At 37.5% G+C, this 1153433-nt stretch overlaps 14 protein-coding genes and 7 long non-coding RNA genes across 25 annotated transcripts in view; 12 read left to right on the forward strand and 9 right to left on the reverse strand.

Annotated features, from left to right (window-relative positions):
* The window catches only part of LOC134676008 (uncharacterized), a 17752-nt gene extending 1 nt beyond the window's left edge, over positions 1-17751 (forward strand). The window contains exons 1-3 of the long non-coding RNA XR_010099863.1: positions 1-36; positions 15965-15994; positions 17716-17751. The exon at positions 1-36 is cut by the window's left edge and continues 1 nt beyond it. This is a non-coding gene — a long non-coding RNA (uncharacterized LOC134676008). The remainder of the gene's footprint in view (positions 37-15964; positions 15995-17715) is intronic.
* Positions 17752-26627: 8876 nt separating this feature from the next.
* Positions 26628-29896, reverse strand: LOC134675985 (uncharacterized). Its single transcript, XM_063534297.1, has 2 exons — positions 29756-29896; positions 26628-29675 (listed from the first exon to the last, which is right to left on the reverse strand). The coding sequence occupies exon 2, from the start codon at positions 29578-29580 to the stop codon at positions 28432-28434; it is 1149 nt and encodes a 382-aa protein (XP_063390367.1). The 5' UTR covers positions 29581-29675; positions 29756-29896; the 3' UTR covers positions 26628-28431.
* A 79070-nt stretch (positions 29897-108966) lies between these two features.
* LOC134675960 (uncharacterized) lies at positions 108967-117604 on the forward strand. Its single transcript, XR_010099832.1, has 4 exons — positions 108967-109011; positions 114024-114044; positions 114578-114640; positions 117436-117604. It is a non-coding gene; the product is annotated as an uncharacterized LOC134675960 (long non-coding RNA).
* A 23057-nt stretch (positions 117605-140661) lies between these two features.
* On the forward strand, positions 140662-146583 carry LOC134676025 (uncharacterized). Of its 2 annotated transcripts, none has more exons than XR_010099865.1 (3): positions 140662-140684; positions 141884-142049; positions 146508-146583. It is a non-coding gene; the product is annotated as an uncharacterized LOC134676025 (long non-coding RNA). The 2 variants fall into 2 exon arrangements; XR_010099866.1 differs by having other exon boundaries at positions 141884-142053; positions 146508-146570.
* A 17831-nt stretch (positions 146584-164414) lies between these two features.
* Positions 164415-169457, forward strand: LOC134675778 (uncharacterized). Its single transcript, XM_063534083.1, has one exon. The coding sequence runs from the start codon at positions 164415-164417 to the stop codon at positions 169455-169457; it is 5043 nt and encodes a 1680-aa protein (XP_063390153.1).
* A 41170-nt stretch (positions 169458-210627) lies between these two features.
* LOC134675963 (uncharacterized) lies at positions 210628-218815 on the forward strand. Its single transcript, XR_010099835.1, has 2 exons — positions 210628-210867; positions 218746-218815. It is a non-coding gene; the product is annotated as an uncharacterized LOC134675963 (long non-coding RNA).
* Positions 218816-238217: 19402 nt separating this feature from the next.
* Positions 238218-239169, forward strand: LOC134675708 (spherulin-2A-like). The gene has a single exon (XM_063534018.1). It carries the CDS (start codon positions 238230-238232, stop codon positions 239124-239126), a length of 897 nt encoding a protein of 298 aa, XP_063390088.1. The 5' UTR covers positions 238218-238229; the 3' UTR covers positions 239127-239169.
* A 5094-nt stretch (positions 239170-244263) lies between these two features.
* Positions 244264-249107, reverse strand: LOC134675709 (uncharacterized). The gene is made up of 6 exons (XR_010099784.1): positions 248995-249107; positions 248178-248252; positions 246313-246342; positions 245358-245390; positions 244702-244722; positions 244264-244305 (listed from the first exon to the last, which is right to left on the reverse strand). It is a non-coding gene; the product is annotated as an uncharacterized LOC134675709 (long non-coding RNA).
* A 17746-nt stretch (positions 249108-266853) lies between these two features.
* On the reverse strand, positions 266854-272112 carry LOC134675790 (uncharacterized). Its single transcript, XM_063534092.1, has 5 exons — positions 271897-272112; positions 271469-271483; positions 268467-268541; positions 267611-267640; positions 266854-267039 (listed from the first exon to the last, which is right to left on the reverse strand). The coding sequence occupies exons 1-5, from the start codon at positions 271972-271974 to the stop codon at positions 266878-266880; spliced, it is 360 nt and encodes a 119-aa protein (XP_063390162.1). The 5' UTR covers positions 271975-272112; the 3' UTR covers positions 266854-266877.
* A 5432-nt stretch (positions 272113-277544) lies between these two features.
* On the forward strand, positions 277545-278789 carry LOC134675791 (uncharacterized). Its single transcript, XR_010099793.1, has 2 exons — positions 277545-278176; positions 278299-278789. It is a non-coding gene; the product is annotated as an uncharacterized LOC134675791 (long non-coding RNA).
* Positions 278790-281328: 2539 nt separating this feature from the next.
* On the reverse strand, positions 281329-283123 carry LOC134675780 (uncharacterized). Its single transcript, XM_063534085.1, has 2 exons — positions 283094-283123; positions 281329-282380 (listed from the first exon to the last, which is right to left on the reverse strand). The coding sequence occupies exons 1-2, from the start codon at positions 283121-283123 to the stop codon at positions 281334-281336; spliced, it is 1077 nt and encodes a 358-aa protein (XP_063390155.1). The 3' UTR covers positions 281329-281333.
* Positions 283124-289020: 5897 nt separating this feature from the next.
* LOC134675865 (RNA polymerase-associated protein Rtf1) lies at positions 289021-313033 on the reverse strand. Of its 2 annotated transcripts, none has more exons than XM_063534185.1 (19): positions 312858-313033; positions 308279-308393; positions 307851-308057; positions 307055-307118; positions 306398-306517; positions 304731-304864; positions 304256-304363; positions 303124-303311; positions 301968-302079; positions 300511-300652; positions 299426-299531; positions 298921-299052; positions 296559-296687; positions 295416-295528; positions 293730-293898; positions 292752-292850; positions 291729-291827; positions 290842-290956; positions 289021-289556 (listed from the first exon to the last, which is right to left on the reverse strand). In XM_063534185.1, exons 1-19 carry the CDS (start codon positions 312921-312923, stop codon positions 289447-289449), a joined length of 2328 nt encoding a protein of 775 aa, XP_063390255.1. In that variant the 5' UTR covers positions 312924-313033; the 3' UTR covers positions 289021-289446. The 2 variants fall into 2 exon arrangements, with proteins under 2 accessions (XP_063390255.1, XP_063390254.1); XM_063534184.1 differs by having other exon boundaries at positions 289021-289559.
* Positions 313034-313211: 178 nt separating this feature from the next.
* LOC134676024 (transcription factor MafK) lies at positions 313212-316519 on the forward strand. Its single transcript, XM_063534338.1, has 5 exons — positions 313212-313371; positions 313982-314100; positions 314844-314946; positions 315578-316254; positions 316380-316519. Exons 1-4 carry the CDS (start codon positions 313324-313326, stop codon positions 315722-315724), a joined length of 417 nt encoding a protein of 138 aa, XP_063390408.1. The 5' UTR covers positions 313212-313323; the 3' UTR covers positions 315725-316254; positions 316380-316519.
* Positions 316520-364913: 48394 nt separating this feature from the next.
* On the reverse strand, positions 364914-877190 carry LOC134675968 (uncharacterized). Its single transcript, XR_010099839.1, has 3 exons — positions 877073-877190; positions 696611-696625; positions 364914-364951 (listed from the first exon to the last, which is right to left on the reverse strand). It is a non-coding gene; the product is annotated as an uncharacterized LOC134675968 (long non-coding RNA).
* Positions 456031-459974, forward strand: LOC134675727 (uncharacterized). Its single transcript, XM_063534037.1, has 7 exons — positions 456031-456084; positions 456497-457096; positions 457322-457480; positions 458248-458407; positions 458832-458905; positions 459245-459271; positions 459702-459974. The coding sequence occupies exons 1-7, from the start codon at positions 456031-456033 to the stop codon at positions 459972-459974; spliced, it is 1347 nt and encodes a 448-aa protein (XP_063390107.1).
* LOC134675728 (uncharacterized) lies at positions 488663-495689 on the forward strand. Its single transcript, XM_063534038.1, has 5 exons — positions 488663-488886; positions 490537-490731; positions 491171-491644; positions 492511-492637; positions 495207-495689. The coding sequence occupies exons 1-5, from the start codon at positions 488880-488882 to the stop codon at positions 495634-495636; spliced, it is 1233 nt and encodes a 410-aa protein (XP_063390108.1). The 5' UTR covers positions 488663-488879; the 3' UTR covers positions 495637-495689.
* On the forward strand, positions 519616-522584 carry LOC134675729 (uncharacterized). Its single transcript, XM_063534039.1, has 2 exons — positions 519616-522151; positions 522517-522584. The coding sequence occupies exons 1-2, from the start codon at positions 519919-519921 to the stop codon at positions 522582-522584; spliced, it is 2301 nt and encodes a 766-aa protein (XP_063390109.1). The 5' UTR covers positions 519616-519918.
* Positions 527410-530221, reverse strand: LOC134675730 (uncharacterized). Its single transcript, XM_063534040.1, has 5 exons — positions 529772-530221; positions 529178-529477; positions 528312-528494; positions 527909-527959; positions 527410-527414 (listed from the first exon to the last, which is right to left on the reverse strand). The coding sequence occupies exons 1-5, from the start codon at positions 530154-530156 to the stop codon at positions 527410-527412; spliced, it is 924 nt and encodes a 307-aa protein (XP_063390110.1). The 5' UTR covers positions 530157-530221.
* LOC134675844 (nephrin) lies at positions 606531-917924 on the forward strand. 3 transcript variants are annotated; one of them, XM_063534144.1, is made up of 28 exons: positions 606531-606680; positions 634257-634406; positions 638421-638600; positions 759008-759163; positions 781135-781210; positions 787432-787547; positions 805296-805449; positions 862832-862968; positions 868068-868235; positions 869181-869312; positions 894548-894684; positions 897873-898029; positions 899093-899230; positions 901146-901310; positions 902264-902422; positions 903001-903132; positions 903392-903472; positions 903942-904230; positions 904635-904870; positions 905299-905407; positions 905659-905828; positions 907784-907954; positions 909916-910112; positions 910618-910783; positions 911594-911715; positions 913197-913323; positions 914494-914600; positions 917501-917924. In XM_063534144.1, the coding sequence occupies exons 1-28, from the start codon at positions 606641-606643 to the stop codon at positions 917753-917755; spliced, it is 4227 nt and encodes a 1408-aa protein (XP_063390214.1). In that variant the 5' UTR covers positions 606531-606640; the 3' UTR covers positions 917756-917924. The 3 variants fall into 3 exon arrangements, with proteins under 3 accessions (XP_063390214.1, XP_063390215.1, XP_063390216.1); XM_063534145.1 differs by having other exon boundaries at positions 606531-606677; XM_063534146.1 differs by lacking the exons at positions 606531-606680; positions 634257-634406; positions 638421-638600 and adding an exon at positions 638756-638842.
* LOC134676027 (uncharacterized) lies at positions 615211-618978 on the reverse strand. The gene is made up of 3 exons (XM_063534341.1): positions 618713-618978; positions 617178-618081; positions 615211-615366 (listed from the first exon to the last, which is right to left on the reverse strand). The coding sequence occupies exons 1-2, from the start codon at positions 618768-618770 to the stop codon at positions 617183-617185; spliced, it is 957 nt and encodes a 318-aa protein (XP_063390411.1). The 5' UTR covers positions 618771-618978; the 3' UTR covers positions 615211-615366; positions 617178-617182.
* A 109666-nt stretch (positions 917925-1027590) lies between the features above and the next one.
* Positions 1027591-1073875, reverse strand: LOC134675798 (uncharacterized). The gene is made up of 15 exons (XM_063534096.1): positions 1073764-1073875; positions 1057481-1057593; positions 1053644-1053727; positions 1052594-1052608; positions 1052127-1052280; positions 1048351-1048544; positions 1040489-1040680; positions 1039506-1039658; positions 1038574-1038766; positions 1038075-1038244; positions 1037308-1037566; positions 1036755-1036906; positions 1036169-1036328; positions 1029783-1029886; positions 1027591-1027688 (listed from the first exon to the last, which is right to left on the reverse strand). Exons 1-15 carry the CDS (start codon positions 1073773-1073775, stop codon positions 1027616-1027618), a joined length of 2028 nt encoding a protein of 675 aa, XP_063390166.1. The 5' UTR covers positions 1073776-1073875; the 3' UTR covers positions 1027591-1027615.
* Between the last annotated feature and the right edge of the window lie 79558 nt (positions 1073876-1153433).

The following is a 1153433-nucleotide window of genomic DNA, read 5'->3' on the forward strand; positions in this document are numbered from 1 at the left end:
AAACCACAACTTTTGACAAGTTCGAAAAACGCAAAGGTAATGTAGCTAAAGGTATATTGAAATAAGTCGATGCAAAGGGAATAGAGTAGACGGAGTTACATAGATCTTTGGTCGATGCTTTCGGAAAGTGCTCAAATAATATTGTTGTCTTCTTGCCGTATGTAATTTTTTTTGTCATCCTTCCTTTGTCAGATAATACTTTAGTTTAGATGCTATTATAAATTAAAAAATAAATAAATAAATACTGGTGGTATGAACATGTAAAAAAATACGAGCCTTAATATTTTATGTCCGCAAAGTATGCGTTAATTGAAAAAAGTCCATAAGGTGTTTATGAAAACGTCTGATGGAATGCTATGAGCAAAGTTTCATTTATTATTTCATTATTGGTTATGGAAATCTGTTCGCGGCAGTGAACGGAAATAAAACATGGACGCCGCGTTTGAGAACATTACCGTTCAAATTCTCGGGACAGTTAGCGCACACACACAATAGGCTAGATGACAAATTTTCATTTACGATATCAATCGATCAGGTTTGTTTTTAGGATCAAATGTCTATATGGGAACTATTGCAATAAAGCAATACATAATTTTTAAGAAAAAAAAACCGACTTCCATGGGGGCCGATGAAAGATTATTGTAGATGGTACACTATGTAGAAAAGGAGGTAAAGCCACCCACTTTTCTACTAGCATTTCGCTTCTGTATAATGGCTCCTCTACATTATGGGCCAACGCCGCCCACTCCAAGGGACGCAGCCATGCGGTAGAATGAGATAGCAATATCACTTGCTCCCTCTAACGCATAAATGCGTCCCTTGGAGTGGCCGGCGTTGGCCCATCGTGAAGAGGAGCCATGAGGGTCGTAGTTCTAGCCTAACCTAACCCACTCCTCAGATAGCAGTTCGGTTCTGTGCGGATCGCAGTTCGAACCTAATCAAACCCACTTTTCAAGTAGCATTTCGTTTCTGTAAGGCTCGCAGTTCTAACCTAACCTAATCCTTGTTCGGTTCTGTGAGGATCGCAGTTCAAACCTAACCTAACCCACTTAATGGCGCATGCCGTACGGTGTACGGGGGTTTAAGCGGGAGGAGCTAGTAAGATTGGCATCATCGTACTTTATACCTACATTAATTTTATGGTAGGTAATCATAGTTGTTTATTTAGTTAAGGTATCATAGTGGTTTTCTGGGTCAAGGTCCGGGTCCGAGACCGGGTCCGAGTCCGGGTCCGAGTCCGGGTCCGAGTCCGGGTCCGAGTCCGGGTCCGAATCCGGGTCCGAGTCCGGGTCCGAGTCCGGGTCCGTGTCCGGGTCCGAGACCGGGTCCGAGTCCGGATCCGAGTCCGGGTCCGAGTCCGATTCCGAATCCGGGTCCGGATCCGAGTCCAGGACCGCGTCCAAACCGGATCCGGGTCCGAACCGGATCCGGGTCCGAACCGGATCCGGGTATGAGTCCGAGTCCGGGTCCCAGTCCAAGTCAAAATCGAAATTCGTAATCACCAAACGTGTACCATGCGTTATTGAAGAGTTCTGTTCTGGTCATCATCAGCAGTTCCACTTCATCAAATGCGACAGTTTTTAATGTAAATGCTTGATTTTATGATGAAAATACAAAAATCTCTATACGCATGCCTTTAAGATTTGAGGAGTTCCCTCGATTCCTTATGGATCCCATCATCAGAACTCGACCTTGACAAAAATGTGGCTTAAAAACTTAACTTGCTTAACAAACATAACGAAAAGGAAAAATCGCCAAACGTGAACTATGCGTCGTTTAAGAGTTCTGTTCTGATCATCATCAGCAGTTCCACTTCATCAAATGCAACAGTTTTTAATGAAAATGCTTGATTTTCTGATGTAAATACAAAAATCTCTATACGCATGCCTTTAAGAATTGAGGAGTTCCCTTGATTCCTCATGGATCCCATCATCAGAACTCGAGCTTGACAAAAATGTGGCTTAAAAACTTAACTTGCTTAACAAACATAACGACGAGGACAAATCGCCAACCGTGAACTATCCGTCGTTGAAGAGTTCTGTTCTGATCATCATCAGCAGTTCCACTTCATCCAATGCAACAGTTTTTAATGAAAATGCTTGATTTTCTGATGTAAATACAAAAATCTCTATACGCATGCCTTTAAGATTTGAGGAGTTCCCTTGATTCCTCATGGATCCCATCATCAGAACTCGAGCTTGACAAAAATGTGCATTAAAAACTGAACTTGCTTAACAAACATAACGAAGAGGACAAATCGCCAACCGTGAACTATGCGTCGTTGAGGAGTTCCGTTCTGATCATCATCAGCAGTTCCACTTCATCAAATGTCACTCTTTTGGATGTATATGCTTGATTTGATGATAAAAACCCAAAAATCACTATATGTATGCCTTTAAGATTTGAGGAGTTCCCTCGATTCCTCATGGAACCCATCATCAGAACTGGGTTTTGACAGAAACGGGACCAATCTGTATGCATATACATTCAATCAAAAAAAGAATTTTCAAAATCGGTCTAGTAATGACGGAGATATGGAGTAACAAACATAAAAAATAAATAAAATAAAAACGATAAAAAAAATAAAAAAAAATAAAATAAAAAACATACAACCGAATTGATAACCTCCTCCTTTGGGATTTGGAAGTCGGTTAAAAAGTCAGAAATGATAGTCAAAGTCTGACAATCGTACATCATTCGCGAAACGCCACTAACAAAACGATTGCGTTTTTGTCGGTGAAATATTGCGTTTATGTACATAGTTGCTATACATTCTTTTTTTGGGTAAAACTTACGGAATCGAATGGTATCCTTACTTATTTCCTTCTTGGAAGTTAAAAAATACTTAAATTTTGGAATTTTCAGGTCCTGTATTTTTGTATTATTTCCATATATTATTTTAACCCTTAAACAGGTTGTGTATCTATAGGTACCACATAACAAATGATTTTTTCTTGACGAGCAGAGTAAATACAACGACCGCAATATGTCATTGCCGTAAAGTCTATAAAGTGGGTGGTTTCCGAACGTAAAAAAATGGGAGGTGTCAATACAAATTTCTTTGAAATTTTAGTTATCAAATTCATATCGACCATAAATGGTAGTTCCCCTGCTATAAACGTTTAATACACCGAAAATAAATACTGTACGTATTTTGTGTTGTATTCAATTGGTAGATTATTAGATAATGTATGTGTAGTAGGTCATAATTTACCTTAGTTATTGTTTTCTGATAAAATATACGCTTTAAAAGTTTGTGGTTCGTATGAACCCTCTGCTCGTCTGGGGCACGTTCAAGTGGTTTCTATGTGACCACTGCCCTGGAGGGAGTTTACATGAAATTTAAGGGTAAGATTTATTAGTATGAATGAGCCCTCATAGTGCAAAAGTAATATATTTTCTTTTGGTTTTTAAATTAAATATTTATTCAACGGTCAATCTTAATGAGCCACGACATCCACGTGAGCCATGGAAGTGCTGACAGTTAGTGCATTTTGTAACGCAAGTGTAAATGTGATGTGATTTCTTATAAAGCTACATATTACCTACCCGAATCTCTAATCAAAAGTAAAAAATGCGTCAGGCCTGTTTAAGGGTTAATATCCACATTATTGTGATAAATTGCTCAATTGCTATCTATTTTACTAGGTTTTGTTATAAAATTCAACATGTGTCATCATCCCTATTACGCCTACATTTAAATAAGACGATACGTTTACAGAGCCTTAGTACAGTCATTATATCCAAAAAACCGACCCTACCCGTGATTAATTAGTTCTTGGATTTTTTTTTCGTAGGTCCCTCGGGGGGGTCACTGGGAGTGTAAATTCAAAAAGTAGGCTTAATCAGGCTCCTGCGTATATTCGAAAAATGGTTTTTTTCCAAAGAAACGGTTTTTCTTCAATAACTCGGCCATTTTTGATTTTATAGTAAAACCGTAAGGACAAAAACTGTAGGAAATTTGATTCTCTACAAGCTAGTCCAGTCATTATATCCAAAAAACCGACCTTTCCCATGAATAATCAGTTCTTGGATGTTTTTTTCGTACGTCCCTCGGGGGAATCACTGGGAGTGTAAATTCAAAAAGTAGACTGAATCAGGGTCCTGTGTATATTCGAAAAACGGTTTTTCTTGAATAACTCGGTCATTTTTGATTTTACAGTAAAACCGTGAGGACAAAAATTGTTCAGAATTTGATTCTCTACAACTTCGTTTCCCTTCATTTATGCCGTAAAGCGTGGAACATAGGAGATAATGATAATATTTTGAATTTGTCGCGTTTTTCAGGTTTAATTTCTAAAATATCGATTTTGGGGGAAAGAAGGTGGGAACCAAAATTGTTCAGAATTTGATTCTCTACAAGTTTAGTCCTCTTCATTTATGTCGTAAAGTTGAAAATAAAAGGGATGTTGAAAATATTTTGAATTTGTCGCTTTTTTCAAATTTTATTTCCAAACTATCGATCCTAGAAGAAAAATTGTGAGGACCCAACTTGTAGAGAATCAAATTTTCTAAAATTTTTGTCCTCGCGGTTTTACTGTAAAATCAAAAATGACCGAGTTATTCAAGAAAAACCGTTTTTGGAATATACACAGGACCCTGATTCAGTCTACTCTTTGAATTTACACTCCCAGTGATTCCCCCGAGGGACGTACAAAAAAAATCCAAGAACTGATTATTCACGGGAAGGGTCGGTTTTTTTGATATAATGACTGGACTAACTTGTAGAGAATCAAATTTCCTACAGTTTTTGTCCTCACGGTTTTACTTTAAAATCAAAAATGGCCGAGTTATTGAAGAAAAACCGTTTTTTTGGAAAAAAACCATTTTTTGAATATACGCAGGAGCCTGATTAAGCCTACTTTTTGAATTTACACTCCCAGTGACCCCCCCGAGGGACCTACGAAAAAAAAATCCAAGAACTAATTATTCACGGGTCAAAATCTATAATGACTGTACTACCTGTATGGTAAAGGAAATAACAGTCGTCTCTATTACACTAATGTACACCGCTAAGTGAAGACGAAATGCATATAATGTCAGTAACTACCAATCAGCAGCATTCATTTGCTAATAACCTTCTTGCTATACGTACTGGCCGCTGAGAGTTGGCGGTTTATATTTGATTTGAATATGACCTGGACAGGGATAGGTTTATGCCTTACATTGAAGAACCAGTCAAATAATCCACATACTAATTCCGTGCAGATTAAAAGATAACTAGTTAAAATGTTGTTATAAAATCACAGACTAACCCAACATAAGTACCTTAATATTCATTAATGTGTAGACATATTCCGCTACAATATGTAATTTAATATAATAAAAAAAAATATTACAGGACAATTTTACATAAATTGACTAAGCCCCACGGTAAGCTCAAGAAAGCTTGTGTTGTGGGTACTCAGACAACGATATATATAATATAGAAATACTTCAATACATAGAGAACAATCATGACTCAGGAACAAATATCTGTATCATCATACAAATAAATGGCCTTACCAGGATTCGTACCCGGGACAATCGGCTTCAGTAATAATAATATGTCTACATATATAGATGTTATTAAAAATCTGTATGGCAATGCGTATATTTTTCAAACTCGAAGGGTAGGAAGACACCTGTCAACGCCATATAATTAACAAATTCTGTAACATATGTTATTAGCATATAAATGTTGTTTCTCTTCCCAAGAAGAAGATCGAGAAACATTCGGTTGTAATTTTCACACGGCACCATTGATTCAACATATTTCTCTTACACTTGTTTTTGAAATATAAACTGTATTAAAACCTAAAAACGCAAAATCTCGCAAAACTGTATTGAACTGACAGGTATCATTAATAATCAAACGAACTTACCTGTGAAGTTTGATTACAATTATACGAGTATCCAAATCCAAGACAACAAATATAATTTACAAGCAGCAGTACATGGAATCATGCCGTCCTTGTCACACATTTTAGAGATATAATATTTAAAAAACAATTTCGCGCTGTTCCCCTACCTCACTACGCCATCGTCCCTCGCCATCCCACTCTAACCCCGCTCCTCAGATACCCGTCATTATTTCAGAGTGGATCTTTTTTGTGTTATGAACAGAGACTATTTTATTTTAATTTTCGGGGTTGGGGGGCGGGAATTTGTTGTCTTGGATTTGGATACTCGTATAATTGTAATCAAACTTCACAGGTAAGTTCGTTTGATTATTAATTATACTTCCTATCCAAATCCAAGACAACAAATATAATTTACAAGCAGATGTTCAGAGCCTTGTATCTAAATACAGGTGCGAAAATAAAATGAAATATCGATATGAAATCAGTAAGTTACGTATACCGTTACTGATATGACTGATTACAGCTGAAGAGATTTACCTGCAAATGTAATTTTATATAAGTATAGCATTGTATATTATAATGATAAGCGTCATTGATTAACGGGTAAAATTAGGTACCTTTTATATTCCTTTTTGGTGAAAGAAAAAAAAAATCATAAATAAATTAAACTTTCTTAGTTTTTATTGTAATAATATAACTATAACTTTAAAAAACAACTTCTTAAAATTATGGTTATAACTGTTGTATAATGTAATTTTGCCTTTGCTTATGTAGACCATTGAAAGGTGTGTTCAATCTTTAGTTATAGCTCTGAACCAATTTTTATAGCACTTTATACCCATTATATTATTCGAATTTCAATTTAAATTTAACTAAGATATACATTGTTTTAATTTTCAAGATTATAATTACTACAACGGTTTAGGTTGTTTTCTGCCAGACACTATACATAATAAATAAGCTGTTTTTTATCATTTAGATTTTACCTCTCACTGGATGTAATTATTTTTTGCGTTATGATTAATCTATGAATGTATGTCTTTTTAAGTATTGACAAGTAGAATAAAATATAACTTTATGACAGTTTGCAATGAAGATCCAATACAACAATAAATACCCTCTTCTATACAAAGCCTGTGGGTAAAGGAGATTTTTCTTCATTGTAAGGTTGTCATAGAAATCAAGTTTCTATACATTTAGACTAAGTCCGGACAATGACTAGTAGAAAAGCCTGTAGGTGCTGTATTGAAACTTATAATTTTTCAAATTTTCAATTATAATTCAGCTTCAAATTATAGATTTATATAGTTGGTCAAACCAATATGTCAGTCAGTAACAGGAAAACTATACTCATCCTTTCCTTTTGGGTGCTAGTACTGGTGTAAGACAAAGATAGTACGATTCTCTCTGTCTTTGATTGAAATGAGACAGTCACATTCTCAAACGATATGTAACTAGCTAAATAATGTATATAGATAGACTACCTTTATTAATAAATAACTCGTCTTTCTTTACGTATCTGACCGATGACGACTACACGTGATACAAGTGGCAAGTAAACTTTGGTAGATTGTAGTGTAGGTAGTTAGGTCTTAAATTATGATATATTTGTGTATAAGGCATTTACTTGAAATTTATCATTCAAGGAGTAACTTATAGTAACCTTTTTTAAAAATAACAATTATACTGTGCAGCGTGCACAGTATTCTTGTGATACACACAATCAACAATAATTATTTAAGCTTTCTAGTGTTACGTAGCATTCAATAGGGTATTATTACATAGGTACTATAAGTATTTAAATAAATCATTTTACACCATGCATAAAATACACAGATTAGAGTTATTGTTAAACACAAGTTCTATTTTATAAATTGGATAGAAATATAACAATACACTCTTTTTGTTTGGGCAGTCGTGTAAAAAGTAGGTGAGTTGACCGTGACGTCACGATCTAATGTTTCATATAAATTCCATGTTAGCAAATCGTTTTGACAGTTCTAAAAAGGTAACTGATTTGTAGTAGTAGTAGTAGTAGTAGTAGTAGTAGGAAAATACCCTATTATAACTGTACAGCAATATAATATGACAACCTAGAGCATTTAAATTAATGACAATATTTAATTTTATTATTGTTGATGGATATCAATCTTTTATTGCGATTGTCAATCTAGCTATTTAGCGATGGCGACTCATGTAACAGGTTACAGCATTTAACTCTGGTTGCATTGTTGTGCAATTGTGCATATTGGTTTTCAGCTAAGGATTCCAGCGTTGATTTCGCGTCGTGGGATATATGCATCAACCACGGTGCAGCCCTTGTTAGTTGCGGCGACGGTCCCCTGAAGTTTAGAGCTGAGATAACCAGTAAGCAAATCGTACCGGATTTGTTACGAGTAGGTAAATCGGGCTCGTTGAGATGCTATATATTTGACTGCAGGACAAATATGCTGTTTGAAGCTATTTGGAACACATAACTTCGTTATATGTATGTATAATAATGTGAATGTAAAACCGGTTAAAGGGTTATATCTCTTTCCATATATTGTTTACTCGTCATACAGCACTGTTGGTGTACTTAACAGGATTTTAGGCTGCATTAACACCAGTTAAATTGCTTCAACGTAACTAAAATCTCCTTTGTATTTCACATACGTAAAGTCACATCATCACTATTAAAGTGGAGGCAACATAAAGGTCTGGATGCAGACTATGACAAGTACATTACATTGGCATCAACACTGTTACAGTGGAGCACGGTTATATATCTTTGACTCATTTTATAACGATCAAAGCGTCTGCAGAACAAACATACCGAAGAGCGTAAAGACCGAAGACCGAAGTGACTGAAGAACGAAGTGATCGAAGAGCGAAGCGACTGAAGAGCGTATCATCAGAAGAGCGTAGCGACCGAAGAGCGTAGTATCCGAAGAGCGAAGCGACCGAAGAGCGTAGCATCCGAAGAGCGGAGAGACCGAAGAGCGTAGCATCCGAAGAGCGAAGCGGCCAAAGAGCAAAGCGACCGATAAACCAAATGACCGAAGCAATCGAAGAGCGAGTCAGCCATTATTATGTAGTTTTTGATATTATGCAATTATCATCATAAATCTTCAACACAGTAAATGTGGAGTAAGGATAACCTCTTTACTATTAATGAGGAGCAAATTCAACCTCGACGCTGTGAAAGCGGAGCTCTCGACACAATTACTGTGGAGTAAAAATAGCCTCATCACTATTAAAGTGGGGCAAACTTACCCTCAACGCTGTTAAAGCGGAGTTCTCGACACAATTAATGTGGAGTAAAGATAGCCTCTTCACTATTAAAGTGGGGCAAATTTAGCCTCAACGCTGTTAAAGCGGAGCCCTCGACACAATTGATGTGGAGTAATGATGGCCTCTTCACTATTAAAGTGGGGCAAATTTACCCTCAACGCTGTTAAAGCGGAGTTCTCGACACAATTAATGTGGAGTTAAGATAGCCTCTTCACTATTAAAGTGGGGCAAATATAACCTCAACGCTGTGAAGGCGGAGCTCTCGACACAATTAATGTGGAAAATTTTGCCTCGACTTCTCGTTTGTAACTAAATATTTATCCTATATGAATTTTAATTTATATGTGTTATTTAATGTGCAATATCATAAACTCTCCTTTTGTCATTGACTTTTATTTGGTAACACGGTTTATACCGAGTACTTACCTACCTGTTTGATGATCATCTCGTTGCATAGTATACCTAAGTTTCTAAGTACTCACTCTACGTAAACTACCAAATTCTGAATCCCAGTTGTCATTAGGAGGTTTACTTATATTTCCGATACGATTTACGCATGAGTTTACGATCCTCAACGCTATTGTACTAGCGGAGTATTATTATTTGACATAGTCCATAATATTACACAAATCAAGTCCCAATACTTTGATGCGAGTGTATAAAAAGAAATTGATGTTAGCACATTCATGAGGTTTACTTACTCGTACAAAGATACTTATACTGTTCACACTTGGTACGCCTCCGTTATACAGTACTGTTGTAGAAAGTAACTGGCTATGTGATGTTAAACATATAGCATTGGTACTTAATAGTGTCAATCAGTAATGTCTATTTATCACAAAGCAGGAGATCTGTTGAGCAAAAGGAGGCGACCACACCGACTGGACCCAAGACTCGACGATACTGCGATGTGCGATTAAAACCAGTACCTAATCCGTTTAAATCCTTACGATACATTCACTATGTCGGTATCGGAGCACGCATAGCGAGTGCTCGTCGTATACATCGATTACTGGCATTAAACACTTTAAACAGTCGGTCAAACTATTATTCAAGTATCTATTTAATGAAATTTTTTATGTACCTACATATAAAATGTAGGTATCTGTATACCTACAGGTATGAGGATACCTCCTCATAAGGTGCTAATTAAACTTATTGTTTAAGTAAAGAATAAGTCTATTTGCACAAAGACACATTTGCTACCGTGCATAGGCACTTAAATATTACCAATCGGCAAGGATTAATATTGTTACCTATCTTTTTTATTACACAGTAGGGTAGATCGGACATGGTAAGAGCCGTTTTCGTGAAACGATTACCTTTTTATTCAAAACATGAAATGTTAGTAATATCGTACATATTACTATAATCTTTGGATTTTGTATTAGTCATATAACTGGGTTAAAGATCATTTTGATCTATCTATTTATAGCTCCGTACTTATTTCACCCGTAATTATTTTATTCTAAAAAGGAGGTAGTTGTAACAAGTGATTTCATACGGAAGCAAAGATTACTTACATAGTTGATTTATTACGTAATGAGTTTATAACGCTAAATGAAAATACGATTTCAAATTAAAGATTACTAGCCATGTAAGGTATTGCAAACGAGACTAGACTTGCCGTGCCGAAAAACCATTCATTTTTTGCTCGGCCACGGCGGCCGGCGGTACAAGTAATGTTTTGATTATATAATTATCATTCAGCGCTTAATAGACATATTAAAATTACTCACCCTAACTTCATCAATCGACACACACAGACATTTTTAGAGGAACACTATTTTGGCGAAAATACGTGTGATTCGGACTAACACAAAAACATGTAATGACGGGTATCTGAGGAGCGGGGTTAGAGTGGGATGGCGAGGGACGATGGCGTAGTGAGGTAGGGGAACAGCGCGAAATTGTTTTTTAAATATTATATCTCTAAAATGTGTGACAAGGACGGCATGATTCCATGTACTGCTGCTTGTAAATTATATTTGTTGTCTTGGATTTGGATAGGAAGTATAATCCTACCCTTCGAGTTTGAAAAATATTATAGTCACGTTCAGATACAACCAGCAAAATATACATGGGTACACGAATCGGATCAAAAATATTTGAACAGGAGGAGTGACAATAAAACTCATCCCCAATTTCAGATCCAACGGAAATAATTTTGTTGTAAATGGTCACCATCTCTGTGTGCGCTGTGTAAATGCGAGACGGTGAAAAGATTTCTGGGCAACTGCAAATGAAAATGCACGGAAGAAAGATTTGTCAAAAAGTTTTAGCCATACAGGAATATAATACACCGTGAAATTTTAGTGGTTGTTTTCCCGCGGCAGGGCGATTTGCTGTCGGTAGTACTTTCGAATTATGATAGACAAACTTATAAATAAACTGTTTTCCAAAAATAAAAATTATAAAAAATAACCTAAACTCGAACAAGCGAAAAACAATAGTAACACACTAAAACTGCAAGTCGACGACAGTTCCCGATATTGTAAATAGATAAACAAATAAACAAGCACATGTTACTTTTTTAAACTGTGTAACAGGCTAGAGTGCTTTACTGTTTGACAACTGAAATTAAAATTTACTTAGACTGTTCCTTCACGATTAACAGTTGAAATAAAACCTTTTTATTAGTTTGATGATTGCCATTACGTTGTGTCAACTTTGGTAAATCGAATAATTACATCCTCTTCGCTTATTAAACTAATGTGATAACAGATCCTGTCAATGTCATCACTGCTATTTCTAGTAAAATGGATCGACATTACGAATATTCTAATTTAGAGTACGTCGCGATGGTGCAGCTATACGCTAGGGCTAACTACGACTCCCACGCCGCCCGGCGACTTTACGCGGAACCGGACCATTTACAGTCGCTGCGTCTTCGGGGGATTTTAAACCCCCAAGTTCCACACGGACGAACAATTGTCGCCGCAACACAGCGGCTGCTTAACCACGGGCAATTTCAAACGCCAGCAAATGCACAGGGCAGAGGTGATTGTGTATTGAACGTGGCGGATGGCAGTTCGAACAATTATTGCGGTATCGGGAAGTTTAAGTGTTTGTTTAAGTTTTTGATCATTAAAAGCTTGATCTTAACTTGTTATAGGTACTTTTAAGGATCTGCAAACTAACTGCAAGTAAAATGCGTGAAGGAAAAATAAATGGAACTACTTTTTAGGTTATTTTGTTTCATTCACTCAAAAGAATTAGGTAGGTACTACTGCAGTGCTACTACTGGTGTTAGGTCACTTTCGAGTTTCGTTCGACACATTTATAAATCTGGCATTTCTTAACATTATTTAAAAAAAGATTACACATCGACTGTATATCGATAGCAGAATCATTTCATTGCGGGAAAACAACCACTAAAATTTCACGGTGTATATTTAATTAAATAATTAATAAAAAAAAAACTGTGACATATCAATGTCATTTCGAACATCGATCGACCGAGATTGTACTTAAGTTTAGTAGCAAATGTATGAACTCATTCTAAACACTAATCAATATGTAAACCGGCCCTAAGGCAAGTGTACACGCTTGTAGAGGCCTTATAGGAAAAAAAAAATATTGATTATTTCCGAAATGGACTTAATTAGAATATCGATGTCTTTGAGAAAGTTACATAATGTAAGCTCAGGAATGCACCCTTGAAATTATCGGAAATCAAAAAAAAACACGGTGTATATACAGGGTGAAATTTAAATCACTGGCCATATTCATTCTCGGCACTAGGCTACACTTAAGGACTCTATTTAGCGAAAAAAGAGTACATTTTTTTAAATTCACATTTTGAAATTTTTAAATATTTTCCACGAGTCGTGGTCACCCTATCACCACAAATGTAAACAAACCTAATAGTAGGTTTTAACAACAACATCAGCAAAACCCTTATCTGACTTTCACTAAACCTTATAATCGTTGCAATAGGGTCCACCCAGTTAGTGTTGGCGATGGTAGGCAGGTTTATCAATTTCGAGGGTAGTCTAAACCATTCCGCGTTAGCGGTAAACATAACGGTAAGCATAAATGATTAGACACTCGTCACTCGCCAACCTTAAAATAATAATCGCGCGCGTACTAAGGTTTAAAAAAATGTTTTCGAACCGGGAATATTACGAAATGGTACTTACAATTACGGTGTTATTTATTAAGTGGTGAGTGTTTACGTGGTGCACAAAGATTATACGAAATGGAATCAGTTCCACGCCTTCGCAAACAAGGATTGAATCCAAGAGTACCATCTCGTGGGACTTTCGTTAATTGCGTCGATTTTTAATCAAATGTACGTAAGTTGATTAAATTTTTTAAATACGCCTGAATGCAAAGATTCCTGACCTAGTTTTTATTCATTGTTTTTCAAAGCCACGGACGTTTTGTTAATAATCATTAGTCAGAAATAACATTTTACATTAAAAATGGGTTGCCTTTGCATTTTGACGGTTCTAAGCCCGTTAAAGTATGAAGGAAAAATTAGCAACTTATATAGGTAAGCATCTTATCTCGCTGCAATAGGGTTCATAATTGGTGACTGCAAACAGCGGGAGGGGCGGGGTGTCAATGACCTTAACTGATAAGAGAGAAGCGGGTGTAGTGGGTAGTTGTCGGTTCACCATAACGTACGAAGTTTTTAGGACAACTTGATGATGAGTTATTTCGAAAAAAATGTACTGAGCGGTATTAAAAGAAAAAAACACGTGTTTAATATTTTTTCGAGTTCTTTCGGGTGTTTCAATTTGGCCAGTGAATTAAATTTCGCCCTGTATATAATATGTATATGTGACAGTAGAGGGTGGATTTTTTCAGTTAATGTGTGTATTTGTTAAACTGGAAGACTGTTAAACTGAAAGAGTGACCGAAAAAACATATCTACATGTAGGAGACCGGGTATGGTTAATTTATTATCTTACGGGTTATCACTTCAATGGGACTATATATTCTAAATCTCTTGCCAGGCATCGAATCAATTTCATGTCTCTCAAATTGGACAGCTTTTTCCATAGTTTGCGAATAGTATCTTGTGGGAATCTGAATGGAAAGTATAACAAATACTACAATGTAAAATACAAAAAATTGATTATTCATTTGAATTAACTACTAACTAGGCAGTTTTTATAGCTCCATCCCATGAAGAAAACAGGAAAATACAAATCTGTAAAAAGGAATTTTATTACAACATAATATCAAAAATCGTAATTTAATAAATCGTATGTTGTTATGAAAGTCGTATGCAGTTGTTACGTTTTAGCTTACCGTGCTACGGTAATATTGAAAAAATGTGAACTTTCACTGGGCATATAATAATGTAATTTGGCTCTGCATTAATATTTTAGCACCAATAAATTTATATTAGCCTCAAATTTAACCATCATATTATTAAAAAACTGGCAGCAAAATCAAGCCACCCAAAAAAATTATAGGAAACTTGAATTGATAGGTTGGCGTCTAAAATAATAATTTGGCACCTAATATTGTAAAGCAATCTAACAATTTGGTTGTTTATATATTTTGTACATAAACAGAATACCTAAGATACCTATAAACATAAGCTTTAAATACTCAATTTTTAAATAATTTAAATTTAGACATATGCATACCTAGTACTTTAAATTGTCAAATTTCCTAATCCACAAAACACCATAAATTTATTTTGCGTATAATACCCTATTATACTTATAAACCATTAAACCATTAGGTCTTTAAATTTTTAATTACTAATTTCAATAGTTACCAGGTTCTGCCAGAGTCAAAAGATAGGTGCGACGACGAGCGAAGCGAGGAGGAGCGTGTTAGGTTGACCGTGTAGTGACAAAACAAAATATTTTAAGTAAATTTATTTTTAAGTTAATACATAGCTGTTTTCTTTTTAAAATGTGCTTCATTAATAGTCTCCAATATAATAATTCAGTTTCCAAATAAATAGTTGGTACCTGCCTAAAAATAAACAAAAGCTGTAACGGCATTAAAATACAACTCATATTGATATATTTTAAGGCTCCGTTTTAGTTGCCAAACTATTAATAAAATTTTGGTACCCATTTCTATTATTTTAAACTACCCAAATTCGATTAATTAACTAGTTGACCGGTTAAATACTTGCCTATATATAATACTGAAGTTATCTGTTTACTTACACGTGAAAAGTGATGCTCTGTCCTTGGTATGAGCAAAATAGTAATTCAAAATGAAATGGTAAATGAAAGCCGTTTTTATATTATTATAATTACGTTGTTTTTGTAAACCGACTTAGCCACCGTCACAGACTGTCGTCTCGGTCGAACTGAGGTGGCCAATTGGGTAGTTTGTAAGTACCGCCCACCTTAGGGTACCTAGTTGGCGTTGGGCTATAATCGAGCGGACAGAATGCTTCCATCTTTTATTTCCGTTCACTGGTTCGCGGTCTATAATAAAATGAGTGATGGAATGAAAATCGCAATCGCGCAAATTTAATGCGGCGGGAACGTTACTCATTTTATCATGGAAATTGACTGATACAGCGGTGGTAAAAACTACATCTACAGTAATGCAGATTTCTTACAGATGACGAGAAGATACTTAATTATCTTCAGCAGATGCTGTAGACTTTCGATTAATAACTGTGACTACGCAACATTCAACTCCTTATTATTACCCAATCAAACCCCCATTAGTGTTACTTCACGAGTGTTGCTACCACCACCACCACCACGAGAACGTAACTTACTTTCTAAGCGTCTGGCTCGTACTCGCATATTAGAGCTAGCGAGATGTATATAGAGAGTAAAAACTTTTGACACTGTTAGTGACTCATGGTACGGATACAGAGATTTATAATAGTGTCATTGCACTTCTATTTCTAGACTATGCGAGAAGCAAAAAATCTTGCACTGGTACGTATTGAAGCACGCGATTTAAAATCGGTTCAGTGTTTAATTCGAGGCGGCGGCATTCGTGATCTCGTTCTCTAAGCTCCTCATAAAGGTAAGTACGGCTACCATCAGTTTGGCATTGACATAAACGCTATCGCTTATATTTCTTTCGCACTAATATGTCAGTACGAGCGAGATGCATAGAAAGTAAATTACGTTTACGATAGCGTTTATGTCAATGCCAAACTGATGGTAGCTGTGCAGATCCATCCAATCTATAGTACTTCTACGGCGCCCAACTTCAATTAACCTCTGATAACTAGTAAGATAACATACTCAAGAGTGTTCAACCATAAGAGTAGGTAACCGCTAAACCCATGTTTGCTCTCTTCTTCCCTAGTTAGTCTGGTGCTTATGTTCAATAATTAAGAGCTATTAGTTAATCTCAAGTTAATCTTAAGCCCTTAAGGCTCCCGGGTTAATAAAAATGTCTTTTTAAATAAAAGTCTGTAACTACAGTGTCTTGTTTTCTTCATAAAAATATTCTATTATAGGACCTTAAAAAAAGTTGTAACAACATAAAAGACGATTGGTACTAAGGTTCACAACGTATTCATTCCACTAGATGATCATATGGCAAAATTAATCTATTTTTCTTAATTATTTAATAATCCTGGTCAAGTTTTATCAAAGTAGTTTAGTTAGTAGAGGGTTAAGGTACCTACATTTTGACCTATCCTCGAGTAGATGGCGATTGATATTTAACAAATTTAACAAATATCAGTGAAAAAATAGGGTCAAAATCAAATGGCTTTCTAAAAGTGTTAATCATTAGTTGGTGTCGAAATATACTGAGTGTACTGACTACATAATTTACTTTGACAATATTCCTCTAGTCTAAATTTTCTTTGCTTACTTTCTGTGCTTCTTGCTCGTACTCGCATATTAGTGCGAGCGAGATGTATAGAATGTAACTTACGCAGTCGTTAGCGAATGTCAGTTAGACACTGATAAGGCAGTCATGGTAAGGTTACTTGATTTCTAAAGCCACGTTTTCACTTTAGTGCAAATATTTGCTTACCATTTACCATTTGAGAAAGTGTTTCCATATTCTAAACGAACTAATTTTGCTCGCCCAGAACAGAGTGGCTACCACCAGTTTGGCACGTATACCGGGTGTGGCCTGTAATATAAGCAAAAATTTAACTGTAGGCTGTACTCCTTATACTGACCAACATTTGTTCAGCGACTTTTAAAAATACCTTGTAGTTTGATTTTTAATACACTTTAAAGTTTATTCCAAGACGCAATGTATTGCGAATTTTGTTATGTTTAAGGCGTGACAAGTAACGTCAATCACAATAATATGGCGTCCATTGAAAATAATATTTATTTTGTATGAAAAATAGGGAGTCTAAATACTTCATAATTTTTTAAAGTTGTTGAACAAAAGTGTCACCGTTTGAGGAGTCCAATCTATGTTTTCATTATTTGCTCGTGTTACAGGCCACACCCGGTATAAACGCTATCGAGAACGTAACTTACTTTCTATGCATCTTGCTCGTACACGCATATTAGTTCGATTATTATGCGTACTATGTCAGTTTTGCCACTATCCATGAGTCATGGTACGGATACTGTTTAGAATATAACACTTAATCAGAAATGCTGATTAATATTTAAAAAAAACAACGCTATTGAACTTCATTTATTTAACTTTTAATTTTTGTTTTGTTTTTCAGTCGGCCAAAAAACTTTTCGCCAAAACTAAAAAAAAGGTAGTTACCTACTAAGCCGATCATTATTTATATACAGGGCGTCCCACGGCGATGCCACATGGAGGGAAAGTACCTTAAATATCATAGATAGCATATTTTGCTGAAAGAAGACTTCATTTTATTTTTAAAACTTAGTTAAATTGCATTCATACTTTTTTAATTTTTTTTGAAAAAAAATGTATGGATAAAAATGATCGCGTCATTGGAGGAAACGTACCTTCTTCTTCTTCCTCGCGTTATCCCGGCATTTCGCCACGGCTCATGAGAGCCTGGGGTCCGCTTGTCAACTAATCCCATGATTTGACGTAGGCAACTAGTTTTTACGAAAGCGACTGCCATCTGACCTTCCAACCCAGAGGGTAAACTAGGCCTTATTGGGACTAGTCCGGTTTCCTCACGATGTTTTCCTTCACCGAAAAGCGACTGGTAAATATCAAATGATATTTCGTACATAAGTTCCGAAAAACTCATTGGTACGAGCCGGGGTTTGAACCCGCGACCTCCAGATTGCAAGTCGCACGCTCTCACCGCTAGGCCACCAGCGCTTCGGAGGAAACGTACCTTAATTATTGTAAATGAACATCTTACTGAAAGAAGACATTATTTCGATTTAAAAAAACAAGTTGAATTGCATTTTAAATAATTTCATGGTTAAACCGGGAATCGAACCCGCTACACGAGAAAAAAAAATACCTTGTAGCTTTGTCATACCGATCGAAAGGCTTCAATGTTAGAATTATTTTTTTGCTACAAGGTATTTTTTTTTCTCGTGTAGCGGGTTCGATTCCCGGTTAAACCATGAAATTATTTAAAATGCAATTCAACTTGTTTTTTTAAATCGAAATAATGTCTTCTTTCAGTAAGATGTTCATCTATCTATACATATAATAAAGCTGTAGACGGTCGAAAGTCTGTACATGGAAGATATTTGAAAAAAAGTTGGCTGGGGATACTTAGAATCGATAACAGAACACATTCCATCAGTTTTTAGAATTTTTGTCTGTTTGTCTGTTTATCTGTTTATCTGTTTGTCTGTTTATTTGAACGCGCATCACGTGAAAACGGCTGAACGGATTTTGATGAAAACTTTACTAATCTGTCGAGAAAATCTCCGGCCAGGTTATAGGCTATAAAAATTCAGCCCATATAAGGGGGGGTAGCCACAATACTCGCTTGATTTAAGTTTGCCCCTGAATCTTATGGCGCTACTTAGGAAGGAGGGGCAAACTTTTTCGCGCCTGGTTGGAACTAAAAGTAAAAAAACCGGGCAAGTGCGAGTCGGACTCGCGCACGAAGGGTTCCGTACCATAATGCAAAAACAGGCAAAAATAAAACGGTCCCCCATCCAAGTACTTGACCCCGCCCGACGTTGCTTAACTACGGTCTAAAATCACGTTTGTTGTATGGGAGCTCCACTTAAATCTTTATTTTATTCAGTTTTTAGTATTTGTTGTTATAGCGGCAACAGACATACATCATCTGTGAAAATTTCTACTGTCTAGCTATCACGGTTCGTGAGATACAGCCTGGTGACAGACGGACGGACGGACAGCGAAGTATTAGTAATAGGGTCCCGTTTTACCTTTTGGGTACGGAAAACCCTAAAAGTGTACAACTGTCTATCAAATGGCGTTTTTTATATCGAAAAATTTTCGCGCTCGCTTCGCTCGCATTTTCACCATTCTATGATATGATAAAGGTGATATTCGGTTGGCAACTGCAGCAGCATTACTCTGTTGCAACGTTACTGTCAACTTTCGTCATAAAATGATGTGACTGATTTCCATACTAAAAGTAAGAGAGTGAGGGTACGTATGAAAATTTCCAACGTAGGCATTCGATTTGACCTTACGCGGACGCCCTTAAATTCATGGAAAGAATCTTGCTTGCGGGCTTGCGGCCAGCCGATTTTTTCGACATAGGTTACCGATTTTATAGCGAATTTTGCTCTCTTGCACGGCAGATTTGTCGGCCAAGGCGAGCGAGGCGAGCTTCTAACACTTTACAAAGCTCAAGTCCGGTCGTGTATGGAGTATTGCAGCCACCTGTGGGATGGCTCAGCTAAATACCAACTCGCCGCTTTGGACTCAGTGGAGCGCAGAGCCAGGAGGATGATTGGCGACAAGAAGCTAACGGCTAAGCTTCAGACTTTGGCCCATCGGCGGAAAGTCGCCAGCCTGTCGGTATTCTACAGGTTGCACTTCGGGGAGTGTGCCCAAGAGCTACACGAGCTCATTCCACCGTCCCCATTTTACCATCGGACTTTTAGACGCACGGCCGGTTTCCATCCTTACTTGGTAGATATTCCGCCAATTCGCACGAAGCGCTTTGCTTCTACTTTCCTTATGCGCACTGCCAAGGAGTGGAATTCCTTGCCGGCGTCTATATTTCCGTGCTCTTATAACCCGGCAACCTTCAAATCAAGAGTGAACAGGCACCTTCTGGGCGAGCTCGCTCCATCGTAGGCCACGTCTACGCCTCGGCTAGTCTGTGGCCATGAGTAAACCCATGCATAATAAAAAAAAAAAAGTTGCTACTTAGCCGCAAGCCACTCTTTTGCAGTTCGGCGTCAGGTCTTATGCAAGGCATTCTCCCTTACGGCAAAGTTGATCTTCTGCCTTAATTACACTTGGGCGTGGATGCAAATCCAATCTTTCCTCTTTCGCAGCTGGGCCTTCTGCCTTGCTCACATTTCGCCAATACAATTCACTTGGTCAATTCCAGGCTCTGCTTTCTTGCATCTTTTCTGTATGAAAACAACGTCGCTGAGACCCTTAAATATCGAGCCCTATGCCAAGCTAGGCTGATAGAAAACTGTCACATCAATTCCCTGTATGAAATCCTGGATTCGCGCCTGGTTGGGACTAAAAGTAAAAATGTGCAACTGTCTATCAAATTGCGTTTTTTACATCGAAAATAGTACTCTGTTGCAACGTTACTGCTGCAGTACTGTCAATTTTCGTGATAAAAATATGATGTGTCTGATTTCTATACTAAAAGTAAAAATGTACAACTGTCTATCAAATTGCGTTTTTATATCGAAAAATTTTCGCGCTCGCTTCGCTCGCGTTTTCAATCATATTCTTAGATATGTATTCGGGTGGCAACTGCAGCAGCATTACTGTGTTGTAACGTTACTGTTGCAGCACTGTCAATTTTTCTGCAAAAAGGATGTGACTGATTTCCATACTAAAAGTAAAAATGACCAACTGTCTATTAAATTGCGTATTTATTTATATCGAAAAATTTTCGCGCTCGCTTCGCTCGCGTTTTCAGGACTGTCAATTTTCGTGATAAAATGATGTGACTGATTTCCATATCCAGCTCTAATGCGGCAATGAACGTCACTCAATTGACCAAAAAAAAATTCAATATAATCTTGACGACCCTAGGGAGGGGGGCACCATGGTCTAGAAATGCTTAGGGCATCAAAATATCTTAATCCGGCATTGGTCGTTTGCGAAGTCAAACGATTTGGGACTCGAATTTTATACGCATTACCATGCCTTCCCCAAAAAAATCGGATGATTCGCGAAAGTCTCGCAACGCATTGAGGTTACAAAGGGCACGTGGTTTTCCTCAGGAGTCTGAAGAAGACCACGGTGAGTGGCGCTTTAGCCAGGCAAGCCGCTTCGCTTTTGCTCGCGCGCGTATACTTTACTGTATCGTCCGATATACACCTACTACTCTGTCGTTTAAATCACGTGTAAAATTTGTATAAGGGCGCAAAAACCTATTGATTTTGGAGTGTAGTTTTATTTAGTGGTACCTAATTGTTAAATATTTTATCTGGACTACAGTCCTCTAGCATATCCATCTGTCAACTTTACTTCAAGTTCCGCCTCCAGGGGAGAGGGAGAGAAATAGAACAGACCGAATTCCACGCGGGCGGAGCCGCGGGCACAGCTATCTATACATATAATAAAGCTGTAGACGGTCGAAAGTCTGTACATGGAAGATATTTGAAAAAAAGTTGGCTGGGGATACTTAGAATCGATAACAGAACACATTCCATCAGTTTTTAGAATTTTTGTCTGTTTGTCTGTTTATCTGTTTGTCTGTTTATTTGAACGCGCATCACGTGAAAACGGCTGAACGGATTTTGATGAAAACTTTACTAATCTGTCGAGAAAATCTCCGGCCAGGTTATAGGCTATAAAAATTCAGCCCATATAAGGGGGGGTAGCCACAATACTCGCTTGATTTAAGTTTGCCCCTGAATCTTATGGCGCTACTTAGGAAGGAGGGGCAAACTTTTTCGCGCCTGGTTGGAACTAAAAGTAAAAAACCGGGCAAGTGCGAGTCGGACTCGCGCACGAAGGGTTCCGTACCATAATGCAAAAACAGGCAAAAATAAAACGGTCCCCCATCCAAGTACTTGACCCCGCCCGACGTTGCTTAACTACGGTCTAAAATCACGTTTGTTGTATGGGAGCCCCACTTAAATCTTTATTTTATTCAGTTTTTAGTATTTGTTGTTATAGCGGCAACAGACATACATCATCTGTGAAAATTTCTACTGTCTAGCTATCACGGTTCGTGAGATACAGCCTGGTGACAGACGGACGGACGGACAGCGAAGTATTAGTAATAGGGTCCCGTTTTACCTTTTGGGTACGGAAAACCCTAAAAGTGTACAACTGTCTATCAAATGGCGTTTTTTATATCGAAAAATTTTCGCGCTCGCTTCGCTCGCATTTTCACCATTCTATGATATGATAAAGGTGATATTCGGTTGGCAACTGCAGCAGCATTACTCTGTTGCAACGTTACTGTCAACTTTCGTCATAAAATGATGTGACTGATTTCCATACTAAAAGTAAGAGAGTGAGGGTACGTATGAAAATTTCCAACGTAGGCATTCGATTTGACCTTACGCGGACGCCCTTAAATTCATGGAAAGAATCTTGCTTGCGGGCTTGCGGCCAGCCGATTTTTTCGACATAGGTTACCGATTTTATAGCGAATTTTGCTCTCTTGCACGGCAGATTTGTCGGCCAAGGCGAGCGAGGCGAGCTTCTAACACTTTACAAAGCTCAAGTCCGGTCGTGTATGGAGTATTGCAGCCACCTGTGGGATGGCTCAGCTAAATACCAACTCGCCGCTTTGGACTCAGTGGAGCGCAGAGCCAGGAGGATGATTGGCGACAAGAAGCTAACGGCTAAGCTTCAGACTTTGGCCCATCGGCGGAAAGTCGCCAGCCTGTCGGTATTCTACAGGTTGCACTTCGGGGAGTGTGCCCAAGAGCTACACGAGCTCATTCCACCGTCCCCATTTTACCATCGGACTTTTAGACGCACGGCCGGTTTCCATCCTTACTTGGTAGATATTCCGCCAATTCGCACGAAGCGCTTTGCTTCTACTTTCCTTATGCGCACTGCCAAGGAGTGGAATTCCTTGCCGGCGTCTATATTTCCGTGCTCTTATAACCCGGCAACCTTCAAATCAAGAGTGAACAGGCACCTTCTGGGCGAGCTCGCTCCATCGTAGGCCACGTCTACGCCTCGGCTAGTCTGTGGCCATGAGTAAACCCATGCATAATAAAAAAAAAAAAAAAAAAAAGTTGCTACTTAGCCGCAAGCCACTCTTTTGCAGTTCGGCGTCAGGTCTTATGCAAGGCATTCTCCCTTACGGCAAAGTTGATCTTCTGCCTTAATTACACTTGGGCGTGGATGCAAATCCAATCTTTCCTCTTTCGCAGCTGGGCCTTCTGCCTTGCTCACATTTCGCCAATACAATTCACTTGGTCAATTCCAGGCTCTGCTTTCTTGCATCTTTTCTGTATGAAAACAACGTCGCTGAGACCCTTAAATATCGAGCCCTATGCCAAGCTAGGCTGATAGAAAACTGTCACATCAATTCCCTGTATGAAATCCTGGATTCGCGCCTGGTTGGGACTAAAAGTAAAAATGTGCAACTGTCTATCAAATTGCGTTTTTTACATCGAAAATAGTACTCTGTTGCAACGTTACTGCTGCAGTACTGTCAATTTTCGTGATAAAAATATGATGTGTCTGATTTCTATACTAAAAGTAAAAATGTACAACTGTCTATCAAATTGCGTTTTTATATCGAAAAATTTTCGCGCTCGCTTCGCTCGCGTTTTCAATCATATTCTTAGATATGTATTCGGGTGGCAACTGCAGCAGCATTACTGTGTTGTAACGTTACTGTTGCAGCACTGTCAATTTTTCTGCAAAAAGGATGTGACTGATTTCCATACTAAAAGTAAAAATGACCAACTGTCTATTAAATTGCGTATTTATTTATATCGAAAAATTTTCGCGCTCGCTTCGCTCGCGTTTTCAGGACTGTCAATTTTCGTGATAAAATGATGTGACTGATTTCCATATCCAGCTCTAATGCGGCAATGAACGTCACTCAATTGACCAAAAAAAAATTCAATATAATCTTGACGACCCTAGGGAGGGGGGCACCATGGTCTAGAAATGCTTAGGGCATCAAAATATCTTAATCCGGCATTGGTCGTTTGCGAAGTCAAACGATTTGGGACTCGAATTTTATACGCATTACCATGCCTTCCCCAAAAAAATCGGATGATTCGCGAAAGTCTCGCAACGCATTGAGGTTACAAAGGGCACGTGGTTTTCCTCAGGAGTCTGAAGAAGACCACGGTGAGTGGCGCTTTAGCCAGGCAAGCCGCTTCGCTTTTGCTCGCGCGCGTATACTTTACTGTATCGTCCGATATACACCTACTACTCTGTCGTTTAAATCACGTGTAAAATTTGTATAAGGGCGCAAAAACCTATTGATTTTGGAGTGTAGTTTTATTTAGTGGTACCTAATTGTTAAATATTTTATCTGGACTACAGTCCTCTAGCATATCCATCTGTCAACTTTACTTCAAGTTCCGCCTCCAGGGGAGAGGGAGAGAAATAGAACAGACCGAATTCCACGCGGGCGGAGCCGCGGGCACAGCTAGTTTACAATAATTAACGTACTTTTCCTCCAATGACGCAATAATTTTTTTCCATACATTTAAAAAAAAAAAAATTAAAAAAGTATGAATGCAATTTAACTAAGTTTTAAAAATAAAATGAAGTCTTCTTTCAGCAAAATATGCTATCTATGATATTTAAGGTACTTTCCCTCCATGTGGCATCGCCGTGGGACGCCCTGTATATATAAGTATATATATATATATATATATATATATATATATAAGATGATTTCACTTTTGTGGATATGAATTGGAAGGAAGAATAACTTCATGCGTTGCTCTGTAAACAAAGTTTTATTTTTAATACTACAAGGTTTAATGTTAACCTACACTGTATGTACTATTACTAACAATACCGACCTGTAAACAAAGAAACGACATTTAAAGTTTATTCCTGCTTTAGTCACTCCTTTCTCAATAACAAATAACAATTATAACGGCGAATATTTAAAGCGGCATTGCAATCTACATAACCTCACTTCCCACCTTTGACATGGCATTGACAGGTCAAAGCAAAGTGTGGCCACATTTAAAAAGGTAAACGATATCGTTTATTTTTTTACATCTCCCCCCCTGGAAGGAGAAAATTTTTTATATAAAATTTTCGCTACTAAATTACTCCTCTTCTTCTTGTATCCTATGACATGGAATTAGTTTTGTAATATGAAAGAAGTTGGATTCTGTTTTTCTGTGTCCTGTATCTATTTTAAATATAGAGTTTGAGATTTTTTCAATGATCACATATGGCCCAATTCTGAGTTCATCCAATTTTCTGCTGTTCAATTTATTTCCATTCTCAACATACACCATGTCACCTACACTCAATTCAAAGACTTTTCTATCTTTGTCAAATAACTTCTTATTGTAGTTATGTGATCTTCTTGTGTTTTCTAATGCTGTTTCCCTGTCCTTGATCCAGTCACTAAGAGATTTTACCTCCTTTAGTTCCTCTGGTAATAATGTGACATCTGTACCGTTTAGAAGATAACTAGGAGAGAAACGGGTCACTGAATGGTTGGTCTCATTATAGTTTTTTACACATTCGTGAGCTACTGTTGTCCAAGCTCTTTTGTTGCCTTTCTCATTCATTCTACACCTTATTTTATTCACCAACGTCTGATTCAGTCTCTCGTTCAATCCATTGGAAAAAGGTGAGTCTACTGCTGTAAATATCAAAGGTATATTGTTGCTTCTCAAAAAGTCTTTAAATTCCTTCGAATTGATTCCTGGATACTGGTCTGTAAGAATCATACCAATATCCTCTGTATCTGATATAGTTTTAATCAGCTTTATAAAATCATTTGCATTTTGGGTTTTTGAAGTCGAAATGAATGCGTATCTAGAGAAGTGGTCCACTAACAGGTGCAGATATTTCTTAGAAGATCTTGAACCACCAAAACCTCCAATGGTGTCTATAGACATGATTTCGACTGGTTTGGTAGCTGGGCCCAACTGTGACATAAATCCATATTTATTGTGTGCTCTCGACTTATTTTTAATGCAAACTTCGCAGTTGGTGCACACTGATTTTATGTTTTGTATCAAGTTTTTAGCTGTATAAAATGGGCTAATCGTCTTCTGCATTTGTCCTATTCCAATATGACCTAGGTCAGCATGTATAGATTTCATAAGTTTTATACTAAATTCCTCTGACAAAATTATTTCTTCTCTTCTTCTACCCATTTTTAAGTATACATTGTGTCTTTCAATTAATTTTCCTCTTTTATTCTGTACTTCTGGATTTTCCTTCTGATCCCTTACAATGTCGTTGAGACTTATCAAATTTACTATCTTCAATTGTTCCTCAGTATTTTCATTAGGTTCTAATACAGGATTTCTGCTTAAGCAGTCGGCTTCTAAATTTTCCTTTCCCGGAGAATATTTTATTTTAAAGTCATACTGTGACAGGTAATAAGTTAAATCACCTAGTTCCTCATCAGTTCTAGATTTCAAATTCATGTTTTCTAGTGGTTTGTGGTCTGAATATACTGTAAATGATTTACCTATTAACCAGTATTGCCAATATCGTACTGCTTCCTTTATGGCTAAACATTCTAAATATATTGCTTTTTTCTTCTTCTGAGCTTGATTTAGTTTCTTTGAAAAATAGGCTACGGGTTTTTCTTTACCATCAGGCTGTATTTGTTTTAAAATCGCACCGACGCCTTCTAATGAAGCATCTGTATAGATTTGTATCGGCAAATTTTCATCGAATATTTCCAAAACTGGTTGAGAACATAAGAGCTCCTTTATCTTTTCAAATGCATTTTGGCATTCAGCGGTCCATATGAATTTCTGGTTCTTTCTTAATAGATTATGCAATGGGTCTAGTATTATGGCACTCTTCGGAATATACTCATGGTAAAAAATAATTTTCCCTAGGAACTGTCTTATATTTTTCTGCGTTCTGGGAATAGGAAAATTCTTTATTGAGGTCAAGTTATCCTTCAATGGCTTAACTGAATTGTTTTGTATTATATGACCCAAATATTTTACTGAGTCCGATGCAAATGTGCATTTCGTAAATTTTAATCGGAAGCCCTCCGTCCTGATTGCTTCCAGCAACTTTGTTAAATGTTCAATGTGTTCGGTGAACGTTCTGGAAAATATAAGGATATCATCGATGTAATTAACTGCAAAGTCCGTAAGCTTATATTTCCTCAATATGTTGCTTAAAATTCTTTGGAAGATTGCTGGCGAGGTCTTCAATCCAAAAGGCAGGCAGGTCCATTGAAAGTGTCCATCCTGGGTTACAAAACCTGTTTTCTTTCTGTCCTCAATCCGTAAAGGAATGGACCAAAACGCTGAGTTGATATCAAGTGTCGAGAAAAATGTACAATTCCTAGTCTTCATCATAAGGTCTTCGATCAGTGGGAAGGGCTGAGCTTGTGGTACTACTATTTTATTCAAGTCCCTAAAGTCGATACACAATCTGGATTTTTTATTCTCCTCTCTTTTAAATGCCAATGTGACCGGTGCAGCAAATGGACTATAGGATTCCTCTATTAACTTATTATCGAGTAACTTCCCAATTTGCTCTTCTATCTCTTTTTTATCTTCCATGGTACATCTATATGGCCTCTTGCTGCAATATTTGTCCACCAACAAGTCTATTCTGGCTTCGTACCCATTGACAGTCCCAACATCATATTTATGCCTTGCAAACACTGAGTTATATTTATTGATCAATGTATTTATTTCAGACTGTTGCTCCTTGTTCAAATGATCAATCTTTATCTTAAAATCCTCCTCCTTTATATGCTCATTAAAATTAACATAATATTCTTTTGTTGTGTTCTCATCATTCCCAGGAACTTTTGATTGGTTATGATTTATTTCTTCATTTGAAACTTCCACTTTCTCATTATCTTTTATGTTTGTACCCAGTACCTGATGTATTTCTAAATTCTCATCTTGAGTTAATCGAAATATTTTTATAAGGTCCAAGCCAATCAGAAAATCATGCATGAAATATTGTTCATCAACAATGGATATATCAACATTCTCTTCTTTGTTAAATATCTTTATTTTTAGGTTGGTCAAACCGTCCGTTTTTTTAACACCACCAACTGTTACTAAATTCTCTTCATTCAATTCGTTTCCTCTCCCTTTTAGGCTTAAGAGCTTAGAATTTATAATGGAAACAACTGAGCCTGGGTCATAGACTGCATTTATCAGATGTTTATCATTAATTAGTATGTTGACCTTCATCAGTGGTGTTAGTATTCGTTTTTTGGAACTGATTCATTTAACTCCGCTTCTATCAATGCATTATTAACATGTTTAATGAAGTTTCTCTTCACTTTGTCATCTTCTTTTGTACGAAACCAACATGCAGTCTCAGCGTGATAGCGGGTGCCTTTGTTTAACCCCTCACAAATTTTGCATGGCTTTAGATCCTCATTCTTGAAATTTGTTCTTGAGGGTCCATACTTCTTCTTAAATATGTAGCTTTTTTTGGTAACCATATGCTCATACTTGCTTACTTCATTGAACAACTCAACTGTGTCCTTCAATGCTTCTCTATCAATTTTGTTTAATATGTACTCCGGCAAACCCACTGCGATAAGGTCCACCAATGTACCAGAATCAATTGACTTCCTCATATCGAGTAAAAGTTTTTCCTTTTTTATAGCATAATCCAACAGTGAGCCATCCTTATATTTATACAGTAATGCATATGTAACTGGGCTCCACCCTTTGTTGACAAATGATTCACAAATTTTTTTTCTCCACTCAGACCATTCTGCATTCATTGTCAGTTTTACAACCATGGAACTGTACCAATCTGCACAACTTTTATCCATAAAGAGCCTAAGAACTTCAATCTTTTTTTCATCCGATATCTGGTAACGCTCACATTCCTTTTCAAAAATGTCCATCCATTGAGCCGCATTTGAATGTTTGCTAGTAAACTTCTCGATTACAAACTTATCTGCAATATTCTTCAAGCTGTGTTGTTTACTTTCCTGTGTACTTTCTATTAACTTTTCTAACAATTTTTCTAAAGTATTGGTCTCTTTCGTGCCGGCAGCAGTGGGTGCAGTAGAAGCACATTGGTCCTGATTCAATTCTTCTAGGTATCTGTCCGCAAACTGCACATTGCCGTCCTCATCCATATAAATTTGCTCTAGGTCCTCGGTTAGCGAGATCCAAATTCTCCTTGTCTGGTACCTTTTTGATAAACTATTCTTTACTTTACTATATGCCGCTGTTTTTATCAATTCTTTATGATGACCAACTGACTGTAGTCCGTCCGGTAATGCATAACTCTTGTTGTCTTCGGTGGTTATTGAGGTTATACAACAGACATTTGTTTTTTCGTCACTTCCTGGTAGTATTGTGAATTCAAAACGAAGCTTCGTCATCTTTCTTTGAAACTCGTAACTAGAAATGTCGTTTTATAAGATGATTTCACTTTTGTGGATATGAATTGGAAGGAAGAATAACTTCATGCGTTGCTCTGTAAACAAAGTTTTATTTTTAATACTACAAGGTTTAATGTTAACCTACACTGTATGTACTATTACTAACAATACCGACCTGTAAACAAAGAAACGACATTTAAAGTTTATTCCTGCTTTAGTCACTCCTTTCTCAATAACAAATAACAATTATAACGGCGAATATTTAAAGCGGCATTGCAATCTACATAACCTCACTTCCCACCTTTGACATGGCATTGACAGGTCAAAGCAAAGTGTGGCCACATTTAAAAAGGTAAACGATATCGTTTATTTTTTTACATATATATATATATATATGGAATGCTTTAATTTATACGTAAGTTAAAGACGCTTTTTAGGGTTCCGTAGCCAAATGGCAAAAAACGGAACCCTTATGGATTCGTCATGTCTGTCTGTCTGTTTGTCCGTATGTCACAGCCGCCTTTTTCCTAAAATATAAGAACTATACTGTTGAAACTTGGCAAGTAGATGTATTCTGTGAACCGCATTAAGATTTTCACACAAAATAGAAAAAAGCAATAAATTCCAAGGGGGTTCCCCATACTTAGAACTGAAACTCATAATTTTTTTTCATCAAACCTATACGTGTGGAGGGAGTATCTATGGATAGGTAAAATGTGTGTGTGTGTCCCCTCCCCCCTGTAACTTCTAAAATAAGAGAATGATAAAACTAAAAAAAAATATATGATGTACATTACTTATTTTCTATTTTTTATTTATTGATATTTAGTACAACAACAGCCGTAAATAAAAGTTTTACATATGAATGCTTACATAACAGATGGCCAATAACAGTTATCCATTGATAACATTTCATCGTAAAATTGAATGAATAATGTTTGTTGTGGATAAAATATTCTATGCAAATTTGAACCATATTATAAAGAATTAACAAAAGGGCGGGGCTCGACAATATGTGCTCATTTAAAAAACAAAGGTGGTTAGAATAAAAAAAACTGTAGTGTCAATCCCATAGGCGTAAAGAAACAGTTTAAACCACACCCAAAAGTAGGTCAATTTGGACCTTATTTTAATTAGGAAATAAGGTGTCATTAGTGAAAGGATTGTACGAAATTATGAAATTCAGTATTGGTTATTAGGAATACCAATCAAGTTTAAGGAAGTGGGGTTTCAGGATCATAGTAGGGGTCCATAAAATCCCGTGGAGATCATTCTTGGTCGCCTTAAGCGAAGCCGTCGGACGTGTTTCTCTAGTTTAGGAGGTTAGGTCTATCTAGGTTACCTATGTTGTGTCCTAGTCTGAACTTTGCTAGTTTCTCATGATTCTGGTAGAGTTTGGATTGGAGCATAATATAGTGTAATTTATTGTGGGGTTTTACTTGAATAATTTTAGAGAAATAAATTTAAATTGTGTTAATTTTAGTGGGTTTAATTCTTTTTGTGTTGTTTATTGATTTGTGGTTCAGACAAGTGCTAGTATTTAATATTGTACTAGTAAAGTTTAAATTATAAATCAATAGACTTATTAATATTGTAAAGTTAATTTTGTTCATAGAGTTTTCTTAATTATTTATTGATTTGTGCTCAGACAAGCGCTAGTGTGTAATAATATACTAAGTGAAGTCTAAGTTATAAATCAATAGAGTCTTTAATATTGTAAAGACAAGTCTTGAGTTGTTTCGAGTGAAAATTAATTAGTTTGTGTTTTAATTGTGCTTAATATGTGTAGTGTTTTGGCCTGGTTTATTTTAGTGATATTTAGCACTAGAATGAACTTGGTTGAAATATTCTATATATTAATTTAAATTTAGTTTCGTGAGTTATTTCGTATCATACTTGTGGGATAGAGAGAACTAGTTCCGATCCAATATAGTGTTGGGGGGTTAGTGAATTGGACGGGTAACCTCACGGTGTCAACTATAGTCCAAATTACTAACTTGCGGTGTTTTGGATAAAAACCAGGTGGGGGCCTGGCAGTTCCTGCTTTAATTAAGACTGGTTCACCCCCTAGGATCTGGAAGATTTGGGTTGTCATCTAGACTTCTTAAAGAAGCCAGGTTCTAGTCCAATTATCCCGTATCTATATACTTATATATTCACTTTTATATTACCCCTTTCCGGCCTTACTTTCGCTGTCCCAATCCACTGTGTGAAAGTATGGCTAGCACACGGAGAAATAGGTTTTTTAGGTCTAAAACGAGGTGTCTCCACTCGTCTTAGTTAGCTATAGCATAGAAATTACTCATTGCATATCGAGTAATTGCACGAGTAGGTAAATTAAATGTGCATCCCGGGATGCTAGTTTGCAAATATTTCGGTAGAATAGTTGGATAGTATAGCTGTTAGGGCTAGGTTTTTATTTGTTTGGACTAGGGTTTTGTAGGATTGATCTAGATTTATAGTTTTAATATATCAAAGCCATTAGATATTTACAGAAGGTAGCTAGGTTCCCTTTCGATACATTTGTGGCTATTTTATTGCATTCGTTGTTCATTATTATGGGTTTATGGGTTAAATTCAGATTAGAAATAGCTAGGATGTAGTTTGGGGTTAGGGATTGTTAGGTGTGTTACATATACTTATTTATGACTTATTGACAAACTTGACTTACTTATGACATGACTGTATATATTTGTTCCCTTGCAACGCTACTGGTAGAAATATATTGTGGGAAATACTAAAGTTAATAACCACAATATAATGTAGTATAGTAGAATCAATTTGCTTACAAAGAAATATTTGTTTTGCCTGTCCCTTAGCAGTTTGTATGACGATTACATTCTGTTTTCTGCAGATTATCTGTGATTTTCACACTTGACCTTAAAAATACAGGGTCATATATTATTGAAATTATATCAATGAGTGATTTATCCAGGCTAGATCGAGGCAGATGCAAGATCCGTGGTTTATTTTGGTACGAAAGTGTGATTCAAAATGACAACAATTATATTTTGGTTAATATTACTTCATTGATTACTAAAATGTATTACAAAATTGCAGAGTTCTGGAGAATTAGAGTGGATCAAATACTGCTGCTCTACTACCAGTATTTTGTTATGTTAAATTTTCCCTTTGATATCCTCTCATTGTTGACGAAAAATGTCACAAAATAATGATATGGTCGAATTTTATATCAATGAGTGATTTATCCAGGCTAGATCGAGGCAGATGCAAGATCCGTGGTTTATTTTGGTCCGAAAGTGTGATTCAAAATGACAACAATTATATTTTGGTTAATATTACTTCATTGATTACTAAAATGTATTACAAAATTGCAGAGTTCTGGAGAATTAGAGTGGATCAAATACTGCTGCTCTACTACCAGTATTTTGTTATGTTAAATTTTCCCTTTGATATCCTCTCATTGTTGACGAAAAATGTCACAAAATAATGATGGTGATGGCCTGTCATTATTAAAAGATGTCCCTTCTGGACCACAATATAGTTCCTTCAGAACTGGGGCGGGGATTCTGACCTGCAACTGGATGATGATCACGGGTGTCGCGGAGGCGGGGTGACATCTATACCCCAAAAACAAAATATTGTGACATTTATTAGTAATTGTACTTTGACCAATTGACTATTACATTTGACGGACTTTACTTACATTGACATACTTTACTGACAATTTGACTATGACAACAAACTTACATAATTATAACATACTTACTATTGATTTATTGATTACATTTTATTACAGACTTAATTTAATTAAGTCTGACTTTACTATAACTTGCAATGATCTTTCTTAGAATTATGACATATTTTACTCTGACGTATTTCACGGTTTAATAATTATTTAACATTATTGGTATTTATAGGCATATTAATTATTCATAACTCTTTTCTATTATGCGAAAAGGATTTTGGTTACTATTAACGGTTGCGACGAAGGGTCCTACATAGACACTAAACGATCATTTGGTCAATCTACTGATCCAATTCAAGCCATTGACTCATTTAATTAGAATTTATTTAGGTTATTTGCATTATTTTATAATAACTAGTAGAGGTAATTACGGTTTACGGTATTTTAAAGGATTTTAGATTTTTAGATTTTCTTATTGGAATTTTTAGTATTTTAGGAAGGTTTAGGTCTAGCTAATTAGTGGTGGTGGTGGTGGGTTATTTTAAGGAGAGAGGGGGGGGGGGAATGTTACAATTGATGCCGTAGTGACCAGGATTAAGTTTATTACTTTATAATAATTCGTATATTTATTACACTACCACTGGTTTTGGTATGGTATGATAAATCTTTGTATCATATGTCCCGTTTTGAAAACAAAATGGCCTCATGACCTTGGCCAATTTTCTTATTTGTAAGTTTTAATAACAATTTTATTTTATAATGTTTTTATTATTTTATTTTACCATTTTTTTAATATACTAAGGATGTTGTTGGGTCTTTCCAGGTACTACAGCGCTTCTGGTGTGTTTGCGGATTCACAAATAAGTAGATGGTTTCCAGGCAATAGGGAATGTTACGCGAAATTCTACGCAGGGGGCGCTACTACATACCAATCTATCTAATCCATCACAACACAATCATATCCATAATATCCATCACAATCTGGGGGTCTGCCGCGAAACAAGAAAATCGATATTTCGTTATCTAACTAACCTCTCTATCACTCTGGCATGTTCGAGCGATAAAGAGGCAGATTACTAAAAAAAAAATGATTTTCGTTTTTCCCTTGTTAACAAACCGCCTTGATGCATCAATGTCATATTTTATTGTATGTGAAAACTTGTCATTAAAAAGTTTAGGGCACAGTATGTATAAGTTATTCTATGGTTTACTAGCTAGTTTAGTGCTGCACTCTAGCGGCAGAACATTGCAGTAATACCCCTATAATCCGGAAACGGACCGCTTTCATTATGCGCCGTGTAGGTATGTGAGAGCTCCAACAGCTTCCGCTTTGAGTCTGGTGGCAAACAGATTAGCTAGAAACTGGCATAGTCTTAATATTATTATCTAAAATAAAAATAAAAATTTGATAGTAGGTAATTATAAAATTACGCGCAGTCAAAAATAAATTAAAATGTCAAACTCAAATTAATTTTAACTCAAAATGCCTACCTACATTTTAAATTGCATTTTGAGTTAAACTTAATTTAAGTTTGACATTTTAATTTATTTTTGACTGCGCGTAATTTTATAATTACCTACTATCAAATTTTTATTTTTATTTTAGACTTATTTTCATCCATATTTAATCAATAATATGCTCAATCAATTATATTTTAATGTCTACATTTAATCGATTATAATTTTAGGTTTTTTTTATGTTATTATAAATGTATATACATTATACATATATGTAATTATGTATATACATATACTTAATATATACATATATGGATCAATGTTGTCTGCAATAAATGTTAGATAACTAAATAAATAAATGTAATGTGAAAAAATAGGCAGTTTGTTAGCACAAACGTCTGAGATTTAATATTTAATGGAGACTATAGAGATGACAACATTACTGTTGCTATTTTATATCCTAACCTACTGGCGCAATTAGAACGATCAATTATTATTGATGATATTGTATTGTAAAACATTGGAAAAGTAGACCTATAATTTAGGTACCACAGACATAATTATATAAGCAATGTATATTTATTGCAGCTACGTGTACGTATAATATAAAAGCTTTAAGCTTTATTTATCATATCTCGTCCAAATGTTGATTTTGAGCCAAAATTCTTTTCTTTGTCTCTTTTCTGACTACCCGGCCACGCCCACGCTTGTTTTTCTGTATTCTATGAAATAATAAAAAAAGACGTGTGCTATTGCTCGTCTTTCTAACTGTAGGTACAGTCATCAGCAATAGTATTTTTGCGGGCCCAGTTGTGTAAGATACTATTGCTGATGACTGTACTTACTTATAGTATATTTTTACATGAGAAAAATTAAAAGCTAAATGTCATCTCATACAAAAAGTTTTACTTCGTCACAAAAAATAAGACCACGATTATAATTTTGACCATTTTAACTAAAGGATGATGTTCCGCTCCCATACAAGTTTGTCCCAACACTCGCTAAGCATGGGTGGTATATTGTTAGTTTCCAAACATGAAATGAAAGTCCCGATAGTTTTTAGAAATTCACGGTCATAGAACATTATACACGATGACTTTTAATAGGTGATCAGGAACATTTTTTTTTACTCAGTAATTTGATGTAGATCACGTTGAAGTCGTAATTAGGTACACTGAAACAAACTTGTTTTTTTAAATCATAATTTTAATTTTGAGATTATTTTTATCCGGATGTATATACGGATCGGCATAGCCATCCAAAGGGGGAACGCAGCCAGCCTTATGGGAACCCTTCCACAGGGTTCGGACCTGGGTGATCTAGCCTAATATACATATACATATTCGGCTAGATCACCCACATCATGTTATATATATGTATATTTTTTTTAGGTATTAGTTTTAGTTTTGTAGGTAATTTTATCCTAAAATCCTTGTCACTCGACTAATCGGTATCAATGAGTTATAGCCTCTTTGCAAACTTAGTGGCAGTAACTGATAATTGATCGATCACCGATCGTAATTTTCCTTCAATTAATCAAAAACTTTATTATTTACTCAGCCATACCAATACTGCTCTGTCTAAGTCACCCATAACCAGCAAGTTACGACCCATGCCTAGCAGAGCGTCAATACTCAAAACCGTTCGGATTCAAACTTAAGTTGGGAGATTTTTAGATAGAGAAAATGATAATATATTTTCCACCAGAAAAAGGGATTTCGACTCCAACTGACTCTAATTGTTTCGTTGCAGGGGATTGGAATGGTGAGTGATCCTTGGGCTCTCCCAGTAGGGTGTGATCAGTACGGTAACACTGGTATCCCGGAAGATAAAAAATTACATTAGAAGACAATCTGGTTTCGCACAAGGCTACCATATCAGCACAGGTACATCACTTACCAATAAGTCGAGCAGCTCAGATCGCTTGCCACGCACGCCATCAGCGTTCCATGTAAGTAATAAAACGTAGTTTAGGTGTGTTATACATAATTGTCTACGTGATGAAGGCAAAATACTGTTAAATAACATAGACATAGTTAACAGATGGGTGTGGTATCTTGAGGGTTTATATGAAGGTGCAGATTTGAAGAGTTGACAGAACTTGATCTAAAGACGGAAGAACTAGTACTAGAAGACGATCTGGGTCCAGAAATACTTAGAGAGAAATTTGATAAGGCAATTGCGAGACTTCAAAATGGTAAAGCTGCAGGCGTTGTCAATATTTACATTGAATTGATAAAATTTTCAGTTTGTGATCCAGTCATTGATTAAATTTTCTTGCTAACGAAACAAATACATACCATACCACAGGCCAAATCCCAAAAGGTTTTAAACAAAGTAAAATTGTAGCTCTGCTCAAACCCAATCATAATTTTGTGAGGAGCACAGAACCCTTAGCTTAATTTCGCACTCAAGTAAAACACTTTTAAAAATAATTTCGAGTCAGACCCATATAAGAGAATTACTTAGGCCCCGACCAATATGGTTTCCGCGAAAGCAAAGGTACCAGAGATACTAGCTCTTAGATAAGTAGACAGAAGGCTAGATGTAGGACTCGACACTCATATCGCCTTCATAAATCTAGAGAAAGCCTTGGATAATGTTAACCGGAGAGTAATGATGAGCATCGTGAAAGAAGTAGGAGTAGACTATAGAGACAGAAGGATAATCTACCAATATTACAAGGAGCAGGAGGCGTTGCTGGAAGTGGGAGAGGAAATTGGGAATGCAAGGAGTGCGACAGGGGTGTCCACTTTCACCTTTAATATTGTAGATATATATGTATAGAATACGCTATACGAAAAATTGTTAAAACAGACATGGGAAGGATAAATTCAATGAGGAGAAAATACATTTTATATGACTTGTAGACGACATCGCAGCATTTGCAGAAATTTCAGCTTAACTAGAACATCTAATGTTAACAGTGGACACAGTGTTTAACAAATTAGGCTTAAAGAGACAAAGAAAAGTAAAACTCTTACAACTTTAAAACTAGTCATCCTCCAATAGTTTTCAACAATACCCCAATTCAGCAGGTTGAAAGTTTTAGATATTTAGGCAGATTAATTACCAGGGATTTCAGGTGCACACCAGACATCGTTGCGAGGATTGTTATTCCAAAAAAGCTTACAACTACAAGAAAAAACTATTGAAATCCCTTTTGTCATGTAGAAGCAAGAAGCTACTGATTAAGGTGTACATCTAGTTCTAGAGTATAGCCCTTTATGAAACGTGGACAATGACCCTAAGAGATAGAAAGAGAATGGACACATTCGAAATGTGTTTCTGGACTTGCTGGAGGCGTATGGAGTGCATTAGCTGGAGAGACGGGATAACGAATGAGGAGGTGCTAAGAAGAGTAAATGAAAGGAGAGCTATCCTGAATTTACACAGACACTTAATTAATACGACACGACCACTTCTTTAAAACTATCATGGAGGAGCGGACACGATGCAAGCGGGGAAGGGGAAATCGAAGCTTTTTGGTTCAAGTGTAAGAAAAAGTAGGGATCGTGTCGTGTCAAAAAGTCCAAGAGCTGGCGCAAGATAGGGAAAGCTGGCAGATACTCGACCGAGAAGAGAATAACTCTTAAGTTAATAATGATGATGGGGCATATTATACTTAATAACAAGATTTTAGTCTACACTCAGGATTAAAACATCTACAGCGGTGTTAAATTGAGACAGAGTTACTTGTTTGGAAATCATCGATATTACTGTTCCCACTTGTAAAATTCTGTGAGACTACAGTTAGGTTTATGTTATTTAATGGAATACGAGTATGTTACTATCTATATTTTTTTATTCCTTTTTAGGTTTCCGTACTCAAAGGGTAACAACGGGACCCTATTACTAAGACTCCACTGTCCGTCTGTCCGTCTCTCTGTCTGTCACCAGGCTCTATCTCATGAACTGTGATATCTAGAGTGTTTATTTTTGTTTACTTGTATATTAGGATCACGAACCGAAGATACAATTTACATGCTGCTATAATTATTATGAAGATGATGATGATGAAAAGGGCACATTTATTATTGATCCCCACTTAAAGGCAATCGCAGCATGCATTATTATTATTATTTAAAACATTAAATAAAATTATCACTAAAAAAAGACTAAGTATAAAATACTAATGAACAAAACACCTACTTAAAAGTTAGCCGAGCTAGCTGAGGTTGCCTGTCCTGAAACATATCCAAAAAGGGGACATTATTGGCATGCTAGTTTGTCAAAAGACTGTCATTTCAAACATAGACACAGAGAATCATACTATCTCTGTCTTACACTAGTACTAGCACCCAAAAGAAAAGGTAGAGTATAGTTTTTTTTGTTCTTATTTACTGACAATTTGGTTTGACCATCTATATAGGCGTAACAGTTGAAATGTTCACAGATGATGTATTTCTGTTGCCGCTATAACGGTTCGCGAGATACAGCCTGGTGACAGACGGACGGACGGACGGACGGACGGACAGCGAAGTCTTAGTAATAGGGTCCCGTTTTACCCTTTGGGTACGGAACCCTAATAATAATAATAATCGTCTGACCCTTTCGATGATTAGGTAATTAACATACTTGAAACTACACGTAGGTACATAAATGGTGTATGCATTTCCATAACCCGATTAAGTTACACAATGGAATATTTATTGTTGACACATACGAGTTGTAAAGGGTGGCTAAAAAACGCAAGATTTAAATCAAATTGAAAATACTTTTTTTTCGTTATGATATTATTTGTTATAAAATTATATAACACACTAAATAGGGGTACGTGTGGAAATAACATGTCGAGAAAATGGCCTCCACGGCTTTACTGGAACACGACATACGCACTCTATTCTCAAATTTTTCCGTGAATTTGCATAAATTCGGCTGCATTTTTACCTATGCGCGTCGAAATTCCTCCTTCATACCATGGGTGGTTGAGGGCTTGTTGGCATAGACAAGATACAAAGAAGACAATAACCCCCATAAAAAATTTTTAAAGGTGATAAATTGCAAGAACTAGAAGGCCAAATTGTTTCACGGGCTGAAAACGCGTTGCTCTTTCGTATAACCCGTAATCTTTACAAACCCTAAACATCCCGCAGTCAAATAGTTTTTTTTAGGGTTGACAGCACTATAACGCAAAAATGGAAGCAAATTCAAATCTTGCATTATTTTTGGGACCCCCGTTTTATTACTTATTTACTCGTAGTCTCTAAATTTATGACGTTATAGAAACATAAAAAATAGAGCATATATAAATTTAATTTAAATTTAATTTCAGGAATTCGATATACCAAAAACCTGGGACTATGTAAGTATTTTAGTGCACTGCCTTATGCGAATATAGTTCGGATTCGGAAACCGCTACCAACTTTTAGTATGTTGTTGGGCATGGTATTGGGTCTCCAAAACTGGCGGGAGATAGCGGCGCCGGCCATCTTCACCTTTCACTTCACCGGAATGACGTCATCAAAATGATTCCCGCCTCGTTACGAATATTGCATATTGTACCCAAACTATGCATATACACAGAGAATCATACTATCTCTGTCTTACACTAGTACTAGCACCCAAAAGAAAAGGTAGAGTTCGAAGTGGGGTATTGAATGAAAGCCAATTAAATATGCTATATTTAATTTATACAGTGGGTACAAAGATATACAGTAGTTTAAGAGCCATTTACAAAAGAATCAAAATGATGTAATAAAATATTCGATTATTTGGGTTTTACAACCAAACCAAAAGTCGGACGTTAAAGCAATGTACTTACTACAAAATTAAAGGCGACGTCTGAAGTCATACACTGATATCAATAAAATCAATATTGGACCAAATATGTGGAAATTATGCATCAAAATGTAAACATTTGCCAATAAAAATTCACATTTGTTATTGTTATAATTATATGGAGTGAATAACTTCACACTTACCTACACGAATAAATAGTACTATGGCTTACGGGAAACGGTCGAAGAGAATCTAGCACAGATCCGGAAACCACTACGAACTTTTAGTATGGCGTTGGGGGGTCAATTATTGAAGAGGGTGTTTTTTTACCCGACTACGGCAACGCAAAAGGAGGGTTATGATTTTGACCGGTATGTATGTGGGTATGTATGTATGTATGTATGTATGTATGTATGTATGTATGTTCATCTGTTCCCTCATAACTTCTAAAGTACTTATTATATTTTAACAAACGATGTGTCATTCGAATCGTCTTAATCGTCCGCTGGTTATAGGCTATATGGCGTCACAAAAAAATGAACAATGCGCCCTCTAGAGGTCATAAAGTCACGAACCAAAAAACTAAAATTAAGTAATGATGATGTGTTATACATCATTGGAAAGAGCTCAATTAGCACATTTCAAATATATAAATATTGTTAGCTTTTACACCCGGCTTTGCTTGCATGCGCCAGATAAAACATTAATTTATCGGTTAGGTGATTCGAACTATGAATCTACAAGCGCTCTGGATTCTATCCGCGTGTTACGCGACTACGGCGATACAAGAAGGTTTTTGCAAAAGAAATTTGTTTGGCTGCTATACATGGTGTTTTTTTAATGTCCTGCAGCATTTTATAACGTGAATAGGTATAGAAGTCCTGATCAGCCAAAATGTACGAGTATGAAACGGTCAATATTTTTACAAGATACGTACGCGTTCCAAAGCCGGGCGCCTTCGGCGCCCTCATACTAAACGTGTCGGGCGGAGCCCGACGTACGCGTTGCAAAGCCGGGCGCCTTCGGCGCCCTCATACTAAAAGTGTCGGGCGTAGCCCGACGTACGCGTTCGAAAGCCGGGCGCCTTCGGCGCCCTCATACTAAAAGAGTCGGGCGTAGCCCGATATACGCGTTCCTAAGCCGGGCGCCTTCGGCGCCCTCATATTAAAAGTGTCGGGCGTAGCCCGACGTACGCGTTCCAAAGCCGGGCGCCGAAGGCGCCCCCATACTAAAAGAGTCGGGCGTAGCCCGACAAACGCGTTCCAAAACCGGGCGCCTTCGGCGCCCTCATACTAAAAGAGTCGGGCGTAGCCCGACGTACGCGTTCCAAAGCCGGGCGCCTTCGGCGCCCTCATACTAAAAGAGTCGGGCGGAGCCCGACGTACGCGTTGCAAAGCCGGGCGGAGCCCGACGTACGCGTTGCAAAGCCGGGTGCCTTCGGCGCCCTCATACTAAAAGTGTCGGGCGTAGCCCGACGTACGCGTTCGAAAGCCGGGCGCCTTCGGCGCCCTCATACTAAAAGAGTCGGGCGTAGCCCGATATACGCGTTCCAAAGCCGGGCGCCTTCGGCGCCCTCATATTAAAAGTGTCGGGCGTAGCCCGACGTACGCGTTCCAAAGCCGGGCGCCTTCGGCGCCCCCATACTAAAAGAGTCGGGCGTAGCCCGACAAACGCGTTCGAAAACCGGGCGCCTTCGGCGCCCTCATACTAAAAGTGTCGGGCGTAGCCCGACGTACACGTTCCAAAGCCGGGCGCCTTCGGCGCCCTCATACTAAAAGAGTCGGGCGGAGCCCGACGTACGCGTTGCAAAGCCGGGCGCCTTCGGCGCCCTCGTACTAAAACAGTCGGGCGTAGCCCGATATACGCGTTCCAAAGCCGGGCGCTCATATTAAAAGTGTCGGGCGTAGCCCGACGTACGCGTTCCAAAGCCGGGCGCCTTCGGCGCCCCCATACTAAAAGAGTCGGGCGTAGCCCGACAAACGCGTTCCAAAACCGGGCGCCTTCGGCGCCCTCATACTAAAAGAGTCGGGCGTAGCCCGACGTACGCGTTCCAAAGCCGGGCGCCTTCGGCGCCCTCATACTAAAAGAGTCGGGCGGAGCCCGACGTACGCGTTGCAAAGCCGGGCGGAGCCCGACGTACGCGTTGCAAAGCCGGGCGGAGCCCGACGTACGCGTTGCAAAGCCGGGTGCCTTCGGCGCCCTCATACTAAAAGTGTCGGGCGTAGCCCGACGTACGCGTTCGAAAGCCGGGCGCCTTCGGCGCCCTCATACTAAAAGAGTCGGGCGTAGCCCGATATACGCGTTCCAAAGCCGGGCGCCTTCGGCGCCCTCATATTAAAAGTGTCGGGCGTAGCCCGACGTACGCGTTCCAAAGCCGGGCGCCTTCGGCGCCCCCATACTAAAAGAGTCGGGCGGAGCCCGACGTACGCGTTGCAAAGCCGGGCGCCTTCGGCGCCCTCGTACTAAAAGAGTCGGGCGTAGCCCGATATACGCGTTCCAAAGCCGGGCGCTCATATTAAAAGTGTCGGGCGTAGCCCGACGTACGCGTTCCAAAGCCGGGCGCCTTCGGCGCCCTCATACTAAAAGAGTCGGGCGGAGCCCGACGTACGCGTTGCAAAGCCGGGCGCCTTCGGCGCCCTCGTACTAAAAGAGTCGGGCGTAGCCCGATATACGCGTTCCAAAGCCGGGCGCTCATATTAAAAGTGTCGGGCGTAGCCCGACGTACGCGTTCCAAAGCCGGGCGCCTTCGGCGCCCCCATACTAAAAGAGTCGGGCGTAGCCCGACAAACGCGTTCCAAAACCGGGCGCCTTCGGCGCCCTCATACTAAAAGAGTCGGGCGTAGCCCGACGTACGCGTTCCAAAGCCGGGCGCCTTCGGCGCCCTCATACTAAAAGAGTCGGGCGGAGCCCGTCGTACGCGTTGCAAAGCCGGGCGGAGCCCGACGTACGCGTTGCAAAGCCGGGTGCCTTCGGCGCCCTCATACTAAAAGTGTCGGGCGTAGCCCGACGTACGCGTTCGAAAGCCGGGCGCCTTCGGCGCCCTCATACTAAAAGAGTCGGGCGTAGCCCGATATACGCGTTCCAAAGCCGGGCGCCTTCGGCGCCCTCATATTAAAAGTGTCGGGCGTAGCCCGACGTACGCGTTCCAAAGCCGGGCGCCTTCGGCGCCCCCATACTAAAAGAGTCGGGCGTAGCCCGACAAACGCGTTCAAAAACCGGGCGCCTTCGGCGCCCTTATACTAAAAGTGTCGGGCGTAGCCCGACGTACACGTTCCAAAGCCGGGCGCCTTCGGCGCCCTCATACTAAAAGAGTCGGGCGGAGCCCGACGTACGCGTTGCAAAGCCGGGCGCCTTCGGCGCCCTCGTACTAAAACAGTCGGGCGTAGCCCGATATACGCGTTCCAAAGCCGGGCGCTCATATTAAAAGTGTCGGGCGTAGCCCGACGTACGCGTTCCAAAGCCGCGCCTTCGGCGCCCCCATACTAAAAGAGTCGGGCGTAGCCCGACAAACGCGTTCCAAAACCGGGCGCCTTCGGCGCCCTCATACTAAAAGAGTCGGGCGTAGCCCGACGTACGCGTTCCAAAGCCGGGCGCCTTCGGCGCCCTCATACTAAAAGAGTCGGGCGGAGCCCGACGTACGCGTTGCAAAGCCGGGCGGAGCCCGACGTACGCGTTCGAAAGCCGGGCGCCTTCGGCGCCCTCATACTAAAAGAGTCGGGCGTAGCCCGATATACGCGTTCCAAAGCCGGGCGCCTTCGGCGCCCTCATATTAAAAGTGTCGGGCGTAGCCCGACGTACGCGTTCCAAAGCCGGGCGCCTTCGGCGCCCCCATACTAAAAGAGTCGGGCGTAGCCCGACAAACGCGTTCGAAAACCGGGCGCCTTCGGCGCCCTCATACTAAAAGAGTCGGGCGGAGCCCGACGTACGCGTTGCAAAGCCGGGCGCCTTCGGCGCCCTCGTACTAAAAGAGTCGGGCGTAGCCCGATATACGCGTTCCAAAGCCGGGCGCTCATATTAAAAGTGTCGGGCGTAGCCCGACGTACGCGTTCCAAAGCCGGGCGCCTTCGGCGCCCTCATACTAAAAGAGTCGGGCGGAGCCCGACGTACGCGTTGCAAAGCCGGGTGCCTTCGGCGCCCTCATACTAAAAGTGTCGGGCGTAGCCCGACGTACGCGTTCGAAAGCCGGGCGCCTTCGGCGCCCTCATACTAAAAGAGTCGGGCGTAGCCCGATATACGCGTTCCAAAGCCGGGCGCCTTCGGCGCCCTCATATTAAAAGTGTCGGGCGTAGCCCGACGTACGCGTTCCAAAGCCGGGCGCCTTCGGCGCCCCCATACTAAAAGAGTCGGGCGTAGCCCGACAAACGCGTTCGAAAACCGGGCGCCTTCGGCGCCCTCATACTAAAAGAGTCGGGCGGAGCGCGACGTACGCGTTGCAAAGCCGGGCGCCTTCGGCGCCCTCGTACTAAAAGAGTCGGGCGTAGCCCGATATACGCGTTCCAAAGCCGGGCGCTCATATTAAAAGTGTCGGGCGTAGCCCGACGTACGCGTTCCAAAGCCGGGCGCCTTCGGCGCCCCCATACTAAAAGAGTCGGGCGTAGTAGCCCGACGTACGCGTTCCAAAGCCGGGCGCCTTCGGCGCCCTCATAGGCACTAAAGGGCGTAGCCCGATATAGGCGGCGCTCTGCGTGCAAAAATACAACGTAATATAACTTACTGATTTTTTTATATATTTACAGAGATTCAGAGGATAGCCGTGGTCGTATGCCACATTACTTTTAAGTTTATAATCGTGGCATACGACCACGGCGATCCTCTGAATCTCTGTAAATATATAAAAATCAGTAAATTATATTACGTTGTATTTTTATATAAAAAAATGGTAACATTTATAATATTTCCTGCTTGATAATTTTAGATAAGAATTCTATCTTGTTTCATACTTTTTAGAGCGCGATTTGCAGTAGTCGTGTTTTAGTTTTTGAACTTATTTTTTATCGACATTTGTATGGCAATTTTTTATTTTTGAGAAATTTGATTTTTAATCAACTTTTTAGGAAGGGTTCTTAATAACAAAAAATATAATGTACGAGGCACCTCTGTAGTTTTTATAGTTAGCTAGATATGGACGTTTGAAGATCGACATTCGTATAGCACTATTTAGCCATTTGTAAGGCGCTTTTCACATGTATAAGGCATTTTTTCGACATTATATGGCAGTATCAACATGTATTTTTTGTTGCATTTATGAGACCCTGACGACATTTGTATGGCACCTTCTCGACATCTGTATGACACTATGTCGACATTTGTATGCCACAATCGACATTTTTACGGTCAAAATAGCCATATAAATGTCGCCATACAAATGTCGTGACATGTCGCCAATAATATTTTTAGCGATATTTCCTACAAAATACAACCGATTCGCACTTATATATTTTACTATATATTTTAACACTATATTTGCAACTATTATTATAAAATAAACATTTTTATTTCAACTGCGTACCAACGTATTAAGCGCCCATACAAATGTCATTGTAGTCGTACCAAAATATATCGAAAGATATTCTTATCTGTTTTTAAATAAATTGATCTGTTTCCGCGTCCACATTCGATGTCAATGGTTGCCGTCGGTGTGACGTACGCGGCTGGTGCCGGGCTAAGCGGGATCGTCTCATCAGTCGGCGTAGAGGTAGAGGGAATTTCGGATTGATCCGACCCCGTGCGAGTACTGTTAGGCAAGGGCATAGCTAGCGACCTACTCGTTGACGCGAAACATTCGGTATCTGGGCGGGTTACGGGTTGAGCCTCCTCAGCTGGTCGACGTGCCTATGAATGTGCTTGCCGGTCGTAATATCGGATACCGTATAGTCGCTTGTTCCAGTAGCGCTACTTATCTTACCCGGCAGCCACTTCTCCTCCTTAAGGTATTGGCGGAACCAAATATCTTGACCTACCGAGAAAGTCCTACCTCCTGATCTCTCACTACTAGGCGAATTGTTTAGGACTTTCAAGTTTAAGTCGGGCTTAAGAGCATCCAACTTCGTACGAAGGTGTCTTTTCTGCAAAACTGCAGAGGGAGATTCACCAGTACTACTAGCATGGTTAGTATTCCGTTCCTATAGTGTTCTAGGAAGGTATGTAAAGCCATGTCAACATCCTTGGATTCCGTCAAGCCTTTTTAATTACCCTCTTTAAAGTCTTTACTGCATTTTCCGCGGCCCCATTAGACGCAGGATGGTAAGGAGGTGTAAATACGTGCTCCACACGCTCGTTTTTGATAAAACTATCAAACTCTGTGCTCGTAAACGGAGGGCCGTTATCAGTAACGACTTGTCTAGGGTTCCCAAACCTACTGAAAAGCTCGCTAAGTTTATTAACAGTGAACTTGGCTGCCGTACTGGGGACCGGAAATCCCTCTAGCCACTTGGACGTCGCATCAACGGCTACTAAATACGTTTTCCCGGCTATACGGCCCATGAAATTTAAATGAAGCCTAGACCAAGCTTGTGCAGGGCACCCCCAGGGGCGTGGTGTAGCGCGGGGAGGGTCGTCCGCGTGCACAGCGCACACTGTGCATGCGAGGCACTTACGTTCTAAAGCTTCATCGATTCCAGGCCACCATACGTAACTCCGCGCTAGAGCTTTCGACTTTACTACACCCATGTGTGGCTAGTGAATAAGATCTAAAATTTGTTTACGACAGCCTTCAGGCACGACTAATCTATGGCCCCACATTACACAACCTAACTCCTCATATAATTCAGATTGCCGGTTAAAGTATGGCTTCATCGCGAGGACCTCACACGTCTCAGGCCAACCATCGCGGATAAAGGACAGCAACCTTTGCAACATGTTGTCTTCTGCTGTAAGCCGCTTTAGCTGACTGTAGTCTAATAAGAGCGCATCTTGCACAAAGTGTAGATACGTTTGTTCTGGAACTACTTCAGCCGCGCTAGCATGAGCGTCTGCGCCGGGTGGTAACCTTGACAGCCCGTCAGCACAGTTTTGGTTCGTTTTGATGTACTCAATCTCATAGTCATATGCTGACAAAATTACTGCCCAGCGCTGCATCCTGCTTGCTGTTATTGTCGGGATCCCGGCGTTAGGCCCAAAAATGGAAACAAGCGGCTTGTGGTCAGTGCGTAAGACAAATTTCCTGCCATATAGGTACTGATGAAAATTTTTCATGCAGTAGATAATCGATAAAGCTTCCCGGTGGATTTGCGAGTATTTTTTTTTCAGCAGATGTGAGCGTGACGCAAATGCCACGGGGCGCTCCCCGACCGGGCCAGGCTGCGCAAGCACGCCGCCCATGCCGCGAGCGCTAGCATCACAGGTCACAATCAGAACCTTTTTAGGGTCGTAATGAGCTAGGTCATCTGTGCTAGTCAAAGCCGTTTTGACTTCTGAAAATGAACGCTCACCATCGGCATCTCAAATCCACTCGACCCCCTTGCGTAGCAAATTATTTAACGGAACTAGCAGGTAACTAAAATTCCTTACGAACTTTGCAAAGAAATTGACCATTCCCAAAAAGGACCGTAACTCGTTTACGTTCCCCCGTCCGTTGAATTTTCAAAATAGCCTCTATTATTTTAGTTTTATCCGCCTTAATTCCATTTTTAGAAACGATATAACCTAAATATGAGACTTCATCGGCTAAAAAGACACATTTACTTTTCTTTAGTTTTAAACCATTCTCCACTAGACGTTTAAAAACCGCGTTAAGTGCAAGTAAATGCTCCGACTTGCTTTTCCCTCCTATAATTACGTCATCCAGAAAGACCTGCACATTAGGAATGTCGCAAAATAAATTTGTCATGATACGCTGGAAAATACCTACGCTGGATGACAAACCAAAAACTAGTCGGTTGTATCTAAACAGACCCCTGTGGGTATTAATCACAGTGAACATTTTCTTTGTGTGATTATACGCCTGAGAAAGATCTATTTTAGAAAAATATTGCGCACCGTTTAACCCGACAAGCACATCCTCTATCCTAGGGAGGGGGTAACGGTCTACCAACAGTACCGGATTTAAGGTTGCCTTATAATCCGCACAGATTCTCAGCGTACCGTCAGCCTTGTTGACCGGCACCAGCGGTGACGCCCACTCGGAGCAGTCGACGGGCTCGATAATGTTCTCCCGCAGCATGGCGTCGAGCTCCGCGTCGACCCGCTCCCGCAGCGCATAGGGCATTGGCCGCGCACGCCGGAACACTGGCGTTACACCTTCGCGTACGCGCAGAGTCGCCCTGCCGCCCAAGTACCGCCCCAGCCCGCCGCTAAGCACTTCACTGTACCTGTCGAGTATATTACAAATTTCCTTATCAATTTTAATTTGACAATTGTGAATGTGTTGGTCTACGCTAAAATCTGGCAACCCTATCTTTAATTCAGTTAACCACTGCCTCCCTACTAAGGATGTATTACACTCTTCGAAGATAAAAAGTTCTAGCTTCTTCTCTCGATCCAAATACCGTACTGTGGGCCTAACGAACCCTATGGGATTTATTTTAGAATTATTGTAAAATCGCTTACTTTAATTACTGCTCTGCCCTATTCTGCGCCATTTCGTGCCAGTTGGGTATTCCGAGGGCTTAGCCTTGTACAGTAGCAAAATTTTACTACGAGCGTAGCGACTGTAGTGAGTAATGCGAAAAGTGGAATCTTGAGTGGTGCAAGAGTTTCAAAGCTGAGCTGAAAAGGCTGGCAGAATTTTCCCTCTGATCCTCCGCAATACAATCTGGTCATTCGAAGCCTCCATAAGGTATCTTGCTTACTCATCGAGGCGACGCCCGTTAGGCCTGCTAACATCTACAGCCTGAGGGTTTCAATACTTTCAACGTTAGATCCCGAACCACGCCAGGCCATAATAGTAAATGTCTAATTATTGAATTTAAATTTGTTGCCCGACTTCGGCAGAATTTGCTATCTATGCGTGCATGTGTAGGTACTGTTTGCATGAAACTACTGAATTGATTTCGATAAATGAGGTGTCAATTTATTTATCTTTGTAGCCCAGGTCACAAAAGCCACATTTTAACCGACTTTCAAAAGAGATTAGGTACTTAAAGAAACAGTATTTCGCTTACTTATCAAGCAAATTATTTGTTTTATAAATTAGGCACTTGTCCCACCACAAGCGAGTAAGCTATTAACTATCGACAATTTTCTCGCCCAAGAAATGAACAAAAGATTAGGATCCTGTGTTAGTAAAAGAGACACATATATAAATAGTTCATCGCTGGCTGTTCACACAGCCGGCGAGAACACTCGCTCCACTAGTTTGTCGCCGCGATAAGATAAAACTAGCTCAGTACCGACTCGCTCGGCGATGCTCGCTTCGTAGTTAGAACTGAAGCTGCGAGACCAATCAGTCTGCGTGTTTGGCTACGATGCACCGCCCGAGCGAGTGACACGAGTAATAGTCCGTCGCACTCGAACACTCGCCTATAGCCGAGCGACAAAACTATTATTGGAGCTAACACTCGCTTCTCGCCGCTCGCCCACTCGTTTCTAGTTTATCGTTCTACTCGCTTATCGCTCATCGTCGGCGGTGGGACAAGTGCCTTAAGGTTCTATTCGAAAATTCGTTTTCATGTATTTTATGTAATACTCGATAATTGCAACTGTTCTTTGCATAATATGAGCGCATTAAGGTAGAATTGTTGGTGAGCTTTATTTTTTTTCCACAACTTCCACAGTTTTAAACCGAAATTTAAAATTTAAATTGTGATGTATAGCTAAATAACCGGTTTTCTAAATATTATACGCAACATTTTATTTACGATTTTAGTTTAGCTATAAAATTGATATACATGCACTTTTTCCATAAAAAGTGGTATTTCTTTGTTTCTAGCTCTTAAACCATACATTTCTTTTCAAACAATGTTTAGGAGAATTGTAATAAATTTAATAATCTTTCATTACACTTAACACACATGTATGTGTGACTCATAGTATAGCTATAATTTACATTCTACGAAATTCGGCAGTGATTATTTGTATGACGTCATTATTCGTCACTGTGTGACAAAAGAAATGGTCTCTCGGCAGTTTTAGAACCCAGGTCATATTTCTAATAACATACTAGAAACTTACGCGGATTCTCCTGAAAATGACCGATTTGGATTTTTTTTAACTTTAACGCATTTGTACTGGCCAATACCTATATTTTGATGCATAATTTCCACATATTAGGTCTAATTTTGATTTTATTGGTATCAGGCTTCAGACGTCGTCTTTAATTTTGTAGTACATTGCTTTTAACGTTCGACTTTTGGTTTGGTTATAAACTATTTTTTTACATCAAACATTGATTCTTTTGTAAATGGCTCTTAAACTACTGTATATTTTGGTACACTAAACACTGTGTAAATGGAATATGGTATATTTAATTGGCTTTCATTCAATACCCCACACGATTATGTGCTAGGCATAGTTTGGGTGCAATATGCAATATTCGCAATGAGGCGGGAGTCATTTTGATGACGTCAACCCGCTGAAGTAGACGGCCGGCGCCGCTGTCTCCCTGCAGTTTTGTAGATCCAATACCATTCCCAACAACATACTGAAAGTTGGTAGCGGTTTCCGGATCTGAACTATCTCTTCGACCGTTTCCCGTAAGGCATAGTACTATTTTATTCGTGTAGGTAAGTGTGAAGTTATTCACTGCATATATAAGCATATAACAATAACAAATGTGAAAAAATAATCATCAACGTCACGGCGATGATGATAGAAACATCATTCGGTAGTTGATAACATTTATTTCTAAAAAAAATAATGTTTCTGAAAGTAATCGCTTTGATAGTCCACAATACTGTACCGTCTCTATCTTTTGAACTGGGAGTTACAAAAGTTATGAAAACATTTAAGAAAAAAAAAAACCTAAATGAATTCCACGAAACACAATACATTTTAAACATGATAAAATGATTGCCATACTGAGTTTTAATTACAAAAACCTTACATAAGATATCGCAGCCAATGTCGGTCGGCCAGTGTCCTGGGGACTAGTGACATTAGTTTTCATTGGAAATTGATTATAAAATAGTACTTCGTACATAGTGCAACGTGGAGGGATAGTGAAATATTGCCTTATTTTGAAAGTACATCTTTTATTATTACCTATCTATAATTAGGGTTCCGTACTCACAGGGTTCTGTTCAATATTTACACGGAACACATTATGAGAATAGCTCTGGAAGAGTGGACAGACGGTATTCCTATTGGCGGCAAAAACATTTCAAATCTCCGATACGCCGATGATACTACATTAATAGCAACGAGTAAAGAGAACATTGCGGAACTATTAAACCATGTTGAACGCACCAGCCTCCAGTTTGGCCTTAAAATAAACCGGCAAAAAACAAAAATGATGATTGTCGATCGAAATCAAAACAATGTTCCAGAAATAACCGAGATTGCAAATTGTCAAAAGTCGTACAGTCTTACATTTACTTAGGATCACTTGTAACTAATTCTGGAGGCTCTGCGGATGAAAATAAAAGACGAATTGCTATTACAAGATCTGCCATGGAGAAGTTGAAGAGGATATGGCAGGACAGAAATATCACCAAAGTCACCAAAGTCCAATTAGTGCGGTCTCTCGTATTCCCTATATTACTGTATGGTGCTGAGACATGGACAGTGAAGGAGCGAGAGAGACAAAGAATCGACGCACTCGAAATGTGGTGTTGGAGACGAATGCTGCGAGTATCTTGGACACAACACCGTACAAACGTCTCCATACTTGAAGAACTAAAGGTGAAAGAGAGGCTCTCAGCTACGGTCAGAGCGCGTATCCTCAGATACTTCGGACATGTGACGCGACGTGGAGAGCAGGCCATGGAGAGACTTGTTGTCCAGGGACGTGTCAATGGCTGTAGGTCAAGAGGACGTTCCCCAATGCGTTGGACGGATCAGGATAAAAGCCCTTACCAACACCCCACTTAACACATGTGCCAGAGAAGCATCTGCCAGGGAGAACTGTCGTAGAATCGTTCGTCGTTCAACGTGACCACGACTGCTCTGTCAAGAGTAATTCGACGGAGAAGAAGAACCCAAAGGGTAAAACGGGACCCTATTACTAAGACTTCGCTGTCACGAATCGTGATAGCTAGACAGTTGAAATTTTCACAGATGATGTATTTCTGTTGCCGCTAAAACAACAAATACTAAAAACAGAATAAAATAAAGATTTAAATGGGGCTCCCATACAACAAACGTGATTTTTGACCAAAGTTAAGCAACGTCGGGAGTGGTCAGTACTTGGATGGGTGACCGTTTTGTTTTGTTTTTAGTGTTCCGTACAAAACTTTGTTTACGGAACACTTATGGGATCACTTCGGTCTTGCAAATCAGTTAAATACGTTTTTCTCAGAGACCGTTTGATATAGATACCTAAAATTTATACAGGAACAGTTATAGCAATTACCACCACTCATATTGTAAATAAGTCAAAACTGCTTATTTCTTATTAAAGGGGGAAATTTAGGGGGTTGAGAGGGGTAGGCTGAAACTTTTTTCATTTGTAAGAATCGTGTGGGGTACCATTAGAAAGCTTGCAAAAAATTGAGTCGATGGACTGATTTTGATTTCAATTTAGACTGCAATAGTTTCGTCAAAAAATGCATTTAAAGTTGCAAGTTTTCATACAAAAATTTTCACCTCTGTCCTGGCGATTTTCGCGAAAACTATAGCTAACAGGCAGCTGACCAGTCAATACCCAACTTAAAGAAGCATGGAGACGGCGGGAAAATTATCAGCTTTACTTTATCTTTATTAGTTTTTCAACTGCAGCTTGACCTTTGGTTGCTTAGGGCTAGCTAACTGATGCTTACACTGGTCAATTCATATTAGGCGAGAAACATCCTTAGTTAAAACTTTGGCATTGAAATTTATGACTTATGTCTTTGACACAAAGTTTAATTCTGCTTGCTTATTTTTGTGGGATATTTAATTTTATCTCAATAGCCTACTATAAGTATGAGAGAGATCTACAAAATACGACCTTATTATATTGCAAATAAGTTTCAATTTCGAACGGGCTTTCCAACCAATGGACTAGGCATATCAAAAATCTGAAAAATTCAAATTAAGAATTCCGTTCTTGACTGTCGTTGTGTTTTTTTTTTCACAATAGGACACATAGAGTTAGTAAGGCGTATAGAGATAATAAAGTCATTTAATATTTATGAACAGCTTTGGCCTCATGTATAGATTTTATTGAGAGTATCTGATTCGTCGAAACAATATACACAATATTCCTTTTCATTAAGTACCATTACATTTCTGTATTAATTGTATAATTATAATATCTATTAATTATATTCAGTACTTATGTATATTTTTGAACGGATCGGTGAGCAACAAGATTCAGGGCTATAACCGCGAAAATAGAAGTTCGCAAATTGCGAGCATTTTTCTCTGTCACTCTAATTACGCCTTCATTGGAGTAAAAGAGAAAGATCCCCGCAAATTGCGAATTTCGGTTTTCGCGGTAGCCCCTCAGTCCAGTTACGAGAAAATAATTTGAATTAATGGAAGACATTAATAGTATATGACAGTTAAATATCACATTTTTTAGAAACAAAGGTAAAATTTACGAAATATTTAAAGTAAGCCGATCTTTTTTTTAGCAGTTCTAAATAATATTAAAGTCTATATATATGGCATAGAACTAGAAACAAAATCAAACAAAAAATAATAATGAGTTCTAAATTAAAATTGAAGGAGTATACATTTAAGGTATTATAGGCCAAGCGCGCACCACGATATTAATTTTTGCGACACGATTTTAGAATCGCGCTGTAATATATCGCATATCGCAGAAAATTCACTGCGCGCACTGCGATGAAAAAGTCGACGATTTGTTCATTCTCAACATGGATTTCGTACCAGTCGCTTGTCATGAAACGTGTAATATACGATTGCTGTAAGTATGACTTTGAGCATTTATAACACAAAGGTGATCCCCGTCTATTTCCATTTATCATTTTGAGACTCCATTGGAGATGCAGGTGCCGAGATGTTGGGGTTTGGAGAGCGAAATGCCGACCGGGGTGCGATTTTATTATCATAGTGCACGCGGGGCCATACAACTCCGCATGCTGCAATCACATTGCGACAATCGCGTCGCGAACAATCGCGGAAAAATGTGACAAAAAACAATTTTAAAATCGCTGCGATTTTTTTATCGCATATGCGCGCACTAACATATAAACACATACGTTGCATTTCTGCGACAAAATTATCGCAGGACAAAAAATCGTGGTGCGCGCTTAGCCTTACTCTAAATTATTATAATACATCAAGCATTCGCGAGATGCTCGACTTCGGTATTCAAACACAAGTACAAGAATCTAACTAAATGCAAAGGCCGAAGGAGCGATTCGAAGATCCGAAGCGTCCGACAGACGCGCGCCTCCCGTAACTTTTCCAAGTATTTTTAAGTACAAGTGTCTAAGTCGCAAGATCCAAAGGCTGAAGTCGCATTGGGCCGAAAGCCCGAAGCATCCAGGAGGTCAGTTCTAAACACAGGTAATTAATACAAGTGTCTAAATGCGAAGGCCGGAGGCCGAGCTCCGCGTAGGGCCGAAGGCCCGAAGCCTGCAAGATGTCAGTGGTTAAACACAGAACTGACAGCCTGGACGCTTCGGGCCTTCGGCCCTACGCGGAGCTCGGCCTTCGGCCTTCGCATTTAGATACTTATACTATTGTTCTGTGTTTAAGTACTAACATCCTGGAGGCTTCGGGCCTTCGGCCCTACGCGGAGCTCGGCCTTCGGCTTTCGCATTTAGACACTTGTACTATTGTGCTGTGTTAAAGCACTGACATCCTGGACGCTTCGGGCCTTCGGGCTACGCGGAGGTCGGCCTTTGGCCTTCATATTTAGACACTTGTACTATTGCTCTGTGCTAAAGCGATGACATTTTGCTAAAGCTCGGCCTTCGGCCTTCGCACTTAGACACTTTGTACTGTTGTTCTGTGTGTGTAGTTGAATACGGTATCCTAAAAACAGGCAAACAACCCCTGTAAAATGTATCGATGCGAGCGGTACGGCTACCATCAGTTTGGTATTGACTTAAACGCTACCGTGGGCGTGAACGTAATTTACTTTCTATGCATCTCGCTCGTACTGACATATTAGTGCGAAAGAGATATACCTATAGGAAGTAAATTACGTTCACGATATCGTTTATGTCAATTGATGCCAAACTGATGGTAGCCGTACGGAACACTAAATGCCTCGAGCTATCTCGGACTTGGCCAAATTATTTTTTTTTGCATTATGGTACGGAACCCTTCGTGCGCGAGTCCGACTCGCACTTCCCCGGTTTTTTTTATTCCTTTTTAGGGTTCCGTATCCAAACGGCAAAAATGAGACCCTATTACTAAGACTCCATTTTCCGTCTGTCTATTGCCAGGCTTTATCTTATGAGCAGTGATAGCTAGATGGTCAGTCGCGGGGCGCGGGCGGTAAGACCAACAACATATGCGCTCACGTATTCAAATAAATATTACAATGTCATTAAAGGACAGTGATAGGATAGCAATATGTCAACTCACATTCTTGACTGTCTGTCTCCTCAAATCACTGATCCTATTATTGTTTAACGAGTGCACTAGCGCTGGCGTAGGTATACCCTGATGCTTTAAAACTAATAAAAGCGCAACCGATTGATAAGAGGAAAGGTCAATATGACTCACCCAAATCCTATCGCCTGATATCTCTGGTGCCTATCATTTCAAAAGATTTTGAACAGCTACTTAGCAAGAGACTGATGCAACATTTCATTTCAAACCGCTTGTCAAATATTCAACAATACGCATACCAACCGGGAAGGTCGACGACGGACGCTGCGGGAATGTTGTGTCACGGGTGCTGCGACACCTCGAGGACGCCCGACAGGTCGATGCCGTCTTCTGCGACCTGTCGCGCGCCTTCGAGTTGATTGATCATGTTCTCTTTTTTTTTTTTATGAATGGGCTTACTCATGGCCACAGACTAGCCGAGGCATAGACGTGGCCTACGATGGAGCGAGCTCGCCCAGAAAGTGCCTGTTCACTCTTGATTTGAAGGTTGCCGGGTTATAAGAACACGGAAATATAGACGCCGGCAGGGAATTCCATTCCTTGGCAGTGCGCATAAGGAAAGTGGAAGCAAAGCGCTTCGTGCGAATTGCTGGAATATCTACCATGTAAGGATGGAAACCGGCCGTGCATCTAAAAGTCCGATGGTAGAATGGGGACGGTGGAATAAGCTCGTGTAGCTCTTGGGCACACTCCCCGAAGTGCAGCCTGTAGAATACCGACAGGCTGGCGACTTTCCGCCGATGGGCCAAAGACTGAAGCTTAGCCGTTAGCTTCTTGTCGCCAATCATCCTCCTGGCTCTGCGCTCCACTGAGTCTAAAGCGGCGAGTTGGTATTTAGCTGAGCCATCCCACAGGTGGCTGCAATACTCCATACACGACCGGACTTGAGCTTTGTAAAGTGTTAGAAGCTGTCCAGTGTGAAGTATCGCTTCACCTTATTTAGGACGCCCAGCTTTCTGGCCGCAGTTTGTGCTTTAGACTCAATGAAGCTGCCGAAGCTGAGGACTGAACTCAGCTCCATGCCGAGGAGTTCCAGGCTGTCGGCAATAGGTACAGATGCACCCCGGAAAGAAGGAGTCAGGTCGAATGGACTCCGTTTTGCGGAAAATAGACACGACTGCGTTTTGGAGGCATTGAACGTGACCAGATTGTCATCACCCCACTGGGAAACGAGACTAAGGGTCAAGTTCATACGCTCAACCATTGCCTCTCTCTGTGAACGTATATCCTCCCTGCTGTCCCCTGCACTAGCCAAATATCTCTCAACAACAGTACTGTCATCTGCATAACCTACAATGCTGGGTTGCAGCATGTCGTTAATGTGGAGCAGGAAAAGGTTTGCGGAGAGAACAGACCCCTGAGGAACACCGGCGTCAATGGCCATGAGGTCCGAAGAGCAGCCATCAATAACTACTCTGATCGACCGTTCACTCAAGAAATCAGATAGCCAGCTACAAAAGTCAGCAGGGATGCCGTATGCAGGAAGCTTGCTAAGGAGACTTGCGTGCCAAACCCTGTCAAAGGCCTTCGAGATGTCCAGTGAAACAGCAAGCGCTTCACCGTTCCTCTCGATGGCCTCGCCGCAGCAGTGCGTGACATACGCTAAAAGATCCCCAGTAGACCGACCTCGGCGAAAGCCATATTGACGGTCACTGAGCAGATCATTTGCTTCGAGGTATGCCAGCAGCTTGCCGTTAAGTACCCTTTCCATGACTTTACAGAGCATGGAGGTAATGGCGATTGGTCGGTAATTGCAGGGATCAGCACGACTACCCTTCTTGGGTACTGGCTGCACGTTTGCAAGCTTCCAGGATTTCGGCACCGTTCTTGTTTGGAGAGAGAGGCGGTACAGGCCTGTCAGTACAGGAGACAACTCAGGCGCACACTGCTTTAGTACACGTGCAGGTATACCGTCTGGTCCATTGACCTTATTCACGTCAAGATTCTGCAGAGCTCGGCGTACCTCTTTTTGATGTATAGCAATTCTCTGCATAGAGGAACTGCATTGAGATAGCGTAGGTGGAAGTTTTGAGCCTGCATCTAGACGTGAATTGCTCGCAAACAGAGAAGCAAACAAGTTAGCTTTCTCTGTCGCGGAGTGGGCCAGTGTCCCATCAGGTTTCTGCAGAGGTGGCAATGTGGGTCGGCAGAAGTTGGATTCGACCGCTTTCGACAGGGACCAGAACCGCTTGCTACCAGGAGGGTAGGAGGCGAGTTTGGCCCCTATTCGACTGACGTGGTCGAATCGAGCCTTTTGAAGCACCCGTTTGCAGGACTTGGCAGCTGAGTTAAAGGCTTTTTTCCTCGCGCAAACCCTCTGTGCTCCAGCTTTGGTATCGCGGGCTAATACCCAAGCCTGGTATGCAGACTGCTTAAGGGCCTCGACTCGAGCACAGTCCGAATTGTACCATGCTCGGGTCTTGTGATAGAGCGATAGGTCGGAGAACGGAATGAAATATTCCATTCCCTGCCGAATCACATCCGCAACAGCCTCAGCAGAACACGAGGGGTCACCCGAAGAAAAAGAGACCTGCTGCCAGGGGAAAGACGCAAAGAAATGCCGCATCTCATCCCAGTCCGCTGACTCGTATCGCCATACTCTCCTCGTGTCCCTAGGGCAGAGATCAGGAGGAGAGTGGATCGACACGGATTTCACTAGACAGTGATCGGACGATCCTAGCGGAGCTGAGACCGAAACCGAGTGCCTGTCTGGATCAGTTGTCAGCAGAAGGTCAAGGCAATTGGGTGTATGGTCAGTAACATCCGGTATCCGCGTCGCAACATTTACCAGCTGGGTAAGGTTTAGGGATACAGCAAATTTGCGCGCTTCCCTCCCAGCGTGGCAGGTATTCTTGAACGGGAACAGCCACTCCTCGTGGTGGGCGTTAAAGTCCCCAAGGAATACGAGTTGAGCCGCAGGGTACCGCTGTTGGGCTTTATCTGCCATCTCAGTAAGGTGGTCAAAGAGCCTAGTTGTCTCCTGGTTTCCGCTGTGCGATCGGTAGACACAGGCATACAGAGTTTTCTCTGAGCCCGAGCCAACCATAATCCACAAAGTGGAAAACCCGGCAGCCTCAAAGCAACGGAGACGCTTGCAGCAAATGTCATCGCGGACGTACACACAGACCCCAGCACGTGCTCTGAACTTATGTTCCAGTGAGTAGCCTGGGTAGTTGAGGTACGACGCGTCCGCTGGGGTTTTGATTTGCGTCTCCGTCAAAAAGAATAGGTGCGGTTTTTCGGTTTCAAGATGGTGGTGGACCGGATCGATATTTGAGTGCAACCCCCTGATGTTGGTGAGGTGCACTTTCAATGGGAGGAAGTGCAGCCGGTGTTTAACCCTATTCTTTTTCCTTTTCGACTTCATGTTTGTGGAGTGTGGGATGGGTGAAAAAAATGCCTGTCGAGGTGTTGCGTTTACCAATTGGATCACTTGAGCTAATCCGGACAATGAGGAGCTCACTTGGAGACTGCGGGGACGTCCGAGCCCCCCTGAAATAACCCACCGGGTCCTCCCGTCCAGTCGCCATCTGGCACGGTGGAGCTATTCCAGGATTTTTCGCTAGGTGGCGGGGCAGCCTCTCGTACGTGGCTGTCGTACAATTGGGCCCCCAACTTCCTGCGGTCGGCCACCGGCAAGACCGTGCCTCGGATCCCGCTACCCTCCAGCGTGAGCCGCTCGGCCCGACGTCACTCAAGAATCCAAAAACCGGCATTATGCAACACAACTGACAGCCAATCATCCCCCAAAGGCACTGGTACTCCCGCACATAGACGAAACGCAGCAAGGCTGCTTGGCGCCTGACTCCGGCGGGAGGGTGGTAGCAAACCAGGCGGCCCCTTGCGGAACCTACCACCGCTGGTTTGGACGTAGTTTAAGGACATACCCGGGTCCTGTTAACTAAATTAGCTCAGTATGGGATTAGTGATGTATTTCACAAAACGATAGCATCCTTTCTAAATAACCTAAAACAATGCACGTATGTACATAACTCAAGGTCAAACCTAGAAGCAGTAGGTGACTGTTCAGTTCCTCAAGGATCAATTGCTGATCCTTATTTCTGATCCTCATAAATGACATCACGAGCGCTTGCCCTGATTTCGAATATACAGGGTGAAATTTAATTCACTGGCCAAATTGAAACAACCGAAAGAGCTCGAAAAAATATTAAACACGTGTTTTTTCTTTTAATACCGCTCAGTACATTTTTTTCGAAATAACTCATCATCAAGTTGTCCTAAAAACCTCGTACGTTATGGTGAACCGACAACTACCCACTACACTCGCTTTTATCTTATCAGTTAAGGTCATTGACACCCGCCCCTCCCGCTGTTTGCAATCGCGTCACCAATTATGAACCCTATTGCAGCGAGATTACCTACATAAGTTGCTAATTTTTCCTTTCATATTAACGGGCTTTTAATCTAAAATGTTATTTTTAATCTAAAATGTTATTTCTGACTAATGAATGATTATTAACAAAACGTCCGTGGCTTAAAAACAATGAGCAAAAACTAGGTCAGGAATCTTTGCATTCAGGCGTATTTAAAAAATTGAATAAACTTACGTACATTTGATTAACAATCGACGCAATTAACGAAAGTCCCACGAGATGGTACTCTTGGATTCAATCCTTGTCTGCGAAGGCGTGGAACGGATTCCATTTGTGCACCACGTAAACACTCAACACTTAATAAATAACACACCGTACCACTTCGTAATATTCCCGGTTCGAACATTTTTTTTAACCTTAGTACGCGCGCGATGTTTTAAGGTTGGCGAGTAACGAGTGACTAATCATTTATGCTTACCGTTATGTTTACCGCTAGCGCGGAATGGTTTAGTTTAGACTACCCTCGAAATTGATAAACCTGCCTACCATCGCCAACACTAACGGGGTGGACTCTATTGCAACGATTATAAGGTTTAGTGAAGGTCAGATAAGGGTTTTGCTGATGTTGTTGTTAAAACCTACTATTAGGTTTGTTTACATTTGTGGTAATAGGGTGACCACGACTCATGGAAAATATTTAAAAATTGAAAAATGAAAATTAAAAAAAAGTGTACTCTTTTTTTTCGCTAAATAGGTTCCTTAAGTGTAACCTAGTGCCGGGAATGAATTTGGCCAGTGAATTAAATTTCACCCTGTATCATGTTCGCTGATGATACTTGTGTGATTGTACATGCGGATGATTTTAAACCTTTAAAATATAAATTTAATTATGTAATAAACCATCTCGTCAAATGGTTTCATGCTAATGGCATGTTATTAAACTTGGATAAAACAAATATTGTCCACGTCCAGTTAAGAAACACAATTAAAACAAAATTAAATATTGTACTTAACAACACCCAAATCCCTCAGGTTGATACAGTTAGATATCTTGGTTTTGAAATAGATGCTGGGCTGACTTGGGGTCCCCATATCCAGTCGACCTGCGACAGACCGGCCTCAGCCTGCTATGCACTGCCCAGGTTAGCACTAGTCTAACTGCTGACAATCTCAAAACAGCGTATTAAGGATATTTCCATTCGATCCTTACACATGGCGTTGAGCTCTGGGCCACAGCCGCTGAACGTGATAGGGTGTTTCGGATGCAAAAACTTGCTGTCCGCATAATCGACGGTAAACCCCCTGACCACCCAGCACAAATGCTGTTTAAAAAGCATAAAATATTAACTTTACCTTGTATATTTGTCCTGTCAGCTTGTATGTACGTCAGAGCAAATATACTATATACTAATATATGTATAAAACTAATGCATCTATACGTACTTGTGACCGGCCGCCCCGCAGGTGTCCCCTACTGGTTGCTCCGAGTTGCCGACTCGCTAAGTCGCGACGGTCACTTAGTGTAATTGGACCAAAGCTGTACAATTCACTCCCGTCTACATTAAAGGACTCGAATAGTGACTAGATTTTCAAAAATAATCTTAAAATATTGCTTATTGAACACGCATGCTACTCAATTGATGAGTTTATGTGTATAACCTTAACCAAAGATCATTGACCCAACACTGTGAAACGAAAATTATGATTGTTTGTGTTATTTTATATTGAACTATAATGAAGAACAAAACCTCATTTATTGTAAAATAAGTGTTATAACCCTTTCCGACCGGTTCGATATAATACTGCAAACTACTTTTAAAAAATCCTGTCCGCAAGCAAATCGTCTTTTCGAGCTCAAACCTATTCCAATCTAAACTGCAGATATTAGAGACACGTTTGAGTACTAAATACCGCAGGTCAATGGCATCAGTCGGTCGCAAGACAGTGGTGAAGATGGTGGCGTATTTCGGTGTGAGTAGTGACACACGTAAGTTCATAATTTCGTATAATTTTGGTATCGAAGTTGCTATTTAATACTTAATTATTACAGTAAAAGAGTTAAATGAGTTTATTAAGCACAAATTAGAGCAAAAATATGTTATTTAGGGAAAACTACATGCTCGTAAAAAATAAGTGCACGAATTTGTGGGTTCGGCCGTAGCTCGTGAATCAATTGTCATAACTATTTGCAAGTTTGTGAGTATCCGGCTTTTGCGCAAAAACTTAAATCACAATAGATAGCATATGTTTGATCCTTTTATAATATATTCCGTTTCTTAGGTTTGTATTTTTTAAGACGTCCATTAGGAGCCAGACAAATTCTTTGAATTTTGTGTTATGGTGATATAGGTATCAAGAGATGAGAGAAAAAGATTCGCTCAAATCGTTGATGTAACAGCTCCAGAATTAGTTATAAACTTTATTAAACACATGTAAATACTTTCTTTTTACTTGTGAATGAATCAATATTCATTTTATGAAAACTTTTTCAAGGATTACCATATGACGTAGGTAGTTGAATTGAGATTACTTTATAATTGTTGATTATTGTTTTCAATCATTCTATAATCGTTTCGGTGTTGATTCTTAAAGAGAACTATGATGATTACGTAAAGTTAAAGACTTATTATTATACTAGTGTATTGTTGTGTAAAATGTTGCGTTTTTTTCATATCATTTTACAAATCCAAATGAATTTGCAAGTTCGTGCATTTACAGATAAATCCTGAACGTCACTTTCGTGCATGCGATTTTTTTTATGATGAAGGGTCGTTGGATTCTTTTTATCATTTTTTACGTGTATTTTATAACAAATGAAAACGGTTCACATGCATTTTTCATTAGTTTTTGCAAAATATTTTTCCCGGCCGTAAAGGGATAAATAGAGTACAAAACTAACATTATCTACAACTAAAAACTAACTTGATCTATAATCGTTTTATTACTTGTAAATATAAATGTACTTGTATTTTTACCAATAAAAATCTGTATTATGTATTCGGTATTCTGTTTATTTTTGTATATTTGTTTATCACCAAAATCCAAATTCAAAACTTGTATTCTTTTTCGGACAACCGTTGTTATATGTATTTACTATTTACTCGTTGTTTCAAATTATATAATAAAGAGCATATAATAAATTTAATTTCAGACATTCAACATGACAGGAACCTTGGCTGATGTAAGTATTTATTTGTGTAAGTGTGTGGTTATTCACTCCATACAAAATAATAACAAATGTGAAAAAATAATCATCAACGTCACGCCGATGTTGGTAGGAACATCATTCGGTACCGTAGAGTTTCGTATCTTTACCTGCGCTACCTATTTTCCTTCGAATTTTGATGTCTTACTTTCTGTAAATAAGGTTGATTTGATGTCAATCACGATAATATAACAACAATTTTGCAACAATTAAACAATTTGGTTAAAAATAATTATTTTTTAACTTATATAAACCATTACTCCCCTTTATTTGGCATGTTGGTTAATTTTTGGCAGCCCTAGCTTCATTATAGAAAATGTATGAAAACAACTACAGACTGTTACCAAACTTCGCCTACTACCCCGTTTTTTTAATATATGCCTAGTCTGGTGTAGTTAAGGTTCATAGTATATTAGCCCCTTCCAAGAACTTAACATGTGTAAGTCACAGAAAAGTAAGTATTAGCGGTGAGGCATGCCATAGGCGAAGATTGGGAAAAATACCCAAACATCGCCTATTGCCTTTGGGGCCATTTATTACCAACTTAACGAATGAAATTCAAAGTTTTAGTGGCGTATACTGATAGTTAGAAATACTAAAAAACGTTTTTTTTGCCTTAACGGATTAAAATGCTTTCAAATTTGAGAGATTTTTTGAGAAAAGTGTCAAAACCAAGGCGAAGATACGAAACTCTACGGTAGTTGATGATTCGATATTTTATAATTACTTTTAACAATTTCTAAAAAATGAACGCTTTTGAAAATAATCGCTTAGATAGTCCACAATGCAGCTAGTCCTCTCTAACTTTTGAACTGGGAGTTAAAAAAATTATGAAAGAAATGGAATAAAAAATTTGAAACAAAAAAAACTTAATGAATACTTTCCACGAAACATGTTTAAACATGATCAATTTAGCCATAATAAGTTTTGATACTTTTGATTTCAAAAACCTTATATAAAATATCGCAGCCAATGTTGGCCAGTGTCCTGGAGACTAGTGACATTATTAGATTTCGTCGGAAATTGATTATGAATATATATATTGTAGCGATGCTACATAATTTACTATTGCAAACACATACTTTCTCATAGAATATAACCTGTACAACATGAGTGTCGCATATTTCGACACCAGAGTGTGACAATATAAATTATACTTACATAATAAAAAAACAAATACCTAATAATTTCAGATACTCGGCTACATACCAAGAGACTTGGACAGAGTGAGTATTTATTCATTTAAGTGTGGTTATTCACTTTATACAAAGTAATAACAAAAGTGAAAAAATAATCATTAACGTAACGCCGATGTTAGTAGGTTTAGATGTGTCTAAAAAATAAATGCTTTTGAATTGCTTCGATAGTTCATAATAGGTACCAAAAAGAAATGGATAGTATAGAGGGGTCCTGTCATTGTTAATTTTGTAGTCACAGTAAATTTACTGCCATCTATCGACACACGACTAAAACACAAAATGAAAACGTATAAAATTATCAAAAATAATTACATATTATGATTATGGATCTTTTTTTTTTTATTATTATGAATGGGCTTACTCATGGCCACAGACTAGCCGAGGCGTAGACGTGGCCTACGATGGAGCGAGCTCGCCCAGAAGGTGCCTGTTCACTCTTGATTTGAAGGTTGCCGGGTTATAAGAACACGGAAATATAGACGCCGGCAAGGAATCAAAAAGGATCGGAAAGGATCAATGTTTTATTATTTTTATATAATTTTTATGCATGTTCATTCACTGATATCTATGTGTTAAAATTGTTAAATATGAAACGGTGTCACGCCATCTAGCCGAGAATAGGCTAAAGGTGTGTGCGGCATCTATCCGAGAATGACTTTTTCTTGATTTCCGAGGCACGTTTTTTCCTTAGACTTTATTCATCTTATACGAAGTTACATATGTTTTTGACAATAACGTACCGTCTCTAATTTTTGAACTGAGAGTTACAAATTTATGAAAAAAAAGAAAAAAAAAAACTTAATGAATACTTGCCACGAAACACATTTTAAACATGATCAATTTAGCCATAATGAGTTATGATAACAAAAACCTTATACATATATAATAATTAATATCGCAGCCAATGTCGGCCAGTGTCCTGGGGACAAGTGACATTAGGTTTCGTCCGAAATTGATTATGTACATAGATTTCGACTCACACTTGATCAGTTTTTTTAAGTTTGATTCTATTTAAAAAATAATCTTCAGCATCTGAGTCTTTCGATTATAAGTCATTAACTTACTCGATAAAATTAAATATGAAATATGATACTACACATCAGGGGAAGTTCCTATCCATATACGTACATAAATGTGCAAAGTGTTTTCAAATCCCAGTATGAACCAATTTTGCATATATAACTACTGGCCTTAAAATTTTATGATGGTTCATTATTTTGTAAGTGGGTAGTTTTTGCAGTGTAGTTTTTCTTCAGTCAGCCGTTGACCACGAACACTGTTGTATGTAAAGGGTCCGAAACGTCGGCATGTTAGTATGAATTCAATGTACGCGATATAATCCGTTTACATAGTTTTATTTCATGAGAAATTATCAAAATTAATTTCAGACATTCTACTATGCACCAACAAACAGGGAAAATGTAAGTATTTGTGACGTTCCATGGCAAAAGGTATCTTATGTCGGTTGGCGCTTACGCTATTATTAACTCCGCTCCAATATTATTGCGGCGCTTTGCGACGTAAGCGCCAGCCGCCATAAGGTACCTTTTGCCGTGGAACGTCACATTTATTTGTGTAAGTGTGGGTTATTCACTCCATACCAATTAATAACAAATGGAAGAAAAAAACATCAGCGTCACGGCGATGAATATGATATATGAATAATTTCTACGAAGCACATTTTAAACATCGGTAATCAATTTAGCCATAATGAGTTTTGATTACAAAAACCTTATATAAAGGAGGGTGGGCTAATTGGCCTATTGACCAATAAGGACAAGCGATATGTCACTGGATAGCTTATTGTTCTAAAACTTTTACTATGGCAGGTAGTCTCAAATCTATGTGTGAAAAATAAGTTCAAAAACTAAAACCCGACTACTGCAAATCGCGCTCTAAAAAGTATGAAACAAGATAGAATTCTTATCTAAAATTATCAAGCAGGAAATATTATAAATGTTACCATTTTTTTATATAAAAATACAACGTAATATAATTTACTGAATTATTCTATATATTTACAGAGATTCAGAGGATAGCCGTGGTCGTATGCCACATTACTTTTAAGTTTATAATCGTGGCATACGACCACGGCGATCCTCTGAATCTCTGTAATATATTTAAAAAAATAAATCTTGTTTCATACTTTTTAGAGCGCGATTTGCAGTAGTCGGGTTTTAGTTTTTGAACTTATTTTTTATTTAATTAATTTTGGGGTCATGATTTCGTTACTAACTTTTTAAAGTCACTTTATATTACTTTTGCGAGGGCGTCCTCAGTACAGAAATGCACGCAGAGCGCCGCCTATATCGGGCTACGCCCGACTCCTTTAGTGCCTATGAGGGCGCCGATGGCGGCCGTCTTTGGAACGCGTACGTTGGGCTACGCCCGACTCTTTTACTATGAGAGTGCCGAAGGCGCCCGGCTTTGGAACGCGTATGTTGGGCTACGCCCGACTTTTTTACTATGAGGGCGCCGAAGGCGCCCGGCCTTGGAACGCGTACGTCGGGCTACGCCCGACTCTTTTAGTATGAGGGCGCCGAAGGCGCCCGGCTTTGGAACGCGTACGTCGGGCTACGCCCGACTCTTTTAGTATGAGGGCGCCGAAGGCACCCGGGTTTGGAACGCGTACGTCGGGCTACGCCCGACTGTTTTAGTATGAGGGCGCCCGGATTTGGAACGCGTACGTCGGGATACAGCCGACACTTTTAGTATGAGGGCGCCGAAGGCGCCCGGCTTTGGAACGCGTATGTTGGGTTCCACCCGACTCTTTTAGTATGAGGGCGCCGAAGGTGCCCGGCTCTGGAACGCGTACGTCGGGCTACGCCCGACAATTTTAGTACGAGGGCGCCGAAGGCGCCCGGCTTCGGAACGCGTACGTATCTTGTAAAAGAATTGACTGTTGCATACATTTTGGCTGATCAGGACTTCTATACCTATTCACGTTATAAAATGTTGCAGGACATTAAAAAACACCATGTATAGCGGCCAAACAAATTTCTTTTGCAAAAACCTTCTTGTATCGCCGTAGTCGCGTAACACGCGGATAGAATCCAGAGCGCTTGTAGATTCATAGTTCGAATCACCTAACCGATAAATTAATGTTTTATCTGGCGCATGCAAGCAAAGCCTGGTGCAAAAGCTAACAATATTTATATGTCGCAAGGTGACGACAGTGGTGTCGCACGCGATAGATTTAAAAACTTGTAATTACGTCGGCGCCAGCGTTTACTGATTTTGTAACTTGTAACGCCATCTATTGGCAGTTCTCGGAAACGTCAAGCATTTTGCTTGGGTGCGGTCGGCGCAGAACTAGTAACGGTTGGTTGGCTAACTTCAAGGCAAACAAAAGTGACAGTTACGAACCTGATGACAAGACTTGGTGGCGAAAAGGAGGCATGGCCGCCATTCTTGATCGTGCCTTCAATCGTGACGGACGTTAAACTAGTTCTGCGACGAACACACCACGTTTCCAAAGTAGATTATTTTAAATCGATTTGTATCGAAGTAATCGTTTAACTTTTTGTTTTTATTGTGATTGTGATTTGAAAATACACATTTGAACTGCACGTATTGCATCTTATTTTGTGATTACAATCATGCACGAACCTACTGAAGACGGTACCCCAGACCAGGATTCGACATCGGAAGTGGAAACCGGACGCCAATCCCCACGACTACCAGCAAGACGGCGAAGCGATGAAAAATGGCGGCTTCTTTTGGAACAACAAAATAAAAAATTTATGGCTTTGTTGCAAACCCTAAACAAGCCGCAGCCATCCACGTCGAAAGAACTTCGATTACCTGATTTTGATCCAGATAAGCAAGATGTTGATGCACGAGCCTGGATTTCTACCGCGGACTTGTGTATTGATGACTCACACCGTCAAGGAACATCTTTAATGATTGCGTTAAGCCGCGCACTCAAGAATCGTGCTTCAACCTGGCTTTCTAGAGTAGCCTATGCCGGAATGAATTGGTGTGAATTTAAGGAGCTGTTCATAGCAAGGTACGATATCTCTGAGACTAGTGCTGCTTATCTCATAGACCTTAATTCTAAAAAGCCAGATGATAAAGAGTGCTTAGCTGATTATGCTTCCAGTTTAATGTCATCAATTATGTCAAGGTGGAATGGGTTGACTACGGAGCAAATTGCTATCGCTACAGTGTTAGCTCACATTTCTCGCTACGAGCCACGTGTTCAACGTCTATCATTTACAACTGACATTAAGACCCGAAGTCAATTGCAACAAGAGCTTAAAGCGGTGTCATATTTGAAGAGAAAAGCTCCGTCAAGCAACACTTACGACGAATCAGACACCAAGAAGCCCCGTATGGGAAGTGCTCAAGCAAACATTAAGTGTTTTTACTGTGGCAAACTTGGTCATAGGTCTCCAAAATGTTTTTTAAAAAGGGAAGCTAACCAACAAGATAACCGAACGAAGACCGACGCTACCATCAAGGAGCAAGCAACTGAGAAACCTGTCACCTGCTTCAATTGCCGGAAGCAGGGCCACTTTGCCTACAACTGTCCGAAGAGGAGCGGTCAAGATGGAAGTAGCAGCGAGACCAGCAGCTCGAAGCAAAAGCGCGTCGATGTCTGCGCCGTGGATTCCCCTACAGGACTTCTACGTCACAACGGTGAGCATTTGCCATTCTTTTATGATTCAGGAGCGGAGTGCTCGTTAGTTAAGGAATCAGTCTCATGTAAATTTAGTGGCAAGAGGATATATGATAATGTGACTATGACTGGTGTAGGAGGCTCTACCATTTCGACAGTTAAAATTTTGACCACTATAGAGATCGACGGCATTACATTAGAGATTCTCTTACACGAATTACCTGACCATTGTTTGCGGCATGGAATCATGATTGGACGCGAAGTGTTAGCTATGGGTTTGGCTATCCACATGACAGCAGATAAATTAAAATTTGGAAAAATCCGAGTTGTCGAATCATGTGACCTCATCGCGGATACTAAAATTGACCTTGACCAAATTAACACTGATTGTACCCCGGACATGAAGCCCAAATTGTTAGAGGTTTTGAAATGTTTTGAACATTGCTTTACAACTGCCATACCGACATCCGCTACCGATACCGAACCTATGACAATACGATTAAAAGACCCCCATAAAGCAGTTAACCGCCGTCCCTACCGATTGAGCCCCGATGAGCGACAAGTTGTAAGAAATAAAGTTGATAGTTTACTCAAAGCAGGTGTGATTCGCCCTAGTTCATCGCCTTTCGCAAGCCCAATACTTCTAGTCAAAAAGAAAGACGGTACGGACAGAATGTGCGTTGACTACCGTGAATTAAATGACAATACTGTGCTTGACCGATTTCCCTTGCCGCTCATCTCGGATCAAATAGCTCGATTGCATGGAGGGCATGTATTCTCGATTTTAGACTTAGCGTCAGGTTTTCACCAGATCGCAATAGAGCCAGAGTCCATTGAGAGGACAGCTTTTGTGACCCCTGAAGGTCATTTCGAATATCTTACAATGCCTTTTGGGCTCCGTAATGCGCCTTCGGTCTTTCAGCGCGCTCTTATTCATGCTCTCGGAGATCTGGTGAATACCTACGTTGTGGTGTACATGGATGATGTACTCATAGTAGCAAAAGACGCTGATGAGGCTCTGGAACGGCTGCAGGTGGTACTTGATATTCTCGCTAAAAAGGGTTTCTCGTTAAATCACAAAAAGTGCGCTTTCCTGAAGCGCAAAGTTGAGTATCTTGGATACGAGGTAAGTGAGGGGCAAATTCGCCCCAATAGCCGTAAGATCGAAGCTCTAACAGCCGTACCACCGCCAAAGACAGTGACGCAGCTACGCTCGTTCATTGGGTTGGCCACGTACTTTCGGCAGTTCGTGCCGAAGTTTTCACAGATTATGACTCCCTTGTATTCGCTGACTTCTGGGAACGGTAAGATAGACTGGAAACCGGAGCACGAGGCTGTTAGGCAACAGATAATTACGATTCTCACCAGTGAACCGGTACTTACAATTTATGACCCAACGCTTGCAATATATGTATGTTATTTCTAATATTTTTTATGTTATAATTTTATGTTAGTGCGACTATACTTTAAATTTTGCATGCTACACCAAGCAGGGTATGGTTGAACTAATTAATATGTTATTGTACACCTTTGTAAACCCATATTCAGCAAATAAATAAATACAAATACAAATACAATAGAACTGCATACTGACGCGAGTTCGATGGGCTACGGTGGTGTCTTAATGCAACTGAAAGATGGTAAGTCACACGTGATCGCGTATTACAGCAAGCGCACGACGGCCGCGGAGTCTAAATACCATTCTTATGAGTTAGAGACTTTCGCGGTTGTCAACGCCGTCAAGCATTTCCGGCAGTATCTACACGGGCGCAGATTTGTTGTGGTAACAGATTGTAGTTCTCTCCAATTCACCCGGAAAAAGTTAGACTTAACACCACGCGTTCATAGGTGGTGGGCGTTTCTACAAGGATTTGATTTCGACATTGTACACCGAAGCGGCAAGCGAATGCCCCATGCTGACTTCTTCTCGAGAAATCCATTGTCGACTAAGTGTGATAGCGTCATGACTGAGAAGGTAAAGTCCAAACAGGTGAACCTGACTAACTTGACTGATAATTGGTTGATGGCAGAACAGCAAAAGGATGAGGAGCTTTCGAAACTTATGACTGACTTAAAAGAAGAGAAGCTGCAAGCTGATACAGCCAAAACTTACGAAATTCGATCGGGCATCCTTCATCGTAAAATCCAGCGTTACGGTAAGACTCGTTGCTTGCCAATAGTTCCTCGATCCTTTCGTTGGTCTGTCATTAATAACGTTCACGAGAGCTTACTGCATTTAGGATGGGAAAAAACGTTAGAGAAGGTATATGATGTCTACTGGTTCGACAACATGGCAAAGTACGTGAAAAAGTTTGTCGAGAACTGCATCACATGCAAAATCTCCAAATCTCATTCAGGTAAAGTACAGGCGAATATGTATCCTATACCTAAGATAGCAATCCCATGGCACACTGTGCACGTCGACGCTACCGGGAAATTGAGCGGAAAAAATGACAAGAAGGAATACGTCTTTGTGCTGATCGACGCGTTTACTAAGTATGTATTGCTGCATCATACTCTCAATATAGACACGGCTAGCAGCATTAAGGCTGTCAAAGCTAGTGTGGCTTTATTTGGTGCGCCCACTCGCCTGATAGCTGATCAGGGTCGGTGCTTTGCCAGCAGAGACTTTAAAGACTATTGTGACTCGGTCAACGTCAAACTTCATCTAATAGCAACAGGTAGTTCACGAGCCAACGGTCAGGTAGAACGTACCATGAGTACCTTAAAAAATATGCTGACCGCAGTTGAAACCAGCAATCGATCTTGGCAAGATGCTCTACCTGACGTTCAGCTTGCTCTTAACTGCACTATGCACCGAGTCGCAAAGGCCAGCCCGTTGGAACTTCTAATTGGTAAGGTTGCACGAACTCTTGATATTATGTTTGCTGGCGATGAAGAACCGGAAGTTGATATCAATCAAGCTAGGATTCAGGCAGTGGAGTGTATGGAAAGAGCTTCTGCGAATGACAAAGTAAGATTTGATTCTACTAAAGCAAAGGTCAAACCCTTCTCCACAGGTGAATTTGTTCTGCTAAAGAACGAGGAGCGAAATCAAACAAAGCTTGACCCCAAATTCAAAGGCCCTTTCAAGGTTGTAGAAGTTCTAGATGGAGACCGGTATATTCTTCGAGCTCTTAATTCCAACCGCACTTACAAATACGCACACGACCGACTTCGAAAAATGCCTGACAGTAATTACGAAGACATTGATTTTGAAATTATTGACAATGAGGTTATCGACAGTGACGCAGATAATTGAAGTAAGGAGAAATAAGAAACGTATTATTTAATGTATCATGTTGTTTTTATTGTCAATCTCTCGTATTCGTTGATGCAATTTTATTCTGATGTGTTACTGGTCACGGTCAGTGGTGACTTTGGGCTGTCCTCAAGGGCTGTCCATGAGATTCGGTCGTCCTTGAGGATTAGTCAAGTGTGTTGGTCTTTCTTAGTGGCTGTCCATGGATTTCGGTCGCCCTTGAGAATTGTCCAGGTATATCGGTCGTCCTCCGGGGTTGTCCATGTAGTTCGGTCACCCTAGAGGATTGTCCAGGAATATCGGTCGTCTTCCAGGGTTGTCCATGTAGTTCGGTCACCCTAGAGGATTGTCCAGGAATATCGGTCGTCTTCAGGGGTTGTCCATGGAGTTCGGTCACCCTTGGAGATTGTCCAGGAAAGTCGGTCATCCTGGGGTTATCCTCGAAGTTACTTGGTTAAGGCAAGGTGGCTGTCGGTTACCCCAGGATTGTCCAGGAATATCGGTCATCCTCAGGAATTGTCCATGGATTTCGGTCGTTCTTGAGGATTGTCCATGAGAGTCGGACATCTTAACGCTCCCTACTCTGACATTGTCCAAGTAGTGTAAACGATACTTAAGCAGAGTTTGAGCGAAAAGTGACGTAATTGTGTATCATGTTATAGGTTAATAACTACCTATTGTCAGTTATGCTCATACAAATATTACTAAGACAGTACCTTGTGACACGGTCAACTTTTTTTTATTATTCATGTGGTCAGATTGGCCGAGCTTTAGAGCAAATACTGTTGCAAATTTATTTTACTTTTCAGATACGGCTCGCTCACACGAGGACGTGTGAGATGTCAAGATGGCCGTGTCGCAAGGTGACGACAGTGGTGTCGCACGCGATAGATTTAAAAACTTGTAATTACGTCGGCGCCAGCGTTTACTGATTTTGTAACTTGTAACGCCATCTATTGGCAGTTCTCGGAAACGTCAAGCATTTTGCTTGGGTGCGGTCGGCGCAGAACTAGTAACGGTTGGTTGGCTAACTTCAAGGTAAACAAAAGTGACAGTTACGAACCTGATGACAAGACTTGGTGGGGAAAACGAGGCATGGCCGCCATTCTTGATCGTGCCTTCAATCGTGACGGACGTTAAACTAGTTCTGCGACGAACACACCACGTTTCCAAAGTAGATTATTTTAAATCGATTTGTATCGAAGTAATCGTTTAACTTTTTGTTTTTATTGTGATTGTGATTTGAAAATACACATTTGAACTGCACGTATTGCATCTTATTTTGTGATTACAATCATGCACGAACCTACTGAAGACGGTACCCCAGACCAGGATTCGACATATATATTCGAAATGTGCTAATTGAGATCTTTCCAGTGATGTATCACATCATCATTACTTAATTTTAGTTTTTTGGTTCGTGACTTTATGACCTCTAGAGGGCGCAGTGCTCATTTTTTTTGTGACGCCATATAGCCTATAACCAGCGGACGATTAAGACGATTCGAAGGACACATCGTTTGTTAAATTATAATAAGTACTTTAGAAGTTATGAGGGAACAGATGAACATACATACATACATACATACATACCCACACACATACCGGTCAAAATCATAACCCTCCTTTTGCGTTGCCGTAGTCGGGTAAAAAAGTTATCACCGCAGAAAGTAGATTTGCTTATGTTTTTTTGTGTCATAATTTTTTTTAAACAGATTTGTCAAGTCTGGCCATACAAAAAATGGAGTATATAAAAAACCTTTCGAATGGTATGTCGCTTATTCTTACTGGTTGATAGGCCAGTGTCCGTACAAATCTGCCCATCCTCCTTTAATAGTTATCGCAGCCATTGTCGACCAGTGTCCTGAGATCTAGTGATATTAGGCTTCGTCGGAAATTGATTATGTATAACAGTAACTTGAAGTACAGAAAATACGTATTTTTAGGGTTCCGTACCCAAAGGGTAAAACGGGACCCTATTACTAAGACTTCGCTGTCCGTCCGTCCGTCCGTCCGTCCGTCCGTCTGTCACCAGGCTGTATCTCACGAACCGTGATAGCTAGACAGTTGAAATTTTCACAGATGATGTATTTCTGTTGTCGCTATAACAACAAATACTAAACATACATACCGGTCAAAATCATAACCCTCCTTTTGCGTTGCCGTAGTCGGGTAAAAACAGAATAAAATAAAGATTTAAATGGGGCTCCCATACAACAAACGTGATTTTTGACCAAAGTTAAGCAACGTCGGGAGGGGTCAGTACTTGGATGGGTGACCGTTTTCTTTTTGCTTTTTTTTGTTTTTTTTTTTGCATTATGGTACGGAACCCTTCGTGCGCGGGTCCGACTCGCACTTGCCCGGTTTTTTATTTACACAAACGGTACATGCTCACAAACAAAGTTTATACCTAATATCGCCAAACTGTAGGTAACCAATTTGTTGGCGAATGAAGTGCTCAATTAACTAATCGAATCATGCTCCTAAATAAAACTTGTAGCAGCTTAAACAATAATCCTTATACAGGGTGTGGCCTGTAATATGAGAAAAAAATTAAACTGTAGGCTGTACTCCTCATACTGACCAACATTTGTTCAGCGACTTTTAAAAATAACTTGTGGTTTGATTTTTAATACATTTTAAAGTTTATTCTTAGACGCAATGTATTGCGAATTTTGTTATGTTTAAGGCGTGACAAGCAACGTCAATCACAATGATATGGCGTGGCGATGGCGTCCATTGAAGATAATATTTATTTTGTATGAAAAATAGGGAGTCTAAATACTTCATAATTTTTAAAAGTTGCTGAACAAAAGTGTCACCTTTTGAGGAGTACAATCTATGTTTTAATTATTTGCTCGTGTTATAGGCCACTCCCGGTATATTATAAACACTAGCATGCGCTACTAAGTCTAATAAGCAATTATATTCCCATTATTTAATTTTCAAAAATAACGTTTTCAATCTCTTTTTAAAGGTTTATCCAGGTTGACTTCCTAACCACTATATTTCGTTAAACAGCCTAGGTAGAGGTACTACATATTTATTTGACCTTTTCCCGTTGTTCAGTGGTGAGGTGGATAGTGCCGGTTCAGTTGAGGCGGAGACAAATAAAGCCGTCTTGTACAGTCACAATAAATGTATTTAATATAAAAGCACAAGTTACATATTTGGGTATATAGTAATGTGAAGGATAAATTTTTCTCGTTCGCATGGTAATATAATTCAAGGATAGAGCAATACCATAGATAACTACAAAAAGGAATTACTCTTCTGTTGGACTTGCCAACACCCGTAATCGTTGACCGCGCGCCGGAGGCAGTATTAACTTCGGGTCTCTATTGTTTCCCAAATAGTTTTAAATCATAATGTATTGTTTGTCCGAATTTTCGTTAGTCATAATTGGTTTTTCTCGGAAACGCGTAAGTTTTCAGAATTGCCATAAAACAAACCTAACCTAACTTAACCTATCTATAGAATAACCTTACGAAAATCCTGAAAAGTTAACGGTTTCAGTTTTATGACAAACAATAGATTATGACTTAAGACTTTATGGGAAACAAAGGGACCCCATTAACTTCTCCTCGCGTACCCTCCTCGGGGTGTATTTATTAAGAGCCCATCAACGTGCACACAAGGGCCACTGCTAAATAATCGAGATTATTTAAATTTAACGAAAGGTATTAAAAAAAAAGGGGACCACTACGTACTGTATTTTGTTGTATTTAAGTACGTTTTGAATAATGAAGCGCGCTTAATAACGGGCTTGCTTCGCCCGACCCATAGTCTAATAAAACATGGTCTCTTCCCAGAGTGACACAGGCCTACGTCACACTAACATGGCCGCTATATATAGCGCTATCGCATATTATCATAAAGCGCTGTCGCATGATGACACTATAAAGTAGATTATACACGGATTGGCATAGTAGGACGTACTTATGTCTGTTTGCATAGGAATAAATTAGATTGTGAGTGTTCAGTTTTAGAATATGTTGACCGATGTAAATAAACACTTGGGACTGCTGGTGCACTAATACTTTAATTTTAAATTTCACATAGAATAACGGTTAAAGTGTATACGGCCGCACCTTCACTACTTATACAGGATGTTTGGTACATCGTTTGCCAAATTAAAACGGCAGATAGCTTGAGTCATTTGCTATCTTCTCATGCCTAGAAAAACAAAATTGGGCATGGTTTTTTTACTACTACGCAAGTAAAAATTTGAAATTTACAAAAAACAGCCATAGAAGTGAAATTTTTTTTTGCACCAAATTAATAATTTCTAGGCCTGAGAAGATAGCAAATGACTCAACCTATCTGCCGTTTTAATTTGGCAAACGATATACCAAACACCCTGTATAAAGGATGCAGAAAATAGTGCCTAGGCTGTTTAACGAAATAAGGTGTTTTTTTAAGCTGCTACAAGTTTTGTTTAGTTGCATGATTCGATTAATTAATTGAGCGCTTCATTCGCCAACAAACTGGTTACAGTTTTGCAAAAAATATGCATGTCACAGCAAATTCTCGGGATTTCTTTGTTCTTAATCATGAACTGACTTAAGAAATATAATTCATATATCCTGCTAACTGTAGGACTTGGTCAGTATAGGGTTCTAGATTCAATTACGGCACTGGGGATTATCGTACCGTGGGCATTGTAAACCCTAAACATTGATTAGAAAAAGCTTTCGGAACTGTAGGAATTGATGCAAGGAATTTCTTTTCTTCCCCGCCTATACATATTTTTTTGTTTGATTCTGTATAAAAAAATTATCATCTGAGTCTTTCGATTAATAGATTCTTGACCTACTTGATACTACACATCAGGCGAAGTTCCTGTCCATATACGTACATAAATGTTATGTGAGTTACAAAATGGAATATTTTTGTTGACATATACGAGTTATGCAGGGTGCTTCCTGTAACAGGAGCAATAAATTAAACTAAAAGCTGTACTCCTCAAAATGACCAACATTTGTTCAGCTTCTTCTTCTTCCTCGCGTTATCCCGGCATTTTGCCACGGCTCGCATAAGAGCCTGGGGGCCGCTTGACAACTAATCCCATGATTTGACGTAGGCACTAGTTTTTACGAAAGCGACTGCCATCTGACCTTCCAACCCAGAGGGGTTGCCTAAGCCTTATTGGGATTAGTCCGGTTTCCTCACGATGTTTTCCTTCACCGAAAAGCGACTAGTAAATATCAAATGATATTTCGTACATAAGTTCCGAAAAACTCATTGGTTTTTGTTCAGCACCCAACATTTGTTCAGCAACTTTTAAAAATTATGAGTCATTTAAACTTCCTCTTTTTCATACAAAATAAATATTGCCTTCAATGTACGCTGACATCAGTGTGTTTGACGTTGCTTGTCACGCTGTAAACATGACAAAATTTGCAAAACATTGCGTCTAAGAATAAACTTTAAAGTGTAATAAAAATCAAACCATGAATTATTTTTAAAAGTTGCTGAACAAATGTTGTTCAGTTTGAGGCGTACAGCCTACAGTTAAATTTATTGCTCCTGTTACAGAAAACACACTGTATATGTATTTACTCGTTGTTTCAAAAATTTTGACGTACTTAATATAAACATAATATAAAAATAGCAACTAGTCTAGATCGAGATCCTGAAAACGGTAAAAAATAAAGATAAAGCTCCTAAAAATACGTGTGATACCTCATTAGATTCGTCATGATGTCTAGAAAAATGTATTCGAAGTGTGTATTAGCACACAAGAAATATCAAGAGTTATAAGCAAAAAAAGGGAAAAAAAGTAAATATTTCTTATTTCCTCAATATCTCAAAAAGTATTCATATTTAAGAAACGAAAATTCACATTATTAACGAGGAGAATATTTCCAATAAAACATTTTATACTTGCAGAACTGTATCTCCATTATTTATACATTTTATAAAACACTGAACACAGCCCTCCGCGCCTCATTTTCGGGAAACGAGCGCAGCATGTAAAAGCGGTTACGTTGTAACATTAAATATAATTTTAAAAGTATTAAATCTTCTTTGAATTTAAAAAAAGATATGGTGTATTTATAACATACCAACAAACTCGTAGAAACCCCTCGTAGAAATTTATCTTAAAATTATTTTTTCTACAAGTTAGGCAATTGTTAATTAGCAAAATTTTCTCAAACTTCCTTCTTTATTGAAAACGACAAAAAATATATAAATAACTATCGTAAAATTTTGTTGCCTTCTAGTGCTCTTCTCATATACATGCTTAATAAGATTACGTTACAAAAGTTAAAAAAAAAATAAATAGTTTGGTAATAATGTTGTGTTAAGTTTTACAATTTCACTTTGATTTTTAGATTTTTGTCAATTTTCTAAAACTTATTTTAAGCAAAGTATTAACTTTATTAAAACTTTTATAATGTGATCTTATTAAGCATATATGTATATGAAAAGAGCTCTAGAAGGCGACAAAATTTTACGATAGTTATTTATACATTTTTATTTATATATATTTAATGTTACGTAACCGCCTTTTCACGTCGCGCGCGTTTCCCGAAAATGGAGCGTGGAGGGCTGTGTTCTGCGTTGAATAATAAAAGTATAAATAATGGAGATACAGCTCTGCAAGTATGAGATGTTTTATTGGAAATATCTTCCTCTTTAATAATATGAATTTTCGTTTCTTAAATATGAATGCTTTTTGAGATATTGGGGAAAAAAAAATTTACTTTTTTCTCCCTTTTTTTGCTTATTAGTTTTGATATTTTTTGTGTGCTAATACACGCTTCGAATACATTTTTCTAGACGTCATGACGAATCTAATGAGGTATCACACGTATTTTTAGGAGCTTTATCTTTATTTTTCACCGTTTCCAAGTTCTCTAACAGACTAAACTATCAAATTTAATTTCAGATATTGTACAACATGCCATCAGGAAACACGGACGATGTGAGTATTTTTTTAAGTAAGTGTGTGGTTATTCATTCCAAACAAAATAATAACAAATTAATGTGAAAATTTTATTTTAGAATAGTTTGTATTTAGTTTAATTTTAAGTTATTTTTATTTATTGTTTTTTGACTTGTTTTTGTACCATATATATGAATAAATTTTATCATATTATTAATATAGATACACATTATCAACGTCACGCCAATGTTGGTAGAGACATCATGCGGTAGGTAGTCGATATTTTAAGATAACTTTTCGGTGTTTCTAAAAAAATAAATGCTTTTGGTAATAATCGCTCCAATAGTTCAAAAACTGTAACTGAGAACTGGGAGTTACAAAAGTTATGACTAATGAATACTACTTTCTACGAAACACATTTTAATCAAAATCAATTTAGCCATAATGTGTTACCAGGTTAACGAATGGTGCAATTGGCCCTAAGGAGAGTATAGAAAACTTACAACGATTGATTACAATTGGATTTGCAAATTAGTTTTAAGCTTCCGTATCGTAGAAGGAAAATTTAGTTGTGACGGAATGACATTGACTCGTTGACGTAGAAACGTAGACGGGTAGTGGGCAACCAGTATTGTGGTGCGCCACAGGGCCCCCTGGGAGAATCAGAGTCCTGACTGAAAATGAGAAGGAAAGGTTAACTTCCGACCAGAGCGAGTGGTTCTCACCGGGACAACAGTTTGAGCAGGCCTAGCACTTGTGCCTGTAGGTGAAGCTGTGTTGCTCTGCATGTAAGCTGGTTTGACGCGGTCAATGGAGACTGTAGTAGTAGTAGTAAAACACTTTATTGTACAAAAATCAAAACAAAACAGGAAAAATAACATTCGTCATTAGTACAAAGGCGAACTTATCCCTTTAAGGGATCTCTTCCAGTTAACCTGTCACTGGCTGACTGTCACTGGTCCTCGTAGTAAGTCCAGTGGAACGGTCTTGTCCGTTCTATTAAGCACGCGATATGGGCCTGTGTATGGCGGTTCTAGTGATCCACGCAGTGCATCCTGGTTTACTAATGTGTTGCATAAAGATTTTTGACATATTTTTGTATTGCATAATATGTTACTTGGCAGAAATGTCGTTTGGCAGAATTACCTTTCCCATATATAATTTAGCATACAATCATTTCGCAGAGTTTTAAAATCCAGAACCATATTTTGGCATACTGTTGATGACCATAATAGTATTTTAAACAAGTATTAATTTCGCAGATAAATGTATTGCACAATATTTAGGTAGCATAAAGTTATCAAGATGCATTAAAGTTAATCAGATAACCTAACCTAACCTAACCCACTTTTCTGGTGGCCGTTCGTTTTGTATGAGGTCGCAGTTCTAACCTAAGTTAGGTTACCTAACCTAACCCACTTTTCTGGAGACCGTTCCTTTTAGTATGAGGTCGCAGTTCTAACCTAACCTAACCCACTTTTCTGGGAGCCGTTCGTTTTATATACAAGAGGCCGCAGTTACAACCTAACATAATCTTCTTATCTGGCACAGGTTCAATTTTGTTTGAGGGTCACAGTTCTTACTTAACGTAATCCACTTTTCTGCAAGTAGAAAAACATTATGCCATAATGAAAGTATGCTGAAGGATGATTATGGTACATAAAATTATGCTAAACCAAAGTCTGCAAAAGTAATCTTCTGCTAAATAATATGCTGCAAAATGTATTGTATGCTTAGTAATAATAATGCAAAGTAATATTTATGCCTAATTATCATTCTACTAAAAGTGTTTCTGCGATACATGTTATGCGAAGTGTATTTCTGACAAATAATATTATGCCAGAAGAGGGGAACCCCCCGGGTATCACAAACATAACGCAAGATTTGAAATAAAACCTATTTTTTATCGTTAGGTATTCATAATATTATTTTGTCAATATTTTCCGTGATTTCTCATAAATTCGGCTAAATTTTAACGATGCAGCGTCGATTTTCCTCCTTCAAAGCATGGGTGGTTGTGGGCTTGTTGACAAAAACTTATGACTTTAAATAACCCAATAAAAAGAAGTCTAAAGCCCACTTGCACCATTCCACTAACCCGGGGTTAACCGGTTAAACCTAGAGTTGCCATGGTTACCAGTACAATTTGACACTGGGATAACGGCTTAAACGCTTAACCCCTGATTAGTGGGATGGTGCAAGTGGGCCTAAAGGTGTTAAATCGCAAGATCTAGGGGGCCAATTCTGATCACCGACACGAGAGAGTACACGACTAGGACATATCTCATGCAGTAATTGCCAGAGCTCGGCAGGGGTGAGCCATTTTGACGTCACTTATGTCATGTGTAGATATTAATATAGATCTCTAACCTACACCTTAGAAAGAAATATTAAAATAAAACTTTATTGATTATAATTAAACTAAAATGACAATGCCTTATGTACAAATAAACTTTAATAGTAGCATATGGGTGGATATACATATTATTTGAAGAGGTTTACTAAAAAAGCTTGCTATAAAATTCATTTGTTTTAATAGCGACGTAAAGATCGTAGCGGAAAGGCAGCCTAAATAAAATAATTTATTTAGTTATTAAATTACACCACATATACCATCGAATGACAAGGCATGTCCATGTTGTGCAAACTCTAAAAACAGCTCACCCTCGCCGAGCTCTGGTAATTGCATTGTTTCTCGAGCTGAAAGCGCGTTGTTCTTTCGTATAACCCTCCATTTTTACAGACCCTAAACATTCAGCTGTATTTGACAGTTCAGTTTATTTTAGGGTTGCCAGCACTAAAATGCAAAAATGGCGGCAAATTCAAATCTTGCATACTTTTTGAGGCACCCGTTATAATGTATTTACTCGTTGTCTCAATTTTTTCGACCTAATAGAAACATAATAAAGAAAGCAAATTATAAAAATTAATTTCAGGCATTCTTCGCAACAGAAGACGGGACCGATGTAAGTATTTATTCGTGTAAGAGTGTGGTTATTCACTCCATATAAAAAAACCGGCTAAGTGAGAGTCGGACTCGCGTTCCAAGGGTTCCGTACATTACTAAATTTTTAACAATATTTTTTTTTATAATAGAACATCGCACCAGTCTCTAAATACTAAATTATAGACAGAAAAGTTAAACGCAGTATCCGAACCGACATCCGAAACCACAATACAGATTTAGTTACAGCAGCAATAGTTAATAAATAGGTCACTAAGAGCAGCAAAAAATGGAATAACAAAAGGAAAATCATGTATAACTAGTTTAAAAGTTGAAAACGGCAAGAAATGTGACGATAGAAATAAAATAATGAATATTTGCACGAAATTTTATTCTTCCTTTTACTCAGACCCACTTAACAGACATAGCACTCCAGAAATCTTCTGTGGTGAAACCATCTCTCCCATCACAGCTGATGAAGTGGCTAAAGCCTTGTCCACAATGAAGTTCGACAAAAGCCCTGGAGTTGATGGTATTACCACAGAAGCACTGATCTTCGGAAAAACAAGCCTACTAATTCCTCTTACAAAATTATTTAACAACATATTGACAAAAGAAAAAATACCCCAACAGCTGCTTCATTCAAATATTATACTTCTGTACAACAAAGGCGATAAGGCCGACATAGGCAACTATCGGCCAATCAGTCTTGTATCCCATGTATATAAAACATTTATTAAAATTATTGAGCGTCGCATTGCAGGGCAACTCGACCAACACCAACCGCCCAACCAAGCTAGCTTTCGTCCTGGGTTCTCCACCACCGATCACCTCCATACAATCAACCAGATCATAGAAAAGTTTACCGAATTCAAAATTCCCTTATACCTAGCATTTGTAGATTACACTAAAGCATTTGATAGCATCACCCATTCCGCCATAGTAACCGCTCTTCCAAACCAAAATATTCACCCTACCTACATCAGTTTAATTCAAAATATATACAGGAATAGTACAGCAGACATACAGCTTCAGCACTCCGGTCCGTCGTTCCCTATCCAACGAGGCGTCAAACAGGGTGATCCGCTGTCTCCAAAACTATTCACTAGCACCATTGAAGAAGTTTTCAAGAGCTTAATTGGCGGTTTCCTGGGAGACTAGAGGAGTAGTCGTCGGCGACAGAAGGTTATCGAACCTTCGTTTCGCCGACGACATTGTTCTCTTTGCTTCCTCTGAAGCCGAACTTCAGCAAATGCTCCAAGATCTGAGCAACGCAAGCCTTCAGGTTGGACTTCAAATGAATCGTGCAAAGACGCAAGTGATGACCAACAGCAAGAAACGTGGGGTCGCGGTAGACGGGCAGACTATACATTATGTCGACGACTATATTTACTTGGGCCAGCTAGTCTCTTTCAGCAACAGGCAAGACCAAGAGGTCGGACGCCGGGTCGATAACGCCTGGAAGAGCTACTGGTCCATGAAAGAACTAATGAAGGGAAATCTTCCACTGTCACTTAAGCGAAAACTCGTCGACATGTGTATGCCTGCCTGTCCTAACCTACGGTGCCCAAACATGGTCACTCACAGAAAATCAGAAGTCCAAACTGAAGGTCCAACCGCCAGGCTCAAATGAAACTGGGCTGGCCACGTCTATCGTATGCATCTGGATAGGTGGGCTAACATAGCCACCAAGTGGATGCTGACGAAGAAGCGTGTGTAGGTTTTCCTATCATCTATACGTAACCTACGGTGCCCAAACATGGTCACTCACAGAAAATCAGAAGTCCAAACTGAAGGTCCAACCGCCAGGCTCAAATGAAACTGGGCTGGCCACGTCTATCGTATGCATCTGGATAGGTGGGCTAACATAGCCACCAAGTGGATGCTGACGAAGAAGCGTGTGTAGGTTTTCCTATCATCTATACGTAAAGACCTATTTTATGTATTTTTTTCAAAATTTCAGACCCAGTTAGTTTCGGATATAAAGGGGGGAATGGTCATTTTTTGCCTATTTTCTTGAATTACTTCTAAATTGTTTATTCTAAAATTATAAAAAAATATGTTTGAGATTCTCACATTGAGCTTTTTCAATTGATATGTAACACGATATAGTTTGAAAAACTTTATTTTTTGATTTTCTCATTTACCCCCCAAAAGTGGCCCCCATGTTTAAAATTCATTTGGTTACGTTACATGTTCATCTTTGGGTCACAAACTTACATATGTGTACCAAATTTCAACTTAATTGGTCCAGTAGTTTCGGAGAAAATAGGCTGTGAAAGACGGACAGACAGACAGACAGACGCACGAGTGATCCTATAAGGGTTCCGTTTTTTTCCTTTTGAGGTACGGAACCCTAATAATAACAAATTCACTCCATATAAAATAAAAGCAGTTTATATTTTAAGGGGATTCCATGCCCCAATGACCTTCGATCTGAATACCTTAGTTTTCAAATGTTTTTAGGGTTCCGTTCCGTTACCCAAAGGGTAAAACGGGACCCTATTACTAAGACTTCGCTGTCCGTCCGTCCGTCCGTCGGTAACCAGGCTGTATCTCACGAACCATGATAGCTAGACAGTTGAAATTTTCACAGATGATGTATTTCTTTTGCCGCTATAACAAAAAATACTAAAAACAGAATTCAATAAAGATTTAAATGGGGCTCCCATACAACAAACGTGATTTTTGACCAAAATTAAGCAACGTCGGGAGTGGTCAGTACTTGGATGGGTGACCGTTTATTTTTGCTTTTTTTTTTCGTTTTTTTTTGCATTATGGTACGGAACCCTTCGTGCGCGAGTCCGACTCGCACTTGGCCGGGTTTTATTGTATCATATTAAGAAAAACGGCTTTAAGCAATATATTATGCCACATTTACTTCCAAGTTCACTGTCTTCGAGATATTTGGCATCAAGTTGGCAAAGTTGAACAATTTAAGCCAACAAAATGGTTTTCTGGCAATAACTTTAATGTTAATTAATTTAAAATTAAAACACTAGACACGTTTTTAGATGTTTATACGTTGTTATACAGAAAATTATTTATATAATAATGGAATCGCACATTTTTGTTACAATTAATTCTGTTTCTTCGATTATTCATTTCAAAGAAACATATTTTGTAACTTGATTAAAATTCAGAATATTCATTCAAAGATTTTTAAATAAAATAGAAGATTGACTGTCGAATTATTCATAATCATCATCATCATCTCAGCCATAAGACGTCCACTGCTGAACATAGGCCTCCCCCTTGGACCTCCATTCGTACCGGTTGGAAGCGACCCGCATCCAACGTCCTCCGGCGGCCTTAACAAGCTCGTCTGTCCATCTTGTGGATGGACGTCCTACGCTGCGCTTGCTAGTCCGTGGTCTCCACTTGAGCACTTTTCGACCCCATCGGTCATCTTCTCTGCGTGCAATGTAGCCTGCCCACCGCCACTTCAGCTTGCTAATCCGGTGGGCTATGACGGTGACTTTAGTTCGTCTACGGATCTCCCAGTGAACGCATATATCAGTATGGAAGTATTCTGTCCGCTCAATTATGACCCAACGTAAACTCCCTCAAGGTAGGCGGTACTAACAAACTATTCGATTGGCAACCTCAGTTCGACCGAGATGACAGTCAGTGACGGATGGCTAAATTGCTTTATAAAAACAACGTTTTTTTGTAATTAAAAATGTCTTCATGTGTCGTGAAGTGGTGCAGAAGTTATTTTAGTTCATACCAAGGACAGTGGAATCACTTTTCACTTATAGTAAACAGATAACTTCAGTAAAATTTGGAATAAACATGACGATTTGTTTTCAATACTACCGTGCTAAACTAAAACGTAACAACTGCAAACGACTTTCATAACAACATACGACTTTTTAAATTGCGAGGATAATAGGGATGGTGTTATGCCAAATGAAGTAGACTATTTTATTAACTTGTGTTTGGTTTCTAGGTATTTTCTATATAATTATAAAAGTAGTAATAAATTCCTACTTACAGATTTGTATTTTCCTTTTTTTATTTCATGAGAGGTAGCTATAAAAAAACTACCTACTTATTTCAAATTAATAATAAAATTTGGTATTGTCATTTTACATTACTTTCCATTCATATTCCCACAAGATGCTATTCGCAGATAACTATCGAAAGAAAAGCTGTCTAATTAGAGAGACATGAAATTGAGTGGATGCCTGGCAAGATATGTAGAATATGTTCTATTCATGAGATATAACCGTGAGATAATCATACCCGGTCTCCTATATGTAGATACATTTTTTCTATCACGCTTTCACTGAATTAATTTAACAAATACACACATTATCTGAAAATTTTGATCATTTGAATCCACCCTCTACTGTCACATATATGTAGGTTCTCTCTCAAGCCATTTCCGTCAGTAGGAAAGAGCGGCAAATTTAGAAAACGTAAGCGAGCGAACGGGTGTGGTCCTATACAAAATTTAAATTTTGCACCTTTTTCTACTGACAAACTTGCTTGACCGGCTATATACATGTAAAATATTGAAACTGAAAGTATGGATTTATTGTGACTCCGCCTGTTCAAATAATTTTGACCCGATTCGTGTACCCATGTCAATTTTGCAGACTGTATAGCCAGTCCGATTTCCAAGATCAAGTTCGCCATACATTTACTATGGCGTACTTGATCTTAGAAAAACGGACAGACTATACCTGAACGTGACTTCGCACTGCCATACAGATTGATAATAAAATATACAAAATACTTATTATAGCGGAATACATTTATACAACAATGATATATTTTACTTATGTTGAGTTAGTCTGTCATGTCATAACAACATTTCAACTAGTTATCTTTTAATCTGCATTAAATTATTATACGTGAATTATTTGACTGGTTCTTCACTGTATGGCATAAACCTATCCCTGTCCAAGTCATATTCTAATCAAATATGAACCGCGAACTCTCAGCGGCCAGTACGTACAGCAAGAAGGTTATTAGCGGATTAATGTCGCTGATTGGTAGTTATTGACATTATATGCATTTCATCTACACTTAGCTATGTACCATTAGTGTAATAAAGATGACTCTTATTTTGTTTACCAGCTTTGATTACAGGCTCTGTAAATGCGTCGTCTTATTTGAATGTAGGCGTAATTGTGTATGTGTGCTAATTTGGCCCGAGAATTTGGACGGTAATGTTCCTAAAGGCGGTATCCTGGTTATATATGATCGCAGGGATCTCCTCATTTCTGATTCAATCACGCAAAGAAACTCCGAGCATAGCCGTCTCCATAGCTCGTTCAGCGGCTTTGAGTTTTGAGATGAGGCCGATAATGAAATACTTTCGGAGCCGTAAGTCATCACTGGTAACACACATTGATTAAAGACTTTCGTCTTGAGGCACTGAGGTATGTCGGACGAAAAGACATTACGTAGTTTCCCGAACGCTGCCCAACCGAGTTGGATTCGGCGGTTGACCTCCTTCTCGAAGTTGGACCTACCTATAGTTCGTTTTTTTTAGCATTAGAAAGAACTTCACAGAAGTAAGCGTACAGTTTTTATCAGGCTCTTTTATTGTTAATAATTATTGAATTATCTAATGTAGCATGGTCAATACATATAATTTACTTCAAATTATTACCGCTGAAAGTGCCGGATTTGGAACCACAAGCTTACTTCTGCGAAGTTCTTTCTAATGCTAAAAAAAACGAACTATAATTGGACTACTTGTCCTAGGTAGATGTAAGAGTCAACAACTTCGAGTACGGAGTTCCCAACAGAGATTGAGATGGGCACAACATTGGCATTTGACATAAGTATCGTCTTGTCCATGTTCATTTTCAAGCCCACCCGTTGTGAAACTCGGATGAGATCATCGAGCATCATTCAGAGTTCCTCCATCGACTTTGCCATGACTACGATATCGTCGGCAAACCGAAGGTGAGTGATGTATTCGCCGTTGATGTTGATACCAAGAGTCCTTGCCATTCCAGGAGCTTGAAGGCGTCTTCCATTTCGGCAGTAAACAGTTTCGGAGAGATAACGTGTAGACGTAGCTGCCTTACGCCTCTTCGCAATGGAATCGCCTTCGTGCTCTGCTCCTGTACTCGGACCGACATGGTGGCGTTTCTATACAAACACGTCAACACTTCGATGTACCGATAGCCAATATGGCATCGCTGAAGAGACTCAAGCACCGCCCATGTTTCTACCGAATCGAAGGCTTTCTCATAGTCCACAAACGCTAAGCAAAATGGCAAGTTATACTCTTCGGTCTTATGTATAACTTACTATAGCCTTTTCGGAAACCGGATTGTTCGGGAGGCTGGAAGTCATCAAATCTGTGTTCGAGACGGTTCTTGAAAACAGCTTATAGACATGGCTCAGAAGCGTGATGGGTCTGTAGTTCTTCAAAAGGCTGTTATCACCTTTTTTGAAAACCAGCACCACCTCGCCTCTATTCCATGTTTCGGGCTTTTTGCCCTCGGACAAGACAGAATTAAAGAGCTTCTGGAATACTTTAAGTACCGGTGTTCCACCCGCTCTCAGAAGCTCTGAAGTGATTCCGTCTTTGCCCGGCGCCTTGTTGTTCTTAAGCTGCTTCAGGACCATCCTCATCTCGTACAGACTGATGTCCGGGATATCTTCGGTATAATGTCGGGACAGCTTGGCTCTTGGATCTCCTACCAAGCTGTCAACGGGGGGTGTGTAATGATAACAATAAATTATATATTTTCATTCGATATAACAATATATGGTATAATTTTGAAAGATATATCACTAAGGTAATATAGTCAATAATGTGTATACCAACAAGAGGAATAATTTTATAATGTATAGTTAAGGGTAGATATAAAATAAATTTAATTTAACGATTACCCAATATAAGTTATAAATGACATAATGTCTAGCTGTATAATACTTAATGTATGTATACATTAAATATTTCGTCTATAAAATTGAATTACCCAACATATATGAATTACTGAAAAAATTTACTTCATTATTTTATCGAGTGTGAAATTATATTAGGTTCAAAGTCAAAGTCAAAGTCAAAAATACTTTATTCATGTAGGCCTAGTAACAAGCACTTATGAACGTTTTACATAATAATATATTATCTTAAGCTAATTAGCAATTTATTGAAGGTAATATTATTTCATAGTAATATTGGATTATTAATATTATTATACAGATCAAATTTAATACTAAGAATTTCACAAAAAGATCGTCAAACATAAAAAAAATGTATAAAAAATACTAGTCTAGAATGTTTCTAGAATAAAATCTAAATGTCAATAACAAATGTCAATAAAACTTAACAAAGAAGTACATACATTGAATTATCTATTTCGAGTCACCATTAATCCCACGTTGTTTTATCACTCATGTAGTCTTGTGTGGTATAATAAGCTTTAGAAATAAGTTTACGCTTTACATAATTTTTAAATTTATTAATTGATAATTCAGTAATATGGTTTGGAAGTTTATTATAAAATCTTACACAGTTACCCATGCATGATTTTTTAATTTTATGGAGCCGTATGAAGGGCACTGCGAGCTTATGTTTATTTCTAGTATTAATATTATGAATGTCACAATTTTTCCTAAAATTAACAATATTTTTATGTACATACAGAATATTCTCATAAATATATTGACAGTGCACTGTCATTATGTCAATTTCCTTGAATTTATCTCTAAGTGAGTCTCTATGGTTCAATTTATATATTGCTCGAATAGCCCGCTTCTGCAGAACAAAAATGGTATTTATCTCTGAAGCACCGCCCCACAGTAAAATACCATATGCCATAATGCTATGGAAGTAACTAAAATATACTAAACGAGCTGTTTTCACATCAGTTAACTGACGGATTTTGCTCACTGCAAAAGCTGCAGAACTCAGTCTACTCGAAAGAGTAGCAATATGGGGACCCCACTGAAGTTTAGAATCTAAAGTTATACCAAGAAAAACTGTACTATCAACTAATACCAATTCCTCATCCTTCACAATGACACTTGTTTGCACATGCCTTACGTTACTACTAGTGACAAACTGAATACATTTAGTCTTTTTCTCATTTAACAATAAATTATTAACATTGAACCAATTTACTACCTTTGAAATAGCATCGTTTACATCATTGTACGCTTGTTGCTGTCGTTTGACTTTGAAAATAAGTGAGGTGTCATCTGCAAACAATACTATGTCATGGTGGGTCTTTACAAGGAATGGCAAGTCATTTATGTAGATAAGGAACAGGAAAGGCCCCAATATTGACCCTTGTGGTACACCCATAGAGACCAATGACCCCGGTGATCGCTGTCCACTCACATAGACCCTTTGTATTCTACCATTTAAGTAGGACTTAAGTAAATTCAGTGCCGATCCTCTAACTCCATAATAGTGTAGTTTCCTGATCAATGTTTCATGACAAACGCAGTCGAACGCCTTAGACAAATCACAGAAGACACCTAAAGCATCTCGTGACTCCTCACAGGCATCGAAAATATGCTTAATTAGCTCAACACCAGCATCGGTTGTTGAGCGACCCCGTGTGAAACCAAACTGCTTATTATGCATTAAATTATTGCCGTTAAAATGTCGTACTAATTGTGAAAGAACTAATTTTTCAAAAATCTTGCTGAATGTTGGTAGCACAGATATCGGTCTAAAGTTAGTGGGGTCAGAGCTGCTACCAGATTTAAACAAAGGAGTTATTTTACTATGTTTCATTAAATCAGGAAACTCGCCGCAATCGACACTGTTGTTAAATATAACTACCAAGTCAGGCGCTACAATTTCTACTAAGGATTTGACAGCATGGACAGAGACTCCCCAGAGGTCATTCGTTTTTTTGACATTAATTGATTTAAACGCCTTTATTACATCTGAGGTACAAACATGTTCAAAATGAAGGTCTCTACAACACTCTGGAGCGTTATCTTTTAATAATGTAACAGCAGATGAGGGTGATGAATTTAAATCCTTAGTTGTGGATACTGGTACCTCGGTGAAAAATTTTTCAAATTCAGTAGCTACTTCTAAATTGGAATCTATAATTTTTAACCGACTTCCAAATCTCAAAGAAGGAGGTTATCAATTCGGTTGTATGTTTATTTTTATTTTTTTTATTTTTATTTTTTTTTATGTTTGTTACTCCATAACTCCGTCATTACTGGACCGATTTTGAAAATTCTTTTTTTGATTGAATGTACATGCATACAGATTGGTGCCGTTTTTGTCAAAACTCAGTTCTGATGATGGGATCCATGAGGAATCGAGGGAACTCCTCAAATCTTAAAGGCATACACATAGTGATTTTTGGTTTTTTATCAACGAATCAAGCATATACATCCAAAAAAGTGACATTTGATGAAGTGGAACTGCTGATGATGATCAGAACGGAACTCTTCAACGACGCATAGTTCACGGTTGGCGATTCGTCCTCTTCGTTATGTTCGTTAAGCAAGTTAAGTTTTTAAGCCACACTTTTGTCAAGCTCGAGTTCTGATGATGGGATCCATAAGGAATCGAAGGAACTCCTCAAATCTTAAAGGCATAGGTACGTATAGAATTTTCTGTATTTTCATCATAAAATCAAGCATTTACATTAAAAACTGTCGCATTTGATGAAGTGGAACTGCTGATGATGACCAGAACAGAACTCTTCAACGACGCATGGTACACGTCTGGTGATTACGAATTCCGATTTTGACTTGGACTGGGACCCGGACTCGGACTCATACCCGGACCCGGACCTGAACTCGGATCCAGATTCGGACCCGGACTCGGACCCGGACTCGGATCCTGACTCGGACCCGGACTCGGATCCGGTCTGGGATCCGGACACGGACCCGGCCTCGGACCCGGACTCGGACCCAGACTCGGAGCCGGACTCGGACTCGGACCCGGACTCGGACTCGGACCCGGGCTCGGACCCGGACTCGGACCCGGACCTTGGCCCGGAAATCCACTATGATACCTTAACTAAATAAACCACTATGATTACCTACCATAAAATGTAGGTATAAAGTATGATGATGCCAATCTTACTAACCCCTCCCTCTTAAACCCCCGTACACCGCACCGCATGCGCCATTAAGTGGGCTAGGTTAGGTTTGAACTGCGATCCTCACAGAACCGAACAAGGGTTAGGTTAGGTTAGGTTAGGTTAGGTTAGGTTAGGTTAGGTTAGGTTAGGTTGAAACTGCGAGCCTTACAGAAACGGAATGCTACTTGAAAAGTGAGTTTGATTAGGTTCGAACTGCGATCCTCACAGAACCGAACTGCTATCTGAGAAGTGGGTTAGGTTAGGCTAGAACTACGACCCTTATGGCTCCTCTACACGATGGGCCAACGCCGGCCACTCCAAGGGACGCATTTATGCGTTAGAGGGAGCAAGTAATATTGCTATCTCTTTCTACCGCATGGCTGCGTCCCTTGGAGTGGCCGGCGTTGGCCCATCCTGTAGAGGAGCCATTACAGAAGCGAAATGCTAGTAGAAAAATGGGTGGTTTTACCTCCTTTTCTACATAGTGTACTATCTACTATAATCTTTCACCGGCCCCCATAGAAGTCGGTTTTTTTTTCTTAAAAATTATGTTATCAATATTTAGTTTCAGTTCTTTCATTGTGTGTTTCGAGCGACCAGTCTCCACATTAATAACTTTCCAAGTTGCTTTAATAATGTCCGGACTATTTTTAATTTTCTGACTTAGATAATTTCGCTTAGCTATATGACAATCTATTTTAAACTTCTTCGAATATTCCTTGACATGTTCTTTAAATTCATCACTCGTATTAAACCGCCGTTCCTCATACAAAGCATACAGTTCACGTCTCCGTTGATGTAAGTCCGCAGTAGCCCACTCACTAAAAACAGATGCACCATTTAGTTTCAGTTCTTTCATTGTGTGTTTCGAGCGACCAGTCTCCACATTAATAACTTTCCAAGTTGCTTTAATAATGTCCGGACTATTTTTAATTTTCTGACTTAGATAATTTCGCTTAGCTATATGACAATCTATTTTAAACTTCTTCGAATATTCCTTGACATGTTCTTTAAATTCATCACTCGTATTAAACCGCCGTTCCTCATACAAAGCATACAGTTCACGTCTCCGTTGATGTAAGTCCGCAGTAGCCTACTCACTAAAAACAGATGCACCACTAACTACGACCGATTTTGAAGTAAATATCGCGTTATAATGTTCCATAAAAGTGTGAAAGAATGAATTATACATACTTTTAGGACTCATATCGGAAGACAAAAAGGGTAGCGCCTGAACTAGACTTTGCTTCATTCTTTCCACGTGGTCCGAGGTTACTGGTACAAAAGTAATTTGTTTTCTCAATGTATTTTTCCTTAAGGCCTCAAATACCATTAATTGGCCTAAGTGGTCTGATTCTAAATTGCTGATAACTTTTTTAGTAATAGGAAAAATATCACTGAAAATATTATCTATACAGGTGGCACTAGTAGCAGTCACTCTAGTAGGCTCCATAAACATGTGGTTGAGATTACACGATTTGAAAAAGATTCAACAATCTACAAGACATTGTTGAATGTTCCAAAATATTTATATTAAAGTCGCCGCATATAAGTAATTTCTTACTAGAAGGTGATAGTTTAAGTAGGACAGATTCCATTGTTCTTTCAAATATGTATTTCAAAATTACTTAATGGCGGCCTATACACACAGACAACAATAAATCCAATCCAATTTCAATCCATAAAATAAAATTTATGCGGAGAGCTTTCATTTAGACATCATACTAATATAGGTTTTAACATAGCAAATATGACTGAGGGACACAAGATAACTAACGAACCTAACCTAACCCAACCTAAAACAGCGGTTGCACATGCTCTTCTTTGTTATGCGAGCCCGCCGTGCCGCCTTCTTTTTTAGATATGAGGATTCCTGTGTTTATTTTTTTAACCTATACCATACTTGATTCGACTCTCCAATATCAAATAATATGACTATGATACATAATAGCTAGTTAATGTTATACCGAACCTTATTATAAAGTATGTTCGTTATACTACCTTAGCATTAGGTTGAAAGATATTATAGCAAATACCTTTTATACTGTATGAGAGATATATCTGATAAAAATATGTCATTCGTATGTATATATCAAATAAATTACACCCGTTGATCGTTATATCGACCAATAATATATCCATAGTTGTTATATACAGTGAATGGCACCCGTCAACGGGCTTTGCGATCGAAGTGTATAGCTGTTCATAGAACCCCTCGATCTCGCCTCTAAAACCTCCGCTTTACTCGACGCTATGCTGCCATCTTCCCATTTCAGCTTTGTCAGCTAGCTTTGCCCAATAGACTTGTCCTTTGCGAACACTTTGAAGCCTTGGTTTCGCTCAATAGTCTCTTTAATACGGTTAGTATTAAATAGACGCAGATCATATCGCAAGGATTTAGATATACGTCTATTGAGCTGCCTAGGATATGACTTTGCGTCATCGGGAGACTGCAACTGTAGCGAGCGTCGTTCAGCCATGAGGTTTAAGGTTCGCTCGGTCAATTTCAGAGGTCTATCTTTACGGCTGGGTCTAAAAAACTTAGACCCTACTGTGTGGACAGTTTCCACTAGCCCGTCGTTGATTTCGTCCAATGAAGCCAAATTCTCTAGGCAAGCAAAGCGCTTAGAGAGCTCGAGTTGAAAGCTTTTGGGGTTTTGAACGAGTAGGTTGGAGTGTAGACTTCATCAGGCTGGACCTTACAAGTTTATTAATATTGATATTCAGTGAGCCTCTTACGATTCGGTGATCACTACCGGTCTTTACCCTGTTGATCACAGAGATTATGAAGTCTATCTCGTTTCTCGTGGCTAAATATTATTCATTGAATATTATTTGAGCGGGACTACAGTTCGCAGAATATTAATGTCAACAATTATTATTTTACTAATTTTTTTTTCACATTAGTATTCATTGAAATTGCTAAAAAAGGACTTTAGGTTAATTAGTTTAGAGCTGCAATCCCTAAGGAAACGAACCATTGCTGGAAAAGTGGGTTAGGTTAGGTTAGAACTGTGACCCCCAAGAAAATGAACTGTTGCCAGAAAAGTGGGTTACGTTATGTTAGAACTGCGACCCCCAAAACAACGAATATTTTCCATAAAAGTGGGTTAGGTTAGAACTGCGACCTCTAAGAAAACAAACTGTTGCCAGGAAAGTGGGTTAGGTTAGGTTAGAACTGCGACCCCCAAGAAAACAAAATGTTGCCAGGAAAGTGGGTTAGGTTAGAACGGCAACCCCTAAAAAACGAATTCCTTTCAGAGAAGCAATTAATAAAATTCAACTAAATGACTATTCTGTATATGAAATTTTGGTGAACCGACAAAATGAAATTACATCAATAAATAAAATTGTTCTTGAAACAAAACAAAACTTAAAAATAATGCGATAATAAATTAAATATTACAACACCAAAAAAAAAAAAAAAAACAAAACTAAAGTTTTAAATTTTTTGGTGAAATATAACTAAACCGAACTAAAATTATTTGAAGTGAATATTCTATGTAAAGATTATTTTGCGATTTAAGACTTTAGGTATTTACTTTAATTCTATTATTATTATTCTTTGGAAATATAAACAATACTTTTTATTTATTGATACTTTATCATACTGTAAAGTTTTTTCTGGCTGAGGAATTACCGCGGAGTCCACTACCTTTATTTACTACACTACTTATTTTGAAATTACTAAAAAAAAATTCTGTGAACGAATATCTGTAGAAAAATCGCCGGCAAAACAAAGGTAAACCATGTTAGATTTTCCACAGCAATCTAGGTACGAAAAAAGTGTTTTTTTTTTTTTATACAAAGTTTAAAAAATCATAAAATAATAAGTATTCATTTCGTTGAAATTTTTCGGAAGACACAAATGGACATAAAAGATTGAAGAACCGACAGCCGTTTGCCTTATAATTCTATCAGAAGTGCAAAAGTAGGAGATACGATTCAATACCTTGTAAAAAATCAATGGAAACCTCGGGTAGCCCCGTAAAATAAATTTTAAGTGTTTCTAAAAAAAATGCTTTTAAAAGTAATCGCTTTCATTGTCCACAATACGGTACTATTAGTTATTCTGTGGTACCATCATAACTTTTGAACTGAGAGTTACAAAAGTTATCAAAATATTTGAGAAAAAAAACTAAATGAATACTTTCCACGAAACACATTCTAAACATAATAAATTGATGTGTTTTGATTACAAAAACCTTACATAAAATATCGCAGCCAATGTCGGCCAGTGTCCTGGGGACTAGTGAAATTAGGTTTCGTCGGAAATTGATTATGAAACAGTACATTGCGCAACGTGGGGGCTAAGTGAAATATTGCCGAATTGTGAAAGTACATATTTATTATTACGAATCTGGGTGAATCAAATATTAAAACACTTATTGATTTCGTGTCCCTAGACTACCTAGAAAAGAAAACATTTTTTAAAACCATGTCGATTTTATTAGCTCCATTAGGGCATTATTAGATCCATACTTCCATAGTTATCTAATTAACACATTAAAATCAACCACTTGATCACATAAAAGTTACATTTTGTACGGTAACGCAGCAGAAAAATGTTTTTTTCCGATACAAAAATCAGAACATACGAGGATCGCGCCTCATCCAGTTCGCCTTTGGCCAAAATTTACAGATTGCCAACACATATTTCTACAAAAAACCCAATCGTAGATGGACTTGGATCTCCCCGAATTCTCTGTATAGAAACGAGATAGATTTTATTATTACATCCAATAGACAGACTCTGAAAAACATAGAAGCCATAAATAACATAAAGTTTAGCTCCGACCACAGACCCCTCCGTGCTAAATTAGTTTTTAACAATAGAATTTACCGCCAACAGTTAATAAGCAAGAACAGAATCCGAAATCACGATAAAAATACACTAATTATACATAAACAAGAATTTATAAAAGAACTTAATAAGTATTACACTGCCCTGGACACAGATACACAAAACAATATCAACGAACAATATAATCACATAAAGAATAGCATTAAAATAGCAAGCAACAAAATTAAAGCAGGTAAAAATAGACACAAAAAATTAACAGAAAAAACAATAAAACTAATAGAAACAAGGCAAACATTTATCCACCCAAAGAATAGTTCAGAATATAGAACAATAGATAAACTAGTAAAACGCAGTATACGTGCAGATGTCAGGAGTTACCAAACGAAACTAGTCGAAATAGCCCTTACCAAAAACAAGTCTCTGAAAACTGCTAAGGAAGGAGCATCAGCCGGCAAAAGTTGGATCACAAACTTAAGAGACCAATCTGGAGTAAAACATGGTAGTAGAGACAAGATTTTAGATATAGCCACAGATTACTACCGGACTCTTTACTCTAACCCCCTCCAGACACAAATAACTGATACAACCTCCGAAGAAATCCCACCCATAACAGAGCATGAAGTTTATCTTGCACTTCGTAAGATGAAATATAGCAGGAGCCCAGGAGAAGACGGTATCACTACCGAGGCTCTAAGGGTAGGAGAGCAGGAATTAATTCCCCACATCACTCGATTATTCAATGGTATAATCCAGACAAATACTTTTCCACATCAATTATGCCACTCTAATATCATATTACTGCACAAGAAGGGTGACAGGGCTGATATAGGCAATTATCGCCCTATCAGTCTTGTCTCTCATCTGTACAAAACCTTCATAAAAATAATAGAAGGCCGCATATCTGGATGCCTAGATCGCCACCAACCACCCGAGCAAGCAGGATTCAGACCAGGCCTTTCCACCACGGACCACCTACACACTTTAAACCAAATAATTGAAAAATGCCAAGAACACAAACTTCCACTTTACATCGCCTTCATAGATTATTCCAAAGCATTTGACAGTATCACCCATGACTCCATATTCACTGCCCTGGTAAACCAAGAAATAGATCCATGTTACATAAAAGTCCTGAACACCATTTATACAAATAGTACCGCTGCCCTCAAACTACAATCCTCTGGCCCGTCCTTCAAAATTGAGAGAGGAGTTAAGCAAGGAGACCCGCTGTCGCCGAAACTCTTTACCAGCACTCTGGAACATGTCTTCAGAAAACTTGCGCCAAGTTGGGGAGAGAAGGGGCTTGTCGTCGGGGATCGCAGATTAACCAATCTGCGGTTCGCAGACGACATTGTCGTTTTCTCCTCAACTGCTTCCGAGCTACAACAAATGCTTGTAGAGCTAAGCACCGCAAGCCTCGAGATTGGACTGAAGATGAATATGTCAAAGACCAAGCTTATGACGAACAGCACACCACGTAGGATAGAAATAAATGGAGAACAAGTTGCATATGTCCATGAGTACATTTATTTGGGCCAATTAGTCTCCTTCCAGGCGCGTCAGGAAAAAGAGGTCGAAAGACGGATTGAAAACGCCTGGAGGAGCTATTGGTCCATGAAACACCTGATGAAAGGTAATCTTCCGATGTCACTAAAACGGAAGCTCATGGACATGTGCATACTTCCAGTTCTAACCTATGGTGCACAGACTTGGTCTTTGACTAAAGCTCAGAAGTCCAAACTCGGGGTTTGCCAACGAGCTATGGAGCGTAGCATATTAGGTGTCAAATTGGTGGATCGAGTCCGAAACACCACGCTGCGCTCCAAAACACGAATCGTCGATGTAGCTCGGAAGGCGGCCAAGCTAAAATGGGATTGGGCTGGTCACGTCTGCCGAATGCCGAATGAGTTGTGGGGCAAAATTGCTACAGAGTGGGAGCCCGAAAACTCAAATCGGGGAGTTGGCAGACCCCGCCGGCGATGGCGGGATGAACTAGACTCCTTTTTAAAGGAGTGGCCAGACACAGGAGAGGAAAGAGATCTCTGGAGAAATTGGGGGGAGGCCTTTGCCCAGCAGTGGGACACGTAAGGCTCCAAATAATAATAATAATAACCCCGCGGGGGCAGCTTGTGGCGAGCTGACGGTGAGTGGCGACACCGCGGACCCCTATTCCAGAGGGCACTTTCATCTGGCCCTCGCCTCTGTGCTTGCCTTGACCGGCCGGCCAGAGTGGAGTCGCAAGAGCGGGACCTATGCTCCAGGTTGGAAGTGTAAAATGTCATAACGCCGGCGGCCTGCTGAACGGATTACCGGGATCTGGCACACCGCAGACTCACCTCTCGACAACTTTACAGCCACTCCAAAGTGTTGCCCTGTTGTCGCACTGTGCGTGCGGCCATTGCGGGGCCCACTCAATGAGTTGGCGAGTCACCACCTGTCTTTAACAATATTGAGACTGATTGTCACGGCAGGTGTCCGCTAGTCTCATCCCATAGCCCGATATCCAGTCCATCCAACATTCAAATCAATAGCCTATGACCTTAGTTCCCATCGCAGCACAAAAGTGCTGCACTGCAATAGTCTTTGCACCTGGCGGGGACCATCTCCGGATGTATCATATTGTGCGCTCGGGGATGGTATCCGCCACGTGTATCCCTTGCTTTTAGATTAAATTGTCTTAAAGGGCCTCTGCGCTGTTGGCTTCGGCCCCACGCATGCCTCCCAAAAGTCCGGGACCCCATGGTCCCGAGATCCGGAAAGGACAAACAAATAATAATAATAACAAAAATCAGGGAGGCACCATTTTTGCCTATTTTCTGCTGCGTTACCGTACAAAATTCAACTTTTATCTGGTCAAGTTGTTACATTTAATACTTTCCACAAAACACATTTTAAACATGATCAAATTTTAGCCATAATGAGTTTTGACTATAAAAACCATACATAAAATATCGCAGCCAATGTCGGTCGGCCAGTGTCCTGGGGACTAGTGAAATTAGGTTTCGTAGGAAATTGATTATGAAATAGTCAAATAGTACATTGTGCAACGTGGGGGGTTAGTGAAATATTGCCTAAGTTTGAAAGTACATATTTATTATAACGTATCTATAATTTTTTATTCCTTTTTAGGGTTCCGTACCCAAAGGGTAGAAACGGGATCCTGTACTAAGACTCGAATTTCCGTCTATCTGTCTGTCACCAGGCTGTATCTTATGAACTGTGATACCCAGATAGTTTATTTTTGTTTATTAAGATCACCAACAGAAGATACAATTTACATGCTATAATTTACAATATCTGGGAGACCGAGCTTTGCTCGAAAAAAATAAAAATGCGCGTTTTCCCTGAGATAAGACCTAGCTAGATCGAATTTTCGCCACCGAAAGCACGCAACGAATTCGCTCCCAAGTTCCATCCCAGTATGACAAGTACGCAGCGAAATCATTGCGCGCTCGCGGCAAGGTCGTTGCGCACTCGCGGCGACCTCGCTACGCACTCGCCTGGCATTCAACTCGCTCGCAAATCGCTAGCGTTTCCGCGCTCTAAGGTAAGTTAGCCCAGCTAGCTGTTTTATGTACCTATCTATTTTCATAACCCCCTTGAGTTACAAAATGGAATATTATTGTTGACACAAACGAGTTGTACATGTATTCACTCGTTGTTTCAAAAATGTTTACGTAATATAAACATAATAAAAAAGAGCAATTATCAAAATTAATTTCAGGTTCTCGTCGAAAACAACCAGGGCAATGTAAGTATTTATTCGTGTAATACAAAATAATAACAAATTTGAAAAAACGGTCTGACGCCTGGCATCGGAAACCGAACGGAACGGAAGCCGTTGCCGGGCGTCAGACCGTCAACATCTCCTGAAAATGCCTCGTAGATAGAGGCGAAACACGTGTGGAGTATTGTTCTTTTGGTAGTGTTTTGTTATATTTATTTGCGTATTTATTTTTGGGGTGGGAGGGTGGAAACATTAATTAAATGCAAAAAATACGCCAGTATAACGGAGTTAGCACTGATTGACATATATATAGCACGTTACTTTTCGCGGATTAGCAAAGTAATATTTTGCTTTAATTAATAAGGATGTCCGCAAAGTAACGCCTGATACTATTCACTAGCTAATTTGAAGCCTTGCCCGTTCACTAAACGCCGGCTTCAAATTAAATGGCTGATGAACAACCAGCCAAGTCCGTGATCGACTGATAGCAAAGTTTAACCGTATGGCTGAACGTCGTGTAACTAGTCATCTAGTTAAATTTATTTTTTTATTTATTTTATCATAAATTTCTTCATTATTTATTTATTTTATTACTTATTGTTACTTTATATTTCTTTAATTTTTTAAGTTACATTGAATCTTTTGGCTGAGTGAATCAGACGATTTAAAATGGCTGCATTTCAATACGTCAAGTTGTTAAACGTTGAGTGATTCTACCAATTAACTATCGGCCTAGGCATTAAATAGGATGCCGGCGTTTAACCAATAGCCTAGGCGACGAATAAGCTGGCTAATTTAACCAGATGGCACCGACATACACACGCTGGAAAAGAAAAAATAATGTCATGTAAGCGACATGTTTCGAGATATTTAATTGAGTTATATACCTAAACTAAGTATATGGATGGACTACTAGGTTTCATTCATTACTCATCTGGCGACTTTAGTGTCGCTTTTCCCATGTTCTTTTTTTAACAACTTTTTGATAAGTAAAAATTAGATGAAAAGTTAATTCATAGAGTTTTTTACTTATTTGTTACTAGCTGTGCCCGCGGCTCCGCCCGCGTGGAATTCGGTCTGTTCTATTTCTCTCCCTCTCCCCTGGAGGCGGAACTTGAAGTAAAGTTGACAGATGGATATGCTAGAGGACTGTAGTCCAGATAAAATATTTAACAATTAGGTACCACTAAATAAAACTACACTCCAAAATCAATAGCTTTTTGCGCCCTTATACAAATTTTACACGTGATTTAAACGACAGAGGACCCTAGTAGGTGTATATCGGACGATACAGTAAAGTATACGCGCGCGAGCAAAAGCGAAGCCGCTTGCCTTGCCTGCCTAAAGCGCCACTCACCGTGGTCTTCTTCAGACTCCTGAGGAAAACCACGTGCCCTTTGTAACCTCAATGCGTTGCGAGACTTTCGCGAATCATTCGATTTTTTTGGGGAAGGCATGGTAATGCGTATAAAATTCGAGTCCCAAATCGTTTGACTTCGCAAACGACCAATGCCGGATTAAGATATTTTGATGCCCTAAGCATTTCTAGACCATGGTGCCCCCCTCCCTAGGGTCGTCAAGATTATATTGAATTTTTTTTTGGTTAATTGAGTGACGTTCATTGCCGCATTAGAGCTGGATATGGAAATCAGTCACATCATTTTATCACGAAAATTGACAGTCCTGCAGCAATAACGTTGCAACAGAGTAATGCTGCTGCAGTCGCCACCTGAATATCACCTTTATCATATCTAATTTTTTTCGATATAAATACGCAATTTAATAGACAGTTGGTCATTTTTACTTTTAGTATGGAAATCAGTCACATCATTTTTGCACAAAAATTGACAGTGCTGCAACAGTAACGTTGCAACACAGTAATGCTGCTGCAGTTGCCACCCGAATACATATTTAAGAATATGATTGAAAACGCGAGCGAAGCGAGCGCGAAAATTTTTCGATATAAAAACGCAATTTGATAGACAGTTGTACGTTTTTACTTTTAGTATAGAAATCAGACACATCATTTTATCACAAAATTAACAGTACTGCAGCAGTAACGTTGCAACAGAGTACTATTTTCGATGTAAAAAACGCAATTTGATAGACAGTTGCACATTTTTACATTTAGTCCCAACCAGGCGCGAATCCAGGATTTCATACAGAGAATAAAATTGATGTGACAGTTTTCTATCAGCCTAGCTTGGCATAGGGCTCGATATTTAAGGGTCTTAGCGACGTTGTTTTCATACAGAAAAGATGCAAGAAAGCAGAGCCTGGAATTGACCAAGTGAATTGTATTGGCGAAATGTGAGCAAGGCAGAAGGCCCAGCTGCGAAAGAGGAAAGCTTGGATTTGCATCCACGCCCAAGTAGGATGCTTTTAGTTTTCGGCTTTCACGGGGCCCCTGAGACCTAACTGCCAAAGTGTTATCACTTTGACAGGATCGCGGCTAAGTAGCAACTCGCCTTGGCCGACAAATCTGCCGTGCAAGAGAGCAAAATTCGCTATAAAATCGGTAACCTATGTCGAAAAAATCGGCTGGCCGCAAGCCCGCAAGCAAGATTCTTTCCATGACTTTAAGGGCGTCCGCGTAAGGTCAAATCGAATGCCTACGTTGGAAATTTTCATACGTACCCTCACTCTCTTACTTTTAGTATGGAAATCAGTCACATCATTTTATGACGAAAATTGACAGTAACGTTGCAACAGAGTAATGCTGCTGCAGTTGCCAACCGAATATCACCTTTATCATATCATAGAATGGTGAAAACGATGCGACGTTGCTTAACTACGGTCTAAAATCACGTTTGTTGTATGGGAGCCCCACTTAAATCTTTATTTTATTCAGTTTTTAGTATTTGTTGTTATAGCGGCAACAGAAATACATCATCTGTGAAAATGTCAACTGTCTAGCTATCACGGTTCGTGAGATACAGCCTGGTGACAGACGGACGGACAGCGAAGTATTAGTAATAGGGTCCCGTTTTACCCTTTGGGTACGGAACCCTAAAAATGTACAACTGTCTATCAAATGGCGTTTTTTTTATCGAAAATTTTTCGCGCTCGCTTCGCTCGCGTTTTCAAAACCGTTCTATGATATGATAAAGGTGATATTCGGTTGGCAACTGCAGCAGCATTACTCTGTTGTAACGTTACTGTTCCGGCACTGTCAATTTTCGTCATAAAATGATGTAACTGATTTCCATACTAAAAGTAAGAGAGTGAGGGTACGTTTGAAAATTTCCAGCGTAGGCATTCGATTTGACCTTACGCGGACGCCCTTAAAGTCATGGAAAGATTCTTACTTTCGGGCTTGCGGCCAGCCGATTTTTTCGACATAGGTTACCGATTTTATAGCGAATTTTGCTCTCTTGCACGGCAGATTTGTCGGCCAAGGCGAGTTGCTACTTAGCCGCGATCCTGTCAAAGTGATAACACTTTGGCAGTTAGGTCTCAGGGGCCCCGTGAAAGCCGAAAACTAAAAGCATCCTATCAAGTAGCGCTTTCGAGTGAAGCCAAAGAGCGAGCAGTAGAAGAGTCGTGATTACATGCATAGATTCGATTTCAAGCCACTCTTTTGCAGGTCTTATGCAAGGCATTCTCCCTTACGGCAAAGTTGACCTTCTGCCTTAATTGCACTTGGACGTGGATGCAAATCCAAGCTTTTCTCTTTCGCAGCTGGGCCTTCTGCCTTGCTCACATTTCGCCAATACAATTCACTTGGTCAATTCCAAGCTCTGCTTTCTTGCATCTTTTCTGTATGAAAACAACCTCGCTGAGACCCTTAAATATCGAGCCCTATGCCAAGCTAGGCTGATAGAAAACTGTCACATCCTTTCTCTGTATGAAATCCTGGATTCGCGCCTGGTTGGGACTAAAAGTAAAAATGTACAACTGTCTATCAAATTGCGTTTTTTATATCGAAAATAGTACTCTGTTGGAACGTTACTGCTGCAGTACTGTCAATTTTCGTGATAAAATGATGTGTCTGATTTCTACACTAAAAGTAAAAACGTACAACTGTCTATCAAATTGCGTTTTTATATCGAAAAATTTTCGCGCTCGCTTCGCTCGCGTTTACAATAACATTCTTAAATGTGTATTCGGGTGGCAACTGCAGCAGCAATACAATACAATACAATACTCTTTATTGCACACCTCACATACACGGAGTTTACAATAAATGGACAATAACATAAACAAAGACATTAGAGGTAACAACAGGCGGTCTTATCGCTTAAGAGCGATCTCTTCCAGACAACCTTTGGGTATCGAAGACATAAGAATTAGAATATACGGTAGGTGGCGCAAAGAAAAAAATATGAAAAGTCGAATTGAATATAACTTAACAACACAAAATATTACTATAGATAAACATACTTAAATACGTATAACCATAAACATACATAGACATACATAAAAAGTATATATTAAATAGAAAAACAACAGTGTCAATATTATAAAAATGGAAAACTAAGGTAGGGAAAGGTAGTATTCCTTAAGGTTTGATTTGAAGGAGGTAATAGATTGAGAACGTCTTAACTCGACAGGGAGGGAGTTCCATAGTCGAATGGCCCGAAAAGTAAATGAGCAATTATAGAATTTGGAAGAGGAAGATGGCACAGATAGGAGCAAATTTTGAGAGGATCTAAGAGAATTTACATAAGGGAAACGTTCCTTGAGATAGCGGGGAGTTGCAGGATTAAAAAGTATAGAATAAAGAAAAGAAAGTATGTGAGTATTACTGTGTTGCAACGTTACTGTTGCAGCACTGTCAATTATTGTGCAAAAATGATGTGACTGATTTCCATACTGAAAGCAAAAAGAATAGATAGTATAGAGGGGTCCTGTCAAAGTAAATTTTGTAGTCACGGTACATTTACTGCCATCTATCGACACACGATTAAAACTTAACCCTTAATCAAACGGAACACTTTTTATGAGATTTTTGAAAACTAAGAATGGTTTTTAGGTAATTTGGGTGCGTAGATGAAGAAACAATATGTAAAAATAATTTTAGTGGGGGGAAAGGGGGGTTTTGCGGTGGGAAATAATTTCCCGTTATCCGTAACGGAATAGCAAAATTTTAATGAAGTGGGAAATAGTTTCCCATTGTCCGATACGGTTACGAACTTTTTACTAGTTAGTAGCTCCCCCCGGCTTTGCTTGGAATTCAAGTATGATCCTTTGACGTTATCTTCAAAAATCAGAGAAATAAATAAAAGAAAAAAGAAAACAAAAACAGGCACAGATTTTTTTGTGTAACAAGCAAACGGGCATGTATTTTTATTAATGAAAACCAATTAAAATTTAGGTGGAGAACAAACAATGGGAAATAATTTCCCACTTGATAAAACCTACCAATTTTTTTGTAAATCGTACGTTTCGGAACAAACAATGGGAAATAATTACCCACTTACTAAAACCTTAAAATCTTGGCTAAATCATATCGTTATCACAATTCTTTTCAAGCAAAACACAGGAAAAATAAGTCTAGTTTATGATAGTATTCAGTGTATGCACGTACAAGATTTTTTTTTTGCACTTAACCTCAAAATACTAGAAAAATTGTCGTTATTGCAAAAAAAATCATAACAACTGACATTGACTTTGACGTATGGTCACAAATGGCGGCCATTAGAAAAGTGTTGCCATTTTTCAAATTCAAAATGTTACTAAGATTTTAAATTTGTATGGTTGGTATCGCTGAGTGCTGCCTTTAGAAAGATAAAAAATATTTCGTAAATTAGAATGAAGTGGGAAATAATTTCCCGATATTTGATTAAGGGTTAAAATAAAATTGAAAATGTATAAATGAATTAAAATATGTTTACGGATTATTAATTTTTATTGTTCCACAATGACCCATGTTCTTTCACTGATACGTGTTAAAATTGTTAAATATCAAACGGTGTCGCCAACGCCATCTAACCGACAATAGGCCAAAGGTATATGGCGCCATCTATTCGAGAGTGACTTTTGCTTGACATCCGAGGCACGTTTTTTTCTTAGACTTTATTTATCTTATACGGAGTTATATATATCTCTGCTGAAAGTAAAAATGACCAACTGTCTATTAAATTGCGTTTTTATATTGAACAATTTTCGCGCTCGCTTCGCTCACGTTTTCAATGATATTCTAAGATATGATAAAGGTGATATTCAGGTGGCGACTGCAGCAGCATTACTCTGTTGCACAGGGCACGTGGTTTTCCTCAGGAGTCTGAAGAAGAGCACGGTGAGTGGCGCTTTAGCCAGGCAAGCCGCTTCGCTTTTGCTCGCGCGCGTATACCTTACTATATCGTCCGATATACACCTACTGCTCTGTCGTTTAAATCACGTGTAAAATTGGAATAAGGGCGCAAAAAGCTATTGATTTTGGAGTGTAGTTTTATTTAGTGGTACCTAATTGTAAAATATTTTATCTGGACTACAGTCCTCTAGCATATCCATCTGTCAACTTTACTTCAAGTTCCGCCTCCAGGGGAGAGGGAGAGAAATAGAACAGACCGAATTCCACGCGGGCGGAGCCGCGGGCACAGCTAGTAACACAAAACTAAAATTCATTCAGAACATAAATATTTGTGCCAAAAGGTCCTCACTCAGCTTCTTGTCACGTATCCTAGGACACACAACGTGACGCTGATTTTCAGTGAGGCCAGGGGGCCGATTTTTAAATTTCGACCACTCTATTTCGTGTATTTCGTTAAAAAATATCTCCACTCTAGGCATTTAAATTCTACTAATAGAATTGAAATCGAGTGGTCAATACCAATAGATTCCAAATTTCGATCGCTCGTGTTTAAAAAAATAGCATATCGCCGTTTTCCACCGATTTTCGAGTGACGAAATCGAGCGATCGAAATTCAAAAATCGGCCCCCTGGTAAAAGACTAAAGCTAAAATGAGTGGGTCAAATTGTGTTTTTTGAAAAATAAATTATAGCCAGCATTCAATAAATGTAGTATGTATGGTGCTTTGGGTATGGTGCTTTACGCACACTAGTAGTGTCTCATCTCCTCCCCCTGTTGCAACCTCCCCCCCCCCCCCCTTTTAGCATGAAATATGTCCCGGTTGACAGTTTTCTTTTATTTTTTGGGGAAAGTATACAATATAGGAAAAAAGTGTCAATGAAAGAAATAATCCCTATTAAATTCTTAACAAAAAGGTAATATTCATATTTTTATATGACGCACCATATTCATGTTATGGCTAGATGAATTTCGACAAAATTTTACCGTTTAAAAACATGTTGAAGTTCATTATAACATAGTACGTGAAAGTACTGAAAGAAATCTTACACGGAGAATAACCTTGCAAGCTTATTCTCCCTATAAGATTTCTTTCAGTACTATCACGTACTATGTTATATTGAAATTCAACAAGTTAATACATGAATATGGTGAGTCTAACCAAAATGTTGTATTTAACCTTTTTTGTTTAAAATTTATTAAGGATTATTTCTTACCTTGACACTTTATTCCTAACTCTAATACTTTTCTCAAAAATTAAAAAAAACCGTCTACCGGGACATATTACATTCTAAAAGGGGGGGTTGCGTCACGGGGAGGGGATGGGACGCTAGTGTGCGTAAAGCACCATTCCCAAAGGTAACATAATATACTACATTCATTGAATGCTGGCTATAATTTGTTTGTCTTCCCCATACATTAGAACACAACTTGACCGAATAAAACTAAAAAGGTGGCAGAACCAAAACATAAGAATTCATCAGTGAATAAAAGTGAAAACAAAAAAACCTAAAAAAACTGTATAAGTAAATTATAAAGTATAAGGCTATTTGATTTTATATATATTATGTATGATCTTTGTCGCGCGCGTATGTGTATGTGTGTGTGTGTATTTAATATAGCTAACCTAAGTATTATTCGTTCAATAATATTTTTTTTTACTTGTAGATTTTCATTAATACCAGGCTTAGTTCGATCACAAATAAACTTAATGTAAGTATTTTTCGTTTATTTTATTTTAGGGTGGACAGATACAATTGAAGTTATGTTTACAAAAACAACATAACTGACTACACTGGTTGGCACCTGAAACGATTAACAATGTTCTTAAAAAAGTGTCAACCGCTCTAAGCAGTTATGTTGTTTTTGTAAACATCCCTTCAATTTCAAATTACAAGGCTAAATTCAATAAAAACTTTTGCCAAAAAAAGAAAATCGACTTCAAAAAGGATGAAATAAAATATTATCCTTTTTTAAGTATATGCTTTACCAACTGATATGTTTGAAGTCGGTGCCAAGCCAAATTTTGAAGCATACCATGCTTTTGGTGAGATTCGATAAGGATGCGGCTATAAAAGTATGTACGTTGGATTGCCTTACACGACGACAATGAACGTACTTTCTGTAGGGACCTAATAAGTAAGAACACACCTCAGAACATACGATCGAACCAGGGATCGTAACCGGTTTTCAAAAATCATTTGATATCGCTCTTAAACCGTTATCTTTATTTTTTCCAATAGGTACCTATAATAGCATGCAAGTGTGGGATTGGGACGGGAGTTATATCCCGTTTCTGTCCCTTATCCAGAGGAACATATTTCAAAATGTAAAGTAATTCAAGGAATTTACCTTCATGCCAAATTTCACCTAAAACGCTTCAGTTGTTTAGCCGTGAAAATATGATAAAGGGGCAGACATAATTACTTTCACGTTTATAATATTAGTACAGTTGTATTGGGAGTTATACAACACACATAAACCTCAATACAACTTTACACAAATACCTACAAGTTTATTGGGACATGAAGCTAATTATTTTTGACTGGACTGGTATTGTTACTACTTGGCTTGGCACCGACTACAAACATATGAGTTGGTAACGCATATTATATAGCCATATACGTACTTAAAAAAGGACATTCAATTATCTATAATATTACTTATGTATATATAATGTTATTTTTAATACAGTTGCTCAAAAAGTGCTACTTTACGTAGCTGTTTAGCGTGCGGAAAATTGGTTATCTCGAACTAGTGCTTTTTACTTTTCCAATTTTTTAAAATTTATACTTGTTCCAATTCACGACTACTTATTGATGAGTGTTAATATTACTTTCCTTTAAACGTCGTAATCAGCATAAAAACCTACCGTTAATGTAAGAATACGAAAAATATTACATATTTCATATTTAATTACTTACCTCTTCATGATTATAACACGTTTATTTTTTAATATTCAATATTGAAAATTCCGTTCTTAATAAGTTGACTGGAATGGAACGGAATAGCTGCCAAACGCCCATAGATATAATATACTTAAAGACGACGTCTAACCGAGCTGTCACTGTTACCACTTTTGTTTAGTGTACGATTAACAATGTTTTTCTTATTTTTTCGCAACTGTATTAAAAAAAGTCGTTCGATACACGTGCGGAAATATCATTCTTCACTCGTCCCGAGTCTTGCCACTCGCCTGCGGCTCGTGGCAAGATCTCTCGGTACTCGTGAAGTAATGACATACCTTCCGCACTAGCATCGAAATGTACTATTATTATAGTTTAGTGTTTTTTTTCTTTCCAAATTTATTTTAACAGTATTCTAAGCCTGCTGCACCAACTAGATCTTTCGGTTTAGCCCATGGTTGACTGGAGAGAATGCATGATAGAGAATGCCTTCTGGCATTAAGTCCGCCATTTGTACTCTTCATTTATTCTGCAATAAAGTTTAAATAAAAATAAATAATAATTATTTTATTTCGTCTGTTTTGAAGTTGGTTTTCTTTTTTTAGGTTTCCGTACCCAAAGGGACTAAAACGGGACCCTATTACTAAGACTCCGCTGTCGGTCCGTCCGTCCGTCTATCTGTCACGAGGCTGTATCTCGTGATCTGTGATAGCTAGATAGCTGAAATTTTCACAGATGATGTATTTCTGTTGCCGCTATAACAACACAACAAAATAAAATAAAGATTTAAGTAGGGCTCACATACAACAAACGTGATTTTTGACCGAAGTTAAGCAACGCAAGGCAAGCTGGGGCCTCCGAGGTTAATTAGGACCATATACGTAGCGACCTTGGAACCAATACGCCGCAACCGTATGGGTCCCGGCCGCAAGAAAAATAAGCGTCCAGAAGCAGCTGGTAGCGGTGCAACGAGGGATAGCGCATAAACTGTGCCAATCAGAGAAGCGCGAGAAGAGAAGAGAGCAGCATGTACACACTCGTTCTCGGTCTGTCTCGGGGTCTCTCGACGAGAGGACAGCCCGCAAAAGGTTAAAATAAGATCAAAACCATAAATTGTGAAATCTGAATCAGTCTCTGAATCGTTGTCAGTCATTAACTATATTTCATTTGTCGGTTTCCATTAGGTATTTATAATTTAAGTTACACGGGTATGCTTACGCATGTGTCAGATATGTCCGATTTGATTACAGACAGACACCAGAATAAAACTATAACATTAAATCTTGTAAAATAACTTATGCGACGTAAACAATATATCAATATATGGAGGAGACAGTACATAAAAAATATTATGTAGGTATATTTTTATGTACTCGTATATAACTAATCTTATTGCTTAATCTCCAGACGGCCAAGTTAAACAAAGGGGAAAAAAAGGTATTTATTTAGAGTTATCAATTTACTAGTTGCGTAGCAACTATTATTTGTAGTATCGCTAGCAGGCGTATCTGCTTGATAAAATTTACTTTAGTATTAGTAAGCACCTTATTATTGGTGAAATCTCAATATAACTTGGGAAATCCAATCTGGTTGATATAGAAAATTCTTACAGTAGATGTCGCTATGCGTCTAATATAAGCTTCTGTAGCTCAGTTGATTAAGAGCGATCGGACTGAAGTGTCGAAATGTATTAAATTAAGTTTTTTTTTTCTCCATTTTAACTATCCACGGGTTTTCCACTTTAAGCTAGCTTGCTTTTCGAACTTTAATTTTTGCTTACTAACATTATATTAAAAGTTTGATAATCAGCATCAGGCTACGCAATTTCTGCAGCTTATTTTGATAACACAGTATGTGGAAGTGTGATCATAGACGTCAAACTACTATAAAATTATTTCGTTTAAAATACCTAACACTTGTACAGCCGGTGCTATCAAATATGTTGCCACAGAATAAAAAATAGTACTAAGTACAGAAGACTCACTCTCTAACAAAACGCGTCTGTTACGATCAGCATAGATATGGCCGCTAGATGGCGACAGCGCCACGCGCGGCTCATGGCAAACCCCAATTGGGGCCGAACTGATGTACTTTTAGCTACCTGTAGCAAAGCGACGAAATCGCGGAGTGAGACACGCCTGATGTTGCAGAGTTAGTGTAGCCTGACTCTAATTACTTAATTTTCTTCTTTATAGTTAAACTTTGCAAAATAATTTTTCGAAAGTAAAACGTCTAAACATACTTATTTTATTTCAGCTGGTACATATTTCACTTTTAATTATTAACAACATGGCCTTGTCAGGAATAGCAATTTATTACTATGGTGAATTTATTACTTTAGTTCCTTGGAGCTTGGGACGGATGCTGGTATGGGATGCTACCTGTGTAGACACGCTGGCACTGTCCCACCTCCAACAGACTATTGTAAAAGCGGGCGGGGCGGCGGAAAGCGCCGAAATTCTAAAACGTAACAAATATATAAAAGCCTCGGTAGAGAGTACCATTTTGTACCGTTTGGAGTTGAAACTCTAGGTCCATGGGGTCCCAGCGCGCATAAGTTGTTCGCAGAAATCGCGAAGCGTCTGGTTGACGTAACTGGTGACCGAAGAGCTGGCGGCTACCTCGCACAACGTATCAGTATTGCGATACAGAGGGGAAATGCCGCCAGCATCCTTGATACAATGTCTCAGGGGCCTATTTTAGATTTAAGCTAATTATTAATTTCGTTTAGTTGTACCACTGTATATATATTGTATGTAAATAAATGTTTTGAAGTTTATTTATTACTTACACTTCCACACTCTCTCACCGTGTAATAATTATGTATGTACCTACTTATGCAAAGTGTGCAAAGTAAGCTTGATCCCACTCATATGGTGTAAAAAAAAAAATAGCCCATTCATAAAAAAAAATTACACTAGAAAAAAAAACATTTTTATTTTTAATAAAATTTCAAAAAAATATTTCTTTGTTAAACAAACGCTTACCTATATCTAATAATACAGTAATTTTATACATTTGGCATTTGCGTCAAATCCGGTAGTTCTGATTTTTTGCAGACCTGTTTATGATGTTGAGCCAATGAATAATCCAAGTTTGAGATCCCGAGCGCCGAACGCAACTTTGTGGAATTACGAAAAATCGCGAAAATTTCAATTTTCTTTTCGATTTGGGCGATTAAAGGCTAAAAGCTAAAAAGCTAAGGCTAGTTTTTGATAGTACCTTCTCAAAGAGATTTTAAAGTGGACTAAATTTTCCCCTTCGGCCGCGTACGCAACCGGAGCTTCGTAACCAGTTGCGATCGAAGACTTTTTCCGTCTTCTACGAAACCAGTTGCGATCAAAAACTATTTTCTTCTCATACGTAACCAGTTACGATCAAATATTTTTTGTTTTTGTACGAAACCTCTTAGTCGTTCATAAAACCAGCAAAAACTTTCTTATTGTACATTTTAATGTACTAATTAATAATGTACACGTTTACAGGTAATTAAGTGTATTAATGTCCTATAGCTACTTTATAATGGCACTTTCTATTAGGTGCAGAATTCACTTAGAAGGACACTATTACTTTTTATATTTCATAAATGGACGTAGTTTAGCGTAAAAGATCCATCCTCTAAAATTTGTCATTTAAATGAATGACTTTTCCGTTTGAAAGAAAGTTCAAATTTCACTAACAAATTTTTGTGGATTGGATCTTTTACCCTAAACTACGTCCAAATATGGACCCAATGTCGCAAGTAGGTACCTACATATTATAATTATTTGTAATTTATTGTAATAGAAATATATTTATAATTTAATCTTTTTTCTATAGTTAAATAATCTGCTCCTCGAGGTATGTATAAAAAATAATACTACATTAGAAGAGTTATTGTTTGTAGTAAAGAAGAAAAGTCTAAAAAAAATGCCATACACTGCAACATAAGTTTTATGGACACGAATACAACATGCCAACTAATAGTAGCTAGGTCGGTACTCTTGTCCTACATTACATAATAGTAAACTAACTGCAAATTTCCTGCGTTAGTTAATTAATCGCGTGCGTAACAACCTACTGCAGTCGTTATCCGAATTATCACCTTTAATTGAAATGAAAATGAAAAAAGGTTTAATGAGGCAAACGAACATTTCACTAAAACAAATAGACAGTAGTCTCCAAACTAGGCCGAGCCTGTATCTTGAGGACCATAGAGAATTCCTAAGTATTTAAATTTAATGTAAAAAAAACAGTAAAAGATTTATTTTCCATCCTAAAACCAAATGTCTGGTGTTTGACGGACCTAGAATCACCTGCCTTTTTATTTGTAACTATCTAATTCTTACAATTAGAAACATTGTAAAAAGCGTATTTTACGTAAAACCTTTCAGGGAATTACAAATGAGGCACTGAAGTCGACGGGCGACTTCCAAGCGAAGTTGACGAAAATATTGGTAAGTTATAATGTATACAGGGTGAAATTTAAATCACTGGCCATATTCATTCCAGGCACTAGGTTACACTTAAGGAATCTATTTAGCGAAAAAAAAGAGTACATTTTTTTTTAATTTTCATTTTTCAATTTTTAAATACTTTCCACGAGTCGTGGTCACCCTATTACCACAAATGTAAACAAACCTAATAGTAGGTTTTAACAACAACATCAGCAAAACCCTTATCTGACCTTCACTAAACCTTATAATCGTTGCAATAGGGTCCACCTAGTTAGTGTTGGCGATGGTAGGCAGGTTTATCAATTTCGAGGGTAGTCTAAACCATTCCGCGCTAGCGGTAAACATAACGGTTAGCATAAATGATTAGTCACTCGTCACTCGCCAACCTTAAAATAATAATCGCGCGCGTACTAAGGTTTAAAAAAATGTTTTCGAACCGGGAATATTAGGAAATGGTACGGTGTTATTTATTAAGTGGTGAGTGTTTACGTGGTGCACAAAGATTATACGAAATGGAATCCGTTCCACGCCTTCGCAGACAAGGATTGAATCCAAGAGTACCATCTCGTGGGACTTTCGTTAATTGCGTCGATTTTTAATCAAATTTACGTAAGTTGATTCAATTTTTTAAATACGCCTGAATGCAAAGATTACTGACCTATAGTTTTTACTTATTGTTTTTAAGCCAAGGACGTTTTGCTAATAATCATTAGTCAGAAATAACATTTTAGATTAAAAATAGGTTGCCTTTGCATTTTGACGGTTCTAAGCCCGTTAATATGAAAGGAAAAATTAGCAACTTATGTAGGTAATCTCGCTGCAATAGGGTTCATAATCGTGACGCGATTGCAAACAGCGGGAGGGGCGGGGTGTCAATGACCTTAACTGATAAGAGAGAAACGGGTGTAGTGGGTAGTTGTCGGTTCACCATAACGTACGAGGTTTTTAGGACAACTTGATGATGAGTTATTTCGAAAAAAATGTATAAAAACACGTGTTTAATATTTTTTCAAGTCTTTCGGTTGTTTCAATTTGGCCAGTGAATTAAATTTCACCCTGTATACCGGGTGTGACCTGTAACATGAGCAAATAATGAAAACATAGATTGAACTGCTCAAACGATGACACTTTTGTTCAACAACTTCAAAAAATTATGAAGTATTTAGACTCCCTATTTTTCATACAAAATAAATATTTGTCGGAGCGTGACTCCAGGAGGATGTATTGCAGCGCTACAGTTCATAGTTAAAGACGCCTGTATAAAGTCGATTAGCAATGTTTGGCTACCTATTACTGGGTTGTAACGAAATTCATAATGTTGCGTAGAGAGTAACGCCATCTATTGGCGTGTTGTTGAACTAAGATGACAGGTGGCTTTGGAACGTCAAGAAGTCTCTCTTGGGTGCACGTAGGCACGAGTGGGCAGTTTTGTCGTTATGTTGGTGGACCGGTCGAGTAGGTGTGCCTGCTTGACTTAAAAGGCGGGAGCGGTGAGGCTCCGGAGGCAGTCTTGATTGAGCCGCGCTAGTGATCGGACATTAGCCAACCTCGTGCCTAATTCGCCACGTTCCTGAAGGCTCATACCTGAAGGATTATTCTGAAAGCTTATAGAATCCAACGTTCTTTAACCATTTAGCTAAGTGTTTTATTCCAAGTGTTATTTTGATTTCTTACGTGTGATTAAAAGCTTACCTTTGTAAAGAGAAGAAGTGTTGTTTTGAAAAGATGTGTCCCGCCGAGTTTGTTGCCGGTCCCATATTGGGATTACCCTTCTCCAATTGAGAAGGATTTAAATCTTCTCGGGTCAGAGGTGTACGGTTGGAGCCGGCCTAGTTTGACTTCAATAAAGACTTGAACGATTTCATGTGATCCTTTTATTAGTGCAATCCAAATACATCCGAATAGCGACTAGATATTTTAGTAGGCACTAGTATGGTTAACAAGTCCGAAAGTTTATTTCATGCACTGGTAGCATACTGAGTTAGCTGTGAAGTAATACATTGAGATACTACGCCCACCCGCCATCCTGTACACACCCCATGGTGGTCTGCCTCCGTCATATTATTTTCAATGGACGCCATTGCCACGCCATATCATTTTGATTGACGTTGCTTGTCACGCCTTAAACATTACAAAATTCGCAATACATTGCGTCTTGGAATAAACTTTAAAGTGTATTAAATATCAAACCACAAGTTACTTTGAAAAGTTGCTGAAGAAATGTTGGTCAGTATGAGGAGTACAGCCTACAGTTATATTTTTTGCTCATATTACAAGCCACACCCGGTATAAGTTTTTTTTTTTCAACTATTATTATAGTTCATTAGTAGGTCCTCGCTTTCAATACGGGCGGCCTATAACTATTATTACTTCGTTTCATTAGTTTTTATGGATGTAATATTATGCAGTTTATTTAGGTATATAAAATAATATAGATATAATTACCTATATAAGTACAGCGAGTTGCAAAATGTCATGATCACATTATGAATGAATTCATTCATAAATTAGTGTCCATGATTTTTTGCAGCTTTGAGACCTGGGAATTAAGGCCATAGAGAGAGCGAGCTGTGTCTCCTGTGTGTCTAAAATTTCATACATTTTGGCGGAATAAGTACAATTCACGTTTTTAGAATTTTAGAGTGACAAAAACACGTATTGTATACTTATTTGTATGTAAAGCTTCTACTCGATACTCTAATTCGCTTCATTTTAAATATTTGCATTACAATTTCTAGCAACAAACACCTAGATGTTTAACTATTTTATATATTACTTTATAATTCTTTTTTCAGGATAAAGAAAATGCTCCTATGCCAGCAAAAATGGTACGCTTATTATTAGTATCTTTATTTAAAAATATACTAAAAAGTAAATAATTACTAGTGGATATAACTAATAGTGCGCTCTAATATCATTCAGAAGGAACATTTCAAATATGAATTTCTATTAAAAGTTAGTTTAATTGAGGATATTCCTCCTCTTTCTTCTTTTAATATAGGTACCTACTATGATAATGAGGTGCTATATGTACACAATATATATTATTCATGAAAACTTTGTCTTCATTATAAAATAATCTTTTCACCTCAGCAGCTCGAACAAGGGTACTTTGCTTCTTAAAAACAGTGAGCAAAATGCGATTTTTCTCACTGAGTGAGACAAAATGAGTGAGCAAAATCGCATTTTGCTCACTGAGTGAGACAAAATGTCATTCGAGTGACCTTTATAGTCAAATGTCATTTCAACATGCGGGGTCTAATACAAGTTCGATATACTTGGGTTCTATTATCTCTGTCCCTCTAGGTATGTTCTTACTGCTTAGGGTGAAATTTTTTGTGTACTACACGAGATCAAAGTTATTTACATCTCGTGCGCTTTTGAATCCCTCTCTACACTCAAGAATCTTTCGCTTGCACGGGACTCAAAATAAGCACTCGAAGAAATATCAAACTTTGATCTCTTGTTGTACAAATAACTATTAGCGTGATTGAAAAGATGATACATAACAAAACAACACATTCGACTCGGTGCTGTCAAGTCAACCACCATAGATTACAAATGTTGTTTCAATCAATGGCGTTCAGCGTCCAAGTCGAGCTTAAGGCCCCGGCCCTGTTTGTTCAGGTTCTTCTCTCACTCTACTGACCGTAAGCGTGAGCGAGATGGCACATACTATCCGCTATCCTGGGCACTTACATGCCCAGGACAATATATAGTATGTTTTTGAATTTTAATTTATGTAAATAAAAAAAAGTACCTAATCGCTGAGTTAGATCAAACATAATATTAGGCATTTTTAGAAGCAAATTATTATTTTTTGCTTTTGTGCACAAATTGCTACCAATTTTTAATATACGAGTAAGGTGCGTTTGTTACCTTTGTTTTGGGAGCGAAAGTAAATATTTCAATTCGATGAAGTTATTCGAGAAAATCCTTAAGAATGCTAAACATTATTGGCAATCGTATTGTGATCTAAAATAGCGCTCCGATCATTCAAAAGCTGCTTGCTGAACCTACTGCACCTTAAACTCGGTCGGAGCGTGCGTTTCATAGCCGATGTGTTAAGGTTAAATAACCTTATATTTTCACGCTTTTATCAAAACGTTGTGCTAACGAATATATTTGTTTACAGCTGGTTTGTAGCTACTGATTAAAAATTAATTTAATATATTCTATTCTATTTTTATTTGTTTCTTTAGTCTGAAAAATCTTCTTAATCATATTAATGTATTCTAAAAAAACTGCTGTAGCTAGCTGGTATTATCATGCCGCGATCAGAAAGGGATTAGAAATAACAGATCTCCATACACTTACGTCAAAATCAATATGGATTGACAGCTATCTCAATCCCTTTTTAATTGCGATTCAGTAATAGTAGGTACAGAGTCAGATCGAAGGGAAAGGATCCAGAGGACGATCACACGACGCAACGTTATCGATCAATGTCACCAATGGATAGACATCGCAAGGGAAAGTTTGAAGTCCAACAATAAAACCGGAAATGAAGACCAGCCATGTGCGTCATTTAAAACGGCCACGACCGACAACAGTAAATGACTTCTAAAGAAGAAAAAAAAACGAAATTTGAGAATTTAAGATAAATATTCAAACTTATTAAGTAGGAATGAATCTACACAAAATTTCAAAGGCAACAATAACTTTTACGTAAAAACATGTTACAAATATAATAATATGTATATTTCTAAAATAAAAAGGAACGTGTTTAAAATAGATTCTAATTCATTTATTTTTGTTATCAATAGGTCGCGCAAATTATATCACAGGTATGACGTTCATATTATTGTAACACATTATTTTAGTTTTAGACCTGTACTGCACAAAATTGACAAAATAAAAAAACAATGCACATATGGCGGACTCAATGTTATTTTTTCTATTAGGTATAAGTATTTGTTCTAAAATAAACCTAAAAACCTAAAGATAAAACAAATTTAATTTAACACGTTCACTGCGGCAAGCCAAAACCTTTACCTAAAATGTAGTGCGTTACGAGGCCTAATCCGCCCCGTAGTGGTTTACACCTTGGTGCGTTACGGGTATAAAAGTGCCCCGTACACCCAAGTCTGTTAAAACTGCTGTAAAGTCCTGAAATATTTTATTGTAAATTTTTTTTTCTGTCTAACTTAAAGAGTATGAAATTACCTACGTCATGTTCCCTTCGCACGTAGATACGATAAATACATATGAAATTATATAGAAATGAAAAGACGGGGTTATTTACTCCCCGTGTCGCACTAAAATTGAAAAACTACGGGGCTTAGCAAACCCCGTAACGCACATACCTTATTTATGTCGATAAATTAATAGTGATGGGAAATAAAACAAACGATATTTTAGCGCTTACTATTGTAATAATTAGACATCGTTTTTCAGGTAGAAACCTAAAGTTTTAATATAAAAAAACGTCACTTTCGGACACACATATCTGGAACTGATTGGTGTAAAAATTGATTACTGAGCAGCCGTCAACAATACGTAACAATCAGTGATATGATATCTCGAGAAGTATATTTTTTGTTCTAAATTATACCAATTGTTAACTACATTGTTTTTGCAATAACACCATTCTAGCATGCGTCCCAAATGCATTATTTTTAATTTATCGATAAGAAGTCTTGCAATGCTGACTGCACTAGTGACTTTGTGGTCATAACCCCGTACGGGCCAGCCGAAATCTATACGGGGTTCATTGGAACCCGTATCGCACTAGAAGGCGAAATTTATTCCCTGGTCGGTACGGGGTTCCTGAGACCTCGTATATTTTGAATATACCACTTTGTTATACTTTTGACAAGAAATTCAAATGTATATTTGTCTTTATCATAGTCATAAAAATATCCATGATACAGCTTCCGCACCAGCGAGTAAACACGATTTTTTAGTCTCCGCACTGAATGATGACATCGTACGGGGCTTAAAAGCCCCCGTAACGCAGTGAACGTGTTAAATATAGCAGAAAATAAGTGACGCAATCAAGTCGGTAGTGTATTTGAGATATATTATTCATTATATAATTATTAAAGTGGGCCAAAATGGTTACCGAGTGGTGGCAGGCCGAAAAAGAGATGGTGGGACGACTTGAACGCATTTTATAAGCTGTTGGACACTAAGGGCGGGTTGCACCATGCCCATTTGATGTGCTGATCATAGCTAAAAATGGCACTAACGAACGCTAACTGCATATTTGGGTTGCACCATGCCTAATGTCTGTTAAAAAGTTACGCTGCCCTTAACCGGCCGTAGACGACTGGTTAACGATTTGATCGCCTGATAAAAATGGCGGCACTTTGTTGAACTTGTCCGTATTTCATGAATTTATATTTGATGTTTCCATAATTTTAGAAAATACGTTATTTAAATTATTAAAAAAATGTTGATAACAATAAAATGTGGAAGTTTCTAAACGTAAAAACGTGTGACAGTTGACATGAATGTGTGAGTTGCTCTAAAAGTCATTTTAATTGGGAAGACTCGTGTTTCATAAATACATTAATCGAACGAGCGAGCGAAGCAAACGAAGTTTTTACATTCGACTTGGGACACGCGGCTGGCTAGGGGCACGTCCCGGCATTTCGATGTTTTTAAGCTGAACTATCAGAGGATAGTTTGATACTCAAGAACTTAAGTAAGTTTGTTATAATTTAAATGAAATTGGGTAAACGTATAGTTGGGGGCATTATATTTTAGTCATTAAATTATGAACAGGCTCGATCAAGGGGTTATTGAGCTAGAAGAGCTTAGAAGGCTAAAAAGCTATTTTTGAGGGGTCTTGGTATTCTAGTCATCTTTTTGCAAGAAAGTATGGTCGAGTTTGGTATCAAATGATGGTGCTCGGCTTGCACTTTTATAATATAGTTTTTAAATTTACCATTTTGAAATAATTAGCAAGATAAAAATAAACATAATATAGGTATTTGACATTTGACAGGAAATATTTCGGCTTACCACAGATACAGTATCAGTTAAGGGCTCCACAGACCTTGTGCATGCATCCATGCGATTTTTGATCCATTGCCGCCTAAAGTGGGACATAGAATAGTAGAAATAAAATACAATGGAACTCTAAAATTTCCATACTATAGTCGGTCAAACAAGTTTGTCAGTAGAAAAAGGCGCGATATTAAAATTTTCTATGGGACGATAACCCTTCGCGCCTACATTTTTTAGCCGCTTTTTTCTACTAACGGAAATGGCTTGACAGACTAAAAATGTTGCCATGTGTAAGCATTTTACGTCAAAAATGTGACAGCTACGTAGAAAGTGGCGCCCTCATTTATTAACCGACTTCCAAATCTCAAAAGGAGGAGATTCGATTATGATTTTTTTTATGTTTGTTACTCCATATCTCCGTCATTACTGGACCGATTTTGAAAATTATTTTTTTGGTTGTATGTATATGCATACAGATTAGTCCGGTTTTTGTCAAAACCCAATTCTGATGATGAGATCCATGAGGAATCGAGGGAATTCCTCAAATCTTAAAGGCATACATATAGTGATTTATGTGTTTTATCAACAAATCAAACATATATGTACATTCAAAAAAGTGACATTTTATGAAGTGGAACTGCTGATGATGATCAGAACGGAACTCTTCAACAAAGCATAGTTCACGTTTGGCGATTTGTCCTCTTCTTTATGTTTGTTAAGCAAGTTAAGTTTTTAAGCCACATTTTTGTCAAGCTTGAAGTCTGATGGTGGTATCCACGAGGAATCGAGGGAACTCCTCAAATATTAAAGGCATGCGTATAGAGATTTGTGTATTTTCATCAGAAAATCAAGAATTTACATTAAAAACTGTCGCATTTGATGAAGTGGAACTACTGATGATGATCAGAACAGAACTCTTCAATGACTACACGTTTGGCGATTTCGAATTTCGATTTTGACGGAGCTGGCCCTGGAGCCAGACCCGACCCGAATCCGATCTCTTATCTGGACCTGAACTCGGACCTGGACCCGGACTTGGACCTGGACATGGACCTGGACCAAGACCTACACCTGGACCTCGACCTGGACCTGGTCTTGAACCCGGAATTGGACCCAGACCCGGACTCAGACCCGGACTCGGACCTTGACCCGGAAATCCACTGATACCTAAGCTACATAAACCACTATGATTACCTACCATAAAATGTAGGTATAAAGTATAATGACGCCAAACTTAAAAGAAGTATTTAAGAGTAACATGCCGGTCAGCTTGAAGACTAAAGTCATGAATACATGCTTATTACCTTGTCTGACATACGGCTGTCAGACGTGGAGGTTTACCCAAAGAGCTATGGAAAAGTTAAGGACTTGCCAGCGCGGAATGGAGCGGAGTATGCTGAACATCAAAAAAGTACAAAAGATTAACCATACAAAAATAAGACAACACACAAAGAGCTATCAGCTATGCCAAAAAACTTAAATGGAGGTGGGCAGGCCATGTATCACGTACCCAAGACAGGCGCTGGACAGTAAGGGTAACGTCATGGAAGCGACCTCTAGGAAAAAGAGGGAAAGGAAGATCCACTATGAGATGGCAAAATGATGTTACCAAAATTGCCGGGCCAAATTGGATACAAGTGGCCAAGGATCGAGATACATGGAGGGCTTTGGAGGAGGCCTTCACCTGTGAACACGGGGTTCTTGAATAACTATTTAAAAAATAAATAAAATAGGTATGTAAACAAATTTTAAAAATGTTTAAGAAATAAAAGGCTTTTTTTTATATTTTTTTTTTATAATTGTCATCTGATGCTTTAGATTGCGTTTAATTACCAATTTTTATTTTTATTAAAATTTTTCTTCTAAAAACTAGGTAACTATTTTGTCGAGGGATTGGCATTGTATCAAATATGATGCATATTATTTTCCGAAACTGGAAAATCCTGGATTTTTTCCCTTATTTTTCATTGTCTAGTATGCTCAATAGGCGACGAAAAACTAAAAAAATGTTTACCTATATTTAAGATATTTTGAGCCTTGCCAAGATAAGGGTTAAAATCAATTTAAAAGGCTTTTGCTTATTGCAATCAAGATAAAAATGATAAATCCTTTTGACAAATCTACCGAGGACGAACTATGATATGTATTCGAAAACAGCGAGATGGCAACTATATGCATCTACTGTAGTCTAGTAGTAGACTACTAGTCTGCCTCTGAAAATCGTAACCCGCTACAGTGTAACCGGCTAGCTAGAGCGGTAAAAGAAAACCAAGTTCTTTGCAATAAACAATATAATATGAAAATATGTACAATAAAATAAACTAATTTCTGTCAGTACTTGAATCTAAACCAATAAAATATCGTCACTGGCCTTAGCGTTCTTGAATCCCATTCTTTGTCGAACCGTACGATCAACTTTATGAGGCCGCGGTTGCGGGAGTCAGCTTTGGCAACGCAGGCTCAGCGAGGTCCGTGGGTAGAGAAAAGCTTCAGCAGCAAACGTCCAAATAATAAACAGCAACAGTAATAAATAGCTCTTCAATTTAAAGGTAGAAGAAAGGGCTGGAACAATCGTACGTTCTTAGACTTGTAGTCGAAACCTAACCCAAGCCTTATTCCGTTACAAGAACCAGTGACATGTATTATGTACAAATAAGACTTGGATTAGGTTTAATTTCAACATAAACCTAAACTTAATGCTATATATACAATTATACCAACTTTACCTGCATTAGTGGCAGCCCTAGTATTAAACTTTATCACTAATTATAACCATACAGTATTATTAAAATAATAATTACAGAATTGCAATCTCCAACAACATTTCCAAAGGAAAAATTTATGAATAAAAAACAAAAGACGGGCGAGACCCTTAGCTTTTTTATTTACAACCGGCCAGTGCGCGCGGTGACTGTAAATGCAGGTTTGCCATGTTACAACAGAAGTGAACTATGTTTAGAACTATAAACGTACATAAAACAAGATGCGAAATATAAAATCAAATATTTTAGTGTGAAGCAAATATAATAATAGGTATTGGCACAATTCCAAACTAGTTGGCATACCTAATAGGTTATAATAAAAGTGAGAAAAATGAGTAATGCAAAAGTGATTATAATATTACACTTCAACTCCTACTTATGATTCGGTCAAATTGTGTTTTTTGAAAAGCCTTTTATGAATGTAGTATGATACCTTTGGGTATGGTGCTTTACGCACGCTAGCTTCCTCTTTCCTTCCCCTACCGCAACCCCCCCTTTTTGCATGAAATATGTCCAGAACAACTAACTTGTTTTAAAGGAACTTATATATGCTTATCGGATGCAGAAAGGAACAATTCCCCTATTTGTCCTGGCATTTTGCCACGGCACGTGGGAGCCTGGGGTCCGCTTGGCAACTAACGCTTAGACCAAGCAGTTTTAAATTAAAGTACAAAAGTAACTCGAATGCCTGCTACTGACTAACAGTTAACAATATAATTGGATTTTTTTCCCTAACTATCGTCTTTGCTTCATAGTTGTAGATAGCGTAGTTAGCGCAAGTAATCACTTATGCATGCTTGTGCTTAGGGCTCTGAAAGAAAAGAACTGAAAGTAGGAAGCTATAAGTATTAAACTAATAAGATAACTTACCGGGCAATGTCGCTCTTTGTTTGATTCCGATTTCAGCTAGGCCATTCAACAATCGTAGTCAGACATTTCATTTAGACTGCCATGAAAATATTTACATTGCTTTTATTATATAACCAAAAATATATTCAGGAATTGCAGAAATTGTTGAATATTTAGATTTAAAAGCTGGAAGGAAAGTTTAGTTCGTGCCTACAAAAGCCTTTCTCGTTGTTGAGAATTTTGACAACTTTGACAAGTATGACTGGGTTGCTATATAAAAAATAATTCTACCATAAAAAAATCGTAGGATTGCGATCATAATACGGCAACACGATTAGCAATCAGTTATTTTAGCGTTCCGTTATTTTTTAGTTGGTGCAACGCATTTTATTTAGCAATCGTTAAGACCCCCACTTCAGCGTTAAAATTTAGCGATCCTTACGTTAGCAGGTGGTTTGGTGCAACCCGCCCTTAATAAGGCTAACAAATTTCCATTATTTCAGTTGGAAAGCCCAAAAGTGAAGAATTATTTTAGTCTAGTTTACAATAAATTTGGTTTCTGATTATAATCAAGAGCAATCGATATAGGTACGAAAGGATAGATCACTTTATTCTATTCCTATTGAGTGTCTTTTACTTTCTTGAAATGATTTAGTTTTCCTTCAAATAAATTTAATACAGGAGTGGCTTAAGCAAGCAAGAAAATTTCAATCATACCAAGGTCGTAGATGTATGGTATGTTGGATGTTTCAAATTGTCTTTCCAAATGCACGATAGTCCTTCTATAATGTTTTTTTACTCCTAACCTGCATAAATGGTTGTCCTTTACAGGGAATCATAAGAAGTGTAAATGAGGTAACACCACAAATAATTATCGATGGTACATGTAAAGGTTCTCGTTTGTATGGGTATTATAAATTTCTCAAACTGTAGCCAGAAGACACGCCACCCCCTTATTTTGTTACACTTATTATGTTGATAATAAACACCAAGTTATGTGATTTTACTTATTATGTTTTTTACTCCTAACTTGCATAAATGGTTGTCCTTTACAGGAACTCAGAAGAAGAATAACTGAGGTAACACCACAAATAATTATCGATGGTACATGTAAAGGTGGTTCGCGTTTGTATGGGAATAAATTTTTCAAACTGTAGCCAGAAAACACACCACCCCCTTATTTTGTTACACTTGCTATGTTGACAATAAACACCAAGTCATGTAATTTTACCTCTACTACAAAAGGGTACTCTAAGACTTTGAAAAAAATGTAATTTTGTATCAAACCCAAAATAATAATTTTTCAGATTTTCATTTTAGTCATTATTTTTACACTGTTCGAACATGTGATTTATAAGTTATGAAATCGAAACATTTTTGTTTCTATATTTTATAAGAGAAAGTGTCTAGAGAAAATTGATTGAGTTGTATGACGCATATTCACATACATTTAATACGCATATTCACATAATTTTAAGGACTGTCACTAAGCTGACGTATAAAATTTGTATGGATTTTATTTTATTTTTAATCAATATTCCTTTTGAAAAAAATAGTAGCTAAGTCCTCAAGCCCAAGCCTCAAGCCCTCTCGCGCATGAGAGGAGGCCTGTTCTCAGCAGTGGGACGTATATAGGCTGAAATGATGATAAATAATGATGATGAGTAGCTAAGTACACTTTTTCTAAAAACCTTACATACACATGCTATAGTCTCTGGTGTTCACTTAATTATACGGCAAATGATGATGATGGAATTTCCTTTTTCAGGGTTGCTACTTTTGACTCACAGATTGATTAGGGAAGGGGAGCCAATCCAATTTTTGATGCAAAATTTTGACCTAATTTTGCCCCCAAAATTTGTAAAAAAAATAAAGTTTTGCTATGTGGTCAAGTTTGGTATCATTTTCGTGTAACTCAAGGATGCTTAATTTGTTTCTGATATTTAATTTATACGGTTTCATATAAATAATTTAAAAAAATGAAAAATAAAAATTTGCTATTTTTTTTTTCGAATTATAGCCTATATTTTTCCTTTTTGTAATATGCACACAAAAAATAAAAATTTCTTGAAAAAGCCCCACTATTCTTCGTTATAAAAAGTATACATATGGCATATTTAATATACAAAATGAACAAAAAAAAATGAAATGTAGATCTACTTTCGACAACACATTGAACAAGATACAACGATGTGAGCTAAGTGATTTACGGCGTTTGATGATGATGAGATCCCTTTTTATTATACATTGTGAGCTCTTAGAACCCTTAGATCATTTTAGGAAGGAGAGCCACCTTGATTTTTGGTACGGTTGGGATGAAAGGTGGGGTAGATTTGTCCCATACAATCATAAATTTATGCGAGCACCTGTTTAGGTTTCTGCAATAAAGTTTGGTAACATTTTCGAGTAAATCAAAAGAAAGTAATCATGTAGATAATTAAATCTTCAAAATACAAATTAATATTGTAAATATTGACTAATATTTAAATAATTTTCCTCCGTATAGCTACGTCCTCGGTCGGATTACGTTGTGCACCAAGCATAAGCAATGTTAAAGAGTGTTTACAAATATAGTCGTCGATAATTTAAGAGTTAGACTCTTGTCGGTGTAGCTCTCTCCATTTGACTCTGTCCAGGGCCGCCTCCTTGAGTTCCTTATACGACATTACAGCTACCTTTTCTTTTATTTGTGTTATGTAGCTTATCCTCGGCCTTCCCCATCCTCTCTTGCCTGCAATCTTTCCTTCTATTATGTTATTTATAAAAGCGTCATGTCGTATCAGATGACCAATCATTTTCCCTCTCCTACTCTCTATTGTCCTCAACAGTTGCCTTTTCTCTCCTACTCTTTTTAACACTTCTTCATTTGTGATTTTTTCTGTCCATTTGATCTTTTCCATTCTCCACCAGCAATACAAATATATAGGTAGTAAAATCTTTAAAATACGAAATAATGTAATTATTAGTCCATTTTCCTTTTTTTTCTTTTAATTTACTCGATAATGACACCAAACTTAATGCAGAAACCTAAACAGATGCTTTCATAAATTTATGATTGTATGGGACAGATCATCCCCACCCTTTCATCTACACCGCACCAAAAATCAAAGGGGCTCCCGTTCCTAAAATGTTCTAAGGGTTCTCATCAAACGCGGTAATTCTCATAGCTGTTGTAACACGGGTGTTTTAAAAGGGGGTAAAATAAATGAATGGAAAGCTCCGGCTTGTCTAAAATGGAAACAGCCATGTTAACAAAATAAATTAAATCAAAATAAAATAAAATAAACTAAATGGAAACCTTGCTGTAGGAAAGCTAAGAGGAGAAACAATTAAACAAATTTATATCTAATAAACTTTATTCCCAACCAATTATTTCAAAAGCTCAGTGGCAAAGCTGGGTCGCTTCACAGGTTCAAGTTATGAAGGTTTACACCAATTAATTAAATACTAAAAAAAACTAAATTCCGAAATACCTAAGTTTTATGCACCAGAACTTTCAAAACTTTAAATTAAAAAAACTACTTCTCTTCAAATACATTTTAAATTTGTAGCTGAGCGCAGATGCCCTACAAAATTCAAGGATGCATTGGACCGACCTCAAAACAGCTGCTGGAACTGGAGCAGCGGGGAGTGACCTCTCCTATCCCCGGGAAGCTGACTGCTGACCTGGTTGGAGCCGGCCAGTGCAGATGGCGTGGGACAGATCCCACAGCATTTTAAAAGTTCCGAACATCTTCAAAATAAATTTCATAAGAAATCGAAAGCTCTTAAAACATCTTGAAACATCTAGAAGCATCGAAAGCTTCTAGAAACATCTAGAAACATTCTAGAAACATCCCGGCTCCGCACTGGAAGCTGTTAGGACTTCTGGCGGAGCGCTCCCTTCCCTCGAGCAGGAGTCAACTTCAGTGGAACACACCGAAGGACTCGAACTGCTTCCACCATTTTGACCACCATGTGGAATGTGTGGTCTTATCACAAAATAGGGCTCATGCGAGCGTGCGTCCCCGGAGGGGTCCACACATCAAAAGTGCATGTCACCTCAGAATCATCTCCTCATATGTTCAGAACAAAAGGCAAAAAACAAAAGTAGGGTGCCAATCCCTGAAGACACAAATCCTTCGAAAATTCTGAACTGATTTATCAAGGAACTCTTTCTTGAGCCTAAGAAATATATTTTATCATTAAATCTAATAATGTTTCATTCCAGAGCCACTTTGTCAGTCTGTAATTTCTATGTTTTGTTTTACATCAATATTATTTTTTATCTAAAAAAGTCATACCTAAATCATAGAAAGTTTTCCTGGAGTGACAACATAAATATCTCAAGTTTTAATTATTTTTACTTATATGACAACCCCGACAACAGATAAGCATCAAAAGGTGCATCTGAATGCAACAGATTATGCAAAGAAGTGCAATCAATCGAGTTAGTTTGGGATATTGTTAAAAACGTTGAAAGAAGAAAAAGAATTCAACCCAAAAATATTAATTTAAAATCCAAGAAAATGTCTACGTTACACTGTAACTCATAGTATCTTTGTATACTATTCAGTGAACTAGTGGTCAAAAGTAGGTCTGCATTTCATTTTTTTCTCGCTACATTTTTAGAATTAGCCATGTGTATACTTTTTATAACGAGAAATAGTAGAGCTATATTATGATTTTTTTATGTATAATAAAAAATGAGAAAAATTTAGGCATTTAGTCGAAAAAAAAAATGGAAAAAAAAATATTTTTCATATTATTTATATAAAACCGTATTAATTAAATATCAGAAATGAATTTAGCATCCTTGATTTACCCGAAAATTATACCAAACTTGAGCACATAGCAAAAGTTATTTTTTTACACATTTCGAGGGACACCCGGACCCTTAGATCAAAATATTGCATCTAAAATTCGATTGGCTCCCCTTCCTAAATCAATCTGAGTCAAAAGGAGCAACTCTGCAAAAGGAAATTCTATCATCATCAATTGCCGTAGATAGCACTTTTTTGTCGTGAGCGCCACGGACTACTATGCATTCACTGTTCGAGCCAATATAGTTTAATATCATAATTTCTTAAAAGATGGCGCTGTTACAAATATAAACTAGGTAGCGGTAGTTCATCATGGAATGTACATAATATATAATGTCAAATATGTGAATAAATGATTGGTAATTGGTATTGGTAACTTAGCAACTGATTCAAACAAAGTGGTCCTTCGAGTTGAGAAGTGAAGTGACTTAAGTGACATAGACAGTGCATTCAACAGTGTACTTTAATTACAGTACAATAGAATCTAAAATCGAACTTAGGTGTCAGTGACTTAGAACATTTAGAATTATTTCAAGAAGCCGTCAGTCAAAATTGTCATCAAAATTACAAAATTATAATTAAAGATTTCGGGAAGATAAGATAAATAAAATATATACATACATATTAAGACCTACGATTACACCCAGAAAATTCGCCGCTATAAATCAGTGCTATTTACAAAGATTAGAATTTATTAAGTTGGAAAAAACAAGATTTGAGAAACAGAAGAATAGAACACATCAAAATTTTTTCCATGTCAAACAAAACAATCATAATTTTAGTGTGAATTTTCATAGTTTCAAAGAATAGTTATCTCAAAAATCTCAAAATGTCTCAAGAATTACCTGGTTTATTAGCCGAGCAAGAAAATATTTGTGGACTAATTCTCAAAGCACAAGCGAACTTCAAGAAAACACCAAATTAAGCGAGATTAACAAGAGGATACATCAAGACAAGAAAAGAATCCATAGAATAATATTTTAGTCAGTTCGTAGAAAACAATCGAGCCTTGATAAAAATATCAACACCGTCAGACAAAGCGAAGTACGAATATTTCAAAGACGATGTATATTCAGCATGCGAGGACATGTTCCTAGATTTGAAAGCCGAGATGGCAGATATGCTTGAGGTTTCGACGACAGGTTGTACGAGCAGCACTAATCCAACACCAAGCACAAGCAGGGATGACGTGAAGCTACCTAAAATAGATATAGCGAAGTTTACCGGTAACTACCAAGACTGGACTTCGTTTTACGACATGTTTACGTCACTCATCCACAACAAAGAGAACTTGAGCAGCGTCCAAAAGATGCATTATTTAAAAAGCTACTTGTTTGGAGAACCTGCTCAACTGTTGGATCATCTAGCCGTCACTGAAACAAACTACGAATTGGCATGACTCACGCAGCATAACAGGTGTAACAACAAGAGAGTTATAGTTAATTCCATCTTAAGCAAGTTAATGAACCAAAAGAAAATTCACACGGGCACTGCTAAAGCGATTCGAGAGATATTAGATACAACTATGGAGTGCCTTAACAAGCTGAAAATACAAAATATTAATACAAGTTCATGGGATACATTTATTATACACAATCATTGTTGAAAAGTTAGACACCGAAATACATAAAGAGTGGGAGGAAGAAGCAAGTAACCTGAACCTCACAGAGTTACCTACAATGGTCATGTTCAAGAAGTTCTTAGAAAAGAGATTCCGAGTTTTAGAGATGATGCAACCTACCCAAACAACGAACATGAACATGAAAAGTACCTACCGAAGCACCCAGAGAGATCTTAACGTCACTGTCGAGTCTGTCATTTCACGTGTCACCAGCTATCAAGTGTCCTGGATGTAAATCTTCGCTTCCCAAAGGTGACAATAGCCAGACCCCTATTCGTGACCGAAACTCAATCTGTAGCATGAATGCTAGCTTGAACACTAGTTATACGGCAAAGGATACCATCACACAATTTCGAGGGTCCCGCTTTCCACAGGAGAAAAGCAACACTGAGGAGAAGAATACTGAGAAAATGGACATTTCAGCGTTGGTGCTGGAGGTCCGGGAACTGCGGAAAGAGGTATGCGTCCTTGCAAGCTTGCGTCACCAAATGGAAGAGCTTAAAGCACAAGTTACAGGAATGTCATACTTACAACATAAGATCAATGAATATGAGAAGAAAGTAGCAGAACAAAACAGAACAATCGAGGATCTTCAGAAGATGACGCTTACATCTAAAGCAAGTTCTAAAAGAAATAGGAGGCGGAAAGGAAAGAATCGGGAAAAGGCTGATAGTAGCACTGAAAATGATGAGCCCGCGGAGTCATCACCTACGAAGCAGGCAATCACTGAAACGGAAATGCCGGCATCATCAGCTCGCTTACAGCAGCCGAGAGCAGTATTGTCTGAGTCTAAAGATTCAACATACAGTCAAATAACACAAAGGATACCCCAGGGCAGCAAGCAGAAAGACGAAACCGCCAAACTTACAAATGACCTGCAAACAGCCCATGTGGCGAAGACTGGAAAACGTATCTCAGTGCGAGGAACTGCGGGCCCACAAATTACAGCACTCAGGGCGGTCGAGGAGCGAAAGTACCTGCACCTCTGGAACATGCAGTCTGGACCGGATGAAATTTTAGCTTACGTGAAAAGCCTTTGCGACGAGATGACTTGCTCGGTTGTGGAGTTGAAGACAAGAGGTGACTACCGTTCTTTCAAAATTGGAGTACCTGTTGCTTGTTTTACTAAATGTCTGTCTCCGGACGTGTGGCCAGTTAACGCTAGAGTCAAAGAGTGGTTTTTTCGTGGAGCCACAGGAGCGTACCGACAATAAATCAAGCAGCGAGAGAGCGCAACAGAGGAAATCTAAACCTGCCGTTCATGTTGTCTACCAAAATGTCAGAGGGCTGAACACCAAGCTGAGACACTTCCGACAATCTCTCGCTAGTTGTGAAAATGACATAGTTGCCGTTACAGAAAGCTTTTTAACGGATTCCGTGGAAGACGCGGAAGCTGTACATACTAATTGGAAACTACTACGTCGTGACCGGGCAACGGGTTCCCGCGGCGGAGGGGTTCTGCTAGCTTGCAGGCCCGGTGTCACTATGAGGAGACGTCAGGACCTAGAGACATCTGCAGGTGAAGATCTATGGGCAACCGTTACAACGGAGCAGTCTTCATTTCACATCTGTGTTGTGTATATCCATCCGAGAGCCACAGATGAAATGTACATGCAGTGGTTTAATAAAGTGGAGTCTATAGTGACGTCTCTAAAGCAAACTATAATTATAGTAGGTGACCTAAACATTAATCCAACATATGCTTCTCAAAATGTTCTTAACTACTATGCCTATTTCTTATCTGTTTGTGGTCTGAAAGAGATGAATGGTGTGTTGAATGCATATGGTGGTAAGCTAGATGTAGTGCTGGTGTCAGAACTTGTTAAGGCGTCCGTTTCTGAAGTTACAGGAAGCGGTCTTGTCCCTAATCGCGACGCGTACCATCCTCCTTTGAATATTTTAATTTCCATTGAGCGTAAATGTGGCGAAGCGAAGAGTAGTAACCCCAGTAATATTAAATCACAACATGATTATAATTTTGCGAAGGGTAATTACGAGTATCTTTACGAGTATTTAACCAAAGCGTCCTGGAATGAAGTGCTTCAAGCACAAGACGTAGACCTGGCTGTTGAGGCATTTTATAGAATCATTTACTATGCCTTTGACGTTGCGATCCCAAAAAAAGCACGTGCAAGCTCGATGTGTAGACAATATCCAGTATGGTTTAGTGCAGATATCATCAAGGATTTAAAACACAAAGCAAATCTGCATAGGGATTGGAAAAAAAGTAAAGACGTCTTTGTTTATAATTGTTATTCTTCCTTACGCGCTGATATAAAGGGCAGAATTTCTTGCGCTTATGATAATTATGTTAGTGGGCTAGAAGCAAGGATAAATGGCAATCCTCGTGCATTCTGGCAGCATATAGGCTCCTTAAAGGCAAAAGGCGGTTTTGAAGCTATTGTTCGGCACAACGGGAAGGACCACACTGGTCCGGAATCTGCAAATGCCTTTGCAGACTTTTTTGCTAGTGTGTTTCTGTCTGATGTGCCGCAACTTGACTATAAGGCTGTCAACAACCAAGACCAAAGTCGAACAGCTAATTATGTTCATATACCAGCAATCGAGCCGCGTGATGTAGATTCAGCCATCAAAAGACTAAAACCGCGAAGTTCGGTGGGTCCTGATAGCATCCCTGCCTACGTGATCAAAGGTTGTAAGGACTGTTTAATTCCTCCTATTTGTCACATTTTTAATCTGTCATTGTCAATTGGACGGTACCCTGACTGTTGGAAAATCACTCGCGTCAGCCCAATACCAAAATCTAGCGATGTATCTAATGTTGAGAACTACAGGCCTATTGCTATCCTATCAGTTTTAGCTAAACTATTTGAATCCGTCTTGCATAAATTGATAGTCTCGCAGCTCTCACCCTTTTTATGCAATTCTCAACATGGCTTCAGAGCAAATAGGTCAATTGAATCCAACCTCCTCACTTTAGTTGACATAATTTCGAGGCATTTGGATGAGGGTCAGCAGGTTGATGTCCTCTATCTAGACTTTAAAAAGGCGTTCGATCGCGTTGACAACGACGTTCTGCTACACAAACTATGCCGTATTGGTTTCTCACCTAAGCTCCTTAAGTTCTTTGCAAGTTACTTATGTGATAGGAAGCAATTTGTCAAACACGGAAGTTATGTGTCTAAGGAGTATTCAACGCGTTCGGGTGTTAGCCAAGGGTCGATCTTAGGTCCACTGCTGTTTGGCATTATGATCAACGATCTTGAGGAAACCGTTGAACATGCCAAATGTCTACTCTACGCGGACGACCTGAAACTAATACTTGGAGTCAGGAATTTGGCTGACTGTAAAAAATTACAGGACGACATCGATTCTATTTTTCAGTGGAGTACAACTAATGAGCTGCACTTCAATATATCCAAGTGTTCTGTCATGACGTTTAGTCGAGCAAGAAATCCAATACATGCTGACTACAAACTTGGGTCCGAGAGTATGTCTCGAGTCGTAACAGTCAAGGACTTAGGTGTTATCTTTGATGATCATTTGACTTTTCATGACCATATTAAGAAGTTAGCTGCTGAGTGTTTTAAAAGGCTTGGATTTGTTGTCAGGAGTGCACGTGACTTCCGAAATCCAAGCGTAATCAAGCTCCTGTACACATCACTGGTTCGTAGCAAACTCGAGTCTGCGGCAGTCGTTTGGAACCCTCATGAGATTACCTACGCACTGCTTCTGGAGAGAGTACAAAAAGCGTTTTTAAGGTTTCTATATAAAAAAATGCACGGGTACTATCCCTATCTATATCCTACTAAGTTCTTGCTTGGATCGCTTGGCTTTAACTCGCTGGAGGTAAGGCGTAATTACCAATTTTTGACATATATGTGTGGCATATTGAGGGGAAACAGCGACTGTCCCGACTTGGTGTCAAGACTTGTAAGACTTTCGGTACCGTTCGTGCCTAAGAACCTGCTCAGGCCGCGGTGCCCTAGCCTTTTATCTGTTCCTCTTACGCGTACAGTTTCCTGCAGAAACTCTCCAATAATCCGAGCACTTAGGACGATTAACACGTTCTTGTCATCAGCTCCTGACTGCGATGTATTTACCAGCAGATGGGTGAATGTGTGTCGTGAATGTCTGAAATACTGTGAGAGGATGGATGAATGATACTTTTTGATTTGATTTATTTTCTTTTCTATTGTTTAATATTGTATTGTTGTTTGACATGAAATTGTATATTACCTAGTAGCACTTTTTAAATCACTTGACATATTTTTAATTTTTATTATTATTTGCATGACTAAATTATAATTCAATAATTATTATGTACTATTTTTGCTACTTGCATGTATAATTTGCCAGCGCTTTGGTGCGAACTGTAATGCTGTGTAAATATATTGTAATAAATAAATAAAGTGTGGTTTTTGTAAGCCGAACCATCAGTTGAACCATTGCAAAGAGTTCCAAGAGCTAACACTAGAAAAGAAAACAGAGTTCATTCAAAACCAACAACTCTGCTTTAACTGTTTAATCCATGGTCATGCTGTCCGCTTCTGTAAGAGCAAGTTTTCATGTCAAAAGTGCGGAAAAAGACATCACACACTGTTGCACAACAATACGTACCAATCCAAAGAGAAAGAGCACAAAGAAGAAACAAAACAAGAGAGAGAAAGCATAGATTTCAAGCGAGAGAGAGATACTAAACAAGAACCCAAACAAGACATGAAAAATAGAGAGATAGTTGCCCATCTAACAACAGGAAGCATGACAGGATTTAACGTGACGAACCACTAAGGAAGAGAATTCGTACTAAGAGCCTTGTTAGACCCATGTTCTCAAGAGTCTTTCCTGAACGAGTCTGCAGCTCAAACTATGGGACTAAAGAGAAAACGTGTAAACGGAAACGTCTTGATCAGATGAGGACACCCATCCGATTTGCTACAGATATCGAGATTTCATCACGTCATAATCCTGAAAAGAAAATGAGTTTAACAACCTTCATAGTAAAGCGGGTAACAAACATCATGCTTTCAGAGAAAATTACCATCGATAACTGGGTACATCTAAGAGACTTACAACTAGCTGATCCGACTTACCACCAGCCAAGTTCTATAGATATTCTATTGGGAGTAGAAGTTTACAACGAGATGATACAGCCTGGTCTGATCAAAGGCATTCCAGGCTCTCCCATAGCTTTACAAACACATTTGGGTTGGATAATATCAGGGAAAGTCACAGTCTGAACAGAACAAGAGCGAGAAGAGAAACCATTCATTACTATGCAATTAAATGTCGAGTTGAACCATATGGTAAAGAGATTCTGGGATCTAGATCCCAGAATGTCTCTAGAGACAATAGATGAAGAGAAACACAAACTAACAGCAGAAGAGAACAAAATAAAACAAATATACGAGAAAACTACCACTAGAGACGAAGACGGACGTTACATAGTAGATCTGCCAATGAAACATGACCCACCAGCCTCTAACAGCCGAAAGATTGCACTGAAACACTACCATCTAACAGCCGAAAGATTGTACTGAAACGCTGGAGGTCTACTGAGATTGTTATGTGCGAGAGAAAACATAAAGTAAGACAAAGAGAGAGGAAGACTCGAAGTTCATTATACAATCCTCTAATGGTCATTAGACAATCCTCTAATAGCCTCCACAATTTGAGAATTTGTCTCTGGAAGCCCAGGCAAGCTGAGTTTCTAAATCAAGTAAAAGAAAGGTGGAAGTGAAGACAGTATACACACAAGCTAGGAAGGTGGAAGTGAAGACAGCATCCACAAGAGCTGTCGAAGAGAAGATTTTTTTGTTTTAGTAACTTTAGTGATGTTTATTTTATTAAGAAATGACGTTCCGTCATTTAGGCGGGAGTATGTTCGAGCCAATATAGTTTAATATCCTAATTTCCTAAAAGATGGCGCTGTTAAAAATATAAACTAGGTAACGGTAGTTCATCATGGAATGTCCAGATATAATGTCAAATATGTGAATAAATTATTGATAATTGGTATTGGTAACTTAGCAACTTATTCAAACATTCACAGTACCTATTCACACATGCGCTCGCACGCGTTTATAAGACGAAGTCACGCTGCCGCTTTTACATACAAGCGTATTTGTTGTCCTCTGTACTCTGGTTATTACTAGTAATAAGCATTATAGAAAATATTTTTGCGTAGTGTGATGCATAATATTAGCAACAGCTATGCCCTTAAATTTGTTTTTAGGGTAGCGTAGTCCCTACACTACCTACAAATCCTTATAGTTCCGATATGTCCGTCTGTCCGTCCGTGGCTTTGCTCCGTGATTGTTAGTACTAATTTGGCATGGATACATTAACCATGCATGGCGAATGAGTCGAATAAGGGTCTACAAAAAATATTTTGGGGTGATAACGTCTTATAAATCGATGAACACCGGTATGCACGAAAAAGTGTCACGTTGTGGACTGATATCCATGGTAATATTACGGCCAAAGTACCTGTGCAATTCTTCATCAATGTTTTTTTATGACGTTATCACGCAAAATTATCGTCCGTAAACTGACCTTACAGACAACCATATTTTTGTTGATAAAGTTATAATATTTTCGGAAATAATCGTTCCGAAAGAAAAAACATATATTGTGTCCCCTCTAACTATTGAACCATGGGTCCAAAAATATGAAAACAATCGTGTAACAAAAGCTTTTTAACTTTCAATTAATACTCGGGAACATGATCGGTCTAGCCGTATTTGAGTTATTTCAAAAAATCTTCTATTCTTAGTAAAAAGACGTACAAAGCGCTGCGAAGGTACCTACTGAAGGTACTCCCTTACTCCCTTGCTTGTAATGTACAATTGTACATGATACTATACTTAGTAATTGCCCCCGTTTGGCTTGTTCTGAGCATGACCCGACATGCTCTTGGCCGATTTTATTTCTTAAGTTTTTAACTACATAACAATTAGAAGCTTTTAAAAATGTGTATGAAATTCGTTTTTCTCGAAGCAATCCCCGTTAAATAGGTATAGGCCAATCAAATTAGATTTTTTCCAGGAATTTATTCCTAACAAGCTGAAATTCGTCTTAATACTCGTACCTTCATTTGGTTCTAAATTAATGTAATCCGAGTTTGCTCCATTCCAGGAGTTGTGGAAAATTTTTTGCTCTTTTTCATTTTTTTGCTTGTAGTTTTAAAAGGCACGTATTTAACCAGTCAACTAATTAATCGAATTTGGCTAGTTTAAAATAATAGCAGTGGGTACTAAAATTAATAGTGTGGCAACTAAAATGGAGCCTTAAAATATATCAATATGAGTTGTATTTTAATGCCGTTACAGCTTTTGTTTATATTTAGGCAGGTACCAAATATTTATTTGGCAGTTGAATTATTATATTGGAGACTATTTATGAAGCACATTAAAAAAAAAAACGGCTATCTATTAATTTAAAAATGAAGTTCTTTTAAAATATTTTGTTTGGTCACTACACGGTCAACCTAACACGGTCCTCCTCGCTTCGCTCGTCGTCGCACCTATCTTTTGTATCTGGAGGAACACAGTGGTAACTATTGATATTAGTAATTAAAAATTTAAAGACCTAATGGTATATTGGCCATTAGGTGTTTCATGATTAGGAATTTTGACTATAAGTACTTATAGTAAGTATAGTAGGGTATTATACGTAAATTTATTTGTGGTATTTTGTGGATTAGGAAATTCTCAATTTAAAGTACTAGGTATGTATGCATGTGTTTAAATTTAAATTATTTAAAAATGGAGTATTTAAAGCTTATGTATATAGGTATCTTAAGTATTATGTTTATTTACAAAATATATAAACAACCAAATTTGATGATCGCTTTACAATATTAGTTGCCAACTTATTATTTTAGAATCCGGGTATGTCCTTAAACTACGTCCAAGACCACCGGTGGACGGGCAGCAGCGTCCTTCAAATTCGGTGTACTCGACTGCGATCGCCAACCCGCCTGCCAAGCGTGGCGATTATGGCATTCACCCCCCCATAAGGGGGAGGCATAGGCATACATATAGGGAGAACATAGGTTCAGCAGTGGACGTCTTATGGCTGAGATGATGATGATGATATTATTTTAGAAGCCAACTTATCAATTCAAGTTCCCTATAATTTTTTTGGGTGGCTTGATTTTGCTGCCAGTTTTTTAATAATATGATGCTTAAATTTGAGGCTAATATAAATTTATTGCTGCTAAAATATTAATGCACAGCTAATTATATTATTATATGCCCAGTGAAAGTTCCTGTTTAATATTTTAGTTGCCCGGTTAATAATAAGCCGTTTTAAAACGGTACGACTGACGGAAAATTTCCTCTAATCATGATAAAAATTGACATCAGAGGATACGCACGATACCTTTACATGATTTCGTAGTCAAAGATTGTAAAAAATGGCCGCCACTTTGAATTTCTTTTTTTTTATATAATCTGATTTTTTTTTCACTCTAATCCACCACAATCTGGTAGTGACATTGCAACTGATGGTAGGTTCCTTCTATATCGAGTGGTTTTGTCACTTCAAGGTAAAATGTATCTCCTAAGGCTCCCAAAATTTATCCACACATGGAGCAAAGTCTGATTATACGCATTTAGAACCAAATGAAGGTATTAAAATGATTTCCAGCTTGCTGGAAATTTATTCCTCAAAACGATTTTTTTAAATCTAATTTGATTCCTAGTATACACGCGATAGAAAATGCAGAGCGAGGCCACATGTCTACGCAGCACCAAGGAGTCAAGCCGATCTGAGAATTATGCTGGCTAGCTTCAATATGAGTAGCTCTCCGTTGGATGCGTTCTTGAGAAAGAAGCTGGTACTGTGGTGTCCCTGCCCACAGATACAGCTAGTTACAATATAATATTATAAAAATAATAACGCATATACTGTACTAATGTATAACTATTTCTTATCACTTAATATTAGGGTCTCAGCGTTGACGACGATGGAGTATATCAGGTACATATCAATGCCTATCAATATTAGCACGAGAGGTTAAACAACAACTTTGCCCCCTTGTAAAACAAATAAATATTTTCACATTTTAGTTAGACGCAGACAGTGATCAGGTATTTGTCTTTACTTATTTATTTTTACGTCGTTAATTTTAAAAAATAAAACATATAATATTCATTTATAATCAGCTACTGTATTTTTTTTAAGCAGTTATTGGTTAAAATAAAAGTGTAAACCTTACAGATATACCCGTCGTATTATTATAATGTTAGGAATTGTATAGAAACCGCAATAAGTATATCATAGACATTAATTCAAATAATAGAATAAGTGCCACTTGCACCATCCCACTAACCGGGGTGAAAGCAGTTAAACCGTTAACTCAGTGTCAAATTGTACTGGTAACCATGATAACTCTAGGTTTAAGCGGTTAACCCCGAGTTAGTGGAATGGTGCAAGTGAGCCTAATAAAAGTAAATTTAAACCTAGAAATAAAATAAAAACACCAGCCATAAAATGTACCTACCTACCGTGATATTGAATTTAGTTAAAATATTCTTTATTCTTTCATAATTGCGTACATGTATACATACATACATGTTGCGTACATGTTGCATACGTAGGTAGTATTGTATAGTTATATGAACTCTGTTTTTATATGCACTTTTTGTTGCCTAATTTTTATTGACCGAAAGTCAAGTAACTTTATTTTCAAATTCCCAATTTTTATCCCAGCTAATACTTACTTACTAGTTTGGCGCAATGACTCAAAATTAATCTTGGCCTCCAACACAAAAGAACACCATTCTACCCGGTCCTGCGCAGATTCACGCCAGCTTTCACTGACGCCGAGCTCCCGGAGATCTGCCTCCACTCTATCCGCCCATCGACACTTAAATAGAATGACCTTCAGGACCCAATCGGTCGACACAAGTATGCCCTCTTTACAGCACGATCTTCACCCATTCTTTCGAGCTCTCTCTTCTTCTTAATCGCTCCCCTATTGCTGAGGATCGTGACTCCACTTGCGATTTATAAATTGCCTCCAACTGTTGCGGTCTGATACTTGATGGAGGGCGGTGGTAACAGGTAGCTCCAGCTGTTCGGAGATCTGATCCGACCATCTCTTTGGACTTCGTCCTCTAGGTCTTTTATCCTCGACCTTTCCCGTCACCACTAGTTTTTCTAAATTGTTGGCCCCTCTTCGTGCGATATGGCCAAAGTAGGTAACAACACGGTGTAGACATATAGAGGATTCTAATCGGAATTCTTTCGAGCTAATAACTAACAAATAACTCTTTCTTTCTCAAAGGGTGTTGATGGTGACAAGAGAACATTAATCGGCGATGCTGGTTCAGGAGCAAAGACAAAGGGAAAAGGATATGGAAATAGAAAGGGGTCCAAAAAGGTGCTGTGCATCTACGCCCCCGACAATCTACGGTACTGCGTTAGCCAGTTAAAGGAGCTATGAGTATAGAGTAAGTAAATATTCTCTATGACACCAAAAATAAGCTTTTACTAGCAATGTTTTTCAGTATAATATTTTAAACTTTCGCGTTTTGAATACATATTAACTCACATTATAGACGGGTCTAACGCGAATTATATTCAATTACCTTGATTTACCGACGTTTCGACACAGGTTTCACTGGTCGTGGTCGCAGCTGACTGATGTCCCAGCAAAATGTCAAAACAGAGATTTGTGCATCTACCTGACGAAAAGTGTATGGAAAAGTTTGGGGTAGACATCACATTTTCAAGGTAATTGAATATAATTCGCGTTAGACTCGTCTATAATGTGAGTTAATGTTTTTCAGGTTTAATTTGCAAGCTAAATTAGAAATAGAAATAGTTTATTCGTGCCAAAAGGATATAAAGAAATAACAGATAAAAAAGAGGAACAAAAATAAAACTTACACGACCGTTCTTTTTATTTTTTGCCAATTTTATATACTGTGACCTTTTTTACCACTTTTGTGTTATTTATTTTAGTCAGGACCGCGAGCCATTTTCTTCCTTATAGGAGAAAAAAAGTGTCCTAAAATTTCCATATATTTTTCAAACTTTCCTTTTTGTTCCGCCATACAAAGTATATGGGGAAATGGTAACACGATAGGAAAAAAACTCTGGGACATTTTTTTATCCCATTAGGATCGAAAGAGCTCGAGATTCTGAGTAGAAATAACACAAAAGTGGCAAAAATGGTGACTGTATATAAAAATGGCAAAAAATAAAAGAAACGCTCACACTTAACATTACAACACATATCATTACATAACATAACATGTAAATAGCTACGAAATGGTCCCGACTCAGCCTGGTGTTAGCCTGGATGGGCCAACGCTGGTCTTCCGTCGGGGCCATGGACGAGTGAAGCACGGAAAGTACACAACATTTAACAATGAACAATGACAATACAATAAACAAACAAATTGAAAAAAAAAAAAATAACAGTAATTCATTCATATTAGAATAATTTTTTTGGAAATAAAATAAAAAACTAAAAAGAAATAAAGGCGACCCACTCATTAGACCCACTTTTCATTATTCGACTGACAAGGAAGGGTACCCAACTGGTCAGCTCCGATTTGATTAATTTTTATATATGTTATAGAGTAGTCTAAAATAACGGACACGTATTTTTTTTAGCTGCCCATACTCAACTTCCTGGGAGACATTGGCCTCCAAAGTACTTAAAAGTGACAAAACGCTCTAACTTCTGTAGAGAGTTTTGTTCAAGCAAATTTCTAGTTAATTACTGGTTTGCATATATGTTAGAGAACATGAAAAAATAATGGACACGTGTTTTGTTATTTCGGCTCAAACTCATATTTTACATAAAAAACACACTTCAAAGTTTCATAATTCTCATCCTTTCACTCGAACTTCACGTTGGTTATCTTTTTCGTTTTTTTATCATGAAAACTAAAAACTTCCCGGTAGTTAAGAATATTGTCATGGTTGTAAACCGGTGTGGACATTAAGTCCTAGCATATTTTGAAACATCAAAGATCCTAAAAGTGTACATTTGAAATATTTGAATACCCTGTTACGCGCCTGGTATCGTGGTGAACGCGGAGCTGCAGGGTGCGCGGCAACGCGTTGGCAGCGCCGGGCGGGCGACGTGAACACCCGGTACTGAAGTTAAGCGTGTGAAACGATGACATGTATGAAATTTTGAAGTGTGTTTTTTTTTCATTCATTCATTTATTCTATTCTTAAACAATACAATCATTGTGTCAGAAATCACATTAAATACATTTTATAAACAACAACAATAAAACATTAATACTAATACTAAATAACAATTATAAATACCTTATGTTAGGACCTATCATATATTATATTTCCTCAATACTATAGGAGCATCTAGTCAATAAGAACGACTTCAACTTACTCTTAAATAAGACCAGTCCGTAATTACTTTCAGGTCAGTAGGGAGCTTATTAAATAGAGTGACTGCCTGGTATCTTGCACAATGTTTAGCTACCTGAAGCTTTGGAATGAAGCTGTGCTTTATGTTTTTTGTCCTTGTAACTAGGCGAGACTCCTGTTCTTCAACTGTACAAACTTTAGCAACGTCTTTCACAAACTGGGTAAGAAGAATGAGGACGTACAAGCTGGGACCCGTGAGAATACCCAGTTTTTGAAAAAACTCTCTACATGAACCCAGAATAGGAATGCGTACCATTGCTCGAATTGCTCTTTTCTGGGCAATCAAGGCTCCGTTTATATTATATAAAAAACTATTTCCCCAAAACCTTATACTGTACCGCAATCTTGACTCTACTAGGGCATAATAAACAATTTTGAGTTGATCTAGATCTAACACATCTCTGAGGCTTCTAAGGGCATAACAAGCAGAATGGATCGAATTCACTATAGCCTCCAACTCTCGCTTCCAATTTAGATTAGCGTCAATGTAAACTCCTAGAAATTTAACGTGATCAGCAGTATTCAAACTGACTTGGTTCATAGTAACATCAAGTTTGTCAGTTTTCTTGGCGTTTAGTTTGAATAGTGAAGCTTAGGTCTTGTCTGAATTCAGGCGTAAGTTATTAGACGTAAACCAATGGGTGAAGGCTGAAATAGCACTATTGGTAATACTATTGAGCTCGGCCATGCTATTCGCAGATATCACTGCGTTTATGTCATCAGCAAAGACAATCAAGGAGCAGCTCGGCACGACACGAGGCACATAATTGACTAGGTCATTAGCAAATAGGAGGAAAAGTATAGGGCCCAGTATGGAGCCCTGTGGTACCCCTCTGTTTACTCTAACTAACTTTGATTTAACAGGAATATCAACTCTACATTCACTACTAACTTCAAAATTATTTATTTCGACATATTGGTTCCTGTTTTGAAGATAGCTAAGAGATGATACGCATTACCCCTGATTCCATAAAATTTAAGCTTTTCCATTAGAATCACATGGTCGACCGTGTCAAATGCGGAACTCAGGTCAAGGAATAGTCCTACAACTCTTTTAGGATCATGTAATTTAGTGATCACATCATCGATGAGAGCATCTATGGCATCTGCTGTTCCCTTATTCTTCTGGAAACCGAATTGTCGCGGGTTAATTATATCATTCTCCTGGTGGTGTTTTAAAAGTCGCGTTTTAATCAGCTTTTCAAAGATTTTTGAGACCACTGGCAGAAGCGCTATAGGCCGGTAGTTTTTCGAGTCACTTTTTACACCTTTCTTGTAAACCGGGAGAACTGTAGCCACCTTTAGTTGGTCAGGGAAGACAGCACGATCGAAGCAATTGTTAAAGAAACATGCATGTGGCTTAGCTAATGCAATTTTTTTTAAATATGAATTTGAGCCGAAATAGCAAAACACGTGTCCATTATTTTTTCATGTTCTCCAACATATATTCAAACCAGTAATTAACTAGAAATTTGCTTGAACAAAACTCACTACAGAAGTTAGAGCATTTTGTCACTTTTCAGTACTTTGGAGGCCAATTTCTCCCAGGAACTTGAGTATGGGCAGCTAAAAAAATACGTGTCCTTTATTTTAGACTACTCTATAACATATATAAAAATTAATCAAATCGGAGCTGACCATTTGGGTACCCTTCCTTGTGAGCTGAATCTTCACGGTGATCTGATGACGGACACCGGAGGTGACCATAATAGGATCTGTGTGATAAAACAACGAACCTTAATTGTGTTCGGGTTTGTTATAATTGTCTCGATTAGTATCAATTAGTTGCCTGATGAATGAAAACCAAAGTCACCGATAAAAGCTTGTATCAAAAATAAAAATCAGATATACCTACTTAAGCAAATTTTTTAGGCCCGATCTATTAGCTAGGATACGATCATACGTACAACAGACGTTGTCTGTAAGATCTGTTAGAGTATATGGCGAGCATTAAAAGTCACACGAACCACCAACAAAACCGCTTCCATGCAATAGAAATAACAGAATAAAGTGCGTTTATTCGTGATCAAAAAAATAAAAAATAAATAAAACAACAAGTAACAAGTAACACATAATACGATCACGAAATGGTCCCGACAGCAGGTGCTAGCCTGGCTAGGCTAGCGCTGGTCTTCCATCGGGGCCATGACCTTTTACATTTAAATTATAAAAAAGAATACATTATGACTACAATAATCTTATACAATAAAAATTAAAAATTAAAGTAAGTGGCGGTTGTGGAAGAGACAAAAAGGCAGTAAGTACTTAGGTACGCGTCAGTAGTACTTAAATGTGGCTTGTCTCAAGTTTGAGGCACTCTTCGTTTAATTGGTGTTTGAGCATAATTTTTTTTAAAGTCGATTTAAAACTGTGAATGTGGAACATGACAGTTGACATTCGGGTTAAAGATATTTTTATTTGTCTCAAAAGATTAACACACAAATATACATATCTGTGTCTTAGCGAGTAGAAGCTTTAATACAAACAAAATTTTGTTTCAGTGCCTGATGACATCATCTGCATTTGGTCTAGCATCTAATTTTTAAACTACTTAATAAAATTGTTTGTGTCCATTTCGTTTTTTTGTATAAGATTTTTATCATTTACTTCCGAGAAATCCGTCCTCATCTCCGTATTCCTGGTTGCATCACTTGTATCCTAAAGAAGCCTGAACAAAATGATTCAAAAGGTAACGTTCGAATTTAAACTCCACCAGCATTAATAACTATGCAGTAATAGCAATCCCACCAAAAACATTTTCATGTAAAATGTTGCCAAGACGAAACCATAAAGCTCGTACTATGAAAAAGTTATCAGATCTCATGTAGAGCCAAGCTTCTCACTCTACAAGCCCTATCTTCACAAACTCTGTCCTTAGTCAAAATACGTGTCTGTGCCGTTTCGCTACAGTCACATGGGAGTAAGGTGAAAAATGTATTCACTATTCATTATTTTCTATTATAAAGTTCTTGTAGTAACGAAATCGGGGTTTTTTACGTATGAATAAAATTGAAAGCACAAGAGCTATGCAATTGAATTGCTTTATGCTTAGTCCACTATCGACATAATATCCCAAGAATTTTGTTTATCTGGTATAATCCAAACCCAAGTTATGGAATCGAAAAGGTAGATAGTGCCTGTTGGTAGGTCGTGATTATTGTTCATATTATTATGCATGTGGGTAAGAGTGTAACATATCCTCCCCTCTCTCCTTAAACTTAACCCTAATTTTTCCTACTTAGCTAAACCTAGATTTGCCTAAAATACTAAAAATTCCAATAAGAAAATCCCAAAATTCTAAAAAGCTTTAAAAATACCATAAACCGTAATTTCCTTTCTAGTTATTATAAAGTAATGTAACTAACCTAAATTAATTCTAACTAAATATGTTAATATCTTGAATTGGATCAGTAGATTGGCCAAATGATCGTTTAGTGTTTATGTAGGACCCTATGTCGTAACCGTTAATAGTAACCGAAATCCTTTTCGCATAATAGGAAAGAGTTATGAATAATACTGATGTAAATCCTAATAATGTCAAATAATTATTAAACCCTGAATAATGTCTGAGTAAAATATGTCAGAATTTTAAGAAAGATCATTGCAAGTTATAGTAATGTCTGACTTAATCAAATTAGGTGTGTAATAAAATGTAATCAATAAGTTAATAGTAAGTATGTCGTAATTAAATAAGTCTGTAGAATTTCATAGTTACATTGTCAGTAAAGTATGTCAATGTTAAAGTTTGTCAAATGTAATAGTCAGTTAGTCAAAGTACAATTACTAATAAATGTCACAATATTTTGTTTTTGGGGTATAGGTGTCGCCCCGCCTCCGCGACACCCGTGATCATCATCCAGTTGCAGGACAGAATCGCCGCCCCAGTTCTGAAGGAACTATATTGTGGTCCAGAAGGGACATCTTTTAATAATGACAGGCCATCACCATCATTCGACCATGTCATTATTTTGTGACATTTTTCGTCAACAATGAGAGGACATTCAAAGGGACAAATTAACATAACAAAATACTGGTAGTAGAGCAGCAGTATTTGATCCACTCCAATTCTCCAGAATACTGTAATTTTGTAATACATTTTAGTAATCAAAGAAGTAATATTAACCAAACTATAATTGTAGTCATTTTGTATCACCTATCGGATCAAAATGAACCACGATCTTGCATCTGCCTCGATCAAGTCTGGATAAATCACTCATTGACATATTTTCAATAATAAATGACCCTGTATTTTTAAGGTCAAATGTGAAAATCACAGATAATCTGTAGGAAAAACAGAATGTAATCGTCATACAAACTGCTAAGGGACTTAGTTGCAATGGTTCAGTAGCCCTGGTTCCATAATTTTTTTTAAATGATTGTCGTTATGAAGCACACAGCCATTATTATTACACGACTGCCCAAACAAAAAGAGTGTATTGTTTTAAGCGTTCATGTTTGTATGTATATTTTTATCTATGTGAGTTTCTTTATTTGTCATCTCACTTACAGAAAGTAAGTAGGTACAGAGTAGGTACATATAACACATTTCTAACCTGAATTGTCTGAGGTTTGCCTTCGGAGTCTTTTATTTGTAAATTCACATTGCCACACCCTTCCACTTTTAAAGTCTCCTTATCTGCCACCTTAATGCTACTTACTGTTGGCAAAGTAACATTGTACAGTCGACGTCAAAGATATGTTTACACTTTTGCACCTTACTCCTTTGTAATAAGGCGAAAAATGTAAACATATCTTTGACGTCGACTGTACATCCAGTTTCTGTCCCTACACATGTGGTAAGCACAGCCGGAATTGATATACCAGCGGTTCTCATCCATATTGTCTGCAACAGAAAAAGCGGCAAAATAACCATTATTTTGGGTATTTATTTCTTATTTCTTTATTTCAAGGCGAGGTAACAAAATGTAAATTGGATACATGTGTCTTATATTATGCTAAACTTATAGTACTAAATATACATTTAAATAACTACCAAGCACAACATTCATTAGAAATTACAATATTTAATACTTAACAATTCATTTATTAATCTTAAAATTAAGATGAGATCATGTACTTAACTAGGTATGTGATAATTATATTACACTGTTTCTAAATCTATTACAACTTAAATGAAAAATATCTACATCATTACAAATCTTATTGTAAGAAGTGCATATACGAGCCAGGGGACTATGTTGTGAAACATTATTTGAAGCATGTGGAACTAAAAACTGAGTTGGGTTACGGCATGGTTTAGGGTACACCCGGAATTGTATGTTACTAATAAGGTCAGAATCTATTTTATTGTGAATAATTTTATGCAGTAGTAATAATTCGTTAATATGTCTTTGATTTTGCAAACTATTAATTTTGAAATGGTGCAGTCTATTGTTATATGTGGGTAGTTTATTTTTAAGGCGCAATTTAAATACTAGATGGCGTAAAAATTTTCTTTGAACAGACTCAATGCGATCTATGTGGGTGTTGTAGTGCGGTGACCATACTGCGGAACAGTATTCTAAAGAGCTTCTAATTAGGGCGCGGTAAATTATTAAAATACTTTTGGCATTCTTAAAAGGTTTTATGGTTCTAAAAATAAATCCTAACAGTCTAAATGCTTTTTCGACTCTATAGTTGTAGTGAGCTGTAAAGGAGAGTTTTGCGTCGAACCAAACACCGAGGTCTTTTATAACTGAGACACGATTTAGAGATGTATGATCTATGGTGTAGTCGAACACAATTGGGGTTTTATTTTTAGTAAATGTAATAGCATTGCACTTTTTTACATTTAGTGTCATGTTATTTTCAGAGCACCACTCGTTCAACATAGAAATATCCTTTTGAAGTAATTGACAATCTTGAATTTGTTTTATTTTTCTTCTGGAAGTGACAGTTATTGCTAAAATGGCCATATTTATTGCAATTATAGCATCTAGGCCCTTCTTTTGATGATTTCCATGTGAACTTTTCTGAGACTTAGGTATATATATATATATATATATACATATATATTATAATGAATGGGCTGCACTCATGGCCACAAACATGGTATTTTAAGTTTTATTACGGTTTACATATAACGCTGCAGAATCTGAAGTTTACACCTCCTGGAGGAGCTTTGTTTTTACAAAATCAGCGGTAATGGACACACCTGAGCTCTCAATAGCCATAATCATCGGTTTGTAGACATCAGGAAGGCCAGCGAGCAGCAAAGTACCAAGCCCCTCGTCTTCGACTACAAATTTAATATTTCTAAGCTTATGACCCGTTGTCATTACTTTATTTACATACTCTTCAATACCAGAGCTGCCTTCCAACTTGGCTGAAATCAGATCTCGTAATAGACTTACTTTTCTACTGAGCCCTGGTGTCGTCAAACACTTCTCCTAATTTTGTCCATACCTGTTTCGCCGTGGTCGCCTCCTGTACATGGACATAGTTAATTAGATCAATCAGAAGTATTATCTTCGAATTTGCTTTTGTATAGGGTTTGCAATCCGGATCCGAAATGTATGAAATTATCCGGATCTGGATCCGGATCCGCGGATCTTCCCATACATTTCGGATCCGTCGTGCAAACCCTACTTTTGTATCTTTCTTGACGTTTGCCACATAACCGGCACTTGGTTCGATAGTGTCCCACAACCCACAAGTCTTCATGTTCCAAGTAATTTTTGACCGCAAACTTCCATATCGGGTAATTTTCCCTGCCAATCAACTTAATTTTTTTTTTGTGTCGTAGCTCGCAAATTACCTACGTAAATCATTATTTGCATTATTTTCATTGTCGCTGGAATGTTTCATTAAACTGTAAATTAATAAATTCCTAAACAATTGATTATTCGCGGAAAGAAATGACATGTTCAATTAAGATTTGAAATGTTTATAGTATAAAGGCAAGTGGCATTTTGTAGAAGTGATTATTGTTTTTTAACCGTCACCATGCAGTTCGTTTGGGTTTTGTGTCTATTGGTCGTTCTAACACAGACCCAAGCACAGAAAGTAAGTTATTTTTAAATGCAAAATTTTTTTCGCTTATAATTTTTAGTGTTCCGTACAAAACTTTGTTCACGGAACACTTATGGGATCACTTCGGTCTTGCAAATCAGTTAAAGCCGTTTTTCTCAGATACCGTTTTACCTAGATACCTAAAATTTGGAACAGTTATAGCAATTACCGCCACTCATATTGTAAATAAGTCAAAACTGCTTATTTCTTATTTAGGGGGGAAATTTAGGGGGTTGAGAGGGGTAGGCTGATTTTTTATTTTAATTTGTAAGAATTGTGTGGGGTACCATGAGAAAGCTTGCAAAAAATTGATTCGATGGACTGATTTTGACTTCATTTTAGACCGCAATAGTTTCGATAAAAAATGCATTTAAAGTTGCAAGTTTCCATACGAAATTTTCACTTCTGTCCTGGCGATTTTCGCGAAAACTATAGCTAATAAGCAGCTGACCACTCAATACCCAATTTAAAGTAGAATGGGGACGGCCGGAAAATTATCAGCTTAACTTTATCTTCATTAGTTTTTTAACTGCAGCCTGATCTTTGGTTACTTAGGGCTAGCTAACTGATGCTTACACTGGTCACTTCATATTAAGCAGTAGTTTTAGCGAGAAAGATCCTTAGTCAAAACTTTGTCATTGAAATTTATGACACAAAGTTTAATTCTGCTTGCTTATTTTTGAGGGATATTTTATTTTATTTGAATAGCGTACTATAAGTATGAGAGAGATCTACAAAATACAACCTTATTATATTGCAAATAAGTTTAAATTTCGAACGGGCTTCCCAACCAATGGACTAGGTATTACAAAAATCTGAAAAATTTAGAGAGGCTGTATCAGGGACACAGCCGCTATGGCTGCCGTGAAACGTGGTGTGGATCGCTAATGCGAAGGCCGAAGGCCCGAAGCGTCCAAGATGTCAGTGCTTAAACACATAACAATAGTACAAGTGTCTAATTGCGAAGGCCGAAGGCCGAGCTCCGCGTAGGGCCGAAGGCCCGAAGCGTCCAGGATGTTAGTGCTCTAACATGGAACAATAGTACAAGTGTCTAAAAGCGAAGGCCGAAGGCCGAGCTCCGCGTAGGGCCGAAGGCCCGAAGCGTCCTATGTAGGGTTTGCAATCCGGATCCGAAATGTATGAAATTATCCGGATCTGGATCCGGATCCGCGGATCTTCCCATACATTTCGGATCCGTCGTGCAAACCCTAGTCCTATGTAAAGGCTTATTATTAACCGGGCAACTAAAATATTAAACAGGAACTTTCATTGGGCATATAATAATATAATTTGGCTGTGCATTAATATTTTAGCGCCAAAAAATATATAAGCCTCAAATATAAGCATCATGTTATTAAAAAAACTGGCAGCAAAATCAAACCACCCAAAAAAATCATAGGGAACTTAAAGTGATAGGTTGGCGACTAAAATAATAAATTGGCAACTAATATTGTAAAGCGATCATAAAATTTTGTTGTCATCTAGTTGTTCACACCTTATAGTCATAACTGAGCATGTCGTTTCAGCTAAAATTAATTATCAAATAAATTCAAATTAATTTATCTATACGTAATGGTCAGTATACTTATAGTCGAAATTTCTAATCATGAAACGCCTAATGGCCATTATACCATTAGATCATTAAATTTTTAATTACTAATTTTTAATAGTTATCACTGTGTTCTGCTAGAGTCAAAAGATAGGTGCAACGACGAGCAAAGCGAGGAGGAGCGTGTTAGGTTGACCGTGTAATGACCAAACAAATATTTTAAAAGAACTTCATTTTTGAATTAATAGATAGCCGTTTTCTTTTTAAAATGTGCTTCATAAATAGTCTCCAATATAATAATTCAGTTGCCAAATAAATACTTGGTACCTGCCTAAAAATAATCAAAAGCTGTAACGGCATTAAATTACAACTCATATTGATATATTTTATGTTTTTGTTGCCAAACTATTAATTGTAGTACCCATTTATATTTTTTTAAACTAACCAATTTCCATTTATTAGTTGACCGGTTAAATACGTGCCTTATGTAAATACTCATGATAACGCCGCAGATATATTATTGTCTCGTGGTGTAGAGCCCCAATTATTGTAAAAATGTGACAAAGTTTTTTTCTGACCCTACTTACCATCATAAACCTGTAGAACATTAAAAATCTGATGTACCAGAGCTAAAGCCTACAGCTGACACCTGTCATACTTGTGTAGATGTAAGTTCTAGCTCGATTGACGCCTTAATACAGAAATATTCAAATACATATAAACAAATTGACAAGGATTGTAGGTTATCTCCTTAGATTTGTATTTAACTGCAAAAATGTAAATATTAACAAACGTCAGGGATATTTATCTCCCCAAGAATTAGTATCTGCGTTGCGCATGATAATCAAATGTGAGCAAAGAAAGTTCTTTTGTAATGATATTGAAGACTTAAATAATAAGTTGCCAATAAAGTCTGGTTTAAACAGTTTGCATCCTTTTCTTAATTCTGAGGGATTGTTACGTGTAGGTGGTAGATTGCAAAATGCAGAATTGTCCTATGACCAAAAGCACCTGATTATATTGCCCAAAGGTTCTCATGTAGCAAAAATAATAATTCATAATGAACACTTGAGGTTGAAACATGCTGGTGCCACTTTGTTACTGAGTACCCTAAATGAAAAATATTGGATTTTGAATGCCAACAGAGACCTAAAGTCCGTTTTGTATAAATGTATAAAATGTTTTAGACTTAAGGCAAAAAATGCTACTCAATTAATGGGTTCTCTACCACTTGATCGTGTAAATTATGACTCGTCCATTTCAAATAGTGGGCACGGACTATGCCGGTCCTTTCTATGTAAAGCAGACTAGAATTAGGAAACCTGTGATGACAAAGGCTTATGTTGTGATTTTTGTATGCTGTGTTACAAAAGCTATTCACTTTGTTTATACGACAACGGTTTCACTCACTTGAATTTTTAGTCGCTATTGGCGACATGTTTCGGGCCCGTCGGGGGTCCTTCCTCAGGCTCGAGTGCTCGCGGCGGCTGCAACTCGTGCACTGATCGCGCCGCTCGCCTCGTCGCTCGTTGCGCCCGCGCTGACAGAGCGGAGGCGGGGGGCGCGGTGCACTCCGCAGCCGGAGTGCCCGGAGTTGTCAGGTCAAGGTCTGGTAGGGCGGCTGCATCGACTGGCATCAAGCACACTGCACTCACTATGTCCACGCGATCGTCACAACGCACATCCCGCCTAATACCAGGTATTATAGGCTTCCATGCAGGTGGCAACATCCAGCCTCCGTCTCGATTGAAATTAGGGCGGCGTCCAATTTCAATCGCCTCGCGAATCTTACGCGGCACAAAACATTTCTCCCGTAGTAGTAATCTCGCTCTATCGAAACGAATGAAATGGGACGCGCCTATATCGTACGCGTGCTCTGCCACCGCTGAATTCCTGGTATCCATGTTCTTTACGCTGCGTATGTGTTCCGACAACCTCGTGGAGACATTCCTTCCAGTCTCACCCACATACGCCCTACCACAGTCACAAGGTATCTCGTATACCCCCGGGTTCCCCAGCGGGTCCTTGTCCTTTGGAGAGCGCAGCATCTGTCTGACCTTGGTATGGGGACGGAAGATTGTCCTAATGCTAAACCTCCGGCGTAATAGGCGTCCAATTCTATCCGTTACCCCCTTAATGAAAGGCAAGAAGACAGGTGCTCTGTCGACCGTTTGTGCTCGCCGTAATGTACCCATACTTGCCGCTCGCTGACTCTGTCTCCAATTGTACCCATTCCTTTCTAATACTTGCCTTACATGCTGCAGCTCACCTTGCACGTACTGCGGGTCACAGAGCCGTAAAGCCCTATTGATGGGCCCGAAACATGTCGCCAATAGCGACTAAAAATTCAAGTGAGTGAAACCGTTGTCGTATAAACAATTTAAAATATGTCTCACGAAAGTTTAATATCGATTAAAGCTATTCACATTGAATTGCATTTAATAATGACCTCCAACTCCTCAATCGTGATGATGCAAGGTTAGTGCCTGCCATAAGGTTGGAGAATGTGTAGAGTAAGATCTAAAAAGGTAAAAATATACAATGAAATGTGGAGCTGTCTAAGGTGGGTATGACGTAGGTAAATTGAGTTATAATGATTTCAAGTTATGTTTACTAATATTTATTTTCCAAATATAGGAATGTATTACCTATATTTCTAACGCCCCACGTTTATATTTTAGTCTCAGAAAAAAATCCGATTAATACTTAATCCACTGACATAGTGTCGAAAAGTGGCGTTTAGAATCAGACTCGAGAAAACTACATGTTGCTACACGTCTTGCATGATTACTGCCCAGAAAAGAAACATAGGTAGTACAAAATATAGAACTCCAATTAGTATAATAATTTTTATTTTCTAATTTTTGGTACACTTTCTGATTAAAATAAAACCGTTTAACTTAAAACTTTTTTACCTTAATTTTATATTGATTTTATTTTATGTCAGCCTTTATGTCACTTTCCTAGTCCGGGGTCCCTTTTGTTTGTCATATTATCATTAGTCCTAAAACTGAAACCGTTAACTTTTTAGGATTTTCGTAAGGTTACCCTATAGATATATTAAGTCAGGTTTGTTTTACAGCAATTCTGAAAAATTACGCGTTTCTGAACCAAACAAATTATTACTCACGAAAATGCGGACAAATAATACATTATGACTTAAAACTTCACGGGAAAAAATACAGACCCTACTAAGCTTCCTACTCTCCCAGGCAAGCTAACTTTTCTTTTTTTCTGACGGCCTAACAAATAAATTAATTTTCAAATAATCATTTTTTTTCAGGAAGTAAGTCATATTCTGTTTTAATATTTACGTATTTTTACCCGACTACGGCAACGCAAAAGGAGGGTTATGATTTTGACCGGTATGTATGTGGGTATGTATGTATGTATGTATGTTCATCTGTTCCCTCATAACTTCTAAAGTACTTATAATAATTTAACAAACGATATGTCATTCGAATCGTCTTAGTCGTCCGCTGGTTATAGGCTATATGGCGTCACAAAAAAATTAACACTGCGCCCTCTAGAGGTCATAAAGTCACGAACCAAAAAACTAAAATTAAGTAATGATGATGTGTTATACATCATTGGAAAGAGCTCGATAAGCACATTTCAAATACATATATAAATATTGTTAGCTTTTGCACCCGGCTTTGCTTGCATACGCCAGATAAAACAATAATTTTCGGTTAGGTGATTCGAACTATGAATCTACAAGCGCTCTGGATTATATCCGCGTGTTACGCGACTACGGCGATACAAGAAGGTTTTTGCAAAAGAAATTTGTTTGGCCGCTATACATGGTGTTTTTTTAATGACCTGCAATATTTTATTTATAACGTGAATAGGTATAGAAGTCTAGATCAGCTAAAAGGTATGAAACAGCCATACAAGAGACGGACGAGGCACGCTGTCCGTACGAAGCTGGCTGTACGCGTTCCAAAACCGGGTGCCTTCGGCGCCCTCATATTAAAAGAGTCGGGCGTAGCCCGACATACGCGTTCCAAAGCCGGGCGCCTTCGCCGCCCTCATACTAAAAGAGTCGGGCGGAGCCCGACGTACGCGTTACAAAGCCGGGCGCCTTCGGCGCTCTCATACTAAAAGTGTCGGGCGTAGCCCGACGTACGCGTTCCAAAGCCGGGCGTCTTCGGCGTCCTCATACTAAAAGAGTCGGGCGTAGCCCGACGTACGCGTTCCAAAGACGGCCGCCTTCGGCGCCCTCATACTAAAAGTCTCGGGCGGAGCTCGACGTACGCGTTCCAAAGCCGGGCGCCTTCGGCGCCCTCACAAAATGGTCGTGCCACGCTCTATTGGGATCGATCTATCATCACTGACAGGACTATTGTAGCCAATAAGCCTGACATCGTGTTGATAGATCGATCGCAGCGCCGGGCCGTGCTCGTCGACGTCACCATCCCCCATGATGAGAATCTCGTGAAGGCCGAGAAGGACAAGTCCAGTAAGTACCTAGACTTGGCTCACGAGATAACCGCCATGTGGGATGTTGATTCGACGATCATTGTCCCGATAGTCGTTTCAGTGAACGTTTTAATAGCGAAGAGTCTCGACCAACATCTCGAGAGACTCTCGCTAGGTGGTTGGATCAAGGGACAGATGCAGAAGGCGGTGATCTTGGACACGGCGCGGATAGTACGTCGGTTCCTCTCTCTGCAGCCCTGACCACCGGTAGCTTGGGCCTTGCCCCGCTGCTGGCGGCACCCTAGGTTAGGTTTTTTATAATGTGTTTATATGTATTTTTATTGTTTTGTAAGTGTTTTTATATTTTACTTTTATATTCATATTATAAAAATACCTAACCTAAGACGATAAATAAATAAAGAGATAATAATAATAATAAGCGGCGCACACCTCTCGACACCCCTGAGCCGCTCACACCGATGTTGCTCCTGGTCGTCTTTACGACGGCAGTTTCAGGGGCCCATCTAGTCAGCGGCAAGTCACCGCCTGCCTCGATGACGGTGTTAACATTGTTATGGCAGGTGTCCGGACCTCTTTACAATAGCCCAGTCTCATAGTCCACCTAAATTTCAATCCATAGACCGGTATACTGTTCTCTTTTTCTACAATAGTCCCAATGCCTGCTGAGACCGGTTCATGGGTGTCTATTGTTGCACCTGTGAACGGGTTCCAGCAGGCGTTCTACATGACATTAAAGCTCTCCAAAGGGCCTCTACGTGTTGGATCTATATCCCCACGCAAGCCTATCAAAAGACCGGGATTTACAGGCCCGTGATTCCAAAAAAGGAGATACAAATAATAATAGATGTAAAAACAAGAGCAAAAATAACGGATTTTTTTAGCACAGTGTCAATTATAGAGGTCTTAAGTTGCGATGTGACCTCAATTACAGAGGTAAAATTACGAAAAGCACTAAAATCGAAATTGCAATTATAGAGGTTCCAAAATTTCAATTATAGAGTCCTTTTTGGTCTCAAGGGACCGGGACCGGATTTTTGGTTGCAATTATTGAGGTTTTCCATTTATCCAGGTGCCAATTAACCAGGTTTCACTGTATAAACAAATTGACAAGGATTGTTGGTTATCTCCTTAGATTTGTATTTAACTGCAAAAATGTAAATATTAACAAACGTCAGGGATATTTATCTCCCCAAGAATTAGTATCTGCGTTGCGCATGATAATTAAATGTGAGCAAAGAAAGTTCTTTTGTAATGATATTGAAGACTTAAATAATAAGTTGCCAATAAAGTCTGGTTTAAACAGTTTGCATCCTTTTCTTGATTCTGAGGGATTGTTACGTGTAGGTGGTAGATTGCAAAATGCAGAATTGTCCTATGACCAAAAGCACCCGATTATATTGCCCAAAGGTTCTCATGTAGCAAAAATAATAATTCATAATGAACACTTGAGGTTGAAACATGCTGTGCCACTTTGTTACTGAGTACCCTAAATGAAAAATATTGGATTTTGAATGCCAACACAGACCTAAAGTCCGTTTTGTATAAATGTATAAAATGTTTTAGACTTAAGGCAAAAAATGCTACTCAATTAATGGGTTCTCTACCACTTGATCGTGTAAATTATGACTCGTCCATTTCAAATAGTGGGCACGGACTATGCCGATCCTTTCTATGTAAAGCAGACTAGAATTAGGAAACCTGTGATCACAAAGGCTTATGTTGTGATTTTTGTATGCTGTGTTACAAAAGCTATTCACTTTGTTTATACGACAACGGTTTCACTCACTTGAATTTTTAGTCGCTATTGGCGACATGTTTCGGGTCCGTCGGGGGTCCTTCCTCAGGCTCGAGTGCTCGCGGCGGCTGCAACTCGTGCACTGATCGCGCCGCTCGCCTCGTCGCTCGTTGCGCCCGCGCTGACAGAGCGGGGGCGGGGGGCGCGGTGCACTCCGCAGCCGGAGTGCCCGGAGTTGTCAGGTCAAGGTCTGGTAGGGCGGCTGCATCGACTGGCATCAAGCACACTGCACTCACTATGTCCACGCGATCGTCACAACGCACATCCCGCCTAATACCAGGTATTATAGGCTTCCATGCAGGTGGCAACATCCAGCCTCCGTCTCGATTGAAATTAGGGCGGCGTCCAATTTCAATCGCCTCGCGAATCTTACGCGGCACAAAACATTTCTCCCGTACTAGTAATCTCGCTCTATCGAAACGAATGAAATGGGACGCGCCTATATCGTACGCGTGCTCTGCCACCGCTGAATTCCTGGTATCCATGTTCTTTACGCTGCGTATGTGTTCCGACAACCTCGTGGAGACATTCCTTCCAGTCTCACCCACATACGCCCTACCACAGTCACAAGGTATCTCGTATACCCCCGGGTTCCCCAGCGGGTCCTTGTCCTTTGGAGAGCGCAGCATCTGTCTGACCTTGGTATGGGGACGGAAGATTGTCCTAATGCTAAACCTCCGGCGTAATAGGCGTCCAATTCTATCCGTTACCCCCTTAATGAAAGGCAAGAAGACAGGTGCTCTGTCGACCGTTTGTGCTCGCCGTAATGTACCCATACTTGCCGCTCGCTGACTCTGTCTCCAATTGTACCCATTCCTTTCTAATACTTGCCTTACATGCTGCAGCTCACCTTGCACGTACTGCGGGTCACAGAGCCGTAAAGCCCTATTGATGGGCCCGAAACATGTCGCCAATAGCGACTAAAAATTCAAGTGAGTGAAACCGTTGTCGTATAAACAATTTAAAATATGTCTCACGAAAGTTTAATATCGATTAAAGCTATTCACATTGAATTGCATTTAATAATGACCTCCAACTCCTCAATCGTGATGATGCAAGGTTAGTGCCTGCAATAAGGTTGGAGAATGTGTAGAGTAAGATCTAAAAAGGTAAAAATATACAATGAAATGTGGAGCTGTCTAAGGTGGGTATGACGTAGGTAAATTGAGTTATAATGATTTCAAGTTATGTTTACTAATATTTATTTTCCAAATATATGAATGTATTACCTATATTTCTAACGCCCCACGTTTATATTTTAGTCTCAGAAAAAAATCCGATTAATACTTAATCCACTGACATAGTGTCGAAAAGTGGCGTTTAGAATCAGACTCGAGAAAACTACATGTTGCTACACGTCTTGCATGATTACTGCCCAGAAAAGAAACATAGGTAGTACAAAATATAGAACTCCAATTAGTATAATAATTTTTATTTTCTAATTTTTGGTACACTTTCTGATTAAAATAAAACCGTTTAACTTAAAACTTTTTTACCTTAATTTTATATTGATTTTATTTTATGTCAGCCTTTATGTCACTTTCCTAGTCCGGGGTCCCTTTTGTTTGTCATATTATCATTAGTCCTAAAACTGAAACCGTTAACTTTTTAGGATTTTCGTAAGGTTACCCTATAGATATATTAAGTCAGGTTTGTTTTACAGCAATTCTGAAAAATTACGCGTTTCTGAACCAAACAAATTATTACTCACGAAAATGCGGACAAATAATACATTATGACTTAAAACTTCACGGGAAAAAATACAGACCCTACTAGGCTTCCTACTCTCCCAGGCAAGCTAACTTTTCTTTTTTTCTGACGGCCTAACAAATAAATTAATTTTCAAATAATCATTTTTTTTCAGGGAGTAAGTCATATTCTGTTTTAATATTTACGTATTTACGTATACAATATATTGTATGAAAAAAAAATTGATTGACTGATTGTTGTGTTTAGAATATAATTGGTAACTTTTCCGTCTCTTATATGAAATAAAAAACCGGGCAAGTGCGAGTCGGACTCGCGCACGAAGGGTTCCGTACCATAATGCAAAAAAAGGAGAAAAAGGTCACCCATCCAAGTACTGACCCCGCCCGACGTTGCTTAACTTCTGTCAAAAATCACGTTTGTTGTATAGGAACCTCACTTAAACCTTTATCTTTCTGTTTTTAGTATTTGTTGTTATAGCGGTACCTAACAGAAATACTCTGTGAAAATTTAAACTGTCTAGCTATCACGGTTCGTGAGATACAGCCTGGTGACAGACGGACGGACAGCAGAGTCTTAGTAATACGGTCCCGTTTAACCCTTTGGGTACGGAACCCTAAAAATCCATTGTTTTTAGAAAGTATTCATATCAAAAAATATACATATCTTCTAACAAGTATTATCGCCTGCCTACTTATATTTGTGTGGAATAAATGTATGGGCCCTTAAGGGAAAGTGCCTTAAATATTTAAGTTAGCTAGAAAACATTATCTTACTTTTAAAAAGAAACAACTGCATTCAATGATTTTTCAAATTCGCTTTGTCTCGCCCGGGAATCGAACCAACTAAAAATTTAAAGAAAAAACGCTCGCTCTTATATTGCACTTGTCAATATTTATTTTAATATCTGGGAATAATAAAAAAAAGATTAAAGTAAAACTTGCACCCATCTTAAACGCTTTATCGATGAGTGGATTTTTCAGAAGAAATATAATACCTACGACAATTTCTTATATGATTCAACCTAATCATAATATACAGAGAGAGAGCCACGTTTTATTAATTTAATTTTATGTCACTTTCCTAGACCAGGGCCCCTTCGTTACAGATAAAGATTTAAGTCATAATGTATTGTTTGTCATATTATCATTAGTCCTAAAACTGAAACTGTTAACTTTTCAGGATTTTCGTAATGTTACCCTATAGATAGGTTAAGTTAGGTTTGTTTTATGGCAATCCTGAAAAATTACGCGTTTCTGAACCAAACAAATTATTACTAATGAAAACGCGGACAAACAATACATTATGACTTAAAACTACATGGGAAAAAAATAGAGACCCTGCTAGGCAAGGGGTCCATACAAGTTTAGGTCATATCTTTGATGCGCATAACAACTTAAAATTATGACATAACTCATTTATGACAAAAACCCAGTTATGCTCAGGAATAATTCTGACTAAAGATTTTTATGACTTACAATTTTATGCATAAAGTGTTATGACAATTAAAAATATGACAAAAGTTGTTATGCGACCAGGCCCCAATTTCACATCGGTGACAGGTGCGACGAATTGTAAAATCACTGTTGCTGACGTCACAGGCATCTATGGGCAACGATTACCACTTACCATCGGGCGGGCCGTATTCCTGTTTGCCACCGTCATTGTATTATTTAAAAAAACTTTATTATATCGGAAAAAAACAGATATTTCTCCTGCGAAGTTTCTGACAATTGTCAAAGGTTTAGAAGAATTGTAGGTAATTCTTGACAGGTAATGAGTTATATGTCGGAATTTCGTGACAATTGTAGTGTTTCTTGTGACAATTGTCATAAACATAGCAAGAGAAATATCTGTTTTTTCCGATATCATAAAGTTTTTTTTAATAATACAATGATGGTGGCAAACAGGAATACGGCCCGCCCGATGGTAAGCGGTAACCGTAGCCCATGGATGCCTGTGACGTCAGCAGCAATGATTTTACAATTCGTCGCACCTGTCACGTTGGTGAAACAGGGGCCAGAGGGAGTCCCCTAGGCAAGCTAACTTTTCTTTTTTTTCTGAATGGCCTAACAAATATATTAATTTACAAATTATCATTTTTTTTAGGAGTGTGTAAGTCATTTTCTGTTTTAATATTTACGTATACAATATATTGTATGATAATAAAAATGTATTGATTGATTGTTATATTTAGAACATAATTGGTAACTTTTCCGTCTCTTATATGAAAAAAATCCATTGTTTTTAGAAAGTATTCATATCAAAAAATATGTATAATCATCTAACAACTATCGACTGCCTACTTATATTTTTGTGTGGAATATATGTATGTGCCCTTAAGGGAAACTGCCTTAAATACTTAAGTTAGCTAGGAAGCATTCTCTTATTTTGGAAAAGAATCAACTGCATTCAGAGATTTACAAATTCGCTTTGTCTCGCCCGGGAATCCAACCAACTATAAATTAAAAAATACTCTAGCTGTTTTATTACACTAGTCAAGATTTATTTTAATATCCGGTAATAAAAAAATAGGTTAATGTAAAACTTGCACCCACCTTAAACGCTTTATCGATAAGTGGATTTTTCAGAAGAAATAATGCAACGATTTCTTAATATGATTCGCCGTAATCATACACAGAGAGAGAGAGAGAGACACATTTTATTATTTTTATTTTATGTCAGCCTTTCTTTATGTCACTTTCCTAGACCGGGGTTTCTTCGTTTCAGATAAAGATTTACAGCCGTATTCATAAACATAGCCCGGGAAGTAGTGTCATAAGGTGCAAATTTTGGTATCGGCTGAATTCACTTAGCACAGATGTAATTACGTAAAGCTAAGCTAATTGAGCCCGGTAGACATCCGCCACCCCCTGGCAGGTAGGCAGGATGGCAGTCAAAAAAATTTGTAATGGATTCAAGCTTTGAACTCCTTTTTAACCCCCTTAGAGGATGAATTTAAAAAAAAGCTGAAATTACTTTTCTTGTATTCTAATAATATGAGCATATAAAAAGTTTCAAGCCCCACACTCGAAAAAAATGTTGATCTCCATACAAATTTTCAACCCCTATTTCACCACCTTAGGGGATAAATTTTCAAAAACGCTGTAATTAGTTTTCTTGTGTTTTAATAATATATCTTTTAACGAAGTTTGAAATTCCTAGCTTAAAATAAAACATGAACTCTGTACACGACGCGCGTCCCAGTCATCAAATGTAATTAGATAAGTAAATTCATTAAGAGATAATTTAGATTAAGATCCTAATTTGTGAATAATAAAATATTACCCTATTGTCTTTTCATTACGTAGCTCTGCTTAACGAGGGGGGCAAAGTGTGGGTCGCCGAGGACGACACACACTTTGCGCCTTTCCAATAAGTTTACTAAGATAGGCTAGGGCCTAATAAGAATAGATTAGGTAGGATAGCTTATAAGACTTGTAAGTTTAATAAAATGTATTTATAAAATAAATAAATAAGTGCCAGAGGGCCGAGGAAAGAGAGGTTCCCCAATTAGAAAGAGATAGGTAGATAGGTAACCTGCGCGCATGCGCCAATCTCTCACGATCCGCGCATGCGCGCCCCGCGGGGAGCGGGGGACGAGGCGCATAAAATAGGTGGTTATAAAAGCCGGTACATCGCCCCGCTCCGCGTCAGTCTAGAGCCAGCAGCCGACCAGGAAACAACTAAAAGAAGAAAAAGGAACCTCTCCAACCTCGACCCTCCTGCATCTGAATAAGCCAGCTGCGTGTTTCATTCCATCCTCTGCTACCTATGAGAATTCTACAGTCCACTCTCTCCCCTCCCCTGCGCACCCCCGCTGCGACACATGAAGATAGGGCCTAACACTCACATTGTTTGGTCCTCGTCGAAGCCGGATCTCTGAAGCAAGAAGACAGCAAGATGGCGAAAACAAGAAACAACCACAGCAAAGAAGATGAAGAATCGTCAGAAAAATCTCCGGGCTCCGGGGAAACAGGCACGACATCGGGCACCGGCGCTACAGGCACGACATCGGGCACCGGCGCCACCGACACTACGTCAGGCACCGGCACCACGTCGGGCACCGGCACCACGTCGGGCACCGGCACCACGTCGGGCACCGGCACCACGTCGGGCACCGGCACCACGTCGGGCACCGGCACCACGTCGGGCACCGGCACTACGTCGGGCACCGGCGCTACGTTGGGCTCAGCGGAGACGCTGGACACAGTTGCATCGTCGGGTACGGGCGCCATCAGGAAGACGCGTCCCAGACCAGAAAATCAACCCGGGCCGAGCAACGCCGTCCACCCCGCCGACACGTCGGGCATCAAAGCAACGCCTGCGGCCAGCCTAGCCAACACGATCGTCGAACGCAACCCCACCCAATTGATGCCACCACCGAGACAACCAGCGAAGCCCGCTCGGTCACACCGATCTAAGGCCTCCAGCAAGAGACTCCTCGCGGAGTTGGAGGCCAAGGAGAGGTTGGCCGAGCTAGAGGTGAAGCGTGTACAAGCAGAAGCCAAACTAGCAAGAATACGTCAAGAAAGAATAGAACTGGTGTCATCAAGAGAGGAGTCTGAAGAAGAGGAAGAGGACCTTGCGCCGCAGCGCATCGCCGACTGGTTCAATCGCCGACCACAACAAGCGACAGAGATAGAAGAGGCCGTCCATATAGAAGAAACGCAAGAGCCCGCCGCGCGCACTACTAGACGACGCGCGCGGCCGGATACATACGAAGACACTCGTGCGATGGACGTGTCGTCGCTAACCGCCGCCCTCACAGAAGCCATTCAAGCCAGCAAGTCCTACAAGAAGTACATACCCGACTTGCCGACCTTTAGTGGCCTGTGCACCGAGTGGCTACAATTTAAGGCCGCGTACAACGAGTCCGCGCCCAGTTTCTCTGCAAGTGAAAACGTCGCCCGTATAAGAAGAAGTCTGAAAGGTGTCGCCGCGGAGGCCGTCAGCGCCCTCCTAATCAGCCAGCCACATCCCGAGGACGTCATCCGAGCACTAGAAAGAAGATACGGAAGACCAGACGCTCTACTCATCAACGAACTGGAGAAGATTAAGGGACTGCCGCGCCTCACCGACAACCCGCGCGATCTGTGCATATTCGCCAGCCGGATCGCGAACACTGTGACGACTATCGAAATATTGAAGAAACCGCAGTACCTCTACAACCCAGAGCTACTGCGGTCGATAGTCGACAAATTATCGCCAATAATTCGCAACAAATGGTACGACTACGCGGCTACGAGAGAAGAGACGCCCGAGCTCAAGAAAGTTGCCGACTTTTTGAACAATGAAGCCGACAAGTGCACACCTTACGCTCCGCCTGAGAATACGACGGAGAATAAAGAAGTAAGAAGCGCAAGAAAGAAGCCCGAGCGAACGTACGCCGCCGCGGTCGAGACAAATAAGAAGCCAAAAGAAGAGAAGCCAGCGTGCCCGCTATGTGAACACGCTACGCATCAACTGCCGTCGTGCCCGCAATTTATGAAGATCGACACGAACGAGCGCTGGGAGGTGGCCAAGAAAAACAATATCTGCTACCGGTGCCTCGTCAGCAAACATCGACGCTTCGCCTGCCGAGCGAAGCCTTGCGGCCAGCAAGGCTGCCCCATGAGACATCATCGCCTACTACACCACGAGAAGTCGTCACCCGCGGCCACCGCTGCAGCCGCTGCCGAGCCACCCCCACCACACAAACCTGAAGAAGTCGTGGCCTCGGCAGTGAACCAGATCGCCTGCGCGACAGCACGAACAAGACGCGCCTACCTGAAGATAGTACCAGTCACACTACGCGGCCCGCGGGCGGAAGCAGACACATTCGCTCTACTCGACGAAGGCAGCACCGTGACAATTATCGACTCAGCGCTGGCGGACACACTCGGGCTCGACGGCCCCACCGAACCAATGTGGGTGCAGGGAGTAGGAGGAAAAGAGATGGAACACAATCAGAGCAGGAGGGTCGAGGTTTACATACGCAACAAGTACGGCGGGCAGGAGCAGCGCATATCAAACGCGCATACCGTCGGCAGTCTGGGCTTCACCACACAATCCATAGGTGTGAGCGAGATAGAAGGCTGCACACATCTCAGAGGACTCAAGCACAAGTTAACTTACCGCGGCGCAACCCCACAAATACTCATCGGTCAAGACAACTGGGAGCTAATCGTGTCGCGAGAAATAAGAAGAGGACGGCGCGATCAACTCGTCGCTTCAAGAACCCTACTAGGATGGGTACTCCACGGCTGTCGCATCACTAGAGCGGAGCCGATCGCGTACTGCTGTGCGCACCTCACGCGGGCCAAGTCAACTGAAGACATAGAAGAAACAATGAAGAAATATTTCGCTCTCGAGTCCCTAGCGATCGAGCCGAGGCGACCGAGCAGCGATCCCGAGCAACAAGCGCTTCGCATACTAGAGGAGAAGAGCCGCCGCTTACCCGACGGCAGGTTCGAAACGGGGCTACTGTGGCGCAATCAAGAAGAAACAATACCTAACAATCGCAACGACGCACTGAAGCGGCTACACACGCTCGAGAGGAAGCTGGATCGAGACGCCAACCTGAAACAACAATACAACGAGCGCGTCAACAACCTACTTACCTCAAGCTACGCCGAGCGCGCGACCACGCCACCTAGCGGAAGGACGTGGTACCTACCTCACTTCGCCGTCTGCAACCCAGAGAAGCCGAAGATAAGACTGGTCCATGATGCTGCGGCCACCTCACACGGCCGCAGCCTCAACGACATGCTACATACGGGCCCAGACTTTCTGCAATCGCTGCCCGGCGTCATTATGAAGTTTCGTCAACACGGCATCGCAGTCTCAGCTGATCTGAAAGAGATGTTTATGCAGATCAAAATACGCGAAGAGGACCGGGACGCGCTCCGCTTCCTGTGGAGGGGCGACCGCCGCGAGGGGGAGCCGGAAGAATACCGCATGACTTCAGTTATATTCGGCGCGTCGTCATCGCCGTGCACCGCTCTATACATCAAAAATAGAAACGCACGAGAACACGCAACACAGTATCCGGAGGCTGCGCGAGCGATAGAGCGCAACCACTACATGGACGACTATCTCCAGAGCTTCAACACAATAGAAGAGGCGAGACAAGTAGCAAGAGACGTCGATCATGTGCACAAACAAGCCAAGTTTCAACTGCGTGGGTGGGCTACAAACGAATATGAAGCAATAAGAGACGTCGTCGGCAGCGAAGAGCGAGAGGGAAACACAGTCCCTATCGGCGGGAGCGAGATAGAAAAAACACTCGGCCTGCTGTGGGACACGAACGAAGATAGCATCCGGTTTCGCCTCAACACAAGAAGAGCTCAGCCCGAAGTGATCAATGATCTCCGGTCACCGACGAAGAGAGAAGCCCTAAGCATCATCATGTCAATATTCGACCCGCTCGGCCTAATTTCACCTATCACGACGCCGGCCAAACGAATAATGCAAGACACGTGGCAACACAACACAGGCTGGGACGAAGCTATACCAGAAGAGCTGCGCGAGCGCTGGAGCGAGTGGCTACAACAACTGCGAGATCTAGGTACCCTAAAAATACCTAGATGCTACGACGCGACGCCTGCCACCGTACACGACCTGCACACCTTCGTCGACGCTAGTGAAGAAGCATATGCGGCCGCCGTATACTGGAGGATGACGAGGGCCGACGGGTCAGTGAAAATAGCCCTAGCCGCCGCCAAGAGCCGCGTCACACCGAGGAAGCCTATCTCCATACCTAGACTGGAGCTACAAGCGGCCGTCCTAGGCGTACGGCTAGCAAGAACAGTAATAGAAGAGCACGACTTCGAGATCGCTTCAAAAACATACTGGAGCGACTCTCGCACGGCGCTAGCATGGATACGCGCCGAGCCTCGCACATTCAAGACGTTCGTGGCCCACAGACTCGCCGAGATAGAAGATCACACTAAGAAAAACGAGTGGAGATGGGTACCGACAGCACACAACGTAGCCGACGACGCGACCCGCGCCACCCCAGCTGACTTCGATACGAGCCACAGATGGTTCGTAGGCCCGTCGTTCCTGTACAATGAAGAATCGACTTGGCCCCGTGAGAATAAAGTCGAAGTTCCCGTGACCGGAGAAGAAAAGGAGACGTGCGCCGCGACAGCTGCCGTGCCCCTAGATAAGCACGCAGCTATACCTAAGTTCGAGCGCTTCTCCAAGTGGACGCGACTACTACGAGCGACCGCGCGCGTGCTACAGTTCATCGACCTCGTGCGCCCTCGACCCCGTGAACCCGCCCGGCCCGCGACACAACTTGTCGCGGCGGCCAGGCGCAAACGAACGCGCGCAAACGAGTCACAAGACGGAGCCTGGAATAAGCGCGCCACTCACACACGCGTGCCAGCCAAGATCGCCGCCACACCGCCGCCAGAGGAGAAGAAGTACTTAGTGTTAGAAGCCAAATACCTAAGTGCCGCCGAGAAGCTGTTAATACGCGCCTCACAAGAAGATAGCTACGAGAAAGAGAGAGGGCGCATAGCGAGCGGCCGCGCGCCAGACAAGGACGACCGACTAGCCAAGCTGAGCGTATATATGGACGAAGACAACATTATACGTCTACGGGGCAGAATAGCGGCCGGCGACTTACAAGAAGAGACAGTGCGACCTATAGTGCTACACGGGAAACACCACTATACAAAGTTATATGTTTCACACGTCCACGAACAGTTACATCACGGCGGCACCGAAATAGTGGTCAACGATCTACGACAGCGCGTGCACATAGTGAAGATAAGGCCGACAGTGAAACAAGTGATCGCCCAGTGTCCACGGTGTCGACTGCGTCGTGCGAAGCCCGCGGCGCCATCTACGGGTGACCTGCCAGCGATCTATTTGGAATTGAATCCATTTCGCGCGCTTCGGCCGGTCGTTGACGCTCGCGCGCTCGGTGCGGCTCGCGTGATGTGTGATGTTTGAAGTACTGGTTGATTTCGCGGAGAGATAAGTAATGCCATATTACGCATTCGAGAGCTATCTCATTTGTGATATTACGAGCATTACTTCATCATCATCATCAGTATTTAAGAGCTATGCTCTTGTCGGTGGAGTAATCGCCATTCTTCTTTTTGCTAGGCCAGCCTTTTAACTCCCTCGTACGACACGACAGAAACTTTTTCTTTTATTTGGCTGAGATATGTGAGCCTGGGCCTTCCTCTGCCTCTTTTCCCCTCAATCTTGCCCTCCAGGATGTTTAAAAAGAATCTGTCGTGCCGCATCAAGTGGCCAATGCGTGTTTTCCCAGAGATAAGACCTAGTTAGATCGATTTATCGCCCCCGAAAACCCCCATATAGCAAATTTCATCGAAATCGTTAGAGCTGTTTCTGAGATCCCCGGATATATATAAATAAATAAACAAAAATTGCTCGTTTTTAAAGGTATTATTAGATACTCGGAGTAATTAACAATGGAGCCGCCATTAACAGGCGTTCCCCTCTGTCGAAAATAGGCGGCCAATGGTCAACCACATGTCGACCATATGTATGGACTGACGTTTATCTGACATGACGTACCTATACATTTGATGTGCCCCTCCCCCGCAAAAAACGGCAGACTATTTTGTACCGAAAATTTTAGACATGGCGTCTCCGTTGGTTATATCCTCCAAGATTAGATAGATTCTTCAAGCGGTAAAGATGTTATCTGCTTAAAATATTTTGATGTTCATTTTGCACAGGTAGAGGCAAAGTATAATTGTATATTTCTTATTAACTCGTAATGCATGTTAATGATAAGATGTAATGTTTTGAAAAAAATTGTCCCGGTGAATTTGTTGCCCGTCCCATATTGGGATACACTCCTCCATTTGAGGGGGGACTTAAATCTTCTCGAGGCAGAGGTGTATAGTCTGTCTCTTTAGGTATTTAAATAAAAGTAAACAAAGTCTACCCTCAAATGGCTCCTTAAGCCAATGAGGGTAGATGAAAACGTTACATGATCAAATAATGTAGGTTAAAGTCAGGTAGTTCATTGACTGTTCCACGCGGTTTTATATTTGGTTGGTTGACCAATAAATGTTATAACTACCCGAAAATGTACAAATTGTTTGTTTACTTTTATTTAAATACCTACAGATACAGAGTATATGTTAGGAGCCGGTATAGCATTATTTGACGTTCATAAGCACATTGTAATATGCCTACTTGAATAATAAACTATATTTATCTTATCTTTATCTTTAAAGTATAATAGTCCGGTGGCCGGCTGCATGAAACAAACCTCATCAAAAAATAGAATATACCTATCACTCTAAAAAATGAAGACCAACTAAGAGCAGTTTTCTCTTAGTTGACGTTAAGTTAATTACAACAATAACGATCTTATATAACTCAAAGAAAGCTGATTACTTAAAACAATAAGTGTATCTGTGATTGACCTAATAAAGTAGGTGTGTTATTAATCCTAACAATTGTATACTTTGCATCTATTATTAACTTGTTGGCATAATTATTATGTAACGTAGGTTAATTCAATCCTTAACAATTTAATTAAAACAGATAAATATGTTAATAGTTATGAACATTTTAATAGTTTATTTGATTATTTTGTCTTTGTTGATTTACATAAGATTTGCTAGTTGAATCAACTAAACATATAATATTTAGAACAACAAAGATAAAACACTCAATCCCATTATGATCAAGTTATTGTATTGATTACGAAACTAATATTCCATTCTACTAAGAATTATTTGTTAAATCGATTTTCTTAATAATTAAATTAAATAATCGGTTAATCCGATCAATCTAGAGATAAGTAGGAGGATCGCCTGTACACCCGCTCTCCGCCCCACCTGCGCCCCTCTCGTGGCGCGTGCGACCGAGCAGTCAGTCTCTGTAGCACGCAGTTGCGTTAAGCTCATTCAATTACTTATTCCTCTGGAAAAACCTGGTGTGTACAAAGTTGATTGCAGTTGTGGTAGTTCGTACAGTGGGCATACCAAACGCACTATTGCCTGCAGAATTAAAGACCACATCGCTGCGGTCAAGAACAACGACGCTCGCAAGTCAGCTATTGCTCAGTGTCACCTTGAGTCGGGTATAAGTCACTGGATCGAGCTGCATAGTCCCAAGGTCATTTCGACAGCACGCCACTATATACCAAGATTGGTAAGAGAAGCCTTAATTCACAAATACAACAATTTTAATCGTGAAAATGGGTTTTTAAACTGTCAAATGTGTGGAATCTTGTGATTTGTTTGACTAAAAAACAACCAGTGACATCCGAATCAAACTCGCGTAGTGACACTGTGAGTGTAGTGTGCTTGGATAGACCAACAAGTGTGAACGTGATTGGACCAACGAGTGTTAACCCCTCGTATGCTTAGACACGGATCCGTGCGTGTGAATTTAAATGCAAAACGTTTACTTTAAAAATGATTAAATGAATAAATAACATCTTATTATAATATTTTTTTGTTTTATTCATTTACCCCCTTTTTATAAAACTTTACGGGCTTGATTTAGTTTAATTATGTTTTATCCCTTTCTTTGTTGTTATATTTTATTCACTAGTTATTCGTTTAAATTTTATAAATTTAAACGAATAAGTAGTGACCACCAGCATTATTCAGCACGGCGCGTAAAAAACTAGAGATCTGAAATAAATATTTTAGTAAATGCGACAAAGTAAGTCATAGTACAATTGAACAAGAATGGTATTGTACTAAACAAGCTTCATAGTTGAAATGATTAAACAATTAAAATTCAAATTGAACAATATCTTAGTTCAGGCTAATAAGATGCATAAGTCGATGTAATCATGTTCTTAGTTGAACTTATTTAGGTCAAATAGTTAATACAGTAATTCTTCATGTTAACATTGATTTACATCTTAGTTGAAATGATTAAACAATTAAGATTCAAATTAACTAATATCTTAGTTCAGGCTAATACGTCATAAGTCGGTGTAATCATCTTCTTAGTTGAACTTATTTGGGTCAAATAGTTAATACAGTAATTCTTCATGTTAACATTGATTTACATCTTAGTTAAACTAACTTGTTTGTTTTCATTATCAAGCCCTTAGTTGATCTTACTAGGATCAATTAGTTAGCATAATTATTTTTCGTGTAAATATTGAACAAGATCTTAATTGGTTCAGTTACCTAACAATAGTAATAGCAATCAGAATTACCTTGTTTGATGTGTTTAAGTTCTTGTTAGGCTCGTATGGAATCAAGATGCTTGATTACGGCCATCAAGATATTGATAGGGCCAACCAAATTTTTTTTAGAGTGTACCCTGTAGAGGTACCTGACATTTAGTAGCTTCCAACGCACTTGGTCGGCCTGGGCTTAACCTGGCAGATTTTGTACAAATGGCAAAAACGTTGGACAAAAATTGATCAAACAAAACCTCATCGAAAAATAGAATGAAACTTGTATGGTAGGATACCTGACCTTGAGGACAGTAAAAAAAAGTGGTCGGCCTCACCTTAGCCTGGCAGTTTTTGCAGTCCGACCAGATTTATTGGGTCACGTGAGAGCTACAATTTACCTCATAGAAAAATAGAATGAAACAAACGGATTATAAAAGCTAAAATAAGCCTGTTGACGTATGTCTTGGTCGGCCTCACCTTAACCTGGCAGTTTTTGCAGTCCGACCAAATTTATAAAAAAATCATCAAAACAATTTTTTCGAAAAATCGTATGAAACTTGTATGGTACGATAGCTGCCTTGGAGGACAGTAAAAAAATAGTGGTCGGCCAAATCCTGTGTTGGCAGGTTCCTGTGTCCGACCAATTTTGTGGTACCACGTGAGAGCTACAATTTACCTCATCGAAAAATAGAATGAAACAAACGGATTATAATAGCTGAAATAAGCCTGTTGACGTATGTCTTGGTCGGCCTCACCTTAACCTGGCAGTTTTTGCAGTCCGACCAAATTTATAAAAAAATCACCAAAAATTGTTTATCGAAAAATCGTATGAAACTTGTATGGTACGATAGCTGCCTTTGAGGACAGTAAAAAAAAAGTGGTCGGCCAAATCCTGTGTTGGCAGGTTCCTGTGTCCGACCAATTTTGTGGTACCACGTGAGAGCTACAGTTTACCTCATCGAAAAATAGAATGAAACAAACGGATTATAATAGCTAAAATAAACCTGTTGACGTATGTCTTGGTCGGCCTCACCTTAACCTGGCAGTTTTTGCAGTCCGACCAAATTTATGAAAAAATCATCAAAAATTTTTTATCGAAGAATCGTATGAAACTTGTATGGTACGATAGCTGCCTTTGAGGACAGTAAAAAAAAAGTGGTCGGCCCAAATCCTGTGTTGGCAGGTTCCTGTATCCGACCAATTTTGTGGTACCACGTGAGAACTACAATTTACTTCATCGAAAAATAGAATGAAATAAACGGATTATAATAGCTAAAATAAGCCTGTTGACGTATGTCTTGGTCGGCCTCAACTTAACCTGGCAGTTTTTGCAGTCCGCCAAATTTATAAAAAAATCATCAAAATTTTTTATCGAAGAATCGTATGAAACCTTTATGTTACGATAGCTGCATTTGAGGACAGTAAAAAAAAAAGTGGTCGGCCAAATACTGTGTTGGCAGGTTCCTGTGTCCGACCAATTTTGTGGTACCACGTGAGAGCTACAATTTACCTCATCGAAAAATAGAATCAATACAAACGGATTATAATAGCTAAAATAAGCCTGTTGACGTATGTCTTGGTCGGCCTCACCTTAACCTGGCAGTTTTTGCAGTCAAATTTGATGCAAGTGGATTCTGCCGCACACTGCCACATTGAATTTATGAAAGCCGTCCGTAACAAGCCATACGTCAACAGGTTTATTTTAGCTATTATAGTCCGTTTGTTTCATTCTATTTTTCGATGAGGTACATTGTAGCTCTCACATGGTACCACAAAATTGGTCGAACACAGGAACCTGCCAACACAAGATTTGGCCGATCACTTTTTTTTACTGTCCTCAAAGGCAGCTATGGTACGATACAAGTTTCATACGATTTTTCGATAAAAAATTTTTGATGATTTTTTTTATAAATTTGGTCGGACTGAAAAAACTGCCAGGTTAAGGTGAGGCCGACCAAGACATACGTCAACAGGCTTATTTTAGCTATTATAATCCGTTTGTTTCATTCAATTTTTCGATGAAGTAAATTGTAGTTCTCACGTGGTACCAAAAACTTGGTCGGACACAGGAACCTGCCAACACAGGATTTGGGCCGACCACTTTTTTTTACTGTCCTCAAAGGCAGCTATCGTACCATACAAGTTTCATACGATTCTTCGATAAAAAATTTTTGATGATTTTTTCATAAATTTGGTCGGACTGCAAAAACTGCCAGGTTAAGGTGGGGCCGACCAAGACATACGTCAACAGGCTTATTTTAGCTATTATAATCCGTTTGTTTCATTCTATTTTTCGATGAGGTAAACTGTAGCTCTCACGTGGTACCACAAAATTGGTCGGACACAGGAACCTGCCAACACAGGATTTGGCCGACCACTTTTTTTTTACTGTCCTCAAAGGCAGCTATCGTACCATACAAGTTTCATACGATTTTTCGATAAACATTTTTTGGTGATTTTTTTATAAATTTGGTCGGACTGCAAAAACTGCCAGGTTAAGGTGAGGCCGACCAAGACATACGTCAACAGGCTTATTTTAGCTATTATAATCCGTTTGTTTCATTCTATTTTTCGATGAGGTAAATTGTAGCTCTCACGTGGTACCACAAAATTGGTCGGACACAGGAACCTGCCAACACAGGATTTGGCCGACCACTTTTTTTTTTACTGTCCTCCAAGGCAGGTATCGTACCATACAAGTTTCATACGATTTTTCGATAAAAATTTTTTGGTGATTTTTTTATAAATTTGGTCGGACTGCAAAAACTGCCAGGTTAAGGTGAGGCCGACCAAGACATACGTCAACAGGCTTATTTTAGCTATTACAATCCGTTTGTTTCATTCTATTTTTCGATGAGGTAAATTGTAGCTCTCACGTGGTACCACAAAATTGGTCGGACACAAGAACCTGCCAACACAGGATTTGGCCGACCACTTTTTTTACTGTCCTAAAAGGCAGCTATCGTACTAGACAAGTTTCATACGATTCTTCGATAAAAAATGTTTGATGATTTTTTCATAAATTTGGTCGGACTGCAAAAACTGCCAGGTTAAGGTGGGGCCGACCAAGACATACGTCAACAGGCTTATTTTAGCTATTATAATCCGTTTGTTTCATTCTATTTTTCGATGAGGTAAACTGTAGCTCTCACGTGGTACCACAAAATTGGTCGGACACAGGAACCTGCCAACACAGGATTTGGCCGACCACTTTTTTTTTACTGTCCTCAAAGGCAGCTATCGTACCATACAAGTTTCATACGATTTTTCGATAAAAATTTTTTGGTGATTTTTTTATAAATTTGGTCGGACTGCAAAAACTGCCAGGTTAAGGTGAGGCCGACCAAGACATACGTCAACAGGCTTATTTTAGCTATTATAATCCGTTTGTTTCATTCTATTTTTCGATGAGGTAAATTGTAGCTCTCACGTGGTACCACAAAATTGGTCGGACACAGGAACCTGCCAACACAGGATTTGGCCGACCACTTTTTTTTTTACTGTCCTCCAAGGCAGGTATCGTACCATACAAGTTTCATACGATTTTTCGATAAAAATTTTTTGGTGTTTTTTTTATAAATTTGGTCGGACTGCAAAAACTGCCAGGTTAAGGTGAGGCCGACCAAGACATACGTCAACAGGCTTATTTTAGCTATTACAATCCGTTTGTTTCATTCTATTTTTCGATGAGGTAAATTGTAGCTCTCACGTGGTACCACAAAATTGGTCGGACACAAGAACCTGCCAACACAGGATTTGGCCGACCACTTTTTTTACTGTCCTCAAAGGCAGCTATCGTACTAGACAAGTTTCATACGATTTTTCGATAAAAAAATTTTGATGATTTTTTTATAAATTTGGTCGGACTGCAAAAACTGCCAGGTTAAGGTGAGGCCGACCAAGACATACGTCAACAGGCTTAGTTTAGCTATTATAATCCGTTTGTTTCATTCTATTTTTCGATGAGGTAAATTGTAGCTCTCACGTGACCCAATAGAATAATCTGGTCGGACTGCAAAAACTGCCAGGCTAAGGTTAGGCCGACCACTTTTTTTTTTACTGTTCTCAATGTCAGGTATCCTACCATACAAGTTTTATTCTATTTTTCGATGAGGTTATTTTTGTCCAACGTTTTTGCCATTTGTACAAAATCTGCCAGGTTAAGCCTAGGCCGACCAAGTGCGTTGGAAGCTACTCAATGTCAGGTACCTCTACAGGGTAGGTATATTCTATTTTTTGATGAGGTTTGTTTCATGCAGCCGGCCACCGGACTATAACGTAAGTATACACGGTGTAACATGAGTAAACCGAATAATTTTTTAACAGCATATTCCTGATCATATTTAGAGACAAAAACGTCCTATAAACTTATTTTTTAAAACGCCTAGTTTCAGAGATAATATTAATTTAAAAATAAACAAGTTTTTGTTGTTACATAATGTAAAATGCCTTTTTGATAGTAATGTTGCTGCTATGGGACTTAGTCTAAATATCCTTATTGATTGATGTCAAAAAGTGATAAGTAACACTTTGCAAAAAGAAGGTTTTACGAAAAAAGATGTAAAAATCAATTTTAAGTAACAGTTTTACCACTAACATTTATTTTTTCTGTAAGTACAGATACATTCAAAAAATTTAAAAATCAAAACAAAAATATAATTTTTTTTTTTGGCGAAATTGACCTAATCTCATATTACATTTTTTCCTTCTTTTGACCTCAGAAATGCGTGGTTAAAATTATTCGGTTTCCTCATGTTACACCGTGTATAGGTAAAGAGAGCCCTCTTGAAGCATATTATGGAAACTCGTTTGAAAGCACCATCCCTGATTTGGTCCCGACACTAACTATGTATGTGTGCGTGCACATTTACATATGCATCCGTACGTGTACTTTTGTCTTACATAATATTAGGTCTACTTGGGCGATTTACAAGTCAATTTTTGTTTAATTTCTTGTAACTTATAAAAGTTTTTTGAGGTTTTTTCCTCACAAATCTCGAGGATACAACGTCCTTTGCAGTGCGTCCAGTGGAGCTGTGGAATGAGGTGCCTGTGTCGCTCAGGCAGGCACAATCGGTTGCGTCGTTCAAGAAGAGGTTAAAGAAGCTATGGTTATCTGATCTGACTGATTAATTTGTCTAATATCTATTGTATAGTTGCTTTATATCGTTTAATCTTTCCAATTTTTAGTGTATTTTCCCCATTCCTTTTTGTGTTTATCCTATAAATTTTGTATGTATTTATATCCTTTATCTTTCTGGTACCTTCTTGTACATTTTGCTGCATTTGTCACCCTCTTTTCACTCTCTCCTCTCATCTACTCAAAGGTTAACTGGAAGAGATCCCTCAAAGGGATAAGTTCGCCTTTGTACTTTTTACTAATTGTATGTTATTTTTAATATGTCTTTTTGTACAATAAAGAGTTTACTACTACTACTACTACAAGATATCAAACAAATAAAATGACTCGTAAACCGCCCAAGTAGACCTTATATTATGTAGAAAAGGTTTTAAAGAGTGGAATGAATATAACAAAAACATAATAGTAAAGTAACTCCCACTCCCACTTATCCGGTTGTTTAAAGTGTGATTCTATATCAAAGATAATCATTATCATCTGAGTCTTTCGATTAATAGGCAATTTACCTACTTGATACTACACAGTATCAGGTAAAGTTCTTGTCCATGTATACGACGACGATACGACGTACAATGTGTAGTCAGACGACGCTACGGAGCCACGCCGTTACGTCGTCGCCCAAATCTAGTTAATTTATTTTTTTATGTGTATTGTTTTTCTTTGTCTTTTCTTTTACTTTGTAGTTTCACAGTGCCTTGGTTTTATACTGTAATGCTGTGTTACTTATTTGATCAATAAAATAAAATAAAATAAATAAATACGTACATAAATGTTGTATGTATTTTCATAACCCCCTTGAGTTACAAAATGGAATATTATTATTGACACATACGACTTGTACATGTATTTACTCGTTTTTTTAAAAATCTTTACGTAATACAAACATAATAAAAAAGAACTAAAATCAAAATTAATTTCAGAAAATCGAAGTAGCAGTCAACTACGGTAGTGTAAGTCTGTGGTTGGTTATTCACTCCATACAAAATAATAACAAATGTGAAAAAAAAATCATCAACGTCACGCCGATGTTGGTAGGAACATCATTCGGTAGTTTAATATTATTTTAAAATAACTTTTTAGATGTTTCTAAAAATATAAATGCCTTTGAAAATAATCGCTTCGATAGTCCGTAATACTGTACCCCCTCCCTAACTTTTGAACTGGGAAAAGTACTAAACTTTCCACGAAACACATTTTAACATGATCAATTTAGCCATAATGAGTTTTGATACTTTTGATTACAAAAACCTTATATAAAATATCGCAGCCAATGTCGGCCAGTGTCCTGGGGACTAATAGTGACATTAGGTTTCGTCGGAAATTGATTATACATCGTGTTTTTTTGATTTCCGTTAATTTCAAGGGTGCATTCCTGAGATTAAATCAAGTAACTTTCTCAAAGACACCGGTATTCTAATTAACTCCATTTAGGAGATATTTAATCAATAATTAATTTTTTTCCTATAAGGCCTCTACAAGTGTGTACACTTGCCTTAGGGCCGGTTTACATATTGATTAGTGTTTAGAATGAGTTCATACATTTGCTACTAAACTTAAGTACAATCTCGGTCGATCGATGTAGGTACGAAATTACATTGATATTGTGACATATTGATTTCAATTGTTTGGTTGAGTTAAATGTAATGCCCATGTTACAACAACGGTATATGCTACATTTAATTACTTATTAGACTTAAATTTTTTTTCTAAAAGAAGTAAACTGTAAGTATTAGGTATTTAATTTTGCGTCTTGTGTAGTAGTATTACAGCTCCTTCCCCAGACACATTGTAGCATGGCAAACCTGCATGTACAGCCACCGCGCACACTGGCCGGTTGTAAAAGTAAAAAAATCTGTGTGGAACAAAGACGAACATATTAGACATCATTTACAACAAAAATACACAAGGAATCTGCCGTGATAGCCAAGAAAATCTTCGATTAACTTACCACTTCCTTTACCCGAGAGACAGACAGACAGACATGACGAATCCATAAGGGTTCCATTTTTTGCCATTTGGCTACGGAACCCTAAAAACCCGTAGGGGTCGGCACCCGACGGGTGCGCGCTTCCCGTAAATTCCCAGTAGCCACGTCAAATTAAGCCGAAATTGGGCAAGCTGCGGAAATAATTCGTGTAGTTTTGAAAATTGGTACAGGTATACCTTGTGGTGTCCAGATAAACATACTAAAAGTCCTCGGGGTAGGGGGTGTGCTGGGGGTGTAGAGGGGGGTTGAAGGTACCTTTTTTTCATATTTTTGCTCATACCTCGAATATCTGTACAAATAGCACTATAATTTCTTTGAACAAACGTTTTAACATAAAATTTACTACAAATTTGGTTATGTTTATTTTTAGTCTGCGATCAATACTTTAGGAGCTACAGGCTGTTAATGTTAAATAAGTGATAAAAAATAGACGGTTTAAGAAAATGTCATTTTTTTGTAATTGTTCATCATAAATAAAAAAAATTAGCTTAGAGTAAGCAAGCTAAGCGACCTGATCGGGCCATGCTCAGTGTAGGGTTCCGTAGTTACCCGTCTGTCATAATAGACTATTTGCCTAAACTCAAAAACAGCTGTACCGATTAGGTTCGCTACATTTTTTCTTGAAAGTCTTTACTAAGCTATATTTTCACGATTTTTTCATATTTTTTGGACCCATGGTACAAAAAAAATATTAAAGGGTAAAACACAACTTTTTTCTTTCAGATCGATTATTTCCGAAAATATTAAGTTGATCAAAAAATGGTTCGTGAAGATCCGTATTCGTTTTAAAAGACCTATCCAACGACACCCCACACTGTAGGGTGAAAGCGAAAAAAAAATTCATCCCCACTTTAATGTAGGGCAGCCACCATAAAAAATATTTGCAGCTCCTAAAGTATTGATCGCAGAGTAAAACTAACATAACCAAATTTGTAGTAAATTTTATGTTAAAAATGTTGTCCGAAGTAATTATAATGTTATTCGTACAGATATTCGAGATATGAGCAAAAATATATAAAAAGATACCTTCAACCCCCCTCTACACCCCCAGCACACCCCCAGCACACCTCCTACCCTCGAGGACTTTTAGTATGTTTATCTGGACACCACAAGGTATGCCTGTACCAATTTTCAAAACTACACGAATTATTTCCGCAGCTTGCCCAAATTCGGCTCTATTTGACGTGGCTACTGGGAATTTGCGGGAAGCGCGCACCCGTCGGGCGCTCCGAACGTTTGGCCCTACGTGGAGCTCGGCCTTCGGTCTTCGCATTTGGGCACTTGTACTATTGTTCTGTACCTATTAGATCTTTCTATCCGAGCTACCTATCTATAGTTAATTATTTTAAGCGGACCGTTTAGTACTATGAGTCCTAAACGGTCAGCTTAAAAAATCAACTATACACGGTGCTATACGCATACGGTAGCTACGAGGTAGCTGCTTACCGTGCATAAGGAATATTTTAAATACAGAACCCTTGACACGCGAGTCCGACTCCCTTTAGGGTGGAAGATTGCAAATAATCGTTACACAATTTAGTTCCATGAGAAAAAATAAACTTAATTTTTATCACTAAGTATTTTTCGTCGTCGTAATATACATTTTTTTACTTGTAGATTATTTATAATTATGGGAAGTTAACTTCGATCACAAATAAACTTGATGTAAGTATTTTTCTTTTTTTTAGGGTGGACAGATACAATTTCAAATTACAAGGCTAAGTTCATAGTCGAGAGTGTGGGTCCTAAAATACGGCGTTGGGTGAACAAATGGTTTCCGTTGGTAGGATTGGTCCTTAGCCAGTAGGACCCAAGGATGGATTTAAGAAGTGGAGCCACCAAGATTTTTGATGTAAATTTTTATCGGGCTCTCAACTTTATCTTGATAACTATATCATTTAAGCCATAGGCCAAGTTTGGTATTGTTTTCGTATAAATTGGGGCTCCGGAATTTATTTATGATATCAAATTACACCATTCCGAAGTACAAAACACATAAAATATGAAAAAAAAAATATTTAACTTCTCTTCACGCTTATACCGCTAAACCAATTTAGTTAAAATACCAAATTTTTGCAGAGCAGAGCTAGTTTCAGTCCCAGGGAAGAACATAATAGCATACGTGTAATCTCAAAAATCGTCCCTTAAGGTTGTGAAAATAGAGGTGGAAATTTGTATGGGGATTCAATAACCGCTGAACCGATTTAGATTTAATATTTGGCATACAGATATTTTGAGTCCCGGGGAACAACATAGGATAGTTTTTATTCCAAAAATATCTCTTAAAAGTGAAAAGGAAGGTGTTGGATTGTATGGGGAATCAAAAACGACTGAACCGATTTAGATAAAATCTATGTCGTATGTCTTTGATTTCGTTGAAAATGATACTAAATTTGATATATAACCTAAACTTAAACAATTATTAACCCCAGACTTCGCCGCCCCTAAAAACACAGATTTTTGATGCAAGTGCACCCCCCACCTGCATCAATAATCTGAGTGGCTCCACTTCTACCATACATTTGAGAAATACAAAAATTAATTCTGCCGAAGGAAATCTCTTAATCAGTGAACACCGTAGTTGACCTTTTTATGGCCTGAGCACACTCGACTATAAATAAAAACTTTTACCAAAAAAAAAGAAAATCGAATTAAAAAAGAACGACATAAAGTATTATCCTTTGTTTAGTATATGCGTTACCGACTGATATGTTTGAAGTCGGTTCCAAGCCAAATTTGAAGCATACCATGATTTTGTTGCGAATAGATATAGCTGGTTTGATAGTGCACGACACCTTGCACTTTGTGACTATGCGCTGAAACTTGGCACAGTTGATTCTTAGCTGGTCTTGAGCAGATACAGACCGGGAGCCGTCTAGAGCCACCGCTCATTTAGTGGGGGGAGGGCGGGTAGTTCGACGCTGCCACGCTTCACTTGGAGCAACATTTCTCTAAAATTATAGGTACCTATTAGGGCATGTAATATATCTTTTTCGGATAAATTAAGGATAAGGAATCTATTTTACAAGCTTTTATTTCGTTTCACCTGACCGTTGTCTGTCTTGTCGGTCTGTAATCAAATCTTGCAAGTTAAATTTGATCCACTTCCCGATTTCCGATTGAGCTGAAATTTTGCATGCATGGATAAATTGGATGACAATGCAATATTATGATACCCATCAAGCTGATCTGATGATGAAAACAGGAGCCGGCGATAGAAACTCTGTGATGAAACAAGGCAACCTAATTGTGTTAGGGGTTTTAGAATTGTCTCGATAAGTATTTAGTTGTCTGTCGTAAGAAAAGTACAGTCAGCGATAAAAGCTTGTACGTACCAAAAATGAAATTTTTGCCAAAAACTTATTTAGAACAAAAACAATGCACTTTCTAACAAATAAAAAAATATAGTAGAAAAGACTAAAAAACGTATTTTTGATTTTCTTATCACCGTTTTTTTAAGTGTGGTAGAAATCTGAAAACAAAAAAATATTATACTAATCTTTTGATAAATGGGAGATAAAAAATAATATTAAGCGTGTATAAGAGTGATCTCAATGCATGATCGTACGAGAAGTAGGGTTTTAAGGGCCCTTTTTATAGTTTGTCGTAAATAACTCTTAAACGGTGGCCCGTAGTAAAAAATGTACTATTACAAACGTAATCTACATAAAATTATATACAAAAAAGATACAGAACAATTTTTCGCTAGGATCAATTTCAAAATATATTAAGGTGAGAAAGTTACTTATAATTTGTTCTACAATCGTTTTTCTTTTTAGTTTTTCGTAAATAACTCGTAAACGGTAGCCCACAGCAAAACATTATCTGTTACGTAAATAATCTATTTCAGGTTTGTCATAAAATAAGTGCTACTTTTATCGTTAGGATCAATATAAAAAAATATATTTAAGGAAGAAAATAAGTTTTATGGTCCCCTTTTTTAGTCATTCGTAAATAACTCGTAAACGATGGCCAATATCAAAAAAGGTTATTCAAACTTTTTCGCTAGGATCAATATTAAAAACAATATTAAACGGTTGACCGTGTAGTGACCAAGCAAAATATTTTAAAAGATCTTCATTTTTAACTTAATAGATAGCCGTTTTCTTTTTAAAATGTGCTACATAAATAGTCTCCAATATAATAATTCAGTTGCCAAATAAATACTTGGTACCTGCCTAAAAATAAACAAAAGCTGTAACGGCATCAAAATACAACTCATATTAACATATTTTAAGGCTCCATTTTAGTTGCCAAACTATTAATTTTAGTACCCATTTCTATTATTTTAAACTACCAAAATTCGATTAATTAGTTGACCGGTTAAATACGTGCCAAATAAAAATGCTAGGTTACCATCGACGACAAGCTCACTTTAAAAAGTCTGTAAAAAGACAGTGGGTATCAACAAGCAGCTCTCCAGTTTGGCAAAGGCAAGCTGGGGACTTCACTCCGAGGTTAATGGGCCCCGGCCACAAGAAAAATAAGCGTCCTGAAGCAGCTGGCAGCGGTGCAACGAGGGATAGCGCAAAAACTTTGCAAAGCGTACCACACGGTCTCCCTTAACTCTGCGCTCATCCCAGCAGGGGTGAGGAGGGAGCCCTGTTGACCTCCAAATCTGTGAAGCGGCCTCGAGGTCAAGAGAGACGTGGTCTAGCCAGGTTTGGGCGACTGGGGGGTGGAGAGAATGGCGCCAGCAGCACAAATGCCTCATCCCGCGAAACGCGAAGAACTGAAACTGACATGCCTGGTAGACCAAAACGACCTAAACAATTACAGTAATTGCGAAGTGCAAATTTACACCGCCGGTAGTAAGAGCGGGAGCAGAGTTGGAGTCTCGTTGTCCATATGGCGGGGTGAAGCCGAGACAAATCCCGAAGACTGACACTACCCAAGTTTCTGGCAATTTGTGTGGCAACATGATAAGTTAAGAACAGCAAATCAAACACGTTTGAAGTCTACAGTGCCTCCATGGCAGCCCCTCCAGCAGTTGCCTCCACCCCTTAGCAGTCGAAGAGAGAGATAATATAAGAGCTGTATCCCACCACAAAACTATCGTTTTCCCTTTTAAAAGTTTTTACTAAAATAGTTATTTATTTATGATACAAGTGTGGAAATTAGGTTTTTCCCAACTCGTGTCAGCTTAAACACTTACTTCGTTCTTGTTTTAAACTCACCGTCACTCGTTGGGAGAGACCTAATTTCCATTGTAACCCACGCCACTCGCTTATTTTGACCCTTCATTATAAATGTTTTATTAATTATACTTAATTAGGATAAAAAATAAAATTCTCCGATTGTAGTTGTTAAAATATTACCTTGGTTTGGACAACACGATGCTATATTTGGTAACTTAAAAAGCTACTTTCCCTCACGCGTGTGGAAAAGTGGCTCTTTCTATGCCTATGTTGTCCCACATGCATTACCAGAAAGGTACGTGGCTTTTTGGTGCATCAACGTCACCAAAGTGAAAGATTGATAGTGAGTATTTGCCCCACGGTCACTCTTCTATATTCGAGGTCCACTGGGCATTCCGGAAACTATAAAACGTGACGAGTTTGACAGTTGTGTTTGTTCATTGTTTCATTATTTCGGCTACTGCTAAAAACGCCGTCATAAGTGAACGGGAACAATTTACAAACCAATTTTGCCATCCTATTTATATAGTTCTAATTTATGAGACAGTCCATTCGAAGATAACAATAATATTGTTATTTCAAAAAATAATGCTCCGTTGTTTTTGCCACCCCCGTTGCTGATGGGGTTTCGAATAAACTGTTATAAATTATACATAAATTTAAACCTTAACATTATCACGAAAGATGCTTTTAAATGACATTGTTGCTTTAACACGTGCAATTAAAACGGGAGCTGACTGCTCCGCATAAAAGAAACAAAGGCTTTTGTTTAACCAGAGCAAAAAAATAATTTCACCAAATGGATGTATGGATAATCATTCCACATCCTTCTGGAACGGTGTGAGGGGCCTCTTCCGCATTTCTGCTAAGGAGGCTGTGTCGCGCCCCACCTTGTGGGACGGTCCTCCGTCGTCTTCTGAACATACGACTATGTGATTTGGTGTGGGCCAGCTTTATGACTACCGACCGTTATTCAACCCACGACCCCTAGCCATTTGATCGGGCCCAGGTTTCGAGGCCGTGGTGAAGGCGACTGGTAGCTTAGGCTGGCGTGTGCATCGTGCTAATGTAAGCGTCATCTTCTTCTTCGTTGTGTAAGAGGACTTGGGGGGGATGCCATGCTAGTTCGGTGGTCGTATGTAGTGTGGTCCTACTTTAAGCGTCTTTAATGTCAGCTGTATACACACTCGTCGAGAGCCTCTTGCCGGGAGTATCGGCACCGTTCCGATCCAATCGGAGAAGCGCGAGAAGAGACAAGGAAGAGCGAGACGAGAAGGGAGCAGCATGTACTGTACACACTCGTTCTCGGTCTGTTTAGGGGCCTCGCGACGAGTGTGTACAGCCCGCATAAGGTTAAAATAAGATCGAAACCGTAAATGGTGAAATCCGAATCGGTCTCTAACTCGTTGTCAGTGATTAACTATATTCTGTCGGTTTCCATTACATTTATATCATTTAAGTTACATGGGTATGCGTAAGTCAGACATGTAGGATTTGATTACAGACAGGCACTAGAATAAAACTATAAAAGAAAATGTTGTAACAAAACTAATCTTATTGCTTAATCTCCAGACGGCCAATTTAACCAAAGGGGAGAAAAAGGTATTTATTTAGAGTTATCAATTTACTAGTTGTGTAGCAACAGTTATTTGTGAGGGGGCAGGTAAAGGGCCTCACAGGGATGATGGTAGGTAATCAAAGTCGGGATCCAGGGACGAGTGGGTATTTATTATTTAAATAAAAAGGCACAATATGTGCCTTGGTGATGATGTAGATATATATCTGGAAGCACCAGCAGTGTGCAGGGCCACTAGACGAGCACTATAGTACCCCAAACTTATGCACACAGCACAGCACTTTCACTAAATAAAATGATACTAGATAGGGTTTAGGCCATATTTTACGAAGTTATGAAGTACAGTCAGTTAGATTAAAATGATGTTCATCGATCAGAGTATATGTGATCGAACTCAAAATAAAAATCATTGAATGGAATTTGGAATTGGATTTGAAATTTCAAAAGGGAATTTAGAATTTGTATGGTGCCAGAATTAGTATGAAGGTTGATATTTTAACGTTTCGTTATACGCACCGTCACATTGTGTATTATCGCTAGCAGGTGTATCTGCTTGATAGAATTTACTTTAGTATCAGTAAGCATCTTATTATTGGTGAAATCTCAATAGGTATAACTTGGGAAATCCAATCTCGTTAAATATAGAAAATTCTTACAGTAGAATTCTGATGTCGCTATGCGTCTAATATAAGCTTTGTAGCTCAGTTGATTAAGAGCGATCGAACTGAAGTGTCGAAATGTATTAAATTAAGTTCTTTTTCTCCATTTTAACTCTCCACGGGTTTTCCACTTTAAAGTATGATAATCAGCATCAGGCTACGCAAACTCTGCAGCTTATTTGATAGCACAGAATGTGGAAGTATTGTCATAGACGTCAAACTACTATAAAATTACTTACTTCTTACTTCCGTTGGCGCTACAACCCTTTGTGGGTCTTGGCCTCCTCCACAATCTTCCTCCAGTAGTCGCGGTGCCTGGCGACCTTCTTCCAGTTGGTAAACTTTCCCATCTTCCTAAGATCTTCTTCTACACAATCTATCCAACGCTTCTTAGGCCTGCCTTTCGGTCTTTTTTGTTGCGGCGTCCACCTTGTCATGACTTTTGGTGCCCTCTTGTCCGGAAGCCTTTCAAGGTGACCCGCCCATCTCAGCCCTTACCTCTTCGTTAGTTTTGTTCTGAAAGTTAACCGTCGCTCCTAGATACTTGAAGATGCTCACACCTTTGATGTCCTGATTGCCGACAGAGATGTTTGTTGGCAGTCCAGTCTGCCTTGATATCGCAAGGTACTCAGTTTTGGATACGTTTACACGTAATCCAAACGTAGCGGCTTCTGTCTGCAGGTTTAGGCAGTGATCGGCCATTCTGTTTCTCGACCTACTGGTAATGACAATGTCATCGGCATACGCAGCAAGCTGAGTTGTGTTCTAGTCGATCAGCCCATTGATGTTTAATTTACGCGTTGCAGCCTCAAGTACCAGGTTGAAAACTATGAAAACAAAGCCCATTCATAATAATAATTAAAAAAAAAAAAGCGCATCTCCTTGCTTCACTCCTGAACGGATCTCAAAAGGCTCAGATAAATCGTTTTGTATCGCCGCAATGGATTTGAAGTGTTTTAAAGTGGCATCCACAAGTCTAACCAACTTGCTTGGCACACCCAAACACAGCATGCTGGAGAGTATTTGTGCTCGGTTAACACTGTCAAATGCCTGTTTGAAGTCCACAAACATGTGATGTAGGTCGATGTTATATTCGTATGCCTTTTCCAGTGTTTACCGCAGTAGGTGAATCTGGTCTACAGTAGAGAGGATAGGCCTGAATCCGCATTGATATTCTCCTAATATCTCTTCAGCATAGCCGCATAGGCGCCTATACACGACTCCTGATAAAACTTTATAAGCCGCAGACAAAACCGATATACCTCGGTAATTGCTACAGATGCTCTTGGTTCCTTTTTTGAAGATAGGCACAATAATACCTAGATTCCTATCTTCTGCCGTCTTTTCTTCTTCCGATATCATAGATACGAGTCTAAACATTCGCTCCTCAAGATTGCTGCCTCCTTTTTTGAGTAACTCTGAGGTAATAGTATCAAGCCCCGGTGCCTTGTTATTCTTCAGGCAACGCATGGCCCGCTGGACTTCTAACCGAGTAGGCGGTTGTAATCGTTCTTCAACGTCAAAGTAAATGGGCACTTTTTCCGTGTCTGTTTGCGGTATGTTCAGGAGATCGTTAAAGTGTTCTCTCCATCTCCTAAGCACATCTGCCTTTTCCGTGAGAAGACTTTCAGAGGTATTTTGGCATGCATTGGTTTTAGGCTGATATCCACTACGTAGGCTGTTTATTTCCTTGTAAAAAGGTCGTACGAAATGACGCACCCTCAAATCCTCCATTCTTCTAAACCTCTCCCTTTCCATATTTATCTTTTTGCGTCTCGCCATTTTGCTGCATTTGTTCCTCTCGTTCTTATAAAGTTCCTTGTTTTCTAAGCCATTGTTTTGGAGATATTTAAGCCGCATTTCATTCTTTTTATTGAGGGCTTCCTCGTATTCCTTATCGAACCATTCCATATTTTTTGAACGTTTTGCTTCTCCGATAGTGCTCTTAGCTGAACTTGTCACTGGTGTTTTTATACTCTGCCACTCTTCGTCAATATTGTTAGATGGGACACATCTGCTGAGCTGTCTTGTCACTTCTTGTTTATAGATCATTTCAGTCTTCTTCTTCTTTCTTCTTAGTCGGATACTCTTGTCAGAGCAGTCGTGGTCATTGAGGTCGTTGTACGGCCTTTTTTGTTGTTTCCCGCCATGCTTCTCTATTTATTGCATTCCGCACGCACATATTTAAAGGTGACCCGGTGAGAGTTTTAATTTGGTCGGTCCAGCGCATTGAAGGCCGCAATCTGGGTCTTGTTCCATCCACTCTGCCTTGAACTACCAGCCTCTCCATGGCGTCGTCTTCCCTGCGCGTAACGTGACCGAAGTAGCTAAGGATACGAGAGTGAACGATTGCCGAAAGTCTTTGTGTAACTTTGAGCTCCTGGAGAATGGATATATTAGTGCGACGCTGAGTCCATGATATTCGCAGCATCCTTCTCCAGCACCACATTTCCAAAGCATCTATGCGTTTTCGTTCACTCTCTCTCACTGTCCACGTTTCAGCACCGTAAAGCAACACTGGGAAAACGAGAGATCTTACGAGGCGAGTCTTCGTTGCCTTTGTGATGTTACGGTCTCTCCATATCTTGCAGAGTTTCTCCATTGCAGACCTAGTAATGGCTATGCGTCGCTTGATTTCATCTACGGAGCCTCCGCTGTCTGAGATCAATGACCCCAAGTATATGTACGATGATACAACTTCACAGTTTCCAATCGCTTTTGGTTTCTTTACGATGTTACGGTTCACAACCATCATCTTGGTTTTCAGTCGGTTGATCCTCAAACCGAATTCGAGACTGACTGTTTCAACGCGACGCAATAGTGCTGCTATAAGGTGTTCGCTTGTTGCTAGGAGTGTGGTATCGTCAGCGTAGCGCAGATTGGATATATTTTTCCCGCCTATTGGTATACCATCTGTCCAGCCTTCAAGAGCTATCCTCATTATGTGCTCAGTATATATGTTAAATAACAAGGGTGATAGTATACACCCTTGACGAACCCCAGCCGAAGGGTGAAGTGGTTTTGACATAGTATTGTCCACTTTTACTGACGCGGAGTTGTTTTCATAGAGCGCTCTTAATATGTGAACGAGATGTATTGGAGCGCCCATTCGTAAGAGAATTTTCCACAGCTGCGGCCATTTAACAGAGTCGAACGCCTTCTGAAAGTCAACAAAGCAGATGTATGTTGGTCTGTTGAACTCTTTAGCTTTCTCCACTATTTGGCGCAGTATGAGAATCTGCTCTCTAGTTCCTTTACCTCTCACAAATCCAGCTTGTTCTGGTGCGATTTCTTTGTTTATATATGCCTTCAGTCTCTCATTTAAGATGTGCAGTAAAATTTTACTGGAATGATTGATTAAAGCGATCAAGCGATAGTTACCGCACTTTTTTGTAGAGCCCTTTTTGTGAAGAGGAACAAAGATCGAATGGGTCCATTCTTGAGGCCAAGTGCCCGCTTTCCATATGTTGTTGCAGACTTTATGGAAAAGTTCTATACCATATTCTCCGCTGCATTTGACAATCTCAATAGGAATGTTATCATTTCCCAGCGCTTTTCCAGATTTAAGGTGTTTTATAGCGGCTGCAACTTCCTCTTTCAGGATATCCGGCTCTAGGTCCAGTTCACCAGGTTCAGGAGTCGAGAAGTTGTGCGCATTTGGATCCAGAAAAAGAGATTGGCAATAGACTTTCCATGTTTCCAGTACCTCTTCTAGGTTAGTTACCACATTGCCTTCAAGATTTTCAATAGCCCAAGCTTTGGATTCGCCCTTCTTAGTGATCAGACGTATTTTCATATAAAGGTCATCATTTCAGTAGAGGTGTCTTTAAGTTTGTTAATGTCCCATTTTATACGCTTTTCACCTCGAGCGTTCTGAATTTTACAAGTTTTGTCCTTTAAAGAAGCAACAACTAAGAAGTGATCAGAATCGCAGTTAGCACCTCTGTGGGCTCTCACATCTTGAACGTTAGGCAGTCTACGCTTGCTGAATAATACATGATCTATTTAGTTGTACTGAGCCCTACCTGGAACCTTCCACGTACCTTTGTGGATCTGCTTATGGGGGAATTTTAATACGAATAGATTGTTTGCTATTGCAAAGTTGCATAATAATTGTCCGTTGTCACTGGTGTCCTCGTGTAAAGAGTGCTTGCCTATAACGTCCGCATACACACTTTCTTTCCCCACTTTTGCATTGAACTTTTGCACTTTGCTGCATAGCTCCTGAAGGTCCTCGTAAAACTTTTCTTTAACATCGTCCGTTGCATCTTCCGTAGGGGAATATGCACAAACAAACATTGTATTGTAGAGCTTTCCTTTTATTCATAATTTGCATAGCCTGTCACTAGCTGGTTCGAAGCCTAGTACACTACTTCGGAGTTTCTTGCTGATGATGAAACTAGCCCTGACCCCTGATTGTCAGCACAGCTGTAATGCAGTGTGTACTTAGCTTTATCTAGAGAACCAGTTCCTTGCCATCTGATCTCTTGGAGAGCGATTAGGTCGAGTTTGTATTTTTCCAGTTCGCGACCAATTTCGTCCATCTTTCCAGCTTGTAACATGGTTTGCACATTCCATGTACCGATTCGTAGGCTAAATCGTTTTTCCTTAAAGGGACCCACTGATTAACAGTCCACCGGACGGTATTGGCCTGTCAGTTAAAACAAAATTTTGACAGTTCCGAACAACTGACAGGCCGATACCGTCCGGCGGACTGTTAATCAGTGGGCCCTTTAAGTCTTCGCCGAGGTCGTTAGTTATAAGGCAATCCGGATTCTTCTGTATTGGACTTCGGAATGTTTAGGTTTTTACCTTGTAGGGTTGTTGGCCCCACGAAGAACCCTCCTCCTTTACCCGGGCTTGGGACCGGCAGTGCGCGGGATGCAACACAGGCGGAGTTCTACTGCTATAAAATTATTTCGTTTAAAATACCTAACACTTGTACACCCGGTGCTATCAAATATGTTGCAAAGTTAGTGTAGCCTGACTCTAATTACTTAATTTTCTTCTTTTGATATAGTTAAACTCTGCAAAATAATTTTTCAAAAGTAAAACGTCTAAATATACTTATTTTATTTCAGCTGGTACATATTTCACTTTTATTTATTAACAACATGACCTTGTCAGGAATATCAATTTATTACTTACACTTCCACACTCGTCATAATTATGTATACCCTTATGCAAAATAAGCTTGACCCCACTCTTATGGTGCAAATCACACTAGAAAAAAAACCATTTTTTTTTAATAAAATTTCAAAATATTATTTATTTTCAAACCAATAATCCAAGTTTGAGACCTCGAGCGCCGAACGCAACTTTGTCAAAAAACGATAATACCGCGAAAATTTCGGTTTCCTTTTAGATTTGGGCGATTATAAGGATAAAAGTGTGTAAAATAAATGTGAGCACTATATATGTTTTTCTCAATTAATGTATTTTGCTCCATAAAAGTGAGATTAAGCTTATTTAGCATATATTACACGGTGTCAGAATGTGGTAGTTACCCTGACTACGAAGCCGATGGTCCCGGGTTCAACTCCTGGTGGGCATTTATTTATGCTGTGACGAACACGGATATTTTGTTCCTGAGTTATGGTGTTTTTGGGAGTCATAAAGCTTTTATAAATAGTTTTGTACAAGTATTATATCGTTGTCTAAGTACCCTCAATACAAGCCATATAGAGCTTATCTATATAAATCTATATATATATATATATATATATATATATATATATATATTCTATTAGGTCCAGATTTCACTTAGAAGGACACTATCACTTTTTATATTACAAAAATATGGACCTAATGTCGCAAGTAGGTACCTACATAATTATGAATATTTGTAATTAATAGAAATAGAAATATATTTATAATTTAACATTTTTTCTGTAGTTAAAAGATCTGCTCCTCGAGGTATGTATACAATAAAAAATAATACTACATTAGAATCATACACATATTATTTATAAGTTATAAGTAACTACAAAAAGATTAAAAACTAAAATTAAAAGCTACCTAAAATTAAAAACTACCTAAAATTAAAAACTACCTAAAAATTAAAAACTAAGCTAATCTAAATTAAAATAAATCTAAAAAAGGCCCCCGCGGCATTGTGCCAAAGATGCTGGCAGCATTCCCTCGCTGAATGGCAATACTAATGCGTTGCGAGAGAAAGCTACCAGCTCTCTGGTCACCGGTAGTATCGGCCAGCTTTTTCGACAGTTCTTTAAAAAGAACATGAGTGCTTGGACCCCACGGCCCCAGTGTCTCGACACAGAATGCCACAAAATGGTATTGGGGGCCGAGACCTTGATACTTTGAAAACTTTTTGTTTTCTTTTTAGAAGAGTTATTGTTTGTAGTAGAGAAGAATAGTCTTAGAAAAAAGTGCAACACAGTGCAACATAGGTTTTATGGACACGAATACATCATGCCAACTATGGTCTAAGATCCGAGATAATATATAAGGTCGACCTTCACCAATCTGTCAGACGAATGTAAAAAACTATGAAAATATGAAAGGAAATATGTTCCAGAACGTAAATAAATAGGGTTGCCTAAAGAAATATGGTCAAGGCAATTTTAATAATTTTGGAAAAAAAAATTTTTTTCTTCAAATTTCACCGCTTTTTTTTATTATTATTATGAATGGGCTTACTCATGGCCACAGACTAGCTGAGGCGTAGACGTGTGGCCTACGATGGAGCGAGCTCGCCCAGAAGGTGCCTGTTCACTCTTGATTTGAAGGTTGCCGGGTTATAAGAACACGGAAATATAGACGCCAGCAAGGAATTCCATTCCTTGGCAGTGCGCATAAGGAAAGTAGAAGCAAAGCGCTTCGTGCGAATTGGTGGAATATCTACCAAGTAAGCATGGAAACCGGCCGTGCGTCTAAAAGTCCGATGGTAGAATGGGGACGGTGGAATAAGCTCGTGTAGCTCTTGGGCACACTCCCCGAAGTGCAACCTGTAGAATACCGACAGGCTGGCGACTTTCCGCCGATGGGCCAAAGACTGAAGCTTAGCCGTTAGCTTCTTGTCGCCAATCATCCTCCTGGCTCTGCGCTCCACTGAGTCCAAAGCGGCGAGTTGGTATTTAGCCGAGCCATCCCACAGGTGACTGCAATACTCCATACACGACCGGACTTGAGCTTTGTAAAGTGTTAGAAGATGTCCAGGTGTGAAGTATCGCTTCACCTTATTTAGGACGCCCAGCTTTCTGGCCGCAGTTTGTGCTTTAGACTCAATGAAGCTGCCGAAGCTGAGGACTGAACTCAGCTCCATGCCGAGGAGTTCCAGGCTGTCGGTAATAGGTACAGACGCACCCCGGAAAGAAGGAGTCAGTTCGAATGGACTCCGTTTTGCGGAAAATAGACACGTCTGCGTTTTGGAGGCATTGAACGTGACCAGATTGTCATCACCCCACTGGGAAACGAGACTAAGGGTCAAGTTCATACGCTCAACCATGACCTCTCTCTGTGAACGTATATCCTCCCTGCTGTCCCCTGCACTAGCCAAATATCTCTCAACAACCGTACTGTCATCTGCATAACCCACAATGCTGGGTTGCAGCATGTCGTTAATGTGGAGCAGGAAAAGGGTTGCGGAGAGAACAGACCCCTGAGGAACACCGGCGTCAATGGCCATGAGGTCCGAAGAGCAGCCATCAATAACTACTCTGATCGACCGTTCACTCAAGAAATCTGATAGCCAGCTACAAAAGTCAGCAGGGATGCCGTATGCAGGAAGCTTGCTAAGGAGACTTGCGTGCCAGACCCTGTCAAAGGCCTTCCAGATGTCCAGTGAAATAGCAAGCGCTTCACCGTTCCTCTCGATGGCCTCGCTGCAGCAGTGCGTGACATACGCTAAAAGATCCCCAGTAGACCGACCTCGGCGAAAGCCATATTGACGGTCACTGAGCAGATCATTTGCTTCGAGGTATGCCAGCAGCTTACCGTTAAGTACCCTTTCCATGACTTTACAGAGCATGGAGGTAATGGCGATTGGTCGGTAATTGCAGGGATCAGCACGACTACCCTTCTTGGGTACTGGCTTCACGTTTGCAAGCTTCCAGGATTTCGGCACCGTTCTTGTTTGGAGAGAGAGGCGGTACAGGCGTGTCAGTACAGGAGACAACTCAGGCGCACACTGCTTTAGTACACGTGCAGGTATACCGTCTGGTCCATTGGCCTTATTCACGTCAAGATTCTGCAGAGCTCGGCGTACCTCTTTTTGATGTATAGCAATTCTCTGCATAGAGGAACTGCATTGAGGTAGCGTACGTGGAAGTTTTGAGCCTGCGTCTAGACGTGAATTGCTCGCAAACAGAGAAGCAAACAAGTTAGCTTTCTCTGTTGCGGAGTGGGCCAGTGTCCCATCAGGTTTATGCAGAGGTGGCAATGTGGGCCGGCAGAAGTTGGATTCGACCGCTTTCGACAGGGACCAGAACCGCTTGCTACCAGGAGGGTAGGAGGCGAGTTTGGCCCCTATTCGACTGACGTGGTCGAATCGAGCCTTTCGAAGCACCCGTTTGCAGGACTTAGCAGCTGAGTTAAAGGCTTTTTTCCTCGCGCGAACCCTCTGTGCTCCAGCTTTGGTATCGCGGGCTAATACCCAAGCCTGGTATGCAGACTGCTTAAGGGCCTCGGCTCGAGCACAGTCCGAATTGTACCATGCTCGGGTCTTGTGATCGAGCGATAGGTCGGAGAACGGAATGAAATATTCCATTCCCTGCCGAATCACATCCGCAACAGCCTCAGCAGAACACGAAGGGTCACCCGAAGAAAAACAAACCTGCTGCCAGGAGAAAGACGCAAAGAAATGCCGCATCTCATCCCAGTCCGCTGACTCGTATCGCCATACTCTCCTCGTGCCCCTAGGGCAGAGATCAGGGGGAGAGTGGATCGACACGGATTTCACTAGACAGTGATCGGACGATCCTAGCGGAGCTGAGACCGAAACCGAGTGCCTGTCTGGATCATTTGTCAGCAGAAGGTCAAGGCAATTGGGTGTATGGTCAGTAACATCCGGTATCCGCGTCTGACGATTTGTCTCGTCATCTCGTCTCGTCGATTTGTCTGACGAACGAAATAAGTTTCAATGGAAAGTATACAACTTGTACAACATGAATCAACTAGGTTGCCTATCTTTTTCCGGTCACTATTATGTGGTTGCCGTGTTTAAAGAGGTGATTTTATATCGATAATTTCACTCATCTGTCTGACGCTTAAAATATACATCAAAATGATGGTAATTTTATTGCAAATACAATGGTATAGGGTTGCCTGCGAAAATCCGGTCACAAATAAGGGTTGCCAAGCTTTTAAATAAAATAAGAAGGGAAGACTTTTAGCGATAACTCATAAACGGCTTAACTGATCAAGTTTGATTTAATTTTATTTGAATAAGTTTTTACTAAGCACTATTTTTGTGATATTTTTCATATTTTTTGCACCGATGATTCAAAAGTTAGAATTATTACTCATTTTTTTCTTTCTAAATGATTATTTCCGAAATGAGTCACTTTATCAAAAAATGTTGTTTATATAGTGTAGTAAACGAAGCAAGTTGTTAATATGGAGACCCTTGCATTAATTTCTCAGTCGATGAAATTTTGCTAGGTTTTTGTATAGTATGAGCCGAAACTAACATATAAATATAAAAAAAAACCGGCCAAGTGCGAGTCTGACTCGCGTTTCTAGGATTCGACGTATTTTAAACCTATGAATTTTAAAATTATAAAAAAAATATGTCCCATCTTTGGGTTACTAATTTACATATGTGTACCAAATTTCAACATAATTGGTTCAGTAGTTTCCGAGAAAATACGCTGTGATAAACAGACAAACAGACGCACGAGTGATCCTATAAGGGTTCCGTTTTTTCCTTTTGAGGCACGGAACCCTAAAAACACTCCTAAGTTAGGTATTTATACGTAAAAATACAAATCTGTTTATATATTTAACCGAGTAATTCCTCCGTCCATATTTTTTTTACCAAATAAGTTATTGGTATTTCTGCTGGGATATTTTTATTGATATTTCATATATTGTTGCAATTCGTTACATGAATATGTCCGGTGAAGACGAAAGTTTGAACGGAGCATTTTTCCGTAAAAAGATAATATTACCGATTTAAAGGCTTTAGGTATTTACTTAAATACTATTATTTTATACAATACTTTTTATTTGATAAAGTGAATATTTTAGTAAATAATCGCTTCGGAAGAAACAAAATGTATGTGAGGATTTTTTTTTCGTTTTCACCCCATAGTGTGGGCTGTCGTTGGATAGGTCTTTCAAAATGAATAGGGGTTTTAAGAAAACATTTTTATATAAAGTGAATATTTTCGGAAATAATCGGTTTGAAAGATACAAAATGTGTGTGACAATTTTTTTATCATTTCAACCCTATAGTGTGGGGTGTTGTTGGATAGGTCTTTCAAAATAAATAAGGGTCTATAAACAACATTTTTTGATAAAGGGATTCATTTCGGAAATAATTATATAGAAAGAAAAAAATAAGGTGTTTGCTTCTAACTTTTGAACCGTCAGTCCAAAAAATATGAAAAACATCACAAAAATAGTGCTAAAAAAATTATCTTATTTTATTTAAAAGCTTGGCAACCCTTATTTGTGACCGGATTTTCGCAGGCAACTTATACCATTGTATTTGCAATAAAATTATCATCATATTTATGTGTAATTCAAGCGTCAGACAGATTGTAACAGTTGAAATCAGCTCCACTGGTACTTCACCGGGTCGCAACATCGTAGGCATGAAACTGTTAATATTTAGAACCTCAGGGCGCCTTTACTGGGTTGTAATGTAAATGAAAAGAAGTAGAAATTCTGGAGAAAGTCTTTATTCACACTGGGTCCCACAGCTACACTTTTATTGTCCACTGACGTTGAGTTAAAGTTCAAATGAGGTTTTTAACTAACCTGGATTGTTCCTAAAGCACTTGCGAACACTCTTTATTTATTACACATACGGAATCCACCACGCAGACGCCGATACCTCCAGGAAGCAGGTCCAGGGTTAAGTGGTAACGTGGATGACCAGCTCGGACACCAGATGCCGGCCGGAGCTCATCCCTTGAAATCGTTGTCAGGTCAACCTAAGGACCCCTACAACAAGGCAAAACCCAGCTGTAGAACAAAAGAAATCTTGCAAAGCCAACGTGCTAGACATTTGAGGTTATATAACAGTACTTACAGTTTTGGGATTTTAAGTGTTCATGAATGCGACGACTCCTCCAGTTTTATAATTTATTTTACATACTGACTAACGTTGAGGTAACTTTAAATGCCAGGATTGCGGCCTACAAATATCTTTTGGCTTCATTTTGAATTTAACTCTCACAACGTCTTTCCAGTCACCTCGCCGTTCGTATCGAAAAAGGCAGCATCCTCTGTGATGCGCCCCTATCACGGTTGGGGATTACACCTGAACTAATTACTTATCTAATTCGCTAAATTCACTTGCGCACGAGTTAGGTTCATAGGTGGGCCTAACCGTTTTGTGAAGCACACAGAGAGGGCGTTCTTATCAATAACTAAATTTCTTTATATTCATTTAATTTATGTATTTATCTTAAAGATTGTAATATCAGTATTTATGTTACAAGATGAGCGAAATTATCGATATAAAATCACCGCTTTCAACACGGCAACCACATAATAGTGGCCGGAAAAAGATAGGCAGCCTAGTTGATTCATGTTGTACAAGTTGTATACTTTCAATTACAACTTATTTCGTTCGTCAGACAAATCGGTGAAATTTGACGAAAGAATTAATTAAATATAGCCATGACCATATTTCTTTAGGCAACTCTATTTATTTATGTTCTGGAACATTTTTCCTTTCATATTTTCATAGTTACATCCGTCAGACAGATTTGTGAAGGTCGACCATATATCTCGGATCTCCTACTAATAATAGTAGCCAGGAAAGTACTCTTGTCCTACACAGAGATATATACTGGGTGATTCATGAGACGTGAGCAGGACTAGTTAATCCTGCATACTCAGTAACTGATAATTGATCGATCACCGTCATATTTAGGCGAAACAACCACAGTTTTTCCTATTTTATAACTTTTTAGTGAGGACTAGTTTAATTCTCTACAATCATGGTCACCCTACTAAACCTAATCACTGAACATAAAAACTTTTTAACCGTAATGACAGCGTTATGATTACGAAGAAAATAACTGTCAAACTTGAGTGAGATACGAGTTTTCAAAAGTAACCAGACCGTGATGACAGTGAGGCATTAAATTTGACAAAGAGTATCGGTAGTTTACTATTGTAATTTTAGGGTGACCATGCATGTCGTAAATAAATCAATAACTTTTTTTTTCAACATGACTAGAAAATTAACTTTAATCTCACTAATACTGATACGAAACAGTTGCTTATAATTTACGAAATGCGCAGTGTTAGTCCTGCTCACGTCTCCTGAATCACCCTGTATAACTCGGTACCTATAAGATAAAAAAAGTCTAAGAAAAAAACGTACCTCGAACGGCCAAGAAAAAGTCATTCTCGAATAGATGGCGCCATTACCTTTGGCCTATTCTCGGCTAGATGGCGTTAACGACACCGTTTGGTATTTAACAATTTTGTTAACATATCAGTGAAAGAACATGGGTCAGTGTGGAACAATAAAAATTAAGAATCATTTATCCGTAAACATATTTTGATTAATTTATACATTTTCAATTTTATTTTAAGTTTTAATCGTGTGTCGATAGACGGCAGTAAATGTACCGTGACTACAAAATTGGCAATGACAGGACCCCTCTATACTATCCATTCTTTTTGTCCTACATTACAAAATAGTAAATTAACTGCAAAATCACCCGCGTTAACGCTACAACAGTAACAAGCTACTGCAGTCGTTATCCGAATTAATCACCTGCCTTTTTATTGGTAAATATCTAATTCTTACAATTAGAAACATTGCAAAAAAGCGTACTTTAGATACCTAATAAAAATAAAACATTTCAGGGAATTGTAAATGGGGCACTGAAGGCGATGGGCGATTTGCAAGCGAAGTTGATGAAAATATTGGTAAGTTATACATGTATAAAGTACAGCGAGTTGCAAAATGTCATGATCACATTATGAATGAATTCATTCATAAAGTGGCCATGATTTTTTGCATCTGGTTGCACAGGTTTTGGAGACCTGGGAATTATGGCCACGGAGAGAGCGAGCTTTGTCACCTGTGTGCACTATTTCTAAAATTGAACAACTTCAAAATCTAGTGAAAGGTCATTGGGCGTTTTTGACCCGCTTTATGAATTTTCGCGTACAGAGACCAAACTAGTTTTAAAAAGGAGAATTTAATCTCACTTTTCTAAATATGTAATTATTTTTTATGTATCACCCGGCAGAAAAAAGTTATTCAACAGTACAAGATAGCGTAATTAATGTTTTTACTTTCAACATTGTGCAAAAGTGTGGTCCGTGCAGCATGATAAACGTTTTATAGCACAATGGCAAATGAAATGTTGTCAATTGCGGCTGTTGCCGGGGTGGTCGCCTCTGCAGTTTTTGCAGGTGGCCTTCGAATTCTGGTCTACAGGTCGCGTGCATTGGCTGGCCCAGTGTGGTTCGGCGCAGCGAGCGCAAGCGAGCTGTGTGTGACATCCTTGTGATGAGTGCCGGAAGCCCTGGCAGCGGTGACATTGCGCGGGCCCCTTCTTTCCGCGCCATGCCTCCACCTTGACACTCCTCATGTGGAGAAGCTCCGACATCCCGTAGATGCCCATGTGCAGCCCCAGCCCCCTCTTGCGTCTATCCGTTTGGCGTATTTGGGGTGGCCCAGCTTCTTCAGGAGTTTCTTGATATCTTCAATCGGTGTGAAGGAGGGGAGACCCCTGCGGTACTCCGCCTCGGAGCGGGGCTCGAAGAGTATCCCAGCCCCCAGCGGTGTGGTGAATGGTGACTCCCCCTTTATTTCGCGCCTGCTGCCTTTTTAGACGAATTAACAATTTATTTTGATCAAGCAGAATAAAAATATTGTTTTTTTATAACTGGATTTTATTTTTGTTCCTCTTGATATTAAACAATATAACAACAGCAACGCAATATAACAGCAGCTATTCAAAGTATTTTTGATATAATTCCAATAGTTCTGACTTAATTCATTGCAAAAATGCCAAAAAATAAAAATGATAAGAAACCATTTTTATTTTTTTCTCAATTCTCCCATGGCTTGCAAGAATGCGACTCATACCACTGTGTAGCAGATACATTTACCTACATACCTAGCCCTATTTCGTTTGTGTACGCTGTGGGTCATATGTCCGAACAAAATGCCCAATGACCTTTGTTAATAAGTAAGACATACATACATTTTATAATAATATACACGTTTAAATAACTAAATTAACACGGAATAAATAAATTACACGTTTTTAGAATTTTAGAGTGACACGAACACGTATTCATACTTATTTGTATGTAAAACTTCTACTCGATACTCTAATTAATTCGCTTCATTTTAAATCTTTGCATTACAATTTCTAGCAACCCAAGCCTTGATGTTTAACAATTTTATATATTGCTTTATACTTCTTTTTTCAGGATAAAGAAAATGCTCCTATGACAGCAAAACAGGTACGCTTATATTATAAACTAGCTGTGCCCGCGGCTCCGCCCGCGTGGAATTCGGTCTGTTCTATTTCTCTCCCTCTCCCCTGGAGGCGGAACTTGAAGTAAAGTTGACAGATGGATATGCTAGAGGACTGTAGTCCAAATAAAATATTTAAAAATTAGGTACCACTAAATAAAACTACACTCCAAAATCAATAGCTTTTTGCGCCCTTATACAAATTTTACACGTGATTTAAACGACAGAGTAGTAGGTGTATATCGGACGATACAGTAAAGTATACGCGCGCGAGCAAAAGCGAAGCGGCTTGCCTGGCTAAAGCGCCACTCACCGTGGTCTTCTTCAGACTCCTGAGGAAAACCACGTGCCCTTTGTAACCTCAATGCGTTGCGAGACTTTCGCGAATCATTCGATTTTTTTGGGGAAGGCATGGTAATGCGTATAAAATTCGAGTCCCAAATCGTTTGACTTCGCAAACGACCAATGCCGGATTAAGATATTTTGATGCCCTAAGCATTTCTAGACCATGGTGACCCTAGGTCGTCAAGATTATATTGAATTTTTTTTGGTCAATTGAGTGACGTTCATTGCCGCATTAGAGCTGGATATGGAAATCAGTCACATCATTTTATCACGAAAATTGACAGTCCTGCAACAATAACGTTGCAACAGAGTAATGCTGCTGCAGTCGCCACCTGAATATCACCTTTATCATATCTAAGAATGTAATTGAAAACGCGAGCGAAGCGAGCGTCAAAATTTTTCGATATAAAAACGCAATTTAATAGACAGTTTGTAATTTTTACTTTTAGTATGGAAATCAGTCACATCATTTTTGCACAAAACTTGACAGTGCTGCAACAGTAACGTTGCAACACAGTAATGCTGCTGCAGTTGCCACCCGAATACATATCTAAGAATATGATTGAAAACGCGAGCGAAGCGAGCGCGAAAATTTTTCGATATAAAAACGCAATTTGATAGACAGTTGTACATTTTTACTTTTAGTATAGAAATCAGACACATCATTTTATCACCAAAATTGACAGTACTGCAGCAGTAACGTTGCAACAGAGTACTATTTTCGATGTAAAAAACGCAATTTGATAGACAGTTGCACATTTTTACTTTTAGTCCCAACCAGGCGCGAATCCAGGATTTCATACAGAGAATTGATGTGACAGTTTTCTATCAGCCGAGCTTGGCATAGGGCTCGATATTTAAGGGTCTCAGCGACGTTGTTTTCATACAGAAAAGATGCAAGAAAGCAGAGCCTGGAATTGACCAAGTGAATTGTATTGGCCAAATGTGAGCAAGGCAGAAGGCCCAGCTGCGAAAGAGGAAAGCTTGGATTTGCATCCACGCCCAAGTGTAATTAAGGCAGAAGATCAACTTTGCCGTAAGGGAGAATGCCTTGCATAAGACCTGACGCCGAACTGCAAAAGAGTGGCTTGAAATCGAATCTATGCATGTAATCACGACTCTTCTACTGCTCGCTCTTTGGCTTCACTCGAAAGCGCTACTTGATAGGATGCTTTTAGTTTTCGGCTTTCACGGGGCCCCTGAGACCTAACTGCCAAAGTGTTATCACTTTGACAGGATCGCGGCTAAGTAGCAACTCGCCTTGGCCGACAAATCTGCCGTGCAAGAGAGCAAAATTCGCTATAAAATCGGTAACCTATGTCGAAAAAATCGGCTGGCCGCAAGCCCGCAAGCAAGATTCTTTCCATGACTTTAAGGGCGTCCGCGTAAGGTCAAATCGAATGCCTACGTTGGAAATTTTTATACGTACCCTCACTCTCTTACTTTTAGTAGGTATGGAAATCAGTCACATCATTTTATGACGAAAATTGACAGTAACGTTGCAACAGAATAATGCTGCTGCAGTTGGCAACCGAATATCACCTTTATCATATCATAGAATGGTGAAAACGCGAGCGAAGCGAGCGCGAAAATTTTTCGATATAAAAAACGCCATTTGATAGACAGTTGTACACTTTTAGGGTTTTCCGTACCCAAAAGGTAAAACGGGACCCTATTACTAATACTTCGCTGTCCGTCCGTCCGTCTGTCACCAGGCTGTATCTCACGAACCGTGATAGCTAGACAGTAGAAATTTTCACAGATGATGTATGTCTGTTGCCGCTATAACAACAAATACTAAAAACTGAATAAAATAAAGATTTAAGTGGGGCTCCCATACAACAAACGTGATTTTAGACCGTAGTTAAGCAACGTCGGGCGGGGTCAAGTACTTGGATGGGGGACCGTTTTATTTTTGCCTGATTTTGCATTATGGTACGGAACCCTTCGTGCGCGAGTCCGACTCGCACTTGCCCGGTTTTTTTACTTTTAATTCCAACCAGGCGCGAAAAAGTTTGCCCCTCCTTCCTAAGTAGCGCCATAAGATTCAGGGGCAAACTTAAATCAAGCGAGTATTGTGGCTACCCCCCCCTTATATGGGTTAAATTTTTATAGCCTATAACCTGGCCGAAGATTTTCTCGACAGATTAGTAAAGTTTTTATCAAAATCCGTTCAGCCGTTTTCACGTGATGCGCGTTCAAATAAACAGACAAACAGATAAACAGATAAACAGACAAACAGACAAAAATTCTAAAAACTGTTGGAACGTGTTCTGTTATCGATTCTAAGTATCCCCAGCCAACTTTTTTTCAAATATCTTCCATGTACAGACTTTCGACCGTCTACAGCTTTATTATATGTATAGATAACTTTTGAAAAAATATACTAAAAAGTAATTAATTACTGGATATAACTAGTAGCGCTCTTTAATATCATACAGAAGGAATAGTTCAAATATGAATATCTATTATAAGTTCTCTTTCTTCTTTTAATATAGGTACCTACTAAGATAATGAGGTGCTATGTACACAATATATATTATTCATAAAAACGTTGTCTTCATTATTAAAATCTTTAGTGTGATTGAAAAAATGATGACAATAACAACATAGCAAGACAGCACATTCGACTCGGTACTGTATAGTCAACCATCGTCCACCATAGATTACAAATGTGAGGGAGATAACACATTTATTACATTATATAATACAATTTTTCACGGAGCTTAAGGGATGTTCTTTTTATGAAAGATTCATATTCCGTTCCGACAGCGCCATCACAGGAGACCACAAGGGGAGTGAATGAGGCTCTGAGATCTTCTGCATCCAGGTCGTATTTGCGATGTTTTTCGCGAGCGTGTATTTGGGCAATCGTGGGCCATGTGAGTAGACCATACGAGGCGGCGTCGGCATTTACAATGCGAACGTCGAAGAACGCCTTTCTCGCTGGCTCCCATACGCTTTCCAGTAGTCAGTCGCTTATTAGCCCTGGTTGATCTAAGGTTGTAGCTCGCATTATTGGCTCAGTAGTAGCCGAACCCCATGCTGGTTCAGCCCATTTTTTTTTTGATATCGTCTCTGTGTTGGTCGTGGCCTCTTATGAGCCTTCCCTTCTTGCAATTAAGTGCATGGTTTAGGTTGAAATTATTTTCGCCACAACTGTCGCAGGTTAGTGGCAGGCTAGAAGGTTCATGCCCGTATCTGATCGCAAGGCCGTCACGAAACTGAGTTGCTGTTAAGTCGGTATCATCAGCTTTGGTCGGTAGTATTGTTAGCCACTGTGATGATTTTTTTAAATTACCCTTTGGATGCATTTCTTTGTTTTTATTGTTAGCTTATCCATGATTGATTCTAGTTCATGTTGTTCATTATTTTCTCGCTTTTTTCTTTCTTCTTTTAAAGTTTCATATACATGTTTTTGATGGTCTTCTATGTTAATTTCTTCGCCGGTTCGAATTGTATCTATTAGTATTTTGTTGGCATTTAATGATATTGCATGTGAGGTTTTAGCTTGCTTTGTGGGATCATTCATTGCAAGGCCTCCGAGCCTCACTGGAAGAGCAAAGAGTTCATGTTCTTCTCTGCCTACTATGGAGGGTGTTAAATGAGTCTTGATTGCGTTCTTTAGGTCATTGTAGTCTTCGTCTGTTCCAGTAGTCACTCTTTGTAGGTATTGCCACTCACATTGTAGTGATTTGGTAAATGCGGTATGTACAGCTTGAGGATATTTTTCACAAGCTTTTGTTATTCTAATGATGCAATCAGGCCAATTTTTTGTTTTCGGTCGTATATTAGCCGGTTTTATCGTTTATGTCTCCAATAAAACTTCCTAAAAATCGTTGTGATTTTACAATTTTGATTCCTAATTTATCGAATTTTTGTTTGGCAATCTCTGTAAGGCCTTCTTTGACCATTAGATAGCTCTTTGTTGGCTCAGGGTAGTAGCCACATCAGGGTAGGAGTCCTTCTTTCATTAGCAGGTTAAACCATTCTAGTATTTCATCAAATTTGCCTAAGCATGCAGTCATCTGCATACTAGTTCTGAGTGTATTTATTCTTGTTTTTGCATGTTTTTATTAGTGGTAATATTCCAATCGCGTACATTTGCTCTCTCCTTGGGTCGTTCCTTCTTTACTTAATATGTATTTATTGGTATTTCTAAATGATATGACTGCGTGTCCTCTATAGGTATTAAAGAGGAATCTCGAGCATCTGGGCCATAGAAGTCTGGCTTTCCATAGTGCTAATGGACGATTGAGGGTATTAAATGCATTGGTAGCGTCAACGAGTAGTATACCTTCGGTGTTTTCTTCGTGGAAACTTTCTGACATTGCGTGTGCTGCACCTTCTATACCGGCTTTTATTCCATTACATAGTTGATTTGCTCCGCATGCTTCTTGTACATCAGTGCCAGTCGTCAGAGCCATAGCTTTTGCTATGACACGTTTAAGTACCTCCCCTATACCAATTGGGCGGACACCAGGTGATTTGTCAACGGCGATGCCTTTATTGCATCCCATTCTACTATTTCGTTTGCTAGTTTTCTTGTTAAAGCTGCTATTGATTCTCTTAATTTGAAGATGTGTGGGCCAAATCTTAAAAGTATCGTTTTCCACTGATCAGCATCGGTCCGCTTGGGCCTGCACCTCCCGAGATGCTTCTTGCTACTTTTTCAATATGGCTGGATGTTACGTCAACATCGACAAGGTTTGGAAGTTGTGTTGTTTGGTCGAAATCTGATATAATCGGTGTTGTTTGGTTTGGATGTTTTTCTTCCAGGATCTGAAATACATTTTTGTCTCCAATTTTGCCGTGAGGCTTTAATAATCCGCTACTATTACGTTGTGATACATCTGTTCGCTTGTCTTATTTTCCTTGTAGCATCAGTGTGTTACACACGCGTGACATATGATCGCAATCTTGTTGCTGTTTTTATAGCGGCTATTTTTTCTGTTACATCTCTCTGCTTCCTGTATTAATTCGTCAAATTGATTTTTTCGCCACATTTCTAGTCTTCTGTTTATTAGACGTCTGATGTCTGAACCTTTAGTTATTAAACTATCCCTTTGGAGGATTGTGCTGCAGTAGAATAATATTCGTTCAGAGAATCCATTCGTCTGTAATTCATTAACTAGATTATTGGTTTCGTTAGCTAGGAGGTCAATGAAATGACGACCGACGTTACCTTGTGGAAGGTTGTATTGTTTTCCCGTCAGTTTTATGCTTTTCTTCCAGCGGAGTCTCTATGTAGAGTCTTGGCCGCCTTCATTGTTTATCATTTTTGCACCAAAACCTAGTACTGCTAATAGGGTTTTCATTTTCTTGGTTGCTCATGTAGGTCTGTGAGTGTGACTTATCTATATGTATGTTTAGGCCACGTCTTTTGGATAGCTTGGAGCATATAGGGCAGGGCAGCAGTGTATTATCTTGGCTATTTTCAATGGTGCCTGGGGAAACATTGTTCATTGTTTCTGGTAATTTAATCACTACTTCTGGCTTTTTATTCACAGTTAATTTGTTTTGGTATATAAATTTGTATTATTTAACGTAAAAAAATGATTTAAAACGTATCGAAAACAATAATTCTCAAAATATTTTTCGTAGTGACAGTTGACACACCCTGGCATGTCGAAATTCAAATTCAAATGAGACAATAGATTACAAATTTTGTTTCAACCAATGGCGTTCAGCGTCAAAGTCGAGCTTAAGGCCGCGGCCCCGTTTGTTCAGGTTCTTCTCTCTCTTATTGAACATAAGCGAGATGGCACATACTATCCGCTGTCCTGGGCACGTACATACCCAGGACGACGGATAGTATGCTTTTGAATTTGAATTTTATGTAAATAGAAAATAGTAGGTAATCGATGAGTTCGATCAAAAATAAAATTGGGCATTTCTAGAAGCAAATTTCAAATTTTTGCTTTTGTGCATAAATTGCTACGAATTCTTTAATATAAGGTGCGTTTGTTACCTATGTTTGTTTTTTTGGGAGCGAAAGTAAGTACCTAAATATTTCGATTCGATGAAGTTGCGCACTGCCAAGGAATGGAATTCCTTGCCGGCGTCTATATTTCCGTGTTCTTATAACCCGGCAACCTTCAAATCAAGAGTGAACAGGCACCTTCTGGGCGAGCTCGCTCCATCGTAGGCCACGTCTACGCCTCGGCTAGTCTGTGGCCATGAGTAAGCCCATTCATAAAAAAAAAGAAATAGTTATTCGAGAAAATCCTTAACATTGCTAAACATTTTTGGCAATCGTATTGTAATCTTAAAACGCGCTCCGATTATAAGTATTCAAAAACTGCTTGCTGAACCTATACTGCACCTTAAACGCTCGGAGCGTGCGATTCATAGCCGATGTGTTAAGGTATTAACCTTAAATAAATTTCACGCTTTTATCACAACGTTGCGCTAACGAATATATATTTTTACAGCTGGTTTGTAACAACTGATTAAAAATTTATTCAATCTTCTATTTTTATATGTGTCTTTAGTCTGAAAAATCTTCTTCATCATATTAATGTGTTCTAAAAAAAACTGCTGTAGATGGCTGGCAGTAGGTACAGGGTCAGGTCGAAGGGAAAAGTTCCAGAGGACGATCTCCTACGCGATGGTCCGGCCTCTTAAAAATAGCGACGAAGTCATCCGTAGACGAGGGCACACGCAACGTTATCGATCAATGTCAGAAATGGAGAGACGTCGCAAGGGAAAGTTTGAAGTCCAACAACAAAACCGAAAATGAAGACCAGCCATGTGCGTCATCAAAACAGCCACGACCGACAACAGTAAACGACTTCTGAAGAAGGAAATCAAAAACGAATTTTGAGAATTAAAGATAAAATATTCAAACGTATTAAATTTATAAGTAGCAATGTATCTACTTACACAAACTTTCAAAGGTAAGTACTACAACTTTTACGTAAGAACATGTTTAAAATAGATTCTAATTTATTTATTTTTGTTATCATTAGGTCTCGCAACTTGTACCACAGGTATGACATTCATAGTTTTGGAACACATTATTTTAGTTGTTCTTTATTTTAGACCTTTACTGCACAAAATTGACAAAATACAGAAACAGTAATTTTGAGTTTATTTTTTTATTAAACTTGTTCTAAAATAAATCTATAAACCTAAAGATAAAACAATTTTATTTTAAACATTTCAGAAATTAAGTGACGCAATCAAGGCGGTAGTGTATTTGAGAAATATTATTTATGATATAATTATTAAAGTGGGCCAGAATGATTACCGAGAGGGCCGGCAGGCTGAAAAGAAGATGGCGGGACGACTTGAACGCATTTTATCCGGATTGGCGGGAAACTACAAACAATAGCATTGAGGACACGAAGGGTGGCCTTTGCCTAGCTGTTGGACACTAAATAAGGCTAACAAATTATTTTATTTTAGTGCATTGTCCACTTTGGAAAGCCCAAAAGTGAACAATTATTTTAGTCTAGTTTACAATTTTAGTTTCTGATTAATATTATAATCAAGAGCAATTGATATAGGTACGAAACGATAGACCACTTTATTCTATTGCTAATGAGTGCCTTATACTGTCTTAGTTTGTCTGTGATTTAGCTTTCCTTCAAATAAATTTAAAACAGGAGTGGCTTAAGCAAGCAAGAAATTTTGAAACAGGTTTGGTCGTAGGTGTGTGGCATGGTGGATGTTTGAAATTTTCTTTCCAAATGCACGATAGTCCTTCCAAAATGTTGTTTACTCCTAGTATTAACTCAGTATCTTTAGGTGTTTAAATAAATGTAAATAAATAATTTATACATTGTCGGGTATTTGTAACATTTATTGGTTAACCAACCAAATACAAAACCGCCTAGATCTGTAATTGAACGATCTGTCTTTAACCTACATTATTGGATCATGTAATGTTTTCATTTACCTACCCTCAACTAGATTAAGGAGTCATTTGGGGGTAAATTTTGTTTATTTTTATTTAAATACCTAAAGATACAGACTATAACCTGCATAAGAAATGGTTTACCTTTACAGGAAATGAGAAAAAAAGTAACTAAGGTAACACTATAATATATAATTATCGGTGGTATGTAAATGTAGTTCACGTTTGTACGGGAAAAAAATTTAATTGTCAAACTCTAAGAGCCAGAAGACACGCCACCCCCTAATTTTGTTACACTCATTATGTTGATACTCGTAACAAACACCAAGTTTTGTAATATTGATGATGATGATGATGATGATGATGATGTAATATTACCTCTCTACTACAACAAAAGGGTGCTCTAAGACTTGGAAAATGTTAATTATGCGTGAAAGTTAAAATAAAAAATTTTCAGAGTTTCATTTTAGTCATTATTGTGTCCAGAGAAAATTGACAGTTTTATAACGCATTTTCACATATATTTTTTAAGGCCTGTCAAAATTTTTATGGAAAACTGGGGATACTAGATTTTTTTATTTATTTTCAATCAATAGTCCTCATGAAAAAAATTGGTAGTAGTAGGTTAGTATTTACACTTTTCCAATCGGTCGACCCAATCTTTACAGCACGATCTTTACCCTTTCTTTCGAGTTAATAACTTTTTCTCTAAGGGTGTTGATGATGACAAGACAACATTAAACGACGATGCTGGTTCAAGAGCAAAGGCAAAGAGGAATGGAATTGTAAATAGAAAGAGGTCCAAAAAGGTGCTGTGCATCCACGCCCCCGACAATCTACGATACTGCGTTAGTCAGTTAAAGGAGCCATGAGTATTGAGTGAGTAAGTAAGTAGATATTTTCTATTACACCAATCATCACCAAAACACATACATAGACATATGATTGTTGCAGCGACAGTTTATTAACCCTTAAACAGGCCTGATGCATTTTTTACTTTTGGTTAGTGATTTCGGTAGATCATAATGTTAAAACTAATTTCTTGTTATTTTTTTTAGTTTCATTATTTCAATAAAAAAACCTGTGGATTTTATATGCCCACTGCCCGTTACAGATGGTGGCATGTAGTACATATACAGCCAATGCACTGCTAGCCATACAGAGTAGTTTTAAGGGTTAAGTCGCTTCTTTACATATTAATCGATGAAATAATAAAATCACAACGTAAATAAGAAAATACTGCCATTTATCCGTGTTTACATTAGTAAACAGCGAAATAAGGTCTAAAAGTAATAGTTACTAAAAAATAAATACCTGTTTAAAATAGTGAATATTGTACTAGAAGAGTTCATTAATAGTAATAATCCCACCTTTAAATGTCATGTAGACTCCCTGCAGGGCAGTGGTCACAATATATAGACCACTTGTACGTGCCCCAAACGAGCAGAGGTTACATATGGACCACAAACTTTAAGAGCAAATATTTTACTAAAAAACAAAAACTGATAATATATGATTGACTACACATACATTGTAATATCTGTGGTAACAGTATCCGAAACTATTTGTTATCAGTGTAGAGCGTTTCCGAACGCATCTTAAAAAAAATGTATGTCCAATGTCCAATGGGTGACCACACCCTCTTTGCCGAAAGCTTCTCTAACGATAAGTACTTACTTGCTGTAAAATAAAACTTAATATTAAAATAAAACAAGTGTTCCTTCAAACCTGCGTTTCACTAAACTCCAAATACTACATGGCGCAGTCGTACAAGAGCATAGCTCCAGTTAAAATAAGATAATAAGAATAAAATAAGAAAAAGAAGAAATCGAATCAAAGATGTCGGGCGTCGAGTACCGCATGCCGGCACCACTAAATCTTGAAGTAATTGAAGACCTTTATCCACAATGGCTTAGATTTAAGCAGGCGTTTAGAATATTTGTCTCAGCGGCTGGTTTGGAAAAAATCACGGAGGCCAGAAAAGCATCAGTTCTACTTAACTGTATCGGTCAACCGGCGCAAGAACTGTATTTTAATACTTTAAAGAAGGATAATACAGAAGACACTGCTAAATTAGAAGAGGTAATAACACTGTTTGAAGAATATTTTAAACCGAAATCAAGTGAAGTTATTAACACATGGCAGTTCAACAAAAGAATACAAGAAGATGGAGAAAGCTTTGATTCATATTACACAGAGCTTCGAAGAATAGCAAAAAATTGCAATTTCGACAAACAACTGGACCGGATGTTAAGGGACAGAATTGTAGTAGGCATCAGAGAGCAGCGAGTTCAACAAAAACTGCTGGAAATAAAAGATCTAACACTTGAAAGAGCAGTGGATGTCTGCAGATCGGCGGAGCTTTCCCGGGAACACGCGCGGGTCTTGGCAAAGCAGACCACGGCGGAGGTGGATGCAGTACAGAGGCGTGCACCAGCGCAGCACTCCAAGCCATCGCAGTCACCACCAAATACTCAAGCTAAGTATAACCTAAGCTCGCTTAATAATAAAAAATATAAATGTAAAAAATGTAACACAGAGCATGGCCCTCGGGCATGCCCGGCCTATGGCCAGCGATGCGAAAATTGTAACAGGTACAATCATTTTAAAGTTGGGTGCAAATTAATCAATCAGATTGAGTGTTTTGAGCAGGAAAATGAGGAAATGATCTGACTAGTTCGGGTGTGTCACTCAAGTAGCGAATGCAATTGTGAGTGGACAGAGTCTTTAAAAGTCAATAACAAGTCTGTAATTAATTTTAAGTGTGACACAGGGGCACAGGCAAATATTTTGTCATTAGAAGATCTTAAAAAAGTTGTCGATGATGAAAATAATATAAAACTGTCTGAGACAAGAAGTATTTTAGTGGCTTTTGGAGGATCACGCATTGTTCCTGAAGGAAAAATAACATTAACACTGACACTTAATGATGTTCAGTATAGTACACAGTTTATAATAGTAAAACAAAATGTAAAAGCCATTTTAGGCCTGTGTTCCCTGTTCAAGCTAAACTTCATTCCAAATAAAAATATAAATACAATTGATAAGTTTCAATGGGATAAAAATTCAATTTTTAAAAAATATGGTAAACTGTTTCAGGGTGTTGGAGAGTTTAATGAACCTCTGGTGCTCCACACTCAACCGGATGCAGAACCTGTGGTGCGGCCGCCGCGTCGGGTGCCTAACGCAATCAAACCCAGGCTTGCGGAGAAACTAAGATCGTTGGAAGAACGACAGATCATCACCAAGGTCGAACATCCTAAGAATTTTGTGAGTAATCTTGTGATTATTGAAAAGAAGGACAAATCACTAAGAATATGTCTAGATCCTAAGGATCTTAATAGTGTGCTAGTCAGGGAATACTATTTAATACCTACTCTTGAAGAGATTGTCCCCAGACTGTCTAATAAAAAATATTTTTCAGTGCTTGATCTATCAGAAGGATTTTATAACATAAAATTAGATGAAAAATCCAGTGATCTTTGTACTTTTAATAGCCCGTTTGGCTGCTACAAATTTAATCGGTTGCCCTTTGGGTTGTCTGTAGCACCTGAAATTTTTCAGAAATATAATGAAAGGGCATTTGGGGACATTCCTGGAGTAATCATTTATTGTGATGATTTACTAATATGTGCTGACAGTGAAGCAGAGCATGATGCAATTTTAACAAAGGTGTTTGAAAGAGCTATAAAACATAATGTGAGATTCAATAAAAATAAATTTCAATATAAAATGAATGAAGTCAAGTATTTTGGTCACATTTTCTCTCATGAAGGTATGAAAATTGACCCTGAAAGGATAAAAGCCATTAACAGTATTAAAAGTCCCAGTAATAAAAAAGAGCTACAAGTGTTTCTAGGAATGGTAAATTACCTAAGGAAATTCGTTCCTAACCTAGCTAAAATTGCATCACCACTCCAATTACTTCTTAAGAAAAATGTAGATTGGCTATGGACAGATGTACATGAAAATTCGTTTAATAAAATAAAATTGCATGTCACCGAGGCACCTGTTCTGCAAAACTTTGATGTAAAACAACCGGTGGTTATACAATGTGATGCCTCAAAGGATGGCCTTGGCTGTTGTTTACTCCAAAATGGAAAACCTGTTTGTTTTGCATCGAGGAGTTTAACAGCATCAGAGAGGAATTTCTCACAAATAGAAAAAGAACTTTTAAGTGTAGTCTGGTCAACTAGGAAATTCCATTACTATATTTACGGGCAAAAGTGCATTGTTCTTAATGATCACAAGCCACTGGAAACCTTACTTAAAAAATCTATACATGAGGTTCCATCGCCCAGACTTCAAAGATTAAAATTAAAATTACTCAAATATGACATTGAATATCAGTACCTTAAAGGTAAATTTATGTATATTGCTGATCTGCTGTCACGTGCTTTCATGTCCGGTAATGAAACTGATGAACCAGATATGTATGATGTCATTCACTGTGTCGGCCTAGCAAATAACTTGCAGTGCACTAATGAATTTAAAAAAGAATTAATTTCTGAAACTAATAAAGATGCAGAATTGTCAAATCTTAAAGAATTTACTAAAAATGGATGGCCAGATAAAAAACATATTCCTGATAACATGCAATATTATTTTAAATTCAAAAGTGATATTACTGTTGATGATAATTTGTTGTTTATGAATCATAGATTATTAATACCTAAATCTTTACGGACACACATAATGGAAAAATTGCATGAAGGCCATCTTGGTATGACTAAAATGAAAAATCTAGCTAGAAGTCTGTATTATTGGCCTAAAATTGATGAACATCTTGATAATTTTGTAAGACAGTGTTTTGTTTGTCAAACTTACCAAAATAACAACACAAAAGAGCCCCTATTATGTCATAACATCCCAGACTTACCTTTCTCAAAGCTAGGAACAGACATAATGGAATATAAAAATAAAAGCTATCTAGTGATATATGACTATTTTTCTAAATGGCTAGATGTAAAACCAATAAGTAATAAAAGTGCCAAGACTGTCATAAGTTGTCTTATAGATATTTTCTGTATATTTGGTGTACCAAGTGAGATAGTCTGTGATCATATTCCCTTTGACTCACGAGAATGTAAAAATTTTGCTAATATATGGGGATTTAAATTTACCTATACCAGCCCTAGGTACCCACAGTCAAATGGTATGGCGGAAAGAGCTGTACAAATTGCTAAAAAAATACTTATTAAATGCCAGGTGGACAACACAGACTATAGGGTAGCGCTTTTACAATATAGATCTTCTCCTGTTTGTGGCACTAAGTTTTCACCAGCTGAGTTGTTAATGAATAGAAAAATAAAAACTAAATTACCTGTAACATCTACATATTTAAGACCAAGACTGAATATTAATATTAAGAGTGAGTTTCATAAGACTGTATCTAGAAATGTAAATAACTATAATGCTAATACCAAAAGTAAAAATAATTTTGTTGTTGGCCAGAAAGTCTGGTTTAAAAAAGACTGTAATAGTAATAAGTGGCTACAAGGCCAAATTGTTGAAAACAATGGACTGAGGTCCTATGATATTATAGACAATAATAATGTTAGGTACACTAGGACTTCTTATCATGTTCGACCTGGGTGATTGGTAGTCTTCCGGCGCTCTGCTACTGGTTGAGTGTGGGGCTACATAGATTCTTATATTGTGTATGGTACTTACTATAGATACATTATTAATCATAAGGTAGTATGTAAGTAGAGTCACATACAGATTTTTTTTACTATGTGTAAAACTAAAACTAAATTTGTAGTGGTAAACTTAGACTTAGTATTTTCATCTGTAATGCAGCGTTGCTTAAAAAAAAAGGGGAAAGAGAATGTATAATTTTTTAAAAAAAGAAAGGGGAAGATGTAATATCTGTGGTAACAGTATCCGAAACTATTTGTTATCAGTGTAGAGCGTTTCCGAACGCATCTTAAAAAAAATGTATGTCCAATGTCCAATGGGTGACCACACCCTCTTTGCCGAAAGCTTCTCTAACGATAAGTACTTACTTGCTGTAAAATAAAACTTAATATTAAAATAAAACAAGTGTTCCTTCAAACCTGCGTTTCACTAAACTCCAAATACTACATACATTATCTAATATTCAACCAAAAAAATGCAACACAAACCACTTTCAGTATTTTTTATCGACATAACACACATTTATATCAGAAGGAACGTACAAAAACGGGCATTTATTGTCGATTTGAACTTGACAACTAAAATGTCAAAGAAATTTGTTTTGACACCTCCCATTTTTTTGCGTTCGGAAATCGCCCACCTTATAGACTTTACAGTAATGAAATTTTGTTAACGTTGTCTTTTCTCTGCTCGTCAAAAAAGAAATCATTTGCTATGTGGTAGCTATAGATACTTAACCTGTTTAAGGATTAGAAGAAGAAGAGGTCTGCCAAATTTTGCAAGCTATATAAATTAGACCCACTTCCCATTATTCGACTGAGCTGAAACTTCACGATGATCTGATGATGGACACAGGAGGTGGCCGTAATAGGATCTGCGTGATAAAACAACGAACCTTTGTTTTATGACACTGATCCTAATTGTGTTCGGGTTTCACGATTATTAAACATTATCAAACTGCACAACGGGACTTAATCGCGTATTTAAGTTTTAAGATTTATTTAAGTTTTAACGTCGGAGGTAAATCTTAAAACTTAAATACGCGATTAAGTCCCGTTGTGCAGTTTGATAGTGTTCGGGTTTGTTATAATTGTCTCAATTAGTATCAGTTAGTTGCCTGTTGAATGAAAAGCAAAGTCACCGATAAATGTTTGTATCTAAAATAAAAATCAGATACTTAAGCAAATTATTTAGGCCCGATCTATTAACTAGGGTACGTACATACGTACAAAAGACGTTTCTGTAAGAACTGTTAGAGTATATGGCGAGCATTAAGAGTCACACAAATCACCAAAAAACAGCTTCCATGCAATGGAAATTACATGAAATAACATAGAATAGAGTGCGATTATTCGTGACCAAAAAAAAAAAACAACAACAAGTAACACAATAACACGGTCACGAAATGGTCCCGACTCAGCAGGTGCTAGCCTAGCTAGCGCTGGTCTTCCGTCGGGCCAACATCTAATTTATAAAAATAACACATTATGACTACAATAATGTTATACAATAAAAATTAAAGATTAAAGTGAGTGGCGGTTGTGGAAGAGACAAAAAGGCAGTAAGTACTTAGGTATGCATCATATCGGAAGACATTGCTGTGCACGCTGGTGTTCGACAGGGCTGCCTTCTATCACCTCTCCTCTTCTTGTTAGCATTGGACGGAATCATGTGCCGCGTGTACAACAACGGTCGCCGCGGAATAGAGTGGGGGATCTCCAATGTCTTAGAAGACTTGGATTATGCCGATGACCTATGTCTGCTCAGCCATACACGCGGTCACATGCAAGCCAAGCTGGACGATCTCGGGGCAGAGGCGGCTAACACAGGCTTAAAAATCAACACCCGGAAAACCCAAGAGATGCGATCTGGAGTGAAGAACACAACACCGTTGCTGATTGGCACAGAGGATGTGGAACGCGTCCACAAGTTCACAGTACCGCAGGGTTCAATTCTGGGCCCAATATTATTCTTGATTTATGTCAATGACTTGCCTTCAAATATACCAGAATGGGCGCAGATCAGCCTTTTTGCAGATGACACACATATTGGAGTCAGACACAAAGATCAACTATCAATGGAAAGACACCTAAGATGTATCACAGACTTATTACACAAATGGTTTGAATGTAACGGCATTGTTTTAAATAAAAATAAAAGTACATTTGTAAGCTACAAGACACTTTCAAGAAAAACCAATGAAACAACCTTTGAGTACATTCACAATACATGTTTCTTAGGCTATGAAATTGACAGTCAACTAACACATAGCACGCATATTGACAAAGTTTGTAATAGATTAACATCGGCTAATTACGCATTGTTGAAACTAAAGCCCCTAGTTAACCTAAAAACATTAAAAACTGTATACTATGCTTATGTTCAAAGTGTACTGTCTTATGAGATTACTATCTGGGGAAATGCAGTAGATATATACCGGGTATTGGTTCAACAAAACGCTCAATTAGAATAAAATGCGGAGTTAATTGGCGCACATCCGCGAGGTCCTACTTTGTGAAGCTTGAAGTAACGACGGTCATATCATTGTTTATATACAACTCTGTGTTAGAAATTTACAAGAAAGCAAGCACTCTACTTAAGCGTTCGGATTGCCACAATTATAATACGAGAAACAATAGCAAACTAATACTTCCATCACTAAGTTTAAAAAAGTGTCAAAAACAGGGAATTTTCATAAAAATAAAGCTATTTAATAAACTGCCCACAAATGTCACGAATTTACCTTTTAATCTATTCAAAAATACAGTCAAGACTTTTTTCCAGAACCATGCCTTCTATTCGATTACTGAATATTTATCATTAAAAAATATATTAATTGACGCGAATTGTAAATAGATTTTTATTACTACTAAGCGTATTTACTTTGTAAATTCATACTCTTTAAGTTTAATATTGTCTCAAGTTTGAGGCACTCTTCGTTTAATTGGTGTTTGAGCATAAACTTTTTTAAAGTTGATTTAAAACTGTGAATGTGGAACATGACAGTTGACATTCGGGTTAAAGATATTTTTATTTGTCTCAAAAGATTAACACACAAATATACATATCTGTGTCTTAGCGAGCAGAATTTTTAATACAAACAAAATTTTGTTTCAGTGCCTGATAACATCATCTGCATTTGGTCGAGCATCTAATTTTTAAACTACTTAATAAAATCGTTTGTGTCTATTTCGTTTTTTTGTATAAGATTTTTATCATTTACTCCCGAGAAATCCGTCCTCATCTCCGTATTCTTGTTGCATCACTTGCATCCTAAAGAAGCCTGAACAAAATTATTCAAAAGGTGACGTTCGAATTTAAACTCCACCAGCATTAATAACTATGCAGTAATAGCAATCTTACCAAAAACATTTTCATGTAAAATGTTGCCAAGACGAAACCATAAAGCTCGTACTATGAAAAAGTTATCAGATCTCTTGTAGAGCCAAGCTTCTAATCTAACTCTACAAGCCCTATCTTCACAAACTCTGTCCTTAGTCAAAATATGTGACTGGGCCGTTTCGCTACCGTCACATGGGAGTAAGGTGACAAATGTATTCACTATTCATTATTTTTTATAGTACATTATTTCTTGTAGTAACGAAATCGGAGTTTTTAGATATTAATAAAATCTAAAGAATAAGAGCTATGCAATTGAAATTTTTTATGCTTAATAAGTCTACTATTGACATCATATCCCGAGAATTTAGTTTATCTGGTATAATCCAAACCCAAGTTATGAGGGTTCAAAAAAAAACGACGAAGCGCTTCGAGAAAAGGTAGGTAGTGCCTGAGGGTAGGTTGTGATTATTGTTAATATGCATGTGGGTAAGAGCTAGAAATATATAAGTTGGCCTTGATCTGAGCACGTAGTTTTATTGACGCATTAACATGGCGCAGCCGATTTAAAAGAACCGTTATTAAAAATCTTCTTTGAGTGTGTTTAGTGAGTTTATAGTGACTAAAAATAAAGTAAAATCAGAGACTGTTTGCAATGGAATCAATCTTGTCGCCGCCGCCGCCGCCTTTTATTTTCGATAATAACCTTGAGAATGTGGTCTCTGGCAATTTGTCAGTAGAATGACTAAGTGGAAGAAAGCGTTTAATATTTACTTAGACGCGTGTGAGTTATCGAAAAAGGAAGAAAAAGTGCAAATTAATATTTTGTTTCACGTTATTGGAGAACGGGCTCGTGAAGTGTACCACCAGTTTGAATCGGAATGCGTGACTTTGAAGAGTTTGATTGTGAGGTTTGATAAGTTTTTTTTGCCGAAAAAAAATTCAACTAGAGAGCGGCATAGGTTTTTTACACGTTGTCAGCATGATGGTGAGTCTATCGAGCAGTATGCTTTTGAGCTCAGGAAGCTGGCTGCTATACTTGTGAGTTTAGCACGCTAATGCAGGATTTGATAAGAGATAGGCTGATTTGCGGCATACTTAAAAGAGGACGCACTACGGGAACGATTGTTACGTGAGCCGGATCTGACGTTGAGTAAATTTGAGTCAATGATACCACATGAGATACCGGACAGGGCGTGGTCAAAAGTTGGGGTAGACGTATTTCACTTTAAGGAGATTTTTTTTATTGATAGTAGATTATTTCAGTAAGTTATTGGAAGTTCTAGTGTTCAGGCCAAATAGTCAAATATCCATAGCTCAATGTAATTAAAAATGGCAAGACTGAACGACGAATGGATAGTCATTCTATTCGATCTTCCATTCACCGTTGACCAGTATAATCACTGACTGGAATCAAGCCTGTTCGAATCCGAAGCTCGACGCAAGCGCACGCGCGCTGGGGCGCGCAGGTGGAAAGGGGTTGTGCACAAATCACGCGAGGTTCGATAGGGGGGGGGGGTCACGAAAAAAATCACAGTAGATCACTTTAGGGGAGGGGGGTATAAGGAAACCTCACGTGTATTTTTCTACAGTGAACGAAACTAAGAAAAAGAAACCTACCACATGAGTAGATATTCTTTCTCGGTTTCGTCAAACATAAATCTTCACTCTGCACTTCAAAGTTCAAAATAGCGAGTCTATTTAACGAAAATTGAAAAATAAACAAGATTTTCTATATACAATACTGTTTATCTTAAAATTAGGACGAAAGAAAAAAATTCAAAAAAATACACGTGAGGTTGTGTGGGGGGAGGGGGGGTAGCCAAAAACCTCACCAAATATCACCAAGGGGGAGGCGGGGTCAAAAAGTAGCCGAAAACACCTCGCGTGATTTGTGCACAACCCCAAAGCTGGTCGGTCACACCAGCTCCGCCATCTTTGTCAGTTTAGTAGTTATACGAGGTGGTGCTGTTTTTCAAAAAAGGCGATAACAGCCTATTGAAGAACTACAGACCCATCACGCTTCTGAGCCATGTCTATAAGCTGTTTTCAAGGGTCATCACGAACCGTCTCGAACACAGACTTGATGACTTCCAGCCACCCGAACAAGCCGGTTTCCGAAAAGGCTATAGTACCATAGACCACATCCATACGCTGCGGCAACTTATACAGAAGACCGAAGAGTATAACTTGCCATTATGCTTAGCGTTTGTGGACTATGAGAAAGCCTTCGATTCGGTGGAAACGTGGGCGGAATTGTGTCTCTTCAGCGATTCCATATGACTATCGGTACATCGAAGTGTTGAAGTGTTTGTATAGTAACGCCACCATGTCGGTCCGAGTACAGGAGCAGAGCACGAAGGCGTTTCCATTGCAAAGAGGCGTAAGTCAGGGAGACGTTATCTCTCCGAAACTGTTTACTGTCGTAATGGAAGACGCCTTCAAGCTCCTGGAATGGCAAGGACTTGGCATCAACATCAACGGCGAATACATCACTCACCTTCGGTTTGCCGACGATATCGTAGTCATGGCAAAGTCGATGGAGGAACTCAGCATGATGCTCGATGACCTCAACCGAGTTTCACAACGGGTGGGCTTGAAAATGAATATGGACAAGACGAAACTTATGTCAAATGCCAATGTTGTGCCCATCCCAGTCTCTGTCGGGAACTCGGTACTCGAAGTTGTTGACTCGTACATCTACCTAGGACAAGTAGTCCAATTAGGTAGATCCAACTTCGAGAAGGAGGTCAACCGCCGAATCCAACTCGGTTGGGCAGCGTTCGGGAAACTACGCAATATCTTTTCGTCCGACATACCTCAGTGCCTCAAGACGAAAGTCTTTAATCAGTGTGTGTTACTAGTGATGACTTACGGCTCCGAAACGTGGTCTTTCACTATCGGCCTCATCTCAAAATTCAAAGTCGCTCAACGAGCTATGGAGAGGGCTATGCTCGGAGTTTCTCTGCGTGATCGAATCAGAAATGAGGAGATCCGTAGACGAACTAAAGTCACCGACATAGCCTACCGGATTAGCAAGCTGAAGTGGCAATGGGCAGGCCACATTGCGCGCAGGGAAGAAGATAGATTTTTTGGTACAAATTTGTTGTTATTATTTTTCTTCCATACAAACTTATCTAGCAAATTTTATCGAAATCATTAGAGCCATTTCTGAGACCTGAGAGAGAATTGCTCGTTTAAAGGTATAAGATATACACCAAGTTTTGCAATTTTACGGTCTGTATGAAACTGAACAAATTTATTTTTGCGCTTTGGCGCATTAAACGAACTGTATCATTTAAAACTGCCTTATTAACCTATCACGGATACATTATGTCTACTTTACGATACGGCATAATTATGTGGGGTAACTCTGTTAACGCTGATCGCGCCTTTGTCGCTCAAAGAAAATGTATCCGAACCCTTTGTGGAGTGGATAGACTGGAGCCTTGCAAACCATTATTTATTAAACATAAGTTACTATCCTTCCCCTGTCTCTATATTTACGAGATATGTGTTTTTGTAAAACTCAATATTCAACTATTCACGTTTGTAGAAGATAAGGAAACAACACGGTCACATAGACGCTGTAGGTTAGCATTACAAACTAGTAACAAATTAGTACTTAGAAGAATAAGCGCTTTTAACATGTGCATTACTATATTTAATAAATTACCAGCCGACTTAAAGACATTGCCAATAAACCTGTTTAAAACAAAGCTGTATAACATATTGATCGATAAATGTTTTTATAGTATTAACGAATTTTTATTGTATACATTTTGAATAAATTTGACTTTAAATTTCTTAATTAAAAGACATGACTTATTCTTATTTTAATTGTAATTTCTTTTTTTTTCTTTTTTAATCTGATTACTATTACTTATTGACCTGTTACTAAATTAATTATCTACGATTATAAATATTTGCGAAAATTGTCATTAATCCTGTAAGTGTAGCTAATCTTAAATGACTGAGTGACTATATATCACTGACAAATGTTTTCACATGTCTATATTGACTGAATGTATAATGGGAAGCAATGTATTTAAATTAAGATCTTATTTTTACCATATGTTCATTGTGAATAAACGATTTCATTCATTCATTCATTCATTTACCTTTACTACAAAAGGGTGCTCAAAGACCATAATAATAAAATTATTATGTTTCTAATTTTTATTTAAGTTATTATTTTTACACTGAACATGTGATTTATATCAAAAACATTTTTATTCCTATTTTTTTGTAAGAAAAATGTCCGAAGATAATTGACAGTTTCATGATGCATTTTAACATAAATTTTTAAGGACTGTTTTTATTATTAATCAGTAGCCCTCATGAAAAATAGTAACTAGGTACCTAAATACTTTTTGCTGAAAACTTTATATACATGTTGCATGCATTCATACATGCGCGCGCACTTTTCGTTCAGTGTTTTTGAATACAAAATGTATGACATACAAGTAAAGGGCCAAAAAGAATGCACATCGAGCTTTAGAAAGAGGCAATCGGCTAATTTCGACTTCGTATAGCGATATCTGTGTCGCACACACCATGACGTTTGTTTTGTCAGTCATGGTTCAAATGCGAGAGAGTGCAGTCGCCTATCTAAGTCAATATATATATAGAGCTGCTAAAACCCCTATAAAATTAAATTTGTACTATGGCATCTATAGGGAAAAAAGGTAAGCCGTTACTCTACCAGTCACGCGAAATTATCCACAATGTTTGTTATTTTTTAACTGAAGCCAACCAATTTAAAAAACATGAGGATGTTAATGTAAGTAATTATTTTAAGAAGGTTCAACAGAGATTTGTCATTACAATATTACACTTTTTGTCGATCTTATATAAAATATATATTTATGAAGATTATTTTTCCCTAACAAGAATATAGCAATAATTAAAAATAGTTACATCGTGTTTTACAGCTCTATATATTTCACGTGAAATCAAAACAAAACAACAATAAAGTATTTAGTTCTAAATTCAAATTCTGATAAACGACTAACCTAATAATTGATGTACATGGAAATGAGCATTCGTTTGTATTCGGAAATGCGATGATTGCCGATGTGCATTCTTTTTGGCCCTTTACTGTACCTTTCTTGCTTTACTCCATTCAAGGGCCCGGACGACGGTCCTGACGCAGACGATGCGCAGGTAATAACAATGTGTTATTTTTAACTTTAAGACAAAAGGGGTAGAAAACACGTTACCGCCTCTCCAACTCTCCATACAAACGTATTTGTTGTCCTCTGAACAGAAAATATTAGCTACAGCTTTTTTTTATAAGAAGTTTTAATTATATTAGAGTTAGCAGTTTTTAAAAATTGGTATAGAATCTAGATACGCGGCACTCACCGCAGCGTGTCCAGCCAAGTTCAAAAAAAAACGAACTGGTGACGCAGCAACCGTGTGTATAATAATACAAGCAATATTATAATACAAGCTACTTTTGAACCTTTCACAACTTGAAACCTATATTTTATTTAAAAAATATAACATTTATAATATTTCCTGCCCTGTTTTCACCCTTCGTCGTGCTTCTTCACTCCCACGCATAGGTCTCAACGCCACTCGGATCTCATTGCAGCACGTTCCTCCCAGCCGCCGGTGCCAAAACACTCCATCGGCGCGATTCGAACTTTAAGATATAGACATTCACTAGATATGAAATAGTAAAGATATGTGACGTTCCACGGCAAAAGGTACCTTATGGCAGCTGGCGCTTACGCTTATTATTAACGCCGCTCCAATATTCAGTCGGGGTAATGGTACCTTTCGCCGTGGAACGTCACATATCTTTACTATATCTTATCTAGTGCATCTCTAATTCATTTCCCGAATCGCGCCGCATGTCGTACTTGCAGGCGTCCTTGAATCTTAGCATACACAACACCTTAACAAATTATACACCTAAACTTTCCTCAACAATCACTCTATTGATAGATGAAAACCGCATGAAAATCCGTTCACTAGTTTTTGAGTTTATTGCGAACATACAGACATACTCGTACAGACAGACAGACGCGGCTTTGTTTTATAATATGTAGTGATCGTGCTATCCCGTAGAATTCAAAAGATGTAAGCAAAATATGCGGTTTGCAGAAAAAACATGTATCAAGTACATTTTTGATAGTTATTTCTTTTAATTTACAGCCAGTTGAAGATGATCAGGTAAAAATAACCATCAAAAACATAAGTGTGAAATGAACGACCACATCCACCATATAAACATGTATCAAGTACATTTTTGATAGTTATTTCTTTTAATTTACAGCCAGTTGAAGATGATCAGGTAAAAATAACCATCAAAAACATAAGTGTGAAATGAACGACAACTTCAATATTAAGAATATAAACATGTATCAAGTACATTTTTGATAGTTATTTCTTTTAATTTACAGCCAGTTCAAGGTGGTCAGGTAAAAATAACCATCAAAAACATAAGTGTGAAATGAACGACAACTTCAATATTAAGAATATAGAATATTCGTCGTTATTGACTTCACCGGAAAAAGAATTGAGATCTATGATGATGATGAGATGGGTACCAAGTTCTAGTTTGCTTGGGATGTAATTAATGTTCAGGATTTTACTTGGCTAGTTTTTACGTACACGCCATATTATATTTGTCTATATTACCTACTTTTCTAAAATGTCTTAGTTTGTTGCTATAAAGACTAGCCAAGACAAATCCTAAACTTTAAATCCCAAGCAAAATATAACTTGGCAGCTTGGCACCCATATACATACTTAATTCTTCTTCTTCTTCCTCGCGTTATCCCGGCATTCTGCCACGGCTCATGGGAGCCTGGGGTCAGCTTGACAACTAATCCCATATATATGTATCTTAATTCTATTTCCGGCGAAGTTAACAAAGACGAATATTCTTTATTCTTCATAAAGAACTTGGCTCTCATTTCACATTTATGTTTTTGATGGGATATCATTACTTTTTGTAAGGAAATTATTAGTATTCATCATAAGTAGTTGATTTCGAAACTGAAATGTATTTTTGCTGTTACAAAATCGTAAGGCACTTAGTGTGTAAATAAAATTTGTTTTTTTGGTAAATAATAATACAAATCGCAACAAAATCACTGTTTCTTTATCTCAGTATTGTAACCACACAGTTGCCCATCTGAATGCCAAATTCCAACTTGTCATTTGAAAGTGGGTTTTTGATGATTCATATTTGAACTTAAACCTCTTCTTTTTAAATATGCAATTTTTGTTGGATAATTTGACTAAGTCAAATATTTAATTTCAAATGCTTACTTTTTTATCCTATCTAATAAGTAACTCTTTATTTCTCAAAGGGTAAGACAACATTAATCGGCGATGCTGGTTCAGGAGCAGAGACAATGAGCAAAGCATATGGAAATGGAAATGGGTCCAAAAAGGTGCTGTGCATCTACGCCCCCGACAATCTACGGTACTGCGTTAGCCAGTTAAAGGAGCTATAAGTATTGAGTAAGTAAATATTCTCTATGGCACCAAAAATAAGCTTTTACTACCAATGTTTTTCAGGTTCAATTTGCAAGCTAAATTAGACCCACTTCCCATTATTTGACTGAGCTGAAATTTCAGGATGATCTGATGATGGACACAGGAGGTGACCATAATAGGATCTGTGTGATAAAACCAGAGATGTGAAAAATACTTTATAGAAAGTATTTAAATACAAAATACAAATACTTCCTTGATAATACTATTTCAAATGCAAAATACAAAATAGTTTTTGAATTTGTATTGAAATACAAAATACGAAATAGGTATTTTCAAAATACTTTTTAAAATACAAATATTTTGCGATAAAAGGTACTCTGAGTAGTGAATACCTAGTCTGAATTAAAAAGTATTGGCGGAATTTCAGAGTTGAAAAGACTCTCTTTATTCTTTGAAATCAATCCTCTATCTAAAGTGCAAATTTCTAGTTATTTGCTCATATTAACCGGTAGGATGTAGGTATGGATGATAGTTTTTAACGGCCAAGTTTTAAAGCATTAATTTGTAACGTTTTACAGCTAGTATAATGCCTCTCGTTAGTGTGATGAAAACGTCTCGTTTGTGTTTCACCAGGGCAGAAAAGTTTGTTCTCCTCTCGTGCCTTGAAACCCTCGCAACACTCAAGATTCCACTTTCTTTCTCGCTACGCTTGTGGTCATGTGCGACGTTACTAAACAGATTCAACAGTTCCATGTTAAAAGAAGGAGAGAGTTGCCAGGATTGTAACATCAGAAGAGATTGTAACTCCTACCTACATTATCTACCTAGGTACTATAAAGTATTTTGTATTTTGAAAATGGAAAATAGGTCCCAAAAACTATTTCAAATAAAATACAAAATAGTTTTCTTCAAAAGGTATTTAAATACAAAATACAAAATAGGTATTTTGCATTTTGTATTTGCATTTTAAATACAAGTACATATTTCAAATAAGTCACATCTCTGGATAAAACAAGGAATCATAATTGTGTTCACTTTGTTACAATTGTCTCGATTGCTATAAATTAGTTGCCTGTTGAATGAAAAGTAAAGTCAGCGATAAAAAACTTGTACTTATCAAAAATGAAATTTTTGACATACATCTTTTTATATATTTTTTTTTATCTCCTAAATAATTTAAATCCAAACAATAAAGGGCCTGAAAATGAAAATAAGAAACTATAATTAATAACTAAACTCAAAAATTAACTATAAATAGAACTATTGGCCGCATGCCCAGAAGGCTTGCAGCATTGCCATGTTGTATGGCAATGCTGATCCGCTGCGTTAGATATGACCCAGCCTTCTGGTCACGCGTCACCGCCACTAACCTGCCGCTACATTTATATATAAAATAAAACTACGAATAAAATTAAAAGAAACTAATAATGTCTTCGACAACCGCGATAGTTCTCATGTAACTCATGAAACGCAGCTGTAAAGGGTTCAAAATGTCGGGATGTATTTTAAATACATTATACCTACGCTATATAAATCCGTTTCGATAGTTTTATTACAAAAATATAACTACGTAACACCAGGCGATATTATCGCACGAAGGTTATACCGGGTGTGGCCTGTAATACGAGCAAAACATTAAACTGTAGGCTGTACTCCTCATATAGACCAACATTTTGTTCAGCAGCTTTTTAAAAATAACTTGTGGTTTGATTTTTAATACACTTTAAAGTTTATTCTAAGACGCAATGTATTGCGAATTTTGTTATGTTTAAGGCGTGACAAGACTGACAAGCAACGTCAATCACAATGATATGGCATGGCGATGGCGTCCATTGAAAATAATATTTATTTTGTATGAAACATAGGGAGTCTAAATACTACATAATGTTTAAAAATTGTTGAACAAAAGTGTCACCGTTTGAGGAGTAGGTACAATCTATGTTTTAATTATTTGCTCGTGTTACAGGCCACACCCGGTATATTTTTAGTCTTTGTTGTTATAGCGGCAACATAAATACATCATCTGTGAAATTTTCAACTGCCTAGCTATCACGGTTCATGAGTTACAGCCTGGTGACAGACAGACGGACAGCGGAGTCTTAGTAAGTAATAGGGTCCCGTTTTTACCCTTTGGGTACGCAACCCTAAAAACGATCTTTTCTAGACAACGTTTGGGCGAATATGGATCAGCAGATATAAGCCCCGTGCATGAACTATAGGGAGCAGCATAGGAGCCCTCAGATTTTTGGCGCGAGACGGAAATGTCTATTAATTTATGCTTTCGATGTAGCCCACAAGATTACAGAACCTACCTACTATGTACAAGGAAACGTACCGACGAGAAAGATGGTAGCACTTGCTTTAGGAATGTACATGTGTACATATGCTTCCGATTCAGGCCACAAAATGGCAGACCCTCCAACGCGCATGGTCCTTTATCGATCTATTAGCTAGAGATATATATTAATACGTACAGACGTGTCTATAAAATCTGTTAGAACTGGTGTTTGGCGGGAATTACGACGAGTCACACGTCCACCACCAAAAACCGCTCCCATACAATAAAAGTTCTCGTTTTAAAATTACATTAACCGATAACATAAACATTCGTGTCTGAAACTAGTATAGTTTTGAGAGACATGTTGTATACAATAAAAACACTAAAAACTTATAAATAATAAAAAATTTGACCTAAATCGTAGTCGTTCGGTAGGGTGCCCAGAAGGCTGGCCGCATTTCCCCGCTGGGTGGCAAACTGATCCGTTTGGCAAAATATCGGCCAGCTCGCCGATCACCGGAAGCCTCTATGAGGCGCTTTGACAGCTCCTCATAGAGGCGACGCGCGCTAGGTCCCCACGGCCCCCGCGGCCCCAAGGTTTCCACTCCAAACGCCGCAACTATGTAGCTACTACCTAGTGTGACATATTGCCATCGACCCTGGCCGCGTAGCCAAGATGCCAATCGCTTACGCTCCGTAGCGATCGAAACGCAACTGTCACTGTCACGCTAATATGGAAGAGTGATAGAGAAACATAATGCTTTTCGTTGTCGAAGCGATAGGGATTGTAACCTTGGCTAGGCCGACTGGCCAGTGAAACGAGACAGATGACCTCTGTGCTCGTTCATCAAAGTTATGGGCATTTAGTTACATATAAAGATGTTTTTACATAGAAAGGAATTATTGGGAAAAATAAATTTATTCATAAAAATGTTCTCTGTCATCATTAAACTAATTAATTATAAGTTTGATTATATGTAGAGATGTTTTATATAAACTGTAAACATAAATAAATTGATAGAAAGATATATGGTTTACATAAGACATTGTAGACATCACTTATGGCTAAGTATGACAATATTAGTGTTCGCTTGATATAAAAAAAACTTAATTTTGTTAATCACTACAAAACTAGAGAACTGATATACATAATTTCATTGTAAAATGAGTCATTATATGTGTATGGTACATAGGAATTTAATAATTAGTCAATCCATTAAAATAAATATTTTCATTATACATATATGGAATAAGCAAATAAATTAAAAAATGAGAACCTGTTCTTGCTAATAATTGTTAAAACTATAGAAGCATATCATGATTCATTTATGTAGAATGTAATTAAGTAAGGCATTGAAATTTTATAATGTCTTAAAAGCTAAAATTTGCATATAATTTTTGAGTGTATTTATGTATGAATATAGACCAAGAAAATCTAATTTTGTATGCCATTGTGAGACCAGGGGGATTTGGAAGTATGAGAGTAGTGTATTCTAGTCAATTTATAAAGCATATTGTATATAAAAATGGAACATTTAATTAATAAAAGATCATGTCTTTACTAGTACTAATGGAATTTTTATAAGGAAAGTTCAGTTGTAAAAAAAAACATGAAAATAGTGTTTGTATTGTTAAATGATGCAATAGAAAATTAGATTATAAGCTTAAGAATTAGTTTTAGCCATAAATAAGAGTGGAAATACTAAAAAACTCCACATAAACATGCAAATAAAATGTTAGATTGTTTTTGTCCATTACTTCAAAAGTATAGAGTTTTGATGGAAGAAATTTATTGAAAATCGTAGATAAAAAATAAATACATCCAATTTTGCTTAAAAAATCAATTGAAAACTAGCAATTTTTGTAAAAAGTAAGAAAAACAATTCTCATAGGAAAATTTGCAGTATACGGGGTCATTGAAAAATGGACCTTAATTTCATATATATAAAGTTCAAATTTGCTTGCACGCCTTAGCTAAAAAAAATGCATGTTGTGGTTGTTAGAAGAGTACAAAGATATTTTAGGCGACGATGGTGACGATGGTGACGAAGTCGACGATTGTAACCATGGTTACGAACAAAACAAAATAATACCAAAATTTAGGGGGTATAAATAGACGGGCCAAAAGCCTAGGAGAGACATTCAGTCTACAGCAGCCAAACCAAGAAGAGCTCCAGGAGAAGAACCAAGAAGAAGGAAGAGATCCAGAGAAGCCCCAGGGACCGAAGCGGAGCCCTAGCGGAGCCTGCGCAGCCCGGGACGCCAGCCACAGCAGACAGAAGACCTTCAGCGGAGTGAAGTCGCCGAAGATCTACGGCGGTGCCTCTGGAGTCCAGAGGAGCCCTAGGACATCAGCTGAGCCCTAGCGGGCATTCTCCAAACAACTTCGGGCAACGGGAGCTGCTTGCAGAGCTACAAGGGCCAGGTAGCCGAGCATCAGAGCGGGGTCCAGGGAATCCTGAGCTACCCACTTCATAGAAGCCTTCAATTCTCCGGGTGAGTGTTTATAAATTCATAAAGTTGTGTTTTCTTTTAATTTGAAAAACTTAATACTGGTCTTTACTTTAGAATATTTTGGCAATGCGAATTTTATTGTAGTAGTAGTAGAAAAACACTTTATTGTACAAAAATCAAAACGAAACAGGAAAAATAACATTAATCATTTGTATAAAGGTGAACTTATCTCTTCCAAATAACTTTTGAGCAAATGAATTGTTTTCTATGATCTTCTTTAAAATAGAGTGATATTAAATAAAAAAGCTTCAACTATGGCAATATGAAATTATGTGCTATTGATATTAAACATGGAAATTTTGATTCTAAAGAGATTTGATACTGAAATAATGAAAAATAATGTGCTTTTGCTCAAGAAAAATTGAGTGATTTATAAAATGTGAATAAAATTAGAATGAAGCCTTGTAAGAAGAATAAGGCCTGGCGTAAAAAAGTATGCCAAAAACCTGTTCAGATTTCATGATATGGTGAACAACGGATAGCTGAGCGAAGCCGTAGGTCTGCGGGAGTAAGAGAACCTCTCCTGCATTCTGTGTTCAAAACCATTTATAAATAATGATTGAAACTTGAACAGTTTATAATTTATTTGTATGTATTTATGTATGGGCTTTAATCTGGTTTTGTTTGCGGGTAAAATTTGTAAAAGGAAGCATGTAAAACCTAGGCATTGTCTGTCAGAATACTACTGCTTAGATAATTTACAGGATCTATGCGGTCATGGAGCCTTCGCTTCTGCAAGCCTTCACGTCAAAGAAATTCAATTGAATTGATTCTGTTTATATTCATTTTTAGTAGGGACACCTATCTTTGCGAATTTTTGTACAATAGCTTTGAATTTATTCAGAGATTTTAGTCTTTTAGTATGAGATTTAGATTTTCGTTTCGTTTTTAAAAGCTAATCGCGTTGATAGGCATACTGGCTTAGTTTTCTTTCGTGATTTCTTTCTACCAGTAAAAGCAGGTTCCGAAATCATAGTAGAGTCTTTTTAGGATCAGTTTAGGCAGGTAGCTTCTTAGGGATTAAAACAAATAAACAAAAACAAAACCTCTCAAACAAAATAATATAAAATCAATTTTCAGTTAATAAATGCCTTAAAATCTATTCTGTTGTTTGCTTTAATAATATACCTCTCTCTCTCTAAAGAACCTGAGTTGCTACACTTCGCAGTGTAGAGTCCTACCACTTGATCACAAGCCTGGCCAAATTAGTTTGTAAGATAAGCCACACATGCATGGAGCCCTGGTCCTGATAAGGTTAGATTTAGGATCTTCAATTATGGTAAGTATTCAATTTAGGGAAACTTTCAAGTGTTTTATTTTAGGGGTGAATGTTGGGGTATTATTGGGCCGTCATCGTCTAGATAAGTAGAGTTCAGGATGGGGTTCATTTCACCAGACCGTTGGGCTCGAGGACCGCCGGTACCTTCGCACTGACAGGGGCCCTTCGGATGACGTCGTTGAGGCTGCATAGTTTTCGTTAATACAAAGAAATTAGAGCGAATAGAAATTTTAATACAAACATAATTTTGTTTCAGTGCCTGAAGACATCATCTACATGTCGACCATACAATTTTAAAACTACTTAATAAAATTTTTAGTGTTTATTTCGTTTTTATATACCATTTTTATCATTTACTTCCAAGGAATCCGTCCTCATCTCCGTATTCCTGGTTGCATCCTAAAGAAGCCTGAATCGAATGATTCAAAAGGTGACGTTTGAATTTAGACTGCACCAATATTACTGCTGCAGTAATGCGGTATGACATATACCGGGTGTGGCCTGTAACATGAGCAAATAATGAAAACATAGATTGGACTCCTCAAACGGTGACACTTTTGTTCAACAACTTTAAAAATGGACGTCATCGCCACGCCATATGATTAACGTTGCTTGTCACGCCTTAAACATAACAAAATTCGCAATAAACTGAAATAAATGTCATATACTAAGAAAAAATGACCAAGGCCTCCAGTGCCCCAGGCTGGAATCGAACCAGCGTCCTCTGCTATAAAGCTAGCAAAGCAAGCTAGAAAGGTTCGAACCATACTGTTCTACCTTAGAGATGGCTAGGGGGCGCCGCAAGCCTTCAGTAAAAAGTGCATATACTTACTTGGAAAATTTGACTAATGTCTCTGTGACCCGGTGGTTCAGGCACCTGCCGCGATAGCAGAGGACGCTGGTTCGATTCCAGCCTGGGGCACTGGAGGCCTTGGTCACCTTTTCTTAGTATATGACATTTATTTCAGTTTATAATTTATATAGTAGTGTTTCTACTTGATAAAAACAAATTAAAATATTTCATGGAAAATAATTTAATTTGTTCAAATACTTCATTGTAAAATTCGCAATTCATTGCGTCTTGGAATAAACTTTAAAGTGCATTAAAAATGTGTGCATTAACCACAAGTTATTTTTAAAAGTCGCTGAACAAATGTTAGTCAGTATGAGGAGTACAGCCTACAGTTAAATTTTTTGCTCATATTTCAGGCCATACCCGGTATATCGTGTACCTCCTTATCCCGGCATTTTCCCACGGGTCATGGGAGCCTGGGGTCCGCTTGACCGCTTACCAGTTTTTACAAAAGCTACTTTCTTTTTTCTTAATTTTTTTTTCTTTATTTTCCTCACAAGTGTGATGAAAAACATTGTGTGTATTACCACAAGCGGCACAGGAATTACGAACTCGTGTCAACTCACACTCGTTCGTAAATTCTTGTTCCCTTTATACACAATGTACCTTACAAATTGAGCTGAATTTAATAGGTACTGTGCCCAGCTGCAAAACTGCATGGCCACGTTATAAATTCATTCATTCATAATGTGTATGCTATAACTGAGAAATATTCACTGATAAATATAATATATTGGAGTAATCTAGCTGAATAAGATGGCGCTGCTATGTGCAGATTTCACTTGTGAAAATGTATCAGTATACTCTACGGACTGAGGATTGAACAATTTTTTTACACATTTTTTAGGCCTAAAAAGTACCATAGTTCGTTTTTTTAGCATTAGAAATAAGGTAAACAATCTTGATGTGTCTTTTAATTGAGTAACACATTTTAAAAACAAATTACGGCACATATGTAACACTTATGAATCTAATACGATCATTTATATTCTTCTGCTTTCATAAATAATAGTTTTTGATTTTTAAAAAGCGTTTTTCATTTAAAAGATATGTCAAGATCGCTTACCTTCTTGCAAGTTCTTTCTAATGCTAAAAAAAACAAACTATATTAGCACGTCTTCTCATCTTGCCTTTTAATAATGAGGTCGCGAGCGCGCGTCATATATGACGAGAAGGGGCAGATTATAATAATTCATCGAAAAATTATGGTTGTAAATGATGAAACTAGTTTCATCAATAGTTTCAAGAAATGTGTCGAATTACGTTGAAATTATATCGATTTTCAGCGACATTGTCACTAGTTTTAAAGTAATTTCTGAAGAAAAATGATTTCGTCTAACTTTCATTAACACTACAAAGTCATACTAACAAAAATATAGTCTATTAAAGGTGGAGTACAGGATATGTATAATACAAAATTACAATTGTTAGCAGTCCGAACTTTAAAAAATTTACATGTAAGATCGACAAAATCAGTACAGTACGCGCGTTTAAATACCTAAACGTCCAACCGAAAATAAACATTCCTAATTTAATGAGTCTGTTTAAAAAAAATAGATGTATTAAACGGCAAGATGAGAAGACGTGCTAATACTCGTAGAAACCTGTACTTGTTATTTCTATTACGTAACAAAAGGTGTACAATTTCATCGACTAAATTTATCAATTTACATTTCTGTGACTAAAATCGATACCGGCCTCATAATTAGTAATAAAATAAAACAGTTTTCAATTGAACACATCAAATAAAAAAACCGGGCAAGTGCGAGTCGGGCTCGCGCACGAAGGGTTCCGTACCATAATGCAAAAAAAAAAAACAAAAAAAAGCAAAAAAAACGGTCACCCATCCAAGTACTGACCCCTCCCGACGTTGCTTAACTTTGGTCAAAAATCACGTTTGTTGTATGGGAGCCCCATTTAAATCTTTATTTTATTCTGTTTTTAGTATTTTTTGTTATAGCGGCAACAGAAATACATCATCTGTGAAAATTTCAACTGTCTAGCTATCACGGTTCGTGAGATACAGCCTGGTGACAGACGGACGGACGGACGGACGGACGGACGGACGGACGGACGGACGGACAGCGAAGTCTTAGTAATAGGGTCCCGTTTTACCCTTTGGGTACGGAACCCTAAAAAACATTTGTCTCGAACAAAGTTCAACGTGTTAGTTTCATGTGTAATCCAGCACTGGGTTATAACCGCGAAAATCGAAGTTCGCAATTTGCAGGCATTTTTCTCTGTCACTCTAATTACGCCTTCATTGGAGTAAAAGAGAGAAATCCCCGCAATTTGCGAATTTCGGTTTTCGCGGTAGCCGTTCTGGATTGACGGTCTACATTATTCTAGTGGCGCTGGATTGGGCCAGCTTTATTTAATCAAAAGTAGACCATCATCCAATCACAGGACTTGCATGTTGACTGGAATGATTATATTCCAGTGCCGGTTCACATTATTCCATTAGCATTGGTGGTGGACTGGAATAAATGTAAACTGGGCAATGGGCATTAACCTTTTAAGGCACCTCTACACGATCACGGCCAACGCCGGCCACTCCAAGGGACGCATTTATGCGTTAGAGGGAGCAACTGATATTGCTATCTCATTCTACCACATGGCTGCGTCCCTTGGAGTGGCCGGCACTGGCCCATCGTGTACAGGAGCCATTACACAGGGTTATACTGTACTGTATAAACGGTTAACTCCGAATTAGTTGGCTAACCCTAGAACGCGCAAGTAGCCCATGGCCCATTAATAAAAGGTTACGTACGAAAATTAGGCTTTCGACACGGTTTAATTTATGATGTCCACAGGAAAGTCGTATAACCTTAACTCATACTAAAAAAATATACCAATATACCTATTATATTAAATATTAGAATAACATATCTTTCCAGTTTTGTAAGGCGAATAAAAATAATTAGTAATTACCAAATAGTCAGTGAACTTCGTCCATTTTGAGTCAGCGAAATTGCAAACATGTGTCGAGATTTCGTACGTAAGTTTGTTTAGATCATACGTAAGTATAAATTATATTATGCAGTAGCGATCATAAATAATGCTATTGTTCCAGTTAAAGCGATACTATGTTAAAATAAAACTAGTAGTTCGCCCCGAACTGAGAAACTGGCAGTTAACCAAAAATTATTATAGAGTCATTGTTTTTAGTATTTTAGTCTGCCTTCTTGGCATAGGCCTCCTCCAGTTCTCTCCACGTCTCTCTATCCTGTGCCGTCCTAATCCAGTTTACTCCCGCATGCTTCTTAATGTCATCTGACCACCTCATTAATGGTCTCCCTTCTCTCCTCTTTCTATCTCTAGGATACCATTCTGCTACCTCTCTATCCCACTTACTTTTACCTTCTCTTGCCATATGTCCAGCCCATTTCCATTTTAACATTAAAATATACACATTTTAACATTTAATATTAAATATATACATTTTAACATTTAATGACATTAAAATATATTTATAAAAAAAATTGATAGGAAACATATTGAAACTAATATAATGATAAATGAAATGTGAATTTATTTAAATGCAATATGTAATAATTCTATTTTGGTCAATAAAGGCTATTCTTATCTTATCTTATCTTTATTATAGAGCGATTGACTTTATTGCACCTACTTAGGTACTCGTATAGTGCGACATAAAATAGCAGAAAATAAATGAGGGCACCACTTTCTACGTACACGCACGCAGTTGTACGCAGTTGACGTTTTTGAGTTCCATTTTATTTATTTTCTACTATCTTTGCTTATCATGAACAGTGGTACAACTAAAAATGAAATGCTATTGCATTTAATATTCTATCTTTTACTGGTAAGATTTAAAGTCGAATGGCATTTCATTTTGTTTTGTCTCACTATTCATGATAAGCGTCGTTACGTCGCACTACAGGCGACAATGGATCAAAAATTGCCTGGATTTATTGCAAGGTCTGTGGAGCCCTTGACTGATAGATTTAAGCAAAGAGTAGTATGTAACCTAATTAATCGTATAACTATATGTAGGTACTTATTAATAGCATTAAGTTTTTATAGCATTCGATTGCTATCAATTTACTGGAGCGACGACTTAAGACTTGTCTGCAAACTTAGCAAAAATTGTCAGCGTTACCGTTTTAGCTAAAAATATATAGCAGCAAATTTATTTCAAGATGTCAAGACATTTGCTCTTTTCATGTGTCAGTATAAATATTCGTGAGAAATTCAAGTGATCATAGTTTAAGAAGTCACTAAGACGTCATCAGGTGTGTCTTGACTTCTTATTTATCGTATAATTTAATTTAAATTATATATATTATCCAGCATTTGAAATGTAAGTATTTTTGGCGTTTTTTTTTTTTTGTTAAATTTTAAGTCCTTTAATAATTGGTCTTGCACAATAATGTAGTTATAAAGAAAGAGTCGCTTAAGCCATTATTCGATTTGACTTTACAAATTCAATTATTTTTCTCTCAGAATTAAACAGAAACTTGTTTCTTTTTATTTATTGCCTTGTAAATTTCACAAGTATCTACTTTGCTAATATTTCTATTAGTTTAACGTCTTTCTGTACATATTATAAAGCATATTTTTTAATGTTCAAATGTAATATTGAACAATGATCACCCGGTTGCATCTAGAACAGGCCCACCATACAAAGTTTCCCAATTTTTAATTTGAACCTTGTTGTAACTTGATTACGGTAACTTTCGTTTATTTTGGAAAACAAAGATACAAACGAAATGCTACTTTATGTCATTTTCGAAAGGTTCGAATCAGTTGAAACAAAGTGTACAATTGTACATCGTAATGCACATTGGGCTTTACGAGGATAAAGTTTCTATTTCAAACCTTACCGTTATTTACCTATATTTCCTCTTTTCAGAGCCATGGCGTTCAGATATCTCCTCCTAGTCCTCCCTGCGCTGGTGCACGCCCGCATCAACGTAGAGGTCAGCGGCAAGTTCGAGAACGACAACTCCGACATGAAGGTCCACTTCTCCGGCAGCCAGATGGACACCATCTCCGACCAGGAGCGCGGCAGCTTCAGCTTAGGAGACAACAACCTCAAGAACGCCGTCAACGCCTACTTCGGCAGACGCCCTGATGACGCCTTCCTTAAAAGCCCTACTCCTTGGGGAGATCTGTATAGGACTTACAACTGGAACCAGGTTGCGAGGACCTTAGTGCCGAAGAGCGGCAAGGTTCTGAAGATCACTTCTCAGCCCCTGATCGTTATGCAGCAAGTTTTTGAGAACAACAGCACGAAGCCGGCCACCTTCAATGTTGGCATCTCACACTCCGTTGAGAACCGTGTTTCGTCTCACTGGACCAAGAGTGGCGAGCTTTCTGTAGAACAGGAGATCAGCTATGGGATTGATATTGAGTTGGCTAATCTGGGTGGATCTACTACCTTTAGATACACATCCGCTTGGGGTATTGGTGCCGAGAAATCCGAAGCTGTGACAATCGGAGCTACGTCATCCATGGAAGTCTTACTTCAGCCAGGACAATCTGTGACCACTGAGCTCCACGCTACTAAGGCCACGATTCAAATCGAGATGGAATACTTGGCCAGCCTTTCTGGAGCTGTGGCCGTGAACTACGATGATGTGTACAGGGGTCACCATTACTGGGCGCTGCCGGTGCAGGCTGTCATGTCTCACGGGGGTCTAAAGAACGAGATCATTTCTCGAGAGGTCATCGAGATCGGCTTCTACTCTCAGTCGAAGGTGGTGGTCCGCGACAGGAAAAACAGCACCAAAATTATGGAAGTTGATTTCTGAACTAGGTATTGATCAAGTGTAATAAAACTAATAAATGTTGTATGTATTTTTATATTATTTTTTATTTGATTACCTTTTCAATTGAAGATACGTGACATTTTCAACCAAAAGAGTAGGTACACTAGGTACTTATTGTCAGTTTTCTATAAGGCGCTTATTCCATATAGCTCCAATTTGAAATTAACCTTATCGACAATCGATAATGTTACCTTTTGGTTGAGAATGTCACATACAATTACTCACAGTCCGTCTAAACCAACTCTGCACCGAGTTTAATACAATACAATTTGGGTTGGGCATCTTATTATAAACTTCATATTTTCATAGAAATTTGATATTTATAGTGACATTCCCACAATCTATCATTACAAATGCCATGCAAAGTCAGCTGGTTCCGACTGTACCCTAATAAACACTTAAGTTATGGAAAGATGCCCTTAGTCACAAATCAAAAACAATTAGCAGGTACTTGATACTTATTCCATGAGAGCACTCTTTCATAATGCAAATTAGAAGATAATTATTATGGCAGGTACTTGGTTCACAACTCTTAAGAAATGTTATAATTGTGGGAGTAGGTACTTAAATAGGGAATTGCAATAAAAACCACATCCACACCATCATTATATTACGGTAGTTTATTTCATCAATAAAATCGATTTGTTTGTGTTGTGTACCTGGGTGGAAAAAAAATACTTAAATAATTCGTTTAATTTTATTCTCATATTTAAATTACACATAAAAATTAGGTACATATAATATAAAAAATATTACAACACATTACAATTAATACCAATGTCAAAAATACAATAATTCATAATAAAATTGCCTTAGATAGTATACTACTCCACATTTTTATAAGTATAATCTATTTGTTAACAATAGGTATTTAACTTCGACTATAGGTAATCTAGCATTACCTACATATACAAATATAATTAAATAATTAGGTAAAATGACATATACTTACACAAATATCCGCCACTCGTTACTGCAATATTTAAAAATAAATATAAAAGCTTAGGAAATTAAACGCTTTCAATCTAAACGCTTTAACAAAGCTATAATATATTATTTGTGTGAAAACAGTAAGTTACGTGAATGTTATGCTACCGCTGTTAGGTTCATTATAGGTCATAACAAAGACCGTATCCGTGACCCGATAAAAAAAAGCTTTAACCTATTGGGTTCACAAGTGTTATAGGTATCAGTGGCGGCGCGTCCATAAAAACCGATTCCCACCGGCTTGCTTGTCCTTGGACATTTGGGCAGAGTTGTAAAGGAAATATGTAAGCCAAGTTAGCCCCGGATTGCCTATGGATATGTTTGACGCGCCGCCACTGATAGGTATGTATGTAATTAGGTACATTTATAGGATTACCAATACATTTATGTATCGCTATAGCCTCCTGACGACCGGGTATCAAAATTTGCCAATTTAAATTTAACTCTATCACACTGACAAAGAGTTAAAAATATATTGGGGCCTATGTACCAAAAACTATAGTAAGTATATTAGGTACTATGTACCTACTACGTGTAGGACGCTGGAGGATAGATGTACATAATTATACCTAAGAGAAAGTGCTTGAGGCTTACCCCAACGCCATCTTCTTTAATTTTCTTTCCATCCTATAATAAAATTGCAATATAAAAATGACTAAATATTACTATTACTATATATAAGTACCTATTGACACAAACTATATGAAGATATTTTACCATAACTATCCCCAAAACATTAGCAATGATCTGAAATGATAAAATTAATCATAAATGACCCTTCTAAGTCTACTCGTCGTATCATAATAGTTATTTACGATACATGTGCGGAAAAGAGGAATTAAATCGACACGAGTTGCGAATTACCTATTCGCACGTGTACCGTAAAACGTATTACAGTAATATATAATATGGCCCTTTAAACTTTTAACATAGGTACGCACGAAAAGTGCTATTTCTCGCACTAGTGCGGAAAAATAGGACCATATGTACTGTAAAGAACATTATAATTATTATAAACTGACTAAAGGTGTCATATGGAATAAGTATTTGGATGTAAACTGCCATGTCAACAACAGAACTGCTGTTGCGCCATTAGGCCCCCCCACATCTGGCGTCTTTCGAGCGTCGGCGTCTACAATTCTATGGCCGACGTCGACGCAACGTCGACGCAGCGTCGACGCAACTGCGCAGCGACGTCATTTTCCATAGCGCTGGACCGACGCCGACAGACGCCGACGCTCGAAAGACGCCAGATGTGGGGGGGTACTTAGTAATCGCGGTAATATAATGCGGCGGCGAGCGTTGGTAACATTCCATTTCTAACCGCAGCTGCACTACCGGTACTGAACGCGTCGCTGTCTTTGTCAATTTCCATAGTAAAATTGACAGTAATGCAGCTGCGGTTAGAAATGGAATGTTACTCTAACTCATTTTATCAAGCAAATTTGACAGATACGAGTACAGCGCCCGCGACAAGGCAGTAATGTTGCAATAATGTCTAATTAATGCCTTCAAAATGTTTTTAAAAGGGTTGTTGCATTGCATAGGCACGCAGCGACGCAGCATATGACCTAGATCTCTATTGCTGACGCATAATTATAATGCTGTACCGCTCGCACAGCGTCATTGGCCGCCGGCATCATGGGCGGGACAGTAATAAAAAACGCGCGGGCGATAGAGATAGGAAGACGCGGGGCAATGTACGAAATTACCTGTGCTAAGCCTCCTTTTTTTAGACATTACGCCAGAGATGTATGTAGCTAATGCAGTAAGTACTTAACTATACCCAAGTAAATTAGTAAAGAATACTGTTAAGATGTAAGTTACCTCAGCCAGGGTAGCAATAGAATTGAAAAATGATAGTTTCTTTACAGCTCTGGGACTTGCCGACCTAACGCTGGTCTGAAACAAGAATTAGAATCACAAGTTACATTTACCCATTTGTAAGTAAAATAGTAATGCTTTTACTTTCAGTACTCAATACTGATTACGGCTGTCGCCGACGGTTGAAAACAGTATACCGGGTGTGGCCTGTAACATGAGCAAATAATTAAAACATAGATTGTACTCTTCAAACGGTGAGACTTTCGTTCAACAACTTAAAAAAAATGAAGTAATTAGACTCCCTATTTTACATACAAAATAAATATTATCTTCAATGGACGTCATCGCCACGCCATATCATTGTGATTGACGTTGCTTGTCACGCCTTAAACATAACAAAATTCGCAATACATTGCGTCTTAGAATAAACTTGAAAGTGTATTAAAAATCAAACCACAAGTTATTTTTAAAAGTTGCTGAACAAATGTTGGTCATTATGAGGAGTACAGCCTATAGTTTAATTTTTTGCTCGTATTACAGGCCACACCCGGTAAATACCCACTTCTATACTTCGTTTTTTTTAGCATTAGAAATTAGGTAAACAATCTTGACGTGTCTTTTAATTGAAAAACACATTTTAAAAATAAGTTACGGCAAATTTGTAACAATTATGAATCTAATACCATCATTTATATTCGTCTGCTTTCATAAGTAATAGTTATAGATTTTTAAAAAGCGTTTTTCAATTAAAAGACCTGTCAAGATCGCTTACCTTCTTGCAAGTTCTTTTTAATGCTAAAAAAAACGAACTATAGGTACTACATAGTCACACACCCGAAAGCATCAATTTTTTTTTTATTAAAATCACTTAGTTTAAAGTGAAATAAGACTCACCACGGTACCCGTTTGGTCATCATAATAATATGCCTGCACTATCACTACCACAAACAGACAGAGCAAGAACAGTACACGCATCGCGGTCTGCGTTTGCGCATGTTCTACCGTGGAAACGAAAATTTGTATAACAATCAATTTTCCCATTTCTACGTTTAGCTACGGTAAAAGCGACGTATCACGCTTAATCAACTCGCCGTGGTGGATTTCTTTTCTTATCCTCACCATACCACCTAGTACCTACCTACCTACTAGGTACTACTAGGTACCTACCTAGTCTTCAATTTCTATCGACTTAAGACATTATCACAACACAAATAATTTAATTAGTGACTTGTACGTGTACTGTTACTAATTGTATCTTCTTCTGTTGTTTCACTTTTCACTGATTGCAACAAAAAAAATTGTGGTTACTTAATATTTAGGAAAAACTTAAGACGAAACAGGAGCTGAGCTTTCAATATTTTAGGTAAAATATACCTACTCCTAAAACTCGTGCGATAAAGACAAGGCAAAAAATCCTGCGTAAAAATCTCAAAAATCGAGGTTTCGTACTCGACTGTTTCCTCCTCCAAAACTTAACCAATCGTAACCAAATTTGGAAATCTAAAAATGATAATGAAATTATCTGTGTCGGACCGTTTTGCTTTTTTGGCTAATTGATATCAGTTTTGAATACTACGCCTCTCATAGGCATAGTCAATGAGGCCATTTTTGCCATTTTTGAAGGGTTCTTGAGCCTTAAAAAACAAAAATATCAAAAAAGCAAAACGGTCCGACACAGATATTGACAATATTAATCTGTGTTGAACCATAATCATTGCTCTAGCCTCAAAACTCACGGAGGAAACAGTCTAGTACGTTTGTATGGAGAAATTACCACACAATGACAAATTTCTATGAAATTATGGCGTTTATAATGACAGCCTTACTTTTTTCATCGATTCAAATCTGTGCAAAATTAGCTTAGTTGGGCTCTTGTAAAGAACGAACGCTAACGCTTAGGTCCGATACAGACGGACTGTAAACTGCAACCCGACTGCAATTTGTATGGGCACTGGACGCCAGCTGCAACGTCGGCGTGCAATTCCCATACAAGTTGCAGTCGGGTTGCAGTTTGCAGTCCGTCTGTACCGGCAGGGCCCCCCCACATCTGGCGTCTTTCGAGCGTCGGCGTCTACAATTCTATGGCCGACGTCGACACAACGTCGACGCAGCGTCGACGCAACTGCGCAGCGACGTCATTTTCCATAGCGCTGGACCGACGCCGACAGACGCCGACGCTCGAAAGACGCCAGATGTGGGGGGGCCCATAGGCCGAAAGGGTTGGAGGCTGGAGATGTAGGTCACTCTGTTTCAGATTTAGCCTTTTTTTGCTGCTTTGCTGACGGTTAATGAAACGATGTTTTTGATTTGCACACTTTATTTTTATCAGAGAAGATTATGCAGTAGGTACCTGTTAAAAAAAACTTTTTATTATAATAATTTATTTTCTGTTGGTAGATACAACTAAAAGAAAAATAAACTAACTTATCTAAATATAAACTAACTATGGGACCAACCCTGTACTCGGAGAAAAAAATTTGGCGTTTCCATAGAAAACGTCGACATCTAATCAGCCAAAATGTATGAAAAATTAAAAAAAAAATTCGGATTTTGGGGTTGGTGCCATAATAAAAGTAGCTCAGTTTAGCGAGTAGAATCGAGCCCTGGATTTAAAGCCCCATGGTCAGACACACCCTGTATAACAACGTTAACGACAGAATGATTAAAATAACAATTTTTGCTTTTTGGAAATTGGGCACAATTATAATTCTATTTAACATCTTAGCAAAATTCAGGAAGTTCTTACCAGAATGCTCTCAATTTATTACTGTAACAATAAAGTATTGCCACACTGATATATTATTCTAAACAGATATATGTATGTATATATCTACAGTTCGCATTCAAAAATACCTATGTAGGTACCAGTTTAATTGTTGCACATATAGAGCCATAAGTATTTCTTCTTATTAAATTACTAGCGACCCGCCCCGGCTTCGCACGGATTAACAAATTATACATCCAACGGCGCGATTCGGGAAATAAATTAGACATTCACTAGATATGAAACAGTAAAGATATGTGACGTTCCACGGCAAAAGGTACTTTATGGCGGCTGCCGCTTACGCTATTATTAACGCCGCTTCACTATTCAGCCGGGGCAATGGTACCTTTTTCCGTGGAACGTCACATATCTTTATTATTTCATATCTAGTGAATGTCTAATTCATTTCCCGAATCGCGCCGTAAATCTTCCTTAAGAATCACTCTATTGATAAGTGAAAACCGCATGAAAATCCGTTCAGTAGTTCACACAAACAGACAGACGCGGTGGGGGACTTTGTTTTATAAGGTGTAATAGTGATTACAGAATGGTAGTTCTTGTGACGCGTAGTTTGATCCGCTACTTTTAATGCCGACTGTACACAGGTTGAAATTTCAACCTACTATGTACACACTTACCCCCGCTCCTTCTTCATGTATTTTCTTTCCGCTCTAGAATCACAAGATGCAAAAGCTTATACCTACCACCTTTATATTAAGTTTTTTTAGCATTAGAAAGAACTTGAAAAACGAACTATAGTTGCTATCATCGGATGCCTGTTAACTGGACATTCGTAAAGTTTCTAAAAGCCATGAGTCCCTTTATGGTCAATTAAGGGCCAGTTGCACCAACCACATTTAGCGGACTGATTGACTATTGATTAGTCAACTATATATTTTCCTTTTTTATTGTGTGACGTATCACATTAATGTAATCTATAAATTTATTGTAAATACAGAGGTTTTTCATTGTGATTGACATCTGTATTTACAATTTATAAACTATAGGTAACTTAAAGAAGCGCCTGGCGTCCGTTGGCTCGTTGATGGGTGGATAACATTCGGAAAATCGTGGGGCGCTTTTGGATGAGACTAGCCCAGGACCGGGATAAGTGGCGTACATGAAGAGAGGCCTATGCTCAGCAGTGGGCGATTGAAGGCTAGAATGATGATGATGATGATGATAGGTAACTTTATCAGCAGTAAATAAACTTCTCATTCTCACACCTACCATCCAATTTTGCAAGCGCTATAAAGGTGACCGACGGTTTGGTGCTACCGACCCTAACCTCGTGCCGCCCAATGTACATTAGGATGTACACTCAGTTTCGATGGAATGTCAACCTTAATTAAAAAGAAAGTAGGTAGCATTTCATCTGTCTCGTAAAAATTTCGAACAAATGAAAATGAACCCAATTGAAAATACAACAAGATTCTAATTTCCTTGGCTATAATTTTGTATGGTGGGCGGCACGAGGCTAAGAGTGTTGCTATTAGTAAGTACCAACAAGGTTCAAACGAATTGGCAATCAAATGCCACACTTCAGTTTTCTACAAGTAATTTAGGAATTTGAAAAATTAAACATTGCTATACCATTATGACGAGTAGAGCATTTTTTATGATCTGAAAAGACGTAATAATGTTTTACTTATTTTAAAAACTCTATCGATTTCAGCATCAACATACATGACACGAATATTATCAAAAAGTTTGAATGGTGCTTGGGCTGCTGGGCGTGACTAACAAATTATACCGGGTGTGGCCTGTAACATGAGCAAATAATTAAAACATAGATTGTACTCCTCAAACGGTGACACTTTTGTTCAGCAACTTTTAAAAATTATGAAGTATATAGACTCCCTATTTTTCATACAAAATAAATATTATCTTCAATGGACGCCATCACCATGCCATATCATTGCGATTGAAGTTGCTTGTCACGCCTTAAACATAACAAAATTCGCAATACATTGCGTCTTAGAATAAACTTTAAAGTGTATTAAAAATCAAACCACAAGTTATTTTTAAAAGTTGCTGAACAAATGTTGGTCAGTATGAGGAGTACAGCCAACAGTTAAATTTTTTGCTCATATTATAGGCCACACCCGGTATAAACATGCATTGTGAAACGTTACTCTCCTTTCATTGGCAGTTGGTAACGCTGGGTTAGCAATATTCAGAAGGATGGGTCATCACAGAGCGCAGCTTAGAATACTCTACTCTTGGTAGTTATGTTCTATACAAAATTAAACATAGTCGTAACAGTAATTCCCGGTTCTCGCCATGCAAACTCAATTGCTCAAGGGTTAACTGGAATAGATCCCTGAAAGGGATAAGTTCGCCTTTGTACTAATAATGTGTGCTTTTTCATGTTTTATGTTTCTTTTTGTACAATAAAGTATTTTACTACTACTACTACTAACTCAGTACTCGAAGCATTCCCTAGTACAGGTTTACGAGTACCTAAGGGGTTGAAATTAGCTCGCGGATGTGTTCGTCAAATATATCTGGTCAGAAAAACCGGTAAATGTATAGCGGGAATTAAGCACAGATGAATCTTGGAACAGATTTTTGGCAGTCACGCCATAGACGATTCCCGCCATATACAATTCAAATACTCTCTTAATAAAATAAAATAATATAGCAAGGAAATATGACTGTACACAAGTAGATTTCAGAGGTAAAAAACATATGACCGACTCGGACGCCAAACACCTGCCAGATTTAGTCGCGTAGCCAACATAACAATAGCTTACGCTCCGTAGCGATCGTAACGCAACTGTCACTCTTGCACTAATATGGAAGAGTGATAGAGACAAAGCATTTCGTTGTCGTAGCGATAGCGATTGTCACCTTGGCTAGGCCGGCTGGAATACTTCATACAATTCGTGTCGTTGCCTATGAGGTGATACATCGCTTAAAAATATATCACTGAGATGCTCTATAAGCCATTGTCTTCCCTATAGAGCAGCGGTCGGCAAATTGCGTCCCGCGGGCCGCACGTAGCTCGTGAAACTGTCACTTGCGGCCCGAGTGCCGCCTTGGCTATTTTGTATGTAATTAGTGACAAACGACAATGTCTCATAAAGTCATAAATATTAACAAAGTATACGGCCCGCGTCACCTCCGTTAACTACTGGCTACGTGGCTGCTAAAAGGTTGCCGAGCGCTGCTATAGAGCATCGTAGATAATTACCTATACCTACTTACTCAAACTCTATTTTCAAATAACTTCAAATTGTGTTATATTGTACCTACTTAATATACCTAGACCTAATTTGTAAGTACCTATAAAATTATTTAATAATTTAAAAAGCACGACTGCGAAAAGCAGTCGCCAAAAAGTGATTGATACTTGACTACACACTCAAACTAAATACAGTTTTGTAGAGCTTTGTTAAATTGTAATTTTTCCATTTGATTATAATAAATAAAATTAGTATATAATTATAACATACCGAGGCTAAGCTAAAAAAGGCGCTGGCCAAGGATAACTTTTTTACACCGTGGTTTGTTCGTGGGTTTACGTCATCCTGAAAATGTAAGTATAATATAGGTAATAATTTTAATAGCTACATTGGAACGAAGTAAATATCATAAATATGATTAAATGATGTAATTCAACCAAGTATCGATATATCGTATATATTACAAAGAAAATTAGAGAGACAATAGCATGAAAACTCCCTCCACCTTCTTTGTACTTATAACAATTAACAACATTTCATATTTTTAAGTGCTACTTTTTATTGTCTACATCGAAAAAACGCACTAATTTAAGGTACCCGTATTTTTTTATTTTGCGTAAGTCCTATATTTTGGTCATAAAATCTATTTATATTGTTACTTGAATCAAAAGGGCGTATGTAACAAACGTCATTTGTGAGAATCGTGACGTGACGTTAGTATGTAACAAAAACTAATACCAGACATACTGTGGCCCAAGTGAAAAAGGGTACAAGTCTCGCGCAGCTTAGGTGTAAAAGGGCATAAGTGTTACTTGGAACTTACGTCCTTTTACAACTGCGTTGTCCGATACTTGTACCCTTATTCACTAGGGTCACAGACTGTGTCCCTAGTGAAAAAAGGTACATGTCTCGGGCAGCGCGGTTGTAAAAGGGTATAAGTTCCAAGTAACACCTATGCCCTTTTACACCTAAGCTGCGTGAGACTTGTACCCTTTTTCACTGGGGCCACAGTATATTCATGCAAAGTTTCATGAAACTTAATATTGTATGGGGGCGGTTGGTTACTGGTTCCTAAGATTTAACTCACCGAAGAGCTAGAAGAACCAACGTGGTACGCCTGAATGCCAATAGCGAGAAGGCAGAGAAGCAGCCATACGCGCACGCGCATGGTGACCAGAAACTGCTTACGCCACAAATGAAGGTGATAATCGATTTATGCACGTGGTAAATGCTTAGAATCAATTATTTTTCCATTCCATTTCATTTTCAATTCATTATTTAATCTTTTTACACGACTGCCCAAACAAAAAGAGTGTATTGTTTTCAGCGTTCATGTTTTGTTTGTATGTATATATGTATGTGAGTTTCTTTATTCCACCATAACTTCTGAATGCCTTAACCGATTTAGATGTATGATACATCATTAGAATCCTTACGTCATCCCGACTAACATAGGCCATGTGACGTTATTATAAAACCAATATGGCGGACGTAATACACAAAATTGCGTCACGTTTAGAAAAAAAATCTTGCAATCCTATCGAGTGGGGTCTCAAAATGAAGAGCCTAGAAAGACGACTTAAAATATATATGCAGCATACGCGTTTAAGTCTTATTTTGGTTAAATAAGGATTTACAAAATGTGCTAAGAAAAATAAATCCTTCTATCTAATTTAGTGAGCTATCAAATGAAAGGGTATTGACTGCTGATCATAAAAATATATACAAATCATCCGTATGATCTGTATATATTTTTATAAGGTAAAAGAAACTAAATCGCCCTATTAAAATCTAAACCTGTGAACTTCGATTTAAGCGATAGGGTTTGAATAATTTATGGCTTATTGCATTCTTATATTTCTTGTGAATAAAATTGTACTTGACTACTAATTCAACCCGACTGTAAAAAAACAGATTTTGATTAAACACGTGCGTAGTAGTTTAACACGTACATACCAACCTCAATCATTTCTTCTTAACTTTAGTACTAAACTAATTTTCATAATAGTAAGAAGTATTTAAGTGACAATGATTATACATATTATGTCTTTATATACTTGTATAGGTCGACTGTAACAATAGAAGTGTATTGTCATTCTATGTCTGAACACCAAATTAAAGGCGCACCAAAGGTAAACTTCGCGTAGGACCGAAAGCCCGAAGTGTCCAAAAGAGGCGTACCTACCTTTAGTATAATATTGTACGCTTACCAAAGCCGAGTGTCTTCGGCGCCCTCACACTCAAAACGTTGGGCGTAGCCCGACGTACGTTGCGCGCTGTACGCTTACCAATCCCGGGCGCCTCCGGCACCCTCATACTAAGAGTGTCGGGCGTAGGTAGCCCGATGTACGTGGTGCACTGTATGCGTTCCATAACCGGGTGCCTTCGGTGCCCTCATATTTAAAGCGTCGGGCGTAGCCCGACGTACGTGGCGCGCTGTATGTGTACCAAAACCGGGCGCCTTCGGCGCCCTCATACTTAAAGCGTCGGGCGTAGCCCGACGTACGTGGCGCGCCGGACGCGTACCAAAACCGGGCGCCTTCGGCGCCCTCATACTAAGAGTGTCGGGCGTAGCCTGACGTACGTGGCGCGCTGTACGCGTTTCAAAACCGGGCGCCTTTGGCGCCCTCATGCTAAAAGAGTCGGGCGTAGCCCGACGTACAAGACACGCTGTACGCGTCCCAAAGCCGGATGCCTTTGGCGCCCTCATACTTAAATCGTCGGGCGTAGCCCGACCTACGTGGCGCGCCGTACGCGTTGCAAAACCGGGCGCCGAACATCCTAAGAGCGGGCGTAGATAGCCTGACGTACGTGGCGCGCTGCACGCGGTCCAAAATTATGAGTCTTTATTGTGGACCTTCAAATCCTCATGGCCATTATAATTAAAAATTTCTACTTCTTTCTAAGAAGTTATATTTAAAAATGTCGAATATCCCAAATTGTGAACATCATCATTCTCTTGCCCTTGTCCCATTCACTTGGGGTCGGCGCAGCATGTCTTTCTCTTCCACACCTCTCTGTCGCCCGTCATTTCATCATTCACTTGCATTCGTTTCATATCATCTCTCACACAGTCCATCCACCTTTTCCTCGGTTTTCCTTTCCTCGTGCTTCCCTCCACATTCATTCGTAATACCTTTCTCGTCACATGACTTTCATCCCTCCGCATCACATGCCCGTACCACGCCAGGCGATTTGCCCTTACTTTTTCTGTTATGGGTGCAACTTTCAGGCTTCCTCTTATATACTCATTCCTTATCCTATCCATTCTCGTCACGCCACACATCCATCTCAACATTCTCATCTCCGCTACATGCAATCTCTTTTCATCCGTCACCTTTAGGGCCCAACACTCTGATCCATACATGACGACAGGTCTTATGACTGATTTATAAATTTTACCCTTCAACCGAAGAGGCATTCGGGTGTCGCAAATGGTTCCCGTGACCTGTCGCCATTTCATCCATCCTGTGCTAATCCGGTTTTTCACGTCACGGTCAATATCGCCATCGCACTGTACGAGCGAACCGAGGTACTTAAAGTCGGAATTGTGCCAAATTGTGAACACATCCACATATTATCCACAGAAAAGAAGCCCGGACGTATTCCGGAACGGTGAGCTTAATTAAAAGGTCCCAGTTCCAGAAGCTAATATCCACATAAAAAAAACTTCGTGGACAAACTAAATGGCCGGGGGAAATCTATATAGGTACCTACCTTAAATCATAGTTTTATACTTAGGTTTTTTCACTAAAATGTTTAAAATAAAATAAATAATTAAAAAATTAAAAACACGACTGCTGCATTTTAAAGCGAACTGAAAAGCTAAAAATAATGGTCATATGTTAGTTACATAACTTTATGAATCTAAATTGGAATGTAAATATACACTCACGGTCATTCACAGTAAATACTAAGGGTTATGCTCATTTATGGCCGTGAATGTAGGTACGTGTACATTAAATTTCTATTGCAGTCGGGGGACCTTTTGAATGAGATGCACTTAGGCACACCAAGGTCCCCCGATTGTAATAGAATTTAAATGTACACGTACCTACATTCACGGTCATAAATGAGCATAACCCCTAGTATTTACTGTGAATGACCGTGAGTGTATATTTACATTCCAATTTAGATTCATAAAGTTATGTAACTAACATATGACCATTATTTTTAGCTTTTCAGTTCGCTTTAAAATGCAGCAGTCGTGTTTTTAATTTTTTAATTATTTATTTTATCTTATAATATGCCTATTGTTTTGTTTGTAGTTCTTTTATTTATTTTGTATACTGAATTCCTATCTGCAATCTATTCTTAGCGCCACTAACACCATCCTACTAACCCGGGGTTAACCGGTTGAACCTGTAGTGACCATGGTTACCAGTATTTGACACTGGGTTAACGGTTTAACCCGGGTTAATGGGATGGTGCAAGGGCCTTAGTATTTTTGTTTATACATTGTTTAACCTACATACAGTCAGTAGCAGAAATTGCTAAGCGGGCGAGGTGTTCAAAATGATCTTGACGCGACTTTATTGTTAAGAGAATAAGAGCGTGTCAAGGTAATTTTGAACACCTGGCCCGCTTAGCAACTTCTGCCGCTGACTGTACCTATTAATGTGGCTATTGTCTGAAGGGGGAACGAAAAATCAGCGCTGCGTGGTCATTATTGTTATAACCTCCTAAGGCCCAGCCATACAAATGAAAAATGCAATACTTGCCACAGAAATTTGAACCTTTAGTGTAGTAAATAGAGTTGATTTTACGTTGTTCGAAAACTAAACGAAACAAAGCAAAAGCAACTCTGTTCCAATCGAATATGAAATAAATTTCATTGAACTGAATAAGTACTATAGGTAGGACCTTGGGCCTTAGGAGGATAAAATGGCTGACGCAGTTTATGCTGAGCCCGTTCCTTTAATTTTGTCATGATTTATTTATATTTACATTAAAGATAGCGTTGAATAATAATTTTAATGTGGCAACATTAGCATTACCCTGATTAATACAGGGGTGGTTGGGAAAATAACATTATACTACTGGCAACACGGTAGGTAGTGGGGACACGGAACGGAGCCAGTTGGACAGGCTCGGGCAGTTCGTTCACTTGGGTGCAGGCGGTCAAAGAGGACAGACTGTGAAGGATTGGTCAGATCTGAGTAAACGCAAGTACCTCCATCCTTATATTATTAATAGCAGAGTAACCATACTAGAAGAACCACCACAAATCAGAAGTGTTAACGTACCACTAACCCACAATAGGATTTTAAGGTTTATTTTGAATTCTACGTTTTATGAAACGTAAGTTAGGTATAGAATTAAAAAGTATTTTATTTCATGAGTTTGGGACGATTACATGTTCCAGATATAAGTTTGGTGATTGCTTGTAAGTATATAACTATCTACATATTTATAAGAAATTTTCAAATAGTAGGCATGATGTAGTTGCAGGTAGTTTTAAAACTCTCGAGTAAATAATAGTCATTAAAAGTATCTCTTGCTTCTTTGTTAGCAACTGAATTTTAATTAGTTTGCATTTTTGCTATTTTGAGTAAGAAAAAATAACGACTATAGAGGCAACGTTGTGTGATGGACCCCATAGTCCCATACTGCCGTCCTAGTCTAAAAGGCAGTTTTTCGACAAAAGCTAGTTTCGAGATAATCGCAAAAAACCAACCCAAACATCTTTCTTGAATTTCTACGAAACGGTAAAACTTTTTCCATTTTTTCTTTTTGTATGTGGTAGGTATATATATGTACTTATTTTAGGTATTTATAGTATGTTTCTAAACAGCTCAGTTTTTTTTTATTTTATAAAAAACACTTTAAATTAGTATTAAGCTTAAAAATGAGTAGGTCGTACTAGTCAAGAAGGCGGTAAACATGCGTTATGCGGCGTTCTAACTTAGTTCCGCAGTAGAAACTAGGTAAAAACGCCGTATATGTCACATGCTGTCTTTTTGCTTAGTACCAATGAATAATTCGCATTTGAGATCCTAAGTTAAAAGACCCTATAGCAGCTATTCGGCCTTTTTGGTTAGTATACTAGGAAAAATTATGAATTTGACCAGATTTTCGACTAGCGTGCTAGTGTAAAAAAACGGATACCAACAAAAACACCGAATATACGGTTTTATAGATTAGTATTTATGGAAGAAATGGGAATAAAAAACAGTCACGTAGTTTAAATGTTTATTTATATACGAACAAAAAACGCCATACTAGTAGGCTATTATTAAAAAAACGAGATCCAGCAATTACTTTTTGGATTATAATCTCAATTAACATACAAAATTAACATATAAATTGGGTTATTCCCACTAGTTACGATCAAGTTGTTACCAGTGGTAACTAATGGGAGTAGTTACCACTACAATCTTGTTAGGGTTCAATAAAGCCTCTATATTTATAGTATTCTACTTATACTGTTTTTATTACTATTGAACTGTAACAAAATGTTGGTGGTAACTACTAGGAATAAAATCCAACCTTTTACCAGTGGTAACTACTGGGAAACAAATCTCATTAGTTACCACTGGTAACAACTTGATGGTAATCAGTGGGAAAAACCCGATCTATGTGTTAATTTTGTATGGTAATTAAGATTATAATCCAAAAAGTAATCGCTGGATCTTGTTTTTTTAATAATAGCCTGGTAGTATAGTGTTTTGTGTTCATATAATAAGCAAACATTTAAACTGTACTGTAAAAAATTGTTGGTGGTAACTACTAGGAAAAAATCCCACCTTTTACCAGTGGTAACTACTGGAAAAAGAAGTTCCCAGTAGTTACCACAAAACTGAGTTGGTGGTAGCTACTGGGAAGAAAAGTGGGATATAAAATCCCTGTAGTTACCACTGGTAACAACTTGGCGGTAGATACCTAACTAGTGGGAATAGCCCCATAATATGTAACAAATTTTTAGTGTACGGCCTTTCTGATTTTATTTGTATAATAGACTAGATTTACTCGACTCTACTAATGACATTACATATACTTCTAATGAGCATGAGCAACGAAACTTAACAGAGTCCGCAGTAAGCTCAGCCGAATTTTTACTTCCCATAAAAACGGAGATTCGTACTCATTTTAAAACAACGTGTTGGATTGTACTAAATTGCACATACAATGACATGAGGTATATCTATGCCAGTACCTAATTAGTTTATATTCCAACAAAACTAATGAAATGGAGGAAAAATAAGTTTTGTATGAAAAACTTATTTTCGCTGTATTTTTTTCCATGGTATCTGAAGCTACACATTAATTACAGGCATAGATATACCTTATCCTTTACTGAGTACAAAGTTTTAGAGCAATCTAGCTAATCGTTTTAAAATGAGAGCGTAACTACAGTTGTATGGAGAACCCAGCTTGCTGCTGACTTAAATCTTAGCAAACATTTATTATCTTTGTAGGTGACCAGTTTTTGCATACATGTAACTCAAAAAATACATAATGTTTTACCGAATTCGTGGCATCGCTAATATTTATTTTAGTTTGTTATCAATAGGCATGGAATTTCATCGCACGGTAATACGTTAGCGAATTATGTAGTCTACATTAGCAATAAAATTAATACGAATGTATTAATTCCTGCACATACTCTGTCATTTATTTAATTCTAAAACGCCTTTTAGCGGTTGTAATGAAAAATTAGATTCACAATAAAATTATTTTTCTATTAGATTACAAACTCATAGCTTTGACTATTTTAACATACAACTATTATCTAATACACAAACATACTAACCTATTTTAAGATACATATTGTTTTTTTATAAAACGTAATAGATAGTACTGTAATATATAAATACTATGATAAATAAAACGTAATATAATTTGCAGTAACTAAATTGCAGTAATATTTCTTATCGAAATCTATTGGTGCGTTTTATAGATGACTGTAAATAAGAAGGCACTGGATTTCGATGGTAAAACAAAATGTAATGTCAGTAATAAATAGACAAAAATAGTATCAAAAAAACATAGACAATAAAACGTAAAAAAAAGGTAAATTGGATATAAAAAGGTTGTGTGTTGCACATTCTCCCCTTTTTTAGAGAGAGACGAGGACCTTCGCTAGTTTTCTTAGAGGTCTGCGCAACACGCCAACGGCGGTAACAACATCCGCCACTCTTGTTATTCCGTCTCTACCAGGGTAAAGGGCGGTAACGCGACCCTTGGGCCACGAGCCTCTTGGTAGGTTAGGATCGCAAACTATTACGATATCGCCTACTGCGACATTAGGCGGCGACCCTCCCCCCGCACGTGGTGCCAAGTAGGGCAGGTATTCCTTTACCCAGCGCTGCCAGAAATGGTCAGCCAGTCTCACCGCCCTGCGCCACTTGCTTGGACTAAGGAGATCCGCCTCGGTCAGGGTAGCGGGTATGGGGCGGCCAGATGGAGATGTGAGTATGAAGTGGGCCGGTGTTAGAGCCTCATCAGCTTCGGGATCAAGCGACACATGCGTAAGCGGACGCGTATTTACCAGGGCTTCAGCCTCCGCCAATAGTGTGCTTAAAACTTCGTCTGAAGGAGCCTGTTCTCTGAGGGTCACTTTTAAAGCTTCTTTAACACTGAGCTTTACGGTAGAAGAACCAATTTTATAGATGACTGTAAATAAGAAGGCACTGGATTTCGATGGTAAAACAAAATGTAATGTCAGTAATAAATAGACAAAAATAGTATCAAAAAAACATAGACAATAAAACGTAAAAAAAAGGTAAATTGGATATAAAAAGGTTGTGTGTTGCACAGTGCGATATGAACTAGATAAAACCTACTTAAGTATTTCATTTAAGTAAAATATTATATATATATATATATATATATATATATATATATATATATGTATATAATATTATCTTTAATTCTCAGTTGGTTTTCGGATGGACCCAGGTTCCATACAAAGATGCCCATGGTCCTTTGTCCTGGTTATCTAAATACTTAGGCGGAAAATGTTATACTGCCCGTAAGAATTCTCATTAAATTTCCCTTTAAAACATTTTTCAATAAGATTTAAACTCTTCATAATGTCAAATACCTACTTGGCTTATAAGGAATTAAACCCGATACGATTAGCTGTAATATCAATTTGATTTTATTTAAATAAAAGCAGTCAAACCGTCCAATGAATAAATAAAACTTAAACAACGTTTGCTGTAGAAAAGTACGTATGAACAATTTTACCATCACAAACTACGCTAGAAAGACGTATTTGCTGTCGAGCGGAAGTATTTGCGAGGCATTTTTAAAGTATATACCTTGAAAAAAATGATAATACTCGAAGGTACTAATTGTAAACACTACATATTATTGATAACATATGATGGTAATGCAATAATAAAGTATTTTTTTAACCTTGGCGTTCGGTCAATATTTCGCGCACAAAAAGCCACCACCGCTCTCATTCCGGCAGCCACAAGCCTGCGCTTGCGGCTGACGGCTTTTACTTAGCGTAAAGGTGTTTTTCGGCGCGCGGGGAGCATGACGAAGGTTGGAGCATATACTGCGTTATAGACTAGTTGGACGCACTTTCAACCATTTTAAAAGTTTGTTTGCGTTTAATACGACGTCCATACAAAATAAGAAGAACGTATAATAGTTATACGTTTCTAAAGACTATTATGGTGACGTAAAAAAGTTAAGTGATACTAGTCTAAAATGGCGTATGAGACATTTAAACAAAAAAAAAATTATACGATTTTTTAGACTAGTATCAGATCTAAAATTTTGCTAAAGATCCTAATCTTAAAGTGCGTATAGCGTCTTTTACGTATTTTTAGCCTAGTTTTTGGCTTATACGCTATTTTAGGCTAGATATGGTGGATAAGATTTTACGCAAACCAGAGCGTAAAAAAACGTATAGCTGCATATACGTTGTTTTAGCCTGGCTTTGTCAAATAGTCGCTTTATAGACTAGGAACGAACGAAAATTAGTGCAAATACGGTCTTTTTACGATATTTTTCTCGAAAACTAAGCCACTTATCGGAAAACGGGCCGAAGCGGTCGATGCGTCTCGATCTCTACATTACGAATATCACAAAAAGTCCATTTTGGCAAAATGTCGAAAAACTGCCTTTTAGCTTAGGGCGGCAGCATAGTCCATCCGGTATCAGTATCAGTACCAATAGTGTGTTTAAAAAAAAGAGCGTTTTGTCGGTTACTAGATGATGCTATGATGAAGTTATTAGAAATACGATGCGATGCGGTTATTAGAGATGCGATGATGATGTTTTTAGATAGAAAGGTTCATGTGGATCTTCAAACGTTTAATTTAGAAAAGACAAGTGGTGATTATAACAATTATTAACTTACGAGTAAGTGACTACAGCGTAATGATAATACTTTAAAATGGTTCAAAAATAATGTATGAGCTTGTAAATCCCATTAAAGTTGCAAGCGCTTAAAGTAAGCTGCGGTGCCGGCTAACACGAGGCCGCCGCATTTTTGTATAGTAATAGTAGGTTGAAAATTCGTAATATTGAAAAAAAAAAATCGCTTTAGAGATGAATTGATATTTAAAGGTTGTGTATCATCGATTATTCTGACCATGAGTTTATGATAAATAAGTAAACGTTATATTTGATGACACTATAAGACCGATTTTATAGACAACCGATAAGATTGATTTTCGTTTGACGTGAGCGTACGTCGAGGTAGTTGAGAATTGGATGAAATTAATGTTTCTTTTTGACGTGAGTGTACGTCATTGAAATTGAGAATTATTTAATGCGAACATGCGACTACATTTTAAAGTGTCGTATGACTAGTAGTTTATAAGGACCTGATCTGACTATGCGAGGTCGCGACAACGCGATGGATGTTTGTTTACTCCCGAGAATGCGACCAATATTTTCTTTGAATTGTTCATATCTAATACGTATATCCTAACGTGATTGAACTTATAGTGGTCTTGTCGGGAATAAAAGAAAACGTACAAGTAGCTAAAAAGTAACACAGCGTTATAATTACAAGTTCGAAATTAATATTGATCTCTGTTGAGCTACATATATAATACAAACTATTAGGTAGGTAGATTTTTTTTTAATAAATGGTAAAATGGAAAGAGAGATATGTTATATGTATACCTAAAGAGAGCAGATATTGTATAATTCTGAGTATTGTTCGAAATTGTATGGTATTGTCGAAATAAATGTTATTTTCTTCATAACAATGATGTTTTGTCACGATTTGAGTATTTGTTTCAACTTAGACTTGAAATAATTATAATTTTTGTTTGAATTTTAGTTCTTGAGCCAGTTGAAGAAAGTAATGAACATCAATGCGTTTAATGCTTAAAAATTGATTAAGTTCTCTTGTGTTTGATAATAGGTATACCTAACGACCCTAAAACTATGACCTGCTCACGTCTGAAGCTTAAATTGACTTCCATAGCACGACATATTTTCGTACATTATTCAGTGTTAAATTATAAGCAATTTACACCGTCGTAAGCAATGATGTAGTAGTAAGTTCGCAAAGTGACAGAATTATAACTCAGATTAGTCTTCTTTTTCCTTCTGAGTAAAGATATATCCCCATGAGCAAAGAGAGAAAGGTTGAATACCTTTAAGCAGGTCATTGAAAATAGTACTTAGGTACATACTAAAGGTAAGCAGAAACCGCGGGTAGTCAGTGAGGTCAAATTATTCTAAAAGTGACTACAGAGAAATATTGTGAAATATAAACTTTTTGTTTTATTATGATCGACAATTATAACAGAAATTGATTGTCATTTGACGGGATAAAGATACTCGATAGATTAAAGCAGCTTAAGATTTAGAGGTGATCAAAATACATTATTAGACTATAATAGAAATATTTTATTGATAAATTACATACTGAACTTTTGATGAGCATGCAATATTACAGTTATTGCTATTTGATGTTTTAATTTATCAGCTAAAAGTTTACGATACTCGTAGTTTATGTTAATAAAAGTCATACAGTTGAAAGAGGATTAGCATAAAAATATAAGTAAAGACGGATACTTATTTCAAGTAAGTTAGTGCACAATAATGTGAACAAGCAGTTTGTTTACATAATATGAAGTTTTAATAACATGTATATCAGGTAATATTAAGAGTTTGGACTTGAGAGTATGTCGATTAATTGAGATAAATAAAATATCATCGTCATAATGTGAGCTTGCATTATGGTGAATTTACATGAGCGTGTGTAAATTAGATGACGAGAGGTTTTCATAATATGAGCGTGCATTATGGTGAATTTACATGAGCGTGTGTAAATTAGATGACGAGAGGTTTTCATAATATGAGCGTGCATTATGGTGAATTTACATGAGCGTGTGTAAATTAGATGACGAGAGGTTTTCATAATGTGAGCGTACATTATGGTGAATTTACATGAGCGTGTGTAAATTAGATGACGAGAGGTTTTCATAATGTGAGCGTGCATTATGGTGAATTTACATGAGCGTGTGTAAATTAGATGACGAGAGGTTTTCATAATGTGAGCGTACATTATGGTGAATTTACATGAGCGTGTGTAAATTAGATGACGAGAGGTTTTCATAATGTGAGCGTGCATTATGGTGAATTTACATGAGCGTGTGTAAATTAGATGATGAGAGGTTTTCATAATGTGAGCGTACATTATGGTGAATTTACATGAGCGTATGTAAATTAGATGATGATAAGATAAGATAAGATAATCTTTATTGGTACAATACAGGTACACGTCAGATACAATTTTGTACAATAATCATACAAATTCCACATTACAGAGTATTTCAATTGAAATATACACAATATGGTAATGTCAACAATTCAAAACATAAAAAAATAATAAATTAAAAAAAAGATGTTTTAATTTATAAAACATATTAAATTAGTCATTGGCAGTGCCATTATTTTATTAAAGGTGTAAAAGATTTTTGTGAGTAACCACGAATCTAAATTTCTTTTAAAGGATTGTTGAGTCTGGACATCTCTGATGATTGTACTTTATAATGTGAGTGTACATTATGGTGAATTTACATGAGTATATGTAAATAAGATGATGACAGTTAATCATAATGTAAGAGTACATTATGGTAAACTTACATGAGCGTATGTAAATTAGAGGATGATAGTTTGTCACGACGTTCAGAGTACGTTACTTATAAGTAAATTTACATAAGTGTATGTAAGAGACGATAATGATATAATTTAAATGGGTTAAATGACACTATTATGTAAGTGATAATGCATTTTGATATATTACACTTATACGAGCGTGTGTAAATTTAAATGCGCTGATTCTATATTGCTTAACTAGTATTTAATGACAATATAGAACTTTGAAAGAATTTATGATAAATTGTAAGTACATGAGTTTGTGTAAAATTACTATCCGATATGGTCATACTAAAGTATGATTCGTAGCTAACAATGTGAGAGAGCATTATGTTAGCTTAACATAAGTGAAGATAACATAAGAGCAGTTAACACAAGCTTTTGTATGACATAAATAAATTTATTTACATGAGAGCGAGTAATGGGAGTTTGTTTCATACAACTCTACAGAATTATTGTATTTTGTCAGTGCAAGATGAGAGCTTTGTTTGTTTGTTGTGTTAGTTTGCGAAAGAAATACTTATACATTTATAACGAATTTGTTTGTTATGAAAGTCATAAGAATTACATGATTTCTGAGATATTTGGTACTATTGAGAGTTTGAGGAGTTAAAAATAAAAATATGAATTCTTACCCGAAGTAATTGAAAGTAGACAAAAACAATAGAGAGGAATGTTGGATATTTCATAAGACACAGCTGTTTCATTATTACTATTTAGAGGAAGACTAAACGATATTTATGAATATAAAGACACATTCGAGTAAAAGGAACTATGCAGTCTGTGTTCTATCAAATACGTAAAAGAGATATCTTTCACAATTCACTGACTCAAGTTACTTGATGATCACGAGTTTATTAAAGGAAATGAAAGCTAAACCTAACTATTAGATTAAATATTATTTTAGATGGATAATTTACATAGCGCTATATGGATGTGAAAATAAACTGTTCAATTTAATCCATTTAGTACAACAGAGTTGACTATGTACGCAGTCATGATGAAAGATAAATGTATGAAAGTTGTAGCTTCTTTTTACTATTGAAGTTGATTACTACTAAGTTGAATTTGACAGTATTTCAAATAATTAAATGTAATTGTGATAACAGATTGATATCCCATATTGACTGAATCTTTTAGATTTTTATTGAGTGAGTACCTACTTTGAAGTCGCAACCTTTTGTGACAGTGGGTTTGACAAATTGATTAAACTTTTCTCAATCTATATGCTGTGTTGATGATGATCAGTATTCGAAAAAAATCCCTGTTATAGGCGAAATTTAAATAATTGTTAATTGTTATGTTATTATTAATCATGTTCATGTTCCGATGGATTATAAATTATTTGATCTTTTATTATCAAGAAATTGAAGAGTTTTAAGCATACCACGTTCTAACTACCATGAGTTTGCAATGAGCACATTCATTATTTTATTAGAAAGGTGTCAGATGTAGAAGTGCATTAAATAAAAGAATAGAGGTTAGTTATCATGGACTAAACACGATATTCCGTTAAGTAAAACAGAGAATTGCAACGTAAAGTGATTGAGTGCTAAAGAGATAGTACCTAAGGTACATTTAATTATGCCGATACCATAAAACACCTAGTATATGAAATGTTTACTGTACAACTTAAACATAGAACACGAATATAATGCAGAGTAGACTTTATAGACAGTAAAAAGGCATCTCTGGTAATAAATAAAATAAACCTACATAAGTATTGATGTGATGTATGTACAGAGTACAGTACAATAATAAATAAATTATCCATAATAAGCTTGGTTAAGTTAGTTACTTAGTCAGAGTCAGAATAAATAATTGTACTGCCGTACAGAAAGGAAACTTCCTACAAAATCGAAGTTTGACAGCGGTTCAGGGCCGAATCATGGTATCCCTTTCTATTAATATGGCATTATCCCTTTCGGATATTTAGGGTTGTCAAAATTCAAGTGAGTATCTGTGATCATGCACGCAAAAGGAAGTCAAGTAGTGCCAACCCTAATAATAGCTCTGAGCAATGCTGAGCCGAGCGGAACAGAGTTTGACCAAAGTCAGGAATTTCGCATCCTTGCTTTAATAAATATATACATGACGATCATCACCATTGCGCTCAAATACTAGACAAAGGTTTGACAGAATTTGATATGAATAGTGATTGTTTCTTTTAGAAAAGATATTATGGTTTGAAAGTTATATATAAAAAAGTTATATAGTTATAGGTATATTTTTAGAAAAGTAACAAATGTTGATGGACGTAAAAAAAAAAAGCTGACAAAGGTTTATGGTTCGAGAATCTTAATAAAATTTGGACTAAGAGTAATGAACCCAGTCATTCCGCCTCCTCGTCTCGCTATGTCATAGAAATAATACCTAGTTTTAGAGAAAGATTATAAAAAAATGATTTTATTGGACTTTATAACTAAAACTTGATTTGATTAAGCAGTTTCAATCATTGTTGCAATCAAATAAAGTTAAAACTTTAGTGATGACACTCTATATCTTATATTGACGTAAGGGCGTATCTGGCTGTGATTTAACTGTGTATTTTAAATGTTCATTACTAATTCAGACATCTTAAGTTTGGCGAATATTAAATAAATTATAATTTAAAAAAATTGTTGAAATGATTTGAAAAGAATATTAAGTCATTACTTTCGTGAGAATTAGTAGGTGCCCATTAACATCCTTTGAAATTACAAGACATAACATTTTGTATGTTATTATGTTAATATGGGTCTAAACACTAAACAGTGACATTACTTTGAAGAAATGACATTTTAGTGATAGTATAGGGATTGGCATGAAGGAATGACGGCAGTTAATGAATTTAGTTTAAACATCTTGCTTCAATGTTGGAGTTATTACAAGGTAATGACACTTACATTGAAATAACATTATTATATTGAGAGTGAATTGATGGAAATGATGGAATCAGAAATGACAGAAAGAATGACGGAAGATAAAGAAGTTATTAAACTAGTTTAGTTTTGAAGTAATGACAATGACAAAATAATTGGATTATACTGACAGTGAGTGGAGTCCATAAAGCAATTTAATATCGCTACATGTAGAGAGTTGTATAGGTATTGAATGATAATCAGCGAAAGTGATGTTATTCAAAGTGGCATTTGATTGATTACAAAATATCGTTTTTTTTTCTTTTTGTTTGTGAAAGAAATTTTCGTATGATATTGTAGTGCAAGTAACAATCATGAGATGAGAAGCAAAGTATTGCTAGCTATTAAATATCAGAGTAATTAGAGTAGGATTGTTAATGTCAAGTTGGGGTAATGTTATTTTTATACATTACGGATTCAGAGACATACATGGTAGATGTGTAAATTTGAAACTGAACGTAATAGTTTTGAGCTGAACACAAAACTGGTGGTCTTGAAAATTATAACGTAGACGCCTAATTTCAGGGGTGAAATATTATCTTCTAACTATAATGATTAATACGTGAATGTAGTAAAAGGAAGTCTACATTAATTCAATGTACCTAGTATAATATTGGGTCAAACAAGAAGTGAATATTAACATATGTAGAACTGGAAAACGTAGTTCTCGAACAATTTTAGTGTATAAAAAAAAAAAGAGTACTGAATTAAATAAAAGACACGTATACTTTAACGGACATAAGTAATGTTAAAGTTATGAGAAAACGAAACACAATATGCATAATAAAAACTGAGCTTTGTTATTTATATATATTTCATAGTTATTATACGAAAATTAACAACAGGTATTATGAAATTACATTGTCTAGTATAGATTGAATGTTACATACACAAAAAAGAAACGAGTGTTACACCTAAGTGAAAATTTTGGACTCACAGTATATAATAGTAATGAAAAACAGATTTGGAAATTAATTAGTTATGAATAAAGATAAACAGAGCAGAGGACCGAATGTCATGATATTAATTTCAAATGGATATACATCATAATTTTATTTAATCAATTGTGATACGTTACGTTTAAAACTTTGAAATAGAAACTAATTTGTTTTTTTTTTATGATTGGCGGAACATATAAAACGGACCTACCTTTTGGTGATAAGGTTCGTGCGCCGGAGTCATGCACGAAGTTGGATGGCCGAATGTCATGATTTATTTATATTTACATTAAAGATAGCGTTGAATAATAATTTTAATGTGGCAACATTAGCATTACCCTGATTAATACAGGGGTGGTTGGGAAAATAACATTATACTACTGGCAACACGGTAGGTAGTGGGGACACGGAACGGAGCCAGTTGGACAGGCTCGGGCAGTTCGTTCACTTGGGTGCAGGCGGTCAAAGAGGACAGACTGTGAAGGATTGGTCAGATCTGAGTAAACGCAAGTACCTCCATCCTTATATTATTAATAGCAGAGTAACCATACTAGAAGAACCACCACAATTTTGTATGTACGCTAATTGTTGATGTTCAGGTACTTCAATATTTTATAACTCGCACTGCGCATGTTTTTTGTGTGGCAATAAATAGTTTCTTATTATATTCATAAGCTAGCTATACCTAATAGCCTATCTAGACACAATATAAATTCAAATTCAATTTCTTTAATGTCAAAATAACACATGTCAAACAAAATCACAATAGAACTACAAAATATACAACTAACACTAAACACTCAACTATTACAAAACACTAACACTAAAATAAACACACATAACCAGATCAAGGAAAGAAGAAGAAATCATTAAAACTTATACATTACAAATGTCATTATTTACGAAATTATTTAATGTTAAATTTACTGTAGAATTCCTTAACCGTAAAAAATGCCTTATCAATTAAATAGGCTTTCAACTTCTCAACAAACAGGTCATAAGAAGCCGCCTCTTTAATCTCACGGCTCAGGCTGTTAAAGATTTTAATTCCAACTACCCCCAATGAGTTGGATGTTTTCGCAAGCCTGACAAAGACATACTTAATGTCCCTATCAGTTCTCTTTTGTTCAGGTCGACGCATCACATATTCACTTTTGTGTTTATACATGTACTTTACCACTTATAATATCCCTTATTAATTGTAACTATATTATAGTCCGTCTTAACTGCACTGTCTTACCAGCGGCAAAGTGTACTGTGCATCTTTAGTGAGCTAAAAAACCGAGATCATGAAGTAGGTAGGTAGATGCTTAATTAAAAAATAGCTGAAATAACTAAAAGTAATAAATAGAAATTAATTTTGATCAATATTGTAAAATCAATTCGTTGTTTGGAAAAATATGAGAGTGATAGAAACTTTACATAAGGTACAAAATATTAACCGAAGAGCAGGGTGTAAGTAGATACATTGAGCTGCAATATTGCAGGACCACATTATGAATGCGTTCATTCTTAAAGTATCTATGCAAGTTTGCAGCTGGGTGTTCAAAGATTTTTTAAATTCTCACGTTTTGTACAGATATGAACGGGTCCACGGCTAATTTCGGGTAGTTTAGTGTTGTTTTATTAGATTATAATCTCCGCTCGCATTTCTTTGGGATGGCAGTCTTTCCTTGACCACAGCTTGTGCTTAAACCACAGCAATGACATTATATCGCGGTAGACCCGTTTGTCATTAAATATATGTGTATCACCAAATCACTGAAGCCTTCCTTTTGGGGTTAATCGAGCACAAGAATGAATATATCGGCAAGGAATGGAATTCCTTGCCGGCGTCTATATTTCCGTGCTCTTATAACCCGGCAACCTTCAAATCAAGAGTGAACAGGCACCTTCTGGGCGAGCTCGCTCCATCGTAGGCCACGTCTACGCCTCGGCTAGTCTGTGGCCATGAGTAAACCCATGCATAACTAAAAAAAAAAAAAAAAATAACACAAGATGACTAAATTATAATACTGTTATATTTTTACAACATCTTAATTTTTTTTTCTACGCGTCTTCGTCCGTGTTTTCATCGACTAATTCTGCGTCTTCTTCCGTCTCTTGGTCCACTAGCTCCCCCTCCACTTCGTTTATTTGTTGTTTTACTTCGCTACCATGTTCGTGCTTTTTGGGCTTACCAGAATACCGATCCAATAACGTGGTTGTGACCTGAATAATACAAGAAAAATTAAAGGTGACATCCGAATGTCCACTGCAACTGTATAAAAGACATAATTTATTTTTGTTTTTGCTGTAATTGTTATCACCACTATTGTAGTTAATAAAAATAGGAAAAATATGCATTGCGACACTGCATTTCGTCGTGTTTGCATTTTTACATTGAAGTCGTTTTTTATTAATATAGTTTTTAGTATGGCAAGAAATTTATTGATCTAGCCACGATTTCAGTGACAACTGAGAGAAGCCTACTGCTAATACCGAAGTTCGCATATTGCGGGCATCTTTCTCTTTTATTACAACAAAGGCGTAGTTAGAGTAATAGAGAAAGATGCTCGCAATTTGCGAACTTCGGTGTTCACGATAGGCCTTCTTATAAGTAAATCCGAAACAATCATCGATTAAAGCGACAGTTTTATTATTTTAATTATAAATAGTGACATTGATTTTTATTGAAGGGACCAGAATTCGACGTGTGAGGTACCTATAAATAATATATTAATGATCATATGGATATCTTTGGTAGGTAAATATTTTACAAAAAAAATATTAAGAAACGTACATCAACGACTGATAGAAGAGAAGCAACATGCTGGAACAACACAAAAGGGAATGGGTAAAGATGAATATTTTTATTTATTTATTTAGGCAACAAACAGTCTTATACAAAAATAATGTAATAATATTATATGTGTTAATAGACCTTGAGTGCCTACCTTAATAAAATAATTTCTAATCTAAAGTAGCTAGTGCAGGAGCAGTAAGCGAAAGTTATCATTAAATAACAAAGTTATCAATGAGTGCATAAATTATACATATTAATTAATATTCTAAAAATATATACGTAACAATAGAAAACATACATTATCTATACAGTAGTAAGGGGCCCACCGATTAACAGTCCGCCGGGCGGTATCGGCCTGTCAGTTAGAACAAAATTTTGACAGTCCCGAACAACTGACAGGCCGATACCGTCCGGCGGAAACATCAATTTTCACATTTGCGACAGTAATGCAGTCGGCCGTAAAGTATAGAGGATGCAATCGGAATAAACACTTGAGACTCTTGAGAGATGAGACCAAGAAAAGTCTGCAGAGAATTTGACAGCACATGCAATGCAGGTGTTATTTTAAACATCAAACTTCTATGAAATTATACAATACAAGTCAAATAATTTTTATAACACACCTCACTAAAAGAAAACAATACAAAAGAAAACAGAAATACAAGCAGAGGTAAACAACAGACGGTCTTGTCGCTAAAAAGCGATCTCTTCCAGACAACCTTAATAACACTTAATTAATTATGATTAATTATGACGGATAAATAACACTTGCACTGCGTGTGCTGTCAAAACCTCTGCTTCTTTTCGTGGTCTGACTCTATATTGTACCCACATTTTTGTAGTCTGTCCTTACCGTAACTATTTTCATGACGCCTACAAGTGCGGGGCCGAGAAACAACTTCTTCTTTGGTTGCGGCTTCATGGTGTGCTAAAACACAACACTTAGGTAGGTATAGGCCAATTAGATTAGAACGTGACCCGACATCAAACCGTATTTTGAATCATACTTCATCGATCATAATTGCTGATTCGCTGATTTCGCTCTGACTTATTTTTATTTTTTTATTTGATGTCAGGTGCACGTTCGAATTGACCCGATAAACTATCCGTCATTAATATTTACAAATATTGATTGATTGTATTTAATATACGTGTAAGTCTATAACAAATGAAATTAATATCTTTATTTCAGGCAACTAATGACTTATTCATAAATACCTTAAAACTAGCATACATATTATAAAAATATATTTTAAAACTAAACACTACAAAACATATTATGGCTGCGATGCGTTACGCAATCCCGCAGTGTCAGGGAGCCGGCCGCGGAACCGCCGAAACTACAAAATAGCACTTTGACGAATTTGCCAACTTTACTAACGGAGGTAGACTCTGACCAGCTAACTTTGCACATACTTGGCAGTATGAATAAAGTATGATGTAGCTCTTGGTATGAAAACTTAGCGTGGTTCGGCTCTACCGATTCACGGCTCCGTATATTTAAAGTCTTTGACCGTACAATTACCTACCATGAAGTATCTCCTTCAGTGTACATATGTATGTATTGGTAGATTTAAAATACATACGAGTATTCAGTATGTACTTATTCCTATGTATGTATTATAGATGGTCGCTTGTCAGTAGAAAAAGGCGCGAAATTCCAATTTTCTATGAGACGATATCCCTTTTCGCCTACATTTTTCCAATTTGCCGCCTTTTTCTACTGATAAGATCTGCTTTACCAACTATAGTAGGTACCTACTATTTCTTTACATACACTGTTTTGGAAAAGTAGTAGATGATATTATTATTTAGAATGAACGAATGGGAGTGAAACCTAAAAGTAAATTTGGTTAAAATATAAAGCGTGAGCAGTAAAACTTTTTATTTCATACCTGGGCACTGGCCTATTTAATTGTGTAACGTTTCGGGAAGCCCTATAGTGGTATAAAAATAAAAAAATAAAGAAATTGGTATTAACAAGTATATTTACCATTCCGACAAGAAATTTAAGTGGTAATATTATAATAATAACTAGCTCAGTCGTAACTTAAATAAATAGGTATTAATTTTAGAGCACAGGGGGTGAGTCTGTGTTTCAATAGGCTGGAAGACCTTGGTAACTAGGGGTAAAAATATTTAAATATTGGGCGCCTTTATAAAATAATAAAAACCGTCTGACCTCCAGTTAGATAAGGAATGAGAAATGAGCCCTGCAGCTTCGTGGTGGTGAGCAACCACTCCGGTGCCGCAGCCGCCGCCTCCGAACGTCCATGCTAGTTAAGCCGCCAAGGAAGTACCAGCTTCGCGCGGCCTGGAGCACATCCTTGCCCATGCCGACGCCCTCGACTAACTGGGGTACTGAAGGGGTAAACGAAAACCTCATCTTGAAAGACCTCGTCTTGAAATACCTCATCTTAAAAGCCCTGCCTGAAGGCCTGCCTGAAGGCCCTGGAAATAATTTAAAAAACAATAAGTATGTGGCTTTGCCGATTCTCGACGAGAGTTAAAATTCACCAGAACGGTTGAGCAACTTACCCAATGCAGAAAAGAAGCCGGCTTGTAAGTCCGTGCTTTCATGTCGATGCATGGGGCCTTCAGAGGTTATGGTACGAGGAACATAATATTCTCTCTGAAAATAAGTAATAAAACAATAAGCACTGAACACGTCTCGAACAATTTGATACGTAGATCAAGGAAAATACCTACGATTAAGCGGTTTAAGCCGCGATTTAAAAACAATGTGGCTCACTGGCCTTTGAAGAAAACGAATCGAACTACACCATCTCATCCGAATTGAAAATGACAGCTGACAGATCAAACTGAAGATACTTCCACTGCTGCGCCGCGTTTCGTTGCGCGCACGATGTAAATACAGCTTCCAAAACTCGTTTCAATAAGAAAAGATACTTAATAATAATTTCCAAAAAGGAAAGAAGAAAGTTGTAAAATATTTAATAAGATTTTAATTTCTGTAAATTAATAAGAGTAAACATTTTATTGAAGAAAAATCCAATAGCGAGCTACTCACGCCCTCTGTTGATCAATGCAAGTATTAAAACCAGTATTACCAACGCTCAACCCTAGATGGCCTTTATATTAGAAACGAAATATATTAATGCCTATGAGGCTTTAAAAAAATGTTGTTACAATTGGATTACAAAATGACTTTATAGTAAAATATATGACAAGAAAACTCATTTATTGTTAAATAAATGTTATAAAATGAATACAAAACTAAAATTAACTGTAAGATCGGGTCGCCACTTTCCCGAATGAAGGTTGAGGGAGGCGATGGCTGAGATACGCGTCATACTCGTGAACGGGTGCTGTTTGCGGAGACTGGTCTGTTAAGCTAACACGAGCTATTATACTTAGTAACTTTTATTAATTAATTACACTGAGACGCCTCATTCTGTTCTCGTATGTTTCTTTTCTTTTAATGAATGTATTAATTATACAGGATATTGACTCTTGGAGACCTTATACATCTCTAAGGATAACTTGATAAACTATATAATCTTATAGTTCTGACACCTAGAGACATTTACACCTCTAAATATTATAGATTTTTTTTGTGTGTGTTTTTTTATCTGTATTTTGTATGTAATTCGACATTAAGAGACCACCATATACATCTCTTAGTAATTGTAATACGTTAGATTGAATTGTTAGTTTTATTTTATAAAATTGTTGATGTTATTATTTTTGCTTTTATGTAAATTCAACGTTGACGTGTAAAAGTGCCCTTGTGGCCTATTTGCTGAATAAATGTTGATGTTGATGTTGATATCTTATAATTAAGCTGTAAATACTTACTATTAACGAATAAAAATAGTGTATACTTATACTTACATTTTTTAACAGTCTCTGAAAACAGAATTGAATAATTTTTTATTATATTAAAAAAAATTGTTTACAACTTGAATTTATCAATTAAAGTTTAAACTGCTTATATCACAAGAGGTAAAATACTTGGGATCATTGTCTTAGCTCTTAAGCAAAAGTAACTCTTAAGTAAGTAGCATAGCAAGTACCTATAGTTCGTTTTTTTTAGCATTAGAAAGAACTCCGCAGAAGCAAGCGTGCAGTTTTTATCAGACTCATTAATTGTTAATAATTATTGAATTATCTAATGTAGCATGGTCAATACATATAATTTACTTCAAATTGTTACCGCTAAAAGTGTCAGATTTAGAACCACAAGCGAACTTCTGCGAAGTTCTTTCTAATGCTAAAAAAAACGGACTATAAGCCTAAGCTCAAAGTAAGTAACTCCTTACCATCCTATGACCAGTTCTTTGTGCTGCATAATGCGCGTAAATACCCAAAGAAAAACAAATTATGAGCAGAACACGCATGACTATCCCTTTAAATCGAATTATACTCGTTATTACTAATTTATTTTCTGCGTCGGGAAATTGTCAGCCGTCTTTATTTTTTCCCTGTTATTTAAAATTATGCCTGGTATATGAAATTTAATTTGTCTTATGGCTTCAATTATATGCTTTGTAACACTTTAGGGTAGGCACCCAGTGTTATAAACGTCTGAATGTTATTATAGATAGGCACTTTATAGGTTAGAAAAGTAGATGTTTGTTTGGTAAGAATTTGGTGGTTGATATACGTTCTACACGGGTATTAGAGTAGATAGGTCAAGGTCGGAGACCAGAAATGTTGTTTTTAATCTTCACATATACGCTTTTGGCTATATTTAGAGGATAAAACTTACCGGAATGGTAGGTCATCAATCATCTATAAATCGTCGCATTTAGCGCATCCATTATTCGTTCCTGCGTTGTGCTGGGACATAAATACCTTGTTTTCTTTGGATTTTACACATTTCACAATTGAAATACATTTGTACATGGTTACACTACATATAAATAGCTTTGACTTGGTAATACGGGTTGAATCGGTGTTGTTATTGTCGTAATAAACATTGACGTACGTCAATGACAGTTGGTTTGTTGTCTGTGGTGTGGCACAAACAATCAGTCATACATAAAGAGTATTTATGAATAAACATGTGGTATGTGTTCTTTTATATTGTGCAATTCGTAGTTATAAATAATGTCCTTATTTTTAGCTTTCGAAATTAGTAATTCTTTTTATTTTTGGTGACTTCGGTTTTCTGTAAATTGGATCCGGTCAGTTGCGATGTCATTGAATGGGAGGTTTTCCATTCACCACTTTGTCTGTGGCTTTTGCCATTTGATTTTTCGCTTGATCACTGGGATATTCCGTGACAAGATGTAAGACGTAATTTCGACATCAGGTCGGCAATTAATTCATGGGGTATGTATTTTATTTAAAGATTGTATTTCCTAAAACTCGGTTAAATTCGGTGTTCAATGTTTTAATCGTTGATATATTTTGTTCCAGCTTGGCCCAAAATATGATTAACCTGGCTTCCTATGCGCCGGTAATGGCGGCATAACCTTTTCACCTCTTTCAAACCAACTTGGTGAGTTGTCCACACTTTCTAAATATACGGAAGGAAAGGCGAAGTTGTTTATTGTCAATTGCAATTAGCTAATGTCGTGTTTTGGTGTGATTTTCCAGCAATCCCTTGACAAAGATGAGACATCATTTTGTTTCACCGCGTGCGCATACGTCGCCACGTCTGGTGTCTAATATAAGGGACTCGGCTTAGAAACCGGTAAGGATTTTTTTTAATCTCTTATTTCCGCAAGCTAAATCGCGCGTTGTCCCAATTAAATATAAATATAACTTTTTATAACATAACCTCTCTAAAACCTAGAACATTCTCTTTGTTTCTAGGGTCCTTTTGGCTAGGCCTGTCCTTTGGCTAGGCCTACTTCTTGGCTTGGCCTGTCCCTTGGCTTGCCTTCTTCATCTTCTTGGCCCTATGGCTTTTGGAAGATCTAGGGTGGTGTCGCACCATGCTAGAGGGGAAGCCGTCTTCTCCACTTAATTTTTGGACTCGAGGTGAAGTGTTTATTCGATAAAGCTGTGAGTTAAAAACTTATATTTACATTAGTGACTGTGTTCCTTTGCTGGAAAGGATAAACAATATTTAAGTCTGAATTTCTTTTTAACGTGAACTTTCTACATGGTAAATTCTATTATTAATATGAAACCTGCAATTCCTATGTAGGATTTTGTGTGTATTACAGGCCCAAATATGCCTGAGATGTACTTAAGTTAAATTTAATTAGTAATAGTTACGGTACGTAATTTAAATGTTAAGTCTCGAGGCCGCAGCAGGTCTTATTGTGATGTAAAGTGAATAAAAGTATTTAGTAAATAAATTTGTATTTTCATTTGGATATGTCATACGTTTGATGAGTATAGTATCCTGGCGTCCTACTTTAAATATTTGGATATCTATTCTCACTCCATAGTGGCAGAAACCACGACCCTATCTATGCTCGTAGTTAGCCGTAAGCATTTTTGAATTTTTAAGTAGGTAGATCTTGGGGGTTCTGGACCACTTACCCAGAGCTCACCCTCCCCTATTACAGTGGCGCCCAACGTGGGGCCTATGGAGTATGACATTTCCAAGTGAAACATTTTAGAAATATTTTAGTATTAAGGTTTTTATATGTAAAGGGAATTGCAAGTTGTTGTTTGAAGTTGTTGTTTGTGTTGGAGGTTAAACTTATAAATTTAACCAATTTATAAATAAAGCTATACTTTATACGCTAAATAATTAGCTATACTTAAAGAGATTTTCTCAATATTTTAAAATACTTTAAAAGGGTTAAAATCTAATAAAATTTTAACTTATCTTTAAAATATTATAACTCTGTACCTGAAACTGACTTACTTCTGATATTACATATCAATCTCGAAAAATGGATTTCATAAAAGCTGGTTGTAAAATCACCCATTTACATAAAGACGAAATGTCACATGAATTAGCGATTCGCAGACTTCCGGTTAATCCCATCTCACGTAGATCCAGTCTGTGTCAAGCTTTGAAACAGACTGCAGATTTAGCCAAAAAGGGTAGTTTAAAGTTCCCGGACTTGGTAATAAGTAATGAAGCTTCCGAATTAGAACTCTGTCAGCATAAGGTAGAGGAGATAGAGTTAGAAGCAAAAGGAGAATTATCAGCAGCGGCGATCGACAGGCTATCCTCGCGTTGCAAATATCTATTGTGTCGTATTTCACGGTTGCCTCAGGAGACCGAAGCGGTACTTCTGTTGAAAACGTTAATTACTTCTTTATTGGATCGGTTGAATGAGCAAGGCCCTTCTGCGTCGTCTGGTTCGGATGATGACTTTCAATCTCCTAACGAATCTCGTATTGTTAGGGAGATTATTTACAAAACGGATAGGACTTTTAATATTAAGTCAATTTAACTTTGAAATTATTCATCGGAAGGGCAAAGAACATGTCATACCTGACTGTCTTTCTCGTATTCAGGTCAGTTCTATAAATTCTGTTACTATTCAAGACCCTTGGTATCTTGATATATATAAAAAGGTATCTGAAAAACCTTCTCTCTTTCCAAACTTTAAAATTGAAAATGATAAACTTTTCCGTTACTCTAAGAATAAGTATCGTCTGACAGCTCAATTTGACTGGAAGCTGGTACTCCCTTATGAGCACCGAAATGAAATCTTAAATAAGTATCATGATGATCCTACTGCCGGTCATTTTGGCGTGGCTAAAACCCATTCCAAAATAGCGGACTTATATTATTGGCCTACGTTGTTTCAAGACGTGAAAGAATACGTCGATTCTTGTGAAATTTGTAAAACTTATAAACCTGTTAATTTAGCTCGTCCTGGCTTGATGGGTAATACCCGACGTATATCGTCACCAGGCGAAGCCATATCTTGTGATATTCTTGGTCCCTTTCCTCCGTCTTATTTGAGAAATCAGTATCTTTTTGTATGTGCTGATTATTTCAGTAAGTATGTGACTTTGTTTCCACTACGCAACATAACTGCGAAAGCTATAGTTAAGTGTATGGAAAAAGGGATATTTCTTATACATGGGGTTCCTAAATATATATTCTGCGACAATGGTGTTCAATTTACTTCAAAAGACTTTCGAGACTTAATGTCCAAATATAATGTCCCTCATATTTTCTATAACCCTAGATATCATCCTCAGACGAATCAAACGGAACGAGTGAACCGTGAACTTGTAAGAACTATTGCTTCATACGTGCGTTCTGATCACCGTAACTGGGATAAGAACATATCGGAAATACAATGTGCATTAAATACAGCTCGTCACGAAGTAACTAAAGATACACCGTATTTTCTAACACATGGTCGTCAGATGATTCTAGATGGTTCTCTTTATAATAGTGAAGGTCCTATAGATCAAAACGCGCTCGAATTAGATACCAGTGGTGCTTTTTCTGAAAAACTTAAAGAGCTCAAAACTATATTTCAAAAAGTGCGTAACTCGTTGATCGCCTCCCATGAACGTAATGCTAGGTATTACAACATGAGGAAGCGTCACGTAGAACTAGAAGAAGGGCAAATCGTTTATAAAAGATGTTTCCCATTGTCAAATGCAGCAAAACATTTCTCCGCTAAATTAGCGCCCCGTTATGACAAGTGTGTCATTCATAAAAAATTAAGTCCTCTTGTATACTCTTTAAAATCCTTAGAAGGAAAACTTCTAGGTAACTTTCATATAAAAGATATTGTACGTCCTGGTGAAGCCGAGCCGTCTTCGTAGCGGTACTCGTCTTTTCACTTGTTGGCTCAATATTTAAATTTGAAATATCCTATATGATACAAAATACTGAACTTACCTACTGAACTGAATGCAGCCTGGCGCAAGCTTGTTTTCATCAGACCGGGTAATTGTTCCATGTATTTGATTCTATATATATTGGTACCGGATGCATACGGACCAATCTTAATCTTTGATATGTCCTTATAAAGACATAAAACATCAAATAATCTGAATAAACTACAGAAACTTACTTAACTTATAAACCCTTAAGTGGGACTACTCTATAAAACATTATTAAATCGTGAAACGAGACTACGTTCTCAATAAACTCTGTACTATGACCAAACTTTTGTTTGTCGATTTAGGAATTGTGTATTGGCTAGATGATGCAGCTCTTTACTTAGTTCCACCTTTGTCGGTGATAGGCAATTTCTTTAATAAAGGGAAAGTTTTTTTTTCTCGGGTTGCCGTCTTTGACATCCTCTTCTAGATTTAGGTAAGTATTCACTAGTAATAAGTAGATCCGGTTCAAAATTAGTTGTTAGATTTCCTTGGTTGAATTGGCCATTCACCAAGTCATAGGTATAAGTTTTGTCATAAGGTGTTTTCTTTACAGATTATCTGTGTTCTCGTGGTTAAGTTTGGTAGGTTAAGGTGTAACTTCATATTAGACGTATAAGTTAAAAAAAAAAAACATTTTTTATAAAAAAAAATTTTTTTTTAACCCAACTAAAGATGAACTGTAACACTTTAGGGTAGGCACCCAGTGTTATAAACGTCTGAATGTTATTATAGATAGGCACTTTATAGGTTAGAAAAGTAGATGTTTGTTTGGTAAGAATTTGGTGGTTGATATACGTTCTACACGGGTATTAGAGTAGATAGGTCAAGGTCGGAGACCAGAAATGTTGTTTTTAATCTTCACATATACGCTTTTGGCTATATTTAGAGGATAAAACTTACCGGAATGGTAGGTCATCAATCATCTATAAATCGTCGCATTTAGCGCATCCATTATTCGTTCCTGCGTTGTGCTGGGACATAAATACCTTGTTTTCTTTGGATTTTACACATTTCACAATTGAAATACATTTGTACATGGTTACACTACATATAAATAGCTTTGACTTGGTAATACGGGTTGAATCGGTGTTGTTATTGTCGTAATAAACATTGACGTACGTCAATGACAGTTGGTTTGTTGTCTGTGGTGTGGCACAAACAATCAGTCATACATAAAGAGTATTTATGAATAAACATGTGGTATGTGTTCTTTTATATTGTGCAATTCGTAGTTATAAATAATGTCCTTATTTTTAGCTTTCGAAATTAGTAATTCTTTTTATTTTTGGTGACTTCGGTTTTCTGTAAATTGGATCCGGTCAGTTGCGATGTCATTGAATGGGAGGTTTTCCATTCACCACTTTGTCTGTGGCTTTTGCCATTTGATTTTTCGCTTGATCACTGGGATATTCCGTGACAAGATGTAAGACGTAATTTCGACATCAGGTCGGCAATTAATTCATGGGGTATGTATTTTATTTAAAGATTGTATTTCCTAAAACTCGGTTAAATTCGGTGTTCAATGTTTTAATCGTTGATATATTTTGTTCCAGCTTGGCCCAAAATATGATTAACCTGGCTTCCTATGCGCCGGTAATGGCGGCATAACCTTTTCACCTCTTTCAAACCAACTTGGTGAGTTGTCCACACTTTCTAAATATACGGAAGGAAAGGCGAAGTTGTTTATTGTCAATTGCAATTAGCTAATGTCGTGTTTTGGTGTGATTTTCCAGCAATCCCTTGACAAAGATGAGACATCATTTTGTTTCACCGCGTGCGCATACGTCGCCACGTCTGGTGTCTAATATAAGGGACTCGGCTTAGAAACCGGTAAGGATTTTTTTTAATCTCTTATTTCCGCAAGCTAAATCGCGCGTTGTCCCAATTAAATATAAATATAACTTTTTATAACATAACCTCTCTAAAACCTAGAACATTCTCTTTGTTTCTAGGGTCCTTTTGGCTAGGCCTGTCCTTTGGCTAGGCCTACTTCTTGGCTTGGCCTGTCCCTTGGCTTGCCTTCTTCATCTTCTTGGCCCTATGGCTTTTGGAAGATCTAGGGTGGTGTCGCACCATGCTAGAGGGGAAGCCGTCTTCTCCACTTAATTTTTGGACTCGAGGTGAAGTGTTTATTCGATAAAGCTGTGAGTTAAAAACTTATATTTACATTAGTGACTGTGTTCCTTTGCTGGAAAGGATAAACAATATTTAAGTCTGAATTTCTTTTTAACGTGAACTTTCTACATGGTAAATTCTATTATTAATATGAAACCTGCAATTCCTATGTAGGATTTTGTGTGTATTACAGGCCCAAATATGCCTGAGATGTACTTAAGTTAAATTTAATTAGTAATAGTTACGGTACGTAATTTAAATGTTAAGTCTCGAGGCCGCAGCAGGTCTTATTGTGATGTAAAGTGAATAAAAGTATTTAGTAAATAAATTTGTATTTTCATTTGGATATGTCATACGTTTGATGAGTATAGTATCCTGGCGTCCTACTTTAAATATTTGGATATCTATTCTCACTCCATAGTGGCAGAAACCACGACCCTATCTATGCTCGTAGTTAGCCGTAAGCATTTTTGAATTTTTAAGTAGGTAGATCTTGGGGGTTCTGGACCACTTACCCAGAGCTCACCCTCCCCTATTACAGCTTATAGCAGTAATAATTGTTCACTGTGTCGTGGCCAATGATACAATCAGAGTTTAATTAAAAAGTTCGTTAAAGATAAAATTTTGTCTGTTTCAGCCTTTAATCGATGTCCGTTATTCCATACCTACAAACGTCATTAAGTCCCCTCCACACTCGCGTTCGCGGCTTTGCGCCGCGATTCGCGCACGAGTGTGGAGCGGGCTTTACAGACGAAGAGAAGCTTTTTTAATGAAGCAATCAAGCAGGATTTTTTATTTATGTACATTTACTAAAAAAAGCAGCTGATGGCGCTTCACGAGCAAGTTAATGATAAAAATTATAAGGACGACGAAATACAAAACACTGTCATGGACTAAAATAGAGTAAATATTTTCGCGACGGAGAAGCGGAGTTGGTTTAAATAAATACATTCTTAGAAAGTTTGGTCCACTATCGTCTCTATCGTTTTATGATATGAATATTACGATTAAAACATTACAGCTAATACTTAATAAAAGTAAAAGAAAATACTGTTTATGTATATGATTCGCCGTTGCACTGTTGCCACGTCGTTGAGCCAAATTTTCTTGTTGAGTCGAGAAGTTATTGTTCGGCGGTGATTCTTCTTCTATATTGTTTCCTTGTGTTTTATAAGACAAATCTTCATGCCGTGCCGGCATATTATTGATAGCATATATGACTGTTGCTATTGTGGTATGTCTCATAAGATTAATTAAAAAGTTCGTTAAAGATAAAATTTTGTCTGTTTCAGCCTTTAATCGATGTCCGTTATTCCATACCTACAAACGTCATTAAGTCCCCTCCACACTCGCGTTCGCGGCTTTGCGCCGCGATTCGCGCACGAGTGTGGAGCGGGCTTTACAGACGAAGAGAAGCTTTTTTAATGAAGCAATCAAGCAGGATTTTTTATTTATGTACATTTACTAAAAAAAGCAGCTGATGGCGCTTCACGAGCAAGTTAATGATAAAAATTATAAGGACGACGAAATACAAAACACTGTCATGGACTAAAATAGAGTAAATATTTTCGCGACGGAGAAGCGGAGTTGGTTTAAATAAATACATTCTTAGAAAGTTTGGTCCACTATCGTCTCTATCGTTTTATGATATGAATATTACGATTAAAACATTACAGCTAATACTTAATAAAAGTAAAAGAAAATACTGTTTATGTATATGATTCGCCGTTGCACTGTTGCCACGTCGTTGAGCCAAATTTTCTTGTTGAGTCGAGAAGTTATTGTTCGGCGGTGATTCTTCTTCTATATTGTTTCCTTGTGTTTTATAAGACAAATCTTCATGCCGTGCCGGCATATTATTGATAGCATATATGACTGTTGCTATTGTGGTATGTCTCATAAGATAAATTATCTTCATGATAATCTGGATTGCTATACCTATGCCTTGACCTTTCTGCTCTTTCTAATGACGAATCATCTATAATATTTTTATTAGTCTAATTTTATTTTTTACATGATCCACAATTATTTCTTCCATCGTATTTGCAATTCCCTTTCCAATTTTTTTTTTGCCAAATGGACTTGTTTTTTCATTCCACTCTCACGTTTGTTTCTTGAGCTTATTTGTGGAGTATCATTTGGCAATAGATCTTTACACTTATTATTATACAGTGGAAATTGGATAAGTGGAATCGCAAGGGACCGGCTGTTTAGTTCCGCTTATCCAGGTTTTCCATTTATCCGGTTTTCCATTTATCCGGTTTTCCATTTATCCAGTTTTCCACTTAACCAGGTTCAAATAAAACGTTTTCTCACTTACAGAGGCTCTCGCTAGCAGAGGTAGTGGATGCTAGTAATGTCGCTTATAGAGGTCACGTATAGTATGGTCAAATAACAGACCAAGACTTAAAAATAATACACTGAGATTGAATCTTCTCCTTATCTTAAATTATTCTACAAAGCGTAGACTTAAGAAGCGTACACTGATATCTTCATGCGACTTCCCACTTTCATAGTCTGTTATAATTTTTAATGTATCCCGAAGAGATAAACACTTGATTTTGCGCTTAGGCATTGCTTGTCTAACAACACGGTTTTTAGCCGCACGACGGCTAAAAGAATCAAACTGAACGACGTGTAATCTCATAATCCACTAACCGTTAAAAAGTGCTGCTTCAAAATCCTCATTCATTTAAAAGATTTAATATATATATCATATGCACGAACAGATGTTTTCGTGATACGATACTTTACATACTTACCTAAACAATATGTTATTTTTTATTTTATTACCTACCTAACCTTGCTTGGCTCAACCCTTGTTGACAAATAAGAATTTCAGAGTGGGGTTTAAAAACTACACAAACAAATTTCAAAGTCTTTCTATTATCACAAATAACGAAACAAATAAAAGACTAATCCCCGAGTTCCTCATAGCCCTGTTTCCTTGTTGCTTTAACACTTTTGGAAGAGCTTTAGAAGTTAATTTCTTATGTTTCATCTTTCCTGTTCTCCAGTTAATATCTTCATCATCTGTTACATTTATAACAGTAAAGAAGCATTGATTTACACTATTCATAGCAAATACATTGTCTCCATACACTTTTATAGAGCAGTTAGTGTAAAATTCTATACTTATTTCTTCACTAAGTCTTACACTATATGGCATTCCAGCTTCATCCATAATCGTTTTTATATCATAATGCTCGTAGCCCCAAACGTAAGAACTATCGAATTTGGCCAAAACATTGCCGGTTAAAATCGCTAAGTAATCTATCTGTATTAAAACAGTAACTTTAGTTGCACCTAAAATCGCTGTAGCATCCTGTTTTGGACCTAAAGTTACAGCAAAAGATGCATTAGCAATAGGAATGCTTTGCGTTTCAGAAAAATCCCTTCCAAAATTAGATTGCATGCTCCAATTCTTATTTATGCCGTGTACGTCAATTATATGTATTATCTCCACGGGAAAAACGTCCTTCTGTTTATACACACACGTCACATTATCCTCTATATTTCCTGTTAGTGTAATTATTTGGGAATTTTCCGTTGCGTAATTATTGTACGTCTGTAACTTGTTCAAAATAACTTCCTCTTGTATAACGTTTATTTTAGTACCGTTTGGTTTTAGAACCGTTTTAACTGGTTCTAATTCATAATTCTTATATACATCGTTGTCGCTATCGAGGAAAACCTCAGTTTGTAGTCCAGTTAGTGTAAATAAGGCTTTCTGTAATAGTTCATCTGTAATATGGAATAGTTCTTTATGGTTTGCGTTTAGATCTCTTGTCTCTGATTGACCACTGGTTCGAACGGTGACTTCGTTAAAGTCTGAAACTTGGATATGAATCTGTATTTGTGCGAGTGTCATTGACAGGGCACACAGGATAACTGGTAGTAGTATACGCGCGATGGACATCTGAAATATACAAATAAAATATTAAATCATTAAAAAAGGAATGTGAATAATTATTGCCTGTGGTATTTATAGCGCAAAATACACTAATAGTGCACACAAAATTGTAATATAACTAGAACTTTGTCGTTGTGTTCTGAAAACGTCACAATGCAATCTTGGAAGCATAACACTCGGAGTAATCAACAATGGAGCCGCCATTAACAGGCGTTCCCCTCTGTCGAAAAAAGGCGGCCAATGGTCAACTACATGTCAACCATATGTATGGACTGACGTTTATCTGACATGACGTACCTATACATTTGATGTGCCCCTCCCCCGCAAAAAACGGCAGACTATTTTGTACCGAAAATTTTAGACATGGCGTCTCCGTTGGTTATATCCTCCAAGGCATAACACCTTGGCTATACTCTAAAGAGGTTTACAAATTGATTAACTATATAAATTCTGGACAGTTTCAAGAGGCTCTAAATATTTTAATATTGTCACTTCAAAGAACTTCCACAAAAATACGTCTTAAGTAGTAGTTAGTAGTGTTTAAAGTGTATTATCAAAAAAAAAACAGTAAATAATAATTAAAATACTAACCTTCTGGCCTTTTCTAACACTTAATACAACATAACACGTTTCACACCATAGTATAAATACAACTGATCATCTTTAAATCAATTTTAACGCAAAATGTATCTAAAACTTACATTAGAACCAAAACTCACTAGGAAATCTGTCACTATTTTTAGCAACATCGTATCTTGCAACTAAACCAATACGAAGATACGAGCTTTACTTTAAATGTAAATTTGTTACTTATCGAGTTTTAAATTGCTAAATGAAGTTTTATTTCCAATTGAATTTGAATCTTTATGTATGAAATATAAGGCTCGTTATTCGGTGACAGACGCAAAGGTTTTCGTCACTTGGCGTATAGAATAACATCATAACCAGTTTTAAAGTCAAGGTTGATCGTTCGGTAATGTTTATCTAATATGCTACAAGTTTTAGTAAATGCCAGACGGATAAAGTAAGACAGGGTCATATCTCGATGACGTATACCGTCTGCAATTGTTTTATGTTTTGATCGGCATTTGTCAACTTTATGTCATTCATTGCATTGGTTAGAGTTGAGTTGATAACAGCCACTCGCAATATCCCACTAACTCGGGTTAACCGGTTAAACCTGGAGTTACCATTGTTACTAGTACAATTTGACACTAGGTTACGGTTTAACCGCTTAACCCCGGGTTAGTGAGATGGTGCAAGTGGCGCTAACCGGACTAAGTGAAAAACAAATCTTAAAATCCTTGTCAACACATACCTAACCCTAATGTAACCTTTTGGACGCCAATGAGTCCAATGACCGATATATCCGCACCGCAGGTTCAACGCCAAAGACTGATTAATCGGTCAGACCACAGAGCAACACAGACCTACGTGCATATGCATAAAGTTCAATTTCAGTTCTGTCACTTCGGTGACGTGGCGTCCGCGTGACAGCACAGCTTTTGGCGTCGATAACGTTAATCAAGACTTAAAACTTTAAAAAACAGGGACTTTATCCCTGTATGGGCATGGGCGTCGCCAGGGCAGAGGGGAGAGGGATTCCCCCCCCCCCCCTCCGGCCCGCCCTCTAGACTAAAATTAGTAACATAATGTATGCCCGTCCCATCGGCCATCAGCAATTCTCGTAGCGTGTAGCTTGCGCTGGCAATGAATTCCATAATCTCATTTAAACATAACTTAAATACAAGGTAATAGGTAAAATGGTAAAACAACCAGATACATGTATAGATGCTTTTATTTTTATAACAATATTGCTTTCACATGTTCGTATAACAGATTTAGCGGGTACTTTTGATCGCAAAAAATAAAGGTACCATTTCTCTCAAGCGGTTGGTAAAGTTAAGCGGTGCTAGTCTGTGCGGAAAGAAGTCGTGAAATGTAGGAGTCAGTCCATACATTCTATGACTCTTCTCTTTCCGCACAGACTCAGAATAAATAATAGTACTAGGTACAGAAGACTCACTCTCTAACAAAACGCGTCTGTCACGATCAGAACAGATATGGCCGCTAGGTGCCGACAGCGCCACGCGCGGCTTATGGCAAACCCCAAAATTGGGGCCGAACGGATGTTCTTTTAGCTACCTGTAGCAAAGCGACGAAATCGCGGAGTGAGCCACGCCTGGCACAGATCCTATTCAGTATAGTCCAGCAAGAAATTGTAGAAAATTATTGAGGGCGCCACTTCCTACGTAACTGTCACATGTTTGACGTAAAACGCAAACATGGCAACAATTTAGTATGGATTTGTTTAGTTCCATTTTATTTATTTTCTACCATTTTAAGTTGCACTATAGAAGGTAGCTGAATTTTGGGACAGTAACTAGTTAACCCTTTTCTAGGGCGCAACAATGTACAAGATTTTCCGATATTATATGCCAATTATTCCAGAGGGCCTACCGCGTAGGTACCACGTTCGACGTGTTGCCTCTCTGTCGCACTTGTAAATTCGTACGTAAGTGTGACACGGAAGCAACACGTCGAACGTGGTTCGCGGTAGGCCCCCAGCTTTGATGATTCATTTTAAGAAAAGTCACATTTCCCGAAAGTGCGATCTAATCTGGACCTTAAATCGGAATGTTAAAGTTGAAATTCTATTGGCGCGTATGTGCTTGATAAGTCGTACTATGCCTGGTAAAATAATATATATCAGCAGACTATAACCACAGAATAAGTAATAGTATTATCATACAGAACGGACACGCACCGCCCCGCCCCGACTCGGATTACCTCGCCCCGCGACTGAGTTCTGACGGACTCCTGACGTACGCTCAGTTCGGCTAGCGACGCCGCGACGCGATGACGCAACGTTCAAAATGCCGGTGTATTGTGCGATGTACGGGTAGTACGGATACCTACTTATTGTAGAAATGAATAATAATATAGTTTTCCAAAGAGACGAAATATGTGTCAGTAAATAAGGCTATACTTTTGCGTAAAAATAATAATATCATATGAATTAAAACCCGTTCGTTGAATTTGTGAATGTTAAGCCAACATTTAATATTTAAAGTACCTAAGGTAACTAGACCTTCTACACAGATATTTCTCGTAAATGTTTTATTTTTAGTTTAACACTCTTTTCACAAAAAAGAACTTGTTGGTGGCGGGACATTCGCGTTTGATTTTTAATTAAATTTTAAGAATTTAAGAAATAATTTACATAATTATTTCTTAAATAGTTATATAAAATAATCAATAGGCATCAACAACAAGGTACATTTAATAATGGCGTGTTGAAAGTCCAAGTACGTGCAGGACTATAAACTGACAAAGCCAATTCAACAATTGGAGCGAAATAAAACATAAACCTATATTTTGTTTTTTTACGTATTTCGGTCGAATTATGCAACGCAGCGGGCCGCTCGTCGTGTCCTTCGGCCGGCCTCGGCAAGCCTCGGCTTCGCCTTCCCCGCGCGCCGCACGAGTCAGCCCTAAGCCACTTTAGGTCAGGAAATGAATGCTCAAAAAACGTTGTAGAGGGAAATGCTAGGAACACAATTTTTGACTCCGTAACTTTGTTTGGACTAGTTAGGAGGTGAACATATCAAAAGTCCCCGGCTGTAGCCCCGCTGCTGGGGGGTAGAGGGGGGTAAGAAGGTCGAATTTTTCGGTTTTTCATTGATATCTTGGAAACTTTGCGTCTTAGCGACATGACTACTAAGACAAACCGAAAGCTGATAAAATTAGTTACAAGTTTTATCCAGTCAAGTTTTTCGATATCATGAATAGTTTTTGAGATACCCGCTCTTGAAAGTTTATTTAGGGATTTTAATTTTATCTTGATATCTTGAGATCTTGGTACAGACGTGCCGTGCACACATATAAACGCAAATGATTTTCGATGTATGGCGTGTCCGCCCTGTGCTATAACTTCTTACCAACTGCCCGAGTTAAACGTTAGACCTATAGTTGTGTACAAATTGAGAACCCTTATTTGGAAGATTGATAGAATCTTTTGGTTAGGTGGGATACAATCGGTTTAGGGTCCACTTTTATACGGAAGGACACATCCCACGTTTAAAGCATAGTTGACAGCAAAAGTAGTTAAGAGTCCGTCTAGACTAACTTTGCAGCGACTTCAATATAACAAAGTGAGGAAGTGTCAATAATAAACGTAATTTTCATAGAATTTTGACACTAATTAATCTAATGATGCCATTGCCACACTTTGCCGCGTCGAATGTAAATGTAATGCAAAGTTAGATTGGTCCGACTCTATACTATTTTTTATTCAAAACAATATTACTAGTGTGTAGATAATTTTGCTCGAATTACTAATCACTTTTGCCGATAAAATTAGGTTGGTTTAAAACTACAAATCAAAGTTTCATCTAGCATTATAAATAATACAAAAAGAATTAAATAAATTTAAAGCTATTTATAACTACATTAATTACATCTAGTGGGTTTTTAAGGCGAGATACGCCCAGATCAAATTGTGGTATTCTCGGTCAAACAAGTTTAAATTTAAGTTTCGAATTTACCTAAATAATTTTACAAAATTGGGTGAATCAACTTTTTCTTTGTCACTAGTTGCCATGGTTACGGTCTCCTGGGTCACTCCTAAAATACTAGTTTTCTCGTATTTAAATGAACCAAACTTGAATTTGTTGGTATAGTTATAAGGCCTTTACATTATGGGACACCTACTAAGCACGTTTGTAGAACATGGTACAGCAGTTCTTCTAACAAACTATGCTACTATTGTCTCCTGGCTGATGGGACAGAATAACAACAAGAAATAGTTGATCGACCCAATTACATAAAGTTAATTCGATAGAAGATCTAATAGAAAACACCACGAATCGGTCTGGGTCTACCTCGCCTTAGATGTTGTTTTATCACTATCAGATTATTTTAATTTGTTTCATTCTGGCTGTACATTATGGTCTAGTAACAAAAAGAACTTTAACCTCCTAAGACCCACCGTATAAACTTTTCGATTATTTAATTTGAACCTTATTATACAAGTAAATTAGAACGAATTTCGTTTGTTTTAAAAAGCAATGAAACAAAAGAAATGCTACTTTATTTGGTTCATTTAAGGTTCAAATTAGGTTGCACGAATATGTACATTGTAATGTACATTTACCCCCTTATTCATAAACGTTTACTAAAGTTGACAAGCCGATAATAATCGTTTGTCCCTTTCCATTATACCAATACGTCGGAAAGGGACAAACGATTATTATCGGCTTGTCAACTTTAGTAAACGTTTATGATCAAGGGGTTAGTCTCAGGAGGTTAAGGCCACTTGTAATAAATCTTTCATTAGGGGTCATCCATTAATTACGTCACACGAATTTCTAGGTTTTTTGACCCCTCCCCCCTCTTGTCACATTTGGCAAACCCCTCCCCCCTAGTGTGACGTCACATTTTTTCTACGAAATCGCCAAATTGAATTAAGTAAGTACCTAAGTATTATTAATATTTTATCAAAATATTTTTGACGATATAAATATTAGTAATTTTATAACCCAAAACTGCTAAGGAAAGAAAATTAAAATAATAAAAACGATTATCGTTTTAAAAACTTGTTACTTAAATGTACAGCGAATAAAATAATTAAAAAAAAATTCGGTTACTGATGAAGTTAAAGTGACGTCACAAAGTTTGTGTCTCCCCCCTCCCCCATGTCACAATATGTCACATTTTCTTGACCCCCTCCCTCCCCCTAAACGTGTGACGTAATTAATGGATGACCCCTTAGGTAAATGATTCTTTTTAATGTAGCATTATTTCCTTTTATCTGGATATGTCGGACATTAAAAGAATAACTAAATGTATTTACGCAGAATAAATACATAAGCATAAAATTATGCTTGATTCGACATCTTTGTACATAAGTAAAAAGTTTAAAAACTTTATAATGATTAAAATTAGGATAGGACCTTCCAAGTTTACAATGTTTAGACGAGTCTCGAAACGGGTATACAGAGTAATGTCATTATTTGTACAGTAAGATGTAGAGCTGATTTAAACGGCTCGCGAACTCGCATGCGATTTTAGTTACATTGCAGACTGTTGTTGGTTACGTCCAGTTCAACCGACCGATCAAAAACCGCAATGTAATTTCATTTCATTTCATTTAATCATTTAATGAAACTCGCATGCGATTTTAGTTACATTGCGGACTGTTGTTGGTTACGTCCAGTTCAACCGACCGATCAAAAACCGCAATGTAATTTCATTTCATTTCATTTAATCATTTAATGAAACTCGCATGCGATTTTAGTTACATTGCGGACTGTTGTTGGTTACGTCCAGTTCAACCGACCGATCAAAAACCGCAATGTAATGAAACTCGCATGCGATTTTAGTTACATTGCGGACTGTTGGTTACGTCCAGTTCAACCGACCGATCAAATACCGCAATGTAATGAAACTCGCATGCGAGTTCTCGCATCGTCTAAATGAGCCCGTATTCGAGTTATTCCGAAAATGCACTTATATGATGACATTTTAATACCCTACTTTTTGAAGTACATATTCAGAATTATCTGAGCACTCCTTATATGGGGCATTATCTATGAAAAGCCTTATTGTCGATGGCGCTTACGCCGCATAAAGTCGCGCAGCATTGTATTTAAATCGGAGCATAAGTAATAATGGCGTAAGCGCCATCGACAATAAGGTCCCTTTTCATCGATAACGTCACATATAGGTAAATCAAAACTGGGATCAAGATAGTTTACCACGTTCGAAGGCCAAATGTTTGATCCCTATAGAGGATAAAAAATACCCATTTTTCAAAAAAAGAAAAAGCTGTTATTAACCTCTTGGGTGAAAAATTGTATTCCGATCGGCATGATCGTAGAAAACCTGTGCCGCTTTAACCGTTAAAACGATATTTTTCAAATTCTGTATGTTTTACAGATATTCTGTAATTACAAGCGTCCATATCCTACGCTTGCCAAGAATCCAGGCAAAATAAAACAATACGTCACCGTCACAACTCGCAACTTTTCACATTACTATACCTATGAAAGAGTCCCGCAATGATCACATACTATATGAGTCCGTGTCTTTTCTTGTATTCCTCGAGGTTGAGCGAACGTTTCGGACCGCTCTCTTTGACTTTCGCTGTGACCGCGGGTTTTGGTGTTACGTTTGAACTAACTTCTGGAACAAAACGGTTCATGTCAATATCTGATCTGAGGGCCTACCGCGTACCACGTTCGACGTGTTGCCTCTCTGTCGCACTTGTGAATTCGTACTTAAATGTGACAGGGAGGTAACACGTCAATCGGCGAGTTGGCTAGGCGCGGTAGGTCCTCTGATAAGATGTATCTTATTAGAATAGAATAGAATAGAAATGTTTATTTGCCAGAATACGTTACAATTAGGTTTTAATACAGTTTTAGTTTCAGTATTCAGTCGACATGAAGCCAACATGCAAAATGTATGTAAATTACATTTACTAGTAGGGTACATCATCAGGTACATGCATAAAATGTCAATAATCTTAATAAAACAATGTCAATTCATTACAAATAAAATTAAAAATAGAAATACTTAAAATTGCACATATAAAAATTAAAAATTAAAAAATAAGCTAAAATAAAATGGTTTGGTATGTCAGAGTTATGTCTTCCTTAAAACTATTCAGTAGCGTCGAGTAGCAGCCGCTAGTATGGAGTGGCCTTTAGATTTGTACTTGTAACGTTCCACGGCAAAAGGTACCTTATGGCAGCTGGCACTTACGTCGCATAGCGCCGCAATAACATTGGAGCAGCGTTAATAATAGCGTAAACGCCAACCGCCATAAGGTACCTTTATCCGTGGGACGTCACACAGTCCTTTTTCTTTCGTGTTGAGGTTCCCTTAAACCCCTTAAATAGTTGGTGTTGTGTTTTCTATCTGTTTGGGTGTTTAAATATTCTCAATCCAACGGAGCGGCAGCTGACATTTACGAGTGACAACGAACCAGAAGTGTACTTACTGCTACCGACGCCGACGGGGAGGTCCAAATCTATATTGATGTCGAAGGGCAGTGTCTAACTCTGTTTCTGTATGTACTTGCTATTGTTTCACAACCCACCAACGGAGCGGCGGCTGACGTTCACGGAGAACTTGGGCCATAAAAGTGTACTTACTCCTACCGACGCCGACGGGGAGGTCCAAATCTATATTGATGTCAAAGGATAGTGTGTAACTCGGTGTCCGTATGTACTTGCTATTGTTTCTCAACCCACCAACGGAGCGGCGGCTGACGTTCACGGGGAACTTGGGTCATAAAAGTGTACTTACTGCTACCGACGCCGACGGGGAGGTCCAAATCTATATTGATGTCAAAGGATAGTGTGTAACTCGGTGTCTGTATGTACTTGCTATTGTTTCTCAACCCACCAACGGAGCGGCGGCTGACGTTCACGGGGAACTTGAGTCATAAAAGTGTACTTACTGCTACCGACGCCGACGGGGAGGTCCAAATCTATATTGATGTCGAAGTCGTGTAGCGAATACAGACTCGCGTTGTCCGTAGATTGGGATTTCGGCCTTTCCGAGTCTGGATTGTGCTGAAAAGGAAATGTTTTAAATGATTTAATACTATGAACAAAGTCGTTAATCAAGAGAAAATATATCTAAATATGTCTAAAAAAAATCGTAGGTTGAGTTTGTCAGCTAAAATAGATGGCACTGTATTGTGTCATGTTTTATAGTAGCCGGATGGTCAAACGTCAATGTTTTACAATTAGTGTTAGCACTTATCACAACTGCGGCGGTAGCACGGTCGCATTTTTATCGCCTGTCACGTTCTAACAAGTATGTAAGTGCTAAAGTGACAGGCATAGTGACAAACGATAAAAATGTAACCATGCTACCACCGCTGTACAGCACAATCTATATTTCTGAATATTAAAGAAATGTATACTCGACATTTCTTTAAAGAGTAATTTTAAAATAATTTGAGGCGCAAAATCTTCAATGATAGGGTAATTCGCCAGGGTAATACTGGCTACTTTTAGTAACTGGCCGCCCGAACCTAAAAATGAATTCTATTCACCTATAAATAGAATTCATTTTGGTATAAGGTGGCCAGTTATTGAAACCTCATACTAAAATGAATTCTGTTTATAGGTGAATAGAATTCATTTTTAGTTTAGGGCGGCCAGTTACAAAAGTTGGCCAGTAACTGGCGAATTACCCTATTGTGTTTTCAGCAAAACAATTTAATTTATGTGGGGTAATTCGCCAGTAACTGGCCGCCCGAAACTAAAAATGTATTCTATTCACCTATAAATAGAATTCATTTTAGTATAAGTTGGAGAAAACCCTAATGAAACTTACTTCTAATCTCTCCCTCTCCTGTCTCTCTCTCGCCGCTTTCTCTTCCTCCTCTCTCTGTTTCATCTCTTCCGCCGCCGCTTCCTCGTTCCGCATTAGTTCCTTTAAATAAATATTTTGAAAATGTTGAAAAACGGAACGTAGTTTGACTGGTCGTAAATATTTTCGTGTACGGAATTTATTTATTATTTTCAGTTTCGCTTTAAAACTTTTTATTCTCATAAGAAACTAAGGGAACTTGAACCCTCAATTCATACATTTAGGGAATAAATTTCGAGGTAAAAATTAAGAGAAGTTTGTTACTTCGGCACGCAACAACGGCAGAACAAATTTCGATAAAATTTACACAAACACCTAATTTATTACTTATCTGAAAAGAAGATAGAACTTTGTATCCCCGAATTCATCCGCAAAGGGATTACAATCCAATACAGAGTTCTAAAGATAAGATATAAGGCCGTTAAAAGAATTATAGAAACCACATATACTGAAAATCGTAGTTCAAGACCAAAAAAACTACGACAGATACGCACGATCTTAGGCACTTTTGGGTTGGGTGAAGGTCGGAATGGGGCTGATAGTGTAAGTAGGATGGTACCTATATTAGTATTGCGAATGTGTTTAGATTTCCTGTTAGGACATTTATTTTAGGGTATCATGTAGATTATTAAATAGATTTTAAGATTGACTTAGAATGTTTGTGGCTTTGAAAATAAAGACTTTTGAGAGATTGACCACTTCACAAATTAATAATTTTGGTCACATATAAATCATAAATAAAATCATAAATCATTTATTTTTCGTGATAAACTTAGTGTACATACAAAAGTAACATATGGTTTATTATGGTACATATAGATGGTCAAGCTAATCTTGTCAGTAGAAAACGGCGCGAAATTCAAATTTTCTATGAGAAGATATTCCATCGCGCCTACATTTTTCAAATTTGCCGCCTTTTTCTACCGACAAGATCTGCTTGACCAACTTTATATTGGTAGCAACAAGCGAATTATTGTATAAATATACCTGTGCCCTGCCTCCCTGGTGAGATTTGAAGTTCATGACCGGCTTCGTATGCCGCCTGGTGAAAGGGTCATCTGTTTTCTTTCCCTTCATTGCTTTCACCTGTAAACATATAAAAAAATATGTCTTTAATGACTAAGGTCGCGGGAGTCCGCTGGATGCGGGTGGCGCAAGACCGGTCAATGTGGCACTCTTTGGGGGAGGCCTAAGACCAGCAGTGAACGTCCTCTGGCTGATATGATGATGATGATGACTTTTTGAAATCATTTAATATGGAAAATTCAAAACGCGTGGTTAGCACTTGAATTTTGTGTGATGTAATATATGGACGAAGCCAAACGCGAAAATCGAATTCTCTTTATCCGAACATGCATGAGGGTGATAGAGAGGTAGATAACTTATTCTTCTTCTTCCTCGCGTTGTCCCGGCATTTTGCCACGGCTCATGGGAGGCTGGGATCCGCTTGGCAACTAATCCCAAGAATTGGCGTAGGCACTAGTTTTTATGAACGCGACTGCCATCTCTGACCCTCCAACCCAGAGAGGAAACTAGGCCTTATTGGGATCAGTCCGGTCTCCCCACGATGTTTTCCTTCACCGAAAAGCGACTGGTAAATATCAAATGATACTTCGTACATAAGTTCCGAAAAACTTATTGGTACGAGCCGGGGTTTGAACCCGCGACCTCCGGATTGAAAGTCGTACGCTCTTGCCGCAAGGCCCCCAGCGCTTCATAGAGAGGTAAGGAAATTAAGGTTCAATAACGAAATTAAGGCTTTCTTGTTTCGCAAATTCTCAGATTGTGCTAGTGGCGCCCTCTTTTTTCGTGTAGTATTCCGTAAGTCCGTGTAAGAACCCGACTGTCGGGTACACTGTTCGTAGCGACTACGCGCTACATACGGCGAAACCGAGGCTACGCGCTACGAGCGTAACCCGTAGCACTTAGTGGTAATGAATGTGTTAATATATAAATAATACTAACCTCCTCCATAATGGCCTTCTCCGCTGATTCCACGTTCATCTTCCTGTTTCTATTATTGATGTACGATATGCTCTGTATAGAGGATGTTCTAGTTTTGTCGAGGTGGTTCGCCCGCTCTTCTAACTCTTGGATTTTGGCGTTTAAGTCGAATACTGTTTCGTCATCACCCCTATTAAAAAATAGAATGATAGATTTTTTCAATTTTTCTCATGAAAAAAAAAACCGGGCAAGTGCGAGTCGGACTCGCGCACGAAAGGTTCCGTACCATAATGCAAAAAAAAAAACAATAAAATAAAGCAAAAAAAAACGGCCACCCATCCAAGTACTGACCACTCCCGACGTTGCTTAACTTTGGTCAAAAATCACGTTTGTTGTATGGGAGCCCCATTTAAATCTTTATTTCATTCTGTTTTTAGTATTTGTTGTTATAGCGGCAACAGAAATACATCATCTGTGAAAATTTCAACTGTCTAGCTATCACGGTTCGTGAGATACAGCCTGGTGACAGACGGACGGACGGACGGACGGACGGACGGACGGACAGCGAAGTCTTAGTAATAGGGTCCCGTTTTACCCTTTGGGTACGGAACCCTAAAAAAACATGTTTCAGTAATTTAACTATGAAAAGATGACATTACAACTGCAATAACTCTAAGGCCCGGCACCATTGCACCATTTTATTAACCCGGGATTAAGCGGTTAAACCGTTAACCTAGTGTCAAATTGTACTGGTAACCATGGTAACGCCAGGTTTAACCAGTTAACCCCAGGTTAGTGGAAAGGTGCATGTGCGCCTAAACGGCTAGGGGAGACGTATGATGCATCGTGGACGTCAGCTGCCACTCTGTTATTAAGTTGAAGAATGGTTGAAGATCAAAGCAAGAAGAAACAGTCTCTATTTTCCCGATTTTGAAATTTATATTTTTTTCCATAATACATTTAAATGATCAGTAATTTGCTAAATTCTCAATCAGGAGGAAAATACTATATAGTTATTTATTTTTCAATCAATCAATCAATCAATCAATCAAAATATACTTTATTCATGTAGGCCTAGCAACAAGCTCTTATGAATCGTAATTAATCTTAATCTAATTATCAGAGCAATTCATTGAGGTTAATATTATTCCATAAGTTTTCCAAGGGGGCAAAGTTGTTGTTTAACCGCTCGTGCTAATATTGATACCCGAGCAAGTGAAAGATTATGGAATCTTGAGCGTTGCGAGGGTTTCAAAGCATGAGAGTTAAACAAAATTTGCCCCCGAGTGAAACACAAAATTTTTCACCACACTAACCTGAAGCAAATATTAAATTTAAAATATCAAACAAAATCAAATCCAAATGAATGTTATTAAATATTTATCATCCAAAGTCATAATTTAAAAGTCAATTCTACCAGCAAACATAAGAATACAACTCAAAATTTGCATTTGATTATTTTGCCTCACATGTGAATAAAATGCAACTTTGCTATCAGTTTTTGAAGTGCAAAGTAAGCCTTTCCGAGCTGGTGTGGTGAATTTTTTTTTCTAACCCACCAACGGAACGGTGCTGACTTTCACATGGCATTATCATACGTCCCCCTTTAGCACTTTAGGTACTATGTCACCTAACCAAGTAAAAAAAACCTTACATCTAACAATATAAGGTCGTATTTCTTTTAACGCAATCGTATCGTTGTCTCACCTTAATTGTGCGACGTCTCTTTCCTTCATTAGTTGCGTTTTCTTCATGGCGTAGTTTGTGGGATGTGATCTGAACCTTTCTTTTTCTTGTACTATTTTTTCTACGTCTTCTTCCTGAGAATGAAAAAAAAAATTGTAAGAAAATATATAATGTATAAATAACACTATTCTAACACAGTTAATTTTTTTTTTTGAGCATTCACTATATTTCTTTGATATTTTAGAATAGTATTTAGGTAAGGACAAAGTTAATTAATTAATAATATAAAGTTGAAGCAGGCAAGGGCAAAATGCATCAATTTCAATTTCGGTTTATCGGAACTAGGGAATGCTCGGTACTGAGTTCGTATGACGAGAACCGGGAATTCCCGGTTCCGGTTCTGTATTTGGTTCTAATCGGAACACAAAAGTAGAAAATAAAACGTTACGTTTATAAATGAAATATGAGGCATTAAGGTTATGACCACCTTGTTTATCCTAACTTGTCACTCATACGCCAACATCATTACAATAGAATCATACAAGAAAGCTCTTGAAATCACGAAAGTGTATTTGCCTAAAAAGTACATGATAAACTAACACCCCGTATTTGGCGTTCATAAGGTAAACTTAGCACATGTAGCACCCGAATAGTTATTTACGATACAAGTGCGAAAAAGAGGAAATTCGAAACGAGTGGCGATAAATTAAAACACGACCGAAGGGAGTGTTTTAAATCGACACGAGTTGCGAATTACCTATTCGCACGTGTATCGTACAACGTTTTACAGTACATATGGCCCTTTAAACTTTTGACATCGCACGAAAAGTGCTATTTTACGCACTAGTGCGGGAAAATAGGACCATATGTACTGTAATAGTTATTTACGATACAAGTGCGGAAAAGAGGAAATTCGAAACGAGTGGCGATAAATTAGAAAACAACTGATGGGAGTGTTATAAATCGACACGAGTTGCGAATTACCTATTCGCACGTGTATCGTTCAATGTTTTACAGTACATATGGCCCTTTCAACTTTTGAAATACGCACGAAAAATGCTGTTTCACGCACTAGTGCGGGAGAATAAGACCATAATGTACTGTACAAGTATTTTTTTACTAAAATATTTATTTTTCATCATTTTAAGAAGGCATATTCCTTACCTTAAATTCATACATAAGCGCTTCCTTAACTTCTAATATCTTGTTCCTCACAAAGTCCATGGTGGGGGGTTTTTTGTTCGCGTCCTTTATCGCTTTGTGCCATTTTTGGAACTCGCTGTCCGTGAACTCCTGCAAATTGAGCTTAGTTAGTGGAGAAATAAGGTTCTTTTTGGTTTGTGTTACAATCAGGCACTGATTGCAGTTACAAATGTGTCAGACTTATTGTTTAGTTTAAGAAAAAAAACCGGGCAAGTGCGAGTCGGACTCGCGCACGAAGGGTTCCGTACCATAATGCAAAAAAAGGCAAAAAAAAACGGTCACCCATCCAAGTACTGACTCCGCCCAACGTTGCTTAACTTCGGTCAAAAATCACGTTTGTTGTATGGGAGCCCCACTTAAATCTTTATTTTATTCTGTTTTTAGTATTTGTTTTTATAGCGGCAACAGGAATACATCATCTGTGAAAATTTCAACTGTCTAGTTATCACGGTTTGTGAGATACAGCCTGGTGACAGACGGACGGACGGACGGACAGCAGAGTCTTAGTAATAGGGTCCCGTTTTACCCTTTGGGTACGGAACCCTAAAAAACAAGGCTAGGTTCGTCCATGTAAGATTTTCCCCAAACATACCATCGCCCACACCAGCGGGGCGACACTATTCCTTTCGGGCATTCTCGGCTTCGTTCGGCTCAGCATTGCTCCGAGCAATTATTAGGGTTGGCACCACTTGACATGCCTTTGCGTGCACGACCACAGATAAGATAATGACTTGAATTTTGACAACCCTAAATAGCCGAAAGGGATAGTGCCATACATTATAGTTCGTTTTTTTAGCATTAGAAACAAGGTAAACAATCTTTGTGTCTTTTAATTGAAAAACACATTTTAAAAATAAGTTACGGCAAATATGTAACAATTATGAATGTAATACGATCATTTATATTCTTCTGCTTTCATAAGTAATCGTTTTTGATTTTTAAAAAGCGTTTTTCAATTAAAAGACATGTTAAGATCGCTTACCTTCTTGCAAGTTCTTTCTAATGCTAAAAAAACGAACTATAGAAATGGACAGCATGATTCGTCCTTGAAGCGCTGTCAAAGTTCGGTTTTGTAGGAAGTGTCCTTTTTGTACGGTAGTACTATTACTTATTTTGTGTCCACACTTCTTCCTCGCGTTATCCCGGCATTTTGCTACGGCTCACATAGGAGCCTGGGGCCCGCTAGATAACTAATCCCATGATTTGACGTAGGCACTAGCTTTTACGAAAGCGACTGCCATCTGACCTTCCAACCCAGAGGGGAAACTCGGCCTTGTTGGAATTAGTCCGGTTCCCTCACGATGTTTTTCTTCACCGAAAAGCGACTAGTAAATGTCAAATGATATTTCGTACATAAGTTCCGAAAAACTCATTGGGTACGAGCCGGGGTTTGAACCCGCGACCTCCGGATTGCAAGTCGCACGCTCTTACCGCTAGGCCACCAGCGCTTCTGCTATTCTGTGTCCACACCGTTAACTGTTAACTCGTCGTAAACCTTATTACAAAAGGCATAAGGTTCACCGATGGACAGGAGTGTTGCTGTTTGTACAAAATTGATATTTACCCATAGACTAGGAATACTCTAGACCGAGTTTAGAGCAATTATTTCATGCAACCGATGTTGCCAAAAATGCGGGGGTGCGCGGGACGAGGTGAGCGAAGTCCCGTGCCGTGATTGGTCCGTTCAAAGACACGGACGTCACACAAAGACACTTTCGACTCGAACATGGAGTAAAATTACCGTATGCGTGGCAGAGCTCAAAATATTTCAACTACAGATTTATAAAAACAACACCTCATACTACAATCCAGTGACAAGAATGTGTCGATTATACAACGAAACTGCGGCCGAGAATCCTTCCATAGACATATTCGAACGCAGCTTACCCAGTTTTAAAAATAAAATACTTAAGACTTTCTGTACCTAAGCTGCGCTCGCACTTATCTTATTAGTCTATTTTAAATATTTTACCTTGTTTAGTTTTAGACCTAGTTTAATTAGTCTTATCTTGCTTAGTTTTTAGACCTAGTTTAATTAATTAATTAGTAGATAACTCAATTAATGTGTAAATCTTACTACTGTTTATATAATTTTCTTAACATCTCATCCCTCTAGCGTTATATTTTAACTGAATGTCATATCCTTCTGTGCACACATGTTTGGAGTTATAGTCCAGTTCTAAACTATAAGCTTATTTATTAATGTAATTTCTGTAAATGTCTGTAACTTGTTTTGTGAGCCTAATAAATAAAATAAAATAAATAAAAAGAGGGGGTAGCGCGACTATGCTCAGTATGGAGGATGTTTTGTCTGTGTATTTACCTGATTACTGACGAACTCCAATCGGAAAACTCTATCCTGTGTCCCGTGGCGTAGTTTCAGTCCCTTGTTCGTTCGCGTGTTGCCCAGATTGTATACTTTCGCTGTCTCGTAAACGTCTATTATTTCTGCTACCTGGAATTTATATTTATACAAACCAAGTTCAATCATCAATCCATCATACAGGGTGTTACTGACGATGGGGCTTTAAATTCAGGGCTCGATTCTACTCGCTAAACTGAGCTACTTTTATTATGGCACCAACCCCGACCGCCCTAAATTTTTTTTTTACTTTTTCATATATTTTGGCCGATCAGGTGTCGACGTTTTCTATGGAAACGCTAAAATTTTTTCCCCGATTTTAGGGTTGGGCCCATAGTAAAAATAACTCAGTTTAGCGAGTAAAATCAAGCCCTGGAATTAAAGCCCTATGGTCAGACACATACTGTATACGAATTTAGATTAAAATTTTCTGATTTAGTAGTTTTGCATGCAGTTTATAACTCACCCTGTATACGGGATTCCCGTTGTTGTTGCCAATTCCGATCCGGACGAAACACCCTGTGACCACCCGGGCGAAGAACGGTAGGTGCACTAGTCTTTCTAATTTAAACCTGCCAACAATATGCAAACAAGTCATACAACATTTTTTAAATAATAGATAAATAATAAATAAATACTATAGGACATTCTTACACAGATTGACTAAGTCCCACAGTAAGCTCAAGAAGGCTTGTGTTGTGGGTACTCAGACAACGATATATATAATATACAAATACTTAAATACATAGATAACACCCATGAGCCCATGACTCAGGAACAAATATCTGTATCATCATACAAATAAATGCCCTTACTGGGATTCGAATCCAGGACCATCGGCTTCGCAGGCAGGGTCACTACCCTCTAGGCCAGACCGCTCGTCAATAATGGAACTTGAAAAAATAAACACCGCCTCGGGCGTGATTAGGCGGGGTCCACACACGAGCCGCCTCGCGATAAATTGCCCCCCGAGGCAAATCGGTCTGTGTAGACGTCCCTCGGCCGAGGCAATGCGGTTCGTTCTGTGTGGGCCCGCCTATTCGCACTCGAAGCTCTTTGACACCGGCCCACTGCTTTATACAACCATAATGCATCTCAAAACAATTACGATTAGCTCTAATACTGCTAGAAAACAGTGTTTTTGTACTCAATGTTGAGTAATTTCTAACACCTATTTGCGCGTTATAGTGTTAAAACGGGTGTCCTTCTGAATTCCTAACAACGTTTGTCCTAGTCACTTGCCCTAATGGGCACATGCCCTAACGATCAATTGTCATAACGATTATTTTCCATAATGTAATGGTTCTGAAAAATGGTTAGGTTAGAACTTGCTGCCACAAAAGTGGGTTAGGTTAGGTTAGAACTGCGATCCTTACAAAAAGAAAAATTTTGCCTTATAACATTAGGATAAGTAATCAATAATAGGGAAACCAAAATTAGGGTATACGAGTGTTAGGACAACTGATCATTATGACAAACAATATTAGGGAATGCAAAGATTAGAAGAGAAGGAGAAAAGACTAGGGTTTCAGATATAGATAAAACACAAACCTGCTTAGCCTAAGTTTGTTGATCTGATCCCTGCTGTCCGCGTACTTCACTTCTTTAACTTCTTCCCGTTCTCTCTTCTTCTCCGTTTCTTCTCCGCCGGTCGAGGAAGAACTTGAGGACGCGCTGGACCGACGACCGCGACCTAAATAACAATAGTATATTTACAGATGTCTCAGAATAAATAATAGTACTAGGTACAGAAGATTCACTTTCTAACAAAACGCGTCTATTACGATTAGGACAGATATGATCGCTAGGTGGCGACAGCGCCACGCGCGGCTTATGGGTAGCCACTAAAATTGGTGTGGAACGGATGTACTTGCAGCTACCTGATGCGAAGCGACGATCGCGGAGTGAGCCACGCCTGCAGATATGCCGGGGTCAAAAAAGGTAGGTAGAAAAGTTTTCAGAAATGTCAGGAAAATTTCATAGGATATTAAGGTAGACATTAAGGTGACTTATATTTTATAAACGGAAACTTTATCGAATGATGATGAATGATGGGGATCGCCCCATAAAAAAGTTAAGCGTTCGATAAATTTTAGTGTATGGGAAGTTTCATAGTCCACTGTTGTTGACAAGTTTCATAGTCCGTTCATTGCTTCGAGCAACACGGAAGGGAGGCGGCATTCGCACTATTTCCCCTCTGCCGAGGTACAAGATTAGCGCGTCAATATAATCTAGCGCGGGTAATAAAACTAGTTGCACTTGGATTTTTCACTAGACCGAGTCCAGACGCGCGCGTGAACACTGCTGCACAAAAATGCCTGTTCTGCTCGGTTTTTTGTTATAAAAAGAGGTCGGGGACATCAAATTTACAAAAAGAAAGTGTTACATTTCACATGTAATATTTTTTTTTACATATCATACGTTTAATTACATTTAAATACAATTATTATATTTTAGTCTCAAGTAATTGTTGGATTTATCGATTTTGCTCGCTCAGTACAAATTGCGGATCGGTCGAGCGACAAATCCGACTTCTCATCTCTCAGAATACAATGACATACTTCAACGAAAATGTGTTAGTGTGCGTGTTGTGACACTAGTCACTCGTCCGTACACAAAAAGAGATCGAGGTTTGCAAGATTTGTCTTTGACGTGTGTCATTTTCTATGTATTTGTGTCGTCATTACAGAGGGCCTACCGCAAACCACATTCGACGTGTTGCCTCCCTGTCACACTTACGTATGAATTTACAAGTGCCATAGAGAGGCAACACGTCGAACGTGGTTCGCGGTAGGGCCTTTGATTGGATTTTGTATGTAAGTGTGTGAGAAGTGCGACTGTGTGCACCTTCCCCCCGCGAAAAATGGCAGAATGATTTGTACGGTGAGATATCGCTTGGGCCCCTCCCTTCCGACGTGTCGGAAGCCGGTGTTGCTCGAAGGTTCATTGTGATTGGTACAACTGGCCCTTAATGTGCCAACAGGTTACAGCTAGGTATAGCTACTTACCTTGTGACTTGTTGTCATCTGAGTCAGATCCCGAGTCGTCAGAGTAGATGTCTGATGCTTTCAGTTTGACACTTTGTTTGCTCGAACCGCCTATCAGTTCTTCGTCTGCATCCTGTAATATTAATATTCAATCAATAATAATATATTACGGTACGGTCTGACGACCGGTCTGGCCTAGTGGGTAGTGACACTGCCTATGATGGTCCCGGGTTCGAATCCTGGTAAGGGAATTTATTTGTATGATGATACAGATATTTGTTTCTGAGTCATGGTTGTTTTCTATGTATTTCATTATTTATATATATTATATATATCGTTGTCTGAGTACCCACAACACAAGCTTTCTTGAGCTCACCGTGGGGCTTAGTCAATTTGTGTAAAAATGTCCTATAATATTTATTTATTTATTATATCGTAAAATGTGCATTACATGTTAATTAAATGTACACTATGTTAATTAAATGCACACACACACAATAAAATGAAAACGCTTTAAAAAAAGTTGTTTAAAGTTACACCAAGAAAAGTCTGCAGCTATTTTTATAGCCCACGCAGCGCAAGTGTTATGTATGTATACTCGTACGTCATAATTTCATAGAAGTTTGACGTTTGAAATGACACTTGCACTGCGTGGCTATCAAAATCGCTGCAGACTTTTCTTGGTCTAACGCTAGGTATATTTGATAGAATTAAATAAAGAAAACAGTTTAAATTGGTAATGTGAGTTTTATTTTATATAAGAATCGCCATTACACGTTACTCATATTAGCAAGAATTAGGCACGAGTGACATTAGACATAGAACGTCGGATACCGGAAGTAAGTTTTAAACTACATGTCATCGACACAAATAAAATAAACCACCACAAAGGTGCAATTACATTGCTATATTTCTAACAATATTACTTAGGAAAGCAAAATGATGTAAAATATTGTATATGATTTATAATTGTTACATATTTGCTGTCACTTATTTTTCAAAAATTGTCTTTAAAAAGTCACCTCAAAAACTAAATATAAGAGGCGTTCTGTATCTTAGAGAAAAACACAAAATATATTTCCCTTCTAAGTTTCATCTCCAGGAGCGAGGGTTTATATTGAATCTCAAGCGTAGCGAGGGTTTTTTGTCTGAATTATATTAGTTTTTTTGTACTTACATCATCATCATCCTTATCCTTGTCTTTTTGTTCCGCCTCCCTTCGTTTCCTCGCTAAATTGTCCCTTGTGACCTTCGCGTCGCGCTGGGCCCTCAGAGCGGCCATGGCGTTTTGCCGCCGGTCGTCCACGTTGCGTTTACGCTCCGTTTTCGCACCGAACAGGGGGGAGGCTGAGCGCTCTGACGGCTCTGAAATATTAAGACGAATGACGAATGTTGACGACCAGTCTGGCCTAGTGGGTAGTGACCCTGCCTGTGGAGCCGATGGTCCTGGGTTCGAATCCCAGTAAGAGCATTTATTTGTGTCATGACACAGATATTTGTTCCTGAGTCATGGTTGTTTTCTATGTATTTATGTACATATTTATATATTATATATATCGTTGTCTGAGTACCCACAACACAAGCCTTCTTGAGCTTACTGTGGGACTCATACAATCTGTGTAAGAATGTCCTATAATATTTAATTTTTATTTATTTATGTAGTTTTGACCCTTAACCTTTTAATAAATAAATATTATAGGACAATTTTGTAAAGATCGACCTACAGTCCCACAGTAAGCTCAATTAGGCTCGTGTTGTGGGTACTAGACGACGATATATATAATATACACATATATTTAAATACTAATATACATAGAAAAAATCCATAACTCAGGAACAAATATTTGTGATGAACACACAAATAAATGGCCTTAACAGGATACGAACCCGGGACCTCCTGCTCTGTAGGCAGGGTCACTACCGACTAGGCTAGGAGGCCGTTAAAGTGCTTTGGACGCCAATGACCGATATATCCGCACCGCAGGTCCAACGCCAAAGACCGATTAATCCGTCACAGACTACAGAGCAACATAGACCTACGTGCACATGCATAAAGTTCAATTACAGTTTTGACACTTGGGTGACGTGGCGTCCGAGTGACAGCTTTTGTGTTTGACACGGCGTCGAAAAGGTTAAATTGGCAACAGGACACAGGAGGACTTGACAATATTATTGCATTTTTTCCCAAATCGATTCATTAGACGGAGACTGCTTACCGTCAGGCGGGCCGTATGCTTGTTTGCCACCAACGTACTATAAAAAAAGGTCTCCTATTATTGTTTCCAGTAGGTATAATATTTTTTTCTTACCTGAGTCTTTGGGGTCGTCTAATATCTCTCCGGGGCTCGGCGGTGGTGCTTCTTTCTCCTTCTCTGGCTCTTTTTCCTTTTCTTCCGCTTCCGCTGCTGCGGCGGCGGCTGTCAAAACAGTTAAAAAATTATGGTTGTCTGTAAAGTCGATTTACGGACGATAATTTTGCGTGATAACGTCATATTAATTCATTACCATTACATTACGTAACGTTACCATGGAGATCTGTCCACAACGTGACACTTTTTTGTGCATGCTACCGGTGTTCGTCGATTTATAAGACGTTAATATCACGTCAAAAAAAACATTATTGCATGTTAATTTCCTCTATCTTCTAGCAATCACAAACCTGCTATTGCATATATTTAAGAGCGAGACACGTATTTCTTATAGCAAGTATTTCTAAGAACTTTCACCTTAGTGGGGGATTGAAAATGAATCATGAGCACAGTAAATGTGTCACAAGTCACATACCTTTAGCCTGTTTCTGCTCTTGTTTCTGTTTCCTCTGTCTCCTGGCGTCCCGTCTCCTGGCGATCTCGCCGGGCGACGACGAGCGCTCCGTGGCCGAGCGGCGGGCGAGGCGCAGTTTACGTTCTATCTCCCATCTAGAATATAATACAATTATATATGTTTTAAAATAAATAATATATAATTATATATGTGTTAATTGCGTGATCTCCATGCCGATAACTGGCGGGAGATGGCACAGGATCGAGACAACTGGCGTGTACTCGTGTCGGAGGCCAAGACTCATTTTGGGTCGTTGCGCCATTAAGTAAGTAACTATGTTTTAAAATATCTAAAACGTATAAAACTACATTTGAAAATTTCTTGTTCTCTCTCCTTCTCTGATATAGCGGCAGTCTTATCATCATCATAACTTAAGAGCATTGCTCTTGTCGGTGGAGTAATCGTCAATCATTTTTTTCTTGTGCCAGTCTTTTAATTTCCTCATACGACGCAATATTTTTTTCACCACACCAGCTCGGAAAGGCTTACTTTGCACTTCAAAAACTGATAGCAAAGTTACATTTTATTCACATGTGAGGCAAAGTAATCAAATGCAAATTTTGAGTTGTTTTCTTATGTTTGCTGGTAGAATTGACTTAATTAACTGACGATTTTGGATGATACATATTTAATAACATTCATTTGGATTTGATTTGGTTTGATTTTGTTTGATATTTTACAATTTATATTTGCTTCGGGTTGGTGTGGTGAAAAATGTTGTTTCACTCGGGGGCAAATTTTGTTTAACCCTCGTGCTTTGAAACCCTCGCAACGCTCAAGATTCCATTTTTCGAACCACTCGCTACGCTCGGGGCTCAATTTTGGAATCTTCGCTTGCTTGGGTATCAATATTAGCACGAGCGGTTAAACAACAACTTTGCCCCCTTGTAAAACAAGTAACTATTATTTGACTGAGATAAGTAATTCTAGGTCTCCTTTCTTCTCTTGTCTTTTCAATCCTGCCTTCCAGGATGTTTAAATATATTCAATGAAATGATTAAAGATACATACTTATAGTCTTCATAAGGTCTCTCCGCTCTATATGTTTGAAGATATGTTATCTCTCCTTCTCTGACATGGCGGCGAGGCGCGCTGTCCTCTTCTCCCATCAGATTTATACATAATGAACATACCTGGTCTTCATAAGGTCTCACCGCTCGATACGTTTGAAGATCGCCTGTTCTCTCTCCTTCTCTGACATGGCGGCTAGGCGCGCTGTCCTCTTCTCCCATCAGATTTATACATAATAAACATACCTGGTCTTCATAAGGTCTCTCCGCTCGATACGTTTGAAGATCTCCTGTTCTCTCTCCTTCTCTGACATGGCGGCGAGGCGCGCTCTGTCCTCTTCTCCCATCAGATTTATACATAATAAACATACCTGGTCTTCATAAGATCTCTCCGCTCGATACGTTTGAAGATCTCCTGTTCTCTCTCCTTCTCTGACATGGCGGCAAGGCGCGCTCTGTCCTCTTCTCCCATCAGATTTATACATAATAAACATACCTGGTCTTCATAAGGTCTCACCGCTCGATACGTTTGAAGATCTGTTCTGTCTCCTTCTCTGACATGGCGGCTAGGCGCGCTCTGTCCTCTTCTCCCATCAGATTTATACATAATAAACATACCTGGTCTTCATAAGGTCTCTCCGCTCTATACGTTTGAAGATCTCCTGTTCTCTCTCCTTCTCCGACATGGCGGCGAGGCGCGCTCTGTCCTCTTCATCCCCCATTAAGTTTTCGTCGTAACTGAGGAACACATTAAATTATAGATTGATCTTTTATAAACTTTATGTCAATGCCATAAGGTCTACAAATGGTGGCAAGACAATTTCAGTGCCAAGCACCTCATTTCCAATACAAAATTAACCCATCTGGCATGTTCTTGGTAATGAATGTTTTAAGTATTTTGCATTTAGTACATTACATAATTACTTAGGGTAGTAAAGTAAATTTATTAAAAAAAAAACAGTTTTTTTTTATACAATGAAATAAGCCATTACCAGTCGTCAAAACGATTTACATACTACTAAGGTCAATGTGGCAAATTCCGTCATAGGGTCTATTCCGTCCACGAGCGTTTATTTCTTTGATTTTGAATCGTAGGAAGAAAAGCCATTTGCTTTTGATTGCTGAACCTAAAAGCACTCGCTGCTTTGTTGATGAAATTATCAATTTTGTTGATTGTTCGCGAAAACGCCAGTGGACGGAATAGCCCCTCCCTATGACGGAATTAGCCACATTGACCTTATAGTTATGAATTTAGTACGATGTATTTTTACTTACCCATCATCAAATTCCTCTTCAGAGTCAACTGAATCATTGTCCGATGAGTGCGACGATACCTCACCTAGACAAGATAATCATTTCAGAAGACTTCCTCCTTTCAAAGTCTGACTATATCTATATATCATAAGCTCATTCATTTTGTTATTGTTAACTTCAAATTGAAACATGTGTGATTATAAAATACAAGGTCTGATAATCCGAGGTCTCTGTTCAGCCACTGTATAGTCAAGCAGGTATAGTAAGTAAGTAAGTAAGTAAGTAAATACTCTTTATTGCACCACAAAGAAAAATAAAATAACAGATTAGTATAGTTTATAGTAATAAACCAAAAATTAAGAATTATTTTTCCCGGCACTCTATACTTCGTTTTTTTTTTAGCATTAGAAATTAGGTAAACAATCTTGATATGTCTTTTAATTGAAAAAAATATTTTAAAAATATGTTACGGCAAATATGTACCAATTATGAATCTAATACGATCATTTATATTCTTCTGCTTTCATAAGTAATAGTTTTATATTTTTATACAGCGTTTTTCAATTAAAAGACATGTCAAGATCGTTTACCTTCTTGCAAGTTCTTTCTAATGCTAAAAAAAACGAACTATAAGGTAAATAAAATGATGTAATGCATCCATCAGTCTAGAAGCCAAGATAACAATATTTCGTTATATTTCATAAAGTCATTGTTTTATACAGGAATTACAGTCTAATTACTATGGAACGGATATCCTTCTGACTAGTTCTGACTTTCTATAATATGAATATTTCATAAGATTTCAACACATGCATACCTTCTTCTGGTTCACTATAAACATCCTTCTTCTTCCCCGACCCCGCGCTATCCGTACTCTTCCGGACCTCACTTTTCTTCGGCTCCGGCTTTTTCCGGTTGTCGTCCGAATGGTCCATGGAGGCTTTCCGAGAGTTCCGGCCTTTCTTTGATGAGGAGCTGTCTGCATCACTGTCCGAGTCTGAGCTGGATGATGATGATGATTTTGCTGAAAGGAAGATTTTTGTTATTATTTGTCAAACAAATAGCCCTACTAAATTTGAATCTAAATCTAAGCTGTGATACCTAAAATGACAGTGAGTGGCCAATTTGTACAAAAATTACAGATTGATCGGACAGATTGGGATAGATAATTTGTCATTTTAGGATATAAAAATGGTCTATGGTATGTCTGTTGAGGTGGTATGATAGGTCTTAAATGGTACTCACAGTTTCTTCTGCTGCCTCCCTCATTGTCAGATTCACTGTCCGAGGACTTGCTGTTAAACTTGGCAGGCGGGGATTCTCCTGGCTTCTTTTTCTTTTTTGCCAAGTTTAGGAATTGCTATTGGATAAATAAAAAAAATACTTTTACTTCTATTCTTTAAAATTACAATTCAAACTGTCCAGACTTTGGTGCAATTCAGGTCAACAGGTGGGTCTACACAGAAAGCGCCACCTTGCTCAGCAGAGCAGTTTGTTAAGAGGTGCCTCACCCGAGGCAGGCCTCGGGAGGCAAACACATATGCAGCCACAATGCCACAGGTTAAGGCACGCCTCCACAGCCTGAGCTGTTTTGTTTAAACCAGCTTATTAACCACAATTATAATCTAGCTACAGAGTTCCCATTTGGTCCTGATACGCTACAGCATACAGTAAAACCAAGCTACAGAGTTCCCATTTGGTTCTGATACGCTACAGCATACAGTAAAACCAAGTTTTGGCAAAAAACTGCACCAAATACTTAGTTTCCTCAATACCCAATAAACAATTCCGGGGACTCTTTGCACCATTTTCGTGCTGCCATCTAGCCTGATGACTTTTTTCTCGAGATTACCCGTCCCGGTATTAACCCATCAAACGCCCATTCAACAAATTGATGCAAAGCAATTTGACCCATATTGATCTGTAGTAACACACGCCTGATACTAAGTCGCTAAGACCTAATTTGAGTTAGTATCACACGTGTGATTAGAGATGGGCGGCGGGTAAATACCCGGGGTAGATATCGGGTATTTATCGGGTATTTACCCAATCTACCCGGTATTTACCTTTTCTACCCAAATAAGTGGGTATAAATAAAAGTTGGAAACGGAGTAATAAATTGAATTGAGATAATGTAAATAACAGTTTTTTTGATACTCATGTAGTTCTATAAAACGTATAATATTTGTATTGACTAAAAAAATTGACAAATGTTTAATATCTTAATACATACGTTCTACAATACGTGTGTTTATCACTCTACTCCTCCTAAACGGCTGGAACGATTAGGATGAGATTTTGTGTGTATATTTCAATGGGTTCCTAAAGGGTTGGGAAAAACAATTAAACCCGGTAGGTGGCGCGCTGCTATAGGTATATAGCCAAATTCGATTTACTGAAACCGATTAGGGTGAAATTTTGTGTATATGACTATTATATATAATTATGTATATTTCAACGGGTATCTGGATTGTTTAAAAAAACTATTGGACCCGGTAGGTGGCGCTGCTGTCGGTATATCACCTAATTTTATTTACTGAAACCGATTTGGATGAAATTTTGAGTATATATTTCAACCGGTACCTGGATTGTTTGAAAACTCTATTGGACCCGGTAGGTGGCGCTGCTGTCGGTTTATCACCTAATTTTATTTACTGAAACCGATTTGGATGAAATTTTGAGTATATATTTCAACCGGTACCTGGATTGTTTGAAAACTCTATTGGACCCGGTAGGTGTCGCTGCTGTCGGTTTATCACCTAATTTTATTTACTGAAACCGATTTGGATGAAATTTTGTGTAAGTATATTTCAACCGGTACCTGGATTGTTTAGAAACACTATTGGCTATATATATACCGATAGCAGTGCCACCTACTGGGTCATATTGTGTTTTCAAACAATCTCATCATCATCATCAGCCTACTCTCGTCCACTGTTGGACTGCAATATGGCGTGCAATAGGAGAGGCCTACGTCCCACGCAATGCGTGTGTGTTGCACGCAATGTGGCTCAATGGAGCACGATTTGCGGCAACTTTGATCCAGCTCTTGCCAGCCGCCTTGCGAAGACTGAGGGCGTCCTACTCTACGTTTGCCGATGCGCGGTCTCCATTCGAGAACTCGTCTACCCCAACGGTTATCGGTTCTACGGCTAATATGTCCGGCCCACTGCCACTTCAGCTTGCTAATCCGGTGGACTATGTCGACGACTTTAGTTCTCTGACGGATGACTTCATTTCGAATACGATCCCTCAGAGAAACTCCGAGCATAGCCCTTTCCATAGCTCGCCGAGTGACTTTGAATTTATGGACCGGTCCTACCGTGACTGTCCACGTTTCGGCTCCGTATGCCATCACGGGTAGGACGCACTGATTGAAGACTTTTGTCTTCAGACTCTGTGGGATTGACGACGTGAAGACTCGACGCAGCTTCCCATATGCTGCCCAGACCAACTGTATCCTTCTATTCAACTCTTTCTCGTAGTTGTTCCTTCCTAACTGCAGTATTTGCCCGAGGTAGACGTATTCCTGAACAACCTCGAGAACAGCCCCTTGTAGTGCAATAGGTTCCGGAGCAACACATTCGTTGAACATAACTTTCATGTTGTCCAAATTCATCCGGAGACCTATGCGTTGAGAAGAATCAGCTAGACCGGTCAGCATATGCTCTAAATCCTGCAACGTCTCAGCTATGAAAACGATGTCGTCCGCAAATCGCAAGTGTGAGATGTATTCGCCATTAATGTTAATACCATGTTCCTTCCAGTCGAGCGTTTTAAACATATCCTCCAATGCATTTGTGAACAATTTGGGGGAAACCACATCCCCTTCTCTCACACCACGATGCATGGGGATAGGCTTAGTCTGCTGGTTTTGGACTTGGACGGCTATGGTAGCTGCGTTGTACAGACATCTCAACACTTGGATATATCATGCCAGGATGCCAGTCGACTTGGCATCGCTGCAGGGAATCCAGAACAGCCCAGACTTCAATGGAGTCAAAGGCTTTCTCATAGTCCACAAATGCTAAGCACAGGGGCCGGTTATACTCTTCAGTCTTCTGTATAATCTGCCGCACTGTGAAGATGTGGTCTATGGTGCCGTATTCTCCTCGAAATCCGGCCTGCTCCGGTGGCTGAAATTCGCCGAGTCTTCGTGCTAGGCGGTTCGTTATGACCCTCGAAAACAGTTTGTAGATGTGGCTTAGGAGCGAAATGGGCCCGTAGTTCTTCAATAGGGCCTTATTTCCCTTTTTAAAGAACAGCACGACAACACTCCTACTCCACACCTCTGGAGATCGAAGAGAACGGCGTTAAAGATGTTCTGGAGCTCCTTTAGTGCAGGTTTGCCTCCCGCTTTCAGAAACTCAGTTGTAACGCCGTCCTCGCCTGGGGCTCTTCCATTTTTAAGCTGTCTGAGGGCCATCTCGATTTCGTCAGTGCTGATTTCTGGCAAGTTTTCGGTAAAGTGGTGGATTAATTTGGCTCTCGAATCCTCATTTTCGGGATCTGGTTGAGATCAAACAATCTAGATACACACAATATTTAATCCAAACTGTTTTCAGTAAATCAAATTTGGCCATATACCTAACGAAAAAATTACTGTATTAAACAATAAATAAAATAAAATGTAGAAATATCAAAACCAAAATATGACAACAATTAAAAAATAGTAGATAAAATGAAATAAAAATTAACGAAATAAATATATATATATACATATATATATATATATATATATATATATATATATATATATATATATATAAATAAATAAATAAATAAATATATGTATATGTATAAATATATATATATATATTTTATCTACATATATATATATGTAGATAAAATAGTTATACACAAAGTAACAAAGAATGTAAATACTACGGTATAAAATAGCTTAATTAAATTAATATTCCTACACCACAAATCAGTGAACAAAATGCACTCGTCGAAAAAAAAATATATTGTGCACAAAAAAGTTGTGAGATTGTGATTTGCATACTTTATTTTAACTTATTTTCATATTTATATGATAATAATATTGATATATCTTAGTTATATAATGAATTTCTTCAATTATACGAACAAATTTTAAATACCCAACAATTTGGGTAGATACGGGTAAATATCGGGTAGATTGGGTAGTTTTGGGTATTTTCCCGGTATTTACCCGCCGGCGCCCATCTCTACGTGTGATACTAGGGCGCTCTACGGGTTAAAACCCCTGATATAAATGAATTAGCACCATATTCTTAATTTATGTATTGATTCTGCAGAGGTATTAAAACACAAGTATTAGTCATAACCAATTTCTCAGTTGACAAAGAATATTTCAGACCGTCCATACTACAGCATCCACTATTTGCAAAAAGTGAAAGTTTCTTACATAATAGAAGAGTGCAAAATTCTCTTCATCAATGAAAATCGCATGTCACATAAAGAGTGCGAAAATTAGATATTTTTGTCATTTTCTCGCCCTCAATACGTGTTAAAGGACTTTTAGCAGAGGTTATACGTTGGTATGCGGCATTTTATAACAAACATCGAATGACTCATGCGATTTTGATTCCATTACAACCCGAACAAGACAAAAATAACGATGTTTTCCACGCCATAACACAACGTTGTTTTGATGCTTGTTTCTTCGTTAAAAGCCACAATCCAAGGTATTTTGTAAAAACTGCGCATTAGACAGATTTAGGCGCGCCAGACATTGATCTTGGCCTAAATACGCAGACAAATTATCAGAAGAAAGGCGTCAAATCGTGGATGCCAAGCGTGATCTTATAACCTACGTATTTGAAAGAAAAATATGACTTACAGAATCCATATCGGACTCGCTGCTGGCGTCCGAATCCAAGAAAGGTTTATTCTTCCTTTTAGCCATTGTGAAGCACTTAGCAGCTGTGTAATAAAATACTAGAGCACGTAAATTACGCTTTCTTTCTATATGCCAATTGCCAAGACTGGACTGAAGTTGTTTCGGACGAGCGGTTAGCTCGGGAACGCGAATGAATGAAATTACTCATAGACAACTAGAATGTCAGTAGAGTAAAATTGTTGCCATATAATAAATCTACATCATCGTAATACTTTACCAAGTCTATGACTTTACCGATTCAATGGCATATCTGTCCCAACACTATAAAAAAAGTTCAACTGTCAATAGAAATTGTCATTGACGTCATTGTGATTATTGTGGAGTTGAACTTTGTTGCACGAATTTCGTGAATTTATTTTGTCCAAACGACAAAAAAATACAGCCAAACGGTGTTTCCGAACTTATTATGCCTAATGATTTATTAAAACAGCTGGGCGGAAGGAAAGCAATCATGGTTTGTATCTATTCAGTCCTGCATTTAGGTTACGATTCTAGAAGTTCCGAGCATGACTTGCAAAAACTTTACAATGACGCTTATAAGAGGCTACGTAGCGTTCCCGAGCCCAGAAAAAGTCGATAAAGGCATGCCTGTTGTAGTACTTTATTGGCTTGTTGTTTGTACTTTGTTTACTTACGTTTAATTTGTTTGTAAACAAAGTTTATTACCTACTGTGTACTATTTACAATTTCTTCTATCCTCTCTCTAAACGACGCCAGAAGCAAAAGCTAGCCTAATTGAAACCCTTAGCCTAATGCTTAATATAAAATAAGGGGGATCTGCACACTTTCTATGGAAATAAGTGATTCTACACAATACTTTCCCTGCATGTGTTTGCATTAATTTCTCTATTTATCTATTATTATTATTATTTGTCTATTGGTTCTCTAGGCTTAATTGACACACACACACAAGATTTATATCAAATATTTCTATCGCTATTAAATTAGAGGTAAGCAAACAAAATAAAACACACACAGATGTGTAAATTTATGTTAAAACAAAAAAAACGTGCACAGATGTGTAAATTTATGTTAAAATAAAACGAATATGTGTACATTTACAGGCACCATTGTCCCCGACCCCCTGTGCGGAGATCAGCGATGATGAGCTGGTCTCCATCTCCGTGCGGGACCTGAACAGGCAGCTCAAGATGAGAGGGCTGACCAGGGATCAGATAGTCAGGTAGATACCTGGTTGCGTACTAAAGTAGTCAATGATTTGTTTTGCCAAAAATTGGTGCTAGCATTGGTTTTCCCAAAAATTACCACCTGACTTTTTTCTTATAAACTGATTGGCGATTGGCTCACAGTCACACCTGATGGAAAGTGAAGGCTAAGATGGAGCTCACCGGTTCCGTAATAGCCTATCCACTCTAGCTTTAAAGACACAGGTCATATTTCTCAGGGAATACAGAATACCTTCCAACCAGAGATTGTGTTTATTAGGATTAGGTCTAGGGTTTTCACAATTTTTCACTGGTAATGTAAATTATATTTTATACTTATGAAACTCATAGGGATTTGGATTGAGTTGTGGATTGAACCCGTGATTTTGGGATTGAAAGTCATACACCTTACTGATATTACGGCATGGTGGTAACATAGACTATAGGGGCCGTGTGTGTTGGAGGGTCTGCCATCTTGTAGCCTGAATCAGAAACATAAAATGTCCATTGACACTTCACGCCCAAAGCAAGTACTGCCCTCTACGGTTCTTACGTTTTCTTGTACACAGTAGGTTCTGCCATCTTGTGGGCTACATTGGAAGCTTAAGCTTGACATTTACAATAAAGGGGCTCCTGTGCTGCCCCCTACAGTTCAAGCACGTCCATGCACATAAATGGTATCTAACTACATATTTGAATGTCATTTTAAATGACTTTCTTCTTCTTCTATTTATTAATTACATTTTTTGTTGTATTTCAGAATGAAACAGCGGCGGCGGACGCTGAAAAACAGGGGCTACGCGGCGTCATGTCGCATCAAACGAATCGAGCAGAAGGATGAACTAGAAACTGAGAAAAGCCAGGTATTAAACATTACTAACTTTAATCGGAACAAAAGATGGGAAGATGACTTTCCTAAAGACTGGAGAAGACTCAAAAAATTGCAAGGAGTGGCGCCGCCTGAAGGAGGCCTATGTCAAAGACAGCCTGACAAAGCAAAATAAACAGAGAAGAAAAGAGTAAGAACTGAAAATGTGAAAGAAAATGTATGTCAGGAATAAAGGCTATTTCAATTTCAAAACTCGAAACGTAATAGTTAAAAATATCTATGAAGTTTCTGAAAATTTTCAAATATAAAGGATGCTTATATGCTTACCAAACTTGCCTTTTAAAATAAGTATTTAGATATGCTAAATCCGAAAAAAACATTAAACCATCAACAACAATCATAAACTAAATCCCAAACTTAAAACTTTTGTTGTGAGTGAGGTGGTATTTAGTTGAGGAACCATTATAATATTGTTGCGCATGACATGATCATAATCATAATACTTTATTGCGAATATAGTAATATAGATATTACGAATGTACGAATGGCGGACTAAATGCCAGAAGGCATTCTCTACCAGTCAACCATGGGCTAAACTGAAATGATCTGTAGGTTTTATCCATGTATTCACTCTATACATATTTTTTTGTGTTTTGTGTCCTCAGGAATGGCACGACATGGAGCTAATGCAGGAAGACAATAACCGCATCCGGGATGAGATAGAGGCTCTCCGGAGCAAATATGATGCCCTCAAACGGTTCGCTGTCATGAAGAACATACCTTTGCCGCCTGAGCTAGAATTACTGCCTTAAGTAAAATATAGAAATATATTATGGTAGAAGTACTAGTGCTCGACGTTGCACTAGTATTCGACATGGGCACTTTATGTCAAAGTAATGTGGGTCCCCGGGTATGTCCTTAAACTACGTCCAGGACCCGGATATGTCCTTAAACCACGTCCAAGACCACCGGTGGAGGGGCAGCAGCGTCCCTCAAATTCGGTGTACTCGACTGCGATCGCCAACCCGCCTGCCAAGCGTGGCGATTATAGCATTCACCCCCCAAAAAAGGGGGAGGCCTATGTTCAGCAGTGGACGTCTTATGGCTGAGATGATGATGATGAATGTGGGTCGGGCGAACACAGCTCAAAATACTTTAATAAAACAAGTGCCCATGTCGAATACTATTGCAGCGTCGAGCACTAGTACTTCTAATTTAGTGTAATAATTTTAGTGTATTGTATGTTTTAAAATTAATGATGGACAGTGATCGGATGACAATTTGAATTATTTCGTCATTCTCATGATGGTGAACTCGTTATTAATTAGTGTCTTTCCTTTAAGTAGCCCACTGATTAACAGTCCGCCGGACGGTATCGGCCTGTCTGTTGTTCGGAACTGTCAAAATTTTGTTCTAACTGACAGGCCGATACCGTCCTGCGGACTGTTAATCAGTGGGCTCCTTTAGATTTTCTTAAGATCAAAGTAGATGTTATGGTTTGTGATTATCGTGTATACCTACTTTTTACAATGGTTATATGTTAGTTTGTACGTTAGACTATGTTTATTTTATTTATTTGAGATTAAATATTAAGATCTAGTATAATATATTTTTGTTTTATTAAAAGTATGTACCTCAGTTTTTCCATTTTATAAAAAAACACAGGTACCTAAATACAGGTACAGATGTAGTGCATAATTGTTTTCCAGCGTATTTTCTCGGAAGCGTTCGTATTTGTCATGCTACTTCAGTCAACCTCAGTACTTTTTGTACCGAGACTGACTGAAATAGCAAGACACGTTCGTACGTTTCCGTGACAATACGATGGAAAATAATTATGCACTACTTACCTATTAAGTTGTTAAGTACCTAATATAGTGATTGACAGATGTACTTGTTCCATTTGATTTTATTTGTATACACACTGTACACAAATAAAACCGAAGTTGACACATGAAGCTAATGCAGAGGGGTCCCTTTGTTTCCCATAAAGTTTTAAGTAATAATTATTATTTATCGTTAGTCATATTATCATTAGTCCTAAAACTGAAACCAATAACTTTTCAGGATTTTCGTAAGGTTATCGTAGGTATAGGTTACGTTAGGTTTGTTTTATGGCAATCCTGAAAAGTGACGCGTTTCTGAATCAAACAAATTATGACTAAAGAAAACGCGGTAAACAATACAATAATTGTCTTGTATAATTAATTACCTACCTATTATGACTTAAAACTTTATGGGTGTCAATAGAGACCCAGCTAATGCAAGAAAACAACAACCTCATACGGAATGAAATACTTAAGACTAATGGTTAGTGGAATGCTGCAAGTGGGCCAGAGGCTCTCTGGGGGCCGATTTTTGAATTTCGATCGCTCGCCACTCGAAAATTGGCGGAAAACGGCGAAATGCTAATTTTTGAAATACGAGCGATCGAAATTTGGAATCTAGTGGTATTGACCACTCGATTTCAGTTCCATTAGTAGAATTTAAACGCCTAGTAGTGGAGATATCATTTAACGAAATACACGAAATCGAGTGGTCGAATTTCAATAATCGGCCCCCTGGTCTCCCGACACTAGCGTCTTTTGAGCGTCGGCGTCTAGTCAGCGCTATGGTAAATAGCGTCGCTGCGCAGTTGCACCAACGTTGCGTCGAGCAGCAGCCATAGAGTTGACTAGACGCCGGCCGACGCTAGTGTGGGGTGGCTCTTAAACTAAAAGCTTGCTAGTCTTGCTACCACAGACAAAACATCCTCCAGACTGAGCATAGTCGCGCTACCCCCTCTGCCATGCATACCTACGGTAATTTTACTCCATGTTCGAGTCGAAAGTGTCTTTGTGTGACGTCCGTGTCTTTGAACGGACCAATCACGGCACGGGACTTCGCTCACCTCGTCGTCCCGCGCACCCCCGCATTTAATTTTTGGCATCATCGGTTGCATGAAATAATTGCTCTAAACTCGGTCTAGAGGATTCCTAGTCTATGCTTGCTGCCAACGTGATAGGTATAAAACAATCTTTTCGTTCCCCGAAATAAAAAAAGTAAAAGAGTAGGTAACTAAAAAGGGTCCCTTGTAAATCAATTTAATTATAGTCCTCTTTCCTTAAAGGTCCTCTCTATGGAGCACTTTAGGCACTTGAATTAAATATTTATGTTATAATAGGTACCGATAGTAAGAGTAGGGAACTTTTTGAGATACCTTTTTAGTTTAGCTTTTAAATTTGCCACGACTTTATGCATTTTATTATTCTTTTTTAATCGCTGGTGGCCAAGCGGTAAGAGCGTGCGACTTTCAATCCGAAGGTCGCAACTCAAGCCCCGACTCGTACCAATAAGTTTTTGGAAACCCTACCTACTTACGAAATATCATGTGATAATTACCAGTTGCTTTTCGGTGAAGTAAAACATCGTGAAGAAACCGGACTAATCCCAATAAAGCCTAGTTCCCCTCTGGGTTGGAAGGTCAGATGGCAGTCGCTAGCTAAAAACTAGCGCCTACGTCAATTCTTGGGATTAGTTGTCAAGCGGACCCCAGGCTCCCATGAGCCGTGGCAAAATGCCGGGATAACGCGAGGAAGAAGAAGATTATTCTTTTTTATCCAAACATTAATTTTAACCGTCAAAAAGTACCTTCCGGTTAAAATACTTAAAATTGGGTCTAAATTAACGAAGCTCGAAACAAACGCAGTACATAATTCAGCCAAATAAACAAATGACACTTATAAACAAAAAATAACGAAAGCAGAAGGAGCCGTAATAAATAAATAGGGGGAAAGAAATAAGTAATTTGTCTTTGCTTGCTCCAGTGCTTGGAAAACGCGAAAACTGCGGAGTTAGGGTAAAACAACAGATGTCCTACCGCGAACCACGCCTGTTGCCTCTCTGTTGCACTTATAAATTCGTACATAAGTGTGGCAGGAAGGCAACACGTCGAACATGGTTCGCGGTTAGGCCCTCTGTTGTTGTAGGTTAGGTTGGTCAACGATGTTTTCTAGCATTGACACTGGCAAAACACGTATTAGCAAAGATGAATTCATGTCGTTCGTATGTTATTGACGTAACTAACTATACCACCGAGGTCCGTGGAAATTTATAGAATAAGAGTTGTGTTGTGTTCAGCTTTCGGTCAAATTGGTGCCCTACTTGGGCCAGGGCTCGTGGTGAGGCGCGACCGCTTTGTCACGCTATAGATCCGCTACTGGTGCCTAGAGTTAAGTAGGTACTTATTTTAACGGCGAACTTAAACTTGCGATACTTATTAATCTTATTACCTATCTTGTATGATGAATGAGGCACGCTAAAAACATCTGACATAATCTCGTAGAACCATTAAGCGTGCAAGTTGCGGAAATTTTCCAAAAAGTGACCCTGCCTGCGAAGCCGATGGTCCTGGGTTCGAATCCCAGTAAGGGCATTTATTTGTATGATGATACAGATATTTGTTCCTGAGTCATGGGTGTTTTCTATGTATTTAAGTATTTGTGTATTATATATATATCGTTGTCTGAGTACCCACAACACAAGCCTTCTTGAGCTTACTGTGGGACTTAGTCAATCTGTGTAAGAATGTCCTATAATATTTATTTTATTTATTTATTTACCTACCTACTTCTACAAATGTGTTTCCTAAGGCCACAGTCACAGTGCCCGCTGAATACAAGTAGGTAACAAATGACTCAAGGCAGCCATTGTGAAAATATTAATTAATTTTGCTAAAATTTAAGGCACACGTTTGTTTTGCATTAACTCCTGAAAGTCCTGAACTCACTGAATCATTACGTTACGGGGTTACTGTTTTAGAGTTGAAAGGAGTTTTTACACAATCTTATTTAGTTTCACCGCGTATATTTCTATACAACTTATATTTAATGACTTGTAAGTTAAATTTCAACCGCTACCCCGGTGTATGATTGAGGTACCTACCTACTTCCGTATTTCCGATGACAATGCAATAATATGTTAACATGGGGCTAATCTGATGAATCCGATTATAGTGATTATGCAGTCTTCATAGACATGCAAAGGAGCGAAAGTAAGGTCAGCAATAATTAAAATGTGTTTAAAGAAATATTATTGACGGTACCTAATAACTAGGCTAACTAGGCGGCCGTCATTCATAATCTAACATTAATATTTAATTATTATTTGAATTATTTCGACTGTTGAATGTCACAAACTACGCTGTTACATATTGCCAGGCCTTTCTCAGAATAATAATGCAGCTGGAACTCGTACCTGAAACCAAAATTTACAATAAATAACTTAAATATAGTCTGTCAAGCCATTTAAGTCAGTAGAAAAAAGTGGCATATTTAATAAGTGGCGCCAAGGGTTATATATAGTCCCATAGAAAATTAGAATTTCGCGCCTTTTTCTACTGACAATGTTGTTTGACAGACTAACAATTAACAACATACAGACCAACAAAAATAAATAACACAATTATTTTATTTTTATCTAAATTTTAAAACTGTTTGAAGAATATTATTATACACGGTGTAACATGAGTAAACCGAATAATTTTAACAGCGTATTCCTGATCATATTTAGAGACAAGAATGTCCTATAAACTTTTTTTTAAAACGCTTACTTTCAGAGATAATATTAATTTAAAAATAAACAAGTTTTTGTTGTTACATAATGTAAAAGGCCTTTTTGATGGTAATTTTGCTGCTATGGGTATTAGTTTAAATATCCTTATTGATAGATGTCAAAAAGTGACAAGTAACACTTTGCATAAAGAAGGTTTTACGAAAAAAAAATGTAAAAATCAATTTTAAGTAACAAGTTTACCAATAACGTTAATTTTTTATGTACAAATACATTAAAAAAATTGAAAAAACAAAAAAAAAAATTTTTTTTTGGCGGAATTTACCTAACTCATATTACATTTTTTCCTTCTTTTGACCTCAGAAATGCGTGGTTAAAATTATTCGGTTTCCTCATGTTACACCGTGTATAATGTATATATAATTGTATATTATATTACTTGCCTGCCAGATTCACCGACAGCCTTCGCAAGAATCCAGGAAAAGTCATTAGGGTTAATGTTTTCCGTTACATAATTACCCTGAAAATAATAATATTATCGCGCTCAATAGTATCAATGATTGTGTATAAGAAAAAAAAATACAAAAAGAGGGTAAAAGATTATGTCCTTGTCCAGTATTTAGGACGTTGCCGAATTAAGCTAAGCATGACCCTAGTTAGACCAGGCCGTGTCCGGGCCGGAGCTCCCGGCGCATCCTGTTATGTCATACGGCGCGATTCGGGAAATGAATTATAGAGAGTCACTAGATATGAAATAGTCAAGATATGTGACGTTCCACTGCAAAAGGTACCATTGCCCCGGCTGAATATTGGAGCGGCGTTAATAATAGCGTAAGCGCCAGCTGCCATAAGGTACCTTTTGCCATGGAACATCACATATCTAAAAAAGTAAGCGACGGAAGCTCCGTCAGGTTTCATGCAAATTTTTAACCTAACCTAACTGTTACATTGTTACAATAAAGTAAAATTAGAAAAATATCAAAAGCCGGATACTCATTAGCGAACCGTAACCGTAACCGTTGCATGTACTGTAACCAAAAAAACATAGTGTACGTGGTTCGCAAACCTGCGAACATAGTGTGTGCGTGCCTGCGTGGTTCGCAAACCTGCGAACGGTTAACCTGGTTACGGCTCGCTAATGAGTATCCGGCTAAACGGTCAGGGCATAGCATTACATCCAATTGGCTTAAAATAACTTTTACATAAGGGTGGAAAATGAGGACAACTTTGTATCGAGAATCGATCGTCCCCTATCCTCAGGGCCACTTGCACTATTCACTAACCCGGGGTTAAGCGGTTACACCTGGAGTTACCATAGTTTACCAGTACAAAATGACACTGGGTTAACGGGTTAACCCCGGGTTAGTCAGATGGTGCAAGTGGTGCTTGGGTGGTGGATGGTGCAAGGGTAAATGAAACTTTTTTCGATGTGGCGCGCACAGCTCTTGTGAGCAAGGACCCCGCTAAGGATACGAGCCTTGCTCATATGCATATCAGTCGCCAGTTTTCCCTTAGTCGCCTTAAACGACACCCACGGGACGAAATGGGGTCATCATCATAATTTAAGAGCATGGCTCTTGTCGGTGGAGTATGCGCCAGTTTTCGCGGTCCTCGGCCAGGTTCTTTAGGTCCCTGTAAGACACGACATTTGCTTTTGCTTTTAGTTGTTGTATATAGCTTGCTCGTGGTTTTCCTCTTCCTCACCTAGCTTCGATTTTGCCTTCTAATATAGTTTTAAAGAAAGTGTCGTGTCTTATCAAGTGAGTTGTGAAGTGAAGTGAGTGAGGGAGTGAAGTGAATGGGGTGGTGCTATTCTTTTCTGATGCCGGCACCACACGGCACGGTAAATGAAACTTATGTTTACATAGTTACTTACTGGCACAACCTTACAATCGTCGGTCAGTACCGTATTGATCAGCCTAACCAGCTGGTATGTGATGGGGTTGTGACAATCCACCTTCTCTACTTTGAATATCTCAATCCTGCGTGTACCCTTCAAGTGGATGATTTTTAAACTCATCTGAAAATGTTTTGACTGATTACCTACCTAGCCCTTATATTTTATACCTAAGAAATGATATAAAAAGTAATGAAATAAATGCATTTGTATTTTTGTGCTGCTTGGAAATCCACATTCATTAATTTTATTTAATGGCTCCTCTACACGATGGCCCAGCGCTGGAGCAGCTAGACGATCATACAATCGTTGGGAGTACGCATTATGGAATGGGCCACGTGTAGATGCACCATCGGTGGCCCTCTACCTTTGATGTCCGGACGAAAAACCAACACCGTGGCCATTGCATCGCCATCCCGCCGCGCCGCCCGTGTCATACGCCACCCGACACCACTACCCTCTATCTAAGGTGTGGGCCTGGGTCTGGGTCTGGGGGTCTGGGGTCTAAGCTGGTCAATATGATGGCCCATCGTGTACACGAGCCTTAAAAGATTCACGTTCTTTATCGTATTTTCGTATAAAATTATATAATAAAATATCGTATATAATAAAATTTATGGCTTATCTACACGATGGGCCAACGCCGGCCACTCCAAGGGACGCATTTATTATGGTTTGTGATTATCATGTGTACCTACTTTTTACAATGGTTATATGTTAGTTTGTAAGGTAGAATATGTTTGTTTTATTTATTTGAGATTAAATATTAAGATAGTATACTACATTTCTGCTTTATTAAAAGTATGTACCTCAGTTTTTCACCGTATTTTCACGGAAACGTTCGTATTTGTCATGCTACTTCAGTTAACCTCAGTACTTTTTGTACCGAGACTGACTGAAATAGCAAGACCCGTTCGTACGTTTCCGTGAAAATAGGTACGATGGAAAATAATTATGCACTACCTAATGGCTCTTCTACACGATGGGCCAACGCCGGCCACTCCAAGGGACGCATTTACGCGTTAGAGGGAGCAAGTGATATTGCTATCTCATTCTACCGCATGGTTGCGTCCCTTGGAGTGGCCGGCGTTTGCCCATCGTATAGAGGAGCCAGTCGCGAGATTTGGCTAGAATGTATACCTATATGTCGGCGGCCGATCGTAAGATCAGGCATATCGTGAAATTCCTAGGCATATCGTGAAACGTGAAAATCTTTGACTCGTTCCCCAAGTCGACGGAGCCCCGCCACGCGGGGCTTCTATTTCTGGGCAGTTTGCCCTTCTGACATCTGAAGCAACCTAACGGGCCTATCCTACCTATATATTGGTTTAATGTGACTATCGTCAAAACATTACACAGGAACATTACGATCTGCCTGATCTTACGATCGGCCGCCGACATATACATGAAAACAAATTCTCACTGATATGGGTCCCGCGGCGCGCAACACAGTGAAGTTGCTCCGGATGACTTTTGTATGTTTGTCTAAGGTCCTGATTCCGGTCTCGTAGGTCACTGCTGTTGTATCCATTTTTTCGTTGGACTCACAGTCGGTTGAAGATATAAGCTTTATTTTATATTTTTTCTAAAAAAGAATTATTTTGAGGGTTAGTGTTAATCGCTCAATATGTTTTTATCCTCTCAGAATAAATATATATTATTTTAACAATTATACTTGGTTGGAAAATCTTCGCTGGTCTCAGGTGTTGTAAAGGTGGTGAAATAATAATTGGACTGTAGTTTAACGCTGGTTTACTTCCAAAAATACGAGAAATACAAATTAGTAATTTCGAATTACGGATTCGTAGCTGCATTTTTCATTGTTTCAGATTATTAAAAATTACTTACCGCTTCAAGAAACCCAATTACTGAAATAAAAACAAACACAAAATAAAAATGGCGCATCATTGACATTCGACACACGAGATGCCTGATAAACGGTTGAGTGCGAAATGATTGGTCGCCTTATTGACACTAATCAGTAAATAATTATGATGTTCACTACAAAACATTTATGTAGATCACCTGTTAAATATACAACATTTTTCCAAATCATTAACGCTCAGTCTGACAATCTAATGCAGCGGTCGGCAACCTTTTAGCAGCCAAGGGCCACATAGCTGTTAACGAAGTGGACGCGGGCCGCAATTTGTTAATATTTATGACTTTATCAGACATTGTCATTTGTCAATAGTACATACAAAATAGCCAGGGAGACTCGCGGGCCGCAAGTGAGAGGTTCGCGGGCCTCATGCGGCCTGCGGCCGCTGGTTGCCGACCGCTGATCTAATGCCTTCATCTTCTAAATACCTAAACGTATACATACTGAACTTAGGAGTGTTTTTTTTGGATATTTATATGTTAGTTTCGGCTCATACTATACAATAACCAAGCCAAATTTCATCGACAGAGAAATTAATGCCTGATGGGTCTCCATACAACAACTTGCTTCATTTCCTGCACTATTCGGTATCATGCCACAGTGCAGGATAATTTTTAATGGAGCAAGCGCGAAGTGCGAGCGAAGCGCCTCCGTTTAAATTGGATAATAGTATTTTATACAATCGTGATATAATAGAGAGCTTTTCAGTCGAGTACCGTGTTTAGGCAACGAAGCTTGCTGAGTTGCCTAAGTTAGGTACGAGATTGAAAAGCTTGATTATATCACTATTGTATACAATACTTTATCTACGAGCCAAAAAAATAGTACTTTAAACTAGTAGAATCATACAAACAAATCAAACCAAAAGTATTCACAGCTAAGATACGCAAGCAGCCGCGATACCTTAATACTGGTACGCGCCCCCGGCGCTGCGCCCGGCGCGTTGGTCAACGACACCTTCTCGTAACTCATGAGGCCCTGGTACTTGCTCCACGCTAAATTCAATTTTTAGACAGTTGTTTTCTCGATTTTGGCCACCGTAGCCTATGGAGACTAACAAGCAACACTAAGTGGTTTTCGTAGTCTATGGATGTTGCTATTTTAAGGGTGTCACATGCTCGTTTCTGACTTATGAACCAATTGTTTCTACTATACAACCTAAAATAAATAATTAATTTGAGCTATATGAGCGCGGAGAGCTGTGATTGGTCAATTTCATTATAGTTGACTAAACTGTATCGTAATGAATATTATAGTTGAGTTGGGAGCCCACACATTAAAAGTACCCAATTGAAGTTTGGTATATGAAATCTTAATTCAAGAATTATAGTCGACGAGTAGATAAAAATGCTTTCGTGTCTCCAGCTGTTTTTTTGTACAGGTTTCTTAACCGAACTCGCGAAATTTTTTGAACAGGTTCAATCATTTTATGTTTTTTATTATTGTATCACTTTTACAATATTTTATCTATATATCCATGGGGGTTCGCAAGCATTTTCAAAGCAGAAATGGAGACCATGAATTGCAACTTTGCAAATATTATGTGACGGCTATCTGATCCAATTCTTGGAGTAACGAAACGGTCAAGCCACATATTTTGACTAAGGTGTAGAGTTTGTGAAGTTAGGGCTTGTAGAGTTAGAAGCTTGGCTCTACAAGGAGATCTGACAACTTTTTGTCAGTGCGAGCCTTATCGTTTCGTCTTGGTAACATTTTTCATGAAAATGTTTTTGGTGGGAAAGGTATTATTAGGAAACCAAAATTGTAAAGTTCTTTAATTTTTCATGTTTGGCTAGCCATAATCCATGTCTTATTGAAAAATAAAAATGTAGATACATCACTAGATCCAGAATTCTAGATCAAAGCCCTGATCTATTGATCAGTGCTGTAATCCGTCTGAGTTATGGCGGCAGCCGGCGTTTGAAGGTACCTACTAATGTTACTAGAACTAGAACTAATGTTACTCACTACTTTTACTACACAGTATTACTTAACCCATTAATATAACAATGATTCCGTGAGACATATAGACATATTAAATCTATTACAAAGGGTCACTCACGTATTTTAAGTCGAAATAATTATGTTTTTTACTTAGGTACTCACTAAAATTAGCAGGCCCCTGTTTCACCAACGTGACAGGTGCGACGAATTGTAAAATCACTGTTGCTGACGTCACAGGCATCCATGGGCTACGGTTACCGCTTACCATCGGGCGGGCCGTATTCCTGTTTGCCACCATCATTGAATTATTAAAAAAAACTTTATGATATCGGAAAAAAACAGGTATTTCTCTTGCTAAGTTTATGACAATTGACACAAGAAACACTACAATTGTCACGAAATTCCGACGTATAACTCATTACCTGTCAAGAATTACCTACAATTCTTCTAAATCTTTGACAATTGTCAGAAACTTCGCAGGAGAAATATCTGTTTTATTCCGATATAATAAAGTTCTTTTAAATAATACAACGATGGTGGCAAACAGGAATAGGGCCCGCCCGATGGTAAGTGGTAATCGTAGCCCATGGATGCCTGTGACGTCAGCAACAGTGATTTTACAATTCGTCGCACCTGTCACCGATGTGAAATTGGGGCCAGATACGAGCATACCTACTTAACTAGTAAAATTCAAGCTTAGCAAAAAATGTACGCTTCAATAAGCAGGTAATATTGACTCATTTGTTCGTACTGAGCAATAATGATTGACTAAGGAAATTAATCGTTACTGATAATAGTGACAATTTTCGACTGATGTAATAAATACATATCTACATTTTTATACCTAATACATTATGGAAATTAAGTACAATTTGCTTGACAAGAGTTTTAAAATAAGTAAATACAAAAATTAAAACATGACGTTATTCAAATAAAATTAAATGTTTTAAACTATGAATAAACTTACGTTGAGGTAAACAAAACAAATGAACGCAAAATACAGTCAAAAACAAACAAACACATCGTCAGTTACTTCATAATGCAAAAGAATTGCATGCCACTTAAAATGCAAGCCATAAAGTGAAGTGGGATCAAAATACGTATAGTGTATGTAAATTTAAACCAGACTAGTAAATAAAGAAGACTGACAAACATACACTAACTATTTTGGCTCAGCGATCCAAAAAGAAGCTTGGCCTCCGAAGCCACCTGTCCCGATCCTGCGCAACTTCCTGCCAGAGGGCCTACCGCGAACCACGTTCGACGTGTTGCTTCCCTGTCACACTTACGTACAAATTTACAAGTGCGGCAGAGAGACAACACGTCGAACGCGGTTCGCGGTGGGCCCTCAGTAACCTCAGTTACTGACGCGAAGCTGAAGCAGAGCCGCCATCACACTGTCGTCCCAACGATACCTGAGAGCCTACCGCGAACCACGTTCGACGTGTTGCCTCTCCGTCGCACTGGTAAATTCGTATGTAAGATTGACAGGAAGGACCGCTACCAGTTGAACAAACATACAACGCGGCAAAAAATGTTGTAAACGGATTGTTACCTTTTAGATACATATTTGCGAAAACCGTCACCCTTCCGCTATTTATGATTTTAAAACGAGAAGTTGTAAATGTAGAGAAACAACTAGATTTAAAGCATGATAAAGGATTTAAGGGATTTTTGTTTAATGTTCCCTAGTGTTAGCATTTTTTTTACTTTTTCTAAGACCTTCTCTATGGCGTCCCAATTATTTACATATTTATTTATTTTTTATCAAACAAGGTTATATTGCAGACAATAATCCTTCAATAAGAATATGCCTAAAATGCTTAGTTTTTATTTTGTGCATTTTACCTATTACTTTAGTGCTTATAGCAGCAGGCAAGATTTTACGTTTAACGCGGTGTGTTGTATGGAGTTTGTCCGTCTGAAATATTTACTAGTCTCTGATTTAGACGAAAAAATTACCGAAACAGAAATTATGCACAGTGGGACGAGACGGGATAAAAACACGCGCGGATTTAAATAAATTTTAATAAAGTACCAGTATTTTGTAAGAAATATTCTCATCGTGTATGACTCTGTAGTTTTAGACACAATTTATTTTATAAACTATTCTTAGGTATTACTCGTTCGTTTAGGTATTAAAAAAAATCTCATTAGGGGTCATCCATTAATTACGTCACACGTTTAGGGGGAGGGAGGGGGTCAAAAAAATGTGACATATTGTGACATGGGGGAGGGGGGAGACACAAACTTTGTGACGTCACTTTAACTTCATCAGTAACCGAAAATTTATTTAAATTATTTAGTTCGCTGTACATTTAAATAACAAGTTTTTAAAACGAAAATAGTTTTTAATCGTTTAATTTTCTTTCCTAAGCAGTTTTGGGTTATAAAATTATTAATATTTATATCGTCAAAAATATTTTGATAAAATATTAATAATACTTAGGTACTTACTTAATTCGATTTGGCGATTTCGTAGAAAAAATGTGACGTCACACTAGGGGGGGAGGGGTTTGCCAAATGTGACCAAGTGTGACAAGGGGGGGAGGGGTCAAAAAACCTAGAAATTGGTGTGACGTAATTAATGGATGACCCCTTAACAGTAAGTAAGGGTGGTTTGAGAAGTAACTTGGTTCGATAGAAATTTAGGATATGGTTTTAGCTGGCAGAAGAATAAAAGTACGCGAATTAGATCAAGCCATAAGCATCTCAACTAAGTGAGTTTTTCACATTTTTCATAAAGTACACAACATTCCTCAACACATTTGTTTTCAGGTCGAACCAAGTTACTTATTTATTAACCTCTAGCCGCCCAGAGACCTATAAAAAGGTCTCCTGTTCCATTCTAATTTGAACTTTGTGATGACAAAATAAAATTTCATTTTGCTTGGCAATGTTTGACGTATGGGCGACTAGAGGTTAAACCACCCTAGTATATTTACTATAGTCCAGTCACCTACAATAATATGTTACACAACTAAGGCCGCAAATATATCTGACACGATCTTCTTTGTTGGGCAATAAGAGCGTGTCACATATTTTTGTGGCCTTCAAAGAGTAACATATTATTACAGGTAACTGTACTACAACTGCGGTCCACAAGATCAATACGTAATTAAAATCAATACCAATGTTTTCGACTTTTTCTGAGTTTTTTTCTACCATTCATTCAAATATATTGCCTTGGATTTACGACATACAAATAATAGTCACGTCTGAACGAAGATGTTCGAGTTAATTTTGGACTATGGTCCACAATTTCTATAGTTGGGAGCTTTTGGACTATAGTTCGGTGGTTTTACGGAACTAGAAATTGAGCTTAACTTTAACTGTATTTCGTCGGGTGACAAGCAAAAGTCACTAACTAACATCATTGAAATTATTGCACAATAAACCGTGTTAAAAGTGTAATAAAGTGCATTGTTACTTTAATTTTTTGATAGTACTTAGTGAGTTTTGCTTGTCAGCCGACGATTTTTAAATTAAGTATCTCCAAGTCCCCGCCACCCTATAGCGCCAATTTATTTCCTTTTTTAATTCCATAATGGGTACTTAATTTTACAAGCTTTTATTCACTTTCACCTTCACCTGTCCCGTTGTCTGTCTTTAATCAAATCTTAGAAGTTAAATTTGATCCACTTCCTATTATTCGATTGAGCTGAAACTTAATAACAAAGTTTATATGTTTTTACTTTGGAATGGTGTCAATGTGATACCATAACTAAATTTGGTACTGCGAATTTATACGAAAACGATACCAAACATGGCCTCGTAGCTTGACTGTTGTAGAAGTCAAAATAAAATTGAGAGCCCTAAATTTTTATTACTTGGCCAAACTTGTGTAGAAGGAAAAGGAAAAATAAAAGTCTTCGGCAGGAATATAAGACACAAATATATTTTTTTTGCGTTACTATTTCAATCATCAAATATAAACATACCTTGATTATATTATTCTAGTGAGATTCTCATAGATAAACAAAAACATTTACTTAAAAAATTACAAGGTCGAAATATCACGGAACTTGTGAGAGTAATATGTGAAAAATAAAAACTTTTATGACAAAAAAATCTGGACACAATTTAAGAAGCATCCAATTGCGTCGGGGAATCATCTGTATTTTTGCTTGTTTTATTACCTCCTCGCTTCTTTTTTTGTCTTTTGTATTCTGTAGCAATTTGTTAGATCTGAAAATAAAGATAACTTGCGTCGTCACGGATGTCGATTTATAGGTTTTAGGGAGTGCAGAATTCGAAAACGATGATCATTTTATAATCCAAGATGGCGGCTACGTATTTTGTCACAAAAGTCGTCATGAATATCGTTTTATAGGTTTTAGGAAGTGCCGATTTCGAAAATGATGACCAGTTTGTAAGTAAGTAAATACAAAAATTAAAACATGACGTTATTCAAATAAAATTAAATGTTTTAAACTATGAATAAACTTACGTTGAGGTAAACAAAACAAATGAACGCAAAATACAGTCAAAAACAAACAAACACATCGTCAGTTACTTCATAATGCAAAAGAATTGCATGCCACTTAAAATGCAAGCCATAAAGTGAAGTGGGATCAAAATACGTATAGTGTATGTAAATTTAAACCAGACTAGTAAATAAAGAAGACTGACAAACATACACTAACTATTTTGGCTCAGCGATCCAAAAAGAAGCTTGGCCTCCGAAGCCACCTGTCCCGATCCTGCGCAACTTCCTGCCAGAGGGCCTACCGCGAACCACGTTCGACGTGTTGCTTCCCTGTCACACTTACGTACAAATTTACAAGTGCGGCAGAGAGACAACACGTCGAACGCGGTTCGCGGTGGGCCCTCAGTAACCTCAGTTACTGACGCGAAGCTGAAGCAGAGCCGCCATCACACTGTCGTCCCAACGATACCTGAGAGCCTACCGCGAACCACGTTCGACGTGTTGCCTCTCCGTCGCACTGGTAAATTCGTATGTAAGATTGACAGGAAGGACCGCTACCAGTTGAACAAACATACAACGCGGCAAAAAATGTTGTAAACGGATTGTTACCTTTTAGATACATATTTGCGAAAACCGTCACCCTTCCGCTATTTATGATTTTAAAACGAGAAGTTGTAAATGTAGAGAAACAACTAGATTTAAAGCATGATAAAGGATTTAAGGGATTTTTGTTTAATGTTCCCTAGTGTTAGCATTTTTTTTACTTTTTCTAAGACCTTCTCTATGGCGTCCCAATTATTTACATATTTATTTATTTTTTATCAAACAAGGTTATATTGCAGACAATAATCCTTCAATAAGAATATGCCTAAAATGCTTAGTTTTTATTTTGTGCATTTTACCTATTACTTTAGTGCTTATAGCAGCAGGCAAGATTTTACGTTTAACGCGGTGTGTTGTATGGAGTTTGTCCGTCTGAAATATTTACTAGTCTCTGATTTAGACGAAAAAATTACCGAAACAGAAATTATGCACAGTGGGACGAGACGGGATAAAAACACGCGCGGATTTAAATAAATTTTAATAAAGTACCAGTATTTTGTAAGAAATATTCTCATCGTGTATGACTCTGTAGTTTTAGACACAATTTATTTTATAAACTATTCTTAGGTATTACTCGTTCGTTTAGGTATTAAAAAAAATCTCATTAGGGGTCATCCATTAATTACGTCACACGTTTAGGGGGAGGGAGGGGGTCAAAAAAATGTGACATATTGTGACATGGGGGAGGGGGGAGACACAAACTTTGTGACGTCACTTTAACTTCATCAGTAACCGAAAATTTATTTAAATTATTTAGTTCGCTGTACATTTAAATAACAAGTTTTTAAAACGAAAATAGTTTTTAATCGTTTAATTTTCTTTCCTAAGCAGTTTTGGGTTATAAAATTATTAATATTTATATCGTCAAAAATATTTTGATAAAATATTAATAATACTTAGGTACTTACTTAATTCGGTTTGGCGATTTCGTAGAAAAAATGTGACGTCACACTAGGGGGGGAGGGGTTTGCCAAATGTGACCAAGTGTGACAAGGGGGGGAGGGGTCAAAAAACCTAGAAATTGGTGTGACGTAATTAATGGATGACCCCTTAACAGTAAGTAAGGGTGGTTTGAGAAGTAACTTGGTTCGATAGAAATTTAGGATATGGTTTTAGCTGGCAGAAGAATAAAAGTACGCGAATTAGATCAAGCCATAAGCATCTCAACTAAGTGAGTTTTTCACATTTTTCATAAAGTACACAACATTCCTCAACACATTTGTTTTCAGGTCGAACCAAGTTACTTATTTATTAACCTCTAGCCGCCCAGAGACCTATAAAAAGGTCTCCTGTTCCATTCTAATTTGAACTTTGTGATGACAAAATAAAATTTCATTTTGCTTGGCAATGTTTGACGTATGGGCGACTAGAGGTTAAACCACCCTAGTATATTTACTATAGTCCAGTCACCTACAATAATATGTTACACAACTAAGGCCGCAAATATATCTGACACGATCTTCTTTGTTGGGCAATAAGAGCGTGTCACATATTTTTGTGGCCTTCAAAGAGTAACATATTATTACAGGTAACTGTACTACAACTGCGGTCCACAAGATCAATACGTAATTAAAATCAATACCAATGTTTTCGACTTTTTCTGAGTTTTTTTCTACCATTCATTCAAATATATTGCCTTGGATTTACGACATACAAATAATAGTCACGTCTGAACGAAGATGTTCGAGTTAATTTTGGACTATGGTCCACAATTTCTATAGTTGGGAGCTTTTGGACTATAGTTCGGTGGTTTTACGGAACTAGAAATTGAGCTTAACTTTAACTGTATTTCGTCGGGTGACAAGCAAAAGTCACTAACTAACATCATTGAAATTATTGCACAATAAACCGTGTTAAAAGTGTAATAAAGTGCATTGTTACTTTAATTTTTTGATAGTACTTAGTGAGTTTTGCTTGTCAGCCGACGATTTTTAAATTAAGTATCTCCAAGTCCCCGCCACCCTATAGCGCCAATTTATTTCCTTTTTTAATTCCATAATGGGTACTTAATTTTACAAGCTTTTATTCACTTTCACCTTCACCTGTCCCGTTGTCTGTCTTTAATCAAATCTTAGAAGTTAAATTTGATCCACTTCCTATTATTCGATTGAGCTGAAACTTAATAACAAAGTTTATATGTTTTTACTTTGGAATGGTGTCAATGTGATACCATAACTAAATTTGGTACTGCGAATTTATACGAAAACGATACCAAACATGGCCTCGTAGCTTGACTGTTGTAGAAGTCAAAATAAAATTGAGAGCCCTAAATTTTTATTACTTGGCCAAACTTGTGTAGAAGGAAAAGGAAAAATAAAAGTCTTCGGCAGGAATATAAGACACAAATATATTTTTTTTGCGTTACTATTTCAATCATCAAATATAAACATACCTTGATTATATTATTCTAGTGAGATTCTCATAGATAAACAAAAACATTTACTTAAAAAATTACAAGGTCGAAATATCACGGAACTTGTGAGAGTAATATGTGAAAAATAAAAACTTTTATGACAAAAAAATCTGGACACAATTTAAGAAGCATCCAATTGCGTCGGGGAATCATCTGTATTTTTGCTTGTTTTATTACCTCCTCGCTTCTTTTTTTGTCTTTTGTATTCTGTAGCAATTTGTTAGATCTGAAAATAAAGATAACTTGCGTCGTCACGGATGTCGATTTATAGGTTTTAGGGAGTGCAGAATTCGAAAACGATGATCATTTTATAATCCAAGATGGCGGCTACGTATTTTGTCACAAAAGTCGTCATGAATATCGTTTTATAGGTTTTAGGAAGTGCCGATTTCGAAAATGATGACCAGTTTGGAATCCAAGATGTGTTCCGTGCACTTTGTCATAAAAGTCGTCATGGATATCGTTTTATAGGTTTTAGGAAGTGCCGATTTCGAAAATGATGACCAGTTTGGAATCCAAGATGTGTGCCGTGCACTTTGTCATAAAAGTCGTCATGGATATCGTTTTATAGGTTTTAGGGAGTGCAGAATTCGAAAATGATGACCATTTTGGATCCCAAGATGTCTGCCGTGCAAAGTGCATATTCATAGTCATATAAGCCGTCATAGATGTTGATTTATAGGTGTTAGGAAGAGCAGATTTCGAAAATGATGACCATGACCAATACATACATACAATACATGACCTTCACCAAGGAGGAGTTTTGGCCGAAGGGTGTCAAGTTCCGGCGGTTCCGCGGCCGGCTCCCTGACACTGCGGGGTTGCGAACTGCATCGCAGCCATAATTTTGTTTTTAGTTTTAAGATATATTTTGTATTAATATGTATGCTAGTTTTAAGGTATTTATCTATGGGCCAATAGTTGCCTGAAAATAAATGTTTTCATTCATTCAATACAACGACATCCATGTCGACTTTTAACATAGTGCATGGCCGCCATCTTGGATTCCAAAATAGTTATTATTTTCGAAATCTGCGCTCCCTAAAACCTATAAAACGACAGCCATGACGACTTTTATGACATATTGCATGGCCGCCATTTTGGATTCCAAAATGGTCATCATTTTCGAAATCAGGGCTCCCTGAAACCTATAAAACGACACCCATGACAACTTTTATGACATAGTGCATGGCCACCATCTTGGAATCCAAAATGGTCATCGTTTTCTAAATCTGCGCCCCCCAAAACCTATAAAATGACACCCATGACGACTTTTATGACATAGTGCATGGCCGCCATTTTGGATTTCAAAATGGTCATCATTTTCTAAATCAGGGCCCCCTAAAACCTATAAAACGACATCCATGACGACTTTTATGACATAGTGCATGGCCGCCATCTTGGAATCCAAAATGGTCATCGTTTTCGAAATCTGCACCCCCTAAAACCTATAAAACGACTCCCATGACGACTTTTATGACATAGTGCATGGCCACCATTTTGGCATCCAAAATGGTCATCATTTTCTAAATCTGCGCCCGCCAAAACCTATAAAACAACATCCATGACGACTCTTATGACATAGTGCATGGCCGCCATTTTGGAATCGACAATGGTTATCATTTTCGAAATCTGCGCCCCCCAAAACCTATAAAACGACACCCATGACGACTTTTATGACAAAGTGCATGGCCGCCATTCTGGATTACAAAATGGTCATCATTTTCGAAAGCGGGGCCCCCTAAAACCTATAAAACGACACCCATGACGACTTTTATGACATAGTGCATGGCCACCATTTTGGAATCCAAAATGGTCATCGTTTTCGAAATCTGCGTCCCCAAAAACCTATAAAACGACACCCATGACGACTTTTATGACATAGTGCATGGCCACCATTTTGGAATCCAAAATGGTCATCATTTTCTAAATCTGCGCCCCCCAAAACCTATAAAACGACATCCATGCCGACTCTTATGACATAGTGCATGGCCTCCATTTTGGAATCGAAAATGGTTATCATTTTCTAAATCTGCGCCCCCCAAAACCTATAAAACGACACCCATGACAACTTTTATGACATAGTGCATGGCCGCCATTCTGGATTCCAAAATGGTCATCATTTTCGAAAGTGGGGCCCCCTAAAACCTATAAAACGACATCCATACGACGTATTTTGTCACAAAAGTCGTCATGAATATCGTTTTATAGGTTTTAGGAAGTGCCGATTTCGAAAATGATGACCAGTTTGGAATCCAAGATGTGTTCCGTGCACTTTGTCATAAAAGTCGTCATGGATATCGTTTTATAGGTTTTAGGAAGTGCCGATTTCGAAAATGATGACCAGTTTGGAATCCAAGATGTGTGCCGTGCACTTTGTCATAAAAGTCGTCATGGATATCGTTTTATAGGTTTTAGGGAGTGCAGAATTCGAAAATGATGACCATTTTGGATCCCAAGATGTCTGCCGTGCAAAGTGCATATTCATAGTCATATAAGCCGTCATAGATGTTGATTTATAGGTGTTAGGAAGAGCAGATTTCGAAAATGATGACCATGACCAATACATACATACAATACATGACCTTCACCAAGGAGGAGTTTTGGCCGAAGGGTGTCAAGTTCCGGCGGTTCCGCGGCCGGCTCCCTGACACTGCGGGGTTGCGAACTGCATCGCAGCCATAATTTTGTTTTTAGTTTTAAGATATATTTTGTATTAATATGTATGCTAGTTTTAAGGTATTTATCTATGGGCCAATAGTTGCCTGAAAATAAATGTTTTCATTCATTCAATACAACGACATCCATGTCGACTTTTAACATAGTGCATGGCCGCCATCTTGGATTCCAAAATAGTTATTATTTTCGAAATCTGCGCTCCCTAAAACCTATAAAACGACAGCCATGACGACTTTTATGACATATTGCATGGCCGCCATTTTGGATTCCAAAATGGTCATCATTTTCGAAATCAGGGCTCCCTGAAACCTATAAAACGACACCCATGACAACTTTTATGACATAGTGCATGGCCACCATCTTGGAATCCAAAATGGTCATCGTTTTCTAAATCTGCGCCCCCCAAAACCTATAAAATGACACCCATGACGACTTTTATGACATAGTGCATGGCCGCCATTTTGGATTTCAAAATGGTCATCATTTTCTAAATCAGGGCCCCCTAAAACCTATAAAACGACATCCATGACGACTTTTATGACATAGTGCATGGCCGCCATCTTGGAATCCAAAATGGTCATCGTTTTCGAAATCTGCACCCCCTAAAACCTATAAAACGACTCCCATGACGACTTTTATGACATAGTGCATGGCCACCATTTTGGAATCCAAAATGGTCATCATTTTCTAAATCAGGGCCCCCTAAAACCTATAAAACGACATCCATGACGACTTTTATGACATAGTGCATGGCCGCCATCTTGGAATCCAAAATGGTCATCATTTTCTAAATCTGCGCCCCCCAAAACCTATAAAACGACATCCATGCCGACTCTTATGACATAGTGCATGGCCGCCATTTTGGAATCGAAAATGGTTATCATTTTCTAAATCTGCGCCCCCCAAAACCTATAAAACGACACCCATGACAACTTTTATGACATAGTGCATGGCCGCCATTCTGGATTCCAAAATGGTCATCATTTTCGAAAGTGGGGCCCCCTAAAACCTATAAAACGACATCCATGACGACTTTTATGACATAGTGCATGGCCGCCATCTTGGAATCCAAAATGGTCATCGTTTTCGAAATCTGCGCCCCCTAAAACCTATAAAACGACACCCATGACGACCTTTATGACATAGTGCATGGCCGCCATCTTGGAATCCAAAATGGTCATCATTTTTGAAATCTGCGCCTCCTAAAACCTATAAAACGACACCCATGACGACTTTTACGGCATAGTGCATGGCCGCCATTTTGGATTCCAAAATGGTCATCATTTTCAAAATTGGGGCCCCCTAAAACGTATAAAACGACATCCATGACGACTTTTATGACACAGTGCATGGCCGCCATTTTGAATTCCAAAATGGTCATCATTTTCGAAATCGGCACTCCCTAAAACCTATAAATCGACACCCATCTCGACTTTTATGACAAAGTGTTTGGCTACCATCTGCATGCAAGACATTTCTATTATTTTTACGTACAAAAATGGCCCCCTGTCAACTTCCAACCGAGATTTAATCGATAATTTATTCGATTAATAATCAGATTAATTCAATTTCAATCTATGTTAGGTCGACTAAAGTAATCGCGATTAAAATTTGAGGATTACCTTTTTTTATTCCATTAATTAGTCGAATAAACAGTTAATCTTTTAAGTCCCATCTCTGACCATGGCATTTTTACACTTTGAGAATATCTGAAAACAAATGAACACAAGGAGCCATTTTGCAAATCCAGTAACTTTGTTATTACTTTTGACAGCGCGTGTCATGTGTCTACACAGAGTCGACACAAAGTCGAAACATTTGCGACTACTTTGTGACTGCAATATTTCTCAGCCTTAAACCATATTTATACATCATAATTAACAAGTTTCGTAGTATGTAAAGCGTTATTTCTGTTATTTAAGTATAGTATACGCATCGAAGTACTAAAAATGCATCAAATAATATATTTATGAACACAGGCACTGAGAAGTAAACAATTTCATTTCCGGCTAAACTAAAACAATGTGGTGGCGCGTTGATTATATTACACTTAGTTTATCAAATCACTCGAGCAGTTTAATTCCCCATAATAATTTAAGTCCTATTGTAATATAAATGCAAACAATATATAATTACGTCTTGTAATCCGTTTTAGGGATGGCGTATTAATGTCACTTATTTTTACTTAAGTATTTTTCCATCTGACAGTTTCCATTTGACAGGAACAAAATGAACGAATGAACGAATGATTTTGGCATAAAGTAGTCGCAAACCCGAAACAATGTGTGCACACGGCGACCACACTTTATGTCACTTTGTGTCATGTGTCGACCCTTCCCCATTTCTGGTAACTGTGTCGACACGGCGACGACTCTGCGACTGGAATTGTGACCGAAACAGACGGTGTCGACACAAGATGTGTCTACACCGCGTCGTAACGGCGACTGGAAATGGTTGTATGGGAAACGTTACGTATGGTGGGTGACAATGCAATATTGATACCATCGAGCTGATCATGATGGACAGGATGTGGAAATGGAACCTCTGTGTTGAATAACGCAACCTACTTTTATTTGAGTTTGTTAGAAATGTTTTAATGAGTACTAAACTATATCTCAACGGTGAAACCGCCCACTAAGCACCATACTGGGCTGGCTGAGATGCAGGATCAGTATCGCTGTTATACGCGCCACCAGCATGTGCATCCGAGGCACACGCCACCGCTTTCAGTCCACTGTCAGGTGGCTTGGGTTCGACGACGGTGCCGCCCTTCCACACATTGATTGAAACCCCTTTTCTACCATACATATGTATTATCTACCCCTTTGCCTATGTATTATGATTGTTATGATTTTAATAGATATAAATTTAATGAGTACTAAGTACTAGGTACTAGGTAGTAGTTGGCCGTTGAAAATAAAACAACGGGTTGCACTCCGGGAGTGCCGGCAGAAGTGAAAACTCAATGACATTGTAACAGTTTTTCGATCAGGTCACGTGTCCGTCTTACGAATTTTCAATCTATCGAATCTTACGATCACGTGACCTGTTGCGAGTCTAACATTTTTTCCCCATCCCAAAAAGTACACAGCGCCGCTAAAGAAGTTTTCACTTAAAAAATAAATATTTTGTCATGAAACTTATTAAACTTAAATAGTAACAATGGTAATATCCCAATGGATGGCAGAAACTTCTCACTTTTAGCTCCCGGCGTCTCGACCGATTTATTTCGAAGTAATCATTTGTTATCGCAAATATCATATCATATTTCTAGCCTTGGAGTTTCTACAGACATTTTACTGTTAAAATTTTTACCGTTTAGTTTTTTCACTGCATTGCTATTTAGGTATAACTTGACCAATTTTTTTATATTTATTTTATTAATATTGTGAAATTCTGAATCTTCATTTTAATCTTTACAATAATACAGCGTAATTGCATTAAGAAGGGACATTAAGTCAGGAAATTATAAGGGAACAAAACATTGAGACGGCATATATGGTCGTCGCGCGGATTTTAATCTTTTATCTTAAAATTACTTTTAAAATACATATAATAGCCTTGTGTTAAAAATTTTGCTAGTCAGATACCTCGGCTACATCACTAGCTTTTTATACTAAAATTCAGAATCAGAAATTTATACGCAAAAGCAAATAAAAATCGCATCAAAATCGGTCCATCCATTTGAGGGCTACGATGCCACAGTCAGACATTGTCGTCAAACATAACACCCCTCTTTTGTAAGGGGCCTACAGAATTACAGATTACCAGTTCGCCGAACGATAATTATCAGTTGATATGTCAAATTTTGCGTTTAACTGACAGACTGATATCGTCCAGCGAACTGGTAATCAGTGGGCCCCTTTACGTCAGGGTTAATTACAATTTCGCGTCAGCCCCCCCCCCCCATTCAAGTTTATCCCAACTCTATGATTGGGCGCCACAGTGCGACTCACCTTTATTCCTTTGTTTAAACTTCTTTCATCTGGCAAGGGCTTCATTTCCTTCCCCGGTTCGTATTTAAGATGGTTTCCTGGGATCCACTGTTAATTTTTGTATTGTTTTAGACAACAATTTGGTAAACTTTTTGGTTCTTTAGTCGATAATTTCAGTGTTCAGTGTGGAAAAAATGAAAGAAAGAATGAGAATGCACTGTGCATTACGATGTAGCGCCTACTCTCATTTTATCAAGTAAATTGACAGACTTGGCGGCGATATCAACGCCGGATTTTGTATAGGTTATATTTTATAAAGCCTATATATGTATATACACGTAAAATTAAAATCTATAAAACAAAAAAGCGCTTGATTTCGCCTTGCATTGGAGCCAATTGTTTTTTATTGGCCGACAAAAAATCATGAATGCTGGCTTCCTGTCACACCGTATTTTCGAACGATCATATTAAAGGTCATAGCCGATATAATTAGTGATAATCTCATTTTAAAACGAAATCTTGAGACAACATGAAATTTTAATATAAATATTGCTCTCTCTGAATTCTTTATATTACTATTTTTGGCAATTTGACCTAATACCGGGCATAGATAATACAGATCAATTTGAATTTTAGTGATTCGATCCGTTTTCGATATAATACTGATCTGTCAAAAGTGACATTAAAACGTCACTTTGTAATAATAAAAAATAACCTATAGCAATAACCCACTAGCTTCCCAATGGGGTTTTTGCCAACTGATGTGGTGTACTGTGGGTAGCACATGACGTGATGAGTGTTACAGTCAACACGTCATGTGCATGTCGTTAAGAAATAGAAAATATATGTATATTATTTTATTAAAATGAACAATAATTATAATTACATTTATGTAAAGGTCATCTAAATGCTACTCACGTAGACCAATAGTAGGTATATAAGCCGATTTTACTTAATAAATATGTTCAGTATGTAGCAGACTTTCTTAGTGTTTATTACTACCCGGACGTCCCACATTTCAGTGGCTTTGGGTAATATCGAACCATGAACTGTTTATAAGACAACGGATTCACTCATTTGAATTTTTAGTCGCTATTGGCGACTGATAGGAACTGGTGGGAGACGGGTCAAGACAGGGTTACGTGAAAAGGGAGGAGGGAGGCCTTAGCCCAGCAGCAGTGGGACACTCTAGGCTCATATAAAAAAAAACCCCCGAAGGCTAAAAATTCAAGTGAGTGAAAAACCGCGTTGTCGTCTAACAGTTTAAAATATTTCTCACGAAAGTAATTTCGAAGACCTACTCATTGCTGGGTTTGAAAGTCACAAGTTATGAATGAATGTGTCACAACTGATGCTGTTATTCGATACTTATAAGTCTAGTGCTTAAGGCACCTTTTACTCATCTAGCCGCGGTCCCTAAAATACACAACGGTGTAATAGCGTCCGACTTAAAAGGTCCAATTTATCAAACACCGCGCACGATGAGAGATGCAAATTTAATGTCCGTCATACGTCAGAGCACGGACCAATGTACGCAAAAAACACGGCACTATATTACTCGCCCATCAAAAAAGGACTTAAACGCCTACAACTTTGAGTTCTTTTTCGATTTTTACGTGTTGAAGGAGAGATATTATGCGAAGCAAATCAAATTACACGAATATATGGACGGCAAATTGTTCTGTTCGCAGTTTGGTGACGGTGTGATGGAGGAAATGTAGTTTGCTAAAGTTTTTTTTTAAATGAAATATCGGTGGATTTTTACCGTGTTTTGAGTGGAAGTTAGAATAAAAGTGTAATTTTAATTGGAGCGATCAAAATTGAGGTGAAAGTTCTTACTGTACCTAAGGTTCGGTAGCTCAGTTAGTTAGCGATCGGACCGGTGTTCCCGAAGGTCACAAGTTCAAGTCTTGCCCGAAGCGGCGATAATTTCCATTTCTCATTTAATATAAAAATTCGTGTGTTTAATTTTTATGGTTCCATACCCAAAGGGTAAAATGGGACCCTATTACTAAGACTCCACTGTCAATCTCTATGTATCTGTCTGTCACAGTTGAAATTTTCACAGATGATGTATTTCTGTTGCCGCTATAACAACACATACTAGAAAGTACGGAACCCTCGGTAGGCGACCCCGGCTCACACTTAGCCAGTTTTTTAATATAGAGCCAATCCTACATTCTTATTATCAGGATGCAAATATTGCAGACACTGCGCTTCCCAATTGAATTGCAAACACAGTTAATTCCTAAGTTAAATGACTTGTTGCAAGCCTGAAAACCGATAAATTGCTAGACTTGTTAGTCTAAGTCTAAGTCTTGAGCGATATTACTACCTATCAATACAATTCAGGGATGATTTAAGTTAGCAGTTGGCAGTAGGAGATATTTGGGGAATACATAATAGGAATACATATGTGACGTTCCACGGCAAAAGGTACCTTATGGCGGCCGGCGCTTACGTCGCATAACGCCGCAATAATATTGGAGCGGCGTTAATAATAGCATAAGCGCCAACCGCCATAAGGTACCTTTACCCGTGGGACGTCACATATGGAAATTATCGATTACGATGTACACTTCAATGCCAAAGCCAAAGTAACTATATAAAATTAACTGTACATGCATGCATGGAACATGCATGGTCCAAACCAGAAACTGTAATAACGACAAGTAGCAATTAAAAGCATTGTATTATGTGTAGATTTAAGGTGACTCAGCTCAGGTAAAAAGCACATCAAATTGTATGAAAGCATCTCATAACAATCAGTCAGATTCATATAATATGTATTCTCATTTCTTTTATTGATTTTATTTCTTTTCCTTTTGTAAGAATTTGATATGTTTTCTGAAAGAGCTACGTATTTGTATAAAGTTATGTACTCACTGAGTATAATTGCATGAATTCTATAGTAATTTAAATTGTATTTTTATTAATTACTCGTAATGCATGTTAATTATAAGATGTAATAATGTTTTGAAAAGATGTGTCCCGCCGAGTTTGTTGCCGGTCCCATATTGGGATACTCTCCTCCAATTGAGGGGGGATTTAAATCTTCTCGGGGCAGAGGTGTACCTACGGTTGGAGCCGGTAAAGGTTTATTTGACGTTCATAAGCGCATTATAATATGCCTACTTGAATAAACAATTTTTTATCTTATCTTTATCTTATCTGTAGAAGATTAAAAAGAAAAAATTAAAACACAGCACAACGATGACTCACGCTAGAACGGTCCGGGCCCGGGAAGACGCTTCCGATACTTCTTTTTCTGTGACAGGTGATCGGTGATCAAGGAATGCTTTTTTAATAAATAAGTAAAGGTACTTTCTATAGAAAACTGAAGTGTCGGACGCTCTGGCTCGGACCCCACAGTTTGGGTGTTGCTATGGAAAATGTCAATAGGTATTCTCTGCTCTTTTATAAGGTTTCTTTAGGTTTTTACTAGCACGTATCAAATAAAACCGGGCAAGTGCGAGTCGGACTCGCGCACGAAGGGTTCCGTACCATAATGCAAAAAAAGCAAAAAAACGGTCATCCATCCAAGTACTGACCCCGCCCGACGTACCTAGCTTAACTTCGGTCAAAAATCACGTTTGTTGTATGGGAGCCCTACTTAAATCTTTATTTTATTCTGTTTTTAGTATTTGTTGTTATAGCGGCAACAGAAATACAAGTCATCGTCTGTGAAAATTTCAACTGTCTAGATATCACGGTTCGTGAGATACAGCTTGGTGACAGACGGACGGACGGACGGACGGACAGCAGAGTCTTAGTAATAGGGTCCCGTTTTACTCTTTGGGTACGGAACCCTAAACACGAATGAATTAATAATATGAACTTGAGATATTTAAAAACCAAAAGTTGTTTCCAACGTTGTTGTTGTTCTTAAATGCCGACAACGCACTTACAACCCCTCTGGTGTTGCGCATGCCCATGGGCAGCGATAATCGCTTACCATCAGGTAATCGGTCTGCTCGTTAGCCTCCTATTATCATAAACAATAACTTTTGGCCTGGGGTGTACCAACCATTGACCAGGCTCCTATCAAAATTTTAAAAATTAGTGCCCGTATGAAAAGTTCCAAGAAAGTCATGGATGAGAGATTTCCACTTTAAAGATAGTTGTCCTTTAGATTTGACTCCAGACTGCCAACGACCCGAAGGGGCATTCGGACTTTCAGTATCTCAACTTGATTTTATCTCAACCTGCTCGATAGTGATAACAATATTAAGTATTTCTTTTCCGACGATCGGGCTTTGTAACAAAAGCTTTTGTTTAGACAAAGGCCTCCTCTAAAGATTGCCATTTCTCCCTATCTCTTGCAAGTCTAATCCATCCTGGGCCAGCTACTTAATTAGTTAGTGCTTCTGGGCATTTTCCGGAAATCGACAACCATTGTGCCACAATGGGCCAGCCAATTTTATGAGGTTATCTTCCCACGGTTTCCATTGGCCACCCTGGGGGTGGCCAATAGAAAAGTTCTCTCTTAATACATTTAACTAAACAAAGCACTCAGACACTTGAAAGTCGACGGCCATTTTTAACGCTCACAATATTTCTAAATAAATGTCTCCAGGGAAATAATAAAAAACGACCAGACGATATTGCTGAGTTTCAGCAAAGATTCGCTTAAGGGGAAAGGGGATAACCGCAACTCAACACGAAAGCAGTCCCCATTTTCCTCTCTGAGTCATCCTTTAAGCGGGTCTATTTTAATTAAAACCAAAATATTGATTTGCTAATCCGCGAAAAGATAACATGCTAGTCCATCAGTACTAACCCGTTATACTTAGGTACTTGCATATTTTTTACTCCCACCGCAACAATAAAATCTCATATATTATGTTTGTCTATTTTAATATTATATACAAACATTCAGCAAAACTCAGCAATAAGTAGAAATAAAGCTAAAAAGCTAGTTATTTGAGCGCTCCGTCGCACAGTAGATGTAATATCATTGACTACAAAGTATACGATTGTTACCTATCGTATGAAACAGAAATAGTGGGGGAGGTATTGTGAAAATTATGATAAATTATTTTTATATGACACTTTTTAACCGACTTCAAAATTTCAAACGGAGTAGTTTCACTGCGGTTGTGCTTTTTATTGTTCGTTTATATGTACTTCAGAACTCTGTCGTTTCAGGGAACTCCTCAAATCTTATGAGCACACATATCTAAGTCAGTACCTACTTATTTATTTAATCGTATGGCAAGATTCGAGTCGCTAAAAGTATTATATCCAATGTCTTGGCCCATAGGGCTGCGTCTTCACTAGGAGCGAGCAAGTCTTCATGGTTGCTATGTGGTGGATAGTCTGCTTTGGAGCTCCGCAGTCACACTCTGGCGAGTCTCGCCACCCGCACTTGAACATATAATCGGCACAGCGTCCATGCTCAATTCGAAGTCGGTTGATCTGGCACCATTCCTTTCTGGGAGCCGAAAAACATACTTACTGGCTTTTTTGTAGGGCTGAAGTTCGATAGCGACTGTCTAGGCAGATCTGGCATGCAGTCCTTTCTCCATTCCTCATTTATATTGAACCTACATTCCCGCAGAATTTTTGCTGTTTCGTATGGTGGGTTCCGAGATTTTTGGGTGCTTTGGTGGGTGTAGGAACTCTTGATAGACCTACACCCACCTACCTACCTAGTACCTACTTGTATAGGTATTTGTGTATTTTCATCAACAAATCAAGCATTTAAGTACCTTAAAAAAATTCAGGAGAAGTGGAACTGCTGATGCAGACCGAGAACGGAACACCTCAATGTATTTTTGGCGATATGCATTCTTACGGAATTCCTCAAATTTTATAATGTAAACATACTGAATGGACACCGCAGATTAGCCGGGACAGAGGTAGACCAAAAAAGAGATGGCGGGATGACCTTGACGCTTTTTGCAGCGACTGGCGGGAACATGCACCTAACCGTGATGAGTGGCGGAAGAATGGGGAGGCCTTTGCCCAGCAGTGGGACACAAAATAGGTTATTAAAAAAACATATCTTTTTAATTTTCAAATAAAAGCAAGCATGTACATTTAAACGGTACTATTTAGTGAAAGGAACAACCGTTTTTATTCAGTATTTACCCATCAAATTACCTTAAAACATTAAAATATCACCCAATCCAAATCCAAAAATCTTAATTCGCAATAAATAAAATATCGCCAGCCACCAGAATAGGGTAAGGGCTCGATTTAAAGGCCCATAATGTTAAACCGCTCGAAAACGCGCAATCGCTCGGAATATCACTTAGCGATGCACTCGCCCAAGCTGTATTTACGAGGGACCCGTAGGTTTAGGTGTAATGATTTTAAATAGCTTTCTAGTAACCAAGACGAGGCCTTAATGATTTAAATATCGGAAATCGGAGAAAAAAATGCAGGAATGGTAGTTTTCCATTCAAAGTGGGAAAATGACAATGCTTATATGAAAAGGCGTTACAGAAACTACCAAAACAGGAGGGCTGTATCAGGGACGCAGCCGTAATGGAGTAAGTACGTGAATCGTTTTGTGGACATGTCAAAAGCTTCAGGAGATTGAGGCCCTACCGCGAAAAACGAAAATCGAAATTTAATTATCTCCGGCCTAGCCAAGGTGTCAATCGCTATACGAGTAGCTTCGACAACAAAACGTTTTGTGTCTCTCTATCACTCTATATAAGGGCGACAGTGACAGTTGCGTTTCGATCGCTGCGGAGCGAAAGCGATCAGCATGTTGGTTACGCGTCCTGGGTTGTTAGCTTTAATTGTATTGTCTACAGAAGAGACCTATTTCTAAAATCTGTTTGACCCAGCTTAGTTGATAGAGCGGTGAGCCGGTGTCTCATTCTACTAAGTCTAACACGAATCAACATAATATGAATTTGTCTATTCTGCAGAAACTCAAGATCCAGACTCGTCTTTCTGCCATTTGCCGTGAACCTGATAGCCTGGAAAAGGCTCTGCTAGTTGGGCCTGTTGAAGGTCATCGTAAACAGGGAGGGATACCCACACGCTGGTTCAAAGCCATTCAAGAGGTTACAGGCGAGGGGTTCCAGGGTTCATGGGCCATGATGGAGAGCACTACAGCACAGGGCGACACGACTAGAGATGCCCCGAATAGTGAATTTGGCCGAATACCGAATACCTAATATTCGGCCCCTCTCTCGAACCTTTTGAGTAACAATTATTATGAAAACTTTTCACCAACAAAGCACAACATTTTCTAAAGATACATAAGATAAACAGAATTAATGAATGTAGTTAGAGTCAATCAAATCAGTCCCATGATAAAAAGAAAATATTTTGTAATCAACAATAAATGCTCAAAAACGTGCCTTCGTATTTAACTTCTTTCCAAGAATACGTTTTAAATAAGAAATATACCTATTTTTTGGTTATTTTTTGAGTAGTTTTTCTTTTTAGGTAGGTGTAACAGATATTCGGTATTCGGCCGAATAGTAGGCAACATTCAGCCGAATACCGAATATTCGGCAAAGTGGCCGAATAGGCCGAATACTGAATAGTTGCCGAATATTCGTGGCATCTCTAGTCACGACCCTCAGACATGAGGATTCGACTAGGAAGAAGAACACGAATCTCGTGGATGTAAAATTTTCCATTTAACCTTTTCAATAAAGCACAATTTCATTGTTGAGAGCTCGGAAGTAACCTTTTCTCCACACGCTGTCTGCAGCGAACATAAATCCTCATAATCGGGCCGCTCTTTAAGACTACATCCTGTATACTGAGATAAACTAACTGGGCGTTGTATACTGCGAATGTGTAGGTATTTATTATATTTATTAATTTTATTATAAACTTAATGTACTTAGGTACATATGTTTGCAATAAGAAATCCGCAACGCAGGCTTCGTTACAAATGCAAATCAGCAACATGCCTCGTCCCAAACATACCAAGAATGATATTCGCAACAGGCTTCTTCATTATAAAATCTAAGAAGTTAACCAATATTTAACCGCCACCAATCGTACCTGTGGCTCAAATGTCCCCATTACGCTGGCAGCGTTACCGCGCGGAATGGCCAATGAGATCTGTTGGACCATTTACGATCCGGTACGAGGGTCGCACCCCCTGTCCCTCAGCCGCCGACCCAAATCCCTCACAAAGTCCCTAGCCTCCACAGCATACGGTCCTGTAGTCTCGACTGCAACTGGGACAAAGTCGTACATTGGTTCCAGGGCAGAGTATTTATTATGACACGTCACAAACGTCACGTCACGTCACGTTGTCACGTAGTGGCAAGTCACGTTCGAGCCCATGCACGTCAGAATTTACAGAATACCTGATTTGTCCGGGTGTCGCCGTCTACTTAGTTATATACGTCTGGGAGGACATCATTATCATCGTCTTCTTCTTCTGCCATGCCTTATCCCTTTATTTGGGGTCGGCCCTCCTCAAATGAGGACATCATCATCATCATCATCATTTATTATGAATAAGCATAGAGGTTGTTTTTAACTAACCTAACCCCTAGTTGTAAGTTGTAACCCCCTGTTGATTCTCCATACAGTAAAAATAGTTATTTCATTATCATTCAGGCCTTGTGCATCTTTGCAGATGATTTAAGCAGCATCTATGATCTAGCGACAGCGCCGCTAGTGGCTAATATACAATACATCCTTGAACAGAATAATCGCCCGCATTTGTGACAAGTAAAATGAGGCCCCGCACCGAGGCGCCTCATCGCCAATGTGTTTTATTACCCGTTTTCGGTCCAAATCTAAATAGTTAAGTTCCGAAAAACTCATCGGTACGACTGGTATGAGTCGGGGTTTGAACTAGATTAAAATTCGCATGCTCTTCTTCCTTGCGTTATCCCGGCATTTTGCCACGGCTCATGGGAGCCTGAGGTCCGCTTTACAACTAATCCCATATTTTGACGTAGGCACTAGTTTTTATGAAAGCGACTGCCATCTGACCTTCCAACCCAGATGGGAAACTAGGCCTTATTGGGATTAGTCCGGTTTCCTCACGATGTGTTTAGAAGTACCAGCGCTCTCTTTAGAAGTAGTAAAGTAAATCGAAAACTAAAAATTCCGCAACTAGACTGCAGTGTAGTCCACAGGTGCAGAAAGGCAAGTTGCCCTTTGTACACAATATCCGGCGCGACCGGAAGCTCAATCACCGCTCGCGGCCACTTCCGGTTCGTCTAACAGGTCGTGGGTTCAAACTTTGATGGTATTATTAACTAAACATTGTTCCTATCTACGATTAACTATTTAATTTAAAACTTTGTACATTTTTACCTACTACTAACTAACATTTTTCCTCAATATTGCACCATGCCAAACATTGCCAATCTAGTTCGCTTTTTACAAGCTCTGATTTGTCTAAGTTATTAAGCCTGTTAGGTAGTTATCGATAAAATAATGGTAGTTCCCAATTTCCGATTGAGCTGAGAATTTGTTTACGTGGAGCTGATCTGATGGAGACAGGAGGTGGCCATGGGAAGTCTGTGATAAAATAACGCAGAATAATTGTGTTTAGGGTTGTTAGAATAGTATCGATGAGTATTCCTTGCCTATGATTAGATATGATATAAATAAAAGCTTGTGCCAAAAATTAAAGCTTTGCCGAAAACTTAGGATTCCGTACCGAAAATGTAAATTGGAACCCTTTTAGTGCGACTCCGTCCGTCCGTCCGTCTGTCACATGGCTAAATCTCAAGAACTACAGGCGCATCGTGCCACGACGTCGCATCAGTTTCAATTTATTCTACACTAAGCATGGTCAGACACGCTCCCGGCCCTTTTTTACACGTCAAATAGAGACTGCTTAAACCTAAATTACGAAAACATTTCAACAGATAACTGTTTTAAGCAAAAAAATATATTAGCATAAGCCGTTCAACTCTAAAACGGCGTAAGCGCATAAAAATGTGCATGTTTTTGAGTCTATTCAAATAGTATTGAGTTAGAAGTGTGTTCCGAAACATAAGTACTGACTCACTAAGATTAGATTGGAAACGTATTGGATGGCGAGTTAAGGCGTGTCCAAATATGGACAATTTTTCGTCAATCTGATTAAATTGTCCGATCAAATCAGGCCGTGCGGATGCAAACGCCAATATGGCTCGCCGAATTCAATCGCCGATAATGACCGATATTACCGATAAAATGAGGTGCGGACGCAAGAATACCAATTTGTGACGCCAGTATTTTCCTTCTGGGGCATTTATTCAATTAAGAGGGCTTTAATATTACCATAAATCTAAAATTGGTGATTAAATTGGAGTTTAACACCAATTTCATTTCTGATCAAATCGGTCGATTTGATCAACCCATCTGGATACCGCTTTATGATTTACTAACATGGCTAAATTAAGCACGAAGAATTTCGTACATTGACCTGCCTGTTCCTATCTCTATCGCACGCACGTAGTTATATTGGTTGTCCCACTCATGATGCCGGGGGTCAATGCCACTGTGCAAGTGTGACAGCAATATTACTTTAAGTAGGTACTTACAGTCACCTGCAATAATATGTTACTCTTTGAAGGCCGTAAAAATATGTGACACGCTCTTATGGCTCTACAAATAAGATAGTGTCAGATATTTTTGCGGCCTTCGTTGTGTAATATAGTATTGCCGGTGACTGTACAGTAATTTTTCTCTCACGGATAATATTCATATTAGACTAGCATAATATTTTAGCGCTGAATGCAAGCCAGGGGGTAAAAAGTGTAAACCGCTGGGCGATATGAAGCGACGCACAAATGAGAATTTCATGACATGTCCGGACAAGCTGCGGCTATGGTGGTGTGGAAGCGGCTTTTCCCAATAACGGCATTTAATTTTAATACTTACTACAATTTGGAAACCATTTCGAAAATAAAAAAACCTTTTCCTTAGGTTTTTGCTGTCTCCAAATTAATTTTTACATCACCTATTCAGAAAAGTGCTTTTTCTTCCCTGCTTGGAGGTATCAATCAAAATGGCACTATTATTATTATTATTAATAATTCTTTATTTCAGATAAATTTTATCCATACAATTGTTACAATTGTTACAATTGTTGTACTATTATGTTCTAGGACATTTTATTGCCAGTATTAGTTATTTACGATACAAGTGCGGAAAAGAGGAAATTCGAAACGAGTGGCGATAAATTAAAACACGACCGAAGGGGGTTGATTTACCTATCAATCAAGTAGGACCATATATACTGTAAAAAATATTAACATAATGGAATTTGAAAATAGTATGCACATAATCGATTACAATTTCATCATAATCGATTAAAACGTGCGTACTATTTATTTTGAAACTAGGAACTATCTTTTTGAAAAGCAGTGTGTGTCTTCACCTACGCCAGGCGTGGCTCACTCCGTGATTTCGTCGCTTTGCTACAGGTAGCTAAAAGTCCATCCGTTCGACCCCAATTTTGGTGGCTAGCCATAAGCCGCGCGTGGCGCTGTCGCCACCTAGCGGCCATATCTGTGCTGCTCGTGACAGACGCGTTTTGTTAGAGAGTGAGTCTTCTGTACTTTGTACTATTATTTATTCTGTGCTACTAGAAAAATTAAATAAATTGTACTGTAGATTTTATTTATGTTTGACACTGTAATATTTATGCAAGAAATAAAAGCCTTTTTTATTTTTATTTTATTTATTTATTTTTTACTGGTGCTCGATGCGGTCCTAGTATATGCCATCTTGAAACTTAAGCCATTGTCAATAGAGGTGACAGCAAGCTGTCATCTATTGGGCGTGGGGCTTCGTTTACCTTACATATCCGTACGACGAGCGAGACGCACGGGCGATTACATCATTTAGATTTCACAATGGAAGCCGGCCTCATGTATACTTCATCATCATCATCATCTCAGCCATAAGACGTCCACTGCTGAACATAGGCCTCCCTATTTTGGGGGGTGTATGCCATAATCGCCACGCTTGGCAGGCGGGTTGGCGATCGCAGTCTAGTACACCGAATTTGAGGGACGCTGCTGCCCGTCCACCGGTGGTCTTGGACGTAGTTTAAGGACATACCCGGGTCCCGGGTCATGTATACTTAAGTGACTAAAAATACGACTTTTTAGTCACATAAAAGTAAATAAGAAAAGCCCGCTCCACACAACTTTACCTCCATATTTTCGCTGTGACCGCAGGAGCATTATTAAAACATTATTCCAGAAGAAAAATGTATTTTTGAGTGTCGGGGGATGTTTACCGCGCCTTAAGTCTTGGCTCGTGTAGTGGTGGCTTAAGACCGAGTGTGTAGCCGGCTTAAGGCTACGTGGCTTTAAAATCCTGGATTTGAGTGAGTTTATACTCGTATTGCGGGATTTATTGTTGTTTTAAAAGGTATCTTTATATATCGCTGTTTTAATGGAAAACTTGGTTACCTATGTTATTTTAAGTGTTATTTGGGGTATCGTCTTGGGTCGTCCCATTCGTTTTTCGTCAAGTTCTTAAATTAGTCCTATTCTGCTTTCGTTATTCATGCTACATTCGTCACAATCGTCGGTGGCTTTCAATGTAGAATGAGTGACGAAAGCAGAATAGGACTAATTTAAGAACTTGACGAAAAACGAATGAGACGACCCAAGACGATATCTTATTTGGTTGGAAGCATTATGGAGTAATAATATAAGTAAAGAATGAGTGGTAACTCCATACATCAGTTATCACAAAAACGCGCGTTATTTCATAGTCGAAATCTAGCGACATTAGCTCATATTAAAACATACATTATTTATTACACATCTGCCGTATGCCAAACGACTTGTGGGCCAAGAAAACTACCGAGTGGACACCAAACATAGTGCGGCGTCACGGCAGACCTAGAAGGAGGTGGCGGCACGATCTTCGGAAACATTGGCCTACTATTGCCATAGAACGAGACGCGTGGAAGAAAGAGAAGGAGGCCTTTGCCTAGCAGTGGGATATATTGGAGGTTGCATATGTACTGCACTGGCAGAATATATTATAAACCTATTACTGTCTAATGTAATGTCAATATTTGAATATGTTTGAATAGAAAATATATGGATTCTACCCAGAACTGGCGTTGACTATCTGTTCCACTTATTCTGCTGGAGACCAGGACCCTGGTTCTTCTAATAGGTTATGATTAGAGTAGTAGTTAGGTGTTTGATATTATAATGTGTTATATGTTTTTAAATATTTTGTGTTAGGTAATAGAATAATTTTCTAGTTTTCGCTTTTTATGCGATTTCATTTGTTGGCGGATTTTTATGTTTGTGTAAATCAGTCAGGCACGATAGTTTAGCATATAAATTTTATTTTATGTACCGAGTACAGACAAGTACAGAAGTAATTATGTATGTCCGTAATAGTTTAAGAGGGCGTATTGGAGGTTGCATATGTACTGCACTGGCAGAATATATTATAAACCTATTACTGTCTAATGTAATGTCAATATTTGAATATGTTTGAATAGAAAATATATGGATTCTACCCAGAACTGGCGTTGACTATCTGTTCCACTTATTCTGCTGGAGACCAGGACCCTGGTTCTTCTAATAGGATACACCAGGCTGTTATAAATAAATAATATTAATTTTATTTAATCGCGAGTCTTGTTCTAGTCGCTTTCCTTTACAAAGGGAGAAAACCTTGGGATCTGATATAGCGTAGCGCTACGAAGCGCTACGAAAACGTTGACAGAGTGAATTCGAACTTTAAGATACGTCAATTAATAGATATAGAAACGATATGGATTAGATATGTCAGTGTCAAAAGTGACGTTTTTGTTTGAAGAAACGTCACATTTGACACTGACATATCTAATCCACATCGTTTCTAGATCTACTAATTGACGTATCTTAAAGTTCGAATCGGGCCGTACAGTTCGACTTCAGATTATCAGACTGCGCCAGCATTACAGCAGTAGTATTGCAGCGCGACGTTACTGCCGTCATGTGTGTGAAAAACTAAATTGAATAACACAGGTTTTTAGGGTTTCGTAGTCAACTAAATAGGAACGTCTGTCTGTCCCCGTCTGTCCGAGGCTTTGCTCCGTGATTGTTAGTGGTGTAAATCTGCAATTTGGCATGGATACATAAATCATGCATTCCATACTTCTAGGTTTAATAAAAAACCGGGCAAGTGCGAGTCGGACTCGCGCACGAAGGGTTCCGTACCATAATGCAAAAAAAAAAAACAAAAAAAAAGCAAAAACAAAAACGGTCACCCATCCAAATACTGACCACTCCCGACGTTGCTTAACTTTGGTCAAAAATCACGTTTGTTGTATGGGAGCCCTCCCAAGTAACACACAAGCAGGATAATAGAGTAAAATTATCATCTTATCCAAATTAAGATTGCATAAATTTTGTGTATATGCGGTTGGAATTACTAAATTCGGAATAAGAAAATATGTGGGCCTAGTGGGGCCTTTATACCAATAAATGCTGAATAAATTTTGCATAGTATCGGTTTTGCATATTAAAGCTGAATAATACTTATTTCTTACACAGTTACTTAGACATTATTCAGCTTAAAGCATTTGTGGTTACTAAAAGCTGCATAATAGCAGCATTAGCAGCAATTAGCTGTATATATTCTGTGTTGTATGATTTTAAGCAGACAATATTAAGAAAAATGTGATAGTGGCTACTAAATGCTGAAAAGAAGCGTCGGTGAAGACTTTCAACTGTATAAAAGCGGTTACAGTTTCTGTTTTAACGCTAGTTTTTGAATAAAGGTGGATGCTATTACTGGAAGCTGTAATAAAATCCACATATTATTTGTTATTCAGTAGCTGCATATATGGGTTAATTATGGCTTTTATTGGCATAACGTCTGAATAATAAATACTAAAACAACACTTATACTTAAGTTATAGCGATTTTAGTACACATATACTATATTTTCTTGCTAAAAGCTGCAAAATGAACGCAATGAGAAGCGCTATTCAAACTACTGCTTAGTATCAACAAGTGCGCAGTGGAGAGGGTTCCGTAGCTTTATACACGGTCAACAGTGCTACTTGAGTCTGATTGCTTTGAGCTTGAGCGTGTTTTTATTTTATTTTGAACGCATCAAGAATAAATACGCATATTCTTTAATCCAACCATTATTTAAAAAATCGAGGTTTAGTTTTCTTAACAATTCTCTTCGATTGGTTATTTTACACAAGATGCATAGTCCTTTTAATTAGAGATGCACCGGATATCCGGTTACTATCCGGCCTATCCGGCCACTATTTTACTATCCGGTAGGATACCGGATAGTGACCTACTATTCGGCCGGATACCGGATAGTAACATTGCATGATTTCGGAGTAAACAAATTGGATTTAAGAAACAGACACGGTCATAATCGTACTTGTTTATTATTTTAAAACAATTTAATCATTCCACTGACTTGCACGCGCACTCATTTCGAACCTAGAAATGAGTCCGCGCGAACGTTTACTAGGAAACAGGTCAAACCTGCAGAATGCGCACCGGAAAAACCGAAATGTAGGTATAGTTCCGCCGGCCGAATATCCGGCGGCCGGATACCGGATATTCGGCCAGTATCCAGGCCGGATATCCGGAATCCGGCCAAACAACTATCCGTTGCATCTCTACTTTTAATGACGTAAAACAATTGCTAGTTACCATCGTAAACACTGTTAACTGACCATTTTCATACCTTATTGCAACGAGATAAAGTTTACCAATGGCCATTTAAGGTTGTTGTTAGTTGGCAAACAATGTGTCAAATGCTAGTTATTCATATTGTTGCATTAAAAAGTTGTAGACTGGACTGGGTATGAGAAAAATAAAATAATCACCCTCATAGCGAAATCGATTCTCCTGTCGATTTTGAACAGACTGTTTTTAGTTTTCAAGTGGGTCTACTCATACCCATCCCACACTGTACTCGTACTCATACCTAAACAATACTGCCCATATCAAACTATACTTAATTGTACTCATACCCGTGATACCCGCTACTAATATGAATGAATGAATGATATACCATCACCTTCGCACCTATACCATATTCATATTCATACCATACTCGTAACCATACCACTCATACTATACAGGGCGTCCCACGGCGATGCCACATGGAGGGAAAGTACCTTAAATATCATAGATAGCATATTTTGCTGAAAGAAGACTTCATTTTATTTTTAAAACTTAGTTAAATTGCATTCATACTTTTTTAAATTTTTTTTTTTAAATGTATGGAAAAAAATATCGCGTCATTGGAGGAAAAGTACCTTAATTATTGTAAATGAACATCTTACTGAAAGAAGACATTATTTCGATTTAAAAAAACAAGTTGCATTGCATTTTAAATAATTTCATGGTTAAACCGGGAATCGAACCCGCTACACGAGAAAAAAAATACCTTGTAGCTTTGTCATACCGATCGAAAGGCTACCGATAGAAATAATTCTCACATTGAAGCCTTTCGATCGATATGACAAAGCTACAGGGTATTTTTTTTTCTCGTGTAGCGGGTTCGATTCCCGGTTTAGCCATGAAATTATTTAAAATGCAATTCAACTTATTTTTTAAATCGAAATAATGTCTTCTTTCAGTAAGATGTTCATTTACAACAATTAAGGTACTTTTCCTTCAATGACGCGATATTTTTTTTCCATAAAATTTATAAAAAAAGAAGTATGAATGCAATTTAACTAAGTTTTAAAAATAAAATGAAGTCTTCTTTCAGCAAAATATGCTATCTATGATATTTAAGGTACTTTCCCTCCATGTGGCATCGCCGTGGGACGCCCTGTATACATCTTCGTACTCACGTCGTACATCTTTGCGTTACCTTTACCTACTATATATTTGTCGTAACTGATAACGGAACAAATAACTGTGTAAACTGCCGTGCCCCCAGATTTATCATATAACTTATATATTATATCGCGTTTATAATATTAGTGGGAAGTAGGATTGAATATTGCCCGTGTTACATACCTATAATTTTTTATCATCAAAGTAGTGAGGATCTATGTGGTTTTTACTATTTGTGTATAGAACCCTAATAGGCTTTAAGATTGAGAAAACAATTACTATTATACTGATGTTATTCAAAACTTGTTGTGTTAAGACCATTATTATCTAACATGTTGCTTAGTAACGCGAATAATGTGAATGCTTATTCAGAAATTAGCACAATAATAGCTGTGGCAGCAGCTTATATTCAGCACAGTCGGACGCCATTACGGTTGCTCACTTTCTAACCTCTACAATTATATAGGAATTGAAAATGAACTGAAAAACCCATTTTATTCATTTTTAATACTAGTTTTATCGTAGCATAACTTGTTAAAGTACATTTTCTATCACTAAAACATCTAAACACAGCAGAAAAATTACAAATTTAAATGTGGAGTAGTAAATTTTCTATATTTACTTTTGAAACGGTGCATTATTTACGCGGCGCTTTAAAATTTTAAATAAAATGCAAATATATATTAACAGTAAAGTCGCATGCGCAATGAAATTGAAGTTATGTAAACATCAAATAAATATATGGGTGATGTCCTCCTTATTTTGTAAGCTTTCACTGCAGAAACTACACTTTGACACGATTTCACAAATTAAAATGGAAGACAAATCATTGATTTAACACAAATATCTGAATATATTGTCTGTAAAAATGCACTTTGGAACCAAAAGCTTCATAACGTGTGAATAACTGATTCATTGTGTACAAAGCTGGATAACTTTGGTTTAAAAGCGGTATATAAGCTTTTGACAGCCTCTATACAAGTGTTATTCAGCGATTCAATGTGTGGGCATACACTTATATAGCTATTACATTACTGTTATTCAGAAATAAGCGGCGTGGGCACTGCCCACTTTGCGCCCAAACCTTCTGTATAACGTCTGTATAACGCTTATTCAGCTGTTATACAGCTACCTTATTCAGCATTAAGTACGGCATGCTCTATTATTCAAACAATATTCAGCTACGTTGTGTTACTTGGGCTATTTAAATCTTTATTTTATTCTGTTTTTAGTATTTGTTGTTATAGCGGCAACAGAAATACATCATCTGTGAAAATTTCAACTGTCTAGCTATCACGGTTCGTGAGATACAGCCTGGTGACAGACGGACGGACGGACGGACGGACGGACGGACGGACGGACGGACAGCGAAGTCTTAGTAATAGGGTCCCGTTTTAGCCTTTGGGTACGGAACCCTAAAAAAATGGAAGTTTATTTTTGTTTCTGCCTTCTAATTCCCATTTTGGTTTCACTTCATTTTTACAGCAATCAAAAACAATGCATAACAATAAAATTATCCTCCATAAAACATTAGGTACTGAACAAGAATTTCCTTTAAAAATAAGAATTCAACGATTTCAAGGGATTAGTTTGACAACTGGTAATCCTTTAAAAAGCGAACACGAATTCCAAATTTGAAATTCATGAACGCTGGCGCTGACGCGTTCAAAATGCAACGGTCGACTTTCTTGGTCTTACTAGTTATTCTGTGGTCTTACGTTGGGATATTTTTGAATCGTTTTGCGTTAACTTTTCAGTTTGTTTTTTGAAGCTAAAGTTTGGTGATTTTTGGGGGAATCATTGGTAGCATAATTGTTTTTCGCCGCAGACATTGTGAGTGTAATATAATAGCTTTTCTCCCATCAAAACGTTTTTTAAACGGTAAAATTTTATTTAAACAGAAGGAACAGAGCACTTTCGAATGACAATATTTATTGATTGACATATTCAAAACTATAGTTTCTTTTTTTTTAGCATTAGAAATTAGGTAAACAATCTTGATGTGTCTTTTAATTGAAAAACACATTTTAAAAATAAGTTACGGCAAATATGTAACAATTATGAATCTAATACAATCATTTATATTCTGCCGCTTTCATAAGTAATAGTTTTTGAATTTTATTAAGCGTTTTCAAATAAAAGACATGTCAAGATCGCTTACCTTCTTGCAAGTTCTTTCTAATGCTAAAAAAAACGAACTATAAGGCCTATGCCAGAGCAAGAGAAAAACACAAGTTTGATTTAAAAACCAATGTAAACATATATCACCTACTCCTTTCTACACTCCGACAGTCAAAGGCATATTTCACGTTGAATTTTGCGCTTTGCACTGTAGAAGTGGTGCGGTAATTTATTTTTAATTGGTCGCTTTTTGATCCCCGACATTTTAGAACCGTATACCTGCCTGCACGACCAGTATTAATATGTGCTAGAATCTAGCTAAACTAACTAGGCACCGACTTGAACGGAATAAGTTTTTGGCAAAAAAAAATTTTTGGTGCAAGCTTTTATCGCTGACTGTACTTTCTTTCAACAGACAACTAATCCTTATCGAGACAATTCTAAAATCCCAAACACAATTAGGTTGCGTTGTTTTATCAGAGAGTTCCTATGGCCACCTCCTGTCTCCATCATCAGATCAGCTCCATGGTACCATAATATTGCATTGTCACCCGACTTATGGTAACATTCCATTTCTAACCGCAGCTGCACTACCGGTACTGAACGCGTCGCTGTCATTGTCAATTTCCATAGTAAAATTGACAGTAATGCAGCTGCGGTTAGAAATGTAATGTTTCCCTTACACACGTCTGCAAATTTTTGAGCTTCATCGGAAACCGGAAAGTGGGTCTACATAGTTATACATAGTTATATATTATACTTTGCTGCAACATAGTTATAGTTATACAATGCATAATACTTTTGACATATTAAACATTGGTGATATCAATAAATATTTGTATTTGCTACCAAAACAAGGGAAAAATTTCTCACCAACTCTCCCCAAATAATCCCAATAAAACCAAATCGATTAAAAAAGACTACGAACGAACTTATCGACGATTTGAAACAGAGCCTCATTATGCGAAGTCGAAGTAGGCCGGCGAGTTACATTGAGACTCATTAAGTCAATGGCTGTGAGTGCTTTTAGGTGTTACGGCTTAAGATGCCGTTCGAATTGAGACTGCACCGCCATTACTGGCATTATATTTACAAACGGGTCTACCGCGATATAACTGCATAGTTTTTACCTTAAATTCCGACGTTTCAGCTGAGTTGCACCGGCTGCGGTGTGTGTTGAATTGGTCCAATAAAAACAATGAAATTATATCGCGGTAGACCCGTTTGTGTAATTGAATATCGGCCCTATTCTAACTTTAACACTAGAGATCATCTAGATTAGAATTAGATACGATATCGAGAAGATATAGTCATTTGTAAGTTAGATTATATGTCTGACGTTTCCGCGATTCTGGAGGTCCTCTTGAACGATTTCGACAAGTTATGACTTAGATATCCAAGTCACATCTAGTCGATATCTAATGTAAATCTAGTTGATCTCTATATCGTCTCTAGATCTTGTGATTATCTCGTTTCCCGAATACGCGTGTATGTGTACAAAACGCGAGAGTTCAAAGTGTTATATTGCACCGGCATTGTTTTATAGCAGTATTGAATGTTGTCCCTATCACACGCTGTGCATTGCTGCCAATTTAGGAGCAACATAATTGGGAATTAAAAACCGGCCAAGTGCGAGTCAGACTCGTGCTCTAAGGGTTCCGCACCACTATGCAAAATACGGCAAAAAATCAGGATTGTACCCCACTTAAATATTTATTATATGTTTTTAGTATTTGTTGTAGCGGCAACAGATATACATCATCTGTGAACATTTTAACTGTCTATAGCTATCACGGTTCATGAGATATAGCTTGGTGACGGACAGACAGACAGACGGACAGACGGACTGCGGAGTCTTAGTAATAGGGCCCCGTTTTTATTTTACCCTTTGGGTACGGAACCTTAAAAATGTTAAAGATTTTAAAAGTAAGTACCTACGTGAACACTACATTAAATAAGTCTGGTCGTCCAGAAATCTATTTTATTTTTGTTATAAATAAAATTTCGCGTAGGTTCAAACCTTTATGTATTATCCCTTTTAAGTCCAGACTTCAAGATACTTAAACCATGGCCGTCTTAAAAGCGACCGAGCATGACACAAAGAATGAGATTATCTAGGTCCCACACAGAGCTTAATCTTTACCTACAATAAGTAGTGTTTGCAATTTTTAAAAGTCTTTCAAAGAGGGAATTAATATTTATATTTATATTTTCCCTATAGATCCAGTTTCTAAGTGTCAACATACATTTTGGATCTGAGAAGAAAAACTTTTCCCACTAGATCAATTTTAGATCTATTGACTGGATCTTTTTTTTTTACTGGATCTAAAGAGAATGATTAGGATAAACCTATCTATTGCTGTAAGGTACCTGCACTAAAGAAGGCCCATCATATTTTTTTTTATATTTCTTTTTTTATGATATAGGAAGCACACGGGCAGACGAATAGCTTGATGGTAAGCGAAGCCATAGCCTATGGGCTAGCTCATATGTTTAACGTGAACTTGCAGTCTTTTCTATGGTACAAGCGAACATGGACGCAAAATGTGAGCCCATTTATACTTATAAATGTGGGAAATTTTGAAAGAATTCTAATGTTATAGAGTTAGACCAAGAAAAGTCTGCAGCGATTTTGTAGCCCACGCAGTGTTATTCTAAATGTCAACCTACTATGAAATTATGACGTATAAATAACACTAAGGTACACTGCGTGGAATATCAAAATCGCTGCATATTTTTCTTGGTCTTACTTTAAGTATGTTCCATCAACCATGGAGAAATAATATGTATTACTCTATGGTTCCAACGTAGGCATCGCATCGGGTAGACATTGTAAATATTAAAAACCCAAAATCACTAATAATAAAGCACAGTAAAGAGACCTGTGGCCTATTTTATAAAGCTAAAAGTTACAATTTACAAGCGGAAGTCTCTTTCTAACCCTATGTGTTAGAACGAGACTTCCGCTTGTAAATTGTAACTTGTAGCTTTATAAAATAGGCCACTGAAGGAACTATCATGCGATGTGAGAGGTTATAGGTTTACATTTAACATACTTTGTATTACCAAAATCGATTTTAATTAAATTACCTACCTAACCGTAATTTTCCTAGGGTAGTTTTATAAAACTCACATTCACTCGGCTTGAACAGGCCTTGTTAAACCAATGAACGGGTTCCGGTTTCAGGCGGTTTCAGTCACCGAGTTACAGGCGGAAAGCGGATACAAGGGTCACTGGGCTCATGGCCTTTCTTCGCCCTAAAAGGCTTGCTACACGGTCGCCGACAAGCCTTCAAACCGTCTGACCTTGGTCTGTCCTTGGTCAGTTTTGGTCAAATTTTGTTGGTAACAACTGTCTACACGGTCCGGGACCGGCCAAGGCCACGCGGTCTGGGGGCTTGTCGGCGACCGTGTAGCAAGCCTTTAAGCCCTGAGCTGGGTCTAGGAGAACAGTACCTATGCTTTTCTAACCTCTAAACAATAATAAAATTAGAATTTGACCTACTACTAGGGCCGATACAGACGAACTGCAACCCGATTGCAACTTCTATGGGAACTGCACGCTGACATTGCAGTTGGCGTGCAGTCGGCGTGCAGTTCCCATACAAATTGCAGTCGGTTTGCAGTCCGTCTGTATCGGCCCTTACAGGCGATTCAAAATTTAGATTTTGTCGGATATTTTTTATGGGTTTTGCCTAACCTGTTCCAAAATGTAGAGTTATCTACTTAGATAGAAACAATAGATGATCTCATTCATGCAGTTTGAACACTTTGAACAGCCGGCCAATACGAACGTACATTTGACATAAAAGGATAATATATCTAAATGATGTCATATAGGTAGGTTATCATTCGCGCGAGCGAGACGTCTAATGACATGAATTCTAGTGCATTTCGCTCGCACCAATCAGCGTGAGCTATCGTCATGGTCTTATCGAAACAAGATCAAAACCGCAACTAATTGTTAAATCAGAATTTCCGTCCTGGTTTGAGATTTATATTTATTTCAGCAAAATTTTAAAATCCGCCATAATCTATTGACTCGACCCGCCACCTGCCACACAGGGAGTGATTGAAATTGAAAATTTAATGCCTTTGTAGTGGGGGCCAATCACTTAGGGAATGCTTAGCTAACTGTTGAATCTTTGTATTTCAGCTTTTAGTTTAAATTTGGAAGGATATCTACTTATAACGAAATTTGTTTATGCTCTTTAGTTTGATGTCTATAAAAGGATTTATGAATAAGATTAATCAAATTTTGGACTCCATTTTGTTGTAGACTTCGAACACGCTAAGATTGCACTATTGCAAGTGGCGTACTAGAATGAAAACGCGCTTTCTCAAGTTAAAACTAATTTTCCGTAACGCCTCGGGGAAAACTAGTTTTAACTGGGATATTTTAATCAAAACTAGTTTCACCTTGGTGAAAACTAACACGGTACGTGAACACATCTTAGAATGCTTATCTTATAATATGTATAATAGAGCTTCATAAATCCACATTATTATTTTAATGCCTTTCATTATGAACCCGAAGCAGTGGCGGATTTGCCCTAGGCCCGGGCCTACTGGGCCTTAGGCGGCAAAAAATTAGAGGCGGCAAAAAAATTGGGGCGGCAAAATGTGATAAAAAAAATCGGTGACTTCGATGAAATAGCTTAAAATGTAGTCAATATGATGGTTGCCGCGAAAGGGGCGGCTATATAGGGCCTTGCTAGTACGGGGCAATATTGGGTATAGTAATATATATATAGTATTTCGTATACCCGGTTTTGGATAAATGGGGTGAAACCGGACAAAGTAGAGATTTAAAAGTTGATTGTTTTTTGCACGTGTGATAATAACAATAATGATCTGACTAATTAAATATGTAGTTAATTAAGTCAATTTAAAGAAAGACTAGTAATGTTCGTAGATTTTAATAAAACTAAGGTTTTATTTAACTTATATAATATTAACATCACGGTTCTACCCCTCTTTCCCCGATTATAATTGCATAACAGTTTGTAATAACATCAACAGGTAGATCTATACACAATGATATGGGTAAATTAGATCAAATTTAATACTGACGCAGATTCCAGGTATTGTTCTAGAGATCTGTCTAGAATAATCTAGGATTCTAGGCAGTCTGCGTCTACAATTTCTAGCTAATCCTGATTAATAGATTCCTATTCATATACCTACTAAGGATGATTTGAACGTTTTTAGGAGTCCGCAGTCATCAAGTTGAATAGGGATTTATAGGCTATTGGCATTTTGGCACATTTGATCCGGGAGACAATGAGAGTCGGTAATATTCTATTTGTTAAGTTAGTTTTACTGATTCTTAGGTTTATTTTAGTTTATAATTTGTATGTTTAATCAATTTTTTTGTATAGTTAAAGAATAAATAAACTAATTTCAGTCTGTTAATAGGATTTATAGGATAGCTTTGTCCATAGCTACATCTGACTGTATATTTGGCACAACTAACCAATTTGTAAAAATTGTAGCTTTGCAGATGAAATTTCGTAGTATATTATATGATACCTGGCTCTAATCGATGGGTAGGTATACAGAGTGGCCCAAAATAGTTAAAATATTATTAGAAATAAAACTAATAATTATCATACATACATAAACACGCCTATGAGTCATCCTTGAGGGTGATCTTGGCCTGGCCTTTCTTCAGGATTTCTCTGATCTGATCAGAGAAAGCCCGCCGAGGTGTAGTAGACCTCGAGACGAGTGAATGATAATAAAATGACATGTTTTAGATATCATTTTGATGCCAAAATATAATTTGCGTTTTAGACCTCTGTTCGTCATTATTATCTATCTGTTTAATCAGGCCTAGAATCGACGAAGTTACTAGAGAAAGGCCTTAAAAAGCGCTATGATTTTAAAAACATATAAAATGATTAAACAGAATACACCTCAGGGTTAGCATGTAAATTGGCCCGGGCTTGTCAAACAAGCAATAAAGGGTAGTGAGTGGTTAATATGATTACATGGACCCCATCGGCTGTTAGCCCGACTAGAGTGCTTAACTGCATATCATTGTGAGGGACATTTTTGAAATATTTGCTTGTGTTTGATAATTTTAATTACCGCTTCCAACCCTCGCTTTAAGCAATGTGCGACTCGTTCGGTCCAATACATGTACGGACAAGTACGAGCTAAATGGACTCACGAATGTTGCTAAATGACATAATTTAGGTATCATTTCCGTACACGGCGGGAAGAACTCGAGATATTGTACTGAACAAATTTGAACTTAAAATCAAATTGCATAAGGTTCAAATTTCTTCTATTATTGCCCGCCAGATATCAACTTCTTACCGCCGAGTACGGATTTAATTCAGAAATGAATTGGCCTCCAGAAGCGGTATCATGGTTGCATTCTTATCACCTGTCATGCCATGCGTCACTATCGCACTTACATATTTGTTAGAACGTGACAGGCATGGTGATTAAATGATAAAAAGCCGACTATGTTAGCCCTACGGGTTGAGAGCGGTGTTGACGAGATCAAAATTCAATCAATTTACCTAATCCAAATAAACTTTATCGTCTTAGGTACCTACAGTCGTCATCAGTTATATCGGAACGGCCAAGGCGCTCACAAATATCTGAACACGCCCCTATTGTCAAGGCGTTAGAGTGCGTGTTCAGATATTGTAAACACCTTGGCCGCTCCGATATATCTGATGGCGACTGTACCTACACGAGTCAATATCAACAGCAATTAATAATAACTAAGGCAAACGTTGTATCATCTGAGCTGAATAATTTATTTCCTCATTAGGCGTGTTGACTGTCGGCCCGATGCGAACTTTAACATATGTCAGTTAATAGATCTAGAAACGATATGGATTAGATGTGTCAGTGTCAAATGTGACGTTTCTTCAAACAAAAACGTCACTTTTGACAGTGACACATCTAATCTATATCATTTCTAGATCTATTAATTGACGTATCTTAAAGTTCGAATTAGGCGGATATTTTAAAGTTCAAATTAGGACTTCATGCGTTTAAACGATATTTTTAAATTAAATACTTACAAAGTTTAAAATTCCTCTGTCTGATTTTTGTATGTGATATATTCTAGTCGCCAGGTTTTCAAATAATAAAGGGACGTTAACATTATTCAAATCCAAAAAGCATAATGTATGGAGCAATAAATACGTAATAGGGGAAGGGTCAGGTGCTGAATTTTTTACCTTTTCAGGCCCTTGTTTCAGGGATAGTATGAGCTTTCAGATACCTGCAAATTTGTAAGAACTTATTCAGATTATGAAAATTCATGTAGGTGCGATATATTTATATAACTACGAGTAGGTTCGAGCAAAAAATGTAACTGTAGGCTGTACTCCTCATACAGGCCAACATTTATTGTTCAGCGACTTTTAAAAATAATTTGTGTTTGATTTTCTTTTCTATAATTTTAAATTATTAATTTAACTACACAAATAAATACATTTACTTATTTCATCTAAACGTTAGCGGTAAAAAGGTCTACTCAAACACGTGTAGTTATTTTTTTTAAATTGTTATGGAGGTTTGTGAAAATTTTCATTCTGTATTTCTGTTTTATTGGATTTATGGTGCGTTGTTGATTTTTTTACTTTAATATGAGTTCCGACGAAATAATGAAATTAATATTAATTGTAATCGTAGGTGTTGGAATTGGCAGCGTAAGCAGAATTGATTTTAAATAACTTGCTGCCTCTGCCGCCAAGTCAAAGACGAAGTATGTATATGGTTGCTTATGGCAATTTTATTATTTGAGAAACTAAGAAAAATGGTTTACAGTTTATTAGAAACAGTTTTGTGGCATATTTTAAATGAATGTAACTACAAAACTGTGGAAATTATACTTATTTACTCCATGCATAAAGCAACGATGTATGTGAAACATGATATCAACATGAAAGACTATGTAAACTTATGTGACGAAAACGACAGTCAGACGGATACAAGGCGAAAAAATCAAAGATACATGAAAATATACGGGTAGTAAAAATACACGACTCGTGTAAAACATACGCGTGATAAAGATGTGTTGGTTACATTTTCGGTGTAGTTTACTTTTAGTTTTTTCTATAAATAAAACTTGGGTGTCGTGGATTTTTTATTTTATTTATTTCATTGCATGTTTAAGAAAAGCACTATACATACCTCGGCGGGAAATGGGGTTGCCCGCCTCAGACCTATCCTTAGTCTATATGTCTTCGGCCGGCAACCCCTTTCGTCCCGGTCTCTGTAGTAATGTACTAAAATATATATGTCGCTTTAAAGTAGACCATTACTACTATGATGTTGTAACACTTAAATGAGACTGTGATAAAGCTTTTTTGCCTCATTGATGTCTCTTGTTTCATTGATTTCTCAAACAAACGAACTTCATCCATTGAGGTTGTGATATAGTCTCCATACATAAAAACCGAACAACGAACAATAATGGCGTTGGAGAACAATAATGGTAGAGACAAACTTCTACTTTGCTCCCCGATGGGTTAAACATAGGGATAAACTGAGCCCACGCAACGCAACGTAGGTATAATATAAGGTCCAGATTTAATTATACAATGCATTATTAAATCTGGACCCTGAAATTTGTGTGCTTAGAAACATATAGGTATTATACTTGTCATGCGTTGCGTTGCTTAGGTATATGACGAACTGTATTCGAACTTCAAGATATTCACAAGAGTACTAGATCCATTCTAGATACGTTATAGTTTAGATATCAACTAGTTCTCTTTTGCAGCGCAATTCGGGCAACCATAATGTCACTTTTACGTTAGATAGCATAAGGTATCTATTAGATGTGAGTTGGATCTCTAAGTAATATCCTGAGGAAATCGTTCAAGAGTATCTCCAGAATCGCGCAAATGTCAAATTTGACAGGTTAGATCTTAAACAGAAGACCAAGAATATGACGAATGAAGTGAGGAGAGTCTTTTTCTCTATGAACACCATACAAAAATAAGTCCTTTTGAAAAGAACTCCTCAAATATGTTTCAAAGCATACAAAATGCAGGGTCCAGATTTCGTAATGCGTTGCGTACGTGGGCTCACGATTGTCCCCACGTTTACCCAGTGGGGAGAAAAGTAGGCATTTTCCGATAATACCGTTTTATTGAAAAGTGTAACTACCCGTCTTGTCCCGTTATTGTGAATCAGAGGCAAATGGCGCGACTTACGGCCAATTTTCTTTGCTAATACTTTAGCTGCTGTAGCGTCAGCAGCGGAGCGCAACGAACGACACATTATTTCTACTTGTACTTCTTCAAATCAATCAAATCAAATCAAAAACGTCTTTATTGCAAGATTATGGTACATTTACAGTAGTAAAGATGTTACAATGTTTATCAGAACACATAATCTACCCGTCAGAGCATGCAATAGTTAGGTTCATCTCCTTCATCTCATCAGTACTGAATAATACCTATAATAATATCTAACATTTTTACATTTAGATTAACATTAATAAAATTATTACATGAGATCGTTAAAATTATAATCAAAATATTCATTTAAATTATAAAAACTTTCTTTTATGAGAATGTTCTTTAATGTAGTTTTAAATGTTGTTCCTGACATCATTTTGATGTAGTTTGGCAAATGATTGTATATTTTAATACTAGTGTAATACATCCCTTTACGTATCATTGTCAATTTTGAGTCAGGAACTTGTAAGTTGAGCAAACACTTATTTCTAACAGGCCTCTTTGTTTGTTTAACATGAAATTCTTCTTCTTCGTTACACTCTTGACAGAGTGGTCTTGGCCATTATGTAGACTTTTCAGCGATTCGTTTAACGACATATCGCCATTTCTCCCGTAGAGCTTCTTTCCGTGAGCATTCGCTAACTGTGGCGAACACACTGGCTTTGATTTGGTCGGTTCATCTCATTGGCTATCTTCTTCTAGCCCTGTCACCTCCCACTCTTCCTTTGTTTGATTATAGGCACATCGAAGGCCAAAAAGTATGGAAACAAGCTTAATATGGCAATAAAAAACTGATTTTCATGCGATGGACTTTTATAGGTACCTACTGCTCATTAATTAGTAAACTAAATAGTAAAACCTCGGGTGTTGCGGGACGTTCTACTATTTACCATGCCATGGCCATGGCGCCGGCATAATCACTTACCTCCTATATCATATAAAAATTAACAATTTTGAACACTGAAAACTGGCACCAGTCCTAAACACACATTGACATTGATGCAAATTTATAGTGTAATTTTTATCATGAAATAAAGAATTCTAAATCTAAATCTAAATTAATGTTACGTTAGTGTTCATGCCCAGTTTCATGTAATTTAAGCATGCTGTGTTAAAATAAGAGAGCAATTTCGATTGTACGAGAGCAGCATTCTGGCGGAGGGTTTGAGACTCTCAACTAATCATCGGTGACCCTTAATATGGTAACATTCCATTTCTGACCGCAGGTGCACTACTGGTACTGAACGCGTCGGTGTTATTGTCAATTTCCATAGTAAAATAAATAGTAGTGGTGCCTGTCGTTGGAAATGGACGGTCACCTTTATTCACAATACGGTTTACGAATGATCACTTGACATTTTGATATTTATTAACTTTACCAAAAACCTTCAACTTTCTCTGCTAACCCTCCATCCACGAATTATCTGGGGCTCAAGATATTTAGCCCATTAAAGCTCCTTCCCTTCCCCCCGCATTCCTTCCCGCCATTTTCGGAAAGGCCCTTAAAGATTAAACCGTGATACACTTAAATTATTTCAATTGGATGCCCTTTGGCTATTTTGTTTTGTGTGATCCATACTGAAAAGTTTGGTAAATGGGAACTAGATGGCGTTGAATCGAATACGGTGATTTGTACATCGCGCTATATATGTGATTTTGTTGCTTAATTGAAATTTTAACTCATATAATATGTCAAGGTACATAGGTATACATAATATTGTGTCCTTTACTCTCTAGCAGACTTGAGGCAGGCGTGTCTCACTCCGCGATTTCGTCGCTTTGCTACAGGTAGCTAAAAGTACATCCGTTCGGCCCCAATTTTGGGGTTTGCCATAAGCCGCGCGTGGCGCTGTCGCCACCTAGCGGCCATATCTGTGCTGATCGTAACAGACACGTTTTGTTAGAGAGTGAGTCTTAATTCTGTACTTAGTACTATTATTTATTCTGTGCTTGAGGATATATTGGTCACTTTGCAAAGTGGGAGGGTATACACGTATGACAAAATATCACGTCAAAAATAAAAAAAAGTTCGGCAACATACCGTTGTCACAAGTTTATAAAACAGCAAAGTTTTGCATGACATTTTACTCAAACGTAATTACTCGACAGGACAGGCGGACAACACTCGCTTTTTATTAATATACGAGAATACAGTGAACAATGGGACAGTAGGCTAGCTTGATCAAACGATGGCGGTAAAAAATGAAGAGTTTTAGGGAATCTCTCTATCACTGGTCTTCTTGACACTTGAAGAATAACAACAATACATATCTATCATTTGATATATCTTGATTCAAGATACCTTACTTATACACCGTTGACTCAGTGATCAAAAATGAGACTTGCCTTCCGACACACGACAGCGCCACTCTTCTCGGTCCTCGGACCTGACTCGGAGTTCGGAAAGATCTCACTAACGGTGCAAGAATTTTAAATTCTCAAAACTCAGGACAAAAAGTATTGGAAAAAGAATTTTATTACTTGGGTTAAGATACGATTTTTGATGTCAATTATTAGCTCAACTTTATCTTGAGGTATCATTTATTTTAAGCTTCTAGGTCAAGTTTGGTATCGTTTTCGTATAAATCCGGGATGCCGAATTCATTTATGGTACCTATCACATTGACACCATTCCTAAGTGTTAAATATATCAAATAGGTATGTATATAAAAAATATATTCCTCTTCACGCAGTTCATGCTGCCGCTAAACCGATTTAATTGTGGTAGAGATAGTTAAGACCACGTTACCCAGTTAAAAACCACGGATAAAAACCACGCCTACTGTATTTCCCATCCACTGCGCTGGGTACGTTTTTGTGGTACAACCCGACACGGGTCGCATAATTATGCCAATTACAACCGGACAAAATGGCGAATTGATAAAATCGTTATTAATGACCTATCCGGTGTCCGGATCCGGATGTACTGCATGTCCGGAGCGATATTAAAACGGTTTATTCGGCCAGAAGTCTTGCCGGAGTAGTAAATTTTACCATTTTTCCTTTAATATAAAAAAATTGTAGCAATTATCGCTCGCAGATGTTACTGCTTGATAACAAAATTGTTAAAGTATTAAAGTATTTATTAATTCTCAGAAAAAGTTTTAAGAACGCACACACAGTATAGTCAATTGCATAGTTTTGCACGCTGTGTACACATGTAGTGCATAATTATTTTCCATCGTATTTACTCGGAAACGTTCGTATTTGTCATGCTACTTCATTCAACGTCAGTACTTTTTGCACCGAGACTGACTGAAATAGCAAGACGCGTTCGTACGTTTCCGTGAAAATACGATGGAAAATAATTATGCACTACATCTGTATGCAGGTCTGGTTACAATTTGTTTTTATGATCAACGCATCACTAAAATGTACCTACCCTTAACTATTATATTGTCCATATCATACGCATATCATACATCCTATGAATTCTCAGAAGAGGCTTTTGTAAAGGCACACCATGTATAATGTGAATTGTATGCACACTGTATGCACAGCGCATAATAGGTCTCGTTACAATTTGTTTTTATTCGCCAGTTCGACGCGTTTAATTGTCACCAAGTCCGACGGCTTAGTGTGGATAAGACACATTTATTTTTACACATATTTAATGACACGAACGGGTCTACCGCGATATAATTTCATTGATGTTATCTTAAATACTCTGACCCGTTCGTGTATTTAAATATGTGTACAAAATGTGTGTGTATGTGTGTTTTACTTTTATTTTTCTCTTCAGGGATTGATAGTTAAAGAGGAAATGCCATGACCGCTTGTCCATACAAACTTAGTCCCATATTTCCTCGGTATTGACATAATAAAAAATTAATTTTGCCCAATTTAATATGTACCGTAACATCGGGGTACTTTAGCTCATGGGGGTTACTTTGTCCCAAAACGAAAAAAAGATTGATCTTCCCGTCACGCTGCACGTCAGGACCTATCGATGTATTTCGCGCTGTTCATCGATAGATGACCGTATGGGGCGGTGGGTAGAAACAGTTTCACGTTAACAACGCTGATTGGTCAGTTCATAATTTCGGTCACAAGTTGTTACCTATAAACTACGCGATTCTATAATGTGCAAACTTTTTCTCGAAACAAAGAAAGCAAATAAGTTTAAGTGTTTGATTGTTATTAATCGAACCAGATATGTATCTAGGATCCTAATGTGATATAAATCATAGAATTTAAGACATTATTGTAACAAGTATATGTTATTGAAAATCAAAGTATTCTTTGGCTATCGTTTTCGGGTTTCTTTGACCCATGGGAAAACATTTCCTTCAGAGAGAACAGCGACGCAGATAGTAGTCTCGCTTCATCTACTGAAGCTCTCATAACGGCACGAGATCAATCTGCTAACTAAGAAGACAATTTACTATTGACGCAGGTTATAAATCGCGATCTCAGGAACAGCAGCCAGTGGTTCGTCCTGTGCTGGAGCACTAGATGAACCACAGGCTCAGGTTTCAAAGACAGATTCTCTAGATTGTAATGGAATTAATGAAAACAAAGATAAAGAACATCTGCCGCATAAGTTTAATATCTTATAAAATGATTATCAATTTTTAAGACTGATTAGTTACAGTCGACTGTTAACTAGGTGCCTACCTAGTAAAATAATTCTATAGGAAAACTAATTTTTCATATGATAATTAATTATAGTTATACACGTTAACTATTTCTAATTATTATGATTATGATCGATAAGTTTAGAAGTTTTTTCTGATTGTTTTGGCAAAGTTTTTATTAAAAAATCATGTTTAATAGATTTATTACTTTGTGTTGATTAGTTTGCTTCTTTAGTGTAATAAAAACAAATGAATCTTACTACTATGTCCTTATTTGATATACATGTGTATTGTGTAATAAATTTAAACAGCTTTCTTTGCGCTTTTATTGAAAACCGTTACGTTGTACTCAATGAAAAATCGATGGCCAAAGAAACCCGCTTGAAAGCGCAACTTTGGCTCAAACTTTGCGAAAAATTAAAAAATATTTAGAGGTTGATTTATTAAGTTTTACGTATGTGCATGAGTTGATTATACCCACAATTAAATACCTATGAGTATAAAAGTGTCATAATGCGATTAAAATTGAAGTGCTCAAACGAAAAGTAAAAAGTATCTTGATTTTGGGACAAAGTACCCCGATGTTACGGTATTTCTTTTTTTATGCCAATTCGTTTGTTTATTTTTCGATATTTTATTATTATAAGAATAAGGAGGTTATAAAAATTTGTGTGTGGGTATTCAAAATTCAATTTATTTATTTAAATACAACAATGGCCCATAATGGTTAGTAACAATTAAGATTAAAACTAGGTGTCAGTAGAACAAAATCATAAAGCGACAAACAAACACAGACAGCAATAACAATAATACTAGTAGAGAATGCCGTGTAGCATTAAGTCCGCCTTTTGTCACTGTATAATTTTTACTGTGCAATAAAGTTTAAATAAATAAATAAATAAAATAAATAATAATCATTCATCATTGGCCGCAGCATCTTTGCAGATGACAGTTGCAGCGACTAAAGAAGGTATTTTGAGGAGGTAGTCTAGGTACATTTTTTTGCTCCAAACTCTTATAATAATAAAAAAAAAATAAAAAAAGCTGGAAGCTGTAGATAAAAAAAGAGAGAAATCAAGAACCTGCTCACAAATATTGGTGCTGGTTCCATAGTAAAAGTTTCACAGTAACTAAATTATCTAGCAGCCCAGAGGCCTATAAAAAGGCCACCTGGTCCAATCTATTTTGAATCTTTATTTTGACAATTCAAAACGCATTTGTCTTGAGAAGTTTTGACGTGTGTTTGGCCAAAAGATATACTCTAGTCGAAAAATTTGGCTAAGAGTTGGAAACCCGTATTATAGTTCTTTTTTTTAGCTTTAGAAATAAGGTAAACAATCTTGATGTGTCTTTTAATTGAATAACACATTTTAAAAGTAAGTTACAGCAGATATGTAACAATTATGAATCTAATACGATTTTTTATATTTTTGTGTTTTCATAAGTAATAGTTATTAATTTTCAAACAGCGTTTTTCAATTAAAATACATGTCAAGATCGCTTACCTTCTTACAAGTTCTTTCTAATGCTAAAAAAATGAACTATAATACCTATTAAAATACAAGGGTATGTCCATACTTACCTCACGCTCTGACATCACGACCTCACACCCGAAAACAATAGTCGCCCGAGCCGACTGATGACTCGCAATGCAGTTACCGAGCCCGCGCGAACATGGGCGGGAATAGCCGACAACAGGATAACAATAGGGCAGATTCTGTTTGTAAAATAAAAGGAAATACAATTAAATAATTTAGCCTATATAAGTCCCACTGCTCGGCACGCAAGTTTAGGCTATAGGCCTATAGACAAGTTTTTTTAATACCACTTCGGTGGCAAACAAGCATACGGCCCGCCTGACAAAACAAAAAATAAAGTTGGGGTAAATGTCGTCATGTCGTCTCGGTTGAGAAATGCGTCTTAAGATACTGATCGGATTCAGATTAGGTACAGTCAAGGAATTTAATAAATAAAAAAAAATAAATAAAAAAAGGAATTTAAATTTTCATCGACTTGGAGAAGGCTTTCGATAGAGTTCCCCGAAGGCTAGTATGGCAGGCGATGAGAGCCCAAAACATCCCAGAGAACTACATAACTATAGTCCAAGATATGTATAATAACACCAAAACGCAAGTCAAAAGCCCTGCCGGCCTCAGCGATCCGTTCTGCGTAGAAGTAGGGGTCCATCAAGGATCAGCTTTGAGCCCTCTACTGTTTAACGTGTGCATGGACTACATCACCAGAGATATACAAAAGTCAACACCGGAATGTATGCTTTACGCGGATGATATCGTCTTGCTATCGAAAACTGCAACAGACCTTCAGGAAATACTCTGTGAGTGGGTAACACGCATAGAAAGCCACGGGCTACGTATAAGCCGGAGTAAAACCGAATATTTAGAATGTAACTTTGGAGGCACTGAAGAAACTGGGTGCAATATTTATATAGACAATCAAGCACTACCCAAAGTGAACAGTTTCAAATATCTAGGGTCGGTACTTACTTCTGATGCAAAAGTTGATAAAGACGTAGATCACCGTATTAACATCGGATGGCTTAAATGGAGATCATTATCGAGTGTCCTCTGCGATCACAAAATGCCCATCAGAGTAAAAGGGAAAGTGTACAAAACGGTTGTTAGACCAGCCATGACATACGGTGCAGAGTGCTGGACCTATAAGAAAGTACACGAACAAAAACTCCACACAAGCGAGATGAAAATGCTCAGATGGGCGGGAGGAGTGACTCGATTGGACAGGGTCAGAAATGAACTTATTAGGGGATCGTTTAAGGTAGCACCAATAGTTGAAAAAGTAAAGGAAAGTCGATTGCGCTGGTATGGCCATATCCTTAGACGTGATGATGACCATTCTGTTAAAAAGGCCCTAAATATACCCAACCGATCCCGAGGAAGGGGAAGACCACCCAACACCTGGTGGTCAGACATGCAGAGAGAGATCCAGAAAGAGAACTTGAGTACGCAGACAAGCCAGAACAGAGCACTCGGGCGCAGACATACAAGGAGACCCGACCCCAGATAAACTGGGAAGAGGGACAGGCAAAGAAGAAGACAGTCAAGGAATTTAAATTCCGACCCATTTCGTACTTTGTCACAGTGACAACCGTATGAGGTCTCTAGCGGCTTTCATGTTGATTGTCACTGTGACAAAGTACGAAATGGGTCGGAATTTAAATTCCTTTTGCAATATTGCTGCAAATTTATCTTGCCGATTTTTTGACATTTGGGTCACGTCTGATCTTAACTCTGCACCAAATTTACGTCACGAAGAAGTGTGTCGATGTCACAATAAACGACATATCGCCGTGTGCCTGCTATACGGCCACAATTCAAAATTTTTAATTTTCTGGATTATTGCAGATTCGTATTCAAAATTGTTCAATTTACGACCTTATTTCGAGAGCCATAGTAGCCTTATGGATTTGACCATAAATTGTCAGACGATTGCCTGCAATACAGCCACTTACCAGTCTGCCGCCTGCTCCCGCGGCGTTCGCACATGAACTGAGGGACTACCGCGAACCGCGTTCGACGTGTTGCCTTCCTGTCACACTTACCTACGAATTTACAAGTACGACAAAGAGGCAACACGTCGAACGTGGTTCGCGGTAGGCCCTCAGACGGCCCTTTTGAGTTGTGGCTATATAGCACATGTTTTAAATGAAGCTTTTGAGTTGCGTCCTAGAATATAATAATTAGTTGAGTTACACATATTATCGCGTACAGTGATCTTGTTCCTATCAAAATTGATAAAATAAAGGGATTTTAACTATTTTGGTGTTTTTATTTATATTTGCATGGTAACCTTTATCCAATAATTTTGTGTTTAAATTTGGCCGCATCCCAAAATCTTTAAAAAACGTTTCTGCAATACGGCCACAACTCTAAATACGTGTCTTTCGGGCCTTGTGTCTTAAAAAATATACATTTCTTTTAAAAAGTGGCGTGGTCATAAGGAGGGTTATATCATTCCGAGTAAAAAAGCTAAATTTTAAATTCATAGACCTAAAACTAAAGGAGTAAGATCCTATTAAACACCCTGAACTATACTCTCACAACTTTGAGACGCGATTTCTCGAAAAAACGGTTTTTTGAGATGTGGCAGTGTAGCAGGCACACGGCGATATTTTCATAGAACTTCGATATCTGTGGTGACATTCACATACTTAGTCATTCTACTCGTAAAGTCTATGCAGAGCTAGTATAGCTTGGTCGGACTTGAGCCTTCTAAGTCTTCTAACTCCCAGAGTCATTTCTATAGTTTTGAATTCGGAACCTTCATTTTATTATAGTCCAAAATTCGATTTCATTTTGTACTTTTAAAAGGACATCGGGTTTAAGGAGGATAGAGGAGACTCAGTAGCAAAAACTATAATCTCACATAATACTCCATAAATAACAAAACCACACAAACACATAACCCATAACTCACGTTTTCGGGTAATCTCCCACGTTTTCATATTTGAGGAATAAAAGAATTCATACAAACAGAATGTAATAACAATATTTGTGAGACGTTCTACGGGATTGTGCGATTTGGACGCCTGACGACGCCGCTAGGGCTGTCATTTGCTTGAAATCCGAAATTTACATATAATTTTGCATATTTATATAAAAGTATCGCACAGTAAAGCAGAATATACCTATTACCTACCTTTATAAGTCGTGCGAAACTATTTTAATTAGTTTCTGTTTGAATATATTTAAACCTTTATGTATTAGCCACTCACACGAATACCATTGTTTCTGCTGATTGCTCTCTTACGGCCCGATACGAACTTTAAGATACGTCAATAATTTGCTAAAGATACGACATGGATCGGATATGTCAGTGTCAAAAGTGAAAAAGCAATCGGATAGGGACAATATCAACAGTTTATTAGATTTGACCAACGTTTATGAATAACGCCATATCTCTTAAAACTTTCTGTATGCTATATATATATATATATATATATATATATAATAAATAGTAGCTTTATATGCTTGTTAAATAATATGAAAAAAATAGTTTCCATCCATTTCCGACTGTCCATGCCCCGGTTTCAATCCTGACGGACCAAACTCGAAGGGTTTGCAATAAGTACAAGCTTTTAGATTTCATATTATACCCCTTTACACTCAGGTTGAAACAATCGTGAGTTATCGAAAAAAAACTTTGGAAATGACGAGTATAATATTAGTTAAAAATACAATAGGTACCCACAAACAAATACACTACATAATCTAAACATAAAACTAATTAAAAACTAAACTTAAATATAAATATAAGCAAAATAATAGACAAAAAAAAGAATTAAACTAATTAACTATAAGTACCTAAAAAGTTAAAAAAAATGTTCTGCGTATGTCAAACAGTTTTTGCGAACGAGAGAATGTCGAATTTAGGAGCAAATTTTGGAGCAAAGTAGGCACATTTTACGGGGCCTACAAACTTAATATTTTATTAAAGTGGCAACCTTACGCCGTAATATCAGGAATGAGCCCTCGCGCCTGATTAGGCGATCGAGAGCGATTGCGGCCGATTCATTCCAACCCGCTTTAACAAACTCGGTGATATCACCGTGATATTACAAGCGATGTTACTCGGTAATATCACCGTGACAAGCGATATGTCACTGTCAGCGTGTTCACCGTACCATTTATTTATTTAACCTTTATTGCACAAAAGAAAAGCTTACAGTACAAAAGGCGAACTTAAGGCCATGAAGCATTCTCTACCAGTCAACCTTTAGGCAAAGCAGTCATAATTATAATAAATAAATATTATAGGACACTTACACAAATTGACTAAGTCCCACGGTAAGCTCAAGAAGGCTTGTGTTGTGGGTACTCAGACAACGATATATATAATATATAAATACTTAAATGTGTAATATGTTACATAGAAAACAACCATGACTCGGGAACAAATATCTGTATTATCATACAAATAAATGCCCTTACCAGGATTCGCACCTGGGACCATCGGCTTCATAGGCAGGGTTACTACCCTCTAGGCCAGACCGGTCGTCGAAATATAGATAATTGTAATGTATTTTTTTATAAAAGCGAGATGTTACTCGGTAATTTCTTATTTTCTTTATTGGAGAAACAACAGAAGTAAGTACATAATAGTTAATGGTAAGTTATATAGTTCAAAAGATGTGCACCTACCTCCTAAAACGCTCTCACTTAGAACTATACATAATATAGGTAAAGGTATGCTACGGCAAACTTAACTAAGCTAACGCACACTAGCGACAAGATGCAATGAAACCAGCTAAATATACAAAGAAATTATGTTGTCTCAGCTAGAATTTAATAGAATTTGAAATTTTTTGATAGTTTTTTTGATAGAATTTGAGTATAAAACCTGCAATAATTTGTTACACAACGAGGGCCGCAAAAATATCTGACACGATCTTATTTGTAGAGCCATAAGAGCGTGTCACATATTTTTGCGGCCTTTGCAGAGTAGGTACTATTATAATATTGCAGGTGAGGTGGTTATTACTGGAGGTGGTCTATTAAAGAACAAGAATGAAAAAAAAACCGGCCAAGTACGAGTAGGACTCGCGCACGGAGGGTTCCGTGCCATTACGCAAAAAACGGCTAAAAATCACGTTTGTTCTATGGGAGCCCCACTTAATATTTATTTTATTTCGTTTTTAGTATTTGTTGTTATAGCGGCAATAGAAATAGGTCATCCGTGAAAATTTCAACTGTTAGACAGTTTCATTCATATCACGGCTCATGAGTTACAGCCTGGTGACAGACAGGCAGACGGACAGCGGAGTCTTAGTAATAGGGTCCAGTTTTTACCCTTTGGGTATGGAACCCTAAAATAACACACACGCCACTTACATCCCCGTATGGCAATACAAATCCAATCACCAAATGGATACTCTGTTTCACTCATTTTCTTTTTTTGCAATTTAATTAAAAAATGAACGCGCGCGGTGTTGACCCGACTGAAAAAAGATTTTGCAGGTTGTTCTTTGATGATACCTACTTTGTAGTTTTAAAGGATGTGATAAAATTTTTTTGGTAATATGCGAAGCGGGACTATACGTGACAACGCCGGTCGTGGCAGAAATGTGAAGATTTAAGGTGGTTCGCCTAGGTTACTCAAAACTTAACTCTCGCTAGATGGCACCACTTTTGCAAAATTTCAGATTTTATTTTTTTGTGAAATGGTCTTGGTATTTGTATACTTAAAAGTATGTTTCGCGCACTCTTTAAGTAAATATTGAACTATTAAAATAAACATTGAATACTTCATTGTGCAAAAACCACCTTTTTAATTCGACGGAGTGTTGCTGTCACGCTTTTTCCTACTATTACTCACACATGCAAACAGTGTTTCCGTGATCCTTATAGTAGACAATTTCACACAACGTAAGTATGTTGCAATAGCGTAACGGTATGTTCGTGGAAATACGTGCAAGAGGATTGGGGTTCAAGACTGGTGCGAGTAGGTAATTTCTTTTTGTTTCTCCTTTGTGTTATCTTACCTTTAAACGAGCAATTATTATATATATAATTATTTATTTATATATTTGGATGGTATCAGAAACGGCTCTAACGATTTCGATGAAATTTGCTATAAGGGGTTTGATCTCTTAGCTAGGTCTGATCTATGAGAAAACGCGCATTCTTGAGTTTTTATGTTTTGTAAGCTTTGGTCGGTCTCCCAGATATTCAATCTTCTTCCTCACGTGGGGTCCGCTTGGCAACTAATCCCAGAATTGGCATGCGCACTAGTTTTTACGAAAGCGACTGCCCTGACCTTCCAACCCAGAGAGTAAACTTATTTGGATTAGTCCGGTTTCCTCACATTGTATTCTTTCACCGAAAAATAGGTATCGGTATATAAATAGGTATCAAATGCTATTTCGTACAAAAGTTCGAAAAATCATTGGTACGAGCCGGGGTTGGAACCCGCGACCTCCGAATTGTTTTCCGCTAGGCCAGCAGCGCTTCCCCAGATATTCAGTGTTATCAGGTATTATCAATAAATTACTTTATCAACGTTTTCAAAAAAAATATTCAATACCTGATTTTCACAGATTAAGATCTTTTTGGGTTCTTCCAACTCAGAATCACTAGAATATTCTTGTTGAATCCTGATGCTAATATAAAAACTATGTCCCAAATATTTGTATACTGGTTTTAGATTCCGCCACGTCACGCAGGCTGGGAAACATTTTTGATACTAAAACCTGACGTGATGGAACCGACATTGTAGGATATCTTTTTATGCTAGTATGGAGAATACCTACTGACGATTCTTAGCGGAATGACCCCAAGGAAGTCCAGGTTTGTAAGTGTCAACTGATACCTGCAGGTATCAGTTTTTTTAAAGCGCTAATAGTTAATTCTACAAGTAAAGCAATCCCTTACTGCTCAACCTCTAATAAAGTAGTAGGTAATTGTAAAATAAAATGAAAACATTTATAGTAGTGGACCCTATAATGGACGTGGAACCAGTAATGGGACAAAACACCACAATTCCTCTAAAATAAGTATCTAAAAGTAGTTTATAAACACTGGATATATTTTTATCATAAATAAGAGTCCTAGAGCTGTTTATGTTTCAATTTTTATTAAATTCGGTTATCTTTTAAGAAATTGGCGTCAACCCAAAAGTTGTCGTGTCACTGAAAAAAAATACCACTACGAATTCTTAACAACTTCGCTAAGAGAGGTGAGTTAATTTATTAAATTTTAATGAAAACTAGAATGTGTTTTTTTAATTGCATTTATCATGAGATAAGGTATACAACACACTATGTTGTGACTCCACAGATGTAAAAAAATAGTGGTATTTGGCCCAATCCCATTATAGGAGCTGTAAAACTGCATACCTCCTATGATGGGACAATTGACATAATGATGCTTGCCATGCCATAATATCATGTTTTTAAACAATACAGAAGTAAAATATAGTTACGAAATATGTCAACCAGGAGGTATTCTCGGACTTCGGATAAATTAATATCGTTTTTCCAAACTTTTATTTAACTTGCCCTGTTAGTTAGGTGTAGGTCGAATCTTGGTAGCTGAATTTGATCCACTTTTCGATTTCCGATTCAGTTGAAATTTTGTGTAAGTACGTAATTAAGTATGCAAATCAGATGATAATGCAATATTATGATATCATGGACCTGATCTGATGATGGAGACAGGAGGTGGCCATGGGAACTTTATCGCAATAAACCCTAACTAATTTTGTTTGGGTCCATTAGAATTGTCTCGATGGATCTAATACAATAATAATTGGCTGTGGAAAGAAAAATACATTCAGCAATAAAAGCTTATACCAAAAAATGATTTTTTTGCCATAACTTATTCCCCATTTCAATATTTTATACTGATAGAGCAATGTCCATTATAGGGGGCCCATTACTGGATCCACGTCCATTACCGGGGGCCCATTACTGGAGCTTTGGTGTCCATGACTGGAGAAAAAAAACATAGTTTTAATTTGTTAAGTATGTGGAAACTCCTTGCAGTATCTTTGATACAACACGCCTAAAACATGAAAGACGGATAGGACTTTCATCTTTTAACACGCTAAGCGGTAGACCATTTACATTTATGAGGGAAATATCATAAATACTCCAAATTTCCTCTTAAATGTCCCATGACTGGTGCTGTTACTATATTTTAATTTTTTTTATTATGATTTCAAGTACAGTACATTTTTTAGGGTTCCGTACCCAAAGGGTAAAACGGGACCCTATTACTAAGACTTCGCTGTCGGTCCGTCCATCCATCCGTCCGTCCGTCCGTCTGTCTGTCACCAGGCTGTATCTCACGAGCCGTGATAGCTAGACAGTTGAAATTTTCACAGATGATGTATTTCTGTTGCCGCTATAACAACAAATACTAAAAACAGAATAAAATAAAGATTTAAGTGGGGCTCCCATACAGCAAACGTGATTTTTGACCAAAGTTAAGCAACGTCGGGCGTGGTCAGTACTTGGATGGGTGACCGTTTTCTTTTTGCATTTTTTTTTCGTTTTTTTTTTGCTTTATGGTACGGAACCCTTTGTGCGCGAGTCCGACTCGCACTTGCCCGGTTTTTTCATATTTGTTATCCGTACCTGAAGCCTGAAAGAAATTGTATTTATATCATGAATCATGATAGGAAAAAATCTCTAATGTAATAGAAAGAAAGATGATGCAACATTTGCAACAATATGGATTCTAATTAAGTTATAATAATCAAGTTATAATTTACTTATGTGGTTGTAACTATAGTTCGTTTTTTTTAGCATTAGAAAGAACTTGCAAGAAGGTATAAGCGATCTTGACATGTCTTTTAATTCAAAAACGCTTTTTAAAAATCAAAAACGATTACTTATGAAAGCAGAAGAATATAAATGATGGTATTAGATTTATAATTGTTACATATTTGCCGTAACTTATTTTTAAAATGTGTTTTTCAATTAAAAGACACGTCAAGATTGTTTACCTTATTTCTAATGCTAAAAAAAACAAACTATAGTAATAATTGTGTTTTTCATTCATAGACAAAATCCATTATTTTTAACCACAGGAAATTTTATACACTTCTTTTTTATTGCAGTGAGGATGTCCTGATTGTAAAAATCAGAGAGATTAGGTAGAGTATAATTTCTAATTATCTTTGTAAAAATAAAAGAATACGTGTAGCCCATATAGGCCAAGCAATAAGAAGTTATAGAGGGAAATGCTAGGAACACAATTTTTGACTACATAACTTTGTTTGGACTAGTTAGGAGGTGAACATATCAAAAGTCCCCGGCCGTAGCCTCGGTGCTGGGGGGTAGAGGGGGGAAAGAAGGTCTCATTTTTCGGTTTTTCACTTATATCTTGGAAATTTTGCGTCTTAGCGACATGACTACTAAGACAAACCAAAAGCTGATAAAATTTGTTACAAGTTTTATTCAGTCAAGTTTTTCGATATCTTGAATAGTTTTTGAGATATCCGCTCTTGAAAGTTTATTTAGGGCTTTCAATTTTATCTTGATATCTACATTAGTGACGCTGCTAGACCGTGTTTGGTATCATTTTCGTATAAATTGGGGGTGCTGAATTCAGTTTTGGTATCACATTGACACCATTCCTAAGAAAAAACATATAAACATTAAACAAATACCTTTTTTTTTAAATTACTCTTCACACTTAAACCGCTCAACCGATTTAATTGAAATTTGGTATACAGATATTTCGAGTCCCAAGACAGGACATAAGATACTTTTTATCTCAATAATCATCCTTTAAAGTTGTGAAATGGAGTATGGGGGGAATTCAACTTCGTCGACGAAACTGAATTCCTGAGGTTAATACTGCTCAAGGTAAGGTTTGAAGTCATGTTTGGTATCACTTTCATCTAAATCACAGATGTATTCCGTCCTAAATTTCATCTAAACCGGTTCAGCGGTTATTGACTCCCCATACAAACTTCCACCCCACTTTTCACAACCTCAAAAGATGCTTTTGGTTATAAAAACTATCCTATGTCGTGTGTCGAGATTTAAACTATTTCTATTCCAATTTCAACGAAATTGGTTCAGCGGTTTAAGCGTGAAGAGGGATTTAAAAAAATATTTATTTTTAAATTTTGGTTTTACTTCGAAATGGTGTCAATGTGATACCATAAATGAATTCAGCACCCCCGATTTATACGAAAATGATACCAAACATGGCCTAACAGCTTCACTGACGTAGATATCAAGATAAAATTAAAATCCCTAAATAAACTTTCAAGAGCGGGTATCTCAAAAACTATTCATGATATCGAAAAACTTGAAAGGATAAAACTTGTAACTAATTTTATCAGCTTTCGGTTTGTCTTAGTAGTCATGTCGCTAAGACGCAAAGTTTCCAAGATATCAATGAAAAACCGAAAAATTCGACCTTCTTACCCCCCTCTACCCCCCAGCAGCGGGGCTACAGCCGGGGACTTTTGATATGTTCACCTCCTAACTAGTCCAAACAAAGTTACGGAGTCAAAAATTGTGTTCCTAGCATTTCCCTCTACAACGTTTTTTGAGCATTCATTTCTTGACCATTTATGATAATAAGAAAAATTCAATAAGAATAAAAAAACAATACGAAATTTAGGTGTAACAAAAATACAAAAAGTTATGTTCCAGCATACAAAGACTGGGGATCGAACCGGGAATCTTCCGTTTGCAAGCAAAAAAGCGACTGTTTGCATAACACGCCATGATAGTTCTTTGCTAAGCTGACGAACTTCGGGTACTTATTCTCGCTTAGGTCAATTAACTACCTGTCAAATATCAGTGTCAACAAAATTGGACTAAACATGGCGGCACTCCAAATTCGAGCCGTGGTGAGCCCGGCAACGTCGGAAATGCTATGGCAACGTCGCAAATGTATCTGTACACGACATTTGTGACACACACATACGTAAAATTGATGAAAAGTTAACTATGATTTCTGCATGATTTCTGTATGAAACATTGTTTTCCTGTTAATTTCGCGCAAACGAATATTCGAAAGAAGATAAATGCGGAAATATTTATGTACTAATAGTGTGTAGTTACTTAATGAGCTTTGATTGAATTTTGTATGAAAAGCGAACCACCTTAAGTTAAATGACTACCTAATATAATGTGTCCCAAAAAAGACGTGTGGGACGGGTTAAGTCTCTAGGTATACTATTACAAATTTTATTTTAGTCGTTTTGACTTTATATATAAAATAAGCTTAGTTAATTCGATTTAAACATTTTTTTTCTTTGTCTGATAAGTAAAAATTATAAATAGAACGAATATAAAACTAATTCCTTGCACCTAACCAGGTCAAATAAAAAACTTATAATCCATGAAACGCCATAATAACGGGTTGGCTTAAAGTAATGAGAATTTTCGTTTGCGGAAATATTAAAAAAAAGACAATAGCTATGGGTTTTCGAAATTTTACAATGACAAACAAGAGCATATTTTAAATTACAAGAAAACATTATATATACAATAAACGTCTCCCACATCCGATTTCTCATAACGGTATTCAAACCCTCTGCGTCATGCTTTGGACAACGTTTTATTAACATTACATAACCGTTTTATTGCCGTTAATTTTAATTATTTCGGCATATTAGCTTGTTATCTATATCATGCCATCATTCACAATTGCTAACTGACTAAAAATTTTCATGAAATCTGCAATTGATTGATATTTTGAGAAAATTGTTTATGTATCATATTTTGGTAAAATGTATGCAATGACGTTTTTAACTGGTTTTAGGCTCTCGCGGAAAAACGACTTAACGTTTCCAACCCTAGAATATCCCCAAGACTTAAATCAATCGAAGAATTTTGCCAAATATTATATACTCTGATATGTATATTGCGATAGTAGGCAAAATATTATAGAATAAAATAAATTTTACCGTGTAATTACAAAACGATCAGTCAGAGAGTACTTGGTAGTTTGTCCAAAGTGAAAAGCAAACGGTCAGAAGCATGTTAAGTAAACTAACACAAGGGAGGCCAATTACTTCATTATTGAATTTGGTTCTAATGTTGGATATTGCATAGTTCTTCAATATAACATCCAGAAATCCATGGCCATTGTCTTTTTGTTTTTATGTCCGAAAACAAAAATTCTCATTACTTTAAGCCAACCCGTTAACACAAAAATATAATAAATAAAAAAATCTAGTCCAATAATTAAGAATAATGACACAACTTACAACAGTTTAGAGAAAGAATTGGTCATAAATAAAAAAGAAGATGGCGGCCGGTTTAAAAGTTAAGCAGTTAGGCATGCTTTAAAATTTATTATTAAAGCCGGGGCGCAGATTATGTAAGGCTTTCAGATACCCTTTCCCGAACCGTGCCGCTAGAGTCCGTATCTGCATGACGGCCCTATTCGAACTTAAAGATACGTCAAATATTTCGGCTACATACGATATGGATAGATATGGCAGTGTCAAATGTGACGTTTCTTCAAAGGAAAATGTCACTTTTGACACTGACATATCTAATCCATATCGTATCTAGCCGTAATATTTGACGTATCTTAAAGTTCGAATAGGGCAGTGATTTGGATGTTGTTACAGTTTTGATCTTATTTTGATACGACCTTGAAGATCGCTTAAGCTGATTGCATTGTGTGTGTTATTAGAAGACCAGTGGGTGCGTCTTAGGAAGATATTCACAAAAAAAAAAATCTTTACTACTACCTAATCACTATTAAAGGAAAAAATTGTCTTCTCTTTTATCATACTTCTTTTAACATTTGTGCATGGAGATTTTTTTCCCCCAAATCTTCATTTAAGGACGATTGAAATTATTAGACTTTACAATTTAGCGTGGTTACGAAAGTTAAGTCGACAACAATTTAATGTTCAACGTAACCTTGTTATTACTAAACTGGCGTATCTCACGTATTAAATAATCCGTGTCCCAACCCTCTCTCGCATGCAGGGTAAGTATGGAGCATCAGTTTTTGGATTCTTAAACATTCAGGGGTTCCTTCTAGTTTCAGGAGTTCTATAGAAATGGGAGTTTCTAACTGTAGTGTAATAGTGGCCTAATTTTCCGGTTGGCCACTTGACTGTTTTTGCGCACGCGTCGCCACTTGACTACTTTCCGCGTTTTCAATGACGCCACTTGAAGGCATAAAACTGTTTATATAAGAATTAAAACAAGCGTCAATAGAAAACGCCAATTTATTTATTTATCATATTATTAAAAAAAATACATCTCTTATCTCTAAAAAATCCTAAGAACACGGCCTAGCAGCTTCACTAATGTAGATATCAAGATAAAATTGAAAGCCCTAAATAAACTTTCAAGAGCGGATATCTCAAAAACTATTCAAGATATCGAAAAACTTGACTGAATAAAACTTGTAACAAATTTTATCAGCTTTTGGTTTGTCTTAGTAGCCATGTCGCTAAGATGCAAAGTTTCCAAGATATAAGTGAAAAACCGAAAAATGAGACCTTCTTTCCCCCCTCCACCCCCCAGCACCGGGGCTACGGCCGGGGACTTTTGATATGTTCACCTCCTAACTAGTCCAAACAAAGTTACGTAGTCAAAAATTGTGTTCCTAGCATTTCCCTCTATAACTTCTTATTGCTTGGCCTAATAACTACTGCTGGAGTTGCAGGCGTCCATTGGCTACGGTAACGCTTACCATCAGGCGGGCTGTGTGCTTGTATGCCACCGATGTGGTATAAAACTAACCTATAAAAACTAATCAAACAACCCACCCCAAAAAAGAAAAGGTGCCCATCTCGCTAGCTGCGTTTCCGCATTAAATCGTAAATGGACTACGAACTAAACTAATTAATTATGAACATTATTTTCTACACAGATATCCGCTCATCTAACCCCGGCTACACACGTAACTATAAATCGTATAGCGATTAAACTGTGCAGTCCGGTTTGCGCAGTTTTATCTACCGTGTGTATGACAAATCGTTACGATAATCGACAACGATTTGTCATACACACGGCAGATAAAACTGCGCAAATCGGACTGCACAGTTTTATCGCTGCGATTTATCGTTACGTATGTAGCCGGTATAATACAGCAGTGGAATGAGGCGAAGGTAACGCTATTCTGCCACTAAATGCAATCGATTAATCAATTATCGATTATGTCATAAATCGATTACATCTCGGTCTTATGGCTCCAGCCATTTACCTTTCTTTTAGATACGGATTCATGGGGTAGCTGCAGTATTTCCTGCTGCAAGGACTAGATCGCATCACTCTGCTGATTCAACCTTTGGGCTCGTGCACAAATCACGCGAGGTTCGATAGGTGGAGTCACTAAAAAACCGGGCAAGTGCGAGTCGGACTCGCGCACGAAGGGTTCCGTACCATAATGCAAAAAAAAAAACAAAAACAGAAGCAAAAAAAAGAACGGTCACCCATCCAAGTACTGACCACTCCCGACGTCGCTTAACTTTGGTCAAAAATCACGTTTGTTGTATGGGAGCCCCATTTAAATCTTTATTTTATTCTGTTTTTAGTATTTGTTGTTATAGCGGCAACAGAAATACATCATCTGTGAAAATTTCAACTGTCTAGCTATCACGGTTCGTGAGATACAGCCTGGTGACAGACGGACGGACGGACGGACGGACGAACGGAGAGCGAAGTCTTAGTAATAGGGTCCCGTTTTACCCTTTGGGTACGGAACCCTAAAAATCACGAGAGATCACGTTGGAGGGAGGGAGGGGGGTATAAGGAGAAGGGGATTTGTGCACAACCCCTTAGCTAGATGGACAATAGGTAAGTAATAATTTAAATAGTTGTTAAGCTCAATTAAAAATTTCCTAGAGACGGCTAACAAAGTACCTAAAGGAAGGTTTTATTTAATCCCAAAATAATTAAAAAAGTTTATAGATAAAAGCGCCATCTGTGTTCAAAAGCAGAGCCTAACTATATAAGATCAATGCAATATTACGCCGTTACACGGTGCGCCGACCTCCAAAGTAATGTAACAGTAGTTTAAGAGATGGCGCTGGTATCTTCTTCAGGCTTGGACTAGAGCTAAAATTAGACCAAATGTTTTTTTTTAATTATAGATAATATGATGTGTCGATATTTGATTAAAACAGCTTGTTGTGTTACGTAATAATTTGCAAAAACTGTTAAGATTATAGTGGATGACCACTACTTCTCCAATTCTCCATACAAACGTAGGTCCCTTTTTTTTCCTCTCTGAATACTGACATACCTAATAGGAAATATTTTTACAGAATTTGATGTAAATACTTACAATTTTAATTTTTTACCGTAGCTATTTCGATTTGACTTACCCAGAAGGTACCTATAGTAACAGCACCAGTCATGGGACATTTAAGAGGAAATTTGGAGTATTTATGATATTTCCCGTATACATGTAAATGATCTACCGCTTAGCGTGTTAAAAGATGAAAGTCCTATCCGTCTTTCATGTTTTAGGCGTGTTGTATCAAAGATACTGCAATTAGTTTCCATATAAGTATTTAACAAATTAAATCTATGCTTTTTTTCTCCAGTCATGGACACCAAAGCTCCAGTAATGGGCCCCCGGTAATGGATGTGGATCCAGTAATGGGCCCCCTATAATGGACATTGCTCTATCAGTATAAAATATTGAAATGGGGAATAAGTTACGGCAAAAAAATAAATTTTTGGTATAAGCTTTTATCGCTGAATGTATTTTTCTTTCCACAGCCAATTATTATTGTATTAGATCCATCGAGACAATTTTAATATACCCAAACACAATTAGTTAGGGTTTATTGCGATAAAGTTCCCATGGCCACCTCCTGTCTCCATCATCAGATCAGGCCGCGTAGCCAAGATGCCAATCGCTTACGCTCTGTAGCGATCGAAACGCAACTGTCACTGTCACACTAATAAGGAAGAGTGATAGAGAGACATAATGCTTTTCGTTGTCGAAGCGATAGCGATTGTAACCTTGGCTAGGCCGGCAGGTCCATGTTATCATAATATTGCATTATCATCCGATTTGCATACTTAATTACGTACTTACACAAAATTTCAACTAAATCGGAAATCGAAAAGTGGCTCGAATTCAGCTACCAAGATTGGACCCACACTAACTCATAGGGCAAGTTAAATAAAAGTTTGGAAAAACGATATTAATTTATCCGAAGTCCGAGAATACCTCCTGATTGACATATTTCGTAACTACACTTTACTTCTGTATTGTTTAAACATGAAATTATGGCATGGCAAGCATCATTCTGTCAATTGTCCCATCATAGGAGATACGCAGTTTTACAGCTCCTATAATGGGATTGGGCCAAATACCACTATTATTTTACATCTGTGGAGTCACGACATAGTGTGTTGTATACCTTATCTCATGGTAAATGCAATTAACAAAACACATTCTAGTTTTCATCAAGTATTAATTAATTAAAATTTAATAAATTAACTCACCTCTCTTAGCGAAGTTGTTAAGAATTCGTAGTGGTATTTTTTTTCAGTGACACGACAACTTTTGGGTTGACGCCAATTTCTTAAGAAACAACCAAATTTAATGAAACTTCAAACTGAAACAGCTCTAGGACTCTTATGTATGATAATATATAGCCGGTGTTTATAAACTAGTTTTAGATACTTATTTTAGAGGAATTATGTTTTTTTGTCCCATTACTGGTTCCACGTCCATTATAGGGTATACTACTATATTTCGATTTTTAAATTATTATAAGACTTAGAAGCGAAAAACAAATTATAGACACATTGTTAAAATGCTCCTATACAAAAAAAAGCTCTCGAAAAAACAAATGAAGGAACATATCTAAATGGGTCCCCATTCGTTTGTATGAAAAGGCGGTTTCACCCGATCGTCCTCTTTAGTCTTAATAAAAAAAAGAACGAGTTGTTTTCCATTCATACCCCGCACCGGCTATCCTAGATATACTCAAACAAAACTTAACCCATAAACACCAAATCCCACACTGAAACCCTAAGCCCAGCGGTGGGAATGTCCAAACCGGGACAAATAAAGGGTAACAATTAGGCCTGACCGCTTTATTCCATTTGACATTGTCACGGACTTGACTTGAGCACAGTAGAAATTAAACAGTAGGATCTAAAGAAAGAGTTGGTATCATACAGGGTGAAATTTTAATCACCAGCCGTACTCTGCGTAGTGACTTTATAGGCCATACTGAACAACTTTTATTATGGGACCAATGCCGAAATCCACCAGCCAACATGAGATACCATAAAAGTTACTTTACCACTCTTGAGGATATAATGCAACTTTTTCAACGGTTTTTGAATAAGAATATGCCTGATTCGAACTTTAAGATACGTCAATTAATAGATCTAGAAACGATATGGATTAGATATGTCAGTGTCAAATGTGACGTTTTTGTTTCAAAAATCGTTTCTAGATTCATTAATTGACGTATCTTAAAGTTCGTATCGGGCTGGAAGTGGCACAAAGCATGTTTGATAAAAATACCATACAATCAGCATTGAGGAGTTGTTTTTCACTTGGACTAACTGAACCATGGAAACGATTGATACACAAAAGTCGGTTCATCTAAATTACACCTACTTGTCATACTGTCGTAACTGCCACTGTGCCAAGACTCTTGGCACTCTTGGCCCAAGAGTTTGCAATGTCGACTCCACACTCCACTAAACTTAGGGTTGCGCATAATTAATAAAACTAAACCGACTACGCCATAACGTGGGCAGTTATGCGTTACACCATCATCTGGCTGTTTGTATCGGAAATATAGATGCCAGAAATGTCGGCAGAAACTTTGTAATGTAAGAATTGTTTGTATCTTATGAATCACTACACCTTATAAAACAATGTCCCCCGCCGCGTATGTCTGTTTGTGTGTTTGTTCGCGATAAACTCAAAAACCACTGAACGGATTTTCATGCGGTTTTCACCAAATGATAGAGTGATTCTTGAGGAAGGTTTAGGTGTATAATTCGTCAACCCGTGTGAAGCCGGGGCGGTTCGCTAGTATTTAGATTATTCCTATACTTTGCCGATCATTGCTCAAAAAATAATTATGGTCTGTTTAAGAATAGTTTAAAATTTTCTTTCAGAATCGCTTCATGGCTTGTGTTTCGTTAAGTTTGAGGTCATATCAGAAATACACGCATTTTTGATATATTTATTTGCCTCTACGTGTCTTCATTAAACATTTTAAAAATCAATTTAAGTTTTCAACTTTACAACATGCTGTATGTAATCCATGTTGTCTTTTCCAGTGACTTCACGCGCCCAAGTTCAGCAAACATGGCGACTTGTCCAACTTTAATTAATTACTCGAAACCAGTCGGGACATTTTAACTGGCACACCGTTTATATTTTTAATTCTCATGTATCTCTCTAAAGTGTTTTAAACACTAAACGCCACTTGCACCATCCCACTAACCCGGGGTTAACCGGTTAAACCGTTAAAGTGTTAAATTGTACTGGTAACCATGGGTACTCCAGGTTTAACCGGTTAACCCCGGGTTATTGTATGGTGCAAGTGGCCCTAAATGTCACAAAAACTCTTCTTCTTTGTCATTATAATCCTTGCAGAGTATCGAGGTCAAATGGTGACATCAGTTACAGATGTTGCTTGCCGTACGATTTCTCGCCATTTTCCGCGGTTGATCACAAAAACTAGTGGGCTGTAAATCTTGTGGGTCCCCAATGCTCCGCTATTTTGAATTTTCCATATATTAATCCAGGATAAAATGACCGAATCTGCGCACAAAAATCGGTTCATAAATGCAACCTGTTGAGCATAACAGCGCGCAGCAGGACAGTTGTAATACATAATTCCATTTGGCAAAAAAAAATTTTTTTTTAATTATTAGCCTAATATCTGTTACTTATGATGTATATCTTGATTCTATCAGACAACAGGCGAGTCAAGAGCAAGCTAATCCAGACAACCTTTTCTTTTGGGTAGTCTAAACATAATGAACAAACATTTAAAAAAATCGTAAAATGTGTAACCATGACATTGTCCGCAAGTGTTCAGTCGGCAATTTGAACGCCGAACTGTAAGGGTGTTGTCTTCACATACTTGCAGGGTAATTGTTGGTAACCCTAGGCCAGTAGGGTTGCCAACTAATAACAAACTCGGTTTGTTTGATAAAGACAATGCTGTGATTATAAATACTTATACGGCTCGATTCGGAAAATGAATTAGATATCTATTAGACATCAAGAAGTTACGATATGGATAATTTAAAGATATTTGTAAGATAGATATCTCAAATTTCACGTTTCCGCCATTCTGGACGTCCTCCTCTTGAACGATTTCCACAAGTTATGTCTTAGATATCCAAGTCACATCTAGTCTATATCTAATGATGTATATCCCAAAAATCTCTAGTTCCTCTCTAATCTTGCAATTATCTCGTTTCCCGAATACGCCTGATACACTTTATAATCAAAATCAATAAAGATTAATAAAAAAAAATACTACGTTTTTTGTGGCTTTGGCTTTAATATGCTACAAAAATGATCCATTGAACAACAATCTATAAGTATCATACATTTGTGGCTCGATTTTTTCTATTGTAGAGCAATTTATTTACAAACAAAAGATTTCAATGGGTCAAGTGTGGGTTGGTTCCATAGTAAAACTTACTCAGTAATATACATTTACCTCGCAAAATTGTACTTAGGGTTAAAAATATACACCGTATACGGGTAAATTTACTACTTCTTACAACTAATATGCAGGAACAGGAACATTATTTATAAACTACAGAAACGTGTCCTAATGGATTTCATACAGGGTGGCATTAATTTACTAACCTAATACAAACCGATATTCTATATAAGTAATATAACCATTAAGTAGGTAACTTTTCAAGTTACACCATTAATACCTTACACTGAATATACATAACATTAGTTTATAATGTTGTAATTAATAAAAACAACGACATCCGGCGGTACAAAAAATAAACAGTATAAATATGTCTGTCCGTCAATTTGTTACGTTTAAAAAAAGCATAATGTTACACCTTTATTATTGCCTGACTTATGAATGAATCTCACGGTGGGCGCTGTTACACCGAACATAAATATAATACGGTGTATGAATTAACTTTTAGAACACTGATTCCGTGTCCCAGACTCCCTAGCAAAAGAAAACGATTTTTCACAAACTATGTTGATTTTTTTTACTTTTTTGATCACACGGGCATTATTAGATCCATAATTATTAAATTAACACCTTAAAATGAATAACTTGATCAGATAAAAGTTACATTTTGTACGGTAACGCACCAGAAAAAAGTTTGCACTCATACAATTATTCCCTAAATAGAGGCATTTCGGATTTTCTTATTAAATTGGGTAGCTTATTATACAATTTGAGTGCCTTGTTACAAACACTTTTTGCACGCACGGCTGTTTTTGATTGCAGATATGATTCCAATGTCATATAATATATCAAATATGTATTGGTTTGATATCAGATACACGTTTAAATAGGCCTCACTGCCGTATTCGAACTTCAAGATATTATTCACAAGAGACGACACGTACTAGATCCATTCTAGATACGTTATAGGTTACATATCAACCAGTTCTCTTTTGCAGCGCAATTCGGGCAACCAATGTCACTTTTACGTTAGATAGAGTAAGATATCTATTGGATGTGAATTGGATCTCTAAGTCATATCCTGTGGAAATCGTTCAAGTACCTCCAGAATCGCGCAAATGTCAAATTTGACAGATTAGATTTAGATTAAACATATAGGTTTAAAGAAATTTTATTACTCATAAGAATATTACAATTCACTTACATGAGTTAAACATACTTATACTAAGAATTTATTATCTTGACGAGTACATATTTATATAATATTAAGTGCAAATTTATTGAATTACTGCAAAATTAACACAAAAAATAAATATGTAGGTAGGTATACATTTTTTATTTATTTATTTTGCCCGCAGCGACTTACACAAGTAAGTACGCGAGAACATTATACTAGTTGCTATGCGCGAGCGCAGGCGCGAGGTCTCAGGCCAACCAGAACTGCAGATCGCGGGATGCGTAGCGACTATGTGTAATTGGAGATCATGGTTAGTAAGCTAGCTCGGGCGCGCCTTTTAACTAGCCCGCGCTCGGCAGGCGATCAGAATAGTACATGGCGATAACAACTAGTCAGTAACACAGCTTATAAAACAGAGGATGTACTTATAACTAAACAAACATTTTGTATGTACGTTTATAAAAAATATATATAATTTCATATTTCAGTGTGAAATATTTAATACTTGAAATATGTTTACTGTACATAATTTATTACATTAAAAGAAGCTATTTTAGTTAATAGCTTGTTTCTATTTATTTATTTTAATATTGAGAGCTAATTCATAATCATATTATTAAGGCATGTTTTATTAATAATAATAATAATTCATAATCAACATGGAGTTTGGTGTCGATAAATGTGCGGTTATGCATGTACAGCGGGGGAGGGTTGTAAATTCAACAAATTTACAACTGTCTGAGACAATGTCTTTCAGATCCATCTCTGAATCAGAAACCTATAAATACCTTGGTATGTCACAGTCGTTGGGTATTGAGGACGAGGGTATTAGACGGTCGGTGAAGGAGCGCTTTTTCAGTCGGCTCACAAAAGTCCTTAACAGTCTTTTGTCAGGAGGCAACAAAGTGCGCGCCTTCAACGCCTGGGTAATGCCCCTACTCACATACTCCTTTGGCATACTAAGGTGGACTCAGACCGAGCTGGACGCCCTGGATCGGAGGGTCCGATCACTGCTCACCACACATCGCATGCTACACCCACGCTCGTCAGTTATGAGATTGTACATCCCACGGAAGTGTGGAGGCCGAGGCCTCCTAAACGCCAAGGATCTCCACAACCGCGAGGTGTACAATCTCAGGAACTATTTCCTTAACAACGAGTGTGGGATGCATCGTGATGTGGTGGCAGTAGATAGGAACCTCACGCCGCTTTCCTTGGCAAACGAGAACTGGCGCAAACCTGTGGTACTAAGTACTGCGGATCGCAAGGCGGCATGGGAGAGTAAGGTGCTACACGGGCGGTTCTACAAGGCCCTCACGGGACCCGATGTGGACCTGCTCGCGTCGGTGAACTGGTTACGATTCGGGGACCTCTTCGGAGAAACCGAGGGTTTTGCCTGTGCAATTGCAGACGAAGTGATGATGACGAACAACTATCGGAAATATATCCTGAAGGACGGTACGGTCGACATTTGTCGGGCATGCCGCCGTCCCGGAGAGTCACTCAGGCATATCATTTCCGGTTGTTCTCATCTTGCTAACGGCGAGTACTTGCACAGACATAATCTCGTAGCCAGGATTATTCACCAGCAACTTGCTCTTCTATATGGCCTTGTGGACTGCGAAGTACCGTACTACAAGTACTCACCTGCGCCTGTTCTCGAGAATGGTCGTGCCACGCTCTATTGGGATCGATCTATCATCACTGACAGGACTATTGTAGCCAATAAGCCTGATATTGTGATAATAGATCGATCGCAACGTCGGGCCATGCTCGTTGACATCACCATCCCCCATGATGAGAATCTCGTGAAGGCCGAGAAGGACAAGTCCAGTAAGTACCTAGACTTGGCTCACGAGATAACCGCCATGTGGGATGTTGATTCGACGATCATTGTCCCGATAGTCGTTTCAGTGAACGGTTTAATAGCGAAGAGTCTCGACCAACATCTCGAGAGACTCTCGCTAGGTGGTTGGATCAAGGGACAGATGCAGAAGGCGGTGATCTTGGACACGGCGCGGATAGTACGTCGGTTCCTCTCTCTGCAGCCCTGACCACCGGTAGCTTGGGCCTTGCCCCGCTGCTGGCGGCACCCTAGGTTAGGTTTTTTTATAATGTGTTTATATGTATTTTTATTGTTTTGTAAGTGTTTTTATGTTTTACTTTTATATTCATATTATAAAAATACCTAACCTAAGACGATAAATAAATAAAGAGAATAATAATTTTGTATTGTACTTGTAATGTATTATTTGTAAAATTGTTTACTTAAGTATTTTATGGTTTTTATGTAATCTATTTTTTAATACAATTCTAGTAGTTATATTATATTAATTATTTGTACTAAGGTTATTTAAAACATGTTGCTTAAGTAATTTTTTAAAAGTGGTATTCGATTTAGCATCTTTTATAGTATTTGGTAATTTGTTGTATAGATTACCACCTTCGTAGAGTAAGCTCTTTTTCCCGTAATTAGTGCGTGGGGTCCGGAGTATTAGGTTGTTAGCGTTTCTCAATTTCATTTTTTGTACATTGTGCTTTTCAGTGAAAGTTATCTGAATATGCAGGTCTTTTTGCATGATTTTACGGATTAGTAGACAGGTGTAATATATGTAGGTCTGGGTGATATTCATTATTTTAGTCTCTTTATAGATTTTCGATGTAGGTGTTAAATGGTTGTATTTGAATAGAACCTTTATTAACTTATTTTGTGACCTCTGTAAGCTGTTCATATGGGTAGCGGCAGCTGAACCCCATATTTCGATAAGATAGTCTAAATGCTGTTTTACCAATGAGTTGTAGATTGTATAGCAAATTTGTTTTGGAAGACATCGGGCTATACCACGTAAAGCTCCAGTGAGTGAAGTTATTTTAGCTCGAATTTTTTCTATGTGGGTTTTCCAAGTTGTTTATCAAGTATAAGGCCCAGGTATTTTTCATGGTCGACTCTATTTATACTTTGGTTATTTATTTTTAAGGTTTCGCTAAATTGAAGTTTCTTGTTTTTAGGAGCAAATATTATATAATTTGTTTTGTTAACGTTGATAGTTAGTAGGTTTCTTCGGAACCAGCTATCGTTATCGTATCTATATCTATATATCATATATTGTTATCGTATCTTGGTGATGTCTAAAATACCTATGTCTAATCGATGTCTATTTCAAAATCCAAATCGGGCCTTATGTCTATCGTAGAATGTGTACCGCTGACTTTACGTTCGGTGTGAGAGGCAGCCCGGTCCGCCCGTTTCCTCTCCATTCACAATTTCGTTCTCGTATCGACATCCAACCGGTTTCCAAGCGTCGTGGTACAAACCATAAGAACTCACAATAAAATCTCTTAATAGCTTTATTATTGCTAATAAAACAACTCTTTTAAGAGAGTTTAACAAGATGGAACGCAATATAAGAAATGAGAACATAATTTTAAGAAAAGGTGTATCTAAATTTTTTCAAATGGTCTACGGATTGGGCACTGCAAGGGAGTGTATTCAGTGTTGCCAACTCGGATTTTGAAAAAATGCTAGACTAATGTCTAGATTATGCCAAAATTATGCCAAAGGTTTTTGAAACACCTATGCTAAAAAAATGCTAAAATATCACTTTTCACAATTTGAAAAAAGTATGTGTTTTAAGTGTCTAATTTCACACTTAAAACACATACTTTTTTCAAATTTACCGCCTTTTTCTACTGACAAGATCTGCTTGACCAACTTGATATAGTCCGTTGACGTCCATCCGTCCACAAAAGTCAAAATTCATATGAAAATATGAACCAAATAAGGCGATTGGTGCAAACTTGGCTTAGACTAAATTATGCTAAAAAATATGCCAGATGCTAAATGAAAAATTTTGGTGCCAAAGCGAGTGAAAATATGCCAGATCTGGCATCATTTATGCCAAGTTGGCAACACTGAGTGTATTAGGGCCACTGTTGTTTATAATACATAAATAACCCCCTAACATGTAAATTATCCATTGATTTTATTCGTTGGTGATTTGCCTCTCTTTTGTTTAAGGTCATTTTATGTCCAAATGTCCAACAGACGCCAAATAGTCTATGGGGACCTTCACGGAACTTTTACGCTACGTCTTACGTAGGCGAAAAACGCGCGAACGCGGCGCGGCGCGGCGCGGCGAAAGCGGCCGCCGCCGCGCCGCGCCGCGCCGCGCCGCCTGACATTCGCGTGCAAATCGCGCCGCACCGCGTTCGCAACGAGATCGCTTACGTAGGACACTTCTATGGGCATCAAAGGATTGATTTCGCCGCGCCGCGCCGCGCCGCGTTCGCGCGTTGTTCGCCTACGTAAGACGTAGCGTTATAAGGCCGCATCTGTAGGGCTACCGCCAATACCGAAAATCGTCAATTGCGGGGATTTTTCTCTGTCACTCTAATTACGCCTTCATTGGAGTAAAAGAGAAAGATCCCCGCAATTTGCGAATTTCGGTTTTCGCGGTAGCCGCTCTGTTTTAAAATACATTAAATGGCCTTCTTAAACATGTAAAATATTCAACGATCGAACGTTGATTACTTATAGCGCGGAAATTATTATTAAGACCTTATCTATGGAATACCCAAGGGAGTGTTTTGGGGCCTCTTTTGTTTAGGGTCATTTATCAAGACAATTATATAATAACAAGACGCCAAACAGTATATGGAGTCCCCCAAGGGAGTGTTCTAGGCCTCTTTTGTTTCAATTATACATAAATAACTAAAGAATCAGATATTCTTTAGTCTCCTCAAGTTTAGTTCCCCAGCATACACGCTCCGTCCCGTGGCTCGGTCCGGTCTCGCAGACCGGTTCCGCTGTAATAAAACCGAGACCACTTCCGCGCAGATAGCCCGCTGCATAATAAATATACTGGCTTAAGCCACTTTGTTGATCGATTTGAGGTTTAAGCACGATGACCTATCTATAAAACATTCAAAACGGGTCACTATGCATGGATATTATTATAAACTTGCATCAATGTGTTGGGTACCAAAGAAGGCCCATCGCCATTTTAATTTTTTATATTTCTTAATCATGTTAATTACTAATTTGCAGTCTTGTCTATGGTACTAGCGAACATGCACGCAAAATTTAAACCCATTCACACTTATCAATATACAGGGTGTTACTGACCATGGGGCTTTAAATCCAGGGCTCGATTCTACTCGCTAAACTGAGCTACTTTTATTATGGCACCAACCCCGAAATCCCAAAAAAAAATTACTTTTTGATACATTTTGGCTGATCAGATGTCGACGTTTTCTATGGAAAAGCCATAAATTTTTCCCCGATTTTATGGTTGGTCCCATACTAAAAGTAGCTCAGTTTCGCGAGTAAAATCAAGCCCTGGAATTAAAGCCCGATGGTCAGACACATACTGTATTATGAAAATTTGAAAGTTGGCAAGCTTAAGAAACGGGTCTTCTTACCTACTGTACCATCGCCCTCACAGTTAATTGACAGTTCGTAAACCTTATTACAAAAGGCATAAGGTCCACTGATGGACAAGTTAAGAGTGCTGCTGTTTGTAACATCATTTTTTTTCATGTCTTGGACTTTTTTTATTCTTGTCAAAGTAACCATCGCGGTAACCGAGGACAATATTTTGGATTTTAAACTTTTGAAAACTAAAAGAAATAAATTTTCTTTGATCCGCAAGTTTCCCCGTAAATACGTAAGTATAATAAGATAATAACCGTTTTAATCGGAAAACTAATCAAATAAAACCAGGGATGCATTAAGGGATGAGAAGAAATACTTTCATCCCTTAATACGTGGGTGACCGAACAAGCTATGTTATACGTGCAAACCGTTGATGTTCTTCAAATTAAATCATAGAAGAAAGGTATATATAGATAAACGTAAATATTTTTTAAATACTATATAAATTGTAAGTATTCAGAATGGTGCCTTCTGAGCCCAAAATATTATTATATTATTAGAATATTTATGAGACTAAAATCATGGAACATAAATAAAGAAAAACAGGCCAAGTGCGAGTCGGACTCAAGTTTGTTGTATTTGAGGCCCACTTAAATATTTATTTTATTCTGTTCTTAGTATTTGTTGTTATATAGCGGCAACAGAAATACATCATCTGTGAAAATTTCTAATGCATAGCTACATGACTAGCTAGCGGTACATACGGACCGTCTGTCCAGCGGAGTCTTAGTAATAGGGTCCCGTTTTTACCCTTTGGGTCGTCGTCGTAAATTTAAGAGTTAGACTCTTGTCGGTGTAGCTCTCTCCATTTGACTCTATCCAGGGCCACCTCCTTGATTTCCTTATACGACATTACAGCTACCTTTCCTTTGGGTACGGAACCTTAAAAATGATAATCGTCTTAATTTTAAGAAATTGTTTTTATTTATTTGTTTATATAATTTATTTACGGCTTTCTCGCTCAACGTATTAGCTTAGCAATACAGCGAGGAAATGCTGCCAGCGTCCTCGGCACCATGCCAAAGGGGCCCAATTTCCTAGACATTTTTTAATTATATTTTATTTTATTTAGTTTTAGTTTTTAGTTTTAATTTAGGTTTATTTTATAGATAAGTTAGTTTATTTTTATTTTTAACGTTTGTATCTGCCTTATAAATAAATAAGTATATTTATTTAGAAGTATTTCACACTTTTACTAAGAGAAAGTGACGCTGTTATACCTATACCTACTTCTATACATACAGCTCCGCGGTTGGGATCCTTGCGGTCGCCATATATCGAGGCAAAGAGGCCACAGCTCGTATAGGTGTTTTGTTACGATCCTATTATTAGTCAGAGAGCTAAGCCCCAGGAAAATGCGCAATATATAGAGCAACGGAGCCTCTTACTTTGTCTCCAGAGACTAAATTATATTAAGCGAATAGGTCTGTGAGCTTATCTGGGTACCTAATTATTCTCCGAAAATCGGCGTAATTTTTCTCGGAATATCAATAGGGCACCGAGCTTATCTATATATTCATATTTTTGTGTCTGCGAGCGATACTACAATTTTTATGATAAAGAGAAAATGGAAGAATTCACCGCTTGGCATAGGCCAAAGGTATGGCGCCATCTTTTCGAGCGATGCCGCCAACCTTTGGCCTATTCTCGTGTAGATGGTAACACTTTTTGACATTTAACAAATTTAACACATATCATTGAAAGAGCAAGGATCAAAGTCAAAACCGTAGGAACTAAAAGTTTTAATCATGTGGAAAGATGGCAGTAAATTCACTGCGGCTATATACCAAATTTACTTTGACAATCCTCCTCTATACTAAATAAATTATCTTTGTCTATGATGATGTCTAATGTAGTTTATTATCATTGGGGGTTTGGTTTATTCTATAATTTGTATCTTTTTTCAGGTCTAACTCTTAGACTATAACAGTCTCATTACGTTGTTCATGGCTATTACGGAGCTAATATTTCGAGAATATAGTCGGTTAGTTTAATGCTCACTGTTTTATAAGTTATTTAGTGGGAAACGGGTTAACGAGAAAATAAAACTCTCATTAGTGTTGTTCCTGCTAATAAAATATACCTTTAGTTTTGTAGGAAAGAAGATATTATACTACGGTGGCAAACAAGTGTACGGGTGGTTTTGTAAGTGATTGCCGTAGTTTATGGACGCCTGCAAATCGGGAAATGTCACATAATCATAGCCGATTTTTTTAGAAACCTGTTCCTTTAGAATTTAATTTACCTAAGTACTTTAAGTAAATACCTACTTAGCTACTTACCTAAAAAATCGGGAGGCCCATTTAAATGATATCAGAGGCCAATTCGTACGGTGTACGACATCAGAATGACATTTGGATGTCATGTTGCGATTGTCTCGCGTGCATTTTGCTGGTATCTACTTACTTGACGCACGAGCGACTGACCTCATTTAAGTAGATAATTAGATATCATTTTGATATACCAACGTAAGTTGGAATTGACCTCCAACTTATATAACCTTTAATGACATAAGAAAGTCTAAAATAATTGACTACCGGACGCAGTGGGCGGAGGTCAAGTCGGCAACTTACTTCATGCTGAGTATAGAGATCGGCGCAACACGAATGTACAAATACTACCTACACAATCTTAAGAGGGAAAATAATACATACTACGAACAACTCGTCCGTACATGTATAGTACATGCATCACTGGCTCAGTGACCCAAAAAGGATCTTGGCCTTTGACACAAGAGAGCGCCACTCTGCCCAATTCTGCGCCACTTCACAAATATTTTTTCATACCACCTATTCGGAAAAAAGCTTTTTCTTCCCTGCTAGGAGGGATCAAAGTGGCACTTTTCCTCCCTGCTAGGAGGGATCAAAGTAACACTTTTCTGTTCTAGCACACTATTTTTTACATTTTTTGCACATTATTTTTTTAGCTTAAATAATCTGTTTAAGTCTCAGATTGTGTCAACACTAAGATTGTTTTATTTTCCTCATAATAGTTGATGTGAAAACCAGTTGTGTCACACGGCATCAAAATTATTTCGTCTTGGGCGTTAACACTTGAATCCCTCATTACGCTCAGGATTCTACTTTAGAATCCATCGTTTCAGTCAGAATTCAATGTACGCCCTTGACGGAAATACATATATCATTTTGATAACTCTACTGTAGCTGGTAGCTGCGCCCAACTACGCTCCCTACAGGTGTTCACGGAAGACCAGCGTCAGGTACTACTTCAGTAGGACCCGGCATTATGCTGAGTGTTCACCTTTTTCAGTGTAGGTATAGTTACAGTGTACAAGTTAGTTATAAGTGTTATTTTTTATTTTCCTTTCTTTCTGTGTATGCTTTGTTTATCTGTGTACTTATACTGAAATAAATGATATTCTATTCTATTCTATTCTATTCCTTGTAACACAAACTACTATTTCCACTTCTAAACATTTTCATTCACAAATAGTAGTGAGCAAAATGAATCTCTATTGTTTCCCATAAAGTCATAATGTATGTATTGTTTGTCCGCATTTTCGTTAGTCATAATTAGGTTTTTCTCAGAAAAGCGTAACTTTACAGGATTGCCATAAAACAAACCTAACCTAACTTATCTATAGCCTTAGCCTAGATAACCTTAAGAAAATCTTGAAAAGTTAACGGTTACAGTATTATGACTAATGATAATCTGACAATCATTACATTATCACTTTCAATAAATATGCAAACAAAGGTATCCGGAGCAGAATATGTAGGTAAATTTTATGGTACAATCACCTGCAATAATATGTAGTCAATGAAGGCAACAAAAATATCTGACACGATCTTCTTTGTATAAGAGCGCGTCACATATTTTTGCGGCCTTGGTTGTTTAACATATAACATATCATTGTGACAGTACCTAATTAGTAAAATATAGATCGCTATAATATTTAAAACCGAACCTACATGGCCATATGACTATTTCATTCACAAGTCACCAAAACTGGTTTTCAAATTTCACTTGCGACGTCATGCGTGGGAGGCGGCCGTTACACCCATTCATTTAAAGTTCATTCATAAAATCATCGACGAATGCGGCAAAGATGTAATACAGAATAGAATAGACAAGATGATTATTGATTACACCAATAACTTTAGTTTTCATTAAGATTGAGTAACGCTAGAACGGGCCGTGCCCGGACCAAGGCGTCCGACACATGTAATTTTCTATGACGTCTGATCGGTGATCACGTGGTGTTTTCCATAGAAAACTAAGCTCCGGAAGCTCCGGCTGGCCACATACCAATGGATGATTTCAAAATGGCGGAACCGTGTTGTTTCACGAAGTCTATGGGCCCGATTCGGATTTTGAAATAGACACCTAATAGATATCTCTTAGACATCACCAAGATGACGATATGTTTAAGATCTAACCTGTCAATTTTGACATTTGCGCGATTCTGGAGATACTCTTAAACGATATCATCAGGATATGACTTTGAGATCCAAGTCACATCTAATAGATATCTTACGCTATCTAACGTAAAAGTGACATTGGTTGCCCGAATTGCGCTGCAAAAGAGAACTAGTTGATATCTAAACTATAACGTAGAACTAGACTAGTAGTACTAGAATGGATCTAGTAGATGTCGTCACTTGTGAATATCTTGAATACGGCAGTAAAGCTCACTCGCACTAGTAGGTAAGTAGTTTCTACTAGGTGTACTAGGTACCTACTCCCATCTCAACACGACATGGTATAGTACGACAGCTAAAGCAGTGGCTAATACAGCATGTTATATACGATTTAAATGAGTATTTTTTATTTAAGATGTAATTTTAGATGTACTTATTATAAATTTAAGTGATCTGTATATAATATTGTAATTAAATATTGTATACCCGAACAGGGTAGCCGTTGTGACTATGTATTATTTTAACATCTTGTTTGACACGGTAAACAATACAATGAATTCTTATTCTTATTCTCAAATGCCGGCAACACATTTGCTACCCCTCTGGTGTTGCAGGTGTCCATGGGGGCCGGTAATTGCTTACAGGCGACTTGTCTGTTCATTTGCATCCTAAATATATCACTTATTATCATAAAAAATCTTTACGAGTACCTATGACTCTGTGAGACATTTTAAAATTTTGGATTGGCCTCCTGGTCTGAAATAAGTGCCGCATCTATACTTTGTATACATCTAATGTTAAATTATAAAAACAATAGTCTTAAGACTGAAGACTCTATATGTATAATCCTAATTCTAAGACACATAAGGACGGTTTTGTCATAATATTCCTAAAATAGCTACGGACGATACTTATGTGTATAATTTATGCAAATCTAAGATAAGGTTGAATGAACTGTGGTTTTATTGTCTTTATTAAAACATTAGACACCAGGTGGTCGCGAGAAACTATGAATTTTATATTTTATAGACTGATTTTGATAAGCGAATATAATAAATTGTATATTATACAGTTCTGATAACCCTTTATAACTCTTGGGGTACTTGTACTATCCCACTAACCCGGGGTTAATCGTTAAACCAGTGTCATACATGGTGCAAGTGGCGGTAATAGATACAGAACCACTACCACCAGTTTTGACATTGACAGATACGCTCGCGTCTAAGTAACTTACTTTCTATGCATCTCGCTCGTACTCGCATATTAGTGCAAGCAATGTCGAAACTGGCGGTAGCCGTACCGATCTCATCTCTCAACCAATTATTACGGCTCCCACGAGTTTGACATTTACATATTCGCTACCGTCTGCGTAACTTACTTTCTATGCATCTCACTCGGATCGTATCTCAGTTTGACACTGATAAGGCAGCTATATCGATTTAATTTTTGGTTTTTTGTCAAAATGGTGGAACCATGGTGCTTCACGAAGTCTACCTCACTCACACTAATAGTAGGTAAACAGTTTCTACTACTGACTCACAGTAAATAGATCCTGATAAGGGCCTACCGCGAACTATGTTCAACGTGTTGGCTCCCTGTCACATTTACGCATGAATTTACGAGTGCAACAGAGAGGCAACACATCGAACGTGGTTCGCGGTAGGCCCTGCTGCTCATGCGTTTGCAAATGCGATGGCATCAAACAAACGCGCAATGAGCACTACATCAACACACACGTTACGGCGCCATTAATTCACTGTTGTGCCAGGCCCCGTGTTTGTGTGCCTTTCAAATTCAAATACGGGTTTATTTTGGCATTTTCAGGTGCATCTGGGCATCGGGTGCCTATTAGGGCCCGATTCGGATTTTGAAATGACATCTATTAGATCTTTTAGGCCCACTTGCACAATTCCGCTAACCCGGGATTAAGCGGTTAAACTATTAACCTAGTGTCAAATTGTTTGGCTAACCATGGCAACTCCTGGTTTAACCGGTTAACCCCGGGTTAGTAGAATGGTGCAAGTGGGCCTTAGTCATCACCAAGATACGATAACAATATGTTTAAGATCTAACCTGTCAAATTTGACATTTGCGCGATTCTGGAGATACTCTTGAACGTTTTCCACAGGATATGACTTAGAGATCCAATTCACATCTAATAGATATCGTACTCTATCTAACGTAAAGTGACATTGGTTGTCCGAATTGCGCTGCAAAATAGAACTAGTTGATATCTAAACTACCTATAACGTATCTAGAATGGATCTACTACGTGTCGTCTCTTGTGAATATCTTGCAGTTCGAATACGGCAGTTAGAGTCTATGCGGAAAGGAAGAAGAAGGTTTGTGCCTTCACTAACTGGATGTCTAACCAGTCAAACAATAACAATATGGCAGACAAATGTTTGAAATGTCACGGTATTTAATTATTATTTCGCTTCGTAAGTGTGATGAAAAATATTGTGTGTAACTCCGGGGGAAAAATATTGCAAACTCGGGTCTTTAATTAGGTACCAAATAGAAATCCTCATCTCTCTGTTGTACAATGTACTATTTTATTTTCACAAATTTCACTTTGTACAATGTACTAATTTATTTTCACATATTTCACTTTGTACAATGTACTAATTTATTTTCACAAATTTCACTTTGTACAATGTACTATTTTATAATCCTAACAACTTTTACTGTATCTGTTTGTCTGTGTTGCATCTATAAAGAAAAATACTTACCTAAGCTCGAATCTGTATTTATTCATTGCTTACTTACCTACTCTATTTAACACATTTACTTTAATTTTATTCTGCTTATCAATTATCATAATTGCAATAAGCTTGCACCATAAAATTAACATTTAGCAAAAACGATGACACAGTTTACATTTTATGATTATTCCTTCCGCTGCTACATCAAAACTGGTTCAGCAAGATTTGAGATAATCCCACGCGAAACATGAATCAATATTCATTAACCTAGGCTACATTATAAATTCATAGTCAGCTTATCAGTTAGCTGAATATTTTTGCTATTAATTATTTTAACTACATAATTAATAATTCGTTAGAAAATTTCAACCCCATTTCCACCCCCTTTGGGAGTAAATTTAAAAAATGCTTTCTTTTTGGAGCTCTGTAATACATATTAAAAAAAAAACAGAGTTCAATTATTGTAGAAGAGTGCTCCTGTGAAATTCCTAAGAAAATTTTGATATTGAGCCTTCAATTGGGTAAAATGGGGTGGGTAAAAGCTTTTTATCGCACTTGCTCGTGAAAAATCTTATTAAAGTTTCTTTCATCACACTTGCTCGTGAAAGATACCGTGCTAAATAGGCGATGTGGTCCGTAAATCCTATCTTTTGACCTAGGGCCGTAATGTATTTTTTATCACACTTGATAGGCGATGCGGTCCGTAAATCCTATATTTCGATCTAGGGTGGTAATACACATACGAAATTAGGCAGAACTTTTATTTCCCTTTTCGCCTCACAAGTGTGATAAATACATTGCGTGTGCCAAGGGCGGTAGGTACAGGAATTACGAACTCATGTTAATGAAGTCCTCGCCTTCAGCTTCGGGCTTCAATTCACACTCCTTCATAACTTCTTGCTTACCGCGCTTAATCTTAATACACAATGTAATGATTATTAACAACTTCCACGTGGGCGAACGCCATGTTAAGGCACAATTCGTAAATTCTTCAATTCCATGTAAAAAGTCAATTTCATACACACCTGACTCGTAATATTACAAGACGTTGCCAAATCATATTACTTACATATACAGCTACCTCATTTCTACTGCCGCCAAAGCATTATAAACTCTAAACATATCACTATAAGGTTTACATTAGCATAGGCTGTTTTTGTATTGTTGCCATAGTAATATAAATTCTAAACGTATAGATATAAGGTTGTTATTCTGAATTGTCGTTGTATTGTATTGTTTTGGCACGAGTGCCGCCCACAATCGCCCACCACATGTAACGTTTTAATAATACCGTTAGAGGTTATGGAGCTATTACGTATCGTGTGTTACTATTGAAAGCAACTTAATATGTAGGTAGTTTTTTTTAAAACTTGAATTTGTCAAGAGTACCGATATATCATTATAATTATTGTGATAATTATGTGAAGACAAAATTAGAAATCTATATTTAGTGAGTTTTTCATACTATCCTCATTATTTCTGAATTTACTTCAGTTTGATTTAAGGTGGGCCTTATATGGCACACCTATCTTATAAAGAGTGCTAGGTATGCCAATTGCCAAGAGTCCAAATGCTTAAAGATAAAGTTTACTCAATTTCCACGCTGCTCTGTCGCCAAAAAAATGTTTTAATATCGTGCTTGGAAAAGTGGAAGGCGAAAGACCTCAGGGTACATCAACTAGATAGTATGACCAAGTTAAGAAAGCCACCTTAGCCAAACTCCCAATACACGGGAACAAGATGCATGTAACTGTGTCGAACTATCGGTAGCTCGAAAACAATACAAATAATTGAGTCATTCTATGTAATCAATGTATGGGAAAATGAAACAAATTAATATAGTTTTCAAACCTGTGTGACGTGATACATCTAGGTGTACTGTTTAAAATTCACCACTCTCCCCCCCCCCTCCACCTGACGCTCGACCCCCTCTCACCTTGAAATGTGTCCCCGTTGGTAGTTTTTTGGCATTCTCACGAAAACTATAATAGATATCAAAAAAGTGTCTAGGACAGAATTAATCCTCATTAAATTTAGAACAAAAATGGTCTTATGTGTTTTATTATAAGTTGGACGGTATTCAAGCTATAAGTACTTGTATAACCTTAAAATAACAAAATAACCATACTAGTATGACGAAATGCAGAATATCTTCAAAACGGCTAGACCGATTTTAATAAAATATACCTAAAAAATCACCGCAGTGAAGCCAGCTATCAAACAAAAGAAACTACATCAAAATCGGTTCATCCGTTTCGGCGTTACGAAGTCACAGGTAAACACAGAAATACAAATTTTTTTCAACTGCACCCAATAATTTTGTAAACCGATTAATTTTGATCAATTATTTTAATGAGATCATGTCCCTTGAAGTTTTAGCTTTACGAAAAGTTAAAAAACATGGAAAACGGCCCAGTATTTTTCAAATTATCGGCATTTTCCCGATTTGTGAGTGGTTTCGTGTTATCACGCGCACGAGTTGCCCTTGACCCCTATAAAACGGGGGGTAGGGGAGGGGTTGTTATCAGTCACTTATCAGAAGTTGACCGGTACACATATCCGCATATTTTCCCGTAAAGAAGACCTGTGAAAAATGGAAACCACTGAAGCTGAAGTCCGCCAAGTCGTCCAGCTCAGCTCCTGCAAGAGGGGCGTAGCCAACGTTCAGTAGCTGCCACGCTGAATTTAAGTCAATCTACAGTTTGCAGAGTTTACCAGAGGTTCCAACGGACTGGATCCTTTACTTCAAGACCAAGAAGCGGCCGCAAAAAGTGTACATCAGAGAGGGACGACCGCTTCATTGTCACAACATCTCTCCGAGATCGACACCTGACAAGCGTTGCCATCCAGCAGCGTCTGCGTGAGATACGAGGAGTGGCTGCCAGTGAGTGGACAGTAAGAAGAAGACTTAAGAAAGCGAACTTGACATCCAGGAGGCCTGCAACGGGGCCCAGATTGCTGGCGCGACACCGTACAGCCCGAAGAGAGTTTGCAGAAAATCATATGGACTGGACCATTGAGCAATGGACCGCAGTTCTCTTCTCGGACGTGTGCAGAATATGCTTGAATGGATGTGACCGAAGAGGAAGAGTCTACAGAAGGCCAGAAGAACGGTTCGCCCAATGTTGCTACTCCGAAAGGGTCGCCTATGGCGGTGGATCCGTGATGTTCTGGGACGACGTTTCCTACGACGCGCGAACAGAGCTGGTTTTCGTGCCTGGCGGGGGCCGTGGCGCGACTTTCGGAGAAGCAACATTGGGCGAACCGTTCTTCTGGCCTTCTGTAGACTCTTCCTCTTCGGTCACATCCATTCAAGCATATTCTGCACACGTCCGAGAAGAGAACTGCGGTCCATTGCTCAATGGTCCAGTCCATATGATTTTCTGAAAACTCTCTTCGGGCTGTACGGTGTCGCGCCAGCAATCTGGGCCCCGTTGCAGGCCTCCTGGATGTCAAGTTCGCTTTCTTAAGTCTTCTTCTTATTGTCCACTCACTGGCAGCCACTCCTCGTATCTCACGCAGACGCTGCTGGATGGCAACGCTTGTCAGGTGTCGATCTCGGAGAGATGTTGTGACAATGAAGCGGTCGTCCCTCTCTGATGTACACTTTTTGCGGCCGCTTCTTGGTCTTGAAGTAAAGGATCCAGTCCGTTGGAACCTCTGGTAAACTCTGCAAACTGTAGATTGACTTAAATTCAGCGTGGCAGCTACTGAACGTTGGCTACGCCCCTCTTGCAGGAGCTGAGCTGGACGACTTGGCGGACTTCAGCTTCAGTGGTTTCCATTTTTCACAGGTCTTCTTTACGGGAAAATATGCGGATATGTGTACCGGTCAACTTCTGATAAGTGACTGATAACAACCCCTCCCCTACCCCCCGTTTTATAGGGGTCAAGGGCAACTCGTGCGCGTGATAACACGAAACCACTCACAAATCGGGAAAATGCCGATAATTTGAAAAATACTGGGCCGTTTTCCATGTTTTTTAACTTTTCGTAAAGCTAAAACTTCAAGGGACATGATCTCATTAAAATAATTGGTCAAAATTAATCGGTTTACAAAATTATTGGGTGCAGTTGAAAAAAAATTGTATTTCTGTGTTTACCTGTGACTTCGTAACGCCGAAACGGATGAACCGATTTTGATGTAGTTTCTTTTGTTTGATAGCTGGCTTCACTGCGGTGATTTTTTAGGTATATTTTATTAAAATCGGTCTAGCCGTTTTGAAGATATTCTGCATTTCGTCATACTAGTATGGTTATTTTGTTATTTTAAGGTTATACAAGTACTTATAGCTTGAATACCGTCCAACTTATAATAAAACACATAAGACCATTTTTGTTCTAAATTTAATGAGGATTAATTCTGTCCTTGACACTTTTTTGATATCTATTATAGTTTTCGTGAGAATGCCAAAAAACTACCAACGGGGACACATTTCAAGGTGAGGGGGGGTCGAGCGTCAGGTGGAGGGGGGGGGAGAGTGGTGAATTTTAAACAGTACACCTAGACGTATCACGTCACACAGGTTTGAAAACTATATTAATTTGTTTGTCTCAAAACATATAATGACTGTATTAAAAAGGTAATCACGATTCATATCCCGGTCGATATGTCGGCGGCCGATCGTAAGATCAGGCATGTCGTGAAATTTCTAGGCCTAGAGAAGAGAGATTATATTGATGGCAATAGAAATATGTAATATAGCAATTTAACTCCGAGCTTGATTAAAGAGTCAAAAGTATGATCAGATGCTGCCATCTCACAATAAGGTCGGGATCGCCATTGTTACCTGGGCACTTGGGATTACTGATTAATATATATGTTGTAAGAAACAGATTATTTTTATGCTGATTGAAATTTGCGGTTTTTGAAAGCAACATAGGTACTTACAAGGTTTATGATATGTGCGTAAATAAGTAGGTAGGGGAGACCGAGGTGAGTTGTGACAGAGGAGAGTTGTGACATTGTCGATTTTTTGGAATCTAATAACTGTTAGTGAGCTCGCAACAAACGCGCGCTAAGTATTGCGACCTAGTTTTTAGTTAATAGATTCCAAAAAATCGACAATGTCACAACTCTCCTCTGCACAACTCACCTCGGTCTCCCCTAGTAGTCCAGAAAAACTATATGCAGTAGGGGAGCTAAGCTAATACTTTTGCTAAATGTATACCTACAATACATAAAGCAGGTACATACATACCTATACATAGATTATTCAGAACTGGTCTTACAAATCACACTGCCGTATTCGAACTTCAAGATATTCACAAGAGACGACACGTTGGTACTAGATCCATTCTAGATACGTTATAGTTTAGATATCAACTAGTTCTTCTCTTTTGCAGCGCAATTCGGGCAACCAATGTCACTTTTACGTTAGATAGAGTAAGATATCTATTAGAGGTGAATTGGATCTCTAAGTCATATCCTGTGGAAATCGTTCAAGAGTATCTCCAGAATCGCGCAAATGTCAAATTTGACAGATTAGGTCTTAAACACATCGTTATCGTATCTTGGTGATGTCTAAAAGATATATAATAGATGTCTATTTCAAAATCCGAATCGGGCCCACAGACTGTGGATCTCAAATCAACAAAATACAAATTCTAAGAAATATTTTCAACATTTAAAAAATGTGACCACCCATATTGTTTATATTAATATAATATTTTTTATCACGGCCTGTCAGTTAACGATGAAACAGACATACATGTGTGTTTATTTGTTTTTACAGGATTGGGGTAGGTTTATTATGCGCACATGTATCGTAAGGTGATGTAGAGTCAGTTCTAACGCCACATATTATTTTATTACTTAACCGACTTTGAAAGAAGTTAGAGTCAGACTCTAACTGACCAGCAATTTTTGGAAGCACAGTCTGTGCAAGTGTTATTTTAATCGTCATAATTTAATAGGTCTGTCTGTTTCACACTGTCCGGTCCGATATCGGATGTAGTATACGACTACAAAAAAGTAAAAAGTATTTATCATATTATAGAGTGTTTGCTGCTGCCTTAGAAAAAATATTGATAGTGGGTGGTGGGTGCAACGGTATACTTACAATTAGTAGGCCTTACAATTTTAGCCTGCTGTTTTTTACGAAACTCGACTTCGTCTCGTTTTGTTACTTTGGCCCTTAAATTTTAATAACCTAAATTACTTACCTATTGCACAAAATACTAACAGGGGTAGCTAAATAATCCTTATCTTGTGAAAAACCGTTAAAATTTCAAATAAAGATCCCATTGATATTCCAAATTCGAAAAAACACCGTTTAAACCAGAGACACTGCATTTACCCACGTTCGTTTTAATTCTCTTTTCAATTTTAGCGAATGCGTTCAATAAATCTAAACTGGTTTTCTGTGACCATAATCGCAACTCACTTTACTTTATCACTTTTACATTAAAAACAGGCTATTTTAAATCTTATATCAAAGGTACAAGATTTTTAAAGATGCACAGATAAGTTGGTAAATTAATAACGCCAAGTCTAAAAATGCAGGCTATTCTCACGGAGGAAAAAGATTAAAAAGTATCAAAGACATTTATGTAGTTGACTGTATTTATGTTTTAAGAGTACGTCTGCTGCTGGATTTGCTTTTTTAAAATTAGTTTTATAATATATATAAGCGGAAATGAGAAACATCATTAAGAGGATAGCCGGCGACTGCTTTTCTATATAAGCGTAGTCCCCATTTTCCTCCCAGAATATTGTTTTTTAAGATTTTTATAACGTACCTATAACCTATACTGCTTATACTATAAACAGAAAATATGTAAGTTGAACCGGGATTACCTGTCTCATATTACTGAACGACCTCTTAACTCTCGACTGTCTATATCATACTCAATCGGTATTCAAGCAACTAATGATTTTAGCATAACTAATATTCAAAACCATGCCACCCAGATCAAATAGGTATACAATAAAATTTATTTATTTTATTCCTAGAAACTATTTAACAAGAAAAACTTGATAAAACCAATACTTAGTTCACTAGGGGAAAGAAAAGCTATGAAATACGTGCTATTTTTCTAGGTCGAATATTTCAAAACTTCATTACACAACCGATAATTGATTAATAGTGAAAAACGTAATTTCACATATATTTTAATAATCTCAATAAGTACCTTAGGCATTTCTATATCTAAATGAATTTTGTATAAACAGTATTTATGTTAAACATACTTTGTAAAGTTTATAACTTTTAAGATCGATTTCACTAGATGGCGTTACGATACTAGAAAGTCTTAGCGCCATACAAAAAAATGTGTTTTTTAGCCGACTACGCGACACAAAGACGTGTAATGTGTTTACGTAGTAAAGATTTTTGAGAAATAATAATTATCATGCTAAAATCTGATATAAGTAGGTAAGTAATCTTATAAAGAAGCAAAGTCATATACATAGGTACATAAATTAGTTTTTTTGTAAATAAACCTAACAACATAATATTTTGTATGCATAGAGAGGTAATACTTACTTAATGAATGGTCCCTTTGCAATGTAACTCAAAACCCTAGCGTATTATTTGACTTTCATAAACTTTGTAACTAAAAATTAAATTAAAACGGTAAAACTATAATAAAGTTCTAGTTTGAACTGTAAACAGTCCGTTAATCAACACTAAGCATATAAACAAATTATTACAAACTTACATTTACCATCCCCAAAACGTGAGTCAAAAGAAAATCCCCTCCAAACTAAAACCGGTAGCGCTATAATAACTGCATAAATAACTTTGTAATCTACCCGTGCCGCGCACACGACTTACAAGTCACAAACTTAGAGTTTGCAGTTGGTATTGTCGCTACTGTTAAACAAGCAAGCGTATTTACTAAGGAAAATGTTAGTTGCCTTATTTCACCACTGACTTTGGTAAGTTTGTCGCGTTCTCTTCGTAATACTTCGGGAATCTTCGGCGGCACGCGACGCTTCGGATGCTATCGGGAGAGATCGGGATTGGTCGGGACAACCTGTTCTTTAATGTTATTCTTAAAGTCTTTGATGCGCTACGTTTCAGAGAACCAATATAAATTGCGATATTTGAGTAGGTACTAGTAGTTGTTAGGGTGAGGGGTCAGCTTATATTGGATGAGTGATTATTATAGAAACAGGGTCTTGTATGAATAAGGATGGTCCTTGACCTACGATGTTCGTGATTCAAATTGCACCGTTCAGCTTCTGTTTTGCTTTCATTCGGATATCGAAGCTGTATAAGTAGATTTTTTTTAACTGGAGGTGTTAAGGAATTTGAGAAAAAAGTAGGTAGTCTGCCAGTTTTTGAATCTTTATCAAAAGGGGGCTAGTCATTTTGGAAGGATTCTAGTACATAATAGTTTTATTATTCTTCTAAAGTATGTATGATTTAGCCTGGCAAGCCAATTCTATCGGTAGAGTTAGACCGAAAAAAGTCTGCAGCGATGTTGATAGCACACGCAGTGCAAGTGTTATTTCAATATTTTTAAGCGTCAAACTTCTATGAAATGATGACGGTTTACTCGGGTAATTCCGAATGTCAAAAACTGACGGATAATTCCGAAAGGAGACTTTTATTATGATGGAATTTAGGGTGATTTTCATCTGAATTTTGGAATTATCCGACATTCGGCATTACCCGAATACACATTATAGATAACACTTGCACTGCGTGTGCTATCAAAATCACTGCAGAGTTTTCTTGGTCTAATCACACACTATCGCAAATGTCATTATTCATTCAAAATGCCATTATACACGCTTCACCATCTCGCTAACAGCCCTTATCCCTTAAAATGGCACAGTTTAACTAACTCACGACCAATATTAACCAACTTCTGACCACATCCAAGTATCAACCGACTTCGGTATTAGCAGTTTGACCTAAATACACTGACATTTTGTACCGTGGACACATTTGTGACGTTCCACGGGTAAAGGTACCTTATGGCGGTTGGCGCTTACGCTATTATCAACGCCGCTCCAATACTGTTCCGGTGCTATACGACGTAAGCGCCAGCCGCCATAAAGTACCTTTTAACGTGGAAAGTCACATTTAACTTATTCGTGAGTGTTATTGAGGAGATGATAAGAGCTATCGATAGTTAGTTAAATATGTTGATGTAAGTACAGTCAGCTTCAAAAGTAGTGGATCATACTACGCGTACATTTTTTTAGCTGATTTTTATTTTATTGACGGATTTTCTCCGTTAGATTAGATGTGGATAAAACTTGGCTATTATGAAGAGCTTCTCATTCTGGGCGGAATAAATACTAAATTTCAAAATGGGACAAAAAAATGTACTTACTTTTCTATTAGGAAACTACCTAATTACTTACCATTATGTTTTCGTAATTAATTTTTAGGACATAAGGACAGAATAAATAATAGTACTAGGTACAGAAGACTCACTCTCTAACAAAACGCGTCTGTTACGATCAGCACAGATATGGCCGCTAGGTGGCGACAGCGCCACGCGCGGCTTATGGCAAACCCCAAAATTGGGGTCGAACGGATGCACTTTTAGCTACCTGTAGCAAAGCGTCGAAATCGCGGAGTGCGCCACGCCTGACATAAGTACCTACGGTGAAATTATGCTAATTATGTAGGTACAGCATTGGAAACCCTAGGATTAACGAAAGAAACAGCCATACGAAAAGAAAAAAAAAATCATTATGCCATATGCTAAGAAAAGTGACATGACAATTTTTCCATTTAAGTTTCGATTGGCGGTTTCTAATTTCGATCAACGATTGTCATCTTTGCTAGGCCCCTAGCGGTCAGAAAATCGTCAAAAACGAGTACGCCTCACACAATGAATGGACGCCTTCACTCGTTGCACAGAATAAGAAACGTTGTGTGTAGGCGACTTGTGTCATGAGATATACCTATCGAGAGATTCGCCTACTGCCTCCGACGAAAGTTTGAATTGTTTGACGATAGGTCTAGTCCCTATAAGCGATTGCGAACTTGGCTAGCCCCCCAGGTGGGGTCAGAAAATCGTCAAATACGCCTCACGAAATGAGTGGACGCCTTCACTCGTTGCACTCAGAATAATAAACAGTTTTGCGTAGGCGCCTTGCGTTGTGAGACATATCGACAGATCGCCCACTGGCTCTGTCGAAAGTTTGAACTGGTTGACGGGCCTTGTCCGTGTTTGTATTTAATAGTTTTTATTTGTAAAGACTTACTAAATTATACTTGTTGGGAGGGGGCGTATAGTAAAGCCAGGCAATGAGAGAAGCCGCGCCGCGGCGCGCTGCGCGAAACTTGTGGCAGAAGAAATGACCATTGCGTCGGTTTTAATTTTTAACATAATTACTCTGAAAATATACTTTGTTTGAAAAAATTGCTTGTCAGATCCCTTGTCAATATCACACATATTTTATACTCAAGTTTTATTGCTATGGTATGCATGGTAACAGTATAGAACTGAAAATTATATATACACGGACGCTAAAAATAGCTGCATTCCCGTTACCAGGTAAGGGAGGTTAATGGGATTGTACTGAGCAAGCTTTGAAGGTTTTGGTTACGGTCTGGTCTTGCTATATGTATAGTCTAGTTTTTATGTATTTTTATGATATTTATTTTGTCCTTGATTAAAATAAGTGGTTAAATTTTCCGTTGACCGATTTACGAAAATACCATACGTTTTCGTAACCCAGAGAAAAATTTTCTGGACAGCCTGGTGACAGACCGATGGACAGACAGACGGACAGACAGACAAACGGACAGCGGAGTCTTAGTAATAGGGTCCCGTTCTTACCCTTTGGGTACGGAACCCTAAAAATCGATCACAATATAATAATCGGCCCATTTATGATTGGTTTTCAATATCAATTCCAAAATCATCTATGTCGTCAAAGTCATATTAGCATCTCTTGTCATAAAGTCATTAGTGTGAACACCCATTTACAGACATTTGGCATTTAATCGGACGCCTTATTGGACTTTGGTCATAAAATGCTAATTTTAGGACGACATACATATATTGCTGGGACAAGGTACCTCAATGAGGTTAGGATTTGAATTAGATATAAGAAGCTTATACTACACGCCGGTGGGAAACAAGCATACGGCCCGCCTGATGGTAAGCAGTCACCGTAGCCTATGGACGCCTGCAACTCCAGGGATGTTACAGCTGTGACTTACCCTTTGAAAATCTGTACCTACACTCCTTTTTTGAAGAACCTAAGACTTTTAGCCAAGAGAAATCCTCGGCAGGGAACGAAAAATAAATAAATATTATAGTACATTTATACACAAATTGACTAATCCCCACGGTAAGTTCAAGAAGGCTTGTATTGTGGGTACTCAGACATCGATATATGTAATATATAAATACTTAAATATGTACATAAAAAACAACCATGACTCAGGAACAAATATCTGTGTCATCACACAAATAAATGTCCTTACTGGGATTCGAACCCAGGACCATCGGTTTCACAGCTTCATTATAACACTAAATTTAGTATTTATCGATCTAATGCGTGCATTCATAGCTCAAAGTGCTGTTTTCGTAACAATTCCCGACTCAAAACACCGTATCCATCCAATTTGGAACTAAAACCACCAAACCTATATAAAATAATCCCTTATAGCTTAAAGCCATTAATTCGCGACTAAATTGCAAATTAGCTGCGGTTTGAGCATTAACCCGTTTTAAAATGAGGTACCCACAGAGTATACAGACACCGCATTATGTGAACGGGTTAACGAAATATAGGAGGTATGAGCAACGCTAACTTGGCGCGGACACGTGCGACGGATTTGACCTAAGATAAAGTTACCAGCATAAGCAAGATATACTTAAGTTAAAAATTAATCAGGCAATTAGCTAAGTCTACCCATCTATGTTTTTAAGGGAGTTCCCTCTGCCAACAAACTGCCTTGCAGTTTGGCAGAAGAAAAAAAAACTGTAAAATAGGGTTTATTTCATCTGAATAAATGTTTTTATTTTATTTTTTTACCTACAATGGCACCCGCGTGCGTGCCCGCTCCGTGCAAACACCAGCAAGTACGAGCGGACGCCCTGAAGCGCTTACAAAAAGCACGAGGTGACCATATGCCACAGAAAAGACATCCAGACTGAGCATAGTAGCTCTACCCCTTCTGCCACAAATACGGTAGTTTTATTCCATTTTCGAGTCGAAAGTGTCTTTGTGTAACGTTCGTGTCTTTGAACGGAACGGACTAATCACGGCACGGGACCTCGCTCACCTCGTTCCCCGCACCCACGTATTTTTGGCAGCATCGGTTTTATGAAATAATTGCTCTAAACTCCGTCTAGAGGATTCCTAGTCTATGCCATATGCTCATCAATTTCACTTGTATAATTCGTGCAGCACAACCGAGTTGTATTTATACACAATTATTTGCTTTGCCTTCTTTTTTTAGTAGTTGAGGTAATCTGTACTACCTCAACGCATATTATGCTCATCAATTTCACTTGTATTTGTGCAGCACAATCGAGTTGTATTCTACACAATTATTTGCTTTGCCTTGTCTAGTAGTTGAGGTAATCTGTACTACCTCAACGCATATTAAGCTCATCAATTTCACTTGTATTTGTGCAGCACAATCGAGTTGTATTCTACACAATTATTTGCTTTGCCTTGTCTAGTTGTTGAGGTAATCTGCGCTACCTCAACGCATTGGCCTAATTTAAAGTACCTCAACGGCCCGCCCTAGCGGATCGCAAATGAATACAAATGGTGTCTAAATGTCGTAAAACATCGGTAATATGGCCGCCCATGTGGTACGTTCTGTGTGGAGTTTCGAAGATATGGATATACCTTAGAATAAAATACCTATTTATGTACTATTTAAAAAAAATATGGAAAACATACAGCTTACAACTGTAAGCTACTACAAGTAAAATAAAGCCGGAATGCTCGAAAGGAATTTATCGAAATACCTACGTTAGCCGCTATTGAATCTACTTATACAATTGTGTAGAGCTGTAGAGTTTTGAAAAAAGCAAATATGTTATATTTTTTTAATTATTTAGCATGGGAGCCCGGGGTCCACTTGGTAACTAATCCCAATTTGAAAGGTTCATTATAAGCAATCAAATGCCCTTTGATTAATCGGCTTCTATCTGTTTGTGTGTATGTATGTTGTTAGGAATAAACTCGAAAACTTCTGAACGGATTTTCATGCGGTTTTCACTGATCAATAGAGTGATTCTTGAGGAAGGTTTAGATGTATAATTAGTTAAGGTCTTGTGTAACCTGTGCGTAGCCGGATCGGGTTTCTAGTTAATAATATAACCGTAACGAGTAGTTCGTAGCTCCGACATCATCTTAGACAAAAGTATCAAGTAACGATTTAATAAGCGAGGAAAACTGAGACACGTGGTGGTTAACACTAGAGTTAACGCGTTGTCACTGTCATTATCTTCAGACTTGCGATATAATGAACATACTTCATTACAGTCAAACCTCGGTACTACGAGTTAAGTGACGCACTACGAATATGGGCCCGATTCGGATTTTGAAATAGACATCTATTAGATATCTTGTGGACATCACCAAGATACGATAACGATATGTTTAAGATCTAACCTGTCAAATTTGACATTTGCGCGGTTCTGGAGATACTCTTGAACGATTTCCACAGGATATGACTTAGAGATCTAATATATATCTTACTCTATCTAACGTAAAAGTGACATTGGTTGCCCGAATTCCGCTGCAAAAGAGAACTAGTTGATATCTAAACTATAACGTATCTAGAATGGATCTAGTACGTGTCGTCTCTTGTGAATATCTTGAAGTTCGAATACGGCTGTTTGTCTGATACAACCACGACAGACGGCGAAATAGTAGGTTTCTGTCCATTGGTCCCCGGATCTAAACACCGCGGTATACAGTCGTCGTCAAAGATATGTGACGTTCCACAGCAAAGGTACCTTATGGCGGCCGGCACTTACGTCGCATAGCACCGCAATAATATTGGAGCGGCGTTAATAATAGCGTAAGCGCTAACCGCCATAAGGTACCTTTACCCGTGGGACGTCACATATGTTTACACTTTTGCACCTTACCCCTTTGTAATAAGGTGAAAAATTCAAACATCTTTGTCGACTGTACCTACCTTTTCCGTAATTTAACATAAGTACAGTCACCATTAGATATATCTAAGCGGCCGAGGTGCTCAAAAATATCTGAACACGCACTCTAACGCCTTGACAATAGAGGTGTGTTCAGATATTTGAGAGCGCCTTGGCCGCTCGGATATATCTGTTGGCGACTGTACAACTACCCGTCCTCATTTCACCCCACGCTACCCTAAAGTCAATAAATTGACCTTTAGAGGGTTATTTAATCACCCAACATGTTTTTACTTCGGTTTGAGTTCCGCCCTCAAGTGGTTGACTTTAAACTAAGTTTTAGGTGTTCGGGTATAGTTAGTCTTTTAATGACATCTATCAAATTAGGTCAAATAAACAAGCACTTAGGGTCTCCCTAAATATATCGACGCGGAATCGGCAAAAGCCGATAGAAAAAACCTTTGTCTGTGTATTAAGAGCGATAAAGACGTCATTTGGCTCGGATCGCATCGGCCGACGCCTGCCGACGCGTCAACGCCTTTTTTCTATCGGCTTTTGCCGATTCCGCGTCAACATAATTATGTAGGTATATACCGGGTGTGGCCTGTAATATGTATAAGCAAAAAATTCTAGTCTAGTAGTTATTAGTCTGTGGCCATGAGTAAGCCCATTCATAATAATAAAAAAAAAAAAAAAATTAGCTGTAGGCTGTACTCCTCATACTGACCAACATTTGTTCAGCAACTTTTAAAAATAACTTGTGGCTTGATTTTTAATACACTTTAAAGTTTATTCTAAGACGCAATGTATTGCGAATTATGTTATGTTTAAGGCGTGACAAGCAACGTCAATTGCAATGATAATTATGGAGTGGCGATGGCGTCCATTGAAGATAATATTTATTTTGTATGAAAAATATGGAGTCTAAATACCTACTTAATAATTTTAAAAAGTTGTAGAACAAAAGTGTCACCGTTTGAGGAATACCTACAATCTGTGTTTTAATTATTTGCTCATGTTACAGGCCACACGCGGTATACCTACCCTTACACTTTAAATTCGATTATACCGTGTGTAGCCGACTGTACATGTGATTTAGTGGGCAGCTGTCGGCCTAAGCCGTGAGTCAGTTAGCTGTACCGGGAAGTGTTTATAGCCTTCATGGTGTACCAAATAGGATTGTTCCAATATTACCTAAATACCTGGCTCATCACTATACTTCATAAAACAAAGTCTCCTGCCATTATCTCTTTGTATGTTCGCGATTAACGCGTTTAGCTGTTTAGTTCGCGAGACTAACGCTCCGCTTCTATGGTTTGTTGCCAAAACAACATCAACTCATGGCGCAAAATACTAGTGCCCTGTGCCGGTTCTTTACTTTAGTAATAATATTTCAATGATTCTCGTTGGATAATTTTTGAGCTCCTAGGTACTTAAACTCACATAACTGGTAACGATCAATTAGCACACGCAGTTTACTCGCTAATTATCTATCCACTTGGATTCAGTTAGAATATCCGTTTGCGGAGAAATTAGCGGTAAACTTTACTACTTATTTAGGCTGTTGGAGTTTCTTTTTAGAAGATTTTTAAGTAGTGTTAGAAGGATTAAAGTCATTTGGGTCCTCTGCTTCAAGACTCGACCACAGAATAAATAATAGTACTAGGTACAGAAGACTCACCCTCTAACAAAACGCGTCTGTCACGATCAGCACAGATATGACCGCTACGTGGCGACAGCGCCACGCGCGGCTTATGGCAAACCCCAAAATTGGGGTCGAACGGATGTACTTTTAGCTACCTATAGCAAAGCGACGAAATCGCGGAGTGAGCCACGCCTGACTCGACTTAGTTTTTCAGACTCTTATAAAGGATGACTCACGCTAGACTGGGCCGTGCCCAGGCCGAGGCGTCCGACATGTCATCTTCTAAGCCAGCTGATCGGTGATCACGTGGTGCTTTCCATAGAAAACGAAGCCGGGGAAAACGGAGGAGGAGGCCGGAAGCTCCGGCCCGGTCCCGACCCGGTCTAGCGTGAATCATCCTTGTCTAAAGTCGAGTTATTTTCAACTTATTGGAGACCCGAGTCTGTTCAGAGTTGAGTCCTTTTCAAACTTACTTACTTGGTTGGCGCGGTGACCCAAAATGAGTCTTGGCCTCCAACACAAGAGCACGCCACTTTGATCGGTCCAGAGCGGTATCCCGCCAGCTTTCGCCTTTTCAAAGAACTCTAAATTTTTTTACAATAATTTCGAATAATTTGTGGATTCGGTCCACTCATACAATGACGCCTACTTTGAATTTTTCCTAATTTTTGTGCTTGGGTTTTAGAGATGCAACGGATAGTTGTTTGGCCGGATACCGAATACCGGATATCCGGCCTGGACACTGGCCGAATATCCGGTATCCGGCCGCCGGATATTCGGCCGGCGGAACTATACCTACATTTCGGTTTTTCCTACATCTGCTTCCTAGTAAACGTTCGCGCGGACTCATTTCTAGGTTCGAAATGACTGCGCGTGCAGATCAGTGGAATGATTAAATTGTTTTAAAATAATAAACAAGTACGATTATGACCCTGTCTGTTTCTTAAATCCAATTTGTTTACTCCGAAATCAAGCAATGTTACTATCCGGTATCCGGCCGGATAGAAAGTCACTATCCGGTATCCGGCCGGATAGAAAGTCACTATCCGGTATCCGGCCGGATATTAAAAATGGCCGGATAGGCCGGATACCGGATAGTAACCGGATATCCGGTGCATCTCTACTAAAAACTACGTTTAATCATTTCAAACCTCACCTCACCTAAACAATAAGCTAGTATTTATTCTCCTAGTTAATTACGGAGTGTTTGCGAAACGAGCCAAGTTGTGGAATTTAGCTCGCGCATTGCACCCGAATTATAAAGATTCCACAACGCTGGCAGTTCCGGGCCTGCTTCTAACAATAGGGTTGACATCTTGATCTTGCATGTTATTATTTGCATTATTTGACGACCGGTCTGGCCTAGTGGGTAGTGATCCTGCCCTAGTGCTCGACGCTGCACTAGTATTCGACATGGGCACTTTATGTCAAAGTGACAAGGATTAAATTTGAATACAGAAAAATCTTCGCCGTTCAAATTTAACCCATATTACTTTGACATAAAGTGCCCGGTCGAATACTAGTGCAGCGTCGAGCACTAGTACTTCTACTACCTTATGACATCTAATTATTTCAGTTTATAACCAAATGACATAATTCGAATATCATTCCGATGTCAGTGTACGTTCGAATTGGCTTACAAAACGAGAAAGGTGAATTTGGATGGCGTTTATCTTATGCCTTCGGGGATCTCGGAAACGACTCTAACGATTTCGATGATATTTGCTATATGGGGGTTTTCAGGAACGATAAATCGATATAGATAGGTCTTATGTCTATAAAAACGGGAATTTTGAGTTTTTATATGTTTTCCGAGCAAAGCTCGGTCTCCCAGATTTTTAACTATTAATCGTGTCTTAATGATCAGCCATTTTGACTTAAGTATTTATAAAAATAACTAATTGAGGCTTATAAAGAAAATCTCTTTATTTTGACTCTAGTTACATTATAATATGTGACGTCCCACGGGTAAAGGTACCTTATGACGGTTGGCGCTTACGCTATTATTAGCGTCGCTCCAATTTTATTGCGGCGCTATGCGACGTAAGCGCCAGCCGCCATAAGGTACCTTTTGCCATGGAACGTCACATATAATTCTGGTACTGGTGGTGGTTATAAAGTATTATACTTATATATGAGTATAGCTCATCAAATGACGTTACTGCAATTTAAAAAAAATATATAGCTATTATGAATAACTAACCCTTAGTTATTCTCTGCAAGTAGAGATGGGTAGTGAGTAAATACTCACAGGTAAATACCGAGTAAATACTCAGTATTTACTCAATATACCCGTATTTACTCGTTTATACCCAAATTGGTGGGTATAAACTATTTAGAGTGCTGAAAGGGGCATATAAATTTGAAATATAGGTGTATTTTGTAAGCCGCTACTGGATTAAGTACTCAAAATTGTAAGAAATGTATTTTTAAGAGGGGCACTCCATACATGTAACTAATTGTCACAAAAAAATATCTCAGAAACCACCAACGTGTTGCACGTCATTAAATGGGTCTTCAAAAATAACTGGAATGTTTCTAAGAACATTTTTGGATAAATTGAATATTTTTGGAAAAAAACCGTTTCGAAAGGCCAAAATAATGTTTATCTCTCTATAACTTTCGAACCAAAGTTCAGAAAAAATATGAAAACATATCGGGAGATTAGCCGTATAATAGAGTACAAAAAACAATATTTTGAACATCATCGGTTGAGCCATTTTTGAGTTTTCTTTAAAAAACCCTTAATAAAAGGTCGTAAGTGCCGCGTAAACACGCACTTTTGCGCGACATGCACTTATCTAGAACATCGATAGAATTTAAGTACTCATATTTTTTAAGTAAATACCTTCTTATTTAAAACAAAATTGTTATCACAATTTGCCTCTCACTAATAATTACCTATTTTTCCTAAATTAAGCGCCCTCTATGCTTTTTATTTTATAGATATTGTTAATACACGTTAGCACTCTTCAATAAAAGACAATTTTGTTCTTAAATCTCACTTTTTGAATATTTTATAAGCAATCGTTTTTACCCACCTAAATGAGTAAATACGGGTATTTATCGGGTGCTTTGAGTAAATACCGAGTAAATACTCAGTATTTACTCACCCCTACCCATCTCTATCTGCAAGTGTTGACACCCCTAAGACTTAACTCACACAGCGGACTGCGCACAGGTAAATACCATCGTAGCATAGTACAAACATATTCAATACTAGCTATGTATAGCAAAGATGTATTATTTAAGTAGGTACCTTTAAATGAGTCTACTTTGCTCACCACTGAGTAATTGTGCGCCAACATTTTTTATATATGACAATCACATTTATTTATTTTATTTATTTAATTACAATTGCTTACATTATATATCGGGTGTGGCAATGACAGATGGTTATTATAAAAAAGTAAGGTACCTACCTACATTTTAGGTATTTAACAGAACAACATGTTTTTATAGGTAAATAGTTCCAAGTAAAATATAATGTTTCTATTCTGTATGGTAAATGGTTATGAAATTTGCTGTCAAATAACACAGATTTCGCAACTCTAGCTTCTGAACTACATACAGGCCTATTCGGATTTCGAGATAATCACAAGATCTAGAGACGATTTAGAGATCAACTAGATCGACATTAGATTTCGACTAGATAACATAACTTGTCGAAATCGTTCAAGAGGACCTCCAGAATTGCGGAAACGTCAAATTTTACATATCTATCTTACAAATATCTTTAAATTATCCATATCGTAACTTGTTGAAGTCTAGTAGAAATCTAATTCATTTTTCGAATCGAGCCGCCAGTTATGACCAAAAAAGTAAAAAAATTGTTTTAACTCTTCTAGGCCTCTCCTACAGTCAACATCCTTATTGTGTCGTGGTTCAGTAGACCCCAGTCTATTATCTATATAATTTTTCAAGTATATGTTGAGATCCATAGCGAGGATTTTCAATTCTATTTTCCCAATTTCTCAATAATTTAATATTTCCCAGAAAAGTGATTTAAATATAAATAAAATACATATGTATACGCATTTTACTACTACGGAAAAAAATAAACATACAGTATTAATTGCAATAGCTTAACTGATGTTATAGCAAAGTTAGATAATAGCGAAACTTATAATGCAGACGTATGCATCTGTCAGAGGGATGTATAAGTTAGATTACCACTTATAAAACTTAAGAGAATAAACGGAACATAACTGCAGTCGTTGCACACTTAATTTTTGTTCTGCTTTTTGTTGTTCATACAGTTCATAAAATGTTTGTGATTGCCACGAATAGGTAGGTACAGTCAAGGAATTTAAATTCCGACCCATTTCGTACTTTGTCACAGTGACAATCAATATGAAAGCCGCTAGAGACCTCATACGGTGGTCACTGTGACAAAGTACGAAATGGGTCGGAATTTAAATTCCTTGACTGTATCTAAGTATATACAATATTTCTATTATTTTAGAAAAGTGTCAAAATTAAAAATGCATTAGTGTTAAGCCTTTATAAGGCAGAGGGAGTATATTTCCCACCTGATTATGAACTTTATTTCAAAGTGGTAAAGTTCAATTTTGCATAATTCCTGACACCCTTATGCCTTATAAAGGGTTAATGTAGTTATGGTGTTTTTGAAAATTCATCCCCTAAGGTGGTGAAAAAGGAGTAATTTTATTTAATAACATTTTTACAACTTTATAACAAATCACTAAAACTTATAAATAAAAAATTTGCCCTAAGTCATGGTCCGTAGGTAGGGTGCCCAGAAGGCTAGCCGCATTGCCCCGCTGGATAGCAATGCTGATCCTTTGGGCAAAATATAGGCCAGCCCTCTGGTCACCGGAGGCCTCTATGAGGCGCTTTGATAACTCCCCATAGAGGCGACGCGCGCTAGGTCCCCACGGCCCCAAGGTTTCCACACCAAACGCCGCAAATATATAGCTACTACCTAGTATGACATATTTGCGGCGTTATGGTGTTGATCTGAATTAAGAAATGTTTTGTTTTTGCCCCGTAAACATCATACCATATGTGGCTGAAACTGGAGATGAATATGCACTTAGTACCTACAGCGAGTAACAATTTATACCTACTCGGACAAAGACGCGGGTCAGGTAGAGTCGGACCAGGATAACCCTGCACGGCATTTGCAATTAATGACAAGGTGTGTGAATGTCATCATTAATGTCAAAGTCCTATGAAAATATGAGATAATGACACTCCCTCACTTTGCTCTCCCAATCGGTGCAAGAATAGCGTAGACGGGTTCTAGTACGCGTTTAATTTCCCTACAGAATATCTTATCCTTTATACGCCATTATTTACTAAATAGCTCACAACACTACTCACTTTGAGTTACTCCTATAGCGTAACAAGCAAAGACGAGTTATGAAAGAGACTGTCAATTTTATTCTTCACTCTAAGTCTTAACTTATTCCATGAGACTGAAGTGACCATAATTTAAGCGAAGTGCGTGTAGTTGAAATACCAGAGACAACAAAACAATGCACGGTGTAAAAAAAATGTGTACTTTCATGGGATATCATAATGTTTGACAGCTGTCAACTACCTGCTAACTTATGTATCCTATATCCAACAGGTCGACGCCACAGTTACGCGCAGAGTTTGTTATTAAATTTTTAATATACGGAGCGTCCATAAACTGTAGGGGGCACAGGAGACGCCAGATTTTCGGCGCGAGGCGTAAACGTGAAGTTTATGCTTCCTATGTAGCCCACAAGATAGCAGAACCTACACAACAAAACGCACGAGAACGGTAGATGGCAGCACTTGCTGTGGCATGTAGTGTCAATGTACATGTTTATGTTTCTGATTCAGGCCACAAAATGGCAGGCCCTCCAACGCGCAGGATATTTATAGAATAGAATAGAATATATTTTATTTGTATTAATTGTACATCGTCATATTCATAAATTATTTACAATTAGGGGAACAAACATATTATTATAATATTAAATGAATGTTACATTTATATACAAGTCAATTACGCTTCAATGCAAGTTAGATTAAATATAATGATTAATGAATTATACTAAACATAATTTGAACACAATTTCATTGAATAAAGATGACATGTCATGAAAGTTATAATTATACCTATACATACTATTCATTCATGGTTTCGACTCTCGACATATTTAGTCATTCATCCAAAAATTCTTTCACCGAGTAGTATGCTTTTGTTGTGCAAAACGTTTTGAGTTCACGTGTGAAGCGTCGTTCAGTACTCAATTCTTTTATTACCTCAGGTAATTTATTATATAGTTGGTCAAGCAAATCTTGTCAGTAGAAAATACGGCAAATTTGAAAAATGTAGGCACGAAGGGATATCGTCTAATAGAAAATTTGAATTTCGCGCCTTTTTCTACTGACAAGATTTGCTTGACCATCCATATAAGAGCAAACCGGGTTAAGCTAATTTTTACGGATACTCACGTGTTCATACTTAATCACTCGCGCAACATCCTTAATATACATTTTAGCATCAAATCCCAAATCACCAAAGTCTATATTATGACGAAAAAGACACTGACATGACACAACAATCTGTATTTATAACTCGTCTTTTCTTATACGTTATCTCGCTTAAAGCACTATTACAACTAACAGCCCTATTAAAAATACGCTCGGTGAAAAACGGTCCAAGTCGCTATTTTTGGTGCTATCAAGTCAAATAACTCTCGTCTAGGGTGTAATTAAAAGCTAGGTTTAGCTTTAAGGGGATAGTGGAAGACCTCTACTCCATAAAAAGAAAAGTAGTCCTCATTTTCCTATGGTTAGAGTGGATACAATACAAAAATCTTTATTGCACACCTCACATAGGATATCGACATTATGGAAAAAAACCGGACAAGGGCGAGCGAGTCGAACTCGCCCACCGAGGGTTCCGTACTTTTTGGTATTTGTTGTTATAGCGGCAGCAGAAATTCATCGTCTGTGAGAATTTCAAGTGTCTAGCTATCACGGTTCATGAGATACAGCCTGGTGACAGACATACATTTTGTATGGGAGTTTCCGAAATGTTCCGCTTGGCGCGCTGTTCAAATCCCATACAAAAATAGACATAACGCAAATGCGAACGTTCGTCACGCTATTGAATGAAATTTACACTTCTTCTTCAGTCGGTCCCTCAATACTGAGGATCGTGACATCATATCCTTCTGTTACTGTGTGTGTGTGTAACTGTGTTCTATTTTGTTGTGTTTGTTCTGTACGATATGCCAGGACCAAATGCTTTCATACTTCGGACACCTCTCACGTCGCTCTCCGGATAGCCTGCCGGCCTAGCCAAGGTTACAGTCGCTATCGCTTCGACAACGAAAAGCATCATGTCTCTCTATCACTCTTCCATATTAGCGTGACAGTGACAGTTGCGTTTCGATCGCTACGGAGCGTTAGTGATTGGATCCTTGGCTACGCGGCCTGGAAAGAGTAATAATGACGGGCAAAGTTGAAGGCACGAGACCTCAGGGCTCTCCTCCTGTTAGATGGTGTGCTCAAATTACGGCACCTATGCAATTAAAACTGCACGAGGTCATGCGCATGGCGGGGAATAGAACCCTATGGAGGAACCTGGTCTTCAACAGAAAGTTACACTAGGGGTTCAGCTATCCACTATCCTCTTAAGCACGACTCTCGCTTTTGTTTTGCTCAAAATTAATAGCTAGAAATAGTGAGTTTTAGCTTGTTTTAGAGACAGTTTCATTATTTGAGTATTACGTTGGATTTTGGGTGTTTAGAAGTTTTTGGGAGTTAAATGCATTTTATGTGAATGTAGAGAGGATTGTGTCATGATTAAAATTAGGTTCTGTTTTCATCTTTGTCTTATAGGTAGGTATCTATCTCGATAGAAAATTATCTATTGTTATTTAAAGGAACTTCCATTTTTGTGGAAAAATATCATTGAATGCTGCAGAGCAAAAACTGAGAAGAATAATAAAAACCGGCCAAGTGCGAGTCGTATTCGCGCACGTAGGGTTCCGTACCATTACGCAAAAACGGCAAAAATATCACGTTTTTTAATGGGAGCCCGACTTAAATATTTATTTTATAGTGTTTTTAGTATTTGTTGTTATAGCGGCAACAGAAATACACAATCTGTGAAGATTTCAACTGAACTGTGATAGCTAGCTATCACAGTTCATAACATAATAGCCTGGTGACAGACAGGCATACAGTGGAGTCTTAAAGTGACATTCCATTTCCAACTGCAGCTGCAATACTGTTCATTTTCTATGGAAATTGACAATGACAGCGACGCGTTTCCATAGTAAAATGAACAGTATTGCAGCTGCAGTTGGAAATGGAATGTCACTCTTAGTAATAGGGTCCCGTTTTTACCCTTTGGGTACGGAACCCCAATAAAAAGGTAATAAAGATGCAATGCATTGTAGTATACCATTGTAGTCACCTGGTTGAAAGCAGATTTTGACCCAAAGTATTTAAATATCTAACAAACATGATCTAAAGCTTGTAAAACCATATATGTTTGTTACCCGAATGCGAATGAGAATGCTGTATCAAAAATAAAAATGAAAGCCTCATTTTAGCGCGCAGCAAACCCTTAACGGATATTATTTACTCTCTATTTGTAAGATATACTAAATCTTATCTTATTTTCTGTGAAAACGTGTGTCAGCGAACAAAAACGAGTGTCATGTGCTAGGAGCAGGTAAATTACATTTCGTTACCAGAAATAAGATACATTGTGCTGATAATGTGGCTGGAATGGACGGGCTACACTGCTTACTTCATAATTTTCACTAGATTAATTTTGTATTGACGACCAGTCTGGCCTAGTGGGTAGTGACCCTGCCTGCGAAGCCGATGGTCCTGGGTTCGAATCCCAGTAAGGGCATTTATTTGTGTAATGACACAGATATTTGTTCCTGAGTCAGGGTTGTTTTCTATGTATTTAAGTATTTATATATTACATATGTCGTTGTCTGAGTAACCACAACACAAGCCTTCTTGAGCTTACTGTGGGACTTAGTCAATCTGTGTAAGAATGTCCTATAATATTTATTTATTTATTTATTGAGCAGAAACTGTCTGCGAACGAGCTTCTTCTTCTTCTTCAACCTAGCGTTTTCCCGGCCTAGCGCCAGGGTCCGCTTTCCTGTTCAGTCTTCTCCACTTTGCCCGGTCTTCGGCATCCTCAGGTGGAAGATTGTTCTCTTCCATGTCCGCTATACTATTAAAAATAAATTAAAAATAAAAATAAGTTTGGTGGAAATATTCAGTATTCTCGAGTCTCAATAGTTTGCCTCTTTTGTTTTGCAGTCTTTGAAAAATAAATCTCAAAATGGTGGAGCCACACATTTATCAATTTTTAAAAATTATGTTCACGAGCTCTACATCACACACAGCCACTAGTTATGTAGCAGTGTAGGGCACTACATAGTAATTGGCCTTTCCTAACAAATCAGAAAGAAACAAGCGAAAAGAAATATTGATAAGAGTGGCCAATAACTATGTATAGTGGCCAATAAGTATCCAGTCAGCCTATCTTACCGGTCAAAGACATGTAACTTCGTATAAGATGAATAAAGTCTAATGAAAAAACGTGCCTCGGAAATAAAAAAAAAGTCATTCTCGGATTTATGCCGCACACACCTTTAGGCTATCCTCGGCTAGATGGCGTGACGACACCGTTTCATATTTAATAATTTTAACACATAGATATTAGTGAATGAACATGGATCAAAATGATATAAAAATAATAAAATAATTTATCCATTATATATATATTTTTTTGATATTTTTATACGTTTTCATTTTGAGTTTTAGTCGTATGTCGATAGATGACAGTAAATGTACTGTGACTACAAAATTTACAATGACAGGACCCCTCTACACTATCTATTCTTTTTGTTACCGGTTTATTTTTAGTAATTGATGTGGTTCGACGATAGATGGCAGTGTACGTCCCCGCAGTAGTTAGAGCCCCAAACGACGACACGGCCGACTCGTTAATATAATGTTTCCCATTTTCTTCGTGATGCAGAGCTATGCACGCGTAGAGCTGGCAACGATCAGTTGGGAAATATACTGAAACAAACCCAACTTGTCAGTAGAAAAAGGCGCGAAATTAAAATTTTCAATGGGAAGTCAACTATTCTCTCTGCATTTTTTAAATTTGCCGCATTTCTATGGTGTTTTGTTTAAGCATCGACGTCTAGTCATATTACATTTAATGACGTAATAGAAATATAAATAATGCATGCATGCATGTTGTAATAGAAATATAAATAAGTAGGTACTTAACACACGGAAAAAATAAGCTCTAGGAAAGTACCAATTTGGCTTTGTTAAAATTTATTTAGTTTAGAATTTAGACTTTTTTAAATGCGGAATAAAGCTTTGTAATTGACAAACAAGCAATAATGCTATACGTTCTTGGTTGTTTTAACCAAGTACTAATTTGTTTTCATACGTCTTAGTCAATATAAACGCGTGTTATTTACTTTTAATAAATTTAATTGCATAATTTTACCAACTTACGTTAATTTAGTTTACGTCTTTGATTTTAACAACGAAATTTGGAGGCTCCCTCCGCTCCGAGGCAAGTCACTCGGTTGTAGACAGCAAAAACTTATTTATTTCTAGCCATTTAATTAGGCCCGATTCTGATTTTGAAATAGGCATCTATTAGTTATCTTTTAGACAACACCGAGATACGATAACGATATGTTTAAGATCTAACCTGTCAAATTTGACATTTGCGCGATTATGGAGATACTCTTTAACGATTTCCACAGGATATGACTTAGAGATCCAATTCACATCTAATAAATATCTTACTCTAACGTTTTACGTTTAGTGTTTACGTTTTTATCTTTATCTTAACGTAAAAGTGACATTGGTTGCCCGAATTTCGCTGCAAATGAGAACTAATTGATATCTAAACTATAACGTATCTAGTCCGTGTCGCCTCTTGTGAATATCTTGAAGTTCGAATACGGCAGATTGTCTCAGTGCAGCCACCTCTAACCGAGTTCTAAGTCTACATCCCCAAATGTGCCCAATCAGTAATGTTGTTTGATTCCCGAAGCGCAGAGCGAAAACACGACGATTCCACGCTTTGTTCGGGCTAAAGACGTTTTAGACGATTTAGTGTTCAATTTCAGTCGCTTTTTTACTGACGACCTGTCTGGCTTAGTCGGTAGGTAGTGACCCTGCCTATGAAGCCGATTGTCCTGGTGCAGTGTACAAAGTAACAGTGGACCGACGCCTTTGATGTTTACGTAAATGCCTAAGAACACAGTAATGTCACAGACTTTTACGCCACTGCCCAAAAATGTACATTTCAAATAAGACACGCTAGCCCTTTAAGTAGTTGGTACCGAGCTACTAACATTGACGATGTATGCAGTTCGGGTGCGCCCGTTGAAAGTTGTGTGGTGCGGAAAGAATATAGTAAAAAAATTTCCCTTTTTAGAAAAAACAAAAAAAAATCCATACGAAAACCTATTGAAAACTCAATTCACAACAAACTTGTAAAATCGTTAAGAAAATCGAACATAACTTCCTACTTAGCAGTTAAATGGGTCATAAAATGCACGTAAATCAATCAATGCCTGTGATTGTGAGTTTCCGCAATAAACGTTATCAGCTCCCGGCCTATGTTTGAGCGATGGAGTGTGACGGCGGCACTGGGTATAGGCCAGGAGCCGTGGTATAATAATATTTATTTATTTAGAAATTTAATTCAGGCAACAAGGCCCATATTACAAATACCTTAAAGACTAACATACATAATGTATTTTATAAACTTAAAACTAAACACTATTTAGTCGACAAAACTCCGCCTGGTACTCTCTTCCCGTCTTTTCTAGGTCACCTGACTGACACAAGCCTACGTCATCATGCGACAGCGCTATATGATAATATGCGATAGCGATATATATAGCGGCCATGTTATTGTGACGTAGGGTTGTGTCACTCTGGGAAGAGAAGACCATGTTTTATTAGACTATGGCCAGGATGCTCCAAAATTTGAAATTTAATTTAAATTTTAAACTTAATATTTTGTGGTAGGTAAGTTGATATTATAATTATGCCGATTTAAAGCAGACCGTTACATTAATACTATCATGTATCACTTAAATGAGGTTGTGAAATAGTTTTTGTACCTATATAAAATTGTTGGAGCACTAGCACCCACTGTGGAGCAAAGTAAGCAGATTTTACTATAGTTCCTTTAGTAGTTCGGGGCTTAATTATTGTTAGAATAGCATTTTTTTTTGTTTTAGTATTTTTTTTGACGGAGCATGTTGTGGATACTATTTTTGTGTGTAGCAAGTATGACGGTTCCTTTATCTGTAACGCTATAATACAAATAACATAATTTGGATATTTCTCTGATATCAGTTTACGGTTGAATTGGCTTGTTACGGCCCGATTCGAACTTTAAGATACGTCAAATATCAATGTCAAAAGTGACGTTTCTTCAAATAAAAACTTTTGACACTGACACATCTAATCCATATCGTTTCTAGACGTACGCAGACCTATTCGGATTTCGAGATAATCACAAGATCTAGAGACGATTTATAGATCAACTAGATCTACATTAGATATCGACTAGATGTGACTTGGATATTTAAGTCATAACTTGTCAAAATCGTTCAAGAGGACCTCCAGAATCGCGGAAATATCAAATTTGACATATCTATCTTACAAATATCTTTAAATTATTCGTATCGTAACTTGTTGAAGTCTAGTAGAAATCTAATTCATTTTCCGAATCGGGCCGGTAACATTTGACGCAAGTTCGAATCGGGCCATTAGTCTTAGGTATTCATTAAGTTAGGTCCTTTTTTCCGAAAAAAAAGGAATATTTAATCCTCCAGCTCCTGGCCTATAAAACACCATAAACTCCGTAATATCAACCATTGTTTACATTATCAATAATAAATACATTATAAAACTGTTTTTTATGTTTCTCATTGTTCCCTTTTAAATCCCTTAGAGTTTCAGTGGAGCAATTTGTTTAGAGAACAATTTTATTGACATCGCCTTGTGTTACTTGCAATATTTATAATTTATGAGTGCAATATTAGGTTAAACAATAAATATAATAAATATAGTAACTTTTTCAACACCATATTTGCAATATGAACATGCTCTAAATCAATACAAAAGGATATCTGTTTAGTTTGATATTCAAATTTCCTAAGAGATGGCGCTGTTGCAAACGCAAACTAGATAACAGTAGTCCATCATAGAAAATACATATATAATGTCAAATATGTCAATACATGATTGGTAATTGGTATTGGTAACTAAGCAACTTATTCAAACAATATCAACCCTCATAACATAACATTATGTATATTTATGTCGCCCTGTATGGGTAGATATGTTATGTACCTACATTTGGGTGAGCTGGGTGTTGTAGAGCTAATAGTATACTGGGTGTGGCCGGTAATATGAGCAAAAAATTTAACTGTAGGCTGTACTCCTCATACTGATCAACATTTGTTCAGCGACTTTTGAAAATAACTTGTAGTTTGATTTTTAATACACTTTAAAGGTTATTCAAAGACGTAATGTATTGCGAATTTCGTTATGTTAAAGGCTTGACAAGCAACGTCAATCACAATGATATGGCGTGGCGATGGCGTCCATTGAATATAATATTTATTTTGTATGAAAAATAGGGAGTCTAAATACTTCATAATTTTTAAAAGTTGTTGAACAAAAGTGTCACCGTTTGAGGAGTACAATCTATGTTTTAATTATTTGCTCATGTTACAGGCCACACCCGGTATAAACAGAAAAAACAAAAGAGAAACATTAGAATACCTAACCCTAATGGTAGAGAATGCCTTAAGGCATTAAGTCCGCCATTTGTACCTTCATGTATTGTGCAATAAAGAATGAAATAAATAAATAGACGTTAACATTATATGGCGTTCAAAAAGTCAACCTGTACATAGTATTTATTATGTAGTATTATATAATCTTATACATTTGATTATAGGTAACTATAGAAGAATCGTGACCCAATTCTCCCCAGATGGTACGCTATTCTGAATTGAATTGAATGTTCGTCATTTGTATGGATTCTCCAATAGATATGTTGCTCTACAATAAACGTGTAGGTGTTCTATTCGATACGCACGCAAATCAAAAATATACCTCCTCCTCAGTCGTTCACTCTTGACAGAGTGGTCGTAGTTGTATGATGAGAAGTATCTATTGTGGATAACGCAGCCCTCGCAATGTGCCTCCATTTGCCACGGTCTTCGGCGTTACGGGAACATTGGACTATGGTGCTTTGTGTCGCAGATTTTATCAGGTCTGTCCAGCGCGTAGGTGACCGACCTCGTGACCGCTTGCCTTCAACTCGTCCCTGGACAACGAGACGTTCCATGGAGTTTTGGTTTCGTGTAACGTGCCCGAAGTATTTAAGGATTCGTATTTGAACAGTTGACGATAATCTCTCCTTCACTTTGAGTTCTTCCAAGATCGAAACATTGGTCCGAAACGCAGTCCAAGGAATACGCAGTAGTCTCCGCCAGCACCACATTTCGAGTGCGTCAATTTTGCGTCGGTCTTTCAGACGCACCGTCCACGTTTCTGCGCCATAAAGAAATATTGGGAAGACTAAGCTTCTCATCAGGCGCACTTTCGTGGTTTTAGTGATGTTGCGGTTGCGCCAGACTCTGTTCAGCTTGTCAACGGCAGATCTTGTGATAGCACATTTCCTGCGGATCTCGTCCAAAAATATACATTTTGCTATAAATAAAATAATAATAATATAATAATAAGTGATCTTGGACACGGCGCCGATAGTCCGCCGGTTCCTCTCTGTGTGGCCCTGACTACCGATAGGCGATAGCTTGGGCCCTGACCCGCTGCCGGCGGCACCCTAAGTTAGGTTTTTTACAATGTGTTTAAGTATACTTATTTTTTATTGTTTTTATGTGTTTTTGTATTTTACTATTATATTCCTATTATAAAAACCCTAGCCTAAGAAGGATGATGAATGAATAATAATAATTGCCTGCTGTGACCTGTTCATGGGTATTTAATGTTTCACCTGTAAACGGTTTCCAGCAGGCGTTCTACATGACACTCTCCAAAGGGCCTCTACGTGTTGGATCTACATCCCCACGCCACACGAAAAAGACCGGAAATAGGCCCGTGAAATCCAAAATGGAGTTACAAATAGTAATAATATAAGTACGAAAGCAATTCTTGTGTCACGGCCGTATTCGAACAAATGCTTCTAAGAGATCACTGCGGTACGATAAAGATCTTAATTTTTGGGTATGTTAGAACTATCACGATGAGTATTAGTTGCCTGTTGAAAGAAAAGTACAGTCAGCGATAAAAGGTTGTATCAAAAATGAAATTTTTGACAACAAACTTTTCTTTTAACAATATACGACAAAACTTACGTGATTTGCGCATGTAATGAGGAGGTATGAATGCCATATAGGCAGTAGAATATTAGGGATGAATGTTGATGGACGGAGAGGGTATGGTAGACCCAAAAAACGACGGATGGATTGTGTGAAAAAGGATATGAGAAAGAAAGGAGTGAGTGCTGAGGGACGGAAGATAGAGGAGAATGAAGAGAAAAACATGTTGTGCCGACCCCACATAACGTGGGATAAGGACAGGGAAAAGAAGAGTAAAACAATAAGCAAACATCTGACCTTATAATTTGTCCATGTTCATTACAACCTTTAATTTACTATCTTTTAATCAGACGTATAAAACTGGTAATTAAAACATCTGGGGTCAGTTTCCCAGAGTCTGGGAACTGATGACCCCTCTATTGTGGGTCTTGGACCCTTGTGGGTAGTGGAAGATATAATATTAAGAGCTATATCCGTTGGGTTAACGTACATTAGGTTGAAAACTTTACCTACATACTCGTAGTAGCGTAGTCACTATAAGTGTAGTATAGTTTATAGTGCTGGTTATGACTCGAGTGACTCGAGTCCTTTCAGTCTGCTCTAAGACTCGACTCAGTTTTTCAGACTCTAATAATTAAGCCAAAACATCTGACTTGTTAGAGACTCGAATCATTCTAAAAGAAGTCTCAATTTCTTTTACAAACATTTTGAAAATTCATTGTCTTCTCTACTCAAGTATTATTCATGTTTCGATCCGTTTTTGAGGATCTTCAACTGGATCGTCTCTACTGATCAAGCGCGCGAGAAATATTCGATTTTATAGATATTTTGTACGACAGACGACGACGAACATTAACATTAACTGTATTGACAAATGGAATAAAATAGCGAGTGTTTTTTTTGGACCGTTCGTTTCCCGGGCAAGACAAGCTAATTTCAAAAAATCAAGTTATAATCAAGTCAAAATAAAGTTTCCTTCTTTTTAAAGTAAGTAAAAGGTTATAATGCACTTTACCTCCAGGGTCCTTATTTTTTTCCACACTGTATAACATATCGCATAGCGTTCGCTGTAGGTGTACACAAGCCTAACATAGATCCATTGTGATTCAACTTTCGTCCGTCATGGGAACTGTACAGAAAAGGCACATTTCCTTCTCTAAGAACAATATACTCTTTACATACGTATACTAACTACCGATTATTATTTATTATTGTTTGTATGGGATCTTTTTAATAGCTTCAGTCTATCAGATCATTTATATAACTATGTAGTTTTAATTACAAGTGAAAACTGGTACATAGGGGAAAGTATAATTGTTTTAATTCTGAAGGTTTGCAAACCTATAGGTCACAGTAAAAAATATAATTGACATATATAGCTGGTCAAGCAAATCTTGTCAGTAAAAAAAGGCGCGAAATTAAAATTTTCTATGGGAAGATATCCCATCGCGCCCACATTTTTCACATTTGCCGCCTTTTTCTACTGACAAGATCTGCTTGACCAAGTATAGGTACTCGTATTAGTTATACAATACAAACATTATTTATTGCTCACCAATATACCAAAACTTGGATTAATCTTATCGCTAAACAGAGATCTCTTCCAGACAACCTTTGGCTTCAAACATAATGATGATCAAAAAAAATTGAAACCACCAGTTGTTTTTTGTGAATTTAAAGTTGCTCGTTATAATTTACCTACAGATTTACAATCATGAATAAAAAAAATGACAATATAATTCCATTGCATGTCTTAGACAATATTATAACCACAATAACCAAAATTTAATAACAGACACTATTCGCACAATACAAGCAATATAACTTAACTACGCCCCAAACTTGGGTCAAACACAAACTTCACAAAGCTAACTTTGCCGCTATCAAAACGTTATGCTTAAGCCATGGCAAACTTTAATGTTGATAACAGCTGAAAACTTAAGTTTGCAAAAACGTTGAAATTATCCCTTTAACTCTACCACTTCCCATTCAAAATTAAACTCTAATCCTTTAGACTTTAAATAAGTATTTGCGTGTACACATTTTAAAGCACGCTTGCGTTGCTATGGTAAGCTTAAAATTGTAACTTCTCTTGAAGATATAAAGTTTATTTTTGCTTGATTTTGAGTGTATTTTTGCATACTTTTCCAAAGTGTCAGAGTCAAATCAACACTCCAAGTTGTCTGCGATATGGCTACTCGATTTTTGAGGGAACTTTTAAATTTGTTATAGTTTTCACTCCGAAGTTTTGAAAAGCTGTCGTTATGTTGGCATATTTACTTGACATTTTACTGTTTATCCGTATCGCTATAGAATTGAATACGGGAAAGTTTGAAGACTGTTTTACTTTGGTTTTGGTAAATATCTGTATTTCTTTCAAGCTGTTTAAATTTCTTAGAATTTTATGCCATAGTGTGCTTTCATTTTGCAACGGAGAATGTCATACTCACATTATGTACACACATGTCGGTTTTTTTGATATGATAACGTCTTATAAATTGATGAACATCGGTAGTATGCACGAAAAAGTGTCACGTTATGGACAAATCTCCATTGTAACGTTGTGGACGGATCTCCATGGTAACGTTACAGTACCTAATGTAATGGTATTGTTTTGTTATGACGTTATCACGCAAAATTATCGTCCGTAACCCGACTTTACAGAGAACCATATTTTTAGAGCACCGTACAAAACTTTGTTCACGGTGCTCTTATGGGATCACTTCGGTCTTGCAAATCGGTTAAATGCGTTTTTCTCAAAGACCGTTTGATGTAGGTACCTGAAATTTGGAATAGTTATGGCAAGTACCATCACTAACACTGTGAATAAATCGAAACTGCTTATTTCTGATTTTAGGGGGAAATTTAGGGGTTAAGAGGGGTAGGCTGAATTTTATTTTCAATTGTAAGAATCGTGTGAGGTACCATTAGAAAGCTTGCAAAAAATTGAGTCGATGGACTGATTTTGACTTCATTTTAGAATGCAATAGTTTCGATAAAAAATGCATTTAAAGTTGCAAGTTTTCATACAAAAATTTTCACCTCTGTCCTGGCGATTTTCGGGAAAACTAAAGCTAACAGGCAGCTGACCAGTCAATAACCAACTAAAACGAGTATGGAGACGGCGGGAAAATTATCAGGTTAACTCTAACTTTATTAGTTTTTAAACTGCAGCCTGATCTTTGGTTGCTTAGGGCTAGCTAACTGATGCTTACACTGGTCATTCATATTAAGAAGTAATTTAGTAAGAAAGATCCTTACTTAAAACTTTGACATGGAAATTTATGACTTATGTCTTTGATACAAAGTTTAATTCTACTTACTTACTTTTGTGAGATATTTCATTTTTTTTCTGAATAGCCTACTATAAGTATGAGAGAGTAAAAGATCTGCAAAATGCAACCTTATTATAAAGCACATAAGTTTAAATTTCGAACGGGCTTTCCAACCAATGGACTATCGCAGTGTGCTCAGTAAGAATCATATTTATTATTTGAGTTTATCAGTTCAAATTTAAATTAAGAATTCCGTTCTTCACTGTCGTTGTGTTTTTTTTTTTTTCACATTAGAGCACATAGAGTTAGTAAAGCGATAGAATAGAGATAATAAAGTCATTCAATATTTATTAACAGCTATGGCGTCATCTACCTATAGATTTTACTGAGAGTATCTGATTCGTCGAAACAGTACCTATTCCTTTTCATTAAGTACCATTACATTTATGTATTAATTGTATAAAGTATGTATATTTTTGAACCGATCGGTGAGAGCAGCAACTAGATACTGTTCTGTTACGAAAAAAAAATTAAAATTCACAATTCACAGTTTTTGGAAACAAAGGTAAAGTTGACGAAATATAAAGTAAGCCGATCTTGATCAAACTTGTTTGAGTGAAAAAAATGTCAGTTAATGGTACTCATGAATTCCAGTTCTAATAAAATATTTTTGCTTTTAAAAACTGATGTACAATAAGTCCAAAATTGTCCGGTAAGTTAGGTTTATATTCAAATTATACGCAATTCTTTGTAGCAACTCCGCCAAGTGGACGGAAATAGGTACTGGACGGCAACCTGACGCAGTTACCCTCATCATCATCAATTTAAGAGTATGACTCTTGTCGGTGGAGCAATTTCCATGTTTGGCGGTCCTCCGCCTTCTCTCTGACAGCCCGATACGACACGACGTTGATCTTTTCCTTTATTTGATCCATGTACGCTCTTCTTGGTCTTCCCCTCTTCCTGTTTGCTTCAACTTTCCCTTCTATGATATTTTTGATGAAATCGTCGTGTCGTATCAGGTGCCCAAGCATCCTTCCTCTTCTATTGTCTATAGTTCTTAACAAACTCCTCCTACTCAGTTACCCTACTTGTACTAAAACTTAGACATTTATTATTAGGTACTTATTTCTGTGACTTATATGAAACATGAGCAAATTGATTAATACTTTACGTTAATTATATTTTGAGTCAGAAACAAGCCTAACGTCAAAAACCGAGAAATGCCGAATCACAGACTTAATTGTAATATTATTCCTTTTTGAGTCGTGCCTGCCCAGTCTACAAGTTTAAAATACAACAAATGCAACTATAGTTGGTCAAACCAACTTGTCAGTTAATAAGAACCAGGAAAACTATATTCATCGTTTTTTTTTGGGTGCTAGTACTAGTGTAAGACAAACATAGTATGATTCTCTCTCTGTCTATGATTTAAATGAGACAAGACAAACTATAGTGCGTCAAGCAAATCTTGTCAGTAGCAATGTAAAGCAAACTAAAGTAGGGCAACACTCAAAGAGTAGTATTGCGCTAAGAAAAGCAGCAATGTACAATGTACATCGAACCAAAACTTTTTTTTCCGCTGAGCGCGCCTTGTCACGTACGTCAATTCAAATTGTCACTCGCGTATTCTCTATTGAAAATGTTTGAAATTGTTATTAATACGTATGGACGGACAATTTAAAAGCGGTGTGTGATGTTGATAAAAATGATTAACTAATTTGAAGATCTCAAAATAAAATTGTAAGTGGACTATGCCGTTAAACAAGAATGTATGAATAAAATCATTGCTTCAGCAGGTAGATGTCATACTGGATTTTCATATTTTATTAGATTTCTCAGTTGGCACTGTAGGCATTGTAGGCACCTTAGCTTTAATTAAGCACAGTCTTGTTTAATATATTGGTATTTAATGGTGACACAGCAGAAATATCTCTTGAAATAGAATCGATTCAGAATGTAAACATTGTAAACCATTTGTAAACAAACAAGATGATAGCTGTCATTCACGATCCACATTCCACAGATAAAACACAGATGACACGCGATTTTCGAATTATTCGAACACAGTGTTGCTAACCCGCGATTTTTCAAATTTGCCGCCGTTTGCTACTGACAAGATTTGCTTGACCCAGTATATATATCAAAGATTATGAGGTTGTATGTATACCCAGTATTTTTGACGGATTTAGTTTTTTATGCTCGAAGTTGCCTGTCAACTCTGACGTATATTAAATTGTCAACTATTTTGGTGTTTGAAAGAATCAATAATTGGCAAAGTGCCGTGGCAGAAAAAGCCATTCTCACAAAAAAGAATCAATAATAATGAAAATGTCCAGACAAGTGGAAGAATATCATACTTCAATATATTATGGATGCTAGTAAGATGTAAAAAACTTCGGGCACGTTACACGAAACCAAAACTTCATGGAACGTCTCGTTGTCCAAGGACGAGTTGAAGGCAAGCAGTCACGAGGTCGGTCACCTACGCGCTGGACAGACCTGATAAAATCTGCGACACAAACCACCATAGTCCAATGTTCCCGTAACGCCGAAGACCGTGGCAAATGGAGGCACATTGCGAGGGCTGCGTTATCCACAATAGATACGTCTCATCATACAACCACGACCACTCTGTCAAGAGTGAACGACTGAGGAGGAGGAGGAAGATGTAAAAACAACAGTTTAGCGGAATGTCAGTTTACGAAATGGTTTGTACAAATTACAGAGAAATTCATAATAATTTGTTTCTACTAGAAATGTGCCTTCACCAAACGTTTTAGATAAACGGTATTAGGCCTATATTATATAAACGTTCTTGATTTCGGTTGGCCGAAATGGGACTTACGATTTTTCCTCTTTTCACCTCCAAGATGAGGTTGATTGTTAGTGTTAGAAAGCTGTAATTTGGTATGGATATACAATCAACCCGACAAGGTGGTAAATAAAATCTTTAATCTCTAAAAAATATATCTAAGGTAGAAGCTTTGTAACTTCTACATTACCTATACTAGCCCAGAGGACTTTTAAAGTCCAAACTCCAAGGTCCCAGAGCTCCCAGATATTACCTTCTTATTTCCTAGTCAATAAAATGTACTTATGGGATAAATTAGTATTAGTATCCAAACTTAAAACCACCTAGGGATGTGTCGTACGGTGCTCTGAACACCGTAGTCTTGACTTCGTGCTTGGCCAATTATTTTCTAATGGGTTTGAAACTTTTACGGTACTCAGATAAAGTCTGTGGCGGAGCCTAGTATGATTATATATTTTTTTTTATTTTCATGTGTAACTTTTAAGGGGCCCACTGATTAACAGTCCGCCGGACGGTATCGGCCTGTCAGTTGTTCGGAACTGTCAAAATTTTGTTCTAAGTGACAGGCCGATACCGTCCGGCGGACTGTTAATCAGTGGGCTCCTTTATTCATGACTTATCTAAACACAACTAAGAATAATAGAATTAGACCAAGGAAAGTGTGCAATAATTTTGATAGGTAGCATACGCAGTGCAAGTGTTATTTAATACGCCATAATTTCATAGAAGGTTGAAGTTTAAAATGACACTCGGTCAGCGAGTGCTATCAAAATCGTTCCAGACTTATCTCGGTCCAATTTTATACAATTTAGACACACAAAAAGCCCTTACAAAAACATTTCAAGTACAATTTGTAATTTTTTCTCTTAGCAAAACTAAAATCTGGAGTAAATCCTAAGAAGCCCTCGACATAGATTGATGTACTTGGAGTTAATTAAAGTAAAAACAGTTCGGACGGAATCTTCTCGGCTGAAAATCTGTTTTACGCAAGGCAAGAAAAGTACAAAAATATCTAAAATTTATCCTAAGGTCGTCTGGAAGAGATCGCTTTTTAGCGATAAGACCGCCTGTTGTTTACCCCTGCTTGTATTTCTGTTTTCTTTTATTGAGGTGTGTAATAAAGTATTTGTATTGTATTAATAAACATTTTCGAGTGGCAATGTAATGCGTTCATATGATCACTTGAGGTACCTAGTTGTGATGCAGCGCCAGTAACTGTGACATTTTGAATAAAAACAAAGTAATTATAAATTGCAAAATTTATAATTACTTATTTATTTTAAAAGGAAAAATAAAAGTCGTTAAAAGTACGTAAAGGGCATGATGGTTCATTCATTTGGGCCTACCTATACTAACTAGCCTTAGATTAGAATATGTGGTCGTACAAAGAGCAACACTCTTAACTGTCCATAGGTGGACCTTATGCCTTTTGTAATAAGGTTTACCCATGGACAGTGGGCGATGGTACAGAAATACCTACACGTTGTAGGTACAGTAAAGGTAAGACAGACAGCCTTGAGGCTACCCATCCAAAGTTTCAGGTTTCAGAGTTGGTAACGCGTTTGAAAAGCTTGAGGCGTGTTTGGGAACTTAAATTGTGAAACATACGAGTACGAGCCCCGATGCATATGTTTTCGTCAGGTGACCCCATTTTTTGAGGTTCTCGCGTTTGTTCAAAAATAATGTTTTTGTTTAAAAATTACTAATATTTAATGCTTATACTAATGTAATTTAATTTTATATGGTAATACTCTGCAATAACTAAATCCAAATACAAGAAATACCGTTTGCACTGAAAGAAAAAAAACCGGGCTAGTGCGGTTCGGACTCGCGCACGAAGGGTTCCGTACCATAATGCAAAAAAAGGAAAAAAAAACGGTCACCCATCCAAGTACTGACCACTCCCGACGTTGCTTAACTTTGATCAAAAATCACCTTTGTTGTATGGGATCCCCATTTAAATCTTTATTTTATTCTGTTTTTAGTATTTGTTGTTATAGCGGCAACAGAAATACATCATCTGTGAAAATTTCAACTGTCTAGCTATCACGGTTCGTGAGATACAGCCTGGTGACAGACAGACGGACGGACGGACGGACGGACGGACGGACGGACGGACGGACGGACGGACGGACGGACAGCGAAGTCTTAGTAATAGGGTCCGTTTTACCCTTTGGGTACGGAACCCTAAAAAATAATGTTTTTTTTTTGACGGGTAGGATTACAACATATGTGAAAAGGGCTATTACCAGGGAAAGCAATAGGGCTCTGCCAATGTAAGTACTTTCAATTTTGTTTCGAGCCCATGCATGCAGCAGTGCTGTAAGAGAGGACAATATGATTTGGACAACGTTTTTGAAAAGTCCTTTTTTTCAGCAATAAAAGTCTCATGCAATTTTATTATACGATCAAAATAAACTACATTAAACATTGCTATTATGGTTCCCATTACTGGGTCATTATATGTTCATGTGTAAAATTTATTAAAATAAACAAAATTGTTGCGCGGAACTAGACGAAATCATTTGCATCGGGGCTCGTATATGTGAGGTGGCTGTGGGGGCCGATATTTTGGGTTTTCTCAGTCAATTAGAAGCCCTGATAGTTTCGCTATGTCTGTCTATCTGTCTGTCCGAGGCTTTGCTCCGTGATCGTTAGTGTTAGAAAGTTGCAATTTGGCATGGTTAATATAAACCAATAAATCTGACAAAGTCCGATAAAATGTAAAAAAGAAATATAGGATACCTCCTCTACACGTAAAGTGGGGGTGTAATTTTTTTTCGCTTGAACCCTACACTCTACAGTGTGGGTATCATTGGAAAGGTCTTACAAAACGAATAAGGGTCTTAAACAAACATTTTTTGATAAAGTTAATATTTTGGAAATAATCGCTCCGAAAGAAAACTTTTGAACCATGGGTCCAAAAATATGAAAACAAGTGCGAGTCGGACTCGCGCACGAAGGGTTCCGTACCATAAAGCAAAAAAAAAAAAAACGGAAAAAAATACAAAAAGAAACCGGTCACCCATCCAAGTACTGACCACGACCGACGTTGCTTAACTTTGGTCAAAAATCACGTTTGCTGTATGGGAAGCCCACTTAAATCTTTATTTTATTCTGTTTTTAGTATTTGTTGTTATAGTGGCAACAGAAATATATCATCTGTGAAAATTTTAACTGTCTAGCTATCACGGTTCGTGAGATACAGCCTGGTGACAGACAGACGGACGGACGGACGGATGGACGGACAGCGAAGTTTTAGTAATAGGGTCCCGTTTTACCCTTTGGGTACGGAACCCTAATAATAGGGTCTCGTTTTACCCTTTGGGTACGGAACCCTAAAAATCGTGAAAGAAAAGATTATTAAATACTTTCAATGAAAACTATAGCAAACATGATCGGTTCAATCGTTTTTGAGTTATTGCAAAAAATATAATTTTCTTAGTAAAAAGACGTAGGTACAAAGCGCTGCAAAGCCTTACTAATAGCCCCCGTTTGGCCTATTTCGGCAAAATGCTAACTACGAAACCCTACACTGAGCATGGCCTGACATGCTCTTGGCCGATTATTGAATTTTGAGCGCTCAATTTCTTGTGGCTCCCTTCAATATATCTCCACAACTTAGGCATTTAAATTCTACTATTTTAATAGGATTGTGTAAAACTAACTACAATAAAATGCTAAACTAAAGCTAAAAATAAAAAATCCCTATCAAAATTGTGTGCCCTTAGTAGGGTGCGCAACACGCAGAGTAAAGGGTTAAAATAAATAGTCCAAAGTAAACCATTGCCTCCGTAAACTCCCGATTTTTCTGCTGTTCCTGTTTCACTAAACTACCCAAAAACTTTGGAACAATTGTTAAAACAATACTGAAAAAGTTAGGCAAAACACAAACCTTATTTGAATAAGAACAGCGTTTTCTAATAAGAACGATATGGTGGTAAATACCTTCTTGATACGTGAGAGGGGTGGGAAAAATCGGATTCTTGGAAAAGTTGAGTTAACCGGGAAATACCTGGAGTTGGGGGGTATTTACGCGTAAACGGAGGGGGTGGAGGGGGTTGGCAGGGATGTATGGTGCTGGAAGGGGTAGTGACTTCAAAAGTACTTCAGGGTGTACCTACATAATTATCTTCATATGACTGAGAGATCCAATTCACATCTAATAGATATCTTACTCTATCTAACGTAAAAGTGACATTGGTTGCCCGAATTGCGCTGCAAAAGAGAATTAGTTGATATCTAAACTATAACCGAAATAATTTTTTAGCTTGTATATAAGATTTTACTATTGTATGTATGGGACCCGGGTATGTCCTTAAACTACGTCCAAGACCACCGGTGGACGGGCAGCAGCGTCCCTCAAATTCGGTGTACTCGACTGCGATCGCCAACCCGCCTGCCAAGCGTGGCGATTAGGGCATACACCCCCCATCATGCAGAATGGAGGTCCAAGGGGGGAGGCCTATGTTCAGCAGTGGACGTCGTATGGCTGAAATCAATCATGTATGTTAGTTTGTAAGGTATGTATCTATGTGCCTTAGTTGCCTGATAATAAATGATATTTGATTTGATTTGATTCGATAACGTATCTAGAATGGATCTAGTACGTGTCGTCTCTTGTGAATATCTTGAAGTTCGAATACGGCAGAAGGTGCCATTCGGTTGTCAACTCCAGCTGAATTACTGTCGCGTACAAATTTGGTGATTAAATAGGCATCAAAATTTTTTTTAATTTGATTTTTGTTCATAATATTAATCCACGTTTTTCCTCCTAACTCTTATAATAATGACAAAATCGAAAAAAGCCAAACGTAGATGCATAATGGTTATTGTTCATTAAACGTTTAAAAATATTTTCTATACCTAATGTAACTATCCAGGAGGAAAAATATTTGGAAAAGCGATCGTCCACGATCGTCTTAAGGCAATGAATATGTGTCTAATCTACGAGTATATTATTATATTTTCTACGAAAGATATATGCCATCTCCATGCACCGCTAAATCTGTGTGTAAAAGAGCGTTCCAATTTAAGAAAAGTTTTGAATACCGCGAACTTACATGCCGCTTTAATTACTTCAGCGTTCAAAAGATTTAGGTATGTACATGTACGTACATGTACGTACACCGGCGTACCTTTAGCTTAGTCGTTAATTGAGTCGCGAACCAATGGGCGTTGGGGCAAAAAGGTTCTTGACCAAGTACCTACTAGAGGCCGATGTGATGTGGGCAGCGGCATTTCACGCAATCCGTTCGCTACTGCTTTGACTAGGGCGACCGAGGTAAGTTAAAACAGAGGTAAGTTGAAACAACGTAATTTTTGAGAATATATATAACTGGTATCGTGGTGAAAAAAAAACCGATGTTTAGCCGCGTCGCGTCCCGCTGTGGTCCCTCAATATGCATCCTTGCCTCAAGGCGATTATAAATACCGCAAAATTCACGTTGTTTCAACTTACCTCTGTTTTAACTCACCTCGGTCTCCCCCGACAAAGAGAACGAGCTGCTGGTGCAACTCAGCTGAAACGTTGGAATTTAAGGAAAAAACAATGAAATTATGTCGCGGTAGACCCGTTTGTGTAATTAAATATAGGTACATTGAAGACAATATTTATTTTCTATGAATGTGTTTTAATTATTTTCTCGTACCTATTACAGGCCACACCCGGTATATTGGCGGAAGCAAGACGCACGGGGGAATGAGGACAAAACGACATCATTTTAATATCAAGTGTAACTTTGAATTGGCCTACCCTCCAAGAATATTGCATCCAACTCCGATACTTTGTTCGTATCAAGAGGAATTGCAATATACCGTAAGAATGCGAGCTTCGGCACGATTTTCATTTCGCTATAGTTTAATAATGTCTGCTTTCACTCGTAGCTTCCTTATTTTCGCTACTATAAAATAATTGCAAAATATCTATGAATTTTCATCCGTGCATTAAGCATGACTCACGCTAGACCGGGCCGGGGCCGGGCCGGAGCTTTCGGCGCTTCATTTTCTATGGAAAGCACCATGTGATCACCCATCAGCCGTCTTACTGCCGTATTCGAACTTCAAGATATTCATTCTAGATACGTTATAGTTTAGATATCAACTAGCTCTCTTTTGCAGCGCAATTCTGGCAACCAATGTCACTTTTAAGTTAGATAGAGTATGATATCTATTAGATGTGAATTGGATCTCTAAGTCATATCCTGTGGAAATCGTTCAAGAGTATCTCTAGAATCGCGCAAATGTCAAATTTGACAGGTTAGATCTTAACCACATCGTCATCGTATCTTGGTGATGCCTACAAGATGTCTATTTCATAATCCGAATCGGGCCCATAGTCACGAGGACATCCTCCGATAGAAAATGTCCTGTCGGACGAATGGGCCCGGGCACCCCGATCTAGCAAGTCTTCATGTTGCCGCGGCCGCTGCTGGAATGGCTCCTCTACACGATGGGCCAGCGCCGGCCACTCCAAGGGACGCATTTATGCGTTAGAGGGAGCAAGTGATATTGCTATCTCATTCTACCGCATGGCTGCGTCCCTTGGAGTGGCCGGCGCTGGCCCATCATGTAGAGGAGCCAGACACCATCGCGAGCGCGGACTTCTGGCTGAAGCATGTGGTGTTTCGGCAGTTCCGTGGGAATCTGCGACACAACTGAAAACCGCCGTGTCCCCGAAATAATTTATAGCTTGTAAGATTGTTACTATTGCACGTATGTTTGTAGGGTATGTATGGGCCTTAGTTACCTGCTAATAAATTATATATTTTTTATTTTTTAAGGTAGAGTGAAACCAAAGCAAAACTCTATTTCCATAGACGGTGGACTGGAGTGCCCAGTTGGGGACACAGCTTTACAGAGTCTTAACTAAACGGCGCATTAGAGAGCGGGTCGGGCTCCGTATGAAAATGCAAACACAAAGACGGAGGAATTGGTACTTTTCAACTTACTCCACCTGCGAGGAGGGGAGGACACTGAGAGATTTATAATAATTTTAAGAATAGTTATTTGTTTTACAAGGGGGCAAAGTTGTTGTTTAACCGCTCGTGCTAATATTGATACCCGAGGAAGCGAAAGATTCCAAAATTGAACCACGAGCGTAGCGAGTGGTTCGAAAAATTGAATCTTGAGCGTTGCGAGGGTTTCAAAGCACGAGGGTTAAACAAAATTTGCCCCCGAGTAAAACACAAAATTTTTCACCACACCAACCCGAAGCAAATATTAAATGTAAAATATCAAACAAAATCAAACAAAAGCAAATGCAAATGAATGTTATCAAATATTTTTCATCCAAAATCATCATTTAAAAGTAAATTCTACCAGCAAACATAAGAAAACAACTCAAAATTTGCATTTGATTACTTTGCCTCACATGTGAATAAAACGCAACTTTGCTATCAGTTTTTGAAGCGCAAAGTAAGGCTTTCCGAGTTGGTGTGGTGAAAATTATATTTTTTATGATAAAGGAGGCAACTATTAAGAAGTTATGCCTTCTTTTGTATGAAGCAATCACTGTCGCCCCAAAAAAAAACACCAGAATCCCTAGTGTACTAAGTTTTATTCTATAGCGTGACGAGCGTTCACGATTGCGTTATGTCTATCTTTGTATGGGATCTTGAACAGCGCACCAAGTGGCACGTTTTGAAACTCAAAATCCTATATAAAATGACACTAACGCAAACGCGTACGTCACGAAAAGCTATCCAATTAAATTTACATTAGGGGTACAGAGAAATTGTAAGTGCGTTGCCTTTTCTTGAAGATTTGAAGACTTTGAAGTTCGTATTTTTCTTGAAATACTGTATTAAGGATGACTTGCATTAGATCTTCCGGTGCTTCGTTTTCTATGGAAAGCATCACGTGATAACCTGTCATGTCATAGAAATGTAAGCGACAGACAGGGCCCGGTCTAACGTTAGTCATCCTTTATTTCGCTGGCCCAGTGTATCACCGTCCTTCTCGGAATAAGGATGAGAAGCAAACTCCTGAATTGAAACTCTTCATATTTGCTTTTACAACAATTTGCTCACTTCTGTGTTCCGTTTAAATTTAAAACGCCAAGTTTAACCTTTAGGTGGAATTTGCTTTAATTTTTTTAAGCTTGAAGCTGTTGCGAACTTTAAGTATTTAAGTAACATTATATTTTACAATGATAAAGGAATATTTTTTTATTCTTTTTTCCATTTCACTGTTTATAGAAATATGTTTCAAAACTTTGCTGTCAAAGTGTTGCAAAACTGTTTTTGAAGTAAATGTGTAAATACCTTTTTTCTCGCATTTAGTTCAAAAACAGTTTACCTTGTGTATTATTGAGATAAAAAAAATATTTTTAGATTTTTATGATAATCTTTCGCCTCGACTGAAAATACTGAAATACATAAGTAGGTAGTTGTCATATGTTAAAATAGTATTCCATTCAGTTAATACTTAATTCGCATAATAATATCATTTCTAAGATCTAATATACCTAATCCAGTTCTCTAACTAATCATTCTAGAACATTCTAGAAGCTGGCGACAAGCAAACTGAAACCAATCATAAAGTACAATAATGGCCTCAATAGAATGGACGGACTTATTTTAACAAACTGCTTTGTTATCTGCTTGGCGGTGGTATGAGTGACAAGACATAGCGATAATAGACTGCCGTATTCGAACTTCAAGATATTCATAAGAGACGACACGTACTAGATCCATTCTAGATACGTTATAGTTTAGATATCAACTATTTCTCCTTTGCAGCGCAATTCGGGCAACCAATGTCACTTTTACGTTAGATAGAGTAAGATATCTATTAGATGTGAATTAGATCTCTAAGTCATATCCTGTGGAAATCGTTCAAGAGTATCTCCAGAATCGCGCAAATGTCAAATTTGACAGGTTAGATCTTAAACATAATTTATAGTTATCGTATCTTGGTGATGTCTAAAAGATGTCTAATAGATGTCTATTACATAATCCGAATCGGGCCCATAGTTTGTTCGGAAAGAGAAGAGTCGTGGAATGTATTATTGGGCTCCATTTCCACATTCCATGACTCTTCTCTTTCCGCACAGACTATTAGTTATTTACGAAACAAGTGCAAAATTCGCAACGAGGGAGTAGCACAGGGTGTCCTATTGGAGCACCAGGTTTTTTTTTATGTTGTATCATTTGTGTGAGTCAATCGGTCCTCGCTTGTACACTACATTGCCCTCCTAAGCCGAATAGCGCTAACTCAAAACCAAATTATTTTGAAAACTGTGTGTGAAACTAAATAATTTTCTTTTGAAATAGCGCTATTGGCTTAGCAGGGCAGATTCTGTACCTAAAATGTATAATGCTGTGCCTTGCACCACACCCTCTGGAACTTTCTCGTTCCACACTACAGCTATTGTAGCCATTCGATCCTGTTTCCACATCTGAATGAAAAACTTTCCTCCATTCAGATATCTTTGCTACATAATTATGTTGAAACCTTTGAGGGTAACTAGGAAGGCTGGGATAAAAGAGTTTTTTATGAGCTAAATAATCTTCAGAGCAGATTCTGCTGCTGATGTCAATAAATTAAACAGTTTTATATTATACTAGCGACTCGCCCCGGCTTCGGACGGGTTAGCAAATTATATCTAAACCTTTCTCAAGAATCACTCTATTGATAGGTGAAAGCCGCATGAAAATCCGTTCAGTAGTTTTTGAGTTTATAGCGAACAACACACAAACAGACAGATGCGGCAGGGGACTTTGTTTTATAAGGTGTAGTGATAACAATAGGTAGGGTAGTATACTAACCAACATACCCGGGGTTTTGGGTGCGTAATGTTTTTTTCACGCACGGTACAGCGACATCTAGCGAGTAAATCGACAACTGAAATTACCTCCTTGAAAATAAAACTAAGAAATACATACAATCTGGAGAGAGACAATATCCTAAGCAAATTGTACAAGCAAAGTACCTATACAGTATGTGTCTGACCATGGGGCTTTAATTCCAGGGCTTGATTTTACTCGCAAAACTGCTACTTTTACTAATGGACCAACCCTAAAATCGGGGAAAAATTTTTGGGTTTTCCATAGAAAACGTCGACATCTGATCAGCCAAAATGTATGAAAAAGTAAAAAAATATTTCGGGGTTTCGGGGTTGGTGCCATAATAAAAGTAGCTCAGTTTAGCGAGTAGAATCGAGCCCTGGATTTAAAGCCCCATGGTCAGTAACACCCTGCATGTATACATATTGGCAATACGTTCGTTTGTAATCTCTAATTCGCATTTCAGTCATATTTATGACTCCCCAATCACCCATCAAGTGGCAGATTAGATATTTATGCGCCCCAGGGCTTCGGGCGATAGGCCTAAACAGATGGATCAAATGGGTAGTTGTTTGTTTATTCCTATATGTAGGTCTGGAATTTTAGTCATAAAACTGAAACCGTTAACTTTTCAGGATTTTCGTAAGGTTATTCTATAGATAGGTTAGGTTAGATTAGCGGCTCGATTCGGGAAATGAATTAGAAACTCACTAGATATGAAATAGTAAAGATATGTGACGTTCCACTGCAAAAGGTACCTTAAGGCGGATGACGCCGCGATTCGGGAAATGAATTAGAGTATTCACTAGATATGAAATAGTGAAGATATGTGACGTTCCACGGCAAAAGGTACCTTATGGCAGCCGGCGCGGCGCTTTAGTAAAATTGCGCCGCAATAATAAGTATTGGAGCGGCGTTAATAATAGTGTAAGCGCCAACCGCCATAAGGTACCTTTATCCGTGGGACGTCACATATCTTTACTTTATCGTATCTAGTTAATTCTCCTCCTGCAGCGCAGCGCAGTCCTGAAAAGTGACGCGTCTCTGAACAAAATAAATTATTAGTAACGAAAATGCGGGCAAACAATACATTATGACTTAAAACTTTTTGGGAAACAATAGAGACCCGTTTATATTTTAGATGGAAAATAAACAACCACATCGCACGAATTTAGTCCTTATTTTGATTGAAAGGTTACTGCCACTTTAAATAAATCTAACCCTTCATTACTACAATGAATCACGAATATTATTTATCTTGTAAGCACTGAGTAAACATAAATTCGACTTCAAAGATTTTCTCTTTTAAAAAACGTCGATCAAAAATCGATAAAATATTTTATTGCTTATGAACTGTTACGTATGAGTAACTTAATGTTTATTGGTTTAGGACGACACTCTGTAAAATGACTTTGAAACATATATGTACAGGTGTTTGTGTAGTTGTTATTATATTTTCGGTATGTATTTATTGTAGTGAAAGATCATTTGCATGCTAATAGTAATAAATATTAGTTTCTCTCTTTGACACCTACCGGAATAAATTAAAAATCAGCTTTATTTTTACCTAAGTATATTTTATAAATAATCAATTCAATTAAATAAGTTCTTCTCCATGTTTTTATTGGCTGATATTTCCAATTAATACTTTTAATATCCAATAAAAATACGACGGCCAGTTAATAATTCCTTTATTAGGTATATTAAAAGAAAAAATGGTAAAATTCCCCGCTTCCGGCAGGAGGTAAATTTTTCAATTTCTCCTTTAATATAAAATTGATAGTATCGCTCGCAGAAAAAAATAGATTACCGTAAAATAGGGTGAGTTTATATGTGTAATAATAGTGTAAGTAAAAAGCTTAAAATTTTAAGGTAGTCAATAGTTCAAGAGATAAGGAAGACATTTCACCGGACATCGCTCAAATCCAAGACAATGTATCAGCCGTCAAAAGTTTGATAAACAAAGTTATTAAAAACTATAATAAGTTGGATAAACTCGCTGCATCAGATGTAGAATATGATGATAACACTGATTCTGAGAAGAAACAACACATGGACGAGGGAAATAAAGGCAGAATAATATTTAGGGTCACAACTGATAATCACATTCTGATGTTAAACCGCAAGCCACCTTTATTGTTTTCGTTTTCTGGTAAATTAAAGAAAGGTGAAATCAAAGAGAAAAAAACTATAGAGATATCAAAAGAAAATGATAACTTTCGTAATTTAGAAACAGATTCCAAAGATACAACGGATACTCAAATAAAATTAAGAAATGTTGAAGATGACAACGATCATAAAGACGAACGCTCATCAGAATTCGAAGATAATCACTACAAAGAAAATTATAGTGGAGAACCATATTCTAAACAAAAAGTTTTAATCGTACACGTTGGAAAAGGAAAATCAAATCAGCGTGAAAATCCTACATCAACTGCAAGGCAAAAATATCTTTCTTCAAATATACCTAAGGTAATTTGATTTAAAACCTAAATTTAAGAGTCAATCCAAGTAGGATTTGATGGCATGCACTTGTAAGAGGGAGTGTCCGAGCCGTGGGCGTGGACTTCAATAAAATCAAGGTTTCTTTTAAGGTACTTCAGGTACATTCTGATTAGTTATTTATTATTTATTTTATTTCACAAAATTTTTATTTATTATAAATCCTTAACTTCAGAAAGTTGTTTTTGATTACAGAAAGATTTTACAAAAAAGATTACAAAATCAGAAGAAGTGATTCAAAATTCTCACTCTGAAGAGGACAAGGCGATGGAAAGTGAAATTAAGAAAGCTAACTATTTACGGCAGGCCTATGCCGATGCATGCCATCAAGTTGTAGTTCGGAAGTGTTTAAGGGTACATTTTTACTGTTACTTAGGATAAATTTCTTTCATAAAGCACTCAAAGAACACAATATAATGGTCGAACACTTTGCGGTTTATGAGGAATTTCCTCCCATGGACGGAATGGCTGTGGAATGGGCTACCGAGGTTTTCTCGAGGGCCACATTATGAGGTTCTTCCAAAACAGGAGTTTACAGGTTTATAAAGGGTCGGCAACGCGCATGTAGCACCCCTGTAGTTGCAGGCGTCCATAGGCTGCGGTATGCCACTGACGTGGTATAAGAAAAGAACAAAGAGAGTCCGTAATCGTTAAAAGCAAGAGCCATTTCTTTTACACCCGTAAAATTGTAACTTGTTCTTTGTTCTTCAATAAAATTGTGTTCTACAAAAGCAAAATCAGCAATAGGCTTCATTCTAAATAAACCAATTAGGCCATTTAGTTGCTACATTCCGCCTTGCATTAAATAAGGGTCGACCGTTTTTTTTTTTTATATTATGTTAATAGCAACAAAACGTTCTTGTTAAATTATCAAATAAGTACTTGACTCTTGAAATTTTCGTAACGTTTTTGATTATGACAATTAATTAAACTTATGTTACGACAAAAACCCTAAGATAAATTGTAAGCGGACTAAATGGAATTTTCCACCTTCCTTAACTTGGGAATTTCTTTTTATATTTATTCATTTTTAGTTTGTTTTTTTATTATGTTACTACCCATTTTTGGTTTGTTGAAAAAAAAAGTAGGAATGTTCATGAATTAAAATTAAATAATTTCAGGCATTACGGGCTGCGCTAAACGACGTATGTTCAAGAAGCAGGAAATGCACTTCAAAGTATAAAGAAGACTTTAGAGAATTCGGCCACGAGGGTTGCAACGAGCAGTTCGGTGATCAAAAATCTACCTGCAGAATGGGTCTCGATATTGATGAAGATACAGGTGCTTATTAAGTTTTTAATTTTTCATCAGCATCAATATATCGGCCTTTTATCGCCCACTGCCAATCAAAGCCCTCTCTTCGAGTACCTATACTTTTTGTTCTGAGCTTATTAGCTCAGAATAACAGGTATATGTGATATTATCACCCAGAAGTAACCCGCAATCTTCCGAATGTCGTCTACCCAACGAGCAAATGGAAGCCAGGCGCTCTTTACGCCCGTAAGCAGCGATCATTCCGTTAACAGGTCCGCCTGCCATCACTCTGCCTGGTTACATGTCCCGCCCTATCATGTGGCAATGTTTAATGCTTCATGTCTTTGTTTTTAGCTTTTTCAATATGAAAGTTCTCCGAATTCTTTTGGAATAATTTGGAAATTTTTCTTTCAATCATTATTATCTTGCAAATAATTTTCTTTTTTTCTAGAGTCTGAAAAACAAGAGAGAGCAAGACATTTGGACTCTAAAAAGCAAGAGAGACAAGAGACAGTAGTAGAAGAGGTAACAATTCAATATAACTAACGATATTATTAAGAAGGTGCATTATTTCCTACTAAATTGAACAAAAAAGAATTATTTGTAAGCATTTGGTTTTCAATTCTCAATCAATGCGTTTAAATTATTATGATACAGTGAAACCTGGTTAATTGGGACCTGCAAAATTAGGAAAACTCTAAATTTGCGACCAAAGATCCGGCACCATGTCACTTAAAATGGAAAGGCTTCTATAATTGAATTAATTGAACATCTTTAAATAAATAAATAAACTAGTCAATAATTAGATACTTACGAATTACTTAAGTACCTACTTATTAATTTATTTATTTACTAATTAATTAGGTTAACTGGAAGAGATCCATCAAAGGGGTAAGTCCACCTTTTGTACTTAACTTTTCCTAATTTAACGGCCTCGCGGCCTACTAGTCTGATCGTACCTGGAAGTGACCCAGCTCACGAAGCAGGAGGTCCCAGGTTTGATTCCTGTTTAATGTATTTGTGTGCTCACTACAAATATTTATTTTTGAGTTATAAATGTTTTCAACGTATATACGTGGGTATTTATCTATATCTATTTATTGTCTAGTTCTTAAACTCACAATGCAAGTCTTATTGAGCTTACCTTGGGATCTAGGTCAGTTTGTGTAAGATTTTCCAATAATATTTTTTTTTCCTAGCCTATTTGAGTGTCCCACTGCTGGGCAAAGGCCTCTCCCCTTAATTTCCACTCCCGATTTGCTGTTTCCTCTGGCCATCTTTCCTTTATTCATAATCCTTCTTATTAATTTATTGTTCTCAGAAAAAGACACCTGAACACGCCGAAATTCACGAAGTGAACATCCTCCGAGACAGGTTCGAGAAATTGTGCAAAAAGTCATCTTACACGAAATGCAGAGCGGCGTGCAAGCACGCTTCAGACAAAACTTGTGAGCAACACGAATGTGTTAGCGCTAAGAAGAAGGCGTTGAAGAAATCTTGCAAAACTCGGTGTCAAGAGACATATGCGTACAAAGGAGGGTCGGATGAGAGTGAAGATGAAGATAGGGATACGGATTCGGATGAGTCCGAATAGGCTATCGAATCTACTAGAATTAGTAGAAAAATAGGGTAGTACGAAGTCTTTTCTCCTATCTTTGCATTCCCTAATATTGTTTGTCATAATGATCAGTTGGCCTAACACTAAAAACCCTAATTTTGGTTTCCCTATTATTGAGCATATTTTATTTTTTGCGAGGGTCGCAGTTTTAACCCTAACCTAACCTACTTTTGTGGTAGCAAGTTCTAAAACCTAATTATTTTTCAGAACCTTACATTATGGAAAATGATCACTATGACAATTGATCGTTAGGGTATGTGCCCATTAGGACAAACCAGTTAGGGCAAGTGACTTTAGGGCAAACGTTGTTAGGGATTCAGAATGACACGCCCTGGTCACGACATTGCGCGACTGGCTTTGGCTAAGGCGAAAACCAAAGGAGGGAACGAAAAGGTCCGATCGCTATGTCTCGTTTCAACCTGTGGTTGTCGCCTTAACCGAAGCCAGTCGCGCAATGTCGTGGCCAGGCCGTTCGCCCTACTGAATGCACTTCTGGTGTCAGAAAAATACATTCGTATAAACGAAGTAATAATAGTTATAGGCCGCCCGTATTGAAAGCGAGGACCTACAACTATAATAATAGTTAAAAGAAAACCTGCTGGCGTGCCGATTGGCGGACGTGTGTGAATGCTTGCGATTTTGTGAAATGACGGATAAAAGGGAGTCTAGTTTTTAAAATGTCAAATCTTAGTTGTACCTAATATAAGTATTGTATCGTTTCACAGTGTATTAGTTATAAGACTAGCTGTTATGCAAATAATAAATAAACAAATTAAATAGAGTTTTACATGATTTTAATACTTTACGAGTATTATAATTTATATTAAAACTTAAAAGACCTGTCCCTTAGAATACCCAACTGGTGTGAAGTGGTGCCAAATAGGACACAGTGCTGCAGTGGTGAACACTCTTCTTGTGTACCAAGGCTCAGTTCCCCAAGAGACCCAGATCTTTTTTGGGTCACTGAGCCAAACGGTTCATAAACTGTGATTACCTTTTTTATTATTTTCGAGCTTCCGATATTTCAATGGAGTTACACGCATCTAGTTCACGGGTGAACAAACCTTGAAAGTATAGGTAACCGTGAATCATTCAAAACCGTTAATGTGGAATATTATGTTGTGTAAATAAATAATCTTTAATAGGTCTCTGGGGACAAAAGAGCTGGCAGCTTCCTTGCTCAAGGCATAAGCGTTGCGATCCAGCCAGGAAATGCTGCCAGCATTCTTGGCAGTATGCCCCAGGGGCCCTCTCTAGATATAGATTTTAAGGATTTTTTTTAGGTTTAGTTTTAGTTTTGTAGGTAGTTTTAATTTTAGGTTACTTTTGTATAGTAAGTTTGGTAAAGTCAATGTACCTACTTATATTAATAAAAAAAAATATTACCAAATTTCAACTAAATTGGTTCAGTAGTTTCGGAGAAAGTGTGTTTGATTTGATCCAGCTTTAAAGCTACTATCAATAAAATAATCTTTAATAATTCTAGGTTTAAATTGGATTAATCTTAATATTCACAGAGGTTAATATTTTTCCTTACTCTCCCATTGACAACGATCGCTGTAAAGGGTTCGAAAGGACGGAATGTATTTTAAAATTAGACGCCATTGGTATTCGAATCTTCTTCTTCCTTGCGTTATCCCGGCGTTTTGCCACGGCTCACGAGAGCCTGGGGTCCGCTTGACAACGAACGGAAGATAAATAAATATACTAAAACTTATTTAGTTATGAGTAGCAATGTACAAATTGCAGAACATTCCCAAAAAGCGGAAACGTTCTCGAGAATGTTCTCAGAACATTCCTGCAACATGGAAATTATTGTTTAAACAAGAGAATATACTTGAAATAAAGTTTAAATAGGCATAACTTTAAACTAAATGTTATTATGCATATATTATTGTCTATTACAGTTAGCTATTTTGTTGATGTGATAAATTTACCAATAAGTTGCTTAAATTCTCATTGTATATCAGAGAACATTTCGACTTTCGACAATTTTTGCCAAAAAATTTTTTTGTTTTATTAGAATCTAGAGGCCTCTATCTCCCGCCATGCCAAATCTCAGCGCGCTCGGACCAACATGAAAAAATAAAAAAAAAAAGTCGGCCATTTTGATTTTTTTTAATGCGGTTTGTTTTGTCTTGGGGCCCTCTATGACATTTGGTCGAGCACCTCTCCCACCTATCACGTACCGTTTAAAAGTTGCCATACAAAATAAAAGTGGCCAGTTTTCCCGCAATTGTAGCATTTTTCCAAAAAAAATGATTTTATAGGTATCTAGGGGACCCCGAGATTCCGTGACCAAAATTTCAGCGCGCTAGGACAAAATTAAAAAAGTTAAAAAAAAAGTCGGCCATATTGAAAAAAAATGGCAGCGTCAAAAACTGCCAGGGTCCCTCTATGACATTTGGTCGAGTACAGCCCACCTAAGTCTGACCGTTTGGCCGGGCCGTCATACATTTTTCTGACCGGAAGCGGACGACCAAAAGTCGGAATTTTCTGGGGGTAAGGCCTACACCTAAACTATCGCGAATATTCATGGTATAAACTACGATAAATAAATAAATTCTCGTTCTCGAGAACATTCTCAGAAGTTACCGAGAATTTCTCATGTGGAAAGTTTCGCAACTTTGGAAAGTTCTCGTGCGTGCATTGCTAGTTATGAGTCCTATAGTTTTACATTAATATTGTCTTTGTTGCTTCGTTTGCCTCCTATATCATAAGAAACATCCACCTGATAAAAATTCCACGGATCCCAAAACAAATCCGATGTTTCACTATACGGATGCCAATGTACATATGTGTACTAAACAGACGTACATCCTTAGTGAATGTGTGCACAAAGCATACCAAAGCTTTGTGTCCCGGCCTGTGCTTTGGTTAATTCATACGTACACGTTAGTTTGTGTCTAGTTTTAACATTACGAAGGTATATTCTAACGCAGATGAATTTTCATTGAAATTGATATTGTTGTACAATTGTGATAATGAATGGGGTCGGTTTTTATAGATGGCGCCAGCATAGGCTTCCCCTGCTTCTAGTTTTCTTTTGTTCTAGTTTTGTAGTATTGCAGCTCGACATTCACGGCTACCATCAGTTGACATAAACGCTATCGTGAACGTAATTTACTTACGATAGGTAATTTACCGTTTACTCGTACTAATTAAATAATAATTCTTGCTCTTTTTTTAGTATAGTTAGAAAGGAACAGTATCGTTTGGAGTGGAGTGAAGTTAGGCATATAATACCGTAAAGAAACGTAAAACGTGACATACGGCACGTTTATTCACTGAAAGTAAGTGAAAAATACTCTGCCAACTGATGGTAGAGGCTATTATATAATCTGTGGCTCGACGCTTGACGTGGATGTATGCACTTTTGCAGGCTTCCTCGCAATTTCTTCCTTCACCGAAAAGCTAGTGGTACCTAAATATCAAATGATATTCCGTACATATATTCCGAAAATGTCATTAGTATGAGCCAGGATTTGAACCTACCTCCGGATTGAAAGTCGGACGTCAGATCCACTTGGCCACCACCGCTTAGCACCAATTTGGTGACAAAAAATATTTCCTAACATTCAGAAAGGAAGTTGACAGTAATTTTAACACTTGACATTCTTTTAACGGTTTCCCTCCAAAAATGGCAGATTAAATTAGAACCTTAAAATTGGACTTAGCCCGGAACAAGTGTTACTACTCAAATAAATTGACAACCTCCTTTTTTGGAATCGGCTAAGTTCAAGTACCGCGTTTTAAAGGTGCTAATAAGACTGTTACAGAACTCGCAGGTATATGTTTTTTTTATATTGTCTTTGGTAAAAGCACTTATCTATAAGATATTAATAAGAAGTAAAATGTAGTTATTTATTGACCGAGCGTAAGCGAAGGTCCCCGTTTCAGTTTGAACAAAACTGTCATTTTGATGTTTCCTGCAGTAATGTCAAAATCAATGTTGCTGCCCGGAAATTAACATTTGCGGCAGCAATGCAGTTGGCAGTAATGTCACGCTGCAATACTGCAGCAGTAATACTGGTGCAGCCTGCATTCGAACGGCACCTTAATAGTGGTTTCTCCCCACCTTATTTTGAATCCGAGTGGAAGATTAATCTAACAGTCTTTATATAACTTACCCCTAGTGTAAATTTCATTCGATAGCGTGACGTGACGTACGCGTTTGCGTTAAGTATCATTTTGAATGGGATTTTGAGTTTACAAAACGTCCCGCTTGTCGCGCTGTTCAAAATCACATACAAAAAATAGACATAACGCAAACGCGAACGCTCGTCACGCTATCAAATAAAATTTACACTAGGGGTTCTGAGGAAGGCGAGGTGCCTTGAAAGTAGTACTGTCTAGGTACCAAACTTCTGTCTTAGATTTTCCACAACAGTCTATATACGAGTATAATGCTTAGGTACCAAACTTCTGTCTTAGATTTCCGCAAGAGTGTATATAGGACGATTATAATGTCTACGTAGGTACCAAACTTCGTGTCTCAGATTTTTCTCAAGACTCTATAGTACGATACGAGTATAATACCTAGGTACCAAATTTCTGTCTCAGATTTTCCACAAGAGTCTATAGATAGATAGCTAATATTTATTTGTTATTGAAAATTTACATGTTATTTTTCCAAAAAAACAGCAAAAATTCACAAAAAGATCGTCAAATTGTATACAAAAAATTATAGCAATAATAGTTTAAGCACAAAAATTCAATAAAATAGTCTTAAAATATAACAATGTTTGAATAAGTAATGCCAACGAAAAATAAAAATTGTAAAAAAATTAAATTCAAATTAAAATGTCATAAAACTTAACTATTAAATCTAAAATATTATGTTGTAGGTATATGTTATAATACTAGGGCTTCCCTAGGTAATGTACATTATGTCATTACGAGTATAATGCCTAGTTACCAAACTTTTGTCTCAAATTTTCCTCAAGACTCTATAATTATTATTATACCCGTATAGTTAGTATTATACGGGTATAATGCCTAGGTACCAATCTTCTGTCTCAGATTTTCCTCAAGACTCTATAATTATTATTATACCCGTATAGTTAGTATTATACGGGTATAATGCCTAGGTACCAAACTTCTGTCTCAGATTTTCCTCAAGACTACCCATTAATCCCATTAAACACCAACTAACCCATTATACCCGTATAATTAGTATTATACGGGTATAATGCCTAGGTACCAAACTTATATGTCAGATTTTCCTCAAGACTCCTCCTGAGTACGATACGAGTATAATGCCTAGGTACCAAACTTTTGTCTCAGATTTTCCTGAAAGCGCTGGATCGTATTAACCATATCGCAGCCAGATAAATAAGAGCAAACAATAAAGCCGTTTGTACGTCACAGTAAATTTTGTGGAAGCGGCTAACATGGGATAGCTCTCTCCTTAGGAGTTGGCGTTGGAAACATACGGGGGCGGGTTGCGACTAACGAGTCTAGACTGACAAAATGTACTTGATGAAATTTACATTTCGGGAGAAAACGGTTTCCATTAAATCTTAACAACTCACTTCGCTACGCTTTAAAAAAAATTAAAAATTAAAAAAAAGAAAATCTATACCTAAACCTAGACATTGTGTCAATAACGTACCTACTAAAAATCATGGAGAATGGAAAATATTTAGAAGTGGAAAAACATTTTCTCTCCCGTATTTTTCCCTCTTCAGATATTTATTAGGTATCTTCTGTCAATATCGAAATGACGATTAATATGCAGCATTTCTGCATAAATGTAAAAAATCTATAGCTGCAGGTCTAAATAATCTATAGTCAAGGTTACCATTCTCAATCGGGCTTTACCAAGTCGGAGGATGCGTTAATATTAGATTCTTAACCAAGGGATGACTTTTAAAACAATAATGACCCCCTTTCAGAGCATGAGATATGAAAATAATCTTTAATGCCAATATATACCTACTTTTCTCTAATGACTTACAATGCTAAACTAGAAATAAATTCAGTTCGCCACAATTTCCACCCATACGTCGCCCCATCTCCCGTGCCCGGATTAAATAATAGTAAAATCTTTGCCAACTCCAAATTCAAACAGCTCTTGCCAAGTGGCAAGCGTTACACGGTGACATAATTAATTTGGGAACCCACCCCCGACTGGATCCGAGGCTTTCCCCTTTGAGTTTGTGCGAAATTATAATCGGAAAAATACGCGGTTAATATTATTTGAGATGGAAAACGTAGTACGCAGTGCGTACCGGTATCATCATATTTGTAAGCTTTTATTTAAAAAGTCTTACAAAAAGAAAAGTGCAAGTGTAATATGGTAACATAATTAATTTGAGAACCCACCCCCGACTGGATACGAGGCTTTCCCCTTTGAGTTTGTTGGAAATTATAATTGGAAAAATACGCGGTTAATATTATGTATTTGAGTTGGGATATGTACCGGTATGATCATATTTGCAAGCTTTTGTATAAAAAGTCTTACCAAAAAAAAAACAAGTGTTGAAGTGTAATAATGTGTCATAATTAATTTGGGAACCCACCCCCGACTGGATCCGAGGCTTTCCCCTTTGAGTTTGTGCGAAATTATAATCGGAAAAATACGCGTTTAGTATTATTTGAGATGGAAAACGTAGTACATACCGGTATCATCATATTTGTAAGCTTTGATATAAAAAGTCTTACAAAAAGAAAAGTGCAAGTATAATAAGGTGACATAATTAATTTGGGAACCCACTCCCAACTGGATCCGAGGCCTTTCCCCTTTGAATTTGTGCGAAATTATAATCGGAAAAATACGCGGTTAATATTATTTGAGTTGGGATACGTACCGGTATCATCATATTTGTAAAAGCTTACAAATATGATGATATATAAAATCTTGCCAAGAATACGTACCGTTATTATCATACGAGTATTAGTAACCTTTTGAAAACTCGTACCAAAAAACAAGTGTAGGTTATACGTGTAATAAAAAGACCAATTCAAACATACATTTTGTCTTTAAAATGATGTCTTTTTGTTATCACCCGCCCGTCATGTATTGCTCGCGTCAATATATGTACGAGCAAAATATATGCGCAAATGATAACTAAATGACATCATTCAGATATCAGTTTAATGTTAAAAATTAATACCTATGAGAATCCACCCGCAAATAGGTCCAAAGATTATTTGTAGGATTTTATATAAAAAGTCTTAACAAAAGACAAATTGTACGAAGTGAAATAATGTAACATATTTACGAACCGAGCGGTGCAATATTTCAAATATTTGTATATACCGAAATGACTTTTTATAAGCTTATTCAGACTTCCATACGCGTTGCTCTCAAACTACTGGTACAAACACGTACCAAAACAAATACCATGCAAATACCGGTACAATTTACATCCCTACAGTGTTAATTAAAAACGTAATGCGTCAGAAACACCCCAAGGTACCGGTGCAATTGCAAAATACGAATTCGCGAACGAGGGTTTTCCTTATTCATTTTCCTTTTCCTGTTTTTCGCGGCTCGTGACATGATTATGTGTTGCGAATACGAAATTTTTGGGTTAATTAAAGTATGGCTGTAAGATATATTTATTTATGCGAATGAGATGACTCATTGTAAAAAATATTACTCCCAAACTATTTGTAGGGGGACAATCAAAATTCATTAGGGGGGCAATTCGTACTATTACGATCCGCGATTGTTGCACCATTTAGGGTCCGGTCCGGTCCAGACCGATGGTATGGTATGGTGGTGGGTATTGGCACAGAATAAATAATAGTACTAGGTACAGAAGACTCACTCTTTAACTTTTACGATCTGTTACGATCAGCACAGATATGGCCGCTAGGTGGCGACAGCGCCACGCGCGGCTTATGGCAAACACCAAAATTGGGGCCGAACGGATGTACTTTTAGCTACAATTTCCAATTTACCAGGAACCCTAAATGGCATAACAATCCCGTGTGATGACTGTACTCGTACGTGTACACCTGTATATCCGTACTTTATTCAAAATTTCAACTGGCGTTTTCTATCCATGGATATAAAAATTATTGGATACTAAAATGTTTGTCCATAGCACATAACGCGCTGGCGGGTCCTCTGCTCGTAGTCGCTTTCCTCTACAAAGCGGGAAAACGCTGAGATCGGCTACTAGCGTAGCGCTAAGAAAACGGCAGTGAATGCGTTAATCTAAAATAAGTAATGTAGATACTCAGTAAATAATGCGGTGCCATAAATGCTTGCTTGTTGGTAAGCGGTAACTGTAGCCTATGGATGCCTGCAACTCCAGGGAAGATACATGCGCGTTGCTGACCCTTTAAAAATGTGTACACTACAAGTATACATAACAAATAGTACCTAGGTACTGTAGACCCACGAAATAGCAATAACGACAGAAATAAAATATGTCTTGCACCAGTTGCACTGGAAATGCGAAGTGTTATCAAACAAATGTGTATTCCCGTATGGTTTCGTGTTTGTAAATGTCTGGAATGGCCACACTCGAGTGGCTGAGAGTTTTGTAGGGTGACCATGTCGCAATGTTTCTTGAGGATAAGATTTCAATGAAAACTTATATGATTCCAGGATGGTTTTTTTCATATGTGAGATCGCTTGTTCAAGTGGTTGATAATTATTACACGCGATTTAATCCCGTAAAAGTAAATAATAAGGTAAATGTAGGTCCCAGTACATGTCATCTTGAAACTTAAGTCATTGTCAATAGAGGTGACAGCAAGGTGTCATCTATTATTACATATTAGGTATATACTTATATCTACATCGTCATCTATTGGGCATTAGCATGGCGAGCCCTAGTACGTTTACCTTAATGTGTAAAAATGATAAAAAACGAACCAGAGTTTAGGTTGGTAACTAAACGTTAACCTCTACGATATGTTACCCTGAAAATATGACCTGATGCATAATATTGATTTGTTTTACAAGGGAGCAAACTTGTTTAACCGCTCGTGCTAATATTGATACCCGAGCAAGCGGAATATTCCTAAATTGAACCACGACACGAGCGTAAACACATTTTGCCCCCGACTCAAAACGCAATTTTCCGCCATATCAACGCGAGGAAAGTACTAGCTGTACCTAAAACATCAAATAAAATCTAATCCAAATGAACATTTTTGAATATTTTTCAAATTTATCACTTAAAAGTCAACATCTAAAAAACAACTAAAACTAGCCAACATCTAAAAAACAACTAAAATTTTGCATCAATTTACTTTGGGACACATGTGCAAGTGCAAGAGAGAGCAAGCAAGGCATAGTTTTAACGGTTTTATTTTAGGCGCGAAATGCAGCGTCGCACAGATGCCGCGAGACGGTCTCTGCCAATTACGGGCTTGTTATGACCGAACCTTCTCGCGGCTTCTGCCACGCAAAGGCATTTTAAAAAAAATGCCCGCGCCATTTCTCCTGCCGTTCAACCGCAGGTGCTGCCACCCGAAGGGTTAACAGTTTTTGAGAGTTTTTACAAGCTGGTGAGGTAATAAATATTGCTATAAAATGTGCATTGCCTTATCTGTAGGTTACATGGTCACCCTAGCACAAAGCAAACTTACGTGGAAGATGGAAAAATAACGCACTTTATGAAGTTGCTCCATTTTCTGAGCTCTGGCGTATTGCAGTTTACCTACTTCATTATTTTTAGTGATTATAAACTGAAATAGTTGTCATATAGTAAAGAAATAGTGACCGAACCCTCCGGTGGCCGAGGCCGGAATCAAACCGGCGTCTTCATAGACGGCCCGGCCACGGCCACCGTCCCAAATTCTCCAGTATAATTATTATGATACTCGTATCTTTGAAGGCTAAGCGTGTTTGTCAAATCAAATATTTTCATTTTTTCGTATGTCGGTATAATCATTTATTAACAAACAAGATATATACAGTGGTATTACTAAAATAAATTAATAACTGGCTTAAATCTAAAATAGGTTCTTCAGGCATTGTACCAAGGATGCTGGCGGCATTTCCTCGCTGTATCGCAATGCTGATACGTTGTGCGAGGTAGCCAGCTCTTCGGTCACCAGTTACGTCAACCAGACGCTTCGCGATTTCTGCGAACAACTTAAGCTGGAAACAAATTATCGGACGCGGCTGACGGACGCGGCTGACGGGCGCGACATAAAAGTGTGCACAGTGTTCGGGACGTGGCTTGCTGCTGACAGGAACATCCAGCGCGCCAGATTTCTGTCGGATGTCCGAAGGCTCAATTTGATTTTTATTTTTGATTGTAAATACCTATATTTTTAATGTTTCTGACACTTAGAGACCTTTACATCTCTAAGTCAACTTAGGCTAGTAATTATGTGAAGCTATACTGTCTTTTATGTAACATATGAGCACAAAATGCCGTGTCTTACAGCTACATGTTATTTCTATTTTAATATTAATATAGGCCGGTAGCTTGAACATGTCATGCTCGCTTAAAAGTCTTTGCTTACGGTGGCGTCGTTGATCGGGTCGCCACTTTCCCGAATGAAGGTTGAGGGAGGCGATGGCTGAGATACGCGTCATACTCGTGAACGGGTGCTGTTTGTGGAGACTGGTCTGTTTAAGCTAACACGAGCTATTATACTTAGTAACTTTATTTTTATTAATTAATTTCAGTGAGACGCCTCATTCTGCTCTCGTATGTTTCTTTTCTCTTAATGAATGTATAATTATACAGGATATTTACTCTTGGAGACCTTATACATCTCTAAGGATAACTTGATAAACTATAATCTTATAGTTCTGACACCTAGAGACTTTTACACCTCTAAATATTATAGTTTTTTTTTTGTGTTTTGTATCTGTATTTTGTATGTAATTCGACATTAAGAGACCATATACATCTCTTAGTAAATGTAATACGTTAGATTGAATTGTTAGTAATATTTTGTAAAATTGTTGATGTTATTATTTTTGCTTTTATGTAAATTCAATGTTGACGTGTAAAAGTGCCCTTGTGGCCTATTTGCTGAATAAATGTTGATGATGTTGATGATGATGTCAAGGTCAGCACAAGGTTACGTCCACGGCTTACCTCCGATAGTTTGCACAGTTCAGTGTATATTCATTATCTAGATACCTATAAGTCGCGGCTGTCAGCCGCGTCCGTCAGCCGCGTCCGATAATTTGTTTCCAGCTTTATGCGCGCTGGGACCCCATGGACCTAGAGTTTCAACTCCAAAAGTTACAAAATGGTACTCTCTACTAATAATAATTTGATTTTCATGACACCAGCTCGTAAAGGCTTTTATTTATTTATTTATATGAGCCTAGGGTGTCCCACTGCTGGGCAAAGACCTCCTCCCTTTCCAAGTATCCCGGTCTTGACCCGTCTCCCACCAGGTCCTGTCAAAGGCGTCGAGGTCATCTGGCCAACGTCGTCGAGTACGTACATACATCACTGGCTCAGTGACCCAAAGAGGATCTTGGCGCCACTTCACGCCAGTTGGGTATTCCGAGGGCGGACAGGTCTTTTTGGGCTTCGCCACTCCAGCGATATCACGGGCGTTTTCCCCCCGGATGCCCCACATAGTCCACATACGCTCTTCTCAAGGCTTTATTGATACCCAATTTAAAACCCAATTTTGAGAGAATTGGGGCAACGTTTGAGGGAGGGAGGTCATGACCCTCGTTCCGGGTCATTCCTGGTGCAGAGGCTGTCTATCGCGGTCCAGCGTGGCAACGCGGCGAGCGTGATGGGCACCTTTGCATCTGGAAGGGCGCGGGACGGGTTGTTTGATTGAGTTCTCGGTTGTGGCTTTATTTAGCTTAGTTTTAATTTAGTTTAATTTAGAGTTAATTTATTAATTTAGTTTAGTTTAGTTTTAGTTTAGTTTTTAAATCTTTAATTTATAGTTAGTTTTAATGATATTGTTAAGTATTAGTTTTTAATCGGAAATATGATTGGGACTTATCAATAAAATTATTCATTTAAAAACGGATGAGAAAGTTTCATTTTACCCACAAGAGTGGCTAAGTAACTAAATGAAAATTTTGAGTATTTGGCTACCTAATATCTACTTTTAAACATACATGTGACGTTCCATGGCAAAAGGTACCTTATGGCGGCTGGCGCTTACGTTGCATAGCGCCGCAATAATATTGGAGCGGCGTTAATAATAGCGTAAGCGCCCATTTTCATAAGGTACCTTTACCCATGGGACAAATACATAGTGGAAACTAAACTAAATAAATATAGCCAATAACAACAGTATGACAATACGGCCTCGATAAAGAGATGAATCAAAGTAATATAGGCCATAACTTATAAATATGCTTTCGCGGATTGTTATACGTTATGTTATATCGGATATATGGATATGTTTATGTTTTGCGGTTTTCTGAGATTTGTAGATGTTTTGCTATTAAATAAGGCTTGAATACCGGAATTATGGAATCCCGAAAAACCGGAATATCGCACCGAATTTTACGATATTATTTACAATAGGGAGCGTGCATGGACTATATCTTTATGTCTGTATCTTTAGGCATTTAAATAAAAGTAAACAAAATCTACCCTCAAATGTCTCCTTAAGCCAGTTGAGGGTAGACGAAAACATTACATGATCAAATAATATAGGTTAAAGGTCGTTCAGTGACAGATCCAGAAGTTTAGGTATTAGATTGGTTAATTAATAAATTATATCTTCTTCTTCCTGGCGTTATCCCGTGATTTGACGTAGGCACTAGTTTTTACGAAAGCGACTGCCATCTGACCTTCCAACCCAGAGGGGAAACTAGGCCTTATTGGGATTAGTCCGGTTTCCTCACGATGCTTTCCTTCACCGAAAAGCGACTGGCAAATATCAAATGATATTTCGTACATAAGTTCCGAAAAACTCATTGGTACGAGCCGGGGTTTGAACCCGCGACCTCCGGATTAAAAGTCGCACGCTCTTACCGCTAATATAACAACTCGAAAATGTACAAATTGTTTGTTTACTTTTATTTAAATACCTAAAGATACAGAGTATATTTACTAATGTACGAGCGGGTATCAGACATTCCAAAAGAAAACTCTTTCACAGAAGACAAGATACAGCCAGGCTGAGCCTGTCGGCTCGATTCGGGAAATGAATTAGAGATTAACTAGATACGATATAGTAAAGATATGTGACGTCCCATGGGTAAAGCTACACCTGATGGCAGTTGGTGCTTACGCTATTATTAACGCCGCTCCAATATTGTAGCGGCGCTATGCAACGTAAGCGCCAGCCGCCATAAGGTACCTTTTGGAACGTCACATATCTTTACTTCTTCTTCTTTTCGTGTCGAGGTTCCATTTTTAGTAGGCAGCGGTGTTGACAGCCCTGGCTGTCGCGTCCCTCAGATCCAGCTCCGAGCAGCGATGCGGGCATGCGGGGCACGCCAGTAGATGTGCCATGGTTTGCGTTGCTGTGTCGCAGGTACACTGAGTCGAGGGGCTACGGAGCATTCCCCATTTGGCCATGTTTTGCCTACAGCGACCAACTTGGGACCTGAGCCCGTTTAAGGACTTCCAAATTGGCCAAGGTTCTTTACTATTTCATATCTAGTCTCTACGTCATTTCCCGAATCGCAGCGCCAGCCGCCATAAGGTACCTTTTTCGTGGAACGTTACATATCTTTACTATAATTATCGTATCTCGTTAATCTCTAATTCATTTCCCGAATCGAGCCGTGTATCTTAGAAGTATGCGAGAGCGATTGACAACTATAATATAACAAGTAATAAAGCTACAAGGGCTACTTTTAGCCTACTCTTTCTTTCATATCAATCATTAATATGAAAGAAAAGGATAGTAGTTGGCGCGTGTCGAAGACAGGAATGCGAAGCAAAACTAATGATCGAAAGATTGCTATATAGTAGAAGAGCCGGCCGCAAATTTTCTAACCGACTTGATACCACGATGAAATACACAATGGGAAACCATAAAAGTGATGCTAAGTCCGAATTCGATAGTCTGCCACGGCGGAACTTGCCGAAAGTACGAAAAAGAAGGCCACTTCCGGTGCGAAAAAAGGGGGCTGATTTAACCCATCTGATACCGAAATAATAATTATGGCAGCAGTTAGAAATTTACATGTAGACACATAAAAGCGAAGTCTGCCAGTATTTTTTTAGCCGGAAGTGCTTGGCAGACGCTCTCAAAGGTGGCCAACGGGACCCCTAATTTAACCCATCTGATACCACCATGAAACCAATTCCAGTCGGTAGGTATGAACCCTCATGTCAGGAATATATAAGTCTGCCAAGGCTATTCCTGCCGAAACACCTTGGCAGACGAGATTATGTAAGCAAGGTCGGCATCGGTTACCCTACACTAACCCATCTGATACCACCATGAAACCAATTCCAGTCAGTAGGTACGAACCCCCATTTTAGGAATATATAAGTCTGCCAAGGTTTTTCCTGCCGAAACACCTTGGCAGACGAGATTATAAGCAAGATGACCATCGGTTACCGTACACTAACCCATCTGATACCGCCATGAAACTAATTCCAGTCGGTAGGTATGAACCCTCATTTCAGGAATATATAAGTCTGCCAAGGCTTTTCCTGCCGTAACACCGTGGCAGACGAGATTATGTAAGCAAGGTCGGCATCGGTTACCCTACACTAACCCATCTGATACCACCATGAAACCAATTCCAGTCGGTAGGTATGAACCCCCATTTTAGAAATATATAAGTCTGCCAAGGTTTTTCCTGCCGAAACACCTTGGCAGACGAGATTATAAGCAAGATGACCATCGGTTACCGTACACTAACCCATCTGATACCACCATGAAACCAATTCTAGTCGGTAGGTATGAACCCTCATTTCAGGAATTTATAAGTCTGCCAAGGCCTTTCCTGCCGAAACACCTTGACAGACGAGATTATGTAAGCAGCATCTGCATCCGAGGGATCCGTATTTTGGAATTATACAGATTACGGACATTATTAATAGCTGTAGGCTTATTTATTACTTTATGATTATACATATTAGTATATTATTATGTTATTAATAAAATATATTTATAATTTATTAAACCTAAACTTAATACATTGGGAATTCATTACCTGCTTACGGCAGTAGTAGGGATTAGTGGGTGAGTTCTGGCTCACTGAGCCAGGCCAACAGTCCCTCCCCCTTTTTTCCCTTGTTGAGGCCCTGCAACCTTGCCTTGAACCCAAACTAATGTCATTGTAGCTCGAATCTAACCTAATCTATTTTTATTGCTTTTAAAATATTTCAATTATCTACTTTTGCAAAGTTAAATGTTTAATCTCTATTTCGTAAAATGGAATTTTAATGTGACTTTAATGTATGTGCAGTCTACTTAGTAATTGAGTTTAAAGATCTAAAAACACACATTTTATTTCTTATCCTAAGTATCCTATCCTAAGTTTATTCAAATAATATTCTGAACATATATAGTAACATCATTACTTATTCTGTGTACAGTGGAGAAAACGAATGAAATCATGCAATTTGATTTTGCTATTTTTAAATAAAGAGTAACCAAACAGTATTTTCCACAGTTGTTGGTAATGATACCATCTCTTACAATTTCTCTTCATGAACATTTTATGATACCTAACCTTCCAGTTTTCGCCCGAATTAATCAAAAAATTCACCAACACCATTTACACCAACCAAATAGAAAACGGGTCCGTGTCCGAATTCGCGATCTCGAGTCCGGGTCCGCGTCCGGGTCCAGGTACAGGTAGAAGTCGAATTCAAAATCTTGCTTGTTTTGCCAGTGGGGTAACTTGCTTAACAATCAATTAGAAAAAGACAAGTCGTCGAGGAGTTCCGTTCTGATCACCATCAGCAATACCACTTCATCAAATGCCACTGTTCTTAATGTAAATCCTTGTTTGCCTGATGAAAATACAAAAGTCACTATACAATGCCATTCAGATTTGTAGAGTTCCCTCGATTCCTTATGTATCCCATCATTAGAACTTGAGCTTGACGAAAATGTGACTTAAAAACCTAACGTGCTTAACAAACATAACGAAGAGGACAAATCCCCAAACATGAGCTGTGCGTCGTTGAAGAGTTCCATTCTGATCATCATCAGCAGTTTCACTTCATCAAATGTCACAATTTTGAATGTAAAAGCTTGGTTTGTTTATAAAAACACCAGTATCACTATATGTTAGGGTGGTTCAAAAAACATTTTTTTTTCCTAAGGGGCCCTTATTTAGTTACACTTATTATGCTGATAAAATACACCAAGTTTCGTAATTTATCTCAACTACAAGGGGGTGCTTCACCACGTTCAAATTTTGTATGTTGTTTAAAACCCAAAAAAAAGAGTATTATTCAGAATTTTATTAAAAATATCTGGTTTCACACTATTTGCACATCATACAGGGTGTCCCAGAATTCGACGTCAAGCCGTAAACGGATGATAGACTAAGTCATAACAGTTATCATAAAAATACAAAAAAAAATCCAACTCATGTTCTTTAAAAATTATGGTCACTTTAAAAATTCACTTAAAAATCCACACCCTGTAATTATTCAAGATTACACAATAATAAAAAAATTAGAATAAATTATGGAATTTGTAGTAACAAGAGTTAAAGAACCATTACAGGGTGTGGATTTTTTAGTGAATTTTTAAAGTGACCATAATTTAAAAAAACATGAGTTGGATTTTTTTTTGTATTTTTATGATAACTGTTATGACTTGGTCTATTATCCGTTTACGGCTTGACGTCGATTTATGGGACACCCTGTATATATAAAATTGAAAAACCAGAACGTGATAAAAAACGAGAGAAGAAGCGAGATGGCACCTTACAAATTTCTAAAAATTTTTTGACACGTTTCTCGAATACGACGCACGTATGATAAGAAAAAACTGTTCCAATCTATTATCTAAATATGAGAATATAACTAGAACATAAAATTTATCGCTTTCGATGCGTATTTAATTTACAATAAGCAAATGAAATTTTCAAAATAACTTTATTCGGCCATCTCTCGGCAACTCTCGGTTGCTTTCGTTTGGCGGGCCTACAGATTAGACCAAAAAATCCGTAAGTTAAAGTAACCTAAATTATGTTTGTCATGTTGGTATACAGGTATTTCTGAGTTTTTTTACACGAAGTAAAATAAAAAGTGCTGCCAACCTCAACCTTAGACCATAGCCCATACGAGTGAATTATGTCATTTATGACATATCAATCAAAATAATATTATCGTATGATTATCGTGTTAATAATGTGTATTTTATTGTTTTAAATTTCTTTATGAGTTATTATTATTCACATTGATTTTCATGGCTTCGGCAAACATTGTCATTCGTCCTGGGAAAGAGCTGCCGAGATGAGCCAAAAATACAAAGTTATAGAATGGGAGACGAGCGTACTTGGGACAACAAAATGGGAGACGCCCGATGGCGAGAGCTATCGCAAGATCGCAAGAAACATGACGTGATCTGGTATCGGAGGCCAGGTGAGTCCTTTGGATCGTTGCGTCACCTTAGCCGTAGTAATGTTAAGATCCAGAAAGGGAAATGGGGACTACCTACGTTTGTATGAAAAGGCGATTTATGGGTGGTGGTCGTCCATATTCGTGGCTTAAAGCGGAAAATAAGTAATCTAATGAACGCTTTTGCAACTAGGCTTACAACAATAAGTAATAATTTTATGTTAAAACAAGTTTTAAATAAATACCTACGTACGTTATAAGAAATTTTCGAATTAAGTTATCCAAATAACGGCTACCTACTTGACAAATAAGAAATCCTTATCACAGTTATAAACCCTGGCAGGGTTGAATACATAATAATGTCGGTATTTAACTAAACATAAGACAAACTCTTTATTTCATTTACGCGAGCGGAGCTGCGGGCTCGTCTAGTGTGATATATAAGTTTTGAAGTAGAAAAACATTTTCTTTCAAAATAATATCTTTTAAATCACACTTTCAAATAATGTGAAAACTACTACTTACATAAAAATCTAAAAAATAGTAACTTATTTTTTTTTGGATTTCATACAATTTGAAAAATTTCTAAGTGTTTGAGCACCCCCTTGTAGTTAAGATAAGATTACAAACTTGGTGTATTTTGTCAACATAATAAATGTAACAAAATAAGGGGGTGCCGCTTCTTCTAGCTAGAGTTTGAATTTTTCCCATACAAACGTGAACCACCCTACTACTATATGCAGCACAACGTCCTGAGTGGCGCAGGCTGGTGCATGACAAAGTGCGCGATTTCGAGAAGCAACGTAAAGTTGACCTCGACACTAAACGCGATGATCTGAAAGCGCGCCAGCCTGCTTCCATTCACTACCACTATGTGGCTGGTGTTCTCACGTGCCCTCAATTTGCGCGGAGGTTCACCTCCAAGATCGGCTCTGTCAGCCATATTCGGGCGTACGAGCGCCGAGCTAACTAGGAGTCGAAGTGGTCGCCATGGTCGAAATCGGCCGGAAGGATCATCATCATCATTTCCTTCACCTAGAAGATTTGAAGAGTGCCCTCGATTCCTCATAAATCTCACCATCAGAAGGGGGTTTTGACAAAGACGGAACCAATCTGTATGTATAAACTTACAAGTTACAACTCAACTAAAAAAAGAATTTTCAAAATCGATCCCGAAATTACGGAGATATCAAACATTAAAAAAACCGAATTAATACCTCCTTTTTAGGGTTCCGTAGCCAAATGGCAAAAAACGGAACTCTTATAGATTCGTCATGTCTGTCTGTGCGTCTGTCCGTCCGTATGTCACAGCCACTTTTTTCCGAAACTATAAGAACTGTTGAAACTTGGTAAGTAGATGTATTCTGTGAAACGCATTAAGATTTTAACACAAAAATTGAAAAAAAAACAATAAATTTTGGGGGTCCCCCATACTTAGAACTGAAACTTAAAATTTCTTTTTCATTAAACCCATACGTGTGGGGTATCTATGGATAGGTCTTCAAAACAAAAATGATATTGAGGTTTGTATTATAATTTTTTTCTAAACTGAATAGTTTGCGCGAGAGACACTTCCAAAGTGGTAAATTGTGAGCACATCCCCCCCCCCCTTCACCTTCTAAAATAAGAGAATGACAAAACTAAAAAATATATATGATGTACATTATCATGCAAACTTCCACCGAAAATTGGTTTGAACGAGATCTAGTAGGTAGTTTTTTTTAATCGTCATAAATCGTAAACCGTAATTTTGTTATGTTACTTGATGCTACGGAACCCTTCATGGGCGAGTCCGACTCACACTTGGCCGCTTTTTGGGTTTGCTTTATTATTGTTTTTGTATTATTGAAGTGAAAACTTCTTTAGCGGCGCTGAGCACTTTTTAAGGTGGGGAAAAAATGATAAACTCGAGACAGCGTAACGCGTAACACACTGACGTCATGGGTGACGGACAATGTTCATCATCATCATCTCAGCCATAAGACGTCCGCTGCTGAACATAGGCCTCCCCCTTGGACCTCCATTCGTACCGGTTGGAAGGGACCCGCATCCAGCGTCTTCCGGCGGCCTTAACAAGGTCGTCCGTCCATCTTGTGGGTGGACGCCCTACGCTGCGCTTGCTAGTCCGTGGTATCCACTCGAGCACTTTTCGACCCCATCAGCCATCTTCTCTGCGCGCATTGTGGCCTGCCCATTGCCACTTCAGCTTGCTAATCCGGTGGGCTATGTCGGTAACTTTAGTTCGTCTACGGATCTCCTCATTTCTGATTCGATCACGCAGAGAAACTCCGAGCATAGCCCTCTCCATAGCTCGTTGAGCGACTTTGAATTTTGAGATGAGGCCGATAGTGAAAAACTACGTTTCGGAGCCGTAAGGCATCACTGATAACACACATTGATTAAAGACTTTCGTCTTGAGGCACTGAGGTATGTCGGACAAAAAGACATTACGTAGTTTCCCGAACGCTGCCCAACCGAGTTGGATTCGGCGGTTAACCTCCTTCTCGAAGTTGGACCTACCTAATTGGACTACTTGTCCTAGGTAGATGTACGAGTCAACAACTTCGAGTACCGAGTTCCCAACAGAGACTGGGATGGGCACAACATTGGCATTTGACATAAGTTTCGTCTTGTCCATGTTCATTTTCAAGCCCACCCGTTGTGAAACTCGGTTGAGGTCATCGACCATCATGCTGAGTTCCTCCATCGACTTTGCCATGACTACGATATCGTCGGCAAACCAAAGGTGAGTGATGTATTCGCCGTTGATGTTGATGCCAAGTCCTTGCCATTTCAGGTGCTTGAAGGCGTCTTCCATTACGGCAGTATACAGTTTCGGAGAGATAACGTCTCCCTGCCTTACAGCTCTTTGCAATAGAATCGCCTTCGCACTCTGCTCCTGACTCGGACCGACATGGTGGCGTAACTATACAAACACTTCAACACTTCGATGTACCGATAGTCAATATTGCATCGCTGAAGAGACTCAAGCAGTCTAGAGGCTAGTTTAGATCTCGTTCAAACCAATTTTCGGTGGAAGTTTGCATGATAATGTACATCATATATATTTTTTAGTTTTGTCATTCTCTTATTTTAGAAATTAAAGCGGGGGGGGTGCACACAATTTACCACTTTGGAAGTGTCTCTCGCGCAAACTATTCAGTTTAGAAAACAATTATATTAGAAACCTCAATATCATTTTTGAAGACCTATCCATAGATACCCCACACGTATGGGTTTAATGAAAAAGAAATTTTAAGTTTCAGTTCTAAGTATGGGGGACCCCCAAAATTTATTGTATTTATTTTCTATATTTGTGTTAAAATCTTAATGCGGTTCACAGAATACATCTACTTACCAAGTTTAAACAGTTCTTATAGTTTCGGAAAAAAGTGGCTGTGACATACGGACGGACAGACACACAGACAGACAGACAGACATGACGAATCTATAAGAGTTCCGTTTTTTACCATTTGACTACGAAACCCTAAAAAGGAGGTATTCGGTTTTTTTTAATGTTTGATATCTCCGTCATTTCGGGATCGATTTTGAAAATTCTTTTTTTAGTTGAGTTGTAACTTGTAAGTATATACATACAGATTGGTTCCGTCTTTGTCAAAACCCAGTTCTGAGGGTGAGATTAAGGAGGAATCGAGGGCACTCTTCAAATCTTGTAGGTATACATATAGTAGTAGGGTGGTTCACGTTTGTATGGGAAAAATTCAAACTCTAGCTAGAAGAAGCGGCACCCCCTTATTTTGTTACACTTATTATGTTGACAAAATACACCAAGTTTGTAATCTTATCTTAACTACAAGGGGGTGCTCAAACACTTAGAAATTTTCAAATTGTATGAAATCCAAACAAATTAAGTTACTATTTTTTAGATTTTTATGTAAGTAGTAGTTTTCACATTATTTGAAAGTGTGATTTAAAAGATATTATTTTGAAAGAAAATGTTTTTCTACTTCAAAACTTATACATCACATGTGCAAATAGTGTGAAACCAGATATTTAAATAAAATTCTGAATAATACTCTTTTTTTTTGGGTTTCAAACAACATACAAAATTTCAACGTGGTGAAGCACCCCCTTGTAGTTGAGATAAATTACGAAACTTGGTGTATTTTATCAACATAATAAGTGTAACTAAATAAGGGGGTGCCTCTTAGGAAAAAAAAATGTTTTTTGAACCACCCTAACATATAGTGAAACTGGTGTTTTTATAAACAAACCAAGCATTTACATTCAAAATTGTGACATTTGATGAAGTGAAACTGCTGATGATGATCAGAATGGAACTCTTCAACGACGCATAGCTCATGTTTGGGGATTTGTCCTCTTCGTTATGTTTGTTAAGCACGTTAGGTTTTTAAGTCACATTTTCGTCAAGCTCAAGTTCTAATGATGGGATACATAAGGAATCCAGGGAACTCTACAAATCTGAATGGCATTGTATAGTGACTTTTGTATTTTCATCAGGCAAACAAGGATTTACATTAAGAACAGTGGCATTTGATGAAGTGGTATTGCTGATGGTGATCAGAACGGAACTCCTCGACGACTTGTCTTTTTCTAATTGATTGTTAAGCAAGTTACCCCACTGGCAAAACAAGCAAGATTTTGAATTCGACTTCTACCTGAACCTGGACCCGGAGTCGAGATCGCGAATTCGGACACGGACCCGTTTTCTATTTGGTTGGTGTAAATGGTGTTGGTGAATTTTTTGATTAATTCGGGCGAAAACTGGAAGGGTAGGTATCATAAAATGTTCATAAAGAGAAATTGTAAGATATGGTATCATTACCAACAACTGTGGAAAATACTGTTTGATTACTCTTTATTTAAAAATAGCAAAATCAAATTGCATGATTTCATTCGTTTTCTCCACTGTACACAGAATAAGTAATGATGTTACTATATATGTTCAGAATATTATTTGAATAAACTTAGGATAGGATACTTAGGATAGGAAATAAAATGTGTGTTTTTATATCTTTAAACCCAATTACTAAGTAGACTGCACATACATTAAAGTCACATTAAAATTCCATTTTGCGAAATAGAGATTACAACATTTAACTCAGTGAGCCAGAACTCACCCACTAATCCCTACTACTGCCGTAAGCAGGTAATGAATTCCCAATGTATTAAGTTTAGGTTTAATAAATTATAAATATATTTTATTAATAACATAATAATATACTAATATGTATAATCATAAAGTAATAAATAAGCCTACAGCTATTAATAATGTCCGTAATCTGTATAATTCCAAAATACGGATCCCTCGGATGCGGATGCTGCTTACATAATCTCGTCTGTCAAGGTGTTTCGGCAGGAAAGGCCTTGGCAGACTTATAAATTCCTGAAATGAGGGTTCATACCTACCGACTAGAATTGGTTTCATGGTGGTATCAGATGGGTTAGTGTACGGTAACCGATGGTCATCTTGCTTATAATCTCGTCTGCCAAGGTGTTTCGGCAGGAAAAACCTTGGCAGACTTATATATTTCTAAAATGGGGGTTCATACCTACCGACTGGAATTGGTTTCATGGTGGTATCAGATGGGTTAGTGTAGGGTAACCGATGCCGACCTTGCTTACATAATCTCGTCTGCCACGGTGTTACGGCAGGAAAAGCCTTGGCAGACTTATATATTCCTGAAATGAGGGTTCATACCTACCGACTGGAATTGGTTTCATGGCGGTATCAGATGGGTTAGTGTACGGTAACCGATGGTCATCTTGCTTATAATCTCGTCTGCCAAGGTGTTTCGGCAGGAAAAACCTTGGCAGACTTATATATTCTTAAAATGGGGGTTCGTACCTACTGACTGGAATTGGTTTCATGGTGGTATCAGATGGGTTAGTGTAGGGTAACCGATGCCGACCTTGCTTACATAATCTCGTCTGCCAAGGTGTTTCGGCAGGAATAGCCTTGGCAGACTTATATATTCCTGACATGAGGGTTCATACCTACCGACTGGAATTGGTTTCATGGTGGTATCAGATGGGTTAAATTAGGGGTCCCGTTGGCCACCTTTGAGAGCGTCTGCCAAGCACTTCCGGCTAAAAAAATACTGGCAGACTTCGCTTTTATGTGTCTACATGTAAATTTCTAACTGCTGCCATAATTATTATTTCGGTATCAGATGGGTTAAATCAGCCCCCTTTTTTCGCACCGGAAGTGGCCTTCTTTTTCGTACTTTCGGCAAGTTCCGCCGTGGCAGACTATCGAATTCGGACTTAGCATCACTTTTATGGTTTCCCATTGTGTATTTCATCGTGGTATCAAGTCGGTTAGAAAATTTGCGGCCGGCTCTTCTACTAATATTTGCGCTTGCGCTTGGCCGATGAAGGTAGATAATGCGGTAAGGAATTTCGATTTATTTATTTTGTTTTTATCTGACTTATGTTTCCATTATATAGGGTTAAGTTTTTAGGGTTCCGTACCCAAAGGGTAAAACGGGAGCCTATTACTAAGACTTCGCTGTCCGTCCGTCCGTCCGTCCGTCTGTCACCAGGCTGTATCTCACGAACCGTGATAGCTAGACAGTTGAAATTTTCACAGATGATGTATTTCTGTTGCCGCTATAACAACAAATACTAAAAACAGAATAAAATAAAGATTTAAATGGGGCTCCCATACAACAAACGTGATTTTTGACCAAAGTTAAGCAACGTCGGGAGTGGTCAGTACTTGGATGGGTGACCGTTTTATTTTTTTGTTTCTTTTCGTTTTTTTTTTGCATTATGGTATGGAACCCTTCGTGCGCGAGTCCGACTCGCACTTGCCCGGTTTTTAATAATTGACTTTAACTTAAAAAAACTTGAAGGAAAAATAAACTTTTAAAGACACTGAAAACTAAATTAAAATAATCTAAATCATAGTAAGTACCTACCTATCTACATATGTGACGTACCACGGGTAAAGGTACCTTATGCTTACGCTATTATTAACGCTGCTCCAATATTATTGCGGCGCTATGCGACGTAAGCACCAGCCGCCATAAGGTACCTTTTGCCGTGGAACGTCACATATATATAATTGACTCTCCACAGCCGATTCGGCCACGGCGACTGCTATCAACGTTGCTGTCTCTGGTGTGTTCGCAAGTGGCTGACGTAGCGTATCTTGTTACTTAAAAGTACCTACATACCTGATGCGGCCCTTCAAGTCTTTGACATAGTTACGTAATGTGCTAATTATCGCACTAGTGCGGCAAAGTAGCACCATAATAAATATTATGTACATACTGTAAAAATACCGTCAAGAGACTACCCTAAAACAAACACATATTAATACGTATCAGTGATGTACCGACTATTGATTTGGCCGACTAGCCGACTAGCCGGCTAATCGGCGCTCGAATGGCCGATTAGTCGGCCGACTAGTCGGCTAGTCGGCCAGATCATTAGTTTCGTATAAGTTTAGGTGAAAAACAATAGTTTCGTTCCTTTTGTAGCGCTATTCATCATATTAGCTTGGCTAAAAGGTGTTCTCTACAGGTTCAAAGACCTATCACAAGAATCCTCGTTCAATTTCTGTCTTTAGTTCTTTTATTTTACGATCCTGAGCAGACCGTCAGTACAGCTTGTAGGAGGCATTTCCATGGCTCTATTTCCCGTATGAAGTCGCCAGTTAAGAACCTATCCCCTGTGGTCAGCGTCTTCACGAGCAACGTCTAGCCCTCATGAGCCCTGTCTAAGTCTCTAAATTTTGCAATAACATTAATAGTTCCTCATGGCCCTACCATTAAAAAAAAACAAAAACTGAATAACAATAAAAATAATTAACTGTCGAACTTGCACATGAAATTACACGAGAATCAGTTGAGATCGACCTGTAGAGGAAAACACCAGCCCAGCAACATACGATAACGATCAAATGGTCAATTATTTATATGAACAAAAGTTTTCGTATGCATCCTGAATAGGTATTTTAGTAAAATAAACATAAAACATATGATATTATTTCACTAATAAAGTGCCGACTAATCGGCCATTTTTGCCGACTAGTCGCCGACTAATCGCCGACTACAAATGTGGCCGGATAGTCGGCTTTCCCGACTAGTCGGCGACTAGTCGGTACATCCCTAACGTATTACGTATATTACATACCTACATATCATGGCGTCTGCACACAGACTGCATAGAGACACTAAACGGTTTCGTGCTAGGGGTGTGCAAAGCCGAATCTCGCTAAGCCGTGTAATTACGCACGTGCATTGTTCAACCCTAAACGCTTCATATTTTCGCTTGACAAGTGACAGGCGGTAAGGCTGTGGCTAAGGGTACACGGAGCGTTTACTTAAAGGGGCCCACAGATTACCAGTTCGCCGGACGATATCAGCCTGTCAGTTGATCGGAGCTATCAAATTTCGCTTTTGATGAAATGACAGGCCGATGTCGTCCGACGGAGTGGTAATCAGTGGGCCCCTTAAACGATGAAATTAAACTTGGAACTATTCAAAATATGGTATTGAAATGATCGTAGAGCCGATTTAATATAGGTTGAAAGTTTTTAAGAGTGGAAAACAAAATAGAGTGCGGAAAGGGTAGAGTCGTAGAATGAATTTGTTAATAATCCACGACTCTCTTTATGAACAGAATCTAGGAGATAAAACTCAATAATGTAGGTTCCAAAAAGGGGTCTTAGCCTCCAAAATACGAGCACAAAGTTTGTCCTCTTCCTGAGGGCCTACTGCGAACCGTCGTGTTGCATCTCTGTCGCACTTGTAAATTCGTACGTAAGTGTGACAGGGAGTGGATCCACTGCTAGACTCTCTACATGGAGAAGCTTATTTATGGGGTATGATTATTAGAAAATCTAAGAGATTAATAGAAAAATCTTAAGGAGACTACTGCTATTTTTAAGTTATAATGTCCTGTTTGTTAGAGATAATTACATACCTAGTGTTCGACATATATTAATATTTCTGACGCTTTGGCTTGTTAGCTATAAGTTACAGAGTATACTTAAAAAAATAAACAAATTATTTCGATCCGCTCAACGTAGTGACGTATCAGTAGCTCAAAGACAGAGAGAAGAACGGAATGGCGATTACTCCACCGACAAGAGCCAGGCTCTTAAAGGGGCCCACTGATTAACAATCCGCCGGATGGTATCGGCCTGTCAGTTGTTCGGAACTGTCAAAATTTTGTTCTAACTGACAGGCCGATACCGTCCGGCGGACTGTTAATGAGTGGGCCTCTTAAGAATTGTGATGATGAGTTCGATCCGCTGAAGGTCAGGCGTAGCCTTAGCTAGAACTATCGTCTGTCTGCACCGGAATTCCGGCGCGTCAGCCGGGTCGCACGGCCTTTTCAGAACTAGCGCCGCGCACTGCTAGATTGTTTCTACATGGAGAAGCTTATTTACTACATAGACTGATATGCAGTCAAAAAATATATTAACACTGTAACAGCCCACATTAATAAATTCACAAAATAATAGAGTAAGACTGCGTCAAGTCTTTTAATTTGCAGTGATTTGCATGCAGGGTTTACCTCAATTTTATTGTACACTAAGCTCTTAGTTATTAAGCATTTAATAAATGTATGTACGCATCGTGTAACAGTTACTTACTGACTGAAATAAATGTCATATACTGAGAAAAAGTGACCAAGGCCTCCAGTGCCCCAGGCTGGAATCGAACCAGCGTCCTCTGCTATCGCGGCAGGTGCCTGAACCACTCGGCCACCGGGCCACCGGGTCGGGTTTCAGGCACCTGCCGCGATAGCAGAGGACGCTGGTTCGATTCCAGCCTGGAGCACTGGCGGCCTTGGTCACTTTTTCTTAGTATATGACATTTATTTCAGTTTATAATTTATATAGTAGTGTTTCTACTTGATAAAGACAAATTAAAATATTTCCTGGAAAATAATTTAATTTGTTCAAATACTTCATTGTAGTTACCTACTGGTAAACCAATAAAATAAAATAGGTAAGTCTGCAACCGAACTGAACCGAACTAAAGTCACCGACATAGCCCACCGGATTAGCAAGCTGAAGTGGCAATGAGCGGGCGGCCCACATTGCACGCAGAGAAGATGGCCGATGGGGTCGAAAAGTGCTCGAGTGGAGTCGAGTTTTAAATGTCAAACTTCTGTGAAATTATTGGTCTAACTCTGAAAATTCTACATGAAAAAAAAATAAAAAAACGAAAAAACGAGTCTGACTCGCGCACGAAGGGTTCCGTACCATAAAGCAAAAAAAAAAAAAAAACAAAAAAAAGCAAAAAAAAAACGGTCACCCATCCAAGTACTGACCCCTCCCGACGTTGCTTAACTTTGGTCAAAAATCACGTTTGTTGTATGGGAGCCCCATTTAAATCTTTATTTTATTCTGTTTTTAGTATTTGTTGTTATAGCGGCAACAGAAATACATCATCTGTGAAAATTTCAACTGTCTAGCTATCACGGTTCGTGAGATACAGCCTGGTGACAGACGGACGGACGGACGGACGGACGGACAGCGAAGTCTTAGTAATAGGGTCCCGTTTTACCCTTTGGGTACGGAACCCTAAAAAGGTGGTGGTAAATTACTTACAGTTAAAATAATATTTCAAAAAAAATTTAATTAAAAATAATTATTAGGTTTTCTTAATGTTGCTATTAAGTACAGTAGAAAGTGATTCTAATTTTAATTTGTAACAAGCAGAAACGTCTGCGAACGATGCTATTAAGCTTAGAATAAATTTAAAAGTGGAAAAATTACTGTCTTGGGTGAGACTTGAACTCCAGAGGACGTGAGTTCAAGTCTCACCCAAGACAGTAATTTTTACACTTTTAAATTTATTCTAAGTTTAAAGTGATTCTAGTTTAGTAGGTACCTACTTAATTTAAGTACTACATATTTCCAAATGTATCCCGCTACCGAAGTTACCTCAATGCACCTTATTTCATAATCATACTGCAACTAGGTAAGTACTTAAATATTAACATAATAAAATACCCAGTTGTCGATGGCGCTTAAGTCACAACGAAGTCGCATTTCTATTAAAATATCAGTAATAATGGCGTAAGTGCCATCTATAAAATGATTCATAGATAACAGCATACATACATTTATAACACCATTTACTAACGCAGGTAGCTATTACAATAATTAATTAATGTAAGTAAATTACAATTAGCCAACACCAAAAAGCGAAATCAAAACGCAACATAATTATGTTTATGAATCATCAAAATTTTACGCGCCGCTGCCAAGCCGTGCGCCGTGCGACGTTGCCGTACCGCGCCCGGTCGCCCGGCCCCCGGCCCGGCTAGTGCCTTACCGTCGACCGACGCACCATTACGTTCTGTTTACATTCAAAAATCGCTTAAAATAAGCATATTTAGAGCAAAATCTTCGTAAAATAAACGTTTTAATTGTTGTAAGTGATTAATTTTGAGTTTAAAAGTGTTTTTGTCGTGTATTTGTGGGTACGGTAGCCATTTTGAAAACGGATGCGAACAAAGTCGGTTCGAGATGACTGGTATGTAGTATCTTTGACATTAAAGTTATTTGTAGGTCATTTTATTTAAGTATCTATTTGTACCGACTCATTATATTGAAATATAGGTAAAGTAATTGCGTTTAATCTAAAAATACATGTGAATTATGATATGGGGCATTATTTAGGAAAAGGGACCTTAATCTCGATGGCACTTACGCCACACAGCGTCACGCGGCACTGTATTTATATCGGAGAATCGTTAATAATGGCGTAAGCGCCATCGACAATAAGGTCCCTTTTCATAGATGACGTCACATATGAATAAAAGCGTCAATTGAAACTGCTTCCATTTAGAACTGTATTGCAAGGTGTTAAAGTTGAAATTAAATTGTATGCAGTATACACTTTACTTCAGGGATTCCCTTGACAATCAATAGTTATTATCAATTTTATTGCCACGTGTTACGGTTGTTATTTGAATGGTATTTTAATTGGATTGACACATTGCTTAGCTTTTAACGTAAATTGTTTCACTCAAAACAGTCTATTCGAATAATGACTGAAAATTATAAGATACTGAATGAATAATAACGTTTATTAATTTTATTAAGTTGATTTATTATTTTTACAATTGAAGATAATTATTAGGCACTCCAGAACGACAAATAAAACAAACCTTTGTGAAGTTAACAATAAGGTTTAATATAAAAAGTCAAGTGGTTATTATAGTTGTATGTCACAATAATGTCAATTAGTGTCATTACAACTCAACAGGTGGAGCTAGAAGGCCAATTCGACTTGTTTTTATGATGGCTCGTGACATGGCTGCAATATTGTGATTTTTCTGAGAATAGGAGCTAAACTGTGGAATTAACTATCGCCTGAGGTATTTCCGGACCGATATGACCTTTAATAAAAAGCGTACTCCCATCTTAAATTGCGGCAACGCACTTACAATCCCCCTGGTACTGCGGGTGTCCATGGACGACGGTAAACGCTTACCATTAGGCGGTTTGTCTTCAAATTTGCCTCTTATATCATAAAAAAAAGAAAATCAATTAAATAATAGACTGATGTTAGTGTACAGTTACCTGCAATAATATGTGACGTTCCACGGCAAAAGGTACCTTATGGCGGCTGGCGCTTACGTCACAACGCCGCTATAATATTGGAGGGGCGTTAATAATAGCGTAAGCGCCAACCGCCATAAGGTACCTTTATTCGTGGGACGTCACATATGTTACACAACGAAGGCCGCAAAAATATCTGACACAATTTTATTCGAAGAGCCAGCGTCCTTCGAAGGATGTATTATTGCTGACTGTACATTCAACTGTCAGTTAATTGTCTAGCTTTTATTTCAATTGTCATAATTGAGTTTAAAAACAAATATAAAAAACAATTAATTTACTTGTACATCAACAAAATACCTACGATTGTTTCGGATGTAAGCAATTTGAAATGAACCGTATTGTTATAGAAGTAAGGTTCAATTTGCAGTGAACGCGGATGGGCTATTATTATCAATGTTATGACTAAACCGTAATCGTGACGCATGATGATGTGATGATACGGATGTGACGTCAGGGTCACTATCGACTAGGCCAGCCAGACCGGTCATCAATTTACTTTCTTTATCAATTCTCGATGTATTGTTTTGATAAATTCATCTGTTTTTTCTTGTTTCAGACATCGAACCAATATCCTTCACATACAAGAACACAAAGCAGCTAATAGAACTAGTCCAAGCGCGCCCCTGTCTGTGGGACAGACAAGCCCCTGACTATAAGGACAGACTGGCTAGAGACAGGGCCTGGGCCCAGATATTTGAGGAGCTGGACCCGCAGTTTACGGAATACAGTGCTACCTCTAAACAAGACATAGGTATGTATCATCTTCATATCAGTATCTACTCTTACTATCTCTGTCCCACTCTAACTATATATCTATGGGACAGACAAGCCCCTGACTATAAGGACAGACTGGCTAGAGACAGGGCTTGGGCCCAGATATTTGAGGAGCTGGACCCGCAGTTTACGGAATATAGTGCTACCTCTAAACAAGACATAGGTATGTATCATCTTCATATCAGTATCTCTTACTATCTCTGTCCCACTCTAACTATATGTCTACGGGACAGACAAGCCCCTGACTATAAGGACAGATTGGCTAGAGACAGGGCCTGGGCCCAGATATTTGAGGACCTGGACCCGCAGTTTACGGAATACAGTGCTACCTCTAAACAAGACATAGGTATGTATCATCTTCATATCAGTATCTCTTACTATCTCTGTCCCACTCTAACTATATGTCTATGGGACAGACAAGCCCCTGACTATGGACAGATTGGCTAGAGACAGGGCCTGGGCCCAGATATTTGAGGAGCTGGACCCGCAGTTTACGGAATATAGTGCTACCTCTAAACAAGACAGTATGTATCATCTTCATATCAGTATCTCTTACTATCTCTGTCCCGCTCTAACTATATGTCTATGGGACAGACAAGCCCCTGACTATAAGGACAGATTGGCTAGAGACAGGGCCTGGGACCAGATATTTGAGGAGCTGGACCCGCAGTTTACGGAATATAGTGCTACCTCTAAACAAGACATAGGTATGTATCATCTTCATATCAGTATCTCTTACTATCTCTGTCGCACTCTAACTATATGTCTACGGGACAGACAAGCCCCTGACTATAAGGACAGATTGGCTAGAGACAGGGCCTGGGCCCAGATATTTGAGGAGCTGGACCCGCAGTTTACGGAATACAGTGCTACCTCTAAACAAGACATAGGTATGTATCATCGTCATATCAGTATCTCTTACTATCTCTGTCCCGCTCTAACTATATGTCTATGGGACAGACAAGCCCCTGACTATAAGGACAGACTGGCTAGAGACAGGGCCTGGGCCCAGATATTTGAGGAGCTGAACCCGCAGTTTACGGAATATAGTGCTACCTCTAAACAAGACATAGGTATGTATCATCGTCATATCAGTATCTCTTACTATCTCTGTCCCGCTCTAACTATATGTCTATGGGACAGACAAGCCCCTGACTATAAGGACAGACTGGCTAGAGACAGGGCCTGGGCCCAGATATTTAAAGAAGAAGAAGAAGAAAGTCATTTATTGTAAAATCCTTCTACATACAGCGCCACTTCAGTTACAAGAAAAAGAGAAGAACTTACTTACTAAAACACTTAAAGTGATACCTTGTATCTAGATACAGGGTAATTGTTACACAAAAATGCAAAGAGAAAAATAGTAGTAGCTAAAAGTAGGTACATCCGTTCCACACCAATTTTGGTGGTTAGCCATAAGCCGCGCGTGGCACTGTCGCCACCTAGCGGCCATATCTGTCCTGATCGTAACGCACGCGTTTTGTTAGAGAGTGAGTCTTCTGTACCTGGTACTATTATTTTATACTATGACTATGTTTATATGAGGGCCATAATTTTGCCGATGGTTCAGTTAATCCCGATTTACCCTCTTACACTTAGATTTTACATAATTGAACTAGCGAAGTTCTTATAAATATGAAATATACAAAAAGATTTTCAATAATAAAAAAGTGTGTAAAAAATTGGATAAGGAAAGAAGACGAACCCGTACTATCTATATGTATTTGTATTGAAGGCAATTATTTTTATGTAACAGGTACAACAATAACGAAGAAATGGTACAACATCAGAGACTCGTACGTGAAATCGTTGAAGCCGGACTACCTCGGGCGTCGGAACCGTCCGTACATACACGCGGAACTACTGCGGTTCTTAGACGATTGGTAATTAATACTCTCTCTGACTCAGTTACGTCTTTAGGCCACTCACGCGGGTCACTCACACTGTCACGCACATATACGCCTTGGGTCTCTCACACAGTCACACGCTTATAATTATTTACGCTTTGGGTCACCCACGTATTCACTAGCTTAGGTTTCTACTTCGGTCACTCACTTGGGCCACTCGCGCGGTCACTAGCTCAGGTCATTCACCCGACCCGATCACTTACGTGGGTCACTCACTCAAAAGTAATATATGCCTAGAAGACTGCTATGTGTTTAATGTATGACGGCGTCGGAACCGGCCTTACATACACGCGGAACTACTTCGGTTCTTGGGCGATTGATAGTTAATATTCTCCCTCTCTCACTGACTCAGTTACTTCTTTAGGCCACTCACGCGGGTCAGTCATGCTGTCACGCACGTATGTTACGCCTGGGGTTAGTCACGCAGTCACACGCTTATAATTATTACGCTTTAGGTCGCTCACGTATTCATTAGCTTAGGTTTCTACTTCGGTCACTCACTTGGGCCACTCGCGCGGTCACCAGCTCAGGTCATTCACCCGACCCGGTCACTCACTCAAAAGTAATATATGTCTAGAAGACTGCTGTGTGTTAATGTATGACGGCGTCGGAACCGGCCTTACATACACGCGGAACTACTTCGGTTCTTGGGCGATTGATAGTTAATATTCTCCCTCTCTCACTGACTCAGTTACTTCTTTAGGCCACTCACGCGGGTCAGTCATGCTGTCACGCACGTATGTTACGCCTGGGGTTAGTCACGCAGTCACACGCTTATAATTATTACGCTTTAGGTCGCTCACGTATTCATTAGGTTAGGTTTCTATTTCGGTCACTCACATGGGCCACTCGCGCGGTCACCAGCTCAGGTCATTCACCCGACCCGGTCACTCACTCAAAAGTAATATATGTCTAGAAGACTGCTGTGTGTTAATGTATGACGGCGTCGGAACCGGCCTTACATACACGCGGAACTACTTCGGTTCTTGGGCGATTGATAGTTAATATTCTCCCTCTCTCACTGACTCAGTTACTTCTTTAGGCCACTCACGCGGGTCAGTCATGCTGTCACGCACGTATGTTACGCCTGGGGTTAGTCACGCAGTCACACGCTTATAATTATTACGCTTTAGGTCGCTCACGTATTCATTAGCTTAGGTTTCTACTTCGGTCACTCACTTGGGCCACTCGCGCGGTCACCAGCTCAGGTCATTCACCCGACCCGGTCACTCACTCAAAAGTAATATATGTCTAGAAGACTGCTGTGTGTTTATGTATGACGGCGTCGGAACCGGCCTTACATACACGCGGAACTATTTCGATTCTTGCACGATTGGTAATTAATATTCTCCCTCTCACTGACTCAGTTACTTCTTTAGGCCACTCACGCGGGTCAGTCATGCTGTCACGCACGTATGTTACGCCTGGGGTTAGTCACGCAGTCACACGCTTATAATTATTACGCTTTAGGTCGCTCACGTATTCATTAGCTTAGGTTTCTACTTCGGTCACTCACTTGGGCCACTCGCGCGGTCACTAGCTCAGGTCATTCACCCGACCCGATCACTTACGTGGGTCACTCACTCAAAAGTAATATATGTCTAGAAGACTGCTATGTGTTTATGTATAACGGCGTCGGAACCGGCCTTACATACACGCGGAACTACTTCGATTCTTAGACGATTTACGTAATTAATATGAACGTACGTACGTACGTTACGTATTACGTGATTTATGGAATTCCTTGCCGGCGTCTATATTTCCGTGTTCTTATAACCCGGCAACCTTCAAATCAAGAGTGAACAGGCACCTTCTGGGCGAGCTCGCTCCATCGTAGGCCACGTCTACGCCTCGGCTAGTCTGTGGCCATGAGTAAGCCCATTCATAATAAAAAAAAAAAAAATTAATATTCTCACTCCGGTCGAATTGCATTCTGATAATTATATATGTGATGGGGCCCATTTCTCGAACGGTATTAGTCTAATATTATTAGTGTGTTGCCATGTAACCCATACGATTTAACAGTTCGTGGACTAATAATATTAGTCTAATATCGTTCGAGGAATGGGCCCCTCGGGTATATTTTAGTTAAATTTTACTAATAAATAATAGCCATTGACATAGATATCTAGGGACTGGCCTTACGGACAATAATAATGAGGCATGACAGGGGCCAGTACAGCGGTGTGACACCGGTACAACGCGATTGGTTGATGAGTTCGCATCACGCGCGCTATTGGTCGCAACTAGTTGCGTTAGACTGCACGATTGGCTCGAATTCGTGAGTCACACCGCTAAACTAGTACCATTTTTAGTGCCCGTAAGGCCAGTCCATACCTATATACGTTAATGATAATAGCGCTGTTCAATATTGCTTTGGTATAGAATCACTGTACCAAACAGCTGTTTACATAAAAAAAAAATGAGTGTAGGTTACAGAGTTTATAATAAAAGTTTTCTCTCCTGCGAATAGCTAATATCTACACAAATAATTTTGTGTAAAGATATAATTATTAATAAACTTATTATATGTTTTGCTCCACAGCTATACTGAAAAACTCAACCCCAGCTTTCTGACCAAACAAATAAGAAATCCAGAAGATTATGATGAATTAGAAACTGGAGATCAAGAAGCAGAAGATGCAGAACCTTGGGAACAGAAAGTATTCGTCACTTTAGAAGAAGAGCCAGCACAGAAGAGAGCAAGAACAGAATACAGTCCAGATCAAAGAGAAAAAACAAATGAAGAAGATATCATATCTGTCCTTTCTAGTCTAATACAAAAGGAAGAGGACGAAGATAGAGCGTTTTTCAAATCGATAACGCCTTCAGTTAAAAAGTTGTCTGAGAGTTCAAAATTAAAGTTTAGAATTGAAGTTCTGAAGTTGATAAAGAATTTAAGGGCCAAAGATAAGGATGAGAGCAAAACGGAGGAATCAGTTACCACTGATAGTGATATTAGTGATAGTGAATAAGTACTTAAGTGTTGATTGTTTTATGAATAATACTATGACCTGAAGGACTTCGAAAAAAGGATGGCACGGCCGTGCCTCTTCGTTTTGCTCGACTTGGCGACACTGCCGTGCCCCCAGATAATATATATTTGTCAATTCAACCGCTTTTTGGTTTTATTATCACACTTCGGTGTTTTAGAGAATGTTTTTGATTTTGACCACTAGATGGCAGTTACTTCAACACGGAAGAGAGTTGGGGGAACTGTGGTGGGCAACACCTGAGGGCCCCGCAAACCACGTTCGAAGTGTTGCCTTCCTGTCACACTTACGTACGAATTTACAAGTGGACAGAGAGGCAACACGTCGAAGGTGGTTCGCAGTAGGCCCTCTGCTTTGGCGTAAAGTTTTCGATGTCACGATTAAGTTTCCGATTGAGTGACAGACAGACAGACAGACGAACAGTGGAGTCTTAGTGATAGGGTCCCGTATTTACCCTTTGGGTGCGGAACCCTAAAAAGAAACCGATTTGATTTGTAGTCAAATATCCTATAAGCGTCTACCTATATAGTTATGGCTCCTCTATACGATGGGCCAGCGCCGGCCACTCCAAGGGACGCCATGCGGTAGAATGAGATTCGCACTTGCTCCGTCTAACTAACGCATAAATGCGTCTCTCTCGCCGGCGCTGGCCCATCGTGTAGAGGAACCATTAGACATCGTATAGAACCACAAGCCAGCCGGGATCCGTGTAAATGCTACACTTATTAGGTTTAAAAGGAAACCAAAGGACGGGAAAGCCAATAGCGAGCCTTAGAGAAAACTACGTTAGTTCAAATAGTTCACCACTTTCCGCCGCAGTAGATATATGATACTCAGTAACCGCAATGAGGTTATACACAATACAATACAATACAAATTCTCTTTATTGCACAACCTCAATAAAATATTTAGATAGAAAGCCAATAGTGAGACTTAAAGAAAACTACGTTAGTTCCCCACTTTTCACTGCACTATGTGTTCCTGCTGCAGTATTGCGGCGTGACATTGCTGCCGGCTGCCTTGCTGCCGACTGCATCGCTGCCGCAAATGTCAGAGTCAATGTTGCTGCTCGGATCTATTACTTTTGCGGCAACAATATCACGCCCAATACTGCAGCAGTAAAGAATGACTCACGCTAGACCGGGCCGCGTCCGACATGTCATTTTCTATTATGGGCCGGACACTATGATTAATAAGTAATGACATTACTTTGAAGGAATGACATTTTTAGTGATAGTGTAGGGACATAGACTAGGAATCCTCTAGACCGAGTTTAGAGCAATTATTTCATGAAACCGATGATGCCAAAAATACGGGGCTGCGTGGGACGAGGTGAGCGAAGTCCCGTGCCGTGATTGGTCCGTTCAAAGACACGGACGTCACACAAAGACACTTTCGATTCGAACATGGAGTAAATTTATTTACCGTATGCGTGGCAGAGGGGGTAGCGCGACTATGCTCAGTCTGGAGGATGTTTTGTCTGTGTGTAGGCATTAGCAATGAAGGAATGACGGCAAGAAGTAACGTTTTTTTAATTCCTTCAGTATTGGAGTTATATGAATGTAATGACACTAGAAATGACATTAAAACTGGCAGTGAATTGATTAGAATGATGGAATCAGAAATGACAGACAGAATGACAGTAGATAATGAAGTTATTAAATATGGCGGCTGATCGGTGAAAACGTGGTGCTTTCCATAGAAAACGAAGCGCCGGAAGCTCCGGCCCGGTTCAGCGTGAGTCATCCTTAACACTGCCTACAACAAGTACAGTCGTCTGTAATAATATGTAACTCTTCGAAGGCCGCAAAAATATGTGAGATGTGACACGCTCTTATGGCTCTACAAATAAGGTCGTGTCAGATATTTTTTCGGCCTTCGTTGTGTAACATAATATTGCAGTTGACTGTAGGTACTATAGTTGACTTCCTCCTCCTCTTTGAATCGTATTCCTCACAGCTGAGGGTCGTGACCTCTATAAATTACTTTTCGAACGATTGCTTTCCACGTGTTTCGATCTTCGGCAGTGTGAATGGCCTGGTGAACTTTCTTGCGGCAGTTGTCACTGATTTGATCAGTCCATCGCATAGGACTTCTTCCTCTTCGATATCCCTCTTTTTAGTCTTCATAGTTGACTTACTGCAGCTAAACTACCCTCCACCCCCACCAATCAATAACCCCCGCAACCAATCAAGGGGCGACAAATTGATATAATCACTTAACACATGTAGCTACTTCGGTAACTACTAACTTCGTAACTTAGTGTGGAGTTCACAAGTTTGAGAACCATTTCAGTTTTGTTTAAACTATGTTTGTTTGGGTGATAAATATTTAAAAAAATGTAAATTGGTACTTGTATGATACAAGTAATATATTTTATTTTATTTTTATTATTAAAACCACAAGAAGTTACAGTATACCAGTATACTGAAGGTACTTATTACGGCCCCGACACTATCATGGATACTGACATTACTTTGACGGAATGACGTTTTTAGTGATAGTGTAGGGAGTGTCATGAAGGAATGACGGCAAGTAATGAAGTTTATTTTAATAATTTCCGTCAGTATTGGATTTATGTCAAAGTAATGATACTAGAAATGACATTATACTGACAGTGAATTGATTAGAATGATGAAATCAGAAATGACAGAAAGAATGATGGACGATAATGAAGTTATTAAACATTTTTAATATTTTTGAAGAAATGTCAAAATAATGACATTATACTGATAGTGAGTGGAGCGCATATACAATTATATGAATAGTATAAAATGTAGGTACTAATGTAATGTACTATTACGATTCAAGTGCGGAAAAGAGGAAATTCGACAACGTTTTACAATACATGGCCCTTTAAACTTTCGACATACGCGCGGAAAGTGCTCTTTTCCGCACAAGTGCGGGAAAAAAGAGGACTTTGCCGGCCTAGGCCTGCAAGATTTGTATGAAATTCCATTAACGACCTCTTGTCCTAGCCGCACCTGAAACGTCATACTTCGCAGCCTATTATAAGGAACATAACATCAATATTTCATTGCATGTTTGAGAAAAAAATATTTCTAGAAATTTCGAACTAGGTGTACATATAGGTAGGTAAGGTATTAAAACTGGACCTAATGAACCTCCTCCAATCAACGCCATAACCGACACTAATTACTTCATACACCCGGAAGTGTGATGGCGGCGGCGGAAGTGCCCACTTCCGGTGGCCGTTCGTTAGCTAGTGGGGATTAATTGAAGATGGCGACAATTTCCGGTTCGGGGTTTGGGGGTTTAAGGCTTAGGAGGGTCGGATTAAGGTTCTTACTGTGGGTTTTTGGATTTGGGTTAGGTAAAGGGTTAAGTCAAAATACGGTGTTTATTCAGTTTTCTTTGATGTCTTACAGACCAATTCGAGTTTTAGTTTTTAGATATCATTCATTCATTCTTTTAAAATCAAATGGCTTCCGTCCAGTGGGAGTATTTCGCCAGTGTCCAGGACGTCGAGCAATTAAGAGATTTTTTAAATACGACTAAAATTGTACGGTTATGCGGAACGAAGACCTATGGCGTATATGCCGACAAACACCCATTGGCCAAGAAATCGCGACACGGAAATGGAGATGGATAGGACATACTATTCGAAGAGGGGAAACAAATAACGCAAACATCGCTTTTGGTTGGAAACCGCCGGACGGAAGCCGTGGCCTCGGGCGCCCTGTACACTCTTGGCAGCGGTCCGTCACAAGTGAGCTACGAGCGGTCGGGTTGAGCTGGAGCGAGGCCAGAGCGGTCGCTGAAGATAGGAACGTGTGGCGCGAGCTTGTGAAGGCCCTTTGCACCTCTGGGGTGCCTTAGGGCAACAACAACACAACATAGGGTACAAGACACTACGGTTATTTTATTAGCTTTTGTACCATCGCCGATACTGTTACTTGTACACCGGTGGACCTTATGCGTTTTGTAATAAGGTCCACCGATGTACAGTCAGGAGTGCTGCTGTTTGTACAAAAATTTTAGCGCTGACTAGACGCCGACACTCGACGGTATGTTATGGCTCCTGAGTGGCCGGCTTTGGCCCATCGTGTAGAGGAGCCAACAGAGAGTGCAGTGTGGCCAGTGGCTACCACCAGTTTGGCACTCACATAAACGCTAACGTGAACGTAACTTACTTTCTATGTCTCGCTCGTACTGACATATTAGTGCGAGCGAGATGTATAGAAAGTAAATTAAGACGTTGGCGTATATGTCAGTGTTGACAGTACACTGGCCCAATATTACAGGGTTCTATGTTTCACTTTTATCGAACTGAAATTTGAACATTGTCATAGTGACATTAAGTCGAATTTCAACTATCTTGAAAATGTAGCATAGAACCCTTTAATACTGGGCCAGCGAGTAGTGACTCGTGGTACGGGTACAGGCTCCGGTTTGCGTTTTGAGGTAAGTAAGGTGCTTATAAGAATGTAACATATTAAATAGCAGGTGTTTTCATGAATATTCAGAACTAAATACCACTAATATAGAACACAATTAAAGAACATCTGTCTCTTCAATATTGACAGCTGACAATGTTGTTATTGTTCACCTGTTGAACAATGTGATGATTATTTATAGAGTACTAGCGACCCGCCCCGGCTGCGCACGGGTTACTCAATATCTTAACGAATTATACACCTAAAGCTTCCTCAAGAATCACTCTATTGATAGGTGGAAACCGCAAGAGAATCTGTTCAGTAGTTTTAGAGTTTATGTTCATACATATACATAGGTACACACAGACAGACACGGCAGGGGACTTTGTTTTATAAGGTGTAGTGATTTACAAGCAATTAGCTACAACTAAGAGCACCCCATAACCACCGAACAATTTAGAACAGCTGTAGTACCACCGAACAATGTTTATAAGACGTCACACCGATACGATACTGATATGTCAGTGACAAAAGTCACTTTTGACACTGATAGTTCGGGTGTGACATCTTATAAGCATTGTTGGAATTGGGCCGTTAAGGTAAACGTTCGGATTCAAACTACACCAGCAGTAGCATTGCTAGCTAAATAGCAATAAAATCGGGTCACTTCGTATATACATACTACAGTCGCCATCAGATATATCGGATCGGTCAAGATGCTCATAAGTATCTGAACACGGCTCTATTGTCAAAACGCTAAAGTGCATGTTCAGATATTGTGAACACCTTGGCCGCTCCGATATATTGGCGACTGAACTATCGAGCAACGTGATGCTTAAATTGCTTAATCCACTGTCTACGTCTGCGTCATTGACATTACCTGATTTAAAAAGTATAATTATTATAACACTGTGAAAACTTTCTATGGTGGATCACAAATCAGTTTGTTCAATTGCACAAACATACTGACCCGTTTTAATTGCTCCCCAGTGTAATGCAGAAACTATGCGCGCTAAAGAGCAAAACCAATTAGTTAGTATGAGGACAGGGACGCAAATTTCCTGGCCTCCTTTTGTGCGGCGTAGCCACAGGCCGAGTGCCGGCTACCAGCGACGATTTTATTTTTCTCAAGTTTTTTAAATAAACCTAAAGCTTATTGCAGTATTAGGTACCTATTAAAAATATTCACATATGTATGAACACTATCGGCCAGATTTTAACTTTAAGATATAATACAGTAAAATTATACATGTTGCCTTTGCGTCAAATCCGGTAGTTCTGATTTTTTGCAGGCTTGTTTGCAGGGTTATAATCGCCCAAATCTAAAAAAAATTGCGGTTTATTCGGTTTTTGATAAAGTTGCGTTCGGCGCTCGAAGTCACAAACTTGGATTATTCATTGGGCCAACATCATAAACAAGTCTGCAAAAAATCAGATTTACCGGATTTGACGCAAAAGAGCCAGCCGGCCTAGCCAAGGTTACAATCGCTATCGCTTCGACAACGAAACGCTTTGTGTCTCTCTATCACTCTTCCATATTAGTGCGACAGAGAGAGTTGCGTTTCGATCGCTACGGAGCGTAAGCGATTGGCATTTTGGCTACGCGGCCTGGTTACAAAATTCGACAAAGTTACTGGATTAATACGTCAATTAATAGATTATTTGTTGAATTATTGATTGTACCAAAGGATATTACTTTAAAGATCTTTTATTCAGGGACCATACTTTTATATCCGCAACGCAGGCTTCGTCAGGTAATCAATAAATATCAATTAATAGATTTAGAAACGATATGGATTAGATATGTCAGTGTCAAATGTAATGTGTCATGCAATGTCAAATGCATAGACTAGGAATCCTCTAGACCGAGTTTAGAGCAATTATTTCATGCAACCGATGATGCCAAAAATGCGGGGGTGCGCGGGACGAGGTGAGTAAAGTCCCGTGCCGTGATTGGTCCGTTCAAAGACACACAAAGTCACACAAAGACACTTTCGACTCGAATATGGAGTAAAATTACCGTATGCGTGGCAGAGGGGGTAGCGCGACTATGCTCGGTCTAGAGGATTCCTAGTCTATGGTCAAATGTGACGTAACTAGATCTATTAATTGATGTATCTTAAACAAAATTCTTCTTGAAACAAAAAACGTCACTTTTGACACTGATACATTTAATCCATATCGTTTCTAGATTTATTAATCGACGTATCTTGAAGTTCGAATTGGGCAGTATTAGGCAAATTTCTATGCCTAGTGATCACTGTATTGTATCTTTTCGTGGTATGTTATTTTCGTGCAATTATTATATTTTGATTTTGATATTTTTGAATGTCACTCTTAATTTTACTTCTCGTAGTAACTCCTACAAGGCATTTTCATTGATTACCTAAGTTCGTCATAGTTTCATACAAACTTACTAGCTTCAAGCACAAAATTACTCTTATATTAGCACTATTACCGCCAAAACTAATTCCGCCAATAAACATCTATAATATGCAAATCGTATGCCTCATTACGCAATTCATGTGTGAAATGGTGGTGCAAGTTAAAGGCGGAGGCGGATTTCACTGATAATTATTACGGCATCCTAGCCTAATTGGTATAGTCACCTGCAATAATTTGTTGCTCTTCGAAGCCCGCAAAAACATGTGACACGCTCTTATGACTCTACAAATAAGATCGTGTCAGATATTTTTGCGGCCTTCGTTGTGTAACATATTATTGCAGGTGACTGTACTTAGTGACCCTGCTTACAAAGCAGGAGTAGTTATAGGTGTTTTGTATAATAAATATTTAAGTATATACATGTATATTATATTTAGTAGTGGTCTAATAAGTACTCATCGTATGTACCTAGTTGAATCCTACTGACTGCGCCATGTAATATTATGATTTAAAATAAATGACAACCATATCTAGTTTAGTCTAAGAATAATTTCATTCATCTGTTCAATCATAGCAAAAAAAAATAAAGTCAAGGACAAACTAAACATACTCTAGTCTATACACAACACAAGCCTTCTTGAACTTACTGTAGGACAAAGTCGACCTGAGTAAATTCCGGAACGGACCGTGTCCGGGCCGGAGTATCCGGCGCATCGGATTCTATAGAAAGCATCACATGATTACCTGTCATGTTATAGACATGGCCCGGTCTAAAGGTGGCCACTGACGAGCCTTCCAACAGTCCAAATAGCGTGGCTGCAATCCAATATCGGTCCGTGAATGTCAAAAACGTAAAATAATTAATATTAGAATGCCGTCCATTTGGATGAATCCATTGTAACGGCATCCATTTGGAAAGCTCGTCAGTAGCCTGTTTTACGTGTCATCTTTAAATTTTAAGCCGCGGATCTCTCGTAACTTATTACACCGGTACATAAGCCGTCAGCTCGAATCTGAACCTGATAATTTCTAACTATTCTAAATATGAATTAATCGACTCCATTGGAGAGCTTTGTGAGCGGCAGGCTATTAAACACAAATTGCGGTTTCCAGTTATGTGAACTGTGTGGTGATTAAGCTATTGTTATTATTATTTTATTCTGAAATCTACACAAAATAAAAGTCACAAACAAATGAAAGGTATAAGTACTATAATACCAAAACTACAGCTGTTTTTTTCGAATTAAATCATCATCTTCTTCCTCACGTTATTTTGGCAACATGCCACGACTCAAGGGAGCCTGGGGTTCGCTTGGAAACTAATCCCGAGAATCGGCGTAGGTACTAATTTTTACGAAAGCGACTGCCATCTAACCTTCCAACCCTGAGGGTAAACTAGACCTTATTGAGATTAGTCCGGTTTCCTCACGATGTTTTCCTTCACAGAAAAGCGACTGGTAAATATCAAATGGTATTTCGTAGGTACATAGTTCCGAAAAACTCATTGGTACGAGCCGGGGTTTAAACCCGCGACCTCCGGATTGAAAGTCGCAAACTCTTACTACCGCTAGTCTACCAGCGCATCTTCGAATCGATTTTTTTAAAATTAAATATACCTATTTATGATTTTAATTGTGGTATAACAATTATTGTTTCAATATAAAACAGATCTTTACAAATGAAAATAAGGCAAATAAATAAGTTTAAATTGACCTGCAGGGCTTTCTGTGAGGTTTTAGGGATATAATCTTTGTATAAATGTTAGCCCGGCTTCACACATGCCAAATGTCAAGCCGAGCGGATTACCAGAGCCGAATGTCAATATTGACGAGATTTGCAGCGGAAAGGCCGTTTGAAGGTAAATAAAACTAGCCAATAAGTTTATATGATTAGCTGTTGTAGAAGATAAACAAGGAAAAACAAGCCTGTAGCCGCCGTGCAGGTCAGGATCTCGACGACTCTAATAAAAAGCTTCGATTTGAAATAAACTATTATAATTTTCCAAAGTACTGGTTTACAAGGGTTCTTGAGTATACGGTTAGATGTAGAACTGGTGTGGTAATTGTATGGAGGCTGATGAAAGAGTGATTTGCATAATTTGAATAGATTTAGGTGCCTCTAATTGGCCGCGATACAGGGTATGTGGAGCGCTCCTATTGGTTCTTTAGAATAAGCTTCCAAATACTAGCCAAGACCTAGCTATTGCATTAAGCCCCATTTAGACGGTTCAAGAACTTGCATGCAATATTTGATACATTGCTAACTACAGAGTACAATGAATTCAGTCGATCGACCAAATACTGCAATGTAACGAAAATCGCATGCAAGTTCTTCAACCGTCTAAATGGGGCTTTAGGATTATAGATTGTATAGGGTAAGACCACCAGTGAATGAACACTTAAGCAATTATCCAAGTTTGAAAAATCATTGCTCAGCATTCATTAATAATTGGAATAATTAACTGCAATTTAATCAATCCTCATTTAATAAATAAGAAAGTAATTTCTGCGATTTTTAATTACTTTCATAGTTTTTGAGTTATATCAGTATTTACCAAAAACTACCCAAAAACCTAGTGAATGAACATAAAAACTAGTGAATGAACACCGAAAAACCCAGTGAATGAACATTATTTAACTCTTTTTAATTAGCATAATAAAATCATTTTTATCACATACACCGTTTCCGGCTCTATTTTAAGAGGTATAGCGATAGCGTTTATATCTTTTTATCCCTCCATATTGACTTCAAGTCGATTAGAATATAATAAAATGATGGTTATTCACTAATAACACAGAAACCCGTTACATATTAAAAGGAAAAAAATAAAATCAACCATTAAAACAAGAACCAACGTGCATATTTTGATGAAAAGGCGTCATGCTCACCAAATAATGCTTAAAATAATAAAATTGTCACTGCATTGTTCGTGGTTACACTGTTCATACATAGAATTAGTAGAAATCCAATAAATGAACAAGCCAAATTTTGTATTGTTCATACATAGGCATGACAAATCTAGTAAATGGACTATAGAAATTAGGTTTGTTCCAATACTGGCTAAATGAATCAGAATCGTTTTCTATGCAGAATCACAAAAAACAAGCTCAATACGATTGCGTTTACATATACATTTGGGAAAAAAATGAAATCTACGCGACACCAGTAAATGAACACAGTGTTCATTCACTAGTTTCAGAACATTTGATGAGCCAGTAATGGAACTATAAAAAATAAAGACTTAATCGCATAATACGCTGACAAAGTGTACATAAATAGAAGGTTTAACTCTTAATCTAACCAAATAACTAAAATTTGTACTGGTAAAGATTAAATAAGCACTTCATATGTTGCTCCAAACGTACACTGTTCTTATCTGGGATCTAATGTTTCCATACAAAACTTCAAATCCAGAAACACGTAAACTTCAAATGCCACTCACATCCTAACTGGTCGAAAATAAATTTATTACGGGTTGTCATTGCATAGGAAATAGAGTTATTAATAAGAAAAAAAATAAGACAAGTGGAAGAAATTGCTATATTTCTTATTTTAGACAAAAAACGTGATTTTGTTCATTCACTGGGGGGTGTTCATTCACTGGAGGGTTTACCCTACAAATAAAAGGTTGCGTTCGCAACAATGCTAAACATTTTTATTGCAGAACATAGAACTTACACTGAATCGTGTTATTTAGTTATAATGTATTTCGCTCGTACTCGTTCATAAGTGTTGGAGGTTTCATTCATTTGTAGAATAGTATGTACTCCTTGCTGTAATCCTGGCCGACATGTCATGCATTTAAAATATGTGATTGACGTTGTTATTGATTTCTGATTCTTGTTTTTACCCTTGTGCTGAATAAACTCTGCTTATATATATTTGATAATATATGTGTTTAAATTAATATTTACATTAGGTTATGGTCAGCGGAAAATAGTTTACCGTTGTTGTGAATATGTCGGAAAGTAACAATAATAATTTCTCGCACGAAAAATTACGTGGACGTGAAAATTTCGTCGAATGGAAATTTGTTATAAAAAATGCTTTGATACACGACAATTTATGGACCTGTGTGAGCGGCTACGCTGAAGGCGACACAACGTCGCCCGAGGTAAGAAATAGACGTGACGAAAAAGCAAAATCAAAGATTTGTTTGAGCGTCGAGAAGTCTTGTTTCGTACATTTGATGTCGGCAAACACCGCGAAAGACGCCTGGGATGCACTGGAACGTGCGTATGATGATAAAGGTCTCGGTTCTAGAGTGAGAACTCTCCAGAATTTGTGCGCTGTCAAACTTGAGAACTTCAATAGCATGGAAGCTTACGTCAAGGAGATTTTATCGCTAGCGCAGCAATTAGCGAATATGAACAAACCAGTTGATGACGAGTTTCTTGGTGCGCTGATGCTCAAAGGTTTACCAACGGACTACGAGCCCATGATCATGGCACTTGAGCATTCGGGAGTTGTCATTACGGCCGATCTTGTCAAATCCAAGCTGCTACAGGATCAACGGTGGACTGCTCGTGGAGATTCGAGTGAGTGCTTGTCTTCGATGAGAAAAGGCGCTACTACGAGTGACTCCTGGACGAGAAAAGCGCAACAGCACAAGACCGAGTCTAAAACGAAGGATGTTACTGGTCGTAAGAGAGAGCCGTGGTGCTGGAAATGCAAACAAAAAGGTCACCTCAAGAAAAACTGTCGCAACGATTTTGCTTGTTTAGGATACTGTGACTTGTCGGCATATAGCACTGAAGCGTCCTCTGAATCTTCGTGGTATGTGGACTCGGGAGCAACGAATAACATGACTAGCAGGCGCGATTTGATGACAAACTTTAGATCGCAGAGTGGATACATCACTGTTGCTAGTGGAGATAAACTAGAGTGCACAGGTATAGGTAATGTTAAGTTGTCGGATAATACGATGTTGACTAACGTGCTGTTTGTACCTAAACTCTCTGTTAATCTCATATCTGTTTCTCAAATGATTAAGAATGGTTGTATTGTACATTTTGATACTACTGGTTGTACAATTTCTAAGTCGAGCGATGTTTTGATTAAGGCAAATGACGTAGGAGGTGTGTACAAACTTCAGACCTGTAGTCTAAGGGCGAACGTGACTATTAGCTCTGCAACCTGGCATAAGCGTCTTGGCCACTTGAGTGGCAACAATATGAAGCTGTTGAGGCAGGGACTTGCTAATGATATTAGTTTTCAGGACGACCCTTGTGAAGATGTTGCATGTGAGGTTTGTTTGAAAGGAAAGCAAGCGCGATTTCCTTTTGTCAGCAATCCTGAGAAGTCTGTGGCTGCAAATCGGTTGGATTTAATTCACACGGATTTGTGCGGTCCGTTGCCGGTGAATTCGCTTGGAGGCAAGAGGTACATCCTGACATTCTTGGATGATCATACGAGGAAGGTGTTCGTGTATTTCCTGAAGCATAAAAGCGAGGTGAGTCAATACACGAAAGACTTTATTACTCTAGTTGAAACTCAAACTGGTGATAAAGTGAAAGCCCTGAGATCTGACAACGGGACCGAGTATGTGAACAGAGAACTTGACAACTTTTTGAAAGGTAAGGGGATAGTCCACCAGGTGACAGTGCCGTATAGTCCCCAAATGAACGGAGCCAGCGAGAGGCTCAACCGTACCCTTCTGGAAAAAGTAAGATGTCTGTTGTACTCGTCAAACTTAGATCACAAATTTTGGGCTGAAGCTGCTCGCACGGCAGCGTATTTGATAAACGTGTCTCCTTCAAAAAGGCTCTCGGGGAAGACTCCTGAGGAGGCCTGGACAGGGAGGAAGGTGAGCTTGAAACACTTACGTGTCTTCGGCTGCGAAGCTTATGCTCATGTTGATAAAATAAAGCGGAATAAGCTTGAGCCAAAGAGCAAACGTTGCATTTTTCTCGGTTATGAGAACATAGGATATAGGCTATACGATTTAACTAAAAATGAAGTTATTCGTAGTCGTGACGTTATCTTTAATGAAACAATTTTTCCAGGTGCCACCAGTAAACGGTCTCTGGAGATATTCTTCCCTATATCTGACGGCGGAGCTACCGTTGAGGAGAGTGATATGGAAAATCAGCCTGTGGTTGAGCTTGAGGCGGAGATGCCATTGCTACCAAATGTAGAGGTTCAGGTTGAGGCGGAGAGGCCAGCAGCACCTGAAGTTTGGTTCGAGGCGGACGCGCAGATACCGAGTTCATCTACTGATGCAGGCGGTGCTTCAAGGGAGCCGCATGGTGACGGACCAGCCTATAATTTACGGCCAAGATTACCGAGATGCAATGTTGCGTCGGCACTCGAGGTAGAGGCATATGAGCCGACAACTGTTAAAGAGGCTATGCAGTCGAGTGATAGCAAGCTGTGGCGACAAGCTATGCAGGATGAGATCGATTCATTTAATAAGCATGAGGCTTGGGAGCTTGTTGATAGACCGGCGGGCAAAAATATTGTGAAGAACCGGTGGCTATTCAAAATAAAACGCGACGCTAATGGGAAAATAGTGTGTTATAGAGCACGATTGGTTGCGAAAGGGTTTACCCAGAAGTTCGGAATCGACTATATGGATACGTACTCTCCTGTTGTTCGACATAGTTCGTTGAGAATGTTGTTGTCTCTTGCGGTCGAGTTAGATCTGAAAATTGATCACCTCGACGTTAAAACTGCCTTCCTGAATGGCAATTTGAGCGAAGAAATTTATATGTCACAGCCGGAAGGATTCATCAAACAAGGCAATGAGCATAAAGTCTATAGACTCAAGAAAGCTGTGTATGGATTAAAGCAGGCGTCCCGCGCCTGGTACGATAAGGTAAAGCAAGTTTTACTCGCAGAGAAGTTCACGCAGAGCAAGTACGAGAGCTGTATCTTCAGTCGTCGCGTGGGTAAGCGAACCATTATTATCGCACTTTATGTAGATGACTTTTTCGTTTTTTACGATTGTGACGAGCTTGCAAATAAGTTGAAAACGTCACTGAAGTCTCACTTCACTTTGAAAGATTTAGGTGAAGTTAAACATATGCTAGGCATTAAAGTAGATCGCACTAGTAGTGAGATGAAGCTGAGTCAGAAAAACTATATCGAAAAGATGCTCGAACGTTTCGGTATGAAAGACTGTAAAGTCGCAAAGACGCCCTTAGACTTAGGTCTGAAGTTTTCTGACAGTGTTACCCACGATAGTAATCTACCATATCAGGAGTTAATAGGTTGCCTGATGTACTTGTCTGTGACAACTAGACCTGACATTTCATTTGCTGCAAGTTTTCTTAGTCAGTTTAACAGCCGTTTCACAGCTGAACATTTTACTGCGGCCAAACGTGTATTACGTTATTTGAAAGGCACAATGAATTTAGGTCTTGTGTACAGGAAAAGTGATGTTAATGATAAATTTCATGTTTTTGGATTTACTGACGCTGATTGGGCTAACGGGGCGGATCGTAAATCATACACGGGATATATATTTAAGTTAGGTAGGAATGTCATTTCCTGGGGTTGTTACAAACAATCTTGTATCGCACAGTCGTCTACCGAGGCGGAGTATATAGCTTTGTCTGAAGCTGCGAAAGAGGCGGTATACGTCCGTGCGGTTCTTGCTGAGTTGTCAGGTTGTAGTAATACTGTTACTTTGTATAGTGATAACCAGTCTGCTGCTAAACTGGCCACCAATCCAGTATTCCACAAACGATCTAAACACGTGGACGTTAGATATCACTTATATTCGTGAGACTATTGAGAATAACGTCATTGAGTTGACTTACATGCCTACTGAGCAGATGACTGCTGATGTACTTACCAAGGCATTGCCATATTGTAAGCACGAGTCTTTTGTGCAGGACTTGATGGAAGTCGTCCAAGATTAAGAGGGCGTGTTGGAGGTTTCATTCATTTGTAGAATAGTATGTACTCCTTGCTGTAATCCTGGCCGACATGTCATGCATTTAAAATATGTGATTGACGTTGTTATTGATTTCTGATTCTTGTTTTTACCCTTGTGCTGAATAAACTCTGCTTATATATATTTGATAATATATGTGTTTAAATTAATATTTACATTAATAAGTATATTGGCGCGGTAGAGACGCACGATAGCTAAAGTTTCAAATATCAGAATGATGTCAGTGAACGTTCGAATTGGTTTGAGAGATACAAGAATAACAAGCCATACCCATTTCTTATTCAATGTTTTTGAAATATTAAGTACAAATACGTAATAGTAGGTGAATAATAACATTTATTTTAGTTTAGTTACAATAATTTACAGCTATTGCTCAAACTGCATTCACTGACTTCCATCAATTACTGGAAAATATAATTCCACTTGTGCGAATTCTGTAATCGAATACGAATCGAATCGATGTAACTATTAATTTACCTACCCGACCCGGGTATGTCTTTAAACTACGTCCAAGACCACCGGTGGACGGGCAGCAGCGTCCCTTAAATTTGGTGTACTCGACTGCGATCGCCAACCCGCCTGCCAAGCGTGGCGATTATGGCATTCACCCCCCATAAAGGGGGAGGCCTATGTTCAGCAGTGGACGTCTTATGGCTGAGATGATGATGATGATGATTAATTAACCTAGACCGCCTAGATGTAGAAGACTAACAGCCATATTCGAACTTTAAGATACGTCAAATAATAGATATGGAAACGATATAGATTAGATATGTCAGTGTCAAAAGTGACGTATTTTTTGAAGTAACGTCGCTTTTGATACTTGTTTCACACTGCCATATCTTTTCTAGATCTATTAACTGACGTATCTTAAAGTTCGAATTGGGCCGCTAGTGTACAGTCACCTACAATAATAATAATATGTTACACAACGAATATCTGACACAATCTTATTTGTAGAGCCATAAGAGCGTGTTACCTATATATTTTTGAAAACATACTATGATTGCACGTACAGTCTACAATAATTTACAGGGGCTATAATAATAATAAGGGATATAATATATGGTTAACTATATTTTTTTGACCGAGGGAAAGTGCGGGTCTCCGTTTCAGCTACGGCAACAATTATTTCGTACATATGTCCAGATGTTCTTCTTTAGATACAGGTCGCAATTCTCAACCCATTATCGTGAAATATTGTGAGCAGGTTTTTGTTGAAAACAGCGCCATCTATACGAACAAACTCGTACTAACTTTGCAAAATCGTCGCAGCGAGGCGGCATTTTCACAGAGCGCCAATTCAAAGTATTCAAAACGTTCGCAAAAAGCCAGCTTCGAATTCCAAACAATTAAAAAGTGATTCAGAATGAAAGCCGTTGCGGAATGCGTTACAGATTTGAATTTTATTGTTCTAGTGTTTTTTTAACGGTTAGGTTTAAGTTCTAGGAATTTGGCCGTTTGTATTTGTGTCTGAAATTCTGTTGTAGTTACCTAAAACAACATACTTACTACATACTTAGTAGAGTTGAAGGTTAAGAGTTCAATTCATTTAAGGTTATGTATCGTAGGTATAGGGAGTAGGGACCATACGCGTTGCAGGGCCTTCTCCTTCTTCTTCCTCGCGTTGTCCCAGCATTTTACCACGCCTCCTGGGATTCCAAGAATTAGCGTAGGCACTAGTTTTTACGAAAGCGACTGCCACATCTGACCTTCCGACCCAGAGGGTATAAACTAGGCCTTATTGGGATTAGTCCAGTTCCGTCACGATGTTTTCCTTCACCGATGAGCGACTGGTAAATATCAAATGATAAAGTACATAAGTTTCGAAAAACTCATAGGTACAGTCGCCATCAGATATATCGGAGCGGCCAAGGTGTTCACAAATATCTGAACACGCCTCTATTGTCAGGGCGTTAGAGTGCGTGTTCAGATATTGTGAACACCTTGGCCGGTCCGATATATCTGATGGCGACTGTACGAGCCGGGGTTTCAACCCTCGACCTCCGGATTGAAAGTCGCACGCTCTTACCGCTAGGCTACCAGGGCCTTGCAGGGTATGCTACCTTAATATATTATATGTACATATATGTGGCTTAAGAGGAAACGACCAGTTCTCCATTTACTGCAGTTTTACCTATTCTATAAAAAAAACTTTTTGTCAATACCAAGTCCCAACTTTTACATTAGCAATAACCTTCAGGCCGTACGTTTGTTTGCAACCATCGTATAAGCAGAAAGTTGAACGTGGCAAAGTTCGCTTGTAAACAAAATCGCGCTAGACACGCTTCTAAAAAGAACAATAAACTCCAATGCTGTTACCATCGCTTGAGAACAAGCAAATCGAGCGACAAACTAACAGGTATTCGGAAAACGAGATAATTGCAAGATTAGAGACGAACTAGAGACTAGATGTGACATGGATATCTAAGAGTGACATTCCATTTCCAACTGCAGCTGCAATACTGTTAATTTTACTATGGAGACGCGTCGCTGTCGTTGTCAATTTCCATAGAAAATGAACAGTATTGCAGCTGCAGTTGGAAATGGAATGTCACTTTAAGTCATAACTTGTGGAAATCGTTCAAGAGGGCGTTCCAGAATCGCAGAAACGTCAAATTTGACATTTCTACCTTACAAATATCTTTAAATTATCCATATCGTAACTTCTTGATGTCTAATAGAGATTCATTTTCCGAATCGAGCCGTAACGCATAAGTGGCGAGGTAGCCGCCAGCTCTTCGGACACCAGTTACGTCAACCAGACGCTTCGCGATTTCTGCGAACAACCTGTACGCGCTGGAACCCGATAGACCTAGAGTTTCAACTCCAAATGGCAGGTAAAATAAGTAGGTAATAAAATACTGTTACAATATATTTATTAAATCAAGCTCAACCAAAAGAGTCTTGAAGTAACTGTCGTAGGGACCATCATTCGAAACGGGAGATAAAAATTTGGAATAGCCTGGCTCGACTTTCTATTCGACTCGCTCTACCTCGGCCAGCAAGAATAATCTTTTTTTTAGTAGTTACGGAGTTGTGTTATCCGATATTTAGCTTAACGGGCAAGTTTGAGCCGCGGCACAACTTGTGTTGCAAAGCTTTTCTGTATCCGTAAGTTCTTTTAAAAGGCTCGCTGGTATTTGGTCAGGGGCTCTGTGTTTAAAATGTTTTTAGTACTTTTTAGGCGTAAAAATGGAGAACGAAACACGTTTTTAAAACTCACCCCCTTAGCCATAAAAATTAGCAAACTTCTGTTAAATTTTGTCCCTTTCTTAAACTCCAATGTCAAAATGATGGACACAAGGACAAACTTTTTCAAGTGACTTCAAGGGACTGAGGATTTCCGGTTAAACTTTAAAATGGCGAAGGCGTCTCGAATATTTTGTTTTTTGCTCATTAATGTTGTTTGAAGAATATTGATAGCTAATGAAGAATTAATATTTAACCATTCTTTAGTCAACACCCGGCAATCCATTTATTGATCTTTCAAACTTGACGCTGGCAATATTGTCCAACTGGACAGATGCCATTTTTTTTTAATACTTAAACTGAAACTGTTAGTGACAATCGTTTAAATATATCATAAATATTCGTAACAGCGTAAAGATTCGAACCTCAAACTCTGTTTTAGTTTAGACGTACCATTTTACCACCCAGCTAGTATGCTTCCACACAAAACACAAAAATACTTCCCGGATCAAAGCGTTCAACTTTAACAATTTTACGTGACAGTTCCACTATATCACCCCAACTACAAAAAAAAACCGGGCAAGTGCGAGTCGGACTCGCGCACGAAGGGTTCCGTACCATAATGCAAAAAAAAAAACAAAATAAAAACGGTCACCCATCCAAGTACTGACCACTCCCGACGTTGCTTAACTTTGGTCAAAAATGACGTTTGTTGTATGGGAGCCCCATTTAAATCTTTATTTTATTCTGTTTTTAGTATTTGTTGTTATAGCGGCAACAGAAATACATCATCTGTGAAAATTTCAACTCTCTAGCTATCACGGTTCGTGAGATACAGCCTGGTGACAGACGGACGGAGGGACGGACGGACGGACGGACGGACGGACGGACGGACGGACAGCGAAGTCTTAGTAATAGGGTCCCGTTTTACCCTTTGGGTACGGAACCCTAAAAAGCCATTTTTCCAACTGTACTACAAATAGTATAAAAGTTCCAGTTTTAGTCTGTAATTGAATTTCACTACCCTTTGTTTCGGTCCTTTTTTCAGCTTTAATTAAGAGTCTTGAGTGACAGTCCGGTCGGTACTTTTTTTGTGCTTTAAATAGGACGTTGGGATTTTAGGGGAAATCAAACGGAGCTAGTGGAATTAAATATCGGTTAGGTCTATTTTAAAAGCTTAGCTTGAGTTGAAGCTGATAGGTATTTTAGTAGGAACGAAATCCAGTTTAAATAAAATTAGCACGTTCGTTTTTTTTTGCATTAGAAATTAGGTAAACAATCTTGATGTGTCTTTTAATTGAAAAACACATTTTTAAAATAAGTTACGGCAAATATGTAACAATTATGAATCTAATACGATCATTTATATTATTCTGCTTTCATAAGTAATAGTAAAGCGTTTTTCAATTAAAAGACATGTCAAGATCGCTTACCTTCTTGTAAGTTCTTTCTAATGCTAAAAAAAACGAACTATAATTTTTACTTATGCATACTGAAAATTCCTTAGTCACTGTTTTACTTGTAAAATTTATGTTGAACTAATTAGGGTTCCGTACCCGTGTTACTAAGACTTCGCTGTCCCTCCGTCCGTCTGTCTGTCACCAGGCTGTATCTCACGAACCGTGATAGTTAGACAGTTGAAATTTTCACAGATGATGTATTTCTTTTGCCGCTATAACAACAAATACTAAAAACAGAATAAAATAAAGATTTAAGTGGGGCTCCCATACAACAAACGTGATTTTTGACCAAAGTTAAGCAACGTCGGGAGTGGTCAGTACTTGGATGGGTGACCGATTTTTTTTTTGCTTTTTTTTGTTTTTTTTTTGCATTATGGTACGGAACCCTTCGTGCGCGAGTCCGACTCGCACTTGCCCGGTTTTTTAATTTAATTTCCTTAAACTAAGCGTTTTTCAATTGAAAATCCCATACTGTACTGTAACATAAACTATTACTTGCGTATTATATCCTCTTAATCCACAGACTTATCTCCGAAATAGCTATCGTTCTTAAGATAGCGAGCTGCAGGTGGGTTAGCGGCAGGTGGCCGATATATCATACACCTGTTGATTTAATTGTTTCGCCATTATAGGGTTAAGGCGACACAATATTGTATGTTTGTGTTTTTTTTTAAGTATGGCCTGATGGTAAAAATTTACTGTCGCCCATGGACACCTGCAACAGAGGGGTTAATTGTTAGTGCGTTGTCGGCTTTAAGATGGTAGTACGTTCTTTCTTGAAGGTTTTCTTGAAAGCCGGCAACGCGCTTGCAACTCTTCTGGTGTTGCGGGTGTCCATGGGCGGCGGTAATCGCTTATCACCAGGTGATCCGTCTGCTCGTTTGCCTCCTATTTTATAAAAAAAAAAATAGCGGGCGCAGCTTTAACTACGTAGAATTTGTTATTAATTAGCTCCCTACTAAAATATTATGAATGCTAAGTAACTCAGTCTGTCAGTCTGTTACCTCGTCACGCTTAAACCGCTGAAACTATTTAAATAAAATGCGAAGCGGCGCGCAGCAGTACGCGATGCACGGCCGTCGTGAACGCTGCTCGCTCTGTTAGTGCTTGAGAAAGGAGACCTAGGCTCTCAGAATCATGTCGCGCGAATGACTAAAAATACGTAAGTTTAACCGTAAAACTAGTTTAACGAAAAAAATAATAATTAAACATAAATTTTACAAGTAAAACAGTGGCTAAACAAGCTTCAACACAGAACTCCGTAACTTCACCTTCTCTACTAACTACTAGCTACCCTTAACACTGCACCTGCTCGGCGCGTGCTATAGAAGATGAAGGGTTAATGCTTAGGAGGTAGCGGGAGCGATTTTCCACACTTGTGGCTTACGACGATGGTGGATAACCGCTTCTCCATTCAAACGTAGTGCCCATTTTACTCCCTGGATAGGTATTAATATTGAGGAAAATATTTTAATGCAATAAGTAACTAATCAGTCAATCGTTTATTGATAATAAGCGTTACAACTCATTTATAATTTCCTGTTCAGCGCACTTTATATACCAAGAAAGATTATTAAACTAATTTTGTAATTCCATAGTCTGCGAATGATGCTACTAATCTTAGAATTAATTTACTGTCTTGGGTGTGACTTGAACTCACGAACAGTGGATCATCAGTCCAGCGCCCTACCATCTCATCTAAGACCTCATCTTTGTACAGTCGCCATCAGATATATCGGAGCGGCTAAGGCGCTCACAAATAACTGAACACGCCTCTATTATCAGGGCGTTAAGAGTGCGTGTTCAGATATTGTGAACACCTTGGCCGCTCCTATATATCTGATGGCGACTGTACAGCAATAAGAAAAAGAAATATGTCATCATTCATTTAAAAACAACCCATAAACTCAAGCTTACCACTAAACTCGAAAAATGTCACAATCAAATAGGTACAATAATACTTTATTTATAATGCCAAGTTACATGTCTTGATGGTTTTCATATCATTAGGTTGGTAAAAATTCGATTTAATTGTTACATGGTTAACACTTTTTAATTGGTACATTTAATATAAGTATAGGCTTGGCACCCTGCCCCAAGGCACTGAATTGGAGTTTTTTATTTATAGGTTATTTTAGTTTAGTAGTTATTTTCGTTTTATGTAGTTTATATTTTAGTTTATAATTGTTTTTATTTTGTTTATATTACATGTATTTCTTGTTTGAATATAAATCATCTCAGTATAGGCTTTACAAAGGTGACTAGATTAGAATAAATAATATCTATATTATGGAGCTCGAGGAAGTAGTCTATGGAATAAAATGTATGGCTAAGAAGCCATAGTTTATCTTATGACTTAGACCACAACATAATAAGCAAAAACTTAATTAGCCACCAGCCCATCACCTGTCCACCATCTTGGAAATGCCAGCATCCCGATCCGCCATTACAGACGAGATGACCAAGTGCTATATTTAGGACGCGCGTGTCGGACACAAAGGGTATTATGGAGGGGACCACGGGGCAATATGGACCCTGATATTTTAAATCTCCTAAATAAGTTAAATTCCATTAAAAATCAAATACCATAAGTAGTAGGTGAAATTCCTTTGCGAAGGCATCATTGATAATTTTACCTTTTTATAGTTTTTTTTTACCGTGGATCTTTTAAGTCTTTTAGGATAATTATAATATTGTCATTACATGACAACTTCTTCTTCTTCCTCTCGTTATCCCGGCATTTTGCCACGGCTCATGGGAGCCTGGGGTCCGCTTGATAACTAATCCCATGATTTGACGTAGGCACTAGTTTTTACAAAAGCGACTGCCATCTGACCTTCCAACCCAAAGGTGGAACTAGGCCTTATTGGGATTAGTCCGGTTTCCTCACGATGGTTCATGACAACAACGAAAAATATTATACATATTAGATTTGAAAATCCGGTCGCGCATTATAGGATGACACGCTAGAACGGTCCTGAGGGCCTACTCGTACCGCGAACCACGTTCGACGTGTTGCCTCCTTATCACACTTACGTACGAATTTACAAGTGCGACAGAGAGGCAAGACTTCGAACGTGGTTCGCGATAGGCCCTCTGACCCGGGTTGAGGCTTCCGACGCTTCCTTTACTATGACGGGTGCTCGGTGACCATGTTCTAGCGTAAGTCATCCTTACATCCGTAGCCGTTTCAAATCTCACAATGCCTTCGGCGGTGAGGTTACAGGAGTAATGGCTCCTCTACACGATGGGCCAACGCTGCTCCAAGGGACGCATTTATGCGTTAGAGGGAGCAAGTGATATTGCTATCTCATTCCTCCAACGCATGGCTGCGTCCCTTGGAGTGGCCGGGGTTGGCCCATCGTGTAGATAAGGCCCGTTCCATATTTCCTCAGCTTCCCCTATATGACAAAATTCCTTTTATTGCATCGCAGGACGTCTATTTGACACGCATGTTTACGTCCGCAAAGGTCGCACTGCGTTGTTCGACACGCACGCGACATTTCGCACATACCTGTTGATTTGATGTGTCGCGCAATTAGTCTCGGTTCTTTATTTTTTACAAATGTCTGTGAATGGTTATTAATTTTTTATGGTTTTATTGCAGTTTTAATGGCGTTTTTTATATATTTTTATAGCTTCCTTGCTTCCTTTATATTACTTTTCATTAACATAACACCAATGTTAGTCAAAATCTGATGATGATCAAGTTTTTTGTCCATCTTTTGTTCCTACAAACATTTACATCTGACTGTAGTTTTTTTCAACAGGTAACTAACATCAAACATCAACATTTATTCAGCAAATAGGCCACAAGGGCACTTTTATTTACACGACGTCAATAATATTTATCGAGACAATTTTAACATACATTTCAAGTCAAAAAAAGCTTGTAAAAAATGTATTGTGATGACAGTGGTACAGTCAGCAGCAGATATACCTGAGCGGGCAAGGTGTCCAAGAAAACATTTACACTTCAATCGTCACAAAAATAAGGACATCAAAGATGTCATTTTCACGTAGGCTTTCAGTTCGTCACAAATACCTTAACTTCTGAGTTTTTCTTTAACACATACACCCTTATTTAATCACAATGACAATAACGGTTAAAAAGTCAGTGGTAACTAAGCAATCAAATTCAAGCTGCTGTCATTAATACCTACACGCACTACCAATCACGTACGTCAGCAGCCAGGGTGCCACCAGTTGCTAAGCAGTTGTTATTTCAATGGTAACTAAGCATCAACATTTTATCTGTTTAACTTTAACATAAATACTGTAGCTATCTACGAATTGACACCTCCTTTCTTAAAGAAGTATTTTATCGTTAAGTGTCAAACTTATACAATAAATAAGTAGGTTCTACTAGAATGATCGGTTTTTTTTTATTTTAACTGTCATATGCGGCTGTTCTTCCAAACCGTTGATCATATTATATACCTATGTTAATATATTTATTTAGCCCACTTATTGTAGTAAAATATACTATACAGGGTGGCCCATTTAGATCGGCCAGTATGGGAAAATCTGATACTATAAGATATACACCGATCTCTTCTTAGGAATCATGTCATCGATTTTAGTAACACGAAAAACTGCATTCACGAAAAACTGCAAAACAATGTTAAGTTTAGGGCGGCCGAGAGGAAAATACCGATTTTTATCTCAAATGTAAACAAAGATTGCCTTGAATCCGATATTATAAACTATGTCAAGGACAAAACACAGGAAAACATAATATTAGAAAAACTAAATATCCAAAAAAAATCCCATAATGCATTCAAGTTTTTCGTATTGGAAAGTAAAGAGTCACTTTTCCTGGATGCTAAAATATGGCCTACGGGCATAGTATTTAAGAGATTTGTGCATTTTAGGCAAAGCACGGCGAACAGAAAGACATCTGTTGACGGCACACATAATAGCATTCATAATGGAAAAAACAAATAACCAAAAATGTATAAATAGTGCCAATGGATTGGTACAGTTAGTAAGCTTTAATTGTAAGAACGTAAAGCGGTCAGTGGATTCTATACGGCAATTATGTCAGTCTTCGGATGTCATTGCCTTGCAAGAAACCTGGTTGCGGCCTGACGATATACATTACTTAGCTGAGATAGACACAAGGTTTGGATATACTGGAACCTCAGCGATGGACACCACGGTTGGCATGATTCGTGGAAGACCGTATGGCGGTGTCGCGCTGATGTGGAATAAGAGTGTGTTTCCCAACGTTTCTATTGTGCAGTGTGATAACGCGCGCGTAAGTGCCATAAAAATTAACCTCCCTCGAGAATCGTTACTTGTGTTCAGTGTTTACATGCCTACGGATAAAATTATGAACTTAGTGGAATTTACGGATTGCCTTAGCCTGGTGAGTGCTACTATTATTAATGAGGATGTCCGTTTAGCATATATATTAGGAGACTTTAACGCTCATCCGGGCGAATTATTTTATAACGAAATGATAAATTTTTGTTCCGAACAAAAGTGGACTTGTGCTGACATTGAAACGTTAGGATTGAGATCAAATACCTACAGTTTTATCAGCGAGGCTAACGGGTCTAGGCGGTGGCTAGACCACATTTTGACGACGGAATCTGCCACGAAAACAATTGTAAATGTTAGCTTTAATTATGATGTAATATGGTCAGACCACTATCCTCTCTGTATTAAATGTAACTTTGGTAATATTGGGTCCGAGTTATTATACGAAATAAAGCCTGTGACTAACAAGATTATTTGGGGGGAAAGAAAACCCGAACAAGTAGATCTGTATAACAAAATTTGTAATGAGCGGCTTGGCCGAATTAATTATTCTAATGACTTTAAATCTTGCGGTGACCGTTGTTGTGATGACGACACACACAAAAAACTTATAGATGCATTATATGTTAATATAATAGAGGTTTTGAGCGATGCGGCCACTAGTTGTTATTCTTTGAAACGTGCCTTTAAAAAGAAACCAGTAGTCATTGGATGGAACAAATATGTCCGTGCGGCGCATTTGGAGGCTAGGGAAAAATTTAAGTTATGGATTTTGTATGGAAAACCTAAAGCCGGACGTGTTTATGATGACATGCAAAGTAGTCGTAATGTTTTTAAACAGCGCTTGAAGTGGTGTCAAAATCACAGCGAACAAATAAAAATGGACATCTTGGCAAGTCATCATAGAAATCAAGACTTTCGTAGCTTTTGGAAATCAACTAAGAGGCTGAATGGCAAACCTAGTCTTCCGGCAAGTATTAATGGCATTAGCGATCATAACAGTATAGCCAGCATATTTAAATCTCATTTTACTGTATCGTCACCTTTGGTGGCATCGCCGTCAGAAGATGATGAATGGCCGCGAGGACAGGAAATTATAGCTAGATTTGATGCGAAAGACGTACATGCAGTAATTCAATCAATGGCTCGGGGAAAATCTCCTGGACACGACGGCCTAAGCATAGAACACCTTAAGTATGCTGGCTCTCACTTGCCTAGAGTACTGGCCTTATTATTTAACCTTTGCATGAGTCATTCTTACTTGCCGGATGCTCTAATGAAAACTGTAGTTGTGCCAATAGTTAAAAACAAAAATGCTGATATAAGTGATAAAAACAACTATAGGCCGATTTCATTGGCAACCGTGATCTCTAAGGTGCTTGACAGTCTGCTCAGCACTCAGCTTGACAAGTACCTAAATCTACATCACAACCAATTCGGTTTCAGACCGGGCCTGTCAACCGACACGGCTATCTTGAGTTTAAAGCAGACAGTCAGGTACTATACGGGTCGAAGCACGGCCGTGTATGCGTGTTTTCTTGACCTCTCTAAAGCGTTCGACCTGGTTAATTATGATGTATTATGGCAGAAACTAAAAAACATCAATATGCCTACTGAGCTTTACTGCCTTTTTAAGTTCTGGTATATTAACCAGGTCAACGTGGTGAGATGGTCAAACGCATATTCGGATCCATACAGGTTGGAGTGCGGGGTGAGGCAAGGGGGTATCTCCTCACCCAAGCTCTTCAACCTGTATGTAAATGCATTAATAGAGGAGCTCAGCAGCACTCATGTCGGCTGCCACATTGATGACGTATGTCTCAACAACTTAAGCTACGCTGACGACATGGTGCTGTTGAGTGCCTCTCCGTGTGGCCTTGGGCAGTTGCTTGGCATATGTGAGCAATATGCTAAAAGTCACGGTCTAATGTACAATATAAAAAAGAGCGAATGCATGGTCTTTCAAGTCAGAGGTAAAGATCTGCCACCTGTGCCGCCTATTCGATTATATGGTACTCCTTTGAATAGGGTAGAATCTTTTAAGTATCTTGGCCATGTGGTAACCTCTGACTTGAAAGATGATGCCGATATTGAGCGAGAACGGAGGGCGTTGTCTGTTAGGGCAAACATGGTGGCCCGCAGGTTCGCTCGTTGCTCTGCTGAAGTTAAGGTAACTCTCTTTAGAGCCTTTTGTACAACTTTTTACACGAGCAGCCTGTGGATCTCTTATACGCAGAAACAGTACAACGCCCTCCGTGTACAGTACAACAATGCCTTCAGGATGATGATGGGGCTGTCTCGCTACTGCAGCGCATCGGGGATGTTTGCTGAAGCTAGGGTAGACTGTTTCTACACCACAATGCGGAAGCGGTGCACATCCCTGTCGCGTAGGGTGCGGGACAGCTCTAACATTATCCTGAGGGCATTTGCGTCAAGGTTTGACTGTCAGTACATAAACCATTGTAATATGATACATGTACTGACAGGCAAGCCAATATACTGTATGTAGAAAGTCTGTGATGTCCTGTATATATACTAACCTTAGTTGTAGGAACATTAATTTAATGATTTCACACTGTTACTAACACATGTAATGTATTAATGTAATGTAATGTTATAATTTAATTTTAATTTTAATTTTAATTTTAATTTTAATTTTAATTTTAATTTTAATTTTAATTTTAATTTTGATTTTGATTTTAATGTTAATTTTGATTTTATTTATTTTAATTTTAATTTTATATGGACCTGGTCTGAAATAAAGAATATTCATTCATTCATTCATTCATACATTAAAAAAATGTGTACTCAGCTCGGGAATCGAACCCCGAACGTTTTGAAAAATAAAACTAAGACTATTTCTATTTAGATATCGATTGTGTAGGTCTTAAGCAATAAATGTTACTATGAAACATGATGTCTGAAATTAATAAAATGCATTGTTTTCATATCCCTTAATTTAATTTAGTCAGTTTTCGAAGAGACCAGCATTTTTAGGGTTCCGTACCCAAAGGGTAAAACGGGACCCTATTACTAAGACTCTGCTGTCCGTCCGTCTGTCCATCCAACCGTCCGTCCGTCCGTCTGTCACCAGGCTGTATCTCAGGAACCGTGATAGCTAGACAGTTGAAATTTTCACAAATGATGTATTTCTGTTGCCGCTATTATAAGTAACAAGAAATACTAAAAACAGAATAAAATAAAGATTTAAATGGGGCTCCCATACAACAAACGTGATTTTTGAGTAGTAAATATCAAATGGCATTCCGCACAGGAGTAATCTAAGTAACGCCCACTGCGGGTTCAAACCTACACCGTCCTGATAGAAAGTCGTGCATACGCTACATGTGACATTATCTTCAAAAATTATATAAACTAATGCGAAATTAACATAAAACCAGAAGACACAAATTAATAATAGAAATGAAACCCAAAAAAAAAAACAAAAAGCTGTAATCTCTAGGTGCCTACGACTGAGATTTGAACCCGCGGTCTCGGCTTTGAAAAGCAAACGCCTGTTACTGAGACCACGACGTGCCTTGACAATTGGCTCTAAATTCGGCTTCAGTTAGCTTTTGCTATGTGTCATTCGTCTTGACGATTCTGTTAAAAAAGAAATAGTTTGCAGTAAGTTGACCGAGAGGCTCCTGTCAAATGGTTGAAGGGCAAAACGTGAGATAGATGTATGTGATGACAAGACTGTACTGCTTTCGATGATTGTCAAAACGCTTTACCTGAAATTAGCATGGCTATCTTTTATTCAATATTCGACCATACTTGTATGCTTTAAAGTCTATTTTTCCATATTGTTCAGATATATTTGACACATTGATCGCTTAGATACCATTGGTTTTTTGACAGTTAAGGTATCAATGACTTGTTGTAAGTGTAGAAATTAATGAATAGCGACTGTTAACATATTTGTGACACGTTGAGCGCTCACAAGTAAATACTACCATGACAGTCAACAACTTTTTGACAGTTTAAACGTTTACCTCTCTTTGAGCACCTGGAGTGTATAACGACTTCTGCTGCTGACTGTACCGTAAAATGGGGTGAGTTGGGTGAAATTTGACTTTCAAACCTCGATAAAATTTTATTTTTCATGTGAAAACTGAATGGTGTATATAACAAGTGGTTCGGACGTTTGTATTTTATTTTGGGTAGTTCCATTTCATAACTTTGACGATAAAGAGGAAAACCCACCTCACCCCGTAGTGCCTCGTATTTGGGGTGAAAGGGTTTTTCATACAAAGGTGATTTTGGAAGATTGTTGGGTCGATTTTTTTTATTATGCGTATTACTATAGCCCCATTTTAAATTGGAATACATTATTTTTGTAGCAGTAGCCTTAAAATCCCTTCTCACCCCCCTCTCAAACCTTCTCTCCCCATTCATAACCCAACTCTCCCCGCGAAACCTACTCACCCCGTTTTACGGTAACGAAAAGTAACGTGATCATTAGCGTTTTCTATAGCAACTGATTCTCAGCACAACCCACATTTCAACCCCTGCAATGAGGATGAAAAAATAACAAGCTATTTTGGGGATAAATACTTGATTAATTAGGGATTAGGGTTTAAGTAGGATTTCGCTTGACTTTTCCTTTTTAGAAGTTGTATTGTGAGTATGTAGGAGGTAACTAAATGGATATTTCTCTCCAAAAATACGAGGAAAATAACATCACAAGATTCACAAGGCTACGCCTACAATGTTGTATGGAAATATATTTCCAGCTCTTGTGTCAGTTTATCGCGGTTATAAATAGGCAATTTAATTAAAGTTACCAGCAAACGGCCAAACGGACGGAATGCAAGAATTCTTCGCATTCTGCACAAGTTCGTAACTGGGTGTATCCGTTTATAACGGATTTTAACTTTTACACGCGACATAGAACACGAACCGTTTGAAAATGAAGGGATGTTTATGACTTTTTTTAGAATTCCGTACCCAAAGGGTAAAAACGAGACCCTAGTAAGACTCCGCTGTCCGTCCGTCCGTCTGTCTGTCACCAGGCTGTAACTCGAGAACCGTGATAGCTAGACAGTGATAGCTAGCACAGAATAAATAATAGTACTAGGTATAGAAGACTCACTCTCTAACAAAACGCGTCTGTTACGATCAGCACTGATATAGCCGCTAGGTGGCGACAGCGTCACGTGCGGCTTATGGCTTTCCCCAAAATTGGGGTTGAACGGATGTACTTTTAGCTACCTGTAGCAAAGCGACAAAATAGCGGAGTGAGCCACGCCTGTCGCCAGTTGCAATTTTCACAGATGATGTAGGTACCTAATTTCTGTTGCCAACAAATACTAAAACCTAATTATAGGTAAAATAAATATTTAAGTGAGGCTCCCATACAACGAACGTGATTTTTTTGCCGTTTTTGCGGTATGGTACGGAACCCTTCGTGCGCGAGTCCGACTCGCACTTGTCTGGTTTTTATTTATTCAGTGGGAGTTTCCACGAGTGATGGTGGTATGTTTCAATATTAAAGTCCATTTAAGAACGCTCGTCGTCGAAAAGCGCGGGATTTAACTTCCTATAATTACGACTAGCCGGGAAATCGCTACAAAGGTTAGGAATGTAATATCGTTAGGTTCCAGTGAATTGCGACAGTTATATAGAGCTAGCTATAGCTAGAGAGAGAAGGGTAGATAGGACAAATCTCTGAAAATAATAGTTACGGATTACTGCTGGTAATTTTCTTTTGTTGAGCAGACGAATTGTCTGATGGTACGCGGTTACCGTCGCCCATGGGTATTCGAGGGGTTGTATGTACATTGCCGGGATTTAAGATGGGAGTACCTACGCTTTTTTCTCGTAGGTTTGAAGGTTGAATCGGTCCGGAAATACCACACGCTTAGTCCACGTTTGTTTCTTTTAGTTCTACATTTATTGTGCGAGGCAGGAAGTTTAAGGGGCCCACTGATTAACAGTACGCCGGACGGTATCGGTCTGTCAGATGTTCGGAACTGTCAAAATTTTGTTCCAACTGACAGGCCGATACCGTCCGGCGGACTGTTAATCAGCGGGCCACTTAGGCTGATTTAGACGGCGCGCGAACTCGCATGCGATTTTAGCTACATTGCGGACTGTTCGGCTGCCCTAAGCAGAAAACAAGTATCTCGGAAATTTTCAAAAACGGGTTTTTTGGATTTTCGGAATCTACAATTTCAGGCGCATCTTTCACCAATAAAATAATTGTAAAAGCATGCGTAGTTTTTAAAATATTCATGTTTTTAAAATCCAAGTATCTTTTTTTGACCCTGTATTCTACGCTAAATTCAAGTATATGTCCCATTTCTACGCTAAATTCAAGTAACTAAACAGAGATACTTGTGAAGCGGTCTTGGCTTCAGTAGGTAGTAGAGCATGAGTGGACTGTATATTATTAAAGAATCTTTTAGGAAAAAATAGTTTATTTCAGAAACCACACAAAATATGCATTGTCACAGGAAAGAAAATTAAAGAAGTGCCGCTATGGCAACTAAATAACATTATTTTTGATATTTTAAATTTAGAACTTACAGTTCTTATTTCAATGTTGCTAACATTATTCCCCCACGAGAATTATATGAAATTAAATAAGTATGTTAATATGAGCAACATTTAACATACAGAAGTGAATACATCGACCAGAATTATTACAGTTAAATCAATATAACTTACATTCTAAAGAAAACAACTGATGATCTGGTAATCAACACAAATGTTAACATATATAAACAAAAGCTCTTTGTTTACAGAATTTAAGAATTAACCATTTGACATTCCTTTGTAGTCATTCTATTTTGAACCGTAATTCCTTTAATTATGATGGCAAGTATGTTGCCGCTACCTTTACAATAGGCAGTTTAAACACATTAAACTAAAGATATGACTAAGTTATTTTAAGTAATTATTGTTAAGTTATTGGGAGTACACATATTTTTGTAATAGACCTTTGTGAATATGACCGCTTTGCCAAGGGTCGCTCAACTGCGCGTACTATGCAGTTCTTCCCCGGGAACAAGTTATTTACCCTCGCCATGAGCCCGAGAGGAGGTGAATTGTCACTACGCATTACGATACTACGAATACCGAACTCGCACGACGCAGTGAACCGTGGTGTAGGCATGAAGCACATCAGCCGAGTTGTGTGTGGCAACGGCATTCAGTCTGAAACACATTACACATTTATGTATAACCTTTTTTACAGTGGTCTATTACACAGTGCCTTTGTCATGAATAACATAAGATTACATTTTGTCTTGCATCTAGTAAACATATATGCTCATTTCTTGCAAGCAAGTTTGTTATAGGTGACTGTTTTGGCAATATTGCCGGATGCTGTGCAGCATAAGGAAGCGACGCGTTTTGCAATCGACCACCAACTCGTATAATGCCTTCGCCATCAAGGAAGGGAGTTAGCGGATTTAAATTACCTTTAAGTTGCTTGTCAGATTGCAGCATCCTTAAATCTTCTGAAAGGAATTGAGCTTTTTCATGTTTGACTATAGTTAAGTCCTTAAGGTTCTGAGAAGTTGGTTTGACATTATTGCAAAACCTAAGGATATATGCAAGAACACGAGTCATTTTTGCTATAGTACAGAACTTTTTTATTATTTTAAAGAGATCAGGGTTGTGCACTGTGGTTGTAAGGCACAGAGTACTGGTATGATCAGCTTTCAGTTCAGGTAGCTCGGTGGGCAGAGGTGAATATTCTGAAAATATACAATGTTCATTATGCAGGATTAATTGCCCATGCCCATCATGATATTTTGTGAAAAGAGTTTGATTCTGTGGCACATGCAACCTCTTTTCTAGATTGAGAAATCTATTGAGTGCCAGGTGAGAAGTTTTTCCTAACTCAGAGTTGACTTCTTGCTCTAAAGGGAACTTATTGGGCTGTGAGACCTCGTATTTATTATTTGTAGATTCCCTAAAAGGTTTTTCGCAATAGTCTTGCTCTGGTATTTTATCTAGGAAAATTTCAGTCACCTTTTTAGTTTCCCCAAAAGCACTTGACAGGTCGCTTTGATATTCATTGCATTCCGTACAAAGCAAAGATATTACCTGCTTGGACTTTTTTCTTGCAGGTAGCTGCATTCGACCACCGATGATCACGCCAAATGATGTCTGCACTAGGGTCGGGCCTTGTGGCGTAGCGGCGCATGCTATTGAAGTACTCGAAGCTGCAGCACTCGAGGTTGTAAGGCTCGGTGCGGAAGTACTTGCAGTGCCCGCAGTCACGATAGGCTGTTTGGTTGCTTGGTCTCCATTAATCTTCGTCTGCGTCAGAAGAATCTGAAAGAAGACACCAGCATCTAGCAGCAAATCCACATCACCATGCTTATTAAAATTCTCATCGGCTAGTTTGCAGTTAGTAGGCAATGTAATGTGCAACTTGTTAATAGGAATCTGTGGTAACTTCGTTGTTATTTTATCAACAACCTTGCAATTGACATTTATTTTGAATGGATAAACAGCAGAATGCACATCAAGGTTTATACATTTGTCAATCGCATGCTTGGCATTATTGATACCAGTTATTTTAGAACTAGTATTTTGCATCGGTAATCCCAATTTATCCACAATCTTCTGTGTAATGAACGATGCCTGTGAGCAACCATCTAACAATGCCTTGCAATATATTACTCGCCCTGACTTAGTAATCAGCTTGACACGAGCAGAAGGCAAAACTATATTATGGGCCCTATTCCTTGTTGCAGACAAAGTTACAGAAGGAGTAGGCTTGTCTTGATGCAATAAGCTATTGTGCTGTAGCTTGCACACCTTACACCGAAAATGAAATTTGCATTTGCGCTTATGTTGCGACAAACAAATCTTACACAAGTTGTTTGTTGAAGCGAACTCCATGCGTTTATGAATGGAAGCTAAATTAAAACTCGGGCAATTATATAATCTGTGTGCACACTTACAGTATAAACATTGCCGCTGAGGCTGATGCGCTGACAGCTTTGCTTCTGCAGCCACAGGACGGCTGACAAAGCTCTGCGAAGGCCCCTTCTGGACGTCAGTGTTTTCAAATGCTAGGGCACGTTTTTCCACGTAACCTAGGAATTCTTTTACCGTGGGCGACACATTATTATCTCGCTCCAGTTGAAATGCTCTGTAGGTAGGCAGGTCAATCTTCTTAGATAGGATGCAAATGATTATGGCATCCCACTTATCTACCGGCTCACCCAGGTTTTGCAGAGCAGCAAGATGCTGTTTGACAACTGAAATGAAATTTCGTAAATTAGTGACATTAGATCGCGTGATTGTAGGCATATCTAGTAGTGCATTAACATGTTCTTGCGTAATTCGAACTTTATTATCGTATCGTTCCTTCAGTAAGCGCAGTGCTTCTGGGTAGCTGTTGTCTTCTAATGGCAGATTTTTTATTAAATCGAGCGGTTCATCACTTAAAAAACCTTTAAGATAATACAGCTTCTGCACCGCTGAAAAGGAAGTACACTTGTCGATCATAGCTGTGAACATGTTTGTAAATTCGTAATATTCTGTGTATTTACCTGTGAATGTTTTTATGACGACTCGAGGCAGCTTGAGGTTCTCCGACTTGACACTTACGCTAGGGCTCGCTTGAGGAGGGTTGTCTCTCAGGCGGATGACATTTATTATACTTTCTAGCTGTGCTAACAATAAAATGTAGTTGTCTTCAACCTCCTCGTCATCGGTGGCGAGAGTAGCTGGTGGGGAGGAAAAAAGCGAGGCAACCTTGCTAGTGAGGCGCTCATATTCACGAAAGGTCTCTAGAAGCCTAGTTTTCTTTGCTAGCACTAACTCTATCGGCGAATTTATGAGCGCTTCTCGGTCAAAGCTGTTTTTTAAACGTGTAATTGACCCTTTGGCGCGACCACGCGCGGCTATTGCCTCTTTCTGTTCGGTGTCTGACATTTTTACAATTCTGTATAAAATGCTTTAAACAATCACTACACTTTATAAGCACTAAACAATGCTACACTACTTTTATACATCAATACACGAGTCACAAGTAATTTACTAACACGGCAAATAAATTGAATTATTCAAACAAGAAACGGATTAATGGCGTCGTCGCTTTATCGCTGTGTTGAATCGCGGTGTTGCGTTTTCTCGGCGTTCACGTACGGCGCTGCGATTGGTCGAGGAACTCGAGGATTGCGCAATGCTGCCGCCCGCACGAGCACGAAGGGATGCGTTCAGGTTGCACGTTGACTACACGAGACGAATGTTTCTTGCACGCACTGAGAGCGCTAGTTGGTGCTTCATAGCGTTTTATATGAATCTTGCGTTTTTCTTCGTATTGCGCCGCTCGGCCTTGCAAGACGGCGAAAGAAAAAACGATAATTATTTCATTCTTCTGTTATTGCGCCGTTGGCGAGAAAAATGTAATATTGCATTCTTTATTATTTATAATGCGCCGCTCAGGACTTCAATAAGTCGGCGTGATAAAGAATGATTTCTGACCTTCAATGTTGTTTATTGCGTGATTCCATCTTCGGCGCTGATTTTCTCCCTCGAAGGACCATATGAAGCGGTCTTCGCCCTCACAATGCCTTCACATGATGTTGGAATTTGAAATTGGCGAAAATAAAATATTAAAATGTAAAAATCGAAATCACGCTACATTATCGTAGGAAAGAAAATTAGAGAAGTGCCGCTATGGCAACTAAATAACATTATTTTTGATATTTTAAATTTAGAACTTACAGTTCTTATTTCAATGTTGCTAACAACTTGTAATTCATATAGATGACCGAGATACTTGAGTTTAGCGTAGATGTTCGTAACTGCGAATCAGTTTATTACAATGGTAAAACAAGTATATCCCAACGGAATCTGCAATTTAGGTTAGAAATTAGTTACATAGTTATACAAAAGGTACCTTGTTTAAACATATACATAGAATACAAATTTGCTTAGCAATATTTGTGTCAACGGCTAACACGTGAAGATTCTGTGAGATTTAAGTATAAAGAAAAAGTGTTGCTAAAACAATTAAACCTATCTGTATTGTCTACAATAATGAAAACAAAAATCATAATCATGCCGTATCCATACCAAAGGTTTTGGAAAAAATAGAAACAAACAATAACTCAATGGATTCAATTGACCAAAAGGGAAATATTTAATCCAGAAATAATACCAACAATAAGCCACTAAAGAGAACCACCAATTACTTACCATATTAATAGGTAACATAGCCAAGAATCGATATTGCTTTATAAGAAATAGGTAAAACTGACTCGATGGATTTAATTAGATTTTTACTTTGTTACTTATGTAAAGTTAAATAGTAAATAAAGGAACTATGTACCTAAGTATTTATCTATGCAAGTATGTATATCGTCGCCTAGTACTCATAGTACAAACTTTGATTAATTTGGGGCTAGGTCAACCGGTGAAAGATTGTCCTCAAATATTGATTTGAATGGACTCACCAGCTCTCACCATGCCATGCACCAGGCTCATTCCTATTAAAGACATCTGTCAAATAGGACTACAAAAAATGCAACAAGTCGGACTCGCCCACCTTACAAATTTAAATTATTCCTTTTTTTGTACTTTATAGTTTTCAGATTATTTCCTCTACATATAGTGTAAGACAATATTACTTGCCAAATTTCATAGTTCTACCTACTTAGGTACCCTTTAAATTTTGATTCCCGTGAGAGTGTCGAATACCTACGTATTTTGGCATAAACGACCGTATCTTTTTTTACGTTAATTTAGAAGTTTAACACCACCCGTCCACGAAGACAGAAGGTTTGTTGAAGGAATGGGACATTGTATCACAAAATAATCGCTGGCAATAAATAAAATCGATGAAATAGGTACCAATAACCATGTGTCAGAAGGTCTGAGGATGGGAACATTCATTACTAATGAAAAAAGTATATTTTCCAAGAGAAAATGAGTTTTAAATATATATATAAAAAAAATATAATTTTTTCAAGCGTTTTATTATCTAACAGAAATTTTGAAGTCGACAAACCTGAAAGAAATAAAAATGGGTTTTCGGTAGCTTATGTCATTAGCTTTTATTTGATACCATTTCCTTCAGAATAACATGAAAATTTTAAAAGTTATTGAGCGGAGAGCCAAATATGTTTAGTATTTAACAAGCAAAAGTGCTTGCTATTTCAAAGCTAAACACAAGATACTTGAATTTGTGTAGAATGGTTCTGAGATTTTCGGGCAGTAAACTACACAGAAAACAATTTATGCCTGTACAAAGTTTTATATACAAGAATATAAAAAAATAAAGTCCGTATAAGCTTAATTTTATCGCCCTTAACATAATGGTATAAAAAAATGTTACATTTTAGACCAAATACCTAACAAAACAGACAAATTACGTTTTTTTGCTCTCCTCAAAAATTTGCCAAAACTGGGTTACTTGTTTTCTGCTTAGGGCAGCCGTGTTGGTTACGTCCAATTCAACCGACCGATCAAAACCCGCAATGTAATGAAACTCGCATGCGAGTTCTCACATCGTCTAAATGGGCCCTTTTATGTGGAAACGCACAGTTGAGGACTGATAACCATCTAAGTAGTGAAGATGCAAAATGTTGTCGCGTTACGTAGAGCGATGGCGGAAAGATGCGACAGGGGTTAATCCGAACGATTCCTCGGAGCACCTGTCTGTCCTATTTACTCTTTGGCCTACGAGCTTTCTCCCCGGTCTTTACTTGCAGTAATTAATTGCTATAACTAAATTCACTTTGCGTCTACTTCTGCATTTTTTATTTATTTACCTCAGATAAGGGTACATTACATAACCAAATGTACAAAACATTACTGTACATTTGCGAGAAATTTGGGGACTATAATAGTCAATAATTGAAAGGTAACATTTTTTAATGATTATGTTACGATATAATTAGATCAGCTAATTTGTACCGGGATTTGAACTCAGGACCACAGGCCATAGGCAGCGTCACTAGAGTTAGACTAAGAAAAGTCTGCAGCGATTTCGATAGCCCACGCAGAGCCAGTGTTTTTAAACGTCAAACTTCTATCAAATTATGACGTACCTATAAATAACACTTGCACAGCGTGCTGGGCTATCAAAATCGCTGCAGACTTTTCTTGGTCAACTCAACTCTACAGTCCGTTTTTTTTAGCATTAGAAAGAACTTCGTAGAAGTAAGCTTGTGGTTCCAAATCCGGCACTATTAGCGGTAATAATTTGAAGTAAATTATATGTATTGACCATGCTTCATTAGATAATTCAATAATTATTAACAATTAAAGAGCCTGATAAAAACTGCACACTTACTTCTGTGGAGTTCTTTCTAATGCAAAAAAAAACGAACTATAGTGTCACTACCTTCTAGCCCAGACCGGTGGTCAAAGCAATCTTTTAGGAAGTACTTAACCATTTCTGTCTTGGCACAATGTAATTGTGCCAATAGCAATTTGTGACGTTCCATGGCAAAAGGTACCTTATGGTGGCTGGCGCTTACGCTGCATAGCGCCGCAACAATATTGGAGCGGCGTTAATAATAGCGTAAGCGCCAACTGCCATAAGGTACCTTTACCCATGGGACGTCACATTTATAAATGTAACCTTTCATTTTTACACTCAAATTATTTCCCAACAATATAATATTCCTGGACGACACGTGTAACGCAACGTCCGTGATTCCGCAACACTTAGCCCCCGGGCCGGAAAGCGGTCGTTTCCCTAAACCTTTCATTGCAAACACATTCACGGAAAAGGTAAGCTGGAAACGTGGAAAAAGTAAATAAATATTGTGATTATCGGCCAGATTCGAACTTTAAGCACAGAATAAATAATAGTACTAGCTAGAGAAGACTCACTCTCTAACAAAACGCGTCTGTTACGATCAGGACAGATATGGCCGCTAGGTGGCGACAGCGCCATGCGCGGCTTATGGTTAGCCACCAAAATTGGTGTGGAACGGATGTACCTTTAGCTACCTGTAGCCACGCCTGCCTTAAGATCAAATCGTCTAGGTACGATATGGATTAGATATGTCATTGTCAAAAGTGACGTTTCTTCAAACAAAAACGTCACTTTTGACACTGACAACTAATCCGTCTCGTATCTATACGTATATAATATTTGACGTAACGTAAAGTTCGAATCGGATCGTATGTGAAAATTCAGTTCGTTACGGTTGCTTTTAACCAACGGTCCATTCTAAGAAATCCTCAATACAAGCCTCAAGCCATTTTTGAAAATTCTGGCTAAGGAAAAATTACAAAAAGATGACGTTATAAGGGTGGTAATTTTTAGGGTTCCGTACCCAAAGGGTAAAACGGGACCCTATTACTAAGACTTCGCTGTCCGTCCGTCCGTCCGTCCGTCCGTCTGTCACCAGGCTGTATCTCACGAACCGTGATAGCTACAGTCCGTTTTTTTTAGCATTAGAAAGAACTTAGTAGAAGTAAGCTTGTGGTTCCAAATCCGGCACTATTAGCGGTAATAATTTGAAGTAAATTATATGTATTGACCATGCTTCATTAGATAATTCAATAATTATTAACAATTAAAGAGCCTGATAAAAACTGCACACTTACTTCTGTGGAGTTCTTTCTAATGCTAAAAAAAACGAACTATAGACAGTTGAAATTTTCACAGATGATGTATTTCTATTGCCGCTATAACAACAAATACTAAAAACAGAATAAAATAAAGATTTAAATGGGGCTCCCATACAACAAACGTGATTTTTGACCAAAGTTAAGCAACGTCGGGAGGGGTCAGTACTTGGATGGGTGACCGTTTTCTTTTTGCTTTTTTTTTTTTTTGCCTTATGGGACGGAACCCTTCGTGCGCGAGTCCGACTCGCACTTGCCCGGTTTTTTTCTTTATAATATCTTATTATGTTATATAGAAAAGGTTGAAGTTACGTAGGTATCGTTCGGATTTTATTTCTTATAACTGCAGCAGTATTGCTGTGTAAGTTACTGGCGACTGCATTTTACAGCAAGAAACTTGTTTTAACAAAATAAAATCTTTATGCAGGTAATGGTAACATTCCATTTCTAACCGCAGCTGCACTACCTGTACTGAACGCGTCGCTGTCATTGTCAATTTCCATAGTAAAATGAACAGTAGTGCAGCTGTCGTTGGAAATGGACTGTCACCTTAATGCAGGTTGAAATTGGCGGTTTTTGAACGCACGATGCTGAGTGGGTTTATGATATGTTTGTAAAAAGGATGTTTCATAGAATTTTAATAAACTTTAATCGAAATGTAAAACTCGGAGCGAATATTTAAAGCTAAAAAACATTAACTCATATTCAAAAACATTTCAAACGTATGAAAGTTAGTTTTTTCGTGTTTATTTTTTGCAATTATTGAAGACTGACTTTCAATACGCAGGTTTATTTATTTTATTAAACTATTAGCATTTCAGTTTAAAAGGAAATGATGATTTAAACATTCACGACTTTTATGGCTCCTCTACACGATGGGCCAACGCCAACCACTCCAAGGGACGCAGCCATGCGGTAGAATGAGATAGCAATATCACTTGCTCCCTCTAACGCATAAATGCGTCCCTTGGAGTGGCCGGCGTTGGCCCATCGTGTAGAGGAGCCATTACACATTATTATTAACGTTGACATTGGTAAACAATTACAAGTGGGGGGTAGTTCGAAAAACTCGCGTAGCTGGGGAGTGGGGTTTTCAGAAAAAATGGTACTATTCACTGTTTTTCGAAAATCAACTTTTGAGTTATAACTCAGAATCCCGAGTAAGAATGAGACAAATAAAAAGGGTCCCAAGTTTTTTATACAAATTTTGGGTGACGGTTGGTTGTGACGGCTCGATTCTGAAAATGTAATAGATCTTTACTAGACCTCAACAAGTTACGATATGGATAATTTAAAGATATTTGTAAGATAGATATGTCAAATTTGACGTTTCCGCGATTCTGGAGGCCCTCTTGAACGATTTCGACAAGTTATGACTTAGATATCCAAGTCACATCTAGTCGATATCTAATGTAAATCTAGTTCATGTCTATATCGTTTCTAGATCTTGTGATTATCTCGTTTCCCGAATACGCGTGTGAGTGTTGTGACGATTCATGCAAAATATAAGTGTGTGAAAATGCGTCACAAAACTGTATTTTAATAGGACACATTTTTCTTTCTTTAAGTATATCGATAGTCCTCGTGGTTAGTAGAAATAACTCAAAAGTTATTGGATTTTCGACAAAAAAAGGAAATGGTGCACTTTTATGTGAAAATGCCCAGCTATAGAAGACGCTGTCAACTTTACTTTAGTCAGTCTTTCTTTGAGATCTCGGGGCATTGACCCCGAAACGTCGGAGGTAATTTTATACTGTATTATACACGACTAAGTCCCGTATTCGTAAATAATAAAATAGAGATTCCAAATATAGAAAAGAGAAGAAAATAAACTACCTAGAGATAATCTCTCCCGGAAAATTGCTTTTCCTTAAACATAAATCTGTGACTTGACATTTGCTCCAAACCCGTTTTACGATTACTTTGTATTATTTAGAATACCAACGCATTATAGTTCGTTATTTTAGCATTAGAAATTAGTTAAACAATCTTGATGTGTCTTTTAATTGAAAAACACATTTTAAAAATATGTTACGGCAAATATGCAAAAATTATGAATCTGATACAATCATTTATATTCTTCTGCTTTCATATGTAATAGTTTTTGTATTTTAAAAAGCGTTTTTCAATTAAAAGACATGTCAAGATCGCTTACCTTCTTGCAAGTTCTTTCTAATACTAAAAAAAACGAATTATAGAATTACTTACTTACTAGCTTTTGCCAGCAACTTCGTCTGCGTGGAATTAGTGATAGCAGCTAAAGTAGGTATAGCGCCTGGATAATGCTAATGGCAATCATTCAATTCGCGCATTGCTTACTTCAATTATTAGGCAACCCCCACCCGCCTTCTGTACTCTCGTCAGGGATGATTTCCGACATAAAAACTATCCTTTGTCCTTCCGCGGGACTGAAACTATCTCCATACCATATTTCAACTAAATCGGTTCAGCGGCTTAGGGCCCGATTCGGATTTTGAAATCTTTTAGACATCACCGAGATACGATAACGATATGTTTAAGATCTAACCTGTCAAATTTGACATTTGCGCGATTCTGGGGATACTCTTGAAAGATTTGCACAGATTATGACTTAGAGATCCAATTCACATCTAATAGATATCTTACTCTATCTAACGTAAAAGTGACATTGGTTGCCCGAATTGCGCTGCAAAAGAGAACTAGTTGATATCTAAACTATAACGTATCTAGAATGGACCTAGTACGTGTCGTTTCTTGTAAATATCTTGAAGTTCGAATACGGCAGTTAAGCGTGAAGAGGTAACAGACAGACAGACACACTTTCGCCTTTAAAATATTAGTATGGATTATGTATTTAATTAAAATTACAATTCATAAAGCGGTGGTGGCCGAGTGGATATGACGTCCGATTTTCAATCCGGAGGTCGCGGAGGTAGCCAGGATTTGATCCAACGAGTTTTTCAGAACGATACGGCTACCATCAGTTTGGCATTGACATAAACGCTATCGTAAACGTAGTTTACTTTCTATATATCTCTTTCGCACTAATATGTCAGTACGCGCGAGATGCATAGAAAGTAAATTACGTTCACGATAGCGTTTATGTCAATGCCAAAGTGATGGTAGCCGTAGTTACTTATGTACGAAATATCATTTAATACTTACCACTAGCTTTTCGTTGAAGGAAAATGTTGTGAGGAAACATGCATACATCTGGGAAGAAATTCAAAGATGTGAAATCCCCAATCCACATTGGGGTAGCGTGGGGAGGGGACTATAGCCCAAGCCCTCTCGTGAGAGGATGCCTATGCCCAACAATGGGACGTATATAGGCTGAATTATTATTATTTTATAATTACAAGAATGACTGAACTTCCTGACGACCGGCATATTTCAATTAGACGAAGTTAAATAGCTTTTTTTTTAATATTTTTGATACCCAGTAGTCAGGAGGTTAAAGCAAGATTTATATATTTTTTTATGATTCCACAATATTACAGTATATTACCAAGGCACCGCGAAACTACAGAATAAACGAAACATCATTACATATAATCCCTAACCCTTCAACTCGTTCTCGGAAATCCAGAATGGGAATTATTTCCACGTAATATAATATTCCCGTAAATACCTTCCAAGTACCATAAATTGTAGACACTCGACACCTCGGCCGGAAGTCACTCGTTTCCCGCCAAAAACGCGAGTAATTTTTTTCACCGACGCTTAAGCCGTTATGGCGGTAGTTCCGGTCACAGTATACAGAATTTATTGCGTGTGTGTGACACATGGTTTGATGTCGCACGCTCAAGAAGTTTTTGAGTCATACAGTCACCGGAAATATAAATACATAGAAATAAATAAATGAATATTATAGGATATACTTACACAAATTGACCAAGCCCCACAGTAAGCTCAAGAAAGCTTTTGGTGTGGGTACTCAGACAAAATATAATATACAAATACTTCAAAAACTAGTAAACACCCATGACCCAGGAAATCGGCCTTGAAGTAAACACAACATTAATTTGAGATGAGATTGTGTATGTGTGTGGGCACGTAATCCAGTAACTTTGTGATAACGTAAAAGCTAATATTCCTAAGGTCCCGTTTCATACAAAACTACTAAAGTAGTTACTTAGTTGATTATGATCGTAAATAAATGAGTCAAATCTTAACAAATGAGTTCTTTAAAGTTATAAGGAAACACATGAACATACATACCGGTCATAATCATAACCCTCCTTTTGCTTCGCCGTAGTGCAAAACATGTGGGGTTAGGATTACCTCCAGTCCGCTTCCAAATCTCGAGTGATCCATCATCAATGAGTGATTTTTATTCACTCTTTCATACTGCTATAATCTCCTACTGTGATTTCCTGTGCTCTGACGTCACGTGACGTTGCTTACGCGTGGCTTGTCAGAAGAGAACGGTCGTGGTATAAGGTTGTATCTTGAACTAGATTGACACATTAAGGTAAAAGTACGCTCCACCGAACGCTCAATATCCGTCCGTATCACCGAATTTCTTCTATTTTAGGCTATAAGTCGATTATTTACAGCTGATATTTACTTGCGTATTTTTTTTCCACGAGTTAAATACCTATCCCTTCAACTATGCCTCAGAGTCGGCCAATTTGTCCCGCAGTTGGGACGTGGCAACTGATCGAAACGGATCGTTGCTCCCGATTGCCACTTTGTATGGGCAACCTTAAAGAAATCGGTAAGAAGTTGCGTATATTTCTTAAGGTCATAAAACCTTTTAAATTTATTTCTGTGTTTCAAAGTATGGTTTTTCAGTGTGACTACTTAATTAGTTTGTGTATTTTAGTAAATTTAATTAATTTAGTGCAGTCATATTATCAGAAATTAAGCTTAATGTGAGTTCGGTGATGAGTACACCGACAATTTGATTGGAAGGTATTATCGAACAGCGTCCGAAATCAGGGAAAGCGTATGTTTTTGAAATTATTTTTTTAATGGTTGATTACGAACTATTTAGATTAACTACCTAATTTCACAAATAACTTAATGTATTTGTAATTTTATGAGCAATTGCCGAACAACAATAACCTATATAGATTATTATAAAACTGCGTTTGAAATGTTCATGTTTTACGACTTTTTGGCATCAAAATAAGGTTTTTGGCAAGACTATTATCAAACAATAATTTTAGATATTTTACGTCAGTATTAACAAGAACTTTATACATGTACGGTTTTGTAATGGATTCAAGTATTAAATTTAATGATAGATTTGTAGTTATACCACATTGATTACGATTAAAATACTATTTTCAAAATCCGTTCGCGAAATAGGTTCCACATATTTTCCATGTTTCGTTCACCGAACGGCCGTTCGGTGAATGGTACCCATGGTCTCTGCTACCGAACTCATGTTTGCGTTGGCCATGTTTCTATTCGACGTTCATGAGAATATCATCCTTATTACGATAACGGCTAGGTCGATATTTATATGTTTATTTTTTGTGACCATTATTTCAATGCCAGCGCTTTTCAAACTTTAGACATACTTATTGGACGCCTGATAATAGTCTTGGAACGTGGACAAAAAAACTGAATAGGATAATAAAAATAATGAAGCATGATGTTCAAAAATTTTTTTTAAATTCCTCTCGTCGTGGGCGATTGTGATTTTTTAAACTTTTATCTTTTGTTATGAAATTCCGGGGTTCACATACAGGGTGGCTAAAAATTAACTACATTCCCATTCCCAGGGAGGTTTTCGGATTATACTGAGCACCTTTTACTATGGGACCAACTCCGAAATCGTGAAAAAAAATTTACCCTTCCATAGAAAATGGATCAGCCAAAATTTATGAAACAGCCAAATTATTTTATACATATGCGTACATGTTTTATAATTGTTGCGTACCTTACTTACTGACTTATTTTTCAAAAGAATTATTTCAATAAAAAAGACACGTCAAGATCGCTTACCATCTTTATAATGCTAAAAAACGAAGCATAGTAGGGATTTAATAGTGAACTACTGAAGTTTGAGCACCACTCAACACCATATTTTCATACAATTATTTCCTAGTTCGGTAATGCGGGCTCCCTATTCGGTATAATGTGCAAATCACGTTTCTTAGTTCGGTAAACGGTACAAACAAGGAAATTGGAAGAAATGACTTTAAAAATGTTTTTAATACACGTCCAATCATTTCAGTAATTTATAGGGATGTTTAAATGAGGACAAATTTATCTATGTTTCTATTTTAGTATTGAACATATTCGTAAGAAAATATCAGAACGAATAAAAAAATTAAACGTAAGTCTAGGGCTTAAGCATTCGGTGAAGCGTACATTTACCTTAAGTGCCGTTACCCCGCTCGGTCGTGGTCGTTTTCCTAACAAAGCGAGAAAACGCTGGGATAGGCAACCAGCGTAGCGCTACGAAAACGTTGGCAACTTGGCAGTTGGCGGTGATAAACTAGCTGCCCGATTCGAAATTTAAGATACGTCAATTAATAGATCTAGAAACGATATGGATTAGATTTATGTCAGTGTCAAATGTGACGTTTCTTCAAACAAAAACGTCACTTTTGACACTGACACATCTAATAATCCATATCGTTTCTAGATCTATTAATTGACGTATCTTAAAGTTCGAATCGGGCCGAAAAGGGAGAATGAAAAAAAGACGTATGCCGGAGGCCCATTCTGACTTAATAATTTGTTATGTTTTCGCGATGTGAATTGAATATATAGATTTAAGGTCATACCTGCTGCGGAATCCTTACTATGGGACTAAATCCGAAATACTGCATCCCGAAATGGCTCTCCCATAAAAATCATCAATATCTGACCAGCCGAAGTGTACGAAACGAGCAAATTTTTTTCGTGATTTCGGGGTTAGTGCCATTGTAGAAATTGCTCAGTATGACCTAAATGTTAACCTATTCATATCGCAAAATATTGCCGGTAATTAAAATAAAACAGCTTTTGATTGTATGAAATGTATCTCTCACAAGACAAGAACAAATTCACAAGATACGAGCTATCATTTAAATCTAAATCGTACTTATAAACTTAAAGAGAGTAAAAATATTTTAACACAAAAAATACTAGGTATGTAAGTATGCCACATATTTTAATAAACTATTTCAAACACAAAGTACGATGCGAATATTAAGCTTAAAACAGTAAGCTTTATTCAAAAACATTCATAATGTACGCAGTTTAGTTTTTTCCTTTGTTCTGACTCTCGCAGCTTAACATTTCAACATATTTCTATACAGGCCGCATTTTGAAACAAAATACATATTAATACATTAAGCAGAGAATTTATAGTAGGTTAAAGTCCGGGAAATAGAACATTGCTGGCGCAGTGTGATATAAAGGGCCGAGCCATATGTGAGGCCGTTTTTGACCCTGGCTGATGTAGTAGTAGTAGTAGTAAACTCTTTATTGTACAAAAAGACATATTAAAAATAACATATGTCTTCACGGATTCAAATTATTATGGTGACAATAATAATGACTACAGACCTACTGACTACTACTACCTACGTTACACTTAGGTACCTACTAACATTACAGACTAACCTTAGACCTTAAAATAGGAAAATACCTGTAACTTGTGTGGCCGAAGGCCACTTTTTTGTACTCCGGAACGCGGCGTCCATGCGATAGTTAAAGGTAGAATTTCCTAACTTAGACCAGACAATAAACAATAAAGCGGCCGTTTTATGAACACAAGTCCCGTAACTTCTGGCCGAGGTATGTAGTAGTCTTTCTCAAACATACAACCAAAAATAACCTAAAAGTTCAAAGAACGTTGCGGCGTTATTTTGCCGGCCTAGGCCAGCGATGTTGTACGTAAATTCATTTCCAGCGTGCGCAACCATTTCGCAGCCTGTTATTATGATCGTAATAGCAATATTTCCACGCAAGATTGAGAAAAATCTGTCTAAGAATTAGTTACCTACTTCGGTCGGTACAGGGATTGCCTGCCTCATATTATTAAACAGCCTCGCTTAGACACGCGCGGCTCACATATGTCGAAGTCGCACGAGTTTCGTGCAGACGTGCAAAAATCAAACTACAGTATTCTCATAATTCCTTGGAAACTAAAAAAACTTCGAACAACAAAACTTATTAACACCCGCATTAGAGGATACTTGAAGGAGCTTAAATACCGCATTTAAAAAGTCTCACGTACTCTGCATTGAGGGGTTAAACTAGTGTTGTACGTACAGTCGCCTACAATAATATGTTGACCTCAAAAATATGTGACACACTGCCTCTACAAATAATAATTCGTGGTGTTCTTCTATATCTAATTATCGACTGTCTAGCTATCGTGGTTCATGTAATACAGCCTGGTGACAGACAGACAGACAGAAGTCAGTGGAGACTTAGTAATAAGGTCCCGTTTTTACCCTTTGGATACGGAACCCTAAAAACGATTTCAGCCAAGTTAAACACAGAAAAAAAAACTAATTTATCTATTTCCAAACAAAATCTTGTGTTTCACTTGGTAGCAAATTTTGTTTAACGCTCGTGTCATGAAACTCTCACATAATTATAATTATAAAACCACTCGCTACTCTAGTGGTTCAGTTTTAAAATCTTTCGCTTGCTCGGTTATCAATAACAGCACGAGGAGTTAAACAGCAACTTTGCCCCCTTGTGAAACAAATAGCTATTTTCTGCAAGTTTGTAATGTTACCGGTAGAGTAACATCACTAGCTCCAAACCGGATATCCGGCTCAGACGAGGGTAGTCTGGGGTAGTTGCAACTCTATACTGATATCTCTTGAAAACGTTTTGTAAGCTTTTTTGGAAATATCGTGAAATCTTTGTTTTATATAATGAAAGAAGAAATATTCTTTGTACATATAAGTCCACTTTGTACGTACGTTCTACATTTTTAACCTATTATGTGTAGGTTACAGCTTTGGACAAGTAGGTATGTATAAAATATGACGGGAAGGTACTTATGTATCATTTCCTTATATTGGTATGAAAACCGGACAAGTGCGAGTCGGACTTGCACACCGTTCCGTACTTTTTAGTATTTGTTGTTATAGCGGCAACAGAAATACATCATCTGTGAAAATTTCAACGGTTAATGAAATACAGCCTAGTGACAGACAGACGGCCAGTGGAGTCTTAGTTATAGGGACCCGTTTTTACCCTTTGGATACGGAACCCTAAAAACGATTTCACCCAAGTTAAACACAGAAAAAAAACGAATTTCTCCATTTCCAAACAAAAAAGTTAAACTAACTTTTCTATTGAACCTTAAAGTGTAAAACAATGTGTTTCCTGCCAGGCATCGAACTGGCGACCATTGTTGATTGGTCATGCTACTTGTCTTACGAATGGTACAAAGACCTTATGTTTCGTAACACTGGGGTTATACGTTGGTATGTTTATATAGCTTTTCTTTCGTAAGCTAAACCATAGATATATAGATGGTAAAGCAAATCTTGTCAGTATAAAAAGGCGCGAAATACAAATTTTCTATGAGACGATATCCCTTCGCGCCTACATTTTTCAAATTTGACGACTTTTTCTACTGACAAGATCTGCTTGACCAACTATAGTAAGAATAGAGTACTCACCCCATAGGTACATCATTTATTTTCGCAGTCGACATCTAGCATCGAGTAGTGGAATTATCAGTACCGCTAATTGATACTAGAATTCTCTAGTATCGCGACTCAGGAAAATTGTGTTGAACAACAATTTTTGGTTAATATTAAAAGCAGGAGTTGAAAATAGAGTTCAGGTTGATCCGGTTATCATATTAGCTGAAAATTGTTGAGCATTAGTAGGGTTTCTGCTCAAGAATTCTCGAGGCGAGAAATCTCGAGTTTGTTCTAAGTCGAGACGGGAAAAAAACATGAAAACGTGAGATAGAAAGACATTAGCGTTTCGTTAGCTACGGCGCAAACTATTCGGATCTTGGCTAGGCACCCAGAATATCCTTCAAAGGCATAATCATGTAACTAACGACTATGTAATAATTTCTTCGAATTGATTGCTTAGCATCATAACTGTTAATGAATAACAGGAATCATCTGAATAAGGAATGATATGATACCGTATCGGCCCGATTCGAACGAGGCATTATAAGAAGTCACAGCGGTACGATACCATAGAATAAATACATAATAGTACTAGGTACAGAAGAATCACTCTCTAACTAAGCGCGTCTGTTACGATCATAATCATAATATTTTTATTCAAAGTAGATTCTTACAGAACACTTTTTGAATGTCAAAAATTGTTGAGAATAAATAAAATTATTTACATATAATAAACAAGCCTATTAAAATTAAACTATATGCCACTCTTGACTGTAGATAAGGTATCCAACCATATCAGTTAAATAAGACGATACGAAGATAAGGACGGCGTGTACTCTATAATAGCCTTTCTTTATTAAAGTATCTTTTATTACAGATTTGAACTTGCGCAGATATGGACAGATATGGCCGCTAGGTGGTGACAGCGCCACGCGCTACTTATGGCTAGCCACCAAAATTGGTGTGGAACGAATGTACTTTTAGTTACCTGTAGCAAAGCGACGAAATCGCGGAGTGAGCCACGCCGACGATATCAATCGGTCAGTAAGTGACGTTTTTTAGAAGAAGAAAAGTCGCTTTTGACAGTGACGGATCGGCATCGTACCGCTGTGACTTCTAATAAGCATTGTTCGAATCGGGCCGTATGGTACCGTATGAAAATATCGGAACCATTATAAAAGGAAGTCCTTTGAGTTCCGAGGTACGTTTTACTTTTAAAGCTTTAAGCGTACGTATAATTAATATAATAATTATGTAGACATATAATTTGTAATGACCGTTATGATTGTAGGGGTAAACAAATACAAATATAAATAGAAAAGTATAGTACAGTGGTTGTTCTAAGTAAATATGTAGGTACTTTTATAAAACAGGCAATTAAAATATATGTATCTAATCTATAAAAAAATAGTAAGGTCTTAACTAAGAGGCCAATTCGATTCAATAATTTCTCAACTTTCTCATAATTACGTACTATATCTACCTATATCGCGCAACAAAATTATAGCCAATCAGTAAAGACCTCAATTAGGTACATATAATAAACCAAAGATACAATATCACTACAAGTACTTAAGTAATGCCACACTACCCTCAGGACAACAGTAATATCTGTATTTGCTGTATCCGATTGAGTAGAAAATCTGAAGTTGCTACAAAAATACATAACAGATCAACATTACCTAATAAACGCCGTCTACACGAGGAAACCGGGCACAGATCGCTACACACAAGATGGAGCATATGTAACGTTCTACGGGTAAAGGTACCTAATGGCGGTTGACACTTACCTACACACTCTATTATTGATGACGCTCCAATACGGGACTACGTGACGCAAGCGCCGACCGCCACAAGGTACCTTTTTACGTGGAAAGTCACATATATGGATGATTCCGTGCTTTCCGCGTATCCCATATTTTTTCGTTTTCTATTTGTGACCGTTGTTACGCTTGTATTTGTGTCTTTGACCAAATAAAAATAAAATAGAATGCTTTTGCATGTCTTTCTAACTGTAGCTTATCCCTTAATCAAATATCGGGAAATTATTTCCCACTTCATTCTAATTTACGATTTTTTTTTTATCTTTTTAAAGGCAGCACTTAGCGATACCAACCATACAGATTTAAAATCTTAGTAACATTTTGAATTTCAAAAATGGCAACAGTTTTCTAATGGCCGCCATTTGTGGCCATACGTCAAAGTCAATGTCAGTTGTTGTGATTTTTTTTGCAATAACGACTATTTTTTTAGTGTTTTCAGGTTAAGTGCGAAAAAAAATCTTGTAAGTGCATACACTCAATACTATCATAAACTAGACTTATTTTCCCTGTGTTTTGCTTGAAAAGAATTGCGATAACGATATGATTTAGCCAAGATTTTTAGGTTTTAGTAAGTGGGTAATTATTTCCCATTGTTTGTTCCTGAACGTACGATTTACAAAAAAAATGGTAGGTTTTATCAAGTGGGAAATTATTTCCCAGTGTTTGTTCTCCACCTAAATTTTAATTGGTTTCCATAAATAAAAAAAAATGCCCGTTTGCCTGTTACACAAAAAAAATTGTGCCTGTTTTTGTCTTCTTTTTTCTTTTATTTATTTCTTTGATTTTTGAAGATAACGTTAAAGGATCATACTTGAATTCCAAGCAAAGCCGGGGGGAGCTACTAACTAGTTAAAAGTTTGTAACCGTATCGGACAATGGGAAACTATTTCCCACTTCATTCAAAATTTTGATATTCCGTAACGGATAACGGGAAATTATTTCCCACCGCAAAACCCCCCTTTCCCCCCTACTAAAATTCTTTTTATATATTTTTTCGTAATCTAGGCACCCAAATTACCTAAAAACCAATCTTAGTTTTTAAAATACTCATAAAAAGTGTTCCGTTTGATTAAGGGTTAAGGTACCAAAATGAAAGAAATTCAAAAGTAAATTAAATCTCATAAAAAAAACCGGTCAAGTTCGAGTCGGACTCGCGTTCCAAGGGTCCCGTACCTACATAATTCCGACTCACGCTTGACAGCACATTTTTAATAGGTTTTCCTGTCATCTATAGGTAAAGTACTATTTTGTGTATTTTTTTTCAATATTCTGGACCCAGTAGTTTCAGATATAAAGGGAGAGGGGGATGGTCGGACAGACAGACAGACGCACGAGTGATCCAATAAGGGTTACGTTTTTACCTTTTGAAGTACGGAACCCTAAAAACAGCAAAAGCACTGACCTTTTTAATGCGGAATCTAATGGAAGTTATCTATGGCCAGGGGGTTAAGGACCCTTAACAAAGGGTTCGGGATACGTGAATTTCGGACCGGGTCCTTTCCACGTTTAATACGTAAGTAGCTTTTATTAGGAAGTGGACTAGAGATAGACCAAGAAAAGTCTGCAGCGATTTTGATAGCACACGCAGTGCAAGTGTTATTTTAAACGTAAAACTTCTATGAAATTATCATGTATGTATTAAGTAATGGCTCCTCTACACGATGGGCCTGCGCCGGCCGCTCCAAAGGACGCAGCCATGCGGTAGAATGAGATAGCAATATCACTTACTCCCTCTAACGCATAAATGCGTCCCTTGGAGTAGCCGGCGTTGGCCCATCGTGTAGGTCATAATATTTGCAGTGCGTGAGCTATCAAAATCGGTGCAGAATTTTCTTGGTCCAACTTTAACCTATTTTCATCATCATCATCATCTCAGCCATAAGACGTCCACTGCTGAACATACGCCTCCCACTTGAACATAGGCCTCCCCCTTATTTAACCTATTTTGAAGTCGGTTAAATACCTTCTTAGTTTAGGGCTCACGTACACTGGGGGCACGCGCCCCTTAATTAATGAAGTAATTACACGCACTCTTTTTACGTTTTACTTTAGTTAATATTGTAGGGACGGTGCGTTCGACCAATACAGGTGCGTCTTCTTGTTTCACCTTGTTGGTCATCCGAAAAGATTTTGGAAGAATTGCTTTTTAGGGTTCCGTACCTCAAAAGGAAAACAACGGAACCCTTATAGGATCACTCGTGCGTCTGTCTGTCTGTCCGTCTGTCACAGCCTATTTTCTCGGAAACTACTGGACCAATTAAGTTGAAATTTGGTAGACATATGTAAATTAATGACCCAAAGATGAACGTATATTTTTTATTTTATTTTAAAATAGAAAAATTCGAAGTTATTTAAGAATATAGCCAAAAAATGACCATTCCCCCCCTTTATCTCCGAAACTACTGGGTCTAAAATAAAAAATAAAATACGCAATATACATAGTTCTTTACCTATAGATAACAGGAAAACCTATGAGAAATGTCCAGTCAAGCGTGAGTCGGACTTATGTGCGGAACCCTAGAAACGCGAGTCCGACTTGCACTTGGCCGGTTTTTTTTTTTAATTAGATGGTTATTTATTGGATAGCATACTCGTGCGAGTTTCTTGTTTCGATAATCACACATTTCAATAGCCTTTTTAATAACCTTTTTTAGCCATTGGTTGCAACCTAAAAGTTCCGCTATTCGGAATAGGCACAATTTTTATACCTACGGAAAACAATACCTGATCCTGATCTTCTAACCCAGTGATACAATTTCATTGAATAAGTTTATGTTACTGGCAATGTTTTCACCGAAAGACGACTGGTAAATATCAGAATCTTACGGCCCGATTCGAACTTAGGGATACGCAAATACTACGGTTAGATACGATATAGATTAGATATGCGTGTGTCAAATATGACGTTTCTTCAAACAAAAACGTTACTTTTGACACTGACATATCTAATCTATATCGTATTTAGACGTAATAATTGACGTATCTTAAAGTTCGAATCGGGCAGTTAATCGCACCCGTCTTTAGTGAATGTTCCCAAGACTCCCTGTATTTATGGACACCATAAATACTACGCGCTTTTCCTTTTCCCATAAAATGTCCGCCTTCATTCCTCCAGCTATGCACCGCAATTATTCGGAGACTATGTCGTCAAATGTATATTATTATTTATTACACATTGTAAGAAGTTTCTGATGGAACTATATACATCATTAACTAAACACGTTAACATGTTATATCTATGAAACAGTCGTTAAAATGTGGACTTATTGTGTAATGTCATTATTTGTTGCTTTTCAGTGAAGTAAAAAATCGTGAGGAAACCGGACTAATCCCAATAAGATCCGTAATAAATAAATAATTTTGTTTTTCATTCATCGTTACTACTTTTATACCTCTACTATTGTTCTCTAACGTTAATTGGAATATATCCCATACAGAGATAAGTTCTTCTTTGTTGTATTTGATTAAATTTGTTACTGTGTTTCTCGCGTTTCTTATTCCATATATGATAAAGCATATATTATATGTACAGTCAAGTCACCTGCAATAATATGTTACACAACGAAGGTCTCAAAAATATCTGACACGATCATATTTGTAGAGTCATAAGAGCGTGTGACATGTTTTTGCGGCCCTCGAAGAGTAACATATTATTGCTATCACTTAAGTTCGGTGCGTCATCTGATGGTGAGCGCGCGCGTGTTTGCGATAAGTAGATACTTTAATAATGTAAATGAAATGGCGAGTACAGTGAAGTGTTCAGGTTGAAATATTGTTATAAACGAAGTATTATCGTTTATTCAAAATAAGCTTCAAGTTATGGATGATCCTAGCTTAATTCGAATATGTGAAACGGGTTTTTGTGAAAGTGACATTTTAAATGCGAAGTCGTTACAAAAAGATGATAAATCGCAAAAATGAAGGAAGGATACAGAGAAATTTAACGGATATAATAAATGTTTTTAGGGGAACTGCCAGCTCCTCGTTGATGGGAAATACATACATACCTACATAATTCTTCTTCCACAACTATCAATAAATTTCAAGGACATCATAAATATGTGATCGTGGGAACGGGACTATTTCGGTAGTAACCAGCATCGGCTGTCCGCAGATAATGAACTATAAACTAGATACAAGATACACTGATGTCACAAAACGAAAAAAACTGGCCCGGCCGCGTCCGGTGGACGGCGTGGACGGCGATTGCGGAAGGGAGCCATGAATATTTTGTTTATTTTTTAACCCGACGCAAGAAAAGGGGTTTATAATGTCTATTAGCATGTATGTCTGTCTGTTTGCGGCATCGTAGCTCTCCAACTGATGGACCATGCGCTTTTTACGTGATTTCGATGCGCTTTTTACGTGAAAACGAGTTTGCGGTGGTTCTTAGCTATGTTTGTATGAAATCGATTCAGATAGCTATAGATGGTCAAACTAATCTTGTCAGTAGAAAAAGGCGCGAAATTCAAATTTTCTATGAGACGATATCCCTTCGCGCCTACATTTTTCAAATTTGCCGCCTTTTTCTACTGACAAGATCTGCTTGACCAAGTATAATTGATCCTCTCTTTTTCAAAATTATGTAAGGCATTTTTTGCATGTACAAGTAGCGTAGGAGATTTTTAATGTTCAGGGCAACCCCACACTAGCGTCTCCCGAGCGTCGGTGTCTAGTCAACTCTATGGCTGCTGCTCGACGCAACGTTGACGCAACTGCGCAGCGACGCCATTTTCCATAGCGCTGATAGACGCCGATGCTCAAAAGACGCTAGTGTGGGATGCCTCTCGATGTCAATGAGAAAGTGGAAAGATCACCAGCTATTTTGTTCACCATCGATACAGGTCTGATGATAATGCTACCTAAATGTAATGTTTTTATTTTACTATTGTATCCACCCTGGTGAAATAAACCTGTATAATATTTATTATTCACGACGGGACTTAATTGCGTAAACATAAGTTTTAAAATTTACCCCCGACGTTTCGAGGGCGGCGTTGTCCCCGTGGTCTCGGAGAAGACTGGCTAAAGTTAACATAAACATCTTCTAGGCGCTCGAGTTTTTCATACCACCGCACTTGATCTTGTTTATTAACTTGAACGTTTTAAAACTTAATTTTACACAAACAAGTCCCGGTAATAATCGTGATTGTTTAAATCAGTGTAGGTACTTACTTACTTACTGCCGTGGCGCAGCGACCCAAAGTGGATCTTGGCCTCTGACACTAAGAAATGCCATGCTTTTCTGTCTAGCGCCGTTTCTGTCCAATCGACGGCACAGAGCTCGTTCAGATCTTTCACGACCTCATCGCACCAGCGATACATAGGAGCAGCAATTTGGGTAAGGTTTAAATCAGTGTGGTATACAATATTTATTTACCGAAGCGCACATCTCGCATAACACCATCCTACTTGAACCGGTTATATAAAAACGGTAACAGGTCGTCAGCCGCAGGTGCAGTCCGTCCGTCTGTCTGTATGTGTATGTGTATGTGTGTGTGTGTGTGTGTTTGTTTGTCCGGAACTGATTGATAATGATACGGGATCGATTATAATTACATTTACAACTAAATACTGTCATATTATTAATGTTTTTATTTTTATAATATAGGTACATAATATTTATGAACCACCGCTAGAAAACTTGCTTTTAAAATAAAACATCGCATCCGAATTGGTTTAGCAAACTTTTTGCGTCGGGGTCTCTTCTTTACCTACCCCAAACCACAATGCCTTATCAAATTACTCTATGAAAAAAACTAAGATAAGTTTAATAAGCGAGTCTCAAACTCTCTTCTTTTAAGCATGACTCACGCTGTAACGGTCCGGTCCCGGGCCGAGGAGTTTGACAATTCAGTTTTCTATAGAAACCATCACATGATCGCCAATCACTTGTTGTAGAAAAATAAGTGTCGGAAGCCTTGGCCTGGATCCGGACCGTTCTAGCCTAAGTAATCCTTAACCCGTGGAGTATGGAACTCCTATACTGACTACTATCACACGTGTGACAGTAGGACGCTCCATGGGTTAAAGCTTATACAAGATACACATAATTATCCATTCCATAAATAAATGTACATTCAGTATTGTAATAGTTAGGCTTGATTTAGAGCCTAACAACGCCTAGAATACCTAATTGTCCCAATTTCCCATAATGCCGTGATGATCTATTACACAATCAGTAGCTTATCGGGACAATCAGGCTCCGACGTGTTTATTATACATAATATACATGTTTACATAAAATATACATAATGCGGATTATGCGAACTGTACCAATATTAAGCCAATTCGAACCAACGTTTAGATGACAAAATTATGTAATTTAGCGCCACTTGCCCGAGGTTAACCGGTTAAACCGTTAACCCAGTGTCAAATTGTACTGGTAACCATGGTAACTCCAGGGCTAACCGGTTAACCCCGGGTTAGTGCGATGGTGCAAGTGACCCTTATTCATTCAAATTTTAACTCACGTCGTTCTATGTTTTAACAACTTGCCTCTAAAGTACTGATAGTTTAATATTTATTTTTCGTAACCTTAACAACGCTATTTCAATCTTCATTAAATCTAACTATACCTCAAACCTCAACTACTCATAACTGCCTTTTAGGCCTATGAAACTGCAAATATGCTCTCGATCAACCCAGCACCGCGCACCGAAACGCCTTAACTCGCTTAGATTTTAGTTAAGCGTTTGACATACTCGAGCAAAGGACTTTAGCCGCAATCTATATTAATTAGAACATATTTGCCGGAAAATTCGGATCCGGTCTATTTAGAGAGTTCGTTCACCTGTGTAATCGAAAGGGTTCGAGAGGACCTTTGACTAAATATATCAAGATTCGGGAATCAAAATTTATACCGATATGAGTTTTAAGCTTTGATTACGGTATAAAAATATAGATATTAGATAGGGAGGAGCGTACATTATATTTTCGGTAGCGTTATTGACATTTATTTATATCATTATTAAAATATTGTAATAACGAAGACACACATATAAGTAATTCCATTCAATTTAGATGTTTTTATTTTAGATCTTGCGTCCATATTGTAAAGACATTATTTGACAAAAGTCGCTACAGACTTTATTTATGTAGAGGTATATTCTGATTTTAATAACAGATTATGAATTAGATCAGCCCTATAACTAATCCAGATCTCATTCATAAGCCTTTATTATAATCGGAAATACGCTTGATAGTTAAAAAAACAGAGTACAGAATTAATCGAATTAAATAAAATTTAAAAATCAAATTCGCCTCGGTCCATTCAAAAGGATTATTCACCATACTACATCCGGTTATAGCTTACAGCGATGCCAATTGAATAGTCGATAATGACGCGAACACCGTCCGGTTATCCGCTGTAAATTACATTATTATCCGTGTAATGCTGTTATCCGGGTTACTGGCAGTCCCCTGGGCATGTTTATTACGCACTGAGAAAGTTACAGTAGAACCGATTTCGCTAAATGTTATATTTATTGTGGTCATTTCAGAAATGTGACGACAAAGGTATTACGGATGAATGTGGAGGGAAGTAACGGGAGAGGAAAACCGAGGAAAAGGTGGATGGACTGTTTGAGAGATGATATGAAACGAACGCAAGTGAATGATGAGATGACGGGCGAGAGAGAGGTACTATGGAAAAATAAGGCTGTGCCGACCCCAAATGAATGGGATAAGGGCAAGCGAATCATGATTACACAAATACATTTTCCATCGATTCGTAAAATTATAGATTAGTATAGGTTCGCTTAATAGGGGTGCGTATCGATGGCTATAAACATTTTTATTATAATATCAGTTGCAATAACGCTTATTTAGTATAATTAATAAATGATATAACAACACTTAATATATTTTCATATGATATAAATTATCATTTTATATAAAGATTAATTGATCTAATAACATTTAGCATAACATAAAATCAACAAAAATTTATTACATTAAAACAATCATAAGTACATAGGCAAAGGGTTAGGTAATACATATGTGGGTAGGGTAGAAAAGTGGTTTCAATCGATGTGTGGAAGGGCGGCACCGTCGTCGAACCCAAGCCACCTGGCGGTCGACTTAAAACGGTGGCGTGTGCCTCGGATACACATGCTGGTGGCGCGTATAACGGCGATACTGATCCTACATCTCAGCCAGCCCAGTATGGTGCTTAGAGAACGGTTCCACCGTTGAGATAGGGTTTCTGCCATATGTTTTATAAAGGAGGACATTTGGGGTGCATAGACGCTGTCAACAGATGTTACAAGTGGGGTGAACGTTGCATGTCGCATTTCACAGGCCGTGGAATATTTTCTCTGCTTTTCGTCTTCAGCTGATTTTAGTACAGATGTGACGGGTCGTGAGAGGTAAGAAGGAGCGTCAGTGTCGACGACACGGATATCAAACAACGCCTCCCTCTGCGCATCCCAAACGCCACGACAAGATAGATCTGCACGTAGGCCGCAGTCATTTTCCGAGATTATTGGTTCTTTTGTTACGTTGCCCCACGCGTGTTGACAAAGTTCACAGAATAAGTATCTAATCTCATTGTGCCGCCTTGTGATTAGGCCTCCAGTTTTACAGCAGAGCGCGTGGTCGATGTTGAAGCTGCCGTTGCCACAGCCGTCGCATGATTGCGGCATGGCGTTTGGTGTTCTATGGTAGCGTATTGACAGCGCATCTCTGAATTCGTATGGGGATAGATCGAAGTGATCTTTTTTTGTTGGAATAACCGAGAGCCAATTTGAGGCCTTCGTTTTCATCTTGGCTGCGATGGATCTCTCGATTGCTCGTTTTTTGTTAGGTGTAAATTTTGCTAGGGTAGATTCTAGAAGTTTATTATCAAGGTCTTCTTTTTCTTTGCGGCCATCTTTGCGGGCATCTTTTATGAATGTATAGTGATCTGAAAGAACAATCTCTTTATTTTCGATAAGGGCTTCCGTGAGAGCTGTGCAGCTTTTTTTCGAAATTTCATAATTTAAATTAGTAGCATTAAAAGGGTCGCTAATAGCCAAACCGCCTTTATTTATAGGTAGGGAGAATAGGTCGGCTTCAATAGGGGAGACGTCACTTCCAAAGAGCGTTGGGAGGAACATAGTGCGTAGGGCATGTGTTAGTGGTTCAAAGAATTCGTGGGAGTTTTTCAGGACACGTAGTAAGTATGACCATTTGAATTGAATTGCTTTGGTGAGGGCGGTGTAGGCAGCTTGCGGAGAATCCTTGCAGATAAGAGATATTTTTTCAACGGTGGAGACGAATTTATTTACATTATTTTTTATGAAATCCTCTTTTCCTTCACCAATGTAACTTCCCAGGAAGCGCGATCCGGTGACAATAGTTAGATTAGTACCCTTGAAGATCTGATGAGCTATTTGTTTGTCAGATTCAGATACTATGAGCAATGTCTTTTTGGCTTGCGGAAAGTAGCCAAAGGATGGTCCTGTCATATTTATATTGTTCCACCAAGTTCGTCGATTTTTTAGACTACCCTGTGCTGAGGAATCGTCTGCATACCAAGATTGTATGGTATTTTTATCTTTCATTTTGTTTATGATGGGCAGAGTTGCAAGGGCATACAGAGGCATGGCCAGTGGGTCTCCTTGAGTTACCCCTTCTCTGCTGTATAGTCTCATGTCGGAATCGCGAATAACCAGTTCCGCGTGACCATTGTATGTATTATACAGAAACCGGGCGCAGTGTGGCCAATATATTCTTGCTTTCCAAAGAGCCAGTTCTCTATTGACAGCATTAAATGCATTATTTGCATCAACAAGAAGCATTCCCCAGTTTGAGTTAGGTTGACAATTATTTTGAAAGATGTCATTCATTGCGTGTATTGCACCTTCAATGCCGCTACTGAGGCCACTACAGAGTTGTGACTGGCCACATGCTTCCGTTACTTCGGAGCCGGTAGCTAAGATCATACATTTTGATAAGCATAACATTCTTCAAGTATAATGCATATTTTCTATACTGAATTTATGATATAAAGTTATTTCATCTAAAGTAGAATTGCTGATGTAATAATTCCACATTCGTTATTACACACTAGAAAAAACGACTATTTCTACATATTACGAACTGCTATTTATAACTAGGTAGGTAATAAGGTTAAGAACTGCGACCCCTACACAAAACCAACCGCTACCAGAATACTAGGTTAGGTTAGGTTAAGAACTGCGACCCCTACACTAAACGAACCGCTACCAGAAAAGTAGGTTAGGTTAGGTTAGGTTTGCGTCCATTACACAAAACAAACCACTACCTAATCTGCGTTAAACATTTACATATGTCGTCATAAAAATACCTTTATTATATTATTATACCGAATAATGCTTATATGATAATACTTGTATAATAAATGAGCATTATATCACATGATCGTTATAATAAATGAGTGTTATATCAAAAGATAATTATACAAAATGATATGAAACTTTTTAGTAATATACCAAATGTATATTATACAAAATGAGTTATTATATTTTCTGAAATTATATTAAATGTTGTTATATCTACAGAAAATATATTAATTATTTTTATATCGATCATTACACACCCGCTTAATAGGTCATGTTTACTCAGAATTATGACTATAGGTAGTTATTATAAACATTCCATTCCCTACTTTAAGGGATTGGGGGTAAAAGTTCCAAGTTGTAGATTTTTTTATGATTTTTTTCTGATTACGCTTACATACCGCAGATTTTTTTCAAGTGACGAAATCAATTTTTTTAGATATCAATAAAATTATAAGTATAAGAGCTATGCAATTGAAATTTTACATGTTTAATAAGTCTACTATTGACATCATATCCCAAGAATTTTGTTTATTTGCTATAATCCAAACCCAAAATATGAAAGGTTAAAAAAAATGCACTTCGCTTCTTTGTATCTCTATAGTTCGTTTTTTTTTAGCATTAGAAAGAACTTGCAAGAAGGTAAGCGATCTTGACATATCTTTTAATTGAAAAACGCTTTTTAAAAATCAAAAACTATTACACTTAAAGCAGAAGAATATAAATGATCGTATTAGATTCATAATTGTTACATATTTGCCGTAACTTATTTTTAAAATGTGTTTTTCAATTAAAAGACACACCAAGATTGTTTACCTTATTTCTAATGCAAAAAAACGAACTATAGGTATTTAAATAAAAATAAACAAAATCTACCCTCCAATGGCTCTTTAAGCTAGTTGAGGGTAGATGAACACATTACAAGATCAAATAATGTAGGTTAAAGTCAGGTCGTTCGGTGAATGATCCAGGCGGATACAGACTATGGGGACACGACCGTGCTAGACGCGAACGAAAAGTCACACATTATTTAAGTTTTCTTCAGCGATTACTATTAACAAAAAGGATAGATAGTATAGAGGGGTCCTGTCATAGTAAATTTTGTAGTCACAGTAAATTTACTGCCATCTATCGACAACGACTAAAACTCAAAATGAAAACGTATTAAATTATCAAGAAAATGTATATACATGGATAAATGATTTTATTATTTTTATATCATTTTGATCCATGTTCATTAACTGATATCAATGTGTTAAAACTGTTAAATATGAAACGGTGTCGTCACGCCATCTAGCTGAGCATAGGCTAAGGGTGTGTGCGGCATCTATCCGAGAATGACTTTTTCTTGATTTCCGAGGTACGTTTTTTTCCTTAGACTTTACCTATTCATCTTATACGAAGTTACATAATTATGTCTTTGCTATATTAACAATTGTTACTTGACTAAAAGTAGCCCTACTGTCCCTTTCCCCGCTATTTATTTGCTAAACGATTCCCTATTGAACAGTTGTTCAATAGTTTTGGAGCTCAAATAATTGCTTGTATGATTTTAATTAATATTTCAATTAAGTACATAACTGCTAACATGTGTCTATCATTGTGAATTGAGCCGCTGTGATGAATTTTATGTTTATTTTGAAATTTGAACGTTTTATTTTAATTGTTGCTTGTTTTTCATTTAGGAACGAATATTTAATTTGAATAGTTTACTTAAAGACCTGGATTTTACTTGCAATATAAGCAAAATTAGACTGAGAAAGTATATATTATTAGGTACAAATGTAGTGCATAATTATTTTTCATCGTTTTTTCAGGGAAACGTACGAACGTGTCTTGCTATTTCAGTCAGTCTCGGTACAAAAAGTACTGACGTTGACTGAAGTAGCAATGATAAATACGAACGTTTCGTAGAAAATACGATGGACCACAGTTATTCATCTGTACATGGAAAAACGTACAATGAGCACACCAAGTAAACAAAATTATGGGCCTGATTCGGATTTTGAAGTAGACATCTATTAAATATCTTTTAGACATAACCAAGATACGATAACAATATGTTTAAGATCTAACCTGTCAAGTTTGACATTTGCGCAATTCTGGAGATACTCTTGAACGATTTCCACAGGATATGACTTAGAGATCCAATTCACATCTAATAGATATCTTACTCTATCTAACGTAAAAGTGACATTGGTTGCCCGAATTGCGCTGCAAAAGAGAACTAGTTGATATCTAAACTATAACGTATCTAGAATGGATCTAGTACGTGTCGTCTCTTGTGAATATCTTGAAGTTCGAATACGGCAGTATACTTCACCCAAGACAATAGAGCGTCACGTATTCTCCATTACTACGAAAAAAGATTCGCGAAATTAGTCATTAATACATTTATGAGGGTAGTTAGTACCTAATAAACTAATAAATTTATGACTACCCTCAACCACGGAACCATTTATAAGGTTAATTCACCCTAAATGGTGTTGAAATGAAGTATGGCTTGGTTAACTGTCTTAGAAAAATATGGTTCAATCATATTGTATCCCAATAAATATATCAAAATTAAAAGGGCCTTATGCATTGATAGGAAATAATTGATAGGAGAATAGGAAAATGCTTGAAAATCGTGGACGGACTTCCGCACCACCGTGTCCATACTCCATGAGCTCGGAATCACACAGCGTTTATCGACCGTAGTACAGTCGCGCATACTGCAGTACTTTGGCCATGTCTCTAGGCGAGATAACGACTCCGTAGAGCGACTGGTCGTACAAGGAAGAGTGGAGGGAACCAGATCGCGCGGCAGATCACCTATGCGCTGGACTGACCAAATAAAATCCGCAGTGGGAAACCACGTATCTGACTGTGACAGACAGTCTGCCAACATGGAGAGATGGCGGGAGATCGTGCGAAGAGCTGTGTCCGCCCCTCCTACCGATGCGGACGCCTCAACGTGACCACGACCGCTCTGTCAAGAGCGATACGTCAGAGAAGAAGAATGCATTGATAATTATTTATAAATAATAATTAAATGCACAAATAATTATCTGACTCAATAAAAATAAGGGCAGTTATACACGCGGCACAATATGAGCGCTGTAAATCATCTGCTAAGGGCGCGAGCACACGTAAGTGTAATGTCGGCCATTTTGTATTATAATGGCGGGATTTGGATGTTTGTTGATTAAATTATGAGATTTATGGGCTGTGGTGATGTAATCTTGGTAGTTTAAGGCGGGGTAAGAAATGTATTGAAATATTTACGTATATCAAAGTTTAAAATTGTAGATTGTTATTAATCAAGGGAGGAAAGGCAGTCATTTCAGTCTGAACAATTTATTTCAAGAAACTTTATTGATCGTGGGATTTTAAAATTAGAAATTGGACATTAAATAAACGGATCCCTTTGTTTTACATAATTATTAAAAGTCATAATTCATAATATAACGAACGTCAGATTATCATCAGTCATAATTCTGAAACCGTTAACTTTTCAGGATTTTCGTAAGGTTGTCCTATATTTACTATAGAATGGTTAGGTTTGTTTTATGATAATCCCGAAAAAATACGCGTTTCCGAGAAAAATCAAATTATGACTGACGAAAATGCGGACAAACAATACATCATGCCTTCAAACTTTATGGGAAACAATAGAGAACCTAAAAAATAAATTAATTAAACCCCCTCTTAATTTTATATACCTAGGTTTTAGTTAAACAGTGATCCAGTAGACCGTTAGTCCTTTACCTGCAATAGTAATTAATACCTGACTAGAAAAGTTAATTTTATTTTCTGAATCGTAATTTATTGGCCATACGCGACGCTACGGGCGTCAACATCCAGGGGGCAATACAGCTGGCCCAAGACAGGGGGGTTTGGAGAGCGGTGGTGAAGAACTGCACTCCTGATGCTCACGACCCTCGGCCTTGAGGAACCGACAAAGAAGAATTTATTGGAAGCTAAAATTGAAGCGGTCATTCTACCCCCGCCCTTATTACACTTGATGGCACGCAAAATGCTGAGCATATTTCACTGGCGACTAATTAATTTCGCCCCGAAATTTACGTTTTGTTTCCAGTTCCGTTACATTGTTTTTGGATATGCTCAGTAAACGGGGTTTAAAGGCAAAATGCGGGTTCGGCACTTCTTAGGGTCAAGTTAATAATATTTATGTATTTAATCCTAACTTCTCTCTAACCTCTTTCTCATTTATTTTCTTATCTTATATTTTTAAAGCCATTGCCAACAAAGCAGGGAGGTCATGGGTTCGAATCCTATTACGGGCATTTATTGTGTATTTATAACAGATATTTTTTTAAAGTTAATAATAATAGGCCTTTTCATCTGTGTCAGATGTTTTAAGCAGCAACTTCTACGAAATTATGACGTATAAATAACACTTGCACTGCGTGGGCTATCAAAATCGCTGCAGACTTTTCTTGGTCTAACTCTATTAAAGTATTTATAGATAACTATTTATTACGTATGTATGTCGAAATTAATTTGTCAAATTAGCCAGCTAATTATACGCCTAGGCCGTTCATTAAACGCCGGCATCTAATGGAGTCAGTGGCTGCAGTGTGTAGTGCTAGAGATCGCACCCGGTGGCGGTTTATGGGGGAAGACTTTGTCCAGCATTGGACGTCCATGGCTGATACTTAGGGGATACTGAAAATTCCTGGACTAGCCACTTAGAAAAAATAAGTTGTCTCATATATCAGAATCCTGAAACTTTCAGTCTGACCCACGGTATAGGTAGGTATCTAGGTACTTTAAAACATAAGGTAGCATCAAATATACGCTGTACAACTACCTGCAATAGTCCAAACAGTCGGCAGCTTGTGTCGCAGGTGCTGACAATGCCAACGGTCGTACACATCGGGACAACCGCAGGAATACACTGTATACGAAGACTTGTTACGCCTCTGCCTCACCACTTTTATATAACAATGGGTTTTACTTTAGATTAGACTCAAACGCAAATATTTATTCATCAATAAGGCCACAAGGACACTTTCAGGTATATGTCGAATTGTTATACAAGCAATAAAAATAAATCAATGTCAATTCAATGAAACAATTACATACTTGGAGATGTATACAGTCTCTTAATTTTAAATTAAACGAAACAACTATAGGTAATTATAAAATTTCAAACAAACAAGCAAATACCTACTAAAAATAAGTGTTCCGTGAACAAAGTTTTGTACGGAACACTAAAAACAACGGATTGCACTCCGAGAGTGCCGGCAGAAGTGAAAACATCGTAACTCAAAATATTAATGACAGCGCTATCTAGTGCAAAATGTCTGCAGCACTATGTATAATTGAGATTAACGCCATCTAGCGTTATTTCGTCGAATTACTTGAAACCCCTAAGCACATCACTGTGAGTACTAGAGTTATATTAATACCAGTTTGAGGGAAACTCACTAGATGGCAATTAAATCAAAAAGACAAACACACTGACATTGTAACAGTGTCAGTGTGTTTTTCTTTCGTCGCGCAACGTAACGCAAGCGCCTTGCGCCGCCTAAACGAAACAGCAGGCTCAGGAATACATTTACGGTCACGTGACACCTGTTACGAGCTTAATATTTTTTTCCCCATCACAAAAAGTGCTCACAATACAATACAATACAAGTGCTCAGCGCTGCTAAAGAAGTTTTTACTTCAAAATATTACTTAGAGATGTACAAGTCTCTAAGTGTCATTGTCAGAACTAAAATTAAAAACATTATATTATGATGTACAGGGTTATTAGGGTTTTCAATATTCTTCATTTCTACATCTTACAATAGGTATGGACTTATTATTTAGGTAAATTATATACATATTTTTCTTCCAAGCCTTTAGAAAAAAAAAGTAGGTAAGTACCTTATCTGATCATTATTTTTTTAATAAAACGGTACTTAAATGCTCAGTGGGCACTTAAATTGTCCCACACTGTAATCGCCACCTGTCCCATTGAAAGTGTATATTCTTCGATAAAACGTCTTATTTCGTTCGACCACAGCTTTCAAAGCCTATCGCTATGTACCACATACAATGCTGGTTCGATATGGATATATAAGATTGGTTTCAGATAGGCTCATATATTATGAGGAGCAATGTATATGTTTTTATACAAAAAATTGTTAGTGGATGAGAATTTAAATACAAGGTGCGGTTTTTGACGATTCCTTGGTTGTAAAAAAAACTTAATGACCGCCTTATGGCGAAGTTCATATTCAATTTAATGGCGAAAGGTAATTTTTATGTGGTGGGGATGACATAATATAGGGCTAAATTTACCCTTTTATGGAGGTTTTTTACTGTTCATTAATCGTAAACATTTTCTTTTTTTACATGTAATTCCTATGGTTAAAAAAACCATCAAGCGTAACACAAAAATAATATTTATATGAAAACCTCAACATTTATAAACTAATGGATCTGTGAGCTGCAGACTTCGCGGCTCCGCCATTATGAAAAAAAAAATCCAAATCTGAATCAACAAAAATGCTTCCACATGTATCTCCATGTAATTCTAATTCTATAACAAGTATTCGTATCGCATATTAAGCTTACTCGTCTTTAAAGCGTCTAGCCTCCGAAATCTCAAGCCACAAACTTCATAATTGACTTAATTTGAAGACATCAAAATTTTAACCCTTAATCAAATATCGGGAAATTATTTCCCACTTCATTCTCATTTACGAAATATTTTTTATCTTTTTAAAGGCAGCACTCAGCGATACCAACCATACAGATTTAAAATCTTAGTAACATTTTGAATTTGAAAAAAGGCAATACTTATCTATTGGCCGCCATTTGTGACCATACGTCAAAGTCAATGTCAGTTGTTGTGATTTTTTTTGCAATAACGACAATTTTTTTAGTGTTTTGAGGTTAAGTGCGAAAAAAAATCCTGTAAGTGCATACACTGAATACTATCATAAACTAGACTTATTTTCCCTGTGTTTTGCTTGAAAGGAATTGTGATAACGATATGATTTAGCCAAGATTTTAAGGTTTTAGTAAGTGGGTAATTATTTCCCATTGTTTGTTCCTGAACGTACGATTTACAAAAAAAATTGTAGGTTTTATCAAGTGGGAAATTATTTCCCAGTGTTTGTTCTCCACCTAAATTTTAATTGGTTTCCAAAACTAAAAATATATGCCCGTTTGCCTGTTGCACAAAAAAATCTGTGCCTGTTTTTGTTTTCTTTTTTCTTTTGTTTATTTCATTGATTTTTGAAGATAACGTTAAAGGCTCATACTTGAATTCCAAGCAAAGCCGGGGGGAGCTACTAACTAGTAAAAAGTTCGTAACCGTATCGGACAATGGAAAACTATTTCCCACTTCATTCAAAATTTTGCTATTCCGTAACGGATAACGGGAAATTATTTCCCACCGCAAAACCCCCCTTTCCCCCCCACTAAAATTCTTTTTATATATTTTTTCGTAATCTACGCACCCAAATTACCTAGAAACAATTCTTAGTTTTCAAAAACCTCATAAAAAGTGTTCCGTTTGATTAAGGGTTAATGGCGCCCATCTTAAAAATCAACCTAATCTCGTCTTACAGCTAAAAAAGGTTGCCCTACTCTGCCTAGAATAATTCAAACCAATTTCAACCAAATTGAAATAGATTTAAAGTTGTTTTTCGCTTGCGTAGAAATGTCAGTGATAGTAAACCTTTTGAACCGTCTGTACGCTGTTAAACTCCTTATAGTTGAGTAATTATTACTCTCCCACGACTCATGAATGGGATTTATTCATAGGTTCAAATCCAGAGGTAGTTAGAGTCTTGGCGTGTGTGTCTTTAAAAGCGTAGCGATACAGGGTGCCTCTGTTTCTGTGATAGATTAAATATATTTTTTTATTTGTTTCAAATTTGTTGCATGTATGTTAGTAAGCATATATTAAGGTATGTATCGGTCTTAGAATAGAATAGAATAAAATATGTATTACTATTTATTATTTAGCTGGTTTTTTTAATTAATGTAAATGCGTCGTTTCGCAGCGTAAGTTCTTTCGTAGCGTAAGTTCTTTTTTTAACTTTTTTGTCAAATTTTTAATTTATGAATAGATAATTTTAAACTTGATCTAAAATTTTATAAAGAAAATTAATTGCGGATTTTAGGGAACGATTGAAATTCAATATGCACAAAAATATAATTAGTGCTTTAAGCACTAATCCTATTATTAAAATAATAGTCAGACAATTCGATTATTAAAATAAACAGGAAGCAAAAGGCAGTAAATAATGCCAGAAATCTGCAGCACATTTATCATTTATGACGGCTCTATATCGGAGAGTTGTGTATTTTTAAACAGCAAATTTATAGTGAACCATGGAAGAAATATGGATTATTATCAAACTGAGTTTTATTTTAAACCGGAAATCCAAGCAAATTAACCCATTTATCAAATGACACGTTCTTCTTTAATACTTTACTATAATATTTATGTAAAACACTACAATATGCAAGAAAAAAACAAAAAAAAACTTTATGTAGGCTAGTCAATTTTTACATTACTCTTTTTGACAAAACATGGTTTCCAATGAATAGATTTTATTTTTATTCAATTAAATTTGTGCATACTACAGGTAACAATACTTTTAATAGGTAGGTATCTAAAGTTACATATATATATATATATATATATAGATACCTAATTAAAAACATAAGATCATTAAAATTAGTACTTTCTAGTAAAACGTTTATTTCTTTTAAATCTAATAAATTAACACCAACTGACGGTAATTGCCTACAATTAGACGATTCGTCTACACGTTTGCCTCCTATATTATCATTAAAAAAACCGGGCAAGTGCGAGTCGGACTCGCGCACGAAGGGTTCCGTACCATAATGCAAAAAAGACAAAAAAAACGGTCACCCATCCAAGTACTGACCACGCCCGACGTTGCTTAACTTTGGTCAAAAATCACGTTTGCTGTATGGCAGCCCCACTTAATCTTTATTTTATTCTGTTTTTAGTATTTGTTGTTATAGCGGCAACAGAAATACATCATCTGTGAAAATTTCAACTGTCTAGCTATCACGTCACGGTTCGTGAGATACAGCCTGGTGACAGATGGACGGACGGACAGCGAAGTCTTAGTAATAGGGTCCCGTTTTACCCTTTGGGTACGGAACCCTAAAAAGGCAGTGTCAAAAGTGACGTTTTTGTTTCTTTCGACACTGACATATCCGATCCACATCGTATCCTTACCTTTTAGACGTATCTCAAACTTGGTATCAGGCAGTCTGTTTACAACCACCCTGTATACAGTCATCGTCGCGTTATCTGAACCCCCGGTCACAGTGGCTGCGCCCTGTGTGACCGTCCCACGATAGAAACCGAACCTTAATAACTTTACTATATCTATATGGATCATTTTATTAGGCCAGTACGGATATGATGGTCGTATTTGTCTACGTGACAGCGTGATAAAACGGTGTCCGTCTCTTTCTATCCTGCAGAGTTAAAGAATGACAGTTGTTTTATCACGTGGATAAATGTTGGATAAAGCGATCCATAATAGGCTTGAAGCTTTCATAATAAGCATTATAACACTGTAAAAATGGCGCGATTAAAAATTAGTTGTTTTTGTCATTTTTAGGGTTCCGTAGCTTATGGGTGAAAACGGGACCCTATTACCTAAGACTCCACTGTTCGTCTGTTTGTCTGTCACCAGGCTGTATCTCATGAACCGTGATAGGTAGACAGTCGAAATTTTCACAGATGATGTATTTCTGTTGCCGCTATAACAACAAATACTAAAAACAGAATAAAATAAATATTAATAATTGTGGGCAGGGCAGCTTGTGGCGAGCTGTTGGGGAGTAACGACCGAGTGCTCCCGAGAGTCGGTCAGGGTCTCCGTCTCCGCGTGTCTTCGTCGGTCGGAGTGGACCCCAAGGGAACCCGCAGGACTCTCAGCTCTGGCTTGCCTTAATAGGCCGTCCAGAGAGGATTCGTTAGAGCTATATGCTCCAGGGGTGGAAGTGAAAGATGCATAAGACGCGAGTTGGCACAGTGGCTGGTAACAGCCACTGGGTAGAAAGCGGCGCACACCTCTCGACACCCCTGAGCCGCTCACACCGATGTTGCTCCTGGTCGTCTTCACGACGGCAGTTTCAGGGGCCCATCTAGTCAGCGGCATGTCACCACCTGCCTCGATAACGTGTTTTAGCATTGTTATGGCAGGTGTCCGGTGTTCTCTACAATAGCCCAGTCTCATTGTCCACCCAAACTTCAATCCATAGACCAGTATACTATTTACTTTTTCTACAATAGTCCCAATGCCTGCTGCGACCGGTTCATGAGTGTTTATTGTTGCGCCTGTGAACGGGTTCCAGCAGGCGTTCTTCATGACATTAAAGCTCTCCAAAGGGCCTCTACGTGTTGGATCTATATCCCCACGCAAGCCTATCAACAGACCGGGATTTGTAGGCCCGTGAATTCCAAAATGGAGACCCAAAAAATAATATTCTACAGATGTAGTGCATAATTACTTTCCGTCGTATTTTCACGGAAACTTACGAACTTGTTTTGCTATTTCAGTCAGTCTTGGTACAAAAAGTACACACATTGACTGAACTAGCATGACAAATACGAACATTTCCGAGAAAATACGATAGATTACAATTATGCACTACATCTGTATTTCTAGATACCTACTCGTCTCGTAGGTAGGTAGATACGCAAAAGGAAGCTTTAGCTAATAGATAGGTACTTATTTCTCGAGTTACTTAAACAACTAATGAATACACGACCAGGAAATGTTCAACAGACTGATCGTTATAGACATTACAGACATTCCTAGGATGACCACTCATGTAATTGTTCTACGGCCCGATTCGAACTTCAAGATACGTCCAATATTACGACTAGATACGATACGAGTCGTTACTGAGAGCCGTCGAACCACGTTCGACGTGTTGCCTCTCTGTCGCACTTGTAAATTCGTACGTCAGTCACGCGTATTCGGGAAACGAGATAATCACAAGATCTAGAGTCGATATAGAAATCAACTAGATTTACATTAGATATCGACTAAATGTGACTTGGATATTTAAGTCATAACTTGTCGAAATCGTTCAAGACGACCTCCATAATCGCGGAAACGTCAAATTTGACATATCTATCTTACAAATATCTTTAAATTATCCATATCGTAACTTGTTGAGGTCTAGTAGAGATCTAATTCATTTTCCGAATCGAGCCGAGTGTGACAGGGAGGCAACACGTCGACAGTGGTTCGCGGTAGGCCCTCTGGAATACCTACCACGGGTCAGCAGTTCGATTCCCGTGACAACTCATTGTACGGGAACGATTATGCAAAATATATCATTATATGTTGAAAGAGAAAATAGAACCCTTGACTTTTATAGAACCATGTCAAATTAACGTATAGTACGGGAACTCTTATGATTCGCTTTGCAAGATCACTTTGACAAGGTTCCATGGTAGCCCTTTGGTTTCCTAATAACAGCTTCCTTGAAAGATACGTAGGCGTATAAGGAAGGTATAAAACTGGATGCCATTACGTTGTAATAAGTACTTAGAGTAAAAGAAAATAAACATGAGCATGCAAAATGCAAATAGATAGGCATTAATAACAGATAATTAAAATTATATGACTTAATAACATTTTTATTACATAATATGAATGATGAAAAGGCTGGGAATTTATATACCAAATTAAATAGAAGGCGCTGTTACATGCGGGAACGGTTACTAAGTATATATATGTCGCAGTCGGATCGTATAATCCGCCGTATTACATTACGGCTAGCCGTTTCCAAAAACAGGGGCGTTTTGAAATGTGGCGGTTTAACGATTAGCCGTATTGAATGCGGCTGAATGAGAATCCGCCGGAATGTATTCGGCGCCATACGTTCTTCAACACGGCTAGCCGTAATGTAATACAGCGAGTCATTAGCCGCCGCTTTGACAGTTTTTAGTTCCGATTTTTAACACTCGTGGCGCTGCCTGACAAACGCTAGGGTGTCCATCAAATCTGGAGTTTGTCGGACTGTTTCTTTTCAAAAAAAAATTTCCTTCGCAACTTAACTAGACGTTCGCGGGGCTCCTATTTCTGAGCGGTTTGCCCTTCGGGCATCTGAAGCTACCTAACGAACCTAACCTACCTACCTATTGATTAAGTGAGACGTCCGTAAAAACATTACACTTTGGGGAAAAAAGCGTAGGTAGGTAATTAGGTTAGGTTCGTTAGGTAACTTCAGATGCCCGAAGGGCAAACCGCCCAGAAATAGGAGCCCCGCTTGCGGGGCTCCGTCTATTTAAGTTGTGAAGGAAATGTTTTGGAAAAGAAACACATGTAGTGCGGTGGGACCATGGTAGAAATAAATTAAATTGCAAACATTGTCAAACTCCGGTTACGTAGGCGACCGAAAGAACTGGTCACTCTACAATGTACGATGCGGCTAAACGTGGGCCGCCTTATTGAAGAACGTATCGCAGTGACAATCCGGCTAATCGTCGAACCGCCGCATTTCAAAACGCCCCTGTTTTTGAAAACGGCTAGCCGTAATGTAATACGGCGGATTATACGATCTGACTACGACATATACATCTGTTTTTATACAAGCTGACCAAAATAACGGCTCGATTCGGAAAATGAAATAGATCTCTACTAGACCTCAATAAGTTACGATATGGATAAGTTAAAGATATTTGTAAGATAGATATGTCAAATTTGACGTTTCCGCGATTCTGGAGGTCCTCTTGAACGATTTCGACAAGTTATGACTTAGATATCCAAGTCACATCTAGTCGATATCTAATGTAAATCTAGTTGATTTCTATATCGTTTCTAGATCTTGTGATTATCTCGTTTCCCGAATACGCGTGTAAGCGCATTGCCGTTGCCAGGGAGGTTTTGGGATTATACTGGGCAACTTTTACTATGGGACCAACCCCGAAACCACGAAAAAAAAAATTTGGCTGTTTAATAAATTTGGGCTGGTCCATTTTTTATGGGAGTGTAAATTCTTATTTCGCGATTTCGGGGCTGGTCCCTGGCAACGGGAATGCACTTATTTTTTGGCCACCGTGTATGTGCCTACTTGAATAATAAAACTATCTTTATCTTTTTTATCTGTATAAGGGTTTGGTTATTAGCTTCTAAATGACGACGACGAGGATGATGATGATGATTAATAATATTAGAGCTGTGCCCTGTTTATCAAAAGCTTGTAACTTGTAATACAAGCGGAAGTCCCTTTTTGACAGCTTTTGTTAGAAAGGGACTTCCACTTGTATTACAAGTTACAAGCTTTTGATAAACATGGCACAGGTATAGCCGGCACTGTACTGAATCCATCATGGTCGCACATCTAAAAATTAGCGGGAACGATAACTGTTTTGTAATAAAAAAATAACCAAAAAATAAAGGAACATCTCGAAACTGCAAAATATGTTTTTGTGGTAAAATCTAAAGGGGCCCACTGATTTGTCCGCCGGACGGTATCGGCCTGTCAGTTAGAACAAAATTTTGACAGTTCCGAACAACTGACAGGCCGATACCGTCCGGCGGACTGTTAATCAGTGGGCCCCTTAAATTTCAGCGCAAGCTCACTGAGTTTCGTTTTTTATTACTTAAGAAAAACTAAGGACTAATGAAAGAAAAACTGGCAGTGACAGTGACAGGCAATAAAAAAGGCTCCTATGCATAATTGTGGAATACAATTACATAAATTCCTTTTTCTTGCTCGATCGAAGTTTAATTAACTCCTGTATTACCATAGCTGTGAAATTGGTAGCGAGAAATTAGATATTCAATGAATTAATAATAGTCTTAAGTGCTGTCGCTATTACCCATGTATTTAAACTGCTATGTACAGTCGACGTCAAAGTTATGTTTACATTTTTCGCCTTAATACAAAGAAGTAAGGTGCAAAAGTGTAAACATATTTTTGACGTCTAATGTACGATAACGGAATTTCAGTCAAACGAAAATTATTATAGTCGGTATCAGGTATCAGTATGTTCGAATTTAAACTGTTGTGAGACATACTAATATTGAATAATTTTACCGTTTAGACTCACTTGTTTTTGTTGATTCGCACGAAACATGAACATGTCGCGCGAGTGACTTAAAACAAGTGAGTCTAAACCGTAAATTATTCAATATTTAGTATGTTGTTTTGTATGGTAGTAGAATCTCAAAACTGCCAAAAAGTAGGGATCATCCAATTTAAGTTTTGCTATCAAAATCCCTGCCAACTTAGCTTAGTCTAACTAACTCTATCAAAATTGTAATTTTTTGGAAAAAACACTTATTCTGTTCAGTCGACAGTTTCTTTCGCACAGCAAAACTCCTAACTGTACATCGGTGGACGTTATTACAAAAGGCATAAGGTCCACCGATGTACAGTTCACAGTGTAGGCGATGGGTACAGACGACCCTACATTTGTACTACACGCGAACAGCCTAAAATATCAGTGTCTTCACCTGCGCAAGCACCGTGCAATGAGTCACATCATTACCAACACCAAAACGTTCTATCCTATCATTCGTCACATACATCTTTACTGGACAACTCTTGCGTATACTCCAGAGGACTTTTAATCTTAACTCAAAGTCTTAAGGCTTCCTCAAGTGCAAATGATTTTCAAGCTTTGTAAATCGACATATGGCTTTTATACTGAGGAAGTTTGGCCACGGGTCAGTGCGCAGGCGACTCGTGGGATCCTTTTTTTATAGTCTTTTGTTCAAGGTTCGATCCCCGCAAGAAAGTGGGGTCCGGGTTTTGTCTCTAAAATTAGTGTGTAGGTTTGTGCTTTGATGAGTCGAAGTTTGATGTATCTAAAGACTTCCCCTAATAATAGTAGAACGTTAAAGGCTTTGGGTTAGTTCCGACTTTATGACGTCACAGTAACTATCCCCATCACTTTAACGCTTGTCATCTCATATATTTGGGTTCAGGGTATTACACTGAATGCATCGATACCATATTCACCCATATCCGAGACGACATGAGCGACAATCGATTTCTAAAAGAGTTTTCTTTCGTTTTACTTTACTATAAATTATATAGTGAGACATGATCAGATGTCAAAATGTTGTTTTGTTTTACTTTACAGTTTTTTTTAAGTATTTTGCAAGCTTTTATTTAACTTACCCTATTGCCGTGGGTCAAATCTTGAAAGCTAAATTTGACTCACTTCCCGATTTCCGATTGAGCTGAAATTTTGCATACTTATATATCCTCCTACGGCCCAAGGTCCTACCTATAGTACTTATTCAGTTCGATGAAATTTAAATCATATTCAATTGGAACAGAGTCGCATTTGTTTTGTTTCGTATAATTTTCAAACAAAACCAAAATCAACTCTATTCCATGCACTAAAGGTTCAAATTTCAGTGGCAAATTCTGGATTTTTCTTTTGTATGGCTGGGCCTTAGGAGGATATAGAAATCGGATGACACTGCAATAGGTATTATGGTGGGATATGTGGTGGGATTCGTAAGAACTATTGTATAATCTGTGACAGGGATACTTATTCGCTAGCGACTGTGAAGATACGACTATTTAAGTTAATTGTGGACCATAGTTATTATAGTTGAGAGATTTTGAACTAAGAGTATTAGTAGGTTGGTTGGTTTTTAGCACACAGTGCGCAGAGACGACGAAAGTTTGGAAAAACTGATTGTGATTGGACACACCGAAGGCAGGAGATCACGCGGTCGTTCACCAATAAGATGGGTCCATCAAGTTAAAGACTCGTCATCTTCTGCTTTCTACACGGTCGTTTGAGACGCGTTGGACAGAAACCGGTGGAGACAGATCTTCCGCTCCAGATGCAACCCTGATAACTGACCGCGATCCTCAGACATGAGGGACCGACCAAAGAGAGATTGGTTTTACGGTACTCAAAAATATTACCAGACGCGTTGGACAGAAACCGGTGGAGACAGATCATCCGCTCCAGATGCAACCCTGATACTAACCACGATCCTCAGACATGAGGGACCGACCAAAGAGAGGTTGGTTTTACGGTACTCAAAAATATTACCTTTAACTTACAGCGGATAAGAATTTATAAATACTGTGTGAGGATGACGATGCACTGCTATATAGGTAACTAACACTAGTGCGGTAAAACCGGTCGGTGCATTTAAAAAACAACAGGTGCAGAGGGGTGGCAAAAAACGGAAGCGCGTTCGGGATCTTAGACGTTTTGTGAAGGGTAAGGTGGATTAACGTTAACATTTATACTTTTTACAGTTTTTAAATCAATTTTAGCGCATTAGGTATGTCTTTGTGACAGCTTTGATGATTCTGTTCTGCCAAAAACATGGTTAGATATAACATACGACCCGATTTGAATTTTAAGATAAGTCAAATCATAATACGGTTAGAAGAATAGATTATGGATATGTCATTGCCAGTATCAAAAATGACGTTTTTGTTTAAAGAAAAGTCACTTTTGACACTGACACATCTAATCCATACCGTTTCTAGCCATAATATTTGACGTACCTATCTTAAAGTTCGAATTGGGCAGATATTACATATAGTATTTTTCAAACTGGAAGGGTACAATGATAAATGTCATCTCCATACAATTTATAACCTAAAAATGCCAAATGTCGCAAAATTGTATTGAACTGACATCTATCATTTCTATCATCAGTTTGAAATTGATTGTACGTGTATTGTATGAACTGATATGTCAAATAATGTGGCTAAAATATTTAAAGACATCGGCAAGGCACATATCTCTACAAATTACGAAAACTTATGCTGAGTGAAGCGAAAAGTTTATTATAGTTTCGTCTTAATTTAAATAAAATGTTTTTTTTAATCTATTATTATACATAAACAAGTAGGTGGAATTGATGACATAAGAAATTCTTCACAAGTCTCATATTGGAGCAAACCGTTTTTTAAAGTAGATGCGTCGAGAAAAGACGTAATTTCCTAACAGGAAAGGTCAGAGTCCTGATATAAAAATGTAACTTTTTAACACCAATCTCGTTTCCCAGAACTAATCTATTCCGCCTATTAGTGCTCATTTACAGCGCCCTCCATACATTTGCATGTCTCTTTGCATATCTTAAGCTTTTGTTGGAACTATCACACGTTTCTCGTGTGACGTAAGCTTTACGATTTGCATACCTGTTGAGGTTTTTGATTGTACTATCAGTGCCCTTGCCCGATTCGAAATTTAAGATGCGTCAATTAATCGATCTAAAAACGATATGGATTAGATGTGTCAGTGTCAAAAGTGACGTATTCATTTGAAGCTGCTTTGAAGAAATGTCACATTTGACACTGACATATCTAATCCATATCGTTTCTAGATCTATTAGTTGACGTATCTTAAAGTTAGAATCGCGCCGCTAGTGTGAATTTCATTCGATAGCGTCACGTGACTTACGCGAATGCATTAAGTGGATTTTGTATGGGATTTTGACCGAATTCTAAACCGAAAATCATCAATATTTAGATAAGTTTGCAAGCATACATGTGTACATACAAATTGTTATAATTATTATATACCTACCTATGACACGGACAAAATTAAATTAAATGCATCTACATAAATTGCCCAATATTTATTAGGGTTAGACCAAGAAAAATCTGCAACGATTTTGATAGCACATGCAGTGAAAGTGTTATTTTAAACGCCAACTTCCATTAAATTATGGCGTATAAATAATAACACTTGCACAGCGTATGCTATCATAATCGGTGCAGACTTTTCTTGGTCTAACTCTACGCAATTAAAATACGCAGTCTAGATAATAAATCTTACTACTTAATTTCAATATACCTACCTAAGTATAGAAAAACGAACAAAACTAAGCTAACCCATTCGGAGTCAAGAAAATGCATATTTATGGTAATATAACGTGCACACATGACCTTTAGGTAAAAAGTTATTCGAATAGTTCCAATGCATAGTCTTATGTAAATGTAGTTCACTTTGTATTTACAACCTAACCTTAAACTCTAAGTTGTATATTAATAAGAATTATAATACATGAAGAATTATAAACATTAATAAGTGCCAATGAGTTTAACGGAGTAATTATCATGTTCGATTTCTTTAAAAAGAATCGTTATCGAATGTTATACTTTTTTGCAGTTTTTAATGGCCAGCGATAGAATATGACAGGGAAATTACATGTTGGAATATAATCTAGTTGTAGTTAATGAAGTACCTACGTTAATGCAAAAAGTAATCATGAAGCTAAAAGTAGGTACTGAACTTTAAATAAACTTACAGGCCAATTCAAACGTGCATCTGATATCAAATTGATATTTGAATCATATTGGAATCATATTATTTTAGCTGTCATTCGCGCGGGCATCTCGCTCGCCCTAATTAATACAGTCATCTAGGTACAGACAAGTCAGAGCGAAATGAACGGAATTTGACCAGAACTTATACAGAATAACATCTGTTGTGTACATAATATAATATATAATGCATCATATATATTAATTGCCATCACGAATAAACGATTTCTATTATTTTTTTATTAATTTTAAAATTTTAATTAATTTTCGAACGTTAAAGCAAATAAAGCTTTGGTAATTTTGGTCACTGTTTAGCGATAAGTCCGCGTGGTGTTACCTACCAATTTATATCTTTTTCTCAATTCTGTATCATTTTTTAATCATATTTTTTCTACGGAATTCTTAATTCCCAAAACCTCACAACATTTTTCAAGGATTAACTTTACAAATCGCGTGTCAACACCACATAACCTAACTTTAAACAAGTATGGCTAATTGTACGACATCCTTTCTCAGGGGAATCGGATGTGACGACATTAAGGCTTTTTGTCGAGACCAAATTAGGGGCTTCAACTATCGATAACATGTCGATAGTGATGTGCCTACAAGTGAAGATATTGAGAAATCCTTAGATTTATCTTTTTAAGCCATAGAAGGTATCCTATAGAAGTGATATACGCGTGCCTCCATGAGGGACAAACAATGCGACACTATGATTGGTCGAATTTATTTGTTGCCCACCATAATCCATACTAAATTTACGGTGGGGAACAAAAAATATGTGAGACTGTGACAAGGACAAACAATGATAGCGCTTTCGCTGCTACTCCTACTGAAAGATACGTAAGACTATCCCGTTCTGTCAGTTATCCCCACCACTCATGCCCAATCCAGTTTAATACTTGATTCATGCTTTAACCTTTTGACCGTCTAAGACGTTAACTGATGACGCTCGCGGCTACAACCCAATTATTATTCCTGCATTTCGATAACGTTCACGATGATACGCGGCGCACGATAGACGTAGCGCTCAAAGGGTTAAATGTAGAACAGTTAGACTGTGGTAGGTACTTTTGAATGCCAACAGCAGAAATATTAGACCAAGAAAAGTCTGCAGGGATTTTGATAGCCCACGCAGTGCAAGTATCATTTTAAACGTCAAACGTCTATAAAATTATGACGTATAAATAAATAACACTTGCACTGCGTGGGCTATCAAAATCGCAATATTATTATGGCATATACTATTGGCATGTTCTACCTATTGGTGCTAACTGTAACTACATCAAACATCAACATCATCAAACATCAACATTTATTCAGCAAATGCCACAAGGGCACTTTTACACGTCAACATTGAATTTACATAAAAGCAAAAATAATGACATCAACAATTTTATAAAATAAAACTAACAATTCAATCTAACGTATTACAATTACTAAGAGATGTATATGGTCTCTTAATGTCGAATAACATACAAAATACAGATAAAAAAACACACACAAAAAAAAATCTACAGAGAAAAAGCCACTGATGGAACTCCATTTATTATTTTGACAAACTTTTAAATAAATTCATACAGAAATAGTCCCCTCAGTATATCTATAGACCAAGGGGCCGATTTTTGAATTTTGTTCACTCGATTTCGTCACTCGAAAATCGGTGGAAAACGACGAAATGCTAATTTTTGAAATACGAGCGATCGAAATTTGGAATCTAGTGGTATTGACCACTCGATTTCAATTCTATTAGTAGAATTTAAACGCCTAGTAGTGGAGATATCATTTAACGAAATACACGAAATCGAGTGGTCGAATTTCAAAAATCGGCCCCCTGGACTGACGTGAGTCAGTGCCGAAATGCCTCAATGCACCGGAAAGATAAAATAATACCTAATAAAAAGGTTAAAAAAATTCAATTCAATCCAAATCGTATTTTTTAGGATAATGCCAATAATTACTTAGATATAAAGAAAAATAAAATGAAATAATTTAATCCTTAATACTAAAGATATCGATGCCATGACCATCCCTAAAACCTTGCCAAATAAAAAAGAAAATGGCGTCACTTAATTTGTCTTCGCATCGGCGCGGGCGCCGCGTCAAAGACAGACATACAGCAAACCGCACGCCAGAAAGAGATCGACGATTCTCGTTTGCTACCGGATTCGAAAAAAGCTGAGACCTAGTTTTGAGTGAAGCCTCGGTTTATGAATGAACGCTATAGTAAGATGGTAATGTCTACATAATGTTTGTTTCTTACAGGCTTATTCTGATTTTAATAACAGGCTATGAATTAGATCTGGATTAGTTATGGATCTGATCTGTATGTGTCAAAAGTGACGTTTTTGGTTGAAAATGTCACTTTTGACGCCGTTCTCATTTTTATCTGTTCCAAAACTAATCCAGATCTAGTTCATAGCCTGTTATTAAAATCAGAATACGCCGTTAGTCTTGGCTGTAAACTCGATAGAACCATGTCAATTTGAAGAAAAATAAAGATTTCTTATGATTTTATAATAACGTCACTTTGACATGGTTGCATTTATTTCACTGAACATTTTATTCAGAAATCGTATCGTTACCCGTAGTATGGTATTAAATAAGGATCAGGAGTCATTTGTATGGCTGCATTGGAAAAGGACTTCCTTTAATAAAGTACCTAAGTACACTTACTCGTTATACGTTTTGAGACATACACAAAATAAAAGGTTATGCGTGGCCATACATAAAAAATAAAAATATACGCGTAGACTTGAGAACCTCCTCCGTTTTTTCGTCGGTTAAAACTTTAAAAAGAAACACAAAGAAGCAATTTTATATTTACTATAAAACTTTAAATTTATCCATATAATGTATATTTTTATTCATTTTCAATTTTAGCTTTAATCCTGTGTCGAAAAATGGCAGTAAATTTACTGTGACTACAAAATTTACCATAGAAATTTACTATGCCAGTAACCCATATTATAACCCCTACACTCTATTCTCTTTGATATTAACCTATTTAGGTACATGGTATTTGATTCATTAAAATCATTCATGAATATCCATGAATGATTTTGTTTCGCTAAAAGATACAAGATCGCCATTTTTGCACAAAAACATAATTAACATGGTATCAAGAAATGTGAAATTATCACATAATTGGTTATATTGTGTCTGTACGCCCACACCTAATCAAGAATAAAAATCTTTATAAAAACCATAGGAAAGTAAACCTTATACCGTTGAAATAAGGAGGATTGTCAACGTATTGACATATGATTCGAGATATAAAACTTGTTATTATAATTTATAATATTCGACTTATTCGAGTTGAGGATACATAAGTTATATTACTCGTAATCTTTTCTATTGTTAGATTGGAATACTTTTAGGTCAATTATTACCTAAGAATTTAGTAAAACTATTAAAATAAACCAGTCAAGTGCGAGTCGAACTCGCGTTCCAAGGGTTCCGTACATTAATCAATTTTAAACACTGTATTTTTTATGTGGAACGTGAATGAAATGTCTTTAAAAGCCCGTAGGGGTCGGATCAAAAACTAAGTAATTTAGGCCGACTTCCGCTTGACTGCACATTTCTAATAGGTTTTCCTCGCATCTATATGTAAAGAACTATTTTGTGTAGTTTTGGAGATAAAGGAGGGGGGGGGGGGATGCTCGGACAGACAGACGCACGAGTGATTCTATAAGGTTCCATTTTTCCTTTTGAGGTACGGAACCTTAAACAGGTCTCGAAATCAAGAAGTTATTGGAGTTAATTTTGTACAAAAAGTTGCGAGCTTACGCAAAAGTCCAAAAGCTCCCAACTATCTAATAAAAGTTTCCAGATATTGCACAAATTTTGAGAAACTTGCAACTACAACTTAAGGGGAACACTGATTAACAGGCCGCCGGACGATATCGGCCTGTCAGTTAAAACAAAATTTTGACAGTTCCGAACAACTGGCAGGCCGATACCGTCCGGCGGACTGTTAATCAGTGGGCCCCTTAATGTGCAAGTTATAGAATATTCTCAATATTTCTGCAATATGTACCTATCTAGAAACTTTCATGAGAAAATTATATACAAAATAACTAACATATCAATGAGCAGACGGCAAAAAGTAGGTAGTACAGACGTCAGTAGGCTGCAGCCCACTTTGGCAGGTGCGCACGCGCCGGCTGCGCTGACACCTTTACATGGTCAAGGTTAGGTTATACTAATTTGATGTAGACACGAGTAATATAGAGAATAGAAGATTAATATAAAAATTATTATAAAGTAATTTTATATTAAAAAAACACATTTACTTACAAATTGCAATAATATTGTCTTCTGTTACCGCGATATTTGAGTTAATTTTGCGACATTGCGACATTGCAATAATTTTACAGGATCCTCCTCTTACCTTCCTGCTAATAGTTCTTGGTTGTCACTTTCTTGGAGTTTTAAACGAACGTAAATATGGTTGTCATAGTGTACCTTACCTATTTTTTTTTTCATTGTTGATCCCTGAGGTTTCGCAGTAAAAAATAATAAAATTAACTGTATACAATTAATTTAGGTAGTTATAAACGGTTTTTAAATATTAATATTAACCCGACAACAGACAATTGTAATCATAAATAATTGTCATAATTGTTTTCCATCGTATTTTCACGGAAACGTACGAACGTGTTGCTATCAAAGTTAGTCTCGGTAGGTAAGTAAGTAGCATGACAAATACGAACGTTCCCGAGAAAATACGAAGGAAATTAATTATGCATTACCTACATCTGTACCAATTACAGTTTGACATTGGCATGTCTAAAACGGCAACACTGATTGACCAAAGCGACCTTTCCCATTGAATAAACGTCACTTGACACTGACAGATCCGATCCATATCGTATCGATATCTAATTTTTTAGGTTTATTAAAATTCAAGCCGTTATTCAAAAGTCAGCGACATATATCAATATGATCTACCAATAAATATGCAATCGTGACACCATCGAGTCCCACGCTTATGGACAAACGATTCGAGACCTTCGACAAATGTCGCCACTCTAATGTATTTGTTTGTTTTGTATGTCACCGTCACCACTCACTACAATCTCTTTACGATTGCCTATGCTACTTAGTTCTGTTTAATACCTAGGTTTTCGATGACCCATGTTCACGCACAACCATGGGCCTATTTCTCGAACGATATTAGTCTAATATTATTAGTGTGTTGCCATGGTAACTCATACGATTTGACAGTTCGTGGACTAATAATATTAGTCTAATAGCGTTCGAGAAATGAGCCGCAGGGCATGCGATAATAATTACGAATCCCCTATTTACGAGTACAATATTCGTACAAGTATTACCTATATTAATACTTAGTAAAAAGAACTTTAATTTTAAAAATCGTCATCGAAAAATTATCCACTCAGCTTCCATATTATCAGAATGTTACTTAATTTAGTTTTCATTCCTAGACACACATTCGAAAAGGTAACGAAAAAAAATTACTTTTAAAATAATATTTGTATGAACCTAATTTTATCAATAATCTTCCTACATAGATGGCCTATAAGAGTTATAATCTTTCAACAAAACGTGTCTAAACATATCAATGTCTGAATCAACAAATAAAATTGTTAATATAAACCAACCACAAGAGCATAAAAACGACGAAATTACTCAGTTTATTAAATCCACTGGCACGGAACATTCCATTGCTTTTTTCCCGTTTCCCGCCAAAGAAATGCCTCAAAAGAGACAAGGACTCGAACCAATAAAAGAGTACTGGCACACACCTGTGCCTCAATTAAAAAAAAAAAACACTCGAAATTCAAAACGACAGACGAATCTCGACTTTAAAATTTAAAAATCGAAGCTCCAATTTACTGGAGGGCAAAGAAAAAAACGGGTATCAAAAAAGTGAAACCTGTTTGGATGCGTGTGAACAAAAAATCGGAGCAAGATGCTACTTTATTTTTTTTTAGTCATAACGCTGTAATTTATCAGTAGTTTGGTAGTATAAACATCGGTATCTGGTTTTTTGGGATTGTTTTCGAGTTTTTAAAAGGGGTAAACGATTTTATGGCGTTTTCGGTTCACACGTGTTTTGTACCGGCATCTACATGTGCAAATGGGTTAAGTTTTTATAAGCAGAATTTAGCACGAAACTTGGTAGTAAAATAAAACTGTGACATATGTTTGAAAGTTACGTTTGCTGTATAAAAAATATATTGCAGCAATTTTGTTTTATAGCCGCATAAATATAAAATTTATTATTTACTTTAGGCAATAGTTTTTTAGTTCAACTTTGATGCTAACTTATTATATACGTATGTTGTTTTAAAAATGTTTGGCAACAATGGCCGCCTAATGTCAAAATGACAATAATATATTTATTTATTTATACTGATCTACTACTGGAGCAAAATTTAAAATTCAAATGTAGTATTCCTTAAATACTTTGCTACATAAATAAAAGAATTAAGACTTATAAATTGTCAACAACGTCGTAATAAGTATAAATGTCATCGTTTTAGGGTTCCGTACTCAAAGGGTAAAAAACGGGACCCTATTACTAAGACTCCGCTGTCCGTCTGTCCGTCCGTCCGTCTGTCTGTCACCAGGCTGTATCTTATAAACTGTGATAGCTAAACAGTTGAATTTTTTACAGATGATGTTTTTTGCGTAATGGTACGGAACCCTTCGTGCGCGAGTCCGATTCGCACTTGGCCAGTTTATTTTGGCTATCTTAATGGAGCAAAATACAAGCTTGATTTCTTTATTAAAGCACACTCAAATATCTATCGAATAATAATATTAAATAAGATTATAAACTAATTTGCAATACTTTTTGATAAGCTTCAAAGCATAATAACACGGAGATAGCTAATTCAAATTCAACAGTATTTTTATTAGTTTTTAATGGAATGATCTGATAGCTGTCAAAAGTGACATAATTTCTAGTTAAAGAAAAACCACGGATGATTGGGTTTAGCGAAGTCTACACCTACAGTTCACAGATTCACTATAGTCTGGCAAACACAACTTATCAGTCAGTAGAAAACAGGAAAATTATAATACTTATCCCTTTCTTTCGGGTGCTAGAGTACTAGCGTAAGACAAAGAGCATGATTCTCTGTGTTTGAAATGAGACAGTCCTGGGCCTTACTATAGTCATTATTAATTTAGACTTCGTCAGTACAAAACATGATACCTAGAATACTCACTTCGTTAGGCTGACCAAATGCCTGAATCTAGTGTGTGAACACAATCTAGGTCAAAGGGCTATCAACTATACCTACCTAAGCTAGAATATCTAGCAGCTTTGATCGAAATTGCCACATATTGAAGACCATCCATGGATACAAACAAATATAGTCTGTCCAGCCATTTTCGTCAGTAGAAAAAAGCGGCAAATTCAAAAAAATGTTGGCGCGCAGGGTTATCGTCCCATAGAATTTGAATTTGAATTTCGCGCATTTTTCTTCTGACAAAGCTGTTTGACCGGCTATAGTTAGGTACTTGTTTTACAAGGGGCAAATTTCTAGTTTAACCCCTTAGCATAGCAAGTAGTTCAAAAAGTGGAATCTTGAGAGTTGCGAGGGTTGCAAAACCAAAAATTTTTCACCACGCCATGGATAAAATGCAACTTTCCCAGGTTTTGTATAAAGAAAGCGTTTACGAGCTGGTGTGGTGAAATAGTTATTATAATATTCGTAGAAGTCACTTGGCACGGGTTCCAAATTGTGAAAACATATTAAATGGGGACATTCCATTTTTAGGGTTCCGCACCCAAAAGGTACCTAACAAACGGAACTTTTTTTTTTATTATGAATGGGCTTACTCATGGCCACAGACTAGCCGAGGCGTATTGTTTAACTTTTAAAGATTCTTTGATTATGATTATAGAGTTAAGCCCGATTCAGACGATGCCAGAACTCGCATGCGAGTTTCATACCATTGCGGGTTTTAATTGGTCGGTTGAATTGGACGTAATCCACAGTCCGCAGTGTAACTAAAATCGCATGCGAGTTCGCGCGCCGTCTAAATCAGCCCTTAAGAGCGAATATCAAGTTCCATACAAAAAAAATAAAGGGAGTAACTCTTGTAATAATTAAAAAAAATCAAATGAATCATTACTGTGGTTAATATTTATACATAAAATTGCGCAAAAATATGTTCTAAAATGTTAATATCTAGAGAGGAAAAAGGGAACTACGTTTGACTGACTAAGCGTTACTTTGTACTTCAGAAGAAAAAATGTTAAAGTCCGGAACCCTCAAAGTCAGAGTTCGACTCGCACTTGACCGATTTTTACACAAAGGCTGTCAAAAAATTCTTTCAGTCGCTGACATTGTCTAATTTGTCATGTTTCCGGTAGAGGGAATAATTTCAGGACAGGACGTCAACTGTCAAAAATGGCTTTTAAAATGTTTTGGGAGCGCTACGGCGATGGTGTTTTGTTTTAAAATTATGTTTCTTAATAACTTTGTCGAATTTTGTAACCTGGCTCTTTTGCGTCAAATCCGGTAGTTCTGATTTTTTGCAGGCATGTTTATGATGTTGGCCCAATGAATAATCCAAGTTTGTGACCTCGAGCGCCGAACGCAACTTTGTCAAAAATCGAATAAACCGCATTTTTTTTAGATTTGGGCGATTATAACCCTAAAGTACTAGTTTTTGATAGTAACTTCCTAGGGCGTTTTTAAAGTAGACTAAATTTGCTACATTAAGACACTAGAATTGTCTCTGTACATTTAATATTTTCCGAGATAAAGCCTTTCAAAATTTTATAATTTTACATCAGTTCTTAGGTATAATATAAGGGTTAGGTAGGTAATTTATATGGAATTCATCACCGCCACGTTCTACAAACTATTTATTTTCCATAAAAAAATGTATGATTGCCTATTTTGCTAAAATATTTTTTTTTTGCGGTTTATTCGCTTTTTGACAAAGTTGCGTTCGGCGCTCGAGGTCACAAACTTGGATTATTCATTGGGCCAACATCATAAACATGCCTGCAAAAAATCAGAAGTACCGGATTTGACGCAAAACAAAATGTATAATTTTACTGTATTAAGTTGGAAAAGTGGGAGTTTTTATTGTTTTAGGGTCATTCTCTGCGAATATGTCTCCGGTTGTGTCTAATTTCCACGACTCTTTTCATACATGTATGAGTCGCAAACATATTATCAGAGAATGACACTTTTATGTTCTAGTCAGACTTCTATTGTTTTTCTAGTTTTTTGTCTACACATTTATTATAAGTAGTTCGTTTTTTTAGCATTAGAAATAGACTACGCGATCTAGACTGTGTAAACACTGCAGACAAACTGTGTAAACAGTTTTGCAGGGAACTGAATTAGATCGTAAGGTTATTTCTTGTATTAATAATAGTAATAAAAAAAATTTTTTTAGTAAATAAATTAGTAATAAAAAAGACGCATCTTTTAAATGAAAAACACTTTTTTTTAATCAGTAACTATTACTTATAAAGGCAAAAAAATATAAATAATCGTATATGATTCATAATTGTTACGTATTTGCCGTCACTTATTTTTCAAAAGTGTTTTTCAATAAAAAGACACTTCAAGATTGTTTACCTTTTTTGTAATGCTAAAAAAAGCGATATATACGTGGGAACTAATATAACTTTTACTTCGTCCTTACAGATATTTTATAGGTTTGTTTTTTATTTTATGATAGTGATAATAATGTTCATAAAACGAAGGAAATTGTGTTTCTTTTATGACAAGTTAAAGTAAGTAAGATATTTATCTGAATGGCAATAATAAGCACTGACAATAATTGCACTTAACCTTTATTGCTCCATAGATTGACTGGACGATCACTTTTTAGCGGTAAGAATGGCTGCATGTTGTTACAGTATAATTATTATTATTCTGCATCATCGAGCTGCATCATAAAATACCTATACCTACTTTGCTTCAAAACTCGAAATTTAATTTAATTGTGTGTGTAAATGAACAAATGGGACTGCCGTATGACAATGTTCCCCGCCAAATATTTATGTGCCGATCTCCACAACATTCTCTTCTTCTTCGTCGAAACCTCATGACTGAGGGTCGTGACCGCCATAAGTCGCTTTAACTTGGATTGCTCTCTGGAACTTGACACGTGTGACTTCCTCAATGGCATCAAACCAGCGTGTATTCAGCCTCTGCCTCTTCTGCCCTTAACCTGGTCACCGATCAACACACAAGATTGACCTCACTGAAAATATTATAAGACTATAGTTCAACAATAACAAATAATAAAACGACTAAGCTATATCGTTAGTAAATAAAACAATATCGGTTACAGTAACGAAACCCCAGCATCTTGGTATCAAACGATCTTGTTATCTTCATAAAGTAGGTAGGTAACGGAATCGTTTTCTTTAAGTCTCGAGTCGGATTCTTTGGTGAACCAGTATATGAAGCAAGCGTCCATAGGCTAGGGTAACCGCATATAATCAAAGGTGTACTTGTTTCGTATAGTTGTTGTGGGTTTGAATTTTTCCAATGCCAATTGTATAAATAAAAATTATAAATAAGTACCTATAGCCATTATAGGACAATTTTACATAGATCGACTTAGTCCCATAGTAATCTCAGTCAGGCTTGTGTTGTGGATAATGATTTATAAGTATTTAGTCAAAACATAGTAACTCAACAACAAGTATTTGTGATGAACATAAATAAATGCAAGGGCAGGATTCGAACCCAGGACCTCATGCTTCGTAGACAGGGTAATCACTATCTACTAGGCTAGGAGGTCGTTGTGACATTAGACATTAGTTTGTTTATTTTTCCTATATTTTATGGTATCAATAATTTATCAACAAATTGAAATATAAAGGTAACAGTAAGTAAGAAAATGTTCTTTTTTTTTTGCACCAAAAAGTTAGAAAATTCATACAAAAATATATACGAGTACAAGTTTAAGACTCGGTTATTAGAGGCTGTCTTATCGTTAAAAAGCGATCTATTCCAGACAACATTTACGCATTAAGTAAAGCTGTTGGAATCGCCTACATCGAAAAAGCTTCATGAATGCAACCCCCTGTATAAGTCGCCTCAGGCCACCCCTTTATGCATCTGACGCTTAAATGAAACTGAAATACTTAAAGCGATTAAAATATACTAGAAACCAGAAAACAATGCCCAGCACTAGTTAATTTTAAAAATAGAATTTATGTTTTAATTCAGAATTGTAAAATAAACGAATCAAAATAGAGAGTTTTTGAAAGTAATTGGTGAATTTGAAAACCCAAGCTTTTCGACGAATTTGAGCTATTAAATTTTTTTTACAACTTGAGACAAGAATTTATTCTTCAAAAATGTAAAATTATAAAAAAAACAGAATGAGCAACAACAAAAAGATGGCGCTAGTGCAGAGTGCAAGTGGACGGGTTAAGTAGGGCTGCATTTACTTGTAAAATGTTTGACGATCAGTCTGGCCTAGTGCGTAGTGACCCTGCCTGTGAAACCGATGGTCCTGGGTTCGAATCCCAGTAAGGGCATTTATTTGTATGATGACACAGATATTTGTTCCTAAGTCATGGTTGTGTTCTATGTATTTAATTTAAGTACATATTTATATATTAGATATATCGTTGTCTGAGTACCCACAACACAAGCCTTCTTGAGCTTACTGTGGGACTTAGTCAATCTGTGTAAGAATGTCCTATAATATTTATTTATTTATTTATTATGTTGTTATCATTTTTAACCGCCTTCAAAAAAAGGAGGTTCTTTACTATTTTTAGGCGACTTCCAAATCTCAAAGAAGGTTATCAATTCGGTTGTATGTTTTTTCTTTTCATATTTTCACACCTAATATAAAAAAATTGTATAGTCATCATAATCTTGTTTCCATACTTTTGGCCTTTAAAAACCAGCAACGGCATTCGAAATTTCGAACCACCGCTTTTGAATTTGGAACGCTCAAACGCGTTCACCCCGCTCCGATCCAGGCGCGACCCTGCAGCTCACGCAGTCCGGGCATCTCTGCGCAGCCTCCCCCCCACCCCCACCCACCAAGCCTCCAGACCGCCAGCAGCGCCCGCGCGCGACGGACGTACCGTGGCGTCCTAAAACACCTGTGGCTCGAGAGAGACAGAAATTGTGTTCGATATTCGATTTTGTTTTTGGATTACAGTGTTTATAGTGAATGAATGAGTGTATGTGACCGGTAAGGATTTCCGTTCGATACCAGTTTGTGTGGGAACGTGTTTTCGTGAGTTTCTAATTGTTTATTTTGGATTTGTTTTAATTCGTTTGTTTCTCACGCTGTTTTTATATTCGATAGGTAATATTTTTAATCATCGGCATATGTTATTAATTAATTGATTTATATACATATGAATATATATACCTATACTATTGGTAGGCAGATCTTAGTAGTTGAGGTACGATTATGCCTATAATACCTAAAATAAACAATATATGTACAATCAAAACATGATACATGTTAAAAAAAAAATGGAAAATAATACATAAATGTGTAAAATTATGCAGTTAGTGTATGAAACATATGAACGCCAGACTTGGCAGTTTATTTTTTTCTCAGTGGGGGGTAGCTTGTACTAAGTGATTGTTACACAAATAAAAGACCCACATGTGATGTAGGTAACTACAATTTTATATAGTTTTTAAACACTTAGGTATTAGATTTAAAAGTGTGACATATACCTACCTAAGTAGGTGCCTATATTAATTAAGAATCAAATAAGTAGGTATGATTGAAAATTATCTAATAGGATAGGTAGTAAAATAAATAAAATGATGTTGTAGATAGGTACCCAAACTATTTATAGGTGTTGAGTTAGCAAAATAAAATAACATACACGCTGTAACATGAGGAAACCGAATAATTTTAACCACGCATTTCTGAGGTCAAAAGAAGTAAAAAATATAATATGCTTTTAGGTCAATTTCGCCAAAAAAAGTTTTTTTTTGTTTTGTTTTTTAAATTTTTTTAATGTATTTGTACATAAAAAATAAATGTATTGGTAAACTTTTTACATTTTTTTTTTCGTAAAACCTACTTTTTGCAAAGTTTTACTTGTCACTTTTTGACATCTATCAATAAGGATATTTAGACTACGTCCCATAGCAGCAACATCACCATCAAAAAGGCCTTTTACACTAATAACAATAAAAAATTGTTTTTTTTTATTAATAATATCGCTGAAACTAGGCGAATTTCAAAAATGTTTATAGGACATTTTTGTCTCTAAATATGATCAGGATTACGCTGTTAAAATTATTCGGTTTGCTCGTGTTACACCGTGTATAAGTGATATAAGTAAACAAATAATAATAAAATATGTAGGTGCATTAATCACATAATCTCTTGGCAACAAAACGTAAGTGCTTTGCTTGTTGTATTAAATGAAATAAAATATTTTTATTTCGAACATGAAGTCCATATAGATATAGGGTTAGGTATTACAATAACTTAGGTACATAATATATAGAGTTAGTATTTTAATTAAGACAAAACAAACAACAAACATTTATAACAAACAGTTATAACTTAAATACGAGAAGCAAACGAGCATACGTGAATTCTCTTCCAGTCAACCTTACTTAAGGCAAAGATTATGGGCCGACACAGTCATACCTCTGAATTGCTGCAAGCGTCCTTAGACTACGTCGTCGTGTCCACTTACTGTCAGCCTCCCATAATTTTCTATTACCTACTAAAACCTAGAGTTTAAATATAAAAACATGACTCACTTCTAAAACTATGCATGACATTAAATTTTAATGATTCATTGAACTATTTCAACTACCCGCAGGAAACGACTCTGAAAAAATGTAGCTTTCCATCTAAATTCATACCTCCGACATTCGTGAAATAACTTCAGAGTGAATGTTATTTTATCAAATTACAATTAGGTATTATTAAAAGAACCGAATAGTTGTTGAATAAAAACAAAACGAAAGTGGAGGAGCGAAATCGCCTGTTCATGTTCACACAAACGTATTTAGTCCTAATTTTCCTCTCCGGATATTAACCCTTTAACCGCCAGAGTCTGATATATAAGACATTTCATATCCAGCTCATTTCGCCACTGTCTGATAATTAAGACAAAGATCTGATTTGGTTTTTACAGCACATTTATAACTCCCGTAACTATGCCAACCTTACTCTGCGATGTACAATTACTGTCGGTGGCGACACGAGCACGCTCGATCAAAAATTGCTGGCGGGTAAAAGGTTAATATTGTTGAACTTGATATTATAACACACTTTATTGTATACAGGATGTTTGGTACATCGTTTGCCTAATTAAAATGGCAGACTCGGGCCTAGAAATTTTTAATTTGGTGCAAAAAAAAAAATTTAATTTCTATGACAGTTTTCCGTAAATTTCAAATTTTTACTTGCGTAGTAGTAAAAAAAAAACCAAGGCCAATTTTGTTTTTCTAGGCATGAGAAGATAGCAAATGACTCAAGCTATCTGCCGTTTTAATTTGGCAAACGATGTACCAAACACGCTGTATAAACCACAGCTACTTATTATGAAAATTGGGAGCTTTAAAAAAAAGACATCTGTATTTCGCACCAGACTTACAAAAATAAAAAAAATGTCAAATTACGTAGGGGCATAGCCATGGAATACTTACATCAAATTATGTAAAAATATTTTCCATTATGATAATATCCATAGAGGAAAATGGGAACTACCTACCTTTGTATGGAGAAACGGTCGTCTAAAGAGGAAAGGGGGTTATGGAAAATATGTTTACTTTGCTATTTGTCTTAACGGCGCAATTCGGGAAATGAATTAGAGATTCATTAGATATGAAATAGTGAAGATATGTGACGTTTTACGGCAAAAGGTACCATTGCTCCGGCTGAATATTGGAGCTGCGTTGATAATAGCGTAAGCGCCAGCCGCCATAATGTAGCTTTTTCCGTGGAACGTCACATATCTTTACTATTTCACATCTAGTGAATCTCTAATTCATTTCCCGAATCGCGCCGTTAATTATTACTAAAAAGCGGAGCGAAAAACAAATTCCATGCAAATAAAAGCTTTTAACTCTTAGGAGGCCTAAAAAAGGTTAAAAGGTTAAAATAAAGACTATATAGACTTTAACAATAGGAAATACTATTTGTCTGTTGATGAAAATGAGTCAATATCTCTGGACAATGCCGATTAAATTTGAACAATATTACATTACGCGTTTTATCGATAATTGTGGGCGTTTGTCTGTTCCATGTCACCATGATCCATCTGGTTTCGTATCAGTAATGTCATGAATAATAAGTCAAAATGATTTTTGATTTGAAATTTGGTAATAATGATGTGTTTTGGCGTTTTGCCTGTCATCAGGCTTTTAACGACTAGCTTAGTCGGTAGTGCCTATGAATTTAGGGGTCTTGGGTTCAAATCCTGGTAAGGGTATTTATTTATGATAAATATACTTACTCAAACTAGGTTGGCTAGGTAGGCTAGGTTGGTTAGGTGAGTTTTTCGGAACTTATGTACGAAATATCATTTGATATTTACCAGTTTTTCGGTGACGGAAAACATCGTGAGGAAACCGGCTAATCCCAATAAGGCCTAATAGTTTACCCTCTGGGTAGGAAGGTCAGATGGCGGTCGCTTTCGTAAAAACTAGTGCCTACGTCAAATCATGGGATTAGTTGTCAAGCGGACCCCAGGCTTTCATGAGCCGTGGCGAAATGCCGGGATAACGCGAGGAAGAAGAGATACTCAAACTAACTCTTCTATTAGAATTGTTGCCATTAGAAAGACAAAAATGGTAACTTTGTTTCAATAATAAACTTTTCACCACACCAGCTCGGAAAGACTTACTCTGCACTTCGAAAACTGATAGCAAAGTTGCATTTTATTCACATGTAAGACAAAGTAATCAAATGCAAATTTTGAGTTAGTTTCTTATGTTTGCTAGTAGAATTGACTTTTAAATGATGATTTTGAATGACAAATATTTAATAACATTGATTTGGATTTGTTTTGGTTTGATTTTGTTTGATATTTTACATTTAAAATTTGCTTCGGGTTGGTGTGGTGAAAAATTTTGTGTTTCACTCGGGGGCAAATTTTGTTTAACCCTCGTGCTTTGAAACCCTCGCAACGCTCAAGATTCCATTTTCGAACCACGAGCGTAGCGAGAATTTTGGAATCTTTCGCTTGCTCGGGTATCATTATTAGCACGAGCGGTTAAACAACAACTTTGCCCCCGAGTGAAACAAATAACTATTGTTTCAATTAAATTACCTACATACTTATTATGAACATAATATTAAATGAATATTGCAAAAACTAGGCGTTGCTAGACGAAAACGATTCTGGGTTATTTCGAAAATCATAAATTTTCGCTCAATACGAAGCACGTTAATGAAAAGCTTGCGTAATATATGCAATATGAAATTCAATTATTTTCATATACCATAAACAAGTAAGTCTCATGATAAGTAGACTATAAAATGCAACATAATATCTAAGTACTTTGGTATACCATAAATAAGACTGGCACAGTATAAAAGCTTCATATGGCATACTTATGGAACACTAACAGTATAGTATGGTTAGTGAAGTGTCGGTAAATCATAATTTAACTTTAGGCATAAAGTCCGTCTTATTTTTTTTGGATTTTGTGAAATAAAGTTTTAGACGTAGGTACCCTTACCTGAAGCATTTTATTTAAAGTTGTCCCCTACACTTTTTTTTCCAAATTGGGATTTTTTATGTTATTTCTACTCATCATGAGCTCTTTTGATCCTAATAGGAGAAAAAAGTGTCCCAAGATTCCCATATATTTTTCGATCTTTCCATTCCGAAACTGCCATACAAAGTGTATGAAAAAATGGTAACGGAATGGAAAAAAAACCCTGGGACACTTCTTTTCTCCTATTAGGATAGAAAGAGCTCGTGATTCTGAGTAGAAATAATAACATAACATAACATAAAAAATCCTAATTTTAGAAATAATAACATAACATAAAATAAAGTGTAGGGGACAACTTTAAATAAAATGGTCCACCTACCTACCGAGTACTAAATAAAATTTAAAACGACTATATGTTGTGCAATAAAACTAATTGTGAATGTAAATATTATGGTATTCTGGAAAAGAAATAATTTTCTGCATTTAATTGAGCGCTCAAAATGCGTTTGTCACAAAACCGCAACAAAAATGATATGATAGTTGTTATACAGATATAGTGCATAATTATTATTTTCCATCATATTTTCACGGAAACATACGACCTTACTCGTATTTTGCTATTTCAGTTATGTATAGTCTTGGTACAAAAAGTACTGAGGTTGACTGAAGTAGCATGACAATTACGAACATTTCAGAGAAAATACGATGGAAGACAAGGCACTACATCTGATCAATATGTGTTTATATAGTATTAAATCAAACGTAATTTGCTAGGTTATATAAATATAGGAATAATGGCAACATAGTAGCTAATTGCACTCAGTTGCCAGCCTATGAATAAAATGATAAAAAAAGCAAAACTACTTATCGTAAGTAAAAAGCTTACTGCTGCCACTTGTCATTTTTAATGGGCAGTAAGTATAAGAGGTTTAAAAGAATGCTGTAAGAAAAATACAAAAAAATACAAAAAAGGTACTTACCAACTCAGTCACTACTTAACTACATAGTAGGTATTGGTTAACTGAAATAACTAAGATAACTACCTAAGTAATACCTGACTTGCTAGCATGTGTTGCGTTCTCAGACCAAGAAAAGTCTTCACCGATTTTGATAGCCCACGCAGTGCAAGTGTTACTTATACATCATAATTTCGACGTTTGACGTTTAAAATAACACTTGCATTGCATGGGCTATTAAAATCGCTACAGACTTTTCTTGGTATAACTCTATAACTTCTAGCTATCCACAGATCAAAAGTTGCCAAGACAATACAGTAAATATGATTACACGAGTCCTTACTTGAAGTTGTGCAAGATGTATGGAGTCGCGCGCGGGAACGTAACTGATGCTAGCAAGTCAGGTATTACTTAGGTAGTTATCTTAGTTATCTCAGTCAACCAATAAGTAGGTAATTAGGTTTAAAAAGGAACTAATTTCAGAATGCGTTCTTATTCTATCGACATAAAATATAATGTACCTACCTTACTAAGTGTAACTAAGTAGAATTAATGGAAATTAGTAGCACTTACACTATGTCATATTCATTTGCATATCAAGTGAAATAACTAAGTAGTGAAACTAGCGAAGCAGAAGATAGTAGCCGATAATGGGCTGTATATTACATATAAGTTAACCTCTAGCCGCCCAGAGACCTACAAAAAGGTCTCCTGTTCCATTCTAATTTGAATTTTGTGTTGACAGAATAAAATTTCATTTTGCTTGGCAAGGTTTGACGTATGGGCGGCTAGAGGTTAATGAAAATTAAAATTTAACAAGAAACGAAGAAGAAAACCGTATAAAAATCTTGTATTCATCTTCTATGCGGTTGTCACATTTTATATCAATAAATATAACATATCCCATTATAAAGAAAATTCTTTATAAATCGAGTGAAATGATTTAGTTGCAAAATAATTATATAATAAAAAACAATGTACCATTTTTTCCGAGGGTGCTCCCATGTAAATTATGTACTAACTTCAAGTTCTGATAATTTGGGGGTCCATGTAGAATTACAAGATTTTTTTTTTGGTATATGTACAGTTGCATCTTGTCTACCTCTAATACTATGACAATGTTCAAATTTCAGTTCGATAAAAGTGAAACATAGGGGCTGTCCATAAATTACGTCATCGATTTTTGTCGATTTTGGACGCCCCCTAAAATCATCCCAACATCATGCTTCGAATGACCCCGTTTCCTCCTACGTCGTGCTACCGTCATCCGATGTCCAGACCCCTCCCCCTAATTTGAAATGACATAATTCATGAATAGCCCCATAGAGGTAGAACCCAGTAATATTGGGCCAGCGAAATTTCACAGTATTAAAAAATTATCTCCCTTGAAATAATACGGGTGTATATAATACGGGGGCAGAAATATTCCAAACTCGAGTCTATAATCCCATGTACACTTGCCAAAGTGATAAAGACACTTGGTAGCCATGGTCAACGGCCAAGCAGCCAGTATCTATATCGAGATGGACCGGTTAACCATCCGGTGCAAGGCTGGGAACGCAGGGATATGGTCGATTACCATGAAAGCCTGTTTTGTATAGTTTATTAAACTAGTAGGAATTGAAAAAGATATGGTTACAATTAAACTTGAGTAATAAAACTGTATAAACAAAATATCTGCAGAGAATGTTAGGTATGATTGAATGAAACTTATTTCTTGTTGAATTAGTTATAAATGTCAATAATCGAACTTTTATCTCCTTAAATGGGTCGCGATCTATGTCGAACTAACCTGTATTAATTAACCTCTAGCCGCCCAGAGACCTATAAAAAGGTCTCCTATTCCATTCTAATTTGAATTTTGTGTTGACAAAATAAAATTTCATTTTGCTTGGCATGTTTGACGTATGGGCGGCTAGAGGAGGTTAAACGTGTAATTACATAAAAAATAAAAGTAAAATTTTTGAAACTCAACTTAAAGTGAACGTATATTATTTGATCTAAAAAAACAGACACGCCTGGTTTCTTTTTAGTCAATAAGTAAAAAAAAAATTCGGTATTTTTGCTTCGAAATTGACTTTTTCATGGTTAATTTTTGTAATACAGCATGAATGATTATGATTAGACAAGAGAAGGTTAGCTCGGTGTTAAACATTGCTTCTGCAAAATAATAGGTATATCTACAATAAAGAATAATAAAAAAACACACATTAAGTGTTTACAAAGATTGTCTTTATTTTAGGGTTCCGTACCCAAAGGGTAAAAACGGGACCTTACTATTACTAAGACTCCGCCTGTCCGTCTGTCTTTCACTAGGCACTGGGCTGTATCTGATGAACCGTGACAGCTAGATAGTTGAAATTTTCACAGATGATGTGTTTCTGTTGCCGCTATAACAACAAATAGTAATAACAAAATAAAATAAATATTTAGGTGGGGCTCCCATACAAAAAACGTGATTTTTTTGCAGTTTCTTCCATAATGGTACGGAACTCTTCGTACGCGAGTCCGACTCGCACTTACCCGGTTTTTTTTAAAGTAACATCCAACAATATGAGTAAACAATCTTTTTTATCCGTTAAAAAACTCTCTAACAAATCACGCATTTTCGTCATTCATCTATAAATACTGGCGACTCTTGATCCCAGGGGGCGCACGTGCTCGCCCCATTTCGGAGTAACGCGTTGGTCCTCTTAAAATATTCACTGCCATTACGAATGTGTTATGCTCAACCGAAAACTTTATGTACGGTCAAGGAGATTTCAAGTCTCAATTTATAACCTCAAAAGTAGTGGTAACTTTTTGCTCCAAAATTCAATCTGTGTATAGGTATGCACTGGATTATAGTGTCGTTCACATATTATTGTAACGCAATATTAGATATCATAGGAACTTTTGAGGTTAGAAATATTGTAATCTTTAACCGCCGTAGACTGATATAAGACATACAAAATTAGGCTCATTTCGCTGCGGTCTGATAAATAAGACAAAAACGTGTACATAACTCCGTAGGTACCGCCGGCGACACGAGCACGTTCGATGAAAAATTATATGGCGATAAAAAGTGACAAAAACGAGCCAAGTGCGAGTCGGACTCGCGCACTAAGGATTCCGTACCATTACGCAAAAAACGACAAAAAACATGTTTGTTGTATGGTAGTCCCACTTAAATATTTATTATACTCGTATTCGGTTTTTGTTATAGCGGCAACAGAAATAAATCATCTGTGAAATTCTCAACTGTCTAGCTATCACTGTTCATGAGATACAGCCTGGTGACAGACAGACGGACGGACAGCGGAGTCTTAGTAAATAGGGTCCTGTTTTTACCCTTTGGATACGGAACCCCAAAAAAAGGACTGTAGGGAAGATTACAAACGTACATCGACAAACACCAAAAGTAAAAATCTATCGGAATCTATATTATATGCCACGAAAAGTCACATCAAGTCAAAGTCAGTATGGAAATGTTTTCGTGCCTAATTGTTTCAAAACAGATTCTCATTTAACAATAATTATAAGATCTAATTAACAAATTTATCCAAGCGCCGATGACAAAAAACGGGTAAAATCACTCCCGCTTCGCAACATCTGCTATCATATTCAACACTTTATTCCCTTGAAATAAAGTCTATTTTATTTCATACAAAATTTATAGGCCATGTCAGATCTGTCCTGTGTCAGGACAATTCGAGTTTAAGTTATTCGATCTGTTTCCGATATGATACTGATCTGAGTGTCAAAAGTGACATTTCTTCAATCAAAACCGTCGCTTTTGACACTGACAGGTCTGTATCATATCAGAAACTGATCGAATAATTAAAACTCGAATTGGCCTGATTGAAACGTCACTCTTGACTAGGGCTACCAGTTCCAAATTTGGAATTTCGTGACAAAAATCCTGATTTGTGAATATTTTTCCTGACGCTCATATCGGCGAAGCCTCGACCCGGCCGTAATACGGCCCCGACACTATCATGGATACTGACATTACTTTGACGGAATGACGTTTTTAGTGATAGTTTAGGGAGTGTCATGAAGGAATGACGGCAAGTAATGACGTTTATTTTAATAATTTCCGTCAGTATTGGAGTTATGTCAAAGTAATGATACTAGAAATGAGTTGACATTACTACTGACAGTGAATTGATTAGAATGATGGAATCAGAAATGACAGAAAGAATGATGAACGATAATGAAGTTATTAAACATTTTTAAAATTTTTGAAGAAATGTCAAAATAATGACATTATACTGATAGTGAGTGGAGCGCATAAGCGATATCTATGTATGCTTGATACATTGTATAAATCTGATCAGTATCATATCGGAAACACGCTTGGTAGGAAGACCGATCGGACGTCCCAGGTATCGCTGGGGCGATGAGGTTGAAGCGGACTTGCGCGATCTTCAAGCCGATAACTGGCTCAGATTGCGCTGGATCGAGACAACTGGCGTTTACTCGTGTCGGAGGCCAAACATTTTGGGTCGCTACGCTATTAAGGGCCACCCCACATTTAGCGTTTTTCGAGCGTCGGCGTCTACAACTCTGTGGCCGCTGCTCGACGCAACGTCGACGCAACTGCGCAGCGACGCCATTTTCCATAGCGCTGACCAGACGCCGACGCTCGAAAGACGCTAAGGGCCACCCCACATCTAGCGTCGCAGTTGCGTCGACGTTGCGTCGAGCAGCGGCCGTAGAGTTGTAGACGCCGACGCTCGAAAGACGCTAGATGTGGGGTGGAACTAAATGTGGGGTGGCCCTAAGTAGTAGTAGTATATCGGAAACAGATAATAAGTGTAACTCGAATTGGCCTGTGTATGTATTTAGGCGACATATGTTGCCCATATGGCTCGGCGGGAGAGTTCGGTCAGTGCGGTTAGGTTGAAATTGAGCTTCTACGTTAGTTTTAATGATATTGTATGAATATAGTTGTTTATTGGTTAATTTTATGTAATATATGTGTGGATTATTGTAGACAATTCAGAGATATAGTTCCAAGAAACATACAGTATGTTATTGTAAAGGGGCCCACTGATTATCAGTCCGCCGGACGGTATCGGCCTGTCAGTTGTTCGGAATTGTCAAAATTTTGTTCTAACTGACAGGCCGATACCGTCCGGCGGACTGTTAATCAGTGGGTCCCTTAAATATGTGTCATACATTTAAATTGATAAATAATATAAGTAAAAATGTCTTGTCATTTTGACTAATGTACAATGTAGGTACAAATAGCAACACTCCTAACTGCACTTAGGTGGTCCTTATTACAAAAGGCATAAGGTCCACCGATGTACAGTTAACAGTATAAGTACCATCGTACCTTTGAATAAAATTAAAAACCGAATCATCTTTTATACCGAATTCGACTTAGTAATTTTTCACCATTGGTCTCTTTATTCTTTAAAAACTGATAGGAATAAAGTTACATTTTATCCACGAGAGGGGCAAATTAATGTTTCACTCAGTAGCAAATTTTATCGTAAGCAAAGGCTTAAGATTCCAATTTTAAGGAAACGTAAGTATAAAACCGGGCAAGTGCGAGTCGGACTCGCGCACAAAGGGTTCCGCACCACAATGCAAAAAAAAAAAAAACAAAAAAAAGCAAAAAAAACGGTCACCCATCCAAGTACTGACCCCGCCCGACGTTGCTTAACTTTGGTCAAAAATCACGTTTGTTGTATGGGAGCCCCATTTAAATCTTTATTTTATTCTGTTTTTAGTATTTGTTGTTATAGCGGCAACAGAAATACATAATCTGTGAAAATTTCAACTGTCTAGCTGTCACAGTTCGTGAGATACAGCCTGGTGACGGACGGACGGACGGACGGACGGACAGCGAAGTCTTAGTAATAGGGTCCCGTTTTACCCTTTGGGTACGGAACCCTAAAAACTCAATATAGAAAATACAATTTTGCATTGGCCTATTACTGTACATATTAGTTTGCAGACTTCTACTTAGGTAAAAAAGACATTTATAAAATATAAACATTTACTCCTTTATATAACTCATTAGTTCGGATAATTTATCGCAAAAATAAATATGGAATGGAACACGATACAATTTTTTTAACAATTTGGAACTGTAGTTTTTGAGTATAATCTGGAAATTTTATAAAGATACTGTGTACATAATATGAGTTTAATAAATCTTGTCCTATTTTGAGATATACCTAAATGATTTTTGATGGTTTTGCGATGATTTGTCCGACCTCATTACTCGTAAAATCAACTCGTAAACCTTCCTTACTTCAGATAAATCGCTATAAATAAATACCTTCAGCAAAATAAACATCGTATCATTAAAGAGTTCTTTGATTCAGGGGTAAATATTACATTTGAATTTTCGATGTATTTTCATTAGTCTGATGTTTTTCAAGATGTGAACTTGTATTTTAAGCTTTTAGAATCAAAGTGAATACATTATTTTTAACCGAAAATGTATTTAAATCTATTCCTTTTAAGATATGGCGGAATTTGTACTATGTATCTTTCGGTATTTAAATAAAAGTAAACAAAATCTACCCTCACACGGCTCCTTAAGCCAGTTGAGTTAAATGAAAACATTACACGATCAAATAATGTAGGTTATAGTCAGGTCGTTCAGTGACAGGTCCAGGTGGTTTTGTATTTGGTTGGTTAACTAAGAAATGTAACTACCCGAAAATGTTCGAATTTTAGTTTCCTTTTATTTTAATACCTAGACTATACATACTACACTATATAAGATGTTATTTTATTAGTTGCAGATATTTTAACAGATTATACTTTACTTTAAAATAATTAAGTTTAAATAGAAATTGAGAATATTTAATTTTTTTGTTTTCATATACCGAACAAAGCCTGCCTGATCAATGAATCATGAGATACAGCCCGGTGACAGACATACTGACAGCGGAGTCTTAGTAATAGGGTCCCGTTTTTACCCTTTGGCCACGGAACTCTGAAAAGCAATCACAAAATAATTAAATAACGTTCCTAAGTGGACAGTTATTGCCAATATATCCCAGCTTATATACAAACATTACATTATATACCAGCCACTTAACATGATGTGCAACGCGTGGGAAAAGTCACATGTGTTACGCGAATGGCGGACGATTCCTTTTCTTTTTAGCTCCCGCTTCGGTAAATAAACATATTTTACGATGGCGCGATACTTTTGTACCGGTACTAAATGAAACGCTAGCGATACACGTGTTGAAAATACGAACAAATGACGGGCAAAGCTTAAAGACCTGTGCACACCGGATGCGTGTGCGTGACGTGTACGTGCGCGCGGTGTTGTAGAGATTCTTATGAGAGACGGCACACCGCTTGCGTGACGTGTGCGTGAGCGGCCCCAACATTTTAGCGCACGCACACGTGCACGTCACGCACACGCAAGCCGGTGTGCACAGGCCTTAACTCACAGGCCAATTCGAACGTACACTGACATCAAAATGACTTCAACATTTATTCAGCCACTTTTACACATCAACATTGAATTTACATACAAGTAAAAGAAAACAACCTTTATTCGGAAAAGATCGCATTATTTTTTTACTAAAATTTTTTGTTTATCAAATATAAAAAAAGTCTGTCAAAAAATCGGGTTTCATTGTTTTCTTGAATTTTATTTTACATAAAGAACTAGATAGATACTTTTATTTTACAAAGAGATAGATATATAGATATAAGTACTTCATAATAATAAAAAATGCTAGGTAACATTTTTATGTGTCTGTTTTTTTACTTTTCAAGTATTTCTTTTTTGGAAATCTACCATTAACAGCAACTCACATAACATTAGCTTTCATTTTACACTTATTACCCTAACATAATAATCGTCATGTTACATTAAATAATCTCGTGTAAAAACCTATCATTACATTTTAATAGCTTGCTAATTAAATAATTCCGAGGTGTGCACCGAAAATTCTCGTATGCATATTAAATTGCATTTACATAATTTTCAAATGGGGCGGGACAATAAAATCCCGTTTACGATACGCCGCTTAAAGCCAATATTCATAAAGGGTTTAAGCTTTTTGGGTTTTATTTATTTTTAATTATGGTTTTCCTTTTATTTTTGTAGAGGGAGAAATATTGTAGATTGAGTGCTAGTCATGCTACTGTGTATTTATTTTAAAGAACATGCGAAACGTTTTTAGTTAACACCCATAGTATGTATTTTGCTAAAAACGCTAAGAATTTCGAAGAAGTGCGACAGAGATAGAAACAGGCGGGTTCAACGTACGAAATTCTGTTTAACGTTCTTAGTTTAGGTATAATTCTGTTATTTTTTTTGTTATGTACATATACTATAGGTACATAATAATCATTAAAAAAAACATATAGACCAAAGGAGTTAATAAAAGATGTAAAATTTGATTGATCAATAAGCACTACTGAGTAACGAAATCAGGCGTTTTATTGCGATTTTTTTGCCATTCATTGCATGTAAAAATACGTAAAAGTAAGTAAATGGTTGGCATTGACTAGCACGTTATTATTTGGCTAAGTAATTTTTTAAAATAACATTGTTAATTAAAAACTAAGCTTTAGAACATCGTTGAGAGGTTTTCCTGTATCGTAATATGCTATTAAAACATACGTAAAGCTAATATAATTTAACGTACAGCTTATTATTATGAAATTTATGAAGCCACGTATCAAATATGTATTTCATTTCGCTTTATGTGCGTCGTAAATTACATACCACACAAAAGTTACGTTTATAAGCAGTATAATGTTTTATTAAGATACGAGTATAAAAATGATCATTATATTACACTTTTAGCGAAAAATTTAAGTTTTCACGGCAAGCAATAGCGGCACTATTTAATCTTTTGGCTTTTATGGAATATCATTTAATACTTTTTTTATTAACTATAATTTATTATGCAAGTAACTAATCAAATTTAAATTTATTACAAGAAAATGTAATAAATAAAATGCAATATAAATTGAATATGGACGCCCTGTGATAATAAAAGACGGTGAATTTTTTTGATGACGGAAATTTTAAATTTTTTCGTGCCAAAACAAATATTACCTGACGTTTGTTGGAAACAAACACATATAAACACGTTCGTTTTAAAATTACAATGTAAAAAATTCCGTTTCCAACGTGGAAATAAAACTAACAATTGGAAAATAAAATCAACAAAACTTCGCAAATAGAATATGAAAATTAACATTCGTTACTTTCGCCAGCTCTCATTCGCGTTCGTTCATAAAAAAAATCATTTTACGCCTTCCAATTAGGATTTATATTGCTTGAAAAAATTGAATTCTTGCGTGTTTTGGTGTATATTTCCGTATAAAATGAGATTTATCAGCGAATGGCGTTTAGGTTATTTTTGCCAAATGTCCGATACAACTGGGTCACATTTTGTCGTAAGTGCCAACGGACGTAAGGTACGTTTTGTGCAATAAAAAAAAATAACGTATGTAGTACCGTATTATGTAGGGTGTAGAGGCGTTTTTTGAACTAGCGTTGTTTGTGTACAACAAAAAGGTTTGATTTGACGCGACGGAAACAAAGGCTCGACAAACGCACGGACGGGCAGACAAAATAATTGCCTCTCACAAACATTTTGCCGCCTACATAGGGTTTGAGCCGGTGGGCCAAGTAACAAGCATTAAAGTCTGCTATACTTTACGTAATTAACGTAATACGTAATTATAAATATTGATGGTATTTATTCCACAGTACTGTGAAATAAAATAAAAACAACACTGTTCCACCTGTGCCATCCAACCTCACATCACATGTGAGGTAAATTTGTCGTAAACGAGCTTAAATACACAGTCCAATTGACGGTAAGTGGTTACTCTGCCATATGGACGCCTAGCAACGCCAATAACATAGTTGACAACTGTGGCACCTGGCCTATAACCGCTAAATCGAAGTTCCTAAATTTTGATTAACTATTTCTCTCATTATAATTAAGCCTAAATTGGTGTAGAAGAGAAAGATGCCCGAAATTTGCCAACTTCGGTGTTCGCGGTAGGCCCACTGTTCGTGTGGTTGTCCAGCTTCGTCGCTGTCGCCACCAAATCGCGGCACACGCGACACTAGAGCGTGGGTTAAAGAGTGTTGCAACCAACCAGTCTGTGAGCTTTTCGAAAAACACATAATGAGGCTGCGACCGGGCCACATTAATTAGGTTTTGTGTAGGTTTACGTGGTTTACTTTTAAATGCGGTTAGAAAAACAAGCAAAACGTGTTTTTTTCACTAACTTATAAAATTGCGTAGGTATTTAATTCTACTATGGTATATTTTTTGCCTTGAAGCAAGTCTTTTACTAACTAATACAAGTATTGCCTTCTCCTTTTACGTTTACGTGGGTTGGGTTTTAAATATGTCTTTGCACTCTCAATGTCTTTTAAAACATAAGTCTATATCTATCGTTACTCAAAATCGATTAAATGATTTATTCATATCAATTAAATTAATCTGAAGTCCACCTTTATAGGACATGACACAATTAATTTCGCTTTATTGTAACCAAAACCCTTTCTTACTCATAATATGAGTTTGTATTATATGATATTTTGCTGAAATACTAAACCTGTTTACCGTCTACCTGAAGGATAGAAAAGTAGTCAAAACAAAATACGTAAGTAACACCTACGATATAAGTAATATCGAATCTCGTTTTATGTATTTATCAAATAACAAGTAAAGGGTAAAAGGTCCTTTTTAGAGAAAGGTAAACAACTGTGATATAAATCATATGATATACTTACTAATATAAATACTGACCTGTATCGAATGCTTGATATATTGGAGTACAGCCAAGCTATACTCATGAATTAAAGATATAAATATGGACTTTTTTATGAATCATGGAACAGATAAGACAGATAACCCAGTTTGGTCTTTGTCTTATCGATAAAATATTTCTCGAAAGCTGGTAGCAAAAACATTTCAGTGTAAGCGAAAAAAAAAACAAAGGTCGGTTGAGGTCCTACGTTTTTGTCGTAAAGGACATTATGCTAAATTACATATAAACATATACTATTTATTAAATCATGGTTGGATCTTAAATATTATATGCACGTTTCTTAGTGACGCGTCATCATCTAGCCATTACAGTATGTGCTATATGATAAGCTAACAATATCTTGATTGCTCTAGGTCCGGGCCTAGAACTCAGGACTACAGGATGACTGGCGAATCAACAAAAATATCAATGCGTCACTTTCGAAACCTTAGGCCATGACTTAAAAACGTCCAATACGTCAATATCATTTTGACGTAAAGGACATTCGAAAACTAAACTATAATTTACCCCCGGAAAACATGTCCCCTGATTCTTCCACTCTAACAATTTCAATCCCAATCGGATCAGTCAGTGCGGTCCCCAGAAAAAATGGTAACAAAATCTGGTTTATTTATTTAGCCAGACGAAATTTTACGATGCCAGGGGGACCCTACATGTCGTGTTTTACAACTATATATATATAACCTAGAATATAATACTTTTTATCTACGAAATTAATATGTCGTTAAGTTTTTATGGGCAATAAAAGAAAAAATGTAAACGGTTTTTTTGGATGACGAGGGTTCCGCGATATTAGATTAACTGTATTTTTTGTGTAATTTAGATATTATTATTTTTGGTAAACAATTTGCAGTGATAAAAACAGAAATTACTAGTGTTTTTTCCATACGTTCGTTTAGTAAACCCTTTTTTTTACTATAAAGTTCAACTTAAAGTAAATCTGAGTACACCAAACTTCCGTTAATAGACTAATTTTCTGTTTGTTTATGTTATGTTATGATTATCTATATTTTGTGTGTTTAGGCTCCATCGATTAATCAAGCTGTAAAATGGTTTTAACACCCCTATTTACAAAGGCTTACCAAGGCTTGACTTATAAATTAAAATTTGATAGAGTGACGGTTTTATGATTATATTTATATTGTGTAATTATGTGATATCCCTTAAGAGTGGCAAGCCACCGCAAAGCGAGTCGATTATTTATTATTTATTTGTTAGCCTGTTGTGTCCCACTGCTGGGCAAAGGCCTCCCTCTCTTTCTTTAGTCGATTAAGTCACTTAAATGTGTGTTTTAATTAATTGAGAGAAAGATATTAATTGTGAATATCGTATTATCATATTTCGGGCGTCAATACTGTAGAAGCAAGCTTTCAAGCAATTTCTATCAATCAAAATCCATTTAAAAGTGCATCAAAATAAATCCAGCGTTTATTGCTTAACGCGTAAAGGGAGAAATAAAAGTTTATTTTATTAAGTCCAAATATTAACAAAATCGTTCCTTTTGATTTGTGCTCGGGGGAAAACTGCCATAACTCAAATTGAGACGTTTATGGGCATAATTTATGAGCGTTATTTGATTTAAAAATAATAGTGTCGTAATTTCTGAATTCATTTTAATGCTGTGGAAGAAAGTGTTTTAGGAGGTTTAAGATTATTCAAAGCTTAAGTTTTATTAGCAGTTTATAAAATTTTAGTTAGAAGCTATTTTTGGTAGGTGCCAACAAAATCTGGAATGCATTTCTGAAGCATATTTAAGTATGATTTTAAACAACGAAGTGGATTTATTTGGCATAAAGGTTGATTAGTCGAGATTACAGTGTGGAATTTTATTAAGTCTTCTAATTATGTCAATTAAATACATTTAACTTTTTTATATATCTAACTAAAATAAGTATGAAGTTTAGTACCTACAGTGTGTGTAAATTTTATAACAATAACATAATTTGTGATACCATAATACCCCGTACAATCATTTTACCATAACTTTCTATCCGCAAATTGCCAAAATGAACGCTTACATCATCCAAATCACACGGCACTAAAACTACAAGTTCTCGGGTTAAGTGGTTTTGCCATACCATGTGTTCGTAGAAAAAAGAACGTGTGGGTGATGCACGACATGCTTTTGGTGTTTTTACCGTAATGCTTGAATCTTGTTGATAGCTTTCGGACAACGTGCATACTACTTAAAACGTAAAATGATGTCAGGGACACGCTTAACTTGGGGACAACGTGCACTTGATGCGTAAAATGACGTAAGGGACATGATATGAAGTCTTCTTTTAATTGGTTTTCCTTATTTATTTACCGTATTGATATTACAGTTACTGGAATTAATTACGTATAAATATTAAGAGATTTGAGAGATTGATGTTTGCACTCATCACTTCCCTTGTTAATAATTGAAATTCTATGAAATCGAAATTCTCGGAAATTATTCATTGGTTTACCATAAAATGTATAAAACGTTATACTGTTAAAATATTCGTTTCAAAGAATTTGGGTTTATTTCTAGGACAAGTTGTTAACTCACACCAAATATTTTGCGAAAATATTTTAATTTTTAATATTCCATCGTATATACGTAATACTTATGACAGCAACGGAATTGATAGCAGTCGCCGTGGCCGAATCAGTCGTGGAGTTATTATATTATATTGAATATTGACCAGGTTCGAATCCTGAATCATACATAAGTATGATAGATAAAAAAAAATGAATGTCATTATTATTAAATCTAAAATCGACGCCATGGTTCCTAAGAACAGATTTTGCTATCTCTTATAGTTTCCGACTTCTACATGCTGACCCATTTGGATTGATCAGCCTGTATACATATATGTTTTTTTTTATTTAACTTAATTGTATGAATCAGGGATTTTGCGAACATCCTCATCTGCATCCGCGGAACATCCGCATCTGCATCCGCATCCACATAAAATCGATGCGGAGCATCCGCATGATGCGGATGTTGACCAAGTCGGTAACAGGAACGTATTAGCGGCGGCGCCGGCGGCGTAAGTGCTAGGTAATTTCGTCATTATATATAACGAAATCGTCTACATCCCGAAAAGTCGGCCAAGTTACTGTTTATTAAATAAAACGCACCTATATTCTTGCTCAAATACTAAACGTTTCTTTTTTTTTAAATACAAAATGCTGAAAATGTAATATTTGACGTTTTTTAAGTACCAAATCTTAACATCCGCATCCGCATCCGCGGATGTGTGGCTTTAAATATTCGCATCTGCATCCACATCCGCGGATGTCAAAAAATCTGCATCCGTAACATCCCTGGTATGAATGGATCATGTTAGGAAATAATTTATGTCATATTAAATACGAATTTGATGGACAAAAATGTATTTACAAATGTGTTTTTTTTTTACAGATATGCAGACATAAAACGCTCAAATAGTGACATAGTGTAGTGTTGTGTTAGTGACAATGTGCTAGACGTTTGACAGTAAGACAGTGTTTGACAGTGAGACTATGTGCAGTGTAGTTGGTGGTAGCCAAAATGTGTGCCACTACGAGGAATCTGGTAGCAGTATTGTGTGGTAAGTGTTTTATTATTTACTTCAAACGGTTGTATATGAATTAAATCCAAATGATGTTAAGTACCATATAATAGGCTACATCATGCATGTAGTTAATTATGATATAATAAGTAATATTTTAAAGACATTCTTTGGTACATTTTTGGTGGATTAGTTTTTATACGGGAGTTACGGGATTCGGTACCTTAGTACGAAGTCAATGCACTCTGCATCAGCTGACAATTTTTTTTTAAATATTCAACTCAAACCTGTTTCATGTGACAAGACCTTTATAAACCTGATACTTACCTGTCGTTTTTACTATTTACAAAGCGAGTAAATTCGTTGGCGGCTTATTATAATTTAAACAGAATTTCATATTACGTTCATACCTGAGTGATCTAAAGTTCAATTTTCTGCACGAGAGAGTATAAATTTATTTCGCGTACAAATATAACTTGGGAATGCTCAAATAAACTAAATATACTTTATTCAAAGAAAACGTATTGCCCAAAAAAGATAAGTGTAAATAAAAAAAATGTTAAGCTGGACTTGTGTTAGAAAAATGTTGTAAGGGACAATAAAAGAGAAATTTTAATCTCTTGAGTGCCATTCCGAAAACGTCGAGTGTTCTTTCTCTAGAAAAAGTAACATCGCATTAAAAATGTATACAAATTGCGTTTACATTAGTAATTACATCGCAATCTTGCAATAATTCGCACTTTTTTGTCGTTAATTCAAGAAATTAACTTTTAAAAGCAATGAAAAGTTTCTACACGATACTGTAATAAAGGATTAATTATAAATAAAAGCAATCAAGTTAAGTGGTCGCCATATTTTCTTTTGTCCGAGTTCAATACCTGATTATTCCCAATTTCTGCGTAGTAAACGTAGGAAAACTACTATAAAGTGACCTCTCTATACAAAATAAATTTAAATAATCGTAGGTCAATTCTATACTGGTTTGCTTGGTAAAAGGGAATAACACCCTGTTGGATATTAGCAAGCAATAGTTTGTAAACTAGGGGCTCGTAGGGCTGTGTGTTTGTACTGAATACTCATTTTCCAAATATTAATTTGCTCGTACGTTAGTGTGGTGCCAAATTAACGCACGGATAGGCTAGTATAAATATGAATTTGGTAAATGAGGTTTATATTTGAATAGATGTTACATGAAACGTGTATACACTGATAATTTTATTGTTAAATTCATATTTAAATTCGTTTGAAGTATCTTCTCAATTATAGCGAAAATCCTGTTTGAGTTATAAATGTTATAATTTAAGTGATGCGTACCATCAAGACGTAGGCTGCTTAAGCATCAATGTGTGGGTAGGTTGTAAAAAGCGTATGGACAAAAGATGTTGCTTCAGTCATTTAGTGGTACTAATGTCAATAAAAACCGGTCAAGTGCGACTCGGACTCGCGCACGGAGGGTTCCGTACTATTACGCAAAAAACGTAAATAAATCACGTTTCTCCCCCCACTGTTTGCTTAAATATTTATTAAACTTATTCTGTTTTTAGTGTTTGTTGTAATAGCGGCAACAGAAATACATCTGTAAAAATTTCAACAGCTATCACGGTTCATGAGATAGAGCCTGGTACAGACAGGCAGACTGACAGCGAAGTAATAGGGTCCCGTTTTTACCCTTTGGGTACGGAACCCTAAAAACCATATAGAAAATAATATCCCTGTTCGTTAAGAATAGTACATATTTGCATATGCTATTTTAATAAAGCATTATATAACTGTTAACTTCAAATCCTCTTTGAGTCTATGAGAATTAATAAATTCAACAAATATACGCCCTTTAACACTCAAGGTCCAAAATCCCAGCTCTGTCATCCGTAGGGTCAAGACAAATGTAACGGCACGTCGTTTATTAGAGCCCTCTAATCCGAAGCTCTATGAAAGAAAGAATACCGAGATACGCGTGAAGAATATATTGTCTGTTTTTGTGCTATATGTCGGCAATTTTTGTCTGAGTTTTATGTTTATGAAAATATACCTACGAAGAGAAGGTTCCATTTTTTATACACACATTTGAGAGCCTAATTTTACTATTAATTTACAAAAAAACCCTATAAATATATTTCTTCGAAAAAATTTAAGTTATCGCCGTGTCTGCGCAAGGCAAAGCAGTGCTTGCTTTGCTTTGCATGGTATCACGCCTATTGTCCACGTAATAAAGTGCAGTTTAGACTTATTCTTATTTTGGGAGCTACGATATAAGGAACTGTTATATATGTAATATGGGGTAGACTAAAGTTTACATGCGCCGACTAGGGGGTTGTGAAACATTTCTGTATGTTAGTTTGTCAGTTCGGAATTACAAACGATTGAGTTAGCTCGGTGTTTCATTGCTGCTCCTGGATATACCTGAAGGCCTTTTCTAGTTACATACATAATAGAAACAAACGTAGTGTAGGACGTCCTCCGACCAGGTGGGATGACGATCTGCGAAAGACTGCAGGCAGATGCTGGATGCGGCAAGCTGAAGACAGGGCGCTTTGGCGCTCTTTAGTCGTGCTATGTCCAATTGTCCACCAGTAAACCACCAGTTGGCCAGCAGTGAACTAATATAGCCTGGTGATGTGATGATGATATAAGAAACATTTAAGGCTCACTGGTAGGAAAATCGTATTAGTTTGTGTCTAGCCAACTTATTATATCTGTCGCTGAAATAATAATAGCACAATTACGCTACACGTGAAAAGTTGAAGCACATTATAACAACTATAGTCGAGTACATATAAACATTTGGATTTTTTTAATGAAAGTACAAGTATCTCTTTAATGACCTAAAACCTCCAGATACTTCCCCTTGACACCCATCAACATAATTCAAGTTTAATGTCTACATTCAAACAAAGAACGATCAAAGTACGAGCGTGAAGTAATTTCAAGTGACACATGGCCCCAAATTTAACTCAGAATCAAGTTTATAAACTTGATTCTGAGTTAAATTTGGGGCCCCAGTGTGCTCACAAAACGTTTCATCACGACGTGTCCTCTAACCCAGTATAGTATGACTTCAAATTTAGTATCAAGTGTGTATAATCAGAGGTCGTGCAAAATATCAGGATGGCCGTGTCGGAGAATGAATATCACTGCAGGGTGTTAATCTTTGTTAGAGTTTTCTGCGAGTTAGGTGGAGTATCTCAGAGTTAGTTTGGGCTTGTTGTTTAATTGCAAATATTTTAATTAAGTATAAACATAATGTAGTTATCTTTAGAAAGCCACGCTTGCTAATTAAGGAAATCATTACTTATATAAATCTCCTTTTCTTATGAAATTTGATTGATCTACTGATTTTGCATATTTTTGTTGCGGTGATTTGATTGTTAATTTTTTGCTAGAGTTAGACCAAGACAAGTCTGCAACGATTTTGATAGCACACGCAGTGCAATTGTTATTTGAAACGTCAATCTTCTATGAAATTATGACGTATAAATGACACTTGCCCTGCGTTTGCTATCAAAATCGATGCAGACTTCCCTTGGTCTAGCTTAATCTGATTGTGTGTGCGAAATGAACTTTAAATTTTATTAAAACACAAAAATAATTATTATATACGTTTTTTTGTATATATTTTAGTTTACTGCTTTTATTAAGTTACATAAAAATGCTAGAAAACGAAGTAAAATCCACATCTTTATTCCCAAACTCACCTTGGCACAGCCCTTATTTATTAGTCAAGGGTTTAATTAAACAAACAAACAAGACTTAAGTGTCAGTAAAAAGTTTATATTGTTTTATTTGAATCACAATGACTTTGGAGGCAGCTGCTAGCGGACATAGTGTGGGCCCTAGGGAGAAAAGCGTAAGGGGAAAGTGTATATGCTTCTGCTAGTTTGCGATAGTTAGAATTGAACACAAATGTAGTGCAATAAATAAAAGGTAAAATAAATATGGTTTGTACACATGAATTTTTGGCAAAAAAAGGAAAAAATGTAATAGAGAACCAAAAAAAGGAATAAATAAATAAACTGATTATTTTTATATAGAATTAAATTACAATTATAACTTAGCACTAATCTTATCTAACCAAACCAAATCATAATTTGGTATAACAGTGACAATGTGTAATATAAATATCTTTATATCTACAGCGGCTATACCTATTTACTGATTGCTAAACATATAATGTGCATATAATATGTACAAATATACATTTAGTCTCCATCCCAAAAGGGTAGACAAAAATAATTACCCCTCTTTTTTATGATTGTGTACAAAACTGATTAGTAATTAAAGTAAAAAAAAATAGTTTTGATTTTTTTATCTATATCAGCCATTAATTTTGTGAACGCTATATGAATATACGTGTCCCGTTTTAGAATTCCACTACTATCCCTAATCTCAACCTATTGTTTTCCAATAATAACCAGACTATAGTACGAAAGGCAAAACCCATTAAAATATAATAACAAGGTTTATTTCAGTCACGTCCAATGGCCCTTACGCCCAACAAACCTTTGAAGTTGAAATCAATTTCAAAAATCTGAGGCGAAGTCATCCACAAATTACTAAAATCGGGGTAAGGCAAGAAATTAATTGTATATTTTGGGCGTAAAAGGCTTATCTGGGATTTCGGGGGATGTAAGGATTATTTAAGTACTGTTAGGTTTTAGTAATTTATTTTTTGGGTATTTGTGTTAATTGTTAACTTTAAGGAAATGTAGGCCATTATTAATATGAGTACTTATTAAATATAATTAGAGTTAGACCAAGAAAAGTCTGTTCGTATAAAATATAGTAAATCAACCTTACTTTGCCACTAATTCAATATTAATACTTTCATACAAAATACCCACCCTAATAATCTCTGGTAAAAGGTATATTATCCGATTTTAAATCCTTTAATTGGTATCCTTTGCCTAAATAACATTAATTCATCATTTGCCTATTTGAAAGATTCTATTAATTATATTAAAAAATGAGAATCTGTAATGTTTACTATATACTTATTATTTTAACTTTTTTGTTTAATCACTTAATCAGAGTGAATAAATATAAAAATAGCCATCCTAAAACATCTTGGTAAAACCATACAGATCCCTTAACATTGTAATAAGATCTAGAAACTCGTAGATTCAACATTTCTATAATTGGTGCCGCAACAATACGTATTCGAGACACGGTACAGACTTAAATCGATGAAACATTTTCATGGCTTCAGCAACCGTCCCGTTCTACGTTTCTAAGTAATCTAAGCCAATTCTTAAAGCTACATGCAGCATCAATACGCGTCTAAATTATTTACCATTTTGGAATAGGTAGTTTATAAAACAGGGGTTATGCCTGCATGTGTGAAGATGTTTACAAGTGCGAACTGTAGTGTTAGAAAGTGGCACAAAGTGCATCCACTATTTTTTATCATATGCTGACTACCTACCACCACTGTATCGCGAATCATAAGACTATTAAGAAAACTTTTTAACTTTGTGCTTAAAATGCGGCGTATATCCAGTCCAGTGCATCTTACAAAAACGAATTCTGCCAATACGCTAACTCTACTTAGGAATAAATACTCGTGTACCAAACTGTCGCAAGTCACAATTATTTCTTATGCACTTACAACATTTTACCATGACAGAAGAAATTTTCGTCATGTCTACAAAAGGTTGTAAGGGACATTTTTGTCCATCGACTTACAGCGCTTTTCGATTAGGGAAAAAATATTTCTAACTCCACTTTTTCCCCTTAACTTTCCCTTGACTTAACGTCAGGAAAAAAGGAAAGTTTCCCAAGTTGGAATATCCTTACGGGCGAAGTTTTTGAGTATTTAGTCCATCGACAAGTTTGGTAAGTCAATTACGATGACATGGTACCAATATTGATTGTTTGGCGTCGAGGTGAAGCGGGAATCGGGTCAGGAATATTTTTATATAATATTGTTTTGTTTGTTCTTTATTCATTTCAGATTCTCAGTTTAGGTCTTTATAATATGAATGTTTAAGTAAAATACAAAATACATATCAACACAAATACAACAAAATAAATACACATCATAAAAAATCTAACTTAACCACCGGCAGCGGGACAGGGCCCAAGCTGCGGTCATTAGGGGCCCAGAGTGAGGAACCGACGTACTATACGCGCCGTCGCCAAGATTACCGCCTTCTACATCTGACCTTTGATAAAAATATACATGTAATTTGAGATCTTTCTGGCAGAGTAGCTCAGAGTTACATTACACCATTGTGCTTTGTTAATAATGTTTCAATACTTAAGCCATGTTTTTGATCACAATGTAAGCGCTAATTCGCGCACATTTTCCTTTAACTATTTTTTTTCAAAACCTTTATTTTGTACCCTAAACTGCGTATAATAAATAAAAAATAACTTTGGGTATTTATAAATTGGTAAAAATTAAATATAATTCTACTAACTGTGCTTAACCGAAAAAGTTAAAGCAGTTAGTCTTTTCTTTCTCCTTTCTATCTCATATCCTCTTTCACACAATCCATCCATCCGCTCTCCATCCATCAACATTCATCCCTTACATTCTTTTGGCTAGATGTCATTCACGAGTTTTTAATTTGTAGAATATATAACAGAGTATCTTTTCAAAAAGTTAAAACTGAACCAAATCCAGTTGTCTAATTCCAAAATCCAATCCCAAAACCCCCTTTCCGATCCGGCGGACCCCCAAAAGTGTTCGCGAGCCAAGGAATTGACGTTAATGAGAAATTTTATTGGCGCCTCTGCCATTGACAGACGGGAGTCATTTAATACCGAACATGGCGGTTATTTTGGCGAAAATTAATTTCGCGCAAATTGGCCCATTGTGCGGGGAGCGGCTGATTTTTCGGTCGCGAGCAAATAGTCGGTGGATAGAATATAGAGGGGCCCACAGATTACCAGTTCGTCGGACGATATCAGCCTGTCAGTTGTTCGGAACTGTCACCTTTTGGAATTAACTGACAGGCTGATATCATCCGGCGAACTGATAATGTGGGCCCCTTTAGACTAAGATAGGCAAGATAAGTGTGCGACAATTATGACAGCACAAGCAGTGAAAGTGTTATTTTATACGTCATAATTTCATAGAAGTTTCACGGTTAGAATAATACACGGTGTGTGCTGTCATAATCGTAGTAGACTTACCTTGGTCTAACTATATTCATTATTTACAAATATAAATATTAGAATGTAGAAGCTGAAAAAAGAACACTAAAACTTGATATTTTCGGGCATTCATATTTAATTGATTGATCAAAGGAACTTACCTGTAAGTGACCTTCGATCAAAATTATATGAAGTTGACGCCTCCTCTGTATAACTATGTAGTCATGTTTATGACGAGCCATACGACACGATAGTTTAAAGCACGAAGTGTGGAAATTTTAAACTATCCTCTGGTATCCCTGTTTACAGCTAGCAACACCGCGTGCCTATGTCCGCCATTATAGTTCAAAGTAGGTACTGAAATAATTAAAATTAGGCAAGCATTTTGGGAGGGATAAAGAGCAACTAAAAAAGGGGTAGGGTCTGGACAGAGGAGGCGTCAACTTCATATAATTTTGATCGAAGGTCACTTACAGGTAAGTTCCTTTGATCAATCAATTATATTCATTGACGCCTCCTCTGTATAACTATGTAGATGTTTAAAGACATGGTTGCTTTATTTTAATTATTTATTGATAACGGTCACATATGATCATATGCATTTCTAAAAAGTGAGTTAAATAATCAATTACAAACTGCTTAAAATGCTGGTTGAATAAACATTTTCATCTATTAAAGGTCTATTATAAAAATCAGCAAAACACCTAGATGATTCTGTCCACCCAGCTGTTTTTAAAATATATTCGATATTCACCCCATTCCTATATGCGTGGCTGGTCGACGCATGTCTTGTGCTATGAGCACTAAATATAGATATATCTATACCGGCTTCAGATAAAATATCTTTAACCCACCTTGCCAACGTTTGAGTTGAAGCTGGTGTGTGGGGTTTCCTAACTGTCAGAAATAATTGATCAGATTTTCTTAATGATTTCGTGACATCAATATAGTCTTTTAAAGCTGTAGCTGGACAAATGCTCAAATTCTCTTTATAATATGGAATTATAAGCAATGGCTGCAGCTTATTCCTTCCTGAAGTTTTAATTTTGTCGGTAATTTTAATTTTTATATTTTCATCTGCGATATTTATATTACTTAACTTTATGAGCGACATAGTTTGTAGTCTATGAGCAGTAACTAGAGTTAATAGAATTATTAACTTCTTAGACAAATTATGTAACGTGAGGTTTGTATTAGGATATAAGTTTGACACATAATTTAAAACTAAAACTGGGTTCCAGGTTTCATTATACTTTGGATTGTTTGGTCTCATTTTATAAATGCCGGTAAAAAATCTTTTAATATCTTTATGTGTACCTAAATCACTATCCATAAGCAGTGACAAAGCTGATCTAATAGAGTTAAGAGTTCCATAGGCAGAACCATTGTTAAATTTTTGGGTCAGAAAACTAAGAATATTTGGAACTGACATTATAAAAGGGTCAATTGCTTGAATACTACAATATTCCCACCATTGTTTTAAACATGAATTATATTGGTTTATTGTATTATCTGATAATGAATTTAAAATTATATTGATACTTTCACAGGTTAATCCTTTTCTTAAGTAGACTTTGCTGATAATACTGCGGCAATCAGTGTAAGGTTCTGGTGTAGTGGATGGTGGTCCCTGAAAGGAGATGATAACAATGACCTATTTGGGTAAAATTTCAATATGGGTGACTTTTTTAAAGACATAAATATAGGAAACCAAGCTTGAGACGGCCACAAGGGAACTACCACTATTCCTTCTGCTTTATCGATTTCAATCTTTTTTAAACATTTTAAAATGAGAGAAAATGGTGGGAAAGCATAAAATTTTAAATTTGTCCATGAAACTGTAAAAGCGTCTACTGCCCAGCAATTAGGTTCGATATGCCAAGAAATAAACCTTTTACATTTAGCATTTTCTCTTGATGCAAATAAATCAATTGCTGGGCATCCAAATTTTAATTTGATTTTGTTAAATGCGTCATTGCATAGCTGCCATTCAGTTTGTTCGTTAGTATTTCTCGACTCTCTATCTGCTATGTAATTATCTTTAGAAGCTATATAAGAAGCAAATATATATAATTTTCTTAATTCACAAAATTTCCATATTTGACGGGTAAGATCATTTAAATGTTTGTGCTGAATCCCTCCATATCGATTAATGTATGATATTGCAGTTGTGTTGTCACAACGCAATAAAATTTCACAATTTCTTAGATCTTTAGCAAAGCACTGTAGGCCAAAATATATAGCTTTTAATTCTAAATAATTTATGTGTGATTTCCTATCCTCTCTATTCCAAAAACCGTGTAACCTTTTAGAACCACATACAATACCCCAACCAGTTCGAGAAGAGTCTGTGAATATCTCAATTTTGTGAATACCTTCTCTAATAGGATTACTAGCCAAACAGACATGTTTTTTCCACCATTTTAAATCCTCTTTTACTTCATAAGTAAGTACCATTTTAGCCTCAAAATTATTGTCATTCTTTGTAAGATTAAGAAATTTATGGCGTTCCAATCGTTTTGTATACATTAGGCCATATGGAACAGCAGGGCAAATCGATATTAAAATACCAATTAGCGATGCAAAAGATCTTATAGTAGTATGTTTGAGACGGATGAATGATTTTATTTTATTATATATGTTGGTGCGTTTTTCGTTTGGTAATGATACGCAATACTTAGAACAATCTAAAACAAAACCTAAAAATTTACATTGCTTTGAGGGATGTATGTTACTTTTTTCTTTATTTATTATAAAACCCAATGATTCTATTAAGTTTTGGCTGGTTAAAATATTATGAGAGCATTCAATCTGTGAGTTCCCAATAAATAAAAAGTCATCCAAATAATTGACTGAAAGTAGACCTTGTTCCCTGAGGTAAGTTGTTATAGGTTTTATCAACTTGGTGAAGACATAAGGAGCAGAGGAGAGACCAAATGGAAGTACCTGAAATTCGTACATATTGTTGTCAAAAAGAAATCTTAAATATTTTTTGGAATTTGTGTGAATTCTTAAACAGAAGTAAGCATCCTGAAGATCCAGGGAGGCAAGGTAAGACTCCCTGTTGATTAATTTAATGGCAGTTCTAATATCTTCCATTTTGAAGTGTTGTGTAAGTACATGTTTATTAAAGGATTTTAGATTTAAGATAAATCGAGCTGTTCCATCTGGCTTTGGGACAAAAAATATTTTTGATAAATATTGATTATTTACAGGTTTACAGTACTTTACTGCCCCTATTTTCAATAATTTATTTAATGAGTCATGAATTATTTGTTTCTCTGTAGAAGTGAACTTTTCATTTTTTGGTATATGTTTCTGGTTAGGTGTTGATATTAAAGGTATTTCGTAACCTTTAAGAACCCATTCGAGGACTGTTTTGTTTTTAATAAATTTGGACCACTTGTCAAAGAAATATGTTAGTCGACCAGCCACACATACCTCGGCTATTTCTTGTGGTCTCGGCGATGAAGGTGGTGACGTCTGCCTCGAACTGGACGACGAGGTGACCACTGTCGTTGGGTTCTCCGGGGTTGACCGACTGCTGCTGCTGCTGCTGCTGCTGTGTTCCGGTAGTAATTTCTTTGATACATTCTTATTTTGCTTAGGTAATTTTTTCTTGGCCCGCCCTGCATTTGATTGTTGGTGGAGGACGGGCTCCAAAAGTTTAAACCTTTATTCTGTTGAATATCCTTGACAGACTTTTCCATTTCTTTACTTTTCTTAATGATTTTATGTAAATCATTTCCGAAGAGGACAGTAGTGGTTTGCGTTTTTTCTAATGTTTCCTTGAGTGCCTTGTTTAAGCCCGGTAGAATAACTGCCTTTCTGGTTTCGGTTTCTAGGTAGTGGAGGTCAGCTAATAGTCTTATAGAGTCGCCTAGCATTTCCACATGTTCTTTATCATTTTTATTAATTAGCTCTTTTAACATTTTATTTAAGTTAGCAATAACTAACCCAATTTGGTTCTGTTTTTCGCACAGTTTTTGATCTCTGGTTTTAGCATTTTTGTTTAGTGTTATTTCAATTTCCTCATTTAATGTCGGGGCTTGAACGAAGCAGTTCTCTATTGAGGGAATTTTTTCTTCCAATTTCTTTTTGCCTTCTTTATCCAATCCTTTCTGTATTATATTTTGCCACAGTTCCGCTAATTTTGGGTTAATGGAAATTACATTCTTTTTTATATCTGGCTCTCCAATTAATTGCAAGATGTTCTCTTTATTTTCATCAGCTTGTTCATCATCAGATTCTTCAATAGGCAAAATACGCTTCCGTTTCTTCTTAGGTGGTTCTTCATCCTCATCACTCGAACTTATTATTCGATTTTTTCGATCTGTTCGAGGGGCTGTGGACATACAACTCTATGTACAAAAATAGTATTTATAATTACTGAACTATTTATTGAACACACTCCATTGGACCGGGATAAACTTCCTAAATACCATCTCGTGTACTCGCTCGGTAGTACCGCGAGAGTACGCCTTTTGTAATAATTATAAAAGGAAGTTACCAAAGCCATGTATCTCGTGTACTCGCACAGTAGTACCGCAAGATTACATTTTTGCTTTGTATTGTGACAACAAACAGCATGTAGTACAAATACATCTCGTGTACCCGCCCGTGGCACCGCGAGAATATTTTCTGCTGTTGTGTATAAACAAAGAATTATCCAAAATAGAGTACAATCAGTTATTTAATGTATCGTTATAGAGGCAAATCAAGTAGGCATCAATGTGTGCAAACATAAGTTTTGCTCGTGCATCCGCTCGTGATACCGCAAGCATACCTCGATACATGTGTTTAATGTATATAGCCATGCTTATAATAAGAATAAATCCCATATTTAACAACGAAAAAACGTTGCATAGGTATTATTTCAATGATGCGCAATTGTAATTCACCAACAACAACAATGGCGTCTCTGCCGGTCTGCTTACAGAAAACGATCAGTTTTCTTGATATTTAGGAATAAATACCTTCATCCGAATCGTAATCGAGGATATCCAACAACTTCTTCAATTTTCTTCTGTTCATTTTATGTTCTTACACTAGATATTTTAATTACTTTTTAAGACACTAGTCGTAATCGTATCGCACGAAAAAACATAATGGCGGACATAGGCACGCGGTGTTGCTAGCTGTAAACAGGGATACCAGAGGATAGTTTAAAATTTCCACACTTCGTGCTTTAAACTATCGTGTCGTATGGCTCGTCATAAACATGACTACATAGTTATACAGAGGAGGCGTCAATGAATATAATTGGCCATTATAATTTTAACGAATGTTTGTTAGCCAAAATACAGATTTATAGAGACCGTCTAAGATAACTTTGCATCGACCTGCATAGCACAAAGTGAGGGAGGACAATGATCCTTCAATATAATGATATAGGTACGTCATATTTAGTTAGCTTGGTCCGGCTCTAGCCTTAAAGTTTTCTTTTAAACTATGAAAGCTGACCAAAAAAGTAACTTGATTAATATTTATCATTTTTTTTTAAATAACAACTGCCATTTCTAATTAAACTGCCTTTAACTTGTGCCTTTTTAAGACGTAACAAAAAAGCTTATAAAAGCATTAGGTACCTATTTTAAAGTTAATAAGATCTTGAGAACAAATTGCGTCTATCAAGGAAAAGGGACGTAAGTGACTTTGGCACTTACGACCTGAATTGCTTTATTTGTATTGTGGTATGGTTGATAATGCTGTAACAGCCAGTTGGTCTTAAGGCCCGTTTTCGCTTGGAAACAAAATGGCCACGACGCTTACGTCCGGGAAAACGGAACAATTAATGTGGAAAAATAACGTGACGCCATCAATTAGAGACAGACACTGGGGTTACTACAGAAACTCGCAGAATTCCCGAAAACACTCGCAGAAAGGAATTACAAGATAATTGGATTTATTTTATCCCAGAGCTAGTGATGAGCTTGTATTAGTAAGTGCGCATTAGGTCAGTATTTGCAAAGACAGCAAAGAGAATATCCCTCAAAATCTGAGGGTAGGTACCTGGAATTTCTAGTAAATACCTTAGAGATTGTTTCAAAAGTGATTGGTTTGTTCTGACAGTGTGTAAAAGATAAGGAGACAAGGCACGGTCACAAACAAGTATTCAGCTCTTTAAATGGCGACACACAGCTGTCAATTGTTTTAGCCCTAGAATCATCCTTACGCAATTGTTTTGTGCTTTAAAAACGGTATCTCTGATGGTTAAATTACCCCAATAGATAACGCCATAGCGTAAGGTAGAACCAACGCAACCGTGGTATGAAATGCTTATTCATCAATAGGCTCTGGAAGTCCATTTCGTGGACTTTATTCTTACTACGTTTTTTTTTACTTGTAATTTGTCTCGTTTATGTTTTTGAACAAAAATATTTCCATTTCTATTATCGAGTTGATTGTAATATTTCTTTTTTTTTCTACTTTTCGTAACTACATGGTAACGCATAGATCCGTCATCGTATTTTCGCCGGAGAGACCAACATTAATACAGGAATTAGGGTAAAGGCATGATAAATAGTACCCTGGAATCTGTAGCTCTATGATCGAGTGGTGCGTTTGACATCGTATCCGATACATCGAGCCGGAAAAGTTGTAAAGGACATTTGTCAATACGGCGTATGTGCTCTTTTGGTAGAAGTTGGGGGTAGGATTGGCATTATTGCCTTTTTGTTACAAATTAGGTTAGTATCATTCCATGTTGACCTTAATAACTTGCTACTATTGAGGTTAAAAAATGAGGCCTATATGCCAATTTGTTTGTTTTTTGTAGCCAGTAGTTAGGAAAATTCAACTAAATTAAAAACAGATTTAAGCACATCTGATGCCTCAGCGTTGCCAATTCACACGAAGTTGCCTAAACCCCTCTTAAATTTAAAGTTTGTCTAAATATAAATTATAATAATCAACCATTATAAAATTTTTCCTCTTTCTAACACACACAAATTTAAAATTGATATTAGAGGACAAATAAATCAAATAATTATCAATGGCTTGTTAGTGTTGACATACTTTTCTAATTTTCCATTAAATCAATTAATATATAAAATCTTCAAGATACACGCGACCTGTAATGATATATTAAATACACAACGAATGCCGCAAAAATATCTGACAGGATCTTATTTGTAGAGCCATAAGAGCGCGTCACATATTTTTGCGGCCTTCGAATGGTAACATATTGTTGCAGGTGACTGCACAATGTCTTTTCGTACACTTAAAAGTCAAAAGGTCTATACCCTCGTTTTACATTAGATGGCTTTTACGCTTAAATTACCCGTCACTTATTAAACATTTCAAATACTTTCTTGACTAAAGCTTGAGAGAAACGCTTTGTAAATATAAATAGTGTAATTATAGAAGTAATTTGAAAAAGTGTAAATATTTAATAAGAAAAACTACAAGAACATGATTTAAAAATACTGATATTTATATTTGTATTATATTGAACAATTTTTACAAAGCTACATCCATTGAGAAATTCTAAAATCACTGTAATAAAATTGGATTGGATATGAGACCCTTAACTTCAAACTTGGGTAAATCCATCTGTCAGATTGTGAGATTTTATAATTAAGAAAAGGTAATAGGGGTAGATATTTGCTGAGAGGGTCGAATGGATATAACCGAGTTTGAAGTTAAGCGACATGACATATCAGTATTGAGACTCCACAGTCAAACAAAATGTAGTTTTGTGGAGCATTGTCCGTAACAAATAAGTAGTAAATTCTTGTATACTTAATAAATCAAATAAATAATACTGACATTGACAGCATTTAACACTTAAGTATAGGCCAATCAAATTACATCCAAAAATAGAGTTTATAGATATTAATTACTAGCAAGCTGCAATTCGTTTTAATATGTACTTTCATTTGGTCCTAATGCGTGTAATCCGAGTTTGCTCCATCTGGGAACTAATTCTTCGATATAATCTAATTTGATTTGCCTGTCAGTTAATGTTAAATTTTATTTTTAATTGTCTAACTACTTATACAATTAAAAGTAACGGAAGTCGCTCGTTAGTAAGGTGTTAAAATGTGCTTATGCCATAACTGTTTCCTTTTTACACAGAATGGCACAAATGCATTAAATGGACGCAAATGTTTCTAATTGACAAGTACTTGAAAAGATGAACACTAACCAAGTGTCTCTTCAAAACACTTAGGTCTTGTGGCAGTTTCGCTTTGAATTTCAACCTTAAATCGTACCAACAAGATTGAGATTTGAAGAAAATTTTCAGTCGAAGTTAAAAAGATTTTTATTGCCACGTCTGACACAAAGAAAAATTGCACTTGCATTTATTAAAAGGCAGAGAAGTGTTTGTTTGAACTCGCCCTATTATTAATGCGAAAATAACAGTTTGTATTTTCCTCACATATGGTGTGAAAAAAATTGTGTTTAACTCGGTAACAATATTGCTTAGCTCTCGTTAAGTCTCGTATTTTGAAACCCTCGCTACGCTCGTGTATAATTCAATTTTGTATTATTTTGCCTACTCTACCAAAAGACGTAAGTACCACCAAGTACTACCAAGAGGCACTTAGCGTACAGTCACCCGCAATAATAAGTTACACAACGAAGGCTGCAAAAATATCTGACACGATCTTATTTTTACAGCCATAAGGGGCTGTCCATAAATTACGTCATCGATTTTTGACGATTTTTGACCCCCCCCCTATAATCATCCAAAAATCATGCTTCAAATGACCCCATTTCCTCCTACTTCATGCTACCGTCATCCGATGCCCAGACCCCCCCCTAAATTGAAATGACGTAATTTACGAATAGCCCCTAAGAGGTTGTCACATATTTTTGCGGCCTTCGAAGAGTGACATATTATTGCAGTAGGTACCTGTAAATAGTTTAATTGTAAATAAATCAATCGTTATATACCATTGAAGTACCGTAAATAATTTATATGTTCGTAAAAACGTATTTTACGAACCGCGGCCCTGTTTCCGTCTTACTCCAATCAATAAAGACAATAAACCCAACTCGATCCCGTCAGATGCGTTTTAAATCAGTGCGCGTGGAATCACCCCGGCAGGGGTCGTAAACCCGTTAGGGATCCTTCGTCAATTTTTGATCGTGACAATTTATGGCTTGTCGCTTGAGCAACGTTAGCTGGAAATAAATAATAGTTAGAGCGTTTTCAATATTGAATGATGAAATGTCGGACGACGTTTGGAGAAAAACAGCTGCTAGAAAATGCCATATGGCATCATCATCATCATCATCATCTCAGCCTATATACATCCCACTGCTGGGCACAGGCCTCCTCTCATGCGCGAGAGGGCTTGGGCTATAGTCCCCACGCTAGCCCAATGCGGATTGGGGACTTCACATACACCTTTGAATTTCTTCGCAGATGCATGCAGGTTTCCTCACAATGTTTTCCTTCACCGAAAAGCTAGTGGTAAATATCAAATGATATTTCGTACATAAGTTCCGAAAAACTCATTGGTACGAGCCAGGATTTGTACCCGCATATATGGCATAAAGTCCTTTTATTACAAGCTTTTTATTAACTTGCAATACCTTATGTCTCTGTATGTATATGAAACTATCGGCGCGATTCGGGAAATGAATTATAGATTCACTAGATATGAAATAGAATATAATATTCATATTCATTTCCCGAATCGCACCGTATGTTTGCACGGATCAAATCTTGCAAGATTAGTTAAATTTGACCCACTTCTCGACTTCCAATGAAGCTGAATATTTGCATAAATATGTAAGTCGGGTGACAATGCAATATTATGGTAGGTACCTACCACGGAGGTGATCTGATGATAGAGACAGAAGGCCATAGGAACTCTGTTTCGTTGTTTGTTTTAGAACGAAACCAAATTGTGTTTGGGTTTTTTAGAATTGTTTCGATGAGTATTAGTTGCACGTGGAAAGAAAAGTACAGACAGCGATAAAAGCGTGTAACAAAAATTTTATTATTGCCAAAATTTATTTTTGCATTAACATTGCGACGTCATGAGACACTTTTCTATTTCTATCTCTATTGATTTAATTTATAGGTATAGTCCGACAAGAAATTGTAGATAATTATTGAGGGCGCCATTTCCTACGTAATTGTAAAATTCTTGACGAATAATTCTTAAACATGGCAACAATTTAGTATGGAAATTGTTTAGTTCCATTTTATTTTATTTCTACTATTTTATGTGTCACTATAACGTCTGTTAGTTGCATAGCTTATTTCTCAAACTTAAAATATCTTTAAGAAATATATATGTGACATTCCACGGAAAAAAGGTACCTTATGGCGACTGGCGCTTACGTCGCATAGCGTCGCAATAATATTGGAGCGGCGTTAATCATAGCGTAAGCGCCAACCGCCATAAGGTACCGTTACCCGTGGCAAAAAGAATAGATAGTATAGAGGGATCCTGTCATTGTAAACTTTGTAGTCACAGTAAATTTACTGCCATCTATCGACACACGATTAAAACTCAACATGAAAACGAATAAAATTATCCAAAAAATGTACATATAAAGATAAATGATTTTATTATTTTTATATCATTTTGATCCATGATCATTCACTGATATCTATGTGTTAAAATTGTTAAATATGAAATGGTCACGCCATCTAGCCGAGCATAGGCTAAAGGTGTGTGCGGCATCTATCCGAGAATGACTTTTTCTTGAATTCCGGGGCACGTTTTTCCTTAGATTTTATTCGTCTTATACGAAGTTACATATGTCTTTGCCCGTGGGATGTCACATATATGCCACTGTCATCGTCTCTGCACTGTGACTGTGAGATGAAATGACAACAAAGACAAGACGTGCCATCATATGGGGCTTTGGAGGCTCAGGAAATAATTCGCTTGCTCTGTGAGATTTATTTCCTTCACATGTTCGTGTTTTCTGGAATTTCATAAAAATGTCACATTCAAAAGTGAATATACGTACAATTATATTTTTAAGACTGTTTTTACGCTGTTTTTGTATTATTTTTCTTAATTAACTAAATTATGTTACATTTTTAAGACCTAACAATTAACAACACTTATGTCTTTTAAGACAGCAGCATTTTTATTTCGGATTTTATAATAAGTAAATTTATTTCAAATATATGTTTAGAACCTCTGACATTTGTGGTAGTTTAGTCAATTGGGCAGGTGAATTGCAAACTTTACTGAATAGGTTTTTTACAAATGTGTTTATAGCTTTGAGCTGTAAATTATACCTAATATTGTATAATTACAAATATTATTTTAGTTAAATAATAACTCCTAATAATAAAATAAGTCAAATTTCACTTTAAATTGTAAGTTTAGCCACTAACGTGGGAAAATTTATTAATATTTTTTTCGTCTTAGTTTACGAGTATGATTTGTAATTTGAGTACCTACTTTCTATATCATTGATTTACCTTTCAACATACTCGTATATTATAAAGCTAGAGATAGAGCGAGAAAATCTGCAACGATTTTGATAGCCCACGCAATGCAAGTATACATCATAATTTCTTAGAAGTTTGACGTTTAAAATAACACTTGCATTGATTGGGCTATCAAAATCGCTGCAGACGTTTCTTGGTCTAACTCTAAATATATTTCTGATGTTCAAATAAACCCAATCCTTTTTACATTCCAAACTAAATGAAAACCTTTACAAAAACCGTAATAAGTACCAACACAACCCAACGAAACCACAAAAAGCACTGGCCACTGATAAAATTCCCTCTAACGTTCGAAATTTAAAAGTAATAATCCTGGCATTACAACCGCTTACCGATTATTCGCCTTTTATATCCAGTATACGTTGAACTTTGAATACGCATACTAGATAAAGATCTCGAGGCATGCCTAATACTGGTTATTTTCATGAGGCGATGGCTCGCTTATGTTAAAGTAAGGGAATAGTAATAATAATCCTGGATCTCGTTTTTGTATCGACACTTTCTCAGTAGCTTTTCAACATTTAAAAATGAACTTTATTTTGCTAATGAAAAGGTGGAATTTTGATATTAGATCGTTAAAGTATGCGTGAGATGTGACTTCTCGAGTCATTTTAAATTAAACTTTATTTTGTTAATAATATGGTTGAATTTTGTAAAAGGGTTAGGTTAAGTTGTGTGAGTGAGATGTAATATCTGGTCTTGTAATAATTATTGTCAAGTGTATAATAGGTGTACACTTGTACAGTTGGACTCGAAATATTCGTCGATGCATGCATTGATTTAAATATTTATATGTGGCATTTTGTTTCTGAGTATTTACGTGGCTTAACTTATGATCTATCAAAAAGACTTTTCAAACAAACTAATTCATATGAAGACGATTTCGTCGATACTTGCAATGATTTATAATTTCCTAAAATAAGACATTAGTTTTAGGAAATTATGAAAAATTATTTAAAAAGTACAGGCTGTAAATTGTGATATACAGAGTGTTTGGTACATCGTTTGCAAAAACAAAAATGGCCATGGTTGTTTTTACTACTACGCAAGTAAATGAATTTACGAAAAACTGGCATAAAAGTGAAAAAAAAATGTGCGCCAAATTAAAAATTTCTAAGCCTAAGAAGATAGCAAATGAATCAACCTATCTGCCGTTTTAATTTGGCAAACGATGTAACAAACAAACTGTATGACACTTTTTTGGTTTTTGCCATATAAATACAAATGAATATTAAACTTATATACAAAAACAACATCAAAACATACCTACTTACATAAATTCAAACCTGTTCTCCCAAACCTCCTGTCCTAACTTCCTACAACTAACCGCGACAGCTAGCGAACGCCTTCAAAAGTAGCATTTGAACTGAAGTCCGTTTTTTTAGCATTAGAAAGAACTTCGCAGAAGTAAGCTTGTGGTTCCAAATCAGGCACTTTTAGTGGTAATATTTTGAAGTAAATTATATGTATTGACCATGCTACATTAGATAATTCAATAATTATTAACAATTAAAGAGCCTGATAAAAACTGCACGCTTGCTTCTGTGGAGTTCTCTCTAAAACTAAAAGACTAACTATAAAGGCAGTAATAGGATTACACTCCAGCTTTACCTATAATCTTCAAAAAGCAAAAGCTCGATCTTTAGCAAAAGCTAATTACCTATAACCTTCAAAAAGCAAAACCTCGAACCTTAGCAAAAGAAAACAGAGAAAAATAAATTGCTAACATCATTTGTTAAAGCTCAAGACCCATCTCGTAGACAACACATTTTAAAATAACGTGCTACCAATATACAAAAAGAATGAAAGCTCTGCAACCAATATTTACATTTCAAATATTTTATCCTTAGTACATTTAGAATACAGTTTATTTTTCTCTGTATCCCCTTTCCAACTTTTTGTATCAACAGATAAAATGTAAACAACTGCAGAGCATACTTGTGAAAACGTCTACCAGTTGCAGAAAAATGGTCTCGATACGAAAAGGAACCTTAATGCATTGCTATAAAGTTAAATTTCATATTTTTAAAATGTGGTGAGGTGCCTTTTCCTAAACAATAACACAAATAGTCCAATAAGAGAGAAGAGTCTAGTTTATTTTGCGATATATGTGTGAGACAGACGGATAAAGTAGTACTATAAAGGCCCATTTACATGGTGCGAGAACTCGCATGTGTTTCATTACATTGCGGTATATGATTGGTCGGCTGAATTGGATGTAACGCGGGTTTGCAATCCGGATCCGAAATGTATGCAATTATCCGGATCTGGATCTGTCGCTGTGCGCGCTGTCTAAATCAGCCCTCTAAGGGCTTAAACCTTTTTGGTACGGAACCTTAAAAAGATTGCTTAGTCCAAATATTCAGACGCAAAAGTTGTTTTTCGCAATTTTAATATTTTTATTTCTTTGAAAATTAAGCTTTTTTGCAAATTAAAGTAATAAGAGCAGAGTTTAATCCAAATGGTATTTTAAATTCTCTAAGAAAACGTTTGCTTGTTAATTTGGAAATATAAACGTTATATTTCTTTAAGTGCTCTGCAAACTACTTTTAATGTGCCTACTTAGTTGTAAAAGCCATCTGGTTGGTAGATCAGTTACTATTTTTATTACAATTTTGTTAACAACTTCTTTAGTAAGATTGTATCAATATCTACTTAGGGGTCATCCATTAACTACGTCACACCAATTTCTAGGTTTTTTGACCCCTCCCCCCTTGTCACACTTGGTCACATTTGGCAAACCCCTCCCCCCCCTAGTGTGACGTCACATTTTTTCTACGAAATCGCCAAATCGAATTAAGTAAGTACCTAAGTATTATTAATATTTTATCAAAATATTTTTGACGCTATAAATATTAGTAATTTTATAACCCAAAACTGCTTAGGAAAGAAAATTAAACGATTAAAAACTATTTTCGTTTTAAAACTTGTTATTTAAATGTACAGCGAACTAAATAATTTAAATAAATTTTCGGTTACTGATGAAGTTAAAGTGACGTCATAAAGTTTGTGTCTCCCCCCTCCCCCATGTCACAATATGTCACATTTTCTTGACCCCCTCCCTCCCCCTAAACGTGTGACGTAATTAATGTATGACCCCTTATTTATGTATGAAGACATTACTTACAGTACACAATGTTATTATAATAGACTCTAATCCTCAGTGCTAACCCTAAAGTATCATTCTATGGAACTTGCTATAACTATGTAAACAAAAGTCACTAGTAAATTCATCATTCATAGACAATTTCAATATGGCGGTTTGTTTACATACCTACTCGTAGTTAGCAAGTTCCGTAGAATGACATATGCCCGATAAGATTTAAATAAAAACCGGGCAAGTGCGAGTCGGACTCGCGCACGAAGGGTTCCGTACCACCATGCAAAAAAAAACAAAAAAAAAGCAAAAAAAAAGCGGTCACCCATCCAAGTACTGACCACTCCCGACGTTGCTTAACTTTAGTCAGAAATCACGTTTGTTGTATGAGAGCCCCATTTAAATCTTTATTTTATTCTGTTTTTAGTATTTGTTGTTATAGCGGCAACAGAAATACATTATCTGTGAAAATTTCAACTGTCCAGCTATCACGGTTCGTGAGACGTTCGCCTGGTGACAGACGGACGGACGGACGGACAGCGAAGTCTTAGTAATCGGGTCCCGTTTTACCCTTTGGGTACGGAACCCTAAAAATCATTGAATTTAAACTGTTGTGAGACATACTGTTAGTGCTTGAGAAAGGAGACCTAGGCTCTCCGAAACATGTCGCGCGAGTGACTAAAAACAAGTGACTCTAAACCATACTTTTCAAGATTTAAATCGTTCCAAATTATTTGAGGAGGACAAATCTTAATATTTATACCTCAACTGACTGTACTAGGCCAGGTGCATCATCCTAATGACCGGTTTCTAGTTACTATCTACCGGTTATCGGTTTTTTCTCGACCGGTTTTTGTCGAGGAAATGGGACGGGAATGGGAGGGATGTGATCGAATGAAATATAGCTTGGACACTTCGTTAGGATGAGGAAGTTTATTTTTTATTAAAGTCACGTGGCAAATAATAAGAATAGTTATTAGAATTGATTATAGCATAACGTGTATAGGTTTTTTGTGATATTATAGAATAACTTTATTTCTAAATAAAATATAATAGGTAGGTACTCTCATGGACAAATTTAGTTTAATTATTTAACCTATTTTTGAGTTCCTCTAAATTTGTTTATGTATGAGTAGGTATATTTGAATTACTGTATTACGAATGTGCAGGAAGTCAAAACGTAGGTAAGGTATTCAAGGATTGTTGAAATTCGTTATTTTATAGTTTGCTTGTCGTCAACTAATGCTGTAAAAAAAGTATATTCAAATATTCGGACTTTCCAAATCGTTTAATTTTCATTTGTTGTCAGTTATAAACTTACTACTTCATTCGATAGCGTGACGAGCGTTCGCGTTTGCGTTAAATATTTTTGTATGGGATTTTGAACAGCGCACCAAGCGGTACATTGGAAACTCAAAATCCCATACAAAATGACGTCACGCTATCGAATGAAATTTACACTATGGTTACAGAACTTTATATTCGGTAAAAACAAGTTTTTCACTGAAATAAACAAAACAATTCATTTAAAAAGAACGAAAAATACTTTTCCAAGCAAAAAATGTAAAACACAAACCAAAGCTGAATACTCGCAAAACAAGTGCTTTCGTGTACACTTTCACACTTACGCGACTCGTTGTTCCAATGTTACACGAGACAGAAGCTTCACCGGACCAGTCTGTAGCCTTACCACGAGTTCCGATTCGAACTTTAGGATACTTCAAATATATCGGTTAGATACGATACGGATTGGATATGTCAGTGTCAAATGCGACGTTTCTTTAAACAAAAACGTCACTTTTCACACTGACATATCTAATCCATATCGTATCTAGCCGTAATATTTGAGGTATCTTAAAGTTCGAATCGGTCAACTAGTCACTGACATATTCGCTAGCATGTGCGTGACTTACTTTCTGTGCATCTCGCGTATTGACATATTAGTGTGAGCGAGATGCTTCTTCGTCGCGTTATCCCGGCATTTCGCCACGGCTCATGAGAGCCTGGGGTCCGCTTGACAACTAGTGTGAGCGAGATGCATTGTGTAGAAAGTATGTTACACAGACGTTAGGTGTCAGGTCAGTGACAAGCTCATGGTAGACGTACAGATGATAAATTTTTCAAAATCTGCAGATTTTAAAATACTGCCTTAACGGATAGTCTGTAGGTACAAACCCTGCAAAGGATTTTTTTTTATTAAAGGGAAACAAACAGCGAATATTACACATATTAACGAATCAGAATTTTTGGGTTGAATTCATCGTAAAGATATATACTTCCCTAGCTTTTGAGCTAAAACAGGTACACAAATTTTATGGTGCGTTTAGACATATACTGGAATCAGTTATGTAACGCTGCCATACATGACCCAAAAATTTTTTATTAAGCTATGAGCTTCATCACATCTGATATTTGAGTAATTCTAAGCATTTCTAGCCTGGGGTGGGGGGGAGGGTGGGGTACAAAGACGGCCGCCACCCGTCATCTTTAAAAAAAATCTATTCTGATCCTGGTGGGTACTTGGGCAAGTTTGGTATCATTTTCGTATAAACCAAAGACGTAGAATTCATTGCTGATATTTGTTTTTTTCAGTTTCATAGTAATTTTACAAGAAAAACGTAAAAAGGTGAAAAATTTGGTTGGAGATTTTTGCTACGCGGAGCCGAAACTACAAAAGATAGAAAGTTGAAATTTGCACACTAGATTACATGTATAAAGTGTACAAGAGATAAGAAGCGATTTTGGGAAATTCAACCCCTAAGGGGGTTAAAAAGGGGATGAAAGTTTGTATGGGGTTCAAGTTTTATTTTAAGCTAGGAATTTGAAACTTCGTAAAACGATATATTATAAACATACAAGAAAACTAATTTCAGCGTTTTTGAAAATTCATCCCCTAAGGTGGTGAAAAAGGGGTTGAAAGTTTGTATGAATATCAAAAAATTTTTCGAACGCGGGACTTGAATCTTTGTATTTGGGGATATTATTAAAAGACAGGAAAAGTAATTTCAGCGTTTTGTAAAATTCATTCCCTAACAGGGTTAAAAAGAGGTTGAAAGTTTGAATCCATTACAAATCCGAGTAGACACACATTTCTTATTGCCTCCCAGGCTTGAAATGCTTAGAATTACTCAAGGAACATATATGATTAAGCTCATGGCTTAATAAAAATTTTTTGGGTCAACTTTATAACTGCCTCCGCTAATAGGTCTAAAGGCCTGTGCACACCGGCTGCGTGTGTGTGACGTGCACGTGCGCGTGCGGCGTTGTAGATACAGATCCTTATGAGAGAGATGGCACACCGCTTGCGTGACGTGTGCGTGTGCGGCTCCAATATTTTAGCGCACGCACACGCGCACGTCACGCACACGCAAGCCGGTGTGGCTCAGCCTTAAATCGTTAGTGATTACCTAGTGATTTAACATAGGTTAGTGATTTTTTTCTATCGATCGAAAACTATTTAATCAGGTTCCGAATTGATAAATGTACTTTATTATTCCTATTATTTCGCAATCGCATTATGATCTAAAAAAACCCTACATTTTTTTTTAAATTTTGTTTGTTGAACCCACTGCATCTTAAATGTAGATTTACTATCACACATTTATAAGATGACTTACGTTAGACAGGGCCGTGTCCGGGCCGGAGCTTCCGGCGCATCGTTTTCTATGGAAAGCATCACGTGATCGCCTGGCATGTCATAGAAAAGTAAGCCCCGGAAGCTCGGTCCCGGACACGGCCCGGTGTAACGTGAATCATCCTTAATCCTAGATCTCTAGGTCATCTAACACTGGTTTTTAAGGGGGGCTTAGGAACGCGCCAGACAGCCTAAGAGCCTCTTCCAGTCAACTCGGTTAGTCTCCATACAAGCTAATATGAGGGCTCTTGAGTGGGCGGCGGGTGAACGAACTCACACAAGGCGACATGCTAAAGTCATACTAAATACATGAACACTGTTTTACAAGCTTTTATTTTGCCCTGTTTGTATGTAAGTTTTAGGTTTTTTTTTTAGTTAGTTTGGGGCACATCTTGGAATATAAATTTGGCCCACTTCCCGTTCCTATGAACTGAAAATTTGCATACAGGTGGTGGTACTCTAATGCTCGACATGCTAATGCCCAATAGATGACACCCTATCACCTCTATTTAATTGACAATGAATTATGATTATGATTATGACATTGCAATATGATACCATCGTGCTGATCTGATGATGGAGAAATAATGAAACCAAATTGTGAACGGGTTTTTAGAATTGTCCAGATGAGTATTACTTGCCTGTGGAAAGAAAAGTACAGTCAATGATAAAATATTGTAGCATTTTTTTTTGTCTTTTGCAAACATTTTTCCATATTGACATTACACCACACCCTAAGATTTATTTGTAATAAACGTGCTATTATTTGAGGCCACGAACTTAGGAAGGTTCTAGCGGTCTTAAGGGAATAATCTGTCCCGTGTTAACTGCCAGTAAGAATGAAACAGGAAAATAATTTCTCTGAAGGCAGAAAATGCACAGTTTCTTTCGCCTCTTCGGAATAAAAAATTTAGTAAGAAGCGCAGCTTTGAAACCAAAGGTTGCGGGCTTGAAACCTGGCTCGTATCAATATAAACTTGATGGAACTTGTGTACCGGGCGTCGAAATATCGGGAGCTCGAAAACAATACAACAGTTAATCACGGTTCATATCCCAGTCGATATAAGTCTACCGTAAAATGTGCCTTGCTCTCCACTGGTTAATAATGATCCAACAGATTTTATATGAAAACTATACGAAAACAATATGAAGGAACCATCCAAAATAACTAGTGAGAGGTAGGTTAATAGCTTTAGGTACATCTTTTAGTATAAAATCAATCCTGCTTTTAAACTCCTCGTAATGGTATGACTAATGCACTTAATTTAAGTGCAATGGCATTTGATTCTTATCTTAACTATCGGTTCTTTTTAATTATCTACATGCAGAATTTTTACTTCTACAAAAGGATTAAATTAGTTCGTTCTCCTCAAATTATTTCGTTTTAACAGCAAATTTTAACTTTCGGCATTTTCAAAGATGATACTTAAAATATTCGTAATGGTTTAAGTATGTTTATGGTAAATTTTATTATCTTTCTTTCATCAAGTCACTAAATATTTAAGTACCTATGATTGGAATGTACGTAAAAAGCAAAAATAAAGAAGAAATTATAAATTCCTTGCCGGCGTCTATATTTCCGTGTTCTTATAACCCGGCAACCTTCAAATCAAGAGTGAACAGGCACCTTCTGGGCGAGCTCGCTCCATCGTAGGCCACGTCTACGCCTCGGCTAGTCTGTGGCCATGAGTAAGCCCATTCATAATAATAAAAAAAAAAAATTAGGATTAAAAATAAATATAGTTACTAAGGTATGCCAGCCGCTAATAGCAGGCCAATTCGAACGTATAGGAATTGGTCGCGTAGCCAAGATGCCGTTCGCTTACGCTCCATAGCGATCGAAACGCAACTGTCACTGTCGCACCAATATGGAAGAGTGATAGAGAGACATAATGCTTTTCGTTGTCGAAGCGATAGCGATTGTAACCTTGGCTAGGCCGGCTGGCATCAGAATGACATCTACTTGTTTGCATTCAGTTATCGTGCCTTTCGCTCGTATTTTTCCGTACACGTAGGTAATGGCGCAGGACAGAGGCACGCTAACTAAATAACATATCTAATTCAAATATCATTCTAGATAATGTCAGTGTACGTTCGAATTGGCCTATTAAGCTGTCGCTATTTCATCATCATCATCATGTCAGCCGAAAGACGTCCACTGCTGGATATAGGCCTCCCCCAGAAGCCGGAGATTCTTAGCACCCTTGACTTCGCTTGTGCCCTTATCGCTACCATAGCCAGAGCACCGAGTGTCGCCGGAAACTCGGGGCCGCGGTTTGGTTATGCTTTTCATACTGGGTCGCTATTTGTATATTTTCATTTGAATATATCCTAACCATATTTTCTTCTTTCCAGCGTTGGCGTGTGTAGCTGGCTTCCAGCAGCAGTACTTCAGGATAGTCCCCCGAAGCCTGCGGGTTCACGAGGGTTCAGAGGCCGTCCTGGAATGTGCTGTCGCTAACCTGGCCGGACAGGTGCAGTGGGCGAAAGATGGATTTGCACTTGGTAAGACTCCTTCAATTTTATGTTTATTTTCATACTCATCATCATGATCAGGCTATAGTAGTCCACTGCTGGATATAGCCCTCCCCTAGAGAGCGCCATAGCGCCCGGTCCTCAGCTTGCCGCATCCAGCATCTGCCTGCAGTCTTTCGCAGATCGTCATCCCACCTGGTTGGAGGGCGTCCTACACTACGTTTGCCGAGTCGCGGTCTCCACTCAAGAACACGTTTACCTCAGGGGTTGTCGGTCTTCGTGCGATATGGCCAGCCCACTGCCGTTTCAGCTTGCTAATTCTTTGAGCTATGTCGATAACTTTGGTTCTCTGTCGGATGCATTCGTTGCGAATCCGATCCTTCAGAGAAACTCCGAGCATAGCTCCATAGCTCGCTGAGCGACTTTGAACTGATTTTCATACTCAATTACTTCATTTTGAAGTTCATTTTGTTCATTTTCATTATTATTTTCCTTTAAGTCTTTACTTCATTTTCGGCCAGATTAGATATGCTTTAGGAGTATTTTGCGGATGAGCTTTTTCCGTATACGGAACGGTTTTGATTTTAACAGTTACACACTTGGTAAGACCCTTTCATTTTTATACTCATTTACTTCATTTTCGAGTTCATTTTGATTTTCTTGTTCTTTTCGTTTTCATTTTCATTGTGATTTTTATTTTCGGCTAGATATGCTTCACACCTATCTGTATAAAAACTAGACTTAGATCCTCTCCAGCCAACGATGCCAACCAAACGCGATTCATTGATATTTAAAATAACGCACCTAATAAAGGATTTTAGATAGAATTCACGTTTACAAACGTTTCTGCTCTTCTGGTTGTTTCTGGACTTAATTAACTTAAATAAAATACTGTTAGGTAATTAATTACGCAGATAATTTCAAAACCTAAAAGGATATTCGCAATTCAAACAAAGAATATTGAATGGTTTAATTAATGTATTGATAGTGCTTCGGCAATTAAAATGATATCATAAATTATATTCGAATTGACAATCGCCACTCGTGAATTGTGTACTCATTTAAATTATGATAATTGGATATGAATTCCTCACACATTAAATAGAATAAAGAATTCATGAGTAAATTTAAAATACTTAATTATTTTGGGTACCTACAACTATTTATAAAATGTTTCATAATTATTCAAATTGACAAAGAGATAGGTAATTGCTTTTTTAATAAAACGAATTGGTTCAATTATATATAAATTAACTTAAATAACCTTAATTAACCTGTAACAAAAAATTGTTGAAAAACTTTTTAACTGTTTTTTTCGTCTGAAGTTATAGTTTATATTTTAACGTCTTAAACGCTAGGTGATTTAGCTCAGAAGAATCACGCCTGCAAGAAATTAAAATGGAGTTTTTTTACTTAATTTCACGACAACTGCAAATAAATATTTTCTTTGTTAATTACTTGAATATGGACTCATTACTGTTGGGAATTCAACACGCAAAAAGAACATTTCCATCTTTACCACTTGGATGGTTGGCAGTCCTCAACTGTGCGTTTCTCCAGAATCTTCCTGTCTCGCGCAGCTAAACTGTGGAATGAACTGTCGCCTGCGGTATTTCCGGACCGATACGACCTTCAAGAAAAAATTGTATCTTAAATTCTGGCGACACATTTACAACACCTCTGGTGTTGCGGTATCCATGGGCGACAGTAATCTCTTACCATCCGGCAATTCATCTGCTCGTTTGCCTTATCATCATCATTATAACTTAAGAGCTTTTCTCTTGTCGGTTGATTCATCGCCAATCATTTCTATCTTGTGCCAGTCTTTTAATTTCCTCATACGACGCATTATTTTTTATTTGGCTAAGTAATTCTAGGTTTCCCTTCTTCTCCTTCTTCTTCAACCTAGCGTTTTCCCGGCCTAGCGTCAGAGTCTGCTTTCCTGTTCAGTCTTCTCCACTTTGCCCGGTCTTCGGCAACCTCAGGTGGGAGATTGGTCTCTTACATGTCCGCTGTCACAAAATATCAAAAACGCTAGTTTCCATAACTTACGCCTAGTGCAATCAACCGAGCTGTGATTCGAAGCAGTGAATGTTGCATTGTCGTTGTCAACGTCGCGTGATTCCGAATGTATCTCTCTGGTTTGTAAGCATACAATTCTCATTGTTTTTAAAACATGACGAAGATGATGTAATGTTTTTTGGTTCTCGGTCCATGTTTCGTGTTGTTTTGACGGTTGCTTGTTAGTTTTTGTCTGAGGTGTTTTAGTTTTTTTCTAGTTATGGACTACAGTGGGAAAGCGGTCTGTAGAGTTTTTAGTTTCTCACACAAGAAGATAAACATAATGATTTTGTAGTGTGCTACTCTTTCTCTCACATACACCTCGTCTAGCTCTGTAAAAAATAAATATATTGTAATTAATTTCCGTTTTAAAATGGATTGCACTAAATAAAACTAAATGGTAATTAATTGCATAGTCTGTCTGTAATTCTGACATCTGTGGTGAGATATCGTATCGCCACATGTGATGACGTTGGTAGTTATCTGACACGTTATATGTATTGTTAATCCACAAACAAAACACTTACTGTGAATCAAACTTTAGGTCGTATTATTTTACGCAAGATTATTGAAGTTCAGGATTTCTCTTTTATTTATTTACCTATAAGACTCTAATATTAGTTAATTTAAAGTAATTTGCTTCGAAAGATTTTTGCTTTTTATATGTTAGCAAATTAACACTTAGGATATTGCATGAGGTGTTTCTGGTATTACACGCTACAAAACGCTTGGCTTGACTAACTTGGGCAGTAAATAATACAGACATCTTTAGCAGTCGTTAGCGTCATTGATCCGTGAATTGTCATAGCTTCGCGTCGCGCCAATAGCATAGTGGCCATATTGTAATCAGCTTCTGTTTATGAATTCTGTTACTCAATGTACAAGTAAGTATCTGTGCGCTGTGTTGTGTGTGTGTGTTCGACCAAATATAGCAATACGAGTATAATATTATGTTCCATCTCAGTAATCTCTTGCTATCAATAGCTAGCTTGCTGTCAGTTATGCCTGTATCATACATATAATGGGTGTCTTGTAAACGCTACCTCTTGTGACTTGCGCCCTAATAAAGCAGTCAACTAGCCGTCATCTCTAGCTGTCAATGGCTCCACTGATCCGTAATTTGTTGCGCCGCAATTGCGACTGTCAGTTATGCCTGTCTTAGTGTAAACTACACTTGTAAACGCTACCTCTTGTGACTTGTGCGATAATAAAGCAGTCAACCAGCCGTAATCTCGAGCTGTCAATGGCTCCACTGATCCGTAACTTGTTGCGCCGCAATTGCGACTGTCAGTTATGCCTGTCTTGATGTAAACTACACTTGTAAACGCTACCTCTTGTGACTTGGGCGATAATAAAGCAGTCAACCGGTCGTCATCTCGAGCTGTCAATGGCTCCACTGATCCGTGAGTTGTCGCGTCGCGCCAATTGCGATTGTCAGGCGTGTTTGATGCCTGTCTTACCGTTCGGCTATGCGGAGTTGATTGGACTGTTAGATATCTAGATTAACTAGATCGTGTAGCTTTTGAACTTTTTAGACGGCCTTTTAGATTAGTCAGGGGTGACCCTGTCTACGAAGCTGGTGGTTCCGGGTTCTTATCCCGGTAAGGGTATTTATTTGTGTGTTTGTTTATCACGAATATTTGTTTTTGTGTTAAGTATGGATCTTATCTCTGTATATCATCGCTTTAGCCATATTACAAGATCTGCTTATTCGATCTAGGTATACCCTATCGATCTAGATAATTATCTAAGTTTGTGCTCCAACAGTTTTTATATATGAAAACTATATAATATTACAATCTCATATAAGTAAGTGTGACAATAATTATGATAGTGAGGGTAAAAGAAAACTTCAGTATAATAATTTATAATTTTAATAAATTTCGAAATTTGGAGCAAAAGCACGGCTCATTGGTTCACGTTCGTATATTCCAAATGTTAGTTGAATTTCATGATTTTTAACATAACTATTTTCTTTCCCAGGCTTCTCGTCCGTCATCCCCGGCTACCCCCGCTACACGATGATCGGCGACCGACGCCACGGCGTTTACAACCTTAGGATAGTGAACTCTACGCTCGAAGACGAAGCGGAGTACCAGTGCCAAGTGGGGCCCGCGCAGATGCATAAGGTCATAAGGGCCAACGCGTCACTCACTGTTATAGGTAAGTGCGTTTACCTTAGGATAGTGAACGACGCTGGACGACGAAGCGGAGTACCAGTGCCAAGTGGGGCCCGCGCAGATGCATAAGGTCATACGGGCCAACGCGTCACTCACTGTCATAGGTAAGTGTGTTTACCTTAGGTCAGTGAACGACGCTGGAGGACGAAGCGGAGTACCAGTGCCAAGTGGGGCCCGCGCAGATGCATAAGGTCATAAAGGCCAACGCGTCCGTCACTGTTATAGGTAAGTGCGTTTATCTTAGGTTAGTGAACGACGCTGGAGGACGAAGCGGAGTACCAGTGCCAAGTGGGGCCCGCGCAGATGCATAAAGTCATAAGGGCCAACACCTCGCTCACTGTTATTACTATAATTTTTATTATAGGTTATACTTAACTAAAAAAAACTAAAGTAAAAGAATGATATAGGGTAATTCCGGCGTAGTTGGTCATAGTTTTTTTAGAACAAACAATAAGTTTGCGTACCTATACTTAAATACAAATCGAATCCGAAGAGAACAATCAAAAAAGAAAGAGATGATATTTTGAGATGATATACGCTTAATGAAATAAATAGTTGGATGTTGGACCATAACCTCATAATAAACAGTAGCAAAACCAAGTTAATTCAATTTCACCCTCGTCAGAGAACGCCTTTAAATATAGAGTTAGCCATGTATAATGAGAAAATAGAAGAAGTGGATAAATGTATGTTATTAGGTTTAACTTTAGACAGTTGTCTTAACTGGAAAGATCATATTGCAATAATTAATACTAAAATGGCAAAATTTCTTTTTGTATTAAATACTTTACGAAAAACAACAAGTTTTAAGACGGCTATGTCAGCCTACTACGCCTACGCGCATTCTTGTTTGCGCTACGGAATCATAATGTGGGGGAACAGCACTGATGCAAATGAACTGTTTCTTATGCAAAAAAAATGCATCCGTATACTGGCTAAAATTAGGTGCCCAGCCAGCTGTAGGCCATATTTCAAAGAATATGAAATCCTAACATTATCTGGCATGTACATTCTAGAACTAGCAACTTTCGTGCGCAAAAATTCACACATATTCAGACGAATTCAAAGTCGCCGAAGAGAACTTAATCTAGTAATACAAGCATCTAGTACCCAATTGTTTCGAAGCAGCCCAAATTATGCTGCGGCTACTTTATATAATAGAATCCCTGCCTATATTAAGTCCGAGGAAAGTATAATAATATTTATCAAGAAACTTAAAAAGTACCTAATAGAAAAATGTTTTTATTCTGTCGATGAATTTGTAGCGGATAGTTGTAGTTAAATTTAGTATAAGTTGTAAATATGTATATTTTATGTGTATAATGTTAGAATAAGTAATTAGTGTAAATATTGCAACACCCGAATCGGGTAGCATGTAAGATCCTAATATAATATTTAATATCTTTTGTACCTACTACATGTATGCAATTATGGAAGAATAAAGAATAAAGATGCAGTAGTGCTCTCTGTCACTGTAATATATAGAACTCGTTACCTTTCTAATTATGTATATCTCTCAAATTCTCTCGACAGTAACGAAAATGAGTCACTATGTTAAAAATTAGGGTTGGTATTAAAATATTCATACAAATAACCCGTTTTACTGTCCTCAAGTGTATTTAGCCTTTAAAACAATGCAAATATTACCGTTTCAGTCCCAAAACTGTACATTAAAAATATACAAAAGACATTTTCGCCATAACTATGTGTTATTAGAAAATTTACGAGCTTCCCGTGTGTTTGAGGAGATATAATAATATTTTTGCGATCGTCGTAAAATATACGGAAGATACGACGTAAAGAGAACAGCCTATTCGCTTTATGATAACTGCTGCGTTTACAGAAACCTTTTAGTGGGTGTTATCATACGTCATATCTCCATTCGGTTTTGGAGTAACATAAGCCGTTTTTGATTTTCAACAGGAATTTGCAACGGTGTAGTATCAGTATAGTAGTAGAATGACATAAGCCTTTTTATTAGGACAGCAATTGACAACTTTACTGTGAAGGCAGAGTGTACCTAAGAGGTCTACGTTTAAGGTTAATATTTACTTACGCCTTTATAACTTGGCAAGACAAGAACGCCAAATACATCAACTAATGGCTCCTCTACACGATGGCCCAGCGCCGGCCACTCCAAGGGACACAACCATGCGGTAGAATGAGATAGCAATATCACTTGCTCCCTCTAACGCATAAATGTGCCTCTTGGAGTGGCCGGCGTTGGCCCATCGTGTAGAGGAGCCATAAGGCATGCTGCTACAGACCAATATCAACCTTGCGAGAGAGAGAGTTTTTAATTTATACTTAAAAGTGAATGGTTCCGCCATTTTGAAAAAGATCCAAAAACTGAATCGACAAAAAAATCTATTTAATCATGGCACCTGCTCACAAAATTTCACAGAGATAGGTTTAAAATTGCGGCCTTTAGAAGAGAACATCTGGACATACTTACGAAAGCATTTTTGCCCAAGCTGAAAAAGAGATCTTCGCTAACGTTCGGTCAACTAAATAAGTGGGCTATTCCCACCACACCATTGTTGGCACAGTATAATTCCCTCCGGCCGTTTTGGCAACCAAGTTTCGCAACCAGTTGTTGAAAAATAAGAAATAATCTTGTTATACAACTAGTTGCCCAAAAAGAAATTCTATTCCTGATCCACAACTACCGTAGATGACAGTGGAGTTTCGCAACCAGTTGTCGGAAAGGAATTAAATGTCTTTGTTTACAACTGGTTACCAAATAAGACTTTCATATCTCATTTCACAGCTAGACATTACGTGACATCTAGAATATCCTAAAATCACCTGGAACGAGCGTTTGCAGTCAACATTGCGGAGTAGGGGAAAATGGGTGGACACAAGTATTTATATGCCCCAACAACCGCACCGATTTCGACGCCCGCCACGCACAGGATATTGCTGATCTGCTTAGGTTCTCGTTAGAGATGGTGAATTCCGTGGTGTCAAATATGTTAAGCAATGTTGTGGACTAAAATAAATTTTTATAAAATATTAACCTGTACGCGTTATTTTGTATTTTTTGTGAAATTTAGTAAATCGCAGCCATGGTATTTGTACTACCACTCAACTGGGGGGCTGTCCATAAATTACGTCATCGATTTTTGACGATTTTTGAACCCCCCCCCCCTAAAATCATCCAAAAATCATGCTTCGAATGGCCCCGTTTCCTCCTACGTCATGCTACCATCATCCGATGTCCAGACCCCACCACCCTAATTTGAAATGACGTAATTTATGAATAGCCCCTAGGTAAGCTTTATAGCTTATTTATCTGGCTTTCATTATTAAAGTCAGATATATAGCTATTTTTAGCTAAATTAGCTAAAAAATCATGGTTATTTTTATTTGACTAAGAATAACTTATTCCCATTAAATTTTCTCATCTACGAATTATTCCAGACAAAATTATTCCGGACGAATTATTCCAGAATAAAATCACCGTGATTTTATTCTTGCAAATTCTTATTCAAATAATGATTTTATTCTTGAATGCCCAACACTGTATGTAAGTACTTTTATATGTACATTTGTTTTTGAAGCCTTGGAAACTAGCCACATTTTCTCTTAGTGTCTGAGCTCTATTCTTCGTTGGCAACTGGATTTCAAACAGGAATAGAATTTCTTTTTAGGCAACTAGTTGCCTAACACGATGATATATTCTTTTTTGACAACTGGTTACGAAACTTGGTTGCCAAAACGGCCGGAGGGGTATAATTAAAGGACAGTACAGAACAAACATGCCTTGAGTTATGCGGGTAGCGCCTGTAATAGCTTCGTGATATACTGAGCGTTCTAAATTTGTGTAAACCTTGAGGGAAATTTTGGTCAAGAAATACGATGTTTTATGTACCTATATTGAGTGATACCTCTTAAATTAACTTTTAAATGTCAAATAATAATAGGGATAAATTTGTATTTTATTAAAAGATATGACGTAACACAGAAATAGAAAAGGAGGGAAGGAAAAAACAGAGACAGAAAATGATGCCTCCTTTAAATGCCCGTATTTCATTTTTAAAGTTCCGTACACAAAGGGTAAAAACGGGGGTTATTACTTAGACTCCAATGTCCGTCTTTCTGTCACCAGGCTGTATATCATAAACCGTGATAGCTAGACAATTGAAATTTTCACAGATGATGGTATTTCTGTTGCCGCTATTACAACAAATACTAAAAAGTTAACCCTCGGTGGGCGAGTCCGACTCGCACTTGTCCGGTTTTTTTTTCAGACAAACATTAACGAAATGCCATTCCACTTTAGTCAGGCGTGGCTCACTCCGCGATTTCGTCGCTTTGGTACAGGTAGCTAAATTTACATCCGTTCGACCCCAATTTTGGGGAAAGCCATTGCCGCGCGTGGCGCTGTGGCCACCTAGCGGCCATATCCTTGCTGATCGTAACATACGCGTTTTGTTAGAGAGTGAGTCTTCTGGACCTAGTACTATTATTTATTCTGTGCTTTAGTTACAAGTTAGTCTTAGCCCTTTCAGCTTGATTGCGTTAGTGCCTAGGCAATGTTTTAGCAATTTAGGTCAGACGGCGATTGGCCTGGATCCTGTAGGCAAATTAGGTCCAACAGGGACTGTAAAATGGATCACTTTATATGGTGGACGTTGGCAATTGATCGACATTTCGAGGAAGGAGGGATTATTATAACCTGTTTTTTGAGAATGTTGATACGAGCAAATAATTAAACTAGGCTAGGCTACTTTTTTTTACACTAGGCTTTTTTTTACTTTTTATTTTAAGTGTATTTAGTTTAGAGATAGTTTGTATTATTAGTTTTAAGCTAATTTAATGTTTTATACTTACTTAATTGTGTTGTAATAAATATTTTCTTTTTAAGGTCAAAAAAAATTTAACTATAGTATAATTGTATTCCTCAAACGATATGATTACGAATGTACGGGTACAATGCACCTTATACTCCTTTGTAATAAGTAAGGCGAAAAATGTACCGTAAAATGGGGTGAGTAGGGTCAAAACTGAAATTCAAACCTCGATAACATTTTATTTTTATGTATGTATTTAAATAAATGATTAAAAAAATATATTTTATTTTTAGATACGAAAACTGAATGGTGTATATAATAAGTGTTCCGGACGTTTGTATTTTAGTTTTTATTTTATTTTGGATAGTTCCGGCCATTTCATAACTTTGACGATAAAGAAGAAAACCCACCTCACCCCGTAGTGCCTCGTATTTGGGGTGAGGGGTTTTCATACAAAGGTGATTTTGGAAGATTGTTGGATCGATTTTTTTTATTATGCGTATTACTAGCTCCATTTTAAATTGGAATACATTATTTTTGTAGCAGTAGCCTTAAAATCCCTTCTCATCCCCCTCTCAAACCTTCTCTCCCCATTCATAACCCACATCTCCCCGCGAAACCTACTCACCCCGTTTTACGGTAATGTGTCTTGGACGTCGACTGTACAAGCGACTGTCTCAGCATCCTCAATAAATATTTGTAAGATAAACCAACTGCAAAAAACCGCAAAGAAAACTTCGCTCAACTAAATTCAAGACCTCAACTTTCAGACTTCATAAATATCTGACCGAAGAATTTGCGCCGTATAAAAGCATTCTTCAGGATTTCCAGTCTCAGTGAGATCTAGATCTTGTTCAGTTCCAATTTCAGTGCTTGTAAACAAAGGCACTTTTTCAGCTTTACAGCGCTTGAGCGCAGACATATTTTTAAATAGACACATCATGTACCGAAAATTATGTGAAAGCGTAGAAATGATCTGACATTTGTATATATTACTTTAATTTAGTGTAAGTTATGTTATGTATTCTTAATTTTATTTTGTATTGTATATATTTCAATGTGTTTTTAACAGAAAATATATTGAAATTGAAATGATTCGCTAACATATGTCAGCTTGACATTGATAATACAATTTATACAGTCGTGGTAGGGCTATAGTTTCCGAAAATTAAAGATACTGGAGTTTTCTGATTACGAATTATGTTTTGCAAAATCGCTCCCAATGTAGTTTTAAGGATGACTCACGCTAGACCGGGCCGTGCCCGGACCGGGACGCCTGACATGTCATTTTATATGACGGCTGATCGGTGATCAGGTGGTGGTCGGTGACAAAACGAAACCCCGGAAGCTCCGGCCCAGCCACGGCCCGGATTAACGTAAGTCAACCTTTATCCTGTTTTAAGATAATATTGGTTTGAGCAGCGTGATTCGTGAACAATAAACATAAATATTTTATTATGTAAAAACCTATTACTTTATGATCCCGTTCGCGTAGTCTATTCAAAAATATATCTCCAAAACTCTCTTTGAGTTATACCGTCCGCGGACGCAATCTCGCCCCGTATAAAATTTGCAAGATAGTATGAGAAAAGTTATGCTTACGCCTTAACCCTTCTTAAATATTGATATAACGATACCCATGTAGCTTCGCAATAAAAACGCGCGGGGTTCCGCAGGGGTCAGTGCTGGGGCCTTTTTTGTTTAAGGCCGAACTTTTTTACGATAGTGGAAAAGAAGCAAGTGGATGCCGTAGCCTAAAGGCACTTGCCTGGTTTTCTATACAGATACAGTACCGGGACCGGGAAATCCCGGTTCTCGCCATACAAACTCAGTACCAGGAGCATTCTCTGCTTTAGATAATAGACTGTAGAGTGAAATAATTACATAAATATTTTTTCGTTAAACTGCTTAAATATTTATCCCTTCGGGTGGCAGCACCTCCGGTTGAACGGCAGGAGAAATGGCGCGGCCATTTTTTTAGTGTTCCGTACAAAACTTTGTTTACGGAACACTTATGGGATCACTTCGGTCTTGCAAATCAGTTAATTTTAAATATGCCTTTGCGTGGCAGAGGCCGCGAGAAGGTTCGGTCATAACAAGCCCGTAATTGGCAGAGACCGTCTCGCGGCATCTGTGCGACGCTGCATTTCGCGCCTAAAATAAAACCGTTAAAACTATGCCTTGCTTGCTCATTATTGCAAGATGCATTCGTCAATAAACAAGGATAGTATTCCCTAACGGTCGAATTCCCGCGTAAAACAAAGTCACGCGCCAAATACGCGATAATCACCCGTTGAGGCCCCGCCACTTGACGTATATTTTTCCAAAATGGCTGCGCCACTCAACCGGCTTGTTATATCTGTCCGTCTCGCGGCCACTGCCACTTACCGTAGAGACCTCGAGGAGGACAATGCCACTCGAAGGGTTATGTATATATGTTTTTAGTACCATCGCCCACACTGTTATCTGTACATCGGTGGACCTTATGCCTTTTGTAATAAGGTCCACCTGTGGACAGTTAAGAGTGATGCTGTTTGTACAGTACAGGAGCCTTTAAATTTGATATTTTTTGATTTGACACGACTTTCACACGACTCGCTAATGGCTCCTCTACACGATGGGCCAACGCCGGCCACTCCAAGGGACGCATTTATGCGTTAGAGGGAGCAAGTGATATTGCTATCTCATTCTACCGCATGGCTGCGTCCCTTGGAGTGGCCGGCGCTGGCCCATCGTGTAGAGGAGCCATTTTGCATGCACCAATCAGTGTGTGCTATGATATCTTATCTGTATCAATATCGGAATAATTACCTAAGTATATGATACTAAAACCTTTTTAAAATTGGAACTTCTCTCCAGTTTGAAATCGTTTTATTATCATCATAATACCGTAAATAAAATAATTGAAAAGGGACCCCACAAAAAGCAAAGTATCGGAAATATTTCTAAAAAGTTATTGATAGCGGGTCAAACGGGGGCCAATAAAAACAGGGGTCGGAGGACACGGCGACCAACAGTTTACGATCCCTGATAGTAAATATTATTGAGTGGGGTCGGCAACATTTTATTGGATTATTAGCAAATATAAAATTATTAGTAGAGTTGAACTTTGGGTTGTAAATCATAGTGTAGGTACCTACGGTATAGCTTTTCTTTTGTACCTTGATGTGGATCATTTGTGTTTACTTGTAGTTTTTAGGGTTCCGTACCCAAAGGGTAAAAACGGGACCCATTACTAACACTCCGCTGTCCGTCCATCTGTCTGTCTGTCACCAGGCTGTAACTCATGAACCGTGAGAGCTAGACAGTTGTAATTTTCACAGATGATGTATTTCTGTTACCGCTATAACGACAAATACTAAAAACAAAATAAAATAAATATTTAAGTGAGGCTCCCATTCAACAAATGGCATTTTTTTTTGCCGGTTTTTGTGTAATGGTACGGAACCATTCCTGCGAGTGTCGGTTCATGAGTTACAGCCTGGTAACAGACAGACTGACAGACGGACGGCCAGCGGAGTCTTAGTAATAGAGTCCCGTTTTTACCCTTTGGGCACGGGACCCTAAAAAGCTCCATATTCCTCAGTCCCCAAAAGTATCTCCGTATTCTTTGACCCGTAGATATATTATCCGTAACTGACATTACTTTTAATGTCCATTGTTTACTTTAACGACGCACCTGAGCAGAAAGGATTGTCTGCAAAACCTTTATTTTTATGCCGAAACTAACTCTTTCCAAATGGGCAGAGATAGGCCCCTGTTTTGGGCACTTGGTTTATTTTACGGGTTTTGTTTTGAATGGGTAATGGTCTGTGAAAAATGTTTTTTTGCAAGATTTTAGTTACGGTCAGGTAAGGGAAACACACTTTATTTATCTCGGGATATGAAAAACCATATGAGGAAAGTCTTTCTACGTAAATATTTTAAAGTTAATTTTATTTATGAATTTGCTTTATTTTTAGGGTTCCGTACCCAAAGGGTAAAACGGGACCCTATTACTAAGACTTCGCTGTCCGTCCGTCCGTCCGTCCGTCTGTCACCAGGCTGTATCTCACGAACCGTGATAGCTAGACAGTTGACATTTTCACAGATGATGTATTTCTGTTGCCGCTATAACAACAAATACTAAAAACAGAATAAAATAAAGATTTAAATGGGGCTCCCATACAACAAACGTGATTTTTGACCAAAGTTAAGCAACGTCGGGAGGGGTCAGTACTTGGATGGGTGACCGTTTTTTTTTTGCTTTTTTTTTTTGCATTATGGTACGGAACCCTTCGTGCGCGAGTCCGACTCGCACTTGCCCGGTTTTTTTTAGTATTGTCATTTAATTTAGTTTTTAATATTTTTAAGTATCTCTAACTGTTTATTTTCCCTGCAAGTTTCCACCTTTTATCAAAATGTTGAATACCCCTGAAAGTTAATAGCTTAAACGAATAAAAATACTAAATTTGTTTATTATTAATTATTGTATCTAACTGAAACTAAAAATAAACATTTATTAATTCAGAAACTAATTTAGAAAGGCTAAGAATGATAAAATTAGAAATAAATATACTTTTTTACTCCTGTAGCCTTACCACGAGTTTGACATTGACATATTCGCTAACGTCTTCGTAACTAACTTTCTATACGTCTCGCTCGCACTAACATGCCGATACGAGCGAGATATTTATTATGTCAGTGTCAAACTCGTGGTGAGGCTACTGTTCCTTCTTGGTAACGAAGATAACGCTATCATAAATTCATAATTTATTTTTTTATCTAAAACAGATGTCGTTAGCTCAAGTTTTTTGCTGACGCCATTTTTAAAGTTAAGATAAGAATGATTCCAAGAAGGATTATTATATTATCATCAGTTGACGTAAAAAAATGGTTGGCAACTGATCGCACCCAGAATTTAAGTGCGTTTGGTAGTTTTTACATAAATAATGTGGCGGCGATTTTTTACAATCTTTAACCAAAGTGTCATTCTGTGGAACTTGCTAACTATGTAAACAAAGGTCACTAGTAAATTCATAATTCGGAGACAATTTCAATATGGCTGTTTGCTTACATAGTTAGCAAGTTCCATAGAATGACACTTTACTATTTTATATTAAGGTAACTTACGGATCCTCATAATTAAGTACATTTTTATCATGATTTGATCAAATTTTCTGTCAGACGTACCGTTTTTGAACTATAATAAAAAAAAAGCAAAATTTTTTCCACAACTCCTGGAATGTAGTAAACTCAGATTACACTAATTTAGAACCAAACGAATGTACTAAGACGATTTCCAGCTTGCTGGGAATTAATTCCTGTAAAAATCTAATTTTACTGTCCTATCATGCTCGAATGTTTACACAAGGGGTACAGAAAAAGTTTTAAAAGAAGTAACCGCAAAATTTATAATTACCAAGAAATTCTCTAATATGAACTCAACAAAGAAGCTTAATAAAGGTCGAAGATATCTTGAACACGATGTCACGAAATACCAGCTAAGAAGCAAAGTCTCCAAAATACTGAACTTCTAAAGTTTGTATTGTTAATGTTTTTAGCGTCCCTTTGTCTCTCGGGTATTGATCACTTGCTTATAGATGCGTATGATAGCGAGGCTTCGGACATATAAGGTAAACGTACTAGTGCTCGACATGCTAATGCCCAATAGATGACACCTTGCTGTCACCTCTATTGACAATGACTTAAGTTTCAAGATGACATGTACTGGGACCGCGAATATGGTGGCAATCTCGAAAATCTTTTTGTGACCGGCAAAGTGGATGGGAGAAAGCCTGGACGTGAACGCAGTCCAATACGTTGGTCAGACCAGGGTTATAACCGTGAAAATCGAAGTCGAAGGCATTTTCTTTGGAGTAAAAGAGAAAGATCCCCGCAATTTGCGAATTTCGGTTTTGGCGGTAGCCCCTCAGATCCGCACCGCTCTTGACTCCACAGCTCACATGGCTGTAAACACCGCCAGAGACAGAGACATGGAGAAAGATCGTAAGAGAGAAAGTGACACAAAAGGCAGGCAAGAAGGATGATAGCGAGGACAAATGGGAATACACCATTAATACTTACAAACATTCCAAACTAAAAACCTTCAATCTACTCCATAATCATAACCCTCATAACTCCCGCTTGTAAAAATCCCGCATAAAACTAAAAGGCCTTTCGACTTAACCCGTTATAATCAAAGGGATAGTTTTTATAAAGGGTTTAACCCTTCGCCGAGTTTATGGCCCGGTTCAAAGGTTGCAGATGATAGGGTAGTGATGGGGCGTATCGATTTTTTGCGACGTGTTTTCATTTTGCGGGGGAGAGGTTATCGTTGAGTGTTAGTGGAAAGTGGCAGGGAATTTTAGAGAAGCCGAAAAGTGTTGTTGGATAAAAACACGATTGATAAATACTAGTTCAGATTCGATGTACTACTACAGCAAATCACAAAGGAATTACTACACTTATACCTATATGAAGATACGATGTATTTGTTGTAACTGCTTTTAAAGGATTTTTGCTGTCAACGTAGGTACTTATTTATTTATTTAACCTTTATTGCCTTTACCCGCTAAGTAAGGTTCTCTTTTAACCTTACTTAGCGGGTAAAGGCATTTATTTGTGTAATGAACACAAATATTTGTTCCTGAGTCATGGTGTTTTCTATATTTATAATTCTGTATTTATTTATATAAGTATGTATATCGTCCAAGGCTGTACCTGAGGCCTATATTGACACTATCCGGGACATGTACCACGATTCTGATTCAATAGTCAGGACCGCTGTTAGTGACACCAACCCCTTCTCTGTCACTGTTGGAGTACATCAGGGCTCTGTGCTCAGCCCGTTTCTGTTTAGCGTGATATTAGACGCCCTGTCAGCCAGCATCCGAGACTACCATGAGCAGCCACCGTGGCTATTCATGTATGCTGATGATATCGCGCTGACAGACTCTGATAAGGGCCGACTTGTCCAGCGTGTGAACAGATGGAGGGGGTCGCTGGAGAACGGCGGTCTTAAACTAAATGTGGCGAAGACAGAGTACATGGCCTGCAATAGTACAGATCCTCTACCCGTCCGCATAGGCGTGGACATGGTCGAGCGCACGGATCAAGTTAAGTACCTAGGATCTGTACTTAGCACTACCGGGGACATCGACAGCGACGTCAAAGCCCGAATTTCCGCTGCTTGGGTCAAATGGCGGGAGATGACTGGGGTTATTTGTGACCTCAAAATGCCGATTAAGTTGAAGGGACAGGTCTATAAGACCATCATTAGACCTGCCCTTCTGTACGGCAGCGAGACTTGGCCTTTACTAGAGCGGCACAAGCAGGAACTGCGTGTCACGGAAATGAAGATGCTACGGTGGATGTGCGGAGTTTCACGCAAGGATCGCGTCCGAAACGCCCACATTCGGGGTAGTCTTGGCGCCCGTGACATCGCAGACAAACTGCAAGAGTGTCGCCTTCGTTGGTATGGCCACGTCTCGCGCAGACCGGCAAGTTACGTGGGTAACAAATGCCTGGCCATGCCGCCTCCTCCCGGTACGGGAAGAAGAGGCCGGCCCAAGAAGCGATGGCTTGATGTCGTCAAGGAGGACATGCGTGCCAACGGACTCACTACCAGGGATGCCGAAGATCGGGCAAAGTGGTCACGAAGGAGTCGGAAGGCGGACCCCGGGTCCTCGCGCCCCGCGCGGGGGCACAGCCGGGATTGACGCCAGGATGATGATGATGAAGTATGTATATCGTCGCCTAGCACCCATACTACAAGCTTTGCTTAGTTTGAGGCTAGGTTGATCTGTGTAAGATGTCCCCTAATATTTATTTATTTTATATTACTTAAGGTGTAAGAACAAAAATATTCAAAGTCGCTCAAACAGATATTTGTTTGGCCTCCTAACTGCCATGATGTCGGCAGGTAGCTAAGTTAATGATCAAGACAAATAAAACTATTATCCTTCAAAGAAAGTCATTCCCAAACTTTTAATCCATTATACCCATAACCCTCAAACTTGGACATAAAATAAATTCATAGACCCATTACCTTAAACTGAACCGCAATAAAAAATCTCATTCTCCTTATCGATAAATTTTATCGACTTTTCCCCTCACTCGCAATAATAGCTAGACTATTTTATAGTCGATAGCCTTTTATTCAAATATAGGCCGGATCCAATAAGCAATTGTGCCTTCTATATATCTTGGACCTCGTCTGACCTCCGAATAACCTTACTAACATTACCAAAGAAAAATCTACTTTATATCTTCACGAAAAGAGTCCAGAATAGAAGAACTGAATTCACGTCGCTTACGCGACAAAGTTTGGTCGTGACGTACTCAAATGTTTTTCGATTTTTAACCTTATTCTGAATTGCGTAGGGTTGGAATTATTTTAACCAGTTTATGTCACTTACCCACGGGAATACCGTAAGGAAATGTAGGAGTATTTTTAACTGCATGACTTTTACCGTAATATATAGATATCATAGTTTATTCAGGTACTAGAAACCTTTCCGTATAACAATATACGTTGAGCTTCGTTTATGGGAAATTATACAATAGTAGCCTTACCACGAAAGCGTCAAAAGAAAGAAGGCGTTCAAGAAGGCGTTCTTGGGACGACCGACTGGTAGCCGTCCAGTGGGTCGGCCCAGGTATCGCTGGGAAGACAGTGTGGCGGCGTATCTGCTTCAGCTTCGCGTCAGTAACTGGCAGGAAGTTGCGCAGGATCGGGACAGGTGGCACGCTCTCGTTTCGGAGGCCAAGATTCTCTTTGGATCGCTGAGCCAAAATAGTTAGTTAGTTACTTTTTTTTTTTTTAATCTTCGTATTTTAAAGGGAACCTTTATCAAACGGGACATGTCGGCTCCGTTGGGCCTCTACATTACCTACATCACATTACATTATCTAGTTTCAATAAATGTTATACTAGTTATCAAAAAAATGGTACACTAATTTTGCAGTTTTAGATAGGGGTTCCGCCAAAATCGACTGAAAAACCCCAACATCCATTTCTTTATAGCCCCCAGCTTCAAATAATTGTGCCCTCTTGTCTCGAGTCCGGACACATTCCATTAAGAAGTGTTGTACATCTTCGACGGAGCCGCAGATATCGCTATTGGGCGAATCTGCTTTCCCCATCAGATGAGCAAACTTATTTAATGGAATGTGACCGGATCGAAGCCTGTGGGCACGTACAATATTCGCCCGGTTTAAGTCAGCCACTTCCCACCAAGGTATCCGAGGAGGCTCACATTGAATGGTCTTGTACCAAATTCCTTTCTCTTGTGATCTTTCATCAAAGAACTCCTTCCAGCGACCATACATTTTACTTTTATACTTTGCGACTATTTCTGAGAAGTCTGGAGCGACATCGACTTCAGTTCCCTCAGAAGCAGCCGCTGCCGCCAAGCGGTCAGCCTCCTCGTTTCCTATCAAGCCGATATGTGACGGAACCCACTGTATTTTTAAACACCTTCCGCAATTTCGGAGCTTAAAAATTTGCATTAAGATTTTGTATGCCAGTGAAAAGCACCGTTCACCTGAGGCACATCGGCTCAAATGCTGAATGGAGCTTTTACTGTCTGTGAAAATTGCCACATTGGGATAATTTTGATTTTCAATAAACACTAAAGCCTGATAAATCGCACTGAGTTCCGCGGTCATTATAGAAACTCCAGTTGAAATTTTATATTGTGCTCTTGTGGCACTAAAAGGATCAAAAAAGGCAGCCCCTATTTTTTTATCACACTTTGACGCATCAGTAAATATTCTATAGAAATTGATATATTTTCTATTCAGTTCTTGAACCACATCGATACGCAGAGCATCGGCGTTGTGTTTGTGTTTTGCACCAACAACAGATTCTAAACCGCTGTACAAGACGTCATGTAATTCAATTTTTGACACCCAAACTTCTAATTGAAACATTGGTAATGGGAATGACGACTGAATATGCTCTTCAGAGGTTTCCTCATTTACGACAGCTAGCAAAGGCTTTTTCCTTATCTTAGTCCAGTACCCTCTTTGGCATGAGGCTCGCAACTCCAGAACCTCATCAACCGTGGCGCTATTTGAACAGGTCAGTGATTTTAAGCAAAACCTAGTGGCCAGGAACCATCTACGGAGATGCAGTGGCACAAGACATAGTTCACTTTGCATAACATGAATCGGTGTAGACCTGATAAAGCCTCCGATTACCCTTAGACCTTGGTTTTGAATTTTTTCAAGCTTATAGATATGTCTGTTGGCGCTATTGTGAAAAAGTGCACTCGCGTAATCCAGCCTACTTCTAATCAAGGAGATGTACAACCTCCGCAGGTGCTTAGGATGTATTCCCCAAGACGCGCCAGCTAAAGTTTTCAAAATGCTAAGGTATTTTTGGGTTTTTTCGACTACATAGTTAACATGCTCTCCCCATCGTAGATGTTGGTCTAGCAATACACCTAAGTATTTAATATATTTATCAGAGCAAAGCGGTTGTCCTCGAATTAATAGGTTTACTTGTTGTTTTTTATCACCTTTGCTGAAAATACAAAACTTTGACTTACTGGCTGAGACCTCAAGTCCTAAACTGTCCAAAATTTTTAACATTGAGTTTAAACTGTCTTGCATTAAGCGGGCACTGTCATGTAAATTCTTTTGCCTGACATACAGCACGAAGTCATCAGCATATTGGGAAATTGAGACATTGACTATGTCGTTACAAATCTGGTATGTAGCAATGTTAAATAGAAGAGGGGAGAGTGGATCCCCTTGAGCTAGGCCCTTGTCTGTCCACCGCACCATAGACAAACCGACATCAGGGTCTCGTAGCAGAAGATGCCTTTCGCTCAAGAAGGCCCATAAATATCTACAAAAATTGCCCCCAACTCCTAAGGTGTCTAGAATATCAACGACTTTAGAAACCGAAACATTGTTATATGCACCTTCGATGTCTAAAAAACAAGCTAGAGTGCAAGTGTTTTTGGCAAAACCCACTTGTATGTGGGATATTAGGCGAGCTAGGCAGTCCATACAGGATAGACCTTTCCTAAAGCCCGCGGTATTTCGTGATAGAATCTGGTTGTGTTCTATAAACCATTCCAGGCGTCTCGCAAGCATTGTGTGGAATATTTTAGATACACAGGACATCAAAGAAATCGGCCTTAGCTTCGAAGTGTTATCTTGGCTTGACTTAGGGATAGGTACGACCTGGATAACTCTCCACTGCCTGGGCACCTCGCCTGACACAAAAATTAAGTTATACAGCTTTAGTAGAAATAACAATGCTTGTGGTGGCAAATTGCATAACACAGCATACGTTATTCCGTCTAACCCTGGAGAAGATTTCTTATTTTTTAGACACCTTGTTAATTCTTCTAATGAAAATTCTACCTCTAGTTAGTTAGTTAGCCTTACCACGAGTTTGAAGGCGTCACGGCAGACCTCGTCGGAGATGGCGTCGGAGCTTGACGCGTTTGATAGGCTGGTGGGAGACTTTAGGGGATAGGGATACGTGGAGAAATAAGAGGGCTCCCCCTTTGCCCAGCAGTGGGACAATATAGGCTCATAATAATAATAAGTATGTTCGCGATAAACTGAAAAATTACTGAACGGGTTTTCATGAGGTTTTCACGTATCAATAGAATTTTTGAGGAAGGTTTAGGTATATAAATAAATAAATAAAAATTATAGGACATTTCTTACACAAATTCAGCCACACAGTAAGCTCAAGAAGGCTTGTGTTGTGTTGTGTTATTGTGTGTTGTGTATATAATTTGTTAACCCGTGCGAAGCCAGGGCAGGTCGCTAGTGAATTAAAAAAACTTTGTCTAAACAATGGAATATCTAGACACGAGTTACTGTAGTTTAATTTATGATACAAATTGTTAGAGCAAAAGCTAAAACAAATATAACTTTTAGATGGAAATTTGAAAACACCTACGTGCTCATGTTTTATCTTTATTAGTTTTTAGTAATATTTAGTTTTAAGTGCTTTTTAGCGGTTAGCATTATTTATTTATTTGAATAAGTATCAAGTAGGAAATCGTGCGAAATGAGTTAGAGACACTTTTAGGGTTCCGTACCCGAAGTGTTAAATCAGGACCCTAAAGCCGACCACTGACTAACAGGCCGCCGGGCGATATCGGCCTGTCAGTTAGAACAAAAATTTGACAGTTTCGAACAACCGACCGGCCGATATCGTCCGGCGGACTGTTAGTCAGTGGTCGGCTTAAGACTCTGCTGTCCGTCTGTCTGTCACCTAGCTGTATCTCATGAACCTCATGAACCGTGACAGATACACAATTGAAATTTTCACACATGATGTATAACTACAAATACGAAAAACAGAATATAATAAATATTTATGCGGGGTTCCCATAAAATAAACGTGATTTTTTGCCGTTTTTTTGCGTAATGGTCCGCAACCCTTAGTGCGCGAGTCCGACTCGCACTTATCCGTTTTTTTGTACTTTTTACATTATTTCACTAAATCAAGGTAAGTATAATGCTAAATATTTATGTCTATGACAGACTGTCGGCCCAACTTTTTGGCATCAAAGTTAACTGAAGCAAACTAAAATATGTATGAAAAGTCGCTTCGATTGTTCCGCCGTACGAAATGGGCAGAAACTGCAAAAATATTCAACGAATTTATAAACGGGCCAAATCGGAGCGCTTCGAGTGAAATAGGTAAATGTAACCAGTGAAAAATTGTATGAGATATCGAGAATTAGTAAAAAAAATACAGTACTTATAACCCCCTTAAGTGCCACTTGCACCATTCCACTAACCCGGGATTAACCCGTTAAACCTGGAGTTACCATGGTTACCAGTGTTAGGTTGGTAACTTGATAATACCATAACTAGTTAGGGGTCAGTTTCTATGCAGCTTACTTTACCAGAGAATAAATAATAGTACTAGGTACAGAAGACTCACTCTCTAACAAAACGCGTCTGTTACGATCAGGACAGATATGGCCGCTAGGTGGCGACAGCGCCACGCGCGGCTTATGGCAAACCCCAAAATTGGGGTAGAACGGATGTACCTTTTAGCTACCTGTAGCAAATCGACGAAATCGCGGAGTGAGCCACGCCTGGGCTATAACTGCGAAAATCGAAGTTCGCAAATTGCGGGGATTTTTCTCTGTCACTCTAATTACGCCTTCATTGGAGTAAAAGAGAAAGATCCCCGCAATTTGTGAATTTCGGTTTTCGCGGTAGCCGGTCAGACTGTACGTAAATAGAAAATTATTGTATCCTCCTCGTATCTTTTCTCTTAAGTATATAAAAGAGGATTGCAACGCGTTAAACAAATACGGTCAAATGAAAGCCTTCGCAAAGCAAACAGAGCTCAATGACAAGTCCTATAAAAACTATCGACAAAGCCTTAAACAGCCAATCCCTAGAGAACACGGACTATTTCAGAACGATCCCAGTGAATAGTGGCGACGTGGGGAAGTTTAGTGATGGGATCGATGCCGTTGTCGATAATAGAAAATTAAGTGCCGAAAATTTAGGGACTGATTTTTTGTCAAATATATACATTTATTTAATTTACATTTGTAAAACACATTACAAACTTATATTTTGATATTCTTCCGTGTGTCTCGATCGCTAATGTATGTATGTGTGTACAAGTATACGAAATGCACGGGACTCGTAGTAATGAGAATGACACATTTTTCGCACTTGCCATGAAATGTAGGTACTATTTTTGGCTGTTCAGATAAATTTATACATAAATTAAATCTTAAAATTAAGCTCAAAGCTAACAAGAAGGTCAAAATATGACAGTCAATTATTAATTGGGAAAGTGCTTTAATTAAGACAACTTTTACCTATAACAACACGAAAAAAAAGTCAATTAACAACAAATACAACAGTCTACTTAAAAATTTAATTAATATTTAATAAAACTATATTAAAACTAAATATGAAAAGAAAAAATATACATAAAGAATATTAAATTTGAAATTTGAAATATTTTTCGTTTCAAAGGTGGTAGAGCTGAGAAATAATTTTGGAACTTTATATGTTGGTGTCGAAAATAATAATACTGTAAAAAGTATTCAGGCCTTTCACGCAGATTCACGCTCACACATTACGACTAGATACACATTCACATACACACAAAACACACACACATAGATACACGCATTAATTTTGCAGCGTCTCTTGTGTTACTGGTTTCTATAGACGACGACGATAATTGATCAGGCGATCGTATTGCGAGTATTGCCTCCTAGGGTAATGAAGTCGCTTAAATAACTTCTAACTCGAGTAATACCACAGAATAAATAATAGTACTAGGTACAGAAGACTCACTCTAACAGAACGCGTCTGTTACGATCAGGACAGATATGGCCGCTAGGTGGCGACAGCGCCACGCGCGGCTTATGGCTAGCCACCTAAATGGGTGTGGAACGGATGTACTTTTAGCTACCTGTACTGCCCTGCTTATTGTATTTGCAGTACTTGCATGAAAATCATCGGTTAAATAACGAACTTAGCAAAGCGACGAAATCGCGGAGTGAGCCACGCCTGGTAATACATCTGTCAGATTATGCGATTTTGGTATTAGGAAAAGGTAATAAGGTAGATATTTGCTCAGAGGGTTTAATGGATTTACCCGAGTTTGGAGTTAAGCGACACTAATATTACCCGTTAGAATAGAAACAGCACATCACTAAACCCGTCTTTATCGTGGAAACTTCAGCAAAATAGCCCGCTGTTGGTTTAAACTCAGATACTTCATCTTTTTGTCTCCGGGTTTGTTAAAACTCCATTTTGATCGTAACTCCGTATGTCGTACTTTACGAGTATGTTAGGTTTAAACACGCCTTTTTATAGTATTTTCATAGCCGTGTTCTGTTCAGTTTTAATAAGGAATATTGTGTTTATTTTACTATTTGCAGAGAATCCTTCTTTGCTTTTTTTAAGTGTTTCCTTTTCATCTCTTGGGCCCGATTCGGATTATGAATTAGACATCTATTAGACATCTTTTAGACATCACTAAGATACGATATCGATATGTTTAAGATCTAACCTGTCAAATTTGACATTTGCGCGACTCTGGGGATACTCTTGAACTTAGAGATCTAATTCACATCTAATATATATCTTACTCTATCTAACGTAAAAGTGACATTGGTTGCCCGAATTGCGCTGCAAAAGAGAACTAATTGATATCTAAACTATAACGTATCTAGAATGGATCTAGTACGGTTACCTTTTTGCGGAAGGCCAGGATCTATTACTGTTTTTTTGAAATTTGTTTTTAAATTAATTACATACCTAGTTAAATCGTTTTGTACAACATTCACATTTAAAGCAGTGCGCTCGTCCAAGCCGTCCGGATTACAGGTATCACCCAATTAGCGAGCGTCCGGATTACAGAGGCTCTACCTGTAATATCAATACGCAATGCTCAAAACTCCCCCGGACTCGGGTATGTCCTTAAACTACGTCCAAGACCACCGGTGGACGGGCAGCAGCGTCCCTCCAATTCGGTGTACTTGACTGCGATCGCCAACCCGCCTGCCAAGCGTGGCGATTATGGCATTCACCCCTCATAAGGGGGAGGCCTATGAAGCCGTGGACGTCTTATGGCTGAGATGATGATGATGATGAATGCTCAAAACTCAATCAAGTTATCATCTCTATAGAATTACCTACGTTTGTCAAACTACATTCATATTACACTTGTCATTCAAAAGTAATTCTTATGTCATTAAGTTAAGGTGTTTGACACGTGCCATTATTATGGTGGTGTGAAAAAGGCACAGTTATGGGACACAATGGGTAACGGGCCATGGGAACTAAGTGCAGGGATATTGTCTACTGCTTTTAGCTTAATTGTAATGTTTCTGCAAAACCAGTTATGTTTGAGCTCTTGTTGCAAACTTTTTGTCAAAAAAAAAGGTTCATTGCCGGTGAGTTTGGCTGCGCAAAATTCGTCATTCCATTTTGAGAAAATCCTTTTTCGAATTCCAGAAAATCATTTTTCAGCTTGGAGATAAGCTGAGTTTCTTAATCTTAAGTTCCTTTAACGGTTTTTAGAGCAGTGTGTTATCAGTCTCTAAATTATGTCGGGAAAAAATTGTCGTGAAACTTTGAGATTTTTTTTTAAGATGAAATATAGGAAAATAAAATCCTAATTATGTGTAGGTATAATGGTCCATAGGTTCTACAAAAAAGCGTAGATGAAACTTATGTTTGCGAGAAATGTCAAAACAAAATCAAATTGAGATCTAATTTTAAACACCCATTAGGTATAATTAACAACGTTATGCGCTATAATAAAGATTAAAGAAATCGTTATTAAAAAATCGTTAATTTAGTCCGAATTTAATGCTCACATTTTATTACTTGTTTCTTCTCTTCTTCTTCAATTTAAGAGGTATCCTCTTGTCGGTGGAGTATTTTCCATTTCTCCTTCTCATAAGCCATAGCTTTGACCTCTTGATACTACACGACACCAGCTATTTCTTTTATTTGGTCTATATAGCTACGTCTTGGTCTGCCCCTGCCTCTCTTTCCTTCTATCTTGCCTTCTATGATGGTTTTAAAGAAGTTGTCGTGCCGTAACAAATGTCCAATCATTTTTCCCCGTCTGTTGTTGATGATTACTTGTTTGCTTGAAGCATAATGCTCGGTAAGCAGTTGTAATGATAGCCTAGTACAATAGTTCATTCAGTGTGGGATAGCTTTAATTGAGATGGGTTTCGTTGACCTATAAAGTACTTGGAAGAAGCGACGCGTTGTATCGTCACACCCTGTATAATAGATTTTTCAATCCTCAGCCATGTTTCAAACCCCGGCTCGAACCAATGAGTTTTTCGGAACTTATGTACGAAATACTTATGTACTTATGTATTTGTAGGCTGTAGACCACCTCCTCAAAATAATTTCTTCAGTCGCTGCAACTATCATCTGCAAAGATGCTGTGGCCAATGATGATGTACGAAATATCATTTGATATCTACCAGTCGCTTTTCGGTGAAGGAAAACATCGTGAGGAAACCGGACTAATCCCAATAAGGCCTAGTTTACCCTTTGAGTTGAAAGGTCAGATGACAATCGCTTTCGTAAAAACTAGTGTCTGAGGTAACGCAACATAGAGGAGAATGGAAGAGAAAAACATGTTATGCCGCTCCCACATAACGTGGGACACGGGCAGGCAGAAGAAGAATAAAAGTCTAGATAGACATACAGGTAGAGTTAAAATAAAAGCCTATTTAAAAATTACAGAGATTGCAACAGCAAAGGAAAATTTAATAAAAACTGCATCCGATGAAGCTAAACTCAAAAACTATCAATAGTCGCTCCAAAACAGACGAAACAAAATGAACGCAAAAAGGACGCAACCGTTTGCGAGCATGGTTGAGCGGCTGCACATACAAAGAGTAAATACATGAATTATACTTGATGCAGGTTTGGAAGGAATTTCATTGAACAGGGTATTTTAATTTTGTTGTTTAACATAGGTTATATATAAAAAAAATATAAGTACTCATTTTTAATGTCATTAAATATGTATCTACACAAACGGTACGCAGGGTAATAAATGAATTATATGTGACGTCGCACGGGTAAAGGTACCTTATGGCGGTTGGCGCTTACACTATTATTAACGCCGCTCCAATATTATTGCGGAGCTATGCGACGTAAGTGCCAGCCGCTATAAGATACCTTTTTCCATGGAACGTCACATAATGATGCAGGTTTTGGAAATAATTTCATTGAGCAGGGTATTTTAATTGTATAACATATTATGTAGGTAAAGTAAAGAAAAGTTAAGTAATCTTTTGCTTGCAGCCATCCGATATATCGGAGCGGCCGAGCTGTTCAAAAATATCTGACGCACTTTAGGATCTTCACAATAGATGCATGTGCAGAATGTTTTCTATAGTAAAAGCTAGTATACACAAAAACTAATACCATTTTAAAACAAATGCTGAACTAAAAACATCTGTATTTCCCCATGTTTTCGTTTGCGTGAATTTTACGTTCCAACAACCTTAAGAAAGTTAGATGTTGTAAACTGTTCAGTAAAAGACAGTTAACACATACTGTATTCCTGGGGGCCGATTTTGGTTTTACAATTTGATATAGTTTTCTCATTTTGATACGACCTCGAGTTGTGGCATCAGGCGTCTCACACGCACCAATACGTGGCGATTCCGTTTATGAGTTGGTCCTCCTTAAGCTGCGAAATTTAATGAATTAACATATTCATAACAGTAGGTATTCCAAAGCACTGTTAAACAAATATATTATTTCATACTCATAATACACATGTCAAAAGTAATATACCTACTTATCACAAAAGAAGGCCGTTCATTTATCGTCTTGCAGAACCTCAAGCATTCCGAACCTCACATACATCCAACCATACGCTATAAACATCACAGTTTGGTGCTTATTCTAGCCATAGACTAGGAATCCTCGAGACCGAGTTTAGAGCAATTATTTTATGCAACCGATGATGCCAAAAATGCGGGGGTGCGCGGGACGAGGTGAGAAAAGTCCCGTGCAGTGATTGGTCCGTTCAAAGACACGGATGTCACACAAAGACACTTTTGACTCGAACATGGAGTAAAATTACCGTATGCGTGGCAGAGGGGGTAGCGCGACTATGCTCAGCCTGGAGGATGTTTTGTCTGTGATTCGAGGAGAGCGATTTTCATTGTTATACTGTGTATTTCATATTGCGTATCAAAACAAAGATATAAACCGTATCAAATTGAAGAAACAGAATAGGCCCCACGTTATACTGCGCAGTAAAGGAAGACATTAAGACAGCGGGAAATTTCCCTGAAGATCTGGAATAAACGTGGCGAGTGTCAGCGGCATCTAGTGGGGGATCGGGGAAACTGGATGTCAAGTGCATGTGTTATGAGTATGACAATTGTAATAAGTAAGGTAAACGTACTCGTACTGGTGCTCGACGCGGTCCCAGTACATGCAATTTTGAAACTTAAGTCACTGTCAATAGAGGTGACAGTAAGATCTATTATTGGGCATTAGCATGTCGAGCACTAGTACGTTTACCTTATGTAATATACAGGGGTTACAAATAAATATTCTTCTATTAAAATAAATGAAAACAGGACGGAGTGTTGAAATATGACCGTATTTGTTTATAGCAATATAAAATTAATTTATCTGCCAAAATGACTGATATAATTAATACGTTGCTGTTAGGTGGTACCACTGTTGTACATACCTACACAGAGACAGACATACATTGAAAAAAAATCAAAAGAATTATAGTCAGTTGATATTATACAGGTAACAATAACATTTAATCATTCTTGCAAAATAGTACCGAAATATACATAATATACATATATCAAAGTAGCGAATTTTGTTGAATGAATAGCGTCTTTACATACGATAGGTACCTACACAGAGTACTGATGTTACAACTGATTACCTACGTTATTAGATAATACGCTCGGATTAATGTATTAATCATATTAATTTAATTAGCCACCGAATTGACATACCTACATGTCACATGTTCCGTATAAAAAGGGTACAGAGCTATTACTTACGCCATTATTTATTAAATATATTTATTTATTAACCTTTTAATCGCTTAACCGATTTTGTATATCTTATATATGAGTCTACAGCGGTTAAAAGGTTAATTATTTATTAGTACACGGCGTTATCACCAATCTTTCTAAAATTCCATATTTTCAATTTCTATTCTTGATAAAAAAAAATTAAATTCAGGTACAATGCTTAATGCTAAGTCTTATAAATAATTAATTATATGTGACGTTCCACGGCAAAAGGTACCTTATGGCGTCGCATAGGGCCGCAATAAAATTGGAGCGGCGTTAATAGTTAATAGCCTAAGCGACAACCGCCATAAGGTACCTTTACCCGTGGGACGTCACATATATCATATTTACATAATTAAGAGCGACACATGAAAATACGTTACAGCCTCTGAAAACCCATTTCCAGTATTCCAATAAGCTGTATTTTCCCCAAATACCGAAAATACCGATCTCCGTAGACCCGATACGTCAATTAGACTATTTATTACTAGAAAATGCGCTCCGCCGGGTATTCGGTATCTGAAATCTGTCAACAAGTTGAGAATTTAACAAAATATCGCTTTGATTATATCGAGTTTATATTTTAACGTTGGATTGATGTGACGAATATACGATTCGATTTTGTATCGTACTTAATATTATCATATAACCAGATAGATTTAGATTTATTTATTTCATAATATGAAATTACAATAAGTATAAGTTATTTTACACTAATCTAAACGAATTTATATTATGATCGTCAAGTAGGGAAAATATCAATTGATTATAATTATACAAATATCAAGTAATACACAATTTAAATACTTACACTTTACTTTATAGTATTATAATTATTTTTAATAAATAAACAAATATGCAGGGACAATCTTATGGCTTCTCTACACGATTGGGCCAACGCCGGCCGCTCCAAGGGACGCATTTATGCGTTAGAGGGAGCAAGTGATATTGCTATCTCATTCTACCGCATGGCTGCGTCCCTTGGAGTGGCCGGCGTTGGCCCATCGTGTAGAGGAGCCATTACACAGATCGACCTAGCCCCAAACCAAGCAAAGCTTGTACTATGGGTACTAGGCGACGATATACATACGTATAGATAAATACATACCCATATAATTTGTTAGCTGTACGTCCAATACGCAGTTCGTCCAAATGATTTTTCAATTTGCATTTCGGCCAACACGTATTTGGGCCAACAGCATTTCGTCCAACTCGTATTACGCCAACACGTATTTCGTCCAACACCATTTCGTCCAAGATGGATTTAGTCCAACACATATTTTGTCTAATAGGCATTCCGTCCTACTCGTGTATGTAGAAGTCTTGTCAAGCAAACTATCTAGTTACTCTTGCGGTGTTAAATCTTAAAATAATGTTAATATTTAGTTATTTGTGACTCTGCGAAAATGTTCCATTCTAAAACATCCATATTGTTTTAATGTCGCGAAGTCCGCAAAAACCTACTTTAGTTATCCGACTATAATACTCGTACGTACTATTAACATGCCCGTGCAGATTTCCCCAAAGATTCACGAAGGAACTGAACTGCTTAGTTTGTACATTCTTTACTAGCGACATCTGTGAGAGACGAGAGTAATGTTGAAATTTACGTTTATAGTGTGAGTTTTTCGGTGTGTTTGTATATTTGGGAAGTGTTGGTTTTTTATTTATTTATTGCATAAAACTAGTGGTACTATTGGCGAACTAAATGGCTTAATGCATTCTTTAGCATTTAACCAATGGGCTAAACCAGAGAGATTAAGCACAATAGATAAATATTAAGCTAAATTGTTAAACTTAGACATAATTTATACAAATAATTGGTATAATATGTGAAGTTCCACGGCAAAAGGTACCTTATGGCGGCTGGCGCTTACGTCGTATAGTGCCTGAATAATATTAGAGCGGCGTTAATAATAGCGTAAGCGCCAACCGCCATAAGGTACCTTTACCCGACGGACGTCACATATTTTTATGTGCCTTGTGTATAGGTATTTGACCAGGTGACTTAGTACACATATTTACTATATTTTTGAAATAGGCACAGAATATTGTACGCGTAATTAATTAATAGTGTAGGTATACTAATTCATGTTTTTGTTTTGTTACAGGTAAGTTAACTTCATAGTCAAAGATCGTCAATGTGTAAGTCACTTATGTAAAATATTATGAGGAAAACCTATATTTAAGATGCAATCATATACTCATGGACATCATGGGCAAAGGCCCGTCATCAATGTCATTTATTTAAAAAAAAATCTAAATTATTAAAAATAAAAACTAATAAAATACTATAAATTTACCACCATAAATGTTACCTCTTAGCAAAAACGTCAAACTCGCAACTAGTACTCCAAAACATCATTAACCTTTTTAGTCCCAGAACAACAAAGGAAACTTCAAAACGAAACAACGCAGATCCATCATAGGCAGCGAGCTAGCCTCGTAAAATAATTCATGATTTCCAGAGCAAAAAACTTGACAGTTCGTTTGCCATAATAAGTTGGCTCTGTGAGCTGCAAACCTCGGACTTCCATCCACCATGGTTACGCCATGTTTAAATAAAATAAAAATAAACTTTATCTAAAAAAATATAAATACAACACTAATAATAGACAAAACTAATCATTGAAAAAATATGTGTACAACACGGCAATAAGATATTGTCTTTACTTCTATTTAATATACATTTTAGCTGTTTGCACCTCCTAATTAGTTGAATTGCTGGGTGTCTGAAAGAGATCGCTCTATAGTGATAATGCCGCCTCTGTCTTAATTTTATTAATTATGTGTATTTACTTTTAAATTTATTTTGAAGTTGTGCAATAAAGAGGACTTGTATTGTTTAAAACAAATTTGTATTGTACAAAATTTGTACAAGGGTTGTAATATAAATGCCATTCGGCCCGATTCGAACTTTAAGATACTTCAAATAATTACGACTAGATACGATATAGATTAGATATGCCATTGACAAAAGTGGCGCTTTTGTTTGAAGGAACGTCACTTTTGACTCTGACATCTAATCTATATCGTATCTAGTTTTAATATTTGACGAATCGGGCAGATTTTCTGGGGCGAGCTCTTAGCCTACCAGCTCCATCACTCTCTGTTTATTCACAATCTCGATTTGTCTCCGCTCCGTCCGCCATTTTAGACATACGTTCGGATATCACATGCCGATTTTTAACCAAGGATACTCTTTTGTTTCTTTTTCGGAGCGTAACGGAATGCCTATCGGATTTACTAGACTTAACAATAAGAATGATAAGTTCGTTTTTTGGCTGAAAAAACCAAAAATGGTGAGTTAGCCCAAGATGAGTCTGCAACGATTTTACAAGTGTGAGTGTTGTTTTAAGCGTCAAACTTTTATGAAAATATGACTTATATATAACACTTGCACTGTGAGTGCTATAAAAATCGTGGCAGACTTATCTTGGTCTAAGTCAAAATTAATGCTAATCATAATTTTATTTTTATTCACTGTCTCAAAATGCGTATTTTTACACTTACACTTTTTTATTAGTACATTTTTACTCGGAATCACGAGATCATTGATATCAAGAAAAAAAAATTGAAAAAAGAAATAAAAAAATTAAAATTAAAATTGAAAAATTGAATTGAGAGATTGAAGATTGAAAGAGATTCTAATAGAAGAGTAAAACTAAAATCTAAGACTCATTCTTTTAACAATAAAGTTGCATGTCAAGGTATATATAATTTTGAACACCTCGCTCGCTTAGCAACTTTTGCCGTTGACTGTACATTCAAATACAGAACTTTCATATCCCACAACTCAAACTGAAAGTATAACATGAAATGGTCCGGATTCAGCTGAAACTTCACATGTATTCAAATAAATCAAAACTCAAATCCAAATTGTAACGGTCCCTTAACTTTGTGAAACATTTACAGGTATATGAAATATGTGTTTTTGTTATATGACTGTACGTTAAACACTTTAATGATTAATATGTTACATAAATGGAGCAAAAATGATGTAGTAGAAAGGGTAGGTACTTACCTACTTTTTAGGTTTCCGTACTCAAAGGGTAAAAACAGGACCCGGGACGTCTAGTCACCAGGTTGTATCTAGAAATGCACGCACGAGAACTTTCCAAAGTTGCGAAACTTTCCACATGAGAATTTCTCGGTAACTTCTGAGAATTTTTTCGAGAACGAGAATTTATTTATTTATTGTAGTTTATACCATGAATATTCACGATAGTTTAGGTGTTGTATCATTACCCCCAGAAAATTCCGACTTTTGGTCTACCGCTTCCGGTCAGAAAAATGTATGACGGCCCGGCCAAACGGTCAGACCTAGGTGGGGGGTGCTCGACCAAATGTCATAGAGGGACCCTGGCAGTTTTTGACGTGGCCATGTTTTTTTCAATATGGCCAACTTTTTTTGATTTTTTTCAAATTTGTCCTAGCGCGCTGAAATTTCGGTCACGGAATCTCGGGGTCCCCTAGATACGTATGAAAATTTTTTTTCGGAAAAATGCTACAATTGCGGGAAAACTGGCCACTTTTATTTTGTATGGCAACTTTTAAACGATGCGTGATAGGTGGGGGGTGCTCGACCAAATGTCATAGAGGGCCCCGAGACAAAACAAACTGCATTAAAAAAAATCAAAATGACCGACTTTTTTTTTAATTTTTTCAAGTTGGTCCGAGCGCGCTGAGATTTAGCATGGCGGGAGATAGAAACCTCTAGATTAATATGACAAAAAATTTTTTTTGAAAAAAATGCAAGATGGCGGTACAATAAATTTCCATGTTGCAGAATGTTCTGTGAACATTCTCGAGAACGAATATGAACGTTTCCGCTTTTTGGGAATGTTCTGCAATTTGTACATTGCTAGCTGTATCTCACGAACCGTGATGCGACAGTTGAAAGTTTCACATGTGATGTATTTCTGTTGCCGCTATAACAACAAATACTAAAAACAGAATAAAATAAAGATTTAAGTGGGGCTCCCATACAACAAACGTGATTTTTGACCAAAGTTAAGCAATGTCGGGAGTGGTCAGTACTTGGATGGGTGACCGTTTTTTTTTTGTTTTTTTTTTGCATTATGGTACGGAACCCTTCGTCAAAAAAATCACGTTTGTTGTATGGGATTACCAACTGCAATATTTATTTTATTCTGTTTCCGCTATAACAACTAATACTAAAAACAGAATAAAATAAATATTGCAGTTGGTAATCCCATACAACAAACGTGATTTTTTTGCCGTTTTTTGCGTAATGTTATGGAACCCTTTTTGCGCGAGGCCGACTCGCACTTGGCCGGTTTTTAGGGTTCCGTACCCAAAGGGTAAAACGGGAACCTATTACTGAGACTTCGCTGTCCGTCCGTCCGTCAGTCCGTCCGTCCGTCCGTCCGTCCGTCCGTCCGTCCGTCTGTCACCAGGCTGTATCTCACGAACCGTGATAGCTAGACAGTTGAAATTTTCACAGATGATGTATTTCTGTTGCCGCTATAACAACAAATACTAAAAACAGAATAAAATAAAGATTTAAGTGGGGCTCCCATACAACAAACGTGATTTTTGACCAAAGTTAAGCAATGTCGGGAGTGGTCAGTACTTGGATGGGTGACCGTTTTTTTTTTGTTTTTTTTTGCATTATGGTACGGAACCCTTCGTGCGCGAGTCAAACTCGCACTTGCCCGGTTTTATTTATTATATAGGAGGCAAACGAGCAGACAAATTGCCCGATGACAAGCAATTCAGTAACACTTTATTGGACGAAAAGAAAGTACGCAATTACATTTACAATCCCTCTGGTTTTGCGGGTTTCCATGGGTGACAGTAATTGCTTACCATCAAATAAACATATACCGGGTGTGGCCTGTAATATGAGCAAAAAATTTAGCTGTAGGCTGTACTCCTTATACTGACCTACATTTGTTCAGCGACTTGTAAAAATAACTTGTGGTTTGATTTTTAATACACTTTAAAGTTTATTCTAAGACGCAATGTATCGCGAATTTTGTTATGTATAAGGCGTGACAAGCAACTTCAATCACAATGATATGGCGTGGCGATGGCGTCCATTGAAGATAATATATATTTTGTATAAAAAATAGGGAGTCTAAATACTTCATAATTTTTAAAGTTGTTGAACAAAAGTGTCACCGTTTGAGGAGTACAATCTATGTTTAAATTATTTGCTCGTATTACAGGCCACACCCGGTATACTAAATTGGAAAAATATTTACTCAAAATGAGTTTTTTTCCACACGTGTTTACATCTAAGTAACCTTACGTAAGATCTCCGTATACGCTATCACATTCGAAGGTCCCCCCGAGATGGCAGCGCAAAATGCAGTAAGTCTGAAGACATTTATCACTGTCAAATGATAGTTATTTCGCTGTTTGCAGGGTTTTTCGGCCCTGGGGACACAATTAAATGTGGTGTTTGGTAATTACGTAGTACAAGTAAATATATATTTAAAGTCTGGTTTGTACGTTTAGGATGTTTAGGTAGCTATTCGATTTTAAGAATGGGCGTAAAGCCAGTAAAATATAATGGGAATGTAGTTATTTTTTAGCCATCCTGTATAACTGAACATTAATTAAAATTAGACATTGTTTTTTTGTATCTAATGAACTTGACTATTTAAAGGGGCCCTTAGATCAACAGTCGCTGGACGATATCGGCCTGTCAGTGAAAGGCAAAAGGTGACAGCTCCTAACAACTGACAGGCTGATATCGTCGGGCGAACTGGCAATCGGTGGGCCCCTTTAAGGTTTTGATTGGAGTCCGCCCTTGCAAATATGGACTCGTTTAGTCTAGTTCCCTCTGTCATTAATAAAATATCGGTAAAATTGCGGATAGTAATAATTTCCACATATTTTATTACGTATGTGTATATATGTATGTAAATCATACACTATGTAAAGAAACAAAATGCATATTTTTATAACATTTCCTAGCAATGTGTCTTTATCAAAATTTCATGCAATAGTATGCCTTTTGACTCTCATATCACTGAATCGCGCATAAACCGACCGTTAAGATGCAAAAGGATGTAACTGCAAAATTTAAAATATTTCACGGAAGATGCAATAGGGTAGTAACTGGGAAATTTAAAATATTTCAGAGCGCCCATTGAATTTTATCGTGCAGTAAAACGTGGCGGAACGAAATTTAACGAAACCTAACAATGTTTGCTTGTAAAAATATGGGAATGTTATTTATGCCAATGTTGTTTTATATTTATAAGGTTATGCTCATACATGGTTTTTAAAAAAACTTTCGTACCTACCTAATGTGTGGACAGACAGACAACAGCATTCTCAAGTTTATGTTTTTCAAAATATTTTAGAGCAAAATATTAATTTGATTCCTGAACAAATGCTTTTAACTTGAGTAATATTACCGTCAACTCAGATCAAACAAATCCGTCGGGAGCTAACAACGAATCCAATTCGTTTTATTAAAATCTTAAAGTAAAATGTAAGTCTGAATAATTGAAGGACATTTGCGTAACTATCTTTAAACCTACTTTTGACATTTGTGGTTCATTTTAGTTATTTAGTTTAGTTTATTTTTTTAGTTCTTTTGTTAGTACTTTACCGCTAAAATGATAGATATGCCAAGTTACTTCCTATTAGCGTTTTTACTTTACCTTTATTACTACTACTTTATTGTACACAATGGTTATATATTTCGTCACAATCAAGGTAAATTTAGAAAATAAACATTTCGCATTAAATAAAAACCTATCGTTACTAATTATTTTCATATTTAAAAAAGAAGCTTAATTATTTTAATGCAACATAGACATTTTTCCTTTGCAAATGCGTCTTAATTTCCCGCAAGTCTTTTGAGACGAACTATTTTTGCAACGTCTTTTACTTTTACCAATTAGTATTCAAACACTTTTGTATACTTTTAAAAATAATTTATTTAAATGAAGAAATTTAATACATCTTTTACGGGAGATTTTATTTTTACACATAAAAATGAAATTTTTGCGACATTTTCCTCGAGTTGCGGAGATTATTTAATTTTCAGTCCGTTTCAAGTCTTTCGCTTTATTTATTAAATTGTGCGGATAACTTGCCTTGCTCTGATTTAGTTTACTGTGATAGTGAACTAGAAACGGGTGGACAGAAAATTCCTGAAACATTTAAACCGTTTTCACTTTTTACTAGAATTTTCCATTGTTCGTAGATAAATAGCTACAGCTATAGTTCATTTATTTCTTATTGAATATTATCAATTTTATCATTATATTTTACATGTCAAAATTAGAGATGCAACGAATAGTTGTTTGGCCGGATACCGGATACCGGATATCCGGCCTGGACATAGGCCGAATATCCGGTATCCGGCCGCCGGATATTCCGCCGGCGGAACTATACCTACATTTCGGGTTTTCAGGTGCGCATTCTGCAGGTTTGACCTGTTTCCTAGTAAACTTTCGCGCGGACTCATTTCTAGGTTCGAAATGAGTGCGCGTGCAAGTCAGTGGAATGATTAAATTGTTTTAAAATAATAAACAAGTACGATTATGACCGTGTCTGTTTCTTAAATCCAATTTGTTTACTCCGAAATCAAGCAATGTTACTATCCGGTATCCGGCCGGATAGAAGGTCACTATCCGGTATCCGGCCGGATAGTAAAATAGTGGCCGGATAGGCCGGATACCGGATAGTAACCGGATATCCGGTGCATCTCTAGTCAAAATACGCGTCATTCACGAAAAGATCGTCACATTCTAATTTCAGAAACACAAAACAATAATGCATAAATAATCTTAACTAAAACAATGATCATTGAATTGATAACGACCATCATATCCGAACAGTTGAGTTAGTCGAATAATACACCTGAGGTCATTTTAGAGCTCTTGACCGACTATTATTCGAAATTATTATATTTTATTGGTTGACATCAACGATTCCAAGTAATTCTTATTTGGATGTGTAATTCATGCTGCACACTAAGTAGGAAACTGAAGTCCAGCGCTAGCCAAGCCAGGCTAGCATCATGCTAGGATAACAGTCCATTTCCAACGACAGCTGCACTACTGTCAATTTTACTATGGAAATTGACAATGACAGCGACGCGTTCAGTACCGGTAGTGCAGCTGCGGTTAGAAATGGAATGTTACCATAATCGGGACCATTTCGTGGCTTATACGTTAAGTTGTGTTTCGTGTTGTTTTCTTCTTTTAATTTGCCTCATTTTACTTGGACGCATTTCTCATCAACTGGACGGATACTGCAGTTAATCGGGAAGATTGGAAGTCTAGGGGGGAGGCCTTTGCCCAGCAGTGGGACACTATACAGGGTGTGGCCTGTAACACAAACAAATAATTAAAACATAGATTGTACTCCTCAAACGGTGACACTTTTGTTCAACAACTTTTAAATATTACGAAGTATTTAGACTTCTTATTTTTCATACAAAATAAATATTATCTTCAATGGACGCCATCGCCATGCCTTATCATTTGTGATTGACGTTGCTTGTCATGCCTTAAACATAACAAAATTCGCAATATATTGCGTCTTAGAATAAAATTTAAAGTGTAATAAAAATCAAACCACAAGTTATTTTTAAAAGTTGCTGAACAAATGTTGGTCAGTATGAGGAGTACAGCCTACATTAAATGTTGTGCTCGTATTACAGGCCACACCCGGTATCATCATCAGTATTTAAGAGCTATGCTCTTGTCGGTGGAGTAATCGCCACTCATCGTTTTGCTGGGCCAGCCCTTTAATTCCTTCGTACGACACGACAGAAACTTTTTCTTTTATTTGGCTGAGATATGTGAGCCTGGGCCTTCCTCTGCGTCTTTTCCCCTCAATCTTGCCCTCCAGGATGTTTAAAAAGAATCTGTCGTGCCGTATCAAGTGGCCAACCATCTTGCCCCTTCTGTTAGCTATTGTGTCTAACAGGCATCTCTTCTCTCCTGCCATGCTCAGGACCTCTTCGTTCGTCTTCCTTTCTGTCCAGCTAATCCTTAGCATCCTCCGCCAACACCACATTTCAAAGGCCTCCAATCGCTCTCTGTCCCGTTGTGTTTGCGTCCACGTCTCGCACGCATATAAAGCGATGCTCCAGATATACACCTTAACTAAGCGTTTTTTGACATTCTTCCAGATGTGTGCTTTGAGCAGGTGTTTTTTTGCTATTGAATGCTTTTTTAGCCATTGCAATCCTCTGCTTGATACACCCGGTATCATCATCATCATCATTAACTTAAGAGGTATTCTCTTGTCGGTGGAGTATCTTCCAGCTTTCCCTATCCTGCGCCAGCTCTTTGACTTTTTGGTACGACACGACCCCCACTTTTTCTTTCACTTGCTCCAAAAAGCTGCGTCTGGGTTTTCCTCGTCCCCGCTTGTGTCCTATCCGCCCCTCCAGGATAGTTTTAAAGAAGTGGTCGTGTCGTATTAAGTGTCCAATCATTTTTCCGCGTCTATTATCGATGGTGTTCAGGATAGCTCTCCTTTCATTCACTCTTCTTAGCACCTCCTCATTCGTTATCTTGTCTCTCCAACTAATGTCTTCCATACGCCTCCAGCACCACATTTCAAATGCTCCCCCGGTATAGGCTCTTTAAAATAAATTGCCTCGAATAAACCAGCTCTATTGTATTCTACTTTGAATACCTGTCATTACTCATCAATTACTCCCAATCTCCTCTCAAACATTCCAATAAAGTGATTACCTCCAAACCACTTAACGTCCTGACTGTAATGACTGCAAATCCTTTAAAAAGGAAATCCAAGATAGATAAACCTAATGTTCCTGAGTGCTGGGATCTCTGGGGAAAGGACGAATGAATTGAACAATCATGAAGGGACCTCGGTTTACGTTTTATGTTACTTTTCTGTTGTAAAAATTGATTTGGGTCAAGTAGATAAGCGCTGGGATGACGCGTCCCTACATACCTATCATTATTATTCTTACAGGAAAATGACTTGAATCTTTTATTATAATATTAATAATAACAACACTCTTATTAATATCAAAGATATTATGTAACTCAGTATAAGAAATATAAAGTCTAAGAAAAAAACGTACCTCGGAAATCAAGATGTGTTCGCTATCAATCAAGTTTTTTAAATGATAACATAAGCTATTTGCAAAATAGGCAAATCCTCTATGTATATATTTTTGCTTTGTAAAACATTGAGTAAAATGCAGTAACTATTACGGGATTTCCTTTGCCATGTCACCGACAAAAACGAATAACAGAAAAATATGCATCAAAGAACAAGTGCCCTATTTTCAATTCGCAGAAAAATGCACTGTTTCTAGGAACTGGCAAATTAGCCTCAAAGCGTTCTAAGAACACAAAACCACTGTGCAAAAAGAGCTCAACTGCACAAGCGTTACAATACTCTTCTGACGTACAATCGCACGGTGGTCCGTTGATACCGAAAGGTCGGAACAGCTTTCGTATTACAGGCGCATCATTCTTTTTACTGGATTATATGGATGTTGCCGGCGTAATATTTCATCGTTGGATGACGTGGCCATTTCCTGGTTGTCTTTTTTTACTGGAATTGAATTAAAATGTCCCTTTCAAGGCGTTTTGAGTTCCGTCAAGGAATCGTTGGTGAAATGATAATAAATTTCGAGAGCAGGATGTCGAAATTAAAATTTCAAGGCTTATTTCCCGAATTTTGTGAAGAATTTTAAAATAACCTTTTTAATATTTGATTAAGATGTTACTGTCAATCCCTTCATAATTATTAAGAATGTTATAACATTTGGATTCAAATTACCTACTGCAAAATTATTAATAATGAGAATTTGTGTAGAATTTGTTTTTAGAAATGCTTATTTGATTGTGTTTATGTAAATAAAAAAAATATATCAGAGACGCCTAATCTAACACTACAAATATCTGTTTAATATAAACATTATAAAAGAATCCAAATTGTGGTAACAGTAAAGATTATTTACCTTAATTATTATTATATACATTAATAAGTAAATAGAACTTTCTCATGTTAACATTTCTTTTCATAGGTAGGTACACAAATTTTTAATTTTCCAACTTTCAAAATTATCAGCCGTCTGAGCATATTGAAAGCGATTCTAACATTATATAAAACTTTTTAATCGAAAACTCTTCAAACTTATAAGACTTCTAAATGTTTGTATTACCATCCAGACTGCGTATTGATGTCAAGGTGCCCCACATCACCTTCCATTTACATGGGCAACCAATAAAGTGGAGGAAATTCGATTAAAGTTTATTTACGACTTCCGAACGTGTTTAGGTGGTTGGGGCGGGGTGAGAATGTCGGCGGAGAAAAAATATTTTTTGTCCAGAATTTTGGGAGGTGAGAACCAGTGGGAAATTTTATTTGAGGTGCGTGGGACGTGCTGTTTATACGTATGGAGGAATGTAAAATAAATGTTTTCGTGAATATTAATAAATGGGGTTTCCATTTGTACCTTGAATCTGAGAAATGTGTTTTGTTACGATGAAGATATTTTTAAGACCTTATTGTAAAACCTTATAAGCAAAAAAATACACAATGCAATGTGTATAAAAGTCTACAATAAACTTCCAAAGATAATTAGAGACGAAGAAAAAAATACTTTATTTAACAGAAAAAATACTAAATATTTATTAGACAGCTGTTTTTACTCAGTGCAAGAGTTTTTAGATAGTTAATTATAGTAATAGTATTTAATATAGTAGTTTAGAATTTAGATAGGTATCATAACCTAAAAATATTAGTAATCCTCGCCTCCCTCAACCTTCATTCGGGAAAGTGGCGACCCGATCAACAACGCCACCGTAAGCAAAGACTTTTAAGCAAGCATGACATGTTCAAGCTACCGGCCTATATTAATATTAAAATAGTAATAACATGTACAACAAACAACAACAAATCGTTTATTGACCAAATATTTTTACAATTGACATCACAGATTGAACTTAGCAGAAAATTTGATTTTACAATTAAACTTAATATCCATCGGCCCCAAACTAGGCGCAGCCTGTATCTCGGGAACCGGAAAAATAGAATTTACTGAGAGACTTTCACAAAACTGAATATGATGGCCGTTTTTAGGGTTCCGTAGCCAAATGGCAAAAAACGGAACCCTCATAGATTCGTCATGTCTGTCTGTCTGTCTGTCTGTCTGTCTGTCTGTCTGTCCGTCCGTATGTCACAGCCACTTTGTTCCGAAACTATAAGCACTATACTGTTGAAACTTGGTAAGTAGATGTATTCTGTGAACCGCATTAAGATTTTCATACAAAAATAGAAAAAAAACAATAAATTTTTAGGGTTCCCCATACATAGAACTGAAACTCAAAAATTTTTTTTTCGTCAAACCCATACGTGTGGGGTATCTATGGATAGGTCTTCAAAAATGATATTGAGGTTTCTAATATCATTTTCTTCTAAACTGAATAGTTTACGCGAGAGACACTTCCAAAGTGGTAAAATGTGTGTCCCCCCCCCTGTAACTTCTAAAATAAGAGTATGATAAAACTAAAAAAAATATATGATGTACATTACCATGCAAACTTCCACCGAAAATTGGTTTGAACAAGATTTGGTAAGTAGTTTTTTTTTTAATACGTCATAAACCGTAAACCGCAATTTTATTATGTTACTTGCTGTTACGGAACCCTTCATGGGCGAGTCCGACTCGCACTTGGCCGCTTTTTTTTTTTTAAGAACTATCTAATATAAATTTAATTTAAGTACAAAAAATGCATGCAGGAATATATACAAACAAAAAGCACAATCAAAAATAAACCATGCAGCGTAAGTGGATTTAAATTTAAGGAGTGAATTGTGTGTGTGTGTGTGTGTATACGCTACCTAAGTACGAATAATTTCTTCTGTCTGATCGTAAGACTGTGTAAGAAGCCATTTCTTAGTTTTCGATTTTAATACAGAGCAAGAGAAGTCATCAAATTTACATAATTTAGAAACCCTATTGTAGACTATGGGGTGCAGGAAGAATGGAAAGCGTTTGGCGAAAGCAGTGTTAATGTAGCTGTAAGACACGGCATTTTGTGCTCATATGTTACATAAAAAGACAGTAATATAGCTTCACATAATTACTAGCCTAAGTTGACTTAGAGATGTAAAGGTCTCTAAGTGTCAGAAACATTAAAAATATAGGTAAGTATGTACAATCAAAAATAAAAATCAAATAAATAAATATGTACTTAGAGATGTATAAGGTCTCCAAGTGTCCAAAACTAAAATTAAATTAAACAATATTATCAAGCGAGAACATCATTGTCTCATGACTCAATTCACTGGACACTCGCATATTTAATTCACAATGTAAAAAAAAAACAATATTTATTTAATTCTTATTATACTAATGAAATCAAGCTACCGGCTTAAAAGCATCTCTATCGTTTATAAAATCATTTACAGTGTATTTAAGCCATAGTTATTAAGTTAGATTTAAGTTATATTGCAGTACTCTACAGGATTTTATAGCTGAACCAATATAATGTACCAACCTGTTTAACCTATGAAAGCAATAAATTAGTTAAAATATTTACAAATTATGTGACGTCAGGCTTTGGGCACCTTAAATTATTTTTATTGCCTACTATTATTTCTCCACTACCTCAATGTTGTTTGGAAGAGCTCGCTCTTAAGCGATAAGACAGCCAAAGAAAAGAGAAAGAGAAGAGAGAGAGAGAGAGAGAGAGATAGCAATTTACTTCTGTCTTAATGTATTTTTTAAATGTGTTCTTTCTGAATGTTATAATAATTATGATGATGGATTTCAAGAATCCATTTTTCCTTTAATAAGGAAAGTCGTGATGTTTTACTTAAGCAAAAGGAAAATAACTAAATTATATTTTTAATAAGTACCACTATAAGAATAAAAACAGTCAAATATATAGAAAAAGAAAATAAGTGTGTAAAAGTATAAGGAAAATGTGAATAATTAAGTATATAATCAACATAATCATAATATAATCATGTGATGTGAATAGTAAGTAGTATGTTAAAAATGCCATTATCGATATATTTGCGTATAACAATGAAACGATGTAAAATTATATGAACGATGAAAGAAGAAAATTAGAATAAAAACATTTATTCGTGATAATTACAAACATGTGTGAACATATGCACTTGTGCAGACAACAATATGTAGAGAAAACAAAAATTAAGTGTGCATCAAGAAATGGACCCAACTAAGCCTGATGCTAGCTTGGAAACTAACGCAGCTTTTGAAATAGACATCTATTAGATATCTTTTAGACATCACCAAGATACGATAACGATATGTTTAAGATCTAACCTGTCAAATTTGACTTTGCGCGATTCTGGAGATACTCTTGAACGATTTCCACAGGATATGACTTAGAGATCCAATTCACATCTAATAGATATCTTACTCTAGCTAACGTAAAAGTGACATTGGTTGCCCGAATTGCGCTGCAAAAGAGAACTAGTTGATATCTAAACTATGACGTATCTAGAATGGGTCTAGTACGTGTCGTCTCTTGTGAATATCTTGAAGTTCGAATACGGCCTTCCATAGGGCTGTTGAGGTGGGATATTGGATTTTGTGTCTCTTTTGCTGTTTTATAAGTTTAAATTAATTCACCGCGTGAAATTTTGATAACACTGAAAGCAATTCAGGTTTATACATTTTTGTTGTTTTGTGCACTTAAAACCGTTATGAGTAGATTACTATATAAGTAGGTATTTATATTTCTTAAATAAAATGAATTTGACTATAAAATTCAACAAAAATTATACTCATTAACATAATACACTAGAAATATGTTAAAAAATATTAATTGTAAATACGCATTTTAGCAAAACTTCGCTGTAACAGACGATGTCACCCATATTGTATAATGCATTGTGCATCTTATCGTCGAACTAGCTTTGTAGCAATAGCAATATTCGTGCCGCGGGGACCATAAACAACATCTATTGTCGTGGTATCTGGGAATAAAATAAATATTGCAATACAATACTCTTTATGGTACACCGTAAAAAACAAACTTTACTTCATAGAGCTAAAAATACTGATGCTTTGTGCCGATGCCTAGTCATGGCATGGCATTTGATACTCAAATCTTTTTCTACATTATCAAACCGCCTACTACACATAGGTAATGTTAATTATTGTTAACTGTAATGTGGCAGTAATGTAATGTTAAAGAAACCCGTCAAAAAGCATAAAAAATAGTTATTTGTACAACAAGAGATCAAAGTTTGATATTTCTTCGAGTGCTTATTTTGAGTCCCGTGCAAGCGAAAGATTCTATAATAGATTCACGAGCGTAGCGAGTGAATTTAATTTAGAATCTTGAGCGTAGTAAGGGACTCAAAAGCGCACGAGATGTAAATAACTTTGATCTCGTGTAGTACACAAATTTTTTCACCCTAAGCAGTGAGAACATACCTAGAGGGACAGAGATAATAGAACCCAAGTATATCGAACTTGTATTAGACCCCGCATGTTGAAATGACATTTGACTATAAAGGTCACTTGAATGACATTTTGTCTCACTCAGTGAGCAAAATCGCGTTTTGCTCACTGAGTGAGTCAAAATGGCTCAGTGAGCAAAATCGCATTTTGCTCACTGTTTTTAAGAAGCAAAGTACCCTAGTTCGAGCTGATGAGGTGAAAAAAACATTAGAATTGAGCATTCACGCCAACCACTCTTAATCTCGATAAAGCCTGTCAAACTGCGAATCGGCACTTTAATCGCCTAAAAACACCACAGCTTCGCCGACGAAATGATAAACGTGTGAGCGATGACTGCGAAAAAAATATAAACAGACAGAACAGGTACTATGTAAATTTATTTTTACCCCTAAACAGTTTGAATAACGTCCCCATCCATCACGCACAGTGGGCCCGCACCACCGCGAACCAGACAAAAATGTCACGCGAAATTATCTCGGAGAAATTCTCAGTCGTCACTGGCACAGATGGGCTTATATTTTACATCGCGAAATAAAAAGAAAACGGTTACACGAGTAATATTTTACCTCTTTATTGTCTCCGGAACTCATATATGAAATTACACGGCGTATAAAAAAGGAATTTGGCCGATATTAAAAAAGGTAGGTTTAAACGGTTGCGGGGTAAGAGAGATTTAGGTATCGTGAGACGTAGTTCTGTATTCACGTCAGTGCCACCTGCGCCGTGTTTCTTTTAGAAATGCAGCGGGTTAAAATATTTTTCCCTCAGATTTATTTTTGAGTCGGGAATTTCAGCTGTTAAAATTGATTCGCTAAACTCGTATGTGTGGGTTATAGAACGAGTTTTCAAAGCCAATACGTGACCACACTCAATTAGCTTTTAACTTTTAGAAATATTAGTTTTTAACTTAGTTTGGTTCAAGTCAGAATTATATTTGATATAATCGTAATTGATTTATCTAATAGTAAATGTCAGATATAACTCAATCAATTTCTATCAGTTTCCAATTGTATAAATTGAGTAACAATTGATGTTTTAGCTTTAATAAAATTTGCTTCGTAATATTTGTAGTAGACTTGTGCTAGGTTTATGATAGATAATTATTAACAATCTGGTCTAGACGTTGCCCTTCTAACTTTATTGATTAAGGTCTGTCAATAGACCTAATTCGTGTTAGAACAAGTATTTGTCTCTCATTTGGCAGTTTGATATATAATTGACTAGGGTTGTCAAGACCCTATTGTTTCTTAAATGAGGGTCTGTAAATTGCGAAGCAATTAGGAATCAAGGAATAATTAAAATGCCAACTTTTTAGCAAATTATATCTAAATCAGTATATTAGAGTTTATTACTGTCTTTCAAAGTCAAGACAATAAATTTGTATCTTTTAATTCCAGATTTAACTAATTATATTTGTTGTTGGTTTTCAAAAGGCTTCTAATGCTATCATTATCAATTAATTAAGTATTAACACATGCAGACAATGTAAAGCAAATAATGTAATGACTGTGTTAAATCATACTGTAAGTAAATAAGTACTACCTACTAATAAATAACGTATCATAGTTTTCACACAAATGTAAATCATAATTCATTGTATTTATTCGAGATAAAATAATTTATTCTCTATTTCATAGAAACGTACAACAAGATAAAAATAAAGAAAATGTAACATAGTTTACAACATCAGTTCATCATCATCATCATCTCAGCCATGAGACGTCCACTGCTGAACATAGGCCTCCCCCTTTTTTGGGGGGTGAATGCCATAATCGCCACGCTTGGCAGGCGGGTTGGCGATCGCAGTCGAGTACACCGAATTTGAGGGACGCTGCTGCCCGTCCACCGGTGGTCATGGACGTGGTTTATGGACATACCCGGGTCCTGGACGTAGTTTAAGGACATACCCGGGTCCTCAACATCAGTTAAGTCAACCCAAAAGTCAGCGCTGATCTCCCCTATTAATCCAGATTAATATAAAGAAAATTAATATCATATTATGACACCACATAATTTCAAGTTTCAAATAAACTTCATCATCTTATGTAGTTGCCGCACTATGCCAACTCGAACATCGCAATCCTCCCAAGCCTTCCTTATTGATATTTATAACTGTTCCCTCACATTGTTCTCCAACGCCATCTTTTGTCCCTACGGTGTAATTAAAAATAGTTCCAACCAGTTCTAGTGTCTTTATTACTTAAAGCCTGGCTCCGGCCCAAATGGTCAAAATACAATCTGTGGAGACTGCGGGGAGCTCACGGACTTCTTAGAAGCCGATTCACTTAATGAGGTTTTGAAAAATTGTAGCGTTTTTTTTAGATAAAAAACGGTTGCCAAAAATATGAATAGCAGTTAGATGCCTTTCTCTAGGAACTTCATCGAATTTGGAACCTGATTAAACTTTTTCTTGACAGAAAACCACACACTTTTTTTAATATGTTGCACAAAAACTATTAACAAGTTTTTTTTTTTTTGATAGAACTCAACGATAACTTTTTTTGTTACAAATAACTAGAAATAAAAAAATATTACAATGACTGACCGCTCGGTACTTAGTGAGCTGCGCGACAAGGACCTGAACGCCTACCGCGAACCACGTTCGACGTGTTGCCTCTCTATCGCACTTGTAAATTCGTTCGTAAGTGTGACAGGTAGGCAACACGCCGACCGTGGTTCGCGGTAGGCCCTCTGAACTCACTACACCTTAACGATTTGATGTGGGTTTCATCTTGAGACAACCTTAAGTTGGCGTCACTGCACCAATCAGCATTAGCCTCTAACGCCGGTAGCTGCTCATGAAATAAAGGCATCATAAGGCATCTGGCTCGTTATTGGTCCACGTGACATCTGATATGCCCAATGAGACCCAAGCTCGTATCAAAATAAGATTTAAAAAAAATGCAAGAGCAGAATCGGCATTTTAGTACTTGCACTAACACTGGAAATATGATAACCAATTTTAAAAGGAGTGGCACTCGGTCCAAAATCAGATATGCGTGATTTAGAAATTGGTAATTGGAGTGCTGTCTTTATGGTTGAGTAGATTTGACTGGACCCTGTTTGTATGCAAAGTTTGACCTCATGACTTTAGTTTATACTCGATTTACGAAAAAATGTGGTATGTTTTTTCAAGATTCTTTGGCGTGTTTTGCAATTTACGTCTACATGACTGATAATTTCAACGATTGTTGTCGTTGGGTGATTTAGGTAATTTTTATGCAATTTGCACTAAGTAGAAAAGTGACTTTTCTCACATTTAATGTGATAATGTTAGAAAAAGAAAACTAAAAACACACGCTTCCTCGTTGCATTTTTACTCGCACTTAAGTACCAGTGTATTTGCTTAATAAATATTACTTGTCTTGTAATTAGACGCAAGTCTGTAGAACATTACGCTAATGGCGCTCATAAAAAGTAATTATGATTGCGAAATTGTATTAAAAGAGAAACTAAGTATTTTTTCAGTAATACAGACATGAAACCGAGTCCATTTACTTTTCGAGCTCCGCTAGACTTTTTATGGCACTCATTCCATTTTATAATATAAAATCTCATGCTTACTAACGACCTTATTTTCTAATATGGGTGTTCTTTCCTTAACACTTTTTTTTCCAATCATCAATTATGTCCGGAGCTTACCCCGTCAGCACCACTGTGCAGGGTAATGCGGAACATTTGTCAGACGTAGGTTCGGATAAGTGCGTTATCGCCGGGGTTACCACGGGGCATAGGTGTTCCGGATAAATTGTGCACAGTGGGTCGTGTTGCGGAGATATCGGACAAAACATAGGTTAAGACAGGGTTAGATACGGCGTAGGTTGTACTTTAAAGATTGTGTTCTCTATTGAGTGTGGTGTCTTTGTGAAAATATTTTTTGTAGATAGATTTTTTTAGGCTTATGTTTTTCAGTCAGTCTTTAAACATCCATTAAAGTTAAAAAGGTATGGAAAGAAGCTTTAACTTTATTATTTTAAACCTTACGTGCAACTTAGTAATCATGTATTTGACATCAAATAAATTTGCAGGTGCTATTGCTCGGACAGCACCGAAATTTCTACCTTTAATTAATGTAGACAAAAATGATAATTAACAATTCATATTTAAAAACACTTTCCGTAGGAAAACAAAGAAAAATGTTTTTTTTAGGGATACACCATCATAACCTTGACAACTTTAAAGTAAGCCAACCTATCCTGTCATTCATGACGCCCTGTATATACAGGGTGAATCGCTGAACGCTGAAAATGGTTACTCGTCTAACAACAGCATACCTACTTACAGCTGTATAAAAATTGACAACTTTAAAGTAAGCCAACCTGTCCTGTCATCCATGATAACCTGTATAATATACAGGGTGAATAACCTGTCCTGTCAAACATGACATCCTGTATATACAGGGTGAATCGCTGAACGGTGAAAACCTTGACTCGTCTAACGGTTGTTGTCGCACGCCGAATCACGTTCGGCAAACAGTGGCGTTTTTATTTTGGCACGCAAACACACCTAACCAAATAGCTGTTGTGTTATAATGTTACACGCGCACTGTGGGCCCGGTGAGTTAACTTTGGACAAAAATTTTGTCGTTTGTTAATTTTATGAGTTTTTTTTGATAAGTGATATTGTGATTATGATCTTTAGCGTGTTTGTAATTTAGACACATATTGCAAAAAAGTAATTTAACAAAAAATACATGTAATAAAAATGTTTTTGTTTGAACTTTAATAGCTGTCAATAGAGTTGAATATCATATCCGTCATTGGCTCCGTATGCGGTAAAGAGTTCATCGATTCTCACTGCGCAGCTGCAATTATGCGCTACTTCGTGGTTCTTATCGTATAAGTGAGATAGAGATAGGAACATGCGGGTCAATGTACGAAATTCTTCTTGTTTAGCGTCCTTACTATAAAAATATAAATTAAAATAAAATAAAACTTTTATTTCCCGTAACATTAATAATAATTAATAATTTGTTTTCTTAGATACTAACTAAAAAAGAAAAAATATATGTATTTAAATCTAGTAGTTTTTTTTGTATACAACTTTTCCTTAGGTATATCTTTTTGAGTTATGTCCTCTCTCTCAGTTTAATTTTTATTGGGATCCCTTTGGCAGGGTATAGGTCTTCTCCAATTTCTTCCACTTGTTTCTGTTGTGTGCCACTTTAAGCCAGTTGTTTCCTGCTATTGTTTTTACTATAACTGTATATAAATGATAAGATCTCATATATCATATATACACATGGTATAAGGTTAGTATAAGCCAGACACCGCGCTATAAAGTTGAATATGAAACTGGCTTTGTCGACGCGACACGCGACACTTATCGTTGACACGGAGTAAGTAAAATAGTGAAGGTGAATATTTATTAATAAAATAAATAAATAATAAGTAATTTACTGTCGCAAAGATAACAGCAATGGACAGAGAAAATTCCCTGAGAACACTCAGCAATTAGACTTATAAGTTTACCCTTTTTCCTTGCAACATGTCCCCCATATGTATTTTGAATTTGTTTCAAGCCGACCACTGACTAACAGCCAGCCGGACGATATCGGCCTGTCAGTTAGAACAAAAATTTGACAGTTCCGAACAACTGACCGGCCGATATCGTCCGGCGGACTGTTAGTCAGTGGTCGGCTTTAGGGTTTCCCCTACCTATACCGTAGGTGCACGCATGCGGGTGTCATTGTAGGTAAAATTCATTGCACGCGTCCGGGTTAAAAATAGTATGAGCGCCCGCTCCGTGCAACAGCGCTAGCTAGCGGACGCCCTTATTTCACAAAATTATGTTCCTGGCTTCTCCACTCTTTCTTCTACCCCGTGTCTATATCGACATTCCACGCACACAGAACGAAACAGTTCTAACAACTGCACACTTGCAACTTGAACTTTATAACTATGGACATAGAGTCGACTATTGATACTCTGTTTATGTTGAAACCTTATCGTAGTGTGAGAAGTGACCTTGTGCTTGTTCGGATCCCGATATATTCTTGTTGCGATGGTGATAGTTGTCACTAGGAAGCCTTTTGAGGGTAGCGCTGAAAGTTTTTGCAATATGACTGAAAACGTTTTAAAGGGGCGATAATTATTACGCAATTGTTTTTTAGGGTTCCGTACCCAAAGGGTAAAACGGGACCCTATTACTAAGACTTCACTGTCCGTCCGTCCGTCCGTCCGTCCGTCTGTCTGTCACCAGGCTGTATCTCACGAACCGTGATAGCTAGACAGTTGAAATTTTCACAGATGATGTATTTCTGTTGCCGCTATAACAACAAATACTAAAAACAGAATAAAATAAAGATTTAAGTGGGGCTCCCATACAGCAAACGTGATTTTTGACCAAAGTTAAGCAACGTCGGGCGTGGTCAGTACTTGGATGGGTGACCGTTTTCTTTTTGCATTTTTTTCAGTTTTTTTTTGCTTTATGGTACGGAACCCTCCGTGCGCGAGTCCGACTCGCACTTGCCCGGTTTTTTAGGGTTCCGTACCCAAAGGGTAAAAACGGGACCCTTTTAGTAAGACTCCGCTAAATATAAAGTACCTAGATATTTGGCTACTAACTAATTGTATGCGTCTGAGCGACCAAACGAGAATCCTAATGATAATTGCAATGGATCTGGGACCATTTTGTTAGATATTGCTATATTTCTTACTTAGATGTCAACATGCTAAATGTAGCTTAGAAAATGTAGTTGTGGCTAGCAATTAAGGTAAACGTACTAGTGCTCGATATAACATGATGAGACATGACACCTCTATTGACAATGACTAAAGTTTCAAGATGACGTGTACTGGAACCGCGTCGAGCACCAGTAAGTTTACCTTAATCTTAATCTAACACTTTAAACTCTCGCGTTTTGTACACATATTTATATCTCCGTTGACATTTGCTGGGACGTCAGTCTGTCCGTGACCACAGCTGGTGCAACTCAGCTGAAACATCGGAATTTAAGGTAGAAACAATGAAATTATATCACGGTAGACCCGTTTGTAATCAAATATCTCTTAATCTTTCGTCAGAATGTGACGTACCTACTCAGGAAGAGACCTAACTCGAATGTGACCTCATAAGAATGTGACATACTCCGCCTAAACCGAATCTTTCATGAAGATATTCTCATGAAAGTTTCCAGAAATTTTCCTAAATTTCGAAAATGTTCTGCAACTTGCACATTACTAATTCCAAGCAATATCTAAGACTATTCTAACCCCCCCGAACCCTATTAACCCCCCAATAGCCCATTATCTAATGAAACGGTATGAGCTACTAAATCAATTAACTTAATTAAAAAAGGTTCCTCTATAGAATTAGCTTAAGTTACGGAGTTTCGGGTAAACTGGGGCAAAGCTAAAGTAACTTTATGACGAGGTACTCGTAGGCTGAGGTAAAAATGTATTGTATTACTTTTAGGTCAATAAAACTTTTCTATGGAAAGACAAAAGGTTTCCAAATTAACTGCCTTATTCGAATTTTTAGATAAGTCAAACATGTGCTTAATACCTGGTGTGGCTTGTAACACGAGCAAAATATTAAAACATAGATTGTACTCCTCAAACGGTGACACTTTTGTTCAACAACTTTTAAAAATTATGAAGTATTTAGACTCCCTATTTTTCATACAAAATAAATATTATCTTCAATGAACGCCGTCGCCACGTCATATCATTATGATTGACGTTGCTTGTCACGCCTTAAACATAACAGAATTCGCAATACATTGCGTCTTAGAATAAACTTTAAAGTGTATTAAAAATCAAACCACAAGTTATTTTTAAAACTCGCTGAACAAATGTTGGTCAGTATGAGGAATACAGCCTACAGTTTAATTTTTTGCTCATGTTACAGGCCGTACCCGGTATACGATACCATTGAAGGCAGGGCCTTGAATTTTGAGACAATATTGTTTCTTCATGGATCTCAGCTCTTATAAGAAAGTAATTTTAGAAATTTAATCTCTAAGCACCACTTGTACCATCCCACTAACCCGGGGTTTAACCGGTTAAACTTGGAGTTACCATGATTACAAGTACAACTTAACACTGGGCTAACAGTTTAACCGGTTAACCCCAGGTTAGTGGGATGGTGCAAGAAGCGCTTAGGAGGTGAAATTTATAAATAACTTTCTATTGTTCCATATCAATATTTAGCAGGCATAATTTTATATTACACCAATTTGTATGTCGGAAAACACAAAATGCATACAATTATAGTGCTACGTGTAACTACGGCGTAGCGGTCGTAGCTTGCTCGTAGCTCTTTCGTAGCAGTCACTCGGGTTAGTCGGAAATAATTTGTTAAAATTACGTCTTTAATGGTTAATCTGCAAGGTCTAAATTCAAATGTCTGCTGTAAGAAGCTGCCATACTATTCACAATATATTTATTGCTATTGCGAGCTTGGTAATGTGCTAATGTGGTATATAATGTAGGTGTTCATTATTAGGGTTCCGTACCCAAAGGGTAAAACGGGACCCTATTACTAAGACTTCGCTGTCCGTCCGTCCGTCTGTCACCAGGCTGTATCTCACGAACCGTGATAGCTAGACAGTTGAAATTTTCACAGATGATGTATTTCTGTTGCCGCTATAACAACAAATACTAAAAACAGAATAAAATAATGATTTAAATGGGGCTCCCATACAACAAACGTGATTTTTTACCAAAGTTAAGCAACGTCGGGAGGGGTCAGTACTTGGATGGGTGACCGTTTTTTTTTGCTTTTTTTTTTTTTTTTTTGCATTATGGTACGGAACCCTTCGTGCGCGAGTCCAACTCGCACTTGCCCGGTTTTATATACTACATACCAACCTCGCAATTCATAGTATAGTAAGACGCTTTATAGTATAGTACGACGGCCAAAGATTTTAATTTCAGTACAATTTAGTACCTCACGTGACAGAAAGTATGACGACTTTCATATTGATTGAGGTAGGAAATTGTACTGAAATTCAATTCTTTGACTGTACCATTGGCAAATATTTACGTTACGTTACGTTTCCGGTATCTATTTACAGTAGAATAGAATAGAATATAATATATTCTATTTTTATTAATTGTACATCGTCATATTTCAAAATTATTTACAATTAGGGGAATAAACATTATTAGATTATTAAATTAATGTTACATTTATATACGCTTCAATGCAAGTTAATTAGAATCAATAAATATAATGGTTGATTAATTATTCTGAACATAATTTAAACACAATGACATTGAATTGAATTATAAAGATTAAAATGTCATGAAACAATTATATCAGACCGATAGCTTAGCTTATAATTATATAAAAATATGACATCCATTTTTTCCATGTAATATTATCAATTTTATGGATAAAATTACGCATATAAAACGGAATCTCATTTCTCATTCTAAAACCATCCATGCAACGAATGGCACCAAATTCTCAGCAATAGGACTATTACTCATATGTCATAAGCATATCACCTGCCTCAGAAAAAAGAGGGTTATGCTAAACCATATCCGAATATGAGGCGTTAAAATATTCACGAATACGCCTGGGGCGCATTCGGAACTGACTTATTGATATTAGATTGGATTTCTTTGAGTTTTCTTTTTTGGTTATTTGGTCTTTGAAAGTGCGACACGCTCGTGTTTTTATGTCATTATACTACATAATATAAGCAGGTACATAAATAAATACAATAGTACTTAGACGATTAATATATATGAAAATACAGAATTAATACTTAAAACTATTGAAACAAGAATCAGTTTTACACCCCATTATGGGGCAAAAAATAATAATAATCAAAAATAATTTATTGTCAGGCCCATTTTACCTTAAACAATAACATATAAATTAAATACCTACAATACGAATATATTCTTGAAAACTAAAAATCATTTTGGCGACATTTTCTTTCGAATGTTTCTCCAAATCGTCTGGTGCAAAATGCAGCTTGTATTGCAATACGATAAAAAACGTATACCTTTTTTCATTTAAATTTATTTAAAAAATAATGCTAAAAACGAATCCCACACACTACAAATACCTAACAGATGTCTGCTTTAAAAATTTCGTACATAGGTACCTAAATATCACAAAAAATACATAATTTAAAAATACCAGATTGGAATCATATTTCCTAGCGCCGAAAGCGGCCGCGAAATAAATCTTAGGGAATTTCCCGTAAAATATTAGCATTCGGAATGTGGGAAAAGGATTTCCACCTTTTATTTGTTCCAATCTGTTGTTTATGTTTTGTTTTGTGTTCTGGGAAATTGGGGGGTGATAATTATGGGCGCGGTGTTGAAAATTGTTACGTTTTTTTGAGGTTATTTGTGAGGAAATAGATATACTTATAAAATAAATTTATGTTTTATTTTTTCAATATAGAAATATAATATACTAATATTATATGCACCTATAAACAGAAATCATTTTAGTATAAGGTTTCAATGACTGGCCAGCTTTCAATAACTGGCCACGTTATAATGAAATGAATTCTGTTTGTAGGTGAATTGAACTAATTTTTAGTTTAGGGTGGCCACTTACTAACAGTGGCCAGTTACTGGCGAATCACACTATATCTTCGTTTGTCATAGTTTCCTTTTACGCCCAAATCGAACAATTTTTTCGTAGAAGTTTTAGAGAACAAAAAAATATTACTTAAGTACACAAAAACAATTGAGTTTTTTTTTTTAGTCTGAGAAACCTAATTAAACCTACTTTTGAATGCAGATCTATTTCTATTAAATTTGTATTTTAAGTAATAGTTTACGTGGTGATTATATACTTAATTATGTGTATCTACTTACATTTACTTAATACTTTTCGTCAGGCCGTACGTTTAGCTTTACATAAGTAAATAACTATTGACCTATTTAAAGGCATAAGGCAAACATCCATTTATACAGTTATATCATTTGTTCCATTTACTAAGCAACCAAACTAATAAACAGCTATATATATGTAAACCTTTGTCTCCCTTAGAACATTTCCTTATTATCAAATTTAATCTTCAATGGCGCCCCTAAGGATTCTCCCTTCATTACAAACACTACCTTAAGCCTATAGGCTTAAGGCACAAAACAAATTGTACCCGAAATCGGCTATAGTATGACGCCTAATGTCACACTGATAACAGTAGACGGAGACGAGAATATTGGAATGACACGGGAGTGACGGGGACAGATAAGGAGCGTTTCGAATTGTCGCCATCGCAATATTCGAGATTAAAAGTAACGGCTCGCTTGGCAAGGTAAGGAGGGTTGGCAGAAAAGGAAATGTTTGGTGTTAATATTTATTAAGATTTTTCTACGTATGACATACAACAGACGCTTTTAGGATAGCATTATTTTCTGACTATACAAAATAGCTAATCCTTGTTTTATAGGTAACTATAACACAACAATTTATTAACAATAAGTTTATCACTAACTACACATGCCAATCCTTAAGTTCTAACTTGCTAATATTTTTCGGTTAACATAGACCGAGTAAGGTGGTGATACTAGTGCTCGACGCGGTCCCAGTACATGTCATCTAGAAACTTAAGTCATTGTCAATAGAGGTGACGGCAGGTGAGCATTAGCATGTCAAGCACTAGTACCACCACCTTATTGCAGATTAGAAATGAAATGTAGAATAAATATATTAAATGATGAATTCGACTTTTGAGAATAAATCTTTTTGTACTCTATTTTGAGGGGCCCACTGATTAACAGTCCGCTGGACGGTATCGGCCTGTCAGTTAGAATAAAATTTTGACAGTTCCGAACAACTAACAGGCCGATACCGTCCGGCGGACTGTTAATCAGTGGGCCCTTACTAGATACCCAAACGATTCTTATATCGGGTGGGCCCTGTAAGAGGAGAAATAAATTAAACTGTAAGCTGTATTCCTCAAACTGACCAACATATGTTCACCGACATTTAAGAATAACATACCTACATTAGATAAATTATACAAGTCACTTTATGTTTTTTAAGTTCTTGAATTAACGTTCTATCATTTACGGAGTACAAAAATTTGTTTTTTTAATTATTTGCTCATGTTACTACAGGGCCCACCCGGTACAGTATTAAAAAAACTAATATACTTTCTTACGAGGAACATCATTTTTTGTATTCGCAATTTTTTTGCCAACCCTCCAAGCAATACGGCTGCCTTCTCTCACTTCGCGCACTATTTTTTACAAGAACCTGAATTTCTGTTGCACTACCCAGATATTTCCACACACCCCTACTTGTAATACTGAAGTCGGGTTTTAAAAAGTGGGGACGTACGGAATTGGCTCCAGGGTTGCTACTTCAAAAAATGTAATTGGATTTTTGATATCCAAGGTTTTTGCATTTGTTTAGGTACTGTTTTGTATTGATGTTCTTTTGTTATCGGGTATTGCAATATGGTACATATTTATTATTTTAGTTTTAGTTTGATAATAGGTTTTTTACCCGACTTTGGGATCGGTTGCACCAAACCGCCTGCCACCGTTAAAGCGTTCGCAAAACTTATTGTATGGGAAGTTTAATAGTTCTTTGTTGAGTGATGTTGAACAGTCTGTCAAATGTAGTTGGAGCAACTGGCCCTTAGTTACCTACAATACTGCCGTATGATTTGTATGTATCGGTTTCTACGTATGTTTGAAAGTAGCAGTAACGGAGAAGATGAGGAGTATAGTAGGTTAGCGTGGTATAGGCATGTAATGAGGAGGGATGAATGTCATATAGGCTAAACAATGATAGGGATGAATGTTGATGGACGGAGAGTGGGTGGTAGACCCAAAAAACAATGGATGGATTGTGTGAAAGAGGATATGAGAAAGAAAAAAGTGAGTGCTGAGGTGTACCTGTCAACAATAGGGCCAAACAGAAAAATGTAAAGGTGGGTGCCGTTTAGAAGTAAGCATTACGGAATACATAACTATACCCAAATATACAGCCACAAAAGGTTTCGTCACACCTACTATAAAGTCTTAATCTTTTATATACCTACAGGGTGATTCATGAGACGCGAGCAGGACTAATCCCGCACACTTAGTAACTGATAATTGATCGATCACCGTCGTATTTAGGTGATACAATCACACTTCCTATTTTTTAACTTTTTGGTGAGGGCAAATTTAATTCTCTACGATAATGGTCACGCTACAAGACCTAATTAATAAACACACGACCACTTTAACCTTAATGACAGCATTTTGATTACGAAGAAAATAAACTGTCAAACTTGAGTGAGATACCCAGACCGTGATGACAGCGATTACATTTAATTTGACACAGAATATCGGTACCTAGTTTAGTATTTTAATTTTAGGGTGACCATGCATGTCGTTAATTAATTAATAACTATTTTTTCAACTGGACTATAAAATTAACGTTAATCTCACTAATACTGATACGAAGCAGTTGCTTATAATTTACGAAATTCGCAGTGTTAGTCCTGCTCACGTCTCCTGAATCACCCTGTATTCGATACGTATGAGGTCGACGACGTCACACAGTAAAAATCAAAGCGAAAACTCTCTCAGGTCCTTTCAACCCTACCAAAACATGTATTCATTGTTTTTGAATTCAAAAGGTTCTGGCTAAAACTCCTATTTTCCAATATTGTTTAGTTTTTCGTTGTTTTTGATTCGGTTTTGCTTGTTCACAAGTGCTTTCAATATTTTTTCAAACAATTCACTGTGTTTGGAATTCTTTTTTTTTAATATGGGTGTGGAAAAACGGTTTTGGAAAAACAATACGTATGACAAAACACAACTATGTACGTCTAACCAAACTATTCTTTTTTTTTTTTTATTCTGGATACCAGACTGCCAAGGTGACAAACGCGTGTGCTACTACAACGAAAGGCTTTGTGTCTCTCTATCACTCTTCCATATTAGTGCGACAGTGACAGATGCGTTTCGTTCGCTACGGAGCGCAAACGATTTGCTTGTTGGCTACGCACCCAGTGAGTCACGCTATTGGTTCTATATTGACGTACCTACTTTAGGCCCACTTGCACCATCCCAATAACCCGAGGATAAGCGGTTAAACCGTTAACATAGTGTCAAATTGTACTGGTAACCATGGTAACTCCAGGCGTAACCCTTAACCTCGGGTTAGTAGAATGGTGCAAGTGGGCCTTAGTTATTTCTAGCGTGTTAACAGCCACTGTGCCAACTCGCGTTAATTTTATTACGATTGTATTGTATACTGATTCACGGAATGCCAAATTGTTATGCAAAAAACTAAACTAGAAACAAAGGGTTCATTCACCCGTAACCCGTCGAATTTCACAAATCGATATTTCAATTTACGCAAAGCGTGAAATCATAAAGTGACCGTCTCCCATCGATTCGCTGCGCTCGCGTTTCTTTTTTCGGCCTCGTGACGAATCGGACCATTGTAATCCGTTTTATTGTGTTAACAGTTATGTTTTTATTATTTGACTCGTGCCAGTTTTGTTTAAATTAAAGAAGTCATCACTACACCTTATAAAACAAAGTCAACCGCCGTGTCTGTCTACTCTGTTTGTGTGTATGTATATTCGCGATATACTGCCGTATTCGAACTTCAAGATATTCACAAGAGACGACACGCACTAGATCCATTCTAGATACGTTTATATATAGTTTAGATATCAACTAGTTCTCTTTTGCAGCGCAATTCGGGCAACCAAATGTCACTTTTACGTTAGATAGAGTAAGATATCTATTAGATGTGAATTGGATCTCTGTGGAAATCGTTCAAGAGTATCTCCAGAATCGCGCAAATGTCAAATTTCACAGGTTAGATCTTAAACATATCGTTATCGTATCTTGGTGATGTCTAAAAGATATCTAATAGATGTTTTTCAAAATCCGAATCGGGCCCATACTCAAAAACTATTAACCCTTTAACCGCCAGAGTCTGATATATAAGACATTACATATCCAGCTCATTTCGCCACAGTCTGATAAATAAGACAAAGATCTGATTTGGTTTTTACAGCACATTTATAACTCCCGTAACTATGCCAACCTTACTCTGCGTGGTACAATTACTGCCGGTGGCGACACGAGCACGCTCGATCAAAAATTGCTGGCGGTTAAAAGGCGGATTTCATGCGGTTTTCACCTATCAATAGAAACCTATCCTATCCTAACCTATCCTATTATATTGAGGAAGGTTTAGGTGTGGGTATAATTTGTTAAGATTCTACCGGCGGGTCGCTAAGTTATTAATATTATTAAGTCCCGACGGACATCTTTGAAAAACGAAGGAATTTTATTCGACTTCATTTCTAGTATCTGTCGAGATGAAATTTTATTTGAATAAAATGTCATTTGCAAACATTGGGATCAAATGCCATAATGGCGGTCGTAACTTGCGGTTACTGAACATATAATAAAGAGCTTTTAATATGTGTGTATCCATAATAACAAGTGTACGAGTGGAAAAAAAAACCGGCCAAGTGCGAGTCGGACTAGCGTTTCTAGGGTTCCGTACATAAGTCCGACTCACGCTTGACTGCACATTTCTAATAGGTTTTCCTGTCATCTATAGGTAAAGAACTATTTATATGTATTTTTTTCATAATTTTAGACCCAGTAGTTTCGGAGTTTAAGAGGGGGGATGGTATTTTTTTTGGCTATTTTCTTAAATAACTTCGAACCTATTTCATTCGTATTTCAAAATTATAAAAAAAATGTCCATCTTTGGGTCACTAATTTACATATGTGTACCAAATTTCAACTTAATTGGTCCAGTAGTTTCCGAGAAAATAGGCTGTGACAAACGGACAGACAGACGCACGAGTGATCCTATAATGGTTCCGTTTTTTCCTTTTGATGTACGGAACCCTAAAAAAGGGGGGAGGCCTTTGCCCAGCAGTGGGATACAGTGGGCTCTGAATAATAATATGTGTGCATGAAGTTAAATAGTGTATGCAACTGTACATAATTTCTCTTATGACACCCGCACTCGTACTAAAATGCTTTTCATTATATAACAGTCCCAGAAAAGCAATTTAAAAATAAAGTTTTTTTTTCATATTTTATGTGTATTTACTTCGGAATGGTGTCATTATGATGTGAGAAATGAAATGAATTCGGCACCCCCGATTTATACGAAAACGATACTAATCTTGGCCTAGTAGCTTAAATGATACGGATATCACAAATTCAAGTTGAGAGCCCCCCCCCCCCTAAAAATTTACATCAAAAATCTCGGTGGCTCCACTTCTTGAATCCATCCTTGGATCCTAAGGACCAATCCTGCCAAACGAAATCTCTTGTTCATACAACGCCGTATGTTAGTCCCAGCACCATCCGAACTACTTTTTGTTTTAAAAAATGTTAACATTGCTCATTATCACACTCAGCGATCCTCACGAGCCTGTTATTTTAAAAGCATAATATTAAAAACAGCGATCCCTTTAATACCCACATAAATCTTAGTCAGAAACACACATTAACACCAAACAGGGCCCATCCGTTTAATCGAGTCATTAAACGTAACAATGTTAGTCAATTGAAATGCATTGTGAGCAAGACATTGTATATAACATTCTTAGCAAAGGGAATTTAGACTAGACATAACTCCAATACTGACGTAAATTATTAAAATAAACTTCATTACTTGCCGTCATTCCTTCATGACACTCCCTACACTATCACTAAAAACGTCATTCCGTCAAAGTAATGTCAGTATCCATGATAGTGTCGGGGCCGTAAGAGGAACATATTTTTTAAGTAAATTATATGTAGCGTCATTCTGTGGAACTTGCTTAACAGTGGAACTTGTGAACAAAAGTCACTAGTAAATTCATAAAGAAAATTTCAATGATTGACACTTTTAGAACGCCATTTGACTTTAATCCTTATTTTTTCAGTAATATGTGTTTAATTGTAAAATGTCAAAAACTATCGCCATCTAGGTATAGTTCGTTTTTTTTAGCATTAGAAAGAACTTGGAAGAAGGTAAGCGATTTTGGCATGTCTTTTAATTGAAAAACGCTTTTAAAAAATCAGTAACTATCATTTATGAAAGCAGAAGAATATAAATGTGACGTCCCACGGCAAAAGGTACCTTATGGCGGCTGGCGCTTACGTCGCATAGCGCCGCAATAATATTGGAGCGGCGTTAATAATAGCGTAAGCACCAACCGCCATAAGGTACCTTTACCCGTGGGACGTCACAAATGATCGTATTAGATTCATAAATTGTTACATATTTGCCGTAACTTATTTTTAAAATGTGTTTTTCAATTAAAAGACACATCAAGATTGTTAACCTCATTTCTAATGCTAAAAAGAACGAACTATAGTCGACAGTATAGGCCCTAAGTATGGCGCCATTGCTCGAAAAGATGGCACTATACCTTTGGTCTTTGATTCTTAGTAAAGAAAGGACGAATGTCAGTGTGAAAAGTGACGTTTTTGGTTGAAGAAAATAAATGTCACTTTTAATACTGACGTATGAGGCGGCCTAGCCAATGTGCCAATCGTTTACGCTGCGTAGCGTATCGTAGTCATCTCTGTCTTTCACTCTTCCTCACTACTGCGACAGGTGACAGTTGCGTTTCGTTCGCTATGTACCGTTAACGATTGCACGTTGGCTACGCACCCAGTGTCGGTTGCGTTTCGTTCGCTACGGGGCGTTATCGATTGGCATATCGTCGGCCTAAGGCGCATACCTCGTACCTCCATTTCAAGGAAATTAGTAATTGCTACCTTGGACAACAATACTTAAAGTCGCAAACCTCATAACTCTCCCGGAGGAGTTACGAGGTTTGCGACTTAGGCCGACGATATATACCGGGTGTGGCCTGTAACATGAGCAAATAATTAAAACATAGATTGTACTCCTCAAACGGCGACACTTTGGTTCAATAACTTTTAAAAATAATGAAGTATTTAGACGCCCTATTTTTTATACAAAATAAATATTATCTTCAATGGACGCCATCGCCACGCCATATCATTGTGATTGACGTTGCTTGTCTGCACCCCTTAAACATAACAGAATTCGCAATTACATTGCGTCTTAGAATAAACTTTAAAGTGTAATAAAAATCAAACCACAAGTTAAGTTTAAAAGTCGCTGAACAAATGTTGGTCAGTATGAGGAGTACAGCCTACAGCAGTTTAATTTTGTGCTCATATTACAGGCCACACCCGGTACCTATGTTGTCTACATATCGTATGAGCCAGTATCAGTATCGTATGGGCGTCACATCTTATAAACATTATTCGAATTGGGCCGTCACTCACCGTAACTATCAAAATCATATATCACACTAGTTAACACGTGATATTACAATTGTTACCGATTACCACCTCGGCTCGTTGCGTGCTCAAACAGCGACGCACGCGCAACTATCAAAACGTTCTATCTACATAATTCTTTCTGTTGTAAATTAATCCTTATATCAATTGCGATAGAGTTGTGTTTTGTTTGAAACTGTCGCTTAGAATATCAGGCGTTTAGCGTGGTATATGATTTATCGTAGTGTGACGGTGTGGTGTCATAATTATACGGTGTCGGTTCTAATTTTATGGGCGTTAGTTTTCAGAGAGGCTTGATTAAATGATGGGTTAGTATGGTGATAGTGACACTTGTTATTAAATTGAGTTAAATGTATACCTAGTTATACTAAATTGCTAAGCAAATAGTGTTTGAAATGGTTTGCGATCTCGCTCGCTCAACAATTTTCTTGTACAATAATTTAACCCTTAGGTAATTTGACAACGTCCAAAATACTGGACTTTTGACTCTTATTTGTATTTTTTTCTTAAATAGAATCATTGATGATGCTATTGTGAGTCTTTATTGAACTCATAAACCAGTGTTTTTGTCTATTTGAGAGTAAAAATAATTTATAAATTCGACATCAACATAAAAATCGGTTCTAATATAATATAACTCACTACAGGGGCCGATTTCTCAAACGATTGTCTGATATTATTACTTTAGTGAGTTGTCATGGAGACAATTTCATTTGACAATTTGTGGACTAATTATATTATTTTACCGTGCGAGAAATGCGCCCTCGATAAAATTCTATTCTATAGCTTATCTAGATAGAGGGCACCAGTTCTTTTAGCTATTGTATCTGTAGGGTAATTTAATTTAATAAATATATAAATTGCTCCGATTAATATTATAAATTAATGAATGACTATCGTCAATTGACTCAAAAATAATTGAAATTGCATAAACCGCAAAAACACAATAAGCTTTGCAAATTAAACGAAAGCTTAACAAAATAAATTCATACATTTACTAACGGAATAATAGGACTTCTTTTTCTCTCTTTTCTTAGCCCTTTTCAATCATTGAGATGTAGGATATTAAATTTAAAAACTGAACTATTCGTGTTTAATTACACAAACGGGTCTACCGCGATATAATTTCATTGTTTTTACCTTCCGGCATTTCAGCTGAGTTGCACCTGCTGTGGTCACGGAAAGACTGACGTCCCAACAAATTATAAAACAATGAATTAAAGGTAAAAACAATGAAATTATATCGCGGTAGACCCGTTTGTGTAATTAAATATGTGTACAAAACGCGAGAGTTTAAAGTGAACTATTCGTGATTAAGTCCCGTTTTAGTAAATAACAATAAATAAATACGTGAATACGTCAATTCAATATAATGAACTGCCTTTTAGTTACGCGCCAAAGCACACAACTGAGTTTTTAGGGTTCCGTACCCAAAGGGTAAAACGGGACCCTATTACTAAGACTTCGCTGTCCGTCCGTCCGTCCGTCCGTCCGTCAGTCCGTCAGTCCGTCTGTCACCAGGCTGTATCTCACGAACCGTCATAGCTAGACAGTTGAAATTTTCACAGATTATGTATTTCTGTTGCCGCTATAACAACAAATACTAAAAACAGAATAAAATAAAGATTTAAATGGGGCTCCCATACAACAAACGTGATTTTTGACCAAAGTTAAGCAACGTCGGGAGTGGTCAGTACTTGGATGTGTGACCGTTTTTTTTTTTTGCTTTTTTTTGTTTTTTTTTGCATTATGGTACGGAACTCTTTGTGCGCGAGTCCGACTCGCACTTGCCCGGTTTTGTACAATTCGTTGATTACAGCTAATCAAAAGTTTTACGTAAATAGAGGCCTACTGGCTTTAACTTTTTGAGTCCTTTGGATGAGCTCAGTTAATTGTAGGTGTGCAATTAGTCTGTTTAACCCGATGAAAGTTTCTAATGTACCCGTGTGTAATTTGGAGTTTTTGGCAAATTCAGTTGCGAGTGTGTACTTTTTACGAGCTTTTATTTAATTTGTGGATAAAATGCAATTTTCTATGCATTTTTTAAGAATAAATACAGTTTTTATTCTTCAAAAATTTATAAATAATGGCTCTCCGTTTTCATCAAAAATGTGGGAATGTTAAAAAAACTATGTTTTCAACATATTAATATAAGCCTCTATACTTTCTATTTTGTACCATTTATGAGTCTTTTTCTATTCAGTACAACACATACAATACATAAGTACTTATTATTGTATTATTGTTTCAGGTAAGCATCATCAAACTAATTAACACATAACAGGTAAGTCACATCACTAATTACTTAATCGCATCATGATTGAACTGTCCGCAAATAATATCAAATATCGCTTAAATTCCCCGCTTATCCTTAATGACAGGCACGAAAACTCAATTTTCCCGCTTACCCCATTTTACCTTCAGTCCAATTAAACCTAGTTTATAAGCCCGACCATAATACAACCCTTCTCATGCCAAAACGTTATAACTGTAAATAATTTCTAAGTTGTATTCACCCTTTTGTCCATTATAATGGACATAGTTGAGTGGTTTTAAGCTGGCCGATGATTATACCTCCACTTTGGGGAACTTTCGAGAAAATTATACCCCGTTGTGTTGTTATACTCTGTTTTGTACAGTACACGGCGAAATAATTATATTATGCATGTTAATGTTTTGGTTAAAGTTTGGCGAGAAATTTAAGCAAGTGTTGTAAGTAACTAGACTTAGTGAGAAATATGTTTCGGTTTAACTGGGAGTGTGTTGATAGATAATTACTTCATTAGGAGTAAAGGGGACGACCGCTTCTCCATACAATTAGTCTTTATTTTCCTCTCTGAATATTGACATTATGGAAAATATTTTTAAATAATTTGATATATATTGACATTATTGGTCATAATTGTGCCGCATCGTTTGATTTTTAGGGTTCCGTACCCAAAGGGTAAAACGGGACCCTATTACTAAGACTTCGCTGTCCGTCCGTCCGTCCGTCCGTCCGTCCGTCCGTCTGTCACCAGGCTGTATCTCACGAACCGTGATAGCTAGACAGTTGAAATTCTCACAGATGATGTATTTCTGTTGCGGCTATAACAACAAATACTAAAAACAGAATAAAATAAAGATTTAAATGGGGCTCCCATACAAAAAACGTGATTTTTGACCAAAGTTAAGCAACGTCGGGAGTGGTCAGTACTTGGATGGGTGACCGTTTTTTTTTTGTTTTTTTTTTTGCATTATGGTACGGAACCCTTCGTGCGCAAGTCCGACTCGCACTTGCCCGGTTTTTTTTGATTTTATGATTACTATAAGAGTTAGGAGCAAAAACAATATCCATACATTTTTTAAAAGCTTTTGACTCTTATATTAATGAAAAACTAAAAGTAAAATCTTACTTAGGTGCATATCTGTTATAAATATACATCAAATGGGCAATAATATTTTCTTGGTAGAGAGCAAAACAGGGACTACCACGTTTGTATGGAAAAACGTTCAAGTGACTTCGTCCCCTTTCCACTTAATATTTCTTAGTGGATTTAAAAGCAAAATCTTTATTATATTATAAACGTCCATTATTAAGAACACCATGTGTAACAGTGTGTACAAAGTGACAATTATGGATCTCAAATGAGATAGCATTTTACGAATAAATAATCATCTAATTTCAGTATATTTAGGTACATTAATCACAAATTTACTTGGTTTACACGAGGAAATCAAATAACATCGTTCTAATTGGCTTTAGTATTTATATATGCATGAGGCAATCTGTCTGTTTAATGAGACGAAATGAATAAGTACGAAACGAAATTTAATTTAATATTATAAGGGTAGGTAAGAGATAAAATTGAATCGTGTTTGACGACCCACGTACATTGACAGCTGGTCGATATCAAAGATATGATTCTTATCACAATGGGGTAAGGTACAAAATTGTACTGTATGTCATCAATTGTACCTTTTATGCGGCGGTTTGTACTTAATAATGGACATGGGAACTGTGATTATATTTGTGCAAAATGTTACCCGTATTCAAAGTGTTTGGAACGGTAGACCTTCAAACCAGATGTAATAATAATATAATATTTGGATATAACATATTTGTATAGTTTTATACACCCAGTATCATAAAATAATGTCAAATCAGTTTTAAGGGGCCTGGCCAAGATGACATTCTTACATTAACAAACGCCAAATTAAAAGTAATAAGGTATCGTGATAACAGATGCAACTAAAAGTCATGCGGCTATTTCCATACATTATGTAAGTACATGATTTAATTAAGATTCAATAAATAAGATTCAATGTATTAACCTATAATTCGAGTGTCGACGTCTAATAAATGTCTTCTTCCCATCTTTCCAAATTAGTCTTCACATAATACAATCTATTATATTGTACAAAAACAAAAACAATCACGGCCTGAGTGCTCTCCTAACGATTCCCAGGAAATGTATTATTTTTCCTTATAGGACTTTTTTAGTGGTACGTTCGATTTTTCCTCCATTCGTGTTTAGCAAGTAAATAATGGGATGATATTAAAAAATATATGTCGTTATGAAAGGTTATTGATGTATTGGTTCGTAAGGGAACATTTTGTTACATTTTCCTCGTTTTCATTAACGATTATTAACTTCATTACGCTGTATTCCATACGTTCTTTATAATAGACATATTATTGTGTTATACCTAACTCGATGTTGACCGTATGGATTTCTTTGAAGGAAATATTAATATAGGTTCTAGGGTTATATAAAAACTCTGTTATACCACGGCTTAGAAAAAAGGTAATAAAGTATATTTGGTCCTAACCTATAAATTAAATTAAAGTTACCACAATAAGGAATAAGATGAAAGTTAACAATTGATTAGGCAATTAGCTAAGTCTACCCATCTATGTTTTAAGGGAGTTCCCTCTAGCAACAAACTGTCCTGCAGTTTGGCAGAAGAAAAAAAAACTGTACAAGCAGGGTTTATTTCGCCTGAATATTTTTTTTTTCATAAATGTATACAGATATTATGGTAGTTTTTTTTATTCTACCTAATTTTTACTCCAACGCTAATTTAATTGCAATATATACATGTTAATGTTTTTCAACAAACGTAAATAGATATAAATAATATTTACATTTTCAGCTCATGAGCGAAAATGGAAAAAAATACACGATAAAAAGTAAATCGGAGTAAATTAATTTCATTACAATCTCAACCAAACCCGACGACAAAAACATTGAAATTACTTTTGTTCCAATAACTCCGTTTTTCCTTTAATTGGGATTTTAAGCGAAATGAAAATGGGGAAATGAGGGACCGTTATCAACTGAGATAAGGGACAGAAGCTCCATTGAGGGCCTATTAATCATGCGCCTTTGAACTTTCCCGGCTTTCAAGCTTTTTCTGAGCCATAAATACACTGATAATAAGATTTTTTTGCGCATGTTTGCTAGATTTAGGTTATGTCATTGTTTAAAATTGTTATGCTATGAACTGAATTAGAAAATAAATCAATATTATGGGACAATCTTATACAAGTCGACCTAGCCCAACAGTGTACGGTATGTCCAAAATAGGTAAAGCAGGCCATTGACGAGCCTTCCAAATGGATGCCGTTAAGATTCACCGAAATGGACTGCATCCTAATATTAAACATTGTACGTTTTTGACATTCACGGACCGATTTTTGATTGCAGCCACGCTATTTGGACTGTTGGAAGGCTCGTCAGTGGCCACCTTAAGGCTTGTGTTGTGGGTACTAGATGAAGAGAAATATAGATACCTGGACTACTAGGTACTATACTAGACTTAAATACCTAGAAAACATCCATAACTCAGGAACGAACGTTTGATTGTGACAAACACACAAATGAATTTCCTTACCAGGATTTGACTCTGGTTCTCTTGCTTCGAAGGCAGGCTACCACCCATTCACTTTAGCAGGATGGCCGATTTTTATAAAAAACTTTTTCCTTGAATATACACTCTCTACCCTCCCAAGGCCTGCAGAAAAGTAAATGTATCCTACCGTTGTACATATTGACACACAACATATACGTCAGACTCCCCCAATTCGCCCGAATTTTCATAATTACAGACGATGGGGTATATTTATTGGCCCCGGAGGGACGTAGCCTTTATTCGGGGCGTAATTGTAACCTCTGGGAGTACGTGAGAATTAGGTAAACATTAATGATGGAAGGTTTTTGCGTGCTGAATGAAATGTAGACAGAAATAAATGTTATATACAAAAAAGGTACATAGCATGTATTTAATAATCAGTAATACCTAGGTATGGCGTCGGATGAGTGCCTTTGTGATAGAAGGTAACTTTTTTAACATGCTTTTAGATAATTGTTTGGTTTTTTTTTTCAATCAGAAATCAAAAGTTAAAACCAACCTAGTTTCAGCATGAAATAATGATAATCAACCGAAATTCTACAAATACGATTTACGTTAGCATTTCATTTCTAATTCAATTACTTAAAATAAATCAGGTCAAGCAAATCCGATTCGATTTTCTAATCGAACGAAATGAAATGCATTTGTTTGGCTTCTGCAATTCGATATGTGGATGTTTTGATAGGATTATCGAATTTAATGTACGGATGCAAGGAATTTATTAATACGCATTCTCACTCACTTGAGTGTAAAATTTAATATCTGTCTTGCTTTTTTTATTCGATTTTTAAACTGATTATTAACGATTCAGAGTATTCGGAACAAAGTTTAAAAACTGCCTTGCATGCCGTATTTATATTTAACGCTTAGTCCGGATTATATTTTTTAAAACTAGAATGTGCTTGATGATTTCGTTAATGGTCATAGAAGAATATTACTGTATAGAAGAATTTCACGTTTGTATGTATGTATGGAAAACATATTTATTTAAAAGTCCAATAAAACGGACATCAATCACATGCATTGACCTGTAACTCGTTCATGTCCATTATTGTAATGCATTGACACCGCGCTCATGTCTTTTTTAATGAGCTAGGGTTTTTCAGGTTTTAATGGATTAAATACATATTTTGCCGTATACCTACAAACGTGAAATCATTTTATTGTCAGTAAGAAAATCATCAACATGTATTAAACACTATTTATATTTATACGAGTATATGTTTCTCGTGCTATGACTGTATATGAACCTCTGAATATTAAATTCAAGCTAATTAACCATACCTCGTACATTTATCATCTATCGCATATCGTTATCTGAGACACGACATGTCATCTTGTCATCGTGACGTCAGACTGTCAACGGCCTGATTTATGACTTTAAGTTGTTTGGGGTAAATAGGGATTATGTTAATTAGGTATAATAATGATGTTATTTTTAAATTACTTTATTAAGATGGTTATTGGGTATGGTAACTGGACGCCTCGACTGTCCTATACTAATTTATGAAGTCAGTAATTGTAACGGAAAATAAAAAAAAGTCCTTTGTGAAGGACATTTCAAAAAAAGGGTTAACCGTGCAACAGCTGATAGATAAGTATTTAACGATACACGTAAAAAATATAGAACGGGTCTACTAAGGAACAATTTTATTGAAACCTGGAAATATATACATTGCCAATTCACATTTCCCTAAAGTATTAAGATCAAACAATGCACGTTTAAGTTCTAAACTCCCAAAGCCGAAAAACTCCAAGAATAACAGATTTTCGCGAACAAATACCAAGTTTTATTAATACTTTGATTGATAGATCTCAAATTTCAGCGGAAAACAAAGTATTTGCTGAAAGATTTCCTACTGTTAAGGTTTACTTTGTGTTTCACTGCTTTTACAATGTTTTGTGTTGGGAGTTTGTTTTATGCGTTGAAACCACAGTGTGCTAGTGCTGGTTTAGACGGCCTCTCAGCCTGATTCGAACTTAAAGATACGTCAAAAATTTGCTAAACATACTAATGGATCGGATATGTGAGTGTCAAAAGTGACGTTTCTTCAAATAAAAACGTCACTTTAGCAAATTTTTGATGTACCTTAAAGTTCGAATCAGGCCGTCTATCGCAGAGAAAAAATAATATATTTGTCCTCTCCTCGGCTTCAAATTACCTCCATACTAAATTTTTATCCAACGGTTCAGCAGTGTAAGCGTGTAGTAACAGACAGGCATACTGACTTATGCATTCATAATATTACACAGGTAAAAAAGGTGTTGAACCAAGGGATATTATTTGATTCAAGATCCTTTTGAATTTTGATATAAGGAAACTCTAAAATGTCTTTGTCCAAGAAATAAAACGTATTGTATGATAGATCTCGGGTCTAGACCTACTTTCCTGTATCAAATAACAAATTAGCAATATAATCGGTTAGTATTACAATCTTCAAGCTGTTGTACAATCTTCGTGCCCGTATATACATCCCAAACTTTTCTGCATGCGCGTAGAAAGCTATCAATCTCCCCGGTTTTTGTGGAAAAAAAACTTCGCCCAAACTCCTAATCCCATAGGATGCGTCGAATAATGAATATTGGTTTATTTTACCAAGTCTTGTTTAGTTTCCAAGTTTTTAGAGCGGGCCGTTACGTAAAACAGCTTCCAAGTACCGTGTTTCTTTATAGAAAGCGTTTTTTTCTTTATACCAGGCTTATACAAAATATACTAAAAAGGTTATGTCCAGTATTTTGGACGTTGTCAAATAAGGGTTAAAAAAAGGAATGCGCAAGGCTTGTCAAGTGACAACTCTTTATAGAAAACGGCAATTGCAATTTAACCCTCCTTATGTCTAGGCACTGATCTGTGCGCATGAATTTAAATCCATTATTTAGATTCATTAGCACTAATCAGTGTTCTAAACACGAAGGGTTAAGATATTGAAGTAATTTCTAATCATCTAGTATAATTAGCTCATACTAAAATTAGTAGTTTTAGGTACTTAACTTAATTAATGTTCTCCTAAGATCTTTAATCTGTATAATCAGGCCTCATCCATGTAATGTCGATTGAGCATTAAATATAACATATTATATGTATATCAAGGCTTAAGGCTAATCCCTACATTACGGATCGGGGCTATTAGGCATGACAGTTATTACTATGTTGGGGTTACTTTGATCATAACTATTTATAGGTCTTTGAAATGTGTAGTGGTTTTGGTAATCTCAAGATTATAGGTACTATCGTTTCTATTGAAGGACTAGTATAGGTAATATAAATAAACATCTGATATTTTTAGGGTTCCGTACCCAAAGGGTAAAACGGGACCCTATTACTAAGACTTTGCTGTCCGTCCGTCTGTCACCAGGCTGTATCTCACGAACCGTGATAGCTAGACAGTTGAAATTTTCACTGATGATGTATTTCTGTTGCCGCTATAACAACAAATACTAAAAACAGAATAAAATAAAGATTTAAATGGGGCTCCCATACAACAAACGTGATTTTTGACCAAAGTTAAGCAACGTCGGGAGTGGTCAGTACTTGGATGGGTGACCGTTTTTTTTTTTGTTTTTTTTTTTACGGAACCCTTCGTGCGCGAGTCCGACTCGCACTTGCCCGGTTTTTTCTTGCCATTTTAAAGCTAGCGGCCCGATTCGAACTTCAAGATACGTTAAATAATGGGTCTACATACGATATGGATCAGATATGTCAGTGCTAAAATTAACGTTTCTTCAAACAAAAGCGTCACTTTTGAAACTGACAATCCATATCGTATCTATAGTTCGTTTTTTTTAGCATTAGAAAGGACTTGAAAGAAGGTAAGCGATCTTGACATGTCTTTTAATAGAAAAACACTTTTTAAAAATCAATAACTATTACTTAAAATATGAAAGCAGAAGAATATAAATGGTCGTATTAGATTCATAATTGTTACATATTTGCCGAAACTTATTTTTAAAATGTGTTTTTCAATTAAAAGACACATCAAGATTGTTTACCTTATTTCTAATGCTAAAAAAACGAACTATAGACGTAATATTTGACGTATCATAAAATTCGAATCAGGCAGTTATTCCGTGGCGCTAGTTAAACACAATAGTAATCACATTTTTACGAGTGACATATTAATGACCACAAGTGACATTGTTTCGACTACAAAAACTCGGGGTAAGCCGGCCAGTAGGTCGGGTTTACATTTTATATTCCAGATTTATGGACGGCGATAAATTTAACGGCGTGGAAACTTCGCTAGATGGAGAAAACATGCGTGGGGAGGACAGACTGAGCAGTCGTCGAATGAACGCCTTTAATTTTTGGCTTGTCTGTCGTATCGCTCTTGACAGAGCGGTCGTGGTCACGTCGAGGCGTCCGCATCGGTAGTAGAGGCGGACACAGCTCTTCGCACTATCTCCCGCCATCACTTCCTGTTGGCAGACTGTCTGGCACAGTCAGATACGCGGTTTTCCACTGCTTTATTTGGTCAGGTCATAGGTGATCTGCCGCGCGATCTGGTTCCCTCAAATCTTCCTTGGCGACCATCAGGGAATCTTAAGCTTGCCATATTTTCATAAGTGTAAATGCGTGTTAAGTAAAGTTTTAAAAGTGTGAGACAAATTTTTCGTCCACTTTTGCTAGTATCGTAGATAAAACAGCAAATTCATATTGAACATAAGAAAAAAAATAACAATGGGCCATTTTAGGCGCAAGTACCTTATTTGGTTAGATTTTTCAGTAATTTTGGTCTAAAAAACTAGTAATCAATGGGTAAAAGAGGTTTATTTTTCTAATAGATTGCAAAGCAGCCGGTTTATTCCTAAACTGAATAGTCTATCCTCCCTGGTTACAGATACAGTGGAGTCGGCAAAATTACTTAATTAAAATGGGAGAAAGCAATAACAAAAAGATATTTGTATTTCGTATCTACTCTGAATATTTTATTGATAACACCCCTGAGAATACAGTTATTGCAATTTCGAGGTTTTCATAAAGTAACACTGGAAAAGGTATTCATTTATGATTATGACCATCTCTTTCTTGCAAGCTGTTATTTAACTTTCCCGGTTAGTTAAGTAGCCTCGTAAGACCCGAATAAATTATTGTGCTTTTGAATTTGGATCTTTCTTTTATTTCTATAAGGCCCACTTGCACCATCTCAATAACCCGGGGCTAAGCGATTAAACAGTTAACCCAGTGTCAAATTGTACTGATAATCATGGTAACTCCAGGTTTAACCGGTTAACCCCAGGTTAATGTAATGGTGCAAGTGGGTCTAAGAGGTCAAAACTCGAATTTAATGTGTACCTGTACAAGTACGCGGGGACTTACGAGGGTAGACCAGGGTACATATCTGCCCATTCTAACTTTAAGTCGTCAATTAATAGATCTAGAAACGATATTGATTAGATGTGAGGAAAGTGACGTATTTGTTTGAAGAAATGCCACATTTGACACTGACATATCTAATCCATATCTTTTCTTGATTTATTAACTTGACGTATCTTAAAGTTCGAATTGGGCCGTAGGTTACTTTGGTTGTTTGGTCTGTTACGATCAGGACAGATATGGCCGCTATGTGGCGACAGCGCCATGCGCGGCTTATGGCTAGCCACCAAAATTGGTGTGGAACGGATGTACTTTTAGCTACCTGTAGCAAAGCGACGAAATCGTGAGCCACGCCTGCTTTGGTAAAAAACTTGGAATATACATTAGAACTTCTTCCTTACATTCTTACATTCGGTATATTTGTGAAAAACTGGTGACAATGCAATATTATGATGATGGCAATTGCTTACCATCGAGCGATTAATCTGCTAATTTTCTGGCTGGAAGTTAAAATTCAAATTTCTTTAATAAGATCCGTCCCCGTAAGAGTCAGAGGCACGAGACGACATATCAAAGCGTTCGAATGCGAAGACGGAACAGGAATCCTGTACTGAAAATTATACAAATCAAGATATACGGCGCGATTCTGGAAATGAATTAGAGATTAACTAGATACGATATAGTAAAGATAATCTTCACTATTTCATATCTAGTGACTCTCTAATTCATTTCCCGAATCGCGGCGCCAGCCGCTATAAGGTACCTTTTGCAGTGGAATGACACATATCTTTAATATTTCATAACTAGTGAGTGTCTAATTCATTTCCCGAATCGAGCCGATATACACATATTATATTTTTTATAACTTTTACTGTCTCCTCCATGTCCAAATGCTTTCGCCGGAATAAAAATATACATCTGCTCGTTTGCCTATAACATAAAAAAGCTATGTTTATTAAATTGCCTATATTATAAATTCAGTACTGAATATCTACCAAATTTAAATAGCAAAGTACTTAAAATGTTGTTAAAGTTCAAAGTTCACTGAAACTCCCAACAATTCTTGATATAATGAAAATACACGCGTATAACACAGATATTGTGAACTGGAAGCGACCTTAATTAATTGAATACAATATTTATGAATTTATGAAATAAAACGGAAACGGATTAAATCGCGTATGATGAATTTAAACTACATCCCGACCATCGGCCTGCTACTCCGAACGGCCCGATAGATAGATAGATAGATATGTATCTAATCCATATCGTTTCTAAAGTCGCACCAAACAAAGTCTGCAGCGGATTAGTTGTCCCACGCAGTGTAAGTGTTATGTATACGTCATAATTTCATAGAAGTTTGACGTTTAAAATGACACTGGTAATTTGTGGGCTTCTTTATTGACTTACCTACCGGGAGATTAGGTTGACTTGTGTAAGATTGTGCCAAAATATTTATTTTTATTAGGCCACTTCTGTCTCATTTCCACACATCTATGTTGAGTACGCAAAACAAGTCAACCTCTCATGTATCTATCTAATTATTAATTATCTTATAAATCTGATTATAGTTTATATTATATTATATTAATGTTGCCAATCATCTTGAGTTTTAAGTGGCCCACTAATTAACAGTCCGCCGGACGGTATTGGCCTGTCAGTTAGAACAAAATTTTGACAGTTCCGAACAACTGACAGGCCGATACCGTCCGGCGGACTGTTAATCACTGGGCCCCTTTACGATAGGATACTTGTCTTGCAGTTAGGGGAATAAAGCTAGTTAGGACCACTTCCACCATTCAACAACCCGAGGTTAACCGGTTAAACCTGTAGTTACCATGTACAATTTGACACTGGATTAACGAATTATTTATTTATTTATTTATTTATTTAGATATTTAATTCAGGCAATAAGGCCCATATTACAAATACCTTACAGACTAACATACATATGTATTTTATAAACTTAAAACTAAACACTATTTAGACGACAAAACGGCGTGGCTCCGTTGTGTCGGCTGCTCTTGTGTCGGATTCGGCAGTTTGCCCCGGAACCTCCGAAACACGACACCTTTCGGCCAGAAGTCGGCGCATTCGATGGTCCTCTGCAGCGGTCGCGGCACGCGCACCACAAAAGAGTTGAAGTGCACGTAGTGGCGCGATCGAAGTTGGAACACCCTCAGCGTGGTTTAACTGCTTAACCCCGGGATAATGGGATGGTGCAAATGGCGCTTAGGGACTTACTTATTTCTAAATATATCACTATTTGGCTTTCCATGTCCTTATCCTTCAAGTGCAGTAAGGAGTTTTTTGTCCGAAATTCCAACAGAAATTTTGATAGAAACGTCCTTATTACACATGAAGCATAAGGACCCTTCTCCCTTCTCTGAAGGCAAGCCGTGTGAATTTTTTCACGGCATCTGCCATTTATTAAAATATGTCTAAATTCTTGGCGCGATTCGGAAAGTGAATTAGAGATTAGCTAGATACGATATAGTAAAGAAACTTTACTATTTCATATCTAGTGAATCTCTAATTAATTTCCCGAATCGCGGCGCCAGTCGCCATAAGGTACCTTTTGCCGTCACGCGTGGAACGTCACATATCTTTACTATTTCATATCTAGTGTAGGTATCTCTAATTCATTTCCCGAATCGAGTCGTCATTAGCCCCTTCTTAAAAAGTGACCCTTATTTTATAACGTGAATAAAACTATCAATAATACGCATGTTTGCCAAAGCTCTCTCTCTATTCGTCTGATTTTAGCCCCAATAGCGCTATATGTAATATATACTTGTAAGTTATACCATACGGTGCGGTTACATACTATCTTGAGAGCTCATATTAATTGCTATTCGGAGCCAAACAGCCAACCCACAAGTATTATGTCTTAGTCTTGGATATACGATCGCATATGCAATTTGCATGTGAATCCGAATACATGATACTGTGTTTATGATCTTGGGAAATATTTAAGTTCTTGGTAAAAGTTGTCTGGAAGAATTTAAGGTCGTAATATAATCTTATTTTAAAATTTGAGTGAGCAATTAGCGTGTTCTACATTTATAAAATTTTATTAAATTTTTTTAAGAGTTGAAAAATTCTGAGTTCATAAGTAAGTATATTGCCAAAAATTATGTGTTATTACTTAGATATGTTTTCAGTTTACAAAATTAGAACATTTTGAATGTTACTTATTCTTTTATTTTATTTTAGTTTTTTATATACTTTATATTACAGAATACAGAATACAGAATACAGATCTTTATTGGTAAAAGTAGATTTTACAGGTCACATTTTATACATATTTACAAAAAATATATGCTAGTAGGTAGGTACATACATATTTTCTTTAATTAAATTAATTATTTCATAACATTTTTTAAACAAAAACATTATTCTTATTACGTTGTTATTGTTAACATTAATACAATTAATTATGGTGCAGTAGTCAATGACCTCATCGAATATTTATAAATTCGTCAATGCTGTAGAATGCTTTTTCTATAAGCAGCAGTTTAAGTTTAGTTTTAAATACTTGGTCACTATTTAAGTTAAGTATATCTGAGGGTAACGCATTGTAAATAGTTGGTCCTATGACGCTGAGTGACCGTCGTGATTTGGCGAGTCGGCGCCTCGGGGCAAGTAGCCGGGGACGGCGCTCACTACTAGCACGTTTATAGTTATGTATGTTTTGCCTAACGTACATACACGCGGCCAGTATGTATACACAGGGTAGGGTAAGGATTTTATGTTTCTTAAACAATTGTTGTGCCGGATGGTCCACAGGCTTTCCATCAATTACACGAATGGCGCGTTTTTGCATTTTGAACGCCCTGTCCTTATCAGCAGCGGTGGCCCACAGTTCCACTCCCTGAACTAATATCGAGTGAAAATAACCATAGTAAGCCATCTTTAGGTTCTCGATTGATAGACTACCGGCTAACCGGGACAGCGCATAACATGCTGAGGCCAGTCTGTCACAGGTCATTGAAATATGAGACGCCCACGTCAGCCCAGAGTCGATCATGAAACCCAAGTACTTAGCAGTATCAACTTGTGGTATTATTGTGTCATTTAGTACTATATTAAGTTTATATTTTATTGAATTTCTTAGCTGAAAATGTATGATATTGGTCTTTTCAAGATTAAGTGACATGCCATTAGAGGTGAACCATTTTTCAACTAGGTTTATTACATGACCAAGGTTAGATTTTAAGCTATCAAAACTGTCGGCATTTACAATTATGCAAGTGTCGTCTGCAAATAAAACATATTCTACGTCAGGACAGGCTGTCGTTATGTCGTTTGCTAGTATTAAAAAAAGATTGTTTCCAGCGACAGATCCTTGAGGGACGGCGCTGTTACCAGTTGACTCAAGGTCTGATTTAGAGTCGAGCACGTAGGTGCGTTGCTTTCTGTTTTCTAGGAAGGAAGAAATCGTTTTATGAAAGGATCCTGTGACACCGTACTCAAACAATTTCTTAAGAAGAAGAGAGTGATCAATAGTCTCGAAGGCGCGCGACAAGTCGCAGAAGATGGCGGCGACCTGTCGCGAGTCCTCCAGGTGCCCTAACACTCTCCCCACCACGTCCCGCACGGCATCTGATGTCGAGCGCCCAGGCTGGTACGCATATTGCTGGCTATTTAATAATCTGTTAGATGTAAAATGATGCATTAATCTATTACTAAGTAGTCGCTCAAATATTTTTGAGATGATAGGAACGAGTGATATTGGTCTATAAGACTTAGGTAGACATAATTCGCCCTTGCCTTTGTATATAGGTTGAACTTTAATTAATTTTAAAATGTTTGGATAGATACCCGCACTGACGCATTCGTTAAATAATGAAAGAAACAGTGATAGTACTAATGGAGACAAACAATCTATAATATGCGTAGACATATCGTGTATATCTTTTGAGGTTTTTCTTTTAATTTTTTTACAGGTTGAAATCATTTCACTTAAGGTGAATGGAGTAAAAATAAGTTGTGGGGGAGATTTATCTAAATAATTTGATAGGTATTGAAGCGCAGTGGGGGTGCAAGGTTTCGCATTGTTTACGTTAGCTCCAACATAGTACCTGTTTAGTAGTGCAGCGGCCGAGGCGGCGCGTGCGCTCGCGCAGTCCCCCGCCGACTTGCTAACGAGAATATCGATCGCACGGTTACTATTTTTATTATTTCTACACGTTTCGGCCGATATCACTTTCCATATATTGCGGCACATATTATCGCTACTTTTAGAAATTTGGTCGTTTATATAGCTTCTTCTACAGTTTTTTAATAATGCCCAGTATGAGGGTTCCGCCTTTATGAGCTCAGATAGCGACTCAGCGTCATCAGGGTTTCGGGAAATATTGATCTTTAATTTACTAATGTATTTGCGTTTAGTTCTTATGAGGTCAGTGACCCACACATCGTTTGATACTTTTGCAGGGTGATATTTAATTGGAAAATATACATCAAAATAATGTTTTACGATATTTATTACACATTCCATTCTTGCATTTGGACAGTTAGATTTTTTTAAGATTGAGAGCCAGTCATACATATCTAGGCTACGAGAAAATTCTTGATTTTTACAATGTGAAAAATGTCTTTTTAATATGTGAGATTTAAATGTCCCTTCCTTAATTATATTAACACTAATTTCAACAGATAAATGGTCAGATAAATTCATGTCATTACAGTGCATATGAGTTATGTCAGACTTAACTATATTAGAGTAAACATGGTCAATACACGTTTTCGAGGTACTCGTTATCCTCGTTGGTACGTTGTTGAGGCTCTTAAACCCACACAATTTAATACTATCATATAAATTATTAGTATTGCTGCAATTTGATAATAAATCAATATTTATGTCACCCAAGATCATTACTTTACTATTTTTAATAGCAGTTAAATTTAATAATTCATTAAGTTTAGATAAATAAAAGTTAATGTCACCATTGGGTGGTCTATAAATACATACTACGATTAGGTCAAGGCCAATACACTCGATGGCGCACACTTCAAACTGCATTTCGACGGAGAGATCAGTAACTTCTTTGCGTTCCATTGTCAAGATGTCAGCAGCAGCGTATATACAGACCCCGCCACCCATCCGTGATGGTCGGCAGTAGTGTGCCCGTAGCTGGTAATTCAGTATATTTACAGAGGTTATCTGACTCGATTCGAGCCAATGTTCAGATAGACACAATACGTCGATTTTATGCTGGAGTTGGAGTTCACTTTCTAGTTTGCCGGTTTTGTTGGCCAATCTATTTATGTTTAGGTGTAGTATATTCACCAGTCTATTGTTTGAGTCCGATTTGGCCGGTGGAGTCGTCGTCGGTGGGAGACTGGGTCTCCCTTCGGCGGAGAAAGGGCTGCCATTCGGAGATGCTGGTGTTTATTGGCCACACAGACGTCGAGAGGAAACTATCATATGCGGCAACTGGGATACCAATTTTAAATGAGTTATAGCTATCTCGTTTTGACTGTATTTTTTCTACTATATAATGGGCTCCGTCGTGAATACTATTTAGATAGTTTTTGAGGCTCTCAGGTGTCGTATCTGTTTTAAAATAACAACCATGAAGAAATTTATAAATCTCCACCCCTTTGACGGAGGAGTCGGTCGCGGTTCCCTTAATCATGACATTTGATTTTCGCATTTTGCGGCGTTGATGGCGGCTTTGGACGGGCTCAAAATCATCATCAGCTGATTTGTCAATAGTCAGTAGTAATTTTGGGGGATCTGCCGAATTAGCTTGTAAATCGATGGTCGGTTTCAGCGGTTTATCTGTTGTTTTATTTTCCGTAATGTGATTTGAAGCCGTTGTAGTGATATCGGCGGCCATTATTTGCTGCGGTGCATGTTTCGCCGGCTGGTTATTATTACGCTTCGCCCGTATGGGCAGTTTAGCCTGCGCTGCAATTCGCTGTCTCGTTTGTGCAGCCGCTGGTCGCTGTGCCCGCTGTGGTGCGTGTGTGGATGCGGGAGCGGGACGGCTGGTCGGTGTTGACGCATTGCTTGTCGACATCGGGGTCGACGGCGCAGACGTAATAACCGAATCACTTTTGTTGCCTACCTTGGCTGAACTCTCATTTTTTTTGGTTAGAGCAACGGATTTTATTTCACTGTTTAAACTGTCTATTATTTTATGTAAGTCACAAATTTTTTGTTCCAAGGGTTTAAGTGCACTTGCAATTAATGTTTTTAGGATTTCACAGTCGATTTGCGACATTTTAACACGCGTTATAATAATAAGTAGCGTATGTGGTGTTGGTGCTACCGCCCGCGCACCGCGACTGACACTTACACGATTGCATATAATCATTTAATATAAAATGAGACACAAAATAAATAAAAAATAGGAAATAACAATGTATAAGTATGTACCTACCTATTATTTAAATTTTTGTGGTCAAACTACTACGTACCGATTATTTTTGATAATTAATTATATTTAGAAACGAGTCACTTTCAACTTAAAAAGACACGACTGACCTATTTTAACATAATAATTATTATTTAATATGTTTGAATATCACAGAAGCTTTTTTATTAAAAAAAAATACAAGGTTAGACATGTTTTCAGGCTCTACTGATTTGAACACTGATAGAACAACCAATGTTATGTGTACATAACTCCAGATCGCCAGGTCGCCATCAGATATATCGGAGTGGCCAAGGTGTTCACAATATCTGAACGCGCACTCTAACGCCCGCCCTGACAATAATAGAGGCGTGCTCAGATGTTTGTGAGCGCCTTGGCTGCTCCGATATATCTGATGGCGACTGTATTTCTGAACAAGGCCACAAAACTGGAAGTAATAAAGATAGTATTTCTTAACAATAACCATATTTCGCGCATTGTAACATAACTTAGAAACAAAAGGAATCTAATCTGCGAGGCAGCCCTATGCCTCGGTTAGGGTTGTCTAATTTTTAGTGTTCCATATCCAATGACCTTTTAACTCAGACTCCACTGTCCGTCTGTCTGTCACTAGGCTGAAAATTTCACAGATGATGTATTTCTGTTGCCGCTATAACAACAAATACTAAAAAGTACGGAATCCTCGGTAGTCGAGACCGACTCGCACTTTTATTTTATTTTTTTATTTTATTATGAATGGGCTTACTCATGGCCACAGACTAGCCGAGGCGTAGACGTGGCCTACGATGGAGCGAGCTCGCCCAGAAGGTGCCTGTTCGACTCGCACTTGTCCCGTTTTTATAATTGATATGATGAACTCATCCCATCCATCAAGAAAACCTATCAACTTTTGGGTAACTACTCAGAATTACAAGGACTATCGAAGTATCGATTTAAAAGGTAAAAAAAGCGTCTGGAAAAATGGCAGTTTTGTGACGCAATTTCACATAGATGCATTTTGTATGGACCGTCACAAAACTGACAACAAAAATTTGTATTAAAAAACTGGTGACACGTTTATTCTTCATTTTAATCTCGAGTCCTCGTGAGTCGTAATAACCCAAGAAAGAAAAAACAAAGTAACAAGACAAAAAAAGAAAAGATGTTACTTTTTCGAAAAAAAAAGGAAATGATTAGCATTTTTTCTGAAAACCCCCTACAACAGGCGTGCACCGAAAACAATACGCAATCAGTAAACCTAACCGTGACAGCCCTACGCAATTGTACCATTAATAAGGGTTCCGTTTTCCGTTGTTTTCATTCGTTCGTCGAGATATATTGCTTGCCTATCTCTGCAGTTTATCATTAGCCCCCCACCCCCCTAAGGGTTGGCGAAGTTTATGTATAGGTATAGTTAATATAGTTTAAGCTTGGGTAATGATGTGGTTTTGAGTTGAGATAAATAATACATAAGATTGGGAATAAATAATTAGGATTGTAAAATAGAATGACATTCAAACACATTGTATAATGTTAGAGTTAGACCAAGAAAAGTCTGCAACGATTTTAAATTAATAATTTCATAGAAGTTTTACATTTGAAATAACACTTTCACTGCCTAGGATATCAAAATCACCTGTTGTCCAATTTGTCCATACCTTAACGCAGCGGTCGGCAACCTTTTAGCAGCCAAGGGCCACATACTTAACGAAGTTGTCGCGGGCCGCACTTTGTTAATATTTATGACTTTATCAGACATTGTCGTTTGTCAATATTACATACAAAATAGCCAGGGAGACTCGCGGGCCGCAAGTGAGAGGTTCCTTAAGGTAATGGACACAAGGCAAAACAAGTAAAAAAAAAGTAAAAATTCTAATACCTAAATATTTGAAGTTTTCATTCAAAGAGCCAGTTAATTGCAAATGTTATTAAACAGACTGTGACCCAAAATCTCTTTGAAACTAACCCGCCATAAGCTACCTCTTGTGAAGTCCCATTAATATACTCATTTTCGCTAAGCCTGCCGTAAAAGTCATCAAAACATGTTTTGCTCCCTCAGATTATTACAGACAGGGACTTAAAATTCTAAACATCCACATTTTATTAAAGCAAAATACCTGGGCAAATAACTCGCGGGACGAGGCGGGAATCGCAAACAGAGACAGAACGGCATAGAGAATGATAAGACAGAGGCTTAGCTTATCAAATTATCCTCCAAAACATCTTCACATTCATCTTCATGACAATCTTCCCAATTTCATATACTTAATCACCATCATCCCAGTGTAGTATAAGTCACTTTAAGCTGAAAGGGGGAGGGGGTGTCCTATAAACTTTACATCAAAAATCTTGATGGCTCCACTTATTAATATTAGAGCAATAAAAAATATTTACTTTGGGTTCTAAGGACCAATCCTGCCAAAGGAAATCTTGGGTTCAAGAAACGCCGTATTTCGTGGGCTGCAACGACCACTATAGGTACCTATTATTAAATTATTGTCAGAAAATATTTTGATTTGTGTTTATTTCAAGTAGAAACCCTAAGTTAAAAACTGATAAAAAGAAAAAGTGACCAAAGCCTCTAGTGCCCGAGGTTGGAATAGAACCAGCGTGCTGCGTGATCCTCTGCTATCACATATTTCTCTTTCTCTCTTTGTCTCTCCTCTGCGAATCTTGCGAGTTTATAAATAGAATACGTACAAAACCAGAGATCAACTTCTGATATTTTAATGTTCTCTGTGCTAAGGTCACGAAGTATTGACGTTTGACTTATTTGCTCAGAATTTGATAAATATAAAGTTGTCCGAGACCCTAACTTAATTTGGGGTCCGTCACAGCCGTTGAAATGTTACGAGAATCTTTTCACTCGTTATCTCGTTTTTATCATTGGCCGATTCAGATTTCACAATTCGTTAAGGTTTTGATGTTATTTTGATACGACCTTGAAGGGAGCTCGCTAATTGATGGGTCATCCATTAATTACGTCACAGTTTTAAGAGGGGAAGGGGGGGTCAAAATGTGACATATTGTGACAAGGGGGAGGGTCAGTCACAAACTTCGTAACGTCACATTATCTTCATCAGTCCTTTTGGAACGATAATTGTTTTTATTAGTTTTTCTACTCCCGTACTTTTATTTGTCATTTAAAGGGTCGTGCACACATCTTTAAAGCCAAATTGTTACTCACGCCACTCGCCTTTTCTGACCTCTCTTAAACAAAGGTTGCATAAAATACTATTAATTGTCTATTATAATCAGTTTTGCGTTATAAATTACTAATATTTCTTTTGTCAAAAATATTTTGCCAAAGTATTAATAATACTTAACTCAATTTGCCGACCCAATAATCCGTTTACATTGTTTTATTTGTGGAACTTAGTTACTATAGTCCAATATACTGGACAGTTGGGTGGTTTTAGGGCCCCCTCACATCTGGCGTCTTTCGAGCGTCGGCGTCTACAATTCTATGGCCGACGTCGACGCAACGTCGACGCAGCGTCGACGCAACTGCGCAGCGTCGACGCAACTGCGCAGCGACGTCATTTTCCATAGCGCTGGACCGACGCCGACGACGCCGACGCTCGAAAGACGCCAGATGTGGGGGGGCCCTTGCAAGTAGCTAATTTGACTGGTTGGTAAACAACCGTACCCTGCGTACCATCGCCCGCACTGTTATTTGTACATCGGTGGACCTTATGCCTTTTGTAATAAGGTCTACCGATGTTAGGAGTTGTAATTTAGTATTTGGACAACAATATAGGTGGCTAACAAGCTTTATGTATCCAAAATCAATGGCAATGGATTTGAGGTAGTATTGATTGAGGTTGTGCAAACGTTGATACGTCCAATAGGCCAACGCAGCCGGGTTTGCTTACTCAAATCAAATGCCTTTAACAAGCGAACTATGTATGATGATGATATCATATTCTGACTAAGGACATACTATTCTAAATAATAATATGAATCTTATGAGACGATCTTACACAAATTATAGACCCAGTTCCAAATAACAGCTACCTAAACAAGTTGTAAGGTGCCAATCGATACAGATGTAGTGCATAATTATTTTCCATCGTATTTTCACGGAAACGTACCAACTTGTCTCGCTATTTCAGCCAGTCCCGGCACAAAAAGTACTGAGGTTCCGAGAAAATACAATGGAAAACAATTATGTACTGCATCTGTATCCTGTTGCCAGTAGAATAACTTACCCTATGAAGAATTGGGATCCTTGGATATGAAGATCCAATAGTGATTCCCAAAGTTTCATCAATTCGCTTCTCATTTCGCGTAATGGCGGCAATTATTCGAGGAAATCAATTAAAATCTCATTGGTACGATAGTGGCTCTCAAAGCTAAATGGGATCTAGTCAAATGTGATACGAGGCGAATAAGTAATCTGAAATGTAATTATGACAACCACTAACATCCTTATTCAAGTGTAAATGTATTTAATTACACAAACGGGTCTACCGCAATATAATTTCATTGTTTTTACCTTAAATTCCGACGTTTCAGCTGAGTTGCAGCAGCTGTGGTCACGGAAAGACTGACGTCCCAGCAAATGTCAACGAAGATATAAATAAAACACCACTAAACTACCCGAAATTAGTTTATAAAAATGTTCGGGGTACACAAAAAAATTGCAGCTACCCGTTAAAGTTTAATTTGAAATTATATCGCGGTAGAACCGTTTGCACAGAATAAATAATAGTACTAGGTACAGAAGACTCACTCTCTAACAAAACACGTCTGTTACGATCAGGACAGATATGGCCGCTAGATGGCGACAGCGCCACGCGCGGTTTATGGCAAACCCCAAAGTTGGGGTCGAACGGATGTACTTTTAGCTACCTGTAGCAAAGCGACAAAATCGCGGAGTGAGACACGCCTGCCGTTTGTATGTGTACAAACCGCGAGAGTTTAAAGTGTTATATTGCAAGTGTAAATGTGTTTGAATATTGTGCACATACTGTATAGATTTCATCAATTCTCTCCCAACATCATTAATTCACCTGCACAGCATTCCAATACGAAGTTAGTGTCAAATCTCCGCAGTCCCTCGCGCTATTCGTAAAAGTTGTGAAATTTATCTCTCAAAGTTGGATTGGGCTGTATATTCCTCCGTGTTCCATAACGCCACAATTTCATACAAATCGTCCGGTACTTCAGCTCTTTAAATATTGATCATTCGTCTTCACATCCATATTGCCACAATTTGGTATAAACTGAGCGGTTCTTAAGTCCTTTTAGCTATTGATTATTTTGCCTGTGATATCCATAACGTCTTAATTCTATTGCAGCTGGAGCAGTACTTAAGCTCTTCTTTTAAGCAATATATATTCTGCCTCCGTACTTGATAACGCCACAATTTCCTGCAACTGGGGCGTTACGTAAGCCCTTCTTTAATTATTGGTGGAGGGAATTAAGTCAGGGGTGGAAAAATATGTTTATGAGTGTGTCAGAAGGAATGGAAGAAATAAGCAGGTGCTTAGAGGCTGAGATTTGTTAGGATGAGAGATAATTCAGGGTAGGATTCGGGAGGGAAAGTTGGCGAGGTATACCTATGGTAATGAATCATAATATCATCGGGATATAGATTGGTTTTAAGGTGAAGTGAGTCTTGGTAAGTGAAGTGAAGTGAGTGGGTAAGGTAAAATAGGGGTTGTAAAAGTACAAGATAAAATATTGTTTGTTCTGTAGAATTTTTTTAATAACTACGCGGACCAAATGTTATATACCTACATAACAATATAATATTATGTTACGAGTTGTTGTATTAAAACACATTTATTTTCGATTCAGGTAAATACATAAAAAAGAAAAATAAACTAACTTATCTATAAAATAAAACTAAAAACCAATACTAAATCTAATTAAAATACATCTAAGTTATATTATAAAATATTATTTTATATTATAAAATAATATTTTATATGTATAAACTTTATTAAATATAAGAGTATATGTTATATTATATTTATATTATTTTATATACTTATTTAAATATTAAGTATGTTATTAAAAGTTCTACATACATGACAAAAAACATACAACTAAGGCTTACAAATAAAAATTAAAACTATAAATTTAAGAAAACAAACCGCTCCCTGCCGTTCCCGGTGCAAAGGTGCCCATGATGCTCGCAGCATTTCCACGCTGGATCACCACGGACAGCCTTTGCACAAGGAACGACTCGGAGCGGGGACCCTCCCCTTTCTGTCTGAGTCGACGTCCCAAATCACGAGTGAAGCGTTTCGCGTCGGCAGACCAGCAACCCGCCGTTTCTACAGAGAAAGGGATGACTATGTAGGCAGGGGAGAGAGGGGCATATTTTTGACGCTTTAGATCCGCTTGAGTTTCGGCTGCCGCACCGGCCACGCGCGATGTACGGCTGATGTGGGAGGCGGCGAACGTACTGACGCATGTAGCGTCCCAAACCAAACACCGTCCCCTTTCCCATGGTACCAAAGTCAGACCATCAGGCCGTTTACCGTCGGTACGACTGAGGCCTGGTGGTTCAAGCACTGATGGGACACCAGCCGACCTGAGAGCTCGCTGGATAGTATCATTTAGGGCATGGTGACGCGGATGCCTACCTGCACATCGGCGACAACTCAGTGCGTGGTGACCGTCAGCCCCCACCATGGAACCGCAGATGCATAAATGTGGTTGGCAAACATCGCAGCCCAGGCGGAGAGCAACGGCCACGCGTAACGAGTTGCCGTCAAGTAAGGTGCCCAATTGGGGTGAAGGCAACGCGTGCAGCCATGCCCCAGATTCTGGTTGTGACACTGCCAGAAGCCTCGCACGGTCTACTCCCGCTGCACTCGCAATGAGGTTATCTATCGTAGCTTTAGAGCGGGTGTCGTCCCACGCACGCTGTATTTTGGGGTTCTCTGGCACGGTCGCTCCCTGATTGGTACACAACCAAGCCTCAAGGGCGTCCGCCACATAAGGAATGCACACCCTGTCGCCATTTTTAGGTAAAATATTAGCAACAAGGTCCATCACTCCATGAGCCGACGCCAAAAAGGCCGGCAGGCACACATCCTGAACACGACGCACACCAAGGCCACCATGACGGACTGGAAGGGCTGCTTGTGTCCATTGGTTTTCGGTCATCGAGATGTTTACTATGGATTCTATTGTTAATTTTATAGCGGCATCGAAGCAACCAATTATAAAATAATATTTTATATTATAAAATAATTAATAGATATGGGAAAGAAAGCAAATATACCTTACAAATATAACCCTTTCGGCGGATATCGTACCAAGGAAAAGAATATTGTTAAACAAAAACATATTTGCAAATACTTAAAGGAAATTGATTTGTGTCCCCTGAGAAGTACCCTCAATACTCTAAGAAAATGTTTTCAAGATATATTAAAAGGAAAAACATAATATATCCTGTATCTTTTGCTTTCCTAAATAGAAATGACGTATGTGCCTTTTATAAGAAACGAAAATCATTTTATGTCACATAAATTATAGTTACAAAAAATCGTTAATTTAACTTGATATCTCAATTTTAAAATTGATGTGTGTACTCGTACCAGTGTTAAATATATTCGATGATAACATAATGTTATCTTTCATATTTTTTACACACCACTCTTTGAATTAAAACTTCGTAGACCAAATTATAATCGGATTCTTATAAAAAACCGCTTTTGGGTTCCATACCCAAAGGCTAAAAACGGACCCTATTACTAAGACTCCACTGTCCGTCTGTCCATCACCAGGCTGTATAAGGCATGAACGGTGATAACTAGACAGTTGAAATTTTCACAGATGATGTATTTCCTGTAAATACTAAAAAGTACGGAACCCTCGGAAAGCGTGTCCGACCTACACTTGTCCGGTTTTTTGAACTAATGTGGAAGTTATTATATACATAGAGACAAATGGAAGGTAGCTGGTACTTATAGCACAGGTTTATACCTAATTTAAGTACCAACGAAAGATCTTAGACAAATACAAATATCTATGTAACATAACTTATGAAATTATATATAGAATGTAACCTTTTAAGCTTAATAAACTAAAAAAAAAACTTTATTTTGTATAAAACACTACTAAATATTACGTCAAGCCTGTCAACTGTTTAAAATAAAATAAAACACTCAGTGTTCAAAATTTACATTTCCGCATTTCTAAGTGATAATTTCGAATCCTTGCCAACGCACATACGTCGTTTTGCGTCGCAATATTGTAACGCAAACATAAGACATATTAATTTGCCTCCTCGGAGGATTCGCGTCAGTATGGAAGAATTTATGGGCTTGGAACCTGTATCATTGGATATCCCTCAGGAGTTTACTAGAGATCTTCAGCAGAGATGAATAATAGTGAACAAGACCTCTATAGTCTGTATCTTTAGGTATAAAAGTAAACAAAGAATTTGTACATTTTCGGGTAGTTATAACATTTATTGGTTAACCGACCAATTACAAAACCGCCTGGATCAGTCACTGAACGACTAGACTTTAACCTACATTGATCGTGAAGGTATTTAAAAAACCGGGCAAGTGCGAGTCGGACTCGCGCACGAAGGGTTCCGTACTATAACGTCACCCATCCAAGTACTGACCACGCCCGACGTTGCTTAACTTTGGTCAAAAATCACGTTTGCTGTATGGGAGCCCCACTTAAATCTTTATTTTATTCTGTTTTTAGTATTTGTTGTTATAGCGGCAACAGAAATACATCATCTGTGAAAATTTCAACTGTCTAGCTATCACGGTTCGTGAGATACAGGCTGGTGACAGACGGACGGACGGACGGACGGACGGACGGACAGCGAAGTCTTAGTAATAGGGTCCCGTTTTACCCTTTGGGTACGGAACCCTAAAAAGAGTAAACGAAATCTACCCTCAAATGGCTTCTTAAGCCAGTTGAGGGTAAATGAAAACAACATGGTCAAATAATATAGGATAAAGTCAGGTTATTCAGTGACAGGTCCATGTGGTTTTGTATTTGGTTCATCATCATCATCTCAGCCATAAGACGTCCACTGCTGAACATAGGCCTCCCCCTTGGATCTTCATACGTGCCGGTTGGAAGCGACCTGCATCCAGTGTCTTCCGGCGACCTTAACAAGGTCGTCTGTTCATCTTGTGGGTGGACGTCCTACGCTGCACTTGCTAGTCCGTGGTCTCCACTCGAGGACTTTTCGACTCCAGTATTTGGTTGGTTAATCAATAAATGTTTTTTTATTTTTATTTTGGGCATCAACAGTAATACAAAAAGTACATAATACATAGCACAGTGAGCAAAACACAATGCCAATAACAGATGTCCACAATAATACAGTTAATATTCAATAACTAAGTGGAAACAGTGCAAAAATGTTAAGAAAAAAGAAGGGAGGAAAAATACATTTCACAAAGTAGCAGGGCTTGCGTAACGTGTGTGTGTTTACGTACACGTGTTTGTGTTCGTGTGTGTGTATATGTATGTGATAGAATGTGTGGTGTGAGACGACTACGATGTACTATTATGATTTACTTATCTATCTAGCTATACATATTTTGTCAATTGTCGCTAATTTTGGATTTTAGTAGCAGTGACCGAACACGATTTTTTTAAGTTGTTTTTGTGCAGTCGAACAAGTCGATAACACTGAATTGTTTATTATATAGTTTTAGAATGCGATTGATGGGCGAATTTTGAGCATAGTTGGTATGAATATAACTAATGTATGTGTGTATTATTTGTTTACTTTTATTTCAGTACCTAAAGATACAGAGTATAAATAATCATTAACACAACAAATGATGTACCTAACGTGTGCCTGATGGATCCCCCCTTAAACACATGTTAAACCAGAACACATTGCATTGCAGGAATCAGTTCAAAAAGCCATTACGGCACCTCGCCTGATTTATCCCTGTTCCGCAGGATATATTAGGGTTCCGTGCGGGTTCCGTGCGGGGTTCCGTTACTTATAGCGCGGTTACGGACCGGCTTAATAATCGTGTGTAAGTTTGCGGCCGCGGTTGGATGTCTTAAGCGGGATAGGTCTTTTAAACGTGTTCTGGTAATAATTGTGTAACATTGACCGGTCGAGCCTAGTGGACTCTGTCTGTGAAGCCGATGGTCCTAGTTTCAAAACTTTCAAATCCCGGTTAGGGTATTTATTGTGTGATGAACACAAATATTTGTTTCTGAGTCATGGATGTTTTCTATGTATATAAGTAGTTATCTATACAGTATATATGTGTCCGACCATGGGGCTTTAATTCCAGGGCCTGATTTTACTCGCAAAACTGAGCTACTTTTACTATGGGACCAACCCTAAAATCGGGGAAAATTTTTTGGCTTTTCCATAGAAAACGTCGACATCTGATCAGACAAAATGTATGAAAACGTAAAAAAATTTTTCGGGATTTCGGGGTTGGTGCCATAATTAAAGTAGCTCAGTTTAGCGAGTAGAATCGAGCCCTGGATTTAAAGCCCGATGGTCAGTAACACCCTGTATAAGTATGTATATCATCGCCTAGCACCCTAATACAATAGTTGGGGCTAGGTTGATTTGTGTATGATATCCCTTAATATTTTTTTTTTATATTTATTGAGCCAATTTTGACGGCCTCCTAGCCTAGTCGGTAGTGACGACGAAGTAGGAGGTCCCGGGTTCGAATCCTGATAAGGGCATTTATTTGTGTGTCTATTACAGATTTTTGTTTTATATTATCTATACCTACCTACATATCGTCGTAAAGTACCCACAACACAAGCCATATTGAGCTTAGTGTGAGAGGCCAATTCGTATGCGCACCTGACATCAAACCGATATTAGAATGATATTGGAATAATGTCAGTTAGCCGTCATTCACGCATTCATCTCGCTCAGACTCCGTACATGCATAGTAGGTACGAGCGAGACGTCCGCTCGAATGATAATGCACGTTCGAATTGGCCTGTTAGTGTTATAGTTTGTCAAAGGACTGTGTCATTTCAATCATAAACAGAGAGAATCACACTATCTTTGCCTTACACTGTACTAGCACCCAAAAGAAAAGGATAAGTAGAGTTTTCCTGGTTCTTACTGACTGACAAGTTGATTTGACCAACTATATATAAATAGACAGGTAATTTTTATATAAGTAGACAAATAATATTAAAATGTACATTTACCAAATTACCCCCTGATCCCGTAACAAAGGCGCATAAGTAAGAAAATCCAATTTTACGTGACCGCTTTCGATACAGTATCTAAAATATTAAAATTTTTCCTGCTAAAGTTATTAGACGGGTAGTAAAATGGGGAGACTGGAGCAACTTTGCCCATTATGGGTCCATATCGCTCCGACTTTGAATTTTGTGATTAGATGTCTGAGAACTAAGAGTATGAAGGATACGGCAGTTTTACTTTTGTCTTTTCTTTAGTGCTCAATTATTATATTAGCCATCTTTTACCCATTCAGCTCTTATACCTAAGTCTAGAGAAGCTATGCCAAACAATCAAATTTTTGCAATTACAACCTGTACCACGCGATCAAAACGTCGTAAGTGCCGTAAAACTCATGGCGCTTACGCGTTTAGGTCGCGAGATTCACGCTCCGCTTCTATGGTTTAATGTCACAGCAACCTCAACCCATGGCACAAGTTCTATACGTTAGTAATATATAGGTTGTAAAGGTCCCTTTTTCAGTTAGTCAGTTCAATGTTCATACTAAAATAACTGTGCTCAGATTCAAAATTCGCCTCATCCAATTTTCCCGACTCCGACTATCGCCTCATCTGCCCTACGGACAAGATAAATCACCCTGTAGCTCTCGATCGGCATTAAAAAACCTTGTTAGAAGCCATTGCTTCTGGCGCGTTGTTAAAATGGGGCAATTTTATAATGCTTCACTCGAGTTTTGGATTTGGAGAAATGGAAAATCCAGCAGAGGACTTAACACAGATTATTGGTTTGGACGATATCATTCAGTGCAAAAGGTGACAGTTCCGAACAACTGACAGGCTGTGATCGTCCGGCGAACTGGTAATCTGTGGGCTCTCAGGCCTATTCGGATTTCGAGATAATCACAAGATCTAGAGACGATTTAGAGATCAACTAGATGTGACTTGGTTATCTAAGTCATAACATGTCGAAATCGTTCAAGTGGACCTCCAGAATCGCGGAAACGTCAAATTTGACATATCTATCTTACAAATATCTTTAAATTATCCATATCGTAACTTGTTGAAGTCTAGTAGAAATCTAATTCATTTTCCGAATCGAGCCGTCCTTTACTCTTTACAAAATCGATTTTAGCATTTTAAATAGATGTAATTGCTGTCATAATAACTACTCCGATAATTTTGTTTCAACAAAATCTCGTATAACAAAAGTAATTTTGTTAAAAGCAAAGATCGGCCCCAATTAGGTCGAGGCAGTGGGTCGAAAAATGTAAACAATTTTTTTTATTCAACGATGAAGAGAATTACCTATCTCCTTTGTAAACAACTGATCTTAAATGACTTTGCATAGCGATTTGGATAAGCGGTTATAGGTTTTGTAACATTTTTAAATTTCATTACGTAATCTGGTGACAATCTTACCGGAATTTTGTATTTTATTACATAATAAAATTTACTACAATATAGGTAGGTACAGATGTGTTCACGGAAATGTACGAACGTGACATGCTATTTCAGTTAGTCTCGGTACAAAAAGTACTAAGGTTGACTACTTAAATACGAATACGATACGATAATATAATAATACGAAATACGATATATACTTAAATGCGAACGTTTCTGAGGAAATACGACGGAAAACAATTAAGCACTACATCTGTACAATGTTCTTACGACTTTTTACTACTATTCTAAAAGGTATTTTTTCCATTATTCCATTCAAAGACTTTCTTTGAAAGCACACAAATAGTATTGTCCTTTTAAATTATAGCTTGTTTTTGTTTTTTTCCACAAAACACGGTCCATACAAAGATACAAACCCATACACTATTTCCGGGCAGTTAAAACCTTTGTCATGCACCCACTAATCCCTTTTCATCCCCCATAATATTTCAGGGCCATTTCGCCACATGGTAATATCAAAAACACAATGATAGAGGAAATAAAAATATATAAAGAGGTCGTAAAGGAATGCTAGAAACGTCGTAAGGGACAATATAAATGTATACACATATGTCGTTTTGGAGGAAGATAAGCGTAGGGAGGCTGGTCGCGGAGATAAATATGACGAATTATTATGTTCTGAACGGGGTAGGGGTAGGGTAGGGTGGGGAGGAGCGGATTTGGCAGTCAGCGGGTTTTTAGTTGAGTGAAAAATTGCTTGGCCTATTCCGTTTCTAACGTTTGATTAGTAGCCTTGCCACTTCCTTAGTAGTGTCAAACTGACGTATTTGCTAATGTCTTTGTAACTCAGTTTCTATACATCTCGCTCACACTTACATGCCAGTATGAGCGAGATGCATAGAAAGTAAGTTACGGACAGCGAGTATGTCAGTGTCAAGCTCATTTCTTTTTCAGTACGAGTAAATGTGTCTCTGTCAATTTTTGATGGACGAGTAAATTTTTGGGGAATATAAGCATAAATTAATATTGTAATTTAGGTGCAGATGCAACCACCTCCATACATTTAAAGTTACGCCCTGATTTTGAAACGTCATACTTCAAGCGTAATACAAAGCAAATAGAGCGAGAAGAAATTAGACATATAAAACTTCTAGGCGGTAGTTAGGTTGTGACTCTTAGGGCCATTTGCACCATTCATTAACCCGGGGTTAACCGGTTAAACCTGTAGTTACCATAATTACCAGTATAATTTGACACTGGGTTAACGGTTTTAACAGTTAAACCCAGGTTAGTGGGATGGTGCAAGACTTAGTGGTACTTTAGAGGTCAAGAAGTCGCTAGCCGCTCCGCTTATCACCTTCTCAGTAGACCATAAAATAATTTTGTATATTCAAAGTACGTAGCGGAGTATCTCCAAGAAAAGTGACATTCCCTGTAACCGTCATTGGTTTGTTTTTCCTAGCGTATTTGATATTTTAGGCTGGATTCTGTTCAGTGACCTTTTTTCCTGGAAAACATTCCTTCTGTGAAACAATTTGTATTTCTTGAGTAATTTCGAATCTTCATCTGTACGCCTACACTCCTAGTGTAAATTTCATTCGATAGCGTGACGTGACATACGCGTTTGCGTTAAGTGTCATTTTGTATGGGATTTTGAGTGTCCAAAACGTCCCGCTTAGCGCGCTGTTCAACATCCCACTTAAAATAGACATAACGCAAACGCGAACGCTCGTCAAGCTATCGAAAGAAATGTACACTAGGGGTTCTAAAAAGTTCAGTGCGTTTAGCCAGCGGAGTTTTAAAAATTGTAGCGCTGTTTTACACCCTGTATGCTGAAATGCAAGGCAGTTTAAAATGATTGATATGATTTAATAATACAATATTTTTAAATGCCATATTTTTCTATTACAGCTGTATGTCAACTGAAAATGTATGAATGAGTAAGTTAACATTATAAGTCCATAACCCGGAAGAATAAGCAAGATTTGACCCGAACATACATACAAACATTGCGAGTAAAATAATAGTTACTTTTTACGATACAGGCGCAAAATATAGGAAATTAGCATGTGTATCGACAATGTCTTACAGTACATATGGCCCTTTAAATTTTAAGCGTTTTCGGGGTTGATCCTCAGTATAATCCTTAAACCTCCTTGGCAACTGGAATGCAGTTACTTTTTAGCCCCCCAGTATAAGGGAGACTGGGATAGTTTCAATTAACCCCTGTCTCCCCTACGCATATGCATAAAAACAACTCAAAGTTTGTAATTAACTAGAATTAAAAACAAAATTAATAACATTGAGATTTACAAATGCTCATATTGAATTTCATTTCCAAATCTAAATTTACAAAATTTCTAAATTAATGTTATTAATGTAACGAATGTTTATATTGAATAATATTACGACCTAAATACAAAGACTGAAATTCAATGAGGAGTAGAAAATTATACATTTACGAAATACAAATTTGCTTTGAATCGGGAGAAAATTAAATGGTACGTACTCGTGAGATTCGTGGGTGGGTGATTGCTTTTGACGTTGCTATGCGAAAATGTTCTTTAAATTGGAGGCAGTAAAGACGTTGAAAGGTCACATTTCTATTTATTATGGGTTATTCTGTATACGTGAAATATGAAATCATTATAAATATGATATTTACCTCTAGCTGCCCAGAGCCCTAAAAAAAGCTGTCTCATTTTATTATATTTCGAATCTTTATTTCAACAGTCAACATCGCATTAGTCTTGGCAAGTCTTGATGTGTGGACAGCTAGAGGTATGTGTCATGTTTTCAAAATTATTTCATTTATTCATTGTATAATCATGTACATGGAATCAAACAGGTGTAAATAATTAAATCAAGTCAGTCCATGACGCCCTGCTAGGGCACACAACATAGGTACTTAAAACTAATATGCTTAAATCTAATTAAATTAGTTTAAAACAAATTCGATTGAATTAAGATTAATAATTTAAATTAAAACAAAACAAAATAAAATAAATTGGATTAAATTACAAATAATACTAATAAAAATAATGAAATCAATTAAATTAAATTCGAGTCAATTAAGTTAAAACAAATATAATTTCGTACAATCAAAACAAATTAATTCTAATAATTTTCAAAGTTTCAAATTAAGTTTTTATATTAAATCGAGATTACTTACTACCTAATCACTAGGTACACCTTATAAAACAAAATCCTCTGCCGCGTCTATCTGTTTGTGTATGTTCGTGATAAACTCAAAAATTACTGAACGGATTTTCATGCGTTTTCACCTATCAATAGAGTGATTCTTGAGGAAGGTTTAAGTGTTATTAAACCCTGGGTTGTTGTGTGTTGGTGTTATGAGTTATTTGCTAACCCGTGTGTTAAGTACTATAAAAACAGGACAAGTGCGAGTCGGACTCGCCCACCGAGGGTTCCATACTTTTTAGTATTTGTTGTTATAGCGGCAACAGAAATGCATCATCTGTGAAAATTTCAACTTACTAGCTATCAAGGTTCGTGAGATACAGCCTGGTGACAGACGGACGGACGGACAGCGGAGTCTTAGTAATAGGGGCACGTTTTACCCTTTGGGTACGGAACCCTAAAAATGTACAACATTGTAATCTTAAGCTTACACCGATGCCAAAATATTTAAAAAAAAAAGAAATATTCAAAATTCACTACTATTACGATTCAGGTTCATGCCTCCATATCGCTAGCAAACGTCTGCTTAATACAAAATTAAATAACATACCTACCTTAAATTGCAAACATATACGTAAATACTCGCAAAATAACGCCGACCTAAATGCCGATTCAAACGGACACCGTCAACAATGCGCCCCCTTCTCCCCTTCCCTGCGCCATTCACATTTGGCACTTCCCCACTAATTGCGCAGTGTGTGGCGCCCTTTATTCTTTTTTTAATTGCTTCATTTCAGCCGATGACTTTTGATTCGAAGTGAATGGCGCGCTTTATTGTTTTATTTGTTTTTAATGGAGCAGAAGATGGAGTTAATCCTTTAGGATTTGAGATTTCAATTTATTTGGTGCGATTCTTGCGATTTCTGCTGCGTCCAATGATGATCGCTATCACATTTTATTTTTAGGGTTCCGTACCCAAAGGGTAAAAACGGGACCCGACTACTAAGACTCCGCTGTCCATCTGTACGTCCGTCCGTCTATCTGTCTGTCTGTCTGTCTGTCTTTCACCATAAAATAAAATTTTTAGTGAAACTCCCATACAACAAACGTGATTTGTTTGCCGTTTTCTGCGTAATGGTACGGAACCCTTCGTGCGCGAGTCCGACTCGCACTTGGCCGGTTTTTATACTAGTATGGAACAACGGTCACGTAAAATGTTTGTAGATATTATAATGATGATAGGAAATAATTTTAAACTCAAAATATCTATTTTGAGTATTGCTGCGGGTCGCTTCCAACCGGTACGTAAGGAGGTCCAAGGGGGAGGCCTATGTTCAGCAGTGGACGTCTGGCTGAGATGATGATGATGATCATGATGAGAATTGATCACAAAATAAATGTTCAATACACAAAACACTTTCAGTAGTTTTTTCACAGTCCGACTTCCCGAATTCCCGGGCCCGCGTCAAAGTAAAAAAAAAAGAAGAAAGAAAATGGCGCCGCATTGAAAATGTCAGAGCGCTTTGATTTAAAATGAGAGAGAAACCCCTAGAAACAAAATGAATACGATTTTAAAGTACGCCCAACATTCGTGTTAATATTAGGGTTCTCTAGGCATACGGGATATACACATTAAAATCTACTGAAAAATAATATATAGGTAGTTTATGTATGTATGTATGTATGTATTTACTTTATTGTACATAGAAATATAAACACGAGAAACACAGTTACAGAGTCAATTAAATACAACAAAGGCGAACTTATCCCTGAAAGGGATCTCTTCCAGTTAACCTTTGAGGAAATGAGTAGAACAGAAGTAACGATGAATGACAAACAAAAGCAAAAGTGTACAATCCCTAAAATAAATAAAATGCACGTTTTGAATACACATTACTCCAAATATACATAAATAGAAATATAACAATACAAGAGTACATATACATATAATATATATAGGTATAAATAAAAATAAATAAATACTCAACGTATAATATAAATAGATATATAGATATTAATTCGAACCAGAAAAGTAAAGGAAATGAAAGAAATAGGTACTTAATCGGGAAAAACAGAATTATCTAAGTATCGGAAAGCCACAATTTTCTAAGCCTCTCCTTGAGTGATGCTACAGATTGGGATTGCCTCACGGACACCGGAATCTCGTTCCATAACTTAGCGGCGTGGACAGTAAAGGATTTTTTGTAAGTGCGCGTCTTATTGGATGGAATTGCGAGTGAAAGATTGGTGCTTGATCGAAGACGGTGACCACTGCCAGCAGCTAAAAAACTAAATCTTTCGGAGAGGTAAGGTGGCGCAGCAGGATTGAATAAAACATTGAAAAGCAATGACAGGATATGCATATCTCGACGACGACGAATCGGAAGCCAGCCAAGCTGAGATCGGATAGTTTACCAAAGGACTGTCTGATTTCAATCAGAGACAGAGAGAATCATACTATCTGTCTTACACTAGTACTAAGTACTGACAGCCAAAAGAAAAGGACGAGTATAGTTTTCCTGGTTCTTAAGGGGCCCACAGATTACCAGTTCGCCGGACGATATCAGCCTGTCCGTTGTTCGGAACTGTCATATTTTGCTTTTGACAGGCTGATATCGTCCGACGAACTGGTAATCAGTGGACCCCTTTACTGACTGACAAATTGGTTTGACCAGCTATAATAATATAAGTTCAGTTTGTACAATTATATTTATAAAAATTGAGAAAGTGTGGGAGATTTGAGCCTTCAAAAGAGTTAAGCGATCTTTTATCAGGCCCGGACCCGGACCGTTCCGGCGTGAGTCATCGTTTAGTTTTAACTTTTAATTTACTTACGAACCAAACAGGTTTTCAGATGTACAGGTTCTCATTTGATTCAGTGGGGTTCGATTGAGCTAAGTATTTTGGGATCCATGTTCAATCTGCTAATAGTAGATTTCGGTCCTGACCAAAAATCCAAAAATAGAACCCAATTACTCTTGACCGGGTGTAAAAGAATCCGCCATTTTTAACATTCAACCATTTCAACCGTTTCATTAGGCTAAAATGCTCTTTAACGTATTCAGGTGCTTTTTGTGGGGGTTTTTGCCGCTTTGTTTAAGGTGTCTACAGCTCTATGTATATGTTTTTTTTTCATTTAATTTCCTTAGTGCTTAAAAAACCTGCTATTGTAATTTTAACTCTATTCTTCAAATGATAAAGTTGTTAACTGTATGCAATATTTTGTTATGAATATATTTCATTTTGCACACTTACGCGGCTTGGTTTAAACAAAAGATAACAATGCCACATCGGCAGGTAATCTCTCAAGCGGATATCGACATTTTAAAACCATCCGACTATACTTTGCTCTCCACTGGGCAATTGTGCTCCAGCAGTTTTTATATTAAAATATAATCACAACCTCATTTGTGACGTTTTCTATGAAAAGGGACCTTACTGCCGATGGCGCTTACGCCATTGTTAACGATGCTTCGATATAAATACAATGCCGTGCACCGCTGTGCGTCGTAAGAGCCATCGACAATAAGGTCCCTTTTCATAGATAATGCCCCATTTAAGTGTTCATGATAATACTTACACATGATCTACGTTAGGTCGGCATATGTATCAACATACCATAATAGGCACAATATTAATAATACAAAACATCTTATTGATTTTTGGAGCAAATTCACAGGAACATTTTACGTTAGTATTTTTTTCCTTTTAACTATCACAGCTATCACCAAAACGATCCGTAGAAACAAAACCGGGGAAAAAATCCCCAATCCAAGCCAAACCCCCCAAAAGGGGGGGTTAAAAATTAAACAATACGTATCGTATGCCAAGCATTGCCTGATGCATATCTTGAAAAGTTGGCACAGCTAGCGATACAAGGATAGTGATATAAGATGCAAAGGGATTAAGTATTATTTTAAATAATGCACTTACGACGTTTTGCATTTTAGTTGTAACGTATTTAAGATCAATGTCCGTGGAAGATGTTTTAGCTTTATTTGTTGTTTTGATGTCGCGTAAGATAGTTTTGGTGTAGATGTTTTACAGGAACTACTATTAAACTACCAAAATATCCTCTTTATAATTATATGTAATTTTATAGCTTAGGCACTAAGGGATATCTTTTAAAATGTATTTACAAGGTTTCGAGACTTCATTAAGACTCAAATATTTTTTTTTAAATTCTCGTTTTCACAATATGTACTTACGTTATCCTAAAATACCATCTTTAAAATCCCTGTTGCTCGGTAATGTGAAGTATGGTACACCATAACATCCCTTCCGGTTAGTAATCGTCGTAATCGGTTAATTAATGGCTATATTTAACGTGATTTAAAACCTCAGGCTGCGTAAATTATGGGATTTATTTATATGACTGGTTTTAACGCGGCTTTTAAGGTTAACGATTGGTTTTATTTGAGTGTGCGTTTTTAATGGCGTAAAGGACAATTATAGGTTTTAATGACGTTGGACAGTTATGGATATACGTACCAAGCAGTACGTTCATTTTTAATAGTATGTTGTGAAATATTTATTCTTAAGGTTCAATCCATGTAGCAATTAAATAAGAAACAAGCGAAAACATTCTAACTTGATAGTAAAGTAGCGCAAGGGAAAAAATCTGTCAATAAAACATGAAAAATGTTTGCTTAATGAAACATAAACATGCTTATGTATTATATTATGTGTTAACGTTAATTTCACGTTCCCATTCCTGTGAAATTCATTTGTATAGATTTTCATCTCATTATCAAACTTATCCATCCATCTCTATATCAGTAATGTAGCTTGATATTCTCCATTTCTACAAGTAAAATTTAACATTAATAAATTTGTATAAAAATCTGGCAAACGTAGTACAGTATAGTATCAAAAAGGATGTAAGTACATTAAAAGCTTCATGGCCTTTGCAACATTTTTCGTAAGCCACGTTGATTCGTTATGATTGCTTGTTATTCTGATTTCTTACAGTATAATAAGCTTTTCAGGAAATCCAATTTAAGTATGGACTCCGATAACGCACAGTTGTTATGACTCTAGAGCTCATATAGTATCATATTGGTTAATTTGGTGACCCAAGGGAATACAGTCAGGTTTTTCCCCATCGGCGCAAATGGGGTGTAACGTTGTTAAATATTTAGTAACTTCACGGTACGTTATTTTATAAATATTGTCCTTTACGTCTTTTTATATCAATAAGATTGCTTCAAATAAAATTAGGCGAAAAATACATTACGATTACGATTTCTGATACATTACTTTTATAAATATACCTAGAAGCAAGAATAGTCCAATTATATTCAATATAAAAATTGCTTTGGTTTTCAATTTGAAACATATTAAGGGACTATTTATTTTAAATAAAATAATACTTTACATCAAATTAATCACTTTCTGTATATGACAAAAGTCTTGAACGAAATTGTTAAAGCTCAGTGATGAAATACCTTTCAAATTTAAATGAAATTTATGTAAAAGTTAGGTAGGTACAGTCCAGTAGTAGGTAGGTACAGTACAGTAGGTACACCCGCAATAACATGTTACTCTTCGAAGGCCGCAAAAATATGTGACACCCTCTTATGGCTCTACAAATAAGATCGCGTCAGATATCTATACGGCCTTCGTTGTGTAACATATTATTGCAGGTGACTGTACACAATTTTTTCAGTAACATTGTATTTCGCGGCTTGATAGAGTTAAATTTTAACTTAGCTTTTTCACATTTCGCTTGCCATTTTTACTGCTTGGATTAATTTAAAAAACGGCAACCGTTTTTTAACACACATAAATCGTAACTCAATGATTTTATGGCCATTCATTATCGAAATCAATATCTATCCGGAGCAAAATTTCCTGAAAATCCCTGTATTTTCATCGAATACCAAACACAAAGCCTTAAAAGACCAATGAAAGCATGATCTCTGGTTATAATACAGTTGTTACAAATATAGGGGTCAAGCAAGTACTGGTTTGTGCTAAGCAATGGAACTTACAACCCTCTAGATTATCTCTGTGTCCCCTTCCCATATTTCGTTGGCGGCCATCCAAAATACGTAACGCATAGTGACTGCAATTTCAGTCTTCCGACAAAAAAGACGTAACGGACATATTCTCACACATAATTTACTGCCTTCTACCCAAAAGCGGTATCTTTCGGTATCGTGTTGAAATGGCGTAAGTCATATACTTTTCCATGAAATCTACGACGTTTTCGCCAATCCTGGAACTTAAAAGTAAAACGACGTAAGTGCCAGTACAGTTGAGATGTTTTTGACTTTTTGGGATGGAAATGCGAGTTGTAAATTATCCACATGACTGCCCCAGGGACTTTTGTCTTTCTATTTTTATTGTAGTGCGGTTTTCGAATGGATTTGGCCCTGCCAGGAGGTCCCGTGTTCGAATCCTGATAAGGGCATTTATTTGTGTGTTTAACACACATATTTGTTGTTGATTTGTGTATGTTTACTAATACTGGGTTAATAGTTAACCCAGGATTAGTGGCTAATCCTTGCTGACCCAAGTCAAGTGGCCCTAATGGGGTTGGCAACTGTCAAATGTTTGCATAGATGGAGCCATCATAGCTTGCCCCTTTGTCTATGAGATTTGGCTTAAAGGGCTGGCATCCAGGGTTAAAAAAACAAAAAATTGACACAATTCTATGGAATGACAGGGCAAGCTATGATGGCGCCATCTGCTAAAAACTTCCACCGGCCAACCCCATTGTTTTTACTTTCTCATTTAATTTTCGAATGTTTTAATGCCAATTAAGTGTACAAAAGACACAAATACACTTTTTTCTCCCCTTTTGAATTTTTTTATTACTTCAAAGAGTTCAAACCAGTATGTATATTATATAAAAATATGTTATATATCATTGACTAGTACCCACAAGTCACAACACAAGACTTATTTAACTTATTGTGTGACTAGATCGCAGTGTTGGCCGTAATGGTTAATTCTAATTAACAATTAATCAATTGCATTAACCATTAATTCCGCAATTAATCAATTGCATTACGCATCAATTTAATTAAAGTTAGTTAGAATTGAATCATGAGACGTTTAATTACATTGATTGTCAATCTAATTGCCTATTTAATGGCATTAAAGTTTCAAAAAATTAATTAGAATTACTCTCAATTGCATTAACGTTTAATGGAATTAAATATTTTTTTCATAAACTAATAATTTATGTTAATTTTGCTTGAAACTATTAAATGGGAATACGCTCATTATTGGTGTATTTTTATTTGTCCCTGTCATATGTGAGTTGGAGACAAATGGGAAACGGGGACAAATGGGATTTATTCATTTATATGAAGCGCTTATTCCATCTGCTCCAGGCGGGAACAAATGGGAAAATATCGGATAATGATGTGTTCCCATTTGTCCCCACACCAATAAAGTGGGGAAAAATGGGAATAATTTATATGCAAACTGCACATATACATAAAATAAATAAATAAAATAAATAAATAAAATAAATAAATAAAATAAATAAATAAAATAAATAAAATAAATAAAATAAATAAAATAAATAAAATAAATAAAATAAATAAAATGAATAAAATGAATGAAATGAATGAAATGAATGAAATGAATGAAATGAATGAAATGAATGAAATGAATGAAATGAATGAAATGAATGAAATGAATGAAATGAATGAAATGAATGAAATGAATGAAATGAATGAAATGAATGAAATGAATGAAATGAATGAAATGAATGAAATGAATGAAATGAATGAAATGAATGAAATGAATGAAATGAATGAAATGAATGAAATGAATGAAATGAATGAAATGAATGAAATGAATGAAATGAATGAAATGAATGAAATGAATGAAATGAATGAAATGAATGAAATGAATGAAATGAATGAAATGAATGAAATGAATGAAATGAATGAAATGAATGAAATGAATGAAATGAATGAAATGAATGAAATGAATGAAATGAATGAAATGAATGAAATGAATGAAATGAATGAAATGAATGAAATGAATGAAATGAATGAAATGAATGAAATGAATGAAATGAATGAAATGAATGAAATGAATGAAATGAATGAAATGAATGAAATGAATGAAATGAATGAAATGAATGAAATGAATGAAATGAATGAAATGAATGAAATGAATGAAATGAATGAAATGAATGAAATGAATGAAATGAATGAAATGAATGAAATGAATGAAATGAATGAAATGAATGAAATGAATGAAATGAATGAAATGAATGAAATGAATGAAATGAATGAAATGAATGAAATGAATGAAATGAATGAAATGAATGAAATGAATGAAATGAATAAAATGAATAAAATAAATAAAATAAACAAAATAAATGGTGACGCGGGCCGTACTTTGTTAATATTTATGACTTTATGAGACATTGTCGTTTGTCACTATTACATACAAAATAGCCAAGGCGGCACTCGGGCCGCAAGTGATAGGTTCACGAACCGCATGCGGCCCGCGGGCCGCAGGTTGCCGACCGCTGCACTAGACCTTTGATCCCTTGGACGTCTTTATAAAATTACGATATTTATTCTTGTTAATTGTTAATTATCAATCACATGTTTAATTTTCATTAAAAATTGTTTTAGTTTTTAATGGTTTGTAAAGCAATAACCATTAATTATTTTTAATTGTTAGTGGTTCGTAATAAATTAACATTAATGCAAATTGATGTTCAATGAAATTGATAATTAATTTTCCTTCAATGGTTAATGGCTAATGGCAATTAACCTTTTCAATGGTTAATTTTTAATGGTCAATTGCATTAACGTTCGGCCAACACTGCTAGATCGATCTATGTAAAAAAGTCTTCTAATATTTATTTATTTGTTATTGCAAAGGCACGCAGAGTTAACTTGGTCCGACGCTAGTGTATCGTTTTCGTCAATATATTCCGAAATGTGTAAGGGCCCTTAGAGTAGTGGGCAGTGGGCTTTCTGACAATAGCTGTTTGACTTATCCTAGTAGAGGAAAAACCTTAAAGCGGTGGAGAAAAAACGCTCATAAAAAATTAATTTAAAAAAAATATTGGGAGAATTTTTTATTCATAAGCTAAGATTAGGTTATAGTTTAGTTTTAATCTTAATGTTTAAATTTATTAATTTTGTTCGTTATTAATACAAATACATATAAACTCCTAAAAATATTGTGGGACAATCATATGATACGCAAGGCGACCTAGGCCCACATGACAGTTAGCTGAACAAGGCTTGTGTTGTCGGTACCTATAATTATCCAATATAATTATCTAGTGATAGATATAGCTAAATCCCTACTTATCATTATATGCGCAAATAACTCTGTCTGTTACCACTTCACGCTTAAACCGTTGAACCGATTTAGATGAAATTTAGTATGAACAAGTTTGAGGACCGGTAAAGATCAGAGGGTAGTGTTTACCCTGGGGCCTTTTTCAAAAGCAGGGTCAATAGCGACTAGCCCCCTTATTCATAAAACTTTGCGGGTCTGATTGAGTCAAATTGTGATGTTATCTATGAAAAGGGGCCTTATCGTCGATGGCGCTTACGCCATTATTAACGAAGCTCCGATATAAATACAATGCCGTGCAACGCTGTGCGGCGTAAGCGCCATCGACAATAAGGTCCCTTTTCATAGATAATGCCCCATTTAAGTATATTATAGTTCGTTTTTTTAGCATTAGAAAAGAACTTGCAAGAAGGTAAGCGATTTTGACATGTCTTTATAATTAAAAACGCTTTTTAAAATTCAAAAACTATTACTTATGAAAGCAGAAGAATATAAATGATCGTATTAGATTCATAATTGTTACATATTTATTTGCCGTAACTTATTATTAAAATGTGTTTTTCAATTAAAAGACACATCAAGATTGTTTACCTAATTTCTATTGCTAAAAAAAAACGAACTATAAGTATAAACCAGCGTTTAATTTTCAACTGTCCATTCTGTTTTTCTCTGTAACAGACCAGTTTGCCCGGGTTTGTTTACCAAGGACCCCTATTGTTTCGTTGATTGTGAGTTTAAATGTATGTAGGCGTTATTAGGGCTTTGTTTATGATTCAAATGGACGTTTGGTTTTGAAATACAGTGTAAACTCCATATAACCTCACTCGATATAACGATTCACTCCCGTCGACATTTGTGACGTTTTCAACCAAAAGGTACCACATTGTCGCTTGTCGATAAGGTTGATTTCAAAGTGAAGCTATATGCCCTGCCCCGCCCAACAGGAAATGATGCCTACGAAGTACAGAAGGTTCACTCTCGAACAAAACGCGTCTATTACGACAGATATGACCGCAAGGTGGCGCAAGCGAAAGCAGGCGTCCGTCCCATATAACACCAAAATTGGTGTGGACGCATGTACTTGTAGCGACGCGACGAAATCGCAGAGTGAGCCACGCTTGCTGGTACCCACTTATACTTACTGCAAATATAAAAACAAATAACTACTTAGGTACTTTCAAAATTAAATGTCTTAATAATGTACTTAATGGTTTTTACCTCATTACGTGCCACTTGCGTCAGCCAAGGTAAAGCCACTAACCCGGGGTTAAACGGTTAAACCTGGAGTTATTAATATCAGCACAATTTAACACTGGGTTAACGATTAGCCCCGGGTTAGTGGCTAACCTTGGCTGGCGCAAGCGGCCCTAAATGTTTATACTTACTTATCCATTTAATTTTCGAATGTTTTGCGAAGAGTACAAAATACTTTACACCTAAATGCACTATTTTCGCCCCTTTCCAACTTTTTAATTGCCTCAAACAGTTAAAACCAGCTATCTAGCAACCCCGTTCTGTAAGAGCCATAGATTACCACATCCAGATTCCGCTTTATCCTAGCCACCTGAAGGCCTAAAAAAGGCCTAGTATATCATTGAAAATTGTTAGGGTTCCGTACCCAAAGGGTAAAACGGGACCCTATTACTAAGACTTCGCTGTCCGTCCGTCCGTCCGTCCGTCCGTCTGTCACCAGGCTGTATCTCACGAACCGTGATAGCTAGACAGTTGAAATTTTCACAGATGATGTATTTCTGTTGCCGCTATGACAACAAATACTAAAAACAGAATAAAATAAAGATTTAAATGGGGCTCCCATACAACAAACGTGATTTTTTACCAAAGTTAAGCAACGTCGGGAGGGGTCAGTACTTGGATGGGTGACCGTTTTTTTTTTTGCTTTTTTTTTGCATTATTGTACGGAACCCTTCGTGCGCGAGTCCGACTCGCACTTGCCCGGTTTTTTTTTTACATAGGTAACAAAACTTTCGGTAAAAAATGTTTTGACTCGATTTAAGTCTCACTAGCCCGCCTCAACGCCGCGCGGCGTTACTAGTCGACGTCAGAGATATGTTTACACTTTTGCACTTTACTCCTTTGTAATAAGGCGATAAATGTAAACATACCTTCGACGTCGACTGTACAATCGAAATCACGCTCTCATTTTAAAACAAAATGCTTAAATTTACATGAGTTGGTACTTCTATTTTATGGCGGTTGCTTTACCTAGCGCGTCGAATGCTGATCCCTATTTTTGTATGGATAACTGTCAATGTCAAATGTTTGTAGACTTTTTTTAAGTATAGCACATTTTTTTATTTAAAAATGTAACCATTTAGTAACACAAATAGGTACTGTAAAATCATATTTATCAATTATTTTTTAAATTAAAGACTATTGAAGGAACTGTCACAGTTATCATTATTCACGCGAGGTATATCTTGAGATTTTTAACACTCTGTTTATTACGCTTCTTGGCTTGGTGACCGTAGATCGCGTTAATGCGCCATCTAGCAGCTAACCATCGATGGCAAGAACCAATTCTGACCATGAGAAAAGGTACTTGTTGACTTATTCGCCTGGCGGGGAAGATAAGGCTGTAATTAAAAGGGGTCCGTTGGGGTTCCGTAAAGTTTTTATACAGTTTGGGAACCCTCAGGTTTTAGTGAGGAGTGATCTGAATTAGGAATTACATTGGTAACTACAGTTTTGGAGCCTATGGGCCCGATTCGGATTTCTAAATATACATCTATTAGATATCTATTAGACATCACCAAGATACGATAACGATGTTTAAGATCTTGTCAAATTTGACATTTGCGCGATTCTGGAGATACTCTTGAACGATTTCCTCAGGATATGACTTAGAGATCCAATTCACATCTAATAGATATCTTACGCTATCTCGCAAAAGAGAACTAGTTGATATCTAAACTATAACGTATCTAGAATGGATCTAGTACGTGTCGTCTCTTGTGAATATCTTGAAGTTCGAATACGGCAGAATGTTGAAAAGCAAAAGATATCCAGATCTTCACTTGAAGTTTGATTATTATTGACGTGATAACGTCTTATAAATCGATGAACACCGGTAGCATGATAATATTGATAATGCACGGAAAAGTGTCGCGTTGTAGACAGATATCCATGGTAACGTTGTGGACAGATATCCATGGTAACGTTGTGGACAGATATCCATGGTAACGTTGTGGACAGATCTCCATGGTAACGTTACGGCAATTTTTCATCAATGTTTTCTTATGACGTTATCACGCAAAATTATCGAACGTAAACCGACTTTACAGACAAGTTTATTTTTTATACGTTCTTGAAACGACTAAGCCTTTTATTCATTATTTATTCATGAAACTTTACGGGCCTGATTTAGTTAAATTATGTTTATCCCTTTCTTACAAATACATAAGTCAAAATGACAGATAAAGACAAAAGATTATTAGCTAATTCCTATTACTAATTTATAATGTTTTGCAATGATATGATATTACCAAAGTCTAATATCTCATCTTAATCAGATATTTTAAACAATATTGGTGAATTGAAAGAAATAAAGAAGAAAGAAAAAACCGGGCAAGTGCGAGTCGGACTCGCGCACGAAGGGTTCCGTACCATAATGCAAAAAAAAAAAAACAAAAAACAAAAAAAGCAAAAAAAAGCAAAAAAAAAACGGTCACCCATCCAAGTACTGACCACTCCCGACGTTGCTTAACTTTGGTCAAAAAACACGTTTGTTGTATGGGAGCCCCACTTAAATCTTTATTTTATTCTGTTTTTAGTATTTGTTGTTATGGTCGTTTCTCAAAAAGTTGGCACCGCCAGGTTAACGTTAACGTTTTTCAAAAGTTTTGCATTTTCGCATTTTTTTTTATTGGGATCGTTAAAAGGCAACTTTAACTATTAGAAAATGTGGAAGGGAAGCAATTCCTTCAATTAGTTTAGGAGATATAGGCGTTTGAAATTCAGGTTAATGATATCAAGGACAGGTGAAAGATATTTTGTCTCCAGGTTATCGATAGTAGAAGCAGGTTATCGAGAAATAAGTACAAATTCCAATGAAAATATTGACAGGTTATCGAGAGGCGTCATTAACCTGTGTCCGTTGCCGTTAACCTGGTTTCTTGTCATCGTTCACCTGTAATGAGTGTCATCCACCTGTCCACCACATCATTTTCAATGCCTTCTAAAAATAATCGAAAAATGTGTCATCTTCTGTAAAAAGGGACCTTATTGTCCACCATGATGATTAAAATTTTGGATTCTGACCCACCTCACCTTCGATTCGATTCCCAATTTAACAACAAGTTTCTGTGAATAAGTAAACATTCAATCTTACTGTCTATTCACCCTGGCAGTACCTAGTGGAACTCAGGTTTGGTGCAACATAGGCACATGCAGTTTTGGTCATCCAACTCGTCTTGGTGAGCACTTGGGAGAGCAGAACTCAAGATAGAGCTGATGCTGGACCATCGCAGTACCTAGTGGAACACAGGTTTGGTGCAACATAGACACACGCTGTTTTGGTCATTCGACACGTCTTCATGAGGACTTGGGAGGGCAGTACCCAAGATAGAGCTGATGCTGAACCCTCGCAGTACCTAGTGGAACTCAGGTTTGGTGCAACATAGACACACGCTGTTTTGGTCATTCGACACGTCTTGATGAGGACTTGGGAGGGCAGTACCCAAGATACAGCTGATGCTGAACCCTCGCAGCACCTAGTGGAACTCAGGTTTGGTGCAACATAGACACACGCTGTTTTGGTCATTCGACACGTTTTGATGAGGACTTGGGAGGGCAGTACCCAAGATCGAGCTGATGCTGAACCCTCGCAGCACCTAGTGGAACTCAGGTTTGGTGCAACATAGACACACGCTGTTTTGGTCATCCAACACGTCTTGATGAGCACTTGGAAGAGCAGTATCCAAGATAGAGCTGATGCTGAACCCTCGCAGTAACTAGTGGAACTCAGGTTTGGTGCAACATAGACACACGCTGTTTTGGTCATTCGACACGTTTTGATGAGGACTTGGGAGGGCAGTACCCAAGATAGAGCTGATGCTGAACCCTCGCAGCACCTAGTGGAACTCAGGTTTGGTGCAACATAGACACATGCTGTTTTGGTCATCCAACACGTCTTGATGAGCACTTGGAAGAGCAGTACCCAAGATAGAGCTGATGCTGAACCCTCGCAGCACCTAGTGGAACTCAGGTTTGGTGCAACATAGACACACACTGTTTTGGTCATCCAACACGTCTTGATGAGCACTTGAGAGAGCAGTACCCCAGATAGAGCTGATGCTGAACCCTCGCAGTACCTAGTGGAACTCAGTTTTGGTGCAACATAGACACACGCTGTTCTGGTCATTCGACACGTCTTGATGAGGACTTGGGAGGGCAGTACCCAAGATACAGCTGATGCTGAACCCTCGCAACACCTAGTGGAACTCAGGTTTGGTGCAACATAGACACACGCTGTTTTGGTCATTCGACACGTTTTGATGAGGACTTGGGAGGGCAGTACCCAAGATAGAGCTGATGCTGAACCCTCGCAGCACCTAGTGGAACTCAGGTTTGGTGCAACATAGACACACGCTGTTTTGGTCATTCGACACGTCTCGATGAGGACTTGGGAGAGCAGTACCCAAGATAGAGCTGATGCTGAACCCTCGCAGTACCTAGTGGAACTCAGGTTTGGTGCAACATAGACACACGCTGTTTTGGTCATTCGACACGTCTTGATGAGGACTTGGGAGAGCAGTACCCAAGATAGAGCTGATGCTGAACCCTCGCAGCACCTAGTGGAACTCAGGTTTGGTGCAACATAGACACACGCTGTTTTGGTCATTCGACACGTCTTGATGAGGACTTGGGAAAGCAGTACCCAAGATATAGCTGATGATGAACCCTCGCAGTACCTACTGGAACTCAGGTTTGATGCAACATAGACACATGCTGTTTTGGTCATTCGACTTGTCTTGATGAGCACTTGGGAAAGCAGTACCCAAGATAGAGCTGATGATGAACCCTCGCAGTACCTAGTGGAACTCAGGTTTGGTGCAACATAGACACACGCTGTTTTGGTCATCCAACACGTCTTGATGAGCACTTGGGAAAGCAGTACCCAAGATAGAGCTGATGATGAACCCTCGCAGTACCTAGTGGAACTCAGGTTTGGTGCAACATAGACACACGCTGTTTTGGTCATCCAACACGTCTTGATGAACACTTGGAAAAGTGGTTACTAAGATAGAGCTGATGCTGAACCTTCGCAGTACCTAGTGGAACTCAGGTTTGGTGCAACATGGACACACGCTGTTTTGGTCATTCGACACGTCTTGATGAGGACTTGGGAAAGCAGTACCCAAGATAGAGCTGATGATGAACCCTCGCAGTACCTACTGGAACTCAGGTTTGATGCAACATAGACACATGCTGTTTTGGTCATTCGACACGTCTTGATGAGCACTTGGGAAAGCAGTACCCAAGATAGAGCTGATGATGAACCCTCGCAGTACCTAGTGGAACTCAGGTTTGGTGCAACATAGACACACGCTGTTTTGGTCATCCAACACGTCTTGATGAACACTTGGAAAAGTGGTTACTAAGATAGAGCTGATGCTGAACCCTCGCAGTACCTAGTGGAACTCAGGTTTGGTGCAACATAGACACACGCTGTTTTGGTCATTCGACACGTCTTGATGAGCACTTGGGAAAGCAGTACCCAAGATAGAGCTGATGCTGAACCCTCGCAGTACCTACTGGAACTCAGGTTTGATGCAACATAGACACATGCTGTTTTGGTCATTCGACACGTCTTGATGAGCACTTGGGAGCGCAGTACCCAAGATAGAGCTGATGTTGAACCCTCGCAGTACCTAGTGGAACTCAGGTTTGGTGCAAGGTCAGGTCAGGTTAGGTCCGGGTTCAGGTCCAGATTAGAGCCGGGATCCAGGTCCAGGTCCGACACCGGGTTTAAGTCTAGGTCCGGGTCTGAGTCACAGTCCGGGTCCGAGTCCGGGCCCGAGTCTGGGTCCGGGTCCCAGCCCCAGTCCCAATCCAAGTCAAAATCTAAATCGCCAAACGTGTACTATGCATCGTTGAAGAGTTCTGTTCTAATCATCATCAGCAGTTCCACTTCATCAAATGCGACAGTTTTTAATGAAAATGCTTGATTTTCTGATGTAAATCCAAAAGTCACTATACGCATGCCTTTAAGGTTTGAGGAGTTCCCTCGATTCCTCATGGATCCCATCATCAGAACTCGAGATTGACAAAAATGCAGCTTATAAACTTATCTTGCTTAACATAACGAAGAGGACAAATCGCCAAACGTGAACTATGCATCGTTGAAGAGTTCCGTTCTGATCTTCATCAGCAGTTCCACTTCATCCAATGTCACTTTTGTGAATGTATATGCTTGATTTGTAAATAAAAACACAAAAATCACTATATGTATGCCTTTAAGATTTGAGGAGTTCCCTCGATTCCTCATGGATCCCATCATCAGAACTCGAGATTGACAAAAATGCAGCTAATAAACTTATCTTGCTTAACAAACATAACGAAGAGGACAAATCGCCAAACGTGAACTATGCGTCGTTGAAGAGTTTCGTTCTGATCTTCATCAGCAGTTCCACTTCATCCAATGTCACTTTTGTGAATGTTTATGCTTGATTTGTAAATAAAAACACAAAAATCACTATATGTATGCCTTTAAGATTTGAGGAGTTCCCTCGATTCTTCATAGATCCCATCATCAGAACTGGGTTTTGACAAGAACGGGACTAATCTGCATATACTTATACTTTTTACAAATCATTTTAATATATTTCTAAAACTAAAAACCCTCATAAGGTACCTTTTCCCGTGGGACGTCACAAATCTAGTTTGAGTATATGTAACGTGGATTTTAAATAATTATCGATCACCTGTCATATGGCAGGTGAAGGACGCTTCGTTCACCTGCCATTGCATCATTCACCTGACTTTTTTGGACAGGTTAACGAGACTTAAGACAAAAGTACAAAAATTTCAATAATATGCAGCTTTGACAGACAGGATAGTTTTTATTCCTAAATTAACACACAAAAGCGATATAACCGCTATATAATTATATAGTTACGAGTATTAGTTGTGGTATCAGTGACATTAACCTGCCGCAAAATCTCATCCACCTGGCAGTTTTAGCCAGGTGGACGATATGCAGGTGATGGGGAAAATGGCAGTTATATCGCGAATACACAAAATGTATTAGCTTGATGAACTCCATACTTAGGCATATAAAACTAAACTATTGTTTACGTTACATATCTTGATAGTAATGCGATAGGTTACATAATTAGCAAGATATCGACTCCAGGATAAAGAGTACTTACCCATTACAAACTCCAATTTCCGATACTTTGTCGTTTGTGTTTTATTTGCGAAGCACAATAACCACGTCTTCGTCCTACCAGGTGATAGCTGATGAGTGACGGCTTCAGCTCGTGCGGAGTGAGACGGGAAAGGTGCGGTGGGGGTTATACAATCGTCGTGAATGTGACGCGCCAGGTGACTGTTAAGAATTGCCTTGGACAAACTTTGAAGCCGAATAACTTAAAATATAAGTATAATATTATTATGCGATAGTAATACTTTAAAACTTAAGGATATATGTTAATAAAATACGGTAATGCCGTTAAATTAAGTTAATATTTTGTGTGGTTTTCATAGCTCGGAACATCAGTACCTCGCGTTGGGACACGGCAGGTTAACGGATAAACGTAGTTACAATATTTTTTTTTGTAATCAATATTTATTAATTTTCTTTCAAAGTATTAGGCCTCTGTGTAAAAAGTCTCTCTAAATATGTATTAATTTTTTATATATAAAAATAGTACATAACGAAAAAAAAGTTCTAACATAAACCTATTTACAGGTGGCGGTGCCAACTTTTTGAGAAACGACCTTATAGCGGCAACAGAAATACATCATCTGTGAAAATTTCAACTGTCTAGCTATCACGGTTCGTGAGATACAGCCTGGTGACAGACGGACGGACGGACGGACGGACGGACGGACAGCGAAGTCTTAGTAATAGGGTCCCGTTTTACCCTTTGGGTACGGAACCCTAAAAAAGTCAAAATCAAATCTAATTTGTCACAAGTATATCAACATTCATAGCTTTTGTGTTAATTGTATCCTTATAAAATATAATACCATTATAAACTAATTCTTAAACAAGCTTACCAAAACAATTCCGATTCAAACGTATGAAATTTAACCCCCAAACGCTGACAAGAAACCCGCATACATACACAATGTAAACAATGTGCCCGGGCCGTGGAAGGGTTACACAACGTATGTTATAGTTACTCGTTAGGTATATATATATTGATTTGTTGCTAACTATTCATTCCTATTGTGAAGAGTGAGGTCATGGGTTCAAATCCCGGTAAGGGCATTTTTTCTATTTGAGCGTTTTAAAAAAAAATACATTTCATTCATGCCTTCAAAATATTGACTTCTTGGGCGAAGATTTCCATTCCAGATCATCACATTCTTGTATGATATTTTTTTATTTGTATGAACGTGACGCACTGGAAAATAAATTTCATGCAGAATTTTGGGACACATTTTTCCATGAATGAGGCGTCAATGTACTTACAAATGATTCTAAGTAGAATGAGCTAAAAGAAGTAAAATTTCGTGACACGACACCTAACACAGAAATTGCATTATCATTTTATTTCGTAGCAAGCTTCAATCAGATTTGTTAAAAAAAGTTTTAGGGTTCCGTAACCAAACGGTAAAAACGGGACCCTATTACTAAGACTCCGGTGTCCGTCTGATGTCGGTCTGTCTGTCCGTCTGTCTACCACCAGGCTGTATCTCCTGAACCGTGATAGCTAGGCAGTTGAAATTTTCACAGATGATGTATTTCTGTTGCCGCTATAACAACAAATACTAAAAACATTAAAATAAATATTTCCCATACAGCAAACGTGATTCTTTTGCCGTTTTTTTTCGTATTGATACGGAACCCTTCGTGCGCGAGTCCGACTCGCACTTGACCGATTCTTTAAATAACTCAAAATAAATACCTCAAAAGCACTGAAAATACGCTCCGAATAAACTCCATCCATCAAACGTTATCAATACATTTTTCACCTTTTTCATCTAAAGAACAAAATAAGAAAAATCTTAACAAATTGCTGGCCCCATACTCTCCCATTGTCATATACTCCGAAAAGAAACTGTACAACAATTTCTGTACCATAAATCATTATTGGACAAAACTGGCTGGTAAGCAGTTTTCGACGGGGGTTTGAAAAGTTGTTTTTTCCTAACTTTAGGGATAGAATCACGGGGGTTGCGTAGTCTAATTTATTATTTAATATATGGTTATTGGTTTTTATTGGTTAACTGTGCGGAAATTGAATTCTTTGCCAAGAATTGGCAATCTGAGTTGCGAGTTGGAAAGTCGGACATTGTTAATTTTAGAAGCAAAGTTACAATGCGAGTTACTCGCATGCCAGTGGAAGTTACTTGTTAGATTTGATTAGGGCTAAGTATGCTATGTTTGTGTTTGTGTGAATATACGGCGCGTTTTAATATTACAAATTGAAACGATGCGTCGGTTTTAGTGAATGAAACGATATTAAATGATATTTTTAATTAAGGGTGTTATTATTTACTGAATTTTTATCAAGCGGATCACTTATCAGTATCACTTATGAGAAATGTGACGTTGCGTCAGTGAGTGCGCGACATTTTGAATCATATCAAAGTAGATCTATTGTGCGCTGATTATCAGTCCGCCGGACGGTATCGGCCTGTCAGTTGTTCGGAATAGACAAAACTTTGTTCTAACTGACAGACCGATACCGTCCGGTCGACTGTTAATCAGTGGGCCCCTTTACGCGAAGGATGACGGAACGGAGGCTAGTAATAAAATAAATAATGGAATATAATATGATAAGCTGATATTAATAATTGTCAACCATTTTTCATCTCTAGAAATATACAGCAGAAAACTAACATACTTACCTCCCTACAGAAAAAGCCACTAAATGAATCCTAAGCTTGTCAAGTTTAAAATCACGACTTCGACTTCCGGCCGCCATCTTTATAGTCACGGAAACCAAACATTACCCAAACGACTTACATTAAATACACTAAAGAGGAAAGGGGACGCGGCTTCCCCATACAAACGTAGTCCTCATTTTCCTCTCTCAGTCTTCTTCCTCGCGTTATCCCGGCAATTTTGCCACGGGTCATGGGAGCCTGGGGTCCGCTCGAAAACTAATCCCAAGAAATGACGTAGGCACTAGTTTTTACGCAACTGCCATCTGACCTTCCAACCCAGAGGGTAAACTAGGCCTTATTGGGATTAGTCCGGTTTCCTCACGATGTGTTCCTTCACTGAAAAGCGACTGGTAAATATCAGATGATATTTCGTACGAAAAACTCATTGGTACGAGCCGGGGTTTGAACCCGTGACTTAAATTCCGGATTTAAAGTCGCACGCTCTTACCGCTAGGCTACCATCAGCGCTTAATTTTCCTCTCTCAGTATTGACATTATAATTTTTATTAGACAATATAATTATAATGTGTATTGACCGTCGCTACGCCCCGCCGTTTGATTTTTCTATTTTTGATTTACCTGTTATAAAAAATAGGAGGTTTTAAAAAATTGTATGGATTTATTTATAAATCTTATAAAAAATACTATTGGGACAAAGCTATAGTTTATAAACATAAAATATATTTTCCATTATGTCAATATCCATAGAGGAAAATAGGGACTACGGTTGTATAGATAGGCGGTCGTCCCCTGTCCTCTTAAGCGCAATGAAATCGGATCATTATGTGTTATATTTCCATACAAAGTTACTCGTTTTACTGTTGAGTTTACTTATTTATGATGTAACGTTAAACCTTAGTTGTTAGGTTACATGTGTTAATTATACATCCGCTCTTGTTATTATGAAGGTGACGTTATGTAGATTATTTAGAAATATTTATATTTGTGAGTACTTTCAATTAGAAAAGTTGATGATGTGGTTGTGTGAAAAAACCGGACCAGTGCAAATCGGACTCGCCCACCGAGGGTTCCGTACTGTTTGGTATTTGTTGTTATAGCGGCAACGGAAATACATCATCTGTAAAAACTTATTATAAATTATTTTTTCTCTCGCGGTTCATTAGATACAGCCTGATGACAGATGGATAGACAGACAGACAGACAGACAGAGGAGTCTTAGTAATAGGGTCCCGTTTTTACCCTTTGGGTACGGAACCCTAAAATTGTGAACACGATTTTAGAGATGTGCCTCGTGCCGCTCACCATACAAAATTTTGGCTAAGCAAGTTAGAATCTTGTTATATTTTCAATTGGGTTGAATTTCATTAGTTCGATAATTTTACGAGATAAATGAAATGCTATCTTCTTGGTTTTAATTAAGGTTGACATTCCATCGACACTGAGTGTACATCCTAATGCACATTGGGCGGCACGCGGTTAGTGACATCCTGAACTTTGAAAATCTCATTGTATACATTTCGGGTCATCCCTTCTCACTCCGAAATTCCGAAATAACACCCACGCGCTCGATCAAGTACCAAGTACAAAGGCAAAAACATTTAAATTGACAACCGGACCGGCGGTTGACGGGCCCTGGCCGCGTCAAAGCCGGCCTGGCACCTTTGTGCGCCGGCAGGGGTGCGGAACTGTTGCGGGCAATATCCTGTTACTTGTGCCTCGTTTAGATTTACTAACAGGTTAAGTTGTAATGGGTTAGATTTAGCTGTGCTCTAAAATATTTTTTGACACGTCGATTGTCAACTAGAGAGGTCCAGATAATTATTGGTATCAAGTAGGTACATGTTTTATGTATTCTGATAAAGACCGCACTTGATAAGAGCGAAGTAGGTGAGAACTAAAGAACTAAATTAATCCAAGGAAGCAAATAGAGCGAACTGAAATGGTAAAAGCATTCATAAAATTCATTCTTTTTATAATTAGGTTTTTATTTTATAGGTAAGTTTCTTTTATTTTAGTATTAATTTTAATTTCTTTGTAGTTTTAGTTTATTTTAATAAGTTATTTTATATTCAATATGTTATACCTGAAATAAATACATTTCAATTGTATTTTTGTAATAAACATTCATAAAATATGAAACGTTGATGAAATGTTGGAGTAAGTAAGAATGAGTATAATTTGCTTTCACAGAAACGAGATAAATGAATGAATGACAGAAACGAGATAAATGAATGAAATGAATGAAATGAATGAAATGAATGAAATGAATGAAATGAATGAAATGAATGAAATGAATGAAATGAATGAAATGAATGAAATGAATGAAATGAATGAAATGAATGAAATGAATGAAATGAATGAAATGAATGAAATGAATGAAATGAATGAAATGAATGAAATGAATGAAATGAATGAAATGAATGAAATGAATGAAATGAATGAAATGAATGAAATGAATGAAATGAATGAAATGAATGAAATGAATGAAATGAATGAAATGAATGAAATGAATGAAATGAATGAAATGAATGAAATGAATGAAATGAATGAAATGAATGAAATGAATGAAATGAATGAAATGAATGAAATGAATGAAATGAATGAAATGAATGAAATGAATGAAATGAATGAAATGAATGAAATGAATGAAATGAATGAAATGAATGAAATGAATGAAATGAATGAAATGAATGAAATGAATGAAATGAATGAAATGAATGAAATGAATGAAATGAATGAAATGAATGAAATGAATGAAATGAATGAAATGAATGAAATGAATGAAATGAATGAAATGAAATGAATGAAATGAAATGAAATGAAATTGTTTTATTCCAGAAAAATTCCATAGAATTACAATAAAATTAAATTAAAATTAAACTATTCGACTGTACAATAAAATTAAAATATTCACGTCTATAAATTATACCTAAATACAAATTAAAACTTAATATTAACTAGCCCAAGGGGCGTATCGCCCCGACCCTGTGGTCTGTGGTGACCGGTTTGTGGTAGGTCCTCCAGCGCTCATGAAGCGGGCTACCGTCCCACTCCCTCACTGCGGACAGCAGCGTATTGGCGGATGCATTTATCGCCTTTCTGGCGGCGGCGCTCTTCGCTCTCAGCAGCGCGCCCCAGCCGGGCGCGCGCCCCTTCGCGAACATGGCGCTCGCGCTGCACCAGCGCGGCAGCCGGAACAACGCCCGCCATGCGTTATTATACTGTACGCGCATGTCTCCCACTGCTGCACAGGTGTAATCTGACCACAACTCCACTGTGTAGACACAAGTACAAAAACTTAGGAACAGCTGCCGTTTCACGTCGTCGCTGCATTTGGCGAATCTTCTGGCTAGCATGTTCGCTCGTACTGCAATAGCTCGTCTTTGGGTCTCCCCAAATATATCGACGCGCATTCGGCAAAAGCCGATAGGAAAAAGCTTTATGTCCGCGCAATAAGAGCGAAAAAGTCGTCGTTCGGCTCGGCTCGCATCGGCCGGCGCCGGCCGACGCGTCGTCGGCTTCTTCGCTCTTATTGCGTGGACATAAAGCTTTTTCCTATCGGCTTTTGCCGAATGCGCGTCGATATATTTGGGGAGACCCTTTGCCTTTCAATGTCCCTGTGGTCTTTCAAATCAGATAAGATGGATTTATAAGATTTAATGAACTATAGATGTTTGAAGATTACACCGTGTTATAGTTGTTATTTTAAATGAAAACTGAGTGCATTATATTTTCTTGCTGTTCTGTCCGCCAAGAAATAGCAGTACTACTGGCCTGCCACAGTTTGTTAAAAAGTTTAATTTATATTGCTTGTATGTTCGTTCATTATTGAAATAACTACCTACTTCACAAACGCATTCTTGAAACCATGATATATTACTAATATTTAACATAAACAACAAAGCTATAGCAACGAGAGACAAGAAAAAATATATTTACTATGGCACTGAAAAAAAAACCGAACTCATTTAAGTAACTAATTAATAAAATAACTGGACTTAATAATAATAATAATAAAGAATATACTTAATAATAAAGAAAAAAGGGCAGCTTGTGGCGAGCTGTTGGGGAGTAACGACCCCACGGACCCGAGTGCTCCCGAGAGTCGGTCAGGGTCTCCATCTCCGGCGTGTCTTCGTCGGCCGGAGTGGACCCCAAGGGGACCCGCAGGACTCTCAGCTCTGGCTTGCCTTAATTGGCCGTCCAGAGAGGAGTCGTTAGAGCTATATGCTCCAGGGGTGGAAGTGAAAGATGCATAAGACGCGAGTTGGCACAGTGGCTGTTAACAGCCACTGGGTAGAAAGCGGCGCACACCTCTCGACACCCCTGAGCCGCTCACACCGATGTTGCTCCTGGTCGTCTTTACGACGGCAGTTTCAGGGGCCCATCTAGTAAGCGGCGAGTCACCGCCTGCCTCGATGACGGTGTTTACATTGTTATGGCAGGTGTCCGGACCTCTTTTACAATAGCCCAGTCTCATTGTCCACCCAAACATCAATCCATAAACCGGTATACTGTTCACTTCTTCTACAATAGTCCCAATGCCTGCTGCGACCGGTTCACGGGTGTCTATTGTTGCGCCTGTGAACGGGTTCCAGCAGGCGTTCTACATGACATTAAAACTCTCCAAAGGGCCTCTACGTGTTGGATCTATATTCCCACGCAAGCCTATCAAAAGACCGGGATTTATAGGCCCGTGAAGTCCAAAAAGAAAATAAAATTTGGTCTATATCCTACTACGGGCATTTTGTAAGAGGTAACACATAGTTCGCAAATCCCATTTTTTTGTAGAAGTAGAAAAAAAATAGTTTGTCACTCTTATAAATAAATAAATATTAGGGGACATCTTACACAGATTAACTTAGCCGCAAACTAAGCAAAACTTTGTATAGTGTGGGTGCTAGGCGACGATATACACAGTTACTATGCAAACATTTATTTCAGTGTGATTAGCAACTGTTCAAGTTGACTCGCAACTTATCTCAACTAAACGATCCCTGTAATAAATAACCAGAATATGGCAGACATTTCACATTTCAACAACTTTTCGTTTGAGCTTCATGACAATATTTAGAGCATTTTAGAAGTACATTCTCCTTCAAATAGCACTTTGTGAATGATGAGTTTTGCTGAAAATAATGATGTTGTACGGTCAAGGAATTTCATTTTACTAAAAAATCCACACCCTGTAATGGTTCTTTAACTCTTGTTACTACAAATTCCATAATTTATTCTAATTTTTTTATTATTGTGTAATCTTGAATAATTACAGGTTGTGGATTTTTTAGTGAATTTTTAAAGTGACCATAATTTTTAAAGAACATGAGTTGGTTTTTTTTTGTATTTTTATGATAACTGTTATGACTTGGTCTATCATCCGTTTACGGCTTGACGTCGAATTCTGGGACAGCCTGTATATTATGAGTGGTGGAAATATTCACTATCATCGAGTGAAGTCTCAGTAGCTTAGTTGGCAGAGCGATTGGCTAGTGGTCCAGAATCCCGAGTTCGAGTCTCGCTCGAAACAGTGAAATTTTCACTTTTTTTTCCACTTTTCCCACTTTCGTACCAATAGGTACTTCAAATTATTGTCGAACCGATCTTCTCTAAAGCCCCAAAATAAATAAAATACACTGAAAATATTTCAGTACGTAAATTATTCCAGGAATGTAATAAAAATGTTTACACAAAATATTCGTTGCCCTATAAAATGAAATTAAAAACAAATCCCCAAACTACGTTTTCGGAAAAACCCGAAGAATTCCCAAATCAAATAAAGTAATACAGGCAGGTAATTTTTCACGGGCTCAATTAGTATTAATTGGCGTAATCCGACATTTTTCCTCTAATATTAAATTTATGCCTCTTTATCTATTAAATGATGATTTATAGTCGTTTAGTTAATTAAAACGACCCAAATTGTTAATTCTTTTAAAACGGGGCGGTATTCGGATTTTGTTATTTTGATATTGTTATGATACGAACATGACGTCACGATTCACGCGTGCAAACCCACACTGGCGTCTTTTGAGCGTCGGCGGCTAGTCAACGCTATGCAAAATGGCGTCATGCGCCGTTGCGTCGACCATCAGCCACAGAGTTGACTACGCCAACGCACGGCTCCAATGGTGCGTTGTGTTGCGTCGTCGCAGCGTCAACGCTGCGTTGTTTTACATATATTTTTATAACATGCCACATTCAATACGTTGCAACGACGTAAAGCACCAGTGGGCCTTGAGGGTCAAAATCACTCTTGCATGTACAATTGATCTAGGCGGATAAGGAAATTCCAATTTAAGATTTTCACGGTACGCCCTTTGGCCCAAAGTGATACATTTCGCGCGCACCAATCAGCGCTAGCATATCATATCAATATTAATACCTTAATTTTTGAATCAGAATAGCCCTCTCGGTTTTTCGGTAAAGCCACAGTGATTAAATTAGTTACGAATATTTTTTAATTCTGCCTCTGTTCAATTTATCAGAATTCTCTGTTGATTAAAATGATATTGAATAATTATAGAAATGTCGCAACAATAAATTTACTGCAACACTATGCTGAGTTAAGACCCTTTTTAGCCTGTTTTTAAAATATCAATATCAACTTAACTAGGTATCTAATTAACATGTAAACTCTTGAGTAGATTTGTGGTGTTAAATAAAAAAAATCTCTCGCTCTAATAAAGTTGCAGTTTGCAGTAGACATTTGAACGTCAACTTTTGCCGTATATTTAAAATACCCTAACTCCCTTTTCAGCACTTTTCCCTATACATCATTAACGCCCCCTTTTTGTCCGCAGCACCCCCCACCTCAGTGGAGATCACGAACCACCCCAACCCCAAGTTGGAAGTCAAGGAAGGGGAAGATGTGGTGCTGGAGTGTCAGGCGAAGAACGCCAAGCCTGCCGCCAGGATCGTGTGGTATCGGGGCAATGTGGAGCTGAAAGGGGATAAAGGTAAGATTATTTGACTTAAATAACTAAGACCCACTTAAAAAAAAAAAAGAAAATTAAATTTATTTATTTCCCAAAAAAGTACTTAAATCTACATACATATGTGTGCAAAATCTCTAGTATGAGATTATGTGCGCGGTCACTAAACTCGCGTTTTGTTGTTACTTAACTATAATTCACTTGAATAACATCTTTGGCTTATCTCGCCTGCACGTGGTCCTCCTGCTGTTTAACGGAGGAGATAGCAACAGAGAAGGAAAACTTGAATTGTTTGTTGTGGTTTGTGTTGTTGAACTTGAATTGTTGTGTTGTTGTTGTGTTGTGTTGTTGTGTTGGGTTTGTACCCGGCTCGGTGCCAGCCGTCATGCACCTGCAGCCGATCCGACTCCGCGCGTGTTGACTTGTCTTTCCCACGGATCTAGTCGGTGAGGCCGAGAGAAAGCCACGTACAGGTCTTGGGCAACCCTGTGTCTCTTCGTTTGTGTCCCAGGCGATGCAGTCTCTGTTGCATCACTTCAAGTTAAACCTGGGGTTATCATGGTTACCAGTAGAATTTGACACTGTTGACGGTTGAACCGCTTAACTCCGGGTTAGTGGGATGGTGCGAGGCAAACTTGGGCATCCTCTAACGAGTAACTTGTCACCGTGAGGTACGATATATTTTAATAAAGGCCTGTGCACACCGGCTGCGTGTGAATGACGTGCACGTGCGCGTGCAGCGTTGTAGTATACAGATCCTTATGAGAGACGGCACACCGCTTGCGTGACGTGTGCGTGTGCGGCTACAACATTTTAGCGCATGCGCACGTGCACGTCACGCACACGCAAAGCCGATGGGCACAGGCCTTAAACCGAGCCATGATGGGGAATTATACAGACACAATTAATATAATCGCAATGTTTTGTATTATATGTAGTACGATGTATATGTAGGTATTGTATGTGTATTTTAGTCCATTGGTATTTTTTAATCTTATCGCCATTTAAAAAAAACAAATATCGGAAAAGCGGCTTAAATGAATCGCTTGTCGAATTACTCGTTATAGTTCTTACTAAATTGAAATGGAAATAAAACTAGTTATTAATCCCAGTCCCAGTTATTGGAAAAAAACGGTCATTTAATATCTCAATTTGAATTTTTCGAACGTTTTAACGGCGTGCATCATGGAAACGATTTTTTTTTTAATCTCGATTATTAAATTGCCAATTTTGGAGAAAACTTGTGATATTATTGTTATCTGACGTTGACATGAAATTATATATATTTTGTTCATCTCAATATTGTAAAATATACATGTTTAAGTGGTGCCGATATTAAATGGGTTAAACATAAAGCACCTTTTAAAGTAGAATAAACAAAAAACTAAGATACCTATTAACTACAAAAACACTAAAAACGGTACCCTTATTTTTGGCAATATCATAAAAATATCAACCCAGTTTTACATGAAGTTTAATTCAGTCTAAAAAAAACTTTTACGATTTGGTACTATTTAGTAAAAGTACAAGAAAAATCAAAACTACAAAAAAACTACAGCATAAAAATCAAGACCTATGTAATCCATAACCTTTTCAAAAACTAGGTACCTACCTACACACAGCGCTACCGCGAAACGAAATTAAAAAAAAAAACAAAATCAATGCCAATAGCGTTCGTATCGTGATCCAATATGGCCGTGTCACTGTCACTCAATGTTATTGGCGTCACACCGCGAACTAAACAGACGCTGGATGTGACACGTCGTCGGGTCTATTTTGTGTGGAAACCCTGCGTAGGATTTTATGTGTGCCAACGGGATTCGATAGTTCGGATTAAAACTCGGTTTGTAAAGTGTATTCATCCTGTACTTGTCCTATCATGTAAACAAACATTTCTCGAAGACATTATCACACTTTTCTCTGGAATTACACAGTAATCATTACTTAAAATGTTGTTGTATACTTAAAAAAACTCGCAAAGTATTGAAATCAACCAAATCACCACTGAAAAATATAATTTCTAATAAGATTTTCATCAATAATTGCAGTACGAACGGATTAACCTCAAAAACATCTGACATTATGATGTCTAGATTGTCATCGTATTGTTGGAATGACACTTTGATGTCACGTTTGTTTACATGATAAGACACGTATTATGAATACACTTTATTTATGGACATTGAGCGTTCCAGACACCTGCCGTGCATTTTTTTCGTAAATATTCTTGACGTAATGACGAATAGCGCTTAGCTTCCGAAATATTTCTTATTTTCAAAACTGACTAGTGAAAATAGGCAATCTCATGTTAATCACATGGGAAAAGTCATACACCGCTCGCATTCAGTTTTCAATTGTTAATACGTGTTACTTTAACACGACTTAAGGACGCTGTTCGTAAAAACACATAGATACTGAAAGAAAATGATTTGTTTTATCTGAAAAATACGCTTCTTATTTTTTTTTCTACTTAAGTATATCCTTTGGGTGACTGACGCCTACCCTTAGATTTTTTTTGTTTTAAATACACGTGCCAAAGCTTTTTTACGGTTCCGTACCCAAAGGGTAAAAACGGGACCCTATAACTAAGACTCCTCTCTCCGTCTGTCTGTCCGTCCGTCTGTCTGTCACCAGGCTGTATCTCATGAACCGCGACCGCTAGACAGTTGAAATTTTCACAAATGATGTATTTCTGTTGCCGCTATAACAACAAATACCAAAAACATAATAAAATATTTTTTTGTCGGGCATACAACAAACGTGATTTTTTTGCCGTTTTTTGCTTAATGGTACGGAACCTTTCGTGCGCGAGTCCGACTCGCACTTTGCCAGTTTTTATTTTACTAATTGAGTAATCCAAAAATAAATGAATGATTCTACGCAATTTCGGCTTTGCTTAATCTTTATTCCAATTAAGTATCAGCTCTAAATCTATTTTGGACTTTGTTTTTTTTTTTGTTTTTAATAGGTACTTAAACGTACCTAATGTTTAAGTCCATGTTCAGACATTTTTGAGTAACTTGACCGCTCCGATACTTACATGTATATAATTTCGAAAATGACTGTTTTTTTTATTTATTTCTTCGTTATTAGTCAAACGAATTCGAAGATATTTACCTTAAATTAACCATATACATAATTGCCACTTAAAATAATAATTATAAGTTATACACTTCATAAACTTGAGTTTACTTATACAATTGAAGGCCTCCGAAGTTAGGAATATAAATTGAAATAACTTTGTTATGGAATTATCCGGCAAATAAAACTTTAATAAGGTTAAGCTTTGAATTCTATAGACAAATTATGTACTTAATCATGGATTAAGTTAATGGAAAACAAGTAATTAATAAGCAGGATGTTGATTTTACCTTCTCTTGTTAATTAATATTTGAGACGGTTAAATTAACTAAAATAAGTTGCAAACAACTTATGGGATGCTGACATCGTAGTGTAGGGATGAAGCGACAAGGACGAGAGCGTTGTTGGCGACTTTTTACACCCTGTAGCATTCACTGCAGAATAAACACAGAATAGTCATACTATAATTACAAAAAAATATATACCTATGGTACGGTCTATAGTCTACAATGTCTAAGAGGTCTAAGTTATTTTCGAAATCGTGCCTCTTGCGTTTCTCGCTACCCTCAAGATTCTAAATTATAAAATCTTCCGCTTGAAACCCTAAATCATTACTCGCATCAAACACCAACTTTGCTACAGCAGTGAACAACATTTTATCATAAAACACGCATCTAGTTTAATCATTTAAATAGCTCTCCATTTCGCGCTGCGTTAAATCGTTACGCTTTTAAAAATATTTTTTTAAATGTCAATCACGCAAAATTAAAAAAAAGATGGCTGCCATATCCAGCGAGCGCGTTTCCACAGTATCTAGTGAGGCGACTAAGTGATATCGACAGGCAATATATTATGCCTCCCAAATCTGTAATGCTGGGGGTAATGGAATTTCAAAACTATCGGTATGACGCCACTGCTTTCTACCTGATACGGGATTGGTTAAAGATTCAGCGAAAAATTAAAAAAAAAACCTGCGACGGGATAGGTTAAGGATTCAGTGAAAAAAAAAATGTCAGTTTGACACTCACTTTACGTTTGTTTTAACGATATTACGATACAAGGAACAAATGAAATTATAAAATTGAGTTAAGATATAATGTCGGGGAAAAAAATGTGTTTTTAAGTACATAGTCACAGTCACAGTCTGCTACTTATATTATTATAAATTAAAAACTGATATAGATGTCAATCTGAAGAAAAGTGACCTTGCCCACCAATATGAAAAAAACGTTACATACAAATAAGCATATAAACTATGATAGACAGCAGAGAAGTCAGACAGAAGAGAAGATGAGTGCACTCATCGCTAAAACAACCTTTTTTGTAATAATTATTATCCCTCTAAGTATATCCAGACTGATGAACTAAGTTTCTTCTTAGCTCTAACTCAAAACTTTATTTAAAACCATTTTTAACTTTATTAGCACCACAAACTGTCCGATCTTAAAAGCAGACGTGTTCAGACTAGCTATCGCGGTAACTATAAGTTTTTTCACCTCAATTCAATGAGAACTTTCCAACACCGAATCCACGTATTAAACTTAAGGCAGCATTATAAGGTGCGAGTTACTTGACCATGAATAGCCACTTGACTGGCAAGTACTTGTTAGGCACGCTAAACATTTCACGTTGATTTTATAGATTCTTGTATTACTTGACTTGTGCATCGTGAAATTAGAAAAACGGTACTGTAAACAGTTTGTCGGATACTTGCATCGTGACCATGGTACTTTACTTTTTGAAATATTAAAAAACCGGGCAAGTGCGAGTCGGACTCGCGCACGAAGGGTTCAGCACCACAATGCAAAAAAAAAACAAAAAAAAGCAAAAAAAACGGTCACCCATCCAAGTACTGACCCCGCCCGACGTTGCTTAACTTTGGTCAAAAATCACGTTTCTTGTATGGGAGCCCCATTTAAATCTTTATTTTATTCTGTTTTTAGTATTTGTTGTTATAGCGGCAACAGAAATACATAATCTGTGAAAATTTCAACTGTCTAGCTATCACGGTTCGTGAGATACAGCCTGGTGACAGACGGACGGACGGACAGCGAAGTCTTAGTAATAGGGTCCCGTTTTACCCTTTGGGTACGGAACCCTAAAAAAGAGACAATTTACAATATTGCGTTTCAAATTTGAACATGCAAGTATTATTCTGACAATCCACATATTATTCTAAACACAACTAAATACACATCGCGCGTTCAATATGTTTTCACTAAATCCACTAACGACTCATTTTGGCACATCTATACACCATAAAAACTTTTTATAATCATACACTTGTTTTTATTTCATGACCAATCAAATTGTCACTTGGCACAGTTCTAATAGACACAGAGTAAACTCGCCCAATAGCTTTTAATGGCGCAGTGTGCCAGTTCGTTAAAATTAAGACCCAACTAAGACCAACCTGTGGCTCAGGTGATTGCGGCCCGCAATCGAATTGAAAACTTAGAAATAAAAGCTGGTAACTTTCGTTTTTCAAGATTAGTCTTGGCGAAACAGATAATTGGTGCTACAGAGACTGGAGGTTGAAATAAAAATAAAATAATAGATCTTTGTTTAGGTTTTCCTTCACTTTCTTTTATATAATGTCTCCCTTTTACATTCAACACCTGGAAAATTCGGCTGCCCTAAGCAGAAAACAAGTAACTCAGTTTTGACAAATTTTTGAGGAGAGCAAAAAAACGTAATTTGTCTGTTTTGTTAGGTATTTGGTCTAAAATATAACATTTTTTTATACCATTTTGTTAAGAGCGATAAAATTAAGCTTATACAGACTTTATTTTTTTATATTCTTGTATATAAAACTTTGTACAGGCATAAAATGTTTTCTGTGTAGTTTACTGCCCGAAAATCTCAGAACCATTCTACACAAATTCAAGTATCTCGTGTTTAGCTTTGAAATAGCAAGCACTTTAGCTTCTTAAATACTAAACATATTTGGCTATCCGCTCAGTAACTTTTCAAATTTTCATGAAATTATGAACAAAATGGTATCAAATGAAAGCTAATGACATAAGCTACCGATAACTCATTGTCGTTTCTTTCTGATTTGTCGACTTCAAAATTTCTGTTACATAATAAAACGCTTGAAATAATTATATATTTTTTTTATATATATTTAAAACTCATTTTCTCTTGGAAAATATACTTTTTTTATTAGTAATTGATGTTGCCATCCTCAGACCTTTTGACACATGGTTATTGGTAGTTATTTCAACGATTTTATTTATTGTCAGCGATTATTTTGTGATACAATATCCCATTCCTTCAACAAACCCTCTGTCTTCGTGGATGGGTGGTTTCAAACTTCTAAATTAACGTAAAAAAAGATACGGTCGTTTATGTCAAAATACGTAAGTATTCGACAGTCTCAAGGGAATCAAAATTTAAAACTGGTAGGTAGTAGGTAGCTAAGGAAGTCCCGCTGACCTAGAACTATGAAATGTAGCAAGTAATATTGTTTTACACTATAAGTAGAGGGAATAATCTGAAAACTATAAAGTAAACCTACAAAAAAAGAAATAATTTAAATTTGTAAGGTGGGCGAGTTCGACTTGCACTTGCATTTTTATAGTCCTATTTGACAGATGTCTTTGATAGGATTGAGGCTGGTGCATGGCATGGTGAGAGCTGGTGAGTCCATAAATATCTATATTTGGGGACAATATTTCACCCGTTGACCTAGCCCCAAATTAAGCAAAGTTTGTACTATATGTACTAGGCGACGATGCCGACGATATACATACTTGCATAGATAAATACTTAGGTACATAATTACTTTATTTACTATTTCACTTTACTTATGTAACAAAGTAAAAATCTAATTAAATCCTTCAAGCCAGTTTTCCCTATTTCTTATAAAGTAATATCGATTCTTGGCTATGTTACCTATTAATATGGTAAGTAATTGGTGGTTCTCTTTAGTGGCTTGGGTTAAACCAAAAACTGCAGAGATTTTGACAGCACACGCAGTGCAGGTGTTATTTTAAACGTAAAACTTCTATGAAATTATGATATAAATAACACTGGCACTGAGTGTGCTCTCAACATCTCTGCAGACTTTTCTTGGTCTAACTCTACTAATAGACTCCTCGAGATTGATCTTAGATGATTCACTTTACCACATAATATATTTCTTTATAAAAATTCAATTTCTGTATTAAATATTTCCCTTTTGGTCAATTGAATCCAGTCAGTTATTGTTTGTTTTTATATTTTTTTCCAAAACCTTTGGCATGGATACGGCATGATTATGAGTTCCTCTTTCTTTGGCGTAGGCGTCTATCTTATGCATTCTAGTATTTTGTTTTCATTACTGTAGACAATACAGATAATTTTAACTGTTATAACAACACTTTTTCTTTATACTTAAATCTCACAGACTCTTCAAGTGTTAGCCTTTGACACGAATATTGCTAAGCAAATTTGTTCTCTATGTACGCGTAAGTATATGTTTAAACAAGGTACCTTCTGTATAACTATGTAGGTAACTAATTTAGAATAGAATAGAATAGAATAGAATAGTTTTTTATTCGTAAACACACAGACAACAGACATACATAGAAAAAACATAGTGAAAAATAAAGTGTCACGAAATGGTCCCATCTCAGCATGCTGCTGGCGACTTCCAGCGCTGATCTTCCGATTAGACCATCAAGTGAGAAATAATCACGGAAGGTAACAGACAAAAAAATAAGTAAAGAAACATAAAATAAACCGAAAAATAGATTACACACATTTTACACAGCTAATACAAAAAAGAGAGAGATGAATTAAGTACACAGATTAACCGATCGAACTTGTGCAATCCGGTCGGGTCACATCGTGGCGCGGCATTAAGCGCGCATAACTAGCGCCAGCGCACAATTTCTAACCTAAATTGTTGATTGTGTTGGGAGATACTTGTTTTACCATTGTAATAAACTGATTCGCAGTTACGAACATCTACGCTAAACTCAAGTATCTCGGTCATCTATATGAATTACAAGTATCTCTGTTTAGTTACTTGAATTTAGCGTAGAAATGGGACATATACTTGAATTCAGCGTAGAATACAGGGTCAAAAAAAGATACTTGGATTTTAAAAACATGAATATTTTAAAAACTACGCATTATTTTACAATTATTTTTTTGGTGAAAGATGCGCCTTAAATTGTAGATACCGAAAATCAAAAAAACCCGTTTTTGAAAATTTCCGAGATACTTGTTTTCTGCTTAGGGCAGCCGAAATGAGATTGAATAATCAGACAGGCTCTAATAACCTCTAGCCGCCCAGAGACCTACAAAAAGGTCTCCTGTTCCATTCTAATTTGAACTATGTGTTGACAAAATAAAATTTCATTTTGCTTGGCAAGGTTTGATGTATGTGCGTAGGGGCTAAATTCTTAGTTTTACTAGATTTAAGTATCAAGATTAATACAAAAAAAAAGATAAGTTGGACAATAAGTTAAAGCTCATCCATCAAATGGGACTTAGTTTTGCCGTCAGTTGTTAATTTCCATAACCACGTGTCCTAAAATACTGTACTTTTGTCAGATTATTTTGTCACAATATACATATTAATTATTTCCTAGCTAGTCATGAATAGGACGCACCATTAAAACGAACAACTAATTAAATTTCTTCTTCTTCTACCTAGCGTTATCCCGGCCTTTGCCAGGGTCCGCTTTCCTACTTGCTTTCCTCCACTTTGCGCGATCCTGGGCGTCGTCTCGTGTGAGCCCGTTCACGCTCATATCTGCTTTCACGACATCGAGCCATCGCTTTTTTGGTCTGCCGCGGGGTCGAGGGCCGTCAAGGGCTAGGTTAAGGCATATGTTTCCTACGTAGTCAGCTGGCCTGCGACAAACGTGGCCGAACCACCGAAGGCGACATTCAACAACAACAAATTAAACAACTAATTAAATTTACTGACGCAAAAAAAATCTACATCCTCTCAAGCCACTTAAAACATCGATACACTCATCGACACTCGCGCGTCACTAACGAGCATCAAACACACCAATTGTACGCTAATTGAAATCGAAAACTTGCGTAATTAGTAGTCAGGGCTGACACCGACGCATAGGCCATTCGACTTGCCAATTACGGCGTACGTAATTATCGTATATGTACTTACTGTGTAAGTACTTGTATGTAATTGGGGTTTGTGAAAAGTTTGGCTTAAAGCAGAGTAAATTTATATATAGCTTTATTAACAAGGCCGGCAAAGGCATAATGATGGCTATCTGCACTGCCTAAAAACTAAAAAAAATCGGTGTTTCTGATTGAAAGTGCGGCGTCCCCTTGCTTGTCTACAAAACTACTGTATCCCACGGGTAGACAAAGGCCCTCCTAGACTTTTCAAGACGTTTCTTCGAACAAATCCGGTAACAAATCCAGCACAAATTCATAAAATTTAACGGGAAAAGTTTGGTTTCCTGATGTTCTTTAGTTTTATTTCACACCTGGACTTATTACTTTATAAACAAGGCCGTTACGGCTACGGATATGACAGTTGCTTTCTGTAATGCTAATTATGACAGTTAAAAAATTGGCCATTTTGATTTAAAGTTCGGCCCCGTGTTTCTCTGCGGAACCAATTTAATATGCAATAGGGTATTATACTGTATTTAAAATAAATTATTTTACACCATGTATGAAATAAAGCACCAAATAATTATTAGAAAAACACAGATAGGAGTTATTTTTAAACACAAGTTCTATTTAATAAATTGGATAGTAAGTATAAAAAGTAGGTGAGTCGACCGTGACGTCACGATGTAATGTTTTATATTAGCAAATCGTTTTGACAGTTCTAAAAAAGTAACTGATTTAACGAGTAGGAAAATACCCTATTCCAAATGTCTAAAAACTACAAATATGACCACCCTAATTCACCGCACAGCGTACCTACAGATGTAGTGCATAATTGTTTTCCATCGTATTGTCTCGGAAACGTTCGTATTTGTCATGCTAGTTCAGTCAATGTCAGTACTTTTTGTACCGACACTGACTGAAATAGCAAGATACGTTTGTAGGTTTCCGTGAAAATACGGTGGAAAATAATTATGCACTGCATCTGCAACGTGTCTAACTTTACCTATAAAGTTCCTTGCATTTTTACAATTCGATCTTCGGAATATTATGATAAATGTGACACTTTAATCATGTCGCTGATATTTTGATCTGTTATACGTTGTCTCTTTAAATATATTAAATCGATATGTTTTAGAGTCCTTAGAAATATACAGGAAGGTCAGGCAGGAAGTCATGTATAACATCAATGTTGTTCAGAAATAACAAATAATGTTTTCAAAAAATATATTTCCACAGAAATGGAAACGTAGCATGACTTCAGGGAAAAATTATTTGTTATTACGAAGCTGGAATCATTTTCTACCTCTTACTCTTTGGAGGGTTTTTAACAAAACTCTAGTGCCTGGGTTCCGTAAAAATCAGCAAAAACGGTAGATGTTTTGAATAATTTTACGGTTTAGACTCACTTGTTTTATACTTGGTAGATGTTTTTTTGTTCTATACGCTAGAAAAAAAGAACAACTTTAAAAAAATACATACCTATATGGAAGACGATTTAACGTTTTTCTTTAGCATTTTATACGTTTTTTCTCAAAGAAAAGTTATGTGAAATTCTATAGCTCATGCATTTTGAGTAAAGATTACTATTAAATGTGTGTAGTGACATTCATAAATAATTGCTTAGTTCACACCTTTTTAAACTGCATAAAGGATGACTTAACACTGGACTAGTCCAGGGCCGGGCCGGAGCTTCCGAAGCTGCGTTTTCTATGGAAAGCACCACGTGATCACCGATCAGCCGTCATAGAAAATGACATATCGGACGCCTCGGCCCGGGCCCGGCCCAGTCTAGCGTGTCGCATATACCTATTTGCCATATCCTTTAATACCTTTAAGCTCTCTATGTTGTGTTGAAGAACCATACGAGTATGTATTACGACCGCCATTGTGGCATTTTGGACACACTGTTGGGACTTGACATTTTATTTCGAAAAATGATATAATCTAATAAAACGTCATCTCGACTTACACGGGAAATGAGGTCAAATCAACTTCCTTATGTCATTATTAAATAGATATCGACGCTATTATAACATTTATAACCCAATAATAGCACTTCACAGATAAGATATTTTTTGTAACAAAACAGTTTAATATCTTTTATTTTGTTTATGCTAATTTGTGGTTTTTAAACGTGTCATATAGCGTTTAATATTTGGCAGACATAGCTTTGCACAAAAATGCGCGTTTTCCCAGAGTTAAGACCTAGCTAGATCGATTTTTCGCCCCCGAAAACCCCCCATATAGCCAATTACATAGAAATCGTTAGAGTTTATACATATATACAAAGAGATGACTTGACACATTTGTATACGTGGCCTTGTCATGCGATACACCAATAAGCAAAGTCCTATGACCCCCTCGTTTATTTAACATTTCTGCCTACCCTCCAAACTCAGTCGTTAGCCGTTGTAGGTAGCGAATCATTTTCTACCTCTTGCGTGCTGAAGGGCCCTTGAGTTTAGGGTCCGGGGAGGCTGGGGCCTGACCTTTTTGAATTTTACGGTATGATACTCTGTGGTTCTTAGGCAAACATTGTTTATTTACCTACTGTTTATTTTAATTAATCATTTTTTTTGTAGAAATGTCGATTTTTCAATGTCTCTTTCATAGCAAAAAAAGGACAAAAACAAATTGTTGTTTTGACATAAATAAGTTTAAAAAGTGTTACATGTTAATACTGACCCACACTAGGCACAGCTTGTCTCGTAGTGGAAATAATAAGATTGACATAATTTATGTGCATGTAAGTAGGTAATTATATAATATAATTAATTTAAGTAGTAGTAGATTAGACTAGGTACGTAACATGCTAACAAAATGAAAAACTAAAATGAAGTAAAAGCTTCTCACTATTTAAATATTTTTCGAGCAAAAAATAAAACGGACAAAGAATATCTTGAAATTCTATCTTTATAACAAATGTCTTCAAATAAATGTGAAATAAGCCTGACAAAGATTCTAAAAATGCTATCAGTTAAAATGAACTACTAGACCGTAGGTTATTATACAAATCGAACTCTGAAAAATCTTTGTCTGCAATAGCCAAATGGAAATTTCACATGAATCAAGAAATTAAAGCCCCTATTACAATGGAGTAGAAGCGGGGACATGTAACTTATAAAGTATGTTGTCATCAGATATATCGGAGCGGCCAAGGTGCCCACAAATATCTGAACACGCCCGTATTACAATGGCGCCAGAGTTCGTGTTCAGATATTTTGAGCATCTCGGCCGCTCCGATGTATCTGATGGCGGCTGTTCGAAAAGTTTAAAGTTTGAAATATGACGGCCAATTTTCAATCCGAATGATAGAGTTTGACTGTTTGCCAAAATCTATTTTGAAAGTTTTTGAAGAAACGATGAATTTCTTTAGTGTAAATGACATTTAAGTTTTGATGGATACTTTTACTCTTGTGTGATCTAATTTGTCATAATTATGTTTTTTTTTAAATTAAAGCTAGAAAAATTTACACATTAGTTAGTAAAAATAATAAGTCACTAAGTGTATACCTATAATTCTACTAAAACTGTTTTTGTTTTTAATAACTGTACTTATCTAAAAATAAATGAAACGAATATTTAAAAGGAAACACTTAAAAATACTTAAACCTTTAATTTAGTATATTTTAGGAGCGACAGACAAATGTTAAGTTATAGTTTTAAAAGTTGATAGTTATTTTAAATTATATTTTTTCTGAAAGTTTGCTTAAGTCTTCAGTTTCTTTCTTATTTATAGAATTGACATAATATGACATTAAACCATATGGTAACAAATAACAGCTTCAAACAAAGAAACAGTGACAGTTTAGCAAAAAAAGAAAAAGAAAAATGAACACATTTTTATTTAAAACAACTTTACCACGACAAAATTTCTCAAAAGCCTTTAAAACTAAACCAAATGCATTAAATTCACTCCAAACGGAACCTCTGGATCGAAAAATGAAATATATTTTTTCCAGTGAAATTTTTATCTCATCTCTAGAACGTGGATATTTTTTATCATAAATTTAATATTCTGAGATTTATATTATGTTTGCTAGAGGACCCTCGGTTTAATGATACTTGAATGAAATCAGTTTTTTCACATTTTAACTTTAGCAAGACGACTTAGTTATCAGCTGTTAGTAGTTTTGTATATTGTCATATTTTTCATAACCTCATTATTACGAAATAACATAACTATCTTAATTTGAAATTCTGAGAAACTCAAACTTATTTACTTGGTACCTACTTTTAACTAATAGCTAGGACTCTTGTATGCTTAACTTACCTAAAGTTGCAAGAATAAATATGATATAACTAGCTTTTTAGCTAAAGTAGGTATAGCGCCTGAATAATGCTAATAGCAATCATACAATTCGCGCATTGCTTACTTCAATTATTAGGCAATTGACTAACTCTTTAAATTCCACCCCCCTTTGCACTATCTTCAGGGATGATTTCTGACATAAAAACTATCCTATGTCCTTCCCCGGGACTCAAACTATCTCTATACCAAATTTCAACTAAATCGGTTCAACGGCTTAAGCGTGAAAAGGTAACAGACAAACGGACAGACAGACAGACAGACAGACAGACACACTTTCGCCTTTATAATATTAATAATAGTATGAATTAGTATGGATGTACCTATAAGTCTTCTTAGTGCTCGACATAATATATAATTATACTAATAAACAAATAATACTCTGCTGTAACTTCCATTCACAATAATTTAAGTTAAATAAAAATACATGCGACAGTGACAATCACCAGTCTACCCTCATTTTAACATTTTAAACTTGCACTGTCAAAAAACAATGTCCAATGCACCGCAGTCGTCGCCATATTGAAAACGGGCCCCAATAACCGGCAATGGTCTGGGGACCGGTATTCCAATTTCGTTTAGGACCGGTATGCGGGGACAGTCAAGATTGTTCTTTGGCCGTTATTGCGTGCTCGAAAATGCTTTACAGTGAAACTAGATCCGTTTACGTCAGATGGATTCCATAACGTTGGATTTTGGGCGACTACTTTGCCTGTATCGTCATTAGTTCTGGCAGATACGGATCGTACATTGAAACTGATGTCAATTAGGTATCGTGCGTTTCGATACAGGAGCAGATCTGCAGATGTAAGTAGTGCATAATTATTTTCCATCGTATTTTCACGGAAACGTACGAACGTGACTCGCTATCTCAGTCAATCTCGGCACAAACAGTACTGAGCTTGAAGTAGCATGACAAATTCGACCGTTTCCAAGAAAATACGATGGAAATCAATTATGCACTACCTACATCTGTATTATTTACAGGTATGGACACAAATACGAGGAGACTCATTCTGATGCCGGTGTATGTTCGAATAGGCCTGTTTAGGGTTTGCACGACGGATCCGAAATGTATGGGAAGATCCGCGGATCCGGATCCAGATCCGGATAATTTCATACATTTTGGATCCGGATTGCAAACCCTAGGCCTGTTACTTCTAAACTATTTTGCCAAACTGAGTCGAAGTGTTATTGAAATTTATCAATCATGTTAGACTTACTAGTTTGCAAGTATCCTCCCTAAAGATACTAAACTTGTTGAAGCAACTTATGTCCGTTAAATTTACAATATTGATTTATTGTGATAGGTCGTTTCTTGGCATGATGCCAAAATACTCCACCACTACTGAGCGTAGTCCGTATCCCAAATATACTACAGTGGAACCTCGATAACTCGAACCCCGATAAGGTGAAATACTCGTTAACACGAAATAAAATGCTATTCCATTCCCTTCAAAGCCCAAAACCACCATAAATCGTAATATTTAACCTCATTAAGACGAAGTAACCAAAGATTACCTACACGGTGATATAGTACACAATTTTTATCTCCATAACTCAAAAAATAAAGTTTATTTATCGTATGGCGGTTATACCTACACTGGTTAAAAAATATACAAATATTACAGGAAGTATACAAAATTTACAATTATGCAGATATGAACTCTCATTCTTCGTTAGGTTTTTGAAATCTTCAGCGGGTCCATAAAGACTGTAAAATAGCAGGTGGATCGTTAAAGAGCGATCTCTTCCAGACAACCTATATGTAGAGAAGAACAATTCTCGTCAAAGCCGCTGCAGAATTAGCTTAGACGTCTATTCTTCTTGTTTAGCGCCATCTATTGGTAGTTTCACTAACTCCCTTATTCCCCACTTTACCCCGTTCAAACCGAACTTATTATTATTAATGGTTACAGTTTGACAGGGCCCCGATAGTTGCGAGGTGGGTAGGTAATTAAAAAACTTTCTCACTGAATTACCTGTTTTGAAATTTTTCGTACGAAGTAAATAAGATATTGAGTTAGGTTTACTTGGAAGTTTAATATGTAATTGCCGTAATGAGACACATACATACCTACATCTAGACTGATAAACACACTATCCTCTTTTGCATCGAGCAATCGGGTAAACACCACCAAGTGAGACTATTGTGTTTTTTATTTATTACCTAGGTACTTAGTCAAATCTGTGGTAGACCATGTCAGACTCGCATCCGTCTATACAGCCACCAAAAAAAGTGACTCGGCGTAGGATTTGGCTGGTTGCAGGCAGACCACCCGTTTTTTCTAACTATGTTATTTAATGAGGGATGGTTAGTGTTATCTCGCCGCGAGATACTGTCGTACCGATCATATGCTAGCCCGGCTGCAGCAGCCGCGGTGATTATCATAAGATCATAACAATCAAAACATTATTAAATATTTAATAATATCATAATTGTGCACATAATTATATAAATCTAAATATAAAAACATATTACAAAACCACGTACCTAAGTGATCAATACATTAACATATTATAAAATCAGAATATCGCTCTAGGTAGGTATAACTTTTATCCTTTTTACTACTACTACTTTAGTTAACTATACTTATAGACAAATCTTTTAGTAACATTTTTATTTACCTCTAGAATAAAAGAGTAATAAAATTTCGCGAAATGCCTTTGACTCTCGGATCTAAGGCAGAAATGTTATTGTGTAAAGAAATACTCCGTTTGACCAAACTTCTTACAATGTTAACATTTTTCAGAAATACCACGGTTTAGTATCTCTGAATAGAAGTATTTATGAAACGTTTGAAGTAAATCTAAGCACTATTCTCTATGTTATTGTACCTTTATGAAAACATCGCACTTTAACAGCAAATATTGGTTTTCAATAGACAACGTCTATCCCCAACAGAAAACTTTTATTTATTCGAAATCAACGCAAGTTAGCAAGCACTGAACTCTATGAATAACTAAGATATCAGAACTTTGATCCTAAGGATCCGCGGAACTTTGGCTTAAGAAGAAAAAAGTTTTCTAATTATAAGTTGTAGATATTAATTTAGGATTGTGACGGGTTTAGGATTGTCGTTGGTCTGGCTTTCATATTATTAATTTCAAGACTGAATATTAATTTGAAAGTAATGATTACTACCTAATGAATGTAATGATAGTCAGATATATAACACGTTGTTTTTATTTCATTTATTCCATATGTTTCTATTCACTATTAAAATAAGTTTAAAAAACAAATGAAAATCGCGACTACATATTTAACTTAAAAAAACATAGTTACTACAGTAGGTATTACATAAACTACGGTAATGTAAAGTGTTTTCATCCTTACTTGTCCTATCATGTAAACAAACACTTCTCGAAGATATTATCACACTTTTTCTGGAATTACACAAAAATCATCACTTAAAATGTTGTTGTATACTTAAATAAACTCACAAAGTACTGAAATCAACCAAATAATCGCTCAAAAATATCATTTTAATAAGATTTTCATCAATAGTCGCAGTGACGAACGTATCACCTTAAAACACCTGACATTACAATGTCTAGATTCTCTATGAATCGTATTGTTGGAATGTCACTTAGACGTCACCTTATGACACGTAAGGATGAATACCCACACTTTCATGACAGTCTCAATCATAGTCTAATAAAACATGGTCTTCTCTTCCCAGAGTGACACAAGCCTACGTCACAATAACATGGCCGCTATATATAGCGCTATCACATATTATCATATAGCGCTGTCGGATGATGACGTAGGCTTGTGTCAGTCACGTGACCACGAAAAGACGGGAAGAGAGTACCAGGCGGAGTATATTATTATACCATGGTCTCAATCTATAGTTCGCACCTCGGTTCAACATCATTAAGAGCAAGCGCGGCGGCCGCAGCTGCTGAGGCAGCAAAATGCCGCAAATATATAGCTCTCACGGATCGGCATATATTTGCGGCATTTGCAGCCGAAACTCTGGGACCGTGGTGCCCAGGGGCCCATAAACTAGTTCGGCAGCTCTCAAAAAAAATATTCGAGGTCACCGGGGACCGTAGGGCTGGCTCGTTCCTCGCCCAACGGATCGGCATAGCCATCCAAAGGGGGAACGCAGCCAGCCTTATGGGAACCCTTCCACAGGGTTCGGACCTGGGTGATCTAGCCTAATACACATATACATATTCGGCTAGATTACCCACATCATGTTATATATATCATCATCATCATCATCTCAGCCATAAGACGTCCACTGCTGAACATAGGCCTCCCCCTTGATATATATGTATTTTTTTTTTAGGTATTAGTTTTAGTTTTGTAGGTAGTTTTAATTTTAGGTTACTTTTTATTCTTAGTTTGTTTTTAAGTATGTTTATGGTTTTAAAAAATAAAAATCTATAGTTTGATAGTGTGACTCTCCACTGCAACCTTAATAAAACAAGATAACATGCATTATTCGGTTTCAAGCAGGCTAACCTGTAAGCCAGATATGAGCAAGACAACGCTAAGGTGGATGTAATTATTGTGTCCCGCGCTATGAGCGCTTTGTCTCTCGCTACGACCGCTGTGGGATTACATTGTGCTTATAACTACAGTAGGTCAGGCCTAGTCAAGGTGAAAATCGCTTGGTCTACGACGACAAAACACTTTGTGTTTCTCTATCACTCTTCCACATTAGTGTGACAGTGTTTCGTTTCGTTGGCTACGGAGCGTAAGCGATTGTCACCTTGGCTAGGCCGCCAGTAGCCTTGACACTTGTAACTGACATATTTGCTAGCCTTTGCGTAGCTTGATTTCTGTGCATCTCGCTTGTACTCGCATATTAGTCAAAGCGAGATATATAAAAAGTAAGTTACGCAGACGTTAGCGATATGTCAGTCGCCATCGAATCGCTTTGCGTCTCTCTATCTCTACATGTGTAACATTAACAGTTGCGTTTCGTTCGCTACTTCGCGTTAGCTATCGGGTTGTATACGGGGCCAGAACCTACTGTGTCAGTCTCCACTGTGTCGCAGTAACACCTAAATTGCTAGAATTAGGTAGAACCGCCCCCAGAGCGTGCTGTCGGCTTTATATCCAGCGTCGCTCGTAAAACACTAGTGTTATGTTAATTTTGAACATTCTGTGAACAAATACGAACTATGATATTTTGTATATAAAAGGCACTTTAAAGTTTGGATAAATGATAGCGAATTCGTTTTGTTTTTAGTTTCAGCTATGGTGTGAGCTTGGTTTAAAAAAGGTTTAGAAAGGGTTATATTTTTTTAGGACTTCATCATCGTCATTAATATTTAAGAGCTATGCTCTTGTCAGTGGAATAAACGCCATCTCTTCTTTTTGCTGCGCCAGCCTTTTAACTCCCTCGTACGACACGACAGAAGCTCTATCCTTTATTTGGCTGAGATATGAGCCTGGGCCTTCCTCTGCGTCTTTTCCCCTCAATCTTGCCCTCCAGGATGTTTAAAAATAATCTGTATCAGGTGGCCAACCATCGTGCCCCTTCTGTTAGCTATTGTGTCTAACAGGCATCTCTTCTCTCCTGCCATGCCCAGGACCTCTTCGTTCGTCTTCCTTTCTGTCCAGCTAATCCTTAGCATCCTCCGCCAACACCACATTTCAAAGCCTCCAGTCGCTCTCTGTCTCGTTGTGTCAGTGTGCCTAATGCAATGCTCCAGATATACCTACACATTAACTAAGCGGTTTTTAACATAAAGCGTTCAAGCGTTTTTTTAAGAACGGACGATGAAAGGATTTGATTTCAGTACCATTTAGTACTTTGTCACCACAGTGACAATAGTATGATTTCCATAGCAACTTCCATATATGTAGTTTAGTATTGATTATCAGTATCACTGTGACAACGTACGAATTGTTACAGAAATTAAATTCCTCGACAGTACGACCATGTATCGTATTTAAACTAAATACGTATAATAATACGTATGAAAAATAGCGTTGCGTAGTGATACCTTTATTCATACCAAAATTCTTACCTATTAAGTATTTTATTTTTACTTACTATATATATCTTGGATTATAATAAAATATACATTGATTTAAACTTTCACGATTATTAATTATCATTAACTATCAAACTGCGCAAAACGCAAAACAAAACACAAAAACTCAAACACACAAAACGTTCAAACTGATAAACAAGACCAAGTGCGGGTAGTTCGAAAAACTCGCGCGGCTAGAAGATGTTGATGTCAACTTGAGCCAGTCTTCTCCGAGACCACGGGGACAACGCCGTCCTCGAAACGTCGGAGGTAAATCTTAAAACTTAAATACGCGATTAAGTCCCGTTGTGCAGTTTGATAATATAATAATATATATCTTAAATTAAAAGCGTTTCTAGGCGAACAAACTCGCGGGCAAAATTAAGTCTTCTTGTAAACAACTCTGTCTGTACCCATGATATTAACCCGTACTCACAACAGTAACGTGCCTACTCATCGGATGAAACGTAAAATTTAACTCCTGACCCGGGGATATCCGGCGAAATTTAAAAACCAATTAGACGAAATTAAGAGGGCCCTCGTACCAGCCATTAACCGTAGACCACCCCCTGTAGAGTCTGCATTAGAAAGACAAATACATTTTTGAGTTTTGCCATATTTTAGCGGCTTATTCATAAAACTTTACAATCCTCAATTATGAAATAAAACTATTGAAACGAATTATATCACGTATATTGAATTCATACTACGTCCCGACGTTTCGAACACTTTACAGCCGTCACCCGTTAACCACGAGCGCTGTAAAGTGTTTGAAACGTCGGGATGTAGTATGAATTCAATATACGCGATATAATCTGTTTCAATAGTTTTACTTCATGAGTACCTAACTATCGCCGTAACCGAAGACAATATTAATCCTCAATTAGTTAATTTATGTTTTACCCCTTTCTTACAAATACCAAAGTCACAATGACAGATAAAGACAAACGATTAATAGTTACAGTACCAGTTACAATTATATACCTACTTATGGAGCTTAGGTACTGTGTCCTAATAGTTCGTTGATTTATTTATTACACCTATAAGAACTCGCTCATTATAGTCATTATCCTCGTAAGGCCCAATGTGCCTTACGTTATACATATGTGGCAAACGAGCAGACGAATCGCCTGATGGTAAGCAATTACCACAACCGCAACACCAAAATTGCTGTTAGTGCGTTTAAAATGGGAGTGCACTCTTTTGAGGGATTTGAAGGTTATAACGGACGGATATGACGCAAATTGTCCTCAATGCGCCATCTAGTGGCCAAGTGATCTGCGTCATTAACCCAGCATCGATTACGGCACATTTTAATTACTCCCGAGCTTAAAACGGATATCGTTTGTTTTACCGGAATCGTGACTTACCTGGCAAATTTGCTAATTTTGGGGTTATGCGCTTTTGCTACTTAGTGGGCCGGCTACAGTTACCGATTAGAAGGTTATAATAATCTCAATATAACTTGTGTTGTGGGTACGAGATGACGATATAGCTAAATATATATTAGAGATGCAACGGATAGTTGTTTGGCCGGATACCGGATACCGGATATCCGGCCTGGACACTGGCCGAATATCCGGTATCCGGCCGCCGGATATTCGGCCGGCGGAACTATACCTACATTTCGGTTTTTCAGATGCGCATTCTGCAGGTTTGACCTGTTTCCTAGTAAACGTTCGTGCGGACTCATTTCTAGGTTCGAAATGAGTGTGCGTGCAAGTCAGTGGTATGATTAAATTGTTTTAAAATAATAAACAAGTACGATTATGACCGTGTCTGTTTCTTAAATCCAATTGTTTACTCCGAAATCAAGCAATGTTACTATCCGGTATCCGGCCGGATAGCAGGTGACTATCCGGTATCCGGCCGGATAGTAAAATGATGGCCGGATAGGCCGGATACCGGATAGTAACCGGATATCCGGTGCATCTCTAATATATATTATACAGACATGTATGTAAATGTAGGTACAAATCCTTAAAACATCCATTACATATGAAAATATATATCCTGATATTTTGGAGAGAATTGTATTACTTGGGTCAAGATAATACATATAGACTATTTGATACATGAAATTAGCGCTGACACTTGACAGTGTCAACACTGATATCAGTTCAAGTTTTTTATTTTCAGTAAATTTCTTTATTGTTCTAAATAAGACTGACACGCGTATTCGGGAAACGAGATAATCACAAGATCTAGAAACGATATAGAGATCAACTAGATTTACATTAGATATCGACTAGATGTGACTTGGATATCTAAGTTATAACTTGTCGAAATCGTTCAAGAGGACCTCCAGAATCGCGGAAACGTCAAATTTGACATATCTGTCGTGTCAAAATCGTTCAAGAGGACCTCCAGAATCGCGGAAACGTCAAATGACATATCTATCTTACAAATATCCTTAAATTATCCATATCGTAACTTGTTGAGGTCTAGTAGAGATCTAATACATTTTCAGAATCGAGCCGTGAGATATTCAACTCTTTAATTGTTTTTTTCTTTGTTACAGTGTCCAAAGAGGAAATCAGAGATGTCGAAAGCCAGAATTTAAATCCGAAGTCTACGAGATATACTACTATATCGAGGTAAGTACCCTTTTCAAAATGGACTTTTTTGGTCCAAAAACCTCTTTGTTCCCATGGAAATCAGCCATTGGTGATTTAAAAAAAGAGTCGGACTCGCCCACCGAGGGTTCCGTACTTTTTAGTATTTGTTGTTATAGCGGCAACAGAAATACATCATTTGTGAAAACACGGTTCGTGAGATACAGCCTGGTGACAGACGGACGGACGGACGGACAGCGGAGTCTTAGTAATAGGGTCCCGTTTTATCCTTTGGGTACGGAACCCTAAAAACTCACTACAATTCAGCTGTAGGTATATACTACACATAGATCAATATCGCACATTTACAAGAATATATGAGAAGCGCAAAAAAAACCACTCATATTTAGTACAAAGGCGAACTTATCCCTTTACTTTAAGGGATCTCTTTCAGTTGAGTTGTGTACCAAATGGCACAAAAAAATATTTTATGTATGAAATGTTACCCAAATAATACTTAGTGAACTACAGAACCCTAAAAATCCTAATTTTGTAAGTCACCTGTCATATAAAAATATCGAATTTGTCACTAGGTACATAAAGAAAACTTTCTCAAACTTATTACTTGCTTCAAACTCTACGATCTCCGGACATTTGTTTTGACAGCTCATCTATTCTGTATGAAAAAGCGGGCCGCCAATTCCGCATAATGACATTTTCTGTCAACGTTTGACGCGGGTCCGCGGTCACTTGTTAGACAACCTCGAGACAGAAGTTATGTTATGGTAACATTCCATTTCTAACCGCAGCTGCACTACTAGTACTGAACGCGTCGCTGTTATTGTCAATTTCCATAGTAAAATGAACAGTAATGCAGCTGTCGTTGGAAATGGACTGTCACCTTTATTTATCTGGGACCGAGCGATAGCGGAGGCCTCCGTTTCGGTATGGACAAATATATACGATTTCGTATGTCCGGATGTTCTCCTCTAAAGTGTCATTCTATTGATTTTGCTAACCATGTAAACAAACCGCCATACTGAAATCATGATTTAGTGACAGTTTCATTATGGCGGTTTGTTTACATATACATATAGTTAGAAAGTTCTATAGAATGACACTGTACAGATTGCATTTCTCAACCGATTCTCTTGAAACTTTGTGAGCAGGTTACAGTTACATAGAACTTTTTAGTCGTATCGTTTTTTTATGTAAAATTATTTTCCATAATTTCAATATCCAGAGAGGAAAATGGGGACTATGTTTATACGAAGTAGTCGTTGATCGTCCCTTTTCCTGTTAATAAAACTCAGCTTATGACACGAGTAACTACAACACCATTTGTAAGCAAAACAGTAATCCGTACATTTTAGTACCATGTCACACTAATGTTTAATTTAGACTGCCGCAGCACAGTAACGCTCACTGCGACAAAGTCCTAAAACAAGCGTGTTGCAACTATGTTAATACGCAAACTTTAAATTACGTCCACTGTCAAAAAGCCCATACATTTCAGTTCCGGAAACACCCTTGGGTACAAAGACATATTTCGAAGTAGACCACGCAAACTTAGCGTGCTAAGGCGATGGGCCTTCGGTGCAACGTAACGTTATACAGAAATATTGCTGATCTTCTGTACAGTGTCGAGTTTAACAAGAGTCATTTATACAGTCTTTTTCTTACGCTAGTTCTTAAAAAACCGCACAAACTGCGTCTATTTAATACATGTGGTACAAACATATGAACATAAATTGCTTTGAAAGCGTCGTGACGTGACACGACGAAGACAGACGGTGTGTGCGACATATAATAATATTATTTGATATTGCCCTGTTTTTGGTAGTAAGATAAGATAAGAAAAGATACATTGGTGGAACATTTCTAGAGACTGAGTTGAAAGGATAGTGTTATGTGATCTACAATGGAGTTATTATAATCGCAAAGCTGGATTAAAAAGTAAAATAAAATCATTAAAATTGGTATATTTTTTATATCAGTGACAACCCTACCACTAAAAAGTTATTTACCTACATTTTAAAATGACACACATGTCATTAACTTGACTTTACATTCAATGGTCGGATCTAGGGTTTGCAAGACGGATCCGAAATATATGGGAAGATCCGCGGATCCGGATAATTTCATACATTTCGGATCCGGATTGCAAACCCTAGTCGGATCTATTTGCTAGGGTTGAAACGTGCAGATTTTTGCACTAATATTTTAACAAACTGTAGCTCACAAACGGTTAGAAATATTAACGTGATTAATGAGTGAAAAATATAATACAGTCGCCATCAGATATATCGGAGCGGCCAAGGTGCTCACAAATATCTGAGCACGCCTCTATTGTCAGGGCGTTAGAGTGCGTGTTCAGATATTGTGAACACCTTGGCCGCTCCGATATATCTGATGGCGACTGTACGTAGCCTGAACAATTCCCCGTTTTCATAAAATGCCTTCGTTCTGTTCCACCCGGTATAACAAATCCACTCGATATATTTTGTTGTACAGTCGACGTCAAAGAGATCTTTACGACTAACGTTACAAAAAATTATTTACACGACTTTATTGTCATAGCATTTAGGTCGTGTAAACATTTTTTTGTTACTTTGGCTGTAAATTTCTCTTTGACGTCGACTGTACCTAAAACCTACTAAATCTCTCCATCAAAATAATATAAACTTAATTATCAATAGATTCACAATCGAAAAACCTTTTAATTAAGCATGTAAACTATTGGAAATACCTATTGTAGTGCCCGCGGCGCTGACACGGGTTGAAACCCCCCGGGCCCTGAATTACCTGATTCCCGGAATTTAGTTCAAGACAATGGAATTAATACAATTTGAATTAAATATTGTTGCGGACAAAGGCCTGTACTAAATATACTCAAGGACAATGAAAATAGGAACTTTGGGCTAAAGTGTATTCGTCCTTAGTTGTCCTATCATGTAAACAAACACTTCTCGAAGATATTATCACACTTTTCTCTGGAATTACACAATAATCATCACTTAAAATATTGTTGTATACTTACAGCAAAATATTGAAGTCAAACAAATAACCACTGAAAAATATAATTTCTGATAAGATTTTAATCAATAATCGCAGTAACCGCGCTGCGGCGGTTGACGATTACCGCCGGAAGGGGTGCAGTGCGACAGTGTTATTTCGCGACAGTGCATTCGCTCCTGACTTACGGCGTCGAGCTGTGGGGCCGTGCCTCTGACTGGAGGCGTGTGTTCTCGCAGCAAAAGCGCGCCATCCGCGCGATGGCTGGTAAAGCGGAGGATGCCCCTGCGCGTGACCTCTTCCGCGACTTAAAGATCCTGCCTCTGCCTTGCTTACTCATATACCAGGTTTCAGTTTTCACACACGAGAACCTCGATATGTTCAAGCGCAGAGGAGCTAACGCCAACTATATCCTGCGCAGTAATAGACTCCACAATAGGCTGGTCGCGGAACCACACAAACTCGCCAAGTCAGAGCGATCTGTGTACTATTTAGGCCCCTCGATTTACAATCGCCTGCCTAAGTCGGTTAGAGCTGCAACTTCCACCGCGGCCTTCAAGGTCAGGCTTAAGAAGTGGTTAACGCACGAGACATTCTATTCATACGACGAGTTTTTTAGTCTGCCGATTGTTGATTAATTGTTTAAAATTAGATAATATTGTTATGACATATTAAGATATTCAAATAAACAAGAAAATAATTGGACATACAATGCGAATAAATTGTAGCTAATTGGATTAATTATATTCGTTAGCTATTTATTGGCTTATATAATTACTAAAATAGTATTCAATAAATTAAATTAAATGTTATTTTTTACACTATGGTATTGTCAACATTGTACCTACCTCGACATGTAACAATTGTTATTAAATATATTTCATTTCATTTCATAACGAACGGATCACCTCAAAAACATCTGACATTACGATTTGACGTTAGTTTGTTTACATGATAAGACACGTAAGGACGAATACACCTTAGATTTCATTACAATAAACGAGTATGTGGCGTTTTTGTTTGAAGAAACGTCACATTTGACACTGACATATCTAATCCATATCGTATCTAGCCGTAATATTTGTCGTATCTTAAAGTTCGAATCGGGCTGTTAATTTAAAATATAATTAAACAAATATTATGTTTACGACTCTAAATATTACAATTAACTATTTTTATGACTCTAAATATTACATTTCTAACTAAATTAAAGTTATATACTTTCAAAAAATGTCTAAAGTCACTACTCCTAAAAATGAACTGTCATGTGACATGAGTCATGTCATAGGAACGATCATTCGTCACGAGAGCGCATATTAGTAACTCCAGACCCTGACCCACAGTTTGGGTTTAATTCAGCTTTGAACTTGTCACTGTCACTTCAGCAACGTGACATGAGCGTGACAGGGTGACATGCTGGTTGTTTAATTTTATTTGTATTTATAAAAATAGGGTGAATGGTTTTTCTTGACACTGACTTTCCTGACACTATTTTTTTTAAGCATAATGCGTTTTTTGGCTCTAAAAATAAATCTCCGAAGTACCTACTTATTGTAGTCATTTGCAGACATTTCTGCTTGATACAAAATTAATTTTATATGGGGTGGCGCATCGTTACTGGTGAATTTCCGATATGTTTGGAAGCAACCAAATCAAGGTGACAGACAGACAGACTAATACTACTTTCGCATTATTAGTAGGGATGTAGCAGTTAGCCATTTTAGGTAGACATCCATTGTTCGTAATAAGACCGTCATTCAAATCCAATTTAATTAACAAGCTAACAAAAAACTTGTCAACTTCTACAAACTTGTAAAAATGCAAACTCAACTCAACCCTAGGGTGACAAGGCGCTAATTGTGCCAATTTAGGACAGTCCCCGTCTGGCAGTTTTCAAATTAGTTTAATATTACAAAGTGACTGTAAAATGGTGTCCACGCTTCAGGGAATACCTAATGCACCGGGACGGGAATTCCATTTTCTGTTCGGGAATTTTATTCTCTTAGAATTTAGATGGTAGTGATAGATGGAAATGCTAGTGTGCCTGTGATTTGGGAGTAGTGTGGGATATATTATTATTTGGCTTAATGTTTTGTTTTATATAATCTTTTGTTTATTCATTTGTGAAGAGTATTCAGGACGAGAATAATGATGATAATACAAAAATAATCAAGAGAGTCAAAATATGTGCATTAAGTTACGTAAATACCACTTATGAGTGAAAAAATGTGCAGTAAGTTACTGCTTAAGGACTACTTATGTGTTAAAACATGTTCTTTAAGTTACGTAAGGACTACTTATGAGTTGAAATATGTGCATTAAGTTACGTAAATACCACTTATGAGTGAAAATATGTGCAGTAAGTTACTTAAGGACTACTTATGAGTTAAAACATGTGCATTAAGTTACGTAAGGAGTACTTATGAGTTGAAATATGTGCATTAAGTTATGTAAGGACTAATTATATAAAGGGGTACAATCTGTAAGATTTTAGAGCAAAATATTTTGATAGTATTAACGAAATAAATAACCTATCTTATTCTAGAAAGCCGGAGGATAATTTCTGCTTAAGTGATAAGTTATCGATAATATCCAAGTTTCCTTCCCAATTAAAACTTCCATTGAAGTTTCTGGGCTGAGATATTTACAAGGACACGTCAAACTTTTATAAATGATCTGTAATTTTCAGTTGGTAACGGAATAAACACGAGATTAAACATATTTTTTTATATAATACCTGGTTATATACCACCTGGTTACAAACCAATTTTAAAGTGGTATATGAAGGACCAATTTTTTTGTTTCTTTTTGTAAATAAATATTATAGAACATTTTTACACAAATTGACTAAGCCCCACGGTAAGCTCAAGAAGGCTTGTGTTGTGGGTGCTCAGACAACAATATATATAATATATAAATACATAGAAAACAACCATGACTCAGGAACAAATATCTGTATCATAATACAAATAAATGCCCTTACCAAGATTCGAACCCGGGACCATCGGCTTCATAAGCAGGGTCACTACCCACTAGGCCAGACCAGTCGTCAGACTAGTCGTCTCGTACAACCGCATTTTATTTCCTGTGTTGTGACCTTTTTTTTTTGACCATTTGTCATAGAAAAGGAAACACTTATACCTGCAAATCTTCAAAAAATATGATGATGATACTTAGTTACCAACAATCCTTAGTGTTTTTCACCATTATTTTATCAATTTAAATTGAACCTTATTCCTTGTCCACAGGGTCCATTTCAAAGCGACAGCGGACGACGACTACGCAGATTTCACATGCGAGGCGCGGCATGAGGCCTTGCAGCGGGATTCACCTTTACGGAGCACTGTGCAACTTAGTGTGCTGTGTAAGTACATGATGATGATGATGATGATGATGATTATGATGATGATGATGATGATGATGATGATGATGATGTTGATGATGATGATGATGATGATGATGATGTTGATGATGATGATGATGATGATGATGATGATGATGGTGATGATGGTGATGATAATGATGATGATGATGGTCCTTCCGGCCGATTTCGACCAAGACCACTTCGACTTCTAGTTAACTCGGCGCTCGTGCGCCCGAATATGGCTGACGTAGCCGATCTTTAATGGCTTTCCTACACGATGGGCCTACGCCGCCCACTTCAAGGGACGCATTTATGCGTTAGAGGGAGCAAGTGATATTGCTATCTCATTCTACCGCATGGCTGCGTCCCTTGGAGTGGCCGGCGCTGGCCCATCATGTAGAGGAGCTCTGAAGTAAACCCCCGCGCACATTGAGGGCACGTGAGAACACCAGCCACATAGTGGTAGTGAATGTAAGCAGGCTGGCGGGCTTTGACGTTTTGGAAACTCAAAATCCCGTACAAAATTACAGTTAACCACAGAATAACTAATAGTACTACACTTAACGCAAAGCACGTCACGTCATGCTATCGAATGAAAATTACACTAGGGCATCTACCATCAGTTTGGCATTGACATAAACGCTATCGTGAATGTACCTAATTTACTTTGTATGCATCTCGCTCGTACTGATTTATTAGTGCGAAAGAGATATATAGAAAGTAAATTACGTTTACGAGAGCGTTTATGTCAATGCCACATTGATGGTAGCCTTATAGCCGTACAGTATCATTTCAGGGGTACGGAAGTCTATTACGAATATTACGATAAGTTTAACGAATGGGGTTTAAAAATTTAAAAACAACAGGAGAATGAAATTTAGAAGTCTGATCTGTTTCAATCAATAATTACAATATTAATCATTAATGTGGTATCATACTTAGGTTCTTAACATGAAACCACTAACCTACTAAAAGTACTAAAACGTGATACACTTAAGTCCCTAGGGCGGCAATCTCAGATAAAGAGGCCGAGAGAAATCGGGCTCAAGTGCCATAGTATTGACCTCTTTATTAAAGAGTCTTAAAAGAAGTTATTTCTTACCTTAACGCTACGTCTTACGTAGGCGAACAACGCGCGAACGCGGCGCGGCGCGGCGCGGCGAAAGCGGCCGCCGCCGCGCCGCGCCGCGCCGCGCCGCCTGACATTCGCGTGCAAATCGCGCCGCACCGCGTTCGCAACGAGATCGCTTACGTAGGACACTTCTATGGGCATCAAAGGATTGATTTCGCCGCGCCGCGCCGCGCCGCGTTCGCGCGTTGTTCGCCTACGTAAGACGTAGCGTTAGTTCGAAATACGACCTTATAGTTTTAGGAAAAGGGTTCACGATTAAGATAGGAAAAGTAATACGTAACGGTATATAGAATTTGGTAGATCAAGTCTCCTATTCTGTACAATTTCACGATAGGTGCGTCCTAAAAATTCTTCCAATGAGTTTGATAGCTAATGAAGTGGACTGTAAATGGGATGATGGAAACACGTTATATATTAAATTATTTTATTAATTAAATACAGCACAAATATGTTATCAGACGGGTGACAGGCAGACTGACTGTCAACAAATTAAAAGGTTTCACAAACAATACGTGTTCGAAGGAGGCCGCGTGCCAGCCAGTCGCCAATAGAGTTACGAAAAAATGAATAAAGTACAGCGAATACTACAATAATAAATAAAAGAAATTGGAAAAAGTATAGTATTTTTGTAGCCCGACGGAAAATTACATACATTTTCTCTTGGACAACTTACTTACTCCGTTGGCTTAGCGACCCAAAATGAGACTTGGCCTCCGACACTAGACAGCGCCACTTTTCTCGGTCCTGTGCGACCTCTCGCCAATCATCATCATCATCATGTTGTCGCTTGGACAACTAGTGATTTCGTATTTATTCCATGCAGAATGACAAGCTCATTAAACCAGCCAAATTATATCAAAACCTAACGAAAAAGATGTTAATTGTTGACAATTGCCAGCGTCATGAAACATGGTGCAAAGAAAAAACATTCCCATGACACTAGCAACCTAAACTTCATCGTTCTAGTAACGATATTAAACTAATAATATTATAGCTACGTGATAACGGCCAAGGGACATATTTACTCAAGCCAATAGCTTCTGAATCAGTCCCTAAGGGCGCCCGGTTACTATATCTGTACTAGAGATACACCGGATATCCGGTTACTATCCGGTATACGGCCTATCCGGCCATTATTTTACTATCCGACCGGATACCTGATAGTGACCTACTCTCCGGCCGGATACCGGATAGTAACGTTGCTTGATTTCGGAGTAAAAAAATTGGATTTAAGAACTTAAGAACTTGTTATTATTATAAAACAAATTAATCATTCCACTGACTTGCACAATGCACGCGTACTCATTTCGAACTAAGAAATGAGTCCTAGCGAACGTTTACTAGGAAAAAGGTCAAACCTGCAGATTGCGCACCTGAAAAACCGAAATATAAGTATAGTTCCGCTGGCCGAATATTCGGCGGCCGGGTACCGGATATTCAGCCGATGGTCAGGCCGAATATCCGGTATCCGATATCCGGCCAAACAACTATCCGTTGCATCTCTAATCTGTACCCCTAGTGTAAATTTCATTCGATATCGTGACGTACGCGTTCTGTGCTTGTAATAATTGCTATAGATATATAGACGGATAGGGTGATTGCGTCAGTTTACCGTCCGGTATCAGTTTCCCGTCCGGTGTCAGTTTCCGTCCACTTGATGGATAGCAAATAATACATTTAATTTATAATTTGCTACTTGCAAAATAATATCTTGTGTGTAAATAGATAAATTGTGTCCAATAAGTCCAAATTTGTGCAGCAATGAAAGTTTATAGAGCCGGATGAAAACAAGCGCAATGGCCCAATACTCTGAAAAAAAAGTGTTATGTGCTTTAACCCTTTATAGAGCAGGGGTTTTCATTTAAGCGAAACGTGGCCAGTGGATAGGTATTACGTAATTGTATCCACTACCTATTCAATCATACTAAATTATACTTTTTGTTTATTATGCATTTAGTAGCCAATCAATTTATTTCCCATCCTACTTTTATTCTGTTACTATTATTACTATCCTTATTACACCACAACACCACAGTATCGTTCATAAAAACACAATTGTATTTCCCATTGCAATACGTAAAAATGTACATAATACGAGCCTTCAGAACACACAAAAATGCACCTTACTCCATTGCAATAAGCATGCATAAAACTAGTACCACCCAAGTCGTAATATTTATAACGGGCCGTAGTCCTAATTTGATGAAACTATAACGAGAATAAGCGACGCGGGAGACTTAGTATTTAGTATGGTATTCTATCTGTCCAATATATTGGTTCAATGTGTCTTTGCGTCTCACATTTTGCTTAAGAAGAAGAAGAAGAAGAAGAAGAAGAAAGCATTTATTAGCACAATAACATAACCTTAAAACTAAGAATAGTTACACAAAATGAAAAGTTGCGCTAAATGGTCCTCACTCAGCTAGGTGTCACGGTATGAGCCACATGGCACATGCCGCAACGCTGATTTTCAGTAAGGCCCAGTGGATGGACTAGGTGGCACTCAGTAAAGGACACAATGTACAAAAATAAAGGAAAGCTTAAATAAAATTAACATTATAATGAACTTAAATAAAATTAGCCTATAATATAAGTCTTCTGGATGTCGTGTATGTATGTAAAGTGTCTATGTGATTGGTGTGTGTGAGTGTGCACGGCTGCCTAAGTGTTGCATTTTTGCTTAGCCAGTATGAATTTACGGAGGTGTATTTTAAAGGTGGACACGGTTTTAGAATTACGTACTGGTGGTGGCAAATCATTCCAACACTTGGTGGCAGCGAAACGAAAGCTGCCACGGAAGGCAGTCGTGCGATGTGGAGGAATTGTGAGTCGTGATGCGTGTCTTATGGCGCGTCGAGAGAAGTTAAGTTTTTCAAATAGGTATGAGGGTTCTTTATTTTTTATGACTCCAAACAGCAATGTGGCAAAATGCAGATCTTAATGAGAGAGTGGGACGCAATGCACATTGGAGAACGAAATTGGACAGGTTGCCACCCTTACAACCAATTACGAGAGAATGGTCGTAAAGTTATAGTTTTGGCTAATTTGGTGATACGGCGCGTTTTTTTTTATGGCTCCTCTACACGATGGGCCAACGCCGGCCACTCCAAGGGACGCATTTATGCGTTAGAGGGAGCAAGTGATATTGCTATCTCATTCTACCGCATGGCTGCGTCCCTTGGAGTGGCCGGCGTTGGCCCATCGTGTAGAAGAGCCATGACGAAATTGTCGCCTTATTGACAACTGGACGTAGGTAGTTTAGGGTAAAAGATCCAACCCACAAAAATCTGTTAGTGAAATTTGAACTTTCTGTCAAACGAAAAAGTCATTCATTTAAATGACAAATTTTAGAGAATGGATCTTTTACGCTAAACTACGTCCAACTGGGGGCCAATCGAAACTGAAATAATGTATGGCAGTAGTCACTGACTTTTGGTCGATACATTCCCCCCTCCCCATTTAGGCCCGCTGAAGTGCAATTAAACTATGCTGAGTCACTGACCTACTTGATTAGATTCTTCGAATATCTGGGAGACCGAGCTTTGCTCGGATAACTTACAAAAACTCAAAAGGCGCGTTTTCCCAGAGATAAGCCCTAGCCAGATCGATTTTTCGCCCCCGAAAACTCCCATGTAGCAAATTTCATTGAAATCGTTAGAGCCGTTTCCGAGATCCGATATTTTTTTGTGTTCCGTACCCAAAGGGTAAAACGGGACCCTATTATTAAGACTCCGCTGTCCGTCCGTCCGTCTGTCTGTCACCAGGCTGTATCTCACGAACCGTGATAGCGTGACAGTTGAAATTTTCACAGATGATGTATTTCTGTTGCCACTATAACAACAAATACTAAAAAGTACGGAACCCTCGGTGGGCGAGTCCGAAACGCACTTGTCCGGTTTTTTTTTCTGTCTTAAGTCAAAAAGGGGTGTAAACACTTAACGGCGGTCATTTTATACAAATTTTTCGATATAATGACTTTTTTGACGTTTCTTGCAGCAATGTAATCGGCTGCATTACTGCAGCAGTATTGGAGCGCGACATTACTGCAAATGTCATACCGATGTAGCCCTAATGGTAACATTCCATTTCTAACTGCAGCTGCACTACTAGTACTGAACGCGTCGCTGTTATTGTCAATTTCCATAGTAAAAGGAACAGTAATGCAGCTGTCGTTGGAAATGGACTGTCACCTTAATATTTGTAATTTGCGGCAGTAATGTAGCACTGCAAAACTGCCGCTGTAGTCTGAATCTGAACAGTAACTTTACTGCTGCAGCGTAAAATCGGCGACATCACAGTCAATTTCCTTTTTTTTCCGGCTAAAGTCAAAAAGGGGTGTAAACACTTAACGACGGTCCGCGACAATCGGAATTGCAAAACACATCAATTCGACTGCACAAGCAATTAGAGCCCCGATAGAGTCAACAGTCGCCGTCAACAGTCGGTTTAAATGGGATATTAGAATACAATACAAAACAAATACTCTGTATTACACACCTCAATACATAAAACAATATTATAAGAATATTGACAATAAAGAAAAGGTAAACAATAGCTAAAAAGCGATATAGCGATTTATTTGAATAATTTATCTATTAAAATTTCGAGCAGCAACATTGATTGCTACGGGAAACGTCAAATTTTTTACAAATTTCTCGATATAATGACTTTTTTGACGTTAATTGCAGCAATGTAGTCGGCTGCATTACTGCAGCAGTTTTGCAGCGCGTAATGTCATACCGATGTTTTAGCCCTAATTTTTATAGTTTGCGGCAGCTACGTAGTCGGCAGTTATGTAGCACTGCAAAACTGCCGCTGTAGTCTGAATCTGAACAGTAACTTTACTGCTGCAGCGTAAAATCGGCGACATCACAGTCAATTTCCTTTTTTTTCTGGCTAAAGTCAAAAAGGGGTGTAAACACTTAACGACGGTCCGCGACAATCGGAATTGCAAAACACATCAATTCGACTGCACAAGCAATTAGAGCCCCGATAGAGTCAACAGTCGCCGTCAACAGTCGGTTTAAATGGGATATTAATAATTCATCCGACCCTTGGTGACTGATCCCTAACGTTAGATGCAGCATCATGTTCTGCAAATCCCACTTCCCAAGGCCACTTGCACCATCACACTAACCCGAGGTTAAGCGGTTAAACCGTTAACTTAGTGTGAAATTGTACCAGTAACCGTGGTAACTCCAGGTTTAACCGGTTAACCCGGGGTTAGTAGAATGGTGCAAGTGCCGCTAAGCAGCACAAAATGGCTGTTAAAGTGTTTGGGTTAGGTTTGTTTGCCGACGGGCTGTCGGAGGTCTTCAATCGAGTTCCCGAAACTCCGTCTAACTGCCGTATTCGAACTTCAAGATATTCACAAGAGACGACACGTTCTAGATCCATTCTAGATACGTTATAGTTTAGATATCAACTAGTTCTCTTTTGCAGCGCAATTCGGGCAACTAATGTCACTTTTACGTTAGATAGAGTAATATATCTATTAGATGTGAATTAGATCTCTAAGTTATATCCTGTGGAAATCGTTCAAGAGTATCTCCAGAATCGCGCAAATGTCAAATTTGACAGGTTAAATCCTAAACATATCGTTATCGTATCTTGGTGATGTCTTAAAGATGTCTAATAGATGTCTAAGATTTCACAATCCGAATCGGGCCCTATGTCACGTTTGGTGAAGCGAACGAAAACACTACTCATTTGGTTTCTTACTCGCGATCGTCACGCTTCGCCACGCTATAACATGCTACTTTGGAGAAATATAACCAAATACTGCATAGTTAAATAAGTTCCAATCCATTACTCCAAACAAACATTTCGAGGAGTAAGTACGAGATGACACTTGTATCAGGCGTGGCTCACTCCGCGATTTCGTCGCTTTGCTACAGGTAGCTAAAAGTACATCCGTTCGCACCCCAATTTTGGGGAAAGCCATATGCCGCGCGTGGCGCTATCGCCACCTAGCGGCCATATGTGTGCTGATCGTAACAGACGCGTTTTATTAAAGTGAGTCTTCTGTACCTAGTAGGTACTATTATTTATTCTGTGCTTGTATGCAGAAACTTCTCCCGAATACATAAAAAGTAAACAATTTTTCATATGTTTGTACATAATATTAAATTTGTATTTATGTTATTTTTTAAATAAATTCTACCACATGACGGTATGAAGATTTATTTTTCTCTCCGTTGAATGCCCCAACATTAAAAGCCTACGTATAAGCCACGCGGATTTTTCGGTTTTCTTATAATGCGAGATCTATGTAAGGTAATCAGTGCCCAGCAATAACGTATTCCGTCTGTCCTGTGGGATAGAATAAATACATAAATAGTTTATTTCCGTCAGATTCTGTGACTTTATTAAGGATTTTTGGCTTTTCACCTTTCAGAGTGGCCATTAATCCTATTTGTAATTTTGTTAATTATGGTTAGTACAGTCGCCATCAGATATATCGGAGCGGCCGAGGTACTCAAAAATATCTGAACACTCTAACGCCTTGACAATAGAGGAGCGTTCAGATATTTGTGAACGCCTTGCCCGCTTCGATATATCTGCTGGCGACTGTAGAACTCTTTGATACTCGTAGCTATAGGTACATAATAATAGAAAGCTAAGCATATACATAACCACTTGATGCAAAATTTTCTTCTTTATAATTTTAACCCTGCTGTATAGTAAATTGAGTTGAATTTCGTTTGTTAAAGAAGTGAAACAAAGTAAAAGCTACTTTATTTGGTTTAGAAAAGGTTCTGATTTGATTGAAACGGAATGTGCATCTATACGGGAAGCAAAAATAAAGGGCCTTAACACGTTCGCGGACGCGGATTGCATAGCATCCGTTTTTGCACTACTCCTGGTGACGAGTATGCTATAGCATCCGTTATTCGTTTTAAATTTCTGCGTTGAAATGCTTATCAATCCGCTTTGCCACAGTATAATATTATTCACCAACTTTTCCTCTACTAGTCACCAGAATCAAAGTTTGCATACTGCCATATTACATAGTTTTATCGAAGTTAAAAATTATCCTGTGACGTCTCCAACTGGGCCCCCCTTTCTGTGACGCACCTGTTATAGCATTCGTCTTTGTATGGGAGCTCCCTTAGTAGCCCGGCAGGTGCGTCTGGGAGTAGACACATGAAATTTGGGTGATTTTCGTGCGCGATAGCGATTTTGACGGATTTTTATAAAATCGTAATTAATGTTTTTCTTACAATTTCTTTAAGTTTTTCAATGTGTTTTAATAAACGAACATATTTACTAGTGGTTTATTGTGCTACAATCAAATTTTGATAACGGTGAATGTGAAAAAGTGAGGCATGAATGTGTATACCTATCATTCAAGTAATTACGTTACTAGTCATAGTTTTGATGGTATAATTGTGAATTATAAGCCTGCTGGCGCTCGATCATCACCTCTTACAAGGTAAAAACCTTTCTGACAAGTATTGTGGTATAATTCTTGTATATTTCACGCCTTATGTTTGGTGCAGATGCATTCGAAAAATAATATAAAGTTGAGTGAATCATCGCCTGGCAGGAAAAGTGGTGGACGCTTTACGTCCAGAACTTAACGCGGCGGTGCCTTACAGGGAACTCTAAAAGTGTAATGCGGACGAGATTGACGCTTTTGAGAAGTGTTGTTGGCGTAAGATGCTGCGTATACCTTGAACAGCTAGAAAAACAAACCACTCTATTTTAGAGAGCTCAACATTGCCCTTTCGGCTCTCTGCAATATGCCATGAGTGGGCCTTTAGATTCTTCAGACATATGATGCGGTCTCCAACGCAGGATGTGTAGTATCACATAATTTTAGGTCGAATGAATAGCGAACGTGCTTGGGATGGGGCATGTATGAGATGGATACAATATGACAATGATAAGCAATGAGGGAACAAAACAGAAGTAGAAAAATGTTTGAAGACGCCAGCAATGAGTCTTTAGAGCAAAGATCTTGACTCTAGGCAGTCAGGATTCTCAGCCATCAAGGTCATCGACCACGATGAATGAATGCTATAACATGCGATGTCACATAAGATCACATCTTGACTACGTCATGTGACAGACATGCTTATGCATCCGAATTGTAGAGCATTTGTTGTCATATAGCGTATAAAAAATATACTTCATATTGACGCGGATTGCATAGCATTCGCCTTGCATAGCATTACGCGTCATATACAAACCTAAAATATATATTTGCAGTGACAGGAATGCTATAACAGTCCCAAAATCTCCATACAAAATTTAGGTGTCCAAACGGTGTGACTGAGCGTCCGCGAACGTGTTAAACATTTAAAAATATTGAAAAGTTGGAGAAATCCACAAAAAAAAAATGTAATTCACACCTTATTGTCTAGAAATTCTAATACAGTTGAAATAGTTTCATATCAAATCTCACATTCAGTATAAATCCAAGCCGTATAAAGATTCATGTTTTTAAATAAAGTCACGATCCACAGAAAACTAGTAACTTATCACCATTTTTCGTGCACGGGAGACGATTCGCCAAGTTCCACAAATGCACTTGGTTAACGCTGTAAAAACACCAGCCACCGCGACTTCGGAAAACAGACTAAAATCACCCGAACCTCATTTTAAATACACCGCAAAGACTCCTTGTATAAACAAATTTCAAATTCCAACGGTTTCCATTTTCACAATTCGACGTTCGAATCAAATTAACTATCGGTAACTCGTATTACATTTGATTTTTTCTTTCAAATTTGAACCTATGTACGTTTATGTAAGGTTCATTTTACAAAGGAATGCCAATGGATGTAAGATCGTTTGAACGAGCGATGTTCAAATGTTTTCGCAGCACGACACTGTACTCCAATGAATTATTAATTGTCCTTCGATTCGATCATTTAAAGGAAGCTTTTATAATGTCATGTAATCGATATGTGTGAGTAAACTCCATTGTCATTGTCAGTTGTAACAATTATTTACTTTTTACGTATAAAAGCTACTTGCTTGGTAAATTTTTGTTAAAAAATGTTCAATTGTACTGATGATAACTCTCAATTAACAAGCTACGTATTTGCTTTAAATGTACAATTGTGTTACTATCGGACGCAAGTTTTAATTTATCCATTATTGTACTGTTTTATTTAATTTTATGAAGATATTGAGAATTTACGTATGTTGTTCTACGTATCACTTGTTTATATTAATAACGTTAAAATAAAAAAGCAAGATGTTTAGTAGAAATATCTAAAATATGATCTAAATTAATTTAATTATTAATACCTTGACATGAGTACGAGTAAATATAAAATAGAAATAAAGTATAAAAATACTTGGCAATTTTATCCAACTAGCTTTTTTGTAGCTAAATAAAGCCTGTTTCATTCAAATCGAGATTTAAAATGAATGTATGTCACACGGGTCGATTCGAACTTTAAGATACGTCAAATATTACTTTAAGATACGATATGGATTACACATGTTAGTGTCAAAAGTGACGTTTTAATTTGAAGAAGCGTCACTTTTGACAGTTACTACTTACTTGGCTAGCGCGATGACCCAAAATAATTTTCACCTCAGCAGCTCGAACAAGGGTACTTTGCTTCTTAAACACAGTGAGCAAAATGCGATTTTTCTCACTGAGTCACTTTGTCTCACTCAGTGAGCAAAATCGCATTTTGCTCACTGAGTAAGATAAAATGAGTGAGCAAAATCGCATTTTGCTCACTGAGTGAGACAAAATGTCGTTCTAGTGACCTTTATAGTCAAATGTCATTTCAACATGCGGGGTCTAATACAAGTTCGATATACTTGGGTTCTATTATCTCTGTCCCTCTAGGTATGTTCTCACTGCTTAGGGTGAAAAATGTTGTGTACTACACGAGATCAAAGTTATTTACATCTCGTGCGCTTTTGAATCCCTTACTAGGTACGCTCAAGATTCTAAATTAGATTCACTCGCTACGCTCGTGAATCTATTATAGAATCTTTCGCTTGCACGGGACTCAAAATAAGCACTCGAAGAAATATCAAACTTTGATCTCTTGTTGTACAAATAACTATAGTCTTGGCCTCCAACACAAGAGCACGCCTCTTTGCTCGTCACTTTTAACATTGACATATCTAATTCATATCGTATCTAGACGTAATAGACGTATCTTAAAGTTCGAATCGGGCCGTATGTCACAGACGAGGTTTATTTTTATTTCATTTTGATCTCCTTTTCTTCGTCTGTGAGCTTTTTAATGAAACCTTTTTGATGGGAATTGGATTTTTCTATTTAGCTTGTCGCTTAACGGTTTTCTTGTAAATCTCGTTGCGCTCAGCTTTAGGGTTTTAGGTAAGGTTCGTTTATTAGGTACAGTCACCTGCAGTTATGTTACACAACGAAGGCTGCAAAAATATCTGACACGATCTTATTCGTAGAGCCATAAGAGCGTGTCACATATTTTTGCGGCGTTCGAAAAGTAACTTTATTGCAGGTGACTGTAAAAAGATTTAATCTGAACTTATTTGTTAAGGGACCCACAGATTACCAGTTCGACGGACGATATCAGCATGTCAGTTAAACGCAAAAGGGCACAGCGCCGAAAAACTGTCAGGTCAGCCTATTGGTATCGTCCGGCGAACCAGAGCGGCTACCGCGAAAACCGAAATTCGCAAATTGCGGGGATGGGATCTTTCTCTTTTACTCCAATGGAGGCGTAATTAGACTGACAGAGAAAAATGCCCGCAATTTGCGAACTTCGATTTTCGCGATTATAGCCCAGTTATCTGTGGGCCCCTTTAATATTACATGTGCAGTGGTAGACTGGAACCAAAAAGATTACAAACACTACCTATTTAATTGAAAGATCATGACTGACTGAAATCAAATCTTCTTCTTCCTGGCGTTATCCCGGCATTTTGCCACGGCTCATAGAGCCTGGGGTCCGCTTGACAACTAATCCCATGATTTAACGTAGGCACTAGTTTTTACGAAAGCGACTGCCATCTGACCTTCCAACCCAGAGGGGAAACTAGGCCTTATTGGGATTAGTTCGGTTTCCTCACGATGTTTTCCTTCACCGAAAAGCGACTGGCAAATATCAAATGATATTTCGTACATAAGTTCCGAAAAACTCATTGGTACGAGCCGGGGTTTGAACCCGCGACCTCCGGATTGAAAGTCGCACGCTCTTACCGCTAGGCCACCAGCGCTTTAATGACTGACTGAAATCAAATATCAGCCAAAAATTGCTTGGTTTTCATTTAAAAGTAATATCAAGATATTTCTCAGCCGTTCAGTTAATAAAACTTTTTAATCACGTTCGATAATTATATAAAAAATCTTGTCGAGTTGATTTTTGGCAATCATAATGAAGAATTGGTGGAATCATTGGAATTCACAAAGCCACTAGTCTTAAATAAATTCAGTTATCATTTTTGTATATATGTGACGTCCCACGGTTAAAGGTAAGGCGGTTGGCGCTTACGCTATTATTAACGCCGCTCCAATATTGTTGCAGCACTATGCGACGTAAGCGCCAGCCGCCATAAGGTACTTTTTTCAGTGGAACGTCACATATCTGTTTGTAAGCCGAATGCATTCAATTTTAATTTTGTGGTATTTATTTATACATGATATTTCCACGAAGCATTATTAGCTAAAATTCTAAATGAAAGCTTGCACGCAAATACTGAAACCAAACTGAATATTAAATTCGCATAAAAGTCTTTGACATGTCAATATTAATGTAATATCACATAATTACTGTACATGTCAAATCTCGCCATCAGTATATTAGGGGAGAGAGGGGAGAGTGGATTCCATCGGTTCGTAATTACATGGTACACTTTGTTTGCTTTGCCCCTATGCTCAGCTTACGTGTAGGGATGGGACTGGGTGATATCGATGAATGTTTAAAAGCATTAATTACCATGTCATGTTCTTGTCGACATGGGTTAAGATAAGGGTTCTGTTTTTGAAAGAAAGTTACATTTATTTTAAGCACAATGATGGTGCTTTCCTTTTATAGATTGAGGTAGCCATACATAAAGTAGAACAATATTGGGTTTGGTTAAGGTTTCCGTGTTTTTGAAAGAAAGTTACATTTACTTTAAGCCCAATGCTGGTGCTTTCTTTTTGTAGATTGAGGTAGGCACCATACAGAAACACGATATAGACCCTATAGGCCAAGCAATAACAAGTTATAGAGGGAAATGCTAGGAACACAATTTTTGACTACGTAACTTTGTTTGGACTAGTTAGGAGGTGAACATATCAAAAGTCCCCGGCCGTAGCCCCGGTGCTGGGGGGTAGAGGGGGAAAAGAAGGTCTCATTTTTCGGTTTTTCACTTATGTCTTGGAAACTTTGCGTCTTAGCGACATGACTACTAAGACAAACCAAAAGCTGATAAAATTTGTTACAAGTTTTATTCAGTCAAGTTTTTCGATATCTTGAATAATTTTTGAGATATCCGCTCTTGAAAGTTTATTTAGGGCTTTCAATTTTATCTTGATATCTACATTAGTGACGCTGCTAGACCGTGTTTGGTATCATTTTCGTATAAATCGGGGGTGCTGAATTCAGTTTTGGTATCACATTGACACCATTCCTACGAAAAAACATATAAACTTTAAACAAATACCTTTTTTTTTAAATTCCTCTTCACGCTTAAACCGCTCAACCGATTTAATTGAAATTTGGTATACAGATATTTCGAGTCCCAAGACAGGACATAAAATACTTTTTATCTCTATAATCATCCTTTAAAGTTGTGAAATGGAGTATGGGGGGAATTCAACTTCGTCGACGAAACTGAATTCCTGAGGTTAATACTGCTCAAGGTAAGGTTTGAAGTCATGTTTGGTATCATTTTCATCTAAATCACAGATGTATTCCGTCCTAAATTACATCTAAACCGGTTCAGCGGTTATTGACTCCCCATGCAAACTTCCACCCCACTTTTCACACCCTCAAAATATGCTTTTGGTTATTAAAACTATCCTATGTTCTGTGTCGAGACTGAAACTATTTCTATACCAAATTTCAACGAAATTGGTTCAGCAGTTTAAGCGTGAAGAGGGATTAAAAAAAATATGTTTTTTTAAATTTTGGTTTTACTTCGGAATAGTGTCAATGTGATACCATAAATGAATTCAGCACCCCCGATTTATACGAAAATGATACCAAACATGGCCTAACAGCTTCACTGACGTAGATATCAAGATAAAATTAAAATCCCTAAATAAACTTTCAAGAGCGGGTATCTCAAAAACTATTCATGATATCGAAAAACATGACAGGATAAAACTTGTAACTAATTTTATCAGCTTTCGGTTTGTCTTAGTAGTCATGTCGCTAAGACGCAAAGTTTCCAAGATATCAATGAAAAACCGAAAAATTCGACCTTCTTACCCCCCTCTACCCCCCAGCAGCGGGGCTACAGCCGGGGACTTTTGATATTTTCACCTCCTAACTAGTCCAAACAAAGTAACGGAGTCAAAAATTGTGTTCCTAGCATTTCCCTCTACAACGTTTTTTGAGCATTCATTTCCTGACCTACTACAGAAATAAGTAAAGTAAAGATATGTTAAATACAATTCAGTTTTTCTCTTAATCACTCTAAAAAATAGTTTTCGCTGTCGTAATGTAAATCGTAATAAATATGGATAAAAAAATGCCTATATGTACTTATACAATTTCTTTCATTAAGTATCTTATTCTATTTGAAAGATTTTCTTTTTATTTTCATCTTATCGGGTACTCAGTCTGTTCAGTTTTACCTTTTGATTCATTTGTGTTTTTCTTTATCATCTCTCACAGTGATCATGCCAGTATCTACCATCTTTGAATTTATCGATATTTACCTTACAATTTCATCGACGTAACCACGTCTCTACACGGCTTTGAAAATTCGCGCAGAGCCTTCGCATTTTCAATGTTTATTTATTAACATGCTTACGAAAACAAAGGCTTTCGTTTGGGGCTTCGTAAAAAAAATAAAAAGGTAGGAAAAATGGCCCCGAGGTGTAATGGGCTATATAAAGGACCTTGGCAAATTTGTAACGAAATGAAATGTACCTACTTTGTAAAAATAATTGAATTGAATTTGATGTTTTTTTCAAGGTATTTTGGAGAAAAACGAGTTTTGTAATAACATAAGCCAATTATGAGGTATTACGGGTTTGTTGGAAATATTTTTTTTTTTGGCGTAACGATAAAATACCTATTTAAATTTTTGTTTTTTTCTTAAATCCAAGAGGCTAAAAAGTATGTTAGATAGACAGATATATTTGATTTATTTCCCCATATTTTAAAAGATAAAAAGGATTTAGTTAAGTAATTAATTAAGGTTTAAATTAACTTTGTAAATAAGCACATAATAATTATATCAGAAACGTCAAGACAACGAAATAAACGAACAATTTCATATTTTATAAAAAAAACTTTAAAATACACAAAGACAATTTCTAAAAACGTTTACCAAAACGCCTGCACGATTCCCACTCGCAAAGCTAAACGCCGTGCGAGTAAGCGAGTAATTTAGCCCCGAGGCAAGTAATTTAGTTCCGAGTCGAGTCAGTAATTAAACGCACATTGTTGCGTGGAGAGGGAATTCGAGTCGCGCGTCACACCGAATTGTTGCGAACTTGGCTTGCTCTGCACGTGACGTATTGTAGCTTAGGCGAATGTTAGGTAAAATATACAGGGAGGTCTATGGACCAGCGCACTTTATTTGAAACTAGCTTTTGCCCGCGATTTCGTCTGCGTGGAATTAGTGACAGCAGCTAAAGTAGGTATAGCGCCTGCAATGCTAATAGCAATCATTCAATTCGCGGATTGTTTACTTCGATTATTAGGCAATGCATTAACTCTTTCAATTCCACCCCCCTTTGCACTCTCTTCAGGGATGATTTCCAACATAAAAACTAATCCTATGTCCTTCCCCGGGACTCAAACTATCTCTATACCAAATTTCAACTAAATCGGTTCAGCGGCTTAAGCGTGAAGAGGTAACAGACAGACAAACAGACAAACACCCTTTCGCCTTTATAATATGTATATATATAAGTATGGATTGTACACTTAATTTTTTTGAGACTTGGGAGTTTTTAAGTTATTTCTACTCAAACTCTTTCTATCCTAATATTCTTAATAGGAGAAAAAACTTAGTCAATTTGTGTAACAATGTCCTATAATATTCATTTGTTAATTAAATAAAACCCATACAAGCAAAAAGGCGTATATTCGCGGCACTCCAAAATATGTGACTGACTTAAAATACGTAAGTTAAACAGTATACCTAATTAGCTTAATAGCAGGAATGAATCACGACAGTTTAAACTCGATTCTTACATTTTAAATTTGTATTAAAACAATTTAAATGTAAGAACATTTTAAATTTGTAACTTTCTATTTTCTTTCCCCTTTTTTTTCTAGGATTCACCACTCTGTATGTCTTCGGTGTGACACCGCCCTCTAAAGATGTTACTCCGTTGTTTGCTTCGCTCAGATTGGAAGCTAGCGTAATCCAACTAAAACTAAAAGCTAACTTTAATCATTACTATGAACTTAACCTAAGCCAATGTACTGGAATTTGTACAAATTGGATTACCTCATTTGAATAGCTCAGGAGTTAGTAGCGAATAAGATAATACAGGGTGGTTTTGCGATAGCATTAAATGCAAATCGATTTTAGTTTTAAATGTTACGAGAGTTTTTTTAATACCAATCTTGTGGCAAACAAGTATACGGTCAGCCTGATGGTAAGCGGTCACCGTAGCCTTTAAACGCCTGCAACTATAGGGAAATAAGTCCATCTTACAAAATTTTCACGTTAAAATTATAAACAAAACGTGAAACAGGAAAATATTTGACTTGAGTAACAAATTATTGACTTTATCCAATTAATTTGTCTTGTATTTATGTAGATTACTTTGAAAAAACAAAGCTAGATTTAGATAATTTTATTTTCCTAATTTTTAATCATACTAGAATCTTTTAAAAATACTTCAAAAGAAATCCGGAAAGTATCTACTAAGCGAGCGTATTTTCTTATCTCAAAATGGTTGAATAAACTGAAGTGCCCGAATACTTTCTTAAATAAAATTAACCTCAAATTCACCAAACAAAAACTAATCTAAACACCAAGGCACAAAGTTCAATTTCCCAATGAACATCAAAGGGAAAACTTAAAAAAGTTTAATTTTAAATTACTCATTTAATAGTCCGCGGCATCATTTTTTCTCAAAGGAGAAACTCATAAGATTACCCACAAAGAATGTTTAAATACTTTTATGAATGACTGAGCAAGAAAATGGCTAGAGTTCATTAACCTCTAGGTTAGGGGGTTTTTACCCGGTACGATATCGGAGTCGACACTTAAATAATAAGCAAAGATTTCATTTATTAAACAGTGCGTTTTTTTACCTTACAGTTTTTTTGTTAGAATTTTTTATATCTTTATTTAAAAGTAAGTAAAAATTGTACAAAAGGCGAACTTAATGCCAGAAATCATTGTATTCCAGTTAACTCACGGGCTAAACGGCAGTAATATTAGGTGCAAGAAAATTATTCATAATTCTTTAATTAATTAATACAGATCCTAGTTTTATGCCTTTTCATTGACTTTCAAACTTTCTTCGTCCTCAGATCCCCCCGGAGCCCCTTACATCGAAGGTTACGCGGAAGGCGAGACGGTCAGGCGAGGACAGAGCCTGGAGCTGGTCTGCAGAAGCCGTGGAGGAAACCCACCAGCTCAGCTCATCTGGTATAAGAACGGGGAGCAGATACGGATGGCGTACAGGTAGGTTTTAGATTTTTAAGTTAACAGTGGATTTTTGTAAACGTTATATGTCGGCCGGAAAATCCGCCTGATCACACGGAATAATAGTACTACAGAAAGGACACTTCCTACAAAACCGAAGTTTGACAGCGATTCAGGGTCGAATCATGATATCTCCTTCTAACTTATGGCACTATCCCTAGCCGAGTTTTCCCGAAGTCAGGAGTGTCTCCCCACTGCCGACCACAAAATTCCTGTGTAATGTTTGACGGTAGTCACATAAAATCGATAGTTATAATAATAGGTAGGATAGGTTCGTTAGGTCGCTTCAAATACCTACCCAAAGGGCCTTAAATTTGAACATATGTTTAATTGCTTACAGCAATTAACAGGCAATTCTTTAATTATCTCAATTCCACCCTCTTTAGGGATGACATCCGACATAAAAACTATACTATGTCCTTCTCCGGGACTCAAACAATGCCAAATTTTGACTAAATCGGTCGAGCGGTTTACGCGTAAAGAGGTAACAGACAGACAGACATTATCTCATTTATAATACTAGCTTTTGCCCGCGACTTCGTCTGCGTGGAATTAGTAAAAGCAGCTAAAGTAGGTATAGCCCGTGGATAATGTTAATAGCAATGATTCGATTCGCGCATTCCTTACTTCAATTATCAGGCAATTCATTCATTCTTTCAATTCCACCCCCCGTTCACCCTCTATTTCTGACATAAAAACTATCCTTCCCCTGACTATCTCTATGTCAAATTTTAACTAAATCGGTTCAGCTGTTTAAGCATGACAGACAGACATACACACTTTCACATTTATAATATTAGTATGGATGTAATACATTATTTTACTCATCCAAATCCAATATATATCTAGTTACTATAGATATATATTAATATTCACTGATTTATTGTCTATATATTAGTCTAATGGCTCCTCTTCACGATGGGCCAGCGCCGGCCACTCCAAGGGACGCAGCCAAGCGGTAGAATGAGATTGCTATCTCATATTGCTATATCACTTGCTCCCTCTAACGCATAAATGCGTCCCTTGGCCGGCCGTCCCTTGGCATAAATGCCGGCCGGCATTGGCCCATAGTGTAGAGAAGCCATAAAGCGAATTTCTAATACAGCGGAACAATCTGTATTTCCGAAAGTCCAAGCGGCTTGGTATAATACTGCTTTTATATACCTCGGCATCAGAATTGTAGGTGATAGGTATAGGTTGATATCTAGTACAAACATATTTCCTATATATGAATTCACCTGCTCCATCGTACTGGAAAATCCATGTAATTGAAAAATAAATCGACATATGATTCCCAGAACATACAGCCAGGATATAATATTTGCCGCAACGTGATACGGTTGAACAACGTGGCTTTTCTCTCTTCCTTGTTATGTTATCCTGGTATTCGATGTTGCTGGAATTGTGTTGTATCGACTTTGGAAATAGGACGTATTCGTGAGAGTGACTAAAAACAACTTGAGTTAAATTTGTAAATTAGCTTAATGTTTGGTATAGCCGGTCAACACAAACAACAACGAACAACACAATAGCAACAAACAACAACAACAACACACAACAACAACAACACAACACACAACAAGTTTAAGGTTTAACAAGTTAGTCAGGAGAAAAAGACGCGAAATTCAAATTTTCTATAGGACGATAAACCTTCGCGCCTACATATTATTTTAAATAACGCCGCCCTCTTTTCTACTGAATGGCTTGACAAAGTATATGTCTCATGAAGTCATGACTGTTTAGATTCGAGGCAGTACATAATTAAATATAATATTTAATAAAAATAATAACGCCAGTGTCACTACGGACTTAAACGAATACTTCGAATTAGATGTCATGATTTATGAGCCAAAAATTATCAGGGACCCGGCCCGGCCCGGCATCTTTTTTTGGACAGATCACCAAAGTGTACGATTTGGATACATTTTTCTAAGACTTTTTTTTAATACCACATCGGTGGCAAACGAGCATACGGCCCGCCTGATGGTAAGCAGTCACCGTAGCCTATGAACGCCTGCAACTTACGAATTTAAAGAAGAAGATGGATAAATAAGGCTTTAAAGTTGATGACAAGAAAATCATACTAAAACATTAACTCACATTAAAAAAAAATTGATTCACGAAACCCTCAAACAGTAGATCTTGCAAGATCTGTCTTATAATCCTGATGTAATTTCTTGTAGGAAATGCTTCCGGCATATCGTAAAGATGGCGGGCTGTCATTTTTAATAATATTACTCGCAGTAGCTGCAGTCCCGTAAATCAGATCCGCCACGCACGTCTTAATACAATTCCTTAGGGATGAGCTGAATATATCGATATCGATAGTGGGTCATACATATTTTATAGTTGCCTAACTCAAGCAATTAAAAATGGAAAAGACTCAACGTCTATCCACAACTTGCTTACAATGAATATTGCGGTATTTTTGGCCATGTTGCACGCAGGGATACCAGCAATTTGGAACGCCTTATGGTGACCGGTAAAATAGAGGAAAAAGGGGTAAAATAGGGGTAGAAGTCCCAAACGATGGTCGGACCAAATAGCGGAGGAACTCAAAATACCTGTCAGCGACGCACTCCATCAAGCTACAGAACGGGACCGATGGAGACAACTAGTTGACGGAATCAAAAGGTGTCACGATCCTCAGCAATGAGGGAGCGATTGAAGAGAGAGCTCTTTCCTGTAGACATCGCAAAGATAAGGGAATCTAAAGCTTAAGTTTTGTACGTCATTGTTACAAGCGGGATACATTTTTTCAGAACTGGGGACTAAAACCAGAAAAACGGGATTTTGTATGTAACACTGTCGTGAACATTTTTTGTATTGACCACAGAAGTTACCTTTTTCTAAAACGTGTTTAACGTTAGTATTTTCTTGTGTAGAAGTGGACACTTCTAACTTTGCGTTTGTACCATCGGCCACACTGTTAAGTGACAGTTCGTAAACCTTATTACAAAAGGCATAAGGTCCACCGATGGACAGTTAAGAGTGTAGCAGTTTGTAGGACCGACGTCGCGTTGTAAGTTTACAACTGTTTCCTGTAAATATTCATAATCAATGTAATTACAGTAAGTGTACGTTCGAATTGGCCTGATTATCGACATGTCTCTCTTGTTTACTAGTTTGGAAAACATCGATAGATTCCATCGACTCTGTCCCCTCCCTACCCAATATAAATCATGGCGACATACGCCCTATCTGTTGCCGGCTTAATACGATCCCCGAACGGGGTGGGGTTGCTTTTTATAATGCCAATATAAAAATATTATAGGCCAAGAGCTGTTTATAGTCTAAGCGCTGTACCAAAACAAAAACACTTAATTGTGAAAAAAAAATGCGTGGTGGCAAATAAGTATGAAGTCTAATGGCAAGCAGCGATCATAGCATATGGATGCTTGCACCTTGTGTAGGTAGGTATTAAGTGTAGTTATCTGCTCTGATAATTCTGTTTGGAATGAACTATGCCGAGATTTTCTTAAAATATTAGTAGGGTTCTAAAAAAAAGAATACATGTTTTAAAGGTTGACAATGAGTACCTATGTGATATTTCTCCCTACCGGCGTGCTTTCAGGGCTACGTGAACCGCTTACATTCGACCAGTTCGTAGGTTTGACTCCGACGAAAAAAAAAATCGTACAAATATTTTATGAAACACTATTTTATTTTATGAATAAACTTTCATCTTTTTTTTAGCTTTTTTAATAATCAAGAGATAGTGCTTTTCGTACTTCAATCTGTCTTTTGTAAAAAAATCCATTTTGAAAACAAACATACGCCTGAAAAGCTCCGTTCATATTCCTACTGTGACGCGAGTTCAAGCGAATTATAGTTGCACCAAACAAAGTCTGCAGCGGATTTGATAGGCCACGCAGTGTAAGTGTTATGTATATACGTCATAATTTTATAGAAGTTTGACGTTTAAAATGACACTAAACTTGTACTGCGTGGGCTATCAAAATCGCTGCAGACTTTTTACGGTCTGACTATATCCGTAAACCAGTACCTGTACTGCTAGTTACCACCAGTTTAACACTGACATATGCCGCATGCGGCCCGGGAACCTTTCACTTGCGGCCCGCGAGCCTCCCTGGCTATTTTGTATGTAATATTGACAAACGACAATGTCTGATAAAGTCATAAATATTAACAAAGTGCAGCCCGCGTCAACTTCGGTAACTATACTATTTGGCCCTTGGCTGCTAAAAGGTTGCCGAACGTTGAATGTGCAGAAAAGAATTAAATATTCATCATCCAAAATCGCAATCTCCTAACAAGAGCTTACCAGCCAACAAGAGAAAATAACTCAACATTTGCATCAAAGTACTTTGCCATTCTTGTGAATAAAATGTAACTTTCTCATCACCTCATCAGTTTTCGAAGAAATAAAATAAGTTTTTTGCAAAAAATTCATTTTTGGTACAAGCTTTTATCGCTGACTGCACTTTTCTTTCCACAGGCAACTAATGCTCATCGAGGCAATTCTAAAAACCCCAAACACAATTAGGTTTCGTTGTTTTATCACATAGTTACTATGGCCATCTCCGGTCTCCATCATCAGATCAGCTCAATGACACCATAATATTGCATTGTCATCCGATTTATACATGCATGCAAAATTTCAGCTCAATCGGAAACCGGGAAGTGGATCAGATTTAACTTGCAAGATTTGATTACACACAGACAGACAACGGTCAAGTGAAACTAAATAAAAGCTTGTAATAATGAAAAAAACCGGGCAAGTGCGAGTCGGACTCGCGCACGAAGGGTTCCGTACCATAATGCAAAAAAAAAAACAAAAAAAAGCAAAAAGAAAATGGTCACCCATCCAACTGACCCCTCCCGACGTTGCTTAACTTTGGTCAAAAATCACGTTTGTTGTATGGGAGCCCCATTTAAATCTTTATTTTATTCTGTTTTTAGTATTTGTTGTTATAGCGGCAACAGAAATACATCATCTGTGAAAATTTCAACTGTCTAGCTATCACGGTTCGTGAGATACAGCCTGGTGACAGACGGACGGACGGACGGACGGACGGACGGACAGCGAAGTCTTAGTAATAGGGTCCCGTTTTACCCTTTGGGTACGGAACCCTAAAAGAGACCCTTTACGGTGTGGTAACACTGGTTTGTGGGTAAAAATAAGCCTACAACTCTCTATGCGATTGGAATATTTCCCTGTTTGCCATCAAATCCGTTCGGATAATAACAATCCATTCAATTCATTCATCCGTTCACTATATACATTCATTCCGTTCGTTCGATCCGTTCCTTGGTAACGGCCCGGAAAATAAAGGTTTGATATTTCGACTGTTTTATTTAGCTTAAAGCTTTGGGTATCAATATCAAAATAAGTGCAACTAGGGAAGAAATCAAATTATTTGATTAAATATTTGTATTGTCCTTACACAAAACAAGGTTATAATTTTAAGTAGGGTAATCCACCAGTAACTGGCCACCTGTTAGTAACTGAGCGGCTGCCGCGAAAACCGAAATTCGCAAATTGCGGGGATCTTTCTCTTTTACTCCAATGAAGGCGTAATTAGAGCGACAGAGAAAAATCCCCGCAATTGACGATTTTCGGTATTGGCGGTAGCCCTACTGGCCACCCTGGCAGGTCAGTTACTAACAGGTGGCCAGTTACTAGCAAATTACCCTATACCTACCTATAAGATCCAATGTGGGAACACCATAATACAAAATTAAGTAATGGTTTACAAGTGCGAAAGGTAGGAAATCCGCAACAATGCTAATAACTTGTTCGCACATGTATTGTACAACGTTTTGCGGCCCTATTCTAACTTTAACACTAGAGATCATCTAGAGATGAATAAGATACGATATCGAGAAGATATAGTCATTTGTAAGTTAGATATGTCAAATTTGACGTTTCCGCGATTCTGGAGGTCCTCTTGAACGATTTCGACAAGTTATGACTTAGATATCCAAGTCACATCTAGTCGATATCTAATGTAAATCTAGTTGATCTCTATATCGTCTCTAGATCTTGTGATTATCTCGTTTCCCGAATACGCGTGTTACAGTACATATATCGATTTGGCCCTATACATTTTTGACATATGCCCTTATTGTCCTTAATCCCGCCCCAGGGCGGTAAACCATATGTACTGTAAAGTTCTTTTTTCCGAACCTTTTTGACCTTTATGACGTTTAGTGGCGCTACCACACTTTGTCGCTGTGAAAAATAAAATTAGTACTACTTATTAATTCTGCTATGTAGGTACGTACAGTCGCACACATTTCCAATTCTAAATTCATCCGTACACTCAGCCTGAAAACCATTTCAGCTGAAGCACTCCGCTCTACTTTTTGTTTGGAAAACTCCAAAGAGTCTTCCTTTAGTTTTATATCTCTCGACTCGACCAATGAGGTGTAAGAAGTACTCGCATTTTTTCTGTTTCGAATTTTATGGCACAAGTATTTTGTTCTTGGTATTTTAGGAACAGGTATAAATACTTTAAGAACTATACTTTTTTTGCATTAGCATTGAACAAATTTTTCAAAGAGCTGAGCCCAAAATCATGTATTACCTATTTGAGGTTGAGAACAAATATTAACTTGTGTTATCAAAGCAACTTTTATCTTGCTTAAATGCAAAAATCATTATGAAATAGGTAATAAGAAAAAATAGAAAAATGTACTCTCTTTGTTAACACACCTCACCTCAGTAAAATATATAACTTAAGGAAAAAACAATTGAAGATAGAGACAGACAACAGGCGGTTTTATCGCCTTAATGTAATCAAATTACTCTTTTACGTTGCTTTACATACTTTACGGGCATAATATTGGCTAGTATTTCAAAGTACTTAAACCAAGTATTTCAATCAAATCGCTACTGTAAAGCGTAGGTCTTGGAGTTAGTTTTACTTTGTTTTACATACTTTGTGGGCATAATACTTAGCTAGTATTTCAAAGAACTTAAACTAAGTATTGCAAGTATTTCAACCAAATCGCTGCAGGAAAGCGTAGGTCATCATCTTCCTCGCGTTATCCCGGCATTTTGCCACTGCTCCTGGGAGCTTGGAGTCCGCTTCGCAACTAATTCCAAGAATTGGCGTAGGCACTAGTTTTTACGAAAGCGACTGCCATCTGACCTTTCAACCCAGAGGGTATACTAGGCCTTATTGGGATTAGTCCGGTTCCCTCACGACGTTTTCCTTCACCGAAAAGCGACTAGTAAAATACCAAATGACATTTCGTACGTAAGTTCCGAACTACTCTCGAACCTCCGGATTGAAAGTCGCACGCTCTTACCGCTAGGCCACAGCGGTTCTTACTTGCAGCTTGCTTTAATTATATACTTTACGGGTATAATACTAGCTAGTATTTATACGTATTTATACTAGTATTTCAACCTACTGGCAAGTAAGTCTTTGAGATTTGTGTTTATACAAGTGGCATAAATTTCTATTGAGGCACTTTCATTTCCTTCGGCTTTAGTATTTGCAATTTTGTATGTGGTTATTTTAAACTATTTATTATATTTAAACTGGTCGTTAATGTCAACGAAAGTAAATAAATGTTCTTCTCGTTGCTTAGAAACTATTATTTACTTGGCTAACATTTATTTACAAAAAATCTTTAGTTACTAAACATTATAATAAATGAGAGTAAATTATTTAAAATTTATGTATTTTGTATGTGTACAAAATAATATAATACATAAAATATAATAAACAATATAATTATTAAAATTTTAAACTGGATTCGTCAATCTATGCGTCCAAATTTAAAACGGCCGTTTTTGTTTCGAGTTCCTAGATCGACGAAACCAGCAACATAAAAACTAGTTTGATGTATTCAAAAGGTACTTAAATACACAATACAGTACGTAGCGGCCCCCTTTTTTCAAAATCTTTCGTTAAATATAAATAATCACGATTATTTAGCTGTGGCGCTAGTGTGCACGTTGAAGGGCTCTTAATATCACAACAAAATATAGTCTGTCAATCCATTTCCGTCAGTAGAAAAAACCCGGCAAATTTTAAAAATGTAGGCGCGAAGCGTCCTTTTCCCATAGAAAATTTTAATTTCGCGCCATTTGCTACTGACAAACTTGTTTGACAGACTATAAAATAGGTACACGTAGGCCTGATTCCATCTTTAGGATACTTACATCAAACGTGTGTTTTTGTTTGAAAACGTCACTTTTGACACTTGTATATCCGTTCCATATCGTTTCCTTAGCAAATTTTTGACGCATGTTAAAGTTCGAATCAGGTTGTTAGAAAGTGAAAATTGACCTCAAAAGCTTAAGATTAACTCCTAAAAAGCTTTCAAGTGGCTCCCAAAGCCGGTAATGCTGAAAACTGTGCGGCGCACACGTCTTCGATAAAATATGCTAATCTTTGTGAGTTTTAATTAAAATGTGACATTTACTCTCTGAGACACAGTCGCACAGTGTTCGATTTCCCTCAAAAAATTTCCCTATGCTGTTAATTGCATAAATCAATCAAGGAATGCATTTGAAATGCAAGACTAGAACACCCAGAAGTCTATTTCAAATACTTTTTTTTATAAAAAATAAATTATATTTCATGAGCTTGACATCGAAAAATTACTAAATAAATTCTACAAAAGTATCTGATGAAGAAGTCGCTTTTTAATCAATGTAGTTTGATAAAGAAGCCTTTGGCGCATATTTTCTAGTTCTTAGTTTTGGAATTTACCCTCTGCTTACCGAGTTATTCATATAAATACAGATTTCTTATTTCATTTTTTTTCTCCTGAAAAACTTAAAAGTGCGACTTGTAACTAGCACTGAAAGATGGCTCTTAACTAGGTCTACCACTGGTAAAAAAATCACGTTCCACTATCGCGGCGTTTGGGAGTTACGTATAAAGGTCAAATTATACTTTTTAGGGTTGTTACTTAAAGGTCAAACAAATATGAAAGGTCGGAGTAATTAAAAAATCTGATTAAATTAAATTAAGGAACAACATAAGAAACTTTATTTATATTTACAAGAAATTACAAATGGCAGACTTGCCAAAAGGCATTCTCTACCAGTCAACCATTGGGCCACGCAGAAACTTTTAAGTGCAGTGCACTTTGTTAAACAATAAAGTCATTAAATTCAGAAAAGAAAGAAAGAAATTCAGAAGTCAAGTTATAGTTTCTTTTCGCAAGTTGGTCTCAGATTTTATGTATTTTGTGGCTCATACAAATCATTTTCATTTTCGAGAACTAACGTGCAGTCGTCAACATGGGATGGATTTTCATCACCGTCTATTAACGAAGATCCATCATTAGCTAGATCTTCATTATCGACTTCAGCCTCTTGTAAGTTTTCTTCATGAATCGGCTTCAGAAGTTCACGAACTGCTTCTGGTAGACTAATCCTACTGGACGATTTTTGGCGTTGTCTGTAGTGTGCCATAGACACGAACGGATCTGATGATTCTAGTGCACGGTGAAAGAGATCTATCATAGTTTTTCTCCTGTTCATTTTCCGGCAATGGCGTTCCCTATCTGACCGCCAAAATTTATTGCGCGATTCGGCCGCTTGCTCTGAGAGCATACCAACAGGAAGAGAACATGAATCTATGATCTCTTCACCGTGTACTAGAATTTTGTGTACCGTTACAGTCATCGGTAATATGACGACTTCTTCACGTAGCTTTCCGCGAGCGTACGGCAAAAAGTACCGAAGCTTTTTGCATCGATAGGATACTCGCAAGATATGGCGACAAGTATAATATGTAATCCGTCGATTAACCACGCATCAAGACCTAATATCTCAGTAAATATGGCACGATATTTATCGGATAGTGCAAAGTATAGTATAAATGAAAGAGGTTTGCACACAATTAAATGTATTCAAACTTAGCCATTTTGATAATGATGGATAAAATTGTTTTTTACGATTAGTCGATTTTTAATTAATCACTAGCACTGGTACACTTTTGCCCCCGTCAATCCAGTGTTCCTGTATTTTTATTTATGTACCTGGAGTATGTCTAAACAATATACAGTTTTGTAATAGAGGAAAATTTTGAATTAATTCTGACTAAAAATTAAAGGTCAAGTTGAGGGTCAACCCTAACACTGTATTTTTAAATTCGATAACTCCCAAACACCGCGATAGTGGAACGTGATTTTTTTACCAGTGTTTGACCTAGTTAAGAGCAATCTGTCAGTGCTAGTCACAAGTCGCACTTTTGAGGTATTTAGGAGAAAAAAATAAAATAAAAAATCTCTATTTATATGAATTACTCGGTAACCAGAGGGTAAATTCCAAAACTAAGAACTAGAAAATATGCGCCAAAGGCTTCTTTATCGAACTACATTGATTAAAAAGCGACTTCTTCATCAGATACTTTTGTAGAATTTATTTAGTAATTTTTCGATGTCAAGGTCATGAAATATAATTTATTTTTTATTAAAAAAAGTATTTGAAATAGACTTCTGGGTGATCTAGTCTTGCATTTCAAATGCATTCCTTGATTGATTTATGCAATTAACAGCATAGGGAAATTTTTTGAGGGAAATCGAACACTGTGAGTCGCCACCAGATATATCAAAGCAGCCGAGGTGCTCAAAAATATCTGAACACGCACGCTAACGCCTTGACAATAGAGGCAGGCGTGGGTCACGATTTCGTCGCTTTGCTACAGGTAGCTAAAAGTACATCCGTTCCACACCAATTTTGGTGGCTAGCCATAAGCCGCGCGTGGCGCTGTCGCCACCTAGCGGCCATATCTGTTCTGATCGTAACAGACGCGTTTTGTTAGATAGTGAGTCTTCTGTACTATTATTTATTCTGTGATAGAGGCCTGTTCAGATATTTGTGAGCGCCTTGGCCGCTTCGATATATCTGATGGCGACTGTACGCTGTCGCCACAAAATAAATGTTTTAGAGGCGGACCAAGCTAATTTTGCATGGCATTTATAATGAAAAAAATGTTGCAATGTCATTATTAATGTCAATTTTCTATGAAAATGTGACGTGTACAAAGACACCCCTCACTTTTCTGTATGCAAGTTGGCGTTAATATTAATATTTAATAAATTAACACATATCAGTAAAATAATAAGGATCAAAGTCAAATGGCGTTCTTACATTTGAAACGTACCCCAGCCTGAACTCTACTTATCTAGACGATGACGGCCCAATAATACCCCAACATTCACCTCTAAATTAAAACACTTGAAAGTTTCCCTAAAATGAATACTTACCATAATTGAAGATCCTAAATCTATCCTTATCAGGACCAGGGCTCCATGCATGTGTGGCTTATCTTACAAACTAAATTGGCCAGGCTTGTGATCAAGTGGTAGGACTTTACACTGTGAAGAGTAGCAACTCAGGTTCTTTAGAGAGAGAGAGGCATATTATTAAAACAACAGAATAGATTTTAAGGCATTTATTAAATGAAAAATTGATTTTATATTATTTTGATTGAGAGGATTTGTTTTTAGTTTGTTTTGTTTTAGTCCCTAAGAAGCTACCTGCCTAGCCTTAATTCCTAAAGCCTCGACTTTGGGTTCGTGACCTACATAAGCTGGAAAAGAACCCAAAAATAAAAACCAGCGAGCCTATCAACGCGATTTGTTTTAAGACGAAACGAAAATCTAAATCTCATACTAAAAGACTAAAATCTCTGAATAAATTCAAAGCTATTTGTACAAAAATTTGCAAAGCTAGGTGACCCTACTAAAAATGAATATAAACAGAATCAATTCATTTGAATTTCTTTGACGTGAAGGCTTGCAGAAGCGAAGGCCCCATGACCGCATAGCCTCTGTAAATTTTCTAAGCAGTAGTATTCTGACTGACAATGCCTAAGTTTAACATGCTTCCTATTACAAATTTTACCCGCAAACAAAACCAGATTAAAGCCCATATATAAATACATACAAATAAATTATAAACTGTTCAAGTTTCAATCATTATTTATAAATGGTATTGAACACAGAATGCAGGAGAGGTTCTCTTACCCCCACAGACTTACGGCTTCGCTTCAGCTTTCCGTTGTTCACCACATCATGAAATCTGAACAGGGTGTTTTGGCATACTTTTTTACACCAGGCCTTATTCTCTGGTTAAGGCTTCATTCCAATTTTATTCACATTTTATGAATCACTCAATTTTTCTTGAGCAAAAGCACATTATTTTTCATTAATTCAGTATCAAATCTCTTTAGAATCAAAATTTCCATGTTTAATATCAATAGCACATAATTTCATATTGCCATAGTTGAAGCTTTTTTATTTAATATCACTCTTTTTTAAAGATGATCATAGAAAACAATTCATTTGCTCAAAAGTTATTTGGAAGAGATAAGTTCACCTTTATGCAAATGATTAATGTTATTTTTCTTGTTTCGCTTTGATTTTTGTACAATAAAGTGTTTTTCTACTACTACTACAATAAAATTCGCATTGCCAAAATATTCTAAAGTAAAGACCAGTATTAAGTTTTTCAAATTAAAAGAAAACACAACTTTATGAATTTATAAACACTCACCCGGAGAATTGAAGGCTTCTATGAAGTGGGTAGCTCAGGATTCCCTGGACCCCGCTCTGATGCTCGGCTACCTGGCCCTTGTAGCTCTGCAAGCAGCTCCCGTTGCCCGAAGTTGTTCGGAGAATGCCCGCTAGGGCTCAGCTGATGTCCTAGGGCTCCTCTGGACTCCAGAGGCGCCACCGTAGATCTTCGGCGACTCGACTCCGCTGAAGGTCTTCAGTCTTCTGTGGCTGGCGTCCCGGGCTGCGCAGGCTCTGCTAGGGCTCCGCTTCGGTCCTTGGGGCTTCTCTGGATCTCTTCCTTCTTCTTGGTTCTTCTCCTGGAGCTCTTCTTGGTTTGGCTGCTGTAGACTGAATGAATCTCCTAGGCTTTTGGCCCGTCTATTTATACCCCCTAAATTTTGGTATTATTTTGTTTTGTTCGTAACCATGGTTACAATCGTCGACTTCGTCACCATCGTCACCATCGTCGCCTAAAATATCTTTGTACTCTTCTAACAACCACATCATGCATTTTTTTTAGCTAGGGAGTGCAAGCAAATTTGAACTTTATATATATGAAATTAAGGTCCATTTTTCAATGACCCCGTATACTGCAAATTTTCCTATGAAAATTGTTTTTCTTACTTTTTACAAAAATTACTAGTTTTTAAGTGATTTTTTAAGCTAAATTGGATGTATTTATTTTTTATCTACGATTTTCAATAAATTTCTTCCATCAAAACTCTATACTTTTGAAGTAATGGACAAAAACAATCTAACATTTTATTTGCATGTTTATGTGGAGTTTTTTAGTATTTCCACTCTTATTTATGGCTAAAACTAATTCTTAAGCTTATAATCTAATTTACTATGGCATTATTTAACAATACAAACACTATTTTCATGTTTTTTTTTACAACTGAACTTTCCTTGCAAAATTCCATTAGTACTAGTAAAAATGTGATCTTTTATTATTTAAATGTCCCATTTTTATATACAATATGCTTTATAAATTGACTAGAATACACTACTCTCAAACTTCCAAATTCCCCTAGTCTCACAATGGCATACAAAATTAGCTTTTCTTGGTCTATATTCATACATAAATACACTCAAAAATTATATGCAAATTTTAGCTTTTAAGACATTATAAAATTTCAATGCCTTACTTAATTACATTCTACATAAATGAATCATGATATGCTTCTATAGTTTTAACAATTATTAGCAAGAACAGGTTCTCATTTTTCAATTTATTTGCTTATTCCATATATGTATGAAGGAAATATTTATTTTAATGGATTGACTAATTATTAAATTCCTATGTACCATACACATATAATGACTCATTTTACAATGAAATTATGTATATCAGTTCTCTAGTTTTGTAGAAATTAACAAAATTAAGTTTTTTTATATCAAGCGAACACTAATATTGTCATACTTAGTCATAAGTGATGTCTACAATGTCTTATGTAAACCATATATCTTTCTATCAATTTATTCATGTTTACAGTTTATATAAAACATCTCTACATATAATCAAACTTATAATTAATTAGTTTAATGATAACAGAGAACATTTTTATGAATAAATTTATTTTTCCCAATAATTCTTTTCTATGTAAAAACATTTTTATATGTAACTAAATGCCCATAACTTTGATGAACGAGCACAGAGGTCATCTGTCTCGTTTCAGTTCTCCCTTTCGAAGTTGTTTGACGTGATTAGAACGCCTGTTCTATAAACAGAAAACAATTCGCACCCCAAAATGATAAGGTTATCGATATTTCTCCCCCCAAGATGTAATTTCACCCCATCTGAATAACCATCAATCACAAAGTTGATAGTATCATCAAATAGAGAAAATTATAAGTGTGTTTTGTAAAAATGACCATTACTCAGTAATAACCAGTCAATCCCGAAAAAATTACAAACCTTAACGATTAAATTAAATTCATGAGTCAAAATTATAAAGAGGCCAGAATTTCCACTCTCGGATAAAGTGCACTGGTTGTGAATCAATACATTCTCTAATAGAAACTACTTATGCCCAATCGCCTGGTATCCTTAAGCTAACTTTTCTTAACATACAGATACCACGTCCACGTTGCACGGACTGACGAGGAGACAAGGCAGTCTTCTCCAAGAATGACTATTCCTTTTATTATGTATAACCTCCCACAATAATATTCCCATGTTCCAATAACCAGCTCGCAATTTTTCGTAATCCAACCAGAATTACCTTTCATGGCGTGATGTCCATATCCAATCTAAGGCAAAACAACTAATAAATACTTGAAAGTTCAAAATATCTTTCATTGATTTACCCTGAGATTGATTACAGGTGTGTAAATTAAATTTGCATCATGTAGAGTGTCACATTATCAAAGAAATATACCTAAAACTGGTATCTTTTAAACTAGCCTAACACCAAAATTTCCTTGACAATGATCGTTGTAATCCCTTCACGATCCCCTGTTCCCCCCACAGACTTAATCTCAAATATTCGAAATATCCATAACTTTGTTGATCATATTTTTAACTTTGTGTTTTTGAACGAAAACTTTCTCTCTTTCTCAGTTTCTCACTGTCTCTCAGAATATTCTGATTTACCTCAGAACATTCTGTTTTACCTTTAAACCAATACCTTTACCTTCAAACCTTTACCTTTACCAAAACCTTTACCTTAACCTTTACCAAAACCTTTTACCTTTACCAAAACCTTTTACCTTAACCTTTACCAAAACCTTTTACCTTTACCAAAACCTTTTACCTTTACCAAAACCTTTTACCTTAACCTTTACCAAAACCTTTTACCTTTACCAAAACCTTTTACCTTTACCAAAACCTTTTACCTTAACCTTTACCAAAACCTTTTACCTTTATTTTGTCTTACGTTTCACTCTGTCTCTCAAGTCTGTTCAAAGTCTAAGTTCTGTTCAAAAACCCAACGTCATTATAAACATGATCAAAATAAACAAAATTCCCTAAACACCAAAATTCTAATTTGTTTTTTTTTTTTTTTAAGTTTTTTTTATATTTTTTTTTTTTTTTTTTTAATTACCATTGTAATATCCACCCTTTAATATATACATTCCGCAAGCCCCACAATACAATCATTACAATATTACATTACGCAATACTCGTGTCTGAAAACTCGTTTGAATGAAATATTTATATGGTAAACAAAAGGAAATCAACTATTTACACAAGTTTTCTGAACTCGAAGTATTTTCTATTTCTTGAATAACAATATTTAATTGATATCATTCCTAAAATGAATAAACCTCATAAAAAAAATCTTTCAAAATACTCAGTTTAACCCTAACAGATCTTTTATAAAATGCTATTGTGAGTTACGCCAGAATTCTTATTGATAAAATAAGCCAAAATTTTACGAAATAAGTCCTATATGCGTTAGAGTATTTTAATCACGCAATGAACTTAAGCAATTATAAAATAACTTATAAACCAAACATTTGCAACACGGCCTGCTTCCAAAAATAATCATGCTAGAATATACACATTGCTGTCCACAATACCGAGTTCCACCAAAGTAAAAACTCAATAAAATTAGGTTATCTATGAAAAACAAGGACTATAGTCAAATCACCAAATAGTCTGTATGCTTCCATTGATTCCGAAACAAAACCTGTTTGTAATGGCAAATGAATAACACCCAGATTTCTCATCCCATGCATGGAGGCCAATAATTGTTTTGCAAGAATCACAAGATTATTACAATCAAAATATTCCTCAACTCCAGCACTTCGTTACACAAGTGTACGGGGACCAAAGATGATTTATTTTCATAAACACCCAAGGACTGACCCTATAAATTTCATACCAAGTATTCAAAACATACACCCACAACAACATTTCCAAACTCCTACAATTTAAAATGTACATGACTGTTTGCAATTCACATAAGCTCGTAACTCTTAAGAACTTCTCCAATTTGCTTACTGAATAATATTAAAACACTATGACATGTATGTATCAGTGATGCATTTACAAAACTAAATAAATGATACATGATTCGCATCCAGCCAAACTGAATCAAATTACTTACAAATGAATATATAAAGCCAATTCAGGACAAGCCCACAACAACCTTAATTACACACATAATGCTAATAAGTACCAATAAACCCATTATTGTCCTATCTCAGTTCAACACCACATATTATCTTACATCAAAACACACCACAACTCAAGAACAAATATTGTGTTCTACACATAAATAAATACTTCACTAGGATTCGAACCCATACTATAACAAAAGTTTTACTACAAAATTTACAGTTCTGTACACAACTTAAAAGTTAAAAGGCTGGCCCAGCAAAAAGAAGAGTGGCGATTACTCCACCGACAAGAGCACAGCTCTTAAATAATGATGATGATGACACAACTTAAACAACTTTACATAGTAGACTCCCGTCCAGTATAAACTCCCTTTATTAATGAACACTCCCTTTATTTTTTTATTTCTTCAGGCTATGTGTTCTGTAATTGCTAGATCTTCCCACTTCCATATCATTTCCAATTCCTTATAGCTAGAACAAATGTGCTACTATGTTTTAATGAGGTCCGTTCAGAATATAATAATATTAGCCCTTAACACCTGACTTTCTTTTCTCCCTCTAAATTGAACTGTTTTAAATCCCAGGCTGTCTTCAATTTATTAGTTTGTATTCCGAAAGCGTATGAAGATAAGGTTTGCAAGGTTCTGATCCAAAACGTTCATAGATATTGGTTTTGTTTCCAATTCTTTGTTTCATTTGCTATTCTTCTTTTTACGAATAGTTTTATTATACTACAATGTTAACTATTTACATAAAACTAAAATGAAATTATAGTATGTTTATGGTCTGTTTGATTTCAAACATAGGCAGAGAAAACCATGCCTTCCCTGTCCAACATCAGTACCAGCTCACAAAATAAAAGAATGAGTATAGTTTCCTTGTTCCTTTTTACTGACAAGATTTGGTTGACCCAGTATAAACAAAATATTTAAAAGATGTTACAAAAGAAAAGCCTTTTTTTTCCATAGTCAATCAATTTTACTTTCAAAATCTGTCGCGCCTTTTTCTAAATTTTCCCATCTCTTCATATTTCTATTACTTGTGCAATTTACTTATAAATATATCTTTGCCAAAGAAGTTCCTCCGGAAGCTCAAGCCCCTGAGGCTCTCCGAGATGACCTTCCTCCTGAAGCTCTGGCCTATGTGGCTACATAATTTCTATTCTATTTCCATTTCTAGTCCGGTCAAACTGTACCAATGGAAAGCCATTCCATTAATATAAAAGGTCGATTCTGGCGCTTTGCTGGCCCTGTCATGGCATGTTCGCTTTGCTCGCTTGGCTCACTTCTGAAAACAGTGATAAGTTGATAACATAGTTTCGATAATGGAGTCGTCATTTTAGACCTCGAATATCTCAATAAAGATTCATTACTTACAGTCCTTGTAGTAAAATATTCTCAAAGTCATTGCTCTTTTCCTTCGTTTCTTCATTTTGCTCTGTCTTAATCGTTATTATGTATTGCTCATAAAAATCCAAACATGTCTCATTTCTTTCTTGTTTCACAAATTAATTTTATAGGTTAAAAGGTATCCAGCAAGGGCCTTCCATAGAGTATAGACCTTCATATCTCGTCATTGGTCGGCTAAGCTCCAATCAAGTTTCCATTTGTCTACTTGTCTTAAAAGCCTCTATAGACGTTATGACGTAAAAATCTTGATAATATATTTTTTTTTCTAATATGCACAATTCCAAACACAATTTAATATTTTACACTAAATAGAAATGAACATGAACACACACACCCACACACACTTATACACTCACACTCGCGAACGAATCTTAATCACTATCACTCACTATTACCACTATTATCACTCACTGTTATCATTTTACTTTTGTTACTATACATTTTAGAATTGATGTGATAAACTCTCTTCACGTAATTCTTTCTTATCTATTAATTACAAAAATGGTTTTTATTAGAAAGAGATAGAAACAAATACAAAATCGCACTTATTTTACACTTATTATACACCACGAAATCTTGAACAGACGCCAACATTATTATGAAATAGAGTTTTCCTTGTCCCATGTTTATTCTCCTACAATCTTTGTATCAAATTCAATTATTATTTCCAATAGCGTTCTAAGAATCTTCTCTTTCTCCCTCTATACATGTCTCTTTCTTGCATACATAAGCATGACAGTGATTAGTATTCATTTTTGACTGCAACAATTTTGCTTTGTTATGATTTACATTTCTCTTCGATTTTTTTCTTCTATGGACTGCTATATAAATTTCCTTTATTGTTTCCTTTTCTTTTATTTATTTTTTCGCCACATAAACACTATATAATACACCACTCGAACAATAATAGTATAAAACCGCACGCAATTTGATGTAAGAACTGTAGAGCCCTTTAATCCAACATAACGAAATAAAACGCAAACGTGAAACAAAACGCAAACATTTCAACGCCATTTTGTATCTTGTTATCTATGGTACGTTTCCTATTCCATTCTCGCCACTTTAAAACGTCAATTTGAGATTGTATTGACTTCAGTGTGTCCCTTTCTTTTATCGTACTGAAGAAAGAGACGTGACTACATACTACCGAATCTAATTTTGATTTACGTATCGTGATGATATTACCGCTAGAAAATTATGTCCACTCATACAAATGTCAAATGTCGTAATGGAGAAATAAAAAGTTTCTGTTTAAATTAATATTTGTTTAAAGTGTTAAAACGTTTGGGAAAAAACAAGTGAGTATACATTTTAGAGATTGAATATTGCTTAATTTTTAATAAATCCGTATAAATAGTTGTATGAAATTATGTACGTTGTTCCTAACCTCCAATGATTGGTTTTTGTTTTGATTCCAGATTCAAATATTATTTACATGACTACAATACGATTTTGCAGCAAACAATGAACGAAATAGTATCCATTTTACTAGGATAATAATTACAAAATGCAGTCCAAGAAGTTAAAATGACTACAAAATCAAAATTGTGAAAATTACCGGTACGTATTTTCTTTCATTGTAAAACATTATCTAAACCGAGTTATTGTAAATATATTAACTGTTTAACCTCATAAATGAATTCCCATTAATAAACAAGCTTTATTTTATTTCTAACACTCATACTTTTGCCTTTTATAAACTTGTTTTGTTTTTCAGGTTATGCAACCTATGGAAATCTTGATCCGCTAAAGTGTGTCTAAATTGTGCTTCAACTAGCATAGTATGGAACAAATGGAATTTATTTTATGTAAGTACAAAATTATCTATATAATACCTCTTGTAAATAAGTGATTTCTGAGTCAAGAAAACTTCATGATGTCAAATGTTACAAAATAAAACATCTATACATATCTGAAATTATATAGCAAGTAGCAACAAAATACAATATAATTGTACCAAGACCAAGCTGTTAAAAATCAAACGATATTTTAGTATGACAAGATGAACTTTATTGTTCATTATTTTATTAAACCTCATTACCCTATTCTGTTATATGGACTGTTACCCTGTACTATAAATTTCCTACACTAAACTGAATCTACACTCTTTGGTTTTGTATTGATTTAAAACACCTTAATCATTTATTTTACTACATAATTTCAGATCAATAAAGCTGATAGAACAACCATTCGCCGGCCCTCAAGCTTTCAATCTGAAAAGAAACATTTTGGAGATCCTGTTCTGCGCTAATGATATTAAGCCATAAATGCCCTCTATCATCACGCTAACAACTTTGTGCTGACAACACCTCTCTATTTGCTCCAACAACATCAAGCTAACAACAACTTTTCGTGTCAATACAAGAATCAAACATGTAGACCTATATAAAGAAGCAACTACAACGGTACAGCTGATGCAGTGCAGCAGGAACACAGTCTAAAATAATTGAAGCAACCTAGAATGAATAGATACATCTACTGAAGGATAAAGAGAATGTTGCGCTGCTTCTGCTCCATAAATCCTGTCTGTAGTCTCGTGACTGCTTTCCTTCTTCAAACCCATTGTAAATCTGCGCTACCTTTTGCCTACAAAATGTGGAAAGTGACTAAGATTTTAGCCCTTCAAGCTACGCCAACATATCATCAAGGTTGACTCTCCACATCTTCCTGATCCAGTCCATTTAAACAAAAGTCCTGTGAAACTTGGCAAGGTACTGTCGACGCCTGAGCTACAAACAGCTGATCTGAGTTGGAGGGATGCGAAACGCGAGGTAGGAGTGAGGGGAGGAGGAGGATGGTGCTGTCTCACGAAGGTCCGCCGTATCAATGAAGCTCCATAGGACAACAACAACAACAATCTGTGAAATAAAATGCTAACAAACGCTTATCAATGACGCAACGCTTATCAACGACGCACCTGTGTTTCAAGTCAGAACAAACGCAGCGACAGAAATAAAATGACTTATCTCAAAGAAGAATACTAATATCATAACTAGAATGTTCAGAACTCAAGTTTGATGTAATCCAAAAGGGTATTAAACATTTTTTATTTATATAAATATAAGTTAAAAATAAGCATGTAAGACCGTATGCTCTATCAATGCTATTAAATCTAACTGAACCTAACATGCATACATACATTCCTACATTTTTTTGTAATGACTAAATTTGAACTAGTAACTAGCTGCCCTTATGCTATGTATATAACCAGGAAATGGCAGAAAATTACTAACTGAATTCCCCCTATAAACTGTATATTTGAAATCTTTATTTCCAAACTTATTACTCTAGTTTTATGTCATCTGTTAACCAGATACTGAGACCAATTAACTCAAGCAAATTAACTCAAGCAATAAACACTAATTTAATTTATTTTTCTGATTTCAGAATGTACTGATCAACAAGGCTGCAAAGGAGCAAACTCGTCTGTTCCAGTATGACCAGCCTAAGGTCTACTGACTCGATACTACTACAAAATGTCAAATCTACAGACTACTAAAGAAGAATTTATTTTATATGTTTAAGCAATTAATTATACCTGTAATATGTGACTGATATTTGTTTTCTGAACATCAATAAAAACGATATTTTGCATTATTCCAATCCCTATACATTATAATTTTGTGTGCTAGCCTTGATAACTGACTGGCATTATAATAATCAAAGCCTGTAACTTTACAAATACTAACTTTTCCAACCTTTGTAATACTTCCACATTATGTATCTAAATTTTACTAAATAACTGAATAAAACTGATCTAAATGTGGCAAATGTGATAACATTTACTGATTATTTGCCAATTAAATAAATAATGCTCAAGACTAGTTTACAAAATTATCATTACCCAGTATGAAACGTGGTTCCCAATATATCTATCTGTCCATAGACATGTTCATGAATATCCCAAATATGGCCGAACAAATTTTGATATAACCAACTTAGTTCAGACATAATTTAGAGATCATTCATGAAGCATAGAGGGCTGCACAGAAGCGCGCATCAATGAGCAAGGCTCATTGATGTGAAGCATAAATAAATGTGAAGTTTGAATGGCCAATGTAGCCCATAAAATGGCATTATGTTTCCAATGCAGACCCCTATAAATTGGAGCAAATTCAAAGCAATAACCAACTCGCTAGACCGTATTGCAATTCTGTTTTTTTTTTTTTTCAAAATCCCCGCTTGTATAGAAATTGAATGTAAAACGCATATAATGTTTGTATCTAAATAAATGAATATCGCTTTAAGTAGTTAATTCCTTTAAGTTATTTAAACTGAAAATGCTAATACTTTCAATTGCAAAAAATAATTGATACATGAACGAATTTTAACCTAAAAAAATCAGTTGTCATTTTTACCGCTAAATTGCATTCGATTGTAAAGTTGTTTTTTGTTTAGTTTAATAATAAATAAACTCTTAAATATCGTACAAATCGTGAGTGAAAGTAATTATACTGACTAAATGGAAATGCAGTGCTAGTTAAGTGCTGTGCAAAGTGTAAAGTGAGGAAAAAGTTGTGTTTAAAGTCATCAACAAGTAGGTACAAAATAGTCAAATTTAACTTTTCTCCTTCCCAATAGCTTCAATAACACACCTCTCATTCTCTCTCCGTTAACACGGACAACAACTGAAGCCACACATCACATAAAGCCAAGGACCCAATAATTCTAATAACCTAAACATAACACCCATATAACATCGGTAAAACCCCTTATTTTGGTCACAGGCACCAACTGAAACGTACCCCAGCCTGAACTCTACTTATCTAGACGATGACGGCCCAATAATACCCCAACATTCACCTCTAAATTAAAACACTTGAAAGTTTCCCTAAAATGAATACTTACCATAATTGAAGATCCTAAATCTATCCTTATCAGGACCAGGGCTCCATGCATGTGTGGCTTATCTTACAAACTAAATTGGCCAGGCTTGTGATCAAGTGGTAGGACTTTACACTGTGAAGAGTAGCAACTCAGGTTCTTTAGAGAGAGAGAGGCATATTATTAAAACAACAGAATAGATTTTAAGGCATTTATTAAATGAAAAATTGATTTTATATTATTTTGATTGAGAGGATTTGTTTTTAGTTTGTTTTGTTTTAGTCCCTAAGAAGCTACCTGCCTAGCCTTAATTCCTAAAGCCTCGACTTTGGGTTCGTGACCTACATAAGCTGGAAAAGAACCCAAAAATAAAAACCAGCGAGCCTATCAACGCGATTTGTTTTAAGACGAAACGAAAATCTAAATCTCATACTAAAAGACTAAAATCTCTGAATAAATTCAAAGCTATTTGTACAAAAATTTGCAAAGCTAGGTGACCCTACTAAAAATGAATATAAACAGAATCAATTCATTTGAATTTCTTTGACGTGAAGGCTTGCAGAAGCGAAGGCCCCATGACCGCATAGCCTCTGTAAATTTTCTAAGCAGTAGTATTCTGACTGACAATGCCTAAGTTTAACATGCTTCCTATTACAAATTTTACCCGCAAACAAAACCAGATTAAAGCCCATATATAAATACATACAAATAAATTATAAACTGTTCAAGTTTCAATCATTATTTATAAATGGTATTGAACACAGAATGCAGGAGAGGTTCTCTTACCCCCACAGACTTACGGCTTCGCTTCAGCTTTCCGTTGTTCACCACATCATGAAATCTGAACAGGGTGTTTTGGCATACTTTTTTACACCAGGCCTTATTCTCTGGTTAAGGCTTCATTCCAATTTTATTCACATTTTATGAATCACTCAATTTTTCTTGAGCAAAAGCACATTATTTTTCATTAATTCAGTATCAAATCTCTTTAGAATCAAAATTTCCATGTTTAATATCAATAGCACATAATTTCATATTGCCATAGTTGAAGCTTTTTTATTTAATATCACTCTTTTTTAAAGATGATCATAGAAAACAATTCATTTGCTCAAAAGTTATTTGGAAGAGATAAGTTCACCTTTATGCAAATGATTAATGTTATTTTTCTTGTTTCGCTTTGATTTTTGTACAATAAAGTGTTTTTCTACTACTACTACAATAAAATTCGCATTGCCAAAATATTCTAAAGTAAAGACCAGTATTAAGTTTTTCAAATTAAAAGAAAACACAACTTTATGAATTTATAAACACTCACCCGGAGAATTGAAGGCTTCTATGAAGTGGGTAGCTCAGGATTCCCTGGACCCCGCTCTGATGCTCGGCTACCTGGCCCTTGTAGCTCTGCAAGCAGCTCCCGTTGCCCGAAGTTGTTCGGAGAATGCCCGCTAGGGCTCAGCTGATGTCCTAGGGCTCCTCTGGACTCCAGAGGCGCCACCGTAGATCTTCGGCGACTCGACTCCGCTGAAGGTCTTCAGTCTTCTGTGGCTGGCGTCCCGGGCTGCGCAGGCTCTGCTAGGGCTCCGCTTCGGTCCTTGGGGCTTCTCTGGATCTCTTCCTTCTTCTTGGTTCTTCTCCTGGAGCTCTTCTTGGTTTGGCTGCTGTAGACTGAATGAATCTCCTAGGCTTTTGGCCCGTCTATTTATACCCCCTAAATTTTGGTATTATTTTGTTTTGTTCGTAACCATGGTTACAATCGTCGACTTCGTCACCATCGTCACCATCGTCGCCTAAAATATCTTTGTACTCTTCTAACAACCACATCATGCATTTTTTTTAGCTAGGGAGTGCAAGCAAATTTGAACTTTATATATATGAAATTAAGGTCCATTTTTCAATGACCCCGTATACTGCAAATTTTCCTATGAAAATTGTTTTTCTTACTTTTTACAAAAATTACTAGTTTTTAAGTGATTTTTTAAGCTAAATTGGATGTATTTATTTTTTATCTACGATTTTCAATAAATTTCTTCCATCAAAACTCTATACTTTTGAAGTAATGGACAAAAACAATCTAACATTTTATTTGCATGTTTATGTGGAGTTTTTTAGTATTTCCACTCTTATTTATGGCTAAAACTAATTCTTAAGCTTATAATCTAATTTACTATGGCATTATTTAACAATACAAACACTATTTTCATGTTTTTTTTTACAACTGAACTTTCCTTGCAAAATTCCATTAGTACTAGTAAAAATGTGATCTTTTATTATTTAAATGTCCCATTTTTATATACAATATGCTTTATAAATTGACTAGAATACACTACTCTCAAACTTCCAAATTCCCCTAGTCTCACAATGGCATACAAAATTAGCTTTTCTTGGTCTATATTCATACATAAATACACTCAAAAATTATATGCAAATTTTAGCTTTTAAGACATTATAAAATTTCAATGCCTTACTTAATTACATTCTACATAAATGAATCATGATATGCTTCTATAGTTTTAACAATTATTAGCAAGAACAGGTTCTCATTTTTCAATTTATTTGCTTATTCCATATATGTATGAAGGAAATATTTATTTTAATGGATTGACTAATTATTAAATTCCTATGTACCATACACATATAATGACTCATTTTACAATGAAATTCTTCTCTTCTTCCTTGTCGTATCCTCATGGCTGAGGGACGTGACGAATGTGGACACTTTTCACCAGCGCTCTCCAAGCCACTCTGTCTTGGGCCCAGTGCATGCTAGCCTGCAATGTGGCGTTTGTCTCTGACGTTATTCTGTCCGCCCAACGCGTGGCCATACGTCCACCCCTACGCTTCCTTGCCATACGGCCAGTAATAAGGAGCTTTTCCAGGCTATCTGGCCCTGCCCTGCTCAGATGGCCGAAGAAACCAAGTACACGTTGGGAGCAAACAGTGGAGAGCCTCGTTGTAATGTTAAGTTCGTCGAGAATTGATGCATTTGTACGGCGTTCAGTCCATGAGATCCGGAGCATTCTCCGCCAGCACCACATCTCGAACGCATCTATCCTGCGACGGGTTTCGGTTTTGATGGTCCAGGTCTCGGACGCGTATAAGAAGATCGAGAAAACAAGGGTCCGCATTAGTCTGATCTTTGTTTTGCGGTTTATGCTTCTGTTATCCCATATTTTCTCGAGTCTTTTCACCGCAGCTTTGGCCATCTGTGCTCTTCTAACTACCTCTGAGCCGCATTCCCCATCGTCACTTATTTGAGATCCCAGGTACACAAACTTGTGAACCACCTCCAGATCGTGCAACTCGTATGTTCTCTGCGCTTTACCAGGGCGGTCAATAAACATCAACTTCGTCTTACTTCTGTTGATTTTAAGACCATACTCATTGCTGACGAGCTCAATCCTTCGCAGCAACAGTGCAAGTTCGTTTTCAGAGGCACCTATTATAGTCGTGTCATCTGCAAAACGGAGGTTACTGATTTTTTGGCCACCAACCTGGATACCCCCCTCCCAGCCTTCCAATACCCTTCTCATTATGTGTTCACCGATGAGATTGAACAGCTGCGGTGACAGGATACAACCTTGCCGCACTCCTCGTTCAGCTCTAAAGGGTTGTGACACAGTGTCCTCTATCCGCACTCTAGACTCGCTGCTCAAGTATAGGTTTTGCACAAGAAAGATTAGGTGCTGCGGTATCCCCATTTCGCCCATTACTCTGAACATTTTACCCCAGTTGATGCAATCAAAAGCCTTTGCGTAGTCAATGAAGCACATAGCCATAAAGACGTCGTGCCCTCTGCATTTCTCAATCAATTGCCTCACGTTGAGTATTTGCTCCCGAGTACCTCTACCCCTTACAAATCCTGCCTGCTCCCTGGGTATTTGCCTGGCAATATAGTTATCTAGCCGCTTGTTCAGGATTCGCAAGAAGACTTTGCTGGCATGTGATATGAGCGATATGGTGCGGTAATTTTCACATTTGCGCGTAGAACCTTTCTTGTGCAGGGGTACTACTGTGGATTCGGTCCAGTCCTCGGGCCATACGCCTGTTCTCCAGACCTTCTCGCAGATCTTGTGCATGATTTTCCGCCCTTCGACACCTATACTTTTCAGCATCTGTGCCGTTATGCCATCGCTACCGCAAGCATTGAGCTTCAGCATCTGAATAGCTGATTCGACCTCACTTAGAAGAATGTCTGGTTCCTTTTCTACGTAATCCCTTGGATTTGTGTCTTCCTCAATGGTATCACTATACAGCTGCTGACAGTATTGCCTCCATCTTTCTAGAACTGCACTTTTGTCCATTAGTGTGGCACCATTCTCGTCTTCAATTGTCCATTGTTTCGGTTTGAATTCGCTAGCGAGTAGTTTAACCTTCTGGAACAAGTCCCGCGTGTGCGCTGTCTGTGATGCTTTTTCTAGATCGGTGCATATCCTATTGATGTAGTTATTCCTGTCTTTCCTACAAAGCCTCTGGATCTCACTATGGAGTTCCGAGTATCTGGATCTATCCTGATCGGAGTGCAGGCCATTTTCTTTGCAAACTTTCCTTTCGTTGATTTTATCCCAGGTTTCGGTGCTCATCCAGTCGGCTTTAGGTCGTGTTGTTTTGTGGGCAGCTTCAGCTAGTTTAGCTGTTTCGAGGGCCATGGTTTTGAAATGATTCCAAGTTGACCCGGCGGACTCAAAAGGGTCATAAGTTGTATCCTGGAGCTTGGATTGGAGTTTGTCATGGAACTCAATTCGCGCTTGTTCATTAAGTTGGACCGGTTTCTTCAGGTTCGCTCGTTTAGTATTCTTTAAGCGAATCCTGAGCTTTGCAGTAAGAAGCTGGTGGTCGCTTCCGCAGTCTGCTCCTGGTCGGGTTTTTGAGGCGAATATGGCTGATCGCCAACGTTGACACATTAAAATAAAATCGATTTGGTTCCTATATTTCCCATTGGGAGAAGTCCACGTGTAGAGACGTCTCGGATGCTGCTGGAACCAAGTATTCATGACCGCTAGTTGGTTTTCCGCACAAAATTGCAAGAGCATTTCACCTCTTTCATTCCGAGTGCCCAATCCGTACTTCCCAACTATGTCTCTGATATGGTCGTCGTCAATTGTTGCGCCAATCTTAGCATTAAAATCTCCAAGGACAATCATCGGTTCTTTCTTTGGTATAGAGCGCAGGGTCGTTTCAAGGGTACCGTAGAATTCCTTGATATCTTCTTCAGAGGACGATGATGTGGGGGCATAGACCGTGATTAAGTTCATCGGGTATGGATGTGCTCCCAATCTGAGCTTAAGTATTCTGTCGTTGATGCAATCATACCCGATTACTTTGTCTAGAAGAGGTTTCGAGACTATGACTGCCACACCACTGAAGCTTTTACTTGGGTTTCCCGAGACTATAGCTAAATTCCCCGAAGGCGTCGTGTAGTGGCCCGTCTCCTTTATGTGAGTCTCGCTAATGGCTACTATGTCCAATTTATACCTGTCCATCTCTCTCTCCACTGTTTCCAATGTTCCGGGTTTGGACAGCCCGCGTACATTCCAGGTAGCAAGCGTGAGCGTGTGGTGTTTCCTGATTTGCCTCTTCTTGCTGTTAGCAGCAGTAGTCCATTGTCCGCAAGCGGCCTGCTGAGTCACCAGCCTGCAGCCGGTAACATATTTCACACCAGATGGCCCGGACCCATGCTGGCGCCGGGCGTCAGCCGGATCGCTCGACAAATCATGCCTGTTCGGAACCCACATCGTTTTCTTGGGAATCTTGTAGCTGCGGTAGTATCCCCTTCCTTTCCGCACCAGACTTTTTGAGGGAATTTAATCCTCACGGCCACTGAAGCCGCCACTGGAGACCAGTGGTCGGGTTATCATATCCGCCGCCCGATGCTCGGCGTTAATACTCGTTTAGCACCACCCGGGAGGCACGTGCAGGGTTGTAAAAGGTATCTCCTGCGGACGCGAGTATCACCACCTCCCAACACAATGAAATTATGTATATCAGTTCTCTAGTTTTGTAGAAATTAACAAAATTAAGTTTTTTTATATCAAGCGAACACTAATATTGTCATACTTAGTCATAAGTGATGTCTACAATGTCTTATGTAAACCATATATCTTTCTATCAATTTATTCATGTTTACAGTTTATATAAAACATCTCTACATATAATCAAACTTATAATTAATTAGTTTAATGATAACAGAGAACATTTTTATGAATAAATTTATTTTTCCCAATAATTCTTTTCTATGTAAAAACATTTTTATATGTAACTAAATGCCCATAACTTTGATGAACGAGCACAGAGGTCATCTGTCTCGTTTCACATTGAATAATTTTACGCACAGTGCGCGATACACGGCCGTCGTGAACGCTGCTCGCACTGTTAGTGCTTGAGAAAGGAGACCTAGGCTCTCCGAAACATGTCGCGTGAGTAACTTAATACAAGTGAGTCTAAACCGTTAAATTATTCAATGTTAGTATGTCTCACAACAGTTTAAATTCGGCGTTCTTACAGTTTTATCTTCTGTCGAAAGATGGCAGTAAATTTACAGTGGCTACATAATTTACTATGACAATCCGTCTCTATACACTCTATTCTCTTTGGCCAAGCAAAATGTTGTAGATACAAAAAACTGTTCCAAATTTTAGGTATCTATGTCAAACGGTCTCTGAGAAAAACGTATTTAACTGATTTGCAAGACCGAAGTGATCCCATAAGTGTTCCGTAAACAAAGTTTTGTACGGAACACTAATAAAAATGGACTCACGAAGAAACAAAGTAGATTGTACCCCACATTAAATGAATTAATTACACAAATTGGCCTTTCGTTCCAACTTTTAAACTCGTCTTACCCTCTGGAGGGTTGTTTCCAAAAAATCCTGCACCTTCCCATTTTTAAATTGCATTGAGGCTGAAATGCAGGCATACTAAATAGTACGAATGATACAACTGCTGGGGAACAAATCAAATCATTATTTTATATATTTTACAATTATTTTTTTCCTTTTTTTAATATTTTAGGGTGCCGTACTCAAAGGGTAAAAACGGGACCCTAGTACTAAGACTCCGCTGTCCGTCCGTCTGTCTGTCTGTCACTCAAAAACCATGATTGCTAGATAGTTGAAATTTTCACAGACGATGTATTTCTGTAGTCGCTATAACAACAAATACCAAAAGTAAAATAAAATAATAGTTATTTGTTTTACAAGGGGGCAAAGTTGTTGTTTAACCGCTCGTGCTAATATTGATACCCGAGCATGCGAAAGATTCCATAATTGAACCACGAACGTAGCGAGTGGTTCGAGAAATGGAATCTTGAGCGTTGCGAGGGTATCTATATTAGCACGAGCGGTTAAACAACAACTAAAAACAAAATTTGCCCCCGAGTGAAACACAAAACTTTTCACCACACCAACCCGAAGCAAATATTAAATGTAAAATATCAAACACAATCAAACCAAATCAAATCCAAATGAATGTTATTAAATATTTATCATCCCAAATCATCATTTAAATGTCAATTCAACCAGGAAACATAAGATAACAACTCAAAATTTGCATTTGATTACTTTACCTCACATGTGAATAAAATGCAACTTTGCTATCAGTTTTTGAAGCGCAAAGTAATCCTTTCCGAGCTGGTGTGGTGAAAATATTTAAGTGGGGCTCCCATACAACAAACGTGTTTTTTTTGCCGTTTTTTGCGTAATGGTACGGAACCCTTTGTGCGCGAGTCCGACTCGCACTTGGCCAGTTTTTATTTTATTTTATCAGTCCGCCTGTTGTTTACCTCTGCTTGTCTTTCTGTTTTCTTTTGTATTGTTGTATTTTATTAAGGTGTCAAATAAAGAGTATTTGTATTGTATTTTTGATGCAAATTAATTGTATCAAGCAGAAACTTCTGTAAACGACACCACAAAGCTTAGAAATAAATGAAAAGTGGGAAAGGGCTAGACTCGAACTCGCGACTCTTGATCACCTGGCCCATCGCTCTGCCCCCCCCCTTATTCATAAAACTTTACGGGCCTGATCAGGTAAATTATGTTATATCCCTTTCATACAAATACATAAGGCAAAATGACAGATAAAGACAAACGATTAGCTAAAGGTTTGTATCGCGTTTATGAATAAGAAGGTAAGACTTGACGAGATGTAGGTACAGAGAGCGATAGTTAACGAAGTTAAAGCACATTATTACCTATATCTTTTATGATATCAAGACTATAATAAATAATATATTAATATAGGCAATGTCACAAGCTATAAATATCATATATATTTGCGCTCCCGTTCCCAAGCCTGGCCTTCCTACTGATAACATAAATAATAAATGAAACGCACATCTTTTTACTGAAGGAAATACCGTTCAAAATTTATTCACAGACGTATATCACTAGTGTCGTTAATAGACTATCGATAGTCGATATATCGTAGTGTCGTTAATACTGTTTATCGATAGTCGATGTATCCCTGGAGGCACATAATGTCCCAATACAGCGCTGACAGCTTTACGATGTCTTTGTTTAAAGCCTGTTTTAAGGCTAGACAATGAAATTTTGCTGCAATTCACTTCATAGCGTATTTTCACAATACATTTTGGGTAAAATTTACATATCTGTTTAAATCAACGATTTTGCTACTGTCAAGTGATAAAAACAGACGTAGAGTACTCTACGTTTATTATTATTATAAAGCTTTATTGCCTAACCCAACCTTTATTTTTCGTAGTCGCGTATTTTTGAATAGTTATACAAAATGTATATTCACCGTTATTTTATACGTCATCGAAATACCAATTGTAATGTTTTACTCATAGCAGAAGCGGATTTTCCCTTATTTTTATTTTGCCTCATATAAGTTTTTTATTTGCCTTACCATTACAGTGGAATCCGTTTATTATGACTCCGCTTATACTGACCAACCGCTTACTGTGACGTAATTACTGTGCGAAGTTTGGTTTTCATATAAAATTCTTTGTGACAAAGTCGGATATAATGACTTCGCTTATAGTGACAAATCGCTTACTATGATCTATAAATCCTATTTTTATGAAATTATGTCCGGTTATACTGACACAATCGCTGGTTTTCGTGGCCATTTCCACGTCGCTCTCTGTGAGGACGTTTGGTGTGTGCGGTGTTTTAGTTTTGATTCTCAATGACAAGTTGATAATTAGTACAAGGTTAGTAAAATTCATCTCTGACAGAGGATTCTGAGATTAATTTGGAAAAAATAGAAGTTAATCAACTATGCTTTATATGACATCCGCTTAGTATGACGGATTTGTCACTTCCCTTCGATGTCATTATAAGCGGATTCCACTGTATATCTTATCTATTTATAATTATGCCATTGAATTTCTTAAAACTTGTTAGTCGTCGCGTTTGTGAGTCGTAATAGCATATATTTTTACATATCAAATATCAAATTCGTAAAATGATAATTTTATATCACTGCTTATTTAGGTACTCAGATAATATTTTTTTTATATACCTACCAAATTCATCGATATATACTTATTACACCCAACACTACCACACCGCAATATTTACACACATTACACGTATCTATTACCACAAAAACGGTATTATGGCGCGCTAATACATCACTAGTGATGCACATCGTAATGGTCTATATATCGACATATCGATGGCCGGGCCGCGCCGCTACAATAGAGTGGTGACAGCTTTACGATGTTCGCTAGGCGATATTTTAAAGGTGATTCTAAAATCTTTTAAAAATTTTGTGCGGCAACTTGTGCTAGTACAAAAAATTTAAAAAACGAAGATGTAAAGCTTTTGGCTTGCTTGTTAAAATCATTTTTAGTTGATTTATACGCTTTGACATATTCTGTTTTCAAATGGAAAAGGTGAAAAGAATTACGTACACAGATAAAAAAAATGTAAAATAAATTTGTCATTTTATTGTATATGTACTTATAGAACTGCGAACTCTATTTATCAACCAAAATTTATCAAAAACTGATGAAAAATATCGACAATAACATAAATCAGCCCTCGTAGTTGTATATTTTACTAAATGTAAGAATTTCCTGATACATTTCCGCCATTCTGGGCGTCGTTGAGTTAATTCGGGTGTCACTCCCATCGTCTTTAGGTAGCTTTCAACGGTCTTCATCCAGGTCATAGTTGGGCGTTCGCGCCCTCTATTTCCTTCGCTGATATTTATGACCTTTTGCTTAAAAATGTTATTAATCAATTTTATTTGCATGGTACCTGTTTCCTACTATCTATTTCACTAAATTTCTTCAAATTTAACGATACTTACACCCAAAATGAGTTTGATAATACGCCGTAACATACAAAACACGCCGCAGCCGATATAATCATTAATATTCATATTATTCCAAAGCACAAAAGCACTCAAGACATATTATTAACATCAGATAATTAGATTTACGGGGAAATCGAAAATTCCCGAAGTTTCTAGCGGTATTCTGATTATAAAATCTATAGGTTTTGATATTGATACGATACGAGCGTTCGCGCTTAGTGTTTCTTGAACTGAACCAAAATTACTAATTCCACAATCCACTTAACGATTTTTTTAACAGCCTAACAACCCCCCACCAACCAACCTACTAACATAAACGGCTTAAAGTATATAAATCATAGTCAAATGTAGAGGAACGCAAAAAAAAGTTTAATTAATTACAGCACCTATAGTATTTCAAAATTAGAAATTAAACTTTTTTTTGCAATATTGCGATATATTTGACCATGAGTGTAGTCAAGGTAGATCTCTACGGGTAGCAAGATATATAACTAACTACAAAAAATCCCTCTAATATTTGAAATCATCTCATGTATAGTTTGACATCGTTGGCACTAAAATTTCGAGCCCTGCTTATTAATATCAAAATATTAACACATTTTAAAATCTGAATACCGCTTCAAGTCGTTTAGTAGGGATTTCTGGTATCTTGTAGACTTAATTTGCTCTCTTGTAGGAGTTCGAATTGTTGCCGTTTATTTTGATGCCAGTGTTATTTTGGTACAGACAGCAACAGTCATAACAGAACTGTCCATTGGTGGACCTTATGCCTTTTGTAATAAGGTTTATGAACTCTCAGTTAATAGTGTGGGCGATGGTACGTCTTAAAAAACCGGACAAGTGCGAATCGGACTCGCGCACGAAGGGTTCCGTACCATAATGCAAAAAAAAAAACAAAAAAAAAGCAAAATAAAACGGTCACCCATCCAAGTACTGACCACTCCCGACGTTGCTTAACTTTGGTCAAAAATCACGTTTGTTGTATGGGAGCCCCATTTAGATCTTTATTTTATTCTGTTTTTAGTATTTGTTGTTATAGCGGCAACAGAAATACATCATCTGTGAAAATTTCACGGTTCGTCAGATACAGCCTGGTGACAGACGGACGGACGGACGGACAGCGAAGTCTTAGTAATGGGGTCCCGTTTTACCCTTTGGGTACGGAACCCTAAAAAGGATCTTAATATTCTTAATTACCTTTTCGTTTTCAACCTACGCATTAAAATTTTATCAATAGATTTCAATGTATTATGGACAATAATTATTTTTGTAAGTCTTAAAATAAAGGTACTCGTAAATACCCTCTCTTCTTTAAACCTACGCATGAAAATTTGATGGCTGGATTACAATCACAATGTAATTTTAGGTATTATCCTCATAAGGCCCAAGGTCCTACCTATAGTACTTATTCAGTTCGACGAAATTTAAATCATATTCAATTGGAACAGAGTCGCGATTGTTTTGTTTCGTTCAATTTTCAAACAAAACCAAAATCAACTCTGTTCCTTGCACTAAAGGTTCAAATTTCAGTGGCAAATTCTGTATTTTATCATTTATATGGCTGGGCCTTAGGAGGTTATCACTATTACGCTCCGCGATTGTTGCGCCATTTAGCGTATGTATTTAACAACCAATTTAGCTAGAAATTGATTGTTCAATAGATACTGTTTGCACAACTTTTGTAAATTATATTTAGGTATTGCATTTAAGTTTAGTTTTTAATTAGTTTTATGTTTAGATTATGTAGTGTATTTTTAATTGTATTATTGTTTATGAATTAAATTTAAAAAAAGTATTGCATAGGTATCCATAAAAAACGTTTATTTTAAGCTACCAACATTAAAAACAAAATATTTTGATTGATACGCAGGTACTTATACTAATAATATAGGTACCTAATAATGTAGTGTATTTTTAAGTGTATTATTGTTTATGAATTAAATTTAAAAAAAGTATTGCATAGGTATCCATAAAAAACGTTTATTTTAAGCTACCAACATTAAAAACAATATTTTGATTGATACGCAGGTACTTATACTAATAATATAGGTACCTACATGCATGTATGTACTTACAAACGTCGCAATGAAAATAAGTCACGAATTCTGTTATATTTTATTTCCTCGATAAACATTCAAGCATTTCCTTTCTTGTATATGTACTTTTGTTACCAAGGACAGAGAACAATATGTAGTACAGACTGAAAATCTTTACCTGTAATCTCAAAAAGTAGGTACCTATTTTAGGTTAGGACCGCTCACGACCTTCGTATTCGTGAGAACATTTTTTTTATTTCTCCAGAAGTACACTTGACGTAATGCTGTTAAAGGTAAAATCCACAATTTGCAAAATTAAATAAGGCAGACACATTGGGCCTTGAAACTTTAATCTATTCTTGATTTGATATAGGTTCTAAATTCTATTAGTGACTGCATTAACCCTTAAATTGACAAGAGTAAAAATTTGTAAAAACAAGTAATATAGTAGCATACCTTTATTTAATACCGTCTGGGGGTCTACAGAAAAATGTTAAAAAAAATCCAGTATTATCGGTTTTTCAGAAAATCTATGTACATCACCATGCACGTTGCCAATTTTATAACAAGAAAAGTAACATTCTTGTATGTACACGCTGGTTACCGCTGCCAAGAAGCCAGTAAAATATTATGTAAAAATTAACGTAAATTATTATGAAAAAACATCATTTAGTGTGGAACTGTTAAAAGCAATTTGGTTTTTTTTGTTTCTCCGATGATGAAACAAAGGAGCATATTGCATTTGACGCAATAAAATTTCGTCTTTCCCTCCTTACAATATCTGTAACGTACATTTTTCGGTCCCCTCTCAGGAAAATGCCCCATGTTGTCAAACCAAAGACTGTCTGTAACTCTGTAGGACGCTATTTCTTATGGCACAGTTTCTCAACTTTCATTTCATCGGTTACCAATCTTCCGTCGCTTTACAATTTCCTTCGAATAGTTCAAACCGGAAGTTCTAAAAGTAACCTAAAGCTGTATCTAATTCTGTTTTTTTTTTCAGGCTGGTATGGCTGGCATTTTCACGTGTTTATATGAAGCTCTTGTTACCCTAATGGCGATGAGTGTTCAAGTGTAGCGTAGGCAAAGCATCATAAATAACTGTAGATGGAGAGTGTAGAACTCTAATATGCTCGAAAGAGAATCAACGTGCTTTCAGAATTAAATCGTGCTTGATTAAAAGTATTTATCGACCTCATCCTCGTCCGACAAGCTGTCCAAAGAAGAATTTAAGGAAGGTGGATCAGAGCTATTGTCAGAATAGAATTGTGTGAATGCGCGTGGGTTCCTCATCGGAATCTGATTCATAATCAGAACATACATTTTTTACGGGAATTAAAGCCAAAATCTTATGCGATCTATATAGTGTTAAATACTACAGACAAAGAAAGGAAAGCATACTGTTTAAAAATATTTTAAATAAACAAGGACACGCAAAATCGTTAGATTCAAAACAAAAGTTAAGTACAGATAGGTTGGCAACGTACACGGTGGTTACCGTAGTTGAATATTTACAAACTTGTCAATGGTAACCGTGGTGTACATTCTAATTTACCGGTGATTATCTTTATTATTATGCCTTATGCTCACAAAATTACCAATTATTCATATACTTTACCATTTTCTTATGAAACACAAAACGTAGAAATCATAAATTGCATACAGAAAAGTTGTTAAAATTTAATAAAACTTATTAGAGGTACTGGCGAGCGTAGCCACTTCGAACAAATTTTTGAATAGCGACGTTAATTTCAAATTTTTGCCATATCACATATTTTAGTACTATTCGTAACATCATTATTAAGTAGTTTCTGAAAATAAAAGCTTAGGAAATTAGATATATTTATGACAGGAATTTTTACTAACTAACGTACACGGTGATGCACAATGCCAATTTAAGGGTAAAATCCGTTCAGCAGTTTTTGAGTTTTTCGCGAACAAACGTATAAACGGACAGACGTGGCGGGGGACTTTGTTTTATAAGGTCAATAAGGTGTAGTGATAGAACAATCTTACACAAATTGACCTAGTCCCACAGTAAGCTCACTAAGGCTTGTTTTGTGGGTACAAGACAACGATATATAATTAATAAGTACATATAATTAATTGATCTAGATAAATACTTACATAGAAAACATCCATAACTCAGGAACAAATATTTCAATGAACACACAAATAAATTACCACACTTACCAGGATTCGAATCCGGGACCTCTTGCTTCGTAGGTTTGTTTTTGTTTTAGTTTGCAGCCTCCTTTTTTGGGTACGGAACCCTAAAAAGGAGGCTGTTATATGTAAAGTTGTAGACAGTCTCTATTACTCAATGTCTTTGACCTCTAGGAAGGATATGTGGAAATAGATTGACATAAGCTACAGTGTTAGCTTACAAAGAAATTTCCGACGTGTTCCATTACAAAGAGAACAAAACACAATTGAAAGTTCTTAGAACGAAACAAAGCACGAACGAATATAGATCGTATTCCGTTGCAATAAGGTAGTGATATAATGGCGATCAATACAGGGTATTTTTTGTTAGGGGTAAGAAGGGAGGATAACTTTATCAAGGCTTGCCAGAAATTGGTGACCCACTTTTCATGAAGATAAAGAATAAATGTGACGTTCTCAATTAAAAGGTACCACATTTTCGCTTACCATAAGGTTGAAATTTGCTCGTATCTTTATACGAATAACCTGTCAGAGCGTCCTTATGGCAAGCGACAATGTGATGATTGCTTAAGAACGTCACAAATGTCTATAAATAATTAATTCTGCCAATCAAAACACGAAATACAAATTTAATGTCGATAATTAGGTACCTAATTATACAAATCAAAAGAACAAAAATTATTTTATATCGATTTTACGATATCATTCCCTCATTGTAAAGAATGCCTGTTTAATCCCAAAAAATGTGACGGAGTGGACCTTTTTTTTATGAGATGATAGGATAGGTAGGATGCGGGTGGTGCAAGACCGGTCATTGTGGCACTCTTTGGGGGAGGCCTATGTCCGGCAGTGGACGTCCTCTGGCTGATATGATGATGATGATTATGATAGGTATTTAGTTTTTACTTTTGCTCATGTAAAATATTATCTACAGCTAGAAAGACATGCAATAGGACTCGATTTTTTTTAATTCGTTGAAAACAAAAATACAAGCGTGACAGTGGTCAAAACAACGAAAATAATTTTGACAAACGAAAGAGATATAAAAATCCGTCAAATTCCTGAAAACGTAACATCTTCTGAAATCCTCTTATCTCCCACAAAACCTCGAAGACAACTTGATTAATGTCCCTGGATTAGTCCGGGGTGGGTCAAAGTTCGATTCCCAGGCCGGCCTCTCCGTGCAAAAGGCATTATCTTATTTGTACGTTTTTCCGACTTATGTCCTTTTAAGCTTATTTTTGTTGAAAATGTTTTTATGTCCGTTTTGCTTGTGTTTGTTCTGAGGATTTGAATCTTAATGTATTTTTAGGAAATGAGTTATAGAGTGCTCTGGGATAAGTCCAAAAATACTTTTTATGTTGGTCGCTTAAAATAAACATTTTTTTTAAGATATGCAATAAAAATAAGGAAACATCAGAGACAATAGCTTTTAAGATCAAAACAAAATAAAAATGTACAGATAAACCATAAACGTGTTCTTGCAGTTTTTATTATTTGAAAATCAACAAAAACTAATGAATGCTTGCTTATTAGTGATATACAGTCAGCAGCAAAAGTTGCTAAGCGGGCGAGGTGTTCAAAATGATCTTGACGCGACTTTATTGTTAAATAAAAGAAATTTGGAATTGGCTTTCGCTATGATGATGACTGTCAGTGCCAAAACTTACATTTCTGGTTGAAGAAATGTTGCTTTAGAAAATGGCAGATCAGTATCATATAGGAAACAGATCGAATAACGAAAACCTGAATTGGTCTGAACGGGCTGATACACTCAAACATACAAACCTCATTTATAATAGAAGGGTAGACGTGTTCAAAGAAAACCGTTCAATCTATAGTACAGAATACGAGCCCCATAAAGAGCGGAGCCGAAAAGGTCAAGACAATCAAAACAATGAGGGATCTCGATTCAATTCTGACCAGAAGCTGATTCCGTTCTAACAATTCCATAATGGTTTCCATCTTGTTTTGATACGACTGTGAGCACCAATCGGCGTTAGCGGCTCACGCTGATTGGTGGTGCTGGCAAAATGTAGTCTTCTCGCTCGCACCAAAAGTTATTGGCAGGGCTCGAACACTTCATGCGGGCGACGTAAAAATTACGTAATTTTGCACTTAGGATGACGTTTGTATTTAAATTATCGTGTGACATGTCGCACGAAGTAACAAAATTTGAAATCATCCATGAGTGGTTTGACTTTATCCGCATGAATTGTTCGAGCCCTGGTTATTGGTAATATTGAGATAAGGGCCTTGGGTGATTATTATATTGTCGTCGTCTTTTTCTAAAATTTCGGCAAGATTTTGGTAAATGGATAAAGTACACATACTACATTCGTAAATAACTCCTTATACTTATGTAAAATTACATAAATAAAATTGTTTTGTCCATAATTGGGATTTCTTATTTTTTCCTTCCAGAATGAGAAGCTTTTCAAACTTACCAAATTACGAGTATATCAAAATCTTACTAAAAAAAGACAACTAAATAAAAAGTGGCCCACCTAATGACACCACTCAAAATAATATTAAAAGCATATCAAACTGTCAAAACGGAATATCCGATAAGTGGCTAGGATACCTGGCTCTCATCCAGAAGGCTCTGGTTCGATTCCCAGTATCAGAGTAACTTTTTCCAGTAACAGTATCAGTATCAAATCGTTTAAACGGAATAGGCTTCAAGGGTGTAAAAATACCGTCCCTTCTGATACATAATTCAAGTCTTGTTGACCCCGGGCCTATCCATCATGAGGAGACAAGTCCAAGTGTCATTTTTCACGAGAAATATATTTGTGTAAACAAATTAAGAAACGCTTAAGTTTTTCTGCTGATTCTTGGTAAAGAAAAATTTATCAGAGTTTTTAGGTCACGGAAATTACTCATTGCTATAGAATTCGGATATAATAATGGGAGTGATGCCCCAAATTTCGAAGTAGCTTTTGATATAATATATTTTGTCGAGGACATCAACCTCTAAGTGGTGAAGATAGAAATGTCACGTGGAGCGATGGCGCTTGTTAAATATGTTGTAAGGTAAACGTACTGGTGCTCGACGCGATCCCAATACATGTCATCTTGAAACTTAAGTCATTGTCGATAGAGGTGACAGCAAGGTGTCATCTATTGGGCATTAGCGTGTCGAGCACTAGTACGTTTACCTTAGATACAATTATGGTGATTTGTTACTCGATAGTATAATCTAAAAACGGTAAAGAATCTTTTTATTGGGAATCTGGTGATACACATATTAAATTATTTCCTTTAGAAGACGTATTTACTTCACATGAGTTTAAATGTTTTGATTGCGTGCAATATGTACAATATTTTCATATTTCATGTTTAAATTTTATTTTAAAAGTAACTAATGTGTTAGTTTTATTTTGTAGATATTCAATTCCGTCTTGTAATATTTATTTAGTTGAGTGGTGGTTGTTGGTTAAAGGTCCATGTATGTCATGTCAGTAAAAAGTAATAAATTTACACATGAATATTGCAAATGTTACAAAATTTTGTCCAACGCAATCTTATACCTTGAGTTCCTTAGCATAACAGCTAAAAAACATATACAAGTAAGTAGACGTTGACAAGTCGGCTCTTCGCAAAGGGTCTAATGATAGATTGATAAATGACTCAAGGGCTCGACCTTATGCTGACTTTTTTAGTTCAACTGAAATAATAAATAGACCTTCCTTGCGCCATCTATCGTCGTTTCGTTTGAATTGGTCTTTTGTTTTTCTTGGAAAGTAGTTTGTAAGGCATCTTAGGTTAAGGGTTTCGAAGTAATTTGGAAGTTTGCATTACGAAGTTTGATTAAAAATTCCAGTATTTTTGGCTTCTGAGATTTATATCAGTTGACGGAGTTTTTACCTACTGTGAAAGCTTTGGATATATCACTTAAGATTTTCTATAATACCACTCTTTAAACTACAAAAACATTTGTTTGCAAAACATTACATAACACTTGTACCTACTAACTGAAAATATAAGATGGTTATTACCTACATTAACTGACCCATATTTAAAAATCTGATGATGCAGACTACAATGAAATTATATCGCGGTAGACCCGTTTGTGTAATTAAATATGTGTACAAAACGCGAGAGTTTAAAGTGTTATGATGCAGACTAAACAAAAAATAATGAAAGGAATAATCAGTTCAATCATAGGCATGAAGCAAAAGAACCGATTAGAACTAGTGTTCTAACCCATAAAAATATGGTACAAGAATCATCATCCGATGACGTAAAATGAAAAATCCTGACATCAATCTTAAAATTTATAATCAGTGATAAAGTCAGTAAAGGAATAGATCATCAAACCCATAAAGACTAGACTGTAAAAGAAGTGGAGGCAGAAAACATTGCAGGCCAGATTAAGTAATAAATAACGGGCCGGGAAATTTAGAGAGAATTTACTTTGCCGGCGTAAGTTATGAGCGGGAGTATTAATGTTACGTGAACGGTTGTAAGTTTGATATATTTTGACGTATGAGATGGTATTTGAAAAGATTTGCTTGAGAATGAAAAATACAGGTATTCAGTATGATTTACTTAGAGAAAAATCAATTAAAGCAAGCAAGTATTGACCCTTAAGTGGTTAAAGACAATGTATAATGAACTCTCGCGAACGTCAGCTGCTGCTCTTTAGTGGATTGAGGAACGGCAGTCAACACGTTAAGACGCAATTTAGTCATCGCATCCCAATTGAAACTTTGTCAGATATCAGTTTATATGCTATTGAGAATCAATTTGACCTGTGTTAACCCATATTCAGCAAATGAATAAATATAAATACAAATTCAAATAATGTAGGTACTCAGCCGGCAGATTGTGGTGGAAAGGTTATCAGCTGATGCCCTAAAGGTCATAACGCAGAAGCCAGACTTATTTAAATGCACCAGGTCCCTATTTCATCACCAAAGTGGTTTTAGATGTATATTGAAGCCTCGTGAACAACCTCGTTGTTGTTATTTGAATTAACTTAGAAAAGTTTCATAATTATAAATGTATATCAAATAGGGTAAGATAGTTTGTTACAGTGGCTGTTGGTCCTCAACCCGCCAACGGAGTGGTAACTGATATTCACAAGAAAATAGGAAGCGGATAAAATTAAAACGTAATTTCTAATCCCTTCCCTTGCACCACATCTTAAAGAGACCGTGGCATATTTCTCCCGACCCGAGATAGAAGACTCGCAAACTTACTGGCGGTACATTTGGTTAATGCGTATCTACTTATACCTAATACTTCAGAAGTAATTATAATATGGTTCACGCATGCGGGATTAACTTGGTAGATTAAGAACTTTTCAAACCTCATTTAATATTTGATTGTTTTTGCTTCGTTGAAGTAAATTTTTGCATAATTGATAAGTAATTAGCTGTAGGTGAAGATTCAATTTTAACTCATTCACTGTCAGCGGGTTATCTCTTTATTCAAGTCTGTTTTTCGTAACATACGGGAATAACTACGTTATTGGCTACGCTTAGCTCGCGCTGGCAGTGAACGTGTTGAGGAATATACTTAGTACTCATTTGGATGTCTTCTTCGTTTTCATTAATAACTATATTAAATATTTCATAGATGAAATAAAAATCATGTCGCCAATCACCCAATATTTTCGCAAGAGCATTGTAAATACCGTTGCTAGCGTATTATTTATTTTGCCTCAGGCAAAAATTACCAGAAATCATATTACATTCCACTACCTACTGGAAATATTTCTAGAATATGTATTATAACATCGTATAAATATTTTTCCAAACATTTACACAGCACCACTTATTAGATTAGAAATACAGGGTGAAATACCATAATGGAGGATATTTGAAACTATAATGAATACGAGTAGAGTCCATTCGTATTGTCTACTCAGTAGACAAAGGAATATTTACTTTGAAATTGGCAGATGACAATATTGCATTCTGACCACCATATTCATTACAAAACTAAACTTGCTACAAACATCTGGTATTTTTTGTCTCTTTTCGTAATTTTAACAAAGAGAAATGTCGAAATGATGGAACAACCAATCATCAACGGTGTAGTTTAATTTTACAGGCGCTTATGAATAATAAGGGAAGTATCATTAGAGTTTAAAACTCTAATGGTACATTCAGCAACAGAAGTTGCTAAGCGGGCGAGGTGTTCAAAATTACCTTGACACGCTCTTATTCTCTTAACAATAAAGTCGCGCCAAGATCATTTTGAACACCTGGCCCGCTTAGCAATTCTGCTGCTGACTGTACTTAAATGATTAAATAATCATCTCACATTAAGGTCAAAATAGAACCGGGTCAAATATACTTATATTTAAAACAATTGATAAAAAAAAAATGAGAGACGTAACATATTTTTCTATTCAAGCGTAACATCGTGCAGAAATATTTTGCATATAATAAATTTGACTGTCTCAATGGCGTACTTCTAAAACATGTCTATCTATCTTTAAAGTCATTGATATCACTAACCTATATGAAGGTCACCCTGTATACGACATTATAAGTCAGAAAACGTGGTCCTTTTTGCCAGACCTCCATAAGTGCCGTCCTAATGTTTTAAATATTATCTTTGGCTGAGGGTGAGATGTTCGGAGTTTCGGGGCATTTGACCGGCATTTTGATGTGTTTTCGTAATAAGGCTTCTTTTTGTATTGACGATATTGAATTGGTCAAAGATATAGCAGCAAAAATAACTAAACGGGCAAGGTGTCTAAATTTAACCGAACACATCTTTGTTATTAGGAATAACGTGGTATTTAAACGATGACTAACAATACTAATCTAACTTAACCTAAAAACTAATTCTACATTATAACAGTATATGTCGTCGCTGTGCCTACAAAAGTCGCTATGTGATTTTTGACGATTTTTAGGTTTTAATGGCATTTTGAACCTTATTTCCATACGCATATGCTCCAAAAACAGCGTTGAACTTATTTACATATTTAAGGATTTAACAAATATAGGTATGTGACGCCCATACAATGAATGTTCTTCCTATAATCGCTAACTGGAATAAATCACATAACTACATTAGCTTATTTGAACAGCAATTACAGACGTGCGCTCGCTATGTCATTCTTGACACATAGCGATATTTTCTACAAGTTTACTGAAAAATTATTAGATGCACTTGCGGCCGATATGTAGTTTCTCGCACAAAGCGATAATTTTTGTACTAGTTGGAGTCGATGCTGTGTTTCCAGACCGTGCGTTTTACGACACATAGCGGAATTTTCTTATAGCAATCCAGTATCCAGTCTACCGTATGTTATTACGTGTGTGTACAAATAATTGAGTTTTGTGAGCTTTCGTTACAAGTACATAGTTAATTGGCAGTTTTAAAGGTAACAAGTGAATGAAAAATTACATAAAAAATAGAAATATGTATTGCCTATTGTATATTTAATTATTTAAGTACTGCGGAATGGAGTATCGAAACAAACCAATCTGGCTTTTGGATCAAAATATTATGTACTTCATCATCATCATCTATATATCAACGCCATAAGACGTCCACTGCTGAACAGAGGCCTCCCCCTTGGATCTCCATACGTGCCGGTATGTACTTAATTGTGATTTATCTCTGATAATTTTTTTTTAATAAAGTTAGCGCAATGTACTTTATAACATGAACATGTAGTGCATTTATGCATTACTTAATTATTTTTTTTCGTATTATATTATAGGACATTCTTACACAGATTGACTAAGTCCAACAGTAAGCTCAAGAAGGCTTGTGTTGTGAGTACTCAGACAACGATATATATAATATATAAATACTTAAATACATAGAAAATAACCATGACCAAGCCATGACTCAAAAGCAAATATCTTTGTCATCACACAAATACTTAAATGGCCTTACTGGGATTCGAACCCAGGACCATCGCCTTCACAGGCAGGATCAACATCTTAAGTCAATATAAAAAAATATTAATATGTAGTTATAATAAAAAAGTACGTAGACTATTCAATCATAATTAAATTTCCATTATCATCATTCTCATCATTCTCTTGCCCTTGTCCCATTCACTTGGGGTCGGCGCAGCATGTCTTTCTCTTCCACACCTCTCTGTCGCCCGTCATTTCATCATTCACTTGCATTCGTTTCATATCATCTCTCACACAGTCCATCCACCTTTTCCTCGGTTTTCCTTTCCTCGTACTTCCCTCCACATTCATTCGTAATACCTTTCTCGTCACATGACTTTCATCCCTCCGCATCACATGCCCGTACCACGCTAGGCGATTTGCCCTTATTTTTTCTGTTATGGGTGCAACTTTCAGGCTTCCTCTTATATAAGTACTCATTCCTTATCCTATACATTCTCGTCACGCCACACATCCATCTCAACATTCTCATCTCCGCTACATGCAATCTCTTTTCATCCGTCACCTTTAGGGCCCAACACTTAATTTTCATTATATCGACTATTATAGTTTTTTTTTCTGTTTTATTGAACACCCCCATCATTTTATTAAATAGCCATGTGACGATAAAGCACACACATTGTATAAGGTTCTTAATAATTAAATCTAGCCATGTACAGGTTAAGACACAGCGGTTTTTACGACTCTAACAAAAATCGCTATGTAACATATTTATAAAAAAATATTTTTTTCACACCATTGGAACTAAAATATCATTTCAGGTAATTCCGTAATATATGTTAAAGTGCAAATACTTTTATCATAAAAATTATGATTTGTTTATGTTCAATAGTTATCGAAATAAACAGTTTTTTGTGTCTCCTGTAAAGTAGGTTAAAAACACATGGCGACTTTTGTAGGCACAGCGACGATGTGCGAATAATTGTTCTGCTGTGATCATTCAAAATATCTTTTAAGAAAATAAAAGCGCTTGTGTAGATCATTTTAAACACTGCGCCCGCTTCGCTACTTTTGCTAGTGACTATCCTCCTGTCTGTGTATCACCGCTATTGCAATTATTCATCATTTAATTAAAACCAAAACTATTCAGTATTTGTTCCATTAGCACTAACTTTTCTTTGTACAACGTCGTTGGAAAAGAACTTTATTTTGTAACCCCTAGTGTAAATTTCATTCGATAGCGTGACGTGACGTACGCGTTTGGGTTAAGTGTCATTTTGTATGGGATTTTGACTTTACTAAACGTCCCGCTTGACACGCTGTTCAATATCCCATACAAAAATAGACATAACGCAAACGTGAATGCTCTTCACGCTATCGATTGAAATTTACACTTTTCTGCAGGCATATTATGAATGGCTTTATCCATCTTTATCCACGTGACAAAATAAGTGACACTTTTTAACTCCGCTGGGCGCTGGATAGAAAGTGACGTACACCGTTTTATCACGCTGTCACAGAGACAAAAACGACCATCATATTCGGACTATTTTCCGTAAGAAGAGAAAATTCGTTGTCAGTTCAATGTCACTCTCATTTCAATATTTTTTTTTCAATTCAAGGATAAGCAAACACTTATCCCTCACAGTCAAGTGAAATGCGAATCCTTTACAATATACGGACAGTTTGTAAAGGATTTCTTTGCCCAATATTATTGCTTTTGAGTTTACATATTCCACCACGTTTTCAAAACGCTCCCGTATATAGGTCGCTTCAAGTGACATCTATCGAAGAACAACTTCTACAAAAAGGGTTCCAAGATTAGATCTCAGAATGTTTTCAGAAAGGAAATGGGAATTTTAACAAGGGTGGAAAAGTTTAATTTGGGCACGGGAAGCCGGATGTTTGGTATCAAAGATTTTGGGTGCGGGATTAGCGCTTTATGTAGAAGCGTGTCGTTGTTTCGCGAATATAAAGAGCTCGCTTCGTTCGACAAAAGGGGAAAACGGGCGATGGTGGAAAAATAGTGATTGCCAGAAACAGGGTTTTGACAAATAGATAGGCATGCTTGGATTGAAATAGGTAAAAATCAATATCTTTTCACGTTTTTTTCGCCACTATTATATTTTATATTTTACCACTTTGCTCTTGTTTAAAACATACCTACCATTTAAATACGGCATCCTTATGTATGAATTTGTTAATGGAAATATATGTATATTACTACCTATACAGGTACCTATATAGGTACATACTTAATATGGGACAGCAACATTGGGGCAAATAACCTGACAAAAATATTTCTCATGTACAAAATATTACGTTACTTTTTTGTTTTCCTATTTTATTATGTGAACAAGTGGAACGTATCAAACACACCTTTAATACCAGTAAGATCCTCAAGTTTGAAAATTATATTTGCTAAACAAAACGTAAAGTACAACAAGAACAATACAACCAATATAACCAACAACACACAACAACACAACAAGCTTTGACCACAGCGCAGGTTTCGTCAAAAGTCTACTAAACCGCATCTGCAACTTCGTGCAAATTCGTAAATTAGGGAAGGCGGTGTGAATCGAGTTCCATATACGCCATGCTACTACTAGACATACTGATATTGGTACATTTAAAAATAGAAAAATTACAGTCTTGGGTGATACTTGAACTCACGGCCTCTGGATCGATACTCCAGCGCTCTGCCATCTGAGCCACCAAGACCTCATCCATAGCCAGCAAATCTTTCCACCATATTATGAGTCAAGGGGACCCTAGCGACACGACATCTACCTTACCTTGTCGATAGCAAACGTTTCTGCTTGTTAAAAATTAAAATACTAATAAACATACATTATATCCGTACACTCAAACACATTAGTCGCCTTCCTTAACCAATAGCATAATGGTTTCACTTGTCTCAACTTCCACCATCCATCTCCTTCTAAACTTGAGTAAAAACTACGAACTCAAACTGAACTGAGAGCGTTTGACCCGGAAATCCGTGGGAAGTTTGCCGTCTTTATAAAAACTTATCTCTGATTGGAAACCGTAACGAATCAAGTTACGGGAGATAGCGAATCTGGCTAACAAGTTTTGAGAGTAATAGTTGAATAACAAAACTATACCCATACCGTTTTTGGGGGTATACCTAGTATTAGCATGAGAAAAAGATAGTACGAGAAGTATCTAAGCTGTTGTGAGACATACTAACATTGAAACAGTACGCGAGACACGGCCGTCGTAAACGCTGCTCGCACTGTTAGTGCTTGAGAAAGGAGACCTAGGCTCTCCGAAACATGTCGCGCGAGTGACTAAAAACAAGTGAGTCTAAACCGTAAAATTATTCAAAGTATGTGAAGTCTGTCTCTTACATAGAGAGTTTTGCAGTGCATGCAAGTCAATTTCGCTGCGTTTGCTTTTAAGAGAATACGCTTTTTCAATCTTTGAATGCGATCTTTTCAATTTATTCAAAAAAGAATCTTTTAATTTTTTACGAGGACCTTGTCGAAATTTAGAATAGGTACGTGATTTAAACATTTAAATATAATTTTTAGAAAGTCATTTTACGTCGGTTTTTTAAATTACTTTTATTTCTGCATTCGTTTTATTGTTAGTATTACCATTTAATGTAGTTTTTATTATCTTTAAGTATCTATTTTTATTTTCCCTACAAGTGTTTCTCTTGGCGCTTAGTTACCTTCACCCCTAACCTTATGGCTCCTCTACACGATGGGCCAACGCCGGCTACTCCAAGGGACGCAGCCATACGGTAATATGAGATAGCAATATCACTTGCTCCCTCTAACGCATAGATCCCTTGCGTCCCTTGGAGTAGCTTGCGATGGCCCATCGTGTAGACACGCCATTAGGTATTTTAAACTATCATGTCAGTCAGGACGTCTTCTGCTGGACATAGGCCTCCCCCGAAGAGTGCCACAATGACCGGTTTTAAACTTTAAACCCCTATAACTTGTACCACAACTAAACAAATTAGCGGTATGAATGCTCGCGATTGGCGCGAGTACTCCGCAATTAACTGCACTTGTGGTGTCTTCGTTGGGTCTTGTTTAAACCCATTTATTGGTAACTAGTGAATTGTAGTGATACGGGAAATTACCGGGAATATCCGTATTATAGGATAAAGGGGGAAAATTACCGGGAATATTTTGTATTATAGGATAAGGGAATTCGATATTCAAGAGCTTGCACTTAGTCAACAGTGTGGTGAAATTCCAGATTCAAAATTAAAACAAAATTATTAGGTACTTTAACGTACTAGTCAACCCGTTATACTTATTTGTGTATTTTTTGTATGCAATTAATTTTCCCACCCTCCAACCTAATTATTTTCGATATGCGGTAAATAACCGGTTAGCACTAATTAACTAGCTCGTTATTATTTCGCGGATTAGCAAAGTAATATTATTGATTTAATTAATATACACGGTGGCTACAGAAGAGGTACTACTGGGCTACTAGGGCATACTGAAAATCCTGGACTAATAAGTGGTCTCATATATCATTCCGGAAACTTTCAGTATAGCCCACGTATTGAGCATGGCGAGGGAGAAGAGATGCCTGTTAGACACAATAGCTAACAGAAGGGACAAGATGTTTGGCCACCTGATACAGATTATTTTTAAACATCCTGGAGGGCAATATTGAGGGGAAAAGGCACAGAGGAAGGCCCAGGCTCATGTATCAGCCAAATAAAAGAGTTTCTGTTGTATCGTACGAGAGAGTTAAAAGGCTGGCCCAGAAGAGGAGTGGCGATTACTCTATCGACAAATAGCTCTTAAATATTGATGATTACATTTCCGCAAAGTAACGCCTGATCCTATTAATTATTATTTTAGAAATACCGGGAACATTCCGAGTAATGTTCCTTTGCGCATCACTATTTCATACAACGTTCTCAGCTAGATTGTTGAGTAGAGATGTCAGAAACACCTCTGTTACTGTCGCGAGCTAATTTAAGCTAGGGTGTTCTGTTATTCCGATCCCGTATAGATTTAGCTTAAGTAACTGCCGTATTCGAACTTCAAGATATTCACAAGAGACGACACGTACTAGATCCATTCTAGATACGTTATAGTTTAGATATCAACTAGTTCTCTTTTGCACCGCAATTCGGGCAACCAATGTCACTTTTACGTTAGATAGAGTAAGATATCTATTAGATGCGAATTGGATCTCTAAGTCATATCCTGTGGAAATCGTTCAAGAGTATCTCCAGAATCGCGCAATTGTCAAATTTGACAGGTTAGATCTTAAACATATCGTTATCGTATCTTGGTGATGTCTAAAAGATATCTAATAGATGCCTATTTCAAAATCCGAATCGGGCCCTAAGACTCTGTTTATTTATCATAAGCATAAATTAATTTTGTTATAAGCAGAAACGTTGGTAAGAGTAAAAACGGGACCCTATTAATAAGACTGTCCGTCTGTGCGTCTGTCTGTCACCAGGCTTGTTAAAATTTTCATTGATTTCTGTTGCCGCTATAACAACAAATACTAAATAGTACGGAACCCTCGGTTGGCGAATCCGACTCGCATTTAGCCGGTCTTTCATCATGGTTATGAGTAAACTTGTCATTTCTCATTGCCTAGCCCATGGCAAAGTTCACCACTAAAATAACCGTCAGTTAAGCTAACTAGTGCTAACCACAACCTGGGTTAGTGCAGTCCTTAGTGGTTAGGCAGATTATTGGCTGCGAAACGTTGAATGTCTCCAGTGGACTACGCAAAAAAATATTGGTAGGGAATGTTTTTTATTTTATTTTTTATTTTATTAGTCAAATAAGTAACACAGCATTACAGTAAAACCAAGGCACTGTGAAACTAAAAAAAATACAATACAAAGAAACTACAAATAAAAACAAATAAAAACCAAAGACAAATTAAACATTAGATTTGGGCGACGACGTAACAGCGTGGCTCCGTTGCGTCGTCTGACTTGGTGTAGGAATGCCTCATGGCATTAAGTTCGCCTTTTATACATGAAGTTTTTTTTTATGCAATAAAGTTAAGCTTAGGATTGACAATTATATTAAATGGATGACAAGTCTAGTACGAGTATATGAAAATTAGCTTAGTTTTGTTTTGTTTTATTTTATTGTGTTTTTCTTGTTGGTTTCCCTGAAAACAGGCATCCATTTTGCCATTAAAATGTATTAGAATAAGATGACATTTAGGTTAAGTTTTATTTTACACCAAATTAACTAGAATTAAACCAAGAATAGGTGTTATTTTAAACATCAAACTTCTATGAAATTATGACGTATAAATAACACTGGCACTGCGTGTGCTGTCAAAAATCTCTACAGACTTTTCTTGGGGACCGATTCGGATTTTGAAATAGACATCTATTAGACATCACCAAGATACGATAACGATATGTTTAAGATCTAACCTGTCAAATTTGACATTTACGCGATTCTGGAGATACTCTTGAACGATTTCCACAGGATATGACTTAGAGATCCAATTCACATCTAATAGATATCTTACTCTATCTAACGTAAAAGTGACATTGGTTGCCCGAATTGCGCTGCAAAAGAGAACTAGTTGATATCTAAACTATAATGTATCTAGAATGGATCTAGTACGTGTCGTCTCTTGTGAATATCTTGAAGTTCGATTACGGCAGTTGGTCTAACTCTAGTTCTATTTCAAAATTAAAGGTTATCTACATCCTTCATCTATTAGTAAAGGCATCTATACTATGATACGACTAATGATTCAGTTGTAATTGTCGCTTGTTCCTAATATTGGAATTGTGTAGATTTCAGTTGGTTGGTTTATTTCGGCCATTACAAACACGCTACCATTCGATTTCAGCTTCGGTCATTGCTTTGTTAACAAGGTTCTATTTGACTTTGAAAACGTGATATTACTGAAACATGGGATGTAGGCAGCCTAAATTAGGTCATTCGGTAACATACGTATACGTAACATACATATAACAATGTTGCATTCCTAATTGGTTTGAGATATAAGCAAAACAAGAAGATTTAGCGATGGAAATCTATTAGGATTATTTTCTGCTTTGTCCTGAGGTTGGTACAGAATGGCTCATGACAAGATCGCATTTTGCATAATCCACGTTTTCTTGTGTGCCTTTTAAGTCCCGAAAGAAATAAATGTTTAAAAATTTGGAGCATAAGTGAAGCGTTGTATGTAAAAAACATGTTTCATTTTTTGCATAATGCTCAGATTACAACAAATATTTTACCAGGATTTGTATTAATTTAACTAATAATAGACTAATAAAAATCTGAAATAATAATATCTAAAAAATCAAAGACAAAACCAGATGGAATTATAAATATTTGAGATTAATATTATCTCTTGCTGTCGATGACGTAATGCACTCTTTTTCAAAAGTTATTTTACTCCTAAGAAACGACACGATCATCGAACACAGTTAAATATTTAACGCCAAAGAATGCTTTCCCAAAAAACGGCTGAACAACACTCACAATACATTTTGAATTATTAAAACTCCCTTTCAACCACAATTCCCACGCTAAGACGTTAGTGGTCAAAGCATCCCACGGGATCATCTTACATCAATGGCGATGGAAATCTATTTGGATTATTTGTGTTAATGGTATCGTATTGCATTAATGGAATTAATAATAGGAAGCTTGAAATTTCGGGGATAATTATTTCAGGACCGAGCGGTTGACTTGTCTTCAAACAAGTCAATGACGTAACTGACGCCGGTTTTGCATAAGGAGACGACGTTTCGCGTAAAGGTGTTTAGTTAGTTAGGAGGGTTATAATTACATAGTTTGGGACTATAAATTTAATGATGGCATTGGATCGACCTTATAAACTTGAACAGCAATTACTGCTTTATGCTTGTGGACAGAATAAAGTATAAATAGAACACAAAGATTACGAGTTTGGTTTTTTATAAACTGTTATATTTTAAAATTTTGTAATAAAGTGGTTTTAGTTTCAGGCAAAGATTTTGCTGTAGTAATAAAGACTTTATTGTTCATATTATAAGATCGTTACGATACATTCGTACAGATATGGTTTTTAAAAGCAAAATTATTTATGTAAGAGAAAGAAGGATGAGGGAATAGAAAATAAAAAATACTGTAAAACTTCACTTGAAACGTTCTACTTACATAAACAAATTATACAGAGAAATAGGACTGAAAATCAGTGTTACCCAGACTTACATTAGTTAAATCAAGCCAGTGAACCAAAGCCGCCTAACCGTCGAAAACATTTCCAACTAGCAGTTTAACCGTCAGATAAGTCCCAGTTAAATTTAGACGGCAATTATTCGCACAAAGTTCTCAACTACCCGTAACTCCCATCAGTTTAAGAAGGATTTTGAATTATTCCAAGAAAATAGAGGAAATTGTGGCGAAGTAGTTTTTTGTTGAAGCTCTTGAGGTTTAAATGCCTTAGGAAAGTAGGTAGTTAAGTAGCTCTTAGTAAAAGCTTATATTTTTTCTTAGAATTTGAGGGAACAACATTTTGAGGAACGGGATTTTGGAAAACTGATTTGTGTATCTTATAATGGGACTAAAAAGTATACTAAAGTGATTAAAACTGATTTTCTTTTAATTCCTTTGAAAATGAATTGCAGTTTTGAGAATACGTATCCAGTTTGAGAAAGGAACATAAGATATTGACACAAGAAAACCCAAATAACTAGAATTCAAAAGAAGCTGACATTTATTTCCATAAAATAAAATATAATAATACTCCACCCAAATTCGGAAGCAAACTTAGACAACAAATGGCAAATTTAGATTGGAAGACAAAAATTACTTCGCAGTCTTGGTGCTAACAAAACAAATTCAACACGTCTATTTGAAGACAATGGACTTTATCCAAATGTGTATAAGACACATTTCCCTTTGCAGCGGACAAATACAAATGCCTTATTATTACTAGTTGCTAGAATTTTAAATGGAAACGCGGAAACTCCAACTTTAATTGTTTCTCTGTAATATATTCCGAAGGGCAGAAGATCTTTCTTGGGGCTGATTCTGCTTTAATATTTTGATAGGTTTTAATCTCAATTTAATACGATCTTGAGTCGTCGTCGGTGCGAATAAAAAAAACGTCATGTATCTTTAAGCTACTTTTCAGGAGACAAAAATAACTGTTTATTTTCCTGTTTGTAATATATTTGTTGCACCTGTATTTTTTTTTCTGATAGATCAATGACTTTTACATGATACTCATGAAGAATATAAACAGATTTTATCGTAATGCATGCATTCCGTCAGCAACAACTAGCGCAAGCCGCGAACGCTGATTGGCGCTCAAAGTCAATAAGGTCGTATCAAAACAAGATAAAACCCATATTCAATTCTTAGAACATCATCAGCCTCCTCGTCTTGACGGTTTTGAATACATAATGGGAATGTTTGGGAATACTGCGATAAGCATGGTTAAATAAGCTAAGGAAAAATCCATTTTAATATCATCCATGGATTTAAGAATTAGCATGACTGTATTAACAGGAATTTGTTATTGTTTCTGAAAAGAACAATTACATGAAAAAATCCTAACAGAATATTTTATTTGTATTAAGTATATCAAGATTAATGCTTAGTCGAAATGACTTAACATTTTAACAAATTGTACCCTGGGACGATTAAATTATTGCACAATATTGTTCCTCACTATTTCTATTCATTAACTATTTTTTCACTGAGCACTATTTTATTTAAATAACTTTCTATTGACTTCCCTAAGCATCTGACGGTTGCCTCAAGGAACAATCTTAGGCCATAAATTATACATCATCAATAATGTTTATCACATCAAATGCTTAAGCCTAATCCCAAGTACAGGTCAAGATGGGAATACAGTAGATCTTTTTAATTCTCCTAAGACAAAAACCATTAGCCCTCTTCATGGTAGGGTGCCCCGTTCCGCCCCGTGCCGCTCCCACGGCTCCGTGTGAATTGATTTCAATATCATTTCTATTATCCGTCTTACGCAACTGGTTTGGTGGTTTCGTTAATGAGGATTTTGGAGCAGATGTATACGTTTGTTGTTTGTAACAAGCAGCTACTTGAGGTTGTTCTATAGGATTTGCATTTACGTTTGGCATTTGCGTTTCATTGTCGGTAATTTATTTGCTCTTTGTGTGTTGCTCTTTTTTTAATAACTAAGGGCTCGATTCGGATTTTGAAATAGACATCTATTAGACATCTTTTAGACATCACCAAGATACGATAACGATATGTTTAAGTTGTAACCTGTCAAATTTGACATTTGCGCGATTCTGGAGATACTCTTGAACGATTTCCACAGGATATGACTTAGAGATCCAATTCACATCTAATAGATATCTTACTCTATCTAACATAAAATTGACATTGGTTGCCCGAATTGCGCTGCAAAAGAGAACTAGTTGATATCTTGTAGCCTACGAGTATTTAAATCAATCTATAATGATTAAAATATAATAATCAAATAGATTTTTTAATAGATCAATTATTCCAATTACTGAATCAAAGAAACACCATATTTAGTGTTTTTTTACCATATTTTTTATAAGTGCGTTTGAATCTGTCGTTTATTCTTTTATGCAAAAAAAAAAATACTTTATTTGGAGGTCCAAACTTTCTTTGAAGTGAGAGAATACAAAACCGTAGTCTAATATTGGCTCAATCTTTTGTTCTCTCACAAAAGTATCGTAATGTTCTGAAGAAATTTGACTACTTATGGTTTTATTCCGATACTTAAATTCAATAACAAAGAAAAATAGAACATTTTGTAGACAATAATATTTTTAGCATTACTTTGTTATTCGGTACCTATTTTTTTATTTCTAAATCAAATTTTAGTCTTATATATATATTACATTTTTCAAATGTAATATATTTTATTTTTTAAATAAATAAATAAAAAATAAATAAATATATTACATTTGAGTACCTATAGTTAACTAGCTCATTATGAAGTAATATGACTGTACCATATCGTAATATCTAAAATTAAATCATTTCATTTAATAAAAAGTTTGTTAGTAGTAAATTTTTCATGATTAAAACCTACTTATTGCTTTACGTCTTTTAATGTTCAAAATTAAAACTTTATATTTGCCTACTTGAATATTCGAGTGAAATGTTACGAGCTCTTTCATCTTAAAGGTCAGACGGCTCGGCATTTACTTGCAAATATTTGTTTAGTAAAAAGGGGGGCAGTGGGTGTTCGCTTCAGGTTGTCATGTAAAGATGAGACGGTATATCAACATATACCGTTTTAAGTTTTATAGTCAAAAAAAATTATAATTTTAACAGTGTTCTTATAACCCGGCAACCTTCAAATCAAGAGTGAACAGGCACCTTCTGGGCGAGCTCGCTCCATCGTAGGCCACGTCTACGCTTCGGCTAGTTTGTGGCCATGAGTAAGCCCATTCATAATAAAAAATAATAATAATTGCCCGCAGGGCAGCTTGTGGCGAGCTGTTGGGGAGTAACGACCCCACGGACCCGAGTGCTCCCGAGAGTCGGTCAGGGTCTCCGTCTCCGGCGTGTCTTCGTCGGTCGGAGTGGACCCCAAGGGGACCCGCAGGACTCTCAGCTCTGCCTTGCCTTAATTGGCCGTCCAGAGAGGAGTCGCTAGAGCTATATGCTCCAGGGGTGGAAGTGAAAGATGCATAAGACGCGAGTTGGCACAGTGGCTGGTAACAGCCACTGGGTAGAAAGCGGCGCACACCTCTCGACACCCCTGAGCCGCTCACACCGATGTTGCCCCTGGTCGTCTTCACGACGGCAGTTTCAGGGGCCCATCTAGTCAGCGGCAAGTCACCACCTGCCTCGATAACGTGTGTTAGCATTGTTATGGCAGGTGTCCGAACTCTTTACAATAGCCCAGTCTCATAGTCCACCCAAACTTCAATCCATAGACCGGTATACTATTCACTTTTGCTACAATAGTCCCAATGCCTGCTGAGACCGGTTCATGGGTGTCTATTGTTGCACCTGTGAACGGGTTCCAGCAGGCGTTCTACATGACATTAAAGCTCTCCAAGGGGCCTCTACGTGTTGGATCTGTGTCCCCACGCAAGCCTATCAAAAAACCGGGATTATAGGCCCGTGATATCGAAGGAGATACAAATAATAATAAAAAGTACGACACAAGACAAATTTTGTTTCATCTTCTTTCTAGTTAGTCTTTAGCGGCTTTAAGTCTCCACGACACTTATATATTTTCCCTTTGTGTTTATGTTATTATCTCTTTGTTACAGAACCAGTGGCCGTATGTCCGAAAATATCTACACGTTCAAAGCAGACGCATCCGACAACAAGGCTCGGTATACATGTGAGGCGAAAAACGTCATGATCAGCAACACTTTGAAGGCTGAAATCGATCTTACTGTCCTTTGTAAGTATAATGATTGATTTAATAGATTTAGAATTAGCCAGAACAAACCTTCTGTCCCATATTAACCTATAAATTAAGTTTTCTCACCTTAGAGCACTAAAAGACAAGCATAAAATGTTAATATGAAATTCATTAATAGGGCACGAAAATTGTAGTTACCGTGAACTCAGCTAACTATAGTCCTATAACAGAATAATAATGATAATAGAATAATTTATTATCTTAACAGAATACATAAAAAAGTTACACAAAGTTCACTACTTGTTATAGCTAAATCTTATAAGAATTCGTAAAAATTTATTTCTGTTCGGACTTCGAAAGATTTTGAGCGATCTAAATTACGTACTGCCATTCTCCTGATTCTTTATTTATACGCATTTCAAGATTCGAACTTCTCTCAAGGTACTCTGAGACCCAATAAAATTTTGGACTGTCGTGGTCTCAAAGTGAGCGGCGAAACGAGACGTTGCTTTAATATTGAACCTGGGGATCAATTCTGAAATAAAAACTTTACTGCCTAGCTGGTACATTGAAATTATTTTAGTGAACGATAACAAAGGTGTGCAAGTGAGACTCGGATTAAGATTGAATTGGAATTAGAAGAAGATAAGTAGAATGAAGTCCTTGATTTACTTTACATCCTGAATGGTTGGCTAAGTGGGTCAGTAAATGTACGGTTTTAACTTGAGAGGAAAGCGGAAAGTAAATTAGGTTACTAATGTTTATTATGCCTAATTAAAATTCCTTTTAACAAACGTTTGTCTTGAAAATTTTTCTGGAAATATTTTTTGGATTTACAAAACAAGATGTAACTGAAAGAAATTGTATACATATTTTGGAAATAGAAAATAATATTTTGATTAATATGATGATGATAAATTAGTTTGAGGTAGGTACTTATCCTTCAACTTTTTATATTTGATAATTATAGAAAAAAACATATAAAGATATACCAAAGAAGATAAATTCAGTCATACAAAATTTTTCATATAATATAAACCGACCGAATTATACTCAAACCTATGGATATTTGTTATGTCCATTCAATAGAAATTTTCCATAGAGACTTTTGTGTTAACAGAATACTTTCAACTGTTCATTGCTCAATAGATTTCATGTGTACCCAAATAAGCGATGATTTGTTCTGCAAGCCTTTATATCTTACACATTTCCTTCGATGATTGGTTTCTTTGTCAAATCAAAACTTGAGCTCGTTGGGAAGGGTATATGTAAATTTTGCAGTGCTGTTTTATTTTGTTCAGGTGTTTTCAAATGAATGTAGGTAAATCTTTTTTGAAAAAGGAAGATTACCATTTCATTACATATTAATTCATCGAGCTTACTATAACTATATTCTTGAACACTTCCTGTATTCAAGAATGTTATTGAATTTGGATTTATCACAAGCTATTGTCGCTATAAAGGTATTTTTTTTAATTATTCAAATAAGGAAACAAGGCCCATATTACAAATACCTTACAGACTAACATACAATATATTTTATAAACTTAAAACAAAACACTATTTAAGCGACAAAACGGCGTGGATCTCCGTTGGTTACAATTCATTAGTAATGAAAATGGGGGTAATGTACCTAAATAAGAAGAAAATAATGGTACAAAAAAGAAAATAAATATAAGGAAGACACAGAAAGGAAGTAGGTAAGTGACCACAAGTGACGTGAAGAGCAAACTCACGAATTAAAAGAAACATAAAGAGTGTATGTTTTGCTTTTAAATTGCTCTGGACAATACCAACACTGAACTTTTTATAGATATATTAAATAAACCCTGGAATAAAATATATATTTACCCTATTAGATGGATATATGTATTAAATGCCAAATGTAAAGTATAAATGACTAACATAAATTTGCTAGATAGGTACCGGGTAATACTCCAGACAGTAGGTACACAAACAGTGTGACCGACAAAGTTTGGAATCGTCAATATTTTCCTAAAGTCAATCTACGAAACCATTCAGTTAGAGATGGTGATCTTTGGTGACAAGTTTTTAGGGCTCCTCAGTGAGATTTCTATAAAATTAAGCTAATATTTTATTTGCAGAATTTATTTTTATTATTTCATCATTTAATTTACAACCAGCAGCCTTACCACGACTGTCTTACCAGTGTCAAACTGACATATTCGCTAAGGTCTGCGTAACTTACTTTCTATATATCTCGTTCACGCTAATATGCGATTACGATGCATAGAAAGTAAGTTACGCACACACTAGCGAATATATCAGTGTCAAACTTTTTAATGGTGGTAACCGTAGGTACAGATTTATTTACATGCTTTAAATCCCCTTGGTCCTCATCTTGAGATTACTGTACTTTAACAAATTTAATATTGCTGTTACAAAAACAGACCAAACGGCGTTCAGTTATTTTTAAGCACCTTGTACGCTTGGATACATCTGGTGGCGACTGTACAACGCGATGTTTTAGTCTTATAAAAAAAAACAACCAATAAAATAAAACTCAATCACAAACCCCAACTTTTCATCCCGGCTCGCACTTGGTCCGTTTTTTAAGTAAATTCTCGAAGTTGGACGCGTCGATGGACTTTGAAAAGAAATTAAAACTTCAGATTTGCGTTGAACGAAAATAAATGTCAAATCGACGACTCCGAGGCGATTGGCGTTATTTTTTTAAGGAGTTTATCAAACTTTTTTTATCAACACTTAAGTTGTTACAGCAATAAATTTGAGACATTGGGACCAGAGTGCTGCCTTGGGGAATACCTGGTATTTATTTAATCATTCAGGCGATGAGTGGCTGGATTCGGTTTGTTTTTAAAATAAAAGAGAAATTACTTCGTAAGTCTGACAATATAAAAAATAATATTCGATGAATCTAGTCATTTTGACCAACAATTCTGAAGTGTATTCGTGAAAGCTTTTGACTATGTTAGTTGTATTTGAGTATAGTATAAACGGATGTGTATGTAAACACTTGATCGCACATAGACAGGCGGAAATCATAACAAAAACTAAGAAACTCGTTTTTATTATTATTTCCTTTTCTTTTTCTTTTATTTACGCTGTTGGTATAGTACGGATGTCTACCGTCTCCAATTTTCCTTCAACTACTCAAAGGTGTAATGGAAGAGATCCCTTAAAGGGATAAGTTCGCCTTTGTACTAATGACGAATGTTATATTTCCTGTTTTGTTTTGATTTTTGTACAATAAAGTGTTTTACTACTAAAACTAATATACAAAGTCTAACTTATCCTTCACCATCACATTATAAATATAATCTTAAATCTATACAACTATCCTAAACAGAATACTCAATTCCATTTGTTAGTGGAATGCCTGATGCTTATTGACATTTACATTAGTCTGATTCTCCTGAATTATACCTTAATCACATTCTGATTGTACCTACTGTAATCAAGGTTCGTTACTATTTTAACTCACAAGAATATCAAACTAATATTTAGCTAAAGTATCTATTTAAAACTGTTAAATTAAAGAATTCATTTATACCTGTAAATGAAGAATGTTAGGGATGAATGTTGGTGGATGGAGAGCGGATGGTAGACCCCAAAACACGATGGATGGATTGTGTGAAAGAGGATATGAAAAAGAAAGGAGTGCTGAGGTGAAAGATAGAGGAATGGAAGAGAAAAAACTTTGTGTGCTGGCCCCACATAACGTGGGATAAGGGCAGGAAGAAGAAGAGTTAAATGTATTAATCTTTTAAAATAAAACTATATATTTGAACGGATTATTTCGCGTACAATTAATTTAAAATACATCCTGCGTTTCGAATCCTTTTACAGCGTTCGTGGTCAACGGCTGACTCATTTCATAATTTAGGAGATTCAAAACTTTTTATAATTTAGGAGATACATAACCAGCTTTTATGAAAAAATGAAAAAAAAAAGGCATTGACACAAGATATATTTTCTCCTGGCTTTTAAGAAACTTAATTCTCATCGACTGTCAGATAAAGCTCTTATCATCGAGAACCAATAGTAATCCCCAGCTCAAAGACAATTTGCCCTAATGAGCAAGTCCTTGAGACATCCTCAGTAAGTTTATAAGATTGAAATGTAGATATCGAATAAAATGAATGAGAATGATCTTTTCAACATAGTTAATATTCTGAGGCTTACAAAATTAGTGCTCAAACAAGTTAAAGCTTGAAGTCTTTAAGTTCGGACCTAAAGGTCAGGTGTGACTTGGGGACTAAAATATCAGGTAAAAAAGGCATTTTATAATGTTAGGGACTCAGATTTTTTCGAACTTAGTATCCTTACTTTAGTAAGGTAACATCTAAGAAACATTTGCTTTGAAATTTAATTAATTCTTAGCCTAGTCAGTGTTAGCCCTGCTGGGCGTTTTCTAAAATAAATATTGAGAACGTGATTCTTTCAAATCTAAACATATGTACTTGGGTTCTACTCAGAATCGACAGCATTCTCCATCCTACCATTAATAAAAGATGTACCAAAATGTCCATTCCATTACGTCACGTTTTAGTGTGAAAAATTTATTCACTTGTATGTAGTGCGTGACGTAGTGGAAAGTACAAGTTTCATACAAATTTTTGGGACATTTTTTTTGCATCAGGATTGAATATGCTTGATTCTGATTTGAAAGAACCCAAAAACACCAGGATCTGTAAGAATTGGGTTATAATCATTTCAGAAAACCGACCTACGAACCAGGGGTCCTGGGTTAAAAGGCATTTATTTGTAGTTTCATCACAGATATTTGTTCCTGACTTAAGTATGGATGTTTTCTATCTATTATGTATATAGACGTCTAGTACCTTACAAGCCTTATCAAGCTTACCGTGGGGCTATGTCTCGATATGTGGAAATAGATTGCCCCACAATATAAAATTTCGATTTATGGCTTATTATCATGTGTTTTGTAATGACCAATTTCCTTTTATATTTGACGATGGGTGTTGCGGATGACATATGTGAAATGTTTTTACGAAACCTGAGGTGGTTGAGTTATTTGTATGATGACGAAGCCTGCGCTGTGGATCTGAAGGCACCTATGCTGTTATTTTTATGTTTTTTTGGTCAATAAATTAATTTCTCTTATCTAACCTAACTGTTTCTTTCTTCCACAGTCGCCCCAGCCCACGTCACCATCACCGGTCCTACTGAAGCCAGGGTAGGGGATCCGGTACCCTTGACCTGCAGCACGGCCCCTTCGAATCCCGCCGCTGACATCAAGTGGCTTGTGCTTGGCAAGCATCATAAGGAAGCTAGCAATCGCACTGTTATATCCCCTGAAGGTGAGGGTTTAGGTGTTTTATATACTTGCTTCAATTAGAAAAAACCAGTAAAATAATTTGTGATGTCCCACGGGTAAAGGGACCTTATGGCGGTTGGCGCTTACGCTATTATTAACGCAGCTCCAATACTATTGCGGTGTTCTGTGACGTGAGCGTCAGCCGCCATGAGGTACCTATTCTCATGGAACGTCACATTTCATCATCATTTCATTTATTCTTGAGCTTACCTTGGAGCTAAGTCAATTTATGTAAAAATGTCCTATAATATTTAATTATTTGTTTATTTATCATGATCATATCGTATATTTTTATCGCCCCCTGCTGAGCATTGAGCATATGCCTCTCTTCTAGTACGCCACTTATCCCGGTCCTGAGCCAATCTCACCCAGAAGTGACCCGCAGTTAGCTTAGAATAAATTTAAAAGTGGAAAATATACCGCCCTGTGTGTGGCTTGAATTCGCGGCCTCTGGATCGATACTCCAGCGTTCTACCAACTGAGCAACCAAGACCTCATCCATAGCCAGCGAAGTCTCACCAGAGGCATTAATTTTCCCACTCTTAAATTTAAACTAAGCTTATATAAATTCTTTTTTTACAAGCTTTTATGCACTTTCACCTGTCCCTTTGTCTATCAGTCTGTAATCAAATCTTGCAAGTAAATTTGATCCACTTCCCGGTTTGTGACTGAGCTGAAATTTTGCATGCATGTATAAATCGGATGACAATGCAGTATCATAATACTGCAGTGCCATCGAGTTGATCTGATGATGGAGACAGGAGGTGGCCATAGGAACTCTGTGATGAAATAACGCAACCTAATTGTGTTAGGGGTTTTTAGAATTGTCTCGATGAATATTAGTTGTCTGTGGTAAGAAAAGTACAGTCAGCGATAAAAGTTTTTACCAAAAATGAAATTTTTGCCAAAAATTTATTTTAAATTCTAGGTGGCTGGATCACAACGTCGAACATCACAGTGACAGTGGAAAGAGACAGACGTTCCATCGTCGTCGTCTGTCACGGTATCAACGCGCAGCTGACCGAAAACGTCGTTGCTACTCACACCATCAACGTGTTATGTAAGTACATACAATATTTAAGTGTATAAGTATTCATCCTTACTTGTCCTATCGTGTAAACAAACACTTCTCGAAGTTTCCTCTGGAATTACCCAATTATCTTCACTTAAAATGTTGTTTTATACTTATAAAAACTCACAAAGTATTGAAATCAACCAAATAACCACTGAAAAAGAACATTTCTAATAAGATTTACATCAATAATCACAGTAATGAACGTATCACCTCAAAAACAGTGTGCTACTCTGCAGCGGCGCCACCATAATGAATACCAATTAATTATATTGTGAAATGATGTACCTAAAAGGTAAAGGTCTGACATTACGATGTCTAGATTGTCTATGACTCGTATTGTTGGAATGACACTTTGACGTCACGTGTGTTTACATGATAAGACACGTAAGGATGAATACACTTTACAATCTCTACTTATTGTACTTTATGAAGAACATATTCTAATAAGCTTAAAAGCTTAGTGTTACTCTTGTTGTAAAATACAAAAAACAAAGTTATATAATTTACACGAAATCATTACCCCATCCAAAACCCCGGAGTATTTTGATGACTCTATCGATATATTAGTACTATCGTGTGACTACTCAAGTGTAGTTAAGTAATTGTCTCTAAGTATTAATACGAGTTTGAGATCTAAGCACTAGTATTCAATCAAATACAACGAGAATTTGAGATACTTAGACGGTCAACTTTGATGATATCTTATTGGCTAACTTGCAAGTTTGTTACTACCATGTATTATCCCCGCACCCAATACACACACATATATAATCTCTCTCTCTCAAATGCAATAATTTCAAAATTCGAACGTAAATTTAAGATATTCAAATTTCGAACACATCTCCAGTTTGAACATTCCACGTCCAACTCCACCGCGAAACCGTTTATACGGCCAGTGAATTTCAGAGGGCCTACCGCGAATCACGTTCGACGTGTTGCCTCTCTGTCGCACTTGTAAATTCGTACGAAAGTGTGACAGGGAGGCAACACGTCGAACGTGATTCGCGGTAGGCCCTCAGACATTATGTAGAGTTGTAGACTAACGCCCGCAGCTAAAGCCAGCTACACATGTACATGACTGCGGTAGAATACACACATGTATACCTATCATAATGTGTAGTACTGTTTGGTTTGGTCGAACAAACACAATCGTAGGACAGATTAACATATCTCAATAGAGAACTATGAATATAATTTTAGTTAATATTACGTCCTAATAATATAAATGGGAAAGTAAACGAAATAAATGGTATGATGATGATGACGATGATGATAATGATATCAGTCTGTCTTCTTCACGCTTAAAGCTCGGTTTACATCTACAGACTTTGAGCGTGCCAGATACGTGCCGTGCATTTTTAGGGTTCCGTACCCAAAGGGTCAAAACGGGACCCTATTACTAAGACTCCTCTATCCGTCTGTTCGTCTGTCTGTCTGTCACTACGCTGAAATGTAGTTGAAATTTTCACAGATGACGTATTTCTATTTTCTATTGCCGCTATAGCAACAAATATTAAAAACAGAATAAAATAAATATTTGAGTGGGGCTCCCATACAATAAACGTGACTTTTTTGCCGTTTTTTTTATTAATGGTACGGAACCCTTCGTGCGCTAGTCCGACTCGCACTTGTTGACTAGTCCGATTTCTACACCTAGGGGGCCCGATTCGGATTTTGAAATCTATTAGACGTCTTTTAGACATCACCAAGATACGATAACGATATGTTTAAGATCTAACCTGTCAAATTTTACATTTGCTCGATTCTAGAGATACTCTTGAACGATTTCCACAGGATATGACTTAGAGATCCAATTCACATCTAATAGATATCTTACTCTATCTAACGTAAAAGTGACATTGGTTGCCCGGATTGCGCTAAGAATGGATCTAATACGTGTCGTCTCTTGTGAATATCTTGCAGTTCGAATACGGCAGTAGCTATTTAGTTCGTTGCTCATAAAGTAGAGAGGTATCCATACCATGCCAATTGTATTAAACCTGCCTCTACACATACAAGGTGGCTAAAAAATAACTGCATTCCCGTTGCCAGGGAGGTTTTGGAATTATACCAAGCAACTTTTATTATAGGACCAATCCCAAAATCGCGAAAAATTACCCTCTTTTAGAAAATGGACCAGCCAAAATGTATGACACAGCCAAATTTTTTTTCGCGATTTCGAGGTTGGTTTCATAGTAAAAGTTGCTCAATATGATCCCAAAACCTCCTTGGCAACGGGAACGCAGTTAGTTTTTAGCCGCGCTGTAAGTGGGGCATACTGAAATTTTCTGGATTCTGATATATGAGACGACTTATTTTTAGGGTTCCGTACCCAAAGGGTAAAACGGGACCCTATTACTAAGACTTCGCTGTCCGTCCGTCCGTCCGTCCGTCCGTCTGTCCGTCTGTCTGTCACCATGCTGTATCTCACGAACCGTGATAGCTAGACAGTTGAAATTTTCACAGATGATGTATTTCTGTTGCCGCTATAACAACAAATACTAAAAACAGAATAAAATAAAGATTTAAATGGGGCTCCCATACAACAAAAGTGATTTTTGACCAAAGTTAAGCAACGTCGGGCGTGGTCAGTACTTGGATGGGTGACCGTTTTTTGTTTGCTTTTTTTTTCCGTTTTTTTTTGCATTATGGTACGGAACCCTTCGTGCGCGAGTCCGACTCGCACTTGCCCGGTTTTTTTTTTCTAAGTGGCCAGTCCAGGAATTTTCCAGGCCAGTATGCCCTAAGTATATAAGACATCAGTGAACGCACATGTAACCCTCTCGTAACGTTTGCCTGCTATGTTTTCCAGTCACGTTTCGCTCCGAGTTAGTAAGACATTACAAGGGTCCATAGGTCCCGACAAAAATGCTGGGTCAAGGTATGGAGTTCATTTTGAAGTTTTGAGGGCTTTATATCGTTGAGTAGTAACTACTTAGAATAGATAGAGATGTAAAGCGATTTTTAGATTCTAGATTAATTTCGAAGTTGATTCAAAGATTCAAAGATTTATTTGTTCAACATAGGTAACTTACAGTTAGGTTTGTTATTTTATTTCATAGTAAACTATAATTATGTACCTCACGAACGGAATGGAATCAAGCGTTACTTTATGGAAATCCATATATTATTTATTAAAACCATAATTACTTTGCTAATCCGCGAAAAGATAACGTGTTAGTCAATCAGTGCTAACCCGTACTTAACTTGCGTATTTTTTACATGCAATCAATGTTCTCAGCCTCCCACTGTAAAACCTACGCAAATTATAACGACCCGACCACCACCAAAAGAACAATACTCGATACGTGTTTCGCTTCTCTACGAGGCATCTTCAGGAGATGTTGACGGTCTCAAGCCCGGCAACGGAAGCCCGTCAACGTCTAAAGATGCCTCGTGCGGATTAACAAAGTAATATTTTGCTTTTAATTACCTCACGTAAGCTCACACCAGAAAGGTCTGTAGTATATTCACAAATATTGCATCTCACGAAGGTAAGGTGGCTAGTGAAATTGGACCTTGATAACATAATAATAAAAGTGAAAATCAAGTCTCTTCGTGAAATGTACTAGTATATAATTATACTGTACTGTATTCTAAGTTGTTAAAACATGTTAATAGTTAGATAGCTTAAATCAATTCATTAAGAGGGAGATGTAGTATATTCACAAATATGTATTGGTGTGGGTAGGTTTTTAAAAATAATAAATCAGTCTATCTTTGTGTTTACTTCAAGGTCTATTCGAAGTTTACAATGTTTGTTATTTCGGATAATATTAATTGACTCGATATATATTTCACGTGCATTTCATATATCTATTGATTAAAAAAAAAGATTTAAAAATCTAAATACCGCTCTCTTCGTTTACCGCGAGGCAGTTACAGCGTTTTGAAGCCAGCGTTTTGCGAGCGTGAGCTCAGCGAGGCGGGTGATGCGCTAACGCGAGCTGCGGGGCCGCTGCGTTTACGGCTATTACACTAAGGGTCGTCCATATAGTCCCTTATTTTCCAAAACACAATTATTTCCCAGTTTTGGAAAATTACACTGAAATAAGTAGGATGGCTTTAAGTATTTACAAACAACATAATTTACAGACTAGGCATGACTGGTCCTAACAAGAACGATACAAATACAATTAATTATCTTTACTATTAAATTTGGAGTTTTTACAAGCTTTTATTTAGTTTGTCTGTAATCAAATCTTGCAAGTTAAATTTGATCCACTTCCCGGTTTCCGATTGAGCTGAAATTTTGCATACATACGTAAGTCGGGTGACAATGCAATATTATGGTGTCATTGAGCTGATCTGATGATGGAGACCAGAGGTGGCCATAGGAACTCTGTGATAAAACAACGCAACCTAATTGTGTTTGGGGTTTTTAGAATTGTCTTGATGAGTATTAATTGCCTGTGGAAAGAAAAGTACAGTCAGCGATAAAAGCTTGTACCAAAACTGAAATTTTTGCCAAAAACTTATTATTCAGTAATAAAGGACTCATTTTGGCTTACATTTTAGTTCACAACTATTTAAATAGTTTAATAATAATAACCTTAGCCGCTAAGTGCAAAGAAATTAGTGACGTAGTTACCGCACAGTTCAGTGACCAATCCAAATCCCTAAGTCGTTAGAATAAGATCTCTACAATTGATCAGTTACCTAACTGCACAATTATTAAAACGAGATGAGCGAGAAGCGATTAGAGCTAGAAACTAGAAACGAGTTGGTGAGCAGCGAGAAGTGAGTGTAGTTCTGCATGATAGTCGCTTGCATAGTCTAATAAAACATGGTCTCCTCTTCCCAGAGTGACACAAGCGTACGTCACAATAACATGGCCGCTATATATAGTGCTATCGCATATTATCATATAGCGCTGTCGCATGATGACGTACGCTTGTGTCAGTCACGTGACCACGAAAAGACGGGAAGAGAGTACCAGGCGAAGTATATTATTATACCACGGTCGCTTGACTCGCTTGGCTATAAAGTGAGTGTTCGAATGCGACGGGCGAATACTCGCCCTACTATGAGAGTTACTGTCGTATTCTAACTTCAAGATATTCACAAGAGACGACACGTACTAGATCCATTCTAGATTCGTTATAGATATCAACCAGTTCTATTTTGCAGCGCAATTCGGGCAACCAATGTCACTTTTACGTTAGATAGAGTAATATCTATTAGATGTGAATTACATAGATCTCTAAGGCCCACTTGCACCATCCTACTAACCCGGGGTTAAGCGGTTTAACCGTCAACCTAGTGTCAAATTGTACTGGTAACCTTGGTAACTTCAGGTTTAACCGGTTAACCCTGGGTTATTGGAATGGTGCAAGTGGGCCTAAGTCATATCCTGTGGAAATCGTTCAAGAGTATCTCCAGAATCGCGCAAATGTCAAATTTGACAGGTTAGATCTTAAACATATCGTTATCGTATCTTGGTGATGTCTAAAAGACTTTAAACTCTCGCGTTTTGTACACATATTTAATTACACAAACGGGTCTACCGCGATATAATTTCATTGTTTTTACCTTTAATTCCGATGTTTCAGCTGAGTTGCACCAGCTGTGATCACGGAAAGACAACAAACAATGAAATTATATCGCGGTAGACCCGTTTGTGTAATTAAATATGTCTAAAAGACGTCTAATAGATGTCTATTTCAAAATCTGAATCGGGCCCTTAGATGTTTTGAATCGTAGGGTGGCCTTTATACATACTACAAAATCCTACAACCCATTTCGCAAAAATTTCACACCAAATATGTGACGTCATATCCCGAAAAACGCAGCTAGCCTTAAAAATTGCCGCCATGTTGGGCCGTCGCTTCCGTTTCCGGAAATATGATAATTCGACCGGAAGTCCGGCGTGGCTGTTTACACCGTTAACGGATAGTTCTCAATTCAAATTCAAACTGTAATTTACGTTAGTTTAAATTTAAATAGTTGACGTTTTGTTGAATTAAGTTTGCAATTTGTCCACAGTTTAGCTCAAACTTGATCTCTGGAGGGATTATATTATAAGTTTGTAGTACGGGATAAATGGAAAATACTTTGAAATGGGATTAGTTAACATTCGTAAGCTTTTTATGAGTATTACGCTGTAGAAATGTTACTTCAAAAATTTTCGTCAGTAAGACATTTTTAGGATTCCGTACCAAAAGGGTAAAACGGGACCCTATTACTAAGACTTCGCTGTCCGTCCGTCCGTCCGTCTGTCACCAGGCTGTATCTCACGAACCGTGATAGCTAGACAGTTGAAATTTTCACAGATGATGTATTTCTGTTGCCGCTATAACAACAAATACTAAAAACAGAATAAAATAAAGATTTAAGTGGGGCTCCGATACAGCAAACGTGATTTTTGACCAAAGTTAAGCAACGTCGGGCGTGGTCAGTACTTGGATGGGTGACCGTTTTCTTTTTGCTTTTTTTCCGTTTTTTTTTTGCTTTATGGTACGGAACCCTTCGTGCGCGAGTCCGACTCGCACTTGCCCGGTTTTAAATTAATCGATCCAGATTCTAAATGTATACATATAACTAAGCTGCTAATATCAGGTACTAACCGTAAAGTTTTTACGGATAAGGTCTGCGAGTCGAAATAATCCGTTCATGCAATTTCTGAAATTATTCTTGTTTTTCTTTATGTTAACAAGTATACTTACAACCTTAAAAATAATTATAACCTTTTTATTTCTAAATCGATTTGACTTAAATTATTATGGGCCCGATTCGGATTATGAAATAGACGTCTATTAGACATCTTTTAGACATCACCAAGATACGATAACGATATGTTTAATATCTAACCTGTCAAATTTGACATTTGTGCGATTCTGAAGATACTCTTGAACGATTTCCACAGGATATGACTTAGAGATCTAATTCACATCTAATAGATATGTTACTCTATCTAACGTAAAAGTGACATTGGTTGCCCGTATTGCGCTGCAAAAGAGAACTAGTTGATATCTAAACTATAACGTATCTAGAATGGATCTAGTACGTGTCGTCTCTTGTGAATATCCTGAAGTTCGAATACGGCAGTATAACAATACCATCCAACTTTAAAAGTTAAATTGAAGAATCACTTCAAAATCATTCATGTGTCATAAACGCTTTTCTTCTTTAACACTATAATTTCCACAATCCGACGAGAACTCAAATAAAATAAATATCACCGACTATTCTTTATTTCTTATTTCCTTTCACGCTTCAGCTTCGCTCCGTCCAGCTATTTAACTATCCTCATCTTTTGAGCCGCAAACTTGCTCCCAAATCATTTCACTAAAACCCAGCTTTACCCAAAATGAACCTTAAGCCAACACATTAAGATTCATAAAAGTTAACCCTTTAACTCAAAGGACTGAAGTCTTTTCCTTGCAAATAATAGCGGTACAAAGAACTACAAAGTTATCTTGTCAGTCGACATTGTTTTTATTTAAAGGGGTATGAAACAGAAAGTCAGTTCGTGAAGTGTTGTTTGTAAGTTTGTAATCTTTGTTTATCTTTGGTTATTTTGTAATTTTCTACAATACGATGTGACGGCGTATAAAATAAATCTAATTTTCATATTGCTGGCTGATATGGTTGACTGGTAGAGAATGCCATTTGGCATTAAGTCCGCCATTTGTACATTTTTGTTTATACTTTGTGCAATAAAGTTTAAATAAATAAATAAATAAATTGCTGTTTTTGGACAGTCAAAAATGTTACGGGTCTAAATAATCTAAAACATGCATAACCTCCTAAGGCCCAAGGTCCTACCTATAGTACTTTATCAATTCGATGAAATTTAAATCATATTCAATTGGAACAGAGTTGCATTTGTTTTGCTTCGTTCAATTTTCAAATAAAACCAAAATTTGAACCTTTAGTGCAGGGAATAGAGTTGCTATTCCCTGCACTAAAGGTTCAAATTTCAGTGGCAAATTCTGAATTTCTCATTTGTTTGGCTGGGCCTTAGGAGGATAGCATATTTGACTAAAGGTTGCATTCGGAGTGAGACTGCACCAGCAATAATGTTGCAGAGTTGCTGTGCAGCATTGCTGCCGACTGCAGGAAATATCAGTTTTTTTTTTTGTTTAATACGAGAACCCATTTTTTTTCACAATTTTATTGCCTCCCTAAATATATAAAGTAATATTTATCTTGCCACATGTCCCCTTAATTTGTCCTCCCAATAAACTAAATAAAAACCCCATTAACCCCACACACGTATCCTAAATCGGTTTTATATTTAAAGAACAAGGCTTAGGGCTGCCACAAATACTCGAGCGCATAAAATAGTGCTGTAATTAATTCACGGGCCCTCATTAACGTAATGAGCGCGACGTGACGCGGTGACAGCCCTGCGAGCTACGTGCGTGTCAGGGCTGTGACGAGGCGTTATTTGATTATCTTATTTTTTGCTTAATTAACATGTGCAAAGTCAGGGAGTTTGTGTAAAAGGAAACCTTAGAGCATTTAAATGGAGACATTTTCTGTACAAAACGGTCCGATTTTTGCAAGGGAGGGGTACGTCAAGTATGGCTATTTGTACATGATTTGTACGTAACGTACAAAGAGTCATGTCAGATAAACGTCAGTCCATACAAAAGTTTGCACAATTGTGCAAGGTTTTTGGCAGAGGGGTAAGCTCTTGAAGGCGACTCCGGTTATTAAATGCTCTAAGAAGGAAACGCATATGAATGACACATATGAGTGGCACATGAGTGATTTTTTTTTTTTTTTATATTTCGTCGGGTGACAAGCAAAATCAAAAAATTAAACTAACAATGCACTTTATTACACTTGTAACACGGTTTATTGTCCAATAATTTTAATGGTGTTAGTTAGTGACTTTTGCTTGTCACCCGACCATTTCTCATTTAAGATTTTTAAGTTTTCAATAAAATTTAATAATGCAGGTAGCTGCTTTGTTTATTGTTGATTCTTTGTAAATCCTTATATATATAAATAAACTTGATACATTCCGTTTTCTCGGCTTAAACTTTTAAGATAATATAATATATTTGAATTCGGACTACCTATTTTAGTTTTTAATCAATTATGTATTTTTCTTTCTGGTCACATGTAATCCGTTAAGTTTCACACATATTTATAATGGTTCTCTATTCAAACTATTTTTTTATTGTGTATCGGTTGGCAACCCTGCAACCCTACGTGCAGGGTTATAGGTCTGTACTCAAACTATATTACAGAGTATAATGAAGTGGGGTATATCGGCGAAGAACCGCAGCAGAGGTAAAGTTGCGAAATAACGACCCTGTAGGTAATTTTATACATATTTTATGGCGTATTATCAAAATGGAGTGGGTACTATTAATTTTAAGTTAAACGGATATAAGTCTTTGTTTTAAGTTATATTCATTTTTGATTTAAATGTTTTCAACAAATTTAATGTCCGTTGTTCAACCTAAACCTACGCAAATCCTAAAATGGGGTCTGAAAAACAGATGTTCATTACCTTCAGTCAGTTTTCGTCAGAGCTACAGTCACGGGGACACCCTTTCTATCAGAATAGCCGAGTAGTTAATCATTAAAAAAAAACTCAACTCGAACAGCCTCCTATTTCCCAGCAAGTTCGCTGTCTGTGGTTCAAACTTATACCTACGCAAATCCTAAAAAGGGCTCTGAAAAAGAGATGTTCCCTTCAGTTTTCATCAGAGACAAGACGTGTTTTTGAGCCGTAATGCGAGCGTGAGCCTCATTCATACACATATCTGAATAGGGTTTTTCGCCTTGTCACCTCTCTGGGGGGCGTGGGTTTTGGGATAGGAGGTAGCGGGGGCGATTAGCGGTTCAAATAAGTAAAATAATTTCAGACCCTTTTGCTAGTGGATTTGTAGAAACAAAAGTGTAACATACGTAGTCTATTTACTTGTTAAATCTTATTTTTCTGTTTGTATTTGTGATACAGTACCTTGTTTAGGCCATGATTTGATAATGATAGTACTGAGCTTGAAGTAAAGACAGATGTTTGCTCAGTATTTGTTTACTAAGTAATAGGTACTAGTTAGGCTAGGCAGCTACATGTACCTAAAGCACGCCTATTTTGTATATATTATGTCATTAATACCAGGAAATTTATGTGAATTAATATTTTAGAAACTCTTATTATTTTATTACAGTTTCTATCTTACTTTATACATGTTTTACCGATTACCGATGTTTACATTTTGTAATTTAAGTTTTATTATTTTTTATATTTATTATATTATTTAGTCATTTAAGATTTACTTGATTTTATTTACTGTAATGATGTGACAAAATCAATCAGTAAAACGTGACGATCCTTACCTTACATTAATTTTTTTCACATTAATTATCAAAATTGTATGTATTTTCAAATCCGCCTCAAACTTAACACCAACACCGCCGCACAGCGGAAGAAATGATTAATGCATGGTAGATAACAAGTTTGTGCTCCCCAATACGCCGGTTAACGCACAAACATATGTACTACATATAAACCGTTATACATGTGTACTTCGTATAGGACGTTATACATATGTACTATGTATAGGACGTTATACATATGTTCGTATAGGACGTTACATGTAACGTTCAAAGGGATGTCTCATTAAACATAGATCATAGTGCGACGTGAATGTGATTGTTGTGGTGAGATTTAATGTACGCTGAGTTTTGTGCTAATAATAGAATGGATGTACCTATTTATTAAGCCTGAGGCACTTAAAGGTACTTAAGAATACATTATAAATCTTTGAATAATTTTACGGTTTAGACTCACTTGTTTTTAGTCACTCGCGCGACATGTTTCGGAGAGCCTAGGTCTCCTTTCTCAAGCACTAACAGTGCGAGCAGCGTTCACGACGGCCGTGTATCGCGTACTGCGGCTCGCCGCGTCGCACGCTCCGCGCGCGGCGAGAATACAGGTTGGGGGAGGTCTTCCGCTGTTATTGTAGGCGGGCAGTGGTGTGTTTGGGCTTGGGTCACCTAACACTTGTAGCGATACACGGCACGAACTCACTATGTCACAGCACTCACTGGTATTCTGCTGAAAAAGCACAGGCTTCCATGCTGGCGGCACAGCCCAGCCGCTATCCCGATTGTAAAATTATTCAATGTCTCACAACATTTTAAATTCGATCATTATAAATCTGTTACAAGTAATTTTGTAGCTGTGAGTTGTAAGTGAAAGGTAGTATATGTAATACATTTGTAATCTACATTGGTAATTTGGTATAGCGAGGGAATAGTCCAAACCCTTAGGAGGCCTAATGCTGAAGATTCCAGGAGGAATTTTTAAATAACGATTTCAATATCAATTTCACAATTAAAACACCTCATCGACTTGCGTTAAGAATTAGGATGACATACGTCTTAATAATCAATTTATTTAGTTATTTATTATACAAGAAGTTACAACTTTTTTTTTAAGGACAATGCTCCATAAAACTACATTTTGTTTGACTGTGGAGTCTCACTTTACTATATTTAATAGTTAATTAAATTTAAAATAATAAAAAAGACTACGAGATTTTAAGAGTTAAGTATATCACATGATCACACTGAAAAGTCAACAAAATTATTTAAAACAACAAAAAATTTAGAATAACACTCCAGCAGTAACGGATAAAAACATAAATCCAGTAATTCAACAGTTTCACTTAAAATCCCCGTCACAGCTTTCATAGAAAAAACAAGCCATAAGTCCCAGTATCGCAAAACGGGACATAATCTCATAAAAACAAAATTTACCTCAACAATTTTTACTCAAATGACTTGATAAAATCTAGGAAAAATAATCAACACTAAAGCGAACGTGACGTCGTGGGGGGTGGAGGGGGGTTAAGGAGGGGGTAAAAAACACGAGGACGTACTTAAAGCCAGCTTATGCCCCACTGGGTTTTATCACGTTAGACTGAGAGGGTTCAAACTTTATTAAAAGATTCATGACATTTTGCTGGACCGGTTTTTAGACCAAAAAGTATAAGTTGGAACTGTCCCTTATGCAAAGAAGTAAATTGCATTCAAGATATCAGATTTCAAATAAACCCCGCTTAATTAAAAACATAATATGTATAATTATAGATGTCGTGCCCAGGTCATTTTGATCGTTTCATGAAATACCATTTTATTTGTATTTCTACTGTCTTTTTCCTATGAAATAAATTTACTTTTAGAATTGATCACTTTATTGATCACATCATGGTTTGCTTAGATTTGGTTGGACTTTTTCATTATGTGGCCAACCGATCATTTCATAAAATGATTGCTAGGTACTTACATCATTGAATGATCAATTCTAAGAACTATAGTTCGTTTTTTTTAGCATTAGAAAGAACTTGCAAGAAGGTAAGCGATCTTGACATGTCTTTTAATTGCAAAACGCTTTTTAAAATTCAAAAACTATTACTTATGAAAGCAGAAGAATATAAATGATCGTATTAGATTCATAATTGTTACATATTTGCCGTAACTTATTTTTAAAATGTGTTTTTCAATAAAAAGACACTTAAGATTGTTTACCTAATGTCTAATACAAAAAAAAACGAACTATAGCCACGACGTAGACTTGATCTTCATTTTATAATATTACTTTTTATGGCGGCATATGGCTTTATTAAATTAGTGGCTGTGGTGTTTAATAGTTGCAATTAAAACTCGCAAGACTTCAGTTTCTCCGAGAAGATGGCATGTCTAATTTAAATAGGTATCGGAAAGTGTTAAAATAAAAATAAACTTATAGTTGTTTTTTTTTAGCATTAGAAATAAGGTAAACAATCTTGATGTGTATTTTAATTGAAAAACACATTTTAAAAATAAGTTATAGCAAATATGTAACAATTATGAATCTAATACGATCATTTATATTCTTCTGTTTTCATAAGTAATAGTTTTTGATTTTTAAAAAGCGTTTTCAATTAAATGACTTGTCAAGATCGCTTACCTTATGCAAGTTCTTTTTAATGCAAAAAAAAAAACAATCTATAGTATATTTACCCCGTTCATCTTACAGTACTAGAATACGGGAGCAATTGCCATCCGACCTTTAAACTTTGACGTTAACCAGTCCTTGGAACTAGGCCACACAGTTCACGAAGGGTTTCCTCTCGCCCCACGGACCCCTAAACACGGGGCCGCGGGGTTACACCGGTCCGGAAAACAAAGTAATTTTTAAGGCATTACGCCGTAATACTGTTTCTTTATAATTCCTGAGGCTCCGTTATTGCGTATTCGTTGTCAAACCGACTATGGAGGAGGCGGTTTGGTGAAAAAAAATATGAATTTATTTTGTTCGTAAAATTCTTATTATGATCGTTAAACTACGAAGTTTACAAACATTATCTGATGAAAAAGCATCACGCAAGTTTTTAGGGTTCCGTGCCCAAAGGGTAAAACGGGACCCTATTACTAAGACTTCGCTGTCCGTCCGTCCGTCCGTCCGTCCGTCTGTCACCAGGCTGTATCTCACGAACCGTGATAGCTAGACATTTGAAATTTTCACAGATGATGTACTCGTATTTCTGTTGCCGCTATAACAACAAATACTAAAAACAGAATAAAATAAACATTTAAATGGGGCTCCCATACAACAAACGTGATTTTTGACCAAAGTTAAGCAACGTCGGGTGTGGTTAGTACTTGGATGGGTGACCGTTTTTTTTTTGCTTTTTTTTTGTATTATGGTACGGAACCCTTCGTGGGCGAGTCCGACTCGCACTTGCCCCGTTTTTTTTAAGTTGATATTATTTACTTTTTTACAGTAGCTTTGACATGATGAAGCATATATTCTACCCTTGGCCCGTGGGGTCCGACCGCATCTACACTATTTAAGGATTTATCCAAAAGGATAGCAGACGCCACTGGTGATCGTAGAGCTGGCAGCTTCCTCGCACAAAGAATAAGTATTGCGATACAGCGGGGAAATGCTGCCAGCATCTACGGCACCATTCCGCAGGATAGTTTGTAATTATTTATTTTTAGATTAGTTTTATTTATTTTTAGATTTAGTTTTTAAGTTTTGTAGGTTAGTTATTTAATTATGTTTTAAGTATCATGTTTGTATGTAGGTATTAAGTTTGTGTGTATTTATACTTACATTGATAGACTTAAAAATTTAGCAATGTATATTGTTCTATGAATAAATGATTTTCTTTTGCGTCTTTAAGAATCGCAAATTATTAGTTATCTAGTAAGTATAAATTGTATCATTTAAAAGTAAAGTCTGCAACATCCATGCACATGTATACATATATAAAAACAAAGATTGAGTTTTGTCAATATTACCCTAAAACTCAATCTTTGTATATTGTGGGTGTTGCTCACTTTGCTTCTATAATGATACAGTACTAATAGCATTATCGTTTTTGATATTTACATATACAATTATATGTATAAGTATAAAGAAGTCATATGTTTTTTTTAAATCTAACACTTGCATGTGAAAATACCTGTCAAGTCGTGATCATAATAATAACGGTAACGATTGACAGCCGTCATTACATGTAACAAAACATGTCATCCGGTTTTTGCCGTGATCAGTGAGTCGTGAAGAGATAGATCCGCATATTATTTAGCGAGGAATTTCTGTTTTGTGCTCACTGGCGACATCTACAAGGAATTTATAACGTTTCGACTACCGTTTTACACGTGGTGTTATTTATACAAACATATAATTACGCCTATTTCCTGGAGGGGTAGGCAGAGACCACGGATTTCCATTTGTTATAATCCTGACATACCTCTTTCGCTTCCTTCACTCTCTATTTTATTTTATTCAATATTTATTTCCATCAAATCTAATAATCATCTTTATCATAAAAAATTATAGAGCAATTTTTGTTTATATATTGAATTATATTTCGATAATCTCGGGATTTTCGGGGGCGAAAAATCGACCTAGTTAGGTCTTATCTCTGGGAAAACGCGCATTTTGAGTTTTATTTATTTAAACTTTATTGCACAAACACAGGAAAAATGTACAAATGGCGGACTTAATGCCCAAAGGCATTCTCTACCAGTCAACCATTACGTTTAATATGTTTTCAGAGCAAAGCTCGCTGTCCTGGATATTTAGTTATTTACCTATTAATTAACTAAACAATAATTATAACGAACACTGAACAGTAGTTTATAATTACAGTAATGTTAAATTATCGCTTGTAGGTTTCAATTATTTTGATTACGCCCGAATTATATGTTACGCGTAATTGCGTCACCGTATACGCAAAGTTTACGGCAATTACGTGTTGATTAGCGTATAGTGTTCCTTGTAGTAATATATGGTAAAGGGGTTTGATTTTGGAGGATATTAAACTTTGTTTACCGTAAAATTTTGTAATTACCCAAATATGGTTTAATTAAACTCGTGCATATCCACTTATTAGTGAATAAATCCGTTTTTATATTAATATTAATGCATCACGTTTGTTCCTTTAGATTTTTTTTAATATTTACATAAATGTATATTATTTTTGCTCAGCATTTGTTTTGGCCTAAGTATAGTAAGACGAAGAAAATACAGTTCATCGTACTTCTTCTTGAAATAAAAAAAAACAATTCAAAACAATTTTTTTTGGTTCACAATAAATGTTGTACTATTTTTTTAGCCGCCGGTTTAGGTTTATTTGACGTTCATAAGCGCATTGTAATATGCCTACTTGAATAAACTATTTTTTATCTTATCTTATCTTTTATCACATTAAAGCTTATTGACTTATTTGGTGCAACAACAAAATAACATAGCTATGAAACATTATTAAAATCTTATAAAACGGCTCGATTGATTGAATTTTTAATTTGCCGAGCCAAATCATACCCGAAAGCGTTCATAGTAGTTCACGATTCAGCGAATACAAATTCCAATTAACACCCGGACTGACACCTTATACAATACAAATATAACGATCATTATATCTGCGAAAATATTAATAACGCTTTTAATACAATTTTAAACTCTCAAACTGATGATACATCGTTTTATTTATGAAATATTGAAGCGGGAGACGGGTGGGTCGGAAACATTGGATTTCCTTTATGACATTTATGGAATATACGTGATTGTTCATTTGTTTTATAGAGATGATTATGTTTTTCAATATTGTTTGCGTATAATGTTGTTATTACGGGACAAAAAATTAAGGGAATTAAACACGACAGTAGCTACAGAGTACAAATTAATTCACTGCCCTATTCGAACTTTAACCTCGTAAGGCCCAACGTCCTATTTTTAGGACTGAGAAATGTAGTCCTTCCGGCCCAAGCAACTATATTAATTTATCAATTAGCGGCCCAGAGTCCTAAAATCGGACTTCATTCACTTCTGACACGTACCGATCCTTAATAAGACTTCAGCTAATAATATGCCAATTTCAGATTTTATAGCAAGTAGAAGGTCTGGGCCGCTAGTATAAGTACCTAGTAAAATTAGGCCGTTGGGTAGATATGATAAACGTCCTAAAAATAGCTTGGGCCTTACGAGGTTAAGATACGTCAAATATTACGGCTAGATACGATATGGATTAGATATGTCAGTGTCAAAAGTGACATTTTCTTTGTAGAAACATCACATTTGACACTGACATATCTAATCCATATCGTATCTAGCCGAAATATTTGACGTATCTTAAAGTTCGAATAGGGCCGTCAGTCGACCGACCAAATACCGTAATGTAACGAAAATCGCATGCAAGTTCTTGAACCGTCTAAGGCCCTCAGCACACGAGACTTGCTTATAAGCGTGGCGTAATACGCGCGTAGAACGAGAGCGCTACAAGTACGTACAATCTCAAACAAGTCCGCACATGAAGCGTAGTCGTAGCGTAGCGTATGAGATCTCTGTCGTCATTACGACAGCCGTAAGCATGAAGAACGTGTATGCAATAAGAGCGATTACGCTTACGCCACATTTAGTGCCCAGAATTCCATGCCTCTCATACTTGTATCGTCTTTACGATACGCTTACGCCACGCTTATGCCTACGCCTCATGTGCTGAGGGCCTAAATGTGTCTGTACACTAATCGCGGCCGCTCGGTGCACCCGCGCCATCTAGCGACGCCCTAATACACTTTCTGAGTTATGTCCTCACATCAAAACAGCATCAAAATACGATACCCGTCAAACCTAACGATAATTCCCCACGAACTTCCACGCCACATAAATTTGTAGGACATGTCAATGTTTCATATAAATTGGTGGAATATGTCAATGTTTCATATAAATTGGGGAATGTGTATCAATGTTTCGTGACGCGGCGTCAGCGGAGACGTTATCGACGTAAATAAGGTACGCATCGATTCAGTACGGTTACCGGTGGAGCAAGTTTGAGGAGACTGCGGTTTAGCACTTTTTCGAATAAATAAATAAATAAATATTGAAACTGAAACTGAAGTGGGAGTGGGCTGGACATGTCGCCCGGAAAGAGGGCTCGTGGTGTAAGAGGCTGGTAGAGTGGAAACCTTGGGGAGGGTCACGCCCATTAGGAAACCAAAAATGCGTTGGTATGACGATATCAAAAGAGCAGCTGGATCAAAATGGGTATAACTGTAATTTTTTTTTTCACACTTCCGTTCGAGGATCCCTTGTCCACATACGCGGCAGGTGTATGCTCGCCCAGGTGGGCGGCGGTTATAGTCCGGGAGCCGGCTGCATGAAACAAACCTCATCAAAAAATAGAATATACCTACCCTGTAGAGGTACCTGACATTTAGTAGATTCCAACGCACTTGGTCGGCCTAGGCTTAACCTGGCAGATTTTGTACAAATGGCAAAAACGTTGGACAAAAATTCATCAAAAAAAACCTCATCGAAAAATAGAATGAAACTTGTATGGTAGGATACCTGACCTTGAGGACAGTAAAAAAAAAGTGGTCGGCCTCACCTTAGCCTGGCAGTTTTTGCAGTCCGACCAGATTTATTGGGTCACGTGAGAGCTACAATTTACCTCATCGAAAAATAGAATGAAACAAACGGATTATAATAGCTAAAATAAGCCTGTTGACGTATGTCTTGGTCGGCCTCACCTTAACCTGGCAGTTTTTGCAGTCCGACCAGATTTATAAAAAAATCATCAAAAAATTTTTATCGATAAATCGTATGAAACTTGTATGGTACGATAGCTGCCTTTGAGGACAGTAAAAAAAAATGGTCGGCCAAATCCTGTGTTTGCAGGTTCCTGTGTCCGACCAATTTTGTGGTACCACGTGAGAGCTACAATTTACCTCATCGAAAAATAGAATGAAACAAACGGATTATAATAGCTTAAATAAGCCTGTTGACGTATGTGTTGGTCGGCCTCACCTTAACCTGGCAGATTTTGCAGTCCGGCCAAATTTATAAAAAAATCATCAAAAAATTTTTATCGATAAATCGTATGAAACTTGTATGGTACCGATAGCTGCCTTCGAGGACAGTAAAAAAAAATGGTCGGCCAAATCCTGTGTTGGCAGGTTCCTGTCTCCGACCAATTTTGTGGTACCACGTGAGAGTTACAATTTACCACATCGAAAAATAGAATGAAACAAACGGATTATAATAGCTAAAATAACCCTGTTGACGTATGGCTTGTTACGGGCGGCTTTCATAAATTCAATGTGGCAGTGTGCGGCAGAATCCACTTGCATCAAATTTGATGCAACACATTGTGACTGGACATTAAGAGATGAAATGTATAAGATCAAATGGTTTGAAGGACACATAACGCCTTTGCGAGTCGAAGAAATAACAATAAGATAATCACTTAATATATGTGAGGTTATCTTGTGTATTTTTATTTATTTATATTTATTGAGAAGTTCAACAGCGTTTACATTAAATAATATACAAAAAACATGAGAACTTATAGCATAGCCAATAACAGAACTTCCTGTAATTTATACATAATAAAAAATCATCTGTGGGTAGACTTGTAACTTGTGCTGTACAAGAATCGTAAATATAACTTAATTTGTAAGTCTTTAAGGTACAAGGAAAAAGAGAAAAAATTAATAATAACTGTAAACTGGAAAAAAAATCCTAAAATAGTAGGTATAGCTCTAATTTTGCGTAAACAATAAATAAAAAATAGTAAAATAAAAATACATACAGTACCTACATAAACGAGCGAATCTATTAGTTTGTATGCATTTATTGGAATTTATGTGTTCGTGTGTGTGTGTGTGTGTATGTGTGTAAGTGGGTGTGATAGTGCATGACTACCAGGAAAGTTGCTTTGCAATTTGTGATTTGAAAACACGTCTGGAGGAGAAGAAAGGGTCAATGTTTTGGAACGATGTATTATAGGTACGTGCGATTCTACTCAGAATTTAATAGAATAGAATTTTGGCCATAATTGGTACGATGACAGGGAATATGGAATAGTGTGGTGTGAAGAGTTCGGCGCGTGGGAGCGCGGAGCCCTAACTGTGACAGCAATCCAACGCAGTCTAGATGCCCGTTGAAAACATCGTGGAGGAACATTTTACCATTTATTTAAATTTTGGAAGGATCACGTGCAGTTTTTCCTCTTATATTACAAGTGTTCGATTGAAAACTAAGCTTTGGTGTATACCTGGATCACCTGCACGTACAAGAAGGCGTTTCATATACGCCCGCCCATCAGATAGGTACACAAAGTCATGATGCGTATGGAATACAGCATGTGTGGTCCTATTCTAGCTGTCACGTGGTATCACAAATTTGGTCGGACTGCAAAAACTGCCAGGCTACGGTGAGGCCGACCAAGCCATACGTCAACAGGTTTATTTTAGGTATTATAATCCGTTTGTTTCATTCTATTTTTCGATGAGGTAAATTGTAGCTCTCACGTGGTACCACAAAATTGGTCGGACACAGGAACCTGCCAACACAGGATTTGGCCAACCACTTTTTTATTACTGTCCTCAAAGGCAGCTATCGTACCATACAAGTTTCATTCTATTTTTCGATGAGGTTTTTTTTGATGAATTTTTGTCCAACGTTTTTGCCATTTGTACAAAATCTGCCAGGTTAAGCCTAGGCCGACCAAGTGCGTTGGAATCTACTAAATGTCAGGTACCTCTACAGGGTAGGTATATTCTATTTTTTGATGAGGTTTGTTTCATGCAGCCGGCTCCCGGACTATTAGAGGCCTGCTCATGAGCAGCGTCTCAAGCGTCGTACTTGGATTGACCATCCGTGAATACAGATGTAGTGCTTAGTTATTTCCCTTCGTATTTTCACGGAAACGTACGAACGTGTCTTGCTATTCCGTCAATCTCGGTACAAAAAGTACTGAAGTTAAAGAAGTAGCGTGACAAATACGAGCGTTTCCGAGCAAATACGATGGAAAAATACTATGCACTACTTACATCTATCACACGACGCGATATGGGTTGGTCTTCGACCAGTTTCTGCCATTGTTTGCATGGCTAATACATAATCTAAAAGAAACATCATATGCACCAACTTTTTTAACTTTTTTAAAACGAGAAATTGTTTGAAGCGCTGGTGGCCTAGCGGTGAGAGCGTGCGACTTGCAATCGGGAGGTCGCGGGTTCAAACCCCGGCTCGTACCAATGAGTTTTTCGGAACTTATGTACGAAATATCATTTGATATTTACCAGTCGCTTTTCGGTGAAGGAAAACATCGTGAGGAAACCGGACTAATCCCAATAAGGCCTAGTTTACCCTCTGGGTTGGAAGGTCAGATGGCAGTCGCTTTCGTAAAAACTAGTGCCTACGTCAAATCATGGGATTAGTTGTCAAGCGGACCCCAGGTTCTCATGAGCCGTGGCGAAATGCCGGGATAACGCGCGGAAGAAGAAACGAGAAATTGTTTCTTTTACTAATAAATTCGCTCTAAGTCGCCTTCTTGAATCCCCTGCTGACTAACGCAGCTACGTGCCTCGAATTTCGCACTAACAGATAGCCTAAACACTATTTATCGGCAAATCTCGGAAAGGTTAAGGTGGAACGGACGGCCGTTGAATATTCTATAGCCTGTATTGATGGCAATCATTGATTATATATGTATACTTGTACAGTAGAGTCCGGTTAGTACGACTTTGCATATAACAACCAACTGCTTATAGCGACGTAAGTACAGTAGAGTCCGGTTAGTACGACTTCGCATATAACAACCATCCGCTTATAGCAACTTAAGTATAGGCACTTGTTTGGTTTTAGCACAAGCTACTATGAAAGTACAAGCGTTTATTACGACTCCGCGTATAACGACCGACCGCTTTTAACGACGAAACTTGAAAATTTGAAATTTAAATTGAAACAAAATTCCTCCGTCAAGTCCGGTAACAACGACGAGCGACGTAGTTTTTACAAATAAATTGTTGGTAAGAAGCTTACCTTAGATATATAATGCGCTATGTTTTATTAGGAAAAGCATTGTTGACATTCATGAGCAAAGAAATCCGATAATTGTGTATTATAGTAGAATTATTCATACAAATATATTCGAGATATTATAGCACAGTTGGTTGAGCGTAAACCGGTACGGATCTCGCCTTAAGTTAAAAAAAACTTGATTTCTAAAACTGATTACTGGTTAATTCTCAGTGGTTCGCACTCAATATGACCAAGAAATAATACTTAACTACACTACGTTTACCAAATAACAACTACCTACATCAAAAAAAATCATGGATACTTCATTCCTTCACAAAACCGACTACAAAAGCTTTCAACCTAACTCTTTAAGATCATGGATCAAATATTCCACCTCTGAAACTATTAACTTAACTCCTTAACATAAAAATCTGCAGGGCGCCTGTCGTAATCAGTCAATCGATTACCGCCCGGGACCGGGGGCAACCCTGATTTTGATGGATGCTTACACGAAATAGTACATTTCGATGCTAGTGCGGAAGGTATGTCATTACTTCACGAGTACCGAGATATCTTGCCACGAGCCGCAGGCGAGTGGCAAGACTCGGGACGAGTGAAGAATGACATTTCCGCACGTGTATCGAACGACGTTTTTTAATACAGTTGCGAAAAAATAAGAAAAACATTGTTAATCGTACACTAAACAAAAGTGGTAACAGTGACAGCTCGGTTAGACGTCGTCTTTAAGTATATTATATCTATGGGCGTTTGGCAGCTATTCCGTTCCATTCAGTCAACTTATTAAGAACGGAATTTTCAATATTGAATATTAAAAAATAAACGTGTTATAATGATGAAGAGGTAAGTAATTAAATATGAAATATGTAATATTTTTCGTATTCTTACATTAACGGTAGGTTTTTATGCTGATTACGACGTTGAAAGGAAACTAATATTAACACTCATCAATAAGTAGTCGTGAATTGGAACAAGTATAAATTTAAAAAAATTGGAAAAGTAAAAAGCACTAGTTCGAGATAACCAACTTTCCGCACGCTAAACAGCTACGTAAAGTAGCACTTTTTGAGCAACTGTATTAAAAATTATATTATGCTGGGAATTTCGGGGATTTGAGGTGTTAAAGCCGATCAAGAAGCCTTCAAAGTTATATTTTGAACTGATATCTATATGATTGGGCCTATCCAAACGTACGCTGATATCAGAATGATATTTAAATCATGTTATGTATTTTTTAATACAGTTGCTCAAAAAGTGCTACTTTACGTAGCTGTTTAGCGTGCGGAAAGTTGGTTATCTCGAACTAGTGCTTTTTACTTTTCCAATTTTTTTAAATTTATACTGGTTCCAATTCACGACTACTTATTGATGAGTGTTAATATTAGTTTCCTTTAAACGTCGTAATCAGCATAAAAACCTACCGTTAATGTAAGAATACGAAAAATATTACATATTTCATATTTAATTACTTACCTCTTCATCATTATAACACGTTTATTTTTTAATATTCAATATTGAAAATTCCGTTCTTAATAAGTTGACTGAATGGAACGGAATAGCTGCCAAACGCCCATAGATATAATATACTTAAAGACGACGTCTAACCGAGCTGTCACTGTTACCACTTTTGTTTAGTGTACGATTAACAATGTTTTTCTTATTTTTTCGCAACTGTATTAAAAAACGTCGTTCGATACACGTGCGGAAATGTCATTCTTCACTCGTCCCGAGTCTTGCCACTCGCCTGCGGCTCGTGGCAAGATATCTCGGTACTCGTGAAGTAATGACATACCTTCCGCACTAGCATCGAAATGTACTATTACAGTACGTATGGAGCTACTTTACCGCACTAGTGCGATAATTAGCACATTAACTATTTTAAACCTTAGCTACATTGAATTAGGGTTGAAAATTGGAAATCTTCGTTGTTAGACTACATTTACCACCATCCATTGCTGTTGAAGAGACTTTCTACTTAATGTTTGGTACGTGGAGACTCTTTATATCTCACTTAAATATAAGTTCCTTTAGTTTATCTTGTGACTGCATAGTTTCTACTTTTCCTATACGGATAGAAAAACGAACCAATGAATATTTTTTGTATTTCGATATCAGGAAATAAGAATTTTCAAACTTGGATTTTGAGAATTTAACATTCTTGAACCGTTAGTGATATATCTTAGTCCAATGTATATATTTATGTAGGTAATATATCTCGGATCAAGGTACCCATTAATACCCGCAACACCAGAGGGGATACATAAGTGCGTTGCCAGCCTTTAAGATGGGAGTACTCTTTACGCCTGTGTGTGTATTATTTAGGGCCCCCCCACATCTGGCGTCTTTCGAGCGTCGGCGTCTACAATTCTATGGCCGCTGCTCGACGCAACGTCGACGCAGCGTCGACGCAACTGCGCTTTCGCAGACGCAGCGACGTCATTTTCCATAGCGCTGACCAGACGCCGACAGACGCCGACGCTCGAAAGACGCTAGATGTGGGGGGGCCCTTAAATTTAATTTATTGTTCTACATTAGTTTCTATCCAAAACCTCGGGAAATTTGCGTTTTAACTTTTAATCATCAATTTTATTTCCGGTTGAAATAAAACTTACATATAAAATCATCGTTTGTATTTTCAATGACAAATTTTTAACACCAATTTATAAACTTTTTACATTTCACATAACTCATAACAGAACCGCGTACAATAGTTTTTGCCTGGAAGCGACGACAAAACACGGGGAATGTTCCATCAACGAACGTTGCTAATCTAATACGAACCTTAATTCAACAGTATAAGGTCGAATGTTAGTCTTAGTGTGGTTTCATTGTACATCGCAACGCAGGGCAAATGACACTTTTTATTGAACATCAGATACATGGTTGAGTTTGAGTAATGCTTTGTGATGTAAAAGGTTTTAGTTTATATTAGTTTTATAACATTCATAATGAGCGTAAAAACATTAAATATTTTGTTTCCTTGTTGAGGTATTCAACAGGCTATAAGTACAATTAAAATAAACTGATATTAAATTAGGCAGGTATCAGTGGCGGCGTGTCCATAAAAGCCGATTCCCACCGGCTTGCCTGTTTTTGGACGTTTGTTCGTTTGAGCAGAGTTGTAAAGGAAATATGTAAGCCAAATCAGCCCGGCTTGCCTATGAATATGTTTGACGCGCCGCCACTGGTAGGTACGTAATTATGTATACGAGTAGGTATATATGAGGTCATGGGGTCAAATCCCGACTAGAACCTATTGAGTTTCCTTAAAATGTAAGAAACAGCCAACGTTTTTTTTCGTGACTTCGGGGTTGGTCCCATAGTAAAACTTGCTCAGTATAATCCCAAAACCTCCCTGGCAACGGGAATGCAGTTATTTTAGTCACCCTGTATATCCGATCCATGACGTATCTTTAGCAAATTTTAAATTTGAATTTGGTCGTAATTCCGATTTAAACTTTCACGATTTTTACACATAATTATTATTGTACAACGGGACTTAATCGCGTATTTAAGTTTCAAAATTTACTCGGAGGTAAATCTTAAAACTTAAGTAAATAATAAGGGTAAGGGTTGGTCGTATAAGAACTATTTGCTAAAAATAGTTTATTTATTTTTATTTTATTTATTTGGATCCAACAGCTACTCGTATGACAATACCATAGAAATTATAGTGGATACAGAAAGCCAATTATAGGAACTCACAGGTAGTAACATAATACTAAACTAACAGGTACTACTTATACTAAGAACAAAGCCAACACAAATTATATCTAATAAGGATAATTTGAAAGTAACAAAGATACTAATTAATAAGTAACATAATGAGGACTAAACTAAAAAGTTAAGCATAAAAAAGTTTTTAAGTAAAAGGTAGTGAGTTCGAGTATCCCTTGGTTTCTTTTTTAATATTTGCCTTGTATTGTTACAGACGCCCCCTCAGCACCGATGATCACAGGCTACATCCCAGGCACCACTCTGCAGGCCGGAACGGTCCAGAAGCTAGCCTGCATGTCCACTGGCGGCAATCCCCTGGCTACGCTTACTTGGTTCAAAAACGATAAGAAGGTATGACTCAACTGTAATTATTTATTTATTAGCTTTTGGCCGCGTCTTCGTCTGCGTGGAATTAGTAACAGCAGCTAGAGTAAGTACAGCGCCTGGATAAAATCTAATAGCAATTTGAGCATAATATGCTTAATTATTTACACCAATTAACAGGCACTTTATAATTTTTTCTCATTTCCACCCCTCTTTTCATCCTCCTTAGGGATGACTTCTGACATGAAAACTATCCTGTGTCCTTCCTCGGGTATTAAACTATCTCTATGCCAAATTTAAACTAAATCCGTTCAGTGGTTGAAGCGTGAAGAAGTAACAGACAGACAAACAGACAGTCAGACAGACACACTTTCGCATTTTTAATATTTTCTTTATTTATTTTTCTTCTTAAGTTAGGTTAATTATAATATGAATATAAAAGTAAAATATAAAAACACTTACAAAACAATAAAAAAAAAATTATAAACACATTATAAAAAACCTAACCTAGGGTGCCGCCGGCAGCGGGGCAAGGCCCAAGCTGCCGGTGGTCAGGGCCGCAGAGTGAGGAATCGACGTACTATACGCGCCGTGTCCAAAATTACCGCCTTCTGCATCTGACCCTTGATCCAACCACCTAGCGAGAGTCTCTCTAGGTGTTGGTCGAGACTCTTCGCTATGAGACCGTTCGCTGACACGACTATAGGAACAATGATCGTCGAGTCAACATCCCACATGGCGGTTATCTCGTGAGCTAAGTCTAGGTACTTGCTGGACTTGTCCTTCTCGGCCTTCACGAGATTCTCATCATGGGGGATGGTGACGTCGACGAGCACGTGAATAATTATATATATAGTATGGACTGATAAAAACGTTTACATGACATTACAGTATCAGTGTTACCAATGCGTCACGAGTCACGAAACTTAGACAAGAGCTTTATATCAAAAACTTTTGTATTTCCACGCTAGCTTAAATGTAGCTTGCAACCCTCCGCAACGCTTACTTGAACCCTCATCAACTATGAGTATTAGCTACGAAACCATGTTGCAAGCGGAAAAGGTGTAGAATTTGGCCTGTCTCATCATCATCATCATCTCAGCCATAAGACGTCCACTGCTGAACATAGGCCTCCCCCTTGGACCTCCATTCGTACCGGTTGGAAGCCACCCGCATCCAGCGTCTTCCGGCGGCTTTAACAAGGTCGTCCGTCCATCTTGTGGGTGGACGTCCTACGCTGCGTTTGCTAGTCCGTGGTCTCCACTCGAGCACTTTTCGACCCCATCGGCCATCTTCTCTGCGCGCAATGTGGCCTGCCCATTGCCATTGGCCTGTCTGTTGGTGGTAATCTATTTGACTTAAGACCTATGAGGGATCTCTTCCAGCTAACCTTTGAGATGAGTGGAACATTCTAATTTGATAGACAACTTACGGAACCACACTGTTTTACCTTAGAATTGGCTAGAGGGCATCGTAAGCGTTGCAATAGGTACGTCGTGACCCGGATAGCCAAGTATTCTGGCCATCTTTGCACTGGAGGCCTTGGTCATCTTTCGTATATTTTGACATCTATTTGAGTTCATAGCTGGTATTACAAGATGAGTAAATAAACTTGAACTGCACAAACTGTCCCCAATATACGGACATATTGTGACAACTCTTACAAAGACGTGGGAACAGTGCAAATAAAGATAAAATGTTATTATATCGCAGTGCCCTTAGATAAGAGCTAATGTGTTTCCAAGGACGTCGGCGAAGCGTGAGAGCGTAGCATAAGTAACCAGTATAGTAACTGCAAAATATATCAAAATCTTTTAATAATGAAGGAACTTGATACCACCAAAAATATATTCAAGCCAAGACGCGACCCACTCACTCACTCACGAATCACTCACTCACTCACTCACTCACTCACTCACTCACTTACTCAGTCACTCACTCACTTACTCACACACTCACTCACTCAGACCTCACGAGGAACCTCTGACTCTACAAGCCTCAAGCCCCTAACTTTACAAACTCTACAGCTACACTCAGTCAAAATATGTGGATTGGCCGTTTCGTTACTAACACGAACTATTGTGTAACAGAATTATGAACAGTGAATAAATGTTTGTAGCAAAACCAAAAATAATGTCTAAAATCACCATGCTTAATTTAAGCATTTTGGTTCAATTTTATCATCATCATCATCATCATCTCAGCCATAAGACGTCCACTGCTGAACATAGGCCTCCCCCTTGGATCTCCATACGTGCTGGTTGGAAGCGACCCGCATCCAGCGTCTTCCGGCGACCTTAACAAGGTCGGCTGTCCATCCATCTTCCATCCATCCATCCAACGTCCATCTTCCGTCAATTTTATACTTCTTAAATATTTGAATGCAATAGGATTTTCGGACAATGTTCTTGTTAACTTATCTGCAAACATAACGTACTTAAATGTAACACTGAAGTAATAAAGATACTGATTATAGAATTGTTTTGTTGAAAAAGAGAAACAAGGGTTTTTACTTACATATTCGCAAGATTATTATTTAAGTGGATAGGTATAGCGACTTAGGGATAAAGTTTCTAAGTCTAAATTGCTAACATTATTGTATTGAAAAGGGTAGACACGCAATAAAGTAAAGTGGATAAGAAAATTGTTTAGTTTTTTTAGAATTTTGCAACTCATCATTGTTTTGCAAATTTGATTATTAAAATTCATGAACAATAATTGGATAAGTTGTGGAATTCTAGTAGTTGATGAATATAATCGGCTAGAAACTTTAACTCATTGCTATTAAATATGGGACTAAAATACTAGACAAATGCTCTTTATTGCACAATCTCAAAATAAATGTACATGAAAACACAAATATTACTTGAAGACAGAGTGAAACAACAGGCGGGGGGCAGAAATGTAATATTCTAAATCATTTTCACACTATAATTTCTAAGACTGACATTACAATTTAAGCAGGCACCACTCATCCCTATCCAGAACATTAGTTCAGAGAGGAGAGAGTATGAGATCACTCATCGAGAACTGATTTGAAATCTTCCAAACGACTGAAGTTAGGAATATTTATCTAAGCATTCTTATCATTTTCTGTTGTTACCTCTATCCAATGTCTTTGTATATGTTTTTGTACATGTACTGTAAACTGTGTGAGGGGTGCAATAACGAGTATTGTATTATTTTTCTTTATAAATCTTAATTTTCTTCTACAGATCCCTCACACCATAACCCGCACTGCAGACAAGTCTGTCACCGCTGAGATCTCCATTCTGGCCAACGTTACTGATAATCAAGCTCAGTATCGTTGTGAGGCCACTAACAGCGCCACGGAGATACCACTGTTCGAAACCGTTACTTTGAATGTGCATTGTAAGTATTTGATTAATATTTGAACCGCTATAGACCAGGTAAACATAACTTATAGGATCAACCTTTTTGCATTTTGTACTCACCAAAATCATTAGGACAATTGAGCAATAGATCATTTCAACAAAGATCCCCCTTGGAAAGATTATTACAGACCAAACAGACCCTGAGAATCTTTCGTCTGGTGAAAGGTTATTATTAACTTACCAGTAGAGTAGAGATAAGCTCAGCATTGTTTAAATGTTCAATTTAAGTGGACAGACAGATGTATGGAGTATTGCCAATCGAGACAAAACGACCAAACATGCCATTGATCGAGAATTAGGCAGATAAAACAAATTGTATGACGATGTTATGCTAGATACAGCTTAGGCAAAGATACAGAGAGACGAGGAAGATTATTCATTGAAAGGATACTTATTATTGAAAAACAGAATCACATTAGCATACTAATTATAAAGAAAAGAGAGATACAAAACGAGGCAGGACAAATGAACAAATAAACTTTAATTAATATTAACGAAATGCTAATAAAAACTTAACATTAAAATTTTCTTACGACATAATGTCTTATACAAATTCTAATAAAGCTAGCAACACAAATTTTAAACATTAATTACATTTACAGTTTGACTTTACTTTCATTTGTTAACTAAAATAATTATTCTAAGTCCTTTATTTGGCTTTTGAGTTTGCGTATCGTAGATATTTCTCTAGTTTAAGTTTTGATATTGTAAATATTGTTATAATTTAATTGGCCTTTTTAGTTTATTTCTGCTTGAAAGATCAACATAATAATCAAAAAGTCGACTAACTAACGATGTTTTGGAATAAACAGTATGATTTATTAATATAAATAAAAATAAATCTGGCCTTCAGAGTCTGAACCTAGCTTTTCTTGTACAAAGGGTTAACTATCATAATTGTTATTTATTTTATATTTAAATACCTACGGATCTTCATAAATTCTTCTCTCTATGTATTTAAACTTGTCAATCACTTAGGTTGAAATATTTTAGATTTATTTTGCTGTTATATTTGCACCTTACATTTTTTTTATTAACAGTCGCTCCAGAAACCGTGAAAGTGACGACGGAACCCAGCGAGCTCAAACCGGGAATCGAAGCCACATTATCTTGCAAATCGGCAGCTAGCAACCCGCCAGCAACACTGTCTTGGTGGCGAGATGGCATACCCGTGCAAGGTAACATTTCTTATCTTCTTCTTCCTTCCAGTAGCATCTTCTACCTGAAGTCGGCTATCATGAGGGCCTCACGAACTTTAGACACAGCTGCGCGGAATAATGAGCGTGTGCTCTGTTTGAACTATGTTCGGAAATTTTTGAAGCATGAGTTACGTCCTCGTCTAACGTCCTCGTTCCTTGTATAATGAGTTGAAGGAGTTCATATCCTATCTTATATTTAAGTTTTGCGCGACCTATTTTTTTTCCGCGGTTGTATTATTTTTAACAGGTTTGCAATCGAAATTAACTGCAAGTAACATTTTATTACCAATAGAAATCAAACCACTGATGATTTTACGAATATTTTACTTACAGTGTATTCAAGATGCTGACCCCTTGGGACTGAATAGAACAAGGGCAAGCAGACATTTTATCTTGGGTAGTATAAAAACATTTTCGCGATCGCATTGTATTCTACTTTGCATAAAAACAAGAATGAAACTTAAAGAAGAGTTAACGAACATTTTCATAATTTGTATCACAAAGTTGATTGCACAATAAAAAGTCCGTTAATTTCTCTTTAGATGGCAAAAGTAGTTCTTCACGGTAAATTTTAAAGAAAACTTCTTTACTGTGGTCTTTTCAGTCGCTACATTTTAGTGCCTAACTCTAAAGCGTTACCACCTCACGCTTAATAAACTTTATCAAAGAGAAAAGCCTATTCTGTTTGTAAACTTTGAAATGTAGTCAGATCCTGATTTTGATTTATTGTTCTGACGACATACAGATCATATCCATAATAAGAAATTAAAATCAAAATCGGGATCATGGTTTTCATATTATTTTGATACGATCTTGAGTCAGCAATGCAATTAAGAGTTTTTTTTTATATATTAATTTAAATTTTCGGATCTAGTCCCCGCGATGTTTACGGGTGGATCCGTAAGGTCTGGGATTTTTTTATAGCTCTCATGAATTATGTGACACTGGGATAATGATGTATTATGATAAATGATGATGATAGGTGATGAATATGAGCTTGTGATGATGTTTTGGAGGATGGGTGGTATAGATGAGGTGGTGGTATAGTACAGTACGTGGCGTTCATTGAGTAAGACCAAGATAAATCTGCAATGATTTTGATAGCAGACGCAGTGCAAGTGTTATTTATACGTCAGAATTTTAAACTATATCAAATTATTAAAGCAGAATTTATCTCCTTCACTGAATCCAACAAAGAATAAACGCAGTGAAATGAAGTTTTTTTAACGGCACATAAAGATGATATCAACTCTGTCAAAAACGCTTACAGAAGAGTAAATTTTTTACGACTCTAGCTGTGAAATAAGAACTACAGTTGAAGTTAATATTAATGTTTATGAACTTTTTGGGTTTTATTACACACAGTGTGGCAGATAAGAAGGGTAGCGAAACCTTTGAATTATTATGGTTTATTAGACTTTTTTGAATTGTATTCTCAATTCTCAGTTCTCCCTTGACTCTTTATAGCCATACGTTTGAATTAGAATTAGGAAGAGGTAGTGTTGAATTAATTTTATTATACATTTGACGTTTAATCTCATAATTTTCATTTGAAAATAAATATATCAAATTAAATCTGAATCTTGATTAAATACTAAGAAAGAACAGTTTTCCCAAAAAAAATTGTTGCTTACAATATTTAAGTTTCTTCCAGAGATTTTCTTTTGGCCATAATTGTAAAAGCAACTATAAATTTAAGATATGTGAAAAAGCCACAACAAAATCTTTTTCAATATTGTTTGATTATTTCAAATTTTCAGGACTAGGAATACAACTAAACGTCTTTTAAGTCTTATTCTTTAAAACTGGTCTTTCTTTTAAAGTTTCTTTTTTAAGTCATACTTACGAGTAAGACTGAAATATTCATCAATAATAAATTATATAATTTTTCCAGGTCTCCCAATGAAGATGAACCAAGGTCTATACGGCGGGACACTATCAACCATGGAGCTCAAACTGAACGTCACTAAGGACATGAACGGAGCTGTATATACATGTCAGGCGATGAACGAAGCCTTGCAGAGGAGCGTACACGATGCTACGGCGTTGAAAGTGTTATGTAAGTACTAGTTAGTACATTGTACAAAAAAGAAACATTCAAAAAACACAAATAATTAGTACTAAAGGGACAAGCTAGCTTAACTTGTCCCTATTAGGGGTCGCTTCCACTTAACTTTTGTGCAATCGAGGGTACATAATAAAACATTAATTAAACTCAACGAGATTCCGAAACAAAACTTGTGTATTTATTAGCCACTTGTTTTACGTGCAAAAACAATACTACCAATTCACCAGGTTTGATCTTACCTGCCGAAATTCGGATATACCATGGATTACAAACATCGATAAAACAAAAAATAGGCAACAAATGCCACAATTTCGATATTCTGAATTGTTAATGCAAGCAAATACATACATACATCCGTCGGCCGTCGTACATAACATAATCCAACATTTTTTGCCTCGTATTCAGTTTTAAAGTCATTTTTTGAAATCTGTATTTTCTAGCCATACTGACAACTGCAAACAACGGCGTTTGTTTTTGCCGTTATATTTTTTTGAGCAATATATTTTCGTGCATGCTTACAAAAATAAATCTTTCCGTGTATAAAACTAATGTTTATACACAGGTTATAGGAAAATACACGCAATTATGGAAATTTTGACATATGTAAATATGAAAAAATCTGCGATGTAACAGCAATTAATTCTGGCTACAATGCCTGTAAAGAACAGCCAGACTTACTATTCATAATTTGACTACAAAACTTAAAAAAGGGACTACCTACTAAGTGTCTTAGTTCCTTTTACACCACACAAAGCACAGCCAAGGAATCTAATTTATACTATGTGACCTTGACACTCTGGATCCTTGTCATAGTGACAATCAATATGAAAGCTGCTAGCTCAATATATTGTCACAGGGACAAGATACCAAGTTGCACAGAAATCAAATTCCTTGATTACCTACCTTTACCGCTTTTAATTAAATAAATATTTTTCTTCCAACAGACGCGCCAATCTTCGATGAGAATACTCCCCCTACTACAGTGGGCGTTGAGAACGAACCTCTCATCATCGTGTTGCGAGCTGACGGAAACCCTGGCAGCATCACGTATACTTGGACTAAGGATGGCCAGCCTATCACGCAGTCATCGTACAGCAGTGCTAGTAAGTACAGGAGTTAAAGGGTTTTTTTCTTATCATCATTAGTGTTGGATTTTGACGGCCGAGCAAATCTCATGTATGCCTATCCTCCGCCTTCTCGTTAACAGCCTAAAACGGCACAACGTTCACATTTCCATCTATTTAATCCATGTACGCATTGTACGCATTCCTTAATTTTCTTAAATTATTTATTTCTTCTATCGTGTTTTTGATGAATTTGTTGTTTTTGTATAGTAGTAGATTTTCAAGCTTTCTTCTTATATTATTTATTATTCTCAACAAACCGATCTTACTTTTAGCAAAGTACCATCTCTCTCTCTCGCTATAGGTACCAGGATCCCTTGGAGATTTGAATCCCTCTCAATGCTTAGAGAGCCAAGTCCATTACATACTATTAGTCCTTAGAGTATGGCTTTCAAAGTTTACAACCATAATATGGTACTACGACTATGCTCTAGAAATTAGGACATTTAGCCTGATGGCCTTATTCACTAGAGCTGGTTTCTATCTTAAGGACTTGCCACTTTTTAGGTAATCAATTTCAGTTTGTAATGGCATTAATGCATTATTTGTTCCAACAGGCGACCGCATAGTATCTGAAGGCTCCATGCTGAATATCACGCGTCTCTCCCGTAACGATGCCGGAGTATACACCTGTGAAGCTGTCAACTCTCAGGGCGCCGCTACGGCTAACATCAGCGTTTCAGTTCATTGTGAGTTTAAAGAATCTTCTATATATAATAACTATTCTGTCAGTTACCTCTGCACACTTAAACTGTTGAATCAATTTAGACGATGTAGGTTTATTTTGGTTTAATCCCAGACCAAAGAGTTTTTTTTTGGCGATATTCATGTTACTGCTCAGAAGTACATACTACAAGTATATAAGGAGACATCGATTTCAATAAAAACTTTTCATTCATGTGGACAATTCGCTTGACAACATAAGTAATAACTATTTTTTTGTTACAGATTCAGCCAGTGTAGTATCAGTCAGTCAAAACGAAATACGAAATTCTGGTGAAGACGCCACACTAGCATGCACTGCTACTGGTAAGTGGTAAAACAATAGTAACAGAATAAAATAAGAAAATTGTACCTATGGTCTTTTTTTTGTAATAATGCATTTTTTTGTAGTCATGCAATGTTTTTCACGTAAATAAGGCGTACAGTTTCAAAACTTATAAACTTATCGTACGAAACATCATTGATGTTTACGACTGGTAAATTGGTGTGTACAAATGTGATGAGATTCAAATGAGTGTATGAAGTCTAATCAACATCAGGCTTCAATGACTAAAAACACATTTTGCACACATTTGATCCCATACTTCTAAAATAACATGCTGGCTACTTATTGCGGAGTGCCCCAAGGCTCTATTCTTGGTCTTCTATTATTTGTAGTTTTTTTTAAGGATTTATTTAATTTTATGAACAAAATTGTACCACATATACGAGTAAAGCTACTTGTCTTCGTTATTCTACTAAACCAGAAGATAAACGCTACTTTAACATTCCTCAGGTAACCCTCTTACTGCCGAACATATTCGATGGGAGCGAAAGGACTACAACTTCAAATCAAGAACATCTAGCAGTTTTGACTCAAAGAATCTCACTAGTTATTTAGTTATAAATCAAGCTACCAAAGATGACGTAGGCAATTTCGAATGTGTTGTAAATAATGGTATAGGTGAAAGAGAGAGTAAGCAAGAAGTAATGTTAGTAGTGAAGACTCAGCCTACGATGGATACAGCTCCGAATTTAAGCAAGTCTGCTTCAAATGTTGGACAAGTTGGAAGACTGATTTGCAAGTACGTATACACTTTGATAATGTTATATGTATTTACAAAATTAATTTCAAATAGAAAATTGAAGAAAATATCATAATGCTTAAGACGTATATTTTGATAAATGTATATTGCGAAAAATTAATATCAAACAGAAAATTAAAAAATAAACATAATGCCAAAGATGCTTAGTGAAGTAAAAATTACGGGAATATTATTTACTTTGAGGCATTATCTCCTTTCGATACACTGATTTCAATTGTAGTAGGAAATGTGAATATGTTTATCACTTTTATGTTCAATATATATTGCTATTAAAATTCTAAATAGCATCAATATTTTACATTGAATATGATAATTATATATCAAATTAAAATTAAACCAATTTGTTTTATTAAAATTTTGCTAACAATTTAATCTTTATTTAGGTGCAAATCAGCTCCAGCACCGAATTTCACATGGTCCAAAAGCGGAGCAAAGTTACCAGTAAACACTTCCACGAAATACTACGCTGAATACCACAAAATCGACCCAGTCACGTACATGTCCATTCTTCTGATTAACGACGTTTCTTCGTCAGATTATGGGTCTTATGTATGTGATGCTAGAAACGAGCTGGGATTTGATACGGCGAAAGTTAAGTTGGATATCACTAGTGCACCAGGTAAGTTGAGTAAATCTCGTGTTGTTTTAGTTTTAAAAGGACCTTGTAACTTATAATTTATCTATTATATTACGGTTTTTAGTGTTGTTTAACAATTCTGTTTCTGCTTCGGATCGATTTGGTATATTGTTCTTTACATTTTCAGTGAAAAAATTCACCTTAAGTCCGTTCTAGTAAAAACGATATATAATTCTTCAGATTTTGTTTTTTTTTATTTTCCATTTATATAACGTATAGGTACTTTATTTATATTCCATAAACCAATTCCAAGTATTAGGAGTACTTCCGCACTTTTGTACTGCCCAAAATTAAAATATGTTTAATAAATAGGTAGGTTTTTTGCATAAGTATCTACTTAATTTAGGTAATTACGTTTTATGTTATTTTAAATGCTATTTTATTTTTCTAATCGTTGATTTTGTTCACAGATCAAGTGATGTCAATATCGGTGACAAACGTAACGTATAACTCAGTAACTTTGGAATGGGTGCCAGGGTTTGACGGTGGCCTTCCTACTTGGTTTAGACTTAGATATCGGTAAGTTTAAAATCAACTTGTATTTTTTTTTCTTTATGTCGTCATTATTGGGGGTTGCTGTATGCGGCTGGACTGTCCAATCCGCACATATTCGTCGTACAAATATTTACGTAAAAATGATGTATAATTAATATACAATTATTGATGTAGAATAATATAATTTTATCAACATAGCCGTCCACTGCTAAATATGGTCCCTGCCACACTTTATATGACATTGCAAGATTAAATTATTTTACTTCAATTTCCAGCAAACCTTACGAAGAAACATATAGATACGAAGACGTATCACCAAGGAACGCTACGTCGTATACGATTAGTGGACTGGAGAAGAATACAGACTACGTTTTCTCCGTTATGGCGCTTAACAAAATAGGGCAGAGCAAATATAGGCCGGATGATACTAAAGCTACAACACTTAGTAAGTTGGATACTTTTATAGTTTTGATTAAAATATTAAAATTTAATTATGTTCCACTGGTTTGATAGTTAAAACAAATCAAACACAAAAAAGTAAACTGGCCAAGAAAGTTTAATAATTTGACTGATATAGGTAGACTGAGATATGTACAAAAAATATTGCATCTTAAGCTACTACAGTAACTAAATCAATTTTTTTTTTAATCTATACAATAGAACAATTTTGAAATAATGAATAACAAATGAAATTATATTATATCATCGGGCGAACTAATCGCGTTTTTTTTTTGTTACCATTATTTTTGAGATTACTTAGGATTATTTAAGATTTTAATGACGAAACTATATTGAAAAAGACAAAAACTTTTATAATAAAAAATAATGTCATCATTCGATTTCCTTATCCATGTAAATATCAAAAAAGTACTAAGGCTTCTAAAGAAACAATTACTATCGCTGAGTTGAAGGTTATTAACTTAAACAAAAATGCGAAACACTTTAAAGAATTACCATTCCGTTTGATGGTTTTTCTCAAAGAAATCTTAGTAAATAATTAAGGAAAAGGCATAAATTATTAAGAAGAGCTCCGCGGATGAGACGAGTTAATTTTCTTAGTATAATTAATGCATAGCAATTAATAAGCGCTGGTGGCCTAGCGGTGAGAGCGTGCGACTTGCAATCTGGAGGTCGCGGGTTCAAACCCCGGCTCGTACCAATGAGTTTTTCGGAACTTATGTACGAAATATCATTTGATATTTACCAGTCGCTTTTCGGTGAAGGAAAACATCGTGAGGAAACCGGACTAATCCCAATAAGGCCTAGTTTACCCTCTGGGTTGGAAGGTCAGATGGCAGTCGCTTTCGTAAAAAACTAGTGCCTACGTCAAATCATGGGATTAGTTGTCAAGCGGACCCCAGGCTCTCATGAGCCGTGGCGAAATGCCGGGATAACGCGAGGAAGAAGGAAGAAGAATTATTAAGAAGTTGCTATGTACCGCTACAGTATACTGAAAACAAACTTTACATTTATCTTTATAATTTTATGAAATAAAATATAAAGAACCTGGTGGCACAAAATTAATTTCAAATTAATACTAGTTACAGTATGGAGATTAACTTAAAATAACTTAATGCAAAATATTATAATGCAAAAAAACTGCACTCCTGGTTTTGTATCAGATAAAATATTATTCTGTATTTTATCTAAGTACCTATACTATTTAGTTTCAGATTTTAAAAACTTCTTTGTGAACTACTTAAACCAATATTTTTTTTATGTATATAGCTTTTGTTGACCAGTGGAACATATACCCCAATTATTTTATCATAAATAAAAGTTAAAAAATAAAACATTTTTTTAATGAAAATTTCCAACCTTTTTCCACGCACCAGACTTCGTCCCATCATCAGTACATTCAAGTTCAGAAGAATATAATTACAATGTGCCCGGCGTATTCATCATAACTGGTACCATCGTTGGTACTGCGCTCATTCTGCTGAATGTATTGTTGATAGGATTCTGTCTGCACAGGAGGACGAATAAAAGGATCAGAGGTGTGATGTTTGATGTTTTTGATGTGAATGTTTCTCGACTATGTGTTTAGTTATAAACGACAAGGATCATTGTCTTTGGTAATTAGTTTGTAGAATTTTAAAGGATCTTTACTGGCAGCTTTACTTTTTAGTCGATTCTACTAAAGTAAAATATATTAGATTTGCTGTGTTTAATAGAAAAATCTTGCTTTTGAATCGAATCAAATCAAATCTGTATGATTCAGATAAACCACGTTTTTTCTGTCGACGGTTTTTCGACTTAATAACTTGAGTTTCTTTGCTAGAATTTTTGTTCTTAAAAAATTTAAGAGAATTTCTAATAGGATACAGTCTGCCAATAAAGATGTTTTAAAAAAGCTTCCACTATGCATTTGATGATTTTGTTTATTTTTTTTCTTTAAAGCTTCTTCAGAAGTAGGCGAGTTGAACGTAGTGAGTACAGAATACGTAGAAACGGCCGACGTGTCGAAGAGCGTAGTTGTCTATGTGTCTATCACCGGGGCACTTCTAGTCTTGGTTAATGCTGCGTTAGTCGCTTGTTTTGTTTTTAAACGCCGATCTAGACGGTTGAAAGGTGAGTTTCTTTGTTTTTATTTTAATCTGAAGCTTTGATAATAAACATTTTCGTATCTTTTGTTGTCAATTCATTATTTTGATAACTGCCAATTTTAATATCCGTGCAAAGCTTTGTTCAAGGAACACTTATTGGATCACTTCGGTCTTGCAAATCAGTTATTTTACTTATTTCCGCAGAATTGAGTAAAATTGTGCAAAGCTTTGGATTGTTGTATCATTTGTGATGATTAGCTACAAGTGTTAAGTAGTAATGTTACAAAATTTAGTTTCTGTGTCGTAGTCCCTATAAGCTACTTTTATTATTTAATTGTGTTAAAAGGTAAATAGTTTATCTCCGTTCTTGTCACTAATTAAATATTTTTTACCAACAAACGTTTAAAAGAATGTCAGTCCCTCATTCTTCACTTTCTTTTCGACAGAAAAATTATTAAGTACTTATTTATTGCAGATCTTCTGCTAATATAAATATACACTTCGCGTGTTCCTTTGTCAGTGATAATTGGTTATCTTAAAATAATTCATCACGTCAGTTAGCAACCTATAAGAATAATGAACCATTCTCATTTTTCTTCCAATTTTCTTTTCCATTAATATGCACTGCATACATTAGGTTAAATTAACATTGATTTAGGCTGTATTAATATTGATTTCGCTCTGAACCTTCATTAAAATTTAATGCTTTTACAGACTCTATATCATTAACTACGTCTGAGCAAAAAACGTTTGGTACAAAATTGTTCAGAGAATTTATAAGATATTTAATTATATCTATACGCTATTTAATTATGTCTATACGCTCGTTTGTTTAGTAATGATTATTAGATATATACGAGTAATATAGTCTTTATAGTGCCTTTAAATGTCGTTTTAAATTATTAGTCGTAAACAAGTTTACTTTATTAACTTTATAAAAATCGACTGCTAAGTACTCAATGCAAACTCAACGCTAAAATGCTTACACTGCAAAAATGAACCATAAAGTTTCAACACACACAAGCGACTTTCAACCTAATTTCAACCCCGTCAGCGTTCAAATTTCAACCCCTTGCGTTCGCACTTAATGATTCTCATGTCGATTAGTTTACTCGACTGTGAACGTAGATAATCGGATTTAATTGATTACCCTCTGGCATTGCACTCAATCATGATGCTTCATGTATTTTCTGCATACTAGGAAGCTGATTCAGACCAACAATTTTTATTGGCTTTGATTGCATTTCGCGCAACGTCAAGGTCCTATCAAAACAAGATCAAAATTTTAACGAATAGTGAAATCATAAACGGCATCTTAGAAACTTATTCAGATTATAAAATATAGAAAATATTAAATATGTAAAGATTATTGAATGACATGGTTTTGATATGGTTGTGAGTATAATGCTTTGTGAATCGTTCCCTTATGCTTAACTATATATGTATATCATAACAATATCAAAACATTAGCAAATATTAAAGTCTGAATACCGCACCAGTTAAAGCTTCGCAAAGTTATGCTTGAAATTAATTTGGTATTGAAATTTGTTTATACCATTGAAGTGGTTTTGGCTGCACTGATTTAGAGTTGGTAATTGAAATTATAAATGACGAAAGGCGCTTACCGATATTTGAATTATTATGCAGTTTACTAGTATTTGTTCAATGATTTCGTTATCGTTTAGACGACTGATAAATACCTTACACTATAATATGGAAAATCTTAACAATTTTAGTTTCACAGTATGTTGTAAATTTTGCGTCAATATACAATTCAACATTTTGAATAATAATTATATGCCATAAGTGCTTATAACGTTGAATTCAACGCTAATCAAGATATTACACAAAAATAAACCTTAGTTATATCATTTTCACACCCCCTTTTTGGGATCAATCACAAACAAAGATGAAAACGTGAGGTGATACTCACATTTTCATCTCTATTCATAAATTTCACTTCTAACTTCTAATATTTTTTCGCAGAACAAGCCGGTCAAGCTTCAAAATCAGCAACGATAGAGATGTACGCTCCATCCTCCTACAACGACACTATGACGGGAGAAACGCTAAGTTCTGTGTCTGAAAAGTCAGAAACGTATTCACAAGATGAGGGTATGGATGACAGGCAACCGCCGCCGATACCTGAGGTGCCGAGTATGCCGAACAGACATATGCTGCAGGTGAAAATTATTATCATGTCCCGTTATCAATGTTGCAGTTCATTGATATTGATAAAACTTTTTTTTAACGCTTAATAGTGTCCTACTGCTAGTCAAAGGCCTTTCCCTTGATTTTCACGACTCCCGTTGTTTTGCTTTTTCTGGCCAGTTATTAATGAAGGTGTTTAAGGGCCACTGGCACGATCGGCTAAACCGTTAACCCACTGACAAATTTTACTGGTACCAAGGGTACAAGGTTTAACCGGTTAACCCCGGGTTGGTGCAAGTGGCGCTAAGCCGTCCCGCCATCTCCGTCTGGGTCTACCACGTCTGCGCTTATTTTGCAGCATTCACTTGGTGGCTATACTAGACCACCTACCGGATGCATGCGGCAGACGTGACCCGTTAGCAAAACTACGTATCATCGCCTTTAGTACATAAGTCTGTGATGCATCAACAAGAGCACAGCTTTAAGTAATTAGGATGAGATTAAAAAAACAATTCTAAACTCCTTTGTTCCTTCCAGCAAACCGACGCCTACCTAATGGACGACCAAGGTTTAGTCATCCCCCCACCATTGGACTACCCCCCTCCGAACTATGCCGTGTATGAAGGGGATCATGCTAGGACGCTGCCGCATCCACATAGGCATAAGGATATGAGTGGGCATAGCACGCTTGGCCGTAGCGCAGGTAAGATAATATTTTCTTTTATTGGAAAAAGGTGGGCATTCGACCACAATCTCACTTGATAATATGAGTAAAACATTGGGGTGGTCGATGGTCCGACATATCTTGAATGAGCTGTTACATAGATTTGAACCTTAACAATAAAACGATACAGTTGCTTTTTAAACGACATAGTTTCTTTGCCACGTGCCTAAGATGGGAGCTCACCGCTCTGCATAAAAGAAACAAAGTTTGTTTACCAGACAAGGGTTTGAGGTGAATCATCTCAGAATATTCATACTATTCGTGCCTATGCAATCTAGGATGGAGCATGCTTACCTTAAAGATATTCACTCTCGATTTAAAAAGATTTTATAGTAAGCTCGGAATAGATTTGCAAGAAGTGAATTCCATACTATACGTTTATTTTAAGTGTGACTACAATTCAAAATATCACAATTTATTACACACTGATTTAGACTTTCAAGATTTTTACACATTATTGAAATGTACAACGGGACTTAATCGTGTATTTAAGTTTAATATTTACCTCCAACGTTACGAGGACGGCGTTGTCCCCGTGGTCTCGGAGAAGAGTAGCTAACGGCCCGGCCACGACATCGAGCGACTTGCGCTGGCGGGAGCGATAACCGTAGGTTGGAGCGTGACACAGCGATCGGACCTTTCGCTCCAACCTATGGTTATCGCTCCCGCCGTCGCAAGTCGCTCGATATCGTGGCCGAGCCGTAAAGTTGAAACTTTCAAGTTGAGTTGTTGAAGTCCTCGAAAAGTCGGAGGTAAATCTTAAAATTAAACACAATTTATTGTTCACAGGCAAGCAGAACTACGTCCCAGCACCATCGCCCATGCCACCGCTGGATGGCTCCTACTACAACATGGCTTCCGACCGCTACCTCTCTTACCCGCCTCTCATCGGCGAGTACTTACAGCAACAGGTAAGCTCAGCTTCCACACTTCGAAATAAAAAAACCGGGCAAGTGCGAGTCGGACTCGCGCACGAAGGGTTCCGTACCATAATGCAAAGAAGGCAAAAAAAACGGTCACCCATCCAAGTACCGACCCCGCCCGACGTTGCTTAACTTCAGTCAAAAATCACGTTTGTTGTATGGGAGCCCCACTTAAATCTTTATTTTATTCTGTTTTTAGTATTTGTTGTTATAGCGGCTACAGAAATACATCATCTGTGAAAATTTCAACTGTCTAGCTATCACGGTTCGTGAGATACAGCCTGGGGACAGACGGACGGACAGCAGAGTCTTAGTAATAGGGTCCCGTTTTACCCTTTGGGTACAAAACCCAAAAAAGAAAAAAAATATGGGATAAGGCACAAGAAGCCGTTAATAAATAAGACTTAAATCTTCTCGAGGCAGAGGTGTAGGGTTGGAGCCGGTGTAGCTTTATTTGACGTTCATAAGCGCAGTGTAATATGCCTACTTAATAATAAATTATTATTATCTCTTATATTTAGAGTTAGACCATCCAACGATTTTAGCACTAGCACACGCGATGCAAGTGTTATTTACACGTCATAATTTCATACATGTTTGACGTTTAAAATAACACTCGCACTGCACTGCAGAATTATCTTGGTCTAACTCTAGCAAGTAAGCGTAATGTTGAAGACTTATTCGACGAAGATCGTATTGAAGATAACAACCTGCTAATAAGTTAGCATCAAATTTTGATCTAAACTTATGAACAGAATTAAATAGGTTTCTCAGAGTAGATTAATTTGGTAGGTATCTACAGTTCTTGAAAAAATATAAAAATTCTTTATAGACTTGAGCTTAGCAAATAGACCTAAATCAATGTGTATTTATTTTCAGTCAGGATTTATTCACAGTCTAGTTCTTGAGCAAACGTTTTACTTTATTAATTTCGATAATGTATCAGAGTACGGCTTGCTTCCAAATCAGAGGGAGAATCAATAGGTTTTTCGGGAATGATGCTTAAAACAACATTTGTGTTACTAGTTAATTTTCGATAATGGTAAATCCATCGTGAGTAAACCTCTCCATCTCAAAAGGAAATGAGACTATATCCCCAACACATTTAATAAAGGTCTGTGTCGAGTATGCCACGTACAGCGAGCTGCGAGTCCGACTCGCCCACCGAGGGTTCCGTACTTTTTAGTATTTCAATATGAAAGTCGCTAGAGTCCTCATACTATTGTCACTGTGACAAGTTACAAAATGGGTAGGAAATTAAATTCTTTGGCTGTACTTTTGCAGCTGGTACAGTTGCCATCAAATATATCAGATCGGCCAAGGTCATAAATATCTGATCACGCCTCTATTGTCATGGCGCTAGGTGCGTGTTCAGATATTTTTAGGCACGTCGGCCGCTCCGATATATCTGATGGCGACTGTACAGAGACTGATAAGATGGTGACTATTTAATGGTGCCCTATTTGCAGCAGAGTGGAAGAACTCCAACCCCCCCTCAGCAGTACGGAGCAGCGCCACTTCAGAAGCACATGCTGAACGGCATGAGTGGATCACCTTCTCACGTCGCCAGTCCGCCTATGAGCTATGGAATTGATGGTAAGAACATTTAGGATCAGACAAACTACTAGAAGAAGAAAGCAGAAGAGATTTTTCTGAGATTCTTAGGAACTGTACCAATACGGTTTTACATTGTTCAATTCTTAAGTCAAGCCTTGGAAATCTTTTTGATTTTTCTGAGAATATTAGGAACAGTAGTACCTATTGGTTTTACATTGTTAAAATTCTTAAGCCAAGCCTTGGAATATTTGTGATCAAACCAACTACTAAACATATCATCAAAAATCCTTTTGATTTTTCTGAGAATATTAGGAACAGTAGTACCTATTGGTTTTACATTGTTAAAATTCTTAAGTCAAGCCTTGGAATATTTATGATAAAACATAACATAATTAACACACCATCAAATAATCCTTTTGGTTTTTCTGACAATTAGTTGGAACAGTAGTACCTATTGGTTTAATATTGCTCAATTCTGAGGGCATCGTCCATCCAGCGCGCCCTCATTAAATCAGTATATTAATATTGTTGTCCTACTGATTCCCCAACTAGTTATGGGTCTCTGTCACATAGTCTTACATTAATTACTTACTTTTGACTTCATCAACTCTCCTCTTCAACCTTGCGTTGAAGAAGAAGAAGCCCTCGACTCTTTATAAGGTATACTAAATAATAAGGTATACTAGATAATTTAAAATCATTTAATAAATAATACAATCTTAAAGGCAATCGGCCGCCCGTACTCCTAGCGAGGACCGATTGACCCTCAACAAAAAGCATTATGTCAAAAAAAAACCCTTGCGTTTTCCCGGCCTTTTTTTTTGACGGAGTGGGTATGCGTTTACGCACGGTGTGTGGGACTCGCCGCTCCTTTCCCCTCTCCTGACAAGAGAGGGGGAAAATTCGGCCCTACCCACTAAACCCACTCCGGCGTTTCACCCTCTGCCGTTCGTGAGGGCGCACTGGGATCGACTAGGATGACATTCCACCACGGACGTTTTCCCGGCCTAGCGCCAGGGTCCGCTTTCCTTTCCACTTTGCCCGATCTTCGGTACCTCAGGTGTGAGATTGTTCTTCATTGACTTCATCAACTAAACGGAAAAATGTGCCCACCACTAAATTTCTAATTTTTTTAAAGAAATGTATATTTGTTTTGTGTGTTTTCAACCACAGTTTGATACACAACCAAGAGTACTGTTTTGTCCACAGTTCCCTTGGATCGGCAATCCACAGGCGGTACTTTGCGGCGGCGAAACGAGAAAATGGCCCCCGTGCCCCCACCAGACGTCACCGTACTACATCCGGGGTGCAATCAGGTGAGACCTTGGATACATTACCATAACCTCTATGTAGAATATAATAGAATATGTGAAGTCCCACGGTAAAGGTACCTTATGGCGGTTGGCGCTTACGCTATCATTAACGCCGCTCCAATATTATTGCGGCGCTATGCGACGTAAGCGCCAGCCGCGATAAGATACCTTTTGCCGTGGAACGTCACATATAAATAAATTATTCGTTAGCACAAACATATACTCGTATGGTGTACCTACAGTAAATTGCACATGCATCATATTGTTCATTTGCCCCATCAGCATTTAGTTTTATATAAAAGTTTCGTAATTAGTCAATAAGCACCTATTCATTCAAAACATATTCACGTTCGCTATTCTATAAGTGTGCTCACCTATCAAGTTATTATAAATCAAGTTTATCTCAAGAAATCGTCTTTCGTGTTCCAAATTACTATCAAGATATTAATCAAGTACATAAATGTTAGAGTTAGCAAGGACTATTATGTAGGTACATATATAAAATTAGGTATACCGGGTATGGCCAGTAACACGCAAAAAATGTAGTCTGTACTCTTCAAAATGACCAACATTTGTTCAGCGGTACGCTCCTAAGGCTCTCTTAATAAAAAAAACGTACCTATCAGTTGAATTTGAAATCAATACTGGAAAAAATATGGTTGAATTTCTTGTTTTGAACCAAAAACAAAAACAATTATTTGTCAAAATTATTAAAATTAAAGTAATTAGTATTACAGGTAGGACTGTCCTTACGAGGAAGTTGTAAATACCTATCCAAAGTTAAAGTTAATTTCATAATATAAATAATAATAATAGAAAGAAAAACAAATTAAAAAAAAACAATTGCTTCTGGAACCAGGCGGATAACATAAGATCTTGTGCATCTTGTGATATATTTTTAGCTACTCTTACTTATGATAATATATATTGATTCGATGGAATATATTTATTTTGGAAAGAATATGAGGCATTATCTATGAAAAGGGACCTTATTGTCAATGGCGCTTACGCCACAGAGCGTCGCGCAGCTTAATATTAATATTGGAGCTTCGTTAACAATGGCGTAAGCGCCATCGACAATAAGGTCCCTTTTCATAGATAACGTCACATATACTATGAATATAATATGCGTACCTACATCTGGCCACTGCTTCGTGTTGAATTTGATGCTTACAGTACACTCAAATACACAGACGTCATAATACCTAATGTTAGTTTGCGAGGAATATTAGGTTTCTCTGTAGCTCCAGACAACTAAAGGGAAACTAACCAGAGTATCCTAGTACTTACTGTCCCTCGGATTACAAAGCTTAACTGCTGTACTAAATGCATATGTCAGATTACGAATATATACAAGCAGGTATTAACATCACCAACTCGACAAAATATTGGTATAAACTCACGACTCAAAATACTAAGATTGACTCACTAAAAGGTATTTTAAGCGCAGTCTCATAAATCTGAGTTTTTCCCTCATCTAAATTTTCGAGCTTAAATAATTTCTATTGTGTTTCGTGCTTACAATAATTTCATTGAATATTTATCACAAAAACATTCTAAACAATAATTAGTGACAAACGAATAAATCCAGCACAACTCAAACCCCACATTTCAACTCTCCAGGCGACGTTAAAACCGCAAGGTTATCCGGACACTAAAATTTTAAGCACATTTAATTTCATGTTCATTTAATTTTCTCCAACTCTCGCTGGCTTACCGGTGACGAAATTAAGCTCATTTTGACGTCGCCCAGGCGAAAATGAGACGGTTTAAGCTTCATTACACAGAGGTCTTTGGATGCTGCGTTCAGTTTTAGACTAGTTTAATACATACAAAGAGTGTTATTGGAGTTTATAAGCAGTTTTTAATCGGCTTCCTAAAAGAAGAAGGTATATATAATAAAACCAACAATAATATATTGTTATGACATTTTCAACTAAAAAGTACAACATTGTCGGTTATCGCTAAGGTTGATTACAAATTGAAGCTTTATGGAAATAGTGTCTTATTCAATACCGACAATAAGTTTCCTTTTGGTTAAAACGTAATTACCTTAGGTATGCTTTTACCTTATTATGTTGTTACAACTGACGTTATTGGTGATGTTCAGATATGTTTACTTTTAAACTCGGGTAAATCCATTCAGCGAAAAAAGGCAGTCAAAATTGTGTTAGATAATTTCTGTGAACTGAATCTAGTTTTCAACAGGAAAGTTGCAATGTTTTGTTTGGTCGGTACAAAACAATGCAACATGCTTTGTTGGCAAAACAAAACATCCAACTTTGGCGCGACATCTTTAGTTGACTGCGTGAGAACAATGCGTTGTTGAACATAATATATCAGGATTGTAGTTCATATATTTTCTTATCTACGATAAAATCAGACTCACAGTTTGTGGATATAGTATGCTGCTAACTGCAAGCTAAATAAAATTTTGCGATTTTCATACAAGAGCGAGAGAATAATATTTTGTCAACTGTTTAAAACCAACTTTAATTGGTCATTTCACCTGGGTTAGCACATGATTGGCGCGACGGTATCTGACCGCAAGATAGACTACCCGTCCCTCTTAAATTAATACAATTAGAAAAAGAAGGGTAGTCTATCTCGCGGCGAGATACTATCGCGCCAATCATATGCTAGGCTTACAGTGACAAGTACTCTTCTAATCTTTCAATTGACAGGATTGAAGACAGACTGACCAGACTTATTCTTTACTAAAACGGAAATTAATGCCTTTAATTAAGTTTTAAAATTACCTCCGACGTATCGATCCAGGAACCAGAGAACCACAACCACAAGAAACAGCAAAACTTAAAGATACGCAGAAAAATATGTAAAAATCGTGCAAGATTAAATCAATGTTTTGTACAAGCCAGACTAACAAGATCATTTTGTTACAGCACCAGCTCTCCCAAACACCGGTGCCAAAGCAGCCACAGTCCATCCTAAAAGACCCGTCGAGACACAAATACGGAAACCAGTACGGCAGCCCCATATCCTCAAGCACACCCCAAAGCAACTCCAGTCAGATCCTCACAGTGCAAAACCTCACCTCTGACGTACCACAATACGGTACCATTAGAAAAGAAAACAAAAAACAAAACGTTACTATAGATGAATCATATAATAAAAGAAGTGAAACGCACGTGGTATAAATATAAGTGTTAGTGTTTGTGTAAATACAGTTAGGTAATGTAGATAGACTTAAAAATTTATTCAATGTGATAAGTGTAGCTAGGGCGGTAAGTGATTTTGGTACGGTGGTACCTGGACTTTTGAAATTGGTTTCAATGTGCCAATAGGCACAATCAACGTGACAGGATCGATGTGACTTTGGAAATATGCCAAGCCACAATTCGAATTTTCGAGAATTTAAGTGCTAATCGGTCTTGTAGCGTTTTGTTTAACTTTTTATCAGATGAATTGGATTTGAAATCAAAACCGCTTGCTGGACACTTCGGTGACTATTTTAAATCCAATTTCGTTGATAAATTAATGTTTGCCTATATGGATGGATGACATTATTGTATTTTGAAACTAAGGCTTGGGATGAAGCAAAGTCATGCCATCTTTTTCCATAAATAGAAAAGAACGAAAATTTTAGTATAATGATGATGTTTTTAAGTCAACTTTTTGTTTGACAATCTACAAGAAAGCAGGGTTATGATATTTATTTAATTATTATGGACTAAGGCAACTTAAAATAATAACCTTGCTTCTTGAACCATCATTAAATATATTACAAAAAATTTCTTCTTTATCTATATGTTTAGTAGACATATATTCTACTCGTACATACCAATTGGTCAATTTGATATACGTATCTTTATTACATAATTATTTGTAAAATACTTCTTTTTATAGTACATCTTTATTAAGATGGCTGATTTTGCATTAGGTATTTCAAGTAAATTTGGTATTTGCAATATAATACACTTTACATACTAAAATGGTACACGGACTTAAAATTGTTGAGCTATTTAGGGTTAAAGCTAATTTGGTTGTCAATACAAACGCTATAACATCTCCAATGTAAAGTTAACCCTAAATGGTACAACAATTAAAGTTACTTTTTATAAATTCAATTCAATGTCATTAATTTCCAAAATGTACAGCGTGTTTATTTTTACTCCGAAGGTTAAATTAGTCAAGCCAGAAATAACCTATAATTGAGTTTAAAATTTCCAACGTCATTTAGAAATAATAGAAGTATCGAAAATAAACACCTAGTAATTAACTTTGTATAATGGCATTGTATTGAAAAACTAATTTACTTGAAGTACCAAACATTTCTCAATAATGATACGTCATTATTGAACGAACCCCTAAATGATTGACTGACTTATCAATATTATTGTAAATTTAATTAACGTCCACTCTTAAGCGAATTATTGAAAATACTCCATTGTCCAAAATCTTAATCATTTTAGAGTATTTTACTAACAATTGATTTCATTTCGAAATGTTTGCTGATTGAAATTAACGTAACTTGTAAATGATACAAACGATTCCCGCGAAGGATCTCTTTTGATTAAGTTTTATATAGATTTTCTTATTAATTGTTAATAAAATTGATCATGGTCTTTTTACAAAATTTATGGGAGAATTTTGAATTTTCCCAGCGACGGTTGGATCGTCATTTGTTTTTAGAATTTTTCAATGATAGTGTTTTGACAATTGAGAATCTGATGACAGAATTAATCAAGACCTCCATTTTTGTGTCACTGATCGTCAAATATTTATTATTTACCTAAAAGACATTTCTTATTTAAATAATATTCAATATCAAATCTCGAGTGTCCAAACACTTCATTCAGAATATTGCATTTATTGTTATTAAATGAAATTGAATTTTTGCTGTTTCTATTTTGATAGCATAATTTTAATTAGTTTGAAACTAAATGAAAGATTTGCTAGTACTTGGACTGTATTCTTGAATGTAGACAGTTAAAATATTGTGTGAATTAATGACTCTGTTGATACTGAGAGATGTATCTTCGTTTTAGGTTTAAGTTAACTAAATTGTACTGCCAAATTTTCATTATGTATAATTTAAATGAAAAATGTACATTTTTACTAGATTTTATTTTCTACATCCCCACGTGTAAATAAAACTAATACTCAATCGCAAACTGACAATAAATGTAAGTTTTATCGTTTAATTTTAATTTATCCTGCTTAGATAACTGTAAATAAATTATTTTTATTTACCCTACTATTACATTAATAGCTTTTCTACTCCAAAATTTAATCGGTTTTAATACAGATACCAAAGTTTTATTAATTTTTATATTTAAGTTAATAAGCTACTTAATTATTTTTATTTTATTATTTTTGTTTTTCGAATTTGTAACAATGTTTTAATCAACGATACTACATGGACTGATTTTATAATTGATTTTGTCTGTTGATTAAAAATTGAATTAGAAATCCATCCATTGATGAAAAATACGATTTCTTATACATACATAACCATATTTGTTGTTACATTTCGAATTTAAATAAAAAACTAATTGAAATGTTTTTGTTTTATTCATTTTCCTTATTTTCGGTTTATTTTTTAAGTTATAATCAAATTTCAAAACATATCAAAACTCTCATTGTTCTCAAAAGTAATTGGCATTTTGGGATCACTTCGGTCTTGTTTATAGTTAATAAGTTTTCTCCTATTTATTTTATGAGTGACAAAAGTGCCAAATATAGATTTTTTTTCCATTTCGTAATTTAAATAGCTATTAATAATAAGAGTTTCTAGATAGAAAAAAAAATTGTAGCTGTGTCAAACGTCCCTACGTTATCTTAAGTAAAACTAGTAAATATTAAAATCGTGCCTTATACTTATATGCCATTTTGAAATTAAAATATCACTTAATTAACGCCTAAACTTTAGATTAAAATACGAACTTTTAGAATATAAGAGTTCATCATTATATGTGAAATCCTTTCAAATTTTGTTGACATTAATGAGTTCTGAAATTTCAGAGAATTTTAAACAAAGCAAGACTGAAATAAAGGAAATTTATGTTGGCTTCAATCTATATTGAAAATCATCCACACGTCAAAACTTTTCAACGTCAAACAAGATCACATATTGATGTTACTGCATTTTGAAAATGGGTTGATATTTATTTCGTTAAATACAGGGTGATTCAGGAGACGTGAGCAGGACTAACACAGCGCATTTCGTAAATTATAAGCAACTGTTTCGTATCAGTATTAGTGAGGTTAACGTAAATTTTTTAGTCGTATTGAAAAAAAAAGTTATTAATTTATTTACGACATGCATGGTCACCCTACAATTAGAATACTAAACTACCGATATTCTGTGTCAAATTGAATGTCATCACGGTCTGGTTACTTTTGAAAACTCGTATCTCACTCAAGTTTGACAGTTTATTTTCTTCGTAATCATAATGCTGTCATTACGGTTAAAGAGGTTTTATGTTTATTAATTAGGTCTTGTAGGGTGACCATGATTGTAGAGAATTGAATTTGCCCTCGCCAAAAGTTAAAAAATAGGAAAAAGTGTGGTTGTTTCACCTATATACGACGGTGATCGACCAATTATCAGTAACTGAGTGTGCAGGATTAGTCCTGCTCACGTCTCATGAATCACCCTGTATATTTATCATCAAAATACGATGTACTCGTAAATTGTCATTCTATGGAACTTGCTATGTAAACAAGAGTCACTAATTCATCATTCTTTGATAATTTCAATATGGCGGTTTGTTTACATAGATAAAAAGTTCCATACAATGACACTTTATAGATAGAGTATTCCGCACAGAATGAGGAGCTTTTCAACCATACCAATTTTTTTTTTTAACATACACACAACCATCTTTACAGGCTATCCTAATTCGACAGTATGGAATTTTAACACAAAAGAAACTAAACAACATAGGTACATTATTACAAATTACAGTAACACAATACATATAACTACAACATATAGTATGTAGATAGCTCGTACTCTCTATCCCCTAAATTCCATCGAAACATGACGAATAGAAATCGAAAACAAAATAAATAAAAAACGAACTTAATGGATCAGGGGGCCTACCACGAACCCCGTTCGACTTTCTGTCGCACTTGTAAATTCGTACGTAAGTGTGACAGGGAGGCAACACGTGGAACAAGATTAAGGAGTTTTAATCATAATAATCATGCAGTAACATCATGCCTTATTTTTTTGCAAATTTTTTGCTCCAACAAATTGTCTCATAATAAGACTGATTTTTTTTTTTCGTTTTTCAAAACTCAAGAGCTTGTCATCTTAGTATAAGTGCTAATCAAAATGTTCAAAACATATTGTCAATACAATTAAATAAAATAGTTAATAAATTAGTTAATTTGATGTCAACTCTGAATTGAAACATGATTATCGCGTTTTTTATTATTGTGAAATAAAAAAAAGAAATCTTTCAGGCAACTAATGGCCCATACAATAAATACCTTGAAACTACGTACGTACGAACGTATTAAAAATGTATCTTAAAACTACAAAACCCAATTATGGCCACAATTAATTTTGCAGCAACCTCTCAGTGTCAATAAATAAAATAAAAATAAAATAAAAATTTGACTTACTTTCATATAACTAAAAAGTAATTTTAAATCTAATCTTCGTTACTTGACATTATTTCCAAGTCTTTAATAGGATCTGCCAAATCTACAGTATTCTCAATTATATGGTTTTGTTTTACTCCAATTCTATTCTAGTGCGCATTTGAGCGAGAGGCGGGAGTCCAGACAAGCAAAATAAATGTCCGCAAATGCTTAAATGCAAAGCACACTTTTCCGCTTCCTCAGGCCTCAAATCTACAGAATTTCTGTTCAAAATGTACCGCTAATACTTTATACGGCACAATCAAAATAGTTCAAATTTCTAGGACTACTAATCGAAGATCGTCCGCAGACGTTTATTCTGCTTGTTAAAAAATTAAATAATTCGAAGATTTTTACCTATATGATTAAACTTTATATTTATTTAATTACACAAACGGGTCTACCGCGATATAATTTCATTGTTTTTACTTTTATTTCGGCGTTTCAGCTGAGTCTTTCCGTGACCACAGCTGGTGCAACTCAGCTGAAACGTCGGAATTAAAGGTAAAAACAATGAAATTATATCGCGGTAGACCCGTTTGTGTAATTAAATATGTGTACAAAACGCGAGAGTTTAAAGTGTTATATTGCAAACTTTATATTACCTATATAAGTACCCAACTCAAAGCGACTGGTAAATTTATTCCCTAAAAAGCTGCAAATCGAAATAAAACTTAGTCCACCGGTTAATTAACTTCTAAAACTGTACTGTAGTCAATTAATTTCACAGAATACATGTTTTAATTTCAGAGTTGAAATAAATGTTAAATGTCGTTAAATTTAATTCATCAATCTTTAATATTTTAAATGACTAAATTAATTAAGTTGTTGGTAACTGGTAACTTTTCAGACGGAGATACCTTAGAGGAGTTCCTGTGAATTTCTCAAAAACATTTTCATTTCCAACCGTTCTGTTCAGAACAAATTTAAACCTTTTCTTTCGGTATCTTTAACTTTAATTCTTTGCTTTAATTTTTTTCTTATAACATCGTTTATAAAATACCTGTTAGTGGATTTTTGTACTGAATGATGATTGTGTAGTTTAACGGTGGCATTTGCAATAGAATTTTTATAACTAATAATAAACCACTTAAAACGCCGTATTTATAGCACTTTTGACGTGATAACGTCTTATAAATCGATGAACACCGGTAGCATGAACGAAAAAGTGTCACGTTGTGGACAGATCTCCATGTTAACGTTACAGCCAATTATTTATCAATGTTTTCTTATGACGTTATCACGCAAAATTATCGTCCGTAAACTGACTTTACAGACAAGGGGATCTTTTTTGTGAATAGACGCCTACGTAAATACTTGAAAGATTCATTCTTATTCATTTATATGTACCAAGTAAATTCTAAAGATATTAAAACCATACTTATTAGCATTTTAATTAACAATTTAATTAACAGCTTTTTTCCGAACTATATAGGTATTATGTTATAATTATAGAGGATGTTTGGTACATCGTTTGCCAAATTAAAACGGCAAATAGGTTGAGTCATTTGCTATCTTCCCAGGCCTAGAAATGTTTAATTGTGCGCACTTTTTTTTCAGTTCTATGGCAGTTTTTCGTGAATTTAAAATTTTTACTTGAGCAGTAGTAAAAAAAAACATGGCCCATTTTTTTTCTAGACATGAGCAGATAGCAAATTACTCAACCTATCTGCCGTTTTAATTTGGCTAACGATGTACCAAACAGCCTGTATATTAAATTATAATAAAAGTTCTGCGGCTTACCAGCGTAATTTCATATTTAAGTACAAATATCCACTCAGGTTTTATTCCTCTGTTAATTAACGAATTAAACTCATCTTCATTAATTGTACATTGTACTCGCTCGTTAAAATTGTAAGGTTGTAAATTATTCGATAATTCCAAATGTGACTTTATTGCGTAACGCTCATTGTGTAATCTGCATAAAATTGAAATAAAGATATATGTTAAGAACTGGAGATTTTATTTGTTTTCATTTACTAACATACCTACTTTTCTTTGAGAGCGACCAAATGATTCGATAACTAATTATAGCCAGCATTCAATGAATGTAGTATGATACCTTTGGATATGGTGCTTTACGCACGCTAGTCGGCTCGATTCGGGAAATGAATTAGATATTCACTAGATATGAAATAGTGAAGATATGTGACGTTCCACAGCAAAAGGTACCTTATGTCGGCCGGCGCTTACGTCGCATAGCGCCGCAATAATATTGGAGCGGCGTTAATGATAGCGTAAGCGCCAACCTCCATAAGCTACCTTTACCCGTGGGACGTCACATATCTTTACTATATCGTTTATAGTTAATCTCTAATTCATTTCCGGAATCGCGCCGAGTGTCGCATATATGTATTTTAAGATTATTAAGACGACTTCGTAAAGCCAGGAAATTAGAAGAAATCAAAATATAATAATAGTACACTGCGTGAAACTTGCGAAGGAAGATTCGGTATTTACCTTTACCTTACTATATTTTAATATCTTCTCGAGATCGCTAGCAAACTTTCTTTTCATAATAAATTGAAGAAATGTAATTAGTTAATCAATGGATTGAATGAGAATTGTTCGTCAGTGCGTGTTTCGTATTTGTACCGAGAAATATTTCATGTCTGTGTAAATAATGTTTGAAAAGCATTGCATTTCACAGAATATCTGGTCTAAATAATCTAGATAGGTACAGGGGTCGATAATTGCTCCTTCAGGCGATCCGAGCGTGCTGAACAGAAAATAAATGAAATTTCAATTTCATTGTGCAGTAATAACTTATTGTTTTAAAATAAGTATGAAATGTTTATAGTGATTGTAAAAACCCATTTTTTTAAACATGTTTCTTGTATAAGCTAAATTATAATTACATATTTAATTACACAAATGGGTCTGCCACGATATCATTTCATTGTTTTTATCTTTAATTCCGACGTTTCAGCTGAGTTGCACCAGCTGCGGTCACAGAAAGACTGACCTCTCAACAAATGTCAACGGAGATATTAATAAAACACCACTACCCGAAATAACTAAATACTAAATTATAATTAATTTGAAACTTGGCTAAATATATAAAAACTAGCTGTGCCCGCGGCTCCGCCCGCGTGGAATTCGGTTTGTGTCAGTAAGCTGCTAAATATATAAAAAATAGTAAATTACATTACGCTGTATTTTTTTATTCAAAGAATTATAACATTTATAATTTCCTGCATGATAATTTCTTAAAATAATTCTATCTTATTGTTTCATACTTTTTAGAGCGCGATTTGTAGTAGTCCGACTACGCCCGACTCTTTTAGTATAAGAAAGTCGAAGTCGCCTATAGCTTTGGACCGCGTGCAGTGCGCCACATACGTCGGGAAATTCCCGACTCTTTTAGTATGAGGGCGCAGAAGGAGCCCGGCTTTGGAACGCATTCAGCGCGCCATGTGCGTCGGGCGTAACCCGACGCTTTGAGTATGAGGGTGCCTTCGGCTCCCAACTTTCGCGAGCGTACAGCGTGTCACGTACGTCGGGTTACGCCCGACGCTTTGAGTATGAGGGCGCCGAAGGCGCCCGGCTTTGGAGCGCGTACAGCGTGCCACGTGCGTCGGGCGTAGCCCGACGCTTTGAGTATGAGGGTGCCTTCGGCGCCCAACTTTGGCAAGCGTCCAGCGTGTCACGTACGTCGGTCTACGCCCGACACTTTTAGTATGAGGGCGCAGAAGACGCCCAGTTGTGAAACGCGTACGTTACGCCCGACGCTCTGAGTATGAGGGCGCCGGAGGCGCCCGGCTTTGGAATGCGTACAGCGTGTCACGTACGTCGGTCTACGCCCGACCCTTTGAGTATGAGGGCGCCGAAGGCGCCCGGCTTTGGTAACCATACAGCGTGTCACGTAACACGTCTCTTTTAGTATGAGAAAGTCGAAGTCGCCTGGCTTTGAACCGCGTGCAGTGCGCCAAGTTGTCGGGCTACGCCAGATTCTTTTAGTATGAGGGCGCCGAAGGCGCCCGGCTTTGGAACGCGTACAGCGCGACACGTACGTCGGGTTAAGTCTGAAGCAGTGACGGATTAAGATATTTTGATGCCCTAAGCATTTCTAGACCCCCCCCCCCGTAGTGCCCCCTCTCCCTAGGGTCATTAAGATTACTTTTTTTTTGGTAAATTGAGTGAAGTTCATTGCCGCATTACAGCTGAGAATGGAAATCAGTCACATCATTTTATTACGAAAATTGACAGTGCCGCAGCAGTAATGTTGCAACAGAGTACCTAATGCTGCTGCAGTCGCCACCTGAATGTCACCTTTATCATATGTTAGGTTAGAATTATGAAATGATTGAAATGATAGAATGTAATTGAAAACGCGAGCGAAGCGAGCGCGAAAATTTTTCGATATAAAAACGCAATTTGATAGACAGTTGTACATTTTTACTTTTAGTATGGATATCAGTCACATCATTTTATCACGAAAATTGACAGTGCTGCAGCAGTAACGTTGTAACAGAGTAATGCTGCTGCAGTCGCCACCCGAATGTCACCTTTATAATATCCTAGAAAGTTATTGAAAACGCGAGCGAAGCGAGCGCGAAAATTTTTCGATATAAAAACGCAATATGATAGACAGCTGTACATTTTTGCTTATAGTATGGAAATCAGTCACATCATTTTATCACGAAAACTGACAGTGCCGTAGTAGTAATGTTGCAACAGAGTACCTAATGCTGCTGCAGTCGCCACCCGAATGTCACCTTTATCATATGTTAGGTTAGAATGTAATTGAAAACGCGAGCGAAGCGAGCGCGAAAATTTTTCGATATAAAAACGCAATATGATAGACAGTTGTACATTTTTACTTTTAGTATGGAAATCAGTCACATCATTTTATGACGAAAATTGACAGTGCTGCAGCAGTAACGTTGTAACAGAGTAATGCTGCTGCAGTCGCCACCCGAATATCACCTTTATCATATTTTAGAAAGTCATTTTTCGATATAAAAAACGCAATTTTACTTTTAGTCCCAACCAGGCGCGAATCCAGGATTTCATACAAAGAAGGGCTGGGACAGTTCTCTATCAGCCTAGCTTCGCATAGGGCTCGATATTTAAGGGTATTTTCATGCATAAAAGATGCAAGAAAGCAGAGCTTGGAATTGACCAAGTGAATTGAATTGGCGAAGTGTGAGCAAGGCAGTAGGCCCAGCTGCGAAAGAGGAAAGCTTGGATTTGGATCCACGCCCAAGTGTAATTAAGGCAGAAGATCAACTTTGCCGTAAGGCAGAAGGCCTCGCATAAGACCTAACGCCGAACCGCAAAAGAGTGGATTGAAATCGAATCTATGCATGTAATCACACTCTTCTACTGCTACCGATTATTTCCCAAAGAATTAAGAATTAATTCCATACAAAAATAACCGATTTGCATTCCCTAGTCGGGCTAAGGTTAAGGCATTCAGAAGTTAAGGTGTTATAAAGAAACTCAGAAATAAATATATACCTACATACAAACACGAACGCTGAAACACAATACACTCTCTCTCTCTCTTTTTTCTGGGTAGTCGTGAAAAAGATGGCACTGTGCAATGAGGGGTAATTAATTTACTGTCGTTTAATTTTGTTGTATATTATTAATTCGACATAATTATTCAATTAAATTTGTTGATGTCCGTACCCCCTCATCTAAACTTAGAGTTAATTTGGCAAAAACCTTCCTCGGTGGCTATTCATGTCAATACGTATTAAATTCAGCGCCATCTGTTAGTTTACCAGGATACTCAATAGTGGTAGCACATATTTGAAAAAAGTTTGCCCCTCCTTCCTAAGTAGCGCCATAAGATTCAGGGGCAAACTTAAATCAAGCGAGGATTGTGGCTACCCCCCCTTTTAAGGGTTGAATTTTTATAGCCTATAACCTGGCCGGAGATGTCTTCGACCGATTAGTGAAGTTTGCATCAAAATCCGTTCAGCCGTTTTCACGTGATGCGCGTTCAAATAAACAGACAAACAGATAAACAGATAAACAGATAAACAGACAAACAGACAAAAATTCTAAAAACTGTTGGAACGTGTTCTGTTATCGATTCTAAGTATCCCCAGCCAACTTTTTTTCAAATATCTTCCATGTACAGACTTTCGACCCTCTACAGCTTTATTATATGTATAGATACGAAAATCAGTATGTTTGGTGCATGCAAAAAGATGTGATTGTCGTGCGTGAGACGCGCCAATCGCCAAGACGATCGTCGAATTATCAAAACCAGTTCAAAACATAACAAGTTTTAAAATCTGGAATCGGGCTAGAGGCTTTCCGTTTAAATCTACGGATTTGTCCTTACATGTAGCAACACTGATAACTCTTGTAAAGCGTGACCAAGAATGATCACGCGCCATGTCGCGGAATTTCATTAGAACAATTTTTTTCAAATGAGAATAACAGCGCTCATGATCATATATTACAGACCAGGCTTTAACATTAGTCTAAAGGCCATGTGTATATCAGATTACAGAACTGAGTGCTGTTTGGTTCTATTCCTAGAATTAACCCAAGTCATATGGTAACTCATATTGTACATATTATCGAAATATTCAAATTGTCTAATGTCGTATCATACGATACGACTCGTATGTAGGTATGTATGTATTTAGGTTCACATACGAGATTATGTAAATTGAATAGATTGATAGGTATCTACACTGAGAGAAAAGGATAACAAAAACACACTTAGAATTACAAAAATAAACTTAATCCGGGGACAAGGAGAGTCAACTAATAGGAACAAATTGACTTTTGCAATTTCTATTAGTTCTTACAATTTCTATTATCTATTTGTTGAAATTAGATTTAGGATTACTGAGCTGTTTGTAGAAATAAATAATCTTTACAGAAATAGTGAAACGTCTATAATTATTACTAAGCTTCATTTTTTCCCCCAGTACAGAACTGTTTTTTTAAATTCCTGGTTTAGTTTACTAATGATTTTTCTCTCAGTGTACCTATCTGAGTATCTGAAATAATATTACAAAATTATGATTGAATTGTTTTACCTCATCATCTCAGCCATACGACGTCCACTGCTGAACATAGGCCTCCCCTTGGACCTCCATTCGTACCGGTTGGAAGCGACCCACATCCAGCGTCTTCCGGCGGCCTTAACAAGGTCGTCCGTCCATCTTGTGGGTGGACGTCCTACGCTGCGCTTGCTAGTCCGTGGTCTCCATTCGAGCACTTTTCGACCCCATCGGCCATCTTCTCTGCGCGCAATGTCGCCTGCCCATTGCCACTTCAGGTTGCTAATCCGGTGGGCTATGTCGGTAACTTTAGTTCGTTTACGGATCTCCTCATTTCTGATACGATCACGCAGAAAAACTCCGAGCATAATTTTACCTCATAATTTTATAAAAAATACAGTCATATTAAAATACATGCGCATTTTCTATATCCAATGATATTTTCTGTCTGACCTAGTGGGTAAGTAACCCTGCCTACATATAGTCGATGGTCCTGGGTTCAAAAACTAATTAAATCGAACTTCATACGGGAAACCCTAAATTTGTATAAGGAAATGTTGGCCCACGCGAATGCATACAAATTCACCTCCACCACAATCATTAACTCAAAAAGAGCGTAAGCGCCAAAGGAGATATACTGAAATACGTCACTTTGTAACTGAAGTGTTGGCTGCAGTTAATATTCAGTCTGGAGTCTAAATCTAAACCTAATATGCTAAATACAGGGCCAAACGTCAAACCCAGACTAGTTTGCGTCGCGGCGGGGACCGAGACATAAGAGTTAGCGGAATATTAAATACGCTAAATGACATGGTTGTTTAAATGTTATTAGTCGATCCGGTTTGTTTTAAGGATCAAATGTCTCTATGGATCCCATTGCATTAAAACCACAAGACAAAGCGCGACGCGAAATTCTTCCGTGATTAAAACAATACAAAATTGAGAAACCAGAGTCAAATTCTGACAGTCGTACATAATGTACAAAACGCCTCTTACACCTACGGTACATGATCGTGACGTCACGATCATGAATGATACAATTAATTTAAGAAGGGGTACGCCACTTTGAAAATTTTTTTTTTGGAAAATTGTAATAAAATCCGATTTTTCTTAATCACCAGTGTCTGATCCACAACAACCTTGCTGGTAGTGACATTGTACACGCGTATTCGGGAAACGAGATAATCACAAGATCTAGAGACGATATATAGATCAACTAGATTTACAATAGATATCGACTAGATGTGACTTGGATATCTAAGTCATAACTTGTCGAAATCGTTCAAGAGGACCTCCAGAATCGCGGAAACGTTAAATTTGACATATCTATCTTACAAATGACTATATCTTCTCGATATCGTATCTTATTCATCTCTAGATGATCTCTAGTGTTAAAGTTAGAATAGGGCCGTATAATTTGCGGGACAGACGTGAAGCAAACCCCTTTTAAGTTTAAGTTGACTTAATTGAAAAAAAAAACACGAAAACATGTCTAATTGTGTTACTCTGCATACTAGAATAGTATCATTTTAGTATGATAGTTAGTGATATAGCCCAGGTATTTGACTGTCAAACTATTAAGCAGAAAATAAATATACTTTAAAAATTATTAAGTAAAACGTCCAACCCACGCGATCGCCAAATCTTCCATCGCAAGTTTTGCGCAGCACGATTCTTTTGTTCCTTTCTTATTATTTTTTATTTATTTTTTAGGAGAACAACAGAGTAAAATGTAACATAAGATTCTATTAAAAATTAACTTACATACTATAATTCCTGGCTTTACCCCCTTTGAAGTTACTACCGTATTTTCGCTACATCCTTCAATTCGTACCACCGCTGGATGGAGTTGGAATACATATTGATATGTTAATGGCTGTTGCAAACGCAGCGAAAACAGTGCCTTACGATAGCAGCACCGTTAACTTTTTAGGGCGTCCGCTAGGTGGCGTGGTTGCACGGAGCGGGTGAGCCGGTAGACGAAAAACAGTATGTAATGAGCAAAGACATATGTAACTTCGTATAAGATGAATGAAGTCTAAGGAAAAAACGTGCCTCGGAAATCAAGAAAAAGTCATTCTCGGATAGATGCCGCGCACAACTTTAGCCTATTCTCGGCTAGATGGCGTGACGGCACCGTTTCATATTTAACAATTTTAACACATGGATATCAGTGAATGAACATAGATCTAAATTATATAAAAAATATAAAATCATTTATCCATACCTATATATATATTTTTTAAATAATTTTATACGTTTTCGTTTTGAGTTTTAGTCGTGTGTCGATAGATGGCAGTAAATTTACTGCGACGACAAAATTTACTATTGACAGGACCCCTCTATACTATCTATTATTTTTGGTAATGAGTAACGGTACCTCTAGTATAAAGAGTGTAGCCTTGTTCACATGGAAAAGCGGCCCTTTCAACAAAAATTTAAAATGTTTTTTTAAATAAGATCCCTTATGACAAGTATTATTCCCTGTACGTTTCAGCTTCCTATATTTGTTATGTTTTGAGATATGTTTTTTTGGATTTTTCATAAAAATGCTTTTTTCATATTGGCTAATGCAAATCTACGCAAATTTTTTGGTACAGCACAAATACTATAAATAATATTTAATATTAGAGTCTGGCTACTGAAATATTACACAAATGTTTGGCGGAAAATTCAAAAAAATCTTGGGCTGGTCACACTTTGTGTAGTAGGAATTATAGTTTTGATACTAGACAATATTTTTGATTTTCTGTGCATACCTAAGGATATAAGTTAAATATACGTTGGCGTGCACTCAAAGTCAGCTCACATAATTTCTACTACTATGTAAAGTACAGTCAACGATAAACACCTATGATAACACTTTGTCACCATATAGTATTGTAACAAGGCGAAAAACTAAATGTAGTGTTAATAAGACCTAGCTTGATAATACCGTAATATTAATCAATCACCAAAAAAATACATAAGTACTTTGCCAAATATGCTAAATGCTAAGTATCAAAATATTTATAGAGCACCAACCTCCTAATTTGTTTAAATTTGTTTAGGAGTTGTAAACATTGCAGTTTTTCGTTATTGGATAAACGTAGGAAACAAAACTACCAATATTTTTTTTCTTGCTTTCTTGAAAAGCGACACCAACAGTTCTTTGTTAGGTGATTGCTCATGTAAAGGCCTGCGACATTTTTTTTTTTCAAATAATCCAGTTGGTACTTCATACTACAAAATGTAAAAATAAAGGATGCAGTAAGGTAAATGTACGCTTCACCGAATGCTTAAGCCCTAGACTTACGTTTAATTTTTTTATTCGTTCTGATATTTTCTTACGAATATGTTCAATACTAAAATAGAAACATAGATAAATTTGTCCTCATTTAAACATACCTATAAATTACTGAAATGATTGGACGTGTATTAAAAACATTTTTAAAGTCATTTCTTCCAATTTCCTTGTTTGTACCGTTTACCGAACTAAGAAACGTGATTTGCACATTATACCGAATAGGGAGCCCGCATTACCGAACTAGGAAATAATTGTATGAAAATATGGTGTTGAGTGGTGCTCAAACTTCAGTAGTTCACTATTAAATCCCTACTATGCTTCGTTTTTTAGCATTATAAAGATGGTAAGCGATCTTGACGTGTATTTTTTATTGAAATAATTCTTTTGAAAAATAAGTCAGTAAGTAAGGTACGCAACCATTATAAAACATGTACTCATATGTATAAAATAATTTGGCTGTTTCATAAATTTTGGCTGGTCCATTTTCTATGGAAGGGTAAATTTTTTTTCACGATTTCGGAGTTGGTCCCATAGTAAAAGTTGCTCAGTATAATCCCAAAACCTCACTGGGAATGGGAATGTAGTTAATTTTTAGCCACCCTGTATGTGAACCCCGGAATTTCATAACAAAAGATAAAAGTTTAAAAAATCACAATCGCCCACGACGAGAGGAATCTAAAAAAAATTTTTGAACATCATGCTTCATTATTTTTATTATCCTATTCAGTTTTTTTGTCCACATTCCAAGACTATTATCAGGCGTCCAATAAGTATGTCTAAAGTTTGAAAAGCGCTGGCATTGAAATAATGGTCACAAAAAATAAACATATAAATATCGACCTAGCCGTTATCGTAATAAGGATGATATTCTCATGAACGTCGAATAGAAACATGGCCAACGCAAACATGAGTTCGGTAGCAGAGACCATGGGTACCATTCACCGAACGGCCGTTCGGTGAACGAAACATGGAAAATATGTGGAACCTATTTCGCGAACGGATTTTGAAAATAGTATTTTAATCGTAATCAATGTGGTATAACTACAAATCTATCATTAAATTTAATACTTGAATCCATTACAAAACCGTACATGTATAACTTTCTTGTTAATACTGACGTAAAATATCTAAAATTATTGTTTGATAATAGTCTTGCCAAAAACCTTATTTTGATGCCAAAAAGTCGTAAAACATGAACATTTCAAACGCAGTTTTATAATAATCTATATAGGTTATTGTTGTTCGGCAATTATATAATAAACACCTCCAGGAAGACTCCGGACAACTACTGCAAACGTCGCGATCAAAAACGGTGACTGTCAACAGCTCCATCCCACAGGGAAGCGTCTTGGGATGTGTGCTATTTTTAGTGTACATTAATGACCTCCCTAAGATTACCAACCAAAAGTGTGTACTATTCGCTGACGACATTTCGCTGCTGTTTAGCCATCCCAATAACTCTAACAATTTCACCGTCATTAAAGAAACATTTAGTAGATTCTCCGAATGGCTACAAGACCATAACCTAATAATAAATACGAATAAAACACACATAATACAATTTAGACCATACCAAAAAAGTTCTATCGACTTAAAACCACTGCTACAGGAGATCAAAATCAACGAAAAGACAGACGCCACCTTACTCGGATTCACAATCGATTCACACCTTGACTGGAAAAATCATGTAGCCAAAGTCAAAACAAAACTATCCTCTTTCCTCTTTGCATTAAGCATACTAAAGGCCAACACTCATATAGAATGTGCTCTCTCTGCTTATCACGCATACGCCCAAGCTTGGTTACGCTATGGTGTCATGCTATGGGGAAATAGCACTGACGCACATGACATATTTTTAATGCAGAAAAAATGTATCCGCATACTTGCAAACATACCACAAATCGTTAGCTGCAAACCACACTACATAAACTTCAAAATTTTAACTTTACCCTCTTTATATATCCTAGAAATAGCCACTTTTGTCAGAAACAACCTCCATTTATTTAAATTCTATAATAGCGTTCGTCGGAATGATAAACTCATCCCGCCAGAACCGATACTAAATATATACAAAAAAGGCCCATATTACAGCTCAATAATAATATATAACCAAATACCGATAAATATACGAAATATCACAACCAACAACTTATTTTCTACAAAGTTAAAAACGCTTTTAATTCAGAAAGCATACTACTCTGTTGCAGAGTTCCTGGAAGATCAACATCTATAATGGCAAAATTGTTATCGCCCCATTGCATTAGTTTTAAGAACTAGCTTTAAGAACTATTTTTAAGAATACGTGCTATGCCCTGTCAGGGTCCATGTGACACTTCAATAATCTGTAACAACATATGTACCATGGTTGGCAATAAACGATTATGATTATGATTATGATTATAATTGCTCATAAAATTACAAATACATTAAGTTATTTGTGAAATTAGGTAGTTAATCTAAATAGTTCGTAATCAACCATTAAAAAAATAATTTCAAAAACATACGCTTTCCCTGATTTCGGACGCTGTTCGATAATACCTTCCAATCAAATTGTCGGTGTACTCATCACCGAACTCACATTAAGCTTAATTTCTGATAATATGACTGCACTAAATTAATTAAATTTACTAAAATACACAAACTAATTAAGTAGTCACACTGAAAAACCATACTTTGAAACACAGAAATAAATTTAAAAGGTTTTATGACCTTAAGAAATATACGCAACTTCTTACCGATTTCTTTAAGGTTGCCCATACAAAGTGGCAATCGGGAGCAACGATCCGTTTCGATCAGTTGCCACGTCCCAACTGCGGGACAAATTGGCCGACTCTGAGGCATAGTTGAAGGGATAGGTATTTAACTCGTGGAAAAAAAATACGCAAGTAAATATCAGCTGTAAATAATCGACTTATAGCCTAAAATAGAAGAAATTCGGTGATACGGACGGATATTGAGCGTTCGGTGGAGCGTACTTTTACCTTATACCCACACCCGCAAACGAATTACACAATCATAGGTGAATGACAGATAATTAAGTCACAAAAGAGATGACATTGCATTTGCATGATATTGCGACTAAATTATCTGTCGTTCACATACATACGGACTTATTGACAGTAGGGCATTGTGGCTCTGGACGTTTTGACACTTGGACATAATATGTATATCTAGGTATCTGTCTAATACCTTTAACCGAGCGATTCTTGTTTATTTATTTATATAATATATTTCGGGGATCTCGGAAACGCTCTAACAATTTCGATTAAATTTGCTATGTGGCGATAAATCGATCTAGCTATGTACATAGGACATAAGGACCATTTTCTGATGGAGAGCCACAAATAATGCAAATTTTAATAAAAGTAGCAAATATGTGTCTTAGTTAAACCTACCAGTAGCAAAGAGAATAGATAGTATAGAGGGCTATTGCCAAAGTAAATTTTGTAGTCACTGTACATTTTATAAAATTGAAAATGTATAAATTAATCAAAATATGTTTACGGATAAATGATTTTTAATTTTTATTGTTCCATACTGACCCACATGGGTCATTACCCATTTATTTGAAAGAACATTCTTTCACTGATATGTGTTAAAATTGTTAAATATCAAACGGTGTCGTCAACGCCATCTAGCCGAGAATACGCCAAAGGTAATGGCGCCATCTATTTTTTCTTGATTTCCGAGGCACGTTTTTTTCTTAGACTTTATTTATCTTATACGGAGTTATACAGTGTGGAAAGATAAGTCGGGCCCTGGAGGGAAACTACTTTAAATCCTTAAGGTGGCTCATTTTACTTAAAGGAGACATTCCTTTATTTTTAAAAAGAAACAAAACTGCATTAAATTATTTTTTCTTTTTTTTCTTCAATTTGGCTTGTCTAAAAAAATCTTGAGTACTATACTTGGTCAAGCAGATCTTGTCAGTAGAAAAAGGCGGCAAATTTGAAAAATGTAGGCGCGAAGGGTTATCGTCTCATAGAAAATTTGAATTTCGCGCCTTTTTCTACTGACAAGATTTGCTTGACCGTCTATAAATATTAGATTTTATGGATATTTTGTACGATAGACGAGTGTAAGACCTAATGTTTCTTGGAGAAATGTTATCATTAACATTAACTGTATCGACTAATAGAATAAAATTGCGAGATTTTATTTTTTGTAATTTTTAGTCGGTTCGAGTCCCGGGCGAGGCAAGCGAGTTTTAGAAAATCTTTGAATGCAGTTTTGCTTCTTTTTAAAAATAAAGGAATATCTCCTTTAAGTAAAATGAGCCAGCTTAAAGATTTAAGGTAGTTTCCCTCCAGGGCCCGACTTATCTTTCCACCATGTATATATCTCTGCCAGTAGCAAATTTCTTTAACATTGCCTTGAAGCCCCTGCAATGCTCAAGATGTCACTTTTCGAATCTTTCACTCGGGTACCAAAACACGAGAAGTTAGAACTTTGGGTCCTTGTTAACCTTGTTGTCGTTGTGTTGGGTTGTTGGTGACGACCGGTCTGGCCTAGTGGCTAGTGACCCTGCCTATGAAGCTGATGGTCCCGGGTTGAATCCTGGTAAGGGCATTTATTTGTATGATGATACAGATACAGTAGAATCCGTTTATTATGACTCCGCTTATACTGACCAACCGTTTACTATGACGTAATTACCGTGCGAAGTTTGGTTTTCATATAAAATTCTTTGTGACAAATTCGGATAAGATGACTTCGCTTATAGTGACAAATCGCTTATTATGACCTAAAAATCCTATTTCCATGAAATTATGTCCGGTTATATTTTTTTTTTTTTTTTTTTTATAATAAACTGATCGGCGATTGACTCTAGTCACACCTGATGGAAAGTGAAGACAGAGCCTAAGATGTAGCTCACCGGTTCAGTAATAGCCTATTCACTCTAGCTTTAAAGAGACCGAGGTCATATTTTTCAGGGAATACAGATGCCGGGAGCGCATTCCATTCCTTAGCCGTCCTTACCAAAAAAGACGAGGCAAATCGTTTTGTGCGGACAAATGGAATACTAACCACGAACGGGTGCATTCGCTCCCCGCGCCTGGATGTCCGATGATGGAAAGGGGATGGTGGGATCAGGTCATGCAGCTCTTGTGCGCACTCTCCAGAATGTATCCGATAGAACACCGATAGACATGCGACTCTTCGGCGATGATCGAGGCTATACTGACACATTCGCTGGTTTTCGTGGCCGTCACCACGTCTTTCCCTGCGAGGACATTTGGTCGTTCGTGACGTGTAAGGTATATTAGTTTTGATTCTCAGTGACAAGTTATATTTGTTACAAGTTTAATAAAACTCATTTCTCACAAAGGAATTTGAGATTAATTTGGAAAACATAACAAAAATAAAAAGTTGTACAACTATGTTTTATATGACATCCGCTTAGTATGACGTGTTTGTCACTTCCCTTCGATGTCATTATAAGCGGATTCTACTGTATTTGTTCCTGAGTCATGGTTGTTTTCTATGTATTTAAGTATTTATATATTATATATATCGTTGTCTGAGTACCCACGACACAAGCCTTCTTGATATTACCGTGGGGCTTAGTCAATATGTGTAAAAAAAAATGTATTATAATATTTAAAAAAAAACAAATAACTATTGACGCATAAAGTAAGGACGCTAAGCAAGAAGAATTTCGTAGATTGACTCGCCTGTTCCTACTTTTTTTTTTTTTTTTTATTATGAATGGGCTTACTCATGGCCACAGACTAGCCGAGGCGTAGACGTGGCCTACGATGGAGCGAGCTCGCCCAGAAGGTGCCTGTTCACTCTTGATTTGAAGGTTGCCGGGTTATAAGAACACGGAAATATAGACGCCGGCAAGGAATTCCATTCCTTGGCAGTGCGCATAAGGAAAGTAGAAGCAAAGCGCTTCGTGCGAATTGGTGGAATATCTACCAAGTAAGGATGGAAACCGGCCGTGCGTCTAAAAGTCCGATGGTAGAATGGGGACGGTGGAATAAGCTCGTGTAGCTCTTGGGCACACTCCCCGAAGTGCAACCTGTAGAATACCGACAGGCTGGCGACTTTCCGCCGATGGGCCAAAGACTGAAGCTTAGCCGTTAGCTTCTTGTCGCCAATCATCCTCCTGGCTCTGCGCTCCACTGAGTCCAAAGCGGCGAGTTGGTATTTAGCTGAGCCATCCCACAGGTGGCTGCAATACTCCATACACGACCGGACTTGAGCTTTGTAAAGTGTTAGAACGTCGCTTCACCTTATTTAGGACGCCCAGCTTTCTGGCCGCAGTTTGTGCTTTAGACTCAATGAAGCTGCCGAAGCTGAGGACTGAACTCAGCTCCATGCCGAGGAGTTCCAGGCTGTCGGCAATAGGTACAGATGCACCCCGGAAAGAAGGAGTCAGGTCGAATGGACTCCGTTTTGCTGAAAATAGACACGTCTGCGTTTTGGAGGCATTGAACGTGACCAGATTGTCATCACCCCACTGGGAAACGAGACTAAGGGTCAAGTTCATTCGCTCAACCATGGCCTCTCTCTGTGAACGTATATCCTCCCTGCTGTCCCCTGCACTAGCCAAATATCTCTCAACAACCGTACTGTCATCTGCATAACCTACAATGCTGGGTTGCAGCATGTCGTTAATGTGGAGCAGGAAAAGGGTTGCGGAGAGAACAGACCCCTGAGGAACACCGGCGTCAATGGCCATGAGGTCTGAAGAGCAGCCATCAATAACTACTCTGATCGACCGTTCACTCAAGAAATCAGATAGCCAGCTACAAAAGTCAGCAGGGATGCCGTATGCAGGAAGCTTGCTAAGGAGACTTGCGTGCCAAACCCTGTCAAAGGCCTTCGAGATGTCCAGTGAAACAGCAAGCGCTTCACCGTTCCTCTCGATGGCCTCGCCGCAGCAGTGCGTGACATACGCTAAAAGATCCCCAGTAGACCGACCTCGGCGAAAGCCATATTGACGGTCACTGAGCAGATCATTTGCTTCGAGGTATGCCAGCAGCTTGCCGTTAAGTACCCTTTCCATGACTTTACAGAGCATGGAGGTAATGGCGATTGGTCGGTAATTGCAGGGATCAGCACGACTACCCTTCTTGGGTACTGGCTGCACGTTTGCAAGCCTCCAGGATTTCGGCACCGTTCTTGTTTGGAGAGAGAGGCGGTACAGGCGTGTCAGTACAGAAGACAACTCAGGCGCACACTGCTTTAGTATACGTGCAGGTATACCGTCTGGTCCACTGGCCTTATTCACGTCAAGATTCTGCAGAGCTCGGCGTACCTCTTTTTGATGAATAGCAATTCTCTGCATAGAGGAACTGCATTGAGGTAGCGTAGGTGGAAGTTTTGAGCCTGCGTCTAGACGTGAATTGCTCGCAAACAGAGAAGCAAACAAGTTTGCTTTCTCTGTCGCGGAGTGGGCCAGTGTCCCATCAGGTTTCTGCAGAGGTGGCAATGTGGGTCGGCAGAAGTTGGATTCGACCGCTTTCGACAGGGACCAGAACCGCTTGCTACCAGGAGGGTAGGAGGCGAGTTTGGCCCCTATTCGACTGACGTGGTCGAATCGAGCCTTTCGAAGCACCCGTTTGCAGGACTTGGCAGCTGAGTTAAAGGCTTTTTTTCCTCGCGCGAACCCTCTGTGCTCCAGCTTTGGTATCGCGGGCTAATACCCAAGCCTGGTATGCAGACTGCTTAAGGGCCTCGGCTCGAGCACAGTCCGAATTGTACCATGCTCGGGTCTTGTGATCGAGCGATAGGTCGGAGAACGGAATGAAATATTCCATTCCCTACCGAATCACATCCGCAACAGCCTCAGCAGAACACGAGGGGTCACCCGAAGAAAAACAGACCTGCCGCCAGGGGAAAGACGCAAAGAAATGCCGCATCTCATCCCAGTCCGCTGACTCGTATCGCCATACTCTCCTCGTGCCCCTAGGGCAGAGATCAGGAGGAGAGTGGATCGACACGGATTTCACTAGACAGTGATCGGACGATCCTAGCGGAGCTGAGACCGAAACCGAGTGCCTGTCTGGATCAGTTGTCAGCAGAAGGTCAAGGCAATTGGGTGTATGGTCAGTAACATCCGGTATCCGCGTCGCAACATTTACCAGCTGGGTAAGGTTTAGGGATACAGCAAATTTGCGCGCTTCCCTCCCAGCGTGGCAAGTATTCTTGAACGGGAACAGCCACTCCTCGTGGTGGGCGTTAAAGTCCCCAAGGAATACGAGTTGAGCCGCAGGGTACCGCTGTTGGGCTTTATCTGCCATCTCAGTAAGGTGGTCAAAGAGCCTAGTTGTCTCCTGGTTTCCGCTGTGCGATCGGTAGACACAGGCATACAGAGTTTTCTCTGAGCCCGAGTCAACCATAATCCACAAAGTGGAAAACCCGGCAGCCTCAAAGCAACGGAGACGCTTGCAGCAAATGTTATCGCGGACGTACACACAGACCCCAGCACGTGCTCTGAACTTATGTTCCAGTGAGTAGCCTGGGTAGTTGAGGTACGACGCGTCCGCTGGGGTTTTGATTTGCGTCTCCGTCAAAAAGAATAGGTGCGGTTTTTCGGTTTCAAGATGGTGGTGGACCGGATCGATATTTGAGTGCAACCCCCTGATGTTGGTGAGGTGCACTTTCAATGGGAGGAAGTGCACGCGCATAAATTGCTGCCCGCTTGAATCTGATGATTCGAACTTCAAGATACGTCAATTAAGAGATCTAGAAACGCTATGGATTAGATGTGTCAGCGTCAAAAGTGACGTTATTGTTTGAAGAAACGTCACATTTGACACTAACACATCTAACGCATTTCTAGATATAGAAATAGAAATAGAAATAATTTTATTCGTGATCACAAACACAAAATAAAAACTTATACTGAACAGAGAAAACATAAAAAACCGGGCAAGTGCAAGTCGGACTCGCGCACGAAGGGTTCCGTACCATAATGCAAAAAAAAAAACAAAAAAAAAGCAAAAAAAAAAAACGGTCACCCATCCAAGTACTGACCACTCCCGACGTTGCTTAACTTTGGTCAAAAATCACGTTTGTTGTATGGGAGCCCCATTTAAATCTTTATTTTATTCTGTTTTTAGTATTTGTTGTTATAGCGGCAACAGAAATACATCATCTGTGAAAATTTCAACTGTCTATCTATCACGGTTCGTGAGATACAGCCTGGTGACAGACGGACGGACGGACGGACAGCGAAGTCTTAGTAATAGGGTCCCGTTTTACCCTTTGGGTACGGAACCCTAAAAAGAGAAAGTGCCACGAAATGGTCTCACCTCAGCATGTTGCTGGCGACTTCCAGCGCTGATCTCCCGATAAGACCGATAAGATAAGATATATCAATAGGGTATTTTATTTTCCTACTAGTCAAATCAGTTACTTTTTTAGAACTGTCAAAACGATTTGCTAATATGGAATTTATATGAAACATTACATCACGGTCAACTCACATACATTTTATATTTCTATCCGATTTATTAAATACAACTTGTGTTTAAAAATAACTCCCACCTGTGTTTTTCTAATAATTATCTGGTGCTTTATTTCCTTCGAGCAACACGGAAGGGAGGCGGCATTCGCACTATTTCCCCTCTGCCGAGGTACAAGATTACCGCGTCAATATAATCTACCGCGGGTAATAAAACTAGTTGCACTTGGATTTTTCACTAGACCGAGTCCAGACGCGCGCGTGAACACTGCTGCACAAAAATGCCTGTTTGCTCGGTTTTTTGTTATAAAAAGAGGTCGGGGACGTCAAATTTACAAAAAGAAAGTGTTACATTTCACATGTAATATTTTTTTTTACATATCATACGTTTAATTACATTTAAATACAATTATTATATTTTAGTCTCAAGTAATTGTTGGATTTATCGATTTTGCTCGCTCAGTACAAATTGCGAATCGGTCGAGCGACAAATCCGACTTCTCATCTCTCAGAATACAATGACATACTTCAACGGAAATGTGTTAGTGTGCGTGTTGTGACACTAGTCACTCGTCCGTACACAAAAAGAGATCGAGGTTTGCAAGATTTGTCTTTGACGTGTGTCATTTTGTATGTATTTGTGTCGTCATTACAGAGGGCCTACCGCGAACCACGTTCGACGTGTTGCCTCCCTGTCACACTTACGTATGAATTTACAAGTGCCATAGAGAGGCAACACGTCGAACGTGGTTCGCGGTAGGGCCTCTGATTGGATTTTGTATGTAAGTGTGTGAGAAGTGCCACTGTGTGCACCTTCCCCCCGCGAAAAATGGCAGAAAGATTTGTACGGTGAGATATCGCTTGGGCCCCTCCCTTCTGACGTGTCGGAAGCCGGTGTTGCTCGAAGTTTATTTCATGCATGGTGTAAAATAATTTATTTTAAATACAGTATAATACCCTATTGACGTATCTTAAAGCTCAAATCGGGCCGCAACTATATTTAAAAAAAAAAATTGATTTTATTTCAGGCAAGCACCCATATACCCATATTTTACTGCATCATATTTTACTGCATCATGGGCGGGACAGAAATTTAATTACAAGCGTGCGATAGAGATATGAACAGGGTCAATGAACGAAATTATCCGTACTTAGCGTCCTTACTTTACTATACCTATACATTTATATGTCGGCGGCTGATCGTAAGATCAGGTAAAATTTCTAGGCATATCGTGAAACGTGAAAATCTTTGACTCGTTCCCTGAGTCGACGGAGCCTCGCTACGCGGGGCTCCTATTTCTGGGCAGTTTGCCCTTCGGGCATCTGAAGCAACCTAACGAACCTATCTTACCTTGTGACTATCCTCAAAATACACAAATACAATACACAGGAACATTGCGATCCGCCTGATCTTACGATCGGCCGCCGACATATATATACCTTCATGATAACATAAAACCTGAATATATTAAAGTTTCTTCAGGTCACGCCGTACACGGTTATTTAATATTCGGATACATGTTTGCTTGTGTTTGTTCTCGTTGATTGTGTGCGCGTTCAGGCGTGCGCGACCCAGTAAATGCTGTGATAACAGTATGGCAAGCTGTATGTCCGGGAGATTTGTCCGGGTGGCCACTTGAACCATGAAGTAAATAATTATTGGACATACACAAATTGACTAGCTCCAGTAGTAAGCTCGAGAAGGCTTGTGTGGTGGGTATTAGGCGTATAATACTAGCGACCCGCCCCGGCTTCGGACGGGTAGCAAAGCGTAAACGACTTGTCACTTTTGGTGCGGCACCTAGCCCTAATTTTATCTTGCGTAATTTTTAATTTCGGTATAACGGCCATTATAATCTGTATGAAATTCTCCATAATGGCTATAATGGCTATTACAGGGCATCCACTATTGGCTGGCGGCCTAGCGCTTGCACATAGAGAGGGTGAGCGGGTAAACTAAAAATAGTAGAGTTAGACCAAGGAAAGTCTGAAGCGATTTTGAAAGCGCACACGGTGCAAGTGTTATTTATACGTCATCATTTCATAGAAGTTTGATGATTTCAATGACATCGTGCAATCGTGCCAGCTAGCGGACGTCTTTAAGCCGGTTGTAGAAGTACGGTATTTGCGAAGAACTGTCCGGGTTCGGCCACGATATCTTGTTTTCTTGGGTATAGCGGAGGCGCAAGTCGACGGCTTTGCGGCTATCATGCGGAAGCGGTGCGCCTCTTTACATAGCCGCTGGCGGGGCAGCGCTAACAGTATCATGATAGCGTTGTTGGATAGGTGGGACTCCCCCCTGCTGCAGCAGTGGACAAAACTCCTCACTGTAGTAAATCAGAAGTTAAGTACTCAGGTTAAGATTACATTTTTATTCTATTAACACTATTTTATAAGTTAATTTTTAAATGTAACTAACAACTATGGATTTATATCCGAAATAAAATATTTTTTATTTATTTTATTTATATTTTATAGCTGTCGGTAGCCAGTAGCCACATAAAAAACCGTACGTAGTCGCGTAACACGGTCCGATTTCCGATAAAAACACCGGACCTTACTGTTTTTACCACGTAGACTGTGGCGAAACGCAATATGCGGGCGACGTGAAGGTACTACCGGATTTTTTGCTTTGTGTTTTTTTACGGTAACTCGACAAAGTGGGTACAAATACGTGTTGATATAAGACTGTTTAAACCAATTATGGGAAGGGAAATTCTGGTTTTTAAGGAAAACAAGGAAAATATGGTTAGGTGGGGTAAGAAAAACCATGGGGCAAGAAAAAACACATGTAGAGAAAATAAACATTTAGAGATACTTACAGATATTAAAAACTACATTAATTGAATTGAATTGAATTCTATTTATTTAAAGACAACAATGGCCCAAAATTAAATTAAATGATACTACGGAAAATAAAACAAATTAAATTAACTTAAAAAAAATACCTTTTTGTAAGTGGGTAGGAGGCCAATTCGAAGTTATATTGTGACATCAAAATTGTATTAAAATTATGTCAGTTGCGCATGCATTTCGCTCTAACTTGGCCGTGCAGGTATCAGTGCAAGCGAGACGCACGGGTGATTGACATTTAGATATCATTTTGATGTCACAACGTAAATCTGAATTAGCCTCCCGTTATCGCCCCGGGTCTTTTCCAGACGTAGAGTAATGCCACACTATTTTTTCTTCGCCCCTTATATCATACTGTTATCTATTGTACCCGTTTTGGGGATTTTGACGAGCTAAATTGCGTGTATTTTTACATGTGTATACTTCGTTTTTGGGGTTCCGTAGATAAATGGAAAACCCTTTTCTACAGTTCTGTCATGTCAGTATGTTTGTCGCAGCCATTTTTGTCAAAAACTACTTACATGTAGAATTTTAAATAGGACCAATAAGTGTTAGTTATACCGGCCACAGTAACATGAGCAAAAAATTAAACTGCAGGCTGTACTCCTCATACTGACCAACATTTGTTCAGTGACTTTTAAAAATAACTTGTGGTTTGATTTTTAATACACTTTAAAGTTTATTCTTAGACGCAATGTATTGCGAATTTTGTTGTGTTTAAGGCGTGACAAGCATTGTCAATCACAATGATATGGCGTGGCGATGGCGTCCATTGAAGATAATATTTATTTTGTATGAAAAATACGGAGTCTAAATACTTCATAATTTTTAAAATATGTAGAACAAAAGTGTCACCGTTTGAGAAGTACTATCTATGTTTTAATTATTTGCTCGTGTTACAGGCCACACCAGGTATTATGTAAGTCGCTAGCCGCTACCAGGCGTGGCTCACTCCGCGATTTCGTCGCTTTGCTACAATTGCTACAGCTACAAAGTACATCCGTTCCACACCAATTTTGGTGGCCAGCCATAAGCCGCGCATGGCGCTGGCACCACCTAGCGGCCATATCTGTCCTGATCCTAACAGACGCGTTTTGTTAGAGAGTGATTCTTCTGTACTTGGTACTATTATTTATTCTGTGCCGCTGTTTATTTCTGAAGTTAGAATAAAAAAATTGCGGGAGCACTCCATAAAACATTCTATTGTAGGTATACAGTGATAGCGATCATAGACTAGGAATCCTCTAGACCGAGTTTAGAGCAATTATTTCATGCAACCGATGATGCCAAAAATGCGGGGCTGCGCGGGACGAGGTGAGCGAAGTCCCGTACCGTGATTGGTCCGTTCAAAGACACGGACGTCACACAAAGACCCTTTCGACTCGAACATGGAGTAAAGCTACCGTATGCGTGGCAGAAGGGGTAGCGCCACTATGCTCGGTCTGAAGGATGTTTTGTCTGTGATGGCGACATAATAACGAAGGTATATAATATGTTATTGTACTTTACGGAAACGCACGACGTACGATGATTTTTTATCGGTTTTTTACGAGTAAGTCGTAAAATTTGGGAGATAAAAAAATAATATTAAAAATAATATTTATTAGTTATATCCTTTCATGCGTGGAGATTAACTGTCATTAAAAATATCAAGATTGGAGTAGATAATGTTTTTCCAATTTAACTTTAAGGTGCCGTAGGTTCAGCAGAGTTTTCGACAAATCGTAGCACTTTTTAGGGTTCCGTACCTAAAGAGTAAAGACGGGACCCTATTACTAAGACTCCACAGTCCTGTCCATCTGTCTGTCTGTCACCAGGCTGTCCGCTTTTTAGATACGGTTGCCTAAAAATATGAGTACTTAGCAATCTTGAGGGCTACAATAATGATCTAAAAAGCAGCATTAAAAAGTAACTATTATTGGACAAAAGCTCTATTAAACACTTACACTAAAAAAGTATGGAACTTGCTAACTATGTAAACAAAAGTCACTAGTAAATTCATCATTTTTGACAGTTCCAATATGGCGGTTTGTTTACATAGTTAGCAAGTTCCATAGAATGACACTTTAGTTGAACATTTTAATACAATAAATCAACAAATCGGTGAAAATCTTTAATCCAGATATTTATATAGAAATAGTTTGGCTGCCCTTAATATCCTATAACCGAAACGTTCACGCTTCAAAAAACTAGGATCACTTTCGAAATCGGTTTATTGCCACCCCCACCCCCCCCATACCTCGAGGGAAGGGGGGAGGGGGTACAGGTGAGAACTAATATCGCAGGCACGGATTTTAATTACGTACACTCCAAACAATGGAACAAAGGTGGGGTGGAGACGAGTAGAGATTGTAAGTAAGTACCTATAATATGAAATGTTTTACGAAAATGATGATTGTACGTCTGCGAGCGATAGGTACCTACTACTGTTATTTTATATTAAAGGAAGAAAAAAACAAACCCAATTTCAATATGTATAAAATCAAAAACATGTCAAAATATAGGTACAATATAAAATAAAAATTCATAACATTATTAAAAAGCAATACTTATATATTATACTTACGAATATCTTAAATACATTTAGTTTTAAAAACCTGGAAAAAAAAGGAAAAAACGTTTAAAAAAAAAGTTTTTTAATTTTTTTAAAGGGAAGGGGGAGGTGGTGAAAAATTCACAGTTGGATTCGAACTTACAGTCGTAAACTCGGAACACCGATCTGATCGCTCTTAACCAAAATAGTGCGAATATTTCCATTCCTACCTTTTTGTTTACTAACTTAGGGATGCCTATAGTGGCATCTACGTAGAAGGCAAACGAGCATACGAAACGCCTGATTGTAGGTGACTACCGTTGCCCATGGACACCCGCAATACTAGAGGGGAGGTAAGTGCGTTGCCGTCATTTAATATGGCAGTCGTACCTAACTTTAAAAGATGAGTTTCGGGATAATTGCGTTTAAGGTTATAATAATTCAAATGTTATCGTTGTTGGCGGTCATTGTTTTTTTTTTATAATGTAGATATAGGAAAAATGGAATCTTGATTTTTCCCCGCGATTTTTGCACCAGCTACTCCACGGGTCTCTAATGTTTCCCAAAAAGTTTTAAGTCATAATGTATTTGCCCGTATTTTCGTTAGTCATAATTTATTTGGTCTAGAAACGCGTCAATTTTCAGGATTGCCATAAAACAAACCTAACCTAACCTATCTATAGGATAACCTTACGAAAATCCTGAAAAGTCAACGGTTACAGTTTTATGACTAATGATAATATGACAAACAATAGAGACTTAAAACTTTATGGGAAACAAAGGGACCCCGCTACTCCACAGCCGGCCCTGTCCCGAACAGATATCTATTGAGTGCTATAATTCCGCTAAAATTCAACCGGTCCAATAAAACTCTTATTGGCTCGCTGCCAAGACTTTACATAGCTCCTAATAGCCTATTGTCATTGGCTAATGAGTTCGCACGAAGGTTTGCGCTGGATAATGGGTGCTGATATATGGGTGTCTTTGCCAGTTTCATTATAGGGTCTTAGGTCTTTGTTTGGTAGGGTTTTTGGATTCTGGTTAGCAATGTGGAAGTCGAAGAAAATGAAATAGACGCCTCGGGCGACCAGCGTCTTACGGCTCGATTCTGAAAATGTATTAGATCTCTATTAGACCTCAACAAGTTACGATATGGATAATTTAAAGATATTTGTAAGATAGATATGTCAAATTTGACGTTTCCGCGATTCTGGAGGCCCTCTTGAACGATTTCGACAAGTTATGATTTAGATATCCAAGTCACATCTAGTCGATATCTAATCTAAATCTAGTTGATCTCTATATCGTTTCTAGATCTTGTGATCATCTCGTTTCCCGAATACGCGTGTTTGTTAGATCTAGAAATTGATCTAGAAAGTAACGTTTTTGTTTGAAGAAACATCACATTTGACACTGGCATAATATCTAATCCATATCGTTTCTAGATCTATTTATACGTACGTATCTTATAGTTCAAATCGGGCCGTAAGTATTTATAAAAGAAATAAAATTCGATTACAATGTTCGACTTTGTACACTTGACTCCAAAAGTGGGACAGCACTCGTCCGCGAACCATTATCAGAGGCACTTTGTGACACGGCACTTTGTATGGTTAGCCCAGTTTAACGTTTTTAGGATTGTCTCGAATATAGGATAGTTTTGTTCTATGGCAAGGAAGTCTTTGATGTAGCAACAATATAAATGACAGGCATTCAGCCAATAAGAAACAAATTGAAGCTGATGGTGTTGCTACTTCAAATTAAATCCTAAATTTATGGAATATTATTTATAAATATTTAAATCAAAAACTTAATTTATAAATACAAAATAGGGTGAAATATGTTTAAATAATTAAACATGATTTATTTCTTTAAGTTATACTTACATACAAAAATATTCCATGAATTTCATTAGTTACTGTTATTTTGATTGTGTCATCCCAGGGATAGTTAGGCTTGAGATCATTTCCTGGTTGGTTTTCGCCCTGGATGGGCATCTTTCATACATAGAACAGTGAAGCGAAATACATCATGCTCTGGTAGCATCGATCAGAGGCTTGGTTATGCAGTACCCGCTGCATCCATGAGCTAGGGAGCTCATGCAGTTGTTATTTTTACCACAAACAGTAAGTAGATTATGATAATATATGGATGTCCTCAGGTGCAACTCCTTGTTGAATCTTTGTTTGACCATTTCGCTTTGTTTCCAGTCTGCTGGTAAAACAATGTGGTCGGGAGGGAGTATCAGAGCTGTGAGATGAGTCCACTCTAGGAATTTCCAGCTGGTGAGAAACTTAGATCATATAATGTCTCTTAGGTTAGCAGAGCACATGCTTCTAGTTATTAATCTTGAAATGTTTCTTTCAGCTGACGGGGTTTTGTTATTATGTTATTACAAATGTGAATTCAGTCACATATCAGAGTATGGAAGTCTGTCCATATTCCTAAAACTTCAAGTGTGTCTGGTGAGCAGTTCGCTGTGAGAATTTCGCTCTTCTGCTGGGTGGAGAAGACGTCACCTTCAAACTGAGACCTTAGTCCTTCGGTGGCACTCTGCAGTGTCGGGTCAGATTCATGCTGCTGCAAAATCGGCTCCGGCACAGCGGAGGAGGACACGTCGGGCTTGAACTGGTGGAACATTTGTTATGAGGTTGGTGTACGCTTTCCTTCCATCCTAGAAGCAATTTTCCAAATTTAAAGTTAAAGAATTTAGTAGGATCATATGTGATGGCAAATGATAATTTAGGGACTAACAAATTTAGATAGGTCTGCTTGTAAATCATTTAGAACCATTTCTGGCACGACCCAGCTCTATCGCCTGACATATATTAATATAAGGTGCTTATGCTAGCTTGATGATTTACATGTAGAGTAACTGCCCGTGTTCGTTAGTAATAAATGATGTGTCACAAAAACTAACTTTTCATTTCATATCCTTTATTGCCCTGAATAGCTGATGGAAATAAGTTTAGCACCTGTTTGAGCTTTTGGTAAGATTTAGTTTTTTTCATTTAATTTAGTAACTTTAATTGTCCGTGAGTTTCCTCAGGGGAAGCCCACAGCCGGGCTAGGAACATTTACGTGACAATTTACGCGTCCACCGTTCATAACCCCAGCAGCTGCTACCTTTCCTTTCAAGTCTTTAATGTGCCATGATCCTATACAGTGACCATCTTCAGTTTCTAATTCGTAGACTAAAGGCGACAACACTGCCTTTACTCTACACTTAACATATTTCGGGGCGAGTTTCGCCATCCTAAAATTCTGTGCGTCACTCTGCACATAATTACGTTTCCATACTAAATCGCCTACTGCAAATTGTTCTGGACGTCTTCTCAAATTATAATTCCTAGCATTTGTTTCGTGTGCTCTCAATAAACGTAACCTAACCTGATGAAAAATATCCTTTAAAATCCCGAAATTACCCGCATATTCCTCCCTAGGTATACCTGGTTCGTAGTCCCTATCTGTGTCCTTATAAAACGACCCATTGATAACTGGCTCTCTAGCATGAACTAAAAAGAAAGGAGACTCATTTGTGGTTTCATTTACTGCACTGTTTATTGCAAACTGAATTTGGTGCAATTTTTCGTCCCAAGTCCTATGATTCTCCTTTACGTACGAAGCTACAGCTGTCATGACCGTTTTATTGTATCGTTCAACCAGGTTTACCTGTGGAGTATATCGAGGTCCGTAAAAAACTTTAGGTACGTTATAACGCTTCATTAACTGTCTAAATTCCGATCCCGTAAACTGAACTCCGTTATCAGTAATTACGGTTTCGGGTACACCGTGCTTCAAAATGACATGGTGCTCAAAAGTCTTCGCCACCAACGCGCTGGTTGCGCGGCGAAGCGGAAAAAGAAACGTATACTTTGAGAAGCAACACGTAACCACGAACAAAAACGTAAATCCTGCACGAGAGCGCGGAAGGGGACCTACCAAATCAATACTTAACGCTAACATCGGTCGATCACATACTTTTGGCTGTCCCATCAGACCTGGAGTCGCTTTCTGTGAATGCTTATAGGCTGCACAGGTATCGCAAGCCTTCACGAAATCGACAACGTCTTTGTACATCCCTGGCCAGTAGTATGTCAACGACAACCGCCTATGAGTTTTAAACACTCCAAAATGTGCCGCGGTTGGTTCGCAATGATTCGCGTGTAAAACAGCGTTCCTATCACCCTTACGCACTACCTCCTTCCAATCAAACTCTCGCAAAAGATTATACTTGTTTTTACTCAACCGGTACAATTTCCCTCCCTTAATACTATAGTTTGGGAAATTGGCCGGCAAAGTTTCACAACCTTTAAACGTCCTGTCATACCATTCGTCAGACACGTCGTTAGGATTCACTTGGTCCACGGCGTCAACCTTCATGAGCCTGGACAGAGCATCAGGTACGACATTGTCGGAGCCCTTCCTGTGCTCAATATCAAAATCAAATTGAGACAGTCTGCAACCCCAACGTGCCAACCTTCCTGATGGATTTTCCAGGTTCATGAACCACTTTAGTGACGCGTGATCCGTAATCACCTTAAACCGACGCGAGCCTAAATACGCTTGGAACTTCTCAACCGAAAACAAAACCGCAAGAGCCTCTCTTTCCGTCGCGCTGTAATTACGTTCACACTTGTTCAGAGAACGACTAACGTACGCAATAGGATGCTCCTGGCCATCAATAGTCTGTGAGAGCATGCCACCTACGCCATATGAAGATGCATCAGCGTGTACCGAGAAAACTTTACTAAAGTCTGGAACCGCCAGAATCGGAGCTGTCACTAATGCATTCTTCAAGGTGTTGAAAGCGTTATCGGCCTCAACAGACCATTGAAAAGCCGGGGCGTTCTTCCCCTTCGAAGTTAATTTATTTAAAGGCGCTGCTATACTTGCGAAGTTCCTTATAAACCGACGGTGCCACGAGCACATGCCCAAAAACGTCTTTACTTCACGAGAAGTCGTGGGTATGGGAAAGTTCAAAACGGCTGAAACCTTCTCTGGGTCAGTTCTTAAACCTAATTCATCAACGACATGACCCAAGTACTTAATGGACTGTCTAAAGAACTTTGACTTGCCGAAATTTATCGTTAAATTAGCCATTTTCAACTTTTCCAACACACGGTTCAAAAGAAGCAGATGTGTCTGAAAATCTGACGAACATATGACAATATCATCCACGTAACAGAACACCATACCATTGTCTATGTCACTGGTTATGTTGTGGTCAATGAGTTTATCCATGAGCCGTTGTTGTCGCGCACTCGCGCCACACAACCCAAAAGGCATGACTTTAAATTTAAATAACCCACGACCAGGGACACAGAAACTAGTTTTCTCCTGCGAATTTTCATTTAGCGGTATTTGCCAAAACGACGAGCTCAAATCAATGGTCGACAGGTACCGTGCTTCCTTTAAGCTATCTAAAATTTGCGGAATGTATGGCATGGAATACGAGTCGCCCTTTGATACTGCATTTAGTTTCCTACAGTCTAGGCAAAACCGCCAGTCCCCATTTGGCTTCTTCACTAAAAGTGCCGGGTTGTTCCAGGGACTTTCGCACGGAGTAACAACATCTAACTTCAACATCCGGTCTAATTCGGAACTTAAAGCCGCACGCTTCTCAGGAGAGAGCGGATACTGTCGCGTTCTAATAGGCTGGGCATCGCCAGTGTCAATTACGTGTTCGACTAACGACGTCCTACCTAATCCTTTTTCCTCGAACGAGATATCCTTGAACTTCCCTACCACTGAGTCAGCTAGTTCTTGTTGTGCTGAAGTTAAATTGTCGTATGCCTGAATGGTATTTACCGGATGTACTGATATACTGGACAGACTTAAATAATTGTTTGGTCTTTTTATGTAGTCGATGCTGTCAAATAATTCTGGTGCTAACTTAAAAGCGAGCCAGAAATCCACGCCTAAAATAACGTCCGAGACAATACTGGGCACAACATAAAACTGAATAACCTTTGTAACATTTCTGAATGTTACCGGAACAAAAATGTACCCCAGTGACCGGACTACGACGCCATTTGCAACGCTACATGTATCAGACTCCATTCGTTGGAGCTCAAACCCAAACTTAATAAAATCTTTATAAGACTGCCGTCCTAAAATTGAAACTGCAGCTCCCGAGTCTGCCAAACCGTAAATGTCAAAATTACACACCTTAAGTTTCAAATATGGCCGAATGTCACCTTCCCTAGGTGCGAAGAGAATCGTAGCAATCGAATTATAACTTAAGAATTTTTTCATTGAAGCACTCAATTTATCCGGAAAAATATTGCTACAATTCGGCCCTATTCGTTTTTTGTCTGTGAAACGGAACGTATTTCCGCGCTTTGACTTTGACGTTTACGATCTGTCTGTGTTGTCTGTGACTGCCGGTTCGGACAATTCCTCGCTATATGATCTTTTGTACCACATGAATAACAAACAATCTCGCCTTTAGATGGTTTAGCCCTGCATCTCTTAAAATCATGCGCAGTGCCACCGCATTTATAACAAGTAGGAACCGTGGCAGAGTTCTGTGCATGTGTGGATTGCGTGGACGAGCGTTGGACGTTCCTAACAGCGTTACTTTGTTGCCCACTCGATTTCGCTTGCGCTGGCGACCTACCAAATGTTTGTGAACGCTTGCTACTACTAACATCTACTGCGTTCACCTGTTTGGACTTGGCCTTATATGCGAAATCACTACTAAGTGTGTGAGCCGAACCAGCCTTGTTGGGCTCAATAAAATACTGCGTACGCTGTGATGCCTGCTCTAATTTCCTACAACAATCCTTCAGCTCGGCTATAGAATCAACCTTTACTAATGCCAGTTGTTGTGAGAAGCTAGGCCTAATGTTATTCATCAATATCTGCAACTTTTCCTCCTCCGGCAATGGATTCTTCAAGCGACCAAAAAGACAGGACATAATTGCAAAATAAATGTGCACTGGCTCCTCTAAACCCTGTGTTCTTGCAAGAATCTCACACCTTAGGCGAAAATCAAAGTTTGCAGGCTCAAACTCGTCTAATAAAATGGTTTTTAAGTCATTCCAAGAAGAAACTTGTTCTTTTATACCTCCGTACCAAAGCAAACCCTGATCAACAAACAACTGAGCTGCCGAGTTAAACAAAACCACATCTGACACACCATAACCCAACTTGAGTTCGTCGACACGCTCTAGGAAGGACCTCGGATCCGTGTTACCATTAAACTTGACCCCCCATTTAGCCACATTTTTGTCTCCGGAGCAGTGAACTTGCAGCTCCCTAGTAGGGACTGCCTGTGAAACCTGAGTCACTGCTGCCACACTGTCGCTAGAGCTGCTGCCTGCCTGCCCTACACTGTCCAGCTGTGCTAACAAAGCGTCAAGCCTATTTGTGAACTCAACCTTTTGAGCTAACTTCCCCGGATCTTCATCCACCTGAACCCGCAGAAGCCTGAAGTACAAATGACTACCCAAAGCCTTCGACCTGTTTCCGGAGTATCTATCCTTCGACTGAACAAACTTAGCTACTAAGGATGACAAATCATTTAATTTATCAGAAATAACTTTCAATTCTGACTCCGGGTTCAAATCTGTATCCAAAATCTCATCTGGCCGACATTCACCTACCAAATTCCTCAACTGTTTCCTAAGGCCCTCAACTGTTGCCAGTGGTGTCTCTGACCTGATCTTTACTTCATAAATCAATTCATCGCGCAGCAAAGAGTGAAATTGCACAGAAGTGGCCATTGTATAATAAGTTAACTCAAAAAATAAACAAAAATGATGGCAAAAGATTTACAAATCCAACTGACACTATTTTAGTCTGACAATTATATTAAACAATGTTATCTCAATGTGTTTTACTTTGTTTTTACCTTTTATCTATGTGTATGTATATTTCCTTGTCTATATTGAACTTAATTTTTGACCCAAAATATAACAGTGAATGCAAACCAAAATTGTACACAATTTTAAAAAAACCGTTCAAAAACCAAGTAAGAGTGTTCACAACTGCCAAAATTTTTTACTTTCTAATAACAATATAACAATTATTTCTGAATTTAGTTTATTTGTGTGTTAAAATAACCTGTCCTATCTATATTTATTGTTATTAAAAAACTTTCGAGTCAAAATGTCAGAACTTATTTATACAAAGCTTCTCAATTTTTAAAGCAATTTCTACACGAGCTTAAAAGCTTCTCGAACTTCACCTTAACAAAGTGTCAACTCAACTCAATTGCATTACTCATAAAAGCTCAGCTACAATAAAAATTATGTATGAGCACTGAATTATACACTAAAATTACACACTATTTTTAGAATGCTCAGAAAATAGGCACAATAACTTAAATTTCAGCCTCTTAAGTCTAAATCTCATGCATTAAAAGTAGCCAAATGGTACTAAAAGTTTGACACTTCCTGACAAAAAAACGTCAGCACATATGTAATTAACTGAAAATTCGAGCATTTACTTCTAAGTTTTTACAAAATTACTGGATATCGTGCAATAATCTAGGCAAAACTCAAAATGAAACAGCTAAAGCCTATACTTAACGTTGTCAGAGCGTACACAAGCAAAGCACAAGCTCAAAATTATCACCTAAACGTAAGTACTACTAAAACTTTTTTTATCTATATGTGATGGCAGTGATACAAACTGAATTATGATGGAAATAAGGCTTTAAGACGGAATGTAATGGGCGCCAAATTGTCACGTAAATGTTCCTAGCCCGGCTGTGGGCTTCCCCTGAGGAAACTCACGGACAATTAAAGTTACTAAATTAAATGAAAAAAACTAAATCTTACCAAAAGCTCAAACAGGTGCTAAACTTATTTCCATCAGCTATTCAGGGCAATAAAGGATATGAAATGAAAAGTTAGTTTTTGTGACACATCATTTATTACTAACGAACACGGGCAGTTACTCTACATGTAAATCATCAAGCTAGCATAAGCACCTTATATTAATATATGTCAGGCGATAGAGCTGGGTCGTGCCAGAAATGGTTCTAAATGATTTACAAGCAGACCTATCTAAATTTGTTAGTCCCTAAATTATCATTTGCCATCACATATGATCCTACTAAATTCTTTAACTTTAAATTTGGAAAATTGCTTCTAGGATGGAAGGAAAGCGTACACCAACCTCATAACAAATGTTCCACCAGTTCAAGCCCGACGTGTCCTCCTCCGCTGTGCCGGAGCCGATTTTGCAGCAGCATGAATCTGACCCGACACTGCAGAGTGCCACCGAAGGACTAAAGTCTCAGTTTGAAGGTGACGTCTTCTCCACCCAGCAGAAGAGCGAAATTCTCACAGCGAACTGCTCACCAGACACACTTGAAGTTTTAGGAATATGGACAGACTTCCATACTCTGATATGTGACTGAATTCACATTTGTAATAACATAATAACAAAACCCCGTCAGCTGAAAGAAACATTTCAAGATTAATAACTAGAAGCATGTGCTCTGCTAACCTAAGAGACATTATATGATCTAAGTTTCTCACCAGCTGGAAATTCCTAGAGTGGACTCATCTCACAGCTCTGATACTCCCTCCCGACCACATTGTTTTACCAGCAGACTGGAAACAAAGCGAAATGGTCAAACAAAGATTCAACAAGGAGTTGCACCTGAGGACATCCATATATTATCATAATCTACTTACTGTTTGTGGCAAAAATAACAACTGCATGAGCTCCCTAGCTCATGGATGCAGCGGGTACTGCATAACCAAGCCTCTGATCGATGCTACCAGAGCATGATGTATTTCGCTTCACTGTTCTATGTATGAAAGATGCCCATCCAGGGCGAAAACCAACCAGGAAATGATCTCAAGCCTAACTATCCCTGGGATGACACAATCAAAATAACAGTAACTAATGAAATTCATGGAATATTTTTGTATGTAAGTATAACTTAAAGAAATAAATCATGTTTAATTATTTAAACATATTTCACCCTATTTTGTATTTATAAATTAAGTTTTTGATTTAAATATTTATAAATAATATTCCATAAATTTAGGATTTAATTTGAAGTAGCAACACCATCAGCTTCAATTTGTTTCTTATTGGCTGAATGCCTGTCATTTATATTGTTGCTACATCAAAGACTTCCTTGCCATAGAACAAAACTATCCTATATTCGAGACAATCCTAAAAACGTTAAACTGGGCTAACCATACAAAGTGCCGTGTCACAACTTACCCCACCATACCGTGTCCGAAACAACGGTGCTATTATCATCGCTTAAAGAATGACTCACGCTATAGTCCGACCGCTTAAATGAGTCCTCGCCTGCGCGGTACGGGGTGACGGGGTAGGACGACTAAGGGTGGCGGGGAAGGTGCGGGGGGCAGGCGTACGGCGCCCGCACCTTCCCCGCCGCCCTTAGTCGTCCTACCCCGTCGCCCCCATACCGCGCAGGCGAGGACTCCTTTAAGCGGTCGGACTATATACTCTGTATCTTTAGGTATTTAATAAATTTAAATCTACCCTCAAATGGCTCCTTAAGCCAATCGAGGGTAGATGAAAACATTATATGATCAAATAATGTAGGTTAAAGTCAGGTTGTTCAGTGACAGATCCAGGTTTTGTATTTGGTTGGTTAACCACCCGCAAATTTAAAAATTGTTTATTTACTTTAATTTAAATACCTAAAGATAGAGACTATAGACCAGGCTGGGGCCGGCATCATTGGCCACAGCATCTTTGCAGATGATAGTTGCAGCGACTAAAGAAGGTATTTTGAGGAGGCAGTCTACAGTCTACATCCACTGCGATGACTGTATAGACCAATGGCCGATCGGCACTTCTTGCCGCATCGATCACAGACGTGTCTTGACTCCTGGTGCGGTCCAGCAGCTCTGCGATTTCGTTTCTGCATAAGTTGGTCCAACCAGAGCTCGTCATGCTTTGCTATGCCATCCCGCAGGTTACGACGCCACTCCGGCCAATTCGGGCCGTACTTACTACTTACTTCGCTGGCTCAGCGACCCGAAGTGGATCTTGGCCTCCGACACTTAGATTGCGCCATTCGTTCCTTTTTTTCGATCTGACGCCATTCAGCCGCTTGCGTGCCACACAGGTCTTTCTGGACCTCGTCGATCCATCGGTACCTAGGCCTTCCGACCGGACGTCTCCCAGTTGGTCACCCCAGATAAGCTCTTTTGGCCGCACGATCCTCTCCCATCCTCTCCTCATGGCCGAGCCAGCGAAGTCGAGCAGCCTTGCTCTCGCCGATGATGTTAGGCTCGCCCACCAATTCGGGCCGCAGGTAAGTTTGAATTGGCGTTTATGCCTGCCGGTCACATTTCACTGGTTATATAAGTACTCGCCCGCGCGCGCCAGCAATGTGAATTCCCGGCCTACCAACTGTTTTAACGACTTGCATTAGAGCTGCAACTTGTTAATAGCGGCGGAACAAGCTCAAACATGCCCGTTCTACAACTTGTTTCATTTTGAGTTAGAATTGCTAATGCGTCAGCTGAATCTGTACAGTGACGTCAAATATATGTTTACATTTTACGCCTTATTACAAAGGCATAAGGTGCAAAAGTGTAAACATATTTTTGACGTCGACTGTACACTTAACATTTAAATTATCAGACCAATTCGAATGTACACTGACATCAAACCGATATTAGAATGATATTGGATTCATATCAGTACCCCAAGTGTTTTCATTCAATAGCGTGACGAGCGTTTGAGTTATGTCTGTTTTTGTGTGGAATTTTGAACAGCGCGCCAAGCGGGACGTTTTGGTAACTCAAAAATCCATACAAAATGCCACTTTACGCAAACGCGTACGTCACGTCACGCGTAGGTACTGTTAGTAGTGTGTAGGTGTGTGTAGTTGTGTTATTCGCGCATTCTTTTCGCTCAGACTTGTCCGCACAAGTATTATTGCGAGCAAGACGCCCGAGCGAAAAACAGCTAACTGACGGCCCGATTCCAACAATGCTTATAAGATGTCACAATGATACGATACCGACCTGTCACTTTTGACACTGACAGATCGGTATCGTATCGCTGTGACATCTTATAAGCATGGTTCGAATCGGGCCATAGGTATGGTTCTTTACATGAAGACGTAGACTAGAACTACAGCGAGAATCGCCTCGTAAACCCGCGGAGAGCACATATCAAATTCTGTCAGGTCGCGGAATGTTCGCATTGTTGGCCGGGACGGGAATATACATTTCTTGATAATAAAAACTAATAGATTCAGATTCCAAATTAAACTTTCGTGAGACATATTTCAAACCGTTTAGACGACAACGGTTTCACTCACCTGAATTTTTAGTCGCTATTGGCGACATGTTTCGGGCCCGTCTGGGGTCCTTCCTCAGGCTCAAGTGCTCACGGCGGCTGCACCGACGACCTCGAAACAGGTCGCCAATATTATAGCGATCACATCATCATCATCATTTATTACACAAAAGAAATATACCTATTACATTATTTTGCATTACAGACAAAATTATAATAGATTCCTATTCGTAGCTCTACGTCGTATCTACCAAGATTTTTTCAGTAGGGTAGTTTTCTATGTAGCGAAAATGCTTCGTAGAGGCTTAACGAAAATTAACTACCTACTATGAATTTAAAATACTAGGTTTAGGAAGTGCTTGGCTGGCGTCCTCTTCTCCTCTTCTCCCACATAACTGATGACATCTGCCTTAATCCTCTAAGTTTGTTTCATTTGTGATGTTTAATAGTCTTTATAATTTAATGTAAAGTTCGTTACTCGTTATATTGTAATGTTTAGATAGATATTTCTTCTCTGATATTTTTCACTGTAGCTATAATATGGTGTTAATTAGTTTGTAATATTTCCGCTCAATTGTAAAACATGCTGTGTACACTTGTTTTGGATCTCGTGCTAGATTTAAGCCATAATGTGCAAATGTATTACCCATGATATTGTACGATGTCTGTTTAGTGTACCTAATAAAGTAAAATAAAATAAAATACTATGGTGAAAATGTAGACGTACCGGACGCGATAGGCTGTTAATTAATACAGTGAAATTTTATTACAGCATCAAGTTCGAAATGGTAAAAAAAACCGTTTCATATGGTACTTTATTTAGTAAGTAGTAGAATATGGCAAAATATGGAATAAGTATGGTTGAAAGATACCTTAAACTTCGCGTTCGTTAGAATTATAAAAACAAAACAAACAATGGAAACAAGCCGCACCCTTACCGAAAATAAAAAGGGCTCCGTAGGTTTTATGTAAAGTTTTACTCTAACCCATCAGCGGACGTACTAAACTTGACTATGATTTCAGAGCGTTTAGGGATCCGCAATCAGTCAACTAAAACCTTATAGTTTTTCCATGTCCATCTATCCGGCCGCGGCTTAGCTCACTTGACGTTAAGGGGCCCACTGATTTACAGTCCGCCGGACGGTATCGGCCTGCCAGTTGTTCGGAACTGTCAAATTTTTGTTCTAACTGACAGGCCGATACTATCCGGCGGACTGTTAGGCACTGGTCCCACCGCGAGCTAGTAAGCTATGAGCTATCGGCTATAAAGACGAACAAAAGATAAGCACTCCCGTGTAAATAAAAGAGACACGGCGATATTTATAGTTACTCGCCCAGTGGTGAGCTATAAATATCGCCGTGTCTCTTTTATTTATTTACACGGAAGTGCTTATCTTTTGTTCGTGTTTATAGCCGATAGCTCATAGCTTACTAGCTCGCCGTGGGACCAGTGCCTTAATCAGTGGGCCCCTTTAGTGCTAGAAAACTGTAATTTTGCATGGGTACATCGACTGTACATAACGTATAGGTAGGTACTATGACGACAAAGTCAGTGAAGCCGTTTTCAAATCTTTCCTTGTTAGTAAAAAGACGTACAAGTATTGTGATGACCTCATTTGCTTACTCCTATTTTATTAAGGGTTCAGTACCCAAAGAGTATTATGAATTACTATATTTTGTCGCTACAAAAACCAAATATTTCAGTTTAAATACAACCCCATCCTTTGTTTTCCTCTCTCGTGTTCCCCTTAACCCACCATTTCCCAAACAACATAACATTTGTTGTAGCATTTTGACTGATGACTCAAAACTTATCTTATGATAGATGACCGTTGCAATTAAGAACGTTTTAAAAGTTTAAAAATTCCCGACAGGGATCGTTAATCATACATCCAGCACCAGTTAAATACGGATGTTTTCTTTACATTGCTCCTTCATTTAAATACAGAACCCCTTGTGCAAACTGTGTCGAATCCTCTAGATGTCACTGCCAACGTCGTGCCATAATAATCTAACAGATGGCGTTAGGGAGCTAGAACGCAATTAGTAAGAGACCTACATCGCACTTACGGAGTTTAAAATGTCAGTTGCTATATATATAACTTCCGTCCAACTCTCAGTGTACTTCGGTCCCCAGGCATAACACCCGCCTGGAGAGAGTACTCTCTATTGCCTCTCTACCTTCTGTATTTCATTCGATAGCGTGACAAGCGGCCGCGTTTTCGTTACGTCTATCTTTGTATGGGATTTTGAGCAGCGCACCAAGCGCGACGTTTTGGAAACTCGATCCCATATAAAATGTCACTTAACGTAAACGCGTACGCATCACGCTATGAAATGAAATTTACACTAGGGGTAGCAGCTTTTAATTTATACAAGTTTTCACTTTATTTCCATTCGTTTTAAGAGGGAAAAATGCTAACATGCCTGCGGCATTTCCGGACCGATATGACCTTCAAACCTTCAAGAAAAGAGCGTACTCCCATCTTAAAGGCCGGCAACGCGCTTGCAACTCTTCTGGTGTTGTGGGTGTCCATGGGCGGCGGTAATCGCTTACCACCGGGTGATCCGTCTGCTCGTTTGCCTCCTATTTCAAAAAAAGAAAAGAATCACATTGACATTTTAAGTATCACTATTTATTCAGTAGGTAGGTAATCAACAAAAAAAAAAACAAATTAAACTTAAACATAAATAACTTCTCTAATTATTTTTTAAGAAGAGAAGGTACAATTTAGGAATAAATAATTTATAGTCCTTGTATCGTAAATGTTGACAAACACTTTGAATATTACGATATTTCGAAATTTCTGTCCTAGCTTGCGATAAATAATTTTCCCGAGAATCAAGACAGATGTCTTTCCTAGCTTGCGATACCATTGACGTAAATCTCAGGACTGGCCTTACGGGCAATAAAAATGTGGCATGAATGGGGCCAGTAAGAGCGGTGTGACACCGCTATACGATCACGCTATACGATGAGTTCGCATCACGCGCGCAATTGGTCGCAACTAGTTGCGTTAGGGTAACATTCCATTTCTGACCGCAGCTGCACTATTAGTACTAGCGCGTCGGTGTTATTGTCAATTTCCATAGTGAAATTAATGGTAGGTAGTGCTGCTGTCGTTGGAAATGGACTGCCACCTTTAGACTGCACGATTGGCTAGATTTCGTGAGTGGCACCGCTGAAGTAGTACCATTTCTAGTGCCCGTAAGGCCCGTCCTAAGATATACGTCAATGTGCAATACCTAAATAATTTTCCCAGGAAACAAGACAGAAGGAATTTCCAAGAAATTCAACAACTGCCGATCCTCCAGTTTGGTATTTTAAAATAAATAATGTAACGTTCAATGTATATAATCCATTCACTCTATTCATTCCGGACTACAACAGATCCTTTGTGTAGTTCTTAAAAGGAACGCTTCCCGATACAGAGTATTCGCATCAGTTTACGAGCACGGGTGAATTAATTCCTCAAAGAAAAACCAGGCCGCGTAGCCAAGATGCCAATCGCTTACGCTCGGTAGCGATCGAAACGCAACTGTCACTGTCACTCTAATATGAAAGAGTGATAGAGAGACATAATGCTTTTCGTTGTCGAAGCGATAGCGATTGTAACCTTGGCTAGGCCGGCAGGTACCGGGTGGAAAGATTCGCTGGCTGTAGATGAGGTCTTGGTGGCTCAGATGGTAGGCCGCTGGAGTATCGATCTAGAGGCCGTGAGTTCAGTCACACAAGGCAATAATTCTTCAACTTTTAAATTTATTCTAAGCAGGTACTGATACCAGGAGAATCTGCTAGATTGAGAAAGTTATATCGGTAAGTATTGCCATTTCACTCTAACATATAGCTGCCTCGTGTGCTGCAATTAAACAAAATTTGCCCTCGAATGAAACACAATTTTTTTACCACACTAAACTGAAATTACCTAAATGTATAATATCAAACAAAATCAAATCCAAAGAAAATATATATTTATTATACAAAAGGTTAATGGTACATAAATAATCATAAAAAAGTTTAGTTGTACCACTGTATATACAGGGTGATTCATGAGACGTGAGCAGGACTAATCCTGCACACTCAGTAACTGATAATTGATCGATCACCGTCGTATTTAGGTGAAACAACCACACTTTTTCCTATTTTTCAACTTTTTGGTGAGGGCAAATTTAATTCTCTACAATCATGGTCACCCTACAAGACCTAATTAATAAACATAAAACCTTTTTTACGAAGAAAATAAAATGTCAAACCTGAGTGAGATACGAGTTTTCAAAGCTAACCAGACCGTAATGACAGTGATGACATTCAATTTGACACAGAATATCGTTAGTTTAGTATTCTAATGTTAGGGTGACCATCCATGTCGTAAATAAATTAATAACTTTTTTTTTTCTACACGACTAGAAAATTAATGTTAACTTCACTAATACTGATAGGAAACAGTTGCTTATAATTTACGAAATGCGCAGTGTTAGTCCTGCTCACGTCTCCTGAATCACCCTGTTATATTGATCATAAAAAAGTAACTTAAATATATCTAAATATTAAAATATTTTAATCTAAAAGACCTCCGCGGGCTGTACCGGGTGCAAAGGTGCCCAGACTTTGCACGAGGTCCTCTCCCTGATTCTACCTCCCACCTCCCTTATAAAAGCTATGGCGTCAGAATGAATATTATTAAATATTTATCATCCAAAATTATCATCTAATGTAACTTCTACCAACAAACATAAGAAAACTACTAAAATTTGCATTTGATTACTTTGCCTCACAAGTGAATGAAATACAACTTTGCCATCAGTTATTGAAGTGCAAAAGTAACCCTTTCCGAGCTGGTGTCGTTAACATTTTTTTTCTGTGTTAGTAATCGAAATCGTTAAGCAGTGAGAATATTACCCTGAACTGTTCAGTTAGTAATTCATTAGCTATGAGTATCAAGTTTCAATGTGAAATAGCGAAGAGCCTCCATAATTTGGCTTGTTATATTGAATGCCCGTCATCTGCCGTAAATTGGGTATATTTTAGAGATGCACCGGATTTTATCCGGTATCCGGCGTATCCGGCCAATATTTTAAAATCCGGCCGGATACCGGATAGTGACCTACTATCCGGCCGGATACCGGATAGTGACCTACTATCCGGCCGAATACCGGGTAGTGACCCACTATCCGGCCGGATAGGTACCGGATAGTAACCTACGATCCGGCCGGATACCGGATAGTAAAATTGCTTCATTTCGGAGAAACAAATTGGATCTAAGAAACACAGTTATATTCGAACTTTAAGATACGTCAATTAATAGATATGGAAACGATATAGATTGGATATGTCAGTGTCAAACAACTGTCAAAAGTGATGTTTTTGTTTGAAGAAACGTCGCTTTTGACACTTGTTTGACACTGACATATCTAATCCATATCTTTTCTAGATCTATTAACTGACGTATCTTAAAGTTCTAATTGGGCTGACAGTCACGGTCATAATAGGCTACATTCCTACTAGTCAAATCAACTTCTTTTTTAGAACTGTCAAAACGATTTGCTAATATGGAATTTATATGAAAACGAATGTAGTGACGTCACAGTCAACTCGCCTACTTTTTATATTTCAATCCGATATATTAAATAGAAATAGTGCTTAAAAATAACTGCTGCCTATGTTTTTCTAATTATTATCTGGTGCTTTATTTCGTGTACGGTGTGAAATAATTTATCTTAAGTAGAGGAAACATCCCTATTGTGTCGCTTATCTTCAAACTCGGGTAAATCCATTCGACCCTCTCAGCAAATATCTACCCTATTACCTTTTCTTAATACCAAAATCGTATAATCTGACAGATGGATTTACCCGAGTTTGAAGTTAAATGACACAATTGTACTCGTTTATGATTTTAAAACAATTTAAACATTCCACTCACTTGCACGAGCACTCATTTCAAACCCAGAAATGAGTCCGCGCGAACGTTAACTACAAAACCTGCACAATGCGCACCTGAAGAACTGAAATGTAGGTAAAGTACCGCCGGCTGAATATTCGGCGGCCGGATACCGAATATTCGGCCGATGGTCAGGCCGAATATCCGGTATCCGGTATCCGGCCAAACAACTATCCATTGCACCTCTAGAATATTTCATTATAGAGCCATATAATATACAGATGTAGTTCATAATTACCGCAAACTCGGGTTACTTTGACCCAATTGCGGGTAACTTTGAGCCACTTGAAAACCTCATTTAAAAGGGTCTAACAAAAAAATTTAAAGACAATAACAACCAGAAATTTGATTCACCTACTTATAATGATATTTATTAGTGCACACAAACTTAATATACATACTTAAAAAAGCATAAATAATAAGTAAAAAAAAAACTAAATATAAAAATTAATTATTACAAAATATCCGCCTGCGGCATGGTGCCGTAGATGCTGGCAGCATGTCCTCGCTGTAGCGCAATACTTATTCTTTGAGCGAGAAAGCTGCCAGATCTACGGTCACCAGTGCTGGCGTCAGCTATCCTTTTTGATAGCTCCTTAAAAAGGGTAGACGCGTTCGGACTCCACGGGCCACTTATAATTACGTACTGTGTGGTTTCAGCCATCGAACAAATGTCTAAGCACACCGCTATTGTCGAGGCGATACAATGCGTGTTCATATATTTTTGGGCACCTCGACCGCTCCGATATATCTGAAGGCGTCTGTACCCACATCAAATACACGTGACCTTTAATATATTCACATTTAAACCTAACATGTCCATATTCTTAATCACGAAACCGCATCTACCAATATCCGTGTTACATCCGGATCCGATACCCGGTCAAGCCGGGCATGTATTGATAAAGGTCAGAGTTCGGACATACACCGATTTATAAGGACTGGAACTGCCTTATATACCTATTTCAGCACCCGCCAAATCATGAAATTCCTAGACATGTCGTGAAACGTGAAAATCGCTACGCGGGGCTCCTGTTTCTAAACTAGGAGGTGACTGTCCGAGTATTAAATTTAAAGTTGGTAATTTTAACCCTTTACAAGATATATATGTGAATATATTTTCCACATGATATTGGATTTTGTTCCAAAGTGATAGGGTTTAAATTTGAATAATTTCCGACACCCTTATACCATAGAAAGGGTTACAGTTAAAACCATCAGAGTGGAACTCTTTTTTATTTATTTTTTCACGCTTAAAAATTTTTTTATGTTTAAAATTGGTGAATTAAAAAAAAATATGTTTAAAATTGGTGACAATGCGGTTTCCAGTTATCCGTATCTTTAATCCGTGTTTGAAGGTCGGGTGTTCGAATATGCTGTTTTTACATAATTTTCTGCACCATTTTTGTGACAATGTGTCGGGTTTCAAATCCAATTTGGATATCGTGTTATCGTTATGGAAAATATTCTTCGCTGTTTCTGTAAAATATATTACAGGCAGGGATAGTATAGGTAACTACCTATATATAAACTACCTATATATATTTTAGCATTATTGAGTAATAGGGGGTCGAAAAATATAAAATTATTAATATTCCTTTTCTACAAGGTTATTTTTTAAGGAATGATCAAAGAATTAGAGTTGGACCAAAAATGTCTGCAGCGGATTTGATAGCTCACGCAGTGCAAGTGTAATTTTTACGTCATCATTTCATAGAACTTTGACGTTTTAAATAACACTTTCACTGCGTGGGCTATCAAATCCGCTGCAGACTATTCATGGTCTGACTCTAAGCAAGCGTGGCATTCTGGCACTCCTTTTCACCAATAAAACTTCCTAATAATTTGCTTTTAGAGAGTATTGTACTTATTTAAATTATTTATCAAAATTCCAATTAACCCTCTATAATCTGAGTCGGAAACATAATAAACAACGTTCGACATGTAATCCGGTATACGGATAAAATCCGGGTATCATTACTAATGCAGTACACTTTTCTGGAGCCTTATTCTGAAATGCGCATATTTTGTATCGAAACGAGATTGCAAAATGTATTAGTTATGTGCTCACTTTATAACAATGCCACATAATGAAAATGAAATGAAATGAAAATCTTTATTTCAGGCAACTAGTGGCCCATACATAAATACCTTAAAACTAGCATACATATTATAAAAATATTTTTTTTAAAACTAAACACTACAAATCACATTATGGCTGCGATGCATTACGCAACCCCGCAGTGTCAGGGAGCCGGCCGCGGAATCGCCGAAACTTGACACCCTTCGGCCAAAACTCCTCCTTGGTGAAGGTCGCTAGATGATCAGTCGGAACGCTCACCACAAACGAATTAAAATTCGCATTGTGTCGAGATTCCAACTTCGCGACCCTCAGGATGAATCCGGTCTTCGTTTTCACATACTTTACGATGTCGATATGACAGCGCCATGCGCTGGTATTTACATATAACCCAGTGAAGATACGTTTGCTTATAACTCATAATATGTATTCAATTAATCATTAATCAAATGAATCAATCAACATTTATTCAGCAAATAGGCCACAAGGGCACTTTTACACGTCAACGTTGAATTTACATACAAGTAAAAATAATAACATCAACAATTTTATAAAATAAAACTAACAATTCAATCTAACGTATTACAATTAATACATTCATTAACAGAAAAGAAATACACGAGAGACATAGACATAGACACTGTAATTAATTAATAAAAATAAAGTTACTAAGTATAAATTGCTCGTGTTCGCTTAAAAGGACCAAATACTTTGTAAAACGGTATGATGCACAATCATATACAGAGAGGTAACGCAGCCAGCGTTATGGGCTCAATGCCGCAGGCAGAGATTTTAGAAGGTGTATTCTCTTTATAACTTATTTTTATTTTCATATATTTTATTAATATATTTTAGTTTATATATAATATTATAAGTATTAGTTTAATTTTTAAGTAGTTATATTTTAATTTTAGTTTAGTTTTTAAATCTTTAATTTATAGTTAGTTTTAATGATATTGTAAAGTATTAGTTTTTAATCGGAAATAAAGATATACAACGGTAAATAAAAAAGCGTTTATCTATTAAAATAAGTATATTTTACACTTAATATTTAGTATTTGAAACCTACTGATAATCAGCCCAAAGACAGCATACATATTTTAAACCCCTGTAATCCGATACCCGGATGAAAACCGGGTATATCATTACGAATTCAATACACTATTCTGATTACTTACGTACATTATATCCGGATATACAGGGTGTATGTCGGCTAATATACATTTTATATGCCATGGCGTGAGAGCAATTTACCCCGGTTTATCCGCCTAAGTATAAACAATTGGCACAAGTCATAGGCGGATAAAAATGTGGACCAAAAGGTTCAGTTTAATTGACGATTTTTTATATCAAATTCTATAAAGTTATGTACTCACTGAGTATAATTGCATGAATTCTATAGTAATTTAAATTGTATTTTTCTTAATTACTCGTAATGCATGTTATAAGATGTAATAATGTTTTGAAAAGATGTGTCCCGCCGAGTTTGTTGCCGGTCCCATATTGGGATACCCTCCTCCAATTGAGGGGGGATTTAAATCTTCTCGGGGCAGAGGTGTACGGTTGGAGCCGGTAAAGGTTTATTTGACGTGCATAAGCGCATTGTAATATGCCTACTTGAATAAACTATTTTTTATTTTTCATCTTATCTTATCTTATCTATAATTTTCATATCCAAGCAATGTTGAAATTAAGTACTTTCTTTTTTAGCAAGTTGTATGAAGTTTTAAGTCAAGTGAATTTTGATGTTGGTTGCTGAAATTACTTTTCTTGTATTCTCATAATAGGTGCCTATGCCCTTATACAAATTTTCAAGTTCCGCACTCACAAAATATCTGATCTTCATACAAACTTTCAACCCCTTTCTCACCACCTTGGGGGATGATTTTCAAAAATGCTTGAATTAGTTTTTATGTTTTTTAATTTAATACCTTTTTTGCAAATAGTTCAAGTTCCTAGCTTAAAATTAAATTTACACCCCAAGACGAACTTTCATCCCCTTTTTAACCCCCTTAGGGGTTGAATTTCCAAAAACGTTGCACTTTTTTTTTGTAATCGGCTATTATGTCTTTCTAAGAAGTTTCAAAACCATTTGTATTGGAATCAAACTTTGAACCCCATTTTAACCCTGTTAGGGGATGAATTTTACAAATCGCTGAAATCACTTTTATTGTCTTCTAATAATATCCCTAAATACAAAGATTCAAGTCCCACACTCGAAAAAATGTTTGATATCCATACAAACTATCAACCCCTTTTTCAACACCTTAAGGGATGAATTTACAAAAACGCTGAAATTAGTTTTCTTGTATTTTAATGATATATCTTTTAACGAAGTTTCAAATTCCTAGCTCAAAAGAAAACTTAAACCCCATACAAACTTTCATCCCCTTTTTAACCCTGTTAGGGGATGAATTTTACAAAACACTGAAATTACTTTTATTGTCTTCTAATAATATCCCCAAATACAAAGATTCAAGTCCCGCGCTCGAAAAAAATTTGATATCCATACAAACTTTCAACCCCTTTTTCACCACCTTGGGGGATGAATTTTCTAAAACGCTGAAATAATTTTTCTTGTATTTGAATTTGATACTGTTTTACAAAGTTTCAAGTTCCTAGCTTAAAATAAAATTTGCACCCGAAGACGAATTTTCATCCCCTTTTTAACCCCCTTAGGGGTTGAATTTCCAAAAATGTTGCAATTACTTTTTTTGTGATCAGCTATTATGCCTTTCTAAGAAGTTTCAAAGCATTTGTAATGGATTCATATTTTCAACCCCTTTTTAACCCAGTTAGGGGATGAATTTTACAAAAAGCTGAAATTACTTTTCCTGTCTTCTAATAATATCCCTAAATGCAAAGATTCAAGTCCCACACTCGAAAAAATGTTTGATGTCCATACAAACTTTCAACCCCTTTTTCACCACCTTGGGGGATGAATTTTCTAAAACGCTGGAATTAGTTTTCTTGTATTTTAATAATATATCTTTTTACGAAGTTTCAAATTCCTAGCTTAAAAGAAAACTTTACCCCCGTACAAACTTTCATCCCCTTTTTAACCCCCTTAGGGGATGAGTTTTGAAAAATCCTTTCTTAGTGGACCCCTATACCGTATAAGGAATCTGGTTGCCAAATTTAGACTTTCTAGTCCCGGCGGTTTGGGCTGTGCGTTGATTTAAGTCAGTCAGTCAGTCAGTCAGTCAGGTCTTTCACGTTTATATATTTAGATAAATTTAAAAACCGCGAATCGCTCATGACATGCTCCCGCAAAGAGTTGACCCCGCCGACCCAGATGAGCAGCCTTCTTATTAAAACTTGTGCTCTTTCGCTTTAGATATTCCAACAAACGAACATATTCGTTGTTCCGGCGATATTGAGAGTTTGCTGTGAAGCCGCAGTTTGCTGGAGATTTTATAGGAACAAGAAAACTTAGTTTGGCGCATTGACGATATCTAGGGACTGGCTTTACGGGCAATAATAATGAGGCATAACAGGGGCCAGTACAGCGGTGTGACACCGCTACAACGCGATTGGTTGATGAGTTCGCATCACGCGCGCGATTGGTTGATGAGTGAGCGCCATTGGTCGCAACTAGTTGCGTTAGAATGCACGATTGGCTAGAATTCGTGAGTAACACCGCTTTACTTATACCATTTTTAGTGCTCGTAAGGCCAGTCCTTAAATATATACGTTAATGGTTTGGCGTGAACTATAAATGATCTCGATATTAAGGAAATGCATTTGACTGAAGCAGTGGTGGCCGAGTGGATATGACGTCTGACTTTTAATCCGGAGGTCGCGGATTCAAATCCTGGCTCGTACCAATGAGTTTTTCGGAACTTATGTACGAAATATCATTTGATATTTACTACTAGCTTTTCGGTAAAGGAAAAACATACTGAGGAAACCCTGCATACATCTGCGAAGAAATTCAAAGCTTATGTGAAGTGTATGTGATGTCCCCAATCCGCATTGGGCTAGCGTGGGGACTATAGCCTAAGCCCTCTCGCGCATGAGAGGAGGCCTGTGCTCAGCAGTGGGACGTATATAGGCTGAAATGGTGATGATAATGATTTGACTGAAGTAAAATTTTTACAAAAACTGTGGAAAGTAAAAAACCGGAATCCAATTACGATCCGTTGCAAATATACTCTTCTTCCTCGCTTTGTCCCGGCATTTTGCCACAGCTCATGGGAGCCTGGGGTCAGCTTGACAACTAAACCCAAGAATTGACATAGACACTAGTTTTGCAAATACAAACAATACGAAAAAACGAGTTCGTTTTAACTTCAGCTTTTGAAAAATACTCTTATTTAAGTATAGTCTGGCTAACCAATTTTGTTAGTAGAAAATTATAATTTTCTATAGGTAGATTATCTAATGACGGGAACGGCTTGCCGTAGGAATTATGTTTATTTTATTATTTTATAAAACAATTCTTTGAGTCTCCGATAATCTCTATAAAGAAACCTTTTCAATACTCGTTATTGCAAATCTGAAACATGTTAGAAATCCACTCCCACTATTCCCTTTAAACCCAAAGGCCACAAAGCACCCACCCGGGTAACCGTTTGCGCGAACCGGATCATACCGCTCTAAACCGGATTAGCTGGGCAGGCGGGCGGTTAAGCCGATGTGTTTTTAAAGGTTTAGTTTTCATATAGTTTGGTACATTATGTTCTATTTATGCGTGATTTCTTTTTAATATAATATTATTCAATTACATAATGGCTAAATGTATGATTCCTTTTATGCAATGTATGCACAATATTGTACTTAATTTGAATTTTAGTTTAAAATAGTTTATTTCGTAAATTTAAATCTAGTGTATTATAATTGATAATATTTGGTATGTACCTAGGTTTTTATTTTATAATTTGTCACACGGTGATGACTGATGACCGATCAGTCGTCATACTCGTAGAAATGCCTTGTCAGACGCCACGGCCCGGGCACGGCCCGGTCTAGCGTGAGTCATCCTTTACTGTCGCATTTATAATATTAGCAGGGATTTAGATTTGGACCAAGAAAAGTCTGCAGCGGATTTGATAGCCCACGCAGTGCAAGTTTTATTTATACGTTATAATTTCATAGTAATTTGACGTTTAAAATAACACTTGCACTGCGTGGGCTATCAAATCCGCTGCAGACTATTCTCGGTCTGACTCTAGATTTGGTGAGAAAATTGTGAATATTCCTATAAATTTAATGTATATTTTAAAAAATCTGTAAATAGAAAAATCACAAAATATGAATAATTACAAAAATCAGCCACCACCAATCCATCATGTCATAAACATCTTTCAGAGACAATGGGCCAAGTAAAATCCAAGACAAGTCCCTATTAACTGACTACATAAATAACGGACCCACAAAAGGCCCAAACAATGGACGGATTAAACGATTATCGACCTTATGGTGTGAAGAATAAGGCGCCGCTGCAAATGACTGGTTTGGAGAAATATGGGCGCTGGGGAGAGCAAGGATCGAGGAATGTTTTTGGAGGAGGTAATTATGAGCGGTGGCCGAGTGGATAATTACTATGACGTCCGACTTTCAATCCGGAGGTCGCGGGTTCAAATCCTGGCTCGTACCAATGAGTCTTCCGGAACGTATGTACAGTCGCCATCTGATATATCAGATATATCGAATATCATTTGACATTTCATCATCATCATCATCATTTCAGCCTATATACGTCCCACTGCTGAGCACAGGCCTCCTCTCATGCGCGAGAGGGCTTGGGCTATAGTCTCCACGCTAGCCCAATGCGGATTGGGGACTTCACATACACCTTTGAATTTCTTCGCAGATGTATGCAGGTTTCCTCACGATGTTTTCCTTCACCGAAAAGCTAATGGTAAATATCAAATGATATTTCGTACATAAGTTCCGAAAAACTCATTGGTACGAGCCAGGATTTGAACCCGCGACCTCCGGATTGAAAGTCAGACGTCATATCCACTCGGCCACCACTGCTTTTTTGACATTTACCATTTCGGTGAAGGAAAACATTGTGAGGAAACCTGCATCTGTCATGCACAGAGCGAATTGACGAGAATCACTACGAGGATCCCAATATGATTTGGAACTCCGGTAGCAGTTTAAGAAAGCTCTGATTACAGTAGATGTCGCTAGGCGCCTCCCTAAGACGAATATATGAGCTATCATCATCATCATCATCTCAGCCATAAGACGTCCACTGCTGAAAGGCCTCCCCTTGGACCTCTATACGTGCCGGTTGGAAGCGACCCGCATCCAGCGTCTTCCGGCGACCTTAACAAGGTCGTCCGTCCATCTTGTGGGTGGACGTCCTACGCTGCGCTTGCTAGTCCGTGGTCTCCACTCGAGCACTTTTCGACCCCATCGGCCATCTTCCCCATGAGCGATTATGGTGGAAATATTCGCGGTCATAGAGTGCAGTCTCGGTAGCTTAATAGGCAGAACGATGGGCTAGCGATCTAGAGTCGCAAGTTCGATCCTCCCCGAGACAGTACATGTTTCCACTTTTCATTTAATAATGTGAAAAAATTACCTACTAAAAATCTATAGATTCCCGAGTTCAAAAATACAAAAATTGCCTCATCCAAATCTCATCATCTCGCACACGGGGCGAGTAATTGCTCGTTTCTCGCCCCCTAATTGTGGATCGCGAACCACCATAAATCGGTACACAGATTCTTGGCGCCTTCAAAAATTTACCGGTCTTACACTGTTAGCGGAATGGAATCAAAACAAATCTATTGTTAGGGTTCCGTACCCAAAGGGTAAAACGGGACCCTATTACTAAGACTTCACTCCAAATAGTCATGTAAATGTAAGGTATATTCATCCTTACGTGTCTTATCATGTAAACAAACGTGACGTCAAAGTGTCATTCCAACAATGCGATACATAGACATTCTAAACATCGTAATGTCAGATGTTTTGGATCTGTTCGTCACTGCGATTATTGATGAAAATCTTATTATAAATGATATTTTTCAGTGGTTATTTATTTTGGTTGATTTCAATTTGTGAGTTTCTTTAAGTATACAACAACATTTTAATTGATTATTGTGTAATTCCAAAGAAAAGTATGATAATGTCTTCGAGAAGGGTTTGTTTACATGATAGGACAAGTAAGGATATATTACGCTTTACATTTGTACAACCTGTCATAAAACCAGTTTAACAATGTCAGTTTAGCTCCCGGGCTAAAATGACGTTGTAGGTGTAACACGGGCCCCAAACAGGTTAAAATCATCAACGCAGCGATATTGGAATTGGCGATGAATCCGCTTATGCGTCGGTCTATTGCAGCGGGACACACGGGATCGAATTGGGGACTGTTAAATTCAAGTCTGTTCTTTAATAGTAGTTTATGTGACCGTTACATAATGAAAGGCAATTTTAACGGCCTCCGAGCCTAGTCGGTAGTGACCCTGCCTACGAAGCAGGAGGTCCCGGGTTCGAATCCTGGTAAGGGCATTTATTTGTGTGTTCATCACAAATATTTGTTCCTGAGTTATGGATGTTTTCTATGTATATAAGTATTATATATGTGTATATTATATATATCGTCATCTAGTACCCACAACACAAGCCTTATTGAGCTTACTGTGGGACTAGGTTGGTCTGTGTAAAATTGTCCTATAATAAAAAAAAAAATACGGGTGTTGATTTTATACTTGTCGTTTTTTTTACACAAAATATAAGCTCTCTATGATGTGTTCAGGAACCGTATGTTTCGAATTACGATAGTCATCGAGGCAATGATATGCAACGTGAAAAATAGCAACATGTTATTATAGTACTCGACTATAATTGTGATTTTTTGCTACTTTCTGTATTCATCCATCCATTCTATTATTATTTTTATCCATCTTATAATTCCAGACAAACTTACCCATGATATTGTACGATATCTGTTTAGTGTACCTAATAAAGTAAAATAAAAAATAAAAGGTAACTTCCTACAAGACCGAAGTTTGACAGCGGTTCAGGGTCGAATCATCCTGTCCCTTTCTAATATATGGCACTATCCCTTTCGGCTATTTAGGGTTGCAAAAATTCAAGCTATTATCTTATTTGTGGTCGTGCACGCAAAGGTACGTCAAGTTGTGTCAACCCTAATAATTGCTCGGAGCAATGCTGAGCCGAAAACGGAGCCGAGTTTGTCCAAAGTTAGGAGTTTCGCACCCCTGACACAGGGCAATTTTTCTATATCGTTCAAAAAAAACGCAGCGTTTTTTTCCAAACTACCACCCGTATGTTTTACCAGAATGACGTATCGTGCGGCCGGCAACCCGTCAATTTGGCCGACGCCCCCGCCGAATGAGCCGTAACTGTAATTTACGATACACGCTCACCTCGGCGTGTTGGCGCGTGACTAGGACTAGGACTAATGAAGAGCGTGTCTTTTATAATAGCTGTTTAAATCGACTAAAATATTAATCTTACTCTTACTGTTTTGAAATATTTGTCGTTTAATATGATATGAGCAGTACTTAAAGGTTTTTTATTGCACAAACAGTGTATACTTACCACCCAAAAACAAACCCAAACACCCAAAAAAAATGTGTTTACCAGCCAAATTTATTTGGACAATTTCGTATTTAAGTGCACCATTTATTTAACCATCACTTTTGGGTTATTTCGACTCATAATTCAATCATCAATCAATCAAGAGTTATTCGCTTTTAAAGTAAATGGTACTAATTAAAATTAAACACTCACTCGGCTCACTACCTACTAAATTGTTGTTTTTTTTTGTGTAATTTTCACCATTGTTTTTTTTTATTTCTTATTAAACGCTTTAACTCAAGTTTAATACATTTTGCTACTTTTAGCATCTTAAGTATGATGATATTCTACATTTGGCCGACGCCCCCGCCGAATGAGCCGTAACTGTAATTTACGATACACGCTCACCTCGGCGTGTTGGCGCGTGACTAGGACTAGGACTAATGAAGAGCGTGTCTTTTATAATAGCTGTTTAAATCGACTAAAATATTAATCTTACTCTTACTGTTTTGAAATATTTGTCGTTTAATATGATGTATGAGCAGTACTTAAAGGTTTTTTATTGCACAAACAGTGTATACTTACCACCCAAAAACAAACCCAAACACCCAAAAAAAATGTGTCTACCAGCCAAATTTATTTGGGCAATTTCGTAATTAAGTGCACCATTTATTTAACCATCACTTTTGGGTTATTTCGACTCATAATTCAATCATCAATCAATCAAAAGTTATTAGCTTTTTTAAAGTAATTGGTACTAATTAAAATTAAACACTCACTCGGCTCACTACTAAATTGTTGTTTTATTTTGTGTAATTTTCACCTTTGTTTTTTTTTTATTTCGTATTAAACGCTTTAACTCAAGCTTAATACATTTTGCTACTTTTAGTATCTTAAGTATGATGATATTCTACACTTGGCCGACGCCCCCGCCGAATGAGCCGTAACTGTAATTTACGATACACGCTCACCTCGGCGTGTTAGCGCGTGACTAGGACTAGGACTAATGAAGAGCGTGTCTTCTATTAAGAGGGCGTAGAGGAGGGTAAATTTTCAGATTCTGTCAAATTACCCCATTTCACGCACAAACGCAGCTCACGCACACTACCTCAATTTACTGGGACAGGTCAGTGACCCCTAATGTTTTTTTAAAGGTGCTGTTTCGAGTTTAGTGTTAACTACTGACCTCCTTTGAGGAATTAAAACTGTCAAACTTTCCTTTGTGAGAAGACAGAGAAAAAACACTTTTTATATATAGCTTTCCTTGTTTGTTCATGTCATGTCATAGGTATGTGACGTATTAGGTAATTATTTATTTTCGTTGTTGACTTTTGTATTAAGATAGGTACAAACGGCGACGCTCTTAACTGTCCATCGGTAGACCTTATGCCTTTTGTAATAAGGTTTACGAAATGTCAGTTAACAGTGTGGTGGTGTGCGATGGTAGGTATGCGGTTTGTAGACATAGACCAAATTAAAACTAGGAGTTTTATTATTAAAGATATAAGAAATCGTCTATTTTACCTACTCGAAGTGAACTACTTATATCTAAAATTATCCCTTCATTAGTTATATACAGGGCGTCCCACGGCGATGCCACATGGAGGGAAAGTACCTTAAATATCATAGATAGCATATTTTGCTGAAAGAAGACTTCATTTTAATTTAAAAAACAATTTAAACTGCATTCATAGATTTTTAAATAATTACATGGTTGAACCGGGAATCGAACCCGCTACACGGAAAAAAAAAAACACCCTGTAGCTTTTTCATACCGATCGAAAGGCTTCATCATAAGGATTATTTTTTGCTAAATAACATAGTGTCGGTAATAAAAAGAAACCCATGAATTTTAACATTTTTAATTCAAATTAACCAATTTAATTTATCAAATGCTCAAAATGAGTGTCATTCTGTTGAATACAAAGCCGCTCTCTTTTGATTATTTCGCTAAATTTCACATAAAATGTTAAAATTCATGGTCTTCCTTTAGTTTCTGACACTATGTTATTTAGCAAAAAATAATCCTTATGATGAAGCCTTTCGATCGGGATGAAAAAGCTACAGGGTGTTTTTTTTTTCCGTGTAGCGGGTTCGATTCCCGGTTCAACCATGTAATTATTTAAAAATCTATGAATGCAGTTTAAATTGTTTTTTAAATTAAAATGAAGTCTTCTTTCAGCAAAATATGCTATCTATGATATTTAAGGTACTTTCCCTCCATGTGGCATCGCCGTGGGACGCCCTGTATAGGTCTTGTAACATATTTTTACAACTAAACACGCTTATTATATTTTACTTATAACTTAATTTTTAAAGCTCTATTGATAATAAGGCTTTAAAAACATCTAATAGAATGCAGGTACTACGCTTATACTTTTATAAGTCAGTAAGTGATGCTTACTTAAAACTCATCGGGAAATCAAAAAACTCATAATTACCTATATTAAAATATTTAAATTTACTATTCCATCTCATACGTTCTATAAGGCCCGGGACCGGGCCTTGTCACCTGCACTGACAGAGGGCCTTTTTAGCCCCACATAATATTAAAGAACTGTGTCCCGGATAGTATGGGTTCTGGGCCATGACCATGACGCGTCCAGAAGTAACTTATACAGGGCGTAATCGTTAAGTGTAGCCAGGCTATAATTTCGTAAATATAACAGATATCAGATAACTTCAAATTGTTATCGAAAGTGCGTTACCCAATGAGTAAAATTACATTAAGGGGTCATCCATTAATTACGTCACACGTTTTGGGGGGGAGGGGCGGGTCAAGAAAATGTGACATGTTGTGACATGGGGAGGGGGAGTCACAAACACTGTGACGTCACTTTAACTTCATCACTATTCATCAGTAACCGAAAATTAATTTATATTTTTTTATTCGCAGTACATTTAAATAATGAGGTTTTGGAAGTATGTAGGTAATTTTCGTTCCTAATTGGTTTTGTGTTATAAAATTATATATATTTATTTTACCAAAAATTTTTTTTTTTTAATAATGCCGAGTTAGTACTGCCCATTTCGTTGAAAACAAAATTACCTAAAATGTGACGTCACACTAGGTGGGGAGGGAGTTGTAAAATGTGACCAAGTGTGACAAGGAGGGGGGGAGGGGTCAAAAAACCTAGAAATTAATGTGACGTAATTAATGGATGATTCCTAATAACTTTTTTAAATAAAAGCAGAAATATCCCAAACATTAACGTCAAACCCTCCCATACATTTAGTACGACGACTCACCCCTCACTGTAATAAAATAATAAAACTACCGTTTATGAAATAATAAATCTATTATTTCATAAACGGTAGTTTTATTATTTTATTACAGTTTATCATCGCAAATAATGAATCTCAAGCAGTTTTATCTCTTACGACACCAACGTTCTTTGAAGGGTGAGTCGTTGTACTAAATGTATGGGAGGGTTTGTGAGTTAATGTCTTAGAGTAGAGTTAATGTCTGGGATATTTCTGTTTTTATTTAAAAAAAGTTATTAATGTAATTTTACTCATTGGGTAACGCACTTTCGATATCAATTTGAAGTTTTCTGATATCTGTTATATTTACGGAATTATAGCCTGGCTACACTTAACGATTACACCCTGTATATCATTAGATAGTTCATAGCCTATATCTATCGAATATATCGTTCTTATGAGCGTATTTGGTGGGCATACCTTATAAGTTTCAGTACAGGAAAAAGTACATATGAGCTGTACTTTTAATTGTTAGTACAATAGGTATCAAATAGATAGTGACGGCCAAAGTGACCAAATATAGCTATAGGATCTAAATGTGAATGAATAGGGTTAGGTGAGGCATATAAGGCCCACCTTTATTTTAACTGAAATAGTTTTATATATTATTGTTTTATATATTAATAATTATTGTTCAGAATAAAGAATAAAGAATATAAATAATCAGGATATTATTACCAATTCAATTCAATATAGATTTCTCATTTGTTCATGTTTCTTCATATACCAAAATAGTTATAATAATATTCCGGCGCTTTTGAAAAATACACGTTTTATAAAAAAACCATACCATGTTGGTTCGGAGCCGGGCCTTGTTACTTGCACTGTCAGTGTCAGTGTCTGAGTCATAGTACAAGTTCAAGAATAACAGAGAATATTACCGGGCCTTATTACCTTTTATCATGAATTAATTTCATCTTTAATTTAAATGGTCTAGTAAAATAAGGCCTACATGAGTCATGGAAAAACAAATTGTATTTTATTTAGAAAGTACCTATATGTTGTTCATAATCTTCAGTAAGCTGACCTCTAAGAGTCTATCTATTATAATAATTAATGTAGATTGACAGTTTACTTAGCAAATTGTACTTTTACCTTTAGGTTTTATGTCGGAAATATCTCACCCAATTTGTAATTAATGATGTTTACTGATTGTTAATCTTAAATATACCTACTTAATATTATGAAGGGCACTTATATTATTTTAGCGGACCGAACGGATGTATATTATTGTGGACCACTTTTTTATTTAAATAATTAAATTGTAATTCATTTCAAAAAAGGTTATTACAATTAGGGATATAAGTAGATACCTCACCTATCTTATTACAAAGCATTACAAAAATGTCCAAAGGCCAAAGCCACGCTGATAAGACATAAGACCTTACCTATAAACGACCTCATAAATATAAACGTTCACTGAAAAAAACCAAAGGCATTTCTCATAATTTTATTTCGTTACTGAGTTATCGTTTTGCACCGAATATCAATGAAATAAAAGCACGTTGTTGTTTGATAGATACATTTATATAAACATCGTCACATGAAACCAATATAGGTACTCGTAAAACAGACCACTGCTGGTATTGGCTTTAAATATCGTTCTTTCAACTGATAATATAGCCACAAAAACTCGCTGAGACTGCAGGTCGAGTCTTGATTTCAATTTCTTGATGATATATCATTGAATTAACTTTCAGAGCTCGTGATAGCTCTTAGAATAGCAACAGAACTAGTTGAAACTAAGAATTTTATTGCTGAAATTATGTGAACAAAATTGCTCCGTCTTCATAAATAAAATTTTAATAATTTATATTGCTTAGGCTAAAATGTGAAGAATTTTGTTGATAAATTGTTTATCTAGTATATTGACATTATGTCATATATGTTTTTAAAATGACGTAACATGAATACCAGCACAATGAAAATTTATTCCAATAAGAAATAACAAATCTTCAAACTTTTTTCATTTTAAGTGAATTAGGAAGAAGCTAATTACACTGATTTGGTTGTATTCATATATTTTATTAAATAATTTGTTATATTTTTTAAGTATTATGACTTGTGAATAAAAAGATGTCGAAATTTTAATGACTCTAGATCTCCGTGTGACGTTATTTATTTACCCTATTTATTTTGAACACAGTTTTTCACTGGTATCATCATTCGTATACGGATATGAATTTCAAACTGTCAAACTGGGAGATCCTGGTACGCGTCCGCTTTGAACCAAGCCCAGCGGGCATCTGATTGAAAGGAGAATTTGACAGATATGGCGGATGTATGGAAATTTTACGAAAGTTTACGTTTACGATTGAATTTCTCTGTAGCCTTTAAGAGGAAAAATAGGAAAAGCCTGATTCGTTGTAGTCCAGTTATCTGGCTTTCGAAATCACTCGATTTTATAGCATGAGCATCGATTTTTTTATACAAATTTTACTAAACGCTGACACTCGTTCATCTCGTTTTAGGTACAACTTTGCATAAGTGTATTTATTATATTGTAAAATATTTCAGATTTTCAAGGGTGATTCGTTGTAAACACACTCTTTGGGATAATAATGACATTTATTATAATTTTTTTATCAAGAGACGTGAACGCTAGCGACTAAACGGTGACTGCCTTTTTCGCTGATTTTGCTCGATGCAGTCTTAATAGCTGTTTAAATTGATTGTTTGTATTGAAATCGATTGTTTTTTGCAATATTTCTCGCTTAATATGATGAATGAGCAGTACCTAAAGGCTTCGTCACACAGGCGCGTTTTCTGGCCGGGACGTGAGCGTTCTAGGTACATGTCGTCGGGTGACTAGAAAAAGTTACTAAGTACTATAATACAATTAAAATAACAATGCACTTTATTACACTTGTAACACGGTTTATTATCCAATAATTTCAATGGTGTTAGTTAGTGACTTTTGCTTGTCATCCGACGATATAAAACGCTCACGCCCCGCCCGGAAAACGCGTCTGTGTGACAAAACCTAGAAGGTTTCTTATTGCATACACAGTGTATCAAGAAATTTCCAAGTCAAAAGCCAAATGTAGCTGGCATTTTTGGAAAAAGTGCACCATTTCGGTTTTTTAACCATCAGTTATCGGCTTATTTCGACTCATAATTAAATCAATATCCGAGAGACCGAGCTTTGCTCGGAAAACATATACGAGTAAGAACTCAAAAATGCCCGTTTTCACAGCGATAAAACCTAGCTAGATCAATTTGTCGCCCTCAAAAACCCCCTAATACCAAATTTATATATCCTCCTAAGGCCCAAGGTCCTACCTATAGTACTTATTCAGTTCAATGAAATCTAAATCGTATTCGATTGGAACAGAGTTGCTTTTGCTTTGTTTCGTTCAGTTTTTGAACAACGCAAAATCAACTCTATTTCCTACATTGTAGGTTCATATTTTTGTGGCAAATTTTGCATTTTTCATTGGTATGGCCGGGCCTTAGGAGGATATAAATGAATAAATAAACATCAAGAATTGCTCGTTTAAAGGTATAGAGATAATAAAGAGGTGTTAGTTTTTCAAAATAAATGGTATATTTTTTTCTGAAAATCCCCATCTATACAATTAAAATTGAATACTCACTCGGCTCTACTATTACACTTCCATACCGTGTATGTATTATTATTCATGAATTATTTTTTTCTGTCAAACACGTAGAAAACGCCGCATAAATATAAGGAAGATATTAAATTTCAAGCCCAAACATTAAACTCAAGCTTAACTCATATTTAAAAACAGAGCGCAGTTTTTAAAAGTCGTTAAAAACTGTTTGAAATTCGAAACTCCGGATTCGAATTACAAATCGCCGCCACAAAGGCTCGCAAAAATTAAAACTGTATTTTTTTTAAGTTTTTTTTAGAGGGTTCTGCTGATGGGAAATTAATTAGCGAATGGTTATGTAGTGTCTAGGGCAATTAGGGATAGAAAAATAAAAACTTTTGAAGCTACCTTCGTATGTACAGTTAGTAATTCTATTAGCTTAGCAGAAGCAAAATGAAAAGGTGCATACAAATTTCTATCACCACTCACACGTTCAACTACTTAAACTCTCTCACACACACACACATTCATGTACCCGCCGCCATTAAATTGCTACTATACAATTGAAATTATACTCTCATTTTAAAACGACATGAAACTTGGCATAAGCATTAACGTGACATCTCTGTCTGATATTCGTTTTTCTTGCAAAAAAGTTTTTGGCAAATATTTCATTTCTGGTGCAAGCTTTTATCGCTGACTGTACTTTTCTATCCACAGGCAACTAATACTCATCGAGACAATTCTAAAAACCCCAAACACAATTAGGTTTCGTTGTTTTATCACAGAATTCCTATGGCCACCTCCGGTCTCCATCATCAGATCAGCTCGATGATACCATAATATTGCATTGTCACCCGACTTACGTGTATGCATGCAAAATTTCAGCTCAATCGGAAACCGGGAAGTGGATCAAATTTAACTTGCAAGATTTGATACAGACAGACAGACAGACAACGGTCAGGTGAAACTAAATAAAAGCTTGTAAAAATGCAAAGAAAAAAAATAGATAAAGTTTTGTGTGTACCTTTAACTTTACTTGTTCTAATTTCTTTGTACCTATCAGGGGCTCGGAACCGATATTTTTAAAACCCGAAATACCCCAATATTTTTAACTATTTTATGCTCTTGACGTAGGGCTCAATGATGTATTTAGGTAGCAGTAGCAACTTCATATTATTAGATTGTCCCATTAAAAATGAAATAATAAACCAAACTTATCTATGTATCTTATGTATGTGGCTCTATTATTGATAAAAAAGCACAGAAGCATTTCTGAATAACAAAATCTGAACCAAGTATATTAAATATTTCAATCAAATTCCCCCCATAAAATTAAAAGTTACACATTTTTCTGTCGAACCCTAAAATATTCAAAAATGGAATTTTAAAAGCAGCCTTACACCTGTGTAAGAGTTGTAAAATAACGTTTTTCATTTCAATTGCAAATTTTTGCTGCCAAAAAGTATTATTATGCGACCATTGAATACGTTCCATAAGAAATAATAGGAATATATTGAGGGCTCCAATTAGCGTAAGCAGGTATTTTAATAAGTTAATGGCAAAAATTTCATTTTTGTTGCTGACTATACTTTTTTATACGACAGACAACTAATACTCGAGACAATTTTAAAAACCCCAAACACAATTAGGTTACGTTGTTTCATCACAGAGTTCCTATGGCCACCTCCTGTCTCCATCATCAGATCAACTCGATGGTACCATAATATTGCATTGTCATCCGATTTATACATGCATTCAAAATTTCAGCTCAATCGGAAACCGGGAAGTGGATCAAATTGCAACATTTGATTACACACAGACAGACAGACAACGGTCAGGTGAAACTAAATAAAAGCTTGTAAATAAATAAAAAGTGGCTACTTTTCTTCAAAATTTGCTCCAAAATTATTATATTGTGATAGGCATGCCGATTTAAGATATACATAGTTTGTATTTAGACTGAACCAGTATTCTTACTATGTGTACATACAGATGTAGTGCATAATAGATAACGAAATTTCGTTTTTCTTGTTTACCCGGTAGACCTTCAAATTGCGATGGATTGTGGTAGGTGGCGCTCCCTACGCAGAGTTTCGCGTGATATTCCCTATTTGATTTCGTGAAATTCCTGGAAAGACTTGAAAAGCGAATAGGATAACATTTGGAAGCCAGATTTAGCCTCGATCGCTGTCATCACATGAAACCGGCTAATTTTCAGCCAACTCCAATTTCAACATTAATTATCGCTTTAGCCAGATTCGCGAACTGAAATGGTTTCTGCGAATTCTTACTTGCGAGTAAAATTTGCTTAAACAGTTTTGGCATGGAGTGGTGACTTTTTTTAAATCTGATTTTTATTTAGGCTTCGTACACTCTAGATGAACATGGGTGCTTTCATAGTTCCCTACTCAAGGTTAGATCAATAAAGTGGTATACACTGATTGCTTTGTCAGATAAAGGCTCGGCGAACCAACAATTGATTTGACCATTGTGCATGGAGCCCAAACTACTAAAAATCCATTCTAGATACGTTGTAGTTTAGATATCAACTAGTTCTCTTTTGCAGCGCAATTCGGACAACCAATGTCACTTTTACGTTAGATAGAGTAAGATATCTATTAGATGTGAATTGGATCTCTAAGTCATATCCTGTGGAAATCGTTCAAGAGTATCTCCAGAATCGCGCAAATGTCAAATTTGGCAGGTTAGATCTTAAACATATCGTTATCGTATCTTGATGATGTCTAAAAGATATCTAATAGATGTCTATTTCAAAATCCGAATCGGGCCCAAAGTCATTCTGACAGTCTAGACACAGCGGTGAGAAGTGGTGACTTAGGGTCCATTTTCTCAGTATGAAAACGAGCGAGGCACTTATGACTCTTAAGCCGGATACTCATTAACGAGCCGTAACCGTAACCGTTGCATGTATACTGTAACCAAAAGCAAACCTACGAACCACGTACACACTATGTTTTTTTTATTACAGTACATGCAACGGTTACGGTTACGGCTCGCTAATGAGTATCCGGCTTTAGAATCAATGGTCTCTAGAGTAGAAAAGTTATTTCAACCATCATCATCCATCTTTCTAGAGTTGAAACAGGTACAGTTTTATGAAAACTACTGAAATCTGACCTTCCAACACAGAAGAGAAACTGGACCTTATTTGGGATTGAAATCTTTTTTCAACCGTGAACCAAAGTAACACAATAAGAGAAAGCAAAACCAAAGTAATTAGCCAGAACGAAGTCGAGTAAAAAACTTATTTGAAGATACGTATTGACGTGTTCCAAATCTTGGAAAACTTTTGGTTCAAGCACCCCAAACTCAAATAAAACCTAGCAATTAAATTGTTTGACACAACCAATTTCATCTACAAAACGAATTTCATTATAAAGTTTTTCATGAATCCTCTTAGAACGCATCTAAAAGCCACTAGAAACTCCATTTTACATTCACAAATTGGACGCCGCAAGAGTTATTTTGACAAAGTCCTACTAAGCTCTAACTTAGCATTGAAAAGCAACCTTGCTTTACGAGATATAAAGTGGTTTTTACAGTGAAGATTAATGTTAAAGTGGAACTTAAGGTAAGCAGTAGAAATGTAACCTGTCCTGACAAAATGAGACAGTTTAAGGGACGTGGAGAGGTGTATTTTTAGAATTATTCGCAGAAGTCTCGAGGGAGCGGAAGGAAGCGAGAATCCATTTTTACATAATGGCTATTAAATCGCGTTTGTGTGAACATGCGTCTTATATCTAAGAGAAGATGAATGAAGTCATATGCAGGGGGGTAATTTCGACTACGGGATAATTACAACTAATCGTAATATCTTCCATGTTATACATTACTAGCTGTTGCCCGCGACTTCGTCCGCGTGGAATCTTATCTTCAACATTTTACATCTTTAGTACTATAATTTTCATATCCAAGCAACGTTGAAATTAAGTACTTTCTTTTTTGGCAAGTTGTATGAAGTTTTAAGTCAAGTGAATTTTGATGTTGGTTGCTAAAATTACTTTTCTTGTATTCTCATAATAGGTGCCTATGCCCTTATACAAAGATTCAAGTTCCGCACTCACAAAATATCTGACCTTCATACAAACTTTCAACCCCTTTCTCACCACCTTAGGGGATGATTTTCAAAAATGCTTGAATTAGTTTTTATGTTTTTTAATTTAATACATTTTTTACAAATAGTTCAAGTTCCTAGCTTAAAATTAAATTTACACTCCAAAACAAACTTTCATCCCCTTTTTAACCCCCTTAGGGGTTGAATTTCCAAAAACGTTGCATGTACTTTTTTTTGTAATCGGCTATTATATGTCTTTCTAAGAAATTTCAAAGCATTTGTAATGGATTCAAACTTTGAACCCCATTTTAACCCTGTTAGGGGATGAATTTTACAAATCGCTGAAATGACTTTTATTGTCTTCTAATAATATCCCCAAACACAAAGATTCAAATCCCGCGCTCGAAAAAATGTTTGATATCCATACAAACTTTCAACCCCTTTTTCACCAGATTAGGGGATGAATTTTCAAAAACGCTGAAATTAGTTTTCTTGTATTTTAATGATTTATCTTTTAACGAAGTTTTAAATTCCTAGCTCAAAAGAAAACTTAAACCCCATAAAAAATTTCATCCCCTTTTTAACCCTGTTAGGGGATGAATTTTACAAAACAATGAAATTACTTTTATTGTCTTCTAATAATATCCCCAAATACAAAGATTCAAGTCCCGCGCTCGAAAAAATTTTTGATATCCATACAAACTTTCAACCCTTTTTTCACCACCTTGGGGGATGAATTTTCTAAAACGCTGAAATAAGTTTTCTTGTATTTGAATTTGATACTGTTTTACAAAGTTTCAAGTTCCTAGCTTAAAATAAAATTTGCACCCGAAGACGAACTTTCATCCCCTTTTTAACCCCCTTAGGGGTTGAATTTCCAAAAATGTTGCAATTACTTTTTTTTGTAATCTGCTATTATGCCTTTCTAAGAAGTTACCCAGCAAACATTTTAAGTATTTTTTCCTAGGCTCGAAGGAGATTTTACCAATTTAAGTAAAAATTACGTCCTAAGTCACCAATTATTTTACGTAGTGTACACTTTTACTTCCAAGTCAAAATATAGGGACAATAAAACGTAAATTTCACCTCATAAATACACCATGAAGTCAGGGACTTAGGGGTTGAAAATAAGGCGAAATATTAGGTAAAATTAACTTTAAAACCTGACCAATAGGTCAAATCTACTAATAAGGTATTTTAGGTGTATTTGCGACGTAATTATTACTTATACGGGGACTATGAAGTCACGGACTTAATGGTTGAAAATAAGTCGAATTACTAGGTAAAATTAACTTCGTACCCTGACCAATAGGTCAAATTTACTAATAAGGACTTTTAGGTGTATATGCGACGTAATTATTTCTTATACGGGGACCATGAAGTCAGGGACTTAATGGTTGAAAATAAGTCGAAATATTAGGTAAAATTAACTTCGAACCCTGACTAATAGGTCAAATGTACTAATAAGGCATTTTAGGTGTATATGCGACGTAATTATTTCTTATACGGGGACCATGAAGTCAGGGACTTAATGGTTGAAAATAAGTCGAAATATTAGGTAAAATTAACTGCAAAGTCTGACCAATATGTCAAATGTACTAATAAGACATTTTAGGTGTATTTGCGACGTAATTATTTCTTATACAGAGACCTTTAGGTCATCGATTTTATGTCGATTTAGCTACTAATTTTAGGTAAATGTTACTTAAAATAGATACCAAATTGCGACCATATAGTTAAAATCACTTGTAAAGTACTATCAATACCATAAGGTTGTGCCGCCATTTTCTTTCATTATAACGAGATGCTAAATATGAAATTGCATAATTTAAGTTGTTATATCTTGAATGGTGCCATCGCACGGTACTTCATTGTGCTAATATTCAAAATAAAACTAAAAATTTTGATCGAGTCAATACACTCACACATACAAATATTATAATTACAAGCAAATATATGCATTTTGATTTCATAAAATGTTGAAAGGTTAAATATTTCAAAAGCCCATCGATAGTTTTGTATGTAAACCTAACATACTGCACGAAAAAATTTTCTGTGCACTAGATTTCATCGTTCTTCATCTGGGTAATCGGCCTAAATTATTTTACATGACTTAGTGGCCGCCATTATCATTGCACAACTTAAAGTTGTTTTCTTGTTAGACATTTTGTTTCTGAGTGAAAAGAATATATAAGCGTAATGTTTGTGTCTCTTTTTCTCTTCATCGCGTCTCATCTAAATATTTCCTCGCAGAGTAATTATATGGATAAAGATATGTCACCATCACGTCTAAAGGTGGTAAAGATTACCAAATAAGTACATTTCAACTACGCGGCACGTCGTGGCGACGTCGAATCCACGTCGAAAACATGACCTAGTGTTGACCTAATGGTTGTAATCACTAATTTACCGTCAATAAATACGTCGCCGGCACGTGCGTTTTTTCCCCATTTATGTCGACTCGACGTGCCGACGACGTCGATTCGACGTGCCTCATTTTGGTTCCCTAAATTGTGCGACCTAAGATAGGTGCCTTTTCCGGAATATTGACCAAAAATGTTTGCTGGGTACAAAGCATTTGTAATGGATTCAAACTTTCAACCCCTTTTTAACCCTGTTAGGGGATGAATTTTACAAAACGCTGAAATTACTTTTCCTGTCTTCTAATAATGTCCCTAAATACAAAGATTCAAGTCCCACACTCGAAAAAATGTTTGATATCCATACAAACTTTCAACCCCTTTTTCATCCCCTTAGGGGATGAATTTTCAAAAACGTTGAAATTAGTTTTCTTGCATTTAAATAATTTATCTTTTTACGAAGTTTCAAATTCCTAGCTTAAAAGAAAACTTTACCCCCATACAAACTTTCATCCCCTTTCTAACCCCCTTAGGGGATGAATTTTGAAAAATCCTTTCTTAGTGGACCCCTAGACCTTATAAGGAATCTAGTTGCCAAATTTGGACTTTCTAGTCCCAGCGGTTTAGGCTGTGCGTTGATTTAAGTCAGTCAGTCAGTCAGGTCTTTCACGTTTATATATTTAGATTAACTAGAGTCACACACAACACATATACCTATCTATCTTTGTACATAGGTTTATCATAGTAGTTTTAAGTCAATTGGTGCTACTTTTTATGTCATTTTTGTCTGGCTATTTTTATTATACATGTAGTTTGTATGTCAGTTGGAATCTGCCATTTAAACAGAATCCCATTGTTAATTAAACTGTAAAAAGCAGATGTATTAAAACCCCCCCGTTTTAAAGCGACCACGGAATAAATCAGGGCTCTCCGCGTCTAATATATTCGGCATCGGACGGCAATAAATCGTGCTAAATTATCACTCCTAGGATAAGCTGTAGGCCGAATGGGGGCTAAAACCTGGTACATAGTATTTTATATGGGGATTTGTTTGTCATAAAGTTTTAAGTCATACACGCGTATTCGGGAAACGAGATAATCACAAGATCTAGAGACGATATAGAGATCAACTAGATTTACATTAGATATCGACTATATGTGACTTGGATATCTAAGTCATAACTTGTCGAAATCGTTCAAGAGGACCCCCAGAATCGCGGAAACGTCAAATTTGACATATCTATCTTACAAATATCTTTAAATTATCCATATCGTAACTTGTTGAGATCTAGTAGAGATCTAATTCATTTTCAGAATCGAGCCGATAATGTATATTTGTCATAATTATTATCATTAGGACTAAAACTGAAACCGTTAGCTTTTCAGGATTTTCATATAATAGACTAGGTTTGTTTTATGGCGATCCTGAAAAGTTTAATGATAATTATGAATTTATGAGTAACTAAAATGCGTACAAATAAAACATTAAATGACACTTAAAACTTTTTGGGAAACGATAGAGACCAATCTAAAACAATCATGATATAATAATAGAGATAGGATTCTAATCCTGCCAGGAGCGTATTTTCTTTTTCAATTTTATTCCTCTACTATAAAAAAATTGAAGTACTAGTATCGCTCGAAGACGTACCTATGCTTGTAAAAATAGTTTAATAGTTTAATCATTTTCAACAAACTAGCTGCCCGCAACTTCCTCTGCTTGGTATGATGATGATTGATAAAAACTATCCTATGTCCTTCCTCGGATCTCAAACTATATCCATACTAAATTTCATCTAAATCGGTTCAGCAGTTTAAGCGTGAAGAAGCAATAGACAAGTAGACAGAGTTACTTTCTCATTTATCCTCCTAAGACCCTTCGTACAATTTTTTGTATATTTATTTTGAACTTTTATTGTAGGTATAAGGGCTCCAATTTCTAAAACAAAACAATTACTTCTGGGCTTAGAGCATTTAATAGCTGGAGTGGCCATTAAGAGCCCCCTCTGCCGAAAAACTTGCAGACTGTTTCGCAAAGAAAATGACAGCGATGACATCTCCAGTCTAAATGCTCTAAGCTTCTGGGTCTCAGGAGGTTATTGTAAAATCGAAATACCGCCCTATAGCTATCGATTTCTAATTTATCACGTACCCGCTCCTATTCCTCGCCAGCGGCGTCGGGCGTAATTCTTAGCGATAAGCCGGGATTTAATCGTTAATTTGGACTTATAGGTGATTATATGGTATTGTTAGCAGCTTGATGGGCTCACGATGTACTCGGCCGTTTGCCAGAGGACTTCATGAAGTACTTGGCCGTTTGCCAGGGGACTTCACGATGTACTCGGCCGTTTGCCAGAGGACTTCATGAAGTACTTGGCCGTTTGCCAGGGGACTTTACCGTGTGCTCAGCCGTTTGACAGGGGACGTTACTGTGCATTGGGCCGTTTGCCAGGGGACTTCACCGTGTACTCGGCCGTTTGCCAGTGGACCTTCATGCTTCAATTAAGTGGTGTTTCGTGGCTATCTTATATATATATTTTTTTTACTTTATTAGGTACACTAAACAGACATCGTACAATATCATGGGTAATACATTTGCACATTATGGCTTAAATCTAGCACGAGATCCAAAACAAGTGTACACAGCATGTTTTACAATTGAGCGGAAATATTACAAACTAATTAACACCATATTATAGCTACAGTGAAAAATATCAGAGAAGAAATAACTATCTAAACATTAACGAACTTTACATTAAATTATAAAGACTATTAAACATCACAAATGAAACACTTAGAACTGCTCATGGGAGCCAGGGGTCCGCTTGGCTACTAATCCCGAGAATTTTAAAATCGAAAGTCTGCCATGGGATGCCCTGCATCATTGACGTAAATATAATATCTAAGGACGGGCGTTACGGGCACTAACAATGGTGCTAGTTCAGCAGTGTTACTCACGAATTTCAGCCAATCGTGCAGTCTAACGCAAGTAGTTGCGACCAGTAGCGTGCGTAATGCGAAGTCATCAACCAATAGCGCGCGTGATGCGAACTCATCAACCAATCGCGTTGTAGCGGTGTCGCATCGCTGTACTGGCCACTGTCATGCCTCATTATTATTGCACGTAAAGCCAGTCCTTAGATATCTATGTCAATACCCTGTATGTACAGACTAATAAGGTCAATTTATCTTAAACATATCCTTGTGTCTGACTTAATGAATACCTCAACCAGATCGCTTTGAGAACACTAAACAATTCCAGACAGACCTCAAAGCTAGATTCGTCTGCAGCCGTACCGTTTCTGGGGCGAATTACTCATAGTTAAGCTTGGCTGACTTTACCCGGGCATAGTTTGGATATACGAGCTGGTTTTGAATTTTATCTTCACCGACTGCGTGAGTAGTTAGTTAGGGCTTGTGCACAAATCACGCGAGCTTCGACAGGGGGAGGGGAGGGTCACGAAAAAATCACTATGGGGTAGGGGGGGTATAAGGAAACCTCACGTGTATTTTTCTACAGAGAACGAAACTAAGAAAAAAAAACCTAACACATGAGTACTTGGATACTTTTTCTCGGTTCCGTTAAACATAAATCTTCACTCTGCACTTAAAAATAGCGAGTCTATAAAATATACAAGATTTTCTAAATACAATACTATTTATCTTAAAATTAAGTCGAATGAAAATATTCCAAAAAAATACGCGTGAGGTTGGGTGGGGGGAGGGGGGGGAGCCAAAAAGCTCACCATATATCACCAAGGCGGAGGGGGGTCAAAAAGTAGCCGAAAACACCTCGCGTGATTTGTGCACAACCCCTTATGGGTTTAGCAGTCTTTATTTCATACAACCTTAAGGTACCTTAAGGTAGAACAAATCACGACGATCAGTGGTTTGAAAAACTTAAGGAGCGTCGTCTAAAGAGACAACAACCGGCACCTCCAGCTAACGCCAAATTTACTTGTGACCGTTGTGGGAAGCAGTGCAGAGCCCGCATCGGTTTGTTCAGTCACAAGAAATGATGCGACTCTCGGAATACACAGCAGCTGTAATAAACATCTGAAGAAGGTGTAAAGGCCAATGATGATGATGATTTCATACAAGGGAAAATTGAAGCAAAGAGGAAGAAGAGAAGACCAAGGAGAGTCTAGGAATCCTCTAGACCGAGTTTAGAGCAATTATTTCATGCAACCGATGATGCCAAAAATACGGGGGTGCGCGGAACGAGGTGAGCGAAGTCCCGTGCCGTGATTGCTTCGTTCAAAGACACGGACGTCACACAAAGACACTTTCGACTCGAACATGGAGTAAAATTACCGTATGCGTGGCAGAGGGGGTAGCGCGACTATGCTCAGTCTGGAGGATGTCTTGTCTGTGTATTAGACTGTCAAAGAGAAGGCAGAGGACCGCCAAACATGGAAATTGCTCCACCGACAAGAGTCATACTCTTAGATGTATGATGATGAGTCTTTGGGCCCGATTCGTATTTTGAAATAGATATCTATTAGATATCTTTTAGATAGGTATCACCAAGATACGATAACGATATGTTTAAGATCTAACCTGTCAAATTTGATATTTGCGCGATTCTGGAGATACTCTTGAACGATTTCCACAGGATATGACTTAGAGATCCAATTCACATCTAATAGATATCTTACTCTATCTAACGTAAAAGTGACATTGGTTGCCCGAATTGCGCTGCAAAAGAGAACTAGTTGATATCTAAACTATAACGTATCTAGAATCTAGTACGTGTCGTCTCTTGTTATTTATTATTGAAGTTCGAATAGGGCAGTTTATTTTATTCACTAGACAACTTTTGTTGACAAACTAACCAAGATGGCAGACAGCAATGATCGAAGCGTTCGTCAATCTGAAGCTATCTGAGTAGCCATACTGCAGTGTGCTGGTTTTACCCTGTGTTCCGGTTTTGAACTAATCTCCGACCACAGTAAGGTGAATATATTGGTAAGATGACTCACGTTAGACCGGGCCGTGTCCGGGCCGGAGCTTCCGGAGCTTACTTTTTTATGACATGACAGACGCTTTCCATAGAAAACGATGCGCCGAAAGCTCCAGCTCGGACAAACGTGAGTCATCCTTAAAGGGGCCCACTGATTAACAGTCCGCCGGACTGTATCGGCCTGTCAGTTATTCGGAATTGTCAAAATTTTGTTCTGACTGACAGGCCGATACCGTCCGGCGGACTGTTAATCAGTGGGCCCCTTAAGGCTTGTACCGTCAGCCATAAAAGTGCATACTTGCATAGCGACTTTATCTACTCGTACTTTATTAATTAATTCATAATTTCTCCATGAAATTCTGCAGCTCACTAGGTACGAGTACTTACATCAAGGTAAGTATTCTCAGTTCTCTAGCAATTTTGAGAGACCGTTCAAACTTTCAAAGTCACTCGTTCAATAACCGTCTATTTAAAAAAACCTTTTAACTTGAAACGACAAAATACATTTGGGGCATTATCTATGAAAAGGGACCTTATTGTCGATGGCGCTTACGCCGCACAGCGTCGCGCGGCATTGTATTTATATCGGAGCATCGTTAAAAATGTCGTAAGCGCCATCGACAATAAGATCCCTTTTCATGGATAACGTCACATTTTATTGAACGGACACCTTACAAAACTCAACTCAATTTGCGCTTCGATAAAAATATGATTTCGTTAGCAGACCTCTCCACTGCCATTCAAATTCATTTAAGATTCGACTCAACTGAAGAATACGATGTAATTCTGATTTTAGTTGCCTAAATATAATTAAAAGAAATTCTTAGAAAGGAATGTTATAGCCAATATTTTTACGATATTACTGTACATATACATATTATAGGTATAGGACGCTTGTAGCATGAATCTTAAAAATGTCACATAGGTATAATTATAATAATATATATAATACACACAGGTAGGTATAATTATAATAAGAAATAAATAAATATTATACCTACTTCGGACATTATTACACAAATTGACTAACAATATAAGCCCCACAGTAAGCTCAAGGAAGCTTGTGTTGTGTAGGTACCTATTTAGAAAACGATATATGTATAATACAATATTATATAATTATAAATACAGAAAACACCCATGACTCACGAACAACGGCGCGATTCGGGAAATGAATGAGAGATTAACTAGATACGATATAGTAAAGATATGTGACGTCCCACGGAAAAGGTACCTTATGGAGGTTGGCGCTTACGCTATTATTAACGCCGCTCCAATATTATTGCGGCGCTATGCGACGTAAGCGCCCGCCATAAGGTACCTTTTGCCGTGCAACGTCACATATCTTTACTATTAATTTATATATTAGTGAATCTCTAATTAATCTCCCGAATCGCGGCGCCAGCCGCCATAAGGTACCTTTTGCCGTGGAACGTCACATATCTTTACTATTTCATATCTAGTGAATCTCTAATTCATTTCCCGAATCGATCCGCAAGTATTCGTCATTCAGATAACAAGCTCACAGATAAATAAACTAAAATTAAACTTTAACTTTTTAAACCCTCAAGATCCCGGCACGTCTGGCTCCCGGTCCAAATGAAAATGTTGCATATCTTAACCGGTTTTAAATTTCAAATTCATACTTGTCCGTATAGACAGAGAGCTAGCCCCAAAAAAGGCCTGAGGCAATTAGACCTAATATTATTATGTTAAAAGACTGGCACAAGAAAGAAATGAGTGGCGATCACTCCAGCGACAAGAGCAAAGCTCTTAAATTATGATGATGATGATGATGATGATGATGATGATGATGGTGATGATGATGATGATGATGATGATGATGATGATGATGATGATGATGATGATGATGATGGTGATGATGATGATGATGATTATTAATTGTATCTCCGTTACAAACTCTCGGGTTTTTAAGCCCGGTCATTTATAAGGCGTGCGTGGGGATATAGATCCAACACGTAGAGGCCGTTTGGAGAGCTTTGATGTCATGTAGAACGCCTGCTGGAACCCATTCACGGGTGCATTATTATTATGTTAGTACCTATTATCTAATAGTAGCTTATAGCTCCACCCACAATCTCTCTACTTTGCCTTAAGGTTGTATGGTAGAGAATGCCTTTTGGAATTAAGTCCGCCTTTTTTTGCGATACCTAAGTTTTTTTGCGCAATGAATAAATAAATAAGTAATTAAATTACCTGCTCCATGAAAGCCTTTATTTTATTTTATGAATAACTTAGTATACCTACCAGTGGCGGCGCGTCCATAAAAGCCGATTCCTACCGGCTTGCCTGTTTTTGGACGTTTGAAGTTGTAAAGGAAATATTATGTAAGCCAAATTAGCTTGCCTATGGATATGTTTGACGCGCCGCGCCGCCACTGATACCTACCAAATAACCTACTACATCATTCTAAATGACGAAGACGTGAGGTGTAATTTTTTTGTTTATCATTTTTGTTCTTTATATTTAACCCTCTGAGACTAAATGCACATTACAATGTATGTACAGTCAAGGAATTTAAATTCCGTCCCATTTCGTACTTTGTCACAGTGACAACCGTATGAGGTCTCTAGCGGCTTTCATATTGATTGTCACTGTGACAAAGTACGAAATGGGTCGGAATTTAAATTCCTTGACTACATTGTACATAATATTCGTGCAATCTAATATGATCCTTTCAGTAATCAAATAAAATAGCATTTCTTTAGTTTCATTGCTTTTTAAAACAAACGAAATTCGATCTAATTTACTTATTGAATAAGGTTCAAATTAAAAATTCGATAATTTTATATGGCGAGTCTTATGAGATTAAGAGCTGTGCTCCTGTCGGTGGAGCAATCTCCAACTCGTCCGGTCTGACAACTCCTTAACCTTCTGGTGTGAGTGGTATGACACGACCTGAACCATTTTAAGTATTGCTCATGAAATCTTTAACCAATTTCTAACGCGAGCTCTTAGCCTATAACTTTCGAGCTGCAATTGCCACGCTCTCGGACTTTCCCAAGACTTACAGTTTAACATGATACTTGGTTGAAGTTTAAACCTGATTTTCAAATTTGCGTTTACTTTGTCCGGATTAAAAGTCGGCGAATTAAAATTTGAAATTCTTGTTGATTTGAAGTTTATCATGAGTAGATTCGAATTTTTGAATTTGTTAAAGTATAAATCTCGTTATGATATCCATTTCAAGTACTCTTCTTCTTCCTCGCGTTATTCCGGCATTTTTGCCACGGCTCATGGGAGCCTGGGGTCCGCTTGACAACTAATCCCAAGAATTGACGTAGGCAATACTTTTTATTAAGAAAGCGACTGCCATCTGACCTTCTAACCCAGAGGGGAAACTAGGCCTTATTGGGATTAGACCAGTTTCCTCACGATATTTCCCTTCACCGAAAAGCATCTGGTAAATATCAAATGATATTTCGTACATAAGTTCTGAAAAACTCATTGGTACTAGCCGGGGTTTGAACCTGTGACCTGCGGATTGAAAGTCGCACGCTCTTGGGTCTCACTGATTAACAGTCGGCCGGACGGTAACGGCCTGGCAGTTATTCAGAACTGTCAAAATTTTGTTCTAACTGACAGGCCGATACCGTCCGGCGGATTGTTAATCAGTGGGCCCCTTTACCGCTAGGCCACCAGCGCGTCTTCACAGTCACTTAAACTAGTTACTACATATTTCATTTTATTCCATGTTATTTTATATTACTTTTGCTAATTTACTATCTATTTAACTAGATTACGTTTCAAGGCCACTCACACCATTCACTAACCCGGAGTTATCCCGTTAAACCTGCAGTTAATTTGATTAACGGTGCGATTCGGGAAATGAATTAGAGATCCACTAGATATGAAATAGTAAAGATATGTGACGTTCCATAGTAAAAGGTACCATTTCCCCGGCTGAATATTGGAGCGGCGTTAATAATAGCGTAAGCGCCAGCCGCCATAAGGTACCTTTTGTCGTGGAACGTCACATATCTTTACTATTTCATATCTAGTGCATCTATTCATTTCCCGAATCGCGCCGTAAATTCAAACATATTGCGTCATCATCCTTATTTTTATTTTTTTCGAGCACCCTCCAATTAATACATACAAAAGTCATATATATCCATCACAGATTGTGAACAATGTTTTTCCTGTTTTCAACTCTGTACGTATTGTTTGATATTAATTTATCATTTATGATTTGATACGGTTAAAATGCAAAGAGTGTTTTTAACATTCTGCTAACGAAAATTTGATTTTATTGTGAGATAGGTAACTTGATATAATGATATATTAGGTCAGTCAAATAAGATTATTTACAGGAATTAATTCCCAGTAAGCTAGAAATCGTCTTGATAACCTCATTTGGTGCTAAATGCGATTTCTCGCTCAACGTATTAGCTTAGCAATACAGCGGGGAAATGCTGCCAGCGTCCTTGGCACCATGCCAAAGGGGCCCGATTTCTTAGACATATTTTAATTTTTATTTAATTTTATTTTATTTAGTATTAGTTTTTAGTTTTAATTTAGTTTTATTTTATAGATAAGTTAGTTTCTTCTTAAATATGTTTGTATCTACCGTGCTAAATTATTGTAAGTAATTCTAGTTTGCTAAATTTCATTAGTTGTGGAAAATTTTGACTCTTTTTCGGTTTTTTGCTTGTTGTTCAAAAACGGTACGTCCGACGGAAAAGTTGCTCTAATCATGAATGAAATTGACATCTGAGAATTCTTAGTCAAAAATTGCACCCGTAGCAAAAGCGTAGACTCGACGCATCGTAGAGGTCTCGTAGCGGTGCCTACGAAATGACCGTCGTCGTAGCTTGGATACTTATAGACCTCATAATATACTGCCGTATTCGAACTTCAAGATATTCACAAGAGACGACACGTACTAAATCCATTCTAGATACGTTATAGTTTAGATATCAACTAGTTCTCTTTTGCAGCGCAATTCGGGCAACCAATGTCACTTTTACGTTAGATAGAGTAAGATATCTATTAGATGTGAATTGGATCTCTAAGTCATATCCTGTGGATTTCCATTCCAGACGTTCAGGAGTATCTCCAGAATCGCGAAAATGTCAAATTTGACAGGTTAGATCTTAAACATATCGTTATCGTATCTTGGTGATGTCTAAAAGATATCTAATAGATGTCTATTTCATAATCCGAATCGGGCCCCTAGACATTTAATATGTTAGTTTTTATCAACTTAAACGTATTTCTACTACTGTAACAGGCGAGGCGTATTGGAATTTCAGTTATTCGAACTGTTTCCGATATGACACTAATCTCAGTCTCAAAAGCGACGTTTTTGTTTGAAGAAACGTCAAATTTGACACTGACATATCTAACCCATAGTATGTCATGCTACTTCAGTCAACCTCAGTACTTTTTGTGCCGAGACTGACTGAAATAGCATTAGCAATACCTGTACGTACCTACATACGTTTACGTGAAAATACGATGGAAAATCTTATACCTTTAACCGATTCGTTGCGTGTTCCATTTTCGAAAACTTTTGGCTGTGGCGCGGAACAATCATTTCATGACACGGCAGCCATGCCATGCGCCATAGAATATGATGACACTCCTCCCGTGTCATATGCCACACGTAAAAAACATCGATGACACGGCAGGCGTGTCATCAGCCCCGAATCGGTTAAACGAGCAATTCTCGTATATTTATTAATTATAATATTTATATTTCGGGAATCTCGGAAACAGCTCTAACGAGTTTGATGAAATTTGCTATATGGGGGTTTCCGGGAGCGAAAAATCGATCTAGCTAGGTCTTATCTCTTTGCAACGCGCATTTTTGAGTTTTTATGTTTTCCAAGCAAAGCTCCCAGATATTAAGGCGGTCTCCCAGATATTAATTATATTCATTATGCACTACATCTGTACTTATTTAATTTTAAAATACGTATATAATACCAACCAATACAACCAACCAATGACAATGCAACCAATGGCAGAAACTGGCCGAAGATCGACCTATGTGGCGACGTGTTGTTCATGATGGCCAATCCAAGCACGACGGTGCCTGATTTTCCTCTTTAAAAGAAAAACGCTTGAGGCGCCACGAGCAGGCCTTCAACCCCAATCTGTGGGAGCATACACCTGCCACGTGTGTGGACGAGGGATCCTCTCCCGCATAGGGCTATACAGCCACGAACGCAAGTGTCGTTACCGGGATGCTGCTTAAAACATCTGACACAGATGAAAAGGCCTATTATTATATAATACCAACACAAACGCATTTCAAACAAAACTTATCAAACCCCAACCGTACCAGATCATATTATAATTTTGCATAAGCGGAGTTTCCGCTCGGTACGTCCAATATGGCGGATTGAGTCGCCGATATTTCAACAGACCCCGCTGAAATGTGGGCAGGGTCAGCAGAAAAACTTATTTTATACGATAATATAAGAAGAAGATTTGGTTGGATTAGGTTTGGTAAGGTTCGTTTTGTTGACTTTATTCTGCATAAGCTAGGCTTTTTATTTCGTTTTATTAAGGTCGGTTTAAATTTACAGACATTGAGCGTGAGACGAGCCGTGGCAAAAATAATATTCTTCTACACTGCCACAGAATAAATAATAGTACTAGGTACAGAAGACTCACTCTCTAACAAAACGCGTCTGTCACTATCAGCACACATATGGCCGCTAGGTGGCGACAGCGCCACGCGCGGCTTATGGCAAACCCCAAAATTGGGGTCGAACGGATGTACTTTTAGCTACCTGTAGCAAAGTGACGAAATCGCGGAGTGAGCCACGCCTGACAGTGCCTAAGCTTATTCATAAACCTTCCTTAAACTTATTTTTTCTTATGTACAATTACAATTAGGCTAGATTACAAGTTTTAATTAATTAAATTTAGCATTAATGGTAACCCTTATTGGGATTAGTCCGGTTTCCTCACAATGTTTTCATTCACCGAAAAGCGACTGGTAAAATATCAAAAGATATTTCGTAGTTACGAAAGTTCCGCAAAACTAATTTGTACGAGCCGGGGTTTGAACCCGCGACCTCCGGATTGCAAGTCGCACGCTCTTACCGCTAGGCCACCAGCGCTTCTTTTAAATTTAACTTACACAGACTAACTTTAAAAAACGCGCCCGTTAATAAACAATGTTTCTGCGAGTTAATTGCAAACGGTCTAGAACGCAAAATGACTAGTGTAACATATATTATTGCCTATATCGCTCTTAGTTTAAATCGCGAACGGTCCAGAACGCAAAATGCCTACATCATTTTCCGTCGTTTTTCGGCCTTCGGCCATTTGAAGATTACTAACGAACCTAACCTACCTGAGTTGGTCTCGGACTGTCTAGAACACAAAATGACTAGTGTAATATCTTGCCTATATCCCTTTTAGTCTACATCCCAAACGGTCTAGAACACAAAATGACTACAATTATTTAGACCTTTATTTACCTACATATACTTAACTGGTGTATTATGAACAATTTGCTTCTTAATGCTAAGAAAACTAAATGCATTAGATTTTCTTTGCCGAATGTTAAACCAGTCGATACTAAGATACTTTTGAATAATGAATGCTTAGAGATGGTAGATAAAGCACTGTTTCTTGGTTTAACATTGGACAAAAATCTACAATGGAGTCCTCATATAAGAACACTAGCAAACAAATTAAGTTCGGCCGCTTACGCTGTGAGGAGAATTAGACAATTGACTAATGTTGAAACAGCTCGCCTTGTTTATTATAGTTATTTTCATAGTGTAATGTCATATGGTATTCTGGTTTGGGGCAAAGCAGCTGACATACAGACTATATTTGTCTTACAAAAGAGAGCCATTCCTTCTATATATAATTTAAGGGTGCGTGGATCATTAAGAGAACTTTTTAAAGAAATTAATATTTTAACTGTCGCTTCCCAATACATATATGATAGTATTATTTATGTTGTTAAGAATCTAGACTCCTTCACTAAGAATTCTGATGTCCATGACTATAATATTAGAAATAAAAACAAGCTTGCTATCAGAAAGTTTCGTGTTCGTAAAGTACAGAAGTCATTCGTTGGGCAATGCATTCATTTTTATTACAAGTTACCTGAGGATGCTTTAAGATTACCCTTTCCAGCTCTTAAGAATTACTTAAAAAAGTCATTGATGTTGAAGGCTTATTACAGAGTCGAGGACTACTTGACAGACAAACATGCATGGTCCAAACCAGAAACTGTAATAACGACAAGTAGCAATTAAAAGCATTGTATTATGCGTAGAGTTAAGGTGACTCAGCTCAGGTAAAAAGCACATCAAATTGTATGAAAGCATCTCATAACAATCAGTCAGATTCATATAATATGTATTCTCATTTCTTTTATTGATTTTATTTCTTTTCCTTTTGTAAGAATTTGATATGTTTTCTGAAAGAGCTACGTATTTGTATAAAGTTATGTACTTACTGAGTATAATTGCATGAATTCTATAGTAATTTAAATTGTATTTTTCTTAATTACTCGTAATGCATGTTAATTATAAGATGTAATAATGTTTTGAAAAGATGTGTCCCGCCGAGTTTGTTGCCGGTCCCATATTGGGATACCCTCCTCCAATTGAGGGGGGATTTAAATCTTCTCGGGGCAGAGGTGTACGGTTGGAGCCGGTAAAGGTTTATTTGACGTTCACAAGCGCATTGTAATATGCCTACTTGAATAAACATTTTTTTTTCCTTTTTATCTTTTATCTTTTACATTTCGTCGGTTATCTTTACGTTAGCGATGTCGACGGAGCCCCGCTGCTGCGGGGCTCCTATTTCTGTGCTGTCTGGCCTTCGGCCATTTGAAGAAACCTAACGAACCTAACCTACCTATATGTGGTCATTTTGTGTTCTAGACCGTTCGCATGTAGACTAAAAGCGATATAGGCAAAATATTACACTAGTCATTTTGCGTTCTAGACTGTCCGCGACTATACCGTTTTTGCCAGTGTTGCCAACTTGGATTTTGAAAAAATGCTAGACTAATATCTAGATTATACCAAAATTATGTCAAAGCTTTTTGAAATCTGCTAAAAAAAATGCTAAAATATATGTCACTCGAAATTGAACACTTAAAACACATACATTTTTCAAATTTGCCGCCTTTTTCTACTGATAAGATCTGCTTGACCAACTTTATATAGTCCGTCGACGTCCATCCGTCCACTAAAGTCAAAATTCATATGAAAATGTGAACCACATAAGGCGATGGCGCATATTGTTGCTGTCAAGTTGGTGCTAACTTGGCTTAGACTAAATTATGCAAAAAAATATGCCAGATGCTAAATGGAAAATTTTGATGCCAAAGCAAGTGAAAATATGCCAGATCTGGCATCATTTATGCCAAGTTGGCAACACTGGTTTTTGCAGACCTTACACGCTTAGCTTAGATTCCCGCAAGTTCTTTATGTGAAACAATATGAGCGGGTCAGCTCCTTACGATGGTCGCGATAAACGAAATATTCAAAACGCAGAGCACAACAGCTCGATCACTTAAAAAAAACCGGCCATGTGTGAGTCGGACTCGCGTTCCAAGGGTTCCGTACACTACCCAATTTTTTAAAATGTATTCTTTATATGTGAAACGCAACACGAGTGAATTCGAGTGAAATGAGCGTTTTTCGACTTAAAATACGTGAGTGACCCGTTCTTAAGATATTTAATACGAGTGAATTGGCTTTAAAAAAAACTCGTAGGGGTCGGATCAAAAACTAAGTAATTAGTCCTACTCACGTTTGACTGCATATTTCTAATAGATTTTCCTATCATATATAGGTAAAGAACTATTTTGTGCATTTTTTCCAAAATTTTACACTTAGTAGCTACGGAGATAAAGGGGGGAATGGTATTTTTTTATTTACCCCCCAAAAGTGGCATCCATGTTACCAAATTTCAACTTTTGGTAACATGCAGCCCAATAATAATAATGGGCTGTGACAGACAGACAGACTGACGCACGAGTGATGCTATCAGGGTTCCGTTTTTTTTCCTTTTGAGGTCGGAACCCTAAAAATTCGACATCAAAATAATAATTGGCCCTTATGATCAATCGAATTAATGACTATTGACCACGCTGATCTTTTCTGTGAAGGGTTTTGTATCGTCGAAGGGCAAACACGATTGAAGTCCCCGATCTGATTCCTTTCAGATGCTGCTCGGTAAACGGATTATAAACATTTCTAGTGAAAATACGAGCAAAAGGATAAAATGTTGGGGAAAACTATGAACATAGTTATTTTTTGTCTGTTTGAGAAAATCGTGTATAAGTCGGGCCCTGGAGGGAAACTACCTTAAATCCTTAACCTCTTGGGGTTCAATGTCCTAATACTAGTACCTACAAATTACCTCCAATGAAATTTGAATCCTTATTAAACGGAACAGAGTTGCTTTTGTTTTGTTTGATTTTAAAGCAAAGCAAAATCGACTCTATTTTCTAATGCAATTAATTCAAATTTGCCAGGCAATTTTTCTTATATGGTGGGCCGCTAGAGGTTAAGCTGGCTCACTTTACTTAACGGAGACATTCCTTTATTTTTAAGAAGAAACAAAAGTACATTCAAAGATTTTCCATTTTCACCACATTACATAGGTTGTCGTTCGTTTGCTCAAATGTGGCTTTCCATCGAGAAGGGTCTGTGAGACGTAAGTCATAGTAACTACTAAGGGCCCGATTCGGATTTTGAAATAGACATCTATTAGATATCTTTTAGACATCACCAAGATACATAACGATATGTTTAACCCGTCGAACGTCCACCATACAAAAAATTGATGCAAAGTAATTTGACCCATACTGATCTGTAGTAACATACGTCTGATACGACCCAAATTGAGTTAACATCACACGTGTCTTGCTAGGGCGCTCCACGGGTTAAGATCTAACCTGTCAAGTTTGACATTCATCGAATTTAAACTGTTGTGAGACATACTAACGTTGAATAATTTTATTTTTATTTTATTTTACATATCGCGCGAGTGACTAAAAACAAGTGAGTCTAAACCGTAAAATTATAAAGTTTGACATTTGCACGATTCTGGAGATACCTACAATAATGTTAACATGTTAATTAAGGCACTTTCCCTCCATAGCCTATGTTGGACCTCCATGTTGGACCAATATATTCCAAAAAAAACACTGAACCTAAAAACAAAATATAATAAACACTGGCTTACCGTAAGAATTAAGTTATCTTGCCACAACAAAAGATTGCTTAAAATACTCGTCACAAAAACAAATAATCCAGTACTACAACACTACTATAAAAAATATGACAAAATATTAAAAAAAGTTGTTACGACAGCCAAAAAAATACAATTTATAAATAGAATGAAGATATCTAATAACATAGTAAAAACAATGTGGAACATAATTAATGAAAAAACAAACAAAAAACAAAATAAGGAAAAATATAATATTCAATTAAATATTGATAATACTATTACCTCCGATCCAAAACAAGTAGCTAACATTTTCAATCGTTTTTTCGTGTCCATAGGAAAAACAACCAATAACTCACCAAACACAGAACCTCCCCTTGGACGGCCGGTACTCAATCCAACTGAAAACACGATGTTTCTCGCACCTGTAACTTACCAAGAAATGTTTACAATTATTAAAAAACTAAAAAATAAAAACAGCTGCGGAGTAGACGGTCTTCCTCCGAAACTAATAAGACAATGTGCAGAAGAACTTACTTTTCCGTTATGTACTCTAATAAATCAGTCATTCGAAGAAGGAATTTTTCCCGACCAACTGAAAACGGCTATTGTAAAACCAGTCCATAAAAAGAATACTAAGACAGATCCGAATAACTATCGTCCAATCGCCCTACTACCTACAGCATCTAAAATATTTGAAAAAGCAATGTGTACTCGAATATACGCCTTCTGCGAAAAATATAAAATATTTAATAATTCACAAAACGGCTTTCGTAAAAATCGCTCAACTACTTTAGCAGTCTTTAAATATATACAAGCAATCCTCAATATAATAGACTCAAAAGAATACGCAATAGGAATACTACTAGACATGACTAAAGCTTATGATAAAGTTCAATACCCAATCTTACTTAATAAATTAAACGGCATTGGAATTCGAGAAATAGCCCATAAATGGATTACATCATACTTAACTAACAGAAATCAATTTGTAGAAATAGAACATTTTGACTCAACAACAGGAATAATAAAAAATATCCACTCTGAAATCACTCCTATCACCTCCTCAATTCCTCAGGGCAGCGTAATTGGATGCCTATTATTTTTATGCTACATAAATGATCTCCCAAACACACTACAAGAACAGTCTATATTATTTGCCGATGACATTTCCATACTTACCTCATGTCAAGATACAGCACACATAAACGACAAAATTAACAATATTCTTAACAATGTCTCAGACTGGATGCATGATCACCACCTTGAAATAAACTACCAAAAAACAAAATTAATGACTTTTTACCCCTACCAGAAAAATGCATTAACTATTAACTACAGCCACAATTCATTACAGTTAGATATTGTTGATAAATTTACACGACTCGGAATAGTCATAGATAGTCACATAACATGGAAATCGCACATTAAACACATTCGAAGTAAACTCTCAACATTTGCTTATGCACTTAGCGAAATAAAGAAAACCACAGACTTTGAAACAGCACTTACAACATATTATGCATATGGTTATTCCTGGCTTTCTTATGGAATAATCCTATGGGGCAACAGTACAGATGCTCCCTCCCTATTCATCTTACAAAAAAAAACTTATTCGCATACTAGTAAACATAAAGCAAACTGATAGTTGTAAACCTCATTTTAAAGAACACAAAATACTTACCCTACCTAGCCTCTATATCTTAGAAATATGCAAATTTGTCCGTAAACATTCAGAATTATATACCAAACGTGAAGATGTACAGCTAACTTATACACTAAGAAACAAATCAAAGTTAATGCCACCACCCTCCCGATTAAAACTCCATTCGTCTGGCCCTCTATCAATGTCCATAAAGATATATAATAAATTACCACAAAATATAAAGGAAGAAAAGAAAGAACATTTATTTGTAAGAAAATTAAAATAAACTCTTATAAACAAAAGCTACTACACTGTCGACGAATATTTAAATGATAAGTTTTAAGATGTACCTATTCTAATAAGATTATAATTTTACATTTTTATTTGTATTAGGTATAAGTTAGGTTAAGTAATAATGCTATGCCCTTGCAGGGCTCATGTTTGAAACAACTCATTTGTTATTTAATACCCATATGTACAACATGAACGCAAATAAAGAACTTGAAACTTGAAACTTGAATTTTCTCCACCCTGTATATCCACATTATTTATTATCCTGAAGCCAGGTCAGAACGTCAGAAGTTAATCAATGCTTTTTATGTGAAAATCTGTTTGTACGGCCTGTCCCCTGTTTAACGGTGTCAAGTCAAAAGAGGAAGCGATTTCGATTTTGTACAACACTTTTTTTTTATTTGACACGATGGCAACACGAAAGTGTAGATACATTAAAGTCAAAGTCAAAGTCAAAAATACTTTATTCATGTAGGCCTAGTAACAAGCACTTATGAACGTTTTACATAATAATATATTATCTTAAGCTAATTATCAGAGCAATTTATTGAAGTTAATATTATTCCATAGTAATATTGGATTATTATACAGATCAAATTTAATACTAAGAATTTCACAAAAAGATCGTCAAACATAAAAAAATAATTGTATAAAAAATACTAGTCTAGAATGTTTCTAGAATAAAATCTAAATGTCAATAACAAATGTCAATAAAACTTAACACAGAAGTACATACATTGAGTTATCTATTTCGAGTCACAATTAATCCCACGTTGTTTTATCACTCATGTAGTCTTGTGTGGTATAATAAGCTTTAGAAATAAGTTTACGCTTTACATAATTTTTAAATTTATTAATTGATAATTCAGTAGATATTAGATATATGTAGTATAATTAAACAGCTTGGGTACGGTAAAATATGTCGTATTAATATAATTTTGCGAGATTTTGTGTTTGAAGGTTATAATACAAATTTTATGGAGATGGCATCTGTCACCTCAGCCAATCTGATTGAAAAATACTGTACCTCTTACTTAGTAGAGGAAATATAATTTGCATCAATCTCTCAAGAAATGTATATGGTGATTATGCGCACATCATATTTTGTCAACTTTATTAAACTACTTATGAGTCATTTCTACATGCATTGAGGATGGTAACTACTACTACATAAATGAACATACGATTAAATTCTTCTCTAAAAAATACTGCACAAAATCCGATGATAAGCATTGTTTTCTACCAAATCACACTAAGAGTGCATACTTCGGATATGTCAATTTAGTATTGCATTCATCATCATCATCATCATCTCAGCCATAAGACGGCCACTGCTGAACATAGGCCTCCCCCTTGGACCTCCATACATGCCGGTTGGAAGCGACCCGCATCCAGCGTCTTCCGGCGACCTAGTATTGCATTACAGTGTAATATTATGGGGAAAATTTATTACAGCTATCACGGTCTTGGAAGGATCAAAAATGAATCAGTTTAGACAGATCTAAGCGTGACATGGGGTAAAACCTGTGTAAAGGGCCTTAACCTCTCGTTTGCTGTGATTATTTTTTTCTAATATTTTCCTCGTACGCGGATCCGCGCTCCGGCAGACGACGGCTTAAAATGTCAAAAATTAAACAGAATATTATCTAGAAAATTTACCTTTTCGCCGCCACGTCAATGAAGTAATAAAGTCTCATCTACGACACGTAAAAAATTGCACGTATACAAACCTGACCAAAACCACGACTTGATATGAAGTTGTGGCGTGTGGGGCACGAAATGTACTGACTTTATATCAAGTCAATGGCGGCGAAAAGGTTAAAAAGTATGTAACTTGCACTGTAACCCGTGTGAAGCCAGGCGTTGCTTTAATCTCGATACTGTACGGTATGACATCTCGTCGGGAAGAGTCGGCATTCATAATGAATACGATAGGATTGAAAACAGTACACATTTTCATTTCTTTCATGTTTAAGCTCACCCATTGCATACTTCGGATATGTCGATTTTATGGGGGGGCATTTTACCACTTTGGAAGTGTCTCTCGCGCAAACTATTCAGTTTAGAAGAGAATGATATTAGAAACCTCAATATTTTTTTCAAGACCTATCCATAGATACCTCACACGTATGGGTTTGTTGAAACTAAGAATGGGGAACCCCCAAAATTGTTTTTTTTTTTTGTATTTTTGTGTGAAAATCTTAATGCGGTTCTTATAGTTTCGGAAAAAAGTGGCTGTGACATACGGACGGACAGACAGACATGACGATTCCATAACCAAATGTCCGTAGCCAAATGGCAAAAAACGGAACCCTAAAAATCAGAGTTTTAGCCAGCAACTTAGAAAAAATAATAATTTTAACCATACTTTCCCCCAGATCTGGATTCTGACTCTGTCTGTCTGTATGTCTGTTACCCCTTCAATTTAGATGATTTTGACTTGGAGATAGTTGTGAGTTCCGGGGAAAGACAGGATAAATTGTATTAATCATTATCATTGTCCACGCAGAAGCTATTACAAATTTGATATATTTTATGTTTTACAGTAGATAGGTAGTAGTCTTGGGAAGCGCTGGTGGCCTAACGGTAAGAGCGTGCGACTTGCAATCTGGAGGTCGCGGGTTCAAACCCCGGCTCGTACCAATGAGTTTTTCGGAACTTATGTACGAAATATCATTTGATATTTACCAGACGCTTTTCGGTGAAGGAAAACATCGTGAGGAAACCGGACTAATCCCAATAAGGCCTAGTTTACCCTCTGGGTTGGAAGGTCAGATGGCAGTCGCTTTCGTAAAACTGGTGCCTACGTCAAATCATGGGATTAGTTGTCAAGCGGACCCCAGGCTCCCATGAGCCGTGGCAGAATGCCGGGATAACGCGAGGAAGAAGAAGAAGAAGGTAGTAGTCTTGGGTTGTAGCATTTTTATAACACGCTTTTAGATTAAATTGCATCGTATGTACTTATGTGGGGTACCTATAAAAAGGGTAAAGTCTGCAGCGATTTTGATAGCCCACGCAGTGCAAGTGTCATTTTAAACGTCAAACTTCTATGAAATTATGACGTATATGTCAGATTTACTTTAGTATTATCATTGATAAAATAGGAAATAAGGATGTAAGGCAGTATTTAATTAAGACTAGTTAGTTATTGCTCAAAGTAATGTATTTATTATAGCGACAACTACAAGGTTTAGAATATGAAAAATGGTAGACATTATTTAAGTAATATATTTATATAAGCAGATTGTAAGTAAAAGTATATTGTAGATTTACGGAACAATTAATCGGCTTTATTATCACATAATTCACAAAAATATTATTTTATGCGTTATAAATATTGGTGGCTTATAGTTAGTACTGGCTACCTTAACGTACACACTTGGCATAGTTTAAAATAGTAATAAAGATCGAGCAATAAGCCACATGATGTATTACACCGTAATCAGTTGGAATATACGTTACATAGTAACTATTAAAAACTCATCAAAGGGTTATATTCACATTAAAGATTGTAACGTACATACCATCAGACTATAACACAAAGAAAACATACAGAAATTTATAACAAGTCATAAAATCACAATTAAATAAAATTGACACTTAACTTCGTTCGTCGTCGTAGCTCTCCAACTGAGAAGTGACCCACAACTGTCAGACACCCGCTTATATTCGATTAGACTTCACCCCTTCTACCACTTCTTGGTGGGAATAACAAGTAAGATGTTTCCTGCACATCCGGTTATCATAATAATTCAATTCAACAAATGTATTTGCTGCATTTAGTTTAATTTATTATAGAATAATTAACGCAAACTAATACAAATTTAATATCATGGCTTATTATTATAAAATACTTTATTTACCTTACTTATATTCTGACAGTTATGGTCAAGAAATAAACATGGGGGGTAGTTGTGTTATTGAACAGCAGTTCTAACATATTATTTCGATATAAGTACGTATTAGCTTAGCAAAAGTGAACCATCTCGTAAAATGTAAGTGTGATCTTTGTTTTTATACTAAGTATCTCACATATACATAACACTTACACTGCGTGGGCTATCAAATCCGCTGCAGACTTTGTTTGGTGCGACTTTAACATGTTTGTACGGGGCAAATAATATTATTATTGCAAATTAAAGACCCACTTTCCGGTTTCCGATGAACCTGAAAATTTGCATACGTGTGTAAGTCGGGTGACAAGGCAATATTGTGGTACCATGGAGCTGACCTGATGATGGAGACAGGAGGTGGCCATAGGAACTCTGGCGATAAAAGAACGCCACCTAATTGTGTTTGGGGCTTTTAATTTAATTGTCTCGATGAGTATTAGTTGTGTGTGGAAAGAAAAGTGCAGTCAGCGATAAAAGCTCATTTATTTATTTGAATCTTTATTGCACAATACATGAAGGTACAAATGGCAGACTTAATACCTTAAGGCATTCTCTACCAGTCAACCAATAAAAAGCATGTACCAAAAATGTCATTTTTGCAAAAAAAATATTACACACCGTGTTTTTTTTTGTTTTCCGTTAAGTTCAAGGGTGCATTCCTGAGCTTAAATCAAGTAACTTTCTCAAAGACACCGGTATTTTAATTAACTCCATTTCGGAGATAATCAATATTTTATTTTTTTCCTATAAGGCCTCTACAAGCGTGTACACACCTTAGGGCCGGTTAACATATTGATTAGTGTTTAGAATGAGTTCATACATTTGCTACTAAACTTAAGTATAATCTCGGTCGATCGATGTTCGAAATGACATTGATATGTCACAGATTTCAATTGTTTGGTTGAGTTAAATGTAATGCCCGTCTTACAACAATGCTACATGCTACATTTAATTACTTTTTAAACTTAATTTTTTTTAAGCAAAACAATTTTTTATTTTGAAAATTAACTATACCATTTAGTTCTCTTAAACGTACTTAACCATACCCCGAAGTTAACGGAATTCAATAAAAACACGGTGTATTAATCTCTTTTTCTTTCTTCTTTTTACTTATTAATTGTTATTTAATTATTAATTCTTATTTAATTATTTCTTTCCTTTTATTCAAATATGTCTATCAGTTTACCCCATTTCTATTCATTGTTTCCCCCATTACCCGTGCAATTTTCCCGGCTGACGCCCGGTTGTACCATTAATTACCGACGGTCGGTTAGCCACTGAATTATTCACTGGTTCCACCGGCCCAAGGATGCTTAGGAAAAAACCGTTTTATTTCTTGTCTCGTTTTTAATAAAATAGGGATCGTGATTTTGTTTTTAATTCAATTGCAAATTAAAGTTTTGTTTATCAAAATTTTAAATAATTACTTACGCCTAGTTCCTTTCAAACTAGTATAGGCAGGCGTGTCTCACTCCGCGATTTCGTCGCTTTGCTCCCCCAATTTTGGGGTTTGCCATAAGTCGCGCGTGGCGCTGTCGCCACCTAGCGGCCATATCTGTCCTGATCGTAACAGATGCGCTTTGTTAGAGAGTGAGTCTTCTGTACCTAGTACTATTATTTATTCTGTGGTATAGGCCCTGTGCATGAACTATAGGGGTCAGCATAGGAGCTCTCAGATTTATGAGCGAGGCGTACCTAACAGTTTTACTGTACAGTCAGCAGCAGAAGTTGCTAAGCGGGCGAGGTGTTCAAAATTACCTTGACGCGCTCTTATTCTCTTAACAATAAAGTCGGGTCAAGATCATTTTGAACACCTCGCCCGCTTAGCAACTATGGCTGCTGTACTAACGCAGTTTACTGCATTTACGGGTTTAAGAGGCTTATTATTTTCAAATAATTAAAACAGTTAAATTACTCTATTCGGTCGTGTTTTAATTTATTGCCATTTGTTGCCAATTTCCTTCTTTTTTACAAGCTTTTATTTAGTTTCACCTGACCGTTGTCTGTCTGTCTGTCTGTCTGTAATCAAATCTTGCAAGTTAAATTTGATCCACTTCCCGGTTTCCGATTGAGCTGAAATTTTGCATACTTACATACTTACAGTCGGGTGACAATGCAATATTATGGTGTCATCGAGCTGATCTGATGATGGAGACCGGAGGTGGCCATAGGAACTATGTGATAAAACAACCCAACCTAATTGTGTTTGGGGTTTTTAGAATTGTCTGGATGAGTATTAGTTGCATGTGAAAAGAAAAGTACAGTCAGCGATAAAAGCTTGTACCAAAATAGTAGTTTATGTAACTGCTACATAATGAGAGGCATTAAAATACGAGTGTGGGTTTAAGAAACGAACGTTAGTGAGTTTCTTAATAGAATCACACGAGTGTTTTAATGCCTAATTATGTACAGTTACATACACTACTTTATCTAAACACATACTTAAAACTAACTAAAAGATAAACTGTACGTCAAATGGCGGTGAATGAAAACTTTTTTCACGCATGTCAACATCCGTAGTTTTTTTTAATTCCTAGACAAAAGAATGAAGTCCCTATTCTCATGTCACTCGAGATCAAATATCGTGCGGTTTATATTTAAAAAACATACTAAATTGACGTTTCGTATCGATAACTGTTTTAATATCTATGGATACTAGAATAGAGACCTACTTGAGTTTTGACTGCTGTTCCAAATTTAAACTGATAACCTACAAAAATCTATAACGTTATGTACATTAAAGTACAAATTTTCCTGCTACCACAGATAAGAAAGTTCTCATAGTAAAATTGGTTGTAATAAAGCTTGTCATTTCCTACGGTTTCCGAACGCATTACAGAGCACTAATGACATGTGTGTAGATAAATGAAATTTTTGCCAAAAACTTATTGCATTTGTATCGTAATGTATAAATTACACCTGTAAGGCTACCATCAGTTTGGCATTGACATAAACGCTATCGTGAATGTAATTTACTTTTTATATATCTCTTTCGCACTAATATGTCAATACGAGCGAGATGCATAGAAAGGTATCGTCTTGGGTCGTCCCATTCGTTTTTCGTCAAGTTCTTAAATTAGTCCTATTCTGCTTTCGTCACTAAATTTAAAGCCACTGACGATTGTGACGAATGTAGAATGGGTGACGAAAGCAGAATAGGACTAATTTAAGAACTTGACGAAAAACGAATGACGAAACCCAAGACGATACCCATAGAAAGTAAATTACGTTCACGATAGCGTTTATGTCAATGCCAAACTGATGGTAGCCGTACTTGACTACACCATTTCGCTCTCATACTTTTGTCTAAGCACTAAACTAAACTAAACCAATATGTACTAAATTCAAGAAACAACTCCAACATGGTACGCCACTGTAAATTCCAGCAAGTCTAAACTTTTGCTTAATTTGTAACTTAGGTAAAGCATCCGCCCACAATCAAATACTGCACTAAATCTAGCTGCCTAGGTAAGAGCTAGTGCTGCGGAAAAAGAGTGTTACTCTACTAGTAAGATAAACCACTAGTTGTAGGGTGTAGTAGTAGTAATAGTAGAGTTAGTAGGGTCACAGAATAAGATAATAGTATTATCATACAGAACGGACACGCACCGCCCCGCCCCGAGTCGCATTACCTCGCCCCGCGACTGGCCGCGACATGAATCTGGCGGACTTCTGGCGTTCTCTCAGTAAAGCGACTTACACATACATTCAATGACGCGTCTACAGACGTGCCGCACAGACATATAAACGGAAATGATTTTTGATGTATGGCGTGTCCATATCCGCCCTATCATCATCATCATCATTTCAGCCTATATACGTCCCACTGCTGAGCACAGGCCTCCTCTCATGCACGAGAGGGCTTGGGCTATAGTCTATTAATAGGGTGTATTAATTCTTTTAAAATTATGTCTTCAGTCCAGTGGGACTATTTATGCATCCAAAGTTAAAACGGCCGTTTTTGTTTTGAGTTCCTAGATCGACGAATCCAGCAACATAAAAACTAGTTTGATGCATTCAAAAGGTAATGAAATACACAATACAGTATCCCCTTCTTTAAATCATCATCATCATCATCATCTCAGCCATAAGACGTCCACTGCTGAACATAGGCCTCCCCCTTGGATCTCCATACGAGCCGGTTGAAAGCGATCCGCATCCAGCGTCTTCCGGCGACCTTAACAAGTCTCTGTCCACCTTGTCTCTTGTCTTGTCATCTTGTTGTTGTTGTCTTTTTTAAATACCTGTCGTTAAATTTAAATAATCACCATTATTTAGCAATGGCGCTAGTGTGTACGTTGATGGGCTCTTAACGTTGCTAGTAGTAAACTGATAGCTTTTGTTATGCAGTAAACTGCGGAAGTGTGCGGATAATGAAGAATTAATCTTGATACAAGTTTTACCACCATTCTGAGGGCGCGAACCACGGTCGATGTGTCGCCTCCCTGTCACACTTACGTACGAATTAACAAGTGCAACAGTGAGGCAACACGTCGAACTTGGTACGCGGTAAGCCCTCTGGTGTCAACGCCAGGTTACCCACGTGGCTCATGTCCAGCTATCGCTTTACGATCCTTATTAATCCCTAGAATTGTGTAAAATTTTTGTTTTCTTTTAACCAAAGAGAATAGATAGTATAGAGGGGTCCTGTCATAGTAAATGTTGTAGTCACTGTAAATTTACTGCCATCTATCGACACACGACTATAACTCAAAATAAACACGCATAAAATTATCAAAAAAATTAATATGTAATAAAAAGTAATGATTTTATTATTTTTATATCATTGACCCATATTCATTCATTGATATCTATGTATTAAAATTGTTCAATATGGAACAGTGTCGTCACGCTATCTAGCCGAGAACAGGCTAAAGGTGTGTGCGCCATCTATCCGAGAATGACTTTTTCTTGATTTCCGGGGCACGTTTTTTTCTTAGACTTTGTTCATCTTATACGAAGTTACATATGTCTTTGCTTTTAACGGAATTTTATGCCCTGGATGCCAGCGCTTTTATAGTGCGTCAAGCAAATCTTGTCAGTAGCAATGTAAAGCAAACTAAAGTAGGGCAACACTCATAGAGTAGTATTGCGCTAAGAAAAGCAGCAATGTACAATGTACATCGAACCTAAACTTTTTTTTCCGCTGAGCGCGCCCGTCAATTCAAATTGTCACTCGCGGATTCTCTATTGGAAATGTTTGAAATTGTTATTAATAGGTATGGACGGACAATTTAAAAGCGGTGTGTGATGTTGATAAAAATGATTAACTAATTTGAAGATCTCAAAATAAAATTAAAAGTGGACTATGCCGTTAAACAAGAATGTATGAATAAAATCATTGCTTCAGCAGGTAGATGTCCTACTACTGGATTTTAATATTTTATTAGATTTCTCAGTTGCCACCGTAGGCATTGTAGGCATTTTAGCTTTGATTAAGCACAATCTTATTTAATATATTCGTATTTAATGGTGACACAGCAGAAATATCTCTTGAAATAGAATCGATTCAGAATGTAAACAAAGATGATGGCTGTCATTCGCGATCCACATTCCACAGATAAAGCACAGATGACACGCGATTTTCGAATTATTCGAACACAGTGTTGCTAACCCGCGATTTTTCAAATTTGCCGCCGTTTGCTACTGACAAGATTTGCTTGACCCAGTATAGTCAAATCTCATAGAAAAAGCAATCAATTCAATGCAAACCTTTGACAGTTGTCATTCCCATTAAAAAAACTGAACTAAATAATATCAACGGTTTGTTAGATCAGAAAAACGTTTATGAAAAATGCTATACATATGTACTTATCCTTCACATCACTAGTAGTTAAAGCTAGTAAACAAACACCTTTACTAGTTAGTCGACTGATCGCCCGAAGCGTTCTCGGACAAATCCGATTTCACGGCCTGCACTTTGAGCCAGTGGAGGCAGTTTGTAGACTAAAGCTTGTTGCAAAACTTGCATTTATTCGACAAATTGACAAAATTAAATGCTATACACCGTGTTTTTATTGAATTCCGTTAACTTCGGGGTATAGTTAAGTACGTTTAAGAGAACTAAATGGCATTGTTAATTTTCAAAAAAAATATTATTTTTTTTGCCCTTTTTGAAAAAAAAAACTTATGTTTAAAAAGTAATTAAATGTAGCATACATATACCGTTGTTGTAACATGGGCATTACATTTAACTCAACTAAACAATTGAAATCTGTGACATATCAATGTCATTTCGAGCGACCGAGATTGTATTTAAGTTTAGTAGCAAATCATTGATATAGAATAAGAACTGGATACCCAATCAGCCGCAAAAAATGGCCCCGCAAAAGTAACGTTAAAACAGATCACGCGTTACTTTTTCATTTAGTCTTGTTTGGAACGCTCATATGTGAAGTTGTCAACAATGACGAAATGTGCAGTAAAAATATGCAAAAATAACAACGATAAAAAAAGGAAAAAGGATGGAATATATTTCTTTCGGTTAGTTCTTTTGATAGCATCACAGAATTTATGTAATCTGGTAGTAATTTCATGGTTTTGAATAAATTATTTTGTTAGTACCAAAGAATCCCTGTCAAGGAACAAAAATCTAATGAGTCGATGTGAGGTCTATATATTTTTTTATTTTTATATAGAATTCGTAAGGAATATTATTATGTTTAAATTCAAGATTTCCAAGAAAACCTATGCGACGTGCAGAGTGGACTGCTATTATAGCAAGAGATAGGGGTGATGCACTTTTTAAGCCATACAAAACGGCACTTGTGTGTTCGGCCCATTTCCCTGTTTCCGAGATATACACGACCAATAAGGGCCTACATCGTCTAACTGCAAATGCTAAACCTGTCTTAAAGGTAAGTCAGTTGATTTTGAACTGCATTCTTAAATTTATTTTAATGTATAGGTCATACATAAGTATGTGTATTGAGTGGGAGCACGCAGAGTAAAACGTATCTTTTATAACCGACTTCAAATAATAACGATTGTTATACTTTTTTGAAGGTGTTTATGTTTAGCGTGTCATGATAACTTCACTTTCCAATACAGTAAGAGTTACATTAAGATAAGTCTGCAACGATTTTTATGGCAAACGCAGTGCAAGTGTTATTTATACGTCATAATGTCATAGAATTTTAGTGTTTAAAATAACACATTTGAAAAAGTAGTCGATAAAGCAATCAAACATCGACAGATTATTAATATGTTGTAACATGACATCACTATTTTTGATCTCACATAGACAATTTACGCACACACTTGCATTTCATTTTTGGTCACACTTTTGAAGATTGAGAGTTGTTCTTTGTCATATAATTCTTTGATTAAGTCCGACTCACGCTTGACTGACACACGGAACCCTAAAAATGTTTTATTATAACTAACGTACACAGGTTCTCGGCATAGCTTATTTGAGCTCCCGATAAAATTAAACCATGCCAAGAACCCGTGTACGTTAGTTATAATGTGTAATAACTTATTACACATTATAAGTATATAATAACCGCGATAGTTTAAGGAAGAATATAAAGTTTTATTTCTCATTTTGATTTTTCTGTAAAATTATATTAAAGTATACCAAAGCGACTCCATTCGTTCATTATTTTAGTTTGACGTAAATACAATGGTCACGTGACGTTTCATGCCATCGCATTAAAAGTTTTAACATTGTTGGTACTTATGTTTGCAAATTTGACACTTAATGCTTACGGCAGTAAGTTCTTTTCCGTACGAAACATTTATCTTGACTCAAAATTTACGTAAGCGTTTTTATCATCAATGCAATTGGTGCGAAATGTCATTCTGCTCCACATTTGTTGACGTTTTTGTTCCGCTCTGTGTGTCTATTTCTAATATTAAGTCAGTGTAGCAAATGCATGAACTCATTCTAAACACTAATCAATATGTAAACCGGCCTTAAGGCAAGTGTACACGCTTGTAGACGCCTTAAAGGAAAAAAATAAATTATCGATTATCTCCGAAATAGAGTTAATTAGAATATCGGTGTCTTTGAGAAAGTTACTAGATTTAACACGGTGTAGAATGAGGGTTTCCGCGATCGAGTTTTTCACTAGATGATAGCACCGTGGCGAGAGGTCTAGCTGTCATAACCTCCTAAGGCCCAGCCATACAAATAAATAATCCAAAATTTGCCACTGCAATTTGAACCTATACTGTAAGAAATTGAGTTGATTTTGCTTCGTATAAAAAATGAACGACGCGAGACAAATGCAACTCTGTTCCCATTAGATATGATTTAAATTTCATCGAACTGAATAAGTACTATAGGTAGAACCTTGGGCCTTACGAGGATAATCCACCAATCATGTTTAACCATATTTTATTTATTGCTGGATTGTGACAGCAGGTGTCAAAAAGACCTCTCGTCACGGTGCCGCCATCTAGTGAAAATCTCGATCGCGGAAACCCTCATTCCTTAGGTCAGATACTAGTGGACTATAACTTGCAACGTCAGCGTGCAGTTATACAAATATACAAGTTGCAGTCGGGTTGCAGTCCCACATTACCGGCCCTTACATCCTTGTGACACATTTAATTCAAGCCAGATCTAAAGATATCATCTAAAGGTATTTCATTTATTCTGTTTTTAGTATTTGTTGTTATAGCGGCAACAGAAATACATCATCTGTAAAAATTTCAACTGTCTAGCTATCACGGTTCATTAGATCCAGCCTGGTGATAGACAGACAGATGGACAGCGGAGTCTTAGTAATTAGGGTCCCGTTTTTACCCTTTGGGTACGGAACGCTAGAAAATAGCTTTTCCGCTTTTTTATGATTTTACGAGAATTTTTCTCATCGATTGTACGGCAAATCACACTCTGATTATATCTATTGAATGTTTCTCGAAGCTTTTCTAGCCTAAGATTCAGGAAACTAACCTATACATCGTTACTTCTGTCCTACTCATTTCCTCAAAGGTTAACTGGAAGAGGATGCAGGGATAAGTTCATCATCATCATCATCATCATCTCAGCCATAAGAAGTCCACTGCTGAACATAGGCCTCCCCCTTGGACCTCTATTCGTACCGGTTGGAAGCGACCCGCATCCAGCGTCTTCCGGCGGCCGTTACAAGGTCGTCCGTCCATCTTGTGGGTGGACGTCCTACGCTGCGCTAGGGATAAGTTCGCCTTTGTTATATTTAATTCACTCTGTAACTGTGTTTTTCGTGTTTTTATTTCTATGCACATACAATACCTAAAGTATAGTATAGAATAGAATAGAATAGAAATAATTTTATTCGTGAGCACAAACTTAAAATAAAAACTTATACTAAACAGAGAAGCATAAAAAGAGAGAGTGCCACGAAATGGTCTCACCTCAGCATGTTGATGCTGGCGACTTCCAGCGCTGATCTTCCGATAAGACCATCCGGTGAAACAATCACGACAGGTAACATGAATAACAAGAAAAAATAATATATACATAAAGAATAACAGATACACATATTTGTTCCTGAGTCATGGGTGTTTTCTATGTATTTAAGTATTTGTATATTATATAATATATGTCGTTGTCTGAGTACCCACAACACAAGCCTTCTTGAGCTTACTGTAGGACTTAGTCAATCTGTATAAGAATGTCCTATAATAATAATAACAACAAAATTAATATATACAAAAGACAAATATAGTAGTAAGAATACAAAAGACAAAGATAGTAACATTAGAAGAGATTAGTACATTACATTAAATTACTATGTATGGTATTACTACGTACAATACAGTGTTATATTGTCAGGTCAAACTCATCTTGGCCGTACATTACGCCTGATATTACAGCTATGTACGTACATACATACATAACAGTCTGGACGATGCCTGCATGTGTCTAAGCTTTGCTCTTTGATGCTACAATGTGGTTGACTATTGACTAACGAGCCATCTTTGATTAAGCAATCAAGCTATCTACTGGGAGCATTGTTATCTAATTAATGGTGAATTCAGAACAGATTACAATGCAAGATTCTGACAGTCTTTGATACTAAAGACAGACCAAGAATAGTCTGCAGCGGATTTGATTCCACGCAGTGATTGTGTTATTTTAAACATCAAAGTTCTATGAAATTATGACGTATAAATGACACTTTCACTGCGTGGGCTATCAAATCCGCTGCAGACTTTTTTGGTCCGACTCTAAACTGAAAACAGACGTAACACCTAAACCTTCCTCTAGAATAACTCTTTTGATGGATGAATTTTCATAGTTTTTGAGTTTATCGCGAACATACAAACACACAAACAGACAGACGCGGAAGGGTACTTTGTTTTATAAGGTGTAGTGATTTAAAAAATTAATGTACAATACAATGACAATAATAGCCACTCTTTATATTGATTTCAATATTGTTATGCATTATTTTAACGAAACCAGAAGATTCATTAATTGTATAAGGCCTACTTGCACCATTCCACTGACCCGGGAGTAAGCGGTTAAACCGTTAACCTAGTGTCGAATTGTACTGGTAACCATGGTAACGCCAGGTTTAACCGGTTAACCCCGGGTTACTTATTTACAATACAACAACGTTACATCACATTGACGTAACGTAACGCTATGCAAAAACATACAACGTTATGTTAAAACAGAAAATAATTTATTTATTCTAACTAAAAATGTAATACTTAAGTTTACGCATTATAATATTATGCCACATTTATATCAATAATTAAACTTATTTAATTATAATAACTGCTTATAATTACTTTAGTATTAAATAAGTACTTATTTATACTTATTTCATAATAAAGTCGGATCCCTTAGTGACATATTACTGAATCGCGATTAGAAAGGGATTGAGATAGCTGTCAATCCATATTGATTTTGACGTAAGTGTATGGAAATCTGTTATTTCTAATCCCTTTCTGATCGCGGCATGATAATAACAATTATTGCAAGTCATAATGTAATGATTGTCAGATTATCATTAGCCTTATTTCTGAAACCGTTAATTTTGAAAGGTTATCCTATAGATAGGTTTGGGATTGCCATAAAACAAACCTAAACTAATTTAGATTAGGTTTGTTTTATGGCAATCCTAAAAAGTTACGCGTTTCTGAGAAAAACCAAATTATGACTAACGAAACGTTATGACTTATAACTTTATGAGAAACAATAGAGACCCTATTTAAGTAGGTATGTACCTACTTATAGTACCTACTCGCATGTTTTAGGTACAGTGACAGGTGTCATGTCAATAAGGTTTACTCGGGTAATTCCGAATGTCGAAAACTGTCGGATAATTCCGAAAAGAGACTTTTATTATGATGGAATTAAGGGTGATTTTCATCTGAATTTCGGAATTATCCGACATTCGGTATTACCCGAACACACTTTACTATTTTGGGAAATTTGACGTTTTAAGATATTTAAGTCAATTATGTGAGGATGACATCAGACACCCTACCCGCCTTTTTTTAACTTAACAATTGCAATTCATTAAAATAACTTAAATATTCTGATAATTACAATTTAAATGTACCTAAATACCTAGTAAAAATATTTCTACATTAAATCGGAAATAACAAGTAAGTAACAGCATTAAGTAACTAACTTTTAAAACTTAAAACCTAAATCTAAAAAAGTAAAACTAATCTTAAAATAAATAAAATAAAACACCCCCCCGCGGCATGGTGCCGTAGATGCTGGCAGCGTTTCCTAGCTGTATCTGTATCGCAATACTTATTCTTTGTGCGAGGAAGCTGCCAGCTCTACGATCACCGGTGGGCCCGTGGCGTATGCTATTTTTTTTTCTAAAATTCCTTTAATGGTGTAGACGCGTCCGGAGTGTTCGGACCCCACGGGCCAAGGCCCGAAACTTTAGACCCTTGGGTCTCGATGCCGAATGGTACGAAATAGTTTTCGGTACCGAGACCCCTATATTTAGTCTTTTTTAATTTTCTATAGTTTATTTACAAAAAGTCACTATGTTTGAGATTTTTTTACAGTTTATCTTACCTACTAATACTAATTCGATAACTTTTGTAGCTGTACAGTCAGCAGCCAGAAGTTGCAAAGCGGGCCAGGTGTTCAAAATGATCTTGACGCTACTTTATTGTTAAGAGAATAAGAGCGTGTCAAGGTAATTTTGAACACCTCGACCTCGCCTGCCTAGCATCTTCTGCTGCTGACTGTACCCATAGTAGGTATAAGCCTTGCCTGTGCGGCCTGATTCAAGTTTTAATAAATGTGAAAAAATTATCTCGAGACTATAATATGGATCGGGTCTATCAGTGTCAAACAAAAATATCGTATCCATATCCAGATCTAATTTTGGACGTTTATTAAAATTAAAATCAGGTAGTTTGTCTTAGGGCTAAGTTCATGGTATAATAATATACTCCGCCTGGTACTCTCTTTCCGTCTTTTCTAGGTCACCTGACTGACACAAGCCTACGTCATCATGCGACAGCGCTATATGATAATAATATGCGATAGCGCTATATATAGCGGCCATGTTATTGTGACGTAGGCTTGTGTCACTTTGGGAAGAGAAGACCATGTTTAATTAGACTATGGGCTAGGTTGATCTATCCGTATAAGATTCCCAGATATTTATTATGTATTTATACGAAATATATCTACATACATAATTCAAAATGTATTAATATAAAAATACTTTGTACTCGCTATCAATATGAGCTCAAAATATATAGAACTATTCAACTTTACTTTCATTATTGTTAAAATTCAATTAGTTTTTTTTTTTCTCAAAAGCATTTATCACTGACTGTACTTTTCTTTCTACAAGCTAGCAAATATCAAATAATACATCGTACATAAGTTTTGAAAAAGGTAAGCCCACAACCTCCGGATTGAAAGTTGCACGTCCTTCCCGCCAGGGTGCCTAGCCAAAGTGACAATCGCTTGCGCTACGACAACGAAACGCTTTGTCTTTCTATTTGTGCGACTGTGACAGTTGAGTTTCGTTAGCTGCGGAGCGTTAACGATTGGTGTGCTTTTTTGTGATATAAAAATAACTTCACTACCATAAATAAGGTTTTCACCTCAGCAGCTCGAACAAGGGTACTTTGCTTCTTAAAAACAGTGAGCAAAATGCGATTTTGCTCACTGAGTGAAACAAAATGTCATTCAGCATTCAGGTGACCTTTATAGTCAAATGTCATTTCAACATGCGGGGTCTAATACAAGTTCGATATACTTGGGTTCTATTTATCTCTGTCCCTCTAGGTATGTTCTCACTGCTTAGGATGAAAAATTTTGTGTACTACACGAGATCAAAGTTATTTACATCTCGTGCGCTTTTGAATCCCTTACTACGCTCAAGATTCTAAATTAGATTCACTCGCTACGCTCTATATATATTATAGAATCTTTCACTTGCACGGGACTCAAGATAAGCACTCGAAGAAATATCAAACTTTGATCTCTTGTTGTACAAATAACTATTTCCCTCCACAAAATAGCAATACAAAATTACATTAAATGATTAAATTATATAAATGATTTATTCAATAAATAAATGGCGATCGAGTCCCCAATCTAGAAAAACTTATTTATTATTTGGCATCGTTTTTCGTCGAACACATTATTTGCCATCCATACTACTTAAACTATATAAAAATATTATTCTTATTCTTATAATTAAGGGCCGGTACAGACGGACTGCAATCCAACTGCAACTTGTACAGGAACTGCCGGCCTAGCCCAGGTTACAATCGCTATCGCTTCAACAACGAAAAGCATTCAAAATGAAATCAAATATCATTTATTATCAGGCAACTAAGGCCCATAGATACATACCTTACAAACTTACATACATAAAATAGTAAAATCTTACAAGCTAAAAAATTACATTATGTCTCTCTATCACTCTTTCATATTAGTGCAATAGTGACAGTTGCGTTTCGATCGCTTCGGAGCGTAAGCGATCGGCATCTTGGCTACGCGGCCCGAACGCCGACGAAGCAATTGGCGTAGCAGTGTGGTTCCCATAAAAATTGCAGTCGAGTTTCAGTCCGTGTATATCGGCCCTAAATAATGAAACAACCGTACATGTGCAAGTCGGACTCGCCCACCGAGGGTTCCGTACTTTTTAGTATTTTGTTGTTATAGCGGCAACAGAAATACATCATCTGGGAAAATTCAAATGTCTATAACGGTTCATGAGATACAGCCTGGTGACAGACAGATAGACAGACAGACAGACAGACAGACGGACAGCGAAGTCTTAGTAAAGGGTCGCCTTTTAACCCTTCGGACACGGAACCCTTAAAAGCAGCGTTAATTCCGTATCCTGATTGACTGACTGACTCACCAACGCAGAGCCGAAACTACAAACGGTAGAAATTTGACATTTGCACACCAGGTTACATTGGTAATGTGTACAAGAAATAAGAACTGATTTTGAACGGTTAAAACGGAAAGGGTTAAAATGGAAATTTAGTATGGGATTTTATTTTAAGCTAGGAACTTGGAATTTCGTTAAAAGGTATTTTATTAAAACAGAGAAAACTAATTTCAGTGTTTCTAAAATTTCATCCCCTAAAAGGGTTAAAAAGGGGTTGAAAGTTTGAATCCATTTCAAATGCTTATAAACTTTTTATAAAGGTATAACAGCCGATTACATTCAAACGTTTTTGGAAATTCAACCCCTAAAGGGGGTGATAAAGGGGATGAAAGTTTGTATGGGGTTGAAGTTTTAGTTTGAGCTCGGAACTTGAATTTTGTACAACAGCATATTATTAGAATTTAAGAAATGTTATTACGTGGTGAAAAGGGTATTGAAAGTTTGTATGAAGCGAATTACTTTTCTTTTAGTATGGGACTAGAAACCTTGTATTACAGCATATTATGTATTAGAATTCAAGAAAAAATATTTCGTCGTTTTCAAAAATTCATCACCTAAAAGGGTTAACACGGCCGGGGTTAGAATTTTATATTATGTGGTCCAATTTATTCAAGCAAGGAACTTGAAACTTGGTAATAAGGCATTATAACTATATAAATAGGTAAACGAAAACTGATATCACCGTTTTTTAAAAATTCATTCCCTAAGTTGGTGAAAAAAGGGTTGAAAGTTAGTGCATCGGTAATGAAAATTTCCGTAAATAGTGAATTTAAACTGCCGTAAAACGACACAATAATAGAAAACAGGAAAGTGTAATATCAGCGTTTTTTAGAAATGTATTCGGATAAGGGAGTTAAAATGCCTGTAGAAGGTAGAGAAGCAATAGAGAGTACTCTCTCCAGGCGGGTGTTTTGCCTGGGGACCGAAGTCCACTGAGAGTCGGTCGGAAGTTATATATATAGCAACTGACATTTAAAACTCCATAAGTGCGATGTAGGTCTCTTAGTAATTGCGTTCTAGCTCCCTAACGCCATCTGTTAGATTATTAATCGCACGACGTTGGCAGTGACAGCTAGAGACGCCACATGCCTTTCATTGAAAGTTTGTAATAATCCCAAATTTATTGTGAAGAAACGGTGAAGAATTTGCATCAGGAGCGAATTTTTGTTTTTAATAGTGTACTTGAAAATCTTCTAAGGGGGGGCGAGAAAGATTTATACAGGGTGATTCATGAGACGTGAGCAGGACTAATCCTGCACACTCAGTAACTGATAATTGATCGATCACCGTCGTATTTTAGGTGAAACAACCACACTTTTTCCTATTTTTTAACTTTTTGGCGAGGGCAAATTTAATTCTCTACAATCATGGTCACCCTACAAGACCTGATTAATAAACATAAAACCTCTTTAACTGTAATGACAGCGTTATGATTACGAAGAAAATAAACTGCCAAACTTGAGTGAGATACGAGTTTTCAAAAGTAACCAGACCGTGATGACATTCAATTTGACACAGAATATCGGTAGTTTAGTATTCTAATTGTAGGGTGACCATGCGTGTCGTAAATAAATTAATAACTTTTTTTTCAATCACGACTAGAAAATTAACGTTAACCTCACTAATACTGATACGAAACAGTTCCTTAAAATTTACGAAATGCGCAGTGTTAGTCCTGCTCACGTCTCCTGAATCACCCTGTATAAAACATATAGTAGGAGAATTAATCGAGAACAATTTTTTTCAGGCCTGGCCACATGCATTCGGAATTTTCATTCGGTTTCCGTACGGAATGACAGGTGAGAAAGGGACGTCGCTCTACAAATGCATGGTGCTGTCTCGCTTACACATATCGTCCCGTGCCTACATAAAATTCCGAGCATGTGCGGCCAGGCTAATCCGTGACGTGATAAAAGGAGACATAATATAGATAGGTGATTCGAAGTTCACCGGGTCAGCTAGTATAAACATGACTTCAGTCTGTTCGTCAACCTTTGCAGTAACAGTACGCAGCAAGGTGTGGATGAGATTCGAGGATGCAATCCGATTCACCCCGGTATCTGTAAAACAAGATAATATACTGGGTCAAGCAAATCTTGTCAGTAGCAAACGGCGGCAAATTTGAAAAATCGCGGGTTAGCAACACTGTGTTCGAATAATTCGAAAATCGCGTGTCATCTGTGCTTTATCTGTGGAATGTGGATCGCGAATGACAGCCATCATCTTTGTTTACATTCTGAATCGATTCTATTTCAAGAGATATTTCTGCTGTGTCACCATTAAATACCTATATATTTAATAAGATTGTGCTTAATCAAAGCTAAGATGCCTACAATGCCTACGGTGGCAACTGAGAAATCTAATAAAATATTAAAATCCAGTAGTAGGACATCTACCTGCTGAAGCAATGATTTTATTCATACATTCTTGTTTAACGGCATAGTCCACTTCTAATTTTATTTTGAGATCTTCAAATTAGTTAATCATTTTTATCAACATCACACACCGCTTTTAAATTGTCCGTCCATACCTATTAATAACAATTTCAAACATTTTCAATAGAGAATCCGCGAGTGACAATTCGAATTGACGGGCGCGCTCAGCGGAAAAAAAAGTTTAGGTTCGATGTACATTGTACATTGCTGCTTTTCTTAGCGCAATACTACTCTTTGAGTGTTGCCCTACTTTAGTTTGCTTTACATTGCTACTGACAAGATTTGCTTGACGCACTATAAGTTAAGACGAAACAGGAGCTGAGTTTTAAATATTTTAGGTAAATATACCCGTCTCGCTAACGGAAGTGGCTCCTAAAACTAGTGCGCTAAGGACAAGGCGAAAAATCCTGCGTAAAAATCTCAAAAATCGAGGTTTCGTACTCGACTGTTTCCTCCTCCAAAACTTACGCAATCGTAACCAAATTTGGAAATCTAAATGATTATGAAATTATCTGTGTTGGACCGTTTTGTTTTTATGGCTAATTGATATCAGTTTTGAATACTACGCCTCTCATTGCAACATAGTCAATTAGGTCATTTTGACCATTTTTGAAGGGCTCTAGCGCTTTAAAAAACAAAAATATCAATAAAAGCAAAACGGTCCGACATAGATATTGATAATATTAATTTGTGTTGAAAAAATCATTGCTCTAGAATCAAAACCCACGAAGGAAACAGTCGAGTACGTTTGTATGGAGAAATGACCACTCCTGTTGGTTCTTAATAGAGCCAATATGGTTACCCATGTGGCAAACGTGCTAACCTTCACTTTGGAGTCTGTAAACTGCAAAAATCCCATTTAATTTTCACAGTATTTTTTTCTACACGTTTATTGCTAAACCTTCTTTCAGTTACCTACTTTCAATTTATATGGCACTTGAAATATATGACAATAAGTGATACTGCGTCGAACGCTACTCAGGTGTACGTAACACCCTAGTTTGCTGTTTGTTAAAGATGGCGTGATAAAACGCCTCTTGAAGGTGATAGATGGCTCAATCAAGCCATTCTCCGACACGGCCAACCCTGACTTGTACGCGTCCCTGCGTACCTTATCCCCTTTATGATTTTCACTGGTAGACCAGAGCGAAGATCAGATTCCTTCTAATTCCATAGAACTTTGAGTAATAAGCCCTAACCTGAACGGGAACTTTCTCAGTGGAAACTTACATGATAATTTTCTCATGTAAGTTTCCATAAATTGCAGCATGTTCTGCAACCTGCACATTGCAAATTCCGTGTAACAAATAAGCAATAGATATATAATTTCAACCGTTCAAACGTCTCCATACTTGAAGAACTCTACGTGAAAGAGAGGTTCTTATGCGTGCTTCTTATGACTTATATTGTAAAAGTGAAATGAGTACATTACAGATTCGCTATCCTAAATTAATTATTATTAATTACAGCGCCACCTATGGACTGTCGCTGGAACTACGTACCCTTGTTATCTATCGATTATCGATAAGCTAACTAGGGTTTTATAAAGTGTATAAAAAGTCAGATAGATGGCGCTGTTAACGCAACTTAACACCCCACTAAACACATTTGTACCAAAGTAGCATCTGCCAGAGAGATCTGGCGTAGAATCGTTCGGCATTCAACGTGACCACGACTGCTATGCCAAGAGTAATTCGACGGAGAGGAAGATATACTCACGCGTTGACTCTTGAGATATCCCTGGACTGTACTATGAACTTGTCATTTGTAACATTGTACGTCAGGGATGCTTCGTATACAGCGCCTCCTGGGTTTGACTCGATCTGTAACCGCAATACTGGTTTTAAGACGTGCTGATAAGTATTTGGAGTACCTAATCATCATAAATACTAAAATGTATTTTATTTTTAATGTAATATGTGCCAATTTAGATGTTTTGTCATTTATCAGGATTTCAGTGGTTCAAGAGAATGCAAAACTACTTTTCTAGGTGCTAAAAAGGGTATTACGTGGTACATTTCTTAACTACGCTTTTGCCAGTAATAACCCTGGAAATAAGCATAATTCCGTATCTCCAAACGTGTATAAACTACATTCGATACAGTTCTAGATAAGAGGTCTTGGGGACCTAGCCAAGTGGACAATCGTTAAAGGAAAACTCATTATAAAAGACTCTCATTCAGCAGGAAATTCAAGGCTCTCTTACAAATATCCGTTCAGAAATTGATCTTGATATAAAGAATGTGGCTACGACACAAAACAATATTAAATTAGAAATAGATAGTTTAAAATTGAAAATCAACGCTCTTGAAACTGAATGTGCCTTATTAAAGATCGAAACAAAAAGCTCAGCGATTCATCAACCTATGCCGCAATCTACCCCGACAATAATTACTAAGCCAGACGGAGAAAACCACAAAAAAATTGTCCTGTATGGTGTGGAAGAGCCCCGGTGGGAATGCTACAATGAGCTAGAGCATTACATTATTAACCTTAGTTTAGATGTACTTAACGTCAATTTAGAAGGATATATAGAAGATATACAACGAATTGGGAAGAAAGGATATCGGCGACCAATCGTCATTGAACTTATTAGTAAAAAAATGACCAAATACATTCTCCATAACGCACACTTTTTTAGAAACTCTGGAATAGCCATAGCTCCATATCTTGACGCGGAACAAATAGAAAAACGAAGAGAAATGAGGAGAATACTCATTGAAGAAAGAAAGAACGGAAAGTCTGCAGTAATTAGAGATAATAAACTGTTTATCAACGGGAAAGAATACATACCGAATCTGCATAAACATAATACTACCCAATCGATCGAAGATATTTCTGCTACACCTCAGATTCAGTCAACCTCCCTTGCGAATGACAAACAATATCCGACGACACAAAATAGCAAGCATCGAATTGAACAACGTGTACTACCAGAAAACGAGCATGAGAGGTCCGATTTATTTCGTAGCTAAACACCTAACTATTCTGCACCAAAACATCGCCAGCCTACCAAAGAAGAAACATGAATTAGAAGTAGCATTAGAAGACTTGTCAGAACAAAATCACAGTGTAGATGTAATTTGCCTTACTGAACATTTTATAGAAGCAGGTAGTGAAGCTAACGTAAAAATAAACAATTTTAATCTCACTTAAATTTATACACGTCCTGAAAAAAGAGGAGGTAGCTGTATCTATACTAGAAAAGGTATAATATGCAAAGAACTAACAGATATCAAATCAATGTCTCTCAAAAACGTGTTTGAATGCTGCGCATTAGAGATAATTTCATATAAACTGATTATAGTGTGTTTATATAGAACACCAAATGTTAATAATATTGATTGCTTCATGGAAAAATTGGAAACGTTATTAGAAAAAGTATGCACGCATAAGAGTAAAAAGCTTGTTTTGTGCGGGGATTTTAACATTGACATACTAAAGGACACAAAAATTTCACTCGACTTTCAAAACCTTCTTCACTCATATAATTTAAAATTACAAATTAGTCAAGTAACTAGAGTAGAAAGTGGCACATGTATTGATAACATAGTACACAATAACAGAGGATGTACGAGTGTAGTTAAAGATATTGGTCTATCTGATCACCTGGCGCAAATTTTAAAGTTCCCTATCAAAAAAAGTTATGCTCTAAATTATTGGTATGTAAACAAACGCTATTATAGTGTGCAAAATTTAAATAAGTATAAAGAATGCCTTAGCAAGATATCTTTTGACAATGTATATCAAGCTAAAAATGTCAATATAGCGTATAACAACTTTATCTCTACGTGTAAGAAATATTATGAAATCTGCTTTCCACTAAAACAATGTCGTATTAATGTTGGAAAACGTAAAAATAAATGGCTAACACGAGGCATAAGAACGTCATGTAAGACCAAGAGAAATTTATATTTAAAATTTAAAACGTCAAAATCTAATAACGATAAGCTATTGTACAAAAATTATTCAAGAATTTTAAAAAGAGTCATTTACAAATCACAACGAAATGAAAATAGTGCCTACATTCTAAATGCGTCCAATAAAACAAAAGCTGCATGGCAAGTTATTAACGGTAATATGAATCAACCACCAAGGCATCATATTACACAAACTAAGTACAAAACCCAGACTCTAGATTCTCCTCAAGATATTGCAAACGCTTTTAATGATTTCTTCATAGACTCCGTTAAAGAAAGCGAACATACATTAAGAGAAACAAGTATCAATATAAACAAGACTATCACCAATTCAGTATATCTTACTCCCACTTCTCCAGAATACATACACAAAATAATAAAAAAATTGAAAAATACAAATAGTGTTGGCTATGATGATTTTTCAACTATTGTTATAAAGCACTGCGCTGAACAACTGATGTTCCCATTAAGTCACATCACAAATATGTCATTAGCACAGGGAGTATTCCCAGATAAACTGAAGGTAACAATCCTTAAACCTTTACATAAAAAAGGAGACAAAGAGATATGCGATAACTATAGGCCAATTGCACTGATCCCGGTGATATCAAAAATACTTGAGAGAGTTATATTTAATTCATTATATAATTTCTTAGAAAAACATAATATCTTAACAAAAGAACAGTTTGGATTTAGAAAAAATAGATCTACTACTCTAGCAATTCATAGTCTACTTAATACTATAACCAAATGCCTTGACTCAAAAAAACCAGTTCTATCTATTTTTATGGACATGTCAAAAGCATTCGACTTTGTCTGTCATAAAACCCTCTTATCAAAACTATACGCATATGGAATAAGAGGTTTGGCACATGATCTAATAAAAGCATACCTAAATCAAAGACAGCAGCTTACAGAAATCTACCATATTAACAAAGATAAATTAGAAATAAAAACAATGTCGGAATCTAGAATAGTAGAATACGGCGTCCCGCAAGGGAGTATACTAGGACCGTTATTATTCATATTATACATCAATGATCTTCCGTGTGTCGTACAACATCAAATGGTGCTTTTTGCTGACGATTCCACACTTATAGTTGAAGCAAGTAATGCCGAAACATATGAAACACAAACTAACAACGCCGTCAGTAATGTCATAGAATGGCTTGATAAAAATAATTTAAAGGTCAACGTAACCAAGACAAAAGTTATGCAGTTTTATCTATCTCAATCACAGGAAAAGGACATGACGATAATGTATAAGGGACATATTATAGAGCAAGTTAATGAATTTAAATTTTTGGGAATTACAATTGATTCTAATGTTAGCTGGAAAACACACATAATGGATATTTGTAACAAAATTAGCCGATATATATACGTTTTAAGAAACCTAACAAATACAGTTTCACAAGCAACTGCTCTAAATGCCTATCACGCATATGTAGCGTCAAATTTACGATACGATATAATACATTGGGGAAATGCCGCTGCAACACATATATTGCCTCTATTTAAAATACAGAAAAAGTGCATAAGAGCAATGTCTTTTTTAAAACAAAGAGATTCATGCAGAACTCACTTTGTCAAATTAGGCATATTAACGCTGACCTCAACTTACATCTTAGAGTCCTGCATATTTATTCAGGAACATATGGAACTATTTAAAAGTCACACATGCCAATTTCCTAGGAAAGCCAAAAATGTATTTAATATTCTACCCGATCACATTCCTAAAACAAGCTTTTATGACAATTCTTTTTTTGTTATGGGACCTCGAATGTTCAACCACCTATCGAATGAAATAAAAGTCTTACCAACACCTTCATTTAAACGACACCTAAAGGAATTACTTGTAAGAAAAAGTTATTATGACATAAAAGAATTTTTTGATGATAATTTTGACATTTAAACTTAATAATAAGAAATTGGGATCTCGTTTTGATATGTAATTAGTATTAACAAATTCATAATTATTGTATGTTGTTGTAATTGTTGATGTAAATTATTATTATTGTATGTTTTGATGACGTTATGTTAGTTAACCCTAAACTTGGCAGTGTGCATTCTTATGCACGTTACACTTTTTAAAAATCTACGCAAAAAGTAAACAGCTTCATATTATTTTTTGACGCATATTTTTCCACTTGATACTATACTTAATTGGTAAAAAAATGTTTTATGCCGCTGGCATATCTGATTTTGAGTGTAGCACGCAAAATGACAGGCCGCGAAGCTGCGTCTACGTATCGTATGGGAAAAGTGGTACTTTTTAGTGATTTATTTTTAGAATTGGGTCTATTTATGATTGTTACATAAAAAGTGAATATATATTCTATACAATAACGTATTTTTATTAGTCATTGCATTGTTGTTATAGATAGCATGAACTCGTTTTATCGTATGTATCTACAAATGCACACCGCCAGCTTCTCTACTAACAAAATGCTTGTTACGACATTCTATTATTAAAAGTATTTAACTATATCCTTCAAGTGTCATAAATATTACAGATAAGGCTACAGCAACAAAATAGAGCTCGCTCCTCTTATTCCTCTACTCGGAGTCAGATCAGAAATAGACAGCAGCAGTTGCCTCCATCTTTACCATCTTATCTAGAGAACCTAGACTTTCATCAGACAGCGATCATGAAACAACAGATAGCGACCTCATCACAGCGACCACTGCTAGCCATGACCAGCATGCCACCACCACCATCGCCAAATCAGGTAACATTGCTAGTACATTCAGAATTAGTCTCCTACTACAAGACAAACAGTAAGCCTCTCTGAACAAGCAAATTCGAATGCTCCGACATCATCCCATAATCCTATACCATCGCTATTTTCAGGTTTATCAATCTTACATCCCACTCTTCAGCTTCAATGCTTGCAGTAGCTACTCGATAAAAAAAAACTATAATTGTGACTAAAAAAAAGACAGTCCAATCAAAACCTCTCACACTATATTGGAAATGTAGCTATTTATGGGAATTGGGCTAGTCAAAATTGAGTAGAAGTTTTCGAAAGGCCAGTCACAGATAATGTGTAAAAAAAATAAGCCATAGGTAACTGTTGCAGGGGAAGGAGCACTGAAGCTGCAGAGTAGGATGATAAACCTGGAAATGGCGATGATATATGATTATGGGATGGTGTTGTGGCAGGTTCAGAGTTCAGACAGGCTTACTGATCGTCTCGTAGTTGGAGACTCACTCTGAAGATGTACTAGCAATGTTACCTGATTTGGCGATGGTGATGATGGCATGCTGGACATGGATAGCAGTGGTCGCTGGGCTGGGGTCGCTATCTGTTGTTCTATGATCGCTGTCTGATAACAGATGTAGGTGCTCTAGAGAAGATGGAGACAACTACTAATCTATTTCTGACCTGACCCCGGGTTGAGGAACAAGAGCAATCAGATTGCGAGCTCTTTTTTGTTGTTGTAGCCTTATCTGTAATATCTGTGGCACTTGAATAATATAGTTAAATACTAATAATTTAATAAATAAAATATCGTAATTTGTCCTAAAATCCTAATAATTTCTTAGTAAGACAGTAAATATTCTGCAACCTCAACCTGGCAATGAATCTTTAAAGATACATAACTCGCCTCACAGTGAACCTGGCAGTGTCTCTCCTAGGATACATACCTAATTTAATGTTAATTTGTGAATCCTTGGCAGTGTGCATTTAAAGATACGTTGTATAAATAAAAAACTAAAATACTAAGATTTTTTTTATTATTTTTGTACCCTTAAGTCAACCCTTAGTATCCCTTTTTTCAAGAAAAAAACACAAAATTCTAGCAAAAAAAATCCTGCCAAGTTTAGGGTTAAAATTTTTAATTATGCATGTAGTTTAAGAATATTGTACGCCTTAAAGGCAGGTTATAATGGACATAAATATTTTAGAACATCTGTATTACCTACATATAACTCACAATAAAGAAATTGAAATTGAAATTGAAAACGCCAAACGAAACGTAATTTTTAAATTCAATTTTTCAACGATTGTAATCTACAATATCTACATATTATTACATTATGAGTTGTAGATGCGTTGGATGGTTGGGATGGGATGGGTTTGGAATATCGCTCGCGGATGTATATTGTTTAAAAATTGGTAAAGGTGGGATGCTGATAATAATATATTCAAGCATAATGTAACAGGAATAAATACTTACTCCAATCTGAAAATTTTCCATAGTGACTTTTGTTTCGGCGTTGAACCGTCCCAAGTAAGTGTCGTAATCTATAGCGGTATTAAAAGCGAGGAGTCGGTTGTTGACACGTTGTCGGAGCACCCAACTTATAGACGCTACGGTGCGAGGGATGCACTTGGATCTGATGTCAAAAAAACGGACTGAAGATTTTCCTAGAGTTGTCCAACTTTATTTGAAGCTGGAAAACATGGATCGTGTAATAGCATTTAATTTGCAGTCTTCAAAAAAGCCAGTCAAAAAAGTCCGCCAGTAAAAATTGGTGCCTTGTACCTTTAAAGAAATTATGAAATTAATAACCCAGATAACCCAGCAAATTGTCACAAATGTTTGAAATTTTGCAGGGACATCGGAATAAGAAACGGATATGTATATGTATGAACATATTTCCAGCAAACACATCCGTGTCTGACTAGACATGGATTCCCTTGATATTACAAACGCCATTAGATATATCGGAGCGGCCAAGTCTCTATTTTCAAGACGCAAAATATGTTTCTGCACCTTGGTCGCTCCCTTATATTTGAATAGATGTATGATACAAACTTACCCAGCATCCTCTGTAAACTTGTTGATGTAGTCTATCAGCGCATTAGCAGCTCTTTTGTACAGTGGATCGGAGTCGGGAACGTTCTGCCAGACCAGACAGGTGCACCAGTGCGTCTCGATGCCGGCTTCGCTGCAGGAGCGGTTGCTGGGGATCTGAAAGATTACATGTTTAATGTGGACAAGTATATCAGGTAAGACCATCTAAGACAGACCAGCTAAGTTACCTACGCTAAAGACCCATCGTTGATAGGAAATGTAAACAATTTATGGAAATATTCATGTGACTTTTCGTAGCATCATTCATCCCGGTAGGTGCATTTGTACTTTTCGTTTGGCGCTTGTTGATGTATGATTTTCATCTTGGCTAGGCTAAACCCTTTTTTTTTAATTCCATAGGAACTTTTTGATAATACAATGAAACCTCATTGTGTTTGGGTTTGTTAAAAATATCTCGATGAGAATAAGTTGAATGTAGAACGAAAAGTGCAATAAGCGATAAAAAACTTGTATTAAAAATTAAAGTTTTGACAGAAACATTAGGTATAGAAATTTACCGGTTCTAACCACGTCAGTGCCCTCTTCAAATCTGCCCCCATCACCTTGTACGGGTTCCAGTGCTTCCTCAAGCCCACCGCATCCAATATAGTCGCGTGTAAATCGTGTGCAGTGGTCAATACGCGCGAATTAGCTTGAAGCGCGCTTAACGCGTCGGGGCGCGCGCGCGTGAGGCGGTCCGGGAGGCGGATGGCGAGGAGGGGGAGGCGTTCGTCGAGTTTGCCGCGGAGGGAATGCTTCTTGCGGACCGCTGCGTATCTGTGGGAAGTTTTGTCGTAGAACACAAGTTGATATTGTATAAGAACCCGTTTTTAGTGAAAGTTATCCCTAGCTACAACTGGTTTTTCGTATCTGTTGCGAACGCAACCTTTAATTTGTATAAAATCTTAATATATTCATTAAGTAGCCAAACGCAGCCGTCAGGCTCGGCTAGTATTTGGAAGCTTTTTCTAAAGCACCAATAGGAGCGCTCCACATACTTTGTATCGCGGCCAATTAGAGGCACCCAAGTTGAAACCGCCTTTTCTACTAATCAAATATTGCAACTCACTCTCTCATCAGCCTCCATACAATAACCACACCACTTCTGCATTTAACCGTTTAGTCAGGAACCCTTGTAAACCAGTACTTTGAAAAATTACATCATTTCACTAAAAATTGAAGCTTTTTATTTGAGTCGTCGACTTCCTGATCTGCACGGCGGCTACAGTCTAACTAGTAGGAAAAGTAGTTTTAACTAGTGAAAATGCGTTCACTCATTCCATACCTTGGCCCATGGTCTCCCATGACTATAATAAGCGTATCCTCGGTCCGTTTGATCAGACGCCTCAAAAAAGCCGCCAAGTCTCCGTCAGCGTACTGTATGTAGTTGAAATTGTCGTGAGAGATGTCCCCGATGAATGTGAAGATGAATCTCCTTCCTTCGAGCTCTAGAAACTGAGGATGAACAGTTTTTAAAACTAATTAGTATCCCTAACTTCTACGTGCGATATTTTTTTATATACGAGTAAAGGAAAAAGTTATGGCCCTGTTACGATAGAATAGAACATTCGAAAAAAGTTGTTCGAATACGGCCGTAAGGCGTGTAAGCATACAAGAAGGAATCAAAAAAATCGCACGGTTTTAGTAAGCGTCTAAAGGGACCCACCGATTAACATTCCGCCGGACGGTATCGGCCTGTCAGGTAGTACAAAATTTTGACAGTTCCAAACAGCTGACAGGTCGATACCGTCCGGCGGACTGTTAATCAGTGGGCCCTAACTAACCTGCTCGGTCAAATTCATCATCATCTTAAACTGCGGGGTGTCTCCATAGCAAAAGTTCCAATTCTTAAAGAGTCGCTTGTTCGCGTTTCGGAAGGCGCGGTAGTAATGGTCTGTGGGCTGTTTCTTGAAGCCGTTGAAACGGAACGTGAACGTGTTGTCGAGTGGCATGTCCTCGATATATGCTGTGGCATACCTGAAAGATAAAGGTAACATTCCAGTTGCAACAGCATTCCGGTGTTGCTGTAGAGTGCATTGCTGCAAGAATTATCATTTATTTATATTTATAATGAAATTTATATTTTATGAAGTAATGCAGTTTGCAGTATTGCTGTTGATGCAAGAAGTGTCAAATTTAATATTGATTTCCTTGAAGTTACCTTTTCTAATTTGATGTAGATGTCCATGATAATTTCTTAAATGCATCTTTTACTATCCCGAAAACATTGATGAAACAACCTACGGCCAATTTTGGTAGAATGGTATGGTTACAATATTACATGCAATATTTGAGAGCGGACAGATGGGCCAAAATAGCGACCGAATGGGCACCACAGATCACCCGAGGCAGAGGCAGACTGGCGGGAGCATGCACAAAACCGTGACGAGTGGTGAAAGACAGGGGAGGCCTTTGCCCAGCAGTGGTCACAATATACGCTATTAAAAAAAAATGTGAGAGCTAGGCGCTTTTGACCATACTATCAGGCCGCGTATTGGACGCAAGCGACGCTGCGGGAAGCAAATCAAGACCGTTCAGTGTCACGATCACTTGTCGTTTTGTTAGTAAGTAGAGAACGATTGTTGGACTGTGACCGTAATTTCTGTCTTTTGTACTATGTACTTTAATGCAATGGGTCCCATAAACGTTTGATCCTCAAAACAAACCTGATCGACTGATATTAATAAAAACTTGTCATCTAGCCTAACCAACTCACCCTTCTTCCTTCACATGCTTGAATATGAAAGGGAAGTCATCCATCGTCCTGTTGTTCTGTTTAGTTCTCCGCACATCTGGTTGTTCCAGCTCTGTCTTGCCAGTAAGGAACGGAAAGAGACAGGCAGGTGTTCCGTCACCTAATATATTGTACCTAAAACGTGATAAAAAAATTTAGCCTGTCTGTGTTCTTCAATGTACAATGGGTTATGCTCTAAAGCAGGGGTTTCTAAACTTTTTTTAGCTGAGGGCCATATTGTACCTCAGATACTTTCAAGCGGGCCACCGTCAGTTTTTGCGCCGGGGGATGATGTCTGGTGGTTGCTGTTAGGAACAGTTCCACTCTCAATGAATTCTGAACCCCTGGAGCCTGGCTCCCGCGCTCTTTGCGTGTCAGCGGGACGGATTGGAACGCGTCGCGGGCCGGATTAAGCCCGCGAGCCGGGGTTTGGAGAACCCTGCTCTAAAGATTTTACAGCTGCAAATATGCTGCAGTATTGCAGCCTGCATTCCTGCAAGGAACGTCAAAACGGTAATTTGAGATCCCCTCCAACGTGCATGGTCTCTCTTCTTCTCTTTTGCCTGGCTCCTTCCCATTTACTTGGGGTCGGCCCTTCTAATCATGCGTCGCCAGGCCGGTCGGTCCTGGGTCGTCTCTGGTCTTAGATTCCCATTCTTCATATCTTTTCTTACAACTGCCATCCAGGTTGTCAGGGGTCTCCCTGGTCCCCGAGCTGCAACAGCCATATCCAGGACTTTTTTGGTCATGTGTTCTGTTGGTCGTCGCATCACATGGCCATACCACCTTAATCGGCTCTCTATGAGTTTTTCTGGGATAGGTTTCACCTTGAAACTGCCTCTTATATAATTATTTTTGATATGGTCAAGCCTCGTAACGCCGCCTGCCCATCTGAGCATTTTAATTTCAGCGCAGTGTATCTTATTTTAACGTGCATGGTCTCTATAGTATTATAATACCCTTACCCTTCCATAATCGTAGCGTTCAACTCCTCATTAATGACCTTCCAGCTCTCGGGCATAAGTCTGATGAAGCCGCTCCGAGGAGTGGAGTCGAACGCGAGGACCATCACGTTGATGTGGTCGTCCCGGGGTTTGGCCGGAGGGGAGATGGGGCGGAAACCGAGCGTTTTGCCTGACCATTTCTCAGTCTTTTTCCTGAAACGCAAAGCATGCTTTAGAGATCTCTTGAAAAACAATTGAAAATATTAGGGGGCGTAACGCGAGGGCTTCATGTGGGGGAGGGGGTCAACGCATACGTCGCGTCACGCTATCGAATGACATTTACACAAGGGGTATTTATCATGTAATGGCTAGAAATCCAAGCATTCAGAACATAGATCACATGCAAATTGAAACGTAATATTCACAGTCATATGATCTTGATATAAAACAGACATGTATTGTGTGATTTCACAAATTAATGTGAAAGTCATTTTAGATAACAATCAAATGCGGTCCAGTTTATTTAGTTGTGATTCAACATCGCATATGGTATCATTAAATACGCTATGAGTAGTTAATACGATATCTAAATAGTACATTAAGCTTTTATTAAAACAGATATTAAATAACAATATAAATAAATCATAAATCTAGCCCTAAATTAGCCTGAGGCATTGTTCCCATAGTACATTATGAATGAATGATACTTGAATGAATGAATGATACTTTTATTGGAAACACACATACACAACAACATTAAAATAGGCTTAAATCTAGGTAAATTTGAAGTTACAGTGTTGCGAGAGGTTCCAAAAAGGATAACACTCAGCATGTGTCGCAGCACATGAGTAGTGTTACGACGCTGATTTTCAGTGTACCCATTGACACGTAAAACAAACACAAAACAACACAGAACATAAAAACAAAACCGAAGCAGAATACAACAGAATGTGCGATTGACACGGTAATTTATTCACAATATAAGAAAACTGAGACATGTTATAAATGCTTACATAATACATAAATAAATATATAGACTCTATAGCACAGTAGTCGGTACAAATACAGGTGGGTGTAGGTATAGGTCGGCTAGGTGGAGATCGTTTGTTCCTTGAGTAGGTGCAGTTTCAGTTTGGATTTAAACACGTATAGTGAGCTGGCATTACGATACAATTGCGAAAAATATGATCATCATCATCTCAGCCATAAGACGTCCACTGCTGAACATAGGCCTCCCCCTTGGACCTCCATTCGTACCGATTGGAAGCCACCCGCAAAAAAAAAAAAAAAAAACAAAAAAAAAATATGATACACGCCTTCAATTGTGTTTTTATTTATCGCCACTCGTTGCAAATCTCCTTTGCACATGTATTTTGTACTATCTGTACTATCACACACATTGTCCATCGGTAAACCTTATTACAATAGGCATAAGGTCCATCAATGGACAGTTACGTGTGTTGCTGTTTGTACAACGTTTTACAGTACATATGGCCCATTAAATTTTCGTGCTAATGATCGCACTACTGTGTAAGTAATTCTACTTCGTTTTTATGTGTATAAAAGGTAAACAAACTTGACGCGCCTTTTTATTAAAAAAGCTTTTATTATGGATACCTACCTAGTTAATTGAGGCACACTCCATTATTTTATATTATATTATTATACTTACTAAAATATTTCACACAAAGTTACAGATAGGTAATTATTACTTACCACAACCTAAAAAATACAAAATATATTGTTTGATATCCTCGGACTTATTTTTTCACCACCAAGCCTATTTAAATATTTCGTTCTATTGGGAACCATCTCTGGAGTTTCACGTTAACATAAATGGGAATGTTCATTTTGTATGCAAAAAGCAAAAAATAAAACCAAAAAGAAAAACACAACAAACAAAAACAAAAGAACGAAAACAAACAAACAAAAGAACGAACGTACGACGAAAGAACAGAAAAACAAACAAGCGCATAAAATAAACGAACGAAATCCGTTCTGATGGGGGTAAAAAATACTTCCTACAATAAAATAGATTTTTGGTAGGTACCTATTAAAAAGTTTAAAACTGGCTCTATTTTGTTACTAAAATTAAATATAACGTTAAAATCACACACACTTAATATTTCACTGAAGAAAAATCAAGACTGCTAGAATTAGGTACAGACAGTTATTTAACTTACCACGATTTCCTAAAAACAAAATAAAAATAATGTTCTGATATTTTCAACTTAATTTATTACACATTAAGCCAATTGGCCTGATTCCAACTTTAAGATAGGTCAAATATTACGTCTAGACACGATATGGATTAGATATGTCAGTGACAAAAGTGACGTGTCTTCAAACAAAAATATCGAAGGAAATCAGTATATTGGCAGAGCCGTGATAGCTTTATCTAGTAATAGCTTTTTCTACATCTGTTAAATTCCTACCCGAAATAATTATAATAAAAAACTCTTACTCTTGCTTCACACAGTTAATATTTTTCTTGTACCTATTCAGTTTCTTTATTGTAGAATATTTCTATATTAAACTAAACCAAGCGAGACATGTTGTCCTTCCAGATCGTTCCCACCAACTGGGAAAGGGAGGCTGAAGATCGCGACCACTGGAGGAAAACCCTGGGTGAAGGGGTAGTTGCACACGATGAAGCGTGGTTTAGCCTTCTTCACACTAGGCGAGAACTGAGACACCAGCGCGCCGCTCACCCACCTTCGTTACAGGGCACGGCATTCTCCTGCCAGCTATGCGGTCGCGGCTGCCGCTCTCGCATTGGGCTTAATAGTCATTTGCGAAAGTGCCGCACTCTTAATATGGACGCTGTTTAAAGTTAAACCATCATCTTATTGATGTGACAGGCCAATGAAACTAAACTTCATTAGTATCAGTATCAGTCATTGTCATTATGGTTTTTCAGGGTTCCGTTCCGTACCTCAAAAAGACCTATAGAAACCCTTATAGGATCACTCGTGCCGCTCGTGCGTCTGCCTGTCTGTCTGTCTGTCCGTCTGTCACAGCCTATTTTCTCCGAAACTAATAGACCAATTAAGTTGAAATTTAATCACATATGTAAAATTGTGACCCAAAGACGGACATTTAACGTAAACAAATGAATTTTAAACATAGGGGCCAGTTTTGGGGGGTACTTAAATGAGAAAATTAAAAAATATTTTTTTTAAACTATATCGTGTTACATATCAAATGAAAGAGCTCATTATAAGAATTTCAAATATATATTTTTTTTATAATTTTTAATAAACAGTTTAGAAGTAATACAAGAAAATAGGCAAAAAATGACCATTCCCCCTTTATCTCCGAAACTATTGGGTCAAAAAATTTGAAAAAAAATACATAAAATAGGTCTTTACCCATAGATGACAGGAAAACCTATTAGGTATTTTACCTAAAACATTATTATTTACGAATGGGAGAAACTCATAAAAAGCTCTGACTAGACAAGAACATATTCTATATATTTGTTATATTGTTAATTCCAAATTTTATCTTATATTATTTATTTTCGCCCTCTTTTATAATTTGATTGACTTTCCTCTAGTCTATTGTACTCAGTGCTATATTTGTCTACCGTTCTTCTTCAATTCTCATCTACTCAAAGGTTAACTGGAAGAAATCCCTTAAAGGGATAAGTTCGCCTTTGTACTGCCTATCCTGTGCCATAAATTTGTGTTTTGTGTTTTGTACAATAAAGAGTTTATACATAGATACATACATATGCATTGGGCTACTATTAATACCTCCACAAACACACAATCAAATTCAAACAAACACCAACAAATGAAATAAGAAATAACAAACAAAAAAGTGCATATACCGCCACCTTACTTTTCATCGTGGTTAAAATTTAATTAAGACACAAAACCATTATTTTTCCCAATTGAAGACCAGTCCAGGTATTTGGGTATTAAAAAAATAACTGACAATGTATTTCGTTAGTACAGTCAGCAGCAGAAGTAGCTAAGCGGGCCAGTTGTTCAAAATGATCTAGACGCGTCTTTATTGTTAAGAGAATAAGAGCGTGTCAAGGTCATTATGAACGTCTCGCCCGCTTAGCAACTTTTGCTGCTGACTGTACGGTAGGTAGTGAGTGACTTCAGACGGTACTAAACAAATGAAAACTTGCACAAAAGTTACAGATAATTCTACTCACCAGAAAAACCTAAAAACAAAATAGATTTTGTTTAAAAACAGTATGACACTGAACGTGAAGCTTACTCGAACCCGTTATTGTATAGGTATGTCATACTGAGCAATTTTTTCTATGGGACCGACCCTGAAATTGCGAATAGGCTTTTTAGGGTTCCGTACCCAAAGGGTAAAACGGGACCCTATTACTAAGACTTCGCTGTCCGTCCGTCCGTCCGTCCGTCCGTCCGTCCGTCCGTCCGTCTGTCACCAGGCTGTATCTCACGAACCGTGATAGCTAGACAGTTGAAATTTTCACAGATGATGTATTTCTGTTGCCGCTATAACAACAAATACTAAAAACAGAATAAAATAAAGATTTAAATGGGGCTCCCATACAACAAACGTGATTTTTGACCAAAGTTAAGCAACGTCGGGAGTGGTCAGTACTTGGATGGGTGACCGCTTTTTTTTGCTTTTTTTTGTTTTTTTTTTTGCATTATGGTACGGAACCCTTCGTGCGCGAGTCCGACTCGCACTTGCCCGGTTTTTCATACATTTTGCTGATGTTGAAATTTTCTATGGGAGATTCAATGTTTTTCACTTTTGACACTGAGTATAGATATCATATTGAAAACAGATCGAATAACATAAACTCGAATTAGCCTGTAAGTATATAGAGGTACATTTCGCTTGAACCTTACTATATTTCTTCGTAACATGGAAAACAGACTCGGCCCTAACCTACTATGCCATGGTCTAATAAAACATGGTCTTCTCTCCCCAGAGTGACACAGGCCTACGTCACAATAACATTGCCACTATATTTCAACATAACATGTTACATGGGTACATTATACCTATGGTTAATAAGTTAAAATATTTCTTTATAATTTTATAATTTTCATTTATATGTATTTTATCTTAAATTTTACAATAACACGTCATTTTTAATTATTCGTTAGCAATATCTTCCGATTCACGACAGAAATTTCACACGTTCGGGTAATTCTATTTACACTATTGGCAACACAGGATAGCGCTGTCACATTTGACAATTCGGATCTAGATAACTTCATGCCCTAACTGTCATCCTTGTCGAACGCGTGTTAATTGTTATTTCCTTCTCGCTCAGTGTCAGCAGTCGCAGTGTTTTCCAAACTTTTCACGTCGTAAGCTTGGTAATTAGTAATTAATGTGTAACTGTGAATTAGTTTTTCAAACGTTTGTCTTGTATCTCGGAGTAATTAACAATGGAGCCGCCATTAACAGGCGTTCCCCTCTGTCGAAAATAGGCGGCCAATGGTCAACCACATGTCAACCATATGTATGGACTGATGTTTATCTGACATGACGTACCTATACATTTGATGTGCCCCTCCCCCGCAAAAAACGGCAGACTATGTTGTACAGTCAGCAGCAGAAGTCGCTATACACTCCAGGTGCTCAAAGACAGGTAAACGTTTAAACTGTCAAAAAGTTGTTGACTGTCATGGTAGTATTTACTTGTGAGCGCTCAACGTGTCACAAATATGTTAACAGTCGCTATTCATTAATTTCTACACTTACAACAAGTCATTGATACCTTAGCTGTCAAAAAACCAATGGTATCTAAGCGGTCAACGTGTCAAATATATCTGAACAATATGGAAAAATAGACTTTAAATCATACAAGTATGATCGAATATTGAATAAAAGATAGCCATGCTAATTTCAGGTAAAGCGTTTTGACAATCATCGAAAGCAGTACAGTCTTGTCATCACATACATCTATCTCACGTTTTGCCCTTCAACCATTTGACAGGAGCCTCTCGGTCAACTTACTGCAAACTATTTCTTTTAACAGAATCGTCAAGACGAATGACACATAGCAAAAGCTAACTGAAGCCGAATTTAGAGCCAATTGTCAAGGCACGTCGTGGTCTCAGTAACAGGCGTTTGCTTTTCAAAGCAGAGACCGCGGGTTCAAATCTCAGTCGTACGCACCTAGAGATTACAGCATTTTTTTTTTTGGATCTCATTTCTATTATTAATTTGTGTCTTCTGGTTTTATGTTAATTTCGCATTAGTTTATATAATTTTTGAAGATAATGTCACATGTAGCGTATGTACGACTTTCGATCAGGACGTTGTAGGTTTGAACCCGCAGTGGGCGTTACTTAGATTACTCCTGTGCGGAATGCCATTTGATATTTACTACTCAAAAATCACGTTTGTTGTATGGGAGCCCCACTTAAATCTTTATTTTATTCTGTTTTTAGTATTTCTTGTTACTTATAATAGCGTCAACAGAAATACATCATTTGTGAAAATTTGAACTGTCTAGCTATCACGGTTCCTGAGATACAGCCTGGTGACAGACGGACGGACGGACGGATGTCGATGGACAGACGGACGGACAATAGAGTCTTAGTAATAGGGTCCCGTTTTACCCTTTGGGTACGGAACCCTAAAAATGCTGGTCTCTTCGAAAACTGACTAAATTAAATTAAAGGATATGAAAACAATGCATTTTATTAATTTCAGACATCATGTTTCATAGTAACATTTATTGCTTAAGACCTGCACAATCGATATCTAAATAGAAATAGTCTTAGTTTTATTTTTCAAAACGTTCGGGGTTCGATTCCCGAGCTGAGTACACATTTTTTTAAATGTATGAATGCAGTTTTTCGTGTTACTAAAATCGATGACATGATTCCTAAGAAGAGATCGGTGTATATCGTATAGTATCAGATTTTCCCATACTGGCCGATCTAAATGGGCCACCCTGTATAGTATATTTTACTACAATAAGTGGGCTAAATAAATATATTAACATAGGTATATAATATGATCAACGGTTTGGAAAAACAGCTGCATATGACAGTTAAAATAAAAAAACCGATCATTCTAGTAGAACCTACTTATTTATTGTATAAGTTTGACACTTAACGATAAAATACTTCTTTAAGAAAGGAGGTGTCAATTCGTAGTGCTACAGTATTTATTTTAAAGTTAAACAGATAAAATGTTGATGCTTAGTTACCATTGAAATAACAACTGCTTAGCAACTGGTGGCACCCTGGCTGCTGACGTACGTGATTGGCAGTGCGTGTAGGTATTAATGACAGCAGCTTGAATTTGATTGCTTAGTTACCACTGACTTTTTAACCGTTATTGTCATTGTGATTAAATAAGGGTGTATGTGTTAAAGAAAAACTCAGAAGTTAAGATATTTGTGACGAACTGAAAGCCTACGTGAAAATGACATCTTAGATGTCCTTATTTTTGTGACGATTGAACTGTATATGTTTTCTTGGACACCTTGCCCGCTCAGGTATATCTGCTGCTGACTGTACCGAAAATTTTAGACATGGCGTCTCCGTTGGTTATATCCTCTAAGTCTTGTATAGATAAATAAAGTTTAATTGAATACATTAGATAGTTTACAGTTCCATACTACGGTAATTCTGGGGCGCTCCAGGGGTTAATGCCGTTAAAATAATTTTCACAGTTGGTTAAAATTCTCCCACATTTTAAAGTTTGAGAACCTGTAAGCAGCATGATGACGTAGGCCTGTGTCAGTTAGGTCATTCGCGAATCTCGGAAGAGAGTACCAGGCGGAGTATATTATTATACCATGGAAATATCTTATAACGTACACTAAGTCAACACTTCTACAGCGCGATGTACTTCGTCAACACCGCCATCTACCGTAAAATGTTGAACTAAAACCATACATGATAACCACTTACATACTTGGCACAGTTCCTGTACATTTTACGCTGACGTGATCACTGGCCGACAGCTGGTATACGCCGCCATCTTTGACTACAGTGGGTTTCCCGAAATCGTGGTGGAAATCGTCTATGTATATAATGTCTTTGTATTCGCACTGGATGCTTGTGTGTGTGTCTCGTATTGAGTCTACAACGCGACATTTGGAATGCTGAAAAGAAAAGAATACATTCAATTTTCTGGGCGAGCTCGCTCCATCGTAGGCCACGTCTACGCCTCGGCTAGTCTGTGGCCATGAGTAAGCCCATTCATAATAATAAAAAAAAAAGAAAAAACTTGAATGAATTTTATTATGTATTCTACCATACAAAATATTAATGCTCGTACATAATTAATTTTTATTTTGTTATCGATTTATTTCCTCCTCAGCACTCCAGAGCTCCTCATTTTGTGCGGAAATAAAATCTAATGTAAATTAGCGTGAAGAGCGTTCGCGTTTGCGTTATGCCTATTTTTGTATCGGATTTTGAACAGCGCGCCACGTCACACTATCGAATGATATTTTTATATTACACTTATGAATTGAATGAATGAATTATATAGATCTCTATAAACGTCACATATCTTTACTATTTCATATCTAGTGAATCTTCATTAGTAGCGGAAGCAGTTATAAAGTTGACCCAAAATTTTATATGATCTTCATCAGCTATGAGCTTCATCACATATGTTCCTTGAGTAATTCTAAGCATTTCAAGCCTGGGAGGCAATAAGAAATGTGTGTCTACTCGGATTTGTAATGGATTCAAACTTTCAACCCCTTTTTAACCCTGTTAGGGGATGAATTTTACAAAACGCTGAAATTACTTTTCCTGTATTTTAATAATATCCCCAAATACAAAGATTCAAGTCCCGCGTTCGAAAAAATTTTTGATATCCATACAAACTTTCAACCCCTTTTTCACCACCTTAGGGGATGAATTTTCAAAAACGCTGAAATTAGTTTTCTTGTATTTTAATAATATATCGTTTTACGAAGTTTCAAATTCCTAGCTTAAAATAAAACTTGAACCCCATACAAACTTTCATCCCCTTTTTAACCCCCTTAGGGGTTGAATTTCTCAAAATCGCTTCTTATCTCTTGTACACTTTATAAATTTAATCTAGTGTGCAAATTTCAACTTTCTATCTTTTGTAGTTTCGGCTCCGCGTAGCAAAAATCTCCAACCAAATTTTTCACCTTTTTACGTTTTTCTTGTAAAATTACTATGAAACTGAAAAAAAACAAATACCAGCAATGAATTTTACGCCTTTGGTTTATACGAAAATGATACCAAACTTGCCCTAGTACCCACCAGGATCAGAATAGATTTTTTTTAAAGATGACGGGTGGCGGCCGTCTTTGTACCCCACCCTCCCTCCCCCCCACCCCAGGCTAGAAATGCTTAGAATTACTCAAATATCAGATGTGATAAAGCTCATAGCTTAATAAAAATTTTTTGGGTCATGTATGGCAGCGTTACATAATTGATTCCAGTATAGATATGAAATAGTAAAGATATGTGACGTTTCACGGCAACAGATGATACCTTATGGCGGCTGGCGCTTACGCTATTATTAACCCTTATCTTGGCATCGTAACACCCGTGATACATGGAACTTAAAAAAATCTAGCAGGTTCACTTTATTACCGAACAGAATAATTCTGCCATCAATATGTCGAGCTACCTTCCTTACTTATAGAAAAAAATAATTGACACGAGTGTCATTGTAAATTAATTAGTAATAATCAACATGGCGCCGCGGAAACAATAGATTTCGGTTCGTACTGGAAGTTTTGCATTTATTTCTTATGTTAGTATATATTTTTCCATAATCTACATTTTGATATCTTTACTGTCTCTTAGTGCATACATATCTACAATGCCTTCGAATTTAAAAACATTTAATACACAGAACCTTACATGAAACTGTTATGTATTATATTTGATACACTGCCAAGAACTCAGAAATTGTACATTTCGTTATCGAAAGGATTGTATTACATTTGATACATTGCCAAGTTATCGTCAAAATAGTTTTACATGATTTTTTAATTTTTGTGGGGTTTCAAAACATGCTTCAATTATTTAATATTAGTTGTCGTATTATTTAGTTATTAAACTTTGATTTTCTTAAGTACTAGATGTTATTTAACTATATATTCGTACGCTGTAGCATTAATGCTACGCCGTAGCCCGTAGCACGGAAAAATATGTGTATGGCAAAAAATGGCCCCAAAGTAAAAAAAAATGTATTTATTTTTACTTTTAATTATTTGTTTACTTTTCATATTTTACTCAACTTTTTGCTGACGACTTTTTTGAAACTTTACGGGATCAAATTTTCCGCCCATGTGATCAGGTATTCGTAGATATAATTTATTTTCACAGGTTTAATAGTCATCTGATGCTTTAAATTGCGTTTAATTAGCAGTAAATTCTAATTTCTGTTGCATTACATGTTTTATTTTTATTAAAATCTTCATTTTTCTTCTAAAAAGTAGGTAACTATTTTGTCGAGTTATTGGCATTGTATCAAATATGATACATATGATTTTCCGAAACTGGAAAATCCTGGATTTTTTTCCTTATTTTTTAATAGTCTAGTATGCTCAATAGGTGACAAAAAACTAAAAAAATTTTTATATTTAAGATATTTTGAGCCTTGCCAAGATAAGGGTTAACGTCGCTCCAATATTACCAATGTGGGCAATGGTACCTTTTACCGTGGAACGTCACATATCTATACTATTTCATATTTTATCTAGTGAATCTCTAAATCGTTTCCCAAACTAGCAAACTAAAGAGGTTCGACACACTTACGCAATGCCATGTCCACACTATGGCACAACAATTAGAGTCCTTACCATTTAGAGTCGGTGTGTACAACGATATTCTTTATTCAAGGTAGTTCAGTATTATGCAAATATTCTTTCAGTGTCACACACGGACCTACATCACAGTACACTAAGAACAGTAGTGAATCTAAGGCCTCTCGGCAAGTTATTTGCCTACTCTTGCGTTGGCGCTTAGGGTTGTCACGTTTATTGTACCTTCATACTGATACGCGACCCGGCCGCCGCGCCCCGCGCCCCACGGCGGGTTGGTCAACGACACCTTCTCGTAACTCATGAGGCCCTGGTACTTGTGTAGCGCTAAATTCAATTTTTAAAGAGTTTTTTTCTCGATTTTAGCCACCGTAGCCTATGGAGACTAACAAGTAACGCTAAGCGGTATTCGTAGGCAATGGATGTTCCTATATTAAGGGTGTCACATGTGCGTTTCTGACTTATGATGCAATTGTTCCTACAATACAATACGACCGCGGCGAGCTGTACTGAGGCCTACCGAGAGCAGACAAATGCGAGCGGGTGGGCAGCGTACTCGAATGCACGCGATCACAGTCGCGGTACAGCCCACACTGCCGCCACCGTATTCCCCCGTATTTTATGCTAATGTGTGCATGGCAGCGCGTGCGTACACGGCGTCCGGCGCGCACGCACACATTCAAGCCGGCAGCGGCACATTTCTATGAAGATTCACTACCTACTGTTCTTGTACTGTGCCTACATGCCAACTAGCACGCGCTTGACATCAAACCGATATTTGATATTGTTTTTTTTTGTATAATTATATCAGTTTAAGGTGTACCTGGCATTTAAATTATTTTACGAAGAAAGTATTGAATTGATCTTATTTTGACTTAATGGCACGTAATAAATGTGTGTGATCCTCTAGTAAAATATACTCACATAGCACTTCACCCAATCTTGTCCGTTGCATTTCAGGGGTCCAAGTTTCTTGTACGACCACGCCATATCGTCTGAGTAGGGGTCCAGTTTCGGGACCTTGCAGCCTGTCCCTTTGTCCAATTTTAGGGCTTTCTGTAACTTCTGCTCTAAGAATCTATTAGAACAAAGCAAAGTTATAGAAAATAGGCTGTGACAGACAGACAGACAAGTGAGTTATGAACTTTTTTAAATTATAAACTGACCCGTTGATTTGAAAGTGAAGACAGAGCCTAAGATGGAGCTCACCGGTTCAGTAAAGGGGCCCAATGATTAACAGTCCGCCGGACGGTATCGGCCTCTCAGTTAGAACAAAATTTTGACAGTTCCGAACAACTGACTGGCCGATACCGCCCGGCGGACTGTTAATCATTGGGCCCCTTATAGTTCATTCTTTCTTGATACTTGAATAAAATAAATTGAATACTCACTCTATAATAGCAGTTCTGAAAAAGAAAATAATAATATTAAATTGGGTAAATTATTCTTAGTATTTGTCTTACATAATCCTAAATATCAGTTGCCTGTTTAAAGATAGGTACAGTCACCATCAGATATATCAGAGCGGCCGAGATGCTCGAAAATATCGGAACACGCACTCTAGTGCCTCGACAATAGACTGCCGTATTCGAACTTCAAGATATTCACAAGAGACGACACGTGCTAGATCCATTCTAGATACTTTATAGTTTAGATATCAACTAGTTCTCTTTTGCAGCGCAATTCGAGCAACCAATGTCACTTTTACTTTAGACAGATTAAGATATCTATTAGATGTGAATTGGATCTCCAAGTCATATCCTGTGGAAATCGTTCAAGAGTATCTCCAGAATCGCGCAAATGTCAAATTTGACCGGTTAGATCTTAAACATGTCGTTATTGTATCTTGGTGATGTCTAAAAGATATCTAATAGATGTCTATTTCAAAATCCGAATCGGGCCCAGAGGCGTGCTCAGATATATGCGGTGGCGACTGTACATTCAGCGATAAAAGCTTGTATCGAAAATAACACAAAAAATTTACTGCCCGATTCGAACTTTAAGATACGTCAATTAATATATCTAGAAACGATATGGATTAGATGTGTCAGTGTCAAAAGTGACGCTTTTGTTTGAAGAAACGTCAAATTTGACGCTGACATAATTCATAATATTATATCGTTTCTACTATTAATTGACGTGTCTTAAAGATCGAATTGGACCGTTATAGACCGACCGCTTAAATGAGTCTTCGCCTGCGCGGTACGGGGGCGACGGGGTGGGACGACTAAGGCCGCCCGCACCTTCCCCGCCACCCTTAGTCGTCCCGCCCCGTCGCCCCCGTACCGCGCAGGCGAGGACTCATTTAACACGTTCACTGTCCCCGACGCATACCTATGTGCGTTCACCGTCATACAAGTCTGTTCCTAGGCCACGCCCCTGGCAGTGAATGCGTTAAGCGGTCGGTCTATAGTACCTAATACTAAATCCCAACTGATTACCTGTTCTTTATATCTGTACCCAATAGTTTATCGTCATCTTCTATTGCATTGGAAAGTGCAGACGGAGTACCTGGGACGTCCAATCTATAAAAAAATATGAAAACTGCTCTCACAAGTTCCATCTCGAATATTTATCGGTCTACGACTTTAGATCAGATTAGATTATTAATTTCGTGAAATAAATTCGTCAGGTGACAAGCAAAACTCACTAATTACCACCGCAAGTTGATAGCCATAGTGAACTATATTAGTACTAATGGAAGGTCGATTTTTGTTTAATCTTTTTTTAGTAATTAGTGACTTTTGCTTGTCACCTGACGAATTGCAGTACAATTTACATCACCATCGTCAAAAACTAAAAACTAACACGCAAGAATTCCATAAACCATTATATATAATTTATATTTATTTATTTTTTATTCATTAATTGCATGCAAAAAATACGCAAGTAAGTATAACGGGTTAGCACTGATTGTCTAGCCCGTTATCTTTTAGCGGATTAGCAAAGTAATATTTTGGTTTTAATTATTTTGGTGAATTATTTTTAAATTACTTGTTATTATGTTTACGTGGTGCCTCGTTGCGTTTGTGTTTTCGAGTTTTTTGTCTGCACAATATTAAAAAGCCTTACTGATACACCTTCTGGTCAGTTGTTGTCTGTATTTCTTGCGGATAGGACTGGGACTGGCGCAGCGACTGGGTGGTGGGACGAGGACTGGAGCTGGTGTCAGGGAATGGGAGAAGGAATGAGTTGAGTGGGTATACTGCCGTGTCACGTGTAAGAATGTCCTATAATTATTATTTTTTCTTTATTCATCATTTTTCTTAGGCTAGGGTTTTTATAATATGAATATAAAAGTAAAATATAAAAACAATTATTATTATTATTTGTATCTCCTTAGATTTCACGGGCCTTTAAATCCCGGTCTTTTGATAGGCTTGCGTGGGGATATAGATCCAACACGTAGAGGTCTTTGGAGAGCTTTGATGTCATTATTATTATTATTTATTATTTTGAAAATCTTCATTATTTACTGAGAAAAGCATATGACTAACTCATGTAACTTCATTTTTTTTGCCGATGGCGTCAGGCACAACTCAGTTAACTTGGTTGTATGACTGACACAACCAAAATATCACCATCGTTTCTTAAGTTACCGGAGTTAGGCATGACTGGTCGAGCGCTTGGTTTGGCAGTACAACTTTGGCTAAGCCAAAATTATAAGAATTTACATAACAATCGTCAAAAACTAAAAACTAACATGCAATAATTCCATAAACCATTATAATAATTTAATATTTTATCTCCCAAAAATGATCGTCAGAGTAGAATTCACAAGAAATATAAATATGAAATATATGTAATTTTTTCATTATGAACCTAACACGTTCTAATTCACATTTCTGGCGCCAAATTCCACTTAAATATATCCGGGTTTTCTACGTTAGTTAACAAGTCTAAATGACAAATTTTACCAACAATTCGGACATTTTGGTCAATTATTTTAAAATTAGATGTGTTAGTGGCAAGACTCGGAACCGGTTTTTTCGTCATACAAAAATTCATACAAAACATACCGGTTCTTTTTCGTTATTTGGTTAATCTTTTCACTTTTAATGGGACAATCTAATAATACGAAGTTATTACCTAAACATATATGAATAAGTCCTACGTAAAAAGCATAAAACAATTATAAATATTGGGCTGTTACGGATTTTTCAAAATGACCGGTTCCGAGTCATGGTTCGTGGTGTCTCGTTGTGTCTGTGTTTTCGAGTTTTTTGACTGCACAATATTAAAAGGCTTATTATTAACTAAAATATTAAACAGGAGCTTTCACTGGGCATATAATAATATAATTTGGCTGTGCATTAATATTTTAGCGCCAATAAATTTATATTGGCCTAAAAATTAAGCATCATATTAATAAAAAGCTGGCAGCAAAATCAAGCCATCCAAAAAAATTATAGGGAACTTGAATTGATAGGTTGGCGTCTAAAATAATAAGTTGGCAACTAATATTGTAAAGAGACCATACAATTTGGTTGTTTATATATGTACGTATCCTATAAGCTTTAAACACCCCATTTCTAAATAATTTAAACATAATTGTGCATACCTATAGGTAGTTCTTTAAATTGACAAATTTCCTAATTCACAAATACTTCTAATTTATTTACCAATGGTCAGTACCTATAATTATAAGTAGTCGAAATTCGTAATCATGACACACCTAATGGCGATTATACCATTAGGTCTTTAAATTTTTTATTACTAATTCCAATAGTTATTACGGTGTTCTGCAAGAGCCAAAAGATAGGTGCGACGACGAGCGAAGCGAGGAGAAGCGTGTTAGGTTGACCGTGTAGTGACCAATCAAAATATTTTAAAAGACCTTTTTTTAAAATAATAGACAGCCGTTTTCTTTTTAAAATGTGCTTCATAAATTGTCTCCAATATAATATTTCAGTTGCCAAATAAATATTTGGTACCTGCCTAAAAATAAACAATAGCTGTAACGGCATTAAAATGTTTCTCATATTGATATATTTTAAGGCTCTTTTTTTGTTGCCAATCTATTAATTTTAGTACCCATTTCTATATTTTTTAACTACTCAAATTCGATTAATTAGTTGACCGGTTAAATACGTGCTATATTAAAAAGCCTTACGGATACACCTTCTGGTCAGTTGTTGTCTGTATTTCTTGCGGATAGGACTGGGACTGGCGCAGCGACTGGGTGGCGGGACGAGGACTGGAGCTGGGTCAGGGAATAGGAGTAGGAATGAGTTGAGTGGGTATAGGAACAATCTAGAATGGGAATGCGGATGGGAATTCTAATGCGAATGACCGAACCATTTCGTGGTAAACACGCTGAAAAATTACAGGGCCATTTTTGGACCGTTGGCCATATTGTGCGAGATGATTATTAGGTAGGCCATACTGAACAACTTTTTCTATGGGACCAACTCCGAAATCACAAAAAAAAATTTGCCCATTTCATACATTTTGGGGATTGTTCCATCGAAAAAGTTTCTCAGTATGACCTACCTAATTACCTCGCACAATATGGCTAATGGCCCAAAAATTACCCTGTATGTATACCTTGTCTAAATATATTTTTATTTGTAACACAATACGCTTGTATGAAATGTAGTTTGCCATGAATAAATGATTCTTGATTGAACTAGTACATTGTGAGATTGTACTAGCTTGGAATCTTTTTAGTGAACGAGCACGCACGTCTATGCAGCAGTAATACTGTTATACTTGCCGCAAAACTAAGTGGCAAGTCAGGTCATAATGCCAACTCATTCACTCTTGTTAGGTCTTAGCAAGGGTAAAGGAGATATATTTATGACCTGACTCCCCACTTAGTTTCGCGGCAAGTATAGTCAGGGGTACGAAACTCCTGACTTCGGCCTAACTCGGCTGCGCTCGGCTCAGCAATCTCAGCATTGCTCCGAGCAATTATTAGGGTTGACACAACTTGCCATCCCTATGCATGCACGACCACAGATAAGATAATGACTTGAATTTTGACAACCCTAAATAGCCGAAAGGGATAGTGCCATATATATTAGAAAGGGCCAGCATGGTTCTACCCTGAACCGCTCTCAAACTTCGGTTCGGTAGGAATTTTCCTTTCTGTACGGTAGTAGATACTATTATTTATTCTGTGGTATAGTCTGAGAGCCTACCGCGAACCACGTTCGACGTGTTGCCTCTCTGTCGCACTTGTAAATTCGTACGCAAGTGTGACAGGGAGGAAACACGTCGTACGTTCGCGGTAGGCCCTCTGAACCCCCAACATCTATTTTCTCGTATTTATATACCTCCGAGAAGACGAGAAGCGAGGCAGCGAGTTGTCCAATGTGGTGTAGAAGTAGAGCGCACACAGACCCGCGGCCACCAATACGTACCACCGCTTTCTGAACATCTGTGTGCCCTGCAAAAAAAAACGAAAAAGTTTTAATGAGACAAAAAAGAGTCTATAGACCGACCGATTAAACGAGTCCTCGCCTGCGCGGTACGGGGGCGACGGGGAAGCCGTACGCCTGCCGCCCGCACCTTCCCCGCCACCCTTAGTCGTCCGGGTTGTTCAGTAAGATCATAGTCTAATAAAACATGGTCTTCTCTTCCCAGAGTGACACAAGACACAAGCCTACGTCACAATAACATGGCCGCTATATATAGCGCTATCGCATATTATCTAGCGCTGTCGCATGATCACGTAGGCTTGTGTCAGTCACGTGACCACGAAAAGACGGGAAGAGAGTACCAGACGGAGTATATTATTATATATAGCTATCCATGCCGTAATCGGCAACGGCGACCCTAGCTAATAGTTACGAGCGTGAGCTCGAATGTGGCTTGCAAAGCCGAACTTACTTTTAAAAATTCTATCGCAGGTGGGGCAGTACAGTTGACCAGATATATTGTAGGTGTAATTATAAGAGGGTTTCGGCCGGGACTTTCGTATCTGACGTTTCGCGTCAAGATCAGTGAGACGAGCGTCTTCAAAGTTTTTTACATTCGTTTTGACACGGGAACGCCATTCTGGCCGCAGGGAAGCATATTCCTCCCATTTGTCAGGTGGTATACCGCAGGCAGTTAGGTGGCGCTTAAGCACGTCCTTGTAACGTAGGTGTTGCCCACCTTGGTTCCGTTTACCAGCTGATAGCTGGGAATAGAAGACGGCTTTCGGTAGTCTGCAATCACTCATACGCCAAACATGCCCACACCACCTTAGCTGACCCTTCATCAAGAGCGCCTCCATGCCAGGCATCTTACAACGACGAAGTACTTCAGTGTTGGGGACGCGATCTTGCCATCTTATACGCAGAATGGAACGCAGACAACGTAAGTGGAACGTGTCTAGCAAGCGAATGTCGCCTTTGTACAAACACCATGTTTCCGAAGCATATAAAAGAATCGGAAGAACCATGGCTTTGTACACCGACAACTTCGTGTGCAGCTTTAGATCATGCGATCCCCAGACACGATGCGTTAACCGACCGAAAGTGGACGCAGCTTTAGCAATCCTAGATGGGATCTCGGAGGCTAGTCTGTTATCCTTTCTGATCTGGCTCCCAAGATACTTGAAAGAGGGCACTTCGGTTAGGGGTTTCCCTTCTATAATTAGATTGGAAGTGTCCGCTTCGCAATTACGGGCTGGTTGTTTTAGCACTTGGGTCTTGGATATGCTTATTATTAAGCCAAATCTAAGGCATGACCTTTGCAGAGCATCCATGTAGGATTGAAGCGCCTCCATGCTATCGGCCATTAAGCAAACGTCGTCGGCATAGAGAATCTCGAGAACGGAGAGCTTCTTGACTTTCGTTTTAGACTTGAAACGAGTTAGGTCAAATACACTTTTGTCAGAACGAACACTTAGTTGTATTTGTCCAGAGCATCCAAGGAGTGAGTCTTCAAGCACTGTGGAGAAATATAACGCAAAAAGAGTTGGAGCCATCACACAACCCTGTTTGACTCCACTGGTGACTGGAAATTGTTCCGAAAACTCGTTTTCATGCCGAACTGTAGCCATCATATTTTCATGAAACTGTCTGACTAAGTTAACGAATTTTTCGGGACACCCAGTTTTTTGCAAGACAAGCCAGAGAGCTTCGCGCGGTACGCGGTCGAAAGCCTTTTCAAGGTCTACAAAGCACATATATAGGGGACGATTTTGTTCTAAGCTTTTCTCTTGGATTTGTTTCAGAACAAATATAGCATCAACAGTGCCCCTATAAGGTCGGAAACCGCACTGGCTCTCTGGCAAGAGCTGTTCTGCTAGGCAACCTAGGCGGGTGTTAAGGATGTGCGCTAAGATTTTGCCGGCAGTGGATAGAAGGGAAATGCCTCTATAAGAACCGCAGTCGGAGATCTGACCCTTACCCTTGTACAGTTTACAAATAGAAGCATCTCTCCAATCTTGAGGAACAGTTTCCGAATCCCAAATCTTCAGTATCAGTTCAAACAACCTGTTGTTAACGTTTGATCCGCTGTACTTATAGATCTCTGCGGGAAGGCTGTCTGATCCTGGTGTCTTATTATTTTTAAGTTTCCTCACTGCTGCAATATATTCGTCGTAGTCTGGAGGTAAAGCAAGGTTTTCCGATAAAGGCTGGTTCTTCAAGGTCCGTATGTAGGCTAAATCAACACTTTGAGTGACAGGGTTTAAGACGTCTTTAAAGTGCTCTGCCCAACGAGTAAGCACCTCATGCTTGTCTGTGAGACGTCTTTCCTTGTCACGCGAATAAATAGGTGCTATTTTCCTACATTTCGGTCCGAAAACTGCTTGAATACCTTGAAAGAACCTGCCCATTTGGTTTGTATCAGCAAGGTGTTGCAATTCATTAGCTTGCTCATTCCACCATCTATCTTTATGTTCGCGCACTTTCGCCTTTAAAAGTCGTTGAGCAGCCCTGACAGCCTGTGTATTGTTTGCTGTATTAGATGTAGTTTTGAGCGCAAGTCTATATTCTTCCACAAGACGCATGATTTCGGGGTCAGAGTTGTCGAACCAGTCTTTATGATTTTTGGACGGTTTACCAATGGTCTTGGAGGAGATTTCGTACAGTTTTGTGGCAAAAGCACGCCACTGTACGTCTACAGACTCTGGCTCAGATGACGACGGCTGACTGCCAAAGGCTGCATCAATGTCCTTTCCCAGTTGCGGTATTTTAGTGAGGACATGACGGAGATCTTGATAAAACCTACCCTTGTCTTCGTCGGAAGAGGGCAACGTAGGAGCATATACGCTGATAAGATGGAGGTGCTTCATCGATGGTAATTGAAGCCGAAGTGTCATCAAGCGATCACTAATACCCACTGGCAGTTCCTGTAATGATCTCGCTATATGGTTGCGTATGGCAAAGCCTACTCCACTCGCTGCCCTTTCGGAAGCAGGTCTACCGTTCCAGTAGTAAGTATAACCACCTAGTTGCTCACAAAGCACTCCACTGTCACTGAGATGAGTCTCGCTAATCGCCGCAATGTCAATACTATACCGGCCCAATTCTCTGGCGATGAGAGCGGTTTTTCGCTCAGGGCACAAGTTGGTGTCAGCGTCTAGGAGCGTTCGAACATTCCATGCCCCGATGCAGAGGTCTTTACAATTTAATATATGTTTCCTTTTTCGACCGCGTAAGTTCGATGTCCAGATGCCCGCGGTTTGGCACCTGGGTGGAAAGTGAGACGGACTATGTTTAGGCCACCTTTTCTAGGCCCTTCCCCTGATTGGGGAAAGCAGAGCGATCCTAAATAGGGCTGCTTTGCCGCCAGACGTGCTGCCGAACCTGTCCTCCCGCCTCTGTCGAGTCCAAGGAGCGACCACTCTCGTCTGACCGCCTACGTGCAGAGTGCCAACTAAGGCCCGGATACATCGGAGTCCGGAACCCCACCGCTGACACTCCATCGCCGGAGGACTTTTGTCTCGATGTCCATTGAGAACTTTGCCAGGGTCATCTGCGCGTGACTAGATTATAGTGGGCAAATAGTTGCGCTCCTACAAGCCCACTCTCTCGTTCCCAGCCTCCTGGCGCCAGTGGACCGTGTAACCGATACGACTAGCAGAGACAGGGAATGCAGTGACTTGCCAACGCTCAAGTGAGCGTGTGTCTTCTGGCATATCACGTGAGATCCATTAGTCGCCTCTTACGACACCCATTGGAGGATATGGGGTGGTGACATTCTACGCCGGCACCACACGGCAGATATATATTATATATTATTATACCATGAGTAAGACCAAAAAGCTTTAGTTATCTTAATTGTAGTTAATTTTAGTTTTATATTCATTTTATAACACTAAGGGCCGCTTGCACCATCCCACTAACCCATGGTTAAGCGGTTAAACAATTAACCTTGTGTCAAATTGTACTGGTAACCATGGTAACTCCAGGTTTAACCGGTTAACCCCGGGTTTGTGGAATGGTGCAAGTGGGCCTTATTATACAAAACCGGGCAAGTGCGAGTCGGACTCGCGCACGAAGGGTTCCGTACCATAATGCAAAAAAAAAAAACAAACAAAAAAAGCGAAAAAAAAAACGGTCACCCATCCAAGTACTGACCACTCCCGACGTTGCTTAACTTTGGTCAAAAATCACGTTTGTTGTATGGGAGCCCCATTTAAATCTTTATTTTATTCTGTTTTTAGTATTTGTTGTTATAGCGGCAACAGAAATACATCATCTGTGAAAATTTCAACTGTCTAGCTATCACGGTTCGTGAGATACAGCCTGGTGACAGACGGAGGGACGGACGGACGGACGGACGGACGGACAGCGAAGTCTTAGTAATAGGGTCCCGTTTTACCCTTTGGGTACGGAACCCTAAAAAAATGAGTGAATGTTTTTTTGCTAAGTACCTACAGCCTACACTGAGTAAGAAAAGACAAGGCTACTCATAAGAGTTGCCGCACCACGTATCATAACAGCCGTAACAGACGTTGGGACACTCATTCAATTGTATAACGTTATCTAGCGCGACCAATTGCAAGTTCAAACTGAGATTTCAGAGGGCCTTACGCGAAGCACGTTCGACGTGTTGCATCCCTCTCACACTTAGTTACAAGTGCGACAGAGAGGCAACACGTCGAACGTTCGCGGTAGGCCCCCAGATTATTATTGTTTAACGGCCTAGCCTCCTAGTACTGGCTTAGTTAGTAAAATCAGTATGGTCCGCGGCCTCGCCACACCCGTAACCAAAATCCTAATTAGAAAATCAAATTCACTGTGACCAGGCCCCTATTTCACCACGGTGACAGATGTGACAATTCGACAAATGTCACTGTTACTGACGTCACAGGCATCACAGGCTACGGTTACCGCTTACCATCGGGCGGGGCGTATTCCTGTTTGCCACCATCATTGATTTATTTAAAAAAAACATTATTATATCTGCAAAAAACAGGTATTTCTCTTGCGAAGTTTATGATAATGATGATGACAATTGTCACAAGATTTAAAAGAACTTTCGGTATATCTTAACAGGAAATGAGTTCTGTGTCGGAATTTCGTGAAAATTTTCGTGTTTCTTGTGACAATTGTCATTAGCTTCGCTAAATAAATACTTATTTATTGGCGATATAATGGAGTTTTCTTTTTTTATTAAAATGTTGGTGGCAAACACGCACACCGCCCGTTCGATGGTAAGCGGCTACCGTAGCCTATGGAGGCATGTGACTTCAGTAACAGTGATGTCGACTATTATCGCACCTGTCACCGTGGTGAAATAGGGGCTCCTAGAGTAAAATTACATTCATAGCGTGACGAGCGTTCGCCTTTGCGTTGTCTATTTTTGTATGGGATTTTGAACAGCGGGACGTTTTGGAAACTCAAAATCCCATACAAAAAGTCACTTACAAAAACTTTTTTAGAATAAAATTTTCCCTCCGGGTACTGATTTTTAGTGTCGCGTCCATACCGCGGCTCGATTCGGGAAATTAATTAGAAATTCACTGGATATGAAATTGTAAAGATATGTGACGTTCCACGGCAAAAGGTACCTTATGGCGGCCGCAGTAATATTGGAGCGGCGTTAATAATAGCGTAAGCGCCAACCGCCATAAGGTACCTTTTGAGGGTGTTTAGGTACCTACTACAGGGCTCTATTAGCTAGCAAAAATTTGTTAAGACAGACAAAGGAACAAAAACTAGCGCAGCGCCATAAAATGACCTTGAAATAATGAATACCTATTATGTACCTATTATTCCGATCAAGCGTCTGGAGACCTATTTGGATTTCAGAATCTCAACTAGATTCTTTAATATGATACGTCGCATTACAAATAACTCCAGGTAGCTATAGGTTAACTTGAAGATCCCTCTTAGGGATAAGTTCGCCCTTTACCTTTTGCCGTGGAACGTCACATATATTTACTATTTCATATCTAGTGAATCTCTAATTCATTTCCCGGTTCGCGCTGACAGCGTGGTGACAGACAGACTGACGGACAGACGGACAGACGGACTGATGGACAGACGGACTGACGGACAGACAGACGGACAGTAATAAGGTCCCGTTTTTACCCTTCGGGTACGTAACCCTAAAAACCATCCATTATTGGTGAACAATAACAAATCAAGACCGTTTTTAAATTTCGAATTGGCCCAGTGTGGGAGCGAACCTTACTACCCAAAGGAATTTGAAGCTTATTAACATCAATTAAAGTCCATATTCAAATGGCAATCGCCGCCGCCACCGTTAAACCTTGAACTCTTTTTGTCTGCCAAAAACACGCATGGCCGTTTTTTCACAAACATTGGTATGTTGTATCTCTTTCTCTCATACTGGTGTAGTGTAAACATATATCTGGTGTCTCTTTCTTGCGCAACCATAACAGAGGTTCGGATTTGTTTCTCAATTTCTGTTAAATAGTATAGTAAGTAAACTGTTTTGTGTCGCGATGTGAAATACTAGTAGAATAATTACATTAATTACTAAAATAACTAAGGCCCACTTGCATCATTCCACCAACCCGGGGTTAACCGGTTAAACCTGGAGTTACCATAGTTACCAGTACAATTTGACATTGGGTTAACGGTTTAACTGGTTAACCCCGGGTTAGTGAGATGGTGCACGTGGCGCTAAGAAATTGACAAATATTAGTACGAACAAGAATAACTAAGTAATACAGAAATGTATTATAACGTTTAAAATATTGAACGAAATATATATTTTTTTTGTAAATACCTAATAAGTATCATTAGAAATAAACAATTTTTATTTATTTATTTCATTTAAAATGATCCAGGTACGCGATTTTTCGTTAATATATACCTAGATATATTAAAATATAGATAATAGAGATCTGTTAAATACTTTTTGACTCGATTTAAAATGCCACCCGCATAATTTATCAAAATCAGCTCAGCAGTTTCGACGCTGCAGACTCCACGGTAGACACCCACAACACAATCACATAATATCGGTAAAATCATAACTTCTCATATTAAAAAATATATATAAATTACCTTTCAGCATTAATGCACTATAAACTGATATACAGTCAGTGTAACTACTTAAAAACACAAATAAAAATAAAAAGTTGTTTCCTAGTTGTATAAACACACTAACACTACTTAAACATTTGTCACTATCACAAATTTTATCACTTAACCACACTGACATACATTTATATTGATAAATAAAACATTTAACGAAACAGCCAGCAAGCGCCGGTCGCGAAGGCGCGTCAAATATAAAAGTCGTACTCATTTCATCGGTTTCAGTGCTAACAAAAACCTTGACCTGTGATGAACCTTACACTGTTGCAATAAGGCTTATTGTTCGATAATACCGTGGGTCTAGAGTCTAGACATGCGGCAGCGTGACAAGCCAAGTTGAAAAGAAGAGAACTGGCGACGCAGCGTACGTAAGTACGTAAGTAATCATCATCATCATCATCATTTCAGCCTATATACGTCCCACTGCTGAGCACAGGCTTCCTCTCATGCGCGAGAGGGCTTGGGCTATAGTCCCCACGCTAGCCCAATGCGGATTGGGGACTTCAGTAATAGTAATCCCACCAAAAACATTCTGTAAAAAACTAGCCAAGTCTCGATGGAGCTGCTTGTTTATCTCTAAAAAGTAATGAAATCTAGACAAAGTCGTGCCAAGTCTAAGGTTCCTTACTGCGATTTCTTTATTATTATAGTTAATGTTGTGTGACTTGGCCGTTGAAGGGTACACAAGGGTACAAAACCAGGTGCTCCGTGACACCATTGCACCAATCTGTCGCCAGAACCGCTACCCATTGACGATGGAAAATTGCCAATTGGAAAACGTTGATTCAATAACCAGTCAATTGTAGGCTTGATAAAGCTGCGTATTTCAATAATACTTATGTATGGGCGAGCCTGAAACAAACACTTCTTTTTGGTGCAATGGCAGATTGGTGCAATGGTGTCATGGAGCACCTGGTTTTGTACCCTTGTGTACCCTTCAACGGCCAAGTCACACAACATTAACTATAATAATAAAGAAATCGCAGTAAGGAACCTTAGACTTGGCACGACTTTGTCTAGATTTCATTACTTTTTAGAGATAAACAAGCAGCTCCATCGAGACTTGGCTAGTTTTTTACAGAATGTTTTTGGTGGGATTTCACTTCTTTTTGTAGAAACGTGGGCATATTGATTTATTTTATTAGATTAGATTAGATTAGATTAGATATTTTATTTCATGAAAGACAATTACATAATAAGTTTGCATTGAGTCAAAAATATAAGAATTTCTATCATGATCGTCAAAGTAAAATAAAATAAAAATGAAAATAATAACAATAATAATGAAATAAGATTATAGCTCCAATAAGGATTGTCGACAATTAGAATAAGAGTAAGTAGATAAATACTTACAAATCCAAAATATAAATTCACAAACAAAATACAAATAATATCTCCCAATAAGAATCGTCAACACATTACAATATAAAAAACAATAAAATATGTAGTATCTCCCAATAAGGATCGTCTTTATGATAAAGAAAACAATGTCAATAAGAAACAATAAGAATAAAACAATTTCTGAATCAAAATGTCATTTCCATGAACTCCTTTACTGAGTACATGGGGTTTTCCAACAAAAGGTTTCTCAATTTACGCCTGAATATTTCGTCGCATTGCTCGTTTCTTATCTCGGCAGGTAGGTGCTCGAAATAAGTAGGTCCGATGATTCGTGGGTTCCTTTTTGAAAGCACCAAGCGACGAGGAACTGTCCTAAGACGACCTGTGTTACGCAGTTGTTTACCTGGACAATCTACACGAGAAAATTGAGCAATATTGTTTCTGACGTATATTATTAAGTCAAACAGGTGTTGTGAGTAGTGAGTCATTATGCGTTCCGAAATAAAAAGTTCTTTACATGGGTGTCTCTGTTTTACTCCAGCAAGTGTACGAATTGCTCTCTTCTGAACTATCAGGACTCTTTTGGCATCAGTGGAGTTACCCCAAATGAGCGAGCCGTACGACATAATAGAATGGAAGTGGGCAAAGTACACCTGCTTTAGAGCTTCCTTCGAGATAAGCGGCTTCATCTTTCGCAACGCAAAGACTGCACTACCTAACCTGTCACAGACGCTGTCAACATGGTGCTTCCAGTTAAGGTTACTGTCAACTATAAAACCGAGGAACCTACTCTCATTGCACACTGGCATCGGACTGCTGGCCATGCATGGTGGCAGTGGAATCTTCCGACCAGAGAACAGCATCACGTTTGACTTTGAACAATTTAGTATGAGCCCATTTGCTGAAAACCAGGTCTGTAACTGCGCACAAGCATCGGTTATCTTTAGGCTTAGCTGGTCATAAGATTCTGCACTAACCAACACGGTTGTGTCGTCCGCAAACAATACAGGCAAACCAGCTGCAACATTCGACGGCAGGTCGTTTATAAAGAGAAGAAATAACGTATTTCCAAGAGCAGAGCCCTGCGGAATACCTATATTTACGGAACCTGCGTCGGATTGTAGTGGTTTGCCGTCGGCAAGCAGTTTTACGACTTGTTTGCGGTCCGACAAAAAAGACGTAAACAGCTGGTGAGCGTTGTCTTGAACACCATACAGATCTAGTTTTTTGAGCAGTAAAAAGTGACTTATGACGTCAAATGCTTTCGATAAGTCGCACAATATTCCTGCCATCTTATTTTTGTCATCCAACCCAGTCACTATAGAATCAAACATCCTGTACGCCGCGGTGGTTGTAGACATTTTCTGTCGGTACGCATACTGGTTACTCGTAATCAGTTCGTTTGATTCCAGGTGACTCATCAGGTGGGACGACAAGATTGACTCGACAATTTTTGATATGGTTGGCACTATTGTAATAGGCCTGTAATTGTTGACGTCGCACCTGTCGCCCTTTCCCTTAAAAACTGGACATACCCTGGCATTTTTTAGAATGTCAGGATACGTACCAGTTTCAAACATAAGGTTTATGAGCACGACAAGTACGTCACCAACAATCGGCCATATCCAAAAGAGAATATTGGGCGAAATATCAAAAGCATCAACGGTGCTACGCTTTTTCATCATAGACTGTAGTGCCTGATCTAACAGATCGCGAGTGACGACCGGCAGAGTGAAAATGGGTACATCAGTCATACCTAAATGTGTATGTAAGTACCTAATAGACTCGGACAAGTCACCTTGTATGGCATACTTAGACGCTATACTAAGGAAATGGGAATTGAAAGTATTAGGCAGGTCCCTTTTCTCTATTGTTAAGCTCGTTAGAGGGTCACGTAACGATATGTTTTGAGATTTCGATTTTGTTCCCACTTCTTCGTTAACAATTTTCCAAACTTCTTTCGATTTGTTGCTACTGTCCATTAGCCTACCTTCAATAAACTTTTGACGTGTTTGTAATGTTTTTGTCTTTATTAGACTGGAGTAATGGTCAATACATTCTGTTAGAATGGGATTGTTTGGGTACTGACGTCTAATTTCATGGAGGTCGACATGTTTATCGATCAACTCCGCCAATTCATCATTCAGCCACGGCACCTTAGAATTGTTTTTACAACTAAACTTCTTAATTGGAAAATGGATGTCAATGTAATGTTTTAAAATATTAAATAGTTTATTAAATTTATAATTGATGTCCAACGTATTATCATATATAAAATTAAAATTGAAATTTGCAATGTCAAAGTAAAATAATCCAATTGAATCTTTGTTAAAAACGCGACGCTCGACTACTCCGTGTCCTTTGTTATCCAGTTTTTGTTGTGTGATTAATTCAAATCGTTGCGCGTTGTGGTCGCTAATCGCGGTATCGACCGGTGTTACGGAAAGCGCGTCGCTCGTACAGTTCGATATCCCGCAGTCAATGGACGACGCACAATCCGCTGTCACGCGAGTAGGAAAGGATATTGTGTTTTGACACCCATAAGATGTTAACACATCATTGATACGCCGCTTCATGGTATTATCGGTTAAATAGTCTACATTATGGTCACCAATTATGAGAAACCTTTTGTTTTCGTCAGTAATCATTTTTAACAATAACTCTAAATTCTCCAAGTAAATGTCAAAGTTTCCATTTCCTGTCCTATATAATGCAATAATAATAATTTTCAAACTAGTAACTTCTATTGCCGCATATTCTAAATGATATTGCACGGCGAAGGCGTGTAAGTCATCGCGCTGCCGATAGTCTATACCTTGCCGTATGTACAGCGCGGTACCGCCATGGGCGATGCGCGTACGACAATAGTAATTTGCAAGCGAGTACCCTCGTAGTTTCACTCGTGCAATCTCATTTTTACGGCACCAAATTTCGCTAAATCCAATTACGTGTGGTTTTTCTGTGCTTGTTAGTAGGTCAATCAGTGATGTTTTACCATTTATAGATCTAACGTTCTGGTGAATAATGACAAACTTTGAATTAGATTTTCTTATTTAACACATTTTTTTTCTTTTTAGGAGTAGTTTTTTTTATTATTACAAATCTTTCTTTTCTTTTTTTCCGGTTCTGATTCTTGTACAGTAGCAACAGTTTTTCGTATTGCCCATTCATTAAATCTAATAATTAAATAATAATCAGTAATCCGTCACTAATCATCATATAATGACTTGGCAATCGCACATAATGCTTTACTCGTACCGTACTCGTAAATATGTGTAATGCTCAAACTGCAATTAGCGCTAGCGTTGTGTTCAATTAGAATTATTTTTAATAGGTGACGATGATCCTTTTGTCATTATGCAGCCGTGCGATGGCCAAGTCATTATACGTATTACAAATTAAAGATATCTTATTGATACGGTTTTAACACCCCCTGGCACTGATTAAAATAACCGACTTGGTTTCACATTACATCTCAAAACTTTTTTGTAGTAAAAGCGTTGCGAGACTTGCACCTTTTTACATGTAATGTTTTTGATGGGATCTCATCTCTTTTTGTAGGCAGTCCTTCTTTTCGGGTACTCATACCCATACTATGTATACACATATCATAACTAAACATATCTTCATTCATACTCACATCGTACATCGTAGAGTACCTTTACTTTACTTTACCTACTATTTGTAGGAACTGCAACAGTAACTTTGTAATATCATATATTTATATGGGATTACAAACTTACTTATGCAGTTCTTAGATCTTTAAAACGTGACTGATATTGCAATATTTTTAGGTTTTCCCTTTATGTGGCCATTAAACCCTAACTCTGTACCAAATTTCAGCTCTCTGAGTTTATGGGAAGTACTAGTTCTATTCTGATGATCATGAGTGAGTTTCATAAATGCGAAACTTTGCTTTCGCTTAACTTCGGAACTAAATGACCTACAGACTTGAAATTTTGGATTTTAAGTATGTGATTATAGCTTACTGGATGACCAAAATTTCTTCGTTCTGGTCTTATCCAGAGGTTCTCAAATAGGGGCCTGAAAATGCGGCGAAATGGTTCCAGTAAATATGGGTACGGCAGTGCTTGCTTCGCGCTCGACTTGGCGGGGGCACTGCCGTGCCCCCCGATCATCATTCTCTTGCCCTTGTCCCATTCACTTGTGGTCGGCGCAGCATGTCTTTCTCTTCCACACCTCTCTGTCGCCCGTCATTTCATCATTCTCTTGCGTTAGTTTCATCATTCATACGTAAGTAATAGTAATATAACTAATATATATGTCGGCGGCCGATAGTAAGATCAGGCATATCGTGAAACGTGAAAAACTTTGAGTCGTTCCCTGAGTCGACGGAGCTACGCGGGGCTCTTATTTCTGGGCAGTTTGCCCTTCGGGCATCTTAGGCAACCTAACGAACCTATTCTATCTATACAGGGTGGAAAGATAAGTCGGGCCCTGGAGGGAAACTACCTTAAAAAGCGACGAAATCGCGGAGTGAGCCACACCGAATAGCGGCTGGCGCTTACGTCGCATAGCGCCGCAATAATATTGAAGCGGCGTTAATAATACCGTAAGCGCCAACCGTCATAAGGTACCTTTACCCGTGGGACGTCACATATCTTTACTATACTGTATCTAGTTAATGTCTAATTCATTTCCCGAATGGCGCCGTCTGATGGCGACTGTACCAGATATCGGAACGGTCAATGTGCTCTTAAATATCTGAACACGCCTCTATTGTCAAAGCGTTCCGCTATAACAACAAATCAAAAATAAAATCAAACTAAAAATAGAACAGTCAAGCGGGAATTTGCAATTATGCATGCAAAAAAATGCGCTCTTGCCAAAAGACATACTTACGCCCACGCGTATATACCAGACTCCTGAAATTGATAACATAGACATCTATGACGTAATTGTACTATCCCAGAAAAAAAACATAAATGTGAAATGATAGCCAAGTTCAATATTAAAAATATGCGTCGTTGTTGACTTGAGTGTGAGATTTAGTTGTTGAATTGAGATCTACATGCCAAGTTTTAGTTCACTTGGGACGTAATAATTACATATATGGTTGTTAGAGTTTAGTTTTAGTTTTAATTGTAATATTTAGTTTAATTATTTTGTTAATACTTTTATTTTTATATTAATAAAATTAACTTTCCCATAATTACATCCCAACTAACTTTAAAGTTCACGATTTGGCTAGGCGTGTGAATAAAAACAGTTTTTTGGGAAATATTACTAATCGTAAAATCGTTTCTTTGTCTTAGGTTTGTAACCGTAGGTATTTGCCAATTTCTAGCTGGGTGCCAATTTCCAACTTGCTGGATACTCTGAAAGTGGGTTAGGTTTTTGATTGTAGGTCAGTCAGTCAGTCAGTGAGAAAAATCCCGATATTTAGCCGTTTGTATCTTACCATTTGAGCTACTTATATTTATGAAAATTGGGTTCTAGTAAACCTTAATAAAACTTTAATAAATGAATTAATATTAATTTGTTTACGTTAAATAGGATTTGAGTTACGTAAGGATCAAAATTGGCTCCAAATGTTTTTATATTAATACCCGGTTGAATTATACTAAATTTGGAGTTATAGTAAGCTTTAAGGTCCTTATCTAAATGAACCAATTTTCATTAAATTTGTTTATGTTTAGTAGATTTTGAGACGTAAGGGTGAAAAGACAGTGTCTCCAAATGGTTCGTGTATATATGTCGGCGGCCGATCGTAAGGTCAGGCATATCGTAATGTAATGTTCCTGTGTAATGTTTTGACGATAGTCACATTAAACCAATATACAGGGTGGAAAGATAAGTCGGGCCCTGGAGGGAAACTACCTTAAATCCTTAAGCTGGCTCATTTTACTTAGAGGAGACATTCCTTTATTTTTAAAAAGAAACAAAACTGCATTCAAAGTATTTTTCTTTTTTTCTTCAATTTGGCAAGTACTACATATTAGATTTTATAGATATTTTGTATGACAGACGAGTGTAAGACCTAATGTTTCTTGGAGAAATGTTGTCATTAACATTAACTGTATCGATTAGTAGAATACAATTGCGAGTTTTTATTTTTTGGAAATTTTAGTCGGTTCGAGTCCCGGGCGAGGCAAGCCAGTTTTAGAAAATCTTTGAATGCAGTTTTGTTTCTTTTTAAAAATAAAATGAGCCAGCTTAAGGATTTAAGGTAGTTTCCCTCCAGGGCCCGACTTATCTTTCCACCCTGTATATTGGTTTAATGTGACTATCGTCAAAACATTACACAGGAACATTACATTACGATATGCCTGACCTTACGATCGGCCGCCGACATATATACACGAACCATTTGGAGACACTGTCTTTTCACCCTTACGTCTCAAAATCTACTAAACATAAACAAATTTAATGAAAATTGGTTCATTTAGATAAGGACCTTAAAGCTTACTATAACTCCAAATTTAGTATAATTCAACCGGGTATTAATATAAAAACATTTGGAGCCAATTTTGATCCTTACGTAACTCAAATCCTATTTAACGTAAACAAATTAATATTAATTCATTTATTAAAGTTTTATTAAGGTTTACTAGAACCCAATTTTCATAAATATAAGTAGCTCAAATGGTAAGATACAAACGGCTAAATATCGGGATTTTTCTCACTGACTGACTGACTGACCTACAATCAAAAACCTAACCCACTTTCAGAGTATCCAGCAAGTTGGAAATTGGCACCCAGCTAGAAATTGGCAAATACCTACGGTTACAAACCTAAGACAAAGAAACGATTTTACGATTAGTAATATTTCCCAAAAAACTGTTTTTATTCACACGCCTAGCCAAATCGTGAACTTTAAAGTTAGTTGGGATGTAATTATGGGAAAGTTAATTTTATTAATATAAAAATAAAAGTATTAACAAAATAATTAAACTAAATATTACAATTAAAACTAAAACTAAACTCTAACAACCATATATGTAATTATTACGTCCCAAGTGAACTAAAACTTGGCATGTAGATCTCAATTCAACAACTAAATCTCACACTCAAGTCAACAACGACGCATATTTTTAATATTGAACTTGGCTATCATTTCACATTTATGTTTTTTTTCTGGGATAGTACAATTACGTCATAGATGTCTATGTTATCAATTTCAGGAGTCTGGTATATACGCGTGGGCGTAAGTATGTCTTTTGGCAAGAGCGCATTTTTTTGCATGCATAATTGCAAATTCCCGCTTGACTGTTCTATTTTTAGTTTGATTTTATTTTTGATTTGTTGTTATAGCGGAACGCTTTGACAATAGAGGCGTGTTCAGATATTTAAGAGCACATTGACCGTTCCGATATCTGGTACAGTCGCCATCAGACGGCGCCATTCGGGAAATGAATTAGACATTAACTAGATACAGTATAGTAAAGATATGTGACGTCCCACGGGTAAAGGTACCTTATGACGGTTGGCGCTTACGGTATTATTAACGCCGCTTCAATATTATTGCGGCGCTATGCGACGTAAGCGCCAGCCGCTATTCGGTGTGGCTCACTCCGCGATTTCGTCGCTTTGCTAACAGGTAGCTAAAAGTCCATCCATTCGACCCCAATTTTGGGGTTTGCCATAAGCCGCGCGTGGCGCTGTCGCCACCTAGCGGCCATATCTGTGATGATCGTGACACGCTTTTTGTTAGAGAGTGAGTCTTCTGTACCTAGTACTATTATTTATTCTGTGCCTTAGTCGTTCATTCATTCATTATTTCATATCCGCATTGTACTCACCTTTAGAAACATTTTTCTACAATGTAAGTAAACAGAAAATTTGAGATTTTTATGATAGTGGTCTTCTGAAGGGTACTCCCTCACTTGGACAGATCTGAGCGAGATGACATTCCGCTGTAAAGAAAGAAAAAATATTTATTGTTAAGTAATCGTAACCTATAAGTAAACTGCCCGCGTAACCAAGATGCCAATCGCTTAATTACGCTCCGTAGTGATCGAAACGCAACTGTCACTGTCGCACTAACATGGAAGAGTGATAGAGAGACACAAAGTTTTTCGCTGTCGAAGCGATAGCGATTGTAACCTTGGCTAGGCCGGCTGAAGTAAACATTTCACATCTGTGCCGATGCCTCTTTTTAAGTAATAGAGATACATATTTAATTTTATACCATCACTTACTTGACGTGATAACGTCTTATAAATCGATGAACACCGGTAGCATGCACAAAAAAAGTGTCACGTTGTGGACCGATCTCCATGGTAACGTTACGTAATGTAATGGTACTGTTTTCTTATGACGTTATCACGCAAAATTACCATCCGTAAACTGACTTTACTCCAGTGGAAAGCAGAAGAATATAAATGATCGTATTAGATTAATAATTGTTACATATTTGCTGTAATTTATTTTTAAATTGTGATTTTCAATTAAAAGACACATCAAGATTGTTTACCTTATTTCTAATGCTAATAAAACGAACTATAGGGGAGGGTTGGAGGGGGCACGTGCCGGGGGCGCCAAAATGGGCAAAGACTACTTCTCCGCCTTGCCAAAGGCACAGCAGGGAAACTTTTGTCAGTCGTATTTACCATCACCGCTCGCCGTAGGCAGAGTGTTTATCCTCACACCCTAGAACCTAAATGGTTGCCCACTGGCGCAAATTTGGTGCCTGCCCCGGGCGTCATATCCACTAGCTACGCCACTGCTTTACTCAATGCTTTGTGTGCGTTTTTTAAGTATAAAACTTTTTAAGTTATATTGTGTAACTCCAAAGAAAAGTGTTTATTGAAATAAATAAATATTATAGGACATTCTTACACAGATTGACTAAGTCCCACAGTAAGCTCAAGAAGGCTTGTGTTGTGGGTACTCAGACAACGATATATATAATATGCAAATACTTAAATACATAGAAAACACCCATGACTCAGGAACAAATATCTGTATCATCATACAAATAAATGCCCTTACTGGGATTCGAACCCAGGACCATCGGCTTCGCAGGCAGGGTCACTACCCACTAGGCCAGACCGGTCATCATGATAGGACAAGTAAGGATGAATACACTCTATATTCTACCGCTAAACCCACACAGACGCATGATTAGTATGCATGTCATATAACTTTCTTTCTCTTTTTTTAGGGTTCCGTATTCAAAGGGTAAAACGGGACCCTATTACTAAGACTCTGCTGTCTGTCCGTCCGTCCGTCTGTCACTAGGCTGTATCTCACGAACCGTGACAGCTAGACAGTTGAAATTTTCACAGATGATGTATTTCTGTTGCCGCTATAACAACAAGTACTAAAAACAGAATAAAATAAAGATTTAAGTGGGGCTCCCATACAGCAAACGTGATTTTTTATCAAAGTTAAGCAACGTCGGGCGTGGTCAGTACTTGGATGGGTGACCGTTTTCTTTTTGCTTTTTCCGTTTTTTTTTTGCATTATGGTACGGAACCCTTCGTGCGCGAGTCCGACTCGTACTTGCCCGGTTTTTTTGCATTATGGTACGGAACCCTTCGTGCACGAGTCCGACTCGCAATTGCCCGGTTTTTTTAACAAAGATGTAATTTAATGTAATGCTGAATTAGGTCGGGTCGGTATTCAAGTCGCGTCGCAGAAAAAGGTACTCTTGCAACCCGAATAGGTACCTAGTGCGCGTCTAGATAATAATTCGACTGGAAGGGCCCTTTTATTTTATCTTTCCCAGTTAATCCAGTAAGGCCCACTTGCACCATTCCACTAACCCGGGGTTAACCAGTTAAACCTGGAGTTACTATGGTTACCAGTACAATTTCACACTGGGTAAACGGTTTAACCGCATAACCCCGGGTTAGTGGGATGGTGCAAGTGGGCCTAACTTTGTCGAATTTTGTAACCGGGCTCTTTTGCGTCAAATCCGGTAGTTCTGATTTTTTGTAGACTTGTTTATGATGTTGGCCCAATAAATATATATTACGATAATTTTTGCGGTTTCTTCGATTTTTGGATAAGTTGCGTTCGGCACTCGAGGTCTCAAACTTGGATTATTCATTGTGTGACGTAGTTAATGGATGACCCCTTATTAAAAATCAGTTTGGGGGCTGATATCAACTATTGCCATCATCATGGCTAGGCCCCAGGTTTCATAAATTATGAACAACGCGTTTTGTCCATTCAGTTTTTTTTTCAAAACTCGGGGTCGTACCTATGAAGGCCAGTATAGCTTCTGGGAATAGGCATACTGCCACCTAGGTCTAGACTAGACTATAAACCTAACCTTAACTAAATATGTTAACTACTTAATTAGTCAGAATAAAACACGATAATAGACCAAGAGCTGGCACTGGAAAATTGTAAGTATACTTGATATTTTAGTGAAACGAAACTACTAACAGTTAGTTCTATAGCTACATTTTTTCGGCGTCTGGCAACTGATCATCGGTGGAGGTCAAAGTGACAGGCCAGAAAACTTTTCCGTTGGAAACAGGAATGCCGAACGCGTGAAAAGTGTCAAAGATTACAGCACGGATATCATGGTCGCATCTTTATCACTTGTCATGTCATGCGTCACTTTCGCACCTTCATACTTGTTAGAACGTGACAGGCATGGCGACAGATGATAAAAAGGCGGCCATATTAGCCTTGCAGGACAGCTTCTGTTTATCATTATCTAGAATAATAAAGCTGGTTTGATAGTGCACACAGGTATAGTTTTAGAGAAATGATGCTCCAAGTGAAGCGCGGCAGCGTCGAACTTACCCAGCGAACAGTGGTGGCTCTCGACGGCTCCCGGTCTGTATTTACTTAAGACCAGCTAAGAATCAACTGTGCCAAGTTTCAGCGCATAGTCACAAAGTGCAAGGTTCCCATACAACGGCGTGCAGTATCAAACCAGCTAATAAGTAAAATTGCGCATTGTTGCGGAAAACAAAAACAGCAGGGAAGGAATGTGAATAACATAGGACGTCAACCTTGTTTCCTCCTACAGAAATGACTGGTGTTATATTCAATTAAGCTTAGGTAATTACTACACAGAACTCTAATAAGATAAGATAATAAGGCCAAATAGAAAAATGTCAAGAGTTGTATTTATTTGGTTTCATTCGATTCCAAACGAAAAGATTTGACCCATACGTTATGGATAGGTCTTCAAAAATTATATTGATGTTTCTAATATCATTTTTTTCTAAACTGATTAGTTTGCGCGAGAGACACTTACAAAGTGGTAAAATGTGCCGCCCCCCCCCCCCCCAGTAACTTCTAAAATAAGAGAATGATAAAAGTAAAAAAAAATATGATGTACATTCCATGCAAACTTCCACCGAAAATTGGTTTGAACGAGATCTAGTAACTAGTTTTTTTTAATACGTCATAAATCGTAAACCGCAATTTTATTATGTTACTTGCTGCTACGGAACTCTTCATGGGCGAGTCTGCTTTTGTATGCTCGGGGAGTATATAGAATGTTTCCGGGCCTAGCTCCTGGTCTATAACAGTGATATAAACGTAATTTAGGTTGATTAACGCTATCGCCATATGGTGGAGGCGAAACACGCGTTCCCTAATTAAATGGGTATTCAATGTTTGCCAAACTGCGATGTTACAAATACAAATACAAAATCGTTTATTTGTCCAACATAGGTATGAATAGTACATAAGTACAGATCTTGTAGTATTACTGTTGTATCACTATGTTGTGCCATAAGGCGTACAATTTTTTGTCATTAATGGACTGTGACTACATGCTGTGCACAGTTACCATTAATTATAGTCTAACAAAAATTCGCTTACACTATAATATGTTTTGTCAACTAAATATTTAAAAACTTTACTTTTAAAACTTGTCATATCCTCTAAATTTCTTAATTCATTCGGTATTTTATTAAAAATTTGTGGGGCCATTCCAAATATACTTTTCCTATATAATGCTGTTTTGGAAGGCATTGAATTTATTCTGTTCCTAAGACGTATACTCTTAAACTGTTGAAATAAGTGGGGATTACTTTTAACAAAAATTACAATTTCGAAAATATACAAACAAGGTAGAGTTAATAGTCCTAATTTTTTAAAATAATAATAATTTTTTAATGTTGCTAACTAAAAATATCATCCTCCGTTGTGTAACATATCATTGCAGGTGTCTGTAAAATGGCACTTCCAGGGCACTTAGCGCTGCGAAGTACTCACACAAAAAGGTGTCTGTGTCAGGTGAACGTCGCCTGCAGCGTCTTAGACATTCTAGAAGCATACCGACTATTTTTATACATGGTGTAACTTGAGGAAACCGAATAATTTTAACCACGCATTTCTGAGGTCAAAAGAAGGAAAAAAATATGAGTTTAGGTCAATTTCGCCAAAAAAAGTTATTTTCTTTTGTTTTTTCAATTTTTTTAATGTATTTGTGCATAAAAAATAAACGTTATTGGTAAACTTGTCACTTAAAATTGATTTTTACATATTTTTTTTCGTAAAACCTACTTTTTGCAAAATGTTACTTGTCACTTTTTGACTTCTATCAATAAATAAGGATATTTAGACTACGTATCATAGTAGCAACATCGCCATCAAAAAGGCGTTTTGCACTATGAAACAATAAAAACATGTTCATTTTTTAATTGGTATTAACTCTGAAACTAGACGAATTTCAAAAAAGTTTATAGGACATTTTTATCTCTAAATATGATTAGTAATACGCTGTTAAAATTATTCGGTTTCCTCATGTTACACCATGTATTAGAGAGCTCTCTTTTCCTAATATACAGTATGTATCTGAACTATCAGCAATTATTCAAACCCGTTAATGTTTAAGTCGTACTAAGCAACTTTTACTATGGGACCAACATAGGAAATTTCAACATCAGACCAACAAAATGTATGAAACATCCAATTTTATTTTATATCCATACATTCCACGCACGAGACTAGTACAGCAGATTTTGCTAAATTTATGTTTTTTTTTTAACTTTTCACTTAAAACCGGTTTTACCCCACTTTCCTCTATAAGCGTAAATAAAATGACTAAACCAAACAAGTGCGAGTCGGACTCGCGCACGAAGGGTTCCGTACCATAAAGCAAAAAAAAAACGGAAAAAAATGCAAAAAGAAAACGGTCACCCATCCAAGTACTGATCACGCCCGACGTTGCTTAACTTTGGTCAAAAATCACGTTTGCTGTATGGGAGCCCCACTTAAATCTTTATTTTATTCTGGTTTTAGTATTTGTTGTTATAGCGGCAACATAAATACATCATCTGTGAAAATTTCAACTGTCTAGCTATCACGGTTCGTGAGATACAGCCTGGTGACAGACAGACGGACGGACGGACGGACGGACGGACAGCGAAGTCTTAGTAATAGGGTCGCGTTTTACCCTTTGGGTACGGAACCCTAAAAACACAGGTATGCCGCGAAAACTATTACATTTTTAAATCACAGGACTTCATCTTTTAAAAACGTCAGCAGATTTTTTTTCGCTATCACTACTTATGTCGACGGTTGATAATTCTCGCCAGACGGAGCGGCACTTTTAATCTCAATATTGAGAGGACGACAATATGCTAGGGATGTTACTCAGGAAACGAGGATGAGTATGAAGTATGAGTAAGCATCTCATCCGCGCTTAGGGTTCCGTACCCTGAGGGTAAAAATATGACCCTATTAACCTTTTCGCCGCCACGTCAATGAACTAATAAAGTGTCATCAACGTCACGTCAAAAATTGCATGTAAACAAACCTGACCAAAACCACGACTTGATATGAAGTCGTGGCGTGTGAGCCACGAAATGTACTGACTTTATATCAAGACAATGGCTGCGAAAAGGTTAAGGTAAACGTGCTGGTGCTCGACGCAGTCCCAGTATGTACATGTCATATTGAAACTTAAGTCATTGTACTCATTGTCAACAGAGGGGACAGCAATGTATCTATTGGGCATTAGCATGTCGAGCACTAGTATGTTTACCTTACTAAGACTCCACCGTCTGTCTATCTCCAGGCTGTGTCATTACGTGAAATTATTTTGTTCAGAATTCAGAATCCCTAGTGTACATTTCATTCGATAGCGTGACTAGCGCGATTAAGTCTCATTTTGGATGGGATTTTAGTCAGCGCGCCACGCGGGACATTTTGAAAACTCAAAACCACATATTAACTCACATTATAGACGGGTCTAACGCGAATTTTATTCAATTACCTTGATTTACCGACGTTTCGACACAGGTTTCACTGGTCGTGGTCGCGGCTGACTGATGTTCCAGCAAAATGTCAAAACAGAGATTTGTGCATTTTGCTGGGACATCAGTAGCAATGCACGCACGAGAACTTTCCAAAGTTGCGAAACTTTCCACATGAGAAATTCTCGGTAACTTCTGAGAATGTTCTCGAGAACGAGAATTTATTTATTGATCGTAGTTTATACGATGAATATTCACGATAGTTTAGGTGTAGTCCTTACCCCCAGAAAATTCCGACTTTTGGTCGTCCGCTTCCGGTCAGAAAAATGTATGACGGCCCGGCCAAACGGTCAGACTTAGGTGGGGGGTGCTCGACCAAATGTCATAGACGGACCCTGGCAGTTTTTGACGCCGCCATTTTTTTTTCAATATGGCCGGCCCCGAGACAAAATAAACTGCATTAAAAAAATCAAAATGGCCGATGTTTTTTTGATTTTTTCAAGTTGGTCCGAACGCGCTGAGATTTGGCATGGCGGGAGACAGAGGCCTTTAGATTCTAATGAAACAAAAAAAAAATTTGAAAAAAATTGTCGAAAGTCGAAATGTTCTCTGAAATACAGTGAGAATTTAAGCAACGTATTGGTAAACTTATCACATCAACAAAATAGCTAACTGTAATAGACAATAATATATGCATAATAACATTTAGTTTTAAGTTATGCCTATTTAAACTTTATTTCAAGTATATTCTCTTGTTTAAACAATAATTTCCATGTTGCAGGAATGTTCTGAGAACATTCTCGAGAACGTTTCCGCTTTTTGGGAATGTTCTGCAATTTGTACATTGCTAGACATCAGTCAGCCGCGACCACGATGAGTGAAACGTGTGTCGAAACGTCGGTAAATCAAGGTAATTGAATAAAATTTGCGTTAGACCGTCTATACTGTGAGTTAATATGTGTTCAAAACGCGAAAGTTTAAAATATTATATAACTCAAAATCAGATACAATAAATTAAAAGTATAAAACTTATTTAAAAACAAGCTTTAATATAAATGCGCTAAAAATAATAAAATGAGCGCACTCAAACGGGCCCCTCGCTCTTCAGGCGTTTCGCTTGCTCTAACTTGAAAGTTATATTCTCGTAACGCAATCAAACGAGCCTCTCGCTCTTCAGGCGTTTCGCTTGCTATAACTTGAGAGCTATGCGTTCGTGAGGCGCTCAAACGAGCCTCTCGCTCTTCAGTGGTTTCGCTTGCTCTAACTTGAGATATACTCTGTCGTAACGCGCTCAAACGAGCTTCTCGCTTTTCAGTGGTTTCGCTTGCTCTAACTTGAGAGTCATAATTATACTCGTAACGCGCTCAAACGAGCCTCTCGCTCTTCAGCCGATTCGGCACTTCGTGTTTCAGACAGTATATTATTATAAGATAAGATAAGATAATATTTATTCATTAAAACTTATGCTAATTTGATTTATACAATGGTAATTATACAATTTATACTTAAATACTAGTAATTATGTTGGCGAACTCTTTCTAGTCACGTGTCGTACTTTATTTGTGATTACGCTGCTCTTAATTGTTGCGATGCTTAGTCTTGTCAAGCTGCAACTGTCGTTGAGTGTGTGACTTAGAGTTAGACCAAGAAAAGTCTGCAGCGAATTTGATAGCCCACGCAGTGCAAGTATTATTTTAAACCTCAAACTCCTATGAAATAATGACGTATAAATAACACTGGCACTGCGAGGGCTATCAAAATCGCTGCAGACTTTTCGTGGCTTAACTCTACTACACTGATAGAAAAGTACAACAAAAATACACTTAGAATTACAAAAATAAACTTAATCCGGGGACAAGGAGAGTTAACTAATAGGAACAAATTGACTTGCAATTTCTATTAGTTCTTGCAATTTCTATAATCTGTTTGTTGAAATTATATTTGGGATTACTGAGCTGTTTGTAGAAATAAATAAACTTTACAGAAATAGTGAAACGTCCATAATTATTACTAAAACTTCATTTTTTCCCCCAGTACAGAACTGTTTTTTAATTCCTGGTGATGATTTTTCTCTCAGTGTACTGTTTGTCTGATCACGCCTTCTATTAAGTCGTTGCCGTTTCGCGTCATCGTTTCCGGTGGCTAGTTTTTCTTGCCGTTTTAGTTTCGCTTTCTCCAATCTTCTCTTTTGTTATTTCTACTTTTTTTTTCCATTTTGTTCCCACGAGTACCGAAGAAATATCTGTCCATTCCCAGAGCTTCGTTTAGAAGGGTAAGAGCTGATGTACAACAGGGTATGCCCTGGTGCCCTGAGGTAGTACCTTCACGACATCATATCTCATATCGTCGGGTGATAAGCAAAAGTCACTAAGTACTATCAAAAAATTGAAGTAACAATGCACTTTTTTACACTTGTAACACGGTTTATTGTCCAATAATTTCAATGGTGTTATTTAGTGACTTTTGCTATCGTCGGGTGACAAACAAAAGTCACTAAGTACGACCACAAGTTCATAGCCACAGTGAACCATATTAGTACTAAAAGAAGGTCGATTTTTGTTTAAATGTTTTTAGTAATTAGTGACTTTTGCTTGTCACCTGACGATATTACACCTTGATGCCACTCAGTCCTCACCTTGACTTGGGTGCTTGAAGATATACGCCACTTATTTCTGCATGGAGCATACTTATGCCTAATGAAACACAGTTCCGGGTTTGATTTTGGAGTTTTTCTTCTCCTAGACAAGTTGCAGACCCATGCTATTGACGCCTATCTCACCAAACATACTGATTTAACCATAAGACTTGGGCCTAATGAAACACAGTTCCAGGTTTGATTTTGGAGTTTTCCTTCTCCTAGTCAGGTTGCCGACCCATGCTATTGACGCCTATCTCACCAAACATACTGATTTAACCATAAGACTTGGGCCTAATGAAACACAGTTCTAGGTTTGATTTTGGAGTTTTCCTTCTCCTAGACCTGTTTTGCTGGGTTTGAGGCTAGACTCGATCAACTGCCACTAAACACGCCGCGTGTGATTGCTATTAGTTTACTTTTTAGTAGTAGTAGTAGTATTTTTACTAGTAGAGAAAACGCTGTATCACGTTTGTCAGGCGCTAGTGTACGAGTCGTTTAAAGTATGTAGGTGAATGAATATTAAACGCGTTTGTGGAAAATACTGCATTTCCTTCTGTCTGCAACTACACCTACCCGAGACACCGGCGCCGCAGCGGCCCGGGTCCTCACCAGCAACGCAGCAGCTTGAGAAGACCTAGCTACCAGGAGACCACGCCGGAGCAGTGGTGGCCCACCTAGTCCACTACCACCATAACTACAGAGAATTATTTTAGAGCGTCATACGGGAATCCAGGGTTGCCCGCCTTCGACGTCGACAACTGATTTCTTCGTTTTCGGCAGCATCCATGTCCTGTTTCTCGCTCGCGCGTTCCTGCTCTTCCGCGACGTCAGCGTATTCCGCCGTCTGCATTCCTACATTTTCAGATTCATTAGTAATGAACAAGTGGAGTCGGCTCGTTGACCACAGGTTGCTGAACCGGGTCCTTGTAGAATTTACACAATATTTCGTAGGATGAGCGGGATCTATAAACCGATATCCTTTCGTATTCTCGCAGTAACCAACAACGTACGATTTACATTTCGGATCCAGTTTCTTACGATCCTTAAGATTAAGCAACACAACCAAAAATTCGTTCTCCAAATTTACCTTAAATCCCGACTTCTCCTCAGGAGTTGCACCCAACACGGCCTTGGTTGGTGATCTGTTCTTCAGGTAAACTACGTTCATTGCTTCTGCCCAGTATTTCTGATCCAAGCTCCCTACAACATACACCTCGCAGCCCCAAAAATCGGGGAATCGTGGGATACCGACGACTGAATTTTCTGGGCAAGAAATACACTGTTTGAACTCAGAGTTATTGAAGTCAATGCCATTAGCTACACCTGATTTCAGTAACGATGCCATACTTACATCTTGAGAAATGGATGCAAAGAATAAATGATTATGATTATGAAATCACACGCCCAGTCCCCATATTCGCCGCGGCATCAAGCATCTCTTGACGCAGCTGCAGACTCAGACGATCTCGGTTTACTATTAGGTAAGATTATTACTATTACGCGTGTTCGAAACGGTTTGTAATATGTAAAGACCATTCAGACCATTTTACAATTGCATATAAAACATTTTACAAAATAAATATTACAAACATCAAAAAAAAAAGATATCAAAACCTTTTGACGTCAAAGCGCTGACAGATAGCAAATTACATGACAAGTTCAGAATATTACGTGACATAGAGTTTTTATTATTAATATTAATAACGCTGACCTAAATAAGTGTTGTTAAAAGTCTAGAGTCAGACCAAAAATAGTCTGCAGCGGATTTGATAGCCCACGCAATTATGACGTATAAATGACACTTGCACTGCGTGGGCAGACTATTTTTGGACCGACTATAAACTTGAAGACTTTTAAACCTTATGACTCCCATCATTAGACCCTGAATAATAGAATAGAACGAAGTATCGTAAAATCGTCAAAAAGATACTGCGTGTATGCACAAATTCTTCTTTGGGGAATAGACTAAAGACTTGTCTTGACAACTATAAGGTAGGGTTTTAAAGGTGTGTGCACGACCCTTTAAATGACAAATAAAAGTACGGGAGTAGAAAAAAAAATTAAAAAATACTTCACATCATAAAACCAAAGAACTTGTACAACCCTACTCTGTCCTCTCCCTTACTCCACGTATAACAAAGCAGCTATCTCTCTCGCATCAAAGCCCTTTATGTCAGTTAGGAATTCGAAATATCCGCGCCGTGTTCAAATCAGAGGGCTTCGTATTGCATTTTGAATTAAGAGACAGAAGGGACATTATTATTATTTATTACTTATTAATCTTATTATAAATACATCAATTTAAAATAATGCAGTTGCAAAATGATGGCTCGAGAATTTCGATGTACAGTCGCCATCATATATATCGGAGCGGCCACGGTGCTCAAAAATATCTGAACACGCAATCTAACGCCCTGACAATAGAGGCGTGTTCAGATATTTGTGAGCACCCTGGCCGCTCCGTTATCTATGATGGCGACTGTACATCGAAATTCTCGAGCCATTATTTTGCAACTGCATTATATGTACAAAGTTAGACTTTCTTTCGAAATCAATAGGTATCATTTTTTACAGTGGATGTGGTAATTTAACCCTATACCACAGAATAAGTAATAGTATTATCATACCTATACTTTTACAGTTGACTGTATCAGTTCAGTTCTGTTAGACCTATAAACTGCCGTATTCCTACTTCAAGATATTCACAAGAGACGACACGTACTAGATCCATTCTATACACGTTATAGTTTAGATATCGACTAGTTCTCTTTTGCAGCGCAATTCGGGCAACCAATAATCACGCGTATTCGGGAAACGAGATAATCACAAGATCTAGAAACGATATAGAGATCAACTAGATTTAAATACAATAGATATCGACTAGATGTGACTTGGATATCTAAGCCATAACTTGTCGAAATCGTTCAAGAGGACCTCCAGAATCGCGGAAACGTCAAATTTGACATATCTATCTTACAAATATCGTTAAATTATCCATATCTTAACTTGTTGAGGTCTAGTAGAGATCTATTTCATTTCCCGAATCGCGCCGAATGTCACTTTTACGTTAGATAGAGTAAGATATCTATTAGATGTGAATTGGATCTCTAAGTCATATCCTGTGGATATCGTTCAAGAGTATCTCCAGAATCGCGCAAATGTCAAATTAGGACAGGTTAGATCTTAAACATATCGTTATCGTATCTTGGTGATGTCTAAAACATGTCTAATAGATGTCTATTTCAAAATCCGAATCGGGCCCAAAGTCACTAGTCACTAGAGAATACGAAAGGTGGTTAAAATTACACCCTGTATAAAGTTAAGCCACGCAAAGTCTGCAGCGATTTTGATGGCCCTCACAGTGCCAGTGTTATTTATACGTCATAATATCATAGAAGTTTGACGTTTAAAATAATACTTGTACTGCGTGGGCTATCAAATCCGCTGCAGACTTTTCTTGATCTGACTCTAGTACGTTTGCCAAAAAACATGAACAGCAATCTTGAGACCTTTATAATAAACATTTTTTTATGGAGCTTTAAAAAAATATCAACACTTTTATAATAATATATGTAAATTCTTAGGATTGAACCTGTAACCCTCGATCAGTAGGTACCTCTGTAATAGGGGTCGGGAGAAATCGAGAGTCTAAAGGTCCCGCAGGGCACAGTCACACCTTTATATTGTACTCGTTGAGGTACTAACGGGTAGGCCGAGAGCTAGGTAGCTAAAACACTAGCTTTTAGGGTTCCGTACCCAAAGGGTAAGTAATACAGTGAAGTCTTAGTAATAGGGTCCCAACCCTATTACTAAGACTTCACTGTACAAAGTTAGGAACCCTCGGTGGGCGAGTCTGACTCGCACTTGTCCGGTTTTTTTAGTTTATTCCTTAAGAATCGATTTTCATAAACAAGTCCGATTAAAATAGTAAAAATAGTAAAAAAAAAACTGGTCAAGTGCGAGTCGGACTCGCGTTTCAAGGGTTCCGTACATCACACAATTTCCAACATTTTTTTTTGTACGTGAAACGTGACGTGAGTGAAACGTCTTGAAAAACCCGAATGGGTCAATCAAAAACCAGATGTAACATGAAGTTTTCTGGCGTGGTGGCTTATATCTCTACATCTCTGAAGATTAAATGCCGAACAATAATACAAGTGTCCAAATGCGTAGAGCTGAAAACTCGAGCGTCCGACGGGTCGCGCTTCCGACAACTTCCGAAAGTGTTGTATAAGCGAAGGCCGAAGAGAGATAATACCTACAGGAGGGTGGTCAAAGTACGAGGAGGTTTTGGGATTATACTGAGCTACTTTTAGTACGGGACTAACCCCGAAATCGCGAAAAAAGAAGTATCCTCCCATAGATAACGGACCAGCCAAAATGTATGAAACAGCCAAATTTTTCTTCGCGATTTCAGGGTTGCACGTTGGCAACGGGAATACACTTAGTTTATTTTTTAGCCACCCTGTATACCTAGTGCTTTGTAAACACGTAACACGTAAAACGTATCCTAATCAATCAGTACAGTCAGCAGCAGAAGTTGCTAAGCGGGCGAGTGGTTTAAAATGATCTGGACGCGACTTTATACTTAAGACAATAAGAGCATGTGAAGGTAATTTTGAACACCTCGCCCGCTTAGCAACTTCTGCTGTTGACTGTACTACAAGTACCATTGCGGCTAATTGCCAGATACAGCCTAGTCGCATTTTTTGTCTTCAGTCCGACTCACGCTTGAAGCTAAAGGCACGCCTCTTTGGGACGCTTCGGGCCTTCGGCCTTATGCGGATATCGGCCTAGGGCCTTCGCAATAGCTGTCTACATCACGTTTCACTTAAACCATTGCGGCTGTGTCCCTAAAAAAACGTTAACCGCATTTTCGTTCTTAAATCCGACTCATGCTTGACTCTAGATTTCTAATAGGTTTTCCTGTCATCTTTAGGTAAAGGACTATTTTATGTATTTTTTTCAGAATTTTAGATCCAGTAGTTTCGGAGATAGAGGGGGGGAATGGTCATTTTTTGTCTAGTTTCTTGAATAACTTCTAAATTTTTTATCGTAAATTTATAAGAAAAATATATTTGAGATTCTCAAAATGAGTTCTTTCGTTTGATATGTAACACGATATAGTTTTCAAAACTTTGTTTTTTAATTTAATCGTTTACCCCCCAAAAGTATGTTTAAAATTCATTTGTTGACGTTACATATCCGTCTTTGGGTCACAGACTTACATATGTGTACCAAATTTCAACTTAATTGGTCCGGTAGTTTCGGAGCAAATTGGCTGTGACAGACGGACAGACGGACAGACAGACGCACGAGTGATCCTATAAGGGTTCCGTTTTTTCCTTTTGAGGTACGGAACCCTAAAAAGTATGTGGAGTAAAATCAAACGTAACGATATACAAGTACCCGGGCCTCAATCTATCTCCATACTTAATTTTATCTAAATCGGTTCAGCGGTTTAAGCGTGAATAGGTACTTAACAGAAATTCGCATTTATAATGTTTAGTAGGAATTTTTATTATAACTCCTTTATTCAACTAGGATCTTAGGTTAGGATTTTACAATGTGAGTATAAAAGTAAAATATAAAAACACAAAACATTACAAAAAATAATAAAGTAGTTATATAAACACATTATCAAAAACCTAACCTATAGGGTAGCGGTAGCGGTAGCAGGGCCCAAGCTGCCGGTGGTCACGGCCACAGAGTGAAGAACCGACGTACTATACGCGCCGTGTCTAAGATCACCGCCTTCTGCATCTGACCCTTGATCCAACCACCTAGCGAGAGTCTCTCAAGATATTGGTCCAGACTCTCCGCTAGACCATTTACTGAAACGATTATCGGGACAATGATCGAGTCAACATCCCACATGGAGGTTATCTCGTGAGCCAAGTCTAGGTACTTACTGGACTTGTCCTTCTCGGCCTTCACGAGATTCTCATCAAGGGGGATGGTGATGTCAAAGACAGTATTGTTACATTTGTGATGCAATAACTAATATTGACTTATTTACGTAACAAAATCGTCTCAATAAACATTACTATCTATTTTATCAGCATTATTATTTACAGATATTTCAAGGTTTTTATTGCTCCAATGGTTGTTTTACAATATTATTATATTTATGTTTTTGTGTACATACCTGTGCAATACTGCAACTTAAACTAAATATTTACTCGTGCGAATAATAAAAATGTTTGAATAAATATGTTAAGCATAAAAAGTAATATAACACACTTAAAACGCGTGGCTAAAACGCTATTGTTACTGTATAATTCATTTTTTAAACTTAATGCCTAATCTGAAAATAATGAGTTAGGTAATCATGTGACGTCTATTGGGTATACTTTTAGGTACAGTCACCTGCAATAATATATTACACAATGTAGCGATGCTACATACTTGCCTATGATAGATACATACTTTTCCATACAGGATAACCTGTACAACATGATTGTCGCATTTCCAACAGAATAACATACACCAGAGTATGACACTTATGTAAAACTGTAATGTACCTTCTCAGCTGTAGGTTGATTAGCATATACCGCCTCCTGGCTAACTGGTTTCGAAGAAACAAGCCTAAAGAGTATGCCACTTGAACGGAACTTGTCACCCAGATTGTACAGAGTTTGCTGGACCAAACCTGGCTTCACGTATATCAAAATTATCCTCGTGATCCGCTTTAACTGCTCAAGTAGGTCACATCCTAATTTAATTTGTATTTTAGAATCATTTATGAAATTATATAAAAACATAAAAAAGACTTTCGTTGGGTAGTCGTAAGTTTGACAGCCCGGTGACAGCTAAGAATATAGGCGTTTTGTTCAGGCATAAGCAAGGATATATTCCAAAGGAAACAAAGTAGAAACGTACGATATAAATGTAATTATTAGAAATTATTATTAACCACTTAAAATATTACAAGTATTAATGAGTATTGATATTTTTCGAGAATCATTTGATTTAGAAAAGATTTAAGTTGGTTTGACGTTTAATGTGTTGATGTGAATCGAAACGCAACGGGTCCGGTAGGGGAAGATTTCGAACTGTCACTGGCACTTGACTTGGACTTGGGATGGGAATACGCTAGCATGTGGATGGTTTCTAATTAAAGATTAAGAGGAATTGCCTCGTCTCCTTCCGCCGCCTGGTCCGGCTGGTGGGAGACCGATTTATAAAGTGCGCATATCGCTGTGCGTGAATTGTGCGCGTGATTTACTTAGTGCGTCCCGTGTCGCCGATGGACATGAGCACGGTTGGTGATCGTGTTCCCTGGCGCGCTGTTGCGCGTCCCCGATTTTGCTGAGCGTCATGTTGACGCTGCTTCTACGCCGTAGGACGCGGCCTCGACTTGCAGGCCGTGTGTCGGATGGCTATGCTGCCGTCCGACGACTCCAAGGTGTCTTCGTGCGGGTCCTTCCCGTAAAACTCCGAGCGCCGCGGGTTGTTCTCGCCTTAGCTTGTCACAGCTGGGGCTCGATGAACGCCCGCCGCTGATCTACGTCGATCTGTCTGCTACGCTAAGTTCCAGGATGAAAGCTACACCCGGTATCCGTGAGTGCACTAGACTTTCGTTTTAGGTTTTGGCCAAAACTCCGCGTTTCGCCCGTCTCGCGATCGTAGGTTAAGAATTGCCATAGTGTCACCCCACAGCCGCCAACGGCTTATAGAAACAGATTGTATTTTGAGTAGCGCCCGCCCTAAAGCGGAGTGCCTTGTAAGTAGTTACCGGAGTATATTAAATTGCATGTCAGATATTTGGTTTTATCTTTTCAATATCCTACCAAGTTCCCATTAACCAGGTTAGAATAACAAGAGGACCCTTGTACTTCAATAGTCCAATGTTTTACTGCGGATCTTATCCGAGGCACTATTTCCCATTAACTATTTAAACACTTCAAAACCTTATTATTTTTTATTCACGACAATGTCACGCTACTTTAAATCAAATTATTTTTTATTCACGACAATGGCGCCCGAACAAAGCTTAAATTCAATATATAGCCTGGTTACTGTGAGCTTGGGAGAGTGATAACATAAATTTATAAAATTTTTGTCATTTAAAAAAAACTTAATATTTAAAAAATTGAGTGAAATTGTTTGTTTTAAAAATACAATATTAATTAATTTGTAAGTTTACTTGTGACAGGGTAGCAAATTCATCAATTATTACAATTATTATTAGGCTACACTATGACTAGTTAGCATAGCGCTCAGCCACATATTATTTTTTTTCACCATGCTCCATTTGAGAGGTAGGTAATTTATTTTAACACTTCCTGTATAAAGTGAAGTGTTACCAATTTATTATACTTTATTACATACCCTGACACAAGCAAACCATTTTTTTCTACCGACATGCCGGACGGGGAAGGAGAGGAATTTCATGAAGTAGGAGGGGGGGGATACCTTATCTACCCATCCCTACCCATGCCTAATGCCTCATTGTTTAATACGCGACCATGGGGTGCCGCGTTAGACAACCACCCGCCCGACCCACCCATTTCAAAAGTATTAAAATATTTATTCATTTTTATTTCTCAAACCAACTCAAACTTTTCATTCTGGTGACTTAGTATGATAGACGAGACACTCTAAATTTCTTTGTTTTTGACTTATTTGGTTCTAAATAGAACTATTTTATAGAACTTAAATGTTCATATTCGTTTTTGTTTTTTGAAATTTGAGGAAATTGGTCTTAGAATCAACCTCAATTTCAGCTATCTTAGCATAGCATTTTTTAAAGTTCTGCTGAAACATGCACCATTTGTATTCGCTAAAGGTAGGGACATGTTGTTGAACGGCATGCTGCATTCCATTTGGAGTAGTATTCCTGATTCGTCACATAACCTCCGAATTTCCGACTGCTAGAGCAAACCGCTTTGTAGTTAAGGTAATCTGAAAAAAATCAGTTACCATTTAATTTTAAAGCATTGGTTCAGTGACATTATGCTCAATATTAAACTTTACAAGGTGTATTTTCAAGTTAGTAACTTATTTTTTATTCGGGTGAACTTAGGTAACAACCCATTTTTTTTGAGTACGCGTACCTCCTTGACTCATTTGGTCAAGATTTTTTTTCAAGCGTTTCCAGGGAAACCAAATTTTTTTGTGACTACACACCCTAAGGGTCCAGGGTGATGTAATTATATTGGATACGATTCACTGACTTAGACATGAAAAAGAAAACTAAGTTTTTTTTTCACTTAGTGTAAGCCCACTGCCTACACATTGGGATTTGACTTGAGTGTGAGCTACAAGTTAGCCTCCACTATTATTGATATTATTTGTAAATATAAATTAGCAACTAGTTACCATATTACATTAAGGTACTAGTAATTTAATTTTGTAGTCATAGGCATGCACATAGTAGGGCATGCCATATTAAAATATAATTATTAGTATTGCATTAGATATATGACTACTTGTAATATACTAAATGGTAAGAATTTATAAATATAGTTGAAAATACTTAATATTTAAATTGGATTTCAATACTTTAGTGAATCTTAGAATAGGGAGTTAGCTTATTATTATTTATGTCAAATAGTGGCTAGACCAGTCAATTTAGGATTACTTGAATTGAAAAAATATTTTTTAGTTAGGTTGCAGAAACCACAGTGTAGTGGCCATGCACTGTGATTTCTAATAGAGTTAACATTTAGAAATAAAATTTACAGTCCCAGAGATGGACATAGGTAAATTAAGTTTTAATGACGGTTAGCATGCTCAGTAAATACGGTTCTAAGCTTAATGTTAAACGAATATATATAATTAACGTCCTAATGGACTTGTTGATTAGGTATCCGGTTAATTTATTTTTTCTCCGGTTACCCCGGCTGCCTCGGTTAACCGGTGCTTAACCTCTTTGCCGAGAGAGGGGATATTGTAGCGATGCTACATACTTGCCTATGATAGATACATACTTTTCCATACAGGATAACCTGTACAACATGATTGTCGCATTTCCAACAGAATAACATACACCAGAGTATGACACTTATGTAAAACTGTAATGTACCTTCTCAGCTGTAGGTTGATTAGCATATACCGCCTCCTGGCTAACTGGTTTCGAAGAAACAAGCCTAAAGAGTATGCCACTTGAACGGAACTTGTCACCCAGATTGTACAGAGTTTGCTGGACCAAACCTGGCTTCACGTATATCAAAATTATCCTCGTGATCCGCTTTAACTGCTCAAGTAGGTCACATCCTAATTTAATTTGTATTTTAGAATCATTTATGAAATTATATAAAAACATAAAAAAGACTTTCGTTGGGTAGTCGTAAGTTTGACAGCCCGGTGACAGCTAAGAATATAGGCGTTTTGTTCAGGCATAAGCAAGGATATATTCCAAAGGAAACAAAGTAGAAACGTACGATATAAATGTAATTATTAGAAATTATTATTAACCACTTAAAATATTACAAGTATTAATGAGTATTGATATTTTTCGAGAATCATTTGATTTAGAAAAGATTTAAGTTGGTTTGACGTTTAATGTGTTGATGTGAATCGAAACGCAACGGGTCCGGTAGGGGAAGATTTCGAACTGTCACTGGCACTTGACTTGGACTTGGGATGGGAATACGCTAGCATGTGGATGGTTTCTAATTAAAGATTAAGAGGAATTGCCTCGTCTCCTTCCGCCGCCTGGTCCGGCTGGTGGGAGACCGATTTATAAAGTGCGCATATCGCTGTGCGTGAATTGTGCGCGTGATTTACTTAGTGCGTCCCGTGTCGCCGATGGACATGAGCACGGTTGGTGATCGTGTTCCCTGGCGCGCTGTTGCGCGTCCCCGATTTTGCTGAGCGTCATGTTGACGCTGCTTCTACGCCGTAGGACGCGGCCTCGACTTGCAGGCCGTGTGTCGGATGGCTATGCTGCCGTCCGACGACTCCAAGGTGTCTTCGTGCGGGTCCTTCCCGTAAAACTCCGAGCGCCGCGGGTTGTTCTCGCCTTAGCTTGTCACAGCTGGGGCTCGATGAACGCCCGCCGCTGATCTACGTCGATCTGTCTGCTACGCTAAGTTCCAGGATGAAAGCTACACCCGGTATCCGTGAGTGCACTAGACTTTCGTTTTAGGTTTTGGCCAAAACTCCGCGTTTCGCCCGTCTCGCGATCGTAGGTTAAGAATTGCCATAGTGTCACCCCACAGCCGCCAACGGCTTATAGAAACAGATTGTATTTTGAGTAGCGCCCGCCCTAAAGCGGAGTGCCTTGTAAGTAGTTACCGGAGTATATTAAATTGCATGTCAGATATTTGGTTTTATCTTTTCAATATCCTACCAAGTTCCCATTAACCAGGTTAGAATAACAAGAGGACCCTTGTACTCCAATAGTCCAATGTTTTACTGCGGATCTTATCCGAGGCACTTTTTCCATTAACTATTAAAACATTTAAAAACATTATTATTTTTTATTCACCACAGTGCCAGCGCTACTTTAAATCAAATTATTTTTTATACACGACAACAACGAAGGCCGCAAAAATGTCTCACACGATCTTATTTGTAATGCCATAAGAATCACATATATCATTTTTGCTGCCTTCGAGGAGTAACCTATTAAATGCAGGTGACTGTACCTAAGGAAGAGTGGAGGTAAGGAAGAGTGGAGGGAACCAGATCGCGCGGCAGATCACCTATGCGCTGGACTGACCAAATAAAATCCGCAGTGGGAAAACGCGTATCTGACTGTGCCAGACAGTCTGCCAACAGGGAGAGATGGCGGGAGATCGTGCGAAGAGCTGTGTCCGCCTCTACTACCGATGCGGACGCCTCAACGTGACCACGACCGCTCTGTCAAGAGCGATACGACAGAGAAGAAGAAGTACCTACCTAAATATTATTGAATTTTACGTACTCTGAGTTGTCTTCCACGCGTTATCCCGGCTTTTTGTCACGGCTCACGAGAGTCTGGGGTCCGCTCGGCAACTACTCGTAATCCCGAGAAATTTTTATTATACTATACTATACTTTATTATACATTTACGTAGATATAGCAACCAACCGGAATGTAAACGAGCGACAATGTCGGCAGATAAACCGTACGCGGTTTTCGTTCGCTGTTTCACTATGTTAAATTAGTATATATAGTTGCACCAAACAAAGTCTGCAGCGGATTTGATAGCCCACGCAGTGTAAGTGTTATGCATACGTCATAATATCATAGAAGTTTGACGTTTAAAATGACACTTGTACTGCGTGGTCTATCAAAATCGCTGCAGACTTTTAAAGGTCTGACTATAAGAGTTATATTGGATAATTAAAAAAAAATACAAAAATTGCAGTAGGCACTAGTTTTTACGAAAGTGACTACCATCTGACTTTCCTGACTTGAAATCAGAGGGGAAACTAGACCTTGTTGGAATTAAGTCCTATTTCCTCACGATGTTTTCCCTGAAAAACATTTGAACATAATGCTTAGGGCTATTGAACTTTTTTTTTTACTATTTTCAACGCCAGCTCTTGTCCTATAAAGGTCTCGTATGATGCGTTCGCATTTTACCGAGTTATAAAAGAAGGGGTGCGTCGACAAAATCGTCAAATTGCCAGCCCTGGGATACGCTATGAAAATTTGATGACAACCCTAGCGATAACACTTGACCGTTGATAATAATGCATGGAAATTTCAAGGCTTACTGTAAGTACGATTTTGATACGGTTTTATAAAGACCTGTAGGTATCATTAGATAATTTAGTGGCGTTAATTATGATATAAATTTTTGGCAAAGTTTTCACTTTAGTTACAAGGGCGATTCTCAGAGTTGACCTTCGGTGCCTGACTTCGGTGCCAATTTTTTTTTAAACTTATATGATATGCGACTTTATTTCCTAAAATCTACCCTTAATATAAAAAATATTGGTAGTGGAGGCCTCCATTAGAACCTTATAGTTTTTAAGATATTTGAGATTTAAAAAACACCGAAATCATGTGCAGGCACTGAAATCAATTTACATCACCGAATTCAATAATGCTTACACAAAAATCACATTTCAATTTTATATCTCAATTATATTATATTTTAATCATATTTTTCATTCCTATTCGATGATAAGCGATGTAACAAGGCTAATGATCTCGAAAGCTTACATAAATTCACTAGATATAGACTTAAGATTTTAAAATAACCAAATTACGGCTTGTAAATTAACATCTCTAGAAGATATCCCACACTATATGACTGTCCAGATATAACAGGGTGATGTATGGTCCTGGAACGAGTTTCAGACATGTCGACCACAAATTCGCACATTATAATCAAATATTCATTGCATTATTATAGCCATGAAGGAGAAGATGTTTGTTTCACGCAATCCGACCGCACACGCATCAAAAAGAAACTTATGTTACCTGCACCCAATAAACAATACACTTTTGAGTGGTGTTCAATGCTCAAAAAATATTTAGTGTACTTAACTACTTATAAAGCAATGTGATGCAATACGGAAAACAAGAATTTTTTAATAACAGAGTTTTAAATCGTGAACTCCATCAATTTCAAATTATAATATTTGAAGTGGTCGAGTAATGCTTGAAGATCTAATTACCAATGAATTATGATCTCCAGCACCCTCAAACACTTGAGCTAAATTGTGCCTCCTATATTTAGACATAAAGACATAAGGCATTGAGGATTGTTGAAACATTTGCTATGTTCAATTTGTGTCTATGGCTATCCTTTAGAAATATCGATTCGTAGGTACGCTCAGTGCCTTTGAAGAGATCTCGACATTAGAATTTGCTCAGTCCCTTGGGTGCACCTTGCATAGTACTTACATACACAAGTTATTTTAAAAGAAGTGGGATCTAATTGACTACATTCATTTAACATGGCTGATACGTTCAAAGGTATCAAGGTGTAGTGCCTCAGGTGATACAGAGGACAATTAACATAATTTACTTAATTGGTTTGAAAAGAATATCAAGACAGAGAAACAAACATTGGGTCTACACGTCTGGTTTAAAAAAAAACTACTCATAGTAAACTAGTGATTTTGTGTATCTACTATGACTTAATTTACTTACAAACATATTTTTATGTTTATACAACGTATATTTCACTTTTTAGATGTGATAAATTAGTACAACAAACTAGTTAACAAAGCAGAATTTGAATTCAGTGATCAATTTTTTGATATCGGTGGTCAAAAAATCCACCGAAACCAAGGAAATCAACACCAGCGATATCAAATTTAATCGCTTTTTAACAATTACAGAAATAGCATGAATGATGCAGAGGAGATGTAATAATGATGGATTTACGTACTTCCGAGGATTTCTTAATCACTTGCATAACGATAATTGCACTAAAACTTTCGGAGTAAATTGCACCACCGATCTCAAAAAAACATAGGACCAAACCCACCGAAGGACGGAGAAACGTTTAAAAAATCACTTTATTCTACTGTGACTGTACCTCTACTTTATTCAACGGTTAAGGCACAACTAAAGCATACTATGTTTGAGACACTGAGTTCCTGGTCTACAACTTTGAAGAAGTACCGACATGTTTTGCAAATTACACCGATATCAGTCTCTAGCCCGGGACACATCGTAAATTTGAGTTTATTCAATGTGTTGAGCAGACACATTATTTTGATATAAAGAATATGATAAGCTAACTAATACCTTATGCGTGAATAACCATAATAACTCCGATCTAATACCCCATCTTGAGTAATAATTTTTTGTTTCATAAAATCTGGGTGCGGGACACGCCCACCGAACATCATTTTCGGCATTTCATTTTTTTTTTCTTGTATTATATAAATAATAAATAAATAATTTGATAGTGTCCCAGACAGAATATAGGCTGATGATCATGCCTAAATTAATTCAGATTTATTGAACAGTAAATTCAATCATTTATTGCCCCGGACACGTAAAAATGGCCCTCCTGAGAAATGCCCACAAGCTTTTATCGATGTACTTTTCTTTCCTCAGGCAACTTATATTTATCCAGACAATTCCAAATCCCCAAACAAGGACCCCTATTCGACAAGCGACGTTTGACGTATCGTATTGATCTCCCGTTGATGTGGGAAAAATCATAAGTTCTCGAATACGTACAATGTCAAAATTTGACATTAACAATCCACAGTTAGGGTGACAAGCAAACCAAACCGAACCACCCTTAGTTTAGAGTGGAGTTTTGGTTGTACCCAATGATATTATCCACCGTTGATGGAATCAACACTCAGTATGCGATAAAATCAACTGTTGATTTGACGTGGATGCGAAATCTGACAGTTGTACGTGTCGAATTTGGCCCGTTGCGTTGTTTTATCACTAAGTTCCTATAGCCACCTCGTGTCTCCATCATGGCGCGTCATTTTGAACCTTAATGGAATGCACGAAGGTTGATATTGGACTGTTTCTGCGCCGCGCGCGTCACTTGACGTCTTTGGACATTGGTTTAAAATACAGAATGTATCAGAACGAATGGCAAAGAAAGAGACCCATTAATGTTTAGGTCATACTGAGCAACTTTTACTATGGGACCAAAACGCGGAAAAAAAAATTGACTCTCCCATAGGAAATTTCAACATTAGACCATCAAAATGTATGAAACATCAATTTTTTTTCCGCGTTTTCGGGGTTGGTTCTGATACGTATGTAGTATTTTTTATGAAGCTGAAAATTCTAAACTACCGGTTTTCACTACTTATTAGTGTACTTAACTTAAGATTATTTTAGAGCGCACCGCCATTAACTGTCTCACAGCTTGACGAAACATTAGATTTTTTTTTATTAGCCTACTGCAGTGTCCCACTGCTGGGCAAAGGCCTCTCCCCCTGATTTCCACAACTCCCGCTGTAGTGCCTTCTCCGGCCAGCCACTGATGAAGGCGTCTAAGTCGTCCCGCCATCTCCGTCTGGGCCTGCCACGTCCCACATTAGATTAAGTGCTAAATATTGTATATGTTTTGTAAAATTTTCAATAAAAAAAAATTAACTACAAAAACTAGAGAAGTTCAGATGACAAAGACGAAGTATATAAAGTTGTCGGATAAGAAGTTACGTATGTTGCAGTTAGGTACCTAATTAATAATCGCGGGAAATACTTAAGTATAAAATAAACTTGATGAGGATAAAGTGCTTATTTTAATTAGGTACTTAAATAACTTAGTTACATTACGTAGGTATTAAACGCGTTTTCGTTATGTGCCATTTTGTATGGGATTTTGAGTTTCCAAAACGTCTCGCTTGACCCGCTATTCAAAATCCGTTTACAAAATAGACATAACGCTACACGAACGTTTGTCAGGCTGTCGGATGAAATTTACACTAGTAGGGGTTCTAACGTGACTATTATATTCTTTGGTTCTGACCATAGAGAAATATAGAAATATCTATTTTTTTCTCTATGGTTCCGATACACAAACTTTTTTTTGTGTTAACGAGGATTTTGCCTTATCGAGGTTCCACATGTTTTTTAAATGTTATCATTATTGCCAGTTGTGATTCATTAATTTCATAATGCAAGGCCACTGTTATCAGTTGCTGTGATCTGAGAGGTATTAAAACTATTAAAAGTTCAATGAACTAAATCATAGTGTTAACAGATACCTAAGTCTTTAGTGTAAGTTATACATAGTTAGACCAAGAAAAGTCTGTAGCGATTTTGATAGCCCACGCAGTGCAAGTGTTATTTTAAAGGTCAAACTTATATGAAACTATGGCGTATAACAACACTTGCACTGCGTGGGCTATCACAATCGCTGCAGACTTTTCTTGATCTAACTCTAGTATTATGGGTAATATTCAAATCCAAAGCTGCGTTATATAGTTATGTAGAAGGAATAACATTCAGTAATATATGCCAGATAGGCCCCGTGCATGAACTATAGGGGGCAGCACAGGAGCCGTCAGATTTTTGGCGCGAGGCGTAAATGTATCGTTTATGATTCCGATGTAGCCCACAAGATGGCAGAACCTACTATGCACAAGGAAACGTACTTACCTACCGACGACAACGGTAGATGGTAGCACTTGCTTTGGCAATGTATGTACTTACATGTGCACATATGTTTTCGATTCAGTCCACAAGATGGCAGACCCTCCAACGCGCACGGTCCCTATACCACAAGCTATATGATACTTTATACACGGCGCGATTCGGGAAATGAATTAGAGATTAACTAGTTACGATACAGTAAAGATATGTGACGTCCCACGGGTAAAGGTACCTTATGGCGGTTGGCGCTTACGCTATTATTAACGTCGCTCTAATATTAATGCGGCGCTATGCGACGTAAGCGTCAACCGCCATATGGTACCTTTTGCCGTAGAACGTCACATAACTTTACTATTTCATATCTAGTGAATCTTTAATTCATTACCCGAATCGCGGCGCCATCGCCAGCCGCCATAAGGTACATTTTGCCGTGGAACGTCACATATCTTTACTGTTTCATATCTAATGAACCTCTAATTCATTTCCCGAATCGAGCCGACAGTGTGTTCATTTACGCACCTGCAATCATTTATATAGGTCATATTACATACATATGGGCTAAAAGTTTATTGTCCTTATTCGCAGCTTCCGTTAGATATAATAACTATTCATACGCATATCAACTTAGGATATCCTGTAAAAACAGCAACACTTAACTTCAATAATGGACCGTATTCCTTTACTTTAAGGTTCATACACAATTAACTATGGCGACTGGTTATCACACTTATCAAACTAAAACGGAATGGCGGAATATGTATAGACGAAGTTCTTAGTACATTTTTGACTACAAAACTTACTTTTGAGTACATACCCAAGCAGCATGGAAGTGTCGGCAACATCAATATACCAGCCAATTTAGAACTTAGAGTGATTTAAGGGACGTATAAGAGTGTCAGAAAAGATTTAAGCTGCATAAAAGGTATTTTACAGACATTATACAGCTCAAGCTGTATAAAATCATTATAAAGGATTCTGCGGAAGCATGGGGTGCTTTATCAGAATATAAAAAAACTACTTTAAAACGAAAAGTGCTGTGAGACACTACAAGCTAATTCTATCGTAAAAGCTGTATACAGGCTGTATTGTAGTAACACTTGGCACTTTTAGCTGTACAAAAGTATCTGTCAAGTCCGTTTTAAAACTTTAAGTGTTGTGAAACACTACAAGCTAATTTAATCGTAAAAGCTGTATACAGGCTGTATTGTAGTATCACTTGCCACTTGTAGCTGTACAAATGTATTTGTCAACCCCGTTTTAAAACTATTTCTTATGGCGTAATTTTACTCTCCTATAAGAATAGTACTTGTATAACTTCTGTCTGTAAGGGTATTATAAAACTAAAAGAATAAATGGCAGCTATAGTACAGCTTTTTTCAGTATTACTGACAGAGTTGCTTATTTTGGCGTAATTTTACACTCGTATAAGTATATATTTCGACCACGAAAATAAAAAAAATGTAATGAACAAAATTAATAATTTAGAAAATTATGAAATGGAACGAATAATAGAAATAGACATTTGGACCTAAGGGTTTTTTTATTTGTTATACGGATTTCTAAAGAGACTTATAACTTATGTACGGAGAACCGAAATACAGCCAAACGAATACAAATATTCTATTATAAAGCTGTTTTAATTACAAAAGCTGTAAATGATACTCCATTTATTACACAGCACAGCTACTAAGATTATAATACTCTCCAACTAACCTGTAGGCTGTTCAAAAATTGTCGCCATTTTACAATGAAAATTAAACGTATTTGTAAATATAATTAATGAAATACTTGCAAATATTTAGCAGACTAACATCGTGTTATGATTACCAGCTAAAATAAATTAACTTTAGCCTTAGAATTAATATTTATAAATATTTTTGATATTCTAACCTTAAAAACAAACACTAACTTTACCGATTTTTTATATTTTCCTTATGGTTTCTCTTTGTTATTTTGCAGGCGCGTGAATATTTTGCCAGAAAAGATACATAGGTTCGCAATAAATAATAATCGGCACTTACCAATAACATAATATTCCACTCAAGACCTCTATAATATGTATTTACTTTTACTTTTACCATCCACTTTGACACTTTATTGTCGCCATTACTATTTTACGGATGAACAAGATTAAGACATTTTAGTTTCTTAAATGATTATTATTCTCTTGTAATTATTTTTAAAAGCTCATTTAAAACTCATATTCTTATATCGTACTTATAAGAGATTATCTGTAGTGTTAAGGTTTCCTGTTACACCGAAATATAGCTGTAATGCGGCTATTATGCAGCTTATGTATTGCTTATACAGCTACTCTACAGCTCTAATAACGCCAAAGGCTGTATAATTTGGGCCCTTTTTTGACTTATAAGGGCTGTATAAGCGCTTATACAGCCTTTGTACAGCTTAACTGTACAGCTTATAGTATACAAATAAACTGGAATACAGCTTATATACAGCTTGCAATGCTACTTGGGTAAGTATACAGTGTGTAAATGCAATACGGGCGATAAATTATGTAAACCAGGTATAGAATACATATACAATATATATTATACGCCCGTATTAAATTTACAGTTTTACACACTGTAGGTATTATTACGGATCTAGACACGCGGCAGCGTGTCAAGCCAAGTTCAAGCAAAGGAACTGGCTAGCCAGCGCCGAGTGTAATATTACACGAACCACTTGGTGCCACTTTTGACCCTTCTATAACTCAAAACATCTTTGACGTAAACACATAAAACTACGTGTGTTTAATTATATCCATAAGGATATCTAGAAGCCCAAATTTCATGAAGCTAGCTCAAACGGTTATAAAGGTATGAAGGTCAAAAAGTCGTAAATTTTAAGACTGACTTATGACTTATAGTACCTAAACCTAACCTACTTCCAGATGACCTAGAAGGATGAAATTTGGAATCCAGCTTGGTTATTGTGTGTAACCGTAGGAAAAAATCTAAAAATAAAATAAAGTTAAAAAATAGGGGGGGTCCCCATACAAAAAAACCACTTTTTATTGGGACTGACATATAAGTACCTAAACCTAACCTACTTCCAGATGACCTAGAAGGATAAAATTTGGAATCCAGCTCGGTTATTGTGTGTAACCGTAGGAAAAAATCTAAAAATAAAATAAAGTTTAAAAATAGGGGGGGTCCCCATACAAAAAAACCATTTTTTATTGGGACTGATATAAGTACCTAAACCTAACCTACTTCCAGATGACCTAGAAGGATGAAATTTGGAATCCAGCTTGGTTATTGTGTGTAACCGTAGGAAAAAATCTAAAAATAAAATAAAGTTAAAAAATAGGGCGGGTCCCCATACAAAAAAACCACTTTTTATTGGGACTGACATATAAGTACCTAAACCTAACCTACTTCCAGATGACCTAGAAGGATGAAATTTGGAATCCAGCTCGGTTATTGTGTGTAAGCGTAGGAAAAAATCTAAAAATATAAAAAATGTTAAAAAATAGGGGGGGTCCCCATACAAAAAAATATTTTTTTATTGTAGCGTTGGAACCGCTACAAGCAGATATTTGAAACTACCCCAATATATGTATTATTATATTTGCTATATTAAAATAAAGTCAAAAAATAAGTGGTGTCCCCATACAAAAAACTTTTAATACGCTCTAAACAACCGGCCAACGGTGTGTCGTCGGCGGCGCGCGGTACCACATAATTATACAAAGAACAGAAGTAAAAACCATACAGCGGAAACACAAGAAAAAACATTAAATCTCAATACCTGCCTAGTTTTCTTTACAAAAAGTATTGATATCCCACCAAAAACATAAATGTAAAAAAGGAGAGCCAAGTTCAATACAAAAATTATGCTTGGCTGTGGGGCTCGCCGCAAAAAGAATGGAGATCTAAATGAGTGCCACTGCCAAGTTCTATGCAAAATCCAAATATGTATTTATAGGAACAAAATAACATTATAAACAAGTATTAAACTCTATTTCTTTGCTTTATTGGATACCTATAACAATTGCTGTTATTTAAAAAAATGTGAGATCTTAAAGTAGGTTAGATTTGGCTTGGCCAGGTTTTATCAGAATTACAATATATATAAAATGATTGATATAATGAAAACTGGCCAAGTCAAATCTAACCTACTTTAAGATCTCACATTTTTTTAAATAACAGCAATTGTTATAGGTATCCAATAAAGCAAAGAAATAGAGTTTAATACTTGTTTATAATGTTATTTTGTTCCTATAAATACATATTTGGATTTTGCATAGAACTTGGCAGTGGCACTCATTTAGATCTCCATTCTTTTTGCGGCGAGCCCCACAGCCAAGCATAATTTTTGTATTGAACTTGGCTCTCCTTTTTTACATTTATGTTTTTGGTGGGTTGAGATGTTTCAGAACGATTTCAACAATCTCACATCAGAACTTCAAACATTTTAAGCACATAAGTATATCTTTAGTTATTCGAAACTGTCAAAATTTTGTTCTAACTTACAGGCCGATACCGTCCGGCGGACTGTTAATCAGTGGGCTCCTTAAATAATTACGTTTGCTGTTGTTGTTGTAACTAGGTATTACGAATTGCAGTTTTTTTCCTGTTTTTTTTTGCGGTAGGAAAACCACCACTGCGTCTGATTAATAAGCTATAATTATCCTCATTTATTTAATTAAAAATTGTATTATTCTGTTAGATGCGGGTAATTCCAGCTATGAGATTAATACTGAGCATTATTTAATTCAAAATAAACGAAGATATAAATAAAATAACAAAAAATATGAACCATTTTAAAGTTAAGTATGAACTTAGTAAATTAAAACTAATAAAATAAATAAAACTTACCCACCTATCTAAAGTCCTCTAAATCTGTACCCTGCGCAAGGGTGCCCATAAGGCTGGCTACATTCCCACGCTGGATACTTAGCCATGCCCATTATTTGGCCGGTGGCTTAGGAATGAGCCAACCATAGTTTCAATCAGTCTAAATACATGATTACATTTTTTATGGCAAATTTGTTAACTTTGGTATATCAAATAATATCGTATGTACAGTCATCAGCAATTGTATCTTACACAACTAGGGCCGCAAAAATATATGACACGTTCTTATTTGGAGCGCAATAAGAACGCGTCATATATTTTTGCCGCCCTAGTTGTGTAAGATACTATTGCTGATGACTGTACATATACGAGTATACGGTGTGAAAAAAGATTTTAGGTGTGAAGAAAGAATATTTCCATTAAGTAAAATGAGCAAACTTAAGGTTATAGGGCACTTTCCCTTCAGGGCCTTGGGAAGTGTACAAACGCAATCTAGAGTTACGGTCCGATTCGAAATTTATGATACGCCTAGATACGATATGGATTAGATAATATGTCAGTGTCAAAAGTGACATTTTTGTTTGAAGAAACGTCACTTTTGACACTTACATATCTAATCCATATCGTAATATCTCACGTATCATAAACTTCGAACCGGGCCGTTAGAAGCGACGAAATCTAGACCAGACGGTCTTACCTATAGACGGTTTTCTCCACATTAATATTTAAACGTACCTTTTTTGTATTGTAGAAGTTCAAATCCAACACTTATGTATCAAAATAAACACTATCACTAAATCTGGGTGTAAATAAATACACCCATCAGCAACGAATACATCCGACTAACTAAATATTAACCATTTCAGTATAGTTTATCATTAAAAACAAATAGCAAAAATAACAGACCATATCTACACTTTACCCTGTTGTATTACGGGTCACAATAGCTCAAAACCATCGTACGAACTTACCACTTATGCCTAGTAGCAAAAAGCCTGACCATTATTATACCTTAATAATAGAGCAATAAGACTCATTAATGCTCAAAATTTAACAGTACGTTACAGCGAAGTTAAAGTGGTATGTGTATATGATATTGAAAGGGAGATAGGACTTTTTAACTCTAGGTTTATTTAGTGCATTTTATCCTGCTATTTGACTTTTCCTTATGACTTGTAATAAATCAACATTAAGTAGCTAATATTATGTTTTAATAATGACATATATGTTTCACATACAACCACTAGAATAACAATAGAAGTATTATTAGAGCTCATAATGACACCACATATGTGACGTTCCACGGGAAAAGGTACCTTATGACGGTTGGCACTTACGCTATTATTATCGACGCTCCAATGATAAAGGGATGCTACGTGACGTAAGCGCCGACCCCCTTAAGGTACCTTTTCCAGTGGAACGTCACATAGTGTCCCGCGAGCGACTCATCTGTAATGCGTGCGCGCAGCTTGACAACGTCAAAGATATAAAATATATTGTATTGCCGCGCAAGAGGTTTGATAGTTATACAGATTTTTATTTTAGCCAATAAAACTTTTATTGACCAAGAAAATTCTGCATCGATTTTGATAGCCCACGCAGTGCAAGTGTTATTTTAAACGTCAAACTTCTGTGAAATTATGACGTATAAATAACACTTGCATTGCGTGGGCTATCAAAATCGCTGCAGACTTTTCTTGGTCTAACTCTATATTATTTTCTGTTTTCTGGTCACATGTAAAGAAATATTTGCTCGAGTATTCCTTTCAGGCGTTTTAACATGTTGACTGCCGTGTGGATTTTATAGAGTATATATAATGTATTTTCATCGCCTGCGGCTGTCGGGAATTATAGACCTCGCTTACAAAATCTCACTTACAATGTACTATTATGAAGAATAATATAGTAGAAACTATATTTAAAAAAGCAACTTATCATTATACCATATTATCGCTTTGAATGATGGTCCCTATGACAATTCTTTTAAGTGTCCCGTACCAAAAACGAGTAAAAACAGGACCCTATTAGTAAGACTCTACTGTTCGTTTGTCCGTCTGTCTGTCCCCGCTGTAACTCGAGAAGTTGAAATTTTTACAGATGATGTATTTCTGTTGCCGCTATAACAAAAAAAATTAAATACTCGTAGGTACTAAAAACAATATAAATATTCCAGTGTGGCTCCCGTACACCAAACGTGAATTTTTTCACGTTCTTTGCGTAATGGTACCCTTCGTGAGCGAGCCGACTCGCACTTGGCTGGTTTTTTTTATATGGAGTAGTAGCTTAAAATGTTAGTAGGTACAATCGCCATCAGATATATCGAAGCAGCTAAGGCGCTCCCAAATATCTGAACACGCCTCTATTGTCAAGGCGTTACAGTGCGTGTTCAGATATTGTGAACACCTTGGCCGCTCCGATATATCTGATGGCGACTGTACCTAGATATTTTTTGGAAGTCAGACTTAGTTCTAATTCGTCGGAAGTACGTAAGTGCATTAGTAACCCCCCCCCCCCTTTTACGGTATCTGGATGATTAGAGTATAATACTCAGCAAATGGACCGCGTATAATACCTGGCGGCTTGCGTAATCGCCTGATGCGTCTGTCGTCAAGTTGTGAGAGGCAGCGATTTGAAAAGAGAAACGGCTCAATTCCAACTTTAAGATACGTCAAGTTATAGATCTAGAAACGATATGGATTAGATATGTCAGTGTCAAATGTCACGTTTCTTCAAACAAAAACGTACTGACACATCTAATCCATATCGTTTCTAGATCTATTACTTGACGTATTTTAAAGTTCGAATCGGGCAGAAAGATACACTTTAATGAGTACACTACGATACAAGTGCGATAAATAGAAAATATATGCAACGAGTGGGCTATTAATGTATCCATTAGAATCAATAGACAATACTTTATTAATTAATTATCATCGAAATTGTACGTGTAATTGAAATTGAATTATATTTTTAATGTTTTTTTTTTTGAAAAATAATGTAAACATTAAAATGTGTACCTAGCGTACCTACCTTGACGATCTCACTATGTGTGCATATTTTTGTTTGTATTAATGAAAATTTGGTATCGCTATTGAGAAATAAATAAATCTGAATCCGAATCTAATAGGAAATATATGCTATCTATTTTTATATTATTATCCCTTTAAGAGAAAGCTAAACATTGCTGCCCGAAGTAAACCTGGTGATGGCTATTAGGTCAGGCAACGAATGCTAAAAAATAGTATAGAGGAAAATATTTGGGACATCGTTTTTGACTTTATAAATATAGACTAGAAAAAACCTAAGTAAAAGAGTACCTAATTACAAAACTAAGAGGTGTGATGTGTTCAATTGTTCGAACATATGAAAAGGCCGGGCCGTAGCCCTTTAAAAAAAAGGGTTATTTGAAATTAAGCTCGGCCGGAAATATAACAACAGGAGCATTCCACGAAATTGTCTACCGTTTGTCCCGTACAAACGCGAATTTTCTGAAGATAATATTGCAGGTATAAAAGTTTCCTTTTCTATGACAAATGGTCAAAAATATACACAGACAAATAATCGCCCGCTTTAAATGCCTAAAAATAATCGCAACACAGGAAATAAAATGCGTTTGTACGGGACAGCCCATGGAATGCTCCAAAATCGCATTTTTAGCCTCAAAATATTCATGAAAATCATGAGCCGCTGTTCAATTATACCATGCACCACACCCTAATGAGTATTTGAGTACAGAGGCCGTAACGCTCACAATACTGAGTGCTGGCTAATGAATATCTACATGTATTGTGTGCTCTTCTGTACTAGCCTTTACATCTGACTTTTATCTCATAACAGTGGGGATAGAAATACTGACTGCCGTATTCGACCTTCAAGATATTCACAAGAGACGACACGTACTAGATCCATTCTACATACGTTATAGTTTAGATATCAACTAGTTCTCTTTTGCAGCGCAATTCGGGCAACCAATGTCACTTTTACGTTAGATAGAGTAAGATATCTATTAGATGTGAATTGGATCTCTAAGTCATATCCTGTGGAAATCGTTCAAGAGTATCTCCAGATTCGCGCAAATGTCAAATTTGACAGGTTAGATCTTAAACATGTCGTTATCGTATCTTGGTCATATCTTGGTGATGTCTAAAAGAATCCCAAGTGTTCATTCGAGAGCGTGACGAGCGTTTGCGTTATGTCTATTTTTGTATAGGAATTTGAACAGCGCGCCAAGCGGAATGTTTAGAAAATTAAAAATCCCATACAAAATGACACTTTTAACGCAAACGGAAATTTACACTATTAAGGCGCTACATTTGTACTTATCTACAAATGTAGCGCCTATACAGTGTGGAAAGATAAGTCGGGCCCTGGAGGGAAACTACCTTGAATACTTAAGCTGGCTCATTTTACTTAAAGGAGAAATTCCTTTATTTTTAAAAACAAACAAAACTGCATTCAAATATTTTCTAAAACTCGCTTGCCTCGCCCGGGACTCGAACCGACTAAAAATTCCACAAAATAAGATTTATGATTTATTTATAAACATTTCTCCAGGTCTTACACTCGAATGTCGTACAAAATATCTATAAAATCTAATATTTAGTACTCAAGATTCTTTAGACAAGCCAAATTGAAGAAAAAATGAAAAATCTTTGGCACGCCCTACAGCCCAAACAACTTATGGCGCAAAATACTGGTTCTCTGTGCCGGTTCTGTACCTACGTCAATAATAGTAGTCCAATGCTCTCCAATAATCTATTTTCAGGCTAAGTAAAATCACTCAAAATATTGTCCCTTTTTCACAATTGAGTGCTAAAATTGAGTAGCTTTAGCGTTCTAAAGCGTTCCTTTTATTCCTGAACAAGTCGTGGGTTTTTTTAATTCGATTCTGGCGAGGATCCCATGGCGCTGTAATGGATAGGAATCTAATAAATCAGAGGGTAATGGCGCAGTGGTCACAATACAGCAGAACCAAGACCCCTATTCGACAAGCGACGTTTGACATATCGTGTTGATCTCCCGTTGATGTGGGAAAAATCATAAGTTCTCGAATACGTACAATGTCAAAATTTGACATTGTACGTATTCAAAAAACAATCCAAAGTTAGGGTGACAAGCAAACCAAACCGAACCACCCTTAGTTTAGAGTGGAGTTTTGGTTGTACCAAATGATATTATCCACCGTTGATGGATCAACACTCAGTATGCAATAAAATCAACTGTTGATTTGACGTGGATGCGAAACCTGACAGTTGTACATGTCGAATTTGGCCCCAGGGCTCGGACCGGGTTTTTTTGTAAAACCCGAAATAGCCCAATATTTTTAATTATTTTATGATCTTTATATAGAACTGAATCATGTATTTATTTAGTTAACAACTGCTTATTATTAGATTGTCCCATAAAAAATTTAATAATTTAAATTATATTAAAAAGCTTTTATTTCGGACAAGATACCCACATAATAAGCCAAAAAACGAAAAAAAAACGTAATAATACCGGTATTTTTTGGATGAAGAAAAAACCGGCTCCGAGCCTTGAGCAAAACCCCTTGTTTAAATTTCAATCGATAGCTTGACATGACGCCTACGCGTTTGCGTTAAGTCTCATTTTGTATGGGATTTTTAACAACCTGCCAAGCCCAAATCCCATACAAAATGTCACTAAAGTAACCGCTTACATAACGTCGCGCTATCGTATGAAATTTACACTAGACAGACTAGACTTACAGTTTAGCATTGACATAAATGCTATCGTGAACGTAATTTACTTTTCACCACACCAGCTCGGAAAGAATTACTTTGCACTTCAAAAACAAATAGCAAAGTTGCATTTTATCCACATGTGAGGCAAAGTAATCACATGCAAATTTTGAGTTGTTTTCTAATGTTTGCTGGTAGAATTGACTTTTGAATGATGATTTTGGATGATAAATATTTAATAACATTCATTTGGATTTGATTTGGTTTGATTTTGTTTGATATTTTACATTTAATATTTGCTTCGGTTTGGTGTGGTGAAAAATTTTGTGTTTCACTCGGGGGCAAATTTTGTTTAACCCTCGCGCTTTGAAACCCTCGCAACGCTCAAGATTCCATTTTTCCAACCACTCGCTACGCTCGTGGTTCAATTTTAGAATCTTTCGCTTGCTCGGGTATCAATATTAGCACGAGCGGTTAAACAACAACTTTGCCCCCTTGTAAAACAAATAACTATTCTATGCATCTCGCTCGTACTGACATATTAGTGCGAAAGATATATATAGAAAGTAAATTACGTTCACGATAGCGTTTATGTCAATGCCAAACTGATGGTAGCCGTATGTAATGTAAAAGTGACTGTGACATACGGACGGACAGACAGACTACATTACGAACCTATAAGGGTTCCGTTTTTTTGCCATTTGACTACGGATCCCTAAAAACGCTAATAGGCGTCTGATAGCTCTACTGTTATTGTGTTAACTGTAGCACAGAAGAGAGGTCCCTGTAATGGTGTTATACTGAGAACATTAAGGCCGCGCTCCACCGCTTTGAATCCCGGTTTTAGCTAAGGCGTATTTTATAGTTTTCAGAGGGCCTACCGCGAACCACTTTCGACGTGTTGCCTCTCTGTCGCACTTGTAATTCGTACGTAAGTGTGACAGGGAGGCAACACGTCAAACGTGGTTCGCGGTAGACCCTCTGAACTCAATTCAAATTTGGTTCAAGCATTTATCTGTCCAAGGGTCACTTGCATCATTTACTAAACCGGGGTTAACTAGTTAAACCTGAAGTTACCATGGTTACCAGTACAATTTTTGACACTTGGTTAATGGTTGAATCGGTTTAACGCGTTAGAGGAATGGTGCAAGTGAAATCATATGAGTATAAAAAGAATTAGACCTCTTTTTATACTCATATGATTTTACTCATACAATTTAAATTACAATTTCTTTTAATTTACTTAAATCTTCTTCCTCAGTCCCAGGTCCGCTTGGCAATTAATCCCAAGTATTGGCGTACTAATTTTTACGAAAGCAACTGCCATCTGATCTTCCAGCCCATAGTATAAACTAGTCCTTTTTGGGATTAGTACGGTTTCCTCACGTATCCTTCACCGAAAAGCGACTGGCAAATAACAGTAATGGCTCCTCTACAGGATGGGCCAACCCCGGCCACTCCAAGGGACGCAGCCATGTGGTAGAATGAGATAGCAATATCACTTGCTCCCTCTAACGCATAAATGCGTCCCTTGGAGTTGTCGGCGTTGGTCCATCGTGTAGAGGAGCCATAACACCATCTACCGTATAGAGTACCTATCTTGGCTCCTCTACACGATGGCCCAGCGCTTGACACTCCAAGGGACGCAGTTATGCGTTAGAGGGAGCAAGTGATATTGCTATCTCATTCTACCGCATGGCTGCGTCCTTTGGAATGGCCGGCGTTGGCCCATCGTGTAGCGGAGCCATCAAATCTGATTCTAGTCAAAGCGCTAAGCCATTTAGTGGACGGTCGGTCTTACCCGAACCGGAGTGCGTGGTTTTAGCGATATCTGAGGTAATTCCGGACCAGGACAGATTTAAGCGAAAAGCTGCCTAAGCCGGCACTTAGCCGAAAAATAGGGCTTGTTTTGATGCGCTGAAAACTTATGACTAAAAAAACGGCCCGATTCGAACTTTACGATACGTCAGTCGATATATCTAGAAACGATATGGATTAGACATGTCAGTGTCAAATGTGACGTTTCTTCAAACAGAAACGTCACTTTTGACACTGACATGATCTATTAATTGACGTAACTTGACGTAAGTTCGAATAGGGCAGAATCCTTATAAATTTACTATTTAGGCTCATTTGTATTTAGACACTCGCACGACATGATTGTTTCGAAGAGCCTAGGTCTCCTTTCTTAAGCACTAACAGTGCTAGCAACGTTCATATTTGTGCCGTTACTGTCGCTCCACAGACAGTTGCAGTTTATTTGCAGTCCTTAAGTAACCGGTGAGACGATGCAGCCGTTTTATTGCCGTTCCGGACGTGACTGGCCGAACAGCGACAACTGTGGAGTCGATGGCTGTAATAAAAATTATTTATTTATTTAAACTTTATTGCACAAAATAGAAATAAAATGTACAAATGGCGCACTTAATGCGAAAGGCATTCTCTACCAGTCAACCATAGGGCTAAACAGAGATGTTTATTACACCACAAAGAAAATAAAATTTAAAAACAGATTGTACAAAAAACAGAGCGATGAAAGAATTGTAAGTGAAACTTAGAAAACTAATTAGTTATTTTATAATAAAGTAAAGTAAAGGCGCTCTTTATTCCTCAAAAGCTGATGAAAAATTAGCGTTTTCTTCACAAGAGTGGCAAAGGAATATGAGGCTTTGAGTTGTGCATGTCAGCTGGTAGAATTGACTTCTGACTAATAATTTTTGACGACCGGTCTGGCCTAGTGGGTAGTGACCCTGCCTGCGAAGCCGATGGTCCTGGGTTCGAATCCCAGTAAGGGCATTTATTTGTATGATGATACAGATATTTGTTCCTGAGTCATGGGTGTTTTCTATGTATTTAAGTATGTATTTGTATATTATATATATCGTTGTCTGAGTACCCACAACACAAGCCTTCTTGAGCTTACTGTGGGACTTAGTCAATCTGTGTAAGAATGTCCTAAAATATTTATTTATTTATTATTTATTTATTAATTGCGAGTAATAGTAGCGTTTCTGTCGCCACTAACTCATAGTTTTTAGTCAGGTCCCCACTGATAATCAGCGTCATGAATTGCCGCGGTATTCTGCTGAGTGAGCGTCCAATGTTTTTTATGTCTGTATGTCTTCTTTTCCATAGTTATGTAATTACGTTATGGCGTTAAATAATGTATGTTTCCTTCTTTCAAATCAAACATACACTGACATCAGATTTACCTGTAAATGATGTCATTCTGATACCAGTGTGCATTTAAATTAGCCTGTAAGTCCCATTGTCGTAAATAATACGTAAAAATACGATAATCATAATAGAGTCAGAACAAGACAAATCTGCGATGATTTTGATAGCAAACACAGTTCAAGTGTTATTTTAAAAGTAAAACTTCATGAACTATAACATATAAATTCACTTCTTTTTTTTCTATAAAACACTTGCACTGTGTGTGCTATTAACATCGATGCAGACTTTTCTTGGTCTAACTCTAAGCGCAATGTCTACTCCACAACTCTGTGCCAGCTCCCTCGGAATCTAGTGTAACTTATTGTCAATAACGTACGTCAACAGACCGGCTTACTGCCAGGTGCGTATCTTCCAGTTAACTATAGCGTGCGTGGATGTAGGGTTAGGCTTTAAATAGGTATTTGAATTTTATGAAGGATTCGGATAAAAATACAAATAGTCAAACGGGGTGAATAGGGATGGCTGGGGTGAATAGGGACAAAACTTAAAATGAGATTTACCTGACAATTTTTTAATATCTACCCACGCAAAATGTATCCGTTTACTAAAAATAATAGTAGATTCAGTATGATACAATTTGTTCAAAATTTTCTTATACTGTAAAATGGGGTGAGTAGGGAATTCGAGATACTTATACAAAATTTGTGCCTAACTTGTTTTGACAGAAATTAATGTTGAATCCGCAACATAAAAACAAATTAGGTCCTTATAAATTTTATACCTATTTATTCTCAAAAATTCGATAGCAAAAACATTTCACGTCCAAAAACTCCGGCTGCAAAGGCGAAAAAAAATGGCGGCAATTTTACTTTCCGACCATTAGTTACGCTCAAAATGCAGGTATAAGTTAAGCATACTTATAATTTCAAACTCCACTTAGAAATTCAGAGCTGCGTAAACTTCTCAACAATATTCCTTGCATTACAGATTTTTTATACACCCGCGGGTTTTAACTTCTTAGTTCTAACGCATGTATAATTTCCACTCATTTCGGTAACTTTTGTTTTTAGGGTTCCGTACCCAAAGGGTAAAACGGGACCCTATTACTAAGACTCTGCTGTCCGTCCGTCTGTCACCAGGCTGTATCTCACGAACCGTGTTGAAATTTTCGAACGAAGACAGTTGAAATTTTCACAGATGATGCATATCTGTTGCCGCTATAACAACAAATACTAATAAAAACGGAATAAAATAAAGATTTAAGTGGGGCTCCCATACAACAAACGTGATTTTTGACCGAAGCTAAGCAACGTCGGGCGGGGTCAGTACTTGGATGGGTGACGGTTTTTTTTTTGCCTTTTTTGCATTATGGTACGGAACCCTTCGTGCGCGAGTCCGACTCGCACTTGCCCGGTTTTTTTTACGCAAGTAAGGCAAGTAGAAGCCTTAGCGTTGTTTCTTTTTTTAAGTTCGTTAAGGTTGAGCCAATCAAGCACAGCCTGGCTTGATTGTGAGTCTTTTTAAGTTTTTTTCCTTGTTGTTTGTTGCGCAGGGAATAGTAAAGTTTGAGAAGGATGCTCATCATTATTTAACCTCGGTAAAGTTTGGGAACATCAGTAATGAGATGTGAGTTTGAGTGTTAAGTTTGCGAAATATTTACGGGAGGATAAACGGTACAGTTAGTTAAATATATAAAAAACCGGGCAAGTGCGAGTCGGACTCGCGCACGAAGGGTTCCGTACCATAATGCAAAAAAGGCAAAAAAAAAACGGTCACCCATCCAAGTACTGACCCCGCCCGACGTTGCTTAACTTCGTCAAAAATCACGTTTGTTGTATGGGAGCCCCACTTAAATCTTTATTTTATTCTGTTTTTAGTATTTGTTGTTATAGCGGCAACAGAAATACATCATCTGTGAAAATTTCAACTGTATCAACGCTATCACGGTTCGAGAGATACAGCCTGGTGACAGACGGACGGATGGACGGACAGCAGAGTCTTAGTAATAGGGTCCCGTTTTACCCTTTGGGTACGGAACCCTAAAAAGTTCTAGGTCTAGTAATGTGGAAACCAAAGGCAAAGTATGCTTAGTTAACAGCATTAATGTTATAAATCACCTTAAAGTGTAACACTGTACAAGTTAGCAGCCGCTTCCTACAGGTAATCTAAAGTTTGTAACAAACATGGAGCAATTAGGTGAGCTTTGTAATACACTCAAAGGCCAATTCGAACGTGCACTGACATCAAACCGATATTAAAATGATACTGAAATCATATCAGAATCCCTAGTGTAAATTTTACTTTGTAAACTACCTACTCATTAAGTGAAAAGTAAAATTTCTTTTGAGTAAATAAAAATGTATTTAACCAGAAATTTCCATCGTGGCGAGCGTTCGCGTTTGTCTATTTTAGTATGGGATTTTGAACAGCGCGCCAAGCGGGACGATTAAGAAACTCAAAATCCCATACCAAATGACATGGCAAGCGCGTAGGTCACATCACGTTATCGAATGTATACTAGGGGCACAGTCTTAGAGCATTAATAAGCCGAGTCGCCTTTAAGACATTACCCCTCTCCCGAATACCTTGCACAGTTGTGCAAACTTTTGTATGGACTGACATGGCTATTAGTACGTTAAGTACAAATCATGTAGAAATAGCAGTACATTTGTACTTGGCAATCTACACTAGGGGTACAGAGAACTGCAAACTGAACTTTTTTGAGTGTCCCAGTCAAATGTCTGTAATATGGCTGTAAAAATATTTAATAGAGTGCCAGATGACCTCACTACTCCACCGATATGTAAATTTGAAAAAAAAAATGTTTCAGTGGTTACTTGGAAAATGTTTTTACTCTGTAGATGATTTTTTTAAATGACATTTATTATAAATTGTTAATTAATTTTGCTTATCTTATACTGACTGAATTTTAGTTTTAATATTTAATTTTACTCCTCATGTACATAGCTATGTAAATATTTCTAAGCCGATGCATGCCGGCAGAATATGCTGACCTAACACCTTTTACTAACCAACATTGTATGTACAGTCACCTGCAGTAATATGTTACACAACGAAAGCCGCAAAAATATCTGACACGATCTTATTTGTAGAGCCTTAAAAGCGTGTCACATATTTTTGCGGCCTTCAAAGAGTAACATATTATCGCAGGTGACTGTACCATATTCTTGGAAATAAAGTATTGAATTGAATTGCAACTGGAGGCCTAGGACTTTTTTCCTTCGTATATCACATACATGTCGTTTTAGTATAAGTACAACAAAAGAAGATATTCATCTTTCTTTCAAGAAGCACAAAATAAATAAACTTTCATCCGGCATTCGTTAAATTTCACTTCCCGCGAAACACTCCAAACGAAGTAAACTCGTGTTCCAAATTTGAATGGCGGAATTCAAATGGCGTCAAACTTTCCGGTTTCGTTGGAAACTTTTTAAACAGATGTTTCGGCACGTCAACTCTTTACCAAGTCTCCGTGACCTTTGGGGCCTTTGTTAATTTTTACTCGAATTGTTAAAAAGCTGTGTTTATATTTTGTAAAACATTTTGTGAAATTATCTTTTCATCTTGAGGGATCGGGGATCAAAGAGATTCAAAGTTACATTGTGACATCAAAATAAGATCTGGGTCAAAATACTTTTCGATGTCTTGTTCTGACTAATCTTTCACGCTTGTATTTCTGTCTTCTATCAAATAAATAATAAAAGTCGAGTGCTATCGCATATCGCATGTCTTTTTCAAAAGACCCGGTTCTTAAGCTTGCTGACTTTCCTAATTTCATACTCTGTACGTGTTCGTTAGTAGGTACTATAGACTAAACTGCAGGCTCATATTAGGTACATACAAATATAAAAAATATATACACAAGCCTTTATCTTATAAGGTATTTCATACTAAAGTAATTTTTTCAATAGGTATCGCACAAAAAGCGGTATTATCATTGGTAGTATCGTTGGTATTAGGTAAGCAGTTATGAAAAGTCATAACTGCTTACCATACCTTTTACTCCTAAATAATACTTACTAAGTACTACGTCAAAACATTATAGCTTAGCCTCTACCATCAGTTGGCAGAGTATTTTTCACTTACTTTCAGTAAATAAACGTGCCACCGTTTTACCAGCATGTGCCTAACTTCACTCCACTCCAAACGATACTGTCCCTTTCTAAGTATACTACAAAAAGAGCAAGAGATATATCGGAGGATATGTCATAGCAAACTAAAGAAAACGTAAAGCAACACCCGTACAGAATGTCAGAATCCATGTCACCATAGATACGAGAAACGAGGTGGGAACAATTGTACACGTATCGTCATGTGGCAACACTGGCAACGTTTCCATTGTGCACCGTCATTTATGATGTTTATGCGTTTTGATGCCTACAGTAAAATTGAGTTGAATGCAAGTACTTAAGTAAAGCAGGCCACTGACGAGCCTTCCAAATGGATGCCGTTAAAATGGATTCATCCAAATGGACGGCATCCTAATATTAAACATTGTACGTTTTTGACATTCACGGACCGATTTTGGATTGCAGACACGCTATTTGGACTGTTGGAAGGCTCGTCAGTGGCCACCTTAACGAATACTGCTATTAAAATGGCCCTTAAAGAACTAATATACAATTCATACTTATAAAAGGAAGTCTGTCTGTCTGTTACCTCTTTACGCTTAAACCGCTGAACCGATTTAGATGAAATTTGGTATAGAGATAGTTTGAGTCCCGGGGAAGGACAAAGGGTAGTTTTCATTTAAGAAATCACCCTTCAGGAGGTAAAAAGGGGTTTGAAGTTTGTGCGGGGAATCAACAAAACGCAGATTGAATAAAATAATAGCTTCCTACCTAAATTGATAATTCCTCGCTGACGAAGTCGCGGGCAAAAGCTAGTTTAAAATAAAGGTTAATTAGACATGTTTTCGTGATTTTGTCTGTATGAACTATCGTATGAACAATGGAACCGAACGCCTGCCACAACCTCGACTTAGGTTTCTATTAACGACCCGATATGTTGCCTGAGTCTAGATATGACGCACAACATTTTAAACAGCTATAACAGCCATTGAACTTGTTTGAAAATGGAATCTATTGAATGACGATACGGTTGATATTTGAATGAGTTTCGCAATGGCTGTTACGCTGTTGTGTGGGGAGGGCGTCATTTTCACACTGGCCAGTGTGTAGTAAATTATGTTTTGAGCTTGTATGATCCGCCATGTTGTTTGACAAGCTTTCATACGAGCACAATGTAAATAATAGTATACCTTACTCGTTAAATAATTTTTAATCTCCTTTAAAAAAACATGACCTTTTTAACTCAAGACGTATTTATTGGACTAAGCAATTTATTATTTTCTTTAAGCAACCGACCCGCGCGCAAGAGAGCTTTGCGTTTTGAATTAAGATATCTTTTCTATCTGTGTGCGTTCTAATCTATCAATATAAGTATGATATCCGAGTTCCAAATTTGTGATGCATACTCAAGTTTTCTCCTAATACGGCTTTCTGAACACGTCTCTGTTGTCAAGGCGATAGAGCGCTTGTTCAGATATTGTGAACGCCTTGGCCGCTCCGATATATCTGATGGCGACTGTACAAATTAAGCAAAAGTTTAGACTTGCTGGAATTTCCTACAATGGCGTACCATGTTGGAGTTGTTTCTTAAATTTAGTACATATTGGTTTAGTTTAGTTTAGTGCTTAGGCAAAGGGATGAAAGCGAAATGCCTGTTCTGTACAGTCAACTGTAAAAATATGGGTGTACAAATCATCTCAAAAATATGTCCCATAACTCTTATGTCAGTGAATTAAGAACATATTTTTGAGTAAGTTGTCTACACCCATATTTTACAGTTGACTGTACACATAGTTTATAATTTATTTCTCATCCTATTTTAACGGAAACATACGAACGTGTCTTGCTATTTCAGTCAGTCAAAAATTACTGACGAAGACTGAACTATATCGCTAATTTTATCTAATCGCTAAACTTAAGTGGCAGTGGGCGGGGCACATTGCCCGTAGAACCGATGGCCGTTGGGGCGGAAAGGTTCTCGAGTGGTGACCACGTACCGGAAGGCGCAGCGTGGGTAGACCCCCCACAAGGCGGACTGATGACCTGGTGAAGGTCGCGGGAGTCCGCAAGTGGCGCAAGACCGGTCATTGTGGCACTCTTTGGGGGAGGCCTATGTCCTCTGGCTGATATGATGATGATGACGACTGAACTAGCGCGACAAATACGACCGTTTCCGAGAAAATACGATGGAAAACAATTACTTATGCACTACATCTGGAGTGAAATAAGTAAGACGCAGACGGCCCGATTCGACGTAATTTAATAGATCTAGAAACGATATGGATTAGATATATCAATATCACCTGTGACGTTTCTTCGAACAAAAACGTCAAACAAACTTCCTATATTAATCGATAGATAATCTGCTTAGCTTCAAATTTGCATTCAAGTACCTAATAGAAAGAAGAGAAGAGAAAAGAAGAAGAACTCCCTCAAAAGATCCCTCTCTCTCTCTCTGGAAGAGATCCCTCAAAGGGATAAGTTCGCCTTTGTACTTCTTGCTAATTGTATGTTATTTTTAATATGTCTTTTTGTACAATAAAGAGTTTACTACTACTACTACTACTACTAATTAGGAATTTTCCGTATAGTTTTCACATTATTGTAGTTTTAGTATAAATTGAATTTGACCAATAGGACAGTATTAACTAGGGGGGATTTCTAGAGTTAACCAAATGTTACACATTTAATCACTAATTTAACTGTTTTAATTATTTGAAAATAATAAGCCCCATAAACATAAAAACGTACGGCCCGATTCGAACTTTTAGATAGGTACGTCATTTAATAGATCTAGAAACGATATGGATTCGATATGTCAGTGTCAAATGTGACGTTGCTTCAAACAAAAACGTCTTTGTTTTAGGTTCCCAGTCTATCCTTCAACAAAAATCAAAATTTAACTGTTCTCGTCTCACAAGTCAAAATAAGTCTACACCTCAGCCTACACAGTGGTGGATTCACCTTGCTAAATTTAGCGAGGAGTAAAAGCCATAATAATAAAAAAACCGGCCAAGTGCGAGTCGGACTCGCGTTGCAAGGGTTCTGTACATTACAAAATATTTAACAATATATTTTTTTATATTATGTGAAACGCGAGTGAATTGCTTTTAAAAAACCCGTAGGGGTCGGATCAAAAACTAAGAAATTGGTCCGACTCACGCTTGACTACATATTTCTAATAGGTTTTCCTGTCATCTACAGGTAAAGAACTATATTGTGTATTTTTTTCATAATTTTAGACCCAGTAGTTTCGGAGATAAAGGGGGAGGGATGGTAATTTTCTGGCTATTTTCTTAAATAACTTTGAATCTATGTATTTTAAAATTCAAAAAAAACATGACTATCTTTGGGTCAGTAATTTAAATATGTGTACCAAATTTCAACTTAATTGGTCCAGTAGTTCCCGAGAAAATAGGCTGCGACAGACGGACAAACAGACGCACGAGTGATCCTATAAGGGTTCCGTTTCTTCCTTTTGAGGTACGGAACCCTAACATAAAGTCACTTTTGACCCTGACACATCTAATCTATATCGTTTCTAGATCTATTCATTGACGTGTCTTAAAGTTCTAATCGGGCAGGCAGTTCACTGTTAAGGGGCCCACTGATTAACAGTCCGCCGGACGGTATCGGCCTGTCAGTTGTTCGGAACTGTCAAAATTTTGTTCTAACTGACAGGCCGATACCGTCCGGCGGACTGTTAATCAGTGGGCCCCTTTACACATACCACTTTTAGACTTATATCACGTTTTGAACCGTAGTTATTACGTGTAAATAAATAAACAGACACCGATGGAACAGTTGTTTTACATTCGAATATCACAAAAAAAAACACGGAATCATATCAAAATCCATGCGCGCAGTGAGTACCTATGTAACGAAGCAACGAAGTTACCTTGCGGAGGTAAACTTGTTACTGCGACTCAACTGTGACAAATGGGTTTAAAAATGTATGAGTTTCGGTTTTGAGCGGTGATCCGCGAGTTTTTGTGTTAGCTGTTGCGAGACAATTATATTTCTATGGTACAGGGCAATTCATAAAACTTTAACCCTTACGGTAACATTCCATTTCTGACCGCAGCTGCACTAGGTACTAGTACTGAACGCGTCGCTGTTATTGTCATTGGAAATGGACTGTCACCTTAAAGGTGCACGACGGAGCTGCACTACTGTTCATTTTACTATGGAAATTGACAATAACAGCGACGCGTTCAGTATTGAGTACCAGTAGTGCAGCTGCGGTCAGAAATAAAATGTTACCATTAAGCACCACTTGTACTAGTTGTACTATTCTACTAACCCGGGGATAACCAGTTAAACCTGGAGCTACCATGGTTACCAGTACAATTTAACACTGGGAGGTTTAACCGGTTAACTCCGGGTTAGTGGGATGGTTTTGGCCTAAAAGGGAAGAATTCGACGGAGAAGTACCATGAACTCCTAACTATAGGTATGTTTTCTAAATGAATAAAAATGTGTATTACTAAAAATGTTAGTTAGATGTTCATGGTACTTCGCCGTCGAATAGCTACTAACAAATAGGCAGGTACTTGATTGATAAATTTTGCATTTCGGGAGATCTTAACTAAATAAATACAGTACGTAACGAAATCGCACGGGATATTATTCACGGCCAAAGCGCAAAGTTTATACAATGACGGCCTGATTCTAATTTTAATAAACGTCGAAAATTTGATCTCGATACGACATGGATCGGATCAGTGTCAAAGTGACTTTTTTGATTGAAGAAACCTGATTCTAATTTCAATAAACGTCAAAAGTTAGATCTCGATATGGATCGGGTCTGCCAGTGTCAAAAGTGACGTTTCTTTAAACTAAAAAGTCACTTTTGTCTGTCTCAATTATAGAGGTAAAAGTGACTATAAAATCACAACAACGAATCCCAGTTATAGAGGTTCGTTTTTTCTCAGTAACAGAGGTAATTCAGTGCTAAAGTGTCGGGACCGCACCATGAGTCCCAGCTATAGAGGTTTCTCACTTATCCAGGTCCCACTTAACCAGGTTTCACTGTATATATATATATCGTCGTCTCATCTCCACAACACATTATCAAGTCTTATTAAGCTTACTGTGGAATTAGGTCAATTTGTGCATGACTGTCCCATTTTTTTTTCAGTCTGTACGAAGGACCAAAATATTGTCACATCAGATAACTGCGTCCAACACAGCTAAACGTTTTTAACGCTAGTTTAAAACGTCTATTGTTGGACGCCGTAAATCCTTCTGACGTGTGACATCCCTGCTACAATAGGGTTGTCAACTCGGCGTGCGGTATCTGGATGTTATATTGCTTTTAAAACCAATGACCAGTAAGGATAACACACAAAAATGTACAGTCAGAATTAGAAGTTGCAGCTTATATTAAGTGGATACAGAACTTGGCTAATAGAACATTTTTAAATAAACGTCAGTGATGGCGTCAGACGTGTCATCATCATCATCATGTCAGCCATAAGACGTCCACTGCTGAACATAGGCCTTCCCCTTTGGGGGGTGAATGCCATAATCGCCACGCTTGGCAGGCGGGTTGGCGATCGCAGTCGAGTACACCGAATTTGAGGGACGCTGTCTTGGACTTGGACGCGGTGGTCTTGGACGTAGTTTAAGGACATACCCGGGTCCCGGGTCAGACATGTATGTACTGAAAAAATAATAGGGAAGTTTCATATATAAAAATTTAATTTAGTATTTTATTTAAGTATACAGAGTGAAATTTTAACCACGGTTCATACTCTACATAGTGACTTTAATAAGTCATACCGAACAACTTTTATTTTAAAAAAATGTGATTACGCTGATTTCTATGGGTCAGCCAAATTATTTTTCGCGATTTCCCGTAGTAAACTCACAACGGAGAGTAATGAACGGTGGTTAAAATGTCATCCTGTAGGTATAGTTTTTACCTTAAGAAATACAAGTTATTTTTTTATATTATGAATGGGCTTACTCATGGCCACAGACTAGCCGAGGCGTAGACGTGGCCTACGATGGAGCGAGCTCGCCCAGAAGGTGCCTGTTCACTCTTGACTTGAAGGTTGCCGGGTTATAAAAACACGGTTTAATACTATTCTGTTATGTATACCGCTTGTTACTGCGGCTTTGCCGTATGCTTGTTTGTTTTTTTTTTAAATAAAACACTAGTCAATGTGCAAACAGGCCCCAATGTGGGGTATGGTTGCAACATATAAATGCGTTATGATATAATTTGAAGGCCATCTGCACTTACCCTTACCCGTATGCCTCACTTACCCGTATCGATTATTTCTTATTCTGTGCTACAGGTAGCCAAAAGTACATCCGTTCTACACCAATTTTGGTGGCTAGCCATAAGCCGCGCGTGGCGCTGTCGCCACCTAGCGGCCATATCTGTCCTGATCGTAACAGACGCGTTTTGTTAGAGAGTGACCGCGCGATTCGGGAAATGAATTAGACATTTACTAGATATGAAATAATAAAGATATATGACGTTCCACGGCAAAAGGTACCATTGCCCCGGCTGAATATTGGAGCGGCGTTAATGATAGCGTAAGCGCCAGCCGCCATAAGGTACCTTTTGCCGTGGAACGTCACATATCTTTACCATTTCAGATCTAGTGAATCTCTAATTCATTTCCCGAATCGCGCCGTGAGTCTTCTTTACCTAGTACTATTATTTATTCCGTGCTTTAGTTTCAAAGTCACTAAATCGACGTCCGTCCGGAATTCCGGAATTTTTGCCGGATCCCGGATCCTGATTAGATCCGGCTGGTTGGCTCTAATGAGCGGCTGCACTGTGATTTATTGCCGCTGCAGGCATACTTGAAAATAGGAGAAATTGTGAAATAACTAAATTTTTAGTTTTTAATTTTTTGTTGTACAATTAGTTGTATTTTTTTATTTTAGTACGAAATTTTTGTTAGTTTGTAATTTTGTGTTTTTTCTTAAGTATACTATGTATTGTCTCATTAGAAATGATAAATAAATAGGTAAATAAAACTTCAATAACTATACAAAAATATTTAATAATTAACTAAGAGGGATAGTTGAAAAATACAATTTGTACCGATTAGTAATAAAACTTTATCTTTACGATTACAATAGGACAAAAGAGGGGCAAAGCACGTACAATCGGTAAATTACTAATAAGTAATAACTAGTTATGGTATGTATTTAAAAAAATATAGATACGTTATTGTTATTAATAATAACACTCACCTACTAGACACGCCACATATAACTTTACTTAACTTTGTCATTGAGTTATGCCCCTACAGCTTAAGTGAATATTATAATATAAACGGTTAGTTAATAAGTAGGTATGTAAGTAAATATGTAGCTACACCCACTGGGTAAAATTGTATTGATTCTCACTGTATTGCTTAACATCAACATGTACACATACAATTTATGGCTAAAAACTTATGAACTAAAATTATACTAAATTAATAGAAATAAAACCTAAACTACAATAAAAAATCGCCCCTCGGCAGGGTACCGTAGACGCTGGCAGCATTACCTCGCTGAATTGCAATGCTTATGCGTTGTGCGAGGAAGCTGCCAGCCCTACGGTCCCCAGTTACATCCACCAGCCTCTTTGCTAATGCGCCGAAAAATTTCAGAGCACCGGGACCCCACGGGCCGAGTGTTTCTACACCAAAAGGGGTAAAACTATATTCTTGCCCGATGCGGCTGTACTTATTCCTTTTGTTTCGCTCAGCCGCATCTGCAGCTGCACCCGGCGAGACGGAGGTGCCATGAAGATGGGACGGGGCCAGTGTATCGACGCATGTAGCGTCCCACACCAACACCCGCCCCATCTCCCATGGAATCAGCGTCATGCCATCCGGCCTCTTACCATCGTCCCTGAGGACGCCGGATGGCTCCAGCAAAGCCGGCACGTTAGCGCTAGCGAGCGCGCGTCGCAAGATGTCGTTGAGGGACAAGTGCCTAGAAAAACGCCCAGCACTTTTTTGGCACGAGAGTCCGTGGTGGCCGCGAACGTCGACATCAGCACCACAAGGGCACCGATGAGGGGCGCAAACACGGACACCCAACCGCAAACAGGTTGCCACGCGCATGGTGTTGGGTTCCAAAAAGGTACCGGTGTGCACCGAAGGAAAAGCGTGCAACCAGGCCCCGGCCTCTTTGGTCCCCACCGCCAAGAGTCTGGCACGTTCTGAGCCAGTGCTGCGGCTAAGAAGGTCGTCGTATAGAATTTTAGACTGGACCTCATCCCATGCCCTCTGTGATTCCCGATTCTCGGGAAATTCTTTGCCCGGGCAGGCAATAGACCAGGCGTTCTTGGCATCCGCCAAGCCCACAGTCTCATAGTTTGATGGGAAATCCCGTAGTATCTTACCTATGAGAGCTGCGGTGCTATAAACAGAAGACAAAAACGCCGGTGCGGAGACGCATGAAATCTTGCGTACCCCTAGCCCACCGTATCGAATTGGGAGAGACGCTTGGGTCCACGATTCCTCGGCCAGCTGTATATTCAGAACCGATTCCAAATTTGCTTGAATCATGTTATCAACTAATGTTAATAAACTTTGGAATTTAGTGAAAGGACAGCAGCGGAGCACGTATGTCAATTTGGGTACAAAGAGACAGAACCTCATGATGGTGATTGCGAAATGAGGGCTAATTTCAAGGAGATGACTCTCGTACCTTTGAAATTTAAGGATGGTATCCGAAATGAATCCCTGAAAAGACTCTTCAAAAATTGGGGACCCCAGTAGGTAAAGTGAGCTTCTGTCAACTACCTTGATGCCTGGCATCATGCTGTCGAACTTTTGTTTCACATCTTCCGAACGTAAAGATTCATTTCGAGTAAAAAGTTCGCACTTAGCAAAGTTAAGATCTAGTCCAATGGAATGAAACTTAGAAATTACGTCCGACAGATCCGAGAGCACGGTATCCAAGTCACCACCTAAGGTTCCGTCGTCCAAATACCATACATTGAAATTAGATTTTAAATTTTGAATTATGCGATTAACGGCCAAACTAAAAATTGCAGGTCCGAGTGGGTCGCCTTGTTGGCATCCGACCTCTGAGGATAAAACTTTTTCATGATAAAGCAGTTTTGTAGGAGCTGCATAACAAAGGAGAAGATAGTTGTAAATTTCCGGGACATTATTCTTAACCTCCGCAAGCAAAGCGTCTCTATTAACGGAATTGAACGCATTCCTTACGTCAATTTTGACCAGAACATCACAAGGCCCGCAGGAAAGGTATGTGCGTAAAGCATGGACGGCAGCTTCACAACCTCCCCTCACACCAAAACCAAGCTGGACTGGCTCAAAGAGAGGACGTAACTTGGACGTTACATATCTTACGGCAATTTTCGAGGCGAGACGTCTAAGTGTAGTACCAACGGCAATTGGTCTAACGCCACCATCCTTTTTTGTTAAGGCGATTAAATTTGCCCCGTATAGAATCGGAACTATGTCGGGGTTGACCTTACCGAGATACATGAAATTGATTAATTTGGTAATTGAATCGATTAAACGTTCGCCCGCGTCACCCACGTAATGAGTCGTGAGGTCTTTCAGATGCTGGGGTGAAAGCCCGTCCAGACCCGCCGCAGAACCGGCTTTGAAAGACAGAATTCCGTCTAAGACATCCTTATTTTTTATTTGCAGGCAGGCCTGGTCTGCCATGGGAGGGTCCAAAAAATAAGGAGTAGTGGGACCTGCGGGATGTTTTTCTTGTAATGACACAAGGGTGTCAGGGGTGTCTGGAGATAGTACATCACTCGAGAATAGAAGACGAGCAGCTCCCTTCATGTCACCGTCGCTAATTTTAGCCTCAACATTTTTTTTACGGTTAAACGCGGAGAAGGTTTTATTGTTGCATTCAGGTAAAAAGCGTGGGTTAGAACAGTTGTTCTTAATTTTTTGTGTAAGCGATATATTAGTATCATCATTCCGAACATGAAGGGTATGGTACACAAAAAGCAAAAGGTGATGCCAGTCCTCCGTAGAGTTATTCTCGGTGCACTGATCTATTAAATGGGTTAAGTGCGAGGCGACGGAAATTCTGGCGCCACGGGGTATTCTCTTTACGACCCTAGTGCTCGACTTTAACTGACTAAGGAGAACGTGGAAAGGTGTGACCGCCTGACCAGACGAGGAAATGAAGGGCGGCGTAGTGGATGGCCTGTTATCAAGGGGCGCTGCATTTTGACTGAGGCACTGTCTGTGGACTTTAGTGATGTGTATATTAAGGCCCTTAGTACTTCTGAATGATTTTTGGCATAAATGACAAGTGTAGTTGTCCTCTGAGCTACCAACGGGCTGTGTTGCGGCCTGCATTCCAAGAATGAGACCAAATGCAATGAACACTGCAATATAAGCAATAAATACAAAGCAATTCTAAAAATACCTGGATCTACTAAAAACTAAAACGTACGTGGTGTCAAAATACCTATCTAACGCATAATGGTAACATAATAGTCATAGTTTATAACTTTATAACAATACCAAAGATCTACAGTTGTAGAGGTGTGTATAGGTGTACCTATACTTCTTATCGTTATTAGAAAGGAAACCTACTTCTTAAAACAGTCAAATAGAATTATTTACAACCGACGTTAAAAAAAATAAACACTGTACAACACGAGATAATAAGAGTCTTAATCAGTGGATCTATAAATAAAAGTGGTTGTTGTCTTCCACATACACAAAGTGTAGTGACCAGATTTATGCACTGGATGCTGCACGGCGGGGTTTATGAATAAAAAAAAAAAAATTCTATCCGACAAAGAGCAACCGGCCGCCCGTATTTCTAGCGAGGACCGATTGACTCACACAAATTATACAATAAAAAAAAAGCTTAAGCTATATAAATGACTTCTTTTTCGACACAGATCGTACAAATCCCGCGTATGATTAACCCCTTTTTTTTAGGGCACCCCCACATCTAGCGTCTTTCGAGCGTCGGCGTCTACAACTCTATGGCCGCTGCTCGACGCAATGTCGACGCAACTACGCAGCGACGTCATTTTCCATAGCGCTGACCAGACGCCGACGCTTGAAAGACGCTAGATGTGGGGGGGCCTTAAACCGCTAGAAATACGGGCGGTCGGTTGCTCTTTGTTGGATACTCGTAGAAGCTATATGTGGTGCATATTACTGATTTGCTGGGGCAGGTCCCCGCAGCGAATACGGGTGGCCTTGTCCTAAGTTTCCAGGTCTTCGTCGCGTATGTTGCCTGTCAAATTTGACCATTGAATTTGACATTGACATTAAATAAAACAAAAGATTTACATTCGCACGGATCCGTGTCTTAGCATACGAGAGGTTAACTTTGAAATGAAAATCTCACTTTAGTTATAACATTCCATCTTGTTACTAATATAAATAAATAAGATAAAACCGAATATACCTTTTAGTTCATTTAAGGGTTCTATGATCTATTCCAGTTAACCTTTGATTAGTTCATCTCTAATACAGTTCTACACTATACTTACTTGCGGAGATAGTTTTCTTGTTTTTCCACAATTTCCCGATTCCCAAGTTGACCAGCAACACAAAGTTAATGGCAGTCCGGGTTTAACTCGGACTGTTCACATTGTTACGAAATCAACCAACTTGAACCAATATACACTAGAAACTAAGCATACGTGGGCAATACTGAAAATTTCTGGATTCTGATATATGAGACGACTTATTTTTTCTAAGTGACCAGTCTAGGAATTTTCGGTATGCCCTAATAACTCTATTTTATTGCATTGTAGCTCGAACGGTTTTCGGATATTGATACTTATATCATGTTATTATGACACTTACTGCCGTATTCGAACTTCAAGATATTCACAAAAGACGACACGTACTAGATCCATTCTAGATATGTTATAATTTAGATATCAACTAGTTCTCTTTTGCAGCGCATTTCGGGCAACCAATGTCACTTTTACGTTAGATAGAGTAAGATTTCTATTACATGTAAATTGGATCTCTAAGTCATATCCTGTGGAAAACTTTCAAGAGTATCTCCAGAATCGCGCAAATGTCAAATTTGACAGGTTAGATCTTAAAGATATCGTTATCGTATCTTGGTGATGGCTAAAAGATGTCTATTTCAAAAACCGAATCGGGCCCCTAAAAATATGTCAAGACGTGCCAAAAAAATAAACCTATAAAGTATACGCGTAGCACTTAAAAACTCGTAGCACATTCAGTTCCAACGCGAGCTACGCGCTACGAGCGTAGCCGATGACACAGGAAAAACAGTATGTAGCGAAAAGCGCCTACGAACATAGAACCCGCCTAGCCTAGCAATAAAGCTGCAGAGAAAAGGTACCCCTTCCTACATAGAAGTTTGTATCCAAAGTTGCTAATCGAATAGTATTGCTGACTGTACACTTGAAAACATAGACCAAGAAAAGTCTGCAGCGACTTTGATAGCCGATAGCGACGCAGTGCAGGTGTTATTTTAAACGTCAAACATCTATCCAATTATAACTCTATCCTTGTTATTAAAGTAAAAAGAAAATTTATCATATAAAATAGTGTCCACATTTGCTGCAATGGATCCAGCCGGTTCTCAAAACTGAACACCCCAATATGTTGTCATGTCCCCACCCTAGCATCGCAATTTATTGTTGTAAGATTTTCTATCATAATCCCGAGTGTTGTGGCCCGGGGCGATGCCTAGGGATGGGCGGGTGTCGATAAAGTTGTCGATAAATGGATGGAGGGAGTAGAGACTTTTGGTCCCTGGCCAGCCGATATGAAGGCATTTGTGGGGGCTTTGTCGGCGCGGCTGGTCGAGGCCACGGGGGACCGTAGGGCTGGCGCCTACCTCTCTCAGCGTATCGCCCTAGCGGTACAGAGAGGTAACGCCGCCAGTGTAATGGGGTCCATGCCGCAGACTGACGTGTTGGATGGGGTGTTCTTTTTATGAGCGGGGTGGGGGGTTATGTTTAAGTTAATTATTAAGTATTTGTGTATTTAGTTTTAGTTGTAATGATATAATGATATAGTTTAGATTGTTATTTGTAAGTTATATATATTTTATTAGTTTTAATTTTTATGGATTTTAATTTTAATGTATTGTAAGTTTAATTGATTAATAAAAAAGTACACTGTAATTCGAATAAAAATAAAATAATTGGAGGGAAAAATATGATAGAGGTTTTTGATAAACTCCATAGACTGGTGTATGCAGGCTACATGACCGGCTTTATTATTTTTCTTAATATGTCACTCTTTAGTCGAATAAACATTGAATTAACCCCTCGTATGTTTAGACACGGATCCGTGCGTGTGAATTTAAATCTATTGTTTTAAATGTCAAGGTCACTTTTTCAATGATTATATTTGACAGGCTGCATCCGAGGGGTTAATCGATCCACATTAATAAAATAAATTCACATCGGTATAGCGAAGAAGAAACAAACTACAAATAACAATATCAAATTACGATTAGGTATTAACCTATTCAAATTTTAATTAAAAATCTGTTGTTCACAAAACTGACAAAAATTTTATTAAATTTGTGTTAAAATAACCGAAATTATTCTTCCTAAATCTTAACTTTTCGATTAGATCAAACCTAAAAAATATAACATAAGTGGGTTAAAATTATTTTCGTTTTCCAGTTTCTGACCATTCAAATGAATAAATAAATTCGAGTGCTATTACCAGTGTCTTCACTGTACATTATATTTTACTTGCGAAAACTTAAAAACTAAATTTCATCCCATACAAAACGCTACACTCCGTCACGTTGTTTAGGGACAAAAACAAGACAACGAAAAGAATTTTGACCCAAGTATCAAATTTTATCGACAATATCGACATGACTACTTAATTCTACCGTCCCTAGTTGTTAGCCAATATAAAGAGAACTGTCTTCGCGGTGTTTTAAATTGTTATTTCTTTGACTATTGACATCTTCTTTCCCAAGACTTTCCAGAGTTCCATTTAAGCTTGAACCATTTTAAAAAACCGGGCAAGTGCGAGTCGGACTCGCGCACGAAGGGTTCCGTACCATAATGCAAAAAAAATACTAAAATAAAGCAAAAAAAAAACGGTCACCCATCCAAGTACTGACCACTCCCGACGTTGCTTAACTTTGGTCAAAAATCACGTTTGTTGTATGGGAGCCCCATTTAAATCTTTATTTTATTCTGTTTTTAGTATTTGTTGTTATAGCGGCAACAGAAATACATCATCTGTGAAAATTTCAACTGTCTAGCTATCACGTTTCGTGAGATACAGCCTGGTGACAGACAGACGGACGGACGGACGGACGGACGGACAGCGAAGTCTTAGTAATAGGGTCCCGTTTTACCCTTTGGGTACGGAACCCTAAAAATGAGTATACCAACGACGGCCCGATTCGAATTTTAAGATAAGTCAAATATTACGTCTAGACACTATGTGGATTAGATGTCATTAATTAATTAAGAAATCATTCATTAAGAAGTTTTCAAAACTAACATTTAATTATGACGCCGTATTTTTTTTTAAATTTACCGAGCAGCAATGTACTCCATACATTAGTAGACATAACATGACATTACGAGATACGAGCTTTACTCGTAGATAGATAGACAGATAGAATACTCTTTATTGGCACACCTCAGTAAAAAGATACAAAAGAAAAGTGCAATTGATTAAATGTAGAGGCAGACAACAGGCGGTCTTATCGCTAAAGAGCGATCTCTTCCGGACAACCTTTTACCAGAGCTTTTTATAGCAATCGCCAACAGGCGTACGTTGATAGTTGATATTGACATTTACTTTAAAAAGCTCGTATCTCGAAACTTACGTGTTGTGTCGCTTTACCATGCTTGCATGGGTGTCATTCTGAATCTTAGAGGATATAACCAACGGAGACGCCATGTCTAAAATTTTCGGTACAAAATAGTCTGCCGTTTTTTGCGGGGGAGGGGCACATCAAATGTATAGGTATGTCATGTCAGATAAACGTCAGTCCATACATATGGTTGACATGTGGTTGACCATTGGCCGCCTATTTTCGACAGAGGGGAACGCCTGTTAATGGCGGCTCCATTGTTAATTACTCCGAGTTCTGAATCCCTAACAACGTTTGTCCTAAAGTCACTTGCCCTAACTGGTTTGTCCTAATGGGCACATGCCCTAACAATCAATTGTCATGACGATTATTTTCCATAATGTAAGGTTCTGAAAAATGGTTTAGTTTTAGAACTTGCTGCCACAAAAGTAGGTTAGGTTAGAGTTAGAACTGCGACCCTCGCAAAAAAGAAAATATGCTTAATAACATGGATAAGTAATCAATATTTAGGGAAACCAAAATTGGGGTTTTTAGTGTTAGGACAACTGATCAGTATGACGAACAATATTAGGGAATGCAAAGATAGGAGAAAATACTTTAGGGATTCAGATATAGATCCGCTTGCATTGTATTTCTAAGTAAAATTAATCTCAATATACTTCTTAGGTAATATTCGCCCGTACTGGGATTACAAACTGTATAATATAATCGATTTATTATGTAGGTATATATAAATTATATAATAATAATATAACATAGGCAGGGTCACTACCCACTAAATAAGCCAGACAGGTCGTCAACTTTTTAAAACAAGACATTACCGGATAAAGTAGGATCATCCCCGCAATATCCAGGAGACACTGCCCGATTCGAACTTTAAGATACGTCAATTAATAGATCTAGAAACGATATGGATTACATGTGTCAGTGTCAAAAGTGACGCTTTTTGTTTGAAGAAACGTCACATTTGACACTGACATGTCTAACCCATCTCGTTTTTAGATCTATTAACTGACGTATCTTAAAATTCGAATCGGGCCGACTGTGTTTTTTTTCAATCTCAAGCTTTCCTACTGCTCTTTTCTTTTTAAGGATTTTTGGCCCGACACCGTTAACGTTATTCACATCGCTCTGAGCGTTAGCGAGCTCTCATCTCTGGTTAACCACCATCAAATTATGACCATACAAAAATAACTTAGGCTTAAAACACAGAATAGTACGTATTTCATACAAAATGCAATGATATTACATAAAGATAGGGTAGGTTAAACTTAGGCGAAGGCTAGACGTAAATAAAAACCAAAAAAAAAAAAATATTCTGTCATTTTCTTTTGGATTTCATAATAACGTTGAAAATTTTATTTTCAAAGTGGTTAGTGGTTGAGCACCTTTCCGCAGCATATCAGCATAATTATAATAAGTGAATAAAAATAAGGGGGTGCCGCTTCTTCTAGCTAGAGTTTAAATTTTTCCTATACAAACGTGAACCACCCAATTGGGGGTATTACTGCAATGTTCTGCCGCCAGAGTGCAGCACTAAGCTAGCTAATAAACCATAAAGTAACTTATACATACTGTGCCTGTTTATTGACAAGTTTTCACACACAATAAAATATGACTATGATGCATCATGGCGGTTTGTTAACAAGGGCCTACCAGGAAAATCGAAATTTAGTTATCTGCCTCTTTATCGCTCGAATATGCAAGAGTGATATAGGTTAGATAACGAAATTTCGATTTTCTTGTTTCGCGGTAGACCCCCACATTGTTATGGCGTCGTCGTAGCGCGTAATGTTGAAAAACTCATTGTCGTTGTAGCGCCCCCTATGCCGAGTTTCGCGTAATATTCCCTATTGGCACAGAATAAATAATAGTACTAAGTACAGAAGACTCACTCTCTAACAAAACGCGTCTGTTACGATCAGCACAGATATGGCCGCTAGGTGGCGACAGCGCCACGCGCGGCTTAGGGCTAACGGCAAACCCCAAAATTGGGGCCGAACGGATGTACTTTTAGCTACCTGTAGCAAAGCGACGAAATCGCGGAGTGAGACATGCCTGCTATTGGGTGTGAGTCGATATCTCGCGTACACTTGGGATGCGAACAACATAATTAACAAGTATAACCTTATCTAAGCCCGGGAATAAATTAGGTTCCGTAGCATTGAACACGGTGAAGGGAGGGTTTTGTAAAACAGGGAATTGGCTTACCTTGTTAGTCTATTTCTATTATTTGAGGCATTACTTTTACTGTTACTAATTTCATGACAAAATTTCCCGTTTCCAAAATGAAAGTTATCTTTGTTTCCTGTGATATTTTTCTGGAATTTTCAAGAAGTTTACCAACTTTTTGGAAATTTTCTATTTTTGAAGTGAAAACTTCTTTAATTAGCGGCGCTGCGCACTTTTTATGATGGGGAAAAAAATGTTAAACTCGCGAGAGCGTAAGACGTAAGACGTTTCGTAAGACGGACACGTGACCTGATCGAAAAACTGTTACAATGTCATTGAGTTTTCACTTCTGCCGGCACTCCCGGAGTACAACCCGTTGTTTTTTTTGTGATTGTGGAGTAGTATAAACTTTAGTATAATTTTAAAGAGTCCATAATTTAAAAACGAGTAACGTAACTTCAAAGGCTCAGCCGAAAGATCCCTAACACGCCCTTACGCTTTATCTTCCTCGTAATGAATTTTTAAATCTGACTCTAAACCAGGAATTTCGTTAAAATTATGAATCGTAATAATGTTTTAATAATGAAGTCGAGAGATAAGTTTATTTAAAACGTATTTGTAAAGCTTATAAATAAGCATTGAAGTTTATACGAATATTATTTGACCGCTCTGGCCTAGCGGGTAGCGACCCTGCCTGTGAAGCCGATGGTCCTGGGTTCGAATCCTGTTAAGGGCATTTATTTGTGTGATGATTTCCTGAGTCATGGGTGTTTTCTATGTATTTAAGTATTATTAAATATGTAAATGTATATTATATATATATATCGTTGTCTAAGTACCCACAACACAAGCCTTATTGAGCTGACTGTGTGTCTTAGTCAATTTATGTAATAATGTCCTACTATAATATTTATTTTTTGTTATCTTCCTCACGTCATCACTTCATTATGCCACGGCTCATGGGAGCATGGGGTCCGCTTGACAACTAATCCCAAGAATTGACGTAGGCACTAGTTTTTACGAAAGCGACTGCCATCTGACCTTACAACCCAGAGAGGAACCTTGGTCTTAATAGGATTAGTCCGGTTTCCTCACGATGTTTTCCTTCAACGAAAAGCGACTGGTAATGTCTAATGGTGATATTTCGTACCATAAGTTTTGTAAAACTCATTGGTTGGCCGGGGTTTGAACCCGTATCTTCTGGCTTGAAAGTCGCACGCTCTCACCGCTTTTTTTTATACGAATATTGTAAAATCAGAAAACTCAATTGAAAATACCTGAATTGACACAAAGCAATATTACTTTTGTCGTAATAAACAGTATCAGGAACGATTGCCGTTTGAATAAAGAACGAATGAATGAATGTATGAGTGAGTGAGTGAATAATTACAAGCTCGAGATGCACCGGATCCGTTCCGGGCCGGTCCAGGCGTTAATGATATTTTCTCGGAAGATGAGCTTTGGGGATGGCGTTATGCGAGATGACGTCAAGTTTATATTCATATTTTTTCACTAGTAATGCTCAAAAAGTGGGTGTTTAATCTGTTTATTCTGGACATGTTTGCTGACTGCACCTATGTTTGCTGGTTCTACTTTAATTGAAAAAAATATATATATTGTACAGTCACCTGCAATAATATATTACTCAACGAAGGCCGCTAAAATATCTGACACGATCTTATTTGTAGAGCCATAAGAGCGTGTCACATATTTTTGAGACCTTCGAAGAGTAACATATTATTGCAGGTGACTGTACTACTTCCTAAAGCACTCATTAGCTTTAAGGCACGCCATATTTAGTTTTTAAATTAATAAACTTTAAAATACCGTAAAATGGGGTGAGTTGGGTGAAATTTGACTTTCAAACCTCGATAAAATTTTATTTTTACATGTGAAAACTGAATGGTGTATATAATAAGTGGTTCGGAAGTTTGTATTTTAGTTTGTATTTTATTTTGGGTAGTTCCATTTCATTGGGGTGAGAGGGTTTTTCATACAAAGGTGATTTTGGAAGATTGTTGGATCGATTATTTTTAATAATGCGTATTACTTAGCCCCATTTTAGATTGGAATACATTATTTTTGTAGCAGTAGCCTTAAAATCGCTTCTCACCCCCCTCTCAAACCTTCTCTCCCCATTCATAACCCAACTCTCCCCGCGAAACCTACTCACCCCGTTTTACGGTATTATAAGATGAGGTTAAACCTATAAATGACCTATGTCAAGTGAAAACAGAGGAAGCATTAGGTATATTAATTTTATAACCCCGATTTTAGATCCCGAGAAGCATTATTATACTGCATGTTAGCAATTATGATGATTATACAAACATTTAAGGCCTGTACACACCGGCTTTCGTGTGCGTGACGTGCGCGTGTGCGTGCGCTAACATGTTGGAGCCGCACACGCACACGTTACGCAAGCGGTGTGCCGTCTCTCATAAGGATCTGTATACTACAACGCTGTACGCACACGTGCACGTCACGCACACGCAGCCGGTGTACACAGGCCTTTATTACCTTGCATAGAGATAATAGGTACCTATGGAGAAATATATGCGCTATCTGCTATACCCCAAAACCACACTGACAAAAATTACTGACTAAAATAAGAAGCACTATTGACTGAGCGAGCGCGAGGTGCGAGAGAGATGGGTAACTACCCGGGTAAATACCCGAGAGCGGGTATTTACCCGGTATATACCCGATATTTACGAAACGAAAATACCCGCGGGTAAATACGCGGGTATTTTCGTTTTTCTTCTAAATTTGATGTGTTTTATGGTATGTGAGTAAAAATAAGATTAATTTAAGTAATTTTTTATAATGTTACATAAAATGTATGTTCAAACTAATTACGAAAAGATTGATATGAGGTGAAGTTCGATTTTAACATATCAGTCCAATTATGAAAATCGTGTAAAATCATTCCCTGGCTTCCGGAAATGTTTAAAAACGCTTTTGATATACATTAGAAAGATGAAAATAAAGGTTACTTATGAGTGATAATAAAAAAAAATTATGCAGTGTCACAACTTGGGAAGCTCATAAGTCAAATACAGTTAGTTTTAGGACAAAAATGTATATAACCTTTTTTGTAGGAAATTCTGTCTACTTTAGTTTGTACATACAACACTTTTCGATATTAATGACAGATTACAAGAAATATTAAAAAAATCACCTTTACCCCCCTCCCCCCAACCACACCCCCCGCCGACCGAGGTTCTAATATGTAATATCAACGTATAAGTACGATAATTTACTCAATTCTAAAAAAAATACTCTAATGACGGCCTTTTTTTAAATATTTATCAAAATTATACTTAAAATTCCTTAGTTACAACTGCAGGTTTCACTAAACCATTTAATTTGAAATGACACAAAATAATTACAACCATTAACTCGGTTTATATCTCCAATTTAACACAAATCGACATGTGCAACAAGAAATGAATCTACCCGTCCATTTGGGTAGATACGGGTAAATACCGGGTAGATGGGTATTTACCGGGTATTTACCTGGGTGGGTAAATTGGGTAAATACCCGCGACCCATCTCTAGGTGCGACAAAGCGCTTTTTTTTTTCTTGTACAAAAATATTTTGTATAAGGTCCTGGGGGGGCAATTTAAACTACGGGGTAATTTAAACTAATCGAAATACCTTCCGTGTTTTACATTGTTAACTAGAAAGCCATAATATGTCAAGATAGCGAAAAAGATGTGTTGTGTTTGTTGTGTGTGATTCTATTTAATAATATAAAACATTTAAGATATTTCGATTAGTTTAAATTACCCCGTAGCCTACAGCTGTCCTCTACATGTCGCATTTCTCAGCTGATTCTCGTGAAATATTGTGAGCAGGTTAATAAATATATGAATACAGAATTTTATTATTAATTTAGTTTTAGATTTATTTCAAATCGCGGATTTGGATTCATAAGCTAAGAGATTTTATTAAAGTAAGGGACTTAGGGCCCGATTCGGATTTTTAAATAGACATATATTAGATATCTTATAGTCATCACCAAGATACGATAACGATATGTCTAAGATCTAACCTGTCAAATTTGACATTTGCGCGATTCTGGAGATACTCTTGAACGATTTCCACAGGACATGACTTAGAGATCCAATTCACATCTAATAGATATCTTACTCTATCTAACGTAAAAGTGACATTGGTTGCCCGAATTGCGCTGCAAAAGAGAACTAGTTGATACCTAAACTATAACGTATCTAGGATCTAGTACGTGTCGTCTCTTGTGAATATCTTGAAGTTCGAATACGGCAGTTAGAGTAAAATACTCCTATTCTGCATAACACCGTCCACCGCTCGGCAAATTAATTTCTCTCAGTTCCGCTAAAAGTCCGCCCTTTGTCCCTTATTAATTGTACAATTTTTGTTATTAACTAATCCCGGGCAGTCTTAGGACAGGCTTCATTATACGGCTTGTAAGTATATGAGACTTAATAAACAGCTAAATTTATTTATTATACAAAAGGTTAATAGTATATAAAAAAATCATACAAAAATATATCTAAATATTAAAATATTTTAATCTAAAAGACCTCCGCGGGTTGTACCGGGTGCAAAGGTGCCCATGACACTTGGCGCGTTACCACGTTGGATAGCGATGGCCAGCCTTTGCACCAGGTACGAACCCGCGCGAGCATCAGAGGTCCTCTCCCTAATTCTACGTCCCTCCTCCCTTATAAAAGCTATGGCGTCAGACCCCCAATGAGACTTAATTGTTTAATAAATATTTAAGCTTATACAAAATAATAGAAAAACCGGACAAGTGCGAATCAGACTCGCGCGCGAAGGGTTCCGTAACATTGCACAAAAATCGGCAAAAAAAATCACGTTTGTTGTATGGGGGCCCCACTTAAATACATACCGGGTGTGGCCTGTAACACGAGCAAATAATTAAAACATAGATTGTACTCCTCAATCGGTGACACTTTTGTTCAACATCTTTTAAAAATTATGAAGTATTTAGACTCCCTATTTTTCATACAAAATAAACATTATCTTCAATGGACGCCATCGCCACGCCATATCATTGTGATTGACGTTACTTGTCACGCCTTAAACATAACAAAATTCGCAATACATTGCGTCTTAGAATAAACTTTAAAGTGTATTAAAAATCAAACCACAAGTTATTTTTAAAAGTTGCTGAAAAAATGTTGGTCAGTATGAGGAGTACAGCCTACAGTTACATTTTTTTCCTCGTATTACAGGCCACACCCGGTATATTATATTATATTCTGTTTTTACTATTTGTTGTTACAGCACAGAAATACATCATCTCTGAATTCTTAAAAGACTCATAAAAACGAGTCCAGTTCTTTACATTTAGTCTCACAAAAGACTCGAGTTCCTACCAAGACTTTTGCAAATACCTAAATACCTACCGACCTAGGACACCTTGACGCTTCCACGATGACGCTTGGTTTAAGACACTGGCAAGTAAGCGAGCCAAGCGTCATCAGCCCGACATGTGTTCGCCACGGGCACACTACACCTGCCAGTTTTGCGGTCGTGGTTGCCGCTCCCGTATTGGCTTATACAGCCATGAAAAACGTTGTCGCCCTGCCTGACACTGTTTGTATAGTCTGCAATAGACTGAAAGGCCTATGATGATGATGATGTAGGACACCTTGGTATTAATCTCATGTGTAATTTAAACCAGCGGGCGCAGCACGGTCCTATTTTTATCGCTTGTGACCATGCCTGTCACGTTCTAACAAGTATGTAAGTGCGAAAGTGACGGCCATAGTGACAGGCGATAAAAAAGGAACCATGCTCCGCCCGCTGGGCAGTAATGGGAACGAAATATAGACGAGTAACTAATGAAGTAATTACAACACGCACCACGCTCGCTGTACATCACATTATCTCGTGAATGTAACGCATACAGGGTGAGATATTTAAATGACATTATGCTGAGCGGGGATCCTATTTTTGCATCCAATTGTCTTTTATGTCTGCATGCTTTTCTTTTTTTTTCATGTACTATGTTGTGGTGCTAAAATAAATGTATTTCTTCTTCTTCTAAATGTCTCGGTTTGGAAAAAAATAATTACTTCGGGTGCCGGCCGAATACGATAGTTTCTGAGGTAATTTATTAGGTATATTATGATGTCAGTGGCAACCAAACAGTTACCGTAACTTATACACGCTTCTAACTCTAAGGGTGTCACATGCACGTGGCCTATATAGTACTAAGAAGAACTTGGGTTGTTTGAATGATAGTTTAATTATCAATAAATTTGCCATGGCTATGCCTGTAACTGAATAGAAACCGGTGAAATGGGCACTGAAATATAGACAGGAACAAATGATGTAAATTATAATACGCAGCACGCTCGCTATATATCACATTATCACGAATGAAGCGCATACGGGGTGAGATGCCCAATGACTTAGAATGGAAAACCTGATACCGTCCTCAAATACTTTAGTTTTTTGTCTACTATGTCTAAGGCAACACTGGCAACCAAACCGTAAGTTCTAATTCTTAAGGTTACGTTCGGATGTCAACTGCAGCTACAATACTGTTGCGGCGTCGTTGTTGCCGCAGGAGTGACGTTTGCCGCCGCATTACTGCCGAGCTTATGACATTCATTTCGTATATATCGACAGTTGCAGCGGCGACAACAACGACGCCCCAACAGTAATCCAGCTGCAGTTGTCATTCGAAAGTCGCCTTTAGGGTGTAAAAGGTACATCACTATATAATCATAAGGTGACCTTGAGGTTGTTTAAATGATAGTTTTTAGGGTTCCGTACCCAAAGGGTAAAACGGGACCCTATTACTAAGACTTCGCTGTCCGTCCGTCCGTCCGTCCGTCTGTCTGTCACCAGGCTGTATCTCACGAACCGTGATAGCTAGGCAGTTGAAATTTTCACAGACGATGTATTTCTGTTGCCGCTATAACAACAAATACTAAAAACAGAATAAAATAAAGATTTAAGTGGGGCTCCCATACAGCAAACGTGATTTTTGACCAAAGTTAAGCAACGTCGGGCGTGGTCAGTACTTGGATGGGTGACCGTTTTCTTTTTGCATTTTTTCCGTTTTTTTTTTGCTTTATGGTACGGAACCATTCGTGCGCGAGTCCGACTCGCACTTGCCCGGTTTTTTAGTGAATTAATTTGACGGAGCTGTTGCTTGTATCTTAATATGATTTTTAAAAACCCGCGGTGACAATGTGTAAAAATAAATTGTCGGATTTGAAAACTAATATGAACAGGTATTTTAACTTTTTTAGGCAGTATTTTCAGAAATGTTGCAAAAGAAAATCTATAACATTAATCATCATTTCCTAAAGCTGAAATTAAATTCAAACACATTCACTGGTTCCTATGTCACATTATAATATGCTCATTTTGACCCATTTCGCTTTCAAACCCTGTATGGCTTAGGGTAAAATATGTTGTGCTTCTAACAATCACTTCTACTTAAATTGTTCTGCACATCACTGGAACAGGGAATGGAGACGATTTCAATACCTAATTATATTTACAAAAAAATATTTAGATAAATAAACAAAAAGATAGTTATTTACCAACACAAACCACATTACAATTTAATAAGAATTTGTATCATTTTGAGTACCTATATTGAAAAGTTTAATTCGAATATTTATAAGTATTATATCTGAATCTGGAGGAAATCTGGATTAATCCCAAAAAAACCTAGTTTCTGGAGCAGTAGTTAAGATACTGTAAATTTCGTTCTTATAAAAATTTGTGCTGGCGCCAATTTCTTGAGATTGGCCTATTTAAAACAGATTTGTATTTAAAATGCAATCTGAAAAAAATACGGTTGTCTGTAAAGTCGGTTTACGGACGATAATTTTGCGTGATAAGAAAACGTGGCCGTAACGTTACCATGGGGATCCGTCCACAGCGTTACCATGGAGATATGTCCACAACGTGATACTTTTTCGTGCATGCTACCGGTGTTCATCGATTTATAAGACGTCATCACGTCAAAATACTGTAAAGAGATGGAAATTAATAAAATAACCTAAAGGTGACAGTACATTTCCAACGACAGCTGCATTATTGTTCATTTTAGTATTAAAATTGACAATGACAGCGACGCGTTCAGTACCGGGAGTGCAGCTGCGGTTAGAAATGGAATGTTACCATAAGTCGACTCCACGCCACCCCTAGCCCTGTCCACACCTCATAATAAAGGTAGGCGCTAATACACCATATTTTACACGCTCAACATCACTCTTGCAATATTACTGAACCTACAAATTGCCTGCTAAATGTTGTAGCAATATGGTTGCCAGTTCATTATAATTTGTACAGTCTGACAAGAAATAATTGAACGACTTTGCTTAGTAACCATATACTTTATTGATAAAAACAAAGAAATACATAAACACACATCATCATCATCATCTCAGCCTATATACGTCCCACTGCTGGGCACAGGCCTCCTCTCGAGCGCGAGAGGGCTTGGGCTATAGTCCCCACGCTAGCCCAATGCGGATTGGGGACTTCATATACACCTTTGAATTTCTTCGCAGATGTATGCAGGTTTCCTCACGATGTTTTTGTTCACCGAAAAGCGACTGGTAAACATCAAATGATATTTCGCACATAAGTTCCGAAAAACTCATTGGTACGAGCCGGGATTTGAACCCGCGACCTCCGGATTGCAAGTCGCACGCTCTTACCGCTAGGCCACCAGCGCTTTAGACTTTAAACAAACATAATAAAACTTAAAAACCTTCAGATAAAAAATTTGGCCAAGATCGCCACATCTCATCAATAGACGTAGCCTAGTTTAAAATAGTCCCTGAGCTTGCTGGGTGGCTTAAGTAAGATGAAAATCTTTACCTATAATATTACTATTTCCATACCAGAGTGTCTCAACTTTTAACACTCTACTAGTCCCCTTCTCCCCTCTCTACTACTCTACTCGCCCTATTTACCGTAATACCCCTCCCATACTGCAGGAAATATGTGACATTAATAGACGTAGCCTAGTTTAAAATAGTCACTGAGCTTGCTAAGTAGCCTAAGTAAGGTAAGATATTGAAAATCTTTATAATATTACTATTTCCATACTTGAGTGTCTCAACTTTTAACACTCTACTAGTTACTACTTTAAGGGTGACTCACGTTAGACCGGGCCGTGTCCGGGCCGGAGTTTTCGGCGCACGTTTTCTATAAAAAGCATCACGTGATCGCCTGTCATGTCATAGAAAAGTAAGCGCCGGAAGCTCCGGCCCGGACACGGCTCGGTCTAACGTGAGCCATCCTGTACTCGCCCTATTTACCTACTGCAAAACCCCTCCCACACTGCAGGAAACATGTCACATTAATAGACGTAGCCTAGTTTAAAATAGTGACGGAACTTGCTGAGTAGCCTAAGTAAGGTACGAGATTGAAAAGCTTGATAATATCACTATTTCTATACCAGAGTGTCTCAACTTTTAACACTACTGGTCCCCTTCTCCCCTCTCTACTACTCTACTCGCCCTATTTACCTACTGCAAAACCCCTCCCACACTGCAGGAAACATGTCACATTAATAGACGTAGCCTAGTTTAAAATAGTTCACTCGATGCGTGTGTCAGGTGACGAGGCGTTGCACAGAATACATTTGGTAAAGCCACTTTACGTAGACCACTTTAGAGAAAATGGCTAACTTTTTAAGCAGGCCACTGACGAGCCTTCCAAATGGATTCCGTTATGTACAATGGATTCATCTAAATGGACGGCATCCTAATATTAAACATTGTACGTTTTTGACATTCACGGACCGATTTTGGATTGCAGCCACGCTATTTGGACTGTTGGAAGTTGGAAGGCTCGTCAGTGGCCACCTTTAAAATAAGGGTCATCATCATCATCATCATCTCAGCCATAAGACGTCCACTGCTGAACATAGGCCTCCCCCTTGGACCTCCATTCGTACCGGTTGGAAGCGACCCGCGAGCGAGCGGCGTCTTCCGGCTAACATAAGGCCGCTAAGTAGTTCCTAGAACCTAGGAAGACCCGCTCTGGTCGTCAGGTTTGGTTTCCTTTACGTTATCGACCCTAAAGGTCTGGGGGAGGCTGATGTGGCAAACCTTTTTCGGTTGGCTTAGCTCCGCCTGCGAAGCAGGCCGCTAAGTCAACAATACATAGGTGTCACTTTTATTGTCGAATGTTGATTCTTGTGATGTCAGAATAAATATTAATATGCTTTAATTTTACGTGATTTATTACTTCTTTGAATCCAAAAATAGGAGTCCCACACCGCACACTGTGGAGACCGAGCATACGTGGTCGCGATCCTCAACAATGAGAGACCGAGGAAGAAGTAAAGGGTGATGAAAATGTGAAATGATATTTTTGACATAAAAAAAATAAAGCGTTTATTCTCAAGCTTACTTACATCTAAATACATTACATTTTTCTGCCAAACCACAGAGCGGTTTGTAAGCTGTGTCGTGTCAAACATCGTGTAGCAGATAACGATGCAGGCATCCTAGTGTTGCAACTGACTTGTTAGCGTAACTACAGTTCCTTGTGACCGCTTTATTTTTAATTATACCTACAGAACACCTAGTGTACATTCGATAACGTGACGTGACGTACACGTTTGCGTTGAGTCTCATTTTGTATGGGATTGAACAGCGCGCCAAGCGGGACGTTTTGGAAACTCAAAATCCCATACAAAATCAGATTTAACGCAAACGCGTACGTCACGTCACACTATCGAATGAAATTATCTTGGCTAGTTTTAACTATGTTGGTAGAAACTAGCCAAGTCAAATCCTTTATAATTTCAGGATTTCCTAGACAGCACATAACTTATAGCACCCATATCAGTCTTTTGTCAGCGAGGCAACGACACATATTCTTAATATTGAACTTGGCTCTCATTTCACATTTATGTTTTTGTAGTGATACATAATAGAGTCAGACCAAGAAAAGTCTGCAGCGGATTTGATAGCCCAAGCGGTGCACATGTTACTTTAAACGTCAAACTTCTATGAAATTATGGCGTATAAATAACACTTACATTGCGTGGGCTATCAAATCCGCTGCAGACTTGTTTTGGTCCGACTCTTTACATAATGTAGATAGGCCAGAAAGTACAGGCAAAAACATAGCGCCCGCAAAAATAACCAATTGACCCCAGAAACTAACTTTCGTAGCTGTCCGACTTTTTCCTCCATTAAATATTGTCCAAACACCACTATGAACGGGTACTGGTTTTTTTGACGTCATTACCCGATTGATTGATGTTCCATGGTGTAGGGTGACCAGGACTTGGGTGCGGATCGGGATATTTTCTGTTCTGTAAGTTACAAGTTATGATAGTTGAGCGGTAGGCTTAGCGTGCTTGTAATAAGCCAGACTACTGCCAATGAAAAAGCAGCGGTGGCCGAGTGGATATGACGTCTGACTTTCAATCCGGAGGTCGCGGGTTCAAACCCCGGCTCGTACCAATGAGTTTTTCGGAACTTATGTACGAAATATCATTTGATATTTACCACTAGCTTTTCGGTGAAGGAAAACATCGTGAGGAAACCTGCCTACATCTGCGAAGAAATTCTTAGGTGTATGTGAGGTCCCCAATCCGCATTGGGCTAGCGTGGGGACTATAGCCCAAGCCCTCTCGCGCATGAGAGGAGGCCTGTGCTCAGCAGTGGGACGTATATACGCTGAAATGATGATGATGATGAATGACTGCACATGAGGTTTTCTTAAGAGCCACACGAAGCTGCCGCCATAAATCCGCTCCTAGGCAGTCGAAGTTGCGCGAAGTACATACCATCTACAAAAACCATTAGTCCTAGAGAAGACAGAAAGCAGAACTCCGCTAGGTTGCAATAATTATGCCCTTATTCATAAAACTTTACAATTAGTTCATTTATTTATCTCTTTATTACAAAAGTCGAAATGACAGATTGAGACAAACAACTTCTTAAATAATTTTAAGCATGTGAAAGTTGATCCAAACTCAATCGCTTCGCGTGCCTTAGATAATCAGAAAAGATGTTATATATTTTACACAGTTTCTACCTGTGGAAACTTGTAATGGGCTCACTGTTTCTGTGTTATTACCTAATTTGTTACTCAAGCTGTAAGTTTTCCTAATAAAAAAAATGTATATCCCATTTACCCGCGAATCATGGTCACCCTACACAAGCTAAGCCCAAGTCAGTAGAGCTCCTGACACCCGCGGACTGTTTTTGCGAACTCCGTCAGTGTGGCCACATTACTTCTCGAGATTCACTACTTGTGAGGACTTTCCTTTTTTTATCCGCCGATATTCTGAAGGTGTGGATAATGTTTTTACGAAGTAACAGTTGTAGAGAAGTTATACAAAGATTTTTACGGTACATAATATGCTGCCGTATTCGAACTTCAAGATATTCACAAGAGACGACACGTACTAGATCCATTCTAGATACGTTATAGTTTAGATATCAACTAGTTCTCTTTTGCAGCGCAATTCGGGCAACCAATGTCACTTTTACGTTAGATAAAGTAAGATATCTATTAGATGTGAATTGGATCTCTAAGTCATATCCTGTGGAAATCGTTCAAGAGTATCTCCAGAATCGCGCAAATGTCAAATTTGACAGGTTAGATCTTAAACATATCGTTATCGTATCTTGGTGATGTCTAAAAGATATCTAATAGATATCTATTTCAAAATCCGCATCGGGCCCATGGTCGTACTTTCCGTGCCTATGTCAAAACTTTAAAGGGCCATATGTACTGTAAAACGTTGTACGAACTCCCTTCGGTCGTGTTTTAATTTATCGCCACTCGTTTCGAATTTCCTCTTTTCAGCACTTGTATCGTATATAACTATTTTGAAGTAGATAGAGTCGGAACTAACTAGACATGGCATTTACAATAACAAAGTGTGGCCTGCATGTCATCATTTAAGTAAAATTTCTATGAATATATGACGTGTGTTGTGTACAAATCGGTGCTAAGTTAGCTTAGTCGAACTCTAAAAACTTTATTCAATAAAATCTCAAGGTGCAATTTCTCTTGGTTTGTATATAATTTTGTTAGTTTTTTTTTTATATTTGTTGATATTTTTTTCTATTTTTTTCCTTATATTTCCGTGCGTCTATATGTGTTTTATGAAATAAACAACTTTCATATCTTTATCTCATACCTTTAAACGAGCAATTCTTGTATATTAATTTATTTACTTACATACATATACCTATATTTCGGGGATCTCGGAAACGACTCTAACAATTTCGATGAATATGAGGGTTTTCGGGAGCGAAAATTCGATCTAGTAGGTCTTATCTCTGGAAAAACGCGCATTTTTGAGTTTTTATAGTTAAAAGTTTTCCAAGTAAAGCTAGGTCTCTCAGATATTGATAAATAAATTAACTAGATCAAATCATAGGAACTAATTTATTGTAAATATATTAAAACTCTGATAATTGTACAATTTAATGAAAATATAGGTAACTAATATCATTTTATTTTTTATTCTATTTTTTAATTATGAATGGGCTTACTCATGGCCACAGACTAGCCGAGGCGTAGACGTGGCCTACGATGGAGCGAGCTCGCCCAGAAGGTGCCTGTTCACTCTTGATTTGAAGGTTGCCGGGTTATAAGAACACGGAAATATAGACGCCGGCAAAGAATTCGATTCCATTCAAAATAATACCATTATTTTATTGTATTTATAACATAAAAGCTTTCCAAACAACACGCACGAACAGAAATCGTCATTAGAATTGTCAACAAACTCAATATATTATTATGTTTCCACTCAAACTCTGTATCAGCCCGGAAGTCCGGTACGCATGTTAAAGGCATATATTCTCTGACGCATCATACAATCCATGTTTAAAGGGGCCCACTGATTAACAGTCCGCCGGACACTATCGGCCGGTCAGTTGTTCGGAATTGTCAAAATTTTGTTCTGACAGGCCGATACTGTCCGGCGGACTGTTAATCAGTGGACCCCTAGAGGGCGTAAATATAGGATTAGAAGGATACAAAAGTTATGGCGCGCCGCGCGAAACTTGCGATGGAAGATTTGGCCATCGCGCGGGTTTTTACCTTTTTTCTGAACATACTTCTTTGCAATAAATTTTGCTTAATCAGATCCCATGGTAATCTCTGTTTTATGTTTAAGAGCTGTGCTCTTGTTGGTGGAACAATCTGAAGGCTCCTCTTCACGTTGGGCCAACGCCAACGCCAACCAGGGACGCATTTATGCGTTAGAGGGAGCAAGTGATATTGCTATCTCATTCTACCGCATGACTGCGTCCCTCGTTGGCGTTGGCGTTGGCCCAACGTGAAGAGGAGCCTTGAAACTCGTCCGGTCCTCTGCCAACTCCTTAACCATCTGGTATGACACAACCCTCGGTAATATCTCAAACTACTTTATACTAACATAGGTGGTGGTACTGGTGCTCGACGCAGTCCCAGTACATGTCATCTTGAAACTTAAGTCATTGTCAATAGAGGTGACAGCAGCGTGTCATCTATTAAGCATTAGCACCTCGGAGTAATTAACAATGGAGCCGCCATTAACAGGCGTTCCCCTCTGTCGAAAATAGGCGGCCAATGGTCAACCTCATGTCAACCATATGTATGGACTGACGTTTATCTGACATGACGTACCTATACATTTGATGTGCCCCTCCCCCGCAAAAAACGGCAGACTATTTTGTACCGAAAATTTTAGACATGGCGTCTCCGTTGGTTATATCCTCCAAGATTAGCACCTTATACGCCGGGTAACGACTGAAAATTAATGAAAATTACAAATGTTATTGAGATTCTTTTATATCAAGCCAACTTTAACCTTTTAAGGGCCACTTGCACCATTCACTAACCCGGGGTTAACAGGTTAAACCTGGAGTGTCACCATGGTTACTGGTACAATTTGACATTAGCTTAATGGTTTAATCGGTTAACCCCGGGTTAGTCGGATAGTGCAAGTGGGCCTAAGAGTTTTAAGGTTTTGCCTGGAGTATGCCTTTTAACCGATGTTCATGAATGTATCTTCTTCTTCTTAATCGCTCCCCCATTGCTGAGGATCGTGACTCCACTTGCGATTTATAAATTGCCTCCAACTGTTGCGGTCTTATGCTTGATGGAAGGCGGTGGTAACAGGTAGCTCCAGCTGTTCGGAGATCTGGTCCGACCATCTCTTTGGACTTCGTCCTCTAGGTCTTTTACCCTCGACCTTTCCCGTCACCACTAGTTTTTCTAAATTGTTGGCCCCTCTTCGTGAATGTATATTTGTAACATAAAATAACGTCGATCAAACTTCAATTCAACTATAATTCTGCATCTAATGATTATTGATTTCAATACAATTGTATCGAAGTCGGAATAGCGTCCGAGTTTACATAAAAATGAGTCCGGATTTGAACCCGGAACCTTTCAGGCTTTGTTTACGCGAGTCTCTAGTGGCGTTACTGCGACACGCGTCGGATGTTGCCACGTGGAATACTGCCATATGTCACAAAAATAATATTTCATTTTGTTGATATTGTATTATTTTTGTTATCTCGTGTTAATTATGATGATGAGCCCTGTTCTACTTCTTCCTGGCATTATCCCGGCATTTTGCCACGGCTCATGAGAGCCTGGGGTCCGCTTGACAACTAATCCCATGATTTGACGTAGGCACTATCACTAGTTTTTACGAAAGCGACTGCCATCTGACCTTCCAACCCAGAGGGGAAACTAGGCCTTTTTTTGGGATTAGTCCGGGTTCCTCACGATGTTTTCCTTCAACGAAAAGCGACTGGCAAATATCAAATGATATTTCGTACATAAGTTCCGAAAAACTCATTAGTACGAGCCGGGGTTTGAACCCGCGACCTCCGGATTGAAAGTCGCACGCTCTTACCGCTAGCCCACCAGCGCAATTCGGAAAATGAATTAGAGACTCACTAGATATGAAATAGTAACGATATGTGACGTTCCACTGCAAAAGGTACCTTATGGCGGCTGGCGTCGCGATTCGGGAAATGAATTAGGGATTAAGAGTGCTATTACATTTCGTGGTTGAGCGAGTTTAGGTATTTTACGCGCTGCGGCAGGCCGTGCGAGCTCAGTATTCCGATCCCTTTTACCACACTCGCACTACAATGATGGATTAAACATTCTTGATCCTTCGCGAAGCATATTGAAATCAACCATAACAACACTAACTGTACTTAACTTATAAAGTCCTAAAACTGTTATTTGGTAAGTACGAAAATACTAAATGCAGTGCAAATGTACATAGGGGCTGTTCATAAATTACGTCATCTATTTTTGACCCCCCCATCCCTCAAATCATCCAAAAATCATGCTTCGGATGACTCTGTTTCCTCCTACGTCATGCTACCATCATCCGATGTCCAGACCCCCCCCCTCCTCCCATTTGAAACGACGTAATTTATGAATAGCCCCATACTCGTACTTATGAACGTATATTACTCGAAAGAAATTATACGTACTCGCTTATTTACAAGAAACAAGTTACAAGAAACTGAAGATACACAGGGTCTGATGATGGAGCTGGAAGGTGGCCACGGGTACCAGTCTATCATGTAACTAAACCACTTCGTGTTTGGGCTCGTTTGATTCGTCTCAACAAGATCTTTGACACTGAAGATACACAGGGTCTGATGATGGAGCTGGAAGGAGGCCACGGGTACCAGTCTCTCATGTAACTAAACAATTTCGTGTTTGGGCTCGTTTGATTCGTCTCAACAAGATCTTTGACACAATGACACAAGACAGTACTCAGGGTCTGATGATGGAGCTGGAAGGTGGTCACCATTACCAATCAACCATACAACTAAACCACATCGTGTTTAGGCTCGTTTTATTCATCTCAACAAGATCTTTGACACTAGGTGATACTCAGAGTCTGATGATGGAGCCGGAAGTTGGTTACCGGTACCAATCAACCATGCAACTAAACCATTTCATGTTTAGGCTCGTTTGACTAGTCTCAACAAGATCTTTGACACTAGGTGATACTCAGAGTCTGATGATGGAGCCGGAAGGTGGTCACCGGTACCAATTAATCATGCAACTAAATCACTTCATGTTTAGGCTCGTTTGATTAGTCTCAACAAGATCTTTGACACTAGGTGATACTCAGAGTCTGATGATGGAGCTGGAAGGTGGTCACCGGTACCAATCAACCATGCAACTAAACCACTTCGTGTTTAGGCTCGTTTGATTCGTCTCAACAAGATCTTTGACACTAGGTGATAAACCAAACACGAAGCCCAAACACGAAGCCCAAACACGAAGTGGTTCAGCTATGTGATAGACTGGTACCCATCGCCACCTTCGAGCTCCATCATCAGACCCTGAGTAGTATCTTGTGTCAAAGATCTTGTTGCGACGAATCAAACGAGCCCAAACACGAAGTGGTTCAGTTACATGGTAGACTGGTACCCGTGGCCACACTCCAGCTCCATCATCAGACCCTGAGTACTATCTTGTGTCAAAGATCTTGTTGAGACGAATAAAACGAGCCTAAACACGAAGTGGTTTAGTTGCATGGTTGACTGGTACTGGTGACCACCTTCCGGCTCCATCATCCGACCCTGAGTACTATCTTAAGTCAAAGATCTTGTTGAGCCGAATCAAACGTGCCCAAACACGAAGTGGTTTAGTTGCATGGTTGATTGGTACCGGTGACCACCTTCCGGCTCTATCATCAGACCCTGAGTACTATCTTGTGTCAAAGATCTTGTTGAGACGAATAAAACGAGCCTAAACACAAAGTGGTTTAGTTGCATGGTTGATTGGTACCGGTGACCACCTTCCGGCTCCATCATCAGACCCTGAGTACTATCTTGAGTCAAATAAATATATATAGAATGTCAGGTCGTTTCAAATATTTTTAATCCTGTCCGGTAGTTTATTAAACTGTACCATTATAAATTATAATACTATAGGATCAAAGTCTCTCGTTGCGGTTTACACGCACACAGTATAGCGTTTTACACGGCGCCCGCCGCACACTATGATAAAAAACCTCGTCGTCGCCGTTGAAAATTTGCGGAGCCGACCGACACACGTCCTACCTGTACAAGCTCTGCCGCGGCACTGAGCTGGCGAGCGCGCGTCATCGGTAATATAGAGTAGTTTTCAAAAAATTGCCAAAAAATTATAGTAGAATTTCATAAACACTAATGTATACCAACAGTATAAGCAAACGTTGCAGATTGCTTGAGTATGAAAATGACTTCGATATTAAGTAGATTTTCGTAGAAATTGACACTTGTTTCGGAGAGAAAATTGAGTTCGTTTTACTTTGATTTTCTCTTTCTCAAAGGTATGTAGGAAAAATATCGTTTGATATGCCTAAAGTACAGGGTATTAGTAATACAAAATAGCCAGGTTTAGCAGAGTAAACTTCTCAACATTTCCAAATAAGAGCTTGCCGTTCAGTGCTTCACGGGGTTTTTCGGAAACGACCATCAGAAAAAAATTCATTACTAATTTAATAAGTCCTTTTTCTAATATTTACAACGATATTTAAAAAGATAAGAAGACGCTTTTACTGGAACAAGTACTCATTGTTTCTAATAATGAGCACAAAGTCCTGAATTTCGTCGACTAGTATCATCAATTTTGCATTATTTCGACTTTTCTTGTAAGAGCGCTCTTAACTAGATATGAAATACAACCGCAATAAGGTACCTTTATCCGAGGGACGTCACATATCTTTACTATATCGTATCTAGTTAATCTCTAATTCATTTCCCGAATCGCGCCGCTAGTCTGGATTAACGCCTCCTCGCCTCCAAAAACCGGCCAAGTGCGAGTCGGACTCGCGCACGAAGGGTTCCGTACCATTACGCAAAAAACGGCAAAAAACATCAAGTTTGTTGTATGGAGCTCCCATTTAAATATTTATTTTATTCTGTTGTTAGTATTTGTTATTATAGCGGCAACAGAAATACGTCATCTGTGAAAATTTCAAC

The sequence above is a fragment of the Cydia fagiglandana genome, chromosome 23, assembly GCF_963556715.1.
Source record: "Cydia fagiglandana chromosome 23, ilCydFagi1.1, whole genome shotgun sequence".
In the NCBI taxonomy this organism is placed as follows: domain Eukaryota; kingdom Metazoa; phylum Arthropoda; class Insecta; order Lepidoptera; family Tortricidae; genus Cydia; species Cydia fagiglandana.

Excerpts from the sequence above, each read along its gene's own strand:
- LOC134675865 (XM_063534184.1), bottom strand. The coding sequence starts at position 312,923 with ATGGCTAAAAGGAAGAATAAACCTTTCTTGGATTCGGACGCCAGCAGC. Across the intron at positions 307,119-307,850 it reads TTATAGTGAACCAGAAGAAG|GTGAGGTATCGTCGCACTCA; the intron begins GTATGCATGTGT and ends TATCTTGTCTAG. Across the intron at positions 293,899-295,415 it reads AGAGACGTCGCACAATTAAG|GGGTGATGACGAAACAGTAT; the intron begins GTGAGACAACGA and ends ATTTTTTAATAG.
- LOC134675778 (XM_063534083.1), top strand. The coding sequence starts at position 164,415 with ATGGCGAAAACAAGAAACAACCACAGCAAAGAAGATGAAGAATCGTCA.
- LOC134675790 (XM_063534092.1), bottom strand. The coding sequence starts at position 271,974 with ATGCGTGTTCTGCTCATAATTTGTTTTTCTTTGGGTATTTACGCGCAT. Across the intron at positions 267,641-268,466 it reads GCGTCATGAAAATAGTTACG|CATGTTGCTTCTCTTCTATC; the intron begins GTAAGGACAGAC and ends GTGTTGTTCCAG. Across the intron at positions 267,040-267,610 it reads CTCTTCTATCAGTCGTTGAT|GTCACAACCACGTTATTGGA; the intron begins GTACGTTTCTTA and ends TGTATTATTCAG.
- LOC134675844 (XM_063534144.1), top strand. The coding sequence starts at position 606,641 with ATGTGTGCCACTACGAGGAATCTGGTAGCAGTATTGTGTG. Across the intron at positions 904,231-904,634 it reads GTTGGAAGACTGATTTGCAA|GTGCAAATCAGCTCCAGCAC; the intron begins GTACGTATACAC and ends ATCTTTATTTAG. Across the intron at positions 914,601-917,500 it reads TACATCCGGGGTGCAATCAG|CACCAGCTCTCCCAAACACC; the intron begins GTGAGACCTTGG and ends ATTTTGTTACAG.
- LOC134675985 (XM_063534297.1), bottom strand. The coding sequence starts at position 29,580 with ATGACGAAGCTTCGTTTTGAATTCACAATACTACCAGGAAGTGACGAA.
- LOC134676024 (XM_063534338.1), top strand. The coding sequence starts at position 313,324 with ATGCCTAATGATTTATTAAAACAGCTGGGCGGAAGGAAAGCAATCATG. Across the intron at positions 313,372-313,981 it reads GCGGAAGGAAAGCAATCATG|GCACCATTGTCCCCGACCCC; the intron begins GTTTGTATCTAT and ends GTACATTTACAG. Across the intron at positions 314,101-314,843 it reads ACCAGGGATCAGATAGTCAG|AATGAAACAGCGGCGGCGGA; the intron begins GTAGATACCTGG and ends GTTGTATTTCAG.
- LOC134675798 (XM_063534096.1), bottom strand. Across the intron at positions 1,040,681-1,048,350 it reads ACAGGAACTGTGCCAAGTAT|GAAAAAGACTGAGAAATGGT; the intron begins GTAAGTGGTTAT and ends TTTGCGTTTCAG. Across the intron at positions 1,037,567-1,038,074 it reads ATGGGAGACCATGGGCCAAG|ATACGCAGCGGTCCGCAAGA; the intron begins GTATGGAATGAG and ends AACTTCCCACAG.
- LOC134675708 (XM_063534018.1), top strand. The coding sequence starts at position 238,230 with ATGGCGTTCAGATATCTCCTCCTAGTCCTCCCTGCGCTGGTGCACGCC.
- LOC134675729 (XM_063534039.1), top strand. The coding sequence starts at position 519,919 with ATGGAAAAAACAAATAACCAAAAATGTATAAATAGTGCCAATGGATTG. Across the intron at positions 522,152-522,516 it reads TGGGCAGTTGCTTGGCATAT|TACAACAATGCCTTCAGGAT; the intron begins GTGAGCAATATG and ends CTCCGTGTACAG.
- LOC134675727 (XM_063534037.1), top strand. The coding sequence starts at position 456,031 with ATGACTTTGAAACATATATGTACAGGTGTTTGTGTAGTTGTTATTATA. Across the intron at positions 458,408-458,831 it reads CGATATTGATGAAGATACAG|AGTCTGAAAAACAAGAGAGA; the intron begins GTGCTTATTAAG and ends CTTTTTTTCTAG. Across the intron at positions 459,272-459,701 it reads GGAAGAGATCCATCAAAGGG|AAAAAGACACCTGAACACGC; the intron begins GTAAGTCCACCT and ends TATTGTTCTCAG.
- LOC134675728 (XM_063534038.1), top strand. Across the intron at positions 490,732-491,170 it reads TACCTCTAAACAAGACATAG|ACAAGCCCCTGACTATGGAC; the intron begins GTATGTATCATC and ends TCTATGGGACAG. Across the intron at positions 491,645-492,510 it reads TACCTCTAAACAAGACATAG|GTACAACAATAACGAAGAAA; the intron begins GTATGTATCATC and ends TTTATGTAACAG.
- LOC134675730 (XM_063534040.1), bottom strand. The coding sequence starts at position 530,156 with ATGTCAGACACCGAACAGAAAGAGGCAATAGCCGCGCGTGGTCGCGCC. Across the intron at positions 528,495-529,177 it reads TCAGCGGCAATGTTTATACT|CCTATCGTGACTGCGGGCAC; the intron begins GTAAGTGTGCAC and ends GCAACCAAACAG. Across the intron at positions 527,960-528,311 it reads CAAGAAAAAAGTCCAAGCAG|AATATTCACCTCTGCCCACC; the intron begins GTAATATCTTTG and ends GTATATTTTCAG.
- LOC134676027 (XM_063534341.1), bottom strand. The coding sequence starts at position 618,770 with ATGAACAGAAGAAAATTGAAGAAGTTGTTGGATATCCTCGATTACGAT. Across the intron at positions 618,082-618,712 it reads CGATTACGATTCGGATGAAG|CCCCTCGAACAGATCGAAAA; the intron begins GTATTTATTCCT and ends GTATGTCCACAG.
- LOC134675780 (XM_063534085.1), bottom strand. The coding sequence starts at position 283,123 with ATGTTGCTAAAAATAGTGACAGATTTCCTA. Across the intron at positions 282,381-283,093 it reads AAATAGTGACAGATTTCCTA|ATGTCCATCGCGCGTATACT; the intron begins GTGAGTTTTGGT and ends TGTATATTTCAG.